The sequence below is a fragment of the Vipera ursinii genome, assembly GCF_947247035.1.
Source record: "Vipera ursinii genome assembly, chromosome: 10".
NCBI lineage: Eukaryota > Metazoa > Chordata > Lepidosauria > Squamata > Viperidae > Vipera > Vipera ursinii.
Window position 1 is genome coordinate 1,239,407 of NC_139520.1, and position 1,036,383 is coordinate 2,275,789.

At 46.8% G+C, this 1,036,383-nt stretch overlaps 21 protein-coding genes and 2 long non-coding RNA genes across 46 annotated transcripts; 14 read left to right on the forward strand and 9 right to left on the reverse strand.

Moving 5' to 3' along the window:
* Positions 1-13,895: 13,895 nt before the first annotated feature.
* On the reverse strand, positions 13,896-19,216 carry GINS3 (GINS complex subunit 3). Of its 2 annotated transcripts, XR_014493413.1 has the most exons (4): positions 18,980-19,216; positions 18,091-18,321; positions 14,603-15,245; positions 13,896-14,259 (listed from the first exon to the last, which is right to left on the reverse strand). XR_014493413.1 is itself a non-coding variant. In XM_083370523.1 (3 exons), the coding sequence occupies exons 1-3, from the start codon at positions 19,160-19,162 to the stop codon at positions 15,015-15,017; spliced, it is 645 nt and encodes a 214-aa protein (XP_083226649.1). In that variant the 5' UTR covers positions 19,163-19,216; the 3' UTR covers positions 13,896-15,014. The 2 variants fall into 2 exon arrangements, 1 of the variants encoding a protein (XP_083226649.1); XM_083370523.1 differs by having other exon boundaries at positions 13,896-15,245.
* A 1,602-nt stretch (positions 19,217-20,818) lies between these two features.
* On the forward strand, positions 20,819-379,027 carry HYDIN (HYDIN axonemal central pair apparatus protein). The gene is made up of 86 exons (XM_083370240.1): positions 20,819-20,994; positions 21,731-21,862; positions 29,656-29,781; positions 44,273-44,392; positions 46,534-46,668; positions 47,509-47,708; positions 54,989-55,113; positions 56,937-57,138; positions 68,594-68,777; positions 79,785-79,884; positions 92,093-92,211; positions 94,053-94,276; positions 95,283-95,350; positions 98,413-98,648; positions 106,484-106,584; positions 108,532-108,667; positions 109,094-109,258; positions 111,973-112,125; positions 124,486-124,724; positions 138,763-139,021; positions 140,648-140,791; positions 144,813-144,956; positions 149,129-149,442; positions 167,393-167,506; positions 173,182-173,290; positions 174,161-174,277; positions 175,465-175,674; positions 176,732-176,869; positions 190,130-190,307; positions 191,362-191,489; positions 191,732-191,865; positions 193,164-193,300; positions 193,976-194,103; positions 195,139-195,330; positions 196,712-196,858; positions 197,393-197,632; positions 205,115-205,265; positions 207,301-207,495; positions 222,979-223,146; positions 224,321-224,494; positions 231,460-231,704; positions 232,683-232,820; positions 238,768-238,951; positions 240,186-240,327; positions 240,519-240,687; positions 241,182-241,826; positions 246,375-246,590; positions 255,071-255,264; positions 255,837-256,019; positions 257,013-257,132; positions 259,690-259,849; positions 259,932-260,104; positions 277,674-277,872; positions 278,044-278,143; positions 278,991-279,090; positions 284,923-285,091; positions 285,199-285,437; positions 286,966-287,092; positions 287,929-288,133; positions 290,450-290,685; positions 291,053-291,204; positions 291,293-291,482; positions 292,650-292,761; positions 292,923-293,183; positions 293,642-293,784; positions 294,321-294,539; positions 295,074-295,234; positions 295,435-295,550; positions 296,750-296,981; positions 306,565-306,777; positions 310,123-310,261; positions 310,418-310,583; positions 316,989-317,136; positions 318,384-318,591; positions 319,765-319,986; positions 321,290-321,459; positions 322,087-322,285; positions 322,939-323,097; positions 323,919-324,199; positions 346,856-347,075; positions 356,504-356,716; positions 357,614-357,777; positions 359,435-359,585; positions 359,999-360,229; positions 378,111-378,335; positions 378,483-379,027. The coding sequence occupies exons 2-86, from the start codon at positions 21,743-21,745 to the stop codon at positions 378,969-378,971; spliced, it is 15,402 nt and encodes a 5,133-aa protein (XP_083226366.1). The 5' UTR covers positions 20,819-20,994; positions 21,731-21,742; the 3' UTR covers positions 378,972-379,027.
* Positions 324,638-333,755, forward strand: LOC310645244 (uncharacterized protein; the record flags this gene model as incomplete). The annotated part of the gene is made up of 3 exons (XM_083370820.1): positions 324,638-324,796; positions 332,238-333,328; positions 333,573-333,755. 3 exons carry the CDS (start codon positions 324,638-324,640, stop codon positions 333,574-333,576), a joined length of 1,254 nt encoding a protein of 417 aa, XP_083226946.1. The 3' UTR covers positions 333,577-333,755.
* A 184-nt stretch (positions 379,028-379,211) lies between the features above and the next one.
* VAC14 (VAC14 component of PIKFYVE complex) lies at positions 379,212-446,651 on the forward strand. Of its 3 annotated transcripts, none has more exons than XM_083370505.1 (19): positions 379,212-379,384; positions 379,463-379,613; positions 386,448-386,615; positions 387,029-387,091; positions 389,059-389,166; positions 389,894-390,003; positions 390,893-390,999; positions 393,351-393,485; positions 394,827-394,982; positions 396,147-396,207; positions 396,760-396,904; positions 401,715-401,780; positions 420,960-421,119; positions 422,806-422,938; positions 440,154-440,328; positions 441,168-441,286; positions 442,169-442,248; positions 444,028-444,178; positions 446,239-446,651. In XM_083370505.1, exons 1-19 carry the CDS (start codon positions 379,281-379,283, stop codon positions 446,402-446,404), a joined length of 2,358 nt encoding a protein of 785 aa, XP_083226631.1. In that variant the 5' UTR covers positions 379,212-379,280; the 3' UTR covers positions 446,405-446,651. The 3 variants fall into 3 exon arrangements, with proteins under 3 accessions (XP_083226631.1, XP_083226632.1, XP_083226633.1); XM_083370506.1 differs by having other exon boundaries at positions 441,252-441,286; XM_083370507.1 differs by lacking the exons at positions 379,212-379,384; positions 379,463-379,613; positions 386,448-386,615; positions 387,029-387,091 and adding an exon at positions 388,493-388,531.
* A 715-nt stretch (positions 446,652-447,366) lies between these two features.
* On the forward strand, positions 447,367-498,590 carry MTSS2 (MTSS I-BAR domain containing 2). Of its 3 annotated transcripts, none has more exons than XM_083370452.1 (14): positions 447,367-447,497; positions 463,949-464,010; positions 474,039-474,112; positions 476,309-476,393; positions 477,061-477,152; positions 477,285-477,373; positions 483,018-483,170; positions 485,087-485,194; positions 488,088-488,185; positions 488,880-489,006; positions 490,059-490,133; positions 492,280-492,450; positions 493,441-493,609; positions 494,424-498,590. In XM_083370452.1, the coding sequence occupies exons 1-14, from the start codon at positions 447,429-447,431 to the stop codon at positions 495,191-495,193; spliced, it is 2,142 nt and encodes a 713-aa protein (XP_083226578.1). In that variant the 5' UTR covers positions 447,367-447,428; the 3' UTR covers positions 495,194-498,590. The 3 variants fall into 3 exon arrangements, with proteins under 3 accessions (XP_083226578.1, XP_083226579.1, XP_083226580.1); XM_083370453.1 differs by having other exon boundaries at positions 493,444-493,609; XM_083370454.1 differs by lacking the exon at positions 490,059-490,133.
* Positions 465,890-595,710, reverse strand: FCSK (fucose kinase). Of its 6 annotated transcripts, XM_083370443.1 has the most exons (23): positions 595,107-595,699; positions 594,333-594,484; positions 593,817-593,867; positions 593,499-593,624; positions 591,014-591,086; positions 590,624-590,721; positions 589,729-589,809; positions 589,478-589,597; positions 589,040-589,211; positions 588,691-588,818; positions 588,285-588,386; positions 587,613-587,783; positions 586,499-586,572; positions 585,128-585,492; positions 584,662-584,872; positions 584,110-584,276; positions 583,208-583,435; positions 581,631-581,774; positions 580,159-580,278; positions 579,149-579,336; positions 573,041-573,140; positions 572,142-572,365; positions 571,699-571,919 (listed from the first exon to the last, which is right to left on the reverse strand). In XM_083370443.1, exons 1-23 carry the CDS (start codon positions 595,174-595,176, stop codon positions 571,836-571,838), a joined length of 3,249 nt encoding a protein of 1,082 aa, XP_083226569.1. In that variant the 5' UTR covers positions 595,177-595,699; the 3' UTR covers positions 571,699-571,835. The 6 variants fall into 6 exon arrangements, 5 of the variants coding, with proteins under 5 accessions (XP_083226572.1, XP_083226569.1, XP_083226570.1 ...); XM_083370444.1 differs by lacking the exon at positions 581,631-581,774 and having other exon boundaries at positions 595,107-595,703; XR_014493407.1 differs by lacking the exons at positions 571,699-571,919; positions 572,142-572,365 and adding an exon at positions 575,679-575,842 and having other exon boundaries at positions 573,039-573,140; positions 595,107-595,708.
* On the reverse strand, positions 499,751-539,458 carry SF3B3 (splicing factor 3b subunit 3). 4 transcript variants are annotated; one of them, XM_083370584.1, is made up of 26 exons: positions 539,387-539,458; positions 538,866-538,971; positions 535,244-535,570; positions 531,923-532,095; positions 529,301-529,442; positions 528,350-528,462; positions 527,291-527,428; positions 527,099-527,202; positions 526,744-526,909; positions 523,287-523,382; positions 522,816-522,888; positions 514,344-514,495; positions 513,222-513,377; positions 512,402-512,557; positions 511,730-511,873; positions 510,170-510,292; positions 508,656-508,810; positions 508,135-508,309; positions 507,206-507,411; positions 506,785-506,941; positions 506,077-506,202; positions 505,520-505,732; positions 504,855-504,957; positions 502,274-502,413; positions 501,324-501,428; positions 499,751-500,320 (listed from the first exon to the last, which is right to left on the reverse strand). In XM_083370584.1, the coding sequence occupies exons 2-26, from the start codon at positions 538,933-538,935 to the stop codon at positions 500,180-500,182; spliced, it is 3,654 nt and encodes a 1,217-aa protein (XP_083226710.1). In that variant the 5' UTR covers positions 538,936-538,971; positions 539,387-539,458; the 3' UTR covers positions 499,751-500,179. The 4 variants fall into 4 exon arrangements, with proteins under 4 accessions (XP_083226710.1, XP_083226712.1, XP_083226711.1 ...); XM_083370586.1 differs by lacking the exon at positions 539,387-539,458 and having other exon boundaries at positions 535,244-535,434; positions 538,866-539,074; XM_083370585.1 differs by lacking the exon at positions 539,387-539,458 and having other exon boundaries at positions 538,866-538,988.
* LOC310644946 (small ribosomal subunit protein eS4-like) lies at positions 536,277-537,131 on the reverse strand (the record flags this gene model as incomplete). The annotated part of the gene is given in 2 exon segments (XM_083370283.1): positions 536,277-537,053; positions 537,055-537,131. Coding segments are annotated over 2 exon segments (780 nt in total). The 3' UTR covers positions 536,277-536,350.
* COG4 (component of oligomeric golgi complex 4) lies at positions 539,508-579,134 on the forward strand. 4 transcript variants are annotated; one of them, XM_083370449.1, is made up of 20 exons: positions 539,508-539,681; positions 539,774-539,856; positions 539,942-540,056; positions 544,762-544,936; positions 545,548-545,741; positions 549,191-549,296; positions 549,752-549,909; positions 550,889-550,947; positions 552,184-552,317; positions 554,278-554,396; positions 554,913-555,079; positions 555,707-555,872; positions 559,339-559,401; positions 561,444-561,560; positions 562,124-562,216; positions 563,070-563,153; positions 563,397-563,498; positions 568,108-568,236; positions 568,359-569,012; positions 578,016-579,134. In XM_083370449.1, the coding sequence occupies exons 1-19, from the start codon at positions 539,589-539,591 to the stop codon at positions 568,491-568,493; spliced, it is 2,292 nt and encodes a 763-aa protein (XP_083226575.1). In that variant the 5' UTR covers positions 539,508-539,588; the 3' UTR covers positions 568,494-569,012; positions 578,016-579,134. The 4 variants fall into 4 exon arrangements, with proteins under 4 accessions (XP_083226575.1, XP_083226577.1, XP_083226574.1 ...); XM_083370451.1 differs by lacking the exons at positions 568,359-569,012; positions 578,016-579,134 and adding an exon at positions 564,225-564,402 and having other exon boundaries at positions 568,108-568,231; XM_083370448.1 differs by lacking the exon at positions 578,016-579,134 and having other exon boundaries at positions 539,574-539,681; positions 568,359-568,998.
* On the reverse strand, positions 555,930-559,332 carry LOC310645046 (uncharacterized protein). Its single transcript, XM_083370455.1, has 2 exons — positions 557,604-559,332; positions 555,930-557,333 (listed from the first exon to the last, which is right to left on the reverse strand). Exons 1-2 carry the CDS (start codon positions 558,538-558,540, stop codon positions 556,192-556,194), a joined length of 2,079 nt encoding a protein of 692 aa, XP_083226581.1. The 5' UTR covers positions 558,541-559,332; the 3' UTR covers positions 555,930-556,191.
* Positions 595,711-595,742: 32 nt separating the features above from the next.
* On the forward strand, positions 595,743-757,067 carry LOC310644907 (uncharacterized protein; the record flags this gene model as incomplete). The annotated part of the gene is made up of 4 exons (XM_083370241.1): positions 595,743-595,820; positions 595,944-596,453; positions 611,847-611,937; positions 756,933-757,067. 3 exons carry the CDS (start codon positions 595,743-595,745, stop codon positions 611,883-611,885), a joined length of 627 nt encoding a protein of 208 aa, XP_083226367.1. The 3' UTR covers positions 611,886-611,937; positions 756,933-757,067.
* ST3GAL2 (ST3 beta-galactoside alpha-2,3-sialyltransferase 2) lies at positions 607,813-629,927 on the forward strand. The gene is made up of 6 exons (XM_083370360.1): positions 607,813-612,969; positions 620,100-620,293; positions 621,897-622,076; positions 624,140-624,185; positions 625,089-625,208; positions 626,075-629,927. Exons 1-6 carry the CDS (start codon positions 612,640-612,642, stop codon positions 626,246-626,248), a joined length of 1,044 nt encoding a protein of 347 aa, XP_083226486.1. The 5' UTR covers positions 607,813-612,639; the 3' UTR covers positions 626,249-629,927.
* On the forward strand, positions 637,501-700,386 carry KCTD19 (potassium channel tetramerization domain containing 19; the record flags this gene model as incomplete). The annotated part of the gene is made up of 16 exons (XM_083370242.1): positions 637,501-637,542; positions 641,335-641,880; positions 641,953-642,127; positions 642,204-642,395; positions 643,109-643,240; positions 644,583-644,787; positions 646,495-646,655; positions 647,709-647,812; positions 650,292-650,434; positions 669,600-669,683; positions 670,953-671,058; positions 673,899-674,505; positions 695,323-695,508; positions 699,249-699,403; positions 699,618-699,719; positions 700,250-700,386. The coding sequence occupies 16 exons, from the start codon at positions 637,501-637,503 to the stop codon at positions 700,361-700,363; spliced, it is 3,054 nt and encodes a 1,017-aa protein (XP_083226368.1). The 3' UTR covers positions 700,364-700,386.
* PLEKHG4 (pleckstrin homology and RhoGEF domain containing G4) lies at positions 709,765-745,394 on the reverse strand. The gene is made up of 23 exons (XM_083370243.1): positions 744,953-745,394; positions 744,687-744,876; positions 743,218-743,535; positions 741,594-743,088; positions 738,287-738,505; positions 737,338-737,461; positions 736,350-736,443; positions 727,948-728,064; positions 725,838-726,044; positions 725,459-725,607; positions 722,443-722,725; positions 720,946-721,068; positions 719,181-719,375; positions 717,856-718,679; positions 716,880-717,129; positions 715,840-715,929; positions 715,484-715,708; positions 715,013-715,183; positions 714,400-714,577; positions 712,204-712,320; positions 711,869-712,114; positions 710,149-710,324; positions 709,765-709,907 (listed from the first exon to the last, which is right to left on the reverse strand). The coding sequence occupies exons 1-23, from the start codon at positions 744,958-744,960 to the stop codon at positions 709,902-709,904; spliced, it is 5,805 nt and encodes a 1,934-aa protein (XP_083226369.1). The 5' UTR covers positions 744,961-745,394; the 3' UTR covers positions 709,765-709,901.
* Positions 757,068-790,787: 33,720 nt separating the features above from the next.
* On the forward strand, positions 790,788-831,487 carry FHOD1 (formin homology 2 domain containing 1). Of its 3 annotated transcripts, XR_014493394.1 has the most exons (25): positions 790,788-791,028; positions 795,841-795,947; positions 796,906-796,970; positions 808,795-808,862; positions 808,980-809,085; positions 809,921-810,015; positions 810,620-810,731; positions 811,001-811,095; positions 811,182-811,325; positions 811,420-811,631; positions 811,815-811,925; positions 812,604-812,627; positions 813,161-813,214; positions 817,292-817,407; positions 817,501-818,378; positions 819,450-819,602; positions 819,748-819,930; positions 820,326-820,445; positions 821,247-821,408; positions 821,523-821,713; positions 827,278-827,470; positions 827,676-827,838; positions 829,341-829,517; positions 829,754-830,795; positions 831,249-831,487. XR_014493394.1 is itself a non-coding variant. In XM_083370349.1 (24 exons), exons 1-24 carry the CDS (start codon positions 790,834-790,836, stop codon positions 829,834-829,836), a joined length of 3,807 nt encoding a protein of 1,268 aa, XP_083226475.1. In that variant the 5' UTR covers positions 790,788-790,833; the 3' UTR covers positions 829,837-831,487. The 3 variants fall into 3 exon arrangements, 2 of the variants coding, with proteins under 2 accessions (XP_083226475.1, XP_083226476.1); XM_083370349.1 differs by having other exon boundaries at positions 829,754-831,487; XM_083370350.1 differs by lacking the exons at positions 812,604-812,627; positions 813,161-813,214 and having other exon boundaries at positions 829,754-831,487.
* A 40,744-nt stretch (positions 831,488-872,231) lies between these two features.
* On the forward strand, positions 872,232-891,710 carry HSD11B2 (hydroxysteroid 11-beta dehydrogenase 2; the record flags this gene model as incomplete). The annotated part of the gene is made up of 5 exons (XM_083370357.1): positions 872,232-872,496; positions 887,848-888,060; positions 888,646-888,831; positions 889,366-889,503; positions 891,161-891,710. 5 exons carry the CDS (start codon positions 872,232-872,234, stop codon positions 891,520-891,522), a joined length of 1,164 nt encoding a protein of 387 aa, XP_083226483.1. The 3' UTR covers positions 891,523-891,710.
* LOC310645001 lies at positions 877,867-884,182 on the reverse strand. Its single transcript, XR_014493395.1, has 3 exons — positions 884,117-884,182; positions 880,262-880,398; positions 877,867-879,121 (listed from the first exon to the last, which is right to left on the reverse strand). It is a non-coding gene; the product is annotated as an uncharacterized lncRNA (long non-coding RNA).
* Positions 886,227-915,058, reverse strand: ATP6V0D1 (ATPase H+ transporting V0 subunit d1). 2 transcript variants are annotated; one of them, XM_083370358.1, is made up of 8 exons: positions 914,871-915,058; positions 910,602-910,773; positions 905,945-906,123; positions 905,618-905,697; positions 904,146-904,223; positions 897,813-897,989; positions 897,034-897,111; positions 886,227-886,444 (listed from the first exon to the last, which is right to left on the reverse strand). In XM_083370358.1, the coding sequence occupies exons 1-8, from the start codon at positions 915,004-915,006 to the stop codon at positions 886,265-886,267; spliced, it is 1,080 nt and encodes a 359-aa protein (XP_083226484.1). In that variant the 5' UTR covers positions 915,007-915,058; the 3' UTR covers positions 886,227-886,264. The 2 variants fall into 2 exon arrangements, with proteins under 2 accessions (XP_083226484.1, XP_083226485.1); XM_083370359.1 differs by lacking the exon at positions 886,227-886,444 and adding an exon at positions 895,004-896,324.
* A 2,810-nt stretch (positions 915,059-917,868) lies between these two features.
* LOC310644988 lies at positions 917,869-928,939 on the forward strand. Its single transcript, XR_014493392.1, has 2 exons — positions 917,869-917,929; positions 928,648-928,939. It is a non-coding gene; the product is annotated as an uncharacterized lncRNA (long non-coding RNA).
* On the reverse strand, positions 918,245-929,981 carry AGRP (agouti related neuropeptide; the record flags this gene model as incomplete). Its single annotated transcript, XM_083370345.1, has 3 exons — positions 918,245-918,488; positions 924,910-924,974; positions 929,822-929,981. The coding sequence occupies 3 exons, from the start codon at positions 929,979-929,981 to the stop codon at positions 918,297-918,299; spliced, it is 417 nt and encodes a 138-aa protein (XP_083226471.1). The 3' UTR covers positions 918,245-918,296.
* A 27,731-nt stretch (positions 929,982-957,712) lies between these two features.
* On the forward strand, positions 957,713-970,359 carry LOC310645047 (uncharacterized protein). Its single transcript, XM_083370456.1, has 5 exons — positions 957,713-958,570; positions 962,283-962,424; positions 963,651-963,863; positions 965,904-966,017; positions 966,105-970,359. Exons 1-5 carry the CDS (start codon positions 958,003-958,005, stop codon positions 967,168-967,170), a joined length of 2,103 nt encoding a protein of 700 aa, XP_083226582.1. The 5' UTR covers positions 957,713-958,002; the 3' UTR covers positions 967,171-970,359.
* A 24-nt stretch (positions 970,360-970,383) lies between these two features.
* Positions 970,384-984,634, forward strand: LCAT (lecithin-cholesterol acyltransferase). The gene is made up of 6 exons (XM_083370457.1): positions 970,384-971,758; positions 978,710-978,866; positions 980,183-980,298; positions 981,287-981,382; positions 982,268-982,492; positions 982,851-984,634. Exons 1-6 carry the CDS (start codon positions 971,614-971,616, stop codon positions 983,396-983,398), a joined length of 1,287 nt encoding a protein of 428 aa, XP_083226583.1. The 5' UTR covers positions 970,384-971,613; the 3' UTR covers positions 983,399-984,634.
* A 16,667-nt stretch (positions 984,635-1,001,301) lies between these two features.
* MATCAP1 (microtubule associated tyrosine carboxypeptidase 1) lies at positions 1,001,302-1,023,081 on the forward strand. 5 transcript variants are annotated; one of them, XM_083370352.1, is made up of 7 exons: positions 1,001,302-1,001,428; positions 1,006,976-1,007,582; positions 1,008,951-1,009,094; positions 1,009,178-1,009,310; positions 1,011,649-1,011,954; positions 1,012,519-1,012,616; positions 1,022,796-1,023,081. In XM_083370352.1, the coding sequence occupies exons 2-7, from the start codon at positions 1,007,034-1,007,036 to the stop codon at positions 1,022,958-1,022,960; spliced, it is 1,395 nt and encodes a 464-aa protein (XP_083226478.1). In that variant the 5' UTR covers positions 1,001,302-1,001,428; positions 1,006,976-1,007,033; the 3' UTR covers positions 1,022,961-1,023,081. The 5 variants fall into 5 exon arrangements, with proteins under 5 accessions (XP_083226478.1, XP_083226482.1, XP_083226480.1 ...); XM_083370354.1 differs by lacking the exon at positions 1,001,302-1,001,428 and adding an exon at positions 1,004,161-1,004,276; XM_083370353.1 differs by lacking the exon at positions 1,001,302-1,001,428 and adding an exon at positions 1,005,936-1,005,976.
* Positions 1,023,082-1,036,383: the final 13,302 nt, after the last annotated feature.

Here is a 1,036,383-nt window from a genome sequence, read left to right on the forward strand (position 1 = left end):
GAACAGTTGGCAACTGAGATTAGTTATGTGTATGTACACACACATACACCACCCCCACCGTGATGGTTTGGAAAGAGTAGAAACAGCCCTTTCCCACTTGCTTTAGCTAGTTGTGGACTATTGTCCAACTTTCAGTCAAGGTGTTTATTATTTATTGGTTCTTACGGCTTTATTAGTTTTCTCTCATATTCCATAAGCTGCCTAGAATCAGAAGAATATCTGACTCACAAATGATCTCCAGGACAGGAGCCCCCATCGCTGGTCTCTGCACAGATCTGGCTTTCAGGTGCTTCCCTCGCCTCTGCCCCCTGCCAAGTTCACTCTGCTTCCCTGGCCTGCTCCTCTCCCTCTGGGAGGCTGTTCTATTCAAGACAAAGCCTGACCTGAGGCAGCCACCCGCTGACATCAGGGAGATGAGAGAATAGTTCTGGGGAATAGAATAGAATTGAGCTGGAAGGGACCTTGGATGTCTTCTAGTCCAGCCCCCTGCTCAAGCAGGAGAACCTATACCATCTCAGACAAGTGACTGCCTAGCCTCTTCTTAAAAGGCTGCCTCTTCCCATGAGCAATGTCAGTACATCAGCACTAACCCTGTGCAGTTGAAGGGTGGAGCTGCCCCCCTCTTTCCTCCTTTTCTCTCCCCAAAGAGAATTTGGCTCATGCAGAGGAATAACTGGAGGAAAGGAAAGCTCCAAGCCAGCGACTTTGCTGCTATCCTTGCACCAAGCAAGGTTCCAGGCACCACCGCTTGAGAAAATCTGGTTTCTGCTTCTCTGATTGCACCCTTCTCTCCTCCAAAGCACTCAGAGCGAAGACAAGGAAGAGGAAGGTTACAAATAAATAAACAAATAAACAAATAAAAGATATTTCCAAGGGGGATTCAGTGAGCAGCCCCTCCAGCAACATCTGCCAGTGACTCCACGCAGATCATGCGGCACTGGATCCTTTCAATCCTGGCACTAAGCAGGCCCTAAGACAGGAAGCCAAGGAAATCTGAAGCAATTTATTTAATCAATTTATTTAATACAGGCCCATCAACATGGCACAGCGACTCCCGCAGCCTGTGCATCGGGAGCCTTCCCAGCCCAGTCCCAGATGTTCCACAGGAGCATTTCTCCAGCAGGGCCTCCGCTACCGTTCCCACCTCCCGCTCCCGAAACAGGAGGCATCGCCCTCCGGGACGCGCGCTGTCGGGGAACCACCTGCCCGCGGCCAGACCGCCTTCCCGAATATCCGGAGGCCCTCCAGGGCGACCCGTCCGGCCGCCAAGCCGGGCTTGAGGCGCCGCTGCGGGAACGGGCGGAGGCGCCGGGCAGCGGAGGCTTTATATCACCCGCAGTCGCCGACTCCGGCGCTTGCTACCCTGAGCGACGGCCGGCTCCGGCGGGGCGGCTGGAGCGACTCCTGCGCCGAGAAGGACGCGTGGCGCCACGGCCGAAGCCCCCCGGCACCCCGAGAGGGGAGGAGAGGGCAGGGCAGGGCAGGGCAGGGCAGGCGAGCGAGCGAGCCTTCGCCGGCCCGGCCGGGCTTCGCTAGAGGTTGCGGGGCGCAGCGCCCCGCCCTCCCGCCCGGCACCAACGCCCGTCCCTCCCCGACCCGCGCCTGAGCCCCCCGCCCGGAGCAAACGGGCCGCGCGGTGCTCCGAGCCGAGCAGCCCGCGACGCGCGCTACCTGTCAGCAGCTCCAGCTTCTGTCCCCAACCCTTCATGGCGGCGGGCGGCGGAGGCTCTGCGGAGCCGGGCGTGCAAGCGGCGGGAGGGGAGGGGAGGAGCGGGCGGCGGGCCCCGCTCCAGAAGGGAAGCAGGCGGGCCCGGATGGGGCTCCAAGCGCCGCCGCCCCACGGCTGCCTTGCACGTCCTGCGGGGGCAGGCGGGCAAGCGCGGGACCACTTACGGGCGGCGGGCGAAGCGGGAGGAGACACGCTAGGCTGCGCGGTCCGGTCCGGGAGCGTCTCTGTCTCCGGCTGCACGACTCTCCCCGGCCGCTTCGGGGCGGAGCTTCTCGACCGGCTCCCTCCGGATCGGCGCTGCGCGTGGGGGGGGGGAGGCGGGGCGGGGCGAGTCCGCCCCCGGCCCTCCTCGGCATTGTGCCCTGCCCGCCACCCCGGCCGCCCCGCGAGGAATGGGTGAAGGGAGACCGGCCCGGCCACACCTGCGAACGGCCGGGCGCCGGAGGTTCGGTCGGCTGCGTGGCCGAAAATGCGTCCTGCGCCTCCCCTGAGTCCTTCCTGAAGGTGCCCAAGGGGAGGTCGGGGCCCGGAGCGCCTCTGGCCTGGCCCGGGGGACGGGCGAGGAGCCCCCTGTAACTCTCGGAAGAGCCGCTGTTGGGATGCCGACGCTTAGCGAAAGGGGCACCTCGGAGCTCCCTGAGCTTGGTGGTTTTCTGGCAGACGGTGCATTACTTGAGCTAGGCAGGTGCGAGACTAGTGATAAAGATGGCGACGACGTGGCACTGATGTTACCTAGTTGGGTAATGAGACGTCTGCCAGAAAACCACCAATTTCAGGGAGCAGCAAGGAGGCCTCATTTCAACCCTGGATTATAAATATTCTCCTTTATTGGTAGTCAGCGAAATGCTTTGTTAAAATAGGGTAATTCTGTTGACAGCACCCCACGAAAAAGCGAGCGGATCTTTATGTCTGGCAATCCTTCCCCTGTTCTGCAAAAGTCTGGGCAGGGTCTCCTCTCTGCTCTTCCTGAGCAGCTCAGGGCTGGCTTTCTCAGAGGGACCAGCCCCCTCCCCACTCGCCCCCACCTTGGCCTGGACAGCCTTCGCTGCCTGGAAGGATCCACGCCGATACTGACTTTCTGGGCTGGCCTTCCTCCTGCTTGGATCCTGAGCAGGGCTTGCCTCCTCGGTCCCCGAGGAACGTGGACCCGCTGCTTGTCACCTGTCACCCGGACTAGAAGCCGGTCATTAGCATCGGTTCGCTTGAAGTCTGGGGGGGGGGGCTGTGTGGCTAAAGGGGCAGAAACTCCGTAGCCACCGACCCACCAGCAGTTATGCACCATTAGGATTTCTGAACTCCCTGCATCTGTTTAAGGCTGTCAAAGCGGCTTTTTCATGTTCAGTTCAGCCGAGACATGTTTCCATAGAAACGAATGCATAAACAATTTAAACCCATTTATTTTGACCAACAGCACCTTTGTGATAAAGTTTGCTCCAACTGCTTGTTAGTTTCGCACCATTTGCCTGTTGTTGTTATTAGCTGCAAAGTCATGTCCGACCCATCGCGACCCCATGGACAATGTTCCTCCAGGCCTTCCTGTCCTCTACCATCTTCTGGAGTCCATTTAAGCTCACACCTACTGCTTCAGTGATTCCATCCAGCCACCTCATTCTCTGGTCCCCTTCTCTTGCCCTCAACCTTTCCCAGCATTAGGCTCTTCTCCAGTGAGTCTTTCCTTCTCATTAGCTGGCCAAAGTATTTGAGTTTCAATTTGAGGATCTGGCCTTCTAAAGAGCAGTCAGGGTTGATCTCCTCTAGGACTGACTGGTTTGATCGTCTTGCAGTCCAAGGGACTCTTCAGCACCATAGTTCAAAGGCCTCCATTCTTTGGCGCTCAGCCTTTCTTATGGTCCAACTTTCACAGCCATACATTGTGTCACTGCATGTTTTTTAGTTTTGCCAGCTTCGCTCATTTCTATCTGTACATTTTTCCCTGCTCTCTGCACCTGTGTTACTATCTTATCATGTAACCATAGTGACTCTCATATATCCAGCTATGTTATGGTTTTAGACTGTTTTGTGCGCATGCCTAGAAAAAGTTTCTCACAGTTACTTCTTACTTTTCTCTTCTGCCTGATGAGACAATGTAGTCAGTTTAGGTTTTTTGTTTTCTCATTAAAAGTTTTACAATAGAATATGCCTTGGATTTCTTTTTCTTTGATATTCACCATGCAAATGAACCATGGTCCATCCTCCTCTGGTCGGAATGTTAATTGTTCTGTGACATTTGGTAGCAGAGGATGGTTTATTTTTGTTTTCAAGATTTATTGATAGGCAATTAGCCAGGCAGTTAGTCTGGCACTGAGGAGGCTTTGATTAATTGCTGCAAATATGCCGAGGAAAAGGAGAAAGAAGAAGGCCGGTTATCTGTCTGCTGAGGAGGAGGAAGCAGAGAGACCTCCTGCAAAATCGCGTGGTCGCACAGAGAGACGGACACTTGAGCTGGGTAGTATTTCTTTTATTCGGATCAGGAATGAATCTGGGACAAAGGGGTTTACCTGGTGTTTCTTATACCTGCCCAGGTGAATGATGGCCAATAGAATTGAACCTGGGCTTCCCGCCAGTGCATGTGGCCAATAGGTTTAAACCCTGGCTTCCCGCCAGAGCTGACCATGCCAGGGGCTGTCAAACTTGCTCCATCCGACTTTTCCCGCCTCAGCGGTTATCGCCTGGAGCTGTCCAGCCCCCTGCTGCGCTGGCATTTCCTGTGTATGCTAGCAGCATACACTACACCCCTTCCCCATAGTGAGGACTTTCCTCTGTCATACCATCTCCAACTATATACACATATTTACAAAACACGGTTACAATGGATACACTTGTTGATCTGTTGCCCCCTTATGAACGTACATAGTCATCGAGGTAGCTTGGCGCTTTGTGTGGCCTACTTGACCTTCTTGGTACATGATCTTCCGGAGGTATGGTGGCGTGGCTATTCATTCCTTCCTGAAGCTCCTGTTGAGGAAGGTTGCTGTGTGTCTGTGTGTGTGATTTGCTGATTCGTGGTGACTGCCTGGTTTCTCTATCAGACTCCTGCCTGTACAGGGGTTGCCATTGCTCCCCCCCAACCATCCTCCTTGGTGAATGTGTTTGTATTGGCTTTTGTGTTGGATCTTCCTCCTCACCCCCCAGTGTGTCCTCTGCCACCCTTTCAGGAGTCCTTTTCCTCAGTTGATCCAGATGCCTTTTCCACAGGAGTCCCCCCTCCACCCTTACTCTGTAGGAAAGGGGCCCTGTTTGCTCTATAATTTCCCCTGGCACCCATGGATAACCTGTACTGTAGTTCCTGGCCCAAATGAGGTCCCCTGAGGTAAAATGTTTCTTGATGTTGGGGTTCCCCGTGTCTGCAGCTACTCTGTCTGGATGGAGCCTGTCTAAAGTTGTAATGAGGCGTCTCCCCCATCTGAGTTCCGCTGGGCTTTTGCCTGTGGCAGTGCAAGGTGTTGCGTGTTGGTGAAGGAGGAATGTGGCTAGTCTTTGCTTCCAATCTCCCTGTACTATGCGCTTGAGTGCATCTTTTGTTGTTCTCACGAATCGTTCTGCCAATCCGTTACTGGCAGGGTGGAAAGGGGCCGAGGTGACGTGTCTAATCCCCAAGGTCCTCAGGAACACCTGGAAATCCGAGGAAGTAAATTGCGTTCCATTATCTGACACGATTACATCAGGCAACCCATGTGAAGCGAATATCCCCCTCAATGCTTGGATGGTCCCAGCTGATGTCATGCTGCTTACAGGTACCACCTCAAGCCATTTTGAATGGCTACCAGAAATGTGTGACCTTGGAATGGGCCAGCGTAGTCTATGTGCACCCTGGACCAGGGTGAGTGTGTTTCCTCCCACTTATGGACTGGTGCATGTGGTTGTTCTGGCCGTGTCCTCTGGCATGTGTAACACCCCGCTACCTGTGCTTCTATCTCCTTGTCCAACCCTGGCCACCACAGGTAACTCCTTGCTAGAGCCTTCATTCTTTCTATCCCTGGGTGTCCTTCATGTAGTGATTGGAGAACTCTTTCCCTGAGCCTTGTGGGAATTATGACTCTGTTTCCCCACAAAAGGCACCCTTTGTGTGTGGACAGTTCAAACCTTCTTGAGAAGTAAGCAGTGAACTCTTGCCCTGGTGATTTGTCTTGCCACCCACTACTCACCCACGAATGAACCCTGCTCAGAACCTTGTCTTTTGGTGTCTCTGTGGCTATGTCCTTCGCGTTGAGGGGGCATTCTGGTAGTTCTTGGATTGCCAGGATTTGGGCAGCCGGTGCTGGGTCCGGCTCCCTGTCCATTAGGGGCAGTCTGCTGAGACCATCAGCATGCCCCATCTCCTTCCCTGGTCTGTGTATCAATTTACAAGAATATGCAGAGAGAAATATTGACCATCTTAGCATTCTAGGTGACAAAATCTGTGGTGTTTGTTTCTCAGTTGTGAATAGTCCTTATAAAGGTTTATGGTCTGTGAAGATTATGAAATCTCTGCCATACAGGTAATCATGAAATTTCTTTACTCCAGCAACCACTGCCAGTGCCTCCTTGTCTATCTGGGCGTAGTTCCGCTCTGCAGCTGACAGGGTTCTGGAGTAGTAGGCGATGGGAGCCTGAGTTCCATCCTCCTTGAGATGGCTGAGCACTGCTCCAATCCCATAAGGGGATGCATCGCACGCAAGACAGATTGGCTGATCCTCCCTGAAATGGGTGACAGTGGCATCGCTTGCTAACATGTTTTTTAGTGTTTGGAATGCTTTTGCATGTTTGTCAGTCCATTCCCAAGGTGCTTGCTTGTCAAGTAGCCTATGTAGGGGTTCTGCAATTGAGGCTTTGTGAGGCAGGAATGTGTGGTAGAAATTGAGGAGCCCCAAGAACGCCTGCAATTCAGGCTTGATTTTGGGAGCAGGGGCTTCTTTGATTGCCCTCACCTTTGATGTAGATGGGTGGATGCCTTGAGCATCTATCCTGAACCCCAGGAATTCTGTCTCTGGGACCCCAATCCTGCACTTCTCCCTTTTGAGTTTGAGACCTGCCCCCCTGAACCTCTCAAGGACCGTCCTTAAACGGGTCGCCAGCACGTCCGGGGAGCTGGCTGCAATCAGGACGTCATCAAAATAAGGGCAAACCCCTGGTATTCCCTTAAGCGTCCTTTCCATCACCTCCTGAAATATCCCCGGCGCTACGCTAACCCCAAACTGCAACCGGTCTACCCGGAACGCTCCCTTGTGAGTGATGATCGTTTGTGCTCTAGCAGCCCCTGGGTCTACCGGCAATTGCTGATAAGTTTGGGCGAGGTCCAATTTAGCGAACACCGACCCGCCTTGTAGGGACGCTAAGATGCTGCTGACTGCAGGGACCGGATAGGAATGGGCACTTAAAGCTCGGTTTATCGTCCCTTTATAATCAGCGCAGATACGAATTTCCCCATTTGCTTTAATTGGCGTTACGATGGGAGTGTCCCAATCTGCTCCATCCACTGGTGTTAACACCCCCTGGTCTACCAGCTTATCCAATTCCCGCTCTATCTTTTGCTTTAACGCGAATGGAACACGCCTCGCCTTCATCCTTATGGGTTGTACCTGGGGATCTAGTCTAAATGAGATTGGGGGACCCGTGTACTTTCCCAACTGCCCATCGAACACGTCCGCGAATTCCTCGCAGACTGCTTCTAGGGACAAATGGCTCCGTGTTTGATTAATCCCTGTGATTTTGATGCCAAAGGCGTTAAACCACCCTAACCCCACAAGGCTAGTCCGCTGGCCCTCGACGACCAACACACTTAATTTACCCTTGAATCCCTTGTACTGCACCCACAACAACGCCTCCCCCCGGATTTTGATCGGTGAATTTTGAAAGTCAGAGAGGGTCAGTCTGGATGTTCTCAAGGGAACCCGTTGGCCGCTCCGCTTGCAAATGTCTAAAAACGTTCTGGCGGAAATGATGGATACGTCTGACCCTGAGTCCAGCTCCATCAAGCAGGGGACCCCTTGCAGCTTCACCCTCAGTTTTATTTTTTGGGCTAGCGCCGCAGGAGCCCCTGTTTTGAAAACGCCTGGCCGTCCCGACGTGTGACTCACAGTCAGACCCAATGACCGCTTCCCAGTACCTGTGGCATACTGGAACTCAGCTTCCACCTCGTGTAGGCTGTCCCACTGCTTGCCTCTGCAGACCGCCGCGATGTGCCCCGTTTTTCCGCACGACCGACACTTCGCTGACTTGAAACGGCAGGTAGACCGGGGATGCTGGCCTCCGCAGCTTGCACAGCGGGTAGACCGGGAGCCGCTCGCGCCACAGCCAGAGCACTGGGTAGACCGGGGCTGTCCGTAACCGCTGTTCTGGGTAGACCAGGAGTTGCAGCCGCAATGCTGGGTAGACCGAGGGCGATTCGCGCTGTGACCGTGAGGCTGGGTAGACCGGGGTCCGCTCGCTCCGCATCTGCACTCCTGGTCTCTCTCGCCTGCCGTGGTTGGTCTCGGTTCTTTTCTGTTGTCTCGGTCGGGGTTGAAGGATCGCTGAGGTCGGTTGATGGCATCCACCTCCAGCTCTGCCCCGTCAGCGTCGGTGCCTCTTCTCACCTGGTGGATGGATCCGCCTTCCCTCGTCTCGGGCTCCTTGGCTGCATCCCAGGCTAGGAGTTCGTCTTGGACATCCCTCAGGGTCAGTTTCTGCTTAGCAAAAAGTTTCTGGTGCAGCTTCCTGTCCCTCACCCCACAAATGAGCCGATCCCGCAGCCTAATTTCTAGATTTTCGAAATTGCAGAGGCGAGCTGCCAGCCTCAGAGCTGCCATATACTGTTTGGCAGACTCACCTGGTCGCTGATCCCGTTTTTCAAAACGATACCGCCAGGCGATCTCGGACGTCTCAGGCTTGAAATGTTCAGACAGCTTCGCCAGCAATTTGTTGTAGCCGACGGAGTGGATGTCATCGGGTGCGCAGAGGCCGACCGCCAGCTGGTAGGTTTCTGTGCCGCAGCTGCAGAGCAGTACCGCCGCTCTCTGCCGGTCCTCCTTCACCCCGTTCGCCCTCAGGTAGCATTCTATCTGCCCCACGAAGGCTTCCCACTCCTCGGGGCGGCCGCTATTGAAAAGGGGATACTGACCCAGTTGTGTCATCTTGTCGTCTTGGTTGTCCTGCGTCTGGATCCGGGGCTGCCGATTGGATTCTGTCCGTGGCTAGCGTTGTCCGATGCAGGATCCCACCTTCGTCGCCAGTGCAAAATCGCGTGGTCGCACAGAGAGACGGACACTTGAGCTGGGTAATATTTCTTTTATTCGGATCAGGAATGAATCTGGGACAAAGGGGTTTACCTGGTGTTTCTTATACCTGCCCAGGTGAATGATGGCCAATAGAATTGAACCTGGGCTTCCCGCCAGTGCATGTGGCCAATAGGTTTAAACCCTGGCTTCCCGCCAGAGCTGACCATGCCGGGGGCTGTCAAACTTGCTCCGTCCGGCTTTTCCCGCCTCAGCGGTTATAGCCTGGAGCTGACCAGCCCCCTGCTGCGCTGGCATTTCCTGTGTATGCTAGCAGCATACACTACACCTCCCTTCAAGTTTACAGACTCCGTTGGCATCGGCTACACGTCTTGGAGAAGCAGCCTCTGAGCCCAGGTCAGTTTCAACATTTTCTGTTTTTGCAGACTCTCAAGCTGATGCCCCAGTTGTAACCTATGCTCATGGGGATCTGGCTGATTATGAGAGATTTGGTGCTAGACCTAAGGCGTCACTAGGGAAGGAACTGATGTATTATCCTCCAAGGCCTGAGCAAACTGTGCAGGAGAAGGCTTTGCAAAGTTATTATGAACAAATTGAAGTTTTTGAGAAAGAGCTGCAAAATGCAAAGTTGTGTGCAGCATGGTATAAAAAGCATGGGAGAGCCTCTGCTGGCATTCAGTTTTCAGAATCAGCCATTTTGCCTCCCGCTTCACATGCAAAGCCACACCCACAAGGGATCGCCATTTTGCCTTCTTCCAGAGGCACACCCACAGTGGAATCTTGTGTCAGGCGAATGGGAGCCTGACTGACTGCTGTGTCAAATGACACGTGAGGATACAATGATGCCTGAATCTAATGTTATAGCACCATCTGCTGGTGAATCTGTTTTACAAGATGCATTTCAAAGAATGCAGAATGCATTTTCACAGATGTCCCTTCAGCAGGCATCGCTTCAAGCTGCCACACCTCCTCATCCATTGGGAGCTTCAGCTAGAATGCCTATTAATACTGCTACTATTCAGGTTCCTGTCTCAGATGGAGCACAGCAGCCTTCATCCCAAGTGCAGCCTCCACTGGTTCCTCAAATACAAAGGCCAGTGCTGACTGCAGGCCAACTTAATGTAGCAGCTCAAGCGCCAGCACCTTCTGCTGGCCAGGGTGGTATTGCAGCTCAAGTACAGCCACCCCGAGCACCAGTACCTGTAGCTGCTTCAATGCAACTGCCGCAAGCCCTGGCACAGATGCCACTGGTGCCCCCTGCTGGTTATGTCCGGATGGCACAGCCTGTACAACCAGTGCCTCCTGCAGGCCAAGTCCCATTTGCACAACCTGCACAGCCAGTACCCCAATTGCATGTTCCTCAACAGGCACCCTCTATTGTACCACTGGCTGGTGATTCAAAATTGAAGCAGTCAGGACAGAATTACAGGGCATGGGTCAGTGAAGTTGGACTTCTGCTTCGTAGAGAAGGTACCCATGTGATGGTGTTTAATCCTCCTGCCCAGCCATGGCCTCCTGACATATGGGACTTGAATAATAGAGCATGCACAACGTTATTGATGTCCATGGACATTAATTGCAGCTCACATTTTCACAAGATGCAACTGCCCAACAAATTTGGGCTCAATTAGAAGCATGTTACCGGCCTACGTCCATTGAGTCTACATGTTTGCTTTTGTCTGAGTTCCATGGTTCTAGATTAAAACCTGGTGAGCATATTGGAGAACACTTAACTAAAATGAAAGGAATAAGAAAAGAACTGGGTGAAAAAGGCTATCCTATTGATGGCTTTCAAATGATCAGCATTATCATTAACTCATTTGATTATGAATGGAAAGATGCTATTTCCAAGATTAATCAAGTGCCTATTGCTCAATGCACAGTGGATCATGTATGCAGAATTTTAACTGAAGAAAAGGCACTTATGCAAGCTGCGCCATATTTAAGGGAACCACCTGCATCAAGAGCTCCTGTGAGGCATCCCTTCCGTAGAAGAGCCTACGTTCCAAGGAAGCCAACATGTTACTTCTGCAATCGTGTGGGACATGCCACCCGCGATTGTCCCCAATGATTTCCAGTGCCCGCCACGTATCAGCCCAGAGGAACAGATTCCAGAGGAGGCAGAGGTAGAGGCGGACGACAAGGTCATGGTCGTGGTCCCAGGCGTCATCCTCAAGCTCCGCTTGCCACATTGGTTGTAACCAACGATCCACAGCCTCAAACAGAGTACGAGAGATGCCTGAAACTCCGCCTCCACCTCGTGTAGGTTGTCCCAGTTCCTGCTTCGGCAAACGGACGTGATGTGTCCGGTCTTGCCGCACGCCCGGCACTTTGCTGACTTGAATTGGCAGGTAGACCAGGGGTGATTGCCTCCGCAGCTTGAACACTGGGTAGACCGGGGACTGTTGGCTCTGCATCCGCGACACTGGGTCGACCAGGGATTGCTGGTTCCGCATCCGAAGTGCTGGGTAGACTGGGGTTGGTTGGTTCTGCAGCCGGAGTACTGGGTAGACCAGGGGCTGCCAGCTCTGCACCCGCATTCCGGGCATCTTTGTTCCGTCATCGTCAGTCGCAGCCCCCTCATGGTGCCTCACTTGGCGGTAGCCGGCAACGTTTCGCAGTGGATCGTGTCGACTTCCATCGCTGATCCCTCGTCCCCACTGCAAACGCTCACCTGGTGTAGAGCTCCGCTGGTGCTGCTGCTGTGAGTCTCCTTCTGCTCCGGCCCCTCTGCGACGTCCCAGGCTAGGAACTCTTCTTGGACATCCCATAGCGTTAGCTTCACCCTGGCAAACAACTTCTGCCACAGCTTCTTGTCTCGCAGCCCACGAACAATGCGGTTCCTCAGCCTTACTTTGAGATTTTTGAAGTTGCACTGGTGGGCTGCCTGCCGGAGTGCAGCTATGTATTTTTTAGCTGATTCGCCCGGCCGCTGGTCCCTCTTTTCGAACTTGTACCACCATGCGATCTCGGACATGTCAGGACGGAAATGCTGATTTAGGGTGACCAGCACGTCTTTATAGGAGGCAGACTCGATGTCCTCCGGCGCACACAACCCCACTGCAAGTTGGCAAGTGTCCCTACCGCAGCTACCTAGTAGCGTTGCCGCTTTTTGGCTGTCCTCCTCAACCTTGTTTGTCCTTAGGTAGAGCTCTAGCTGCCCCACAAACGCCTCCCAATCTTCCAGCTGCTCGCTGTTGAATAGGGGAAGCTGGCCGAGCTGTGCCATGGTGGGTTGACCGGGGTTGTCCTGCTCCGACGCCGATGTGGGTTGACCAGGGTTGTCCTGCTCCGACGCCGGGGTTGTCCTGCTCCAACGCCGATGAACTTCAGTGTGACCGGGGTTGTCCTGCTCCGACGCCGATGAACTTCACGGTGCACGCGGCCGATCGCTGATTCCTTCCAATGCCTATTGCCTCTCAGAGCAGGATCTCACCTTTGTCACCACTGTTAAAATCGCAGGTCGCAAGGAAGATGAGACAGCCGGGGGGTAGATATAGCAGACCTTTATTCAGCTGGGTGGATTTCGGCTTGAGCCAAAGGTTTACCTGGCGTGCTTTATACCTGCCGAGGTGAATGCCAGCCAATGGATTCAAACCTGGGCTTCCTGCCACTGCAGGTAACCAATCTCTTTAAACCCCGGCTTCCCACCGGTACGGTTATAGCTCGGAGCTGTCAAACCTCTTTGAACCAGGCTTACCCGCCACTTGCGGTTATAGCCTGGAGCTGTCCAGCTCCACGCCTCTTGCTGTTCTGCTGGTTCGTGTATGTTAGCTGCATACACTACAAGAGGAAAAAGGAAGAAGCTGCCTCACTTTACATCGGCGAGGACTGTGTGGAGAGTTTCCTCCTTTAAATTTCTGGGAGTCTATCTCTTACCTGGAAAGTTAATACAACCCAGGTGGCCAGAAAAGCCCAACAGAGACTTCACTTTCTCAGGGTCTTGCAGAAGAACAGGGTAGAACAATGGCTAATGACCCTCTTTTACCGGTCTACTGTAGAGAGCGTCCTCTCGTACTGTATTGTGGTTTGGTATGCTGGTCTGACAGCTGTGGATGGGAAAGCATTACAGAGGGTGGTGAGCACAGCACAAGACATTGTGGGCTGTCCCCTGACACCACTGGATGACATCGCCAGGACTCACTGCCTTGGAAGAGTGAGGAAAATTCTCAGGGATGACTCACACCCTGGACGGTATCTCTTTACTCTCCTACCATTGGGTAGGAGATACAGGAGTATAGCCAGCCGTACCAAACAAGCTGAATAACAGCTTTTATCCATGGGCTGTTAGGCTTTTGAATGGGATATAATTTTATAAACTTTATGTATGATTGACTTGCGAGGCTGGTGTGTTGTGCAATTAGCTCACATGGTGTAATAAGATGGAGGGTTTGTGTCACTGTGAGTTAGGGGTGGGGGCACGAAGGGAGGCTCAGCCAATCTCAATGTATACATGGTTGTACTTTGACAATAAAGGTTCATTCATTCATCCGGCACTCGTTGCCTACCTCCCTTTCCTGGGCGGGGGTCGCCCAGCAGATCCATTGGGCTGGTGAGAGGTCCCTTTAGAGAGCAGCTGCTGCCGCCGCCTCCCCTCCCATCTCCCGGTGGGCTTCAGGGGAAGCGTGGGACTTCAGGGGCAACTCCGAAGGGAGCTCGACCCTAAACGGGGCAGACCCCTTTCCTGAGGCTGTAGCTTGCAGGAGGGATGGCCTGCTCAGCAGAGGCTCTGGCGGGCTGCTCCCGGGGGGGGGGATCCCGGGGATGCCCTGTGTGGCTCCCTGGCCACGTGCACCTCAGACGGGGCCAGCCCAGGAAAGGGACTTCCTGGCTGTGCTTCTTCCAGGGGGCGGGGCACCCAGGTGCAGGGCCAATCAGGAGCTCCATGAGGGGGCATGTCCGCATGAGAGAGAAAGTGTGTTTTGGCTGTTTTGGGTTGATAAATAATACACAAAGAAACAATTGATTTGTCTTTTTCATATTTAATAAGTCTTAAAATGTTCCATACATTTTTCACATGGTCTATTATGTGATTTATAATCTGTAAGATTGGTGCTCCTTGGCTCAGACTCAAGTTTACAAATGTTCCATCTCAAGCCCATGCTCCACGGTTCTATACATTGTATGGGGCCTCTCTTGAGGAACCACCAGTTTCCCACAGTATCTGCTTGGCTGGCTTGTTCTAACAGGGTTGGCACACACCAGGTTCCCTCAATCAAACAATGCCATTTGTCTGGTGCCTGGAAGTGCCTTTTCTCTGTGGCAATCCCTGCCCTCTGGCATGAAATCCCTCCCCAAGATCTGAATGGCTCCCACGCTGCTGCTCTTTTGACCGGCCTTTGGCAAGGACAACTGATGTCCCTTTCTTCTTTGCTGATCCTCTCTGGGTTTATCATCTTTACCATCATCATTTTGTCTGATGCTATGTTTTTGTGAGTTTTGTACTGACTTTTGTTTTTAAGTATTTTTAACAATGGTCAACTGCCCAAAGTTGCATATATATTTAATGATGATGATGGCATTGACAAAAAAAGTACTCTGTATTAAACCCCAAGAGGCAGCTCTTTAACAGAAAGAACTGTCTGCCCTGAGACCCAGGAGGTGGTCCCAGAAATGCAGCTCAGAGCCTTTCTTTTGAGAGCCTGCATTTCTCATCATCTTTGTGAGTGCTAAGACACACCTTAAAGACCGGCCTTTGGCAAGGACAACTGCCCAACACACTCCTTGGACCTGTTCTGATGGTCCTAGGAAAGGCCACTATACTGGCAAGAAACGGGAAACTGGTACTAAAAAAGGATAGCTATCTGCTTACATTTCCATTGTTTGCTACAGAAAACTTGCTGGACAATAGCTAATTATTCCATGCATTTCTAGAGTCTTTCTTTAAATTATTAAACCAAAGATCTAATAGAAACATTGAAATGTTGTTTCCCAATGCGATTTTTTGCCACTGCTGTATCTATTCCTTCAGAACCAGAACATTATTTGGATCCAACCTCAAACTACCACTAGAAACAATTTTAATTGGATATGTGAACCCAAGCATAAATCCACAAGTGTTTGCTACAAGGCCTCACCCAGTGTTTGTGATCTCAGCTGTCGATGTCAGTGAATTTTCTCTTTTTGTAATTCTGGATGAGGCTAGATACTGTGATCTGGGAGGCCTTTCCCATTTCCCAGCACTGGAACGCATGGAGTCCCTTCTGGCCAGTCTGAAATAAGGCCCGCTCCAACTCATCCAGTCTGGCCACCAACGCAGACGTGTCCTCATTGAAAGTATTCTGGGAAGAGTCCATGATGTGACGGAAACGGCCAATAAATGTCTATCAACAGAAATAGACCTATTTAGCATGGAAAAAGTTGGCTTGGATCCTTGCAAAGAAAAGATTGGTAACATCTGCAACAAATGCAATCACTCTTATGTAAAGACTTCACAGCGACCACCTGATTCTAGGATACAAAACATCTGTTTCTGTGCCAGGCTACATTTTAATCATGAAATTGTTTAACCTGGGAATGGGAAGATGGAGCAGCCCCAGATCGGGGACAGCCTCACAGGGGTCTTAAAATTTCTATTCCCAGCGAAAGTAGGCAGTGTCACTTAACATTAGGAATAAGTCTAACGTAGCTGTAGTCCAGAAAATGCCTCATCCTGTCCTAGCAGTCATCCTCATTACCATACTAGGTGAGGCCTTTGGGAGCTGGAGTACAGCAGCATTCACATTCAAAGGCTGCCAGAATGAAATGAAAGATCCAAGTGCCCTTGAAATAGATTCTATGCATCTCACTCAGCAGCAATGCCCAAATGACATCATTGCTGAACCAAGCCTGCAATCATAACTCAGAACTGATAACCACCCTATTCCTATCCCAAGGATCAGTTCAAAGCCCTTCTGGAATGGAAAGTTTTATACTCACAATAACAAGCATCAAAATATTTCAGATGGCTTTAATACAAGAGATTGCCATCTGGGCAACTACTAAATGGCTGCAGTGAGATAAGAAAATGGTATTTTGCTACCATTTTATATTTTCCAGATATCTATAACCTGGACCTGAGAACATAAAACTTGCATTCATTGAAGTAGAATTTTTGTTAAATCCCAAATAGGGTTTTAATGTTTTTATATATGCTTAAAAGAGAAATTTAATTTCATACTTGCAAATACTGTATAAAATGATAAGAGCTTTTAAATAATGTCCATTAAATTTAAGTTTGCTAAACTGAGTTTTGTTAAATAAGGGTTTCCTGTATCACTCTACTGAAAATTATGGCTATTTTTTCTGCTTATATTTGGGCTTGCCCCTCTCGTTAGTAGTGCCTTCTTATTACTAAAAAGCCATTATAATTATGCCTTTTGGGCTAAAAACATGCTCTTGCAGTCTTCTGTTTAATAGCACAAATATCAGCCTCCAGTAGTAAAATGTAATAAACAAATGTATATGCCCCAATAAAAACACTTTTAATATTTTCATTACAAATATTCTAGTAAAAAATGTTTAAAATATTTTTTCTTTGGGTAAGAAAATATAACATGAATGAAGGTGAACATACGTGTCCCAGGTTAATGTTGCATGAACCAGTCTGGGTGGGCCATTGGTACCAGAGGTTGTCTTCTGAGGTTTTGGACTCATGCTGGAGCCCATCCTCAGGGAACATCTCTCTAATAGTGTGTTTTGGGCTATTCTGTGTGGTATTTATATGATGCCTGTTGTGCATAGTTTTTTAGAGGTGGACTGGACTGTTCATGGCTATTAAGTTGTTGGCTGTTGTTTCCTTGTGCTAACAAGCCCTCACCTCCTAAGAACTTGATAAGCTGGTGGTAAACCAGCCCTCCTGTGACTGACAAAGGGTCCATTTCCCAGGCTTCACTCACTTCCCTGGCTGTTTTTGTGGCTGCTCATCCAACAATCTTAGTACTGTGTTTTCCCGAAAACCCAGTCTTATGGTTTTTTTGCCTCCAAAAGAGGCACCAGGTCTTATTTTTTGGGGGGTGTCTTTTCCACTCACCTCGTTCGTGGTGGTGGCACCAATAGCCCTGCCCACCCGGCCCACTTCTTCTGTGGCCGAAGGAGCAGCTTCATTCTGCAGCTGAGAATGGAGTTTGGGACGGCATTTCGCCATCAAGAGGCCTTTCTGAAAGCTTTCCAGAAGCTTGCAGCTGAGAACCGAGTTACAGATTGAATCCATAGTTTGGTTCTTGGCTGCACAGGCCTTCTGGAAAGGTCTGTGAAATACAGGCCTGATCTCCATTCTCAGCTGCAGGATGAAGTTGCTCCTTCGGCTGCAGGTGGGCCAGCAAGGCAAGTGTCGACCCATGGGAGGCCTGGCTGCTATGGTAAGCTCCAACCCCGCCCTAGCTTGATTTGTAGACGTGCGCCTCGCCCTAAAATTAGGGCTTATTTTTGAGGTAGGGCTTATATTGGGCCCACTCCCAAAAATCAAGCTGGGGCTTATTTTGGGGATAGGTCTTACTTTCAGGGAAACACGGTAACTGCAAAATTGTATGTATGTCCTTGTTCATTGCAACAAGGTCAGACAAGGAGAAACAAACTCAATGGTAGCTCACATTTCAAAGAACAAGGATAGAGGTCCTTTTAGCAGAGTGGGTGTGTTCTAGTCCCCTCTATGTTGTCACAAGTGTGAGGAAGCATGCCTTCCCTCTCATGGCTCCCACCCTCTGGAACAGCCTACCCCCAGAGACAGCAACAGCACAGTGCTTTTATAGGCCTCTAAGCAGTTTGGAGAGTCAGTATATTGCCCCCAACAATTTCGGTCCTCATTTTACCGATCTTGGAAGGATGGAAGGCTGGATCAACCTTGACTCGAACTGCCAAACTGCTGGCAGCCAGCAGTAGCCTGCAGTACTGCATTCTAACCACTGTGCCACCGGGCTCTGGTGACAATGCTCAACAAGATAAAAACAATGCCCTCTCTCTTGGGATTCCTAAAAACCCTTACGTCCTAGCTTTGTTGTCAAGCCTAGGGTTACAGTCATATATTCTCAGGGCTCTGGTCTGGTTTGTTACTGTTATGAATGGGCTTGTGGTACTGTACATTTTCAACTTTTTTATTTATTAGGGAAATAGAGTCTACTAGAATGGGTGGCTATAACGAATTTCAAATAATAATGAAGAATTATAAGCTGTAACAAACAGACCTTTTACCTGTAGTATAGACTGAGCTAATTCAGTATTTTCAGGATTGTCAAAATTGAGTAACTGGGACCCAAATCCATAGTAATATGGCCCCAATTTATGCAGGTCAACCACACTGGCATCAGCATTAAACACTGTCCGCCAGCTCTCCTTGTAAACCTTTGGTAGCTCCACAGAAATAATCCTTCGCTTGTCATACAAGCCTTTGGCCAACCAGAGAGGGATTTCCAACTTTGAACCCTACATAATTGGAAAGAACACAAAAAAGGTAAACCACAAAACCACAACTGAATACCCCTAATGCTACTCCGAGTACCCCTGAAAGTAAAGAAATTCAATAGGGATCGCCCAAGTGCAAGACATCGGATTTTCCACATCGCTCCTCGCTTTAAATGTTTATCTATAGCAAGCAGTCGCAACTGCTCTTGCGAGGGAAAGAAGCTGCGATTGAGTGGCGGAGGCAGACCCAAAGCCAGCTGCGTTTCTGAGACGGGGCGGGCCTAGTTCAGCCAAGGCGAAACCTACAAAGCCAAGAAAGGCTTCGAAACCCATGGCTCCCCGCCCCCCGGCGATCTCGATTCTGAGCACGGCGATCGGGATGCCAGCACTCCGCCTCCTTGGGCGGAGGCGTTCCAGAGCATTTGGGGCAGCCATTCTTTGGCCTCCCTGCCAGCGAGGCTGCTGGACACAGACGAGGCCTGGCCTGAAGCACCGCCGGCTATAATCCAACAGGCCACGCCAGGCCACTCGGGCCCGGAGCTGCCGTCGCCCGTCTAAAGGAAGCCCCAGAGCAGCCTCGAGACCAGCCAGCCAAGGGTTCCCAACTTCCGGGCAGACGCTACTTCCGCCGCGCGGGCGCCGGGAGCTGTAGACCGCAGCAGGACGGGGTAGCTCTCACCTCCGGGAGCGCCTTGCCGGGCGCAGCGGCCGTGGCGGCCCTGGCTAGGACGCCAGCCAAGCGAGGCCAGGCAACCTCGGCCCGACCCGGCAGCCGCTCCTGCGACATAAGGATGTCGGCCAGCGAAAGGAAGTTCTCCTCGGGACCGAGCGCGGCCTCCACCGGCGCGTAGGCCTGCGCCATGACGCCTCCCGAGCCGTCACGGCGGCCAGCGTTTCCTCAGCCCTTGCGCCTGCGCGTAGGATCCAGCGCCTACCGCCTTTCCATTGGCTGCGAAGGGCGGAGGCGGATCCACGGCCGCCGGCCGGGGCGCGCGCGTCGGAGCCCCACCCACCCGCGGAGGGGGCCAGGTGGCGCGGCTCTTCGGGTGAGCTGTTGCTCGGGGCTCCCCGCGGGCGGGGCTCCCAAGGGGCACGTGGGCGGTTTCCACGTTGGCAACTTTCAGATTTCAACTCCCAGAATTTCTCAGCCAGCATGGTTTTGCGTAATGGCTGGTGGGATATGAATGCCACAAGTTTTAAAAGTGGCTAAGGTTGGCGAACGCTGCCCAATGGGCAGGCCGCTCTTCGCCTCGGCCGCGTCCGCAGTTACGTGACAGGGCGCACCGGGTAGATGCGTCGGGCTCCGAGACCCAAATCATTGCCCTCGGACATGTTGCGATGCAATCTGTTTTACGTGAGCCGCCAGAGTGCCTTTTGCCCGTTAAAAGGAAGGCAGGAAATTCATTACTGTTAACACCTGAATTGCTCTTCCTCTGAATAGGAATTGATCTTTTTTCTCCTATGGGATCGACTATTTTTAACCTAAAAAAATTAGATTGCTGAAATTTTAAAAACAACCATGGTTTGCAGAAATCACTCGGACCTTCCCATATTTGATGTGTTCTTATCTCTTAAATATTGGACTATAAATATAAAACTCATCCAATTTAGAGCCCTATAATCCCCTACTCACTACTTCCGTTCTAACTTGCAATGGACTTATCAATACGCACAGGCTCCAATCATTCAACTAACTATATTCAAGCTAACTATTCTGGCACTGATGTTATCTACTTTAGGTAATGACACCTCTGCATAAAAACAACCGAGCTCAGAGGATCTCAAGGAGGATCTCTAAGTAGATTCATCTAATGATGCTATAGAACAGTCCACATTTGGACATCTTTTCTACTACCGGTATAACTAGTCTTGCAAACTCAATGCTTCACCAAAATCAGAGAACGACGCTGGAAACCTCACCAAGCCAAACCAGGAACTGGAGTGGAACCGCAATCATTTTATGTCAAAGCCAAAGCTGCGGTGGCTCGTGCCCTCTTCAATGCAGGCGAGGAGCGCACAGCCCACACGCTTCTTCTAAGGCAGGCTCTGCAACCGTTAAGACTTGCGGACTTCAACTCCCAGAATTCCTCAGCCAGCTTAACTGCCCGGGGAATTCTGGAACTGAAATCTACAAATCTAAAAGTTGCGAAGTCTGGAGACCCCTGTTCTAAACGCGTTCTAAGTAAAGGAGGGGGATATCACTGAAAGACGCTCGGAGTCAGTCCCAGAGCTGAGACTGCTCCGCCAGACCGGGACCGCGGCGACCTGGAATCCAGAGGGGGAGGCGGGAGCCGTCGGGGCACGTGAGCCTGCTCGAGCAGCTCAGCCTTGCCTGCCGAGCCGCTGTCCAGGGAACGGAGGAGGAGGAGGAGGAGGAGGAGGGGGAGCAGGCGCGGTCACGAGATCGTTGCGAGACCGTGCGCGCGGCACGCTTCCAGTCGGGGGTGGGGCGTGCGACCGTTGCCATAGCGACGCGGCCGTGAGTTGCCGGGACAACGGGCGGCGTCGAGGAGCCGAGTGCGGGGCTTCGGAGCGTTGAGCGGGCGCGCTTGGCCGGGCCGCGTTCCCTCGGACTCCTCCCCGTCGGCGGAGAGCCGAAAGCGTCGCCGGCGCAGCTTCGAACGCAGCTCCAGGGAAGCCGCCGCCGGGGACCTTCCGGGAGACGTTTCAGGGATCGCCTCGTCGATCCGCTTGGTGGGTCCTGGGCTGCCCCCCCACCCCTACCCTCCCCCCCCGACGTGCGGGGAGCGCAACCCGGAGCGCCCAGGAAGGCTCGGCCGTTGGTAGGCGAAGCGGCGAGCGGGCGGGTTTGTGCTAACGTCGGGAGCGGTTAGGACTTCCTCCCCGCGTGCAGCTCCAGGTTTTTACAGCCGGGAACCCTGAAATGCCAGTTTACGCAAAGGCCTTTGCCCCAGCGGGGGTTGGAGGGGGGGGATCGGCAGGTAGAGTCCGCGGGAATTTCCGCGCAATTCTTCCCGCTTTGGGCTGGAGGGAACCTGAGGGACATCTGACCGCTTGGCAGGGACCGATCCTTCCCATAACCTCACTGCGATCTGCCCTGTTTGAGCTGCCTGGGTGCCCTGCTCTGCAAAGGGCCTTTGGGGACACCCGACTTGTCAGCCGCCGGCAAGGGGAGGCAGCCCTGGAAGGCAACCCGGGAAGGCAAAGAAGGCTGGCTCAGTCTGGGGAGGAGAGCCAGTAGCCCAAAAGGAAGAAACTGGGAGAGATCCTGGCTGCTTTGTTATTGCAAACAGGGAGAGGTTACAAGGGGAAAAAAATAATACTTCCAGGATAGAAATCGGATTTTAAGACGGGTTTTTTTACCCCTTTTCCAGGATCTATTTCTCATTGACAGTCCAAATAATACTTCGCATTTCAGATAATTCCCCTTCCCAACCCCCTGTTTTAAAGAAGCACATTCTTCTTTCAGAGGCTAACAAAGATGCTAACGGATCGAGCCCGGAAATCACTGCTTCCTTTGAAGTTACCAGAAGGATTTCAGAGCAAAGTGGTTGCACCTCGCAATGCAAAGTTGTTTATAGAAGAAAAAAAAGATGTTCTGGTATGTTCCTTTTTAGGGGTCACAGCCTTTGGGGATGGATGGGCACATGCAGATATTTGAAAATGTGTCATGGGGTAAAGGAAAACTTCTTTGGGTTGTCCTTGACACCTGGTGACTGTATGGCCTCAACTGTATTGTTTTCTTAACTGCATTAATGGTTTGCCATTGCCTTCTGCTTGGCTGATTTTTGACTTCCCAGCATTACAACAATACTTTATTAAACTTGCATGTCAGCCAGCAAAGAAATTACAATAAAATTAATAAATTACAAAAAAATGATAGCAAGGATGATGACTAGAGGGTTTCTACACTTCCTTGCTGAAGGCCTGGGTGATGGTCTGGTCACCAACCTTGGGATTTCTTGATGGTTTCCTATCAGTGTCTGAAAACACTCATTTCCCAGAAAGTAAACTGGAACGATAAGCAAAGGAATCCAAGAGCCAGTTTGGTCTAATAAAGCACCATGCCAGAAACCAGGAAGCTGTGTGTTCTAGTCCAGCAGTCCCCAACCCCCGGTCCGTGGACCAATACTGGGCTGCGACATGCCAGCAACCGATTCACACAAACAAGCAAAGCCCCATCCACAGAATACAGGCAGCACACAAAACCACGCACCCTCCGGTCTGCGGAAAAACATCTCTCCTTAGAACAGGTCCCTGGTGCCCAAAAGGTTGGGGACCTCTGTTCTTGTCAAAACCCATTCCTATTTTATTTTATTTTATTTCATTTCTATTTCATCCCACCTTTTCCTGGGTTTTACAATGCTTCTAAGGGGGAGGGGGGATGTGCCTGCAGGACTATTGCTTTCACTTCCTCCTTTCTCTACAATGTAATCTTTTATTTTGGTTATTGGGTCTGTATCCTGTTTCTTGCATTCTCTCTCTCTCTCTTAACTCTATCTTTTAAACTGTCAGTTAAGAACAAAGAAGGAAATAAGTAATGTAACCTCAATGCCTGGTTTATGTCTACGCTCCCAGATAAAGGTGTGAAGAAGCCACTGACACTCGCTGCGTGAGCTGGAGACTGGCCATTGTTATCTCCCCAGTTCCCACAACGGACTTAACACCATGTGGCTATCCCACATCGGGAAGTCGATCTATGGGGTGGGGTCCTGCTTGGGGACACTATAATCTACTGTGTTGCGCAAGAAAATCTCAGATCCTGTCTATTATGCCTGCTATCACCTACTCTTAATAAAAGTTCCTGCTTGGAAGAAATTGTTTCCAAGCGTTCTACTTTCTTAAGATGTGGGCTTGAAGTGGGTCCTGACATTAGACAGGATCTGCAATAATAGTGAACCTGGAAGGAAGATCTTTACCCAGGGACTTTGCAAAAACTACAATGTCAGACACCGAGGCAGGGAAAAAGTAACCCACTGCAGAAGGGGAGCCTTCCGTCCAGCCGGTGCCATGCCAGCTGTCGGGATCTGAGATGCCCTACTCCTCGGAAGAAGTGGGAGATACACACAGCCACAAACCTCGGTGGTCAATGGGCATTGGGAAAAAAGACAAGTGGGAGAAGAGATCAAGGAAGGTGACCCTGAGACGTGGCAGCCACCAACCAGGATGGAAGCAAGAAATGGAGAAGAGGAAGGAGAGGAAGGAGATTGCACGCAGCACTCGAATTTGATCCTAGAGAAAGCTATTGACCTGATGAGGAAAACCCTCGGTGCTCTTGGGGATGAGAAACCTGAACCCTGTAGCCACTCGATTACCTTGGACCGCAGCTAGAGAGACACTGGAGGGGAATCGGACGCTGAAGTCCTGGGGACATCCGCTGAGGCAGCAGCCACCGTTTCGACAGCCCCCATTCCCCGCCAACCCACAACTGCCGATTGAGATGGGAGACAACACTGTCCATCCAAAGGTTCCCGCCGCTGGACACAAAATTCAGGGGGGAGTCGCAGCATTTGGGGTTGTTCCTAACCAAGGTCCTGAGCTACATGGAAGACTAAGGACGAGACATCCCTAGCGACAGCCCAGATCCGTATCATGCAATCTGCTCTGGACGGGGCGGCCGCAGACTGGATGGTGAACCTGCATGATTCCAATGCCCCAGAGCTCCACACCTTCAACCACTTCATGTCCTCTCTAAGAAGGCGATTCAAGGACCCCCTGGCAGACCGTAAAGCCTGTGAGAGAATCAAAATGGTGAGGCAGGGCAGACGCCCAGTAGCCGCATACACACAAGAATTCCGGACCATCGCCAACAAGCTGACCTGGCTGGAAGACATCCTCCTTAGCCATTTCAAACACAGTCTAAACTACGACCTGTATGATGCTTGCCTGCCTAGAGGAGACCCATGCCAACTTGATGAATGGTACGTCCTAACGGAGGAAGCAGAAATCGATCTACTGAAGAGACAACACTGAGGAAAACCGTGGGGCTGTTCGCCTCCTGAGCCGTCGAGCGAACCAGCAAAATCACCGACCACGGCCAAGAAATCAACAGGCTGTTTCAAATGCTAGAGAGAGGGACATTGCTCCTTAGAGTGTCGCTCCAAAGTCCCTCCACACAACTCATACTGATCACTTGCCAGAAAATCGGGGAAGTCCCAAGCCAAGCCATGAGAACCCACCATGAGGGCAACAGAGGCTGTAGAGTCCCCACTGTCTGCCACGCATGGGCAGGGAACTCCGGCCTACACCGCAGGGGTGGCAGATACCTCGGACAACAACTCAGAAGGTGAACCCCTGGTAAGTGGACCCATCGCACCCATCCTCAAGACAGTGACTATATTAGCCCCATCCATGCCTGAAGCTGTCAAAGTAAAAGCCTTAATAGACTCTGGCTGCACCCGCTGCCTCATTAGCCTGATGCTAGTGGGGAACTTGGGCATCCCAGTGAGGAGGCTGAAATAGCCGATCTCATTCGGCCAGTTAGATGGGTGCATAGCAGGGGGGGTGCCAGCTACTTTACCAATCCATCTATCCCTGGGGGACCATGAAGAAGACATAATAATTGTATTGACACCAGGCATGGAATGCCTAATGATCCTGGTGCTGTAGTGGCTAAAGAGATGGAACCCCTGGGTAAATGGAAGAACGGCAGAGCTCAATTTCCCGGAGGGGGATCGTGCAAACATAACACCCCAAAGGGTCCCACCAATCCTAGGAGCGCAGAAAGCATCAGTGGGAGAAGAGAAGGTGTTACCAGAAATACCAGAAGAATACCAAGACCTTGCTGAAGTCTTCAGCAAGAAACAGCCGGATGAGCTTCCTCCTCACTGACCGACGGACTGTGCTATAGAAATCAAACCATGCCCTGAATGCAATAAGTGAAAGTAACCTGTATCCCCTACCCCTCATGAAGGACATGTTATCCCACCTATCAAAAGGAAGGACTTTTAGCAAACTAGACCTAAGAGAAGCGTACTACCGCTTTAGGATTAAGGAAGGGGACGAATGGAGAACCGCATTTAATTGTCCAATGGGATGCTACCAATTCAAAGTTTTGGGGCCCATGCAGTATTTATGCAATTAATCAATAAAGTGCTAAGGGAGCACTTATTTAAGAGGGTCCTGGTTTATTTAGATGACATCCTTATCTTCACTGAGTCCAAAAAGGAGCATGTTGACCTAGTCAGAGCAGTTTAAAAAAAAACTGCAAGCTGCCCACCTATATGCCAAGTTATCGAAATGTGAATTCCATCAGGAAAGAATAGAGTACCTGAGGTATCGCATATCCCCACACAGCATCAAAATGGACCTCGAGAAGGTCAGGGCAGTACTAGAATGGACCACCCTGCATAAGAAAGCAATTACAAAGTGTCCTGGATTTTGCAAACTTCTACCGCCAGTTCATCTGTTTGTTCACCCAAATAGCTCTGCCCCTCACAAACTTGTTAAAAACGAAGGGGAGGGGGCTCAGTGAAACCCAGTGAGCCACTGAATTGGACAATGGAATGCCAAGCGGCATTTTGAGAGGTTAAAGAGACTTTTCTCTGCTGAACCTGTACTGAGGCACCTGGACCCGGATAAACCCTTCGTAATACAGGCAGACGCAAGTGATGTGGTGGCGGGGGCTGTATTATTACAAGAAAACGACAATGGGGTACTGCAACCATGTGCATATATGTGCAGGAAACTCACTGAGACGGAACAACTCTGGGCTGTGTGGGAAAAGGAACTACGCTGTGAGGTGGTCATTACTTATGTGGCGCCATTTCCTTGAAGGGAATAAAATCCCCTTTCACAAAAACTTGGAAGCACTAAAAACACCCAAAAAACTCACTCCTAAGGAAGCCCGCTGGTCCCAGCACTTTCACCAATTCCGTTTCACGCTCAAACACTTGCCGGGGGGAAAGAACTTCCTGGCAGATGCACTTTCTCACATGCCCCAAAATAACAGCACGCGAGCCACTGATTCTAAACCACTCATGCCCGAACCACAACTGGCAGCGCCAGTAACCACCAGTGCCCAAGCCAAAGTAAAGCCACAGCTGAATAGCCAAACTGGAATTAAATTCTGAAAAACGTTAGAAACAGATGAATGGTTCCAGAAAAATAGACACGTGTGCACGATCGGCTGCCATGGGTGGGGGAGACGTTATGTATACCAGCCACCCAGAGGGTCAATTTCATGCATCTGTACCATGATACAAAATCAGCAGGGCATTTTGGATTTGTAAAAAACTTTACACTTAATTAAAAGGTAATTTTGGTGGTCATCAATGAAAAAGGACATAGATAGTTATGTGGCCAGATGCCCAACATGCACAGCTGCCAAGAGGTTGCAAGGGAAATTGTCTGGACTGCTATAACCTGGTGGTGAATCCCTCAGCCCCATGGAAGGAAATATCAATGGATTTTATAGTGGAATTACCAGAAAGCAACAGAAACACTGTCATCTGGGTGGTTACGGATCTGTTCTCAAAACAAGTGCATTTTATCCCTTGCCAAAAGATCCCCACCGCAAAAACTTTAGCAAAACTATTCATCCAGCACATCTACAGACTGCATGGGGCACCCCAAGGCATCATATCAGATAGGGGAGTGCAATTTACATCAGAATTCTGGAAAGAATTTTTATCTCTCTTAGGGACCACTTAGGGACTGTCATCAAGTCATCATCCTCAGTGTAACGGTCAGACGGAATGTTCAAACTCAGTACTTGAGCAATACTTAAGGTGTTTTATTAATTTCCAGCAAACGAACTGGACACACCTACTCCCATTTGTAGAAGTTGCTTACAATTACGCAGTCCACTTTAGCATAGGCTACACTCTCTTTCAAGTAGCCACCGGTCAAAGTTTCAACCCTATGCCAGAACTAACCCCAAACGAACCAGCAATCCCATCACTGAAAGAATGGATAGCACAATTACAAAACACCTGGCCAGTGGTTAGATAAGCCCTGGACGAAGCTAGACAAGCATACAAAGCACAAGCAGATAAAAGGAGAGTCGAACCTAAACCATTTATTGTAGGAGAAATGGTATATTTGTCTACAAAATACCTAAAATCCCTGTAGCCCTGTAAAAAACTTGGTCCAAAATACATAGGACCTTTTCCAATTAAAAGAATCATAAACCCAGTAACAGTAGAATTAGAACTACCCAAAACCCTCAAGCAAATACACTCAATTTTTCACTGCAGCTTCTTGAAAAGAGAACAACAGTCGCCCTTAAGGCCAAAACTCCCCCCTCCACCACCACCTCCATTCATGGTTGAAGGAGAACAACACTTTGAGATAAAATAAATCTTAGATTCTAGGAAGTATCATGGGGCAACTCAATACCTAGTAGCCTGGAAAGACCTTCCCTCCTTACAAAATGAGTGGGTCCTCAAACATCACATCAGAGCACCCAAACTGCTAAAGAAGTTTCATACAGAATATCCCAACAAGCCAGACTAACCTCTATACCTGTTTTGTTTTCTCTGCAGGTGGATCTCTCTATTTTTAAGGGGGGCAGGATGTCAAAACCCATTCCTATTTTATTTCATTTTATTTCTATTTCATCCTACCTTTTCCTGGGTTTTGCCATGCTTCCAAGGGGGAGGGGGGATGTGCCTACAGGGCTATTGCTTTCACTTCCTCCTTTCACTAAAATGTAATCCTTTATTTTGGTTATTGGGTCTGTATCCTGTTTCATGCGTTATCTCTCTCTCTGAACTCTATCTTTTAAACTGTCAGTTAAGAACAAAGGAGGAAATAAGGAATGTAACCTCAATGCCTGATTTATGTCTACGCTCCCAGAAAAAGATGTAAAGAAGCCACCAACCCTCGCTGCGTGAGATGGAGACAGGCCGATGTTATCTCCCCAGTTCCCACAACGGACTTAACACCTGGGGATTGGCTATCCCACATCGGGAACTCGATCTATGGGGTGGGGTCCTGCTTGGGGAGACTATAATCTACTGTGTTGCGCAGGAAAATCTGAGATCCTGTCTATTATGCCTGCTATCACCTACTCTTAATAAAAGTTCCTACTTGGAAGAAATTGTTTCCAAGTGTTCTACTTTCTTAAGATGTGGGCTTGAAGTGGGTCCTGACAGTTCTAGTTCTACCTTAGGCATGAAAACTGCTGGGTGATTTTGGACCAGTACCCTCTCTCTCAGCCCAACTCATCTCACAAGATTGTTGTGGGGGGAAAAAGGAGGAAAGTGTATTGGATATGTTTATTGCTTGAGTTATTTATACAAATAATAAAGCTAGATAAAAAAAATCTAAAAAAATAGCTTAACCAAAAATACAGTTCGAAAATAGGTGAAGTCTGAGACTGAACTTGCATTTTTCAGATCCAGTACCCAATTCATTGAGGAGTGTCAGGATGATATAAATGGACCCAAGAAATGAAATGCTGGTAGTCTTTGACTTAAGATGGCAGTTGGAACTGAATGTCTATCGCTATACAAGGCATCACTTAGTGACAGCAATCCCTGCAGTCCCAGCTGCTGCCATTACCCGAATCCCATGAATCCCATAGTCCTTAGGCAAGGCAATTTCCTGCCAGCTTCTCACACCAAAGTTTCAGTGGGGAAGCAAGCAGTAAGTGGCAAATCCCAGGCTGGCAGTTGCCAGGTGGGGGAAGGAGCAAGGGGACATGTGGGGTGGGGGGCAGGAAATCACAGGCAGGACTGGCAGTGCAAGAGGGGAGAAAGAGCCTTGGTGGAGCAGTGGGCTAATGCCTCCTTAAGTAACACCAGCTGCCTGCAATTATTGCAGGTTCGCATCCCACCAGGCTCAAGGTTGACTCAGCCTTCCATCCTCCCGAGGTAGGTAAAATGAGGACCCAGATTGTTGGGGGCAATTAAGCTGACTTTGTAATAATGCCGCTTGGGGTGTGTGTGAAAGCCCTAATAAGCAGGCATATACATAGAATGAAGGCTACTGCTAAGCTTGTAAGCCGCCCTGAGTCTTCGGAGAAGGGCGGGATATAAATGGAATTAAAATTAAAAAAAAATGGGAGGCTCAAGTCAGGGAAGGTGCACCAGTTGGTGGGGGAGAAGTGCAATGAGATCTGGGGAGGGTGCAGGGAACTTCAAGTCAGTGTAATGCAACATAAAGAGTGCAATCTCTCCACAATTATCCCTTTGGAGATGGCTTTGTTCAACCTAAGGAAAATAGGGAGGCATAGAAGAACACTGCAAATTAATGTTATTACAAATGAAAGTTCCAATAATTGAAATGGACAATCTGCATGTATGATTTTTAAAGGATTTCAGTGGGAAATCATCATTCTTCTCGGACTCCACCCCAACCACACATCTCCACCACATCTCGTGGAACAGGAACAGCAGGAAGAGTCAATCCTGATGAAGGTTTTTGATGCACTTTTGCTTCTCTTTACAGCTGACACCCTCAGCTTTTCTGGAAGAGATGTCTCTCACAACGGAACAAAGGCTAGCAAGCACCCATGAAGTACACTTGCCTCGCATTATTCAGCTTTTGGACATGAGTGAAACCTCACACCAGAAAGTAAGTATTTTCTTCCACTTCAGTGCAGGACCTGTGGTGCTTCTTGCCATACACAGGCATGAAAGAGTTTTTGCTTGCCACATTGAATGCAAGGGGTATGTTGAAATAAAATTAATATTTCAGAAATCCTTGTTTGATTTTTTAACAAAAAAATAGGGCACAGGATTTTCTTATTTTAAAAACATAAATAAATATTTGTATATTTTTTATATTTAAAAAAGAAGAGATGCCCTGTTTAACCAGGGACCGAGGGATGACCCCTTGCAGGGTAGGGCTGAGGAATTTGTACAGTATCTGCAGGACAAAATTGCTCAGATCCGGACTGGCTTGGACTCCGACTGGGTAGAATCCGGTGGAGTGGAGAGGGCAGGCCTTGATCATACCATTTGGGGTGAGTTTGACCCTGTGACTCTGGATGATGTGGACAGGATCATGCGTATACTGAGTGCTACCACTTGTTTATTGGACCCATGACCCTCCTGGCTGGTTTCAGCCGCCGGGGAGGTGACAGGGGGCTGGCTCCAGGCAGTGATCAACGCTTCTTTGACAGAGGGTGTCTTCCCCTCTGCCTTGAAAGAGGTGGTGGTAAGGCCCCTCCTTAAGAAGCCTGCCCTGGACCCAGCCTCGTTGAATAACTACCGTCCTGTCTCCAACCTTCACTTTGTAGTGAAGGTTGTTGAGAGTGTGGTGGCACGTCAGTTCCCGCAATTCCTGGAGGAAGCAGACTATCTGGACCCGTACCAGTCCGGTTCCAGACCCGGCTACAGCATGGAAACGGCATTGGTCACACTGGTGGATGATCTCTGGCAGGCCCGGGACAGGGGCTGTTCCTCTGTCCTGGTCCTACTTGACCTCTCAGCAGCTTTTGATACCATCGACCATGGTATCTTGTTGCGACGGCTCGAGGGGTTGGGAGTGGGAGGCGCAGTTTTACGGTGGTTCTCCTCCTACCTCTTGGGCTGCTCGCAGTTTGTATTGGCAGGGGGACAGAGATCTACCCCGAGGTCCCTCACTTGTAGGGTTCCTCAGGGGTTGGTTCCCCCCTCCTGTTTTACATCTACATGAAGCCGCTGGGTGAGATCGTGGCTTTGGGGTGAGGTATCACCAATATGCGGATGATACCTAGTTGTTCATCTCCACCCCAAACCAACCCAGTGATGCCCTTGATGTGATGTCCCGGTGCCTGGAGGTGGTGCAGGTCTGGATGGGAAGGAACAGGCTCAGGCTCAACCCCTCCAAGACCGAGTGGCTGTGGATACCGGCATCTCGTACTGTCCAACAAGTTCCTTCTCTTTTGATGGGGGGAGGTATTGCCCCCCTCAGAAAGGGCTCGCAACTTGGGTGTCCTCCTGGATTCACGGCTCAACTTGGATGATCATCTAATGGCTGTGACCAGGGGGGCCTTCGCACAGGTTCGCCTAGTGCGCCAGTTGTGCCCCTTTTTGGACCGAGATGCCCTATGCATGGTTACCCACGCCCTTGTCACTTCTCATCTGGATTACTGCAATGCTCTTTACATGGGGCTGCCCTTGAAGAGCACCTGGAGGCTTCAACTGGTGCAGAATGCGGGTGCTTATGGGAGTATCTTGGTACTCCCATGTTACACCACTCCTGCCCAAGCTGCATTGGCTTCCGGTTGCCCTCCAGGTGCAATTCAAGGTGCTGGTAGTAACCTTTAAAGCCCTACGAGACCACTTGCTGCCATTGTCAACCTCCCATCGCCCGGTTTGTTCCCACAGAGTCGGCCTCCTCAGGGTGCCGTCGGCCAGGAAATGCCGACTGGTGACCCCCAGGGGGAGAGCCTTCTCTGTGGGCGCGCCGACCCTCTGGAATGAATTGCCCCGGGAGCTGCGGACGACCCCTGACCTTCGGTCCTTCCGCCGTGACCTGAAGACGTGGTTGTTCCAACAAGCGGGCCTGGACTGACTACGGTTTTAATTAGCTTTTTACTGGTTTTTAAATTGTCATATAATTATTGTATTTATTGTTTAATTGTTTTTTAAATTTTCTATGTTTTTAATTTTTATTGTTGTGAGCCGCCCTGAGTCCTTAGGGAGAAGGGTGGCATATAAATTTAATAAAATAAATAAATAAATATGAATTATTTGAGAAATCTTGAGGCAAAATTTAATGTGGCATCCATGAAGTCAGAGTGAAAAATGTGCACCTCTGTATGATAGGGGCCATGTCTCAAAATGGCATCCTTGGAGCTGTACTTATCTTGTTTGGAACCATCCAAACAAGAATATCCAAGTGGGGCTGTTTTTCACTTTACTCCACACAATATCAATTTATTAAAGTAAACCTTCAATTTAATTGACTTCCGGTTAGCGGAATTTAGATGTATCTGAATGAAGTGTGCCATGTGTTACATGGCTTGGGTGTATTTCTGTCTGCCAATTTATGCGTGTGTGAAATGCCTGACATTACTATAATAGAGAGCCAGTTTGGTCTAGTGATTAAGATTACTGGGAGACTGTGAGTTCTAGTCCCATCTTAGGGTCTAGTCCCTAGATTTAGGGCCAATGACTCTCATCCAAACGAACTTCATAAGGTTGTGGGAAAATTAGGAGAAGGAATGAGTATTTGCCCCTTTGAGCTGTTTATAAAACAAAGGTGGAATATAACAAATAAATAAATAGAATTCAAATTAAATGTGTGTAAAATTCATTCTGATTTAACTGATACTCTGCTTGAAACCTGTGATGATAAAACCAGTGACCGTTTGTTCTCATTTAATGTTGTGCCAGGCCCTTTCCTCCTGAGCCTGTCACCTAATCACATCTAACTGGAAAGAGGCCAGGCCAGGTTGCTCTCACCCTGTAGCCTAGGAAACAACAATCTCCCCCTTGGCTATTGCAGCCAAATCTTAGCCGCTGGGAATCAGCCCTGATTCTTTTTGCCACTCCAGGCCATCAGTTCTTCCTTGGTCATGCAGAGCACAAGCTTGCCAAGGAAGCCCCAAGGCAAGAGGCTGGTCTGATTTTTTCCCCCTACAAGATAATCAAATAGCAAATACAGGTAGTCCTAAACTTATGACCACAGTTGAGCTCAAAATTTCCATTGCTAAACAAGTCAGTTGTTAAGTGAGATTTGCTCCATTTTCGATCGTTCTTGCCACAGTTGTTAAGTGAATCACTGCAGTTAAGTTAGTAACATGATTTTAACATGTGAATCTGGCTTCCTCATGGATTTTGCTTGTCAGAAGGTTGCAAAGGGGGATCACGTGATTCTGGGACACTGTGACAGTCATAAGCACATGCCAACTGCCAAATGTCTAAATATTAATCACATGACCCTGGGGAAGCTGCAACTGTGGTAAGTGTGAAAAACAGTCATAAGTGACTTTTTTCAGTGCCGTTGTAACTTTGAACAGTCACTAAATAAATGCTTGTAAGTCAAGGACTACCTGTATCAATCCCATAAGTTGATGCCTGAGGGCAGGAGTGCAGCTGGGCATCTATCCAGTCTTCTGGGCCAGGGCTTTTCAACCAGTGGTACGGGTACCACCTGTGGTACATTGGCACCTGGCAGGTGGTACGCGACCATCCTAGAAAAATAGCGGGGGAGGGGAATGAGCTGAACCAGTAGCAGCACTGCACGAACCTGAGCGAGAGATGGCTGAAGCTGCAGGGCTGTCAGGGCTCAGCAGAAGTGCCAGGATCAGCGCTTCTTCGGGGCTGTCAGGGCTCAGTGGAAGTGCCAGGATCACTGCCAGGCTCCAACTGGAGCTTGGCACTGATCCTGGTGCTTCTGAGCCCAGAAGAAGCGCCGATCAGCTGGAATATTGCAGCATCTCCAGGGTCTTGTGATTTATGTTCAGATGCTTGGCAACTGATTCATATTTATGATGGTCACAGTGTCCCAGGGTAATGGGAAGTGACCAAAACCTGCTGCAACCACCCAGCAGACGGGGAGAATAAAAACCAAACACACCCCCACCCCACCCCCACTGTCAATCCTCAACAGAAATGCTCATAACAATGAAAACCTTGGACAGGAGGAAGAGTGCTGGCGGGCAGGCAGGCAGGTGTGGCTTGGGGGGCACTTTTTTCAGTGCCATTGTAACTTCAAACAGTCACTAAGCGAACTGTTGTAAGTCGAGGACTACCTGTATTTCATCACTTTTTTCCTTTTTTTTCTCATCAAGTTTTTGACATCTTGCTAGGCGACTGGTGGTACTCCAATTGTCAATGCTGCAAACATTGACATGTTTTTACACTGACAATATAAGAGGCAGCTTTAACTGTTTTTTTTTATTGAAGAGTTTTAAAATACATTTTATCTTTAACAATCCTCCCCTCCCCCCCCACCTATCCCTCCCTTCCCCTCCCCCCCTTTCCCCCCTCCCCCCCCCCCCCCGACTTCCCAGAGCTAAGAACAGGGTATAAAAACAAAGAACAATCATAAACATCCATATGCTACCAACAATAAATTCTTAAATCTATCACTCTCTAGCTCGTATAAGATAACTGCAAACAATACTAATATTACATATAAAGAAGAAAAAAAAAGGAATAGAAAGGAAGACTTATTCAAATGCTAAATGAAACTTTTTAGTCCCATATTTGTTCTGGATATATTCAATCCATTTTCTCCACTCCATAATATAACGTTCTTGCGAATGATCTTTCAAATAAGCCGAGATCTTTGCCATCTCTGCCAGGTCAGAAACCTTTAAAGTCCATTCTTCTATAGTCGGCTGTTTGGTTTTGAATCACAAAATTGTGGGTGGAATGCAACCGGATGTTTTGACAAGATAAGGGATAGCCGCTTCAGAAGGGAAGTGAAACTTTGTGTGTTAAATTAATTGGTAAATGTGATTCATGACGTGTAAATAAGGGAGGGAAATTCTGTATGATGTGGTGGGTCAAGGGGAGGAGAATTCAGATTCTGGCATCCATCCATGAGTGCCGATGCTCCACTTCTGCTCATTATAGACTTTTTACAATAAATAATCATGCAGTACTCTTTGATGTGTCTTTTTAATCGGAACCTCTTTCAAACATCCTGGGGTTCCTGAGCTCCCACCTCTGTCTCCAGTCAGGGAGATAAGCTGGCAAAGATTTAGGAAAGAATCCTCACAATGGAAAGAGAAAGCCTGGCTGCTGGCGAAACTTCTGAAGAGCGAGTAATATTTAATTTAATTGAATTGAATTGAATTTATATACCGCCCTTTCCCGTAGGACTCAGGGTGGTTTACAGGGCATAAAAACATCAATACAAAAGTTAAGAACAATTAAAAAGATTAAACTAAATCCCTGAAAAAATATAAAACATATAAAACCCCAGTTAAAACCCCAATTAAAACTCAGCCTGGGCCGGAAAGCTCGAAGAGCCAGGTCTTCAGGTCTCGGCGAAATGATCGAAGGTCGGGGGCAGTCCTAAGCTCCACGGGCAGCTGGTTCCAAAGGGCAGGCGCACCCACTGAGAAGGCCCTCCCCCTGGGTGTTATCCGGCGGCATTCTTTTACCAGCGGCACCCTGATAGACAGCTTGCTGTGGGAAGATGAGTTTGGGCAGATCACTAACCCTCAGCAGCTAAGTAAGCCTATCTTGTCATAAGGATGGAACCACTCCAGTAGAGACTACAGAGGCCTTGAAACTGCACTGCCAGAGGCCCCAAAAGCAGAATGGTGGAGAGCTGCCAGTGTCAAGTTTCCAACGTATGGGCTTTTCAAGTGACTCTGAGGCATTGTTTACCTTAAAACTCCTTTATTCAGCCTAATACACCGGCAAATGCTTGCTCGAAGGAAGCTGGAATCTGAACTCTCCGCCCCTTGCACAATATATTAAAACACAATTCTCCACCTTTCTAATTTTGTCATTAATCATATTCTCCAATTAATTTAAAGAATCAGTTTCCCTTCTGTTAGAAAACCTGCCAAGGTCTTATCTTCTTTAATTTCAGATGGCCTTGAAGGTACAATCCTTGTCTTCCCCCCTCCCAACCTTAAACGCAATCTCTTAAAGCAATACACAAGTTTAACATATGAAATGGCTACTTCTTCATCTCATGTCAAGCAATAACATTCGATGTTAGCAGCGTTGACATCCGGCCTCACCTTACAAAAAGGACAGATCCTGTAATGTAAACAACACAAGTTAGGAACTGGTTTTTGGTTTGTTGGGGTGTTTCTCATAAAACCTTTTGATAAGTCTGTCAGCTTTCACATCACTAGATTTCACCCAAATGGCTTCAGACAATGGGTATCCCTCCCATTGTACTAGGTACTGCAATTTTCCCTTAAAGATTCTAGAGTCAAGAATATGTTTCACTTCATAATGGGTCTGACCTGCTACAATAAGGGGTCCAGGTGCTTTCTTAGGGGGAGGTCTTAAAGTGGAGGTTTGAAAAGGTTTCAGCAAGCTACAATGAAACACCGGGTGAATTTTCCCCAAAAGTCTGGGTAGTTTCAATTTTACTGTGACCGGGTTGATGATTCTCACAATGGGGAAAGGCCCCAAGAATTTTGGTCCTAATTTCTTATTGGGTAGTTTAAGGCGTATTTGGTTGACAAATAGACCTTTTCCCCAACTTGGAATGTTCTTTGGAGAGTTCTCTTTTTGTCAGCTTGCTTTTTGTAGGTCTCAAAAGTCTTTTTTAAGGCCACCTTTGTATTTTTCCAAACTTCTTCCCAACCCCTCACCCAATGATCAAGAGTCTGGGATAACTGAGGGTATTCTGGTATGGGGTTGAATTCTTTCCCTGTGGCTATACGGAAAGGAGCGTAGCCGGTGCTGCTATGTACTGAATTATTGTAAGCCACCTCTGTGAAAGGGAGGAGGTCAGTCCAGTTTGTTTGTTGGTAAGAGACGTAGCATGTAAGGTATTGTTCCACCATTTTGCTGGTGAATTCTGCGGCTCCATTGGTAGCCGTGTGAAAAGCAGTTGATAGACCTTGAGATGATCCAATTAATTTAAGAAAGTTTCTCCAAAATTTTGCTGTGAACTGCACCCCTCTGTTTGAAATTATTTGCTTAGGGGCGCCATGTAGTTGATAGATATGTTTTAGGAACAACTTAGTCAGGCGTTGAGCCGATGGAAGTCCTTTGCAGGCAATAAAGTGAGCCTGTTTTGAAAATAGGTCTAACACAGTCCAAATGACAGTATTTCCTCTACTAATTGGAGGTGGGAGTCCTCCAATTCAGGGCTCTGCTCGTTATATAAATTGTTTAACCATTCAGATGCTTCTCCCTCTAAGCTAGACGCAATCACATCGACCATTGCACCTGGGTTCGGGTAAATGTGACCCCAGCGATTCAAGTGAGAGCGTACTTGGTTGAGGAAAAAAAATCAGTTTCTCTGGGTCCCCATCGAAGTTTGCTCTGAAGGGTGGGCTCATCATTGCTTGCTGGGGCCCCCATTGTTGCTGGCCACACCCTAGTTGTTGGTTCAATGGCTGCTGGGGTCCCCATTGCTGCTGTCCCCCGCTTGGTTGATGGATCAACGGTTGCTGGGCCCTCCCACTGTTGTTATTGTGTTCACACTTGCTGCTGCCCCCCTCCTGGTTGTTGGATCAATGGTTGCCAGGGCCCCCACTGCTGTCTACCTCATTGGTGCTGCTATAGGCCCAGGGGTTGGACCTTTGGGCCCTGCTGCTGCCTTCCCTGCTGTGGTTGTCTGAGGGGAGGGTGGCACCACATTGTGGCACCACCTGCTGTTGTAGGCCCCTCAATGGTTGTTGGACAGGTGGGGGTTGCTGTTGTCTACTCTGGATTTTGGCTGCAGGGAATACTGGCACCCTCTGCTGCTGATCTACTAATAGATGTTTTAGTCTCAAATGCTGTGGTGCCTCCCTCACTTGCGGGCCCCTCAGTGGTTGCTTGGCACTTGGGGCTGGTGACCAGTCTCCATGGGATTGTCGTTCCCCAATTGGCTGTTGCTCTCCAGGCTTCTGCAACACTCCAATCTGCTGCAAGGCCTCTGTCAGCTGAATTAGGCTTAGAGGTTGCTGCCCCTCCTTCTGTGGGGGCTGCCACACCCCACTGCTGAGGGGGCCCTAGTTCCTCTTCTTCTGTGGGACTGGAGGCCCTAACAGGGAACTTCAGGGGTTGGAGGGCCATTAGCTCTGTGAAAAGGGGGCTGGGGACCTCTTTTTGTAGGAGCTGTTCTGCACTTCTCACTTGTAGTTCTTCAAACCTTTCTGCTAAATTGTCAGTTGATTGGGTTTGGGCTGCAGACGGATATTTCCACTCACCCGAGTCTTCAATCTCAGCTGGCCTGGCTGCTCCCCACCGGTCTGGGGAATACGATGTGCAGGATTTTCTTTGTTGTTGTTCCACCTCCTCTGCCTTTGAAGCCCTTGGGGATGGCAAGGCCGCTTCGAGGCACCTGGAGTCTCCGCTGGGCTTAATCCACCCTGATGACCAGACCAATTCTCCTGGCTGTTTGGGTCTAGCTCCCAGCTGGGAGGATTGCTGAAACTCTTTTTCTGCCGGCTTCTTTGCTGGCCCTTCCCCCACTGGGGTGGCTGCTGGTGTCAGGGAGCAGGCTTCAGGCAACTTTTCTTCCTCCATGATGGGATCTTCCCCAGCTCTTTGCCAGACTGCCTCCCAAACTTGGAGACAGCAACGGGAGGTCTGGACTCCCTAATTAATTTAAAAAGTAGGAGGATTCCAGCTTGATGTCAAGTTTCCGATGTATGGGCTTTTCAAGTGACTCTGAGGCATTGTTTACTTTAAAAGTCCTTTATTTAGCCTAATACACCAGCAAATGCTTGCTCGAAGGAAGCTGGAATCTGAAATCTCAGCCCTGTTGCACAATATATTAAACACAATTCTCCACCTTTCTAATTTTGTCATTAATCATATTCTCCAATTAATTTAAAGAATCAGTTTCCCTTCCGTTAGAAAACCCGCCAAGTTCTTATCTTCTTTAATTTCATGGACTTGAGGTACAATTCTCCTCTTTCCTCCTCCCAGCCTTAACCCTATCTCTTAAAGCAATACACAAGTTTAACATATGAAATAGCTGCTTCTTCATTTCTTGTCAAGCAAGAACATTCAATGTTAGTTAGCAGTGTTGACATCCAGACCAACTGCTACTGAGAATTCGGGTGAGTGGAAAATCCTGTCTGCAGACCAGACAGCCTGCCAGCCCCAGGAGTCCCCTGCCAGGCCCTCCAGACCCACAGAGACAGAGGACCCCAGCCTGGAGCCTCTGCAGCAATGGGAGGTTGGGGAACCCCCACAAGTGAAAGGCCAACAATCTCTGAGTTTGCCACAGCTAATAGAGGCCTTGCAACATCTGGGGGTGGTGCAGAAGCCTGGAGATCAGAAGCTGGTGGGAGGACAACAACAGCAAGGGTGGCAGCAGCAGGGCCTGAACGTGCAACCCCTGAACGTACAGCAGGACCCGTGGGGCCAGCAGCAGTGGGGCCCTGGCAGTTGTTGAATCAACACCCAGGATAGGGCCAGCAGCAACTGGAGACACAACTACAGCAGTGGGGGCCCCAGCAACCATTGAACCAACAACCAGGGTGGGGCCAACAGCAACGAAGGCCCCAGCAACCAATGATGAGCCCACCCTTCAGAGCAACCTTCGATGGGGACCCAGAGAACCTGATTTTCTTCCTCAACCAAGTATGCTCTCACTTGAATCACTGGGCCCATCTCTGCCTGGACCCAGGTGCAATGGTCGATGTGATTGCGTCCAGCCTAGAGGGAAAAGCACCTAAATGGTTGAACAATTTATATAAAGAGCAAGCCCTTGACTTGGAGGACCCCCTGCTTTTCCTCCTAGGGCTGAGGGAAAGATTTGAGGACCCTCCATTGCCCTCAAAGCAGAAGAGCAAATCCACAAGATAAAATAAGCTGGCCGGTACATGCGGGAGTTTCAAAAGATGGCCGGTTGGATAGAGAGATGGCCTGACCAATCCATAATTCATCTTTTTAGAGAAGGGTTAGATGACCACCTTTCTCAGGCATGTATCTACCAAGCTGTGCCTGACCAGCTGCATGAATGGTACCAGGCAGCGGTGAAATTAGATGTTCAGCTCACCCACTATAAGAAGCCTCTCCTACCTGAAGCCGAGCCGAGGTCAGAACAACCCGAATGGCAATCAACCCCACGAAAATCTCCAGCTACTCTGATGGCTGAAAGACCCAGGCCACCTGTAGGCCCAGCAATTAAGTGTTTCTGGTGTGGACAGCAGGGACATCGAGCAGTGAAATGCCCAGTCCCCTTCTCCCAACAGCAGAACAGACCAGGATCAGCAGTGAGAAAGAGACTAGCACAGCGGCTAATGGAAGAGAAATCCAACCAGATGACGCAGGAACCTGTTGTCCAGGTCACATCCCCCACACGGGAGGATGCCGGAACTCAGAGAGGATCCACCCCGTTCTACCCTCTTTCAACAGTGACGACGGAGAGAATGACCCGATGGTGAGCCAACACATCCCACCTTCTTTACTACCTGCCAAGCTCATAATCCCTAAATTGGGTACGCAGGCAGATTTAAAGGGGCTACTTGATTCTGGATGCTACCGATGCATCATTAGCTTGCCATTTGCCATGAAACTGGGCATACGAGCAAAACTGCTCTCCAAACCTGTGAGATTCGAGCAAGCTGATGGCTCCTTGATGGGAGGGACTTTAGTCACACAATTAACGGAGCCCCTACGCTTAGAAATAGGAGAGCACTGGAAATTTATTTGCTTCCTGGTGGCCCCAAAAATGACTGGGACTGTGATCTTAGGATTATCCTGGTTGGACAAATGGAAGCCATTTATCTGGTGGGAGAAAGGAATGAGAACTGTGAGACTACCTATAGGGCCCGATCCCCCCCATTGATTCAACAGATGTTACAGGGAATTTTATCCCACCCAATGAGTGAGCGCACATGGCTGCCTCATGGCTACCAGGCGAATCGCTCAGGACCGAGCGGAGGCATTTAGTGAGAAAGAATGCAATACCTCCTTACCAGCCCAATGATTATTCCATTGAACTGTTGCTGGGGGCCAAACCTCTATGATCAAGAATGTACGCTATGTCCCCCCTTGAAATGGAGGAGATACAGCGATATGTGGATACAAATGTAGCGAGGGGGGTTCATTGAATGGGCCACATCTACTGTGGGAGCCCCTGTGTTGTTCACCTCCTGAGAGACTTACTAACCCACCTGGCGAAGGGGGTTAGTAAGTTAGACATGAGAGAAGCATATTACCGGGTGAGAATAAAAGAAGGGGATGAGTGGAAGACAGCCTTCAACTGCCCCTTGGGAAGCTACCAGTTCAAAGTCATGCCATTTGGACTGCAGGGGCCCCCAGCCGTATTTATGCAGTTGATTAATGAGGTCCTACATGATCATTTATACAAAGGGGTTCTGTTGTATCTTGATGACATTCTGATATACAGTACAAATATGACTGACCACATAAGACTGGTCAGAGAACTGTTAAGGAAACTATTGAATGCCAAACTTTATGTCAAATTGTCAAAATGTGAATTTTACCAAACCCGATTAGATTATTTTGGCTATAGAATTTCCGATGAGGGCATTGAAATGGACCCAGCCAAAGTGAAAACTATAATTGAATGGCAGCCCCCAAAGACTCGCAAACAGTTTCAGAGATTCCTAGGGTTTGCCAATTTCTACTGTCAATTCATTCCCTCTTTTGCCAAGATTGCTCTACCCCTTACAGAATTACTCAAAACGGGCAAGGGAGGGGGAAAACTGCGATCTGGCCAACCACTAGCATAGACTATGAGTTGTTAGAAAGATTTTGAGAATTTAAAAAGACTATTTGCAGCTGAACCGATCCTAAAGCACCCCTGCCCAGGGGAGCCCGTCATAATTCAAGCAGACTCCAGCGACGTGGCAGTCGGAGCTGTGTAACTGCAAAAGAATAAAAGTGGAGTCCTGCAACCTTGTGCCTACACCTCTAAGAAATTCACTGAAGGCGAAAGGAGATGGACAGTCTGAGAGAAGGAGGCCTTCACAATTAGGTGGGGGCTATTAAACTGGTGACACTATTTAGAAAGGAGCAAGGTGCCTTTTGAAGTATGGACAGATCACAACAATTTAGAGACACTAAAAGGTCCCCACAAATTGTCCCCAAAGCAAGTGCGATGGGCACAGTACTTTAACCGTTTTAATTTTACTCTAAAGTACATACCAGGAAGAAAAAACTTCCTAGCTGATGTGCTCTCCCAAGTGCTACAGTACAAAAGTGAACACGAAGAGGTCTACGAGGCAATTATCCCCAGTTCACAACCTGCGACACAACTCACACCTTGCAGAACCCCTAATCCTGATGACCCGGGAGCGAAGAAGATAAAATGAGAGCTCCTTACCAATCAATGGTTCAAAGATAATCAAATCTCCCTAACATGCAGGGATGGTTTGGCATACAAGGGGTGGAAATTGTATCTACCCTAAGTCCTCCATCTCAATGCTCTCAAACACAGCCATGATGTAAAACAGGCTGGACACTTCAGATATTTAAAGACTCTCCACCTCATCCACCAGCAATTTTGATAGCTGGGGCTAAAACTATGTAGAAAACTATGTCAGGAGTTGTACCGTATGTGCCACCATGAAAAGAATTCCAAGGAAAACCCCTCGGCTACTGCAGTCGGTGGCAGACCCTTCTCAACCATGGGAAGAAATAGCTATGGGCTTTATTGTAGACCTACCCAAAATAGAAGAAATACTGTCATCTGGACTGTGTGATAGATCTGTTTTCGAAGCAGGCTAATTTTATCGCCTGTAAAGGACTCCCATCTGCACAACGACTGACTAAATTGTTCCTGAAACCTATATACCGACTGCAGGAGGCCCCTAAGCAAATAATTTCAGATACAGGAGTGCAGTTCACAGTGAAATTTTGGAGAAATTTCCTTAAATTAATTGGATCATCTCAAGGCTTATCATCCGCTTTTCTTCAGCTACCAATGGGGCTGCAGAATCTGCTAACAAAATGGTGGAGCAATATCTCAGATGCTATGTTTCCTACCAACAGACAAACTGGACTGACCTCCTCCCCTTTGCCGAGGTGGTCTACAATAATTCTGTTCACAGCAATACTGGATACATGCCTTTCAGAGTAGCCACAGGAAAAGAGTTCAGCCCAATGCCTGACTACCCTCAGGTGTCCTCTGCTTCCCTGACACTTGATCATTGGGTGAGGGGGTGGGAAGAGGTTTGGAGAAACATGAAAATGGCATTAAAAAAGACTTCTGAGACTTATGAAAAACAGGCTGATGAAAAGAGGGCTTCCCAAAAACATTCCAAGTTGGGGAAAAAGTTTATCTGTCAACTAAATATTTACGCCTCAAATTACCCAGCAAGAAACCAGGACCAAAATTCTTGGGGCCTTTTCCCATTGTGAGAATCATCAACCCGGTCTTAGTAGAATTGAAACTCCCCAGACGTTTGGGAAAATTCACCCGGTGTTCCATTGTGGCTTACTGAAACCTTTTCAGGCCTCCCCCTAAGAAGGCATCTGGACCCCTCGTAGTAGTGGGTCAGACCCATTATGAAGTGAAACATATTCTTGACTCTAGAATCTTTAAGGGAAAATTGCAGTACCTAGTACAATGGAAGGGATACCCATTGTCTGAAGCCATTTGGATGAAATCTAGTGATGTGAAAGCTGACAGACTTATCAAAAGGTTTTATGAGAAACACCCCAACAAACCAAAAGCCAGCCCCTAACGTGTTTTATTTACATTACAGTATCTGTTCTTTTTGTAAGGGGGGCCGGATGTCAATGCTGCAAACACTGACATGTTTTTGCACTGACAATATAAGAGGCAGCTTTTTGCTTTAACTGTTTGGTTTTGAATCACAAAAATGCGGGTGGAATGCAACCGGATGTTTTGACAAGATAAGGGATAGCCGCTTCAGAAGGGAAGTGAAACTTTGTGTGTTAAATTAATTGGTAAATGTGATTCATGACGTGTAAATAAGGGAGGGAAATTCTGTATGATGTGGTGGGTCAAGGGGAGGAGAATTCAGATTCTGACATCCATCCATGAGTGTCGATGCTCCATTTCTGCTCATTATAGACTTTTTAGAAGTACTCTAAAAGTACTCTTTGCAGTACTCTTTGAGGTGCCTTTTTAATCGGAACCATGACATGGATATTGCCATATCCTAAAAGTGGTACAATGGGTGAAAAGATTGAAAAGCCCTGTTCTGGGCTATCCAGCAGTCAGAGTTTTCCTGTGGGAAAAAGCTTTCTGGCTGTATATCTGCCTTGACCACAGCCCTTCAAAGCCCCAGAGACTTGCCAGGCCCCCACATGGCCAGAGCTGAGAGAGTCCCCAGGTGTGGCTTCACTTACAAAGGTAGCTGCGAGTAACCTGAATTGTTGACTGTGGCTGAGTTTTAAACTCTCCTCACTTTTCGGTCAAGTTCTGTTTTGGTCTATTTGATCTTATTGCCAATGTTAGCTGCTCTTTACCTGATGCTGTAACAGTTATAGATGCAATGTAACTGCGCTAAGCAACTCCAGCATTTCCATCTGTTGCTCTGCATCTTCAGTTCTCCTCAGTTGATCTCGACCGGACTCTGTTTCAACCATTCCCATCAGAAGTGGTTTTTCAAAACTATGCCCCCTGCGAGCTCTACGAAGTACCACTGATCCTGCGGAACAATGACAAGGTAGCCTTCATCAGCAGACATGGGATAAAGTCTGTGGGGAGAGTGGGTCATGGGAGGAAAACCTTTGAGGTTTCAAAGAAAATCTCCAGTTGTAAGCTTCTTATAATTCTTTGAAACCTAAAAGAGTTTCAGATGAGATGAATGTATTTTCCAGAAATATATCACAAGACAAAATAATTACAAATTAAATGATCTTAACATGTGCAATTCTTTGCTTAGATGAGAAAAAATGATGAGAAAAATAACAAGCATCAGAATAATTTTGCACTGCATTTTATTGATATAAAGTAAGTTACTACAAAATCTGGAAGGAAACTAAGTTGCAAGATAATGCTGACAAGTTCTTTCAAGAGAAAGATTTAGTTTCTGGATGAGAGAGTTGAGGAAATGCAGCAAACCAATTCTGCACATGATACAAAGCTAGCGTGGGTAATTAATACTTGAGAAGGAAAAAAGTTTTTAAAAACTCCAATACAGTGCTGGAAGTAAACAAATAAAATGAAACTTAACAAGGAGAAATGTAAAATCATGCATCTTGTTAGGAAAAATGAAAGAAATATGTGCAGATTAGGGAAAATTTGCTCAAGGGCAGCACTCAAGAGGAGGACTTTGGTGTACTGGTGCAGGAGTCCCCAACCCCCAGTCCGTGACCCAGTACTGGACCATGGCATGCCAGCAACTGGTCTGCACAAACAAGCAAAGCCCCATCTGCGGGATGCAGAGAGCACACAAAACCACCCCCCATCCAGTCCACAGAAAAACCTCTCTCCATGGAACCGGTCCCTGGTGCCAAAAAGTTTGGGGCACTTGTATTAGTGTACTAATACAAGTCCAACATGTTTCAACAGTAGAAGGGCAATTACATCTTTAAAAAATTTTTAAAAAATTCTTATTGAATTTTTAAAAAAGACAATACAAACTAAACACAGAAAGGAAAATAAAAATAAAGAGAAAAGAAAGTGCAAGAAAAAAAGGAAAGAAAAAAACAGGAAAGAATAAAAACAGGGAAAAGAAATATTTAAAGAAGTGACTTCCAATCATCATAAAAAGTACAAGGAATAAGTTTTCATCCCGAAAGATTACATGCAGGTATCTCTTCTTTACCTTCACTGGAAATTTTCAAATAGGCTGGATAGGAGATGGTGTACTTAATCTTGCAGTGGAGTTGATGACCTCTTAGGTTCTTTCCAGCTCTATGGTTCTGTAAAGAGAGAATCATCATGGCTTTCAGTTTGGCTGAGCAGAAAGAAGTAGCATGACTAGGTCACTGAGGCAATCAGTATTCTGTTGGTAATGTAGCTTGGATTTTTTTCAGCCACTTTGTCTCCAGTTTTGTTTTCTTGAGACTAGGTGTGTAAAACAACACAAACCATGTAGAGTTAACAGAATAACATAGTTAAAAGGGACCTTGGAGGTCTTCTAGTCCAATCCACTCCACAAGCAAGAGCCCTATCCCATTTCAGATGAATGGCTGTCCGGCCTCTTCTTAAAAGCTGCCAGTGATGAAGCACCCACAACCCACAAGCTGTTCCACTGGTTAATTGTTCTCATTGTCAGGAAATTTCTCCTTAGTTCTAGGTTGCTCCTCTCCTTGATTAACTTCCATACATTGCTTCTTGTCCTGCTTTCTGGTGCTTTGGAGAATAAATTCTTCTTTCTGGCAGCCTCTCAAATATCAGAAGACTGTTATCATGTCACTGTCTATCATGTCACTGCTATCAAGTTAGTTTAGTTGTGCATGACTCTGCTTGCTCTGCTTAAATGTAAGTCTCTTGTAAATTGAGTGGACTATGTAATTCTATTTGGTGTCCTCACCACACAGATCCCAGAATTGATCCAGTGGCAACAGGATGATAGAATTACAGTGTAACAATAAAAAGGACTGTCCTTCTATTCCCATTTGCCCTGGGCATTTTTTCTTGCTCAACATGCCTGCTTCCTATGTCTTGACTTATAGGGGGGTTGAGTCCCTAGGGAGAAGGGCGGTATACAAATTAAATAAAACTAAATAAACTAAACTAAACTAAATACTTTAATTGTCACCAGCCCCCCATTTACCAAACAGAAAACCCACTATTTTCTTGTGGTCTTGACTTAATCTTTCACTGAATGTCTCTCTTAATTCCCCCCATTTCCTGCAGATCCCAAGGCTGGTGAAAGTTGTTTGTGAGAGTTCACCTTACTTCAGAGTCATCAGCCCCAATGATGTGTGCAACAAAGTCGCACCCGGCATGCCATCCACATTCCGCATTCTCTTCACTCCTGAGGAGAACAAGGTGACCTTTTTCTGATACACTGTTGTACAGAGTCATTCTCTATGAATATACCAACCCCCTTCTTCTGTTTCCCCAGGGTCTCTCTGTCATAATGACTACAGAACTGGCAGACTGAATGCATGAATCCTAGCATTACGAAAACAGAAATCTGTGAAACACAACATGTGTGTGTGTGTGTGTGTGTGTGTGTGTGTGTGTGAGAGAGAGAGAGAGAGAGAGAGAGAGAGAGAGAGAGAGAAGGATAAGATGATGGAAGCAATGTTATAATGAAAGTAATGCATATACAAAGGAGGCATATCTTGGATCACAATAATGCTTCCTTCACCTCGTCTTACTTCCCCGTACCTTTTTGGACACTGCTGTCTTCAAAAAAGATGACAGAGAATTAGTTTTACAAGAGAAGACTGACAGAAGCTGATTTGACACATCTTGCTTAGCATAATTGTTTTGGTTTAGTTAACACGTATGAATAGAGCCATGGGTTATTAAGCCAGCCTCAATAGTAGGCTTTGCACTTGTATTGACTCTATCTATATACAATGAATATCTGTATTGCAAGAAGATTGCTGAATATTTCAAACTTACCATGAGTGTGTGGAGATTTTCCGTACTTCCCTATGCTTGCCAACCATGTTTTTTCCCATAACACTAATTTATACATTGCCTTGTACGCTATAAATTTTTCACATCTCCTTTTGAGAAACTCATCATGTCCAATGACCAGGATTCTGCTCCCAAGCGTGGTCATAAGTCGAGGACTACCTATCTGCAAGGGCTCTGAACTCCTCTGTAAGGGTCATGGTGGGAGTTCTCATTTTTCACATTCTTCTTTCTACTCAGGATTATTTCCATGAATTAACTTGCATTACTGAGAGAGAAAAATTCATTGTCCCAATCCGAGCAATTGGTGCCAGAGGCATTTTGGATTTCCCAGACCAACTGAATTTCTCCACATGTCCTGTCAAGTACAATACACAGAAAACCCTGCTTGTTCGGAACATTGGAAACCGAGAGGCCTACTACCAGATTACCACCCAGAGGTGAGGGCTCGAATTTTCTCCCAAAAGATCAGTAATAAGTCTTTTATCTTTCAGAGACTTGACAGATTTGTAGTGCAGACTTTCACCAGCTACAGAAAACCACTTTTGTGCTATGTTGGAAAGTGCCCACCCTGAGCTGGAAATGCTCTCTTCTATCCAATCCTGGGGGCTTTCAGCAGCACTTTGCCTCCTCCAAAACAGTGGTTCTGCTCACGTATTCCAGCAGGCCATGGATTCAAGTGAGTGTGGCTCTTCCTTGCCACCTTCCTTGCCACCTTCCTTGCCACCCTCCTGAGTGGGTCAGCCCCCTCCTGTGCTTCCAAATGAGGCAAGCAATGGTTTAGCACTAATATAGCAATGAAAAGGGGGAAGAGACATCATGAGAAGACTAAACTCCTCTCATATGCCTCTGAATGATGCTTCTTTGAAAGCCAAGGTCTACCCTCTCTTGTGATTGTACATTTTCAATGGAAGGGGCAAGGGAAGATTGGAGCAGGGAATCGGGCTTAAGGAAATGAGGAGGAAGCTGGAGAGACCAAGTGTCAGAAGGCAGTTAGGGGTCTTTGGTGCTCCCTAAGCTAGGTTGTTTTCTTGCAGACATTTCGTTACCCAAACTAGGTAACATCAGTCATAATATTATCTAGTTTGGGTAATGAAATTTCTGCAAGAAAACAACCAAGCTTAGAGAGTATCAAGGAGATCTCATTTCAATCCTGAGCTACAAATCTATTTCCTTTATATACTGTTTATATAGTTGTTTCCTAAAGCCGCCCAGAGTCACGTGTCACGGTTACGATAGATGAAACAGTTAAAAGAACTTCAAGGCAAGAATTCTTCCTTTAAGAACATTTTATTAGGAAATAAAGTATTGGCACTTACATAGTTGAACCCAAAACTGAGATTCCCTCCCCCCAGATACAAAGTAACAAGTTGCAATTCCCACCCCACAAATGCTGTCATAAACCACATTCCCCAATTAATGCAAGACGTGGGCTTTATATAATAATAATAATAATAATAATAATAATAATAATAATAATAATAATAATAATAATAATAATATAATACTAATTAATACTAATAATACTAATACTAATACTAATAATAATAATAATAATAATAATAATAATAATAATAAGAAGAAGAAGAAGAAGAAGAAGAAGAAGAATAAGAAGAAGAAGAAGAAGAAGAAGTTGGAAGGGACCTTGGAGGTCATCTAGTCCAACCCCCTGCTCAGGCAGGAAACCTTATACCATTTCAGGCAAATGGCTGTCCAGTCTCTTCTTAAAAACCTCCAGTGTTGGAGCATTCACCACCTCTGGAGGCAGGTTGTTCCACTGGTTAATTGTTCTAACTGTCAGGAAGTTTCTCCTTAGTTCTAGGTTGCTTCTCTCCTTGACTAGTTTCCATCCGTTGCTTCTTGTCCTGCCTTCAGGTGCTTTGGAGATAAGACTCCCTCTTCTTTGTGACAGCCCCTTAGATATTGGAACACTGTTATCATGTCACCCCTCACTCTTCTCTTCGTTAAACTACACATACCCTATTCCAGCAACCGTTCCCCATATGTTTTAGCCTCCAGCCCCCTAATCATCTTTGTTGCTCTTCTCTGTACCCTTTCTAGAGTCTCGACATCTTTTTTACAGCGTGGTGATCAAAACTGGATGCAGTATTCCAGGTGTGGCCTTACCAAAGCATTGTAAAGTGGTATTAGTACTTCACTTGATCTTGATTCTATCCCTCTGTTAATGCAGCCTAGCACTGTGTTGGCTTTTTTTGGCAGCTGCAGCACACTGCTGGCTCATATTGAAGTGATTGTCTACTAGGACTCTGAGATCCCTCTCACAGTTACTACTATTGAGCAAGGTACCACCTATACTATACCTGTGCATTTGATTTTTCTTGCCTAAATGTAGAACCTTACTTTTTTCACCATTGAATTTCATTTTGTTAGATAGCGCCCAGTGTTCGAGTCTGTCCAGATCCTTCTGTATCTTAAGCCTGTCTTCTGGAGTATTGGCTATTCCTGCCAGCTTGGTGTCGTCTGCAAATTTGATGAGTTCCCCAACTATCCCCTCATCCAAATCGTTAATGAAGATATTGAAGAGCACTGGGCCCAGAACAGAGCCCTGGGGCACCCCACTACAGACTTCCTTCCATGTAGATGTAGTTCCATTGAGGACCACACACTGAGTACAGCCTGTCAGCCAGCTACGAATCCATCTGGTGGTGATGCTATCTAACCCACATTTTTCTATCTTATCAAGTAGTAGGTTGTGATCTACTTTATCAAATGCCTTACTGAAGTCCAAGTAAATTATATCTACAGCATTCCTCTGGTCCACTAATTTTGTCACTTGGTCAAAGAATGTAATAAGATTTGTTTGACAAACCCATGTTGACTTTTAGTGATGACTTTGTTTGCATCAAGGTGTTCGCTGATTCGTTGTTTGATTACCTTTTCCAGAATCTTCCCAGGTATTGAGGTCAGGCTGATAGGTCTGTAGTTTCCTGGATCTATTTTTTCCCTTTTTTGAATATGGGAACTACATCAGCTCTCTTCCAGTCCTCTGGTAGTTCCCCAGTGCTTCAGGATCTATGAAAATATAGCTCAGTGGTTCTGAGATCACGTCTGCCAGTTCCTTGAGAACTTTGGGGTGTAATCCATCTGGTCCTGGTGATTTGAACTCGTCTAGGCTGGACAGGTGTTCACTTACCATTTTTTTGCCTTGCATTTCTATTCTGTTTTTTATGGCACTGGTTTTGGTAGGTTGGACTGTTTTTTCCCTTTGTGTAAAGACAGATGCAAAAAACGAGTTAAATAGTTTTGCTTTCTCCCTATTGCTTGTCAGCTTCTTGCCACTTTCCCCCACTAATGGACCAATCATTTCCTTAATTTTTTTCTTGTTTTTTATATGTTGAAAGAAGCATTTTTTGTTATTCTTGACTTTGGTCGCAAGCCTTAGTTCATTTTGAGCCTTAGCTTTCCTCACTTCATCTTTGCAGGCACGGGCTATTTGCTGATATTCTGACTTAGTTATGTGCCCCTCTTTCCAATTCTTATACTTGTCCTTTTTATCTTTCAATTTATCAGAGAGTTCTTTATGCAGCCATGCTGGTTTCTTTTGAGAGCTGTTATTTTTCTTCTTTGTTGGTATTGTACTAGACTGGGCCTTTATTATCTCACTTTTCAAAATTTCCCAAGCTTCTTGAGTTGTTTTCCCCTTTAGGATTCTCATCCATGGAATTCTTCCCATGGTCTCTCTAAGTTTATTGAAATTAGCTCTTTTAAAGTCCAAGACTCTAGTTTGGCTGTGTTCTATTGCTTGTGCTTCCAGAATGTTGAATTTCAATATTGCATGATTACTTCCCCCCAAGGTTCCTGTGTCTTTGACACCTTCTATCATTTCATCTCTGTTTGTGAGAATTAAATCCAATATGGCTAATCCCCTAGTTCCCTTCTCTACTTTTTGGGAGAGAAAGTTGTCTGCTAGGTTTGACAGGAATCTGTTTGATCTTCCACTTGGTGCAGAATTTGTCTCCCAGTTGATATCAGGGTAATTAAAGTCCCCCATTACTATTGTGATGTGCTTCTTACATACCTTAGTTAGCTGACTAGCAAAAAGTTCATCTATTTCCTCTGCTTGGTTGGGCGGTCTATAGTATACACCTATGGCAATGTCATTTCCCCCCCTTTTATATTGACCCAAATGCATTCAAGTTTACAGTTTTCGTCATTGTTGTGCTCTATTTCTGTAGAGATAAAGTTATTTCTTATATAGAGAGCAACTCCACCTCCTCTTTTGTTTAGTCTGTTTCTTTTAAATAGTTTAAATCCCTCTAGCTGTGTGTTCCATTTGTAGGTTTTGTCCCACCATGTTTCTGTAATGGCAACAATATCATATCTGCCCTCATTTACCTGAATTTCTAGTTCACCCTGCTTACTGTTCATACTCTGTGCATTACTGTATAGACATTTGAGTCCTTTATGACTGACCCTGTGTTTACTTGCTGCATAACTTATGTGGTGCCTGCCTTCCCCTATTTTCTTAGATTGCCGGGGAAAGTGATGTTCTGTATCAATTAACTCACTATCCCCATTATTTAGTTTAAATGTTCCTCCAAAAAAGCTGTGATTTTATTGCTAAGTAACTCAGTCCCTTTCTTGGATGGATGCAGACCATCTCTTTTATACATTTTTTCATTGGACTAGCTACAGACATCATGACTAATATAACCAAAGCCTTCTCCTTTACACCACTCCTTTAGCCACATATTAAATTCTGCTATACGCTGGCCTTTTCCAATTTGCTCCTTATACACTGGTAAAACCTCTGAAAAAGTAAGCCTACGGCCTATTCTGCTAAGTTCCTGCCCCAAGCTTGAAGTCATTCTGCACAGAGAGTACATCTTTTTGGGACAGATCATTAGTGCCAAGATGTACAATAGCCTCCACATCACAGTCCTTGCTGGCATTCTTGATTATTTTGGAAATACGCTTCTTGTCCCTACTGGCAGTAGCACCTGGAAGACACCTGACCTCTTTCAAAACCTCTGTGTCCTTTCCTAAATTTACATCCCTTATAATTGAATCACCAACCAGAAGGTGGCTTCTCTTTTTGGATGCCTTTCTGTTCTTGCATGACTGGTGTGTAATACCCGATTCACACTTCTCCCTGTCGAAAACAAGTTTTTCATCTTGGACCACGATCCCCTGCTTATTTGAGTTATTATCACAGATACCTTTACCTGTCTCCTTAATGTCCCTATTAAGGTCAGAAAGGGCACTGTATCTGTTGTGCAGGGACACAGCGAAAGCTTTGGGTTTATGGTTCACAGATCTCACCCTGCCAGATCCCACGGTTGTCCACACTGCCCTTCTCCTGCAGGATCTTTGTGGTAGAGGGGGCTGATAGCATGGAGGCTCAGTAGGGTAGAAGGGCTGAACTGGACACCTAATTTCTGCCTGAAGAGCAAAGATTACAGACCCTAGATAAATAATCTGTCTTTGTAGACGAGTGATTTGTTTACAGATAGGACAGTTTCCAAATTTGAAAAGGGTACTGCGAAAGACAGCTGCAAAATAAGTGTTGCACTGAACTAAGCCAGACATGCTGAGTTACAACAAATCTCAGATGCACTTGCCCTGAATGTACTGCTGCTGTTTTTGGGTTTTAGTTATATAATTCGTGCGCTGTTAGGCGCGCAGGCCACTACTTTTTTGGTGCAGCCCCTTCCAAAACTTGCAGCATGTAGCACTTCCCAGCAGATCTGAACAACTGAAATTCTGCTGAAAAGCGATGGAGATCCAATCAGGGCCCCAAATGCAGTTCAAATACAATGCAAACCAATCAGGGCTCTAGCTCCTTTTTTGGTGCAGCCCTTCCAAAACTTACAGCATGTAGCGCTTCCCAGCAGCTCTGAACAACTGAAATTCTGCTGAAAAGCGATGGAGATCCAATCAGGGCCCCAAATGCAGTTCAAATACAATGCAAACCAATCAGGGCTCTAGCTCCTTTTTTGGTGCAGCCCTTCCAAAACTTACAGCATGTAGCGCTTCCCAGCAGCTCTGAACAACTGAAATTATGCTGAAAATCGATGGAGATCCAATCAGGGCCTGCCAAAACCTTATCAGACAATGTCCTTGAGTTCCCACACTTCTACATTGTTATGGCTAACTAAACCCTCAGGCATTTAGCCCATCCCCCCTTCTACATCTGAACTCTAAAAGAAGAGAAAAGGCACGTTAGAAGCAAAAGTAAAAATGGCTGTTGATTCTCAGTTGTCAGAACGACAACATCCATTGTCACAGCATTGACATCACGTTAGATTGAGAAGGATGACATATAAATTTAATAAGTAAAATAAATATTAAAACAATACTAAAAACCCTGAACAATTTTCTATTTATTTCTATTAAATTTTATTCTATTACTTTCAATTCATTTCTGTCTTCATCATTTAGAATTTTATTTTTGTGTTCTACAAAATTGACTTCCAATTCATCCTCAATGTTTATTATTTATGTTTCAATTTATTTTTCTTGCCATGATTTATACCCTAGGTGATTCATGAATCAAATCATAATAATACAAACCATAAACACCAAAATAAATTCCTTTAAACACAGTAAGCTTTAAAATAGCTCACTGCTGATCAGCTAGGAAATGAAGTATGGTTGGACTTAATTGAAAAACCATAGTTTAAGCCTCTTCCAAAAGCTGGCTAAAATAGGGGCTAGCCAGATATATCAGGGAGTTAGGGCAAGTAATGGAGAAATATTTCTTCCAGGCCCCTTTATCCCCAAGCTGAGCAAACTTGAAGCATTCCTTTGCAAGCAAAATGACAACCCAGCGTCTCATAGTTCACATGAAAGAACTATGTGGGTCTCTTTTGAGAGAGTGTCCCTCCTTTGCTACCTTGTTTGAGATAGCCAAAGGAAATAATCTGCAGGTGAGCTGAAGAATAGATTCAGCTGAATGTCCTGTTCTGATGGACAGGCATGAGCATGAATGCATGATATCTCTTTGGCCAGTTTGGATTGCAATGGAATGTAAAATATAATGAAATTGTAATGAAAAATGAAGCTCCCAGAGGGCTATGGCAAGATCTCCAGGCTGCAGCACAGAAGCATTTATACCTTCAACAGTAACAGAACTTACAGTGTGCTATCCTCACTGGAAGAGTTGGGATACATACAGAGATGTATCTGCCTTGAAAATTACCCATGTTGAACTGTGTAGCACAGTCAGACATGAGCACAAGAAATGTCTTATGACATTTGTATTGTGTATGTGATAAAATGCTTTATGTTTCTGCTGTAAAATATTTTGTAAAATTTGACAAATTTTAATTCTACGGGAATCCTGGGTCCTGGATTTTGGACATATTCTACATTAACCCATGTGAGGTACCTTGTTTGAAAATGGTTGGTCTTACAGTGCAGTGTTTTGCACACTTAATAGCTATACAGAGACAAACAGAATTATAGTAGCAAATAGATAGGGAAAAAACTTGCATCCTGGTCTGTATCTTTGGGGACTGCTGTGTAAAAGTAAATGGAAATAAAACAGGGAAGAATGCTGTGGTTGAGGTGGGGAGACGTGAGGTTTGTGCCTCAGTCTGAATGAAACCCTTATCTCATTGTGAGAAGATGAGGAACTTGTAAAGTTCTTGTAGGACTCATCTACTGTTGATTTCACTTTTAGCCACCGTTTGTTTGATGTATAATTTAATCAGGTAAACCTGGCAGTAATAAGGGATGTTTCCTCTTTGAATTACAGACCATTTTCTGTCAAACCCTCCATTGGGACTCTTGGAGTAAATGAAACCACACAATTCACTATTGACTTTTATCCAGAAAAAAGTGGCAACCACTGTAAAGACCTTGTTATACATTATGATACAGGTGAGAACAGGGAAATCAAGATTTTTTTTCATTTATGGAATCCTGAGATTTCAGAGCCTTTGATCTTAGCAGTGCATCCTACAACTCTTCCTTTTTTAATGCATAATACTAAAATGTTCTGCAATTGTCTTGCATTGCTGGATTAGATTTTTCTTGCGGCTGATGACACTGTAGATAAGCCACTCCCAATGAGAGAAACTCTACCACCTACTCTGAGAACTGTTAGGGAGCAGTTGTCTTCACCCTCTTCCTCTCACACAAAATACCTGCACTGAGCTGCTTCTTATTGTTTTGGAATGCATCCCTTCCCTCCAGGAAACTCAGACTACAGGTAGTCCTTGACTTACAACCATTTTGTTTAGTGACCATTCAAGGTTAACAACGGCACTGGAAAAAGTGACTTATGGCTATTTTTCACACTTACAACTGTTGCAGCATTCCTGTGGTCATGTGATCAAAATTCAAACACTTGGCAATTGATTCATATTTATGATGGTCACAAGTGTCTTGGGCTCATGTAATCTCCTTTTGCAACTTTCTGACAAGCAAAGTCAATCAATGAGCCAGATTCACTTAACCGTATTACTAACTTAACAACTGCAGTGATTCACCTAACAATCAGGGCAAGAAAGATTGTAAAATGGGGCATGACTTACTTCACAATGAAAATGCTGGGCTCAATTGTGGTTGTAAGTTGAGGACTATCTGCACGCCATTTCTTCACCTCATGAGAGATCTTGAACTCCTTAGGGTTTCTCCCAGAGCAGGGGTGTCAAAATGGTGACCAGCAGCCTAGCTGCATCACACGCAGGCCATGCCTACCCCAGCTCCACAAAGGCAAAAAACATGATACATCACGATACGTGACACAGTTGTGAGCATTGCACACTTTGCTCTTGTTTGCTCTTGGTTGGGGATTCTGGCTCCACTGGTATATAATCTTCTTGATGTGGATGTGGATTTCCATTTTGGAAATAGTTTGGTGGTCTTTTCAAGTTTCATGAGCATCAACAATTGCTTTTCAAAAATCTCAAAAATTTGCTTTGTTTGATCAATGACATATTTATTTATTTTATTTATTTTAATTCCATTTATATCCCGCCCTTCTCCGAAGACTCAGGGCGGCTTACAAGCTTAGCAGTAGCCTTCATTCTATGTATATGCCTGCTTATTAGGGCTTTCATACACCCCCCAAACGGCATTATTACAAAGTCAGCTTAATTGCCCCCAACAATCTGGGTCCTCATTTTACCTACCTCGGAAGGATGGAAGGCTGAGTCAACCTTGAGCCTGGTGGGATGCGAACCTGCACTAATTGCAGGCAACTGGTGTTACTTAAGGAGGCATTAGCCCACTGCTCCACCAAGGCTCCACCAAGGCAATATTGCCACATCCTGTGTTGTGTGAAGATCAAACTTTGATAATCCATATTCAGAATGCTGTTTTTTAAATAAAGCAGAACCATCCACACTCACACCTGATTATCACCCCATTGATTAAAACAACTGACACTAATTTCCCCTTCAAATGAACCGATAATCCTAGAGGTTCATTTACTTACACAAGCATAATGTTTTTGACTTATTTAATGAATTCGCTGTCTATTTTTGGATGTGTGTGTGAATGTTTTTGGTCATATTTGTGCAGAAATACTGAACATTCAAAAGGGTTCACAAGTTTGGTTGTGCTAACAAATTAACTTAAAGGATATGGTTCTTTGCTTGAATTACTGTAAAATAAAATCATGTTTTGTGAAATTAAATGCTTTTTATAAAAGACAGACTTAACTTAATTGATTCTTAACAATTTTCTGACTTTCCAAGGAGAAGACATTCATGTCAGTTTGTATGGAGCTGCTACAGATGTCAATGTGAGACTGGATAAGAACTCCTTGACAATTGAGAAGACTTACGTTACTTTAGCAAACCAGAGGTCTGTGGTCATACACAATCGCAGTGATATCATTGCACATTTTCAGTGGAAAGCGTTTGCAACACAAGAAAAGGATGAAGAGAAAAAACAGACGTAAGTTTGGTATTATATCTTATTTTTGAGTAATGGGCCAGGAATACATTTTTGTGCACAGTAATCTATTTATTAAATTTGTTGCAGATTTTGCAACACATAGCAGTTTATACTATATTTTTTGTGTTTCATGGTTTTATCCATTTGCAGAATTCTATATTTCTCCTTATTTTATTTCATCATATTCATTTCAACACTCTTCTCAGCCTGCTTATTGAAAATGTTCTTTATTAAGAAGCAGTCTTGTCTTTTCCTGCAGATAATAATGGCTGAATACTAGACTTAAAAATACGTTATGACAAAAATGTACTTCATTTTATAGAGATCTAGACATTTTTGTCTTTATATCCTAAAACATCACTAGAGAATAATCCTTTGCAAGCACAAGGAGAAAAAGAACCAGAAAGACTTTTTCAAAGGCATCACATCATTGTTTAAAGGTTTACATTTTTTTGGTTCCACACTTAGGAGCTGATGGTTGGTTTGATGAGGGCAGCATCCTAAGCAGATGTTTTTATGCAAGGGAAAAGAGCGCTGAAAGATTACAAAGAATGATTCTCTAATCACTTCTGCTAGTTCCTTTAATATAATCTACCTGCCCATGGAGTCTTGAATTTGTTTAAATTAGTTAAGTATGGTCTGGGATTGTAATAAAGATAGATTGTTTATCATAGAATCATAAAATCATAGAGATGGAAGAGACTTTAGTGGCCTTCTAGACCAACATCTTGTTTAGGGCAGGAATTCTCATAACCTTAGAAAAAATTACTGCCAACCTTTGTTTGAAAACCTTGAGTGACAAAACATCCATAACCCCACGAGGCAGGCTGTTCCACTGCTTAATTCCTCCTGATTTTGAGTTTGAATGTCCCTCAGTAAAGCTTCTATTCTCTAAAGGTCCTTGTCCTCCCTTTTAAGAGCTCTGGGGAATAAATCATCTTTCAAGCATTCAGTGGGGCATGGAAAGATAGATACAAAATACAAGTTTAAAAGTCCTGCTTTCTCACCCTTATTGATTAGCAATTTACCACTTCGTTCTTGAATTCTTTGATTTTTACTCTTATTTCTAATATTGAAAGAGCACATTTTTGCTGTTTTTGGTATCCCTCAGAAACCTTAGCTCATTTTGAGTTTTAGCCTTCTGGATATAATTTCTGCTGTTTCTGGAAACTCAAAAAAAATTCATGGATAAAAATCCTAAAGGGGAAAACAACTCAGGAAACGTGAGAAACACTGAAAAATACAATAATAAAAGCCTAGTCCAACACAATGCCACTAAAAAAAACATCCAAGAAGAAACCAGCATGGTTGCACAAAGATCTCTCTGATAAACTGAAAGACAAAAAGGATAAGTACAAAAAAATGGAAAGATGGACACATAACTAAAACAGAATATCAGCAGATAGCCTGAGTCTGCAAAGATGAAGTCAGGAAGGCAAAGGCTCAGAATGAACAAAGACTTGCAACAAAAGTCAAAGATAATAATAAAAAAAGTTTCTTTCAACATATAAATAACAAAAAATATCAAGGAAACAGTCGGTCCAATAAAGAGAGAAGATGGCAGTAGAGAGAAAGCAGAGCTGCTTAACTCATTCTTTGCATCAATCTTCACACAAAAAGAAAGCATAGCCCAACCTACCAAAAAACATAACTGTAAAAAACAGAGAAGAAATAAAAAATTAAAATAAGAAAATGGTAAAAGAACACCTGCCTGACCTGATGGATTATGTCCCAGAGTTCTGAAGGGGCTGGCAGATGTTTTCTCAGAAGCATTGTATCATCTTTCAAAAATCTTGGATCACTGGAAACACCAGAAGATTGGAAATTAGCTGATGTGGTTCCCATTTTCAAAAAAGGGGAAAAAACAGACTCAAGAAACTACAGACCAGTCAGCCTGACATAAATTCCTAGGAAGATAATAGAAAAAATAATCAAAAAACAGATCTGCGAACTTCAGCAAGGCATTTAACAAAGTAGACCACAGCCTATGTCTTGTTAAGCTAGAAAAATGTGGGAAAGACAGCATCATCACCAGATGGATTTTTAACTGGCTGACAAACCGCACTCAATGAGTAGTCCTTAATGGTACTACATCTACATGGACAGAAGTAACCAGTGGGGTACCACAAGGTTCTATCTTAAGCCCAGTACTCTTCAATATGTTCATAAACAACTTAGATGAGAGAATAAATAGATTACTGTGCACAAAAATGTATTCCTTAGTCAGTGAAGGGTTGCTGATCCGATTGATCAAGAGTCTCCTGATGCAGTTCTGTGTCATTGTGGTCCTCCTCAGACTCGAACTCAATTGTTTGTTGGTGGTGCTGGTAGGGAATATGTGAGCTAGCTTGTGTGCCAGCTTGAACACTCGGTGAGGGGCCATTTTCCCCGAGGTCGCTTTGTGACTGTTCTGGGATTCTTTTTCGTATCTGGTCTATATGCCGTCTAAACTGTCGACCCCCCTCCACCCCTGCTAAGTAAGATAGGGGCCCGGTTTTGTCAACCACCACCCCTGGAATCCATAAGTGTCCCGGACTGTAGTTCCTGGCCCAAACCAAGTCACCAGGTTGGAGTCCCCTTGGGGGTTTGGGTTGAGCAGCTACTCTGTCGGGGTGGAGTCTGTCCAATTTGGTGATAAGTTGTCTGCCCCAACGGAGTTCCGCAGGACTCTTTCCAGTAGCAGTACATGGTGTGGAGTGTTAACACAATAAGAAGTCTGCTAACCTGTGGTGCCAGTTGCCAACGATGATGCACCTGAGTGCGTCCTTGGTTGTTCTCACCCTCCTTTCTGCTTGCCCATTAGACGGGTGGAAGGGCACGGATGTGGCGTGTCTAATCATGTTTGCTCTCAGGAAAGCCTGAAAATCAGCAGCGGTAAATTGAGCCCCATTATCTGATACCAAAACGTCAGGAAGCCCATGTGTGGCAAAAAGTCTCCTTAGCACTTGGATTGTTCTGTTCGTGGTCATGTTTGGGACTGGCACCACCTCCAGCCACTTTGAGTGGCTATCTACTACTATTAGGAAAAGCTGTCCTTGGAATGGACCAGCGTAGTCTATTTAATTTAATTTAATTTAATAATATTTCTATACCGCCCTTCTCCCTGAGGACTCAGGGCGGTTCACAGGGCAAAAGTAGAATACAAAATACAAACATTAAAAAGAAATTAAATGATTGCCCAAGTTTAAAACAATTGATATACAATTATAAAACCCCAAAGATAAAATTAAGAATACAAAAAATAAAAAACCCTACCAATCCCCATCAGGCTAGGCCGGCTTGTACAAACAAAAACGTCTTGAGATCGCGACAAAAGGAGCGAAGGTCGGGCGCCATCCGGAGCTCTACCGGTAACTGATTCCACAGCTCCGGAGCGCCCACAGAGAAGGATCTCCCCCTGGGGGCCACCAATTGACATTCTCTGATCGGTGGCACCCTGAGGAGGCCCTCTCTGTGGGAACGCACAGGGCGCAGGGAGCTTGATGCCGGCAGCAGATGTTCCCTGAGGTACTCCGGCCCCGTGCCATGGAGAGCTTTGAACACCATTACTAGTACCTTGAATCTCACCCGGAAGGCAACTGGTAACCAATGTAGCTCACGGAGCAAAGGTGTAACGTGGGAGTATCGGGAGACTCCCAACACAACTCTCGCGGCTGCATTCTGTACCAGTTGGAGCTTCCAGGTGGTCCTCAAGGGCAGCCCCATGTAGAGAGCATTGCAGTAGTCCAGACGAGAGGCCACGAGTGCATGAGTGACCATGCATAAATCATCCCGGCTAAGATAGGGCCGCAACTGGCGCACCAGGCGAACCTGGGCAAAAGCCCCCCTAGTCACAGCTCCTATATGGTCTTCCAAGGTGAGCTGTGAATCTAGGAGGACTCCCAAGTTGCGAGCCCTATCTACGGGGGGTAATAGTTCACCCCCCATAGCAAGAGGTGGAATATCCGAATAAACCCGGGATGAAGGTATGCAAAGCCACTCAGTCTTGTCGGGGTTGAGTTGAAGTCTGTTCCTCCCCATCCAGACCCGAACCGCCTCCAGGCAACGGGACATCACGTTGAGGGCATCACTGGGGTGGTTTGGGGTCGAAAGGAAAAGTTGGGTATCATCAGCATACTGATGATACCCAACTCCAAAACCACGAATGATCTCACCCAGCGGTTTCATGTAGATGTTGAACAGGAGAGGCGAGAGGACCGACCCCTGAGGAACTCCACAAACGAGAGACCTCGCGGTCGACCTCTGCCCCCCTGCCAACACCGACTGCGAACGTCCCTGGAGATAGGAGGAGAACCACTGTAAGACCATGCCTCCCACTCCCAGTCCCCTGAGACGCCGCAGCAAGATACCATGGTCGATGGTATCGAAAGCCGCTGAGAGGTCTAATAGGACTAGAACAGAGGAATGTCCCCTGTCCCGAGCCCTCCAGAGATCATTCACCAGCGCGACCAATGCCGTCTCTGTGCTGTGCCCGGGCCTGAAACCCGATTGGTACGGGTCTAGATAATCCGCTTCATCCAGGACCAGAGGGAGCTGATGTGCCACCACACTCTCAACAACCTTCGCAAGAAAGCGAAGGTTGGAGACAGGACGGAAGTTATTCAATACAGCTGGGTCCAAGGCAGGCTTCTTGAGGAGGGGCCTCTCCACTGCCTCTTTCAAGACGGCGGGGAAGCTACCCTCGTTCAAAGAAGCCGATATAACTGCCTGGAACCAGCTGCGTGTCCTCTCCCGGGCTGCATAAACCAGCCAGGAAGGGCACGGGTCCAATAAACATGTGGTGGTACTCAGCCTCCCCATGATCCTGTCCACTTCCTCCGGAGTCACAGAATCAAACTCATCCCAGGTGGTATCGACAAGACTGCCCGTGTCCTGATCGCCAGACTCTGCCCAGTCAGAGTCCAGACCGGTCCGAATCCGAGCGATTTTGTCCGACAGATGCTGGTTAAACTCCTCGGCACGACCCTGCAAGGGGTCCTCCCTCACCTCCTGATTTAGGAGGGAGCGAGTCACCCTGAACAGGGCGGCCGGGCGATTATCTGCGGACGCGATAAGGGTGGCGAAGTGGTTAGACCTCGCCTCCCTTATCGCAGCGAGATAAGACCTAATGTGGGCTCTTAGTCGCAATCGGTCGGATTCGGATCGGCTGGATCTCCAACCGCTCTCTAGGCCCCGTCTCCGACGCTTCATCTCCCGGAGCTCCGCAGAGAACCATGGAGCTCGACGGGATCTGCACCGGGTCAGGGGCCGCAGGGGTACAACTCGGTCAAGAGCCTCAGTGGCCGTCCTTTCCCAGGCTTCCACTAAGGCATCTGCCGAGCTGTGAGCAAGGGAGGCAGGTGGGGACCCCAGCGCCGCCTGGAACCTCTGGGGATCCATTAAGCGTCTGGGGCGGTACCATTTAATTGGTTCCATACACCCACGGCGGGGGGTGGCAAAATGGAAGACCAGCCGCAGGAGATGATGATCGGTCCATGACAGGGGCATAATAATTGGAGAGCCCCCACCAAGATCATCTAACCACCGTCCAGATAAGAAAACTAAGTCAAGGGTGTGGCCTCCCTCATGAGTCGGTCCCAAAATTACTTGCGTCAGGTCCATGGCCGTCATGGAAGCCATGAACTCCCGAGCCAACTCAGATGATCCTCCCAGCGATGGTAGATTGAAGTCCCCCAAAACTATAAGTTTCGGGAACTCAATCACCAGCCCAGAGAGGACATCGAGCAGCTCAGGCAGGGCTGCTGCTGCGTGACTAGGCAAAAGGTACACCAGCAGCAAGCCCAACTGCGCACCAGGGCCGCATCTCAGAAAGAGAGACTCACACCCGACTATCTGGGGAACGGTGGCCTCCCGCGGACACAAGGTCTCCCTCAAAACAACAGCCACATCCCCACCCCTACCCTGAGCCCGAGGCCGGTGCAGCACCCGGAAACCTGGTGGGCAAAGGTCAACCAGAGGAATCCCGCCCTCTGGGCCCAACCAAGTCTCCGTGATGCAAGCCAGGTCCGCCTGCTCACCCTCGACCAAGTCGCGGACGAGAGGAGCCTTATTCGCGACAGACCTGGCATTCAAGTACACCAGCCGGAGCTCGGGAGGCTGCACACCCTCACTCCCGGGACCTTGGGGCAGAGCCAGAGGGTTGGAGTGCCCCACCGCTTGTAAGCAGCGGAGAGGCCTTCCCTGGGATCGATACGGCCCTCTGCTCCTACATCTGCTGCCATTCCCTGATGTCGTGGGAATAGGTAACCCCACGACCAGCCCTGAAGCCCCAGAGGCAACCGACCCCCACTCCTCCCCCCTGCGATCTACATCGGCACTGGCCTGAACAGAGGTTGTTGGATCGCCCCCCTTGTCCAAACAACCAAAAGAACCCTCCCGCCTCCCTAACCCCCTAAAAAAATAATCAGGGGCCTCTTGTTAGGTCTACGTCGAAGGCCCCTACCCGTGCCCAGCCAACTCTCAGAGTCCCAATAAATGGGCCCTTCCTCGAGGTTATAATCGGCTAGAAAGGCGGGTTGCACCCAGGAAGGGGGAGCACCCCTGAGGGCGAACAAGTCCGTGGAAGAATATTTAAAGGAAGGCATAAGAAGCAGTCCGGATCGCAGGCAGTCCATAGATAATAGTCCGTGAGGAGGATCTGTTCAGAGGGTAGATAGGTGTCCCAGGCCTCCGTCCAGCCGCTGCCACTCAGCTGGGTAAACCCCCCGGGCAGGCCCACCACCGTCCTCTCACGACGGCCGCAAAGCCAGTTCTCAGGGGGATGGTAGTCTGGAACAACCGCTCTGGGTATAGCATGCCCCATAGAGCTCTCACCTCTAGGGGCAGCAGATGGAAGTTCAAGCCACCCTCTCACGATGGCTAATACCCAGAGTTCTCTGAATCCTTTGGGGATATTGTGTAAAGGGCAATGCACAGTCGATTGTAAAGGCAGAAATAAAACCAGATAACAAACCATCATAGTCAAGTCTGCTAACGGCCAAGTCCCGCGTTGCTCCGCAATTCCTGGAGGTTGTAACTGACCACCACTCCATGGGCCCTCAGTTCTATAATTATTAGGGCCTTCCAGACTGTGGTCGACAAAGATTGACTCCCCCGAGTCCATTAAGTTCCCCGGAGCCCCCTCGAAATCCAGAAACACCAACCAGATCAGAACGAGTGTGTTGGAGAGCGCCGGTCTTCCAGGGTCCTTCAGAATGACCCGGGTCTACAAGGCTCCACTGGGCTCCACCGGGGTCAACCGGCTAACCCAGGAACCTTCGGGACCACCAGGAACAATGGGGGTGCCAACCCATCTGGGACATGCAGAACAAACCGGGGAACAGGCAAACCGGCCATAACACCACCGCTGAGTCATTGGAGCCGCTGCCGCTGCGCCGCTATGGACGCCACCGCCATCACCGTTACCACCGGAACACCACCGAAGCTGCAAACAATCCGGGGAGAGCCACCGCCACTGCCGATGGAAAGCGGGCCAAAAAGGCCCAGGCGGTAGCGGGACAAATGGTCCGGCAGAAACAGGCCAGACCACAGCGGTCGATGGTAAAGTGGCCCGAAAACGGCCCGGAAACAATGCCGCCACCGCCACCGTCGTCGTCGCCATTAAGGTGGACCAAAAGCGTCGTCAATACAGGCAAAAGCAGAGGCAGACCGACCAAAAAGAATGGGCCAAAGCAGCTCGCAAACAGCTCCGTCGCCGCCGAAACACCGCCACCGCCGGCCGCCGGGAACTCCAAACGCCGCCGAAGAAGCCGAGAGGACCGCCCGACATAGCAGGAAACTCCGCAACAACCAGCTCGGCAGGTAACAAACCGACAGCCCAGCGGAACGCCGGCGAAGTTAGCAGAAGATTTAACCAACTGCCGAAATCATCGCCGCTACACTTCCCCCAACCCAGGGCATAAAGGAAAAAACCCTGAGGGGCTCCTAAGACGCCTATCTTCTCGGACCTGCAGAGCTCAGCCTCACACGACCACCCGCACGTCCGCCATGTTGACATCAAAAGCTATGTGTACCCTGGACCAGGGTGTGTGTGTTACCTCCCATTTGTGGACAGGCGCTTGCGGCATCTCAGGTCTGGACCTGTGACAAGTGTAGCATCCATATACCTGCTCTTCTACTGCCTTATCTAACCCTTATCTAACCCTGGCCACCAAAGCTAGCTCCTTTGTTAGATTTGTTAGATAATAGGGCCTTAAGGTCCTGGAAGCTTTTTTCATGGACATTGGTCCATTTCCAAGTGGCTTTTTTTATCAAGAATCCTATGTAAGGGTTCAGCTATGGCAGCTTTGTGAGGTACGAAAGAATGGTAGAAATTTAATAACCCAGAAAAGCTTGCAGTTCAGCTTTGTTTTTGGGAGTGGGGGCCATCTTAATTGCCTTCACTTTTGATTCTGCGGGGTGAAATCCACTGGCATCGATTCTGAACCCCAAAAATTCTGTAGATGCAACCCCTATACTGCATTTGTCCTTTTTTAGCTTGAGACCTGCAGCACGAAGCCTATTTAAAACTCCCCTAAGTCTGTCTGCTAGCACTTCCTCTGTTTCCCCTGCAATGAGGACATCATCAAAATAAGGGCATACACCTTGGATGCCTTTAAATCCCAGGTGCCACGCTTACGCCAAATTGCAGGCGGTTGACTCTGAAGGCTCCCCTATGAGTTACAATTGTTTGGGCTGCTGCTGTATCCATAGTAACAGGCAGCTGCTGATACGCCTGCGCGAGGTCTAGTTTAGCAAAGATGGTGCCACTTTGGAGGGAAGCGAGAACGTGGCTGACCGTGCGGACCAGGTAAGCGTGCTGGTTGAGGGCCTTATTTAGGGTGCACTTATAATCCACGCAGATACGGATTTCCCCGTTAGCTTTGAGGGGGGTGACAATTGGGGTCTCCCAGTCCCGGCTGCAGGACCCCCTGTTCAACTAATTTGTCTAGTTCTCTTTCGATTTTATGTTTGAGTGCGAAGGGAACTCTCCTAGGTTTAATTCTAATGGGTAAGACACTGGGGTTTTATTTAAATGAAATGGGGGGGCCTTCCAAGCTTATCATCGAAAACGTCTGCAAACTCTTTGCAGACAGATTTGATGTTGTTTCCCTGTGTTCTTGTTCTGAACCAGCCCTCTTCTGGCCTTGTAAAGGCAAACCCCTATTTAGGAAGAAGAGACTGGAGAGCTTCCAAGGCTAAAAGGCATCTGCCAAGATTTAATTACGCAGTTAACAAAAACACAAGAGCTTGTCTTCTCAAGCGGAAAAGTTGCTTTCAGCAACCAGCCCCTCCCCAAACACTCCTTTTATAGAGAGCTCAGGGCGTGGTCTCCCTGTGCCTCCTCCCGAGGAGTCCCATAGCCTTTCTTTGTTTGTTCCTGCTCGACTGCCTCCTGCGTCGGGCGTCCTTGAACAGGGCCAGCTGTGGGTCATCATCCTCCGCACTCTCGGGCTCACGCAGCTGAGAAGAGGTCCCCGGCTGAGGACTCTGCAAAGCCTCCAAACCATCATCAGCCGGTTCGTCTCCCTCCTCCCCCTCATCTGAGTCCTCCGATACATCGGACCCGGCTGTCGGACCCACAGGCTGGCCCTGAGTCACAACAGTTCTATGGATGCCTGAAATTACAATGCCCAATGCCTCAAACCAGTCCAACCCAACTAAGCTGGTCCTACGACCTTCGACTACAATGATATCCAAGTGCCCCTGAAACCTTTTAAACCGTACGGAAAGGGTAGCCTCCCCCTTGATTTTTACTTGGGCGTTTTGGAAGTCAGTTAAAATAATACTGGAGGGCCTCAATTTGACCCACTGCTTACTTCGGTCGCAAACATGTTTAAAAGTCTCGTACGAGATAATTGAGATTGCAGAGCTGGAGTCTAGCTCCATTTTACAAGGAATGCCTTGTAATTGGACTTCCAGTTTTAATTTAGGTTTAAGCGGGCAGTGGGCCCCGGTTTGGCAGATGGCCCTCCGGCTTTCAAAAACCCCCACACTGATTGGGCTCTGGGCCCCGGTACCTCTCCTCGACAGATTCTCCAGCTGTTGTTTGTGTAGGACCTCTCGGAACCGGCTATGGCAGACCACCGCGATGTGGCCCGATTTTCCACAGGCCCGACACGTGGCCGACTGGAATTTGCAGTTCACCCTTGTGTGGTTGCCGCCGCACCCTCTGCATTTTGGAAAGGGAGCTGCCTTCTGCTGGTTCTCCCTGTTCTCATGCCCTCTCTCTCATTGCTCTGGTTTTTTCCGAATCTGGTCGACTTTGGTTCCCTCTTCTTCTGCGATCTCACTGTAAGTAGTGCCTTCGTAGTGAATTGATTCTTCTGATTTGCTGGGTATTGGCATCTGTATCACCTGCACCGCATCTCCGCCCGCCTCGTCGGCCATGATTTCATCCTGTGCGTCTTGCAGTGTTAGGTTGGGCATAGCAAAGAGTGTCTGTTAAAGTCTCTTGTCTCTTAGGCCGCACACAAGCCTGTCTTGTAGGCGCTCGTCTAGGTTGGTAAACCTGCAGAGACAGGCGGCCTGTCACAAGGCCATGATAAATTCAGATGTGGTTTCACCCGGCCGTTGCACCCTCTGGTCGAACCGGAACCGCCAGGCCATCTCGGACATTCTGGGCTTGAAGTGCCCATTCAGCTTCTGCTTGAGTTCGGTGAATGAGACGGTTTCGATCAGTGTAGGGGCGAATAGACTTTCAGCCAGATTGAATGTTGCCGGCCCGCTTATGCAAAGCAAGGTCGCCACTTTTAGGCTGTCCTCAGCAATCTGGTTTGCCCGGAGATAGTTTTTGACTTGCCCGAGGTGAGATGGCCACTGTTCCAGGTGGCGGATGTCGAATTCTCTGGGCTGGCCAACCTTAGGCATCTTCTTCCTTGTATAATTAGATCCTGCTCCGCAGACTCATATGTGTGATTCTGAGTACGTGGCCGCTAGCGTGGTGACTAGCCGGCCGTAGAGGGTGGGGAAAGATGCCTCTTTCCTCCAGCACGCGAAGCCGACCCCTTGTGAATTCAGCTTTTTGAGGCAAAGCAGTATCCTACCTTCATCGCCACTATTGTGTAGTGGGTTCTGGAGAGTATAAACTGGGCAACCAGCTACGTGACTTTCACCCTTTCAATCCCAAGAAAAAAGCCGTATGGACTAGTCCCCAGTGCTGTCAGGAGTCAAGGTGCCTCTATGGCACAGACAAAACCCATGCAGAACTCTTTTTACAGAATTTCCCATTCTTCCTGGACAAATTTCTCCTTTACGATTTCAGGTCATTGGAGACAATGTACCTGTTCATCAAACTCTGCTCTCCTATGGTCCACCTCACAGGTCCTGTCCTTTTCAGTTATTGCTCCTTTGAATATTATGAATGCAAAGATCAATGGTGATCCTCATGGTGTCAGTCCCTTTTGCTTCATAACCAAGCATTCTTTGGAGTCTGTTACAAAATATGACATTTCATCTCTTTCTCCGGGCTCTCTAGGATGTGTCAAGCCCTGCAGGGTGAACAAAATACTGTGCTTGATCAGCTTCTGATGGAATGCAACATGAATCCAGTGCTTTGTGAGCATCTCTCCATTGTCACTCGTACTTTTGAGAACCGACGGGCAACTGTCCATGAAGATGCAATGCTCTTCAACAATAAAGTCTTCTCCATTGAGCCTCAGGTGAGAAATACCATATGACCTGAGGGGGAGGAAATAGGGAATATGCTTTTTTATGTAGAGCAGGGCCTTCATTAGTGATCTGAGGGCTCAGATGTGAAACTTGAAGGAGAGACATTCTTCAGATTGGGGGAGGGGGCTATGTGAAGCACAAGGGAAATCAGGAGATTCAGGCAGTTCAAATGTGTATAAAGATTTACTGTAAGCTTAAGCTCTCTACAAGAATCTGAACTACTAATGGTTAAGGGAAATTAGCAGGAGTTAAGAATAGAAAGGAATTCAAGGTGGGCTTGACTTAGATGTCTTGTGGGCACAAAGGGACTCATGACTGATGACGCATTTGACCCCCTCCTTCAGGCCCAGCCCATTCATCTCCTACAGGCTGGTCCTTTTCATCTAATATAAACCCATTGCTTTAGTTTAGAAAGGGTTTAAGTTTCCTTACAGTAACAGACTAAGCTCCAGAGTGCTTTTGGTTCCATTGTCATAATTGGGAGTCCAAATGATTTATGGCACATGATCTTTTAACTAGCTTAGCTGTGATAATGCCCTCTTCCTTTTCAATTAATTAAAGGCTGTTTTTAATGGGCTAGTTAGATTGCTGACAATGGCTGACCAAGATGATTACATTTTGCCAATACTCTGCTGCATCTTTTATTCGATTGCTTAACATTCTTAATATTATATTTTGTTAGTTTCTAAACTCTTGATGAACTTTTGTACATTTAGAGATAAGTCTACTTATCCACTGAATGTTATTAAAAGCATTCTCTATACCATAGAAATCCAGGTTCATTGTGCTGGTCTAATTGTCTTGCTTGCAAATTGTAGAGCCACAGATTCCAACAATGCAATTTTAAAAATAAATTTTAAAAATCAGTAAATAAAATTATTTCCCAAAGCCCTGGAAAGTGTATGATTATGTAGTTCTGATTTTCCAAGAGAAATTTTACCTTTATTTAACTTTACAACTAAGGCAAGATACATTAAAAAAAATAACCAGCTTGGAGCTATGATATGCTTGACCCCCAAAGTCCAGGGCTCCTTAAGGAGGTTTTCATAGGATTAAGAATGTGATGTTTTATGTTAAGAAAATACTGCATTTTATACCAAGCTCGATAGTGAACTTGTGTTCACAAACAGCAGCATCCAGCAATGTGGCCTTGACAACTTCATCTTTGTCTTAACCAGGTATTTCAGTCTTGGTGGTAAGAGGGTTTTTTATTATTGTCCACAAGAGGTATGTCTTGGGGTTAGAGCGATCCATTCTCAGTTTATTTTCTTTGAATGCTTTCCTTTTCTCTCAAGGCTGAGATTCATAAACTCTGGTCAAAAGGGGCAGTAAATTATCTTAGCCTTCTGGAGAGGAAGGTTGGGTTCCACTCCCACCATAGCAGACACTCTGAAATGGGGCAAAGAGATCTATTACCTTTTCAGCCTCTCAGGCTTCCGTGCTTTCATTCATAGCCACCAGATAGTTCTAGACAGTGACTGTGGTAACCCTTTTACTCCATCCTGCAGGGACTAAAGTCAGAGGGCCTTTCTCATTTTTTTCAGATAGAAATGGCAGCACAAGCACTACTAATTCCTCTGCTATAGGAACTCTCTTTTTAAATTTGGTTTTGCCAGAGAAAGTATTAATGCCACTGTTTCTACTGTAACACAGCATGCAATTTTAAACTAGTGCCCTGATGCTCACAAGAGAATCTTTGGAGATAGCGGACTCTCCTTTGCTAGAAGCATTTAAAGAGAGACTGGATGGCCATCTAGCTACAGTATATGTCAGTCAGGGATGCTCTAGCAGGCAATTCCTATGCTGGGAAAAGATTTGGATGAGGTCCCCAATGCTTCTTCCAAACTTCACATCCCATGATTATGTGTTCCCCCCCCCCCCCCAAGAAATGTACAAAGTCATGTGGTCAAGACTTTATTTTACTAACTTTATATTTAACTACAACTCTGGAATCATTGTTACTATCAGAACCCACTCCAATTCACATTTTAGGAAAGAAAAACACCATAACCCCTAACCCTAACCCAAGCAGGAACTTTTACTAAAACATAGATGACAGTGGATAGGATAGACAGGATCTGTAAACTGTCTTACAGATCGATACTTTCAAAGTGTCCCTGAGCAAAAACCCCACCCCTCAGTCCATTTGGTCAGTCCCGGATCAGTCAGGTTTCAGGTGTCAATACCCTCGTGGGAAAAGAGAACCACCAGTACATTTACAAAATTATTACTTTCTCCCCTTCACATTCCATTCGGAGATACAAAGCAGAATCCCCCCCCCTTTCTTTGTTCTTCATAGTTCAGAGGGTTTCTTCCCTGGTGTTTTCTGATGGCTTCCAGGCAGGCTGAATAAACAAACATTGCACCTAGGGGATAGAGAGGGGCAATTAACAACCCTGTCTTCTCTTTCCCTCCTTGGGGATCGCAGAATCCAGTAAATGGGGTGAGATTTGGGTGTTTGTTTTTTTTTAAATTCCATTTATATCCCGCCCTTCTCCGAAGACTCAGGGCGGCTTGCAAGCTTAGCAGTAGCCTTCATTCTATGTATATGCCTGCTTATTAGGGCTTTCACACACCCCCAAGTGGCATTATTACAAAGTCAGCTTAATTGCCCCCAACAATCTGGGTCCTCATTTTACCTACCTCGGAAGGATGGAAGGCTGAGTCAACCTTGAGCCTGGTGGGATGCGAACCTGCACTAATTGCAGGCAGCTGGTGTTACTTAAGGAGGCATTAGCCCACTGCTCCACCAACCATCTGTTTTGCACAGATAGAGAGTTAGAAATGAAATATAAATGGATTCTGACATTCTGCCCTCCTTAAAAAAAAGAGAAGTCCACCTGTAGAGGAAACAAAATATAAATGTTAGCCCGGTTTATTAGGATATTCTGTATGAAACTTCTTAAGCAACTTAGGTGCTCTAATGTGATGTTTATTGAGCCACTCATTTTCTGAGGAGGGTAAGTGTTTCCAAGCTACCAAGTATTCAATTGCTCCATGGTGTTTCCTAGAATCCAGGATTTCTTTTATCTCGAAGTGTTGTTCTCCTTCAACCATGATAGGAGGTGGTGTGTGTGGGGGGGATTTGTTCGTAGGGGTGACTGTTGTTCTCTTTTTAGTAAACTGCAGTGAAAAATTGGGTGTATCTGCCTAAGATTTTTGGGTAATTCTAATTCTACTGTCCCCCTTCATGGATTACTGCCTTGTCATGGGGAAGGGGCTTGCGTAATTCAATGAAGCTATGAGCTATGCCGTGCAGGGCCACCCAAGACGGAAAGGTCATAGCAGAGAGTTCTGACAAAACGTGATCCACTGGAGAAGGAAATGGCAAACCACTCCAGTATCTTTGCCATGAAAACCCTATGGACAGTACCAAAAGGCAAAATGATATGACGCTGGAAGATGAGCCCCTCAGGTCGGAAGGCGTCCAATATGCTACTGGGGAAGAGCAGAGGGCTAGTACTAGTAGCGCCAGAAAGAATGAAGCGACTGGGCCAAAGCCGAAAGGACGCTCAGCTGTGGATATGTCTGGTGGTGAAAGGCAAGTCCGATGCTGTAAAGATTTTTTCTCCATAGGAACCTGGAATGTAAGATCCATGAATCAAGGAAAGCTGGACGTGGTCAAACGAGATGACAAGACTGAACATCGACATCTTAGGTATCAGCGAACTAAAATGGACAGGAATGGGTGAATTTAATTCAGATGACCATCAGGTATACTACTGTGGGCAAGAATCCCTCAGAAGAAATGGAGTACCTTCTTAGTCAATAAAAGAGTAGGAAAAGCAATACTGGGATACAATCCTCAAAACGAGAGAATGATCTCAGTTCGAATCCAAGGCAAACCATTCAATATCACAGTAGTCCAAGTCTATGCCCCAACCACCGGTGCTGAAGAGGATGAAATTGACCGGTTCTATGAAGCCCTACAGCACCTTATAGAACTAACACCCAAAAATGATGTCCTTATCATCATGGGGGATTGGAATGCTAAAGTAGGAAGCCAAAAGATAACTGGAATAACAGGCAAGTTTGGCCTTGGAGTACAAAATGAAGCAGGGCACAGGCTGATAGAATTTTGTCAAGAGAATACGATGGTCATAGCAAACACTCTTTTCTAACAACCCAAGAGACGGCTCTACACATGGACATCACCAGATGGTCAACACAGAAATCAGATTGACTATATGCTTTGCAGCCAAAGATGGAAAAGCTCTATACAATCAGTAAAAACAAGACCAGGAGCTGACTGTGGCTCAGACCATGAGCTTCTTGTTGCAAAGTTTAGGCTTAAATTAAAGAAAGTAGGGAAAAGCGCTAGGCCAGTCAGGTATGAATTAAATCATATCCCTGTTGAATATACAGTAGAGGTGACAAATAGATTTAAGGAATTAGATCTGATAGACAGAGTACCTGAAGAACTATGGACAGAGGTTCGCAACATTGTACAACAGGTAGCAACCAAAACCATCCCAAAGAAAAAGAAATGCAAGAAAGCAAAATGGCTGTCTGAGGAAGCTTTGCAAATAGCTGAGGAAAGGAGGGAAGCAAAAGGCAAGGGAGAAAAAGAAAGATACACCCAATTAAATGCAGAATTCCAAAGAATAGCTAGAAGAGATAAGAATGCCTTCTTAAATGAACAATGCAAAGAAATAGAAGAAAACAATAGAATAGGGAGGACCAGAGATCATTTCAAGAAAATTGGAGAGATGAAGGGAACATTTCATGCAAAAATGGGCATGATAAAGGACCAAAATGGCAGGGACCTAACAGAGGCAGAAGAGATTAAGAAGAGGTGGCAAAATTACACAGAAAAACTATACAAGAATGAGCTTAACGTCCCTGATAATCATAATGTGGTGGTCACTGACCTCGAGCCAGACATCCTAGAATGTGAAGTGAAGTGGGCCTTAGAAAAGCTGAGCAACAACAAAGCTAGTGGAGGTGACAGTATTCCAGCTGAGCTATTCAAAATCTTAAAAGACGATGCAGTAAAAGTGCTACACTCAATTTGCCAGCAAATTTGGAAAACTCAACAGTGGCCACAGGATTGGAAAAGATCAGTTTACATTCCAATTCCAAAGAAAGGCAGTGCCAAAGAATGTTTAAACTATCGCACCATTGCACTCATTTCTCATGCTAGTAAAGTTATGCTTAAAATTCTACAAGCTAGACTCCAGCAGTATGTAGATCGAGAACTACCAGAAGTACAGGCAGGATTTTGAAGAGGCAGAGGAACTAGAGATCAAATTGCTAACATACGCTGGATCATGGAGAAAGCTAGAGAGTTCCAGAAAAACATCTACTTCTGCTTCATTGACTATGCTAAAGCCTTTGATTGTGTGGATCATAACAAACTGTGGCAAGTCCTTAAAGAGATGGGCGTACCAGACCATCTTATTTGTCTCTTGAGAAACCTATATGCGGGCCAAGAAGCAACAGTGAGAACTGGACACGGAACCACTGATTGGTTCAAAATTGGGAAAGGAGTCCGGCAAGGCTGTATACTGTCGCCTTGCCTATTTAACTTATATGCAGAGCACATCATGAGAAAGGCAGGGCTAGATGAATCAAAAGTTGGAATTAAGATTGCCGGAAGAAACATCAACAACCTAAGATATGCAGATGATACCACTCTAATGGCAGAAAGTGAAGAGGAACTAAAGAGCCTCTTGGTGCGAGTGAAGAAGGAGAGTGCAAAACATGGGTTGAAACTAAACATTAAGAAAACCAAGATCATGGCATCTGGCCCTCTCAATTCCTGGCAAATAGATGGGGAAGAAATGGAGGTAGTGACAGATTTTATTTTCCTGGGCTCCAAGATCACTGCAGATGGGGACTGTAGCCAAGAAATTAAAAGACGCTTGCTCCTTGGGAGGAAAGCCATGGCAAATCTTGACAGCACACTAAAAAGCAGAGACATCACCCTGTCAACAAAAGTGCGTATAGTCAAGGCTATGGTCTTCCCAGTTGCAATGTATGGCAGTGAAAGCTGGACCATAAGAAAGGCTGAGCGCCAAAGAATTGAAGCCTTTGAACTATGGTGCTGGAGAAGTCTCCTGCGAGTTCCTTGGACTGCAAGGCGATCAAACCGGTCAGTCCTAGAGGAGATCAACCCTGACTGCTCTTTAGAAGGCCAGATCCTGAAGCTAATGGGGGAAGTTAGGGTTTGTTTAATTGGGTTTTATATTGTTATTGTTTTATCTGGGCGATTATTTAATTCTTTTTTTAATTTTTGTATCCTCTATTTATATGTGCCCTGTTCACCGCCCTGAGTCCCTCGGGAGAAGGGCGGTATACAAATTTAATAAATACAAATACAAATACAAATACTTTGGCCACCTAATGAGAAGGAAGGACTCACTGGAGAAGAGCCTAATGCTGGGAAAGATTGAGGGCAATAGAAGAAGGGGACGACAGAGAATGAGGTGGCTGGATGGAGTCACTGAAGCAGTAGGCGTGAGCTTAAATGGACTCCAGAAGATGGTAGAGGACAGGAAGGCCTGGAGGAACATTGTCCATAGGGTCGTGATGGGTCGGACATGACTTCGCAACTAACAACAACAACAAATTCTACTGTTACTGGGTTTATGATTCTTTTAATTGAAAAAGGTCCAATATATTTTGGTCTGAGTTTTTTACATAGTTGTAGGGATTTAAGGTATTTTGTAGATAAATATACCATCTCTCCCAGTCTGAATGGTTTGGGATCGACTGTTTTTTTTGTCTGCTTGTGCTTTGTATGCTTGTCTAGCTTCATCTAAAGCTTTCCTAATGATTGGCCAGATGTTTTGTAATTGTGCAATCCAATCCTTCAGTGATGGGATTATTGGTTTGTTTGGGGTTAGCTCTGGCATGGGGTTGAAACTTTGACCGGTAGCTATTTGAAAAGGAATGTAACCTGTGCTGGAGTGGACTGCATTTATTATATGCCACTTTGCGAAAGGGAGTAGGTCGGTCCAATTTGTTTGCTAGAAATTAATAAAGCATCTTAAATATTGCTCAAGTACTGAGTTCGAACGTTCAGCTGATCCTCCCATTTGAGGATGATGACTAGATGACAGTCCTTGGGTGGTTCCTAAAAGGGATAAAAATTATTTCCAAAATGCCAACGTAAATTGCACCCCCTATCAGATATGATGCATTGCGGTGCCCCATGCAATCTGTAAATATGCTGCACGAAAAGTTTCGCTAAGGCTTTTGTGGTGGGGATCTTTTGGCAAGGCATAAAGTGCACCTGTTTGGAAAACAAGTCCATGACCATCCAGATTACATTGTTCCCATTGCTTTCTGGTAATTCCACTATAAAATCCATGGCTATCTCTTTCCACGGGGCTGAGGGGTTTGCCACTGGTTGTAACAGTCCTGGAAAATTTCCTTGCAGCCTCTTATCCATCATGTAAGTTTGGCAGCTGGCCATGTAGCTTTCTATGTCATTTTTCATGGATGGCCACCAAAATTGCCTTTTAGTTAAGTGTAGGATTTTTACAAACCCAAAATGTCCTGCTGATTTTGTATCATGGCACAACTGCATGAGATTGATCCTCTGGGTGGCAGGTATATATAACTTCTCACCCACCCAGGGTAGCCCAACTTTGATTATGCACACATGTCTATTTTTCTGGAACCATTCATCAGTTTCCAAAGACTTCCGGAATTCTACTCCAGTTTAGCTTGGGTCCTGGTGGTTACTGGTGCTGCCAGTTGTTGTTTGGGCATAAGTCATTTAGAGTCAGTGGCCTGTGTGTTCATATTGGGGCATGCAAGATAATGCATCAGCCAAGAAATTCTTCCCCCCTGGTAAGTGAAATGGAATCGGTGAAAATGTTGAGACCAGCGGGCTTGCTTAGGAGTGAGTTTCCTGGGTGTTTTTAGTGCTTCCAAATTTTTGTGGTCTGTCCAGGCCTTCAAGGAAATGGCGCCATGTAAGTAATGACCACCTCATAGCGTACACCTCCTTTTCTCACACGGCCCAATGTTGTTCTGTCTCCGTGAGTTACCTGGACGTATATGCACATGGTTGCAATACCCCCTCATCATTTTCGTGTAATAATACAGCTCCCACCACCACATCGCTAATGTCTGTGACCATTTGAAGGGTTGACTAGGTTTAGGTTTATCCCCTCCTTTAGTTTTTAGCAAGTTCATAATGGGAAAGGCTATTTGATAACTTTATTGTCACTTTGAATGTACACCAATCGGCATACATCAAAATGAAATTTCGTTGCATACAGCTCTCAAAGGGTCACCACCTCCGATATATACTCCTTGTTCGTGGCCCACTCAAATTTCACATTGTCCATTTTAGTCTCTAGGAAGTGAATGATGGCAAACAGGACAGATGGAAATGGGGCTTCATGTGGATTAGCCCTCAAGTTAGCTTGTATTCTGACAACCTCGTCTTCTTTCCTTTTTCTGATCCTGACTCTTCCACCTTTTCCTTAAAGAGGCCTTGCTTCTTTTCGCCCCTGGAGCACACTGCTGACGCCACCAACTTCTCCAAAAGCCTCTCTCTCTTCCTCTGGGCCTGCCAACAGCCTCATCCAGTTCTTTTGCTCCATAAGCTCCAGGTCCTCTCCTCCTCTGCCTCCTCTGGAAACAGCCCTGATTTGCAATACAATCCATCACTAGGCCAGCAGTCAGATCTTGCTGCTGGTAGAACAAATTCAAACAGCGCCAACGACTTTTAACGGTCTCATCAACAGTTCCAAAACAACTAGAAACTTGCCATGCCAGCAAAGATTGTCGGTCGTATGTCGTATGTTACCTTAGTTCCACCATGTTGCTCAAACACATTAAAATCTTCCTGATCATGAGGCCTATAGCCCTTACTATCCCTCCCAAAACTATTCGCCTTCAAGAGCCAATGCAGCCACAGCCATTCCAGGCGCCGCCATCTTAGAATATTGGGAAAATGAAGGAATGAATTGCCTGTAAAAATTTGCAATCCCTAGTAAGCTTTGTAGTTGCTTCCTAGTGCAGGGTGGTGCCCATTCTAGCACCGCTCTGAGCTTTTCAGGGTCCATTTCAATCCCCTCATGTGACATGTGGAAATCCAGGTAGTCTGTTTTGTTTTGGTGGAATTCACAGTTAGAGAGCTTGGTGTACAATTTGGTAGCACGTAACCTCTGGAGAACTGCTCTGACCACTTTCACATATTTTGCTTTTGTCTCAGTGTAGATCAAAATGTGGTCCAAATACACCAGCACCCCCTTGTATAGATGCTCACGTAGGACCTCATTAAACAACTGTGTGAAGACAGCAGGAGCTCCCTGTAGTCCAAAAGGGAGTACTTTGAATTGGAAATAATCCAGCAGGCAATTGAACAGTTTTCCATTCACCCCCTTCCTTGTGTCTTACATGGTAAGACAGGCATATACATAGAATGAAGGCTACTGCTAAGCTTGTAAGCTGCCCTGAGTCTTCGGAAAAGGGCGGGATATAAATGGAATTAAAATAAATAAATAATATGCTTCCTGCAAATCCAGTTTAGTAAAAATTCTGCCCTTGGCCAGATGGCCTAACATGTCCTTCATAGGGGTAGGGGGTGAACATTCTCCACATATACCACATTTAACCCTCTATAATCCACATATAGATGAAAGGTCCCATCCTTCTTTTCCTGGAATAGGACTGAGGCTGCCCCCTGGGGTCATGCTGGTTGAATGAAACCTCGGGCTAATTTCTTATCAATGAACAGTCGCAATTCCTCCCTGGAAGTCATTCAGTATAGTTTTAGTTTTGGTAGCTTGGCATCTGGTAGGATTTCTATAGCAGAGTCAGTAGGTCTGTGAGGGGGGAGTTCATCTGACCCCTTCTCGCTAAACACATCTCTGAGATCTCACTATTCCTTAGGGATTATGGGGAGATCCTTCCCTTGCATGGCAGCTCCTAGCTCACACCATGGGGCGGTGTGTCTGGAATTTTAACAGTCCTCTCCTTGAATTCACATAAAGGTTCCACTTTTTTAGCCAGCCTAGCCCTGGGACTAGGGGTCTTTCCATCCCGGGCACTACTATGAACCTCAGGACATCCGAATGGGCCCCCATCTGGGCTCGGTGGCAAAAGTTGCCAGGATACCTCCTGTGACAGGCCCATCTAGTTGGCAGAATGCAATCGGGATTTTTAAGTCTTCTCAGTCTGATTCCCAGTTTCTTGACCAGTGCTGGATTTACCAAGCACCTGGTGCAGCCCGAGTCTAATAGGACACTTAAACTGGCCTTCAACCCTGACCTAGGGAAGCTCAGTTCTATGAGGATGGTCACTGGTGTAACCGGGCCACTTACCAGGGGATCATCAGAGTCAGCATCTGTCAACCCCTGGTCATCATCTGTTGGGGTCAGAGTTCCCTCAGCCTTTTTGGCTGATGGGGTGAACTTCACGACCTCCATCCCCTCAGGGGTTGGGTTTGCCTTCTTGGCTGAACAGCCGATCTTACATTCTGCGGCTTGGTGCACTTCCTGGCCACATTTAAAACAGACTGTAGATTGGATTTGTGAAGCCGGGGGTTTAGTTGCTTCCCTTTTCTCTGTGGGTGATCTCTCCCATGACCTTGCCACGTCGTACTTGTTCTGTGCTGCAAGGGGCCATTACAACACAGGCATTGTACATATTGTTGTTTAGCCCATCTTTAAAACCGCTATGAGGATGTCCTCTGGCCAGTCAAGTTGGCATGCCAGGTCATGAAATTCCTCAGTGTACTCTGCTATGGATCTGCAGCCTAACTGCATGGTCTTTATGTGGTCTTGCTTTTTGATCAGCCAGCACTGTCATGAACCAAGTCTAAGAAAAACAAGAAAGGTAGGTCAGGAAGGTCAATTGCTCTTTGCTGCATCATTTGGTTTAAAAAGTTTCTTTTGGCACTCTTTTCAGCCCCTTTTGCTATCCAGAATAATATTGGTAATATTTGCGTGTTTCAGAGTTTTAGAAAGCAGAGCTGAAAGACAAGACTTTCTTGAGCTTTCTTATTCATTGTATTTATTCTGTTTTTTCTCTAGGAGGGAGATGTTTGGCCCAATTCTACAACTGAAATCAGTGTGATGTTCAGGCCGCAAGAAGCCGGGATGTATCTTCAGACAGTCTACTGTGATATTACAGGTATAACCTTAAATACATATTCCTATTTTAGGATATGGGTGATTTCAGTTTTCTAGTCTTGTGAAAGCTGGTCTTGTTATCCTGATCTTCAATTACATAAACACAGGAATCTCTTTCATCATAATTAAGCAGAAGCTTATGGCAGGGGTCTTGAACTTTGGCTGCTTTAAGATTTGTGGACTTCAACTCCTAGAATTCCCCAGCCAGCATGCACTGGCTGAGGAATTCTGGGAGTTGAAGTCCACAAATCTTAAAGTTGCCAAGGTTGGTGACCTCTGGCCTATGGGATAGGATGACATGTGTCATCCTATCCAACTGATTGCGACTAAGAACCTGTATTAGGTCTTATCTCGCGGCGATAAGGGTGGCGAGGTCTAATCACTTTGCTGCCCTCATCGCGTCTGCAGATAACCGCCCGGCCGCCCTGTTTAGGGTGACCCGCTCCCTCCTTAATCAGGAGGTGAGAGAGGAACCCTTGCAGGGTCGTGCCGAGGAGTTTAGCCAACATCTGTCGGACAAAATCGCTCGGATTCGGACCGGTTTGGACTCCGACTGGGCAGAGTCTGACGATCAGGACATGGGTGGTCTTGTCAATGTTATCTGAGAGGAGTTCGATCCTGTGACTCTGGAGGAAGTGGACAGGATTATGGGGAGGCTGAGCTCCACCACGTGTTTATTGGACCCGTGCCCTTCCTGGCTGGTTTACGCGGCTCGGGAGGGGACATGAGGCTGGTTCCAGGTGGTTATATCTGCATCTTTGAGTGAGGGTAGTTTCCCCACCGTCTTGAAGGAGGCGGTGGTGAGACCTCTCCTCAAGAAGCCTGCCTTGGACCCAGCTGTGTTAAATAACTTTCGTCCGGTCTCCAACCTTCGCTTTCTTGCGAAGGTTGTTGAGAGTGTGGTGGCGCATCAGCTCCCTCTGATTCTGGATGAAGCTGATTATCTAGAACCGTACCAATCGGGTTTCAGGCCTGGGTACAGCACGGAGACGGCATTGGTCGCTCTGGTGAATGATCTCTGGAGGGCTCGGGACAGGGGATATTCCTCTGTCCTAGTCCTATTAGACCTCTCAGCGGCTTTCGATACCATCGACCATGGTATCCTGCTGCGGCGTCTCAGGGGATTGGGAGAGGGAGGCACGGTTCTTCCGTGGTTCTCCTCCTATCTCCTGGGACGCTCGCAGTCGGTGTTGGCAAGGGGGCAGAGGTCGACCTCGAGGCCTCTCGTTTGTGGAGTTCCTCAGGGGTCGGTCCTCTCGCCTCTCCTGTTCAACATCTACATGAAGCCGCTGGGTGAGATCATTCGTGGTTTTGGAGTTGGGTATCATCAGTATGCTGATGATACCCAGCTTTTTATTTCGACCCCAAACCACCCCAGTGATGCCCTCGACGTGATGTCCCGTTGCCTGGAGGCGGTTCGGGTCTGGATGGGGAGGAACAGGCTTCGGCTCAACCTTGACAAGACTGAGTGGCTGTGCGTACTGGCATCTTGGGAAATTCAGAATACTCCATCTCTTTCTATGGGGGGTGAGTTATTACCCCCCGTACATAGGGCTCGCAACTTGGGAGTCCTTCTAGATTCACAGCTTTCTTTAGAAGATTATATATTAACTGTGACTAGGGGGGCCTTCGCCCAGGTTCGCCTGGTGCGCCAGTTGCGGCCCTATCTAGACCAGGATGCCTTGCGTACGGTCACTCATGCGCTCGTGACCTCTCGATTAGACTACTGCAACGCTCTTTACATGAGGCTGCCCTTGAGGACCACTCGGAGGCTCCAACTGGTGCAGAATGCAGCCGCGAGACTCATGTTTATTTATTTATTTATTTAATTTAATTTTTATACCGCCCTATTCCCGAAGGACTCAGGGCGGTTTACAGGGCAACATAAAATATGATATAAAAATAGTATAAATTAAAATAGATTAAATTACATAAGCCCAACAATTAAAACAATATTAAAAGCTAATATTGTCTCCCGTTACTCCCATGTTACACCTTTGCTCCGTGAGCTGCATTGGCTTCCAGTTGTCTTCCGGGTGAGATTCAAGGTGCTGGTAATGACCTTTAAAGCCCTAAATGGCATGGGTCCGGAGTACCTGAGGGAGCACCTGCGGCCGGCATCAACTTCCCTCCGCCCAGTGCGCTCCCACAGAGAGCGCACTGGGCAGGTGCCACCAGTCAGAGAATGCCGTCTGGTGGCCCCCAGGGGGAGGTCCTTCTCTGTGGGTGCGCCGGATTTGTGGAACCGTTTACTGGTTGAGCTCCGGATGGTGCCCAACCTTCGCTCCTTCCGACGGGATCTAAAGACCTACTTGTTTGAACAAGCCGCCCTGGCCTGATGGGTTTTGGGTTTTATTATTGCTTTTAACGTATTTTAACTTATTGTTCTAAGGCATTGGGCACTTTGTTTAATCTTTTCTTAATTTTTGTATCTTTGTATTAGTATTTATTGCCCTGTTCACTGCCCTGAGTCCTTCGGGAGAAGGGCGGTATACAAATAAAATTATTATTATTATTATTATTATTATTATTATTATTATTATTATTATTATTATTATTATTATTATTATTATTATTATTATTATTATTATTATTATCTGCTCTTCTGAACAAAAGAAAAGCCAGCGGCATTTTTCATTCTCCTTTACTGAGAATCAAGCTGTCACTGTCTTGTGTTTGTATGTAAAGTTTCCTAACTTTTTTTAGCAGACATTAAACCTGGTAAAATCCCTTTTTATGGATCAATTTCATCTGAGATACACAAGTCTTTCCAAGATGGAAGCTTTACCAGAGTGTCTGTATGGATTCCCAAAGATCAGTTAAGAGTCTGTTCTATTATGCCTGAGTGGAATGCCATCAGTTGCCATACATCATATCTTATTGCCATTTGCCTAGCTGTAATTTGCGCAATAGCTACTAGACACTGCACCGTTTGGTTTTGGTATGTGAATAACTCTTTTCTGACCTGGATTTATGGTAAGGAATTGCTCAAAAAATTTCTAAAGCACTTGAATAATGTTCATCCAAATATTCAATTTACGATGAAAGAGGAGAAGAATGGCCAACTTCCTTTTTGCGACATTTTAATCATTAAAAGAAGGAAAGAAACAATAATTGGGGCATACAGTATTCTGGGAATCAATATATACAGATCACTGTTTCAGTAATATAATGATATGTGGAAACATCCTTGGGAGACAGGAAGAAGAGCTGTAGAGTAGACGATCCTCATGTAAGAGGAATTTTAGTCCCCAGAAGCAAAAGGGGTATAGAGCAAGTCTCAGAAGGGATACTCCCTAGTTTTCTGGGAAGTATTTTATTTATTTATTAAATTTATATGCCTTAAATTTACAATTAAAAGTAAAGGAGGGAAGAAATTGTTTCAGACTTCCATGATTCTCTTACTTGACTTACAACCATTTGTTCAGCGACTGTTCAAAATTATGATGGTGCTAACTTATGGACTTAGGATCAGTATGTGAAGTTACAGCTGTTGCAGCTCCCCATGGTCATGTAATCAAAATTCAGATGCTCAGCAGCCAGTCCACACTTAAAATGGCAGGTGTGTTCCAACTCCCTCACCTGCCTATCTCTCTCCCCCATCTCTTCTCTTTGGCTGCCCCTTATTCTGTCTTGTGGTGTACAAGCTGTCCCAGCCCAGTGCGAGCTGAGGTCATCCTCACCACTCTGCACTCTGAGACTCCTGCCACCCTGTGCTTTGTTGTCCCAGCTTGCAAGATTGATGTCAGTTTTCCCAGGTGTACCAAACAGAAAAAAGACCAAATGAGCTACTTCTGCTTTCTTATAAACGTACATTAACAGAATCTTGCAAGTCTGAAAGTACAAACTCCTGTTGTTTCCTTTACAGCCTGAGGAGTGAGAGTTGGATTGTACACTCTCTTATCTGATCATTCCCTATGCATCCCTTTGTCCATTTCTCGGGTCTTTCTCACGTACACTGGCTTAGTGAAAAATTATATCAAAGCACTTTTGTCCAAAACAAAAATGATAAAAATAAAAGCAGAAAAATGAGCAAAAAGACTATTCCCTTGATCACTTTAATCATTTCTTACATCTTCTCTTAATTAAGATTTTTGCAAATAAATCTTGGATTCGATTCACTTTCTTTTTGTTATTGCTGTCTTCTTTTGTGATCTTGAAAGAAACTTTAACTTGCTGCACAGAATCTTTACCACAGAGAAACACATTCGATGGCTAAATTATTATTTTTTTTTTTTATTGAAAAGTTTTAAAATACAATTTTGGCTAAATTATTAAAGGGCTATAAAAACAATCTGTAATGTTGGTTTACTCTTTGACAATATTAGCAGCATCTAACGAAAGCTCAGTGCAAAATATACTTTCTGTCCCAGAGACGTACACATATACCTACACCCACACATATATATGCATATATATAAATATTAATCATTGTCCATCTTGAATACATAATGGAAGGAGTAAGCTTTAGAGTTCACAAGGTTAAAGCATAAAATTGGAAATCCCAATATTAAAAGAAAAGTTCAATTTTTGTCAGAACTCACTCCAATCCACATCTTAAGAAAGAAAGACTCTTGGAGGCAAGATTGTCCAAGCAGGAACTTTTACTAAGACATAGATAACAGAGGGTATAATAGACAGGATCTGAAAAATCCCCTCACAGATCAATATTTTTAAAGCATCCCCGAGCAAAACCCCACCTCTCAGTCCATTTGGTCAGTTCCGGATCAGTCAAGTTTCAGGTGGCAAGGCCCTCGTGGGAAAGGGAGAACCATCAGTCCATTCGTAACACAATCACTTCTTCCCCTTCACATTCCATCCAGAGAAACAAACCAGAATCCCCCCACCCCCTTTCTTAGTTGCTCGTAAGATCAGAGAATGCCTCTCATAGATCTTATTGTGATGGGTAACAGGCAGGCTAGATAAACAAAACATTACATCTAAGGAGAGGAAATGGAGGCAATAAACTCCCATGTTTATTTCCTTTCCTCCTTGGGAATGGCAGAATCCAAGGGGGTGGTGGTGGTGAGATTTGGGTTTGCACAGAAAGAGTTAGCAATGAAACATAAATGGATTCTGTCAATTTTACTTTGACTGGCTCAAATTAGTCACCACCTATTATGGCTGGCTCCAGGCGGTTATATCTGCTTCTTTGAGTGAGGGTTATTTCCCCACCGTCTTGAAGGAGGCGGTGGTGAGACCTCTCCTCAAGAAGCCTGCCCTGGACCCAGCCGTTTTGAACAACTTTCGTCCAGTCTCCAACCTTCGCTTTCTTGCGAAGGTTGTTGAGAGTGTGGTGGCGCATCAGCTCCCTCTGGTCCTGGATGAAGCGGATTATCTGGACCCCTACCAATCGGGTTTCAGGCCCGGGTACAGCACGGAGACGGCATTGGTCGCTCTGGTGAATGATCTCTGGAGGGCGCGGGATAGGGGATATTCCTCTGTCCTAGTCCTATTAGACCTCTCAGCGGCTTTCGATACCATCGACCATGGTATCTTGCTGCGGCGTCTCAGGGGATTGGGAGTGGGAGGCACAGTTCTTCCGTGGTTCTCCTCCTATCTCCTGGGACGCTCGCAGTCGGTGTTGGCAGGGGGGCAGAGATCGGCCCCTAGGTCTCTCGTTTGTGGAGTTCCGCAGGGGTCGGTTCTCTCGCCTCTCCTGTTCAACATCTATATGAAACCGCTGGGTGAGATCATTCGTGGTTTTGGAGTTGGGTATCATCAGTATGCCGATGATACCCAACTTTTCTTTTCGACCCCAAACCACCCCAGTGATGCCCTCGCCGTGATGTCCCGTTGCCTGGAGGCGGTTCGGGTCTGGATGGGGAGGAACAGACTTCAACTCAACCCTGACAAGACTGAGTGGCTGTGCATTCCGGCATCCCGGGACATTCAAAATGTTCCATCTCTTTCTATGGGGGGGTGAGCTGTTACCCCCCGTGGATAGGGCTCGCAACTTGGGAGTCCTCCTAGATTCACGGCTTACCCTGGAAGATCATATAGTGGCCGTGACTAGGGGGGCTTTCGCCCAGGTTCGCCTGGTGCGCCAGTTGCGGCCCTATCTGAACCGGGATGCCCTGTGTACGGTCACTCATGCGCTCGTGACCTCTCGCCTTGATTACTGTAATGCTCTCTACATGGGGCTTCCCTTGAAGACCACTCGGAGGCTCCAACTGGTACAGAATGCGGCCGCGAGAGTTGTCTTGGGAGTTTCCCGGTACTCCCATGTTACACCTTTGCTCCGCGAGCTGCATTGGTTACCAGTTGTCTTTCGGGTGAGGTTCAAGGTGTTGGTTACGATCTTTAAGGCCCTACATGGCATGGGTCCGGGATACCTCAGGGACCACCTGCTGCCGGCATCGACTCCCCTCCGCCCTGTGCGTTCCCACAGAGAGGGCCTCCTCAGGGTGCCGCCAGTCAGGGAATGTCGACTGGTGGCCCCCAGGGGGAGGGCCTTCTCTGTGGGTGCTCCGGCATTATGGAATCAACTGCCGGTGGAGCTCCGGATGGCACCAGACCTCCGAACTTTCCGTCGGGGCCTGAAGACCCACCTGTTCGAATTAGCTGGTCTGGCCTGATGGGGGATTATGGGTTTTTAATTGTTTTTTAAATTTGTATTACTGTTTTTAATTGGGCATGGGTTTAATCCTTTTTTAATTTTTGTATTGTCTTTCTTTTTATATATGCCCTGTGAACCGCCCTGAGTCCCTACCAAGGAGAAGGGCGGTATATAAATCAAATAAACTATAACTAAACTATAACTATTATAAAACTATACACAGCTTTCAGGTTCCAGGTGACCTGTTGTGGCTCATTAGATGCCTCTGCGAGCAGCTTTGCAAGCAGAGACAGCACAGTGGTGGGGTTGCCAGCCAGAAGATGGTTTGGCTGACAGAATTTTTTCCAGAGGAAGCAGATATCAGAGATTGCTCACTTGTGCTCCAGAAAAGTTGCTTCTCACAAGGAAACAACAGGAATTAAATTTTTGTCAGTGTGGTCAGAGAGGCTTGGGAGAAAATTCCACTAGTTCCCTACTGAGCCTCCATCTTGAATCCTCCCAGTTATCCAGCTTTGACAGCTTCCTAAGCAAAGTGGCCACCAGAGTTTGTGTCTGAGGGATGGAAAAAACCCTCCTTCATTCCAAAAGGCACTAACTGTGTTCATGCTCAACCTCCTGCCACTTCAGATGAAGCCTAATTGTGAAAAATTTAAGTAAAAGGGCTGAAGCTCACATGTCAGAGTCCTGCTCTATTCCTTGCTAGTCATTAACTCAGTTTATCTCAGATCACTTCTCAAGATGAAGCCCCATCATTCATTTCCATTGACACGAATGATAATCAAACATTGTTCACATCAGAGCAGTTTTATCTGCTAAATATTGAGACTACTTTTCAGATGTTCTTAGTTATCGTTCCACCCCACCTAAAAGTTGCCTTTAAAAGGGCCACTGGACATCATTGAACAGATTTAGTAAAGGCAGCAAAAGAGTTCCTTTTTGCTGCTTGAATCACTACTTCATGGCTTAAACAAGAGCCTTTAAAGATGTCCAGTTAGGCTTGAGAGACTCTGTGTGTGTGTGTGTGTGTGTGTGTGTGTGTGTGTGTGTGTGTGTTTCTCCTGCTGCTTCATTTACCTGAGTTCCCCACTAAACCCAGAAATGGTAGTGGATCTAGAAGAGCAGAGGGGCCGTTCCAATGCATTCTATATCAACTCTACAATGAGCCTGGTTGCAGCCATCTTTCTCTTCATTCTAAGTTGCCACACAGGACGGAGGGAGGGGGACTTGCCCAGGTGCTTCACTAGTCATAATAATCTTCTCTCCAAGTTCATCTATTGCTCCCGCAATCAGGGACTGGACATTGTATTAGAAAGCCCGCCAAATGAATGTATTGGGAAATGTAGCAATGGCATAGTTTTGTGGGTAGGACATTATACTTTGTAACTGGGAAATTTTAGTGGGAATTTCAGAGGGTTTCACTTTTGATCGTGCCGATACTTTGTAACTAATAAACATGTTCTTTGAGGAATTTTCAAGCCTCTGAGTTCTGCTTTATTCATCTCTCTCAGTCAGAACCATGACATTAAACCAAACTTTCGTTTTCTTGGGGTGCTGGCCCCTGATTGCCTACCCATCTTTTGGAAGAGCGTTGAAGACTCGGCGAACATTTGAAGATGGAGGAAAAGAATGGAGCCATTGCTGGCTGCAATGGAACTCCAGCTTTTGGAATGCAAGCAGCTGTTCCAGCCACCTGCGTCATTTTTTTTATTTTATTTATTTTAATTCCATTTATATCCCGCCCTTCTCTGAAGACTCAGGGCGGCTTACAAGCTTAGCAGTAGCCTTCATTCTATGTATATGCCTGCTTATTAGGGCTTTCACACCCCCCCCAAGCGGCATTATTACAAAGTCAGCTTAATTGCCCCCAACAATCTGGGTCCTCATTTTACCTACCTCGGAAGGCTGAGTCAACCCTGAGCCTGGTGGGATGCGAACCTGCACTAATTGCAGGCAGCTGGTGTTACGTAAGGAGGCATTAGCCCACTGCTCCACCAAGGCTCATTGACAAGGGCTCAGCCAAAGTTCAGGTTGATCCAACCTGGGAAGCTGGTACCCCAGGGGGGAACTACAATTCTGGTGGCCGCTGAAGAGGAACTCCTGTAGCTGCCGTCCAGGGGTTTTCGTCCATGGCATACCAGAAGGGAAAGGTATCGATTGGAGGGGATGACTCTGGAGATTGGAGTTCCAGTCTGCAATTCACAGCCCCTTGCTTGAGCAGCCGAAAGAGATGTTCTGCAGGCTGGAGGTAAAAAAAATGGTTCCCATCGCCAAGGATGTATGCACCATGGGGGGAATGCCAAGGGCTACCCATCTCTTCCCCCCCTCTCACTGGAGTCCCAGCCTGACTGCTGGAGCCTGTACTGCCGCACTTGTTCTCCTGCCAGCTGTGATGTCAAGCCCTGTATCCCAGCCAAGCCCGCTATTGCGTCCTCAGGCTGCCAGTCCAGGAGCCTGGCCAAGGGAAGTCCAGAGAGTGGTTCAGCCATGTCTCCAAGACCAATAAGTGGCCCAGCAGCAGGTGCAAGTGGCCCCACTGAGGTTTGGACTGCCTCCCATCAAGCCCACCTTTGATGGGGACCCCGAGAAGCTTCCTAAATCAAGTGTGGGCTCATCTAGATTGCTCTGCTTATGCCTACTTAGATGATGCCATGATGGCGAATGCTGTGGATGCCAATCTAGAGGGAGAAGCAGCCAAGTGGGTGACCAACCTTCATAATGAAGGGGCTCCTGAACTGCAGTATGCTAACCTATTCATGGAGCAACTGAGACGCTGTTTTGAAGACGAATCCCAGCCCCTGCTGGCCAAGAAGAGATCCATCGTTTGAAGCAAAGAGACTGCCCCACTAAGGAATACATTCAAGAATTCAGAAGAGTTGCTGATCTGCTGGGGTAATGGCCAGAACTATTGTTGATCAGCTACTTCAAGCAGGAGCTAGACCGCGACTTGCTCCAAGCCTGCATCTATTGGGCCATTCCCAACCAATTGCAGGAGTGGTACAGCATGGCATTGATGCTAGATATCGAATTGGACTGCTCAGGAAAGCCAAGCACAGCTGAACCCAAGCCACTGCACATCCAAGAGAAATGCCTTTTTGGTCGACATTCCCAAACCACCATGACCACCTGTGTCCCCCAAGCACCAGCCAGAGCTCCTATCAAGTGTTACTGATGCGGTCAAATGGGTCACCATGCTGTGGAGTGCCTGGCTCCCAACCCCCAACCCAGAAGCATGCCAGTTGCCACCACAAAGCTGTAAAAAGCCCCCAGAGGAAGAAGAGAGAAGATAAACTGGGCACATCAAGACCCGGTCGTCGAGGCCTCCCCTCCTACTGAGCTCAAGACAAAAGCCCAGTCCAAGCCACAGCCACAGATGCTGGCACCCTACGACAGTGATGAGGAAGGCAAGGAGGATCCAGTGGTAAGTCAGCCCATCCCACCTTTTGCCATTCCCGCCGAGATAATAGTACCCCAAACTGGGGCCCAAATAGACTCAGGTTGCACCAGGTGCCTAATTCATCTGCCCACAGTGCTCAAGTTGGGGATTCGAGCAAGGCTGTTACACCTAGCCATGAGATTTGAACAAGCTGACAGATCCCTTATCGGCAGCACACCTGTCACGCACCTGACAGAAGCAGTGCGATTGGAAATGGTTCGGCACTGGGAAATCATCCATTTTGTAATGGTCCCAAAAATGACTGAGGCTGTGATTTTGGGTCTGGCCTGGCTCGACAAATGGCACCCACACATCTGGTGGGAGAATGGAGTGAGGAATTTAAGATTGGGAATAGGCCCCCTCCCACTTGCCACCACCAGTGATATAAAGGGCCATATCATAAATGAGGTTCAGGAGAAGCACCCTGAGACACTAAAGACTGTTGTAGAAAAGCTGCCAGGAATCCAGCTTGTCCCAACTGAATACCGTGATTTAGCCGAGGCATTTAGTGAGAAAAAGTGCAATGTCCTCCCCCCCCGACTGTTCTACGGACTGCACCATTGAAATCTTACCCGGGGCCAAGTTCCCGAAGCCCAAAAATATACTCAGATGCCCAGAGAGATGAAGGAGTTAAGATAATACATTGATAAGAATCTGGCTTGGGGTTTTATCCAACCAGCAAAATCATGTGTAGCAGCTCCTGCATTGTTCAAAGAAAAGAAAGATGGGTCGCTGAGATTATGCGTAGATTTTAAAGGATTAAATGCTGTCAGCATACAGAACATGTACCCCCTTCACTTAATGAAGGACATGTTGGCCCACCTGGCAAAAGGGAAAGTTTTTACCAAGCTGGATTTAAGAGAAGCTTATTACTGAGTCTGGATTAAGGAGGGGGATGAATGGAAAACCGCCTTCAATTGCCCCTTGGAAACTTCCAATTTAAAGTGATGCCTTTTGGACTACAAGGAGCCCCTGCTGTATTTATGCAATTAAATCAACCAAGATCGGTTGTACAAGGGGAAGTTACAATACCTCATTCAGCAGAAAGGCTATTCACTGTTAGAAGCTACAGTGGGTGAAATGTACAGATGTGAAAGCAGAATGGTTAATACAGAAATTTTACAATAGCCATCCTCACAAGCCTCGAGGAAATACCTAATGTGCTTTTTGTTTCCCCTACAGGAGATTCTTTCCTTTTAAGGGGGGGGGGTGACTGTCAAATCTACAGTGAGCCTGGCTGCAGCCATCTTTCTCTTCATTCTAGGTTGCCACACAGGATGGAGGGAGGGGGGAAACCAAGGTCATCTAGTGCTCCCGCAATCAGGGACTGGGCGCTGTATTAGAAAGCCCATCAAATGGATATATTGGAAAACGTAGTGATGGCATAGTTTTGTGGGTGGGACATTATACTTTGTAACTGGGAAATTTTAGTGGAAATTTCAGACATGGTTTCACTTTTGATCGTGCCATTACCTTGTAACTAATAAACATGTTCTTTGAGGAATTTTCAAGCCTTGGAATTCTGCTTTATTCGTCTCTCTCAGTTGGAACTATGACATTCTAATCCATTGCCACATTATTCTGTTGGATATCTGGGATCTCAACCTAATTCCCCACCAGATCTTTTAAGAAGCTCCTCAAGCATCCTCTGAAAATCATGTGGTTTCACTAGGTATCTGAAGCAAATCAATCTAAGAGAACTCTCCCCACTGGGAGTGGGGGGATTGCACAGCACTCCTGCGTAGGATTTGTACCTCACACGGTGTCTGCCATGACTCTGTATAAATGGGGCACAGTATCCTCCTCTCAGTGTGAATGCGGGGTCCCACGTCAAACTGTAGATCACATCATGACTGGCTGTAACCAGAGGGCATCTACTGGTCCAGTATTTGATTTGTTTCGTACAAACAATGCTGCGCCTCAGCGGTTAGATGGCCTAGGCATTGGTATTTGAACAGAGATCTTTTTAACATTTATATTTTATTGTGTTTTACTAATCTAGGTGGAATGTTAATATATATTGAAGTCCATGTATGACATGCCATGTGATGAATAAATCAATAAATAGCAAGAAGGCAATAAGAGAGTGATTTGTGCACAGCAAGGGGCAAAGCACAGCAAGGGGCAAAGCTCAATGCCTCCACTGATCTTGTTGTGTTTGTCCAGAAAGAATTGTGCCACCACTAATTTCCTAAAGATGAGTTATCATTTCTACAGGCCGAGAGACCAGACTTCCTCTGCGTATCAAGGGAGAGGCAATAGGCCCCAAGCTATTTTTCAACTTTGATCAGCTGGACGTTGGGAAAATTTTTGTGGGATCATCTCACAGTTATGAGGTAAGTTCAGTTGTTACAACGGGATCCTTGGTGCTCTCTGAGCTTGGTTGTTTGGTTGCAGATGGTTCTTTACCCAATTAGGTAACATGATCAGTGCTAAGGATTGTGGGCTTTTCTCCCTGATTATATACAATAGCTTGCCCTCCCAGTGCTGGATAACTATATTGTTGTCAACTTGACTGTTTGCTTGGTATTAATCCCTGCTTATCTGGATATTATTGGCTGCTGGAGACAACGTGTTCTCGTCTTTTTGTTTCCTTCTTTCTTTTTATTGCCTGTTTTGAATGTTGTGTAAATGTGGTTTGTCTTTTTTGTGTCTACTGAGGCTTTGTCTGAATATCAGGCTTCCGGAAATTCCCTAAAGATTTTGGATTTAGCTTGGTCTAGGATCAGTAAAGTTCTCTTTCCTCTTACAATATGTTGGTCACGTTTGAAGAGGATACTTTCAGGAAATCTAAATGAAAAATTAGAAGAATAATACTTTATTTCCCTTTTAAAGTGCTGAATTTTTTCTTTCTGTCTGTCCTTCACTCTTTTCTTTCAGGCCTTTCCTCCCCATTGAGATTAAGTATTATTTGGTCATCTTTAAACCAACACATTATCATTATAAAATTGGCCATCCTCATTGTTCTCCCACTGCCAAAGGCTTGCAAGTCTATCAGTAGATTTATTCATCTAATTTCTTGTCCAAATTAGATACTGTTTCAATTTAAGTGGCTCAGCAGTACAAGCAGTCCTCAACTTCTATCCAATTCAGCCCAAAATTTTTGTTGCTAAGTAGCGTGGTTGCTAAACGAGTTGTGCCCCATTTTACAATCATTTTTGGCATGGTTGTTAAGCAAATCACTGTAGTTGTTAAGTGAAACATGTGGCTGTCAAATGAATCCAGCCTTCCCCCATTGACTTTGCTTGTCAGGAGCCCCTAAGAAGGTTGCAAATGACCATCCCAGTCGATGCTGCAACCATGGCCCAAAAAAATGCTGGTTGTCTCTGGGGATGTTGCAACAGTTGTAAGTGTGGGAACTGGTCATAAGTCACTTTTTTCAGTGTCATCATAACTTTGAACAGTCATGAAAGGAATGGTTGTATGTGGAGGAGTACCTACATATATCATCAGTGCAAATCCATAAAAGTAAGGCATAAAATATATAATATCTAAATAAGAATGATATAAAATCCCAAATTTGCCCCCATAGCACCAAATCTCTCCATGTATTCTGAAACAATGAGGTCTTTACAAGCTTTGGAAGGCCACGAGGGGCATCTGTCTCTCAGCAAAGGGTCTTCAGGCTCCACTGGGCTAGGGGCCGGTGATGAAAAGAAACTCAAGCAATGCTCTCATGGGACATAGGCAGCTTCTGCAAAATAAATGGGCAAGGATTCAGGGATGCCCCGGTGACAGTGTTGGGCTTTGTAGCCATGCTGTACATTGCCAGAACCACCAATCACGAATGTGGGTCACGCCAGTTCTAATGCAATCCAATGTCAGAACAGTGTTCAAGTGGATACCTTTGAACTGAGGCTTTTCATGCAGCTTAGAAGTAATGAGGGTTCGTTCTCTGAGTTGTGGGATGGTTTCTGAACATTTTGTTACCAGGCTAGGTAACATCTTCAGCAGAGTTTAGGAAATGACATCCCCTAAACTCTGCTGAAGCCTGGTAACAAAATGTTCAGAAACCAACCCACAAGCTCGGAGAATGAACCTTCACCCTCATCCTATACTCGAGCTACAGACATTTGCCACTATTGCAAGCTTAGAAGTAACTCAGAGGCACAACTGTTGGTTCTTGAACTGCCAACTTACTTCTCCCACTCATCTTTCTCTCTTCTCTCTGCACCAGGCTATCTTATCTAACCAAGGAGCTATTGATGCTCTCTTCCACCTGATGTGGCCCTCCACTGTGCTGGGTGCCTGCTTTGCCTTTCAACCCAGAGAAGGAATCATTGAGCCGGGTGGTCATCAGGCCATTCACATTTCCTTTGGCTCCACTGTCCTGGGCCCCTTCTCAGAAGAGTTCAAGTTCCATGTGAATGGATCTCCCCAGCCTGTGACCTTAGTGATTCGGTAAGCCCCAAACCTCACCTACATTGGCTAGTAGGCTGATTATTAAGGTAAACCAACTTTCAAAGAGGCATTTGCACTGTGTGGTGAGGTCTGTTAGCCATGTGCAGATTCATCTCTTCTTTGTGACAAGAAAAAAAATACACTTGAATGGGTCAGAATGGCAATTTTTTTTCCAGAAAATGTTTCATGTGACTCATTGTCAAATTCGAAGCATGTTTTTGCGGGTCCGACAATTATTGCTTCTCAGCTTGTCAATGAACTTTTTATTTTATTTTAATTCCATTTATATCCCGCCCTTCTCTGAAGACTCAGGGCGGCTTACAAACTTAGCAGTAGCCTTCATTCTATGTATATGCCTGCTTATTAGGGCTTTCACACACACCCCAAGCGGCATTATTACAAAGTCAGCTTAATTGCCCCCAACAATCTGGGTCCTCATTTTACCTACCTCGGAAGGATGGGAGGCTGAGTCAACCTTGAGCCTGGTGGGATGCGAACCTGCACTAATTGCAGGCAGCTGGTGTTACGTAAGGAGGCATTAGCCCACTGCTCCACCAAGGCTCTTGGTGGGAGGGAAAGAGATTGGAATGCAGATTACAAAAGATCGAGAAAGTAAACTGTTAGAACCAAGAACAGTTCACCAGGTGTCTGGCCAGACTCAGAGACACTTTCTCATAACAATATTTTTCCATCTAGTTGGGCAACATGACCTGATTGAGAAGAGGGAGAGGGAATTCTATACTTCTACTATATGGGATTGGGTGAGGTTTTGCCAGAGCTGGTATTGCTTGCATGCGTACTGAAATGATGTACTCCATAAAGTTCTACATTAAGTTTGGAAAGGCTTGAAGGTGTTTACTTGGTTAAGTTCGTCAGTCGGAACCTTGACACTCATTCTGTTGGGCATCTGGCAGGATCAATGGGTGTTTTCATTGGTTATCTCTGCTGGGGCGGCATGGTTTACTCTGTTTGTATTATTTAAAAATCTCTCTGTTTCTTACCCCAGGGGCTGTGTCATTGGACCAACTTTTCATTTCAGTGTCCCATCTCTCGAATTTGGGGATGTCTCCTTCGGTAAGCCAGTCCTCCACATTCATTGTGCTTGGGATCCTCTTCACTTTGGCCAGCTAGACCAATGTCCATCTGATCCAAGACTTCTTTTGCAGTCCCAGCCATCCCCTTAGAGTGACCCAGGTCCTCCAGGCTAGACAAGGCAAGAAGCTTGCTTCCTACTGATAATTTGCTACCTGCTGAATAAAAAAAAGAAGCATGCCCAGATGTCCCAAATGTGCTTTCATTCCCCACCATTCAGTCAGAACTAAAGAAGCTTCTTGGACGAGAAGCAAAATGTTTTCAAGGAAAAAACCAAGAAAGTCCAGCTGCCTTTTGAAAAGCACCTTTGGAACAACCATGACCTGGATGAATGACTATCTCCATAGACATGCCCAGATGTTCAGTAGGTTCACTTGGGAACTGGGCAAAGGGACAAAGTTAAGAGGGGGAAAACTACATACAACTAGCAGGGACTGCTGTCATGGTGTGCTTACTCCTTTGAAAGATGGTGTCTGCAGTGGCAAATCTTTTAAGTGACTCAAATAAAGGCTACGATATGAGGAAAAGGCTATTATAAGCTGTAACTTGAAAAGAATTGTGGATGGAATTTTAATAGTCGAGGTAGTCCTCAACTTACAACTGTAATTAAGCCTGGCAATTTCAGTCATAAGTTATGATGCTGGTAAAACAGGTCACCATGTGACTGACTTGATTTTACAATCTTTTTAAAGCAGTCATAGAGTGAACTTGGAGGTTGTAAAGTAAATATGGTGGAACCAAGTCATAAGTAGCTTTGAGGGGTGTTGTAACTTTGAATGGTTGCTAAGTGATTGGTCATAACTCAAGACTACCGGTATTGTGAATGCACTTCCATATGGTGACCTTCCCTTCTGAAGATGTAAATCTAAATCTAAGAATTTCAGTGATTTTTTTTCAGGGTTGGGATAAATTTTGGAGTTTAAGCAAGAAGCTGTCTTGAGAAAAGAAAGGCAGTGCTGCTGCTGCTCTGATCTCACAGCTCTGTCCAAGTATGCATCAGTCCCAACTTAATTTTAGTACCTATTGATACTTTCTGGGCAGGATAGTTATAGAATTAAATTCATTATGTGTAGCTAATGGCAATTGATGGATGTGGCTTAAAACAGCCCTGGAAGGCTATCTGATAGGGTTGGTTTGAATGCTATTATTGGGCTGAGGAAAGCTGATGTTACTCCTACATTCTATTTGGTCTTCCTGGTGCTGCTTGATGGACCACTTTTGCAAGATCAAGGGGGAGGAGGGGGAGGAGGAAGATGGTCCTATTAAGGACTACTCATTGAGTACGGTTTGTCAGCCAGTTACAAATCCATCTGATGGTGATGCTATCTATCCCACTTTTTTCTACCTTACCAAGAAGTAGGTTGTGATCTACTTTGTTGAATGCCTTGCTGAAGTCTACTATGTCCACAGCATTTCACTGGTTTACTAATTTAGTCACTTTAGCAAAGAATGAAATAAGTTTGGTTTGGCATTATCTGTTTTTAACAAACCCGTGTTGACTTTTATTTATTACTTTACTCGTTTCTAGATGTTCATAGATCTGTTTTTTGATTATCTTTTTCAGTATCTTCCCAAATATTGATGTTAGGCTGATTGGTCTGTAGTTTCCTGGGTCTGTTCCCCCCCTCCCTTTTTGAAGATGGGAACCACATCAGCTCTTTTCCAGACCTCTGGTTGTTTCCCAAAAAATATGGTACAGTGGTTTTGATATCTGCAAACTCCTTTAGAACTCTGGGATGTAATCTGTCAGGTCCCAGTGATTTATATTCATCAAGCTCAGACAGGTGTTCTCTTATCATTTTTTTTACCTATTTTAAGTTTTATTTCTAGTCTGTCTTTTACGGTTATTATGTTTTTGGTAGGTTGGGCTATAATTTATTTTTGTGTGAAGACTGATGCAAAGAATGAGTTAAGCAACTCTGCTTTCTCTCTGCTGCCTGTTACTTCCTTGCCATATTGTCTCTTTAGTGGACTGACTGTTTTCTTGTTATTTAGATGTTGAAAGAAACTTTTTTTATTATCTTTTACTTTTGTTGCAAGTCTTTGTTCATTCTGAGCCTTTTGCTTTCCTCACTTTGTCTTTGCAGATTCCGGTTATCTGCTGATATTCTGCTTTAGATATGTGTCCCTCTTTCCATTTTTTGTACTTGACCTTTTTGTCTTTGAGTTTATCAGAGAGATCTTTGTGCAGCCATGCTGGTTTCTTCTTAGATTTCTTTTTTCTTTTTCAATGGTATTGTGCTGAACTGGGCTTTTATGATCATATTTTTCAGTTTCCCAAGCTTCTTGAATTGTTTTCCCCTTTAGGATTTTCATGCAAAGTCTCTTTCCCAAGCTCTCTCTGAGTTTGTTAAAATCAGCTCTTTTAAAGTCTAAGACTCTGGTATCATTATGTTCTATTGCTTGTGTTTGCATTATATTGAATTCCAGTATGACGTGGTCACTCTCTCCCAAGGTTCCTGCAGTTTCAGCTCCCTCTATCGCTTCTTCTCTCTTTGAGAGAATTAAGTCCTTCTTAGTTCTCTGCCTTAGTTCCTTGTCTGTCCCTCTATTTCCCTCCTCTACCTTTTGGACAACAAAGTTGTCAGCTAGGTTAGTCAGGAACCTATTTAATTTCTCACTTGGTGCAGAATTAGTCTTCCAGTTGATGTCAGGGTAATTGAAATCTCCCAGCATACAGACCTGTCAGGAATTCTGAATGTGCCTTCTGCCCTATGGATATTAAACGTTCAAACCTTCTTCAGTCAGGAAGTGCTTCTATGAAGGAAATGACTGGCCCAAAGACACCCAATGAGCTTGCTTGACCAAGGATGAACTTACAAAACACCATGCCACAACACACCGGCTCTCATATCCTTGGTTCTGTCTGTTGTCATTCTTGAGCTTTGCCTCCTAAGAGCTGCCCTTTATCCCACTATATTAAAGGGTGCTAGCTATCAAGACCTAAAGTTGACTTTGTGTAAAGTGGGAGGGTTTGATTTGGTGACCTTGTCCTTTTCAGATCCCTCATTCAGCTCACTTACAACCTCCGTTCTTGCTTCCAGGTTTCCCTCAAACCCTGTCCTGCTGCCTCAGCAACACTTCACTGGTGCCCATGACTTTCAGCCTGCATGTCCCAGGAGATGGTAACGGAGAGCCAAGTATTAGGAGTCAGGATCAAGCCACTGACATCTCAAGGCCAATGTGGAGAAAGGCATGGTTTGCATCTGCAAAGCCCAAGGAATTTACCATCTCTCCCAGCTACGGTACCATTCGCCCACAAGGATTTCTGGACATTGAGGTACAAAGTCACTGAAGCCTTGGAACATAACTGAAATTTGAAGTACAACTACTTGTTTGTAGAACTTCATTGTGAGGTTAAGATGCAATGGAAAGTCTTCCAGAAGTCAGTCAATGGCCTTTGAAAAGGCTACATTTTTAGTGAGTTGTTAATTAATTATTTCCCTTGCTCTTGCAAGATCCCCAGTCTTGATAAAGCTAGTAGCAAATATGACATTTCTTCTCCTTAGGTTTATAACAAAAAAGAATACAGGTAGTCCTTGACCTAAGTCTTAAGACCATTCAATTACCATCTACTCCAAATAATTCTGATAGATAGAGCCAAATAAATCAGAACTCCAAGGCTAGAAGCTTCCTCAAAGAACATGTTTATTGGATACATAATATTGGCATGGTCAAAAGTGAAACTAAGTTTGAAATTCCCTCCAAAGAGTTACACTTTGTAATAGTGTATTATTACACTATTACAAAGTTAAACTTCCTGCCCCAGTACTATGCAATCATCTATGTTCCCCAATAGAATAGTTTGGTGGGCTTTCTAACAAAACACCCAACCCTCTAACTTAACCAACAGAATGACCTTGGTTCCCATGGGACACAGAATTGTTTAGACTATCAAAGATACTCCACACCCCCTCCCAAGCCATGTTCATTGTAGAGTTGACAGGTACTAAAATACAGGTAGGCCTCAACTTAAAATGGTTCATTTAGTGACCATTACAATAGCACTGAAAAAGTGACTTGTGACCATTCTTTATACTTACAACCATTACAATATCCCCATAGTCACAGAATCAAAATTCATATGCTTGGCAACTGACTCATATTTATGACAGTCACAGTGTCCCGGGGTCATGTGATCCCCTTTTGCAACCTTCTGACAAGCAAAGTCAATGGGGAGGCCAGATTCACTTAATCGTGTTTCTTACTTAACAGTTGCAGGGATTCACTGAGCAATGGTGGCAAGAAAGGTCATAAAAGGGGGCAAACAACAACTGTATCATTTAGCAAAAGAAATTTTGGGCTCAATTGTGGTCATAAGTCAAGGACTACCTGTAATAGGCTTGTGATTGGTTTCCTCAAATTATGATCGCATGACCACTATTCTGCCCCTCTGGAAGCGACAGCCATTTGGCCCTTGCAGAGCCTCTGCAGTCAGGTGACTGGGAGCCTGGGCGGAAGGCATGCTGTGACCTTCCCCTCCCTCTCACATGGTCGCATGCGCAAGTGATACCTGGGGAATTGGCAGTGGCTCACATTTTCATCCCATGCAGAAGCAGCTGAGCCAAGTACCTGTGTGAGCACTTAGCATCATAAGATAAGCATTGTATCTTATTTATTTTATTTTTTTTCTAAAATTAAACTACTTTGACTTCTTTTTAAAGTAAAAGAGGAAGAGTAATAATGTTTAAAATAAGGTTGGGAGTCTTCAGTTCATTCCAGTCTGCTTTTTTGTGTTTTCCAACAGCAACAGAAGACCAAATACAGAATTTTTTTAAAAGTGAAATATACAGTGCATTTAGAAAATATTCAGACCCTTTTTACTTTTATCAGTTTTCTTATGCCACAGCCTGATTCTACAGTTGTTGAAATTCATTTTTTCTCATTAATTTACACTCAGTATCCCATAATGACAAAATGAAAAAAGAATTTTAAAAATGTCTGTAAATTTATTAAAAAGAAAAAACTGAAATATTACATTGGCATAAGTATTCAGACCCCTCGGTATTTGTTGAAGCACCTTTGGCAGCAATTAAAGCCTCGAGTCTTTTGGGGTATGACGCAACAAGCTTTCAACACCTGAATTGGGGGATTTTGTGCCATTCTTCCTTGCAAATCTCCTCAAGCTCAGTCAGGTTGGATGGGACCATTGGTGGACAGCCATTTTCAGGTCCCTCCAGAGTTGTTCAATAGGACTCTGGCTAGGCCACTCTAGAACATTCACACAGTTGTCCCTAAACCACTCCTATGTTGTCTTGGCTGTCTGCTTAGGATTGTTGTCATGTTGGAAAGTGACCCTTTGGCCCAATCCTGAGGTCCTAAGCCAGGGGTGTCAAACTCGCAACGGCACATGACGTGTCACAACATATCATGACTTTTTTTGCCATTGCTGGCAATGGGGTGTGCGCAGTTTTGCTATGATGCATCTGGCCCACAGGCCAGCACTTTGACACCCCTGTCCTACATGCTGTGGAACAGGTTTTCATTGAGGATATCTCTGTACTTTGTTCCATTAAGCTTTCCCTCAACCCTGACCAGTCTCCAAGGTCCAGCTGCTGGAAAACACCTCCACAGCATGATGGTGCCACCACCGTGCTTCACTGTTGGGATGATATTGGGCAGGTGATGAGCGGTGCCTGGTCCTCCTCCAGACATAACATTTAGAATTGAGGCCAAACAGTTCAATCTTGTTTTCATCAGACCAGAGAACCTTGTTCCTCACAGCAAAGTATTAGTACTGCTTTATAAAACTTTAATAAGACCACACCTGGAAAACTGCATCCAGTTTTGGTCACCACATTACAGAAAAGGTGTTAAGATTTTGGGAAAAGTGCAAAAAGCAACTAAGATGATTAAAGGCCTGGAGACTAAAACATATGAAGAATGGCTGCAGGATTTGGGTTTGGCTGTCAGGGCCTACTTCAAGCCCACATCTTAAGAAAGCAGAACTCTTGGAAACAGTTTCTTCCAAGCAGGTGGTGGCCATTCTAGTACTGCCCTGACCTTCTTGGGGTCCATTTCAATGCCCTGTGGACATATGCGATAACCCAAGTAGTCTATTCTTTCCTGTTGGAATTCGTATTTTGATAATTTGACATATAATTTAAAACCGCTCTGACTGGGTTGATAAGTTCCTCTTTGGATTTGGTGAAGATGAGGATGTCATCTAAATAAACCTGGACTCCCTTAAATAGGTGCTCCCTTAGCACCTCGTTGATTAATTGCATAAATACTGTGGGGTCCCCTTGTAGTCCAAATGGCAAAACTTTGAATTGGTAGCACCCCATTGGACAATTAAATGCGGTTTTCCATTCATCCCCCTCTTTAATCCTAATGTGGTAATACACTTCCCTTAGATCTAGTTTAGTGAAAATTATTCCTTTCGAGAGGTGGGATAACATGTCCTTCATGAGGAGTAGGGGGTATAGGTTACTTTCACTGATTGCATTCAGAGCACGGTAATCAATGCACAAGTGCAAAGTGCCATCCTTTTTCTCCCTAAAGAGAACCAGGGCGACTACCTTAGGTGTGGCAGGTTCGATAAACCCCATTTCTAGGTTTTTATTTATGAGTCTTTCCATTTTCTCCTTTTCCTTAGAGCTCATAGAGTACAGTCTGGGCTTCGGGAGTTTTGCTCTGGGCTTGAATTCTGTGGCACAATCCATGGGTCAGTGAGGAGGAAGCTCATCCGCCCGTTCCTCACTGAAAACTTCAGGAAGGTCTTAGTGTTCTTTTGGGATCTCGGGTAGCCCTTTTCCCTCGCCCACCAAAGCTTTCTCCGTTCCTGGGGCTGGTAGGGCTCCTTGGGGTTTTAAGTTCACATGATCCCCCTTTGGGAATTTGAGTTCTGCCATCCTCCAATTTACCCAGGGGTTCCATCTGTTTAACCATTCCAGCCCTAGGATCATTGAGCATTCCATGCCTGGGGTCACTACAAATGTTATATCTTCCTCATGGTTCCCCAGATACAGGTGGACTGGTAAAGTGGCTAGGGTGAAATGGCTAAGGAGGATGCCTTCCGGCCAGTTCAGCTTGTTGGCAATGGCCCGGAATTCTTGTGTACCAGACATCTGCCCTGCCTCAATGGGCCTTACGATCAGCCAGAGGTTCCTCAAATTGAATTCTCAGAAAGGACATAAAACTGTCTTGAGGATGGGTGGAATGGATTCACTTACCAGGGGTTCGCCCTCCGAGCTGTTGTCCGAGGTGCCCACCACCCCTGCTGTGTAGGCTGGAGTTCCCTCCCCTCACTTGGCAGGGGTTGGGGACTCCACAGCCTCTATCGCCCTCATGGCGGGTTCCTTTGGTTTGGCTGGGGACTTTCCTGAATTCCTGGCCGGTGATGGGTCTGGTTTGCGCTGAGGGGCTTTTGAGCAGCATTCTACGACGGAATGCCCCTCTCTCCCACATTTGAAACAGCCTGTTGACTTCTTGGCCATAGCCGGTGGTTTCACTGGCTCGTGCGTTGGCTCAGGAGGCGAGCGGCCCCATGGTTTTCCTCGGCAGTGCCTCTTCAGTAGATTGATCTCCACTTCCTCTGCCAGGACATACCATTCATCGAGTCGGCATGGGTCACCTTGAGGCAGGCAAGCATCATACAGGTTGTAGTTTAGGCCGTCTTTGAAATGGCTAAGGAGGATACCTTCCGGCCAGTTCAGCTTGTTGGCAATGGCCCGGAATTCTTGTGTACCAGACATCTGCCCTGACTCAATGGGCCTTATGATCAGCCAGAGGTTCCTCAAATTGAATTCTCAGAAAGGACATAAAACGGTTGAAGTCGTTGAGCTCTGGGGCATTGGAATCATGCAGGTTCACCACCCAGTCTGTGGCTGGTCCGTCCAGGGCGGATTGCACGATACAGGTTTTGTTCGCTGCTGGCAGTATTGTCTCCCATCCTGATTACCATCTGTGGGTTGGCGGGGAGTGGGGGCTGCTGAAGTGGTAGCTGCAGGTTCAGCAGATGTCCCCGGGACTATATTTTCCGATTTCCCCCCCAATGTCTCTTCAGCTTCAGCTCCAGGTGTTGGTGCAGCCACGGGGCTCAGGTTTCTCCTCCCTTAGAGAGCCGAGGGTTTTTCTCATCAGGTCAATAGCTTTCTCTAGGATCCAGTCAGAGTGTGGTGCACAACTTCCTTCCTCTTCGCTAACGTGCAGGGATTTCTCCATCTCTTGCTTCCATTCGGGTTGGTGGTTGCCCCATCTCAGGGTCGCCTTTCTCAATATCTTTTCCCACTCGCTTTTTTCCCCAACATCCATCAACCCCTGAGGTTTGTGGTCACGCGTCTCCACCACTTGTTCTCCTGAGGAGTATGATGTTTCAGATCCTGACAGCTGGCAGGATCTCGGTTGGGGGGAAGGTTCCCTTTCCACGGGGTTTTCTTCCTTCCTTGCCTCATCGTCAGACATTGTACTTCTTGCAAAGTCCCCCGGTAAGGTTCTTCCTTCCAGGTTGACTGTTAATGCAGATCCTGTCTAATGTCAGGGCATACTTGAAGCCCACATTTTAAGAAAGCAGAACTCTTGGAAACAGTTTCTTCCAAGCAGGAACTTTTATTAAGAATAGGAGATAGCAGGCATAATAGACAGGATCTGAGGGATTCCTTTACAGATCAGTATTTTAAAGTGTCCCTAAGCAAACCCCACCCCACAGTTCATCTGGGCAGTGCAGACCGGCAAATCCCCAGGTGTTAAGTTCGTCGATGGGAAAAGAAAGATAATTTCAGTCTGGCTCCATTTGTGCATGTTCATTCCACAGGTCTTCAGACCTCATTTTGAGGATGGAGAAATAAACCAGGTCCCAGAGATTTGTATCTCCCCCCCCCCTTTTCCCCAGCTGCCCAGGTTAGGGATGCATAGTATAGGAGGCTGTGGCTCAGTGGGTTAGGATGCTGAGCTTGTCGATCAGAAGGTCGGCAGTTTGGCAGGTCAAATACCGAGTGCCGCATAACAGAGTGAGTGCCTGTTACTCATCCCAGCTTCTGCCAACCTAGCAGTTCGAAAGCACGTAAAAATGCAAGTAGAAAAATAGGGACCACTACGGTGGGAAGGTAACAGCATTCTGTGCGCCTTTGGCGTCTAGTCATGCCAGCCACATGACCACGGAGACGTCCTCGGACAAGCACCGGCTCTTCGGCTTTGAAACGGAGATGAGCACCGGCCCCTAGAGTCGGAAACGACTAGCATGCATGTGCGGGGGAACCTTTACCTTTAATGGATAGCAGACACAAAGGCAAATAAACAAAAGGTTATATTGTAGTTAATAGAGGAAATGAAAGCAATAAAACCCACATGTATATCCCCCCTCCCCCTTGGGAGTATGGCAGAATCCAGAGAAAGGTGATATTTGGTTTTAGATCAGAGGAGATAGTTAGAAATGAAATATAAATGGATTCTGACATTGGCCTTCTTTTAGAGAAAAGAAGGACTAGGGGGACATGATAGCAGTATTCCAATATTTGAGGGGGGGAGGTTGTCAACTTATTTTCCAAAGCACCAGAGGGTAGGACAAAAAACAATGGATAGAAACTAATCAAGGAGAAAAGCAAACCTGGAATTAAGCAGAAACTTCCTAACAGTGAGGACAATTAACCAGTGGAACAGCTTTCCGTCAGAAATTGTGGGTGCTTCATCACTGGAGATTTTTAAGAAGAGACTGGACAGTTACTTGTCTGAAATGGTATAGGGTTTCCTGTTTGAGCAGGCAGTTGGACTAGAAGACCTCCAAGGTCCCTTCCAGCTGTATTCTGATTAAAATTGTTTAGGGGTTCCTGCTTGACCAAGATGTTGGACTAGAAGACCTCCAAGGTCCCTTCTAACTCTGTTATTACTGTATGTTCTGTTAAATGACTTCACAATGAATCACCAAGAGCATTGCTATCAAAACCTGAGTACAAATAATTTTCCTTGGCATGTCTGGCTTTTTGGCAGAGGTTCACAGCCTGAGGCCCTTGGACAATATGCAGTCTTCCAGCAAAACTTGGTGTTGAATTTTAACTGTGTCAAAACTATAGAAATATATATACAAATAATTAATAAAAAATTAATAATGGTAACATTATATTGAATCAAATTTACCATTTGGTCTGGCCATGACTATTTCTTGGCTCTGGCACTACCACTTTTTGGAAATTCCCCTGGCACACCACTCAAAGACCTAAAATGTGGAATGCTTCACTCTAAAATGCAGTCAATATAGTAAAAAGTAAATACAGTAAAAATAATTTAGATGAATGAAACACTGTTTCCTCTTCCTATAAAATCTCTAGAGAATTTTAAATCATTTGTCTCCCATCTTACAGTTTCAACCATGTACCTTAATTTCATGCCTTTCTGAGTTTTCTTATCTCATTATATTGCACATTACAGCATAATTCTAATAGTCTCCTTGAAGAACCATGATAAATTGGAAATACTTTTGTGGCTAATATTATTTTCAGCTAACATTAGTGACTGATTATTTAAAACGTTGAAAGTCTTTTTTGGTATCTTTGCTCTAGTAATTTTTAAAAAGGTACATCTATTAATGTTTTTCCCTGCCAAATGCCACAGTGCATATTTTATTATATAAATCATATTTTTATTAAGATATTAATAGAAACTGGGGAAACCATATCACTACCACATACTCACCTCTTGTTTATTTCACTTAATGAAGAAAGGAAAATAGCAAGCCTCAGTAAATGCAGTAAAAGAGCTCATAAAATTGATGGTGGTCACCTAGTGCTTCATATGAACAATTAATTAAATTAGAACAATTATCAGTAGAACAACTTGCTTTCAGAAGTTGTAGGTGCTCCAACACTGGAAGTTTTAAAGAAGAGATTGGACCGCCATTTGTCTGAAATGGTAGAGGGTCTCCTGCCAGAGCAGGGATTTGGGCTAGAAGACCTCCAAGGTCCCTTCCAACTCTGTTGTTCTGTTAGTATAGATGTGACATTACACACAGCTGAATAACAATAATTGCACCACTTTAACAGCAAATTTCCTGGTCCCTGTTGTGGTCATAAGTGAGAACTAGCTGTAGCATAAAAATAAAATGTAATAGCATACGCCCAAGCTGGGATGGCAATAATCTCTCAGCAACGTGAGAATCCTTGTTTTCCTTTTCCATTCCAGGTGACCTTATGCTCAAACACAGTGAAGACCTATGAAACTGCCCTGGTAGTAGATGTCAAGGGTAGTGGTGAGGATGTGCTGGCCCTCCCAATTTCAGCAAGGTACTGTTTATTTCATTTCTGCAATGCTGTGGCTTCTTTGTATCCATTCTAAACAAGATAACATGGAAAGGTCAGTGAATAAGTTGTCAGCATTTTAGTCCAATTAAATAGAACGTCATTCTTAAATGTGATAATTAGAACTGTAAGTATAATAATTTGATTGTATATTCACAGGACTTTTCAATTGTGGCACAAGGATTAAGATAATGAATTTTGATTGATTACATACCATCAAGTAGTTGTTGACTATTAGTGATTACATAGATGTTTTTTCTCCAGGAGGGTCTGTCCCTAATCAAGTCTTTCAGGTCTTCCAATGGTGCTAATCAAGGAGAGAAAGAATTTATCAGTGGATTGGTTTACCTCCAGATGTTGTGGGTGCTCCAACTCTGGAGGTTTGTAAGAAGAGATTGGACAAACATTTGTCCAGAATAGTATAGAGTCTCCTGTTTGAGCAGGAGGTTGGACTGGAAGACCTCCAAGATCCCTCCAACCCTTTTTTTCTGTTCTGTTCTTCTGTGCACTCATCACTGCTGTAACGTATTCCCCTATACTGCAAGTCATCCTCCTTCTCTCTTTCCTTCCTCTTTTCCCAGCCTTACTGGGCCTTCACACAATGTACCTGAAGTAGGATAGCCATTTGTGCCTTGAGTGATTTGTTCAGCTCTGTTTATTTGTTTGTGTAAGGTCTTACCTCAGCTATCTCTCAGGAAAGCATGACTCTTGAAACAAGTGTTATTTCAAAAGGAATGCTTACTGAGAGAACGTGATTGTAGAGAAGCCAGGTGGAATCTGAAGGTCCCACACAAATCATTAAGCTAATTTCCGCTTGTTCAAATCCTGCACCAATGCTCCAGTCCATTAGGAGCCAATATGCTGACGTGAAGGTGTTGTGAGAACTCTGAGCCGAGAAGGTGATAATAAGTTGTTTCCTGGCGTGGTGACCTGGATAACAGGTGGGAGCTGGGGGAGTGGCCGGAAAGAAGTTCATCCAGATGGCCCATTCCCCCTCCCTAATTCCCATACAGATACATGAAAGTGAAAGCATCAAAGGCTTCAATCCCCAAGTAATCTTCCCCCTCCCCTCCCCTCGGAAAGGCAGTGTTCCGACAAGGACCTGACAGTTTGTTTTCTTGTCTATCCACTATATTCTCAGGAGTCTTCTCTAAGCCCAAGTTCAAGGGCACCAATACTCTTCCTATCCCACTTCTTCAAAGTGCAACTTTCACTTCCATAGAGTGTCACAAAGAATATCATGGCTTTCATATTCCTGATCTTTGTAGGTGTAGACATATCATATCATTTGAATATCTTTTCTGAGGCCTTCATGAACCAAGTGCTAGTCTGCAGCATATTCCTTGATTGCTTATCCTTTACAGTTGAAGATGAATGATTGTAGGTTTTCAGCAGTCTCCTTTGGTGATATTCACTTTCCTGAGCCTGTAGGTTAGGCAGTAGCTATCTTCTAGGTTTACTTTGCTCTCTTTGTCTGGAGATTGCTAAGACATTTTGAAATCTGGTTGAGAAATAGCAAAGGGAATACTAGAGAAACCATAACATAAACAAGGCAGGTCACATGGTGTTCTCAAGGACTTGAGCTGGAGGAAAGTGACAAAGTGTTGCAAACATGCTTGACACACCTCTAACTGGGATTTCCAGATCCAGGTCCAATTTTCTGTGCAACATGGCCTTCACACCTCAAAAAACTGAACTACCAGGAAAATATCAAGGCCCACCCTCTCTTGAGACTTAGGATCAAGCATGGCTCTACTTCCAGCAGCTTCACTTTTAATGTACTATGTGCAGTTTTAGAAACCTGCATCTTCAGATACCTAATAACAAGCTGATGAGACTTTTTCAGAATTATAAATGTGTTATTCTCTGCATCTTCATTGTAGTTTAGAAGTTAAAAAATATTTTTATTGATTTCTTTTTCTGATTAACTAGATGCGTCACACTTCCACTACATGTGGCTAGCACCACTGTGAATTTTGGACGTTGTTTCCTGAAATTTCAATATCAACAAATGGCAAAACTCATTAATGAAGCTGACCTTCCAGGGTGCTATGGTGTTCTTCCCCAGGTTTGTTTACATTTTGACTTCTCTCTTTCCTATTTGAATGTCCTGCTTTTTCTAAAGTGAGCTTTTCATTTACATTGATAGTCTTGTACAGGAGGAAGAAACTGGCAGCACCTGTAGGGGCAAGGTGGATTTAATAATGTGCCTTTAGAAAAGAGGAAGGAAATGTTTCAGCCCAGTTATGATCATTTCTTGAACTCTACTCTTGTTTACATTTTATTTAAGGATGTTTGGATAAGTTGTTGCTCTGTTGCTCTTATGCTATTGAAAACAACTGCTGAAAGGTTTGCTGAAATAAATTTTCAGAGCTCTATCATAAACAATAAAATAAGTAAACAAAAGACATGGATTTTATTGGAGGAGATGGTGACAGCATAGAAACAGAAAGACTTCAAGCAGGTAATTCTTAGTGCTTTTATCTCCACCTAGGAATATAAGAACTCTCCCACCATCTTGTATTCAAGTTCAGCACCTTGTGGTATTATTCCACCTCATGCCACAGTTGAAATCCCATTAGCTTTGGAAGTTGAGGAAAAAGGCCACCAGGAAACAGTGGCCTACATAGCTATCTTTGGGAACGAAGACTTACCCCTGGTGAGTGGATTGAATGAGCAGGAATAAAAGAGTGCTTTCTTACACCTTGTATTGCCTGCAATAAGTTCATTAAAGTTCCTCTGCTGCAGGAGGACAGGAAAATATTGTAATCCATTGGTAATGATAAGGTCATTGGTTTGGTTTATGTGGGAAGCTACACTAGACAAGGAGAAAGGGAAACATATAGGGAACGGTTGCTGGAATTGGGCATGTGTAGTTTAATGAAGAGAAGGGTGAGGGGTGACATGATAGCAGTCTTCCAATATCTCAGGGGCTGCCACAAAGAAGAGGGAGTCAAGCTATTCTCCAAAGCGCCTGAAGGCAGGACAAGAAGCAACAGATGGAAACTCATCAAGGAGAGAAGCAACCTAGAACTAAGGAGAAACTTCCTGACAGTTAGAACAATTAACCGGTGGAACAACCTGCCTCCAGAGGTGGTGAATGCTCCAACACTGGAGGTTTTTAAGAAGAGACTGGACAGCCATTTGTCTGAAATGGTATAGGCTTTCCTGCCTGAGCAGGGGGTTGGACTAGATGACCTCCAAGGTCCCTTCCAACTTTATATATATTATTATTATATTATTATTATTATTAAAGAGATAAATCATTTATTGAGGTGGATCCTAGGACTTGCCATTGTGGTATTTGACAATAGAATGAAGACTGGTTGAAAATGGCATTCCAGATGATCCATAGCAAAATGATTGTCAAGCTCGAAGAAGCTTCATGCTGTTTCAGCCATTTCTGTTTCTTGGCTTGCCTACAGACCCAGGGGGGAAAAATGGAATGTGCATTTGCAGCTGTAGAACTGTTAAGCCTGAGAAGCAAGGTCATCCAAGATTTTGTTTTGAGAACTGACAATTATTTCTCATAATAATTGTCTGAAGCTTAATTTGGGCAATGTGTCCTGCACTGTCAGAGGGGAAGGGAATTCCCATACTTTTAATATACTGATTAGGCACCATTTTAGCCAGATCTGGTTTTCTATTCATTGGTGCCGATATGGTGTCCTCAATAAAGTTTTGGATTAGAGATTGGAATGTCTCAGGTGTGCTTACTTTGTTGGGATCATCAGTTGGAACCTTGACAATGATACTTTGTGTGTGTGTGTGTGCCAATGATTTGGGAATGGTTTAAAAATTCCATATGTAAGTGGGTAGATTTAAGTCTAGAATATAGATCTAGGAAAAATCCCTTTTAAAACTTTACAGTAAAGCACTTACTGCATTTCTAATTTATTCTGGAAATTTGAATATTGTGTAATTGGGAATGTGCACTGCATCATTCACTTGAGAAACAAAAGTTTTTCATAAGATTTTACTCTGTTCAAGATAGTGAAGTACTTAATATGTACAGAACCAAGATCACAAGAATGTTTATGTCTCCCAAGGTTTCAGAAAGGAGACTGAAAAGCAATCCTCCTCAGGTAGAGTAATGTTTGTAGCAGTAGAAAGGAAGACCCTCCTAAGCCAGGATCTCCAACTTCAATACTTCTCTGTGAATGTTTGGTTTGGTGGCTGTTTCTCCTGGGGCAGATAGTTACATTATTGCCATCTGTTCTTGAGTGGGAACTTACTCCCTCAGAACAGGAAATCTATCTTCCTCAAAAATAAGCGCTCTATTCAGTCAGTCAGTCAGTCAGTCAGTCAATTTCTATAGCCACCCAACTCAACCAAATGACTCTTGGTGGTCATTACCAGGATTGGAATGGCATAACTCACCACGGCCAATTTACCACAAGACAATTTTCTGTGGGACAATTCAACAAATACAAAAATTAAATTAATTTAAATGGAACTGTGGCAATAATAATAAATTAAAGATAGTCAAAGTTACAATAATTTCGACAAAAATGTGGTACCAATAATAAAAGTAACTGAATGAAACGGTTAATACAGCATTGAATTGTCTCTGACAAGTTGACCATGGCAAGTTATCCTAGAGCCCCTGTGGCTCCCATCTCACCCATCCAATCCAAAGGAGGAGGCCTTGTTGTCCAAGGTGCTTCTGCCTAGCATTCAGCATCAATGGACCACCAAGAATTCTCTCCAGAATTTAGTTGTGATCACACACTTCTCAGTCTTCTCTCACTGGACTGCTCAGCAACTCAACATTCAAACCGGCACTCCCCCCCCCCACTTCACAGCTTTCATCTGTGAAGGTAGGCTGCTCCACCCTTTAAATTCTTCAAGTAGATGTTAACAATCCAATTTCTTCTTACAGAATCCCTTTGCTCTCATCAGCTACCAACACAAATCATAGGAAATGTCTACTCTAATGTACTGCAGCTTGACAATTGAGCTGAAGCAAAATGGCTGCCCAGTCCCATGGGGCAGCTACAGAACCTTGGAATCAGTTCAGTCGTGGGTCCACCACAACAAACCAATAGGTTTTAAATAGGCTTTAACTAGGTTTAACTCCTGTCCTGTGATATAAATGAAGTATAAAGTTGATACCTAAACACCAAATCCAAGTATGCATGAAAATCAACCTTCCTTAATTTAAGTATATTGTACTTATGAGGACCACCTTCCAGGACTGTCTTCCATGTTTATGTTTTCTGGGAAATTCTGACAGCTGTAATTCATCCATCAAGAGATCACTTAGATTATGAAAGACTATTTTACAGTATCCTGATCACTTCCAGCAGTCATAAGTCACAATCAATGTTTCTGTGTTAACTTCTGCTTGCTTCTTTTTTCTTCCTGCCATAGAAAATCCAATTGGTGGCTTTTGGAGAAGGTCCTGTTGTTTATGTGCATCCATCTAAGATAGATTTTGGCTGCATCCAGGTTTTAAAGAATGTTTCCAGGGCACTTTGTCTTTCAAATCAGTCTGTTATTCCTGCACCATTTAAGGCACAGATGGTAAGTAAATTTTGAAGCTAATTTACATTGGAAAGTAAAACTGAAAATGGATTCTTTGTTAACAGCTTTTGCCATGATTAAAGGAGAAGGCCTTCCATGAGATCATTTTCAGATAAAAAGCATTTGGAGTGGTAGACATTCCAAGAAGAGATGTAGATTAATAGTTAGCAATTTGGAATATAGAGCATAGAATAGTAGGGTTGGAAGGGACCCTGGAGGTCTTCTAGTCCCAAAATTAAATGAATTACTAAAAATAAGACTGTAACTGTCAGCCAGTGGCATCCAAGGAGTCTAAAAGGAGGTGGGCAAATGCTTATTTTAGCTGCCCATTAGGCAGAAGGAACCAGAGGCCACACAAGGTGCTGGCAGGTTGATTGTGGCTCACCTATGGATAGGAATCTCACCAAACTGAGAAACTCACTACATTGCTGCTACGTGGTAGCAGTTGAGAAAATGGTAAGACAATAAACTATCTGACCTTGACGAATATAAATCGCTGGGACCCTACAGATTACATCCCAGAGTTCTGAAGGAGCTGGCAGATGTTATCTCAGAACCATTGCACCACATCTTTCATAAATCCTGGAACACTGGGGAAGTACCTGAGGATTGGAAAAGGGCTGATGTCAGAATCCATTTATATTTCATTTCTAACTCCCTCTCAGTGCAAACCCAAATCTCACCCCTCTTACTGGATTCTGCCATTCCCAAGGAGGAAAGAGAAGACAAGGGAGTTTATTGTCCCATCTCTTTCCCTTAGATGTAATTTTTTGTTTATTCAGCCTGCCTGTTGGCCATCACAAAAAGACCGATGAAAGGAACTCTCTCCCTCTGAACTTCGAACAACCAAGAAACAGGGTGGGGAGAATTCTGGCTCTTGCCGATGAAAGGAAATCCTCTCCCTCTCTGATTTATGAGCAAACAAGAAAGGTAGTGGGGGGAATTCTGGCTTGTATCTCCGAATGGAATGTGAAGGGGAGGAAGTAATTGTGTTGCAAATGTTCTGATGGTTCTCCCTTTCCCACGAGGGGTTTGACACCTGAGACTTGACTGATCCACGACTCACCAAATGGACTGAGGGGTGGGGTTTTTGTTCAGGGACACTTTAAAAATATCGATCTGTGAGATAGTTTTCAGTTCCTGTCTGTTATATCCTCTGTCATCTATGTCTTAGTAAAAGTTCCTGTTTGGACAATCTTGTCTCCAAGAGTTTTTCTTTCCTAAGATGTGGATTGGAGTGGGTTCTGACAGCTGATGTGGTTCCCATCTTCAAGAAAGGGGGGAACAACAGACCCAGGAAACTACAGACCAATCAGTTTAACATCAATACCTGGAAGATCCTAGAAAAGATAATCAAAACACAGATCTGCAAACAACTAGTAACAAACAAAATTATAACTAGTAGCCAGCACAGGTTTGTTAAAAACAGATCATGCCGGCTTCTGGTTTTGATGTTGTGACAATGCAGAGACAGGAAGACGGGGCTTCGTCTTTTGCGTTTGATTTTGTCCTGCTGGGGGACCCTGGAAAGGGTTGAAAGTTGTCCTGTAGAGGTGGCAGACGAGGGGACACCCTCCCATTTGATTCAAGGAAGCCCTCCAAACCGGCGGGGGAAAGACTGGTCACATTTGTGTAGCCAGTCCAAAGCTGCTGACAACGGAAAACAGCAAGCACTATCAAGCAATTTTACAGCAATGTAGATGAAACTGGGTGAGACCTGATCCTCTCTTTATGATTTTAAAACCTGCCCAAAGCAGTCTCCCCGATGAGAGAGGGAATGGGAACCTCTGCCCCAGTTCCTCAGAAAAGAAAAGCAGTGAATTAATTAATTAGGGGAAATGGAGAAACCTATATATATGGCTTGGAATTTTGGGGACTAAAAGTGTTTTTAAGACCTCTTTTTAAAGAAAAAAGACTTGAAAAGTTTACAGTCTAAGTTTTGGATTTAAAAACTGAAAAACAGTGTTGATGACATCTAGAGGTGAATTATAGGACTACAACTTATTTATGCCTAAAAGAAACCTGGCTCGAAGCCCAGGATTAGATAAGACTTTGGCTGGCCTTGGAAGCTTTTACTATTGAGAATTACAGCTGAGAAAAAAGGAACAGACTTGGGGACTGCTTATCTGTGTGGCAGAGACAATAATATTACTCTAAAATTGGCTGTCTGAATTATGAACACAAATACTGACTTTTGGAACTGTATTGCGGAATTATTTTTCTGTAGAAGAAATATTTGGAACACTTTGGATTATAAATCTTGATTGGTAAACAACCTTTAATGGTTCTTTTTTCTCCCTGGACAGGATATATTTCTTCTTGGACAGAAAAAATTGAATTTACTTACATCTGCTTTGGGGAGATTTAGGAATGGCTAGTTGGTTGGATAAATTTATAAAGGCTACTTACAAATTAAAAAATAAATAAAATAAAATGGATGTTCCATACTTAGCTCTAAATAGTAAAAAACCATCCTTAACATCTGTCCCCAGAAGCCTCAGTTTGCCATATCACCAAGAAAATACTGATGAACCACAGAAAGAAATTTTCTACATATTGAAATTAATACAAGAAACAATTGCTTTAGCTTGTGATCTGGTTAAAAATAACACAAAGAAGATAAAAGAACAATTTTCTAGTTTAAATCTACACACTCAGAAAACAACTACAGAGAAGGAACCAGCCACCCATAAAATAGAAGGAATACTAAATGCTGACATAAACATTGAGGATCTAAAGCACAGGTGTCAAACTTGCAATGTCATGTGACGTGTTGCAACATTTCACAACTTTTTTCCCAATGCCGGCAATGGGGTGGGCACAGTTTTGGCATGATGCATCCAGCCCGGCAGTTTGACACTCCTGATCTAAAGGATGAAGCTAACGACCAGACTCAGATAAATGAAAACGTAGAAGACACAACGATAATATTGGAAATGGAAAAGACATTTTACAAACCAAGGTTTCAGAACATACTGGAGGATAAGGAAGGAGAGCTGATGGAATGGAAGATAAAGCCATTAACAGAACTGTGGGGAGCTGGAGAAGGAGGGAGGCTGTTTAATGAATTATCAACAGGCTAGTTCTTCCCAAAATACTTTAATTAAATTGTCTTTCTTTTTTATTGAAAAGTTTTACAATACATTTTAAGCATAAACTCCTTCCCTCCCCCTCCCCCCAACTTCCCCTCCCTCCCCCTCCCCCCAAACTTTCCCTCCCCCTCCCCCCCAACTTTCCAGAGCTGAATACAGGGTATTGCCTCTAACAAACTTGAGCTAAAATATGTTAACCATCTATAAATACACTTTAAATCCTATCACACTTTAAGTCCACTTAAACATAACTAAATAATAATACATCTTATAATTCTAATACTCATTCATATGCTAAATGAAATTTTTAGTCCCATATTTATTCTGAATATAATCGATCCATCTTCTCCATTCCGAAATATATCTCTGTTGCGATTGTTCTTTCAAATATGCTGAAATTTTTGCCATTTCTGCCAAGTTTGAAACTTTTAAACTCCACTGTTCTATAGTAGGCAATTCCTCCTTCTTCCAGTATTGTGAAACCAAAAGTTTTGCTGCCGTTATTAAATTCAACATCAATTTAGTTTCTATAACGGTACAATCTGTAATAATACCCAACAGAAATAACTGTGGAGAAAACCTTATCTTTTTCTTAAATATCTTCTGCATATTCCACCAAATTTTAATCCAAAAAGCTTTAACTTTTTTGCAAGTCCACCATATATGGGAGTACGTTGCATCCTCACAACCACACCTCCAACATTTAGGCTGATAATTTGGATACATACATGCTAATTTTTTAGGATCTAAATGCCATCTATAAAACATTTTATAAAAATTCTCTCTTAAATTTTGTGCCTGAGTAAATTGTACATTTTTGACCCAAATTTTTTCCCAAGTATCCATCGTTATTGGCTCCTGAATATTCTGGGCCCATTTTATCATACAATCTTTAACAAGTTCCGTTTCTGAATCTATTTCTATCAGTGCATTATATATCCTTCTTATATGTGCTTGACTTTGATCTCTAATTTGCTTTACCAAATTTTCATCTGTTGTTGAAATGCCAATTTTCTGATCTTCTTTCCATCTAGCTTGTATCTGACCATACTGAAACCAAGTTTGTACTATTTTCCCTTCTTTTAAAATATTAAATGGCTTTAATTGCCATACATTCCTTTCCAGTCTAAGAATATCTTTATATGTAATTACATCATGTTTAAATCCCAAACTTATATTTTCTATCACATGTTTGGTATTGCCCAAATTTGTATTTTATAATTTAACTTATATCAATATTTTTTCCAAACTCACAACAGGGCATACCTTAATATATGTGTCTTAAAAACATTATCCACCTTTTTATCATACAATAAATATGCATGCCAGCCATATAATAAATCATATCCCTCAATATTCAATAATCTTCCTTCTGTTAAATTAAACCAATTACTAATTGACGATAAAGCCGCAGCCTCATAATATAATTTAAAATTGGGCATTTTAAGACCACCTCTTACACGTATATCTTGCATTATCTTAAGTTTTACTCTCGGTCTTTTCCCTGCCCAAATAAATTTATTAATACCTTTCTGCCATTCCTCCAAATTTAAATCCTTTTTAGGTATAGGTATCATTTGAAACAAAAATAAAAATTTTGGTAAAACATTCATTTTAACTGCTGCAATTCTTCCCAATAAAGACAATTGTAATTTTTTCCAACTATCTAACTCTTTTTGTATTTTTAACCATAACAATTCATAATTATTTTTATATAATTTTGCATTTGAAGCTGAAAGATATAGCCCCAAATATTTAATCTTTTTAACTATTTCAAATCCTGTTAATTTTTGTAGAACTACCTTTTGTTCTTTAGTCATATTTTTAGACAATATTTTAGTTTTTTGCCTGTTTACCTTAAATCCAGAAAGTTGTCCATATTGCAAAATTATTTCCATTAAATCTATAACCGATTGAATCGGTTGACTTAATGTAATAACCAAGTCACCTGCAAATGCTCTCAATCTATAATCTTGATGTTTAATTTTAACTCCCTTTATTTTATTTGAGTCACGTATCTTAATCAATAATATTTCCAATGTTAAAACAAACAGCAATGGTGACAATGGACATCTCTGTCTTGTACCCTTTTCAATTTTGCAAGCTTCTGTTAAACTACCATTAATTATTATTTGAGCTGTTTGTTTCTGATATATTGCCCTAATAGGTTGTAAAAACTTATCACCAAACTCCATCTTCTCTAAGACTTTAAATAAAAATTGCCAATTCAATTGATCGAATGCCTTTTCAGCGTCCAAAAAAATCAGCGCTGCTGGGACTTGATTATTTCTTTCCAAATATTCTAATAAGTTTACAATATGTCTCACATTATTTTTCATTTGTCTACCACTTATAAATCCTATTTGATCACTATGAATCATTTGCTGCATAACCTTCATTAATCAATTTGCTAAAATCTTTGCAAATATTTTATAATCAGTATTTAAAAGCGATATAGGTCTGTAATTTTTAGATTGGGTAAGATCTTGATCTTCCTTTGGAATCAATGTTATAAATGCTGTTTTCCATGATGGAGGCACTTCTCCTCCAGATTGAATAGTTCTAAATAATTCTTTTAAAGGTTCCACCAACTCTAATTGTAAGTTTTAATAATAAATGGCTGTCAAACCATCTGTTCCAGGTGCCTTACCCACTTTTATTTGTTTAATTGCTAAAATAATTTCTTCAGCAGTTATCAGTTGATTCATCCCTTCCCTTTGCTCTTGTGTAAGTATAGGGATATTCACTTCTTGTAAATACCTATCTATATCTAAACCTTGTGTTATATCCCTAGCATATAATTTGGAATAAAATTCAACAGAAGCCTTTTTAATAAGATTTTGCTGAAACACCTCTTTACCCTTATATTCTATCTTATCTATATTACGTGATTTTTGTTTTTTCCTTAACAGATAAGCTAACCATCTACCTGGCTTATTAGCATTATAAAAAGTATTATGTTTAACATATCGTAAATTAGTTGCCACTTGGTCTTCCATCAACATATCAAACTGCCCTCTTAATAAATTAATTGCTTCTTTCAGCCTCTTTTTAGATGAGTTTAAAATAAAAGCCTTCTCTTTCATCTTTATTTCCTCCTCTAATTCTTTATGCTTATATTCCAATCTACGTCTATATTATTCAAATATATTAACATTCCTCTCATATAAGCTTTACTTGCATCCCAAACCATTTCAATGGGTGTACCCTTATGCATATTTATAATAAAAAATTCTTTCATTTGTTTTTTACATTCTTCCACATTTTCTTCATATCTAAATAAATTTTCATTTAACCTCCAAGATCTCCTATCTCCCTTCCCCTTGTCCAATTCCAACCATACTGTGCTGTGATCTGATAAAGTTCTTGGACATATCTTAATCTTCTTAACCCTAGAAAAAAAATCATTAGTAGTTAATACAAAGTCGATCCTGGAAAAAGATTGATGTCTATCAGAAAAAAAAGTAAAATCCCTTTCTTCCACGTTTCATTCTCTCCAGACACCTCTTAGCTCCAAATCATCTTGCATATCAAAAAAGGATTTAGGCAATCTAGCATGATTTGGAGTACTTTTAAAAGATCCTTTTTTATCTTTCAGTGTGTCCAGCACTCCATTCCAATCTCCCATTAAAATACAAAATTTATAATCCCATTGAATTATTTTATTATGTAAAAGTTTGTAAAATTCTCCTTGTTGTTGATTAGGTGCATATAATCCAATTAAAAGTATTTTCTTCCCTTCTATTAAAAGTTCAATTATAATATATCTTCCTTGTTCACCTGCTTCAATTAGGTTAGCTGTTAAAGTCTTCTTCACATAAATAACTACTCCATTTTTCTTTTCTGGAGCAGATGCAATAAACTGTATACCCAATCTGGAATTTATCAAATATTTTTGATCAGATACACGGATATGCGTTTCCTGCAAACATATAACATCATTTTTAAATTGTTTCAAATACTGAAATATTTTCTTTCTCTTTTGCGGTGAGTTTAAACCATTAACATTCCATGTTAGAAACTTTGTCACTGTCTTTTGTGACTTGAAGCTTTCGGAGCATATCTTGCAGATCCACAAGCATCTGCCTCTTTGGTCTTGTTCTTCCCACTGCTTCACTATTAGATTCTTGAGTTGTAATTGTAGAATACTGTTTCTGTTTCTGTTGCTGTTGTTGTTGTTCCTTTCGTCTGGTTGCAGCCCGTGTCACTCTTTGAGCCTTTGATTCTTCTAATGGGACCAAGGGCTGCACAATCTCCAGAGTTTGCTGTGCTTCTTTTGGAATCAGCGAGGTGGTTTCTTCACCTCACTGTATACCTTCTGATTGTATCTGTCGCACTCCTTCTTCCTTCCCTCTTTTAAATTCTGGGGATGGCGGTGGGTCTGCTTTCAGTATGTTACAATAAAAATCACGTGCCTTCAGAACTGTATTAAGATGATATCTTGTACCAGCATAATTCACCACTATCCCAGTTGGTATCTCCCATCTGAACTGGATCTGTCATTTTTTAATTCATCTGAAAGAAAAACAAACTCTTTCCTTTTTCTTAAAATTCTTGGTGGGATTTCTTTCAAAATTAAGACCTCTTGATCAACCACTTTAAATCTGTTATTGTAAAAGGCTTGAATAATCGCATTTCTGATCATTCTCTTTGTAAAATAGACAACCACATCTCTTGGTAATTTTCTTTGCCTAGCAATCCAGGAATTAACATGAAATATTTTATCTATTTCCAATATAAAATCTTCAGCTCACCAACCCAAAATAGGCGCCACAGCTTTTGCCAATATCTCTTCCAAATTTTCTTGTGGATTTTCTTTCAAACCTCTTATCCTCAAGGCAAACTCCATGTCTCTATATTGTATCATTACCACCTCCTCATCAATTTTATCCATTTTATTCTCAGCTTCACACATTTTAGCCTCCAATATCAAATTATTTTGCTTAACTTCTTCCACGTGTTCATCCAGACTCTCAGTACAAACTGTCAGTCCCTGAAATGCCAGCAGAATATCCTCTTGTATTTCTTTATTTTTCTCATTAATAAGCTCTGCCATTTGCTCAGATATTTGCTCAGATTGAAGTTTTAAAGCATCTTTTAAATCTTTTAGTGTTAATGTGGGTGTAGGTGCTGTGGGGGGTGGCATCAATGTCTGAAATCCAGATTGTTGAAGTGGTGATGCCTCCGCACTTTTAGAAACAGTAAATCTAGGTGGTTTGGAAGCCATTTTAACACCCAATTAACTTTCGTTTCTCACTTTCACTTTTCTGCCCAAATTGCAACTTTGTTGCTTTACTGTTAAATATCCAAATCGTTTAAGTCTCTTTTAAGCCAACTTTAAATGCTTTTAACAGAGTCTTTTACAGCTTTAAAAGTCCACTTTCTGTCTTCCTCCTTGATCTTTTATATTATTTTCCTTATTCTTTTGTTCTTCCCACTTTCTCCAAAACATTTATTCCAGCGCCATCTTCCTCCCCTTCTTTTAAGTTAAACTGGAGTTAAAGATCATATACTTGCTGTTTCAATATTCTCCTGCTCAGCTCTGCCTGCGTCCAAGTAATCCAGAATACAATATTGAGTGCAGGGATGGTTGCAGCGTCCTGCTCTGTTTTAAAACCTTAAAACAGAGGAGTCCCTGAGTCCAGGGTTAATTCAGGCTCCAAGGGAGCTCTCACCCTTCGACCCCCAGATTAAAATTCTGGGGGTCTAGGGGAGCTCTACCTCTACCTGAATGCTCATCCTCCCCTCTTCCCCCGAGGGGAGGATTCCCAAACTGCAAAACAGCTGATTGTCGCTGTTTTCATGATTCGAACGGAGCAACGGGGCTGACAGTCAAAAATGACCACCATTGACTGAGCCTTGCCACCCAGAAGTCCATTAAATTGTCTTTCTTGTTTCACATAATATATTCAAAAATAAAGGAAGAATTATTTGATGATCCAAATACACTGACTTGGAAAGTTAGTTGGCAAAGGAAGAAAGCTAGAGTAGGTTTGAAGGAAACAGAAGCTTTGACCTATTAGAGGGGATGCTAGATTACTAACTAGATGTTTGAATATGGTTAAGAATAGACCATTAGAAATAGAACTATATTATAACTAGATAGATAGGATTTGTAAACAGAATATATCTTGGTATGAAAAAGGAAATAAGAATAAGGTAAGAACTTTGAATAAGGGAAGCTTTTGGTTACCCAAATATAACTTGTTCTGAAATTATAAATGATTGGGATATTTTGAACATGGATGGGAAATTAAAATTGAAAAAAGCAAAAATAGGATATAGACTAAATAAATGGAAATTGAATGCAAATGCAATTAAAATATGCTTTGGTTAGAAAAGATATTCTAAACTGATATTATTGATACTATTAGAAAAATGTAACAAATGTCAATATGTAATTGTATATTTACTAACAACAATAAGAATTGTATTTGCTTAGTGTGGAAAAATGGTTATTGCCAGAAGAAGAATGGATATACTGGAGGGTGTAATATTGGACTTAGTTTGAAGAAGCTTACATGAACCACAGAATCACTAATGAACTCAGTCATCACGTTGTCTGTTGGGCACTAGATTGTGAAAATAGAAAATTAATAAAACATTCATTAAAAAATGCCAGACCAGTCTTATTTCATTCTTTCCTAAAGTGACTAGCAGACCAGTGAAATGCTGTGGACGTAGTATACTTGGACTTCAGTAAGGCATTTGATAAATAGACCACAACCTACTCCTTGGTAAGCTAGAAAAAGGTGGAATAGACAACATCACCACCAGATGGATCTGTAGCTGGCTGGCAAACCATACTTAAGAGTAGTCCTCAATGGCACCACATCCCCATGGAGAGAAGTAAGCAGTGGGGTACCATAAGGTTCCGTCTTAGGCCCAGTACTCTTCAATATCTTCATAAATGACTTAGAGGAGGGAATTGAAGGGGAACTCATCAAATTTGCATATGACACCAAACTGGCAGGAGTAGCCAACACCCCAGAAGACAAACTCAGGATCCAAAAAGATCTTGACAAACATGAACAATGGGCTCTATCCACCAAAATGAGTTTCAATGTGGAGAAAAGCAAAGTCTTACATTTAAACAGGAAAAATCAAAGGGACAAGTACCTGTCTTAAAAACAGTAGCTGTGAGAGGGACCTTGGAGTCCTAGTGGACAATCACTTGACTATGAGCCAGCACTGTGCAGCAGCAGCCAAAAAAGCTAATACAATCCTGGGCTGTATAAACAGAGGCATAGAATCAAGATCACGCGAGGCATTAGTACTGCTTTATAAAACCCTATTAAGACCACACCTGGAATACTGCGGCCAATTTTGGTCACTATATCACAAACAAATGTTGAGAGTCTGGAAAAAATTCAGAGAAGAGCAACTAAGTTGATGAAAGGCCTGGAGACTAAAACATACGAAGAATGGCTGCAGGACTTGGATTTGGCTAGTCTAAAAAAAAAGAAGAAATAGGGGAGACATTATAGCAGTGTTCCAGTATTTGAGGGGCTGCCATAAAGAAGAGGGAATCACGTTATTCACCAAAGCACCAGAGGGCAGGGCAAGAAACAATGGTTAGAAACTGATCAAAGAGAGAAGCAATATTGAATTAAGGAGAAAGTTCCTGACAGCGAGGACTGTGGAACAGCTTGCCTCCAGAAATTGTGGGTGCTACATCACTGGAGATTTTTAACAGGCAAGACAGTCACTTGTCTGAGATGGTATAGGTTCTCCTGCTTGAGTGGGGGGCTGGACTAGAAAACCTCCAAGGATCCTTCCAGCTCTATTCTATTCTATTCTTGGTAGGCTCTGTGAACCTTTCAGCTGCTTCAAGGCCAGCCGGCCTTTTCACTTAACTCAGCTCCAGATCTCACCAACTATCTGGTCTGTTCTTTTCTTACCACTGACAATATAAAGAGTTGTATGTGTTTCTAGTTGCTACCAATGCCTAATACATACAGCACATATGTACACCCAATTTCATAGCTTCATTTGTATTGCATGTTTTGACTACCTAATTAACCCCTTTTCTGGGTTTATGCAATGTGCTGTAGGATCATAACCTAACTAAATAGGTTGGATTTGTATACTATGCCAGACCCTCTTTAGCAGCAGGTAGTGTGGTCTGTTAATGTGATTTCCAACCTTTTGGGGCAGGCCTTGACAGAAGCCATTTTGCTGATACTGAGCTCCTTTGGAGAAGTAAAAATTGGAACAAACAAAAAGCTGTAGGCTGAGAAAAGAAGGCAGAAAAGAAAGAAATCTATCATATTTTATCAGTAGTTAACTGGTTTACTGAGAATACATGATTATATTATGAATGGTACAAAATATTATTGTAAAACATCAGGAAATCTCTGTCACAGTAACACATATTCTTGCATACTTTGATTTTGTTCAAGTAGAAAAACGATGGTTTTGATGACCTTAACGTCTGGAATAACCTATTTCCAAAATAAATTAATAATAATGATGATGGTGTGTTGCACAGTCAACCAGATGATCAGACTGGATTTCGCATTTTTATCTATCCTTCCCAAGGATCTTGGAGAGGCAGTGTTATTGTTTGATGGTGCTAAAAGTTTCATCATAGCAGGTGCTCCAAGTCAAGCTGCCTTTTGCAATTGTCTGGTCAATGGTGAATCTGTCAATGCCCATATGGGGGTTCAAGTGGTGCTCCAGGTGTTTTGCGATTGCACCCAAGGCGCCTATGACTATTGATGCTACCTTTGCTTTCTTTTCCCGAAGTCATTCCATTTCTATTTGAGGTCTTTGTGTTTTTGTTTTTCTCCAATTCTTTTCCCTCTATTCTGCTATCTCCAGGTATTGCCACCTCCACTGTCCAGACTGTTTTTTCTTTCTCTTCAACAGTTGTTAAGCCTGGGGTTTTATGTGGCAGGTGCTTGTCTATTTGAATTCTAAAGTCCCAGAGCATTTATCTTCCTTCATTTTCTATTACTTTGTCTATTTTGTGGTCCCACCAAACTCACATCCATTCCAGAAGTGCTACCTTTACTAGAGCATGGCATATCAAAAGAATCTTAAAGAATAACAACTCATTGTAAAATACATTTTACCTTCAGGGTGTCTTTGATGTATTTTGTTTGTCAATTCTTGGTAGTGACAGTACACCCATTTTAATGGATAAGACAGGTTTTTTATTATGATTTAATATATTTTTATTTCCTTAATATGTAACTTGCCTTTTAAAATATTAGGATCTGGCACAGAGGAGTTGATTAATTGTCTATTTTTTATTGTATTTCAGGCCCGTACTCCTTCGCAGTGGAGAATTGACCCCAGTGAAGGGGTTGTTCCTCCAGAGGCAGAAATATCACTTACTCTTATTGTTAATTTGGATGATACCGTATTGTTTCAGGATAAAATCAACCTGGCTATAGAGAACAGTAATTCTTATATCATTCCAGTCCAGGCCACCGGCATTGGAACTACCATTGTCACAGACAAGCCATTTGCTCCTGCCATCAATCTGGGACCCCATTTCAGGTGAGGGTCATTTTTGTCTGTAGCTGATCAGGAGCCAGCAGGCTCTGACCCGTGTGGGAAGCTTAGTCAAGCTTGGGCAAGCCACATTTCGTTAGGTAAGTAGAATTCAGTTAAGATGGTTCAGAGGTTGCTGAATTGGATTAATTCCCTGGTCTGAATCACTTTCACATTCTGAGTTAGCTCGGGAGTTCATGGCTTCCATGATGGCCATGGGCTTGATCCAAGTGATTCAGGGCCCGACTCATGTGGGGGGTCACACTCTCGACCTGGTGTTCCTGTCTGGACAGTGGTTGGATGATCTGGGAGGGGGTTCACCAACCATTGTTCCCCTGTCATGGTCAGATCACCATCTCCTGCAGCTGGTCTTCCGTTATGCCACCCCCCGCCGCTGGCCTGCGGAACCGACCAGGTGGTTCCACCCCAGGTGCCTAATGGACCCACAGCCCAGGTGCCTAATGGACCCACAGCCCAGTCAATGCCTTAGTGGATGCCTGGGAAAAGGCGGCTGCCGGGGCACTTGACTGTGTTGTAACCTTGCGACCTCTGACCCGGCGCAGATCCCGTTGGGCTCCATGGTTCTCTGCGGAGCTCCAGGAGATGAAGCGACGGAGACGGGGTCTAGAGAGCTGTTGGATGTCCAGCCGATCCGAATCTGACCGATTGCAGCTAAGAACCTTTATAAGGTCTTATCTTGTGGCGATGAGGACGGCGAAGTCTAATTACTTTGCTGCCCTCATCGCGTCCGCAGATAATCGCCCGGCCGCCCTGTTTAGGGTGACTTGCTCCCTCCTTAACCAGGAGGTGAGGGAGGATCCCTTACAGGGATGGGCCAAGGAGTTTAGTCATCATCTGGTGGACAAAATCGCTCAGATCCGGGCCGGTATGGACTCTGACTGTGCAGAGTCTGATGTGGAGGAATCGGACGGTCTTGAGTATGTTATCTGGACTGAGTTCGATCCTGTTTCCCCTGATGATGTGGACAGGATCATGGGGAGGCTGAGCACCACCACCTGTTTGTTGGATCCGTGCCTCTCCTGGCTAGTTTATGCGGCCCGGGAGGAGACACGAGGCTGGTTCCAGGCAGTAATAACTGCTTCTTTAAAGGAGGGTGTCTTCCCTGCCGCCTTGAAGGAGGCGGTGGTGAGACCCCTCCTCAAAAAGCCTGCCCTGGACCCGGCTGTTTTAAATAACTATCGTCCAGTCTCCAACCTTCGCTTTTTGGCGAAGGTTGTTGAGAGTGTGGTGGCGCATCAGCTTCCTCTGTTCCTGGAGGAAACTGATTATCTGAACTCGTACCAATCGGGTTTCAGGCCCGGATACAGCACGGAGACGACATTGGTCGCGCTGGTGAATGATCTCTGGCGGGCTCGGGACAGGGGTTGTTCCTCTGTCCTGGTCCTATTAGATTTCTCAGCGGCTTTTGATATCATCGACCATGGTATCCTACTGCGGCGTCTCAGGGGGTTGGGAGTGGGAGGCACCGTTTTACGGTGGTTCTCCTCCTATCTCCTGGGCCGCTCGCAGTCGGTGTTTATTTATTTATTATTTATTTATTTTATTTTATTGCATTTATATACCGCCCTTTCCCTGAGGACTCAGGGCGGTTTACAGGGAGTTAAAAATCAACCATACAAAAGTTAAAACCCAATTTAAAAAATATTAAATCAACCCTGTACTATTAAAAACCCCAATTAAAATGAATGTCACCTCAGCCTGGGCCCGAGAGCTCAAAGAGCCAGGTCTTCAGGCCCCGGCGGAATGATCGGAGGTCGGGAGCAGTCCTCAGCTCCACCGGCAGCTGGTTCCAGAGGGCAGGCGCCCCCACTGAGAAGGCCCTATCCCTGGGTGTCACCCGCCGGCAATCTCTTACCGGCGGGACCCTGAGCAGACCCTCCCTGTGGGAGCGCACTGGGCGAAGGGCGTTTGATGCCGGCAGCAGGTGTTCCCTCAAATACCCCGGACCCTTGCCATGTAGGGCTTTATAGGTGATAACCAGCACCTTGAATTTCACCCGGAGGGCAACCGGAAGCCAATGCAGCTCGCGGAGTAGAGGTGTTACATGGGAGTATCGGGAGACCCCCATTACAACTCGCGCGGCCGCATTCTGCACCAGTTGAAGCCTCCGAGTGGTCTTCAAGGGCAGCCCCATGTAGAGAGCGTTACAGTAGTCCAAACGGGAGGTCACAAGCGCATGAGTAACTGTGCGTAGGGCGTCTCGGTCCAGATAGGGACGCAACTGGCGCACCAGGCGAACCTGTGCAAAAGCCCCCCTGGTCACGGCTCCTATGTGATCTTCAAAATTGAGCCGTGAATCCAGGAGGACGCCCAAGTTGTGAGCCCTATCAACGGGGGGTAACACCTCAACCCCCATCATTAGAGGTGGAATAACTTGGTTAACCCGAGATGCCGATATGCACAGCCACTCAGTCTTGGCGGGATTGAGACGAAGCCTGTTTCTCCCCATCCAGGAGAGAACAGGAGGGGAGAGAGAACCGACCCCTGAGGGACTCCACAAATGAGAGGCCTCAGGGCGGATCTCTGCCCTCCCGTCAACACCGACTGCGAGCGGCCCTGGAGGTAGGAGGAGAACCACCGTAAAATGGTGCCTCCCACTCCCAACCCCCTGAGACGCCGCAGCAGGATACCATGGTCGATGGTATCGAAAGCCGCTGAGAGGTGTTGACGGGAGGGCAGAGATCCGCCCCGAGGCCTCTTGTTTGTGGAGTTCCTCAGGGGTCGGTTCTCTCTCCCCTCCTGTTCAACATCTATATGAAGCCGCTGGGAGAGATCATTCGTGGTTTCGGGGTGGGGTATCATCAGTACACTGATGATACCCAACTTTTTCTTTCCACCCCGAACCAACCCAGCGATGCCCTCACCGTGATGTCCCGTTGCCTGGAGGCGGTCCAGGTCTGGATGGGGAGAAACAGGCTTCATCTCAATCCTGCCAAGACTGAGTGGCTGTGCATATCGGCATCTCGGGTTAACCAGACCATTCCACCTTTAACGATGGGGGGTGAGGTGTTACCCCCCGTTGATAGGGCTCGCAACCTGGGCGTCCTCCTTGACTCCCGGCTCAACTTTGAAGATCATATAGGAGTCGTGACCAGGGGGGCTTTTGCCCAGGTTCGCCTGGTGCGCCAGTTGCGACCCTATCTGGACCGAGATGCCCTATGCACAGTCACTCATGCGCTCGTGACCTCCCGTTTAAACTACTGCAATGCTCTCTACATGGGGCTGCCCTTGAGGACCACTCAGAGGCTTCAGCTGGTGCAGAATGCAGCCGCGCGAGTTGTGATGGGGGTTTCCCGATACTCCCATGTAACACCTCTACTCCGCGAGCTGCATTGGCTCCCGGTTGCCCTCCGGGTGAGATTCAAGGTGCTGGTGATGACCTAAAAAGCCCTAAATGGCAAGGGTCCGGGATATCTGAGGGAACACCTGCTGCCGGCATCAAGCTCCCTTTGTCCAGTGCGCTCCCACAGGGAGGGTCTTCTCAGGGTGCCGCCGGTAAAAGATTGCCGGCGGATAACACCCAGGGGGAGGGCTTTCTCAGTGGGTGTGCCTGCCCTTTGGAACCAGCTGCCAGTGAAGCTTAGGACTGCCCCCGACCTCCGTTCATTCCGCCGGGACCTGAAGACCTGGCTCTTCGAGCTCTCTGGCCTAGGCTGAGAATTTTAATTTTAATTTTAACTGGGGTTTTTATTTGTTCAGGGATTGATATAATTTTTTAATTGTTTTTAACTTTTGTATTTTTTGTTTTAATCACCCTGTAAACCGCCCTGAGTCCTTCGGGAAAGGGCGGTATATAAATATAATAAAATAAATAAATAAATAAATAAATAAATAAATAAATAAATAAATAAATAAATGTTAGAGGGAAATTTATGAAATTAGCAAATGATGCAGAACTGGACAAGATATGTTTTATCCTAGAAGACTCAAAACTCAAACTCAAAATAATCTGTAAATTGATAGAGAAGTGGACGGAATAGCAATGAAATGTAATGAACATATTGAATAATGAATAACTGTAAGAACAATACAAAGTTCTTTACTTCAGAAAAAAATACAATGCTAAGATACTGTATGGGAGATACCTGGTTTGATAATAGTATAAATGAAATGGATAGTATTAGGGATAGCATTTCATCACAAGCCGGATACAAGTGTGGCCTTTCTTCTGAAAAGACAAGTGTAATCATAAGCTGCACATTCAGAGAAGCTGCAACACATGGAGAGAAAAGGCAGTGAGAAGGCTTGGATGTGTGAAGGGGAATTACATGAAAAAAATGTCAAAACTTTAATGTTTCATAGGCTAGGACATGGATTTAAATTATGGAAGGTAGATTTGGATACCTGATTTGAGGAACATAGTTATCTAAATGGTGCTTTTCAGTTCTGTGCTTCTATGAAATAGAAAGGTAATTGAATCCAGATTTTTAATATTGAGAATGTGATATTGCTCACCCATCCCGCCCCTTCTGTACAAAGCAACCCAATAAGGAAGGAAGAATCAGTAGCAGAAACAATCTTCTTACAATCTGTAATATGGTTGAATTCATTTCCCATTGAGGAATTTTCAAAGGATGATAGTGCAGCCATAGAATTGCCATTAATGTGTTATTTTTTCCTTAATCACTCTGAAAAACATTCTTGATTACCAGAGGTAGCAGCTACCAGTTGCGACCAGTCAGATATCCTCCAGACTGCCAGCTCGCATTTTTGTAGTTAACAATTTCACAGATTTTCTTAGGGTCTTATACTTCTGATTAATTTTTGCTGAGTTTACAGTGCTGCCTTTGAACCAATTCCACTACATTATCAACATAAAACTGGGCTTCAATCTAAAACCCCTTAGAGCCCTGCTTCAAGACCCCCTTCCTTGCCCTTTTTTGATTCTGACTGGGTGGTCTTCTGTGCTCTTCCTTTCGGGTAGGTGACGCGTTCACATGATGACTTTGTTTCCCCAAAGCCCAAGTTTGAGAGATATGATAAGGGGAAATCAAGGAGTTGGCCCTCTTTGCTTCTCCACCTCTTTCTTCCTCGTCAAGGAGGAGATGAAGAAAGAGCTGAAGGGAAGCATATAATAGAGGCAACTTATATCTGCTGTATGTAGAAATTATTTTTGGTCTCGGCTTGTATGTGCATATTTTCTCCTCAAATGTAATAGCTCAATTTTCTCGTTTTGTTATTCTTTGCCCACTGTTTCAATGTCCCAAATTCATCTGCAATTTCATTCTATTATTTTCATTCTGCTGTGATGGTCAGCTTTCCCAATATGATAAATATGCTAAGTAGCCCAATCTTATCATCTAATAATAAAAGTAGAATGACTATGGCACGAGAAAGCAAAGATACTGTCAAGTGCAGGAAATCAGGAGTCAAGGAGGTTCAAATGAGTACAGGTTTGTTCCATGCTACCTCTAAACAAGAATCTGAAGTACTAACAGTCAAAGCAAATTGGTGGTAAATAAGAGTCAGTGGAATTCAAGGAGGGCTGGTCTTAGATTTCTTGTGGGCACGAAGGGACTGGAGACTGATGATGTCCCTTGGTCTCAGCCTGGTTATCTCCCACAGATACTGCCAATAACAATAGATTATTGGGTGCGATTCCAAAACATCTGGAGCATCAGTTGGACACCATCAGTCATCATCAGCAATCAGGTAGCAGGGCAGAGACAAAAATGCAGAAATTGTCCATAACAGCCCATAAAGTTCTAGCACTAGAGAACTGCATGAAACAGTTTGAATGTCAAGCCCAAAATGATTGGCAGGTTGAGGAACATCAGAAATGCAGATCTGGAATTAGAAAGTCTTCCAACAATGGGGCAAGGACTTTGCTTATCATGCAGCCCCTGGCTGGCTATGTGTTTCTGTCAGAACCCATTCCTATTTTATTTCATTTCTGTCTATCCTCTCTGATCTAAGAATAAATCCCACCTTTCCCTGGGTTCTGCCATACTCCCATGGCGGAGGGGGGATGTGCCTGCAGGGCTATTACTTTCACTTCCTCTATTCGCTAAAATGTAATCCTTTACTTTGTTTATTGGGTCTGTATCCTCAACAACTTGTTTCCTGCATTATTTCTCTCTCTGAACTCGTATCTTTTAAACTGTTAGTTAAGAACAAAGGAGGAAATAAAGAATGTAACCTCAGTGCCTGGTTTATGTCTAAACTCTCAGAGGAAGGTGTGGAAAAGCCGCCGACCTCGCTGCGTGAGCTGGAGACGGGCCGATGTTATCTTCCCAGTTCCCACAATGGACTTAACACCTGAGGATTGGCTATCCCACATCAGGAGGTTGATCTATGGGGTGGGGTCCTGCTTGGGGACAGTATAATCTACTGCGTTGCACGGAAAAATCTCAGATCCTGTCTATTATGCCTGCTATCACCTACTCTTAATAAAAGTTCCTGTTTGGAAGAAATTGTTTCCAAGAGTTCTGCTTTCTTAAGATGTGGATTTGAAGTGGGACCTGACATTAGACAGGATCTGCATTAATAGTCAACCTGGAAGGAAGACCCTTACCAGGGGAATTTGCAAAAACTACAATGTCACTGAGGCAGGGAAAAACGAACCCACTGCAAAGTGGGAGCCCTCCCTCCAGCCAGGACCCTGCCAGCTATCGGGATCCAAGACACCCTACTCCTCGGAAGAAGAAGTGGGAGAGATGTGCAGCCATAAACCTCGGTGGTTGATGGGCGTTGGGAAAAAAGACAAGTGGGAGAAGAGATCAAGAAAGGTGACCCTGAGACATGGCAGCCACCAACCCGGATGGAAGCAAGAAATGGAGAGATCCCTTCACCTTAGCGAAGAGAAAGGATCCAATGAGGAAAACCCTCGGCGCTCTTGGGGATGAGAAACCTGAACCCCGCAGCTGCTCCACTACCTTGGACCACAGCCAGAGAGACACTGAGGGGGAATCCTCCTGGGGACGTCCACTGAGGCAGCTGTTCTGTACCAGCCTGCTACCGGCCCTGCAGAAAAAGCAGGGACAACCCCTTTACAAACGGCAAGAGGCTGGAATAAAGCCTGCCAAATTTATTAACATAAAACAAACACCAACCATGAAACAGGAGCTATGAAACAGGACTATTCAAGCGGTTGCCTTCAGCAAACCAGCCCTCCCACACATTCCCCTTTTATAAAGTTCAGGGCGTGGCTTCTCTCTGCCTCCTTCCGAGATGCCCCATTGCCTTCCTCTGTTTACTCCTGATTGACTGCCTCCTGAGTCGGGCGTCCTTGAACAGGGCCAGCTGTGGGTCATCTTCATCCACGCTGTTGTTGTGATTCAGGGTCAGCCTGTGGGTTCGGCAGTTGGGTCGGATGACTCAGATGAGGGGGAGGAGGGGGGTGTTGAAGAACTTGCTGATGATGGCTTTGAGGCTCCGCAGAGCCCCCAGCCAGGCCCCTCCTACCTGGTGGAGACCCAGCTGTGTGAGCCTGACAGCGTGGATGAAGATGACCCACAGCTGGCCCTGTTCAAGGTCACCCGGCGCAGGAGGCAGTCAAGTAGGAGTAAACAGAGGAAGGCAATGGGGCTTCTTGAAAGGAGGGAGAGAGAAGCCACGCCCTGAACTCTTTATAAAGGACTTGTGTGGGGAGGGCTGGTTTGCTGAAAGCAACTGCTCAGATAGTGTTTCAAAGCTCCGGTATCTTGGTTCGTGTCTTGTTTGTTTTTGTAATAAATTTGGCAGACGTATTCCAGCCTCTTGCCGTCTGTAAAGGGGTTGCCTTTTCTGCAAGGCCGGTAGCAGGCTGGTACAGAACAGCTGTCAGGCTCACACAGCTGGGTCTCTTTCGTGACCAGGTGGGAGGGGCCTGGCTGAGGGCTCTGCGGAGCCTCAAGGCCATCATCAGCAAGCTCTTCAACACCCCCCTCCTCCTCCTCTGAGTCGTCTGACCCAACTGCCGAACCCACAGGCTGACCCTGAATCACAACAGCAGCAGCCACCACTTTGGCAGCTCCCACTCCCCGCCTATCTGCAACTGCCGATCAGGATGGGAGACAACACCGTTGACGGCGAAGGTACCGATCCATCCAAAGATTCCCGCCACTGGACATGAAATTCAGGGGGCAGTCACAACGCTTGGGGTTCTTTCTAACCCAAGTCCTGAGCTACATGGAAGAGTACGGACAAGACATCCCCAGCGACAACGTCTGTATCCATATCGTGCAATCCGCTCTGGACGGGGCAGCTGCAGACTGGATGGTGAACCTGCATGATTCCGATGCCCCAGAGCTCCACAACTTCAACCACTTAATGTCCTCTCTGAGAAGGCGATTTGAGGACCCCCTGGCTGACTGGAAAGCCCACGAGAGAATCAAAACGGTGAGGCAGGGTAGACGCACAGTAGCCAAATACACACAAGAATTCCGGGCCATCGCCAACAAGCTGAACTGGCCAGAAGACATCCTCCTTAGCCATTTCAAAGACAACCTAAACTATGACCTGTTGATTCTTGCCTGCCTCAAGAAGACTTACGCCAACTCGACGAATGGTATGTCCTAGCAAAGGAAGCAAAGATCAATCTACTGAAAAGACACCGCAGAGAAAAACCATGGGGCCACTTGCTTCCTGAGCCGTCGCGCAAACCAGCAAAACCACCGGCCACGTCCAAGAAATCAACAGGCTGTTTCAAATGCAGGAGAGAGGGGCATCGTGCCATACAGTGCTGCTCGAAAGTCCCTCCATGCAACCCAGACCGATCACCAGCCAGGAAATCAGGGAAGTCACCAGCCAAGCCACGAGAACCCACCATGAGGGCAACAGAGGCAATAGAGTCCCCACCATCTGCCACGCATGGGCAGGAAACTTCCAGCTTACACTGCAGAGGTGGCGGATACCTTGGACAACAACTCAGAAGGTGAACTCCTGGTAAGTGGACCCATCGTGCCCATCCTCAAGACAGTGACTATATTAGCCTCCTCCATGCCCGAAGCTGTCAAAGTAAAAGCCTTCATAGACTCTGGCTGCACCCGCTGCCTCATTAGCCCGATGCTAGTGGGGAATTTGGGCATCCCCATGAGGAGGCTGAGACAGTCGATCTCATTCAGCCAGTTAGATGGGTCCATAGCGGTGTGTGTGTGCCAACTACCCTAGTCACTTTACCAATCCATCTATCCCTGGGGGACCATGAAGAAGACATAATATTTGTAGTGACACCAGGCATGGAATGCCCAATGATCCTGGTGCTGTAGTGGCTAAAGAGATAGAACCCCTGGGTAAATCGGAGGACGGCAGAACTCAAATTCCCAAAGGGGGATCATGTGAACTTAAAACCCCAAAAGGTCCCACCAATCCTAGGAATGGAGAAAGCATCAGTGGGAGAAGAGAAAGGTTTACCAGAAATACCTGAAGAATTCCGAGACCTTGCTGAAGTCTTCAGCGAGGAATGGGCGGATAAGCTCCCTCCTCACCAATCCACAGACTGCAATAGAATTCAAACCCAGTGTTCTGTTTCCCCCCCCCCGGGGGTACAAACAGACAAGCAGGCACGACTAGCAAGAATTAATTCCTCAGGCTTTAGTAATTGCCTTCTGATAAGGCCTTGGCAGCAAAATACAAACAATCAGCCAAAATAGGCTCGTTACCTCAAGCGTCTGCTGGAATGAGATAACTTCCAAACAATTACTCAAAATGAGTCCAAGCAAACAGTCCAGAAACAGACGTACAGAAGCATTGTCAAGAATTCAGGCCAGGGTTTCAAACAGGTAGTAAATCCGACAGAATTCCAAAGATGTGACCAGAAGTTGATTAAATTGCTGTTTGCCACAACGTCCTGAGAGCAGCCACACCCCCTTTTGTACCTTGTGGGGTGTGGCTCAGTGACTCAGCTAATCCCTGACCCTCCTACTTTTCCTACGCTGCTGTAAAAGCTTGGCTCTGCGCCGTTCTCGGGGATCTAGCCATGATTCATCTCCGCTACTCTCCATCTGCTGCAGCTGCTCTGGCTCACTCCCAGCCTGGCTAATCACAGGGTGCTCCTGTCGGCCTTCAGATGGAGATGGAGGCCTTGCCAGAGGGGAGGGTCCCGGAGAGGGAGGCCTTGCCAGTTCCTCCCCATCATCCTCAGAGTCCTCTTCCTTGGGTAGGACAGGCTCGGGGCCACAACACCTGGGGCAAAACTCCCGAAGCCCAGACTGTACTCCATGAGCCCTAAAGAGATGGAGGAGATGGAAAGATTCATAATTAAAAATCTAGAAAGGGGATTTATCGAACCTGCCAAACCCAAAGTGGCTGCCCAGTCCTCTTTAGGGAGAAGAAGGATGACACTTTGCATTTGTGCGTGGCTTACTGCCCCCTGAATGCAATCATGAAGAACATGTTAGCCCACCTATCGAAAGGAAGGATTTTTAACCAAACTAGACCTAAGAGAAGTGTACTACCACGTTAGGATTAAGGAAGGGGACGAATGGAAGACCGCATTTAATTGTCCAATGGGATGCTACCAATTCAAAGTTTTGCCATTCGGACTACAAGGGCCCCCCGCAGTATTTATGCAATTAATCAATGAAGTGTTAAGGGGGCACTTATTTAAGGGGGTCCTGGTTTCTTTAGATGACATTCTTATGTTCACCAAGTCCAAAAAGGAGCATGTCAACCTAGTCAGAGCAGTTTTAAAAAACCTGCAAGCTGCCCACCTATATGCCAAGTTATCGAAATGCGAATTCCACCAGGAAAGAATAGACTACCTGGGGTATCGCATATCCCCACAGGGCATCGAAATGGACCCCAAGAAGGTCAGGGCAGTACTAGAACGGGCACCACCCTGCACAAGAAAGCAATTACAAAGTTTCCGGGGTTTCACAAACTTCTACCACCAGTTCATCCCTTCATTTGCCCAAATAGCCCTGCCCCTCACGAACCTGTTAAAAATGAAAGGGGGGGCTCAGTGAAACCCAGCCAGCCACTGAATTGGACAATGGAATGCCAAGTGGCATTTGAGAGGTTAAAGAGACTTTTCTCTGCCAAACCCGTACTGAGGCACCCGGACCCAGATTAACCCTTTGTAATACAGGCGGATGCAAGTGATGTGGTAGTGTGGGCTGTATTATTACAAGAAAATGATGATGGGGTACTGCAACCATGTGCGTACATGTCCAGGAAACCCATTGAGATAGAACAACACTGGGCTGTGTAGGAAAAGGAAGCGTACGCTGTGTGGTGGTCATTACTTACATGGCACCATTTTCTTGATGGGGATAAAATCCCCTTTCAGGTCTGGACGGACCACAAAAACTTGGAAGCACTAAAAACACCCAGAAAACTAACTCCTAAGCAAGCCCGCTGGTCCCAGCACTTTCACCAATTACATTTCATGCTCAAACACTTGCCAGGGGAGGGGAAAGAACCTCCTGGCAGATGCACTGTCTAACGTGCCCAAATATAACAGCACGTGAGCCACTGATTCTAAACCATTCATGCCCAAACCACAACTGGCAGCACCAGTAACCACCAGGGCCCAAGCCAAAATAAAGCCGCAGCTGAGTAGCCAAACCGGAATCGAATTCCGGAAAACTTTGAAAACAGATGAATGGTTCCAGAAAAATAGACATGTGTGCACGATCAAGGATGGGTTGCCATGGGTGGGGGAGAAGTTATATGTACCAGCCACCCAGAGGGTCATTTTCATGCAGCTGTGTCATGATACAAAATCAGCAGGGCATTTTGGATTTGTAAAAACTTTACATTTAATTAAAAGGCAATTTTGGTGGCCATCAATGAAAAAGGACATAGAAGGTTATGTGGCTAGCTGCCCAGCTTGCGCAGCTGCCAAGAGGTTGCAAGGGAAATCTCCTGGTCTGCTACAACCAGTGGCGAATCCCTCAGCCCCATGGAGGGAAATATCAATGGATTTTATAGTGGAATTACCAGAAAGCAATGGAAACACTGTCATCTGGGTGGTTATGGACCTGTTCTCAAAACAAGTGCATTTTAACCCTTGCCAAAATATCCCCACCACAAAAACCTTAGCAAAACTATTCGTGCAGCACATCTACAGACTGCATGGGGCATCCCAACGCATCATATCAAATAGGGGAGTGCAATTTACATGAGAATTCTGGAAAGAGCCTTGGTGGAGCAGTGGGCTAATGCCTCCTTAAGTAACACCAGCTGCCTGCAATTAATGCAGGTTCGAGTCCCACCAGGCTCAAGGTTGACTCAGCCTTCCATCCTTCCGAGGTAGGTAAAATGAGGACCCAGATTGTTGGGGGCAATTAAGCTGACTTTGTAATAATGCCGCTTGGGGTGTGTGTGAAAGCCCTAATAAGCAGGCATATACATAGAATGAAGGCTACTGCTAAGTTTGTAAGCCGCCCTGAGTCTTCGGAGAAGGGCGGGATATAAATGGAATTAAAATAAAAAAAATTAAAAAAAAGAATTATTATCCCTCTTATGGACCACTCAGGGACTGTCATCTAGTCATCATCCTCAGTGTAACGGTCAGATGGAACGTTCAAACTCAGTACTTGAGCAATACTTAAGATCCTTTATTAATTTCCAGCAAACGAATTGGACAGACCTCCTCCCTTTTGCAGAAATTGCTTACAATAACGCAGTCCACTCTAGCATAGGCTACACTCTCTTTCAAGTAGCCACTGGTCAAAGTTTCAACCCTATGCCAGAACTAACCCCAAATGAACCAGCAATCCCATCACTGAAAGAATGGATAGCACAATTACAAAACAGGTGGCCAGTGGTTAGGAAAGCCCTGGATAATGCTAGACAAGCATACAAAGCACAAGTGGATAAAAGAGAGTCGAACCTAAACCATTCATTGTAGGAGAAATGGTATATTTGTTTACAAAATACCTAAAATCCCTACAGTCCTGTAAAAAAACTTGGTCCAAAATACATAGGACCTTTTCCAATTAAAAGAATCATAAACCCAGTAACAGTAGAATTAGAATTACCCAAAGCCCTCAAGCAAATACACTCAACTTTTCACTGCAGCTTGCTGAAAAGAGAACAGACATCCTTACGGCCAAAACTTCCACCACCACCTCCAATCATGGTTGAAGGAGAACAACACTTTGAGATAAAAGAAAACTTAGATTCTAGGAATCAGATCCTGTCTATTATGCCTGCTATCACCTACTCTTAATAAAAGTTCCTGTTTGGAAGAAATTGTTTCCAAGAGTTCTATTTTCTTAAGATGTGGGTTTGAAGTGGGACCTGATAGTTTCCTCAGAAGGTCTATTCTAAATATGTCATTTTAAATTTGAAAGAAGTAGAGTGGGAGAGCTAACTCTCACATTGGTAAGTCTAGTAATAATTTACAAAAAAGTAGCAGATTTCTCAACTATAGAGTCCTCACTGAATTTCTTGTACAATATTGTTTTTGTTTACTATTATGTTTTTCTTAATAAATCTTTCTACTCAGAGCTCTGAGAGGTTTTTGAGCTTAGCCAGTTCCAAATGAGTCTAGGATGTCACCTGAGAATGTGACAAATATTGGCATTTTCTACATAGAAAAGAATTTAATATAAAGAAGTCATTTTTGCAGACATTCTGCTCTACACTTTCCATATTATTCAGAAAGCTTTAGGTTGTAAATTCTAAGACCACATTTGGAATACTCCATCTGGTTTTGGTCACCACGATACAAAAAAGCTATTGAGAATATAGAAAGAACACAGAGAGCAGTAAAGATTATGGATTGGAGGATAAAATATACAGTTGTGGGAACTAGGTATGACTAGCCTAATGAAGAGAAGGACTGCGTGGGGGGGACATGAGAGCAGTCTGCCAGTATTTCAGGGCTGCCACAGTGAGGTTGAGAAAAACAGAATGACTTAGAAAAGGTTGGATGGAATTGATAAGATCCTCAAAAAAGATAAGTGATATAAAGCAGTGTATTGTATGCTTCATTGATAGCCAAGTTTAGAATTATTTGTGGTGAGTGGTATTAGTGTAACCTAGTTAGATTTTTCTCTTATATCTTATCTTTATTTGTTTGCTGTATTTTGTATCTGGTTGCTTCCTCTGAAATGGAATTGTATCATAGGCCTGTCTTCTGTCACTTTTCTAGTTTGGATCCTTGCTGCTATCGTTTCAAGATCACCAACCGTGGGCGTCGCACCCATCAGCTTTACTGGATGACTGAAGGTTTCGCCCCATTTCGTCAGCACAACACCCTCCCTGCCATCAGCGCCAACACCAAGAGCCAGACCATCCCCCCAAACACGGAACCTCAGGGTCCTGTGTTCAAGCTTCAGCCACTGAGAATGGAACTGGCCCCAGGAAAGAGTATGGACATGGTCCTGGAAGGATCTTCTGATATTCCCAAGGTATTCTTTTGGATCCTGTGCTTGTGGGCAGGTGATCTCCAGAGTTCCTTCTAATCTTCCCTTCCCTAGGATACAAAGTGTTGATTGTTGGCATGGCATTTCAGTTTCTGAGAATGGTTGGCATCTGAGCAGGCCAGGTGGCTACAATTGCTAGAATTATATGATCAAGACAATCAGGCCTCGCTTAGCTGCTGTATGTCTATGGAGATTCTCAGGTTGTCCCAAAGGTGCTTTTCAAAAGGCAACTGGACTTTTTTACTTTTTTTTTTGTTCAAAGTATTTTGCTTCTCATTCAAGAAGCTCCCTCAGTTTTGGATGAGAAGCAAGATGTCTTCAAGGAGAAAACAAAGAAAGCCCAGTTGCCTTTTGAAAAAGCACCTTTGGGAGTTAGCTGCTGAGGGTGCCATATGGTCACCTCAAAAAAATCACCCAAGTAAAGTTATAAATGTTATTGGATAACATGCTTTGTTTTCTTTCCTGTCTGTGTTTCATTCACCTTTTTTGGCTTTTAAACTTTATCTGAGTTTTTAAAGCCCAGAGCTGAATTTTTCTCTTCCTCTTTATTCTGAGACAGCTATGCTGCTACAGTTTGTATTTTTACATCTGCTACTGGGGAAATGATGTAACTTGCCCTTGCTCCTGGAGTCCTGAGAAAATCTCCTTCAGCTGATGACGGAAGGGGCCATTTTCAGCCTGGCTCCCCTTTGAGTAGGACATGTTAGTGTTGGGGATTAGTGTTGGGGGCTTTCCTGAGCAGCCTCTGGGTACCAGAGGCTTCTTATGGAGGAAGCCCTTCCCAGTGAGATGGCAGAAAGAAACTTCATTTCAAAATGGTTCATGGGCCAGGGAGAAATGGGAAACAACAAGAAGGATAAAGCTGTTCTTCTTTGTGGGCTGTTTGGTTCCAAGTAGGGCAGGCCAGCAAAAGCAGGCAGAGAGGGGAAGGGATTCTGTTGATTGCTAGAGCGGGAGTCTCCAAACTTAGCAACTTTAAGACTTGGGGTGCTTCAAATCCCAGATATTCTGGGAATTAAAGTCAACACATCTTAACATGCTTAAGGTTGCAAAACACTGCTCTACAGTGGGGATTTCCAACCTAGGCAACTTTAAAACTTGTGGACTTTATGCTGGCTGAGGAATTCTGGGAGTTGAAGTCCACAAGTCTTAAAGTTACCAAGGCTGGAGACTCCTGCTTTAGAGAACCATGGCTGGCTGGGTAATTCTGGGTGATGAAGTGCACAAGTCTTAAAGTTATCAAGGCTGGAGACGCCTGCTTTAAAGTTTAGAGGACCAGGCTGGCTGGGGAATTCTGGGAATTGAACTCTACTAGTCTTGAAATTGCCAAGGTTGGAGACCCCTGGCCTAGAGAAGGAGCTGCTTGCAGGATGCTTGTGGGGGAACAGCTTCTTGATGGAAAGCAATCATCTCACTGTATCAGCTCCAAGTCTTGTGCAGTAAAAGAGGAGAAATGTAGTCAGTCTACAGGGGCACCAGAGCTGGGCAGAGCACCTGGTGAACAGGAGGTTTGGGTGGCAAACTGACTGAACGAGTCATTTCCAAGGGACCCATGGGGTTTCTGACCAGCTGGCTCAGTCACATTCATTCTGCTGCTCTTTGCCTGAACAGCTGGTTAAAGAGAGATTGCTCTGCCACGCAATCATAGGGAAACAGTCTGGAAAAGAACGTATCATGAAGGTTGATGTCACTTGTGAATTCATCGCACCAGTTCTGCAGATTTCCTCCAGAGCAGTTACATTCCGTGTGGAGAAGGTGAGTGCTTTGATACCATGAGATCCTTCTGGCTTTTGACCTCAGACTAGCCCAAAGACCAGAATTCTGTGAGCCAGCTCCCTCTGGGATATTGGAATCCCAAGTCCTTTGAGAGATTGCCAGTGCTGTGGGGGAGGGTCAGTATAAAAGCTAATACATACATAGCCAGAACTTGAAAAATGAGGGGATTTGTTCTAGATATTAAGGTATTTAGGCTGATAAGGTAGCGATATCTTATATCATCATCATCATTGTTCTAGCCATTTCCATCCACTGCAGATGAAAGCCTCTTCCACCTGTTTCCAACTATACGGTCTGGAGCTTTCTTTTGCTAATTGGACCCACAATACTTGCTGTTATGGTCTCTCCATCTTGTTTTAGGTTTCTTTTATGTACAGTTTTTATCAGGTGGGTGTTGTGATTCCTCGCCAGCCAGTGGATCCAGCAGCTGAGTCTGAGGACTCAGATGAGGAGGAGAGGCCTGGAGGGACATTAGAGTTAGAGGAAGGCTGTGAGGAGCACCAAGACTCACAGTCAGACAAGGAGCCTGGCCCCTCTACTCACGCTCTGGCAGAGACACAGCTGTGCTGGGAGCCTGAGTTGAACATGATAAGGAACAGCTGGGGCCAATCCCGGATGCGCAGAGAGGAAAGGTGAACAAGACAGAGAAAGGCAGTGGGGCAGCTTCAGAGGCAAAGGAAAAGTCATTAAGAAGCCACACTCTGGCTGGATTATAAAGGGGCAAGGTGTGGGAGGTGCTAGTTGCCGAAGGCAACCGTTTGTGCTGAGGATTGTGTTTTTGTGGATTGTGTTGCTTGCCTCTGCAGTCTTGGACATTGAGTCAGGTATGTCAAAATAAAAGGTGTTTGTTTTTTCTTGCGGGTTCTGCCTGGTTCCATGAAGAGGGGTTTCTTCTTGTGAGTAAAGCAGTTGAACAAGTACTCACATAGGCTGGGACAGAACAGTGGGATCCATTCTATGACTGCCTTGGTCCACCTGCCATCAGTTCTTTTTGCTATGTGACCAGCCCATTTCCATTTCAGTTCTTTTACTTTTACATTCATTTGTTCTCTAATCCATGTGCAGGTCTTTCTGTCTTATCTTGTAATGCAGAGAGTGTATCTTTCCATGGCTCTTTGCGCCACTTGTAATTTTTGTATCAAAGGTGCCCTATGACTTAGCCCACAATTTCATTTACCCACACAAGCCCCTTCGCCGCTCTATATTTTCATGCTATATATAAGATATCCCTCCTCCTTCTATGATCGGGTATCTTATATATAGGTATGAAAATATTATTGTCAAAACCTGTATATAGATAAGACTGCAAGACATATCTGAAGTAACCTGCTGATTTTTTTTCTTTCAACACTGACTTTCTGTTTGTGCTTCTCTTCCTTATCTCAGTTATAGGACATAGAGCCCAGCCTGGACTTTAGGCCCAGCCGGTCAGAGTGACCCAGGGGTAGGAAAGATAGAGAATTGTTTCTCTTTTGTTCACTCTGTGTGTGTGTGTGTGTGTGAGAGAGAGAGAGAGAGAGAGATGCCAACTGAGTCAAGTTAAGTATTTTCTAAATTTTTGACACATGGAGCCCATACTATTTTAGGGTGAGGTTACCTTGAATTGCTTCCCCCTTCCCTCTCCAGCTGTGGACTGCACAGTCTTTTAATCCGGGTCTCTCTTTGGGAAAGCTTGGAGCTGGCCAGATCCTTCCCATCACATATATACAGCTATGCCCTGACAAATTAAACCAAGCTGCGGTTGCCTTATCCCAGTGCTTGGAGATGGTGAAGGTCTGGGTTGGGAACAACAGGCTTCAGTTGAACTCTGCCCAGACTGGGGGAACTTTGAATTTTGGGGCTTGCTGCTTCTAGGGCCATACTAGCTTTGGTGTTGGAGGGGGAAACAGTGCCACAAGCAGGCCACTCCTCAGTTTGAGGGTCTTTGTGTTTGCACCAATTACTCATGTTTCTAGATTGGAAAACTACTTACAGTCACTCATGCCACCAGTAACTTCCAGATTAGACTACTGTAATGTGCTCTGGATAGAGTTTAGTATTTTGTATCAGCATTTTTCTTTGTCTTGAAGGTGGGCTACATCATCGTAAAATTCTTTGACCTCATCATTGCTATAGGTTATTGTTGGTGCATAAGCATGGATGATTTGAAGCTTGTATGGTTTGTTCAATTGAATGATGCATTTCAAATTTTACTACAGAGTTTTTCAGCTTTCGGTTGATGAAAAAACCAACTGCGCCACATCGACCATCTTTGTTACCTCTAGAGTAAATGCCCAGAGCTATCGAGTTCAACTAAATTTTCATCTTTTCATCATGTTTCACATAATCCAATGATATCCCAATGCATACTTTTGAGTTCAATCAGACGTTCTTGTAGTCAAGCATCCATTTTCATTGTTCAAATGTTGACCGTTCATATATCCAAAGTCCAAAGGCAGCCTGATTTAACCTGGTGATTCTTAGCACCCTCTGCCTTTGTCTTCCCACTGCCTAGGGTAGTTGCCCTAAGGGCCTCAGGTAATGAGGGCCATTTTTGAAGTTGTATTGGCATGTGGAAGGAATAGATCATTATCTGGTCTAATGCGGGTTAGCAGATGTGATTGGTGTTAGTCTGGGGTATCCATCATGTGATATCCACGTTGTCTCCCCCCCTTCAAATAATCTTTCATCAATGTTTTAATTCAAAAGTCAATTAATCAGTCAGTCAAAATTACAATTCAGTGTGTTAAGCCACTTGAAATCCTTCCTGTAGATTCTCCTCTAAAAGATTAGCCAAAAGCTAAGGTTTTTCTTTTCCATAAACAGTTATGTTAAGCAACAGTCCAGATGTTTTTTTCTTTCAGATACTTTTTAATCTTATTTCTGGCTCTTCTTTTGTTCCCAGCTGTCTTCAAGGTTATTTGCAATTTAAAAGGACAGCTTTTTCTTTGTTTCTAGGCATTCTGCCAATTTCTGAGTCCTTATTGTTAGTATTCTATTCCCTGATTCTCCACTAGATGTCAGCAGTTATTTCTCCACTAGATGTCAGCAGTTATTATGAGGACCCAGATTGTTGGGGGCAATTAAGCTGACTTTGTAATAATGCCGCTTGGGGGGGTGTATGAAAGCCCTAATAAGCAGGCATATACATAGAATGAAGGCTACTGCTAAGCTTGTAAGCCGCCCTGAGTCTTCGGAGAAGGGCGGGATATAAATGGGATTAAAATTAAAAAAAAATTTCTTTTTTCGGTTTTTTTTCAATCAAAAATTATTTTTTTTATATATTTTATAATTCCATCAAAAACTCTTTAGGGTATAATTTTGACAGTCTTTTAGTTCCTAGATTTGTCCAGACTGTAGTATTTTAAATCAAATTTTATTATATCTCTTTCCTCCTTAATATTAATTTGCCGCTTCCATCTTTAAGGGAATGGGGATATAGCCTCCTCCCTTCACTTCTGGAGGTTTTCTTGCTTTGGGGACCTTTCTCAAGGATTCAATTAGTAGATAAAAGAAAGAAGATCAGTACTCTCACCAATTCCACGCATGCTGTTCACAGATGTTCAGGTTTGTGCTCTGGGACTTAGGCTGCAAGTAGCTTGGACTAGATGCTGATCTCATGCTAGCCTTTCTCCTGTTGGGTTCTGGTTCCCCCAGATCAAATGAAGTGATTGCCTTCACTTTGTGATCAACGGAGCACCCCTCCTTCACGGTCACCTCTTCAGGGCAACTTCGGACCCATCTAGGGTCCTCCTGGCAGGACAAAACTAGCCATGTGGAGCGGAGGTCCACTATCATGTCACCATGTGCTACGAGCGCAAAACCGGAAGTCCAGAAGTATTTTAAAAATCTAGTAGTCCTTCAATAATTGCCATGGGCCACTGATCGTTTCCTGCACTAAGTAATGGACTGAAGTTCAATGGTCTTTTCTAACACTATCAAATTGTGATTCTACCTTATTTTGTGCATGGCACTTGGCTGTGTGTGTGATTCATCCTCAGTCTTCCTGTTTTTTCTCCAGAACCCCAGTGACATTTTGACCACGCAGTACAAGCCTCTGTCCTTGAAGAATGTTTCTTCTTTGCCGCTCAGAGTTGTCCTTTCTTTGCAAGAGCCCTTTGCCCTCTGTGATGTAAATCACAAAATGATTCCAGCACCTGAACAGGTAAGAGAATTGTCCATCTGAATTCAGTCCACATCCTGAATAGCAGAACAGTCTCAGATGCTAGAGCAGACATGTCAAACACAAGGCCCGGGGGCTAGATCCGGCCCGTGAAGTGGTTTCATGCGGCCCACGAAGCCATCCTGGAAACAGTGAGGGAACAGCCCCCACTGCCTTGGCCCTGGTCCAGAGACCCTCCTTCTGGCAGAGACCCTCAGATCTGTCCCACTCCTGTCCAGGCCCCCATAGGCACCCTTGATGTGAATGATGTAGAGCTGGCCATGCCCACCCAGTAGGCCATACCCACTCTAGCCATGCCCACCCAGTAGGCCACGCCCACCCAGGCCATACCCACCAGGTCCCCTGAGGGCAACCGCAATGCTGATGCGGCCCTCAATGAAATTGAATTTGACACCCCTGTGCTAGAGAGACAGAAAGTGTTAATTATGGTATAAGAAAATTACAGTTAGGAATGTCCATGAAACAGAAAATGTGTTTTGTTTCAAAACCAAAACAAGCAAATCACATTTTAGCAATTCTGCCAAATTTCAGATTTTGGTTTGATAGAATATTTTTGTGGCATGGGCTTGGGACAAAACCAAACCTGCAGGGATCCCAGAGCCACTCAGGCTGAGTAGGGAAGGTTGGTATGACTCACCTCTCTCTCTTCTATCCTTTAGTGTAACCTATTATCATAATGTATATTTTCAAATTTGTTAATCATTCTAATCTGTTCCTAACATTGTACCCTTGTCAGGGTCCTTATGCAGTTGGGCAGCTTTAAAGTTTGATGAATGAAGGCATACCAATAACTGTTCTCCCCCTCCTCTTTCCAATGCTTTCTATTATTCCCCCCTCGCTCACTGCCCCTTAGCTACTGCCCACATCCTTTTTTATTAAAGTTATATTAATTTTTAAGAATTATAGTTTTTAGTGTTTAGTAAACAAACACGTTGTCTGGGTTCAAATATTAAGATTAATTTTTTCAATATAAATCTATTCAATACTACACAATCCAGTATTTTTTCCCTGATCCTCCTTTCTTCTCCATATTTTTTCCATTACAATTTTTGGTACTGTTAATGTATACAAGGTTAGATATAAGCATCTTTACTAATATATAAATAATAATATCAATTAATAAATCAATAATGTCAATTCATTAATCAATAACCTATTTTTGTACTTTTGTTAAAGTTTGGTTTCCCATCAGTATTTGAAATGTCTTTATCAGTTATGATTTCTTCAATATTAAACATTTATATAGCTGAAAATTTTACTCAAATCAATCCTCCTCTTATCTTCATATTTTCCATATCAAAAAAAGAAAAAAAGTCATCTTAATTTTAAATCCTATCTTTCATTATAAAAGTCTAATTATATCTAAATGTCTTCCATTCTTTTAATCTTATTCAAAGAAGTATTTAAACCTATAATGCCTCCTCTAAAAAGTCAAATCTTCTGTTTTTTAAATCTGACTCTCTCTTTCTTTACCAAGTCGCTTTCCAAGCCAGGGCAATTAGATCGCCCAGGGTTTTTCTTTCTATTTTTGTAACAATTGCTTGGCATGAGGAAGATAATTTAGGTATAGTATTTTGGGGTGGGGGGAATTCCACCCATTTATATTCCTTAAACAACTCTCAGTTCCTTTCTCCCTCCATTTCTCTTTTAATTTCCTGTCTCCATTTCCTCTATTTTGTCTTTTGATTTCTGGATTATTTGTTCATACTTTGTGGTCATTATCTGGGAGCTTTCTAGTTGTAGATTTAATTTGGAGATTTGCTCATTGATATTGTCTAAATTGTTTTTAGTCTATGATTCCTTTTTATATCCTCTTTGCATTCAGCAATTGTTTGGTGAATTAGTTGTAGCGTAGTATTAACAAAGTGCTTCTTGAGTTATCAGGAACCTACACAGGCAAAAGCGTACTGAGAATAGTAAGAGTCACACAGTAACCACACAGATACACTGAGTTGTGATAAACAGAAAAATACTTTACTATTAGGTGTAAAAACAAAAACACAATCCAAATAAACAGTCCAGATCATACACGAATAACAACAGATAAGCAACAGCAACAGTCCAGGGAGTATCCAAAATACAATGTCTTCTTACCGGTCTGAAGGTCAAGTACATAGTTCCTAAGGTTTAACACAGTAGTAAGCCAAAAAAACAAAAACAATGAGAGCAAAGAGAGAGAGAGAAGCCACATTCCTAGCTCCCTCTTATGGCCGTTGGAAAAACTTACACACCCATTGGCCAATTAGCACCTTAAGGTTATAACATCATGGTTTATATATTTCCAACCCAACCAGGTAGGCTATAACCATATGCCTAACACATAGAATATATTTCTTTCTGAAAGGTGTTTCTGTTCTGTACCAGCCTACTACCGGCCCTGCAGATAAGGCAGGGACAACCCCTTTACAAGAAGGCAAGAGGCTGGAACTAAGCCTGCCAAATTTATGGACACAAAAGCAAACAGAGCAAAAACAAGACATGAACCATGAAACAGGAGCTATTCAAGCGGTTGCCTTCAGCAAACCAGCCCTCCCACGCATTCCCCTTTTAAACAATTCAGGGCGTGGCTTCTCTCTGCCTCCTTCCGATGTGCCCCATTGCCTTCCTCTGTTTACTCCTGATTGACTGCCTCCTGTGTCAGGCGTCCTTGAACAGGGCCAGCTGTGGGTCATCTTCATCCACGCTGTCAGGCTCACACAGCTGGGTCTGTGTCATAACCAAGTGGGAGGGGCCTGGCTGAGGGCTCTCATCAGCAAGCTCTCCAACACCCTCAGCAACCTCTCCAACACCCCCTCCTTCTCTGAATCATCCGACCCAACTGCCGAACCCACAGGCTGACCCTGAATCACAACAGTTTGTTTTTTCTTGAGGCATCGTTCCTGGAGATTAGTTTTCTGGTCTTTATATGTATCCTTTATAGTCCAATAGATTCCGAAGTATAGGTTCAGTTCTGAGAGCAATATTTTATAGTAATTCCTTGTCTCAAGTATCCCAAAAATTGTCAATCAGACAAGATTGTAATCCACAATGTTTGAAATATTCAAAGAGTTCATCCTCTCTGAAAACAGCTCAAAAGTCTCTCCCAGCCAGGCATAGTCCAAGGTCATTTTTTTCTTTCTCTCCCACTAGCTCTTGAAATTAAAAGGCCAAGCTCAGTAGGTATTTATAATCCAAGAAGGTCAGGGTGATAGGTATGCCACAATATTTTCCTTTATTGTCAGCTATTATGCCAGGGTAAGAATCACCAAGCAAAGCAAATTATAGTGCTATGCACAAATCTACCACTAGATGTAATTCAAAGTCCATTTTCCACTCTTAAAACAAAGGATTGATTTCTTATATTTCATCTCAATGTTTTTTTCCAAAGAGAAAATCTTAACAATTATCTCAGTTCTCAAATTTATCAAAATTGCAATTTTGTATTACTTTCACTTCAGTATTATGTATTTCTGTCCCCCATAACAAATTTAAAATGCCGCTTCTGTTCACATCTGGAGGTTTTAGGCTTCTTGAGAGCCTTTCCCAGGAAATTCAGTTGTAAAATAGTAAAGAAAGGATCAATAATCTCACCCAGTCCAAACATGCTGTTTACGATGTGCTAATTAAAGCTTTTGTTCTTCAGTTATCAGCAGCTAATGGCTGGTCACAGTGGTGTGGCTGGTCTTTCCCCTGCTGGTTTAGAGGGCTTTCTTTGGATCGAATGGAGAGACCGCCATCTCTCCATGATCGACAAGCCACCCCTCCTTCTTCATCGCCTCTTCATGGTGACTTTAAGCCCTTTTCAGGACCCCCATTAGTGCAAAATCGGACACGGAAGGCAGAGCCTTGCCTTCTTACATCTGTCTCGCCGTGACGCAAAACCGGAAGTGCTGCTGCCCACATCCTTGGCTTCCTCCTACTCTTCCCCCATCTGACTTCTGCTAAGTGCTTCAATCCATTTATAGTCTACTGGCATTGGGAGGCCAATAAATTTCATTAAATAAATAAATGCATACATAGATACATACATAACTGGAAAAAACCAGCTCCCATTTCATTCTTTACCTAGAACGCCCTCAAGGTATGTTTTACCATCTAAAAACATGTACAGAACTCATCGTGCACAAACTGTTCTGAGTATCACTGATGTGTATTTAACTTTGATTCCAATTCAGCCTATAAAGATGGACGTTGGAGAGATACATCATCTTTCAGTCAGGTTTAACCCCGTCTATAGAGATGACCTGTGTAGTCGAGTATTGGAAGAGGTTCTTGTTTTGCGTTACTTGGAGCATCCTCATGTGGACTATGTCGATCTCCGGGGAGAAGTGCATTTCCCAAACCTCCACTTCCAAACAATGGATCTCAATTTTGGCTGCATCTTGAACGACACAGAAGTTATCCGTGACATCAGTATGAGCAACCACAGTCCCCTTCTAATCAAATATCGCTGGTCCTTCCTGACAGATGATCGTGAGTCCTTTATCAGGTACAAGCCATCACATACTCTGGAATTTTGCCTGATTTCTAGTTACTTATAGCACATGATTCATTGTGTACTAAGGAATTCGTTTTCAAAAGCTGGTCTTTTAAGAAATTACTTCTGATCAAGAAAAGTGTTCTAGGTTCTAAAGTAGAATTCTTTATTATTTATTGGCCAAGTGTGGTTGGACACACAAAGAATTTGTTTCCGGTGCATAAGCTTTCAGTGTATATACAAGTAATAGTGATAGTCATGATCATATACAACATGAAAATATATTCATCATAAATCAGGAAATACAACCCTTCTAATCATAAGATGCAATGCTTAGTGATAGTAATAGAGTACTAGCTAAGCAAACAACATAAATGATTGATACAAAAATCTAGTTTTGAGCATCCAGATTCTACAAATAGCACCTTTCTCAAGTCTGAGTTTACAGCAGTTTTCATAGTATTTATTTTTCTTGTTTAGTACAGGTAATTCTTATTTAGAGACTACAGTGGAAACCAGCAACTTGATCATTAAGCAAAGTGGGCATTAAGTAAAAAAAAATGACATGTCTTCATCTGTGTTTATGATTTTACTTCAAATTTCCTTTACTCAACAGCATCAGACAGACAGTCAGATGAGTCCAAATGGCAGGGAAGCTTTCCAGAATGTGACTCACAAGGAAGCTGATAAAAGGATGTAGCCCCTTTCCCCCATCCCCTGTCCTTTGAAACACTCACCCTGGTCCTAGGATAATTAGCAAGAAGAAAATGGATGTTTGTACTTACATTCATTGGAGATGAAGAGATTACAAGAGAGCAGGGCTTTTTTTGTCATAGAACACTCAGAACGGAGTTCTGGCACCTTTTTTGGATGGAAACTTGTAGTGTAGGCAAGGTGGGTTGTATGACATGTGTGAGTTCCAGCACCTTTTTCTTTTACAAAAAAAGCACTGCAAGAGAGTAAAAGGGCATATAATAGGAATATACAGAGAAAGGTATGGGCTAGAGCTGGCTCTTTGCCTTGCGTGCTTACTGGAGCTACTTAGGAAGCAAACAAAAGCAGCAAAACCTGTCAATTTCAGGCAGCTGCTGCCAGCTACCAGGTCCTGTCTCTCTTTTTTTTCCTCTCACTCTCTGTAATTGTGTGTGTGTTTATAATCAGTTTATAGAGAAGATAAAACTAACAAAAACTAACATAAAGAAAGAAAAAAGGGAAAGAAAGAAAGACAAAGGTGCCAAAAAGATAAAGAATTAGTTGATTTTCTTGCAGCAAAATGCAAATGTGATTATAAAATTATCTCGTACTCCGTGGTTACAAAAAGAAAAACTCAGAGTTTGGTGTAAGATGGGCAGCTGTAGGGACCTGCCTCAGCTATTTCTCCCAAGAAAGCAGGATGTCAAGGTTCCAACAGATGAGCTCTTCAAATGACTCTGAGGCATTGTTTACTTTAAAAGTCTTTTATCAGAGCCCTAAAACATCAGAAATCCTTGCTAGGAGAAGCTGGAATCTGAATTCCCCTCCCCTTAGCATAATATGTTAAACACAATTCCCCTTTTCATTGCTGTCATAAATCACACTCCCCAATTAGTTTGAAGGGTCAGTTTTCCCTTCTGTTAGACAACCCGCCAAATTCTTATCTTCTCTTATTTCAAGACAGCCTTGAGACACATTCTTCCTCCCCCTCCTCCAGCAATAACTGATTATAGCTCTTAAAGTAACACAAGCCTGTTTTGAAAACAGGTCTATCACAGTCCAGATGACAATATTTCCTGTAATGTGAACAAAACACAAGTTAGGAACTGGGTTTTGGTTTGTTGGGGTGTTTCTCATAAAACTTTTTGATAAGTCTGTCAGCTTTCACATTGCTAGATTTCACCCAAATGGCTTCAGAAAATGGGTATCCCTTCCATTGTACTAGGTACTTCAATTTTCCCTTAAAAATTCTAGAGTCAAGAATACGTTTCACTTCATAATGGGTCTGATCCATTACTATGAGGGGTCCAGGTGCCTACTTAGTGGGAGGTCTTAAAGTGGAGGCCCAAAAAGTTTTCGGTAAGCTACAATGGAACACCGGGTGAATTTTCCCCAAAAGTCTGGGAAGTTTCAATTCTACTGTGACTGGGTTGATGATTCTCACAGTAGGGAAAAGCCCCAAGAATTTCGGTCCTAATTTCTTGTTGAGTAGTTTAAGGCATAAGTATTTGGTCGACAAATAGACCTTTTCCCCAACTTGGAATGTTCTTTGGGGAGCTCTCTTTTTATCAGCCTGCTTTTTGTAGGTCTCAAAAGTCTTTTTTAAGGCCATCTTGGTATTTTTCCAAACTTCTTCCCAACCCCTCACCCATTGATCAAGTGACTGGGAAGTGCAAGGCAACTGAGGGTATTCCGGTATGGGGCTGAATTCTCCCCCTGTGGCTACCCGGAAAGGAGTGTAGCTGGTGCTGCTATGTACTGTAAGCCACCTCTGCGAAAGGGAGGAGGTCAGTCCAGTTTGTTGGTAAGAAACATAGCATCTAAGATATTGTTCCACCATTTTGTTGGCGGATTCTGTGGCCCCATTACTAGCCGGGTGAAAAGCAGTTGATAGGCCTTGAGATGATCCAATTAATTTAAGAAAATTCCTCCAAAATTTTGCTGTGAACTGCACTCCTTTGTCTAAAATTATTCTCTTAGGGGCGCCATGTAGCCGGCGCCATATGTTTTAGGAACAACTTAGTCAGACGTTGGGCTGATGGGAGTCCTTTGCAGGCAGTAAAATGAGCCTGTTTTGAAAACAGGTTTATCACAGTCCAGATGACAATATTTCCTCTACTGTCAGGTAGGTCTACTATAAAGTCCATAGCTATTTCTTCCCATGGTTGAGAAGGGTCGGCCAGGGTTTGCAGTAACCCAGGAGTTTTCCCTGGGATTTTTTTCATGGTGGCACATAGTTTTCCATGTCTTGTTTTAATCCTGGCCACCAGAATTGCCGGCAAATGAGATGTAGAGTTTTTAGATATCCAAAGTGTCCAGCCTGTTTGACATCATGGCTGTGTTTGAGAGCGTTAAGACAGAGAGCTTCAGGCAAGTACAATTCCACCCCCTTGTAAGCCAGACCATCCCTGCATGTTAGGGATGTCTGATTGTCTTTGAACCATTGATCGGTGAGGAGTTCTCATTTTATTTTCTTTACCCCAGGGTCATCAGGATTAGGGGTCCTGTGAGGTGTGAGTTGGGCTGCAGTTTGTGGACTGGAGATAATTGCCTCATTAACTTCTTCGCATTCGCCTTTGTACTGGGGTAATCTAGCATCAGCTAGGAAGTTTTTTCTTCCTGGTATGTACTTTAGAGTAAAATTAAAACGGTTAAAGTACTGTGCCCATTGCACTTGCTTTGGGGACAGTTTGCGGGGAGTTTTTAGTGCCTCTAAATTTTTGTGATCTGTCCAAACTTCAAAAGGCACCTTGCTCCCTTCTAAATAGTGTTGCCAGTTTAATAGCCCCCACCTAATTGCGAAGGCCTCCTTCTCCCAGACTGTCCACCTCTTCTCGCTTTCAGTAAATTTCTTAGAGGTGTAAGCACAAGGTTGTAGGACCCTGCTTTTATTCTTTTGCAGTAACACCACTCCGACTGCCACGTCACTGGCGTCTGCCTGAATTACAAAAGACTCCCCTGGGCAAGGGGGCTTTAGGACTGGTTCAGCCGCAAATAGTCTTTTTAAATTCTCAAAAGCTTTCTGACAACTCATAGTCCATGCTAGTGGTTGGCCCGGTTGCGGTTTCCTTCCTCCTTTGCCTGCTTTGAGTAGTTTTGTAAGGGGTAGAGCAATCTCGGCAAAGGAGGGGATCATTTGGCGATAGTAGTTGGCAAAATCTAGAAAGCTCTGGAGCTGTTTGAGAGTCTTTGGGGGCTGCTATTCAATTATAGCTTTCACTTTGGCTGGCTCCATTTCAATGCCCTCGTTGGAAATTCTATAGTCAAGATAATCTAATCGGGTCTGGAAAAATTCACATTTTGACAGTTTGAAATAAAGCTTGGCATTCAATAGGTTTTTTAATACTTCTCTCACCAGCTTTATATGATTAGTCATATTCATACTGTATATCAGGATGTCATCAAGATACACCAGAACCCCTTTGTATAAGTGATCATGTAGGACCTCATTAATCAACTGCATGAATACAGCTGGGGCCCCCTGTAGTCCAAATGGCATGACTTTGAACTGATAGCTCCTCATGGGGCAGTTGAAGGCAGTTTTCCACTTGTCTCCCTTGTTTATTCTCACCTGGTAATATGCCTTTCTCAGGTCTAATTTAGTGAAGACACTCCCCTTAGCCAGTAAGTCCTTTAGGAGGGGGTATTTATTTTCCACACTCACAGTGTTGAGACCCTTATAGTCTACACAGAGATGAAGACACCCATCTTTTAAGGGCCCCCACTGCAGACTTGGCCTGTTCAATGAACCTATTGTGTAGTGGGTCCGACGCAAGAGAGACGCCAGCCGGTGTGTGAGTTCAGCTCTTTATTGGAAGGGGAAGTGAACTGAGGAATGAGGGCTACCTGGCCTCCTTATATACCTGGCCAGGTAAGCTAACAGCCAATGGGGTTGGCCCTAGGTTTCCCGCCGAAACTGTCCAGGCCAACGCCCCCTGAGGGCTGTTGCTATGCAGATGCCTGCATACATAACACCCCTCCCCCCTTAGAGAAGACCCACATAACAACAACAACATGCAACTACTATAACTATGAGTATATATATATAAAGAAACAGTGGTGTCCTTGTGTGAGGGTCACTTGCACACATAGTCCGACAGGTAGGCTGGTGTCCTGTGTGGACGGGTGGATCGTCTGGGTGTGCTTGGCCCCTGGGCTTGGACCGTGGGTTCCTGAGGCCTTTGTGCAGGGCTGCAAGGAGCCGGCGTCAGGAAGTCCTCCTCCTCTGGTCCCTGCCCTGTGACGTCCTCAGCTGGGTTGACCCCTCCTGGAGTGTGGTCCTCCTGTTGATCGTGTGCGTTGAGTTCAGGGACGTGTGTGACGCGCTCAGGGGCGTGTGTGACGTGCTCAGGAACTCTTCCTCTGAGCTGATCGATGTGTCGCCTTATGTGTCTGTCCCCCTCCACCCCTACAATGTACGAAAGGGGTCCTGTTTTCCCAACCACTGTCCCCGGAACCCAAGGATGTCCAGCCCCATAGTTCCTTGCCCAGACCAGGTCCCCCAGGTTGAGGACCCTGTGTGTGGATGATGATGGCAATGGTGATGGTAGTGATGCTGGTGGTGATTGTGATGATGGTGATGATGGTGATGTTGCCCTACTGGTTTCGGCTGCTACCCGGTCTGGGTGTAGGCGGTCCAGCTTGGTGATGAGGCGCCGTCCCCATCGCAGTTCTGCTGGGCTCTTGCCGGTATCCACGCATGGTGTGTGTTGGGCTAGTAAAAATTTGGCCAGTCTGTGGTGCCAGTCCCCGCTGATGATGCGCCGGAGTGCGTCTTTGGTCGTCCTTACCATCCGTTCGGCCTGCCCGTTGGTAGATGGATGGAAAGGCACGGAGGTGGCGTGCCTAATCCAGTTCGCCTTCAAGAACGCCTGGAAATCAGCAGCAGTAAACTGAGGCCCATTATCAGACACAATTACGTCGGGGAGGCCGTGTGTGGCAAAGAAAGCTCTGAGCACCTGGATTGTCCTCCCCGAGGTCATGTTGGGGACAGGGACTACCTCTAACCACTTGGAGTGACTGTCCACCACTACTAAAAATAGTTGACCCTGGAATGGCCCCGCATAGTCAATGTGAATGCGGGACCATGGCATGTGTGTGGCCTCCCACCGGTGTACTGGTGCATGTGGCACTTCTGGCCTGGATCTCTGGCACGTATAACAGGCCTTGACCCGATCCTCAACCTCCTTGTCCAACCTGGGCCACCAGAGGTAGCTCCTAGCCAGTGCCTTCATCCTGACCACCCCCGGGTGCCCTTCGTGTAAGGAGTCCAATACCCTGGCGCGTAGTGCGGGTGGAATGATGACCCTGCTACCCCAAAGGAGGCACCCTTTGTGTGTGGAGATTTCATCGCGTCTAATGAAATAGGCCTGAAACTCTGGTCCCGGGGATTTGTCCTGCCACCCTGTGCAAACCCATGAGTGCACCCTGCCCATGATGTTGTCTGTGGCTGTGTGGCTGGCAATGTCCTTGGCAAGAACTGGGCACTCGGGTAGTTCCTGCAGGGCTAGGATCTGTGTGGCTGGTGCTGGGTCTGGGTCGTGTGTGTCTAGGGGGAGCCTACTTAGACCGTCTGCATGGCCCATCTCCTTCCCTGGCTTGTGTACCAGCTTGCAATTGTATGCTGCAAGGAAGATGGACCACCGGAGCATCCTGGGGGACAGAATCTGGGGGGTTTGCCTGTCTGTGGTGAACAGGCCCAGGAGTGGTTTGTGGTCCGTGAAGACAGTGAACTCCCTGCCATATAAGTAATCGTGGAATTTCTTGATTCCTGCCACGATTGCCAGGGCTTCTTTGTCTATTTGGGCGTAGTTTCTTTCTGCTCCAGACAGTGTCCTAGAATAGTATGCTATGGGGACTTGTGCCCCGTTGGGCTCAAGGTGGCTTAGGACAGCGCCCACACCATAAGGGGATGCATCACAGGTGATACAAATGGGCTTGGACTCGATGAAATGGGTTACTGTGGACTTGTCCGACAGCAATGCCTTCAGGGCCTTGAAGCTCTGATCATGGGTGGCCGTCCAGGCCCATGTTGCCTGTTTGTCTAGCAGCCTGTGGAGCGGTTCAGCGATGGCTGCCTTGTGTGGGAGGAATGTATGGTAGAAATTCAGCAGACCCAGGAATGCCTGAAGCTCTGCTTTGTTCTTGGGTGTGGGTGCTAGTTTGATGGCCCTCACCTTGGATTCTGTGGGGTGGATTCCCCTGGCGTCTACTCTGAACCCCAAAAATTCTGTGGAAGGAACGCCTATGCTGCATTTTTCCTTTTTGAGTTTCAGGCCAGCTGTGCGCAGCCTTGCCAGCACTTCCCTAAGCCTCCCTGCCAGTTCCTCTGCTGATGCTCCTGCGATCAGGATGTCATCAAAATAGGGGCAGACTCCTGGAATGCCCTTGAGTGTCTTTTCCATAACCTCCTGGAAAATGTCGGGAGCAACGCTGACTCCAAACTGCAGCCTGTTCACCCGGAACGCCCCCCTATGGGTTACTATGGTTTGGATGTCAGCTGTTTCCCTAGTGACCGTGAGTTGCTGATAGGCCTCTGCAAGATCGAGCCTTGCAAAAATGGCGCCGCCTTGGAGGGAAGCGAGAACGTGGCTGACCGCGGGAACCGGGTAAGCGTGCGGGTTTAGGGCGCGGTTCACCGAGCACTTATAGTCGGCGCAGATTCTTATTTCCCCGTTGGATTTGAGGGGGGTCATGATGGGGGTTTCCCACTCCCCTCCATCTACAGGCTCTAAGATTCCCTGGGCCACCAACTTGTCTAGTTCGCGCTCGATTTTGTGTTTGAGCGCAAACGGGACTTGCCGTGGCCGGACCCTAACGGGGGAGACGTTCGAGTTAAGCTTGAACGATATGGGGGCCCTGGTGTACTTGCCTAATGACCCGTCGAAGACGTCGGCGAACTCCCGGCAAACGGCCTCAACGGAGTCCCCCTGGATCCGATGGATCCCGGATACTGAGATTCCCAGGGCCTCAAACCAGTCCAGCCCGACCAGGCTGGCTCTGCGGCCCTCTACCACTACAACGTCCAGGTGCCCTTCGCGACCCTTAAACCCCACTGAAATGGTGGCCTCCCCCTTCACCTTGACCGGCGAATTCTGAAAATCGGTCAGGGTTAATTTAGTAGGCCGTAATTTAATCCGTTGCTTGCTCCGGCTAATTATGTGGTTAAGGGTCTCGTCTGAAATAATCGAGACCGCTGATCCGGAGTCAAGCTCCATGCTGCAAGGGACACCTTGCAAACGGATTGTTAATCTAATTTTGGGTTTGAGCAGCCGGCGGCTACCCGTGTGGTTAATGGCCAGCCGGCTCTCGACATAGCCAATTTTTGTTTTGGTGGGGGCCCCAGTACCTTCGAACGGCGGTTCCTCCGGCTGCAGCTCGTGGATCTCCTCTCGGGGGCGGCGGCTACGGCAGACGGCGGCTATGTGGCCTGTTTTCTTGCAGGCCCGGCACGTGGCGGACTGGAACTTGCAGAGGCTGCGCATGTGGTTCCCACCACACCCTGCGCACCTCTGGGGAACGGCAGTGTTGCTGGGAGGCCTGGGCCTGTCTGGGCGTCTGGCTTGCTGGTCGGGGGTCGACTTCCGCTGGAGGAGGTCGATGCTCAGGTCGTCCTCCTCTGTGGCCCCTTGCTGGTGGACGCTGGTTGCCTGGTTGCCGGGCCGGGTTCCTTGGCAGGCTTGGACGGCCCCGCAGGCCGCTTCGTGGGCTAGGATGGCGTCCTCGGCTTCCTGTAGAGAGACCTCCTCTCTTTCGAACAGGCGCTCCTGCAACCGCCTGTCGCGTAGGCCGCAAATCAGCCGGTCCCGTAGTCGCTCCTCCAAATTTGTGAACCTGCAAGCGACAGCAGCTTCCCATAGGGCGACGAGGAAGTCGGCGCCGGTCTCGTCAGGGCGCTCGTCCCTTTTCTCGAATTGTGACCGTGCGGCCACCTTGGAGCGCCGGGGCCTGAAATGTGCGTTGAGCCTGGCCACGAGGTCTCGGTACGCGACGGTGTTGATGGCCTCCTGGGGGAACAGGTTCGCGGCGACTTCCAGCAGCGCTGGTCCCCCAAGGCAGGGCGGCCGCCTTTGCACCGTCCTCCGATATCTGATTGAACCACATGTACAGTTCAACGTGAGCCAGGTAACGGGTCCAGGTTTCGGGGCAGCGGGTCTCGAATTCGCGGGGTTGTCCGGCTCTAGCCATGGCGGCAGTTGGTCGTGGATGTGGCGCTTGGCGTTGCCGGTTCGGCTGGCGGTCGTGGGGGGAAGAAGGAAAAATGCCTTTCCCTTCAGCTCACGGAGCGTTTCCCCAGTGACTTCAGCTCTTGGTCGGCAGCAATCCCACCTTCGTCGCCACTATTGTGTAGTGGGTCCGACGCAAGAGAGACGCCAGCCGGTGTGTGAGTTCAGCTCTTTATTGGAAGGGGAAGTGAACTGAGGAATGAGGGCTACCTGGCCTCCTTATATACCTGGCCAGGTAAGCTAACAGCCAATGGGGTTGGCCCTAGGTTTCCCACCGAAACTGTCCAGGCCAACGCCCCCTGAGGGCTGTTGCTATGCAGATGCCTGCATACATAACAGAACCCCCTAGCAAAATTTTTGCCCACGTATCGTTGCATCTCCTAGATTTTGAGGGGGGGGACATAGCGTACATTCTTGTCATGGAAGCTTGGCTCCTGGCAACAGTTTGATAGGGCAATCATTAGGTCAGTGAGGAAGCAGGGTATCACATTCTTTCTCGCTAAATGCCTCTGCTAGGTCCCAATACTCACTGGGGATGAGTGGCTCACCTGTTGGTGAGGCCACCATGTGCGCTCGCTTATTCTGCTTTTGAAGCCTTTGAGGGTGGTCTTGAGGCTTCTGGAGTCTCCGCTGGGCTGGGCCCAATCTGACATCCAGATCAGCTTTCCTAGCTGCTTGGGTTTTGCCTCCAGCTGGGAGTCCTGCAAAAGCTCTTCCTCTCCCGGGTTGTTGGCTTCAAGCAGTTTCTCTTTTCCCATGATGAAATCTTCTCCTGAATTTCTGCCAGCTTTCCTCAAGTCTAGGGACAGTGACTGAAGTTCAGGACCCCTAGATAGTTTGGAAAATTTGTAGATTTCAGCTTAATGTCATGGTTCCGACAAATGAAGCTCTTCAAAGAACTTCAAGGCATTGTTTACCTTAAAGAATCTTTAATAGAAAAGCATAGCTTTGACACATACATGGTTGAAGCCAAAATCTGAATTCCCCTCCCCATAACACATAGTATTAAGCACAATTCACTCCCCTAATTTACAGCCATAAATCACATTCTCCAATTAGTTTGAAATGCAAGCTCTCCCTCCTGTTTCCAACCCGCCATTTCTTATCATCTCTTATTTCAAAAGCTCCAGAATTGTTATGTGTAATTAACCATTACATTCTAAGAGTAAAACATAGAAAGAAAAAGGCTGCATCTCCCTATGTTGTCAAAGCAAAAACATTCAATGTTAGCAGCATTGACACTGGCATTGTTTCAAGCAGGAACGTTTATTGAGAGTTAGTTATAGCAGGAGAGCAAAGCAAGATTTCCTGCACAAATTGTTACATTAAACCTTTCATTCATAAAAACCCCACCCCAGAGCCCAACTATCCAGTTTGCATCCAGCCAATCCACAGGAGGGAAGTTGTTATGGGAACCAGAGCTTATAAGGGATGGTTCTCGCAAGAGTGGGGAAAAGGCAGATGGCCCCTGGCACATTCTTTTCCCCTTTTCACACCCAAAGAGATACATCATAGTTTAGAAAGAACAAACTAGAAATACATCCATAAGCCCCACCTCCCAGCAAAGCAAAGCCTTCCCCCTACCACTAGAATGGCAGAGCCCCGAAAAGAAACATTGAAGGGGATTTTGACATGCTGCCTCCCTTAAAAGAAGGAGAAGTCCTCCTGGAGAGACAAAAAAATAATAAAGTAGGGAGGAAAAAGAGAATAATAGGTTAATCAGATTTGTCTGGGTAATGAGCATGAAAGTGTTTGAGCAGTTAAGGGGCTCTAACATGTTTTTTTTATCAGCCCATTCATTTTGGGATGCAGGGAGATCTTTCCAGGCCACTAGGTAGTGCATAGCCCCATGGTGTTTGCTTGAATCTAAGATCTTCTTAATTTCAAAGTGTTGCTCACCTTCTACCATGATGGGTAGAGGCATGGGGGGGAGCTGCTGGCCTTAAAGGTGAGGTTATTTCAGATTTTAACAGGCTGCAGTGGAATACGGGGTGGATTTGCCTTAAGGGTTTTGGGAGCTCCAGTTCCAGTGTAACAGGTTTTATGATGCATTTTATTGGGAACAGACCCACAAATTTGGGCCCTAGTTTCTTTGATGGCTGCAATGACTAAGGAACCTAGTAGACAGGTATACCCGGTCCCCTACTTTGAACTGTTTAGATTCCAGTCTTTTCTTGTTTGCCTAAGCTTTATAAGCTGCTCTGACTTCATCCAAGGCTTTTCTGACTACTGGCCAGATGTTTTGCAACAGATGCAAAAAACAAGTGCTTTCTCCCTATTGTTTGTCACATTCTTGCCACTTTCTCCCACTAATGGACCAATCATTTCCTTAACTTTTTTCTTGTTTTTTACATGTTGAAAGAAGCTTTTTTATTATTTTTGACTTTTATCACAAGCCTTAGTTCATTTTGAGCCTTAGCTTTCCTCACTTCATCTTTGCATGTTTGGGCTATTTGCTGATATTCTGCCTTAGTTATGTGCCCCTTTCCACTTTTTATACTTGTCCTTTTTGTCTTTTAACCAAGCCATGCTTGGTTTCTTTTGAGAGCTGTTATTTTTCTTCTTCGTTGGTATTGTGCTGAACTGGGCTTTTATAATCTCCCTTTTCAAAATTTCCCAAGCTTCTTGAGTTATTTTGCCCTTCAGGATTCTCATCCATGAAATCCTTCCCAAGCTCACTCTAAGTTTATTGAAATTAGCTCTCTTAAAATTCAAGATTCTAGTTTGACTATGTTCTATTGCTTGTGCTTGCATCCAGTTTTGGTTGCCACAATATAAAAAAGATGTTGAGACTCTGGAAAGAGTGTAGAGAAAAGCAACAAAGATTATTAGGAGGCTGGAGGCTGAAATATACGAAGAATGGTTGTGGGAATTGAGTATGTCTAGTCTAGTGAAAAGAAGACCTAGGGGTGACATAATAGCAGTGTTCTAATATTTGAGGGGCTGTCACAAAGAAGAGGAGGTTGACATTCTCCAAAGCACCTGAAGGCAGAATATCAGATATCACTCATAAATCATTGTGATGTTTTGAATACTTTAATATACCTTAAATAGACTGAATTTTTCTGGGCTTTTAAGAATATGATTTTGTTCTTTGTACTGGTGACAATTTTATTGATTCTTGCTTTTTCCTCTCTGAAGTTTCCAGCCACTGCAGCATTCATCCCTACCCACAAGTCTTCTCTCTAAAAGAAGCCCTGCATTCTGAACACCCCCTGCCCTGGTAGAGCTTTCCAGGCCACTAAATATTGGACAGCCCCATGATGCCTATGTGAATCTAGGATTTCTTTGTGGTTCACCCTCTTCCATAATGGGCTGTGGTGCAGGGGTTGCTTTGGGTCTGAGAGGTGAGGTTATTTCTGGTTTCAGCGAGCTACAATGAAACATGGGGTGAACCTACCTTAGGTTTGCTGGAATTCTAGTTCCACAGTGACTGGGTTGATGATGCACTTGATAGGAAAGAGGCCTATGAACTTGGACCCTAGTTTATTAGAAGGTTGCAGTGATTGCAGAAATCTAGTGGACGTATTATTATGCCACTTCAGCAAATGTCAGTAGTTCAGTCCAGTTGTCTTGCTGGTAGTTAATGAAGCATCTAAGGTACTGCTCCAGAACTGAGTCCATTCGTTCTGTCCCCCCATTTGTTTGAGAATGATGACTAGAATTTAATCCTTGTTCAGTATCCAAAAGATCCAAAAAGGCCCTCCAGAAGTTTGAGGTAAAGTGGACACCCCTATCTGAAATTATGTGCTGAGGGGTTCCATGCAATCAATATATGTGTTGGAGGAACATTTTAGCTAGGGTCTTGGCACTTGGGATCTTCTGGCATGGGATAAAGTGCACCTGCTTTGAGAACAGGTCAGTCACGACCTAAATAACTGTGTTTTCTGCACTCTCTGGCAGTTCTACAATAAAGTCCATAGAGATCTCTCTCCAGGGTGTTAAAAGGCTTGCTATTGGCTGTAAAAAGCCCAGCATTTCCCCTGCCTTCGTTTTGCCACCACACAAGTAGGGCAGCTGGCGACATAGCTTTCAATGTCCTTTTTCAGCGATGGACACCAAAACTGCCTTTTTATCAGGTGTAGGGTTTTCACAAATCCAAAATGTCCTGCAAGTTTTGAGTCATGGGAGACATGCGTAGTTCTTATCCTTTGCATGGCTGGAACATACAACATACAACATACAATCCATTCTGGATTGAACAAAGGTTTTTGTGCTTTAAAAACCACTTGTCTTTCTCTAAGGCTTGTTTAAATACTGCTGAGGTAGCACTGTCCAGTGGCATGGTGTTCTCTTTTGTGATCTCATAGCCACTGGGGCAGCTAACTGCTGTGTTGATAATAAAGGCTTGACTACTTCTGCTTTGGTGCTGTTATATTGCAGCATTCTGCATAGAGCATCAGTTAAACAATTCTTCCCTCCCTGCAAATAATGGAAGATAAAGTTGAATGAGTGGAAGTGTTTGACCCACTGTGCTTGTTTAGAGGATAGCTTCCTAGGCATTTTGAGTTTTTATGATCAGTCCATACTTGGAAGGGAATTTTGCTCCCTTTTGCTCCCTTCAAGGAAGTGCCTCCAGGTGAGGAGGGTCTAGCACACTGCATAAGCTTCCTTTTCCCAGACTGCCCAGTGCCATACGGTTTCTGATAATTTTTGGGAGGTGTAGGCAAATGTTGTAATTGGTCCTTCTCATTTTCTTGGAGTAACATGGCCCCCACCGTGACATCACTGGCATCAGCCTGAATTACAAATCCCTTCTCTGGATCTGGGTGTTTAAAAATTGGTTCCACTGAGAAAAGGCTCTTTAGCTTTTCGAATGTCACTTGGCACTCAATAGTCCATTTCAGGGGCTGACTGGGCTTTGGCTTATTAACCCCATTTGTTTTTAACAGGTTCATGATAGGCAGGACAATCTGGGCAAATGAAGGGATAAATTGTGGTAGAAGTTCACAAAGCCCAGGAAACTCTGTAGTTGCTTTCTGGTGTGGGGGGCCGCCCATTCCAGAATGGTGCATGCCTTTTCCGGGTCCATCTCCACCCCCTTAATCCAAGATCCAGTAGCCCAGATAATTGAGTTTTTCTTTGTGGAATTTGCATTTTGACAGCTTCATGTTTATTTTTATTTATTTATTTTATTTTATTGCATTTATATACCGCCCTTTCCCTGAGGACTCAGGGCGGTTTACAGGGAGTTAAAAATCAACCATACAAAAGTTAAAACCCAATTTAAAAAATATTAAATCAACCCTGTACTATTAAAAAGCCCCAATTAAAATGAATGTCTCCTCAGCCTGGGCCCGAGAGCTCAAAGAGCCAGGTCTTCAGGCCCCGGCGGAATGATCGGAGGTCGGGGGCAGTCCTCAGCTCCACCGGCAGCTGGTTCCAGAGGGCAGGCGCCCCCACTGAGAAGGCCCTATCCCTGGGTGTCACCCGCCGGCAATCTCTTACCGGCGGGACCCTGAGCAGACCCTCCCTGTGGGAGCGCACTGGGCGAAGGGCGTTTGATGCCGGCAGCAGGTGTTCCCTCAAATACCCCGGACCCAGGCCATGTAGGGCTTTATAGGTGATAACCAGCACCTTGAATTTCACCCGGAGGGCAATGTTTGGCTGCTCAAAGTTTATTCCGAACTGCCCTGACTACTTTTATGTGTTCAACTGTAAGGACCTGCCTCAATTAAACCTCCCAAGAAAGCAGAACCAAAGTTCCAAAAGGAACTTTTATTGGAAAGTGTTGACAGCAGTAGTAGAAGGCAGGATCTGAGAATTTCCCATGCGAATCAATGGTTTAAAAGAGATAATGAAAACCCCACCCCAGTTGTCCCGGATGATTCAAACAGGCCAATACACAGGTATGAAAATGTTGTGGGAACGGAACGCTAAGGCGCCACTTCCAAGGTTGTTAGGCTTCCATGCTTTTTCTCGGCGTCGGGAAATAAGGCAGATGGCCAGAGGCACATTCCATTCTCACCCTGCGAAAGAACCATCAAAGAGGATAGAGCAAGGAACAAAACAAAGGAAATACACTGCAGTAGCCCCGAGCTCCCCTTCCCCCTCCCCCTCCCAGTACACCCAAACTCCCTTATATAGGTGCTCATGGAACAGCTCATTGATAAGCTGCATGAATACTGCGGGTTCCCCTTGCAAACCAAAGGGGAGTATTTAAATTGGAAACAGCCAAGGGGGCAGTTTTCCACTTGTCTCACTCCTTGATCTTAACTCTAATATGCCTCTTGTAGGTCCAGCTTGGAAAATATATTTCCCTTCGATAGGTGAACTAGCCTATCTTTTGAGAGGCAAGGGATAGACATTTTCCATGCACACCACATTGAATCCTCTATAGTCCATGCAGAGATGAAAAGAGCCATCCTTCTCTCTGAATAACATGGGGGTGGCCACATAGGGTCTGGCCAGCTGGATAAACTCACAGGCCAAGTATTTTTCAATGAATAGACATACTTCACTCATCTCCCTGAGGGTCATTGATTACAGCTTTGGTTTCGGCAGCTTAGCCCTGGGGATGATTTTGATGGCACATTCTTTGGGTCAGTGAGGGGGCAGTTTGTCCAAACTCCTTTCACAAAAAATCTCCGGCAAATCCCTGTATTCTCTAGGTATGGGCCGCATGGTTTCACTGCTTAAGGTAGCGGCTATTTCCTGTGTTTTTTCTTTCCCAGCTGACATTGTTTGCTTTGCAAGGGGGCTTTCTCCCTGGGGAATTTTAAGCGACCCATCCTCCATTCTACTGGTGGGCTTCATTTTTTCAACCACACCAGCCCCAGGAGAAGAGGCCATGCAATGCCAGGTTCTGTGGCCGGGACATCCCTTGAGACGGATCCGTCAAGTTGGCAGAATGAAATGGGCTTTTTTAACTTTCTTAGCCAGACTCACAACTTCCCAGCTAGGGCTGGGCTGACCAAGCATCAGGTGCATCCTGAGTCCAAAACGGTGGTGAGGGCCACCCTTCCTTCTCTGCCTGGGATTAACTGTTCTGTGGGCATACTCATTGGCACGATCAGCCCACTTACCAATGAGTCATCATCGTAGTCGCATTCTGGCACCCCCAGCTCATCCTCTGATGGGGTCCGAGTTCTGTCCCTTGGTTGTGGGGTTGGATGGAACTTCATGACCTCCATGCTCCTCAGGGTCACGTCTTTCTGGCATGGGTTAGGTTTGGTTGGCTTCCCTCCAGACTGCCATTTGCCTTTCTTGGCCGGAGTTTGGCTGTGGCATTCTGTGGCATATTCTGAGGCATCTCTGCCACATTTGAAGCAGGCGGTTGAGCATGACAGCACAGCCAGGGCTTTTGGCGGCTCCCCCTTCTTCTCTGGTGGGGACCATTTCCATGTCTTGGCAGAGCAGTACGGGTTGTGATTCTGGTCAATCTCCACTTCTTCAGCCAGGATGCATCAGTCGTATAATCATGCCGGGGCTTCACTGGCCATGCATGCATTATACAGGTCTCATTTAGCCCAACCTGGAAACAGCTAATTAGGATGTCTTCTGACCAGTTGAGGCAGCATGCCAGGTCTTGGAATTCTTCTGTATACTCAGCCACCAGTCAAAGTCCCTGCCTCACTTTCTTTATGCGATCTCATGCCTTCCGATCAGCCAGGCAATTCTCGAACCTCTGTCTTAGGGCTGTCATGAAGCGGTTAAAGTTTCAGAGCTCCGGTGCATTGCAGTTGTGCAGGGTGACCATCCATCAGGCTGTGGTCCCTTCCAGGGCTAAGGTGACAACCCTGACTCTAGCTTCATCACTGGGGAGGTTTCTCCCATACACTTGCATGTAGGTGAAAACATGGGCGAGGAAGAACCTCAGCTGTTGGAGTCCCCATCAAATTTCACCGCTAGAGGGACCAGTTTTGGTTCCTCCAGCGAAGCTCTTGGGGCACTGATGGAGCATTCCTCCCTCTGGGAGCAGTTTGCTGCAGTGCTTCTGGGGTGGTTGCCACTGTTTCTATGGAGCCAGTCACCCCCCCTCCCCAAATGGCTTCGGTCATCCCAGACTCACCCCCACCGCTCTCAGCTTTTTTGGGTTGCTCCCTGTCCCTACTCTACCGCTGCCTGGACCTCATCTTGTGGTCCTGAAAGGCTTCCACCATTTATTACACAGGTTGCTTCAGGATCTGGTCAGTTGATTCCTGTTCTCCTTCAGTTTCATCATCATCACCATAGAGCAGCTCCATCTCCCAGCCCTGTCTCCGGCTGCCTCAAGTGAATATCACTTGGTGGGCTCTTCCATCCCATTCCTTTCTCTTTCCTACCCCGACCGACCATCTTGGCTTTGAAAAGCTCTCCACGGTGACCATCTTCTCCATCCACCCAGAGGAACTCTCTTCTGGGAGATTCTTGGCAATGAACTCTCCCAAGCATTCGCTCTCATCCTGTTGGCTGCCATGGAGGGACATAGTGTGCATGGTCCCCATAGTAGGGCAGTTGCCTCTCCACGTTGACCTTTCTGCAGATGTTGCTTAATGTAAAGTCCTGCCTCAGCTAGTCCACCCAAGAAAACAGAATTCTTGAAACAGACATTGTTTCAAAAGGAACTTTTATTGAGAGTCAGTGATAGAAGATGAGTAACGTAAGATCTAACATTTTCCTGCACGAAATGCTATATTCAAGCATCCCTTTCAAAACCCCACCCAATGGCCAAATGTCCAGTTTGATTTCATCCAATCCACAGGTGCGAAGTTTTTATGGGAACTGAGGTGCAGATCCCATGCACAGTTCTCAGGGTTTCGTTTCCTCCTGGCCTCCTCCCAGCAGAGTGGAGATAAGACAGAAGGCCCAGGGCACATTCCTCTCCTGTTCACATCCAGCAGGCATCAAAGGGATGAGGAACAAAGTGGAGGAAACACTGACCGACCTCCCCTCTCCCAACAGCATGGCCTCACAGCTTCCCCCTCATAGCAAAATGGCAGAACCCAAAAGCAAAAAGGAATAGAAAGGTTGAGGGTCTGACACCCAGCCTGTTCCCTCTGGTATTATCTGATGGAGATCCAGATTGCCACCTCTCCCTTCCCAAAGACTCCTGTATTTCTCAGATTCAGCTCAGAAAACATTTGGCCTCTTCCTGCCCAGAAAAGGACAGAAGAGCAGGAGATCCTGAAGCCGCCACAAAGAACCCCAAGGTGCAAGATTCGCAAGGATTCCATCAGGTTCGTATGTGACAAATCCACCAAAGGCCAAAGCTGTGGCCTTAAAAGAAACACTGTTGTGCCTCTCCAGCAGGCTCTCTGGAGAAAGGGTTGGGCAAGGTGGGAAGGCAAAAGGGGCTTGGTGGGCATGTGCCAAGAGACTCAGAAATCACCAAGATCATGATGATGGGCCACAACAATGAGGCCCATGGACAAGCCTGCTTTAAATGCTACTCATGACCTTTGAAAGATTGAGGGCAATAGAAGAAGGGGACGACAGAGAATGAAGTGACTGGATGGAGTCACTGAAGCAGTAGGCATGAGCTTAAATGGACTCCAGAAGATGGTAGAGGACAGGAAGGCCTGGAGGAATGTTGTTCATGGGGTCGCAATGGGTCAGATACAACTTTGCAACTAACAACAACAGCCAACTTAATTTATTTTTTCACAAGCTAAATCACTAATTTGATATTTGACCACAATAATTTGGCTGAGAATGAGTGTTCTCACAAGATTTTTTCCCAGCTCACCCTCTTCTGGGCAAAGAGATCTTTTTGCCAGTGTGGATAGAAATAGCTGAGCAGTAGCTGAGGAAGAAGATGCTGGTCTCAGGTAGGTGCTGTTGCCGGGAGCCTCTGAAGTGATCTGATAGCTGCAGGTTGCAGGGAGGCAGTTCTGCCCAAAGCCAGCCCCTCCAGCTCCTCATCCCAGGGCCTTCTGACATCCCGGTTTTGTTGTGACTCAGGGCCAGCCTGTGGGTCCGACAGCCGGCTCCGATGTATCGGAGGACTCAGATGTGGGGGAGGAGGGAAACGAACCGGCTGATGATGATTTGGAGACTTTGCAGAGTCCTCAGCCGGGAACCTCTTCTCAGCTGTGTGAGCCCGAGAGTGCGGAGGATGATGACCCACAGCTGGCCCTGTTCAAGGACGCCCGACGCAGGAGGCAGACGAGCAGGGACAAACAAAGAAAGGCTATGGGACTCCTCGGGAGGAGGCACAGGGAGACCACGCCCTGAGCTCTCTATAAAAGAAGTGTTTGGGGAGGGGCTGGTTGCTGAAAGCAACTTTTCCGTTTGAGAAGTCAAGCTCTTGTATTCTTGTAACAGTGTAATTAAAACTTGGCAGAAGCCTTTTGGTCTTGGACGCTTTCCAGACTCTTCTTTTGATTAGGGGTGCGAGAAGAGGGCTGGTTCAGAACAGGTTTCAGGCTTTGCCTCAGCTCTTTGTCATGTGGGAAATGTAAGGCTAGGTCACTGCAGACATAGTTTTCTACAAAGAGGAACACTGATGTGGACCGCCACGTGCAGGGGGATGCAGTGTGACATTTCTTTCAAAGAGATAAACATTAAAAACCAGCTGCATTATGCATAGACATTTGTTTATATTATACGTGGAAATGAATTGAAGTGGTATTTTGTGTATATGGATTCTGAATTTGTGCTGAAATTCTGTAGAGAGCCTTCTATGGGAAAGGACCTTTTTAGCAGGTTCCTTTTTAACTATGTCATGCAGTTCTTTTTAATGAAGTTTCATTTTCAAAGAAGCAACGGATGGAAACTAATCAAGGAGAGAACTAAGTATATGTATATGGTTGAATCAAATTTCTACCAACTCACAGCCATTCAATTATCCCCACACCATTTTCTGCACTGCCTATCACTTTAACACTGATGGCACAAACAAAACTATAGCAAAGGTACCAAGACACAATTAATGTGGTGATGAAAATTATTTAATTGGATCCAGTTGCTGCATTTGATTGCATGAAAGCAGCCTCTTGCACCTATGGGAAAATACTAGGATGAGGAAATGTTTGTCTTTAGTTTATTGCATTTTTAAAAGACTTTATTGTTTTTAGAAATTGTGGAGCAATTTTTTAAATTCAGTAAATAAATTAAGCTGAACAAATTGTAGAAGGTTCCCAATGAGATGGAAAAAAGATGCAAATGATGATGCAAAATTATATATATATATATAATATATATATATGTGTGTGTGTGTGTGTGTGTGTGTGTGTGTATACATATATATACATATACATATACATATATACATATATACATATACATATACATACATACATACATACATACATACATACATACATACATATATATATATATATATATATATATATATATATATATATATATATATATAGGAGGGGGATTGCTGGTAAGGAACCCATTCTTCTTTGATGTTATAGGAGCCCCACCCTTAGAGTTGGAAACGAGTGGACAGGGGAAATCTTTACCTTTACCTTTATGCAGGCATTTTCAACTGGAGCAAATATTCTAATGTATATTTGTTACATAGTAATATATTTAGTATTTGTTGTTGTTGTTAGTTGCGAAGTCGTGTCCGACCCATCGCGACCCTATGGACAATGTTCCTCCAGGCCTTCCTGTCCTCTACCATCTTCTGGAGTCCATTTAAGCTCACGCCTACTGCTTCAGTGACTCCATCCAGCCACCTCATTCTCTGTCGTCCCCTTCTTCTATTGCCCTCGATCTTTCCCAGCATTAGGCTCTTCTCCAGTGAGTCCTTCCTTCTCATTAGGTGGCCAAAGTATTTGAGTTTTAGCTTCAGGATCTGGCCTTCTAAAGAGCAGTCAGGGTTGATCTCCTCTAGGACTGACCGGTTTGATCGCCTTGCAGTCCAAGGAACTCGCAGGAGTCTTCTCCAGCACCATAGTTCAAAGGCTTCAATTTTTTGGCGCTCAGCCTTTCTTATGGTCCAACTTTCACTGCCATACATTGCAACTGGGAAGACCATAGCCTTGACTATACGCGCTTTTGTTGACAGGGTGATGTCTCTGTTTTTTAGTGTGCTGTCTAGATTTGCCATGGCTTTCCTCCCAAGGAGCAAGCGTCTTTTAATTTGTTGGCTACAGTCCCCATCTGCAGTGATCTTGGAGCCCAGGAAAATAAAATCTGTCACTTACCTCCATTTCTTCCCCATCTATTTGCCAGGAATTGAGAGGGCCGGATGCCATGATCTTGGTTTTCTTAATGTTTAGTTTCAACCCAAGTTTTGCACTCTCCTTCTTCACTCGCAACAAGAGGCTCTTTAGTTCCTCTTCACTTTCTGCCATTAGAGTGGTATCATCTGCATATCTTAGGTTGTTGATGTTTCTTCCGGCAATCTTAATTCCAACTTTTGATTCATCTAGCCCTGCCTTTCTCATGATGTGCTCTGCATATAAATTAAATAGGCAAGGCAACAGTATACAGCCTTGCCGGACTCCTTTCCCAATTTTGAACCAATCAGTGGTTCCGTGTCCAGTTCTCACTGTTGCTTCTTGGCCCGCATATAGGTTTCTCAAGAGACAAATAAGATGGTCTGGTATGCCCATCTCTTTAAGAACTTGCCACAGTTTGTTATGATCCACACAATCAAAGGCTTTAGCATAGTCAATGAAGCAGAAGTAGATGTTTTTCTGGAACTCTCTAGCTTTCTCCATGATCCAGTGTATGTTAGCAATTTGATCTCTAGTTCCTCTGCCTCTTCGAAATCCTGCCTGTACTTCTGGTAGTTCTCAATCCACATACTGCTGGAGTCTAGCTTGTAGAATTTTAAGCATAACTTTACTAGCATGAGAAATGAGTGCAATGGTGCGATAGTTTGAACATTCTTTGGCACTGCCTTTCTTTGGAATTGGAATGTAAACTGATCTTTTCCAATCCTGTGGCCACTGTTGAGTTTTCCAAATTTGCTGGCAAATTGAGTGTAGCACTTTTACTGCATCGTCTTTTAAGATTTTGAATAGCTCAGCTGGAATACTGTCACCTCCACTAGCTTTGTTGTTGCTCAGCTTTTCTAAGGCCCACTTCACTTCACATTCTAGGATGTCTGGCTCGAGGTCAGTGACCACCTCATTGTGATTATCAGGGACGTTAAGCTCATTCTTGTATAGTTCTTCTGTGTAATTTTGCCACCTCTTCTTAATCTCTTCTGCCTCTGTTAGGTCCCTTCCATTTTGGTCCTTTATCATGCCCATTTTTGCATGAAACGTTCCTTTCATCTCTCCAATTTTCTTGAAAAGATCTCTGGTCCTCCCTATTCTATTGTTTTCTTCTATTTCTTTGCATTGTTCATTTAAGAAGGCATTCTTATCTCTTCTAGCTATTCTTTGGAATTCTGCATTTAATTGGGTGTATCTTTCTTTTTCTCCCTTGCTTTTCACTTCCCTCCTTTCCTCAGCTATTTGCAAAGCTTCCTCAGACAGCCATTTTGCTTTCTTGCATTTCTTTTTCTTTGGGATGGTTTTGGTTGCTACCTGTTGTACAATGTTGCGAACCTCTGTCCATAGTTCTTCAGGCACTCTGTCTATCAGATCTAATTCCTTAAATCTATTTGTCACCTCTACTGTATATTCAACAGGGATATGATTTAATTCATACCTGACTGGCCTAGCGCTTTTCCCTACTTTCTTTGTTGCCTAAACTTTGCAACAAGAAGCTCATGGTCTGAGCCACAGTCAGCTCCTGGTCTTGTTTTTACTGACTGTATAGAGCTTCTCCATCTTTGGCTGCAGAGCAAATAGTCAATCTGATTTCTGTGTTGACCGTCTGGTGATGTCCATGTGTAGAGCCATCTCTTGGGTTGTTGGAAAAGAGTGTTTGCTATGACCATCGTATTCTCTTGACAAAATTCTATCAGCCTGTGCCCTGCTTCATTTTGTACTCCAAGGCCAAACTTGCCTGTTATTCCAGTTATCTTTTGGCTTCCTACTTTAGCATTCCAATCCCCCATGATGATAAGGACATCATTTTTGGGTGTTAGTTCTATAAGGTGCTGTAGGGCTTCATAGAACCGGTCAATTTCATCCTCTTCAGCACCGGTGGTTGGGGCATAGACCTGGACTACTGTGATATTGAATGGTTTGCCTTGGATTCGAACTGAGATCATTCTGTCATTTGGAGGATTGTATCCCAGTATTGATTTTCCTACTCTTTTATTGACTATGAAGGCTACTCCATTTCTTCTGAGGGATTCTTGCCCGCAGTAGTATACCTGATGGTCATCTGAATTAAATTCACCCATTCCTGTCCATTTTAGTTCGCTGATACCTAAGATGTCGATGTTTAGTCTTGTCATCTCTTGTTTGACCACGTCCAGCTTTCCTTGATTCATGGATCTTACATTCCAGGTTCCTATGGAGAAAAAATCTTTACAGCATCGGACTTTCCTTTCACCACCAGACATATCCACAGCTGAGCGTCCTTTCGGCTTTGGCCCAGTCGCTTCATTCTTTCTGGCGCTACTAGTACTAGCCCTCTGCTCTTCCCCAGTAGCATATTGGACGCCTTCCGACCTGAGGGGCTCATCTTCCAGCGTCATATCGTTTTGCCTTTTGGTACTGTCCATAGGGTTTTCATGGCAAAGATACTGGAGTGGGTTGCCATTTCCTTCTCCAGTGGATCACGTTTTGTCAGAACTCTCTGCTATGACCTTTCCGTCTTGGGTGGCCCTGCACGGCATAGCTCATAGCTTCATTGAATTACGCAAGCCCCTTCGCCACGACAAGGCAGTAATCCATGAAGGGGATATTTAGTATACAATTAGTTAATTGCAATAATTAATCCAAATATATAGATGTCCTTGGCATTAAAGAAGTTTAATGCTTCTTCCATACTCCCAGCTATCTTGAGCAATATAATATATATTTCTCTCCCAATAAATTATCTCTAGAAAAACAGCTGTAGAGGAAAACATCAGCTATGCAAGTGGAGAAGATGTTTCTGTTAAAGAACCTGTTAAAGAACTTGTGGATGATGCACAAATTATGCCTGAAATACAGGTAATGGCACAGGCCAATTTTCTGTGGGTCAGCAAAATTGTGGCCTGCTGAAATATTTATTTATTTATTTTTTTCATAGAGGTCTATTAGTGGCTCAGTTTGGAAACTGACTCCTGAAAGTCCTACTTTTGACTTTGGGAAGCCTAGTTCTCTTAATTTAGGGGGTGTCCTAATTGTACCTTCAATTAAGATTATGTTGAGGCTCTTTATGTGTACTTGACCTGAAGCTGCAGCTGCTGCAGAAGTTGTCAACCATGAGTGGTTTGCTGCTCTGCTACACCTTCTACACTGGCTAAGCTAAGTTCAGACTTCAGTTTTTGGCAAAAAAAAGGCATAAACAAACTGATGGCAGATCATCTTCACTGATGAGACCTAGGAAATTGCTCAGCTCATCCAAGATGAGATTGCCCTGCTGTCTGTGCTGTAATGTCCACAATTTTCTACATGATTATTTGCAAGAGAGCCTTGTCTCTGTCCACTGGAATACTGACCAATGCATAAGTGTCTTAAAGAAAGTAAATGATTCTTTCGAGTGAAATTCTGTAATGACAGGGACCAGCTAATCCTGGAGAGCTGTTCCTAGAAGGACAACACTTGGATGTTAGGTGGATTTTCAGTTTGAACCCTCTATTTTCATCTGGATGTGGTGGAACAATCCAGAAATTTTATAATCTTTACATCTTGTCCCATTTTTGATCATCTGTGTCTTGTCAGTGATGAACTGTGGATGAATGGGCTTTAGAATAGTTTTTGAAAGCCTCCAACAAGCTGGGAGATTTTGTGAGCTAAACACTTACCATATGCAAGGCAGTTTGTCTTTTCAGTGCCTGTTTCTTTTTCTGATGGACACATGTCTGTTCTGTTTTCTAGTTATTTTTGCAAACTTCTGCAGTAGACCAGGAAGCTCCAAAGAAGAACCAGGCAGGAACCAAAGAAGTCCTATGGTGTGCAGACTCAGAGGAGCTGCACTTGACAGGCGTGGAAGAAGTAAGCCCACCGACACTCTCTGCTGAAGCCTGGGGGAGGCGCAGGCTCTTCCTCAAGGGTTTCTTTCAGGCAGGGCCCATTCTTCTCCTTGGGGCTGGGGCAGGGAGCCCGCTGGGGCAGGGCCTTCTTTTCCAAACACATCCAGACCTTTCCCAGCTGGCCAGAGGCTCTTGTTTCATCCTTGGCTTTCTGCTCATGATCTGAATAAGCCCAGAGACAAAGTAGTGTTTGTTACCCTTGCATTTAAAAATGTAAAGATTTATTAGGAGTTGTTGAGCTTTGCCTAGAAAGAATAAAAATGTGGAAAGAGGCCCTTGAGTCCAACCCCCTATTCTGTGCTGGAATCCAGAATGTTCTTACCCAGTGTTATTTCTGGTTTTCCTGTCACTATTTATACGATCTTTTTCTGATGCCTCTTATTTATTTATTATACACAATGAGTGTGTTTTTCTCTTATTTCCTTATTTCAGAGTTTTCATCTTCAGCCACTACAGGGTTCCTTTCAAAGCCCTTCTAACCAATCTAGCTGTGCTTCAGCCAAATACATTGCTGCAAGTTCTTGTAAGGGCTAAAGCACTGTGGTCCTAGAAACAAAATCCACCTCATTTTTGTAGCCACTGATTCATTTGCAACAATCCTTTCTTTCCAGTCTTCTTCCATTTCATGACAGAGCACCCTCAAGGCCAATGGTGATACCACGAAGAAGCAAAGTTCACAGTCTTTGGGACCATCTTTTATGGGAACTGTTGCTTGCATACATTTAGCATTACTTTTACAGTAACATAATTGCCTTGAGGACTGGGAAAATTGCATTATCAGTAGAATGTTTGTGGCTGAGGTTGAATTGTGGTCCTTGGTGCTCCCTGGGTTTCCAAAGTCTGAAGGAAAACCATCAAGTTCAGAGAGCACCAAGAAACCCACAAACTTCATCATTCTTGCCATGGCCCATTAATCTTTCTCTGTTAGTACCATCTCTCAGAAGAAGAAAAATGTTTGTGCTGCCACTTTGTGTCTTTGTTTTGTTCACTGCCCATTTGTTCAAACAGCAACAAGTTAGGAAACTCAAAGCTCTGAAGGGAAGGGAAGGTCTTAACAAGTATCTATCAGTGCCCACTTATGGGCAGAAGAGCTAGTAATCCTGGGCACCTTGCAATGGAACAGTGACTCTTCCTTCCTTGCTCAATCAGGTTTTTGATATCCTGCCACTATATGGAACATTGCAGCCAAATGAGACCCAGCAAATGTCATTTACTTTCTATGGCCATGCCAACATTGTTGCTTGTGTCAAAGCACTCTGTGAAGTAGAGGGAGGTCCCACCTATGAAATTCTGCTGCGGGGTGAAGCCTCACTTGTTGATTATGTATTTGACCAAAAGGAAATTGATTATGGGCTCCAGGTAGGTTAAATGTGCCATTTACTTGTTTATTGAATACACATACACACACATGCATATACAGAGAGAACGCTGTTGAGCTCTCAATCATCTTTCAGGTCTCCTTTTTTTCATCATACTTCCTTTTATTCTCTAGAACGGTGGCCACCAACCTTTTGGGCACCAGGAACTGGTTCCATGGAGAGAGGTTTTTCCATGGACTGGAGGGGGGCTGGTTTTGCATGCTGCCTGCATCCTGCAGATTGGACTTTGCTTGTTTGCATGGCCCAGTTGCTGGCATGCCGTGGCCCAGTGCCAGTCCATGGACTGGGGGTTTTGGGGACCCCTGCTCTAGAAGTCATCTTTCAGGCACACGTGTCCTCAGATGAAGTCCTGTGTTTTGCATTGGTCTCAGCATTTTATGAGGATTTCTGAAGGACTGGGCCTCTAATGTCACAGAAATCTTTCCAGACTGGAATGATCTGGCATCGGTCCTCATGCTCGTAGAAACGTTTCTGACTGATGGGAGGGAATATCCGATTGTATCTGATTCTAGTGGGCTACTAGAGCATCTGCCAGGATGTTCCAACTCTCCCTCTAGCTCATCCCAGCCAGAGGGGAGAAAGGCTGTCAGAAGAGACCCTCCGTAGTGTTCAGTGAGGGATGGGAGGGGAACATCCATGAATATACAGAAATCCAGAACCTGCATATAACTATAAAAACATATAAATATGTTAGCAAACTAAATAAAATGCCATTATGTTTTTCCAGAGGTGAAAATTGAAACAATTCGAATAATGGACGAGTTTGGCCACATTTCTTGGAATTGTGGTACTTGAACATCATTGCAGGATAAGACATTTTCATCACTTTGGGTCTCCCTCTCAATCTATGGGTGAACTCACTTATGCATCTAGGCTCATTGGGTTTTCTAATATTGAAACATTGTGTGTGTCTAGTAGAAGAAATCCCTCCCAGCTTGCCTGGTGCAGAGTTGTGAGGGAAAGCTGAAGGGTGCTTCAGCTGTGCCAAAAAGGAGGTGCTGTTTCACATTAGAATTGCTCTCTTCTCTCCTTCTAAGCCCTTTGACCACATCTGTATAGCTGAGATCATTCTGAAAAACACAGGAAAAGTTGGATTTGAATACTCTGTACTTGAAGCCATCCAGGCCTCAGCTGACAACCCTCCCCCTGGTGTGCCACTGACTCTACCTGCCACTGTAAGTAAGATTGAAGTAAGCTAAACGGGGTTTCAGATTAATTTCTTGACTTTGGAATGCTCTATACAAATTATAGAAAGCAAGCAGACTTGCAAATAAACCATCAGCATCCAGAGGTCCTACGCAATATTCAAACAGCCATCAGCCTTACCGCAGTTTTCTGTGAACTCTCTTGGCTTAATAGCCGCTGATTCTAAGTGCTGCCATCCAAGCGGTCAGCATGTCATGAGAGCTTCAGAAAGTGAGCAAGAGGACCCTAATAAAGATATGCCAGATATGTTCCTAGGGCAATGAGGGGTGAAACATATTTTAAATCCAAAAGAACACATAAGATTCAGCAGCTCAGATGCTTTCTTGATTCACAAAAGTATAATGAAGGCAAAGAGGTATAGCATAATCAGATTTTGTTGATATAGTTGATGTTGAATCGAATCAGAATAGAGCTGGCAGGTCGGCCTGTGGCTACATCCCAATGCCTGCACCTCCCCAGTCCTACAACTCTGAGGTCTTTACTGTCAAAGAATCATAGCTATAATAAGCTAACTTAACAATAAAGAATAATCTAAAGAAAACAAGAATAATCAATTTTCCCCAGCACTATTGATAGAATCCAAAGAATGCCATGCAAATGATGCAACGGCTTTGAGAATTAACAGAATAAGAGAGCTAGAAGGGATCTTGGAGGTCTTCTAGTCCAACCCCCTGTTCAAGCAGGAGACCCTATATCATTTCTGACAAGTGGCTGTCCAATCACTTCTTAAAAACCTCCAGTGACTCCTACAACTTCTGAAGGCAACTTCCACTAGTTATTATCCTCACTATTAAGTTTCTCTTTAATTCCAGGTTGCTTCTCTCCTTGATTAGCTTCCATCCATTGTTTCTTATCTTGCCTTCTCATCATTGGCATCCTTCAGTCTCAAGAGACTATGCTATCGTGCTCTGGAAAGCGGTCCCAAAGCAGCATCTGATGTGGCTAAAAAGGCCAATGCGAGAGTGGCAGTCCCTTCCACACTGAGGGCAGATACAATCTGTCCCCTGTCCAGCCCCCAGATTTCACTGGTTTCGGGACTGCCTCTTTGCCTCAGCCTGCCCCACAAGTGTCTCTTTGAATCGTCTTTAGCCTCCAAGCTGAGCAATCAGAGGTCAAGGTTTCCCAGCTGTTAATGTCCATTCCTAAGGTCTTTCAGATATCCTTATGTCGTAACTCTGGTCTCCCTTTGGGGCGCTTTCGCTGCACTAGTTCTCCATACAGGAGATCTTTCGGAATCCAACCATCAGCCATTCTCACGACATGCCCAAGCCAGTGTAGACATTGCTGTTTCAATAGTGTATACATGCTAGAAATTCCACCACATTCCAGGACTGCGCTATTTGGAAGTTTGTCATGCCAGGTGATGCCAAGAATACATCAGAGACAGCGCGTATGAAAGGTGTTTAACTTTCTCTCCTGCTGTGCGTCAAGGGTCCAAGACTCACTGCAGTACAAGAGTGTGTTCAGGACGCAGGCTCTATCTTTGTATGTTCTGTCAGCTTCTTATTAAGTCATACTCTCTTTGTAAGTCTGGAAAATGTGGCCGCTTTACCAATACATTTATTCAGCTCAGTATCTAAGGAGAGAGTGTCGGATATGGTTGAGCCGAAGTACACAAAGTCATGGATGACTTCCAGTTCTTGTGCAGAGATTGTAATACAGGGAGGTGAATCCATGTCCTGACCCATGACTTGTGTTTTTTTCAGGCTGATTGTTAGTCCAAAGTCTTGGCAGGCCTTGCTAAAATAGTCCATAAGTTGTTGAAGGTCTTCGGCAGAGTGAGCAGTAACGGCAGCATCGTTAGCTAAGAGGAAATCCTGTAGGCATTTCAGCTGGACTTTGAACTTTGCTCTCAGTCTAGAGAGAGTAAAGAGTTTTCTGTCTGGTCTGATCCGGAGATAAATACCCTCTGTTGCAGTTCCAAAAGCGTGTTTCAGCATGACAGCAAAAAAGATCCCGAATAAAGTTGGCACAAGGACGCAGCCCTGCTTCACTCCACTTTGAATGTCAAAGGAATCTAATGTTAAGCCATCAAAAACTACAGTGCCCTTCATTTCCTCGTGAAAGGACCTGATGGTGTTGAGCTGAGGTGGACATCCAATATTGTGGAGAATTTTATAAAGGTCATCCGTACTAACCAAGTCAAAAGCCTTCGTAAGATCTATGAAGGCTACGAAAAGTGGCTGTCTTTATTCCCTGCATTTCTCCTGCAACTGTCTAAGGGAAAATACCATGTCAGTAGTGGACCTGTTGGCTTGGAATCCACATTGTGATTCTGGGTAGACTCTCTCTGCAAGCACCTGGAGCCTCTTCAGTATGACACGGGCAAGCAGCTTCCCTACAACACTGAGAAGAGAGATGCCCCGGTAGTTGTTACAGTCACCCCTGTCACCTTTGTTCTTATACAGTGTGACGATATTTGCATCCTTCATGTCCTGTGGTACTCCACCTTCCCTCCAACAAAGACAGAAGATTTCATGCACTTCGGTGGGGATGTTCTGTTTGCAGCACTTCAGAATTTTGGCAGGGATGTTATCTTTCCTGGGTGCCTTGACGGAGGCAAGGGAATCCAGGGCCGCGTTTAGTTCTTCTAAAGTTGGTTCACTGTCAAGCTCCTCCAAGACAGGCAGGCACTCAATATTATTTAATGATTCTTCAGTTACCCCATTTTCTCTGGAATATAACTCAGAGTAATGCTGCATCCAGCGTGCCATCTGCTGTGCTCGGTCCTGGATAACCTTACCTGTAGCAGACTTCAGAGGGGCAGATTTCTTCTGTGTTGGACCTAAGGCCTGCTTGATGCCATCATACATCCCCTTGATGTTGCCTGTGTCAGCTGCTATCTAGATCCAAGAGCAAAGCTGCAGCCAATAGTTGTTAACACATCTCCTGGGGGTCTGTTTGACTTTGCTACGAGCAGCTCGCAGAACCTGTAGGTTGTGCTCACTGGAACAGGCTTTATATACAATTAAGAGTTCTCCTTTTTTGCTCGATGGCTGGCGTCAGCTCCTCCGAATGGGCTTCAAACCAATCTGCTGTCTTTCTGATCTCTTTACCAAATACTGGCGGTGTTATAAGCAGCATTCTTGAAATATTCCCATTGTTCAGATGCATTTGCTTCAGCTGGGCCTGGGAGAGTTTCCTTGAGTGCTTGTGCAAATTCCTCCACTTTGCCCTGATTGCAGGTCTTGCTGATGTCAATTCGTGGTCTTCCTTCCTTCTTCGAGTGATGCAATCTCTTTGTTTTCAGTTTTATTTTGCTGCACACCAAGGGGTGGTCTATATTGCAAACAGTGCCCTGGTAGCTGTGTGTGATTGTAATACTGGGAAGGTTGGGACGCCTGGTAAGAATCAAGTCAAGCTGGTGCCAATGCTTTGATCTTGGATGTCTTCAAGAGACTATGTGTTGAAGCTTTGTTTTAAAGAATGTATTGCTAACACAAAAACCGTAGTAGCAGCAAAACTCCAGTAGGCGTTGGCCATTTTCGTTCTTCCCGATGCCGAACTCTCCTAAATAAGTGGGCCAAGAACTATAATCGGCTCCAACTCTGGCATTAAACTCGCCAAGGATAAACAGTGGTTCTTTCTCAGGGATTTTCTTGATAGCAGCAGCCAGATCATCATAGAATTTGTCTATCTTCTACTGAAGATGATAATGTCAGTGCATATGTGCTAATAAGAGTAACCAGCCCTGTTGATGAGTGGAACTGCAGGGACAGAATTCTTTCACTTCTGCAGCAGGTGGAGTAATGAATCCTAGTAGGGTGTTTCTGGCCGCAAAGCCAACCCCATGTTCCCTAGTCTCATTCAATGGTTTTCCCTGCCAAAAGAATGAGAAGTTTTTCTCCTTAACAGATCCCGAATCTGACAGCCTTGTCTCTTGAAGGGCAACAACATCCATCTGCAGTCTGCTCAGCTCCATGTCGATGACAGCTGTTTTACGTACGTCATCTATTTCTTGCAAATTGTCAGAAAAGCCGGGGGTCATTGTCCGAACATTCCAAGTGCCCAACTTTAGGGCTAAAATTTTCTTATGTTTGTTGCATGGTGCAGAATTATTGATCTGCTTGTCGGCTTTGACCCTAAACCCCATGCACCCTGTGAGGTTAACAGACCGTGGCAGGGCAGCACCTTACTGGCAGGCGGTAGCTGGCCAGTGAGGTACAATGACCTCTCCCACCATCGAAAGTGGCCCCTGGCATCACATTCTATGCCAATCAAGCACTTATAACCGGTAATTGCCACTTCCCATGTTGTTTCAATACTGTATGCAAAGCTGGAGTGTCCTCTCCAGAGCACGAGGCCTGGGTAGCTTAATATGGAGGATAGACTGTTACCCAAGCAGCAGATCCCCCCCCTCTCCACATTACTGAAATAGTCCAATGGAATGGCGAGGCCGATACGATTAGTTTCAGCTGCGTTGCAGGAGTTACCAGAACGTGATTGTGCACAGTCATGAACTGCTTCTGTGACTCCATCTCTGGATTTTACTTCGAGGTTGACTCCTGAAGCCTTTTCCAGTAGCAGATATAGCCACAAGGCAGTGGAGGTTTGAAATCAGAGTTTCCGTTCTCTTAGAAGATGGTTCTGCTCTTTTATCTGCCATTGGGGCATAGAGCCCTCTTCCGCCTTCAAAACCATTGACCGTCTTCTCCTGTAACCCTGGAAAGGGGCCCTTACGAGGTGCTACCAGCTGGGCCAGCTGGACCAAGGTTTTTTAGGGAGGTATTACTCCTCCAGTGGATCATGTTCTGTCAGAACTCTGCTATGACCTGTCCGTCTTGAGTGGTCCTGCATGGCATAGCTCATAGCTTCATTGAATTACGCAAGCCCCTTTGCCACGACAAGGCAGTAGTCCATGAAGAGGCTTCTAGTGCTTTGTTCCTCTGTCCTAGTCCTATTAGACCTCTCAGCGGCTTTCGATACCATCGACCATGGTATCTTACTGCGGCGTCTCAGGGGGTTGGGAGTGGGGGGCACTGTTCTCCAGTGGTTCTCCTCCTACCTCTTGGGAGATTCGCAGTCGGTGCTGGCAGGAGGGCAGAGGTCAGCCTTGAGGCCTCTCGTTTGTGGAGTTCCCCAGGGGTTGGTCCTCTCGCCTCTCCTGTTCAACATTTATATGAAGCCACTGGGTGAGAGCATTTGTGGTGTTGGGGTTGGGTATCATCAGTATGCTGATGATACCCAGCTCTTCATCTCTACCCCAAACCACCCCAGTGATGCCCTCGATGTGATGTCCTGTTGCCTGGAGGCGGTTCGGGTCTGGATGGGGAGGAACAGGCTTCGGCTCAATCCTGACAAGACTGAGTGGTTGTGCGTGCCAGCATCTCAGGAATTTCTGACTATTCCATCTTTAACCATGGGGGGGTGACTTATTACCCCCCGTAGATAGAGCTTGCAAATTGGGTGCCCTCCTGGATTCAAAGCTAAATTTGGAAGATCATATAGGAGCTGTGACCAGGGGGGCTTTTGCCCAGGTTCGCCTGGTGCGCCAGTTGCGACCCTATCTGGACCATTATGCCCTGCGTACAGTCACTCATGCACTCGTGACCTCTCGTATAGACTACTGCAATGCTCTGTACATGGGGCTGCTCTTGAGTACCACTCGGAGGCTTCAACTGGTGCAGAATGCGGCCGCGCGAGTTGTGATGGGGGTCTCCCGATACTCCCATGTAACACCTCTACTCCGCGAGCTGCATTGGCTTCCAGTTGCCCTCCGGGTGAGATTCAAGGTGCTGGTGATTACCTATAAAGCCCTAAATGGCATGGGTCTGGATTACTTACGGGAGCACCTGCTGCCGGCGTCTACTTCCCTTCGTCCTCTGCGCTCCCACAGAGAGGGCCTCCTCAGGGTGCCGCCGGTCAGAGAGTGTCGGCTGGCGGCCTCCAGGGGGAGAACATTCTCTGTGGGCGCGCCAGCCCTTTGGAATCAATTACCGGTCGAGCTCCGGATGGCTCCTGACCTTCGCTCTTTCCGCCATGATCTGAAAACTTACCTATTTGAACAAGCCGGCCTGGTCTAATGGGTTTGGTGTATTTTATTTAGTATTTTTAATTATTTATTGTAATGGGCTAGCTCTATTTAATCTTATTTTTAACTTTTGTATATTGTATTTTTATTGCCCTGTACACCGCCCTGAGTCCTTCAGGAGAAGGGCGGTATAGAAATTAAATAAAATAAAATAAATAAATAAATAAAAAATAAGTTGACCCCTCTTCTTTGTGGCAGCCCTTCAAATACTGGAATCATGTCACCCCTAGTCCTTCTTTTCTCTAACTAGCCATACCCAATTCCTGCAACCATTCTTCATATGTTTTTGTCTCCAGGCCCTTAATCATTTTAGTTGCTCTTCTTTGCACTTTTTCCAAAGTCTCAACATTTTTTATGTAATGTGGTAAATTGGATGCAGTATTCCAGGTGAGGTCTTACTAAGGATTTATAAAGTGGTACTAATAATTCACGTGATATTGATTCTATGCCTCTGTTTATACAATCAAGGATTGTATTAGCTTTTTTGGCTGCTGCTGCTCATGTTTAAGTGATCATCCACTAGGACCCCAAGGTCTCTCTCACAGTTACTGTTTTTGAGCCATGTTTCACCTAATCTGTACTTGTACCTTGGTTTTTTCCTGCCTAGGTGTAAAACCTTGTTGACCCATGTCACTGAAAGTAGTTTTAATCATCCTGTTGTCAATGCTGCTAACATTGAATGTTATTGCTTGACATGAGATGAAGAAGTAGCTATTTCATATGTTAAACTTGTGTAGCGCTTTAAGACTTGTGTATTGTTTTAGTTTAAAATTGGTGGGAGGAAAGAGTAGGAATGCACTTTGAAGACCCTGGCAGCCATTAAATCAGCAACCAGAGTGGGGCCAGCAGCCACTGGAGACACAACAACAGCAGTGGGGGCCCTGGCAGCTGGTGAATCAACAACCAGGGTGGGGCCAGCAGCAGTGGGACACCCAGCAACAGTTGATCCAACAACCAAGGGGGGGGAGAGCAGCAATGGGGGCCCCAGCAGCCGTTGAACCAACAACTAGGGTGGAGCCAGCAGCAATGGGGGCCCCAGCAAGCAATGATGAGCCCACCCTTCAGAGCAACCTTCGATGGGGACCCAGAGAAACTGACTTTTTTCCTCAACCAAGTACGCTTTCACTTGAATTGCTGGGGTCACTCTTACCCAGACCCGAGTGCGATGGTCAATGTGATTGCATCCAACCTAGAGGGAGAAGCATCCGAATGATTGAACAATTTATATAACGAGCAGGCCCCTGAATTGGAGGACCCCCACCTTTTCCTCCTGGGGCTGAGGAAAAGATTTGAGGACCCATCCATTGCCCTCAAAGCGGAAGAACAAATCCATAAGGTAAAGCAAGCTGGCCGGCCTGCCCTAGAGTATGTGCGGGAGTTTTGAAAGATGGCAGGAAGGATAGAGAGATGGCCTGAGCAATCAATGATTCATCTTTTTAGAGAAGGGCTAGACGACCACCTCTCTCAGGCATGTATCTATAGAGCTGTACCCGACCAGCTACATGAATGGTACCAGGCAGTGGTGAAATTAGATGTCCAGCTTGCCCGCTATAAAAAGCCTCCCCCACCTGAAACTGCACCAAAACCAGGATCCAGATGGCTACCACCACCCCGAAAACCCCCAACGTCTGCTACTGCTGAAAGACCTAGACCACCCACAGGTCCGCCAATCAAGTGCTTTCAATGCGGACAGCAGGGACATCGAGCAGCAAACTGCCCAGTTCCTTACCCGCAATAGCAGAGTAGACCAGATCCAACAACAAGGAAGAAACCCGCACAGCAGCCATTGAGAGAAAAGTCCAACTGGGCCATCCAGGAGCCCGTTACCCAGGTTATGTCCCCCACCCAGGAGGACACTGGCCCACCGACCAGGCCCACCCCAACTTTACCCAGTTTTGACAGCGACGATGAAGGGGAGAACGACCCGATGGTGAGTCGACCCATCCTACCTTTTTTATTGCCTGCTAAACTCATAATCCCTAAGTCAAGGGCACAAGTAGACCTGAAAGTGCTACTTGATACCGGCTGCTCCCGATGCATCATTAGCCTGTCATGTGCCTTGAGACTGGGCATACGGGCCAAGCCGCTCTCCAAACCTGTGAGGTTCGAGCAAGCCGAAGGCTCCCTAATGGGAGGGACTTTAGTCATGCAATTAACAGAGCCCTTACACCTGGAGATAGGCGAGCACTGGGAGTTTATTCGCTTCCTAGTAGCTCCAAAGATGTCTGAGACTGTGATCCCAGGACTAGCCTGGCTAGACAAATGGAAGCCGCTTACCTGGTGGGAAAAAGGAATGAGAACTGTGAGATTACCCATAGGGCCCGATCCCCCCATTGATTCAACAGATGTTACAGGGGATTTTAGCCCACCCAACAAGCAAGCGCACATGGCTGCCTTACGACCTCCTGGCAAGCCGCTCATCCCCGGCGAGTACCAGGACCTAACGGAGGTGTTTAGTGAGAAAGAATGCAATACCTTGCCTCCTCACCGTCCCAATGATTGTTCCATTGAATTGCTACCAGGGGCCAAACTCCCCCAACCAAGAATGTACGCTATGTACCCCCTTGAAATGGAGGGGGGATTCATCGAACGGGCCAAGTCTACTGTGGGAGCCCCTGTGTTGTTCAAAGAGAAAAAAGATGGGTCTTTACATCTATGCGTGGACTATAAAGGCCTAAACGCTGTGAGTGTGGAAAATAAATACACTCTCCCCCTCCTGAAAGATTTGCTAACCCATCTGGCGAAGGGGAGTGTCTTCACCAAGTTAGACCTGAGAGAAGCATATTACCGGGTAAGAATAAAGGAGGGGGACGAGTGGAAGACAACTTTCAACTGCCCCTTGGGGAGCTACCAATTCAAAGTCATTGCCATTTGGACTTCAGGGGCCCCCCGCCGTATTTATGCAGTTGATCAATGAGGTCCTACATGAACACCTATATAAAGGGGTCCTATTATACCTTGATGACATCTTGATATACAGCACGAATATGACCGACCACATAAAACTGGTCAGAGAAGTGTTAAAGAAACTACTGAATGCCAAACTTTATGTCAAACTGTTGAAATGTGAATTTCACCAAACCCGATTAGATTATCTTGGCTATAGAATCTCCAATGAGGGTATTGAAATGGCCCAGCCAAAGTAAAAACTATAATTGAATGGCAGCCCCCCAAAACCCACAAACAGCTCCAGAGCTTCCTAGGGTTTGCTAACTTCTACCGTCGCCCAGTGCACTCCCACAGGGAGGGTCTGCTCAGGGTGCCGCCGGTGAGAGATTGCCGGCGGGTGACACCCAGGGATAGGGCCTTCTCAGTGGGAGCGCCTGCCCTCTGGAACCAGCTGCCGGTGGAGCTGAGGACTGCCCCCGACCTCCGATCATTCCGCCGGGGCCTGAAGACCTGGCTCTTTGAGCTCTCAGGCCCAGGCTGAGGAGAAATTTTTAATTGGGGTTTTAAGTATACAGGGTCAATTTAATATTTTTTAATTTGGTTTTTTTAACTTTTGTATGGTGGATTTTTTAATTCCCTGTAAACCGCCCTGAGTCCTCAGGGAATAGGGCGGTATATAAATGTAACTAAATAAAATAAATAAATAAATAAATAAATTTATTCCCTCTTTTGCTGAGATTGCTCTACCTCTTACAGAACTACTAAAAACGGGCAAGGGAGGGGGAAAACCATGACCTGGTCAGCCACTAGCATGGACTATGAGTTGTCAGAAAGCTTTTGAGAATTTAAAAAGACTATTTGCGGCTGAACCAGTCCTAAAGCCCCCTTGCCCAGGGGAGTCTTTTGTAATTCAGGCAGACGCCATTGACGTGGCAGTCGGAGTGGTGTTATTGCAAAAGAATAAAAGCAGGGTCCTACAACCTTGTGCTTACACCTCTAAGAAATTTACTGAAAGCGAGAGGAGATGGACAGTCTGGGAGAAGGAGGCCTTCGCAATTAGGTGGGGGCTATTAAACTGGCGGCACTACTTAGAAGGGAGCAAGGTGCCTTTTGAAGTATGGACAGATCACAAAAATTTAGAGGCACTAAAAACTCCCTGAAAATTGTCCCCAAAACAAGTACGATGTGCACAGTACTTCAGCCATTTCAACTTTACTCTAAAGTACATACCAGGAAGAAAAAACTTCCTAGCTGATGCGCTCTCCCGATTGCCACAATACAAAAGTGAACGCAAAGAAGTTCATGAGGCAATTATCCCCGGTCCACAAACTGCAGCCCAACTCACACCTCGCAGGACCCCTAATCCTGATGACCCCGGGTTAAAGAAAATAAAATGAGAACTGCTCACTGATCAATGGTTTAAAGACAATCAGACATCTCTAACATGAGTTATGAGAAGAGATTCTTGTGTGAAACCTTATAAGGGGTGAAGAATTACTAAGTTTGTATTTGTTAAACTCAATCTACAAAATGAGAAACCCCAAACTTTGCAACAAGAATATGCCCAAATTAAACATAATAATGATCAAACAACTTCTAAAATAGACCGTTTAGAAGAAGACGACAGATGGAAACATGTCACTTATAGAAAAAAACAACCTAGTACAAAAGCCCTGTGTAACCCATCCCACTCTGATGCAGCCCCACTGGAGGTGAGCAATTGTTTTCATAGACTCTCCCTGGAAGAAAGCAGACAGACAGAAAAGAAGCATCGTCCTTAAAAAAGTAGCATCATCAAGTGCTTCTGTGACATGTAGAAAAATACCCCAAATCTCCCTAGGAAAAAAGGGGTTCCATCTTAGGCCAGTATTCTTCACTATCTTCATCAATGACTTACATGAGGGAATAGAAGGGGAACTCATCAAATTTGCAGATGATACTAAGCTGGCAGGAATAGCCAACAACCCAGAAGACAAGCTCAGGATCAAAAAGATCTTGACAGACTTGAACAATGGACCCTATCCAACAACATGATATTTAATGTGGAGAAAAGCAAGGTTTACACCTAGGCAGGAAAAGACAAAGGTACAAGTACAGATTAGGTGAAACCTGGCTTAATAGCAAGTAACTGTGAGGGAGATCTTGGAGTCCTAGTGGGCGATCACTTAAAACATGAGCCAGCAGTGTGTGGCAGCAGCCAAAAAAGTCAATGCAATCCTAAACTGCATTAACAGAGGGATTGAATCAAGACCACTCTATAAAGCCTTAGTAAGACCACATCTGCATCCCCACATTATAATAAAGATGTTAATACAGTAGAACAGACATGTCAAACTCACGACGTCACGTGACGTTGCACAACTTATCAGGACAGTTTTGCGATTGCCAGCAGTGGGGTGGGCGCAGCTTCCCCGTGACGCGTCTGGCTTGTGGGCCAGCAGTTTGACATCCCTGCTCTAGAAGGAGTGCAGAGAAGAGCAACAAAGATGATTAGGGAGCTGGAGGCTAAAACATGAAGAATGGTAGCAAGAACTGGGCATGGCTAGTATAGTGAAGAAAAAGACCAGGAAGGTATATGATAGCAGTATTCCTGTCAGGTCCCCTTTTGGGTGCCCTGCCATTCTTTTGGAGGGGGAGGAGGAGGCTCTGGGTGGGAGCATTCTTTGCATACTTTCATTTTTGCTGTAACTGAACGGGAATTAGGTATGGGGATCATCTTCAGAGATGAGATGGACTTCCCCTCAGCCGGTTCCAGCCTGACTCCCAGGTCGCTGCACCCTGAGGATGACCTGTTATCATCTGTATCTCAGTGCTCTCAAAATAACCTTGTGGCACTGTATTGGCTGCCGGTGGGGGGTTGGGTTTTGGAATGGGAAGAATTGCTTTGTGCTTTGCGTGAGGCGGTTAGATTCTACCTGTCTTTACTGCAACCACTTTCTTTAAAAGTTCTTTTGATTAACCCTATGGAGTCAAGAGTCATGCTTTCCTGAGAGGATCAGCTCGGGCAGGTCCTTACAATTCCAATATTTGAGGGGTTGTCACAGAGAAGAGGGGGACAACCTATTTCCCAAAAGCACCTGAAGGCCAGACAAGGAATAACAGATGGAAACTGATCAAGGAGAGATTCAACCTAGAAATAAGGAGAAATTTTCTGACAGTGAGAACAATCAACCAATGGAACGGCTTCCCTCCAGAAGTTTTGGGAGCTTCATCACTGGAGGCTTTCAAGAAGAGACTTGTCAGGGTCTCCTGCTTGAGCAAGGGGTTGGACTAGAAGACCAACAAGACCCTTTCCGACTCTGATATGTTGTTATGATGAAGACTAGGAATTACTTCTTTAAATATTTCTTTCTTCCTTTTCTTATTTCTTCCTCTTTCTATTTTCCTTTTTATTGCACTTTTTATTCTCTTCTTTTTCTCTCTGAGTTTAGTTTACATTGTCTTTTACTACTGTTATTAACATTTTCAATTAAAAATATTTTAAAAAGATGTTGCAATCACATGACAACCTTGCTTAATGACCTGCAGGTTCTTCACTTAACAATGGCAACTGAGACTGCCAGAATGGCCATCACTATGTGGTGCAGTCACAGGATATTGTACTTTACAACTGGGATACTTAGTGAAGTGGCAATTGTGGTCCTGATGGTTGTCATAAGTGGAGGATCACCTGTAATTATCGTATTCCTCCAAGATATTTACTTATTATTTTCTTTTTCCCCTCTTTTATTGATTTGAGTTGTGTTAACCAAATATTTTAAAAATTCAATAGTGACATATTTTGACTAGAAAATAGGTATGAAATGTTTTATAGTATATTAAGTTTTAATTGTGCATTAAATAGATTAAGTATATGATGTTTTTGAGAATGCCATTCAAGATATATTAACTATCTGCTGTTATAATCATTGTTTATAATATTTTTAATTACCTATATTCATATTTTTAAAAAATATTAAAAAGTGGTAAAGTTTATCTCTGCCTACCCCTGCACACTAGGAAACAGGTGGGTTGAATAGCTAAAATCTTTTAAACAGAAAACATTCAAAATCATATTAACTCTTAGAGAAATACTGTAGGTTCTCCCCATTTACTGCCATTTGCAGATTTGATAGGCTTTCTCATCATACAGAGACTGAACTGTGGTTCCTACCTCATCTGATACTTTTGCAAGTCAATGATGGACCATGCCTGTACTCTGGAACAAATATCTGGGTATCCTTGGGAGCTGTGAAAGCCAACGAAAAATTGCTGGCTGTTTTGTGCAAGGGATGAAGAGTTTCATTGTTCTGCCTTTTCCATCTTCCAGAATTATATTGGTTCAGGAAAGGAGCAAATATTGAAGGTCTATTACTTGCCAGGAGTTCCAGAGGTCTTTCAGAGAACCTTCCAAATACAGGTGGCTCACCTGGAACCAGATAGGATCACTCTCAAAGGACAGGGAGTTTTCCCTAGAATTTGCTTGGATCTGCCCAGAAATATTCACGGTAAGAGTAATAGTACTTTGTCTTCCCATGAAACTAATATAGCTGAAAAATATGTTAATTCCTTAACAAATATTCACCAGCAGTATGCATGAGTTTCAAACAACAAACAATGTTTTAATTGATAATTCTAGCTGAACAGAACTCAAAGAAACTCCTTTTGGTCCTGGTTTTCATACTAGGATGCCCAAATATCTTTTTCATACTAGAATCAGACGTATTGGCTAAAAGGGTTAATTTTAAATATTGCTTTCTATTACTGAGAATGTTTCAATTTTTTTCTTAAAATCATGCTCGGCCTATGAAAAATATCAGTTAGCCATTTTTGCCTCAGCCACATATAAACAACAGGTCAAAATCAATTGAGCATGAGCTCAATCAAAAGCAACGACTTTCAGCGCTGGACTTGTGTTTTAAAAGAAATCTTGCTAGTGAATTCTTGTGTGCATGACATCTCTACTACAACAGCAAAGAAAAATGCAGTTTAGCTACATTTGCAGTTGTCAGGCTTAAAGCCCATTGTCCTGTATTTAAATCAATAAGCTCAATATCAAAACATAAGTGTGTAAATAAAACTTCCAACCAAACTAACATCACGGTCTTTTCACTTTGAATGAAATTTTTATTTCATTTTTTTATATTTTTATTATTTAGAGAGTCCACCTTTCAGCCAATACATGATTTTAAGGCAACTTCCAAGAATTAAAAATGCAAAATATATTAAAAGTTTGTGTGGTTAAAATTAAGAGTGAAAATTAAAATCAGCATCAATAAATAATTAACCATCAAAAGCTTGTGAAAAGAGTTGCTTTCTCTATGTTCCCACTATATTTAAAAATAGGGGGAGGAATGTTTTCTTGGGGAAAGTATTCTATAGCATGGGAGGTCAATATCCATCCAAATGGAAAGCAGCAAAGGAGCCAAATTAGACCATTTGTATTATTAAATACATCCTGAAACCTGGAGTCCAGAACATGGAAGCCACTGAAAGGAGCACAGCCTCCTTCGAATGCACTTCTTCTCAACTCAGAATGCCTGGCCTTCCTGCTCTTCATAGGAAATGAGCGGTACAGCAGCATCCTCAGAGAAGTGAAGCAGCGACTAGAGCAGGAAACACAAAAAGATTTCAGCAGTAATTCCGAAGCATTGGCCACTGAACCACCCATGGAAGAATCCTTCACCACGGTAAGATGAACAGCTCTTCCATCTGACTGACAGCTGGGCTGGGTGTAGGCACTTAGGTGGAATTCAGCCCCTGAGGAGCAGCCACAGTCCTCTATGACACAACTATCTCAGGGAGTGGCACCAAAGGCCAATGCTTTGGGGGAGGGGCTACATTCTGATTTGGGTGAGGTCAGGATGCAAGAGTGGAAGTTTAACACTGCCACAGACATGCTAGAGTTATTGACTCTTTCTGGTGTCTTAAGCTCAACACACAACTCCAGCTGGAGATGGAAAGGCTACTTGTGCAAGAGCACGCTCTGGAGCAACAGAAGCTGCTGGCCTTGGCTTCAGCGGACGACCCAGCAGCCTGTCAGCGAGCTCGCCGGAAACTGGTCAAGTTAGTGCATATAGCTTATTTCTGGTCCAAGAGGATGGGTTTCCAGGAGTTTTCCCAAGGAATCATCAATGCAATGCATACTCCCCAATCAAACCTGTTTGCCTGATCTTTAAGGCCTCTCTTTAGCAGGGTGACACACTGTCTAGCTTGAGAATCTAGCTGTGGTTTTCTCCTCTCTAAGCTGGTTGAATGTTTATGAAAGGATTTCTGTGCATGAAGATATAAGGGAAGGGGTCAAATGAAGAATGATTAGGGAACTAGATGTCATCCCCCAAGCTTTGCAAAGCTGACAGCCTGACATTAGCAATGGGGGAGGGAAGAGTATTGGAATGCAAGTACAAGAGGGAAACCTAAGCATGCCAGCTGAGGAATGAGGAGCAACTGCTAGCCAAGGTCACCCAACAGAATGCAAAGCAGAAAAGCCCATGAAACTGAAGGCCTGTTACCCAAACAATATAAAAGGTAAAGGCAAAGGTTCCCCCGCACATGCGTGCTAGTCGTTTCCGACTCTAGGGGCCGGTGCTCATCTCCGTTTCAAAGCCGAAGAGCCAGCGCTTGTCTGAGGATGTCTCCGTGGTCATGTGGCTGGCATGACTAGACGCCAAAGGCGCACAGAACGCAGTTACCTTCCCACCGGAGTGGTCAAACAATATACCAGCACTTAACTGGATGCTTGCTGATAACAGGAGAGGTGGCCAGGGAAAAGGGAATGTTAATTGCATTATCTGTGTGAAAAAACACCAGATTAAGCTCCAGTCAAGTATACTCTTGGCAAAACAATGGTCCAGGAGTCTTTCTTTGCTAGGTGAATGAGAGGGATAATTGACACTAGGTATGTCTAGCCTAAAAAGAAGGATTTGGGATGACAGGATATCTGTCTTCTAGCACCTGAGGGACTGTCACAGAGAAGAGAGGGTCAGCCTATTCTACAAAGCACCTGAAGGCAGGACAAGAAGCAATGAGTTCTTCAGTGGGAGCTCCAATCTCAAACTAGGGAGAAATTTCTTGACAGTGAGAAGAATTAATCAATGGAACAGCTCGCCTCCATGATGTGCGGGTGCTCCATTGCTGGAGGTTTTCAAGAAAAGATTGGACAACCATTTGTGATGATATAAGGATTCCTGCCATGGGCTAATTCTATGATTTTATAGACTGCTGCTTAACTCTCTTTCTCTCCCTCATAAGCACAGCCTGGTCATGCCAATCTTTAGTGTGGTTGAAATTAATGAACTGGTGAAATTTGAGATTTTGTAGAAATCATCTTGTTTGTTAACATTGTCCACATTATGCTTTTTAAGAGCCCAGCTACCTGAATATATCTTAGATTTTGGCTACATAATCATGGGCACCATCAGAACTCACATCATCAAGATCACAAACACTGGCCATTTCCCCGTCTCCTTCCACGCAGATCGACGGGACCTGCGGGACACAGGTACAAAAAGGGAATTCCATCTTTTTCTAGCCTATGTTAAAAGAGTAAACAACTATTTAAGGCCCAGATAATTAAATGGAACAAAATACATTGAAACTTCCCATGTTTACTGGACAAGTGTAGTTTTTTAGTATATTCAAAATATTGTAGTTTTGTCCATTGCTGGTCATCTCCTATGCCATGGAGATTGCAGTAGAGAGAGGGAGAAGCTCACAGGATCTCTTTCTAGCCTTGCTCACTTTTATCTGTTTGCAACGTGGGTCAATTTACTGCTGCCCTTTACCACAGACCAGAAGAGGCTTCTGTTACTGTGACCAAAAATAATGCCAGGTTTAGCTTGCTGCTTAACACCAATAAACAAACAAATAAACAAATGGTAAGCCCTGGTTCAGTCTGTTCAATATGCACACGCATACACATACGCATAGATGTGCCTGCAGACAATTCCTAATGATTATATTCACATGTCACATTAAGCCAAAATTGAGCCAAAGCACTGTGCAATACTCAGCATGTTAGACTTGGATATCTGTTTCTCGCCATCTATCTTTCCGCAGTTGTAGGTGGGGAACCAGCATGTCTGTACCCTTTAAATGTCTTGGAGATGCAATATGTATGGAATTCAACAGTCGCTTCTTTTCATATATAGTGAGAGCTCTTTCTATCCTGAGTCAGGTTTCAACACTGAACTGGATCGGGTAAAGAATCTGCCTTTCTGCGAGACAGAAACATTTGAAATATGGTTTGACCCCCAGAGTGCCGGCTGTGCCCTTGGAGAGAAAGAAGTGCTGTTGCCCATTAAGGTGCTTTGAGGGTTCTTTTACACACATACAGAGAGAGAAAGAGAGGGAGGGAGGGAGGGGGAGAGAGAGAGAGAGAGAGAGAGGCATACCCACCCACACACACAGAGTTATGCACTGCTACCTTCCCTAAAAGAGGAAAAATGGGCAAAAATTGTCTAGACCAGCTGAGTCAGGCTATGATGCATTGAGGAAGGGGCTCACTTCCGCTTCCTTGAGAGCAGGTGAAACCACCCTCTCTTTCAAGGAGGAATTAGCCTTTGCCTAACCCAATTACACACACCCCTCCCAGGCAGCCTTAATCGGCCAGGAGGGACCTGGATCTCATGCAGAAGTGGCCAGACTGACATCTGAGAAAAACTGTGTCCGCTTCCTTAGGTTCAACAGAGTCAAACTTCTCCCAGCCCCCCTCCCCCATCAGTTAGCCCTGCTTCAATGCCAGAGTCTAACATGGAGTAAATGTGAATGATTTAACCATGCAATGCCTAGCAGATTTCTTCCAGCCTCCTTGTAAGGGAAGCTCAGAGTTATAGTGTTGCCCATGAAAGGAAAAGTTAGGGGATGTGATGTGAGAGCTGGGCAAGTAGAGTTGAACTAGTATCTGACAAACAGTTTAGCTAGCCTGACTGTAGAACCAACAGCTTATCCTAGCAACTGCAAGAGCAGAATGACTGTGCCTTTATCTAGCAGAGTTGGCTTGGATATGTGAAACAGGCCATTCCTGCTTGGTGGGAAGGAACTTAAAGGCTAAAGGAAAGATCCTCTGACCTGCTTACAACAAGATGGAGTGGCCTGAATTGCCTGGATTATTCTCATTGCCTTTTTCCAATTGTCCTCTCTAATCAGGACCTCTGGGCACAGGTAAGGTTGTGCCCACATGCCTCTTGGATGTGCTGGGGCAAGAAATGTGTTTCAGTCCCCCCATCTAACCTGTGGTTATGTCAGACGTTCTGAGGGTGGGGATAGGTGGGTCTGGATGAGAATAGCAGTCATATACCATACGTCACACTCAGGAGGGTTTGATATGATTTGCTGCAGGTTGTGGCTGGTCCCACGTTCCACATCTCTCTTCGGGCTACAGTGATCATGCCATCTCTCTGCATCTCCAGTGACAAACTAGAGTTCTCTGCTGTCCAGTGTGGACAGTGCCAAGTGGAGACCATCCAGCTTCACAATCAGCTGCAGGTCGTATGCGAGTGGTTTGCCACAAGCAATGAACAAATGAAAAAGGTAATGCAGCACTGAAACAGACCTTGCTTTGCTCTTCTCTGATTGCATCTTGAAAAGCAGCTTGATCTGTAGGAATTTGGGGTGGGATGGAAGTTAAGCTGCTTGAAAGATGCAGTTTTGGTTCTTAAGCTGAGCCCTTTGGATCTGTGTAACATTCAGGAAAATTCTAAGAAGTGAAAAACAAGATTCTTCTTTTCATATAAATTTAATAATATAATTTGCAAAAGATTTGCCACAGAGAATTGATTACACAACTCTTGATTCTGCTTTCTTCCATACAAATCTTTCAAAGTGCAAAATAAAACTCAACACAGCCTATGTCCCTATGCTCTACTTCAGGGCTTTTCAACCTTTTCACCCATTGTACCACTTTTAGGATATGGGAATATCCGAGTACCACCAGTCACCTAGCAAGGTGTCAAAAACTTGACCAAAAAAAAGGAAAAAAGTGATGAAGTACAGGTAGTCCTCGACTTACAAAAGTTCGCCTAGTGACTGTTCGAAGTTACAATAGCACTGCTCCATAGCCGAGCAAGATGCCTGCCTGCCCGGCGGCGCTATGCCTCCTGTCTGAGGTTTTCATTGTTGTGAGCATTTCTGTTGAGGATTGGCAGCGGGGATGGGGTGGGGGATGTTTGGTTTTTATTCCCCCCTCCCATCTGCTGGGTGGTTGCAGCAGGTTTTGGTCACTTCACATGACCCTGGGACACTGTGACCGTCATAAATATGAATCAGTTGCCAAGCATCTGAATGTAAATCACAAGACCCTGGAGATGCTGCAACATTCCAGCTGATCGGTGCTTCTTCTGGGCTCAGAAGCACCAGGATCAGTGCCGAGCTCCAGCTGGAGCCTGGCACTGATCCTGGTGCTTCCACTGAGCCCTGACAGCCCTGCACCTCCAGCCATCTCTCGCTCAGGCTTGTGTGGTGTTGCCACCAGTTCAGCTCATTCTCCTCCTCCGCTACCACTTTTTTAGGATGGTCGCGTACTACCTGCCAGGTGCCAATGTACCACAGGTGGTACCCGTACCACTGGTTGAAAAGCCCTGCTCTACTTGATTAGTTGTTGATCACATACTATGGATCAGGAATATGCCTATACAGTGGAGAAGGTGGAGTTGAATTCTTGTTTCTCTTGAAACCTCCATGACCCTCACCTGTCTGCAAAAGGAAAACCTTTCATCCTTGGTCATATGGATGGAAAACCCACCCTACTTCCAGGGACACCGTAAAGGTGTTTCTAGAAGCTCAGTCAAAAGTTTGGTGTGGGCTGAGGCAATAAGTCTCATCTTCTAGAGTGTGCTGTCCTTCAGAAGGATTCTTCAGAATGGAATAAAGAGGCAAGCTTTGCTCTTGACTTCATTGTTTATTGTAAGCTCAGGTGGTTAAGCACATGCCGATGACCTTGCGCCGGAAAATGCGTGAACACAGGGAGAAGCCCCATGTCTTTGAGATGATTCCCCCGTATGGGATCCTGGCTCCCGGAGAGCGGCTCAATGTGCAGGTCAAGTTTGCCCCAAGAGAAGAGGTACGAAATGAGAAAGCTGTTTGGAGCACAACAAATATTGAAGCGTTTTCAGGAAGAGTAGAGATGCATTGATGGCAGGAGAGGCAAAGAAAGGCAGGGCTTCATCATACCATTCAATTCCTCATGCAAAGTAGATTTATTAAGGAGGTATCACGCCTGGATATTTCCTCACTTTCCCTGCCAGGATTCTGCCCACATGCCGCTCCTGCTCTTCAGTTGGCTTTATATGGAAGAGCAGCTGGGGTCTCCATTCTGAGCTCAGACACTAGGAAGGGAACGCTACCCCAACAGAACTGGCCAGACAGTGATTACATTCCAATAGTCCAGATAGACAGCAAATCTTTTGGGTTAACTCTTTGCATTAATGCCTATTTTCCAACAGGACAGAACCCAAATATGTCTTTCTTTTTTGCCAGCTGTTCTGAGTTGAACAAATACTATCAACTGAAGCAGGGAGGCTTTTGGGTTAAGATGATTTGGGGGCCTTTTTACCTGTTCTTATTTGTAATAAAGTGATATTTTTTTACATCTTAGAAATTGTACCAGAATATCCTGATCTTAAGCATTTCGCAGAGCACTCAGCAACTGCTGCTGAATGTCTCGGGGCAAGGTCTGGAACCACGTCTTGAATTCAGCCCCTCCCTCCTGGAACTGGGGCCTCTCCTTCCCTATGGCACTGGGGATGAAGCTGAAGTGGTGGTGAAGAACCCCTGCAGCTTCCCTATTGAGTTCTACTCTTTAGAATTGGACCAGCAGTATCTTCTAGAAGAACGGGTGAGCCATTTGTGCCAGTTAAGAATAACCCAAAGTGTTTACTGTATAAATAATGCTCCTCCAAGTAGATATTCTGAGGTCAGCAATTAAAAGGTTCGTTGGATGCAGAAATGCATCACAATGTCTGTAGACCTTAGAACAGGTTGTGCAGTTTTCTTGAGTCAAGGACCACACTTGAAATGGTTGGGGGCCACTCTCTCAAAAGTAAAGGGGATCAGAGAATGAACCAGCACCCAGACCCAATCGCACATCCCCTCCCAGGTGACCTTGACAACCAGAAGGCTTAGAGTTGAACAAGGGAGTGGCAGCTGCAAGACTCCTGTTCACTTCCTCAGATTCAACAGGATCAAACTTCATGCAGATAACTTTAAGAGACTTCACCCCTTTAACCTTCAGTAGTTCTGCCCCAACAGAGTGAATCTCAGCAACTTCATCCACAAGATGCATACTATATCTCACCATTAAGCCCTCTAAGGTCACCTGAACCACTGGGCGGCTGCAATAAGCGGCCACCAAGGCTTTGGTCGGACTCTATAGCAGACCTTCCAGAACCAATCAAGTTCCTTTTGGAGTCCAGTTGGTTCTATCAATCCCCTGGAGTTAGCTGGTCTAATAGGACAAGCCTCCCTGCAAAGGCAGGAGGTGATAGAGAGCTAGAGGCTTAATAGAGAGTGATCTGACCAAGAGGACAGAAAGCAATATCTCCCCAAAATCCAGAACACCCTGTCATAGCTCTGACAGTCAGATGTTGTTATTTTTATTGAAAAGTTTTACAATACATTTTATCTTTAACAATCCCTCCCCCCCTCCCTCCACCCAACCCTTCCTAACCCTCCCTAACCCTCCCCCCCTTTCCCCCTCCCCCCTCCCCGACTTCCCAGAGCTAAATACAAGGTATAAAAGTAAAAACAATCATAAACAACCATATGTTAACAACAATAAACTATTAAGTCTATCGCACTCTAGCTCACATGAAATGACTACAAGCAATACTAATATCACATAAAAAACTTATACAAATGCTAAATGAAACTTTTTGGTCCCATATTTGTTCTGGATATAATCAATCCACTTTTTCCACTCCATAATATAACGTTGTTGCGAATGGTCTTTCAAATAAGCCGAAATCTTTGCCATTTCCGCCAGGTCAGAAACTTTTAGAGTCCATTCTATTATAGTCGGCAGTTCCTCCTTCTTCCAATATTGACCTACTAAAAGTCTTGCTGCCGTAATTAAGTTCAGCATCAACTTGGTGTCCACAACAGTAGTATCTGTAATTATGCCCAATAAGAACAATTGCGGACAAAACTTTATCCTTTGCTTAAATATCTTCTGCATATTCCACCAGATTTTAATCCAAAAAGCTTTAACCTTTTTACAGGTCCACCATATATGAAAATACGTTGCGTCTTTGCCAGCACATCTCCAACATTTAGGTTGGTAGTTCGGATACATACTTGCAAGCTTTTTAGGATCTAAATGCCACCTATAAAACATTTTGTAAAAGTTCTCTCTTAAGTTTTGAGCTTGTGTAAATTTTACGTTCCTCACCCAAATCTTTTCCCAAGTGTCCATTGTAATAACTTCTTGAATATTCTGAGCCCACTTTATCATACAATCTTTAACAAGTTCTGTTTCTGAGTCAATTTCTATCAATGCAAGATATATCCGTTTGATATGTGCTGGACCCTGATTTCTAATTTGCTTTACCAAATTTTCATCAGTCATTGAGAAACCAATTTTCTGGTCTTCTTTCCACCTGGCCCGTAATTGACCATATTGAAACCAAGTTTGAACAATCTTCTCATCTCGTAAAAAATTATACGGCTTCAAACACCATACGTTCCTCTCCAAACTTAAGATCTCCTTGTATGTAGTCACATCATGTTTGAAGCCAACATTTATGTTTTCTATTGCATGTTTCGGAATTGCCCATAAAGGTATCTTGTAGTTTAGCTTATGTCTATACTTTTTCCAAACTCTCAGCAATGCCTGTCTTAAAATATGCACTTTAAACACATTATCTACCTTCTTATCATACAATAAATATGCATGCCAGCCAAATAACAAGTCGTGGCCCTCAAGATTTAATAATCTCCCTTGTGTTAAATTAATCCAATCACTTATCGCTGACAACGCAGCAGCTTCATAATATAATTTAAAGTTGGGCATTTTAAGACCACCTCTTTCACGCATATCCTGCATAATCTTAAATTTAACTCGTGGCCTTTTCCCTGCCCATACAAATTTATTGATACCCTTTTGCCATTCCTCCAAATTTGAGTCTTTTTTAAGAATAGGTATAATTTGAAATAAAAATAGATATTTATGTAAAACATTCATTTTCACTGCTGCAATTCTTCCCAGTAGAGACAACTGCAATTTTTCCCAGCTCTCCAATTCTTTTTGAATTTTTCCCCATAACTTTTCATAATTATTTTTATATAACTTTGCATTTGAGGGTGACAAATACACCCCCAAATATTTAACCCTTTTAACAATCTCAAATCCAGTTAACCCTTCTAGAAGGGCTTTTTGCGATACTGTCATATTTTTGGCTAATATTTTAGTTTTTTGTATATTGACCTTAAATCCAGAAACCTTTCCATATTGCATTATTATCTCCATCAGGTCCACAACAGAATTTTTTGGCTGGGTCACCGTAACAACCAGATCATCTGCAAACGCCCTCAGTCTATAATCCTGATCTCTAATTTGAATTCCCTTAATTTTTTCCGAATTCCGTATTTTAATCAATAATATCTCCAATGTTAAGATAAATAATAAAGGTGACAACGGACACCCTTGTCTTGTGCCCTTTTCAATATTACATACTTCAGTCAAACTATTATTTACTATTATTCGGGCTGTTTGTTTTTAATATAATGCCCTAATTGGTTGTAAGAATTTATCCCCAAAATTCATTTTATCTAAAACTTTCATCAAAAATTGCCAATCCAATTGATCAAAGGCTTTTTCAGCGTGTAAAAAGATCAGCGCCGCAGGGATCTGGTTGTTCCTTTCCAAAAATTCCAACAAGTCTACTATATGCCTCACATTATTTTTCATTTGTCTACCACTGATAAACCCAGTTTGGTCCCCATGAATTATCTGTTGCAGAACCCTCATCAATCTGATAGCTAAACCCTTAGCAAATATCTTGTAGTCCGTATTCAAAAGTGATATTGGTCTATAATTTCTTACTTGAGTGACGTCCTGATCTTCCTTCGGAATCAAAAAAATAAAGGCAGTTCTCCAAGACGGAGGCACCTTTCCTCCCCTTTGAATTGTCTGAAACAATTCCCTTAGTGGCTTTATCATCTCCAATTGTAGGTTTTTATAGTACACCGCAGTAGGTCCATCCGTGCCTGGCGCTTTATCCACCTTCAATTGTTTAATTGCTAAAAGAATTTCTTCTTCTGTTATCAGTTGATTAATCTCTTCATTTTGTCGTTGTATAAAGAACCGGGATGTTAGCATTCCTCAAATATACATCAATATCTGCTTCATTAATCTTTAGCATATAATTTAGAATAAAAGTCCAGAAAGGCTTCCTTAATAAGGTCCTGTTGATACACAACCTTACCCTTATGTTCTATTTTATCTATGTTAGAAGCCCTTTGCTTCTTCCTTAACCTGTAAGCTAACCATCTGCCTGGTTTATTGGCATTGCAAAAAGTGTTGTGCCTACCAACCGTAAATTAGTTGCCACCTGATCAGCCATCAACTTATCAAATTGTCCTCTTAACAAAGTAATAACCTCTTTGATCTTCACATCTGATGGATTCCGAATTAGGGCCTTTTCTTTTTCTCTAATTTCATTCTCCAATTCCTTCCTCCTAAATTCCAAGTTACGTCTGTATTTGTTATTCATATATATTAACACCCCTCTCATATAAGCTTTACTAGCATCCCAAACCATGTCCATAGAAGTGCCCTTATTCATGTTAGTTTCAAAAAAGTCCTTCATCTGTTTTTTACATTCTTCCACATTTCTCTGATTTCTAAACAAGTTCTCATTTAAGCACCAAGAGTGCCTATCTCTATTATCCTTGTCAATCTCTAACCAAACTGGACTATGGTCAGACATAGTTCTTGGACAAATCTTTATCTTTTTAATCCTGGAAAAAAAATCATTAGTCAGTAATATAAAATCAATCCTGGAAAAAGATTGATGTCTATCAGAAAAAAAAGTATAATCCTTTTCTTGTAAGTGTATTTCTCTCCAAATGTCTCGCAACTCCAAATCATCCTTCATTTCAAAAAACGATTTAGGCAATCTAGCGTGGCTTGGAATATGCCTAAAAGAGCCACACTTGTCCAGTTGTACGTCCAAGACTCCGTTCCAATCTCCCATAAAAATAAAAGATTTATAATCCAACTGAATAATCTTACTGTGTAATGAACTATAAAAGTCAGCTTGTTGTTGATTAGGAGCGTACAGTCCAACCAAAAGCGTTTTTTTGCCTTCTAACAGCAAATCTATTATAACATATCTTCCTTGTTTATCTGCTTCTATTAGCTCCGCTGTCACAGTATTCTTGACATAAATAACCACTTCATTTTTCTTATTCATTGCAGAAGCACTAAATTGTGTACCCAATCTAGAGTTCAATAGGTACTTTTGGTCTATAACCCTAATATGTGTTTCTTGCAAGCAAATAACATCAGTCTTAAATTGTTTTAAGTATTGAAAAACTTTCTTTCTCTTCTGTGGTGAGTTTAAGCCATTGACATTCCAAGTTAGAAACTTAGTCGCCATCCTTAGCGGCCTGAAGCTTCTGGAGCACGTCTGTCAAGAGTCCCTTAACTTCCTTAGGCCGCGCCCCTCCCACAGCTTCGCTATAGGTATGCTTTGGAGGTTCCATAACTTTCTGCTGGTCTTGCTCTTGTCTCACTCGTCTCAAGGCAGCACGCGTCATCCTCTGCTCTCTGGCATCTTCCGATGAAGCTGTAATTTGATCCCCTCCAGTAGCTTTCTCATCTGTCTGTGTTCCTTCAGCATCTTGAGGCTTTCCCTCGCCATTTTTCTTTACAGATTCCAAAAGTGGTAAAGAGGTTGCTTTTAAAATATTGCTATAAAAATCACGTGCCTGGATCACTGTGACCAAATGGTGTCTCGTGCCTTCATGCATCACCACCATGCCCACTGGTATCTCCCATCTAAACTTGATGTCGCGTTTCTTAAGTTCCTGTGCCAGAAAAGCAAAATCTTTCCTTCTCCTTAAAATTCTTGGAGGAATCTCTTTTAAAACCAAAACTTCTTGCTCAGCAACCACAAGCTTAGTATCATAAGAAACTTGGATAACTTCATTCCTGATTGCTCTCTTTGTGAAATAAACCACCACATCTCTAGGTAGCTTCCTCTGCCTTGCAATCCATGAATTCACACGAAAGATTTTGTCTATATTTCCCTCAATTTCAGCTGCTGACTGTCCCAGTACCACTTCCAAAGCCTCAGAGACTATCTGCTTTAAATCTTCTTTAGGATTCTCTTTTAAACCTCTGATTCTGATAGCAAACTCCATCTGGTGGTACTGGACCAGAGTCAAATCACCGTCCATTTTATCCATCACATTTTCATTCTCTAACACTTTTGCTTCTAATCTGGAATTCTTTTGGCTAAGATCTTCCATTTTTTCGTCCAAGCATTGAATACATAAAGCCACACCTTGAAGTGCAGGCAAGATGTCTGCCCTCATTGCTGTAAACTTCTCTTCCAGCTTTTCCATCTTCTCCTCCAGCTTTTCCATCTTTTCACCTATAATATCTGCTATTTGTTGTGAGTGCTTTTCCAAAGCATCCTGTAAATCTTTAACTCTCAGTGCCGGAGCAGGTGCAGGAGGCAATAAGGCTTGCAGCGAGGACTGTTGCACCGGGGAAGCCCCCGCACTCCGGAGAACTTTAGAAGTTTTAGCCGCCATCTTCCCCCACTTTCACTTGCTACACACTTTCACTTTTAAAGTCCATAAAATCCATTGAACTAGAGAACAAAAATCCACTTCACCTTGACCTCCTGTATCACTCTGCCTGCCTCTTCACACTCCAAAGTCCTTCCTTCTGGCAGGGGTGGTTGCTAACGCTTAGTTCTGCTCCCAAAAGCACGGAGCAGAAACGCTGCGCAGCCCGGAGCAAACCCAGGCTTCGGGGGGGCTCGATCCTTCAGCCGCCCGAACTAGAAGCTCAGGCGGCCCCGGAGAGCTCAACCCCTACCTGGGGCCTCACCCCCTCCTCCCGAGGAGGGGGCTTCCAAACCGCTGAAACAGCTGATCGGTGCTGTTTTCAGCAGTTCTACGAAGCCGCGGAGCGGACAGCCTGGAGATGGCTGTCTTCAGCGTCGCGTCACCACCGGAAGTCCTCTGACAGTCAGATGTTAACGCTATTATGCATTGGGCTCTGGATACCTGGGACCAGGCTGTTATGGTGGTCATGAACTATGTGAACTATCTCAGACCCTGTCCCCAGAGAAGACAAACTGAAGTCCCCAAGACTTCAAGGGAGGAGCTTGTTCCAATAATTTATGGGGGTGCTGGTGCATTCTCTCCTCAAGGGACTATCGCTCAGCCCCACTGTCTGGACAGTTTTCATCCATTCCCCTTTTTAGGGAATGTTGTGGAAAAATTGGCCACATGGCAGCTTCAGAGGATCTTGGATGAAGTGGATTGTCTGGACTGCTTTTAGTCAGGATTGAGATCAGGTTATGGGACTAAAAAAGCATTGATTGTGCTCTTGGATGACTTCTGGCAGGAGTGAGATGGGGGCAGTGCTACAATTCATGCTCTTTTGACTGCTCAGTGGCCTTCAGTATTGTTGATCATGGTATACTTCTGGACTAGCTTCAGGAGTTGGGGGCACTATGTTGTGCTGCTTCTCCTTCTTCAGGGTCTGTTTAGTTAATGTTGATGGAGGAAAGAAGTCCAGCAACTTGTGGGGTGCCACAGAGCCTGGTCCTCTCTCCTTTCCTATCAAACATCTGCATGAGGTGATCTGATGGCTTGAGATGAGATATCATCAGTATGATGATGATACCTAGCTTTACATCTCCATGCTGGGTTACCTGAGGGATGCTATGGATGTCCTGTCCTAGTGCCCTAGAGGCTCCTGTGGCCTGGATGGGTTGCAAAGGGCTTTGGCTCAGTCCAAACTAGACTGAATGGATTTGGGTGCTTGCACTTTCTGGGGACAAGGTACAACTCTTCATATTCCTTGTCTGATTAGACTCATGCCCAACCTACTGAATGAACTAGCTGGGTAGAAACATCTGAGAGAAGAAGGTCCCTTAGATAGCACAGTCCCAAGCCATGAAAAAAGTGATAGGTGACATCTAGAATTTTAGAAATTGTTCTTTTAAAAAGAAACAAAGAGTTTCTAAGATAAGAAAAAATCTAGATGGATAGGGCATTTCAAAATAAATCCTCATCTGGACTGTCTGAGAGCGCCATGCTCAGAAAGTCTTTGTGATTTGCCCTACTTTGACTGCAGATTTTGCGGATGCTGAAGGGCTACGATAACCACCATATCCTTCTGTTGCCTCCTCGCATGCCTGGAGAGAAGCTGCCCATTGAGGTGCTGGAATATTTTGAGGAACAAAAGAAGATTCAAGGCGACCAGGAAGGATTGAACCTGGATAATGGTGAGGGAGGGCCCCATGGCTGGTGGGTCTGTGGCAGCCAGCAAGGAGCAGTGTGTTTTGCTCTGGCCTTTTCTGCCCATGGAAAAGAGCAAACTCCTTTTGTCTTTTATGGGGCTCTAATTTTCTATCTCTGAAGAGAAGTCTAGTGATGGTAATGCCAGGAAAAAGGATAAAGAGGCAGAAACAACATGCCTCACACAGATTCATTTTATTTAGCCACTAAGCAGAATATCTCCTAGAAGTACTTGTGTCAATTTCCACAGAAGGAAGGTTGCCTCTTAATTGATTTTTTCCCCCTTTGAATACGGAATAAACCTTCTGACTCCTTCCTGGTGGAGCAATGTAGGTGTAAGATAAAGGTAAAGGTTTCCCTTGTCCAGTCGTGTCTGGCTCTAGGGGTCAGTGCTCATCTCTGTTTCTTGACTGAGGGAACCAGCATTGTCCAGAGACCCTTTCTGGGGTCATGACTATATGTCAAGGGACACAGAAGGCTGTTATCTTCCCAGCAGAATGGTACCTATTAATCTGCTCACATTTGCATGGTTTCAAACTACAAGGTCGGCCAGAGCTGGGGCAGATAATGGGAGCTCACTCTACTGCATGGCACTCAGGTCCTGAACCCCGGGTTGTCAGCTTTGCAGCTGACAAGCTCAGTGTCTTTAACCACTGAGCCATCGCATCCCCTCATAATTTAGGTATATAGAATATAGAAGTAGAAACAAATTCTTTGAGTAGAAGTAGTTGGGCCATGGGGCCAGTATGATCCTTGAAGTATTTTCCATGCAAATGAAACCACTTAAGTGACTGTGCAGGCTAAATCCAGTTTCCCTTTGGCAACCAGGAACAATGGCTGCTTGGGGAGAGGCCAGTGGGAGAGTTGGTGCTCTGAGCTTGGTTAATTCCAGCCACAACACTAACCGAGCAAGCCAGCTGAAGGTGGAAGCTGTATGCACTGCCTTGTAGTCTAGCCCCACCCATCATCTTGCATGGAAACCACATGCTTTTTGCTCAGGGTTGTTCACATGGAAAGCCTCCCAGGTTTGCAATCCCAGAGGCAAAGAGAGTGAGACTCAACCCTGCTTGGCGTTTTTCAGCCTGAAGCTGGGACCCTTCTTTTCCAACACACAGAGCCATGAAAAGGCGAACAGTTTTGACATGGCGTTGAAGAGCCAGGCTCAAAACTGGGAGTCTTGAGTTGTGCATGGCAGCCAATCCAGACCATCCCAGAGGAGGGTTGTGGTGAGAAAACAAGAGGCCAGAGCATTGGACATGTAGACTATCTTGAGCTGGCCAAAAATAAAGGTGGAGTAAATATTAAATCCATAAAATAAGATAAACAGAAGAAATTAGATCATTTGGCTGAAATATTTCCTTGTTTTGATTGTTAAGAATTGCTGCCTATTCCTGGCAAGGCCTTGTCTAGTCATAGTCTTGCTCCAGTTGGAACAATTAATTCCACATTAACTTTTTATTCCAAAATAGCACTGCCTATCAAACAAGACTGCCAACCTAGCAGTTCGAAAGCATGTAAAAATGCAAGTAGAAAAATAGGGACCACTACAGTGGGAAGATAACAGCGTTCCGTACGCCTTTGGCGTCTAGTCATGCCGGCCACATGACCACAGAGACGTCCTTGGACAAGCACTGGCTCTTCGGCTTTGAAACGGAGATGAGCACCGGCCCCTAGAGTCGGAAACGACTAGCACGCATGTGCGGGGGAACCTTTACCTTTTATCAAACAAGAACTTAATTTTACCAGTTGATTTAATGGAGACACATATAAATGGAGCTACAGTGTCTGTTCTGAGCCTATCTGTGTCCCAGTTAGATGCAGAACCGTGAAGCAGCCTTGAAGTTAAGGCAGGGAGCAGTCATGCCAGAGGCCTCTCCCATGGGAGAAATAGTGAGTGGCTGCAATTACTCTCAAGACTCTGCTGTGCTTTGCTCTAGAATGCTCTATTGGAAGCCTAAGGGCAGTGAGCATTCTTACTGGTCTGGTGTGCATGGCGTCCTTCCTCTTTTTGTTCCTGGACAGAGGAAGAAGAAAGCACTCACTTTTCTGAACATGGAATGAAGCCTCACGCTTCGGTTGTGCAAGCAGCAGCCATGGGGACATCTGTTCTTCCTTCTCTGTCACTCTTGGACAATAATCGGACGCTCCAGGCAGAATCCAAAATTGATCAGGAGGAAGAAGAGGAAGAAGAGGGAACCGAAAAAGGTCAAGTGCAAGGTGAGTGCATTCTTAGTTTTAGATGCAAGTGTGGTAAAAAGGGTGCCAACAGGAGTGGACTTGCTTGCTTCCTCTATTTTGCTGGTAGTTTCATAAGTGAGAAGAACAAGTGTTACTTTTCACACATTATAAGTTATTTAAGATGGGCAAAGAACTTGACAGGAATTAGTGTTCTGGGCAAAACTGTCCTGCTTCAGACTTCCATTTCACGCACTCAGACATGGTTGCTCTAGAGACTATCAGTTTTAATTCAAGGCTGACAAGTTAACAATGAAGAAAGGAGTGTAAACAAAGCAGAGCTGGCTTTGAAATATGAGTATGCAGAAGAATTGTCCAAAGCCAATTCAGGGTTCCAAGAACATTGTCAGCATGGTCAGCCACTCCAGAGGTTAAAGGTTTTTACAAACAAGAACATCACACAAGAGCTGGAATCAGATGTTTCCAGCAAAGAGAGTGTGGTCAGAGCTGCTTGTTAAATAAGGCTGCAGCCAGTCGTTCATGATCAAGGGAAGTTTACTCCCTTCCTTGGTGAGGAACCTAATAGACCTTTGCTACTCTGCTCTCTTCTTTACCTGTGCAGGGGCCGGGAGGCTTTACAATGTGCACTTCTGACTTCTCCACATGCTCAGGTGATGCCTGTGTTTGAATTGTTGTTGTTGTTAGTTGCAAAGTCGTATCCAACCCATCATGACCCCATGGACAACGTTCCTCCAGGCCTTCCTGTCCTCTACCATCTTCTGGAGTCCATTTAAGCTCACGCCTACTGCTTCAGTGACTCCATGCAGCCACCTCATTCTCTGTCGTCCCCTTCTTCTATTGCCCTCAATCTTTCCCAGCATTAGGGTCTTCTCCAGTGAGTCCTTTCTTCTCATTAGGTGGCCAAAGTATTTGAGTTTCAACTTCAGGTTTTGGCCTTCTAAAGAGCAGTCAGGGTTGATCTCCTCTAGGACTGACCGGTTTGATCGTCTGGCAGTCTGAGGGACTCGCAGGAGTCTTCTCCAGCACCATAGTTCAAAGGTCTCCATTCTTTTTTTTTATTAAAAAGTTTTAGAATACATTTTATCTTTAACAAACAAACAAAGAAAAAGAAAAACCCCCAGCCCCCTTCCCTCCCACCCTCCCCAACCCTCCCCAACCCCACCCTCCCTTTCCCCTCCCCCCCACTTCCCAGAGCAGAATACAGGGTATAAAAATACAAACAATTATAATCTAGCTTACGCAAACAATCCTGAACTATATAAACTATCGAACTTTAACTCATATAGATAAACTCCAAACATATATATATATATATATATATATATATATATATATATATATATATATATATATATATATATATATAAAATATCAATAATTATTCAAAAACAAGATAATACTTTTCAATCTACCCAATAAAAACATTCACAAATAAAACAATTTATATCAATTGTCTAAAGCTGTTCTTCCCAACTAAGCTTTAAATTCATATTATCCTGATATATTATACAAATTAAAATACCATAGATTACTTCCAAACTTAAAAATTTTTTATATAATCACATCATTCTTATATTCTATTACCTACTCCAATATTGCCCATAAAAGTATTACAAATTAATTTCAATCACACATAAAACAATTTATATCAGTTTTATAAAACTATTCTTCTATCCAACTAAACTTTAAGATACTAAAACCAAGTTTATACAACCTTTCCTTCTCCTAATGTATTATACAACTTAAAATACCATACATTACCTTCCAGGCTTAAAACTTTCCATCCAAATAACAAAACATAACCTACAGAATATCAATAAACACTACTACAAATCTTCCCAATTAAATTTTCATAATCATCTTAAAACTAAAGCAACACAAAATATTATATAATTATTTTATAAGGGTGAAAAATGAATCCCCAAATACTTAATCCTTCTAGCATCCTTATTACATTATTATCTCTTGCAATTATGCAACTAAATCCTCAGGTTTGCTTCATTCTTCCAGAAGCAGCACACCTCTTCCAATTTCTGGCCTTCTCCCGTGGTGATGACATTTGACCCACTCCTGTAGCTTTCACATCTGTCTGCGTTAACCCTTCAACATCTTGTGGATTCTCTCTGGAACGTTGAGGCTCTCTGTCACCTTTTTTCTTTGTAGACTCCAAAGACGGTATGGGGACTGCTTTTAAAACATTACTGTAAAAGTCACGTGCCTGAATCACCGTGTTAAAACAATGCCTCGTACCTTCATAAGTCACCACCATACCCTCTGGTATTTGCCATCTAAACTTAATATCACGTCGTCTCAATTCTTGTGTCAAAAAAGCAAATTCCTTCCTTTTTCTTAAAATTCTTGCAGGAATCTCTTTTAAAATCAAAACTTTTTGCTCATCCATTACAAAATCAATATTATAGGAGGCCTGGATAACTTCATTTCTAATCTTTCTCTTTGTAAAATAAACCACCACATCTCTGGGTAGTTTCCTTTGTCTTGCAATCCACGAATTAACACAGAAGATTTTATCTATATCTTCCATTATTTCATCTGCTGGTCGCTCCAACACCCCTTCCAAAACCTCAGAAACCATTTTCATCAGATTTTCCTTAGGATTTTCTTTTAGGCCTCTGATTCTCAAAGCAAACTCCATCTGAGAATACTGTGTCGAAATCAAATCATAATCCATTTTCTCTATCACATTTTCAGTTTCTGTCATTTTGGCTTCCATTCTAATATCATTTTGAACAAGATCTTCCACTCTTTCATCCAAAATCTCAATGCTTTTAGCCATGCTTAACATTGCAAATGTGATGTCTGCTCTCATTTCTGCTAATTTCTCTGTAAACTTCTCCTCCAACTTTTTCTCCATTATCTCAACAAATTGTTGCATTTGCATACTTTTCCATAGTCTCTTGCAGCAAACTCTGCAAATCTTTTACTGTAAAAGCTGATACAGATTCAGATGCAGAGGACAATGAAGTTTTCACCGAAGACTGCTGCCTCAGGGCAGGAACTTTAGAAGATATAGCCGCCATTTTCACCCTCTATTGTTAACTACGCACTTTCACATGCAGATTCAGCAAAGTCCATTGAGTTAAAGATCAAAACATCATCTTCACCAAAATCTCCTGCCTGCGTCCTCGTTCTCAAAAGCTCTTCCTTGCTAGCAGGGATGGTTGCGAACGCCCTGTTCTGCTCCAAAAAACCCGGAGCAGAGACGCCTCGCAGTCCGGAGCATGCCCAGGCTTCGGGGGGGCTCAATCCTTCCGCCACCAAAACTCTAAGTTCTGGCGGCCCCGGAGAGCTCTACCCCTACCTGGACGCTCACCCCCTCCTCTTCTCCCGAGGTGGGGGCTTCCGAGCTGCCGAACAGCTGATCGGTGCTGTTTTTGGCAGCTCTATGGAGCCGCGAGGCTGACAGCCAAGAAATGGCTGCCTCCGGCGTCGCCTTGCCATCCGGAAGCCCCAAAGGCCTCCATTCTTTGGCGCTCAGCCTTTCTTGTGGTCCAACTTTCACAGCCATACATTGCAACTGGGAAGACCGTAGCCTTGACTATATGCACTTTTGTTGGCAGTGTGTTTGAATAGCCTCAGTTGATTCATGACTGTGTCTTTCTTCAGGCTCAGCTAAGCAGCTTCTTCAGGATCAGATTCAGAGTCTAAGCCCTGAGCCTGGGCCATGACAAAAGCTGTGTTTCAAGCAAGTGGTGCCTGCTGTGGAAGGTTTCTTCTTCACTCATTTGGGAGCTGCTTAACCATCCCCTCCTGGAGGCCTTCATTGAATTGAATAGGTGCAAATGAAGAATATTGAACCTGGACACAAAAATATACTTGAAGTCATTATCTGCTTTCTATACTATTCTTTTTTATTAATCTGATTCACTTTTTTTCTGAATGCTGGATTAACCTTTCTAAAATTAGTTTGATAATTGACGGCTACATTTTTAATTTTAGGAAGTTTCTCCTCAATTCCAGCTTAGTCACTTTCTTTTTTTAAAAAAACAAGTTTTATTAGTTTTCCAATTTAACATCCAAATATTTAGAAAGCATCATGGTGACTGAGTAATCAAAGGTTCAATAACAGAGTTTTTAGTATCTATCTCAGAAAATCCTTCTCTATTTCCCTTAACATTTAATATAACATGCTTAAACTAGAAAATTTCTAACAATAACATGCTCAGTTAAAAGAATTATCAGCCTATTTTTAGTTATACATATCCATATCCTGTTTTTAAATTTTACCTAATTTTTAATTTTGATTATAGTATTCAAGTTTATCCTCTAACATCCATAATAGCATCCATAACCCAAATTTCCCTTATTTCACTACACAAAAATTATAACATCTAAAATACACCTAATACCTATATAGGTAAATTCTAGTTTTATTTCATAAACATTTTCTATTTCTCATCCTGATAGATCACAGCTTACTAATACAATAACCTAGATTTGTCAATCTATTTTTACTTATGCATACCACCCTGAGCTTACTAATACAATAACCTAGATTTGTCAATCTATTTTTACTTATGTATACCGCCCTGAGTCCTTCGGGAGAAGGGCGGTATACAAATTAAATTATTAAATTATTAAATATTTTGAGTTTTATCTAGTTCTTAATTTTTAATTAAAGTATTCAAATTTAACCTTTAATATCCATAATAGCATCCATAACCCAAATTTCCATTGTTTCACTACACAAATTATAATATCTAAAATAAGCCTAGTAAATACCGGTACATAAATGTATTCTAGTTTTATCTCATAGACATTTTCTATTTCATAACCTAATAGATCACACCTTACTAGAAGAATAATAGCTCTCTAACAGTTCTTTTTTTTAAAACCCAACTCTAGCTTTCTTTTTCTGCCAACCAGGTTTCCAGACCAAAAACTTTGGGTTGTCAGATAGATCTCCCTTTGTTCCAGCACATATTGCTTTAATCAAGGGAGACCATCTAGCCATCAATGATCCAGAAAAGCTAAACCATTTATAATCATTAAGTTGTTGCACTGATGATTCAAATCTCTGTATTTGCTCTAATATCTTGAGTCAATAGCTGGAGTCAAAATTTGGATGTTAAATTTTCCAATATCTTGTTGTTCCTTAAAGTCCTCTGTCTTAATGGTGGTTCCTTCCGGTTCTGTTGTTTTCTGGGTTATAAGTTCTTTAGTTGGAGTCTGGGTTTCAATTTGTGGTTTCAAGCTAGCACCTTTATCTTTGAGTCTAGAATTAATTATCTCAGTGGCTTCAAGAATTTTTTCAAGTATAAGCTTATAGTCAATTGAAGTTTGTAGCTGGTTTCCCTCCATTTCTGGAATAGTTATAGATAGTCTTTTAGTGGAGGCTAATTTTTAAACAAGGGTCAGTAAATATTCACCTCCATAGCTCTTAGAAAAAAATTCATCTCCCAGCTGTTTCAAGTTTTTATCTTTAGCTAATGCCAAGGACAGATCTAAGTTCTAAACAGGTTTATTTGCCAGGGATATTCGCTTGCTATACCAGGCTTAACCACAAGATGTCCCCAGTGTTATTTAAAATCCTTTTAGAGAGAATAGGCTTTTATCAAATTTAATTTCTTCTTTGTCTTTTTTCTTTTTCCATTTTTGTCAAATGCATAAAATAGCCAGAGCTTTTTAGGTCGCCAAATGTAAGAAGGATATGTCCGATTAGTTAATTATATTTTTTCAAGTTTCTTTTTTCCCCCAGTGTATTCAAACGCTAAAAGGGACGCGGTGGCTCAGTGGGTTAGGACGCTGAGCTTGTCGATCAGAAGGTCGGCAGTTTGGCGGGTCGAATCCCGAGTGCCGTGTAGCAGAGTGAGCGCCTGCTACTCGTCCTAGCTTCTGCCAACCTAGCAGTTCGAAAGCACGTAAAAATGCAAATAGAAGAATAGGGACCACTACGGTGGGAAGGTAACAGCGTTCCGTGCGCCTTTGGCGTCTAGTCATGCCGGCCACATGACCATGGAGACGTCCTGGGACAAGCGCTGGCTCTTCGGCTTTGAAACGGAGATGAGCACCGGCCCCTAGAGTCGGAAACGACTAGCACGCCCATGCGGGGGAACCTTTACCTTTACCTTTTTTATTCAAACGCTGCTATTTAAGAGGGTGTGAGGAAAAAAAGTTCCCTTCCCTCTCTCCTCACAGGTGGAAGCAATTTCAGAGGGTTTTTAACAGGCAAAGAAAAGAAAATAGGGATAGGGAGAAGGCAGTTCTCACCCAGTTCCTCCGCTGTGCTAGGTTGTTAGTTTGGCCTCGGCTGGAAACGGCATTAACGAAGGGCCATGGAAGTGGCCGATCCTTTCTTCATCAGTCCAAGAGGTGCTACAAGTCGAATGGGAGACACGCCGCCCTCCCACGATCGATCGGAGAATCCTCTTCCCCGCTTGTTGCCCCTCCAAGGCAACTTTTGACCCCTTTCAGGGGTCCACTGGCTAAAGAAAGCCAGACAGCGGGAAGAGCGATCCCTTGAGCGTCTGCCAGCACCACGATCCGGAACCGGAAGCCCAGGTTGGTCACGTTCTTTGGTCAGTTTCCAACCATTGTTTCTTGTCCTGCCCATTGGTACCCCTCAAATACTGGAATACTGCTATCATGTCTCCTCTATTTCTTCTTTTCTTTAGACTAGCCAAACCCAAGTCCTGCAGCCATTTTTCGTATGTTTTAGTCTCCAGGACTTTGATCATCTTAGTTGCTCTTCTCTGAACTTTTTCCAAGTCTCAACATCTTTTTTATAGTATGGTGACCAAAATTGGTTGCAGTATTCCAGGTGTGGTCTTACTAGGGTTTTATAAAGCGGTACTAATGACTCGCGTGATCTTGATTCTATGCCTCTGTTTATGCAACCCAGGATTGTATTAGCTTTTTGGGCTGCTGCTACACATTGCTGGCTCATAGTCCAGTCATCGTCCACTAGGACTCCAAGGTCCCTCTCACAGTTACTGTTTTTGGGCCAGGTCTCACCTAATCTGTACTTATATCTTTGATTTTTCCTACTTAAATGTAAAACTTTGCTTTTCTCCCAATTAAAATTCATTTTGTTGGATAGGGCCCATTGTTCAAGTTTGTCAAAATCTTTTTGGATCCTGAGCTTGTCTTCTGGGGTGTTGGCTATTCCTGTCAATTTAGTGTCATCTGCAAATTTGATGAGTTTCCTTCTATTCCCTCATCTAAGTCATTTATGAAGATATTGAATTGTACTGGGCCTAAGACGGAGCCTTGTGGTACCCCATTGCTTACTTCTATGTGAATGTAGTACTATTGAGGACTACTTGTTGAGTATGTTTTGTTAATCAGCTACAGATCCATCTGGTGGTGATGCTGTCTATTCCACCTTTTTCTAGCTTAACAAGAAGTAGGTTGTAGTCTACTTTATGAAATGCCTTACTGAAATCTAAGTATACTATGTCCACAGTATTTTGCTGCTCTACTAGTTTTGTTGTTGTTAGCTGCGAAGTCGTGTCCGACCCATCGCGACCCTATGGACAACATTCCTCCAGGCCTTCCTATCCTCTACCATCTTCTGGAGTCCATTTAAACTCGGGCCTACTGCTTCAGTGACTCCATGCAGCCACCTCATTCTCTGTCGTCCCCTTCTTCTATTGCCCTCAATCTTTCCCATAGCCTTGACCACAGGTTGCAACCTGCGGCTCCGGAGCCGCATGTCTTCTGCGGCTCCCAGTCCTCTGCCATGTGCAGTCCAAAAAAAAATAAAATAAGTGGGACTAAAAAAAGTTCAACCAATCAATTCAAATATGCAGGGTAGGTGCATATCTCGCCTTGGCTCCACTCTTCAGTCAAACCCTGTTCTGTGCATGCGCGCATGTACGCGCATGTGCACACATTTTTTGTGGCTCCCAGTTTTTCCTTTTGGGAGGGAACCAGTTCTGAGTGGCTCTTTCACTGTTTCAGGTTGCTGACCCCTGGCCTTGACTATACGCACTTTTGTTGACACTTTTGTTTCTGCTTTTTAGTGTGCTGTCTAGATTTGCCATGGCTTTCCTCCCGAGGTGCAAGCGTCTTTTAATTTCTTGGCTACAGTCCCCATCTGCAGTGATCATGGAGCCCAGGAAAATAAAATCTGTCACTACCTCCATTTCTTCCCCATCTATTTGCCAGGGATTGAGAGGGCCGGATGCCATGATCTTAGTTTTCTTAATGCTAAGTTTCAACCCAAGTTTTGCACTCTCCTTCTTCACCCACAACAAGAGGCTCTTTAGTTCTTCTTCACTTTCTGCCATTAGAGTGGTATCATCTGCATATCTTAGTTTGTTGTTATTTCTCCCGGCAATCTTAATTCCAACTTTTGATTCATCTAGCCCTGCCTTTCTCATGATGTGCTCTGCATATAAGTTAAATAGGCAGGGTGACAGTAGACAGCCTTGCCGGACTCCTTTCCCAATTTTGAACCAATCAGTGGTTCCATGTCCAGTTCTCACTGTTGCTTCTTGGCCCACATATAAGTTTCTCAAGAGACAAATAAGATGGTCTGGTACTCCCATCTCTTTAAGAACTTGCCACAGTTTGTTGTGATCCACACAATCAAAAGTTTGATTGAATGAAGCAGAAGTAGATGTTTTTCTGGAACTCTCTACCTTTCTCCATGATATGCTGGTATGTTGGCAATTTGATCTCTAGTTCCTCTGCCTCTTCGAAATCCTGCCTGTACTTCTGGTAGTTCTCGATCCACATATTGCTGGAGTCTAGCTTGTAGCCGCCCTGAGTCCCTCGGGAGATAGGGCGGGATATAAGTCCTATTAATAAATAAATAAATTTTAAGCATAACTTTACTAGCATGAGAAATGAGTGCAATGGTGCGATAGTTTGAACATTCTTTGGCACTGCCTTTCTTTGGAATTGGAATGTAAACTGATCTTTTCCAATCCTGTGGCCACTGTTGAGTTTTCCAAATTTGCTGGCAAATTGAGTGTAGCACTTTTACTGCATCATCTTTTAAGATTTTGAACAGCTCAGCTGGAATACTGCCACTTCCATTAGCTTTGTTGTTGCTCAGCTTTTCTAAAGCCCACTTCACTTCACATCTAGGATATCTGGCTCAAGGTCAGTGACCACCTCATTGTGATTATCAGGGACGTTAAGCTCATTCTTGTATAGTTCTGTGTAATTTTGCCACCTCTTCTTAATCTCTTCTGCCACTGTTAGGTCCCTTCCATTTTGGTCCTTTATCATGCCCATTTTTGCATTAAACGTTCCCTTCATCTCTCCAATTTTCTTGAAAAGATCTCTGGTCCTCCCTATTCTATTGTTTTCTTCTATTTCTTTGCACTGTTCATTTAAGAAAGCATTCTTATCTCTTCTAGCTATTCTATGGAATTCTGCATTCAATTGGATGTATCTTTCTTTTTCTCCCTTGCCTTTCACTTCCCTCTTTTCCTCAGCTATTTGCAAAGCTTCCTCAGACAGCCATTTTGCTTTCTTGCATTTCTTTTTCTTTGGGATGGTTTTAGTTGCTACCTCTTGTACAATGTTGTGAACCTCTGTCCATAGTTCTTCAGGCACTCTGTCTATCAGATCTAATTCCTTAAATCTATTTGTCATCTCTACTGTATATTTAACAGGGATATGATTTAATTCATACCTGAGTCGCCTAGTGCTTTTCCCTACTTTCTTCAGTTTAAGCCTAAACTTTGCAATGAGAAGCTCATGGTCTGAGCCACAGTCAGCTCCTGGTCTTGTTTTTACTGACTGTATAGAGCTTCTCCATCTTTGGCTGCAGAGCATATAGTCAATCTGATTTCTGTGTTGACCGTCTGGTGATGTCCATGTGTAGAGCCGTCTCTTGGGTTGTTGGAAAAGAGTGTTTGCTATGACCATCGTATTCTCTTGACAAAATTCTATCAGCCTGTGCCCTGTTTCATTTTGTACTCCAAGGCCAAACTTGCCTCTTATTCCAGTTATCTTTTGGCTTCCTACTCTAGCATTCCAATCCCCCATGATGATAAGGACATCATTTTTGGGTGTTAGTTCTATAAGGTGCTGTAGGGCTTCATAGAACTGGTCAATTTCATCCTCTTCAGCACCGGTGGTTGGGGCATAGATTTGGACTACTGTGATATTGAATGGTTTGCCTTGGATTCGAACTGAGATCATTCTGTCATTTTGGGGATTGTATCCCAGTATTGCTTTTCCTACTCTTTTATTGACTATGAAGGCTACTCCATTTCTTCTGAGGGATTCTTGCCCGCAGTAGTATACCTGATGGTCATCTGAATTAAATTCACCCATTCCTGTCCATTTTAGTTCGCTGATACCTAAGATGTCGATGTTTAGTCTTGTCATCTCTTGTTTGACCACGTCCAGCTTTCCTTGATTCATGGATCTTACATTCCAGGTTCCTATGGAGAAAAAATCTTTACAGCATCGGACTTTCCTTTTACCACCAGACACATCCACAGCTGAGCGTCCTTTAGGCTTTGGCCCAGTCCCTTCATTCTTTCTGGCGCTACTAGTACTAGTCCTCTGCTCTTCCCCAGTAGCATATTGGACACCTTCCAACCTGAGGGGTTCATCTTCCAGCGTCATATTGTTTTGCCTTTTGGAACTGTCCATAGGGTTTTCATGGAAAAGATACTGGAGTGGGTTGCCATTTCCTTCTCCAGTGGATTACATTTTGTCAGAACTCTCTGCTATGGCCTTTCCGTCTTGGGTGGCCCTGCATGGCATAGCTCATAGCTTCATTGAATTACGCAAGCCCCTTCGCCACGGTAAGGCAGTAATCCATGAAGGGGATCTAATCCATGAAGGGGTCTACTAGTTTAGTCTTTTCTAAAAAAGGCTTCTTGTGAGGAAACCCAAAGTGGCATCTTCATAGAGAACCTTGTTTTGTATTTATTCCATACTCTCAAAATGGCACACCTAATAAAATGATTATTAAAAACAACATTTACTTTAACTTTATCGTACCACAAATAACCGTGCCAACCAAACCTTAATTCATGACCTAGTCCAATAATCTCTTATTTTGAAGGTTCACCCATTCTTTTAGCCAAGCAAGCAACAAGCATCAAAGTACAGTTTCAAATCAGGTAACCCCAAACCCCCTCTTTCCTTACCATCTTGCAAGAATTTATAGCTAATTCTCGTTCTTTCCCCTGCCATATAAACTTTGAAATATCTCTCTGCCATTGTTTAAACGGAATGTCAGTTGCAAGTACTGATAATATTTGAAACAGGAAAAGCATATTTGGTAAAACATTTACCTTGATTACAGAAATTCTACCCAATAATGAAAAATGGAGTTTGTCCCATCTTAATAAATCTTTTTTAATACCATTCCAGAGAGGCACATAATGATTTTTGAACAAGTCTGAGTTTGTTAACATAATCCCCCAAATATTTCATCTTTTTCTGAACCCTAAAAACCAGACTTTTTAGTCTGTATATCACCATCCTGTGAGGTCATATTCTTAATCAACATTGATGTTAACTTTAAACCGGCCAAGGACCCAAACTTGTTTAGTTTCCTCATCAAATGTTCTATATTATTTTTTTGTTCTTGCAGAAAAATCACCAAATCATCAGCAAAGGCCCTCAATTTATAAACTTCCTTCTTAACATTTATACCTTTTATTTTCTCATCTTGCCTGATATCTCTATTCAGGACTTCCAACACCAGGATAAATAGCAGTGGAGACAGTGGACATGCTTGTCTTGTACACTTTCTGATTTCACACAATTAATAACAATTTTTGCTTGCTGTGTTGTATAAACAGCCGTAACCCCTTGAATAAAATTCCCACCAAAATCCATTTCTTCCAAAACTTTAAACATAAAGACCCAATTTAAATTGTCAAAGGCCTCAGCGTCTAAGAATATTAAAGCTGCCTGTAGTTCATTGTGATATTGTAAATATTCAATAATGCTCAAAACCATTCTCACATTGTTCCTTAGCTGTCTTTTGACAGAAAGCCAACTTGATCATCATAAATATTATGCCTGTAAAACTTACTTTAGTCTTTCTGCCAAAATTGCAGTAAATAGTTTATAATCCTCATTTAACAATGAGATTGGTCCATAATTCTTTATCATCATGGTATCCAGACCCTCTTTTGGAAGTAACACAATATTAGCTTCTGTCCAGGTTGGGATTATATTTCCTCACTGTAATATAGCATTCATTACATCCTTTAACGGCTGAAGAAGTTCATCTTCAAAACATATATAATATTGACTTGTAAACCCTCTGTGACAGGGCCTTTGCCTAATTTCATTTTTCTTATAGCTTCTGATATTTCAAAGGTAGTTATTGGGTCATTCATTATAGCTTCTAATATTTCAAAGGTAGTTATTGGGTCATTCATAAATTGTTTCTGAGTTTGTGGAAGTTTCAGCAAATCTTGTCTAAACAAGTATTCATCTATTTTTGACTTATCTAACTCCTGCATCTTATACAAATTAGAATATTTTTTAAATCTGTTCGTTATCCGTTATTACTTTTGTTATGTATTGACGTTTGGGAAAACACCTGTGCACTTGCATACTGGGAACTAACAGTTCTCCAGCACATGTGTTGTTGTTAGTTGTTAGTTGCGAAGTCGTGTCCGACCCATCGCGACCCTATGGACAATGTTCCTCCAGGCCTTCCTGTCCTCTACCATCTTCTGGAGTCCATTTAAGCTCACGCCTACTGCTTCAGTGACTCCATCCAGCCACCTCATTCTCTGTTGTCCCCTTCTATTTCCCTCAATCTTTCCCAGCATTAGGTTCTTCACCAGTGAGTCCTTCCTTCTCATGGCCAAAGTATTTGAGTTTTAGCTTCAGGATCTGGCCTTCTAAAGAGCAGTCAGGGTTGATCTCCTCTAGGACTGACCGGTTTGATCGCCTTGCAGTCCAAGGAACTCGCAGGAGTCTTCTCCAGCACCATAGTTCAAAGGCTTCAATTCTTTGGCGCTCAGCCTTTCTTATGGTCCAGCTTTCACTGCCATACATTGCAACTGGGAAGACCATAGCCTTGACTATACGCACTTTTGTTGACAGGGTGATGTCTCTGCTTTTTAGTGTGCTGTCTAGATTTGCCATGGCTTTCCTCCCGAGGAGCAAGCGTCTTTTAATTTCTTGGCTACAGTCCCCATCTGCAGTGATCTTGGAGCCCAGGAAAATAAAATCTGTCATTTCTTCCCCATCTATTTGCCAGGAATTGAGAGGGCCAGATGCCATGATCTTAGTTTTCTTAATGTTTAGTTTCAACCCAAGTTTTGCACTCTCCTTCTTCACTCGCAACAAGAGGCTCTTTAGTTCCTCTTCACTTTCTGCCATTAGATCATCTGTATATCTTAGGTTGTTGATGTTTCTTCCGGCAATCTTAATTCCAACTTTTGTTTCATCTAGCCCTGCCTTTCTCATGATGTGCTCTGCATATAAGTTAAATAGGCAAGGCGACAGTATACAGCCTTGCCGGACTCCTTTCCCAATTTTGAACCAATCAGTGGTTCCGTGTCCAGTTCTCACTGTTGCTTCTTGGCCCGCATATAGGTTTCTCAAGAGACAAATAGGATGGTCTGGTATGCCCATCTCTTTAAGGACTTGCCACAGTTTGTTATGATCCACACAATCAAAGGCTTTAGCATAGTCAATGAAGCAGAAGTAGATGTTTTTCTGGAATTCTCTACCTTTCTCCATGATATGCTGGTATGTTGGCAATTTGATCTCTAGTTCCTCTGCCTCTTCGAAATCCTGCCTGTACTTCTGGTAGTTCTCGATCCACATACTGCTGGAGTCTAGCATGTAGAATTTTAAGCATAACTTTACTAGCATGAGAAATGAGTGCAATGGTGCGATAGTTTGAACATTCTTTGGCACTGCCTTTCTTTGGAACTGGAATGTAAACTGATCTTTTCCAATCCTGTGGCCACTGTTGAGTTTTCCAAATTTGCTGGCAAATTGAGTGTAGCACTTTTACTGCATCGTCTTTTAAGATTTCGAATAGCTCAGCTGGAATACTGTCACCTCCACTAGCTTTGTTGTTGCTCAGCTTTTCTAAGGCCCACTTCACTTCACATTCTAGGATGTCTGGCTCAAGGTCAGTGACCACCTCATTGTGATTATCAGGGACGTTAAGCTCATTCTTGTATAGTTCTTCTGTGTAATTTTGCCACCTCTTCTTAATCTCTTCTGCCTCTGTTAGGTCCCTGCCATTTTGGTCCTTTATCATGCCCATTTTTGCATGAAACATTCCTTTCATCTCTCCAATTTTCTTTTTTTTATTGAAAAGTTTTTCAATACATTTTATCTTTAACAACCCCTCCCCCCACCCCCTTCCCACCCCTACCCAACCCTCCCCCCCTCCCCTTCCCCCCTCCCCATCCCCGACTTCCCAGAGCTAAATACAAGGTATAAAAGTAAAAACAATCATAAACAACCATATGCTAACAACAATAAGGTATTAAGTCTATCGCACTTTAGCTCTTATAAAATGACTACAAGCAATACAAATATCACATCAATACTTATTCAAATGCTAAATGAAACTTTTTAGTCCCATATTTATTCTGGATGTAATCAATCCATTTTTTCCACTCTGTAATATAACGTTGTTGTGAATGGTCTTTCAAATACGCCGATATCTTTGCCATTTCCGCCAGGTTAGAAACTTTTAAAGTCCATTCTTCTATAGTCGGCAGTTCCTCCTTCTTCCAATATTGACCTACTAAAAGTCTTGCTGCCGTAATTAAGTTCAACATCAACTTAGTGTCCACAACAGTAGTATCAGTAATTATGCCCAGTAAAAACAATTGCGGACAAAACTTTATCCTTTTCTTAAATATCTTCTGCATGTTCCACCAAATTTTAATCCATAATGCTTTAACCTTTTTACAGGTCCACCATATGTGAAAGTATGTTGCGTCTTCGCCACCACACCTCCAACATTTAGGCTGATAGTTCGGATACATACTTGCAAGCTTTTTGGGATCTAAATGCCACCTATAAAACATTTTATAAAAGTTCTCCCTTAAATTTTGAGCTTGCGTAAATTTTACGTTTCTCACCCAGATCTTTTCCCAAGTATCCATTGTAATAACTTCTTGAATATTCTGAGCCCACTTTATCATGCAATCTTTAACAAGTTCTGTTTCTGAGTCAATTTCTATCAATGCAAGATATATCCGTTTAGTATGTGCTGGACCCTGATTTCTAATTTGCTTTACCAGATTTTCATCAACCATTGAAAAACCAATTTTCTGATCTTCTTTCCACCTGGCCTGTATCTTAACTTACTTGTGGTAGGATTTCCCATTTCCTATGCAGTTCAGAATTCTTTTAAGTCTTTGCTTCATCCAAAGATCCCCTTGCATCCCAAACAGTTTGTCAAGCTTCCCCCCATTTGTAAGATGCAAGTTGAAAAAATTGGGAAACTAAATAGATGGTTCTAAAATCTACAGATGGATGCTAGGGGAGCATTGCTACAGAAGATGTCTAAAAGTAGTTTGAAAACAGTGCTGCTGCCTAGTTGACCAAAATGCCAGTTTTTTTCAGCAGGGAGTCAACAAAGCCTCAACAAGCATAAGGAAACAGTTGGAGAGCTAGACAACAATCCTGTTTCTAAAGCCATTGCTCGCCATCTTGGCATTGATATCTCTCCAGAAGGACGTGCTGCCAGAAATCGTAGGGGTATTGCTATTATAATTCATGGAGCTCCCCTTACAGGTAAATGGCTTTTCTTGGACAACCAGGGGTGTGTGTGGAGTAACACAGTTGCCTGCCGCAAGCTGTGCCCTCTGATACTAAATTGGGCAATTTTCACTGATTCTTCTGCTTTTCTAACTAGTTCTTTTATTTAGTGTTAAGAATTTGGCTTTGGTTTCCTATGTATTGAAAAGGAATGTCCTGTTCACCCCATATAAAATATTAAATGCATGTGGGTTTAAGATTTGGTTATAGTATGATGTTTTTCAACTTTAGGAGAGCTGGTCTTCTAGCCTCCTAAAGTCTAACTTACCCCTGTACCTACTGAATTATGGTAAATTAATTGATTGATTCAGAGCAAGCCAACTTTACAGAGAGTTGTTCCACACTCTATCACTACCAGGTCCTCTTAACACCAAACTAAGATCTGTGGGACAAACATTATGTGCCCTTTGTAGACTGAAGGTATTTTCAGTTCAACCCTGAGGCAAGTGATGAGGAAAGTTGTACAAGGAAACACCAAGTTGAAAACTACTCTGTAGACAGAAGAATTTAGGTTCTAGGGCCCAAATCTATAGCCTAGACAGACTAGGAGGTCCATGTTTAATTTCCCCTAACATTCCTTGTTGGAACATAAAGAACTTTTATATCAGTCAGATTCAATATCCTGCCTTCAGGACATGGCGTGGTGGCGCAGTGGTTAGGATGCAGTACTGCAGACTTCTTCTGCTGATTGCTGTCTACTGCGGTTCAATTCTCACTGGCTCCAGGTTGACTCAGTCTTCCATCCTTCTGAAGTCGGTAAAATGAGGACCCAGATTGTTGGGGGCAATAGGCTGACATTTGTAAACTGCTCAGAGAGGGCTGTAAAGCGCTGTGAAGCAGTATGTACTGTAAGTCTATTGCTATTGCTATTAAGCCCTCCTGGAGATAAAATGATATAGCCACACAAGATAAAATGATATAGCCACACAAGATGATATAGCCACACACAATGATAAAATGATATAGCCACACAAGATCTGGATGTCCCTGCAGCCAGACTGACCACTAGTTGCATTCACCTGTGGAATCTGACACAAAACTGGCCTTCCTTTTGTCCTAGCTACCTAATGTTTTGATAATGAAATGACTGTGGGCAAGAGAACCCAGATGTGTCTGTGTTTGTGAACTTCTGTATCTTCCATTCCCACAGGGAAGACCAGTGCTGCTGTAGTCCTGGCCAAACACTACAGTGCAGCTTGCTTGTCCATTGATTCGGTGGTCCTGGAAGCCATCTCAGATGGGAGCAGTTCAGCAGGGCTTCATGCACGTGAACTTTGCATCCGAGCTGCTATTGAGCAGGCCCAGCGAGAGAATGAGGATGGTGGTAAGCAAGATGAGTGAGTTTGAGAGAGTCCAGCATTACCTCATGTTTCCAAACAAGCCTTGCTTTCCTCCCCTCCAACCTCTTCTTGGTCCAAATTTAATATTTCTCTGGGTCACTTTGATCTCTGTCTGTGGCTTTGGCTTCTCTTAAAAAGCTTGTCAATTTTTAGATTCCATTTTTTTCTGGAAGTTTGAATTCGATGTGTTCAGTTTTCTTAGGTATAATCCTTTCCTCCAGTTTGAAATTCCAAATAAAGTGGGAAAATAGAGGAGCTGCAAAATAGACTTGTTTTGGACTTCTGGCGAAGAATTATGAACTGAAAATGGCTCTGCTAAAAGCTGATCTGAAGATGAAAGCTGAAAAAAGAGCCAGTGAGGAGAATGAGTCCTTGTAAATCTCTTCCTCCAGATAAGGAGAGGACTTGAGATCAACCACAAGGGCTCTATACAGTTGCTCCTCACAAAGAGACTGCAAGACGGCAGTTTCTTAGAACTCTGTCAGATAAGGAAATAGCAGTCTTGCTCAAGCCACAGTCTGCTCCCTCAAAGGATGCTGGGTCCACATGCCTCCTTTTTAAAAAAAATATATTTTCTTAATTTTCCAATTTTACATTTAAGTATTTAAATGGTGGCTGGGTTAATCAATAGTTCAATAACATACAAAAATCTTTAGTACAAATCTCAAGTTACAACGTCAAATATTTCCTCTTTTTCCCTTAATATCTACTATCTTGTATTTAAGTTAATACAGTTATTATATCAACTAAGTAAAAACATCATTATTACATTTATCAATAAATTTTTAGCTTATACATATCTTAATTACTTTTACATTCAATCTTTATAGACAATCAATGTCTTGATACTGATTTTTCCCAATTTTTAGTTTTCCATCAATATTCAAATTTAACATTTGATATTTATAATTTTGAGACTTTAGGTAACCAAAGTTTCCCTTATCTCAATTCATAACAGAATCTAATATTCAAAATTCACATCTTATCTATTTGAATATAAAAAGGTAAAGGTTCCCCCGCACATGCGTGCTAGTAGTTTCCGACTCTAGGGGCTGGTGCTCATCTCCGTTTCAAAGCCGAAGAGCCAGCGCTTGTCCGAGGACGTCTCCGTGGTCATGTGGCCGGCATGACTAGATGCCAAAGGCGCACGGAACACTGTTACCTTCCCACTGTAGTGGTCCCTATTTTTCTACTTGCATTTTTTACGTGCTTTCGAACTGCTAGGTTGGCAGAAGCTAGGACGAGTAACAGGCGCTCACTCTGTTATGCGGCACTCGGGATTCGACCCACCAAACTGCCGACCTTCTGATCGACAAGCTCAGCGTCCTAACCCACTGAGCCACCGCGTCCCTATTTGAATATAGTCTTGTTCTATTTCCTAAAACTTATCTATTTCCCACCATATTAATTTATCTAATTAATAATATAGTATCCCCTTTAATAAATGAAAACCATTATATATATTGTCTGGGTTAATCAATAAATCAAACATATTCATATTTTTTTCCTTTTGGGTTTAATTTTTAAATATTAAACAAATAGAATCCTTATTTTCATCTAGTTTACAAATATTTCAAATTTAATGACCAAAATTGCCCTTATCTCAAGTTCTCCCTTTAACCCTCTAACTAGTACTATGAAATCCCCTCTAATAAATCAAACCCCCTATTTTCTTCAGCCTTATTCTGGCTTTCTTCCTTTGTCAACTAGCCTTCCATCTCAGTGCTTTTAGATCATCAAATAGATCTCCCTCTATTTTTATATATATATTTTTGGAAATAAGAGAGACCATTTAGTTGCCATTCTTTGAAGGGCTAGCCGCTTGGGGGGGGGTGTGAAAGCCCTAATAAGCAGGCATATACATAGAATGAAGGCTATTGCTAAGCACATTGATTTGTGCTTAGACTGTAAGCTGCCCTGAGATAGGAAAGCAATTTCCCACATATAACTCTGAAAGTCAGTAAAGGTTTACATTCATAGTTCAAGCAGGCCAGTTATGACACCCAGAAGTTCTCTTTACAGCTGAGTTTCTCATTCAAAAGAGTTTTATCTGAAGTTGGGGTTTCAAGCCAAGTCTCTTTTAGGCAATAACAAGTTGTAATACCAAACTTCATCACAAGATGTCATCAATGCTGTTTAAAACTTTTTAAGTCCCCCCCCCCGTTTTTATAATATTTTCTCAAAGTTTCTTTCTTTTCTTTTTAGATAAAAGTCAGCGTATCCAGTAGAAATAGGAAAACTTTTTAAATACTTTTTTATTTTATTACAGTCAAAGGCCACACATAAATCAATCATCCAAATAAAACAAAACTAAACAGAACCATCACAAGAGGACATAGCAATACATCACAATCCATGATGCAATCAATGGGCGACCAAGGTCTGGCTAGTTTTACAGGCAGTATATCAAAAACAAGCTATTTTCAAAAAACTGAATCATACTGACCTGACAATACTGACCTGACAATAAAAATACAATAGGTATAGTCTAAAACTGGATAAAACACCAGATGAGTCTGAAGTGGCAGATTGAGGCATTGGTGCTGCTCGAAAGTCCCTCCACGTAACCCAGACCGATCACCGGCCAGAAAATCGGGGAAGTCCCCAGCCAAGCTACGAGAACCCACCATGAAGGCAACAGAGGCTATAGAGTCCCCACCATCTGCCACGCGTGGGCAGGGAACTCAGGCCTACACCACAGGGGTGGCAGATACCTCAGACAACAACTCAGAAGGTGAACCCCTGGTAAGTGGACCCATCATGCCCATCCTCAAGACAGTGACTATATTAGCTCCCTCCATGCCCGAAGCTGTCAAAGTAAAAGCCTTAATAGACTCTGGCTGCACCCGCTGCCTCATTAGACCAACGCTACTGGGGAACTTGGGCATCCCGATGAGGAGGCTGAGACAGCCGATCTCATTTGTTATGCCCCTGTCATGGACCGATCATCATCTGCGGCTGGTCTTCCGTTTTGCCACTCCCCACCGTGGGTGTGTTGAGCCAACTAGATGGTTCTGCCCCAGGCGCTTAATGGACCCTGAAAGGTTCCAGGCAGCGCTGGGGTCCCCACCTGCCTCCTTTGCTCACAGCTCGGCGGATGCCTTAGTGGAAGCCTGGGAAAGGGCAGCCATGGAGGCACTTGACCTAGTTGTACCCTTGTGGCCCCTGACCCGGTGCAGATCCCAGCCAGCTCCATGGTTTTCACGGAGCTCTGGGAGATGAAGCGTTGGAGACGGGGCCTAGACAGCCGTTGGAGGTCCAGCTGATCCGAATCCAACTGATTGCGACTAAGAACCTGTATTAGGTCTTATCTCGCAGCGATAAGGGTGGCGAGGTCTAACCACTTCGCTACCCTTATCGCGTCCGCAGATAATCGCCCGGCCGCCCTGTTTAGGGTGACCCGCTCCCTCCTTAATCAGGAGGTGAGAGGGAGGAACCCTTGCAGGGTTGTGCCAAGGAGTTTAGTCAACATCTGTCGGACAAAATCGCTCGGATTTGGACCGGTTTGGACTCCGACTGGGCAGAGTCTGACGATTGGGACACGGGTGGTCTTGTCAATGTTATCTGGGATGAGTTTGATCCTGTGACACTGGAGGAAGTGGACAGGATTATGGGGAGGCTGAGCTCCACCACATGTTTATTGGATCCGTGCCCTTCCTGGCTGGTTTATGCGGCTCGGGAGGGGACACGGAGCTGGTTCCAGGCGGTTATATCTGCATCTTTGAGTGAGGGTAGTTTCCCCGCCGCCTTGAAGGAGGCGATGGTGAGACCTCTCCTCAAGAAGCCTGCCTTGGACCCAGCTGTGTTAAATAACTTTCGTCCGGTCTCCAACCTTCGCTTTCTTGCGAAGGTTATTGAGAGTGTGGTGGCACATCAGCTCCCTCTGATTCTGGATGAAGCGGATTATCTAGACCCGTACCAATCGGGCTTCAGGCCCGGGTACAGCACGGAGATGGCATTGGTCGCTCTGGTGAATGATCTCTGGAGGGCCCGGGACAGGGGATATTCCTCTGTCCTAGTCCTATTAGACCTCTCAGCAGCTTTCGATACCATCGACCATGGTATCTTGCTGCGGCGTCTCAGGGGATTGGGAGTGGGAGGCACGGTTTTTCAGTGGTTCTCCTCCTATCTCCTGGGACGTTCGCAGTCGGTGTTGGCAGGGGGGCAGAGGTCGACCTCGAGGCCTCTCGCTTGTGGAGTCCCTCAGGGGTCGGTCCTCTCACCTCTCCTGTTCAGCATCTACATGAAACCGCTGGGTGAGATCATTCGTGGTTTTGGAGTTGGGTATCATCAGTATGCTGATGATAGCCAGCTTTTTATTTCGACCCCAAACCACCCCAGTGATGCCCTCGACGTGATGTCCCACTGCCTGGAGGCGGTTCGGGTCTGGATGGGGAGGAACAGGCTTCGACTCAACCCTGACAAGACTGAGTGGCTGTGCATACCAGCATCTCGGGATATTCAGGATATCCCATCTCTTTCTATGGGGGGTGAGTTATTACCCCCCGTAGATAGGGCTCACAACTTGGGAGTCCTCCTAGATTCGCAGCTTTCACTGCAGCTTCTTGAAAAGAGAACAACAGTCGCCCTTAAGGCCAAAACTCCCCCCTCCACCACCACCTCCATTCATGGTTGAAGGAGAACAACACTTTGAGATAAAAGAAAACTTAGATTCTAGGAAATATCATGGGGCAACTCAATACCTAGTAGCCTGGAAACACCTTCCCTCCTCACAAAATGAGTGGGTCCATAAATGTCACATCAGAGCACCCTAACTGCTAAATAAGTTTCATACAGAATATCCCAACAAGCCAGACTAACCTCTATACCTGTTTTGTTTTCTCTACAGGTGGATCTCTCCTATTTTTAAGGGTAGGCAGGATAATAATAATAATAATAATAATAAAATAATAATAATAATAATAATAATAATAATAATAATAATAATAATAATAATAATAATAATAATAATAATAATAATAAGTTGGAAGGGACCTTGGAGGTCATCTAGTCCAACCCCCTGCTAAGGCAGGAAACCCTATACCATTTCAGACAAATGGCTGTCCAGTCTCTTCTTAAAAACTTCCAGTGTTGGAGCATTCACCACTTCTGGAGGCAGGTTGTTCCACTGGTTAATTGTTCTAACTGTCAGGAAGTTTCTCCTTAGTTCTAGGTTGCTTCTCTCCTTGACTAGTTTCCATCCATTGCTTCTTGTCCTGCTTTCAGGTGCTTTGGAGAATAGCTTGGCTCCCTCTTCTTTGTGGCAGCCCCTGAGATATTGGAACACTGCTATCATGTCACCCCTCACCCTTCTCTTCATTAAACTACACATACCCAATTCCAGCAACCGTTCCCTATATGTTTTAGCCTCCAGTCCCCCAATCATCTTTGTTGCTCTTCTCTGTACTCTTTCTAGAGTCTCGACATCTTTTTTACATCATGGTGACCAAAACTGGATGCAGTATTCCAGGTGTGGCCTTACCAAGGCATTGTAAAGTGGTATTAGCACTTCACGTGATCTTGATTCTATCCCTCTGTTAATGCAGCCTAGCACTGTGTTGGCTTTTTTGGCAGCTGCAGCACACTGCTGGCTCATATTTAAGTGATTGTCCACTAGGACTCCGAGATCCCTCTCACAGTTACTACTATCAAGCAAGGTACCACCTATACTATACCTGTGCATTTGATTTTTCCTGCCTAAATGCAGAACCTTACTTTTTTCACAATTGAATTTCATTTTGTTAGATAGTGCCCAGTGTTCGAATCTGTCCAGATCCTTCTGTATCTTAAGCCTGTCTTCTGGAGTAATGGCTATTCCTGCCAGCTTGGTGTCATTTGCAAATTTGATGAGTTCCCCATCTATCCCCTCATCCAAATCATTGATGAAGATGTTGAAGAGCACTGGGCCCAGAACAGAGTCCTGGGGCACCCCACTACATACTTCCTTCCATGTAGATGCAGTTCCATTGAGGACCACACGCTGAGTACGGCGTGTCAAAAACCATTCCTATTTTTTTTCATTTCTATTTCGTTCCACCTTTTCCTGGGTTTTGCCATACTTCCAAGGGGGAGGGGGGATGTGCCTGCAGGGCTATTACTTTCACTTCCTTTATTCGCTACAGTGTAATCCTTTATTTTGCTTATTGGGTCTGTATCCTGTTTCCTGCATTATCTCTCTCTCTGAACTCTATCTCTTAAACTGTCAGTTAAGAACAAAGGAGGAAATAAGGAATGTAAGCTCAGTGCCTGGTTGGTTTCTGGGAGGCTTCTCCTGGACTGTTCGGAGAGACTACCATCTCTCCTAAGTCCCTGGGATTTCCTTCCTTCATTCCACCCCTTCAGGGTGGGTTCTGGTCCCTTAGGGTCCCCAACAAAAAGAAATTTCAGCCGAAGGATTCGGCATTCCGAATCTTCCAACTGCTCCGCTGAAAAAACCGGGGACTGGTTTTCATCACATTCAACAGCTACTTGGCATCTGAGGGACAAAGGGACGCTAGATCTGGCTTTCCCATTTCTTAAATATTTCATTAATTTTTAAGTTGAAGAGAAGCTTCAAAGCTAAGTATTTGTGTGTAGCAAAAATCTGAAAATTCTAGGTTCATTAGTTCACCAGTTCATTTGAAGGGGAAATTAGAGTCAGATGTTTCAATCCATAGGTTCCTAATCAGGTGTGAGTGTGTGTGTGTGTGTGTGTGTGTGTTTGTGTGTGTGTGTGTGGGTCCTTCCTTCTTTAAAGCACAAAAATATGGGTCAATAATATAGTGATGTGGAAGTGGGTCATGGCTGCAACAAAGGGCATTTCTTTCAGAGACTTGTTTTTTCTCAGACAAGTTGCAAAATAAGAAAAGCCCTAATAAATGCTTTTCCTGCCTGTCAGCAAGGAAGAATAAACCTTTTCTTGTACTCGTCCTTCTAGCTTTGTTCCTCCCCTCCACACTTTTTTTCCAAGGCACAGAGGGGCAGCCGGCCCTCACTCTGGGCACCCGGCTGAGCACCGAGGCTTTGGCCAAGCACACCTCGAATGGCAGCCAGCAAAGCTCTGAGTCCAAGACAGGGCCCCTCTCCAACGTCTCCCGGGGCTACCGAGGAAGCACCGCCACAGCCAAAGGCAAGCCGGAAAGCCACCTGTCCCTGAAGCAGCAGCAGCAACAACCGCCGCCGCCGCCTCAACAGTCAGATCAGCCAGGATCCCAGGTGAAAATCCATGGGCAAATAGTCCTCATTTGACCATAATTGGACCAGCAACCTCTGTCGAGAACTGGCACAGTACTTAAGTGAATCTCGGGGCTTATTGAGTGTAACATCCAGTGACTGCACCTTAACTCTTCCTGCCAGCTTTTCTACTGACTTCACTTCTCCAAAGGTTGCAACTGGGGCTCACGTAGCTATGAGGCACTGTTGCAAATGAGCCCCAGTTGCCATATGCCCCAAGCACAATCAAGTGAATGCAGATATGCTGCACCTGCAACAAGTCTGAATGCTGGTCATAAGTCTCCTTCAGCATCATTGTAACCTCAAATGGTCATTGAACGAGTAGTCAGTAAGCAAGGGCCAACTGTAAGACAGTTCACTAACTGAGTAGTAAAATATCTGCAAATACCAGCTCTCAGTGGAAGCCACATCATCTTTTCCCCCCCCATTTGAAATGGATAATGAGGTGCTTAACAATTAAACTGCTGCTTGACAGTCTGCATGACATCTAAATACCAACAATTAGTTTGTAGAGATTTTCTTTAATTGATCTATCAGGTGATTGGATCATTTCCTGGTTTAGTTTTTCTAAATTCCTTTTGACTCCTTACTATATCTAACATATAACATCTGCCAGTGAGAGGTACTTGTATTAATAAAGGAGAATATTTGTAGCTCAGGGTTGACACAAGGGTTCCTTGATGCTCTTTGAGCTTGCTTGTTTTCTTGCAGACAATACTGTCTCCATCTGTGACCTACTTCTTTATTCCTTTCTTTTGGGGTCTTGCTGAAATATTGCTCTTCTGTAATCAAAACAGAAAGAGTAATTAATCTTTCCATTAAGATAGCATATTGTAACATATGACAAAACAGGTAATACAGCACAGTAAAATATTTAATTGTTAATTACAAAAAGTGAATTTCTAAACTTTTTAGCACTAATTCCTAACTGATCTGTTAATTTTCTAACTGCCTTCCCAGGTGCCTTCCAGCCCTATTCCCAGTGCTCCGCTCCAGCGACGCCTGAGTGTCAGTGCCAGTGGGGTTGGGGATTATGGTCTGATGAGTTGCGTCCTTCCAGATGATCTATTGGTGGAGATTCTTTCAGAGAGGATGCAGGTAATTGTAGCCAGAAGGAGAAACCAAGGGAGTGTCAGGCACAATAGCTCATAGCAATATTTATAAATTACCAATTGAGCTTTTTGAAATTGTGGGTGCTCCATCACTGGAGATTTTTAAGAAGAGGCTAGACAGTCACTTGTCTGAGATGGTATAGGTCCTTCTGTTTGAGCAGGGGGCTGGACTAGAAGACCTCCAAGGTTCCTCCCAGATTCTATTCTATTCTATTCTATTCTATTCTATTCTATTCTATTCTATTCTATTCTATTCTATTCTATTCTATTCTATTCTATTCCTTTTTCAGTTTCTTGGGTGGAGCTTTATTTATTTATTTATTATAAAAACATTTCCTATTTCATTGCTTTGCTTTACTTAAAGGCTAGTTGGTGCATAGTTGGAACATAGAACATAAAATAATAGGATTGGAAGAGATCCTGGAGGATTTCTAGTCCCTGGCTGAAAGAGGAGATCCTATACCATTTCAGAGAAGTGATTGTCCAACCTCTTCTTGAAAATTTCCAGTGATGGAGCACCCACAACTTTTGAAAGTGAGCCATTCCACTGATTAGTTGTTCTCTCTGTCAGGAAATTTCTACCTAGTTCAAGGTTGGATCTCTGTTTAACAATTTTCCACTCATTACTTCTAGTTCTACCTGCAGGTGCTTTGGAGAATAAGTCAACCCCCTCTTCTCAGTGACAACCCCTCAAGTATTGCAAGATTGGAAATGCCAGAGTTCATGAGACTCTCAGGAAGACCCTGAACAACAATAGTATACATAGCAGATTGCAAGGAAAAAAACACTATTGTCCAAAAAAAAAACATTGCTGCCCATCTATATTTTGTGAAAAACAATGCAATAAGCTAGAGGGCTATTGAAATAATGTTCTGAGGACAGATAAAACCAGAATAGATCATTTTTGACTTGAATGAAAAGCAGCATGGTTTGGCAAAAGAGGAATGTGCCTCTGGACCAGGACAGCTTCCCATCTTTGATGAAACCAAGAATTCTGGATTGTATGACAAATTCTACAGGGAATTGCCAGGGTATCTGTTCATGAACTGGAGCTCAAGAGAAAGTCATACAGCAAGAGAACAACTCAAAACATACCAGCTGTATGACCAAAGAATGATCAAAGCAGGAGGAAGTCATGTTTTAGAATGGCCAAGTCCAAGGCCTGAGCATAACCCTTTAGAAATGTGGTGGAAGGACCTGGAGTGAGTAGTTTGTGTGAGGAAGTCCACCAACTTTCCTGAGTTGCAGCTGCAGGATTTGCAATGGAAGACAGGGTGAATTTTCCCTAAAAGCCTAGGGAGTTTTAATTCTACTGTGACAGGGTTGATGATCTTTACGATGCAGAAAGACCCCAAGAATTTTGGTCCTAATTTCTTGCTGGGTGATTTGAGGAGTAAATATTTAGTCGACAGATAAACCTTTCCCCCAACTTGGAATGTTCTTTGGGGAGCCCTCTTTTTATCAGCCTGTTTTTTATAAGTCTCAGAAGTCTTCTTTAATGCCATTTTTGTGTTTCTCCAAACTTCTTCCCACCCCCTCACCCATTGATCAAGTGTCTGGGTAGCGGAGGACACCTGAGGGTAGTCAGGCATTAGGCTGAACTCTTTTCCTATGGCTACTCTGAAAGGCGTGTAGCCAGTGTTGCTGGGAACAGAATTATTGTAAGCCACCTTGGCGAAAGGGAGGAGGTCAGTTCAGTTTGTCTGTTGGTAGGAAACATAACATCTGAGATATTGCTCCACCATTTTGATAGCAGATTCTGCAGCCCCATTGGTGGCCAGATGAAAAGCAGATGATAAGCCTTGAGATGATCCAATTAATTTAAGAAAACTCTTCCAAAATTTCTCTGTGAACTGCACTCCTCTATCCGAAATTATTTGCTTAGGGGCACCATGCAGCCGGTAGATATTTTTCAGGAACAATTTAGTTAGTCGTTGGGCAGATGGGAGTCCTTTGCAGGCGATGAAATGAGCCTGCTGCAAGAACAGGTCCAGATGACAGTATTTCCTCTACTTTTGGGTAGGTCTACAATAAAGTCCATAGCTATTTCTTCCCATGGTTGAGAAGAGTCTGCCACCGGCTACAGTAACCCAGGGGTTTTCCCTGGAATTCTTTTCATGGTGGCACATACGGCACAACTCCTGACATAGTTTTCCACATCTCATTTTAGCTCCGGCCACCAAAATTGATGGCGGATGAGGTGTAGAGTTTTTAAATATTCTAAGTGTCCAGCCTGTTTTACATCATGGCTGTGTTTGAGAGCATTGAGACGGAGGCCTTCGGGCAGATACAGTTCCCCCCGCCCTTGTATGCCAAACCATCCCTGCATGTTAAGGAGGTTTGATTATCTTTGAACCATTGATTGGTGAGGAGCTCTCATTTTATTTTCTTCGCTCCTGGATTGTCAGGATTAGGGGTTCTGTGAGGTGTGAGTTGTGCCGCAGGTTGTGAATTGGGGATAATTGCCTCATTGACCTCTTTGTGTTTGCTTTTGTACTGGGGCAATCCGGACAGCACATCAGCTAAGAAGTTTTTCCCACCCAGTATGTACTTTAAAATGAAGTTGAAACGATTAAAGTACTGTGCCCACCGCACTTGTTTTGGGAACAATTTTCAGGGGGTCTTCAGTGCCTCTAGGTTTTTGTGATCTGTCCATACTTCAAATGGTACCTTGCTCCCCTCTAAATACTGTTGCCAGTTTAACAGGCTCCACATAATGGCGAATACCTCCTTCTCCCAGATTGGCCATCTTCTCTTGCTTTCAGTGAATTTTTTGGAGGTGTAGGCACAGGGTTGTAGGACTCCACTTTTGTTCTTTTACAGTAATACAGCTCTGACTGCAATGTCACTGGCGTCAGCTTGGATTACGAAGGGCTCTCCTGGGCATGGGTTCAGCAGTAAATAGTCTTTTTAAATTCTCAAAAGCAGTTTGACAGCTCATCATCCAAACAAGTGGTTGGCCTGATCATGGCTTCCCTCCTCCTTTGCCTGTTTTGAGTAGTTCTGTAAGGGGTAGGGCAATCTCGGCAAAGGAGGGGATGAATTGGCGATAAAAAATAGCAAAACCTAAAAAGCTCTGAAGTTGTTTGCAAGTCTTTGGGGGCTGCCATTCAATTATAGTTCTCACTTTGGCTGGGTCCATTTCTACGCCCTCATTGGAAATTCTGTAGCCAATGAGGCCGTAGAATCGGGTCTGGTGAAATTCACATTTCGACAATTTGGCATAAAGCTTGGCCTTCAATAGTTTCTTTAACACTTCTCTCACTAGCTTTATATGATCAGTCATATTTGTGCTGTATATCAAGATGTCATCAAGATACACCAGAACCCCTTTGTATAAGTGATCATGTAGGACCTCATTAATCAGCTGCATGAATAGGGATAGCATGAATAGCTGTTGATCCCATCCTGACTGCTGATGTATGCCCAGGGGTTGCACATTCATGGCCTGTGGCCACGCCCACTGCTGCTGTAGGCCCCTCAATGATTTTGGATGGCTAGGGATTGCTGCTGGATCTCCCTGATTTGTGGACCCCTCAGCGGTTGCTGTACATTCAGGGGCAGTGACCAATCTTGCTGTGGTCGTCCTCCCACCAGCTGTTGATCTCCAGGCTTCTGCACCACCCCAAGCTGTTGCAAGTTCTCTATTAGCTGTGGCAAGCTCAGAGGTTGTTGGCCTTCCACTTGCGGGGGTTCCCAAACCTCCCATTGCTGCAGGGGCCCCAGGGTGGGGTTCACTGTCTCTGTAGGGCTGGATGGCCTGGCAGGGGATTCCTGGGGCTGGAGGGCTGTTTGGTCTGCAGACAGGATTTTCCACTCACCCAAATTCTCAGTGGCAGATGATCTGGTAGCTCTCCACCATTCTGCTTTTGAAGTCTTTGAGAGCAGCAAGGCAGTCTCGAGGAGTGGTTCCAGCCTGATGACCAGATAAGCTCTCCTAACTGCTTGGGTCCCACCTCCAACTGGGAGTCCTGCAAAAACTCATCTTCCCATAGCATGCTATCTGTTGCTTCCTCCTCTGGGGTGTCAGTAGCTGCTAGGTCACCGTCTTCGAGCAGTTTCTCTTTTCCCATGATGGAGTTTTTCCCCTGAATCTTTGCCAGCTTCTCTCAAGGCTAGAGACAGCAGCTTGAGCTCAGGACTCCAGGTTGTTTGAAAAGAAAGTAGATTTTGGCATGATGTCATGGTTCTGACTAATGAAACACTTCAAAGAATCTTCAGGCATTGTTTATTCTAAAAAGTCTATAATAAGAAGAACAAAGCATCGGCACAGCATGGATGGATCCCAAAATCTGAATTCCCCTCCCTTCAGCACCTAATATCTGGCACAGCTCCCTCCTCCAAATTAGCAGTCATAAATCACATTCTCCAATCAGTTTACAAGGCAAAGCTTCACTTCCGTTCTATAATGCACTGTTTCTTATCTTATTAAAAAGAACCGGGGTAGCATTCTCCTCCCCCCAGCTTCATCTAATTCTAAGAGCAAAAAAATTTAAAGGAAAAGGCTGCTTCTTATATTGTCAGAGCAAAAACATCCAATGTTTGCAGCATTGACAGAGTGCAGAGAAGAGCAACAAAGATGATTAGTGGGCTGGAGACCAAAACATATGAAGAATGGTTACAAAATTGGGTATATCTAGTTTAATGAAGAGAAGGACTAGGGGTGACATGATAGCAGTGTTCCAATATGTCAGGGGTTGCCACAAAGAAGAGAGAAGTCAACCTATTCTACAAAACACCAGAAGACAGGAAAAGAAGCAACAGATGGAAGACAGGAAAAGAAGCAACAGATGGAAACTAATCAAAGTTACCCAGAACTAAGCAGAAATTTCCTGACAGTGAGAACAATTAATCAGTGGAACGCCTTCAGAAGTTGTGGTGCTCCATCATTGGAGATTTTTAAGAAGAGATTGGACAGATGTTTGTCCAGAATGGTATAGGGTCTCCTGTTATGGGTGGAGGGTTGGACTAGAAGACCTCCAAGGTTCCTTCCAACCCTATTATTACATGTTATATGTTCTATATTATATGAGTATAGAATAAAGCAGTAGTTAAATAGGCTTATTATTGGGTATCTGCAAGAAATGATGGCATAAACAGACATATGTTGGATTCGTTCAGAAGGGCAGTTGCCATCTGGGTTTCTACTGCAAAGTGAGATATTTCCCTTTATTGGAAAAGATACCAAAACTTAACAAATGAGATACCACTAGAAGGCTCCTACTTTCTGCAAACAGGAAGAAAATGGTATAGGTTTTTAAGAAAAGACTGGACAGTCATTAGTCTGAAATGACATCAGGTCTGCTACTTGAGCAGGGGTTAGACTAGAAGATCTCCAAAGTTCCTTTCAACTCTGTTATAATTATTGCTAGAAAGGCTTGAGCAAGTTGTGAATCCCCACAGAAGATGACATCATTAGGAGCATGAGACTCTGTGTCACAAGACCTATAGCAGATTCCAGTCAACTGTTCTGTGCTGCAGAAGTAGTTTTTTTGAATGCCAAAATCATACCAAGGGTTGAGTCCTAAAAGACAGGAGTCTCCAACCGTGACAACTGTATATGACATGTGGACTTCAACTGCCAGAATTCTTCAGCCAGCATCACTGGCTGAGTAATTATGGGAGTTGAAGTCCACAAGTCTCAAGTTGTCAAACTTGGAAACCCCTGCTGCAAGATACTAACATTGCTGAAATTTCTAGATCACTCAAAAGCAATGCATTTGCTTTGGTTTCTTAATCTTTTCTTTATGGACTTGAGAAAAATGGGCATTCTTATTGGAAACCAGCAAATCTCTGCTTCCTTGCATTTCTGGAGTACTCTAATAAGTTGACTTTGGCTGCCATTGAAATCCATGCCTTTCATTTGCATTAGAGGGATGTGTGCACAGCACTGCTTACTGGCCTAAATGTGGTTTGATTCCATTTTTGGACAGCTGAGTGATTGCTATCGTGGCATGGTGTTCGATGGGTTGGAAACTATGTTTGCCCGCAGCATGGTGTCAGCACTCCACTGCCTGCTCAAAGCGATCAACAACCGGCGGTATATCTATTTTGTGAACCTCTTCCAAGATTTTGCTGCTATGAAAGCTAGAGAGATAAGCAAGCAAGAGCAGGAAGGTAAGAATGATGTGTTTTTTTGTGGGCTCATCCAATAGTTATTTTTTGTGTGTCTTATTCCTAGTTATATTCTATGGAATCAGGCGATGGAATTTGTGGTTGTCAGGTCTGAGTTCCTTCTTCCCTTCCCTTGCCTTTCTCACCCCATCTTTTTGCAAGAACTGTAATGGCACGGGAACTCAGGCATTGCCATCATTAATGGATGGAGCCCCAGTTTGCAGACTGAGTGATGCCCTCTCCGTGATGTCCCGGTGCCTGGAGGCGGTTCAGGTCTGGATGGGGAGAAACAGGCTTCGTCTCAATCCCGCCAAGACTGAGTGGCTGTGCATATCGGCGTCTCGGGTTAACCAAGTTATTCCACCTCTAATGATGGGGGTTGAGGTGTTACCCCCCGTTGATAGGGCTCGCAACTTGGGCGTCCTCCTGGATTCACGGCTCAATTTTGAAGATCACATAGGAGCCGTGACCAGGGGGGCTTTTGCACAGGTTCGCCTGGTGCACCAGTTGCGTCCCTATCTGGACCGAGACGCCCTACGCACAGTCACTCATGCGCTTGTGACCTCCCGTTTGGACTACTGTAACGCTCTCTACATGGGGCTGCCCTTGAAGACCACTCGGAGGCTTCAACTGGTGCAGAATGCGGCTGCGCGAGTTGTAATGGGGGTTTCCCGATACTCCCATGTAACACCTCTACTCCGCGAGCTGCATTGGCTTCCGGTTGCCCTCCGGGTGAAATTCAAGGTGCTGGTTATTACCTATAAAGCCCTACATGGCCTGGGTCCGGGTTATTTGAGGGAACACCTGCTGCCGGCATCAAACGCCCTTCGCCCAGTGCGCTCCCACAGGGAGGGTCTGCTCAGGGTTCCGCCGGTGAGAGATTGCCGGCGGGTGACACCCAGGGATAGGGCCTTCTCAGTGGGAGCGCCTGCCCTCTGGAACCAGCTGCCGGTGGAGCTGAGAACTGCCCCCGACCTCCGATCATTCCGCCGGGGCCTGAAGACCTGGCTCTTCGAGCTCTCGGGCCCAGGCTGAGGAGAAATTTTTTAATTGGGGTTTTAATTGTGTACAGGGTTAATTTAATATTTTTTAATATGGTTTTAACTTTTGTATGTTGGATTTTTTAATTCCCTGTAAACCGCCCTGAGTCCTCAGGGAAAGGGCGGTATACAAATGCAACTAAATAAATAAATAAATAAATAAATAAATCTCTTTTCCTTCTTGATCTCTGTGGAAGAATGGGAAGAGCAGGAAGCTATTGCAAGAGAGAAGGCTCGTCTTCAGGAAATGGATGAAGAGGAGTATGATGCCCTTACTGAAGAACAGAAGATCCAGTTTGACAATGAGCTGCTGCAGGCCTTACGGGAGAGAAAAAGAAGGTGAGGAAACTCTTTCCTTGCAGGTCTCCGAATTTGTTTGGGTATCACAGAGGAAGATAAATTGTGGTTTTGTGGCAAGGCACAGTATGTGGCTCTTAATCTAGGGGGGAAATTAGTGAAATTCATGGCTGAATGTTTTATAGACATTTGTGCAGATTTATTAAAAAATCTCCTTATTAAATGACTGGAAGGGAACTGGAGAAGCTAGCTCGAGAGCTGGAGGAAAAGAAGCATCAACAAGAACTGGAGCGCCTGCGGGAGGAAGAGGAGGTGAAGAAGAAGTCCAAGCGATATAAGAGGGATGGGGGGAAGGAGAAAGAAGAGGCAGTAGGAAAAAAAGGCCAGCCAGGAGGCAAGCAGGTAAATCTTGACGGGACTCCTGCCCAACTGCTGCATTGCTATCCACCCCACCAGGTGGACCAGTCCAGGGGTTCAGAATCTGGCAAGTCTCCTGGGGTTTTACTTCCTCCTTCTCTTACTTACAGTGCAGGGAATTAGGGAGGCACCTGAGCCACTTCCACGCATTATCTGGACGTTCTGAACTTAGAACCATTTTTAGCCCCTTTTGCCTAAGCAACAGAACCTGTATATTTCCATCAGGGCCATCTTCCTACACTCTATATGGGCACCTCCCACACCTTGGGATCACTAAACTGATGCCACTGATGGAGCAATCCAGATGGCTTTACTCCCTGAATTGCTGTTACTGATGAGCAGGTAGAGGATGCCAGTTTTTTTGCTCATGAAGGCGGGTGCCAGAAAGCCTGGGAGCCTGGCTCACAGAGGCACTTTTCCTTGATGCAAGCACAAGATAGGCAGAACAGCTGAAGGCTCCCTTCCTTTTCCTCTCACAGAATCCCACTATATCAGCTTACAAATCGGACGGGAGGCTAAATGAAGGGCTGGAGCGAAAAGGTTCTGCCAAGGAGCGTCCAGATGTGAGTGTCAATGACAAAGATGAGAAGAAAAAGAAGAGCAGAATGGCCTTGCAGAATGGGCAGCCAGGCACGGCACCCCCTGCCACCCAGGAAGAAGAGGAAGCAGAAAAGGACATGAGCGAGAGTGAGAAGAATTTGGCCCAGCGGTTCAAGCTGTACGAGGCCAGCCAGAAGGAGATCGCTCAGATCCTGGTGTTCTGGGACAGGACTCAATTGGTTCAGCTGCAGCCGCCAGGCTCGGAGGACAAGCAGGAGGAAGCTGAGGATCAGCGACAGGCTCCGTCTGGTCGCAAAGGCAGGAAGGACCGGGAAAGAGAGCGCCAGGAGAGGCTGGAGAAGGAGCGGGCAGAAAAGGAACGCTTGGAGAAGGAGAAGGCAGAACGGGAACGCCTGGAAAAGCTAAAGGCCCTGGAGGACAACAGAGCCGCTGGACTGGAGGGAGAAGGAGAAGGCACAGAGAGGGACATTGGCATCCCTTCTCTGGAAATCCATGTGCTTAGTTCCGAGGAGTCCAGTGGCAAGCGGATTCTGGAAAGTGGCAAGCTGCCCAGGGTCAACCAGGTGAGTCCTGGCGTGATCCACCCAGTGGTGGGTTGGGCTGAGCTTTGCAGGGAGGGAGTTGGGAGGTCTATGATGGGATTCAGGGCATTAGCTATGGAGGACATGTAAAGGATATCCAGTCAGACTGAGAAAATGCTGGTCACTCCAAAGGGTCAACAAATTAAGGTGCCCTTTAGTGCTTTGCCTTTTTACAAGCTATGTGAATATCTACTGGTATGTGTATATGGGGGTGGGTGGGTGGGATGGCCTGCTCATGCTGCAGACACAAGAACCACCAAGTGGGAATCAGCCTCCAGATATTTTGTCCCCTGGTTTTCTCAAAGATAATAATAATAATAACAATAATAATAATAATAATAATAATAATAATAATAATAATAATAATAATGATGATGATGATGATGATGATGATGATGATGTTGGAAGGGACCTTGGAGGTCATCTAGTCCAACTCCCTGCTAAGGCAGGAAACCCTATACCATTTCAGACAAATGGCTGTCCAGTCTCTTCTTAAAAACATCCAGTGTTGGAGCATTCACCACTTCTGGAGGCGGGTTGTTCCACTGGTTAATTGTTCTAACTGTCAGGAAGTTTCTCCTTAGTTCTAGGTTGCTTCTCTCCTTGACTAGTTTCCATCCGTTGCTTCTTGTCCTGCTTTCAGGTGCTTTGGAGAATAGCTTGGCTCCCTCTTCTTTGTGGCAGCCCCTGAGATATTGGAACACTGCTATCATGTCACCCCTCACCCTTCTCTTCATTAAACTACACATACCCAATTCCAGCAACCGTTCCCTATATGTTTTAGCCTCTAGTCCCCCAATCATCTTTGTTGCTCTTCTCTGTACTCTTTCTAGAGTCTCGACATCTTTTTTACATCATGGTGACCAAAACTGGATGCAGTATTCCAGATGTGGCCTTACCAAGGCATTGTAAAATGGTATTAGCACTTCACGTGATCTTGATTCTATCCCTCTGTTAATGCAGCCTAGCACTGTGTTGGCTTTTTTGGCAGCTGCAGCACACTGCTGGCTCATATTTAAGTGATTGTCCACTAGGACTCTGAGATCCCTCTCACAGTTACTACTATTGAGCAAGGTACCACCTATACTATACCTGTGCATTTGATTTTTCCTGCCTAAATGTAGAACCTTACTTTTTTCACAATTGAATTTCATTTTGTTAGATAGTGCCCAGTGTTCGAGTCTGTCCAGATCCTCCTGTATCTTAAGCCTATCTTCTGGAGTATTGGCTATTCCTGCCAGCTTGGTGTCATCTGCAAATTTGATGAGTTCCCCATCTATCCCCTCATCCAAATCGTTGATGAAGATGTTGAAGAGCACTGGGCCCAGAACAGAGCCCTGGGGCACCCCACTACACACTTCCCTCCATGTAGATGCAGTTCCATTGAGGACCACACGCTGAGTATGGCCTGTCAGCCAGCTACGAATCCATCTGGTGGTGATGCTATCTAACCCACATTTTTCTATCTTATCAAGTAGTAGGTTGTGATCTACTTTATCAAATGCCTTACTGAAGTCCAAGTAAATTATATCTACAGCATTCCTCTGGTCCACTAGTTTTGTCACTTGGTCAAAGAATGCAATAAGTTTTGTCTGGCATGATCTGTTTTTGACAAACCCATGTTGGCTTTTAGTGATAACTTTGTTCGCATCAAGGTGTTCGCTGATTTGTTGTTTGATTACCTTTTCCAGAATCTTCCCAGGTATTGAGGTCAGGCTGATAGGTCTGTAGTTTCCTGGATCTATTTTTTTCCCTTTTTTGAAGATGGGAACTACATCAGCTCTCTTCCAGTCCTCTGGTAGTTCCCCAGTGCTCCAGGATCTTTGAAAACTATAGTTCAGTGGTTCTGAGATCACGTCTGCCAGTTCCTTGAGAACCTTGGGGTGTAATCCATCTGGTCCTGGTGATTTGAACTCGTCTAGGCTGGACAGGTGCTCACTTACCATTTTCTTGCCTATCTTAACTTGCCTTTCTATTCTGTTTTTATGGCACTGGTTTTGGTAGGTTGGACTGTTTTTCCCCTTTGTGTAAAGACAGATGCAAAAAACGAGTTAAATAGTTCTGCTTTCTCCCTGTTGCTTGTCACCTTCTTGCCACTTTCCCCCACTAATGGACCAATCATTTCCATAACTTTTTTCTTGTTTCTTATATGTTGAAAGAAGCTTTTTTTGTTATTTTTGACTTTGGTCGCAAGCCTTAGTTCATTTTGAGCCTTAGCTTCCCTCACTAGATTTTTGCAGGCACGGGCTGTTTGCTGATATTCTGCCTTAGTTATGTGCCCCTCTTTCCACTTCTTATACTTGTCCTTTTTATCTTTCAGTTTATCAGAGAGTTCTTTATGCAGCCATGGTGGTTTCTTTTGAAAGCTGTTATTTTTCTTCTTTGTTGGTATTGTGCTAGACTGGGCCTTTATTATCTCACTTTTCAAAATTTCCCAAGCTTCTTGAGTTGTTTTCCCCTTTAGGATTCTCATCCATGGAATTCTTCCCAAGGTCTCTCTAAGTTTATTGAAATTAGCTCTTTTAAAATCCAAGACTCTAGTTTGGCTGTATTCTATTGCTTGTGCTTCCATAATGTTGAATTCCAATATTGCATGATCACTTCCCCCCAAGGTTCCTGTGGCTTTGACACTTTCTATCATTTCATCTCTGTTAGTGAGAAGTAAATCCAATATGGCTAATCCCCTAGTTCCCTTCTCTACTTTTTGGGAGACAAAGTTGTCTGCTAGATTTGTCAGGAATCTGTTAGATCTTCCACTTGGTGCAGAATTTGTCTCCCAGTTGATATCAGGGTAATTAAAGTCCCCCATTACTATTGTGATGCGCTTCCTACATACCTTAGTTAACTGACTAGCAAAAAGTTAATCTATTTCCTCTGCTTGGTTGGGCGGCCTATAGTATACACCTATGGCAATGTCATTTTTTCCCCCTTTTATATTGACCCAAATACATTCAAGTTTACAGTTTTCATCATTGTTGTGCTCTATTTCTGTAGAGATAAAGTTTTTTCTTATATAGAGAGCAACTCCACCTCCTCTTTTGTTTAGTCTATTTCTTTTAAATAATTTAAATCCCTCTAGCTGTGTGTTCCATTTGTGGGTTTCGTCCCACCATGTTTCCGTAATGGCAACAGTATCATATCTGCCCTCATTTACCTGAATTTCCAGTTCACCTGCTTACTGTTCATACTCTGTGTATTGGTGTACAGACATTTGAGTCCTTTATGACTGACCCTGTGTTTACTTGCTACATAACTTGTGTGGTGCCTAAGTTCCCCTATTTTCTTAGATTGCCGGGGACAGTGATGTTCTGTATCAATTAACTCACTGTCCCCATTGTTTAGTTTAAATATTCCTTCAGAAAAGCTGTGAATTTATTGCCAAGTAACTCAGTCCCTTTCTTGGATGGATGCAGACCATCTCTTTTGTACATTTTTTCATTGGACCAGCTACAGACATCGTGACTAATATAACCAAAGCCTTCTCCTTTACACCACTCCTTTAGCCACATATTAAATTCTGCTATTTGCTGGCCTTTTCCATTTTGCTCCTTATACACTGGTAAGACCTCTGAAAAAGTGAGCCTACAGCCTATTCTGCTGAGTTCCTGCCCCAAGCTTTGGAAATCATTGTTTTGGGACAGATCGTTAGTGCCAAGATATACAATGGCATCCACATCACAGTCTTTGCTGGCATTGTTGACTATTTTGAAAATACGCTTCTTGTCCCTAACTGACAGTAGCACCTGGAAGACACCTGACCTCTTTTGAAACCTCTGTATCCTTTCCTAAATTAACATCCTTTATAATTGAGTCACCAACCAGAAGGTGGCTTCTCTTTTTGGGTACCTTTCTTTTCTTGCATGACTGATGTATAATACCTGATTCGCACTTCTCCCTGTCAGAAACAAGTTCATCTCGGACCATGGTCCCCTGTTTATTTGAGTTATCACAATTACCTTGACCTGTTTCCTTAATGTCCCTGTTAAGGTCAGCAAGGGCACTGTATCTGTTATGCAGGGACACAGCTAAAGCTTTGGGTTTATGGTTCACAGCTCTCACCCTGCCAGATCCCACAGTTGTCCACACTGCCCTTCTCCTGCAGGATCCACTTCTCCTTAACTCACAGTTGTGTAGCTTTTCCCAGCAGCCTCTGGCAGTTTAAAAGCAAAGAGGGTCCAATCAGCAAGGACTTAGCTACTGTGCCCCTCCACCCACTTCTCCTTAACTCAAAGCTAATTAGTTCTCAAAGCTAATTTGCCATCTAAAAGCATTCCATAATGTATACACTTATGGTTCCTGCACCATTGGCTTGTTTGAATACTGAAGGCTGGCCAATCAGTGCAGAGCCTGTGTTCAATGGTTAGGAAAGCCAAACCTGAATCCTAGGATGGTTTGACATGTCTCCTGTGGCTGCCCCGAAATAAGTTGATAAAACTTTGGGATCAGGCTAAAAACAAAGGTTCAATATGTGTGTTTGCAATTTCATTAAGCACGGCATAGAAGTGACAACTCCTTTATCCCTTGCTCTAGATCTTGAATGGTTTGGGGTTAGGCCCTTCAGGACCACCCATCCCTCCCACAGCCTTTTTCTCAGTGATCCCATACCCTGAGAAGCGACCAGCACAAGTTGCCTCAGAAGTTCTCAAGCACTTCACCTTCATTATTCCTGAAGAACTGAATCCAGAAGAAGACAAAAAGGAGGCTGAGAGTGGTGTGGAGACTCCAGCAAATCTCCCTGTGGCAAAGGTATGAAGTTGCTGCTTAGTGATACCTGGGCTGCATGGAGTAGTTTAGTTGACAGATGATGATGTTGCTTTTTAGGGTGAGGTGTAAGCCCAAATCCCCCTCTGTCTGTATTGAACAGTATCTCTCCATTCCCTTACCTTTGATCTGGGACAGTACCCAACTTGGGTGAGGTCAGTGGATGGGCACCATGGGGAAAGGTCTGGCCACCAGCCTGTCTAAGGAATGCTCAAAGGATTTGGGTAATTTAAACATTATTTTTTCTCTTTAAAAAGAGAAGAAGACAATACAATACAATCTTAACAAAATTACAGAGTTGGAAGGGACCTTGGAGATTTTCTGTTCTAACCACAAGAGACCCTCTACCGATTCAGTCAAGTGACTGTCCAGTCTCTTCTTAAAAACCTCCACCACTTCTGCAGTTCCATTGGTTAATTGTCCTCACTGTCAGGAAATTCCTCTTTGGTTCCAGGTTGTTTCTCTCCTTGATTAGTTTCCATCCATCCATTGAAAAATGTCCCCCAAATTATGGAGCCACCTACAAACAGAATCAGGACAGGACATGCCAAAGCCAAGGCAAAGCTCTTTAAGTGGGGAATGGCTTTAATGCTAACTCTAACCTTCTTGCCAAAAGAGGGCAGCTGGCTCCTCTCTGTGTGAAAAACTGGTTGCCGCTTCCCCTCCCACCATGCAGGCTTTCCGGCCCAGGGTAGGGAGGGGGCTTGTATGCCAGGACTTCACTTTTCCAGGGCAGCCTGTGGGCTCAGCTGCCCTCCCTGCCCTGGGCTGGAAAGGAAGTCTTTCTTAGGGACTTTTGCAAGGGGCGTCACCTGGTGCTGAGTTGAAAGAGGGAGAGGAGACAAACCAGCATTTAGTCTTGGTAGGCAGGAAAGATCCTCCCGAAATCTTCACGGCATTTTTTTGATAGTTGTAGAGAGCGAGGTTTAGTCCGAAAAGATTCCTGTCTGAGGGCAAAGAAGCAATAAAGAAACTATTTTGAGCGATTCATTATGTCATTTTGGGTTTGAATCTGGTTTTGCAGTTCTAGTAGTGCATTCTTGTGTTCTTCCTCAACCTTATTAATAAAACTTACAGATCAGATCTCTGAGAGGTGTTCTCTTGGGATTAACCATCTCCAGTCTGGCTGCTGCCCCCAAATACCTCATCCTTTATACAGCAAAAGGAAATAGAGTTGGTTAATATATATATTGCCTTGCACTACATCCTGGAATGTAAATATGCTACCCCATTCACAAAGCCGTTTTCTGGGAGATCATGTCCAAATGTGTCCATTTGCTGAGAAAAGTTGATTCCTGCTAGCACAAAAATCAAGTGGCACTCATTCATGGTTATTCACTAGCCAATGATATGAAGATACAGGTGAAACTCAAAAAATTAGAATATTGTGCAAAAGTTCCTTTATTTCAGTAATGCAACTTAAAAGGGGAAACTAATATATGAGAGAGACTCATTACATGCAAAGCAAGATAGTTCAAGCTGTGATTTGTCATAATTGTGATGATTATGGCGTACAGCTCATGAAAACCCCAAATCCACAATCTCAGAAAATTAGAATATTACATGCAATCAATAAAACAAGGAGTGTACATGGAACAATGTTGGACCTCGGAAAAGTATAAGCATGCATATGTACTCAGTACTTGGTTTAGGCCCCTTTTGCAGCAATTACTGCCTCAATGCGGCGTGGCATGGAAGCTATCAGCCTGTGGCACTGCTGAGGTGTTATGGAAGACCAGGATACTTCAATAGCGGCCTTCAGCTCTTCTGCATTGTTCGGTCTCATGTCTCTCATCTTTCTCTTGGCAATGCCCCATAGATTGTCTATGGGGTTCAGGTCAGGCGAGTTTGCTGGCCAATCAAGCACAGTAATCCCACAGTCATTGAACCAGGTTTTGGTGCTTTTGGCAATGTGGGCAGGTGCCAAGGCCTGCTGGAAAATGAAGTCAGCATCCCCATAAAGCTCGTCTGCGGAAGGAAGCATGAAGTGCTCCAAAATCTCCTGGTAGATGGCTGCGTTGACCCTGCACTTAATGAAGCACAGTGGACCAACACCAGCAGATGACATGGCTCCCCAAATCAACACAGACTGTGGAAACTTCACACTGGATGCAAAGTCGCGTGGTCGCACAGAGAGATGGACACTTGAGCTGGGTAGTACTTCTTTTATTCGGATCAGGAATGAATCTGGGACAAAGGGGTTTACCAGGTTTCTTATACCTGCCCAGGTGAATGATGGCCAATAGAATTGAACCTGGGCTTCCCGCCAGTGCATGTGGCCAATAGATTTAAACCCTGGCTTCCCGCCAGAGCTGACCATGCCAGGGGCTGTCAAACTTGCTCCATCCGACTTTTCCCGCCTCAGCGGTTATCGCCTGGAGCTGTCCAGCCCCCTGCTGTGCTGGCATTTCCTGTGTATGCTAGCAGCATACACTACACCCCTTCCCCCATAGTGAGGACTTTCCTCTGTCATACCATCTCCAACTATATACACATTATTTACAAAACATGATTACAATGGATACACTTGTTATTCTGTTGCTCCCCTTATGAATGTACATAGTCAGCGAGGTAGCTTGGTGCTTTGTGTGGCCTACTTGACCTTCTTGGTACATGATCTTCCGGAGGTATGGTGGCATGGCTATTCATTCCTTCCTGAAGCTCCTGTTGAGGAAGGTTGCTGTGTGTCTGTGTGTGTGATTTGCTGATTCCTGGTGACTGCCTGGTTTCTCTGTCAGACTCCTGCCTGTACAGGGGTTGCCATTGATCTCCCCCAACCATCCTCCTTGGTGAATGTGTTTGTATTGGCTCTTGTGTTGGATCTTCCTCCTCAACCCCCAGTGTGTCCTCTGCCACCCTTTCAGGAGTCCTTTTCCTCAGTTGGTCCAGATGCCTTTTCCACAGGAGTCCCCCCTCCACCCTTACTCTGTAGGAAAGGGGCCCTGTTTGCTCTAAAATTTCCCCTGGCACCCATGGATAATCCGTACTGTAGTTCCTGGCCCAAATGAGGTCCCCTGAGGTAAAGTGTGTCTTGATGTTGGGGTTCCCAGTGTCTGCGGCTACTCTGTCTGGATGGAGCCTGTCTAAAGTTGTAATGAGGCATCTCCCCCATCTGAGTTCCGCTGGGCTTTTGCCTGTGGCAGTGCAAGGTGTTGTGTGTTGGTGAAGGAGGAATGTGGCTAGTCTTTGCTTCCAATCTCCCTGTACTATGCGCTTGAGTGCATCTTTTGTTGTTCTCACAAATCGTTCTGCCAATCCATTACTGGCAGGGTGGAAGGGGGCCGAGGTGACGTGTCTAATCCCCAAGGTCCTCAGGAACACCTGGAAATCCGAGGAAGTAAATTGTGTTCCATTATCTGACACGATTACATCAGGCAACCCATGTGTAGCAAATATCCCCCTCAATGCTTGGATGGTCCCTGCTGATGTCATGCTGCTTACAGGTACCACCTCAAGCCATTTTGAATGACTATCCACAACTACCAGGAATGTGTGACCTTGGAATGGGCCAGCGTAGTCTATGTGCACCCTGGACCAGGGTGAGTGTGTTTCCTCCCACTTATGGACTGGTGCATGTGGTTGTTCTGGCCATGTCCTCTGGCATGTGTAACACCCCGCTACCTGTGCTTCTATCTCCTTGTCCAACCCTGGCCACCACAGGTAACTCCTTGCTAGAGCCTTCATTCTTACTATCCCTGGGTGTCCTTCATGTAGTGATTGGAGAACTCTTTCCCTGAGCCTTGTGGGAATTATGACTCTGTTTCCCCACAAAAGGCACCCTTTGTGTGTGGACAGTTCAAACCTTCTTGAAAAGTAAGCAGTGAACTCTTGTCCTGGTGATTTGTCTTGCCACCCACTACTCACCCACGAATGAACCCTGCTCAGAACCTTGTCTTTTGGTGTCTCTGTGGCTATGTCCCTCACATTGAGGGGGCATTCTGGCAGTTCCTGGATTGCCAGGATTTGGGCAGCCGGTGCTGGGTCCGGCTCCCTGTCCATTAGGGGCAGTCTGCTGAGACCATCAGCATGCCCCATCTCCTTCCCTGGTCTGTGTATCAATTTACAAGAATATGCAGAGAGAAATATTGACCATCTTAACATTCTAGGTGACAAAATCTGTGGTGTTTGCTTCTCTGTTGTGAATAGTCCTAATAAAGGTTTATGGTCTGTGAAGATTATGAAATCTCTGCCATACAGGTAATCATGAAATTTCTTTACTCCAGCAACCACTGCCAGTGCCTCCTTGTCTATCTGGGCGTAGTTCCGCTCTGCAGCTGACAGGGTTCTGGAGTAGTAGGCGATGGGAGCCTGAGTTCCATCCTCCTTGAGATAGCTGAGCACTGCTCCAATCCCATAAGGGGATGCATCGCACGCAAGACAGATTGGCTGATCCTCCCTGAAATGGGTGACAGTGGCATTGCTTGCTAACATGTTTTTTAGTGTTTGAAATGCTTTTGCATGTTTGTCTGTCCAGTCCCAAGGCGCTTGCTTGTCAAGCAGCCTATGTAGGGGTTCTGCAATTGAGGCTTTGTGAGGCAGGAATGTGTGGTAGAAATTGAGGAGCCCCAAGAACGCCTGAAATTCAGGCTTGTTTTTGGGAGCAGGAGCTTCCTTGATTGCCCTCACCTTTGATGCAGATGGGTGGATGCCTTGAGTATCTATCCTGAACCCCAGGAATTCTGTCTCTGGGACCCCAATCTTGCACTTCTCCTTTTTGAGTTTGAGACCTGCCCCCCTGAACCTCTCAAGGACCGTCCTTAAACGGTTTGCCAGCACGTCCGGGGAGCTGGCTGCGATCAGGACGTCATCAAAATAAGGGCAAACCCCTGGTATTCCCTTAAGCGTCCTTTCTATCACCTCCTGAAAAATTCCAGGCGCTACGCTAACCCCAAACTGCAACTGGTCTACTCGGAACGCTCCCTTGTGAGTGATGATCGTTTGCGCTCTTGCAGCCCCTGGGTCTACCATCAATTGCTGATAAGCTTGGGCGAGGTCCAATTTAGCAAACACCGACCCACCTTGTAGGGACGCTAAGATGCTGCTGACTGCAGGGACCGGATAGGAATGGGCACTTAAAGCTCGGTTTATGGTCCCTTTATAATCTGCGCAGATACGAATTTCCCCGTTTGCTTTAATTGGCGTTATGATGGGAGTTTCCCAATCTGCTCCATCTACTGGTGTTAACACCCCCTGGTCTACCAGCTTATCCAATTCCCGCTCTATCTTTTGCTTTAACGCGAATGGAACACGCCTCGCCTTCATCCTTATGGGTTGCACCTGGGGATCTAGTCTAAATGAGATTTGGGGACCCGTGTACTTTCCCAACTGCCCATCGAACACGTCCGCGAATTCCTCGCAGACTGCTTCTAGGGACAAATGGCTCCGTGTCTGATTAATCCCTGTAATTTTGATGCCCAAGGCGTTAAACCACCCTAACCCCACAAGGCTAGTCCGCTGGCCCTCGACAACCAGCACACTTAATTTACCCCTGAATCCCTTGTACTGCACCCACACCAACACCTCCCCCCGGACTTTAATCGGTGAATTTTGAAAGTCAGAGAGGGTCAGTCTGGATGACCTCAAGGGAACCCTTGGCCGGTCCGCTTGCAAATGTCTAAAAACGTTCTGGCGGAGATGATGGATACGGCTGACCCTGAGTCCAGCTCCATCAAGCAGGGGACCCCTTGCAGCTTCACCCTCAGTTTTATTTTTTGGGCTAGCGCCGCAGGAGCCCCTGTTTTGAAAACGCCCGGCCGTCCCGTCGTGTGACTCACAGTCAGACCCAGCAACCGCTTCCCAGTACCTGTGGCATACTGGAACTCGGCTTCCACCTCGTGTAGGCTGTCCCGCTGCTTGCTTCTGCAGACCGCCGCGATGTGCCCCGTTTTCCCGCACGACCGACACTTCGCCAACTTGAAACGGCAGGTAGACCGGGGATGCTGTCCTCCGCAGCTTGCACAGCGGGTAGACCGGGAGCCGCTCGCGCCGCAGCCGGAGCACTGGGTAGACCGGGGCTGTCCGTAGCCGCTGTTCAGGGTAGACCGGGAGTTGCAGCCGCAATGCTGGGTAGACCGAGGGCGATTCGCGCTGTGGCCATGAGGCTGGGTAGACCGGGGTCCGCTCGCTCCGCATCTGCACTCCTGGTCTCTCTCGCCTACCGTGGTTGGTCTCGGTTCTTTTCTGTTGTCTCGGTCGGGGTTGAAGGATCGCTGAGGTCGGTTGATGGCATCCACGTCTAGCTCTGCCCCATCTGCGTCAGTGCCTCTTCTCACCTGGTGGATGGATCCGCCTTCCCTCGCCTCGGGCTCCTCGGCTGCATCCCAGGCTAGGGGTTCGTCTTGGACATCCCTCAGGGTCAGTTTCTGCTTGGCAAAAAGTTTCTGGCGCAGCTTCCTATCCCTCACCCCACAAACGAGTCGATCCTGCAGCCTAATTTCTAGATTTTCGAAATTGCAGAGGCGAGCTGCCTGCCTCAGAGCTGCCATGTACTGTTTGGCAGACTCACCTGGTTGCTGATCCCGTTTTTCGAAGCGATACCGCCAGGCGATCTCGGATGTCTCGGGCTTCAAATGTTCAGACAGCTTCGCCAGCAATTCGTTGTAGCCGACGGAGTGGATGTCATCGGGAGCGCAGAGACCGACCGCCAGCTGGTAGGTTTCTGTGCCGCAGCTGCAGAGCAGTACCGCCGCTCTCTGCCAGTCCTCCTTCACCCCGTTCGCCCGCAGGTAGCATTCTATCTGCCCCACGAAGGCTTCCCACTCCTCGGGGCGGCCGCTATTGAAAAGGGGATACTGACCCAGTTGTGTCATCTCGTCGTCTCGGTTGTCCTGCATCTGGATCCGGGGCTGCCGATTGGATTCCGTCTGCGGCTAGCGTTGTCCGATGCAGGATCCCACCTTCGTCGCCAGTGCAAAGTCGCGTGGTCGCACAGAGAGACGGACACTTGAGCTGGGTAGTACTTCTTTTATTCGGATCAGGAATGAATCTGGGACAAAGGGGTTTACCAGGTGTTTCTTATACCTGCCCAGGTGAATGATGGCCAATAGAATTGAACCTGGGCTTCTCGCCAGTGCATGTGGCCAATAGATTTAAACCCTGGCTTCCCGCCAGAGCTGACCATGCCAGGGGCTGTCAAACTTGCTCCGTCTGGCTTTTCCCGCCTGGAGCTGTCCAGCCCCCTGCTGCGCTGGCATTTCCTGTGTATGCTAGCAGCATACACTACACTGGACTTCAAGCATCTTGCAGTGTGTACCTCTCCATTCTTCCTCCAGACTCTGGGTCCTTGGTTTCCAAATGAGATGCAAAAGTTGCTCTCATCAGAAAAGAGGACTTTGGACCACTGAGCAACAGACCAGGTCTGTTTTTCTTTAGCCCAGGTAAGACGCTTCTGACGTTGTTTGTTGTTCAGGAGCGGCTTGACAAGAGGAATACGACATTTGAAGACCATGTCCAGGATCCATCTGTGTGTGGTGGCTCTTGATGCACTGACTCCAGCTTCAGTCCACTCCTTGTGAAAGTCCCCAACACTTTTGAATGGCCTTTTCCTGACAATCCTCTCCAGGCTGTGGTCATCCCTGCTGCTTGTGCACCTTTTTCTTCCACACTTTTCCCTTCCATATAACTTTCTATTAATGTGCTTTGATACAGCACTTTGGGAACATCCAACTTCTTTTGCAATTACCTTTTGAGGTTTTCCCTCCTTATGGAGGGTGTCAATGATGGTTTTCTGCACAACTGTCAGGTCAGCAGTCTTCCCCGTGATTATGATTCCTACTGAACCAGACTGAGAGACCATTTAAAGGCTCAGGAACCCTTTGCAGGTATTATGGCTTAATTAGCTGATTAGAGTGGGACACTTTGAGCCTAGAATATTGCACCTTTTCACAATATTCTAATTTTCTGAGATTGTGGATTTGGGGTTTTCATGAGCTGTAAGCCATAATCATCACAATTATGACAAATCACGGCTTGAACTATCTTGCTTTGCATGTAATGAGTCTATCTCATATATTAGTTTCCCCTTTTAAGTTGCATTACTGAAATAAAGGAACTTTTGCACGATATTCTAATTTTTCGAGTTTCACCTGTATACAGCCTAAAACGTTTCTGCCAGCACTACTAAGATTAGAGGTAGATGGACTTCCTGATTCCTAATTCAAGACTTTCCTTCTCGAGGGCTCCTTGGTGCTCTCTGAGCTTGGCTGTCTTCTTGCAGAAGCTTCATTGCCTGAGCTCGGTCACCTGACCAGTGCTAGTAAGGAGGGGGGTTTGCTGTTGATGTTCTAGCATCTCGCCCTATCAGTGTTGGTGGGGGCTGTTTACAGTTGGCTTCTTTGGCAGCTCCTGGATTGGGGTATTTTTTCCCTGACTGTTGCTCTGATGTTAATCTTTAATTAATGTTAATATTAATGTTGATATTCTCATTTATTGGCTTTCCATCTTGCTATCTTTTTACTGGCTTTCAGGAGGATCTGGCCACCCCCACTCGAGGAAGGTCCAGGAAGGAGAAACCTGAGGTCCCCCGTGAAGCCCCAAAGGAAAAGAAAGCTGCTCCTCGCAGCAGAAAAGGCATCCATCCCAGCCCTGGCACAATGACGACCCTGTCTGAGCTTGATCAGGGCAGCCCCACCGCAGAGGCCTCCAGTGAGAAGCTGCTCAGGTTAGGGTCCTGAGGCAGAAGCCCCCGTGGGAAGAAGGGGGCAGACCTGCCAGCCAGAATAGAAGAACACTGTTAGATCGGCCTGCCCATGCTGTCTGGGACAGGGAGCTCGGGAAATGCTGTCGGCCACAGACAGGAACTGAAGTGCCCCCCCCTTTAGAAATGCCCATTTTTCTGTCTTTTTGCTGCTTTTAAATCTTACTGATTGTGCATCTTACCCTATGGGCTTCCTATGTGTTTTTCCTTGAGCCTTCTGAGGGTTTATCTGTTTCTAAATCTCATTTATTATGCCCTCATCTGGGGAGTTTCTTACCATGCTGGCTGTGGGTTTCTATAATCTCCCTTTCTTCCTCTTCCATTGTCTTTTACAGGCTGCTTCAACAATAGGAAGGGGGAGGGGAAGGGGAAGAAAGGACTTTTTCGCCAATGTCTAAGGAGCATCTTTTTCAGAAAACAGGACAACTTTCTTCTGTGATGGAGCAGAGAGTTCTGCGCCAATGAAGTTTGCATTCAAAAGTTTGGTCTTAGGGACACTGGCTTAAAGCAGATCTGTTGTGCTTTGTATCCCATAGGTTGAACAGCTTTCGCTGGATTGTTCCTGCTAATGGGGAAGTTTCAATGCGCATCCATTTCTCTTCCACCAAAACAGGACTCTTTGATCAGGTCCTAAATTTTGAAATCCTTGGAACTCGGAGACAGTATCAGGTGTGCTGCAGGGGCACCTGCACGTACCCCAGCATCTGCCAGGATCCCACGTAAGCAGGAAGGAAAAAAACTTGCCCTTCACAACACCATGCTATGGTGTGAAGCTGGGCATACTGTGGCCCTTATTGTGTCCTCCGGTGTGGATGCAAGAGGCCCCCCCAGCTTGAATAAATGATGCTACCTTGTGGGGTTTTCTGCCTTTCTGAAGCTAGTGGTCAGAAGCTGAGATGGAAATCAAATAACATTACTGTGACCAAATCTCCTCTTAGCCTCTTAATTGCTTTCGGTTACATGTGATTTTAAGTTTATTGAGTTTATTGAATTTATATACCGCCCTTTTCTCGTATGACTCAGGGCGGTTTACAAAGTATTTAAAAACATCAATACAATACAAGAGTTAAAAACTGTTAAAATAATTAAATTTGATCCCTGAGGGGAAAAAAAAATCTCTCAGCCTGGGCCCGAAAGCTCGAAGAGCCAGGTCTTCAGGTCCCGGCGGAATGACCGAAGGTCGGGGGCAGTCCTAAGCTCCACGGGCAGCTGGTTCCAAAGGGCAGGCGCACCCACTGAGAAGGCCCTCCCCCTGGGTGTTATCCGCCGGCAGTCTTTTACAGGCGGCACCCTGAGAAGGTTATCTGTTTCAACATAATGAGACTGAGCTAAAAAGTATCTTCTTATAGAGAGCAAAATAAATGTGGATTTTCCAGCTAAAATGGTTGAGAATTACATTGTCCTAAGAATGAAGATAATACTTTTCAACAATTTGTTCTCTTCGTACTGTCAACATTGGCTGATACTGCAGGACGAGGGTCTTTCTTAAGAGCAACAGAAAAATAAGGGAACTACTCCATAGAGGGTCTGGCCTGCATTGGGTATTCCAGTTCTTCAGATCAGTTTCCTTGTTCCCCTTGTTCCCCACGAAACCAGCAGGGTTCTCTGGTTGCTTGCTTGCATCAGCTCCTGCTGATCTCTGGGTGGTGTCTTTTCTGCCCAGACCTCTTATTTTGTTCAGCTGCTGATGCATCCTTGCTTCTCTGATTCAGGATAGTGTTCCCCCATCGTAAGAAGACTATCAAGCCTGATGAAATTGTGTACAAGAAATACATCCTGAGCTTGGGTGTGTTCCACTTTGGTCCCTTGCTTTGTGGCAAGTCAAGAGAAAAGTAAGTGTTAGTGGGAGATAAGAGGGTGATAAGGAAATACTAGAAAGCTCATTAGGGGATTTTCAAAAGGAGGTTTTTATTTTTGTTTTTCACCAAAGCCATCGAAAGCAATGTTGGGCTGAAGGGGTTTTCTGGCCTTTTCACATTTCTGGGTGGGAAAGACCCCAAAGACGATAACAGTAGCTGGAATAACCTGAAAGTGGAATAAGGAAGCGCAAGCCTTTTCATATGGCTAAAAAAGATGCTTCAGGATCACGGGGTGTGTAGGTGTTATTTATTTATTCATTGATTTAATCAAGTTTCTAGAACTGCCTAACTCAACTGACTCTTCCAGTGTAAGCTTATAATATAAACCTCAATAAGATGGTCAAAACAAGAATAAATACAGCAGCAACTCAAAAACAAAATCTGATTATGTGAAACGCCCAACAGAAACAAGACTTCACCCAGGGCCACATCTTCAAGGTCAGGACAAGAAAGGTTCTAGGGACTTCCATTCCAGAGAGTAGTGCTCCAATTGAGAAGAATACTTTCTGAGTGTCCTTAGATGACATCATTTCAAGGACAAGACTCGGTGTACCCCTCTGTCAGATCTTAGTATGAGCAGAAACAGTGGGAGAAGGGTGATCCTTCAGCTAATCAGGTCGTCTCTCATGAAGGGCTTTGCAGATCAGCACCAGCACCTTGAATTGTGCCCAGTATTGTGCTCAGTATTGAACGTAGCCTGCACAGTAGAGAGGTCATGTGGAAGTACCCAGAAGTGCCTATAAGTGCCCACATGACTGCATTCTGGAGTCATCTGTTTGTCAAGGGCAGTCTCATGTGGAGCACATTGCAATAGTTCAAATGTTAAGTGATTTGGGCATGAAGGATTATGATCATGGTCTGAGACAAGGTGCAGGCAAATCTGGGCAAAGGCTGCCTTGGCTACAGCTGTCCATCTGCTCTTTCAGCAGGAACAGAGAAACTGGGAGGAGCAGGACCCTCAAATTGTGTATTGATTCTGTCTAGGGAAGTAGAATTAAAGATAGCACATCTCTGATACTGAGAGAACGACAACCCCACAGCTGTTCTGTCTTTTCAGGGTTGAATTTAAACCTGTTTCTCCTCATTCAGATCTTCACAGCCTCCAATCATTGGGATATAACCTTGAGAGTGATTGGTTATCTTGGGGTTGAGATGTACAGCCCAGCTTCATCAGCATTCAGATGGCATTGGACCCCGTATATTGGCAGATGACCTCAGCCAGTGGTTTCATGGAGATTAAAAACATGTTTAATGATTTTTTTTCACTTTATACAGTGGGTCAAGCTCTGGCCAGGCAGCTCATCATCTTTTTAAATTTTATTTAACACAAATGTGCTTTGTGTAATATTAACTCATCTTTAGTTCACCTTACTATAAAGGCTGGCCAATTGTGTTCAAAGAGTTTTCTAGAAGTTAACAGGGAAAATGAGAAATAAAAAAGAATTCAGGCATCAGGTGGGAACATGCCTGGACAAGAGATAAGATGCAGTATCTGGAACAATGAGTCAGGAATTGATAAACAAAAGGCGGAGAAAAAAAGTCCTGTTTAACAATAGAAAAAAGACTTTAAAAATAGTGAGGATGCTAATAATGTTGGCAACTGTGATGGTTGAAGATGAAATAAAACATTTGGAAAAACAGAAGCATCAGTTTTAAGTTGCACTAGAAAACCTGCTTCAAAGGGGGTGCTCTGAACTGTTTTCATTTCTCCTGGAAGTTGATTCAGTGAAGCAGGGCAGCTGAAGAACAGGCACAAGTGTTATCTAGCCTATACCTTCTTGAAGCTTTCCATTCTTTGCACCGCTACTTTTGTAAAGTAAGAAAAATGGTTTGTTTTTCATAGGATTCTATTCCACTTGAGATCTGGCTGATTCTTTTCTGGATTTATTTAAAATTGCAAATTTTGTAGTAGCACAAACAAACAGAACAATATTTTTTATTTATTTATTTATTTTAATTCCATTTATATCCCGCCCTTCTCCGAAGACTCAGGGCGGCTTACAAGCTTAGCAGTAGCCTTCATTCTATGTATATGCCTCTCACCTTTTGTATAAACCTCTCACCTTTTGTGACCTTCTGACATGCAAAGTCAATGGGGAAGCCAGATTCACTTAACAAGCATGTTAATAATTTAACAACTGCAGTGATTCAATTAACATCTGTAGCAAGAAAGGTCGTAAAATGGGACAAACCTCAGCTAACAAATGTCTCACTTAGCAACAGAAATTTTGGGCTCAATTGTGGTTGTAAGTTGAGGACTATCAGTAATCATTGTGTCCTTTGTAGATGGGTTTGTTCCTTTGTGGGCTAAAAAAATATAATACCACAGCAGGCTTTTCTTGCCAGATGGACAGAAGTATGTACAGAGCTTCCTTGGGCCTAGGCGCCCACTTCTCATTCCCCGCTGATTGGTCATAGGGGAATGCAAGCCTGGCCTGGGGTGGAGGAGCCCTCCCCCCACCCCCAGCCCCTTTGTTACCTGCGGGGCACTCCAGCACGTCTTCTCTCTGTCTTCCTCTGGGCTCTCTAGGTACAAGGCTGCGCGGTATCCCAATCACTTTGAAAAGCTCACCATTCTCAACATCTCCCCTTTGGAGGTCGAGGTGCACTTCTTCTTCCAGCATGACTCCAGGGCAGTCACCTACCTCTTGGACCCGCCCATGCTGATGCTGAAGCCGAACCAGAAGCAAGTAAGGGCAGCAGCCAGCCGCTTTCCTTGACAGGCTTCGCCATGCAGGAGATTCCACTCAGTGCCCTTTCCTGTCCTTCCAGGTGCTGACCGTCTGGGCATATCCAACAGCGGCTGGTGTGTTTGAAGACAGCATTGTCTGTTGTGTGAAAGAAAATCCGGAGCCGGTCACCTTCCGGATTTGCTGCCAGGGCGTTCGCCCAGAAGTGGAGCTGGACCGCCGACAGCTGCATTTTGAGAAGTTGCTGCTGCACAGGTTGGGCTTTAGGAGATTAGCCTATTTCAGCCATCTGTTTGCTGACCACCCCTCATTGTGTGCCTCTTCCCTTCACCTGGATGGACATGGAAAATGAGAGGTGTATGGAGGCGGAAAAATATTTTAGGAAATTTTTGACCAGTCTTCTGGCCTTAGATATCATAATGCTGCTAAAGTCTAAATCTAAATTATTTGATTGAGATTGGGTTGGGGGGGATCAATGAATGTGGCCATCTGGTTTTCAACAGCAAATGGCCATCCTGTTAAGGGAACTGTGAGCTTTGTAGAGGAGTCTGATTTCCCAAAACCTTGATTAATAGATCATTAATCTATGACCTATTACTTGCTCCTGATATGTACATTGTGATCCTATGCACTGGAGACAAATTCCTTGGGTGTCCGATCGCACTTGGCCAATAAAGAATCCTATTCTATTCTATTCTGTTCTGTTCTGTTCTGTTCTGTTCTATTCTATTCTATTCTATTCTATTCTATTCTATTCTATTCTATTCTATTCTATTCTATTCTATTCTATTCTACATTTTCAGTGGTAAAAAGCAAATGCCAGGTTTTGTTTGAGTGGGACAGTCTACTCTAGCTGGCCAGAGACTTGAAACATGTTAACAATGTGTTGAGCATGGAGTTGTGGTCCTTCCTGCTTTCTCTTAACAAAAGAAATTCCATGGAACTGTTTGTGGCAAGACTTCAGATCATAGAATCCAAGAGTCTTTCACTTGGATGTGGAGTTTATTTAGTCTAAAGAAAAGAAGAAATAGGGGAGACATGATAGCAGTGTTCCAGTATCTGAGGGGAGTGCCACAAGGCAGAGGGGGCCAGGTTGCTCACCAAAGCTCTAGATGGAAGGATGAGAAACAATGGTTGGAAACTGATCAAAGAGAGAAGCAACCTGGAATTGAGGAGAAACTTCCTGACAGTGAGGACAATCAACCAGTGGAACAGCTTTCCCCCAGAAATTGTGGGCACTCCATCACTGGAGATTTTTAAGAAGAGACTGGATATTCACTTGTCTGACACAGTATAGGTTCTCCTGCTTGAGCAGCGGGCTGGACTAGAAGACCTCCAAGGCCTTTCTCCTGTCACATCTACCCTTTGCATCAGGACCAGCAGGAGAGGCATAGTAAGGGATCTGCTTACAAAAGAATGTCATCTAGTGGACCCAGGAGGAGAGCCTTTTCTGCTGTGGCCCCTCCCCTGTGAGCATCTTTGTCTTCCCAGACTTTAAATTGGCCCCAATCCTCCCAGACATGCAGACATGGCTTTTTGGGGGAGGGGTGTCTGGAAATGGTAGGGAGCTCTTAGAAAGGATTCTGCTGCTGATTATAATGTTCTGTTTTGTAAATTGATTATATAAACACTTAATATATTTTATATGCTTCTATTGTCATGTTTCCAACAGATGCAATTCTTCAAAGAACAAAGAGGCATTGTTTACCTTAAGGAGTCTTTAATCAAAAGAGCATAACTTCGACACGTACATGATCAAGCTGAAATCTGGATTCCCCTCCCCTAAGCACACAGTATCAAAGCACAGTTCCTCCCTCTAATTAACCCTCATAAAACACATTCTCCAATTAGTTTGAATTGTAAGCTTTCCCTCCTGTTTAGCGATCCACCAAATTCTTATCTTCTCTTATTTCAAAACAGCCTTGAGAGACATTCTTCCTCCTCCCACCCCTCAGCATCAACTAATTCTAACTCTAAAAGTAACACACAAGTTAAAGAAGCAAAGCTGCCTCTCCACATGTTGTCAATGCAAGAACATCCGATGTTAGCAATGTTGACATCCAGCTCCCCTTACCAAAAGGACAGACCCTGTAGCATAAACAAAAGCATATGTTAGGGACTGTCTCTCGGTTTGTTGGGGTGTTTCTCATAGAACCTTTTGATGAGTCGGTTGGCTTTCACATCACTAGATTTCACCCTAGTGGCTTCAGACGAGTATCTTTTCCATTGTACTAGGTACTGCAATTTCCCTTTAAAAATTCTAGAATCAAGAATATGCTTTACTTCATAGTGAGTTTGACCCACCACTACAAGGGGCCCAGGTGCCTTCTTAGGGGGAGGTCTTAAAGTGGATTCTTGAAAAGGTTTCAACAAGCTGCATTGAAAGACAGGGTGAATTCTCCCTAAAAAAACCTAGGAATTTCAATTCTACTGTGACAGGTTTGATAATCTTTATGATGGGGAAAGGCCCCAAGAATTTTGGTCCTAATTTCTTACTGGGTAATTTTAGGTGTAAATATTTGGTGGACAGATAAACCTTTTCCCCAACTTGGAATGTTCTTTGAGGGGCTCTCTTTTTATCCGGCTGCTTTTTATAAGTCTCAGAAGTCTTTTTCAAAGCAGCTTTCGTGTTTCTCCAAACTTCTTCCCATCCCTTCACCCATTAATAAAGTGTCTGGGAAGCAGAGGGCACCTGAGGGTATTCAGATATTGGGCAGAACTCTTTTCCTGTGGCTACTCTGAAAGGTGTGTAGCTGGTGCTGCTGGGAACATAATTATTGTAAGCCACCTCTGCGAAAGGGAGGAGGTCTGTCCAGTTTGTTTGTTGGCATGAAACATAACATCTGAGATATTGCTCCACCATCTTGTTAGCGGATTCTGCAGCCCCATTGGTAGCTGGATGGAAAGCAGATGATAGGCCTTGAGAAGATCCAATTAATTTAAGAAAACTCTTCCAAAACATCGCTGTGAAGTGCACCCCACTGTCTGAAATTATTCGCTTAGGGGCGTCATGCAGTTGGTAGATATGTTTCAGGAACAATTTAGTCAGTCATTGGGCCGATGGGAGTCCTTTGCAAGCAATGAAAGCCACCTTCAAGAACAGGTCTATCACAGTCCAGATAACAGTATTTCCTCTACTTTCAGGTAGGTCTACTATAAAAGTCCATAGCTATTTCTTCCCATGATTGAGAAGGGTCTGCCACCGGCTGCAATAACCCAGGGGTTTTCCCTGGAATTCTTTTTATGGTGGCACATACAGCACAACTCCTGACATTCCACATCTCGTTTTAGTCCCGGCCACCAAAATTGCCAGCGGATGAGGTGTAGAGTTTTTAAATATTCAAAGTGTCCAGCCTGTTTTATGTCATGGCTGGGTGTTGTGACTCAGGGCCAGCCTGTGGGTCCGACAGCCGGCTCCGATGTATCGGATGACTCAGATGAGGGGGAGGAGGGAGACGAACCGGCTGATGATGGTTTGGAGGCTTTGCAGAGCCCTCAGCCGGGGACCTCTTCTCAGCTGCGTGAGCCCGAGAGTGCGGAGGATGATGACCCACAGCTGGCCCTGTTCAAGGACGCCCGACGCAGGAGGAAGTCGAGCAGGAACAAACAAAGAAAGGCTGTGGGACTCCTCGGGAGGAGGCACAGGGAGACCACGCCCTGAGCTCTCAATAAAAGGAGTGTTTGGGGAGGGGCTGGTTGCTGAAAGCAACTCTTCCGCTTGAGGAGTCAAGCTCTAGTGTTTTTGTTAATTGAGTAATAAATCTTGGCAGATGCCTTTTAGCCTTGGACGCTCTCCAGTCTCTTCTTTCTGAATAGGGGTTTGCCTTACTACAAGGCCAGAAGAGGGCTGGTTCAGAACAGTTTGCTTTCAGCCTCCCACCCCTTATTACTACGATGGAGCAGCTTCTTGCCGAGAATGCCCAGCTCACCCAGCAACTCACTTTGTTGGCAGCTCAGGTGGCTCAACTGCAAGCTCAGGTACATGCTGCACCCCCACCCAGGAGGAAATGTCAGATAGCTATGCCGGATAAATTTGCTGGTAATCCAGAACTGTTTCCTGCCTTCCTGGGACAATGCCAGCTTTTTATCAGCGTGAGAGCAGCTGATTTCCCCACTGACCGGGATAAGGTGGGGTTCGTGTTGAGTCTTCTGTCGGGGGATGCAGCTCGTTGGGGCACGCCTTTGCTGGCACAGCCTAGCCCTTTGTTGGATAACTTTGGGGGGTTTTGTGACCATATGCGCCTCATGTACGAGGACCCAATTAAGGCGCAGACCGCCACCCGACGCCTGAAAGCTTTGAGGCAGGGTCAGCGCCCCCTACAGGCCTATATCAGTGATTTCCGGCTGCTTAGCCAGGATTCCGCCTGGAATGAGGCTGCGCTCGTGGATGCCTTCCAGGATGGCTTGTCGGAGGAGGTGTTGGATGAGCTGGCCCGCGTGGACATTCCCTCAGACCTGAATGGGCTGATCCATCTTTGTCTGCGGATCGATGCCCGGCTGCAGCAGCGAAAGAGTCGTTGTGCCACCCCACAGACCCCTGCCGCTCCTGTTGTGCGTGAGCCCCCAGTCCAGAGGGAGGAGCCAATGGAGCTGGGTGCTGCCAGGTCCCGTCTCTCGGTGACGGAAATGGACAGACGACGATCGGGGGGGTTGTGTTTTTACTGTGGGGACCCTGGACATTTGGCTGCTTCTTGCCCAAGGAAGCGTCAGCGGGCATCAGTGACCAAGCCTGCCCCGAGAAAGTCTTCTACTTTGCTGTCGGGAAACGGCCCGAGCCCGATCTAGACGGTGTGATAGATCGGGCGACCCACAACGACCACGCCGAGCGACGCCGTTCTGACGGTGCCTGTGAACCTCCACGGCATTTGATTTTGGAGGCACGTCTGATCCTTCCTGACAAGCCAGAGGGGATTCCGGTCCATGCCTTAATTGACTCTGGGGCTACCACTAACTTTATGGACTCGGCCTTCGTGGCCAAATGGGCTGTTCCCCAGTGTCCGGTGGATCCGCCCATGCTTGTGGAGACCATCGATGGTCGAGTGCTCCTGTCCGGGCCTATTACGGCCGCCACGCAACCCGTGTGTATGGCCATCAGTTCTCATGTGGAGGCCATCCAGTTCTACATCACTTCGGAACTGCACTTCCCCGTGGTCTTGGGACTGGCGTGGCTCCGGGCGCATGATCCACAGATCTATTGGTCTCAGAACTTGGTCACCTTCCCAAGTTTGCAGTGCGTGGATCACACCCGCCATATCTGTGCCGGCCAGGTGGAGGGTTCCCCAGGGGTTTCCTTGCCTCCCGAACTGTCCGACTTTGCTGATGTGTTCAGCGAGTCAGAGGCGGACCAATTACCCCCGCACAGGCCCTATGACTGTTCCATTGATCTAGTCCCTGATGCGCCTCTCCCAGTGGGGCGTTTGTACTCCATGTCGGAGCCCGAGTTGGCTGCATTGTGGGACTTCCTGACAAAGAATTTGGCTCGTGGTTTCATCCGGCCCTCGTCCTCGCCAGTGTCTGCGCCCGTGCTCTTCGTCAAAAAGAAGTCGGGCGAGTTACGGCTTTGCTGTGACTACCGGAAACTCAACGCCATCACGGTGCGTAACCGCTACCCGTTGCCCCTCATCCCCGAGCTCTTGGACCGACTCCGGGAGGCTAAGATCTTCACGAAACTGGACCTGCGTGGAGCTTACAACCTCGTCAGGGTTCGGCCGGGTGATGAGTGGAAGGCGGCGTTCGAGGCTTGGAGGCATCATCTGGAGGGGGCGCGGCATCAAATCGAGGTCCGGACGGACCACAAGAATCTGGAAAGCCTGCAGACCGCTCGGAATTTGAACCAACGCCAGATCCGGTGGTCCCTCTTCTTTGCGAGGTTTGACTTCCGGGTGCGGTACATACCAAGCGGGCACAACCAGAGAGCGGATGCTCTGTCCAGGAAGCCCGAGTACACCCGAGTGGAAGACAAGCTTCCGCCCAGGACAGTGATCCCCGTCGAGTCTTTTGCTGCGGTGCGGGAGCCGGTGGATATACGGGCTCGGATCCGGGAGGCGCAGCAGCAGGAGGCGTGGGTGGCTCAGCGGAAGGAAGAGGTGGGGCCAGATTCGCCTTGGTCGGTCACGGATGGACTCCTGTATTATCGTGACCGGCTCTATGTTCCAGGAGGGCCACTCAGGGGACTCGTCCTCAGCCAATGTCATGATAACCTGGCTGCGGGGCATTTTGGCCTGTTCAAGACTCTGAACCTGGTCTCCCGTACCTTCTGGTGGCCCCGAGTCCGACACGATGTCCAGTCTTATGTCACCTCCTGCGTCCCATGCAGGCAGGCCAAGTCAGCGACAGGGGCCCCGCCTGGTTTACTGCAGCCTTTGCCAACGCCCAAGAGACCCTGGGGGGCTGTGTCCATGGACTTTCTGACGGATCTACCCCCATCCTCCGGCTTCACGACAGTGTTTGTGGTGGTGGACATGTTGACCAAGATGGCGCACTTCATCCCCTGTCGCGGCTTACCGTCAGCTCGCGCCACTAGTCGCATGTTCATCCAACAGGTGTTCCGGCTGCACGGCCTTCCCGATAGGGTCGTCTCCGATAGGGGGGCCCAGTTTACAGCCCGCTTCTGGCAGGAGTTGATGCGGGCGTTGGACATTAAGGTTTGCCTCTCGTCCGCGCATCATCCTCAGACCGACGGGGGTACCGAGAAGGTCATCGGCATCTTAGAGCAGTATCTGCGCTGCTATGTTAACCTGCAGCAGGACAATTGGGTGGACTATTTGGCCATAGCCGAGTTTGCCTTTAACAACTCGCAGCACACCTCCACGCAGATGACACCGTTCTTGGCCAGCGTGGGTTATCACCCCAGGTTTTTCCCCCTTTCTCCCGTGGACTCACCGGAGCCGGCAGCGAACGAATTCATGGCGGAATTACAGGCGATCCATCGGTTGGTGCGACGGCAGCTGGAGAAGGCCAAGGCCGACTACAAGAGGTTCGCCGATCGGTCGAGAAGGGATACGCCTCCATTATCGGTGGGGGATCGGGTCTGGCTGTCCACCAGGAACCTACCATCCACTCGGCCGGCGAGGAAGCTGGACCACCGTTACCTTGGACCGTTCCCAGTCGAGGCCGTCATCAACCCGGTCGCCTATCGTTTAACTCTGCCACGTTCCCTGCGCGTGCACCCCGTCTTCCATCGGTCCTTGTTGGTCCCCGAACAACCGGCTTGTCCACTTCGCCAAGCGGAACCTCCCCCATCAGGACCTCGTGATGGCGACAGCACCCCCGAGTACGAGGTCGCCAGCATCAGGGATTCCCGCTGGCTGAAAGGTCGCTTCCAGTACCTGATCGAGTGGAAAGGGTACGGGCCGGAGGACTTCACATGGGAAGACGCGACCGCCGTTCATGCCCCTGCGTTGGTGACTGCTTTTCACGAACAGTTCCCATCCCGACCACATCCGGATCGGCAGACCCGGGGGAAGGGCCCTGCGGTGCGGGATAGTGTTGTGACTCAGGGCCAGCCTGTGGGTCCGACAGCCGGCTCCGATGTATCGGATGACTCAGATGAGGGGGAGGAGGGAGACGAACCGGCTGATGATGGTTTGGAGGCTTTGCAGAGCCCTCAGCCGGGGACCTCTTCTCAGCTGCGTGAGCCCGAGAGTGCGGAGGATGATGACCCACAGCTGGCCCTGTTCAAGGACGCCCGACGCAGGAGGCAGTCGAGCAGGAACAAACAAAGAAAGGCTGTGGGACTCCTCGGGAGGAGGCACAGGGAGACCACGCCCTGAGCTCTCAATAAAAGGAGTGTTTGGGGAGGGGCTGGTTGCTGAAAGCAACTCTTCCGCTTGAGGAGTCAAGCTCTAGTGTTTTTGTTAATTGAGTAATAAATCTTGGCAGATGCCTTTTAGCCTTGGACGCTCTCCAGTCTCTTCTTTCTGAATAGGGGTTTGCCTTACTACAAGGCCAGAAGAGGGCTGGTTCAGAACACTGGGTTTGAGAGCATTAAGATGGAGGGCTTCAGGAAAATATAGTTCCCCCCCCTTGTAAGCCAAACCATCCCTGCATGTTAGGGAGGCTTGTTTTATTTTCTTTGCTCCAGGGTCATCAGGGTTAGGGGCCCTGCGAGGCGTGAGTTAAGCAGCAGTTTGTGGACTGGGGATGATTGTCTCTTTGTGTTCAATTTTGTTCTGGGGTAATCTCAATAACACATCAGCTAGGAAGTTTTTTCCTCCTGGTATGTACTTTAGTGTGAAGTTGAAACAGTTAAAGTACTGTGCCCATCGCACTTGTTTTGGGAACAGTTTGCGGGGAGTTCTCAGTGCCTTCAGATTTTTATGATCTGTCCATACTTCAAATGGCACCTTGCTCCTTTCTAGATAGTGTCGCCAGATTAATAGTCCCCATCCAATGGCGAAGGCCTCCTACTCCCAGACTGCCCACCTCCTCTTGCTTTCAGTAATTTTTTTAGAGGTATAGGTGCAGGGTTGCAGGACACCTCTTTTATTCTTTTGCAGTAATACAGCTCTGACTGCCACGTCGCTGGCGTCAGCTTGAATTACGAAGGGGTCCCCTGGGCAGAGGTGCTTTAGGACTGTTTCAGCAGCAAATAGTCTTTTTAAATTCTCAAAAGCAATTTGACAGCTCATAGTCCATGCTAGTGGTTGGCCTGGACATGGTTTCCCTCCTCCTTTGCCTGTTGGTAGTAGTTCTGTAAGAGGTAGGGCAATCTCAGCAAACGAAGGGATGAATTGACGGTAGAAGTTGGCAAAATCTTGGAAGCTCTGGAGTTGTTTGCGAGTCTTTGGGGGCTGCCATTCAATTATAGTTTTCACTTTGGCTGGGTCCATTTCAATCCCCTCATTGGAAATTCTGCAGCCAAAATAATCTAAATTCACACTTTGACAATTTGACTTAAAGCTTGGCATTCAATAGTTTCTTTAACACTTCTCTCACCAGCTTTATATGATTAGTCATACTCATGCTGTATATCAGGATGTCATCAAGATACACTAGAACCCCTTTGTACAAATGATCATGTAGGACCTCATTAATCAACTGCATGAATACGGCTGGGGGCCCCTGCAGCCCAAATGGCATGACTTTGAACTGGTAGCTTCCCAAGGGGCAGTTGAAGGCAGTTTCCCATTCATCTCCCTCCTTTATTCTCACCCAGTAATATGCTTCTCTCAGGTCTAATTTAGTGGGTTAGTAAGGTGGGTTAGTAAGTCCTTCAGGAGGGGGAGGGGGTATTTATTTTCCACAGTCACTGCATTCAGACCTTTATAGTCCATGCAGAGACGAAGAGACCCCTCTTTTTTTTCTTTGAACAACATAGGAGTTCCCACAGTAGCTGCAAAAACCTGGTTATTTCTATCCAAAAATTCCAATAAGTCTACAATATGTCTCACTTTATTGTTCATTTGTCTACCACTTATAAATCCAGTTTGGTCACTATGAATCATTTGCTGCATTACCTTCATTAATCTATTTGCTAAAATTTTTGCAAATATCTTATAATCAGTGTTTAAAAGCGATATTGACCTATAATTTTTGGCTTGGGTAATATCTTGATCTTCCTTCGGAATCAACGATATAAAGGCTGTTTTCCACGATGGAGGCACTTCTCCTCCCAATTGAATTGTCCTAAACAGTTCTTTTAAAGGTTCCACCATTTCTAACTGTAAATCTTTATAATAAATGGCAGTCAAACCATCTGTTCCTGGTGCTTTCCCCACCTTTAATTGCTTAATTGCTAAATTATTTTTTTCATCATTTATCAATTGATTCATCCCTTCCCTTTGCTCTTGTGTAAGAACAGGGATATTAACTTCTCGTAAATATCTATCTATATCTACATCTTGAATCTTGTCCCTGACATACAACTTAGAATAAAAATCAACAAAAGCCTTTTTAATAAGGTTCTGCTGAAACACCACTTTACCCTTGTAATCTATTCTATCTATATTACGTGACCTTTGTTTTTTCCTTAACAAGTAAGCTAACCACCTACCCGGCTTGTTAGCATTACAAAAAGTATTGTGTTTAACATACCGTAAATTGGTTGCCACTTGATCTGCCATCAACATATCAAACTGACCTCTTAATAAAGTAATTACCTCTTTAATCTTCCTATCAGATGGATTCAAAATTAAAGCCTTCTCTTTCCTTTTAATTTCCTTCTCTAATTCTTTTCGCTTATATTCCAGTTTACGTCTATGTTTATTGTTCAAATATATTAACACTCCTCTCATATAAGCTTTGCTTGCATCCCAAACCATTTCAATAGAAGTACAAGGGTACTTGTACATATTCATATTAAAAAATTCTTTCATCTGTTTTTTACACTTCCACATTTTCTTGATATCTAAACAAATTTTCATTTAGTCTCCAAGACTGCCTGTCTCCATTGTCTTTTTCTATTTCCAACCATACTGGACTATGATCTGATATAGTTCTTGGACATATCTAAATCTTCTTAATCCTAGGAAAAAAATCATTAGTAATTAATACAAAATCAATCCTGGAAAAAGATTGATGCCTATCGGAAAAAAGGTAAAGTCTTTTTCTTGCAAATTTCTTTCTCTCCAAACATCTCTCAGTTCCAAATCGTCTTTCATCTCAAAAAAAGATTTAGGCAATCTAGCGTGACTTGGTATACTTCTAAAAAGACCTTTTTTGTCCTTTTGTACATCCAAAACACCATTCCAGTCTCCCATAAAAATACAGGATTTATAATCCCATTAAGTTATCTTGCTATGTAATAGTTTATAAAATTCTCCTTGCTGTTGATTAGGAGCGTATAATCCAACCAAAAGTATTTTCTTGCCTTCTATTAATAGTTCAATCATAACATATCGTCCTTGTTTATCTGTTTCAATTAAATTAGTTGTTAAGTTATTCTTAACATAAATAACTACACCATTTTTCTTGTCTGGAGCAGACGCAATAAACTGTGTACCCAGCCTAAAATTTATCAAATATTTTTGATCAGCTGCTCGAATATGCGTTTCCTGTAGACAAATAACATCATTTCCAAATTGTTTTAAATACTGAAATACTTTCTTTCTCTTGTGCGGGGAATTTAGTCCGTTAACATTCCAAGTTAGAAACTTTGTCGCCATCTTTTGCAATCTGAAGCTTTCGGAGTGCCTCTTCCAAAGACCACCTGCACTCTCTTCGGTTTCGCTCCTCCCACTACTTCACTGTAAGTAGGTTTTTGAGATATGATTGTAGCTTTCTGTTGTTCTTGTTTTTGTCTCATTCGTCTAATTGCAGCCCGTGTCATTCTTTGTTCTCTAACCTCTTCTGTTGGCACCTGGGACTGATCCACTTCTGTGATTTGCTGGGATTCTTTATCCTTCTGCAGAGTAGCTCCTTCAGCTCCTTGTATACTCTCCATTCGCGACTGACGCTCTCCTTCACCATTCCTTCCTTTAAATTCTGAAGATGGCGGAGAACCTGCCTTCAAAATATTAGAATAAAAATCTCGTGCCTGCAAAACTGTATTAAGATGATATCTCGTGCCTGCATACATCACCACCATGCCTGCTGGAATCTCCCATCTAAACTGAAGCTGCCGTTTCTTTAATTCATCTGCCAAGAAAGCAAATTCCTTTCTTTTCCTTAAAATTCTTGGAGGAATCTCTTTCAGAATTAAAACTTCTTGCTCAGCAACTGTAAATCTGTTGTTATAGAAGGCTTGGATGACCACATTTCTAATTGATCTCTTTGTAAAATAAACCACCACATCTCTAGGTAACTTTCTTTGTCTTGCAATCCAAGAGTTAACACGAAATATTTTGTCTAGATCCCCCATAATATCTTCTGCTGGACGCTCCAAAACCTGTTCAAGGGCTTGTGCCAATAATTCTTTCAAATCTTCCTTAGGATCTTCTTTCAGACCTCTGATCCTCACAGCAAACTCCATATCTCTATATTGTATCATAACTACATCATCATCAATCTTTTCCATCACATTTTCAGCATCCAACATTTTAGCATCTAATCTCATATTGTTTTGACTGAGCTCTTCCACGCGATCATCCAGACGCTCAATACAAACTGCAAGCCCTTGAAATGCAGCCAAAATGTCTGCTCTTATTTCAGTATTCTTCTCCTCAATAACTTCAGCTAATTGTTGGGATTGTGTTTTTAAAGCATCTTGTAAAGCATCTTGTAAATCTTTTATTGTTAATGCTGGTGCAGGTGCGGGTGCCACAGGAGGAGGCACATAATGTTTAAAATTGAGGCCAAACAGTTCGATCTTGGTTTCATTAGACCAGAAAATCTTGTTCCTCACAGTTTGAGAGGAACTTCTTCAGGTGCTTTTTAGCAAACTCCAAGCAGGCTTTCATGTGTTTTGCACTGAGGAGAGGTTTCCGTATAGCCACTCTGCCATAAAATCCAGGTCGGTGGAGGGCTGCAGTGATGGTTGTTCTTCTGGAACTCTGTCCCATCTCCATCAAGAAGCGAATAAATTCCCATTGCTCACCTATTTCTAGGCGTAGGGGCTCCATTAATTGTGTGACTAAAGTCCCTTCCATCAGGGAGCCATCGGCTTGCTCAAACATCACAGATTTGGAGACCAGTTCTGCTTGTATGCCCAATTTCATGCCAAATGGAAAACTAATGATGCATCGGGAGCATCCAGAATCAACTAGCACTTTTAAATCTACCTGTATACCTGACTTAGGGATTATGAGTTTGGCAGGTAGTGAGAAAAGTGGGATGTGTTGGTTCACCATCAGGTCGTTCTCTCCTTTGTCGTCGCTGTTGAAAGAGGGTAGAGCGGGGGTGGATCCAGCCCCTGAGTTCCAGCGTCCTCCTGTGTGGGGGAAGTGACTTGGGCAACAGGTTCCTATGTGATTTGAGAGTTGGATTTCTCTCTCGTTGGCTGCTGGGCAGGTTTCTTTCTTACTGCTGATCCTGGTCTATTCTGAAATTGGGGGTAGGGGACTGGGCAATTTGCTGCTCAATATCCCTGCTGTCCACATCGGAAGCACTTGATTGACAGGCCTGCAGGTGGCCTGGGTCTTTCAGCAGCTGCAACAGTTGGAGATCCTCAGGGTGGTTGCTGTTTGGGTTGCTCTGGCCTTGGCCCGGCTTCAGGTGAGGGAGGTTTCTTATAGCAGGCAAGCTGAACGTCTAGTTTTACCACCGCCTGGTACCATGCTTGCAGCTGATCAGGTACCGCTCGATAAATGCAGGCCTGAGAGAGGTGGTTGTCCAACCCTTCCCTGAAGTGATGGAGTGTGGACTGCACAGACCACCTCCCTATACAACTGGCTATCTTGCGAAACTCTCGTACATACTCCAGGGCAAGCTGGCCGGCTTGCTTTATCTTGTGGATTTGTTCTTCTGCTTTGAGGGCAATGGATGGGTCCTAAAATCTTTCTCTCAGTCCTAGGAGGAAGAGGTGGGCGTCCAAACATTCAGGGTCTTGCTCATTGTATAAATTATTCAGGCATTCAGATGCCTCTCCCTCTAGACTGGATGCAATCACGTCAACCATAGCAGCTGGATCTGGATAGATGTAGGCACAGCAGTTCAAATGAGAGAACACTTGGTTTAGAAAAAAAATCAACTTCTCTGGGTCCCCATCGAAGGTTGCTCTGAAAGGTGGATCAATCACTGGCTGCTGGGCTTCCCACTGTGACTGTTGCACCCCCAGTAGCTGCTGGTCCCATCCTGACTGCTGCTGCATGCCTAGGGGTTGCAACTTCAGGGGCTGTGGCGACGCCCCCTGCTGTGTTTGCAATATCTGTAGTTGCAACTTCCTGGGTTGCCAGGGGTCTCCCAAAGACAGCTCTATTAGCTATGGCAAGCTCATAGGTTGCTGACCGTCCACCTGTGGGGGCTGCCAAATTTCTTATTGCTGCAGTGGCCTCAGACTGGAGTTCCCTCTCTCTGTGGGGCTGGAGGCTTCTCTCAGCAGGAGGTGATTTCTGCTTATCTCTAGCTTTTCAAATCTTTCCATTGATTCACCCAAATCTTCAGTGGCAGACTTCCTGGTGGCTCTCCCCAGCTGGGAGGCTTGAAAAAGCTCCTTCTCCCCCGGCTTGCTCACTGTTTCTCACTGTGTTTCCTCAAAGCACATGTTTATTGGAAACATAATATTGGCATGGTCAAAAGTGAAACCAACTCTAAAATTCCCCTTAGGTATACAGTGTAATTAAATGTAACACTTCCCTCCCCTCTGCTATATGATTGATCAGGCTAACCAATGGAAGCAATTGGCAGACTCTGGTGAAACTTCTTCTCTCCACCTTTCAGCTCCTGTGGGAATGACCTTGGTTCCCATGGGTCTAGCAATGCTGTAGTTTTCTTTCCCCTCTTGCCCCCCCACCTGTGGCAACTCAGAATGACAAAGACGGCTTCAGCCAGGTTTGTTTCACAAGTTGACACCCAGACTTTAAATTGACCTGGATCCTCCCAGCCTTTAACAAGGCTTTGCAGATATGGCTCTGCCACTGTTTTTGGGGAGGGGTGTCTAGAAATGGCAGGGAGCTCTTAGAAAGGATTCTGCTGCTGATTGTAATGTTCTGTTTTGTTAATTGATTATAGAAACAATATATTTTATATGCTTCTATATAATAAATTGGTTTTTAATGTTTTTGTCAAGCCTCATAGAGTGACTAGGTTGGTCCAGACATAACTGCTTTATAGCTTGCCAACAAAGCTTGGGGGGAGGGGGGAGATTGGAATGTGAGCTGTTAGCATCTGCCGGCTACTTTGTGAGAAGCAAGGACATGTAGAGATACTTTTATTGAAGAATTGACCGAAACAGATCAGTTTCTTCAGCCTCCTCACTGGAATTCCCAAATTCCCTACTAACATTGGGCTTATGAGACAACAGATTCAGCCAGAGTCAATTAATGCCCTGATTTCCACTCTCTCGGGCATGCCAGAAGCTAACAATTCTACTGTCCAGGTGAGGGATGCAATGGGTCCACTTACCAGGGGTTTGTCTTCTGAGTTGTTGTTCAATGAGTTGGATGTTCCTCCTGGATTGGTCAGAGTTCCCTTTCCTCATTAGGCTGAGGCAGGGAACTCGATGGCTTCCTTGCTCTTCATGGCCGTCTCCTTCGGCTTCGCTGGAGTCTTCCTGGGTTTTCCGGCTGGAGCTTGATCAAGTTTCTGGACAGGGGTGTGTGAGCGGCATTCAGCTTCATGGTGTCTCTCTTTCCCACATTTTAAGCATCCTGAGGTTCTTTTGGTTGCTGGTGCTTGCTTCAATGGCTTGCGAGTTGGCTCTGATGGTGATCTTCCCTATAATCTCCCCCCTTGTCATTGCCTCTTGGCTAGGTTGATCTCTGCCTCCTTGGCCAGGACATAGGCAAGGGATCTGCCTTGTAAGTAGTCTCTTGTTGCTTGCTGCTACGGTGCTGTTGGTCGGGTTGTCTGTGCAACTTGTCGACTTCAGCGTCTTCTTCGGGGTCCTCTGTGAGTTCTGTGTCCTCGTGGTGGATGGCTTCTTCGCATTGCATCGTTTTGGCGGGCCAGATAGCTCGGATGGCTCCTCCAGCGGCTTCGTCCACTATGACTTCCTTCTGGGCATCCGCAAACGATAGGACTTCTCTGGCAAATAGCTTCTGCTGCAGCTCTTGGTTGCAGAGGCCACAGACGAGCTGGTCTTGCAGTCGCTCTTCGACGTCTGAAAATTGGCACAGGTGGGCGGCCTGCCTCAAGGCCGCAATGTACTTGGATGCGGTCTCTCCCGGTTGCTGTATTCTTTGTTTGAAGGCGTAGCGCCATGCAATCACCAACATCTTGGGTTGGAAGTGTTCTCCAAGCTTCTTCTTCAATTTGGCATAGGAGACAGATTCCAACGGTGTGGGCACGAACAGGTTCTCGGCTAGATCAAACGTCGCTGGGCCGCACACACAGAGCAGTGTGGTGGCCTTCACTCCGTCCTCTGCGACCTGGTTCGCCCAGAGGTAGTTTTTGACCTGGGACAGGTACGATGGCCATTCTTCTGGTTGCTTGATGTTAAATTTTCACAGCCTTCCGACCTTGGGCATTGTGCTGGTCTTCGCGGCTGGCTTTCAGCGTCTTCCAAATCCTGCCTCTCCATTGCTCAGGGACTGGTCCTCTGAGCGTGTGGTCGCTAGCGTGGCTTGGCTAGCTGACCATAGGGGGGAATTGCTTTTCCCACCAGGCGTGCGCTGCCTCTCCCCTAGTGACTTTCAGCTCTGACAGAGAAGCAGGATCCCACCTTCATCGCCAGTGTTGTGTACTGGGTTCGTTGCGCAGGAATAAAGACAAGGCGAGTGAGTTCAGCAAAGATCATGGTTTATTGTTTGCAGGATCAGAACTAGAGAACAGGGCTGCAGATGCAGCAATTTATACCCTGGCCCCTAGGCAGCGGCCAATAGGTTTGAAGCAACCTATTGCCGCCCTAGGGGCAACCAATAGCAGTGCTGGAGATGGGTTGTCTGAGGAGCTGGGAGCCGTTAGCTAGCTCCCAGCCTCCCAGCAATACCACGTGGTGTTAATAAAACAAGCCCAATACATTACACTAAGCAAAACAAATTAACCCAAACAATACGTTGTTAATTAAGCACTAATGAATTGTAATAATAGAAAATTAAAATTTAATTACTTTAAAATACTTTAATAATAGACAATTAAAATTTAAATACTTTTAAAAAAAGATAAAAGAAAGCCAAAAGAAGCAGGCAAAGGTGAACAGTGCCACAGGGAGTGTTTCATGTAGGAGATAGAATGTATCTCTGCACAAAGTATCTAAACCTGAGGCTGCCATGTAAGAAACTGGGTCCTAAATACATAGGGCCTTTCCCAATAGTGAAAGTGATCAATACAGTAGAGTTAAAACTACCTAGGATACTAGGTGCATCCAGTATTCTATTGTAGCTTGCTGAAGCCAGTTCATATATCCAAGATGAGACCGGTTGAAAGGGAAGGCCCTGGTCCTATCATAGTAACAAGTATTATGAAATAAAATAAATTTTAGACTCTAGAAAACATAGAGTAAGATTATAGTACTTAGTGCAATGGAGAGGCTATCTGATCTCAGAGGTGAGATGGACAAAAGCTCATCAAAAGCAGATTGCTTAGTAACCAAATTTTATGCTAAGTACCCCCAGAAGCCATGACCACCAGGATAAGGGATATAGTGGAAAATAATTTGTATTTACTATTTTCCAGGTTCCTTCCAGCTTTTTGGGAGGCTGCCTGTCAAACCTTCCAAAGTGACAGGCTGGTCCAGACATAACTACTTTGTAGCTTGCCAACAGCTTGGGGGGAGGGGGGAGATTGGAATGTGAGCTGTTAGCACCTGCTGGCTACTTTGTGAGAAGCAAAGACATGCAGAGATACTTTTATTGAAGACTGTGGATTCTCTCATAACAACTGCCTAACTAGCAATTGGGCAATGTGACCTGCACAAAGAGTGGAGGGAGGTTTCTATTCTTTTAATATAGCAAAATAGGTGTGAAAACCTCAGTGTTGGTTTTCACTTTCATCAGTGCTGAAATGGTGCATTCAATAAAGTTTTGCATTAGAGATTTAATCATCTCAGCTGTGTTTACTTCATTGGGTTCATCAGTCAGAACTTTGACAGTTTTATTGGATTGGTTTTTTTATCCATATGAACCACCCAGAGTCACTTAGATGAGATGAGTGGCCATACAAATTGAATAAGTAAATAAGTAAAATACATTAATGTCAAAATAACTTCATATTTGAAGAGTCATCGAAATAAAATAATTCAGAAAAACAACCCTAATACTACATGTAGACTGAATTTATACCTGAAGTTGGGGTTTCCAAATAAGGCTCTAATATATTAGCATTTGCCTGGCTTCTCTTGTTTTTGCAGAAAGGAAACAAAATCCCTTTACCTAAAGAATGTGACTCCACTGCCAGTCGCCTGGCGAATCAGCGGCCTGGAGAACATTGGTGACGACTTCTGCTTGTCTGACGACATTGGCCTCATTGAACCCTTCTCTGAGCACTGCCTGCTGGTCAATTTCAAGGCCACAAAGGCCCTCAATATCAAGAAGGCCATCCGGCTGGAGGTGAGTCCTCCAGCAGAGAGGCACTTGGCAAAGTAATCCCTTAGCAAGAGAGGCAAGGATTGTGATAACTTTCCATTTCATGATCAGTTTCCCAACAAATCCCCTCCTTGACAACTACCGCCATCACAACTACGGTGGCCATTGGAATAACGATCCTTGTGGTCATTTTAGGTTTCTGATGCAGAAAATATTCTGGGGATTGTTCAGATTGAAAATATACAGATTGTTGCTGAGGCCTATGATGTGGCCCTGGACATCAGTTTCCCCAAAGGTAAGTTATCATTTATTTATTTATTTAAATTAAATTAAATTTAGACTCTTTGGAACTGAGGATTTTCAGCTAACTGCTCACTGGGAGTCAGTCTCCTCCCTGATTACTTCCCTGGGTCCACAGCCATTTCTGCTGCAGTTGCTTTCCACCTGACCTTCCTCTTTTGGACAGTGATGGAGGTTGTATCCTTGCCATCAAAGGAAATATTTTTTCAACAATTTTTTATTTTATTTAGAAAGTTAAAATACAAAGGGAAAAAAGGAAACAGAAATCTTACAAAAACAAAACAAAGCTAAACAAAACATTGGAAAAATTGTACATTTATTTATTTATTATTATTGCAGAAGAGAACAAGACAAAAAGACATATATAAATATGTTGTCCTCCCCTATGTAGCATAGGGCCCGGCTGACTTCATGCAGCAGGATTGGTGTGCTCTTGGCTCCTTCAGTTGAACAATGTCTCTGCTCAGTCCTGCCCTCTGGAATGAGGTTCTCCCCCAAAGGTCTGGATAGCCCCTCCCACTCCGTGAAGCTCTTCACCCAGCCCTTTGGCAAGGGGCAGACAATTGCACTCCCTCCATTGCACTTGCCATCTTTTTGTTTTGTTGGGTTTTTCTTTTGTAGTTTCTTTGATTATTATGAGTTGCTCAAAGAAATTTCAAGTTGGGTGTCATGTTGTTATTTACCTGAGCTCAAAAAGTATGTTGCCAGGGCTCAGGATCAGTGTCTGTCAGCAGGGCATTTCTGGGATGGTCTGTGACAAGTGAGAAACTTTGGTCTGCCCTTTCTGCATTTTGAGCATTTTCCTCAGCTTCATGCTGTCTTTTCTGTTTGTGGCCCTATAGGAACAAATGGTGGTTTGGAATTTGGGATTGTCAGAGTTATGGACGAAGCTAAGCAGATGTTATCAATGAAGAACAAAGGCAAATACGAGATTGCTTTCAGGTAAGTCCTGCTCTTCAGAGGATTCCCTTTGTTCTCCCTTTGCTCCCTGCTTCAGTACCATTTATTAAAGTTTTATAGCTCAGTGAAAGCCTCAGAGGTCAGTCATTCGAGTTCACCTCACTCACACTTTTATCCTGCAATTCTAACGATCCAAATGCCGCATGCCCTTTTTTTATTAAAGAGTTTTACAAAAACAAAATTTTACAATATATCCCCAAATCCCTCCCACCCCAAACCCCCCCACTTCCCCCCCCCCACTTCCCAGAGCTAAATACAGGATTATAGTTACAATAATCATATTCTAAATAAAAATTATACATAATATACAATTAACCAAATTCATAATGCGCTTTAACTCTCTTTTAACATAACTACCAACAACGTACCAATAACAATATCCCACTAAAATTTACTCATAAGCTAAATGGTACTTTTTAGTCCCATATTTGTTTTGAATATAATTTATCCATCTTCTCCAAACTGAAATATATCTTTCCTGTGAATGATCCTTCAGATAAGCAGAAATCTTAGACATTTCTGCAAGATTCGAAACTTTAAACACCCATTCTTCTACAGTGGGCAAACTATCCTTCTTCCAATATTGTCCCACCAGTAACCATGCTGCCGTTATCATGTTCAACATCAAGTTAGTTTCTTTAACATCACAATCTACAACAATGCCCAATAAAAACAATTGCGGGGAAAACTTTATCTTTCTCTTAAAAATCTTTTGAATGTTCCACCAAATTTTAATCCAAAAAGCTTTTATATTTCTACAAGTCCACCACATGTGAAAATAGGTAGCTTCTAAACTACCACACCTCCAACATTTAGACTGTAAATTAGGATACATGTTGGACAACTTCTTGGGATCCAGATGCCATCTATAAAACATTTTATAAAATTTTTCTCTTAGATTTTGAGCCTGGGTAAATTTAACATTTCTGACCCAAATTATCTCCCAGGTGTCCAACGAAATTGGTTCCTGAATATTTTGTGCCCATTTTATCATGCAGTCTTTAACCAGTTCCGTTTCCGAATCCAATTCAATTAAAGCACTATATATCCTCTTTATATGTGCACAATTTGAATCTCTAATTTGCTTTACTAAATTTTGATCTGTAGTTGTGATGCCAACCTTTTGATCTGACTTCCACCTAGCTTTCAATTGGGTATATTGAAACCAAGAGTAACTTATGTTTTCTTGTCTTAACTCCTCTAATGATTTAAGTTGCCAATCATTCCCTTGCAATCTAAGTAGTTCCTTATAAGAAACCGTATCCATACTCACTCCCATAGATACGCCCTCTATCGCGTGTCCAGGAATTCCCCAAATCGGTATTTTATAATTTAACTTATAATAATACTTTTTCCAGACACGCAATAAAGCACTTCTAAGAATATGGGATTTAAAAGCCCTGTCTACTTTCTTATCATAAAGCAAGTATGCATGCCATCCATATACCAAGTCCCATCCCTCAAGATGAAGTATTCCCTTGTTAGTTAGATTAAGCCAATCACTAACCCAGGTCAAGGCAACCGCATCATAGTACAATTTCAAATTCGGCGCCTTGAGTCACCCTCTTTCCCTGGCATCTTGTAAAATCTTGAATTTAACTCTTGGTTTTTCCCCCGCCCAGATAAATTTGTTAATACCCTTCTGCCATTGATCAAGGTTGGCATCCTTTTTCAATATAGGTATCATCTGAAACAGAAAGAGAAACTTTGGTAGAACATTCATTTTAACAACTGCAATTCTTCCCAGTAATGATAATTGTAATTTTTTCCAATTATTTAAGTCCCTTTGTACCTTCAACCATAGTGTTTCGTAATTATTCTTATACAATTTTACATTTGAGGCTGCAATATGTACTCCTAGATATTTAACCTTCTTCACTATTTCAAAACCTGTTAATTTAGATAACATATCCCTTTCACTCATAGATAAATTCTTGGGTAATATCTTAGTCTTATTACTATTCACCTTAAACCCAGAAACCTTACCATACTGAGTTATAATTTCCATCAAGTCTATGACCGACTGTAACGGTTGGGATACTGTCACAACCAAGTCATCAGCAAAAGCTCTCAATCTATAATCATTCTGTTTTATTTTAATTCCCTTTATCAAAGAGGACTCTCGAATTTTAATTAGTAAAATCTCTAATGTTAAAACAAACAATAATGGTGATAGGTGGCCTTTCAAAATCTTTAAGGGTTCAATCATTTCAGGCAACAACTTTTTATAATAAATTGCTGTTAATCCATCTGTTCCCGGAGCTTTGCCCAATTTCAACTGTTTAATAGCTAAAGAAATTTCTTCTGATGTAATTGGGCAATTCATCTCAAGTTGTTGTTCTTGTGAAAGTCTTGGAAAATGAGCTCCCTGTAAATACTTGTCTACATCTAAAGCTTGTATATTCTGTTTAGAATATAATTTCGAGTAAAAATCTAGAAAACTCCTCTTAATCAAATTTTGTTGATAGACTTCTTTTCCTTTATATTCTATTTTGTCTATAGTACGTAATTTCTGTTTCTTCCTTAATTGATAAGCCAACCATCTACCAGGCTTATTGGTGTTACAAAAAGTATTGTGTTTGGCATAACGCAAATTAGTTGCTACTTGATCAGCCAATAGCATATTAAATTGTTCTTTCAATAAATGTATTGAGATCTTTAAATTATTATCCAATGGATTCAAAATGAACTTTTTCTCCTTAGTTTTAACCTCTTCCTCAATATCTAAACGTTTTTGCACTTGCTTACGCCTATAAGCATTATTCATATAAATCAAAACCCCTCTCATATAGGCTTTACTAGCATCCCAAACCATTTCCATCGAGGTACCTTTCTATATATTCGTGACAAAAAATTCTTTCATATGTTCTCTACATTTCTGCAAGAACAAGTCATTTGTAAATAAATTCTCATTCAGCTTCCAGGATCTCCTACTAGTGTCTTCAGCAAAGAACTCCAACCAAACAGGACTATGGTCAGACATTGTCCTAGGAAAAATCTTAACATTCTTAACTGAAGAAGAAAGATCAGTAGTAATCAAAATGAAGTCAATCCTGGAAAAAGATTTATGTCTATCTGAAAAAAAGTAAAATCTCTGTCTGTCATATTCCTTTCCCGCCATACATCTCTTAATTCCAGATCTTCCTTCAAATCAAAAAAAGCTTTAGGCAATTTTGAATTAAAAAAGTTTTTAGAGGATCCCTTCTTATCTTCAGATGGCACCAAAACCCCATTCCAGTCCCCCATCATAATAACAGATTTGTAATCCAGTTCAATTAGTCTCTGATGTAAAAATTTAAATTTTTTTTGCTGTTGTTGATTTGGAGCATATAATCCAATAAGAAGAAATTTCTTTCCTTGTAGTGTTTATCCGATTCAATCAATCTTGCCGAAAAGTCTTTTCTTAAGTAAATAACCACTCCAGCCTTCTTGTCTGAAGCAAAAGATGCAAAATGTGTTCCCAATCGGGAATTAATCAAATATTTTTGATCTTTTAATGCAATATGTGTCTCTTGTAAGCAAACAATGCCATTTTTATGTTATTTCAGATAAAAAAACTTTCTTTTTTTCTGTGGTGAATTTAACCCATTAACATTCCATGTCAGGAACTTCACCATCTCTGGTGACCATAAGCCTTTGGAACATGGCCTGAAGATCAGCTGTTGCTCTCTTAGGACGTGCTCCTCCCACAGGCTCTGAGACGGCCGCATCTTGCGTAGCTGGACCAGTTACAGACTTTTGTTTTTGCTCTTTTTCCATACGCTTATATGCAGCTCTTGTCATCCTCTATTCTTTTGGGTCTTCCTTTAATGCCAAACTCTGCTCCATGGCCTCCGCCTTCTGCATCTCCTCAAGGGGCAACGACATTACCCCTTCGCTCAATTGTTTATCATCTTGTCTTACTTCTGTTCTTTTAATTCTGGGAGATGGTGGTAAACCTGCTTTCAGGACCTTAGTGTAGAAATCTTTTGCTTTTAAGATTGTATCCAATCTGTATCTGGTCCCTGCATGATTTACCACGATTCCAATAGGTATTTCCCATCTAAACTGGATTTGTCGCTTCTTAAGCTCATCAGACAAAAAGGCAAAGTCTTTCCTCTTTCTAAGAATTTTTGAAGGTATCTCCTTTAAGATCATAATATCTTGGCCTGCAATCTGAAATTTTTCCCGATAAAAAGCCTGGATAATAGAATTTCTGGTTGATCTCCTGGAAAAATAAATCACTACGTCTCTAGGTAGACTTTTTTGCCTAGCAATCCAGGAGTTAACCCTAAATGTCTTATCCATTTCCTTAAGTAGTTCTTCAGGTTCCCATTTCAAAACAGGAGCCACTGCTTGCGCTACTTCCCATTCCAAATTTTCTTTAGGATTCTCTTTGAGGCCTCTGATACGCAAAGCAAACTCCATGTTCTTATATTCTGATATAGTAAGCTCATCTTCTGTTCTGTCAATCTTGGCCTCTGCTCTATCAATCTTCTGCTCAGCATCAGTAATTTTATTTTCCAAATTCTCCACATACTCCATAACTGAATCCACACGAACATCCAGGCGTTCTATATGTGCAGCTAAACCCTGGAGTGCATGCACTATATCTTCCCTCATCTGGTTGTTTTGATTCTTTATTTCTTGTTGCAAAACTTGCGTTGACTGCATCACAACTTGCTGAATGTCTGTCAGTGTAAATGCAGGAGGTGGGGGAGAGGGTGGTTGTACTGTAGGTTTCATCGAAGTCTGCCCTGCAGCTTGTGGTATAGGTGAGGAGATAACATTCTTAGAAAGCGGGGGCCCTCCCCCACGTCTCGCAGCCATCTCTTAAGTTTCAATTTCCTCTTTCACCCAGCAGAATCAAAGTTCAAAAGAAAAAAAAGGGGGGGAGAAGAAATAACAATTCTCTCAAAGTTCTTAACCTTCAATAAAAAGAATAGGGAACAGGCTTTCAAATACACAAAATCTGATACTGGATAAAGTCAGTTGCAAATTGTATCGCTTGCTTTGTAGCAAAATATAACAATTTTCAAACACAGTCACTTCACACAGGAGAGAAACATTCCAGCGCCATTTTTACTCCATTTCAAACTTGAAACTTGAAGAAGATAATGAAACTGAGTTAAAGTTGAAATCCAATTTGAAAATACAGATCTTCCTGCTTTGCTCTGCCTGCTTTCCAAAGGAACAAAATACTCACAGTCCCCTCTAAGCAGCAGGTGCAGTTGTCGCGTCTTGTTCCACTCCTTTTGGAGCGAAGACGTCCTGAGAGCGGAGAAAGGCTGGGCTCCGAGGGAGCTCACCCTGTTATCCCCCAAACTACTTGGGAGAATCGCAGGGGAGCTCTACCTCTACCCAGTCCAGCTCACCTCTCCCTCTTCTCCCGAGGGAGAAGCTCCAGCGCCGCGGAGCAGCTGATTTTCGCTGCCTCCGGATGTTTTGACACTTCCCAGGATCGGGCGGCTTCAGAACGCTGCCATTCGGCGCGGCAGAGCTACCGGAAGCCCAAATTCCACATGCCCTTTTTGTTCAATAAAGTCTCCATCGTTCACATTTTATTTAACTGTTATTATTTGAGGCCTTTTTTATTTTGAAATGTGTACATGCATGTTTTTAATCTGGAATGCTCCCCTTGCCACAGAGGGCTGCATGTTGGTTGGAGAGGCACACTGGCTTCGGCAAAGCTCTTTGAGAGTTAGACTAACAAACTGTGATTGGATGGGTGGGTTGAGGGATGGGCATTGAGATGATGAGACACCCCCCCATCAGCTTTTAAAGAAATGGATGCAAGAGATTGTGGGTTTTTATGATTGTGTTCTTCTTCCCCAGCTTGGCTATTGAATCCACAGAATATGGGATGTCCAATCTGGGTCAACTGTTTACCATCCAGCCCCAGAAGGGGAATCTGAGTCCCAATGACCGTCCTACACAGGTCCAGATTGTCTTTCATTCGAAGAAGGAAGTGAAAATTGAGGATAAGCCTGTTCTGCAGTGCCATGTAAGACCCCTGGGTGTTAACTGGCTGGAAAGAAGGCAGTTCAGCTAGCTTTAGAGCCAACAAGGTGGGAGCCAGCCATCGGCCTAAGTCTATTCTCCTCACTCTAGGTGATTGAACCTTCCCTCTGTGAGGGGGGAGAGACCATTGCCACCATTCCCATCCGATTGTCAGTGCTGTCCTTATTCAGCAAGTACAATATTGTCCCTCCATCCATCATTAACTTTGGACCACTGATGAACAGCACACGGAAGACCAGCAGCTTCACCATCGAGAACAAAGGGGTCTTGGACTTTAAGTTCACCATCTGCAAGCAAGTCCGTGATGTTGTGATTACAGCAAGGAAAGGGTGAGTGTCATCTTTAGGGATCAAACTACTGGGATCTGTCAGCCTGATTTGTTATATGCATGGAATCAGGTGCCCAAAGGGGCATATTTTCACATAGAACAGAGACGTTTTCTAAATATTTAACATTAACGAGAGCAGCAGAATTTCACTTCTTGGCACAGCCACATCTTTGCATGTGCTCATGTGTGCATTTGTTTCTTGAGATGTATTTATTGTATTAAAGTTCTCAGAGCAGGTTACAAAGTTATTTAAAATACTAATAATTTCTTAAAACAAGAAACAGCAATATGTAAATAGCACAAGAAAGAGATAAACATGTGAACATGTAGAGCCGGTGTTTGAAAATGAAATCAATACAATCTATAGAAATACCTGGAAGAAGGGGAATGTTTTTGCCTAGCAAAAAGATTAATTTTCTTTAGAAGTTTCCTAAATGTGACAGCACTCAAAGGTTTCTGCCTGTCAAAGTGATCCTGGTGAAGCAGAAGCCGCTCTGGCCCAGAAAGCCTTCTCAAGGCTGGTATCCAGTTGTAAAATTTAATTTTAATCACACGCTTGGAAGAGATCTTAGTGTGGTCAATTCATCCAACTGGGATCTATTAGATTGTCTTTGATAGACCTCCAGCAAAGGGGACCCCCCCCAATGAGGCGCTGAGGTGACACCCTGCTCCCCTTCTCCTGAGGTTTAGTCTGAAGCTTCTTGGTTGCACAGGCGGTACAGGAATCAGTAGTACAATCACGTATTTACAACCACTTGCTCAGTGACCATTCAAAGTTATGATGATGCTGAACAAGAAGAACTTGGAACCATCATAACAAGCCACAGTCACACGACTGAGGTTCTCTGCTGGCTTCCCACAAGCAAAGGACGCCATCAGGAAGGTGGTCTTCTTTAGGGACAATGGTCGCTAAAGGAGTCTTCTTTAGGGAAGTGGTCCTACTTCATATATCTACAAGGAATTCATATATCTACAATCAGGACAGTGGGTTTGGATGATCTCAGAAGTGCTCTCAGATGGGATTGATGGTTAACCTGTCATCAACATGTTACCCCCTCCTTGATTTAACTTTTCCAACTTACTGTTCTACCTAGAGCCACTTTGGGGGACAGAGTAGGGAACTACAGCCCTCACAGCCTGTCTGTCTTTCCTTGAGAAAGGAACTGGCACTTCCAAGGAAAGAAAGGCAGAGCATACATCAAATGTTCTTCTGATAACTCTATAGTTTCCTTAACCTAGGCGTGTAAAATGTGGAAGTGGAAGCAGACCTCAGATTCTCCACAAAGACCTCAGGGTGGGGGTCCCCCAACTTGGCCAGTGTGTGTTGGGGGTCTCTTTCTATCCCCCTCTCTTTTGATTCCTTTGGGGAGGTTAGTTATGGCCCTGGAAAGGTGAACATGGATGTGACCCCCAGGGCTTGTAAAACACATTCTCAAAAAGTAGATTGTGCACCTTTGTGGGACCTTCCCTGCCTGTGTTCTGAGACTACAGATAAGATCCCATGTATTTTGTAATGCTTCCTCTTTCAGAAACTCTAATATCAAAAGTTCCCGTTCTCGTGACACAGACCTCAGCAGGCAGAACGCTTTTATGAGCACAGGCAGGCAAAGCAAGCACGCCGACTCTTTGCAGAAGGACATGAACCTGATAGGGCAGGTAGGCAAGGAGACGGGTTCCTCTAGTTCGCACTTCTCTCACCCCGACGGCCACCCTTGGTTAGGCAACATTCATCTTTATTTGGGGAAAAGGGGCTTTCCGTTGAGTAGCTCTGGGTCAGGATTCTCCCATCCAGTTTTCTCCATGCTGCTCCAGGATCTCAAGCCAGCGACATATGATCCAGAAGGTGCAGCTCCAGTGAGGAGATGCACAGGAACATGATTCCCCAGCATTGACCCCACACTGGGGGTACTTCTCTATGAGAACGGTTGCTGGAATTGGGTATGTCTACTTTAATGAAGAGAAGGACAAGGGGTGACATGATAGCAGTCTTCCAATATCTCAGGGGCTGGCTGCCACAAAGAAGAGGGAGTCAAGCTATTCTCCAAAGCACCTGAAGGCAGGACAAGAAGCAACAGAGGGAAACTCATCAAGGAGAGAAGCAACCTGGAACTAAGGAGAAATTTCCCGACAGTTAGAACAATTAATCAGTGGAACGACTTGCCTCCAGAAGTGGTGAATGCTCCAATACTGGAAGTTTTTAAGAAGAGACTGAACAGCCATTTGTGCTGCCTGAGCAGGGGGCTGGACTAGAAGACCTCAAAGGTCCCTTCCAACTCTATTATTGTTATTGTTAACCAAGGAAGGACTTTGCCCAGTGCCACTTTCCCTTATTCTCATTTGCCCTTGGGAAACAATGGCCACCACCGAATCTCCAGGGCTCCTTTGAAGTCTTGTTTGTTTGTTTGTTTGTTTATATCTCTCTTCCTTGCTGGAGAACAGCTGGTAAGACCCAGCAGCTCTTTAAAAGAAAGCAATCCCTGTCTTCTCCACAGGCACGCTTCTCTCTCGGTATGTTCACTGTGTCTCCGGGGTATGGAAACATTGCTGCAGGAGGCCATCAGGTCATCACGGTGGATTGCTTTGCTGAGCCTGCTGGGAAGTGTGAAGAATACCTGATCATTGAGATCACAGACCGAGACCCTGAAGACAGTCCCGGAGGCATCCTTTACGCACTTGTTGCAGAGTCCTGCATCCCAGGTAGGTAGACCTTCTCTCTTGCTCCTGGCTTACACAGCCTGGGGACACAGAACATGCTCTAGGCACCAGAACCAGGAAATCAGGACTCATTTTTCCTGAGAAGTAAGCTGAGGTATTAAACATGTATTGTCCCTTAAATGAAGGCCTGGTTTAGAAAGGGGAAAGGCAAAAGAAAGGTTAGAATGGATCGGGGGGAGTTTAGCAACAGAATAGAATAGAATAGAGCTGAAAGGGACCATGGAGGTCTTCTAATCTAGCCCCCTGCTCAAGCAGGAAACCCTACACAATTTTAATCAGAATACAGCTGGAAGGGACCTTGGAGGTCTTCTAGTCCAACTGCCTGCTCAAGCAGGAAACCCTATACCATTTCAGACAAGTGAGTGTCTAGTCTCTTCTTAAAAGCCTCCAGTGATGGAGCGCCCATGATTTCTGAAGACAAGCTGTTCCACTGGTTAATTGTCCTCACTGTCAGAAACTTTCTCCTTAATTCCAGGTTGTTTCTCTCTTTGGCCAGTTTCCAACCATTGTTTCTTGTCCTGCCTTCTGGTGCTTTGGAGAATAGTTTGACCCCCTCTTCTTTGTGGCAGCACCTCAAATACTGGAATACTACTATCATGTCACCCCTGTTTGTTATTTTTTTAAGAAGAGCCAAACCCAAGTCCTGCAGCCATTTGTCAAATGATCATCTTAGTTGCTTTTAGTTGATCTCTGAACGTTTTCCAAAGTCTCAACATTTTTTTGTAGTATGGTGACCGAAATTGATTGTAATATTCTAGGTGTGGTCTTACTAGGGCTTTATAAAGTAGTACTAATACTTCACATAATCTTGATTCTATAAGCCAGGATTGTATTAGCTTTTTTGGCTGCTGCTGCACACTGCATATCACTGTTGGCTAATAGTCAAGGGATCATCCACTAGGACTCCAAGGTCACAGTTACTTGCCCAATCTGTACTTATACCTTTAATTTTTCCTGCCTAAATGTAAAACTTTGTGTCAGGGTCCATTTCGATGCCCTGTGGGGATATGCAATACCCCAGGTAATCTATTCTTTCCTAGTGGAATTCACATTTTGATAATTTCGCATATAGGTGGGCGGCCCATAATTTTTTCAAAACTGCTCTGACTAGGTTAACATGCTCCTCTTTGGTCTCAGTGAAGATAAGGATGTCATCTAGGTAAACCAGGACCCCCTTATATAGGTGCTCTCTTAGCACTTCATTAATTAATTGCATAAAAACTGCGGGGGGCCCTTGCAGTCCAAATGGCAGTACTTTGAACTGGTAGCAACCCATTGGACAATTGAATGCAGTCTTCCATTCGTCCCCTTCCTTAATCCTAATGCGGTAGTATGCTTCTCTCAGGTCTAGTTTGGTAAAAATCCTTCCTTTCGATAGGTGGGATAGCATATCCTTTGTTAGGGGTAAGGGATACAGATTACATTCACTAATTGTGTTAAGGGATCTATCATCCATGTACAAACGAAGAGTGCTGTCCTTCTTCTCCCTGAACAGGACCAGGGTGGCCACTTTGGGTTTGGCAGGATCAATAAATCCCCTTTCTAAGTTTCTCTGTATGAATCTTTCCATCTCCACCATTTCTTTTGGGCTCATGGCATACATCCTGGGCTTCGGGAATTTTGCCCTGGGTTTGAATTCTATAGAACAGTCTGTGGGACGGTGAGGGGGAAGCTCAGCTGTCCGTTCCTCACTGAAAACTTCAGCAAGGTCCCTGTATTCTTCCGGTATTTCTGGTAGCCCCTTCTCTTCCCCCACTGATGCTGTCTCCTCTCTTCAGGTTGGGTGGGTGCTTTGGGGTTTTAAGCTCCTATGCTCCCCCTTCTGCTGTCCTCCAATTTAACCAGGGGTTCCATTTCTTCAGCCATTCCAGTCCTAAAATCATTGGGCATTCCATGCCTGGGGTCACTAGAAACATTATGTCTTCCTCATGAGTCCCCAGGGACAGGTGAACTGGTATGGTGGTTAGGGTAGCTGGTACCCCCCTCCACTCCTGGTTATTTCATGGGGAGAGGAGGAGGAGGAGGGGGTGACGATTCAGCTGTTGTCTCAGTTGCCTCATCTCAGCTGAGACCCTTCAGGCCTGGGGAGAATCCCTCTCTAGCACCCCTGAAGGTACTGCAAAAGTCAACCACACAGTTCTCAGTTTGAAGGCAGGTGGCTGCAGTTAGAAGAAGCGGTTGGGGAATGCTGAATAGTTGCCAGGATCCTTGCTGAAATTGCCTCCTACAGTTCCTGTGGTCTTGTACATGTGATGAGAAAACAGTCCCTGAGAGTTGCTATCATGTTGGTTTCCCAAGGATTTGTGACTGACAATCCAGGGATCATTTACGAGGAGCATCGGATCTGTAACAGTGGCAGCCTTGGCCAGGTGCTGAAGTCCATAGGCTGCGAAGGTGTGTTTGTGACAGACGAGAACAAGTTTCTCTTTAACAATGTCCTGGTTGGGCACCAGGCAACAGCCCGCTTCAAGATCTGCAACACTGGCCGGATCCCCTGCGATGTTGTCATGACCACAAAGCCCATTTCTGCCAAGGTAAGAGAAGGAAGAAGAGGGTTTGCATTTCATGTTTTGTAATATTGTCCCATTCCATATCATGGGAGGCTTGGGAGAACATTAATTGCATAGCAATTTGGTGAGAGCTTGGGCCATCCTGTCTTGCAAATGAGTAGTTGCTCTGGAAGCCATTGATTGAGAGAGGCCAACCCTGCAGGGCTGTTCCTGACTTTTCTTACAATAGACAGAAAGGCGAAGTTGTCCATTATTCCCTATACAACAGGCAGGTTGAGTCATGAAATATATTGCAGCCAAGCTCCATAGCCTGTAACGGGTGAAGGGGGTCCTCAGTGCCTTCTCTGGGGTGATTCCTGAAGTTCTGCTTGCTCTATGGATGTTTCCTCAGTCCACTGCCCGAATCAGCGACACCTTTGAGCTCCAGCCTGTGCGCATGTCCATTGCCAGTCATTCGGATGCCTTTGCAACCCTGATCTTCTCACCACAGGCCATGCAAAACTACCAGTGCATTTTTGAGGCTTCAGTAGATGCATTGCCCAGGTAATTCCCAATTGGTTGCTGAAGAGGGTACCCCCTCAGGCTGTTTTTTAATTTGCATATAAGAATAATCCTTTCTCTTGGCTTTCAGTGTGGTTGCCAGATCAAGAGTTCTGTCCTTTGAAGTCAGCGGAGATGGCAGCCTTCCTCAGATCACCATTGTGCGCCCGGTTCTTCGCAATAAAAAGGGGAATCCACTCCTCCTCTTCAGAAAGCTCCTCTTAGGTCACATGGAGGTGCTTCCCCTTGTCCTTAAGAACAGCGGCAGCCTTTTAGTCCAGGTAGTGGCCAATGCTCAGAAGAGCAACCACAGACTGGCAAGGGGGTCTTGAGGTGGGAATGCTTGGAGCATCACTCTGGCAAAAAATGCTCTCTCTGCCATCTTTCCTTGCTCTGCTATTTGCTGCTCACTTGTTTCCACACCTTTGAGACAGTTCTCAATATTTCCAAGGATCAAAAAACAAGGGCAGCTGAGATGGGGGGGAGGCAGAAGGAGAAGGGAAGACAGACAAGGGAGAGGGTCCACCTGGTGTAGTCTACACACTGCCAATTGAAATCAGAGCTATGGAAAGCTTTCCAAGACTCAGACTCTGCCCTAAAAAACTTTGGGTGCTGAATAACTATAAGCAGTGCTTTTTTTGTAAAAGAAAAAGGTGCCGGAACTCATACATGTCATACAACCCGCCTTGCCTATCCTACAAGGTTCCATCCAAAAAAAGTGCCGGAACTCCATTCTGAGCGTTCTATGAGAAAAAAAGCCCTGACTATAAGGATTGCTGGACAATGTCCTTGTGCCAGATTCCTCCAGGCCTTCGACAATGGCAGAGTCCTGGAATGCCCTGGAAAAGTTTCTAAAAATTCAAGGGTACATTTGGAGATATGTTTCTGCCTTGAAAGTAGTTCCTGTTGAACTGTATGGCACAGTCAAACATCAGCACAGGAAATATTTTATGACATTTTGTATTAGATAATAAAATGTTTTATGTTAATTTTATGTCATGAAATGTTTTATAGAGGTTGCCAAATTTCAGTTCTATGGAAGTCCTGGGTCCCAGATTTGGATGCATTCTGTAAGTTAAAACCCATTTAAAGTACCTTGGTTGAAAAAGGTTAGCTCCAAGATGCACCATTTTGCCCAGTTAAAGTTTAGGGGAACAAGAGCTTTAGAGGTAGATAGGTAGATGAGATAGATTAGATAGATAGATAGATAGATAGATAGATAGATAGATAGATAGATAGATAGATAGATAGATAGACAGACAGACAGACAGACAGACAGACAGACAGACAGACAGACAGATAGATAGATGAGGGAGAAAGGGGAGAGAGAGAGGGAGCGAGAACGAGTGAGCGCAATGTTGTATCTGATGCCCAGCAGTGCAAGAAGCCATTCTCCTAGGACTCATTTCAGGGTATTTACAGTATGTCTGCATTGGTCCCTCTCCTAGTTGTACCTGGATATGTCGGATGAAAGTGGGGCATTCACCCTGAGGCCCAGGCCCACCACCCAGTGCATTTACCTCTCTTCTCAGAACGAGGAGAGTGAGCCCAGTGATGGAGGTAAAAGTTGCCTCTTTCCCTGAGCTGGGAAGAAGGGGATGAGGGCTGGGTGTGAGTGAAATACTAGCTGTCTGGGCCACTACAGCTCTCTGCTACAGTGCAAGAGAACTCTTTCCATGCTTTTAGCACTCACACTTACTCTTTCCTTTGCATCTTTGCAGTCCGAAAACCACACACAGCCTCCTTGGTGCTACACAATGGGGAATCAGCTGAGTTCGATGTGATTTTCCAGCCCAGCTTGGTCCAGCGGGTCGAAGGGCTGATCCACCTCTCTATTGTGGACAATCAGTATGAAGAAACCAGCATCCAGATGGTTGGGGAAGGCTACCAGGATAACGTCACGCTGGACAATATACACAGCCCGGTGGCCAAGACCAAGACAGACGACATTGAGGGGCAGCTGGATGAGAACACTGGAGAGGGTGAGTCAGCCTGAGAAACTGCATGGAAGGCAGGTGGGAAAGGCCCTTTTTGTTCCAAGAGGCTCGCAAGCCAAAGGGCCCAAATCGTGTGTTCCTTTGTCCAGCAAGAGGGCTTCCATCACCAGGAGACCCAGCTTTGCTCTGAGGAGGCTTGGCCAGGCGGGTCCCACCAGCTTTCCTCCACCTGAAGGAGAGGAGGCCTGAATGTTGGAGGTCTTCTCTCAGTTCATCAACTGAATGCTTTTCCTCTCCCTCCTTAATTCACAAACCGGCCGAATCAGATGCTGTCCTTGACAGGAAGGGTGGGAGATGCGCAGCTTGAGGGTGAGGCAAGGCCAGGAGAGCCTGCTGTGCAGTGTCCCTCCTTCCGCCTGGCCTACTCTCACCAGTGCAGGGGATGGGAAGGGCTCCGAGAGCGGCTGCCAGGTGAGCAGACCACTCGCTCTCTTCTCCAACAGCTGTGAGAATGGACCATATCCAGTTTGGAGACTGCCACATTGGGAAGCTGTATCAGGCCGCATTCACAATCACAAATCACAGCAAGTCGGACGTGATGAGATTTGAATGGCCTGCCGTGGGCCCCTGCCAGTTCTCCCCACAGGTAGGCTGGTGCCCCTCCAGCTGCCAGATCCAAACGTGATGCCTAACTTAGACAGGCTTGGGACTTCCCATGTTCGGTCCTTGGAGGGATCTGTGGCATCATGGGGGGGGGAGGAAGTTGCCTCTGAAGGGAGGAGAAGCCAGGTTTTTAAGAGATGTTCAGGTACCTATTTTGACCCTGCCATCCCACCCCCCACAACAGTTAAAACATGGATCAGAACATTTTGGTCCCATCCACTGGGAGGGAGGCACAAATGAGGGGCTGGGGTTCCATGTGCCCATTCCTGATTTAACGGGTTGTTTGTCATGTCACTCAGCAGTTACTTGACTTTTCCAGAATGATTGTTTTTCAAGTACAGTTTGGGAGCAATGGTAGCTCTTCCTAGATAAGGAAGCCTTTCAAAAATGCAAGGGCAAGCCTCTTCCAGATTGTTGTCAAGAAAAATAGGTGAACGTATTTTGAATGAAAGCTGCTAAATGTTTCCTTGATTCTCAGAGTTTTGCCAGTCTCAAACGTTTGAATACTCTTCTCTCCAGATTGGCCATCTCCATGCAAGATGCACTAAAAACATCACTCTGACTTTGAAGTCCAGCCTTCCCATCACCCTCAGGGAGCAGCTCCTCAGGTGCAAGGTGTCCAGAATTGCCTTTCAGTGCCCTGCTGACCAGGTCCCGGATTGGGATAGTCGCTTGCATACTGTCAAATGGGTGGATGTGTCAAAAGGCATCACAAGTATACGTCCAACAAAAAAGAAGGTAAAAAACCAGGATCTAAGAGTTGTGCCAACCACCCTTTCTATATGGCCACCAGTGGGCAGGCAGCCACTATAGGGCCCTCGGGATTCTCATTACCACCCATCCACTGCCTTCAGCACACTCAGCACCTCTGATTTCATGGTTATAAAGTACCTTATCTGGGCTGCTGCTGCTGCAAAAATCCTGGTGATTTCTGTGCCTCCTTAAAACCATATCTAAGGGCCATCCAGACATGGCAGGCTAAGCTTAGGGTCTGCATAGGTGTTGTAGCATGGTGGGAAGGAAAGAGGAAAGGAGGGAAGGAGAACCAGCCCTGCTCCACCTCCTCCTTCTCCTTTGCTGATGCTCCTGAGGCAGCTGCCATCATAGCCACAGCTGCATCTGCAGAGAGCACAGCCGTTGTAGGACTTTCCTGGTGGTTGCTCTTCCTGCTTGTCTTGGAGCAGCCCCCAAACAAGAGACTTCTGCCTGCAGCTCTGATGATGGGCACCAAGCCCTTCTGGGCTGCTTCTGACTCTTCTGCTTTTGGGGCAGGTAATAGAGACTGATCCAGAACCTGCTCATATGACTGTGGAGGAGGGTAGCCAGGAACTGGTGCTTCGAGTGAGTGCCAACATTGACTTTGCCCAGTATAAAATGGAGACAGATGCTGTGCACTTCAGAGACACGTTGCTCTTCCAAACAAGGGTGTTCACGTGAGTAAGATGAGACCAAATAAAACGTTATGTTCAAGAAGACTCTGCCTGCCCTTCACCTACATCTTCTTTGCATCTGCATCTTCTTTGCTCAGAACTGGGATATATACAAAAGGAGATGCCTTCTTTGTATCTCCTTTTGTATATATCCCAGCTCTGAGCAGAGCCTTCATTTCCTCCCTGCTCTGTTGCCCTCTCAGGGTGGAGATGTACAACACGGGGAATGTACAACTGGAGTATTCCTGGAAAGCTGTCATGGAAGAAGTTGGGAAGGCTGTCAACTTTGCTACTGAACCTTTGTCAACCAGCCTAGAAGGTACAGCATTCTCTGCCCCTTTTCCTCTTGCTCTTCCTTCCTTAACAATCACTTGTTGCAAGGAGCTCAAGACCTTTGCTGCAGATCTTTTGGGTTTATGCATTGTCTTCCTTCATCTTTTGTGCCTTACAACAATCTCTGAAGAGGCTTTTGCAAATTTGGACTTCAGTTCCCAGAATTCTCAGCTATGAGTTTGTTGTTTGGTATGTTTTGGACTAGAAATCAAAACTCTGGGGAAACCAGCTCTGGAATACCAGTTGCTGGGGTTGTGGTTTGCTGTGAGTTTAAACTAGAAAATGCTTCTGCCAGTAGACAAGTCTCTCAATATATGTTTCATATTAAAGCGAGCGAGTTTCCTTAGTTTAATATCCTATAGCAGGGCTTTTCAACCAGTGGTACGGGTACCACCTGTGGTACATTGGCACCTGGCAGGTGGTACGTGACCATCCTAGAAAAGTGGTAGCGGGGCAGGGGAATGAGCTGAACTGGTGGCAGTACTGCACAAGCCTGAGCGAGAGATGGCTGGAGCTGCAGGGCTGTCAGGGCTCAGCGGAAGCGCGGCTCAGCGGAAGCGCCAGGATCAGCGCTAGGATCCACCTGGATCTCGGCACTGATCCTGGCCCTTCTGAGCCCAGAAGAAGCACCGATCAGCTGGAATGTTGCAGCATCTCCAGGGTCTTGTGGTTTACATTCAGATGCTTCATATTTATGACAGTCAGTGTCCCAGGGTCATGTGAACTGACCAAAACCTGCTGCAACCACCCAGCAGACGGGGGGAATAAAAACCGAACACCCCACCACCCCACCCCCGCTGCCAATCCTCAACAGAAATACTCACAACAATGTTGTGAGGGCAGGCAGATGTCTTGCTCAGCTGTGGCTTGGGGGGCACTTTTTTCAGTGCCATTGTAACTTCAAACAGTCCCTAAGCGAACTGTTGTAAGTCGAGGACTACCTGTACTTCATCACTTTTTTCTTTTTTTGGGTCATCAAGTTTTTGACACCTTGCTAGGCGACTGGTGGTACTCGGATGTTGTCGTATCCTAAAAGTGGTACAATGGGTGAAAAGGTTGAAAAGCCCTGTCCTATAGTCTGGGAATTTCTGGAGGGAATCATTTTGAGAACCAAACGGAAAGTCAGTCGGAAGAAAGTACAGTATTTGCAGAAATGTTGTGTCAATAAACTGTTCCTTTCTCCAGGGGACCCATCTAGAGCATCAACTGCTTCCATCAAGGCCCAGCCTAGCCGGCCCTTCAGCCAGCTGGGAAGCCTCCTGGAGAGTTTCTCTTCCTATGTCTTCCCAGTGGTCACCCGCCCTCCATTCTTCATGGAGCCCAGCAGTGGGATGATCCCTCCTGGGAAGTATCAGTCCCTCCAAGTGAAATTTTCTCCCCAGGAAGTAGGAGAGTTTGAGGGTCGGCTACTCTGCAGGTAAGAAACCATCTCATCAAGCCATGGTTGGCATATTTTATAGCAAAATGAATTAAATCTTGGCCCGGAAGGTGCAGCTTTTCCACCATAGTTCTGTCCTTTTGCACCGGCTGTTATTACTGCCATCTTGAGTCCCCCCAAATGTATTGGCGAGAAAGGACACGAAGGGCAAAAGGTGACACCTCACCTTGAGAATATGGATTCCCATTATTCATTACCTTTAAACCAAACTTGTTTGGAGCAACATTTGGAGCATTATATGGAAAAAACCGAATTCTTTACTCTTTTGTTGCTGGAGCAAATCTGGAGAGACCAGATTACTCAGAGCAGGTCTACAAGTTAGCATGTTTATTTATTATTTATTTAATTTATTTTATTACATTTATATACCGCCCTTTCCCGAAGGACTCAGGGCGGTTTACAGGGTGATTAAAAAAACCAAGATACAAAAGTTAAAATCAAATTTAAAAAAAATTATATTTGTCCCTGCATAAATAAAACCCCAGTTAAAATAAGATTAATCCTCAGCCTGGGCCAGAGAGCTCGAAGAGCCAGGTCTTCAGGCCCCGGCGGAATGAACGGAGGTTGGGGGCAGTCCTCAGCTCCACCGGCAGCTGGTTCCAAAGGGCAGGCGCCCCCACTGAGAAGGCCCTATGCCTGGGTGTTACCCGCCGGCAATCTCTTACCGGTGGCACCCTGAGAAAACCCTCCCTGTGGGAGCGCACTGGACGAAGGGAACTTGATGCCGGCAGCAGGTATTCCCTCAGGTATCCCGGACCCAAGCCATTTAGGGCTTTATAGGTCATCACCAGCACCTTGAATCTCACCCGGAGGGCAACCGGAAGCCAATGCAGCTCGCGGAGTAGAGGTGTTACATGGGAGTATCGGGAAACCCCCATCACAACTCACGCAGCCGCATTCTGCACCAGCTGAAGCCTCCGAGTGGTCCTCAAGGGCAGCCCCATGTAGAGAGCGTTGCAGTAGTCTAAACGGGAGGTCACGATCACATGAGTGACTGTGCGTAGGGCATCTCGGTCCAGATAGGGTCGCAACTGGCGCACCAGGCGAACCTGGGCAAAAGCCCCCCTGGTCACGGCTCCTTTGAATGTTGGAAGTTGGGTGGGCTTCAAGGCTGACAAGAATCAAATGGATTCTAAGCCTCACTGTGGGGATGAAAAAGTTAACTCAGAAATGATCAGGGTTCTCCAAGGAGATTAAAATAAGAGATTAAAGTGAAAACCTGAATAGGAGGAATTCTTATCCAGGTTGCTGTATATATATGTGTGTGTGTGTGTGTGTGTGTGTGTGTGTGTGTGTGTGTGTAAATTACTAACAAAGAATTAAAGGGAAACTGAGATGCATTTCTGACTCCTTAGTCGTCCTCAGTCAGCTATACCCTTCTGAGATTCGAACCTGGGCTGATTGCATAACAAGGCAGTGTTATTTGCCTCTAAGCCACAAGGTCCCTCTCGCTCTGTTAGCTTTTTTTCTGCAAGGGAATATATATATGGATCTTTGGTCATTCGGGTTTCTTCCCGCGTAGAACTAAAGGTACAGCTGCAACATCAGCCACTTTAAACCCCTCCAAACCACACAATAAGCAAACTGACACCCACTATAAAAACATGGCACCACCACAAACACGAAGCCGAACAAAAGCAGCACAACTCACCAGCTCAGGTCTAAGGCTGGCAGCTGAGACCAGCCCATCCACTCAAAACACACCCCCACCCAATCAGAACACACCCACCATTCAAAACACACTCCCACCCAATCAGAACACACTTACTCCCCCACCCAATCAGAGCACACCTCCACCCACAGAACACACCCCCTCTGGCAGTTTAAAAAAGAGGAACAAACAGCCACATGCTTCTCCCAGAAGAAGAAAGCAGAAGCCACCAGCCTGATGATGACGGATGGGATTCCGTAGAAACGTCGCCCCTACACCTTTAGTTCTACGCGGGGAAAAACCCGAATAACCAAAGATCCATATATACATATATATTTAGATTACCTTGCTAGGCCCCAAACATGGGGCAAATCTTTATTTCCTGTTTTCAGCCTATCTTGAAGGCTAATTTACACAAATATATGAATTGTCCGGTGTGACTACTGCCTGTTTGATAGCCTTCAAGATAGGCTGAAAACAGGAAATAAAGATTTGCCCCATGTTTGGGGCCTAGCAAGGTAATCTAAATAGTTAACATTTGAAACATATCTTCCCTTGCAGAAAAAAGCTAACAGAGCGAGAGGGACCTTGTGGCTTAGAGGCAAATAACACTGCCTTGTATGCAATCAGCCCAGGTTCGAATCTCAGAAGGGTATAGCTGACTGAGGACGACTAAGGAGTCAGAAATGCATCTCAGTTTCCCTTTAATTCTTTGTTAGTAATTTACACACACACACACACACACACACACACACACACACACACACACACACACACACACACACATATATATATATATATATATATATATATATATATATATATATATATATATATATATATATATATATATATATATATTTGGTGGGGGGTGGGGGTGGGGGTGGGGAAACAGTTGCATCATCGCATGCTTGGCTTTGTTCCTCTGCAAAGAAACATTCCAGAACATTCTGTCACTCCATGTTTTGGTGCAAGTCCTTACTATTACAACTTTCTTTATACATATACGTATACCTATACCTATACCTATACCTATACATATGCATATACATATACATATACATATACATATACATATACATATATATTTCTCTGTTTATTTTCAACCCTACCACTTCTCTGAATTTTTCTATTTTCTCCATCAGTTTAGTGCTTGTTTCAAGTAGATCTTCCAATATAAAAACCAAGTCATTTGCAAATGCTTGTAGTTTATATTTTTCATCTTTTATCTCCAGACATTTAATTTCTATATCTGGTCTGATGTTACTATTCAATACTTCCAGTTTTAGTATAAATAATAATGGAGATAGTGGGCATCCCTGTCTTGTGCCTTTTTTAATGTTAAAGTTTTCTGTAAAATCTCCCTTTACAATTATTTTGGCTGTTTGTTTACAATATATTGTTTTAATTACATTTATAAAGTTTTCTCCAAAGTCCATTTCTGCTAGTTGCTGAAACATAAATTGCCAGTTTACATTGTCAGACGCTTTCTGTGCATCAAGAAATATTAAAGCCATCTGTTTCCCTGGATGAATTTCATAGTACTCTAACACATCAAGAATCATTCTTAAATTATTTTTTATCTGTCTTTTACATAGAAAACCATTTTGGTTTGTATGTATAAATTCAGTCAAAAATTTCTTTAGTCTTTCTGCTATTATGGAGTCAAAAATATAATCTATATTTAATAGCAATATTGGTCTATAGTTTTTTATTTGCGTTAGATCAGAGTCTTCTTTGGGTATTAAGGTAATATTGGCTTCAATCCATGTATTGGTATTTTAGCCTCCAAAAGTATTTCATTACACAGTTCTTTCAAAATAGGACTTAGTATATTTTGTAATGTTTATAAAGCTCTGCATGTAATCCATCTGGACCTGAGTCTTATCATTTTTTTGCCTTTTTATAGCCTCTATAATCTCCATTGATATTTTTCCATTTAATATATTTTGAATATTCTCTGAAATTTTTGGTAAGTCTGCTTTTTTAAAATACTGCTGTATTTTCTTTTAGAATTTCCTCTGCATTATAAAGTATCTCGTAATACTCTTTGATATTTTTTTTAATTGTATCATTTTGAAACTGTAATTCACCTTTTGAATCTTGCAGCTTATTTAGCATTTTTTCCTCTTTTTCTTTTTTCAATCTATATTCTAACCATCTCCCCAGTTTGTTGGCATTTTCAAAAAAGTTTTGTTTGGCCCTTTTAATCTGCTGAGCCATTATTTCTGTTTCAGCTAGATTTAATTTGTGTTTTATTATCTCCATTTGTTTCTTAAGTATTTTCTTTTGTGGGTCTAATTTGTAATTCTGAGTCTAACTTTACTGAATTCTTCCTTCAACTTTAACTGTTGTTGTTTCTTTATTCTTTTTAGCGGTATAGGTTATAGCCAACCCTCTGAAACATGCTTTAGCTGTATCCCACACATTTTGAAGTGATGTTTCTTCTTTTTTGTTTATTCTGAAAAAACCAGTCCATTTCCTTTGTCACTAGTTGTATGAATTCTTTTTCTTTCAATATAGATTTGTTCAAGGACCAACTTGATTTTTTCTTGGTTCCTCTCCAAGTCATCTTTATTGGGTTATGATTTGCCCAAACATTAGTTTCTATCTCAATTTCTTGTATCATCGTATTAAGTTCCAAAGATGCCCATATCATATCAATTCTAGACCATGATTTATGTTTATTTGAGTAAAATGTATATTGTAATTTCTTTGGATTTTTCTCTCTCCATATATCTTAGATACAGAGTTCTTCTGTCATTTTTTAAAACACTTTAGGTAACATATTTCCTCCTTTCCTCCCTTGTTTAGTGTTTTTATAGTCCAACGTTCCATCTGTTATTGCATTAAAGTCTCCCACCATAAAGTCTCCCATTTTTTTTAATTGAAAAGTTTTACAATACATTTTTAAATACAAAAAAGCCCCCCCTCCTCCCCCTCCCCTTTCCCCAACCCCTCCCTCCCCTCCCCTCTCCCCTCCCCGACTTCCCAGAGCTGAATACAGGGTATAAAAATACAAACAAGCATAATCTAAAATGTGCTAACAACAATAAAACATTAAATTCTGTTGCACTTTAACTCTCCATCGTCAAAATATTAATAAAATAACTACTAACTAGTTATACATCATATAGATCCACTACTTATTCAAATGCTAAATGAAACTTTTTAGTCCCATATTTATTCTGAATATATTCAATCCATCTCTTCCATTCCACAATATATCTCTGTTGCGATTGGTCTTTCAAATACACTGAAATCTTTGCCATTTCCGCCAAGTTAGAAACTTTTAAAGTCCACTCCTCTATAGTCAGCAGTTCTTCCTTCTTCCAATATTGCACTACTAAAAGTCTCGCTGCCGTAATTAAATTCAACATCAACTTAGTATGTATAACAGTAGTATCTGTAATAATACCCAATAAAAACAATTGCGGAGAAAACTTTATCCTTTTCTTAAATATCTTTTGCATATTCCACCAAATTTTAATCCAAAAAGCTTTAACCTTTTTACAAGTCCACCATATATGAAAATACGTTGCATCCTCACAACCACACCTCCAACATTTGGGCTGGCAGTTCGGATACATACTTGCTAATTTTTTCGGATCTAAGTGCCACCTATAAAACATTTTATAAAAATTCTCTCTTAAGTTTTGGGCCTGTGTAAATTTTACATTTCTAACCCAGATCTTTTCCCAAGTGTCCATTGTTATAACTTCTTGAAAATTCTGAGCCCACTTTATCATACAGTCTTTAACAAGTTCCGTTTCTGAATCAATTTCTATCAATGCATTATATATCCTTTTTATATGTGCTTGATCTTGATCTCTAATTTGTTTTACCAAATTTTCATCAGTCATCGAAAAACCAACTTTCTGGTCCTCTTTCCATCTAGCCTGTAATTGCCCATACTGAAACCAAGTTTGTACAATTTTCTCTTCTTTTAAAATATTATATGGCTTTAATTGCCATTATACAGAGATTTTGATAGTTCAGTTCTAATATTTTTAATGTAATTTTTGGTAAAATTGTTCTTGTTTATCATTTGGTGCATATATTGCTACTATCAGTATCTGTTTTTGATCCATCATTTCCACCATTTATATTCTCCCTTCTTCATCCGCATAAATTTATTTAGGGTTCATCGTTTCTTTAATGTATAGAGCTATTCCTCTTTTCTTTTGAAGTGCTAATGCAAAGTGAAGTTTACCAATTTTCGGTTGTTCTAACAACGTATAGTATTGTCTCTTAATATGTGTTTCTTGGAAGCAAATTATATCAATTTTTAATTTTTCTAGTCGTGTAAAGAATTTTTTCCTTTTTGAGGGAGAATTTAGTCCATTTATATTCATTGACAAAATCCCACTCTCCATCTCTTTCAATTATATCTAGGTCTTAATATTCTAGTCGATCTTATCTGTCTCTGATCTCTTGGTCTTGCTCCTTCTTCTATATATATGTATGTTTTTAATTTCTTCCTCCTCTCTTGGTTTAACTGCTCCTTCTACTGCCATTTCTTCCTGTTTCTTTGTTTCTCTCTTTGTACCAGATTCAAAATCACCTCCTTCCAGAAATGCTCTATGGTTGTCGTAGAATTCCATTGCTTTAGGTGCTTATCCAATCTATATCTTTTTGTATCCCAATAGATTAAAATCCCTTCAGGAATCAGCCATCTGAAATTCACTCCTTTTTCACTCCTTAATTTCCTAGTTAGAAACTGGTATTCTCTTCGGGATTCTCTTATTCTCCTCGGGATTTGTTTGAGAGTTACAATTTCTTTTTCTTTGTATTTCAAAGGTTCATCTCTTACTCTTCTCAGAATCTCGTCTCTTATAGATATTTTGATAAATCTAACATGTACTTCCCTGGGGACCTTATTTCTTCTGGCATAGTTTGAGTTGACTCGATAAATCTGATTCAATTCTCCCTCCATCTCCTGTTTCCCAATTCCCAATGCATCCTCCAATAATTCCATTATCAGGTCTATGACAACCTTCCACAGTTCCCTTGGAGAAATCTCTCCAAGCTTGATTTTTAAAACATCAGTGTTCATATTATCTTTTTCATATCCATCCTTGGCCTGTGATTTCCTTTGGTTGCAATGCATTTTTTGTGCTGAAATTTGGCTGGATGTTATAAAATGCTCTTCAGGAGATTGCTCTCTGTGTATCAGATCTGCCTGCCTTGGCTTGGGGGGGGGCCTCACAGGCATCCTGCCATAAAAAAGAAGAAGGGGAGGAAGGATGAAAAGGGAAAGGAGGAAAGGGCAATAAAACTTTGTATGTAGATGATAGGAAATCGGGAGGGGGGAATGAAAGGTGAGAGCTGGATCCTGTTTGTATGAGCACCCCACAACCAGGCACCCTGAAAAATAGGCGGATTACTCCCAAACAGCTCAGAGTTCTCAAAACATCTTGCTGAACTCTGGTTGGCTGGAAATGGACTGGTCACCATATGGTCACTACACCATATTTTTATATCCAGCAAGCATGGATTTCAGAGCTGGCTTGACTTTACTGCAACCAAATGAAGTCAAAGGCTTTTCTTTCCTAAGGGATCAGATTGGGGGCAGGTCTGACATTGGAAGTTGGAGATAACCCACTGAGGCTTCTTTCTGGCACTTATTTTATCTTGGAGAAGACCAGAAAATTGTAACCTATTTTGGTGTCAACACTTTACTCTTGAAGGGCATAATGGTCAAGCATCCCAAGCTAGATTTAGACAATAATAATTTGGTCCAAATATCCCACCCTCTAAGAATAGCAGCATCTGACTACCCAGGGGAATCAAAGCATTAAAAAGAACAATTTTAATCTAATTGGATTTATATGTTTCTGAAACTTGGTGACCAAAAATTTTCCTATTTCTATTGGAGACTTTTGTTTTTATCTACAAAAAAGAAATAAAATTGGAAAAAGAATTAGAAAAATTCAGGACATAAAAACCTCTAAATGGCATCGATGACATCGTGTGGTGAAGTTTGGTATTGCAATTTGTTATTTCCTAAAAAGAGACTTGGCTCAAAGCCTAGACCCTAGATAAGACTTTCCTGACCTTGGTACCATCTGTGAGAGACTTAGCTGTAAGAGAACAGCTGGGCAGCAAAATTGGCCTACTTGAACTGTGAATGTAAACCTTTACTGACCTTTGCTTAACAAACAACTTTTACTAGAAGGATTATTTACAAATACGTGAAAGAGATGGATGAAGACCAGGAAGATTCTTTCCATGTTGAAAGCAATACATGAAACCATTCTTTTAGCTTGTGATAAAATAAGACCTAAAATAAAAGATCAAGACACCAGCTTAGATGCACAAAGCCAAATTTTGACTACAACCAAAGAATCAACAATGCAGAAGATAACAGAAGAAGCGGGGCATCAAATATTAAGACAGAGGACTCAGATGATGGAAAATCCAGAAAAGGAAGTGACAACATTGAAAATGGAAATGACTTTCTATATAAATCAGAATAAATTTGAGAAAGAAGTAGAACAGATTGAATTGAAGACAAATATATTACAGCAAACATGGGGGACTGGAATAACAGGGAGACAATTTAACAAACACAAATGGGATAGTCCTTCCAGAAAACTGGCAATCAAATGGCCTCCTTTAATTCAAATAACATATATAAGAATAGAGGGAGATCTATTTAATGATCTAAAAGCGCTGATATGGAAGCCTAGTTGGCAAAGGAAGAAATCTAGAATAAGGTTGAAAAAACTGGGGTATTGACTCATTAGAGGGGATCTTATATTGCCAATTAGAGGGTTAAAGGGAGATGTTGAGATAGGAGGAATTTTGGTTATTAAATTTAAAATATTTGGAAATCAGTTGAAAATAAGGATTTTATCTGTTTAATATTTAAAAATTAGACTTAAAAAAGGAAAAGACAATTAATTATTATGAATATGTTTGATTTATTGATTAACCCAAGCAATATATAATGGTTTTGATTTATTGAAGGGGATATTCCATTATTAAGTAGATGATTTAATATGGTGGGAAGTAGATAACTCTTAGGAAATAGAATAAGATTATATTCAAATACATAAAATGTGTACTTTGGATATTATAGTTTGTTATGAAGTGAGATAAGGGAAATCTTGGTTACCCAAAGTCTGAAAATTATAAATATCAAAGGTTAAATAGGAATATTGATGAGAAATTTAAAATGAGTAAAAATTAATAAGAGGATATGGATTGTTTATGAAGATTGAATGTAATTAAGATGTATAAGCTAAAAATTTATTGATAAATGTTTTTATTGAGTTGATATATTTAGAAATGTACTAACTTGAATATGAGACAGTAAATGTTAAGGGAAAAAGAGAAGAAATATCTGATGTTGTAACTGAGATTCGCACTAAGACTTTGTTATTGAACTATTGATTAACTCAGTCACCATGTTGCTTTTTAAATATTCAAATGGAAAATTGGAAAATTAATAAAATACTATATTAAAAAAATCTCTACCATCTTGATGTTTGAACTACAGTAGATGTCAGTTTTGGCTTTGGCTTTTCATGTCATAGCAGCCTCTCAAGACACTAATTGTGCATTCTCATCTAAAATGTCTGAGCTCCCCTGCTACCTTCTCTCTTCTCTTGCTAGTGACCAAGAGGCCTAGTGATTGACTGAAAAACTGAGCAAATTAAGGCTTACCAAACCTTCAAGCAGGTACCCTGACAGATGACTCGCCTAGAAAAATATTTGAGAACATTATTTTATGCAGTCACAACCTCTATTTATGCCTGCTGCTCTTTCAGCTCTCTGTGGGCACCTGGTGATGAAAGGAAAGGTGAAGAGCGTTTCAGTGCAAAGCAAGCACGTACGTGGGCCTTGGAAAGTCCTTAAACCCTTGTTTTGCATTCAATCCTCATACAGGCTTGTTTTTTTTCCCAGTATGCCTAATTTGAAGCTAGATGAGGAGGGCCCCATTGTCGCTGTGAAAGGGAAGAGTCTCCTGCCATATTGCCACTTTGAGCTGGAAGACTCTGATTACATCACTGCAAACAGGCGCAATTCCGACTTGCGAGTACCAGGAGGGATGAGTCTTGACCCACAAACGAAAGTGATTGAATTCACCTCTGTAGGAGTCCATGTGAAGAACACCAGGTGAGCATCAAGCCAACTGAGGAACATTCTCTGATCATTTGGAAGCTTCATCTTCGTTCAGCAGAGCCATATTCAGCTTTGGCCCTCATCTAACGTAGAGGGCACCCTGAGGGTATGGTGGTTCCCTCCTTTCATCCTGGGGGTAGAACTTGCCCCCCTTGTCTCAAAGCTGCCCTGTCATCTTCCACACTCCCCTTCCTACAGCTGATTGCTCATGTATTCGTCTGCACCTTTCACTTTAAATATGAAAGAGTTTTTAGGGGGTCACTGACATAAACTTTTAGGCAGGTTTCAGTATACCTTATGGGTCTCTCACTGTTATTTTATAAAATAACAGTGTGCTATGATAAGCTGATTTAATTACCCTCCTTAATATATATTTTATTATTTATTTTTGATCTATATGATTTATATGGCTGCCCAGCCCACAAGGTAACTCTGGTTTAAGGTGGAGATAGAGGTGGAGGTTGTCCTGGATTCACTACCACAGTTGAGACCGGATTCTTGGTTGCTGAGCAAAGCATTCATTAAGCAAGATATCATAGGACTGCTTCGCTCAATGACTGCAATCCCAGCCCTTCTGGTACTAAAGGCAGTGTGGGAAAGAGGAGTGTGGGGTGCCTTGCGGGTTGGGGGAGGCACTGGCCTCTCTGGTGAACCCCAAGTGGAAACCACTGGTTTTCTGGGGAAGCCCGTGGGGGAGGTTTCCTAGGGCAGTTATCTTGATCCAGGGGCGCTTGGCAACTGGTCAAAATGGCAAAGGAATTGCCAAGGGCTCAAGTAGCAATCAAGTTGTTGTGGGGTGGGTGGGTGTGCAAATTTTGCAATAGTGCCTTGGAGGGTTAAGTTAAGGAGTTTTTATCATGTCTTCTGAAATGCTAGTTGGTGTTTCATGGCGGCTGTTGCCCTGTATGTTGTAGATGATTCCTGCTTGTTTCTTCTGGAGTTGCTGGGTCTTTAGCTTTACTTAGGGTATTTTGGAGCAGTTTAGTTGGTTTGTGTGCTGTGGTGATACCATGTGGTTGTAATAGTCGATTGGTGGTTTCTGAGATGTTTTTGATATATGGCAGTGTTATCCTTTTCACAGTTTGTGTTAGTTGTATGAGTTGAGTGATCAGGCACTTTTTGATAAAGTTGAATGGGTATCCATTTTGTTGGAAGTGTAGAAATGATCTCTTTCCTTTTGCTGATATTCACTTTTGCTACAGTATGTTTGTGTTCCTCTAAATCAGACATGTCAAACACAAGGCCCGGGGGCCAGATCCGGCCTGCGAAGTGGTTTCATGCGGCCCGCGAAGCCATCCTGGAAGCAGTGAGGGAACGGCCCCCGCTGCCTTGGCCCTGGCCCAGAGACCCTCCACCTGCCAGAGACCCTTAGATCTGTCCCACTCCTGCCCAGGCTCCCATAGGCACCCTTGATGCCAACGATGTAGAGCTGGCCACGCTCACTCAGTAGGCCATACGCACTTTAGCCACGCCCACCCAGTAGGCCATGCCCACCCAGGCCACACCCACCCAGCCCCCTGGGGGCAACCGCAATGCTGATGCGGACTTCAATGAAATTGAGTTTGACACCCCTGCTCTAAATAATGTTCCTAAACAACTTCTCTTGTTGGATTGTTACTTTGGTAGTCGAACACTTGGTTGGTGTGGATAGTTTAAGATAGACTTGTGTTTCTAATTGGCCATCAATGCCTCTGCTGATGAGGATGTCCAGGGATAAGAATTTATACTTTTCTGTGTGAAAGATGCTATGTTGTCATTTGATAATCCATTTTTTGCAGCAAATACTAGACTGTACAACAATGAATATCGATCTAAAAATTAATTCATCACAGATCAAGATAATTGTGTTTGACAGGAAAAGTCAAGTGAAAAATTCCCAATTTAAATATTCTTGGGAAAAAATGGAGTCATAGATGAATCTCTGTGACAGACTGTTTGGTAAAGATGGAGAAATTTTGGGATACACAGTGCTGGTAGAGAGATGGTGGTAAAAACTCCAGCTGCCAACTCTTAGGGTATCTTACAGGGTTGCCTGGTTTGTTAAAGGAAGTCAGATTAGTGGCTCTTTTGCCTGTGCTATCTGCAAGTAGGAATTGAGTACATCAAGAGAAACATTCACATTGTAGAAATGGAACAGTTCCAGAGTAGTTCTGTAAAACAAGAGATCTGGTCAAGAATGTATGAATGATAAATGAATATGAGCTGATTTCACAAGTGAAATTACCTGTGGTAGAGAGGATCCAGTTGCAAGCAAATATATAAAGGAAAAATGGATGAGGTTGAAGAGAGGAAAGAGAAAGAGGAAATGCCTCGGTGTGTGCTTTCTTCTGAATGGCAGACTCCAGGGCCAGCATTGCATGGCAAACTCTGCTTCATTGGGGCATCAGTGTGTGACTAATATTGTGATGTATCTAGAAAAGGGGTGAGGCTGGTATTGTAATGCCATGACATTGCTTTCAGCCTCTGACATTAAAGAATATTTCTATCTTCCCTTCTAGCCTTTAAAAGGGACCAAAGACTTAGTGTTACCATTTTGCTGAAGATCCGGTCATGGTGACCTGGATCCTGCTAAATGGTTACATCTTTAGCAAGCTGGATTGCACTTTTTCAGTTTATAATTGTTATGTTTAAATAGTGTTTCATTTCTTTTAATGTTTGTAATGGCTATTGTTGTATGATTTTTGGTTAATGCTTGCTTTTGTGTTGTGAGTGTATTACCTTTGTGAGCTGCCCAGAATCAAACATGTGAGACAGAGAGAAAGAACAAAAGGCAGTGCACGAAATCCTGGATGGATGTGATAGAAGGAAGAAAGCTTTGCAAGGACAGAAAGGGAGGCCAAAGACTGGAGATTTTAGGCAGTTTTCTTTTCCTTTTTCCTATCCAGTGCCTGCAATTCCTTAGCATTTTGTTCCTTACTTCCCTCTGTAGTGGGCATTACCAGTGGTGGGATTCAAATATGTGAACAACTGGTTCTCTGTGTGGATGCGGCTTCCGGAAGTCCATTCTGGGCCTGGGCAACAAAAAATTAGCTACCGGTTGTGCCAAAGTGGTGCAAACTGGATGAATCCCACCACAGGGCATAACATAATAAAAGGGAAGTGTGTGTCCATGGAGCTCAGGCACCAAGTCCATTATGTTGTGCCAGTCCAGCCGAAACGGGAAGGGAGTTTGAGCCTCAACTAATGGAACTGAATCTCTTGGTGAAGGGTAGTTTTGTAACTCTTTCCTTTGTGTAAAGATCCATTTCAAATACCTTAAATGCCTGCTGTTTCAACTGATGAAAGAGAAACGTTTGGCTAGGTGGTCCTTATGATCCTCCTGCCTTCTCTTCATGGCAGGAGCTTTGCCATCCTGAACCCCACCAACGCTGCCTACTCTTTCCAGTGGAGGTGTGAACAGCAGGAAGAGAGGAAGACGGCCCCGGCTTTCGTCTGTTTCACTGAGCGGGGGCTCCTCCGGCCGGAGAAGAAGATAGAGGTGCGTGCACAGAAAGGGACTCACATCCAATGGTTAAATACTGTTTTGGAATTCTAGCATACTTTTAAAGGCTTTGGAATTAAAACCAAATGCAGGATCCCTATTGCTCCATTATCCTGCACAGCAAGAACTTTGCATCTATCTTTTCCTCTCTAGATCATATTCGAATTCATTCCCAAGCATCTGGATGTTACTGAATCCTTCTGGACTTTCACCATTTCCGAACACAACATCACTGTCCCTTTCCTCCTGGTGGGTCACACCACCGACCCAGCTGTCTCTTTCGAGAAAGTCCACCTGAATCTTCACTCGCTTTTGATTGGTAAGAGTAGCCCTGATGAACTCAGGTGCTTGGGGGTCATGGGGGTCCTACTTCTCCCCTAAGCCCCTCTTTCAGTAGCCACACAGCCCTGAGTTGCATTGCAAGTGAGTCAGTCTTCCATCAACTCTGCTAAAAATAATCTTTCCACTTTGATCCTGATATAATCATTTTGATTAAAAAAAACAGCTAAGACCTCCCCAGTAAGTAAAAATTTCAGCTGATGCAGCTGACTTTAAATTTCAGCTGCTTCAAGTGCACAGAAAGAAAAGTGCCATGCAGGTGTTAAATCAGGTCACCCTGAATTCTGATACCTGCAGAAAAACTACCAGTACCTTTGGCTTTTTGTAGGACCTCCAGGATCTTAATGTTCTTACAGATTTTTTTTGTTATAGGCCCATTTTCCCTTTTTTTATTTGTCCTTTCATTTCTCAGTTTGTCAGAGAATCTCAACAGTTTTATATGGTTTGTGTATTCTGTTTTTGTACTCATTGCATCACTCATGAAAGCTCTTGAAACTCTTTTATTTTAGCAGACCTTCAGGCCTTCATATAACAACAAAATTATTACTATGTCAAAGGCTGCTCATTGGATTAACTTAATAATTGAGATATTCTGGTCAGGTATAGCATCCAGATTCTTTCTATGATTATTATTTAATAAAGTAAAGGTAAAGGTAAAGGTTCCCCCGCACATGCGTGCTAGTCGTTTCCGACTCTAGGGGCCGGTGCTCATCTCCGTTTCATAGCCGAAGAGCCAGCGTTTGTCCGAGGACGTCTCCGTGGTCATGTGGCCGGCATGACTAGACGCCAAAGGCGCACGGAACGCTGTTACCTTCCCACCGTAGTGGTCCCTATTTTTCTACTTGCATTTTTTACGTGCTTTCGAACTGCTAGGTGGGCAGAAGCTGGGACGAGTAACAGGCGCTCACTCTGTTACGCGGCACTCGGGATTCGACCCGCCAAACTGCCGACCTTATGATCGACAAGCTCAGCGTCCTAACCCACTGAGCCACCGCGTCCCTATTTAATAAAGAGCTAATTGTAAATTAGGTACATTTAATGCATAATGGAGAAATAGGCCATTAGGTTGGGTTTGCATCTGAGTGCCACCCTCTCTCTTCAACTGCACAGGGGTTTCCTTGCCTGGATTCCACTTGGTCCCCAAACCACATTCTTTCCACCAAGGTTAGCTAAGGCTTGAGAGAGAACCAGAGAGTAATTTTAAACTGTAAAATGAAGAGAGAAAAAAGAATGCCAGAGAGAAAGAATGATAGGGGGTTTTTTGGTAATATATTTTATTGATTTTTTAAAAACATAAATCACTTAATAATTGGTGAACAGTGTGTTTTCTGGGTTACATTTGTAAAACAATCACTAATGATTTCTATAATCCATAATCCACATAATAGTTTTAGTTGATTTACTCTTTTCCCAAAATATTCTCTTTTGCAAACATTGATTTAATACAATTCTTTTTTTAAGAAAATTTTATTAAATATAAATTTAAAAACAAAAGTGGACATGATTCAACTTCCCTAGCTACAACACTACTATTAGTATTATCTTATGTTACAGAAAAAAATAAAAACCTAAAATACAGTCTATAACAGGACAGAGTATAACAAACTGTACATATAACATCTGTCGGGTTTTTTTTAGTAAACTGTCATTCAGTCCTCTGCGTTATATTTACATATCTTTCAGTTATGTCCATTATATAGATGCTAATAAAAAGTCCTTACATTATCAACCAATCAAACAATGTTCATCTCAGCGATCCTCCTTAACTCTAACCAATTGTACAAATTTTGCCAAATTTCATAATATTCCGTTCCGTTCTTATTTTTGATCTCTAGGTTTTAACCTGTCCATTTCAGCACAGGATAAAATTTTATCTATTATTTCTTCTTCAGTGGGTCTTTCCTTTCTTTTCCATTTTTGGGCATATGCCAGTCTTGCTGCGGTTAAGATATGTACTAATAAGTAGAGAGATGCTTTACTGAGATTATCATTAATAATCTCTAATAAAAAGATTTCTGGTTTTAAATCAATTTTTTTGTCATAATATTTCTTCCAACCAATTTTTTATCCGCTGCCAAAAATGTTGCGCTTCTGAACATTCCCACTACATATGATAGTAAGTCCCTGGAAGCCTTCTGCATTTGCAGCACATTGGTGAGATTTTTTTATCTATTTTTGCTAACCTTGTAGGGGGAAGATGCCATCTATAAAACATCTTGTACAGATTCTCTTTAGAGGAGGTGGCTAGCGTTAACCTCCTATTTCTATCCCATACTAGTTGCCAATTATCTAAGTCAATATTATAACCAAAATTTTTATTCCAGGTTAACATTGTTTCTTTTACCTGTTCTTCTAACAAATCCTGTTTTAATAAATATTGATATATCTTTTTTATCATTCGATCTTCTGTTCCTAGAAGAATTTTATCTAATTGTGTATGCTCTAATTTTATCCCTGGTTCTTTTTAATCTTTTCTGTATCGTGACTGTATTTGTAAGTATTCCCACCATTCTAGCTCTATACCGTCTTCTGATAGTCTTTTCCTTGTTTTCAGGTCTCCATTCTTGTCTAAGATATCTTTATATGTGATTACACTTCCTAAATTCATGAATTTGGGGTACATGAATATCTCTAATATAGATAGCCAATTGGGAATTTCTATATAGTTAAATTTTTAATTTTTATCCACACATCTAAGAGTGCTCATCTAATATGATGATTCTGAAAGTACTGATGAGCCTTATATTTTCCATCCCATGTTATAGATGCCACCCAATTTGCATGTCATGACCTTCTAAGGCTAGTAGTCTTCTGTTCCTTAAATATATCCAATCCTTTATCCATACCGCTATTGCTGCTTGATAATATTTTTCCCAATCTGGGAGGCCGAGCCCTCCTCTTTCCTTTGCATCCTGTAATAATTTTAACTTAATTCTCGGTTTTCTACCTTGCCAGATAAATTTAGATGTAATTCTATTTAAATTTTCAAAAAATCCTTACCTAATTTAATTGGTACACATTGGAATAAAAAGAGTAATTTGGGCAAGATTTTCCATCTATCTAGGTCAGGGGTCAGCAACCTGAAACAGTGAAAGAGCCACTCGGAACCAGTTCCCTCACAAAAGGAAAAACTGGGAGCCACAAAAAATGTGTGCACATGCACTTACATGCACGCATGCACAGAACAGGGTTTGACTGAAGAGTGGAGCCAAGGCGAGATATGCACCTACCCTGCATATTTGAATTGATTGGTTGACCTTTTTTAGTCCCACTTTTTTTTTTTGGACTGCACATGGCAGAGGACTGGGAGCCGCAGGAGACGGCTGAAAGAGCTGCATGCAGCTCCGGAGCCGCGGGTTGCAGACCTGTGATCTAGGTCTACTATAATTTGGTCCATTAACTTATCATAATTTTCTCTTTTAAGTGTAGTACATCTTGCTGATAGTTGGATCCCCAAGTACTTTACTCTTTTAGATGTCTGGATATTAATTTTTTCTACTAGCTCAGTTTCTTGTAAGTTGGACATATTTTTAACTAGCATTTTAGTTTTTTCTTTGTTGATTTTTAATCCTGCAACATCTCCATAATTTTCCAGCACCTGTAATAATCTTGTTCCAGATTCTAAAGGGTCTTCCAGAATGAAAACTAAATCATCCGCATAAGCCTTTAAATATCTCTTTTCTGATTTCTAATCCTTTAATCATCTTATCTTTTCGGATTATTCTTGTGAGTGCTTCTGAAGAAAGAATGAATAATAAAGGAGATAGTGGACAGCCTTGTCTCATACCTTTTTGTATTTGAATGCTATTTGTTAATTCTCCGTTTATGATTACTTTTGCCTCTTGCTTGGAATAGATTGATTTAAACATATTTATAAATTTTTCTCCGAATTCCATCTGTGAGTTAATACAATTCTTATTGTTTTGATAGATGACAATTAAATATATATTTTTTCCCAATAGTCCTAAACAGTGCTTTTTTTCTAAAAAAAAAAGGTGCCGGAACTCTCATCTTGTTAATCTTTTATTTATATAATGTTATTTATTTATTTATATAATTAAAAAAGTTATATATTCAATTCTTAACATAAATTTAATTTATTGTATTTAAGGTAAATGTTCATAGTAAATTCCAAAGTTTTGTCCAATTCTCGTCTGGCAAAACTTTGAGATTTAAGCCAAGTTTAATTCATAATTGCCTTTAGTTTTTTCATCTGTTTTTGGCTTAGATGAAGTAATACATTCACCAAACAAACTAGAATTTGTTGTGAGCATCTCCTTAAATACAAACAGCTCATAAGCCAGACCTACCGATATTAGCAACCACATTATTGATGGCTTGTACATACCATTTTAAAGATATGATCACATTGGTTCAAGTGAATGAGATGCTCCTATAACCCAAAATGCATCCTATTAATTCATCCCTGCCAAAATAGTTATTTTCATCAGGTTTAGTTCATGATGAGCTTAGAACACTAAGTTCTGTTTTACCAAATTTATCATGAAGACAGCATAGTAGGCTGCCATAGGGGTGAAAAATTGTGGGATAGCTCCCCCATGTTTATATACTGCAGCTGGGTATAGTAAAGATGGATTATTATTTTTTTGTCTACTAGGAAAATTATGTGTTGCACTTTAATAGAGGAGGTGGGGCTTTTGGTATTTATTTATTTATTTATTTATTTATTTATTTATTTATTTATTTATTTATTTATTTATTAATGGGACTTATATCCCGCCCTATCTCCCTGCACCCCTGGGACATTGGCTCTGGTGGAGCCCCTCTGCGCTGCTCCTGTGACCACGGTGGCACTGCCTGGGGTTGCAGAGATTCCCGCAATGGTGTCTAGCGGTGAGGTTTTTCAACTGTCATCTTCCTTTTAGGTTTGGCAGGTGTCATCAGCAGTCATTCTGGCAAGGGTCTTGCATGCCTTAAGGTTCTGGAACACATCCATTATGAAGCATATAGCTTTCATGAGGAGATCGGCATGGCCAATTTCACCACCTTCTTCCCCCTCATCTTTGAGCTCTTCCAGCTCCACTTGCATTCGCATCATCGGCTGCCTCAGCTGCCTCGGGTTACTACTTTCCAGGCATCTTTCTTCCTGATGCCAATGGACCACCTGGGCTTTGTTGAATCTCCCAGGCCTGCAGCCTCCTCTGTCCATCTGGAGCAGACATGTCAAACTCATGACGTCACATGACATTGTGTGACATATTGGAGCTTTTTTCCTATTGCCAGTAATGGGGTAGGCGCGATTTCCTGGTGATGCGTCTGGCCCATGGGCCAGCAGTTTGCCACCTCTGGTCTGGAGGGTTTACTCTGGGGTGAGCTTTGGTAGAGGCGTCCCCCCAGCATTCCGCTTCTCCTGCTCACTGCCTTGCACATACATTCCTTGCACGGTCCCCATGGTAGGGCTGGGTGTCTCTCCAGGTTGATCCATTTTGCCTAATCTAAGGACCTGCACCAGGAAAGCACAACTCTTGACTCCATGTGGTTCATCAAAAGAGCTTTTACTGAGAGAAAGTGGTTGCAGTAAAGACAGGTGGAATCTAACGGTCCGACGCAAAGCATGAATCTATTCTTCCCATTCCAAAATCCAACTCCCCTGACCAGTCAAGACAGTTCCATAAAGTTATGAGAATGCTGAGATACAGGCTTGATAACGGGTCATCCTCAGCGACCTTGGAGTCAGGCTGGAAGCAGCAGAGAGGGAGTCCATCTCGTCTCAGAAGACAATCCCCCTCTCTAATTCCCATGTGGTTACAGTAAAAGCGAAAGCATGCAAAGAATGCTCCCCCCAGAGCCTCCTCCTCCCCCTCCAAAACAATGGCAGGGCACCCAAAAGGGGGTGCTGACAGAGGGCCTCCACCCTCTTAGACTTCTGGAGTGAGTGATGACCATCTCTTCCCTAGTACTGACTAGGATCAAAGGAAGCCCACAAATGATGTTCTTGTGGAATTTGTGGGTTGTGTTCATTTTTGTTTTATGGAATGTGGCCATGAGCCACCTAGGATTAAGATATTGTACATAAGATAGGTGTTACTTAAAACCTGATTACATAGAAAGCATTTTTATGAAAATTTGCCTTTAGATTCAAAGGAAAAAAATATACAATAGGAAGGGGATTTCTACATTTCTGGCAAATTGGGACACAGGATTCATTTGGCATGTGATGCAGTGAGGAACCCAAAGGCAAACCCGTCCCTCTTCCCAGGAATCCTCCTGTGGCCTTCTTTTGCAGCCACATTGCAATCAGTTACTAAGACTTGTTTCACAAGTTTTTGCCAAGCCAGGTGAACCCATTTTATCACAAGTGAAGAGATAAATTTAATTCCTAATTTCCCTGAATTCCACACTGCAAAGACCTCTCTCTTTCCAGGACATGAAGCTCGCGAGTGCATTGATATCCTCAATGATGAGAACAAAGCCTACACTTTTGCTTTCCGAGACTCTTCCCGTTTTTCAGAGGGGCGAATCAACTGCCTAAACGTGCAGCCCATGGAAGGTGTGGTCCCACCTCATTCCAGGTGAAGGAGAGAGAGAGAATCGGGTGCCAAATGGGGCAAGCTGTTCCCCCAAGATGAGACTTGATGTGGCTTTGATGTAGCTTAATAGATGTTTGTATAGCAGGGATGGAAAAGGGGACACTTGATAAACTGGGTCTGTTGTGGAGGGTCAAACCAATATAACCTGGTTTGGTGTCCTCAACCTTCATCACCTCAACTCCTCAGGCTGCTCCACACTGTGCAGGGGCAGAAAAGCACTTCCCGCCCTCCCTCAGCCGCCAGCTGACTGAAGGAGCGCCCAGCGACTATGCAGAGCTGGATCCAATTCAGATTCTTCTCCTTCCTCCTGTGGCACATTTATTTACATTTGATCTCTCATTTCTGATTGACTTCACTGGGCCAGGCAGGGACAGTCAAATGGTCAGACCTGGCCGAGGGGGCTGTAGAATGCCCGGTCTGGCTTGCAGGATGGATGGATGGATGGATGGATGGATGGATGGATGGATGGATGGATGGATGGATGGAAGGAAGGAAGAAAGGAAGGCAGGAAGGAAGGAAGGAAGGAAGGAAGGAAGGAAGGAAGGAAGGAAGGAAGGAAGTGCAGGAAGTGCAGGAAGAAGATGGTTTAGGAGAATGACTATGGGGGGGGGGCTCAAATGTATCATATCCTTACTGCTGTTTTTATTTCTCGTTTAGTTATTTTTTGTTCTGTTTTAACCTGATGTAACCTCCCAGAATTGCAATTTGCAAGTTGGTGGCCATAAAAATTGATTAACGAAATGTACAAAAGTAGAAGTATTTCTCTTTTTTTAAAGCATTTTACAGGGTTATTTTCCTAAGATTTTGCTGAGGCCTTTTTTAAGGATCCTTGGATGTAACTATTGTGCACACCATTAAGTGAAATCCTTGTTCTTTAATTTCTTGAATTCTGATTTTGTACAGAGAAAAACAGACATCCTGCTATCAACAACAGATCTGGATAGGTCCATTTTTTACTGGAAGAGACCAGCATTTAAAAAATCTGGCATTTATTAATTCATTTATTCATTTGTCCGATTTATATGGCTGCTTATCTCACTCTACCCAAGTTGCTAACAATAATTAAAAGAGCATAAAAACACCAAAGAACAGAGAACAACAGCCTGCACATCATGTGCAGCCAAGGCAGACGCCCACAGTTCAGCCCAGCCACTACATGGTCTCTAACATGCACCCAGATGCCAGGCCCAGACAGCCAACTCAACCCAGCAAATGTGTTTTCTCTCCAGATTCCCAGTTCACATCCACTTCACACCAACGCTGGAAGGGGAGGTGAATTTTAACCTCATCTGTGATGTTAAGAAGAAAAGCCAGTCGCTCTGTCTGAATGTCAAGGCCACCGGGCACACCATGAATGTCTCTGTGAAGTGTGAAGAAAGCCACGGGGAGGTAACCGAGCTGAACCCTGAGCATCCGAAGCAGATCGACTTCCGTGAGGTGAGAGGGCCAAGAGCAGAGCAGGGCTGGCCTGGAGACCTTCTGCTGGCTACCAGCCCTTCTTCTGTGCGCTTCGCTTCATTGCTTCAGTGTCTTCAGTTCCGTGACAGAAAAGGACCAGCTGCATGTCCTGGCCAATTCAGTAGCCCCCCTCCCAAGGATCTCTCTCTTCCTCGACCCGGTGGATTAGAAGCTTATGATACGGTGATTTTATTGCTGGCAGTCATGGCCATCCCAAATGGCAGCCCAGGGTCTTCTCCCTCTTGAAGACCAGGCTCTGAACTGCTTGGGGGACTAAAAGTCTGTTGGGCTTTTGTAATGCTTTTTTTCAGGAGCTCTCAACATTTCAGGGGCACATTTGGAATTTTATCCTTTTTCCAAATCGCCCACCAAAATTACATAACCATAACTGTCCACCATTGATATTTTGTAAGAAAAAGTTAATTTTTAAAGAAAATCTGGGGCCTAAAATAACTTTGGTAATATAGCAGTTAACACAATTTTGCCGAATATGTCAGCTTTTCTATAGGTCCTTGTGAGTTTTGTGATGACAGAGAAAAGCTGGTGGATGCTGAAGGAAGGCACCATGGCTGCCTTGGGTGCTACAGGGACCATTCTCTTCTTACCTGACAGAGATCTAGACCAATATCCTGAAAGGAGATTTGATTGTCCTGTATGATTGTTTTTACTATTAAACTCAACTTGGTCTGGAGTCTAATTACATCCCCGGGTGTCCCCTTATATCCTCTCCTCCTATCCTGCTAAGATTGTTGAGGAAGGTGGGAAGGCAATAAAAGCTGCATCCCTGTATACTGGGGCGGGGGCGGGGGGGCAGATTCTAAGGGCCTCGTGAAACATGGTATTTCACAGGAACATCCCTGGAGGGTGGAAGCAGAAATGCTGAGCTCTTGATATCTGCACTGGAATCCCCTCCACGGAACCCCAACCACAGGCTCCCTGGATTTTCCTTTTAGGCAACTCTCTGGGTGTGGCGCATCCTTTCCATTCTCGGGGCCTGTGGTTGGGAGCCGTTGTACCATGAAGTACAAGGCACTGATGGGCAGTGAGGAAGACAAGGCTGGTGGAGCAGGAAATGCGAGGCAGGGCGGGCTTGGGATTCCAGCTGGAGGGAGGAAAGGAAGTGATTGACTGCCTTATCTCTGCTCTGGATAGATGCAAGTCAATGATTACACAGAGTGCAACTTCTCCATCCTCAACACCGGCAAATTCAACTTCATCTTTTCCTGGGAGTTCTGCAATGCCAAGAAGTTCCGACAGTATTTTGCCCTCTCCCCAGAGAGTGGCACTGTGGAAGCTGGAGAGCGGGTGGAGGCTATGGTCTCCTTTCACCCGCTGAAGGCCTTCACCTTAAAAGACATCGAACTGAAACTGCAGGTAGGAACCCAGGGGCCCTGTTTGCGAAAAGGCTTCCATTGCACAAGAACCACCAGGAAGCCATGGATGCCTAGCACCAGTTCCAGGCAGGGAAGGAGGAAGGAAGCTTAGCCAGCGAGAATACCAGCCGGAGCAGGAGGATAGTCATTTATGCTCCTAGGTCCAACTTTGCAGCTGAATGACCAGAAATGGTCACAGGGCTCTTAAAGGGAAAAGAGGAGCAGGAAGGAGCAAGGTAGGTTGGCTATCTTGGGTTGTACATGAAAAAGGATGTATAAAAAATATACCTCCTGCTGAAGTCTCTTTCTGGAGAAACTGTATCTAGACATGGTCCCAGGCCTATTCCTGTTTACTCAGAAGACAGCCCTGTGGGTCTTCAACGAGACTTGTTCCTAGCTAAATCTGGCTGTTTTTTTTAAAATATATTCCAATCTGCAGTTATTGCATACAAAGTGAAATTATAGCAGTTATAACAACATAACAATTGTATCCTTTACATACTCAGTTATATATTTATGGATATTGGGTCCCTCTGTAATCTTGGGATACCAAGAAGATGCCAAAAGTGGCACATAAAATAGTAATGCTCTGTTTCACTGCAACAACTGTTAAATGAGTTTTTGAAGCTCTCCCAGTTAGTTTCCTGCAGCAAAAACACAGAAACATTAGTGGCTTGGTTTTTTGTGCTGTTGCAGCAGCCAAGCCTTGCAGCAAGTCTGCGTCTCTTTGGAGAAATCAGCCAGCCACGGACAGCTGCTCTTTCTTTTCTCAGATGCCCACTCATTGATGAGATATTTTCTGCACACATCTGACAAACACACCATCGTTCCAGACACCTCAGATTCCAGGATAGCAAACATTGATCTGAGGGTATCTTTTAAGAAAGAAGTGATAAGGACAATTGACTCAGAAATAACTGATATAACATGTATCAGATGATCTTTAAATCTCATACATCTAGATTTAACCAGAGATCAAACTTTCTCATAGCACTACGCATTAATGGGCTTGCAAATGTAAGAATATCTGATCACTCTTAATAGAATACTTTCCACTGCCTGCATCTTTTATATTTCTAGTGTTGCTAGCCTCACCATGTACAGTAGTAAGTGTTACGTTGTTAAATTTCTCAGCGTATTTTGTTATTAAATAAAACGTTGAATTCATTTATGTAGCCTAATGCAGAATAATCCATCAGCAATGTAAGTATTCATACATTGTCAGTGATAGTAAAGTAAATGATAAAGCCTCTTTTAAGAATGCCACGTCCTCTTCTCTGCTGAGTGTCTTCCTCCTTTCATAGATAAGCCACGGCCCCACATTTACATGTGTATTGCGAGGCTCAGTGTTGGCTCCCAGCATCCATTTCTCACCCCTCAGAGTGGACTTTGGCAACTGTTTCATCTACCAAGCTGGGATGCCCATTTCCAAGAGAATCTTGGTGGTCACTAACAAAGACAGCAGGAAAGCCAGGTGAACTGCAGCCTCTTGAGGTGTAAACTGGTATGATGGAACAGTAGGTTGTTGTGTGAGGAGAGTGGGATTCCCTTCCTCCCATCCATCCGTCGACATTCCCATGCAAACACAAAATGCTTTATTGCAAAGGGTTATGAAGCCAATTTATTAAAAGTTCTCCACGTAACAACACCCAGGAGTCCTCCCATCCCAAGGTTCAGGGCCTCCTCTATCAGCTTTCTCCCCCTTGAGGCTCCTATTTCCCAAATGGCACCTTGGGGTCCAAATCCATTGGCCACACCAGTTTCAGCTCTTGCCCCCCAAGATCCCTGGAGGTGCCAGGAACTTGCAAGACTGGAAGGTACTGGATTCAAAACCAGCACTCTCCTTGCCTTCCTACAGTCTCAACGCCTTTCTCCTCTTGGAATCAGCCAGTTGGGGAAGGGGTCAGGGAGATTTTGAAGTCTTTTATAATGCAGGACAAATCACTTCTGGAGAAATAAACCTAATTTTAACACATATGGGATTAAATGCTGGTTTATTTAGATTTCTTAGTTTTGGAAACTGGTGGCAACATAAAGAAGTCAGGTGTTCCCAATACAGCTTGCAAAGCCAATTAACCATATTCTTCTCATCTCTTTGAAGTGTGGAGTGCTTGTTCACCAACACAGCCTACCTTGAGATCGGTTTCCATTCTGAAGCTCTGAGTCCCAAAGAAAAGGTGGAGATTCCCATCAGCTTCTATCCCCGAGAAGCCATTTCCTACCATGAAATCGTCTCCTTTGAAATAAACGGGATCTTACAGCGGACTGTAGAGATCTTTGGGAAGGGCATTGAGATGAAGGTGAGATTAGGCAGACTCCTGGAAAGAGAGACTTGGGGTTCATGCTCTGATCACTGGCTGCTCAGGGTGCCTCTTCTGTGGGCACCTCCTGCCTGGTTGCTCCTGCAGCTTTGAGAAGTCTGAATTGAAAGCAAGGAGCTACTCCTCACCCCCACTGTGTGTGTGGGGGGGGGTATGTGTGGTGTGTGTGTGTGTGTGCACGCTCCTTGCGCGCGCACACACACACACACACGCTAAATGGTCCTGATCTTCTATCCACACAATTGAAAAGAGCTTGCACATCCATGATTTGAAAGTGGAGCTTGAAATTGCAGCTGCCTCTTGAGTAATCTGAGCAACCTCAAACCACCAACATTTAGGCATAGAAAGCTTTTTCAGAGTGTTGCTGATATTGTAAGAAAGAAAGAAAGAAAGAAAGAAAAGTGAAAGTGTAAGTGAAAGAAAGAAAAAGAAAAGAAAGAGGGAGCTGGGCCAAATCAACACATCAGGACCCCACCCTGACTGTGACATGCAGCAACCCAGGGCAGGACCCCACTGAGCCCTTCTCTCCCTGGTTCAGCCCTCTAATCTCCTCCCCCTTCTTTCTAATCCCCCCCCCCCACAATTCATTCCACTTCTTCTTTTCCTTAGTCCTGTCTGTTTCCCATCTATAGATAGATGTTGTGGACCCTCCCCAGAAAGTGCTGAAATTCGGAGCTATCCCTCCAGGGCACATTGTGAAGAAGGGAGTCACATTAGTGAACAACAGTGTTACTTTTGTCACATTCAGCCTAAGTTTTGTGGCCTCCATCCCGGAGTTGCAGGAAGTCAAGGTAGGACTTGTCCCTCTTGAGATGGTGCCTGGGAGGGCTTGAGCAGGGTCAGCGGCCAGTGGGCACTCCTTCCTCAGGGGTTTCAAGGGGCTGCTCCTGCCCTCCAACTTCAGACATGGCCAAGAAATACAGGCTCCTGGGTGAAGGGCATCATGTCCCTCTCCATTCTCACAGGAATGGCATCGTGGTAAGCAGCACAGGTCCTCCTGGAGCCTGGGTTCTCCCCTCCTTTCAAGCCGTGCCAGGGAAGCTGCCCATTTGGGTGACCAACAAGAGAGTGTCCATGGGTGGAGGCAGAGCTGAAGACCAAAAGGCACAGGGCATGGGTGCTCTTGACTGAGCCCAGTCGGGGAAGTAGCAGCCAACTTACTAGTGCAGCTTCTGTGTCCTTCCAAAGCATCTTGATTGGAAGCAGCTTTCTGAGAAAGCTGGGCTGCCTCGCTGACCTCTCCTGCCTGCTGCTGCCACTCTTAACTTTGGTATAGTTGAGGATGGGCCTCCCGAGGGGTAAAAATCTGCATTGAAAGCTTCACTTTCTGTGGGGCAAGGAGGAGGAACAGGAGACAGTAGAGGAATGCTGGGTGAGCAGTGCATAATGGGCCTCCTGGTCTCTTGGACACCAGCAGAGCCCAAACTCAGAACATGTGTGGAGCCAGACCATTGTCCAGGCGTCTTGAGGAAGACCAGCTATCTCTTTCCACTGTAAATGTCTCCCCAACTGAATCTCTGCGTATCCTGCAGACCCAGTGGACATGAGATTGGCCAGTTGGGACACTTTGCAACAGAGGAGTGAGACTTTTCCACTTGATGTCTTTGCACAGGTGCTCACTATGTCTCCCAGTGGGGAAATTACCTTGAAGCCCCAGGGGGGCACCTGCCATGTGGAGGTGACGTTCAGTCCAAAGAGCCGCATCCTGCCCTTCTCCGAGGAGGTCCTGCTTGAATGCCAGGGGGTCCTGCACTCCCTCTTCATCGTGCAAGGCTGCTGCCAGGGCATCGAAGTCCACCTAGACCAGGATCACATCCCTTTTGGAGCTGTGGTGTTGCGGAGCCAGGCTTCTCGGCGCATCATGATGCGGAACTCTGGAGACCTCGGAGTGGGGTAAGCCAGCCAGCCCTACCAGGGGTGTTCCTCACCAGCTCTTGTGTTCCTCCTGGCCATTCCAGAGCTCCCCAACACAAAAGAGGAAAGCAAAATTCCTGGCCAAGGCAGCTTTTCTGCAGCACATGCCACATGCACGAATGGGGTTGCTAGTGCCATGCATACTGGCACATGCACAAATGGGCCACACAAGCCGCCAGGGCTAGCAGCGCATATGCAAATGGGCTGCGGACACCCGCCCCATGCTAACATTCTTGTTCGGACCCCACGCATGTAGAAACAGGGCCGCGGGCACTAGCGTGAGTGTGGGGGGGGAAATGCGCATCCATGTGTGCGTGCACTGGCCAGCTGTTTCCGCGGCCCGCTGGGCAAGAGCCCACAGCCCGGGCCGCGGACCATAGGTTGGAGACAGCTGTGCTAGAGAGAAGTTCTCTGAGGATGGGCTCCAGCATGAATCCAAAATCTCTGGTGCTGGTGACTGACACAGATTGGATCCTGCAAATATTGGATACAGCCAAGGATGGAATGAATTCCCCCACACTAGATCAATGTGTATTGTTACATGCAAAAAAGGCATCCAAATTCTTAATGCCAGAGGTAGATTTGTTCTATGGACTGGGATTTATTCCTTGCAATCTGCACTAGAATTATAACAAACTGAATGATTTCAAACTTTTGAGTTGCGACGTGGCAGTCAGCAGGTTGCCCAGTTTCACTCTATTTAATTTGATTGGTGAATCTTTGGCTATGCTTTGGCAATCATTAAATATTAAAGGATTATTTTGTGAATAGAAATTATTTCTGTAGGTTGATATTGTGGCAATTTTGGAGCAATATTCTAACTCTCTGCCTAATTTTATACAGTATTTTGGAAGGTGTTCTGATTATAAGATTGATATAAGATTTATAAACTTGGCTTACTTCCCTTGGGTCCTAACATATCAGTACAGTTATGTGATATCTACAGTACTAATTATGTTAAATATTTGGGACTTTATACAGCTTACCCCAAAATATTTCTAGATATGCAGAAATAAATATTTTGAAGCTTTTAGGAAATATTGTATGAGTAAAATTACTTGCTCAAATTCTACCCTATTGTAGGTTAAAATCAATGTCATTAAAACAAATATTGTCCACAGCAAATAATGGGTTCACTTAACAACCGCTGCATTTGATTAATGATCGTCACTTTTCCTTAATGACTGCTGCAAAAAAGGTTGTAAAACTGAGTATCGTCACATGGTGATCCACATTATGACTATCAGGATTTACAACTGTAATTGCCAGCCTTAATTACAGTCATAAGTGGAGGACAGATAGAAGAGCAGATTCAAAAAGAGCTAGATAGGTTTGAGTCAAGGGCCAAAAGAGCAAATTTTTCTTGGAGTGCAAGAGACCAAATAAGGAAGTAATTGTTCCCTCTGCTGTCACAGTCAGCCACTATTCAGAATCCTGGGTATGGCACTTCCAAAAGGCCAATGACAGATTGGAGCTACTTCAGTAGATTATCGTGGTGAAGGATACGGAAACCAGGCCTTACAAGAAAAGAGCTGAAGATCTTCCTTGGTCCTACAAATGATCATCCAGCCTTTGTAGACTTCTTCTAATGAAGGAGAACTCACCACTTCATGTGGCAATCTCTTCCACTAGCTAACAGCTCTTAAGGCCAGGAAATCCTTCTGAGGTCTAGTTTTAGTCTCCTTCCTTGCATTTTTAACTTACTGGTGCAAATCCTGCCTTCTCAGCAAGAGAAAATAACCCACTCTTTTTATGTTATGTTCAGGTTCTTCTGAAGTCCACAGTTGTATTTTCCTCCAGTCATTTTTCCTGTAGGTTAAATATGTTCAGGTCCTTAACAACCACATTGGAGAACAGCTGTTAACCTGTCCCTTTTATTTGGGAGTGGGAAAGTGAGGGAAGGAGAAGCTGGATGGTGAAAGCAGGGAGAGGGCAGAGGAAGGGTGACTTGACTTTGCTAAAAGTTGGACTCTGGCTAGGCAGGACCTTTGGAAGTGATCGAGACATATCCGAGCTCTTTATCTGGGAGGAGTTTGGATTGATTCATCTTTGAGGAAGTGGAGTTTTGCTACCTATGTTTTGGGTCCATGCTCCTCATGTTTGACCCAGGTCTCTCTGAAGGTCGAATGCAGTTGGGTCAGAGCGGTGGCTAATGCTTCTTTGCAGGAGGGGGTGATGCCATCTACCTTGAAGGACATAGTGGTATGCTCACTTAAGAGACCATCTACGTGGACCACTTTCATCCCATCTCCAACCTTCCCTCTTGATGCGTAGCTGCAGAGGGCCCTGGATGAAGTGGGCCCTTTTCAGTCTGGTTCCAGGCCAAGGTATAGTCCCGAGGCAGCATGGGTAGCACTTGTGATGAATTTTGGAGGTCCCAGGATAGAAGCAACGAAACTGTTCTGGCCCTCCCTCGCTTTCAATAACATCAACCATGGTATCCTTCTGGACCAACCCTCAGGATCAGAAGATGCTGTTTTGTGATGTTTCTCCTCCTTTCTCTGTGGTCAGTTCTATTCAGTGTTAGTGCAGGAAGAGGTCCTTGCACTGTGAGCTGCCTCAGGATTGGGTCTCTCAAAGCTCCTCCTGCTGGATAGGGTTATTTGAAGGCACAGCTTGTGATATCATGAGTATAGATGATGCTGTTCTGTTACTGACCAGGTGCATGGAGACTATGAGTATCTGGTGGGGAGGAACAGGCAGCTTTGTACAGATTCATCTTGTCTGCCTATTTTGGTTTTTCTTGTCTTGGTCATTTCCTGGTTGGTCTACTGTAGTCTACTGCACACTTTGTGGGGCTGTCTTTAAAGACCACTTGGAAGTTAAAGCTGGCCCAGAATGCATTGGTGTGCACAGTGTTGGGGAGCCCTAGTTACCCTCATGTTATACAGCTCGGCTTTCAACACCATTTTGCCGAGCATTCTCATCGAGAAGCTGACTGACTTGAAATTCTCCCCCGCCATCTGCAATTGGATTCAAGACTTTTTTAGGGATCGGTTGCAAACAGTGAGAGTCAGCTCTGCTTTGTCCACCCTCCTGAAGCTTTGCACCGGCACGCCACAGGGCTGTGTGCTTAGCCCCTACCTGTACTCTTTATACACTTATGATTGTGTATCATCTGACCCATCCACTGCGATAATCAAGTTCGCAGATGATACAACTGTGGTGGGTCTTATTACAGGTGGGGATGAGACAGCATATAGGGTGGAGGTACAAAAACTATCCATATGGTGTAGTAACAACAACTTGCACCTAAACATCAGCAAGACGAAAGAGATGGTGTTAGACTTCCGGAGAAAAAAGGAGGAACCTGCCCCACTTTACATCGGAGAGAACTGTGTAGAGAGAGTTTTCTCCTTTAAATTTCTGGGAGTCTACCTCTGTGAAGATCTGACCTGGAAAGTTAACACAACTCAGGTGGCTAGAAAGGCCCAACAGAGGCTTCACTTTCTTAGGGTCTTGCGGAAAAACAGGGTAGAACAACAGCTAATGACCCTCTTTTACCGGTCTACTATAGAGAGTGTCCTCTCATATGGTATTGTGGCTTGGTATGCTGGTCTGACAGCCGCGGACAGGAAAGTATTACAGTGGGTAGTGAGCACAGCACAAGACATTGTGGGCTGTTCCCTGACACCACTGGATGACATCACCAGGGCTCGTTGCCTTGGAAGAGTGAGGAAGATTCTCAGGGATGACTCACACCCTGGACGGTATCTCTTTACTCTCCTACCATCCGGTAGGAGATATAGGAATATAGCCAGCCATACCAACAGGCTGAAAAATAGCTTTTATCCGTGGGCTGTTAGGCTTTTAAATGAGACATAATCTTATGCAGAATTGACTTGGGAGGCCCGGTGTGTGGTGTAGTTGGTTCACATAGTGTGGTGGGATGGAGGGTTTGTTGTCACTGTGTGTTGGGGGGAGAGAGCATGGGGGGAGGCTCAGCTAATCTCAATGTGCACATGTTGTACTTTGACAATAAAGGTTTATTATTATTATAAGTGTTGCATGAGCTGTACTGATCCCTAGTTTTCTTCTGGGTGGAGTCCAGGGTGCTGGTTATCACTAAAGTCCTCCCTGCCAGAAAGCAGGGCTCCTGTGTGGCCACCTCCCCAAGGGCATCTGCCTGTCCCACTAGACCAGGGAGAGTGGGCAATGTTCCAGGTCTCTTGCCTTAAATGTTGCCATCTAAAGGGGATCTAGGATATCAAAATCCATTTATATTTCATTTCTAACTATCTCCTCTGAGCTAAAACTAAGGGGGAGAGGGAATAGGCATGCAGGCTTTATTGCTTTCACTTCCTTCACTAATGTAACCTTTTGTTTATTCACCTTGTCTGCTAGCCATTACAATGTAACAAATTGCTTTCTATACTAGGCATCTCTCTGAACTTTTTCTCCCTTACCAGGGTGGGGGAAGAGACACAAATCTCTGGCATCTGGTTTATTTCTCCAAAGGAGGTGTAAAGAGCTGTGGAATGATCATGCTGCAAACGGAACCAGATTGATGTTAGCCAACCAGGTGGTTCCGCCCCAGGTGCCTAATGGACACAGAACAGTTCCAGATGGCGCTTGGGTCTATAACCATTGCCCTCACTCACAGCCCAGTTGATGCCTTGGTGGGTGCCTGGGAAAGGGCGGCCACTGAGGCACTCGACCGTATTGTACCCTTGCGACCCCTGACTCGGCGCAGATCCTGTTGGGCTCCAATGTTTTTCTGTGGAGCTCCGGGAGATGAAGTGTCGGAGACGGGGTCTAGAGAGCGGTTGGAGGTCCAGCCATTCCGAATCTGACCGATTACAGTTAAGAACCTTTATAAGGTCTTATCTTGCGGCGATGAGGACGGCGAAGGCTAATTACTTCGCTGCCCTCATCACGTCCGCAGATAATCGCCCGGCCGCCCTGTTTAGGGTGACTCATTCCCTTCTTAACCAGGAGGTGAGGGAGGATCCCTTACAGTGTCGGACCGAGGAGTTTAGTCATCATCTGACGGACAAAATCGCTCAGATCCAGGCCGGTTTGGACTCTGACTAGGCAGAGTCTGACGTGGAGGAATCGGATGGTCTTGAGCATGTTATCTGGACTGAGTTCGACCCTGTTTCCCCTGATGATGTGGACAGGATCATGGGGAGGCTGAGCTCCACCACCTGTTTATTGGACCCGTGCCCCTCCTGGCTGGGAGGAGACACGAGGCTGGTTCCAGGCAGTAATAACTGCTTCCTTGAAGGAGGGTATCTTCCCCACCGCCTTGAAGGAGGCGGTGGTGAGACCCCTCCTCAAGAAGCCTGCCCTGGACCCGGCTGTTTTAAATAACTATCGTCCGGTCTCCAACCTTCGCTTTTTGGCGAAGGTTGTTGAGAGTGTGGTGGCGCATAGCTTCCTCTGTTCCTGGAGGAAACTGATTATCTGGACCCATACCAATCGGGTTTCAGGCCCGGGCACAGCACGGAGACGGCATTGGTCGTGCTGGTGAATGATCTCTGGCAGGCTCGGGACAGGGGTTGTTCCTCTGTCCTAGTCCTATTAGATCTCTCAACGGCTTTTGATACCATCGACCATGGTATCCTACTGCGGCATCTCAGGGGGTTGGGAGTGGGAGGCACCGTTTTATGGTGGTTCTCCTATCTCCTGGGCCGCTTGCACTTGGTGTTGACGGGAAGGCAGAGATCCACCCCGAGGCCTCTCGTTTGTGGAGTTCCTCAGGGGTCGGTTCTCTCTCCCCTCCTGTTCAACATCTATATGAAGCCGCTGGGCGAGATCATTTGTGGTTTCGGGGTGGGATATCATCAGTATGCTGATGATACCCAACTTTTTTTCTCCACCCCGAACCAACCCAGTGATGCCCTCGCCGTGATGTCCCATTGCCTGGAGGCGGTCCGGGTCTGGATGGGGAGGAACAGGCTTTGTCTCAATCCTGCCAAGACTGAGTGGCTGTGCATACCGGCATCTCGGGTTAACCAGACTATTCCATCTTTAATGATGGGGGGTGAGGTGTTACCCTCCGTTGATAGGGCCCACAACTTGGGCATCCTCTTGGATTTACGGCTCAGTATTGAAGATCACATAGGAGCCGTGACCAGGGGGGCTTTTGCCCAGGTTCGCCTGGTGTGCCAGTTGCAACCCTACCTGGACCGAGATGCCCTACGCACAATCACTCATGCGCTCGTGACCTCCCATTTAGACTACTGCAACGCTCTCTACATGGGGCTGCCCTTGAGGACCACTCAGAGGCTTCAGCTGGTGCAGAGTGTGGCCGCGTGAGTTGTGATGGGGGTTCCCTGATACTCCCATGTAACACCTCTACTCTGCAAGCTGCATTGGGTTCCGGTTGCCCTCCGGGTGAGATTCAAGGTGACCTATAAAGCCCTAAATGGCTTGGGTCCGGGATATCTGAGGGAACACCTGCTGCTGGTATCAAGTTCCCTTCGTCCTGTGCGCTCCCACAGGGAGGGCCTTCTCAGGGTTCCGCCGGTAAAAGATTGCCGACGGATAACAGCCAGGGGGAGGGCCTTCTCTGTGGGTGTGCCTGCCCTCTGGAAGCAGCTGCCCGTGGAGCTTAGGACTGCCCCTGACCTTCGTTCATTTTGCCGGGACCTGAAGACCTGGCTCTTCGAGCTCTCCGGCCCAGGCTGTTTTAACTGGGTTTTTTTTATTTCTTCAGGGATTTAATTTAATTTTTTAATTGTTTTTAATTTTTGTATTGTTGTTTTAAGTACCCTGTAAACCGCCCTGAGTCCTACGGGAAAGGGCGGTATATAAATTCAATAAAATTCAAAAATTCAAAATCTTTCCTTTCCCACGATGGACTTACCACCTGGAGATTGGTCGGTCTTGAACTGCCCGGATGAACTGTGGGGTGGGGTTTGCTTGGGGACACTTTAAAAATATTGATCTCTGAGGGAATCCCTCAGATCCTGTCTATTATGCCTGCTATCTCCTATTTCTTAGTAAAAGTTCCTGCTTGGAAAATATGTCTCCAAGAATCCTGCTTTCTTAAGATATGGGTGAAGTAGATCCTGACAGAAGCATACCTTTTTCATAGCAGAGGGAGACCTTTTTCCTTTTATTTGATTTGGTGAGGCTTACCCGTATATACTTGAGTATAAGCCGACTCGAGTATAAGCCGAGATCCCCAATTTTACCCCCCAAAACTGGAAAAAGTTATTGACTCGAGTATAAGCCGAGACTGGGAAATGCAGCAGCTGGAGGCTGGATCCCCCGAAATACGTCTCTGCTGAGATGAGAGAACGGGGTGGCAAGCCGCCGAGAGAATGGGGCGGTGGAGTGCTCCGCCGAGAGAATGGGGCGGCTTGCTGTTCTCTCGGTGCAGCACGGCAGAGGCTGGATCTCGCGAAAGAAGTCTCCGCTGAGCGAGAGATTGAGGCGTCTCAGCGCCCATTTTCTCGGCGAAGACTTCTTTCAGGGGATGCAGCTTCTGCCGCCCCTTTCTCTCCAGTGGAACAGCTTGCCACCAGAAATCAAGAGTGCTCCATCACTGGAGGTTTTTAAGAAGAGACTGGACATTCACCTGTCTGAAATGGTATCGGTCAGTGGTGGCGAAACTTTTAGAGACCGAGTGCCCAAACCGCAAGCCAAAACCCACTTGTTTATCACAAAGTGCCAAGACAGCATCGGCATTCTGGTGCCCTCGGGGGAGGGGACAGGGAGGCGCCTCTGAGTGCCGCCTCTGGCACGAAAATAAAGGGGGAGCAAAAAATTGGCCACCGTACCGCAAGGCACAAAAACGCCAACCGCCGTGCCGCAGGGTGCAGATACAAGGCACCGCACCACGTGAGAACGGGGCTGGGCTAGTGAGTATCACGCAGGCACTAGCCCCGCCCCCTTTGCAGCATGTGCCTGCTTGCACGCATGTAAAATGCTTCCTCTTCCCTTTTCTTCCAGTCCACCAACTGACAAGGACCTGCTGCTGGCAGCGGTGGTGGCGCACGTGCCAACAGAGAGGGCTCTGAGTGCCACCTCTGGCAGGCGTGCCATAGGTTCACCACCACTGGTATAGGTCCTCCTGCTTGAGCAAGGGGCTGGACTAGAAGACCTCCAAGGTCCCTTCCAGCTCTATTCTATTCTATTCTATTCTATTCTATTCTATTCTATTCTATTCTATTCTATTCTATTCTATTCCATTCACTTTCTATATTTCTATTCTATTCTATTCTATTCACTTTCTATATTTCTCTTCTCTTCTCTTCTATTCTATTCTATTCACTTTCTATATTTCTATTCTATTCTATTCTATTCTATTCTATTCTATTCTATTCTATTCTATTCTATTCTATTCTATTCTTATTACCATTCTCTATTCTATTCTATTCTATTCTATTCTATTCTATTCTATTCTATTCTATTCTATTCTATTCTATTCTATTCTATTCTATTCTATTCACTTTCTATATTTCTATTCTATTCTATTCTATTCTATTCTATTCTATTCTATTCTATTCTATTCTATTCTATTCTATTCTATTCTTATTACCATTTTCTATTCTATTCTATTCTATTCTATTCTATTCTATTCTATTCTATTCTATTCTATTCTATTCTATTCTATTCTATTCTATTCTATTCTATTCACTTTCTATATTTCTATTCTATTCTATTCTATTCTATTCTATTCTATTCTATTCTATTCTATTCTTATTACCATTTTCTATTCTATTCTATTCTATTCTATTCTATTCTATTCACTTTCTATATTTCTATTCTATTCTATTCTATTCCATTCACTTTCTATATTTCTATTCTATTCTATTCTATTCTATTCTATTCTATTCTATTCTCTTTCTATATTTCTTTTCTATTCTATTCTATTCTATTCTATTCTATTCTATTCTATTCACTTTCTATATTTCTATTCTATTCTATTCTATTCTATTCTGTTCTGTTCTGTTCTACGTTCTGTTCCAATCCATTCCATATTTTCTATTCCATTCTGTTCCACTGTCAGAGCCCATCGGAGGCAACCCAGTCAGCCCAAACAGGAGTTACACTAAGGCTACGCAGCCTCTCCTCTCAACCTGAACCCCTCCTTACCTTTCCTTTTATCTGCATCCTATTTTTAACTGCCGGCTCTGCCCTGCCCTATTTTGTCCTTGAGCACTCGTGAGCTCATCAAGAACAGAAGGTAACCGTGGGGGGAAAGGCAGGGCAAGATCTGCAAGATCCCCATTTGCATTTGACTTTGCCATCCCATCTGGTTCGAGATAACACACCACACACACACACACACACACACACACACAGAGAGAGAGAGAGAGAGAGAGACACGCACACCTCAGCAAAAAAGAAAGAAAGAAAAAGAAGTAGTAGAAGAGGCAGAGAGCTCCTGTGGGTAGGAGTGAGGATGGGGAGAAACAGCAAGAAGACCGGGTGGGGTGGGGTGGGTTAATCACTAAACCTTCCAGTGTTTAACCAAAGCAGCTTTTGCATTTGCCTCCGTTTCCCTGCTGAGTAAAGCCAGACAGGAGGAGAGCAGTTACACACAAAGAACTGGGTTACAAATAAAGGTAACGACAAAGAAAGGCTGTGTTAGAACCCTTGAAACGACAGGCGATCCCACATGGTGAAAAGAAGCGCGTAAGCCAAACTTACTCCCCTTCGGAAAGGCGCATTTACCGCGCAATCCCAGGAACCCTAAAAAAGGAAGCCCAGCCAGCAAAAGAGCCTGGGGATCCGAACGAAAGGCGGCGGTCCCTGCAGTTGAACTAAGAATGAAAAAGATGGGAAGTGGCTGCTTCTTTAAAAGCTCTCTTCTCTCAGGGATGCCCGAGATAGTGAATTGCAAGCAGAAATGAATTTCTCCTTCCGTTTCTGATCCGCGCAAACACCCAAGCGTGAACGCCGTCACCTGATAGCTTGGGTGCCTGTTCAATTCGTTTGCGAGAGAGAGAGAGAGAGAGAGAGAGAGAGAGAGAGAGAGAGAGGATGAGGATGAGGATGAACGAATTTTGCAGCGCGTTTGCTTTCAGCTTTCAACGAAGAAGGGAATGTTCTCCACTTCTTGCCTCAACTTTTTCTTTCCTCAGGAACCAGAGGCAAGGGCTTTCTGTTTGTTTGTTTGTTTTACCACGAGTTGACAGTTGGGCAGAAACCAGAGGGGGGAAAAAAAAGAGTTTCGGGCTTCGTGGGAACCGAGGAAGCAAAACAAGATGCAAAGTCTAAAATCTATAGGCTCATAAACCACCCCGGTTTCTTGAAACAAACCGGGATTTCTCTACCCCAACCTTGAAACCATGGATCGAGTGAATCTCTTTACCGAAGTATGTGTGTGTGTGGAGGAAGGGAGGGAGGGAGGGAGGGAGGGAGAGAGAGAGAGAGAGAGAGAGAGAGAGAGAGAGACACGCACACCTCAGCAAAAAAGAAAGAAAGAAAAAGAAGTAGTAGAAGAGGCAGAGAGCCCCTGTGGGTAGGAGTGAGGATGGGGAGAAACAGCAAGAAGACCGGGTGGGGTGGGGTGGGTTAATCACTAAACCTTCCAGTGTTTAACCAAAGCAGCTTTTGCATTTGTCAAGCTCTGCTAGCAGGGCACTGGACGGGCCTGGCGGAGCTGCTGAAGGTGAACGGGAGAAGGTGAGTCTTCGCCGAGAAAATCTCAGCGCCCATTTTCTCGGCGAAGACTTCTTTCGGGTGATGCAGCTTCTGCCGCCCCTTTCTCTCAGCTGCCCAGCTAAGAGAAGGGGGTGACAGAGGCTGGATCCCCCGAAACAAGTCTCCGCTGAGATGAGAGAACAAGGCGTTGGAGCGCTCCGCGAAGTGTGGGGCGGGGAAGCTTGCCGCCCATTGTCTCAGCGACGAAGACTTGTTTCAGGGGATCCAGCCTCTGTCGCCCCCTTCTCTCAGCTGCCCAGCTGAGAGAAGGGGGTGACAGAGGCTGGATCCCCCGAAACAAGTCTCCGCTGAGACGAGAGAACGAGGCGTTGGAGCGCTCCGCGAAGTGTGGGGCGGGGAAGCTTGCCGCCCATTGTCTCAGCGACGAAGACTTGTTTCGGGGGATCCAGCCTCTGTTGCCCCCTTCTCTCAGCTGCCCAGCTAAGAGAAGGGGGTGACAGAGGCTGGATCCCCCGAAACAAGTCTCCGCTGAGACGAGAGAACAAGGCGTTGGAGCGCTCCGCGAAGTGTGGGGCGGGGAAGCTTGCCGCCCATTGTCTCAGCGACGAAGACTTGTTTCGGGGGATCCAGCCTCTGTCGCCCCCTTCTCTCAGCTGCCCAGCTGAGAGAAGGGGGTGACAGAGGCTGGATCCCCCGAAACAAGTCTCCGCTGAGACGAGAGAACAAGGCGTTGGAGCGCTCCGCGAAGTGTGGGGCAGGGAAGCTTGCCGCCCATTGTCTCAGCGACGAAGACTTGTTTCGGGGGATCCAGCCTCTGTCGCCCCCTTCTCTCAGCTGCCCAGCTGAGAGAAGGGGGTGACAGAGGCTGGATCCCCCGAAACAAGTCTCCGCTGAGACGAGAGAACAAGGCGTTGGAGCGCTCCGCGAAGTGTGGGGCAGGGAAGCTTGCCGCCCATTGTCTCAGCGACGAAGACTTGTTTCGGGGGATCCAGCCTCTGTCGCCCCCTTCTCTCAGCTGCCCAGCTGAGAGAAGGGGGTGACAGAGGCTGGATCCCCCGAAACAAGTCTCCGCTGAGACGAGAGAACAAGGCGTTGGAGCGCTCCGCGAAGTGTGGGGCGGGGAAGCTTGCCGCCCATTGTCTCAGCGACGAAGACTTGTTTCAGGGGATCCAGCCTCTGTCGCCCCCTTCTCTCAGCTGCCCAGCTGAGAGAAGGGGGTGACAGAGGCTGGATCCCCCGAAACAAGTCTCCGCTGAGACGAGAGAACGAGGCATTGGAGCGCTCCGCGAAGTGTGGGGCGGGGAAGCTTGCCGCCCATTGTCTCAGCGACGAAGACTTGTTTCGGGGGATCCAGCCTCTGTTTCCCCCTTCTCTCAGCTGCCCAGCTAAGAGAAGGGGGTGACAGAGGCTGGATCCCCCGAAACAAGTCTCCGCTGAGACGAGAGAACAAGGCGTTGGAGCGCTCCGCGAAGTGTGGGGCGGGGAAGCTTGCCGCCCATTGTCTCAGCGACGAAGACTTGTTTCGGGGGATCCAGCCTCTGTCGCCCCCTTCTCTCAGCTGCCCAGCTGAGAGAAGGGGGTGACAGAGGCTGGATCCCCTGAAACAAGTCTCCGCTGAGACGAGAGAACGAGGCGTTGGAGCGCTCTGCGAAGTGTGGGGCAGGGAAGCTTGCCGCCCATTGTCTCAGCGACGAAGACTTGTTTCGGGGGATCCAGCCTCTGTCGCCCCCTTCTCTCAGCTGCCCAGCTGAGAGAAGGGGGTGACAGAGGCTGGATCCCCCGAAACAAGTCTCCGCTGAGACGAGAGAACGAGGCGTTGGAGCGCTCCGCGAAGTGTGGGGTGGGGAAGCTTGCCGCCCATTGTCTCAGCGACGAAGACTTGTTTCGGGGGATCCAGCCTCTGTCGCCCCCTTCTCTCAGCTGCCCAGCTGAGAGAAGGGGGTGACAGAGGCTGCATCCCCCGAAAGAAGTCTTTGCCGAGAAAATGGGTGGCAAGCTTCCACCGCGCCATTCTCTCAGCGGAGGCTTGCAGAGGTGGCGGCGGAGCTGCGCGCGCAGCTCTCCAAACCGCCGCAGCCCGTTTGGAGAGCTGCTGCCTTCGTCCATGTTTGATGAAAGCAGCAGCTCTCCAAACGTGGTTGGAAGTTCTTTTTTTTTTTGTTCACTGGAGTATAAGACGAAGTGGATTTTTTCAGCCCAAAAAGTGGGCTGAAAAATTCGGCTTATACTCAAGTATATACGGTAACTTTCTGGAAAGCCAGAATTGTCTTTGGGATCAGGTGGAGCTAAAGCTCGAAGCTGATGCTGTTGTTCACATCAAAAGGGGTGTGTGTGTGGATTGATTGGGGTTTCAGGTTAGTTCACCTTCTATTTTTAATGTTTGCTTTTATCTTTTGTACTATGTGTATTTGTTTTATTGAAAAGTTTTACAATACATTTTTTAAAAACATACTCCCTCCCTCCCCCTCCCCTCCCCCTTACCCCCCTCCCCCTCACTCCCCCCGACTTCCCAGAGGGTATAAACTTTACAAACTAAAGCTAAAATATGCTAACAAACTAAAAAAAATAACATAAAATTCTATCGCGCTTTAACTCCCCTTAAACATAACTATGTTATTAACAAATAGCATAACTAATACTACATCATATAAAACCAATACTTATTCAAATACTAAATGAAACTTTTTAGTCCCATATTTATTCTGAATATATTCAATCCATCTTCTCCATTCCAGAATATATCTCTGTTGTGATTGTTCTTTCAAGATCTTTGCCATTTCAGCCAAATGGGAAACTTTCAAAGTCCATTCTTCTATAGTAGGCAATTCCTCCTTCTTCCAATATTGCGCTACTAAGAGCCTTGCTGCCGTAATTAAATTCAAAACCAATTTAGTATCTATAACAGTAAAATCGGTAATAATACCCAACAAAAACAACTGTGGGGAAAACTTTATCCTTTTCTTAAATATCTTCTGCATATTCCACCAAATTTTAATCCAAAAAGCTTTAACTTTTTTACAAGTCCACCATATATTTATTTATTTATTTATTTAATTGAATTTCTATACCGCCCTTCTCCCGAAGGACTCAGGGCGGTGAACAGGGCATATAAATAGAAGTACAAAAGTTAAAAAGGATTAAATTGTTGCCCAAATTAAAACAATCAAAATATAGATAACATTAAAACCCTAACATTCCCCCATCAGGCCAGGCCAGCTTGTTCGAATAAATGGGTCTTTAACCCGCGCCGGAAGGAGTGAAGATCCGGTGCCATCCGGAGCTCAACCGGCAGTTGATTCCATAAAGCCTGGGCGCCCACAGAGAAGGCCCTCCCCCTGGGGGCCACCAGCTGGCATTCTCTGACCGGAGGCAGGGCGGAGGGGAGGCTGGATCCCCCGAAACAAGTCTCCGCACAGGGCGGAGGGGAGTTGACGCCGGCAGCAGGTGGTCCCCGAGGTATATGATAGTACGTTGCATCCTCACAACCACACCTCCAACATTTAGGCTGGCAGTTCGGATACATACATGCTAATTTTTTAGGCCACCTATAAAACATTTTATAAAAATTCTCTCTTAAATTTTGAGCCTGTGTAAATTTTACATTTCTAACCCAAATCTTTTCCCAAGTATCCATTGTTATAACCTCCTGAAAATTCTGGGCCCACAATCTTTAACAAGTTCAGTTTCTGAATCAATTTCTATCAATGCATTATATATCCTTTTTATATGTGCCTGACCCTGATCTCTAATTTGTTTTACCAAATTTCCATCAGTTATCGAAATACCAACTTTCTGATCTTCTTTCCATCTTGCTTGCAACTGCCCATACTGAAACCAAGTTTGTACAATCTTTTCTTCTTTTAAAATATTATATGGCTTTAATTGCCATACATTCCTTTCCACCCTTAAAGTTTCTTTGTATGTAATCACATCATGTTTAAATCCAACACTATTGCATGTTTAGGAATTGCCCAAATTGGTATTTTATAATTTAACTTATATTTTTTCCATACTCACAACAGAGCTTGCCTTAATATGTGTATCTTAAAAACATTATCCATCTTCTTATCATACAATAAATATGCATGCCAACCAAATAGCAAATCATAGCTCTCGAGATTTAATAATCTCCCTTGTGTTTACAATCACTAATAATCTCCTTTGGTTTACAATCACTAATTGAAGATAAAGCAGCAGCCTCATAATATAATTTAAGATTAGGCATTTTAAGACCACCTCTTTCACGTATATCTTGCATTATCTTAAATTTAACTCGTGGTTTTTTCCCTGCCCAAACAAATTTATTAATACCTTTCTGCCATTCCTCCAAATTTGAATCCTTTTTAAGTATAGGTATCATTTGAAACAAAAATAAAAATTTTGGCAAAACATTCATTTTTACTGCTGCAATTCTTCCCAGTAAAGATAACTGTAATTTTTCCCAACCATCTAACTCTTTTTGTATTTTTAACCATAACATTTCATAATTATTTTTATATAGTTTAACATTTGAAGCCGCAAGGTATACCCCCAAATATTTAATCTTTTTAACTATTTCAAATCCCGTTAACTCTTCTAAAATAACCTTTTGTTCTATAGTTATATTTTTAGACAATATTTTAGTTTTTTGCATATTTATCTTAAATCCAGAAACTTTCCCATATGACTTTATTATCTCCATCATTTCCACAACTGAATAAGTCGGTTGACTTACTGTAATAACCAGGTCATCCGCAAACGCTCTCAATCTATAATCTTGATCTCTTCTTTTAATTCCCTTAATTTTATTTGAATCTCGTATTTTAATCAATAATATTTCCAACATTAAAACAAACAGCAAAGGTGACAGCGGACACCCCTGTCTTGTACCCTTTTCAATATTACATTTTTCTGTCAAACTACCATTAACGATTATTTGAGCTGTTTGCTTCTGATATATTGCCCTAATAGGTTGTAAAAAATTCTCCCCAAAGTCCATTTTCTCCAATACCTTAAATAAAAATTTCCAATCCAATTGATCAAAAGCTTTTTCAGCATCCAAAAAGATCAGCACTGCAGAAACCTGGTTATTTCTATCCAAAAATTCCAATAAGTCTAAAATATGTCTCACATTATTCTTCATTTGTCTACCACTTATAAATCCAGTTTGGTCATTATGAATCATTTGCTGCATTACCTTCATTAATCTGTTTGCTAAATTTTTTGCAAATATCTTGTAATCAGTATTTAAAATCGATATTGGCCTATAATTTTTGGCTTGAGTAATATCTTGATCTTCCTTCGGAATCAGCAATATAAAGGCTGTTTTCCACGATGGAGGCACTTCTCCTCCCAACTGAATTGTCCTAAACAATTCTTTTAAAGGTTTCACCATTTCTAACTGTAAGTCCTTGTAACAGACGGCAGTCAAACCATCTGTTCCTGGTGCTTTCCCCACCTTTAATTGCTTAATTGCTAAAATAATTTCTTCATCACTTATCAATTGATTCATCCCTTCCCTTTGCTCTTGTGTAAGAACAGGGATATTAACTTCTCGTAGATATCTATCTATATCTACACTTTGAATCTTATCTCTAACATACAACTTAGAATAAAAATCAACAAAAGCCTTTTTAATAAGATTCTGCTGAAACACCACTTTTTTTTATTATTTTAATCCCATTTATATCCCACCCTTCTCCAAAGACTCAGGGCGGCTTACAATTTAAAGCACAAATCAATGTGCTTAGCAATAGCCTTTGTTCTATGTATATGCCTGCTTATTAGGGCTTTCGCCCCCCCCCCAAGCGGCATTATTACAAAGTCAGCTTATTGGCCCCAACAATCTGGGTCCTCATTTTACCTACCTCGGAAGGATGGAAGGCTGAGTCAACCTTGTACTTTACCCTTGTAAACTATTCTATCTATGTTACGTGACCTCTGTTTCTTCCTTAACAAATAAGCTAGCCACCTACCTGGCTTATTGGCATTACAAAAAGTGTTATGTTTAACATACTGCAAATTAGTTGCCACTTGATCTGCCATCAGCATATCAAACTGACCTCCTAACAAAGTAATTGCCTCTTTAATCCTCCCATCGGATGGATTCAAAATTAAAGTCTTCTCTTTCCTTTTAATTTCCTCCTCTAATTCTTTTCTCTTATGTTCCTGTTTACGTCTATACTTGTTATTCAAATATATTAACACTCCTGTCATATAAGCTTTACTTGCATCCCAGACCATTTCCATAGAAGTACCCTTGTTCATATTCATATTAAAAAATTCTTTAAGTTGTTTTTTACACTCTTCCACATTCATTTAGTCTCCAAGATCACCTATCATTATCTTTTTCTATTTCCAACCATACTGGACTATGATCTGATATAGTTCTTGGACATATCTTAATCTTCTTAATCCTAAAAAAAAGATCATTAGTAATTAATACAAAATCAATCCTGGAAAAAGATTGATGCCTATCAGAAAAAAAAGTAAAGTCTTTTTCTTGCAAATTTCTTTCTCTCCAAACATCCCTCAGTTCCAAATCGTCTTTCATCTCAAAAAAAGATTTTGGCAATCTGGCATGACTTGGTATACTTCTAAAAAGGTCTTTTTTGTCCATTTGTACATCCAAAACGCCATTCCAATCTCCCATAAAAATACAAGATTTATAATCCCATTAAATTATCTTACTATGTAATAGTTTGTAAAATTCTCCTTGCTGTTGATTAGGAGCATATAATCCAACCAAAAGTTCTTTCTTGCCTTCTATTAATAATTCAATTATAACATATCTTCCTTGTTTATCTGTTTCAATTAAATTAGCTGATAAGTTATTCTTGATATAAATAACTACTCCATTTTTCTTGTCAGGAGCACACGCAAGAAACTGTGTACCCAGCCTAGAATTTATGAAGTATTTATGATCAGCTACACCAGGGGTCGGCAACCTAAAAAAGAAAAAGAGCCACTGGGAACCGGTTCCATCACAAATTAAAAAAAGAGGGAGCCGCGTGCGTGTGTCCATGCACGCGCATGCGCAAAAAGGTTTTTTGCGCATGCGCGGACGCACGCGGCTGCCATTTTTTTAAAAATGAGATGGAACCGGTTCCCGGTTGCCCGATGGCGACGGCCCGTCTGCAAAGCTGCCGCTTTCGGCAGCTTTGCAGACGGGCCGTGGCAGCTTCCTCAAAGAGCGGCGCCCCTGCCCATTCCGAGAGGTGCGCGCGCACCTCTCCGAACGACCGGAGGTGCGCGCGTACCTCCGCGCGAATGGGCAGCGGTGCCGCTCTTTCAGGAAGCCCGCCGCGGCCCGTCTGTGAAGCTGCCGAAAGCGGCAGCTTAGCAGACGGGCCGCGGCAGCTTCCGCAAAGAGCGGCGCCCCTGCCCATTCCGAGAGGTGCGCGCGCACCTCTCCGAACGACCGGAGTTGCGCGCGCACCTCCCCAAACCTTTGGGGAGGTGCGCGCGTACCTCCGTGCGAAGGGGCAGCGGCGCCGCTCTTTAAGGAAGCTGCCGAAAGCGTGGAGTTGTCGTTGTTGTTTTCCCAGCAGTTACGTCCCCCAACTGTTGCAGCAGTACAAAGCCTGCCTTCCCGACCGACGACACGCGGCCGACGCCCCAAGGGACTTTAGCGAGGAAACTGAGGAAAGTTCGTTGCGCGGCTGCCCCTCCCCCCACCCCCGCCGGCCTCCTCTCCTCTCCTGCCGCTCGAGACGGGATGGGAAGCCCCGCCCGCTCAGCTTCTCAAACTTAAATTTCCAACGGGCAACTTCGACTTCCGCTTCGGGGGGGGGGAAGCGCCCGGCCGAGTTTGCGCAGGGAGCCCGCCAGCGCGCGCTGCTGCGCACGAGTCTTTCCTCCCCCCTCCCCCCCGCCACCACTCCCAACTCCCGCCCGTCTCGAGAGTCTATAGGCGGGGGAGTTTTCCAAGCGCCGGAAACTTGTCCGAAAGTTCCGAGAAGCAAAAAAAAAAAAAAAACACAACCTGCCCCACCCCGTTGCCAGCGGCGGCGTTTTTACGGGTTCGGCGTTGCTCGGAGTGAAGTGGCGTGAGGGAGTGAGTGAGGGAGGGGGCCATGTCCGGCGCCTCCAACGTAGCCGCTATGAAGAAAGTGGTGCAACAGCTGCGGCTCGAGGCCAGCGTGAGCCGCGTGAAGGTGAGCCCCGGAGTGGGGCGGAGACCCAAGGCCGCCCGCTCGCTCGCCGGCCCGTCGGAGCGCCTCGGCCGCCATTTGCGCACCTCGGGGGAGAAGGCTGCGTGGGCGCTCAGTTTACGGCAGTTTACGAAAGCGGCAGCTTCCTGAAAGAGCGGCACCGCTGCCCGTTCGCGCGGAGGTACGTGCGCACCTCCCCAAAGGTTTAGGGAGGTGCGCGCGCACCTCCGGTCGTTCGGAGAGGTGCGCGCGCACCTCTCGGAATGGGCAGGGGCGCCGCTCTTTGCGGAAGCTGCCGCGGCCCGTCTGCTAAGCTGCCGCTTTCGGCAGCTTCACAGACGGGCCGCGGCAGCTTCCTCAAAGAGCGGCACCGCTGCCCATTCGCGCGGAGGTACGCGCGCACCTCTCCAAAGGTTTGGGGAGGTGCGCGCGCACCTCCGCCCATTCGGGGAGGTGCGCGTGCACCTCTCCAAACGGGCGGTGCCACTCTCCATTTGGAGAGGTGCGCGCGCACCACTGCCCGTTGGAAGAGGTGCGCGCGCACCGGGCGGCTGGGAGCCGCAAGAGACGGCTCAAAGAGCCGCATGCGGCTCCGGAGCCGCGGGTTGCCGACCTGTGAGCTACACGAATAGCTGTAGACAAATAACAGCATTTCCAAATTGTTTTAAATAATGTAATACTTTCTTTCTCTTGTGCGGCGAGTTTAATCCATTAACATTCCAGGTTAGAAACTTTGTCACCATCTTTTGCGACCTGAAGCTTTTGGAGCGCCTCTTCCAAAACCACCTGCACTCCCTTCGGTTTCACTCCTCCCACTGCTTCACTGTAAGTAGATTTCTGAGATATAATTGTAGCTTTCTGTTGTTCTTGTCTCATTCGTCTGATTGCTGCCCGTGTCATTCTTTGTTCTCTAACCTCTTTTGTTGACGCCTGAGTCTGATCCACTCCTGTAGTTTGCTGGGAATCTTTATCCTTCTGCGAAATAGCTCCTTCAGCACCTTGTATACTCTCCAATCGCAATTGGCTCTTTCCTTCACCATTCCTTCCTTTAAATTCTGAAGATGGCGGAGAACCTGCCTTCAAAATATTAGAATAAAAATCTCGTGCCTGCAAAACTGTATTAAGACGATATCTCGTGCCTGCGTACATCACCGTCATGCCTGCTGGAATCTCCCATCTAAACTGCATCTGCCGTTTCCTTAATTCTTCTGCCAAAAAAGCAAATTCTTTTCTTTTCCTTAAAATTCTTGGGGGAATCTCTTTCAAGATTAAAACTTCTTGCTCAGCAACTGTAAATCTATTGTTATAAAAGGCTTGAATAACCACATTTCTAATTGTTCTCTTTGTAAAATAAACCACCACATCTCTAGGTAGTTTTCTTTGTCTTGCAATCCAAGAATTAACACAAAATATTTTATCTATATCCCCCACAATATCTTCTGCTGGACGCTCCAAAACCTGTTCAAGAGCCTGTGCCACTAATTCTTTCAAATCTTCCTTAGGATCTTCTTTTAAGCCTCTGATTCTCACAGCAAACTCCATGTCACGATATTGTATCATTACTACATCATCATCAATCTTTTCCATCACATTTTCAGCATCCAGCAATTTAGCATCTAATCTCATATTATTCTGGCTCATCTCTTCCACTCGCTCATCCAGATGCTCAATACAAACAGCAAGCCCTTGAAATGCAGCCAAAATGTCTGCTCTAATTTCAGTGTTCTTCTCAATAAGTCCAGCTATTTGTTGAGATTGCATTTTTAAAGCATCCTGTAAAGCATCCTGCAAATCTTTTATTGTTAAAGCTGGTGCGGGCGTGGGTGCCACAGGAGGAGGCATCAAAGCCTGTAATGAGGAATGCTGAACTGGCGAAACGCCAGTACTTCTAGGAACTTTGGTTGTAGAAGCCATCTTGGCACCTGTTTCTGTTGCGCACTTTCACTTTCCACACCATTTACAACTTTTCCTCTCAAAATAAAAGAGTTAAAGTTCAGATACTTGCTCTTACAGCACTCTCCTGCACAGCTCTGCCTGCTTCCAAGTAATTCCACAGTTAATTATCGATGGCAGGGATGGTTGCAGCGTCCTACTCTGCTCCAAAGCCTTGGAGCAGAGGCATCCCGGAGTCCGGAGCAAACTCAGGCTTCGGGGGAGTTCACACCTTTCAATCACCAGAGTTTAAACTCTGGTGATCTAGGGGAACTCTACCCCTACCTAAGCACTCACCCCCCCTCTTCTCCCAAGGAGCGGGTTTCTGAGCCGCTAAACAGCTGATCGGCGCTGTTTTAAGCGGCTCTACGGAAAACAGCGGGTCTGACGGCCGAAACGGCTGCCATCGAACGGAGCCTTGCCACCCGGAAGTCCTTGTACTATGTGTATTTTTATATGATTATTGTGAGCCATTCAGAGTTGTGGTTCTAGGATGGGTGGCCCTAAATGTTTTTTCAAATAAATAAATAAATAAAGCCAGCTCTGTGACCAACTTGCTGCAGCCAACTCACCGCAAGACAAAAGTTACATTAATATTGAAAAAATGATGGAATAGAATCATTAAAGAAAGGATGTCAAGGGAGGGGGCGCAGCTGCCTAACCTAGGAGCCTTCCTAGCAGGATAAGGTCCAAACTGCAGCAACCTCCCCATCTGCTGCTGGGTCCAATTCAAAGGGCCAGGTGACCCTTTGACAGGTGACCAGGAGCACCATGACTGGGGGCCTTGTTCTCTTTCCACCCTGCCCCTGCCAGCTGACTAGCCATGATGAAGACCTTTCCTCTCACATGAGGTTGTATGTGTTAAAACCTGGGGTCTTTCAATGGCTGTCCTTTGCCCTACACAAATTTCAGATTAGGTAGAGCTCTTGATTTTTCAGAAGTTGGTTAAAAGACTATTTATTTATTTATTTATTTATTTATTTATTTATTTATTTATTTATTTTATTACATTTATATACCGCCCTTTCCCGGAGGACTCAGGGCGGTTTACAGGGTAATTAAAAACCAAAAATACAAAAGTTAAGACCAAGTTTAAAAAAGATTAAATTTATCCCTGTATAAATAAAACCCCAATTAAAATAAATTAATCCTCAGCCTGGGCCAGAGAGCTCGAAGAGCCAGGTCTTCAGGCCCCGGCGGAATGAACGGAGGTCGGGGGCAGTCCTCAGCTCCACTGGCAGCTGGTTCCAAAGGGCAGGCGCCCCCACTGAGAAGGCCGTATCCCTGGGTGTTACCCGCCGGCAATCTCTTACCGGTGGCACCCTGAGAAGACCCTCCCTGTGGGAGCGCACTGGACGAATGTTTGGAGAGGCTCAGCTTTTAGCTATGGGATTGAATGATTTCTGGTGTGTTATTTGGTTGATTGTGGATTTGGAATCTGTAAATGTGAGCCTTCAGAGATTTCTGATTGGGGTGATGATACTTAGAAGGAAGAGACACATGCTCAATTTTAACAAATGGAAACCACAACAAGCCTTATATCATCCTAATACAGGCTTGCCTACTAGGTGAGGTGTCATTTCTGCTCAAGCTATTTTATTCTAGATCCTTTCATGGCAGATAGTGGTGCCTGAAGATAATCTCAGGCAAGTAGCCCCATCAGAGCCCATCAATGCTTTCATAAGAAGCTGCCAGAAATGCCTGCTTTGCTAGAATGGGCAATCCTGGGAGAGGGCAAATCATTTCCACAGGCCAGGAGCCCTTTTTTCATGGCTTTCTCAGCATCTGCCACCCCCTGCCCCCTCCCCCCCGACCTGTTCCCAAGACTTGTTGGCATTTTGCAATGCATGGGTGGGGGTGGGGGATGAAGAAGGCAGAGGAAGCTGGCTGGTTGAGGAATTCTGGGAGTTGAAGTCCACAAGTTGTACAGTTGCTATGTTAGGAGCCATCCAGAGTTTCCTGAATGTGCACAAGTCCTGAGGGGAACCATTTTCCTTTTCTTTCAAAGCTTCCGATGGGATGCCAAGCGCTTCAGACCAGACTTCTCCATCAAACCAATAGAAGGTTACATTTCTTCAGGAACAAGTGTCTCCTTCGAAGTGACCTTCCACCCCTGTGAGCAGAGTCAGGACATCTGCTATGAAAACCTCCCGTGTCACATCCAAGGTGGAGAACCTGTGAAGCTCACACTGAGTGGACTGTGTGTGAGCGTCCCGCCTGTCAAAGAGGTGACTGGTGGGGCACCTTGAGTTGGGAATAACTAGGCAAGAGCAAGGATGGTTCAAATCCAGTCTAAGGTGTAACTAAGCCATTCCTGGGACCCAAATGTAATGTAAGTCAAGTTACAGGAATCTTGGCAAAAGGAGCCATCAGAACAGAGGTTAAAACAGAGATGCTTTCTCTCCATCTACTCAGTCTCTGATGCAGCCTCTTCAAAGTCAGGTAGTCATCCAATAGCCTATCTGCATACCTCCAGCCTTCGATGTGGAGGAGGCCTCTGTTCCAGAGTTGGGAAGGTCCCAAGTCTGCAGCTGCAACGGCCATCTGTGGGCACAGGAGGGGCTGGAGACTTATCAGTCTTTGTGCCAAGGGGGCAAACTCACCAACCTTTCTTATTCCTTGAAGAGGTGGTCAAGATAAGAAGGGGAATATGGGTCAGGTAGTGTTGCAATCCAATAACTGTTTTTAGTTTTAATATTACTGTACAAATTCTCCGGGACAGGACATTAAAATGTGAAGATTTGTATCTCATTTCTTTACTGCTCACTAGTTCTCACGTCTCTCTGAAGATGACATCTACAAGCCATAGATGCCCCTTTGGTTTCTTCAATGATCAATCTTTAATTTTCTTAAAGCAGTTGTGACCTGGGCCTCAACTTGATTTCCAGCATTGCATCTGACCCCCTGCTCAAGCAGGAGACCCTATACCTTTTCAGAAAGATGGCTGTCCAGTCTCTTCTTAAAAACCTCCAGTGATGAAGCACCCACAACTTCTGACTGCAAGCTGTTCCACTGGTTAATTGTTGCCACTGTTAGGAAGTTTCTCCTTAATTCCAGGTTGCTTCTCTCCTTGATTAGTTTCTATCCATTGTTTCTTGTTCTGCCTACAGGTGCTTTGGTAAATAAGCTGACCTGATTCTCTCTGTGGCAGCCCCTAAAATACTGAAATACTGTTCTCCACACAAGTCCTTCTTCTCTCTAGAATAGCCATACTCGATTCCTGCAATCGTTACTCGTGTTTTTGTCTCCAGGCCTTTAATCATTTTAGTTGTTCCTTGCACTTTTCCCAAAGTCTCAACATCTTTTTTTTGTAACATGATGACCAAAACTGGATGCAATATTCCAGGTGGTCTTACTAAGGCTTTTTAAAGCAGTACTATGGGGGATTGGAATGCTAAAGTAGGAAGCCAAAAGATAACTGGAATAACAGGCAAGTTTGGCCTTGGAGTACAAAATGAAGCAGGGCACAGGCTGATAGAATTTTGTCAAGAGAATACGATGGTCATAGCAAACACTCTTTTCCAACAACCCAAGAGACGGCTTTACACATGGACATCACCAGACGGTCAACACAGAAATCAGATTGACTATATGCTCTGCAGCCAAAGATGGAGAAGCTCTATACAGTCAGTAAAAACAAGACCAGGAGCTGACTGTGGCTCAGACCATGAGCTTCTCCTTGCAAAGTTTAGGCTTAAATTAAAGAAAGTAGGGAAAAGCGCTAGGCCAGTCAGGTATGAATTAAATCATATCCCTGTTGAATATACAGTAGAGGTGACAAATAGATTTAAGGAATTAGATCTGATAGACAGAGTGCCTGAAGAACTATGGACAGAGGTTCGCAACATTGTACAACAGGTAGCAACCAAAACCATCCCAAAGAAAAAGAAATGCAAGAAAGCAAAATGGCTGTCTGAGGAAGCTTTGCAAATAGCTGAGGAAAGGAGGGAAGCGAAAGGCAAGGGAGAAAAAGAAAGATATGCCCAATTAAATGCAGAATTCCAAAGAATAGCTAGAAGAGATAAGAATGCCTTCCTAAATGAACAATGCAAAGAAATAGAAGAAAACAATAGAATAGGGAGGACCAGAGATCTTTTCAAGAAAATTGGAGAGATGAAAGGAACGTTTCATGCAAAAATGGGCATGATAAAGGACCAAAATGGCAGGGACCTAACAGAGGCAGAAGAGATTAAGAAGAGGTGGCAAAATTACACAGAAGAACTATACAAGAATGAGCTTAACGTCCCTGATAATCACAATGAGGTGGTCACTGACCTCGAGCCAGACATCCTAGAATGTGAAGTGAAGTGGGCCTTAGAAAAGCTGAGCAACAACAAAGCTAGTGGAGGTGACAGTATTCCAGCTGAGCTATTCAAAATCTTAAAAGACGATGCAATAAAAGTGCTACACTCAATTTGCCAGCAAATTTGGAAAACTCAACAGTGGCCACAGGATTGGAAAAGATCAGTTTACATTCCAATTCCAAAGAAAGGCAGTGCCAAAGAATGTTCAAACTATCGCACCATTGCACTCATTTCTCATGCTAGTAAAGTTATGCTTAAAATTCTACAAGCTAGACTCCAGCAGTATGTGGATCGAGAACTACCAGAGGTACAGGCAGGATTTCGAAGAGGCAGAGGAACTAGAGATCAAATTGCTAACATACGCTGGATCATGGAGAAAGCTAGAGAGTTCCAGAAAAACATCTACTTCTGCTTCATTGACTATGCTAAAGCCTTTGATTGTGTGGATCATAACAAACTGTGGCAAGTCCTTAAAGAGATGGGCATACCAGACCATCTTATTTGTCTCTTGAGAAGTCTATATGCGGGCCAAGAAGCAACAGTGAGAAATGGACACGGAACCACTGATTGGTTCAAAATTGGGAAAGGAGTCCGGCAAGGCTGTATACTGTCGCCTTGCCTATTTAACTTATATGCAGAGCACATCATGAGAAAGGCAGGGCTAGATGAATCAAAAGTTGGAATTAAGATTTCCGGAAGAAACATCAACAACCTAAGATATGCAGATGATACCACTCTAATGGCAGAAAGTGAAGAAGAACTAAAGAGCCTCGTGTTGCGGGTGAAGAAGGAGAGTGCAAAACTTGGGTTGAAACTAAACATTAAGAAAACCAAGATCATGGCATCTGGCCCTCTCAATTCCTGGCAAATAGATGGGGAAGAAATGGAGGTAGTGACAGATTTTATTTTCCTGGGCTCCAAGATCACTGCAGATGGGGACTGTAGCCAAGAAATTAAAAGACGCTTGCTCCTTGGGAGGAAAGCCATGGCAAATCTAGACAGCACACTAAAAAGCAGAGACATCACCCTGTCAACAAAAGTGTGTATAGTCAAGGCGATGGTCTTCCCAGTTGCAATGTATGGCAGTGAAAGCTGGACCATAAGAAAGGCTGAGTGCCAAAGAATTGAAGCCTTTGAACTATGGTGCTGGAGAAGACTCCTGCGAGTTCCTTGGACTGCAAGGCGATCAAACCGGTCAGTCCTAGAGGAGATCAACCCTGACTGCTCTTTAGAAGGCCAGATCCTGAAGCTAAAACTCAAATACTTTGGTCACCTAATGAGAAGGAAGGACTCACTGGAGAAGAGCCTAATGCTGGGAAAGATTGAGAGCAATAGAAGAAGGGGACGACAGAGAATGAGGTGGCTGGATGGAGTCATTGAAGCAGTAGGCGTGAGCTTAGATGGACTCCAGAAGATGGTGGAGGACAGGAAGGCCTGGAGGAACATTGTCCATGGGGTCGCGATGGGTCGGACACGACTTCGCAATTAACAACAACAACAACAACAATACTTCACGTGATTTTGATTCTATGGCTGTTTACACATCTAAGGATTGTATTAGTTTTTTTGGTGGCTGCTGCACATGGCTGGCTCATGTTTAAGTGATAGTCCGCTAGGACTCCAAGGTCCCGCTCACAGTTACTGTTTTTTAGCCAGGTTTCGCCTAATCTGTACTTAATACATTAGGTTTTTTCTGCCATGTAAAGCCTTGCTTTTCTCCACCTGACAGAAATTCTCTCTGTCCCCTCTTATACCCAAGAGAACCAAGGTGTGGCAATCTTAAGGTTTTCCCCCCTCCTTTTGAATTCTTTTTCAAGGCAATCTCCTCCCCACTTAATGTCTTGTATGTCAGTTTTTCTCTTTGATGGCAGCCATTGTGTGTGTCTGCCCCTAACATGCTGTCAGTATTGTATCCATTTTGGCACAAGTGCTCCTACTTCAAACCTACATGACGATTTTCAAAAAGGTCACACATTAGATGAAATTCATGAGCATGAAATTGATCAACTGCTAGAAGCCCCTGAAGATAACAGCAGGTCACAGATCTGATAAGTGAACAAAGAAATGCCTTATTCAGATGAAGGCTTTCAGATATCTCAACTAATAAAATAGCACTGTTTGTAAATTTAATTTAATTTAATTTATTAATATTTCTATACCGCCCTTCTCCCGAAGGACTCAGGGCGGTGTACAGGGCAAGAATAAAACACAGAGATTTACAAAAGATAAAAGGTAATTAAATACATGCCCAATTAAAAATACAGTTAATACATACTAAAAACCCCCAATAAAAATAGTAAAAAACCCCACCAATCCCCCCTCAGGCCAGGCCGGCTTGCTCGAACAAGTATGTTTTCAGATCGCGGCGAAAGGAGCGAAGATTGGGTGCCGTCCGGAGCTCAACCGGTAACTGGTTCCATAGCTCCGGGGCGCCCACAGAGAAGGATCTCCCCCTGGGGGCCACCAGTCGACATTCTCTGACCGGTGGCACCCTGAGGAGGCCCTCTCTGTGGGAACGCACAGGGCGGAGGGAAGTAGACGCCGGCAGCAGGTGTTCCCTAAGGTACTCCGGACCCCTGCCATGTAGGGCTTTAAACACCATTACTAGCACCTTGAATCTCACCCGGAAGACAACTGGTAACCAATGCAGCTCACAGAGCAGAGGTGTGACATTGTGGTAACCAATGCAGCTCACGGAGCAGAGGTGTGGTATTGGGAGACTCCCAACACAACTCTCGCGGCTGCATTCTGTACCAGTTGGAGCCTCCGGGTGGTCCTCAAGGGAAGCCCCATGTAGAGAGCGTTGCAGTAGTCTAGACGAGAGGTCATCCCGGCTTAGATAGGGCCGCAACTGGCACACCAGGCGAACCTGGGCGAAAGCCCCCCTAGTCACAGCCACCATGTGATCTTCCAAGGTGAGCCGTGAATCTAGGAGGACTCCCAAGTTGCGAGCCCTATCTACGGGGGGTAATAATTCACCCCCCATAGAGAGAGATGGAATATCCGAAAAGACCCGGGATGAAGGTATGCAAAGCCACTCGGTCTTGTCGGGGTTAAGTTGAAGTCTGTTCCTCCCCATCCAGACCCGAACCGCCTCCAGGCAACGGGACATCACGTTGAGGGCATCACTGGGGTGGTTTGGGGTCGAAAGAAAAAGCTGGGTATCATCAGCATACTGATGATACCCAACTCCAAAACCACGAATGATCTCACCCAGCGGTTTCATGTAGATGTTGAACAGGAGAGGCAAGAGGACCGACCCCTGAGGAACTCCACAAACGAGAGACCTCGCGGTCGACCTCTGCCCTCCTGTCAACACCGACTGCGAGCGTCCCTGGAGATAGGAGGAGAACCACTGTAAAACTGTGCCTCCCACTCCCAATCCCCTGAGACGCCGCAGCAGGATACCATGGTCGATGGTATCGAAAGCCGCTGAGAGGTCTAATAGGACTAGAACAGAGGAATGACCCCTGTCCCGAGCCCTCCAGAGATCATTCACCAGCGCGACCAATGCCGTCTCCGTGCTGTGCCCAGGCCTGAAACCCGATTGGTACAGGTCTAGATAATCCGCTTCATCCAGGACCAAAGGGAGCTGATGCGCCACCACACTCTCAACAACCTTCGCAAGAAAGCGAAGGTTGGAGACCGGACGAAAGTTGTTCAATACAGCTGGGTCCAAGGCAGGCTTCTTGAGGAGAGGCCTCACCACCGCCTCTTTCAAGACGGCAGGGAAGCTACCCTCACTCAAAGAAGCTGGTATAACTGCTTGGAACCAGCTGCGTGTCCTCTCCCGGGCTGCATAAACCAGCCAGGAAGGGCACGGGTCCAATAAACATGTGGTGGAGCTCAGCCTCCCCATAATCCTGTCCACTTCCTCCGGAGTCACAGAATCAAACCCTTCCCAGGTGATATCGACAAGACCGCCCGTGTCCTGATCGCCAGACTCTGCCCAGTCAGAGTCCAGACCGGTCCGAATCCGAGATTTTGTCCGACAGATAATGGTTAAACTCCTCGGCACGACCCTGCAAGGGTTCCTCCCTCACCTCTTGATTAAGGAGGGAGCGAGTCACCCTAAACAGGGCGGCCGGGCGATTATCTGCGGACGCGATAAGGGTAGCGAAGTGATTAGACCTCACCACCCTTATCGCAGCGAGATAAGACCTAATATAGGTTCTTAGTCGCAATCGGTCGGATTCGGATCGGCTGGACCTCCAACCACTCTCTAGGCCCCGTCTCCGACGCTTCATCTCCCGGAGCTCCGCGGAGAACCATGGAGCTTGACGGGATCTGCATCGGGTCAGGGGCCGCAAGGGTACAACTCGGGCAAGAGCCTCAGTGGCTGCCCTTTCCCAGGCTTCCACTAAGGCATCTGCCGAGCTGTGAGTGGGGGAGGCAGGTGGGGACCCCAGCGCTGCCTGGAACCTCTCGGGATCCATTAAGCATCTGGGGCGGTACCATCTAACTGGTTCCACACACCCACGGCGGGGGGTAGCAAAACGGAAGACCAGCCGCAGGAGATGATGATCGGTCCATGACAGGGGCATAATAATTGGGGAGCCCCCACCAAGATCATCTAACCACCGACCAGATAGGAAAACTAGGTCAAGGGTGTGGCCTCCCTCATGAGTCGGTCCTGAAATTACTTGCGTCAGGTCCATGGCCGTCATGGAAGCCATGAACTCCCGAGCCAACTCAGATGATCCTCCCAGAGATGGTAGATTGAAGTCCCCCAAAACTATAAGTTTCGGGAACTCAACCACCAACCCAGAAAGGACATCGAGAAGCTCAGGCAGGGCTGCTGCTGCGTGACTAGGCGAAAGGTACACCAGCAGCAAGCCCAACTGCGCACCAGGGCCGCATCTCAAAAAGAGAGACTCACACTCGACTATCTGCGGAACGGTGGCCTCCCGTGGACCTAAGGTCTCCCTCATAACAACGGCCACTCCCCCACCCCTACCCTGAGCCCGAGGCAGGTGTAGCACCCGGAAACCTGGTGGGCAAAGATCAGCCAGAGGAATACCGCCCTCTGGGCCCAACCAAGTCTCCGTGATGCAAGCCAGGTCCGCCTGCTCACACTCGACCAAGTCACGGACGAGAGGAGCTTTATTGACGACAGACCTGGCATTCAAGTACACCAGCCGGAGCTCAGGAGGCTGCACATCCTCACTCCCGGGACCTCGGGGCAGAACAAGAGGGTCGGAACGCCTCACCGCTTGCAAGTAGCGGAGAGGCCTTCCCTGAGATCGATACTGCCCTCTGTTCCTGCACCTGCTGCCATTCCCTAACGTCATGGGAATGGGCAATCCCATGACTTGCCCTGGAGCCCCGGGGGCAACCGACCCCCCGCTCTTCCCCTCCGCGATCAATCCCGGCCCTGGCCTGAACAACGGTTGCTGGACTGCCCCCCATATCTGAACAACCAAAAGAAGTTCCCACCCCCCTTCCTAACCTCCTAAAAAATTTAACCAAAAAACTAACCAGGGGCCTCTTATTTGGCTTATATCGGAGGCCCCTACCCGTGCCCAACCATCTCTCAGGGTCCCAACAATCGGGCCCTTCATCAAGAGGAGGTGTAAGGCGGGTCGCTCCCAGGATGGGGGGGCCCCCCTGAGGGCGAGTAAGACCGTGCTAGAATAAGTCAGACGCATGATCATTAAACAAGTCCGACAAAAAAGACAGCAAGGCAGACCAGATCGATACGGGAGGATCTCAAAATAAATAAGTCGAAGGCAAATGACCAGAGAGCCAGCCCAGCTCCACTGCCACTAGAGCTGGGAAACCCCGGAACAGATCGAATCCCGCCCTCTCACGGCAGTCAAGGCCGGGGAGCAGCCTGGTACATAAAACCGGGGGAGCAATACCACCCAGAGCTCTCACCTCTGGGAGGCAGCAGATGTAAAATCTTAACCACTCTCCCACAGTGGTTATAACCCGGACCTTCCATTATAGGGGAGGGGGGAGAAGAGGAGGGAGTTAGAGCAAAAGAATCTATAAAATACATCAGGATTAATAAGCCGGTATAGTCACAAAATGGTAGGAGAGATTCCGATTGTATAAGTCAATTCCATGTTGCAAAAAGACTGGATGATAGTCAGTCAAGAAGGAAACCACAACATGGTCTAATCATTTTCTGGCAGCGCAGAGATTAAATTTTGCCTCACAAACGTCCGAGGCAACCGCGTCCGCGTTCCACCACCAGGCCAGGTCACCATGTCAGAGAGGCCAACTCCCTTCACCGTCAGCCATCTCGGACACCAGCCAGACGACGTCTCCACCACTCCAGCATTTTCACCCCCCCACTGCTCCAAGCTGCGATTCATAGTCAGTCCAACAACACGCGGCTCCCCAAGCATCAGGAAGGCGTTCCGGAGCACCACCGAGCTGTAAAGAATTAATCCGGGCGTCACAGGTCTCAGGAACGCCACCAGGCTCCGTAGAGGGGGTCTCGAGACCCCCGCTGCACAGACGGTCAGCCGGTCGGCGCCACGTTGAGCAGAGCTCCAGCGAAAAATCAGGATCTTTTCGAGCACCTCAGCAGCCTCCATCGGGGCTCCGCCCAGCTCCTCTGCGTCCAACAGCCTCCATTGGAGTTCGCCGGGCCCCTGCGGCACCGACAAACAGCTGGTCGGCGCCGTACAGCACGGGGCTCTGCTCAGCTCTTCCATGTCCACCAAGCCGTCCAGAAACTCCTCCGGGCTCCTCCGGGCTCCTCCGGGCTCAGCTGACAGTCCTCAAAGAGTCCTCTGAGTCCTCGGAGCCCTCAGAGAGTCCAGGCTCCCAGAGCCAAGGTAAAACATATAGGCGTTCCAAAGGCAGGCACCGAAGCTCAGCTCACCTCGTCCTCGTCTTCATCCTCACCCGAAACCTTCACAGGACTCAAATATCACTGTGAAGCTCCCCAGGGTCGCCACATTGCTAAAATTGCCGAAGCTCCTAACGCAGCTCAGCCCCGCACGTCCGCCATCTTGGGCATGCTCAGAAGGGGAGTGGGAAGCTTTTTTATCCGCATAGGGCTCTAGTGCAGAGATGGGAAGAGTGGGGGGCTCTCTTGATCACTCTGGCTCCTTTTTTCTTGACACCTTCAGTGGGGAGGTCCTCTCCACTTATTTTGTGCCAATGATTTGTCTGGTGAGGTTTTCAAGGAAGGAAAGGTCTGTACTTCTTAGCAAGCCATCCACGTATGTTAAGTCCCCCAACAGTGGAGTGAATGAAGAGAAGGTATTCTTCCTTGTAAATAAAATTCAGAAGGATTTTTAGTGTTTGTGTATTAGTAAAAGTGACTTAAAAAGATCTGGTGACTCCTGATTTCTGACTATCATAAACTAACATGGCTCTTCCACAATTTCTTGCAGGTGGTGAATTTCATATGCCAGGTGCGTGGAAAGCAGACACAGACCATCATGCTATCCAACAAGACCAACCAACCGTGGATGTTGCGGCCCATTATTGAGGGAGAGCAGTGGAAAGGGCCAGAGTACATCAGGGTGGAAGCCCACCAGCAGAACAAGCCCTATGAAGTCACATACAGGCCTCTGGCTATGAATGTAGAAAACAAGAAGGACCAGGTATTCCAGAAACAAACAGCAAAAGAAGGAGAAAGATTGGGGTGGGGGGTGGGTTGGAGCCTCAGAAGCTGGGCGGGATGAGGGTTGTTGTATGCAAAGAGGGATCCTTGCATTTCTTTGTACATTCAGCTACCATTTTATTAGATCCACACTGCCCGCAAAAGCTTGCAGCCTGACTAACCTTGTTCCTTTTGTGCATGAGCATCATCCAAGCTAATCCTTGGCCTGAGCAGAAAGTAATTCTGCGGTTGCTGCTGCTACAGATGCTTCCTGTCCACCAGTAGTATTGTATGGCCTTTATTTTTGTTCTGGTTCTTCAGTGCTGTCCAAGATAGTTTGGATGGAAAGTTCATACCTCTTTCAAGTTGAAGGTGAACCACAATGAACTGAGATTTAACATGTGAAAAAGGCCAGATATAGTGAAGGTAAAGAGGCTGAATCCAGGGCAGAGAACTTCCAAGGGTGGGCCCCACAACAGCCCTTTGGAGGGAAGGAATTCTTGGCCCTTCCTGGGGTATCTTCCAAACCCTCCATAGTGGAAGGCCTGCAGGGTCTTGTCCAGTAGATTAGCTACTCTTTGGGGGTCCCAGTGCTCTGATTTAGCCTTAGTTATCTAACAGTGTTTAAAGCAGCTGATTTGGATAACTGCTTATGAGCAGGATCGCCCAAAGTTTTCTGCTGTCTGGCCCTAGGTCCATCATACTTGTCCTGGAGAAGCTTTTGACTCAAGTTTTGGAGAACCAGCACATCACAGCTGTCCATCACAGAAGAATGCTTGCTTAGCTAGTTTTGACTCTTTTAGAACTCTTGCAAAAGCCGGTAGAAAGACGACCATCTCAGTTGGGGATGGCTTCAAACAGTGAAGAAATGTTGCCTGAAACTCTCCTCTTTCTCTAGGGCTCCATCTTCTTCCCCCTCCCAGATGGAACAGGGCTGCTTTACCTCCTGCAAGGCACTGCTGAGCCTCCCAAGTCAGCTGGGAATATCATGAGGGAAATTCCATGCAAAACATCCTACACGGAACTGCTTTCCATCACCAACTGGTTGAACAAGCTGCAAAGGTAAATGTGGAAAAAGGGCTGGGCAGGGCTGGCAACTTCACCCCAGGCAGCAGAGGAAGTACTGAGAGAGCGGGGAGGAGAGGAGGAGGTTGCAATCACACAGGGGCCCACAGGCTTCAATGGGCATTACAGTTTGCACACCCAATTTTCCTTTGGTTGTTTGAGGCCCCCATTGTCTTCTCCAACTGTTGATCCCAAGTTCTACCAAAGCAATAGGAGAGAGGTGTTTGTTACCTTATTTGTAAAAATAATGAAGATGGGATATAAATAAAACCAATAAATCCCTAAGAGCCCTAAAGTTTGCTTTTCTCACCTTGCGTACTCTTTTGTACCCCTTTGCAGAGAAAATATGTTGCTAGTGAAGCATTGCTAGAGTAGAAGAAGCTTCCATGAGTGTCAATGGGTATGTCAGAACTTGGACAACCATTTCATGGGGAGTGCAATTGTTTGGCAAGCCGGACTGGAAGCAGTTAATCCAAAAAGAAAGTCTCTCCTTGCGAATATTTGTTTGGAAGGAACTTCACCCCTCCTTTCAAATTCTATAAGGCATTACTAGGATCTTTTGTGAAAACAGGGGCCAGTCTACACTGCACTGGCAACTTCTGTTAGACTTCTTCCACAGTGAGAAGTGGACCATTCCTTCAGAGGGTTCCATTTTGGCTAGAATGTTCCTTTGGGATTTAATAAGAATGTTATTACTATTTATTAAATTTCATACATTGCCTCCTCTACATGAAATTGCTGGGAAAGATTTTCTGAAATGTATTTTGAAATTCAGGCCAATTACAAATAACTTAATAAAAAGGTAAAGGTAAAGGTTCCCCCGCACATGCGTGCTAGTCGTTTCCAACTCTAGGGGCCGGTGCTCATCTCCGTTTCAAAGCCGAAGAGCCAGCACTTGTCAGAGGACGTTTCCGTGGTCATGTGGCCGGCATGACTAGACGCCAAAGGCGCACGGAACGCTGTTCCCTTCCCACCGTAGTGGTCCCTATTTTTCTACTTGCATTTTTACGCGCTTTAAAACTGCTAGGTTGGCAGAAGCTGGGACAAGTAACAGGCGGTCACTCTGTTACGCGTCGCTCAGGATTCGACCCGCCAAACTGCCGACCATCTGATCAACAAGCTCAGCGTCCTAACCCACTGAGCCACCGCGTCCCTTAATAACTTGGTAACAGACCCAATAAGGATGACAATTTGAGCCATAATCCAAGATACAAGTAGCCTTTGATTAATCACAGTAATTGGGACCAGGAAGTCCTTCATTAAACAATGCACTCGGGAAGTGCAGCATCACATAATCACACCAACTTACAACAGCTTCAGTTTTGGAGCTTATGTGAATCCTGCATGGTTGCTAGGTGTAACATTACGGGATCACGATTTGTGACCTTCTCTGGCTTCTCCATGGATTTTGCTTGTTGGAAGGTGGCAGCGAACGTTGCAAATGGCGATCATGTGACTACAGGACATTGCAATTGTTAAACGCAAGCCCGTTGCCAAGTACCCAGTTAACAATCACATGACCACAGGGGTACTGGGACAGCTGGGACTTTGAGGTAGCTGTCATTATATTTATTTAGTAAAGAAAGCACAGGTATGAAAAACTCGTTGAGGTTGGTTTTAGGCTAGGAACTGAATGGCTGCCTCTTCTGACTAGGTTTCGGGTAACGGTTGACATGATAAAGCCGGAAAAACTGGAAGTCACAACCACCCTGAAAACTCTGGACTACATTGAAGTGCCAGCTTCTACCAAGAAGGATCACAAGCTCACCTTCTTCTCTTACAAAGAGGGCATGTACACCGCCAAGGTACATGGGTCTGTGACCCTGAAAGCTTTTTAGGCTTTTTCTTCACCCAGCATCTTTGTATAAAGAGAAGCTCTTCGGCACAATTTGATTCAGAAATACAATTTTTTGGTTACAATTATTTGTCCATTGCTTTTCACCAAGAATATGCATCAGTTGAGAATAAATGTCCTGCCTTTTACACCTTTTTTGTGTACCCTGTCCAAGCAGGACTGCTAAGAGCGAGCAGACCTCTGAATTGTTTCAGGGATGCTCCCTGCCTTCCACTCAAAGGCCCCAGTAGCAGAGGCGGGCAGGAGGGTCAGCATGGATGCCAGAGTCCTTGCATCTTCAACTTGTCTGGTCTTGCGTAACCTCCAACAGGATGTCTAGGGCTGATTGACTAGATAGTTCTCAAGACTCTTTTGTCATTTCAGATCACCTTCCGCAATGAGGCCACCCAGGAATTCTTATTCTACCTGATCACATTTAAAGCCACCCCATGTGGCCCACTAGGCACCCTTGAGTTGACCACAGCTGTCCGGCAAAGCACCTCCTCCTCAGTCAAGGTGGAAAACCCGCTGCACTACCAGGTGTCCTTCAGTACGGACTGCAAAGTGCCAGACATCAACCTGCCTCCTCAGTTCATGGTCCCTGCTCAGTCTGAGGTACATGCCAGACCCCAGAGCTCAGCAGATCCTCAGCATCTTTTACCCTGGCCTCTTGCTTGCCTTTCATTTCCATTCTTTGAGAAACTGGAGTTTCCTTTCCTTTCCTATCTTGGCTTTTGTTCAATCCTTTCCTCTTTCTTTTTTACAGCTCTTGCAGTGATATCATAGAAACCTTACCTCTGAAGGCCATAGTATGCCCCCCTCTCCAAGAAGCCATTTTTGGACGCAACAATCCTGGATAATTTCTGACCAGTGTTGAGAGGGTGGTCAAACAGCGGTCCAAAGGAAGATTATCTGGAGCCATTCCAGTCAGGTCTCAGGCCAGAACTGGTGATCTTTGGCAGACCCCAATGGTCTTATAGAATCACAGGTCTGGAAGGGACCTTGGAGACCTTCTAGTCCAATCCCCTGCCTGCCCAAAGCAGGAGACCTTGTACCAACCTGGACAAATGGCTGTCCAATCTTTTAATGTTTCTTATTCCTTATATATTGAAAGAAACTTTTTGTTATTCTTGGCATTTGTTGTAAGTCTTAGTTCATTCTGAACCTTAGCTTTCCTGACTCCTTCCTTGCAGATTCAGGCTTTTTGCTGATATTCAGTTCTAGTTATGTGCCTCTTTTCCCTTTTTTTATGAGTTGTCTTTTTTGTCCCTGTTTGTCAAGAGTTCTTTATGTAGAAGCCTTTACTACCATCAATCACAATGCCCTGCAAGGGAGTGGAGGATGTTGTGTTGTGGTGGTTCTCCTCCTTTCCATGTGGGCACTGCAAACTGTGTGGACAGGTGGACTCCATGGTTCCCTCACTTGTGGGCTTCAGGGCTCGATGCTTTCCCATATTGCTTTGATGCTTCCCTGAAACTGCTGGAAGATTAAGATTACATATCTTAATCCCAGACCATATTTAATAGTCATAATTTGAGGATTACTTGTATCTCTGAAGATTTCAATCATTCAGACCATAGCTAGAAGGGAACTTGGAGGTCTTCCAGTCCAAGCCCCTGGAAGACTCTATACCATTTCAGATAGGTGGTTGTCCAGTCTTTTCTCAAAAACCTCCAATGATGAAGCAATCACAACTTCTGAAGGCAAGCTGTTAATTATCCTCAGTTACATTTCTCCTTAGTTCTAGGTTGCATTTTTAAAAAATGTTTTATTATTTTTTTAACATAATCACCTTAATATTTGGTAAACAGTGTGTTGTCTGGGTTTACATTTAAGAAACATTCACTAGCAGTTGATTTCTATAATCTACAATCCACATAACTTTACTTGATTTCCTCTTTTTCACATAATGTTCTCTTTTTATAAAATGAATAGTATGCTACTTAAAATCCCTATTTCCGATAAGCTTGTTGTTGTTAGCTGCGAAGTTGTGTCCGACCCATCACGAGCCCACGGACAACATTCCTCCAGGCCTTCCTGTCCTCTACCATCTTCTGGAGTCCATTTAAGCTCACGCCTCCTGCTTCAGTGACTCCATCCAGCCACCTCATTCTCTGTCGTCCCCTTCTTCTCTTGCCCTCAATCTTTCCCAGCATTAGGCTCTTCTCCAATGAGTCCTTCCTTCTCATTAGGTAGCCAAAGCATTTGAGTTTTAGCTTTAGGATCTGGCCTTCTAAAGAGCAGTCAGGGTTTTTTTTTATTGTAAAGTTTTACGGTACATTTTTAAATACAAAACCCCTCCCCTCTCCCCAAACCTCCCTAACTCTCCCCTCCCCTCTCCCCCCCTCCCCAACTTCCCAGAGCTAAATACAGGGTATAAAAATACAAACATAATCTAAAATATGCAAACAACAATAAAAAAAATGTCAGGACCCACCCCAAACCACGTCTTAGGAAGACAAAAACTCTTGGAGTCAAATTTTTAGTCCAAAAGGAATCTTTACTATGACATGCTTGGTTGTAGGAAATGAGACAGGGCTTAATATTTCCACGATGTAAACCCTTATAAAGAGTTCCCGGTTTAACCCCCCTTAATCCCCATTTGGTCAGTCCCCCATCCTTCCTCTCCTATCATCCACCTCGTGGGAAAAAGGAAGTTAGGACCCTTTTGTTTATTGCTGTCTACCGTGACAAAAACCAGATGCTAGCCCCCCCTTTTGTTTCCCCAGTTCAAAAGGCTTCTCCTTTCCTTTTAAATGCCTATTGCCGGTTCAATACACATCTATCCTCTTCTCTTCGGGAGATGGCAGAATCCATGGGATATGTTTGAAACATTCCATTTATGAATATGATATAAATGGATTCTGACAGTCCGTTCTCCTTAGAAGAAAGATGTGTCCATTTGTAGGGGGAGAAAAGAAAAGAGAAGAAAAAAAACGTGTAAATGTTAACTCGGTTTGTTTGGATATTCTGTATGAAATCTCTTAAGCAGCTTTGGTGCTTTAATGTGGTGTTTGCTGACCCATTCATTTTCTGAGGAGGGGAGGTGTTTCCAAGCCACTAGATATTGAGTTGTTCCATGATGTTTCCTGGAATCCAGAATTTCCTTCACCTCGAAATGTTGTTCTCCTTCCACCATGATGGGAGGTGGTGGTGGAGGAATTTTTGTTCGTAGGGGAGATTGTTGTTCTCTCTTTATTAGACTGCAGTGAAAGATTGGGTGTATTCGTCTAAGATTTTTAGGTAGTTCTAATTCAACTGTTACTGGGTTTATGATTCTTTTAATTGGAAAAGGTCCAATGTATTTTGGTCCTAGTTTTTTACAGGGTTGGAGAGACTTAAGGTATTTTGTAGACAGATATACCATCTCTCCCACCTTGAACGGTGTGGGATCAGATCTTTTCTTGTCTGCCTGTGTCTTGTGTGCTAATCTAGCCTCTGTTAATGCTTTTCTGACAATAGGCCAGGTGTATTGTAACTGAGCAATCCATTCCTTTAGTTCTGGAATTACCGGTTCTTTTGGAGTTAGATCAGGTATGGGGTTGAAGCTCTGGCCTGTGGCTACTTAAAAAGGAGTGTAACCTGTGCTGGAGTGAATTGCGTTGTTATATGCCACTTCTGCGAAAGGCAGCAGGTCTGTCCAATTGTTCTGCTGAAAATGTACATAATATCTTAAATATTGCTCAAGTACAGAGTTAGCCCTTTCCGCTTGCCCGTTACCCTGAGGGTGATGACTAGATGTCAGTCCTTGGGTAGTTCCTAACAGAGATAAAAATTCCTTCCAGAATGCTGAGGTAAATTGCACCCCCCTGTCAGATATGATGCATTGTGGTGCCCCATGCAATCTGTAAATATGTTGTACAAAAAGTTTTGCTAATGCTTCTGCAGTTGGAATTTTTGGGCAAGGTATGAAATGGACTTGCTTAGAGAACAGATCAGTAACAGTCCAGATAACGGTGTTTCCGTTGCTTTCTGGTAGTTCCACAATAAAATCCATGGCTATTTCTTTCCATGGGGCTGAGGGATTCGCCACTGGTTGTAACAGTCCTGGCGATTTCCCTTGTAACCTCTTGGCCATTGCGCAAATTTGACAACTACCCACATAGCTTTCTATGTCCTTTTTCATAGATGGCCACCAAAATTGCCTTTTAGTTAAGTGTAAGGTTTTTACAAAGCCAAAGTGTCCTGCTGATTTTGTATCATGGCACAGTTGCATGAAATTGATTCTCTGTGTGGCCGGTATATGTAGCTTCTCCCCCACCCATGGCAGTCCATCTTTAATTGTGCACACATGTTTATTTTTCTGGAACCATTCATCACTTTCCAAAGATTTCCTGAATTCTATTCCAGTTTGGCTATCTACCTTCGGCTTCATTTTTTCTTGTGCCCTGGTGGTGACTGGTGCTGCCAGTTGTTGTTCCGGTACAAGTGGTTTAAAGTCAGTAACTCTTGTGCTGTTATATTGGGGTATGCGGGATAATGCATCTGCCAGGAAGTTCTTTCCCCCCGGTAAGTGTTTGAGAGTGAAATTGAATCGGTGAAAGTGTTGGGACCAGCGGGCTTGCTTAGGAGTGAGCTTCCTGGGCGTTTTTAGTGCTTCTAAATTTTTGTGGTCAGTCCAGACCTGGAAAGGTATTTTATTTCCTTCCAAAAATTGACGCCAAGTTAATAATGACCACCTTAATGAGAATGCTTCCTTCTCCCATATTGGCCATCGTTGTTCAGTTTCTGTAAGTTTCCTGGATGTATATGCGCAAGGTTGCAACGCCCCCTCATCATTTTCCTGTAGTAATACGGCTCCGACTGCTATGTCGCTCGCATCTGCCTGTATTACAAAAGGTTTGTTGGGATCTGGGTGTTTAAGTACAGGTTCCGCAGAAAAGATTCTCTTTAGCCTCTCAAATGCTGCTTGACATTCCATTGACCATTTTAGAGTCTGGCTGGGTTTCACGGGTGACCCCCCCTTCGTTTTCAACAAATTTGTGAGGGGCATGGCTATTTGGCCAAATGCAGGGATGAATTGGCGGTAGAAATTTGCAAACCCCAGGAAACTTTGCAATTGCTTCCGTGTGCGGGGGGGTGCCCACTCTAGTACTGCCCTGACCTTCTCTGGGTCCATTTCGATGCCCTCTGGGGATATGCGATATCCCAGATAGTCGATTTTTTCCTGATGGAATTCACACTTCGATAATTTAGCATATAAATGGGCAGCTCGCAATTTCTTCAGGACTGCTCTGACTAGTTTGATATGTTCCTCTTTGGTTTCTGTGAAGATAAGGATGTCATCGAGGTAAACCAGGACCTCCTTATATAAGTGCTCTCTCAGTACGTCATTAATTAATTGCATAAAGACTACGGGGGCCCCTTGCAGTCCAAATGGCAATACTTTGAATTGATAGCACCCCATTGGGCAGTTGAATGCAGTTTTCCATTCGTCTCCTTCCTTAATCCTAATACGGTAGTATGCTTCCCTCAGGTCTAGTTTGGTAAAAATCTTTCCTTTCGATAGGTGGGATAGCATATCCTTCATTAGGGGAAGGGGGTACAGATTACATTCACTAATTGTATTTAGGTTTCGGTAATCCACACCCAAACGAAAAGACCCATCCTTCTTCTCCCTGAACAGAACCGGGGCGGCTACTTTGGGTTTGGCGGGCTCAATAAATCCTCTTTCTAAGTTTTTCTTTATGAATCTTTCCATTTCTGCCATTTCCCTTGGGCTCATGGCATACATCCTGGGTTTTGGGAGTTTTGCCCCAGGTTTGAATTCTACGGTGCAGTCTGTGGGGCGGTGGGGGGGGAGCTCATCTGCTCTTTCCTCACTGAAAACCTCAGCCAGGTCCCTGTATTCCTCCGGTATCTCTGTTAGCCCCTTCTCTTCCCCCACTGCTGCTGTTTCCTCCCTCTGGGTTGGGGGGGGTGTTTGGGGGTTTTACGTTTTCCTGTTCCCCTTTTGGGAAGTTGAGTTCTGCAGTCCTCCAGTTTATCCCGGGGTTCCATTTCTTCAGCCATTCCAGTCCTAAAATCATTGGGCATTCCACTATAAATGTTATGTCTTCCTCATGGGACCCCAGGGACATGTGGAGTGGTAGAGTGGCTAGGGTAGCTGGTCCCCCCCCTGCTATAGACCCGTCTAATTGACTGAAGGAGATTGGTTGTTTTAGCCTCCTCACTGGGATGCTCAGTTCCTCCACCAGCGTTGGGCTGATGAGGCAGCAGATGCAGCCAGAGTCTTTTATTTCATTGGCTTTTGGTGCAGAGGAAGCTAATATAGTCACTGTCTTAAGTATGGGTGGAAGAGGTCCACTTACCAAAGGTTCTCCCTCTGAGCTGTCTTCCGAGGTGTCCACGACCCCTGCAGTGTAGGCCGGAGTCCAATCCCAGGTTTTGGCAGGAATTGTGGACTCTACAGCCTCTGTCCCCTTCATGGAAGATTCTTTTGGGTTGCCTTGAGACTTCCCCAGCTTTTTGGAAGATGGTGCCTCTGTTTTGCGTGGAGGGGCTTTCGAACGACATTCTGCAGCACGGTGGCCCTCTCTCCCGCAATTGAAACATCCCTTTGATTTTTTAGCCGTGGCCGGTGGGTTTTCCCCCTCACGTGTTTGCTCAAGTGGCGGGCGGCCCCATGGTTTTCCTCTGTGTTGTCTTTTCAATAGGTCTATTTCCACTTCCTCTGCCAGGACATACCAGTCATTGAGATGGTAGGGGTCTCCCCGAGGCAGGCAAGCATCATACAGGTCATAGTTTAGACCGTCTTTGAAATGGCTGAGGAAGATGTCTTCTGGCCAGTTCAGCTTGCTGGCGATGGCTCGGAATTCTTGGGTATATTCGGCAACTGTTCTCCTGCCCTGCCTCACCGTCTTGATTCTCTCCTGGGCCTTCCGGTCAGCCAAAGGTTCCTCGAATTGTCGCCTCAAGGATGACATGAATCGGTTGAAGTTGTTGAGTTCTGGGGCGTTGGAGTCATGCAGGTTCACCACCCAGTCTGCAGCCGTCCCGTCCAGGGCAGATTGCACAATTCGGATGCGTGTTTTGTCACTGGGGATGTCCCGTCCGTACTCTTTCATGTAGCTGAGGACTTGGGTTAGGAAAAATCCCAGTCATGATGGCTCCCCCTTGAATTTTGCTTCCAGGGGTGGGAATCTTTGGCTGGATCGTTGTCTGCGCCGCAGAGTGTATCGCTCCTCATCTCGATCCCCATCTGTGGGTCTGGGGTGGGTGGGTACCGCTGAGTCAGCGGCTCCTGTTCCATTGGACAGCCCTGGGGTTTCAGGTGTTGGATCCCTTCCGTTACCCCTCCAGTTGCGACCCCAGGTGTTGTGGTTTCCAGCTCTCTCCTCCCTTAGTGAGCTCAGGGTTGTTTTCATCAAGTCAATAGCTTTTTCCAGAATCCGCTCTTCCTCACTGGCGTGCAGGGAGTTCTCCATCTCTTGTTTCCATTCCGGTTGGTGGTCGCTCCATCTCAGGGTCACTTCTCTCGAAGCCTTTTCCCACTCACTTTTCCTTCCAACGCCCATCGACCACCGGGGTTTTTGTTTGTGCTGCTCCACCATTTCCTCCCAGGAAGAATATGATGCTTCAGCTTCCCAATGTTTCTGGGAGTTCGGCTGGGAGGAAGGCTCCTTCTCCGTGGGCCTTCCTTCCCTTCTTGCTTCATCGTCAGACATCATATTTATTGCAAAGTCCCCCGGTAAGGTTCTTCTTCCCTGGTTGACTTTCGTTGCAAGCCCTGTCTAATGTCAGGACCCACCCCAAACCACGTCTTAGGAAGACAAAAACTCTTGGAGTCAAATTTTTAGTCCAAAAGGAATCTTTACTATGACATGCTTGGTTGTAGGAAATGAGACAGGGCTTAATATTTCCATGATGTAAACCCTTATAAAGAGTTCCCGGTTTAACCCCCCTTAATTTGGTCAGTCCCCCATCCTTCCTCTCCTATCATCCACCTCGTGGGAAAAAGGAAGTTAGGACCCTTTTGTTTATTGCTGTCTACCGTGACAAAAACCAGATGCTAGCCCCCCCTTTTGTTTCCCCAGTTCAAAAGGCTTCTCCTTTCCTTTTAAATGCCTATTGCCAGTTCAATACACATCTATCCTCTTCTCTTCGGGAGATGGCAGAATCCATGGGATATGTTTGAAACATTCCATTTATGAATATGATATAAATGGATTCTGACAATTAAATTCTATCGCACTTTAACTCTTAATAAAATAACTACAAGCTAGTTATACATCATATAAATCCACTACTTATTCAAATGCTAAGTGAAACTTTTTAGTCCCATATTTATTCTGGATATAATCAATCCAGCTTCTCCACTCCACAATATATCTCTGTTGTGATTGGTCTTTCAAATACGCTGAAATCTTTGCCATTTCCGCCAAATTGGAAACTTTTAAAGTCCATTCTTCTATAGTCGGCAGTTCTTCCTTCTTCCAATATTGCGCTACTAAAAGTCTCGCTGCCATAATTAAATTCAACATCAGCTTAGTCTCCACAACGGTAGTATCTGTGATAATGCCCAATAAAAACAATTGCGGACAAAACTTTATCCTTTTCTTGAATATTTTTTGCATATTCCACCAAATTTTAATCCAAAATGCTTTAACCCTTTTACAAGTCCACCATATATGAAAATACGTTGCGTCCTCACAACCACACCTCCATCATTTGGGCTGGCAGTTCGGATACATGCTTGCTAGTTTTTTAGGATCTAAATGCTACCTATAAAACATTTTATAAAAATTCTCTCTTAAATTTTGGGCCTGTGTAAATTTTACATTTCTCACCCAAATCTTTTCCCAAGTATCCATTGTGATAACTTCTTGAAAATTCTGAGCCCATTTTATCATACAGTCTTTGACAAGTTCCGTCTCTGAATCAATTTCTATCAATGCAATATATATCCTTTTTATATGAGCTTGACCTTGATCTCTAATTTGCTTTACCAAATTTTCATCAGTCATCGAAAAACCAGTTTTCTGGTCCTCTTTCCACCTAGCCTGTAATTGCCCATACTGAAACCAAGTTTGTATTATCTTTTCTTCTTTTAAAATGTTATATGACTTCAATTGCCATACATTCCTTTCCAAACTTAAAATTTCCTTATATGTAGTCACATCATGTTTGAATCCCACATTTATATTTTCTATTGCGTTTTTAGGTATTGCCCAAATAGGTATCTTATAATTTAACTTGTGTCTGTACTTTTTCCAAACTCGCAACAGAGCAAACCTTAAAATATGTATCTTAAACACATTATCCACCTTCTTATCATACAATAAATATGCATGCCATCCAAATAACAAATCATGACCCTCAAGATTTAATAATCTCGCTTGTGTTAAATTAAACCAGTCACTTATCGCTGACAAGGCAGCAGCGTCATAATATAATTTAAAATTAGGCATTTTAAGACCACCTCTTTCACGCATATCTTGCATTAACTTAAATTTAACTCGTGGCTTTTTCCCTGCCCAAATTTATTAATTCCTTTTTGCCATTCCTCCAAATTTAAATCCTTTTTAAGTATAGGTATCATTTGAAATAAAAATAAAAATTTTGGCAAAACATTCATTTTCACTGCTGCAATTTTTCCCAATAAGGATAATTGTAATTTTTTCCAACTATCTCATTCTTTTTGTACTTTTCCCCATGACTTTTTATAATTATTTTTATATAACTTCACATTTGAGGGTGACAAATATATCCCCAAATATTTAACCCTTTTAACTATTTCAAATCCCGTTAGCTCTTCTAAAACAACCTTTTGTGACACTGTCATGTTTTTAGACAACATTTTAGTTTTTTGTATATTGATCTTAAATCCAGAAACTTTCCCATATTGCATTATTATCTCCATGAATTCTACAACTGAATAATCAGGCTGAGTAACTGTAACAACCAGGTCATCTGCGAACACCCTCAATCTATAATCCTGGTCTCTAATTCGAATTCCCTTAATTTTATCCGAGTCACGTATTTTAATCAGTAATATTTCCAATGTTAAGACAAATAATAGAGGTGACAACGGGCACCCCTGCCTTGTGCCTTTTTCAATATTACATACTTCAGTCAGACTATTATTGACTATTATGCGGGCTGTTTGCTTTTGATATATTGCCCTGATTGGTTGTAGAAATTTATCCCCAAATTCCATTTTCTCTAATACTTTCATCAGAAATTGCCAATCCAATTGATCAAAGGCTTTTTCAGCATCCAAGAAGATCAACGCTGCAGGGATCTGATTGTTTCTTTCCAAAAATTCCAACAAATCTACTATGTGTCTCACATTGTTCTTCATTTGAAAGAGCAGTCAGGGTTGATTTCCTCTAGGACTGACCGGTTTGATCGCCTTGCAGTCCAAGGGACTCGCAGGAATCTTATTTCCAATTTTTTTTCATTCTTTACCATAATTAAAATATATTTAATCTTTAAATATTCCATTTAATAACTCTAGTCCTCTAGTCTTTTTAACTCTTATTCAAAACGTTTTTTAATCCATTGTAATTTCCTTAAAGTCAATCACCTTTAAATATCTAAAACATGTCCTTTATATAAGCCATTCCAACTCTTTTACATTACTCATATCAAGAAATAAAAAGAAAGAAGGACAAGACAGTACTATGTTACTTGAGGGGCTCTCCCCTCTTAAAATCAAATTCATATCCAAATTTTTTCTATTTCTTTAACCATATTTGAACAGATGTTTCTTTTTAAAATATTCTCTCTGATAGGCCCCATCGTCTATTTACTTAATTTTCACTTTAGCCTTTTTCTTTTGCCCAGTATCTTTCTTAATCAATATGTTCTGCTGAATCAAAGAATCTTTCCATATTCTTGTAGGTGTTACTATAGATATAAAAGGTAAGTCAAGTAAAATATCTTTGTGATAGGCATTTGCCCATTCACTTTTCTTGAAAATCTTTTTCTCTGTGCTTCTCTTATCATTTTCTCTCTCTCCAGTTCTAGTATTTTTCCTGGCATCTCTGCAGTCCATTTTGTCCAATCTTTTTTTCTTATCCTCAAATTTGGTTTCTGGTGTTAAAGTATAAGTTGTCTTTTCCAAGTCCAGTATTTCTTGTACATTTTTTTCCACTTGAGTTAAAGCATACTTCTTTGTTTTGTTAGGTTCTATCTTTAAGTCTCTATCCTCAAACTTGTATTCAGTTGTCTGTTTTATCTATTCCTTCTCTGTTGTTGTTTCCTGGGATTTTTTGTTGTTGTTGTAAGATTAAATTGGAGATGAATTGGTTTATATTTTCAAAGTTATTTTGGATTTCTTTGTGGTTTAAAATCATTGTTATATTAATTAGTTGCAACATATCATATGTCTCCTCTTGAACAGTATTTATTTTTTCTTGATAGGCTCTTTCTATAAATCTCTGATTTTCCATGATGACCAAGAATCCAAATTTTCTTTTCTTTGCAAATGGCTTTCGGGTCAGAGTTAAATAGATACTTATAATCCAGAAAGTTCAAAAGTTCTTTTTTTTTTGCTCTCTGAAGTTTGTCTCACTTTGTCTGCAGCCCAGATTGTTTTATTTTTTGTCACAGCTGCTAGAGAAAATTGATGTTCTTACCCAAATTCAAACACACTGTTTACAATCAGCTTAAAATAGTGCTTTTGACTTTGGTTGCTTGCGGCTTGGGATAGACTCTAAAGTTAGGCTAGCCTTTCTCCTGTTGCTTGGTTTCTAGAAGTCTTCTCCTGGACCAATTGGGTTGACCACTGCCTCTCCAAGGTCCCCGGGACTTCCTTCTTTGCTGTCTCTACAGGGCGGCTTCTGGGCCATTTAGCGTGCCCTAACAGGAAGAAACTCAGCCAAAGGGCATGGAGTCCCAAACCCCTCAACTGCTGCGCTGCTGCGCAGGATCGGAAGTCTAGTTCTAGGTTGCTTCTTTCCTCGATTAGTTTCCATCGTTTTTTTGTCTTGCTTTCTGGTACTTTGGAAAATAAGTTGACCCCTTCTTTGTGGCAGCCCTTCAAGTACTGGAATACTTTCATGTCACTCCTAGTCCTTCTTTTCCCTACACTGGCCATACCAAATTCCTGCAATTGTTCTTCATGTTTTTGTCTCCAGGCCTTTAATCACCTTAGTTGCTCTTCTTTGCACTTTTTCCAAAGTCTTTTTGTAATGTGGTGACCAAAACTGGATGCAGTATTTCAGGTGTGGCCTTACTAAGCATTTATAAAGCGGTACTAATACTTTGCATGATTTTGATTCTATGCCTCTGTTTATACAATCAAGGATTGTATTAGTTTTTTAGCTGCTGCTGCACTGTTGGCTCATGTTTAAGTGATTGTCCACTAGGACTCCAAGGTCCCTCACAGTTACTGTTTTTGAGCCAGGTTTCGCCTAATCTGTACCTGTTGTTTTTTCCTGCCCAGGTGTAAAACCTTGCTTTTCTCCACATTAAATTTCATGTTGTTGGATAAGGCCCATTGTTCAACTCTTGAGTTTGTCTTTTGGGGTATTGGCTATTCCTGCCAGCTGTCATCTGCAAATTTGAGTAGTTCCACTTCTATTCCCTCATCTAAGTCCTTTATGAAGATATTGAAGAGTACTGGGCCTAAGACAGAGCCTTATGGTACCACACTGGTTACTTCTCTCCATGTGGATGCAATACTTTTAAGGACAACTTGTTGAGTATGGTTTGTCAGCCAGTTACAAATCCATCTGATGGTGATGCTGTCTATCCCATTTTTCTATTCACATTTCATGGAAATTCACATTTCATGGAGTAAGACCAGATTACTGTCCATCCAGAAAGATCTGGCAGAGGGGTGCACTTTGGGTCCCATCAATTAATAAATGTCATCTATTGGGTCATACTTCCTGGCTCTCCTAAGGCTAAGCCATCTCCTGCTTCTGCTGCCTAAGTTCTTTGGATCTTTTTCCTCTCCCAGCCTTCTTGACCCGGAAACAAGCCGAGTTTGCATGTCTGCTTGTTGGGCCTGATTAAACTTAGTTGCACTGCAGTCAACCCAGCCTCCCCTGCATTAGCCATTTGGCACCAAAAGAGTGTGTTTGTGTGTGTGTTTGTAGCGGGGGAACTAACCACTTTGTCTCCAGGATTGCCCCCCCTCTAGAGATATAGCCAATTGCTGGGGATTTCCTGTTGCCTGCAATCTTCTGGACTACTCTTAGCACCTCATGTCTTGGCCACTGACTTTCCTCCTGGCTTGGGCTGTTTGCTACCCCCAAGTTCCTTTGTCTCCAGCCCTCCTTGCCACACTGAATTCTTGCACACACAGTCAGCTAGGGTTTTCTTAGGGCTTCTCTCCTTCTCCACTTTTTCAACATTCTTCTGACTGTCAGTGAGTCTGCAAACAAGGCCCCAGTTGAGGCTGCTGTGTTCCTTCCTCTGAGGGAACGGCTCCCTTTCCTTGGTGGCCCCTCTTAACCTGCTGCGGTGGGAGGAAATACGAGGCAGTGGTATGTGTGGTTTTTGCTGCCCCCGCTATGGCCTGTCATATTTCTCAGTGTTGAATTGTTGTATTAACACATTTCGATGGACTTTATCAACACAGTGGCACAGCTAAATGATCAGAAAATGTGATTCTAATGTGATTCTTTGGCTGTGAGGACACCATACCTGCCTTTCTCTTCTAGTTGTTGCAGGGTTTTTTTTGTAAAATTTTATTGAATGTACATTTAAAAACAAAAGTGCACATAATTCAACTTCCCTGGCTACAGCACTGCTATTATTTTATTTATTTATTTATTTTAATCCCATTTATATTCTCCGAAGACTCAGGGCGGCTTACAATTTAAGCACAAACCAATGTGCTTAGCAATAGCCTTCATTCTATGTATATGCCTGCTTGTTAGGGCTTTCGCCCCCCCCCCCAAGCGGCATTATTACAAAGTCAGCTTATTGCCCCCAACAATCTGGGTCCTATTAGTATTAACTTATGTAATAAAAAGAAAAACAGAAAAGTAAAATACATTCTATGACGGGACAGAGTATGAGAAAATGTACATATAACATCTGTAAATTTTCTGGTAATTTTCGTCTACATTGTACTTAAATATCTTTCAATTGTGTCCTGATATAGGTGCTAGTAAAGTCTTTGCGTTATCAACTAAACAATCGATAGTCATCTCAGTGTTCCTCATCTCTAACCATTTGTACAAATTTTTCCAAATTTCATAATACTCTGTTTCAATTTTATTTTTAATTTCTAAAGTTAACCTGTCCATTTCAGCACAGGATAGAATTTTGTTTATTATTTCTTCTTCAATAGGAGTTTCCTTTCTTTTCCATTTTTGGGCATAGACCAATCTTGCTGTGGTTAAAATATGCAATAGTAAGTAAAAAGATGCTTTGCTGAGTTTATCATTAATAATCCCTAAAAAGGTTTCTGGTTTTAATATTTCTTCCAACCAATTTTTTATCTGGTGCCAAAAATTTTGTGCTTTTAAACATTCCCACATGTGATAGTAGGTCCCTGGAAGCTTTCTGCATTTCCAGCATATCAGTGAGGTTTTTTAATCTATTTTTGCTAGCCTTGTGGGGGGAAGGTGCCATCTATAAAACATCTTGTATAAATTTTCTTTATAGGTGGTGGCTAGCGTTAACCTCCTGTTTCTATCCCATAGTGATTGCCAGTTATCTAGGTCTATACTGTAACCGAAATTTATGCTCCAGATTAGCATTGTATCTTTTACCTGTTCTTCTAACATATCTTTTTTATCATTTGGTCTTCTGTTCCTAGAAGGATTTTATCTAATTGTGTATGCTCTAATTTTATCCCTGGTTCTTGTCTTTTCTGTATCGTGACTGTAAGTATGCCCACCATTCCAGCTCTATACCGTCTTCTAATAGTCTTTTCCTTGTTTTCAGGTCTCCATTCTCGTCTAAGATATCTTTATATGTGATTACTCTTCCTAAGTTTATGAATTTGGGGTGCATGAATATCTCTAATATGGATAGCCAGTTGGGGGTTTCTATACAGTTAATTTTTTAAATTTTTATCCACACATCTAATAGTGCCCGTCTAATATAATGTTTCTGGAAGTACTGATGAGCCTTATATTTCCCGTCCCACATTATGGCATGCCACCCTATCTGCATGTCATGGCCTTCTAATGCTATTAGTCTTCTATTCCTTAGGTGTATCCAATCCTTTATCCATAACAATATTGCTGCTTGATAATATTTTTCCAAATTTTAATTTAATTCTCAGTTTTCTACCTTGCCAAATAAATTTGGATGTAATTCTGTTTAAATTTTCAAAAAAAATCTTGCCTAATTTAATTGGTACACATTGGAATAAAAAGAGTAATTTGGGAAGTATATATTCATCTTGATTGTCACTATTCTCCCCATAAAGGAGAGCTGCAGGTTTTTCCATCTAAGTCTGCTGTAATTTGATCTATCATAATTTTCTCTTTTAAGTGTAATACAGGTGAAACTCGAAAAATTAGAATATCGTGCAAAAGTTCCTTTATTTCAGTAATGCAACTTAAAAGGGGAAACTAATATATGAGATAGACTCATTACATGCAAAGCAAGATAGTTCAAGCCGTGATTTGTCATAATTGTGATGATTATGGCTTACAGCTCATGAAAATCCCAAATCCACAATCTCAGAAAATTAGAATATTGTGAAAAGGTGCAATATTCTAGGCTCAAAGTGTCCCACTCTAATCAGCTAATTAAGTCATAACACCTGCAAAGAGTTCCTGAGCCTCTCAGTCTGGTTCAGTAGGAATCACAATCATGGGGAAGACTGCTGACCTGACAGTTGTGCAGAAAACCATCATTGACACCCTCAAGGAGGGAAAGCCTCAAAAGGTAATTGCAAAAGATGTTGGATGTTCCCAAAGTACTGTATCAAAGCACATTAATATAAAGTTATGTGGAAGGGAAAAGTGTGGAAGAAAAAGGTGCACAAGCAGCAGGGATGACCGCAGCCTGGAGAGGATTGTCAGGAAAAGACCATTCAAAATGTTGGGGACTTTCACAAGGAGTGGACTGAGGCTGGAGTCAGTGCATCAAGAGCTACCACGCACAGACGGATCCTGGACATGGGCTTCAAATGTCATATTCCTCTTGTCAAGCCGCCCCTGAACAACAAACGTCAGAAGCGTCTTACCTGGGCTAAAGAAAAACAGACCTGGTCTGTTGCTCAGTGGTCCAAAGTCCTCTTTTCTGATGGGAGCAACTTTTGCATCTCATTTGGAAACCAAGGACCCAGAGTCTGGAGGAAGAATGGAGAGGCACACAGTGCAAGATGCTTGAAGTCCAGTGTGAAGTTTCCACAGTCTGTGTTGATTTGGGGAGCCATGTCATCTGCTGGTGTTGGTCCACTGTGCTTCATTAAGTCCAGGGTCAATGCAGCCGTCTACCAGGAGATTTTGGAGCACTTCATGCTTCCTTCCACAGACGAGCTTTATGGGGATGCTGACTTCATTTTCCAGCAGGACTTGGCACCTGCCCTCACTGCCAAAAGCACCAAAACCTGGTTCAATGACCGTGGGATTACTGTGCTTGATTGGCCAGCAAACTCGCCTGACCTGAACCCCATAGAGAATCTATGGGGCATTGCCAAGAGAAAGATGAGAGACATGAGACCGAACAATGCAGAAGAGCTGAAGGCCGCTATTGAAGCATCCTGGTCTTCCATAACACCTCAGCAGTGCCACAGGCTGATAGCTTCCATGCCATGCCGCATTGAGGCAGTAATTGCTGCAAAAGGGGCCCAAACCAAGTACTGAGTACATATGCATGCTTATACTTTTCAGAGGTCCGATATTGTTCTATGTACACTCCTTGTTTTATTGATTGCATGTAATATTCTAATTTTCTGAGATTGTGGATTTGTGGTTTTCATGAGCTGTACGCCATAATCATCACAATTATGACAAATCACGACTTGAACTATCTTGCTTTGCATGTAATGAGTCTATCTCATATATTAGTTTCCCCTTTTAAGTTGCATTACTGAAATAAGTGAACTTTTGCACAATATTCTAATTTTTCGAGTTTCACCTGTACATCTTGCCAACCATTGGATAAATTAGACGTTTTAAGTAACATTTTAGTTTTTTATTAATCTTCAACCCCGCAACATCTCCATAATTTTCCAGCACCTGTAGTAGTCTTGTTCCAGATTCTAAGGGGTCTTCCAAAATGAAAACTAAATCGTCTGCATAGGGCTGTAATTTAAATGTCTCTTTTCTGGTTTCTAGTCCTTTAATCAGCTTATCTTTTCAGATTATTCTTGTGAGTACTTCTAAAGAAAGAACAAATAATAGAGGAGACAGTGGGCAACCTTGTCTCGTGCCTTTGTTAATTCTCCGTTTATGATTACTTTTGCTTCTTGTTTGGAATAGATTGCTTTAAACATGTTTATAAATCTTTCCTCAAATTCCATCTGTTTTGAGTCAACATAAAATTCCATTTGACGTTATCAAACGCTTTCTGAGCGTCAACAAAAATCAATGCCATTTTTTCCCCGCTGTGTGATTCATAATATTCTAAGGTGTCTAGTATAATCCTAACATTGTGTCTTATTTGTCTTTTGGGCAAGAAGCCATTTTGGTCAGTATGGATAAATTTAGCCAAGTATTTTTTTAATCTTTCTGCCATTATAATCATGAAAATCTTACAATCCGTATTCAATAAATAGGCCTATAGTTTTTAATGCAGGTCAAATCGGAATTTTCTTTAGGAATTAGTGAGATGGTTGCCTTCTTTCCACGAGTTTGGGATTTTTGCTGTTTAGTACATTGTTAAATATGTCCAATAAAGTTGGGGCCATACGTTCTTGGAGGTTCTTTTATATTTCAGACAGTAATCCGTCGGGACCAGGTGTTTTATTACTTTTTTGCTTTTTAATTGCTTCTATAATTTCCTGGACTGTTATATCCTTATTTAATATATTTTGAGATTCTTCCGGAACCTTTGGTAAGTCCACTTTCATAAGATATTGCAATATTCTTTCCTCAGTAATCTTTTCGTCATCTTTATAAAGATTTTTATAGCATTCATACGTCACCCATTTTTTCCCCTTCATTTTGATGTACCATCTCCCCTGCTTCATTGCATAGTTTACTAATCCATCTTTTATCTTTTTGTTTTTTCAGTCTATAGGCCAACCATCTCCCAGGTTCAAATTTTTTTTGTCTAATACCTTTTATTTTTTGTGCCATTTTTTCTTTTTCTATAATGTTCAATTTATGCTTATTTAAATCTAGTTGTTGTTTCAGGTCTCTACATCGTGGGGTTTTTTGTAGTTCTAATTCTAATTTTTTGTGTTCTTCCTCTAAACTTTTTCCATATTGATCAGAAAATGTGATTCTATGGCTGTGAAGGCACCATACCTGCCCTTCTCTTCTAGTCGTTGCAGATTCTGAGCTCACCTCAGTTTCCCTCTTTCTGTTTGGCTCTTTCACCCCTTTGTGCCCATTCCTCATCAACCCTCCGTCCGGCCCGGGACCTTATCCTCCCGTCCCCTCCTCAGATCCCTTTTCTGCCTTGCCAGGGAACGCTCGTCTTCGAGTTCCTGCCAACGAGGCCTGGGGAGACCAGCGGGCGCCTGGCCCTCAACAGCAGCGATCTGGGCTCTTTCCAGTACGATCTGATTCTAAAGGCTACGCCGGCCCGCCCAGAGAAGCCCCTCTGCTTCTCGGCCACGCTGGGCAGCAGCCAGACCTTGGTGGCCAAGTTCGTCAACTACACCCGCCAGAAGACGGAGTACTCCACCAAGGCGAGTGCCCTGCTGGATCCGGGTGCGCTGGCCGAGACTTGTGCGGCCGGCCCCGGAGCACGCATGCCGCCGTGGTGGTGGTGGTGGGGGGCGGCGGTGGGGTCCGCAGCAAGGCCAACGCGCCTCTCCTCTCTTCCTCGCCCGCAGATCGACAGCCCGGACTTCCAAGCCGAGAAGGTCATCAGCGCGCCCGCGGGCGCCCAGGCGGGCAGCGAGGTGGGCGTGGAGGTGACCTTCGAGCCGTGCCAGCTGGGCGAGGCCCGGGGGACCCTCCTCCTCTCCTCGGCGGCGGGCGGCGACTACTTGATCCCGCTGCGGGGCACGGCGCTCCCCCCCCGGCCGCAGGGCCCCGTGCAGATCCGGCTGGGCGGCAGCGTGGCGCTGCCCTTCAAGAACGTCTTCCTGCAGCAGGCCGCCTTCAGCTACGCCGTGGACAGCGCCGCCTTCTCGGTGCGTGCCGCCGAGACCATCCGCCCCAAGAAGACCGCCACCATCTCCGTGGCCTTCGAGGGCGCCGGCGGCGGGAGCAGGGCGCCGGTCACCGGCAAGCTGGTGGTCTCGTGCCCGCGCGCCGCCGGACTGGGCTCGCCCGTCAGCTGGGTCTACTACCTGAGGGGGATCCCGCCGGAGAAGTAATAAAGTTGTTTTCCAGACAGGAACGAGAGTCCGCGGCCTCTTTTGGGACGGGGGGACTTCCGGGGCGGGCTTTCGGAGGGAGTCGCGGGTTCCGGTTCTTTGGCCTTCACGTAGGGGGCGCTATTTCGCCCCGCGGGATGGGATGAGGTCGCGCGGGAGGGAGACGCGAAGGGACTACAGCTCCCGGGATGCTCGGGAGCCTCTTCCCCTCCTGCCCGGAAGCAGCAGGTGCGGTGTCATGTGACAACCAATATGGCCACCTCCCGGTAGCCGTAGCCGCTGCCGCCGCCGGCCCTTCACGCGGCCGCGATGAACCCGGAGAAAGACTTCTCGCCGCTGACGCCCAGTATCGTGCGCGCCCTGAACGACAAGCTGTACGAAAAGCGGAAGGTGGCGGCGCTGGAGATCGAGAAGTGAGCGAGGGGCCGGGCTGGCGGGCTGGGGGCGGCGGGCGGCGAGACAGGCCCAGACTCGGCTCTCTCCTCCTGCAGGCTGGTGCGCGAGTTCGTGGCGCAGAACAGCGCGGCGCAGATCAAGCACGTGATCCAGACGCTCTCGGTGGAGTTCGCGCTCTCGCAGCACCCGCACAGCCGCAAAGGGGGCCTGATCGGCCTGGCCGCCTGCTCCATCGCCTTGGGCAAGGTGGGCGCTGCGGGCCGGGGGAGGGCCGGGCAGGCGGGCCAGGCTCCGAAGGCTCTGGTAGCCGCGAAGCAGAAAAGCGGCGGGGAAGAAGGTTGCCTTGTGGTTCTTTGAAGCGAGGCTGGCTGGGCCGAGATGGGGACGTCTCTGGGGCCGTCCTTTGCTGCTGCCGGCCTCTAGCAAGGAAGCCCCCGAGGTGGGGGGCGCCAGCGGGATTTGAAATGTGCCTCCCCACCCCCCGCCCTAGGAGAGGCCGGGGTGGCGGAGGCGTTGCACGCAGATAACCGGCTCTGAGGACGGTGGTGGAGTTCTCCTGGCAAATGGAGTGGCGTTTGAGGCAGCCTCCATGACAGTTGTGGACTTGATCCTGCCTGATGAGTTCATAGGGGCAGTGGCAGAACTGCTGACCCTCTCCCCCACCAAAACCAGACCACTTTCTCCCAGCTCTTGGTGTTGCTTCCTGGGGAGAGGCTGGAGGTATTTGAGTGGCCTCCCTAGGACATCAGTGGACCCTGCTGGGTCCTAGAGGCAGTTGGAGGTTATTCCTGAAGGCTGAGTGCATGGTTTGGCCAGAGCCCCAATCACTCCCTGGAATAAGAGGACAGCAGGGTCTTTGCACTGGATTGTGCCCGTGCAGCCTTTCTTCTCTAATGAATCCTGAGGTTTTCCTGGTTTATGGAGCTGCTGAGATGGAGGAAATGGGAGAAGAGATGCCTCGAGCACCACTGGAGAACTACAAAGGGTGAACTGCAAGCACAAACCAGTTAAAGCTCCCCTCTTGGTGGTAAGGGCAGTGAAACATCAGTATTTCTCCACTGTGGTTGTATCTGCATAAGCCACAACCATGTGTAAAGTGACCCAGATCTTCCTTGGGAGGGCAAACAATAGAACAGACATGTCAAACTCGCGACGTCACGTGACGTCGTGCGACGTATCAGCGCTTTTTCCCCATTGCCAGCAATGGGGTGGGCGCGGTTTCGTCGCAATGCGTCCGGCCCATGGGCCAGCAGTTTGACACCCCTGCAATAGAATAATGCTTTATTGGCTAACTGTGATTGGACACACAAGGCATTATGCACAAGGTGCATAACCTCTCAGTGTACATACAAGCAACAAGTGATAATCGTGATAATCATAAAATACAATCCTCATAAATCATGATACAATACTTAGTGAGGTAACGCCGGGACTCTGCTGAGAGCCCAGTATCGGCATGTGTAGCTCCAGCTGACTGGCGGTGGGTCTAGGATCTTTTGCCTCCTAATCTTGGCCATGCCTCCTTCCCCTTGAACTTCCTGCCTCCGCCCATTTGCCTCAGCATTCCTCCTTGGAGCAGCATGCGATTGCAGATAGGTGATTGCAGGGGCTTTGGGGGGGGTGCGGCTTCTACAGTTGAAGTGTGGGCATGGGGTGCTAGTTGGTTATCCCCCCCCCAAGATTCCCTAAACTTAAAACAGCTCTTGTGTGGCAACATGTGGGGTTTAGGGGAAAGAGATGCCGGCAATGCTAATTCTCAAGAATGAGGGGCTCAGGGGCAGCTACAAGCAGGAGAGGCAGGGAGGGAGGCGGAGGCAAAGAAGAAATCAAACCTGATTGACAGGGAGCCCCTACTCTGCAGAGGACAGGTAACCTCCCAGCACGAAAGAAGTGACCAAAACCTGCTTCATCCACCCAGCAGACGGGGGGGGGGGGAGGGATAAAAACCAAACATTTGCGCCCCCCCCCTTGCTGCCAATCCTCAACAGAAATGCTCATGACAACGAAAACCTTGGACAGCGGGAAGAGCACATCTTGCTTGGCTGGTGGCTTGCAGGGAGGGGAAGGGGGTAGCTTCACCACCCCCCCAAAGCGCTGCCCTCTCATGAAAGCAGGATGAAAACTCAAAAAAAACAACAAAGAAAAAAGGTTAAAACAGAATAGTGTCTTTTCTCAACAAGAAAAAAAAGATCACATCCGCATCCAACTTTTGTGGGTACAGGGGGAATTTTTATTTTTTGCCTTGTTTTGCTCTTTTAAAAAAAGTGCCCCCCCAGTGCCAGAAAAAATATGCCATCACTGTATGCCTGCTGTGCCCCCCCAAAGCCCTTCTTTCACTTCCTTTGAAACACCCCCCCCAAATCCTCCCGTTCCTCCATTCTCAAAACAAAGCCAATTTTTTTTCTTTTGTGGTCTTTACATATTTAAACTGCTAGAAGGAAGTGGGAAAGAAAACCATCGCGAGACACTCTTCTGTTTTAACCTTTTTTCCTTGTTGTTTTTCGGAGTTTTCATCCTGCTTTCGTGAGAGGGTAGCGTTGGGGGGGGGAAGCTGTCTCCTCCTCTCCCCCCCCCCGTCTGCTGGGTGGATGCAGCAGGTTTTGTTCACATCTGTTGTGCTGGGATGTTACCTATGAAGCACATTTGTTTTGGGGTATCCCTCCTCCTCATGAGCCCCCCCTTTGTCTGCAATGGTGCAGCAGGAAGACCCCTGCCAGGCCGGGGATGATGGGGATCTACCCTCTGCGGAGTAGGGGCAGGATTACTGTACTCCCTGTCAATAAGATTTGATTTCCTTTCTTTGCTCCCCCCCCCCGCTTCCCCTCCTTGTAGCTGCCCCTGAGCCCCTCATTCTTGGGAGTTAGCATTGCCGACATCTCTTTCTCCTAATCCTCTTGTGCTGGGTAACTGTTGCCACCCAAGAGCTGTTTTAAAGTTAGGGAATCTTTGGGGGGATAACAAACTAGCACCCCAACATGCCCCCCCTGCCCCCACTTCAACTGCAGAAGCCGCACCCCCCACCCCAAAGCACCTACAATCAGCTATCGGCTTCTTTGAGTCAACCAGAAGGAGAGAACGGGATAGAACAGTGCAAAGATTAATGTCAGAGAAACAGGCACAAGTTTCCCATTAAAAGTGTGGTAAGTGGGTGTACAGGTAGTCCTCAACCTACAACCACAATTGAGTCCAAAATTTATGTTGCTAAGTGAGAAATTTGTTAAATGAGTTTTGTCTGATTTTATGACTTTTCTTACCACATTTGTTAAGTGAATAACTGCAGTTGTTAAATTAGTAATACAGCTCTTAAGTGAATCTGGTTCCCCCATTGACTGCTTGCCGGAAGGTTGCAAAAGGGGATCTGGGACACTGTGGGACACTGTGGCCGTCATAAATAGGAGTCAGTTGCCAAGCATCTGAATGTAAACCAGAAAACCCTGGGGATGCTGCAACGGTCATAAGTCTGAACAACTGTCAGTCACTTTTTCAGTGCTGTTGTAACTTCAAACGGTCACTAAGCAAACTATTGTAAGTCGAGGATTACCTATATTTTATCACTTTTTCCTTTTTTTTTTTTTGGTCATCAAGTTTTTGACACCTTGCTAGGCAACTGGTGGTAGTCGAATATTGCCATATCCTAAAAGTGGTACAATGGCCTACGGTACCACTCTTGGATCCCTGGGCCAGGGGTCAGAGCCAGGTTTTAACATTCTTCTGGAAGGCTAGCAGAGTAGTGGCAGGATGTTCCATAGGATGGAGGCAGCAGTGGAGAAGGCTGTCTTTCTAGACCCCACCAGCTGATTTCTTTTTAGCTGATGAATCCATAACCTGCCTTTCCTGGATGATCAGGTGGGACTGGTCAGTGTAGTTGGGGCAAGATGGTTCCTCAGGTATCCTGGTCCCATGCCATGAGGGGCTTTGAATTGGACCCAGAAGCAATCTAGCACTCAATGTAGCTCATGCAACAGAAGTGTTACCTGCACAATCCTATGGGTGCCCAAGCTCCTCGACGTCTTGCCCGGGTTGGCGATTGAGTTCCCCAGGCTTATAGTTCTGGGGGAGTTGGTTTCAGACCCGGTTACAGCACAGAAACGGCATTGGTCGCACTGGTGGATGATCTCTGGTGGGCCCGGGACAGGGGTTGCTCATCTGTCCTGGTCCTACTTGACCTCTCAGCGGCTTTTGTTACCATCGACCATGGTATCCTCCTGCAACAGCTCGCTCCAATATCTCAGGGGCTGCCACAAAGAAGAGGGAGCCAAGCTATTCTCCAAAGCACCTGAAAGCAGGACAAGAAGCAATGGATGGAAACTAGTCAAGGAGAGAAGCAACCTAGAACTGAGGAGAAACTTCCTGACAGTTAGAACAATTAACCAGTGGAACAACCTGCCTCCAGAAGTGGTGAATGCTCCAACACTGGAAGTTTTTAAGAAGAGACTGGACAGCCATTTGCCTGAAATGGTTTAGGGTTTCCTGCCTGAGCAGGGGGTTGGACTAGATGACCTCCAAGGTCCCTTCCAACATTATTTTTATTTTTATTTTTATTTTATTTTATTTATTATTATTATTATTATTATTATTATTATTATTATTATTATTATTATTATTATTATTATTATTATTATTATTATTATTATTATTACCAGAGGGGTTGGGAGTGGGAGGCACTGTTTTACGGTGGTTCTCCTCCTACCTCTTGGGCCATTTGTAGTGGCAGGGGGGCAGAGATCTACCCCAAGGCCCCTTTCTTGTGGGGTACCTCAGGGGTTGGTTCTCTCCTCCCTCCTGTTTAACATCTGTATGAAGCCACTGGGTGAGATCATCCGTGGCTTTGAGGTGAGGTATCACCAATATGCTGATGATACCCAGTTGTTTATCTCCACCCCGAGCCAACCCAGTGATGCCCTTGACGTGATGTCCCGGTGCCTGGAGGTGGTGCGTGTCTGGATGGGAAGGAACAGTCTCAGGCTGAACCCCTCCAAGACCGAGTGGCTATGGATATTGGCATCTCATTCTGTCCAACAGGTTCCATCTCTTCTTATGGGGTTGGAGCTATTGCCCCCCTCAGAAAGGGCTCGCAACTTGGATATCCTCCTGGATTCACGGCTTAATTTGGAAGATCATCTAACTGCCGTGACCAGGGGGGCCTTTGCACAGGTTCGCCTGGTACGCCAGTTGCACCCCTTTTTGGACCGAGATGCCCTATGCACGGTCACCCATGCCCTTGTCACCTCTCACCTGGATTACTGCAATGCTCTCTACATGGGGCTGCCCTTGAAGTGCGCCTGGAGGCTTCAACTGGTGTAAAATGCGGCCGCGCGGGTACTTATGGGAGTATCTCATGTTACACCACTCCTGCGCGAGCTGCATTGGCTTCCGGTTGCCCTCCGGGTGCGATTCAAGGTGCTGATAATCACCTTTAAAGCCCTACATGGCTTAGGCCCTGGGTACTTGCAAGACCACCTGCTGCCAATGTCAACCTCCCATCGCCCGGTCCACTCCCACAGAGTTGGCCTCCTCAGGGTGCTGTCGGCCAGGCAATGCCAGCTGGCGACCCCCAGGGGGAGAGCCTTCTCTGTGGGCGCACCGACCCTCTGGAACGAACTGCCCCCGGAGCTGCGGATGGCCCCTGACCTTCGGTCCTTCCGCCGTGACCTAAAGACCTGGTTATTCCAACAAGCGGGCCTGAACTGATCATGGTTTTTAAATTTGGTTTTTTATTGGTTTAAATTGTTCTTATTTCTTATATTGTTTAATCCTCATTTAATTTTTGTATTTATATCTTTTAACTTTTTATTGTTGTGAGCAGCCCTGAGTCCTCAGGGAGAAGGGCGGCATATAAATTTAATAAACCTTAAACCTTAACCTTAAATTGTCTGCAGCTGCAGTTTCCAGATACTCTTCAAGGGTACCTGCATGTAGAGTGCATTGCAGTAGTTCCTACAGGAGATGAGTAGGGCGTGAGAGAAGAGCTTTTCTGTCTAGGAAAGAGCTCAACTGATGCACAACGCAAAATTGAGCAAAGGCCCTCTTAGCCACAACTGCCAGCTACTCCTTGAGCCCAGGACAATCTGCAGATTATGCACCAGGGCCATCTGGGTCAGTACCACCCCCTCCAAATGCAGAGATAGTGAAGCCCTGAGCACAGAAGAGCCCCTTGCCCACAGCCCCGCTCTCTTCCCATGGTTCAGCTGGAGCCTTTTCTCCCTCCAGACATCCACAGCCTCCAAGCACTGTGAAAAAACACCCACAGGGATGGGGATGTGCAAAAGGGACAAAGGAGCTCACCCAGCACTTTCATGTAGATGTAAAGGGGAAGAGGTAGCAAGGATTAGGACGGGGGGGGGGGCAAAAGCCCACTCTACAGCTTAGGTTTTTCTCATGTCCTTCCTGGGAGGGAAGAATTTACTGAGAATTAGAAACGTAGCAGAAAAAGTAAAAACCGAGCTATTGGTTCATGTTTAGAAGCTGACCTTAAGCTAAGCTCTGATAAACTGAGAAATTGCTGACAGAATGAGATTTTGAGTCATTGTTTTTTGCTAAATCAAGCTGCTTTCTTTCCTCTTGGAGTCCTACATGTGGACTTCCATCAGCAACTGGGGTGGTGGGGGAAGGTTCAGAGCCATCCAGCAGGACAACAGCAGTTCAGAAGAGGAGCAAACCAAAAGCAGGACTTAGCTACTCTTTCCCCCCACCAATTTCATAAGAAGTCTTGGCATCCAGCTCCTCTATGAGAGGAGAGTCCCTGTCTTGGTCGGAGCATCCCTTTTAGTTTAGGCCTCTTGGGTCAAGCTCCAGGCTCAGCAATTCCAGGTCATGGAGCTGGAAAGGAGGCTGAAAAGATAACAGAAGCAGACAGGAATGCCCTACAAGCCAAAGTCAGAGGGGGGCTCTTTAGCTTATGGCAAAAGGGGTGAGGCCTCGCCTCTTAAAGTAATGGCGGCCATGAGTTTTGATGGCTACAAGGTTGGCATTGGGTGACCCAAGAACAAAGAGATGATGATTGTCTCCCTCTGCCATGCCCAAGGAGGGGAGACCTTGCTAGGCCAGTCCTGATGGTCTCCATTGCGGCTTGGTTGCCAGGATTCTGGTCTGTACCTGAAGGAGCTCATCGAACCAGTCCTGACGTGCTTTGGAGATGTTGACAGCCGGTTGCGCTATTATGCCTGTGAGGCCCTGTACAACATTGTGAAGGTTGCCCGGGGCGCCATTGTCCCCCACTTCAACGTGCTCTTTGATGGCCTGAGCAAGGTAACCGCTGGTGAGCAGAGCCTGCAGGTGGAAAACAGTTCCTGGGGAGGGGTTCCTCCAGCAATAGAGGGCCATTCATGTCCTTGGGGCTCCCCAGGTTGTCTTCTGGCCTCTGAAACAGCTGCTCTGGATCCAGGCCAGCCCAGGCGCCAGAGCATTTGCACACAGAGCAGCAGCACCTGGCACTGGAGGCCGCCCCTGCAATTGGTGACCCATGGGGTGGGATCTGTCCTGGGCTCCACCCCATCCAGGCTCCCTGAAGGGCCTCTGAAGATGGGCAGGAGGCGAGGGCAAAGGCCTCCATCCACAGAAGGGGAAGCTGCAGCGCCAACCTGGATCTTGGGAGCAGCAGGAGGTTCAGGCCTTGCCAGCATGTCCTGCAGGCTCCTCCTCTGGTCTTTTATTCTTTCCAGCTTGCTGCAGATCCTGACCCAAATGTCAAAAGCGGCTCTGAGCTTCTGGATCGCCTTCTGAAGGTACGGCTCCCTTCCTTCTTGTCCCATCGAAATGGGTGACTGGAGGGAGGGACCTGAAGGGGGGAAACAGCTGGGATTGGGGGGACAGCTCTGAACCAGAAGGTGGGATTTGGACTTCTGAGCAAATGTTCCCTCTTGGCTTTCAGCCTACACAGAAACTTAGAGGCGATTGTGGTGTAGGGAAAGGTCCAGTGTTGAGGACCCGTGTCTTGCATGTGTGCCTGGTCCTTTCTGAGTCGTTCCCTCCCTTGCTTCCCACCTTTGGGACTGTCACTTACTTCCCTGGCATCGTTAGAGGTTCTTGGAGCCGGTGGTATGGCATAGGGGCCATTCCCTGGGGCTGCCTGCAAAGACCCCAGGTTAGCTGAGTTTTTTTAAAACAAAAAGAGTCCTGTCCCCCCTCCTCTTCCTCTTTTGTCTGCCCAGAGTGGAAAGGCAACCTGGCCTTGCTGTGGAGGAGCTGCCCTTCCTGGTCCCTACTGGCGGCAGAGCTGAGATAATGTGCTCTGCCTGGCCTGCTGATGGGCCTCTCAGCTGCACACCGGGCCACAAAAGGCCACATATCAGTTGAGTAGTCAGAACAGAGTCTGTGGCTTGAAAGAGTAAAATTTGTAAAGAAAACAGGATTTACAGGCATTTGAAAAATAAAAGCAGTTTTGTTAAAATAATAAATGTAGTATTCAATATGGAATAAAATACATTAGAACAGCGCTGTGTGACATTCGAAGCAAAAGCATTTATCATGGCAACAGTGTGACCATAATATGATTCAGACAGGAATGTGGTTCCCATCTTCAAGAAAGGGGGGAAAAAACAGACCCAGGAAACTACAGACCAATCAGTTTAACATCAATACCTAGAAGATCCTAGAAAAGATAATCAAAGCACAGATCTGCAAACAACTAGAAGCAAACAAAGTTATACCTAGTAGCCAGCACAGGTTTGTTAAAAGCAGATCATGCCAAACCAATCTTATCTCATTCTTTGATAAAGTGACTAAACTAGTAGACCAGTGAAATGCTGTGGACGTAGTATACTTAAATTTCAGTAGACATTTGACAAAGTAGAGCAAACCTACTTCTTGGTAAGCTAGAAAAAGATGGAATAGACAACATCACCACCAGATGGATCTGTAGCTGGCTGGCAAACCGTACTCAACGAGTAGTCCTCAACGGCACTACATCCACATGGAGAGAAGTAAGCAGTGAGTACCACAAGGTTCTGTCTTAGGTCCAGTACTCTTCAGTATTTGAGGGGCTGCCATAAAGAAGAGGGGCTCATGTTATTCTCCAAAGCACCAGAGGGCAGGACAAAGAAACAATGGTTGGAAACTGATCAGAGAGAAGCAACCTGGAATTAAGAAGAAACTTCCTGACAGTGACAACAATTAACCAGTGGAACAGCCTGCCTCCAGAAATGGTGGGCGCTCCATCACTGGAGGTTTGTAAGAAGAGGCTAGACAGTCACTTGTCTGAGATGGTACAGGTTCTCCTGCTTGAGCAGGGGGGCTGGACTAGACTTCCAAGGTCCCTTCCAGTTCTACTCTACTCTTTTCTATTCTATTCTAAAAGTTTTCCCAATTTCATAGAAATCCTACAAAAAGAAGCATTTTAAACTTTGTAAATCTCAAATCTCTTGTTTCTTGCCTTTATTATTTAAATAAACAGAAGAGGAAATAAAAAGAGCAAAACAACACAATTGTTGAAGTGTTTTGCAAAGCCTTATAGGAGAAACCGTTAGACAACAACCTTTTTGCTCCAGCAGCTTAAACTGAAAACCCTCCTGGCGAGGTACCCAGTTTGGGGGGACGGGGAGACATCTGGGGCTCTGCAAAGCGGTCCTATTCTGGACCCGGAGGCCCTTGCACCTTGCTTGCCTCAGGAAGGATCCCTGATTGGCTGCAGGTAAGGGCTACTCAAGGTGGGTGAGGGTGGCATCCTTTTCCTCTTTGCTCTCTGCCTTGGCAGGACATTGTGACTGAGAGTAGCCGCTTTGACCTGGTGAGCTTCATCCCGCTGCTGCGGGAGCGGATTTACTCCAACAACCAGTATGCCCGGCAGTTCATCATCTCCTGGGTGAGCAGCAGATGTGCATGGTCCTGCACGGCTTTTCTTATTCTGAGGCGGCTCTGGAAGGGGACTCTCATTTCTCCTTGGTTCCATGTGGAACAAGCCAGCATCTTCTCAGAAATCTCACTGCAGATAACGGACTTAAATCATGTTAACCTTGGAGTACTTTTGTGGGTGGCTTCCCAGTCCTGAGTTGGCACCAACCTCAAAAGTGAGCACAGATTTCTTTTTTCAAGGACACAAGACTTAAAAACAGACCCCATTTTACTTTTAGTCCCGATTTCTCCAGCATACAGAGACAAATGTTACAGATGTTCATGTGGAACACTAAGCAATAAGCCATGGTTTACAACCACAGTGGCTAAGTCCAGCTGCAATGGTAAACCAAACAATTTATGTACGTTATGGCTTATGTGGGTGGGACCCCTTTGCTGCTTTCAAAGTCCAGCTGAGATGACAGCCCCGGAAAGGATTCTTGAATTATTGTGGAAACTTGGCATCTCCCCATGGCAGCAGCCCTGCTGAGAGGGAACATGCCAACCCAGAGTTGGCCAAGGAGGTTTCTGGCTGAGGACTGAACCCTCATTTGTCCAGTCCACACCCCATGCCCCTTGTGTCCCTTTCCTGTGATGTGGCTGTTGCTGGGACACACAATGCCCTTGCTGGCTGACCCCCTGCACTCTTGTGCTACTGCAGCCTCTTAACTCTGTGGTTTTGCTCCCTCGTGTGCTAGATTTTGGTGCTGGAATCTGTTCCTGACATTAATCTTCTGGATTACCTACCAGAGATTCTAGATGGACTCTTCCAGATCCTGGGCGATAACAGCAAAGAGATCCGTAAAATGTGAGGACACTGTTGGGTCTGGGAATGTGTGTCTGGCAACTGAGCTGCCAGTTTAAATGTGATGAGAGGAGGGGGATGTGCAGCTCTCTGGTCCAAACAAAAGGCTGAATCTTTAAAAGGCGACAGCGGTCATTGGTTGCTCCAAGGCAGAGGGAGGCATCAGGCTGCGCAAGCAGCTGGTCAGCTGCCATTGTCAGAATCCTTCCTTGGGTGAGCCAGAGGTCTTGCGCTTGTTTGAAATGGGCAGTGCTTCCTGTTACCCCAAGTAAAGGCAACCACACAGAGCAGCTAGCTGCCCCCTGGCTGTGTATGGGAGGGCAACATGGACTTTACCTGAGCGCCAGCCTAACCTTTCCTTCCAAATTGTGGTGTCATGGTTTCGACAGAGACAAATAAAGCAGAACTCTGAGGCTTGCAAACTCCTCAAAGAACATGTTTATTAGTTACAAAGTATTGGCACTGTCAAGAGTGAAACCGTCTGGATACATAAGAAACAATTTCCCAATACAAAGTTAAATGTCGCACCCACAAAAGCTATGCAAGCAACTACGTTCCCCAATATTTTGTGGGCTCTTTATGCAGTGCCCAGTCCCTTGGGAGCAGCCGATGACCTTGGTTCCCATGGGACAAAAGATTATTTTCATTAATGAAGCATCCGGGCAACCCCCCTTCCTCCGTTCTATGTGGCAACCTAGAATGAGAAGGAATATGGCTGCAGCCATGCACATTTGTAGAGTTGACGTGCAGAAGAAAACTCAGTGGTTTCCAGGGAGCAAGTTTTGTATCAGGAGTTTTAGCTGATTGCTCTCTTTTCTGGAAATGTGTTCCTTGTAATCTTAAGCTTCAGCTTCTTTCTGTGTTCTTTTTCATTCTTGGCCTTGTCCTCCAGGTGTGAAGTGGCATTGGGAGAATTTCTCAAAGAGATCAAGAGGACCCCTGCCAGTGTCAAGTTTGCTGAGATGGCCAACATCCTGGTCATTCACTGCCAAGCTTCTGGTAAGCCTGTGTTGCTCCCCAGTGTGCATCCCATGCTTTCCCTTGCTAAGCGTCCAGTCCATTTCTGAACCCGATGCTTTGCAAACATGGATGGGTTGTAAAGGAGGTGAGCCACAAAGTGTGCCAAGCCTACATACTCCAGGCTCTGCAGGGCACAGCAACCTCTTTCCAACGTGGTAGCTCCTTTCCAGCTTCTGAAGACCCAACTCAACCACCCTCTCAGCGTTTGTGTTTTATTGGGAGTTCAAGCTCTTAGGCCTACAACATGGCAGAGTTTGTCCCCCACTGAATGGAAGCACTGGAAAGGGGGGAAGGGGCTTGCCTTGCTCACCCTGCAGATGGCCGGTCTGGAAGATGCCGGGCGCTTCATTTCCTGTTGCTGCATTAAGAAAGGGGCAGATTAAGGGCAGGAATGCCGATGCTACCCTAATCCACCTTGGACTGCAATGAACTTGGCCTTGCATCACCTCAGCATGGCCTCTTCAATCTGACCAAAGGAGTGACTGGGACCAGCTTGTTTGTTGTGCTTTGTAGTATGGAGGCAGATGCGTCCATTTCCCCTGGCTAGCCTGCCCTGGGCCAGCAAGGCCCCTCTGCTGCTCACTGCCCTCCATACCATTTTATCTTGGCTGCCAAACTGAACAGGAGAAGCCCTTTCACTCACCTATTGATTTCTCCAAAAGGGCGAGTTCACGTGACTCACTATATCGTCAACTGACTTAATGGACTCAATCTCTCTTCATGCTGACCTTTTTAGACGGTCAAATCAAACTTTGTTTATTGTTTATTACATAGATAGCATCTTTGACAGACAAGGCATCAGAAAGTGCACATATTCAGGCACAGCAACGGCTTAAAAGTAAAAAGTCTCCATCTACATTTTCCCTGGCTCCTGAATTGCTGCTGCAACTGTTCTGCAGCCACACTCAGAAGCAGAGCAGTTGTGTTTGTTTGGTGCATAAAGGCTCCTCCTTTTGAAACCAGTCAAGAACAAGAGTTTCAAAAAAAGCTTTTTTCCTTCCCTGAGCTGTGGCTTCTTCCAGTGGGCCTTAATTCATACAGCTGCACTAAGCGTTGCTGAAATGCAGGAAGCAACTTCCTCAAGGCAGGTCAGTGGGCCAAGGAGCCTTTTGCGGCACTAATGCAAGTGGGCCCTTTAGGATGGGAGGTGTAGTCCTGTTTTCTCAAGGGATTGGCGGAAATGCTGAACTGGATTGTTAGTGAATTGGTTAAAAAAGAAAATAACAGTACAGTTTAAAAAAAAAACGTTTTAAAACTGAGGACATCTTGCAAAGTCCAGACAATGACCCCTCAGCTCTTGGGGCATGGCTGCCTGAGCACCCAAGCACTGTTACAGAGCCAAACCAGCAGAAATGCAAGAATATTTGTGTGCCTGCAAATATTTGAACTATGTGAAAAGTTCTATGTTTTTCCAAAAGGATATCTATACAGGTAGTTCTCATTCAGGGACCACAATTGGGATCAGCAACTGTGTTGCTAAGGGGAGCGATTGCTAAGTGGAAAATCATGTGACCATCACTGTTTTTCTTTTCTCCACACTCAGCCCTTCAGAGTGAGGACCCAGATTGTTGGGGGCAATAAGCTGACTTTGTAATAATGCCGCTTGGGGGTGTGTGTGAAAGCCCTAATAAGCAGGCATATACATAGAATGAAGGCTACTGCTAAGCTTGTAAGCTGCCCTGAGTCTTCGGAGAATTTAAAAAAATGCTCACCCTGGTGCTGGGTTAATGAACAGGAGAGGAAATAATGTTTGTGTTTACATTCATTGGAGAGGAAGGATTACAAGAGGCTAAGCAGGTGCACCTTAGGAAATACCACAAGCAACGTATTGGCACCATAAGGGCACTGTGCCAACTGCCTGGTGTAGTATGATGTGATTGTTATTTGTTAAATTTATTTGCCTCCTATCGGGCTATTTCTAAGCGGTATGCCTGCTTATTCCCTTGGCATGCCTTCCTCTTGAATCTCTGCTGTGCAAGGCGTGGCGGGGGGAGGACCAACAGGTACAGGGCAAGGTGTATTGGCTGTAAGCGTGATCATACACACTGGAGGTGGTAAGTGAGGGTGTTGGACATAAAGTTATTTCTTCAGTGCTGTCACATCTTCAAACAGTTGCTGACTGAGGCAGCTGGTAAGTATTCCTGTATCTGCCAAGACCCTCTCATCTAGCGCATTTGTCTCCTGCTTCCTTTAGCTTCAGATTCTTTGGAATTTTTTCTCTTTCTGGGAGATGAGGGCACAGGTGCCCCTTGACTTATGAAACCTGTGGGGTGCCACCTGGGATAGAAGCATCAGCCGAGCTTTCACTGTTTGCACCTCTTTTCCCACAGATGATCTCATCCAGCTGACCGCCATGTGTTGGATGCGGGAATTCATCCAGCTGGCTGGCCGGGTGATGCTTCCCTATTCTTCTGGAATCTTGACAGCCGTCCTGCCCTGCCTGTCCTACGACGACCGCAAGAAGAGTATCTGCTGTGCCCTGCCTCTTGCCTTGCAGGGTGGGGGGGGGGGGCTCCCCAGGGGAGGTTGCTGCTCTTCTAGCCCCACAGAACCCTTGGGGGGCGGGGTTGTGGCTCTGCTGGTGAGTCTTGGAATTCTAGGATTTCTCCGGCTCTTCCCTGGGTGGATTTCAGCAGAAGAGGGAAGGCCGTGGCTCCTGGGTGAGAGAGCAAGCTCACAACTTGGTTTGTTTTTGTCTGCTTGGAATGAGCAAGATGGTATCTAATCTCTGGTGGACCCATCAGGATAGAGTTTGGAAAGCGTTTGTGTGTGTGTGTGTGTGTGTGTGTGAGAGAGAGAGAGAGAGAGAGAGAGAGAGAGAGAGAGAGAAGGTGCTTTTCACACACAGGTTTCTGGGAAAGGTCAGGAATTTGTTCTCCAGATTGCACTTGGTGGCCTTTGAAACAACTTGCGTTGTTTCAAAAGGAACTTTTACTGAGAGTTAATGACAGCAGGAGAGTTAAGACAGGATCTGAAATTTTCCCATGTGAAATGTTAAATTATAAATTATTGTGGGAAACCAGCAATAAGGCGCTGTTCTCAAGGCTGTCAGTCCCTCTGCAGCTCCACCCCAGAGCAGATGGGTGGAGGCACATTCCTCCCTCCTTTCACACCCCAAGAAAGGTGCTTCAAAAGAGGATAGAACAAAATAAAGGAAATTGTAGGCTCCCCGAACTCCCCCTCCCTCTTGGCACAACCTCCCCCCAGAATGACAGCACCCAAAATGAAGTGAAATGAAAATGCACTGAAAATACAATGAGGGTCTGACATGTTGGCAGAATTTGTGCTGCAAATCAAGAATCAAAAATTGCCCTCCCTCCCTCTAGCGTGCACTCCCAAAAGTGCTCTCTGGTCCTGTAGTAACCTTCACGCAGGGGTGTCGGCCCTCCCAAAATCCTCTCTTGCTTCCCAGGGGAACGGATGGGGCGTTTGGGGCAAGCTTCTTGCAGGAGCTTTGGTTAGGTGCTGTCCTCTTGGTGGTGCTGACAGGCCAGACGGTGCAAGGGAGCACGAGGGGTGTGTAGCTGTGTGGGAAGGAGACAGAGAAGCTGGGCTGCCCTCCCTTCTCCAGACCTGGCTTTGCTCGTTCATTCCAGGCCTGCATTTTCCAGAATGGGCAATCAGTTGCCAAGTCCCAGGAGCCCTTCTTAGCCTTGGGGCCGGCTGGACAGAGGAAGGATCCGGGCAGGAGCTCCCTCTGATCCCACTCTGTCCCCCTGAAAGTCTGAGGCTCCCCAGTTTGGGGGTGTGCTGAGGGGATTCTCCTGGCCTTTGTGGAAAAGCCTTCTTTGATCAGTGAAATACAGATATTAAGGAGTCGGCCGCCGTGTGCAATCAAAGCTTGATGAAGTTAGTGACCCCAGAAGATGACGAAGCTGATGAGGGCAGCGAGCTCCTGCCATCCCCCCAAAGAGAGGTTGGCCAAGAAGAGGCTGGCCCCAAGACAGAGCAGCCACCGAGTGGTGAGTCCTGTTTTCCAAACCCTGGAATTGTCAGGAGATTCTCACTGTACCTGAGCCAGTAGCAGCATCCCCATCTGCCTGGGGCTAAGAGGACCTTGCTTGGGCCTCTGGGTCTCAGTTTAAGAACATGGAGGACAAATTCCTGTTGCCCACCTTGACTGGGCCTGGGGTCCAATTCTGCCTTCTCCAGTTGATTGGAGGGCAGCCAGTTTAGAGCTCTGGAGTGGCTTTGCTCTTCTCTGGATCCCCTACCTTAAGATGGCCCGGGCAGAGGCTGGCTGCTGCTCAGAGTGGCCAGCTCTTCCTCCATCTATCACAGCTGCAAGAGCTGTACCCGATGCTGCAGATGCGAAGGGTCACCCCTCCTGAATTTATAGGTGATGGGAGTTTCATTTGCCATTGTGATGTTGCTTTCTCCAGTTTGGTTGTGGCTTTGAATTGTGGGTCCCTTTCGGTTCCCCTCATTTCTTGCCATCTCCTAGTTTCAGATAACAGATTGAGAAGTCATTCAGGGCTCACCTCAAGCTGCACCGAGTTGTTTGCTTATTTGGGGCAGCCAGTCCCTGCCTCGCTGCCTTTTGCTTGGGTTGCTGCAGCCCCAGCAGGTGGCCTGGAAGCTGCAAAGGGGCCAGAGTGCAGCTGCTGGGGCCACGTGCCCCTAGTTCAGGAAGTGTTGGCCTGAAGGCCTGGGAACAGAGGGTCACATACGACTGGGCGCTTTCCAGCTGGCTCTCCCTAGAAGTTGAAAGAACCCTAGAAGATCAAATGGAGAGTCTCATGAAGGGAGGGCTTGCTCGGGCCTGGGGTCTTCTCCCCAGAAGATGCATGTCGCCCCATGGCTTCCTTCCCTCAGAAAAGCAAAGCCGGGGAGGGGGGTTGGCAGAGGAAGGGCTGCTGCTTGTTAAATTCCCTTTGCCAGGCCTGCTGGACCTCAGGTTGGTTGCCCTTCAGGCATTGCCCATGAGCCTGGCCATGGCAAGCTCTGCAGAGGGTACCTGCTTGTGCCTTGCTGATGAGGCAGCGATGGTTTTGCAAGTGCCTGGAAAGGCCGTGAATAGATGAGCTGAAGCTGGGCCTGGGAAGAAAGGAGTTTAACCCCCCCTCAACATCTTTCCCCGTCAGTTTTGGAGAGGGGTGAAGCTCACCTGCGGTCTCTTCCTTTAGGCTGCCTGGATGTCTCCAGTGAGTCGGATTTCAATAGCGCCAGCATCTTTGTACCAGCTAGGTCAGTTATTCCTACATTCTCGTTTTGAAAGAGTGGGGGGGAGTCTGGAGTAGGAGGAGGAGACCTGCACCAGGAGGTGGGGTGGTGGTGGTGGTGGTGAGCAGATCGCTTTTTCGGGCTGCTTGGAGGGCAGCTGTTCCCAGCACTGTCATCTGGTTCCCAGCAACCCTATGTTTCCCTCCACCCAGAAGGGAAATTAGCAAACCCAAATCGGCAGCAGAATTCGGTCACCGGGTTTAATTCCCTGCACCCTTTTTTAACTCTGAAGGGGAAAGAGGCTGGTCAGTGGGCATATCCGGGCTTTGAGCCCTCAGCCACCAAAGGACCTCTAAGGAAGGAGCTCCCTCGAAATGGCTCTCCTGTAGCTCTGCTGAGCTTTTGGATAGCCTCGTGGGTTTCTTCTGCCGTTCTTTATTTATGCCCTGAGTGACCGGCCCAACGTCCCTCAGCTGGCTTTCATGCCTAAGGTGGGACTAGAAGTCAGAGTCTCCTGATTTCTAGCCTGGTGCCTTAACTACTGGACCAATCTGTTGATCCTGCTTTTATTTGCAGCATGGAAAGAAGTTGTGTGACCCTGAACCTTGATGGAATTGTGCAGGTCCTGGATTGCCACCTCCATGATTCAACCACTGGGATGATGACACGGATTGCAGTCTTGAAGTGGCTCTACCACCTGTACATCAAGACACCACGCAAGGTAGGCCTTTAGACCTAATCTGATCTTGAGAAATGGGTTTTATTGGTACCGACCTTTGTTTATATTGGAAAGGAGCCATTTAAATAGCAAATCTAATGTTACCTGAACTGAAAAAATAATTTCTTGATTCTTCCATAGATGTTACTCAGAAATAAGATGCGTTGTTCATTTACCCATGTGGCAAATTCATTATGTTTGGTGCATACAAAGCAGCATGTCCACCACCGGTTGCTTGCCACCTGAGGAGCTGTATCCCTCCTTCAAATCAAAAAAGGGGGAGCAGGGAAAGGTCAGCCACAGAAACACAACGGAGCCTCTTTTGGCAACTGTAGCTGCTGCTTTGTGCACCAAAGTTCTGGGCATGGCTCTGGACCTTTCTTGCGCTTAACGTTGAATGATCATTTTAATTACCATTCAGCCTGTCTGGATTGAAGCAGCTTCCAAGTTCTCTGAAGCGGAAGCATAGGCTTTCAGACATCTAATACTTGAATCGGTTCTTTATTGGGAAGATCTTAAAAAAAGTGGGCTTAATGGGCAATAGTCATAACCAGACAGAAGAGATTCTGGATGTTCAGACCCTTCGAAAAATGAGTTCTAGTCCCTTACGAAAGGAAAATAGGTATGTGTGTTTTTGTGTGTGTTATTTGTACTCACCACAATGAACCAAATAGAATAGTGAAACCCTGAAGGGTAAAGGGAGCACAGTTGTGCCCTACATGAAGACAAAGAATTGTTGCTGGTGACTTGTGATACAACAATTTTCAAAAATTCTGGATCATCCTTCCCCTCAAAGCACTGGCCCGTCCTTGATATCCTTTCCAAAACCTCTTAAAACAGAGGTGGGGATCTCAGGAAAATGGTGAGGTGACTGCATTTTTTATAACTTTGAATCTGCTCTCCCCTAGTCCTTTAATGTTTTTTTATTGTGGAATGTTTTAGTGTTGTTCCTTTCATGGCTTGTTCACCATTCACAGTCACATTTTGTGAGATTGATGTCTATATAGATATGATGAATTAAATACATACAGTCATGGCCGAAATTGTTGGCACCCTAGAAATTTTTCCAGAAAATCAAGTATTTCTCATAGAAAAGTATTGCAGGAACACATGTTTTGCTATACACAGGTTTATTCCCTTTGTGTGTATTGGAACACAACAAAAAAGGGAGGAAAAAAAGCAAATTGGACATAATGTCAAACAAAACTCCAAAAATGGGCCGGACAAAATTATTGGCACCCTTAACTTAATATTTGGTTGCACACCCTTTGGAAAAAATAACTGAAATCAGTCGCTTCCTATAACCATCAATAAGCTTCTTACACCTCTCACCTGGAATTTTGGACAACTTTTCCTTTGCAAACTGCTCCAGGTCTCTCTTATTGGAAGGGCACCTTTTCCCAACAGCAATTTTAAGATCTCTCCACAGGTGTTCAATGGGATTCAGATCTGGACTCATTGCTGGCCACTTCAGAACTCTCCAGCGCTTTCTTGCCATCCATTTCTGGGTGCTTTGTGACATATGTTTGGGGTCACTGTCCTGCTGGAAGACCCAAGATCTCGGACGCAAACCCAGCTTTCTGACACTGGGCTCTACAGTGCGACCCAAAATCCTTTGGTAACCCTCAGATTTCATGATGCCTTGCACACATTCAAGGCACCCAGTGCCAGAGGCAGCAAAACAACCCCAAAACATCATTGAACCTCCACCATATTTCACTGTAGGTACTGTGTTCTTTTCTTTGTAGGCCTCATTTCGTTTTCGGTAAACAGTAGAATGATGTGCTTTACCAAAAAGCTCTATCTTGGTCTCATCTGTCCACAAGACATTTTCCCAGAAGGATTTTGGCTTACTCAAGTACACTTTGGCAAACTGTAATCTTGCTTTTTTATGTCTCTGTGTCAGCAGTGGGGTCCTCCTGGGTCTCCTGCCATAGCATTTCATTTCATTTAAATGTCGACGGATAGTTCACGCTGACATTGATGCTCCCTGAGCCTGCAGGACAGCTTGCATTCCTTTGGAACTTGTTTGGGGCTGCTTATCCACCATCCGGACTATCCTGCATTGCAACCTTTCATCAATTTTTCTCTTCTGTCCACGACCAGGGAGATTCGCTACAGTGCCATGGGTTGCAAACTTCTTGATAATGTTGCGCACTGTGGACAAAGGCAAATCTAGATCTCTGGAGATGGACTTGTAACCTTGAGATTGTTGATATTTGTCCACAATTTTGGTTCTCAAAATCCTCAGACAGTTCTCTTCCCCTTTCTGTTGTCCATGCTTCGTGTGGCACACACAGACACACAATGCAAAGACTAAGTGAACTTCTCTCCTTTTTATCTGCTTTCAGGTGTGATTTTTATATTGCCCACACCTTTTACTTGCCCCAGGTGAGTTTAAAGGAGCATCACATGCTTGAAACAATCTTATTTATCCACAATTTTGAAAGGGTGCCAATAATTTTGTCCAGCCTATTTTTGGAGTTTTGTTTGACATTATGTCCAATTTGGTTTTTTTTCCTCCCTTTTTTGTTGTGTTCCAATACACACAAAGGGAATAAACCTGTGTATAGCAAAACATGTGTTCCTGCAATACTTTTCTATGAGAAATACTTGATTTTCTGGAAAAATTTCTGGGGTGCCAACAATTTCGGCCATGACTGTAAATGACTAAGCCCAGTGATAATTCTGTTTGCTAAAACAAGTGATGTCTGTAATTTGCTTCTAGTAACATCTTCAGGTCTTAGAAACTGGGGTGGAACATGGTAGGGCTGACTTTTTTTGAGGATTCTGTGTTCAGTTTTCTGGGCTACCAGCCAAGAATAAGAAAAGCTTCCTGATAATACATTAGAGGATAGGCTCCACCGAGTAAAAAGAAATATTATAGAGACAAAAGTTTCTTCCGAGAGAGTGAAGCTCCATCATCTATAGGAAGGATGCTCCAGTTCCTGAGGACCCAGTTGCTGTTTTCATCCATCTGGTCTGTCTACAGAAGAGAACCAGGAAGTAAAGAATATTGTAGCTGAACAATTATATTTTCAAGTGCTGTCAACAGAAGAGAATTGACTACTGTGACCATGATCAGAATTTTTTACACAAAGGATTACTGCCACAAGGATGGGTCACACCTCACAAGGACTGATCCAAACTTTAGAGAAGATCAAGAAGACTGATTTGTTCCATTGACGTCAGCAAAGCAGTTGACAAAATGCCCGGGGACACATTGATGAGCTTGTTCATTAAGTATGGGTTGGTGCAATGATGAATGAATAGACAGCTGGTTAGAAAAACATTTCATAGGGTGCTCAACCACGAAGTGGAATGGGACACCTCACTGTTGGACAACTTGCCACAGGACAGTTCAACAATTTAATTATTGTCATTTCAGGTTTTATTTTGTCCCTCCTTTGCATCCTTTCTTTAATGATTCTATTCCACAATTTCTTTGATATTATTGTAACTCTTGTCCTGTGGCAAGTTATCCTAGACCCACATTCCTGCCACGCCTCTTTCTTGACCAGACCTACTTCAAAGGCTGACAGAGAATTGGATATATAGCAGCACTCTAATTTCCCAAAGAGGAAATAGGATGGTCAAGGGTTGTTTTCTTTCATTCAAGGCTGTGGGGTGCAGAATTGTGAATTTAAATAGCAAAAGGTGGATTCAAAGGTTTAAAAAAGGTATCCTATGGGTAGGCATGGCAAAGAGCAATGACCCAGGGAGGCCATGGCCTCTCCTTCATTGAATGAGAAGTTGGGCCCCACAGCCTCAATGTCCTCTTTGGTTTCATGATTTTACCAAAATTAGAACAGCTCAGATGTCTGACACCATCTTCATTATTTTTTTAAAAAAATTATTCCTGATATTCTGCAAGCGTAACTATAACAATTTTAATAGCATGACTGCTTTAAATTCTTGAGAATTGTAGGCCATTTTGGTTGTGAGGCGTTATCCCTTCATATACATGAGGAGTGGTCTCAAACAGAGTGGGTCCTGTGTGGAGCAACACAAGGCAGGAATAGAGGTGCTCTGTGAGGGAGATGGGCCAGTTCGAAATATGATATATAAATAAAACGTTCCACCTCCTTTCGCTCACAGTTTGCCAAACGGTGACAGGAGGAGGGTGGTGAATTCCTATGGCGGGGAGGCTATGGAATGCACGAGGGCCTTCTTTTGCCGGCAAACATTATCTACCAAGGTCAGGTTATGAAGAATGTTTGAGCAGCGCAGTTTCTTTTGTTGAATGTGTTGTGATTCAGGGTCAGCCTGTGGGTTCGGCAGTTGGGTCGGACGACTCAGAGGAGGAGGGGGGTGTTGAAGACCTTGCTGAGGGGGTTGAAGATCTTGCTGATGATAGCCCTCAGGCAGGCCCCTCCCACTTGGTCACCATGGAGACCCAGCTGTGTGAACCTGACAGTGTGGGTGAAGATGACCCACAGCTGGCCCTGTTCAAGGACGCCCGACGCAGGAGGCAGTCAAGTAGGAGTAAACAGAGGAAGGCAATGGGGCTTCTCGGAAGGAGGCAGAGAGAAGCCACGCCCTGAACTCTTTATAAGGGGAATGTGTGGGGAGGGCTGGTTTGCTGAAAGCAACCGCTCGGATAGTGTTTCAAAGCTCCTGTATCTTGGTTCGTGTCTTGTTTGTTTTTGTAGTAATAAATTTGGCAGACGTAATTCCAGCCTCTTGCCGTTTGTAAAGGGGTTGCCTTTTCTGCAGGGCCGGTAGCAGGCTGGTACAGAACAGAATGTGCCAAATGGGACAGTTGACCCCATGATGTTTTTTTATTTGTCTTGAAGGTTTCTTTGCTTTTCAGATGTTCCGGCACACGGATAGCTTATTCCCCATCTTATTGAAGACCTTATCTGATGACTCTGACGAGGTAAGAGGAGCTTCTCTGCTGTTGTATTATTCACTCTGCAAAGCATCTTCATGGGCTGCTTCATCCTGGCCACGGGTGTCGAAGTTCCTCTGTCGCAGGGATACAGGGATTTCTGAACTGCTTTTGCATGACTCTGACTAATCTACTGCATAGTTTTTGAAATTTTCCTTCTTTTGGCCCCTGAATCAATAAAATGAATTTGTATGATCTTCGGTTTTGTTTAGTTTTGTTCCCCCAGCATAGCCATTTTTACTGTCACTTTCATTGTTCGTTATTACCTGTTTAACCTTCTGGGAGTCACCCAGAGTTGGGCAGTGGGCAGCCTTGGACACTGAATGAAGGAATTCATTCTTGCTGGGGGAAAAGAGCAAGCTTTGGGGAGCTGGTTGCTTCCATTGAGCTTCCTCGGAGGTTGTCTCTGAGCTTCCCAGCCAGGTAAATGCCTCTCTGGACTTCTGATCCAACCAGGAATCCCTCTGGGACAGGTCCTGGCTTTCGCGCAGACATGGAGGCCTATGTCCACTCTTTCTGAAATATTCTCTTGAGGTTTTTTTTCTCTCTCAGAGGAGATGGCTTCTTTGTGGGTTGTTAATTATATGTCCATTTAGCTTTGACATTTTCTACCTCCACTTCCCCCCCCCCCCAGCCATTCCTTCTGGCTCTTGGAAGGAACATCTTAAGGTGATGCTTTATAGACTCAGATCTTTCCATTTTATGTTAATTGTGGTTAGAATAAACCAAAGCCTTTTGATGCCTGTTCTTGGCAGGGTCGTGATCAGAAACTGCTGCCGTTCTTGGATTGTGCTTTTCCCACTTCTTGGTACAGATTGGTGGGCTTTGGCCCTCGTTAACTCCTCTGCTGTGATTGCCAGACAGTCGGTCTCTTGCCAAGGGACAGTGTCCCCGAGATCCTTCAGGCTTCCCAGGGAGAACCATCCTTGTGCCCTTGGATTCCCAGGGCTCCGGAAGAGGCTTCGTTCACTCTTCATTTGCTGCATGGGAAGCTCTGGCTGTGCACTCTTCTCACCTGGAAGATTTGACAAAAGTGTCTCTTTTGTGGCAATTGTGCAGCTCTTGGGTGAGCCTGGAAATTTGAGTCTGAAAAGGAGTCTTGGCATCTAAAGGGCCACTCTTAAGCTAGCATTTCCATCGGGCGGGCAGGGACAGAGGGGCCCTCCTACACCACCACCCTTTTCTTCCTGGGCAGAATGGCTTATATTTATTCTGGAGATCCCAGCCTTCCCCCATGCAGCAAAGGCAACCTGACAGCCTCATTTTGCCTTTTCCCCACAGGCATCCTGAGCTCATGGCAGCATGTAATGCTGCAGATTTAAGCCAAACTCTATCTAACAGGGCTGCAGACTTCTCCGCCTGCAATCCTCTCGGGCATAGCAGTGGACAGTGTCTGTGTGTGTGTGTGTGTGTGTGTGTGTCTGTCCTTGCACGCTTCTGTATGTGTGTGCAGGGAAGCCTGCCTTTGAGCAGCAGAAGGAAATGCTGGTGGAGCTGGGAGGACAGGTGTGTGACTGTTGCAGCCAAAATTTTGAGGTGGAGGCAAAGTCAGCTGCTTCCCTTGGGATGATTTACCTCCCTTCTGAGCAAGCCCAGCCCGGTGCAAAGACCCCCTGCATTTTCCCCAAACCCTTTTTCTCAGATCCTTGGTCTCGGTCTCTCTGCCATCAGCAGAAGGTCATGTGAGCACGGGTGGTGGAAGATGAATACCAGCTGCCTCCTTTCATCTTCATGGGGTGCCAAGGAGAACAAAGGGGTCCTTGTTCACAGTCCCCCTCCCCCAGCATGCCTGTTCGCTGCCATTTTCCCCCAAGACGCATTTGAAGCCCATGATTCCTTGGAGAATTGAGCCAGGCTCCCTCCTTCCTCCTCCCAGTGTGCCCAAAAGAGGCCGAGGGGCTTCTGCAGTTCCCTCTGCTGGAGCAGAGAGTTGGGTGGGAGGGGAAGGGTTCTTCCAGGGCTGGGAGCTGGAGGTGCTGCTGAGGAAGGAGCAGCTAACGGCTCTGCTGGCACCAGCCCTGTTGCCATGGCAGGGCTGGGTATTTGTGGCTTTCCTTGCCCCTTGCCAGCTTCTCCCGTAGCTCACACCACACAAAGACAGAGAGAAAAGCTCACTGGAGAGATGTGCCCTGCATGTGAATGGCTGCCCTCCCCCACCCCGCCAGGTGCCCCCAAAGGGGGCCTGCAGGTGGAATACTGGGGGGGGGACGCCTGGTTGTATGTTCCCAAGGCAACGGGACGCTTGGCTTCCAGAGTGAGGGATCTGTTTCCTGACTGTCTTAGAGGATTTCTGAATGAGACAAAAAGTCCTTTCATCCCTTCCACGATGGAAACCAAAATAATAAGGAAGCAGGAAAGAGAGCCAAGGGAAAGAGAGTGGCAGAGGTGCCTCCCTTCCCAGAGGCTGAACACTCACCTCGCATCACCCTGGAAGAGAGGAGACCACACACTTCACTGAGACTTCTTTTCCTTTTCCTCTGTCCTCTCTTTCCTTTTGTTCCTTTCACTTTCGCTTCCCTATATAGCCATCCAGATTGCAAATGTGACTCTGGTTGGCTAACAATAGATTAAAATAATAAAATGATATTAAAGAACAAGAATATATATTTATAAACATGTCCCATTTCTGCATAATTTCCCCCGATGCTTCACCTGCTGCTGTGATGGGATCCTTTGCAGGCCTCAAGCTCCAAGGCTTGACTGGGTCTCCAGGCCTGTGTCTGGCAGCCTCCAGGGGCCCCCTTGAGATCAGCAGAGGGCAACTGACCAGGGCCCCCTTGTTGCTTTCCATTAGGTGCTTGGTTGCCCAGGGGGAAGATAGGATGCTTTGGTTGACTTCTGCACAGACCCTGCGGCGGCTGGCTTTGTCTGTTAGATTTACACTCTTGCCTTTCCATCAAGATGGTGCAAAGAGCAATTCCTGCCCTTGAGGCACCTGATGAGATAGTTGGGCTAAGCGAAGTTGCCCGTTGGAGAATAGACCTGAGATTGAATCTCCTCCATCCTTGTCCAACAAGCTTCTCTCCTGAAACTGTGAGCCACACTCTCGCTAGTGCCTGGAGTGAAGCCAGTCTTACCTTTTGGAAGTCCCAAAGTGCATCTTGGAATGACCCCAAGGCAAGGTGGCAAAGAGGGACAAATGACACCTATAAGGAGACCCTGAATATGTGTCCCAGTTCTCAGCTGACCCCATGAATTCTGGGATGCCTGTTCAGAGTTGCAGAAAATCTGAAGGAGGACATCCTCTGCTCTCGGGATGTTTGCCTTCTGGGTCAGTCTGTGGCTGCTGCTGCTCTTCCGAAAACAGCTGGGTTGACCAGCAGCTGGATCTGCTGGCTCATGTGCAGCCTGATAGCCTACACAAGGAGGGGCCTTTGGAGAGCCAGAGACACAAAATTATTCAGGGGCAGCACTAAATTCCTGCCTTTTCCTTTCTCCATTTTCATGGTTAATTTTAAGGACTGGCAAGGTTGGAGAAACCCAGAATTAGAGTTATGACCTCCAGTAGGATAATGATGATGATCCATCAAGTTGGCATCAACTTTTAGCAACCACATAGATGGATCTCCATGATGGTGTCCCTCTAATCAGGTCTTTCATGTCTTTCAACATGCCTCCCCCCCCCCGTATCTGAGTCCTTGCTGACAGTTGTCCACTTCTTTCTACTTTTCCCAGCATCAGAGCATTCTCCAAAGAGCTGAGTCTATACATCACGTCTAAAACATTATTATAGAATAGAATAGAGCTGGAAGGGATCTTGGAGATCTTCTAGTCCAACCCCCTGCTTGAGCAGGAGAGCCTATACCATTTCAGACAAGTGACTGTCTAGCCTCTTCTTAAAAACCTCCAGCACCCACAATTTCTGAAGTCAGGCTGTTCCACTGGTTAATTGTCCTCACTGTCAGGAAGTTTCTCATTCCAGGTTGCGTCTCTGATCAGTTTCCAACTATTGTTTCTTGTCCTGCCCTCTGGTGCTTTGGAGAATAATTTGACCACCACTTCTTTGTGGCAGCCCCTCAAATACTGGAACACTGCTACCATGTCACCCGTGTTTCTTCTTTTCTTTAGACTAGCCAAATCCAATTCTTGCAGCCGTTCTTCATATGTTTTAGTCTCCAGGCCTTGGACCATCTTAGTTGCTTTTCTCTGAACTTTTTCCAAGGTCTCAACATCTTTTTTGTAGTATGGTGACCAAAGTTGGCTGCAGTATTCCAGGTATGGTCTCACTAGGGTTTTATAAAGCGATACTAAAACTTTGCATGATCTCAATTCTATGCTGCTTTTATACAACCCAGGATTGTATTAGCTTTTTTGGCTGCTGCTGCACATGCTGGCTCATAGTCAAGTGATTGTCCATTAGGACTCCTCTCACAGTTACTGTTTTTGAGCCAGATCTCACCTAATCTCTACTTATATCTTTGATTTTTCCTGTCTAGATGTAAAACTTTGCTTTTCTCCACATTAAAACTCATTTTGTTGGCTAGGGCCCATTGTTCCACTTTGTCAAGATCTTTTTGAATCCTGAGCTTGTCTTCTGGGGTCTTGGCTATTCCTGCCAGTTTACTGTCATCTGCAAATTTGATGAGATCCCCTTCTATTCCCTCATCTAAGTCATTGATGAAGATATTGTTGAGCACTGGGTCTAAGACGGAGCCTTGTGATACCCCACTGCTTACTTCTCTCCACATGGATATAGTACCATTGAGGACTACTCGTTGAGTACAGTTTGTCAGCCAGTGATGTTGTCTATTCCACTTTTGTCTAGCTTACGAAGCAGTAGATTGTGGACTACTTTGTTGAATGCTTTACTGAAATCTAAGTATACTATGTCCAGAGCATTTAGCTGATCTACTAATTTGGTCACTTTATCAAAGAATGAGATAAGATTGTTTTGGCATGATATGTTTTTAACAAACCCGTGCTGGCTACCAGTTATCACTTTGTTTGCTTCTAGTTGTTTGCAGATTTGTTTTTTGAATCTTCCAGAATCTTCCCAGGTATTGATGTTAGACTGATTGGTCTGTGGTTTCTGGGGTCTACTTTTTTTCCTTTTTTGAATATGGGATTTTTTGAGAACTGATTCCTTAGCTTTTCAGAGTAGCTTCTTTTTGCTGCTCTGATCTCCCTTGTTTACATTTCTGGGCTTGATTGTATCTTCTTTCCTGTGGCTTCCTGTTTGGCACAGTGTAGCGGCTTGTGTTTAGCTGTGAACCAAGGCTTGTTGTTACTGTATATTTGCAGGTTTCTGGTTGGCACAGATAGGTGTTCTGACCCAGCTCCCTGAACACAACAGACACACCAATAAATCTCCAACATTCCTTTTATTCAGGAACACCAGCAGTTTCACACAGTCGACTGTTAAAGTCTTTAGTTGCCTCCAAACAATGGAGCTCGCTCCCTTTTCTCTGCAGTGCTCTCCCAAAACCCAGAGTTAATCTCAGTCTCTCACCACGCTTTCAGCAAGAGTCCTTCAGGCAAGCTGGCTCTTTTCTAACATAAGACACACATATACTCAGAAGGTGCTCCAACTCCCAGCACCACAGGATCTGAGGAAAACTCTGGCAAGTTTCCAAACAAGTCAGGAGTTCAAACTAGAAGTGGCTGACCGACAGAGAGACAAATAGTTGTCTGCCACACCTAGTCGTCTCCAAGCCTGCCTTTTATCCACAGCTGAGGGTGGGGCTCTGTTAGAAGTGATTACTCTTCTGCCCCGAAGACTGGCCTATAGCCTCTCGCTGTTCTCCTCTCCTCAGCCTCTGCCATGCCCGCGCATCAATCACTGGCTCCGTGTGATCCTCCTCTCCTGAATCACTTGCTTCAAGGCACGGAGGTCTCAGCCTTTCCATCTGGGGGCTAGCGGATGGCCCAGGTGTTGTGATTCCTTGCCAGCCAGTGGACCCGACAGCTGAGTCTGAGGAATCAGATGAGGAGGAGGCGCCTGGAGTGACCTCAGAGTGAAAGGAAGACTCTGAGGAGCTCCAAGACTTACAGTCTGACAAGGAGCCTGGCCCCTCTACTCACGCTCAGGTTGAGACACAGCTGTGCTGGGAGTCTGAGTTGGACAGTGATGAAGCACAGCTGGGAGATATCCAGGATGCACGAAAATGCCTGCAAGAAAAGAGAGTAGGACAGAGGAATGCAATGGGGCAACTCCAAAGGCAAAGGAGAAGGCATTAGGAAGCCACACCTTGGCTGAATAGGAAGGGAAGGTGTGGGAGGTGCTGGTTGCCGAAGGCAACCGTTTGTGTTAAGGATCGAGTTTCTGTGAACTGTGTTTGCCTTGGACATTGACTCAGGTCTGTGAATAATAAAAGGGGTTGTGTTTTCTTGTGGTTCCTGCCTGCTTGTTGGAAGAGGGGTTTCTCCTTGTGAGCATAACAAGGACTCACATAGGCTGGGACAGAACATTTTGCCTTCAGCCTCCTACCCCCTACTACATCGGAATAGTTATGTGTGGAAAATGCCCAGCTCCCCAGCAGCTGGCTTTGATGGCAGCTCAAGTGGCTCAGCTTCAAGCCTCCGCTCCTGCTGCTCCACAACCCAGAAAGAAGCATCCAGTCTCAGTGCCTGACATATTCGATGGCACTCCAGAGATGTTTCCAGTTTTTCTGTGCCGATGCCAGTGTCATGGTTCCGACAGATGAAACTCTTCAAAGAACTTCAAGGCATTGTTTACCTTAAAGAATCTTTATTTGAGTAGCATAGCATCGGCACTTACATAGTCGAAGCCAAAATCTGAGTTCCCTTCCCCTGAACACATTTCACAATTCCCTCCTCCAATTAACAGTCATAAATCACATTCTCCAATTAGTTTGAAATGCAGGCTTCCCCTCCAGTTCTCCAGCCCGCCAATTCTTATCATCTCTTCTTTCAACCTTGGTTCATACACTAGGTTCAGTGTTGTTTTGTCTACCTAAACTCCCATGCACATTCCTCCCCCCCCCCAGCATCAGCTAACTCTAATTCTAAGAGTAAAACATAAGAAGAAAATGGTTGTATCTCCATCTGTTGTCAAAGCAAAAATATCCAAAGTTAGCAGCTTGTTGGGCACACCCCTGGTAGCCCAACCTAGTCCATTGTTGGATAATTTGGGGGGGGGGTGTTTGTGACTATGCATCTGATGTATGAAGACCCCATTAAGACGCAAACTGCTACCCGACACCTGAAAGCCCTGAGGCAGGGCCGACGCCCTCTACAGGGATATATCAGTGACTTTCGGATGCTTAGCCAGGATTCAGCCTGGAATGAAGCTGCACTCATGGACGCTTTCCAGGATGGCTTGTCAGAGGAGCTGTTGGACGAGCTGGCCCGTGTCGATGTTCCCCCAGATCTCAGTGGGTTGATCCATCTCTGTTTGTGGATGGACGCTCGACTGCAGTAGCGTAGGAGTCGTCATCCACCTCAGAGACCGGGCAGCCCCAGTGGTGCGTGATACTCCGGTTCTGCAGGAGGAGCCTATTGAGTTAGGTGCTGCCAGAACTCGCCTATCGGTGACAGAAATGAATAGACGATGTTCGGGGGGTTTGTGTTTCTACTATGGGGAACCTGGGCATTTGGCCGCCTCTTCCCCAAGAAGCGACGAGGGGCGTCAGCTACTGAGCCTGCCCCACAATAGCAACGTCATCTGTCGGGAAATGCCCTGAGCCCGACCTAAAAGATGTTTTGGGTCAGGCTTCCCACCACACTGAGCAACATCCTTTGGATGCTGCACTCAGACCTCCATGGCATTTGATATTGGTGGCACGCTTGATCCTCCCCGGGAAGCCACAGGGGATTCAGGTACATGCTTTGGTCGACTCTGGGGCCACCACAAACTTCATGGATGTAGCATTTGTGGCTAAATGGGCTGTTCCCCAATGCCCGGTGGAACCACCTCTGTTAGTGGAGACTATTGATGGCCGAGTGCTCCTGTCTGGGCCAATTAAGGCTGCCATGCAACTGTTATGTATGACCATCAGCTCACAGGAGGAGGCTATTCAGTTTTACATAACCTCCAACCTGCATTTCCCCGTGGTCTTGGGATTGGCGTGGCTCCGGATGCATGACCCGTAGATTTATTGGTCCCAGAACTTGGTCACCTTTCCAAATTTTCAGTCTGTGGATCACACCCGCCAAGTCTGTGCCGGCCAGGTGGTGAGTCCCCCGAGGTCTCCCTGCCCTCCAAACTGGCGACTTATGCTGATGTGTTCAGTGAGACTAAGGCGGATCAATTGCCCCCGCACAGGCCACCTGACTGCCCCATCAACTTAATTCCTGACCCGCCTCTCCCAGTGAGACGTTTGTATTCCATGTCGGACCCCGAGTTGGCTGCGTTGCAGGACTTTCTGGACAAAAACTTGGTTCGGGGTTTACTTCGTCCCTTGTCTTCGCCAGTGTCTGCACCAGTGCTCTTTGTCAAAAAGAAGTCTAGAGAATTGAGGCTTTGCTGTGACTATCAAAAATTAAACACCATTACGGTACATAATCGATACCCGCTGCCCCTCATCCCCGAACTTGTGGAACGGCTCCAAGAGGCAAAAATCTTCACGAAATTGGACTTGAGAGGAGCCTACAACCTCGTTAGGGTTTGGTCAGGTGATGAGTGGAAGACCGCATTTAGCACCTGGTACAGGCACTTCAAGTATACAGTGATGCCGTTTGGGCTGACCAACACCCCTGCAGTTTTTCAACACTTCATGAATGACATCTTCCAGGATCTGTTAGATAAGTTTGTCGTGATCTATTTGGATGACATTCTGATCCACTCCCCTTTGGGGAGACGCACCACCAGCATCTCCGTCAGGTCCTGCAACAGCTCTGAGATCATTGTTTGTATGCCAAACTGGAGAAATGCCAGTTCTATCAAATGACCATTGATTTCCCAGGTCATCGCATTTCTCCTGAGGGCATTGCCATGGAGCCAAGCAAGGTCGAGTCTCTGCATAGTTGGCAACCCCCACATTGCATTAACGATGTCCAGCGACTCCTTGGGTTTGCCAACTACTATAGAACCTTCATCCCTGGTTTTGCTTCCATGATTGTGCCCCTCACTCGGCTCCTGCAGAAAAAGACCCGGTTTCATTGGGATAACCCAAAACAACAGGCTTTCCAGGCTTTAAAGAAAGCCTTCATGAAGGAACCATCTTGAAACATCCTGACCCACAACGGCCATTTGTCATGGAAGCAGATGCTTCTGACATTGCCATTGGAGTGGTGTTACTCCAGGCTACGGCACCCAGTGGTGCCTTTTTATTTATTTTTATTTTTTATTTATTTTAATTCCATTTATATCCTGCCCTTCTCCGAAGACTCAGGGCGGCTTACAAGCTTAGCAGTAGCCTTCATTCTATGTATATGCCTGCTTATTAGGGCTTTCACACACACCCCAAGCGGCATTATTACAAAGCTTATTGCCCCCAACAATCTGGGTCCTCATTTTACCTACCTCGGAAGGATGGAAGGCTGAGTCAACCTTGAGCCTGGTGGGACACGAACCTGCACTAATAGCAGGCAGCTGGTGTTACTTAAGGAGGCATTAGCCCACTGCTCCACCGAGGCTCTTTCTATTTCCCTTGCATGTACTACTTGCAGAAACTGAATCCAGCCGAGTGCAACTACACCATCTGGGAGAAGGAGCTACTGGCCATCAAAGTGGCATTTGAGGCCTGGAGGCATCATTTGGAAGGGGCTTGGCATCAAATTGAAGTCCAGACGGACCATAAGAAACTGGAAAGCTTGGAGACCGCCTGGATATTGAACCAGCGACATATTCGGTGGTCTCTCTTCTTTGCTAGGTTCAGTTTCCACGTTACCTACATACCAAGCGATCACAACCAAAGAGCGGATGCTCTGTCAAGGAATCCAGAATATTCCCCATATGGAAGACAAGCTTCTGCCCAGGACAGTTCTCCCCGAGTCTTTCTCTGCAGTTTGGAAGCCAATAGATGTGCGGGCTTGGATTCGGGAGGCCCAACAGCATGATGCGTGGGTAGCTTAATGAAGGGAGGAGTTGGGGCCAGACTCCCCATGGACCATCACGGATGGACTCCTGCACTATCGGCTCTATGTTCCAGGAGGGCCACTCAGAGGGCTCATTCTCAGCCAATGTCATGATAATCCAGCATTTTGGCTTGTTCAAGACTTGGTCTCCCATACATTCTGGTGGCCCTGAGTAGGACACGATGTCCAGGCCTATATCATATCTTGTATACAGTGTAGGCAGGCCAAGTCACCGATGGGGGCCCCACCAGGTCTACTTGCTGATGCCCAAAAGACCCTGGGGGTAGTGTCCATTGACTTCTTGATGGACTTGCCCCCGTCTTCTGGCTTTACGACAGTATTTGTGGTGGTGGACATGCTGACCAAGATGGTGCATTCCATGGCTTGCCATCAGCCCGCACACCAGTCACATGTTAATCCAGCAGGTTTTCTGGCTGCACAGCCTCCCTGATAGGGTCGTTTCAGATAGAGGGGCTCAATTTACAGCCCATTTCTGGAAGGGTTGATGAAGGCCCTGGATGTGAAAATCTGCCTATCGTCAGCGCATCATCCTCAAACTGATGGCGGGACCGAGAAAGTCATCGGAATTCTAGAGCAATACCTGCACTACTTGAATCAGCAGCAGAACGATTGGGCAGACTATCTTGCAGAAGCCGAGTTCACATTTAGCAACTTACAGCACACCACACAGATGACACCGTTCCTGGGCAAAGTGCGATATCATCCCCAGCTTTTTCACCTCTTGCAGCTTGACTCGCCAGTTCCTGCAGCTAACGAATATATGACCGAGTTACGGGCTATCCATCACTTGGTGCGGCGACAATTAGACAAGGCCAAGGTGGATTACATGAAGGTTGCCAATCAGTCGAGGCGAGATATACCTATGTTAACAGTGGGAGATTGGGTGTGGCTATCAACCAGGAACCTGCCATCAAACAGACCTGTCAAGAACTAGACCACCGGTACCTAGGACCATTCCCTATCGAAGCCGTCATCAACCCAGTCGCTCATTGATTAACTTTTCCATGGTCATTACGGGTACATCTGGTCTTTCACTGGTCTCTGTTGGTCCCCAAACAACCAGTGTGTCCTCTCCAACGATCAGAACATCCCCCACTGGAACAACATGATGGAGAAAGCGCTCCAGAGTATGAAATCATCAGTATTTGAGACTCCCATTGGCTGAAAGGGCGATTTTAGTATCTGATTGAGTGGAAGGGCTATAAACTGGAGGAGTTCACCTGGGAGGATGTGACCACCGTCCATGCTTCTGCCTTGGTGACAGCGTTCCACGAACAGTTCCGTTCATGAATGCATCCGGCCCAGCAGATTTGGGGGAAGGGTCCTGCAGTGCGGGATAGTGTTGTGATTCCTTGCTAGCTAGTGGATCCGGCAGCTGAGTCTGAGAAATAAGATGAGGAGGAGGAGCCTGGAGTAACATCAGAATCAGAGGAGCTCCAAGACTTACAATTTGACAAGGAGCCTGGCCCCTCTACTCGTGCTCAGGTTGAGACACAGCTGTGCTGGGAGTCTGAGTTGGACAGTGATGAAGCACAGCTGGGAGATATCCAGGATGCACAAAAATGCCAGCAAGAAAAGAGAGTAGGACAGTGGAATGCAATAGGGCGGCTCCAAAGGCAAAGGAGAAGGCAGTAGGAAGCCACGCCCTGGCTGAATAATAAAAGGCAAGGTGTGGTGGAAGGTGCTGGTTGCCGAAGGCAACCGTTCGTGTTGAGGATTGAGTTTCTGTAAACTGTGTTTGTTTGGCTTGGAGATTGACTAACTGAATAATAAAAGGGGGTGGTTTATCTTGCGGTTCCTGCTTGCCTGTTGGAAGAGGGGTTTCTCCTTGTGAGCATTACAAGGACTCGTAGGCTGGGACAGAACACCAGGCTTCGCCTCTGTCCCTGGCTGCGACAACTCCATTCCTTCATCCACATCGGGGCTTTCAGCTGGCCCTGACACTAGGCCCGATGCCCACACCTGTGCTTCCTCCTCTGCATTAGCTGTGGAATACTCCAGAGTCCGACAGTCCACAACACTATCCCTTACTGCAGGGCCCTTCCCCCTGGGCTGACAAACCAGGTGAGGCCATGAAGGGAACCAGGTGTGGAACTCTTGGACCAGTGTGGGAGCATGCACGTAGGCCGTGTCCTCCCACTTGAAGTCCTCCAATTTGTAGCCCTTCCATTCAATGAAATACTGGAAGTGGACATTGGGAGTCGTGGATGCTGGTGACCTCATATTCAGTGGCACTGTCGTCATCATGCACCTCCAGGGGAGGATGTTCTTGTTGCCCTAGTGGGCAGGCTGGCTGCTCCGGGACCAGGAGCGACCAATAGAAGACCAGGTGGACTTTTAAGGAGCGTGGCAGGGTCAGCTGATAGGCCACCGGATTGATGACGGCCTCGATGGCCCCCCCAGAAAGTGTTGGTCCAGCTTCCTAGCCGGTCGATTGGATGGAAGGTGTTTAGTGGACAACCACACCCGATCGCCCATGGCTAAAGCTGGCGTGTCCTGTCAGGACCAAACCACAACCTTTTTGTAGTTCTCCTTGTCTTTGTCCAGCTGTCGCTGGACTAAGCGGTAGACCGCCTGTAACTCAGCAAGATAATTGTTGGCTGCAGGTACTGGGGAGTTAACCAGCATGAGAGGGAACAGTTGGGGGTGGTAACCCATGTTGGTGAGGAATGGAGTCATATTTGTGAAGGTATGCTGGAAATTGTTAAAGGTGAACTTGGCCACCACTAAATAGTTTGCCCACTTGTCCTGTTTTTGGTTGATAAAACAACACAGGTACTGCTCCAGGATTCCTATGACCTTCTTCATCCCTCCATCCAATTCTGGGTGGTAGGCCGAGGGCAGGCACTCCTGAACTTCGAGGGCCCACAGTAGTTCTTTCCAAAACTGGGCTGTGAACTGCGTCCCTCTGTCTGAGATAACTTTGTCAAGCAGTTCACGTAGCCGGAAAACATGCTGGACGAAGAGCTGGGCCATGACATGGGCCATCAAAAGCCCACGACAGGGAATAAAGTGCATTTTGGTCAACATGTCAACCACCACATGGAGTTTAGTGAACTCCGATGAAGGCAGCAAGTCCATCAGAAAGTCCATGGAGACTCCCCCCCCCCAGGGCCTGTCAGGAATTGGCAAGGGGTGCAGAAGGTGCAGAAGACACGACATAGGTGTGGACATTGTGCTGTAGGCAAGGCCACCAGAAGGTTCAGGAGACCAAATCCAATGTCTTAAACAGGCCGAAATGCCCCGCAGTGGGACTGTCATGGCATTGAGATAAGATGAGGCCTCAAAGTGGACCCGTGGGGACATACAGTCGGTCACAGAACTGGAGGAGTCCATCCGTGAACATTCATTGGGAGTCCGCCCCAACTCCGCCCGTTGTTAGTCCACCCACACGTCCTGTTGCTGGGCCTCCCGGATCCACACCTGAAAGTCCACCAGTTCTTGGACAGTTCCAAGGGACTCCAAGGGTAAGATTGTCCAGAGTGGAAGCTTCTCCTCCTTGTTCACATATTCTGGTTTACGGGAAAGAGCATCCACTCTCTGATTGCAGCCGCTTGTAATGTATGTAACACGGAAATTGAACTGAGCGAAGAAGATGGACCATCGAATCTTGACACTGGTTCAATTTCTGGGTAGCCTGCAGAAACTCCAAGTTCTTATGATCGGAGCGCACTTCAATCTGGTGCCAGGCCCCCTCCAGGTCTCAAACGCCACCTTGATGGCCAGCAACTTTTTCCCAGATGCTATAATTGCACTCTGCTGGATTGAGTTTCCAGGAATAATAGGCACAGGGAAAGAGGGTGCCACCAGGCGCGTGAGCCTGGAGTAGCACCGCCCCCACAGCAGTGTCAGATGTTTCAGCCTCCACAACAAAGGGATGGTGCAGGTCGGGATGTTTCAACATAGGCTCCGTCATAAAAACTCACTTCAGACTCTCAAATGCTCCTTGCTCCACAGTGCTCCACTGGAAAGAAGTCCGTTTCTGCAGGAGCCGAGTGAGAAGTGCAGTCAAGGATGCAAACCCAGGGATGAAAGTCCAATAGTAATTGGTCAAGCCCAGGAACATGCTTGGCCTGACGTGGAGACTGCCAGTTATGTAGTGCTTCCATCTTTCTGGGCTCCATGGCTATGCCCTTGGGAGAGATGAGGTAACCTAGGAACTCGATGGTAGTCTGAAAGAACTGTCATTTCTCCAGCTTGGCGTAGAACTGGTGCTCCCAAAGCCATTGCAGAACTAACCAGAAGTATTTTTGATGGCTCTCCCGGGATGGGGAGTAAATAAAAATGTCCAAATAAAGATGACGAACCAGTCTAATAAGACCCGGGAAATATCATTCATGAAATGCTGGAAGATGGGGGCATTGGTCAAGCCAAATGGTACTCAAAATGCCTATACCAAGTACGAAACGCCGTCTTCCACTCATCTCCAGCCCGGACCCAGACCAGTTTGTATGCCACCCGTAGGTCCAGTTTGGTGAGGACTTAAGCCTCCCATAGCCATTCTAAGAGTTCCGAGATGAGAGGTAGCGAGTACCTGTTGCACACCGTGATGGAGTTAAGTTTGCAGTAATTGCAACAGAGTCTCAACTCTCCCGATTTCTTCTTAATGAACAGAATGAGGGGGGAAGCAGGCCGAATAAAACCCCCTCACCACTTTTTTTGCGGAAAAAGTCCCACAGCGCAGCCAGTTCGGGCTCAGACATGGCATAAATACAGCCAACCAGAAGTGGGTCATCAGGGACCAAGTCTATCGGGCAATCATAAGGCCGATGAGGGGCAGTTGGTCCACCTCTTTCTCGCTGAAGACATCAGCAAAGTCAGTCAGTTTAGATGGCAGGGCTGCCCTGGCAAGACTTGGGCCGCACATACTTGGTGGTGATGGCTGGTGCATTGCTGGCTCAGAAACACAGTGAGGCTCTGGGACCAATAGATCAGGGGGTCATGCACCTGAAGCTTGCCTTTGATCCACAGCTGCGGGTGGGGCTTTGTTAGCAGTGGTAACTCTTCCGCCCCGAAGACTGGCCTATAGCCTCTTGCTGTTCTCTCTTCAGCCTCTGCTGCGCCTGCACATCAATCACTTGTCCCATGTGATCCTCCTCTCCTGAATCACTTGCCTCAAGGTAAGGAGGTCTCAGCCTTTCCATCTGGGACATCTGGGACATCCATCTGGGACATCCATCTGGCTCCGCCTCTGTCCCTGGCTGAGACAGCTCCATTCCTTTGTCCCCATCGGAGCTTTCAGCTGGCCCTGATGCTGGGCCAATGCCCACTTCTGTGCTTCCTCCTCTGAGTTGGCTGTGGAGTTTTCTGGCAGCCGACAGACCACAACAATAGGTCTTCAAAAAAACTAACTGTCAATGCTGCTAACATTGACATGTTTTTGCACTGACAATATAAGAGGCAGCCTTTTGCTTTAACTGTTTGGTTTTGAATCACAAAAACGCGGGTGGAATGCAACCCGAATGTTTTGACAAGATAGCAGGGGTGTCAAACTCAATTTCATTGAGGGCCGCATCAGCATTGTGGTTGCCCTCAGGGGGCCGGGTGGGTATGGCCAGGGTGGGTGTGTCCTACTGGGTGGGCGTGGCTAGAGTGCATATGGCCTACTGGGTGGGCATGGCCAGCTCTACATCGTTTGCATCAAGTTTGCCTATGGGGGCCCGGGCAGGAGTGGGACAGATCTGAGGGTCTCTGGCAGAAGGAGGGTCTCTGGGCCAAGGCAGTGGGGGCTGTTCCCTCACTGTTTCCAGGATGGCTTCGCGGGCCACATGAAACCACTTCGTGGGCCAAATTCGGCCCCCGGGCCTTGTGTTTGACATGTCTGAGATAAGGGATAGCCGCTTCAGAAGGGAAGTGAAACTTTGTGTGTTAAATTAATTGGTAAATGTGATTCATGATGTGTAAATAAGGGAGGGAAATTCTGTATGATGTGGAGGGTCAAGGGGAGGATAATTCAAATTCTGGCATCCATCCATGAGTGCCGTTGCTCCGTTTCTGCTCGTTATAGACTTTTTAGAATAAATAATCATGCTGTACTCTTTGATGTGTCTTTTTAATCGGAACCATGACATCAACGTATGATGTTACAGTATCTGTGAGTTCACCAAAGTCTACAGAGGTATCTTTGAAAACTTTCCAAATCAGTGCAATCACAGCAAGCCTGTAGCTTTAGCTTTGCCTCCTCAGTCACTGATTTAATTGTTGGTTTTATGGTTTTAAGCCTTTGTCTATAAACAGGTACAAGGTAAATCATACAATGAGCATAATCAGGACATTTTTCTTCAGCCCACATAATCTGTAAGCTGGAGTTTGTAATACTTTGTTTATGCAAGCTTTTGGTGAAACATACATTGCAAATAGGAGGAATGAGGAAAACTCTCGAGAATAAAACAGCTTGCAATTGATAATTAATGTCTCTAAGTCCACATCACAGAATTTTTTAGTGTAGTTACATTTTTGCACCATTTGTTGTTGATATAAAAGCAGAGACCCCCTCCCTTCTTTTTACCGGATGTTTCTACAATTCTGTCTTTCCTCTGTATCTGAAACCCTGGGATATGCAAGCTGCTATCATCATTTGCCTTATTTAGTCAGGTTTCAGTGAAGCAGAGAGTTGTAAAAATCAGAGTGGCATCTGTTTAAAATAAGTATTTAATCCATCTTATTAGCGAGTGAACATAGATTAGTCAGAAAGAATGAAGGGAGAAGAGTTTTTTTGTTTTTGTTTCTCCATTGTCCAGAGAGCACTGCTTCTTCCTGGATTAGAATCTCTTTTGCATTTGTAAAGATGGTTGTGTGTGTATATAGTCACAGAAAGCTGCCTATTAAAAACATTGCTTGATGTTTAACAGTTGCTCTCCTGAGTATGAAATCCAAAATGAATCACAGAGAAGAATAAAAAATAACAAAACCATCAGGGAGTTTTTACTAGGAAAGAACTGATGGCAGCAAAAGTCTGAAGCAAAACACGCTCGAGGAGACAAAACAAATTGGAATTAACCCTAGAACCCAGGCAACCAGAGTTCAATCATTGGTCAGGAAGATGTTTTGGGAACATCTCTGTTCCCAGGATGTTGCCTTGAAGATGTTAAACAACTCCAGCTGGCCTCTCTGAGTCTAGCCCCAGGAAGAATTTCAGTACCACAGTCAGTGGGCCGATGAGGCGGGAGCATATCAGAGCCCTTCTCACTAAACACTCCCATAGATCCAGTACAACTTGGGGATTCTGGGCTCTCTTTTCAGGTGCTCCTGCGTGGCTGCCCCTAACTCCCTCTTTTCTTTGGCTTTCTTGACTCTGGGCATTCACATAAGGAGTCCATTTTTGAAGCCAGGACAATCCAAGCAGGAGGGCTCTCTACATCCCCGGTGCAACTATAAAACTCAGTCTCTTCATGCTTCCCCATACTCATTTCCACTGGCTCAGTTATAGAATGAACCACCCGCTACTGTCCCATCCAGTTGGCAAAAAGCTATCAGCCCCTTTAGTTGCTTAAGTCTCAGTCCCAGCTTTTCCACCACCTCAGGGCTAACCACACATCTGGTGTAACCAAGTCCAGTAGAGCCAACACTGAGGGCACCACCAGTTCCATGGGAATGCTTACAGGAATTACATGTTGATTTACCAGCGAGTCATTGTCAGTCGGTTTCACTCTCACCTCGGCTGGTCAGAGCTCCCAGCCCCTCATAATCGGGAGAGTTAAACTCAGCAACTTCCACCCCTTGCAGCTCTGTCTCACAGGTTTTCAGAGCTGGCTTATATCTGCCTTCCGCCCCAGGGCTTCCACTGCTTTGAGGCTGGGCTTGGTGGATTAGCACTCCACAGCTCGGTTGTCCCTCCTTCCTGCACTTGAAGCATGCCATGGATCGCAGTCTGGCCCCAGATTCATCCTTCGCTGACTTCGGGGGTTCTTTACACCCGAAGTGGGAGGATTTGCACCACCCGTGCTCACCATGGTATCAAGTCTCGTGCTAAGTCACTCTACTTCATCTGCCAGGACATACCAGTGTTGTAGGGTGCATGGGGTACCATGTGAGATGCAGGTGTGGCAGGCATCATTGTTGATGCCATCTTTGAAGCAATTGATCAGAATGTCTTCAGGCCATGTGGCTAGTCGGAGCTCCAATTCTCGGAATTCCTGCCTGTACATGGCCACCAACTGCTCATGGTGGTTGGCCTTGAAGATGTTAACCCAAGCTGGCCTCTTTGAGTCCAGGCCTCCTCCTCATCGCTTCTCAGAGATTCCAGTTTTGCCTCCTGCACACTTTCCCTCCCAAATACCCATTGTTTCTCCCCACCCGTTTCAATGGCAGCTGGCAGCATGCTTGAAAGAAAGCAAAGATAACCAGGTTGATAGTTGGAGTCAAAGCCTATATTGCACTACATGCCAACCCTTTAGGCATTAGGACAGGAGACCCACAGCATCACTCACGCAGCTACCCCGTGTGGGTATTGTTAGCATATTGATCATAGCCCACCCCAGTGGTGCTGTGCTGATATTAAACAGACAAGAGAGCCAAGCCCTGGGGCAACCCATGAAATAGGGCCCTTGGGCTGGTTTTTCCCCTCCCCCATCAACTGATGGGAGCCATCCCAAAAGAAGGAAGAAAACCAATGCAACATGCTTCTGCCCACCCCCAGCTCTCAAAGCTAGTCCAGAAGGACACCATGATTGATGATATCAAAGGCTGCTGAGAGATCAAGAAATGCACGGGTGGCCCATTATCCCCATCCCACTCCCACTGGAGATCATCTAAGGGCGTGATCAATACCATCTTGGCCCTTTAGCCCAGCCTGAACCCTGACTGAAAGGGGTCCAAATAATCCGGGATCCTTTGCAGCTGCCACGTGATAATTTTCTCTACAACCTTCACAACCTTCTCCCAAAAGGGGTGGTTGGAGACTTGGACAAAAAATGGTCCTTAAAGCAACCACGCCCTCCCTCAAGTAATCATTATTAACACCTGTCCAGAAAAATCAGAGGTCCCTTCCTTGGCAGCCTTAACCAGCTGGAGGGACATAATTTAAGAGAGGGGGCTGCAAGAGCCCTGCCCACCTTCTCAGGACCAAATTCCCTGCAGATCCCTTTGCAAGATTTGGCTCCACAGTCTTCCTGGTGCTGCCCATTTCCTTGTGGCCTCATCAGCCATTCTCTCTGTTGGTGATCCCAGGTTATCCTCAAGGACCTTGAAGTCTTGGCAGAAATTGCCTCCTCCCCAGCTGGCCAGTCAGAAGGCCGAGGGCTGCAGGAGGGCCCCGGGCTCCGGTTGGAACAACTGGACCTGACTGTACCCACTTCAGCCAAAAGTAGCCAGCCTGTCTCGTCCTCCGGTAAGTGCTTCATCGCCAGCCGCTCTCAGCAAAGGGAGTAGGTTCTGAGCAGTCCTGGGCTTTGGCTTCTCATTCCAAGGGAGGCCAGGATAGAAGTGGCTTCTCATAATGGTAGAGGAGAAAGCTCTTCTGCCCCGTCTGTTTCAGATGTGAAGTTCTCCTGACAGGTTTTGCTGCTGCTTTCTTGGGGGCTGAGGGAATGGAGTGAGGCCTTTCCATTTTTAGGTTGGACTGTGATGCTAGTAAGAGCAGGGTGTTTTTTTGTGTGCCAATGGTATTGTAATGGAATCAAAATCTTGGCTTTCTTCACCTCATCTTGATCTTTAAAGCCAACTTCTTGTCCTTGTCCCTAAACCTGATCCAGACAAAATGAATGAATGGTCTCTGTAAAAAATAGCTGGGGGGTGCCACTAGGTTGTTGGCTCTGTGAAGACTGCCCTGTCTGGGGAAGCAGAGAGCTATGGGGCTGGGAGGGCCACTGAGGCTGTCTTACTCTTCCTGTAGCACGGAAGAGGTGGTGATTGGTCTCCATTGCATTGACCGTTGCAGGGGAGCTTGGGGTGGGGGTGGGGGGTAATGACCAGACTGATGATCGAGTAAAAACACTTCACCACCAGGTAGTAGTTCTGGCTATTGGGTTTTACAAAAGGTTGTTATTTCGCAAGGAACCCTTTCCTCCCTGAGGATCTGAGCAGGCTTTAATTCCTGTTTTGGTGCAAAATCTGCTCAGATTGTTCTCTGGCACCAGATAGTTCCACTCCATTGTCCAACATAAATCATGCCTGGCTCTTGCGGGTGACTCTGCTGAAGATTCTCTGTTATTCTTAAGTTCATGGCCTTCTGTATATCTAAATTCAAAAGGATATTTCTCCATGTTTGAGTGCACCTTCCAGGACTCGTCCCTTGTCTCTCTTTTCCAACCATTAATGCTTGTAAAGAAGCATTAGAGGAAATGAAGTCTTCAGATAGGCAATTCAGCCTATAAAAATCTTGGCAATAGGGAGAATTCGAGAATTTCTGGGACTCACCGGGTAAAGAACAACCAGGTTTGGAAAGCCTGTGATGGAAAATTAGAGAGATCCAGAAAATGTGAAGTACCTCTGGGAAAACCTTTCAGATTCAGATCCAGGGGAGGGGATGGAAGGGGCGGTGAAGGTAAGGGGGTGATTGACACACCAGCAGTCCTTTCTCCTTGGTTTCTTTGCAGGCCTGGCCTGCAAGTTTGTCCTATTTACCCAGATCTTTGGGAGATAATCTGGTGATGGATTTTGTAGATTAGTACTGAACAATTAAACAAAATGTTTCATCTTCCCAGGAGAATTTCATTTTCAACTTCTCATGGAACTGTTAGAAATTCAGCTGAGCTTTTTAAACTATTGAAAATAGGTTTATTGTGACAAGTGAATAATAGTCTTCTTCTCTGCCAGCTTCTCTGAGATATTGTGTTGTGTAGAGTTGTCTCTGCACCCTCAGGAGGGCCCGTACGGTTCACGTTGCAGGAACTCCAGAGACATTTTACCATTTTTTTCTTCTACTTGGAACCTGTAAGAGGACCAGACTCCTTAAATTCAGGAATGGAAATGAGAAGCCCTTGCTAACAACACCCTGCAGATCCCTTTGTTGTCTGCAGAAAGGATAGTGTCTCTGCCCCTCTTCTTTAGGTGACCTCCGCTGTTTATCTTCCAGGAGCCAAGAACATGGGGTGCTCTCCCTCTACCCCCACCATGAATTCCTACTTCTACCAGTTCATGATCAACTTGCTCAAGAGATTCAGTAGTGAACGAAAACTGCTGGAGACCCGGGGAGCTTTCATCATCAGGTGAGCCAGGCCACATCTTCTCTTGCCTCTGAGTAGTTTGTCCTTCATGGGTTGCCATGATCGGAACCTCCTGCCAGCTCTGTGGTGGGTTCTGGGCTAGCAGTGGCCCTTTTCTGGAGCTGGAGCCAGAAAGAACAACCTCCTGACCATCAAGTTAGCAGCAGTAAGTACTGTTTAGTCCTCAGGGGGAAAGAAAAATTTGGCAGCACTTACTAAAGAGCCTAAAATTATACGCCTGTGTTTGGGAAATGCTCTTCAACAGCTGCCCATTCTGAAATCGGGAATTATATCCTGAGATAAATTCCTCTGGGCTTTTCCAGAATTAATTGCTTCCAGGCCCTGTTTTCAGTACATCACAAATACTGGAAAGAGACATCATTGATGGTCAATTATTGGACTAACCTCATCCTAGATTGGTTTGGGGCTGGGGTTCCCAGTAAGCCAGAGCAAAGGGTCCAGCTATAAGGATTACCTGCTCAGGAAGGGGAGTAGAAAGAAAAAGCAGCTGAATTCCCAACAAAAGAGATTTGGACCAGTGTGGCTATTGGTTGCCTGTGTCTCTCCTTTGTAGCCTCTGAAAGGCTCACCTGTTGGCCTGGAGTAGGCAGTTTGGAGGCCTGGGCACACATCTGGCATTTTGAGAGCATGCAGTCACAAAATGTTTGCCGCGGGAGTCTTGCCTCTTGATAAAATGGTAGCCCCACTGAGCAAGATCACTCATAAAACCCTATTTGCCAGTTGCTTAGTAGTTCCAGTGGTTATTCACTAAGCATTCTAGTGCAACTATCCTGATGACTCACAATATGCCAGCGTCTTATATTTTTTTAAGTAAATCTCAGGTGGGCAGAGATCCTTTTGGTCAACAAAGGGAATGTCGTGGGAAATGGGCGGCTGGTTGTCTGTTCCTGACATTGAGTTCCAAGATTGAAACTGTTGCCGCTGCCCCCCTCCCTACAATGCTGCCATGGCACAGCCCTCGGCCTTTGGCAGCCACTTGACTCAGCTGTTTGGAAATCCAGAATTGGCTCTTTCAATCTGCCAGCTTGGGCTTTGTCTGCAGCACTGCCTTGGGCACTAGGGGGGAACATTGGGACAGGACGTGCCCGTTTTTCAGCAGAGGGCAGCCCCCCCCCCTCTTCTTGGCATCATTGGGCTGCTAAGCCAGGACTTCTCTCAACCCCCTGGGCTTCCATCTGGCACTCCCTGGTAGTGGAACATGCAGGCCTTTCCCCCAGGATCAGGCTGGCAGGAGAGGACAGGGCGGCTCTGGCCACTCCTCAGTGCCACTGACATGAGCCCACCAGCCATGGAGGCCCCTTCTTGGCAGGGAAGGACTGTGCCGTGCTGCAGAGCAGGGCAAAATGACCAAGTGGCCTTTGGGGGTTAGAAGGGGGTCAGAGGGAATTTTGATTGCCCCTCCCCATGGCCAGACCAGGAGCCTTCAGGCAGAGAAAAGGGGGCCTGAGGCAACTTGGTCCTGACTCTGCAGATTGATGGTGGAGGTTTCCATTAGTCTTTATGGTTTTTCAAGTCCTTTGTTAATAAATAGAAGGTAAAAAGACAACGATATAACTAAAAGAGCCAAAAGAAAGAAAACTGTTAAAATGAATATATGTGCATCAGAAATTCAGGTCTTAAGCAACAAACTAAATTTTGATCATATTCAGTCATTGATCAGACTTTTTGTTGTTTCAGTTAAAAGCTACTTCATATGCAGGAAGTACACATGCATTTCCCATAAGGGCTTTAAATATGATGCACAATTACTTAGAAATAAAACAATTTTGGTCACATCAGTGTACATATGATAAATTAAGTTCTTTTCTTTCTAACGTACTTCCTTTATTTTGAGGTTTGACTTCCATATTTAAAAGCCATGCGATTCTCCAGTCCCCGATGCTCTTGAATAGTGAGTCCCAAATTGTTTCTAAATGTGATCATGAAATTCCCAATCTGGTCTCTCTTCCCCTAATGCTCATTTGGCTCATACACTTTCAGAAGAGCTGTGAATGCATTTTACTTCCCTGTGGCCATTGCCCATTTGGCCCCTGGTTTGATAACTATCCAGGTATTACACTGCTGGACCTAAAATGTACTTTTTAATCGCTATGAGCAAGAACGCCCTTTCTCATGAAGATTTGCCCTTGTGAGCATGTCCCAAGTATGGCTGGCCCTCATTTATCTTGGTCAGTTTAAACCCACCAGATTCCTATGGCTGGGAATTATTCCCCAATATTTGTATTGTTCAGAATTCCTACTTCACTAGTTCTTCCTTCCCCTTTCTCTACTGTTGCTCACATCGGCACCTCTCTTTACCTTGGCTGGCTTCTCACAATCTCTGGTGACAGCCAAGGTCTTAGAACACCCTAGGAAAGTGGACCGGAAGCATGGCTGATTACAAGTTGGAAGGGCTCAGGTGGGCGGCCCGCAACTTTTTCAGAACCGCACTGACTAGGTTAATAAGTTCCTCTTTGGTCTCAGTGAAGATAAGGATGTCATCTAGGTAAACCAGGACCCCCTTATATAGGTGCTCTCTTAGCACTTCATTAATTAATTGCATAAAAACTGTGGGGGCCCCTTGCAGTCCAAATGGCAGGACTTTGAACTGATAGCAACCCATTGCAACTGATAGCAACCCATTCATCTCCTTCCTTAATCCCAATGTGGTAGTATGCTTCTCTCAGGTCTAGTTTGGTAAAAATCTTTCTATTCGATAGGTGGGATAGCATATCCTTCATTAGGGGTAGGGGATACAGATTACATTCACTAATTGTGTTAAGGGCGTGGTAATCAACGCACAAACAAAGCGAACCATCCTTCTTCTCCCTGAACAGGACCGGGGCAGCCACTTTGGGTTTGGCAGGCTCAATAAATCCCCTTTCTAAGTTTCTCTTTATGAATCTCCACCATTTCTTTTGGGCTCATGGCATACATCCTGGGCTTCGGGAATTTTGCCCTGGGTTTGAATTCTATAGCACAGTCTGTGGGACGGTGAGGGGGAAGCTCAGCTGTCCGTTCCTCACTGAAAACTTCAGCAAGGTCCCTGTATTCTTCCGGTATTTCTGGTAGCCCCTTCTCTTCCCCCACTGATGCTGTCTCCTCTCTTCAGGTTGGGTGGGTGCTTTGGGGTTTTAAGCTCCTATGCTCCCCCTCTGGGAAGTTGACTTCTGCTGTCCTCCAATTTAACCAGGGGTTCCATTTCTTTAGCCATTCCAGTCCTAAAATCATTGGGCATCCCATGCCTGGGGTCACTAGAAACATTATGTCTTCCTCATGAGTCCCCAGGGACAGGTGAACTGGTAAGGTGGCTAGGGTAGCTGGGACCCCCCCCCCGCTATGGACCCATCTAACTGGTCAAAGGAGATTGGTTGTTTTAGTCTCACTGGGATGCCCAAATTCCCCACCAGCGTCGGGCTGATGAGGCAGCGGGTGCAGCCAGAGTCTATTAGGGCTTTTACTTTGACAGCTTTGGGCATGGAGGAAGCTAATATAGTCACTGTCTTAAGGAGGGGTGGAATGGATCCACTTACCAATGGTTCTCCCTCCGAGCTGTCTTCCGAGGTGTCCACTGCCCCTGCAGTGTAGGCCGAAATCCCCTCCCAGTCCTTGGCAGGGTTTGGGGACTCTACAGCCTCCTTCCCCCTCATGGCAGGTTCTTTTGGGTTGCTTTGGGACTTCCCTGGTCTCCTGGAGGGTGATGCCTCTGTTTTGTGCTGAGGGGCTTTTGAGCAGCATTCTGCGGCGCGGTGGCCCTCTCTCTCACATTTGAAACAGCCTGTTGATTTCTTAGCCGTGGACGGTGGTTTCGCCGCCTCACGTGTTTGCTCGGGCAGCGGGCAGTGCCATGGTTTTCCCTGGCGGTGCCTTTTTAGTAGGTCTATCTCCGCCTCCTCTGCCAGGACATACCAGTCGTCAAGATGGTGTGGGTCTCCTCGAGGCCGGCAAGTGTCATACAGGTCGTAGTTTAGCCCGTCTTTGAAATGGCTAAGGGGGATGTGTTCTGGCCAGTTCAGTTTATTGGCAATGGCTCGGAATTCTTGGGTATATTCAGCCACCGGCCATCTGCCCTGCCTCACCATTTTGATTCTCTCCCAGGCCTTATGATCAGCCAAAGGGTCCTCAAACCACCTCCTCAAGGATGACATGAATCAAGTTTAAGTTTAAGTTTATTAAATTTTTATACCGCCCTTCTCCCGAAGGACTCAGGGCGGTGAACAGGGCATAAATAAAAATACACAAGTACAAAAGTTAAAAAAGAATTAAATTATTGCCCAAAGTAAAACAGTAGAAATATACAAATATTAAAACCCTGAGTTAACTCCCCATCAGGCCAGGCCAGCTTGTTCGAATAAATGGGTCTTTAACCCGCACCGGAAGGAGCGGAGATCCGGTGCCATCTGGAGCTCAACCGGCAGTTGATTCCACAAAGCCCACAGAGAAGGGCCCCCCCCTTGGGGGCCACCAGCCGGCATTCTCTGACCGGAGGCACCCTGAGGAGGCCCTCTCTGTGGGAACGCACAGGGCGGAGGGGAGTCGACGCTGGCAGCAGGTGGTCCCCGAGGTATTCCGGACCCATGCCATGTAATCAGTTGAAGTCGTTGACTTCTGGGGTGTTGGGAGTCATGCAGGTTCACCACCCAGTCTGCAGCCAGTCTGTCCAGGGCGGATTGCACGATACGGATGCGGACTTTGTCACTGGGGATGTTCCATCCGTTTTCTTCCATTATAGCTGAGGACTTGGGTTAGGAAAAAACCCAAGCGTGGTGGCTCTGCCCTGAATTTTGCTTCCAGTGGTGGTAGTCTTTGAATGGATCGTTGTCTGCGCAGTGGGTGGTATTGCCCCTCATCCTGACCCCCGTCTGTGGTTCGGTGGGGGGGGTGTGCTGCTGAGGCGGCAGCTCCTGGTCCAGTGGATGGCCCTGGTGTTGCAGGTTCCGGATCCATCCCACTGTCTCTCCAATTGTGGCCCCAGGCGCTGCTGCGGCTGCGGTACTCAGCTTTCTCCTCTCTTAGTGAGCTAAGGGTTTTCTTCATCAGGTCAATAGCTTTCTCTAGGATGCGCTCCTCTTCACTGACGTGTAGGGAGCTCTCCATCTCTTGCCTCCATTCGGTTTGGTGGCCGCCCTGCCTCAGGGTCACTTTCTTTGATGCCTTTTCCCACTTGCTTTTCCTTCCAATGCCCATCGACCACCGCGGTTTGCGGTCGTGCGTCACCGCCATGTCTTCCCCGGAGGAATATGATGCTTCAGTTCCTGACCGTTGGTGGGGTTTCGTTCGGGGGGAAAACTCCCTTTCCATGGGGCTTTCCTCGTCTCTTGCCTTGTCAAGATAATCCGTTTCCTCCAGGAACAGAGGGAACTGATGCACCACCACACTCTCAACAACCTTCGCCAAAAAGCGAAGGTTGGAGACCGGACGATAGTTATTTAAAACAGCCGGATCCAGGGCAGGCTTCTTGAGGAGGGGCCTCACCACCGCCTCCTTCAAAGCAGTGGGAAAGGTACCCTCCTTCAAGGAAGCAAATATTACTGCTTGGAACCAGCCTCGTGTCTCCTCCCGAGCCGCATAGACCAGCCAGAAGGGGCACGGGTCCAGTAAACAGGTGGTGGAACTCAGTCTCCTCATGATCCTGTCCACGTCATCGGGGGAAACAGGGTCGAACTCAGTCCAGGTAACATGCTCAAGACCGCTTGATTCCTCCATTCCAGACTCTGCCCAGTCAGAGTCCAAACCGGTCCGGATCTGAGCGATTTTATCTACCAGATGATGACTAAACTCCTCAGCCCGTCCCTGTAAGGGTTCCTCCCTCGTCTCCCGATTAAGGAGAGAGCGAGTCATCCTAAACAGGGCGGCTGGGCGATTATCTGCGGACGCGATGAGGGCAGCGAAGTAATTAGACTTCACCGTCCTCATCGCAGCGAGGTAAGACCTTGTAAAGGCTCTTAGACGCTTCATCTCCCGGAGCTCCACGGAAAACCATGGGGCCCAACGAAATCTGTGCCGAGTCTGGGGTCGCAAGGGTACAACACGGTCGAGTGCCTCAGTGGCCGCCCTTTCCCAGGCATCCACCAAGGCATCGACCGGGCTGTGAGTGAGGGAGACAGGTAAGGACCCAAGCGCCATCTGGAACCGTTCTGGGTCCATTAGGCGCCTGGGACGGAACCACCTGGTCGGTTCCACAGCCCAGCAGCGGGGGGTGGCACAATGGAAGACCAGCCACAGGAGATAATGATCGGACCATGACAGGGGGACAGCAGTTGGCGAACCCCCTCCCAAATAATCCAACCATTGTCCAGATAGAAAGATCAGGTCAAGGGTGTGACCCGCCCCATGAGTCGGGCCCTGAATTACTTGGGTCATGTCCATGGCCATCATGGAAGCCATGAACTCCCGAGCTAACTCTGACGACCCTCCCAGGGAAGGCAGGTTGAAGTCACCCAGAACTATAAGTCTGGGAAACTCCACTGCCAACCCTGAGAGGGTGTCGAGTAGCTCAGGCAGGGCTGTTGCCACACAGCTGGGCGCCAGGTATGTAAGCAACAGGCAGAACTGAGCCCGAGGGCCACATCTCATGAGAAGGGACTCACTCCCGCCTATCTGGACAATGGTGGTCTCCCGCGGACATAAGGTCTCCCGTACGACCACCGCCACCCCACCGCCCCTGCCCTGAGCCCGAGGCTGGTGCAGCACACAGAAACCCGGAGGGCAAAGTTCAACCAGAGGGACACCACCCTCTGGGCCCAACCAGGTCTCTGTAATGCATGCCAGATCCGCGTGTTCCTCCTCGATCAATTCCCGGACGAGGGGAGCCTTGTTCACAACGGATCTGGCATTAAAATACACCAGTCTGAGCTCAGGGTCCTGATCCCCCTCACCCCCGGATACAAGGGTACTAACCGGAGGGTCGGAACACGCCACCACTCGGAGACAGTGGGGGCGCGGTCCCGGATATTGATACGGCCCTCCGTGTAACCACCTGCTGCCATTCCCAATCGTCGTGGGGATTTAGTTCTAAGGTTCTTCCTCTGGTCTTTGATGATGGCCCCCAGGCAGGCTGAATAAACAACCTTGCGTCTAAAGGATAGGGATGGCCAGTTAACATCTTCTCTTCCCCTCCTTGGGAATAGCAGAACCCAGTAAGGGGGTAAGATTTAGGTATGCACAGATAGGGAGTTAGGAATAGAATATAAATGGATTCTGACAGGCTCTCAGTCACATCTTGCCCAGGGTTAAGAGCTACTCCTTCAAAGACTTGCATTTTTACTTGCTGAGAAGTTATCTTTGACTCCTGCACTTCTTAGTGGAAAAGGCTGTGTGGGATCAACTCAGTCTGTGTCTGGATCTGCTTGGGTGGATCCTGGAGCCCCTGAGATGGGCAGGAGCCTGGAGGAGAAGAGGCTCTGAATTGGTCGTTTCTTCCCTAGGGACACATTTACATTTTTGTTATCCAGGAGTCAAAAAGAGGGGGCAAAACCCACAGCCTCGGGATATGGATTGAAATTTATCAATTGATAAAATTTATTTGGGCATATTGCCCCAAATGCTTATTTTTTTACCCTGCACTGATAGAGAAAGCAGCATGTGATTGGCTAGAAACAGGTCTCTTCATATTAAAGGAATCCAAATAGTGGCATAGAAAATAATAATAAACTAGAGCACGGTTTGGCAACCCGCAGCTCCGGAGCCGCATGAGGCTCTTTAAGCCATCTCCTGCGGCTCCAAGTCCTCCGCCATGTGCAGTTCCGGGAAAAAAAAGTGGGACTAAAAAAGTTCGTTCAATCAATCAATTCAAACTGCTCACAAAAAAAACAAAAACAAAAAAACCCCAAAACTCCCGAAGTTTGATTGATTGGTTGAACTTCTTTGGTTTGTGGGATTGCCCACAAGCTGTTTGTGGGACTGCCCACAAACCTCTTTGCTTCTTCGGACTGCACGTGGCGGCAGCAGAGGAAGAGACGGGAGGACTGGAAAGGTGAGTGGGTCCTTTTTCTACCTGCTGCACGGTTGGGGGCAGCCAGTCTCGGGGTGCCCTGGGCCTGCTTCTTACCTGCCTGGCAGGTGTCCCCTTGCCCTGCTCCACCACCACCTCTGCTAGCCTTGTGGGGGTCCTACCGGGGGTCTCAGAAGTTTCCCGTCGACCTCTGCCTTTTGGCTGTCCCCTTTTCTCAGCTGGCTGGCCCTAACGAAGAGGAGCCCAAAGGCAGCAGCTCTACAAGCCTCCGCCGCCCCCTTTGTTCGCCCAGGCAGCTGAGAGAAGGGGCCAGCGGAGGCTTGCAGAGCTGCTTCCCTTGGCTCCTCTTCGTTCGGGCCAGCCAGCCTCCACCTCCCCCTTCTCTCAGCTGCCTGGCCCGAATGAAGAGGAGCTGAAGGCAGCAGCTCTGCAAGCCTCCGCCACCCCCTTCGTTTGGGGCCAGGCAGCTGAGAGAACGGGGTGGTGGAGGCTGGATGGCCCGAACGAAGAGGAGCTGAGGGAAGCAGCTCTGCAAGCCTCTGCTGCCCCCTACTCTCAGCTGCTTGGCCCGAAACAAAATACACACACATTAAACCGAGCTTGGTCTCTGATTTCCCCAATCTCTTAAAAAGACATTAAACAAGAAAGAGCTGTAATCCCAGCAGGCCTAGCAAAAACAAAGTCTGTATTCATGGGAGAGTTTGACTAGGAAATGACCTCAACAGTATTTTAGCTGAGCTTTGCATCTGACATCTTCTAAGATGAGAGTGTCTAGCAGATTTTGACCAGGGCTGAGAGAAAACTTTGTGGTAGTTCCAGAGACAACCAGGGGAGGTTTGGTTGGGTAGTTCAAGCAGCAACTGGTGAGGTCCATTGCCTAATGCTGGCTCCTGTGCCAGGTTTACCCCATGCCTGGATTGGCACAGAGAGGAGACACCTGAACAGACTTGGGTATCAGTCTCAGTGCTTCTCTAGGCTGGTGCTGTAGGTGACTACCAGTGGATCCTTTGCTTTTCCCACTTTGGCATAGACTGTGCCACCCACCTGCATGAGCAAAGAGGGGGAAAGAAGACCACAACGGATGGGGAGGGGATTAATTCATGATAGGCCATATTTCCAATTTCAGTTTGGGGATTGCAAGCATGCTGTCATGGTTCCAGTAGATGAGACCAATTAAAAGAACTTCAAGACAAGGAATTCTTCCTCAAAGAACATTTTTTATTTGGCTACAAAATAATGGTACATACAAAGGTGAACCCAAGACTAAATTCCCCTCCCCTTGGTTACAAAGTTGCACTCCTCCCAGCTCTCCAACCCAGCAAAATGTTATCAGCAATGACCTTGGTTCCCATACATTTGAATTGTTTTGGCTAACTGAGAACTACACCCGCCCTTCTTCTTCTAAACTACATATGTGGCAATGAAGACAAAATGAAAATGGCTTCAGTTCGGTTTGTCACAGTGTTGACATTCGGTTCCCCTTCAAAGAAAGGAGAAATCCTGCAAATTAAACAAGAATAAAGAATCCCCTCTCAGTTTACTTGGATGTTTATCATAGAATTTGCGTATAAGTCTATTAGCTTTCACATCAGTACTCTTCACTCAGCTGGCTTGTGATAATGGATATCCCTTCCACAGCAGGCCAGGTGCTTTCTTAGGAGGGGATCGCAGAGTTGATTCTCTGAAAGGCTTTAACAGACTGCAGTGAAACACTGGGTGGATCTTTCCTAAAAGATGAGGAAGTTTTAATTCTACAGTGACTGGGTTTAAGATCCGCACTATGGAAATGGTCCCAGGTATTTTGGTCCCAATTTTTTACTAGGTAATTTAAGTCTTAGATACTTTGTAGAAAGATAAATATTTTCCCCCACATGGAATGACTTCTGAGGTTCTCTTTTCTTATCAGCTTGCTTTTTGTAAACATCTGAGGCTTTTGTTAAAGCTTTCTTTGTATTGTCCCAAACACCCTTCCAAGCAGACACCCACTGATCTAATGTTTGAGAGGTAGGGGGGTCCTGGGGGTATTCAGGTATCAGAATAAAATCCCTTCCAGTGGCTATCTTGAACAGCGTAAGTCCTGTGCTGCTGTGTACTGTGTTGTTGTAAGCCACTTCAGCAAAAGGGTGGAGATCAGTCCAATTTGTCTGTTGGTAATCTACATAGCATTTAAGATAATGCTCCACCCTTGTGTTTGCTTTTTCAGCTGCTCCATTCGTAGAGGGATGAAAAGCCAATGACAGTCTTTGTGTAGACCCAATCAGCTTGAGGAAATCCTTCAAAATCTGGCCGTAAATTGAGCTCCCCTGTCAGAAATTATTCATTTTGGTGCACCGTGCAATCGGTAAATATGTTTGTGAAAAAATATGGCTAGTTTCTGGACAGATGGGAGACCTGAGCATTCTATAAAGTGAGCTTACTTTGAAAAAAGGTCAATCACAGTCCATATTACCATATTTCCTTTACTCTCTGGTAATTCAACAAGAAAATCCATAGCGATCTCTTCCCATGGTTGAGAAGGATCTGCAACAGGCTGTAATATCCCAGGGGTTTTTCCTGTGATCCTCTTCATGGTAGCACAGACTGCACAGCTTTTTACATAGTTCTTCACATCTTTCTTTAAACCTGGCCACCAAAATTGCCTCTGAACTAAGTGTAGTGTCTTAGTTACTAGTGACCAGCTTGTTTAATGTCGTGACTGCGTTGGAGGACTTGGAGACTGAGCAATTCAGACAAATATAATTTCCCCCCTTTCCAAGCTAACCCATCCCTATGGGTTAGGATGGTTTGATTTTCCGTAAGCCATTTGTCATTTTTCAGTTCTTCCTTTAATTTCTTTGTCAATGGGTCATCTGGGTTAGAGGATTTAATGTGTTGTTGTTTCCCAGGGGTTATTTGAGAAATAACTTGAGGTGGTGGCATCTATTGCTTGTTCACCTTGGTGTTTATGTTGAGGCACTCTAGAGAGGGCATCAGCTAAGAAATTTTTTCTACCTGGTATGTATTTTAGGGTAAAGTTAAAACAATTAAAATATTGCGCCCAGTGTACTTGTTTGGGAGACAGTTTACAGGGACATTTCAGTGCCTCTAAGTTTTTGTGATCAGTCCATACTTCAAAAGGCACCTTGCACCCCTCTAGGAAATGACGCCAAGTTAATAAAGACCATCTGATTGCAAAGGCTTCCTTCTCCCAAACAGCCCACCTTTGCTCTGTGTCAGTGAGTTTTTTCAAAGTGTAAAGTCCCTTCATGATTTTTTTGTAACAGTACTGCCCCCACAGCCACATTGCTGGCATCAGCTTGAGTAACAAATTAATTCTCAAAAGCAGCTTGGCATTCTAACGACCAGTGTAGGGGTTGACCTGGTCATGGTTTACCCTCATCTTTGCCAGTTTTTAATAGTTCTGGAAGGGGCAAAGCAATCTTAGCAAATGAAGGGATAAATTGGTGCTAGAAATTAGCAAATCCCAAAAAACTTTGTAATTGTTTCCGAGTTTGTGGGGGCTGCCATTCGATCACCGCTTTTACTTTAGTTGGATCCATTTCAGTGCCTTTGCTGGAAATTCAGTAAAACAGATAATCCAAACATGCCTGATGGAACTCACATATTGAGAGTTTGGCGTAGAGTTTAGCATTCAGCAGTTTTTTTAGAACTTCTCGTACTAAAATTGTATGTTGTATAAATTAAAATGTCATCACCCCTTTATATAAATGATCATGCAGCACCTGGTTGAACACAGCAGAAGTTCCTTGTAATCTAAAAGGCATGACTTGAACTGATAACTACCCAGGAGGCTGTTGAAGGCAGTTTTCCATTCATCACCTTTTCTTATTCTCATGCAATAATACATCTCCCTTAGGTCTAATTTGGTAAAAAAATCGTCCTTTCGCCAGGTGGGCTAATATTCTCCACGCTAACAGCGTTCAGACCTTTAAAATCAACACAGAGTCTAAGTGATCCATCTTTTTTCTTTTTAGAAAGTACAGGGGCAGCCACTTTGGATTTTGCAGGTTCAATAAAACCCCTCATCAAATTTTTATTAATGTACTCATTCAATTCTTCGAGGGGATTCATTAAATACTTCTTTGGCTTTGGCTATTTAGCTCCTGGTAGAATCTCAATGGCACAGTCATTGGTTCTATTGCAGGGGGTGGAGGAATAGGATGTCACATTCCGTCTCGCTAAACACTTCAGCCAAGTCTTGGTATTCACTGGGAATGAGAGGCACTCCAGGCAGGGGATTTGCCGTCACTTTTAATTTAATTTAATTTAATTTTTATTATATTTGTATACCGCCCTTCTCCCGAAGGACTCAGGGCGGTGTCTTGGATGGCAGTTCTGCTATCCCGCTTGCATCATTAGAGGGGTTGGCCCTGTGGGTAACCTCAGGCTTCTCATCCCTTTCTCATCCACCATATTAGAGGTTTCCACTTGTCCAACCAAGCTAATCCCAAAATCACTGCTTCAGTCATTTTTCAGACCACCACAAATTGGATAAACTCTCAATGTTCCCCCATTTCTAGTCTCACTGGTTCCATTAGGTGGGTGACTAAATCTCCACCCGTTAAGGATCCGTCTGCCTGTTCAAACCTCATGGGGGAGGAAAGCTTTTTTGCCCTGATGCCCAATTTGAGGACTGTAGGGAGGCTGATTAGGCATCATGAACATCCAGAGTCCATTTACACATGTAAATCCATTCGAGCGCCTGTCTTAGGGACTGAGAGCTTAGCAAAGAGGGAAAAAGGTGGAACAGGCTGACCCGCGTTCTCTCCCTCATCATCTGTCAGAAACCACTCCAATCCACTTCTTAGGAAAGAAGAACTCTTGGAGACAAGTTTGTCCAAGCAGGAACTTTTACTAAAACATGGATGACAGTGGATATAATAGACAGGATCTGAAACTGTCTCACAGATCGATACTTTTAAAGTGTCCCCTAGTAAAAACCCCACCCCTCCGTCCATTTGGTCAGTCCCGGATCAGCCAAGTCTCAGGTGTCAAACCCCTCATGGGGAAAAAATAGAACCACCAGTACATTTGCAACATTATTACTTCCTCCCCTTCACATTCCATCTGGAGATACAAACCAGAATTCCCACCACCACCACCTTTCTTTGTTCGTCGTAGTTCAGAGGGAGGGGGTTTCTTCCATCGGTCTTTTGTGATGGCCACCAGGCAGGCTGAATAAACAAACATTACATCTAAGGGATAGAGATGGGGCAATTAACATCCCTGTCTTCTCTTTCCTCCTTGGGAATAGCAGAATCCAGTAAGGGGGGGTGAGATTTGGGTTTGCACAGAGAGGGTGTTAGAAATGAAATAAAAATGGATTCTGACATCATCGCTGTCATACAGTGCGGGTGCTTTGGTGGCTTCAGTTGGGGTCTTGATCTTCTCTCAAGTAGGGGAGGTGACTTGAATGGCTTGCTCCTGGGTAATCCAGTTCAATTTTTCTCTGGTGGACTGTGAGCTTCCTTTTTGCTTTTCTGGTGGGGTCAAGACACTTTTTTGCTGAGGGAAAGGAACTGGACAAATAGCTGCTTGGTGGCCCAGTTGGCCACATCTAAAACACTTGATCAGCAGTCCAGATGATACCTTTGGCGTTCCAGACGTCCCAGTCAGTGGGGTTTGTCAAGGACGCCTCATTGGGTCAGGCTTCGGTCCAGGTCCAGGAGTCGATGGCTTCTTGTAGCAGCTTAGCTCGATATCTAAATTCACGGCCAAGCGATACCACTCATGGAGCTGATCAGAGCTCCCACTGTAGATGCATGCCTGGAATAGATCTGGGTCCAGACCGGACTTGAAATGATGAACTAGCGATCGCTCAGGCCACTGCACAATTCTGCCAGCCACTCTCTGGAATTCACGCATGTATTCCTTCGCTGGCCAACCCTGCTGTTTCACTTCATGAATGTCCTTTTCAGCTTGCAGGGCTATGGATCCATCTTCAAACCTGGCCCTTAGCCTCTGGATGAACAGATTGTAGTCCCATAGCTCAGGTGCTTGTTCATTGTACAAGCTATTCAACCACTCTGTTACCTCCCCCTCTATTGCCTCCCCCTCTAGGTTTGCCGCTATCACATCAACCATAGTGGCAGGATAGGCGTTGGCATTTCTGTTCATGTGGGAGCGTACTTGATTCAAAAAGAAAGTTAACTTCTCGGGGTCACCATCAAACGTGGGTTTGAAAGGAGGGGCTGCTATGGGTCGCTGCCGATCTAAGAGAGCCTGTAGCAATCCATACTGTTGCAATTGATCTCATGGGAGTCCCACTGCTTGATCACCTCTTGGCAGGAGCCCTGGACTGGTGTGATGCTGGTGATGTTTGGGGCTAATTCTGTAACAATGATGGTTTGGACAAGCATGGTGCTGATATCGATCTGGACTACCCCGACGTGGATATCTATCAGGGTATCGGTGGCGATCGGGGCTTGCTCTATGCCAATAATGTTCAGGGATGATCTGATGTGGGTACTGCTCAAGACTCACATTGCAGAGGTACCAATTGGGGCTAACATACTGTTGTTGATGATCAGGACTGGCATAGCGTTGGCGATTGGGGCTGGCAGCCCAATGACGAAGGCCTGGGCTAATCGCAATGCTGACAGTGGTCTGGGCTTCGCCTCCACACTTGAAGTTAAAGCTGATGGCTTTGGTTGGGGGAAGGCAGCGAATGCCAAGTGTCTCCAATAGATAGGACTTTTTCCAACAGCAACAATGGCTCCAACTGGATCTCTTGTTCCTTTGGTCTTGCGCCGGCTGCCAGAACCACCGAAGTCACACTCTCTATCGGGACAATGGCCTACACCCTATCCGCTGATGTGGTATCTGTAGCTTTGAGGCTAGTAACAGGCTCTTCCTTTTTCTCCATCATGGAATCTTCCCTGAGTCTTTGTCGTCCTCCCAAGGCTTTTGGTAGGCAACCGGAGCCCAGGAACCCATGGTATTAAAATAGTTACAAGTCTTGGGTTAATTTCATGGTTCCAATAGATGAGACCAACTAAAAGAACTTCAAGGCAAGAAATTCTTCCTCAAATAACATTTTTATTTGGCTACAAAATAACGGCACATACAAAGCTGATGTCAATGCTGTTCTTGCTTTGACAATATATGAAGATGCAGCCATTTTCTCTTTAACCTTTGTGTTACCCTTAGAGTTAGAATTAGATGATGCTGGGGGGAGGAAGAATGTGTATGGGGATTAAGTTAGACATAATACAGCAATAGAGCATTTTCAAGGCTGTTTGAAATAAGAGATGATAAGAGATGGTGGGTCGGAGAACTGGGAAAAAGGTCTGCCTTCAAACTAATTGGAGAATGTGATTTATGACTGTTAATTGGAGGAGGGAACTGTGCTTTGATTCTATATGCTTAGGGGAGGAGAATTCAGATTTCAGCTTCGACCAGGTACCTGCTGATGCTATGCAACTTGAATAAAGACTCTTTAAGGTAAATAATGCCTTGAAGTTCTTTAAAGAATTCATCTGTCGGAACCTTGACAGGTAAACCCAAGACTAAATTCCCCTCCCCTTGGTTACAAAGCTGCAAGTTGCAATTCCCACCCCAATTTGCTGTCATAAATCACATTCACCAATTGTTAGAAAATGTGGGCACTCCTCCCAGCTCTCCACCCCGGCAAAATGTTATGGTTCCCATATATTTGAATTGTTTTGGCTAACTGAGAACTACAACCCTGCCCTGCTTCTTCTTCTAAACTACATATGTGGCAACGAAGACAAAATGAAAATGGCTTCAGTTTGGTTTGTCACAGCATTGACACATGAGGTGGATGGAGCGGGAAAAGGACAGTAGGAAGAAATCTGAATGATTTTGCCCTGTTCTGGTCAGGATGTGTTGTAAAAGCTTTTTGGATTATGGACACGCAGTTCTCCCTCTGGAGTGTCTTCCTTGTCCTCATGTTTCAGTTTTCAAGCTGGATCTAGTATCGCCCAAAATAACAGCGTTGAAAGGGACCTTGGAAGTCTTCTAGGCTTTTCAATCTTTTCACCCATTGCACCACTTTTAGCATATGGCAACATCCGAGTACCACTAGTTGCCTAGGAAGGTGTCAAACACTTGATAACCAAAAAAGGAAAAAAGTGATGAAGTACAGGTAGTCCTTGACTTACAACAGTTCGCTTAGTGACTGTTTGAAGTTACAATGGCACTGAAAAAGTGCCCCCCAAGCCACAGCCGGGCAAGACACCTGCCTGCCCACCCGGCGGCGCTCTTCCTCCTGTCTGAGGTTTTAATTGTTGTGAGCATTTCTCTTGAGGATTGGCAGCGGGGGTGGGGTGGGGGTGTTTGGTTTTTATTCCCCCCCATCTGCTGGGTGGTTGCAGCAGGTTTTGGTCACTTCACATGACCCCGGGACACTGTGACCGTCATAAATATGAATCAGTTGCCAAGCATCTGAATGTCAATCACAAGACCCTGGACATGCTGCAACATTCCAGCTGATTGGCACTTCTTCTGGGCTCAGAAGCGCCAGGATCAGCGCCGAACTCCAGCTGGAGCCTGAGGCTGGTCCTGGCACTTCCGCTGAGCCCTGACAGCCCTGCAGCTCCAGCCGTCTCTTGCTCAGGCTTGTGCGGTGCTGCCACCAGTTCAGCTCATTCCCCTCCCCCACTACCACTTTTCTAGGATGGTCGCGTACCATCTGCCAGGTGCCAATGTATCACAGGTGTACCACTGGTTGAAAAGCCCTGTTCTATACAACCTGCTGCATTTCAGATAAATGGCTGTCCAGTCTCTTTTTATGCTGATGATTGAGGGAGGGAGGGCTTCTCTGTCATTTGAGCTTGGCAAGAGGAGCCTCTGGTGAGGGTCTGGGCAAAGGGCTGTGGGAGATCCGAAAGAGACTTCTTTTCTGGATGCCTTTGAGGTTAGGGAGTGCAGAGCCTCTGTTCAGCTTCTGGAGAACAGCTGGTTGAGCAGGATATGGAGCCAGTCCAGGAATACATTCAGGGAGGGCGGCTGGGAGAACCACAAGGAGACAGCAGGCTTGGGGAACTCCAGAGTGAGGCTCAGGAAGGGAGAGAAACCCTGGGTGGAATTCTTGGGGTCTCCTGAATGAGGTTGCCATCCAGGGTTGGAAATTGCCCAGCAAAAGAGGCAAAAGCAGAGCATGCTCTGAATACACGCACACGCACGTTTCCTCTTTGCCCTTCGCCAGGTGTGCTTATCTTGGCCATCTCTGGGGGTGCAGGCCATTCTCCCTCTGCACTGCAGCACTTAAAACTGGGCACTGTGTTTCTTCGTGTCACACAGGCAGCTCTGCCTGCTCTTGAACGCAGAGAACATCTTCCATTCCATGGCAGACATCCTCCTGCGGGAGGAGGACCTCCGCTTTGCTTCCACCATGGTCCACACCCTCAACACCATCCTCCTGACGTCATCCGAGCTCTTCCAGCTGAGGAACCAACTCAAGGATCTGAAGACTGCGGTAGGTTGGAGAAAGATTCTCCTGTCTCCCCCGCTTGACCTACTTGGCTCCCTCCCAGCCGTCTGCTTGGATCAGCTTGGCTTCCTAGATGGCTTCCTAGGCACCCCCATCTCTAAATGGAGAGGTCAGTTGAGGGCCCCTCAATTATGCTGTGGAGCTACAGGGAGGAAGGGGTGCGAGCAGTTCTATGGCCACAAGCCCACTCTGCCCAGCTGAAGAAGCCTCTTCGGCCCGCAGTTGCCTCCATGAACCTTGAGGGAGTCAGCTTTGGACGCTCCTTCCCGACCTTCTAAGCTGAGGTCAGCAGTGAACATGGCTTCCCTTTAAGCCTCTCAATCCCACCAGTTTCCCACCCTTTCAGCACCAGGAATCTCCTGGAGAAGGTCGTTGAGTCGTTCTCTCCCATAGAGCAGGAGAAGGGAGTGGCTGGCAAGGGGACAGTCTTTGCTGGCCCCTCTGTATCTGAGTGTATCACAGGGCCAATCTTGCACTAGGGGCGCAGCTGGGTGGCCCAGTCCTTGGCAGGAGATGGCTGCCTTCGCTGTTGGGGAATTTTTCTTTTTTGCTTCCTACAGTGTTCACAGTTTTGAAGGTAAACATTTGTTTAATTGTTCAATTCTGTTTCAGTATCATTTTACTGAAGTGTTAAAGTGTGAATCTGCCTAAAACCTCCTGTGCCTTTTTGTACCCAGTTTCGCACTCTGCTTTCTTTTGCAAGCTGTTTCTTTCAGGCGGGGCCATTTGGGACTGGAACACTCAGAAAATGCAAAACTACGGTAAGTAGAAATGAGCTGCAAGTTATTTTTTTCTCTCTGCTTCCCCCCATGCTGTTTCCCCAGGAAAGCCACAACCTTTTCTGCTGTCTGTACCGCTCCTGGTGTCATAATCCAGTCACCACTGTCTCCTTGTGCTTCCTCACTCAGAATTACAAGCACGCCTACGACCTCATCCAGAAATTGTATCCTTCCAGGGGTCTGCATGGCTCTCTTCTCCCTTGGGATGCTTCTGAGGCGGAGAGGAGGGGGGCTGTGCGTTTGGAGGGTGGGTGGAAAAAGCTTCCAGGTGAAGAAGCACCGGGTAGGGAGGGGGTGGTAAGAGCCCTTGCTTCATGTCTTGCTTTTCTCACCCCACAAGTTCCTCCACTGCTTGCCTAGACCGTCATTCCACCAGGGGAGGAGCCTTCATGGACCACTCTAGGTGATTCAGGAAACTGAGAAACCCAATCTGGAGGACCTGGTGGCACCAGGATTCAGCAGATTTGGCAGAAGGCCAACAGAAGTGCAATTTCTAATTCAGACTCCTGAGCACTTCTGTTTTTGCAGGAGCAGCGGAGGAACCAGCAGCCTTCTGGACGCAAACAAGAGCTTTTCTGTCCAATGGTTCTTCAGCCAGACTGATGGTCAGGTCCCCTTTCCCAGGCATGGCTGTATTTCCTTGCAAACCTTCTGTAGAAATGGTTCCCCACCCCTGTCGCCATCCTACCCTGAGGACCTGTAGCTTAACACTCTTGAAAAGATGCACAGGTGATTCCAAAAGATTTCAGAAATTTAGCAATGCAGATTTCAGGAATAAATCTCCATCATGCCAGTTGCATTTCATTGCCTGCCACTCTTTAACCTTCCTGTTCTTCAGATGAGGGCAGCTGCAGGACCCCCTGCTTTCTGGCCATTTCCATTCAGGGCTGGGGTGCTTTCTACGGATCACCCTTCTTTCTGAAAGCCATTCCTAAAGAGCTGTGCTGGGCTTGGGGGCTTCTCTGCAGTGGGACTCTCTGTGTGACCCTTGAAACTGCCGGGGGGGGGGCACTGTTGGCGTTCAGAGGCCTTGACTGCTGATCCAGTGGAGACCTTGAGGTCACGGTCGATTTCCTGATTGAGGTGGACAAGCTGGTCCAGTTGATCGAGTGCCCAATCTTTACCTGTGAGTTTCCTCCCTGATCCTTCTTTGCAATGTGTTGTGTGTTGTGGCAGCTAGTGTGTCTTCACTTATTTATTTATTTAACATATAGGCACCCACTTTTGAACCAACACTGGGCAATCTGAAACTAACAGATTAAACAATATCTGTGTACAACAAAAAATGTTAAAATCACAAGTATTAAAACCAAATCAAAGCCAGGTGCCATCAGTAAACTTTCACTTGCAGCCCACAGCAAGTTCAGCTCATCAACCTCACCCTATGTTCTGTTCCAGTGTACAACCTGCCCTGTAGAAATGTCAGGGACAACCCCTTTGTTATATGCAATAGGCTGGAATTAAGCCAACCAAATTTATTTGCAAAAACTAAATGAAACAGACCGAGACTATATTAGAAGCTCTGCAAACGGTTGCCTTCAGCAATCAGCACCTCCCACACATTCCCCTTTTAAACAACAGTCTCAGGGCGTGGCTTCTCTTTGCCTCCTCCCGAGATGCCTCATTGCTTTTCTTTGTTCACTTCTGCTTGTCTGCCTCCTGCTTCAAGCGTCCTTGAACAAAGCCAGCTGTGGATCGTCTTTGTCTAATCTTTCAGGCTCACACAGCTGGGTCTGAGAAGGAACAAGACGGGAGGGGCCTGGCTGAGAGCTCTGCGATGCATCTGCAACCAAAGGCTCTCCAAACCCCTCCTCCTCAGAATTGTCCGGTTCAGCTGCCGAAACCACAGGCTGACGCTGAATCACAACACCCTAAACCCGCACTTGCCGGGAAGGAAAAGCCTTCCATGGCGCTTCCTGGGCATCAGAACATGGCAGCTTTTCAGGGAGGGTACTAAGAGCCTATCTGACCGGGAGGGACAGGCCAATGTCCATAGAGAGAGGCAGCCCCACAGATAAGCTGGTCCCGTGTCATGCAAGGCTTTGAAGAGAATAGGCAGCCCCTCGGATGCCATCCAAAGAAAACTAGGAACCAGTGCAGTTCATGCAAAGGGTGCGACGTAGGGGGGCATCTGGGGCATCCTAAACTAAGCATGCTGCCACATTCTGAACAAATTATAGTTTCTGAGTGGTTTTCAAGGACAGCCCCAGGTGGAGTACATTGCAGTAATCCATACTGGAAGCGACTCCTGGTCCTAGATTTAATTAGCACACCAGATGAATCTGCACAACGGTAACTATAGCTACCACCTGCTCTCCAAGGAGGAGCTGTGAGTCCAGGAAGACACCCCCCCAAACTATATCAGCTCAGTCCGGGGAAACTGGATTTAAGTGCAAACAGGTTGCCAAGCATGCAGATCACATATGACTGCAGGGCTGTGGTAGTTGTGCAACATTTTGTTATGGCTGAAAATGCTTTACGGGTCATAAGGCGCCCATTCTGTGGCTGTTGTAATTCCGGTTTGTCATTAAATGAGTGGTCCTCAAGTTCTTAACTCCTGCACTCTGGTCTAGGAGGGACTTCCCTAGGAGTTCCATCCTGGGTCTGCACCCCCAAGTATTCTTCTCTTGCTGCTTTCTTATCCAAATTCTCTTCTTCCCTGGATCCCTCTGTTCTGCTTCCTGGGCTTCAACCCATGGTAGGCTGCTGCCCTCGTGTGCTTTGGAACCTGTAAGGTCCTATGCTCTGTCTTCTTTCACGCAGTAAGCTTTTTAGTAACTCACCTACCAGATCTCCCCTTTTCACTGAATCTCAGATTTCAGGGTCCCACTTCAGTTTCTGCCAGCACAGAAGCAGCTCCAACCTTGTGACCACGGAGGTCATGCCTGTCCTGGCTTTCTTCCAGATCTCCGTCTGCAGCTGCTGGATGTGAAAAGCAATCCGTACCTCCTCAAGGCTCTCTACGGGCTGCTGATGCTCCTGCCCCAAAGCAACGCTTTCCAGCTCCTCTCCCACCGGCTGCAATGCGTCCCGAACCCAGAACTCATGCAAACAGCGTAAGTTGCGCCTGAGCCAAATCTGGAATGCCCTAATGAAAAGCACTTGCTTTACAATCTTCCCCTCCCCCCTTTTCAGAGGGGCAGCAGGGGCTGAATGGGGAGCCCTCTCTAGGAAGGAAGTGGCCTGTTGGCTTGGAAGGTCTGGCTGACCTGTCTGCCTTTGGCTGCTTGCTCTCTTTCCGAGATAGCAGCATCTTTACCATTTGGGGTGCCTTCTGCACCAAGAGAGCCATGTTCAAAATAATCATGCTTTTATTCAGTGCAGGAGGCTGCACAGGGGGTAAAGTGCCTTTGCTCTCTGCCTCAGCACCTTGAAGAAGCTCACCTGGCCTGGTAGCCTTTGCAGAGGGCATTCATGGCTGTGCTTGGCCCATCGAGGACCCACTGCCTTGAAGGGCCCCGACTGAAGGGCCCTCAGGTGTGTTTCAAATGCTCGGCCCCCACTGGGCCTTTCTTGGAGCACCTCACTGCTTTTTGGACTCCCAGTGTGGGGCTGGCAGGCAGCTGGGACTCTTCTCCTGGGGACAGGAGGAGGAGGGGGGGCTCCCTGGGTGACAGCATCTCAGCCCTCGCCTAGCTGGTCCCAGCTTTGTCTATGTTTGGTAACCTCAGGGAGCCACACCTCATACAGAGGCCTTTGGCATCCAGGATGAAAAATTCCCCTTGCAATGTTGTCACGGAAACCGGCCCCACAGCAACAGCTGCCGAGGCATTTCTCTCCCACCCCACCCCCAGGTGGCAAAGGGTCCCATGGGAAATCCCTCGCCCAGCCTCCTGCAGCTGCTCCTGCCTCCCTCCTGGCCCTTCCCAGAGAAGCAAGAAGCCAGGCTGCGCACATGCACACACACACAGAGAGAAGGCAGTGTTGGGAACTGGGTCTTGGGGGAGGGAGGTGGGTCCTTCCCGAGCTGACAGATGGGGTTCCCCCCCCCCCCCGGACATCTTGGGCAGGCCTTTTCCCCACCCTTTTACATCAATGGCTTTGACTTGGTTGAGCACCCGCTTCGCCCCAGCAGCATCCCAACCCCTTGAAAGCCTGTCTCCTTGGGGGCTGTACTCTTCCCCACTGCCTGGACCTTGAGGTGCCTGGGAAGCTGAGACTCCCACTCCCTACCAGCTGTTCCTTTCCTTTCGGTATTCCCTGCATGTAGGAGGCATGTCAGGCTTGGGGAAGAGGATTTGGGGGCCTTCCAGAACGTTCATGTTTCCTAAGAGAGGGACAGAGGGTCATCTAATACAGCTCTCAGAGGGCACATTGCAGCCACCCTGTCCCTAATGGGCCAGAAGCAGAGGAGCCACCTTTGGGGGTGGGGAATGGAGCCTTCTGCTCACAGAAGAAGGGAGGGGCTTCCCAGTTGGGATGAGGGGCAGCAAACAGCATCTCCCACTTTTCTTTGTGGAATGGACAAATGGGCCATTGGCCAGCCCAGCCCAGCCCCTTTTCTAAAACCACATTATGGGGCTTCCTGCCACCCCCATTTCCTTAGGGCTGGCAGGCAGGGCTGGCGTGTTGAAGGCCAGCAGAGAATTTGCTTGAGCCTTGTGGGAAACCAAAGGATATAGTCCCACCCCCAAACTGAGACTGTGGGGGGAGATGGGAACCCTTGTCTCTGATAATCATCCTCACTGGCATCCTGAATTAAGGCCCCAAAGGACGTTTGGGACCGGGGGACAGCAGGGGCCGTGGGGCCTCCGGATGCACATCCTACCCTATGGGCTGGATAACGAGGAAGGGAGCCAGGAGACACTGAGACCCCACCTGCCCTGCCCTTTCTAGCCACCTTTAGAGGTAGGGACCGGGTGCAACTGGTCGACGGGACCCCCGGGGCCCAGAAGGCGCTGCGCTTGGGGAGGCTGCTGCTGCTGCCATTTCACTTGTTCTGCAGGCCTCGCTTGGCTTGGGGGGGGGGGCGGCGGAGCCAGCTGGGAGACTGGCAAGGAAGGCTGCCGGCCGAGCTTAAAAAACAGGCGGGGGGCCCTCAGGATTGCCTCGAGGGGCCCCGGTGCCGAGCCGGTGACTCGGCTGGGCCGGCTGACCCTCCGCCCTCTTTCCACAGGGACTCGGCCAAGGCCGGCCAGGGCGCCAGGAAAACGGCCGCCGGCCCCGCCATCGACTACGCGGAGCTGCTGCAGCACTTCCAGAGGGTCCAGGGCAAGCATCTCCAGGGCCGGCACCAGCGGGCCACGCGGGCGGGGGAGCGCCGGGGGGCGGCCGCCTTCTGACGGTCTCCCTCCGCTCCCCACGGACTCGCCGGGCCGGAGCCGCGTAGCCCGCCCGGCTCCTCTTCGGCCGACCGCCACGGAGTGCCAAGCCCGGACTCGGGGGAGGGACGCCGCTGTTGCCGGGCCCGCTCCGGCCTGGCCTTGCGCGCTGGTCCGCGTACGTCGTGCCCCCGCTGCGACGGGCGGCTTGCTAACCCGCGGGAGAAGCCTGCGGACCGTCGCTTGAAATAAAGGACCGTGGAAGCGCTACCCTCGCCCGGAGACTCTTTTCCTGGGGGGCCCCCGCCCACGGAGGCGTCGCCGGCCGGGCCGGGTCCGCTGAACGTCGGGCAGCCAATGGGGGGTGAATTAAAATGGACGGTCTGGGATTGAGGGGGGGGCGAGGTCTGGAGCTGGCGGCGCCCGGAGCCGCGCTCTTTTCTGGCCGAGGAAGCCAGGCAGGAGAGTCGGGAGCGGGAGGCTTCAATTGTAAGAGGCCGGCTGGAAGGGCGCGCAAAGCGGGGGCCGATCCTGCCCTGGCGCGAGCGGGCTGCGATGCTCGAAGAGGCCCCGCCGTCCCAGAGAGAGGAGCCCCCTCGCCAGCGGCGGCCGTCTGCCAGAGCGATGGGCGCCCGCCGCTCGGCAGGTCCACCGTGGCTCCCGAGCCGCGCTCACGCCCGGGCCCCTCCCCGCCGCCTGGCAGCCCGGACCGGTTGCGCCAGGGCCCGGGGCTCCGGCTGAGACGCGACGGAGGAGGGAGCCCACCTCCCCGCCCACGTGACCGGAGCGCGCCCCCTTCCCGCGCCGGCATCCGAGGCGCGCGCCCGTCCCCTGCTGGCCCAGAGGCGCCCCCGGCCGCGCCCGCTCCCGTCTCCCGCAGCCCATGGCCCGCCGCCGCGCACCCCGCGCCTCGCCCTCGCCGGCCCCGCCGCCAGTCGCCCGGGCCGGGAAGTGATCGAGCGGGCGCGCCGCCGCCGCACAGCCTCGCCCGGCGCGTCGCAGGGAGCGCAGCGGAACGGAGCGAGCGGGGCGCGGCGCGGCGGGCATGGAGGCGGCGGAAAAGGAATGCGGGGCGCTGGGCGGCCTCTTCCAGGCCATCGTCAACGACATGAAGGTGAGCGACGCGGGGCGGGCCGCGAGGGTGCCGCTGAGGACGTGCGGAAGGCGATCCGGAGGGCGGCGGATGGGCGGCCGTCGGACTCTGCGGGTCTTGGGCGCCCCCGCCCCGCCTCTCCCTTCCGCCGCTTGCGCCTCCCGGGGTTGGGGCGAGGCAGCCTTCGCGGAGAGCCTGGCGCGCGGGGGGCAGCGCCCTTCCCGGGCCGGGGAGACTCGGCGGCCTGTCGAAGGTTGCAGCCGGGGCGGCCCAACTCTGGGGCCGGGCCGGCCGCTTGCGCGAAGGAGCCGGGAGATGCTGCGCCCGGCCTCGGGACGCCTCCCCAGCGGCAATACCTTCTCCCGCCGCCCCGGCCGTGGGGCGCGGCTCACCGGGGCCCTCTTCCCGCCCCCGTCCCGCACAGGTGAAGCCGAGAGCCGGAAGGTCTCGGGGGGCGTGGGCGGCTTGGAGGAGCCGGACCCCCGCACTGCTGCTTTGGGGAAGGGGCTTCCCTCGCCTTCTGCCGCCCCGGAGACGCGCCGCCGGGCCTTTTGCTACCAGGTAGTCTTCGCCGCAGGGCAGCTGCCTGTCCGGGCCAACTCGCCGGCCTCGGGGCCATCTCTCTCCCTCGCCCGGCCCTGCTGCCTGGGTCGGTCCCGTTTCTGTCCCTCCTCGGGCGAGGGGCTCCGCCCGGGTCGCCGCAACATCCGCCGGCTGGACTTCGGGGCTGCGGCCTCCAGGCTCGCTGCCGGGTGCAGAGAAGCCGCTGGGGGTGGGGGGCGCTCGGGGGCTGCCAGGGAGCCCCACTGGGTTGAGCCCCCAGGCCTTGCCCGCCCCTCAAACAAGGGGGGCCGGGTTTGGGCTCTCGAGCGTGAAGCATATTTGCTCCCTGCCTTTCCTCGCAGGCTGCCCTGTCCCGGCTCCCCCCTGCCCCACCTCGGGCGGCTGGCCGGCCGCTTCTCTTCCTGGAGCTCCTCCTGGATCTTCTAGGCGAACCAAAGGAGCCTCGTCCTCAAGGCATTTGGCGTGGACGTCCCAAGGGGTCTGTCGGGGGGCGGGAGGCAGCCGGTGGGGAGAGGGAGCAGCCCAGAAGCTGCAGGATTCCTCTGGCCCGTCTTGATGGCCTCCCTGCCGGCTCCGTTGGCCCTGTAATGTCTGTGCTGTGGCAGCTTGGCTCTCCGTCCTGCAGGTTGTGGCCGCAGAGCTCTTAGGTAGAGAACCTAAGCTATCTGCACCTTGGTTCAGAGTCAGAAAGGGCAAGGCTTTTTTTATTTTTTTATTCATTTTATTCATTTATAACAAAATGTGAAAATGCAAAAGCAAATAGTAGGGGAGAACAGTAGAAAAAGGGAAAACAAAGGTGGAAGGGGAAGAAATAAAAGGCATTGACTTCTGACTCTGTTGCAGTAAAATCAGACATTAAAATCAAATCTCAACTTTCTACTTTTCTGTAGTAGTATGCACTAGGCTAGAGGTCCCCAACCTTTTGGGCACCAGGGACTGGCTACGTGGATAGAGGTTTTTCCGCTGACTGGAGGGGGCATGGTTTTGTGTGGTGCCTGCATCCCGAGGATGGGGCTTTGCTTGTTTGCGCAGACCAGTTGCTGACATGCCATGGCCCGATACTGGTCCACGAACCGGGGGTTGGGGACCCCTGCACTAGGCCATTTCTGTATCGGCAAATCAGTCTAATCGATAAAACCCAAAATCATAATATCATTTTTTCCACCTCAAGCACAAAGTCCAGAAGCAGCTTCCAAGTAGAAACTTATGTTCATTTCTTTTGGCCATCTCTGCTAATTCTATCAGCTTTTGTAACCATTCGTCCATGGTAGGAATCGAGGCATCCTTCCACTTTTGTGCATAGAGCAATCTTGCTGCCATCACCATATATAAAATCAGAGTTCAAATTTTTTCCCAGTTCTTTTTCCATTAGGCCCAGAAAGAAAGTTTCTGGTTTAATCTTTATGTTCACTTTAAGAATTTTCTGCATTAATATATGAATCCTACTCCAATATTTCTTTGCCTTATCATATGTCCACCATAAATACTAAAAAGTCCCTTCTTTACGTTTACATTTACAACATTCATTTGAAATACCTTTATACATTCTAGATAACTTACCTGGTGTTAAATACCAGCGCTACATCATTTTGTAAAAAAAATTCTTTTAGGTTACATTTTGATGTGAATTTTAAGGCTTTTATCCACATATTCTCCCATTGTTCAAACATCACATTATACCCAAAATTCCTTGCCCACTGGAGAAAGGGCAGCAAAAGGCTTAATTGGGTAGAATCCAGTTTGTGCAGAATTTTATTTCAATTATTTCATTTATTTATTAATCTAATCTAATAGCCAACCCCTCACCAAAGGCCAACTCTGGGTGGTCCTTGTCCTCAAGGTAGCATTGATCTGGTGAGCCTTTAGGAGTGGGCAGGCTTGGGAAATATCAGTTCTGATCCCACCCAGATTTTGAACATGGACAGAAGTGCCTGAGAGCAAGATTTGGGGGTGTGGAGGTTTTGGTCAATTGTTTGCTCCAGGAATTGGTTCTATGCATTATTCTGCCCTTTCTTGCATGTGCACCTTTGCGTAAGGTTTAAAATTCAACTCTTCCCTGAGTCCTGGTCCCCACTCAAGAAGGAAACCACAGGGCCAGCAGTGGTGTTCTACCTCAGAAAATCCTGGGGAAGGGCAAGAAGAGAAGTACAAAATTTCGGGAGGGAGTGTTGGGTGGTGGGTGTCTCTTTCCAGAGGCAGTCTTCCTCCGTGCAGGGAAGTGAGGCACATGAGGCACTCTACCAGGCAAAGCAGGGGTGGCTGGTCTTTCGGAGAGAACGGGAGAGAACAAGGCAAGCTGCCTGTCCTGGGTTGGCCAGCTGTTCTCTGCTGGATGCCCAGGGCCATCCTGGGATAACTCTGAGGGAAATGGGTAGCTCAGAAATTTGAAAAATGAACAAACAAAATATTCTGGCCTTGTACTGCCAAGGTGGGAGGAACTGCTGGGTGCAGTGTACCTCCTGTCCTGGATCAGTCAGAACTCTGCCCAGATCAGGCCAAAAAAGGGCCCCGGGTTATTTGCTGTCCAACATGGGCTGTAATTGGGGGTCCTGACAACAGCTCCTCCAGACTGGCTACTCTGGGTCAATTTTGGTCCAGGCTGCATGTTTACCAGTGTAGTTTGGGTCTCTAAGACTGCTCCAGTTCACTGGTCAGAGGGTTTCTCTGCATCTCCTCAGGAGCTTTGCCTGGTCTCCAGACGAGGGCCTTTCTCAAAAAGTGAGGGCTTCCAATATGGCTGTAGGCGGCCAAGTTACAAATCCCCCTCCTCTGAAAAGGGGCTCCTTGAGATGAAGATGAAGAAAAGGGACAAAGATGCTCCCCGTCCCTGAGGTGCTTTTCAGCATGCAAGTTTTTCTCTAGTCCTGAGGTTCTCACTGAGCCACCTTTTAAAATAACATTTTTAAAATGTGGAATCTGCTTTATCTATCAACATTTTGACTGTGTTTCTGTTGATAAACTCCAAGTAAAAACCTGGTCGGCAATCTACCCGTGGAAAATATAGAGAAGGCCTCATAACTTTTCTGTTGTGTGTTTCTTCCCCTTGAGACACTCCCAGGATTCCCAGCAGCTGGGCTCTGCCAGGGAAATCACTGATAGTTATCTTGAGCTGCTTTGCCTGTTCTTTTGCTAAGGGGAGTAATCGTGGACTGACTGTGGCATGCCACGGCTCCCACACAAGCCTGCCTTGATGAATACACTGACGCTGCGTTTACAAGACGCTTGAACAGGAAAGGAACCAAATGGACTGGATTCCACAAGCTGAATGGTGGTGCAAATTTAAGTCCGTGGTCTTTGGTGGTTCTGCCAACGCCCCTTTGTGGTTCATTATCTTCCCAGCTCCAGCCTCGACTTGTAGCAGGAAGTCTGCTAAGCAAGAGATGAGAACATCTGAAGTGATTTAGGACGAATCTGGAGCTCTGAGCACAGTTTGCTCTTGTACCAAATTCCAAAGAGTCTTGAGTGGATCATGACAGGGTGAGAGGACAAAACACAAGACATTCTGCAGGGCAAATAAAGCAACTCCCAGTTCGTTTATTAAACAAATTTATATGACCATCCAACTCACATGTTGACTCCTGGTGGCTTACCACTTTAAAAGTCCACAGTATGAAATCCCAAATATCTCCTTATTTGCATATCGTAATTTATGTAGATCAGGTGAACAACATTTGGACACTCAGAGCTGCATTCAGTTTGGGGAAGGGTGGAGATTATTAGTTTGGTCGCATCCTTTCCCCACCCTCACCCCCACCCCTGTTTTAGGGAAAACATTTATGAGGACTTTATGATTAAATGTTACAGCATTTCAAAAGCCAGCTGCTGGTTTATTATTTCATAGTTTTTTGTAGATCATACATCCAGTGCATTCGTCTTTATTGAACATTGTGCCTTGAGGCTAACAAACCTCCCTCTGGAATGTTTGGTTTGAGATATGTTTCTTCTTCTAGGGATTTTTTGGGGGGATTCCTGCTAAAAATGGTGGAGGACTGTTGCCCCCTTAGGAGAGGGGTCAGGTCTGCCTGATTGCCCTCCTTTGTGGTCCATCCCGTTCAGCTGCTGCTGTCTCTCAGGGCATCCTCACCTCCCACTCCTATGTGGTAGGCCGTTCAGATCCAGATCCAGAGGATTTGGCAGAGAATAAGCCAAGGGCCAGGCTGATGCTCAGGCCAATGAGTGGACCAGCATTTTGGGTGCTTCCATCCCAGCCATTGGCTCAGGATGTGTAACTAATAACAGCTTTTTGGGAGGCAAGGGCTTCATGAGCTTTCCTTGGAAACCTGGTCAACTTGTGCCTTTGGGGCTTCTCAGGTGGCGCTCCCTTGGCCCAGACATCTGCCATATAATCTAGGCATAGTCCTTGGCTTTCAAGTGCTTGATGTATCAATTTGCAAACATTTATATTCTTACTGTATTCCGGTGGCAGTTCTTACCTGATAGCATCCTAAGTTTGGAAGGGACTTGGAGGCCTTCTAGTCCAACTTCCTGCTAAGGACAGAAATCCTGAACATCCCAGAAGAATGGTGTCCAGCTTTTGTTTTAAAGTCCCCATGATCCCAGGGTGTGCCACTGCTCAGTAGCTTCTGTAGTCAGGAAATATTCAAGTATTTCCAGATTGGATCTCCCTGAGTTTTCACCCATTAGTTCAGTGATGGCAAACCTTTTAGAGACCGAGTGCCCAAACCGCAACCCAAAACCCACTTATTTATTGCAAAGTGCTAGGGGCGCATCAGCATTATAGTGCCCTGGCGGGGGGGGGGGGGAAAGTGCCACTTCTGGCATGCAAAAAAACCAGGGGCGCAAAAATGGGCCACTGTGCTGCAAGGTGCTGCACCACGCAAGAACGGGGAAGGGCTAGTGAGTATCACATAGGCACTAGCCCCTCTCCATTTGCAGCACGTGCATGCTCGCAGCCTTCTGCACACACACACGCATGTAAAATGTTTCCCCCTCCCTTTTCTTCCAGTCCACCAATTGACAATGGTTGGTGACCTCTGCTCTACCATCTCTACTCAAGCTTGCTAGTTAGGCGCTTCACCTCCTTTGTGCTGGGCGGGGCTCCTGCTCCGGGCAGTGGTGGAGGCCTAATGGACCTGCTGCTGGTGGTGGCGGCGCACGTGCCAACAGAGAGGGCTCTGAGTGCCGCCTCTGGCATGCGTGCCATAGGTTCGCCACCACCGCATTACCTCTTTTCCCAGCCTTGGGCTCTGTGCGGTAAAAGTTCACATTGCAACAGCCCTTTGAAGTATCAGGTGTGGGGCTGACGTTCATCCCTCCCATCTGAGAATGTGGCAGAAGAGTTCCTTGCTCTCTGTTCGCTTGTCTCACAGTCCTGGTTGTCGCTGCATGCAATTTATTTATTTATTTATTTTATTAAACTTCTATACTGCCCTTTTCCCAAAGGACTCAGGGCGGTGTACAGGGCAATAAAATGTGACATACAAAAGTTAAAAGAGAATTAAAATAAACATAAACCCTTAGTCCAGGCCGGCCTGTTCAAACAACCAAGTCTTCAGGTCACGGCGGAAAGAGCGAAGGTCGGGAGCCATCCGGAGCTCAACAGGCAGTTGGTTCCAAAGGGCTGGCACGCCCACAGAGAATGCTCTCCCCTTGGGGGCCGCCAGTCGGCAGTCCCTGACCGATGGCACCCTGAGGAGGCCCTCTCTGTGGGAGTGCACAGGACGAAGGGAAGTTGACGCCGGCAGCAAGTACTCCCGTAAGTAATCTGGACCCATGCCATTTAGGGCTTTATAGGTCATCACCAGCACCTTGAATCTCACCCGGAGGGCAGCTCGCGGAGGAGAGGTGTTACATGGGAGTATCGGGAAACCCCCATCACAACTCGCGCGGCTGCATTCTGCACCAGTTGGAGCCTCCGAGTGGTCCTCAAGGGTAGCCCCATGTAGAGAGCATTGCAGTAGTCTATCTGAGAGGTCACAAGCGCATGAGTGACTGTACGCAGGGCATCCCGGTCCAGATAGGGCCGCAACTGGCGCACCAGGTGAACCTGGGCAAAAGCCCCCCTGACCACAGCTCCTACATAGTCTTCCAAACTGAACTGTGAGTCAAGGAGGACACCCAAGTTGCGAGCCCTATCTACGGGGAGTAACACCTCACCTCCCATAGTTAAAGATGGAATGAACTGAATTTCCCGAGATGCAGGTACGTACAACCACTCAGTCTTGTCGGGATTAAGCTGAAGCCTGTTCCTCCCCATCCAGACCCGGACCGCCTCCAGGCAACGACATCACATCGAGGGCATCACTGGGGTGGTTTGGAGTAGAGATAAAAAGCTGGGTATCATCAGCATACTGATGATACCCCACTCCAAAACCACGTATGATCTCACCCAGCGGCTTCATATAGATGTTGAAGAGGAGAGGTGAGAGGATCGACCCCTGAGGAACTCCACAAACGAGAGGCCTCGAGGTCGACCTCTGCCCTCCTGCCAACACCGACTGCGAACAACTCAGGAGGTAGGAGGAGAACCACTGCAAAACAGTGCCACCCACTCCCAACCCCCTGAGGCGCCGCAGTAAGATACCATGGTCGATGGTATCAAATGCCGCTGAGAGGTCTAATAGGACTAGGACAGAGGAACAACCCCTGTCCTGAGCCCACCAGAGATCATTCACCAGCGCGACCAATGCCGTCTCCGTGCTGTACCCGGGCCTAAAGCCCGATTGGTACGGGTCCAGGTAATCAGCTTCTTCCAGGAACAGAGGGAGCTGATGCGCCACCACGCTCTCAACAACCTTCGCAAGAAAGTGAAGGTTGGAGACCGGACGGTAGTTGTTCAAAATAGCCGGGTCCAGGGCAGGCAATTGTCTTGCCTCTGCCCAAGTCCTGCAGTGAAGAACAACTTTCTCCTTTTTAGAGATTTTTTTCCTGCCGTTTAGCCAACATCTGCTTCTTTGCAGTCTCCACCCCTTGATTCTCATCCAGAACTCCAAGGTATTAAAAAAGCTTTCTCTCTTCATCTTTGACATGACCACCTTTCTGCTTTTTTGAAGACTTCTCTTAATCTCTATTTCAGCCACATAGTCCCATCTCCTTCAACTTTTAAGTCCCCTGACTTTCTGAAAATTCTTAAAATATGCCCAGATCTGAAAGCAGCATTTTGTTTCATAATTGTTCTACCAATTCAGGATAGAAACTTGGCTTTTTAGCTCTTGTTTAGCATCTGATTCTTTTAAAAGGTAAAGGTTCCCCCGCACATGCATGCTAGTCGTTTCTGACTCTAGGGGCTGGTGCTCATCTCCGTTTCAAAGCCAAGGAGCCAGCGCTTGTCCGAGGACGTCTCCATGGTCATGTGGCCGGCATGACTGGATGCCAAAGGCGCACGGAACGCTGTTACCTTCCCACCGTAGTGGTCCCTATTTTTCTACTTGCTTTCGAACTGCTAGGTTGGCAGAAGCTGGGATGAGTAACAGGCGCTCACTCTGCTATGCGGCACTCGGGATTCGACCCACCAAACTGCCGACCTTCTGATCGACAGGCTCAGCGTCCTAACCCACTGAGCCACCACGTCTCTCCTGATTCTTTTAAGATGCCTTAATCCTTTTCACACCTATTTTTCCCAAGTCTCTCTAATTTTTTTTGTTCCTAAATACGTAACTTAGGCCTGCAAATTTTTATCTTGGCTCAAATTTTTAAGTAATGAAGATCCTTTTAATGTGGTATAGCTGAAACCAAACCTTCAATGACATCTGTAAAGCTCCAGTTGATGTTAGAGGTTGATAGGGAGGCTTCAGTGCTCCCCACATCTGTGGCAAAGGAAAGAGGGCGGGGAGGCTTCTCAGCTTGGGAAAAGGCAAAATTCTTTAGCAGTCCGGAGGGGAAAGGAGATATTGTGATGAAAGATATCCGAATGACAGCTGGCTTGACCCTTTTTTAGCAGCTGCCAGGAGGTAGACTGGCTTCAGATTACAGAAGAATCCCTCGTGGAGGGCATTGGGCATTGTGATCAAGGTTAATCTTGCTGAAGTCTTAAAGAAAAGGTGGGATATATAAAACTAAGCATGAATCTGGATGTGGTATGGAAAAGGATATCCAATATTTATAGAACCTTTGTTCATCTTGGTTTTTCCATTTGAAGGATAAAATTATTCAGAGAGTTGAAAAATAGCAGGAACGCTAAGTAAACTTTATGTAACATTGGAGTTCTTGATTTTAAGGGATTGATTGATTTTAAAGACATTTAATACTTAAAATTAAAAATGTTTAATTTTACCTCGGACTGCAAAGATGTGGATTTTAGTTAAATAAGCAAGGATTCCCATGGCAGGAGAAGTGAATGGAAAAAGGAGTCTGATGCAGCTGGGAAATAATGCATAATGCAAAAAGTCATGGAGGCTGCACATAAAGCTGAGCATCGACACTCAAAAGATTGAAAGAAGCCCATTCACCAAGGAAAGGAAGGGCCTGGAACTGCAGAAATGGCCATGTCAGAGAAGCAACTGTTCTGAGGGAGAGATCGGAAGGGATCGGAGCTGTTCCAGGTGACCAGCAGCATTTCGGCTTCCAAGAAGTGTGGCTAAAGGAGGTTTATTTACTTTGAATCACTTCTCCAGGACAAGAGGAACTGTTTTCCAGTGGGCTGAAGGAACTCTGACCTGTTAACCACGACAGATTCTAGAGATTGTTGGAGAGCAGATGTTGTCTCTGACTTTTAAAAGGACAAAGAATCCAGGGCTTTATGAATGAGGCAGTCTCATGCTGGGTACCTGGGGTGTCTGCAGAGATCCGTAAGCACCTTCAGCAGCACAGGGCAGCAGTTTCCAGAAACCAGCTTGGTCAGATCACAAATTCCCTCGTGCGGCTTCCTAAAAGTAAAAACAGATGGACAGTGGAATCGGTAGCCAAAGAATGGTGGGCTTTTCTTTATTGGACAGGCTCAAGCGGACTCTGGACTTGGCGGCTGCTCCAGTTTCGATTCTTTCCTTGGGCAGGGATTGGCCTCTCTGCCTCAAGAGTCATTTCTGCCGTTGTAGGAATTATGTACGATAATGTAGGAATTGCTACCTTGAGAGGAGAAGCTCCTCAGGGAAGTCTACTTTAGATATTTAGTAGATAGGGAGGAAGAAATAATGCAGTGGAAGCTGAGAGAGGAGAAGGTGCAGCTTCCCCTGACTCTGCTGTGTGAGATTCCTATGAAAGGAGGGAACCTCATCCTCAGAAAGTTGCTAAAATGGGACTTTATCGCCCTCTCTAATGTTAAGGCAATGAAATTTAACACATGCAGAGAGCTTCTTCCAGACATAAGCAAGATATATGACTTAAGCATTTACCTATGGATATGGAGGCCACGAGCATGTGCACCTTGAAACCTCTGCAGGTGGGGCTGGCCAGAGTTACAGTTCCCCCTTTTACTCTCCCCAAAACTAGGAGGGACCCTTCTGGAGACCCTTTCTCAGCTTCCACCCCTCATGTGGACTTTTTCTTAACATCAGACTGTTGTGGAGAGTCCGGTTCTTCCTCCTCTCTTGTAAGGATTTCTCACAGCCCATTGCAAGGAGGGACACATGAGGCCAGCTGCCAGTCCATCTCTCTCTGTGTGTCTCCTCCTCATGTAAGGGAGCCCAAGTCGAGGAAGGATACTTTTGTCCTGTCTCCTGTCTGAGGAGGAAAAAGGAAGTCACCCAGGCATGGAGGAGCCATAGCATCCATAGGGAGCTGGATGTTCACTGATGGGCTTTCCTATCTGAGGCACATGTTCAAAATATCTTGGCCAAGAATTAGAAGACTATGCTTCCAAAATTTGGAATCTCAACCTCATCAGATGAAGATCCAACTTAGAAATGAGAAATTTCCTAACAGTGAGAACAATTAATCAGAGGAACGGCTTGCCTTCAGAAGTTGCTGCATCACTGGAAGTTTTCAACAAAAGATTGGACAACCATTTGTCTAGAATGGAATCAGGTCTCCTGCCTTGGGCAGGCAATTGAATTAGAAGACCTCCAAGGTCCCTTCCAGCCCTGTCATTGTGCGATTCCACAAATTCTAGATCTTCTCTAGAGTCACAAGCACAACAAAGGTAGTCTCAGTCCCTCTTCCCTATCATAACCCCCTTCCAGTATTTCACCTGTAGTTGCAGATGACTTCCTTAGAAGGAAAAGCTGCATGTCTTTATTTAATTATTAAATTTTATATGCCACCCATCTCCTCTCTAAGATAACTCTCAGGGTCTTGGTCTGGCAAGAGATCTCTTCTTGCCCTTGTTAGACTGATTGTTAGGCTAATCCTTCTTCAAGAGCAGCACAAAATATTCCCATATTTATCTTGCATGTGGCATATTGGGGGTGGGGGTGGTAGCAGAGTGTCTCTGTTTGAGCATATGTTTGGAAAGGTCTTCTGAGCAACACATTATAAAATTGCGTAGGTTGTGTTGTTGGAGCACTCTTGTGTCCCCTGAGTGGCGGCTGTTTATCTTATGCTTTGAGGGGAACCCAGTTTCCTTCTATTTTGCTCCCTGCTGTAAATATTCCTACAGTGATGTATTTGTCCAACAGGCCACATCAGCGTGGACAGCCATCCCTGGATTGCTTGGCATCCTGGCAGTTGAGCTGAGGATGGCAGCGCCTGCCCAGTTCACCCAAAAGCAAGGCAGCCAGTAAGCAAGATGGTGGGTTTAGGGAGCTGCTGGGGGTCCCCACTGTGGCTGCGGGGAGGAGCAGCAGCAGGAGCCTTTGGTTCTCCTCCCAGGCAAGGGCTCTTCCTTGGATTGCAGAGGGGACACGAAAGCTGCTGGGCAGCACCATGGCCTGGCGCTTTGCCCTCAAGAGGAGGATGGCTCATCTTCTCTGCTGAGGTCGGATAGAGCCTTCTCGCCTGTCCGGCTGCCAGCTGCCACTGCAACTGTCACTGTCCAGTGTGGAGGCCAGGTGTGTCTTGATGCTCTCCCACTGTTCATTTTGCACCGTTCCATTTCCAAGGCCCTAAAGGAGGGCTCAATTCCATGAGCAGCTCCCCAAATGCCCCCAGTTCTTGCCTCTGTCTGAAGGCTCTGGTGGCCCTGAAATTGGCAGGCTGATAAGAGGACATCAACTCTCTCTGCCCCCGAGATGCAGTTCCCCAACCCTCTCCATGTTGGATGAACCTCAACAGAGATGGCCCCTCAGACCAGCCCTCCTGTTACCGCCCCAGGTTTCCAGCTTGCTTTTCTTGCTTCTGCCCAATGTTCATGTTCCTGGGCAGCAGTCGGGCTGCAGGAGGTTCTTGCAAGACTTTTCCCTTTGTCTGTCCTTGCCACTGCAGCCAGAATTGCCCACTCCCCCAGGCCCTCCACAGCTTTCCATCCTCCGAAATGATGCTCAGGCTCCCAGGGTTGGGTCTGCATGCAGGCTGCTCAACAAACCGCTCTTCCTGCATTTTTCCATCTCACATCTCTGACTTTTCTGAGCACCTTGCAAGATGGTTTTTCCTTCATGGCAGCTTAGACACCTTCCCCCTCCCCCCCCAGATTTCTTCCTTTGAAGCTGTTGGTGCCATCCAGGTTGTGTGCCTCAGTCCCCCACATCTCTTTTATCAATAAAATATCTTTCTACCTCGTCCCAAGCTTTGCAAAACATTCACCCCCAACTTCCACTTATTTGTGTCCTCCCTTTTAAACTTAAACATTCTTCCTCTTCTTAAAAGTAAATGGAAGGTTGTATGAATTGTTCCAAATCCACAGCATGTAAATCTAAGAAATAAATATGAACATTTTCAAAGTGCCATTGGTCCTAATCTTTGAGCGTAATTATTCAAAGAAACAAATTCAGCTTTCCAGCTTTGATATGTTTGCCATTTTCTGAATTAAAAACATTATTTCACTTCCATTCATATTACCCAACTTGAAATCTATCTGGCCAAATTATGTTTGTGTTTTAGAACAAGATCCAGAATCAGGTACCTTGGTCCCTGGGATGGCTATAAAATATGACTGTTCTTACCATTTCTGACTGGAGTTGGCCAGTCCATCTCAAGATTTGGCTCACATTGATGGGCCCTTCTCCACTGGAGGATCGAGGCCTCCATTGTTTGGACAAAATGCTTGGAAGTCCACATTCTGGTGGCTTCCCAGATGTTGCCTGAGCCAAGTTTTCCATTGCATTGTCCATTCTGAGTGGGTCTCATTGATTTCAAGACCCAAACTATGTATGTATCAAATGTTCACATTTGATAGAATAGAACTGGAAGGGACTTTGGAGGTCTTCTAGTCCAGCCCCCTGCTCAAGCAGGAGAACCTATACCATCTCAGACAGATGATTGTCTAGTCCAGGGGTAGGCAACCTTGGCTCTTTTATGACTTGTGGACTTCAATTCCCAGAATTCCTGAGCCAGCCATGCTGAGGGGAAAGGGAGAGGTTTCCAAGCTGAGCCATGCTGGCTCAGGAATTCTGGGAGTTGAAGTCCACGAGCCAAGTAAAAGAGCCAAGGTTGCCTACCCATGGTCTAGTCTCTTTTTAAGAATCTCCAGTATGGAGCGCCCACAATTTCTGAAGGCAAGCTGTTCCACTGGTTAATTGTCCTCACTGTCAGGAAGTTTCTCCTTAATTCCAGGTTGGTTCTCTCTTTGTTCAGTTTCCAATCATTGTTTCTCATCCTGCCCTCTGATGCTTTGGTGAATAATGTGACCCCCTCTTCTTTGTGGCAGCCCCTCAAATACTGGAATACTGCTATCATGTCTCACCTATTTTTTTCTTTTCTTTAGACTAGCCAAACCCAAGTCCTGCAGCCGTTCTTCGTACGTTTTAGTCTCCAGGCCTTTGATCATCTTAGTTGCTCTTCTCTGAATTTTTTCCAAACTCTCAACATCTTTTTTATGATATAGTGACCAAACTAGGCTGCAGTATTCCAAATGTGGTCTTACTAGGGTTTTATAAAGCGGTACTAATACCTCACGTGATCTTGATTCTATGCCTCTGTTTATACAACCCAAGATTGTATTAGCTTTTTCAGCTGCTGCTGCACACTGCTGGCTCGTGGCTAAGTCCACTAAGACTCCGAGGTCCCTCACACAGTTACTGTTATTGAGCTAGGTCTTGCCCAATCTGTACTTGTACCTTTGATTTTTCCTACCTAAATGTAAAACTTTGCTTTTCTCCACATTGAAACTCATTTTGTTGGATAGGGCCCATTGTTCAAGTTTGTCAAGATCTTTTTGGATCCTGAGTTTGTCTTCTGGGGTGTTGGCTACTTTTGCCAGTTAGGTGTCATCTGCAAATTTGATGAGTTCCCCTTCAATTCCCTCATCTAAGTCATTGATAAAGGTATTGAAGAGTACTGGACCTAACCTTGTGGTACCCCACTGCTTACTTCTCTCTATGTGGCTGTGGTGCCATTGAGGATTACTCATTGAGTACGATTTGCCAGCCAGCTACAGATCCATCTGGTGGTAATGTTGTCTATTCCACCTTTTTCTAGTTTACCAAGGAGTAGGTTGTGGTCTACTTTATCAAATGCCTTTCTGAAATCTAAGTATACTGCGTCGACAGCATTTCGCAGGCCTACTAGTTTAGTCACTTTGTTGAAGAATGAAATAAGATTGGTTTGGCATGATCTGTTTTTAACAAACCCGTGCTGGCTACTGGTTATAACTTTGCTTCTGGTTGTTCTCAGATCTGTTTTTTTATTATCTTTTCTAGGATCTTCCTATGTATTGATTTTAAACTACTTGAATTATTAGAAGAAAAAGTAAAGAGTTTTGAGCAAAGTGAGAATCCCCAACCTAAACAAGAAGACTACACCCCAATTGAACACAATAGGAAACAAACAGCTTCCATAAAAAACAAGCCTACATATGTACCTACAGAGCAAGATAGATGGAAACATGTCAGTGAAGCCCCTCTGGAACTGAAAAATTGCTTTCATAGCCTCCCCCTAGAAGAAAATATACAGACACTCACAAAAGAGTATTCATCAATATTTTTTTTAAAAAAAGAGGCCCAAGCCAGCATTCCTGCGACAGGAAGAAAAGTATTCCAGATTTCCCTAGGGGAAAAAAAAGGCAAAAATTCAATTCTTAGGGAAAGAGAAACTATACTCTGCAGAACAGGCAGTCAATCTAGGCCAGGGAGCAAAAATCAAAGATGTAATTGAGTACCTTACACCCCCCATGGACTACTACCCCTTTCTTCTCCTACACGTGGGGACAATAACACAATGATGAATCTGTAAACAGTAATGAGATTACGAACAGCTAGAGAAGAAAGTTAAAGAATTAGGAGTACAAGTGGTGTTTTCATCTATACTTCCAACAAAAGACCAACATCCAATGAGGGAGCAAAGGATTTAGAAGCAAACCACTGGCTTAAAAACTGGTGTCATCAAGAGAACTTCGGTTTCCTAGACCATGGTATGCATTACTTAGATGAAAGGCTACTGGCAAGGGATGGACTGATAACCAATCACATGAGGAAGGGAGTAAAGAGAAAAAAGAAATAAAGAAAAACATAATGAAATACAGAGAAATAAAAAGGATGTGAATCCTAGTTTACAAAGTAGGAGATATAAGAAACATACCCAAGACCAATAAAGGACTCAAATGCCTACACACGAACCCTCAAACAGGGTGAACATAAAGTATTAGGACATGAAGGCCGATGTGATATAGTTGCCATTACTGAAACTTGGTGGGATGAAACTAATGACTGGAATGTACTGATGGAAGGATACACTGATAGAAGTTCAGACACATAACATATTTTGCAAGGCACTATAATGTCAGTCTCTCTGTCCATGAGTTTTTTGTTTGTTAAAAAATTAAAAATTTCTAAAAATTATTTTCCCTGTTTTGAATTGTCGGTTTACTTCTCCCACTGCCCTACTGAAAGGAAGTGAGGGCTGCTGGGAAGAGAAGGAATCTGGCTTTGGAAGGCTTCCACCCCGGCTTGGCTTCTGGGGTGAGACCCAACCAAAGAGAGGCTGGCCTGCTTCGTTCCTCCATTTTGCCCCACCAAGTTGCTCCGTTCCTTGCTTTGGGGGAGAGCAGCACTTGAGATAGAGGGAGCGTGGGCTGCTGGGTTGTGAGTTCAGTGTCACACAAATCCCAGTGCCAAGAGTCCTCACAATTTGCGGGCCATTACTTGAGCCCGAAATAGTGGCTGCAGAGGAATGTGCAAGTGACCCAGAGGCAGATGGGGTGCTGATCCCCACCGAGTGCTTTCAAGAGTCTTAGAACTGAAAGGAGCACCAGAGTGCAGCTCAGGTAGGCATCCCCACCAGCACACGAAGGGATCTGGGGATAACCCCTCTTCTAAGACTGGGCAAAATCCTTGTCTTCCATGCCTGGCCTGCTGGGACCAGTCTTAGTCTTTGAGGAGGTCTCCTCACTGCTAGGCCAAGAGCAGGCAGGAGTTTGGGGCCCTGGGCCGTTGATGCCCCTTGCTGTGGATTCAGGTGCTGCTTCTGCTCCAGTCAGGCCATTCCACTGGAGCTTTTGCTTGGCAGGTGGGCTTTTCAGGCAATCTCCCAATAGCTGTCCTTCACAGCATGCTGGCTTTCTGTTTATTCAGGGGCTTAATTTAAATACAGTAAAGAACAGCCCTCAAGCGCTGTGTTGGGGCACTGTGGGTTTAGCAGAAAACTGGTGGTAGACACATCTTTGAAAAACAAAGAGACTGTTGAGAGATCACATTGAAACTGTGCATCACTTCTGTCCCAAAGGGGCCACTGGGTGTCTGCTGAGGGTTGGCAGATTCCATGCTTTACCTTACAAACTGATTGGACCACACCTGGTATGGCCAGAGGTACCAAAGTGGCTCGACTGTTTTGCTCTGAGCAGGGCTGGGGCAGGGCAGGGTCTGATTTGGGGGAAGGAGTTGGCTCCAGGAAAGGAGCAGCCCCCCCGCCCCCCTTATGAGTCTCTGCTTTTACCCAGGGAAGGGAGGAGTGCTGCTCAACCTCTTTCTCTCCTTGTCTTCCAGAGCTCCTACCCAGTCTGGGAAGATTTCAACTCAAAAGCCACGAAGCTCCACTCCCAGCTGCGGTGAGTTCTCCTACCGAGCAGCTGCCATTGGCTTCCTACCCCAGGGAAGCGAATTGCTCCTTTTTGGAAGAAGTCGTTGTGGTCTTTGTGCCTCTTGTGCTTTATTTTGATCCTTGTTGCTGTTGTATAGTGGGCTGGTTATTTAGAAGGCTGTTCAGGGAGCTGGGCTGTGGGAGACCGTTTTTGCAAGCAGTCCATGATAGGCAGGAGCTTTGGATTCTGAATTTCTGCCAAGGGGCCCTGGCTGGCTGAGCGTCTCAGGCCCAATCAAAGGTGTCTGTTAAACGTGCACAGAGGTTTTGGTGTGGGGCTTGTCAAAAAGTCCAAGTAGATTAAGATTAGCATGTCACTCACACTCACACACACACACACACACACACACACACACACGTTGATACTTCTGGAGAACTGGGGCGGTGTGTGTTGGGTGCAGATTTTTCAGGACATAATGTTCCCTTTTCCTTGCTGGAGATTTACAAATGGCAGCACCCAGAAATCTCTCAAGCAGACTCTCACAATTTTTCTATACTGGATGTGAGGTTGTTATGTGCTCCTTCGCAACCAGTGGCAAGTTCGCCCGACCAATAGCCAGCCAAGACAAAGTTGTTTTGTTTATTTTAATAAGCAGGGAGAGAAGCTATCAAAGGTTGGTTGTCTCATTCATCATCTCAAATCAACATCTTTATACATTCCTTGCACCGTCCGCCCATCCCTCCTGGTTCCCCATCGACTGAGGTACTATGACTGCCTTCTACGTATTTCCTGCTAGATATTAAATCATATATCTATGTGCGTTTAAATTAAGAAATAATAGATGCAAGATGTGTCAAATAATATTCAATAGAATATTGAGCATGTTCTGTTTGTTTTTGAGTTCTGTTTATGGCTTGATAGAACAATGGGTTCTTTCCCGTTTTTCCATTCAGTCCAGCTTTAGTTTTCCTGTTTTTTAATTTGGTTTGTCATTCAGCTAACTATTTCCTCTTGCAGCTACTTCCTCTTACCATTTTAAATTTGAACATCTTTTATTTACTTTTATCAATGCTAAATCCCCACGCAAGTCCTGGATTGTCTCTGTTGATGGCCTTGCATTCTCCTCCTCATCCCAGGCTGGGCCAAGTGGAGGTGGGGGCTGCACCCATTTCCTTGATGGTTTTATTGGCTGGAATTGTTTATATCTGGATAACAATCCTCACACAGTAGCTTTCCTTTCTAAACAGAAATTCAATAAATGTTATTTTAAAATGACCAAGGAATTCTGGGGACTTTCCCAGCAAGGCCAGGCAGGGAGGAGTCAGGCATGCGGCTTCTGGGGTAGCCCCAGGCACAGAGCTGCTCTTTAAGTGAAAGAGGAGGTTAAATATTTTAATTAAATCTAATGACTTCTGCAGCACCCTCTGTGTCTTTGCTAGCACTGGCGCAGGGGTGCAGGCTGAGAAGCCCCCTCAAAATGAGCCTCCCTGAAGTTTGGGGGCTTCCTCTTTCTAACCCTAAATCTCTCTCCTTGCATAGGAATCCCCAACAGGCAACTTTGACCCAGATGAAGAAACAGAAAATGTGCAGATGGCAGAGGGGGGGATGGTAGTAGGGAGAGAGAGAGCTTGCTAATCCACCAGGAAGCAGCTCAAGGCTCAGAAGGGTCTCCATAGACTTGAACACTGGGCCTTAGCTAAGGACAAACAGGGTGGCCCAATTGCTTTGTGATTCCAGTGAGTTGGGGGTTCCTGACCCTCCCGCCTCAATCTGGTCAACCTGTTTTGCTGACCCATTACCCTGGAGTCTGTGGGTCTCTTTAGGGAGGTGTTGGTGACTGCTGTTGTGTAGATGGGTTACTGTTGCTGCTGTGTTGAGGCTATGGAGTTGCACACCATCACTCAGAGTGAGGGTCCTTAGCTCAGAGGCAGCTCAACAGAAGGGAGGGAAGGCTGCGATAATGCTGGAAAAAATAAATGGAGAATATAAAGCACTGGATGGAAGAAGAAATGAGGCAGGAGCAAAGAATGGGAATTTGTGGGACATACTTGATACAGAATAGAACAGAACAGAACAGAACAGAATAGAGCTGGAAGAGTCCTTGGAGGTCTTCTAGTCCAGCCCCCTGCTCAAGCAGGAGGTCCGATACCATCTCAGTCAGATAATCGTCCAGTCTCTTTTTATAAACTTCCAGCGATGGAGCGCCCACGATTTCTGGGAGTAAGCTGTTCCATTGGTTGATTCTCCCCACTGTCAGGATGTTTCTCCTTAATTCCAGGTTGCTTCTTTCCTTGATCAGCTTCCAACCATTTTGTCCTTCCCTTTGGTGCTCTGGTGAACAACCGGTCCCCCTCTGCCTTGTGGCAGCCCCTCAGATACTGGAACACTGCTGTCATGTCTCCCCTATTTCTTCTTTTCTTTAGACTAGCCAAACCCAAGTTCTGCAGCCGTTCTTTGTACGTTTTGGTCTCCAGGCCTTTGATCATCTTAGTTGCTCTTCTCTGAACTTTTTCCAAACTCTCAACAACTTTTTTGTGATATGGTGACCAAAATTGGCTGCAGTATTCGAGGTATGGTCTTATTAGGGCTTTATAAAGTGGTACTTCGCGTGATCTTGATTCTATGCCTCTGTTTATACAGCCCAACATGATATTAGCTTTTTTGGTGGCTGCTGCACACTGCTGGCTCATAGTTAAGTGATCATCCACTAGCATACCAAGGTCCCTCTCAGTTACAGCCTCCAGGCCAGGTCTCGCCCAATCTGTATTTGTTCCTTTTATTTTTCCTGCCTAAGTGTAGGACTTTGCTTTTCTCCACATTGAAACTCATTTTGTTGGATAGGGCCCATTGTTCAAGTTTGTCAAGATCTTTTTGGATCCTGAGTTTGTCTTCTGGGGTCTTGGCTACTCCTGACAGTTTGGTGTCATCTGCAAATTTGATGAGTTCCCCTTCAATTCCCTCATCTAAGTCATTGATGAAGATATTGAAGAATACTGGCCCTAAGATGGATCCTTGTGGTACCCCACTGCTTACTTCTCTCCATGTGGATGTAGTGCCATTGAGGACTACTTGTTGAGTACGGTTTGTCAGCCAGCTACAGATCCATCTGGTGATGATGTTATCTATTCCACATTTTTCTAGGTTACCGAGGAGTACATTGTGGTCTACCTTGTCAAATGCCTGATTGAAATCTAGGTATACTACGTCCACTGCATTTCGCTGGTCTACTAGTTTGGTTACTTTATCAAAGAATGAGATCACATTGGTTTGGCATGATCTGTTTTTAACAAACCTGTGCTGGCTGCTAGTTATGACTTGGTTTGTTTCTAGTTGTTCGCAGATCTGTTTTTTTATTATCTTTTCTAGGATCTTCCCAGGTATTGATATTAAACTGATTGGTCTGTAGTTTCCTGGGTCCTTTTTTTCCCTTTCTTGAAGATGGGGACCACATTAGCCCTTTTCCAATCCTTGGGTAGTTCCCCGATTCTCCAGGATTTGTAAAAGATGTGGTGTAATGGTTCTGAGATAACATCTGCCAGCTCTTTCAGAACTCTGGGATGTAATCTGTTGGGTCCTGGTGATTTGTATTCATCAAGGTCAGATAGGTGTTCTCTTACCATTTTCTGAGTGAACCAGAAAGATACCAATCACAGAGAAGAAGCTGGACCACATAGGAGATGAAGATGACCCACAGCTGGCCCTGTTCAAGGACGCCCGACGCAGGAGGCAGTCAATTAGGAGTAAACAGAGGAGGGCAATGGGGCTTCTCGGAAGGAGGCAGAGAGAAGCCACGCCCTGAACTCTATATAAGGGGAATGTCTGGGAGGGCTGGTTTGCTGAAGGCAACCGCTCAGATGGTTCATGTTTCTTAAAGCTCCTGTTTCTTGGTTCGTGTCTTGTTTGTTTTTGTAGCTATAAATTTGGCAGGCATAATTCCAGCCTCTTGCCGGTTGTAAAGGGGTTGTCCCTGCCTTTTCTGCAGGGCCGGTAGCAGGCTGGTACAGAACAACTGTAGAGCTCATCTTTCCTTTTGAATGCTCAGCTCAGTGGGCATCTGGGTCAACTCCGGTAGTCTGTTTCCCTCTCAGATAGACAGACCAGGAGAGAATAGAAAAGAAAGAGGTCCCCAGACACCCCAGGTCCTGCTTGGCCTCTCTCCTGGGGACTTCTGTTCAGCCCCCTTGACACAACTGCTGTCCTGGGCAGATCCATTGGGGCTGGTAATGGCCAGAAATCGACCAGCCAGTCTTTGGAGGACCAAGACAGGCATTTCCCTCAACCCCCATAGCATCTTCTGTAGGCCAGAGGGAAACCCAGGAGGCATTAGGATTCTCATTTACTGCTTTAAGGACTGGGAATTTGCTGGAGCTTTCTAATGAGGACTCCCATTTTCTGGAATTCTCATGAGGGGCTACTTTGGAGAAGTGGCTTTGCCAGGGATTTATAGATTTATAGATTTATAGATCATGTAGTAGCGTTTGTTGATGAAATTATATTGTAATCTGACTTCATGTAGATCAGCTACAGCAGGGGTCTCCAGACTTGGCAACTTTAAGACTTGTGGACTTCAACTCCCAGAATTTCCCAGCTAACTTCTACTGCAGTTTTTGCATTGCCTGTGTATCCCTGCTCCATAAACAGACCTGTCTGGAAGCAGGCTCATGGTTGCAGCTCATTCCTGAGGCTGGTGGATACCTACCTGGCCCAGAGCCAGCATGCTTGGCGAGCATCTCTCCCTGATGGCTCCTGCCCATCTCCGGCAGGGAATCAAGGTCACCTGCCATGGCCCTGGACTGGCAGAGCCATTCCCTGCCCTCCCCTTCAAGGAAAGGCAGACGGGCCACCTTTTGGGTGGCTGTGATGACCCTGATGGCCCAGAGATTGGAATGCAGCATTGCAGGCAAACTCCAGCCACAGCCAGGAGTTCAATCCTGATGGGACTCAAGGTTGACGCAGCCTTCCATCCTTCCGCGGTCGGTAAAATGAGGACCCAAGTTGTTGGGGGCAAGAGCCTGATATTTGTAAACCAGTCAGAGAGGGCTGGAAAGCAGCATTCCCCAACCTTTGTGGCTGGACAGCCTGGCAGAGGGAGAGAGGGAAGCTGGCCACGCAAGCAGCAGGCTCGTGATTGCATGCGCCAGCCAGCCATTCACATGGCCCATTTCCAAACCGGTGACAGCCCAGTAGTGGACTGCAGCCTGTGGTAGTTGGGGACCCTGCTATAGGGATTATACAGATTTAATTTTTAAAATCCGTATAATTATTTCTTTACTTACATTTTAATCCTTGGAGTCAGAAGTGTACTTATCAGGAGGTTTAGGTGTTCTGCTTGTCCAAAGGTCTCTATAACTTTAAAAAATTCCCCACTCCAACGTCTCTGGAAAGTGGGGCAGGCAAACTCTGCCGTGTCCTTTAAGCAGGCTCTGCTTGAGGCTCTGGGCTTCATCTTTCTCCCTCAACTGGCTTCCGAAGTACAAGTGGGTGATTTCTCCCCTTTTTCTTTGGCTCACCACCCATCCCTGAAAATGAGGACATATGAGGCCACAATTTCTACACTGGAAACCCCCTTTGAAATTGGATTTATAATGGTTTTGTTAATATTTGTAGCTCAGGGTTGAAACGAGGGCTCCTCAGTGCTCTGTGAGTTTGGTGATTTTCTTGCAAATGTTTCATTACCCAACTAGGCAACATTATCGGTGCTAGGGAGTTTTCTCCATTCCGTACTTTCACTGTGCCAGTTCCGAGTAGTCGTTTTCTCTGTAGGCAGACAGTTCTTCGGAGCAAAGTGGTCTCCTTGTTTTCGGGCTGGCTTGGCGCTCCCGTTGGCTGCCCTCTCTCCCAATCGATGAAAGTACCACAAGCCTCCATCCTAGGCCCAGGACTCGTCAATATCTTCATCAATGACTTAGAGGAGGGAATTGAAGGGGAGCTCATTAAATTTGCAGACGACACCAAATGGGCAGGAGTAACCAACACTCCTAGAAGACAAACTCAGAATCCAAAAAGATCTTGACAAACTTGAACAATGGGCCCTATCCAGCAAAACGTGGAGAAAAGCAAAGTCTTACATCTAGGCAGGAAAAACCAAAGTTACAAATACAGATTAAACAAGACCTGGCTTAAAAACAACAACTGTGAGAGGGACCTTGCTTACGATCACTTGACTATGAGCCAGCAGTGTGCAGCAGCAACCAAAAAAGCTAATACAATCCTGGGTTGTATAAACGGAGGCATAGAAACAAGATCACATGAAGTATTATTAAAACTTTATAAAATTCTAGTAAGGCCACACCTGGAATACTGCAGCCAATTTTGGTCACCATATCACAAAAAAAATGTTGAGAGTTTGGGAAAAAATTCACAGAAGAGCAACTAAGATGATCAAAGGCCTGGAGGCTAAAACATACGAAGAACAGCTACAGGACTTGGGTTTGGCTAGTCTAAAGAAAAGAAGAAATAGGGGAGACATGATAGCGGTATTCCACTATTTGAGGGGCTGCCACAAGGGAGAGGGGAGTCACGTTCAACAGAGCACCAGAGGGCAGGACAAGAAACAATGGTTGGAAACGGTTCAGAGAACCAACCTGGAATTAAGGAGAAACTTCCTGACGGACAATCAACCAGTGGAACAGGTTGCCCCCAGAAATCGTGGGCGTTCCATCACTGGAGACTTTTAAGAAGAAACTGGACAGTCACTTGTCTGAGATGGTATAGGTTCTCCTGCTTGAGGAGGGGGCTGGACTACAAGACCTCCAAGATCCCTTCCAGCTCTATTCTATTCTATTCTAAAGTGTTAAGGAGGATTCTGAGAATGCCAAGATGGCTGGAGACCTTGCCCTCTGGGAACAGCCCACTTACTTTACTTTTTTTTACTTTTACTTTTATTTGATTTCTATACCGCCCTTCTCCCTAGGGACTCAGGGCGGTTCACAGGGCATATATAAATAGTGATACAAAAGTTAAAAGGAAATTAAACCAGTGCCCAGTTAAAAAACAACAATAATAAAGTACTAAAAACACCAATTTAAAAACCCATATTCCCCCATCAGGCCAGACCAGCTAATTCAAATAAGTGGGTTTTCAGCCTGCGGCGGAAGGATCGGAGGTCTGATGCCATCCGGAGCTCAACCGGCAGTTGGTTCCATAATGCCGGAGCGCCCACAGAGAAGGCCCTCCCCCTGGGGGCCACCAGTCGACATTCCCTGACCGGAGGCACCCTGAGGAGGCCCTCTCTGTGGGCACGTACTTGTCTTACCGGTCCCCACCTCTGCCTCCCAACACATCTGCGGGGAGCACTGCCCACCTGCTTGATCTGCAACCACTGTCTTGTGGTCACGATTGTACATGCTCCTTTTGACATCTCCCAGCCCCCGCACTCGCCCCGCTTGTTCTGTACCAGCCTGCTACCGGCCCTGCAGAAAAGGCAACCCCTTTATAAACGGCAAGAGGCTGGAATGACGTCTGCCAAATTTATTACTACAAAAAACAAACAAGACACGTACCAAGATACAGGAGCTTTGAAACGCTATCTGAGCGGTTGCTTTCAGCAAACCAGCCCTCCCCAAACATTCCCTTTATAAAGAGTTCAGGGCGTGGCCTCTCTCTGCCTCCTTCCGAGAAACCCCACAGCCTTCCTCTGTTTACTCCTACTTGACTGCCTCCTGCGTCGGGCGTCCTTGAACAGGGCCAGCTGTGGGTCACCTTCATCCACACTGTCAGGCTCATGTCTCCATGGTGACCAAGTGGGAGGGGCCTGGCTGAGGGCTATCATCAGCAAGGTCTTCAACACCCCCCTCCTCCTCTGAGTCGTCCGACCCAACTGCCGAACCCACAGGCTGACCCTGAATCACAACACCGCTCTCTCCCTCTATATAAGGCCCAGCACTTGCTGGATATGCCTGGCCTGGCCGCCCTCTTGTTGCCATCGTTCGGGGCCCTCGGTCTGGAAGGCCTTATGTTCGTCTCCAGGACTCTGTGTTCTCACAGCAGGCAGCCTCAGGAAATCCCTCGCTTCCTCTGCTCTTTGGCACAGCCGCCTTCCGCTTGGGGTGACTGAGGTGGAGGGGCAGAGAAGGGTCAAGCCCCTCTGATCCCCTCTTGTTCGAGGGCTGCTGCCAAATGCTGGTCAGGGCATGGAAAAGGAGAGTAGCCTGCCCGGTTTCTTCATTTCAAGCCTTGTGCCTGAAGCTGAACCAAGGTGACATGCATCCTCCGGACTCGGTCTAGGTCTGCACAGGATGCTCAGCTGCAGCCCTCCCTACAACTTTAAGAGGAAGCTTAATGTATTTTAAGTGTATATCTTAAGAATTCTGTTTTCCTGGTTAAGTGTGTTGGAGAACATTGAGTTTGTGTCTCAGAGTGGAAGGGTTTGAGCTCTTGATCATAACCCAGCATTGGCAGGGTTCATGCCATGTAGAAAGCCACACTTAACTTGCCATTGTGACTGATGAAGCTCTTGGACTAGAGCCAAGGAGTCCCAGATTCAGCTTATCCTCTTCGGCTGAGCCTGGATTGGCCTGAGTCACCGTGTCTCATAGCCTAACCAGAGTCCCTGCATTATGGTGAGGAGGTTTGGCCTGGCCTGGAGCTAAAATGACTACGGAGCTACTTTTTAATAACTTGAAGCATGATAATTGTTATTTTACTTCTGTTTACACTTCTTTCATTTTCTGAGGAGGTTCAGATTTTATCTTTGAGTTGTTAGTAGTGGGAGGTTTTGGCAGATTATCATTTTAGTCCAAGGTTGTTGCATTATGGAATGCCACAAGGTTGCCTTCCACACTGCATCTGCTGACAGGGGTTTGGCTGTCAGGAGGAAGAGGTAAGGAAGAGAAGAAATTTATCAGAGAATCTGTACATTTTGAGGGTGATGTCTTGAATACAAGGGATGTGTCTTAAGAGCCGTTCTGTGAGTGTTGTAGGGAAGAATATAAAGTAGCTAGTTTCCAGGAAACAGAAAAGTGAACAAAGAATAATTGGAGTTTGGACTGCAGTTTGGCAGAGAATGTTAAGGAGGTTGTAACAAACTTCCCCTCAAAGCCAACAATGTGCATTTGGCTACTTTGACCTCCTTAGAAAGTAACAAGAAGAAACAGGTGTTTTTCTGCTAAGTCTGTGCATAGCTTTCAAAAAAGATATACTTTGTGAAGTACATTAGTGTGGGGGGGGAAGCATTAAAGCCGCTGCATCCTTTGGGATGAATGATTGCTCCATATGCTGCCTTCTCACGTGTGTCCTTGCACTACAGTGAGGAAAACAAGAGAATAGAAACGATGCATGCTAAACAGAGTCCTCTGCTTGTAAGGGGTGCCTGCCAGAAGTATGTCTGCAGAAGAGGTTCTGGTCAATTATCTCTTTCAGATACACGTATTGAAGACAGGGATGGAAGTGCAAGAACATGAGAAATTAAGAACACTGGGCTTGATTGGCTAATCAACTTGCTGCAGCTCAGCGCAAGTTGATGCTTTGGCCTGGAAGGTCTCAATAGCTAGGTCTCAATAGCCCGGGTTTGCCCCCGTCCCCTGGCACCCTAGAGAAAGGAGAGGAGCCCTGAGAAGAGGAACTTCACTGTGGGAAAAGCCCTTTTGCGATAAGCCATGTCTTTTTGTTTCACTTGACCTGACTGTATATTGTCCTGGTTTGTGCCATGCTGAAGTTCTGTAAGGAGTCTTTTCTAGCCAGCAAGTGTATTTTATTTTTTTACTAGGGAAAGTCTGGCTGAAGGCAGGTCAGTGGGTGTTTGGGCTGGTGAGAGGAATGAGCCCAACCAGGAAATCAACTCGGCAGGCAGTCTAAATCTCAGATTCAATAAAATTGAGATTGGCTATAAGAAAATAATTTCACAAGTCTTATTTTGGGGTGCCTCCTTTTCCTTCTGCCCCAGACAATTAGGGAAGGGTCTGCCTGAGCCCCTTCTGAAGGTTATTTCCCTGCTTCAGAAAGCTGCAGCCCCGTTTGCCCAGGAAAGAGCTGCCGTCCATCTCTGCCAAGGTTGCCTTCCCCATGTCTTGTCCTGCAAAGGCTCCCTCTCGACCTGAGCCTCTCTTTCTTCCTAGGACCACCATATTGGCTGCAGTGGCTTTCCTGGAGGCCTTCCAGAGAGTGGCAGACATGGCCACCAACGCCAGAGGTAAGGCGATGTGTGGAGCTTTGGGGAGGCAAAATGGGCTTGGAGGGGAGTTTTGTTAATCCAACCCCAGCTAGGCCCAGTTCTGCGAATCACTCTCCTTCCGGCACTATCCGTGAATTTGGCTGTCTTCCCAGGATGGAGCGAGCGGCTGCCTGCCCACAGGGCTTTAATTGGGGCTCTTACCCGAGCCCCCCCCCTCACTCTCAGACTAGCATGATCCACAGTTGGTCCCTCCATTGTGTGGATTGGATTCCCAGTGTGAGAAGTGCACATATTTCTGTTCTTATTTTGGTGTGGTGCTTTGGTTCCTGGAGAGGTTTCAGCCTGAGAAATGAAAATTTCAGAGCACATTTTTCCTGTTTGAAGTCTCAGAGTGAAGAGAAGTGGCATGCTCAGAATTTCAGTCTGAATTGCAGATTGGCTAGCGATGAGGAATTGGATGCAATAACTCTCTCTGAGGAGCATCGATGTCTCTGGGTTCTTGGTCAGGGCTCTGCTGATGCTGCAGAGAGTGGATTTCTGCTGCAGGATTAGTCCCTTCCCTCCCCATGCACAGATTTCTTGCACCAGTGAACATATTGTGTGTGTAAAACAGGATGCTCTGAACAGGCACTGTCATGTGTGTGTTTCTATGCATTCATCTGGCCTCAGCCAGAAAGGAGATTGAAGGCAGGGATCCTTTAAAAAAGCCACAGTGTCATCAAGAGGAAGATCCTTAAAGGGGGAAGGGTGAGGTTAATTTCTCTTATATCCCTGCCTTTAATACGCTGCTCCCCAGTTTTTAAAATCATAGTTATAGCCAAACTAGCGGTGGGTGAGTGCCTGTTTAATAACTCTGTCCAGTTTGGGTGGGCTTCCCTGCCAGGGTATCTGGGAGAGGGGCTGGGAGGGCTGCAGCCCTTTGGAGGAGGTGGGGAGGAAAAGCAACCCCCAAGAAGAGCCCGGCTGCACTTCTGGGGAGGGATTTTGACTTCCCCAAAGAGCTAGAGAGGTAGGTGGTAGGTGGGTCCAGGAGACCCTTCAAATAGCCTAGAAGGCAGGGAGGGAGCCGGTCTCAGGGTGATGGCTACGTCAGGTCACTTGAGGGAAGGTGGGCGGTTGTGGCTTCCCACCCCCTTTGTGCAGGGGGTGGGAGGAAAGGACCAGAGAAGCCCCTCCCAAGATGCCCCTTGGATCTGTTATTCTGTTAGTGGGGCGAGGAGGGTAACCTGTGAAATCCTCAGTTAGCCTGGAGATAGATGGATGATGCTCACAGAGTGGAGGCTTGTCTCCTCCCACATTCTCCAACCCCTTTTGGCCAACACTGTTCCTCCCTCACTTTAACCCCCAAGCACCCCTCTTGTAGATGAGGAGCTCCCAGGTGTCTGGGCAGGTGAGGATATTCTAAGTGGGTGAAGTTTCATATGGAGGAATTCATAGCCTCTGAGCGCATGGGGGCTAGAAGGCCTTCGCAGATTGTCTAGTCCAGTCTCCTAGCTGGAGGAGGCCTCTACACAGCCCATCCTCCACTGAGGGCGTCACGCTCTGCTGGCTGATTTGTCCATTGGGAGGTTGCCTCAATGAGGTAAAGCGAATTACAATGTGAGTATGAGACCAGAGCAGCGATGGAGCTGGAGGTTTTGCAGAGCTGCACTCTGCCGGGCGGGAGGTCTCCAGCAGGAACGCCTGAGCCAGCTTCCGGCCGCAGGGAAGTGGGGCTTCCTTCCACCTCGTTCTTCCTGGCCCCTGTGCCTCCTTGTGCAGGACTCTGCTGCTGCTGCTGCCCCAAGGAGAGGACTTACAGCTGGCTGTTTTCCCTGGGTATGGCGGGGGGACAGGGTGGGGTTATAGCATTGACCAGATAGGGCTGGGTAGGCTTGGGTTGTGGAATTGAACAGAGAACAGAAAATCCTGGAAGGTAAAATGGCGGCTGCTCCGTTATGCCGCTGCCAGAGAACATTGTGACTCTTAACCAATGGTTGGCCTTGGCTCTGGGAGACGCTGCTGAGTTCTCCAGACTGCCTCTCGTGGAGGCCTTTGGACCATGCCCTCCACGATGCCCAGTGTGGGCGGATCTTGTCAGTGATGGCTTTGCAGGTCCATCTCTTTCTCTTCAGTTTTTTCCCCAGTGGGGAAAGATGCAGACACACCCACCCACCCCATCTTTTGCTCCTGGCCTTTGCCAGTTACTCACAAAGGAGTCCCTTTTCTCTCCAGGAGCCACAAGGGATATCGGCTCGGCACTGACCCGGATGTGCATGCGCCACCGCAGCATCGAGACCAAGCTGAGGCACTTCACCAAGTAAGTGTGCTGATTCTCTGGCGCAGCTCAGTTGGTCAGGTCAGTTGCAGCTCCAGGGCCAGAGACATTTCCTTCCTGGACTCCAGGCAGGTCTCAAATGTGTAATCTCCCTTTCCCCCCCCCTTCCCCTGGTGATGGACTCCTGGGCATTTTTCTGACATGCAGAGCAGAGGTGCCTGCAAAACCTGCAACCTGTGGAGTTAGGGAGATCCACCGGACTGCTCAGAAGCCCAACTGGCATGTCAGTGGGCAGTGGGTTCTCTGCTGCAGTCCAGATCAGAAAGGCAGGGCGTGCTGGCTGTCTGCTCAGGAAAGCCTTCCTTTAGACCTGGGCCCAGAAGGACTTCATGCCCAGTGGAAACAAGAGGGACTGGGGATGAGGAGTACTGAGGTTCTGCTTGGTTCTAGAAGGTGCCATTCGGCAAGGCAGCATTGCACATGCACACGCACACACATATACATAGCGGGGTGTTGCTCAAGAGGGAACCCATTTCCAGGCCCGCTTTGCTTAGGGCAAAAGAAGAGAAAGGTGACTTTCAATGGCTGGAGGCTTCCTCACTCCCCTCCTCCTGGGGTTGCTTCAAGAAGTGGGTAGCTGCTCCTCTTGATCCTGGCCAGTGGAAGCCACCGCTCTGAGGCTCACCTGTTCCTTTCTCTGTGGCTGCAGCGCCCTCATGGAGAGCCTGATCAACCCCCTGCAGGAGAGGATAGAGGACTGGAAGAAGACCGCCAACCAGCTTGACAAGGACCACGCAAAAGGTAGAGCTGCCCTGTGGAGGAAAGGAGGCTGGCAGGGCGCGTGGGCATCTGGAGTGACTGGGAGAAAGTTGTGGCCACACAGGGGAGACAGCAGTTGAGGTAGGAGCTTCACGGTGGCCTCTTTCTCTTCAGAGTACAAACGAGCTCGTCATGAGATAAAGAAGAAGTCTTCTGACACACTGAAACTTCAGAAGAAAGCACGCAAAGGTAAGGATCTGAGGGTGTTGAAGGAACATTGGGCGGCACTGAGGGAGTGAAGAGAGGCTGTTTGGCATCTCTATAGAAAAAGTGCTGTGCAGGGACAGTAGTGGTGCTGGTAGAGCTGGACATACTTCCCCTCAGGACAGGGAAAGTGCACCATTAATAGGAACTTGCATCCGTGAGAGATTTCAGCTGCTGCTGCTGCTCTCAAGGCTTGAAAACTAGAAGGCCTGGATGGCAGCTCACATCTAGAATGTCAGAAAGTCGGTTGACACCTAGACGCCACCTTCCCTCTTCCCATGTTTATCCTTGGCCTAAGTCCTGGCCAGAGGATTTGAAGCTATCGAGACCCAGCTGGTAGGAGTGCTGCAAGCCAAGGAGAGGAAGCAGCATCTGAGCACCATTCCATTGGCTTTCCCTGGACTGCCATGGAAAGGAGCAGATGTTTCCAGAAGTTCTGCATCTACTACTTTGGGGGGTGGGGAGGCTTCCTTTGAAGATTGTCTGGGACCTGAAATGTGCTCAGGGTGGTTCTTTGGCACATTCTCCGATTTTTCTCTGCCATCCTGCAAGGTCGTCTGCTCAGGGGAATCTCATGTTCCATCAGATGTGATTGAAAAGCTAATCACTGAGAGGGGGAAGGGCAGGTTGCACTAATGCGGGTGCCTCACTGGGGGAAAGTGTTTATTTTGTAAGAGGCAAAGCGGTTTGGATACCTGCCTTCTTTCACACATTCTTTCTCTCCTCTTTTTTCCCCTTCCCACATTCCTCTGTAGAGCTACTTGGTAAGTCAAATGTTGCCAACCTCATTCCTGGCCTTTGCTTTGGGATCTCCTCTTTCACCATCCCACCCAGCTGGGCCTGAAATGGAACAAAGCCTCAAATGAGGGGCCACCACCATAGCTGGATCCCTTGAGGTTCACAGAGACCTGACTGCAGTTCCAACTTGGTTCTCCTGCTGAGGAGAACCTTGCCTTCCCCTTGCTCCAGGGATTACCACAACCCATCTCAGGAAGCCTGATGAAGCCATCATTTAGGTTAGGTTAGCTCTGATCTTATATTGTAGAGGGCCACATCGAGAAGGAAGAGCTGGCTTCAAGATCCCCACATCGACCAACTTGTATACATTGCTTCCCAACCTTCTTTTCTGCCCTGCTGGCACACACATTTCATTGACCTAAATGCAGCATTATAGGATCCTGTAGGTCAAAGGGACCATCAAGCCAGACATGAGACTGAGCCCAGAAATCCAGACTTCCTGAAAATTAGATCTCTAGCCTGCGAAGAAAAGCCTGCCAGTTCCCTGGATCATTGGTTCCATAGTCCACCTTGTTTTCATTGGGAATTTTTAAACCTTATTTACTTTTACATATGCAGATTAGAACATTTCTGTATTGCTGTAATTCATCACAACTCAAGGCCACTTACATGGTAAACTTTAAATTGAAATCTGCCTCCTTGTTCCTCAAACTTGTTATTCTGGGTCTTTCCCTGTTGATACAAGATAGTACCAGTCTTGAACTTGTGTGACATCCTTTCGGGACATTGAAGAGCCCCCCCCCTCAAGCTCTCTTCATAGGATCTGGCTTCTTATTTGTTGGACACCCTCCTTGCTGTCCTCTGTATCCCCTCCAGTGTTGTTAAATCCTTCTTGAAGTGTGGTACCCAGAACTGCTGCAGAAAGTGGACCAGAACCAAAGCAGAATGAAATGGATCCCTGACTTCTGATTTGGAAGGTGTCCTCCTGTTGCTGCAGCTGAAGGCTGCAGACTGACATGAATCATTTGAGATGCCAAATATTTCCAATATTCCTGCCCTGCTTCTGTCATTGTCATTGGGAAGGTTTTGCTTTGCTTCGACTTTTTTGTGCTCAAATCAGTTGATGGCTAATCTCTCCTGGTGGCCAACTGGACAAGTCCCAGCAGTTTTCCTAGCAAGGCTTCTCAGAAGTGGTTTGCTGTTGTCTCCTTCCTGGGCCTGAGAGGGAGGCACCAGCCCAAGGTTACCCTCCTGGCTTTGGGCCCAAGGAGGGACTACAACTCAACATCTCCTGGTTTCTGGCCTGGTGCCTCTACCAGCAGACCAAACTGGCTATCTTTGTGGGAGGGATGCATTTGCACATTCTTAGAAGTTGCACGGAAGCAGATCAGTCCAAACCTGCTTCTCAGGTGCCCTAACACAGGCTTAGGCTCATCAGCTACGGGGCAGCCCAGGCGGTTCTTGGCCACTTCAGGGGCTGCGGCCGTCACACTCCTTCACTTCGCCTTTTGCCCTGGCCAGTGGGCAGCTTAGAGTTGGGACATACAGGATTCTGTCCCCCTGGAGGCGGATTCTGTCCCACTGTCATCCGATCAATTCCTAGGAAAGAAAACCTTTGACTCCATAGATTCAGAGGAAAGATACTTTTACTAAGAACAAACAGTGCAGCGAAAGTCAGGCGAGGTCTGAAGCAAAGGTGTGAAAAAGACAATTTGAAAATAACCCCAGAGCCTGCCCACCCCCAGTGGTCAGGCAGATAGAGTCCAATCATTGGGCAGGAAGATGTTTTGGGAACGTCTCAGGTCCAGGTGCTCTGCACCGCCCTGATGCATATGCCCTTCCCAGGACGGTTTGTCTTGATGCTGTGAAACACCCCAAGATGGCCTCTGAGTCCAGGCCTCCCCATCGTTTCTCAGCAATTCCACTCTCACACCTCCTGCACGCTTCCCCTCCCAAAGGCCCGTTTCTATGGCAGCAAGCTAGAAGGAAAGCGATGATGACCAGGCCGACACCAACAAAGGACCTTGACACTTCTTTTCAGCAAAGAAGTGCCCGCTCTGGCTTTGCGTCCACAGCACCCACCAGTAGGAAGCTTTTGTTAATCTCTTTCTGGTAACTAATAAATAAATATAAATAAATAAATAAATAAATAAAAACTAATACAGTAAATTGCGTTATGTGCTGCACTCTGGAATGATAAAAAACAAGTTTGGACCATCTACATCATCTCTCTTGATCCCTTCTGTTTTTGCAGGTCCGAACATGCTCAAATCCTTCAGTCTCTCTTCAAGGGATTTTGCTTCTAGTCCCTAATCTTCCTAGATGCACTTGAATAGAATAGAATAGAATAGTTGGAAGGGACCTTGGAGGTCTTCTAGTCCAGCCCCCTATTCAAGCTTCTCTGAACCTGTTCCAGTTTCACTGAATCCTGGTGTGAGATCAAAAACTTCCTGTAATTTTGCAACCATATCCTGCTGCTTCTCCCTGTCCAGTTTATAATGATGCTTTCTGTTCATTTGAGTCCTATTCTCAGTGATTTCATGGACCAGCTCACTTCACATTTTCCAGTTTTGTGTGGCTTCTTTTGGCTGTTTTATGGGGTTGATTTTGATAGTGTCTAAGCATCATGGCTTTTTTGGTCACCTTGTTTCCTATTACCTCTGACCATTCCAAGAAAAAACACTTCCAGTCTTTAGTCCGTTCAGTTGGGGTTCAGTTAAAAACCTGTTCACAAGTATTACTGCCCAAACTGGGTATCCAGCTTTCTGTATCTTTTTCCTAAGCTTGCTTCTGTTAAATTTTGTTCTAGTGGCCTGTTTCCTACAGCCATTCTAAGCAGGGTCTAGAGCAGGCATGTCAAACGCGTGACGTTGCACGACGTATTGGAACTTTTTTCCATTGCCGAAAATGGGATGGGTGCGGTTTCTCCGTGACGCTCCGGCCCTGATCTAGAGAATCCACTTGATTTTGATCACATGACTGGGGGGATGCTGCAATTGTAAGTGTGAAAAGTGGTCATAAGTCACTTTTTTCAATCTGCTGTAACTTCAAAGGTCACTAAATGAATGGTTGTAAGTCAAGGACTACCTGTATTGCAGCCCTTCTCTTTGTCTTCTGGAGGGCATAACCCCAACTTCTTGGCTCTTCAGGCATCCAACGTCTTCTAGTAAGGCTGGTTTTCCCCCCTTTGAGCCTCCTTGGCCTGCCAAGAGACGGTGTGAGCAGATGTCTGTGCCTCTTGTCTCTGGTTGTCCTCGTTGTCAGCTTGCGTTGTCTTCCGTGACCTCCGCATTGCAGGCCAGGGATGGCCTCAGAGCCGCATTGGCTTCTCCAGAGAGGCCGGTTCCTTTTCAAGCAGGAACGTAAATGACGGTCTTGCCTGGGAATCTTTTCTGAGGTTAGACAGATTTTCCTTTTCCTGGTCTCAGCTAGTGAGCGTGTGCCTCAAGAACACACATCATGGTTCTGTACAGTCAGTGTTAGTATAGTAGGAAAGTATGTATTTTTATTAATATTAAGAAACATAATAAAAGGATCCAGCCTTGTTTTCATTTCGGGCCTGTGCAAAATCCTCACCAGCCCCTCTCCTTCCCCCTCCGCCTCCTCCTCCTCCTCCTCCTCCTCCTCCTCCTCTTTGGTCCAGCTCTCCTCTCTCGGGATATCAGCAGTGGGACCAATGCTGAGATCACCTTCTGATCCCAGAGGCAGCAGTGCCTCTGGGACCCCCAAGAGTACCGGTGAACGTGGAATGGGCCAAGCCGTGATATGTGCTCAGATCCCCATTTTCAAAAGGGCACCTTTCATCCTTCTGAAAGGGCAAAACAAATTAGCTAACTTCCAGCTATTTACTCAGCCCACCTCTGAGTTGGTTTGAACTTGACTGACAAAATTGTTTCTGTGTGAAATGGCCTGTTTACATCAGTATTTTTGCTGCCCAGCAGGATCTCAGCCTTGGCACCCCAAATCCTTGGCTGGTTTCTTGACTCTGCTTGGCTGTTTCCAGACTTCCCTGTTTCTTCTCATGGGGGTGGCTCCCCCCCTCGCCTTCCGTGCATGTGGGCTGCTGGCGGCTGTGATGGGAAGCTTGTTTGAAAGGGAATGGGATCCACCTGCCGCTCCTGCTGTGACCAGCTGGGAGCCCAGCCAGTATTGTGCCGGAGCAGCTGTCCTTGGACCTGCCTGGCTCTTGTGCTATAAGTGGGGAGAAAGACACACACACACAAACACACACTGTGATTCTGCAATAAGAGGCCATGTGATAGCTGGGCCCCACAGCGGTGTATTCCCCCTAACCACAGGGGGGTGAAGAGGCTGCTCTAGAGGAACCCGACCAACTCTGATCTTCTGCCTTTTGAGGTGCCACCCTTTTATCTGCCCCCACTTTCAGTCAGTGGGTGGGTATTCTCTGAAATAAGCCATCATATTAAGCCATTATGTTTTTTGAAGGCTTTAGCATGTCATGGGACTCAGTTATTGTGTTCTCTTTTCCCTGATTTAGATTTATATGAACCCAGTAAATTATTTGGGAACTTATATCACTAGTTCCATGTGTGAGCAGCAGAACACGGGTTGAGTGTTTTTATGTCTTTATAAATGCCTGTTTCTTCTCCTGTGTACACTCCATACATTTCATATCCCATTCTGATCTTGCCTCCTGTCTGTATGCTGCATTGTTTTTATTATTATTAATAGTAATAATAATAATATGCCGTTTGATTCCCAATCATTTAATTCTCGAGACACCTTCAGCTGCAGGCCTGGTGCAGTTTCTTTGGTTTAGTGTGTGGCAGGTTTTCTCCCAGCATGACAACCGCGGGAAGCCAGAGCTATGCCCGAGGAGACCCTTGGCCCAGGGTCTGGGTAGAGAAGCCACGAGGCTCCCATCTGCTCTTGTTTGTAGGCAAGGGGGAGCTGCAGCCTCAGCTGGACAATGCCCTGCAGGATGTGAACGACCTGTACCTCCTCTTGGAGGAGACAGAGAAGCAGGCGGTCCGCAAGGCCCTGGTGGAAGAGCGGGGACGGTTCTGCACCTTCATCGCATACCTGCAGCCGATGGTGGTAGGTGCCTTGTTTCCATGGTCAGACGCAGCTCTTCTAAGGACTGGGCAACTGACAACAGTCCAAGGGATTCCCCAGGCAGATCTTGATTTTTGAGCATGTGAACAATTGGCTTTTGTTGCCCAATTATAATGCTGTTATCGGTTGAGTTCTGCTTGTGCCTGCCCCCAGATTAGTCCAGTGTCCAGCTTTCAGGCAAGTAGGGTGGAAGCTCTGCACTAAAGAGAACGTATGTCCAGGCCATTCTATTGAGCTACTCCCAGAATGCTAGAGTGGGTAATATATCTTGCCAAACTTTGTATCCAGAATCTGGATGTGATGAAAAGGAAGGTCCCCCCTTAGATGTTTGGTTACCAGGTGTTACCCCACCAACCCTGTCCTCTCAGAGGGTCTGGGGTGGGAGTTGTGGTAGAGGAGGAGGCTTTCCTGAACTGGCCCTTCGTTCATCCCAGAGTGGCATCTGCGGAATTAGTGATGAACTAGGATGTTTATTGAAAATTCCAATTAAGAATTTATCTCAACTTTTTCTTCAACTCCTTTGATTTTTTTTATCCCATGAATATTGGGATAAATGTTAATTCTTGTCTGGGAGATGCTCCCTCCTCACCCTTCTTCTCAAGAGGGATTTCCAGGGCAAAGGAGTGCCTGGCAGACTAGGCCCACAAGGGGGAGGAGGGCTGCATGAGGGAGCTGGGGTACGTCTGTGTGGCAACCCAGAGCCTGCAGGGCTGCCTCCGTGCAGTTCCATTCCCCACATAGAGGAGCGGAGGTGCTTCAGGAGAAAGGAAAGTCTGAGGAAGGATGCTGCAAACATACGATACCTTGCCAAAGAATTCTGAGTAGAGAATTGGGCTTGTGGCTCCTCTCCTCCCAGCTGACACTTCACTTGGCCCAAGCAGACGAGGCCGGAGAATTCTGTGGCTTTGGTGCTTGGCAATTCACTTACGGTAACTTATCGTAACAATATTGGCACCTGTTGCTAAATTTGGTGTCAACCCCCGTTATCGTTTTTCATTAAGCTTTTTTGAAGGTTTGAATGTGAGCACAAACATTTAAAGTGTTTGTGGTTCTCCATAAGATCATATATAGGTAAAGGTAAAGGTTCCCCCGCACATGCGTGCTAGTCGTTTCCGACTCTAGGGGCCGGTGCTCATCTCCGTTTCAAAGCCGGAGGACCGAGGACCTTGTCCGAGGACATCTCCGTGGTTATGTGGCTGGCATGACTAGATGCCAAAGGCGCACGGAACGCTGTTATCATATATACAAACTCCCAAATTGCTCTTTTTGTTTACTGTTCTTAATTCTGAATTTTAAATTTTTCTTTGGACTAAAGGGAAGAAAGTTTGCCTGGAATGATATTTTTTTAATTTGATTTCAGTAATGTAACTATAATCCCAGCAGGTTTCACATAGATTATCCTGATTTACATTTCTGAAATTACACAAAACCTCAACGGGCAGATCCAGCCCTTTGTGGCTTTTGCACAGCCTGTAAAGGACCAACTGAAATGTAGTAACAGAAGCTGGATGCTCAGTGGAGATAAGGAACAAACAGGGAATGAAGAAGAAGCTTGGAAGTCTACAGATCAGATGAGAGGTTTCAGTCTCGAGGCTGAAGTGTCATGAGAAATATACATGACCTCCATACACATCTACTGTTGCCTCTGCCAAAAAGAGGCTCCCTTCTGCTCATGAGGGTCTCTCCCCGTTGCCATCTCTCTATGGCGTTCTGAAGCTGAAGTGGGCACACTGGGTGACACATTGGCCCCAGGGACAGTGAAAGAGGGGCTCACCTTGACCCTTCCTCTTGGCCTTCCCCAGTAAAAAGCAGGCTGGGGGGGGCTCTGGTTCTCTCCTGATTCAAGTGTCTTTTCTCCACATGGCCAAGGGCTCATCCTTTCCTTTATCCTTTGACAGAATGGAGAGATCACCATGCTGGGAGAGATCACCCACCTTCAGGGCATCATTGATGACCTAGTGGGACTGACAGCAGATCCACATAAACTGCCGACAGCCAGTGAGCAGGTAGGAAAGCACAAAAGCCATATTCCCAGGATGGCCTTGAGCTGAAGGAGGCATTGGAGGCCAGCCCCTCCTTCTCAGCGCAGGGATCCAGGCAGGGCTTGCAGTATCCAGGGAAGAGGTGGGGCCCACCAGTCTAGATCCCTGCTCCGATTGTACTGCTTTTCATCAGAATCTGTGACTTGAAACTGCTCTCAGAGAAGAGGCTCTGGTCCGCTTGCACCTCTTCGAGAATTTAAAATACGGTGGGGTGTGTTCCTTCCCCCTCTTTTTTCTCAGGACTAAAATTCCCATAAGAGGTCTGCACTTGGCTGCCATTTCCTCTGATTGCTTTTCTGGTTGCCTGGCTTTCTTAAAGGGGAACCTGGTCGTATTAAGTGACCAGGGCATAAAAGCCTGGAGCTGCTCTTTCTTCTGACCTGAAATGATTGATGATGATAATGATGATATCCATTGGGTAGTAACTTTCTGTGGAGGCAACCTTGCCTGGTACTTACATGACAAACCGTACTCAACGAGTAGTCCTCAATGGCACTACATCCACATGGAGAGAAGTAAGCAGTGGGGTACCACAAGGCTCCGTCTTAGGCCCAGGACTCTTCAATATCTTCATTAATGACTTAGATGAGGGAATAGAAGGGGAACTCATCAAATCTGCAGATGACATTAAGCTGGCAGGAATAGCCAAGACCCCAGAAGACAAGCTCAGGATCCAACAGGATCTTGACAGACTTGAACAATGGGCCCTATCCAACAAGCAAAGTTTTACACCTGGGTAGGAAAAACCAAAGGCACAAGTTCAGATTAGGCGAAACCTGGCTCAAAAACAGTAACTGTGAGAGGGACCTTGGAGTCCTAGTGGACAATCACTAAAACATGAGCCAGCAGCCTTCAGACGTGGGTGCTTCATCACTGGCAGTTTTAAGAAGAGACTGGACAGTCACTTGTTTGAAATGGTATTGGGTCTCCTGCTTCAGTAGGGGGCAGAAGACCCCCACGGTCCTTTCCAGCTCTGTTCTGATTTTGACTTACCTTTTGAGCAAGCTTATGCTGCCGATTCATATTCAGACAGCTCTGAGCTCTTTTTCAAAAATAGCCAGCTTTATCTGATCATTTTGTTACTTTTTTCTAATAAAAAAGAACTTGTCATGGCTGCCATTCTGCTAAGCTAGGCATTGCAAGCTGACAGCCTGACATCAGTAACGGGGAGGCTGCAGCGGGGGCTGAGGAGGCAGGGGGGTGGGGACTCAGTCATCCCAAGGTCACACCAAAAGAGTGCAGAGCGGAAGGGATCATTTCTCAAACAATTTCTTAACACCTGATTGGACATTGACCTATAACCAGGGGGAAAATCTCAGATCCAGCTTTGCTTTTTCTGTAGCCACCTTGGCTAATATATTTTTACTTGGCTGGTATACTTTTGGCTAATCATGGACCAGGGGTCTTCCTTTCCTAACTGACCAGTTTGGGACAGTTGACATTAAGCTGGATCTAAGATTTTTGCACACAAAAGATCCCTTGGTCCCAACCAGCCCTCCGGTTATCAGTATTTATGAAACTACTTTGAATTTTTTAATCTGTCTTATCTAGAAGTATCACCTACAAATCTTGCAAATTTAATAAGCAGTCCTGTCCTTTCTTTGGCCAAACCATTTTTATGACAATTATTTATTCACAAATAGTGCTTGACTCGTGACCCCAGTTGGGGCTGGAATTTCAGTTGCTAAGCAATGTGGTCATTAATCAAGTCGTCACATGACTGGACCCAATTTTACAACCATTTTTACTCCAGTTATCAAGTGATTCACCACAGTTGTTAAGCGAATTGGACTTCCCTCATTGACTTTGCATGCTTGGAAGGTTGCAAATTGTGATCACATGGCCGCAGGATGCTGCAATCGTCATAAATGTGAGCTTGTTGCCAAGGGCCCAAATTGTAGTCATGTGGCCACGGGGATGGTGTGATGGTCCTAACTTCAAGGGTGGCTTTCAGAAGCCATCATAACTTCAAACCATTGTAAAATGGTCGTAAGTTGAGGCCTACCTGTGTCACCATTCTGGATAACAATCCTGACTCAGGGGATTTCAATCAGTTCAAAGAAACTCAGAACGGTGAGAATGTCTTGTCGTTCAAGCCATTAGCAAACACAAAAGGCGAGTTAAGACAGGAAAAATTCCATTTTAAAAAAAAATAATAATAATTCCAAAAGATTGCATTCTGGGCAGCTGGATCCAGGAAGGCTGTCGTGAAAGTGATCTCGGGTCCAGTGGATTCACATAGCCACATGCTCGAACTGTTTCCTCTGGAGCAGTTGAAGGTGAGCAGGCCTTCCGCTTTGTTGGAGCCAGATCCCTTCCTGGCCCAGCAGAAACCCATCCCTGCTGGCAGCCCCAGAGCAGCTCCAGATGGGGCACCTGTTCCTTGGAGCTAAGCACGGAAGGGAGCCCAACATTGGAGATCAAAGGACTGGAATACATTGGGAAGCTAGATCAAGTCTGTGGGTGACACGTGAGTTATGCCAGTTGTTGGTTGAGGGAGATTTTGCCCAGTGGGTTTTGTTATCCAGACCCCAGTTCACCAGGAGTTGTGCCACACTGGTGCCTCCGAGGAGCAGCAGAGTCAGGCAGGCCGACATCCATCCCAAGTGCTTTGGGCTTTAACGCTTCCTCCTTTTCTTTAAGAAAGGCCTGGTGGAAGAAGGAAGCCGGCAGCTGAGAGCGGACCTTCACCAGCAGCATCTTGGCTGCTGCCTGGGTGACTATTGATTGGCCGAAGGCAGGCAGAGCCTCTCCTCGCTTTGGAAAGACCATTGCCGTACAGGCTCTGCTCGGATGGCAAAACCTCTTAGGGCCAGACATGCTATAGGGACCTGGCTAAAATGACTTTCTCTTGCAGGTGATCAAAGATCTGAAGGGCTCTGATTACAGCTGGTCTTACCAAACCCCTCCTTCTTCCCCTGGCAGCTCAGGGTCCCGCAAATCCAGCTTGTGCAGGTATGTCTGGGTCAGCTAATGGGAATCTCTTTTTCCTGTTAAATAGCGTACAGCAGGAACGGACTCCTCCTGGGCTCAGATCTTGCAAAGCTTGAGTAGGTTCAGCGATAACCAACTATAAGCTTGTCTTGAGGGCCAGAGTCCTTGTGACGTACCAATACTTCCCAAACTGAGTTGCCTTGGAATAAAATCAAAGAGAGCCACACCTGAGCAGCTGTGGCCAGCATTGGTCTCGAACGGGACATAACAAATGATCTCGAGCAATGGCAGCTCTCTCCTTCTGGTCAAGCAAAGCGTAGAGCTTTTTGTCATAGAGGGTGGAGTAACATCTGTCAACTGGAAGTGTCTGGGAAAAGTTCTGCTCCAATCTTTAAGAATGATGATCTCACCCCCAAATTCTTGAATGCGCTTCTGCCTTTAGCTGAGGAAAGAATTAAAATACGTTGGAGCATTTGTGTAAACTGGAACATACAAGTCTCCTGTCATAAGATTCAGCCTACTTCCTGAGCTGACTTCTTGAAGGCTTCCCTCCCACAGGGGTACAACGCCGGCATGAGCAAGGCATGTAAATGAACATCTGGCTTACCTTGCCTCAGGGTACTTCTGACATTGCAACCAATGTCATCCTGCTTCGCCTCATGGTGGCTCCCGAGATGCCCAGCATCTCATCTGGTTTCACATTTTACTCCCGTAGCGTGGCGCAACTGGTAAATGCCAACACCCGCCTGTCCAGTGTCTCGTCACACGACTCGGGCTTCATCTCGCAGGATGCCATGTTCTCCAAGCCTCCCTCGCCAATGCCCTTGGACATCACCAGCCAGGTGAGCTAAGTGCAAACAGAAGGAACCACGGCCCCACTTGCTCTGGTGACCCCCCCTCCCCAGGCAGGTAGGCTGGTGCCGTCTCCTGAGAGAAGCTGGTGGCCGCCTAGGGACCTCCTCTCCTGGGAGCCATTTGGGACTCTCCTTCCCTGGCCGGCCCCCTTGGAGTCTGCTTTGTACAGGGAGGGCTGGGGGGTCCCTCGGGAAAGGATTGGGCCAGTTCCTTTCCGAGGAAGGAGGGGAGCCGCGAGGGAGCCCGGGAGGAGGGGAGCCCCCTTGGAGCTGCTGCCAGTGGGAGCCCCTTCTTGGACTGGGAGAAGAGGGCATCTCTGGGCTTCCTTGCCCAGTTCAAAGGCTAACGCTGGCACTCCTCCGGCAGATCTCCAAAGGTGACCCTGGCATGGGGACATGGACCTGGGGGGCTTCTGGCTTCAGGGGACTCTCGGGATCCTTCTGGTTGCTTAGTTTGGGAGCTGGAGGTCAAGAGGAGGGGGAATCCAGTTCTCAGGAGATCTGTCACCGCAGGCGGGAGGGAGAGTTTCCCTCCCCCTCGTGACAGTCTGGTGAAGGATTGGATGAACGAATGAATCTTTATTGTCAAAGTACAACTATGTATACATTGAGATTAGCTGAGCCTCCCGTTCACCTCTCTGGGTGAAAATGGTAACAAGGCTGCTTCTTGGAGACCCTTCCTTGCACGGCGAGGGCCTCTGTGGCAGAGTTGCCCAGAGTCGGGGCACAAAGACATGGAGGCCATTCCTCGGGTGTGAGAGGTCCTCCCCTTTCTCCCAGCTGCCTGCCATTTTCATTTCCTCCTGTGCCTGGGCCTTGTCCCGTCTCCTCCATCGTCTTCCCAGCCCCAGATGAAATGTCTCAGGGTGGCATGTTGAGGGAAGCTGCTGCTGCTACTGCCACACCACATGTCAGTCAAGCTGCACTCTGTCTCTGCTGCCGCCGCTGCCGCCACCGTGCTCTATAACAGGTTCTTCTCTTCCTTTCTGCGCATGCCTGTTTTGCTGCTGCTGCTGCCATTCTGCCCTGGGGCGTGCCAGAAGTCCTCCAGCTCTGCATCGTCTGAAGCCTCTGAAACGTGCCAGTCTGTTAGTGAATGCAACTCCCCAACCTCGGTTAGTTCTGGCTCTGCCACTGGACTGTGTTCGGGTGGCCCAAAGGTGAAGCTTGAGTTCCCCATTTTATTCTGGGACCCGCCTGCACCTGGTGAAGAGTTGATGCGTGCCACAAACCTCTTGGGAGGCAGATGCCTGGCCTTGGCCTCCTGCCCCAATGTTGGTTTGGACGCCTTCTGCTTTCTGACCAGCTTAGGGAGCTCTGTGCCCAGCCGTGACCCTGGACTCCATGGCCCTGAAGCCTTGCAGAGCCCAGCTGGTGGGGAGCCCACTCTACCCTTGGCAGGGACAGCTACCCAGACCTGCTTCCTTGACTTTCAAGAGCCCAAACCTCCGTCTCTGCGAGGGGCTTGGAGCAACCAGGAAGGAGCCTCCTGGGGGAAGATGGTACCTGCCACGGGGAGGATGCAGTCCTTGCCCTTTGGCCTGCAGGCACAAGGACCCAGCGGGCACCTACCTCCGCCGGGACTTTGATTAGCTCTGAGCAGCCCGGACCTGCCCTGGGATGGACCAGGTCTCCTCCCTCAGTTGCCACCCCACAAACTCAGCAGGGATGCAAAGACCTTTCCAGCCCGTCCATTTTTAGAGCTGCTTTTGTTTTCAATCCAACTACATGACTATTTCAGAGGGGAGTGGAAATGAATGCCCCCCCCCCTCGAACGGATCCATGGTTACACCAGTTACAGCAGTGTAAATTTTTCCCTAATGTCTTTATTCCCTTGTGGGGGAAAAGGGGGAGGGGGGAATTGGCCAGGAAGAGTCAGCCAACCTGCCCTCCTGCTGACCAAAGAGGACGTTCATCCGTGGGCCTGCGAGAGCCTTGGCTGTAGTCAGGGTACCAAGTCTTGGGAGTCAAGAGTGGCCGGCACTCACGAGGACGTTGACACTGGATGCCCTTCTCATGATCAGATCAACCACCAGGTCTCCTGCGTGTCTGGCCTCTTCCTCAGGCACAGTGAGGGAAAGTGTCCCCGGGGGTCGCCTGGCCTAATCTTGACGGGCCAGGCTCTGCGACATGCTGGGGCCTTGGGGGCTGGCGGCCACCTGTCTGCAGACCTCCAGTGACCTCCGTTGGCTTATTTATTGTTTTATTACTTTTAAGAACCACCCATCTGTTTCACAGAGGTACCCCAGTAGTGTACAATAAAATATTAAAAGCATAAAAAGTATATAAAATAACAGTATATAAAAGAGGCGAGAAATGTTTAAAAATTAATTAAAAAGCAGGGAGGGCTTTTCAGTGTGCTAACCAGCCCCCCACGGCTGCATGCTCCCCTGGGCTCCAGGCTGTGTCCCGTGAGCTGACACCTCTTCTTCTCAGGAAACTCCTCCCAAGACGACTCCTGCATCACTTGCTTGGCAGTTTGTCACCCTGGATCTGGTCCTGCCTTCCAGGGCCGCATCCACTCCCACCTCTGAGGCTGCCCTGGGTCCTCGTTCCAGCCTTCCACTCTCTGCAGAGGAAACGCATCCCTTAGCAGATCTTTGTGGAGCTTCAGTTCCATCCCTGTCACCGCCTTGCAGTCCTTTTGCAAAGATCTGAGAAGCTCAGGCCACCTTCCTAAGCATTAAGGGGCCTCAGGAAAGGACTGGGCAATGTGGCGGAGGCCGGGCAAAGTGCCAGAAGGTTGCCATATCTTTCATAGACACCTGGTTGGGATCTGGATTAAAAGGAGACTAAATGAAGGACAGGAAGGCCTGGAGGAATGTTGTCCATAGGGTCGCGATGGGTCGGACACGACTTCGCAGCTAACAACAACAAATGAAATGCCTGTATTAAATCATACACAAGACCTCCACTTATCAATAATCGTTTTGGAGCTTTCTGCTTAGTGGAAATGGCCAGAGTATCTGACTGGGTGCCTAAGTGAGAGGGCTGCTGCTCCAGGGGATACCCAGGGCCCTGGCGCAGCAGAGTGGCCTGGATGTTGGACGTCTGTAAAGCCAGTAGGTACCAGCGTGGCCTCTTTGTGCCTCCGTGGCATCTCATAGGCTGAGCGAGACAGGCCTTCCAAGGCTCAAGAATTGCCATGGCCCCTGTTGCCTCACCCTGTCCCGTTTCCTGCCGCAGGGGGCCTCTCCTCTCTTGCCAGGCTTGGTCTCGCAGTGCTGGGGTTGCCAGTAACGCCGGCTTTGTGCTTTTCAGGATTGGTCCAAGCTCCCCCTCTACGAGCAGCCGGGGGCAATGCCACGCAGAAAGGATCGGGTGGAGCTTCTCCGGGAGGCAGAACCAGGCTTGCCCCCCCTGATTTACCCAGGGCTCAGCTTGGAGGATGGTCCCCGACCTCGCCTGTCCCCAGCTTCCATTGCTGCCAAGGTACGACCAGACTCCTGGAAGCACCCTTGGGCCACCTCGGTTGGTCTGAGGCTTCATTTGAGGCTCCATTGGGGCCACTGCCCAAATCTCTGCTGAGCCCAGCCCACGATCCCAGATCCAGGCAGATTCCAAGGACAGACCACGTGGAAGACCAGGAGCTGATTTTATTTATGGGTATTTGAATAATTGGAATCAATTGTTCACTTTTTTATTTTTTATTTTAATTCCATTTATATCCCGCCCTTCTCCGAAGACTCAGGGTGGCTTACAAGCTTAGCAGTAGCCTTCATTCTATGTATATGCCTGCTTATTAGGGCTTTCACACACACCCCAAGTGGCATTATTACAAAGTCAGCTTATTGCCCCCAACAATCTGGGTCCTCATTTGTCTACTTCCAGTAGACAAAGCGAAAGGTGGGGCAGTTGGGGGTGGGGTTTTTGAAAATGTCTGGAAAAGGGATTTTCCAAGGATGAGGCCTCTGCCTCCCTCACCAGCTGGAGTCAGGGCAAGTGGCTCTCTGCAGAAGAGAGGCCAAGCAAAGGGCTCCCACACTTAATCCTGGTCCCCGGGTAAACAATCACAGAAGGGTTAAGCAGCCAGTGGATGCAGCAGCCTCTGGCCCTGGCAGGTGTTCCTGAAGCTGTGGGTCAATGCGGAAGTAGCCAAGGAAATGGGTGGTGGTGGTATCATGAGGACTGTGCTTGTCTTTCTGGCTCTCTGTCCAAGCTCAGAAGCCTTGCTAATTGTAGCCCCCTCCTCCCCGCTGCCCAGGCAAGGTGCTCAGGGCGCAGGCAGAGTCAGGACTATCCTGGCAGCAGTGAGGAGGCCTTGGGAGGACCCACCGCCATTCCTGGCCCTGGCCTCAGAGGCCTGCCGGCCTGAGCACAGGAGTTCTGCTTGGAGCTGAGGGCTTGGGCTGCTGCTTCTCTCTTTCTGACCAGCCCATCTCCCTCCAGTGCCCGGGCCCTGACCTTGTTTCCCCTTCACAGCAGCACGGGGAGGAGGTGTCTCCAGCAGCCAGTGAGCTGGCCATGGTGCTGACCCATGGCCTGAGCCTGGAGCACCAGAAGAGCAGCCGGGATAGCCTGCAGTTCTCCAGCGGCTACAGCACCCAGACCACCACCCCATCCTGCTCGGAGGATGCCATTCCCTCTCAAGGTAGGAGGCCGGCTTCAGGGGGAGCGGGCGCCTGGCTGGAAGGGTCGAGGAGATGGAGCCAGGCATGCTGAGGGGCTGTCCGAGCCACTGGAGAGGATCCAGGCGAGGAGGTTGATGGCAAGGGTTGGGCATCTCTGGCAGATCCCGCATAACTAGAATCAGGACCCTCCTTTGATGGGAAGTCCAGAGTTGGGAAGGGTCTTCCAAAAGGCCAAGGGACAGAAGCATTTGCCCTCGGCCAGGCAGGACCTTCCTTGGCCTTACCAGGAGTCCCACCACATCTGTCCCACCCCTGTCCTAAGCAACCCGTTGTTGGCTGAAGGCCCTGCCCAGCTCTTCATTTCTCCAGGCAGGTGGGCTTTGCTGATGTTAAAGGGACTAAAGCTTTGATTTAGAAGGGTTCCAGCTGAGTCCGGACTCCCTCGATGTGCCCCCCCCCACAATGTGTGTTGTCTTATGTAGTAACATGTGCTTGGGGCAGCTTTGTGCTGAAGCGTGAGGGGTGGCTTTGACTCTGGGGTTCGGCTGGCAGGAGAGTGGCCTCCACCTGCTCTGGATCAGTGACCAGCTCCAGACATTAATGCCACAGAAGCTCAAATTACTTGTGTTAACTTTGGCCATAGGCATACAATGACTTTGCTCACTCCCCCATGCGCCTAGGAATTAGGGAGGTCTCTGTGCATGTCGCGCGCCCGTGCCTTGTCCTTGTTTTGCACCAAAGCCTATTCTGGCAATGGCCCATTTCTGCCATTTCTCTTACTCGCTGTCCTTTTCTGGTCCCTGCTTCTGATGCATCCACCTGTCACTTCCTCAGGTTCAGAGTATGACGGCTATTCTGTGAATGGGGACATGGAGGGAGACAACCAGAATGAATTAGACAAATCCTCAACCATCCCTCGCAACAGCAATATTGCTCAGAATTATCGCCGGATGATCCAGACTAAGCGACCAGCTTCAACGGCCGGCCTGCCCACTGGCACTGCCTTGCCAACCGGGACAACACCAGGCGTGGCTACCATCCGTCGCACACCTTCCACCAAGCCCACAGTTCGCCGAACTGTCTCCAGTGCTGGTCCGATTCCCATCAGGCCCCCCATCATCCCCGTCAAGACCCCCACCGTGCCTGACTCGCCCAGTCACACCGGCCCCCTCCGGATGGGCAGCGAAGAATGTGTCTTCTATGCCGATGATGCCTGCTCGGCGCACAGTCTGGACTTCACCAAAGCCTCCCCCAAGAGGCTGAGCCTGCCCAACGCCAGCTGGGGCAGCAACACCTTAGAAATCTCAGTGTATGCCGGGGCTGGGAAGCCTTCCACAGAAGAGGAGCAGCAGCAGCTGGCCGCCAACCGCCACAGCCTGGTGGAAAAGATTGGCGAGCTGGTGGCCAGCGCACACGCCCTGGGAGATGGCCAGTTCCCTTTCCCCACAGTGTGCTCGGACCCTGGTCCTGAGGAGCAGACCCCCAACCCCCCTTTGGCTGCTTCCAGTGAGCCCCCCCCTGAAGACATGCTGGTGGCCATCCGCCGTGGAGTGCGTCTTCGTCGAACCATCACCAATGATAGGTCAGCGCCACGGTTTTTGTGATTGCTCTGGCCAGCTGTTGACCCGAGCTCCTTCTGAGCACAAGGCACACAGCCTCAGCAAAGGACTGGGCAACATGGCAGAGGCTGGGCGAACTGCCCAAAGGCTGCCATGCCCTTCACGGACACCTGGTCAGGATCTGGATAGAAGACTAAACGAAATGCCTTTATTAAACCACACACAAGACCCCCGCTTATCAATAACCGTTTTGGAGGCTCTTTTCTACCTTGTTCCATCCCTTGCACACTTTCTTTCTGGCTTCATCCGCAGCAAAGCCAGGAAACGGGCGCCTGCTTCCCCTCCAGCTCAGAGTACCACACGAAACAGAGCTCGTTTCCCACGGGAAGAAAACCCTCCTGTTCTGTTTCCTGGTTCTTCTCTGCATTCTTCTCGTCCTCCAGAAGACATCCAGCACCTCCCTGAGATGTGGGGTGCGGGCTGTGCGAGGAGCAGGAGCCCTTCCTGGGCTGCCTTGGGAGGGGCTCCCTTCTCTGTTGAGGGGGTCTCCCAGGTGAGACTGTCTCAGGGAGGGGACTTAGTTTCCTTAAGAAGGGGCCCTTCCTTGCCCAGTCTGGTCCCCACACCTGGCTTGAGCTGCATAGAGGCCTCCCTGGGGCAGGGCAGGCAGGGCCAGCGATGTGCTTTGAGGCATGGTTTGCAGCATGATTTGCATGGAGGCACGTTGACTCCCCCCGAGCCTTTTCTATGGCCGAATGCAAGAATGCCTGTCAGAAAAGAGGGTGGAGATCAGGCCAGGTACAGATGTGGGGAGGATTCTGCCTCAAGCAGGAGGGGGCTTCACAGGCCTTTCTTGAAGGGGGAGAGTTCTGGTGAAGGACCAGTGCCAGGGTGGGGCATCTTGAACACAACACTTGCCTCAAGCCATCTAAAGGCCTCAGGCTGGTCTGAGGGAGCATTAGGGTAGCTGCCCTTGGGCAGGTTCCTCTCTTCTCAGACCACTCTGGACTCTCGACCAACTGAACAAAAAGTGGTTCAGGAGATGCTCTTGCTTGATGCTTTGGGGGAATCATTTAAACAGAAAAGCCCTCAGCTCTGCAACCACGATTGGTCTAGCAGATCACCCTGACTGGTGCCTTTGGTTTGACATGCTGGTGCTGCCTGGACTCACATGCTCCACGAAGCCAGTCTCCACACGATGTGCACAGCCACTTATGGCACTCAGAATCGTCTTGCACAAGGCTGAGCCACGTGGCCTGGCTCCCTTGCAAGAGCACAAGCGGTGCTGAAGCTGTACCAGAGAAGGGGAGAATGGCCGAAACACAAAAGAGGGACTGGAAATGGCTCCCCTGTCTCCTTTTGGGAACCTACAGCAATTTCATGGCGGGATGGTTTTGACGGCCAAGGATGCGAGGGGAGCTGTGGCCCAGGCTTGCTCAGCTTCGCCCAGTGGCCTGAGCCATCGACCTGCCTTGGAGTGAGATTTCATTGCGCCTCTCCTTGGCCTCTGCCTGCACCCAGGCTACTTTTGTGGCAGCCGTGCTTGGGCTCTGTCGTGCCTCAGTCACCTTTCCACATGGTTCATTCTTGTCTCGCCAAACTGTTCTGCACTTTCATCCCCAGACCACGTTGCGTCAAAGAGGCTTGCCTCATTGTATAGTCCCGACCAGTTTTGTTTACAGATGTGGAATCTGCCTATTTTTATAGTTGGCAGGAAGATTTTTAATGGGAATGTTGGCAGAAATGATGCCAAATGTAGCCATAATGCGTTTATTCACAACTGACATGCGATGCAGCTTTTCCGTGGTCTACATCCAGAGCTAAAGAGATGTGAAGGCATCTGCTTCTCCCAAGCGCTGACGTGGTGACCTTCACTTCTCCCTGAAACTAGAAATTAGTCTGTTGGCAAAAGGAAAGTGATGGCAGGAAAGAGAAGCTGGTTTTGAAAGTTTGCAGAGAACGGAAAAGAGTGGAAACTGAATGGCGTAGAGACACAAAAGCTTGAGAAAAGCTGCCTTGCCTTGGGCAGGGCTAGGAAGGGGAATTGCTGCATGTCTGGTTGCAGGTTGCAACTCTGCTCGTTCTCCTGTTTTTGGTTGCAGAGCTATTTGATGCTGTGGTACGGGGGGGGGGGGGCATCCAGAGGTCAACATATGGTACACACCAGCACAAAGCAGAGAAAACAAAATTGAAACTGAATGTTTGCTGCTGTTGCACCAATTAAGGATTCCAGTATGTTCACCAGTGTATTTAGTAGTGTATTTAGAAAACTTATTTCAAGAAGCACACATCAAATTTAAGCATAGAACTAGGACATGTAGGGTAGAAAGTTTTAGGGCACTGATTTTCCAAACCTGGTGTTGAGATTTCTAGTTTACACCTCTGGAGAACACGAAGTCTGCTGAGGCCCTGTTCTGAGGGATAAAGAGCTCAGGGCAGGAGAGGTTCTGCAGTGGGCCCAGAAGGGCTGGGGGCTTTCTTCGCAGTGGAGAGGCAGCCTGTCACCCCCCCCCCGAGGCCTTTGAGGGGGCAGCATCCCAAGAGGAAGGCCTACCTTGTACATAGCTGGTTCCTCCCCATCCAGTTCCACCCACCTGTTGTGCACATCATTGTAGGCCTGACTCTTTGGCTCTTGTGATAATACTTTCGTTTTAACATGCCTGCCCTCCTGTGGTTTCCACACAGCTCAAACGTGACTGTGAGAAATCGTTGCTTTTTGCTTTTCCCATTTGTTTTGTACGATAAGAAACAAACCTTCTAAAATGTCTTTCAGCTGATGTAACTGTCCTGGTGCTGTTAACTTGTTCTTCCTTCCCATCCCATAATTTATTTTCCTTCTAGCAGTCTGAGCTTCTCCACATACGCCTTTTCTTCCAATTTAGTTATGTGATCTTTTTTTCATTCAAAATAGCCACCGCTACAGGTAACAAATGCACTGTGAAGATTTCAGTATTAATAAAAGTTGTACTGTAATTAATGCAAATGTTGCTCCTGATTAAAAAGAAGTGTAAAAGTTTGTCAGTTTCAACCCCACAATTACCCAGCCAAAATCATCTCTATGTTTTGCAGCACAGCAGATATTCTTAGATGGTTTGACAGAACTGCCTTCAACCCCAGTTGATGCAGGATATTGGATGATCATGGCTGAATGAGAGCCTTCGCTCCCAGCATTGTGGTGAAGTTTCCAAAAGCATTTGTGAGACAACTGTCCAGTCTGGCTGGAGCATATAGTCCAGTTTGTTGGCCAGGCCACCTCTGCAGCACAGATGCCGTTTCTGTTCTGTTGTGCTGCTGCACTGGGCTGAAGCTACGGCACTTTCCTTCCTTCTCTTTGTCTGGAACGATTTAGGGTTTCCTGCAGAGCAAGGGGTTGGACTAGAACACAGGTCCGCAACCCGCGGCTCCGGAGCTGCATGCGGCTCTTTCAGCCGTCTCCTGCGGCTCCCAGTCCTCTGCCATGTGCAGTCCAAAAAAAAAAAAACTGGGACTAAAAACCAATCAATTCAAATATGCAGGGTAGGTGCATATCTCACCTTGGCTCCACTCTTCAGTCAAACCCTGTTCTGCACATGTGCGCATGTATGCACATGCGCACACATTTTTTGCGGCTCCCAGTTTTTCCTTTTGTGAGGGAACCAATTCCCAGTGGCTCTTTCACTGTTTCAGGTTGCTGACCCCTGGACTAGAAGATCTCTAAGGTCCCTTCCAAATGTTATTGTGTTCTAAATACATGTAATCCTGAGTTTATATATACCACCAGAAGAAACCCCCAAGTTTTTCTAGATTTGAGAAACAAGAATTGCCCAACTTTCCATAGCTCAAGAGGCAGCTCTAAGGTTTGTAGACATTTGAAAATCAAATTGTAAGCAAGGAATCCCTTTAGTTCCTCAGGCCATTTTGGTCCTGAGTCTACACAAATTTCATTCTCTCCCAGCTATTTCTGCCATTCCAAACACTGCAATCCAGGTATATGGATGGCCTGAAGAACTGCCTGCCTCTCCAACTACCCTGGGGGTGGGGAGTCAGCCCTGCTGTCAAAGCTTACCTCTTTGGCTGCTGGCATGAGTAAACCTCTTCCCCCTGGTGTTCTACTTGATTTTCAAGCTGAGTTGTTGGGTGTCACATTTGTCAAGCAGTAATTGGACTCGGCAAGATCCTTCTTCTATGCACAGCCTTACAAGACAATTGTAGTTGCAAGTTGAGGACTACTTGTGCAAGAATAGACTCTGCCTTGCAATGTGCACAAGCAGGTGCTGGGCTGTACAGAACTTCAGATCTGAAAGCAGAAGGATGCCTCCGAGGGCCCATTACAGCAATTGCAATAGATACCCCTGCCTTCATTTTTCAATCTGAAGCATTGCACAACTCTACTTTTTAAACGAAAATTTATAGGACCACCAATCCAGTGAACTAACACATATCACAAGAAAATTTGGCTTGGTCCATTAGCAGAAATGGATCTAAAAAACCCTGTCACCTCTGGTCAAATAAGCCCCCCCTACCTCTGCCAGATAAAAATTTCCTTAAATCTAGGCACATAGACACTCTCTAGCAAGCTCAGTATTTTTTTTAATTCTTTTAAGATTGTAACCACCACCTCTCCAATGGACAAGAGACTAATTTAATGCAAAACTATTTACAACATAAAAGTTAAAACAATAAGAAACGGTAGGGTGGCCAAGTAGACAAAACTTCCAAAATGCTAGCTTCAAGCCCCCGTCACTCCCCATGGCTTTCCTTCTTATTCAGAATGGATGAGAGAACTGGAGGATGAGACCAGTCGGGTCAGTTCACTGTGAAGCTACCAAGCACCTACTGGCCGGGATTTGGGGTGGGGGTTGTGGCATGGCTGAAATGGGGAGATACTTCTCTTGTAGTTTATGAGGCATTACCCCTTGGAGAGCTCAATCTCTGTATGCTGACCTACTGAACTCCAGGAGAGAAACGGGCAAACAAAATGGGGTCAGGGAAGGGAGTTTCTTTCAACGCATCTCCGAAATAAGTCCTTATCAAGTCCTCCAACAGCTCAGCTCAGAAAGCATAGCGCGTACGGATGTCCTCTAGTTTCTTTGAGACCTCTGGCGGAGTCCGGTCCAGTTCTTCAGACACATTCTTCTGCTTGTTGGGCTCCATGGAGTTGAACTGCTCACAGAGGTCCCCATCAATAACATTCTAATATGAAAAAGGTGGTGGAGATTTCAGTCCCAAGGAACAGCACATAGAAAAACAGTTGCAGCAAAAAGTTAATTAACAGCCAGGACGGGCACAACTGCCCAATCATCAGATTAGCCAAGAGCCGATTTTTAAACTGAACTTGCAGAAACAAACTCTCTGAAAAAAATAAATCCAATCTATTTCAAAAGAAAAGCTGCCACTGGAGAGCAATCCCAACTCTTCTAGCCTAGGGATCAGGGCTGAGTCCACCCAAAAACACACTGATGTCACGAGGGACCCCAAAAAACGATCCACAGGCTGACAGAGGAACAGCTCCCTTCTGGGAAGACAAGAGTGCACCAGGAGGGCCCAGCACTTCTCTTGCCCTGAAATATCTACCCGTCACTGTGTGGTTGAGGCTGAGAAGCTCTGAGACTAGGATAAAAAAATGCTGTCTGCTCTCTGGAGCCCATGAAGCACCTAAAACAGGGTGCAGGGAGAAATGGAGGTGCCTCCCTTCTCTTCTGCCTCACCAGGTACCTCTTGACCCTTCAAGCCAACAGGGGCAGGGAGGAAGGTCATTTATTTGTTTCCTCTAAACGTTTTTAAACTGCCAAGATTCAGGGTAGTGCACAATTAAAAGTAATAAATTCCATCTCATCAAATCACCTTAAAATTTAAAACATATTGAAAATTGCCAATATTCACTGCCAGCTTACAAAAGGATGGGAGCCAGTCCCCCCCCCCTCAGGAGGAGGCCAATATTGACCTAGGGGCTCTGCCCCTTTCAGGACGCCCCTGTCTGTCTGGAAGAAGAGCAGGGGACAAGGAAAGAGCAACTGGAGAGGCCGTTTCTGAGGGCACAAAATGCTGCTCAGGAAAGGGGTTACTTCAAGCTGCCTTGAAGCAGCAGCTCTGGCCGAAGAGGCAGAGCAAGAACTGTCCTGTGGCAGAGTGCCTGGCCGCCTTTAAGGCCCAACTGCTTTGCATCCCAGGATGAAGCTGAAGAGACTGGACCTACCTTAACAGGAAAGTAGTAGGAGCGGAAGCTGAGGTGGTCTCGACCACATAGAGGCGGATGCTCAGAACGGAGGTGCATCTCAACGTGCTGGAAGAAGTCGTGATCCTGAAAGAATCAGAGGATGGTCAAGGAGAACAAGGTCATAGGACAAATAGTACAAACAGCTGCTCAAACTTGCAAGAAAGAAGTAATTGGCCACTGGCTGACTGATACTGGATGCGGGGGCAATACGGCTGTGACAGCTGCCATCCCCGCTGATTGCCAGGGCTGATTCACACATCTGGCTGGCTAGGTGTCCTCTTCCACCTTCCCTACTCCATGTGTATCCTTTCCAAAGCTGTGTGTTCATTGGAAGAGGACAATCATTTTTGGTCAAGAACATACGATGGCTGATGTCCCTGACAGAACCTCCAAACAAGCTGAAGCTTCAACTGTAGGAGAACGTAGGGTGGGTTGATAGAACTGCTGGATCTCCATCATCCCTTTGATCATCTCTGTACATGATCCCCCTTTGGGGTCACGTACAGACTGGACTCAAACATTCCTCTGATTTATGCTTAGTGTGAGGGCCTGCAAGAGGCCTGAGCAACTTCAGGGAGTCAACTGGGCAGAGGTACCTAAGAACACCATCATCCAACTTTTGCTTCGTGTTTTATGAGTGTATTTGTAAGTCAAGCTGGTTGGAACATGTATCAGCAAATATTCCAAGAGGTTACTTCTGCCGTTTATTCCAGTAACTTTGGCCCTGATGGAAGGGTAGGGAGTTCAACAACAGCCCACCTTAGAGTTTATGGTGGAGTAGAGCCAATCCTGATCCACCTGCAGAGGAGCGGAGAGCTCCTAAACGAGGTCCTCCTCCCTTCCGCCTTTCGTAACTCAAGCTTCTGTCCACATGGCATCACCAACCAGGAGGACAAACAAAATTTTCCAGCACAGCATTCATCTCTCACCTCATGTGATGTAAAGGGAACCAGAATGCCGATGCCTCCAGACAACGTTGTATAGACAAGAGACTCGGAGCCTCCAGGGATGAGGGTGGTCTTCTGCAGAGACAGCACCGTTTCTCCCACGTGGTAGTTCATGATCACCTCTGCCTGCAAGTCAGATTGATGGAGATTCAGAGGGTGCAGGAGGCCTCCTCCTCTTCCGTGCCCACCCTTCAGGAAGACCAACCCTTCCAGGTAAGAAACAAGACGTTATGACTCCACTCGTGGCCAAGCACATGCTTGAGAATGAAACGGGATAAGGCTCCAAACCAAGACGCCTCAATGACTAAAAGTAGGTAACAACAGCTCTTTGAGGAAGAAAGGAAGAAGGAAGGAGGAGGAGGAGGAGGAGGAGGAGGATGGGCCTGATGCTAAAAGATGTTGAGGCCAAAAGAGGCCATGCTTCCTTGCTTCAGCCCCCTCCCTGAGGGGAAGTCTGGTTAAAGGGACCTGAACTGAACCATTTAAGAATGGAGAGGCAACTGAAGGTTCATCAAGACAGGCTTAGGAAGCTCCATCTTCTGGCATCAGCTCAAACTCGATTAGCTCCACTGACCTCTGAGAACCTTGATGGAGCCTCCATGATCTGCTAGAGCCCCTTGAGAAATCTTAGAGAGAAAACAAAGCTGCAGAATTCAATATTCAGAAAGGAAGGGGGGGACACCTAGGTCTTTACAGACTCTTCAACTTGATGCAGATAGCCAGCAAAAGTTTGTAGCAGATTATTAAGCAGTAGCTTTGTGATTGTTTAGAAAGAACAAACACCCTGGCAGGATAAGACATATCAAGCCATCTGTGTTTTTTATATGACTGACCAGTTTAGTTGTCATAGGAACACACATCAGAAAAATTACGCCATGGTGAGCTGAGTATACAATTGGCTGAACACATTTACCCAGCAAGCTGAAAAAAGATTTGAGTGGGACAATAATCCTGTGCCATTGAACACATTTATGAATGACATGGACAAGGAATTACAAAACAAAGTTATCAAATCTGCAGACAGAATAAAGATGGGAAGGACAGAAACTTCTTAGAATTATCCTGACTTAGGGGGATGTTGGCAAGGTGGCGTGGCAAGAATACATGAAGCCCACACTCTCAGGTTGCAGGCTAATGAGGGAGGGAGGCAGAAGCAGAGGAAGCTGCTTTTCATTAAGATCAGGCAGCAAAGTCTGGGGGTGACCATCACTGCTGTACACCAATCAGACAGCTGCTGCGCCGATAGCACTGGGAGCCCCCAGCAGGTTCAGAACAGGGTTCGCATCCTTTCACCCTTCTTATTCAACCCATATCCTGAAGTCTTTATGAGGAAGAGATCAAAGACGTGCGATAATTTATTTCCCTAGGATTGCAGATTAATCAAAGCAATGAATGCAGTCCAGAAATAAAGCATCAGGTTGCACAGCAATGATGAGCATGAATTCAGCATGGAAAAGCAAGAACATCAGCTTAGCAACTAAGAGCTGATTCACCTGCACTACTGCATCCCCCTGTGGCTACCTACGGCTACAAAAGGTGGACCGTGAAAAAAACTAGACAGGAGAAAAATCGGATCGTTCAAGCTGTGGTGTGGAGAAGGGCCCTGCACACTCCTTGGACACCAAAGATTATGAAGAAGCAGGTACTGAAGTGTATGAAATCAGATGTTATCACAAAATTCTGCCTTACTTATTTCAACTGTGTCATGGGATCAAACTCACTGCTCAGAATGGTTAGGGATGTTTTGCCAAAAGAACTCTGCACACTCAAGAAAGTGTCCTTAAAGTAGGGGTCTTCAAACTTGGCCCTTTTATGACTTGTGGACTTCAACTCCCAGAATTCCTCAGCCAGGCACACTGGCTGAGGAATTCTGGGAGTTGAAGTCCACAAGTCATAAAAGGGCCAAGTTTGAAGACCCCTGCCTTAAAGTATCATGCAGGAGACAGGAGAGAATTGCTCAGAGCTGATCCTGAGAAGGAGGAAAATAAAGTAGATTTTGATGGATCAGAAAAGAAATTCTAACAGTCAGGCATGTTGAACAGTGGAGCTGAGACTCCCTTGAGGGACCGTGGATTCTCCTTCCTCATCATCTCAAGCGAGGCTTGAGCAGGAGACCCAACGACCTGAGCTCCAGGATCCCCCTCCATCCTCTCGCTCCACAATTCTAGGACAGTCTTTGTTGCTGACACCCTGGAGGACTCAAAGGGAACTGTGCCACTCCGCTACGTGGTTCCTAGTTTTAGGAACTAAAACCAGTTCGGGTCCCTGTTAATTGTAATGTTTTTACATACTTGTTTTTTATTGTGTGGTAAGCCACCCAGTCACTTGGACAGTGAGATGGCATATAAATAAATAAATAAAATAGTAAATAAATAAAAACACACCTAAGTTGAAGTTGCTTTTGCGCTAGTTCATAATAATCATAGTCTACTAGAATGTATTTTTCAATCATTATTTTTCTTAGGTTTTTTATGTAGTAATTTCTTTTTCCGTTGTCTTAATTGGAAGCACTTTAGAGCAGATTACAAATAACAGGAAACATGGAGGGTTCTAACAGAGCCACCTGCCTTCTGGGATGCACCATTGAGAAGGCCCCTGTCCCACAGAGCCTTGTTGCCAGTCGGGTCTTCATCAACCTCATCATTTGTGTTGGGTGGCAGCCTCACCTGCACAGGAAAAAAAGGAGTCACCACACAGCTTGCAAATGATTCTCAACAGAGGAGCTTCCCCCCCCCCCCCCGCCTGGGTGCAGGAGAAGCTGGGAGCCTAAAATCAGGAGCAAACAGCAGCATGGAGTCGCTGCAGGAAAGGCTAAGCCAAGCTGTTATCGCCAAGAGCAATGGTAGCTTTTAACCTGTGGGTCACCTCTGCTCTGGATTACTTCTGAGTAGCAAGGGGGTAAACCTGACCTTGAGGGAACCTTCTACTACTTCGAAGCCACCTCTCAACTGTCTGCTTCATATTCAATATCAAACGTTTCCTCCCCTTCCTGCTGACCCTCAGAGGCCTTGTCTAGGACATTTTCTGTTGCAGTAACGAGAGATCCCCAGTCAGAAATAAAAAAATATTACTAATTCAAACTGACATGTGGGCTTCAAAGCTGTCCCCTCCAAAGGGCGAGAGTGGCTGCTCCGCCTTGCAGGCCACGCGCTCTGGAGCCCCTGGATTTTACTGCTACGATCCAAAATACTTTTTCAAGCCAACCCAGCTCTTCTCAGGCCAACTCACCACACAGATGTTGCCAAACTTGTCGGCTCCAGCCACTGTGTCATAGTCCAGGAGGCAAGCAGTGGTGACCCAGCGTGGGTGGGTGTCGTCTGCAAAAATGATCAGCTGGTTTTCATTTCTCTTGTATCGAACCCAGATGAAGCTTTCCTGGACATCAGACACAATCACTCTGTGCCCGACTGTCTGAATCCCACAGATGGAGTTGGCAATGTGCTGCATGGAAAAGCAATTCAGAAAAGGAAGGACTTGTAAATCCAGAGACAGAATCTGGGCACAAGAAGGCCACAACTGAAACCTAACTGTCACTCTCGCCTGAGTTCACAGCTAGTAGTCACAATGCAAGAGCAATAATAGGAAAGTCTGCTGGATTTTCCTTAGATCTGGACAAGCATCCTGAACCCTCCACATCTCCCCGTGACTCACACTGAGGGAACCCAAAACTCCTGCAGGAGGCCAGCCTGGAACTGGGACGTGGCCCAAGGGCGACAGTCCCCTTGCAACCAGTGGGCTTTCTGGCTGAAAAAGTGCCATCTCTTCTGGCAGGGCAACTCCCGTACCTTATTCTCACACTTCCGGAGCAGCTTCTTCTTGCCTAGATCGTAGACACGCAGCAGCTTCCCCACACCAATCAGCACCCTCCCTTGGAAGGGGGCAATAGCCGCAGGCACCTCCTCCACCGGCGTCTGGATGCGAAGGAAGAGAAGGGCCTTAGAAGCTCCGTCCGGGCCCTCTCCTGAGCCACCCACAGGTTTGGCCTCAGTGGTCAGGTGGGCATGCGTGCTGCTAAAGAGATTCCCGGGGCAGCTGACCAACTCCGCTGCCTCTCTGAGAATGAGCAGGAGAAGGGAAAAGCCGCAGTCCGGCAGCTCCTCTTCCCAGACCCTGAAGCGCAGGAAATGCTGCCTGCCGAACAGAAACCATCTCCCAGACACTGGCCAGAGAGCGGCAGCAAAGGCGCCCGGGGCTTCTGCTTCACACCCGGACAAGAGGCTCCCTTCCAAGGCCTGCAATCAGGCCCCAGTCCTGCTCTTCCTGAACTGCTTCTGGAAGCAGGTTCCTAAAGAGAGGCAGCCTGCATGCTCCGGAGCAGAAGTCTCCAACTTTGGCAACTTTTAAGACTTGTGGACTTCAACTCCCAGAATTTCTCAACCAGCGCTGGCTTAAAAGTTGCCAAGCCTGGAGACTCCTGCTCCAGTTTGAGCTCTATGTGAGAAAGATCAAACGCCCCGCCCCGCCCCCACCACAAGATCCTGCAGGGAGCTCACCTTGTGAAGGAATTCGAGCTTCTCACCACTATTCACCAGCTTGTAAGTGTAGACAAACCCTCCAGCCACCGAACGTGGGTTCAGAATGAGGTCTTTGGCCACGCCCACCAAGACATGCCAGTCATCACCCGCGTTGGAAAAGCGGCACACAGCCACACTGCAGACAAGCAGAGGAACAACTGGGTCAGAGCCCTGGGTTTTGGGGAGGCAGGAGGCCCAAGGTGGGGTGGGGTGGGGTGGAGGGCAATCTCAATTTCCACTTTCATGAAAGCCCAAAGAAAGCATCTTGTCTTGCGAGTTCTTTTTTCAATGGGTTCCGGATTCATTAGACCTCAGACTATAAAAGGGCAAGCACAGATTTTGTGACTGGGCGGGGGAGGGATTCAGCTGCCCCAAAGTAGCCGAGAGGAGCTGCAATTACCTGAAGGCAGCCTCATTCTGCTCCAGCTGCACGAGGTCCAGAGTGTTTCCCTGGATGGGGTTCATCACCCTGACCACCGAAGCCCACTGCCCGTTTCCTGCTTTGGGAGCCCCAAAAATGGACTCTGGAAGGTTCTCGTTCAGGAAAGCAGCAGCCATCTCGGCAGCAAGTTCCCTCTCATCTTCCCCCGCGGCTTCCACCATTTCCTGTGATGCAGAGAGGAGACCCACCCAGAAGAGGGAGTGAATGCCCAGGCAGGGCCTTCTGTTCCCAAACCAGAGCTCTGGAGCCGAGGCCTGACTCTGGTTGTGGAAAGCCTGGTCCAGGCTGTGCAGCAGAGCAGGGCAGGGCGAGAGGAATGGAGGAGCAGCCGGCTCTCTCGCCTGAACTGCCCACCCATGACTCACTTTCTGGCACAGCTACCAGAAAGCCTCCCAAAGGGAAAAGCCAAGGAGCCAGAATGCTGCACATTCTCCGTTTCTAAGTTCAGGGGGATCTGAACAGCCTTCTTAGAGGGTGCTCAAAAACCCCAAAACAGATGAGGGCTCCCGACGTCTGGAGAGAGGGAAAAGGATCAGCTCTCTTGCTGGTCAGCCGGGAGTAGCCCTCCCGTCTCCACTCCCTTCAGCAGCCAGCACACGTCGGACTCCCGAAAAAGGAGCCGGAAGCGCCTACGGAAGAGGAATGGAGAGCTGAAGAAAGGAGGCAGCAGCCTCCGGACGGATCACTTCTGGGTTCTCCCATCAAGGCTGCTTCTACCCATTTCTGCAGAAGGGAATGGTTTGTGCCCTGCCACAGCAAGTCTCCCTGTGTTGCCACGATGTCTCCTTCTGATGCTGAGCACCGTGACCAGACCCATCCTGCACGCTCCTCCTACTCCTCCCCAGAGCAAAGAAAGGGGCAGAGAGGCATTGGGCTCCTCCCGCTACCTCGGCCATCTGCTGCTTCCGCTGGGCTTTGGTCGCCTCGGTGTAAGCATTGTGGTCAGTCTCAATGATGATCAGATTGCTGCTCTCAGGGTGGATCACAAACTTGCGGGGCGTGTATTGTAACGGGAAGGCAACTTGGTTGAAGACTGCGCCAAGCTTCTCCAGTGCCAAAATCCTGTGGGAGCCAAAAAGCCAGATATTACAGCTGCAAAAGCAAGCCCGGGAAGAAACCCCAAATCCTGCTGCCTCACCAGGGAGGGTGGGGAACCCATGTCTGCCTCTGCTCATTTCTTCGGTGCGCACATTCCCCCCACCCCGCTACGGTTTTCAAAATCAAAAGTGGAAGCATTGCTTCTTGTCCTGAAAAACAGATCCAGCTGTGATGCCGCTGGATCCAGAGCTGCTTCACACTCACACACAGCTGTGACTCTTTCCCATCGTTAAAAACATGAGAAAAGAGCGGGACAAACCGCAAGGCTTCGGTGAGACCAGCTGCCTCAGTTCGGGCCCTCTGTACAAACCTCAGGGTGTTGGTGGAAATGGCGACAATCCCCTCCGGACACTGTTCCGAGGCAAAGCCAGAGGCAAACTCCAGGGTCTCGTAGGAGAGGGGGGTGAGGTGGAAGCGCGACTGGTAGGAGTAGCTCAGCCAAGAACGACTGGACATCGCCAGGACCTGGAGCACACCAGAGCAGAAACAAAGCATGGCTGACATCTCCCTGGGCTTCTTCCACGTGAGGAGGTACCACCGGGCATAGCCCGGATCCAAGATCCTGCTGACCTGGAAGCCATGCTGGTAACTCACTTGAGGTCGCAAGGCCAAGCATCAAAAATGTTTCTAGGGAGTCCTAAAGCAGATGCTCTTTTGTCAAGAACTGACGGCAGATTAGGGTTTGCAAGCTGCTTCATTACAAGGAGCTCTGCCTGCAGTGGGGTCTTTCAATCTCCTGGACTGCTGCACAGGACATTAAAGGCCAGCAGCACATGAGGAAAAAAGGTGAGTATCTGAAATCTTCAGCACTGACCTATCACTTGATTGATCAGCTCTGACCTAACTTAAGCATGCTGGCAAAATGTAGGTGCCAAGCTGAACTGGAGGGAGGGAGGCAGGGAGGGAGGGCTCCAGTGCGTCATCAGTCTCGAGTTCTTTTGTACCCACAACAGATCCAAGTCCAGCCCTCCTTGAATTCCATTGACTCTGATCCACCACCAATTTGTCTTGACCGTCAGTACTTCAGCTTCTTGTTCAGAGGCAGCCACGGAATAAACTTGTACTCATTTTGGACCTAACCCTGGCTCCCGATTTTTTGTGCCTGACAAAAGCTGCCAATGAACCTTCACATTTCCTGACCTGCATTTGTACGTTTCTGAAATCACGACCAAATGACAAGTAGTCCTCAATTAGTGACCACCCATTTAGCAAAGCTCGGAGTTACAAGAGAGCCGAAGGAGAAGTTGTGGCTGGTCCTTTACGTTGTCGCTGCCCCATTGTCCCACAGTTGCCTAATGGCATTTGGGACCTTCCTGCGGGGAAGCTGGCAGGAAGCTGCGCTCAGGTGACACCACCCTTGGCAATCACACACAATTTACTTAACGACCAGAAACGATGTTGTTAAGTTGATGTGGTCACAATTTATGTCTGTGTTGCTTAAAGTTCCCGGTCCCAACCACAATCCCAGCTCAGGACTTCCTGTACAAAACGCCTTAAAATTCCTAGCACAATCAGCAGCTTTAAGAACAAGCAATATGAGCATCAAATATTGTCCCTACTGCTCAAAGAGACTCAGACAAGTTCCTTATTTTGCTACACAAACTTTCCCAAATAAACTCATCTTCCCCCTCCCTCATCTTCAACAATATTCCTGTCAGATGGATGCACAAATACAGATACACCTTTTATTCTTATTCTGTATTTGAGAAAAAAATAAAGTTTCACTGTGGCTCTTCAAAAATCCTGATTAATATTACTGTGTTAATTTCCTTTTCCTGCTTTAAGGCAGATCCCACACACTCCATGACAATGTGTCACACTCACCGCTTCCTGGCCTTGCATCCGGACTCTGAACAGCTTCACAGGGCGGGATCCAAGGTACCTGGTTCTTGTGTCAGACAGATCACCAGTGACAGGATCCAGGACGGTTCGGAGGAGCACACCGTTCTAGATTGCAAAAGCAGAGCCGGTTCACTCCACATTCCAAGCAGATCTTGATTCCAATGTATTATTTCAAGCTACTCTCCAACTTGAGCATGGATAAACTTGGCACTGCTACTGAAGTATACAAGCATTTCTAACTTTTTCAAATTAAGAAACGGGGCATTTTGAAATGCAGCCAACAACAGCAGAATCTTTGCAGTGAAGCAGTAGGGCTCTTTTTCACCACAGAAAGTCCTGCCCCACAGAAGGGGGCGGGGCAGAACACAGCAGCATTCATGTCCAAACATGTCTCTTGGAGAGTTCCAGGAGGCGTAGGCTGCCTCTTCTCCTTCCCCAGGAATATGGCCAATGCATACCAAGGACTCTCTTCTCTTTTGCTTCCTCCCAGGCAAATGAAACTGGGGGGCGGGGGGACCAGAGCAGCAGGATCACATCCACCCAGGCCAAGGCTGCTCACTTACAGGCTGTGCTGGACAGGCCTGGATGCAGGCTTAGAGTGAACTTGCTCATGTCTTGTAGGGAAACAGGCAAGTTTCGCAAGAAACCACCTGCATGTTAGTTAAAGTTTCCATCTTCTCATCCTCGAAAGAATCTCACCTGAGGAAGGCCTCTATTGCACTCCTATTTTGTTTGATCGTAAAAGCACTTGGCATAAAATAAAATCTGGCAATATGAAGGAATGGGGAAGAGAAATGAGGAATGTACTGAGTTTTCTCTTCTGGACTGACTGCTGGCAGATGTGGAATATTTGCTAAAGCAAGCAACAGCCTTGAGTGACTGGACTGAGAACAACTGGAGCACAAAAGCCCAATCAAAGGCTGCAACAGGGAAGAGCTTTGAGGCTAGAAAGAATTCCTGGGCCTTTCTCAGTGTGGATCCAGACATGGCACAGAGGCAACACAGTAAGCTGACAGTTCAAACTGCCCCTTTATTGCTCCAAATGTTCCCCAAATGCTCCTACCTTTCTGGCAAGTCCCAGAACAAATTGACCCCCCCCCACCCCCACACACACCCTCCCTCCAGCAGCCTCTGGCTGCAAGCACAACGGTTGTCAAAACAAGAAATCCAGCAGGGCAAGGGACTAAACCAATTAGTCCAGAAAGCAAGAAATAAAGCAAGAAGTCCAGGAAACATCCAACGTCTGCCCCTCCCCACAGCGTCTCCTTAAGTCTCAGTCCCCAGTGTGCCTTGTGGAGAGGGGCGGGCCAGCCTGGGCTGCTCCCGCCATCTCTCCGTGCTCAAGGATGGGGAGAGGGTGGTCCTTGCTCGTAGCTGAGCTCTCTCTCCTGCTCATGGCTTAGCCTCTCTTGGTCCTCCTGCCCCTGTTCCTCCCTTCCTCGGCCTGCTCCTCCCCATATTCCTCCAAAGACCCCTGGATCTCAGTTCCGGCTAATCTTTCTCCTCCGCAGATTCAGGCTCCGATGGGGGTGTGACACTCACCTGTAAGCCAATGTTCAGGTACAAAAACCCAATGGAGCTCCGTTCTCCCAGCTCATCTTGCTTCTCGGCACCACCCATTTCCACGATGCACAAGGATTCTGGCTGTGCAGGGAGAGCCTGCATGCTCAGAGGCTGCAGACAGTCCTGAGGAGAATGAAGGACCCACCTTTAGTCGGGAGCCAATTGCTCATTACAGTCAACAGGGGATCCCTGCGGCATGTTTAGAGCCACCCAGAGCACAAGAGGAGAGAGGGAGCCATTTTCCACTCAAGTGCCCCCGCCTTAAGTAATGCTTTAATTTTTTTCTTGGCCTTCTACCGGGTAAGTAACATTCTTTTATTAATGTTTCGGAATCCTTCTTTGTGGCTAGAAACCCATCTTCCAGAATGCCCAGAAGCAGAGGCTGATGCTTGAGTTGGGGAGAAAAATGGCATGTGAGGCGTTTACTTAAAATAGGGCGAAACTGACAGAAATTTGGGATGGGGGGGGGTCAACAGCTCTTGGAGCGTTTCCACGATGCTCCTCGCTTTTAAGCACTCATCTTCAGCAGGCCTCACACTCGCCGGCATATTCTCATCCACAGAAAATGAAACTTTAAAAGCACGGCATGCAGCGTCAGCCTTAGAACAATAAACCAGCAATGTAGATAAATATTTCAAGGCAGCCACTTACCGAGGGATCAAGTGAAATGATCCGTACAGTGTTGTCTACCAGTCCAACTGCAAGAAAACGGGAGCGCTGCTCTCCAGGTGGAACGTTTGCCAAACTCATGCACACAACATCCGCCGACATCTCCTTCCTTTCCGTGTATTCGTTCAGTTGTCCAGACTAGTGTGTAAAGAGGCAAGTAGAGGCAGGTCAGCCAATGAAATGTAAAGGGGCTAAACGGACAAGGACACTCACTGAGGGTAGTGATTAACTGACATTTCAGGTGCTTGGAAACTGCCTCGCATTATATCCCCTTTGCAGTGTCCCGCAGCCAGTTCCAGTTTTTGACAAAACTGGCCCATAGTGAACAATGGGTTCGCTTAATAACCATAGCATTCACTTAATGACCACCACAAAAAATGGTTGTAAAATCAGATCAGTCGTGTGGGTGACCTGCTTTATGACTGTCACAATTTACGGCAGGCTCCATTACAGTTGTAAGTTGAGGATTACCCATATTTTCAAGCCATCCTTTTTAAGAAACTGGGGCCATTTTAAGGAAGGCCACTGGCAAGAGCTTTTGTGAAGACTGGCAGCCAATGACCGTCTTAGAAGTACATGACATTTGAAAAAGGATCATCTCTGCTCCCAATAACTAACAACAAAAACTCCTGGTCCTCACTGAAAATGGACCATCACCCTTGAAATGCTCCAGAGCAGTCTCTGCTCCATCAAGGCCACCCTGTTCAGAATCCCAAACCAACATCCAGCCCTACCGACATGCTGGTTTGGCTCTCATCCTCATTTACAACCCAGCCCAAATCTACTTTCTATGCTCACGTACTGGATCCATCTCGAAGTAAACCAGTTCTCCTCCAGTCAACGCAATCACCACTTGTCTCTGATTCACGGCACATTTGACAATGGTTTTTTTCCCAGGTGTTTTCCATTCGTTAACTCGTTTATCTGCTCTTATGTGCCTGATGCCATCAGGATAAACCTGAAGAGGTACAATGATGAGATGCTGAGAAGGTCCCACCAGTCACTGCTTGCCCACCACAAGCTCCTCTCAAGGCTGTGTACCTCTTATGGTCCGCAAGGAATTTGGTAATTCTCTTACAATTAGTGATCATTAAGCTTTCCGTTTCAATTAATCTAGTAAGGTGGACCAGCTCAGTAACCAGCAATCTGAGGTGTCCTACAGTTGTTTTAAAAAATAAGCCCAGGAACACAAACCTTTTAAAAAAAATAACAAGGATACAACAAAAAGACATTTTCTGTAACCAATGAGACACTAAGGAAAATTTCCCAACAAGGGGTAGTATTTTTCAGGACAGTTCAGTCACTCAGCTCTTTTTTAGAAATGAATCTTTTGGAAGAAGGAGCAGCTGAAGGCAAGTTCCCTGGGATGGCAAGTTTTGCACATCCTAAGAAATCTGTATTATTCAAATCATAAAAACAGCTGACAAGCAGAGTAACTCTGGCAGCCATCTGAAATTCATTTACACTGACTGCACCAGCACGATCTCTTTCAAAGTAATATTGCCATCGAGACAGCCAGAATATCACATGGCAGTTTTTACCTTAGTAAGAAACACCCTAGCTGTCAGCCCACCCAAGTAAACCAGGCAGAGACATGACAAGATGGGCTAAATTAATAAAATCTGGCAAGACTGACAGCACCAACTTCCCACCCTCCAATTTAACTCCTTGCGCCACTGGGAAGATCTCCCTCTGGCTCTTAAGCTGTGGGGTACCGGCCCTGAGGCAGCATCTCTCCTCCCTTTTCCTCAAGGTCACCCGTGGATTCCGTCACACCAGCAGAACAGGGCAGGATGCAAAAAGAAATTGAGGGGCCCAAAGAATCACATGATACTGCCTCAAAATCAAGCTCTCCTTCATGGCGAATAGTTTTACTTAATGGATAAAATAAAAGGGCAAATCAGCTGTTAAGCCGTGCCCTTACCTGCACCAAGGCATCATCTCCCAGCAGTGAGCAGGACAAGGTGGGTGTGGTACCAAGGAACCCTGAGTCAGTCACTTCCTCCACTGTTTCTCCAATAGACAGGACTAGGGTGGCGTTCACGAAAGACACAATGATGTAAGCATCAAATTCATCTGGTGAGAGAAGAGGAAGGAAAGATTAGAGGGAGGTCCATGGCCCATAGAAGCTCCTACAGCATCTCTGATACTTGCCGTAAGGCACCCAGGGGAAAAACGTTCAGCCTCCAGGAAGCCATGGCTAATCTTTGGGAAACCAAATTCGACATTACGTAAAAAATATCAGAAGCCTCAGGTGATTCATTCATTTCTGGTGTGAACCTTAAGAATAAGAGCAGTTCTTCTTCTGAACCCAGGAGATGCGAAAGTCCAGAGCTGAATTCTGAAAGCAGTCACATGACGTGGTGTGATCAATCTGCAAAACCAGCAGGCTGATTAAGAAACACAGAGCTGGAAGAAGCCGAAGCCCTGGAGGCCACGGGTCCAAATGGTGGCCTCCCAAGCAGAGGGCTCTCTGGCTTCTGCTTGAACACCACCATCAATGAAGGGAAAGATCCTTGGTTCTACTCTCAATCTTCCCTGTTAATCAACAGACAGAGCAGAATGGTTCTCTGCAATTGATTCTTCAATGGAAACTACTATGATTTGCTTCAGTTCTTTGATGCCTCCACAAATGTTCAGTTATAGACCCAAGTGCTTGGGTGGGATAGGCAGAAGGACTGTGAAAATGCACAAAAGACTCAAAAACTCCCACAGCTCCCATGCCTCATACGCCTGAATAATGCAGGCGATAAGTTAGGCAGGCCAATCAAGGTGATGTCAAGGATATTCTATTAAGCTAAGCTAAGCATCAGATCTGATGCTTTAGGGCAGGAGCTCCCAACCAGGGGTGCTTGCACCCTTTGGGCGTGCGAGACGATATTCCAGGGGGTGTGAAAACTTGGGGTTTCAAAATTATAGTGTATATGCATTATTTGTTGCCATTATTTCAAGCTTTTGTAAGGGGTGCGAGAATGTATCAGAAGCGTTGTAGGGTGTGGGGTAAAGAAAAGCTTGGGAACCGCTGCTCTAGGGCCTAAGCGAGTAGTCCCAAACAAAGGCCAACATCCAAGACCTGACCATCACAGAGCTTGTCAGAAAGTGAATCCTGTCTTGCAAAGCTGCAGGCAAGGTGGCCATCGCTTGGGTTGAAGGGTCACATAGGTGCCAGGTGCAGGGCTGGTGTCACAAGAAACCGAGGCACATTCTTTAGACAACCACAGCAGAGAAGCAGCTGTTGCTTTCTCCAAAGGGTTACTAGGGTCACTGTGGAAACTGTGCAAGTCCTCCAAAGGTCTGAAGAATGAGGCAAGTGAAAGTCAACCAGCTGGCCAACGTACCGTCATTCACAGACCGTTTTCTGCCCTGAGGCCAAGAATGCAATGGAAAATCTGTCCTAATCAAACGTCAAAATTCAGGGATGACAGAGCAAGTCATGACCAAAAAAAGCAAAAGAGTATTCTTGATAAGAGGACATGCAACTGTGAATCTAAGCAGTGTCTTGTTAATATGATTATTAGTTCTATATTAAGCTTCAACATGATCTTTGAGCCAGAATCGGATCACGCTAGTCCCTCAGAGGGGAGAGATGGGGTCGCATTCCCCAATGAGCCTCTGACCCTGCAGACAAATAAAAAACCCGGACGTGGAACTTTGCAGGGGAAAAGAGAAGGTGGTCCTCTCTTCCCTGTAATAAAGGGCTAAGTGACCTTGCAAGGCTCAGACCAGAGTTTGATTGAAACACAGACCGGTCGGGGCAGGAAACCTCTACAGAGGTGCAGTGTTTGTGATTGTGGTTTTTGCTGGTTTCTGGGGAAAAAACTCCGGTTGTCAGAATAGATTGGTTTAACAACCGTGTGATTTGCTTAATGACTCTGATCATTTGCTTTACAACTGTCATAAAAATGATTGTGAAATCAGGTCATATGGAAATTCCAGGCCCAACTGTAGTTGCTAAATGAAGACTACCTACATGCAACTTTAATGTTACTCAGCTGATCTAGTGAGAACCAAAAAAACTTTCTGATAACATAAAGCTTTTTCACACACCCACCCAAGAACAAACTGTTTAGAAAAGCTAATAAGACTGTCAGAATTCTCAGCAAAAGGTAGAAAATCCTATTACACAAAATGTGTTAACACCAACTTCTGGAATTGCTTTGGACTCAGAAGTTGAACAGCCAGCTGTGGTCCCGTCTCACTCTAAAAAACTAAAAAAAGCCATGGAACTTTTGAAAGGAGTCCCACTCTCACAAATCGGCCCAAAACATTCCTTTTAGCACAACTGGAAGAGACATTCAGATTTAGAAGGCCACAGTATCCCAAGAGCTCCCCCAGAGATCAGCAGGGCAACAACAGAAGTCTCAACAACTCTAACCGGCAAGACCCCTGCAATCTATCGCGCCTTGCCCAGGACTACCACCCTGCCCCTTAACAGTCTTCAGCCCCCTCCTGGGGCAGACTGAAGAACAAGGCTCAGCTGGACCCTCTGGTGCAGTGGCCTGGACCAGCTCCAGCCTCGATTTTGGGGATGTCTCTAGCTAGTCTGAAGTCATCTTCCCTGCCCCCCACTTTCCCCCACAAACAGAAAACAGCTTTAATCTTTCCAAATCTCACTGAATAACAGAACAAGAGTCGGGAAGGACCTTGGCGATCACTGCTAAGCTTTCAGTTATCTTTCATGTTAAGATGATCTATATTGTGACTAATATGATAATTGTGTATCTGTTCATCCTTGTCCATCCTATACTTCTTCCAGTGCTAGAACTCAACAGGAAAAAAGCAGCTCCATTTAATTTTAAGCTGTCAGCAAGAATCTGCATCAGCTTCCATGGACTCTGCTCAGTCAAGAATTAAAGCTCAGCATACTTCTTCTCATTTGCTGGTCATTGTGCCAAAACGTGAAGAACCAACAGTTTCGAGAATCAGAATTCTAACACGTTGCAGGCTGATGGTCCTGATATGCTGGATTTTGCCCATTCCTGAAATGAGTTCTTAGGGAAAATGAGAAGTAAGAGTTCACACAAGAGTTCAGCCCTAGTTCAAGTTCTAGCTAAGAGTGCTCACGCCTGGCATTCTGTCTTACTGATGTCAAAAAGATCTACATGACTGCAAATTGTCCATGTGATGGCAGGAACACGAGAGCCAATCTTCTCAATCTTGGCTTTGGCGGAAAGTACTGAGCAGCAGGGTTAACACCACGGACAGGCATCTGAACTGTGGCAGCCGCTCAAGGCTGCCTTTGGCTTCTCTGCACTGAAGCAAAGCAGGAGGCGATTCCAGAGGCAGGGACAGCTGAGTTTTAGATTTTCAGAGATGCTCATCAACAGGTAAAGCGTGCGAGTGGGGAAAATATGCAGGTACCTGGTACAAGCACTAGTGCAGCCCAACCTGGCTTCACTAGAAGGAAATAACAAAGGTGTGAAGGACGCTGTCAAGAAGAGCCTTCTTGTGAGGAAACACCGCACACACGGGGGGAATCCAAGGAGGCCCACAACATGGGCAGTGATGATTCTGTAGTGAGCCATGGCAGCCATGGAAACACTGGAGCTGGATCCAGCTAGCCTGCTTTCTCCAGATGTGTGGATTTCAATTTCTGGAATTCCCAGTAATAGGACTGCCAGCTGAGGAACTCTAAAACTAGAAGCTGTGGGACGCTGTTGTACCTAAGTATTAGGTTAGAAGTTATCTGACACACTACATACAGTAACTGCAGAGAATAAGAGCTCCATCTATCTTGTGCATGAATTCCAGAATTTGGGTGTGTTTTAAGATTTGATAACCATCCTGAATACAGATACATCAAGATTCCCGGGTTTTATGGAATATGGAAATGAACACATAGGCTATCTATTAGAATAGCTTAGGAGACCCTAAGTATACTTGGAAGCACATGGGAAGCCTGTGCAAGACACATTATCTCAGCCACAGGAATATAAGGAAGTTCTAGATACGTGAGAGAAAAATACTTCTGCCGTACAGCTACGTGAGCAAAGCTTCCAGTACAGAGGAGGCCCATCTTATCCCAAGAGGCCAAAGGATGGAGGCCTTCAGCCACAAAGGCCAAAGAGTCTCAAAGCTGTTCCACCACTACCCAGACAGCACCACATATCCTGTAGCTGTAAGTACACACCTGAGGGAGGAGATCAGCACCTCCACTGCCAGCCACCTGTGGAAGAAAACAGAAGGCTTGGTATTGGTAGTATCATAACCACATACCAGCCAAGGTTAGCATTTGTCTGGAGTTACGTAGACACCACAAAAGAGAGAATGAAGAACTTCAGATGCAAAAACCAGAGGAAAACAGGATTACCACAGCACAACCGTCCCACCTCTGGGTTACTAGCACACGCCAGGGTAAACCAGAGAATTGGGTAGGCCATTTGGTGATACATTCCAGGAAAAGCAGCATTAGCAACAACCCAGTTCTGACCCAGCAGAAGTTCCATCACAGGAGCCGCTTAGCAAATGGGCTCCAGCATTTGGGAGCAACGAGTCTGATTTCACCCTTAACACCTGGATGGAGCAATTTCCAACATCTTCCTGGGAAAAACTTGTGTGTGTACATGTAGTCCTCACTCAACGATCATTAACTGAACCTGGAATTTCCGCTGTAAGTCACTGCAGCTATTAAGTGGGTCGCCACATGACTTATCTCAATTTTACAACCATTTTTACAATGGTTATAAAGTGAGTCACGGTGATCATTAAGTGAATCCATTCTCCCAAATGGGCATTTTTTGCCAGAAGCAGTCATAGCTTCAGTGATGGGTTGAAAGCAACTTGGGGGGGGTGGGGTTATTGTAACTTCAAATGGTCATTAAGCGACCGGTCATTAAGGGAGGAGTACCCGTAGTTCTTGCTCAGTTGCAGCGACCATGCTACAAATTCCAAGAGCCAAAAGGAATCCCAAGGAGGCCCGCCCAGAGCTGCCTTCATTTGGTTCCGCTTAACTGGCATCTAAAAGCAGACAGAAGCTACTTTATGGCCCCCAAATCTGCAGACTAGTCCAGGCGCACTCCAGGCATTTTGGCTCGCTGGGCCTGAGTTGCTACAGAGTGTCCCCAAGCCAGGAATCCGTGGGGTGGTGGTGAAGAAACTAACCCCGTGTCACTTTCATCACTACTGAAGACCCAGTGTAGCCCAGAGGACACGGAGGTGAGCCTGGAGGGGTGCTCAGTCTCACCCCCTCCGCTTCGGCTGCTGCGACTCCTTGGCAAACCTGAGCTGGTGGCCGGGCTGAGCCCACTCAGGAGGGATCTCCTTCAAGATTCATTTGACCAGCTCTGAAGAGCAGAGACTGACCGGCAATAAGATGGAACTGCCCACCAAGTTGTGGAAAAATCCCTCCGAGCTGCCAAGAGTTCTACTTTAAGATAAGTGGTTCTATGCATCTTTCAAACACACCAAGAAACCAAATGGATCCATCAGATGCCTTAACAGGTCCTCTATCCTTGAAGAGATTTGGAATGGCAATGATTTACTGTTTGAACAGAAAGTGATCTGTCCATTGGAAATGACAGCTGTCAGTGCCTTCCATATTCAGTTAATATCTCCTTTGCTGTAAAATAAATACCAGTTCAAGAGTGGGCCCACATACAGGTTTAACAGTCACAACTACACATGCAAAATCACGTTCATCACAGTCACAAACCAACCAAAATTCCCCTTGCTCAGTAGGAAGGTTGCTGTCACCACAGACAATATCCACCCCACCCCCGCAAGTTGAAGTTAAGGGATGAGCTATGGTGGTGCCTGCAGTTTGGCGGTTCGATTCTCACCAGCTCAAGGTTGACTCAGCCCTCCATGAGGATCCAGATTGTTGGGGGCAAGATGCTGACTCTGTAAACCGCTTAGAGAGGGCCGTAAAGCACTGTGAAGTGGTATATAAGTGGTGTTGCTGTTGCTATTATGAGTGCCTGAATCCTAGGACAGGCTTCTGAAAAAACATTACTGCCCAAACTGTAATGCTGTGGACCAGGGCTGTGTGTCCTGGCTGCCTACCTCTGCATCTGTCTGGAAAACACTGGCAGAGAGTGGGGGGGGGGGGGCTACACGGCCCATGTGTCTCATCAGGTTGTCAGCATGTGAGTGACCTGGAAATGGGCATGATGCTTCCTCCGTCCAGTTTATCCCATTCAATCCACCTATCCTACTGGAACTGACTGCATACTCTTAATCCGCTGAGTCCCAGCCAACTCCACCTTCTTGTTACAATATAACTGTAGCCCTTCTCAACGCTCAGCTCTCCCCGCCAGCAATCAGGGTTGAGATCCCTCCACCCAGTCTGTCCTTGCACTCACCAGCGCTCTCCTCCTCTGTCTGCTGCTCTTTGTCGGTTTCACACCCACAGGCCACTCTCTCCTCCTGGCTCTCCAGGCCAGCTACTGTTCTTCCCCTGATCCTCTCCCAGCAGCTAACCACATCCAGCTGCTTCCACCAGCTTTTCTTCGGGTACTCCCACTGGCAACCTAAATGGCTCTTCCTTGTTCTGCAGCTGCTCGGTCTGAAGTGGTGGGCACCAACCACACGGCACTGCCCCAACGGATCTAGAAGGCACACGCAATGGCACTCCCTTCTAACATTTCCTGAAAGCAGTGAAAACAGCAATAAGGGCAGTCCAGTGCCAACTCTTGCTGGGGCAGGCCGGTATGAATTATAGCCTTTTCCCTGTTCCACACTAAATTCAGCTTCTCACCATCCAGCAATCCTCAAACCTCTCAAAAATTTACTACACACTTATTCTATTACTTATGGAGCCTCATTACACATGACACTGCAAAAACATCCAGGCATACCCAAACGAACAACTTTCCACCCTCCGAATCATCAGTGTCTGACACCATCTTAAGTGAACTATTTGAAAGCTACTAGCTGAACAACCCCCCTCCTTTTCATAGCCAGTTCCTCTCACGGGAGCCCACCACTGACAGCCACTCCATCCCCCTGGTTTAAACTTGCACCCTGCCAGCTCTTTAAACTAGACACAGACTTGTGGAAGTGAAGTTGCTGCTCAAGGGAGACGCATGTTCCCCATAACATCCCCATCAACAATCCCATGGCAGTACCCCACAGCAAATGCGCTCAGACACAGCCCCATATGAACATGCTAGAGTAGCCCAAACAGTAACCCAAACAATTAAGGCCTGCATCATACTGGTCAAATCTGGCATCTGCATTGGGTGTACTAACACTAGCTAGGAAGATGAGCACCGGCCCCTAGAGTTGGAAACGACTAGCATGCATGTGCGGGGGAACCTTAATCCATCCAATGTCTGATCTAACTTGCAAACACCAGGAATCCTTCAGTCTTGTATGAACTGATTGTATGAACTGATTTTCAATTTTGATTGACTGAACACCACAGCTTAATTAAACAACCACCTTGAACTGCAACAGAAAAGAACCTGGTTTTCCAGCCTCCTTATGCCACCCCAGCAGCTTCATTTAAATAGCAAGAGGGCACAAGATGAAGCTATGAGGCATATTATGGTCACAACTAGAGGCATTCAAAATGCTTTGAGACGAAAAGTTTCACACACAACCAGTCCCAGTATATAAGAGGAGGCAACAATTTTTTTTCTGGAGCTGCCCCTCTAACAGACTATCCAGCCTGGACCAAGCTGCTCTGATTCCTGGCACTGATCGCCAAGATGAATGGATGACTAAAACGAGGTCTGGAACCAGATCAGACGAGGGAAAAGATCTGAACCCATTTCAAACACAGGAAGCTGGGAAGTCACCACCATCTCTGTCTAAAAGTAAAATGCTCGGCCAGAAATTATTTGATAAAATGGACTTGTTTTATAAAATGCCAACAAGGCTACTTGCAGAACACAATAAAATTCATCCAATGCCTATCCTGACCACTTGAGCAAAGTAGAGCAAATCTCATTTTTCCAAGAATCCCATCTGTAAGCCAAGACCCTATGGTGTCTCCTTTCCAGGTCTGGTACTGCAGCAAGAACATCTCAGGGGAAAAACCCGCAAAGTCCATGGCCACCAGAGCAATCTGCAGGAACTAGAAAAACAGAGCAAGGACATCCAGCCACACCAAAAGAGCCTTGTGAACTGATTCCAGGGGCAGCAGCAGGGAAGGACAGAAGCAGCTGAGGAGGGAGGGAAAATGACTAAGAGGCCCGCCAAATATCCCCAAGGTCCAGATAACGCTGTCTCCAGGACACGGGCGCTCCAGGAGCCACATGTTAGTCCTACCAATCTTGTAACCGTCAGACTACTCAAAAGGCTGCAAGCTGCGCTGCAACGCAGTGTTGGGGAGTGTTGCATCTCGCATTAGGACATCCTGACGCCACACCAGCCCACAGCTGGTTGTGCCTGGATGCCTCAACCTGAGCCCTGCTCCTTCCCAGTTCTCTCCACACGCAAGAACTCTTCCTACCTTCAATGTGCCTCCTCACTGTCCACACGGCATTGGGATTACCGGGCAACTCTGAGACCGCCATTTCAGACACCTAGCAAGATACAGAACAGCAGCTTAGATGCAGAAGATTTGTGAAAATGAAATAGCCATGAAGCTGATAGCAAACACAGCAAACTCGGGGTGATACAAGCCCTCCTTCCTTTCTGTACAACTAAATCCCAGGCACACAAAAAGCTTTGGGGGAAAAACTCAGTATTTTTTTTTGGGGGGGGGGAGAGGCATTTTTATCCAACATCTTAAGAGAAAGGAGGCTTGGCCTGTATGACTCCTTTACAGGAATAGTGATTCACAGCCTAGCAGATAACAAAAACATGGAGGAAAGAAACAAAGCACTTTGGTCAATCAGCACCAACTGAAGGAAAGCACCATTCTCCACTTTGGGCTCAGGCTTTCAGATGGGGCTCCACACTCACTCAGGAGGCTTCTTACCTCAAGGCCGTGCCTCAGGACCCTCAGGGACGAACGAGGCCCCCTTCCGCATGCGGCATACAGCTGAGGGGTATCTTCGTTTGCAAGATCAGCAATCTACACAGAAATTCAAAAACCAGTAATAAGAAGCCAAAAGACCCTCTGAGGTCTGCTTCTGCTTCTCTCTCAAAGCAGGAAAAGAAAGGCTGCCACCATCTGATGTGACTAGAATGTAAACCTGGAGAATTTAGCAGTAAAACGAGCAACAAACAGCAGGATTTAACTGTAAAATATCACTATCCCCGGGCCATTTATCTGTCAGGCAAACCCGAGCATCCTAACTTCAAACAGATCACAGCATTTGCAAAGAAAAAGGCCCCCTCTTTCTGTCAGGAAGCGCTTATTATACTTTGTTCGCTCACCTGAATGAAGGCCAAAGGAAGTTTCCGGTCATCATGGCCATGGGTATAAAAATGATTCTCTCTTTATTCTCATAGCCCAACCATCTTTCCAAAATGTTTTACAAGCACCTTGAACCTTGTCAGAGGCAAGACTGATGCCCATTTACTCCTGGGCCTGTTCCACAAAGCCCTCATTTCCAAGGTGCATCTCTAGCACTCTTGCTCTAGAGCGAAGCAAGAGGGGCCTTCTCCCCAAGGACCACTGATGCTCCTGGCCCTGGCAGAGATCCCTCTGCTCCCAGGAACTCCTCTCCTCAAGGGCCCCCTCTGCAGAAGCAGAGGAACGTGAACGATGGATTGCACGCAGTCAGTCAGATTGTTCAGATTACATTTAACATTTTTGTCCACTTATCAAGTCCTTCCTAAGGACCTGGGATAGGCAGTTGTTCAATGGAAATAAAAGTAGCGACACAGGATGTAAGCTGTTCCAAGTAAATCTGCCTTTTAGAATGGACTAGTGGCAATTTTATCAATCTTCTCCAGTGCTCCAGTGGTGTTCCAGATGTTTGGGGGTTGCACCCAAGGTGCCTATTGGTAGTATCACTGTATTCTTTTGCCTCAGTGTCCCACTTCTGTTTGCAGGTTTTTGTATTTTGTAATTTTTTCCCCAATTCTTTCTCTTCTGTTCTGCTGTACTACAGTATCCACTATCCACTTTTTTTGGGTCTTTCCTAGTGACAATTGTTAAGTCTGGGGTGTTGCTGTATGTTTGAATTCTAAAGTCCCAGAGCAATTTAACGTCTTCATTTTCTATGACTTTGTCTATTTTGTGGTCCCACCAGTTCTTGCTTGCAGGGAAATGGTATTTCTTAGATTGTCCAATGCACCATTGTTGCTATTTTGTCACACCATTGTTTGTAATCAGTTTGCATGATCTTGTAGCAGCTAACCTGGTGATCCACTGTTTCTTCAGCTGCTTTGCAGAGATGGCCTTTCCTGTCGGTTGCTGGCTTTGTATGCCAGCATACAAAGCATACAGCATAATTATTATTATTATTATTATTCACATAGCCAGCGAGATGTTCAGACTGGATTTGACATTTTTGTCTACCTATCGAGTCCTTACCAAGGATCCCTTACCTGGGATAGGCAGATCTGGATGTTTGATGGTATTACAGATCTCGGCGCAGGATTCAAGCTGTTCCCAGTAAGGCCGCCTTTTGCAACTGACTGATGGAAAATTTGTCAATCCCAATAGTGTTCAAGTGGTGCTCCAGTGATTTTGGGATTGCACCCAAGGCACCTATTACTATTGGTACTACCCTTGCTTGCCTTTGCCACAGTCTTTCTATTTCTATTTGTAGGTCTTTGTATTTTGTTATCTTCTATTCTGCTGTCTCCAGGCACTGCCACATCCATTATCCACACTTGTTTTTTAACAACTGTTAAGCCTGGGGTGTTATGTGGCAGATGCCTGTCTATTTGAATTCTGAAGTCCCAGAGCAATTTAACTTTTTCATTTTCTATGACTTTATTTTATGGTTCCACCAGTTCTTGCTTACAGGCAAATGATATTTATTGCAGATCTTCCAATGCACCATTGTTACTACTTTGCTGCTATTATTGTTGTTGTTGTTAATGAACCTTTATTGTCAAAGTACAACCATGTATACATTGAGATTGGCTGAGCCTCCCTTTGTGCCCCCACCCCCAACTTACAGTGACACAAACCCTCCATCTTATTACACCATGTGAGCTAATTGCACAACACACCGGCCTCGCAAGTCAATCATACATAAAGTTAGTCAATCATACATAAAGTTGTTGTTATTGTTAGCATTAGCATTAATACAAAATGTATATGCCACCCAATTCCAGGCAACTTTGGGTATTATAAAATTATTTAAAACATTATATAAAAGAAAAGCACACTTCTGGGGGATGAGCAGATGGCACTGTTTAGTCAAAGGAATCCTACAAGATTTAGCTGGCTGGGCAGACACCATGGCAATCCCACAGGACCGGGCCAGGCAAGGTTTTACAGATAGCAACTAGCATTGTGGGTTGGCAGAATCCAACCAACAACTGGTGAGGTTTACAAAGCAGGCATACCGAGGAATGCTCATGACTTGGGAAACTTCTGTCACACCCCTCCCCTCTCCCTCTCCCTCTCTCTCTCTCACACACACACATACAAAGATCCAAATGGCTCCACTCTGATAACCCCCAGAAGCTACTGAAGACCTGGCTCTTCTCCCATATCTTGGGGCAGGTTGATGGTCCAGTCGTTTGGAAGAGGTTTTTATTGAAATGTATCCCTTTGGGATGCTTATGAATTCTTTTTCTATTGCCTGTTATTGCACTGTTTGGGGATTTTTTTTCACAATTTTTTAAAATTAAAAATTATGGTTATTGTCTTCCTGAGCTTTTTCTTGTGTTTGGTCTTGTATAAATACATTTTGATTGATGTATTATTTGTGAGATATGTAATATTTAAAATGTAGTGTTATGTGTAAGAATTTGTGGGAAATAATCATTTTTATTTGCCAAATAAAATGGGTAATTATTGCAAGAATATTCTGGGAATAAACTAAAAGGAACTGTTACTTAACAGTCATACTGCTACAATTTATCTGAAAGTAGCGATTCCTTTTTTAGAAGAAAATGTATCTTACCGTTTTAATGGTGAAGTTTAAAACTACTATTATACTGAAAGGGAGGAGTTGGGTATTGGCATGATGAACACTGAAGACAAAAAAACAACAACGCTAAATTGTCGCAGAGCTTATGGACCTCTCGGGTCCTAACAAGCAGCAGGCAGGCAGAAATACATAAAATATGGAATCATTCATCTTGAACATGAAAACCATTTGATTCCCCAAATAAGGGACGGAGCAGTAGCTCCAGGTGCAAATTTCCCGGGAGCAAAAGCAGCAGACAGGCTGGCCTGCCCTGCATGTCTAACCTCCGCTGGGGCCGACCAGCACCTGCCACAGCAAACCTGGCACCAGCCGCAAAAGCTGCCCCGCTTGGCACAGGCTAGGGCGAGCGAAGATCCATGTGGAAGAGCCACGTACCTGGCAGGACAAAATCGGGGAGAGACTGTCCAGCTCATCCACCAAGACCAGGTTTTTAAGAGGCCGGGGCTGGAAGAAGAAGGTGTCCCCCTCCTCCAGAGGCATTGCAGAGGAGAACTCGGGCTCATCGTCATCATCTCCAAGGTGGGCAATCTGGTAGAGGTAGCTGCGACAGAAGAGGGACAGGAGGGGCACCGCCTTATGCCAGGCAACCAAAGGGACTTCGCGAGGCTCCTGCATTGCCTTCCCATGCCTGAACGGCCCCCAAATATGGAGAAGGCGGAGCTGGGTGCCAACCAGAAGCCCTTCCAGGGACACCTCTCGCTTTGAAGGGGAAACTGGAGATGGCACTTACTGGTTTCCAAACTCGGAAGCCACAAAAAGGAAGCCCGTCTTCAGGACACACATGGCTGCAGCCACAGGAACAGTATCGAAATACTTCAGCCGAATTTCCGTGACCTAAAGCCAGCACAAAGGCATTCTGCATGAGACAACCCTGGTGGCTTTAGGTCTCTCTTTCTTTCGAACTACATGTGCTCAGACTTACCATGTCCTCATCAGTCTCCAAGGTGATTTTAAAAATATCACCCTGCTCTGTTTGAGCTAAGAAAAAAAACATAGACTTGGTCTTGTGGGTAGCAGAGCAAACGAAGATCATGCCCCTCTCCGGGTCATCCAGGTCATTCTGTCAAAAAAAGAGCAGGTTAGTGGTCAAAGTACGAAGCCTGGCCTCAAAGGACCAAAGTCAGCAGTTTAAGAGCACCAAAGAGCCTCTGTCTGCATTTCTGCTGAGAAGCCTAGAATCGACTAGAGGAAAAAGGGCTGATGAAGAGCACCTTATCCACCCTCTGCGGATGTCCCGAAAGACACGATCCCTTCAGGCTCCCCAAAGGCTCTACGCAACAGTGCTCTCCGATCGGCTCTCCTCCAGCTGGACAGCTTCATGGATAGCTTTCCGTGTTCTCTTTATCAAAGCCTTGGTGGAGCAGTGGGCTAATGCCTCCTTAAGTAACACCAGCTGCCTGCAATTAGTGCAGGTTCGCATCCCACCAGGCTCAAGGTTGACTCAGCCTTCCATCCTTCCCAGGTAGGTAAAATGAGGGCCCAGATTGTTGGGGGCAATAAGCTGACTTTGTAATAATGCCGCTTGGGGTGTGTGTGTGAAAGCCCTAATAAGCAGGCATATACATAGAATGAAGGCTACTGCTAAGCTTGTAAGCCGCGCTGAGTCTTTGGAAAGGGCGGGATATAAATGGAATTTTAAAAAAAAAGCCTGGTTCATCATTACAGGAGACTTGAGGGATTCAACCCCCGTGAGCGTGATAAAGACTCAAGAGGGCAGATGTCAATGATGCAATTATTAGGGCCAAGATTTTCTATTTTTTTTCCTTGTTTGGGGAGAAACTTGGAGCTTTTATTTAAAAAAAAACATTTATAACTATTTCAGGGCTTAGACTGAGACCTTCTGTTTTTCCTAGCTATTTCCTGCCATCCTCGTTTTCCTCCAAGGACTGCAGAAATGAGGTCTGGGAATACACTGGGATGGATTATTTCAGGTACTGATGAAATAATTTTTTCAGAAGAATAAAGACCACAAGATACTTACCCTCCTCCTGGGAATTGGACATCGAATATCTGGCTGGTCACCAAAGTTTTTGTAGGTAATGTAGTTTTCAGAGCAAATCAGTACCCCACTCGGACCATCGGAGCCTCCAGGAACTATAGAACATGGCCACGTTAAAGAAGAGCTGAGTTTGTACTTTTTTTCTTTACATTAAAAAGGAAATGTTTTTTTGGCAACTTTATTTAACTTCTGCAAAAATCGGAATGTCAAACATTGAAAGGCTTACACCTATCCCTTCAAGTGTTCACCTATCACTATGAGAGGCGAATGATAAGGACTGGGCAATCAGAACCACAGCAGGGAAGTGTACAAGTGAAAAGGAAGAGACGTATTCAGAAGCTGGAAAAAGAAATTCTGAAGCAGCTTTATACTGCTGCTGAGACTTTGAAAAAAGTGCAAAAAAGGGCCTGGAGAAAAAAACATGAAGAATGGTTGCAGAAACTGGGTAGGGCGAGTCTAGAGAAAAGGACTAGGGGTGACATGATAGCCTTCCAATATTCGAGGGGGGGTCAACTTGTTTTCCAAAGCACCAGAAGGCAGGAGAGAAAACAATGGAAGGCAACTAATCCGGAATTAAGGAGAAACTTCCTGACAGTGAGGATAATTAACCAGGGGAACAGCTTGCCGTCAGAAGTTGTGGAGCCTTTTAAGAACAGACTGGACAGCCACCTGTCTGAGACGGTATAGGTTCTCCTGCTTGAGCAGGGGACTGGACTAGAAGGCGTCCAAGATTCCTTTCAGCTCTTTTCTGATTGATTGCTTAAGGTTACAGAATGGAAAATCAATATATACAAACTGTTTCTTAGAGGATGAAACAACACTAAAAAATTTTTAAAGATTCTATGGCATGCACAAAACATAAACAAACCTTTCTCCGGGTTTATGAATCCTAAGTATGTGCCTTTTCCGTAAAAGGGCTGAAAAAGATGGTACCTGTTATAAGAAAATTGCCGTGTTCTTCCAACGGTTCGCTGTATTTTCTGACCACGTGGTTCAAACCTAAGTCTAACTCATAAAATGTCAAGGTCTGCTGGGTGTTTGCTGCAGCTTCACCAGTGGGGTCATTGTCAGCTTCCTAAGGAAAACAATACCATTTATGCCCCATGTGAAATTTGAGTAGTTTATTCTTTTAAAAAGTATAACAAGACAAGGACATGTCTAGTGCTGCAAAGCTTCCATAAAAGTCTCTGCAGAGCCCAGCCATCCAGAGCTGACTCAATGTGTCTAGAGCAAGCGTGCCCAGGAGAGCGACACCAAACGGGCTCAGAAGCCGGATCAGACAGCTTCCTCCGGCCCAAAGCTCGGTTGCACAAACCTGAGCAGCAGTGCAGGGACTCCTCCGCTGCTTCTCAGAAATTGCCATTTCAGACCTGACCCTTCAGCCTCAGGCGTGAAACAGTTATAAATACAGGGAGTGCAGAATTATTAGGCAAATGAGTATTTTGACCACATCATCCTCTTTATGCATGTTGTCTTACTCCAAGCTGTATAGGCTCGAAAGCCTACTACCAATTAAGCATATTAGGTGATGTGCATCTCTGTAATGAGAAGGGGTGTGGTCTAATGACATCAACACCCTGTATCAGGTGTGCATAATTATTAGGCAACTTCCTTTCCTTTGGCAAAATGGGTCAAAAGAAGGACTTGACAGGCTCAGAAAAGTCAAAAATAGTGAGATATCTTGCAGAGGGATGCAGCACTCTTAAAATTGGAAAGCTTCTGAAGCGTGATCATCGAACAATCAAGCGTTTCATTCAAAATAGTCAACAGGGTCGCAAGAAGCGTGTGGAGAAACCAAGGCGCAAAATAACTGCCCATGAACTGAGAAAAGTCAAGCGTGCAGCTGCCAAGATGCCACTTGCCACCAGTTTGGCCATATTTCAGAGCTGCAACATCACTGGAGTGCCCAAAAGCACAAGGTGTGCAATACTCAGAGACATGGCCAAGGTAAGAAAGGCTGAAAGACGACCACCACTGAACAAGACACACAAGCTGAAACATCAAGACTGGGCCAAGAAATATCTCAAGACTGATTTTTCTAAGGTTTTATGGACTGATGAAATGAGAGTGAGTCTTGATGGGCCAGATGGATGGGCCCGTGGCTGGATTGGTAAAGGGCAGAGAGCTCCAGTCCGACTCAGACGCCAGCAAGGTGGAGGTGGAGTACTGGTTTGGGCTGGTATCATCAAAGATGAGCTTGTGGGGCCTTGAGGATGGAGTCAAGCTCAACTCCCAGTCCTACTGCCAGTTTCTGGAAGACACCTTCTTCAAGCAGTGGTACAGGAAGAAGTCTGCATCCTTCAGGAAAAACATGATTTTCATGCAGGACAATGCTCCATCACACGCGTCCAAGTACTCCACAGCGTGGCTGGCAAGAAAGGGTATAAAAGAAGGAAATCTAATGACATGGCCTCCTTGTTCACCTGATCTGAACCCCATTGAGAACCTGTGGTCCATCATCAAATGTGAGATTTACAAGGAGGGAAAACAGTACACCTCTCTGAACAGTGTCTGGGAGGCTGTGGTTGCTGCTGCACGCAATGTTGATGGTGAACAGATCAAAACACTGACAGAATCCATGGATGGCAGGCTTTTGAGTGTCCTTGCAAAGAAAGGTGGCTATATTGGTCACTGATTTGTTTTTGTTATGTTTTTGAATGTCAGAAATGTATATTTGTAAATGTTGAGATGTTATATTGGTTTCACTGGTAAAAATAAATAATTGAAATGGGTATATATTTGTTTTTTGTTAAGTTGCCTAATAATTATGCACAGTAATAGTCACCTGCACACACAGATATCCCCCTAAAATAGCTATAACTAAAAACAAACTAAAAACTACTTCCAAAAATATTCAGCTTTGATATTAATGAGTTTTTTGGGTTCATTGAGAACATGGTTGTTGTTCAATAATAAAATTAATCCTCAAAAATACAACTTGCCTAATAATTCTGCACTCCCTGTAGTAGTAGCTACACTGAAGGCCGCTAGCTCTCCATCCTGCTGAAACAATCTAATGTGGCCCATTATCACAACTGCAGACAACTGTGTGTGCTGAAGGATTACAGAAGGGGGTATGTGACATTTTACAATGGCCAGAGGTGTCTTTCCACGGCCATTGTAGCTTTGATCAGTTATTAAATGGCCGTTTGTAAGTCAAGAGTAGCCTCAGCAGAGATAGATAGCACAGAATCATAGAATCCATGGAAATGGATCCAGACTGGCATTTTCATTCTGTCCACTCTCCTCCCAGTAGCTGTCACCACCAAACAGGTGGGACAGAGGCACTGGGGTTTTAGAGATTCTCCTTCGAAGTCAATGACAGCACCCCACAATCCCAAGCTAAACACATATGCCCGCCAGCCTCAAAGTAAAGACAGTGTTAGCAATTGCACACACTATAAGCACTTCTCGTACGTTTATTCCTTGAACTGAAGAATGCATTCGTGTTGCAAGCCCGGGAAAGCAGCAGTTTCACAACTACAAGCATTAACAATCTCAACAAGCTGACCTAACACAGATCTAGTTGTTTAGAAATCATTTTAGAGATACTACCTCGTAATCCATTTCCAGGCAAGCAAACATTGGATTTTCAAACCCAACATCAACTCCAACCACATGATAAACCAAGGTGTTGGCCTTGTGGGCTTCCAATGGTGAAGAAATGGTGAGTCGAGCAGCAGCATCTCTGTTCAGAATGTACACAAGTTTCTGCTTCTCAATGGCACCTGCAGGCAGAGAGAGGAAGTGCTGAAAAAGGAAGGTGGGAAGCCCTCTGGTACAGGGTCAAAGCCACCCAGAGCTTGTCCTGCTCAGCCTCTCAAGACTCATCAGGCCAGTTGAACTGGCCGGGCTCAGAGCTGCCACCCCACAGTTGCTCTCCTTGCCCTCCCAATACGAGAGGTTAGAATACAGAACAACAGAGTTGGAAGGGGCCTTGGGGGTCTTCCAGTCAATCACCACCCAGACTGCTCCTTTAAATTAATCTGTTTAGCTTTCCACCCAAATCTTGTCCAGTAAATATATGGCTTAAAGCTGGCCTGTTTCAGTAATCCGAGATTTGTATTAGAGACATATATAGGAAGCAAAGCTAACCTGGCACTGAAAGAAAAGGTAGTCATATCAGAGGAAGAATGAGAGCTGGTTAGTGCATAGGCTAAATCTATTTGTGCCTTGCCCAGAGACCCATCACTGCTGTTACTATGAACAAGGGGCACAATGGGCAGAAGGAATAACTTTGAGGAACAGGAAGAAAAACCACTACAACGGTCAGACAAAAGTAAGTCTGGGCTGAGGGGGGGTCTCAGGCCATCCTACATAAGCATGAGACATAAAAACTGAATTCCAGCAGTTACTACCTGAAAGACAAAATTGTGAACTCCAGAGTCTCCTAGGGTTGGATGAGACCTTGGCGCCCTTCTAACCCAACCTCCTCCTCCCCAGACAAATGGCTGCCCATCTCTTGCTTTAATCGGCTCCCAACCTTTTCTATACCCCGCACCCCTAGAACGCTTCTGATATACCCTTGCACCTTCTGTAACTCCAGGGGACAGGATGCTTCCTAGATCTCAGAGTCCGGAAATGTCTCCCGGTAATGCTTCCACTGCTGGTTCTTGTCCCATCCTCAGGCACCCTGGAGAACAAATCCACAAGGGCTCAAAGACCAGACAGATTTGTGCTGGTCCTGCTCGTCCCTTAAGGGCCACTTCCGGGCGGTGTTGATAAGAGGGGAAAGGTGTGGGTTGCCACGGGGCTCTACATTCTCCCTACTCCTATATAACATGAAACTCCCGGGTGAGGTGACTGGTAGGAGTAGCTAGATACTGTACCTCTCAGCCCCAAGTGGAGGCAGAGATCTTGCCCTGGGGTGTGGAGGTGTGGATCAGGGCTTCAGATAAATCTTGAGGGGGCTGTGGCTTTTAACTATTCTCCCCCCCCCCATCAACATTCATAATCCATGGAGTTGGACTATGACAGACTGAACTGGTGCAGGATTTTGGAGAGCTTCCTGGACTCGGCTCCTGCTTCATATAGTGCACCAATTGTGTCCTTTCCTGGAACAGAAGGCCCAGCTTATGATCACACACTCTGGTCACCACCACTACCCCAGAACTACTACAATACACTCTACATGGGGCTGCCCCTGAAGAGCATCCGGAAGTTGCAACTAGGCCAGAATGCAGGGGCTCAAGAAATTATGGGGGTTTCTTAGTTTCTTCGTGTTCCATCTTTCCTACCTGAGCCACGCCTACTCACAGCAGGCTTTTAAGTATAAGGTGCTTCATGCCCTTTCTGCCATATTGTCACACTGCTGAGCTCGGATTAGCCCCAAGCCTGCTGATCTTCTGGGAACCTGATCGTTTGCCCAGGAACCAGAATCATGAAGTTAGTGAAGACTGGGTAGGTTGCTATTATCTTGTTTGTGTTCTCAGATGTTACTTTTAAATGATATAATGATTTCACGTTATTCCTCCTTAAACTCCATTTGCTGCCCACGGTTGTTATGGTTAGAGGAGCAGCCATCCAAATCACTTATATCAATCAAATAACTCTCCCCTTAGCCTTCCTGAACCCTAACCCAGAGGCCCCCAACCATTTGGGCACCAGGGACCGGTTCTGTGGAGAAAGGTTTTTCCACAGACCGGAGAGTGTGTGGTTTTGTGTGCTGCCTGCATCCCACAGATGGGGCTTTGCTTATTTGTGCAGACGGGGGGGGGGGGGTGTTTGGGACCCCTGCTTTAACCTAAATCATGCTTCATAAAATCTAGCCCCCTTTCTCTCCTCCTCTTGGCCCTCTTTCCAGTTCCCCACCATTCTTATACTGTGCCAACTAAAACTGGGCAGTACCACAGGTACAGCCTGAACAGCAGAACTATCACCTTGCATAATCTCAACATTACTCTATTAATGTCAAGATTACACTGGCTACATTGTTAGCTGCTACATGCTGCAGTTTATTCTTAACCTATAATCTACCAGGAACCAAGATTTTTCTCACAAGCCAGGTACTATTAATGCTTACTCATCTGACTTCTCCCATCTAAGTGGAGAATTTCTCACAATTGGACTTCATTTTGTTGAAAAAAAGTTCAAGTCTAAAAAAAGAACTTTGAACTTGTCTTCAGAGATGCCATCCCCACCTAACTGGGGAATACACATCTGCTGAACATCCCTTCTATCTCATCTAAGTCATTTAGAGAAACATGAAGAACACTGTGCCCTGGTCACACCGGATACATCTCTCTCTTTTTCAAGCCAGTCTTCCTTCATACACTGAATCTATTTTTTGTCACTAAGATATGTTTTAAAGCCAACAAGTTAATTATACCTGATCAGAAATGGATCCAAGTGTCTCCATAGCTTATTTCAGAGAAGAGACATGAATTCCTAATCATCATTTCAGGCCAAACTGCTTGTTTTTCATCTGACTCCATAGAAAATGCCCTTGTGAGCACTGGCATTTGAATCAAAGTGGTGACTTTGGATTCTGTAAGTCAGTTTCGTCTTGATTTTATGTTCAGTTACCACCATCTACTATCCCCCCAAATGTTATGATGGCACTTTTGAAACTTTTACAAAAATCCAAGCAAGCCCCACAAGCAAAAACATTAAAACCTCTGATCAAAACACCCACTGGCCATTTTCATATAACACGAGCCTTACAGAGTAAATCACCATCAGCTGAGGCCAGACAACATGCTAAAGCATAAACCATAAATTCATAAAACATGCAACTCACAGTCAAATCATTGCCAAACATAAGCGCAATAACACAAATATGGGCACCAGACATGAATGGGATGCATCATCCAACATTTGCATTTGGAATATATTTCTTTAACCATTCTCCCCAACTGCCATTCACATACAACTTACTGATCATGACAGCCCGCCCTTTAGGATCCACAGCTAAGTATTGTCCAGGAACAATTCTACGGCAACCGCTCTTGCCAAAAGTTTCCTGATGAATTTTCTCAAACACATTTTTGGAAGGCTGGTACTCCAGGATGACGATACGGCCTGAATCGCTGCCCACCACGATGTAGTCCTTGGTCCCACCAGTCAATCTGAAGGCCATGAGAGAGCGAATAATGCCAAAAACTTCCACTGTCAATAAGGTATGAACCTTTCCAGTGTTTGGATCAGGACGAAGCAATTCCAAGATTTTCCCTCGGGAAACAACAATTTCTTGCTGTTTAGTACCTGCAAAATGCAAGCTATGATCAGCAACACAGGATGATTAAAGCTTCAGCCTCCCCGTTAGCTTCAATCCAATGGCGGTTAAGAATAGCAAACCATCCTTCTGACTTCTTGTATTCAGACTCCCACACAGTAGCCCAGTTACGCAAACCTTTTTAGGAAAGGTGGGCAAAGATATGTAGAGAATGAGAATTCTGTAACTTCAGCAGCAGGCAAAACAGCCTGGGCTGGCAGCCAGTTGGACAAAACCTAATATGGTGAAGCTGGATCTTTTTATGTGGAACTCTTTTACTACTCTCCTGAAAAGACAGGGAGGGTCTTCTCAGGGTGCCACCGGTAAGAGATTGCCGGCGGGTAACACCCAGGGATAGGGCCTTCTCAGTGGGGGCGCCTGCCCTTTGGAACCAGCTGCCAGTGGAGCTGAGGACTGCCCCCGACCTCCGTTCATTCCGCCGGGGCCTGAAGACCTGGCTCTTCGAGCTCTCTGGCCCAGGCTGAGGATTAATCTTATTTTAACTGGGGTTTTATTTAGGGAGGGACACATATAATTTTTTAAAATTTGTTTTTAACTTTTGTATTTTGGTTTTTAATCACCCTGTAAACTGCCCTGAGTTCTTCGGGAAAGGGCGGTATATAAATGTAATAAAATAAATAAATAAATAAATAAATAAATAAAATGGACAAGATTCTGTGAGATAAGCTCCACTACTTGAATTGTGGAAAAGGTTTATTTATCAAACCGGAAATCAATCTGGACTGGGCTTTGCACAGCACCTCAGGGCCTCAGCCGCTGCTCTGTTTAGCCGCTAGCCTCTTGTCTCTCTCTTCAGCAATAGTCAGGCGGATTCCCTTTCCGCGAGGCAGGGAGATCCAAGGCTTGTTACCCTTTCCAATCACAAAGATGTTAGACAGTCTGGTGGCAAAGCTATTACCATTAGCATCCTTAACATGAACCACATCAAATGAGCCAGGATGCCTCTCCCGGTTGGTGATTACACCAATACACCCCAAGTTAGCTCCTCCAGTCACCATGCACAAGTTGCCTGTGTCAAACTTGATAAAATCTGTAATCTTGCCCGTCTCCAAATCAATCTGGATAGTGTCATTCACTTTGATGAGGGGATCTGGGTACCGGATTGTTCGGGCATCGTGAGTGACAAGGTGAGGAATTCCTTTGGTGCCCACAAAGATCTTTCTAACCTTGCACAGCTTGTACATGGCTTCTTCTGGTGTGATGCGGTGAACAGCAAAGCGTCCCTTAGTATCATACACAAGGTGGAAATGCTCAGCTGTTTTTTCAATGCTGATCACATCCATGAATCCAGCCGGATAGGTAATATCTGTGCGGATTTTGCCATCGATCTTGATAAACCGCTGCATGCATATTTTCTTGACCTCATCACCAGTCAGGGCATACTTAAGCCTATTCCTGAGAAAAATGATAAGTGGGAGGCATTCCCTCAGTTTGTGGGGTCCTGTTGATGGACGGGCCTGTCAGCTTGTCCAGCATCCAGTGCTTCGGAGCAGCCACCCGCTTCAGGTGCTTCTTGGGTCCACGAGCCATGGCCGCGCTCCGTCAAGAAAAAGCTACTTGAATTGTGATGATCCTGGCTTCTTTTATTTATTTTCAAGACTTATAAGGCTGCACAACTTAATGTGATATTGGGCATCATACAGCGTAAAAGAAACAAATCAAAAAAGAAAACCTCACTTTTGTCTGGTCTCCACCTGCCTTTTTGGAGAAGGCTATGACAACTTGACTTCAGAGATTCTAAAGAAAACAGATTTGGATTCTTGCCACTCAGAATTCAGACCCGTCATGGGGAAAAAATGGCTGACTGATGGATGACCTGAATGCATCAAATCATTCATTTAGTGACTCCACTTTACCTGTATGGGCAGTTTCAATTTAAATGTGGGTAGGTTGAACACTTGGGGTCATGGTTGACCCAATGTGTGGTACCACAGGGCTCTCCACGTTACTTAACATCAAAAAAAGAGACAAGCATGAAGTCCTCCCCCAGTTCAAGGCAAAACACCATCCCTGTGTTGATGATACTCAGCTGTACAATGCTGCCCTGACCAAGACTTGGGAGGTTGTCAGGGGCAAAATACACTCAGATTGAATCTTCCCGAGACCAAGTAATAGAACACCAATAGATATCTGACAGCATCAAATCCACCAGTCAACCAGAATGAAATTGTTCTTTTCATGAAGCAGGTGGTTACTGAATTGGGAGGCCTGGTGGAATCAGAAATACTTACTTTATGCTAAAATCAATTTCCCCCAAAACTTCATCTAACCTCACATAATTTGTACCCAACTACATAAAGGGAATTTTTTTTACAAAGTGAGTAAAATTGGATGAAAACGATCATTGTATCACAAATTTGCATAAAACAAAGAAAACCTACACTGCTTAAACAGCAGGTAGCATGTCAGTCCTCCCTGGTGAATCAGGCAGAAGACACAACTAGATGAGCTAAATCTACTTTATTGTAAGGCAGTAAAATATTTAAAAAATCCTCCAAGTCTGAAAATACAAACTTCCAGCTGCTATTTTTAACCACTTCGTGCATTAGGATAGGTCCTCTTAGTTTATTAAGCCACTGAGGGTTCCTGCCTCTCTAACCTTTGCTTTCCCCACCTTCCATTACATATAGGCTGTGGCCCCCCACATCTTTGCAGTTACCTTTGGTGCACAAGTTGCAAGTCTACATACAGTAAGGTGTATCAGCACTGACAGTGCATGCCTTGATCACCCCCTAGCTAAGTTATTGTAATGCTCATTACTTGGGGTTGCCTTTGGAGAAGACCTGGCACCTACAACTGGTTCAGAATGGAGTAATGAAACTACTCTTGGGTCAATCCTCCCATTGAAGCCTAACACCTCTTCTGTCTTGGATACCAATAGGCTTCCAAAGGCAACTCTAAATACATTAGGCATTGCCCTAGCATGGTAGAATCTGCTCAATTAGTAAGAATATCTTGAAAAGGCCTACTAAGAGGCCTTTAGGAGCTTTTAGGAGAATATGAGCCAGGTAACAGAGCTTTTCTGCTGTGCCTCCCCCACCCCCCCAACTTGGAATTCTTTAACCATTCTCATGGCATTTGAAAAGCCTCAATTCGACCCAGGTTTTAACTCTAGTTGATAGCTAACGGCATCCTTCTTAGGGGAGGTTGTCAGAGTTCGTATCATTATGCCATACCTGTTTTCTGCTTTCTCTCCTTTGGAACTATACACAAACAACCAAGTGCTGACCCCTGCATATAGCCTTCGGCCAGAGTGAAATTTACCTGAAAAATTTCCGTGGATGGCATAGCTGATGCCAGTGGCCCGTTGGAGAGTTAAGTTGTACAGGAACATGGTGCCGGTTGATGTCCCTTCCCTTCAGCCCACCAGCTAGAAAAGGAGTTAAACAATGAATCCCGTAAGTATTTGCTGCTCCATAGAACATCTGCAAGCCCCAAATATCCAATAAGAATATTTCTTCTTATTAGAACTCGGTTAATAAAACGAAGCGATTCTGTCTGGAGCAGAAAACTCTTCCCTGCCGCGTTAATGCGCCAGGCTCGAGCGAGGCCCCAGACGGAACAGAAAGAGACCCGCGCAGCCTCGGATACAACGCAGCAGCTTATCCCACGCCAGGGCCAAACGTGACAACGGGCAGGGCGTTTGGGCCGCCGCCCGGCCTGGCACCCGCGTCGCAGCCCCACGGCGGAAAGCGCCGGCCCGCCCTCCCAGAGACGGGTCCCGCCGGACAGAGGGCCGCGGGCGCCCCAGCCAGCCTTCCCGGGCGAGATTCAGCGGCACCTACCGCAAAACGGCGCGGATGGCGGCGGATCCCGTCGCCCCCTCGCGCGCTGCACGGCCCGCGCTCCGCCCCCGGGGGTCCTTCGAGGCACGAGGCGCGCGGGCTGCCCTCGCCGTGCCTGACGCAGCGCGAGGCCCCCACGTTCCGCGCGTCGTGCCCCGCCTCGGCGCCCAGGCCCGACCGGATCTCCGCCGCCGCCGGCGAGATGGGCGCCTCGACGCTGTCCCTGGAGCACCTGCGCGCCCTGACCGAGCTGCCAGAGCTGGAGGCGGCCTACGGGCGCCTGTGCCGCGAGGAGGTGGGGGCGGGGGGCGAGGCCGCCGAGGCGGGCGGGGGGCGGCGGGCGGGCGGGCGGCGGGCGGCCTTGAGCGCGCGACTGCTCCGTTGCAGGCCGAGACGCGCGCGGAGCTGGAGCTGCTGCTGGAGCAGCGCGGCGCCCTGGAGGGGAAGATGGCGGCGCTGCACCGGATGGGGTGAGTGGCGGAGGCCGGGCGGGGGTCGCGGGCGGGGGACGCGGGCCGGGGAGCCTCACCGGGCGCTCTTTCTCCGTCTTCGCAGCCCCAACCTGCAGCTGATCGAGGGGGACGCGCAGCAGCTGGGGGCCACCATCGCCTTCACCTGCCGCCTGGCCGAGAACGTCAGCAGCAAGGTCCGCCAGCTGGACCTGGCCAAGGTCGGTGCTGCCGCAGCCGCCCGCTCTGAGGGCCCGGCGGGCTCCTTCCTGGGCCGCCTCCCCGGGACAGAAAGCCCGAGGGGGAAAGGGGGGCGCTGGCAGGACTCCAGCAAGGCACCAGGCCAATAATGGAGATCCTGACACTCCGCTTCTTACTTTGCATGCTCAGTACATACTAGTCACTTCTATATCAAAAACCCCCTTGTCTAATCAGTCAATCCCAAAATCAAGGCTTAATACTTTTACCTCAGTCACAAAATTCAGATAGAAACAAAATTAGATGTATTCTTCTCTGACTAATTTACCTATTTCCAGTCCCATCAGTTTCTCTAACTATTCTTCCATTGTGGGAAAATTATCAGTAGAGATTCTCAATCATCCAGGTCATGGTTGTCCCACAGGTGCTTTTTTCAAAAGTCAGCTGGATTTTCTGGTGAAAATCTTCACTTCAGAAAAGTGGAAAAAACCTTTTGAAAAGCACCTTTGGGATTTCCATTGTGGGAATTAATATATAGCAATAGCACTTAGATTTATATACTGTTTCATAGTGCTTTACAGCACACTCTTTAGTCAGCATGTTGCCCCCCAACAATCTGGGTCCTTAACAAACACCAACATGCAGGCTTCCCATCCCATGATCTAGGTGTGTTATCTGGAATTTTAGAGTTCATTATCAGCTTTTTTAAAAAGGTGATACATGGCAACTCTGGCCTTTATTCTTTAATTTTAGGAAAATGTCAAGATTTTTCTTCTTCTTGGCCAAAGCCATTTCTTTTGGCATGCAGGAACTTAACATTTCAGCACCAAACAACAGAGAATGTATTCCGAAAGTCATTGAATGCACTTATACTTTTTAAGAACAATACAAACCCGGTTGGGAAACAGTAAAACAGCCTGGTTATTTGTTTTATTGTTGGTTTATTGTATACTTACTTTGCTCTGTACACCACCCTGAGTCCTCCGGGAGAAGGGCGGTATATAAAACAAACAAATAAATAAATAAATATAATATAATATAATATACAGTCATGGCCGAAATTTTTCCAGAAAATTAAGTATTTCTCACAGAAAAATATTGCAGGAACGCATGTTTTGCTATACACAGGTTTTGCTATACACCCTTTGTGTGTATTGGAACACAACAAAAGGAGGAAAAAAAGCAAATTGGACATAATGTCAAACAAAACTCCAAAAATGGGCTGGACAAAATTATTGGCACCCTTTCAAAATTGTGGATAAACAAGATTGTTTCAAGCATGTGATGCTCCTTTAAACTCACCTGGGGCAAGTAACAGGTGTGGGCAATATAAAAATCACACCTGAAAGCAGATAAAAAGGAGAGAAGTTTACTTAGTCTTTGCAAGTCCATCTCCAGAGATCTAGATTTGCCTTTGTCCACAGTGCGCAACATTATCAAGAAGTTTGCAACCCATGGCACTATAGCTAATCTCCCTGGTCGTGGACAGAAGAGAAAAATTGATGAAAGGTTGCAACGCAGGATAGTCCGGATGGTGGATAAGCAGCCCCAAACAAGTTCCAAAGGAATGCAAGCTGTCCTGCAGGCTCAGGGAGCATCAGTGTCAGCGTGAACTATCCGTCGACATTTAAATGAAATGAAACACTATGGCAGGAGACCCAGGAGGACCCCACTGCTGACACAGAGACATAAAAAAAGCAAGATTAGAGTTTGCCAAAATGTACTTGAGTAAGCCAAAATCCTTCTGGGAAAATGTCTTGTGGACAGATGAGACCAAGATAGAGCTTTTTGGTAAAGCACATCATTCTACTGTTTACCGAAAATGAAATGAGGCCTACAAAGAAAAGAACACAGTACCTACAGTGAAATATGGTGGAAGTTCAATGATATTTTGGGGTTGTTTTGCTGCCTCTGGCACTGGGTACCTTGAATGTGTGCAAGGCATGATGAAATCTGAGGATTACCAAAGGATTTTGGGTCGCACTGTAGAGCCCAGTGTCAGAAAGCTGGGTTTGCGTCCGAGATATTGGGTCTTCCAGCAGGACAGTGACCCCAAACATATGTCACAAAGCACCCAGAAATGGATGGCAAGAAAGCACTGGAGAGTTCTGAAGTGGCCAGCAATGAGTCCAGATCTGAATCCCATTGAACACCTGTGGAGAGATCTTAAAATTGCTGTTGGGAAAAGGAGCCCTTCCAATAAGAGAGACCTGGAGCAGTTTGCAAAGGAAGAGTGGTCCAAAATTCCGGGTGAGAGGTGTAAGAAGCTTATTGATGGTTATAGGAAGCGACTGATTTCAGTTATTTTTTCCAAAGGGTGTGCAACCAAATATTAAGTTAAGGGTGCCAATAATTTTGTCCAGCCCATTTTTGGAGTTTTGTTTGACATTATGTCCAATTTGCTTTTTTTCCTCCCTTTTTTGTTGTGTTCCAAAACACACAAAGGGAATAAACCTGTGTATAGCAAAACGTGTTCCTGCAATACTTTTCTGTGAGAAATACTTGATTTTCTGGAAAAATTTCTGCAATTTCGGCCATGTCTGTATCTCTCCATTTTTGTGCATTCTCACTGGCCCAGGCTGAGAATTTTAATTTAATTTTAATTGGGGTTTTTATTTTTTCAGGGATCGATGTAATTTTTTAAAATTGCTTTTAACTTTTGTATTCCTTGTTTTAATTACCCTGTAAACCGCCCTGGGTCCTTCGGGAAAGGGCGGTATATAAATCAAATAAAATAAAATAAAAAATCAAGTTCTTTGACCATTAAACCTGGTTTAATTTATACATTCCTTTTAAGAATTTTCAGTATTAAAAGTATGAATCTTACCTCAGGATTTCTTTGCTTTGTCACAAGTGCACCATGGAAAGTTCCTTCCTTATGTTTATATTTACAACGTACATTTGAAATACTTTTTTACATATTTTATTAGGTGTTAAATACCAGCAGTATGTCGTTGATTTTTTTTCTTTTAAGTTACACTTCAATGTAAATTTTCAATTCTTCACAGTTGTTCCCATTGTTCAAGCATTATATTGTACCTCAAATTCTTTGCCTGAATCATGCATTGCTTAACACAGAGGTGTCAAACTTGCAATGTCACATGACGTGTCATGACATATCGTGACTTTTTTTTCCATTGCCGGCAATGGGGTGGGCGCGGTTTCGCCATGACACATCTGGCCCATGGGCAGGCAGTTTGTCACCCCTGACTTAACATATTAGTTCTCCAAATTCAATTTCAATAGCAGCTTATAAATCTTGGCAAAAACGTTCATCACCACACAATACAATTTCAAATTCATTTTTTACAAAACAAACCCATAACTTATTTTGTCTAGTTTAAATCTTTCAATTGTATATATGTGAACCAATGACAGACAAGTCCTTCAAGTCTTCTTTAGATTTAAGAGTAGGTTCACCCTGAGTGAAAGTTATTATTATGTGATCCACAAGGCTTTTGTTTCTTTTCTGAAAAGAGGTTCCTGAGGTAATATCCAAAAAGGTATCCTGATAGAGAATCCTATTTTATCTTTATCCAAGCCCTTAGGATGGCACATCTAACAAAATGATTCTTAAAATCAAAATTCATTTAACTGTGTTGCACTGTAAGAAGGCTTACCATCCGGATCTTTAGTTAATGACCCTCCCATTCAGATAATCTCTTGTTTTGGAGAATCTTTCCTCCAGACCAAGCAACAAGCACCGAAGTACAATTTCGAACCAAGTAAACCTAAACATCCTCTTTTACTTTGTTATCTTGCAATAATTTGTATGTAATTCTGTTTCTCCCTTGCTATATGAATTCATAAATTTCATTTTGCCATTGTTTAAATGGGGTATCCGTTATCAATATTGGTAAAGTCTAAAATAAAAATAACATATTTGGTAAGACATTCATCTTAATTAGAGAGATTCTATCCAATAGTGATAACTGCAAAGTATTACATCTTAATATCTTTCCATACAGGGACAAAATTGTTTTGAAACAGTTTGTATTTAGCAATGTAACCCCAGGGTATTTAACCTTTTTCTCCACCCTAAAACCTAATTTTCTTATCAATATTTTATAATCCTGAGAAGCCATATTCTTAACCAGCTATTTTGTTTTTTATTTATTTTGAAGCCCACTAAAGCTCTAAAGTCATTTAATTTCTATAGCAGTTTTTGCAGAAATATAATTGCAGAAATATAATTAAGTCATCAGCAAAAGCTCTCAATTTATAAATGTTACGTTATGCCGTTATCTTCTCATCCTCTCTAATACTTCTATTCAAAACTTCCAACACTAATATGAAAAATAGGACAGGTAGAGGACATCCTTGTCTTGTACCCTTTTCAAATGGTTTATGTAAATTTTCACTGATGATAACCTTTGCTTACTCTGATGAGTATATCGTTTTAATCCCTTGGATAAATTTCTCTCCAAAATCCATGTCTTTCAAAACTTTTAACATAAAATATCAATTTAAGTTATCAAAAGCTTTTTCTGCATCCAGAAATATTAGAGCTTCTTGCTTCTCATTATGAAATTGTAAATATTCAGTAACATTCAAAACAGTTCTCATATTGTCCCTCGGTTGTCTTTTTGGCAAAAAGCCAGATTGGTCCTTGTGAATGTAAGACTAGAGAAATGTCTTCAATCTTTCTGTCAGTATTGTAGTAAAAAGTTCATGGTTGTTGTTTACTAATGAAATTGGCCTGTAAACCTGCCTGCCTTGCTTTGGCAGAACCGCCTGTACCAGGCCATCCAGAGGTCAGATGACATTTTGGACCTGCAGTTCTGCACTGATGGTGTCCAGGCAGCCCTGCGGAATGAAGACTATGAGCAGGCGGCGGCTCATGTCCACCGCTACCTCTCTTTGGACAAGTCGGTCATTGAGCTGAGCAGGCAGGGCCAGGAGGGTAAGAAGGCCATTTGGCATCTGGTCCTTCCTCAGAGGATTCCCCCGCTCCATAGCACTTGCCCTTGGGAGGGCCTTGCTGCTCTCAGTCCTACAATGCCCAGTGTCACTTGTTTGTAACATTTTGTGAGGTCTTTATGGTATAAATTGGCATTGTGGCATGTATACCATTACTGTGTTATGTGATACTGTGCTATAACAGACAAGGCTGAATACTATAAAATACTATGCCACGCTAGATCAACATAATGGCCATCATTCAACTGACTGTAAGAAGTCAGTAAACTCATATCAAAAGCACCTGCTAAAAATTAACTTTGAAACTGCCTCGTGTTTAGTTGCCTCTGGCCTGCAGCACACCTTCAGAGTGGCTGTTGTTACTGGTTTTAAAGGCTTCTAGCCTTGCCCCGCCAAGAAAACCAGATGTTTTTGGCTTTATTCAGCATTGGAATTATAATTTATTCTCTAGTTATGACTGCAAGAGTTTACTCCCAAGGTGGTTTTTTTTGTCTCCAGTTCACAACCCTCTTAAGAGCCTGAATTATTTGATTAAATTACTCTCAGCATCTATAAATCAAAATAATACTGCAGTTCATTGTCTTCCTTGGGCAGGCACCATAACTGATGCCAACTTGAAGCTCCTGCAAGAAGCAGAACAGCAGCTGAAGACAATCGTTACTGAGAAATTTGATGTTGCCATGAAGCAGGAAGACCTGCCCCAAGTGGAACGCTTCTTCAAGATCTTCCCCCTGCTGGGCCTGCATGATGAGGGGCTGAGTAACTTCTCCAGATACCTTTGCAAGCAGGTGAGCACCCTTTAGGTCTGGGGGCAACAGCAACACTTAGGCTCCTGATTGGGTTTCTGGCTTCTGTATACTCTGTCAGTCTTGTGGAGGAACCAGTGGAAGAGATCTGGTGGCCTTGCTTTTTCTTCTGATCCGCGCTTTATCAGCTGAAGACAAACGGAAGCTAGTATCTTTTGAGGAACCAAGCAAAACTGCCTATTATACACTGATCTCATTTGGCTTCAATTTTACTCCTTTTGCAGTTTTGTAAATAGCTGTGGCCTCTTTCATTGAGCTGCAATCAGTTTTTCTTTTAATGTTTGAGGTATCCTTGTTATCATAGGAAAGAAAGAGTAAGCTGTCACGCTTCATATTGCCAAGTTGTCTTCAGCTTTTTTAAAAAAAGAAATTTTATTGATTTTCTAATGTTACATTTATATCTTTGAAAAGTAACATGGCTGAGTTACAATAATTCAATTACATACAGATATCATTAGTTCAAATCTCAAACTATTGCAGTAAATATTTCTTCTCTTTTCCCTTTAATATGTACTGTCATATTTAAGTTAATACACTTCTTATTCTATCAATCAAATGAAAAATAACTTTCTTATATTTATCAATAATTTTTACTTTATATATATCTTAATTGCTTTAACATTTAATCTTTTAGACAATAACCTAGTGAATTTTTTCCCATTTTCATTTTCCACTGATATTTAAATTTAATGTTTTATATTTATCATTTCCAAGTTTTAAATGACCCCAATTCCCTGTGTCACAATTCCTCACAACATCTGGTGTTCAGGGTACACATCTTATCTATTTAAGATCTCACCATCTACATCCACAAATTAATAATAACGTTCTTATTTTCTAATAATTTCCAAATATCTTAAATTTAGTAACCAAAATTTCTTTTATTTCAACATTTAATACTTCCTCTCTCCTCTTCTTCGTATCTACTATCTCATATTTAAGGTAATAATTTTCATTCTTACCGCTATGTCAAGACTTATTTATTAAATTCATCAATGTTTTTAGCTTATATACATCTTAATCACCTTTACAAGCAAATCAATATTCAAATTTAACTGTTAATGTTTATACTTCTAAATTTTAAATGACCAAGGTTTTTTTATCTCCGTTCATAACAATATCTTATATTCCAAGTATGCATCTTATCTATTTGAGTATATTCTATTTTAATTCTCATAAGTAGGTCAAAACCTCATTCTTCTTCAGTCTTATTCTAGCTTTCTTTCTTTGCCAAATCGTCTTCCATGACCGTGCTTTTGAGTTGTCAAACAAATCTCTTTGTATTGTTGCATGTATTATTATATGTTATATGTATTATTTGACGTTGAAAAAAACCATCCAGTCACAGTTTTTATTTTATTTTAATTTAATTTTATTTTTATTTTTCCATCTCGACGTAGTTGTCCTGAACTGTTTATCTTCTCTTCCATCTGTTCTTCTCTTTTTTTTATTAAAGAGTTTTACAAAAAAAGATTTTACAATACATCCCCAAAACCCACCCACCCCAAACCACCCCCCTTCCCCCCCACCTCCCAGAGCTAAATACAGGGTTATAGTTATAATAATCATATTCTAACTGAAGATTATCCATAATATAAAATTAACCAATTTCATAATGTGCTTTAACTCCCCTTTAACATAGATACGTACAAAGTACTAACACTAAAATTAATAACAATATCCCTCTAAAATCTACTCATAAGCTAAATGGAACTTTTTAGTCTTATCTGTTCTTCTCTTTGATCCTTAGGTTCCTTCTGATTTTTATAGGAAGTCTTCTCCTCTTTCCATATTGTCAGTTTCTTTTCTGGATTTTCCATTGTCTGTTTGTTGGGCAGTTAAATCTTCTGTCATAATATTTAATTGTTCCACTTTTTCTGTTGTATTGTGTGTAATTAATTTTTTAGTTGTAGTCGGAGTTTGAGTTTCTATATCCGGGCTGCTTTCTTGTTCTTTTCTGTAGGCTCTTATTTTGTCACCAGCTGTAAGGAGGGTTTGATAAATTGCTTTCAACATAGAAAGGATTTGTTCTTGATCTTCATCCATAGGAAAAGTCTGTTTGTTCCATAATGATGTGTTAGACTAGAAGCTTTACAATTCCCCCTCCCCTGCCCAGTGCATAAAAAGCACCACTAGGTTTCTCACAGCTGGTGTTTCAAGGTTACATGAGTTTTATCTATTTTCTGGACTCAGCCAAGTCTCTTTTAGACAATAACAACTTGAAGTGTCAGGTTTAGCCACAAGATGTCGCCCCTACCATTTGAAGTTTTCCTTTGAATCCCAAGGTTATTTTAATCTTTTCAGTTTTGCTTCAATTTTATAAGGAAAAACCCAGATCTTCAGTAAAAATAGAAAGTAAAGAATAGAAAATAGAAAATCTTTTAGTCCACAAACTTTAGGAAATAAAATTCCGATTGGGATCCAGTTATTTTTTCAGCATTTTAAACTCCCCTGGATAATTGGTTGCCGCTGTTTCTAGAAGGAGAGCTAAAATCTCCCTTCCCTCTCCACAGGGGGGAAAATGCTTTAGCAGCTTATATAGGTCAAAAAGAATAGTTAGGATTTAAGAGAGGTAGATCTCACCCAGTCTCTTCCACGCTGCTTTAAAGTTGCCAGGTGGTAAGTGTGACTTTGGCTGTCCGCAACCTAATGACGGGCCATATTGCTATGGCTGGTTTAGAGGGTTGCGCCAGCTCTAGCTACTGCTCTTCCGCAATACAGTGAGTGCCCCTCCTTGCTGGTCGTCCCTACAGGGCGACTTTCGACCCTCTTCAGGGTCCTCCAGCGATGCGAAACTGGACGAGGAAGACGGAGCTCGTCTTGGAGGCATCCATGGCGGCCACGTCAGCAAACCGGAAGCCCCAAGTTGTCTTCAGCTTGTATCAGCCGTACTGCAGAGATCAGTTAATAAGCTACAATACCTGGTGGTGCTAGCCATCTTTCCCAGTCTTTGCTATCTACAAATTTCTCCCCATTCCTTCTATAATTTTGAATTTCCCTGAAATTTGCATGTTTTTTGTGTGTGATAGAAGTTAAAAATAAATTCGTAATTCCTGCTTCAAGAATACATGCTACTGCCTTTCCTCTTTTTTTAGAATAAAGCAATCTTTTAGAACTTCATTGGCCAGCTATTCCCTACCACTTGTGACAAGTGTGCTTTTGAATCACCTTATGTTCTGAAAGAGGAACCTTGCCAAGTATAGAAGACGTGCTTAGTATGCTTTGTCTATCCCAGCTGATAACTGAAGTCTCTCATAACTGCCTATTATTTGTTCCTTGAAACATCTGCAGTGTGTTTTAGGAAAACCTTGGGGAGTTGGTGTGCATTAAAAAGTAGGAGATGGCGTAGGTGAGCCATCTTGCACCAATGGGTGTCAGCAAGTTAATGCTGTGAGACAACGGAGCAGGCTAAGGGCCCCTCTTCTTTCCAGGTTGCTAACAAAGCAGAAGAGAATTTACAGTTAGCGTTACAGACTGACCCAACAGACCGAAGATACGCAGTCCTGTTTGCAGACACGCTGACACTCCTCTTTGAAGGTAAAGTTCTGCCCTGTTTTCATTCTGAAAACTCAACAATGAATGAGGTGTTGCTCCTTGGGGGACCCTAGAGGAAACTTCACACCCATGTTGAGCCTTCCAACTGCATGGGGCCACTGAGCTTCTTTGGGCTGCTTCTTTATGGAGGACAAAGCAAGCTAGACTGTCTACTGCTTCCTTCCAGAAAGGAAAGAGATAGGGAGGGAAGGGAGAAGGCAGTGGAATTGGCAGGCGCCTTTTGCTGTGGTTCTGGCTGATTTCTGTATCACCCTAGGCATGGTTGGGTGTGAGTGGCCCTTCCCTCACATTTAAGAGCGAGCAGCAAAGTCAAAACCTACTTTTTAAATTGTTGATTCCTAGTACGTTCCTCTTCTTTGTGTTAAAAATCAGCAATTTGGCAGCAAATTTTCTGCTTCCTGTCACTGAGATGTCATGGGTCTAGGGTTTCTTTGCAGGGATTGCACGTATTGTGGAGACCCACCAGCCCATTGTGGAAACATACTACGGACCTGGTAGGCTTTATGCCTTGATCAAGCACCTGCAGGCGGAATGTGACCAGCAAGTGGAGAAGGTGGTGGAGAAGTTCATCCAGCAGAGAGACTATCGTAGGCAGGTGAGGAAGGGAGGGAAGGAAAGAAGGAGGCTCGCCTGTGACTGGCTGGCTCTTGCTCTCAGGAGTGTGCGTGAAATGGAAAATAAACCTTGGTTTTTGTTGAGAACAAAGCCTGCTGCCTGGAATATTCTTCAGAATGTTCCAATTGAGCCGCACTGGTGTCGGACAAGCTTAAATCAGCCTACGTGTTCCAGCGATGGGCGGCAGAGGGAATTTGGCCTGAGCCTTTGCTCCCTTGTTCTCCCACCCCAGCATTATGCAGGAGCTCTTCTGACTGTCACCCCTAAAGAACTCCCGGTCCTTAAAGGATGAAGAGGAGCCACTGGGCTCGGGCCCAGCCAGGATCATTGGTCCTGGGAAGTAGAGGGGCTTGTCCAGGCAGGGCAGGACTCTCGGCTGCCAAGGCCCAGCTTCTCCTCAGGGTTCTCTGGGGTCTGAATGAGGCGCAGTGCAGTTCCTCCTGCACTTTTAAGAGATTTCCCACAAAAGTGTGGAAACTGCCACCATGTCTCTAGCCATCCGCAGTGAGACTTCTCTCAGGCAGCCTTGCTGCAAAGCCCTTCTGCTTCCTAGCAGCTCCTGCAGCAAGAATCACACCTGGGCTAAGCAGGGGAAGTAAGTGGCTGTCGAGGTGGAGAGCCTGGGCTCGGATTTTCCAGGTTTGCCTCGTGTTTGGAAGCTGCATGCCAGGCTGTGCCGAGACAAGAAAAGCGGCCGAGGGTTCTTGCTGCCTGCCTCTTTCTAGGCTGCCTTTCCTGGAGCTGGCCCTGCCGCTCCCACCCCTGTGGGCAAGTGCTCAGAGGGTCCTGAAAATGGGTCAGGCCGCAGCCAGGCCTTTTTCTCTCACCTCCTTCAGCTTCACTGTGGCTGGGATGTGTCCTGAGAGACTTGCTGGGGGCATCTCTCCGGGAAGGTGCCGGAAGGTGCATCCACTGCCTGTTTGGGAGGCTTGACAGCTCTTGTCTTCTAATGCTTGCAGTTCCAGCATGTTCAGAGCAGCGTGATGAGGAGTGCGGCGGGAGAAAAGATCGAACCAAGGTGGGGCACGTCTCTTTTCACTTTCAGCTTGGAGGGCAAGCAAGACATGCTTTTTGCTGGAGGAGGTTGGGATTTGCCGAGCAGCTGAGTCTGCACTGGGGTTTCTGCCAACTTTGTCGGACTGGCTGGCTGCTGGGGTCTCCCAGAGGGCTAGCCAGGGCCAGCCTTTACTCTCAGGCGCTTCTCCTTTTTGGGAACGTGAACTGAAAATGGTTGAGGCAGCTTCCTCTGGGGTCTTTGGATGTTACCCCCAAGGAAGGTGACTTGCCCGGGAGCTTTGAGCTTCCCTGGCTGGCCTCTGAGGTCAGATTTGTGGAGGTCAGTGATTGCTTTCCAGTCTGACTTGGGGGGGGATTAAAATTCCCATTAAAGCAGCATTGGAGTCAAAATCTATCGTGTTCTTTGATACTTCGTTTAACAATATAATTTTTATTACCAAAATTTTAAGAGAATAAAAGTAACGCAAGCTTTCTGTCATCTTCATTAGCTATTTCTCCATTTTGGGTATTTCAGAGTCTTTTATTTCTCTGTGTAATAATCATGCAGCAATTGTCTTATGTAAATGTTCTCCAACTCTTTTCTGATTCATTTATCTATTAGTCCCAGCAAGTGAAGTTCTGGTTTCTGTTCTTTGATATTCCTATTTATTTCTGTTATGTTGAGTGGTTGGGAAAATCTACACAGGAGTGTCTGGCTGTACGTAGAATCAGTGAGCCATTTCTTTGCCTCGGCATCTCTTATGAGAATTGAAAGAGAATTTTCAGCAGAGCTACTGCAGAAGTGCCAGATGGTTGCAAAAGCTAATAGAGTGAGCAGAGATGGCTAAATTGACTCCTTTGGTAAAAGAAAAAACACAAGTACTTTTGTTTCTACTTACAAACCGCTTTTGGAATTTGTGCTTGAGGTAGAAAAAAAATGAAACTCTTGATTTTGGGTTTTACTGATTAGATAGATCTGTAGTTAAAAGAGGAGGTTTGATGTTACTTCTTATTCTACTGCACCAAAGGGAGTTGGAAGTCAAGGCCTTTTTTTTTCTTTTCCCCTTCTTTATATTTTTCCCTTCCCTACTTTTCCTATTATTTGCTTTTGTACTTTTGTATTTTATATTGTAACTTAATAAAAAAAGAAGTGCCAGGAAGGAGACTGAAGGCAGCCAGACGTCCTACCCAGATGGCTCATTGCTGACATGGTTCTGCGTCCCTTTTCTTCGGCTGACCCTTGCTTTGCTTCTCACAGGGAGCTTGACCCTATTTTAACCGAGGTCACCTTGATGAACACCCGCAGCGAGCTCTACCTGAGATTCATCAGGAGGCGCATCACCTCTGACTTTGAGGTGGGAGACTCTATGGCCTCCGAGGAGGTGAAGCAAGGTAAAGCGCACGGTGTTTGCTAGAGAGCCAGGGGCAGTGGGGCCAGTTGGCTTCCTTCCTTCCTGCCGCTCGGAGTCCATCCTCCTCTGCTCTTTATCCGGGAAAGTGAACCCCCAGGCATGACGTGAGAAAGCCTGTAAGGAAAGAGACCCTGCCCCCCCCCTTCCCGGCACAGTGGTTGCTTCTTGGTGCCCCAGAGAGAAAGCAGCCATCCAGGTGGTCCTTGACTAAAACCCACAAGGAGCCCGGAATTTTGGTCATATGACATTGCAGTTGTGAGTCGCACCACATGACCAGACTTGATTTTGCCACCGTTTTTATGATAAGCAAACCATGTGGTAGTTAAGTAAATGCAGCACATTCAGTGGGTGTTTTGCCAGAAAATGGCAAAAAGTAAAATGTAGTCATGTGACCGGGACACTGCAACTAATTGTAAATGCGAGCCATTTGTTAAGCACCCAAAATTCATTTGTGTGCAGCAGTTGTAGCTTTGAGGGCAGGTTTGTAATTAGCTTTTTTGTAGTACAAACATCTAAGTGGCTTGTTAATTAGTCAAGAGCTGAATATAGTGGAATGGATGGTCTCAGAGAAAGGAGATGCTGCTGCTGCCGCCGCCACCTAGGAAGCCATCAGAGAAGAGGAACTGCAATCCTTGTACAGTCAAAGAAAGACCCGGCCTCCTGGGTCCGGCACTTCTTCAGGCTTGCAAGACTGATGTCGGCCATCCCAGGTCAACCAGTCAGGAAACATAACTAGGCAAGGGAGGGAGATGCGTGGTTTCTAAATATGATAAAATAAATGCATCTCCTTTATTCTAAGGCTACGTTGACAGAATCTTGCAATTCTGAAAGGACAGACTTTCCAGCCACCTCTCTTCACTGTTAGCTGCATCAGAGCAGGTCCGTCTTGGCTTCTTCCTTTGACCTGCCTGTCTCTTCGGATCGCTTTCTGGGCAGTGTCTCTCTCTCTCCCCTTCCCTCAGGGTCATCCATGTATTCCTCAGCTGTTGTAAATGGCATGGTTCCCACAGATGAAACTCTTCAAAAGAACTTTGAAGAATCTTTTATTCGAGAAACATAGTATCGGCACTACATAGTTGAAGCCAAAAACTGAATTCCTCCCCCCCCCCACAAAGTAGCAAAGCACAATTCCCTCCTCCAACTAACAGTCATAAATCACATTCCCCAATTAGCTTGAAACCCGGGCTCTCCACAGCTCTCCAGCCTGCCAAATCTTTATCAACTCTGGCCTCAGTAACCTTGGATTCCCACTGCTGAGTTATTATTGTTATGACTAGCTGGACTCTCATCCGCATCCCCCCTACCAGTATCAATCAGCTGTAAAAGTGAAAGAGAAAAACGAATGCATTTCCATCTGTTGTCAAAGCAATAACACCCAATGTTAGCAGCATTGAAAGTAAAACAGCTATCCATAAAATTTAATAGTATAACATTACTGATTACCGTTACTGATATCAGGCTGTCAGTTTGTAATGCATAGCTTGGCAGAATGGCAGCCATGATAGCCTTCTGGGTATGGGAAGGGGCAGTCCTTGGCCCCCATTCAGATCCTGGAATTGCTGTAACTGCCCTTGCATGCTGAGACTGCTGTCCTTTGCGCATGTCCAGCCTCTCCTGCCTTTGGTGCCGCAATCTTCACCCCTCAGTGGCAAAGAAGACAGGCCCTCCCCAAGATTGGCCACATAGGCCACAGATGGCCTTTTAATATAGGGAGGTGTGTCAGGCAGTATTAAGGTGCCTCAACAGGGATTTTCCATCTGGAGCTTTTGCAGCAGTATATCTCTTATGTATCTACTGACCTCTCTAGGAGCAGCTGCTCAGAATTAAGTCTTCTTAATTCAGTATTTTGATTACATCTTTTTTACCTTTGTGCAAGTCCCACTTCTACCATTTTTCAAACCATTCTGCTGTTTCTTAATCATGGTGGTTCTGCTCCACAGAGCATCAGAAGTACCTGGATAAACTGCTCCACAATTGCTTTCTCAGCTGTGCCATGCAAGAGTTGATTGGCTACTACATCACCATGGAAGAGTACTTTATGAGAGAGACTGTGAATAAGGTAGGAATAACAGCCTGAACGTTCACATCTGTCCTCCTTCCCTTCTTGGATGGAGCAGGCCATCTCAATACACTCTGTTGCCTGGGTATGTCCCATTGCCAAAACGGCCTGCGGAATGGAGAGTCCATTTCCTGCCTAGAGAGCCCAGTGGGAAGGGTTAGTGTAGGGCAGCCTTGTCAACCTTGACTGCTCCAACCATCCAAGCTTCAGCCAGAAGTTTTTCCAGCTTGCCGGAGGTGGAAGCCAGATTCTCTCAGCTGAAGTAACTAGACTCTCCTGCTTAGGAGTTTCTCACAAGTTTGAATCAAGCCATAGCTGTGCAGAAGAAATGGTGATGATAATAAGACCAGTTTGACATTTTCTGCTGAGGAAAGAAATCTTTCACTGTCTTGTCTTCAGAAGCAGCAAAGTTCGGAGGCCAAGTGCTAGGCCTCCCTGATTGCCTAAGTGAAGCTGGTGTTTGATGGGTTGATAAGCCCAGAGTAAATTATGGGTGCCTGTTGGCTTTTCTGCTAGGCTGTGGCCATGGACATCTATGAGAAGGGTCAGCTAACCTCAAGCATGGTGGATGATGTTTTCTACATCGTGAAGAAATGCATCGGGAGGGCTCTTTCCAGCTCCAGCATCGATTGTCTCTGTGCCATGATCAACCATTCCATCACAGAACTTGAGTCAGAGTTCAGGTAGGTGGTGGTGAAGGAGGTGGGTAATGTCTGGAGCTCTTGTGGGAACCTGAGGAGGTTCTGCCAAGTCTCGTCTAGGCCTCTGTAAAAGAGACACGGGCTGGTCTTTAGACTGCATGAGCTTCCTACAGACTTTACTGTGGCACATAATCAGAACAGATCTGCAAGTTTGGAGGCTGAACTAGAGGGTTGGAGGAGATGATCTCCAAAAACCCTGTGATCCCATGACTTTGATTTCATAGAATCATGAAATTAAGGATTGGAGGGACCTTAGAGGTATAAAGATGTCTGACAAGGGAACTGTGCACACTTCTTCAGAGTAAATGTACTTGTTGGAATGTTCTGAGTTTGAAATAAACTATAGATTCACAGATTCTGCTATTTCCTGCTGCTGGTGGCTTGGGACAGACTTCCTGTGCCTAAGGGCAGAATTTATGTCACACAAAGGTGGGCAGCAAGGAGCTTGCTTTGCTCTGCAAATCCCGCACAGTCTTCTTAACAGTGAAGCCAATTTTGCTTTCCTAGCCAGAGTTGGGAGGGGGAGGGGGGAGGTTGCAACTCCAGGCCCTTGGTCCTGCCTCCTCCCGGCACCGAAAAATATTGTTTGAGGTTGCCTTCTTTCCACAGGGAGATCCTGAGCCACAAGCTGAGGCTGGGCTTCCCAGCTACCCCTTTCCAGGATTTCCAGAGGGGAGTGACCAGTGCTGTGAGCATCATGCAGAACAGCCTTCAGCAGGGGAAGTTCGACCCCAAAGGCATCGAGAGCACTGATGAGGCTAAGCAGTCCTTCCTGGTGAGTGGTCCGAGTGGGGCCCTGAGGAACAATGCCTGGGCTGGAGGGAAAGGCAGAGGGTCTTCCAGAGAGCCGGTGTGGCTGGGGTTGAGGGCCAAGCAAACGGGACTGTTGAAAGGCGGTTGGAAGCACCAACACAGCATCATACAAAATATTTGTCTTATTCAAGTACCTGGTAGACAATTTCTGTTTATTTATTTATTTATTTATTTGATTTGTATACTGCCCTTCTCCCTAAGGACTCAGGGTGGTGAACAGTGAACATAAATAACAGAATGCACAAATAGTTATCTTAAAACAATAATTAAAACAGAACCCGTCAGACCAGACCGGATTGCTTAAACAGATATGTTTTAAGGTCGCGTCGGAAGGAGCGAAGGTCGGCAGCCATCCGGAGCTCAACCGGTAAACGGTTCCATAGATCAGGCGCGCTCACAGAGAACGCCCTCCCTCTGGGAGCCACCAGATGGCATTCTCCGAATGGCGGCACCCTTAGGAGGCCCTCTCTGTGGGAGCGCACTGGACGGAGGGACGTTGACGCTGGCAGCAGGTGATTCCTAAGGTACTCCAGACCCATGCCATGTAGGGCTTTGAAAACCATTACCAGCACCTTGAATCTTATCCGGAGGACAACTGGGAGCCAATGCAGTTCACGGAGTAGGGGTGTAACATGGGAGTATCGGGAGACTCCCAACACAACTCTCGCGGCTGCATTCTGTACCAGTTGGAGCCTCCGAGTGGTCCCCAAGGGCAGCCCCATGTAAAGAGCATTGCAGTAGTCTAAACGAGAGGTCACGAGTGCATGAGTGACCGTACGTAGGGCATCTCGGTCTAGATAGGGCCGTAATTGGCGAACCAGGCGAACCTGGGTAAAGGCTCCCCTAGTCACAGCTGTTATGTGGTCTTCCAAGGAAAGCTGTGAATCTAAGAGGACTCCCAAGTTGCGGGCCCTATCTGTGGAGGGTAATAACTTACCCCCTATAGAAAGAGATGGAATGTTCTGAATATCTCGAGATGCCGGTACGTACAGCCACTCAGTCTTGTCGGGGTTCAGTTGAAGCCTGTTCTTCCCCATCCAGACCCGAACTGCTTCTAGGCAACGGGCCATCACATCAAGGGCATCACTGAGGTGGTTTGGGGTCGAAATAAAAAGCTGGGTATCATCAGCGTACTGGTGATACCCGATTCCAAAACCACGAATGACCTCACCCAGCGGCTTCATGTAGATGTTGAACAGGAGAGGCAAGAGGACCGACCCCTGAGGGACTCCACAAGTGAGAGGCCTCGAGCTCGATCTCTGCCCTCCTGTTAATACCGACTGCGAGCGTCCCATGAGATAGGAGAACCACTGGAGAACCGTGCCTCCCACTCCCAATCCCCTGAGACGCTGCAGTAAGATACCATGGTCGATGGTATCAAAAGCCGCTGAGAGGTCTAGGAGAACTAGGACAGAGGAACAGCCTCTGTCCCGAGCTCTCCAGAGATCATTTATTAGTGCGACCAATGCCGTCTCTGTGCTGTGTCCGGGCCTGAAACCCGATTGGTATGGGTCCAGATAGTCAGTTTCCTCCAGAACCGAAGGGAGCTGATGTGCCACCACACTCTCAACAACCTTAGCAAGAAAGCAAAGGTTGGAGACCGGACGAAAGTTGTTTAATATAGTTGGGTCCAAGGTAGGCTTCTTGAGGAGGGGTCTCACCACCGCTTCTTTCAAGATGGAGGGGAAACAACCCTCACTCAGGGAGGCGGATATCACCATCTGGAGCCAGATTCGTGTTCCCTCTCGAGCAAAATAAACCAGCCAAGAAGGGCACGGATCTAATAAACAAGTGGTGGAGCTCAGTTTCCTCATAATTCTGTCCACTTCCTTTGGGGTCACAGGATCGAACTCGTCCCATTTAACATTGACGAGATCACCCATGTTCTGATCGTTAGACTCTGCCCAGTCGGAGTCTAAGCCGGTCCGAATCCGAGTGATTTTATCCGACAGATGTTGGCAAAACTCCTCGGCACGACCCTGTAAGGGATCCTCCCTCACCTCTTGATTAAGGAGGGAGCGAGTTATCTTAAACAAGGTGGCCGGGCAATTATCTGCGGATGCAATGAGTGTAGCGAAGTAATTGGACCTTGCCATCCTCATTGCTGCGAGATAAGATCTAGTAAAGGATCTTAGACGTGATCGGTCGGATTCAGATCGGGTAGATCTCCAACGGCTCTCTAGGCCCCGTCTCTGACGCTTCATCTCCCGTAGCTCCATGGAAAACCATGGAGCGAACTGGGATCTGCATCGGGTCAGGGGCCGCAAGGGAACAACTCGGTTAAGTGCATCCGTGGCAGCCTTTTCCCAGGCTTCCACTAAGGCATCAACCGAGCTGTGAGCAAAGGAGGCAGGTGGAGACCCCAATGCTGCCTGGAACTTCTCAGGGTTCATTAAGCGCCTGGGACGGAACCATCTTGATGGTTCCACAACTCCACAACGAGGGGTGGCATAGTAGAAGACCAGTCTCAGGAGATGATGATCGGTCCATGACGGTGTAATAATAGGGGAACCCCCACCAAGATCATCTAACCATCGTCTAGATAGAAAAACCAAATCAAGCGTGTGGCCTCCTACATGAGTCGGGCCCTGAATTACTTGTATCAGGTCCATGGCCGTCATGGAAGCCATGAACTCTCGGGCTAACTCAGATGATCCTCCTAGGGATGGTAGGTTGAAGTCACCCAAAACTAAACTTGGGGAATTCAACCACCAGCCCCGAGAGGATATCGAGAAGCTCAGGCAGGGCCTTTGCTGTGCGACTAGGCGGAATGTATATCAGCAGTAAGCCTAGCTGTGACCTAGGGCCACATCTTAGGAGGAGGGATTCACACCCGGCTATTTGTACGATGGTGGTCTCCTGAGGACAAAGAGTCTTTCTTATAACTGCTGCCACTCCCCCGCCCCTACCCTGAACCCGAGGTCGGTGAAGCACTCGGAAGTCTGGTGGGCAGAGATCAGAGAAAAGGAGAAGAGAAAGAGAAAAGGAGGTTGAAATGTTGTTTCGCATCCAAGAGCCCACCTGTTAGACCTTGTACTAAGAAACAACAAGGGAGCAAGTGGATGGCAGCACCACAGGCCAAGGCCTGGGCCTGATGATCGAATGCATGGAATTCTCTTTGCAGTAGCCTCCCCCAAGGAATTGTGCCTGGCCTGTAGGGCTGCTGGGAATGGAAACACCTCCATCGGTTGAGCCACTCTCTTTCTTTTCCTGGATGGGGAACAGCCTGGTGCTGGGTTTTAAGAGCCAGCTGGTTCTGAGAGGGAAAAGGAAGTTGAGGATCAGCTGCCTGAGCACACGGACCCTCTTTTCTGGCAAAGGAAACTCCATGCCGAGTTTCTTAGAGGAGCGATGACTGAAATGCTGACCATGGAGACAAAGGCCCTTTTGGCATGGCTGCTCTGACAGCTCTGCTTACTCTGTTTCAGGTGACTTTAAACAATGTGGAGGCCTGCAGTGAGAACATAATGACCCTGAAGAAAACCCTGGAGGTACTTTTGGGCGCTGAGCTCTTGGCTGGAAGCAGCAGGTCTTGGTGTCGCTTCAAACCCGTCTTGGGGCTTACAGTTGCAAGAAAAAGTATGTGAACCCTTTGGGATTACGTGGAGTTTTGCATGAATTGGCCATAAAATGCTCTCTAAACGTCATGTAAGTCACAACAATAGAAAAACACAGTCTGCTTAAAATAATACTGCACAAACATTAGCTGTTGCCATGTTTTAATTGAACATAACATGTAAACATTCACAGTGCAGGGTAGAAAAAGTATGTGAACCCCTAGCCTAATGACGTCTCCAAGAGCTAATTGGAGCCAGGAGTGAGCCAACCTTGACTCCAATCAGTGTGATGATATTGGATGTGTTGCTGACAGCTGTCCTGCCCTTTAAAAACACACACCTGTTTTGGGTTTACTGGTCTCAAGAAGCACTGTCTGATGTGAACCATGCCTCGCAGAAAAGAGCTCTCAGAAGACCTACGATCAAGAATTGTTGACTTGCATGAAGCTGGAAAGGGTTACAAAAGTATCTCCAAAAGCCTTGATGTTCATGTGTCCACGGTAAGACAGACTGTCTACAAATGGAGAAAGTTTAGCACTGTTGCTACTCTCCCTAGGCGTGGTCGTCCTGTAAAAATGACTGCAAGAGCACAGCGCATAATGCTTAATGAGGTAAAGAAGAATCCTAGTGTCAGCTAAAGACCTACAGAAATCTCTGGCACATGCTAACATTTTTGTTGACAATAAGGAAAACATTAAACAAGAATGGAGTACATGGGAGGACACCACGGAGGAAGCCATTGCTGTCCAAAAAAAAAAATTGCAGCACATTTGAAGTTTGCAAAAGAGCACCTGGATGTTCCACAGCACTACTGGGAAAATATACTGTGGACAGATGAAACCAAAATTGAGTTGTTTGGGGAAAACACACAACACTATGTGTGGAGAAAAAAAGGCACAGCACACCAACATCAAAACCTCATCCCCACTGTAAAACATGGCGGAGGGAGCATCATGGTTTGGGGCTGCTTTGCTGCCTCAGGGCCTGGACGGATTGTTGTCATTGACGGGAAAATGAATTCCAGAGTTTATCAGGACATTTTGCAGGAAAACGTATGACCATCTGTCTGCCAACTGAAGCTCCTCAGAGGATGGGTGATGCAACAGGACAATGACCCAAAACATACAAGTAATTCAACAAAACAGTGGCTTCAACAGAACAGTATACGCCTTCTGGAGTGGCCCAGTCAGAGTCCTGACCTCAACCCGATTGAAATGCTGTGGCATGACCTTAAGAGAACGATTCACACCAGACATCCCAAGAATATTGCTACACTGAAACAGTTTTGTGAAGAGCAGTGGTCCAAAATTACTGCAGATCATTGTGCAGGTCTGATCTGCAACTACAGGAAACGTTTGGTTGAGGTTATTGCTGCCAAAGGAGGGTCAACCAGTTATTAAGTCCAAAGGTTCACATACTTTTTCCACCCTGCACTGTGAATGTTTACATGTTACGTTCAATTAAAACATGACAACAGCTAATGTTTGTGTAGTATTATTTTAAGCAGACTTGTGTTTTTCTATTGTTGTGACTTACATGACGTTTAGAACGCATTTTATGGCCAATTCATGCAAAACTCCATGTAATCCCAAAGGGTTCACATACTTTTTCTTGCAACTGTAAATACAATAATTCCTAGAATCACTTCATCTCAACTAGAAGTCTGGCTTTGTTTTGGGAGGTCCTGCCTGGCTTATCCCAAAGGTGGGTACCCAAACAAAGCAGGATATAAACGATTTGTGTAAAAAAACAAGGATGCTGAGTTTGGAGCAAGGAGTTGTGACGCCTGGCTGGGGGGCCACATCCAGAGTCTTAGATTACATGGGAAATGGGAGGAAGAGTTGAGCAGCTGGAGAGCCTCCCTGTGGGTGGGCTGCCACCCCACCTTCTCTTGCTGTGTGTCAGTTCCATCGAACTTGAGGTTTTCCTTCTGCAGAGCAATTCCTGTTTGCAGCTGGATTTCTGCTTCCCTGCAGAGCGACTGTTCTGAGCTCCTCGGCCAGGGCTTTGGAGGAGAGCAGGCCCGGCTCAAGTTGGAAAGCTGCCTTTCGGACATGGATGCCGTCTCCAGCAAGTTTCGTGACCTACTGCAGGTGAGCTTTGGACCCTTGGAGCGTTGCCTGTCCCGAGGCCCCCCAGGAGGAAGTGAAGCCAGCCAGTGGGCAGGAGGTGACCTCCTCCGGGCTACAAGAGTCTCTTCCACTCACCCACATTGTGCTGAGCATGTCTCCGCTTCAGCTCAGACAGATGATCCTGCAGATGGTGCAGGTTAATAAAAACAAAGACAAATAGGCTGAAAAATAGTTTTTTATCCCAGAACTGTAACCATATTAAATACCACAGTATAGTGCAACCTTGAAATGCAATATTGGGGGCAGCGCAATGGTGAATAGAATGTGAAGGATGTGTGTACACAAGGTATGTTCTTATTTGTGGTTTTTCCTTGTTTGCATTGTGCACTGCGGACAGCACTTAATTTTGTTGTGGGTTACACAATGACATTATTTTATTCTATTCTGATACCATTCTTGAAATATGAGCAGCTTCTCTGCACCTGAAGGCTGAGGGTCTGCACCTTTGCCAGGATCAGCTCCCAGGTGGCTGCCGTGTATAGGGGAGCCAGGGGGCCTAATGACTGACCCTTGATCTCTCTCAGGAAGGCCTGAATGAACTCAATAACTCGGCAGTCAAACCGCAGGTGAAGCCCTGGATTAACCTCTTCCTGTCTGTATCCCACAACATTGAGGAGGTGAGTGCGCTGTCCTTATTTGCTTGACTGAATGCAGGAGGCTGGAGAAACACAGTTCTCACCACACTGAACTCAGTTGAGGCTATATAGGGGTAAAGATGTGGTGGAATCGGAATGCTGCTGGGGGAGAGATAGCTTGAAGATGACATATTGTGGTCATTAGTAAAATATGAACAGCCCAGGAAGGCTGAGGAGGAATCTCAAGATTGTCCTCCTTGACACACTTGGCGTAAGAGGGAGGGAAGGGGGCCTCGATGCAGCAGAGGTCCAACATTGCTTGTGGTGTCTGTTCCCTTACCTGGCCTACCTGAAGAGCTGATATGGAGAAGCCTCTGAAATTAGCCTGAGGTGGAGGGGAAGGAGAACAGAACGGGCCTGGGGGGGCTCACTTTCCCTTGGGGTGGGGGGGCTGTCCTTTCAGGGACTCCCTTCCTGCATGCTGGGTTTCTTCCTTCCTTCATCATCTCCCCGCTGCGATTCTTTTAGAGCTGAGCATCTCCCTGGGGAACAGCCTTGCCCCCACCCTTTGGTTTGTCCTGCTGAGCAGAAGCAGCAGGAACTGGGCCGGGGGCTGGCAAGCCTTTGCCAGGCAGGCCAAGTCTTTGGAATGTCTCTGGAGGAGTAGCAGTGGCTGGGCATGCATTGAGCAACACAGGACTCTTGTGTGGCTAAGACCCATCAGTCCTGTTCCTTTGCTGCACCTGGTTTTGATGAAAACAGAATTGATATGGTGCCTCTGAGAAAGTTGTGGTAGGCCGGCTGGAGCCGCCCCCGCAACCCCCAGTGCTCAAGGGAGGCAGAGGAAGGGAATGTTTTGTAGAGAGACCAACTCTGCTCTCTGTTGCTCTTTCAGGAAGAGTTTAATGACTATGAAGCCAACGACCCCTGGGTGCAGCAGTTCATTCTTAACCTGGAACAGCAGATGGGGGAATTCAAGGTACGTTCGAGGCACGAGGTGGCAGGGAATTCCTCAAAGGGGAATTGGCCCCTTTGGCACGTAGACATGGGTCACTTCAAGGAGAAGGCAACTGCCCAGTGGAAGGGCCAGGGCACTTGGCAGCCTTTTCCCTGGACACACTAGCCTACTTGCTGGACAAGAGGCTGCATTGTCCCCCGGCCTGCCTTGGTCTGGTTCTGGCAATGGTGCCATCCTGAACCAAGTCTTCTCCCTCCTCTGCAGGCAGGATTGTCCCCTGTGATCTACGACAGCCTCACCAGCCTAATGACCAGCCTAGTCGCTCTGGAGCTGGAGAAGGTTGTTCTCAAGTCCACCTTCAGTCGGGTAAGATGGGGTGGGGAGTGTCAGCAAAGCCAACCTGCAGACTGATTGCAAGACATGCCAACATTACAATCTGAGACTTTAATTATTATTTTTTAATAAATATTTTTTAAATTTTGTAGTTTTACAATCAAATACTTAATAGACAACGTGTTCTCTGGGTCCATTAGTAATTCAGTAGTATATATTATCTTCTTCAGTCTAATCCACGGGTCGGCAACCCGCGCCTCCGGAGCCTCATGCAGCTCTTTCAGCCATCTCTTGAGGCTCCCAGCCTCCTCTGCCATTTGCAGACAGACAGACAGACAGACAGAGAGAGGCACTTGTGCTTCCCTTCTCTCTCTCTCTCTCTCTCTCTCTCTCTCTCTCTCTCTCTCATATGCAGACTTGCCCCCTCACGGGGCTCCTGATTGGCCCTGCGCCCAGGCGCCCTGGGAGAAGGGCAACCAGGAAGTCCCTTTCCCAGGCTGGCCCTGTCCGAGGCTCACGTGGCCAGGGAGCTGCGCGGGGTAGCCCCGGGATCCCCCCTGGGAGCGGCCCGCCGGAGCCTCCACTGAGTGGCTCTCCTGCAAGCCGCGGCCTCAAGGGAGCTCAGCTCCTGCGATCTCCAGCTGGCCGGGAAGGTGCGCTGGAGTCCTGGCTGCCGGGAAGGCGATAGGCCCGCTCCTCTCCCATCGCCCAGAAGAGGTAAACAATTAATCCCCATTGCTGGGTTTTCCCCGGATGCAGGGCTTATATTGATGGCAGAGTCGCAGCGAGGGAGAAAGGGGGAGAGAGAGAGAGAGAAGCTCCTTCGGACTAACAGACAGCAGCTCGGCCGTGGCGTGCAGACATCACGCCTGCCCAGGACTAGCCAGGTTCCCAGCCGCGAGCCCCGTCTGGGAAGACACCTGTAGCTCCGCTGCAGGCAAGCAAAACTGACTTGGCATATGGTGGAGACCCATTCTTTTTTTAAACACACGCAGCTTCCCTGCGGTCTCTGACAAATGCTGTCCATGCAAAGCCTTTGTTTCTGTTATTTTTATAATGCTCTCTGTTTTCACAGCCTGCAGCAATTTTTCTGTACTTGGATTCACATAGTCATTCAAGCTTCGTTTTTCTTCTACAGTTTGGTGGTTTTGCAATAGCCCTCTGCCCCCTAGTCTTCTTGGCAGGTACAACCTGTCGATGTCACTTTGTGGATGTAAAGCGTGGTGCATATTCAAAAGTTTACACGTTTTCTGGTCTAGGTGTTCCAGTTCAGTCCAGTTGATAATTCCACCTGGGTAGCGTATCACTGGGACTTCCCATTTATTAATAGCTTTAATTATGTTTCTAGCATTTAGCTTTGATTTTAATATTTTGTGGACTCTCCTGATGTATTCCTTTTGCGTTGATTCTTTGACTTTTCCATTCAAGATGTTATCTGCTTCCAATATGCCTAGGTATTTGTAACTGTCATCCTTTGCTAGTGCTTTCACAATACTTCCATTTTCCTATTCCTTCTATTTTTCCTCATTGGATGGATAATATAGCATATTTTCCAAGTCCAAAGTTCATTCTGATGTCGCTGCTAAACAGTTGAACTGCATTGAGTATTGATTCAAGTTCAGTGTGGCTTTTCGCATACAGTTTTAAGTTATCCATGTATAGTAGTTGGTTTATCTTGCCATGCTGGCATGAGATGTATCCCAGTTTTGTGTTTCGTAATATTATTGTCAATGGAATTAATGCGATGTTGAATAGTAGTGGTGAAAGTGAGTCCCCTTGGGAGATTCCCCGTCTGATGTTGATTTCACCAATGTTCTCCCCATTTGCTGTTATAACTGTTTTCTCGTCTAGACCTCTCGTCAAACATTAAAAATAGTTTTTTGTCTTTTGTAGCTGGGTATGGGACATCTATTTCATGTATTATAGGTGGTCTTTATAGTAGAAATTGTTTGTAAGGTAAGAATTTATAGTCCAAGGTGTTTCATCATGTCGTATAATAACATATGCTTCTCATGTAAAGAATAGGAAAGCAATCCCCAAGTATAGCTCTGAAAGTCCGTAAAAGTTTACATTCATAGTTCAAACAGGCCAGATATGCCGCACAGAAGTTCCTTCTTTGCAGCTGGGTTTTTCACAGGTGGTAACTGTCAAGGTCAGAGAACTTTTTCTGGAGTCTGAGCTTCAAGCCAAGTCTCTTTTTAGGCAATAACAAATTGTAATATCACACTTCGCCACAAGATGTCACCAACGCCGTTTAAAGTTTTTTAAATCCAAAAATTTTATGTTAGTGTTTCAAGTCTTATTTCTTTTTTTAGATAAAAAACAAATGTCTCCAATGAGAAAAGGAATACTTTTAGTCCCCAGGTTTCAAAAGAATATACATCTAATTAGATTAAAATTGTTCTTATAGTTGCTCTGTTTCCCCTGGGTAGTTAGTTGCCGCTTTTCTTAGAGGGTGGGATAGAAATTCCCTTCCCTCTCTCCTCACAGGGGGAAAAATACTTTGGGCAGCTTTTACAGGAAAAAGTACTTAAAATCTTAAAGAGAGGGTCAGATCTCACCCAGTTTCATCTGCGTTGCTTTACAGGTGCTTGATGGTGATTTTGACTTTGGCTGTCAGCAGCTTAGTGACGGGCCATATTGGTATGGCCGGTCTTTCCCCTGCCGGTTTGGAGAGTTTCCCCGGATCAAATGGGGGTCCCTTCCTTGCTTGTCGCCCCTACAGGGCGACTTTTAACCCTTTGCAGGATCCCCCAGCAGAACAAATTAGGACGCGAAAGACGGAGCTCGTCTTCCTGCATCCGCGGCAATGGCAAACCAGAAGTCCAAATCCTTTAGAATCTTGATACTGTCCACTAAAGTGTTTGCTGTCCCCACAATTTACTGGGTCTGTTGTTCCACTTTATCCATATCAATTTAGTCATAGTTTGCCATCTTCTCTACTAAAACTACAGCCTCACATTCCCATAATCAGCTAAACTCATCATAATGGATTCTTGATAAAACTCTTGCTAATTTCTGACAAGTAATACATTCTTTTCTGCTTAGCAACTTTTTATGAACTTGCTCAAGAGTTTTGACTAAGAATATCATGCTTAGAAAGGATCAGCAAGATGACACCCTGGTCTTGCAGAGTCTAAACGCATTCCTGGCAGCAGTGTGTCTTTTGCTGCCACTCCTTCCTTCGCTCAGTTGCTCTTCCTGGTCCATTGCTGCATTAGCCCTTCTGAGGGGAGGACAAAAGTAAAGCAGGAGCTGAAGAGCTCGGCCTGCCTCTGCTGGAATCCCCCCATCTGCTCCATGGCATCTTGTCTGACCTTTTTGAAATGGCTCCTTTGAGATCTCGTGTGCATGGACACCCATGCTCCAGTTTCAGTATGCTCACTTCCTCCTTGCATCCCCAATGCCTTTTCCTTTTTTATCAGCTGTTCCTTATCAGTTAGGATCCAGTTTAAAAGAGATGATCCCCTTGTCTCCATTTCTCCTCTTGAAGATCCTGCAGTCTAGTCCAGGATCTGCCTTTCTTTATTATTTCTCCTTCCTCATCTGCTGAAATATCTTCCTCAGATCTGCTGCTGCTGCTTTCAGCCTCTTGCTTTGGAATGAGCTGTTTCCTCAGCCTTTACACCCTGTTCCGAGTTTCATTCCACCATTGTTTCAGTAAGGTACTAAATCACTTTTGTTTTTCACCTGATGACTTGGGTTCTATTTGTTCTCCTTATTCTGCTCATTGGCCTTCTTGGATTGTGTAACTTGGCCATTTCTTTCCTGTAAGCTCTGAGCTAGGTATTGTCGAGACTGATTTACCTTTTCACCTAGATTTTCTCTTTTGCTGATATCTGCAAAAGTGGGAGGGATGGTATCTAGGCACCTGGGAGCCAAGGCCACTGGAAGGAGAAGAGGACTGTTTCCATATCAAGAAGAAATATTACTATTGGGCAATGTGAACACCCGGTGGGTGGAGGTGAGGGAGTCTGTTGTTTAACTAAGCAAGCCTTTGAGCGGCAAAACCAGAGCTGGTTTCTCTTTCTTCTGTGCCAATGTAAATTTTCAGTCAAATATTATACTCTTGGTAAAATCATGTCTCAGGAGTTTCTGTTTCTGGAAATGCCAACTGGAGAGTTGACAGGTATACTGTTGCTGTACGGGGGAATGCCCACTTGGCAAGGGCAGAGAAGTATCTGGCCAGATGAGGATGCCCCACAGCACAGCCCCCTCGGCGTTCCGGAGCCTCTGCCTCATATCGAATAGTCACAGTGCACCACCGTCTTGGCTCTCTGAGGGCTTCTTCCCTGCTCTTCGCAGCTTAGCCCTAATGGGGTGGAAGAGGTCCAGCTTGCCCCACTCCCTGGGAAGAGAGGCTGGTTAGAGTTGGGAATCGATCTGGCTTTGAGTCCTTGTGGAGTGTGCTTGCTGATTGCGTCTGTCTCAAAGGGCCAGTGCAAGAGTGCTGTTACGGAGATGGATGGACGCTCAGGGCGACAGAGAGTAAGGGGCATCTCTGGAAGCGGGCCTTTCCCCAAACTTCTCTGCTTGGTGGAATTCAGAGGTTGATCCATTGCAGGAGGTTCAGCTGGGGCTGGGATGGGCGTCTCATGCCCAGCTGCGGGTTCAGCTGCGCTTTGCTACTTTGTTTCCTCAGCTCGGTGGGCTGCAGTTTGACAAAGAACTGAGGTCCCTGATAGCCTACCTGACTACTGTCACCACCTGGACCATCCGTGACAAGTTTGCCCGGCTCTCCCAGATGGCGACCATTCTCAATCTGGAAAGGGTGGGTCCTCCGGCTTTTACTCCCTGAGCCCGGCAGTGGGGTGGGAGGTGGGGCCGAGCCCCGTCCCAGATGAGCCGAAGACAAAACCAGGCCAGGCAGACAGTGTTTTTCTCTCCTTTTAGGTAACTGAGATCCTGGATTACTGGGGACCCAATTCGGGCCCTCTGACGTGGTGTCTGACGCCAGCAGAGGTCCGCCAAGTGCTGGCCCTCCGGGTGGATTTTCGAAGTGAAGACATCAAACGGCTACGCCTGTAGCCATCAGAGAGGAACTTCCTTTTTTAAAAAAATTGTTGCCTCTTCCTGCTAGGACTGGCTACTAAACTCAACAGAAGCTCAGCCTCTTGCCTTCTTCCTGCTAGTTCCGTGATGTTGTTCTGTTGAAAAGTGGAATTAGGAAAATTTTCCTCTCCGGCAACCTCAGCTACTATGGGGCCTTCTTTCCTGCGTTTGTGCAAGATGGTTCCCCAGTTGGCCAGCACAGCTCTGCAGAGACCCAGCACCCCTGGCTTGGGAGGGGCCGTCAGTTCGTGGCAGCCTCCCAGAAAAAAGGTTTCCTGGCAAAGGGTCTGGATCACGACTGAAGGGCCCCTTCCTCCTGGGGCTCGGCTCTCGTCTGTGGTGGGTCAAGAGCTTAGCCTGAGCGTTGGCCGGAATCTCTCACTGGTGCGGTACTCCAGAGGCCAGCAAGGAGATGGACAGGTTAGCTGACAGACCCAAAGGAATTTAAAATAAACCTAATACCATAATGCTGTTTGACAAGTTGATCGTGTTCAGGTATGGGCACAATGCTTAAAGAGCTGAAATGGGCGCAGAAATGGGCAACTTACAGAGGTGCTTTCACAGATTAGGCTTTTTATTCAGGAGAAAAGAGGGAAAACAGCAAGGTTCCAATATTTGAGGGGCTGCCACAAAGATGGTGGGGTCTGCCTATGGTGGGGGGGGGAGAGGAGAGGCTATAAAAGAATGTGGTTTGGGTGGGGGAAGGGGAAAAAGACATCAGGAAAGGTTTAATCCCTTTAAACAAATGTAATTAGTTTTACCCCCTTTAATTGAGTCTGTGGCTTTTAGAAAGTTTTCTTTGAAGGTAAAGGCTTAATTTAAAGCTAAAGCTTTTTTCAATTGGAGCCTTTCTGTCTGAGATTGCAACACTGGCAAGTGACAGCCTGAGGCAGCTTAAAGAGAAAAAAAGGAGTTTGTGTTTCTTTATTTTCTTGCTTTGCACTTGATTCCTGTGTCTTTAAGGGTACAGGGAAGGGATGGGGGGGTGCATTCTTACTACACTGTGGAAGAGCTCAGAAGGGCCAACCAGCTAGCTCAGGAGTCTGCAAACTTAGAAATGTTAAGACCTGTGGACTTCAACCCCCAGAATTCCTCAACCAGCCATGAGGGCTAAGGAATTCTGGGAGTTGAAGTCCACAAGTCTTGAATACCAAGTGTGAAGATCCCTGAACTAGCTAGTAGTGGTGCATATTAATAAACATGGATAAATTGATCATACATTTGTCAGTGCAAAGGGAAAGTGATCAGCAAAGGAACAGCCACTGAAGAAATTAAAACTGGTACCTTTTTTCTACAGTTTGTAATATTTTATTAGATTATAGAATAAAATACAAAAGCAAATAGTAGGACACAGTGGGGAGCAAAAAGGGGGGAAAATGAGGGGGAGAAGGGAAAAACATATTCCTCTGTTACAGTAGAAGGAGGCATTAACATTGAACCTCAACTTTTTACTTTTCCATAATATAAACTAGCCATTTCTATAACAACAAATGAATCTAATCAGTAAAACCCAAAATCCCCCCTTCTTTTTAGTCATCAAGTTTTTGATACCTTGCTAAGCACTGGTGGTAGTACTCAAATATTGTCATGTCCTAAATGTGGTACAATCTGAAAAGGTTGAAAAGCCCTGCTCCAAAGCACCTGAAGGCAGGACAAGAAGCAGTGGATAAAAACTTACCAAGGAGAGAAGCAACCTGGAACTAAGAAGAAACTTCCTAATGGAACAGCTTGCCTTCAGAGGTCCTGGTGCTCCATCACTGGAGGCTTTTAAGAGACTGGACAGCCACTTGTCTGGAATGGTAGAGTGTCTTCTGCTTGAACAGGGGTTGTCCTAGAAGACCTCCAAGGTCCCTTCCAACTCTGTTAATCTGTTAACTGTTGGCTGTGTAAGGCAGGATGAAGACCATCAACTTAGATGACTGAAACAAGTTTGTGCCAGTTCACAGAGGAGGATCCAGTTACCAGCAGGAATTGCATTCTGCCGATCCCTTCCTGGAAAGTGGGCACCTCTGATGCCCTTGGCGATCCTGCTTTGCGGTTGCAGCTTGCAGAAGCAAAATGCCGTGTCGGGCAAGCCTCTGGTCTCATCTGACTGGCCTCTGGCGTAACTACTCTGGCTTAGCTATTGTAGCTGGATCATCGTGAGGAGATAGGTAAACCCATTACTGAGACATCAGGACAGGAAACCAGGGCTTTGGACAGGAAGATTTTATTGGAAGAATTTTCAGATTGAAGCTGCTTGCTAGTGAGGATACAGTGAACTGCTTTCTTCAAGCTCAGCCTGGATGGCCATTGGCCAGGAATGCTGAAATGGGAAATTCCTTCATTGGACACTGAGTTCAGCTAGATGATCTTTGAGATCCCTCTGGTTCCTTGAATCACAATCCTGTGGATTCATGATTCTGTGCATACTGTAACATCGGAATCAAAGTTGGGGAGGGCCTCGAGGGCCGTTGGAACCAATCCCTGCGTTCAGTGCAGACCTGTTTCAAGAGAGCACCAACTGCCTCTGGCTGACAGCTCTGGGGGTTTCTCCTGACCCGTCTTGCTGTTCAAAACTTCAAAGAGGAAGCCGATTTTCTTACTCTGCTGCTTCCCATCCTGCCCTCCCGTTGCCCCAGAGAGGCCTCGTCCTCCGCTCCCTGATGAGCAATCAACCCCCCTCACGTCTTCTGCCACGGTGGTCTTAGCCCCTTCTCTGAAGTAAGACATTTCTTTTGTCATTGTGGATTCAAAAGTTGGGGGGAGGGTGTTTTTTTTGTTTTTGTTTTTTACTTTTCTAAGTGAAAAGCAAAACCAGGTCCCAGGCCCTCGCTTGAGAGTTTTAACTTACCGTACTACAAGAGCAATTTTTTCTTGTCTGCAACATCTGATCTGATCATTTGGCTAGGACAGGACCTACTGCAGCTGTGCTACAAGGGGGATCATCGGTTTATGATGTGCTCTTTCTTCCTAGTAAGGTACAATTTCTCAGATTACAAGCAATGTATTGCTACTTTTTATTTAAAAATGCACCAGACCCTCATTAGCTCTTAAGAAAATAAGCAGCATAACCTTTTATCTTGTAATTGCAAATGAATGGTTGTGTTCGTTCACAACCAGTGCTTGCTTTAGGGACCCATTTGTGTGACCGCTTATATTTGCCAGGCTGAACGTTGCATCCCTCGTACAACAGATGCAGTCTTGCTGCTTTCCACTCTTTTGAAGAACTTCATTCCGCTGTTTGCTTGATTGGGATCTGCGACACAGCCGTGGCTGCCTCCATCCCTTTCATGGTGGAGGAGGAGGAGCAGAGGGGGGAGCCATTCTTTCACGCCTCTAAAGTGCGTCCCCCCCAAAAAGCTCCACATGGAATCCTGCTCGGTCCACCTCCACGGTGTGGATGCTGAAATTTCCAAGGACCTGAAAGGGACATACGGATAAACGAGCTTTGAGCTAAGCACCTTGTGTGATTCCTGCCTTCGTAGCTCTCGGGCAGCTGGAGGGAGTAGCCTTCCTTTCCCTCCACGGGGGAAGCCACCCCGATATTTTGGAAGGTTTCTGTGTTGATCTCCCTGTAGCTCCCAAGCCTGCACAGCAGTCCTTCCTTGGAGGAGCTGTCCAATATGGGGACTGTTCACCTACCGCAGCTTCTGCCAGGATCTCCTGCAAGGCCACCCGGTTCCTCGGTTCTTTGGTTACCAGGTAGAGGAAGCCACCACCGCCAGCCCCGGCCAGGCTCTGCCCATAGACATGGGGCTGGAGCATCTCCATGACCTGCCGGACCACCAGAGGCTCACAGCCAGGGGCCATCTCCTTCTTCTGCAGCCAGTACCGATTCACACACTGGCCCAGCAGAGCCAGGTCACCTGGAAGGAGAAGGTGATGGCACCACCCCCAGCTGCTGTCTGGATCATGGGGGTCCAAGCAGCCCCATAGCACTAAAGTCAGTCTGTCCATTCTTTCTCTATGTCACAAACTGCATTTGGTCTGCTTGACTGTCCTCCCCTTCCGGAGAATGATTAGGGGGGTCACCCTTCCCTTGGGGGGAAGGGCAAAAAGGGTGTCAACACTTAACGGGAATGGGGTATGTGTGGGTAGTTCCCCTGGCTCCCTTCCCCAGCCAGATGTCAGCCTCCCACTCAGCCCAAGCACTTGGATGCTCCCCCGTGACTTCTGGCACCATGTTTGCAACCAAGGAGCTTTTGCCTCCTGAATACCCTGGATGAGGGCAAGGCCTGTCTTAGTCCAGGTGTTGCCTTCTCTCCCTTGAGAAAATGGGCATACATTCCTACTCCTTGCTTTCAGCTGTTTTTTTTAACCAATTAGGTTAAAAGGGTCTCTTATTTCACAATTACTCAATTCACTTAAAAACCCTCAAATCAAAGCCTTTCTGAAATTCCCATCTGTGTCCCAGGGTCTCTTCCATAAGCACACTGACACTCTCCCACTGCCAAAATGTGGGGGTGTCCTCCAGCCATTCCCTGACTGGCCTGGGCTTTCCTGCTCTCTTCCTGGCACAGTTTCATCTCAAGTGGTGGTACCTTGTTTGAGGGCTTGGGCGCATTCCTCCGCATTGCTCACCAGGGCACTGGTGGTCTCTACCACGGTGGGCAGCCTGGCATACCAGTTCCTTAGAACATCCTGCAGAGAAAAAAGGCAATGCCTTTCAACACACGCCTCTTCCTTCACGGTCTTTGTATTGATGGAGGGCTAAGAGATGCACTCTCCGCCTTGCGGTGTCCACCTTCAGCTTTGGGGCAGCCATAGGCAGCAGACCTGTCACCATTTCCCCCACTGGTGATCCGTACGTGCCACGGGAGGTGATGTGGGGGAGGGGGGTAGTTGAAGGCAACCAGCTGACTGTGGATCTTCTCCTATCAACTGAACAGGCAGGTTCAGGAAGAGGCGGGGCAGGGCACAGCTCCTTTGCTGGGGTCTTCTTCCCAAAGGAGAACTGTTCAAATGAGCTGAGCAGGATGGCAGGGGCAACTTAGAGAGAAGGTCAGACAGGGCCCACCCAGTCCGTTTAGAATAGCAGGTGGATGATATCTTGGAGTCCCTTGTAGTGGTTATGGGCATACAGAGGCATAGCAAATTATTGTTTTCAACATCAAGAGTACAGGAGGAAAAGGCTGGGGTAGCTACAGATCAGTCAGTGTAGCCCCGTTTCTTGAAAATCCTGGAGCAAGATACTAAGTAGTGAGCTTATAATTGTTTAGAGAAGAATGCACAGCTTGACAAGAGCCAGGATGCACTTAGCCAGATAATCTTATTTGCTGAAGTAACCAGGTTAGTTGACCACAGGAATGCAGTAGAGACACCATCCCTTTTCACCAGTGAAGCATTCAAAAAGTCCCTAATTAGGAGACCCTAATCAAGAAGACAAAAGAAGCTGGGCTGGACAGGCCATCATTCAATGGTTGACCAGCCAACCTTGTCAGTGGCTCCGTGTCAGGTGAGAAAGAGGGGTCAAGTGGCTTTTAGGACTCCACCTGAAGCCATGCTCTGGTCAATATGTTTATAAATGATGAGGAAATCTGACTGAGGTTTGCAGGCAACCCAGGGAGAATAGCAAAAATCTCAGAGGACAGTATTGGGATTTAGCAGATTTTGAAAGCCTGGAACAACAGGCAAGAGATGTGAGTTCAAACTTCAGCGGGGCTAAACACAAAGCCCTTCCTTTATGCAAGGAGAGGCAAAGGTGTGAGTTTGGGTGGGGGCAGGGAACCATATGGAGGGGGTGTTTCAGTATATGGAAAAAGGATCTGGATGTCTAGGTAGGTTGCAAGATAAAGCTGATCAGAAGTATCGGAATGGCTGTCCTTTAGAAGATGGGCAGATGGCTCAGGGTTGTTCCAGAGAACAGGAGGAGAAAGAGAGTGTTTAAATGACAAGGTAGATTTAGTTGGATGTCCAACACTAAAAGCTACCCAACAATGAAACAGGGTATCTCTTAGGGATGTACATCTGGCGAGACCGTGAAAAAGGGCCTTTCTCTATGCAGCATCGTGCCCCTGGAAGTACAGTTGGCCCTCCCCTTGCTGGCTTGATCAGTGGGCCTGGGGACCAAATGGATCAAGTGGTTTGTCTGAATGCTGCTGCCATAGTGGCACCAAGTTTCAATTTTTATGTTGGAGATTCTAATGTTAAAAGCCACCCAGAGTCCCCTGTGGGCGAACTGGGCAACCATATAAATTTGTATGAATAAATGTATGAATGAGTAACCGACTAGGAAGGCATTGGCCTCTCCAACAATCAATCTGTTTAGATTGAGGCTGGAGGAGCATCCAGTGGATTGCACTAAATAATCGCCAGAATTTCAAGCTGCAGATCAACTGATTCTATGAACTGTTAAACAGACCACTGTCACATCCGCTGACAGTGAAGCGCTGAAGGTAAGTGTGTCTTGGTAGGGATGCAAAATGTCTTTTTAGGACACCAGTGCTATTTTTTAAAAATCCAGATTTGGACCATAGGATTACTAGAATATTCTGACCAAAAGCTCTAAACCCTGATAAAACCATGCCTCTTGTGAGAAACAAATCTCAGGTTTTCTTCCAAGTTGTCCTTTGTGGTCTGCTGCAGAAGAGACCTTTCCAGGATGAATGCTTCTGTTCCTCTGGCTGGCCTTGAGTGGGTCTCTTAGACTCCCCTTTTCTATACTTATCTAATCTTACACACATACACACATAGAGCAAAGGTTCTATATACACATGTCATTGGGAGTACTTGTGCAGAATGGAATGGAATGGAATAGAATAGAATAGAATAGAATAGAATAGAATAGAATAGAATAGAATAGAATAGAATAGAATAGAATAGAATAGAACAGAACAGAACAGAACAGAACAGAACAGAATAGAATAGAATAGAATAGAATAGAACAGAACAGAACAGTGACAGCTATGAAGCAATGGGACAGCTGCCTCCTTAGTTGTGGGTGCTCAGTCGCTGGGGGTTTTCAAGCCAAGACTGGGCTGCTGTCTGTCTGCAATACTGTGAGGATTCCTGGCCTAGGCAGGTTGGACTAGAAGGCCTCTGAAGTCCCTTCCAACCCAGGTCTGTTGTCTTACAATTGTAGGACAAACAGGGTGGCCCAATTGCTTTGTGATTCCAGTGAGTTGGGGGTTCCTGACCCTCCCGCCTCAATCTGGTCAACCTGTTTTGCTGACCCATTACCCTGGAGTCTGTGGGTCTCTTTAGGGAGGTGTTGGTGACTGCTGTTGTGTAGATGGGTTACTGTTGCTGCTGTGTTGAGGCTATGGAGTTGCACACCATCACTCAGAGTGAGGGTCCTTAGCTCAGAGGCAGCTCAACAGAAGGGAAGGAAGGCTGTGATAATGCTGGAAAAAATAAATGGAGAATATAAAGCACTGGATGGAAGAAGAAATGAGGCAGGAGCAAAGAATGGGAATTTGTGGGACATACTTGATACAGAATAGAACAGAACAGAACAGAACAGAATAGAGCTGGAAGAGTCCTTGGAGGTCTTCTAGTCCAGCCCCCTGCTCAAGCAGGAGGTCCGATACCATCTCAGTCAGATAATCGTCCAGTCTCTTTTTATAAACTTCCAGCGATGGAGCGCCCACGATTTCTGGGAGTAAGCTGTTCCATTGGTTGATTCTCCCCACTGTCAGGATGTTTCTCCTTAATTCCAGGTTGCTTCTCTCCTTGATCAGCTTCCAACCATTTTTTCTTGTCCTTCCCTTTGGTGCTCTGGTGAACAACCGGTCCCCCTCTGCCTTGTGGCAGCCCCTCAGATACTGGAACGCTGCTTTCTTCTTTTCCAGGCCTTTGATCATCTTAGTTGCTCTTCTCTGGATTTTTTCCAGTCTCTCAACATCTTTTTTGTGATATGGTGACCAAAATTGGCTGCAATATTCGAGGCGTGGCTTTATAAAGTGGTACCAGTACTTCGCATGATCTTGATTCTATGCCTCTGTTTATACAAGATTGTATTAGGTTTTTTGGTTGCTGCTGCACACTGCTGGCTCATAGTTAAGTGATCGTCCATTAGGATACCAAGGTCCCTCTCACAGTTACAGCCTCCAAGCCAGGTCTTGCCCATTCTGTATTTGTTCCTTTTATTTTTCCTGCCTAACTGTAGGACTTTGCTTTTCTCCACATTGAAACTCATTTTGTTGGACAGGGCCCATTGTTCAAGTTTGTCAAGATCTTTTTGGATCCTGAGTTTGTCTTCTGGGGTGTTGGCTACTCCTGACAGTTTGGTGTCATCTGCAAATTTGATGAGTTCCCCTTCAATTCCCTCATCTAAGTCATTTATTGAAAAGTACTCGGCCTAAGATGGAACCTCGTCGTACCCCACTGCTTACTTCTCTCCATGTGGATCTAGTGCCATTGAGGACTACTCGTTTAGTTTGGTTTGTTAGCCAGCTACAGATCCATCTGGTGGTGATGTTGTCTATTCCACCTTTTTCTAGCTTACCAAGGAGTAGGTTGCGGTCTACCTTGTCAAATGCCTTACTGAAATCTAGGTATACTACGTCCACTTCGTTTCATTGGTACACCACATACACACACACACACTGGTGTGTATATCTTTCTGCATGTGTACATACGTGAATGGATATGTACGAAATGTAAACATAGTTATGAGATGGAAAAGATACTTAAATTCCACTGGGATAGAAATCTAATAAAGAATTAAGTAATAATAACAATATTGAATTTGCCAGACTTCCTCATGGGGGGAAAATGGCAGATTGTCACAAATGATGGAATGTCAATGCGGTGAAGATCATCGGCCAGGTGTTAAGCTCAGGACAGCACCTCTCCGTACAAGGAGAGGCCAGGAGAGTGCCCATTTGTGCTTTGGAAAACTGCTCCTTGTGAGAAGACCCAAAAGATCCAAAGGGATTGTAGAGCTTCCCTTGAGCTGGATACAGAGGCCGCGGGAGAGAGACAGAGCTCAGAGCCACAGCAGAGCCTGCAAAGGGCGTTGGGTTTGCCCCGTCTCAGCACACACTTTCTTAAACACATTTGGAAGACAAATCACAGTAAAAGAGAGATCTTCGAGGCAACAAAGCAATCAAGCTGCCCAGTAAATGATCCTTCATTTCAGGTTTAAGTTAAGAAGCAACAATTTTAAAATACTGAAAAATAATTAAAGGTAAAAAGCTTGCCAAGTTTAAATTAAAGAAGCTGAAAGCAGACTAAGAGGACAATTGAATTTGGATTTATTATTTTAAAGTATTTTTTTAAACAAGTAGACAACACAATCTTTCTATGGGAAAGATTTTTATTTGGATTAATTAGGGACAATGATTGGACAGTTTTGCAAAATAAAAGTTAAAGGAATGTTACTAAAGATCATCTGATTACTGAAGGACAGTGTTTTGAAGTGGATTGAAGACTTAACCATTTAGAGAAAGTTGGACGGAGTCCCTCTTTTACTTTTATTTCCTGAATCGAAAGAGTTATTAGAAAAGTAGTGAAATTTGCAGAAAGAGTCCATAGCAGTTACAAAATTATCTCTGCTCTGTTCTGACATTTCAGGGCTGCTGGCTTTCTACTGTGTAGCGGTGCTGTACCAATTGTAAAGGGGCTGCTTGCGAGTAACCAGCACAGACATGCCACTATCGGTTCTCAGGTCTGGGAGTTTTCTTCACAGCTCACCCAGATACTTCTGGCTCTCCACAGAGTTGTCAGAGGAGAAGCTCACCTGACATTTTCAGAGCAGGAGACCATCCTGTGCCAAGGAGCCTCTGTGTCAGAACCCCTAATTCTGAGGGGGCTCTTTTCTTTCTCAACCTCAACCTCTGTTCTCTCTATACTTCTGGGTTCTGCCATGCTCCTGGAGGGGAGGGGGCAAAGCACTGCCGGTTATTGCTTTATTTTCCTCTGTGCTACACTGTAATACTTGGCTGTTTTTCTGCATACTTCCTCTGTGAACTCTCTCCCCTTGATGTCAGCTAGCAAAGCAGGGAGGAGAAAGGAATGGTTTGAAGAGCTGACAAAACTTTGCTGCAACCCTGAGACAACCTGGTGTTGTCTCCTCTTTCCCACAAGGGACTTAACACCTGGGGTTTGGCCCATTGGAGCTGACTGGATGGACTATGGGGTGGGGCTTGGTTGGGGCACTTTTAACCTGAGTGGGAAACCCTCAGATTCTGTCTATTATGCCTGCTATCAGCTTCTCCTAATAAAAGTTCCTTTTGGAAGAAACTGCTTCCACAAGTTCTGCTTTCTTAGAATGAGGTTTTGAAGTGGGCCCTGACACTGCATATCACCTGGAGAGCAGATCTAGGCCAGGGACCAGATTTCCTTATCTTATACCTTTTGATTGGACCTAGAGAAATATGGCTAATTCAGACCTCACTAGTTCCAATGGATCTACTCTGATCCAATTCTATTTGTCTACTGGAGGTCTGCAATTATTGGCAGACAGAATTCCAAAGTACAGTAGCACAAGTTTGTACTTTTCATAGGAGAAAATCTGTTCCACACTTTTTTTTACAATACAAGCTGTGCATTATTTTGGCTGATTCTTGTAACCTTGAGGCATTTTCATGTGAATTCTATAGACTGTAACCACCTTTTCATCTAAGTGCACTGAGCAATCTTGAGACTAAGAACTAGGCACAAGCATGTGCAAAGCAAGTGCTAGTCACAAGATGTGCCTCCCATACCTGGAGCAAGTTGCGAGCAAGGCGGGTCTTCCCCGTGTACAGCAAGAGAAGGTGCTGGTTCAAGGTGTGGATGAAACCTTCTGGGGGCATGATCTCTTCCACTTCGACCTTCAGTGGCAGCTGGGCCTTTGAGCGACCAATTTTCAGCCCTGGGACCAGCCCACCCACCTGGTCTTGCCATCCGCCACCTACAAAGGATAGCACAGGGGCTCAGAACCAGGCCAGGAAGCTCTGGGTCTAGGAGTCTCCCCTCACTGCTCCACAGCAACTGTCGGAAATGGGCAAGAGAGGCACAGAGCAGGTCATCAGTCTCAACTCCTCTTTCAGGTAAGAAGTGAGAGTTCCAATAACATCCTGTGACTGGGCTGGGGGTGGGTGGGGTGTAAGGATGTGCTGTCCTTGCCAGAGATCAAAGAGGGACCGGTACATTTCATGGCATTTTCTTAGAATCTGAGAGTCAGAAGGGAAGGGGCCTCCAGACACATCTAGTCCAACCCCCAGATTGTCTGAAGACCTCCAGGGAAGGGGAACACACAGCTAATTCTGCATTCCCATCAGGACATTTTTTTCTAATATATAATCTACTTCCCCACCTTTTGGTATCTGGTGTTCTTGGTCCTGCTCTCTGGGGCTGTGGAGAATGAGTCCACTCCTACTCTGTGGGATAATGCTTACTTCTCTGAAGACAGCCACCTCATCTCCCCTCAGACCCCTTCTGCAGGCTAAATATACCAAATAACTAGAGTTAGTTTTCACTCCTGTACATCTAGCCTAAACTCACTTCTGGTTGTCGGTGTCCATTTTAGATTCTAGTGCTCAGAACTAGGCAGAGTATTCCAAGTGGGACCTGACTGAGTGAAAGGCTTAAGATCTGGACTCCCTGCTCCTGTTAATACATCCACAAGAAGCCTTTGCCTTTTTTAGCAGCTGCAACACACTGCGGATTTATTCTCCTCTTCTACTGATGCTAGGAAGAGTTGGCTAAGACAGCAACAGGAGAAGCTCCTTACCTGTGGTCAAAACCTGCTCCAAGTGCAGCACAGCATGAATGAGGGACTCGACATTAGCGCAGCGCCCAGATACCCGATACAGCGATGCTATTACTGCGCCTGCCAGGATGCTGCTTGTCCCTGTGGAGGACACAAACCGACACAAGCGTGACCCAGGGACAAGGCGAACCGCCTTTCAGTCCTCTGACTGGAGGTCCCAAATGGACAAGGAGGAGGGTGCTTGACCATCAATTGGGGGAGGGGAATTCAGAGCCTCCCACTTTGAATCCTCATAAAATCTCAGAGCTGGAGGACCCTGATGGGAAGACTGCAGTACCCGCAGCTGCGGATAGGCAGATCATTTGGGGAAAGCATTGGGAGGCCTCAATCCCAGAGAACGTTCCCCAAAAGTAGTTCTCAGAGCCGTCCCCTTCACAAAATGGTGGGCTTGGTGATAAGGGCCAAGTGGGAAAAGAGCCTGACAGGAAGGGGGGGTAACTGGGCTGGTGGAAAAGCTCTTTTCAGAGGGAGGGAGGCATGGAAAGAGGCAGCTGCTGTCATAATGCCCCAGCCCTCATTCCCCTCCCCCTGGCCAGGAACCTGATGGACTTCTGGAAGGACCTAGATTGTTGGGGGCAATTAAGCTGACTTTGTAATAATGCCGCTTGGGGGGGTGGGTGTGAAAGCCCTAATAAGCAGGCATATACATAGAATGAAGGCTACTGCTAAGCTTGTAAGCCGCCCTGAGTCTTCGGACAAGGGCGGGATATAAATGGAATTTTTAAAAAAAGGACCTGATCTCCAGGCCATCTGGCCTGGAGATCACAGGGGGCACAGCACACAACCCTGCTTGCCCCAGTGGTTGCTTCCCAGGAATCTTGATTGTTTTGCACTATTTTCTTTCTCTGCAGGGTTGTTTTCTTTGGGGGGGAATGTCATTTGGTATTGTTCATGTTTTAATTGTGAATCCTCTAGTCACTAATGGGCAGCTGGATGGATGGATGGATGGATGGATGGATGGATGGATGGATGGGCGGATGGATAGATGGGCGGATGGATGGTCAGGTGGATGGATGGATGGATGGGTGGATGGGCGGGTGGATGGGCAGATGGATGGGTGGATGGGCAGATGGATGGATGGATGGATGGGCAGATGGATGGGTGGATGGGCAGATGGATGGATGGTCAGGTGGATGGATGGGTGGATGGGCAGATGGATGGGTGAATGGATGGATGGATGAAGGGTCCTTGGTGCTCTCTGAGCTTGGTTCTTGCAAATGTTTCATTAGCCAAACTAGGTAACAGTGGCCAGTGCTAGTGCCAAACAAGCTCAGAGAGCACCAAGGACCCCTCATTTCAACTCTGAGCTACAAATATTCTCTTTTATTGAGAATGAATGAATGATAAAGTAAGTGTACTTCTAAAGGGAAGCAATTTCCATGGCTTGCTTGGCCTCTCAACCAACCCACAGCAGGCCGAGGGCCCCCACCTACCCAAGCCTGATCCATGGGGCAGACGAGACCAGGTATGAAGCTTGAAGCCACCTCCAAAACGTTCTTGCAGCTGTTCTCGCAAGGTTTGGGGGGACAGGAGATTTACAATGTGAGTGCAGACCAAGGCTGCTTTGAGCAAGGCTCCTGGAAGAAGAGGCAGAGTTGCAGCAAAGACCAGAGAGGAGGAGCAGGCCAAGCCCCTCAAACCTACCCTGGCCCTTCGTTTCAGAGGCCAGGTGCAAGGAAGCCTGAACTGAGGAGCAGGCATTGGCCAAAGAGTCATCTCAAAGGCCCAGCCGAGACTCAGGAAAGAGCTTGAATGCTTATGACCAGGATGCAATGAAATGAGGGCGGGAGCCTGAAGGCCTCCTCCACTGGGCATCAGCCATAGGACAGCCTTTCAGAAGAGGAAGAGCAATTCACAATACATCTCAAAGGCTGACGGGCAGGAGAACAAAGTCAACCATGCCATAACAATGTCCTTTCCATGTCCTGGGTGTCATTCAGGTTGGCTGAAAATACTCTGCCAGGTGTTCTACGAGCCTCTTGGCTAACTAAGACTGTCATTAGTTCCAACTAATGGACCCAAACAGATCGGAACTCCAAGGCTTGAAGTTTCCTCAAAGAACATATTTATTGGCTACATAATATCAGCACGGTCAAAAGTGAAACCAACTCTAAACTTTCCCCCCAGGAATTCAATGTAACTAAATGCCACACTTCCCTCCCCCTACTATGCCATTGATCATGCTACCCAATGAGGGCAATTGACAGCCGCCATGACACTTCTCTCCACCTTCCAGCACCTGTAGGAATGACTTTGGTTTCCACTGGATCGCTCTGTATTTAGTCTAGCAATGCTGTAGTTTTCTTCCCCCTCTCCCCCCCCAACCTATGGCAACTGAGAACGAGAAAGACGGCTTCAGCCAGGTTCATTTCAGAAGCTGAGAAAGACACAACTTCTCCAGAAGCCACAGGAGATCATGGCAAGCGGCCTGTTCTGTACCAGCCTGCTACCGGCCCTGCAGCAAAAGCAGGGACAACCCCTTTACAAACGGCAAGAGGCTGGAATAAAGCCTGCCAAATTTATTAACATAAAACAGAGCAAGACAAGACACCAACCATGAAACAGGAGCTATGAAACAGGAACTATCCAAGCGGTTGCCTTCAGCAAACCAGCCCTCCCACACATTCCCCTTAAATACAGTTCAGGGCGTGGCCTCTCTCTGCCTCCTTCCGAGGTGCCCCATTGCCTTCCTCTGTTTACTCCTGATTGACTGCCTCCTGCATCAGGCGTCCTTGAACAGGGCCAGCTGTGGGTCATCTTCATCCACGCTGTCAGGCTCACACAGCTGGGTCTCCGTCGTGACCAGGTGGGAGGGGCCCGGCTGAGGGCTCTGCGGAGCCTCAAGGCTATCATCAGCAAGCTCTTCAACACCCCCTCCACTCCTCCTCTGAGTCGTCCGACCCAACTGCCGAACCCACAGGCTGACCCTGAATCACAACACGGCCCACCCTCTTGGCTTCCCATTCTGACTCCAGGGAGGGACAGCTGGACAAAAGATGCAGGTTCTCACCTGGCATATGCGGCTGGGAGTGATCCCTCAGGTCTTCTAGGTCGCGACAGACCAACTCCACCACCACCTCTCCCTCCAGGCTTCCACTGGTGCTGATCAGCTGCAATTCTGGTTTGGCAATGCGTTGTGCCTGGGCACCGATAGGCCTGCAGCCGTCCACCAGGACAGCCGCGTCCACCACTGCTCCCCCGTGTTCATACGTGATTGGAGGGGTGTCACTCCAGCCCCCTAGAAAACACGGGTCATGTTACCAAAGGTCCTCAAGACAGAGCCCACTGACAAAGCTTCAGCTTCTACCCCTGGAATTTCTTGGCTCAACCCTCATCAGGCATAATGTGGCCCGTCTCCTGCTCAATTCTGAAACCGATCTAGTGAAAGCCAGGAAGAGCTTTGAGGCTAAGAACCACCAAGAAGGATGATGAAGGCTTGGGCAGAAAGTGAATGGCTCTGCTGCAGACCTCTGGCTGCCCTTGTCCACAGGCAGAGGATGTTGCTATGGCCAGAGAAGGAAACGGGGGGGCTCTGCTACTACAGAATTAGCGGGGAGGTGTTGAAACAAAAATGACACCCCTTTTCATTCCATGCAGAGAGTTTGCACATAGTGAGACGTTGGTGGCCAAGCAGATGGGGAGGTTCCTAGGGAAATAAAGGAGATGTTTCCTTCACTGCATCTACTGCATGTTGCCTATTGAAGAAGAGAACAAAGCACGGTCCTCGGAGATGGACAGGGCCTGAATCAGGCATCTTCCAAACTCAGTCTGCTCAGGGCTTTTGGCACGTGCCAATCCCCACTATTAGCTCACCCAACTGCCCCGGGCCATCGCTCCCTCCAAGCTGCAAACCAGACAGATTTTAGCCAAGTGTTTAGCCTAGGGGACCCAGACCCTCTGCTCTTGCCATACCAGAGAGGTCGATCCGTGCAGGGCACTCCACTCTCACCCAGCAGCCCAGGGGAGGCAGCTCCACCTGCCAGAGGCCGATGAACCGGCAGGAGAGCAGGACGGCCCGGCGGATGAGGATCTGCTCGGCCCCCTCGTAGTGTCGGGCAGCACGAACCAGCAGGATGGGTCTGCAAGAGGAAGGGAGCCGGGCTGCTGGGGGCCTCTGGAGGGCAAGTCCCCTTTGGAAGGAGGGCTGTGCTGCCCTCAGAGATACCTTCCCGAAAAGCAGAGAAATTTCCCCAGAGGCCCTGGAGCACGGCAGACCTGTTGGACCCCCTGGAGCCTCCTGGCTGCAAGGAAGGATGGCAGGGGTGAAGCGCCCCCCACGTGCCACACAGCCTCCCTCGAATGGCTCAGCTGCTTGGTGGCAGCCTGGGAGGGGCAGAGCAACGGCCCCCAGCTGCCTGCCGTTGGGCAAGGGGTCTTTCCAGGGAGCTGTGGGGCCAAGAGATAAACAGGGTCCCCGAGTGAGAAGCTGCCCTGTATCTCACCCCCACCCCCACTTTCCAGTACCTGCTTAGCCATTTCTTCCTCTCCACGGCAAGTGCCTGTATGCCCAGAGCGATGTCTCCCTTCTCCAGTTGACGGAAGGCAGCAGCCCAAGCAAGGTTGGCGGTGGGGCCACTCCGTAAGCCCCCCTCTCCTCTGGCCATGCAGCCCAGGAGATCCGCGATGCACGCCAGTGTCCGAGCAGCGACTCCCAGATCCCCAGCAGTGGCAGCCACTATGGAGGAAGGAGGGCCAAGAGGGGCTTCTTCCAGGGGGCTGGGAATTCTCCCTCTCCTGCCCCACTGGCACACACCTGCCGGGAACACCACTCAGAGCCTGGGCAGAGGGCTGGGCTAAACAAAACTCTCTCCCCAACCAACAGGGGTGCCCCCCCATCTCCCAAAGGTGGTCTGGCAAAGGAAGATGCTTGGCCTTAGACAGAGGTCAGCAAACGGGGGGCTTTGTGGGCCCTCCAGACCCGCTTCCTTACCCCGGTCCAGGGTATCCAGCAGCGCCTCCCCAAAGCCATCCAGGACAGCCGAGCGGATCAGGGGCAGGAGGCTGCAATTCCTTTGCTGGGTCAGGACCCGCTGGATTTTGCGCTGGGCCTGTAGGAAAAAGATGGCCTTGCGGGAGGCCAGTTCCGCCTCCTGGTCCAGATAGGCCCTCATCTCCTTCCAGGACATGCGCCAGGCCCTCCTCCAGGACTGCAGCCGCCGGGTCTCTGGAGAGCCCAAGAGCCACAAGAGGTCCCCGAGGTCCAGGGCCTCAGAGGCACAGAGCACAGGGAAGAGACGGGCATTCAGCAGGCAGCGCTTGTCCGGTGGGACATCCGGGCTCCACAGGTCCTGGCTCCTACTCAGGTGAGAACACAGTGGAAGCAGGCGGCAGTGGCAATGCAAGTGCTCAACTACTGTCCCAGAGCAAAGTCCTGAGGCATGAGCAGTTTCAGCAGATCCCAGAGGGCCAGCCCAGCCGAGGAATGGGCAGGGCTGCCCTGCTGCTGGCAGCTAGGCTGGCCCCCTGAGAGCAGGGCAGAGGCCAAGAACACCAAGACCCGGGGCCTGTAGTCTGCCAGCCATCACCTCTCTGGCCAGGACTAAAACTGCATGTTCGCTAGCAAATGTCCGAGTGAAAGAGAGAGGAAGAAGCAGCAAAACTTGGAGAACGTTATCTCAATCCCCCAAAGCAATAATACCAGATAAAAATGTATCACTGCCACAACAATAGATTTCCCTTATTGTTTAGCTTGAGACTGCACAGTGGGGTGCAACCCCCCCTTTTAGCTTCTCTCTGCAGTCCCCATCGTGCCCCCATCTGGGAGTGGATCAAAGAGTGGGCCTAAGGGAGAAGTTGACTGTTTCTGCCTTGTCCTCTGAAGACTACTTGCTCATCCAGGGGCAAAATAAGCTCGTGCTCACTGCACGTTGCGTTTAATTTCTGGGCCTCACTGAGTTCTTCAAAGGTTGAAAACAGACCAGATTTGAATCAATCTGGCCTTGCAGGGGCCAGTGCAGCCCCCATCCTGCAGCTGCTCCCAGGACATGCATCCAAACTCTTCCAGCACTGCAGCTGCCAGACCTTGAAGAGTCTCCAAGAACATCACTCCAAGCCCCTCCAAAGCTCTAAACAAATTAACCCCAGGTTCTTCCTGGCACCCATAAGTGCCTGGTATCAAAAAGAACCCGTGATATGGAAACCCATCTTCTGACCACAGCTTCCCTGCCTCAGAGGGACTGGACATCCAACTGCTCATTGTGAGCCCACCTGGATGGATAAAAAAAACATGCAGCATCCACAGGCAGAACTGAGGAGCTCTTTGGAGTATCGTGGCCTCACCAAGGTGTATTTGATCACATACCGTATTCCAGTCCGGTGATACAAGGCTGCCCATGGCAAGTTCAAGAAGGTGCCATTCTCTTCGGATGCTGTACTCTGTGGAGAACAATTTCTGGTCTCAGAAGTAGCAACCCACTAGAGCAGTGATGGTGAACCTTTTAGAGACCAAGTGCCCAAAACCCGCCCCATCCCTGCTCTGCCCCACCCTCAGGGCCACCCACCGCTTCCACGCCGCAGCAGATGGCCCAGGCAACCCAGCACCGCCATGGCCACGGTCTTTGCCCGCACCCCGCAGCATCATCTGCGCGCGATGGAGTGCGAGGTCAGAGTCTTGTCGCTGCTGCAAGGTTGCCATGTGCTTGGTTGCGCTGCTCTGTGCGGGCCACGCCCGGGGGTGACTCTCCTCCAGGGGGGCTGTTGGGGAGGAAGGGGCTGCAGGGGGAGGCGAGGCTGGGGCGACGGTGCACATGCCCACATGCCACCACTGCACTAGGGAGATGCGTGATGGTCTCTGCTGAGGGGCTAGTGGGCTTCCATGTGCAGGTAGCTGCCCACTGTGAGTACAGACTCCTCGATTACAAGAGCCAGGGGTCTGATCCAGCTTCTCTGTGTACTACTAAAATTCTTGTGTCCCTAAACGTTACCTGGATGAAACCATGCGCCATCAGGCAGAACTTTTTCAACCAAAGTACTCCAAATAGGCTTAAGTTAAATAATGCATCCAAAATCCAGGATTCATGACACCCATGGAACTGATATTTGGCAAATTTCAGAAAATATTTTATGACATAAAAACTATCATAAAGCATTTTATGATATAGTATAAAATGTCGTAAGACATTTCCTGTGCTGATATTTGGCTACGCTATACAGTTCAACAGGGGCTACTTTCAAGGCAAAAACAGAATCTCTGAAAGTACCCCTGAATTTTGAAGAACTTTTCCAGTCCATTAGAAGGTCTGCCATTGTTGAAAGCATTGAGGAATCCGGTAAGGGAATCTCTCTGAAACCATCATCTGGGATTTGGTTTGTTCTTCTGGATGGCTCAGGGGGCTGAGAAGGTGGGAACCTGCAGGAAACTTCCAGAAGCCTGGAGAAATTCCCCACATGGATCAAAATGAGCATCTTGCACATACCTGCCAGTCATCATGACGTCCACTCAGAGTGAATACTTTGCAGCTCATGCGTCTCAGCCGGATCACGTGTCCCTGAATGACCACGTCCTCAAGTAAGTGGCTTCTGAGAGCCACGGAGGAGGCCACATCCAGCCCAGTGAGGAGGCAGCCGGAATGGATGTGTAAGGGGCCCTGAAGACAGACCAAGCAGCCACCTGTCCTGCTCAGGCCAGAACCTGGACACCTCAGTCCACAGGAGAGGCCTGAGGGCAGCTTTGCCTCAGCAGTACCACAGCTGCTTGGCATGCAGGCAGTCCCAGGCAAGGTGGTCAAAGCCCCTCTTGAAAGAGGCCAGCACCACCCAGACCCCTCATTCTTAGGCTTGTTGCAGTGCAACAGCACCCCATCCTTCCCCAGGCCTGCAAGACAGCCTTCTCCCAGGAGCTCTCTGGGCCAAGCAAGACATCAGCCCAGCATTATGGGCTATAGTGGCAGATTAGCTACATGGAGGCAGCTCCCTGCACCTGATGTACCCAGGGGCAACCTTGGGCATTTCCTCACCATCTCGGGCTCCGGCCCTTCCAACTACCCAATCCTGCCCCACATCTGTGGGTGATCTCTGGCACTCATTCTGCACCAGTTGTGACTTTTGGGGCCAAGGGGGAAGAGAGAGAAAGAAGACCACGCGCCCACCTCCAGGCTGCAGTGCTGGATGACGCTGCCTGGCCCCACCGCCACGGCTCCCTCCAGCAGGCAGTTGGTGACAGAGCAACCTTCCTCCAGCAGATGCGGCTCCTGTGTGGCAGAGAAGGGGGAAAGGCCAGGAAATCTCTGCCAGGCAGGGTTGAGTGGGGGGGCTCACAGAGAGCTTTGGGAGAAGCTGCAAGACTCGATACTCCCTCCGCCCTCCTCCTGCACAAGAATGGGAAGCCTGCAAGCTGCAAAGAGGGACTTGCCTCCTCAACAGGATTTGGCGTGTCAGGACAATTTTTTTATCCTGACTGCTGACTGCATGCAACTCCATCTCCCTATGGACTCCCACCACTCCTGTTTCCTAGCCAAGAGGCCACCTTCACGAGAAGGCTGGACTGGTACTTACATCCACGTCAGAATGGGCCACCTTGCAGAAACCACTGCTGTGGGCATCACCCAGATGAGGGGTGAGGTGGTAGATGTGGTCACTCGCAGATGAGGTCATGTAGTTATAGGTGCCATCAGGGAGGTAGGCTGGGAAGAGAAGGATGCCGTGAGCCTGCTAGCAGCCGTCACCGGCTCAGGGCCCTCCGGGGGCGCCAGTTCTGCCTACCAAGCCAGAGACTTTGGCCCTCCCTGGGAGGCAGGCCTCTCGCCCTCCCATTCTCTCCCCTGAGCTGGGGTTCCAGATCCTCCCCTCCCCTCCTCCCATTCCACCCATCCCATCACCAGCAGGCACGCAACGGGAGCCTCACCCATTGTGAGTGGCACCGTGCGGAGAGCCTTCCACAGCACAGTCCGGGCACTCCGAACTGTCCCAGAGCTCTGGGCATCCCCTCCTCCCATCTCTGTTCTGCGTCCAGCCACGAAGGCCTCCTCAGTCACTGCCTGGGCCATGCAGAGGAGCAGGTCGAAGAAGAGAGACAGCTGGGGAGAGAAGAGAGTCAGCATGCCAGCCTTCACCCAGGGAAAAGGAGTTGCCAGGCTGCCCGTCGCTCTGCCTGGGGAAAGACGGGGCCCATCGGAGGCTGCCCTGGCTCCCACTCTGGGATCTTCCTCTAGGAGACTGGCTGGCCTCCTCCAGGGAGTGGAAGGGAGCTCTTCTCCTTGGCTGCTCCTCCGGGTTTTCCCACGAATGCCCAAACGGAAGGGGGCTCCTTTTGGCCCACCGGGCCCAGGCAGGGCTTCCCCACCTGGAGGGCCGGGGCTCCCGAGTCCAGCCCCATGTAGGTGCAGGCATTGAGCGGGGGGATGACGTGGGTGGCCAGAAGCTGCTCTGCTGCTCTGGAGGAGAAGAAAACGACCCCACACACCTGTCAGAGAAAAGGGGGGGGAGCTCTGAATTTGTGGATCTGAAGAGGCTGCTCCCCCCCCATGCCAGTCCACTGGGCAGACTCAGCCGCCTCCCTACCCACAATCCCAGCCCCGCCAAGCTGCCACTCACCAGGGGGACCTTCCCATCAGGCCCCAGGCACCGCTGGATCTCCTCCTCTGAGCTCTGGTGGAGGATGTCTTGCACCACCCCCTGTGGATGCAAAAGGGGTGAATAGACTTGCAGGCCACGGGTCTTCTGACGCTGCTGGCGGCACCGGAGGGGGACAAAGGGGCTGCGTCTCTCAGGCAGTCTTTGCTGGGCCCATTCTGCACCACCACCCCCGCCCCAAAAGGCAGAAAAGAGCTAGAAGGAGGGAAAGTCAAATAGGATCCCAGGAAGAAAGCAGGGGAGGGGGCAGACTCCCCTCCAGGACCCCAGGACCTCTCCTCCTTGGGACTAGACACAGTCCTGCATGAACCTTCAGGAGTGCCTCGCCCAGCCAGCAACATCTGGGTGGCCAGAGAGAACAGCTGTTTCCTTTTCCAGGCAGCCTAAGCCAGGGCACCCCGAGCTGCCCCCGTACCCCACAGGAGCCTCTCGGAGAGCCTGGACTCCAGACTGCTGGCCGGGAGGGCAGGAAGGCCAGAACCACCCTGGGTCTCCCTGTCAGGGTTGGGGTGCTTATCTGGAGGCTGTGCTCTCTTCGCTTGTTTCATGATAAAATCCAGCTGTTATTTAGACTCGGGTTTTGCCCTCAGACGGAGCCTCCGAAACCATGTTTTTGTTATCCCCGTTGGCCAAATCCCTAGCAAAGAATTGGGGTTTTTTATTATGGCCAAGACAGAGTCCTTCATTATTTTGGTTTTACTTTATGTCATACTCTTGTTAGCCTCCTTTGGCAAGAGGTGACATTTTAGAGAGAGCAAACTTCACGGGGAAAGCCGAGGAGAGGCCTCTGTGTTGGAGGCTGTGAGGCACAGGAAGAAAGTGCCCCCCCTACATAAGCAATCTTCCTAGGAGGCACCTGAGAGTCCACAGAGTAGATGCCATGTTGCCTGGCATAGGAGACGCTGGCGGGCACTGCAACCACTTTCACCCCCTGGAAGCTCTCCCAGTCGATTTCTGCAGGGTGAAACGGGTTTCACCAACCAGCCAGCCAGCCCTCCCTCTGAGAGCTGTCAAGCCCCACAGATCTTCTCAGCAGGAATCTGGGCCCCAAAGTCGGCCCTTCAAGGCCAGGAGGCCCAGCGCAGAGGCCCTTCCCTCCTCCAGCAGCCCCTCCCACTCTTGCCTCTGTGACAAAGGCACACAACAGGTAAGGCAAGAGTGAGGGGCTTGCTGGCACATTCAGCCCCTCCACAGAAGAGGGTTCTGTGGGCTTGCGGGTCACCCCCCGCCCTGCAAGCAGACTCACCCGGCATGGCAGGGACAGTCAGAAACATATCGGTGCTGGAGACCCACACGCCTGGGGGAGAACCCTTGCAGACCTGCAAAGACGCAAGGAGGAAGTGAGAACGAGCAACTGGGCAGCTGCCCCTGGAAGCCTTCAGAAGGGTGAGGTGGGTCCAGTTGCCCCCCAAAACTGGTGTGTGTGTGTCTCTCCTTGTCCAGATTATCCTGAGACATTCAGCGCTGCTTTTGCAGGTATTTACTGATTAACTAGATCAGACATGTCAAACACAAGACCCGGGGGCCGGATCCGGCCCGCGAAATGGTTTCATGTGGCCTGCGAAGCCATCTTGGAAACAGTGAGGGAACAGCCCCCACTCCCTTGGCCCTGGCCCAGAGACCCTCAGATCTGTCCCACTCCTGCCCAGGCCCCCATAGGCACCCTTGATTCGAACGATGTAGAGCTGGCCATGCCCACCCAGTAGGCCATACGCACTCTAGCCACGCCCACCCAGTAGGCCATGCCCACTCTGGCCATACCCACCCGGCCCCCTGAGGGCAAGCGCAATGCTGATGTAGCCCTCAATGAAATTGAGTTTGACACCCCTGACTTAGATTAATATGTATGTTTTTCTTTTTGCTGTTACTGACTGTTACGTTAGGATGTAGTTAGCTAGCTCTCTTTATAATATATATTTAGTTTTTATATTTTAGTTTTTATATTTTTGTAATTAAAAGGTATTTAGTAAGATTATGCATCGTGTTTTATTTCCTTCCTTCATGCACATCATGCATTCTCTGAAGCACAGTCCTTCGCCCTCTACTAAGGTGATTTATACCTTAGCAGTCTGCCCAACCGGCATGCAACTCTGACCTGCAAATGATCAATGAAGCGACCACATTAACCATTAAAATGAGTTAAAAGATCAGGAAGCCATCATCACACCAAATGGACCCACCCCACCCCCAAACCCAAAGCCCTTTGGAAGACCAGGACCATCGGCATTCCAGAAAGAGGAATGCCGTTCTGTAGGGCAGGTGCTGCAACAGAGGAGGCTCACTTCTGGGGCCCTTGTACGTGGCCCCGGGCAAGAGAGAGGAGCCTGGGCATGCCTCCCCCGGACCCCATGGGAGGAGCCCAATAATGGAAGACAGGTGCTCCTGCTCAGATCAATGCCATGAAGGGTCTTGCAGGTGATGGCCATCCCCTGGATGCATCTAGAGCTCCCGAGAGCCAGTGCAGCTTGCCAAGCAGAAGGGGAACGGAGACACACCTGGTTTTGCATTTTGGACACCTGCAACTTTCAAATAGTCTTCAAGGGCAGCCCCATTACAATACCCAGATGGGAGGTAAAGAAACCATGAGTGGCAGTGAACGGGATGTCCTAGTCTAGGAAAGGTTCTTGAGGAGGGGTCCAATTCTTGTGCAGGTGGGACCCTCCCCCAGCTTAAGGATGAATTCACCACTACTTTGACCCAGCCATCTGTCATCTCCTGGGAGCCTTAACCAGTCGGGAGGGAGGGATCTAAATTCTAAAGCACAGGTGGTGAATTAACAGCCAGCAGGATCCTATGGGACCAGCTGGCTCATCGCAGGAAGCCCAGGAACTCTACCGGATTTGCACAGCCAGAGACGATCTGAGGAGCCTTCCTCACAACAGCCTTGCAGGTGATGACCATCTGACTCCCCTAGCCTCAGGGGAAACTGAGTCACGGGACGGGGCCATTGCTCAGGTCCTCCTTCATCGAGACAGTTGGCCACAGCTGGTGGCATTTGCTCTTCTTCCTACAGCAGCATCTGTCTCTGCCACCGTTTCATCTCTCAGAGCCCCTCCAGACTTCGGGGGAGCGGGGAGTCCGGTTTGCAGGACCCACGAGAAGAGAGAGGCCCAAGGCCAGCACTGTCCACTCATTCCAGAATCTCAGGAATAATCCAAGATCCCTCTGGACTCCAACGGGATTCATTACGAGCCTGGGACAGCCTGATGGAATAGGTCCCAACTCCCTACAGATCTCACACAAGGTGATCTTGTCTCAAGGGACCGATGTTAATGTTCCCCATCTCCAGATCCCATCAGTGCTGCCTCAAGATAAAAACGGATCCAGTGCATGACCCTTGCTGCGATCTCCAGATTATAAGTGCCAACCTGGCAACAGATCAACAGCTCTGGCAGGGAAACCCAGCAAAGCCAGCCGAACTCATTTCATCAGCAGGATGCACAACCGGCTCCAGCAGAGCAAACACCCAGCCTCGCCCCTCCCCTGGGCGGATGGCCAGCGCCACGCTCCTAAGGGCAGGTCTCTGAGAGGGAAGTGCCCCCCAAGGTATGGCTGGCCCCCACCCTGCCCCTTTCATGAAAAAGACTTTTGTCAGCAGGCCTGGGGACCACGGATGGAAACGGAGCCAATCGAGCGGCTGATTCAATTGTCCTGTTTATTTATTAATTTGAAAACTTTATATTGCCAACTACTCTGCAGCAATGGCACATCTCCCCCCCCACCTCACTCACCCGCTCTGTCAAGGTGGCCAGAAGCCTGTCCAAATGGCAGGTGAGTGCCTCGGTGGGGGCCGTAAGGTCTTCGAGGGGCAGGCAGAGGAATGCGCGGCTGCAGTCGTCAAACAGAAAGTCCCGGCCCTGGCAGGAGGGGAGCATGTCATTGGATGTCCTCACGGGGAGGAAGCCAGCCTAGGAACCCCAGGCTCGGTCAGCCCCTCAGCCCCACCTACAGACCACGGGGGAGGGAGTCCCCTTGGCTGCTGGGAGCTACTCAATAGCCGGTCCCACAAATGCAAAATGCAGCAAAGCAGAAACAGATTCTCTGCTCACCATGTGCAAGACAAGAATCCTGGCCTCTTGCAAGACGTCGGCAGTGACCACCTGGAGCAGCAGAGAGGAGAGATCTGGATGTGCTCTGGAACGGAGAGACAGGCCCTACCCGGAGACCTTGGGGAACTGCTGCAACCCTACTGGCACGGAGCACCAGATGGCTCTGTCTCCACCCCAGTTCCATACCTAGACCGGGCAACAACGCTCCTGCAGGGGAGTACAGCAGCAGACTGAAGAGGCTGCTTAACGCCAGCCACAGCGTGGGTACCTCATCTCAGACTCCCCAGGGCACCTGGCAGGGCCTTTCTGCTTCAACCCTCCAAGCAACGCAGATGCCCACCTGGGCCAGAGGCAGCTCCCACCCCAAACTGAGGTTCCAGGGATGGTGGTGGTGGGGTTCTCACAAACAGATTCCAAGTCCACCGTGGAAGAAGTGCAGTCCCGGCTGCTGACCTCTTAGGGGCCAGCTAAGCAGAAAGCAGGAGCTGGGGATGAGGGAGACGTTGGGGCGCTCACCGTATAACCGGCCTGAGCACTCAGGTGTTCTGCCGCCACCAAGAGAGCATTGAGGGTGGCCCCTCCACTGCCCACCTGGGCTTTGGGGTCTTCCACAGTGAGGAGGATGGTCTCTCGGCCCAGGGAGCCTCTGTCTCGGCGGATCTCCAGCTCTGGAAGGCAAACAAAGGGTCTGCGCGGAGTATGGGCAGGACCAGCCTGGCAAGGAGGCCGCCAGCCGCCCAGGAAGCTCTAACTGGGTTGCCACCAGGGCCTCCCCCAAAGGCAGGAGCGGCGAAAGGGCTTCCCGGACACCAAGTGAGCTGCAGTCTCGCTGGAGCCCTTGCACCCTGCCGCCCCTTGGCCTGCTCGGGCTCTCCTTCGAGCCATTGGAGGGCGGAGGCTGCTGCGCCGGGACCTCGGGGAACGTCGTCGGCGCCCTTCCTACCTTTCCCCCCCGCCCTCCTCTTCTCCTCCCAAACGGCTTTCTTGCCCGGAGGGGCTCCATCCGCGGGCGAGGCTGCTTTCCCCCGGGGCTTTCCGCAACTGAACTGCGCTGAGCAGCCGGGTGGCTGCCGGAAGGAGAAACCGCGGAGCTCCGCACGGCCGCTCTGCCTTTTTACCGGCGAAGCGGATCAGCGCCGCCTCCGACGTGGCCGGCCGCTGCTCGCCTCCGACCAGATTCGGGCGAGCTGGGAAGCCAGAAGCCCCGGGGCGCTGCCGGACCAGGGCGGGCTTCTTCTCCCCGAAGGCGGCCGGCGCTCCTTCCCTTCCTCGGCGGCGCTCGAGTCTCACCTCTCTGGAAGGCGAAGGCGCTGTCCCGGTGCTGGCAGGTCAGCACCACCACCGTCCAGGCCGCAGCCATCCCGCCGGCAGGGCCGCCTAGCCGGGAGCGGCGGCGAGGTTCGGAGGGGCCCGGGAAGCGGCGTCCGGCCAAGTCCTGCGGCCTCGAGCTGGCCCTTTAAGGCGCGGGGCAGGCCGGGAAATGCAGTCCGCCGCACGGGCGGAGTCGCTGGAAGGGGCGGGCTGGAGTCGGTCCGTCTCCCGGGCACCCACGGCGCGGCCCCCCTCTGCCCGTGGCCTAGCCAGGCGACCGGGGGCGGGGAGCCGGCGGCGAGAGGCTTCTCCGTCCGCCCGCCCTCGGGTCGCTCCGAAGGTTAACGCGGCGAGTCGGGCGGAGAGGTGGAAACACGCCCGCGCGGCGGCTTCCCGCCTCGTTCCCCCGACGCCGCGGCCCCAGCGAGAGGCAGGCGGGGCAGGACGAGCCGCCGCATCCCCGACCTGGCCCGGCTGCATCGGGCCCGCCGGCTGGGGAACCGGAGCTGCGTCCACGAAGTCCCCCGCCCAGTTCGCCCCAGGGTCGCTCCACACAGGTTGCCCGAGACGGAGCCCGGAGGAGGCGCCGCCGGACACCCGGGAGGCCCACCCGTGATGCTGGGCGTATCTGGGCCGAGCCGGGCCCAGGTGCTAGACCCGACCGAACTCAGCCGTGGTTTAAGGGACATCGTGGTTTGTCCGCAAGGGGGGACTCGGCTTGCTTCAGGGAGCCGGCGAGATTGGCCGGGAGGAGGCGTCGGGGGAGCCCCCAAAGACAGCCTGGCCGCGGCTTCGCCCTCGCAGGGTTAGGTTTAGGGGGCGCCCCCGCCCGAGGAGCAAGGCCGGCCGAGGAGGGGCTTCCCCGGCCGGACTCGCGCGCCACGCCAAGCCGCCGTCGGGGCCGCGCTCGGGGGGACCGGCCAAGCGGCTGCCTTGCCGGGGCAGCGGCTGCGGAAGCCGCACTCTCGGACTCGGAGCCCAACGGGCCGCGCGCCAAGCCCGCCCGGCGGCACCGGGTGGGCCGCGCCGGGCGGGGCTGCAGACGCCGAGCGCCCGCCGCGGGCTCGCGCTTCCCTCCCTGCGCAGGTTGGACGGGGAGCCCGCGCGGGGCGGGGAGAGCGGAGCCGGGCGGCCAGGCCCCCGTCCCTTCCCGCGGCCGGCATCAGCGCGGCGGAGGCAGAGCAGCCCGGCCCCCGCCCGCTGACCCCGATGCAGGAAGCGGAAGACCCCCGCCCGGCGCCCTCGCCTCCATCCGGGCTCGCGCCGCGCCCGGCCCCGGCGGACGGCAGCTCCTCGCCCTGGGCTGGCGGCGGCGGCGCCTCTCCGGTGAGCGGGGCAGCGGGGGGAGCGGAGCGCGGGCTGCCTTCGCGGGAGAGCTGCGGGGAGGCGGGGCGCGCCGCGCGCCTTCTCCGCTCCCCGCCGAGCGCCCGCAGCCCCGCGCGCCGTAGCTGCCGCCGGCGCAGGAGGGCCGGGGAGGCTTCGGGGGCGCCGCGCGGGAAGGGGCGCTGCCGCCTCTCGCGTCTCTGGCCGCGGCCCTGAGGCGGGCTAGCAGGAGGCGAGATCCGCGAAGGCCGTGGCGCGGATGGGCTGGGCGCGGTCGCCGAGACGGCTGCTCCGCCGGCCTCCCTGGCGGGACCCTCTTTCCCGCAGCCCCGCGCGCCTGGCCCGGCCTCGGAGCCCCCGGGGAAGGGGCGGGCGGCTGGCTGCGCGCCGGCCGCGAGGCGCAGGCAGCCCCCGCGCTTCCCTTTTGTGCCGCGGCTGAGAGGAGCCGAGAGGCGGCGGCCGCCGCCAGATGATGGGGCGAAATGCTGGCAATGGACTTTCCCGATGGGCGGGGCCTAATGGCGATGTGCCCCAGAATAAGATTGAAAGCAATGCTCGCCCCCCCCGGAAGGAAACGGAGAAAAGGCTGCTGTGAGGGGCAGCGAATACCCGAGGTTTCGGCGCCGGCAGAAAGGCCCGTGGGTGCGTTTGGCTGGCTGGTGGAGTAGCCGTGTGTCTTGCTTAGCCTGTGTGAAGGCTGGATCTGTTTCATTGGGAGAATGGTGTAATTGTGACGCTGCAGAAAAGGGGAGCTATCACGCATCAAGTATAAGTACAATTTAGCTTGTTAAATGTTGATGGGAAAGGCAGAATTCTGATTCAAAGGGTCCAAGAGGCGACAATAAACATTTGGGCAAGGCAGAGCAGGTGTATGCCTGGCAGGGCTTGCGATATACATGAATGTGACTTGGATGCTCATGAAATATGATTTGAAGCAGACTCAAAATTAATTTGTTAAGACTACAGAATTTGTGCTTGATAGGGAAAATATAACAAACAATTCACCATAAATGGAGAAAAACTAAGAAATAAATTTCTATCCCTCTGTGAAGATGAGAAAAATGGGCATACAATTTTTAAAATGGGCAAATACTTAGTAGGGTATTTTGTGGTCTGTGGCATGGAATGAATGGTTATTATTCATTAATTAAATTGGTACAATTTAATTGATAAATGTTTTATTATCTGCATGCAAAATTGGGAGCATTTCAGGAAACACAGATGCTGGGAGCGGGGCAAGCGAATGTGGTTTAAGGAAGGACCCCTTGCAGTGCAGGAGCTGAATGTTGATTAGTTTTAGATGGATTTTCTTTCTCTTTTTTTTAACCTTGACTTTAACTCCTTTGGCTTAATGTTCCTTGTTTTCTGATAAAGTTGCTTTCCTTGAAATGGAGCAACAGCATGATGGAGAAGGTTGCAGGCTGTCTGGGGAATCCAGGGGCTAACTTCCCTTGATCTTTGACTATTTTCAAGCCCAGCTTAGTGTACCGTGTGAATCCAGCCATTGGTGCAGCATGTGCTTGATAGTATATAGGATATCCTGGGTAGAAGGTTTGCTGGGGAAAGCCCCCCCTCTTCTCCCCAGGAGAAGAGCCGAGAAGCCCACCAAGCCGACTTGGGGGAGGGGGTGTCTCTGTGACCAGAAGAACCTTTGGGATTAGTAGGAAATGTCTTCATGACTTCCAATGTTCAGATCTCTGTGATCACAACTGGGAGCTCCTATGGTCCTATGGAGCAGTGCCCCTCTCCCCAGCTGAAGAACTTGGAGTTTGGACCTCCAGCCAACAAACTTCCCATTTCCCTAAGGAGCTGCATTTACACATTACAGTAAGCCGTGGTTTTTGTAACTGATGATTTGAATAAGCCATAATAGCTTTTTCATACAACATACTAAACCATAAGGTATGGTTTGCATATCCTGTTGGCTAACTCAAAACCAAACAGCATTAAATCTTATTAAAAGGGTTTACAGAACAAAGCTATGGTGTGGTTTTGGTTTTACCTTTGCAATTAGCCATGGTTCACAGCATAGGTCAGGGAGAGAGGACTGGATGTGCCCCCTGCCTCACAAACCTGTGTCCAGCCTCAGGTTCCAGATCTGAAAGGCTGAGGTTTGCATCCTGAGACCCTGAACTATTTTTCACCTTTGTGGTTTGCAGCAGGCCCTGCTGCTTCAGAGTGGAGATCCTGAAGCCCAGAGGTGCCTTGTCAGGGCCTACTTCAAAACCTCATCCCAAGAAAGTAGAACGTGGAAGCAGCTTCTTCCACAAGGATCTTTTATTAGCAGGCATAATAGACAGGATCTGAGGACTTCCCGCTCAGATCGATAGGTTAAAATGTCCCAAGCAAAACCCCACCCCATAGTTCATCCGGTCAGTTCAAACAGGCCAATCCCCAGGTGCCAGGCTCCGTGGGAAAGGGGAGATAAGATCAGGCCGTCAGCAGCAGCCATGTTTTGGCAGCTTTTCACACCTTCTGGGAGCGGAGATAAACCAGTTGCCTGAGGTTCTATTCCTTTCATTTCCGCCCCCGCCCCCTTTGCTAGCTGACATCAAGGGGAGGAAAGTTCACGAAGTATTATGCAGGAAAGCGAAGAAGTGTTACATTGTGGTGATAGAGGAAGTCAAGGCAATAACCCCAAGCGCTTCCCCCCTCCCCCAGGAAGAGAAGAGAGTGAGATTCGGAGGAGAAGAGAGTGAGGATGAAGGAGGAAAGAAAAGGAATGGGTTAGGAGGGGAAAGGGGAACCCTGTAAGATAGGGGTTCTGACACGCCTCTTTGGAGCCACAGCAGCAGCCCCCCCCCCCCGTGAATTGGATGCTCAAGGGAGGTGGTGCGTATGTGAGGATGGCTGAAGCTTCCATTACTCTCCTTATTTGAGGAACGGAGATCTGCAGGATGCAGAGTGGGAAACGTTAAAATAAATAATGAAAGTAACAAAATTATTATCTAAATTTAAGCACTCACCCGCTTTTAAACATTTTTATATAGCCTCACCCCCTTTAATTTGAAATATTGTCAGATACTTAGCAAAGTGGAGAAAATGCAATCTTAGTACTGTAACAAACAGCTTATATGACTTCTTTTTGTATCACAGTTCCCGTTGTGGTTTCCTGCCGTGCAGGGACATTCATTTCTCTCTGGGGGAGAAAATTAGGTTCTGCTCCTGCACAGCCAGCCTGGAGCGCAGGTGGTAGCGGGGGTAGGTGGGTGGGTTTGGACAGGAAGGAGGGCCTTACTCTTCCTTCTGGCCCTATTGGGATTCAGCCAGATTCCTGGACCCCCATGAGCTTCCTCCTCCATCTGGAGGCCCTGGCAGGAGTATTCTGCACTCTGGTGGAGAGCACAGCAGGGGAGGGGCAAGTCCCATGATTTTTCCCTTCCTACAGCTTGGGTGGAATTTCCTGTTGCCTGGCTCACCTAGCAAATACAAAGCTGGGCCTTTTTGGTTGTCTCCGTTATTTTGTGCAGCAGAATTAAGAATTTCTTAATTCTCTTCTGGATTGAGCAAAGTCTTTTCCCTTTGCCATCCAAAGGTGCTACTATTCCTGTGGCTGATTTTGGAATAATCACGTTTTCAAATAAATGTGTGTTGTCTAGTGCGGCTTTAACTGTTTCATCAACCTTGTGCTTCTTCTTGTTCACTTTGGCACCTTCCTAATCATCAGAAGGGTGGGTAGGTGCGACCCGTCCCATGAGCTGCAGCCCTTGCGTCTCCATGGATCCAGAGAAGTCCACCAGCAGTCGCCCCCTTTCTGATGACTGAGCGTTCCTTCTTCACGTCCAGCGCTAAAGCAGGGACAAAAATAGGCTCTTCCCGCGTCTTATGGTCCCACTGCCCCAGTGGGCCTTCTTTGGATGGAGGAGGCTGACCTTTGGTGTCCAAACTCCTCTTGCCCTGGGAGTGAGCCTTCTGATTTTCTAATCCATTGAATCAGAAAAGGATAGTGCATTTATTGTTCAATCTTAGGTTGCTTGTAAGCCACAGAATTAATATGACCATCAATTTTTTTGCCCTTTATAGTACTGTAGGATTTTTGATTATTGCCCTATGCTGGGTTGCTCTTCTCCTTAAATTGTCATATTTATGCCAGTAGTCAAACACTTGCAAGGTCACGGGAAGACCTTTGGCCATGCTCTTTTCCTCACCAGGTGGGACAGGAATAGGGCAAGGGAATCCCTGATAGGAGGATGGATGGTTGCAAAGGCCCAAGGGGGCCAGCCCAGGTAGGGAGAGCTCTTGGCGTCACTAGAGAGAGCCCAAAGCTTGGATAGGAAAGTCTTTCATCTTCAAGCAGGTCTCCTGGCCAGCATGGCTGCCAGGACCTACAAGATCTGGGTGGATTTCTGGTTCCGAGAAGCTTCTTTGGTCCAAGAATGAGGAGAACATCTGAAAATTTGTTTCAAGCATTGTAGCTGTTGAAGTTCACAGAACTGGTGATCAGCTCCTTTTGAGGGTCAAGAAGATACTTGTGATGAAGAAACCGCATTTCTTCCATTTGCGTGCAGTTGGGCAGGTGATTGTGGTCTGTCGTTAGTCTTGCCAGGCAAATCAGACAAGAAACATGACAAAGTGATCTAAATCTCTTCCATTGTAAGGCTACATCAACAGACTCTTGTAAGTCTGAAGGTGCAAACCTCCTGCCTGATCTGTTAGGATCAGTCCATCCTATGATTCTTTTGCTGACTGTTGAGTCACTGGGGGCTCCTGCCTCTTTGCTTGGATTGTTTCCTGGGCAGCATTTCTTCACCCCTTCCCCAGGTCATCCACACATCCCATTAGAGTTATGCAAGTTCTCTGAAGATGGGCCTGAACTGGATAGAAGCAATACAGTTAAAGTTGTGTAAACCAGTAGCAAACTTGGTTTAAGCAATACACACATGCATCAAAATATTTTTAAAATGTGATACTTTGTAATCTTGAATACAGAATGTATTCTGGTTATTAGGATAAGCCTGTGCAGGAAGCCTGTACTTCCTGGTTTAGCAGACAGGAAAGCTGCCCATCTTAGCAAGAACGGGAGGGAGGAATCAGATCCCGCCATTCCCAGGAGCAGGGCACCCTCAGAGCTCCACTGGGTTTCCTCTGTCATAACTGTCCAAAAAGATGGCTAAGACACTTCTGTTGCAACTAAGTCAACTCACCAGGGCACACCTTGCCATGGACAACTCACTGCAGGACAAGAGTTACCCTAATATCAAAGAAATGGTGGAACAGAATCCTTAAAGAGGATGCAAAAGGAGGGGCAGAATGAAATGTGAATGACAAAGATTAAAATAATTTTTAAATTATTTTAAATAATTAAATTGTTGAATTGTCCTGCAGAAAGTTGTCCCATGGCGAGTTGGCCATGGCAAGTTGGCCATGGCAAATTGGCAGTGGTAAGTTGGCCATAGTGAGTTGTCCACTTCTGACTTTTGTTTCAGAGGATATTGCAGTCATAAGGTCTCCCAAGAGCAGCAATAATGTTTATTGCTTTATTAATTGTTATTGGTTTTTTATTATTATTATTATTATTATTATTAATTTAATTTATATATTTAATTTATATATTTTATATATATTTAATTTATATATTTTAATTTATATATTTAATTTATATATTTTATATATTTAATTTATATATTATATATTTAATTTATATCAGGTTTTTTATGAACCTGATTTTTTGGGGTGGGCGTAATATAAGCCCAGGGGGTGGTTAGGGGTGGCTAGCACAAGCGGCGGTGAGCGCACGGGGGCTGACAGGGTCTAGCAAAAACCGCAGCCCACCAGCCCCTTGATGCAACACTGGTAAGTCCAAACACAGAGGCAGAGGTGGGGAGGGGGGCAGGTGATCCAGATGCGCCACATACTTTTTGCCCAGAGGGAGACTGGAAGCTTCATCTGCTTGCGAATGTGGCACTTAGAAACCGAGTGACTCGCTCCGTCTCCAAGCACCCCATTTGCGAGCAGACAAAGCTTCCAGTCCCCCTCATTTCTCCACCTGGGTGAAAAGTGTGTGGGCACCTATGGGCACTTGGAAGCTGAGCGATTCAGTTCACTTTTCCATGTCCTACCCTCACGGATGAAATACACGTGCCTTGGTTTGGGTTTGAGGCTAACCAAAGCATCCTGCACCAGTGTGAGCACTAACCTTTCTGCCCGTCTCTTGCCTGCCTGCTGAAAAGGAGAGGGGCCGATGGGAGGGAGGGGGGGGAGTCTGTCAAAAGGAGGCTGAGGGAGGAAGGACAGCGACTTGTGCAGGACTGCCCCACAAGAGAGGCCAAGTCCCTGGGGCAAAACTAGAAGGAAGGTGGTACAAGCGGACTGTTGGGAGGAAGGCCCTGCTGAGGGAATTGCTGTGTGCTGCACAGAGCTGAACCTCAGGCGGGATCTGAGCACACAAAATTCCTAGATGCTGTATGATGTTTATTTCCCTGGATTTGAAAATCATACTTTTGTTGTCGCAACCTAATATTGTATGGTAGCACGGAAGTTCAGCTTGCAATCAGATTTTTCTTCCAAAGTCTTTTTCACAAGTGCCAGGCATCCCCACTTCTAAATCTGAACATATGTTTTTTTCCTTTCCTAAATAATGAACTTAGTTAAACTTTATTATTTTCAGGCCAATTGCCTAACTTATTAACAACAGTTTGAATTATATTTTTCTCTTCCATTCAATTCTGTCTCATACTGGCTAGTGAATAAGCGTGCCTTCATCCAGATACTAAAGAGTAGAAGAGGTAGGAATGAGCACCCTCTGTTGTGCCAATCAAAGGTAATGAGGAAACGAGTTGAGTCTGGGAATATCTCGTCTGACTTTTGGTAATTACTTCCCTCCTGCCAACTGGCACTTCCCAGTCCGGCAGGACTTCTGAAAGGCCAGTACAGGGTTGGAGCCGGCCTTGGCTGCAGGGGCAGTGCTGGTCACTTGGGCAGCTTCCTCCTCCAGCGCTGCCTTTTTCTCCACGAGTCCCCTGCAGTGGCTCTTCTGCTTGCTGTAAGGAAGCTTCATTCTTTTCCTGCAACAGCCTGGCCAAATGATCAGCCAGTCTTCTAGTATTTAGATTGTTCTGCCCCTCCCTTCACGGCTCTCTGGCCGTCTCCATTATGCTCAGAGAGCAAACGGGCCCCGGCTACCATTTATTCCTCTTCAGGTTTCCATACAAGTCCAAAGAGCTTCAGTGGAAGAGAGGCTGCATCTCGTGTGGACTGGGAAGGTGCTTTGCAGAAATACTTTCAAGTGTATGTTACATTCCAGGAGCAACAATGAGCCCAGCAAGGTGGCCTCTTTCCTGTTCTTTGGCCCAGGAGCCCCCAGTTGCTGGCAGTTCCGCCCAGTGGGACCCTTCTGAACCTTTTTGGCTGTCCAGACCTGCTTCGCTGTGCATAAGCCTTTGGAGGCTGCTTCCCTGTCGGTCTCTCCCCGAGGGTCTCCATGGCCTTTCTTCAGCAAGTCAGTGGTTTTCCACCTGATCTAGCAAGTGGGTCAATAGCTTATTTGGGGCCGGAGCTGTTTGATGGAAACGGGTCGTCCCAAGTTCCTCTTTGTTCTCTTTGTCCTTATTCTAAGAAGAGTTTCCAGATCTTGCTGGCTTCATTGTGGCCTCAGAAGAGCCAGCAGATCCCTTTCCCCAGACAGGCCAGGTTGCGTCAGGATGGCTGTTGTTGCTTCGGGCTGCCAGGGCAGGGAGGAATGCTGCCCTCTGTGGAGAGGTCTCCACCATTGAGCGGGTCTCCTGGTTCAGGCCAGAACATCGATCACAACCACAAGTGGGCTTAGGTGGAACTGGAGGGGGAGCTGCCTTTTCCTTGAATCTACCAGCTGAGTGGCCTGCTGCCTTCCTCCTCTGGACATTATCCCAGCACCGCCTCGCTCCCTCTGGTCTGGCTGCCAGAAACGTTCTGGCTGGCTACCAGGAGTTAGGGACATTGGGGCTGCTCTTGAGGCCGCCTCACCCTCATGGCCGCTGGGTTGCAGCTCCCCTGCCCTGCCCTGTCCGCAGCCTCTGGCTCAGCCCGGCCAGAATGGAGGAGGAAATGGCAGGGGGGAGGGGGCTCTAGAGCTGAGGGCTCCAGCCTTTCCTGGCTCCTGCAGCTCTGGAGAGGCAAGCAGGAACCCCAAGTGGCTACCTGGATGGCTCCCCCCCCCCCCCGCTGTTGCTGCAGCAGCTCCTGGAAGGAAAGCAGCTTTGCTCTTTAGGGAGAGGCTGCAGACGGCTTGCTCTCCCCGCCTGCTGGGCTGGCTAACAAAGAGCCTCTTATCCCTGATCAGGGGGGCTTCCAAGCTGCAAAACACAAGCAACTCATAAGGTTCATCCCAACTTTTGTGGGAAGTGGCATTTTTCATCCTGCACCATTTAATTCTTAGATTTGTACCCGACTTTCTCTTCAGGTGCTGAAGGCGGCTTAAATCCCTCCATAGTTCTGGTATCTCAAATCACCCAGAGCCTTCCTCTTGCGAGCCGTGGGGGAGGCTGGGACAGTAGTCTGCACAATGGGTCTCTGCCTGGCTCCTCATCTGGGAGCAGCTTCCTCTCCTGCTTGATTCCCATCCTCCTTGGAGGAGGACCTCTGGCTAGCAAGTTGCCTTGGCACACTGTTTTTCAAGGGCAAACAGGGCAGGGAATGATGGGGAAGCCAGTCCTCCTCCTCCCACAGTCCTGGGAAGCCCTTGGCAATGTTCACTGTGGGGGCCAAGCTCCTTCCTTTGCTTCTCATGTGGCCCTCAGGAGACACTGAGGAGGCCTCTGCTGCTGGGGAACATATCGAGCTGCCTTTCAGTGCCCCCCCCTGGAGCAAGAGCCCCTCATCAGTCGCTCCCTCCCAAAATGTGAGGGGCAGATTCCAGAGTCTGGAAGGCTGCCCCACCCCTTAGCATGGCCCTGGGCCAGCGCCCTCTCTGGGGCGGATGCTTGCATTCGCTTTGGGTGTGTCCCAGCTTAGCGGGAAATGGCAGCGGGGCTCCCGGGCGGGGTGTGGAGGGGGCTTGAAAGGGCCAAACCAGGGAGGAGGAGACCCCAGCTTGGAGCAGGAGGATATGGGAAGAGGGTTGATGTGCTGGTTCTCCACAACTGCAGGCCACAAACGTGCCTGGGAATGAGCTGCCTTGCTGCCCCTTGGCAGAGTCCCTTCCATGGCCTGTCTGTTGGAGTCGGGTGGAGCGTGGCCTTGGCTCTCGGCTTCCGCACAGCTGGCCAGGAAGAAAAGCCCTCTTGTGCCTTTTTTCTGCAGACAGTTGATTAAACGGATGCTGGCTGAGAGGCTGCAGCCCTATTAATTGGATAAATCAGCCGGTCTGACATGCAGGGAAGTTCCGAAATCGCCTCCTCCCTCCTTAGATGCGATGCTCCCGCAGAAGGCACCCAAGGCAGGCCTGCTGGAGGCAAATCTGGAGCCTCGAGGGATTGTCTCGACTCCCGAGTAGGTTTTCTGCTCACTCTTTCTTCTCAACTTTCAGCTGTGGCCAGCAACCCTCTGCTGTTGGTATGGAGTCTTTCGCCCATACTAGTCCAGATGAGGCGTGTAGCAAGAGGACAGGCTCAGATCTGGGGGGCTTTACAGGAGCCTTTTGCTCTTGGCAGCTTTTGAAAGAGGCCTGGAGCCTCCCGGTGTATCTGCAGACCCCCCCTGTGGATTGAGGAGGGGCAGTGCGTCGCGTGGCAGGAAGGGGCCCGCCTGTCTGGAGGCAACGCAGGGGGGAGCACCTCCTCTAAAAGGGGAGTTTTTCCTGGCCATCGACAATCAGAAGAGGAGAAAATATTAATGGAACCTTCAAAGCCAAGAGGGGTTTGGATGAGCAGTTTCAGCGACCCAAAGATCTGCCTGGAGATGAATTGGGCTAAGCACGAGGCTCCAGCTCAGCGCTTGCCTCAGGCCAGAATCCTGCCAAACGGCGGAAGGCCCCGGAGAATCCACCAGCTGGATTTGGGCTTCGTTAAGAGGACGAAGCAGTGGGAACTTTGACCCCACCTTTAACCAGAAAGGTGGAAAGGAACCTTTAACCAAGAAAAGTAAGGGACAGATTTCAGCTACCGCTTAGGAGAAATAACATTCCCAGATCATAGAATCACAAGATTCTCTTGGCATTAAGGACCACAACTCAGTGTGTGGCCCTCAGTGGAACTATAGCTACATGGAAAGAAGCATGCTGTGGGCTACCTCTGTCTTTGGCCCAGCACTCTTCCAACATCTTCTTAAACTAAACAAGGAGTTAGAAAGAGAATTCATCAGATTTGCAGATGAATCCAAGCTGGGGGGAATAGCCAACACTTTGGAAGATAGACCCAAGATGGAAAAAGCTCTCAACAGACTTGAACACTGGGCCTCGTCTAACACAATGAAATTCAATATAGAGAAAAGTAGGTTTTACACTTTGGCAGGAAAAACTAAACACACAGGTATAGATTAAGCAGTATCTGACTCAACAGCAATAACTCTGAGAGGGATCTAGGAGTCCTAGTAGACAACCTTAAATATGAGCCAGCAGTGTGCCGCAGCTGTCAAAAAAGCCAGCACAGTCCATATGTACTCCTTTATAATGTTTTTGTAAAACCACACTTGGAATATTGCATCCAGTTTTAGTGTTTTTAATAGCTGTCAGTAAATTTCTTTTTAAAATACAGTATTTTGTCAATGTTACAGGAAGAACAATACAGTCTTCCTGTTATAACATCTAGAAAGGAATAGAGACCTGTTGAGGTATATAATGTATAATTGTAGTTGGCATACAATACATTAACAATGAGAATAAATATGACTCCTTTTGGTTAGGTTATCTTAATTTCCTGCAAATTAATTCAGTCTGTCCTTAAGATGCATAATGGAAACTACATTTTGAGAAAATGTGTGGTCCCCAATATTTTTGTTACTTGTCATTGCTAAGGCATGTACAGGTGGGGCATTCTCTTTTGTACATCGTCTTTTATATCAAATTTGCGGATGACACCTAGCTGGGAATTGCCAACATTTTGGAAGCTATATTCCCCTGTTCTTACCACTTTCTACAGAGGGACGATCGAGAGCATCCTGTCATACAGCATCACAGTCTGGTTTGGAAGCATCACTGCTTCAGACAGGAAGGCAGTGCAGAGAGTGGTGAGGATGGCCGAAAAGATCATTGGCAGTTCCCTCCCTCCCATCCAGGACATAGCACAGAAGCGTTGCTTGAGCAGGGTCTGCAGTATTGTCTGGGACCCTATACGTCCACCTCACGACCTGTTTTCTTTGTTACCTTCTGGGGGGAGGGGGCTTCATGGTATCCAAAGCAGAACATCCAGATTCAGTCAGTTTTGTTCCATACAGTATTAACCTTGTGAACTCCAAAGCTTCCTCCTGCTATGTATTCAAGATGGACAGTGATTAATATTTACATGTTACTTATATGTAAGGGTGTAAGGCTATACATATGTTGTATGTAGTATGTTTAAATGTGTGTTATGTATGTGTATACTTTGAGAGCAAGCAACTAAATTTCATTTTTAATGTGTGCCATTGTGCCCACAGTAAATTGTTAATAAAGGTTATCTATCTAAAATTCAGAAAGATCTTGACAGATTTGAGTATTGGACCCTATTCAACAAGATTCAATTCAGGGATGAGAAAAGTCAGGTCCTGCACTTAACAGAAGAAAAAACCAATGTAGAATAGGTGGCGCCTGGTTTAGTAGAAGTGACTGTTGGAATGGCAAACAGTACCAATGTTTCTCGTGTTTAACATGCTGTGAACTCTGCAGACTAAAAGAAAGCCTCCATCCCACAAAGTGATTCTGCTGCTGGAGCTGGTGGTCCTGAGGGGGGTCTTGCCCTACTTCCAAAGGGGGATGGTCTTGGGAGATTTGCTCCCAGCCCCTGAAAGGAGGCTGGACTCCTTTCCCCACCGGGTTGCTTGCCTGCTCAGCTTGTAGCCTTTGGGGCCCTTCAGCCCAGAAGAGACCCCAGAGGTGGCGGATGGAGGAACTGAGGCCTGGAATGGAAGGAAGGAAAAGTTCCCAGACAGTTGACAATGCTGAACAGGCGGTCCTCGGCTTACAACAGTTCATTTGGTCACCGTTTAAAGTTATAAAGGTACTGAAAAAAGTGACTTACGACCATTTTTCACACTTACGACTGTTGTAGCATCCCCATGGTCATGTGATTTACATTTGGATGCTTGGCAACTGGTTTGTATGTATGATGGTTGCAGTCTCCCAGGGTCATGTGATCCCCTTTTTGTGACCTGACAAGCAAATTCGATGGGGATGCCAGATTCGCTTAACAACTGTTACTGACTTAACAACTGCAGTGATTCACTTGGCAAATGTGGCAAGAAAACTGGTAAAATGGAGCAAAACTCAATAAATTTTTCACTTAGCAAGGCTTTTGGTTTGCACGTGCAGCGCTTCCAGACATGCAGGAAGAGTCCGCTCCCTGCCATCCAATCTTTCTTTTTTGGAGGACCCTGAAAAGGGTCCAAAATCGCCGTGGAGGGGTGACTACTGTGAAGAGACCCTCCCTGTGATCACGGAAGGGCGGCAGCCCTCCACTTGAATCCAGAGCAGCTCCTTTGGCCCAAAGAAGAAGAGATTGGCCATGAAGATGGCCGATCATTAAGCTGCTCCCTGCCAAAAGCCAAAAGTACTACCTAGCACTAAGAAGCAATCTGGAGGAACTGGATGAGACTTTACTTTTCTTATTCCCCTAATCACCTTCCTGCAAACTTTTCTGAAAATTGCCTCCCCCTCCTTTGAAAGAACGGCGATTATATACTTGGGGAACAAATTTTAAAGCCTTAAAAGAAAATCAAGTAATTCAGCAAAGAAATTAAGCAATTTTATCTCTACTTACTAAAAGGCTCCTATTTTTTGGTGGGGATCTCCTACCCTATTTTCTCTTTAAGCGGTGAATTAAGGAAAAAAATGGACTAATGCTATAAAAGTGTTATATTAATTTTGAAAAAAAATTACATCGCATTCCATATGTAATTGATGACATCTTGTGACGAAACTTGGTACAGCAAGTAATTTTTTTCTCTACTGTGGGAGCTGACTGAATAACAGAGCTGTCCTTGACATCACTTTTAAAGATAAGTGTGGGAACACCTGGTACTGAAAACAACTCTTTTGGAGGTGGATAATCTTTGACTCTTATTACAATAGCCTCCATGGAAGATTTAGCTGCAAACAACAACAAAATGGATGAATACATCCCACCACTTAACTATAAACTGATACTGGACACGATTTTGGCAATGACAGAGCAAATTAAACTGCAAGAAAAATCTGACAATTTAAAGCCACCAAATGAAACTATGACCTTAAATGAGGAACTGACAATCCAAAAGCAAATAGAAGAAGTGGAAATTAACACTAAAATAGGAGACTTCAAAGAACAACAAATGCAACCTACAGAGAACCCTAAAGTCCAAATTTCAATGTGAACTACAAAACTTACAACTCAAAAAGCAATAGCACCCGAAGAAAGCAACATTAAGAGTGAAGAAATGACAACCACAGCACCAGCTACTACTTTCTACCTAACCCAGATGGAATTGGAAGAAAAAAAAGACAACTATACTACATCAATTATCAAAAACTGAACTCTTAAAGCAAAACTTCAATGGCTGCAAAAGGGGACATTTTCTTTGCAAGACTGACATTTGGATGCTCTCCCTGGATTCAAATAAGGACTATAGGAAGAAAGGGAGATACATTTGAGAATTTAAAGATGCCAAAAGTGAGGCCTGATTGGCACAAAAGGAAGGCAAGAGTTAGATTTAAAAAATTGAACTTGTTTCTTCTTTGGGATTCCTAAGAATAGAGTTTTAAAATATCTCTTAATGGATTAAGGGGAATCTCTAAAAATATAACTGATTTTACATTTAGGTTTTAGATCTGTAAGGAAAAACAAGGTTAAGCTTCTAGAATACAATTCTGAACTATATTATAGAATAGTATTTTAACAATTGAATGGTTAAGACGACATACAGAATATATTAGTTGTAATGATATAGACAGAAACTCATCTTGTATTTAAGTAAAGTTGGTTATTAGAATCAATATATTAGATCTTTAAAGGAAAACAGAATTAAGCTTTTAGAAGATAATTTTGAACTATACTATAGAATCTAGAATCTTATAACAAGATAGTATTTTAAAGTTGAACAGTTAAGACAAAAAATATTTTTCTAATAATTGGTGATTTGTTAAGATGAAAACTAGACTTTACTGATAAAACGTAAGAATGTAAAAACATAATGTAAGTTTTGTAGACAAGAGAATTATTTTTTATTGAAATAGGGAATTGTGGGTTATCCAAAAATTAAGCTTTTTTTAAATATAGGCTACTCCAGAGTATTTTATTGCATTTAAGTAAAACTTAAAAAAAGGATATTGATATGTAATAGTGAAAATATATTGAAAATTCTGTTAATGGACTAGGTCATGACTAGAAATGTACTGATTTGATTATTTTGACTATGTGATAACTAAGGGAATTGGAATCCTTGTTGATGCAACCTGAACTATTTACAAACATCTGGTTATTTGTTATTTTGACTACCCAACCATTTGCTTCACAAATACATGTATATGTAAATATTAAAAAATCAATAAAACTTGTTTAAAAAACAAACAAATCTTTCACTTAGCAACATAAATTCTGGGCTCAGTTCTGGCTGTATGTTGAGAATTAGCCATTCATGCGGGCATCATGCCTAATGCAGAAGAAAGTATTTGAGATAAGCTTAAATTTTAGGCTTTTCTCTCCTGTTCATTTGAGGCAATGTGTTGTGGGCCGTCCGTTTTCTATCTGGCCTAAGAAGCGCTTCCCATCTCCAGCCTTTACGCCGTCCCAGAAAGGGTTAGGTGGGAAGGGCCACCACAGGGCCCACATCCTGCTGGGACAGCCCAGGAACGTGGCGTTTGCAGCCATGGCCCTGACCAAGGAGGCAGGGGCCCTCACCATCCAGCCAGCTCTGATGAAGAAGCGAAACAGGTGACGCTTTCCTAGAGGCATCTGACATTTTGAGGAATGATTTAATATTTGGAACAATGCTAATATTTGGAATTTGAAAATATTGCATGCATTTCTCTTGCAGAGACTGATTCCATTAAGAAAATCTGTCCGTGTGGGGCTTGGCTGGAGACCTGCAAACTGCAGTGCTGGCCGTGATGCGTTCTGATCTGTTTATCCTGAAAATAAGAGGCGCTTCTCCTTGAGGCATTGCAGCAGCGAATCTTCTATGCAGGGCCAGGAGTGGACTGGCAGCTGCCTCTGGGGATGCTGGGGGTGCCTGTGGCAGGGCCCTTTCGGGGGGTGCAGTTGGCTGTTGCTGCTCCTCTCGCACCTTTTGGGGCACTGAGCTGGTGTTGGTTTGACATTGCCTGTTTCATTGTGTAATCGTGACCTTTCTCACTCTTGCTCTTTCCCCCCCCAGGTTCAGATTTTGGTTGAGCACTTGCCAGAAGTATATTGAAAAGTTGCGGGCACAGAGAGCATCACAAGGAAGAGCCATACTGCAGCTCCATGTCTGACAGATGCCACACAAGGGGAGATGCTGCTGCACTGACTGGGCATTACCTGGGCTACCCAGGGGTAATCACTGTGGGCCAAGGGGGCTGGGAGAGCCCAGCCCAGCCAGGAGACCTTGCTCCGTGGCAGTGCTGCAGATTCACTACCCTCTCATCAGTCCCGGGAAGCAGAGGGCCTCCTCAGAGGCGACGCGCACCCATGGGGAGGGGCAGCAGGTCTCGGCATCCTGGCTGGGGGCCTCAAGGAGGCGGCTTCTTAAGCCCAAGGATGTCAGTGTGGCTCTGATAGCAGCTGCTCTCTCTCCCTCTGCATGAGACCCAGCATCCTGAAACTAGGAAGAAGAAGCAGAGAGGTCCCCAACTCCCCCCAGGGTGATGACAGTCTCCAAGAGAAAAAGGTCTTCTCTGGACAGAGACATTTTCAAAACATGAGAACTCAAATAGCAAAGAGGCCCTGTGAGGTTTTTTTCTGCAGTTAAAGGTCGGTTTCCCTAAGGTGGAAGTTCTCGTATTGTGTGCTTCAGTGCCGGAAGACCATCTCTGGGGCTGCCTGGCTGGTCTGGCCATCACTTGCTGTGGGACTTTCATGGCTCAGAAGGAGTAGTCCAGTGGAGTCCAACTCTTGGCCAGCCCTGCTCCCCCGTCCCCTTTTCCATTGGCTGCAGCTGTGTGAAGGGTGCCTTCTCCTCAGCGTCCATCATGAAGTTTTCCTTGCGTTTCTGGTTCCTCTCCACGGCGTTCCTGCTTGTCTTCATCATGTCACTGCTCTTCACCTATTCCCACCACAGCATAGCCTATCTGGACCTCGGTGGACTAAACGGGCTCCACCAGGTGAAGCTGGTGCCCAGTTATGCTGGCATGCAGCGCCTGAGCAAGGAGGGGCTCTTGGTGAAGAGCTGTGCCTGCCACCGGTGTGCCATGGAGTCCAGCGACACCACATGGTTTGACAGTCGCTTTGATGGCAACATCTCCCCAGTGTGGACCAAAGAGAACATGGACTTGCCGCTGGACGTCCAGAGGTGGTGGATGGTGAGTCCTGCTGGCTGTTTGCCCAGACAGAAGCAGCTGCTCAGCTCCTGCAGGAAGGGCAAGTCTGTGCCTCTTGCTTGTGTAAAATTGCCTCAAGAACCCACTGGGCAGTTTTGCAAATAATCCCAAAATCCTTTGGACCTGCTCTGTGGCAAAAGCATAGCCCAACACTTTTTCGTTATTTAAGCTGTTTGATGCTCTCATGTCTCCCTCTGTTCCACCTTCACCCTCGACCCTTTGACCCACCTTGTATGCATCACATACCTCTGAGTAATTAAATTCCTGCCTTCTGTTTTCTTAAGGACCTCCAAACTCACAGGCGTTTTCATTCACTTGAGATTGTGGAGCTAATCTGTCTTGGCAGATTTTTTTTCTTTTGTGGCAACCCCCCCAAAAGGCAGAATTAATTCATGGGAAAAGGCAGGTGGGGTCTTAAAAGCAGAAGGCAGTGGGGTAATTTGCTCTGATGCTAATTTGGTGTCATGTCTTTTATAATCAGCCCAATGTTGCATCAAAATGTGGTACAAGAGAATAACTGTGAGCAGACTCTGGGGGAAAGGAGGCATCGACCCTGTGACTCCGGAAGAAGTGGACAGGATCATGGGGAGGCTGAGTTCCACCACGTGTTTATTGGACCCGTGCCCCTCCTGGCTGGTATATGCAGCTCAGGAGGGGACACGAGGCTGGCTCCAGGCGGCAATAACTGCTTCTTTGAGGAAGGGTAGCTTCCCTGCCGCCTTGAAGGAGGCGGTGGTGAGGCCCTTCCTCAAGAAGCCTGCCCTGGACCCGGCTATTTTGAACAACCGGACCCGGCTATTTTGAACAACTATCGTCTGGTCTCCAACCTTCGCTTTCAGCGAAGGTTGTTGAGAGTGTGGTGGCACATCAGCTCCCTCTGTTCCTGGAGGAAACAGATTATCTGGACCCCTACCAATCGGGTTTTAGGCTCGGGTACAGCACGGAGACAGCATTGGTCGCGCTGGTGAATGATCTCTGGCGGACTCGGGACAGGGGTTGCTCCTCTGTCCTAGTCCTATTAGATCTCTCAGCGGCTTTTGATACCATTGACCATGGTATCTTACTGCGGTGCCTCAGGGGGTTGGGAGTGGGTGGCACTGTTTTACAGTGGTTCTCCTACCTCCTGGGTCGTTTGCAGTTGGTGTTGGCAGGAGGGCAGAGGTCGGCCTCGAGGCCTCTCACTTGTGGAGTCCCTCAGGGGTCGGTCCTCTTGCCTCTCCTGTTCAACATCTACATGAAGCCGCTGGGTGAGGTCATTCGTGGTTTTGGAGTAGGGTATCATCAGTATGCTGATAATACCCAGCTTTTTATTTCCACCCCAAATCAACCCAGTGATGCCCTCGCCATGATGTCCTGTTGCCTGGAGGCGGTGAGGGTCTGGGTGGGGAGGAACAGGCTTCATCTAAATCCCGACAAGACCGAGTGGCTGTACATACCGGCATCTCGGGTTATCCACTCTATTCCATCTTTAACTATGGGGGGTGAGGTGTTACCCCCCGTAGATAGGGCTCGCAACTTGGGTGTCCTCCTTGACTCACAGCTCAGTTTAGAAGATCATATAGGAGCTGTGACCAGGGGGGCTTTTGCCCAGGTTCGCCTGGTGTGCCAGTTGCCGCCCTATTTGGACCGAGATGCCCTACGTACAGTCACTCATGCGCTCGTGACCTCTCGGATTGACTACTGCAGTGCTCTCTACATGGGGCTGCCCTTGAAGTCCACTCGGAGGCTCCAACTGGTGCAGAATGCGGCCACGCGAGTTGTGATGGGGGTCTCCCGATACTCCCATGTAACACCTCTGCTCCGCGAGCTGCATTGGCTTCCAGTTGTCTTCCGGGTGAGATTTAAGGTGCTGGTGATGACCTATAAAGCCCTAAATGGCATGGGTCCGGATTATTTACAGGAGCACCTTCTGCCGGCATCAACCTCCCATCGTCCTGTGTGCTCCCACAGAGAGGGCCTCCTCAGGGTGCCATCGGTCAGGGAATGCCGACTGGCGGCCCCCAAGGGGAGAGCATTCTCTGTGGGCGCGCCTGCCCTATGGAACCAACTCCCTGTTGAGCTCCAGAAGGCTCCTGACCTTCGCTCCTTTCGCCGTGACCTGAAAACTTGGTTATTTGAGCTTGCCGGCCTGGACTGAAGGATTGGGATTTTAAATTTTTAATTTTAAACTTTTAGAATGTGTTTTACTTATTAGGGCTAATTTAATTTAATTTATTTTAACTTTGTATAGTGTATATTGTATATTGTGTTTTGATTGCCCTGTACACCGCCCCGGGTCCTTCGGGAGAAGGGCGGTATATAAATCCAATAAATCATAATAATAATAATAATAATCTTCTCTGGAAGGCTGGGGGCATTTCTAGCCCGGGCACCTGAGGCTGCCAAGGCAGAAGCTGGTTGGCTTTGCCCGAGGCTGATGCCTTCCTGCTTTTGGTTCTTGCCTCATGGCTTCCTATTGAGAGCCACTTTGGTGGAGTGAGTAAAGGTGCTGGGCCAGGAATAAAGAGACTTGAGTTCTAGTCCTCCCTTAAGCACGAAGCCAGCTGTAGGAGTGCAGGGCAGTGACACCCTCTTGCCCTTTGACAGGGAGGTCAAGAAAGAAACCCTGGTGTTCTGTAGCTGCTCCCTTGAGGTCAAGATGGACGTGGAGGACCAGAATGCCACTGTGGCCACCGCGTCCACCTTTCCCCGGCTTTTTGTCTTGAGCTGCTGGGGGCCTCAGGCTATGCCAGAGCTTGACTGCACTGGTTGCGTGGTCGGTATCACCTAGCAGTAAATGCCATATTGGCTCTTGCAAATTGGCTCAGATTTTGTGGCTGCTAAAGAGTAAAATGGCAGTCATGCCACCCAGTTAATGCTACCTGACAGCAGGAATTCTGTAGACTCACCTGGGGCAGCCATGTTTAAATGTTGCTGAAATCTGAGAAATGATATTTCTTGTGGGTCTGCTGTGCAGGTTCGGAGGTTTTGCTTGATAAAAAATACAGGAAACTAGAAGTTGCCTTCAAGCTTTACGTTTTTATTCAGCTGAACAAAGACGGGCTTCTCTAAAAGAGATAAAAAGCCCCAAATATTAGAAAAGCCTTATTTTTATACCTTCTTTGATTACATAAGCAATTCACCCAGCAAAGCTGACACATATAAGATAAAGACTTCGCCCTTTAAGGCTGGCACACTGTAGATAAGGAAGAAAGCAGAAGTAGCTAAAATTGTTCCCTTTTGGGTGTTCCCCTAAGACAGAGCTTTTCAACCTGTTCACCGATTGTACCACTTTTAGGATATGGCAATATTCAAGTACCACCAGTCGCCTAGCAAGGTGTCAAAAACTTGATGGCCATAAAAAAAACACGGGAAAAAGTGATAAAGTACAGGTAGTCCTCACCCCTCTTTAATATTCTCTCTTCTCTCACCCCCCTTTATATCCTCTCTTCTCTCTCCCTTTTATATCCTCTCTTCTCTCCTCCTTTTTTATCCCCTCTTCTCTTTCACCCTTTATATCCTCTCTACTCTTCCCTTCTTTTGTAGCCTCTTCTCTCTCTCGCCTGCCCCCCCTTCTATTCCGTGCACCTCCAGGTGATTCCTCTCAAGGCTGTGCTTCTCTGTATCTTTTGCAGTCCCCTTCTCTTTCCCCCATTCTTTTTTTTCTCTCCCTCTCCTGTCAAAACCTCCTTTTACAACCTCTCCTTTCTCTCCCCCCCTCCTTTTTTGTGTGCACCAGAAGCACCGATCCTGTGGCTCCTGTCGCCTCTGCAACCCTGCAGAAGTGCGCACCTATCCTGGGCTTCTATCCAGCCCCCATAGGCCTGGAGAAGCCCCGATCACCTGTAGCTGCTTTTGGCAATCCTGGGGTTTGCTCAACCCCAACAGCCCTCCTTCAAACCAAATTGCCTTTCCAAGCATCCCTCCCTCCTTCCCTCTCCTTCCTTCCTTCCTTCCTTCCTTCCTTCCTTCCTTCCTTCCTTCCTTCCTTCCTTCCTTCCTTCCTTCCTTCCTTCCTTCCTTCCTTCCTTCCTTCCTTCCTTCCTCTGTCCCCTGCTTTAAAAAAAAAACTGCCAGAGGCTCCAGGCAGAGGTGGTCACAGGCAGGCAGTGGTGGGCAAAGGCTTCACCTCCCCCATCATTGCCTCTGCATGCCTCAGCTCAGCTCACCTCTCCCAGACCCGCACCCATGTTTGTGTGTGTGAGAGCGTGCACACAGTGTGTGTATGTGTGTGTCTCACCCCTTGCAGCCCCGCGCCTCAACAGAGACCTTCTGCAATGGCAGGCTGCAAAGTAATGAAAGTTGTTTTTTTTGGAATCCTTGTTCCTTTTTCTCAACATGCTGCTGATCGCATCACACCCTGCGCCTGTCAGCTCCCGCCCCAGCCCCGTGGAAGGCTGCAAGAAGCTCCCATTGCAGCTTCTCTTACCTCTCCTGTTCTTTTCCTCCTCAATGTCACAGCGTGGGCTGCAAGAGGTGAGACAACCCCTACACATGCACACACGCGCACACATACACAGAAACACATGCATGGGTCTGGGAGAGGTGAGCTGAGAGCCAGGCAGAAGCAACAACGGGGGGAGGGGTCAAAATGGGCAGCCTCCTGCCTGGAGCCTCTGGCAGCTTAAAAAAATGAACCTGTGAAGCGCTCAGAAGGCAGTCCCTTTCCCAGCTCGCTCCTTCCTTCCTCCCCTGCTTCTCTTTCCTTCCTCCACACTCAGGAAGGGATGAGAGATTGCCAGCGCTGCCGGTGGCCATGCTGCCCCCGGCCATAGCCATCCCACACAGGCAGGGGGGGCCACAATGAAAGGGAAGCCTGGTGGCTTCAAGGCGAGGTCAGTGAGCAAGCGTGATGCTTATCTACTGGTGGGAGCCATCAAAGCTGGAACGCGCTCAGCCTTATATCCATGGGGAGCCCTGGAGCCAGCAAGCCCCCCTCCCATTTCTGCCCCGCCCCTGGGGGTGCACGGAGAAGGCAGCAAGAGCGTGAGTGCTGGCGTCCCGGGGGAAAGGGAAGCATTCTTTTACCTTTTACCTTTCTCAGCGGTCAGCAGGGATGGTCAGCGGCAATGTTGGGCTTTTGCCTCCTCTTCACACGCCCAGGGGGCAGGTCAGGGCAGCCCCTCACTGGCCCTTTCCTGCCAAAGCCACCTTCTTTTATATCCTCTCCTCTCCCGGAAGCGCCAATCAGCTGGAGCCCAGCGCTGATCCTGGCACCTCTACAGAGCCCTGACAGCCCTGCAGCTCCAGCTGTCTCTTTTTTGGGCTTCTGCGGCGCTGCCGCCGCTTCAACTCATTCCGCCCTGCTACCACTTCGCATACCAGCTGCCAGGTGGCAAAGCACCACTGGTGGTACGTGTACCACCACTTGAAAAGCCCTGCCCTAAGACCCCATATGTTCCCTTTTGGGTGGTTGAGGTCTTTCCCTAAGGCCCCATATGTTCCCGGGTAGGTTAGGATATTGGGTGTTTCCTTTGCTGTCCTTTTATGACCTTGCTTTCATGGTTCTGCAGTGGCCAGAGATAGCGGGGCCATCTGCACGTATTCACAATTGATACAGCGTGCTCTGCCCTCAAATACTCTTTTACAGCAGATAAAACACAACAAATAACTAGAAAAGTGACATAAGTGCAGGTTCGCATCCCACCAGGCTCAAGGTTGACTCAGCCTTCCATCCTTCCGAGGTAGGTAAAATGAGGACCCAGATTGTTGGGGGCAATTAAGCTGACTTTGTAATAATGCCGCTTGGGGGGGGGGGGCGAAAGCCCTAATAGGCATATACATAGAATGAAGGCTATTGCTAAGCACATTGGTTTGTGCTTAAATTGTAAGCCGTCCTGAGTCTTCGGAGAAGGGCGGGATATAAATGGGATTAAAAAATAAAAACATAAAAACATAGGCAAAAGACATTGCAGTACTGCCTGGGCTGTGAATTACAAACCAAGTATCTAAGCATTTAGTAGTCAATCTCAACTAGAAGAGCATGGTTGCAGTTATAATGGTTAGATCAGATTAGTCTGTTTTATTACATGACAACTTTTGTCAGATGTAGCTTTGACAAATAACAAGCTTCATCAACATTGGGTTCAACAGGATGACTTTGGGACTCAGGCTTGGTAACAGAATACTTGATAACTTTAAATAAGCTCCTACTTCTGGGCCCAGAGGCATCGCCTTACTTCCTGATGGTCTGGCCTGGCTTCTTATTTTTGAGGAATTCTGGAAAATTGGTGAAATGCCAGGCAGGAGGAAGGCAGGTGTCTTATGCCTTCAAAAGGGTTGTGTGTATTTTGGGTACCTCCTTGGAGGAGAAAAGCCGGAGCACCAGCCTCTGGCGATGGTTGTAGAGGCAGCCTTTGTTCTTAGGCTGGAAAGGTGCAAATGTCCAGAACTTCACAACAGGACTAGGAAGGAAGGAGTCTTGTTGTGATATTCTAGAATGTTCTACAAACTTTTGTTGTGAGAGGCCTAAACTTTGCTGTGTTTGTTGTCCAAGATGTGGTGTTTTTACGCTAAGCCTACCTCATTGCAGGAGACTATACCATGTCCCCTCCCTCCCTCCCTCTCTCTCTCTCTCTCTCTCTCTCTCTCTCACACACACACACACACACACACACACACACACACACACAACTTTGCAGGCTGCCTGTTTCTAGCTCTGCCTCTTAATATCAATATGCTGCCCAGGTGCAGAACTGTGGTGGGCCTCCGAGGAGAGGTTCTTCTTCTCTTAGTGGCCATCTCTGCGGCCTCTGTAGGGGCAAAAGAGGAAAAGGATCCATTGGACTTTGGGATGCTGATTGGGTGAAATGTGGCTCTTCTCTTTCTCTGCCAGAAGAGGGCAATCCTTGTCCACCGGTCCCGCTCCTACTTCTACAGGCCCTTAGATGCCCATCTGGTCCTGGGTCTGGGGCCAACCTCACTATCCCAGAGGAGAATTACCTAGGACATTTGGCGTACCCCATCTTTTCTTTTCTTGATCCAAGGAAGCAGAGGCTTCTTGAAGTATTGCAGCCCATATTCATCTAATGTTCATGGGGCTGAGTTGAGAGCACTTCACAGCAAATCCATGCCTGTTATAGAAGCCCTCCAGATCTTTTCAGCTGCTGCAAATGGTCTCACTTCTTTTACAGATGCTGCAGCCCCAGTTCAAGTCCCACAACCTTCACGAAGTGCTGAGCAAGCTCTTCCAGATTGTTCCCGGAGAGGATCCATACAGGTCCCGGGAGTCCCCGTCCTGCCGGCGCTGTGCTGTTGTGGGCAACTCTGGGAACTTGCGTGGCTCCAGCTACGGCCAAGACATCAATGGGCACGACTTTGTCATGAGGTGAGGAGTGAAGTGGGGGAGGGGAGGAGCAGAAAGGAGCTGAAAACTCTGGCAAGGGACTGCAAGTCAGCAACCTGCGCAAGGGAGATATTTGCCACCACTTTCTTTGCACTCTAATATTAAATGTGAATTTATCTAAAAATGTATTGATCCAAATAAAACAGGAACAGAATTGGGTCCTCAGAAAGTTTTCTGAGTGTTTCATCCTAAGCCGAGCAGGATGGTTAAATGTTTGTCGCCTTCAATTAGATTGGGCCAACTCTCTTAGCAGATTTGATTTTCCAAATAGGTCACTGTGTATGATAGCTGCTCCTGTACAGTTCTGACTGAAGGCAGCAGAGTTGTGAACCAAGCTGATCAGTACAATTTGTTACATACATCTTTCTAACAGCACCTGCAAACTTCAACAGTATGCCACGAGTCTAATCCAGGGTTGTGGCATTCACCAGCATGCATTCATACATGAGATTCAGGAAGGGAACTAGCAGAAAATAAACTATCTGCCTTTTCTAGAAAGGAGGCAGCAAGCCAAGCAAGAACCATAAGTGAAAATCATAAAACAGACTTTTCCTGAAGACCAAAGTTCCTTGATCACACCATCCCCAGCATCCTCCCCTCCAGCCTTGGGTGATGTCCATCTGTTGGAAGAATAGATGAACCCGCATCTCCTGTGCCTCACACACTTTTGCTTTCTTTCCTAGCTCTTTGGAGCCTTTAGATGTTCTTCTCAACCTCTTTTGGTGGTGTAATTTGTTTCAACATGAAACATTCAGCTTATCATCAGCCAGAGTTCCAAATAAAGAACTTGTTTACTTGCACTTGTTTCTGTTAAATTTCAGTCAATGATTTTTAACTTATTTTTCCAGCCATCAGAATCAATTTTATTTTGGTTTTCTAAGAAATTAAGCATCTCACCCAATTTTATATTATTTGAAAATGTGATAAGCATTCCCCTTCCAGTTCCTCATCCAAGCCATTAATTATATCATGTCGGAGAACCCAGCACTCATCCTTGGGGCTCCCCATTTGCTAACTCTACAATTTAGGTAAGCCTTTCAAGAAATTACTTAATTAAAATATGAAATAAGGTTATTTCAGGGTTAAGACTGACCGCCAAAGTGTGACATGTTCCTTTTTTTTTAGGAAATCATGGGGAAAACATACGTAGGTAAATGTCTCTGAAGATTCTCATGGTTGTCTCAAAGGTGCTTTTTCAAAAGGCAGCTGGACTGTTTTCCCCCCCTTCATCCAAGAAGCCTTTTGGGTTCACTGAAGAAGCTTCTTGGATGGGAGGCGAAACATTTTCAAGAAGAAGAAAAACAAGTAAGCCCAGTTGCCTTTCGGAAAAGCACCTTTGGGACATACTTAGCTAAATTTTACAGCCAAACCTCTCAAAGTATGGGAAGGTGGAAAATTCCAACCTTGATCCCTCTGGCGCGATGTGTTATGTCGTTGCTGTGCACTCCATGATCTTGGTGACAAAAAGGAATCTGCTTCCTCTGCTTTCTCAGGAGTAAGCAGAAGAAATGGACAGTCTTGTGGGGGAGGAAGATTCCTCCTCCTTCAAGAATCAAGGTGTGAAACATCCCTTTCCTTTCTACAGAATAAACCAGGCACCCACAGTGGGCTTTGAGGCAGATGTTGGGAGCAGGACAACCCACCACTTCATGTACCCCGAGAGTGCCAAGAACCTGCCTGCCAATGTCAGTTTTGTTCTGGTGCCCTTCAAAGCCTTGGACCTGCTATGGATCGCCAGCGCCCTCTCGACAGGCCAGATCCGATTGTACGTATCCCTGAGGGAAGCTGACTTGAGGAGTGGGGAGCTGGTTCTTTGGGGAAGGATCTATCCTCCTCCCTTTCACCTCTTTTCAAAGGAGACCTGATTTACTGTAGCTGCCTTGGCTGGCAGTTCTTCCAAACTCCCCTGCATTGTTACCACTCCCTGTGCTGCAGGCTTCCAGGTGCAACTTATGATCCTGGTGGTCACCCAGGGGGGTTCTCTATCTCCAGTTACCGTCATCCTGCAAGGTCCGATGCTATTGCCGTGCTCTGTGTCTCTTATGGGAGCCCAAAGCCGTGCCTTCTCTGAGCTGCCCTGAGCAACGTCCAGCCCAGGCGGCCTTTAAGAAGGACTCAAAACCTGTTTTCCTCCCGTGTCCTGGGTCCAAATATTGTATGAGCCTACCTTATTGGAGGTCTGATTTGTCCTGACAGGGTGTATTTAGTTATTTTATATTACAAAGTCCTTGATAAGCTGCCCGGAGCTGCTTGGCAAGCAAGCAGCCATGCTAGTAGAAGTAACAAAGACCCTGCCCAGGAAGGGCTGAGGAGCACGAGAGCCCCTCTCTTTAACTCCTCTACGTGTGCCTAGGAGAGGTTTCTCTCCTCCTCTCTCTATCGGAGAGAGCCTGGCTAGGCCAGATAAGCTCCAGCCCCCTCTGACTCTTCCACCTGGCCTGCTGCTTTGGGGACCACTCGTGCCAGTGCTTGTCTCTTTATTTATTTATAAAATGTATTTATTTATTTAGAAAATTTATATTGCCGCCCACTCGCACGTGGCGACTCAAGGCAGCTTACAGGACATCAAAGCACAATATGAAAGAAATAATAAAAGAAAAATAATAATAACCCCCCCCCCACTCTGGTGACAACACACATTCATACCAGCCATTTAATGGGCTCCGTCCTGCTCTGTGCCCCCCAGGCCCACTGGCAGAACCAGCTCTTCACTACTTTCCAAAAGAGGGTCAGATTGGGGACCAGTCTAATATCCAGAGGGATGATGTTCCAGAGAGAGGGAGCCACCATGGGGAAGGCCCTTCTGGGTCCCACCAGATGTACCTCCTTAGGGGACGGGACCCGCAACATTCCTTGCCTCCCAGCTCTAGTAGTTTGGGTAGATATGACTGGCAAGAGATGGTCCCTCAGATAACCTGGTCCCAAGCCATGAAGGGTTTTAAAGGTGAATTGCACTCAGAAGCAAATCAGCAACCAATGTAGCTCCTGCAGGAGAAATGATAACGTGTACACCGAGGTCTGTATAAAACCATGCGGGCCGCTGCATTTGCACCAACTGGAGCTTCCGGATGCTTTTCAGGGGCATCCTCATGTAGAGCGCATTGCAATAGTCAAGAAAGGAGGTGAGTAGGGCATGATTGATCATGGGTAGGGATTGTTGCTACAGGAAATGGTGTAACTGGTGCACAAACCACAGTTGCACAAAGGCTTTCCTGGCCACAACTGCCACCCGCTCTTCGAGCAGGAGTCACGAATCCAGGAGAATCCCCACATTACGCACAGGGTCTCTTTGGGGGCAGTGCCACCCCATCCAAGACCAAAGGTGGCAATTCTCCATGAGCCAAAGAACCCCAAACCCAGAGCCACTCAGTCTTGCCATCCAGCCCCAACAGCCTCCAGGCACTGTGAGAGGGAGGGAGGTCACGGCATCGCTTAACCCACCAGGACTGAGATGTACAGCTGGGTATCAACAGCATATTGATGATACCTCAGTCCATGGTGATGGATGCATAGGCCGCCCATCTTATCTCAAGGTTAACTCTTAGAATCCCTCTGAGTAAAATTCTCCTTTACATCCTTGAGGAGGCCCTGTGCCCTGAGGGGTAGGGTGAGGGTTAGGTATCTTGTTGCTGTGCTGGGGCAGAAGCAGCTGATCCTGGCTGGGGGAGGCATCTGCCATCTTTGCCTGTTTCACTTCTGAAGTGGCCTAGATCTTCCAGCCCTCTCCCTCCCTGCTACCCCCAGAGCAGGAGGAGCGCAGGTGGCCTTCTTTGTTTCACACCACAGGACCCTTGATGCCTTGCTTGTTCTCTCCCATGCCTCTTGTAGTACTTACGCACCAGTGAAGCCGTTCCTCCGGGTGGACAAAGAGAGGGTAAGTTAGGTACAGTTTATTTACCCATTTCTTTCAACATTTATATATTCGCCATGATGTGCTGTATCCCCTGGATTACTCAAAATTAAGGGAAGGAAAACAGTATATGAGAAAACACACAAAATAATGATAGAGTGCCAACTCCAACCCCCCCCAAGCTTCCCAGTGCCCAAGTGAAGAAAGCTTGCTCAAGCTGCCCCTTGATTGGCTCTGCATGCCTTCAGCAGATAGAAGGGGGGGGATGGATAAACCACACACAGGCAGATTTTGCCAATTAGCCTTTGATTTGTACTCCTGCATTTAGCAGAGGATCGGGCTGGATGGCCCCTGGGAATGGTAAGTCATTCATGTTTGATTTTACTTGTTTTAAAGTACTTAGTGGTTGCAGAAAGCCTGGCCCAGGGCTGTGTGCCCTTGGTGCCCTGACCCTGCCTGAATGGGTTGGGCCAAAGATCTGAGACGTTCCGATAGTTTTGAGGGTTCGGTGAGGATCAGAGGGCAGAAAAACCTCTTAAGCCTCAATGTTCTGATTTTATGCTGTAAAGCTTCACACGATGGGCCTCTGCCCCACTATTTTGGGGAACTCCACATGACCTCCCAAACCAGGCATGGTCCTTGAGTCTCGCCTATTATATATACATCCTGCTTCAATTGCTGGGATTATTTTTACAACTTATGTGTAGGTTTAGCAATGTTATTTTTATCTTATGCATAAACATTTTCTGTATTTGGTATTTTAGTATTTGGACTAGTAGATTCCGCCAAACCTGAAAACAGTTTTAGTTGTGCCCTGTGAATCTCTGTTGGTGCTTCTCCGTGAACTATTGTCACCCAGAGACCTGAAATTGGGCTTGCTAAGCAAAAAGCCTCATCTTGACTACTCATTTGGTTTATTGCCTTTAGGTTCAGATCTACAATCCAGCATTCTTCAAATATATCCATGACCGTTGGACAGAGCACCATGGCCGCTATCCCTCCACAGGCATGTTGGTGCTGTTTTTCGCCCTGCATGTTTGCGATGAGGTCAGTTTTGATAGGCCAAGTAAGTTGTCCTAGTGGGAGTAACAGCAGCATTCCTGCTGATTAAATGATGCATATACTTCAGTTTTGAATTTTGAAAACTGAGAGTTTTAGTTCTATTTTCTTCCTCAGACATGGGATGTGCAGAAAGGGGGCTGAGTTGTAGCCTATTCTCAGAAACGGGAAGCAAAGTAGAAGAGTAGGCTATCCCCTGAACACCCAGCTAATGTCTTGGGCTTTGGGCTGGTCGTATATCAGTGAAGGATCTGGATGAAGGGTCAGGAAAGGTGGGATAATGAACCAGGATGAATCACTAAAGCCACGGGAAAGAAGAACTAGGGTAGTTATTGGGATAGCAGCTGGGATAGAGATGCTCAAGCAGAGGCCGAGCAGCCATTAGTCAAGGATCTGGCATTGCCCCTGATCATCTCTGAAGTCCTTTCTGACTCCATGAAGCTTGAACTCAGAGTTGTCATTCTTGAATACTGTGTGTGTTTGTGTGTGTGTTGGACTGGTGAGTGGGAATCCTTTGGATGCCACTCAAAACCTGCTTTGGAAGAAAGCTGAAAGTGGGAGTGTTGGCCAAATAATCGAGAGGAAGACAGAAATAGCACTGACTTTTGGGTGCCACAGAAGGAGCCCCAGCAGTAGAACAGATTATTCCTCCAGATTATTGCTTTATGTGATGTCAGACATTTTTTTTCTTGTTCTGGGTGGAGTAGAAACTAATGTTCATCGAGGGAAAGAATACCAGTCTTTTCTTAATCCCATAAATTTTGGGCTCATTTCAGTACAAAGTGCGGGATGGCATCCAGGTTGCCTGGAGTTCCCCCACTGAGCGGGTCTTCTCTCTGTCTCCCGGCTGACAGGTGAACGTCTTTGGGTTCGGGGCAGACGGCCACGGCAACTGGCACCACTACTGGGAGAACAACCGCTATGCTGGGGAGTTCCGGAAAACCGGAGTGCACGATGCAGACTTCGAGGCTCACATTGTGGACATCCTGGAGAAGACGAACAAGATCAGCGTTTATCGTGGCAACTGAGGTTTCCAGCTGCTGCTGGGCAGTCAGGCTGTCGGTGGACGGGTGAGGAGTGGCAGTTCTGCTGTACCTGATGCACTATTTGGCAAAGCCCTTCTTTGAAGAAGATGAAGATGAGTGGAGTGGCTGACACCAAAGCCGAGGCGGTTCCAGTGAAGCAGATGCAAGCAGGGAGCAGCTCTTCTCCTTCCTTAGAACAAACCAGTGAGATTCAGGAGACTCTGAAACAGCCGAGAGCAACGGAGGGAGAACCGTAGCAGCAGCAGTTCAGGCCCCCCTCCTCCTCCTCCATTTGTGCTTCTGCCCATGTCTGGCTCTAAAGATTGACCCCCTTTTGTCTCCCAACAAGAACCACAAGGGGCACATCCAGACTCTTTTTTTAAAGTCTTTTTTCAGTAAAATGAGAATAGCTTTCTGCCTTTGCCCCAGGAAGTTATTTTTCTTTTTTGTACAAAGAGGTGCCAGGCTGGATTGTATTTTTGTCCCGGGCACATAAACTCGTAGAAACCTGGGAGGGGAAACCAGCAAGAGCCTGCAGCTTTTCTGGAGATTGTAGGAAAACTGACATCTAGCTCAGGGCATGGAGTGTCTGGAACGAGGGTAGATGCTCTTGTTCCCGGAGCACCCAAGAAATCCTGCCGAAGCACTCAGATCCTGCAGGTTGTGACGTGGACTCTTAATTTCTGTCCTGCCTTCCAATACGGTAGGATCTCATCCTGCAGGTTCCTGTCAGCCCAGACCTCCTCCCTCCCTCTCTCCTCTCGACATAGTTTTGGTCACATGTTCTGTTCATGGCAGGGATGCAAGGAAGATCTTTAGGGGAGAGAGAGCTCCCCCTCCAGATTACAGCCTTTCTCCAGGGGAAAAAGGGGCAGTTGACAAATGGGTCACATGGAGTCAGAATCCTGATGCCTGCCAGGATTTAATCCACAAGCGATTAACTTTTTCTAGGCCACATTCTGCAGAGAGCTGGCAGTTTTATTCCTGCATTCACCTTGTTAGCCGTGGGGAGGGCTTCATGCTATTTATTCCTGTCTGTTCCATTCCTGCCTGCTGAGAAGGGGCTTGAGCGAGCCCGGCTGCCTTCTCTTGCTCTGGGTGCAAGAAACGGGTCACTTCCTAGTTGCTTTGGCAATTAAGATCTTGTAGACAAATGGCAAAACCAAGTTGTCCATAATCAGTTTTCTTCAAAAGGACAATCCCAGCAAATAGTATTAAATCAGTGCTTTCTTTCTTGAGATAATTGAATTCTACGGCATGAAGTGGCTGTGCCAACAATGGTGGCTTTTTGTTATAAGCATAACTAACAATATTTCCCCAAGATGATTTTGGAGCACTAAAAAGGTAGCAATCAGGGATCTATAAGCCCTGGCAGGTCAATAACTTCTGGCCAACACCAGGGTAGCTTTCTATGATCATATTAAAGTGGTGGGTCGCCCTTGTGCTTCTGGGACAGCATCAAATCAAATTGCCACCCCTCCCTACCCTCACATGCCTCCTGCAGCTGGATTGCAGTCTCACTTTGGTGTGACCTGAGATACCCCTCTGAACTCTCTAGCTTGTTGTCTTGAGCCACAGATACCTGCAGCCAAGGAGCTGGTGGTTTCAAGTGTGCACAGGATCCCTTGACCTTTTTGCCTTCTCTCGACCACTGTTTCTCCCCAAAAGAGATTGGGGAAAGGTCAACTGACTATGGGGCCCGCAGATGGTGGCCAGTGTCATCAGAACTGACCTTGAGTAGGCACTTTTGATGGCCTACAAATGTCACATTGCTTTGATTCTACAAACAAGAATTTGTGACCTTGAGCTCTTTTCCCCTTGATTCTGAGGTACCAGCTGGGCACATGGGTATGGTGCTCCCTGGCTTGGGGAGGTATCAGGGCTGTGAGCCTCAACCTTCTGCTAACTTCTTCCCACATCAGTTGCAATTGCAGTGCCTCCAGCTCACTTGGGTACTCTTTCCAGGAGACTTCCTTAGTGAACTGTTGATAGCTCTTCACACATATTTATCCCGGTGTCCCTGGATGGCACGGCATGGCATGGCATGGGCTGATGGGAGGCTGGCTAATCCCAGGGGCTTCTGCAGCTGGCAGAATGGCTGCCTGGCTGCACTGAGGCTGCCATTAATTCTTGGACTGGACCCGTACCTGGTGTAAGAGTGAGGGGCAATGCTCTGAAGTAGGGAGATGTTCTGGTCCCTGATGGTCCAGGCTGGGCTTCTTCCTGTCCCAGAACAGTCCTTGCCAAAGCAGCTGCTGCTTCAGCTCCAGAGATTGGGGGCCCTGGCTGCCCATTTCTTGCTATGAGGCAAACCCAAGGCCTGTTTTCAGACTATGACTCGTGAGGCAGGGATTGAGGTCATTGCCTGATTCTTGCAAACCTTACAAGCTCAGGAGATCATGCAGCCAAAGGGTTTGTTTTCCTTCCTGCCTTGGAACCTGCCCATGCTTCAAAATAGTGATGCTGCCCCTCGTTTTTTTATTTTTTAACTTCACAGGCTACAGTTTGGAAGAACTGGATTTGTTTTGTGTTCTGCTACACAAAATAAAAGCTGTACTTTTTCCTTCTGGGGGCCCCTGGTGTTTATGCTGCATGTGTCCTGGATCCTTTTACAGCCACATGAGGTACTCAAGGGACAGCCAAGGTTTAGTCCAAACTATTCCCATATTCATAGGTAGTTCAAAGACATCTTCCCTTTTGGCTCCTCACAGATCAGATTCTGTTTCCAAAAGGCACCTCCAATTTCATTCTATTCTAGGTCTGCTTTTCTATGGTGAATAGTTGATTAACTTGCTACTAAGATTTTCACCATCCCAGTCAGTAGAGCCATGACCCTTAAAATGGCCCAAGATACAGCAGGGCAAAGCGTTCCAGGAATGGCCTTCTATTTCATATTCTTTTTGAAGTTTGTCATCTAATCCAGCTGTGGATCAAGTAGAAGAATGACACCTTTTGCAAGCCTCACTTTCCCTTCTTCCTTCCCTCCCTCCAGGGCAGTTCTTCAAGTCTGATCTCACATCTAGCTCAGCATGGCCTCTCCCAAAGACCTCTATCTTAGATGGTCTTGCCTTTGCTGAGCCTCGGATTTTGTCCACTGCACTTGAAACCTGGAACCCAGCATGTTCATTCCAAAGTGGGTCAGTGGTGATCTCTCTTAACCTGATTAGTATGCTTTTTTACTTTTTATTAAATTCAAACATAAGCATATACAGGCATACACACAGAGACACACACATAAAAGAGCACTAAACCAAGCATCAACATTAACATTCCTTCTATACATTCATATAATTGTATGGCAGAAGGCACCCATAATCCCCCTGCTTGACATAAACCTTTGGGCCAAAAGGGCTCTGCTTTAACCCACCCTGAAGGAGTGAGGGAAGATGGGTTTGCTGCTGCTGTGGCAACATGGACAATTTTCTGAAAGCATCTGCCAGAGGCAGAGTCATGTTTTCATTTTCAGTGTTAGTTTACACTGAGTAACGAACTTTTGGAGCATGGATTGAAGTTGCAGCTGGGCCAAATGAATAGTTTACAGCTTAATCTACCAAAGCAGAAGAGATTGAAAAAATCCAGTCTGCCTAAAACTATTCTAGTGCATGAAAGAGAAGAAATTACAACCTTTTCGTTTAGGGTTTAAAAATGCTGAATTTGAAAATAAATACTTGCTTTCCAGTTTTGTGATGGATTGTTATTGTTGTTAGATGCGAAGTCGTGTCTGACCCATTGCGACCCTATGGACAACGTTCCTACAGGCCTTCCTGTCCTCTACCATCTTCTGGAGTCCATCTAGGCTCACACCTACTGCTTCAGGGACTCCATCCAGCCACCTCATTCTCTGTCGTCCCCTTCTTCTCTTGCCCTCAATCTTTCCCAGCATGAGGCTCTTCTCCAGTGAGTCCTTCCTTCTCATTAGGTGGCCAAAGTATTTGAGTTTTAGCTTCAGGATCTGGCCTTTTAAAGAGCAGTCAGGGTTGATCTCCTCTAGGACTGACTGGTTTGATCGCCTTGCAGTCCAAGGGACTCGCAGGAGTCTTCTCCAACACCATAGTTCAAAGGCCTCAATTCTTTGGCGCTCAGCCTTTTTTATGGTCCAACTTTCACTGCCATACATTGCAACTGGGAAGACCATAGCCTTGACTATACGCACTTTTGTTGACAGGGTGATGTCTCTGCTTTTTAGTGTGCTGTCTAGATTTGCCATTGCTTTCCTCCCGAGGAGCAAGCGTCTTTTAATGTCTTGGCTACAATCCCCATCTGCAGTGATCTTGGAGCCCAGGAAAATAAAATCTGTCACTACCTCCATTTCTTCCCCATCTATTTGCCAGGAATTGAGAGGGCCGGATGCCATGATCTTGGTTTTCTTAATGTTAAGTTTCAACCCAGGTTTTGCACTCTCCTTCTTCACCCGCAACAAGAGGCTCTTTAGTTCTTCTTCACTTTCTTAGGTTGTTGATATTTCTTCTGGCAATCTTAATTCCAACTTTTGATTCATCTAGCCCTGCCTTTCTCATGATGTGCTCTGCATATAAGTTAAATAGGCAGGGCGACAGTATACAGCCTTGCCGGACTCCTTTCCCAATTTTGAACCAATCAGTGGTTCCATGTCCAGTTCTCACTGTTGCTTCTTGATCCGCATATAAGTTTCTCAAGAGACAAATAAGATGGTCTGGTACACCCAGCATATGTTGGCAATTTGATCTCTAGTTCCTCTGCCTCTTCGAAATCCTGCCTGTACTTCTGGTAGTTCTCGATCCACATACTGCTGGAGTCTAGCTTGTAAGATTTTAAGCATAATTTTACTAGCGTGAGAAATGAGTGCAATGGTGCGATAGTTTGAACATTCTTTGGCACTGCCTTTCTTTGGAATTGGAATGTAAACTGATCTTTTCCAATCCTGTGGCCACTCTTGAGTTTTCCAAATTTGCTGGCAAATTGAGTGTAGCACTATTACTGCATTGTCTTTTAAGATTTTGAATAGCTCAGCTGGAATACTGTCACCTCCACTAGCTTTGTTGTTGCTCAGCTTTTCTAAGGCCCACTTCACTTCACATTCTAGGATGTCTGGCTTGAGGTCAGTGACCACCTCATTGTGATTGTCAGGGACGTTAAGCTCATTCTTGTATAGTTCTTCTGTGTAATTTTGCCACCTCTTCTTAATCTCTTCTGCGTCTGTTAGGTCCCTGCCATTTTGGTCCTTTATCATGCCCATTTTTGCATTAAACATTCCCTTCATCTCTCCAATTTTCTTGGAAAGATCTCTGGTCCTCCTTATTTTATTGTTTTCTTCTATTTCTTTGCACTGTTCATTTAAGAAGGCATTCTTATCTCTTCTAGCTATTCTCTGGAATTCTGCATTCAATTGAGTGTATCTTTCTTTTTCTCCCTTGCCTTTCACTTCCCTCTTTTCCTCAGCTATTTGCAAAGCTTCCTCAGACAGCCATTTTGCTTTCTTGCATTTCTTTTTCTTTGTGATGGTTTTAGTTGCTACCTCTTGTACAATGTTACGAACCTCTGTCCATAGTTCTTCAGGCACTCTATCTATCAGATCTAATTCCTTAAATCTATTTGTCACCTCTACTGTATATTCAACAGGGATATGATTTAATTTATACCTGAGTGGCCTATTGCTTTTCCCTACTTTCTTCAGTTTAAGCCTAAACATTGCAATGAGAAGCTCATGGTCTGAGCCACAGTCAGCTCCTGGTCTTGTTTTTACTGACTGTATAGAGCTTCTCCATCTTTGGCTGCAGAGCATATAGTCAATCTGATTTCTGTGTTGGCCGTCTGGTGATGTCCATGTGTAGAGCCATCTCCTGGGTTGTTGGAAAAGAGTGTTTGCTATGACCATCGTATTCTCTTGACAAAATTCTATCAGCCTGTGCCCTGCTTCATTTTGTACTCCAAGGCCAAACTTGCCTGTTATTCCGGTTATCTTTTGGCTTCCTGCTTTAGCATTCCAATCCCCCATGATGATAAAGACATCATTTTTTGGTGTTAGTTCTATAAGGTGCTGTAGGGCTTCATAGAACCGAACAATTTCATCCTCTTCAGCACTGGTGGTTGGGGCATGGACTTGGACTACTGTGATATTGAATGGTTTGCCTTGGATTCGAACTGAGATCACTCTGTCATTTTGAGGATTGTATCCCAGTATTGCTTTTCCTACTCTTTTATTGACTATGAAGGCTACTCTATTTCTTCTGAGAGATTCTTGCCCACAGTAGTATACCTGATGGTCATCTGAATTAAATTCACCCATTCCTGTCCATTTTAGTTCGCTGATACCTAAGATGTTGATGTTCAGCCTTGTCATCTCGTTTGACCATGTCCAGCTTTCCTTGATTCATGGATCTTCAATTGTGATGGATACTGTGCTTTCATTCATTCATTCTATTTATTTATTTATTTATTTTATTGCATTTATATACCGCCCTTTCCCTGAGGAAAGGGCGGTATATAAATTTATATGGCTGGCTATCTCAAATCCGTGAACAACAGCTAAGTAAGTGTTACTTTTGTTAAAGAATATTTTTATCTTCAGATTTTGAATAGGAATGGAATTGCCAGCAGAAATCATTGATAACTTGGAGGATCACAGGTCCTCAATAGGAGAAGAAAAATGGCAAATCCAGTCAAAACATCTGACTGTACAACCAACATAACCATCAAAGCTATCAGTAACTGGGTCATTCTTGTGATACAATTACACTGTCATGGTTCCGATGCATAAGACAAATCAAACAAATTGCAGGCATATTATTTATCTAAAAAGTCTTAGTAATGAAACGAAACATCGGCACTCATGAAGGGATGCCAGAATCTGAAATCTCCCTCCCAAACCCATCATAACACACACACAATCCCCGCCCTTATCTACACATCATAAATCACATTATCCAATTAGTTTCACATATGAGGTCTCTCCTCCCATTCTGTACGCGGGCTTCTTATCTTCTCAAAATAGACGTTAGAAAAATTCCCTCCAAGATTCAAAGTGAAGCAGTTTAAACAAAAGGCTGTCTCTTACACTGTCAGTGTAAAAACATGTCAATGTTTGCAGCATTGACATCCAGCCCCCCTTACAAAAAGAACAGATCCTGCAATGTAAACAAACACAAGTTAGGAACTGACTTTGGTTTGTTGGGGTGTTTCTCATAAAACCTTTTGATAAGTTTGTCAGCTTTCACATTGCTAGATTTCACCCAAATGGCTTCAGACAATGGGTATCCCTTCCATTGTACTAGGTACTGCAATTTTCCCTTAAAGATTCTAGAGTCAAGGATATGTTTCACTTCATAATGGGTCTGACCCACTACTACGAGGGGTCCAGATGCCTTCTTAGGGGGAGGACTTAAAGTGGAGTCTCGAAAAGGTTTCAGTAAGCTGCAATGGAACACCGGGTGAATTTCCCCCAAAAGTCTGGGGAGTTTCAATTTTACCGGGTTGATGATTTTCACAATGGGGAAAGGGCCCAAGAATTTCGGTCTCAATTTCTTATTGGGTAGTTTAAGGTGTAAGTATTTGGTCGACAAATAGACCTTTTCCCAACTTGGAATGTTCTTTGGGGAGCTCTCTTTTTGTCAGCTTGCTTTTTGTAGGTCTCAAAAGTCTTTTTTAAGGCCACCTTTGTATTTTTCCAAACTTCTTCCCAACCCCTCACCCAATGATCAAGAGTCTGGGAAGCGGAGGGTAACTGAGGGTATTCCAGTATGGGGTTGAATTCTTTCCCTGTGGCTACCTGGAAAGGAGTGTAGCCGGTGCTGCTATGTACTGAATTATTGTAAGCCACCTCTGCGAAAGGGAGGAGGTCGGTCCAGTTTGTTTGTTGGTAAGAGACGTAGCATGTAAGGTATTGTTCCACCATTTTGTTGGCGGATTCTGCGGCTCCATTGGTAGCCAGGTGAAAAGCAGTTGAGATGATCCAATTTAAGAAAGTTTCTCCAAAATCTCGCTGTGAACTGCACCCCTCTGTCCAAAATTATTCACTTAGGGTCACCATGTAGTCGATAGATATGTTTTAGGAACAACTTATTCAGGCATTGAGCCGATGGAAGTCCTTTACAGGCAATAAAGTGAGCCTGTTTTTAAAATAGGTCTATCACAGTCCAAATGACAGTATTTCCTCTATTGTCGGGTAGGTCTACTATAAAGTCCATAGCTATTTCTTCCCATGGTTGAGAAAGTTCGGCCACCGGTTGCAGTAACCCAGGGGTCTTTCCTGGGATTCTTTTCATGGTGACACATACAGTACAGCTCTTGACATAGTTTTCTATGTCTCGTTTTAGTCCCGGCCACCAAAATTGCCGGCGAGCGAGGTGTAGAGTTTTTAAATATCCGAAGTCTCCAGCCTGTTTTACATCATGGCTGTGTCTGAGAACATTGAGATGGAGGGTTTCAGGTAGATATAATTCCCCCCCCCATGTATGCCAAACCATCCCTGCATGTTAAGGAGGTTTATCTTTGAACCATTGATCAGTAAGGAGCTCTCGTTTTATCTTCTTCACTCCCAGGTCCTCAGGATTAGGGGTTCTGCAAGGTGTGAGTTGTGGTGCAGGTTGTGAACTGGGGATAATTGCCTCGTAGACCTCTTCGCAATCACTTTTGTACTGTGGCAGTCGGGATAGCGCATCAGCTAGGAAGTTTATTCTTCCTGGTATGTACTTTAAAGTAAAGTTAAAACGGTTAAAGTACTGTGCCCATCACACTTGCTTTGGGGACAATTTGCAGGGAGTTTTTAGTGCCTCTAAATTTTTGTGATCTGTCCATATTTCAAAAGGCACCTTGCTCCCTTCTAAATAGTGTCGCCAGGTTAATAGCCCCCACCTAATTCCAAAGGCCTCCTTCCCCCAGACTGTCCATCTCCTTTCACCTTCCATGAATTTCTTAGAGATATAGGCACAAGGTGTAGGACTCCACTTTTATTCTTTTGTAGTAACACAGCTCCGACTGCCACATCGCTAGCATCTGCTTGAATTACAAAGGGCTCCCCGGGACAGGGGTGCTTTAGAACTGGTTCAGCCGCAAATAATCTTTTTAAATTCTCAAAAGCTTTCTGACAACTCATGGTGCATGCTAGTGGCTGGCCAGGTCGCAGTTTTCCCCTTGTCTGTTTTGAGTAATTCTGTAAGGGGTAGAGCAATCTCGGCAAAAGAGGGAATGAATTGACAATAGAAACTGGCAAACCCTAGGAAGCTTTGGAGCTGTTTGCAAGTCTTTTGGGGCTGCCATTCAATTATAGTTTTCACTTTGGCTGGGTCCATTTCAAATGCCCTCGTCGGAAATTCTATAGCCGAGATAATCTAATCGGATTTGGTGAAATTCACATTTTGACAATTTGACAAAGTTTGGCATTCAATAGTTTCTTTAACACTTCTCTGACCAGTCTTATGTGATCAGTCATATTCATACTGTATATCAGAATGTCATCAAGATACACCAGAATCCCTTTGTATAAATGTTCAGTAGGACCTCATTAATCAACTGCATAAATATGGCTGGGGCCCCCTGCAGTCCAAATGGCATGACTTTGAATTGGTAGCTTCCCAAGGGGCAGTTGAAGGCCATTTTTCCACTCATTCCCCTCCTTTATTCTTACCTGGTAATATGTTTCTCTCAGGTCTAACTTGGTGAAGACGCTCCCCTTCGCCAGGTGGGTTAGTCTTTCAGTAGGGAGAGAGGGTATTTATTTTCCACACTCACCGTGTTCAGGCCTTTATAGTCAATGCAGAGACGAAGAGACCCATCTTTTTTCTCTCTGAACAACACAGGGGCTCCCACAGTAGACTTGGCCCGTTTAATGAATCCCCTCACTAGGTTTGTATCCACATACCACTGCATCTCCTCCATTTCAAGGGGGGACATAGCATACATTCTTGGTTGGGGGAGTTTGGTCCCTGGTAACGGTTCGATGGAACAATCATTGGGACGGTGAGGAGGCAAGGTATTACATTCTTTCTCACTAAACACCTCCGCTAGATCCTGGTACTCGCTGGGGATGAGCGGTTTGCCATGTGGCCGTAAGGCAGCCATGTGCACTTGCTCCTTGGGTGGGCTAAAATCTCCTGTAACATCTGTTGAATCAATGGAGGGATCAGGTCCTATGGGTAATCTCAGAGTTCTCATTCCTTTTTCCCACCAGATAAATGGCTTCCATTTGTCTAGCCAGGCTAGTCCTAGGATAACAGTCTCTGACATCTTTGTAGTTATCAGGAAGCGAATAAACTCCCAGTGCTCGCCTATTTCCAGGCGTAAGGGCTCCGTTAATTGCATGACTAAAGTCCTTCCCATTAGGGAGCCATTGGCTTGCTTGAACCTCACAGGTTTGGAGAGCGGCCTGGCCTGTATGCCCAGTCTCAAGGCACATTTCAGGCTAATGATGCATCAGGAGCAGCCAGTATCGACTAGCACTTTCAGGTCTACTTGTGCACCTGATTTAGGGATTATGAGTTTGGCAGGCAATAAAAAGGTTAGGATGCATCAACTCACCATCGGGTCGTTCTCCCCTTCGTCGTTGCTGTCGAAAGAGGGTAGAACTGGGGTGGATCCAGTCTGAGTTCCGGCGTCTTCCCATGTGAGGGATGTGACCTGGACAACAGGTTCCTGTGTCATCTGGTTGGATTTCTCTCCCTTTAGCTGCTGTGCAGGTTTCTTTCTCACTGCTGGTCCTGGTCTGTTCTGCTGTTGGGGAAAGGGGACTGGGCATTTCACTGCTCAATGTCCCTGCTGTCTGCATCGGAAACACTTAATTGCTGGGTCTACAGGTGGTTTGGGTCTTTCAGCCCTCACAGTAGTTGAGAGATGTTCGTGGGGATGAGTGCTATTCAGGTTGTTCTGACCTTGGCTTGGGTTCAGGTAGGAGAGGCTTCTTATAGCGGGCAAGCTGAACATCTAATTTCACTGCTGCCTGGTACCATTCATGGAGTGGTCAGGCACAGCTCGATAGATACATGCCAGAGAAAGGTAGTCCACCTTCTCTAAAAAGATGAATTATGGATTGCTCAGGCCATCTCTCTATCTGACCGGCCAGCTTTCGAAACTCCCACATGTACTCCAGGGCAGGCCAGCCAGCTTGCTTTATCTTATGGATTTGCTCTTCTGCTCCTCAAATCTTTCCCTCAGCCCTAGGAGGAAGAGGAGGGGGTCCTGCAAGTCAGGGGCTTGCTCGTTATATAAATTGTTCAACCATTCGGATGCTTCTCCCTTTAGGCTGGACGCAATCACATCGACCATTGCACTGGGTCTGGGTAGAGATGGGCCCAGCTATTCAAATGAGAGTGTACGTGGTTGAGGAAGTAAATCAGTTTTTCTGGGTCCCCATCGAAGGTTGCTCTGAAGGGTGGGTTCATCATTGGTTGCCGGGGTCCCTATCTATCTATCTATCTATCTATCTATCTATCTATCTATCTATCTATCTATTTATTTATGGGACTTATATGCCGCCCTATCTCCCGAAGGACTCAGGGCGGCTCACAACAATAAAACAGCTATAAAAAACAGTAATACAAATATTAAAAAAGAATTAAATTACAAAGCCCCATAATTAATTACTAAAACCAATAAAATTAAAACAATATTAAAAAACCCCATCCTCAGTCCAGGTCGGCCAGTTGCTGCGGCCCCACCCTGGCTGTTGGTTAAATGGTTGCTGGGGCCCCCACTGCTGTTGTTGTGTCTCCAGTTGCTGCTGGCCCCACTCTGGTTGTTGATTTAATGGCTGCCAGAGCCCCCACTGCTGCTGGCCCCACTGGTCCTGCTGTATGTTCAGGGGTTGCACGTTTGGGTCCTGCTGCTGCCACCCTTGCTGTTGTCCTCCCACCAGCTCTTGATCTCCAGGCTTCTGCACCACCCCCAGCTGTTGCAAGGCTCCTATTAGCTGGGGCAAGCTCAGAGGTTGTCGGCCTTTCACTTGTGGGGGCTTCCCAACCTCCCATTGCTGCAGAGGCCCCAGGCTGGGGTCCTCTGTCTCTATGGGTCTGGAGGGCTTGGCAGGGGACTCCTGGGTCTGGCAGGCAGTCTGATCTGCTGACAGGATTTTCCACTCACCCAGATTCTCAGAGGCTGAAGGGCTCACACCTCCTCCCCATTCTGCTTCTGGGGCCTCTTGCCGCACGTATTCTCTACTGGAGTGGTTCCAGCTTGATGACAAGATAAGCCCAGTTCTCTGCTGAAGTCTGGAGATCGGCTCAAAATCATCTTCCCACAGAAAACTATTATTTCCTCTTCAGAAGTTTCGCCAGCAATCAGGCCTTCTCTTTCCATCTTGAGGATTCTTCCCTGAATCTTTGCCAGCTTATCTCTCCTACCAGAGGCAGAGGTGGGGGTTCAGGACCCCTCTTTGAAAGAAAGGAGATTCTAGCGTGATGTCCTGGTTCCGATGAATAAGACAAATCAAACAAATTGCAGGCATATTATTTATCCAAAAAGTCTTAGTAATGAAACGAAACATTGGCACTCATGGAGGAATGCCAGAATCTGAAATCTCCTCCCCCCAAACCCATCGTAACACACACACACAATCCCCCCCTTATCTGCATGTCATAAATCACATTATCCAATTAGTTTCACATATGAGGTCTCTCCTCCCATTCTGTACGTGGGCTTCTTATCTTCTCAAAATAGACGTTAGAAAAATTCCCTCCCTTCAAGATTCAAAGTGAAGCAGTTTAAACAAAGGCTGTCTCTTACATGTCAGTGCAAAAACATGTCAATGTTTGCAGCATTGACATACACTGCAGTAATTATTAACTGGACACAAGCTGGTCAGTTTGAACTAAAAAGAAAACTGATCAACTATTCATGCCGTATTGCTTCCCTGTGATGATACTGATGGGCGTCCTGCAGAATGGAAGGCAGCGGTTAACTGCACATCCAACTGTCGAAGATGAAAAGCAGGCATTGGCTGATTACATAAAAAGCAGCCAAGGATAACAGATGCAAGTTTAAAATTGAAACTTATAGAATGTGCAGGAAACAAAATTAAATATTAAAATAATGTAATAAAAACATGAACACAAGGGTGGCAAGGAAAAGCATTCTAGTACAGATAGCCCTTGACTTGCAACAGTTCACTTAGTGACTGCTCAAAGTTACAACAGTACAGTACTGAAAAAAATGATTTATGAGCATTTTTCACACAATTGTTGCAGCCTCCCCATGGTCATGTGATCAAAACTCAAACGCTTCACAACTGGCTCCTATTTATGACTGTTGCAGTGTCCCAGGATCATGCGATCCCCTTTTGCAGCCTTTTGATAAGGAAAATCAACCAGGTTACTAACTCATCAACTGCAGTGATTCACTTAATGTGGCAAGAAAAGTCATAAAATGGGGTAAATCTCACTTAACAAATGTCTCACTTAACAACCTAAATTGTAGTTGTAAGTCAAGGATTACCTGTACATGGTTAATTTCTACAAACAGTGGAAGAGAAGGCGGATGCAGCCCGGCAAAGGTTTACAACTGGAACATTAAAAAAGGAATCTGAAAACTTGATTTTGGCTGCTCAAGAGTAAGCTGTTTGAACTAATGCAATTAAGGCCAGAATTGAAAAATTGTCATTTCAAAGTGCAAGTTGTGCAAAGAGGCAGAAGAAACAATAGATCATATATTCAGCCTGTGTAAGAAGATTGCACAGATGAAAAAGGGGAAACATGAAAGTTGAAAAAGTAGCCCAAACAGGTTAAAATATTGTGGGATTTCTGAATACAGAATACACTTTTAAAGCAACACCTCCCCCCCACCTCTAATGGCAAGTTGAAAAGAAGCAGCACATAGCTGCCAGTTTAATTCTTGACTCTTGACTCATAACACACCAGATTTAACTGTGGCTGTAAAGAAGAAAGTGTGGATAATAGATGTGACTAGTAGAATAGGAGAAAAATAATTGGAGATCAGAAAGTATCAAGATCTGAAAATCTAAATTATGGCATAAACCGGCCGTGGTGGTTCAAAGTTATTTGCACACTGGGTGCCCTACCAAAAAGTCTTGAATGGCACTTGGACACTATACACCTTGACAAAAGTTTCAGCTGTCACTTGCAAAAGGCCATTCTGTGCTACACCTTATTAGGTTCTTGGGAAGAACTTGATGTGTATGATGTGCCTTCACATTGTTATGAACAATTGTTATAACGATTATAACAATTGTCTCCATGAAATGGTAGCTCCTTGGTAGCTTGCAGGGAGATGGGTGGCAAACAAATTTAATAAACAAAGAAGCAGCAATGTGCAGGCTTCCCACCCCATGTTACCTAGAATTTTAGCGGTTATTAGCTTTTTAAAAGGGACGCGGTGGCTCAGTGGGTTAGGACGCTGAGCTTGTTGATCAGAAGGTCGGCAGTTTGGCGGGTCGAATCCCGAGGGCCGCGTAACAGAGTGAGCGCCTGTTACTCGTCCCAGCTTCTGCCAACCTAGCAGTTCGAAAGCACGTAAAAATGCAAGTAGAAAAATAGGGACCACTGCAGTGGGAAGGTAACAGCGTTCCGTGCGCCTTTGGCGTCTAGTCATGCCGGCCACATGACCACGGAGACGTCCTCGGACAAGCGCTGGTTCTTCGGCTTTGAAACGGAGATGAGCACCGGCCCCTAGAGTCGGAAACGACTAGCACGCATGTGCGGGGGAACCTTTACCTTTACCTTTTTAAAAGGTGATATTAGCACTTTCAACATGGCAGTTCTGGTCTCTTTTTTAACTTTAGAAAAACATGGGGGGGGCTGTTCTTCTTGGCCAAGGCCATTTCTTTTGATATGCAGGAACTAAAGAGTAGGGAGAGTTTTCCAAAAGTCCCCGAATGCACTTGTGCTTTTCAAGAAAGATACAAACCCAGGTGGGAAAGAGGAACGCAACTCAAACATTTGCCGCTTCTGGAATGCTATCTAGAATCCACATTTTCTATTCTTTAATTCGCACATGTGATCAATGTCTTTTATGGGTCAATCACTTGCTTTCTGACTGATGAATGTATCAAATCTATCATTTATTTCTGTACCCTATAACAACACTACAGCTCCCCCCAACAAGGGCTTTCTGCTTCCGCGAGTCGCGATCCCCGTTTCCCAAGGTCCGCGGTCCCCCCCCTCATTTAGGATCCGGCTCGGCTCCTGCCCCCCCGCTCCCCTCCCCCGGAGGCGCCCGGGGCAGGCAGCGGGGACGTTCTCGGGGGGCGGCGGCGGCGGCACGTGCCCCCCGTTGCCGGGCAACCGTGGCGGCGGTTGAGCAGCTGCGCCCGTCCGGCGGCGACCTGGCATGGTGAGGGGGGCAGGGAGAGGGGTTGGCCGGCCGGCCGGGGGGCGAGGCGAGCTGATGCGCGGCTCTCCTTCCCGCAGGACCCGGCGGCGGAGAAGGAGGAGGCAGCGGCGACGGGGGCGCCGTCGGGGCCGGAGGAGCCGCCGGTGCAGCTGAACGTGGGCGGCTGGGCCTTCGCGGTGCCGCGGAGCAAGTTGGCGCCGTTCCCGGAGTCGCTGCTGGGCCGGGCGGCGGCGGGGCAGCGGCTGTTCCTGGACCGCGACGGCTACGCCTTCCGCCACGTCCACTACTTCCTGCACACGGCGCGGCTGTCGGGCGGCAGCGGGCTGGAGCTGCCGCTCCTCTACGAGCAGGCCGGGCTGCTGGGCCTGGCGCCGCTGCTGCAGGTGCCCGGGGGACCCCCCCCTCCCCGCCCCCGCCCCCCTCCGCGCCCCCCCCTGACGCGCCTCTCCCGGCAGAGCCTGGACAACCTGAAGGAGGGCAAGCACAACCTGCGCGTCCGGCCCGCCGACATCCCCGTGGCCGAGCGAGCCTCGCTCAACTACTGGCGGACGCGGAAGTGCATCAGCCGGCCGGGCGCCGCCGCCGCCGCCGCCGCCGCCGAGGGCGCGCTCAGGAGCCCCGCCTGCTCCGGTGAGGGACGGGGACGCCGGGGGGGAGCCGGGGGGGCGAGCTGCGCCGCGACGACCCTCCTCCCCGCCCGCCGCAGGGTCGCAGGAGCAGGCGCCGCTGGGGCTGCTGGACACGCCGCTGCTGGAGGCGGAGGCGGAGGTGCGCTACTGCTTCCTGCCGCTGCGCCTGGTGGACGAGTTCCCGGCGCTGGTCACCGACGACAACCTCCTCTGGCTGGCCGACGGCGCGGCGCTGATCGAGGTCGAGAGCGGCGAGTTCCGCTTCATCGGTAAAGGGCGGGACCCAACCCCCGGGGAAGGGGGCGCCCGCGGCGGGGAGCTCAACTCGGCGCCTGTCCCGTTGCCCCGATGGCTCCTGCCCAGCGCGACGCTCCCCTGGCTGCCGCCTTCGGCTCGTTCGCTGAAAGGAAGGGCTGGGAAGCCTAATGAGGAAATGGGGAGGAATCTTGCAGCTTGCCCTGCGTTGCCCCGGGGAAAGCCAGCAAGGCAAGAAAGGCCTCTTTCGAGCTGCCGTTTCTCCGTTCCTCTAAAGGAAGCGTTGCTTGTACAAAAACAGCGGTTGCTGGAGCTTTGTATCTCAGGGTTGAAATGAGGGGTCTGAGTTGCTTGTTTTCTTGTAGTGCTCACTGATGATGTGACCTAAATGAAATGTCTGAAGAAAACAAGCAAGCTAAGAAAGCATCCAGCAGCCCTCATATGCTGGCTTACCAAGCCTATAATTTGCATTGTTATCCTAGAATTATTGTTATAGTTATTAGCCTAGCCTATGTTTCAAATTCAAATTCTGTTTCTTCCTATCAATTTTCTCTGCATTGTTTCCATGTCCATCTCTTTCTGGCTGGCTGGCTTTGTCCATCTGTTGCTTTGCTTTCCCCTAAAGTCACTCGAAATATATGTATGTAGCATGAAATGTGATTGCAAAAATACCTTGCTAGATCTTCCGATTGTTTACTTTCTGGTGTGCATCTCTTTAAACAACTAGCTAATTTTCTTCGCTCAGAGAAGATTCTTTTGCCTGATAACTTCTCCAGCTTGGATTCTCTGGAAGCGGAAGCGGAAGCCTTGGGCATCCCCAAGGTCAAAGAAGCCGTAAAGATTTTCAGGAATAACCCAGGTGTAGTTCTTACAACATTTTAAGTTCTGTGTTGACTGAGTTCAATGTAAAAGGGATTACTTGGGCTTTCTTTAATTACAGAGTGTGAATAATGATAACTTGGTCGTATTCATTAGGAAATTATACAGAATATAACCTATACAGTAATACACAGTACTTTTTTTATAAAAAAAAAAAAGGTGCCAGAACTCACACACAGCTCCGGCTTCAGTCAAAAGCCCTTTACGAAGCTGGAGCGGGGAGGCAGGGGAGAAGATCTGGGCATTTTCCAGGCCTCCGGAGCCTGGATCGGGCCACGAGGGGGCCACAAAATTGCTCTGTGGCCATGAATCCGGGTTCTGGAGGCTTAGAAAAGGCCTCCGGAGCCTGGATCAGCGGGGGGGGGGCCGCAAAATTGCTCTACATCCACAGATCCAGGCGGCAGAGGCCCTTTCCAGGCCTCCGGAGCATGGATCGGGTTGCTGGGGGTCCGCAAAATCGCTCTGCAGCCATACCTGTACTCACGCTGGCAGCTTAGAAATAACCGGTTCTTCCATTCAAAAAAAGGTGCCAGAACGCCGTTCTGTGCGTTCTATGACAAAAAACACCCTGGTAATACATAATTGGAGTTATTTGTTACTAAAATTGAAGTATATAGTGGGTACATTTGTATGCAATTATTTTTTTGTTAAATGGTCAAATGAAGCAAATAACTGCCCTACACTTTAGACTGATTTACCCCTTCTTCTAGGAAACTTCAAAAATGACTATAAATTATAATATTTAGAATACCATGTCAAACTAGAAGTGTCCTTTTTTTCAATATCATTATGGAATCTCACACTACTTGGCCTTCTGTTTCCACTCTTCAGCCTACTTGCTTTATTGTTGCTCAGCTTAAAATATATATTTTATGACTGTCCAACAATGCAAAACCAGGTGGCCCTTGCACTCAGTTCCCCCCCCCATCCCTCCTGTGCCCTTCCCTTGACTGGAGTCTGTCCTGATTACAATAATTAATTAATTAGGAAACTTGGAGCATGTGGAATTTGGAGGCTCAGAAAGCAGGACTTGCAAAACGTTCTGAGCTTTAACTCATTTTTGCTATTCTACTCTTAAAAAACTTCTGTCCCAAGTCCAGAACGAAATGGGCACTTCTAAACCATTGGCTGAAGAAATTGAATGCTGTGGTGTTCCTATGTTCTGAGTGCACCTTTTAAGAAATGCATTTGCTTGTTTTTGCTAATACTGAGTTGTTGTTCTGCTTTGGTTATAAAATAGAATGCAGCTCAGATCTTTACTTCAGCCAAATGATGGCACAGCCATTTTAATGTCAATGTCTCCTTTGGGTGTTTTTCTTTAGGCTCAGGTTCCAGTGAAGCCTCTAAGTCTCCAGTACAGCAGCAGAGACTTCAGGACCCATCAGTCCTCCTTCCTTTGTACCCAATGGTGCTGGGACTCCTAGTCAAGTACCCTGACTCTGCTCTGGGGCAGCTCCACATGGAGAGCACTCTGGATGGGAACAAGCTCTACATATCAGGGAATGGAGTTCTCTTTCAGCATGTCATGTATGTCCCTTGGGAAGTTTGGTTATGCTTGTTTCTAGTTTCTGACGAAGACACTTGAGATGTAAATGCAAACACAACCTTCCGTTACAACAGTGTGAAGGAAGTGCTCTCCAGGCAGCTCCAAGGGATGGTACCAGAATAATACTTATTTTATAATTGGAAAATTCTCAATTTAAATTGCACGTCCCTGCTCCTATTTATTACCACCTGGGTCATCCAGTCAATTAGTACTTATGGCCTTTGCATTTTCTTGCAGCCATTCCCAGGATGGGACAATGAGGAATAAAGCAGGTCTCTGTGTCCAGGAATCTCCAGACCATCAGCTAGGACGAGGGTTTCCCAAAGGTTGGATAGATTGTCCAATATGATCTGCACCTGCTGACAAAGGATGTCATGCCTCACGTTGGAGGAGGAGCCATCTTCCTCCTGACGTGGGCATCAGTATTAGTTTCTGCAGGAGTTTGGGAGAGTCCTGTAGAGAGGGGCAGGACTGGTCAGTCCAGATGTGACAGTTTGGTTCCGGGATGTGAGTGGGGTTGCTGTTTGGGAGCAAATAGAGTCCTGTTCTGCAAGGTCCACAAAAGCGCAGCAGGAGGGGCTATAGCAGCGGACAAACCACCTTGGGCTGAGAGCTGTGAGCAGTGAGCGGCAAGTGGTTTTAACCTCTTTGAGGGGTACAGATTTCAATCTTGTCCTGGGGTGCCCCTGGGGTGGAACTGAGTAGGCTGAGTTTTATCATGGGAGTAACCAGTGTAGAGAGTGCGTTTTGTGGTGCCCTGTAGTGAGTAAGTGTAGCATTTGGTGGTCCCTTCAAGGCCACTGGATGGTCTTATGGGAATGTCAGTCAATTGCCTTGATTGATAGTCAACCTAACCTAATCATGGAACTACCAAGGAGACACCCCCCCACACATGCTGTACATATATAGGGACAAATCCCACACTCCCTTGCACTGATGTTGCTATCTAGTTGGATAATGAAACATCTGCAAGCAAACAGTGAAGCTCTGAGAGCACCAAGGACCCCACAGTTCCACCCTCAGCTACATAGCAGTCCTGAACTCTTCTGTTGGGACTTCTTTGGTCCTAAATTTTGCTTTCAACATTTTATTATTTAAAAAGCCAAGGTCTGGCTTCTGCATGGAGCCAGACAATGTTTTGACCTTACGATACCAGAGCTTCGGTTTCTAACTGTTCAATATTTTATGTAATAAAGTGTAAGTACACTGATAACACTAATCTTAAACAAGGTTTAATGGCAAATTAATATGCACATGATAAGGAGGCTACGAATTGGTATCATTGTTATTTTAAAGTAGAGTGTGAATAAATCGTATATATATATATATATATGTATGTGTGTATATGTGTATGTGTGTGTGTGTATATATATATGATGATGATGACGGATGAGACTCCGTCGAAACGTTGCGCCTACACCTCTAGTTCTACGCGGGGAAAAACCCGAAAAACCAAGGATCCATATATATATATATATATATATATATATATATATATATATATATATATATATATATATATATATATATATATATATATATATATATATATGAAGAAGAAAACCAGTTGGTAAAAAGTCTGTATAAAGATGAAAGAATGAAAAGAAATAATCCAATAGCTGCCTTAAAATAGGAATGTTAAAAATATTTACATTTCTGGCAAGTTTTTTCTCTTTTTCTATGCAAAGGAATTGGTTAGGAACTTGCAGACTTCCACTTACACGAAATATGTCTGAACTTCCACACCTTTGCACCTATTTGGATCAAATGGATCTCATCTATGAGCCCATGAAGGATGCTTTAAAAAGATTTTTAAACCCGAAGATGTCCACAGACTCCCTGGTAAAAAGTAAGTCATGCGTCCCTTCAGATTTATTATGCACAGGTAGCTCTGTTGTGGGAGTCATTCATAGGTTATAGATCTGGGTAATGGAAAAACATCCCTGCGAAAAAGGCTGCGGCAAACACCTTCCCTAATGTTGCAGAACAGAGGTGAGATGGATGTGTCATAATAGTCATCAGGGGGCCAAGCTGAACTTGAAGGATGAATATATGATAGAATGATTGGTATTTTCCCTTAGTGGGAGAAGAAAATTAAAAAGTTGCTTAGGCCTTTTTTAAAGACTGTTATCAAGCTGTCTGCCTAGGAGGTGCATTTACTTGGAAGGGAGTGCCATTGACCTGAATGGCTTTCTTCATTGGACACACTGAAATTGTCCAGTCATATTTTAGGTTAATGAATTGTACAGATTCAGCTCATACACTTAGTTGTTGAGCCATACAACATAGTTGAGAATTCCCTCATAAAATGATCTAGCACAGGGGTGTCAAACTCAATTTCATTGAGGGCCGCAACAGTATTGCGGTTGCCCTCAGGGGGCCGGGTGGGTGTGGCCTGGGTGGGCGTGGCCTACTGGGTGGGCATGGCTAGAGTGCGTATGGCTTACTGGGTGGGCGTGGCCAGCTCTACATCGTTCGCATCAAGGGTGCCTAAGGGGGCCCGGGCAGGAGTGGGACAGATCTGGGGGTCTCTGGCAGGAGGAGGGTCTCTGGGCCAGGGCCAAGGCAGTGGGGGCCGTTCCCTCACTGTTTCCAGGATGGCTTCGCGGGCCACATGAAACCACTTCGCGGGCCGGATCCGGCCCCCGGGCCTTGTGTTTGACATGTCTGATCTAGCATATAGGTAATGTAACTTGTGAAGTGGGTCTTAGAATAGTTATGGATTGCAAAATGGTTTGGGCCAGTAATGAAATTTCTCTTTATTTCCTTCCCTGATCCAATTATTTATAAGGAAATTGTGTGGTTCATATGGCTGGGCATATTTCATTCCTTCATGAATCCATTCCTTTGTGTTGCAAAAGTATAAAAGTGGATCTTCTGTCATTTGGATTGTGTTTTGTAGATGCAGAGTGGGCAGCAGAAATAACAGCTTTTTCCCTACATCATATTGTCAAAGTCTATGTAGGAAGCCACTGGTATGCCACCTATTTGCAAACATTATTAAAGGTATAATTATTAAGTATGTTTATATTACTCTAGAGCGGCCAATATTTAGGCTGCTTGTTCTAAAGAGATATAAAGAAAGCATGTTATGTAACTAAGCTCAGAAGACATGTGGCAGATTGCACAGAGTACTTGAAAATTGATCTCTCATGATTTTCATTGTGCTTTTTGTTGTGCGTCTCCTGATGAAATGCAGGCTGGGATGTGTGAGAGAGTTCCAGTGTCATCCATTCCCTTTCCTGAATGCTGGTGACTTTGGGAAACTGCCTTAGAGAGATCATCCTCGCATCCCTCTAACCGCTGCACAAACAAGCCCTGGAATTCTTCTTGTATATCCTGTGCTCCTGATAACGGCCTTTGTCCTGTCCCCAGCCCAGACTTGACCCAGCTTAAAGTCCAGGGATTTCTCCCCTTCCAATACAGTTTTTATCATGGGCCTCACCTTCAGCAATGTGGCTGGCCATGCAGTGGGCTCATCCGCCTGCTTCTCACTGACCTCTTCCGCCTTCCACAGCCATTTTGGCTTGGAGTGCAGGAAGGACCAGGCAGCGGGTTTCTGTGGAAGCATCTCCAGGCAAAAAGTTTGACTGGAGGTCCCAAAGGGCTTGGCGGTCACAAGGAGACTTTCTGAAAACCCAGGTGCAGCGGAATGAAAGAGCTGGAGTTTGCCAGCTGGGTGATGCCAGTTTCTCCCCAAGGAGTACCTGCAGGTTTTTTGGGGTTTTTTTTGCTGACACTGAACTAGACTATCTATTGCTTTCAGGACTTAGAGCCATTTTGTGTCCTGTGCAAAGAGATTTGGGGTTACTTGCCACTTGCTGCTTGGATTGCCACTCTGTTATACTAGCGGTGGAGGGTTCTCCTTTTTTCTGGCTCTGCTCCCTGCTTCACCCTCCTTCCATCCTGACTGTCAAAGGCATGCAGGAGGGTTACGGGATGAAGTGGGAAGGAAAGTCCATGATTGACATGGTTGACCTGTGAGTTGGGCAACTTGAGAGAAGGCTTTGCCCAAACATCTGCCCAAACCTGCCTAGCCCTGTCCTTCCCCCTTTTAAGGAGAGCAATTGATTGGCGCTTTTCCTGCTGGTAGGGAATTCTCAGAGGGAGGGGAAACAAAGACACAAATGGCTGCCTTTCATTGGTCCTTGTATTACAGGGGTCCCCAACCCCAAGCTGTGGATTGATACTATTCCATGGCCTGTCAGGAATTGGGCCATGCAAGCAGTACAGGAGCGAGTAAAGCTTCATCTGTGCAGGCACGGGATCTAGGAGGTTGTGTGCAAAACCAATCACAATTATTTTATCTGAGACTAGGAGAACCAAGGAAGCTCTGAATCCCTTAGTACAGGCAGTACTCGAGATACAACAGAGACCCCAAAACTACATAGTGTATGACCCTGTTTCAAAGTTACAATGGCCTGCATGGTTATTTGCCCTTACGACTGACCATAGGAATGCTGCAGCACCCCCTCACATCCCCCCCCCCCGATAGGACCTTGCAGCACATTGGGTCTGCTTCCCAGGCCTCCTGGAAGAGGCCGCCATTTTCAGTGCTCCAGCAATTCCTTCTGGAAATGGCAGGCTGCTTTCAGAGCTTTCTGCCTCAATGAGCTGACCATCTGACAGGCAAGGGGCGTGACCCTTGTTTTGCCCCAGAAAGACAGGGGTACCTGGGCAGGAGGATGGGCAGTGGCAAAACCAGGACAGGCAGGCCCACCCTGCGTTTTCCTTCCCCTTTGTTTCTTGCTGGCAAGATAGCCAACTGCACAGCAGACACGCTTGCGAGCCCCCATGGGGTATCCTGGGGTGGGGGAGGCCTTGGGGAGCCCTAGGCAGGTGGGCTTGTGCCTGCACTAGGCCTCTCAGGATCGCATCCACCGCTGAGCTCCACTTAATGAGCCACACATTTCTTTAAGGAATGCATTGGGGAGAGCAGGGATGTTGTTCATTTAACGTTGTCCCAGTTTTTGGCCCTAATGGGCAGGCTTCATTACAGTCCTAACTTGAAGATTACCTGTACTACATTGGGCTGCTGTGGCATTAGTCTTTGAAGATTAACCAAACTGATAAAAGCATTTTTTTCCATGACCTGAAACTCAGGATAATCAATGTATCTGATTTTTTTACAAAATATACATGCCATGGTAAAAATGTGCAAAAGACATTTCTACTGCAGCAAATTACGACGACTGCTTTCCTTCTGGAACTGTGGGATAAAGCACATGCTTTGCAAGGCTTAGGAACCTGGGCCATCTGCAGGCCAGGCAAAGTCCACACCATATGTTGATTTCATGTTAACAACGCCAGTCATTTGTGGTCCCCTTTGCACCTGATATTATTCTGTCATGGTCTGTAGTAAACTGTTCAGTTTTTAAGAATACAAATCTGTTAGCCAGGGTCTTTTTGATAAGGAAAATAGTCTTTCCAGTTTGAGAGAAAACTTATGGAAAGAGCTGATTGGAAATCTTTTTCTTCCTTTTAGTTTCCAGAGTTGTTGTCAAATTGCAAAAAGGTATATTGGATTGCTTATGGACAGAGTCTCCTCATTCATGGAGATGGAAAAATGTTTCGACATGTTCTCAACTTCTTAAGACTTGGCAAGTTGTACTTACCATCTGAATTTAAGTACGTTAATTACTATTTGATGCATATTATCTCTGGGATAGTTAAAGAGCAGTTATACCTTAAGACAGAGATGGAAGTGCTCAGTGTACCGAATGGCTGCATCTCTCAACTATGTTCTTTGTAGAATAAGGCTTTAATTATTTCCTCCCCAAAGTTCTATTTTCTCTATAATTGTAACAGTTTGTGTTTGCCAATTTCTCTTAGGTTGTTCCGGTTTCATTATGTCCCTATAGTGTTATTAAATGTTGCTAATTAACAATTTGCAGCAATGAATCAGGACAACAAAGCTAAACATTATTTCAGAAATATCACTAGTGATGTAAAGGGAATGTGAAGTTTATTTCTCCCAAATCTTGGAAAGTGCATTTGTCTTGTGAAGGACTTTGCACTTGGGCACAGCCGGGGGAACTGAAGGGGCAGATGCTCTGGGCCCCAAAGAACAGCTGGAGCAGAGCAGGTATCCCCTTGCAGTAGAAGAAGGAGCAGCTGAACTGAAGGCCGTCTTATAGTTTTAACGAAGAGAAGAGTGAGGGGTGACATGATAGCAGTGTTCCAATATCTCAGGGGCTGCCACAAAGAAGAGGGAGTCAAGCTATTCTCCAAAGCACCTGAAAGCAGGACAAGAAGCAATGGATGGAAACTAGTCAAGGAGAGAAGCAACCTAGAACTAAGGAGAAGACAGTTAGAACAATTAACCAGTGGAACGACTTGCCTCCAGAAGTGGTGAATGCTCCAACACTGGAGGTTTTTAAGAAGAGACTGGACAGCCATTTGCCTGAAATGGTATAGGGTTTCCTGCCTGAGCAGGGGGTTGGATTACCGTATTTTCCGGCGTATAAGACGACCCGGTGTATAAGACGACCCCCTACTTTTAAGAAGTTTTTCAAGGTTTTTTGTCTTATACGCCGAAAAATACTTACATGCCCTGCCCTCCCTGTCTGTCGCAGAGGAGGCGAAGGCCCGACTGGCCCCGCCGGCCCTCCCGCTGCTCCTGCGCTTCTGCCAGCCCCCGAGGCGCAGTGTTTCCCGGGCGGCAGGCAGCGCCGGAGGGCAGCCGCCACCCCGCCACGGCCGGCGCCCCTCCTGCTTCCCCCCCCCGGCCTTGAACTTCTCCCATTCGGCGCAGGGTGGGGCAGCTCCGCCCACAGCCTCTTTTTCATGTGCCGCTTCCCTCTCACCGTCGGCTGAGGTGCGCTCGGCCCGGGCTCCTGGTCCCTCTTCCTGGCCGGCTTCCCGCCCTGCCCCTCATGGAGCTGGACTGGGTGTGCAGCCTCTCGGTGTGGCTGCTTTTACTGGGCAGCCTGGCGGTGCGGCTCCTGCACTCAGACCTGTTGCTGAGCCAGCGGCTGCTGCTGCGCGTGGGGCTGCTGGCCGTCCTGCAGGCGCTGGGCCGTCCTGCCGCTGCCCCTCAGCGCCGCGCTCACGGCGGCTGCCTGCTGGCTCGTCTTGGCCAGCACGGCCCGGCGGAAGCGCAGCATCGGACGGGAGCAGGACTGCCCTGCCGGCTCCCGTCCGATGCTCTTCCCTCTGAGGCAGCTGCTGCCTCAAGAGGGAACAGCGTCGGACGGGAGCCGGCAGGGAAGTCCTGCGTGCGCGCGCGTGTGCAGGACTTCCCTGCCGGCTCCCGTCTGATGCTCTTCCCTCTTGAGGCAGCATCCCCGAGGACTCCTTAGGAGCCGGGGAGCGATGCTGCCTCAAGAGGGAAGAGCGTCGGGCGGGAGCCGGCAGGGCAGTCCTGCACACGCGCGCACTCCCCAGCTGCTAAGGAGCAGCCGGGGAGTGCGCAAATGCGCAGGACTGCCCTGCCGGCTCCCGCCAGATGCCACCCACTGATTTTCCGGCGTATAAGACGACTGGGCGTATAAGATGACCCCCCAACTTTTGAGGTGATTTTCATGGGTTAAAAAGTCGTCTTATACGCCGGAAAATACGGTAGATGACCTCCAAGGTCTCTTCCAACTACTACTACTACTTCTTATGATGATGATGATGATGATAATGATGATGATGATGATGATGGTTGGACCAGGCCTCCCTCCTGCTGCTTAATTTCATCATGACTCTGGGTATCTTGTACTTAAAATGAAAAAAACATTGTCAAGTCCCCATATATCCCTATAGGGACACTGCCATTCTGGAGAAAGGGGGGAACCTTGGGGCTTCTCTTTGATGTATTCATTTTGTTTTGTTCCTCTTTTCCTTTGATGTATCTTCCAGGGAACTGGGGGGAGGAGGGATGAGCCTTCGGCCATCTGCCTTGTCTCATCCCCTGAGAACCAAGGTTGTTGCGCCTGAGAACAACTTGTTATCACATTCTGGGTAGGAGTTCCCACCACATCTTCGCACCTCTGGATTGGCTCTCTATGGACTGGGCACTTGGGAGGGATTTTGAGCAATGGGGTTTAACCTAACGCTTTTGTGCTGGAACTTTAGATCCTGACTGTTTTCTCTGCAGTCACTTTGTCTCAATAAAAGGTCCTTTTGAAATGCTGCCTGCTTCAAGAGCTCTGCTTCCTTGAAGGAATAGCTGAGGTGGGGCCTTACATTAGGCAGGATCTGCAAAGAGGTTAACCTGGAGCAGCACCAGCCCTACCATGAGGACCGTGCATACCATGTCTAACCAAGGCAGCGAGCATGAAGAAGCTGAGTGCTGGGGGGAAACCTCCTCCAGGGTCCACCAGCAGATGGAAGGAGGAAGCTGCTGCCCTAGAGGACTCCTCAAAACCAAGATGGTCCGCCAGTGTGGGGAAGGAGGACTGGGAAGGAAGGACCAAGGAGGCCACCCTCACCTGGGGCAGCCGACAGCATGGCTGAAGGCAGGAGATGGAGGCGTTGTACAATGACTACAAATTGGAGGAAAAACTGGACCACCCCAACCACCTCATGAAAAGAGCAATGTGCTTCATGATGGAAGCTTTCCAGAGCCTGAAGACACAAGAGGCCATTTCCTGAATGGAGAGGGATGATGGACAGCATGAGGAAGCAGCCAGTGGTAGAGGGGTATCTCCTACCTCAGAGACAGCTGCGGGTGTTACTGAATCAGTGGAAAGAGTGACAACCATCCCAGCCAGTATTCCTCAAAGGGACCCTGGAGGGGCAAATGCCCAACGAATCAGTGATGGAGGAGCTGATCAGCAGGAATGGAAGGTACACACCTGCCTTGGAATTAAATTCAATATGGATCCCCACCAATAGGGATTTTTCCTACATGCAAGAGTACATGTGCGGCGGTCCTACCGAGGGGGCTAGGATCAGGGTCATCACCCTGGCCCTGCAAGAGGCCATTGCCCAATGGATGGTAACCCTCTACAATGCTACCCCAGAACTGCGAAACTTCAATTGTTTCATAACAGCGCTGAGGCTGAAGTTCAAGGACTTCCTGGCCCATCAGAAAGCCAGAGATTGCATCAAGACTGTGAGGCAGGGCCGCCATCCTGTGGTTGAATATACTGAGGAGTTCCAAGACCTACCTTGCTGCCTCAACTGGCCAGAAGACATCCTGGTGAGTTGTTTCAAGGATGGGCTGAATGATGACCTATATCATGCCAGCATCACCAGAGGGGTCCCCACCCATCTCCACAATTGGTGTGTCCTGGCCAAAGAAGCAGAAATCGACTAGGTGCGGAACCAGTGCCAGTCGGGCAAAGCGTGGAAAAGGTGCCCCCCGAGAGAAAGAGGGAAGCTACCAAACCCCAGGTGGTGTGGCCGCACTTGACCGCCTGTAAAGAGGGTCACCAGGCTGCGGAATGCCAGATGAAGACCCCAGCAAAGAAGGGAGACCTACTGCCAGGAGGGAAGCTGACAAAGCCCTCGCAGCACACCAAGAACACAGTCCCTAAAGAGCACCGAGGTCATGGAGTTCTTGTCCCTCCTCCAAGCCAAGGGAGCAAACTGACCTCATCAGAAGAAGACCAAGGGCCCTCCGACAGTGACTACAATAATGACCCCTTGGTAAGTGGGCCGAACGCACCAGCAACCATGCCCATAGAACTGCTGATCCTAGGCATGGAAAAGAGAGTGGCCCTAAAAGCCTTACTAGCGTCGGGGTGCACCAGATGCTTGATAAGCCCAACCCTGGTGAGAAAACGGGGGGTCCGCCTGAGGAGATTAAAGAACCCAATTGCTTTCTGACAATTAGAAGGGTCAATTCGCTGCTGAACCCCTAGGCATGACCATGGGAAACCACTCTGAGACTAAGCTTTATAGTGGCGCCAGAGATGGAATGGCTTGGCTCAAAAAATGGAATCCACGGGTAGATTGGAGGAAGGGACTTTTGAAGTTCCCAAAGAGGAAGCAAGCCCCATGCAACACTGGCCACAAAGTGGGAAAGGACCCCTGCAGAGAAGTGGCAGCTGCTTCAAAAAGTGAGCTCTTGCAAAGCATACCCTGAGAATACCATGACTTGGTCCATGTATTTAATGAGAGGTTCAGAAAAACTTCCCACCCCACAGACTGTGCCATCAAGAGTGTTCTTGGAGCCAAGCTACCAAACCAAAATTGTATTCCATGACCCCAGGGGAGTTAGACAAACTGTGCACGTTCATAGACAAAAAGTTGGCCCGAGGCTTCACTCAACTGGCCAGACCCAGGATAGCTGCCCGGTTCTGTTCCAAGAGAAGAAAGATGGGTCTCTTCGTCTCTGTGTTGATTAAAGTAAAAGGTAAAGGTTCCCCCGCACATGCGTGCTAGTCGTTTCCAACTCTAGGCGCCGGTGCTCATCTCCGTTTCAAAGCCGAAGAGCCAGCGCTTGCCCGAGGACGTCTCCGTGGTCATGTGGCCGGCATGACTAGACGCCAAAGGCGCACGGAACGCTGTTACCTTCCCACCGTAGTGTTCCCTATTTTTCTACTTGCATTTTTACGTGCTTTCGAACTGCTAGGTTGGCAGAATCAACTGTGTTGATTATAGGGGTCTTAATGCTGTGTGCGTGGAAAATGTGTACCCCCTTACCCTCGTGAAGGACATGCTGGCCCACCTTTCAAAGAGCAAAATATTTTCTAAACTGGATTTACAGGAGGCGTACTACAGGGTCAGAATTAAGGAAGGAGATGAATTAAGGAACGGGAGAAATCGAAAATGGCTTTTAGCTGCCCCCTAGGGCTTCCAATTTAAAGTACTCCCCTTTGGGCTACAAGGAGGTCCCGCAATGTTCATGCAGCTGATAAATGAAGTGCTCCATGAGTACCTATATAAAGGTGTTTTGATGTACCTTTTAAAATAATATTTGTATTAATTATTTAATAAATATTAATTACAATATTTAGTATTAATTTACAATATTTAATAAATATTAATTATTTAATAAATATTAATTACAAGTGCTTAATATTTTATCAGCAACATATTGTCTGGGTTCCAACATTTAATTTACTAATACATATTAAGTTCCTTTCTCTCTACCTCATTTTTCTAGCCAATGATAATATTTTGGTATTCCAATTCCACTATTTTTATGCAGTTTTTGGTAGAACTCTTCTTGATTATTATTAGATGCATACATTGCTACTGTCAGTATCTGGTTTGGGTTTATCATTATTTCCACCATCAATATTCTTCCCTCCTCATCTGCATAGATTTGTTTGGGATTCATTATTTCTTTAATAGAGAGAGCTATTCCTCTTTTCTTTTGTTGGGCTAATGAGAAATGAAGTTTCCTGATTTTCAGTTGCTCCAACAATTTGTAGTGTTGGCTCTTAATATGTGTTTCTTGGAGACAGATTATATCCATTTTTAATCTTCATAGTCATGTAAAAATGTTTTTCCTTTTTATAGGGGAGTTCAGTCCATTTACATTCATTGAAAGAATCCCACTTTGCTTCTCCATCTCCTTCAATTCTATATAGGTCTTAACCTTCTAGTTGTTCTTATCCGTCTCTGTTCTCTTTCTCTTTCCACTCCTTCTGTCTTTCTGTTTTCAGTGTCTTCTTCTTCCCTTGGCTTGGCTGCTCCTTCTGTGACCGTTTCTTCCTGTCTCTTTGTTTCTCTCTCCGGACGGGGTTCCGAACTTTCCCCTTCCAGAAACGCTTTATGGTCATCATAAAGCTCCAATGCCTCAAGTGGCGTGTCCAATCTGTATCTTTTCCCATCCCAGTTAATTAGGATAGGATCGCTTCTGGAATCAGCCATCTAAAATTCACTCCTTTTTCAGTTCACAACAACAACAACAAGAAGCACCTGCAACATAACACCCCAGACTTAACAATTGTCGATAAGAAAGACAACAAAGTCTGGATAGTGGACGTGGCAGTGCCTGGAGACAGCAGAATAGAGGAGAAAGAACCAGAGAAGATAACAAAATACAAAGACCTACAAATAGAAATAGAAAGACTGTGGCAAAGGCAAGCAAGGATAGTACCAATAGTAATAGGCGCCTTGGGTGCAATCACAAAACAACTGGAGCACCACTTGAACACCATTGGCATTGACAAATTCGCCATTAGTCAATTGCAAAAGGCGGCCTTACTAGGAACTGCTTCCATCCTGCAACAATATCTGTAATACCATCAAACATCCAGATCTGCCTATCCCAGGTCCTTGATAAGGACTTGATAGGTACCGTAGTTTCCGGCGTATAAGACGACTTTTTAATCTATGAAAATCTTCTCAAAAGTCAGGGGTCGTCTTATACGCTGGGTGCTGAAACTTTAGGGACAGGGCTGGCTGGAAAACCTGGAGCGGATCTTCCATTTAGTCTGCGCAGGGAAAGCGGGACCAATTGGAGTAGAAGCTGCAGTCTGTTATTTTTTACAGGCTGGGGTCTGGGCGTCTTTCCTTCTAAAGTTGAAGAGCAGCTGTAGGCAGGTGGGGAATGCAAGAGCAACTTGAAAGGCAGGTGGGGAATGCCATAGCCAGAGCAGCTGCTTAGCTCTAAGGACACATTTGACTCAGGAACTGGGCGGGCTGGCTGGAAAACCTGGAGCGGATCTCCCATTTGGTCTTTTTTTAAAAATCCCATTTATATCCCGCCCTTCTCCGAAGACTCAGGGCGGCTTACAATTTAAAGCACAAATCAATGTGCTTAGCAATAGCCTTCATTCTATGTATATGCCTGCTTATTAGAGCTTTCACCCCCCCCCCCCAAGCTGCATTATTACAAAGTCAGCTTATTGCTCTCAACAATCTGAGTCCTCATTTTACCTACCTCGGAAGGATGGAAGGCTGAGTCAACCTTGAGCCTGGTGGGATGAGAACCTGCACTAATTGCAGGCATCTGGTGTTATTTAAGGCTCTGCACAGGGAAAGCTTTAGAGTGAATTAGGAAAAGTGAAAAAGTGAATTAGGAAAATAGGAAACGGTTGCTGGAATTGGGTATGTGTAGTTTAACGAAGAGAAGGGTGAGGGGTGACATGATAGCAGTGATCCAATATCTCAGGGGCTGCCACAAAGAAGAGGGAGCCAAGCTATTCTCCAAAGCACCTGAAAGCAGGACAAGAAGCAATGAATGGAAACTAGTCAAGGAGAGAAGCAACCTAGAACTAAGGAGAAACTTCCTGACAGTTAGAACAATTAACCAGTGGAACAACCTGCCTCCAGAAGTGGTGAATGCTCCAACACTGGAAGTTTTTAAGAAGAGACTGGACAGCCATTTGTCTGAAATGGTATAGGGTTTCCTGCCTGAGCAGGGGGTTGGACTAGATGACCTCCAAGGTCCCTTCCAACTTATTATTATTATTATTATTATTGTTGTTGTTGTTATTGTTATTATTATTATTATTATTATTATTATTATTATTATTATTAGTCCTCAGGGAATAGGGCGGTATATAAATATAATTAAATAAAATAAATAAATTATTATTATTAAAGTTTAATCCACTTGCACTGTTTTATGTTTACATGTTTGATGACAAACAGCCTTATGTTTATAAGTGACAGTTTTCCTACTAAGTACCTGCATGTCATAAGCATTTGAATTAAAATTACCATGTTAAAATCAAATCTGATGTTTTTTTAATTTTTATTTGGTGTGCGTTGGAAGAGGGGTAGTCTTATAGCCCAAACCCTATAATTTAACAGGAAATGTAGGGGGTCGTCTTATACACCCAGTCGTCTTATACGCCGGAAAATACAGTAGACAAAAATGGCAAATCCAGTCTGAAGATCTGGCTGTGCAATGATAAGTAATAATAATAATAATAGTAATAAAGTTGGAAGGAACCTTAAAGGTCATCTAGTCCAACCCCCTGCTCAGGCAGAAAACCCTATACCATTTCAGACAAATGGCTGTCCAGTCTCTTCTTAAAAACCTACAGTGTTGGAGCATTCACAGCTTCTGGAGGCAGGTAGTTCCACTGGTTAATTGTTCTAACTGTCAGGAAGTTTCTCCTTAGTTCTAGGTTGCTTCTCTCCTTGACTAGTTTCCATCTGTTGCTCCTTGTCCTGCCTTCAGGTGCTTTGGAGAATAGCTTTTTATTTTATTTTTTATTTTAATTCCATTTATATCCTGCCCTTCTCCGAAGACTCAGGGCGGCTTACAAGCTTAGCAGTAGCCTTCATTCTATGTATATGCCTGCTTGTTAGGGTTTTCACACACACACCAAGCGGCATTATTACAAAGTCAGCTTAATTGCCCCCAACAAGCTTGACTCCCTCTTCTTTGTGGCAGCCTCTGAGATATTGGAACACTGCTATCATGTCACCCCTCACTCTTCTCTTCATTAGACTAGACATACCCAATTCCAACAACCGTTCCTTATATGTTTTAGCCTCCAGACCCCTGATCATCTTTGTTGCTCTTCTCTGTACTCTTTCTAGAGTCTCAACATCTTTTTTACATTGTGGTGATCAAAACTGGATGTAGTATTCTAAGTGTGGCCTTACCAAGGCCTTGTAAAGTGCTATTAATACTTCATGTAATCTTGATTCTATCACTCTGTTAATGCAGCCTAGCACTGTGTTGGCTTTTTTGGCAGCTGTAGCACACTGCTGGCTCATATTTAAGTGATTGTCCGCTAGGACTCCAAGATCCCTCTCACAGTCACTACTATTGAGCAAGGTACCACCTATACTATACCTGTGCATTTGGTTTTTCCTGCCAAAATGTAGAACCTTACTTTTTTCACCATTGAATTTCACTTTGTTAGATAGTGCCCAATGTTCAAGTCTGTCCAGATCCTTCTGTATCTTAAGCCTGTCTTCTGGAGTATTGGCTATTCCTGCCAGCTTGGTGTCGTCTGCAAATTTGATGAGTTCCCCAACTATCCCCTCATCCAAATCGTTAATGAAGATATTGAAGAGCACTGGGCCCAGAACAGAGCCCTGGGGCACCCCACTATAGACTTCCTTCCATGTAGATGCAGTTCCATTGAGGACCACACGCTGAGTACAGCCTGTCAGCCAGCTACGAATCCATCTGGTGTGATGCTGTCTAACCCACATTTTTCTATCTTACCAAGTAGCAGGTTGTGATCTACTTTATCAAATGCCTTTCTGAAGTCCAAGTAAATTATATCCACAGCATTCCTCTGGTCCACTAATTTTGTCACTTGGTCAAAGAATGCAATAAGATTTGTCTGGCATGATCTGTTTTTGACAAACCCATGTTGGCTTTTAGTGATAACTTTGTTCGCATCAAGGTGTTCGCTGATTTGTTGTTTGATTATCTTTTCCAGAATCTTCCCAGGTATTGAGGTCAGGCTGATAGGTCTGTAGTTTCCTGGATCTATTTTTTTCCCTTTTTTGAATATGGGAACTACATCAGCTCTCTTCCAGTCCTCTGGTGGTTCCCCAGTGCTTCAGGATCTTTGAAAAATATAGTTCAGTGGTTCTGAGATCACGTCTGCCAGCTCCTTGAGAACCTTGGGGTGTAATTCATCTGGTCCTGGTGATTTGAACTCGTCTAGGCTGGACAGGTGCTCACTTACCATTTGCTTGCCTATCTTAACTTGCGTTTCTATTCTGTTTTTTATGGCACTGGTTTTGGTAGGTTGGACTGTTTTTCCCCTTTGTGTAAAGACAGATACAAAAAATGAATTAAATAGTTCAGCTTTCTCCCTGTTGCTTGTCACCTTCTTGCCACTTTCACCCACTATTGGACCAATCATTTCCTTAACTTTTTTCTTGTTTTTTACATGTTGAAAGAAGCTTTTTTTTTTTTGTTATTTTTGACTTTGGTCTCAAGCCTTACTTCATTTTGAGCCTTAGCTTTCCTGACTTCATCTTTGCAGGCACGGACTATTTGCTGATATTCTGCCTTAGTTATGTGCCCCACTTTCTACTTTTTATACTTGTCCTTTATATCTTTCTATTTATCAGACAATTCTTTATGCAGCCATGCTGGTTTCTTTTGAGAGCTGTTATTTTTCTTCTTTGTTGGTATTGTGCTAGACTGGATTTTTATTATCTCGCTTTTCAAAATTTCCCAAGCTTCTTGAGTTGTTTTCCTCTTTAGGATTCTCATCCATGGAATTCTTCCCAAGATCTCTCTTAAGTTTATTGAAATTAGCTCTTTTAAAGTCCAAGACTCTAGTTTGACTGTGTTCTATTGCTTGTGCTTCCAGAATGTTGAATTCCAATATTGCATGATCACTTCCCCTCAAGGTTCCTGTGGCTTCAACACCTTCTATCATTTCATCTCTGTTAGTGATGATTAGATCCAATATGGCTAATTCCCTAGTTCCCTTCTTTACTTTTTGGGAGACAAAGTTGTCTGCTAGGTTTGTCAGGAATCTTCCACTTGGTGCAGAGTTTGTCTCCCAGTTGATGTCAGGGTAATTAAAGTCCCCCATTACTATTGTGATGTGCTTCCTACATACCTTAGTTAACTGACTAGCAAAAAGTTCATCTATTTCCTCTGTTTGGTTGGGCGGCCTATAGTATATACCTATGACAATGTCATTTCCACCCCCTTTTATATTGACCCAAATGCATCCATAATTGTTGTGCTCTATTTCTGTAGAGATATAGTTATTTCTTATATAGGGAGCAACTCCACCTCCTCTTTTGTTTGGTCTGTTTCTTTTAAATAATTTAAATCCCTCTAGCTGTGTGTTCCATTTGTGGGTTTCGTCCCACCATGTTTCCGTAATGGCAACAGTATCATATCTGCCCTCATTTACCTGAATTTCCAGTTCACCTGCTTACTGTTCATACTCTGTGTATTGGTGTATAGACATTTGAGTCCTTTATGACTGACCCTGTGTTTACTTTCTACATAACTTGTGTGGTGCCTGAGTTCCCCTATTTTCTTAGATTGCCGGGGACAGGGATGTTCTGTATCAATTAACTCACTGTCCCCATTGTTTAGTTTAAATATTCCTCCAGAAAATCTGTTAATTTATTGCCAGGTAACTCAGTCCCTTTCTTGGATGGATGCAAACCATCTCTTGTACATTTTTTCATTGGACCAGCTACAGACATCGTGACTAATATAACCAAAGCCTTCTCCTTTACACCACTCCTTTAGCCACATATTAAATTCTGCTATTTGCTGGCCTTTTCCATTTTGCTCCTTATACACTGGTAAGACCTCTGAAAAAGTGAGCCTACAGCCTATTCTGCTGAGTTCCTGCCCCAAGCTCTGGAAATCATTCTGCACAGAGAGTACATCGTTTTGGGACAGATCGTTAGTGCCAAGATGTACAATGGCATCCACATCACAGTCTTTGCTGGCATTGTTGATTATTTTGAAAATACGCTTCTTGTCCCTACTGGCAGTAGCACCTGGAAGACATCTGACCTCTTTTGAAACCTCTGTATCCTTTCCTAAATTTACATCCCTTATAATTGAATCACCAACCAGAAGGTGGCTTCTCTTTTTGGATACCTTTCTCTTCTTGTATGACTGATGTGTTATACCTGATTTGCATTTCTCCCTGTCAAAAACAAGTTCTTCATCTCAGACCATGGTCCCCTGCTTATTTGAATTATCCTCACAACTACCTTGACCTGTTTCCCTATTGAGGTCAGCAAGGGCACTGTATCTGTTATGCAGGGACACAGCAAAAGCTTTGTGTTTATGGTTCACAGCTCTCACCTTGCCAGATCCCATGGTTGTCCACACTGCCCTTCTCCTGCAGAATCTTTGTGGTAGAGGGGGCTGATAGCGTGGAGGCTCAATAGAGTAGAAGGGCTGAACTGGACACCTAATTTCTGCCTGAAGAGCACAGATTACAGACCCTACCTAGATAAATAATCTGTCCTTGTAGACGAGTGATTTGTGTACCGATAGGACATTTTCCCAGTTTGAAAAGAATACTGCAAAAGATAGCTGCAAAACAAGTGTTGCACTGAACTAAGCCAGACATTCTGAGATGAAAGGAATCTCAGATTGCTTGCCCTAAACGTACCACCACTGTTTTTGATTTTTAGTTATATGATTTGTGCACCTAATGGTGCGCGGGCTGCTACTTTGCTCCTCCATCCACCTCCTTCTTAACTCACAGTATTGTAGCTTTTCCCAGCAACCTCTGGCAGTTTAAATGCAATGAAGGTCCAATCAGCAGGGGCTTAGCTACTTTGCTCCTCCAACCACCTCCTTCTTAACTCACAGTTTTCTTTTTTTTCAAGTTTTTAATTTATTTTCCAATATTACATTTACATGTTTGAAAAGTAACGCGGCTGGGCACAATAATTCCATTACATTTAAATATCAATACAAATCTCAAAATATTACAACAACTAATTCCCTCTCCCCCATAATATATACTGTCTCATATTCGGACTAACACAGTTCTTATTCTATCAATCAATCAGAATCTTTCTAGCATTCATCAGTAATCTTCAAGCAGGCATATACATAGAATGAAGGCTATTGCTAAGCACATTGATTTGTGCTTTAGATTGTAAGCCGCCCTGAGTCTTCGGAGAAGGGCGGGATATAAATGGGATTAAAAAAAATATCTTAGTTAATTTGACATTCCATCTTTTAGACAATCCTTTTTCTTAACTTTAATTTCCCATTGATATTTAAATTAAACATTTAATATTTATCATTATCAAATTTTAAATGACCCCAATTTCTTTCACGATTTCCCCACAGTCTAAAATTGCATATATACCTCTTATGTATACATGATTCTCACCATCTGCATCAACCAATTAATAATACAAAATAATATTCTTATACCACAAACCAATATATAAATTTAATTATTAGTGTTTATATTTCTAAGTTTTACTTAACCTTTGTCTCAATTTATAACAATATCTTAAGTTCAAATCTGTTATTTTAAACATTCAAAATTTAGTTAATTTTCCCTTAATATTTTAATTTAACATTTAATATTTTTTTCCAAATTTTTAATTAACCACAATTCCTTTATCACAATTCCTCATACAATCTAATATTTAAAATACACACCTTATGTATAGATTATTGCCATCCACCTTAACAAACTATAAACAATATTCTTATTTCAATATTTATACTTCTAGATTTTATATAACCAAAATTTTCTTTATCTCAAGTTGTTACAATATCTTATATTCAGAATACATTTTCTATCCATTTGCATATATTCTATTTTAGATCTCATGTGTAAGTCAAAACCCCAATCCTTTTCAGTCTTAATTTTACCTTTTTTTCTTTGCTAAATCATCTTTCATGTCTTTTAAATAATCAAAAAGATATCCTTGTGTTGTAGGTATTGTTTGGTATTGAAAGAAGTATCCAGTTGATATTTTCTTAAGAGGACTAGCTGATCTAGCAGGTCGTTTCCTTATTTTTCCATCTCACCGTTGAATTATGGTTGAAGTCATAATTTGAGTTTGTATATCCAGGCTGCTTTCTTGTTGCCATTTCTTAGTTCATCACCAATTGTAAGGAGAGTTGGGATAATCGCTTTTAACATACAAAGAGTTTGTTCCTGTTCTTCCTCTGTAGGAGAAATCTATTCCTGTTCTTTTTCCATTATAGTATATTAAAGTAAAAGCTTACAGTTAGAAAGTCTACTAAGTGAGGAGCTGAGCTGAGTTCCTTGCAGCTGGTACCTCAAGGTTGCTTATATCTTATCTATTTTCAAAGCTGTCAACAAGTCTCTCTTAAAGAATAACAGGTTACAAATCTCATGTTTAGCAACCAGATGTCATGCCAGAGTTGTTTGGATCTTTTCAGTTTATTTTCCTTCCATTTTAAGGGGAAAAACCCCCAGATCTTCAATAATAATAAGAGTAAAAATCATAGAAAAATAAAGAGTAGAAAATTACAAATCTTATAATCCACCAATTTTAGAAACTAGAGTTCCACTTAGGATCCCAGTATCTTTCCAACATTTTGAACTCCCCTGGGTAGTCAATCGCCGCTGTTTCTAGAGGGAAGGCTAAAATCTTCCTTCCCTCATCACAGGGGGAAAGTACTTTAGCAGCTTATGCAGGTAAGTAAGTAATTAGGATGTAAGAGAGGTAGATCTCACCCAGTCTCTTCCATGCTGCTTTAGAGTTGCCAGATGGTAAATGCTACTTCAGCTGTTAGCAGCCTAGGGATGAGCCATATTTCTATGGCTGGTCCTTTCATCTGCCGGTTTGGAGAGATTTGCTGGCTCTAACGGGAGAGTTGCCGCTCTCTTGCGATCCAGCAAGGGCCCCTCCTTGCTGGTCGCCTCTATGGGGCAACTTTCGACCCTTTTCAGGGTCCCCCAGCGATGTGAAATTGGACGGGGAAGACTAGAATCGTCTTCTGCACATCCATAGCAGCCGTGCAGCAAACAGGAAGTCTTTTCAGTTAATTTTCTAGTCAGGAATTGATATTCTCTTCGTACATCTCTTATTCTCCTAGGAATCTGCTTCAGGACTACAATATCTTTTTCTTTGTATTGCAGAGGGTCATCTCTCACTCTTCTCAAAATCTCATCCCTTATAGATCTTTTGACAAATCTAACATGTACTTCTCTGGGGACTTTATTTCTTCTCACGTAGCTTGAGTTGACTCAAAATATTTGATCTAATTCTCCTTCCATTTCTTGTTTCCCGATTTCCAGAGCTTCAGCCAATAGCTCCATTATCAGATCCTCAAGATCCTCTATTATGTTTTGGAATTTTAGGAAATAAGATGCCTTTTCCATTTCCATAACTGCCATTGAATCTTCCAATTCTCTGTTGATCTGCATCAGCTTTTGGTTCTCATTTTTCAGTTCTGCCAACTTTTGGTTGGTCTCTAGTGACTTATCTTCTACTTTTTGAATTCTTTGTTCATTTTTTGTGACCATCTGTTTAAAGTTTTCTAGTTGAGAATCTATATTGTTAATTTTTTGGTTCATTTTATCAAGGTTGTCTTTTGTCTCATGATTTTTCTTTGTATCATCCTTGTGAGAGGAAATTGCTTCTTGAATCACTTGTAGTGTCACTTGCATCTCCTTCTGGAAATTACTAGCTTTTTCTTGTTGGAGCATTGCTTCAATTGATCTCTGATGGCGTACCTTGACGATATATTAATTTACACTGAGACAAAAGCTGAACCCATGAGATTGGTCAGAGTAGTGCTAAACAAAGAGTGGTGCTAAACAAAGTCCATGCTGCCAAACTATGCTAAGTTTTCAAAATGTGAATTCCACAAAGAGAAAATCAACTTTTGGGGTACCAGATCTCCCATGAGCGGTTGGAGATGGACCCGGAGAAAGTGTGGGCTGTGCTGGATTGGGCACCCCCACATACCAGAAAGCGACTGCAAAGTTTCTTGGGCTTTGCAAATTTTTACAGGCAGTTCATCCCATCCTTTGCCTACATAGCCCTCCCCATCACAAAAGAACTTCCAGACCAGCATCCAGACAAATTACATAACAACCAGCCATCCAGGGCTACACAAACACCCTAACCCAAGGATAATGGCAATGTTTTCAAAGAGTGGGTTAGAGCTACAGGTGTCTCTGGGGAGGCTGTCATTCCAGAGTTCAGGTGCTGCAACAGAGAAGGCATTCATCTCATGTTTTGATGGATGGCATTGTTTGATTAGGAATGAAGTCACTGACCTCCTGGTCTTATCAGAAAGGCAGAGATTGAGAAATTATACTATACAATCTGACCTTATGCTATGGGGGCCTTCAGAGGGGATAACCAGCATCTTAAATTGCAACAGAATACTACTCATAATTAGGACAGCTTCTGTAACAGTGGTGTTATTTGAGCATAGCAAGACATGCCCAATACTGCCTGCACTGCTGTATTCTGGACCAGCTGCAGCTTCTAAATTGTCTTCAAGGGCATCCCCATATAGATCACATTGTAGTAATCAGACTATGAAGTGATTATGTAGGATTTAATGCAGAATTGTCCAAGCTGTAACTGAAGGCCAGAGTCTTCAAGCATCCAGTAACCAGAAATACAGAGTGGAATCATAGAATCACAGGGCTGGAAGGGACCTTGGGGGTCTTCCAGGCAACCCCCTTGCCCAGGGCACGAGATCTCATACCATTCTGGTCAAATGGTTGTTCAATCTTTTCTTGAAGATCTCCAATGATGGAGTACCTACAACTCTGGGAGGCAAACTGTTCTACTGATTAATCATTTTTGCCAACAGAAAATTCCTCCTTGTTTCCAGGTTGAATCTCCCTCTGACAAGCTTCCACCCACTGCTTTTTGTCCTGCCCTCAGGTGCTCTGGAGAATAAATTAATGTCCTCTTCCCTGTGACATCCCTCAAGTATTGGACGATGGCTGTGTTTCTCTCTCCTCAGCCTTCTCTTTATTTAGCTAAACATATCTAGTTGTCTTAAGTGTTTATTATATGACTTTCCCTCCAGCCGCCTAATTACTCTTCCTAGAGTCGCAACATCTTTTTCGTATCATGATGACCAAAACTGGATGCAGGATTCCAAGTATGGCCTCACTAGTGCAGTGTAGAACAGTACTATCATTTCTCATGATCTCGATGCTGTTCCTCTGTTGATGCATTGTAGAACTGTGTTGGCTTTTTTGGCAGCTGATTCATTGTAAGTGCTGGTCCACTTGGACTCCTAGATCCCCCTCACAGTTACTACTTTTGAGGCAGGTACCTTTTATACCTCTGCATTTGGTTTTTCCTGCCTAGGTGCAGGACCTGACTTTTCTCACCACTGAACGGCATCTTGTTGGATAGGGTGCAATGCTCAAGTCTGTCAAGATCCTTTTGAATCTTGAGGCTGTCTTCTGGAGGGTTGGCTATTTCCCCCAGCTTGGTGTCATTTGCATATCTGATGAGTTCTCCCTTTATCCCTCATCTGGATCATTTATAAAACTGAAGCCAGATGAACTGCTCTCAGAGAGCAGACTCTGGGATCAATACTGAGGCTTTTGTAGGCAGCTTCCAGCCATAGTGAAGATACGTCCTGTTGCCCTGGTTTTGGAAGGCTTCAGTAGCCTTGTACATCCACCTGCACATCCAGTTTCAGATTGAATGGAACAGGGATAGGACGTGGTTGTCTTAGACTTAGAAGCATGGAAAACTGGTAGCAGAAAAAGACTTAGTGGTCCATCGAGGCTGCCCTATGAGTTTACTGTTTTTTGCTTTCTTTTTTCTTTATTATTTTTAATTATTCTACTTACATTTTATTAATTTTTTAGTTTTTGTAAGGTGATAGATATGTTTATCCCAAGCATACTTAAACTCAGTTCCTGATGACTTAGCCACTGTGTCTGTTGGAAGTTGGTTCCAAGCTTCCATTGCTCTTTCTGTGAAGTGCTTGTCTTAAGCCTCCCCGGTCTGTTTCCCACTGAGTTTTAGGCTGCCAATTCAGATCGCTCCAGACATGATGAGCCTGGCCAAGATCCACATTCTGCTATTCCAGACCTTCCTTATTTTGCTCTGCTACATCAGGTGTGGCTCTGAGAAAGAGAGCGGGGCAGGTGGAGGGCACAAGGGCACCGTGGCCAGTCATCTGGAAAGCCCCCCCCCAATGCCTGACCCAGTTATCTAGCCAGGGTCATTGGGTTCTGCCACAGGTCAGGAAAGCCTCACCTGGTCCGGGGCTTTTCCTCCCAGCTCCTCTTCTCTGGAATTGATGCCCCCAGCTTTGTGCTCAGTTGGGATGTTTAATAGATCTTGGGTTTTTTGGCTTGAAACCTTATTATATTATGCAATTGATTTAATTTGTTATTTTCAGCTATTATTTCATTCTCTATGCCATGCTTAGTTATGTCAATGGAGCAGGGGTAGGCAACCTCGGCTCTTTTATGACTCGTGGACTTCAACTCCCAGAATTCCTGAGCCAAGCTGGCTCAGGAATTCTGGGAGTTGAAGTCCACGAGTCATAAAAGAGCCGAGGTTACCTACCCCTGCTATGGAGATTCTCAGTCAGCCGGGTCATGGTTGTCCCAAAGGTGCTTTTTCAAGAGGCAAGGGGACTTTCTTGTTTCAAAGAGAAACGAAACACCTTCAAAGAAAAACAAAGTCCAGTTGCCTCTAGAAAAAGCCACTGGGGGACATGCTTAGTTATCTTTTATTGAAAGGAAATGGTTACAGAAATTTTGACAAATGGATCACCTTTCACTTTAGAGCTCAATTGATTGTACAGTTCATTAAATAGATTTTGTTTCATCTTGGAAACCAAAAAGAAGGATGTTCTTTTCATGGAGAACTGAGGCAGTTGCGGGGGGGGGGGCATTTAACTACTGATAGCAACTTCCACCTGTCCCCACACACATTCTGCTCTCTTCCTCCCCATCTTTAGTTATAACTTATATTTTATTGTAATTTTCATATGATTTTATATATACTGCTCAAAAAAGGGAACACAAAATAAGACATCCTACTATTAAATACAGTACATTGTGTTGTTTAAGTGTTCCCTTTATTTTTTTGAGCAGTATATTTATTCATATATTTATGGTTTCATTTTAATTTAATCTGTCCAGAATTGCCTGGTGGGTGGCAAACAAGTTTAGTAAATAAAAATAATAATAAACAGAATTGCACAGTGTGTAGTTACAAATCTCTGCCGACTCCAGGACTAGCATGTTTTGCAGTTTGGTCTGTGAGCTGGGGAGTCTTAGATTCAAATGGTGGTTAATCCCACTGTACTTCTTCCTGGTCACTCTCTGCCATGGCTTTGTTTGGGCACCAGGCAATGCTTGGGAGACCCTCTCAAAGAATCAAATGGCTTTCTAGGATGAGAAGTTGGAACTTCAACGCGTTCTCTATAATGCTCAGCTATGGTAAAATCATCATTATAATAATTGTTTATTTAAATTTACCAACGGTTAATGTGGAATCTCAGCTCAGTTGATTTGAAATGATTTGCTTTTTCACTCCATGACAGGGAATGGTCACTTTTGTGCCAGGAAGTGATCGAGTATCAGATCCCTTCTCTGCTGGAGGCTCTATATCAGTATGACATGTACAGGTATTTCTGTCTTCTGCTTGATTCTCATTTGCTGCTCAGCATAAATAAAAATCAATGTACTCCAGGTAGTCCTTGACTTACAACCACAGTTGAGCCCAGAATTTCTGTTGCTAAGCAAGACAGTTGTTAAGTGAGTTTTTCCCCATTTTACAACCTTTCTTGCTACAGTTCTTAAGCAAATCATTGAAGTTGTTAGTAACACAGTTGTTAAGTGAATCTGCCTTCCTTATTTATTTATTTATTTATTTATTTATTTATTTATTTATTTAGATTTATATACCGCCCTTTTCCCGGGGGACTCAGGGCGGTTTACAGGGCAAATTAAAACAGTGCTATGTACAAATTAAAATTAAATTAAATTAATAGCCCCAAAAGAGTTTAAAATTTAAAATTTAAAACCTTAAAATCTCTCAGTCCAGGCCGGCTAATTCAAATAGCCAGGTTTTTAGGTCCCGGCGAAATGAACGAAGGTCGGGGGCAGTCCGGAGTTCCGTTGGCAGTTGATTCCATAGGGCAGGCGCACCCACCGAGAACGCTCTCCCCCTGGGGATCGCTCACCGGCACTCCCTGACCGGCGGGACCCTGAGGAGGCCCTCCCTGTGGGAGCGCACAGGATGATGGGAAGTTGATGCTGGCAGAAGGTGCTCCCTAAGATATTGACTTTGCTATTGACTTTGCTCATCAGAAGGTTGCAAAAGTGATCATGTGACCCCAGGACGCTGTGACCGTCATAAATGCATGTCAGTTGCCAAGCATCTGAATATTAATCACACAACTGTGGGGATGCTGCAACAGACCTAAGTGTGAAAAACAGTCATGGGTCTTTTACCCAGCGGTGTTGCAACTGCTAATGGTCACTAAATGAATGGTTTTAAGTTGAGGACGACCTCTTGTGGGTGCTCAATCACTGATGGTTTTTAAGAAGAGACTGGACAGCCACCCCCAGAGGAAAGCCTGGGTTTTCTCAGAGAAGCACTTCTCTTTGAAATGCAGAATCCTGGGGGGGGGAGGGAGTTTTAGGCCACCGGGGTGGGGTGAGAGGACATTTGAACAAGATGCAAAAATTTCTTGTGCTTTGGCCAAGAAATTAGAGTCAGTTGCTTCTCAAAATCTTTTTCTCCTACCTCTTAGGAAAAAGAGAAAAAATATTCACATAGCTTTCTCCTGTTTTTGACTTCTAATTCTTAATAGTAGAATTTTAACAATGACCAATATTATTGAGGCATAGAAAGTGTTTCCTAAAAAAGATGTAAAATGTTTGTGTTCCAGATTATGGGTGCAACAGAAGGAAGTTCAACATGTAGTTTATCCGGTTAGAAACCCTGAGTCTCCAATATCAGAGAAGGATACTGGATCCAACAAAGTCCTTCGAGATGTAATATTATTTTTTATTATTACTATTGTTATGATTGGTCGCATAGTCATCCAGATGTTTGGATTTGGCATTTTTATCCACCTGTTGAGCTGTTCCAGGTCAAGCTGCCTTTTACAATTGACTGGTAGGGATTTTGTCAATGCTGTTATACTCAAGTGGTGCTCCATATTTTTGAGATTGCACCCGAGGAGCCTCTGACTGTTCATACTACCTTTTCTTTCTTTTGCCACAGTCATTCCATTTCTATTTGCAGGTTTTTGTATTTTATGATTCCCCCCCACCCCTGGCTCTTTCTCTTTTATTCTGCTGTTATTACCATCATGCTGGTTTTCTTCTTTCTCATTTTTGAACACTGCAGAAAAAAAATACCCTTCCAGTGGTAGAGTGAAAGAATCTGCCACTTTAAATACTAAGGTCAAAACAAAAGTTAATGCCAGGCTCAGAAAACAAAGGGAGAGAGAAGGTTTTTTTCTAATCAAACCATAGCAGTATAATGGACAGCAAGAAAGAGCAAATTTCTACACTTCCCATCAGCTTTAATAATATTCATATATACGGGATCGTCAACTTAAGACGAGCCTTTTAACCACTGTTCTGAGTTACTACGGCCTCTAAGTGGGGGCTTTATGACCCCTGCAGCATTTCCAGCTGTGGTAAACTTTCACATTTCCCTGTGTCATGTGACTACATTTCAGGCGCTTGGCAACTGGCTCGCCTTTATGACCAATTCAGCATCCTGCTGAATTTTAATTTAATTTCACCCTGAAATACATACCTGGTGGAAAGAATGTCTTAGCTGACGCCCTCTCCAGATTACCCGAATACAAAAGCCAACATGAACAAGTTGTAGATTCTATTATGCTCCCATCTCAAGTTATTTCTCAAATAACTTCCCAGAGTCACCAGTCTGCAAAGACTCTTAACCCTGATGATCCTTTGACAAAGAAGTTAAAACAAGAATTGATTATTGACCAATGGTTCAAGGACAATCAAACTACCCTTACCTATAGGAATGGTATAGCTTGGAAAGGGGGAAAATTATATTTACCTAAATTACTCAGACTACAAGCACTCCAAAGCAGTCATGATGTTAAACAAGCTGGTCATTTTGGTTACCTAAAGATACTATACTTAATCCAGAGGCAGTTTTGGTGGCCAGGCTTAAAGAAGGATGTGGAGAACTATGTAAAAAGCTGTGTAGTCTGTGCTACCATGAAAAGAATCCCAGGAAAACATCCTGGGCTATTGCAGCCTATTGTGGATCCTTCCCAACCATAGGAAGAGATCGCTATGGAGTTTATCATCAAATTACCTGAGAGTGGAGGAAATACGGTAATATGGACTATGATTGATCTATTTTCAAAGCAAGCTGAATTTATTGCCTGCTCAGGCCTCCCTTCAACCCAGAAATTGGCTGTTCCTGAAGCATATTTACAGACTACACGGCGCACCAAAGGGAATAATTTCCGATGGGGAGTGCAGTTTATGGCCAGGTTTTAGAGGGACTGTCTAAAATTAATTGGTTCTACACAAGGACTGTCAGCGGCTTTTCACCCGTCTACGAATGGGGCGGGTGAAAAAGCGAATGCAATGGTGGAACAATATCTTTGATGCTATGTGGATTACCAACAGAGAAATTGGACTGATCTCTTCCCTTTCACTGAGGTGACTTATAACAACACTGTACCATAGCAGCACCATTTTACACCATTTAAAATAGCCACAGGGAGGGATTTCATCCCGATGCCTGAATATCCCCAGGAACCACCTGCATCTCAGACTTTAGATCAATGGGTGACGGCTTGGAAGGAGGTGTGGGACAATGCAAAGAAAGCTTTGAAAAAAGCCTCAGAGACTTACAAAAAACAATCTGATAAGAAAAGGGCACCTCAAAAGTCATTTTCTGTGGGAGAGAAGGTTTATCTTTCCACAAAATATTTAAGACTCAAATTACCTAGCAAAAAACTGGGGCCAAAATACCTGGGACCTTTTCCCACAGTGCAGATTTTAAACCCAGTGACTATGAAGCTAAAACTCCCTCGACTTTTAGGAAAGATCCACCCAGTATTTCACTGCAGTTTGTTGAAGCCTTTCAGAGATTGTACTCTGAGACCCCCTCTCAAGAAAGCACCTGGCCCGCTTGTGGTAGCTAAAGAGACTTATTACAAAGTGAAGCGTATTCTTGATGCAAGATTGTATGAAGGGGAATTGCAATATTTAGTGCAGTGGAAGGGATATCCATTATCAGAGGCTACCCGGGTGAAGTGTAGTGATGTGAAAGCTAATAGGATCATATGTAAATTTTATGATAAACATCCAAACAAACTGAGCGGGACGCCTAACTTTTATTCTTGTTTAATTTGCAGGATTTCTCCTTTCTTTCAAAGGGAGCCGAATGTCAATGTTGTGACAAACTGAACTGAAGCCATTTTTCATTTTGTCTTTGTTGTCACATTTTAGTTTAGATGAAGGAGGGGGAGGGGGGACGATAAGTTTCTGAGTTAGCCATAACAATGCTTCTGTGTGAGAATCAAGGTCAATCCTGATAAGAGTTTTGGTGGGCTGAAAAGCTGGGAGCCCATGTTTTGAAATGATTGGTGAATGTGATTTATGACAGCAATTTGGGGTGGTAATTGCAACTCGTTACTTTGTAGCCTGAGGGAGGGGATCTTAGTCTTGGGTTCACCCTTGTATGTGCCAATATCTTGTTTCCTAAATAAAATGTTCTTTAAGGAAGAAATCCTTGCCTTGAAGTTCTTTTAAATGGTTTCATCTATCGGAACTATGACAACATTATTAATTATGCTTTAATGGATTTTTTTTCTCTTCCCTTTTTGAAGCATCTGCATTTTGCTGATTTAGATCAGTGTGCCAATAACTGGAATATAACTAGAGAACCACAGTCCACGGAAGGGAGTGATAGAGAGAACACCAAATACACCAGCATTTCTCCCATTAAGGGAGCAAAGCGAAAACATCCCTGGGAAACCTCCAAGTCCTCCGATGACTGGGGAGACGCCTGCCTTTTCCGACAGGAAGGAAACCCCAAGAAAAGAGGAGCAAAAGGCAGCCTAACCAAACCCCTGGAGAACAGTGACCCCCCCATTCAGAAGCTCATTTCTCTTGTGCAAGGCTGGGATATGGCTCACTGCAGATGCTGTGGGGCTCCCCAGGGACCAGGATCTGGTGAGGAATCCAAATGGAGAGCATTGTCTGGGAGGATCCCCCCTGCCAGCTGCTTCAGAATCTCCAGCTCTGAGTTCTCCAGCAATGAGGTGGCCATACAAGGAGCACCAGAAAATCTGTCCAAGGCTGAACCGTGCAAGCCGGGACCCCTGCTCTCCCAGGGCTGGCTGGCAAAGGCGGATGAGCCAAGCAATCTGGAGGAGGTGCCCTCCTCAGGGAAAAGTGGCAGCTCTCGGGAACAGAGTGGCCAGAAAGAAAAGGGTAAGTGGAACTCTTTCACTTGCTGCTTGTAAATGATTTCCGGCTTTGATTGGGAATAAGTGACTGCTCTCCATGACTTATTTATCCTAGAAGTTGGGTTCCTTAGAAATTGTAGGTAGAGCTTGAAAACTGCTAAGCTTGTAAGCCGCCCTGAGTCTTTGGAGAAGGGCGGGATATAAATGGAATTAAAAAAAAAATTATTTTCTCCCTGAACCTTGTATTTTTAATTGTAACCTATTCAGGAGGAGGCTTAGTGACCAACCTCTTGCTAAGTTAGTCATGATCCTTGTAATAGTCCCGAAGATGCTTTTTCATGAGGCAACTGGACTTTCTTTGAAGACATTTCGCTTCTCATCCAAGAAGCTTCTTCAGATCCTTGGAGTAATTAAAGTATTTGGTTTTTCTTGCCTAAACATAAAACCTTACTTTTCTCTCCACTGAATTGCACTTTCTTGGATAGGGCCCAAGAAAGTCTGTCAAGTTCCTTCTGAATCTTGAGTTTATCTTCTAAACCAGGCATGTCAAACTCGTGACAATGCGGGACATATCACAACTTTTTCCCTATTGCCGGCAATGGAGTGGGTGCGGTTTCAGCGTGACGCATCCGGCCCGTGGGCCAGCAGTTTGACATGCCTGTTCTAAAATGTTGGCTGTTCCTTCTACCTTGCTGTTGTCTGCAAATCTGATGAGTTCCCCGTCTGTCCCTACATCTAAATTAGTTATGAAGATGTTGAAGAGTACTGGGCCCTAGAGAGACCTTGAGAAACAGCAGTTCTATGCCACATATTTCTATCTTATTGAGAAGAAGGCTATGGTCTACTTCGTCAAATGCCTTTGAAGAGTACTGAGCCTAAGACAGAACCTTGGGGTACCTCACTGCATACAAAAAAAAAAAAGAGCCTTGGTGGAGCAGTGGGCTAATGCCTCCTTAAGTAACACCAGCTGCCTGCAATTAGTGCAGGTTCGCATCCCACCAGGCTCAAGGTTGACTCAGCCTTCCATCCTTCCGAGGTAGGTAAAATGAGGACCCAGATTGTTGGGGGCAATTAAGCTGACTTTGTAATAATGCCGCTTGGGGGGGGGGTGAAAGCCCTAATAAGCAGGCATATACATAGAATGAAGGCTACTGCTAAGCTTGTAAGCCGCCCTGAGTCTTCGGAGAAGGGCGGAATATAAATGGAATTAAAATAAATAATAAATAAAATACTTCTCTCCATGTAGATGCAGTTCCATTAAGGACTACATGTTGAGTGCGGTTGGTCAGCCAGTTATGAATCCATCTAATGGTGATGCTATCTATCACACATTTTTCTATCTTATCAAATAGTAGGCTGTGGCCTATTTTATCAAGTGCCTTACTGAAGTCCAAGTATACTATGTCCGCAGCATTTCGCTAGTCCACTAATTTAGTCATTTTGTCAAAGAATGCAATAAGATTTGTCTGGCATGATCTGTTTTTGATAAAGCCGAGTTGGATTCTGGTAATAGCTTTGCTCACTTCTAAGTGTTTGCAGATCTGTTGCTTGATTAATTTTCCAGGATTTTCCCAGTTATTGAGGTCAGGTTGATTGGTCTGTTGTTTCCTGGATCCATTTTTTTTCCTTTTTTGAAGGTGGAAACTACATCAGCTCTTTTCCAGTCATGGTAGTTCCCCGGTTCCAGGGTCTGTGAAAAAATATGATTCAGTGGTTCCACAGTGCCTTCAGAACTCTAGGATGTAATCCATCTGGTCCTGCAATTTGAATTTATATCTAGAATGGACAGTGTTGTATTACCTTTTTCTTGCCTATTTTGACTTGTTCAGTATTCCTAATTTGTCTTTTACGTTCTGTTTTTGGTAGATGGGACTCTTTTTTCCTTTAGTGTAAAGAAAAATGCAAAGAATTAATTAAGAAGTTCAACTTTCTCCCTGCTGCCTGTCATGTCCTTGCCATTTTCTCTCTTTAGTGGACCAATTGTTTCCTTGATTTTTTTCTTTTTTTTAACATGTTGAAAGAAACTTTTAAAAATTAATTTTGACATTTGTTAAACGTCTTACTGCATACTGAGCCTTTGCTTTCCTGACTTCATCTTTGCAGATTCAGGCTATATATTGTTATTCTGCTTTAGTTATATGTCCACCTTTCCTCTTTTTATACTTATCCTTTTTGTCTTTCAGTTTATCAGAGAGTTCCTTGTGCAATTATGCTAGTTTCATCTGGGGTTTCTTGTTTTTGTTTTTGACTGGTTGTGCTGCCACCACGTGGCTGTGTGGAGAAATCACAATGTGGGCAGTCAGACCCTCCTACCCTATGATGTATTTCCTCTTCCCTCCCCTTTCTGGGATGGACTTCCTTCTCCTTTGTCTCTAGAGCAGACATGTCAAACACAAGGCCCGGGGGCCAAATCCGGCCCGCGAAGTGGTTTCATGTGGCCCGCGAAGCCATCCTGGAAACAGCGAGGGAACGGCCCCCACTGCCTTGCCCCTGGCCCAGAGACCCTCAGATCTGTCCCACTCCTGCCCAGGCCCCCGTAGGCACCCTTGATGCGAATGATGTAGAGCTGGCCACACGCACCCAGAAGGCCATACGCACTCTAGCCACGCCCACCCAGTAGGCCACACCCACCCAGGCCACACCCACCCGGCCCCCTGAGGGCAACCGCAATGCTGATGCGGCCCTCAATGAAATTGAGTTTGACACCCCTGCTCTAGAGAGTCCATTCTCCTTTAGCCAGAAGACATGGGGTAACTTGCAGACTCAATATGCAGATCTTGGGAGTATTACCATTTTCTAACTATTCTGGATCAAAGCTGTTGTACTTTAATTAATCTCTTGTTAAGACTTCTATGGTCTATATAAGCAGATGTCATTAACATTAACAGATCTCTCCAGATAGTTTTGAACTCGTAGAAACACCTTTTATCATATAGAAATACCTTTATTGCATGTAGAGTTGAATACAGTAGGTGGATGCATTCAGATGACCTTTGTACAGCATTTCCAAGATATTTCAAAGGTATCTCTAAGGTTAGAAAATTGTAATACTCCCAGGATCTGCATATTGAGTCTGCAAGTTACCCCATGTCTTCTGGCTAAAGGAGAATGGACTCTCTAGGGACAAAGGAGGAGGAAGTCCATCCCAGAAAGGGGAGGGAAGAGGAAATACATCATAGGGTATGAGGGTCTGACTGCTCACATTGTGATTTCTCCACACAGCCACGTCTTGGCAGCACACTGGTATTGTGCTAGATTAGGTTTTTATAATCTCATTTTTACAGAGTTTCACAAGCTTCTGGAGTTATTTTTCCCTTTAAGATTTTTCTCCGTGGAGTCTTTTCCAAGCTCTAATTTTAATCAGGTCTCTTACAGTCCAAGACACTAGTTTGACTTTGTTCTGTTGCTTATGTTGAATTACAATATGACCTGGTTACTCTCCCCCAAAGTTCCCAGAACTTCAAACCCCTCTTATCATTTCATCTGCCAGAGAGAATTAAGTTCAATATAGCTGACCCTCTAGTTCCCTCCTCCACCTTTACGGAGACAAAGTTGTCTGCTACATTGGTCAGGAATCTGTTTGACCTCCCACTTAGTGCACAGTTTGTCTCCCAGTTGGTGTCAGGGTATTGAAAGTCCCCCATTATTATTGCAGTGTGTTTCCTGCACGCCTTAGCTCACTGATTAGCAAAGGTTCATCCGTTTCCTCTGGTTGGGTGGCCTGTAGTCTATACCTCTGGCAATGTCGTTCCTTTTTCCTTTTATATTAACCCAAATGCATTCTAGGAGGTTTGATCCTTGTTTTTGCATTTCTGTAGGGGTGTAGTGATTTCTTATATATGATGTTAACTCCAAATAAATAATAATAATAATAACAACAACAACAACAACAACAATAATAATAATAATAAATAAATAAATAAATAAATAAATAAAGTTGGAAGGGACCTTAGAGGTCTTCCAGTCCAACCCCCTGCTTAGGCAGGAAACCCTATACCATTTCAGACAAATGACTGTCCAATCTGTTCTTAAAAACTTCTAGTTTTGGAGCATCCACAGCTTCTGGAAGCAGAAGTTTAAATCCTTCTAGCCATATGCTCCAGTCATGAGTTATATCCCACCACGTTTGGGCAACAATTCCATATCTGCCCTTATATATTAGGTGTCAGGTCCACCATGGTGGTGCCCTGCCATTCTGTTGGAGGGAAAGGGAGGAAGGTTTCTGGCATTCTTTGCATGCTTTCGCTTTTGCTGTAACCCCTTGGAAATTCAGGAGGTGGTGTCAGGGCCCACTTCAAAACCTCATCCCAAGAAAGCAGGACTCTTGAAACAAGTTTCTTTCCAAAAGGAACTTTTATTAGGAGAAGCTGATAGCAGGCATGATAGGCAGGATTTGGGGGTTTCCTGCTCAGATCAATAGGTTAAAAGAATCCCAGGCATAACCCCACTCCAATAGTTCATCCGGTCAGTTTGAATGGGCCAATCTCCAGGAGTTAAGTCCGCTGTGGGAAGGGAGCTGATAATGGGATCCTTTCCCAGGCTTGTGAAGATGTTGTTGGATCTTTGCGCCTTCCCTTTCACAGCGAGAGATAAACCAGATGGCCGAGGCATATTCCTTTCTCACCCCAAGGTAACATCAAGGGAGAGACAGTTCAAAGAGTCAGCATGTAGGAACAGCGGAAAGGATACAATGTAGTAAAGCAGAATAACATACCACAGAGCCTTCCCCTCTGCCCCTAGGGAGAATGGCAGAACCCTCAGAAAGTAAAGAATTAGGAAAGAGATTAGATGGATTTCCTCCCCCCCGGGAACAATGGGTTCTGACAGGGAGATTGTCTTTGGAGTCGAAACAGACTTCTTCCCAACCAGTTCCATCCTGGTTCCAAGGCCATTGTGCCTGGAGAATGACCTGTTATCTACCCAGCACCTCAGCAATCTCATAACATCCCTATGGCATTATATTGGCTGCCAGTGGACGGGTCAGGGGGGGTGGATTTGGGAAAAACAAAAGAAGTGCTTTACACTTTGAGTGGGACCTTCAGATTCCACCTGGCTTCTCTGCATCCACCATCTCTCAGTAAAAGTTCTTTTGATTAACCTTAATGGAGTCAAGAGATTTACTTGATTGCCATGAGGTTTATGCTTGGAATTACCTTCCAAATGTTTGCCTTCCTCCCCCTCCAGTTGTATTTTAAAGACCTTTGGATAAGGCAAGTCAGTTGGTTTCCAGAGATGTTCTTTCCAGTTATTGTGAGGTGTAGCCCATCCCCTGCCAGAAGTTCCTAGGAATTCGGTGTAGGAATTCAGAGTTCTCTCAATGGCACATCCCCTAAGCCAGTGGTTTATTTCCATGCTTCTGAGTTTCCTCATTGGACGGTTATTTTTTTGCAAATTGATTCATGGCAGATTCCACCTCCCCCCCTTGCTCTCTGCTCTCCACCCATACATCTTTTTGTTGTCATATTAATGTATTCTTGTGTTCTTTTTCATTATTTCATTGTTCTATTTTACTTCTGTAATCTTTACACACTTTTCACTTTTTCCTTTTTATTGTAGTAAGCCACCTAGAGTAGCTTTATGGTGAGATAGGTAACAAATAAGTTTAACAAATAATAGATGAGATAGATGATAGATAGATAGATAGATAGATAGATAGATAGATAGATAGATAGATAGATAGATAGATAATAGATTAAGGTTGTCATCAAAATCAAATTTTAAAGATGTAATATTTTTTTAAAAATATCTTCAGTACTTAGAAAGTCAAAGATGATCCGTTGGAAAAAGTGATGTTCAGAAGGCAAAACCCAGAGATTCTGCATTTGTTTTCTCCCAGGAGGAAAATGAAACTCATCATGGTTTTGTGTGTGGGGAGGAGAGAGGTGGCTGCTTAATACAGACTAGGAGGGTGAGAGAGAAACTGGGTGGGCAATGTAAGGTGCTTTGAGGTGCACCAGGGGCATGGACCAAGTCCCAGGTGCAGTCATGGCCATTAGGGGCTCCAGCTGATTTCTGAGTTTCCTTGGGGCTGCCCTGTTCTGCCCAGATTGCTTCACCTACCCTCGGTCCTCTTCTGGCTGCAGTGGGGACTGGCAGCCTTTCCTTCTTTTGCAAGTGGGAAACTATCATCCAGTCAGCATGCAGAGCATGTGCTGTAACAGTGACACCACCAGTTTCACAACTACAAATAAAAAACTCAATTCTTTGGGTTGCTGTGTATGTTTTTTTAGGGTTCTGTTTCCCCAAGAGATCAGCTTGTAAGCCTAGTAAACTGTGGAATGAGAGGCCAAGGATACATGAAACTCAAACACTTTGCTGCCATCTTGTGAATGAATAATGATTGCGTTGCAAAATAAATAAATGAAAGGTGAATGGGTTTGGAAGTAAGGTAAAGACCAAAAATTAATGGTTAGATGGAGTTCATGAGAGGGTCTGAAAGAGGAGTAAGAAGTTTAAAGAACAAAAGGCCCTGCACGAAGCAACATGGAGACATAAGGAAGGCTAGAGAAGTAGAGAAGGACAGAAAATTGTGTTCATATAATCTACATTTTACAGGAGTTTGTTTCTCTCTACTCAAGCTTCTTACAGTTTCTCTCTGCTTCACAAAATATCCTTGTCCCAAAAGGGAATAGCTTGATCGATATTTATGTCAACAAATCATTCGGCTGCTCCTTCATTCAATTCCCACATGGCTTCTGACTGCAACATAAAGAAGCCCTGTGGTGGAAAAAGGACTTTTGTTTTCTGTTATTAAACTTTCCCTGAAGAGAATTTGAATTCATAAGAAGCCTGCACCGTTACCAGCTATTTCATTACAAAGCCTGTGTGTTTAATTTCACTCTTGTTGTTTTGAGAAGGTCATAATTAATTCCCTTGTGGATTTCTACTAACCTTGTCTCCAGCTGCAGAAGATGTTGCAGACAAACAGTTGTCCAATCTTTTCTTGAAAACCTCCATCATGTCTGCATTATACTAATTAAATCATATTTACCACAAGTTTAAGCTCTTCTTGGGTATTTAATTCTCATGTTCTGGACAACAACAAAGGCCAGTATGTTTTCTGATTTTTCACTGAGCCTGTTTAAAGGACTAATTTCAGTTACACACCTAGTTTCTGAAGCGTGCAAGTCTTATTTGAGATTGTTACTTCAGGATTTTTGTTCCCATCATCCTGTCTGTGTCAATTGTCTGACTAGCAAATCTAACAAAAAATTTCCTCTAGGCGATTGAGTTCCGAAAGGTAAAGCTTTATTGGATAAACCATCTAGGAACTAAAGAAGTGAAACCAGCTCTGAGTTTTCCCATGCAGAAGCTTGCTTAGTTAAACAAAAGATTCCTGTTCCCCCACCCACCAGATGTTCACATTGCCACTGGCTGAAACAGTCCCAGTTTCCTAGCAATCGCTTCACAGATGCGCATACCAGGCATCCAGTAACATAGCTCTCAATCTCTTTGTTCATCTTAGAACTGCCTCTTAGCCCGATTGTCAGACCCCTCCAATGTATTTCCCTTCATATTATTACTTTGCCTATGTATTCTTTTTCAGGGTCTGCCATTCTGGTAGGAGGGGGGCTGCTTGCTTGGGGGATGTATTTGTCTCGCTCTACTCTGTCCACTTCAAAACATCCTCCCTCTGTGAGAAAGGAATGTCTGCCTTATCTCCAGACAACGGAGCCTGGGACCGTTGGGAAATGAAAGCAAGAGAGAACTTGAGATGAGTGCTAAAATCACCAGGTTCTCAAAACAACCCAGCACCTATGGATTGGCTGGATTTCAGCTGGACAGTTGGACACTGGGGGGAGGAGTCTTGAATGGGCATTTTGATATAACCTTTCGCACGCAATTTTCCAGACCTTGCTTTGCTCTATTGCTATCACTAACTCAATAAAAGTTCCTTTTGAAAATGCCTGTTTCAAGAGTTCTGTTTTCTTGGAAGATCTAGATGAGACAATCCCTTACATAAAGCAAGGTCTGCAATAGTGCCCAACCCGGAGAGGCATCTGCCCTATTGTGGGGGACCGTGCACAATATGTCTCTGCATGGCAGTGAAATGGGAGAAGCCGGGACCGAAGATTGGAGTGAAATGGATCTGGAAAAAGTGTGGGCTGTCCTGGAATGGGCCCCTCCCTGCACCAGAAAGCAATTACAGAGCTTTCTGGGGTTTGCTAATTTTTACAGGCAGTTTCTCCCTTCATTCATGCAGATTGCGCTCCCCATTACAAACCTGCTAAAAACAAAGGGAGAAAATAAGCTGAAGCCTAGCCAGGGCTTTTCAACCTTTTCACCCATTGTACCACTTTTAGGATATGGCAGCATCCGAGTACCACCAGTCGCCTAGCAAGGGGTCAAAAACTTGATGACCCCCCCAAAATAGGAAAAAAGTGATGAAGTACAGGTAGTCCTAGACTTACAAGAGTTCGCTTAGTGACTGTTCAAAGTTACAATATTTAAGAAGACAGCCCCAAACCTCTTATGCTAACACAATGCATCATGTCAGTTGTAGGACAAATAACATGAGCAAGCATTTCTTCCCTGATACAAAAAGCAGAAAAAGCAGCAAAAATAGAAAAAAGACAGAATGTGCATTTCATTAATGGAGAACAAAGGAAGTGAGTAACTCTGACTTAAGAGGAAAAAATAGGCTAAAAATAAATAAAAATAAAAATAGTTGACACTGAGTGAAGCAAGCTGCCAGAAAGTGGATTTTATTACAGAAGCCAGACAGAGAAGTGATTCAGCAATGACTTCTGGACTGGCTAGTAAAAATCACCTAAATGCATGGTACAATTTATACTCTTTTTCCTATTTTAAGTTTTGATGAGATTTGTAAGAAGTTTGTTCTTCTTAATTTCCTAGCTTGGTTTTTTTCCCTTTCAGCCGGATTGATCATTCCTATCACCCAGGGAAGGAAATAACTTGTTGATGAAGTTTTTGTGTGTCTAGGTTAATCTTGTCATAAGTGCTGGTGTATCTGGGGTTAATCCTGTTATTGGTTTCTATGTGTGTATAGGGCAAACCTGACAGCTTTCTTTTGGTTTGTTCAAGGCTAGTGCTTACCACTCCATTGTTTCTTTTGCTTTGTGTTCTTGGCTCTTGGCCGTCTGGCCCAGGCTATTAACTGAGGGGGGGGGGGGAGAGAAAGAGAGAAAAAAAGGAAAAAAAACCCTCTTCTCTGGTACTTCTGTTTTTCTGCTTGACTTTTCTAAGAGAAGGGAAATGAATGTTTCTTTTGGAGCAGCCTTTCGTATTTGTAATAGTTGGTTTCTGGGGCCAGGCTTTCTGCATCTTTACCTATTGTTCCTGCCTGTTTAATATTTCCCAAAGGTATTTCTTTTTCATGGGTATGTAGATGGTAACTTCTAATTATTGATTGAATCAATAATCCATCACAGCCATGGAGCAAGTTTCGAATTGACTCCGGAGTTCAGAGATCTTAAACCAGGGGTGGGGAACTATGGCCCCTTTATGACTGGTGGACTTCAACTCCCAGAATTCCTAAGCCAGCATGGCTCAGCTTGGAAACCTCTCCCTTTCCCCTCAGCATGGCTGGCTCAGGAATTCTGGAGTTGAAGTCCAGGGGTCATAAAAGAGCCAAGGTTCCCCACCTGTCTTAAACGGCTGTTCCACGGGAATTACATTCCATGAGGGAAGCTGAGTGAGGGATTTACTTTGGAAACAGGTGTTTGTAAGTCTAACCAAACAGGCTAAAGCTGACAGCTGCTCTTTGCTAAACTTGCCCCCCCCCCCAAAAAAAGCAACGTTGCAAAAAGACAAACCAGCAAAGGAGCCAAACTTTTTCCTTCAACCTCTTCTGGAGGAAAGAGGAACGTAGCATCTGCCAGGCATTTTTTCTCCTAATTGGCACCCAAAACAAAGAGAAAAAAACTGCTGCGGAGTTTTGAAAAACTGCCAGGGCTCCTGCAACCCTTCCCAAAACAAAGCGCCCCGTGCAGCCCAACCTCATCCTGCACAGCCGCCATGACGTCCGGCTACTTACTTTTCCAAGATGAAGTACAGGACGAAGCCCTCCATAGCAGGCGGCGCCCCTCCTCCTCTCCCTGCCCCCCTCGCCCATCACAGGGGACCATCAGGGCATTCAGAAAGGAGGGGGAAAGGCTGTCCAGAGGTGGGTTTTTTGTGGGGGAGTTTCAGATTTTCCTTCTGCTCTGCTTTCCCTCTGGTCCATTTTCAGGGCACCTCTGCCTTGTGCTTCCAGCACAGCGCAGCCGAGCCCACCACTGTCGGCCAGGCGATTGGCAACTTCTAGTTCCTGTTGCTTTGCTTTGGCCCAGACTTGAGGAACATGGAAGCCTCCTCCCCTCTCCTGGCCCCTTCCCCGCAAAGGAAAGAGCTGGAATCTGGCGCTGATCCTGGCGCTTCTGCTGAGCCCTGAAGAAGCGCCGATCAGCTAGAGCCCAGGGCTGATCAGGCTTGTGCGGTGCTGCCACCAGTTCAGCTCATTCTCCCCCCACTACCACTTCTAGGATGGTCGCGTACCACCTGCCAGCTGCCAATGCACCACAGGTGGTATGTGTACCACCAGTTGAAAAGCCCTGGCCTAGCCAGCCCTTAAAGTGGACTGCAGAATGCTAAGCCTCATTCGAAAAGCATAAGACTTTTTTCCGCAGAGCTGGTATTGAAACACCCAGACCCAGAAAAACCGTTTATAATTCAGGGTGATGCTAGTGATGTGGCTGTAGGTGTGGTATTGCTTCAAAAGAACCAGAAGGGTCAGTTGCAACCCTGCACCTACACATCCAAGAAGTTGACTGAGACAGAACAGTGATGGGCTGCTTGGGAGAAGGAGGCTTATGTGGTGCAATGGGCCCTCCTTACTTGGAGACATTTTTTGGAAGGGAGTAAAGTCTCCTTCCAGGTGTGGATGGACCATAAGAATCTGGAAGCAATAAAAAACCCCAGGAAATTTTCTCCGAAACAGGCACACTGGGCCCAGAATTTCCACCAATTTAACTTCTCCATCCACTATCTACTAGGGAAAAGAATTTCCTGACAGACGCATTGTCAAGAATGCCACAGTATGATAGTGTGAAGTCAGGGGTGGTTAAACCTTTGTTTTTCCCGCACCAATTAGTGGCCCTGGTCACCACGAGGATGCAATCTAAGGAGCACCCTACTGTTGGGAGGGTTTTCACAAACCCAAAATGTCCTGCAGGTTTCATGTCGTGACTCTGTTGCAGGACCTGGGTTCTTAGGCTGGCCGGAACATACAACTTGTTCCCCTTCCATGGTAGGTCCTCCCTCACTGTCAACTCTCCTTTATGATTACGGAACCATTCATCCTCCCCTGAGGCTTCCTTCAGTTTCTGGGTTAACTCATTATTGGCCTGTTGAGAAAGGACCGACAACCCTACCCTTGTGGATCCTTAAGCTGCCAGCTGCTGGGAAAGGATGATTGAGTTAACTATTTCTTCCCAGATACTTTTGTATTGGGGCAAGCAGGAGAATGCATCTTCAAGGAAGTTTTTTACTCACAGGCAGAGGGGAAAGTTGAAGGGTAAAATTGAACCGATTAAAGTACTCGGCCCATCGGACTTGTTTAAGTGTTAGTTTCCTTGGGGTCTTCAGGGCTCTTAGATTCTTGAGCCCCAGCCATACCTCAAAGGGGACTTTGCTGCCCTCTAAAAACTGTCTCGAAGTCAGCACCACATAAGTCTCCTTTGCCCATACCGCCCAATGCCATTTGGTGTCAGTCACTTCTTGGGAGGTGTACGTGCAGGGTTGGAGCTTCCCCCTTTCATTCTTCTGGAGCAAGACTGCCGCCGCTGCTACATTGCTTGCATCAGCATGTATTATGGATGGTTATGCTGGGTTTGGGTGCCTGAGGGTCAGCTTTGCTGCAAAGAGCCATTTACGCTTTTCAAAAGCTGCTTGACATCCCATAGTCCAATTGAGTGGCTGGCTCAACCTGGGCTCTAGTCCACCTCCTCCCATTTTTAGCAATTCAGTTATGGGCAGGGCTATTTCTGAGAACCAAAGGATGACTTGTCAGTAGAAGTTGGCAAAGGCTGGGAAGTTCTGCAGCTGCCTTCTGGTCCGTAGGGCTTCCCATTCTAGTATTGATTTCACTTTTCCAGGATCCATTTCCACTCTCTTGCTAGACACACCATTATTTAAGTAATCCAGACTAGTTTTATGGAAGTCACACTTGGATAGCTTGGTGTAAAGCTTAGCTTTCAATAGTTTCCTCAGCATTTCTCTCAGTATTTCACATGGTCTTCCATTGTCTCAGAGTAGATAAGAATGTCATCCAGGTACACCAGCAGCCCTTGTACAGGTGGCCATGCAGCCCCTTGTTAATCAGTTGCATGAACACAGTGAGCGCTTGCTGTAATCCAAAGGGCATCACCCAGAACTGGTATCATCCATCATAAGGGGCAATTAAAAGCTATTTTCCATTCATCCCCCTCCTTAATCCTCACTCAATAGTACACTCCCCTCAAGTCGAGTTTAGTGAAATCTTCCCTTTTGACAGATATCCCAGCGTGTCTTTCATGAAGGGAAGGGGGTACATATTTTCATGCAAACCCCGTTGATCCCTTGGAAATGGAATGCACAATCTCAGGGAACTGTCTTTTTTCTCCTTGAAGAGTATAATGCTGCCACCCTGGACTTTGCCAGCTGGATGAAGCCCCCGGCTAAATTTTTATCCACAAAGTTTTGGAACTCTTCCATCTTCCTTGCAGTCATTGAGTACATCTTTGGTTTAGGAAGTTTTGCTCCAAGCAGCAATTCAATTGCACAGTCTGTGGGGTGGTGAGGGAGAAAGCTTCTGATTCCTACTCACTAACTAGTTCCATCAAATCTCAGTATTCTTTCGGGATGCTCAACTCAGTTTGCTTGTTCTTCGCTAGTGCTCTAACTGGTTCCACTCTCTCCTCCACAGCCATCGGTGCTCACTTTTTGGCGGCTTCTACACCCCCTGCACTTTCTTAACTTTCCTCCCCAAGTGCCACTCATTGCTCCCCCAGTCAATTGACAGATTCCATTTCTTCAACCATGACAACCCCAGTATCATGGTCTCTGCCATCTTTGGGGCAATGATAAACTGAATAATTTCTTCATGACTTCCTGCCTTAAGGCTTCCTGGCTCTGTAAGGTAGGCCGCATGCGCAGCACACACACACACACACACACACACACACACACCATGAGTGAACTATTTGCTCAAATTTCATGGGCTGCCTTAGTCTCGTTAGTCTCAGTCCCAACCTTTCCACCATCTGCAGGCTGAGTAAGCAGCGGATGCACCCTGAGTCCAGCAAGGCAGTAAAGACCCCTTTGCTCCTGACTGGGGCACTAAAACCTCCACTTGGGCAGTCAATGGGGCGATGGCTCCACTTACCATCGGGTTGTCCTCCCCCTTGTCGCTTTTAGAGAAAATTGGACTAGGCTTTCGGGGGTTGGAGTTCCCTCCCCTTTATAAAAATGGGGAGAAATCTCCATGACCTGTTGCGCTGCCCACATCTTCTCCTTCATCTTCTTTGGTATTTTCTTCGACTTTGGTTGGCTCAGGGTCTTCGGCATCAATGCAGGTTGAGGGGCTAGGCAGTTAGCAGCCTGATAACCCTCCTTCCCACATCAAACGTAAGCTCCTGCAGGATGTCATGGACCCTCTCTAGCAGCCGAAGGGGAGCCCCCCTCCTTTGTGCGTTGGCAGGAGCTTCTCTTGGGCTTGGTGCGGGTGGCTCTCTGGAGCTGCGTGCTGCCGATACTCCAACAGGTCTAGTTCCACTGTGGTACCCAGCTGATACCACGCTTGGAGATCATCTGGGATCCCCCATGGTAGGCAGTTCTGATATAGTTCTCTGCTCAGCCTGTCTCAGAAGTGGTAGACCAGGTAAGCATTCCAGCCACCCTCTTAGTCTCCCAGCCAAGCTGCGGAACTCCCAAATGTACTCAGCCACTGATCAACTTCCCTGCCTTATGCAGCGGATTCCAGACTCCATTTGGTGGGCCTGTGCAGTATCCCCAACTCTGCCTCAAAGCCCCTCCAAGAAAGCGTTGACATTCCCCAGTTCCAGAGCCCTTTCATTGTGGAATGCCACTCAGTGGCCTCTCCTTCCAGGTTCATGGTGTTCTGTACCAGCCTGCTACCGGCCCTGCAGAAAAGGCAGGGACAACCCCTTTTACAAGAAGGCAAGAGGCTGGAATTACGCCTGCCAAATTTATTGCTACAAAAACAAATAGAACAAGACACAAACCAAGAAACAGGAGCTTTTCAAGCAGTTGCCTTCAGCAAACCAGCCCTCCCACGCATTCCCCCTTAAATACAGTTCAGGGCGTGGCTTCTCTCTGCCTCCTTCCGAGGAGCCCCATTGCCTTCCTCTGTTTACTCCTGATTGACTGCCTCCTGCGTCGGGCGTCCTTGAACAGGGCCAGCTGTGGGTCATCTTCATCCACGCTGTCAGGCTCACACAGCTGGGTCTGCGTCGTGACCAGATGAGAGGGGCCTGGCTGAGGACTCTCATCAAGCTCTTCAACCCCCCCCCTCCTCCTCCTCTGAGTCATCCGACCCAACTGCCGAACCCACAGGCTGACCCTGAATCACAACACTATCCCGCACCGCAGGGCCCTTCCCCCGGGTCTGCCGATCCGGATGTGGTCGGGATGGAAATTGTTCATGAAAAGCGGTCACCAACGCAGGGGCATGAACGGCGGTCGCGTCTTCCCAGGTGAAGTCCTCTGGTCCGTAACCTTTCCATTCAATCAGGTACTGGAAACGACCTTTCAGCCAACAGGAATCCCTGATGCTGGCGACCTCGTACTCGGGGGTGCTGCCTCCATCACGAGGTCCTGTTGGGGGAGGTTCCGCTCGGCGGAGTGGACAGGCTGGTTGCTCGGGGACCAACAGAGACCAATGAAAGACTGGGTGCACGCGCAGGGAACGTGGCAGAGTTAAGCGATAGGCGACTGGATTGATGACAGCCTCGACTGGGAACGGTCCTAAATATCAGTGATCTAACTTTCTCACCAGCCGTGTTGACAGTAGGTTCCTGGTGGACAACCAGACCCGATTTCCCACCGATAGTGGAGGCGTATCCCGTCTTGACCGATCAGCAAACCTTTTGTAATCGGCCTTGGCCTTCTCTAACTGACGTCGCACCAATCGATGGATCGCCTGTAACTCTGCCATGAAGTCGTTCGCTGCCGGCTCCGGTGAGTCCACGGGAGAAAGGGGGAAAAACCGGGGGTGATATCCCACATTGGCCAAGAACGGTGTCATCTGTGTGGAGGTGTGCTGTGAATTGTTAAATGCAAACTCAGCTATGGCCAGATAGTCCACCCAATTGTTTTGCTGCAGATTAACGTAGCAGCGCAGATATTGTTCCAGGATACCGATGACCTTCTTGGTTCCCCCGTCAGTTTGAGGATGATGCGTGGACGAGAGGCAAATCTTGATATCCAACGCATGCATCAACTCCTATCAGGGAGGCCATGCAGCCGAAACACCTGCTGAATGAACATACGACTAGTGGTGCGGGCTGACGGTAAGCCGCGACAGGGGATGAAGTGCGCCATCTTGGTCAGCATACACTGTTGTAAAACCAGAGGATGGGGGTAAATCCATCAGAAAGTCCATGGACACAGCCCCCCAGGGTCTTTTGGGTGTCGGCAAGGGCTGCAGTAATCCAGGCGGGGCCCTTGTCGCTGACTTGGCCTGCCTGCAGGGGATGCAGGAAGTGACATAGGACTGGACGTCGTGTCAGAGTCGGGGCCACCAGAAGGTATGGGAGACCAGGTTCAGGGTCTTGAACAGGCCAAAATGCCCCGCCGCCAGGTTATCGTGACACTGGCTGAGGATGAGTCCCCTGAGTGGCCCTCCTGGAACGTAGAACCGGTCACGATAATACAAGAGTCCATCCGTGACCGACCAAGGAGAATCTGGCCCCACCTCCTCCTTCCGCTGAGCCACCCACACCTCCTGCTGCTGTGACTCCCGGATCCGAGCCCGTATATCAACCGGCTCCTGCACCGCAGCAAAAGACTCGATGGGGATCACTGTCCTGGGCAGAAGCTTGTCTTCCACTCGGGAATATTCGGGCTTCCTGGACAGAGCATCCGCTCTTTGATTGTGCCCGCTAGGTATGTACCGAACCCAGAAGTCAAACCTCGCAAAGAAAAGAGACCACTGGATCTGGCGTTGGTTCAAATTCCGAGCGGTCTGCAGGCTTTCCAAATTCTTTCCAAATTCCGGACCTTGATTTGATGCCGCGCTCCCTCCAGATGATGCCTCCAGGCCTCGAACGCCGCTTTGATGGCCAGCAGCTCCTTCTCCCAGATTGTATAATTGCGCTCCGAAGGGTTCAGTTTTCGTGAATGGTACGCGCAAGGGAAGAGGGTACCGCTGGGCGTCGTTGCCTGGAGTAACACCGCCCCAATGGCAATGTCGGAGGCGTCCGCCTCCACGACAAACGGCCGTTGCGGGTCAGGATGCTTCAAGATGGGCTGCTTCATGAAGGCTTCCTTCAAAGTCTGGAAAGCCCGTTGTTCTGGAGCGTTCCACTGGAACTGAGTCTTCTTCTGCAGGAGCCGGGTGAGGGGGGCTGTTAAAGCAGCAAACCCAGGGATGAAAGTTCGGTAATAGTTGGCAAACCCAAGAAGTCGCTGAACATCCTTCACGTGACGCGGGGGTTGCCAACTCTGCAAAGACTCAACCTTACTCGGCTCCATGGCGATGCCCTCAGGAGAAATTGGTGGAGCAGTGGGCTAATGCCTCCTTAAGTAACACCAGCTGCCTGCAATTATTGCAGGTTCGCATCCCACCAGGCTCAAGGTTGACTCAGCCTTCCATCCTTCCGAGGTAGGTAAAATGAGGACCCAGATTGTTGGGGGCAATAAGCTGACTTTGTAATAATGCCGCTTGGGGTGTGTGTGAAAGCCCTAACAAGCAGGCATATACATAGAATGAAGGCTACTGCTAAGCTTGGAAGCCGCCCTGAGTCTTTGGAGAAGGGCGGGATATAAATGTAATAAAAATAAATAAATAATAAATAAATAAATAAATAAATAAATGCGGTGACCCAGGAAATCGATGGTCACCTGGTAGAACTGGCACGTCTCCAACTTGGCAAACAGCCGATGTTCTTGGAGTCGCTGCAGGACCTGATGGAGATGCTGATGGTGCACCTCACGCGACGGGGAGTAGATCAGGATGTTATCCAAGTAGATCACGACAAACTGATCCAACAAATCCTGGAAAATGTCGTTCATGAAAAGCTGAAACACAGCGGGGGCGTTGGTCAGGCCAAACGGCATCACCGTGTACTCAAGATGTCCATAGCGAATACCAAACGCCGTTTTCCACTCATCACCCGGCCGAACCCTAACGAGGTTGTAAGCTCCACGCAGGTCCAGTTTCGTGAAGATCTTAGCCTCCCGGAGTCGGTCCAAGAGTTCGGGGATGAGGGGCAGCGGGTAACGATTGCGTACCGTGATGGCATTGAGTTTCCTATAATTGCAGCAAAGCCGCAATTCGCCCGACTTCTTTTTGACGAAGAGCATGGGTTCAGACACTGGCGAGGACGAGGGCCAGATGAAACCGCGAGCCAAATTCTTCTCCAGAAAGTCCCGCAATGCAGCCAACTCAGGGTCCGACACGGTGTACAAACGCCCCACTGGGAGAGGCGCATCAGGGACTAAATCAATGGGGCAGTCATAGGGCCTGTGCGGGGGTAATTGATCTGCCTCTGTCTCGCTGAACACATCAGCAAAGTCGGACAGTTCGGGAGGCAAGGAAACCCCTGGGGAACCCTCCACCTGGCCGGCACAGATATGGCGGGAGTGGTCCACGCACTGCAAGCTTGGGAAGGTGACCAAGTTCTGTGACCAATAGATCTGTGGGCCACGCCAGTCCCAAAAACACGGGGAAGTACAGATCTGAGGTGATATAGAACTGGATGGCCTCCACATGGGAACTGATGGCCATACATAATGGTTGCGTGGCGGCCGTAATTGGCCCAGACAGGAGCACTCGACCATCGATAGTCTCCACTAACATGGGCGGTACCACCGGGCACTGGGGAATAGCCCATTTGGCCACAAATGCTGAGTCCATAAAATTTGTGGTGGCCCCAGAGTCAATTAAGGCATGGACTGGAATCCCCTCTGGCTTGCCAGGAAGGATCAGATGTGCCTCCAATATCAGATGCCGTGGAGGTCCACAGGCAGCATTGGAAAGACGTTGCTCAGTGTTGTCGTGGGACGCCCGATCTATCACACCGTCTAGATCGGGCTCGGGGCGTTTCCTGACAGAAAAGTAGGGGACTTTCTCGGGGCAGACTCGGTCACTGATGCCCGCTGTCGCTTCTTTGGGCAAAAAGCAGCCAAATGTCCAGGGTCCCCGCAGTAAAAACACAACCCCTCCGATCGTCGTCTGTTCATTTCAGTCACCGATAGACAAGACCTGGTGGCACCCAGCTCCATTGGCTCCTCCCTTTGAACTGGGGACTCACGCACAACAGGGGCTGCAGGGGTCTGTGGGGTGGCACGGCGACTCCTTCGCTGCTGCAACCGAGCATCGATCCGCAGACAGAGATGGATCAGCCCATTCAGGTCTGAGGGAATATCCACACGGGCCAGCTCATCCAACATCTCCTCCGACAATCCATCCTGGAAGGCATCCACGAGCGCAGCCTCATTCCAGGCGGAATCCTGGCTAAGCAGCCGAAAATCGCTGATATAGCCCTGTAGGGGGCGTTGACCCTGCCTCAGAGCTTTCAGGCGACGAGTAGCAGTCTGCGTCTTTATAGGGTCCTCATACATCAGACGCATATGATCACAAAACCCCACAAAGTTGTCCAACAATGGACTAGGTTGAGCCAGCAGAGGCGTGCCCCAACGAGCTGCATCACCCGAAAGAAGGCTTAACACAAACCCCACCTTATCCCAGTCAGTGGGGAAATCAGCTGCTCTCACGCTGATAAAGAGCTGGCATTGTCCCAGGAAAGCAGGAAACAGTTCTGGATTGCCAGTAAATTTATCCGGCATTGCAACTTGGCATTTTCTCCTGGGTGGGGGTGATGGTGGGGGTGCAGCATGGACCTGAGCTTGCAGTTGAGCCACCTGAGCTGCCAGCAAAGTGAGTTGCTGGGTGATCTGTGCATTCTCAGCATGTAGCTGCTCCTTAATATTAGTAAGGGGTGGATGGGCTGAAGGCAAACTGTTCTGTACCAGCCTGCCTGGCCCTTTTACAAGAAGGCAAGAGGCTGGAATTACGTCTGCCAAATTTATTGCTACAAAAACAAATAGAACAAGACACAAACCAAGAAACAGGAGCTTTTCAAGCAGTTGCCTTCAGCAAACCAACCCTCCCACGCATTCCCCCTTAAATACAGTTCAGGGCGTGGCTTCTCTCTGCCTCCTTCCGAGGAGCCCCATTGCCTTCCTCTGTTTACTCCTGATTGACTGCCTCCTGCGTCGGGCGTCCTTGAACAGGGCCAGCTGTGGGTCATCTTCATCCACGCTGTCAGGCTCACACAGCTGGGTCTGCATCGTGACCAGATGAGAGGGGCCTGGCTGAGGACTCTCATCAAGCTCTTCAACACCCCCCTCCTCCTCCTCCTCTGAGTCATCCGACCCAACTGCCGAACCCACAGGCTGACCCTGAATCACAACACATGGTGATGGCATTTACACAGGCACCTTTATCAGGGAATGCCACTCCGTATTGGTCCAGGTAGCCTGATTCATGAAATAGGTGAACTTCTCCAGCCAACCGTGAAATGGCTTGAAAGGCAGAGGCTCACAGTTGTCACCTGGTGGCACAGGGTAACCTGGTGGCACCCCCAAAATCTGTGGGGCTGCCGCAGGAACTCTGGCTACCGCCAGAGTGGGTCCTGCTACTTCCCTGCTACATACACAACAGTGCCATTGGCTGGGGCAGAGAAGGGGATCGGGCTGTCAATGCCTGGCCTGTTCCAAGCCCCACTCCCCTGATTGGCGATTTCATGGGCGCTGCTCCATGCACTTCCATTGCACCAAACATCTCACGTAGCTGCTCCACCAAAGGACTGTGACCCATGGTTAGCGGCTGTTCTGATTTCTCGGCTCTCACTTTAGACTGTGTCACCACTGGCTGCAATTCAAAGTCCATGAAACCAGCTGAATTTTCCCATGCGGAAGCTTGCTTAGTTAAATACATTCCTGTTCCCCCACCCACCAGGTGTTCAATTGTCCAACAGTAATACTTTTTGTTATGGGAACACTTCACTTCTCCATTGAGCACCTGCAGCAATGACCTTGGTGTAGTGCAGGCTTTCATGGCCTGTGAACGGCTTCTTGGCATTCAAATTCCTCCCTTCATTTTCTACTACTCCCCCCTTTTCTATGGCAAGTTGATTAGTGATAGAAACTAACAGGCATCATAACGATTCAATCCTGAGTTTGCTTTTCTTCCTCGAACACTCAGAACCTGTGTGACGACCCAGGGCACAGCACAGAGGCAAAACAGTCAACTGGCAGTTCAAACTGCCCTTTATTTGCTTCAATTTTCCCCAAATGCTCCCACGTTTCTGGCAAGCCGCAGAACAAAGTAAGACACACACACCTTCAGCAGCCTCTGGCTGCAAGTAGTTGTGAAAGTTTTTAACTCTTCAGGCAGGGAAAGTGTGTTTATGGAACAAGCTGTCCTTCAGATTTCAACTCACAGTTAGATTAGAAGAGTAATTTACTCAAGGCCACATGGATAACAAGGAAAGTAACATACATCCAAAATCTAACAAGTCTGTGGAAATACAAGCTTGCAATGGCTGAGATTTTGTACTGTAATAATATATTGCCTTGCTCCAATCATCCATGGGATTATTTTGTTCATTCTCTGCAGGAACAGCCCTTGAAGAAACTGCTACTTGTGAAGCCCTTGATGTAAGGGGCTTGATTCTTAAAGTTGAGCACCCTCCGATTGTGCCAGGCGATGGTTCCTGTGTCTTTCATGAAGGCAGCATTCTCTATAGCACAGGCGTTGATGAGATTTCTCTAGCCTGTGCCCTGGCACCCCCAGTGGACAAAGGTATGCTCTTGACTGCAGCTGGGTTATGTGGATAACTTCCTAGGGTAGGCTGTATATACTTAACTTCCAAAAATATATTTGGAAATCTCATTTCCTGCCCTCCGCAGCAAGACGTCACTCTAAAATCTCATGTTATTATACATTGGATTTGCTGGTTGTTACGCTGTGAGTCCATTTTGAGAAAGGTCAAATGATCAGGACAACTGTAGGACTCATTTTCCCAGACACCGTCCAGGACTTATTCCACACATTCAGCCCTGTCCTGATGATCTCTTGGATTGTTGTCCCATTTCAGCCTTTTTTCCCCCAACCTGAAGTTATCAGCAGCAATACTCAAGGGAATAGAATAGAATAGAATAGAATAGAATAGAATAGAATAGAATAGAATAGAATAGAATAGAATAGAATAGAATAGAATAGAATAGGAATAGGAATTAATAGAAATAGAAATAGAATCTGGAAGGGACCTTGGAGGTCTTCTAATCCAGCCCCTTGCTCAAGCAGGAGAACCTATACTATTTCAGACAAGTGACTGTCTAGTCTCTTTTTAAAAACCTCCAGTGATGGAACACCCATGATTTCTGAAGTCAGGCTGTTCCACTGATTAATTGTCCTCACTGTTAGAAAGTTTCTCCTTAATTCCAGGTTGTTTCTCTCTTTGGCCAGTTTCCAACCATTGTTTCTCGTCCTGCCTTCTGGTGCTTTGGAGAATAGTTTGGCCCCCTCTTCTTTGTGGCAGCCCCTCAAATACTGGAAGACTGCTATCATGTCATCTCTGTTTCTTCTTTTCTTTAGACTAGCTAAACCCAAGTCGTGCAGCCGTTCTTCATATGTTTAGTCTCCAGGCCTTGGACCATCTTAGTTGCTCTTCTCTGAATTTTTTCCAAACTCTCAACATCTTTTTTATGATATAGTGACCAAACTAGGCTGCAGTATTCCAAATGTGGTCTTACTAGGGTTTTATAAAGCGGTACTAATACCTCACGTGATCTTGATTCTATGCCTCTGTTTATACAACCCAAGATTGTATTAGCTTTTTCAGCTGCTGCTGCACACTGCTGGCTCGTGGTTAAGTGATCATCCACTAGGACTCCAAGGTCCCTCACACAGTTACTGTTTTGAGCCAGGTCTCACCCAATCTGTACTTGTACCTTTGATTTTTCCTGCCTAAATGTAAAACTTTGCAATTCTCCACATTAAAATTTGTTTTGTTGGATAGGACCCATTGTTCAAGTTTGTCAAGATCTTTTTGGATTCTGAGTTTGTCTTCTGGGGTGTTGGCTATTCCTGCCAGTTTAGTGTCATCTGCAAATTTGATGAGTTCCCCTTCAATTCCCTCATCTAAGTCATTGATAAAGGTATTGAAGAGTACTGAGCCTAAGATGGAGCCTTGTGGTACCTCACTGCTTACTTCTCTCCATATGGATGTAGTGCCATTGAAGACTACTCGTTGCATACGGTTTGTCAGCAAGCTACAAATCCATCTGGTGGTGAAGTTGTCTATATTCCACCTTTTTCTAGCTTACCAAGCAGTAGATTGTAGTCTACTTTGTTGAATGTCTTATTGAAATCTTAAGTATGCTATGTCCATAGTATTTCGCTGGTCTACTAATTTGGTCACTTTATCAAAGAATGAGATAAGATTGGTTTGGCATGATCTTTTTTTTAACAAACCCATGCTGGCTACTACTTATAATTTGTTTGCTTCTAGTTGTTCGCAGATCTGTTTTTTGATTATCTTTTCCAGGCTCTTCTCAGGTGTTGATGTTAGACTGGCTAGTCTGTTGTTTCCTGGGTCTGTTTTTTTCCCTTTCTTGAAGATAGGAACCACATCAGCCCTTTTCCAATCCTCAGGTATTTCCCCAGTGCTCCAGGATTTTTGAAAGATATGGTACAATGGTTCTGAGATAACATCTGTCAGCTCCTTCAAAACTCTGGGATGTAATCTATCCAGTGATTTATATTTGTCAAGGTTGGATAGGTATTCTCTTACCAATGTCAGGACCCACCCCAATCCACATCTTAGGAAAGAAGAACTCTTGAAACAGGAATTATCCAAAAGGAGCTTTTACTAAAACATGATTGGTAATGGAATACTAGACAGGATCTGAAACTGTGTTACAGATTGGTACTTTTAAAGAGTCCTCGAGTCAACCCCTCCCCTCAAACCATCTGGTCAGTCCCGGATCAATGAAAATTCAGGTGTCAAACCCTTCCATGGGAAAGAGGGATCTTCCCATGCCTTTACGACAATTTATTTATTTATTTATTTATTTATTTATTAGTTTTTATAAACCGCCCTTCTCCCGAGGGACTCGGGGCGGTGTACAGAGGAAGGAAGGTATACAGATTGAACAATAAAGATAATAAGAAACACTAATGAACACAAACTGGGACCCCAATTAACGCTATCATGCCAGGCCAGCCTCCTTCCTTTTAGATTCTAATCGGAGATACAAACCAGATCTCTTCCCCCTACTTCCTTTGTTGCTCTCAGTTCAAAGGTACTTCCCCTGGTCTTTGAAGACAGCCTCCGGGCAGGCTGAATAAACAATCCTTGCACCTATTAACATCTTCTCCTCCTTTGAAAAATGGCAGAATCCAGGGAACGGTATAAGATTTTAGAAACATACAGATAGAGTTTTATGAATGGGATATAAATGGATTCTGACAACCATTCTCTTGCTTATTTTAATTTTTGTTTCTAATTTGTCTTTTACAGTTGGTTTTTTGGTATGTTGGGCTGTAATTTCTTTTTGTGTGAAGACTGATGCAAAGTATGAGTTAAGCAGCTCTGCTTTCTCCCTACTGCCTGTTACTTCCTTCCATCTTCTCTCTTTAGCGGACCAACTGTTTCCTTGACTTTTTTCTTGTTATTTGTATCTTGAAAGAAACTTTTTTTTAAATCCCATTTATATCCCGCCCTTCTCCGAAGACTCAGGGTGGCTTACAATCTAAAGCACAAATCAATGTGCTTAGCAATAGCCTTCATTCTATGTATATGCCTGCTTATTAGGGCTTTCACCCCCACCCCAAGCGGCATTATTACAAAGTCAGCTTATTGCCCCCAACAATCTGGATCCTCATTTTACCTACCTCGGAAGGATGGAAGGCTGAGTCAACCTTTTTATTGTCTTTGTTTTTCGTTGCGAGTCTTTGTTCATTCTGAGCCTTTGGGTAATTTGGATATCCACTTGTGCCTCTGACCTTTGCATATGTTGGCTGGAATAGCGGCTCGCCTGGGGCTAAGTTACTCTTGAATGAAGGAAATCAAAGGAAGCCGCCATCCCTCCTCCATGGGCTTCGTTCCCAGCTCAAAAGACCTGAAAGGGGTGAAGAAGGCTGCAAAGTCGCGTGGTCGCACAGAGAGACGGACACTTGGACTGGGTAGTACTTCTTTATTGGATCAGGAATGAAGCTGAAGCAAAGGGGTTACCTGGCGTCTCTTTATACCTGCCCAGGTGAATCGCGACCAATAGATTCAAACCTGGGCTTCCCGCCAGTGCAGGTGGCCAATGGATTTAAACCCTGGCTTCCTGCCAGAGCTGACCATGCCCTGCGGCTGTCAACGACTAGCTCTATTCAGGCTTTCCCGCCAAAAGCGGTTATAGCCTGGAGCTGTCCAGCCCCCTGCTGTGCTGACATTCCGTGTATGCTTTAAGAGCATACACTACAAAGGCAGAGCACGGAGCTGGGTAGAAAGGCAGGAGCTGAGGGTCACAATCTCTTTTCTCTTGCAGATGTTGTTTTTCTGAGCTTTCCATTAACACAAGAAGAAATTTTTTATGCCCAGAAGTGCCACGGCTTCCTCACGGATGTCATCTTGGATTCTATAAGACAGAAGGATCCTAAAGAAACCACTGCCAAAGTAGAGCTTCTGGTCCAGAGGTTGTGGGTAAGAAGGCATCTGCTGCCCTCCTGCCCAGAGGTGCCTGGGCTATAGCAAGCTTTGCCTTTCCCTTGTGGCTCCAAGCCCCGGAGCCTGATGGTGGGTTCCCAGCATTTGAGCTGCTCCTTCCCTCCCAGGGGTTCTTTCAGCACAGTTCAGCCTGGCAAGGCAGGGAGCGTCAGGTTCTGGCTCTGGAGTTTGAGTCCCTCCTTTCTTACAGCGTCTGCAGATCACAGCGAAGGAGTTTGTGGCTGAGCTCCTGAATTCAGCGCCCTTTATAGCTGACGGCCATTCCTATGAGAAGTTGCTGAAGTGGGTTGAAGTAAGTGTGAATGACAGCTGTGCTTCCACCCACAAGGGGAAGTTGGCCTCCCCCTTGCAGGTGGCAGCTAAATGCACCCTTGCAGTGCAGGCCTCACTTTCATTGTGAGACCCCCCTCCCCTCCTTTCGTGAGGACAGCCGCCCAGGCACACATGAGGGATCTGACATCCAGATCCTCAGATCAGGCCTGCCCAGTCTGGACAGGGGTTCAGGCAAGACAGCCCCAAAGCCCTCTAAACCACCCTCACCCCATTGGCAGCCCAAAGTTCACCAGGAGGTGGCAGTAAAATTGTAGTTTTGGTGGTGGGCCTTTTGCCCAGATGAGCATGGGAACGTCTGGGAAGCAAACCATGCCCACAGCACTCTTGACCTCTCCCCCTGAAAAAAGAATGAAACGGGGGGGGGGGGTCAGTTCAACTGATGTCATCACTGTCCCCCCAGGAGGCCATTTCTGTGGGGGGGGGGAGGAGGCTGAGGTGTGGCCTTTGGCCCAGCAGAAATTGTTAGCCAGTATCTCTGTTTCCTTTCAGTTCACCCTGCCTTTTGCCTGGAAATACAGCTGCTGCATTAACTTGCTTATTAAAAAAGGGTACTTTAAATCACTCTCACATTTTGTTGTTGGGAAATATTTACAGAACGCTTAATAAAACTGAAATCTTTGGTTGAAGTTTGTTAGAAATTTCTTTTTCATTTTGAAATTAACCTGATAAAATTAAAATGCATGCATATACAAAATACATGACTGAGAGCATTAACAATGAAGAATAGGAGACTGGAGGACTGCTGCTCTGGCTGTTTCTGGCTACGGGGTTTCAGAACTCTTTGGAAGCTAGATCAGAAGATCAGTTGATTCAATGGGCCAGGTGTCCCACAGCGGGAAAATGGGGGATGAGGAGGACCAACCAACTAGAGCTTCTTGGCTTGCTGATTTCTACAAAACTGGCTTGTCCCTTCTAAGCCAGTGACTCAGGTCCTGAGCCCAGAGGGCCACATGGTTGGGTGCCTCAGTCTCCTCTGGCTGCTGCTCTGGTCTGTGCTCCTTGGGGGTGGACAAGTGGAGAGACCTGCCATGTGTTATGGTGACCTGGTGGCATGGAGGTAGCACTGAGAAACCAGCTTATCTGCCTTTTGGGTCCTTCAGTAGCAGCAAGCCAAGGCCAAGAGGGAGAGTGGCCATGACATCACTTGAGACCTCTGCAGGACAGGGGACAGGAGCCACTGTCCTGCATGTGGCACAATGCAAGTGTCAGCTGCCATCTCATGCTTGCTTATGCTTCGATATCGTGTGGTGACAATCTGCCATGAACTATGGGGAGGGTGGATGGGAATGGGGGCTGCCTGGGGGAAAGCGAAAGTCACTGCTGCTTGGGGAAAGCTGTACTCTCCCCCCACCCTTGCTGTATCTCCCCAGAATACTGTTTCAAGGTCACCTGGCTGGGAGAAAAACCAGATGCATATCAACCTACACTTGAAGTGACCATTCCCAAAACATCTTGCATGAACCTAATTGGTCAGGGAGGTAGCTGAGGGAGGCAAAAGTTGAACTTGGGGGTTTTAGCATGCAATTTTCAGTTCTGACTATGCACTACTGCTATACACTTGACTTCTAATAAATGGAGCCAAGGATCATTTCTGTTTAGAGGTTTAAATTTCAGCAGGTCTGACAGCAAATGCCATGAATGGTTGTGGTCCATAGAAACATGCTGAAGGTGCAGCTGGTGTACGGAATACCATGTTATCTTGCAGTGGTCCTCCATTAGCTCCTGTATATTGTTCCTAGGCTGATTTGGGGATTTGTTACACTTTTAGTCTTAAGTCGCTGACAGATCTAGGAATCAAGAAGGGCACCCGGGAATTTGGGCAGGCAGTTCCACCTTGTACTGGGAAACCATTTGTCAATTTCTTTTTTGAGTGGTGGGATCCAGAACCACCTACAACTATTGCAAATGAACTGTGACCAGGGCGGTACAGTTTTTTTTTCTTTGTGAATCATGTTAAACTGCATAGTGCCAAGGGCAGAGCTATGTGACACTCTACTGGCCAGTCCAGCATAATACCACTGAAAAAGAAAAACAAGAAATCTAACAAACCAGCATGGCTGCACAAAGATCTAACAAACTGAAAGAAAAAGGACAAGTACAAAAATGGAAAGAGGGACACATAACTAAGTCAGAGTATCGGCAGATAGCCAGAATCTGCAAAGATAAAGTCAGAAAAGCAGAACAAAGACTTGCAACAAAAGCCAAAGATAATAAAAAAAAAGTTTCAACATACAAATAACAAGAAAAAAGTCAAGGAAACAGTCAGTCTGCTAAAGAGACAATATGGCAAGGAAGTAACAGGCAGCAGAGAGAAAGCAGAGCTGCTTAACTCATTCTTTGTATCAGTCTTCACACAAAATGAAATTATAGCCCAACCTACCAAAAACATAACTGTAAAAGATAGACTAAAAATTAAAATTAAAAAAGCGAGAAAATGGTAAGAGAACACCTATTTGACCTTGATGAATATAAATCACTGGGACCTGACAGATTACATCCTAGAGTTGTGAAGGAGCTGGCCAATGTTATCTCAGAATCATTGTACCATATCTTCCAAAAATCCTGGAGCACCACGGAACTACCTGAGGATTGGAAAAGAGCTGATGTGGTCCCCATCTTCAAGTAAGGGGGAAAAATGGACACAGGAAATTACAGACCAATTAGCCTAACATCAATACCTGGGAAGAATAATGAATAGAATTAGAATAATAGTTGGAAGGGACCTTAGAGGTCTCCTACTCCAACCCCCTGCTCAGGCAGAAAATCCTATACCATTTCAGACAAATGGCTGTCCAATCTTTTCTTAATAACTTCCAGTGTTGGGAGTATTCACAACTTCTGGAGGCAAATTGTTCCACTGGTTAATTGTTCTGTCAGGAAATTTCTTCTTAGTTCTAGGTTGTTTCTCTCTGGTTAGTTTCCATCCATTGCTTCTTGTCCTGCTTTCAGGTGCTCTGAAGAATAGCTTGACTCCCTCTTTGTGGCAACCACTGAGATATTGGAACACTGCTATCATGTCCCCCCTTGTCCTTCTTTTCATTAAACTAGAAATAACCAATTCCTCAACTGCTCTTTATATGTTTTAGCCTCCAGTCCCCTAATCATCTTTGCTGCTCTTCTCTGTACGCTATATTTAGAGTCTCAACATATTTTTTACATTGTGGTGACCAAAACTGGATGCAGTATTCCAAATGTGGCCTTACCAAGGCATTGTAAAGGACTATTAACACTTCACATGATCTTGATTCTATCCCTCTATTAATGCAGCCTAGCACTGTGTTGGCTTTTTTGACAGCTGCAGCACACTGCTGGCTCATATTTAAATGATTGTCCACTAGGATTCCAAGATCCCTCTCACAGCTGCTACTATTGAGCAAGGTACCTCCTAAAGTATACCTGTGCATTTGGTTTTTCTTGCCTAAATGTAGAACCTTACTTTTTTCACCATTAAATTTCATGTTGTTAGATAGCGCTCAATGTTCAAGTCTGTTCAAGATCATTCTGTATCTTAAGCCTATCTTCTGGAGTGTTAGCTTGGTGTTGTCTGCAAATCTATCCCCTCATCCAAATCATTGATGAAGACGTTGAAGAATATTTGAGCTAAAACAGAACCTTGGGGTACCCCATTGCATACTTCCTTCCATGTAGATGCAGTTCCATTGAGGGCTACACGTTGAATGCGGTTGGTGAGCCAGTTACGAATCCATCTGGTGGTGATGCTGTCTATCCCACATTTTTCTGTCCTATCAAGTAGTAGGTTGTGGTCAACTTTATCAAATGCCTTACTGAAATCCAAGTAAATTATGTCCACAGCAGTCCTTTAGTCCACTAATTTTGTCACCTTGTCAAAGAATGCATAAGATTTGTCTGGCGTGATCTGTTTTTAACCCATGTTGGCTTTTAGTAATAACTTTGCCTCTGGGGTTTTGCTGATTCATTGCTTGATATCTTTTCCAGAATCTTCCCAGGTATTGAGGTCCATTTTTTTCCTTTTTTGAAGATGGGAACTACATCAGCTATTTTCCAGTCCTCTAGTAGTTCCCCAGTGCTCCAGGATCTTTGAAAGATATAGTTCAGTGGTTCTGAGTTCACATCTGCCAGTTCCTTTAGAACCTTGGGGTGTAATCCATCTGACCCTGGTGATTTGAACTCGTCTAGGGTGGGCAGGTGTTCACTTACCATTTTCTTGCCTATTTTAACTTGTGTTTCTAATGTTTTTGCGGTAGTTTTTGATAGGTTGGGCTGTTTCTTTTCCCTTTGTGTAAATATGGATGCAAAAAACAAGTTAAGTAGTTCTGCTTTCTCCCTGTTGCTTGTCATCTTCCTGCTACTTTCTCCCACTAAGGGACCAGGTGTTTCCTTGACTTTTTTCTTGTTTTTTACATGTTGAAAGCTTTTTGTTGTTATTTTTGACTTTTGTCGCAAGCCTTAGTTCATTTTGAGCCTTAGCTTTCCTCACTTCATATTTGCAAGCTTGGGCTATTTGCTGATATTCTGCCTTAGTTATGTACCCCTCTTTCCACTTTTTATATTTGTCCTTTTTGTCTTTCAATTTATCAGAGTTCTTTATGCAGCCCTGCTGGTTTCCTTTGTGAGCTGTTATTTTTCTTCTTCATTGGTATTGTGCTAGACTGGGTTTTATAATCTCACTTTTCAAAATTTCCCAAGCTTCTTGAGTTGTTTTCCCCTTGAGGATTCTCAGCCATGGAATCCTTCCCAAGCTCTACGTTTTGTTGTAATTAACTTTCTTAAAGTCCAAGACTCTAGTTTGACTATGTTCTATTGCTTGTGCTTGCATAATATTGAATTCCAATATTGCATGATCACTCCCCCTAAGGTTCCTGTGGCTTCAACACCTCCTATCATTTCATCTCTGCTAGTGAGAATTAAGTCCGATATGGCTGAGCCCCTAGTTCTCTGCTAGGTTTGCCAGGAATCTGTTTGATCTTCCACTTGGTGCAGTTTGTCTCCCAGTTGATGTCAGTGTAATTTAAAGTCCCCCATTACTATTGTGATGTGCTTCCTACATACCTTAGTTAACTGAGTAGCAAAAAGTTCATTATTTCCTCTGGTTGGGTAGCCTATAGTATACACCTATGTCAATGTCATTCCCCCCCCTTTTATATTGACCCAAATGCATTCAAGACAGTTTTCATCATTGTCGTACTCTATTTCTGTAGATATGAGTTTTATATTGGGTTCTCCCTCATGTTAAACTTTAGCTGGTTTGCTGTTTGATGGAATAGGTGCCATTAAATCATTGTCAACTCTTTGTGACCGTAGAGATAGATTATCTCCATGAAGATCTGCCCACAGCCTGGTCCTTTAGATCTTCAAAAGATCCCTCCATCACCATATAACTGAACCACTCCACCTTGCTGCTGGACAGGGTGCCTGAAAAATGACCAGTATTCTGTATCGAAGCTGTTGTACTTTAATTAATCTCTTGTAAGACTTCTATGGTCTATGTAAGCAGATATAATTAACCTTAACAGGTCTTTCCAGATAGTTTTGAACTCGTAGAAAATACCTTTATCATATAGAAATACCTTTATTGCACGTAAAGTCGAATACAGCAGGTGGATGCATTCAGATGACATTTGTACAGCATTTCCAAGGTATTTCCAAGGTGTCCCCAAGGTTAGAAGATGATAATGCTCCCAGGGTCTGCATATTGGTACCCCATGTTTTCTGCTAATGAAGCATGGCTCTCTAGGGACAAAGGAGGAGGAAAAGGGAGGGGAAAGGAAATATGTCATAGGGTAGGAGGGTCTGACTGCCCACATTGTGATTTCTCCACACAGCCACGTGGTGGCAGCACAACCAGCACCTGGGCTGATGGTGCCTCCAGAGGTTATAGGTGCTCCAAACACTGGAGATTTTTAAGAAAAGATTGGACAATGATTTGTCTGGGATAATAGAGGGTTTCCTGTTTGAACAGAAGGTTGGACTAGAAGACTTCCGAGGTCCCTTCCAATTCTGTTATTCTGTCCCTTTAAAATGTAGTTATTGTAGGTATAGTGCAACTCCACCTCCTCTTTTATTTGGTCTGTTTCTTTTAAATAATTTAAATCCCTCTAGCTCAAGGGCCGGCAACCCAAAACAGTGAAAGAGCCACTCGGAACCGGTTCCCTCAGAAAAGAAAAAACTCGGAGCCGCAAAGAAGGGTGCGCATGCACAAAACAACAGGCTCCAACTCTTCCGCCCAGGAAACAAGAGGTTCGCAGACAGGTTTTCACGCCACCTTCCAGCTGCTGCCACTACTGCTGCAAACTGGAAAGGGCGATTCGTAGCTTCGGAAGCCCCCTAAGCAGGAAAGCGTGTCCCGATGAAGCCTTTTCCTACCAGGCTTTGCTGCAAATCCCCACATCGTCCAGGGCCCCCGTGATCGCCCAGAAGTGACCCAACAAACAGTTAGCACACCTTTCTCGGCCTGCAAAACGCCACAAGCACAGCAAACGCCCTCTCCGAAGGGAACCGGGAACCCTTCCGCTCCCTAAACCCAATGATTGGTGAATGGCATCGGCTGGTCTTCTCGCTCCTTTCCCTCCCTCTGCCGCCTGCCATTCCCACGTCACCTTTACTCCTCGCCTTTACCTTTGCTAAGCCTGCCCGTGATGAGTTTGAAGAGGGTGCGGGCAAATTTCACGAGGCCGCGCTTGCACCACTTCCCACACCTGCTCATAGCTCCCGAGGAGGAAGGGCCCGGCTTCTCTTCTGCTAGCTAGCCCGAAAAGTCCTTGCCAACTTCGAGAGCACAAAACTCCCAACTGAAGCCGGGTGGGGGAAAAGGGAGGTGGCCCTTTCGCTGCCGCTTCCCCGGACGCCAGGCTTCCTGTGCGAGGCTTGCAGCCTTGGGAGGCACCTGCGCGGCAGCGGCGGCGAGTCTCCCTGGCGCTGGGTCGCGGCACCGTTTTCAGCCCGGGTGCCACCAGAACCACCCGAGCGCCCTGCTCCTCCCCCAGGGCCTCCAAATCGCTGCTACCGGTTTGGAGATCATGTTTGACGAAGGCGGAAACTCTGCAAACAGGATGGTTGAGGTTTGGAGAGCTGCGCGTGCAGCTCTCCAAACCGCCGCCGCTCGTTTGGAGATCTGCTGCCACCGTCAAACATGGACGAAGGCGGAAGCTCTGCAAACGGGACGGTGGCGGTTTGGAGAGCTGCGCGCGCAGCTCTCCAAACCGCCGTTGCCCCATTTGGAGAGTTGCTGCCTTCATCCGCATTTGAAAGAAACGCGGAAGGGAGCAGCCCTCCAAACGGGGCGCCGGAGGTTGGAGCTCCTCCGCCCATTTGGAGATCTGCCGGCTTCGTCCATGTTTGAGGAAGCCAGCAGCCCTGCAAAAGGGGAGGAGGAGGTTTGGAGAGCTGTGCGCGCAACTCTCCAAACCGCCGCCGGCCGTTTGGAGATCTGCTGGCTTCCTCAAACATGGACAAAGCCGGCAGCCTTGGAAACGGGGCGGAGGAAGTTTGGAGAGCAGCGCGCACAGCTCTCCAAACCGCCGTTGCCCCATTTGGAGAGCTGCTGCCTTCGTTTGCATTTCTTTTGGCCCCGAAAGGCATCAGCTCTCCAAACCTCCGCCGCCCCATTCTCTCAATGGGACTTTTTTGCAGAATGGCAGAGGAGGCCTGGGAGCCGCATGAGACGGCTTAAAGAGTTGCCGACCCGTGCTCTAGTTGTATGTTCCATTTGTGGGTTTCATCCTACCAATTTTCCATAATGACAATATATCTGCCCTCATTCACTTGAATTTCTAGTTCACCGTTTACTGTTCATACTCTGTACATTGATGTACAGACATTTGAGTCCTTTATAACTGACCCTGTGTTTACTTTCTACATAACCTGTGTGTTGCCTGAGTTCCCCTACTTCCTTATGGAAAAGATAAAAAAAAAACAGATCTGCAAACATCTAGAAACAAAGTTATAACTAGAAGCCAGCATGGGTTTTTTGAAAACAAATCATGCCAAACCAATCTTGTTTCATTCTTTGACAAAGTGACTAAATTAGTAGACCAGGGAAATGCTGTGGACATAGTATACTTCGATTTCAGTGAAACCATTGACAAAGTAGACCACAATCTACTTCTTGGTAAGCCAAAAAAATGTGGGATAGACAGCATCACCATCAGATGGATTTGTAACTGACTGACAAACCATATTCAAAAAGTAGTCCTTAATGGTACAGGATCTACATGGAGGGAAGTAAGAAGTAGGGTACCACAAGGTTCCATCTTAGGCAAGACTAGGCAACACCCCAGAAGACAAATTCAGGATCCAAAAGGATCTTGACAGACCTAAAGAATGGGCCCTATCCAACAAAATGAGTTTTAATATGGAGAAAAGCAAGGTTTTACACATAGGCAGGAAAAACCAAAGGTTTAAGTACAGATTAGGTGAAACCTGGCTCAAAAACAGTAACTTTGAGAGAGACCCTGGAGTCCTAATGGATGATCACTTAAATATGAGCCAGCAGTGTGCAGAAGCAGCCAAAAAAACTAATACAGTCCTTGTTTCTATGAACAGGCATAGAATCAAAATCACATGAAGTATTAGTACCGCTTTATAAAACCTTAGTAAGACCACATCTGGAATACTAGATTACGTTTTGGTCACCACATTACAAAAAAATGTTGAGACTTTGGAAAAAGTGCAGAGAAGAGCAACCAAGGTTATTAAAAACCTAGAGACTAAAACATATGAAGGATTTGGACTGGCCAGTCTGGGAGAAAAGGACTGGGGTGACATGATAGCAATATTCCAGTATTTGAGGGGCTGCCACAAAGAGGAGGGGGTCAACTTATTTTGCAAAGAACCAGCAGGCAAGGCAAGAAACAATGGACGGCAACTAATCAAGGAGAGAAGCAACCTGGAATTAAGGAGAAACTTCCTGACAGTGAGGACAAATAACCAGTGGAAGAGCTTGCCTTCAGAAATCGTGGGTGCTAAGAGACTGGACAGCCACTTGTCTATAGGGTCTTCTGCTAGAGCAGGGGGTTGGACCAGAAGACCTCTTAAGTCTCTTCCAGCTCTATTTTTCTAATCTTAGCACTAAACATGCAGCCAAACAACTGGAAGAAACAATTTTTTATTGAGATTTAAAAATAACATTGGTTGCAAGTATATATTAGGACTTTATTTCTAGCAGTAATAACAATTAAAAAATAACCAAAATCAAGGAGTTCCAGAAACATGTGAGATGCTGTGTTCTTGCAAAATTTAGTCCAAGCTTTGCTCAGGTTTTTTGTAAACACTATAAAAGCCAATGGTAGATTAAGAAGGAAATACTTCTGATGTTTCTAAATTCTGTAGAGGCCCTCCATGCTATATTGCACCAAATAGCTGTAATATCTGTTCTCAGAAAGTGAAAATGTTAATTCTTAAATAAATGTATAAATAAAAGCCATCGTCACAGCATGTGGATGGAAAAGACATGTGATTAACAAAAAGAAGAGCTACAGCAGCCACCTCCAGTTGTCTCCTGGACATACTCCACAAACTTCCTAACACTGTCTAGAGAGGTGGGCATCAACTGAACTCTCAAAACACCAGCTCAACGGGCTGAAAAGTCCAAATCAGATGGGCGTTTATTGAACTAGAGGATCACAGAAAACTCCCAAACTCCCATTTCTCCAGATTCAGAGAAATGGAGGCAACACATGAATCTTTCTTCGGGTGAAGGATGGAGACTTTGTCCTGCCAAGCAGAACAAGGCAAACTGCTTTTTTACCTCACAGGAAGGCAAGTGGGGTGACCTGGAACTTGGCTTTTTATGCAACTTGCTTTTGAAATCATTAGTAAGCACCAGGCAAGAAAGAAAGCTAGATTAACAAGGTTTAAGGTTCATACAGAAATGTTGGCTTCTGCATGTTTACAACTACTACAACATATGTGTGAAACTAAACCCGTCAGGTGGGAAAAGCCAGCCAGCCAGCGAGCGCCTGGACCTTCTCCCGCCCTCCCGTCAGCCTTTGGGCCCGGTTCTAGCCACCACCACCACCACTGTACCAGCTCTCGGACTCCCAGAAGAGGCGGACTGGACCCACTTCCCTCCTGTAGAGTTTGGGAGGAGGATAAGGGGTCATCGTACCATCTGCATCCAAGGGTCTGCCCAGCAATCATGTTCCTTCTTTCCTGGCTGCATTCAAACCTGCAAGACAGCAGCATCCTCCCTCAGCACACCTGGGAAATGCACCAGGAGACTCCTGGGCTGGAACAGGACAGGACCCTGTCCCAGTCTGTAGCTTGCATCGCCCAACAAGCCACCAGTTCCCTGCAGATGCAAATCTACTCAGCACAGCTGCAGGTGGTCTGCATGGACCCTCCTCCCCCTATGGGGGAGAAGTCTCAGGAGGGGCCCCAGCTTGGCCTGCCAAGTCCCGTTTGCTTACCACTGAAATATACTGGTTCTTGGGGAAAGAGCCTTTCTCCATCTCTGAGGAGGTTAAGAAGTCTGCTGCTGTGGGGAGCGGGGATCTCCAGTCCTCACACAAGTTGTGAAGGCAGCTGTCAGAACTGCTGGAGCCACTTCCAGGCAGGCCCTGGGAGGACTCGGAGCCCTCAGTGGCTAAAGGGAAAGAGGAAAACTCTGGGCACAGTGAGAAGACACACAACCCTGGTGTTGTTGCTGGAAACAGGGGAGAAGGGCTGCTCCTGCAGTCCCCCGTCCTCAGCGCCGTTCCTACCTTTACCCCCCTCCCTCCTCAGCCACCTTCTCCTCCCAAACGGGTTTCTTGCCCGGAGGCGCTCCATCTGCGGGCGAGGCTGCTTTCCCCCCCCCCCCGGGGCTTTCCTAAACTGAACTGCGCTGAGCAGCCGGGTGGCTGCTTGAAGGAGAAACCGCTGAGCTCCGCACGGCCGCTCTGCCTTTTTACCGGTGAAGCAGATCAGCGCCGCCTCCAACATGGCCGCCTGCTGCTTTCTCCCAAAATCATTTATCAGCAAGCCAGAAAAGCACAAGTAATTATTATTATTATTATTATTATTATTATTATTCTTTTAGCCAGGCTTGCTCATCTATGTACCTCGTACCCCTCTGGTGAGCCAGGGTGGGAGGTAGGGAACAAAATTAGCTCTCCTATTAAGAATTGAGGGTTGCAGAAAAGGGCTGTCCCTGTGACACTTTTGGCACATCCCAGGCACTTCACATTTCCCAGAAAAGTAATCTGTATGTCCCAAACAGGCACACGGTGGTCTGCTAGAAGTCAAAATCAGTGCCAGATCTTTCGTATCAATTCTGCAAGGAGGTCTCGATAACCTTCCTGTCCCAGCCCTTGGATTCCGCTCTAGTTGCGTGCTGTGGCCTCTCCGTATACACCCAAAGGGCCAAAGTGGCCTTTCCTGGAGGAAAGTAGCTCACCCAGAAGCCCTCCTTGGGCTTATCTCATGCTGGTGGGACTAAATGGATCAGGCAGTTTGTACTTCCGCGTGTTGTTGTAACCAGGCCATGATATGAAACTAGAATCTGGGGCACACAATGTTAGAGGAGCATTTACCAACCCATGTTTAAGTTTTAGCCCAAGGTGTCCTACTGAGTCACCCGGTCTCTCTTTCCTGCTGCTCAGGGAGGTTGTGGCTTCCAAGGCAGAGGTTTGCTCCAAAGGGGGCCAAGCGACCATGCCCATGGCTGACCGCAGCACCCAGCAGTTCCTTCCAGCTCTTATCTGAACAAACTATCACAAGAATTCTGGGTGCTGATGGGGGTCGTAGGATTAGAGCCTTGGTGGAGCAGTGGGCTAATGCCTCCTTAAGTAACACCAGCTGCCTGCAATTAGTGCAGGTTCGCATCCCACCAGGCTCAAGGTTGACTCAGCCTTCCATCCTTCCGAGGTAGGTAAAATGAGGACCCAGATTGTTGGGGGCAATTAAGCTGACTTTGTAATAATGCCGCTTGGGTGTGTGTGTGAAAGCCCTAATAAGCAGGCATATACATAGGATGAAGGCTACTGCTAAGCTTGTAAGCCGCCCTGAGTCTTCGAAGAAGGGCGGGATATAAATGGAATTAAATAAAAATAATAAAAAATTAGGCCAACTTAAGAGAGATGTTGCAGGAAAACTCCTGGTGGACAGTATTTTCTGAACTGGTGCTGGAAAAAGGTGGATCATACGTACTCATAGAGGGCTGACTGCTTGTCTCATTCTCCACCTCATCTTCCTCAGGGCAGACCCCAGCCCTTAAAGGAAGGTTGCTGGGCAGCACGGTAGGCAGCAAGGTCTGATCTGGGTACATGTGAAGGTTGAGAGGCCCAATCCCGGTGCAGGAGGATGGGCTGCCAGCAGACCGAGTGGCCGGAGAGCTCTTGAAAGGGTTGGCGTGGTCAAAGAGAGAGACAGCGATGGAAGCCCGACTCCTGGCGCCTGCCGCAAAGAGAGGAATTCATCATGTAGAGCAGTGCGGCCTTGGACAGCCAAAGAACATGAGAGGAACAAACTGGTGAGGGACCCACCTCTGCCTTTCATAATATAATTGATGGCTCGGTCCTGGATGGCAGCCTCACTAGGCTTGATGTCCAGGAAAGGTTTGTTCCCAATCCCCATGGACAACATCTCCTGCATGCGGATTTCTAATGGGAAGTAATGACAATTGTTAAGAAGCACTCATGCCCCCCCCCCAATCCTTCCAGGGAGTGCAGCCTCACTCCAAATTCTCTGATCCTTCCATCCTGCTCCTCCACTGGAATGCAACAAGCAACTGTCCCCAATCTATGAATTTCCTACACACCCAGAATAACCTAGATGACAACAGGGAACATTCTCTTAGTCTGTAAGAATGGAGAATTCTGCTATCCTATTGTGGGAAAGAAAGAAGAAATGGCTTTGGAAGCTATCAGGCAGTTGAGTCCCAAGTGGGCCACGAAGGAAAGGGAGAAGGAGCTGCTGGAGCTGCTGGAGAGACACGGGCTTCAAGGTATCCAAGGCTGCCATGGAAAAGAGCGGCGGGGGGGGGGCGAATAATATTGGTTGACTGCGGGCCTAGTTCTACAAGGAGAAGATGGTCTGAATGCAGCAGAAAGAAGGAAGCCCTGGGAATTTCGCAGGCCTTAATTAACTTTTAGGGGAGTTTAGCAATGGCTACACACCTAGCTACACTTTTGATGGATACATTAGCAAAAGCAGTACTATTATCAGTATGGAGATAACTAAGCCAAGAATTACGGGAGAACAGTTAGATGGCTAGGCAGATGCCAAGAAAGGCGGGGTAGAGCCAGAGCTGAGCTGAGGGCCACCTGCACATTATCAGGTTAAAATAGTTAATTTCACAGAGGAATTAATGTCTGTCTCTCCTTGGTATACCTACAATATCAAGAAAATAAGTAAAATAAAGAAAATAAGGCCAATGCAAAGTTGAGCCTTGTCTGATCAAGCTTGAGAGCTCAGGACAATGGTGGTGGCCGGATGAGATGATTCTTGAGAAAAGGAGAGTTGGGTTGAGGCTTCACAGGCCCTGGGGGTAGAGGTCAACCCCCACTCCCACCCCAAGGAAAAGTTTGGCAAAGGTTCCAAAGGAGAAGCAACTCCAGAGGTCCAAAAGGAAAGTCAGGTGAACTAGAGGACAAATAAGGAGAGTCAAACCTTCGCTTCTAGGTACAGTAGGATCTCAACAACTGCCTTCCACATAATCAGACCATTTTTGTTCAGAACTATGACCCCACATTCTCTTTTGCCTTAGTTCCACTTACACACGATTCATCTTTCATTCCTCCGTATCCCTTACAATTTACATTCTAGCTGGCCTTCTCTTCTATGATGTGGCCAATGTTATTGGTAACATTATCATTATTTTTTCAGTAAGGGAAAATGCTGTCTAGGTCACCACCCTTGTTCGTGCAACATATTCCCCATGAGAGGTAGGGGCATGCCACAAACAGGTGTTATGGAGCATCGGGGGGAGGAGGGGGGGCAAAAGCAGCAGGAGCAATTTCTGGCTCCTCACTAACTTTGTTTGGGGGAAGCTGGTAAGGAATGTTGGAGAGCACAGTCATCGACCACCGCTCACTGTGACATCAGAATGCAAGCGAGGCGTCCAAGCACCGAGGAGTGTTCAGAGCTGTTGTAACTTTGAACAGTCACTGAACAAGTGGTCAGAACCTGAGGACCTGTAGTGCTACTAAATCATATTTCTATATAGACTTTCTAATGTTTCCTGTTTGTTCCCCATTTCCTGTGCAAAGAAACAACAATCCCTGGATCATGCAACCAGCGTAATACTGGATCTCTCTCCATCCTGTGTGCTCCTCCTGGTCTTGTTCCCAGAACATTCAGCCTTGTCCTATTTTCCAGAATAGCCTCTTCTCCTGTGAAAACCACTCCAGGCACTTCCACAAGTCAGAAAACCCTCTGTAACGGTTTCATCAGCAGTCCTGGAGATGCCTAAATACGGCAATGGCAGCACCTTTGCCTTGAACAGAAGAGGGGAACCTGGAGGAAGACACTCTTTTGGTGCCCGTTGGCATGAGAAGCTGCACTAACCTAACTCTCCTTCACCTGGTCAAGGTACCATCTTGCTGTCTCACGCCCTACCCCCCCCCCCAGTCCCTCGCAGGTTCTGGCTAAGGACCTTACTTATGGTCTGCTCCCTAGGACTCTCTCATGAGCCCCACTCCTTATTGGAAGCCAAATGGAGAGGCTGGGTGGGAACTGGCCTTTGTTGCGGGCAGCTTGTTCCCAGAGGATCCTGGTGATGTCGCTTGTCCAGGCCTGCTTGGCCTCTGGGTTGCTGGCTTGCAGGATGTAGGTGTCCCTGGATTTCCACCTTCTAAACCAGATCTCAAAGCACAGGCCGCTCTCCCCGGAGTTCTCTGTTAGGCCGATTTCTGCCATCTGGAGGGATGGAGATGAGAGCCCGCTATGCATGATGCAGCTGAGACCACCTGTGGGGCCTGTGGCGGATGAGGAATGGAGTTGGGGGTCTAGGACAAGGAAGCCACGACGTCTGTGAGGCAACCCCTGCCTTGATCCTCTCAACAAGTCTGAGAGGCTGTACACTGAGCAGCTGTGAGACAGGCAAAATGCTCCGAGAAAGTCAGCTCCAACCACTTGGCAAGGTAGATCATCTTCCCCTCAAAAGGCCACAAAATGTAAGATCCATCTAGAAAATGCAGCCCTTCAGGAGGAATCGCAGAAAAGCTGGGCATGGGACATCCCGCACATCCAGTGGCAAGACAGCGTCTCAATCTGTGAGTCAAGTGGTGCCTGCTCTTGCCTCTCTCTCGTGCAGCCCACCCTCCCACCCTCGCTCAGCAACAGCCCCCTTGCCTTAAAGGAACGCTTGTAGACGTAGACATCCAGGGCGCCCTCAACTCGCTTAGGCTTGCTGAAGAGGATCAGATCTTCAAAGAGGAAGACGTGGCGCTTGCACTTCCTTCGGCCCAGAGAAATGCTAAACTCGTCCTGGCGCATCAGCTGTCCCTGCTCCTTGAGGTTCACCTAGGCAGAGGAGCCAGGAGCTCAGTCATTCTCAGAAGGTGGCAGGTGCCCTCTCAGCAAGAGGAGCAAGAGGAAGTCTGGCCCCTTCCTTCCCCTTCCCAGGGCTCCCAACCAGGTCCAATTCCACGTGGGGGCCGGGGACGGCTGCTGCCAACAGCTCCCTGCCCAAGGGCATCCCTGACACGTGGGGAACGCCTGGCCCGTGGCCTGTGGCTGGTGGACACAGAAGCCCGGCAGCGGCCGCCTCATGCAACAGCCCTGCGCACACATCCGTCTCCACTCTTCTTGGTCAATACGTACGTCACAGGCGCGGATGGCATCCATGGCCAGGAGGTCATTTCCATGCTGCAACTGGAAGCGCACCATCTGCTCCGCTGCTCGCAGGTATGCCAGCTCCTGCTCTTGGGCCTCCCCACACTTCTGGATGAGGTCTTTGAGGAGCAATGCGTACTTGCTCATGCGCTGGATGGGCTTCAGGAGGTAGGAGGCCAGGTTCATCTTGTCTCCCAGCTGCATCTGCTTGAACTGCTGGCCAAGGAAAGCGGTCTCAGCAGGAAGGGGCCCCCAGAGCTCAGGGAGGGCCCCCGCACCCTCCGGAGGAGCCGCCTTGGGCAGGGCAGCCGTCGTTCTCCCAGGGAGTAGTTTGCCCCACTTACCCGGAAGAAAGCATTCCCGTGACTGGCCAGCAAGGAGTCAGACTTGGGCTTGTTCTTACTATACAAGGCATACATCCCAAACTGGTCTTTCTGCAAGAAACACAGTCTAACTGAGGATCTTCTCTCCACCTCCAGTAATGTTAAGGCAACCACCATCACTCTGTGCTACCAGCAAAAGGACAGAGGTGGGTATAGGATACAGAAAAAGACACATGTTTAATTCTACCAGGATTACTGACTTGCTCCAACCTGTTTCCTGGTAATCCCCCAACAAAAATCCTTCCAAGACCCATTAGGATAGGCCTGACAGAGACATTCCTGTGTGGAGGGCTGGACTTTAGTCATTAGGAATGCTTATTTACATTCTAGTAGTTAGATTTTTCCCTGCATAATTCAATTGTTCTGTGGTAAGAATAACACGAAGGGTCAATTTTTTATGCTCAAAAGCTATTTTATTGGCATGCTTCAGGGACATTCCTGGGCTGCAACTTTGCTCTAGAGTGGACCATTTTGAACAGCAGTTCATCAGGAACCAAAAAAGATCAGAAAGGCAGCTTGAGAGAACAAGGAAAACCAATCTGGGGAGTTTTCTAAGCCTGTTCTGCAAAGATTAAAGTAACCGGCTTCTCTAAAAAGCCTGGGACCGATCTGACACGGGCACTAAGAGGATGCTGGTCAAGCAGTGGTTCTAATGGTAGTTTCCACAAAGGGCAAATGGGCAGGAAAAACAGGCAGCCGAAGGGCACAAATCGCCCGCCCTCCTGAGCCGGCGGCTGCAGTGGCTCTTCTACCACTCCTCTGGGGCTTCTCTCTGCCGAGGGCTGGGAGGGGTGGGGTCTGCAGCGGCCTTTGGGCAGCAGCTGCACCCAGCAGGGAACTCTGCTGGAGCCTGCCCAGAACTTCCCTCTGCCAACATCTCATCGACTCAGCTCCTTCCCTCTCTTGCAGCAGCTCTCGGCCACCAGCAAACCTTCTCCTCTCCATTGTGCTGCCATCAATCCCCCAGACCTGCTTCACCCAGGAAACCCCTCCCTTCTTACATGTCTCAAGAAGCAATGGCTGACTCGCAGAGGATGGCTGCAACAGTGCTCCAATTCTCTCAGGAAATACTGGCTGTGGAAGTTGTACATCTTCTCCAAATTCCCAAAAATGACACTTCGCTTTCCCCTCAGGTCTTGAGGCAGGTCCCCCCGCTCCATTTCAGGAACATAGTTGTCAAGGATGTAGCGCAAAGATCGCACATACTCCTGCTCTGTCCTCACCATCTCCTCCATAATATGCTGCGGTTTGCTGCAATACAGAAAAAGTAGACTAGGGCATTTTGGCACAATGCCTAATCAAAGCGCTCTATCCAACCTTTGCGTGGGTCATCGGCACCTCCAGGGGTCAAGAGAAAAGAGTCTTAAAGCTCCAGAGCCATCAGGGCGTCACAAGCTGGCAACCGACATCGTCCCCTGGAGCCAGCCAGTCCTCGTTCTGCGAGAAGCAAGGGGAAGACGCATTCCCGTGCTGGCATCCACCACCTTTCATACCGTGGGCCAGAGGCAGCTCTGCTCTTGGGGCTGTTTTGCATTTCTCAGGAAAGACTCAGGGCTTGGTAATGGAATCCAAGGAAGAGGCCAACAGCTGTCCCTGGAAGAACAAGCTCACCTACTTGGGTACCATTATCTGCATGAGACTTTGGCAAGAGGCAAAGACGGTGACCACAATAGATACAATACAAATAAACGGAACTTCTTGGACAAGGCAAGGCACAGAGACTTCTCCCCCGTGTTAAAGCTGCCCATCTCTGCTTGACCCTTGTTCTTTCCCCCAAACTCTTCCAAATTGTCCCTCACTCTTGCATCAAGGGCTGCAGTCTTCCTCCACCTTCAGTCAGCGGCTATGCTGAGAAACCAAGGCCAACGTGCTCTGCAGGGAGGATGACTCCAGACCAGCTACCTGCTGCTTTGCACACCCATCGGCAGCCAGACCGAGACCAACTGCCATGACTGGGGAAGCGCCGCCCAAACCCACCTGCTCCAGCTCCTTGTCTCCGGCACAAGGCCGCTCTGCCTCTGATCCTCTTGTGCATGGAAGGCAGATGAGGCAGCGGAGCCGAGGGGCTGCTGGCCTTCCCAGGCCACCCCCACTGACTCCAGGCTGCTGACTTCTAAGCCTTTAATCCAGACTCCGGTGCTGCTGCAACAACCCGGTTCAGCCCAAGTCCGAGGTTCCTCTGAGCCGGGGAGGTCAACACTCCGGGCCTTCCTCGGTCTCCTCCTGCAGAAGAGCTGTTCAGAGGAAGGGGTTTCCTCTGGGACTTCCAGAGGGGCTCCCCCATCACAGAGAGGGCATGATGGCTGAGGAGTGTCAACAGCAAGCCGACAAGAGTGGCTGCAAGCAGTCTGGAGCAGGCCTCCTCCAGCTCCATTGCAAGTGTCCATTGTGTTACCCCCGGGCCATTTAGGAAGTTGAGTTGGCTTTTCAGGTAGAGACGCCATGTTGGGAGTCTTGGCCAGAGGACTCCTCTTGTCTGGACTGGCCAAGCGGGACTCTCCCTCTTCTGAGGGCTTAAGATTGGGAAGACCTGGCGGCTGCTGGATCCTCAGCACAGCTTCTAGCCTCATCTCCAAGGCAAGCTTGGTCCTCTGACACTGGGACCAGACAAGCTGCCACTTCTTAAGAGGATCACTGCTTGGCAGCAGACAGGCCAGCTTCTTCATATTCTGGAATTGGGTGTCACTCGTGCCTGGGTGCTGCTCCCGGTAGTTCTGCAGAGCAGACGCAACAGCAGCAGAACCGCTGTCCCCACTGAGGCTGGCAAGGAACCACGTCCCCTCCTCTGCCCACTTGTGCGCCTGCAGGGGAGGAACAGAAGCAAAAGCTCAAAGGAAAAGTGCTTGGAGCTCAAAGAAGCTGGTCATGCTAGACCCAGTTCTCCTGGGGGCCCTCAGCTGGACCCTCCTGGGATCTTGTTCAAGACCCAAGTGGGACACCTCCAGGCACTTCCAGGTCTACAGGCTGGACTGAGACGTCGAAATCAAAGAAGAGTCTCAACCCTTGCCTCGCGGCCAAGGAGAGAGCACTCGGTGCCAGGGCAAAGGGACTTTTGCCTTTCCCCTGCTCAATAGGCAGCCCTGGGACTCCTCAAGGATCTTCAGGGTATAGCTGGATTTTGCCCCCCACCAGCCCTCAATTTCTTTGCTGCTGATGGGACACTTGGTCAGGGCCAGGAGGGTCTTACCAGCCAAGAGGGACGGACGAATTGCCAGCCCACAGCAGAGGGTAGACAAGACCACTTTCTTTTTATCTTTTTGGCAAACAGAGAAAAGTACCAGCTGCGTCTCTTCAGAACTCACCTGTTCCAAGAATCTGTAGAGCTCAACCGCCTGCTCTATCCAACTCCTGGTGCCCTCCAAATCTCTGCAGAATCCCTGCAGCTGGTTCTTGTACTCCTGCAGCTGGACTCTGCAGCCTGGCTGGTGCCCCACGGCCAGTGGATCTTCCTCCCCATCCCACTTCCTCAGCACTTCCCATCCCCTCTGGCAATATTCCTGGAAGCAAAACAGAGCAGGCTCCTTAACCAAGCACAAAAAGAGAGCCAGTCTGGTGTAGGGGTGAAGGCACCAGGTTAGAAAGGAGGAGACGGTGAATTCACGTCCTGCCTTAGACATGAAAACTGCTCTGAGTGAGAACCAATTTCTCTTGCTCAGGTCTCCCCCCCCCCAAAAAAGTCTGGCCATTAGGAGGTCTAAGCTCCTGCTAAGGAGACCTTCTTTCCTTTCCCCCTCCTCCCCCTCCTCCCCGCTGTCCCTCCCCTGGCCTTCTGGAGAGGCTGCTGCACTCCCAGATCTGCTCCAGTCAGCTTTCCCATCTCTGGGTGAGAAGCAAATTCCTGACTCCAGGAAGGATCCTGGAGCATCACAATTCAGGCAAACCTCACAGTCCTTGCAGGGAATGCTGGCTCAATCAGTTCCAAAAGCTGGAGCAGGGAAGTTTCAGGAGGGCCAGTGGTCACTAGGCCTTTTCAGGTAGCATTTAAAGCCAGAGCAGCTTACAGAATGCAGAATAACAGAGTTGGCAGGGACCTTGGGAGTCTTCTAGTCCAACCCCCCTCTTCTCAAGCAGAAGACCCTATGCCATTTCAGTCAAATGGTTGTCCAATCCCTTCTTAAAAGCCTCCAGTGATGAAGCACCCAGAACTCAATTTCTCAGTAGTAAGCATGTTGGGCAGCTGTTGCTCTATGCCCTGCAGCTGGGCTGTAGATGGGGCAAGGCACATTTCTGGCCCCAGGATCAATTAGCATCTAAGGAAACCGCTGGGCTCAGTCATGCAAAGTTTTGGACATCGCTAACTTGCAGATGACATTCAGCTCTGTCTCTATAACCCCTGAATTAGTTGTAATGGACAAGGGCCAGTAAACAGCCTGAATCCTGACAAGATGTAGCCTTGGGCCCCATGTTCAGGGCCTGGAAAGAACGGCTCCATCATTGTCATTGCCATTCGGAGCCCCAAGTCACCTCTATGGACAGTAGTATCTAGTGATAGTTTCAGGTGACCACCAACCATGCCTGGACAGGAACAGCCCAGCTGGGGACATTCGCAGGTGATAAATCTTGTTTTTAGATGACTGTAATGTGTTTGGCCCCAATTGCAGGCGGTGTAAAATGTGGCAGGCAGGTGACAGGACGGAAGGTTCACCTCTGCTCTGGCCACCAGTCAGCTATCAAGCTAGGCTCACGATTCTGGTTAGGAAGTCAAAGACCCTAAACAAATCACAGCCAGGATCCCTGTTACCGAGCTCAATGCTGAGGCCCTGTTGCAGACCCCAGGGAGTCACAGGACGCCTCTTCTGGCGGGGGGGAGGGGGGGTTAGGGGGCTTTGCAACGCTCTCCCTGGAAAGTTGGGAGGCGCCTAGAAAAGGCCCTTGAAGGCATCTGCTGAACCTCACCTCTTCACCCAGCCTTCCCAACTTTTCCTTCCTCCTTCCTTTTTTATGAACATTATTTTTATTCAACAGTTTTATACCATTTTAATGTCCTGTTGTATCACGTTCTTTATTGTTACCTGCAATAGGAAATAACATATAAGGGATGGAGAACGCGTGGACTGCAGAACTTACATCTGCCATAAGTGCCAAATCCTGGCACTGCCTTTTGGCTTGAAGCAGTCCATCCAGAGAATTGTCCAGGGTGTTCAGCTCCAGGAGGCGCTTTTCACCAACATTCTTGATCCAGCTGCAGATCTGAGAAAAGGAAGCAAAAAATGCTGGCTCAGGTAGGCCAATGGCAAGAATGGCCCCCCTAGCGCAAACTATGGGCTGATCTGATATCTGGAAAAGATTAAATTGCTAGGCTATGGCCGTGAAGCACAGGGAAAGAGCCACAATCAAGGCCACGGGGTCAGATACGCAGAGCCTGAATTCATCCAAGAAATCAGCACACAGCAGATATATTCTTTGAAAGTCAACTGCACAAGAGACAACATGTGGGATCACACAGAGATCCATACATTAAAGCCACATACTGCAGAGGTGGTCAGAACCCAAGTATTCCATAGGACATGGCTGTTTATCTGAACAAATCAATACAATGGAGAGCCGCATGGGTAGATTTGATTGGGGTAAACTGTAGTGGCTGTCACAGAAATAGTTGCATCCCTTTCAGTTCTGCCTTTTACCCTATCTTGTAACACAGGGTTTTATTATTGTTCTGTATTTTGTATTCTGATGTGGCCTAATTTGTTACAGTTGTTAATCCAAAAAGGTAGTTTGAGTAAACATCACAGACAGTTGCTCCCCTCCCCCCCTGCAGTTCACATGAAGAGCCAGGACAGCTGCATCACCTCCACCAAGGCTTCACAAGAGGCTATCCTCAAGCGTGGTCAACACTCCCTCAATATTATATCCAGGCTGAAACCTGACTAAAAATGCTTGAGATTATCCATTTCCTCTTTTGAAGTCCAATCATCTTCTCAACAGTCTTCCCTAAAAAGGAAAGACAACCAGGACCCATGGTTCCAGCAATACAGGTCAGGACCATTTCAGTGGCACTCAGTCTGAAGGATAAGGATGGTCATGTGGATGATCATTTATAGACACCCCGTCGCAAAAAGAGGGCAGTTTACAACATTCAGTAAAGTTTAAAACAATTAAAAACATAACAACAAAGTACAATACCCCATACAAAAACAGCTGCAAGTCAAAAAAACACAACAGGAGCTCCACTAACATCCCAACCTCAGTCCTGGGACTTTGCAATATTCAACAAGGACTTCAATAATGTTCATCTTACCCTCAATCAGGTCCACTTTCTAGACATTCCCCTAAAACCACCCAGCAACCAACCAGGGGAGCAACTGAGCTAGAGCAGTTCAGTCCACGCGTGATAACCACGGCCATTACTAATGACGGGGGTGGAGGGGAGATTTCTTTTCATATTGTTTTTGTCACTGTAACTTGGCAGTAATTTCATGGAGTCATCCAATAACACCTCCACATTATCAGAGTAGCAGTAACAGCGTTAGAAGGGACCTTGGAGGTCAAAAGAAAGTCCACTGAAAACGTGAGGTCTAGCTAGCTGCTTATTCTTCATTCCCCCAAATTCAGAAGAGCCCTGACAGCCCGAAGGCACCCATCTGATAACCCTGCAAGACATCTGGCACTGACCTCTTGGAAGCATTGCTCCACAGCTTCCGATTCCATCAGCAGTTCCAGGGCTCGGATGCGCCTGTTAGAGATCAGCACCAGCTGGTGGGTTCCTTCATCCACTTCTGCATAAAGAGCACCAGCCACTTTCACAGCATCTCTGAGAGAAAAGCAAATGTCAATCCATGAAGTTCCAACCCTGCCTGTCAAGGCTATTTGGATGTGGAAACCCTTGTGGAGAATTCTCATGTCACATCACTATTGAAATGGTCTGGAAGTAAAAAAGACACGGGAAGGGAAGAACAGATGGCAAATGACCAGATGGAAGGGTTAAGCAGGGGTCATTACTAGTTTGAAGGTGCTCTGCAACTGCTGGAGAACCAGTCTAGGTGAAGAAGGAAGCACTCTTTCTACATTCTCAACTCCTACCTTCCCAAAAGTCTTTAGATTAATTTTGTGTTGATACTATAAAGGTAAAGGTAAAGGTTCCCCCGCACATGCGTGCTAGGCATTTCCAACTCTAGGGGCCAGTGCTCATCTCCGTTTCAAAGCCGAAGAGCCAGCGCTTGTCCGAGGACATCTCCGTGGTCATGTGGCCGGCATGACTAGATGCCAAAGGCGCATGGAACGCTGTTACCTTCCCACTGGAGTGGTCCCTATTTTTCTACTTGCATTTTTACGTGCTTTCGAACTGCTAGGTTGGCAGAAGCTGGGATGAGTAACAGACGCTCACTCTGTTATGTGGCACTCAGGATTCGACCTGCCAAACTGCCGACCTTCTGATCGACAAGCTCAGCATCCTAACCCACTGAGCCACCGCGTCCCATGCTAGATCACATGCTAGATCACAAAGCTGAGAAGAACGCCAAGAATGGAAGGATCTGAGAAATCGTTTTCACACCAAGCCAACCGCCACCTTGGTCATCATCACTTTCCTTCACGTTTGCTGCCAGCTGAGGTTCAAAAAAATGAAATTTTGATTTTGGCTTTTACCAATTAGATAGACTCGATGTTATTGAAATGGCTAGCTTATATTGTTTTGTAAAACGTTGAGGTCTGAAGTCGATACTTTGCTGCACCAAAGGAAGTCGGAAGCCAATGTCTTTTTTTTTCTTTTCCCTACTTTTTACTTCTCCATTCCCTTTTCCCTTCCCCGTCTTTTCTGCTATCTACTTTTGTATTTTCATTGTATCGTATACTATAAACTAATAAAACTTCATACAAAAAAAGCTTGCTGCCAGTTGCCATGGAAACAGGGAGGAATGGCTTGGTTGTTGGACTCTGTCTGCCTGGCCACGGGGGGCGTGGGCTGGGCTCGGGGGTCATTTTCAATTTGCTTCAGACCTCGCCTGACTTTCGCTGCACTCAGTTTGTTCTTAGTACCTTTCCTCTGAATCTATGAGTCAAAGGTTTTCTTTCCTCGGAACTGATCGGAGGCAGCCCTGACACCAACGGATCCTGCTTGCTCTAATCTGTAACCGCTTTGTCCTCAGTAAGGTATACTCTTGGAAAAAGAAATGAACCAGTAGCCTTTATTTGCTAATTAAACTAAGTGGCCTGTATTAAGTTTGAGGGTCCGTGGTGCTCTCTGAGCGTGCTTGTTTTCATGCAGACATTTCACTAACTAGATAACATCATGAGTGCTGTATTAGGTTTTATTGGAACATTCCTATTGCAATCCCTGAATCTCAAGATGCATGTCATGTGCTCAGCCCCACCATACCCACCAGAAGGAAAGTCCCTGATCACCCCAGATGCTTCATAAAATAGCTTCTGAAGAACGGAGCAGGCTTAAGATGGCTGTCTGAACTCTGTAGGCAGAACACAATTTGGGGGTGTTATGGAGCACTGCAGTGAGTCTGGTCATTACTCACAGCCCATCCAAAGGCTGCAACCCTGGAGGCTTACTTGGTGTACTTTTTGCTAATCAGTTAGCTACGGTGTGCAGGACGCGCACGGCAATAGACTTTAATTGATATCAACTGGGAGAAAAACTCTGCAAGTGGGAGATCAAACAGGTTCCTTGATGAACCTAGCTTGCAAGTTTAGTAAAAGATGAAAAAAGCCTGGATTCAAAAGTGAGGACTATCTGGCTGCTGAGATCTCTGCATCCTATTGTTTTAAATACATTTTACAGCAAAATTCCCAGGGAGAATCTCACTTTTGGTTGAAGGCAGCTTAACTATTAGATGGGAACAGCCAAGGATGTGGACTTCCAGGTGGAGAAAACGACGGATTGGCCCATTGCCAAAGAGCAGAGATGATGCCCAGATGGAGAGTGGCAGCTGGGAGGGAGCCAGGGACAGTGGAGTGTCTCCAGATAAGAAGCAGCCAAGAAATCGCTCACGTGTGCAGCTCCTCGGAAGAAAACCCAGAGACCTGAGGGCGATTCACACATGGGAGCAATGGAAGAAACACCAAGCTGAGAGCTCAAGAGGGGCGGGTTCAAGGACCCCGGGGGTCACCCCAAACTCCACTTTCAGATCACAATGAAATAAGAAGCCACAGAGATCTTCTGAGCAGCAGAGCAACTAACTGATCTTTGGACTCAAATTAAAATAAAAAACAAAGAAATAATTATATAGATTTAAGAATAAACAAAAGCAAGAAAGCTTGCCAAAAATCTGCATTAGAAAACTTTAAAACAGATTAAGTGGGCAGTTACATTTGGAATAGCGTTTCCCTTAAAATACTATTGAATTAATTAAAGAATTAATAAATACATAAGTGGGAATGTTTAAACTTGCTAAAAAGGATGATTGGTTAGTTTCATTGAAGAAATAGGGGAAACTTGCCAAAAAAAAATCATGTGACTATAGAACTACAGAGTGCCAAATGGGACTAAAGAATTAAGAATACAAAGAAAAAAAAAGGGGGGGAGAGTTAATGAGATCCCTGCAAAGAACTCCACAGAGGGATGGCAGGGACCCTCCTGGGGGAAGAGCCTTGTTCCTTGGCATCTCCTGCCCCCCCCCCCCAGCAGGGTCACCTGCAGTCCTCAGACAGCATCAGGCAGGACTCCTCCTTCTTGAGGCTGGCCAGGAGGGCGCCCCCCTCCAGCTGCAGCCTGGCCAGCCTCCTGTCATCCAGAACCATTGTCATCATCTGCCTGCAGCTCTTCAGCAGGGCACTGGCATCCTGGAGCGAAGGAAAGACACGGAGGGCTGCTTCAGGCTCTGGCCCTCTTGCTTCAGTCAGCCCCCTTCGTAGCCACTGGCAAGGGGGCGGCTGGCACCTCCAGGGCCTTCGCACCCAACCCCAAAGGTTGGAGGAGGGTTTTGTTTTTAATTTTTTTTAAATGCCACATTACCACAGGCACTCGGCCCAAGGAACCTTTGCTTCTTACCAGGAAGGACCCAGAGACTCACCTGGGGTTTCTCTGGCCATCCGCTGGACTCCACCATTTCTACAGCCTCTTTGAGGAACAGGCGAGCCTCTTGGCATTCAGAAAGCAAGTGCTCCAGACGCTGCAAGTTCAGCACCAGGCGGGTTAGCAAGCCATTCGCCTGCTGCAGCTCCCACGCCCAACCCAAGGTCCCGGGCGGGAGGGGGAAGTCAAGGCTTTGCCACTCTACCTGGACAGGAGAGCCTGCCTTTCAAAAGGGCCAGAGGTCTTCCCCAGCACACTCCCACCCGCCTCTCTGGGGCACCAGGACCCCCTGAGTTCCACTCCTCGTGGCCCTCTGGAACCCCCCACTTCATCCATTGCCCCAAAGAAAACAAATCTTTCTTCTTAAACATCTGGAAACCAGTGTTCTTAACCAATATACCCAGTTCCATTTTCTGAATGTTTGCTTATCTTTGCATGAATATTATCAGAACATCAGAATTGGTTCTTTTCTAGATCTTGCTGGTTTCATGAGATTATCTATATGTGTTTGGTCTGATGTTCTCTTAAATATTATCAGAACATGTCACACACACACACACACACACACACACACACACACACACACACACACACACATATACATCCCGGAACCCTGCTGACTTCCTGCTATGGAGGAAATCCACCCAAAGGGAAATGCTGGAGGGGGGGCACTTGCATCCAGCCCACTGTCATCCATCATGTCATGTCATGTGCCAGTATGAAAAAGTAGATTCAGGAGTCATGTTAGCCCCTTTTCCAATTAACTGTATGAAAAGATGTAAGTTTTGTGAGCTGTAGCTCTCTTCATCAGATGAGGCTCTCAATAAAATGGGCTGCTTGGAAAAGGTCTTACTAGACTCCTGCTTCGCTTTTACCTCCTGAAGCCAACACCTTCCATTCAGTCACAGACCCCCTGCCCTCCTTTGAGCTGCAAGGCTGGCAGCCAAGCATCCTGGCCCCTGGAGATCGGCCTCTGGCCAGCTCTGCTGCTGAGAATCCTGCCCATTCTTCTCTGGGAAACTGAGCTAGAGGGAGCGAGCTGCTTCTTTCGGGTTAGGACACCTCATTTTCATGGTCTTTAAATCTGAATTTTGCCTTATTCATTCCAAATCACGGCATTTGATCTTGCTGGTTTCATGAGATTATCTGTATGTATTTGGTATGTTTTTCTCCTGAAGAATTCTCCGATTCAAATTGTGCTTCCTTTAATAATGGCAATTACCGCCTACATGCTTGGTACCTGGTATGAGGCTAGCCTCATGGAACGCTTTCTGCCAGGCATTTACGCAGCCGGAAATGTCCTGTTCCTCTGGCCACAGAGCATTCCTCCCAAAGCAGGGAGGGCCATCCAGCAGCTTTCTAGGAAACGCGGGCATCGCCTCCTTGGTGAGCGGGGACTTCGGCCCGGCTCTTCTCTCCTGAATCCCATTTGCATCCACGGCAAGAAGAGGCTTAAGAACTGCAACAGTTGTTCTGAGAATCCTCCAGACTGTCTGCTAAATCGATTTTGACAGGAAGCCACTGGAGAAGATTCACTATTGACCCAATTGGATTGATGGAGTCCTGGAATTCTAGAAATGGTTTTGTAACTTCCATTTTGGGGCAGCATACCGCACCCCTAGGATCTGCCCAGTGGGAGCCACCTCCAGTGGTTTTGAACGGGCAATGCCAAAACTACTAGCAAATCTTAAGTGGCATCACAGGACAACACTCACTTTAAAAAAATGGCCTTCCAATGTCTCTCTCTCTCTCTCTCTCTCTCTCTCTCTCTCTCTCTCTCTCTCACACACACACACACACACACACACACACACACACACACACACACACACACAGACACCGTGCTAGACTGCACTTCCAGACTGGGACTGGAGAGCCACCTTTGTGTCCACAGAAGAACTGCCCTCTTCGAACCCGAAAGACCACTGCACCTTCCCCACTTTGTATATAAACGTATGCTATACATTCAACCCTGGTTCTCATAATATTCAATGTCAAAGTACGTAAAAATTCAGAAAGTCCACAAGAGAGAGAATACTTTTTCATAGAACTGTAGATTTCCTGAAATTCTGGATTACTCAAAGGTTATGTTTTCATGCCTGCCTCACCATTTGGAAGTGCAGCCAATCCTTATGGCAATAGGGAAGCGACCCACTGAATTCTTGGGGTAGCTGCTGGCTCTCAACATGTTTGTGGAGGGACTTCAAGGAACTGATAAGTTCACACTGTGAAAGAGAAAGGAGATGTCATGGTTCCGACTAATGAAACACTTCAAAGAACCTTCAGGCATTATTTATTCTAAAAAATCTATAATAAGGAGAACAAAGTGTCGGCAGGGCATGTTGGGATGCCAAGATCTGAATTCCCCTCCCTTCAGCACCTAATATCTGGCACAATTCCCTCCTCCAATTAGCAGTCATAAATCACATTCTCCAATCAATTTGAAGGGCAAAGCTTCCCTTCCCTTCTGTAATGCGCCATTTCTTATCTTATTAAAAAGAACCAGGTTAGCATTCTCCTCCCCCCAGCTTCATCTAATTCTAAGAGCAAAACAATTTAAAGGAAAAGGCTGCCTCTTATATTGTCAAAGCAAAAATATCCAATGTTTGCAGCGTTGACAGGAGAGGCATTCTCACATCAGACCAGTTTACATTTCCCCAAATACTGCACAAGACTGAAAACTGGCAATCACTAACCTCAAATCCATATGACCTCTCCAGTTTGGTTTATTATTTATGTTTTAAATTTATTTGCCGCTCATCTTTTTAGAGATGACCCTGGCAGCTTACAAACATTAAAATTAGTACACATTAAAATAATAAAACAATAAATAATAATGCCGTTAAAAGATGGTAAGGAGGGGAACACAAAGCACACGGGGAAGAGGTGGCGTCTTTCCTAAACCAATGGCCACCTCCGGAATCGTAAATTGGGGTCCCAGGTGAAGAGGCAGAGTCAGGTCTCCAGGCCCTTACAGAAGGTCAAAACGGTGGGTGCGAATCTTACCTGGGGGGGGCAGGATGTTCCAAAGGGCAGGAGCCATAGCAGAAAAAGCTCTTCTGCGGACCCCGTCAGCCAAAACTCCTTGACTGACATTCCACAGCATGCTCCCTCTGCAACACGGATGGGGGGGCATCTCATTGGGGTGGCACAGTTCTTCAGATAACCTGCACCCATGCCATGAAGGACTTTAAAGGCGATAGCCAACAACTTGAATTGCACTCAAAAACGGGTATTTATTTTTATTTTATTTTTATTTTAATCCCATTTATATCCCACCCTTCTCCGAAGACTCAGGGCGGCTTACAATCTAAGAAGCACAAATCAATGTGCTTAGCAATAGCCTTCATTCTATGTATATGCCTGCTTATTAGGGCTTTCGGGGGGCCCCCAAGCGGCATTATTACAAAGTTAGCTTATTGCCCCCAACAATCTGGGTCCTCATTTTACCTACCCCAGAAGGATGGAAGGCTGAGTCAACCTTGAGCCTGGTGAAACTCAAACCTGCACTAATTGCAGGCAGCTGGTGTTACTTAAGGAGGCAATGTTACTTAAGGTAGCCAATGCAGCTAACAGAACAGCAGTATAAAACATGGGCCACCCTTGGGGCCCCAGGAACTGCATTCTGCACTAGTTGCAGCTACTGAATACTCTTCAAGGGTGGCACGCGCTGCAATACTCCAGGCACGAGATGACCAGGGTTTGAATAGCTGATCTAGGAAGTGCTAGGACTGCTACCTGCTCTTCAAGCAGAAGTTCCGAGTCTAGGAGAACCCCCAAATTGCAGACTGGATCCATCTGGGGTAGTGCAGAATTAAAGGTGACAAAGTCACACATCCTGGGGCCCCAAAGCCAGGGAGCCCCGAAGGCACTGCGGCTCAGCCTCTCCATGCCCCTGCCCACAAAGCAACAGCGCTCTCCCTGGCCAGCCAGGCTCACCCAAGGCTCCAGCCGACTCCCAGGCCTCTGGAGCCAGCTGGAGGGATCATCCAGACTGGTCCCGGGGTTAAGGCATCAGACTAGGAAGCTGGAGACCATGAGTTCAAGTCCAGCCCTAGCACAAAAGCTGGCTGGGTGACCTTGGGCCAGTCCCTCTTGCTCAGCCCAGCCCACCTCACAGGGTAGTTGTTGTAGGGAAAATAGGACAAGGAAGGTGCACTGAATATGTTCGTCACCTTGAATTATTTGTAAAAAATAATAGGCAGAATAAAAATAAAATAATAAAACAAAAAAACAAAATAAAATAATGAAATAAAATGAAAATAAAATACAATAAAATACAATATATAATAATAATAATAATAATAATAATAATAATAATAATAATAATAATAATAATAATAATTTTATTTGTATACCGCCCTTCTCCCGAATAATAAATAAAATAAAATAAACAAAATAAAATAAAATAGATAAATAAATAATAAAATAAAATAAAATGCACAGGAATATTTCGACTGCTCCAGCAATCATGGCAGCTTTTATGTAGAAACCTCTCCAAATGTGCTGACTATCACCTTTTCAAATAATACATTAAAAAAAACTAACAGAGCCAAAGAGGGGCCTGCAATAAAGGAATGCCAAGTAAAAGTATCACTTTATGAGGTAAGTTCATGGTGGAGAAAGGAGAAGATTCTCTTTTCAGTTTAGCTTCTGCTGAGGTTATACGGCGAAAGAAACACGCTTTATTTTTACTTCTTCTATATATTAAGACCCCTTCATGGATTACTGCCTTGTCGTGGCGAAGGGGCTTGCGTAATTCAATGAAGCTATGAGCTATGCCGTGCAGGGCCACCCAAGACGGAAAGGTCATAGTAGAGAGTTCTGACAAATCGTGATCCACTGGAGAAGGAAATGGCAACCCACTCCAGTATCTTTTCCATGAAAACCCTATGGACAGTACCAAAAGGCAAAACGATATGACGCTGGAAGATGAGCCCCTCAGGTCGGAAGGCGTCCAATATGCTACTGGGGAAGAGCAGAGGGCTAGTACTAGTAGCGCCAGAAAGAATGAAGCGACTGGGCCAAAGCCGAAAGGACGCTCAGCTGTGGATATGTCTGGTGGTGAAAGGAAAGTCCGATGCTGTAAAGATTTTTTCTCCATAGGAACCTGGAATGTAAGATCCATGAATCAAGGAAAGCTGGACGTGGTCAAACAAGAGATGACAAGACTAAACATCGACATCTTAGGTATCAGCGAACTAAAATGGACAGGAATGGGTGAATTTAATTCAGATGACCATCAGGTATACTACTGACGGCAAGAATCCCTCAGAAGAAATGGAGTAGCCTTCATAGTCAATAAAAGAGTAGGAAAAGCAATACTGGGATACAATCCTCAAAATGACAGAATGATCTCAGTTCGAATCCAAGGCAAACCATTCAATATCACAGTAGTCCAAGTCTATGCCCCAACCACCGGTGCTGAAGAGGATGAAATTGACCGGTTCTATGAAGCCCTACAGCACCTTATAGAACTAACACCCAAAAATGATGTCCTTATCGTCATGGGGGATTGGAATGCTAAAGTAGGAAGCCAAAAGATAACTGGAATAAGAGGCAAGTTTGGCCTTAGAGTACAAAATGAAGCAGGGCACAGGCTGATAGAATTTTGTCAAGAGAATACGATGGTCATAGCAAACACTCTTTTCCAACAACCCAAGAGACGGCTTTACACATGGACATCACCAGACGGTCAACACAGAAATCAGATTGACTATATGCTCTGCAGCCAAAGATGGAGAAGCTCTATACAGTCAGTAAAAACAAGACCAGGAGCTGACTGTGGCTCAGACCATGACCTTCTTGTTGCAAAGTTTAGGCTTAAATTAAAGAAAGTAGGGAAAAGCGCTAGGCCAGTCAGGTATGAACTAAATCATATCCCTGTTCAATATACAGTAGAGGTGACAAATAGATTTAAGGAATTAGATCTGTTAGACAGAGTGCCTGAAGAACTATGGACAGAGGTTTGCAACATTGTACAACAGGTAGCAACCAAAACCATCCCAAAGAAAAAGAAATGCAAGAAAGCAAAATGGCTTTCTGAGGAAGCTTTGCAAATAGCTGAGGAAAGGAGGGAAGCGAAAGGCAAGGGAGAAAAAGAAAGATATGCCCAATTAAATGCAGAATTCCAAAGAATAGCTAGAAGAGATAAGAATGCCTTCTTAAATGAACAATGCAAAGAAATAGAAGAAAACAATAGAATAGGGAGGACCAGAGATCTTTTCAAGAAAATTGGAGAGATGAAAGGAACGTTTCATGCAAAAATGGGCATGATAAAGGACCATAATGGCAGGGACCTAACAGAGGCAGAAGAGATTAAGAAGAGATGGCAAAATTACACAGAAGAACTATACAAGAATGAGCTTAACGTCCCTGACAATCACAATGAGGTGGTCACTGACCTCGAGCCAGACATCCTAGAATGTGAAGTGAAGTGGGCCTTAGAAAAGCTGAGCAACAACAAAGCTAGTGGAGGTGACAGTATTCCAGCTGAGCTATTCAAAATCTTAAAAGACGATGCAGTAAAAGTGCTACACTCAATTTGCCAGCAAATTTGGAAAACTCAACAGTGGCCACAGGATTGGAAAAGATCAGTTTACATTCCAATTCCAAAGAAAGGCAGTGCCAAAGAATGTTCAAACTATCGCACCATTGCACTCATTTCACATGCTAGTAAAGTTATGCTTAAAATTCTACAAGCTAGACTCCAGCAGTATGTGGATCGAGAACTACCAGAAGTACAGGCAGGATTTCGAAGAGGCAGAGGAACTAGAGGTCAAATTGCTAACATACGCTGGATCATGGAGAAAGCTAGAGAGTTCCAGAAAAACATCTACTTCTGCTTCATTGACTATGCTAAAGCCTTTGATTGTGTGGATCATAACAAACTGTGGCAAGTCCTTAAAGAGATGGGCATACCAGACCATCCTATTTGTCTCTTGAGAAACCTATATGCGGGCCAAGAAGCAACAGTGAGAACTGGACACGGAACCACTGATTGGTTCAAAATTGGGAAAGGAGTCCGGCAAGGCTGTATACTGTCGCCTTGCCTATTTAACTTATATGCAGAGCACATCATGAGAAAGGCAGGGCTAGATGAATCAAAAGTTGGAATTAAGATTGCCGGAAGAAACATCAACAACCTAAGATATGCAGATGATACCACTCTAATGGCAGAAAGTGAAGAGGAACTAAAGAGCCTCTTGTTGCGAGTGAAGAAGGAGAGTGCAAAACATGGGTTGAAACTAAACATTAAGAAAACCAAGATCATGGCATCTGGCCCTCTCAATTCCTGGCAAATAGATGGGGAAGAAATGGAGGTAGTGACAGATTTTATTTTCCTGGGCTCCAAGATCACTGCAGATGGGGACTGTAGCCAAGAAATTAAAAGACGCTTGCTCCTTGGGAGGAAAGCCATGGCAAATCTAGACAGCACACTAAAAAGCAGACATCACCCTGTCAACAAAAGTGCGTATAGTCAAGGCTATGGTCTTCCCAGTGGCAATGTATGGCAGTGAAAGCTGGACCATAAGAAAGGCTGAGCGCCAAAGAATTGAAGCCTTTGAACTATGGTGCTGGAGAAGACTCCTGCGAGTCCCTTGGACTGCAAGGCGATCAAACCAGTCAGTCCTAGAGGAGATCAACCCTGACTGCTCTTTAGAAGGCCAGATCCTGAAGCTAAAACTCAAATACTTTGGCCACCTAATGAGAAGGAAGGACTCACTGGAGAAGAGCCTAATGCTGGGAAAGATTGAGGGCAAGAGAAGAAAGGGACGACAGAGAATGAGATGGCTGGATGGAGTCACTGAAGCAGTAGGCATGAGCTTAAATGGACTCCAGAAGATGGTAGAGGACAGGAAGGCCTGGAGGAACATTGTCCATAGGGTCGCGATGGGTCGGACACGACTTCGCAACTAACAACAACAAATATATTAAGACTTTTCCTCACAAGGTGATCCTGTGAAGGAGGCTGGCTGGTCCAAAGCCCCACCTGGCTGGCCATGGCGGGAGGGGCCTTCCCGGCCTTAAGCCTGGATTGCCACACTGGGGGTCTTCAGCAGCTGCAGACAGCCCTCAATTTATCACAAGTGAGCCCAACATTTCCACTGCTAAGCAAGGCAGTTGTTCAGTGAGTTGCGTCTCATTTTACAATATTTTGCCACAGTTGTTAAGTGAATCATTGCAGTTGTTAAGTGAGTCATAGGGTCATTAAGCAAGTCTGTCTTCCCCCATTGACTTTGCTTGTTGGAGGCCAGCTGGGAAGATCGCAGATGGTGACCCTCTGATCCCAGGATTCTGCAGCTCCCCTAAATCTATTCCAGTTGCCAAGGGCCCAGATTTTGATCACATGATCACGGGGATGCTGCAACAGTCATAAATGTGAAAACCGGACTTCCGGTTTGCCTTCGCAGCCACTGCAGCGGTTGGAAGGCAAGCTCTGTCTTCCGTGTTCGGTTTTGCTCTGCTGGGGGACCCTGGAAAGGGTCGAGTGTCACCCTGTAGGGGTGACAAGCAAGGATAGGACCCCCACTTGATCACGGGAGGGCAGTAGCCCTTCCGCTTGAACCGGGGCAGCCCTCCAAACCGGCAGACAAAAGATCAGCCATAGAAATATGGCTTGTCACTAGGCTGCAGACAGCCAAATACAAACTTACCACCAGGCACTTCTAAAGCAGCGCAGATGAGACTGGGTGAGATCTGAACCTCTCTTTAATCCCAAGTATTTTTTTTTCTCCTGCAAAAGCTGCCCAAAGTATCTTCCCCCCTGTAAGAGGGAAGGGAACTTCTATCTCACCCTCTAAGAATAGCCATGACTATCCAGGGGAGTTAAAACATTGAAAGAATAACCTTAATCTAACTGGATTTATATGCTTTTAAAATTTGGGGACCAAAATATTTCTTATCTTTACTGAAGACTTTTGTTTTTATTTACAAAAAAGAAATAAGGATGTTCTCATGTATGGGAACCAAGGTCATTACTGATAACATTTTGACGGCCTGGAGATCTGGGAGGAGTTTCCGCGTTTACTAACAATTGATGAATGTGATTTATGACATCTAATTGGGGTGGGAATTGCAACTGGCAATTTTGTAACCAGGGGGAGGGAAATTTAGTCTTGGGTTCACCTTTGTATGTGCTGTTATTTTGTAGCCAAATAAAAATGTTCTTTGAGGAAGAATTCCTTGCCTTGAAGTTCTTTTAATTGGTCTCATCTACTGGAACCATGACAACATATGGTGTGGTGTTAAGTAGCTTTAATAGTTAATGCCTTTTAATGTTAAATCATGTCTGGCAAAACATTGGCAGCCAGTGCAGATCTTGGAATTAAGGAGAAACTTCCTGACAGTGAGGACAATTAACCAGTGAAACAGCTTGCCACCAGAAATCGTGGGTGCTCCATCACTGGAGATTGTTAAGAAGAGGCTAGACCGTTTCTTGTCTGAGATGGTATAGGTCCTCCTGCTTAAGCAGGGGGCTGGACTAGAAGACCTCCAAGGTCCCTTCCAGCTCTATTCTGTTCTATTCTCATATGATCCCTGTATTCTGAGTGATCCAGTTAGCAGGCTACTGCTATATTTTGCACCAACTGAAACTGCCTATTTCAGTGTCAAGGCGTGAATAACTCTCTTTAGCCTGACTGGTACAAGAAACGATGCAGCCTCACCCCGAGTGGCAGAAGGCAGCTCCCTCTCTCAGATGCTGCAGTAGGCTGGACACACTGAGCCCCAGCTCAAGCACACAGGTCATGTTCTGGATGTCCAGCATTAATTGCTGAACAGACTCTCATTTTCTGATTCCAGCAAAAACAAACCCCTTGGCCAGAAAAATGGAGATTTTGTGCACGTTGACGGGAAAAGGGAAACCAGGAGAAAAAGCAGCCCAGGAGCTCTCTGGGCTGGAATGGCCGCCTGCCTATTTAGCAAGTCCATACAGGCCACAAGCGCCTACCCAGGGGGCAGCAGAATTGCCGTGGGGCTGCTCTACCTCTTCCTTGCTTTTAGCTTCCCCAAAACTTTGGGATGCAGGACTATAGAATCAGACCAGCCCGAGCCGAGGATCCCTGAACCGCGAACCTCCTCACACCTGCACAGCAGCTGGCTCTGCTACCTGGAAGGTGCAGCCTCCCTCCACAAGGAGCAGGACCCTATGGATGCAGTGGGGGATGGTCTCCTGCAATGATAAAATACATTTTTCTACAGCTCCTGCTCCAATCAAAGGTTTTCTTTGACATCCAACTAAATAAGGATTGGCAGAAATGTCGTCTCTGTTCCTCTATGAACAAGGAAGGAAGAGGCCAAATGGAAGGGTTCCAGAACCACAGACGCTTGCCCTAAGGCCAGGTCCTTCACGACTGAGCGGTTTCTTACCCAAACGTTTCCAGCAGCATCTAGATCTGGTGTGATGGGACACTGGCAAAGAACTGGGAAAGGAAAACAATGGCTCTGTGTGCCCAGTGGGCACCCAGCAACAGTAGAACAGCATTCAGAAGAAGGAAGGAAGTCTCACCTGCAAAGTGCCTAAAGCTGTAAAGACAGCTGGGACTGGAGGAGATCGCCGGGCATCTACCAGGATGGTTAAGCCCAAGGCTTTGCGCTCCGGCCTGAGGATGAAAGGGAATAGGAGACAGGCATTGTTGCTACTAATCCAGACCAGCAGCTCTAACTCCACCCCTGCAGGCTGCCTTCCCAGGGCAAAGACTCCCTACCAATAAAGGAGGGTATTTGTAGCCCAGGGTTGAAATGAGGCGTAGTGGTGTTCTTGCAGACTTTCATTACCCAAACTAGGTAACATCATCAGTGTTAGTGATGCACTGAAATGTTACCTAGTTTGAATAATAAAACATCTGCAAAAATAAAAAAACAAAGCTCAGAGACAATGAGCCTCAAAGATCTCCCAGTTCTTCCTCTGCACCTCCTCCCCCCGTCCCCCAGTCTGAAGCAGCCAGAGCACTTTCCTCTGGCCTTGTAGGTCTCAAGGCTGAGGGCAAGCAGGCAGGCAGTGTCACTAAGCCAGAGGCAACAGTAACAGGGTTTGTCACTTTCTTGTGGATAATAGTAGTTCCCCCACCAAGTTTCAAACTCTACCATGAGAGTCTATAGCACAGATGCCAAACTTGCTATGTCTCGTGATGTGTTGCGACGTATCATGACTTTTTTCGCATTGCTGGAGCTGGGGTGGGTGCGGTCTGCGCATGATGCAACCGGCCCAGGGGCCAGCAATTTGACACCCCTGGACTATAGCTATTCAAAATATTCCTTGAGGAGAGCAGAGAATATTCATACAGAACAGTGAATAATTATAGCTGCTTAGACAAGCTGCTGTATCTGGTATTTCCAGAAGACATGGAAGTTTCAAAAGCCAGCTAAGAGCCACATCTGTGTTTCTCCACTTGCTGGAAATCTACAATTATAAAGCTAAGAACTGACAGAACAGTTATAGTATTCAATGCACAGAACACTCTTTGACCGTGTCTGCCTTGCCTTTTCTCACAAACCTGAGAATGCTGCGTAAATATAGGAGAAGGCGGGTTATTTCACTGGCATTGCAGTTCGGGCACAACCAAATTGTATTCCTCATTGTGATGATGACCACAGCACGCCCATATCTGTCTCTGGTACCTGAGAAAGAGGCTTCATTTAATTTGTCTAACTAATTAGGCAAAAAGAACAACCAAGGCCCCCTTGAAGTGGCCACGTAATGCCCTCCAAATTGTTTTAATTATTGTATTATATTGGGCATAATTATTTAATCTTTCTGTATGTATATTTTGATATTTATTGCCCTGTACATCGCCCTGAGTCCTTCGGGAGAAGGGTGGTATAAAAATTTAATAAATAATAATAAATAATAAAAATAAACAGAGAAATGGCTTTTTCAACCTATCTCATGAATGGATACAAGCATGGCAAAATGTTTAAAATAGCAGGATAGAAGCTGAAAATGTTCAGCAGAATGGAAGAAACACAAACTCAGGCCTGCGTAGATCTGGGTCTGAAAGCAGAGTTGGGCCCACACAGACCACCACCTGTTTTCTTCCCCGGCAGATCTTCCTGACCCTCACTGGGAGTCTGGCTGCAGAGAGCCATAAACTATCTGGGGGGGGGGATGGCTCGTCCCCCAACCCAGCCTGCAACTCAGGCTGGTTCTCTTATGGATCCTCAGATCCACCACTTCACTCTACAAAGATTTCAGCTCTTCCTGCTCTTGCTTAGAGCCCGGCTGCCCACTGTTCCTCCGCAACAGGGGAAAGCCAGACCGTGGTTGTCCTAGGAAGGGAGACCACTCAGCAGGGCAGAGTGCTTCTTTGGGGAGGGGGCCAATGCACAAAGGCCCAACCTCCAGTGAGAAAGTGAAAGGGTCTTTCAGGTTCACAAATAACTCTTTCCCTGACCAATGCCTTCTTCACAAATGATAAAAACAGCAGCAACCTCTGGAGGCTTTACCTGGCAGGCATGCAGCTCCACTCCGAAGCATCTCCCAATTCACGCTCTTCATTGGCAGGGGGGCTGTTTCCCGAATCCCCCAGGATGGAAAGAGTGGGGGGTCTGGCTGCACAGTCACGGCTGTGGGGTCTTCTCTCCCAGAGCCGGCAGGTGTTATCAGTGCCAGGCTGCTGTTATCACCTTCTTCAGTGGCCTTTTCTGTCCCACTCGATGATGTTTCTGTAACAAGAAACAGCTTTCAATGCTAAGAGTTGAATTATTCCCATTTGCACCCAGAGACAAAGCAGATGCACGCTGACTTATCCTGCCTCTTTGCAATTGCTCTGAACTGGACAAACCCAATGAGGTTTACTGTAGGTGATGAAACATCTCTTCTTGCACGCACGCACACACGCACGCACATGCACACTTACACTTGCTATTGCGGAGCAGCCTGCGCTTGCTGCCAAACCTTGCAACTTGGGGTCCTAGTGCACAATCACTTAAACTTAAATTTAAAATTAAATCATCCTAATCAACAACCATCCTAGTGGACGATCACTTAAACATGAGCCAGCCATATGCAGCCCCAAAAGCTAATACGGGACCATCCTTGGTTATATAAACAGAGGCATAGAATCAAGATCACGCTAAGTATTAGTACCGCTTTATAAAGCCTTAGTAAAGCTACACCTTTGCAATGTATGGCAGTGAAAGTTGGACCATAAGAAAGGCTGAGCGCAAAAGAATTGAGGCCTTTGAACTCTGGTGCTGGAGAAGACTCCTGGGAGTCCCTTGGACTGCAAGGCGATCAAACCGGTCAGTCCTAGAGGAGATCAACCCTGACTGCTCTTTAGAAGGCCAGATCCTGAAGCTAAAACTCAAATACTTTGGCCACCTAATGAGGAGGAAGGACTCACTGGAGAAGAGCCTAATGCTGGGAAAGATTGAGGGCAAGAGAAGAAGGGGACGACAGAGAATGAGGTGGCTGGATGGAGTCACTGAAGCAGGAGGCGTGAGCTTAAATGGACTCCAGAAGATGGTAGAGGACAGGAACGCCTGGAGGAACATTGTCCATAGGGTCGCGATGGGTCGGACACGACTTCGCAACTAACAACAACAAAGCTACACCTGGAATCCTGCAGCCAATTTTGGTCACCTCATTACAAAAAAGATGTTGGGACTCTGGAAAGAGTGCAAAGAAGAGGCCTGGAGACTTAAAGGCCTGGAGACTAAAAGATATGAAGAACAGTTGCAGGAATTGGGTTTGGCTAGTCTAAAGAAAAGAAGAAACAGGGGTGACATGATAGCAGTCTTCCAGTATTTGAGGGGCTGCCACAAAGAAGAGGGAGTCAACTTATTTACCAAAGCACCAGAAGGCAAGACAAGAAGCAACAGATGGAAACTAATCAAGGAGAGAAGCAACCTGGAATTAAGGAGAAACTTCCTAACAGTGAGGACAATTAATCAGTGGAACAGCTTGCCACTAAAGGTTGTGGGTGCTTCATCACTGGAGGTTTTTAAGAAGAGACTGGAGTCTGTACAGTCACTTGTCTGAGACGGTATAGGATCTTCAGCTTCAGCAGGGGGCTGGACTAGAAGACCAGCACACATAAGTCCTCACAAAAGCTAACGTATATCACAGTGTCAGTGAGTTCATCCAAGTCCGCTGAGGCAGCTTCAAAAACTCTAGTCTGTGCAGTCGAGGCAAGCCCGTGGCTTTAACTTTGCCTCTTTAGTCCAAGATGTCACTGTTTAAACTATTGGTTTTATGATTTTAAACCTTCGTCTATAAGCAGGTATGGGGTGAATCAGATTAAAAACTTCAGATGGAAAAAAAAGTAAATTGAGATCCAAAATGGTTAGAACTGTTGCTTCATCATTTTGAAAGGTCCTTCCTGGGACCTGCCAACCACAGTGACATCTCAGCAGGGAGGACGCCTACAGGTGGATGAGATATACAGGTGGTCCCCAACTTACAACAGTTCATTTAGTGACCATTCAAAGTTACAGCAGCACTAAAAATGTGACTTGTGATCACGAGCAGTGGTGGTACAGGGGTTAGAATGCAGTACCGCAGGCTATTTCTGCTGACTGCCAGCAATTCAGCAGTTCAATCCTGACCGGCTCAAGGTTGACTCAGCCTTCTGACCTTCCAAGATCAGTAAAATGAGGACCCCGATTGTTGGGGGGGAGGAGGCTGACTGTAAACCGCTTAGAGAGGGCTGCAAGTCTAAGGCCTATTGCTATTTTCAGATACGACCTTTGCAGCAGCCCCATGATCAAATTCGGATGCTTGGCAACCGATTCATATTTATGATTAGTGTTGTGTCCCAAGGTCCCGTGATCCCCTTTTGCGACCTTCTGACAAGCGAAGTCAATGGGGAAGCCAGATTCACTTAACAACTAGGTTACTAACTTACCAACTGCAGTGATTCACTTAACAACTGTGGCAAAAAAGTCATAAAATGGGACAAAACTTACTTAACAAATGTCTCACTTAACAGAAATTTTGGGCTCAATTGTGATCGTAAGTCGAGGACTACCTGTACAGCTTTTTTTTGGATGAGTGAGAAGTTTTATTCCTTTTTTGTGAACAATCGTGTCATCACAACTTCGTCGTGTTGCTAAATTTTGGCAGTATAATCTGGGAGTTCTGGTCTAGCACAATATTTGTCAAGATGTTCACTCTATACACAATTTGCAAGCTCATTTCTGTGCAATAAGACAGAAGTCTCCAGCACTGCACAACGCCCACGTATGAACCACTCCCTCGGCCTGACCCAGACTTTGTGCCCCTCCTGATTTTGAGGAAACAGAGACTTAGGTATAGACTATTCAATTGGAAACTAGCATACTGCAAAGTAGAGACATCCACCAAGCACAATCTTCATTTCCAATAATGCCAGATGACCCACGAGGATTTTACTTAAAAAAAATCAGCTCACCACAGCCTAGAATGAGCACTGCTATTCTTTAAACATGCTCAATTTGACGAGCAAAAATTAAAAAAAGATAAACTAGAAATTATAGGCAGCATCCAGGGGCTACAGGGAGTTTGCTGTGGTAATTAAATGAACTTCCATGTGCAATACGACAACTGTGTCACAAATGGGCCAACTCCTCTGAGGCAATTCTTTGCGGAAAAGCCCATGGCATATTTTCAATCCTAAATATGTTCCCTAGCCGAAAAGGTTGCTGGCCTCTGCAATTAACCACTTTAACATTCTACACTTGGAATTCCTGTCCTTCTCCTGCTCTTCCACACTCGGTCTGTCACGAGACCATTTTCCCAGCAAAGGGCAGAAAGGGCCCAAATGCATCATACCTGTGGCCTGATCCCCCTCCGGGGTGGGCCTGGTGCACTCAGGCAATGTCATAGATGGAAACAGTGCTGGGAGGGAGGATACCAAGGAGCTCATCTCTGGGTCGCTAGGCTGAAACTGGCAGGGTGCCTCATGGACAGAGTTGTGCCCACTTTCCAGGAAGGCCCCCATGCCCGACTCCTGGTCCAGGGAAGGGGCGTGGCTGCCCTGTCCTCTTCCCGCCTTCTTGGAAACACCTGTCCACCCAGTGTGCGGTGTGCTTGAGAGACAAGGCTGATCCCCAGAAGATGCTGCAGCAACGCCTGGGCGAGGGTGGCTGTGGGGGGGCTCTGCCTGCCCAGCGGCTTCTGCTGGAGGCCTGGGGCCATTTTCCTTCAGCTCTGTTCTTGCGCTCTTCGGCTCAGCCTCAGAACTGGGAAGCAGACGACTGCCTCCCACTCGCTCTTGACAACCATCCGCATTTTCTTGCCCTGCCTTCTGCGAAAGGAAGCTTTTCGGGATTAAAGGGTCTCCAAAATTAAGTTGCCACTCATTCTTAGGGGGGCTTTGTTTAGTCTGCCGTCGGCAATTTCCTTCCATGCTTATTCTATTGCTCAACTCCACTGACGATTCCTCTAGGGTCCCTTCCACATGCTCTAGAAGATACCGTTGTTCCAACCATTCAGAAGACTGACTTTTAACTTCCACCAACTGAGTCTGGGAGGACTGGTGATCAGCCACTTTCCTCCTCGAAGAGACTCCCATTATGGTTGGAGACCTGGCCTTTCCCTCCAGCCTTACTTTGGAGCTGTCAGAATGGCAGCTACTGATCTCCCTCTCTGTCGGGAGACTGTCGCCTATTCTGTCTACACCCAAAACATCAGGACAGGATGCAGAAGGCTTGGGGAACCCCAAGCTGCCTCCCACTCTGGCAGACAGGCCTGTCCCTGGACCTTCAGCCTCCTCTCCATCCTTGTAACTGCACGTGGCATACCGCCAGTCAAGCTCCTGTTCCAGATGTGTTGATAATGTCTTGGCAAAGTGTGGCTCCTTAATAATAGGGGCAGCAGTGGGAATCAAAGGAGCTGGACAATTCTCTGGAACGCCAGGATGTTTCAGGAACAATTTACCACAGTCTGTTTCATTATTTACAGAACATGCAACATTAATAACCGGCATGTCAGGACTCCTCAGCTGCCCAGATGGCACCGATGCAAGAGCTGAACCAGCGCAATTTCCCCAACCAGGGCTATTGTTCTGACTAAGCTGCTGGCTATCCTTGGCTTCCAGCCAACGCCAAGTGCTGGGCTGAGCTGAAGATCCTTTGGGGCGGCCAGAGGTGGGCATGAAGGCACCTGCCATGTCCCTCTCCTCTCCCTCCCCATTACTGTCACAGGCCTTCCCGACCTCTGGGTCCCCACATGCCTGACCAGCAGGCTCCTCCGCTAGGGTGATGGCAAATGAGTTGGGCTCGTGGAAGACGTGGGGTCCCCCTGAAAGACGGCTCCTGGGCGACACCTCGACGGGAAAGCCCAGAGCAGAAGACTTCTCAGTCATTGGGGCAAAATGCACATTCTTTTTATTTTTGCAAACAGTTTGGGACTTATTGATAAATTCTGGATTGACTGTTTTATCCCAAGGCACTCAGAATATCTCACCATCTGTGGCTAACAAGCAGTTTTCCAATGTGGTTCCCAACCATTTCTGCTGATGGAGCTCAGCCATTCCACAGCAAAGAGAGGCACACAAGGCAGGAGGTATCACAAACTCCTCCACATTATGTTTGTCCTTGGCCAAGCATTTCACTATAATCCGTGGAGACTTTCTCAAGAATGGAACCACTTGCAGGTAAAAGGCCTCCAGTCTCGAGGTCCACCAGTCGAGAAAAGCCAGCTGGATGATGATCTTCTCATGACTGCAAAGGGGCCGGCCTCCATGCTGGACGAGCGAACCGTAATACTGAACCTGATGGGATAAGAAAAGTCAGGGAATTGTTTACCAGCAGTTTCTTAATAAGGGAGAATCTAATACCACCTCACCCATCCGCCATGCCATAATTATAGGCGTTCCATAATTGAGGAAAAAAGCTGTTTCAGGTTCGTAGTTGCTTAAAGATATTATTAAGTCCGGCACACACTGAAGCAGGCAAGCATTACTTATTCTAAGAAGGAAGCTGTCCTTACTTGTGGAATCAGGCAGAACTAGCGCATGCCTTTCCCTGAACTTGCTACTTTCAAAAGCACTGTGAAGAAAACTATTCAGAAGATGAAGACTTTGTGCAACTCTCACATCAGTGTTCTACGACTTAAAGCTGTCCTGCCTTTGCTGAGGCTTCTACATGAGGCTAACAAAAACCCCTGATTCAAGCTGCAATCTTGGCCAAGTTCTGTTCTTAAGCAAGGAAAACAAGCACCATCACTGTCCCAGGGCAGACCCTCAACTTTGCTGGCACTGTGATCACATCATAGCATAGTGAATTTAAGAGATCTGAATCCCTGGGCATTGTCCCAGTAAAAAAAATTGTCACTTCTGTGAGATAGGCACCTATCTTAAATTTGAAAAAAAAAATAAAAATATAAGTAAAATAAATAAATAAAAACATTAATAAATAAATATTTGCAATGCCAGCACAGAAAGTTTCTCTGCAAGAGAAGACCTCAAGAATCCAGGCAGATCTATTCAAGAGAACGATGCTCCTGTCATACAGGCTCTCTTTCTTTTTTGCATGAACAACAGAAGTGACCCACAGTGTGTTTATTTTTGCTGTTAACAATCAGGCCTGACATTTGTTGTATGCAGATGACATAACCCTGCTCTCTAACACTTGCAGTTTTTTAAAGAGTCATCTGCACAAACGTATTTTTGGTAAATAAAAGTTATATATGTTTAATACAATAAAGTCTGGCGATTCAGGCCCTTGAAAGCTTCCGCAGTATTGTTCTATTTGTTTAGGAATGAGTGGGTCAAAGAATCGCAATGCCTTGGGCACATTTAAAGGTTTCTTGGCTGCAAACACAGCCTGGCTATTAGGTTCCCCCCCCCCACCTAGGTGATGCTGGGGGGAAAGCTTTCTGAGCACTCCTTTTGAGCCTGGAGGCAGCAAGATACTCACAGACTTCTTGCCGGACCCACTGCAAGATGCACTTGGCAAGAATCAGGAAGTCGATGAGGTAGCACAGGCCATTCCCGCTGTAGAGCTTTTCCACCACATCAAACACCTGGCAGAGGACTGTGGTTGGTGTGATTTCAAAGGGAGGATAAAGCATGGAGGATGTTCTCCATGCAGCCGTCCAGCGACTAAGAATCCTACCAAGAGAATGAGAGTCAGCAGAGCCAGCAACTGGGTCTCTCAGGCTACAATCACAAAGGGCAACTGTGGTACCTCTTCATTCCTCCAAACCTCCAGCTCTCCCAAACACAGTTCCTGCAGCGCCAGTGCAGAGCGCTCAGCTAGTCCCGAGTGGCAGCAGACAGCTTACACTGCAAAAACTTTCCTGACTGAATAGGGTGTGCCTCGTTAAACTGTTGTGATTGTAGTATGTGGGAGAATACATGGCATGTGCATGTGAACGTGAGAGAAAGAGGCAGAAGAGCACGCACCAGAATGTGTCTTTGTTCTTATAAGGCTCACAAAACCACATTCTCAATCACTAAACTATAATAAACTCAGTTTAGGTTCAAGAATTCTTTATGGCTATACCAATTCCCTTCATTCAGGATATATCATGCAGATGAAACAAAATGCATATGGCAACATTGCATTATTTGCCCTGACATTGTCAAGTCCCATAAGCATCTGAATACATGACAGGCGAGGCAAAGATTAACATGGAGATGTACTTAGAGGCACAAAAGGCAGCATTCTGTGGGGACAAAGAGAACATTTATATTTGTCTCTCTTGTCCAGAGCCCTTCAGGCTGACCAGAGCATTTGGCAGTCCAGAGCTCCCACATCTGCAGCCATCACAACTGGCCTACCACTGTTCCAAACTCTGAACAAATTCTCAGGTTTTAAATGATCGCAGAAAGGCTGCTCCGTATCTGATGATTCTGCTGCAAGCAGACAGTGGTTTCTCTGCCAGCAGGAAAGAACTGCACCCAGGTTTACTTCTGGTTTGTAAAAACTTCTGCTGGGCTTCAATGCCACCTGCAAGGACTGAGAACCAGGATTGTGCACCATCAGCACTTCTGCTTAACACACACAGGCAGACACACAAACACAGACTAACAACAATTAAGTTGTCATCGCCAAATAAATCCAAAGAACCTCTTACTCCGCATAGACTCTGCCTCAGGCATGAGTTTGCCATTAACTTGATGACTAAGGCCGATTTGTGCACTTCAAAGACACCCTCTTAGTAAAAATCCCCAGTTATTCATGCCAGAGATTTCATTTAGAGATCTCTTCAAAGAAAGCCGCCCTGCTGCCTTTTGCGCCACTCTGAAAACTGGGCGCTCCTTCTGGGCATTTGTGCAGGCCGCGGGAGGAGGCCCTCCCGATGAAGTTGTACTGGTTCCTGCCGGTTTATTTTGCTATTTTCTGTTTTAATTGTAACTAAGCCACCCAAAGTTGCACGTTGCTGATTCAGGGCCCGCCTGTGGCCTTCTGAAAGAGCCCCTCCGGGCAGGCTCCGGATCCTCCTCCTCCTCCTCCTTTCAGGGCCGGCTCTGGCCCAGGGAGGCGGGGACGCCCGTCCTCACTTCTCAGCCCAGAGCGGAGCGCAGCCAAATTGCTGGAGGGAAACCGAGCCGGGCGCAACTCAACCCGCACCAGCAAAAAGCCGGTAGCGAAGGGCCCGCACGATCTCCGGCGGCAACGGCCGAGGCCGCGCGGGGCTCCCGCAGACTTTTCCAGCCAGGCCTCCGGGGGACCTTCCGAGGCGCCGGATTGGCCGCTTCCGCCGCCCCCCGCCCGCCCTCCGGCTCCCCGCCCCGCCCTCCGCCTGCACGCGCCGCCCGGCGGCCCAGAGGAGCCCCGCCCGAAGGGGGCGCGCTGCGCGGGCCGCTCGGAGCTGGGCGCCATCTTGCGGTTGCCGAGCGACGCGGGGGTCCTCGCTCTAACGGCCATTTCCCCCCGAGATCGTTTGAAGTTACAAGGGCGCCGAAGGGACGGGCCTAGGACGGTCGTTGCGGCGCCGCTGCGGCCAGGATGGGCATCCGGGGGCTCGGCTGCCTCACTGCGCGGTCCTGCGGGCGTGGAGAGCCCAAGGAGGCTGTCTGAAAAAACCTCTTATGCCAAAATCCAAGCAGAGCCCCTTTTCTCCGGAAAAGCCTGCTTGGGTTTCAGCCTGGACCGCTTTCAGCCTCACAGCGGGGAGATTTGCCTCTGCTCTGGGCTGAAATTCCTCTCGTACCAGCCGGGGGGAAATAGCGAGGGAGGGCGAGCGGGCTGGGAGAACCGGGAGGCCGCCTTGGGCAGCTGCAGCTCCGCACCAGCCTGCCCGGGGTGGGGGGGCAACTCATGCATGGCCCGCACTGCCCCCCCCCGCACGCCTTATCTGGGGCTCCATCCGCTTAATGACTTATGAAAGGGCTTAACCACAGCCCGGAAGTGCTGGGATTGCAGTTGTTCAGCAAAGTGGCCTTGTGATGTCTCACTTAATAATCACTTGAATGACTGAGGTTCCAGTTATGGTCATAAATTGACTACTTGTAATAGCTTTAATATAATTAACAAGCAATTTCCAAAAGTGTTTAAAAAGAGAGGCTTGCAGTCTTACTGTCTTTTAAAACTGCAAGCAAGATGGCAAATTCCATAATCTGGTGCTCAAATGCATGAATAGCCACTGTCCTACAGTCTGCTGGTGGGAAGCAGCCTTCTTAGGCAATCCCCCCTTCTCCTGATCCAAAGAGGCTCCAAGGAATTGGTCTACTCACTGGTTCCTTGGTCTTTGCTTCAGTCTTTGGCTCCATATCACAGAGCTGTCTTCAGTTGACCATAACTTCCCTGCATCTCCCTACTTTGTTCCAGTTTATCAAGGAAGAGATTGGTTGATCAGATGCCTTACTAAAGCCCAGGTGTACTACATCCTTAGCGTTCCCTTGATACATTAAATCAGTCACTGTCAAAGGGCAATAAAATTTGTTTTTAACAATGAGGTATTGTTAAATGAGGTAATTGCCTCATTCATTTCTAATCACTTGCAAACACTGCTTGATCATTTTTTCTAGAGTTTTCTAGGTATCCTAACCTCTTAATTGCATAACTGAAGTGCCGTTAGGTTTCAGTTGCCAAAGTAGTCCAAGTGTGGCTGTTTTGAGCCTAAGCGTGCTGTCCCACTCGCGCCACACACAAACCCCACAAGTGTAAGGAGTTTTTATTAAGGCTTCCAAGCCTGAACTGGTATTCCCCAGCAATTCCCTAGCTAGCTCAATCCCAATGAGTTTCACAGACTACTCAAATGAAGCCAACACTAGTCCTCAAGGCAAAGGCAAGTCCAGTCCACTAGGCAAAGGCAAGTTCCAAGGCAAAGGCAACCGTTGATGAGACACAATCCTTTTCTTTGCCCTACGTATTTTTGGATCAGGTGCAGAAGACAGCTCCTTATTGCTGACTGGCTGCAGCTGTGTACTTTCCCAGTCCGAAGCCTCAAGACTGTCCTGCTGTCCAACTCCCCTCCAGACATGCCTGGAACTGGTTCATCCTCCTACCTGACATCTGGAGAGGTATCTGGGGAAACATCTGGGGAAATCATCATACCAAGTTGAATCCCAAGCAAGGGCCTTTGTAGCCAAGGGACACCTTTCTCGACGTGACTAAGGCTTGCAGGAAGTTAAATTGGTCATTGTAGTGAAAAGAGGTCCTGGTGTCACCCAGAAATGATCTTTCCACAGCTCTTGGGGTGTGGTTTGCTGCTAAGCAGCTTCATTATACAAGATCCCCTCCCTTGCTTTGTAGTGATTAAAGCACCAGGTTAGTCTCCCCTTGGGCACAAAGCCCGCTGGGTGGGCTTTGCCAATCTCTCTCTCTCAGCCTGTGGAAGAAGGGTACAAGGGTACTTCTGAAAACCTTGCCAAGTCAACAGAGGGAACTTGGCTTACTGCTAAGTTTGTAAGCCGCCCTGAGTCTTCGGAGAAGGGCGGGATATAAATGTAATAAAAATAAATAAATAAAATAAAAAATAAAAATAAACTTGTCTTGGTAATTGCCCGGAATCCAAAAATGACTTGAAGGTGCACAAACACACATTCTAAAGAAAAGTCCCTTGCAGGGGGCAGGTCCTCTTCAAGCAGTAGTCTTGCAGCTCTAGCATTTGTGAGGCAGTGAGTAGGTGTGGCTAACATCACTCATGGGGCTCCGTGAAAATCGCCAAAATCCCCTGCCTGGAGAGACCCTAGCCAACCCTGTAGGAGTTGGTGAAGAAGAGAGGACACTGTGGACTGCAGGGACATCGCAATTTCCTGTGAGAGCGGAGGAGAAGCTCTCAGACCAGCAAGGAGTGATAGCCATTGTGTGCCTGTCAGAAGCCGTGGCAGCCCGACCAGAAAGATACAAGAAGGAGATTGAAGAATGGTGTGTTTGCTCTGGGTGAGATTTTTCTGATCTCTGTTAAGAAAATATTTTGTTCTCCCTTAACACTGGACTTGGCTGAGAGTGGGACTAAAAAAGAAAGGTGGGACTTTAAATCTTCCACCTCTGGACATGGCGGCGATTAGGCTGTGAAGTCATTAACAGGTCCGAAATATGAAGAAAGATTTATTATTCCTCTTTAAGTAAAATAAAACAGGGAAAAGAGACTAATGGGATTGAATTTTTGTTTTTCTATTTTCAATAACAATTGGAATAAGAACAGGAAGCTGGACAATTTATACTTTATAAAAGAAAGCTTCAAAACTAAATAAGAGACTAAAATAGAGGAAAATAGAACACGTGCGCCATCTACTGGCCCTTAGTGGCAGAGAAAGATAATAAGAGGTGAAAGTGGCTGACCTTAAGTGTGGACTGTGGAAGCTGTAAACCAGGGCTTTTCAACCTTTTCAACCATTGTACCACTTTTAGGATAAGGCAATATCCGAGTACCACCAGTTGCCCAGCAAGGTGTCAAAAACTTGACCAAAAAAAGGGAAGGCCTTGACTTACAACAGTTCACTTAGTGACTGTTTGAAGGTACAATGGCACTGAAAAAAGTGACTTATGACCATTTTTCACACTTATGACCGTTGCAGCATCTCCAGGGTCATGTGATTTACATTCGGATGCTTGGCAGCTGATTCATATTTATGATGGTCACAGTGTCCCAGGGTCATGTGATCGCCTTTTGCAACCTTCTGACAAGCAAAGTTAGTGGGGAAACCAGATTCACTTAACCATGTTGCTAATTTAATCTCTTTCTATTTCTCTCTCCCTCTCTCTCTCCCTCTCTCTTTCTCTCTCCCTCTTTTCTTCCCTTTCTCTCTCCTTCTCTCTCTCCCTCTTTCTCTCTCTCTCCCTCTCTTATTTCTCTTTCCCTCTCTCTCCCTCTCTCCCTCTATTTCTCTCCCTCCCTCTCCCTCTTTCTTTCTACTTCTCTCTCTCCCTCTTTCTCTTTCTCTCTTTTTCTTCCTCTCTTGCTCTATTTCTCTCTCCCTCCCTCTTTCTTTCTCCTTCTCTCTCTCTCCCTCTTTCTCTCCCTATTTCTATTTCTCTCTCCCTCCCTCCCTCTTTCTTTCTTTCTCTCTCCTTCTCTCCCTCTTTCTCACCCTCTATCTTATTTTTCTCTCTCCTTCTCTCTTCCTCTCTCTCCATTTCTCTCCATTTCTCCTTTTCTATCTCTCCCCCCTCTCTCCCATTGTCCATTTCTTCCTTCTTTCCTTCCTTCCCTCCCTCTTTGTCCCTTCCTCCTTCCCTCCCTCATTCATTGTTGTTTCCTTCCTTCCTTCCTTCCTTCCTTCCTTCCTTCCTTCCTTCCTTCCTTCCTTCTACATTTTTACCAAGAAACCTGATGCCCACTTAACTTTAACACTTCTATCATAATCCAAGCAACCACGCCCCTGAAATCACTTTACAGAAATAAATTGAGGAAAATTAATACTAGGTATAGCCCAAACTGTCACAAGAAGACATGCTCCTAATGATAAGAAATATATTCTGATGGGGGATTTCCGGTTAAGAAATCATACATGAGCTCAGGATCGAAAGAACCACAACCTGTAAAGGGAGGCGGCAGCCATGATGAGGCCACTTGGAAGCGTTTTCGTCTCTCCCGCCATAACCTCCCCTCCTGTCTCTCTCTCACCCGCCCCCATCGTAAAATAGCCCTTCCCTCCACGGTGGCCCCCACAGCCTATCAGAGAGCAAGAGCCATGGCAGCATACCCTCCCACTCAGTGCGAGAGTTTAACGGCATCACACAATTACAAGCCGCTTGACAAGGGAGTTGACTGAAGGGACAGTAAACCAGTCAATGATCAGAGTTGAGGCTCTTGTGAGGTAACTCCTCTAGGAGATTGATTTGGAGGCGTGGAGGGGAGCGGCCGAGAGCTGCCCATGTGAACTGCCGTGTTGCTTTCCATGTGATAAATGCTTCTTCGGGGCTCAGCAGATGGGCCAGGATCAGTGCCGCTTTCAGCCCATACATTTAACCCACCCCAAACTGACCCCTTCCATTGCAGAACAAGAAAGGGGGCTTTGGGAACCAAAACAAAACAAATTGCCAGGATTTCCTAACCCACCCAACAACCTCCTGGGCGGGTTGCTCGAGCTAAGCGGGATCGGGATGGCCAAGAAGCAGCATTGGCATGCAAAGGAAAAGGTGCTGCTTCTGGACAAACGTTGCCCCCCGCCACCAGTGCGCCTGATCCAACACTTTCCCCCCCACCAGCAGCCCCCTCCTGCCAGCATGGACTCTTCGGGCTGGCCCATTTTGTCCCCAAGAATACCTTTTCAAAAGAGGATGCCAAGCCCCCCGACGCACCAGCCAGGTCACCTTTCCCATCTCCATAGGGTAGCCACTCACCAAGATCCCCATAATATCTGTCCAGAGCCTGGATAAACTCTCAGGAATGCCACCGCTGCTGCTGGCACACACCAAGGCTTGCTTCTCCTCCATCATCCGCCACCTCTCAGCCACAATGCGGCTCAACACTTTGCACAACTTACCCCTCAAGGGGGATTCCAGTTCTCGCTTTTCCCCTTTGCAAATCGGGCTTCAATTGAGCTGCACTCTGACTTCGGGCACCGTTCCTTGGGAATCCTCTCCCCCCTCCAAAAAAGCAGGGCTTTTACTCACTTTTCGTGCTGCGGAAGGGTGAGTTGTGCAAAGCACGGCAGCACGAAAAGTGAGTAAAAGCCCTGCTTTTTTTGGGGGGGGGAGAGAATTCCCAAGGAACAGTGCCTGAAGTCAGAGTGCAGCTCAATTGAAGCCCGATTTGCAAAGGGGAAAAGCGAGAACTGGAATCCCCTTGAGGGGTGAGTTGTGCAAAGTGCGGCGGCGCGAAAAGCAAGTAAAAGAGCCTTGGTGGAGCAGTGGACAAATGCCTCCTTAAGTAACACCAGCTGCCTGCAATTAGTGCAGGTTCGCATCCCACCAGGCTCAAGGTTGACTCAGCCTTCCATCCTTCCGAGGTAGGTAAAATGAGGACCCAGATTGTTGGGGGCAATAAACTGACTTCGTAATAATGCCACTTGGGGGGGGCACAAAAGCCCTATTAAGCAGGCATATACATAGAATGAAGACTATTGCTAAGCACACTGATTTGTGCTTTAAATTGTAAGCCGCCCTGAGTCTTTGGAGAAGGGCGGGATATAAATGGGATTAAAAAAAAAAAAGCAAAAGTCCCGGGAACCGGCGCCCCCCCCCGGGACTGGCTGCCCTCCTCCCAGTGGGCAAAGGCAGCAAGGGGAGACTTCCTCACCACGCTCCTCCTGCCTCGGCAAGACCCCCGCTTGCTCTCCTACCCTGCACGCAGACCTGCTGCCTCAGCTTCCTCTGTGGGCACCTGTTCTGTTCCAGCCTACGACTGGCCCTGTTTGAATGTCAGGGACAACCCCTTTTTATAGTCAACAGCCTGGAAAAAACCCAGCCAAATTTATTTATGCAGAAATCAAAAGTTCAAACAAGTTAAACCAAAAGTTCAAACAAGAGTTAAATAGGAATAACAGAGCAAGACTCTAGCAGAAGATCTTCAAACGGTTGTCTTCAGCAACCAGCACCTCCCACACCTTCCCCTTTTATCAGCAGTCTCAAGGCATGACTTCTCATTGCCTTCTCTTCCTCTCACCGAGTTGCCTCATTGCCTTTCTCTGTTCTGCTCTGCTGGATTGCCTCCTGCTCCTAGTGTCCCTGAATAGATCCAGCTGTGAATCATCAACATCCAATACCTCGTGCTCACACGGCTGAGTCTGATGAGGAACATGACGGGAGGGGCCAGGCTGAGAATCCTGCAGTGCATCAGAGGCTCCCTCTGACACCAAAGGCTCTCCAAATCCCTCCTCCTCCTCCTCTTCAGAATCATCAGACTCAGCTGCCGGTATCACAGGCTGATGCTGAATCACAACACTATCCCGCACCACAGGGCCCTTCCCCCGGCTCTGTCGATCCAGATGCTGTCAGGATGGGAATTGTTCATGGAAGGCAGACACCAAAGCAGGAGCTTGAACGGTAGTCACATTTTCCCAGGTGAACTCCTCTGGTCCGTAGCCTTTCCATTTGATCCGGTACTGGAAACGAGTCCCGAATGCTGGCAACCTTGTACTCAGGGGCACTGTCTTCATCACATTCCGGTGGGGGAGGTTCTGCTTGGCAGAGTGGACACGTCGGTTGCTCGGGGACCATCAGAGACCGATGAAAGACCGGATGCACACACAGGGAATGTGGCAGAGTTAAACGATAGGTGACTGGATTGATGACAGCCTCGATTGAGAATGGTCCTAAATATCGGTGGTCTAACTTCTTAACTGGCTGGGTTGACGGTAGGTTCCTGGTGGACAGCCAGACCCGATCTCCCACCAATAGTGGAGGAATAACCCACCTAGACCACTACAGGGAGGGTAACAGCGTTCCGTGCGCCTTTGGCATCTAGTCATGACCATGGAGATGTCCTCGGACAAGCACTGGCTCTTTGGCTTTGAAATGGAGATGAGCACCGGCCCCTAGAGTCGGAAACGACTAGCATGCATGTGCGGGGGAACCTTTTGTCAAGGTAAAAATCACCTTTGTAGAGGGCGAAGGACCGTGCTTCAGAGAATGCATGATGTGCATGCAGGAAGGCAATAAAAACATGACGCATAATCTTACTAAATACCTTTTACTTACAAAAATATATAAAAACTAAATATATATTATAAAGAGAGCTAGCTCACTACATCCTAACGTAACAGACAGTAGCAGCAAAGTGAATAACAATAAAGAAAATAACTCTGGGAACTTTTTCTAGACATGCGCACTAAACAGACTGAAACCATAACATAACTAGTCATATGGGATTCACTATGGTTACCAGATAAGTTATCACAACAGGTGCAGAGAGCAGGGGAAATGTACAGTTAGAAATGAACTTTCTGACGAACAAAAAAAAACGTGCAGTGACATTCCCCTTCTTTCATCAGCAAAGTGAAGACTCAAGTAAGGCACATCTTCTCACGCAGATACTCATGCTGGGCTGTAGGAAGTGGTTTGTTCAGCATGTCAGCGATTTGATCACGTGTAGGCACATACTGTAATGTCACAAAACCTTGTTTAACCAGTTGTCTTATGTTTTGATATCGGATGTCAATGTGTCTGGACCTTGAACCTGTAAAACATGTTTCAGAAATATAAACCACAGATTCATTATCTTCCATCACAGTGATCGGTCGAATCGGATGTGTCCAGATATCTGTGATTAAAGCATCAAACCAGGTTAAAGAATTGCATGCATCAGACACACAAGCATACTCAGCTTCTGTAGAGGAACAAGAAACAAAATTCTGTTTACGCACATGCCAGTAAACAGGACAACCATTTAAGAACATCATGTAACCTGATGTACTTTTCCGTGACTTCTTATCACTCGCCCAATCTGAATCTGCATAACAACATAACTCTGCATAGTCAGTATGTGTTGGTTCCAACAACAACTTCATGTCTTTGGTGTGTTTTAGATACCTCAATAACTTTTTAACACATGTCCAATGAAACTGTTTTGCCTTGCCTACATGTCGTGATAAAAGATTAACACTAAGTGCAATGTCGGGTCTAGTCTAACTACTAATATACAGCAGCGACCCAATGACTGAGCGATATAGTGTTTGATCTTCGAACTCAGGACTTGGTTCATGTGCCAAAATGTGAAAGTCAGTTTGCATGGGTATACTCACAGGCTTAGCGTCCTCCATGTTACAGTGATGTAACAGTTGTTCAATCTTCTCTTCTTGTGTGAGACTAAACCCCTTCTGAGTTTTGGCAATTTGAACACCTAAATAAGTGTTAATACATCCTAAAGACTTCAATGTGAAAAACTGTTGTAAAGCTTTAGCAAAAACCTCACTCATCTGCTTATTTGGACCAATATAAACAATGTCATCAACATAAACAAGAATTATCTCATACCTATTACCGGATCTTTTAGTAAACACGCATTCATCTGTTTCGGACTTAATAAAGCCCATTGAATTTAGTTTGTCAGAAAGACATAAGTACCACATTAAACCAGACTGTTTCAGACCATAAAGACTTTTGTGTAGAAACCAGGTATCCCCTTCTTGCTGTCGGAAACCTGGAGGACCTTTCACGTAGATGTCCTCGTCAAGATCAGCGTGTAGATAAGCCGTTTCAACGTCGAACTGGAAAACGTCCAGGCCAAGGATAGTTGCAGTGGCTAATGCAATTTTCACATTTTCAGTCCGCACTGTGGGTGAGTATGTATTTGTATAGTCCTCAGGGTAACGTTGAGTGAAACCCTGGGCTACCAGTCTGGCCTTGTACAACGACTCACCATTCGGCTTCTTTTTGATCCTGTAGACCCATCGAGTACCAATAACTTTCTTGTTTGCTGGAGGGCTTGCAGGCGTAAACACTTGGAGTTTCTTTAGACTGTCCATTTCAGCCTGCATTGCCTCAAACCATTTATCTTGCTCTGCTTCAGGAAGATGTTTGATCTGTGTGAACTTCTCAGGTGGAAGTGTAACATTACAAATCAAAGGTACAGGTGTTTTTGTTACTTGCCACAAATAACGTTTTGGAGGGATTCCCTTTGTGGACCTCTTGGAATGTCTCGGGTCAACCGTCCATTCTTCTTCTGTGTCATTCTCGTCTTCATCATTGTTGCCAGCAGCAACATCAGCGGCTTGCGAAGACGGAACAGTGGGTTGAGAAGAACTCGTGGAAGGAATATTATCCTGTGAATCTTGATCATCAGGTTGTGTGGCATCAGCAACATCATCTCTAGGAAAATAAACTCCAGGATCGTTAGAATGAATCCTGGACCAGTCAGCATCTTCCTCAAAAGTAGCAGATTGTGAAACCACAATAACATGATGAGAGTCAATGTATTTGCTCCATTTTGAATTATCATCAATGCCCATAAATCTCATCCTTTTTGCTGCAGGACCCCCTTTCTTTCTTTGGGCTAAAGGAATATTGACCATAGCATAGGAACCAAAAACATGGAGATGTGAGAGATCAGGCTTGTGTCCATACAACATGAAATAAGGGGTCTGATTTATCACACTACTCCAAGTACGGTTGATGATATGGTTAGCATATTTGATAGCTTCACCCCAGTATGGAAGACTGAGGTTAGCATCTTCAAGGAGGCAACGCATCATGGTTTGCAGAACCCCATTTCTGCGTTCTGCCACTCCATTCTGAGCTGGAGTATAAGGAGCAGATGTCTGCTGTACTATCCCATTCTCATGCATCCAGTCCTGGAAACGCTGAGACATGAATTCAGCACCACGATCACTCTGGATTCTGGCAATGTTGACCTCGAATTGGGTATAGACAAGACTAGCAAAGTCTTTAAAGATCTGAAAAGTCTCAGATTTTTCTTTCATAGGATATACATATCCATATCTAGAATAATTATCAACGATTGTCAAGAAATATCTTTTACCACCAAGTGTTGGTGCAAAAGGACCAACTATGTCAGTGTGTACCAAATCAAAAATGCGTGTTGACAGGCGTGTAGCGCGTTTTGGAATTGCTGCTGCTTTGGATTTGGCTTTCTTGCAGACAGCACAGTCCAAGAACACCTTACACCCCTTTAGATCCAAACCTCTTGCGAACTCTGGCATCTTCTTCAGAACACGGAAACTGGCATGACCCAATCTTCTGTGCCACTTATGGATACACCTGGAATGCAAAGGTTTACCTGTTAGTGAATTCTCAACATTAGCATTTTTATTAGGAATCCTAGGCTTGCTGTGAGCAACCTGTGTCTTTTTTGTATTTTTATCATTCTTAGGAACCTTTGGAGTAGCAACAGGATCTCTCTCTGGGACGTCTCTCTCTGGGCCTGTGCTTTTTGGAACGTGTATACTTGCCTGCTGTTGCTGCTTAGACTTTGGTTTTAAGTAATAAACACCACCAATCAACATGGTTTCAGCAACAATATCTCCGTCTTTGACTATATAACTTGCTTTTTCAAGATGGTGGACCTGAAAATGAGAAAACCTAGACAAATGACTCTGACTAAGCAAATTACTACTGGCAGACGGAACATAGTAAACATTTGGAATGAGAGCACCGAGCTCTTCAATATAAACAGTTCCTTTTCCCATGACCTGAACAGGATGATTGGAAAAAGAGTAAAGTTCACGAAGTTCAGGTTCAGGCTCATGCATCTCTGTGTAAAGCTCTTTTCTGTAGGTAACATGTAATGCTGCTCCGCTGTCCAAAGTCCAAAGAAGTCGTCTGTCATACTCTGGTTGAGGCTGTGGGTCGTTGGTCACAACCAATGTGGCAAGTGGAGCTTGTGGATCACGCCTGGAACCACGACCATGACCTTGTCGTCCGCCTCTACCTCTACCTCCTTTGGAATCTGTTCCTCTGGGCTGGTACATGACGGGCGCTGGAACTCGTTGGGGACAATCCCGGGTGCCATGTCCCACACGATTGCAGATGTAGCATCCTGGCATTCTTGGAACGTAGGTCCTTCCACGGAAGGCACGCCTCGCTGAAGCTCTTGATGCAGGTGGTTCCCTTAAATGTGGCGCAGCTTGCATAAGTGCCTCTTCTTCGGTTAAAATTCTGCATACATGATCCACTGTGCGTTGAGCAATAGGCACTTGATTGATCTTGGAAATAGCATCTTTCCACTCATGATTCAAAGAATTGATGATAATGCTGATCATGAGGACCCAGATTGTTGGGGGCAATTAAGCTGACTTTGTAATAATGCCGCTTGGGGTGTGTGTGAAAGCCCTAATAAGCAGGCATATGCATAGAATGAAGGCTACTGCTAAGCTTGTAAGCCGCCCTGAGTCTTCGGAGAAGGGCGGGATATAAATGGAATTAAAATAAAAAAAATAAATAAAAAATAAAAATTTGAAAATCATCAATAGGATAGCCTTGTTCACCCAGTTCTTTTCTAATACCTTTCATTTTAGTCAAATGTGCTCCAATATGTTCACCAGGTTTTAATCTGGAACCATGGAACTCAGACAAAAGTAAACATGTAGACTCAATTGATGTAGGCCGATAACATGTCTCTAACTGTGTCCAAATTTGTTGGGCAGTTGCATCTTGTGAAAACGTGAGCTGCAATTCAGTGTCCATTGACATCAATAATGTTGTGCATGCTCTATTATCCAAGTCCCATATGTCAGGAGTCCATGGCTGGGCAGGAGGATTAAACACCATCATGTGAGTACCTTCTCTGTGTAGCAAAAGTCCAACCTCACTGACCCATGCCCTGTAATTCTGTCCTGACTTCTTTAATTTTGAGTCACCAGCCAGTGGTACAATAGAAGGTGTTTGATGAGGAATATACAATTGAGGTACTGGCTGTGCAGGTTGTGCAATCCGACCATAACCTGTAGGGGGCACCAGTGGTGTCTGTGCCTGTGCCTGGACATGCGGCAGTTGCATTGAAGCTGCCGGTAGTCTTGGTGCTGGCTGTGACTGTCTTTGAGCTGCTATTCCATCCTGGCCAGCAGGAGGCGCTGGCGCTGGGGCTGGTGCAGTAGCATAACCTGCAGATGACACTGGCCTTCCCATATAAGAACCCGGTGGCAATTGCATGTAGGCTAAATATGGCTGTGCTCTGCCAGGTAGAGGGGCTTGCATAGAAACAATATTAACAGGAGAAGCAATAGTAACAGGAATCCTAGCACCATCAGGGGCTGGAGCCTCAGATAACGGCAGAAAACTTGTATCTCTGAGCAAAGACTCCTGCAGGGACAGTTGCGAAAGTGAGAGCTCCAATTCATGTCTTAATGCAGCTTCACCAGTAGATGGTGCTATAACATTTGCTTCAGGCATCACTGTGGCTCTGTATGTCCTTTGGGACAGCCCATAACCATGTGACATAGGAGCCTCCGGTTCCCATTCGTCTTGCATGACACTCAATGATGGGCGTGACTTTGGCTTTGGGGAAGAAGGAGGCAATATGGCTTCTCCTTGTGGGTGTGGCAATATGGCCGGTTCATGCTCATAATTCCTCTCATATTGCTGAACCATTGACACATATTCATTTGCCTGCTGCAAACGATTTTCAAAACCCCCAATTTGTTCACAGTAGCCTTGCATAGCCCTATCTCGCATAGTTTGCTTGGGGCTTGAAGGAGCAGAAGGAATTTTCTTCGGCTGAACTTTAGGTTTCGCTCCAAGCCTTTGAAATTCATCTTGAGCCCCTGGAGTGTGAACATTTCCAAAAGCAGCTGCCAGGGAGCTTGGAAAAGTAGAAAAAGGAGTGACTGACCTTGCATCGTCGACAGGAGCAGGTGCGTCTTCTCCAAGGCGTGTGGCCGAAGCTATCGGAGTTCTTAAAGTTGAAGGGAGCTGCCCAGCAGACAGACTCCTTTTCAGCCGTGGCTTCCTTCCTGACATGTTTCAGCAGTTAATCACTGCTGCCTCGCTAGCACTAACTAACTGATAACAGCCGCAGAAACATGCATCCCTAAAAACATAAATCAACCATCCTCTGCTACCTTTACCTTATATAGGAAGGACAAACCAAAAAAAGGAAAAACAAAAGTGGTTGGAAGAAGAATATAAAAGATTAAAACTAGAACTACAGAGAGAACCGCAAAAACCAAATCTTAAAAATCAAATAGAATAGGTAAAACATAAATATATTAGAGAAAAGAGGAATTGGCACAAAAAATCAAAGCAGAAAAAAAGATTTTTTTTGAAAATGCAAATAAGCCGGGAAGATGGCTCATATACAGACTTAAAAAAGAGAAAGAAAAGAAGTTGATACAAAGATTGAGAGATGAGACTGGTACTATTCAATACCAAAATGAAGTTAAGAAAAAAATAATAAAGGAACCCTGTCAACAAAAGTGCGTATAGTCAAGGCTATGGTCTTCCCAGTTGCAATGTATGGCAGTGAAAGTTGGACCATAAAAAAGGCTGAGCGCCAAAGAATTGAGGCCTTTGAACTATGGTGCTGGAGAAGACTCCTGTGAGTCCCTTGGACTGCAAGGCGATCAAACTGGTCAGTCGTAGAGGAGATCAACCCTGACTGCTCTTTAGAAGGCCAGATCCTAAAGCTAAAACTCAAATACTTTGGCCACCTAATGAGAAGGAAGGACTCATTGGAGAAGAGCCTAATGGCGCATCAGCTCCCTCTGGTCCTGGATGAAGCGGATTATCTAGACCCGTACCAATCGGGCTTCAGACCCGGGTACAGCACGGAGACGGCATTGGTCACGCTGGTGAATGATCTCTGGAGGGCTCGGGACAGAGGATACTCCTCTGTTCTAGTCCTATTAGACCTCTCAGCGGCTTTCGATACCATCGACCATGGTATCTTGCTGCGGCGTCTCAGGGGATTGGGAGTGGGAGGCATGGTTTTTCAGTGGTTCTCCTCCTATCTCCTGGGACGCTCGCAGTCGGTGTTGGCAGGGGGGCAGAGGTCGACCGCGAGGCCTCTCGCTTGTGGAGTCCCTCAGGGGTCGGTCCTCTCGCCCCTTCTGTTCAACATCTACATGAAACCGCTGGGTGAGATCATTCGTGGTTTTGGAGTTGGGTATCATCAGTATGCTGATGATACCCAACTATTCATTTCGACCCCAAACCACCCCATTGATGCCCTTGACGTGATGTCCCGGTGCCTGGAGGCGGTCCGGGTCTGGATGGGGAGGAACAGGCTTCGTCTCAACCCTGACAAGACGGAGTGGCTGTGCGTACCGGCATCTCGGGATATTCAGGATATCCCACCCCTCATTATGGGGGGTGAGTCATTATCTCCTGTAGATAGGGCTCGCAACTTGGGAGTCCTCCTAGACTCACAACTCTCCTTAGAAGATCATATTGTAGCTGTGACTAGGGGGGCGTTCGCCCAGGTTCGCCTGGTGCACCAGTTGCGGCCCTATCTAGACCGGGATGCCTTGCGCACGGTCACTCATGCGCTCGTGACCTCTCGTCTTGATTACTGCAACGCTCTCTACATGGGGCTACCCTTGAAGACCACTCGGAGGCTCCAACTGGTACAGAATGCAGCCGCGAGAGTTGTATTGGGAGTTTCCCGATACTCCCGTGTCACACCTTTGCTCCGCGAGCTGCATTGGTTGCCAGTTGTCTTCCAGGTGAGGTTCAAGGTGTTGGTAATGACCTACAAAGCCCTTCATGGCATGGGTCCAGAATACCTTGGGGAGCACCTGCAGCTGGCGTCAACTTCCCTCCGCCCAGTACGCTCCCACAGAGAGGGCCTCCTCAGGGTGCCGCCGGTCAAAGAATGTCGACTGGTGGCCCCCAGGGGGAGAGCGTTCTCTGTGGGTGCACCGGATTTATGGAACCATCTTCCGGTTGAGCTCCGGATGGCGCCCGATCTCCGCTCCTTCCGGCGCGACCTTAAAACCCATCTCTTTAAACAAGCGGGCCTGGCCTGATGGGACGGGGTGGGATTTTTATTAATAACTTCAATTTTAAATTTGTATTATTTATGGGCATTGTTTAATCATGTTTTAATAATTTTAATTTTTGTATCTAACTTTTATGTATTGCCCTGTTCACCGCCCTGAGTCTCTTGAGAGAAGGGCGGTATATAAATTCAATTAATAAATAAATAATGCTGGGAAAGATTGAGGGCAAGAGAAGAAGGGGACGACAGAGAATGAAGTGACTGGATGGAGTCACTGAAGCAGTAGGCATGAGCTTAAATGGACTCCAGAAGATGGTAGAGGACAGGAAGGCATGGAGGAACATTGTCCATGGGGTCGAGATGGGTCAGACACAACTTCGCAGCTAATAACAGCAATGAAAAATTATATAGCCGAGAGAAAATATCAGAAGATAAAATAAAACAATACCTGGAAAAAGCAAAAGTGTCAAAAGTGTCTAAAGAAGTGAAAAACATGCTGAATGAAAGAATAACAATGATGGAGCTAACAATTTTATTTTCCAAATTCTCCACATACTCCATAACTGAGTCCACACGAACATCCAGGCGTTCTATATGTGCAGCTAAGCCCTGGAGTGCATGCACTATATCTTCCCTCATCTGGTTGTTTTGATTCTTTATTTCTTGTTGCAAAACTTGCGTTGACTGCATCACAACTTGCTGAATGTCTGTCAGTGTAAATGCAGGAGGTGGCGGAGAGGGTGGTTGTACTGTAGGTTTCATTGAAGTCTGCCCTGCAGCTTGTGGTATAGGTGAGGAAATAACAGTCTTAGAGAGCGGGGGCCCTTCCCCACGTCTCGCAGCCATCTCTTAGGTTTCGATTTCCTCTTTCACCCAGCAGAATCAAAGTTCAGGGGGGAAAAAAAGGAAGAAAAGGAAAAAAAAATAACAATTCTCCCAAAGTTCTTAACCTTCAATAGGAAGAAAAGAGAGCAGGCTTTCAAATACACAAAATCCGATACTGGATAAAGTCAGTTGCAAATTGTATCTCTTGCTTTGTAGCAAAATATAACAATTTTCAAACACAGTCACTTCACAAAGGAGAGAAACATTCCAGCGCCATTTTTATTTTGGAAAATAAAATTATTGATGCTGAACAGAAGATTGATAGAGCAGAGGCTAAGATTGACAGAACACAAGACGAGGTTACTATATCAGAATATAAGAACATGGAGTTTGCTTTGCGTATCAGAGGCCTCAAAGAGAATCCTAAAGAAAATTTGGAATGGGAAATAGTGCAAGCAGTGGCTCCTGTTTTGAAATGGGAACCTGAAGAACTACTTAAGGAAATGGATAAGACATTTAGGGTTAACTCCTGGATTGCTAGGCAAAAAAGTCTACCCAGAGACGTAGTGATTTATTTTTCCAGGAGATCAACCAGAAATTCTATTATCCAGGCTTTTTATTGGGAAAAATTTCAGATTGCAGGCCAAGATATTATGATCTTAAAGGAGATACCTTCAAAAATTCTTAGAAAGAGGAAAGACTTTGCCTTTTTGTCTGATGGCGTCTACGGCCATACTACCCTGAACGCGCCCGATCCCGTCTGATCTCGGAAGATAAGCAGGGTCAGGCCTGGTTAGTACTTGGATGGGAGACCGCCTGAGAATACCGGGTGCTGTAGGCTTTTTAAGAAGGTTAAATATTTAGGAGTATATATTGCGGCCTCAAATGTAAAATTGTATAAGAATAATTATGAAACACTATGGTTGAAGGTACAAAGGGACTTAAATAATTGGAAAAATTACAATTATCATTACTGGGAAGAATTGCAGTTGTTAAAATGAATGTTCTACCAAAGTTTCTCTTTTTGTTTCAAATGATACCTATATTGAAAAAGGATGCCAACCTTGATCAATGGCAGAAGGGTATTAAATAAATTTATCTGGGCGGGGAAAAAACCAAGAGTTAAATTTAAGATTTTACAAGATGCCAGGGAAAGAGGGGGACTCAAGGCGCCGAATTTGAAATTGTACTATGATGCGGTTGCCTTGACCTGGATTAGTGATTGGCTTAATTTAACCAACAAGAGAATACTTCATCTTGAGGGATGGGATTTGGTATATGGATGGCATGCATATTTGCTTTACGATAAGAAGGTGGACAGGGCTTTTAAATCCCACATTCTTAGAAGTGCTTTATTGCGTGTCTGGAAAAAGTATTATTATAAGTTAAATTATAAAATACCGATTTGGGGAATTCCTGGACACGCGATAGAGGGCGTATCTATGGGAGTGAGTATGGATATGGTTTCCTACAAGGAATTACTTAGATCGCAAGGGAATGATTGGCAACTTAAATCATTAGAGGAGTTAAGACAAGAAAATATAAGTTACTCTTGGTTTCAATATACCCAATTGAAAGCTAGGTGGAAGTTAGATCAAAAGGTTGGCATCACAATTACAGATCAAAATTTAGTAAAACAAATTAGAGATTTAAATTGTGCACATATAAAGAGGATATATAATGCTTTAATTGAATTGGATTCGGAAACGGAATTGGTTAAAGACTGTATGATAAAGTGGGCACAAAATATTCAGGAACCAATCTCGTTGGACACCTGGGAGATAATTTGGGTCAGAAATGTTAAATTTACTCAGGCTCAAAACTTAAGAGAAAATTTTTATAAAATGTTTTATAGATGGCATCTGGATCCCAAGAAGTTGTCCAACATGTATCCTAATTTACAGTCTAAATGTTGGAGATGTGGTAGTTCAGAAGCTACCTATTTTCACATGTGGTGGACTTGTAGAAACATAAAAGCTTTTTGGATCAAAATTTGGTGGAACATTCAAAAGATTTTTAAGAGAAAGATAAAGTTTTCTCCGCAATTATTTTTACTGGGTATTGTTGTAGATTGTGATGTTAAAGAAACTAATTTGATGTTGAATATGATAACAGCAGCACGGTTACTGGTGGGACAATATTGGAAGAAGGATAGTTTGCCCACTATAGAAGAATGGGTGTTTAAAGTTTCGAATCTTGCAGAAATGTCTAAGATTTCTGCTTTTTTGAAAGATCATTCACAGGAAAGATATATTTCAGTTTGGAGGAGATGGATAAATTATATTCAGAACAAATATGGGCCTAAAAAGTTCCATTTAGCTTATGAGTAGATTTTAGTGGGATATTGTTATTGGTACTTTGTTTGTAGTTATGTTAAAGGGGAGTTAAAGCACATTATGAATTTGGTTAATTGTATATTATGCATAATTTTTATTTAGAATATGATTATTGTAACTATAATCCTGTATTTAGCTCTGGGAAGTGGGGGGGGGAAGTGGGTGGGTTTGGGGTGGGAGGGATTTGGGGATATATTGTAAAATTTTGTTTTTGAAAAACTCTTTAATAAAAAAAAATGATGGAGCTAACAGAAGCAAATAGGAGACAAAAAAACAACAAAACACCTGGGCCAGATGGCCTACTGGCAGAATTTTATGAACACTTACAAGACCCATTAGGCCCATCTATGCTTGAAGTCTATAATGAAGCATTGTCAGAAGCAAAGATACCTAAAGCATGGACGGAAGCGAACATAACACTGATAACCAAAGAAGATTCTGATTTATTAGAAATAAAAAACCATAGGCCAATATCATTGTTAAATGTAGATTATAAAATCTATACTTCAATAATAGCAGAGAGACTGAAAAGGTTCTTAAATTATTTTATACACATAGATCAGAATAGATTTCTACCTAAGAGGTAAATTAAAAATAATATACGGATGATCTTGAATACATTGGAATACTATGAGATGCATATTGGAAAGCAAATGGCATTGATCTTCCTTGACGCACAGAAGGCATTTGACAATGTGAATTGGCAGTTTATGTTTTTACAATTAATGGACTTTGGAGAGAAATTTATTCATACAATTAAGGCAATATACCATAAACAAACACCAAAGGTGATTATAAATGGGGACTTAACAGAAAACTTTAATATAACTAAGTGTACAAGACAAGGATGTCCTCTATTGCCATTGTTATTTATATTAACTCTAAAAGGTAAAGGTTCCCCCGCACATGCGTGCTAGTCGTTTCCGACTCTAGGGGCCGGTGCTCATCTCCGTTTCAAAGCCAAAGAGCCAGCGCTTGTCCGAGGACATCTCCGTGGTCATGTGGCCGGCATGACTAGACGCCAAAGGCGCACGGAACGCTGTTACCTTCCCACCGTAGTGGTCCCTATTTTTCTACTTGCATTTTCATGTGCTTTCGAACTGCTAGGTTGGCAGAAGCTGGGACGAGTAACAGGCGCTCACTCTGTTACGTGGCACTCGGGATTACAACTAAACCACTTTAAATTAAACAATTCTTAAGAATGAAATATTCTTAATTTGGACTTTACTTTTACTGTTTGGACTGTTGTGTGTTTTGAAAAATAGATTATTTAGAATCGTTATGTTGCACTTCAGTCTTTAAATAATTAACCTAGTATATACATAACAATATATGATGTTTTCCATGGTGAGCTTAACATCAATAACAACATTTATTAAAAAGGCTAAAATAATTTCTGGTGATATTATCTGTACATTAAAATTTTGTTTAGTCACAATCTTTCACTTTTCACATTCTGGAAAAGCAGTGGTCAAGATGTTACATATGTGCATAAGTGTAGTCAGTACCATATGCCTTTTTAAAAATATCAAACATACAAAGAAACAAAAATAAGTCCAAAATATCTGTATTACATCCAGAAATGTCAACTTTGCAACCAATATTTCTCATCCATAACTATGGCACCCTAAGGATACCTGCATACATGCAAATGCTTCTCTGGGATCAGTAACGCAGCAGGGATAGCTTTTTCCTTCCAGTAACAGATTGCTGGGAAATACCAAACATGGCCTTAAGAATTCCAATGTTTGTTACAAATTTTTCTGGATGTGGCTGGAAAGAGGCCTAGAAATGCCAGCACAAATACATCACACTTGCTGAACGTGCACATGCAACTAATTACAATCTTCAATTATATGTGATATATCCAGGGCTTTTTTCCCCACAGAATGCTCAGAACGGTGTTCCAGCACCTTTTTTTGCACACACACACACAAAAAGCTGAAGGAAACTGTTCTGGAGAGCCAAATTCTCCTCAGGCAGCCAGGTTGCAGAGCAGCAGAATGCATCGTAGCGACAGGCCTTCAGATGGCTCAAATCAAAGGAAATGCGATCCGTACAGGCTAATTTAAAAGTGGGAGGATAAGAAGGGCTGAGTGTGAACAGGTTGCTTAGCAACCTGCTTAAACAGTCTCTGTAACTTTCAGCACCCGGTGCCTTGCCTTTTTTAAGCTGGGAAGTTGAAAAAAAGACTAAAAAGAAGGCAATAGAGTACTATCAAGAAAAATATATAGATATAGCCTGCAGACGTTTAGGGAACCTTTATTTTTCATATACATTTCGAATTTTGTTTTAATGCCATGGTGATACACAATCAAATGTAGTCAGTCTTTTTTTTAAATCAAAAAGCATCTGTTCATTAAATTATAACAAAGTTTTGGATAATGGAATTATTTTTTATCTAAGGATAACTAATGATAACAGCTCTTAAATCTGTTATTTTGTTTTATTTTTGCACAAAAGATTGTATAATTTGCATTTGCATTCATTTACAAATAGAATATGTTGTTAAAATGTATTGGTGTTGAAATAATTAGTGCACACATATACCTAAAACCAATTTATTGCATTTGGCAATGGTACTAAAAAAAATCTCATTGTCAACCAATATAATTCATTTAATTTGAAATCAAGTGAAAAATTGATTTAAATTATTTTATTAAAACAAATTAATGGCAATTATTTTATAAGAAGTTGCCTCAAACAAAATGAGTTTGACATGCCTGCTCTAGATAGTTGAATGCCCCAAAATAAATTCTGGACCAGGCCTGTACATTCAGCCTACCAAGCACCCTTGGACAGGGCGCAGACTTTTTTTAAAAAATGTAATAAAATCACCACTACTGCCCTGAAAGTCATGTTGCCTAGTGCCTCCATGACTTACCATGACCATGAACTCCAACACTGTAGATGCTCCTCTAGTCACCAAATGATTGACTAGGCCACCAGCATTCCTTTGCAGAACGCAAAGATTTTTAATTTATCAGTGTGGGCCTTTCCCTTCTACAAGTTGCACAGACCTCTTCTAGATTTTCTTCTTGCCTTTCCGAGTTAACTCCTTGGTCTGTCATTGAGCAAGAATTGACTTTGTAGGGAAGCATATTATCATTTGATGTATATTTAACATATGTTCTATCTTTATTTACCAATTATATAATATTTGTATGCAATCCACATGGCGAGGTTTGGGGCAACTTACAATATTTTTAAAATCATAAGATTAAAACATAAAAGCAGGGCTTTTTTTCTCATAGAACACTCAGAATGGTGTTCCGGCACCCTTTTTTGCACATAAAAAAAAGCTTTTGCACAAGCTATACTGCTCCCTCTATTGGCTTTCAAAAGCCTATTGGCTTCCAAAAGCCAATAGGAATTACTGATGAGTGTGCCAAAAGACCTTGCCAGCAAACGTTGCACCAGCAAGTTGTCTGCAGCGAAGGCGAGTTGGCAGGAACTTTGCATCCTTCCCTGCTGCCCAACTACACCATCTCAACTAGGTAAGGAAGAGAGGACAAGGAGTGGGAGGTGGGTTCTGCAGAGTCCATGTGCACTCCTTCCTTGTGCTCACCTGTGTCAGCCAGGCTGGTGGCCTACCTGGTGCTGGACCTGTGCCACCGTCACCTCGCCCTGTGTGCCTAAATGGCCCCCCTGCATCGCCTGGCCCGCACCACCTCCACTGCCCGCCCCGCACAGCCCCACCATATGGAGCGGGCCCCGCTGCTCTCACAGCACCAGCCATGCCAGCTCCGGCCCCAGGGGGCAGCCCACCACCAACACCCCTCACACCCATGACCACAGCAGCGCCAGCCCCCCCGCCTCCTGCACCCGCCAAGATGAGAATTCTGGCACCTTTTTTTTTTTTTGAAAAAAAGCACTGGATATAGATATAGACAACCAGAGATATTTTTATTGGGCATGTTACCAGGAAACTATAATAAAGGTAATATTTAGTTTTATATATACTAACAGTAGCTCGGATAGTATATGCACAATTTTAGAAAAATGAAAAAAGCCGAACAGAGGAGAATAATTAAAAAAAATACTGGAATGCACAGAAATGGATAGGTTAACATTAAAAATTAAAGGAAAAGAAGAAACTGAATTCTATATCACATGGGACATTTTACCAATGGTTAACTGATAAGATGGAAATATGAGAAAATGTGGATTATGTGAGGAAGATTTATAATGGATTAGTAAATACTTTGATCGTTATACAATTAATGTTAATGTGGGAAATGCTATTTTTAATAATATGATTGCTACTTCCTAGTATATGATTGTATTTTGATAAGATTATTATGAATGTGATGATTATTATATTCTAATACTTGTATACCTAGACAACACACTGTTCAATATAGAAATGGAATTTTTGAGATAATAATAATAAAAAAGAAGAGATCCAGCATACAATTTGTAGAAAATGCCTTTGTTAAATAACAGGGAAGTACAACCTACTGAGATGAGTTCAAAAAGAGAAGCTTTACCATGACTTTTTTGTGTCTTTCAGCTACCCACAGATGGTGCTATAAACACGCCCATGGATGCATGTGACTGGAAGCAGCTTTTGATCAAGCAGCCCTTGCAAGGATTTGGCCTCCACTCAGCGCCAGGGCACTCATTGCCCCCAAAGCCCTGGGTCTGCCAGGTTTGACCACTGACGGGATGGTAAAGGACCACTGATGGGCAGAATAAGCAGAGTTGTTGTCAGAACCCACTTCAATCCACATCTTAAGAAAGAAAGACTCTTGGAGACAAGATTATCCAAGCAGGAACTTTTACTAAGATATAGATGATAGAGGGTATAATAGACAGGATCTGAGAAATCCCTTCACAGATCAATATCTTTAAATGTCCCAAAGCAAGCCCTACCCCACAGTTCATTCAGTCAGTTCCGGATCAGCCAAGTTCCAGGTAGTAAGCCCCTCATGGTAATAGGGAGAAACATCAGTCCATTTTTAGCAGAATCAATCCCACCCCTTCACATTCCATCCGGAGAAATAAACCAGATTCCAGAGGGGTTTTTTCCCCACCCCCTTTCTTAGTGGCCCGTAAGATGAGTGGGAAAATGCCTCTCATTGATCTTATTGTGATGGATAACAGGCGAAATAAACAAAAAGTTACATCTAAGGAAAGGAAGTGAAAGCAATAACCCCCCATGTTTATTCCCTCTCCTCCTTGGGAATGGCAGAATCTGGGGGGGGGGGGTGAGATTTGGGTTTGCACAGAAAAGAGAGTTAAAAATGAAAGATAAATGGATTCTGACAGCTGTTATTCCCACAGCAAGGAGAGGGGGTACCTGAGCTGTGGGGACGAAAGGGGAGACCCTTTGCTGATGCACTTCATGCAACTACCTTTCAGGCAATTCCCAGAGGGAGCTCCCCTCCTCATCCCCACTGCAGGAATACTGCCCACTTCAGAGGCCTCCTTTCTCCAGGCTGCTGCCTCGTTCCTAATCTCGGCTCTGCCTGTCAAAGTTTGCTACAAGCGGAGGCACTTTGGCCCTTCCAAATTCTGCTCTCCCTTCTCTTCTGGGAAGCTAGACTCTTGCTCAATTGGTCCCCTTTGTTACTAGCTTCCTAGGCTAAACAGGAAACAAAGCTCTCCTGTCAAGGGGGCCTGTGGTCTCCCTCTGCCTCGTTGTCTGGCTGAAAATGACACCATTGTAGGTTTGCCCAGCAGAGGAGGCTGGCTATGCATTTTGGCACAGCTTATGAATAAACACTCCCCACATGCGAACAGTGCCCAGGTGTTACGCAAGAACTTAGCTTGGTTGCCGCACCTCCCTCTTGGATCCCTTGCCTCTCCCCAGATGATGAGAGGCCAAGCGGTGGGCAGAGGATCCCTTAAGGCAGGGGTGTCAAACTCAATTTCATTGAGGGCCGCATCAGCATTGCAGTTGCCCTCAGGGGGCCGGGTGGGTATGGCCAGGGTGGGCATGGCCTACTGGATGGGTGTGGCCAGCTCTACATCGTTCGCATCAAGGGTGCCTATGGGGGCCTGGGCAGGAGTGGGACAGATTTGAGAGTCTCTGGCAGAAGGAGGGTCTCTGGGCCAGGGACTCACTGTTTCCAGGATGGCTTCGCAGGCCACATGAAACCACTTTGTGGGCTGGATCCAGCCCCTGGGCCTTGTGTTTGACATGTCTGCCTTAAGGGAAGACAAAGCCAAGGCTAGGAGCACAAACGGGGAAGTGCCTTAGGAGCTGCAGCTAAAAGGCAGCCCACCCACTTCCCTCCTAGAGCAGCTGCCCAGAGGTTGAGGGCAGCCCCTGATCTGGCTTCTTCTAGGGGGCAAAAATCTGGCATCTGAATTGGTAGCCTCCCTCCAGGACACCAGAGATCCCTGCAGCAGTTTAAGACCATCTGAGATCCTCATACCTGCTGAGGGTGGAAGACCAAGTATACAATTCATTCATGCCAAAGGATAGAGGAAGTCTCTTCAACAGATCCACCTCTTCAGAGCAGGTCTCCTCACTAGAATGGTCTCACTTTTTATTATCCCTCTTCTCCACCCCCAGTCCTTGCACTCCCCAATCCTGGCCAGCCCAATCTACGATTCTCAGCATGGATCTTGACCCAAACAACCAGCAGGCTTACTTGGAGTTACTATTCCTGGAAACTAATCAGCCGTGCAGAATTAAATCTTACATAGAAAGCAAATGTGTGCTTCTGAGCGCAGCAACGTCATACAAAGTCTGTTTCTGAGCTGGACATGGGACTTTGGAAGGCTTGAAAAACCAAGAAGCCAAATAGATGTGGAATCCTGTTGCCTGTTTCCCCTCTGAATTCTAGCCCAAACGTGTCCAGCACCAGGTACCCTGCCCTGCAAGCGGAACATCCTCAAAAGCAGAAACAATGATCACAAGCTGAATGTGTGAGCTTTCTTTACATCCAACAGCACATAGCAGATATAAGAAAAATGCTCTCTAAATCCATGACTCTGGTTCTGCCAGACATAACAAAAGTCGGCAAAATTGAAATCTTTGTACATTAGTGGTCCATTCCCACTGGGAAAAACAGACAGTTCCTTTGATCACAAAGTACCCCCCACTTTCAAATGTTAGGATCCCAGAAGCCCCTGAAAACCAGTAATTTTTTCCCAAGTTCCCAGATCTATCAAGAGCAAGTAGATCCAGGCTGGGGACACAAAGACCTACTTTGGGGGGGGGTGCTTTGAGATGCCACATTTCCTCTCTCCAGCAACTTTGGGCTTCCAACCCAAGGCTGGTTGTTGCTTTACTGGGAATCCTGGGTGATGCAGCAGCTGAAGAGGGGCCTACAGCACCCTGGCTGAAAAGAAGCAATGAGTGAGACTGAACAAAGGTTTGGGCCAGCAATGTGGCTGTATTACTTCTCTGCTTCTCTGCTCTGTTGTATGTGCAGAATGCCATCCAGCAGCACTCTTTAGCATGAGCAAAACCCTTCTGCAGAATCAAGGAGAGCAAAATTTCCCCCCATGTGCCAAGTGTTTCACTGACAAAGTCATGGTTGTTCCAAGTTAAATGTCACCTGAGCAGATCCAGTGAGACAGCTGGGGCAATAACTCATCCCAGACTTGTGATTTCATAGATGTCCCAGCAGCTTGTCCAGATCACTGGAGCGAGAACGATGTGGATTTCAGCATTTACCCTTATGAGAATCTTGGAGCCTGTAAGAGGAATCTCCTCCCCTCCTTAGAGTGAGTCAATATAGATGGAGCCTCTGGACCAAAGGAGTTGCTTCTTCCCAGAATTCCATCCACCTGGGTAAAATTGCTTGTTAGGAGGCAACTGTCAGCTAACTGCCTATCTTGTCTTTTCCAGGCCTTTCCCAGCTCCCACAAGTCTTCCTATGAGGCTTCAAGGAAGCAGGGAGGGAGACATTCTGAAGAATTTCTTCCCAGTATTTGATTTTCCCCTTGCACGATGGTTGGAAAAGGTGGGGCTGGGGGTTCCAGCTGCAGAGAATCCCTGATAAAACATCTTATCTCAACTTTTTTCATTCAGGAGTCAACCCTGGTCATGAGGCCCAGATTGCTTTGGTTGAGCCTGGAAGAAGAAAGAGCAAGCACGGGTCTTTGGTAGACTTTTTGGTGGCATTTGGTGCCACCAAGCATGATATCCTCCTGCAAGACCCTTGCAGAACTGGATGTCAGGGACCTATTGAAACAATTCCAGCCTCTCTTGTGCAGGAACTTCCATGGCCGTGGATGGAAGAGGAGAACAGGGTCAGCTCTCTACCCCAGTTTTATAGAAGGCTGGAAGAGGCCCTCTATCTACTCAGGAGGAAGTATCACTGGGAGAGGCAGCAGAGGTTCTGTCCTGGCACACCTGGGACAGAAGAGGCTCAACTGACTCTCGGAGCATTTGCTCAGAAACCCTCTGGGTCAACCCTGCATTAGCTCTGGATGTTCTTTTCTTCAGACATCATGACTGGAGATTCTGCTTCAGGACCACCACTGGGGGATTGTGCTGGACTTTTAGAGTTCCTGCTTGGGCAAAAGTGGATACCGTGGTTGGGAAAGCCTTTACCCCAAAGGTCATTTTGGAAAAGAGCAGTATGGCCACAGTTACCTGGGCCCTGATGACCACATCTGTGGACTCCTGCCCCACGCTTGCCTTGGGGCCACCTTTCCAAGCCTCAATGACGTCGAAGGTGGCAGTGCAGGCTCTGCAGTGGTTTGCCCTTTGTGGTCTTTCCGCAGAGTTTGACTCCGCTGTGGCCATCTGGAAATGAGGTTGAGACAATCCTGTTCTGCCAAGCTAATGGGGTGGTCATTCACCTTTATACTCAACTCGAGGCCTGTGGTAGAAGTTTTGAATTTTTAATGAGAATTGAAAGTAACTGGGTTTTTAAAAATAATCTTCTGAAATATACAGAGAGATGTAGAACAGAGCTGTATTAGTCTCTGATGGCAGAGTCTGGCAGCAACTTTTTCAACTAACAACTATGATTAAACTCATCTCTACAAATCTCTCTCTCTATCATTAGCTTCACTTAGTGGCCACCTCATTGGAATCTGTTGTGGTTACCAAATGAGGACTTCCTATATACTTTGGCCACCTAATAAGAAGGAAGAGACTCACTGGAGAAGAGCCTAATGCTGGGAAAGATTGAGGGCAATAGAAGAAAGGGACGACAGAGAATGACGTGGCTGGATGGAGTCACTGAAGCAGTAGGCGTGAGCTTAAATGGACTCCAGAAGATGGTAGAGGACAGGTAGGCCTGGAGGAATGTTGTCCATAGGGTCGCGATGGGTCGGACACGACTTCGCAGCTAACAACAACAACATATCTTGGTTTGCATTGATAGGTGACAAGCAATGTAACAATCTTAGCCAGAAAGAAAAAGAGATCTTAAATTTTTTTAAAGTCTTCTAGGGTAGGATTAATTGCAATAGTTAAAATGAATGTATTATTAAAGATAAACAATGTATTTTCAATGGCGCCAATTCCAATTTCAGGAAAAACTATACAAAAATGGCAGGAAACTGTGAGTAAATTAAAATGGTATAGAAAAAATCCACAGAGTTAAACTCAAAAGTTAGGAAGACCCAAAAGGCCAAGATGATCTTGTTCCAAACTTGAAGCTGCATTATAGAGCAAGCTATGCTTCATGCTTGCCACTCAAAGAACTGCCTTAGGTGATGGGCTCCACAGATATTTATAATATGGGAATGAAATACCCAGAGAATAAAAACCTAAGAAGGGACATTATAATAGGGGTGACCTGATAGCAGTTTTCCAATATTTGAGGAGCTGTCACAGGAAAAAAAAGGGGGGGTTGATTAAAAGACCTCCAAGGTGCCTTCCAACTCTGTATTCTGTATTCTAAGAGGATAAAACTTTACAAGCAAAATATTAGGTCCACTGTTTTCACCATTTCTGCTCTAGGAGCTTTTCATGTTGAAGATAATTACAATAAGACAAGTACAATTACATAAGCAAATATGGTTGGCCCAGACCCATTAATAGATTAAAAGCAGAGCAACAATTATGAGGCTAGAAAATATGTACGTATCAGAAAAGTAGCAGAAGAAAACAAGAAAAGGCTTCCAGAAGAGGGTCTGTGACAAGTGTCCAGTCTGTTCTAGAAGTCTGAAAAACCTTCCCTCCAGCCAGGCAGTTGGCAGAGCCTCCCATCTAGTCAAGCCTGAGGCTCCTGAGTAATCCTGGAGCAGTGAGCTCTGTGGGTTTCTGCCTGGAGAGCAGCCCTTCCCATTCCTGCACAAGAGACTCCCAATCACAAGTCTCTTGGCTGCTGTTCCTGCCTTTTGCTTAAAAATAACTTTGTCAACCAGCCTTGTCCACATTCTGTACTTTGGGACTGTGTCAAAGGCCTGCAATGTTTATACAGAGCACTTCCGTTCTCAGGGTTCATGTCTTTCTCTAAAAATGATGGACAATGAAGCAGCAATGCAAAGTAGATCTCCCCACTCCATCTTGCCTATTCTTAAGCTATGATTTTCTTTTGTTTTATCAAGTTTACCTGTTTTCATAGCAAAGATCCTGCATTGTCCAGATTTCAAACTAGATATGACAATAAATCTTGACTATCTAAACATTTCACCCTGTCTATTCCTTCCTTCCTTCCTTCCTTCCTTCCTTCCTTCCTTCCTTCCTTCCTTCCTTCCTTCCTTCCTATTCTAGACCTATCCTTTCTGTCTTCCAATTATTGAAAACTTGGCTGTCCTGCTCCCGTCCCTCAGATTGAGAGCCGTCTCATTAGTATATAAAAAACAGCCCTGTTTAGCCCAGGGTTGGGCAACTGATTTTCCCAAGGGACCACATAAAAAACTGGGACTGTTGTTGCCATAGCTGGCTGGTCAGGGACAAAGGGCTGGATGTGGCCTGCAGGCCATAAAATGCCCAGGTTTTGTTTAGCCTAAGAACTCATCAGCTTCGGTCCTTAGATCACCTTCCTGTTTTCTCCTTTCTCAGCTCTGAAGAAGAAACTCCATCATGAAGCAATGTACTCAGAAATTGCAAAGTCACATGACCACATTGACTTACAATAGCAGTTACAGCAGTCCCAGTTGCCAACATTAGGCAAATTCCATTGCAGTCATGTGATTGCCATTTGCAGTTCCCCATTGACTTAGCTTGTTGGAAGCCAATGGTGAAAGTCAAAAATAATGATGGGACGCTGTGAACCATGTGACTGCAAGACAATTGCCCAGTCCCTGAATCCTGATCACATGATTGCAGCAACATCCAGAACCTGTCATGTGTGCCACTGTTTTCACACCACTGTTACTTCAAATGGCCACTGAATGTGCACTGAATTAAGAAAGGACTGTCATAGTTATAAGAGCTACTTTGGTGCAAGTGGTAACGGACTAGATTAGAAACTGGTGGGTCATCACTCTAACTCAGCCCCGGGAAGAATGCAGTGGAAATGGCAAACCATTTCCGAGAAACCTTGCCAAGGAAAATGCAGGGATTTATCTAGATGGTTGCCAGGAGTCAACTGATTCAAAGGCATGCTCACACATATGCACACACACTTATTTTTTTTAAATTCCATTTGTATCCCGCCCGTCTCCGAAGACTCAGGGCGGCTTACAAGCTTAGCAGTAGCCTTCATTCTATGTATATGCCTGCTTATTAAGGCTTTCACACACACCCCAAGCGGCATTATTACAAAGTCAGCTTAATTGCCCCCAACAATCTGGGTCCTTATTTTACCTACCTCGGAAGGATGGAAGGCTGAGTCAACCTTGAGCCTGGTGGGACTCGAACCTGCACTAATTGCAGGCAGCTGGTGTTACTTAAGGAGGCATTAGCCCACTGCTCCACCAAGGCTGTATATTCAAAATTCCCATAACTAGAATCATACTCAATTAAACATTAATGACCCTTTTTCCCCATGCTAGTGAGACCGCACTTGGAATAGTGCATACAGTTCTAGTCACCACTATACAAAAAAGATGTTGAGACAGTGGAAAGAGTGCAGACAAGAGCAACAAAGATGATAAAGGGCCTGGAGGCTAAACCATACAATGAACGATTACAGGAGCTAGGTATATCTAGTCTAGGAGAGAGAAGGACTGGGGATGCCATGATAGCAGACTTCCAGTACTTGAAGGACTGTCACAGGGAAGAGGGGATCTCCAAAGCGCCTGAGGGTAGGACAAAAAGCATGGGTGGAATCTTGTTAAAGGGAGATCCAACCTAGAAGGAGAAATTTCCTGACAGTAAAGTAAAGGTTTCCCTTGTCCAGGCATGTCAGAATCTAGGAGGTGGTACTGATGTCTATTTCCTAGCTGAGGCAACCAGTTTTGTACAAACACATTTCTGTACTCATGGGGACAGCATGATTATACACCAAGGTGCATGGAGGATGGTTACCTTTAGACTGAAGTGGTACCTATTTTTCTACTCACATTTGCATGCTTTTCAACTGTTGGGTGGGCAGTAGTGGGGCAAAAACAGGAGCTCACCCTATCATGTGGCACTTGTGTCTTTAACCACTGAACCATTGCACCCCCTGACATTGAGAACAATCAGCGGAACAGTTTGCCTCCTGGAGTTGCGGGTGCTCCACTACTGGAGTTTTGCAAGACAACAGGATAACAGAATTGGAATGGACCTTGGAAGTCTTCTCGTCCAACCCCCTGCTCAAGAAGGACACCCTATCCCATTTCAGACAAATGTTGTCTAATCTCTTCTTTTAAAACTCCAGTAATGGAGCACCCACAACTTCTGAAGGCAAGTTATTCCACTGATTAATTGTTCTGTCAGGAAATTTCTCCTCAGTTCTAGGTTGCTTCTCTTCTTGATTAGTTTCCGTCCATTGCTTACTATCCTGCCTTCACATGTGTTAGAAAATAGGTTGACCCCCTCTTCTTTGTGGCAGCCCCTCTAATACTGGAAGACTGCTATCATGTTCCTCCTAGTCCTTCTTTTCTCTAGACTAGCCATACCCAGTTCCTGTATGTTTTCGCTTCCAGTCCCCTAATCATCTTTGTTGCTCTTCTTTGCATTCTTTCCAGGGCCTGAAGATCTTTTTTATATTGTGGTGATAAAAATTGGATGCAATATTTCAAAGTGAGGACTTATCAAGTAATTGTAAAGAATCACATGATCTTGATCCTGTCCTGTTAATGCAGACTAGGATTATATTGTCTTTTTGGCAGCTGCAGCATTTGGAGCACGTTTAAGTGATTGTCTACTGGGACTCCAAGATCCCTCTCACACTTACGGCTATTGAGCCAGGTACCACATATGGTATACCTGTGCATTTGTTTTTTCTTGCCTAAATGTAGAACATTACATTTTCTCACCATTGAGTTTCATTTTACTAGATAAAACTAATCTAATCTATCTAACAATATCAAGTGTACTAATACCACTTTACAATGCCTTGGTAAGGCCACACTTGGAATACTGCATCCAGTTTTGGTCACCACAATGTAAAAAAGATGTTGAGACTCTAGAAAGAGTACAGAGAAGAGCAACAAAGATGATCAGGGGCTGGAGGCCAAAACATATAAGGAACGGTTGCTGGAATTGGGAATGTCTAGTCTAATGAAGAGAAGGACGAGGGGTGACATAATAGCAGTGTTCCAGTATCTCAGGGGCTGCCACAAAGAAGAGGGAGTCAAGCTATTCTCCAAAGCACCTGAAGGCAGGACAAGAAGCAATGGATGGAAATTAATCAAGGAGAGAAGCAACCTAGAACTAAGGAGAAATTTCCTGACAGTCAGAACAATTAATCGGTGGAACCACCTGCCTCCAAAAGCTGTGAATGCTCCAACACTGGAGGTTTTTAAGAAGCAAACAATTACAAGTGGAGCCTAGGAAGCTGGTGCTTTCAGTCTTGCGGGATCCCGTTAATGGAGCCTTATGATAAAAGAGACTTAGCTCATCTTGTCATGTTTCTGCCTGGCTTACCCAGGAGGTCTGAAAATTGGCCCCCTCAAAGAATATTTAAAAAGGGATGGACTTTAGACTTTTTATACTGGCAATGTAAGACATCTGAGTCCTATGATTTGGTCTTGTTCTCGCTTCAAATTAAGATGTATGCTAACGTAATTTTAGGAGAAAATTAAGCATTTCAGTATTATCTTCAATTATGCTGAATTCATTAAGGAATTAGTCACTGTATTAAGAGTTTTGCAATTTGTGCTGCCACCACGTGGCTGTTTTGGGGAAATTACAATGTGGGCAGCTAAACCCCCCCTACCCTATGATGTATTTCCTCTCCCCTCCCATTTTCTGGGATGGACTTCCTCCTTCTTGCTCACTGGAGGCTCTCTTCCTCCATAACTGGGACACACATGTGCTTCTTCACAACCGGCAGACATGTGATAACCAGCAGACATGTGCTCCAGATTCACGTGCAGATGCTGTGAGTTATTACCATCTTCTGACCTTGGGAATACTGACCAAACATCATCTTAATGCACCTTATCTGCTGTAATCTACACTACATGCAAATAAAGGTATTTCTGGATGATCAAGGTATTTCATGAGTTCAGCTATCTGAAGAGAACTGTTAATAGTGATAATATCTGCTTATACAGACCACAGGGTCTTAACAAGGGGATCAATCACAATACAGCAGCTTGATTCAGAATAGTCAGAAGATAGAATTTGAATTCCTTTTGTCTGCAATCTAAAGTATGCATGTTTTCTGCAAGCAAGCTTAGTCAGAAGACATAATTTGAATTCCTTCTGTCTGCAATCTCATATGTGTGCATGTTAACTGCAAGCAAGAAGGCGTTTCGAAATAGTGCATGCCTGCAATAAATAGGAGATGATTAATTCGCCATTCTCCAGCTGATTGTGTCAAGAGACAGAGTCGTGCCTTTAGGATTGTGTTTCTGTGAATTGTTCTCTTCCTGTCTTCCTGTGGAGAACAGCCAAAAAGGCCTGTTAAAATCTTACTGTCTCTTTGCCAGTGAATTTTTACCCAGCGTCTTAAAGTGACTTGGAGAGACTTTGAAATGCAAATGAACTGCTAAAATGTACCTTGAATGTTACAATATTCCTAATTGCAAAGAGAGACTGTTTGTTTGTAATCTTTGAGTTTGTGAAATCAGTACAGGATCAAAGTTCCCTGTCTGTCTTCTCCAAAGCTGCCTTTTGTAGGCCTATTTGTGTTCAGAGCTGAATTTTTGCTCAAATGGAAAAATCTGCCAGTTTGCTGGGCTCCCTTTGTTCAGCAGACTTCTGAGAACAGCCATAAAAGAGCCATAAAACAATTAACTGCCTTGGCAACCAAGCCCCTGGTTTACTGATGAGTGAAAGAGGCCCCTAACCTTGGAATGCAAGGCTAATACAGCAGCTTGCAAGCTTGGATTTCTGTTAAAGCAGGCAGCATGTGAAGACATTGATTCACACTTATGACAACCCATGAAAGCATCTTTATAAAAAAAACAATTGATTTAGCTAACAATCCTAAAATATATGTTTTGAATCTCCAGAAAAGAGATTATGCAGCAAGCCTACAGTTAAGTTACCAAGCAACTGAAGGCCTAAAGCAAGGTAATCCTGCCTGGTCCTGCTAGCTCTAACAAAGGAACAAGGAGCAAATTAAGCTTCATTAATGGCACAGTTTACAGCCTACGGTTGACACTCTTAATATGGATAAGCAGTTCCTTAAGAGTTCCAGACTGGCTTACAAACTTGTGGTCCTAAGAAGAAACATTTGGCTGAACTTGTGTCCAAGTGAAGGCTAGGGACAATAACAGGCTTGTATTTGCTCATGCAGAAAAGCACACTCCCCAGTGGCTGATCTGCAAATAACAGGCTTGCTTCCAAACAGCGACCCCTAGTGGTCAAGGGGTGAACTTTGTTGAAGTACCCACTTACGCAAGCAGCACCCTGGTGGCTGCTCTGCAAATAAAAGGCTTGTTCCCAGGCACGTGTAGAGTGGCCCCTAGAGGTTGAGGGGTGAACTTCACTAAAGTACCCACTCACGCAAGCAGCACCCAAGTGGTTGCGCAAAGCTGAAAACTGTTTGTACATTGAACCTTGTTTAAACCATTTTCTAAGCTACAGTTTGTGTGCTTAAAGAGACAGTACCTATTTTTTTTGCAAACTTGAAAAATGTCTAGCAAAGACCCCAGAACTGCAAAAGCCTGCACCTCTTCAACACCACAACACAGGTGCGCCAACACTTCAAACTGCATCACCTCTTGCCAATGACAACGTAACTTCCAGCAATGAACAACAGTTGAATTGACAGCCAGCACAAGCCTTAGGGACTACACCACAGCTAGACACTCTTGCAACAGCATTCTATCCTGGTATACCTCACTCTTATTCACCAGAGAACTTTCACGCCCAAGGGGTACCACAAGTTTCTTTGGCATCAAGGAGTGAGAGATCACCGCAGCTGAATGCTCTTGCAACATCATCCTATCCTGGCATACCTCACCCTTATTCACCAGAGAACTTTCATGCCCAAGGGGTCCCACAAGTTCTTTGGCATCAAGGAGTGAGAGATCAGACCATTCTGACTACGCCAGAACAAAGAACGCTATGGTGTCTCTTTTCCCCCATTCTCATATTTTTGCAGGTTCATCAGCCACCAAGCCTGGAGAAGAAATGATCCCAGCTTCAACTATGGTGAACCCAGTGTGCTTGCTTCATCATCATCACCTAGGCAATCCACAGCAACCACCTGCATCCAACCCTGCTTCAAATTATGGCGGGGAGCAGCATGGCGGGGAGCAACTAAATCATGCTCCAGTCTCAAATGTCTCATCTTCACCCCAATCCCCAACTTAGAGACCTTCTTCTGCTCAAGGTCCAACAAGCTCAAGAATTGAAAGGCACCAAAAAACTGTCATCAGACCCATCACAGAGCTTGTCCTGCTTTGCCTCTTGAGGACTGAACTTGTCGCCTTTCCTGGTTGGATCCCGTCTTCAAGAAGAAAAGTGATTTGAACCTTAATCTAGAATATTTTAGGCCTGTAATGGCAGTTCTTATTATTGCAGTATGTATGCATGTTCATTTCTTATATCTCTCAGGTTTTTATGTCTATATATCTAAGATTATTTCTTATATCTTTCAGGTTTTTATGTTTTATATATCTCAGGTTATCTCTTATATATCTCTCAGGTGTTTTATGACAACAAGCAAACTACAAACGTGTATTTGCATTTGAATAACTACCGTTATATGATTTATATGGTGGTATTATGAAATACCAGACGGGGAGTGTGCTGCCACCACATGGCTGTTTTGGGGAAATTACAATGTGGGCAGCCAACCCCCCTCCTACCCTATGATGTATTTCCTCTCCCCTCCCATTTTCTGGGATGGACTTCCTCCTTCTTGCTCGCTGGAGGCTCTCTTCCTCCATAACTGGGACACACATGTGCTTCTTCACAACCGGCAGACATGTGATAACCAGCAGACATGTGCTCCAGATTCACGTGCAGATGCTGTGAGTTATTACCATCTTCTGACCTTGGGAATACTGACCAAACATCATCTTAATGCACCTTATCTGCTGTAATCTACGCTACATGCAAATAAAGGTATTTCTGGATGATCAAGGTATTTCATGAGTTCAGCTATCTGAAGAGAACTGTTAATAGTGATAATATCTGCTTATACAGACCACAGGGTCTTAACAAGGGGATCAATCACAATACAGCAGCTTGATTCAGAATACAATTTGTCACTTTATTATCTTTGCTTTGTGTGGGACCATTAGAGTCCATCTGTCTTCACTGCAACCACTGACTCTTAGGAAAAGTTCTTTTGGTTAACCTTATGGAGTCAAGAGTCTTGCTGGGGCAGATCCTTACATTAGCCGGACTCTGCAAAATCAGAACAAAGGCACCCAGTGGGGACCGTGCAAGGAATATCTGCATAAGACAGCAACCAGGAAGAAGCAGAATGTTGGGGGGAAGCCTCTAGCAGGGCTCACCCTGGAGTGGACTCCTCCAGATGGACAGAGGAGGCTACAGGCCTGGGGGATTCAACAAAGCCCAGGTGGTCCATTGGCATTGGGAAGAAAGATGACTGGGAAGGGAGAACCAAAGGGGTAATCTGAGGCAGCCAATGACATGAATGGCAAGCAGAGATGGAAGAGCTCGAAGATGAGGGGGAAGAAGGCAGTAAGGCTGACCATGCTGACCTCCTCATGAAGCAAGCCATCGCTTCATGACGGAAGTGGTCCAGAACCTTAAGGCACACAAGACCCTAGTCAGAATGACTGCTGGTGACACCTGCCAAACCCGAGAGGATGACAACGGCGGGAAAACCTCATCACTAGACACCACCATGGGAATTTCAGCAACCCCAGCTGCGGGAGCAGTGCAGAGGAGATCCACAAGAACCAATGTCCCAGGGGGTGCTGGTGCAGTGGCCCTGCAAAGACAAAAAGCCCCACCAGTGAGCATGAAGTTCAATGGGGACTCCCAAGAACTGGGGTTCTTCCTGGCCAACGTCCTGACCTACATGCAGAAGTATGGGCCAGAAACCCCCACTGAAGGTACCAAAGTGAGGTGTGTCATGCTGGTGCTGGAAGGAGCGGAAGCTCATTGGATAGTGATGCTCCACAACACAAATGCTTCTGAACTGTGGAACTTTGATTGGTTCATGACAATGCTCAGTCACCAGTTCGAGGACCCTCTGACTGACTGAAAAGCAAGAGCCTGCATAAAGACCATGCAGTTAGGCTGCAGTTCCATAGCAGAGTACATGGAGGAATTTCATGACCTGGCATGCCAACGTGATTGGCCAGAGGACATCCTCATAGTGGTTTTAAAGATGGGCTAAACAATGATATTTACAATGCCTGTGTTGCCTCCATGACTGTGTTGGCTGAGGAAGTAGAGATCAGCCAAGCCCAGAACAAGTACCACGTGGCAAGGTCATGGGAAAGATCACCCACAGAGAAAAGGGAAGCAACCAAGCCCCCGGCTTCACAAATCCAATCTATAGCCTGTTTTAAATGTGGCCAGGAAGTGCTCCAAGCCGCAGAATGTAAGATCAGCTGTTCAGCCAAGAAGGCAAGCCCAACCCCTGTGGGAAAAACCACCAAGGTGCAACCATGGGCCAGAAAAATGACACTGAAGGGGACGGAGGTTGTGAAGTTCACCCCATCAGCCAAAAAGGCTGAGGGAACTCCGACCCCAACAGATGATGACCAGGGGTTGACAGATGCTGACTCTGATGATCCCCTGGTAAGTGGCCCGGTTACACCAGTGACCATCCTCATAGAACTGAGCTTCCCTAGGTCAGGGTTGAAGGCCAGTTGAAGTGTCCTATTAGACTCGGGCTGCACCAGGTGCTTGGTAAATCCAGCACTGGTCAAGAAACTGGGAATCAGACTGAGAAGACTTAAAAATCCCGATTGCATTCTGCCAACTAGATGGGCCTGTCACAGGAGGTATCCTGGCAACTTTTGCCACCGAGCCCAGATGGGGGCCCATTCGGATGTCCTGAGGTTCATAGTAGTGCCCGGGATGGAAAGACCCCTAGTCCCAGGGCTAGGCTGGCTAAAAAAGTGGAACCTTTATGTGAATTCAAGGAGAGGACTGTTAAAATTCCAGACACACCGCCCCATGGTGTGAGCTAGGAGCTGCCATGCAAGGGAAGGATCTCCCCATAATCCCTAAGGAATAGTGAGATCTCAGAGATGTGTTTAGCGAGAAGGGGTCAGATGAACTCCCCCCTCACAGACCTACTGACTCTGCTATAGAAATCCTACCAGATGCCAAGCTACCAAAACTAAAACTATACTGAATGACTTCCAGGGAGTTAGAGGAATTGCGACTGTTCATTGATAAGAAATTAGCCCGAGGTTTCATTCAACCAGCATGACCCCAGGGGGCAGCCTCAGTCCTATTCCAGGAAAAGAAGGATGGGACCTTTCATCTATATGTGGATTATAGAGGGTTAAATGTGGTATATGTGGAGAATGTTCACCCCCTACCCCTATGAAGGACATGTTAGGCCATCTGGCCAAGGGCAGAATTTTTACTAAACTGGATTTGCAGGAAGCATATTACCATGTAAGACACAAGGAAGGGGGTGAATGGAAAACTGTTCAATTGCCTGCTGGATTATTTCCAATTCAAAGTACTCCCTTTTGGACTACAGGGAGCTCCTGCTGTCTTCACACAGTTGTTTAATGAGGTCCTACGTGAGCATCTGTACAAGGGGGTGCTGGTGTATTTGGACCACATTTTGATCTACACTGAGACAAAAGCAAAATATGTGAAAGTGGTCAGAGCAGTTCTCCAGAGGTTACGTGCCACCAAATTGTACACCAAGCTCTCTAACTGTGAATTCCACCAAAACAACACAGACTACCTGGATTACCACATGTCACATGAGGGGATTGAAATGGACCCTGAAAAGGTCAGAGCGGTGCTAGAATGGGCACCACCCTGCACTAGGAAGCAACTACAAAGCTTACTAGGGATTGCAAATTTTTACAGGCAATTTATTCCTTCATTTTCCCAAATAGCCTTTCCCATTACGAACTTGCTAAAAACTAAAGGAGGGGATAAACCTAGTCAACCCTTCGAATGATTGATGGAATGTCAAGCTGCATTCGAGAAGCTCAAGCACTTGTTTGCAGCTGAACCGCTTCTAAAGCACCCTGACCCAACAAAGCTATTTGTTATACATGCTGATGCGAGTAACATAACTAGGAGCTGTTTACTGCCATAAAATGAAAATGGACAGCTGCAACCCTGCACTTACACCTCCAAGAAGCTTTCCGAGACTGAACAGTGATGGGCTGTGTGGGAGAAATAGGCTTTTGCAGTGAGATGGGCACTCCTATCCTGGACACACTTCTTGGAAGGGAGTAAGATGCCTTATGAAGTGTGGACTGATGATAAGAATCTGGAGGCCCTGAAAACATCTCATAAGCTCTCTCCTAAACAAGCACTTTGATCTCATCCTGCGCTATCCCCCTCCCTAATTCTCATGTGGTTACAGCAAAGCAAAAGCATGCAAAAAATGCTGTCCCAGAGCTGTCTCCTCCCCCTCCAACAGAATGACAGGGCACTCAAAAAGGGGACCTGACAGCTATCCAAGCTTGAGCAAGCAAGCTGAAGGTGCTTCCCCATTTTGCACCTCTATGTTTCCACCAACTATTAATACCACACTCAAGTTAATTGGAGGGAGGTCTCAAGGAGACATAGAATCCACATGCAATCAAGAAGGAAGAAATTTTTCTGGGATTCCCTCTATATTTTTCAGATAGGGAGAGAGAGACTTAACACTGGAGGGCCAGCTGCAGTTGCTCCAACAATGGCAGATGGATCTTGGGCCAAGATGGCCATGGAGAGCTGCCAATTGCAGTAGATTCTGTTCCATTTGTCAGCCTAGATGGTCTATCATTTGGGCTAAATCTAGGTCACTTCCTAGTTCAGATATTGGAGCAATACCACTGATGGGATTGGAGTCAAATGCCAATGCTAGGACATCTAATGGAACAACAACTCTGAAGGAGGTCTAGAAACTGTTGAGACAGTTTAACTGTAGTGTGAGGCTCAGGCTCTCTATCTATGGAATGGAATGGAATGGAATGGAATGGAATGGAATAGAATAGAATAGAATAGAATAGAATAGAATAGAATAGAATAGAATAGAATAGAATAGAATAGAATAGAATAGAATAGAATAGAATAGAATAGAATCTGGAAGGGACCTGCTCAAGCAGGAGAACCTATACTATCTCAGACAAGTGACTGTCTAGCTAGCTTCTTCTTAAAAATCTCCAGTGATGGAGCACCCACGATTTTTGGAGGCAAGCTGTTCAACTGGTTAATTATCCTCACTGTTAGAAAGTTTCTCCTTAATTCCAGGTTGCTTCTCTCTTTGGTCAGTTTCCAACCATTGTTTCTCGTCCTGCCTTCTGGTGCTTTGGAGAATAGTTTGGCCCCCTCTTCTTTGTGGCAGCCCCTCAAATACTGGAAGACTGCTATCATGTCGTCCCTGTTTCTTCTTTTCTTTAGATTAGCCAAACCCAAGTCCTGCAGCCCTTCTTCATATGTTTTAGGGTCCAGGCCTTTGATTTTCTTAGTTGCTCTTCTCTGAATTTTTTCCAAAGTCTCAACATCTTTTTTGTAGTATGGTGATCAAAATTATTTGCAGTATTCCAGGTGTGGTCTTACTAGGGTTTTATAAAGCGGTACTAATACTTCGTGTGATCTTGATTCTATGCCTCTGTTTATATAACCCAGGATTGTATTAGCTTTTTTGGCTGCTGCTGTATACTGCTGGCTCATAGTCAAATGATCATCCACTAGGACTCCAAGGTCCCTCTCACAGTTACTCTTTTTGAGCCAGGTCCTGCCTAATCTGTACTTTTTGTTGGCTAGGGCCCATTGTTCAAATTTGTCAAGATCTTTTTGGATCCTGATGAAGGAAGATGTTGTAGGGCTTGGATTAATAGAAACTAGAAATAATGCAATATAGAATCAAATGCAAACAAAGTGGGGATGATTCTTCCTGATTTTCAACCATCTGTTTTACGCAGTCCCCTCAACAACCAAATTGGGGCTGATCAAGGCTAGGATGGGCACTGGATGAGTAATTTGTAACAGAAGCTCAGGAACCCCACCCAGGTTGCACTTTCCTCCCTTAATGCATTACAATGAATGGGTTTAGTTGGGGTGAAAAGAAGGCTGCTAATGAAAGAGCCTCCAGGCTCCAGGATGCAAAGCCCATGGCGGGCCATTGTTGCAGGGAGCAACTGGAAGACCCTCTGCCAAGCTCGGGAAATCAGCCATGATCCAATAACCCTCCCCCTACCCCAGATTTTTCAAAAGTCTGGACACGCACTGTGTCACTTCCTCCTTCAGTTGGGCTGGAAATGTTGACAAGGAATTCTGTGATTATAGCTTGGCTTCCTATAACTACTAAGGAACCATGGAAACCACACAAATCTATATTGGGATGTTCCTCATAATGCTGGAATAATTTTTTCAAGGAAAATCAACTCAAAGGGCGGCTGGCAACTCAAGGGATGACTCACAGATCCCAGGAGAGCTTCCAGCTGTGGCCGCAAAGCTACTCATTAACTAGTCCCAAAATCTGTGGCATCTGACAGTGCTTGCTGTGCATTGTCCAGCTGCAAATAGATGCCCAAAGTCTCATGCCGAATTGTCCCAAAGAGGAATGCCAGGAGAAGCCCTGGTCCAGCATGAGGGCCCCCCCTGCCTCTGGAGATGCAGCCGGGTCCCATCAGCTTCCAAGCCCCTGAAAGTAGGCAGGAAGGGAGAAAAGAAGGACAATTGCTCATATCCCTCATATATATTTAAGCAACGTTCTGCTTAAAATTACACATCTAGCACCAGCCATTAAAAGGGAATTATCAGATCTCCAGGCTGCCTTCTGAAGGGGCCCTGGCACCTGTGACACATTGCAAATCTGCACCGGTCATGGAAAAATCTCATGAATATCAAGTGATCATTTACAGGGGCTTCATCGATTACAAGAAAGCCTTTGATTATATTGATCATGAGAAGCTATGGAGAGCCCTACAAGACCTGAGGCAACCAGCACATCTGGTCAAGTTGGTGCAATCACTGTACACTAGACAGCACGCAAATGTCCACAGAAGCTCCCTGGCGTCTCCCTGGCTGTCCACGTGGAAATGTCAGCCGGTGAGCCTCCTGGAGCTCGAGTCTGCCGTGCTGCAAGGGGGGTTCCGTCTGCTTCCCAAAAGCCTTCCTCTGGCTTGATCTGCGGGGCCAAGGTCCTGGGGCCCCTACACAGCCTCTCTCAGAACCCCTCCACTTCTGGCTGAGCAGCTAGACCTGCTCCATGACTGATGGATCCTGCCGGCACCAAAGGGAAGCTGCAGAGGGTTCGGGTCCTATGAACCCCCAGACCTGATTCCAACTCATACGGAGGCCTGAAGTCAGCCATATCTTGGAGCGAGTCTGTGAAACCAGCATCACTCCGAGGAGGGAAGTGGCTTGTTATGCTGCTTAGCAAGGAGTAGAGTGTGTGGCTCTGAAGAAGACAGCTTCTGTGCATCCCCCTCGCCTCTACTCCCCAGAGAGGCACCTTGTTTCCTTTCCTGCAGATTCCCTTTCGTGCAATTGCCTGTCCTGCATCTTTCTGGTAGACTTCACACCCTGACTGAGTGCGCAACAAATTCATGTTTAAACACTTGGTACTTTTTATTTTCATTAATTTATTTTTATCCTTTATTATTTTTATAAATAACTCAAGGCACCAAACGTACCTAATATTCCTTCCTCCTCCTATTTTCCCCACAGCAACCCTGTGATGTGGGCTGCCAATTGGCCCAAAGACACCCAGCCAACTTTCATGCCCAGGGCTGGACTAGAACTCGGTCTCATGGTTTCTGATTTGGTGCGATGGGCTGTCTGCTAAAACGAAGCAATGCTATTAATGCTTAAAAGAAAACCGGGATGCCTGTAATGGTGGAGTCTGTCTGGCAAGAACAGAGAATGCTTATTCACAGAGAATAATCACTGTAGCACCTTTATCAATTCTAGGTGGTTAGAGGACTGGTAACAGTAACAAAGAGTTAGACATCCTGCATACCTCAGCTAAAACTTAGAAATAGGGATGGCTCAGAGCAAATAAAATGTGTTATTAGATAACTGCTGGAGCATTCATTAGCTGAGGCATAGGGATGGCTAGAGATCAATAGGTCAATTGTTAGATCATTACTAAAATCTTTATTAGATGATTTGTTTTATATATCTTGCCTTATCCTGCCTTCTGCTTTAGTGAAGATGTATAAAGCTTTCTTAATACTATTGTTCAAGGTTCCTTGGCATTTTTGGCCAGGACCCCTTTTCTTGGAGCGCTTCAATGAAAGGAAACAAAACCTGAACCTTGTGTCTGGTGTCCTTCATCATCTTTGGCACAGGCCCCGGCCAGAATTGGGGACCAACAGTGTCTTAACCACTAAGCTGCTTTCTCTGAAACTGGCTTTATTCCTGTACTGTCCTTAAGAATGTTCAATTTCAAAATATTTTTAAAAAGTAAAAAATGGCCACCCCTAATTTATTGGGGTGATGCGCAGTAGGAAAAAAGGTACAAAACATGGCCTAAAGGGCCTATTAAATGCCAAGTAATCATTTTGTCCCTTTTCTTTTTTGCTTCTGCTTCAACTGACAGTTTCTGATGAGGCTTAGGAAGCAGAAGAACCGGAAGCTGGAAAACCCCGAGGTTGGTGCCCACTTGGCCAAAAGCGACGCCCGTTCTTGGACTGCGCGGAGGCTTCCTCACTCGGGCTGAGCCAGGATCGCCCCCCCATTTCCCCGGATTGGGGGGGCAGCGCCGTCGCCCGCCCAGAGGAGCAGAGGGGCCACGCCGGCCTTCCCGGTGTTGGTGGCGGCGAGCGCCCTCCTCTGCTTCCACCACCGCGGGAGCCGCGTGCGCCGTTTCCTGGCCAACGTGCGGAAAGCCTTTCCTGCGCTCTGCTCGACACGGCCGGATCGGCGCAGGCAGAGCCGCGAGGAACCGGTCAGCCCCCCGCCCTCCACTGCACCGTCCGCCAAGGGGAGAGCGCCGGGCGACCCCGTGCTTGGACGGGGCGCCCACCCAGGCAGCGCGCCAGCCCTCGCGGGCTCTCGGCTCGCCTTCTGCAGGGCCGCCGGGAAAGGAAGGCCGGCTGGTCCTCCCGGGACGGCTGCGGGCGGCTCCCCGTAGCTTCGGCTTTCCTCAGGAGGGCGGCCGAGCCCGGTGGCCCCTTCGAGGGAGCGTCAGCCGGCCGCTCGGCTGCCTTCCTGCCCGGCCCGGCCCGGCGGCTTCTGAGCTCCGAGCGGCTGAAGTCGGAGCGGGATCTGGGCGAAGAGCTGCCCTTTTTCTCCGCCCTCCCGGAAAGCCCCCCTTTCAGCAGAGCGTCGGGCAAGGGGCGAGCGGCCTGTGGAAGGCGCGTTTCCCGCCGGGCTCCAGCGCTTCCTGACCGGCGGCCGCTTCTCCGCGCAGGACGCCCGCCAGGGACGGCGCCGCCGGCACAGCCGGCCGGGCAGGGAGAAGGGCGGCGGCAGGAAGCGCTCTCCTCGGCTGCGAGCCGCGGAGGGGCGGGACCGCCGCTGGGGGTCTTCGCGGGTCCCCGCCCTGGAAGGCGGGCGGCGGCGGCCTCGCGGGAAGGGGGCTCCGGCTCACCAATCCCAGGTCGGCGCAGCCGCCCCGCCCGCCCGCCCGCCCTTCTCCCCTCCGGCGCAGCCCCGCCTGCCCGCCCGCCGAAGGGCGCCACAGACCCGCCGCCGTCGCACCATGGCCGAGCCGGCCGCGCCCCCGGAGGCGCCGGGCGCCGTGCAGTGCCGCCTGCAGTACCTGGAGGACGCGGACCCCTTCTGCTGCGCCGCCTTCCCCGAGCCGCGCCGCCCGCCCGGCTTGCCCGTGGCCGAGGCGCTGCCGCTGGCCGCCCAGCTGCCCGCTTTCCTCCGCCTGCTGGGCGCGCCGCTGCGGGTGAGCGCCTCCGGGGTCGGGGGGAGCTCGGGGCGGGGGGGAGGTCGCCGCGCGGGAAGGCAGCCCGGGAGTTGCCTCTCCCCGACGTTCCCCGGCGCCCCCGCGCAGCCGCCTCCCGGTGCCCTGGGCTAAGCGCGCCCCGAGCCGAGCGCGTCAAAGGGAGGCCAGCCGTGGAGCCCCGGCCTGGCTTGAGCGATGCCGGCCGCTCGGGAACTGAGCCGGCCCGTCGCCTTCCCCGCTCCGGCAGCGCTGGGGCGGCGGGGCTACTGAACCTGCTGAAAGGCTCGGGTGACGCGCTCCGGGCTGCCCCTTCGGCGTCTGTTGCTAAAAACAGCCGAGCCCAAACAGGAAAGGCGCTTCCGCCGCGGGGCCGGCCGAGCGGCTATTATCGCAGCCCGCCGGCTGTTGGGCGCCGAAGCCGCGGAAGGGCCGCCGAGGCTTCGGGAACTGCCGGCTGCCGGAGGAAGAAATGTCGGCCGCTGAGATGGGCATGGAGCCCCCAACGGCCTGTCCGAAGCTTCGGTAAAACGAGGGGAGGCTTCGGCAGGCCCCGGCGGGCAGAGGAGCCCTGGCCAAATGCAGGCTGAGCAACCGCTGCTTCTCTGGCCTCACCAAACGGAAAATCTCGAGTATCTGACACAGCTGTGGCTCACACCTGTTGCATTTACTTATTTTAGTTTTCAGCTGCCTGTAAAAGGTGAACCTACACATAAGAAGAGCAGAGCACGCAGGCTTGGTTAGCCAGTCAGCTACGCAGAGTTGGGCTGAGATCCTTGTGGCCACATGGTCAACCGTTCACCCTCTTTGGTCAAACTTGAGCCCTTCCATTAATCTTGGATGCTGTCCATCTGACTTACTCATTGACATCCCTTCCAACTTTCCTCCAGCTTGCCAAGTGTAATTGTTTTCCTCCAAGTCCATCGTCCACTCCTATCCCATCTTCGACATGTGTGAGTTTTTTCATGCTTGGTCTTCTCATCTTAGAGAGCAGCCAGGGCATTTGATGGAGGACCAACGGACTGCTTGCAGATCCCAGGGTTGTAGTAGCTGCCACAAAATGAGTAATTTGGAAGCATCATATTGCCTTCCTTTTGTCATTCTTATTGCCCCACTTTCATAGCTGGCTTTTGGAGCCAGGAATTACACTGGAAAGATCATTGCTTTAGTCTGATCTCAGTTGCATTCAGATACTTCAGTCATTATTGAAACTTGGACAAAATATTTTATATAATCAAAACTAAAACATCCACGATTCTGCATAAGTTTTTCCCTAAGATTAATGTCTTCTTTATTTTTCTACCACATTCTCCATTCCCTTTTATTCAAGTTGTGTGTCATTTCCATCTCTTCCCCATAAATTTTAAAATAACTAAATGTGCCTGTTGATATTTACCTCTGCCTTTTTTAATATTTTACATTAACTTGAGTTGTTCCACTTCCTATTTTTTACTTTCATAAGCCTTATTTCCTTTCTATCAACTAAGTGGAAGCGACTGCATATCTCCAAGTCTTCAGTTTTTAAGCTTCCTGACATCATATCCTCTAGTTTTGCCATTATTACACAGTAACCTATTTATGGTACATTAGACATGGGGGAAGCAGTCTCTTCTGACTGACCTTGTCTCTAAATTTGTTACAGAAAGCATGTTTGCTCACTGCAAAGGTTTCTAGAAGAGCCATAGAGGGGTCTGGTTATACCAGTTAGTTCTAATGAATTTCACATTCTGCCATGGTTTGCATACCAAAAGTTTTGTGTTGTCATTGAAACAAAGAGGAATTGTCAGCCCTACCTCAGCTTGCAATTCTAATCAAAAACCATCCTTGGCTCCATTTGTGGCAAATGTTACAGTTTTATTAGAAGTCAAGTGAAAGACAAAGCAAATCTGGAACTGAAATTCGCATGCTAAATTCCCTGTGTAATTTTTCTCCCTCTTAGGTACTTCCCCTTACTGGCCCTGCTCACCCAATCAGTTCCGAAGAAGATGTTTTCCAAATGGTCCTCTCAAGCAGGGCTTTTTTTGTCATAGAAGGCACCAGAACTGAGTTCCGGCACCTTTTTTCCATGGATTTTCCAGACTTGCGTTCTTTTCCTATTGTTTCCCTTCCTATCCTCGTTTGTTTTTGAAAATGCTCCGCTGGCAGTACCGTGTGAGCGGGGGCCCCCTCCGGTGCCCTCTGCCTCCTCTAGGAGGAGCCATGAGGCGCCAGAGCACCACAGCCAGAGCGTGCCTTGATTGGCTGGGTCGGACCGTGTGGTGTGGAAGCCGATAGTGGCTGTAGGAGACACACAAACATGGAGGCCATCTTTCACCAGAGGGCAAGCGACCCTTTTTGCCTCCCCTTACAGAAGGTGGGGTGAGAGGTTAAAAAGAGGCAGAGAGAGAAGAAAGGCGGATGGCGTGGAAGCTTTGCTGCTTCAGTGCCTTGGGTAGTTCAAGGCTTGGGATGTCTACAAAAATCTCTTTTTAGTCTTTTATAGTTTATATTCAAACTGCAGAGGGGAAGAATAAGAATAAAGCCAATGTCTTGTGAATTGGAGGTATTAATAATAATATATATTAATTATGTATTGGTCAGATGTAAAGGAAGACCTACAGTATGAGGTTTAATCAGATCTATTTTTAAATTGGGTTTAACATAAAGGTAAATTAAAAGTAATTGCTCACTGACAAAGTTTCACCTTTAATTTGTTTCAAGTCAATATCCATATTAAACTCCAAATGTAATTTTTTCCACCTTGTTTGACAACTTCTTAAAAATAATTCAATCTTTTACAAGCAACTAATTTTTGTTTTATGGGCCAATTTCATTCCACATAGAAAGCTGACATTTTCACTCATTAAACTAAATGGGCATGCCAATGGTAAATGTCCCAAAAGGTGAATAAAATGCCTTCTTTTAGATACACTAAAAATTGAAGGGTTTTTTTTTCAACTACAAAGGTAAACCTTGTAGGGTAGGCAAGGTGGGTTGTATGACGTGTGTAAGTTCTGGCACTTTTTTTTTTTTTTTACAAAAGTGTGAGCTATTCTGCAGCTGCATTCCATCCTTGGCGGTCTGACCTTGAAGCTGCATCTCGGGAAGCCACAGCCAAACCTCCCCCTCCCCCCTCAGTCCCTGGCCGATGGGGAGGGACGAGCGAGTGCAGAGTTCAGGCGTTAGGTAGCGATTCTGACATGAACTTTATTTTATCTGACTTCCTGCATTATCACATATTCATGCTCCGTGGATTTTTCTCAAACCTGCCTGTTAATTTTCTCCACGTACTTATCTGAAACAAAACTTGGCTTGAAGAATTTGTATAATTATTGAACCGTTGCATTCATTTTTTAATTTCTCTAGGCCAGACTTCTCCAGATTTGTTGACGTAGATCTGTTAGCACTTGTAACTGCCTCGTCCTCACCGCTCCGTTCAGTGTGTACTTTATCTGCACCTACATCACTGCTTTATTATATCACTGTCCAAAGTTTTATACACTTTCGTATCAAAATACATAGCTCAGGAAAAACTGAAAGAATTATTTCTAAATGAATCGCATTTATTTATCAAATTTATTTGCTGCCCGTGTTACGAGAAGGCAACTAGAATTTGCCAAACAAAAATACGGAATAAATGAGAATATTAAAATGCTACAGAGCGCCTAAAGTACTTAAAACCTAGATTACTAAACTCTTCAACTAATAAATGTATGCAGTGCAGTACCACAATTCTGGGATGCTGCTGGATCTCAGTAGAAGGAAAAGCGGTAACGGTCCACCCGCTAAATCGGAAAGTGCTCAGGCTAATTAATGCTTTCCTATTTAGCGGGTGGTCTGTTACCTTTTTCCCTCCCTTTCCAGCAGGGTCATGTTCTCTTTCTATGGAAAAGACTTCACAGCAGCCTCTTAGTTTTTAACTTTGCCCTTTTGGGCTCTTCTTTGAGTATTTTTCCTTTGGTTGTAAATTTCGATTTGATTTATTTATTTCCTTTCTTGTCCCTTCTTTTTTTTGCTTGACCTTGGACGTCAGGCTGAATTGTCCCTTCTTGATGTCCAGGGCTTTCCATCTCTGACTTTCCTTGTCTGCCGTAGGATTTATTCTGAAAACTCTTTGGAACTTTGAGGCTTCCCTCCTTTTAAGGAACGTTTCCCCCAGTTCCTCAGCTTTTCTTTCACATAAAGGCAGGCAAAGTAAGCCCACTCCATTCATTGCTCTTCCCTTCTGACTGATGTTCTTCACCAGGGGGATGACTTGCTGACACATCTCCTCTCTTTGCTTGCTTGATGCCAGGCTGCACCTGGTGCAGCCCTGTCTGCGTGGGCTGCCCTTCCCTCTCCCGATCGGCACGGGATCCACTTTGCCCCCTTTGGCCTTCTTTGTGGCCAGACCAGCAGGTTCCTGGGGCCTTTGGGGGCTCCAGTAAGAACTGGGGGCAGATCCCCCCTCCAGGTCTCTGAAGCCCTGTCTGAGTGGGGGCTTCTCCCTGAGTCCCGAAGGGTGCCTGCAAACTCCCGCCTTCCTGCTTGCAGGCCCCCCTTTTTCCCCTCAGTGCTGGGAGGGATTTTTCCTTCAAATTCTGAAACAGAAAGGGGGGGAGCAGGCTGGAGCTGGGTGAGGGCTGAGATGTGGCCTCCCAGCTCCTCCCTCCCTTCTGAGGAGGCTCCCCTCCACCCAGAGGACCTCCGAGTGAGCTATGGGGTTCTGCCTCCAAAGGAGCCAGGCTTAGATGCCGATGCAGGCACTGCCTTCGCCCGTGCTGGGAAAGGGGCCGGAAGGAATCCCGGAGCAGACGCTACCTGCTTGGCTAACTTCCGGAAGTGCCTCTTTTGCAGCTGGAGGACTGCGCCTTGCAAGTGCTGCCTTCCGGACACTACTTGGACCTGGAACTTTCACTGCTGGAGCAGAAGGACGAGCTGGAAGTCTTCTACGAAGACATCAGGTGAATCCCTGCTGGGGGATTTTACCGCCTTTTCCATGTGCCAACTTCCCTCCCCTGTGCCTCATGCCAGCGTATCTGGCGGTTTCAATCCGGAAGGACAAGTGGCTCCCAATTTTGGGGTGTCAGAAGTTGCACTTGGTCTGTGTGAGGCAACCAGGAGGATCCAAATATGATGTGCTTACCAGTCCGTGAGCAGGCTAGGTTCATCCTGTGCGGTGCCCACACCTGCAGCTCCTTTCTCCTCACTGGCCCCAGTTGCTGGCTGCAGGGGAAGACCTGGCATTTGACCACTACCCTTCTATTTTTTGTTTGGTGGCTTATTGATCACATTTTTAAACTGCCCATCTTCCTCACAGAGGGACTCTGGGTAATGCACAAATAAAATATTAAAATATAAAAATTTAAGAAGAGGCAAGAATGAATTAAAAATCATGTTAAAATTAATTAAAAGGAGGGAAAGACTTTTCAGTGTGCTAGCCAGCCTCACGGCTGTGTGTTCCCCTAAGCTCCAGGCTGTAGAGCCACGTTTTCTTTCAGGAGAGGGGGGGGCTGCCTCACCTCGGGGGGGGGAGGATATCCCACCAGATGGGAGCAGATGGCAGAGATGTCCGTCTTCCTGGACCCCCAGTTTGAATCCTTTGGCTGACGGGGTCTGCAACATGCCTCCCCTAGCTGACCAGGTGAGATGTACCGATGCGATGGGATGAAGCTGGTTCCATGGGTAGCCTGGCCTTAGACCATCTGGGACTTTATAGGTCACACCCAAAGCCTTGAATTGGACCTGGATACAGACCGGCATCCATGCAGCTGGTGCAGCAGAGGAGTTCTATGCCATGTTTTCTGGATGCTGCCCTTTATTTCGGCAGGTGGCAGGCACTGAGGGGGAGGTGGGGCGATCTTGAACCAGCCAGAGGTTCTTGATCCTGACTGTGTCCCACTTGGTTTCCTCTTGTTGCAGCAAAGGGAGGCGTCCAATCCTGCTTCTGCGGACGCAGCTCTCGGTCCGAGTGCATGCCATCATTGGTGAGTCCTGCCTGGTCCTGGACTGTGGAAGGGCTGCTCGGGGGTGGGGGGGCTCCCCAGGCCCTGGCAAGGCCAGCAGTTGCCCCACCTTTCAGTCGGGTTGGTGATCTCCATGGAAATGTAAACTCTGTGACAGCTGCTGTATGAAAGATAGATCTCTGGCTTGGAATTAACAGGGAGGGAATTGGAAAAAAATGGTGCAGGAAGAACTGGTATGTATCTGGAGTGAGAAATGGTGGCGCAGGGGAAGGAAGCAACCTGGAGGGTGAGAGAGCAGCAGGGCTGTACCACAGGGGTGTAGGAATGTGGCGGGTGAGAGGAAAGCAGGGACGGAGTAGAAAGCAGCCAGAGAGGCCCCTGCCTCCCTCTCTCACTGGGTTTGGATTCGGATTCCTTCATGGACGATCCAGGAGCACCAAGAAAGGGTGTCTGCACCAGGCAGCCTGCTGCCCTCGGGGTGACGAGGCCAGCAGGGAAGGCGTTGAGGAGACCAGGCGACCCCAGGGAATCTGGTAGGCTGCTTGTTTCCTTCTGGAGATTTCTGCTTTGGGAGCTTCCCTGGCATCACCAGGCTAAGGAGGTCAGGACTCCTTTGATCGTGAAGCTATAAGAGCAGCATTTTTCAAGTCTGAATGCGCTCCCCCTCCCTCTCTTTAGCTTTACGTGAATGAGGGTGGGGCCTCTCCGTTGTCTTCCCAAACTGGTTGCTTGGTCTGGCTGAAGCCCCGTTTATCTGGCCAGTGCTGGGAATGGCTCTTCCTTGAGCCCGTTCCTTCCGCCCTCCATAGTATGAGACAGAATCATTTCTCGGCCCACCTTTCTTCCTGGCTGGACCAAGCAAAAGTTTAAATAGTGATAGCACCTTATAAAGTGAAACAACAGCTGATAATTAAAAATAGCCTAAATGCTAGATGATCTACCAGTCAGTATGCAGATGGCACCCAGTTTCATATCTCTGCAGATTGTAGAAGTCTGGACCAAGGCCCTCTGCTCAGGGCCCTCTGCTCTGCCAGCTGCATTGTGGCCGGAGGGCTCCTGGGTTCAGTTCGAGCCGGGTAATTACCGTAAAGCCTTTCATGACGTGCAGCTGGATTGGGAGGACGCCTGGATTGTGTCTGTCCCTCCATCAGGCCTGCCAGGAGAGGCGTGCTGGGGGTCCCCTTTGGACCATCCATGGGACCCAGGAAGAGAGCTGTTTTTTAATGGGCCTCTTTGGAACATTCCTGGGATTAGGCCTGCTGTGATACCAGGTTTAGCAGTTGGATTATGTGACAGAGCCCCTAGGATGGGCAGAGTGATGGTCCGGGTGGCTTTTTTTTTTTGCTTTGGCTGCCTTTTATTTATTTATTTATTTAATTAAATTTCTATACCGCCCTATTCCCGAAGGACTCAGGGCGGTTTACAGGGCAGAATAAAATACAATATAAAAATTATATAGAATTAAAATACATTAAATTAATTAAGCCCAATTAAAACATTTAAAAAGCTAAAACCCCTTCAGTCCAGGCCTGATAGATCGAAAAACCAGGTTTTCAGGTCCTGGCTAAACGAATGCAGATCAGGGGTGATCCTAAGTTCCACAGGTAAATCATTCCAGAGGGCAGGCGCACCCACAGAGAACGCTCTTCCCCTAGGAATAACCCACCGGCATTCCCTAACCGGCAGTATCCTGAGAAGGCCCTCCCTGTGGGAGCGCACGGGACAAAGGGAGCTTGACGCCGGCAGCAGGTGTTCCCTCAGATAACCCGGACCCAAGCCATTAAGGGCTTTATAGGTCATCACCAGCACCTTGAATCTCACCCGGAGGGCAACCAGAAACCTATGCAGCTTGCGGAGTAGAGGTGTTAAATGGGAGTATCGGGAAGCCCCCATCACAACTCGCGCGGCCGCATTCTGCACCAGTTGAAGCCTCTGAGTGGTCCTCAAGGGCAGCCCCATGTAGAGAGCGTTGCAGTAGTCTAAATGGGAGGTCACGAGTGCATCTCGGTCCAAATAGGGTCGCAACTGGCGCACCAGGCGAACCTGGGCAAAAGCCCCCCTGGTCACGGCTCCTATATGATCTTCTAAACTGAGCCGTGAATCCAGGAGGACGCCCAAGTTGCGAGCCCTATCAATGGGGGGTAACACCTCACCCCCCATAGTTAACGATGGACAAAACTGGTTCTCCCGAGATGCCGGTATGCACAGCCACTTAGTCTTGGCAGGATTGAGTCGGAGCCTGTTTCTCCCCATCCAGACCTGAACCGCCTCCAGGCAACGGGACATCACGTCGAGGGCATCACTGAGTTGGTTCGGGGTGCAAAGAAAAAGTTGGGTATCATCAGCGTACTGATGATACCCCACCCCGAAGCCACAAATGATCTCACCCAGCGGCTTCATATAGATGTTGAACAGGAGGGGAGAGAGGACCGACCCCTGAGGAACTCCACAAACGAGAGGCCTCGGGGCGGACCTCTGCTCTCCCATCAACACCGACTGCAAATGGCCCAGGAGGTAGGAGGAGAACCACTGCAAAACAGTGCCCCCCACTCCCAACCCCCCGAGACGTCGCAGCAGGATACCATGGTCGATGGTATCAAAAGCCGCTGAGAGATCTAAAAGGACTAGGACAGAGGAGCAGCCCCTGTCCCGAGCCCGCCAGAGATCATTCATCAGCGCGACCAATGCCGTCTCCGTGCTGTACCCGGGCCTGAAACCCGATTGGTACAGGTCCAGATAATCAGTTTCCTCCAGGAACAGAGGAAGCTGATGCGCCACCACACTCTCAACAACCTTCGCCAAACAGCGAAGGTTGGAGACCGGACGGTAGTTGTTTAAAACAGCCGGGTCCAGGGCAGGCTTCTTGAGAAGGGGTCTCACCACCGCCTCCTTCAAGGCGGCAGGAAAGACACCCTCACTCAAAGAGGCAGATATCACTGCCTGGAACCAGCCTCGTGTCTCCTCCCGAGCTGAATAAACCAGCCAGGAGGGGCACGGGTCCAATAAACAGGTGGTAGAGCTCAGCCTCCCCATAATCCTGTCCACCTCCTCGGGAGTCACAGGATCAAACTCAGTCCAGATAATACTACTCTCAAGACCGCTCGATTCCTCCCCGTCAGACTCTGCCCAGTCAGCGTCCAACCCGGTCCGAATCTGAGCAATTCTGTCCGCCAGATGCTGGCTGAACTCCTCGGCCCGCCCCTGTAAGGGCTCCTCCCTCACCTCCTGATTAAGGAGGGAACAAGTTACCCTAAACAGGGCGGCGGCCGGGCGATTATTGGGTATTGTTTTATGGCTTCATCAATAAATGCTTGATGAAAGGGAAGGAGTGGACCCCCTCCAAGCTTTTGCTTTTGCTCTGGTGTTGCCCTGCAGATTCTGTCCCTGAAAAGGGGTGGGGGACTTCAGACAAAGGGCAGTTGTCAGCCACGTCCCTGCCACAACCCTGCCACAATCTTAGGGTTGGGGGTTCCTATGGGGCAGCTCCTCCCTCCCTCTACCCAGGCTGAGGGTGTCTTTCTCTGCTGCTTCCTGGTGAGTCAGCCTTTGCAGGCCTGGCCTTCTGCCGCATCCTGTTTTGGGGGTGCGGACTCACAGGGAAAGTCCTGCATTTCCTGAGAGCGGGGCTGCTGGGGGCCAGGCGCAGAGCAGCAGAAATGCTGAGGGACAGACCCGCATACCAGCCTTACTGGTCCCAGCCGTAGAGCGGATGGCCCAGCACAGGGAGGAAAGGAGGGCTTCCTGAGGTGACCCTCAGTTGTGAATGATGCTGGGCGGACTGGCTGGACCATCTGGGGGAGGCTGTGGGGTCTGTAGTCTGGACTGGGAGGCCCCTTCCATGCCCCAGAGGGCTTGGTGCCAAATGGCTGGGAAGCACCAAGGCAGCTGCTGAGACTCTCTCGGAGCTGTTTTTAGCTTATTACCGTAGCTTTGGAATGTGCTATTGCAAGCCACGTTTGAAGAAGGAAGCAGATAAGTAACTAAGTAAAGAACTTAAACAGTGAAAATGAATAACCGCCAGGTTGCTGGAGGAAACGAGAGGCATAATGGATCTTTGGCTGTTTCCCCCTACCCAGGGGAGCCATTCGCGGCTCCGACTCTTCTCCTGCCCAGTCAGGGTCTTCCTGGGACCCTCCAGGTGGGGCCACACTCTCAGTCTGTGGTTCCAGAGGGCCGAAAGGAGCAAAGAGGCTGGGCCCCACACTCTCTGGGGAGAGAGCCCTCTCCGGAAGTAGTTTTCCCATTCTAGGCGGTTTGTGGATTCAGGACCAATCTCGCTGAGGGAAAAGGGGACTGTGGGAAGAAGAAAAGTGGGGCACCCGGTGCAAAATGCTGGGTTCTTTGCCTTCACACCTTGATAGAAGGAAAAGCTTCTACAATTCTCTCTTTGTATGTGTGCAACTGCAGGGCCTTCCAGACCCCCGCCACCACCTTGAGCCAGCCAGGACAGTCACCCAGAGGCCCACTCTGGAAGGCGTGTACTTGCGTGTTGTGCACGCATTGGGTGGGTGAAGGGAGAGCTGGGTTGCCCTTGCTGCTCCTCTTTGGACCTTTGCCCTTATCTCCTCCTTGCTGGTCTTTTAATTCCTTGGCTTTGAAGTGGGGCTGGAGGTTCTGTGGCTGTTTGGGGATCAGGAAGCGTCAAAGGGTGGCAGCAATTGTCTGCCACTAGTGTCTGTGGAGAGCAGGGAGCCCCACAGGCCGTTTGGCTTCTCCTACCTGCCTTGCCCTTCCTGCTTCCTGGTAGCTGCATTTCCAGTGAGGCCAACCCTCCCCCCGTTGCTCTGCTGCACTGGCCGGGGCTGGGGGTCCTTCTGGAGAGGCCAAGCCAGGCAGGTGTTGCAGGAGCCTTTCAGTGTCACCGGAAGAGCCACCGGAAGAGGCTCGGCCATTCTTTGGGCAGGAGTTCCTCGAGAGCAGCTCCTTCGGGGACAGGGCTGGGCTCCAGAGGCCACAATCAGCTCACACGTGGAGTGCTGGCACTGTGCCACGGAGTAGAAATCCGCTTGGTGATCTCTGAGATCCTTCAGTTGAGGATGGTGCTCTGGGCTCAGCTGCACTGTATCTGTTCGGTCTGCCCTCCTGCTCAGCGCGAGGCTGCCCCTGCCCTTGGGCAAAGCCAGAGCTCGGCAGCGGAGGGCAGCCGGCCAGGCTGGTGCTTCTCCTGCTCGAAGGGGACAGGGGATCTCCCTGGCCTCTGAGATGCCAAGATTGCGAGGACCAAACAGGCCCCAACAGTGGAAACCCTCCTGCAGCTCAGTTTGGCTACTGATTTTCCAGGAGAGAAATGATCCCATGATCACACCCATTTGGTGGCTGGAGGAGAACCGACCTCTCCTTGCTCAGCAGGAAAAGGAGTTCCCGTGTCCACCCCCCTCTCCTCCCAGAAGGAGCATCCGGTTGTTGGTGCTGAGTCATCTCCTGTTTGGGTTACTGCAAAAGGCCTGAGGTCAGTTGCCCTTGGAGACCTTCCTGAAGTTGCCGGTGGCCCAGTGGCCCTCCAGTTCTGGCTCCCCCCAGAAACCCCACTGTGGCCTGAGCTGCACTGATTCCCAGTTGCTGCTCCAGATGCTGGTTATTACCTTTGAAGCCCCACCTGCACACAGCAGGCTGATTCTGGGACTGCCTCTCCCTGAGGGTACCTGCCTGCCCTCTAGAGAGGGTGTGCTCCAGGCCCCCTCCCACAAACATTGTCCCCCAAGGCTCTGCCTTTTTGTGGCCAGGCCAGGCAGTCTCCATTGAAGACTGAGGGAAACCCCCACCCTTTAGCTTTCCAGAGGGTTGTGAAGAACTCACCCATGTTAGGCAAGGAGGGGGTTGAGCTGGGGGTGGGGCTGCTTGGTCTGGCACCTGAGTAGGGAAAGGTTGGTTTTAGCTATGTTTTATGAATTTGTCATGTCCACCATGCTGGAGTCCTGCCATTCTGTTGGTGGTGGGGAGGCAGGTTTCTGGCACTTTTTTGCATGATTTTGCGTTTGCTGTAACTGCTTGAGAATTGGGGATGGGCGACTGTCTTCAGAGAAGAAACAGACTCCTTCCCATCCGGTTCTGCCTGGTTCCAAGGCCATTGTGCCTGGAGAAAAACTTGTTATCTACCCAGCACCTCAGTAATCTCATACGTTAGAATAGAATACAACTGGAAGGGACGTTGGAGGTCTTCTATCTAGTTCAGCCCCCCCCCCCATGCCATCTCAGACAAGTGACTGCCCAGTTTCTTTTTTAAAACCTTCAGTGATGGAACACCCACGACTTCTGGAGGCCAGCTGTTCCACTGGTTGATTGTCTTCACTGTCAGGAAGTTTCTCCTTAATTCCAGGTCACATAATAATAATAGTAATAATAATAATAATAATAATAATAATAATAATAATAATAATAATAATAATAATAATAATAATAATAATAATAATAATAATAATAATAATAAGTTGGAAGGGACCTTGGAGGTCATCTAGTCCAAACCCCTGCCCAGGCAGGAAACCCTATACCATTTCAGGCAAATGGCTGTCCAGTCTCTTCTTAAAAACTTCCAGTGTTGTAGCATTCACCACTTCTGGAGGCAGGTTGTTCCACTGGTTAATTGTTCTGTCAGGAAGTTTCTCCTTAGTTCTAGGTTGCTTCTCTCCTTCACTTGATCTTGATTCTATCCCTCTGTTAATGCAGCCTAGCTCTGTGTTGGCTTTTTTGGCAGCTGCAGCACACGACTGGCTCATATTGAAGTGATTGTCTACTAGGACTCCGAGGTCCCTCTCACAGTTACTACTAATGAGCAAGGTACCACCTATACTATACCTGTGCATTTGATTTTTCCTGTCTAAATGTAGAACCTTACTTTTTTCACCATTGAATTTCATTTTGTTAGATAGTGCCCAGTGCTTGAGTCTGTCCAGATCCTTCTGTATCTTAAGCCTATCTTCTGGAGTATTGGCTATTCCTGCCAGCTTGGTGTCATCTGCAAATTTGATGAGTTCCCCATCTATCCCCTCATCCAAATCGTTGATGAAGATGTTGAAGAGCACTGGGCCCAGAACAGAGTCCTGGGGCACCCCACTACACACTTCCTTCCATGTAGATGCAGTTCCATTGAGGACCACATGTTGAGCACGGCCTGTCAGCCAGCTACGAATCCATCTGGTGGTGATGCTATCTAACCCACATTTTTCTATCTTATCAAGTAGTAGGTTGTAATCTACTTTATCAAATGCCTTACTTCTTTGAGAAGTAACAATGGTTTCCAACCATTGTTTCTTGTCCTGTCCTCTGGTGCTTTGGAGAATAGCGTGAACCCCTCTTCTTTGTGGCAGCCCCTCAAATACCGGAATAGTGCTATCATGTCTCCCCTATTTCTTCTTTTCTTTAGACTAGCCAAATCCAAGTCCTGCAGCCATTCTTCGTACATTTTAGTCTTCAGGCCTTGGATCATCTTAGTTGCTCTTCTCTGAATTTTTTCCAAACTCTCAACATCTTGATATGGTGATCAAAATTAGTTGCAGTATTCCAGATGTGGTCTTACTAGGTTTTTATAAAGCGGTACTAATGCCTTGCATGATCTTGATTCTATGTCTCTATTTATACAACCCAGGATTGTATTAGCTTTTTTGGCTGCTGCTGCACACTGCTGGCTCATAGTCAAGTGATCGTCTACTAGGACTCCAAGGTCCCTCTCACAGTTGCTGTTTTTTAGCCAGGTCTCGCCCAATCTGTGCTTGTACCTTTGATTTTTCCTGCCTAAATTTAAAACTTTGCTTTTTTCCACATTGAAATCCATTTTGTTGGCTAGGGCCCATTGTTCAAGTTTGTCAAGATCTTTTTGGATCCTGAGTTTGTCTTCTAGGAGTGTTGGTTACTCCTGCCAGTTTGGTGTCATCTGCAAATTTGATGAGCTTCCCTTCAATTCCCTCATCTAAGTCATTGATGAAGATTTGAAGAGTACTGGGACTAAGAGGGAACCTTGTGGTACCCCGCTGCTTACTTCTCTCTATGTGGATGTAGCGCCATTGAGGACTATTCGTTTAGTGCGGTTTGTCAGCCAGCTACAGATCCATGGTGTGAAGTTGTCTATTCCACCTTTTTTCTAGGTTACCAAGGAGTAGGTTGTGGTCTACTTTATCAAATGCCTTACTGAAATCTAAGTATACTACGTGTACAGAATTTCCCTGATCTACTGGCTTAGTCACTTTATCAAAGAATGAAATAAAATTTGTTTGGCATGATCTGTTTTTAACGAACCCATGCTGGCTACTGGTTATAACTTTGTTTGCTTCTGGTTGATCGCAGATCTGTTTTTTGATTATCTTTCCAGGATCTTCCCAGGTATTGATGTTAAACTGATTGGTTTGTACTTTCCTGGGTCTCTTTTTTCCCCTTTCTTGAAGGTGGGAACCACATCAGCCCTTTTCCAATCCTCAGGTGCTTCCCCGGTGCTCCAGGATTTATGAAAGATACGGTGCAGTGGTTCTGAGATAACATCTGCCAGCTTCTTCTACACTCTGGGATGTAATCTGTCGGGTCCCAGTGATTTATACTCGTCAAGGTCGGATAGGTGTTCTCTTGCCATTTTCTTCCTTATTTTAATTTTTGTTTCTAGTTTGTCTTCTATAGTGGGGTTTTTTTGGGTATGTTGGGCTACAGTTTCTTTTTGTGAGAAGACTGATGCAAAGTATGAGTTAAGTAGCTCTGTTTTCTCCCTGTTACCTATTATTTCCTTGCCATCTTCTCTCTTTAGTGGACCTACAGTTTTCTTGACTTTTTTCTTGTTGTTCATATGTGGGAAGAAACTTTTTTTTTTATTATCCTTGATTTCTGTTGCAAGTCTTTGTTCATTCTGAGCTTTTGCTTTCCTGACTTCATCTTAGCCTATTCTAGCTATCTGCTGATAATCAGCCTTATGTGCCCCTCTTTCCATTTTTTGTATTTGCCCTTTTTGTCTTTCAGTTTGTCAGAGAGATCTTTGTGCAGCCCTGTTGGTTTCTTCTTGAATTTCTTGTTTTTCTTTTTCTGTGCTGGTCTGGGCTTTTATGATCGCATTTTTCAGAGTTTCCCTCACTTCTTGGGTTGTTTTCCCCTTTGGGATTTTCATCCATGGAATCTTTTCTAGGTTCTCTCTGAGTTAGTTAACATCCCTGTGGCATCACATTGTAAGCCGCCCTGAGACTTCGGAGAAGGGCGGGATATAAATGGAATTAAAATAAATAAAAATAAATAAATTGGCTGTTGGGTTTGGGAAAAACAAAAGAAGTCCTTTGTAACAGCTCAAAAGCAGAGATAGTCAAACCAGGACTCCTGTCCCACCAGTTGGCCAGCCAAGGGACTACCTGAGTCTTGTATGAGGTAGGCAAGTTCTATGATTTGTTGAAGAAGTAGGTTTGTATCTTGCATTAAGCCAAGGAACATATCTCATTGGTTGGGATGTCAGGCCTAAGTGCCCCCTCTAAGTCCTAGGATTTGGGGGTGGGCAGGGGTTGGTTCAGAGCAATACCCATTCAGAGCAATGACCCATCCAGAGGCCCTTCCAGCCTGGGGCAAGAGCAGCATGGCCTGAGGGGCTGTTTCGTCCTCTCCCAATGTAACTGCCTGCCCTAAGCCCTCCAGGGAGTCTATTGCCCCCTAACTCTGGCCGCCCAGTCTCCCCACCTGGGGGTCCCCCCATCTGAAATGCACCTGGGGCATTAATGGCCATTGTTGTGTCCTGGAGTCCCAGGATCCCCATTTACAATCTTCCCAGGAGGCTTCTGGAAGCAGAGTCGGGGAGGGAGGTTGGATTCACAGAACAATTGTGTGATGCACTTAACAGCTGCTGCAAAAGAAGTCATAAAATTGGGTGAGCCTCACTGAAAGGCTTAGTGCTGAGTGACAGAGATTCTGGGTGACAGACTTGTGATCACAAGTCCAAGATTCCCTCTGTGTCTTTGCCTCTAGAGAGAAAATTGTGACTTGTCTTTGGGCAGATAAAGTAGGGTTTGATAAAGTGGACCACAACCTCCTACTTGATAAGATACAAAAATGTGGAATAGACAGCATCACCACCAAATGGATTTGTAGCTGGCTGAATAGCCATACTCATCATGTGGTCCTCAATGGAACTGCTTCTACTTGGAAGGAAGTGTGTAATGGGGTGCCCCAGGGCTCTGTTCAGCATCTTCATCAATGATTTGGATGAGAGGATAGATTGGGGAACTCATCAAATTTGACATCAAGTTGGCAGGAGTAGCCAACACTCCACAAGACAGGCTTAAGATACAGGAGGATCTTGACAGACTTGAATATTGGGCATTATCTAACAAAATGAAATTCAGTGGTGAAAAAAGTAAGGTTCTACATTTAGACAAGAAAAACCATATGCACAGGTATAGTATAGGTGGTACCTTGCTCAATAGTAGCAGCGGTGAGAGGAATCTTGGAATCTTAGTGGACAATCACTTAAATACAAGCCAGCAGTGTGCTGCAGCTGCCAAAAAAGCCAACACAGTGCTAGGCTGCATTAACAGAGGGATAGAATCAAGATCACGTGAAGTGTTAATACCACTTTACAATGCCTTGATAAGGCCACACTTGGAATACGGCATCTAGTTTTGATCACCACGATGATCAAAGATGCTGAGACTCTGGAAAGTGTATAGAGAACAGCAACAAAGATGAATAGGGGACTGGAGGCTAAAACATATAAAGAGCAGTTGCTGGAATTGGGTATGTCTAGTTTAATGAAGAGAAGGACGAATGGGGACATGATAGCAGTGTTCCAATATCTCAGGGGCTGCCCCAAAGAAGAGGGAGAAGCAATGGATAGAAACTGATCAAGGAGAGAAACAACCTAGAACTAAGAAGAAATTTCCTGAGAGAATTAACCAGGTGGAACAATTAAGCAGGTGGAACAACCTGCCTCCAGAAGTTGTGAATGCTCCAACACTGAAAGTTTTTAAGAAGAGATTGGACAACCATTTGTCTGAAATGATATACGGTTTCCTGCCTGAGCAAGGGGTTGGACTAGAAGACCTCCAATGTCCCTTCCAACTTCTATTCTATTCTATTCTATTCTATTCCATTCCATTCCATTCCATTCCATTCCATTCCATTCTATTCTATTCCATTCCACTATTCTATTCTATTCTATTCTATTCTATTCTATTCTATTCTATTCTATTCTATTCTATTCTATTCTATTCTATTCTATTCTATTCTATTCTATTCTATTCTATCCTATCCTATCCTATCCTATCCTATCCTATCCTATCCTATCCTATCCTATCCTATATTTTTACTCTGCTCTGCTCTGCTCTATTCTGCTGCTCTGCTCAAATAAGTTACATAAAACTTCTTTAATGACCTCCTTAACTTAAGTGACCCCTGAGGAACAATAATGGGGTCCCATCTGTCCATCAGCCTTGAAGGATGAAGTGTCCAGGGCATCGGCTCAGCTTCCGAATCATCCACATGCAAACAATTAAACTTGGAGCTTGGCTGACTTGACTTGGGGTAGAAACCAGGGACCCCAATTCTCCAAAATGGCTGAATGCATCAAATGGTGCTCGCTGTTTCTCTGTTGACTTAAAGTCAACTTTAGTTTTTGCCTGATCTCCTTGTGTTTTCAAGGGAGAGCCCTGCAGAAATCAGCCGAAGATAAGCTGGGTCTCCTGGTTGGGGAAATGCTGGACTAGCAGCTGACTCTTTGGAGGGAGGGAGCTCATGTTCAGGCCCTGCAGAGCATCCGCGAGGAGAAGAGCCGGCTTTCCCCCCCACCCGGCCAGGGATCCCTGTGACTGTGGCACGGGCTCTCGAGATGTTGGGAGCGGCTGGGTGTCTGAGCAATGAGCCCCGTTCCCGAGGCTGACCCACCTGTCTTCCCCAGAGAAGCTGTACCGTTCCAAGGGCCCGGAGCTGAGGCGTTCCCTCTTCTCCCTCAAGCAGCTTTTCCAGGTGAGGCTCTGCGGCCGGTTTCCCCGCCTGCTCCTCTCCCAGAGGCTGACTGGGCCCTTGGGCAGGGATGCCAAGGGTGCTTTGGGGGGGGGCTCAGGCTCTGCCTTTCGGCTGCAGGATGACAAGGACCTGGTGCCTGAGTTTGTGAACTCTGAAGGGCTGACGTGTCTCGTCTCAGTGGGAGCCGAAGCTGACCAGAACTACCAGAACTACATCCTGCGGGGTGAGTCTGACTGAGCAGCTGAACTGGCCCAGGGGGTGGCCAGGCCAGGGAGGAGAGGGAGCGCTTCCCTGTGTGCCCCGCATCCCTCCCCTCTTTCCACCTCACTGCCTCCCAGGCTCTTGGGGGCGGGCAGGATCCTGGCTAAATTGGGGAAAGGGGCTCAGAAGGCCCTAGGAGAGAGGAGGGGGTGTCCTTGCAGTTCGCTTTCACCAATCTCTCTCTTGGTTGCCCCCTGGTGGAGACTGAGTGAACAACCAGCCAGTTGGGAGGGGGGAAGAGGCTCAGTCTAGGGGGGGACGCTCTGCTTTTTCTGCGTCCCATTCTGAGAAAGGCTGCTGCAGTTTTCAATGCCTCCATGGCACGTGGCCCCTCCTGCTCTCCACCACACCCTTTTTTGGGTGCAGCAACAAAGCACGGAAGAGCCAAGGTAGACTTTAGGGGCCTGGTTGCGCAGAAGGGAGGACCACCCAATCAATCCCCCCCACAGTGGTTCCCCTCCCCGCCACGCTGGGGTAGTCAGTGCAGAAATCAGGGCTGCACTCTGTGGCCAGTGAGGGGCTCAGCCCCACGCGGAGTCTCTGCCTCGCAGAGCCAAAGCCCCTGAGGTTTTCACCTTTGCTTTGAGAATTAGCTTTTTTCCCCCTTGGATGCGCACGTCTGTCGGAGGGGATAAAAAGGCAGCAGGAAGCAGGCGGGGTGGGTTTTCCAAAGGAGGGGTCTGCAGAAGTCCTCCCCCCAGCAGGGGATGCACAGCAGTTGGGTAACCTGGTCCAGCCCCTCCTCCCTCAAGTGCTGCTGTGGACCCCATGGGGCCACTCTCCTGCCTTCCTTCCAGCTCTCAGCCAGATCATGCTCTTTGTGGATGGAATGATGGGGGTGATTCAGCACCCAGAGACCGTGAGGTGGCTTTACACCCTGACGGGCAGCCCGGTGAGTGAATATCCTCCCTGCCGGCAGAAGTCATTCGGGATGCCCTTATCCATCTCATTAACGCCCTTGCTTACTAGTGGGTTCAAATCCTCTGTGTTCCCTCCGGTCTCCTCATGTGGTCCCCTCCGCCGTAGCTCTGAGAGGTAACCTGGGCAAAGAAAGAATGGTGGCAGAGCTCATCCTCTCTGCTGTCTGAGTGACTGGAGAGCCAGAGTCGCACCTCCACTGCTGTGACCGGGCTTAAGGAGGGTGGCCAGACCCTTCAGCTGGCAGGGGACCTTTCATGTGAAAAGACCTTGGGGAGCAAGGACATCTCCTCCACATCTTACCTCCACCAAGGGCATCCCTGGCCTGGGTGGTTCCGAGCCTCCAGACAGAATCCCCACTCAGAGGGCAGTCCGTAGAGGAGGGCCTCCTTCTGGGAAGGGGTCAGAGGAGTGAGCTCAAAGAAGACATCAGGGAAAGGTCTCTTCGCCTTCTGGAAGTGGTGGGCATTTATCCCTCCTGCTCACCCCAGGAATGGGTGGGGCTGGCATGCTTGAAGGCGCCCTACAAGAGAAGGCCGGCTCTCTCGGCACACGCAGTTTCCCTCTCCTTCCTGTAGTACCGCCTTGTGGTGAAGACGGCCCTGAAGTTGCTCCTGGTCTTCGTGGAGTTCACGGAGTCCAATGCCCAACTGCTGATCCAGGCTGTGGTCACTGTGGAGCAGGGCAGAGGTGAGCACAGAGCCCAATGCAGGTGGCCGAGTTGAGTAGAGCCTGGTGCCTCCTGGTTGCTCCTTGGAAAGAGTGCCGCCTTCTATTCTCATCAAGCAAACTGTTTTTGGTGGCCTCCAAGGACCGGGAGGTGCAGGCCAGCCTTCTGTGGGAGAAAGAAGAGGGGCCTTTGCATATCTCTTGGAACTGAAGAAGTTCTGCCTAAGCGGCGACGAAAACACACAGCCATCTTCTGCCAGTCCCTCTGTTCCTTACTTGCTGCCTTTCAGGGGGGTTTCCGTGGTCTCGCCTTGTGGCCATCCTGGAGCAGAAGAGCGGGGCTGACATTGAGCTCCAGGTGTTTGCAATGACGCTCATCAACAAGGTGAGGGCGAGCAGAGCGGGCAGGTAGAGCCTCCCGGGGTGGGCGGCTGTGCCCGGCTAATGGTTGTGTCCTGTTGGGGCTTGCAGACGTTGGCTGCCCTCCCTGACCAGGACTCCTTCTACGACGTGACAGATTGTCTGGAGCAGCAGGGCATGGAGCAGCTCATCCAAGCGCACCTGGCCAGCAAGGGCACGGACCCGGACCTGAGGCAGCAACTCGCCCTCTATGAGGTGGGGGCCCGTGGAAGGAGGCCCTTGGCAAGAGTCACTCCACTGCCTGCCTGCCTGCTCCTGCTTGCTTGCTGACCTGCTCTCTGATCCCCAGAATGCCCTGAAGGAGGAGGACGGGGCAGAAGAGCCTCTGCCGGGCACCCGTGCCAAGGAGCGACGGAGAGGGGACGAGGGCCAGCAGGGGGCCCGGCGCTCTTTCCTCGCTGCTGTGGCCCAGGAGGAGAACAGAGGCGTTCCTGCTGCTGCAGAAACCTTTCCCGACCCTCAGGAGACTATGGACCTGGAGGGAGACAGCTGTGAGCACCTGTGAGTTGGGGGGGGGAATCCACTCCATCCATTTGGGCCACTGGACTCCCGTCCTGCACGTGTTCTGAGAACTGCCAGGCTGGCCGGTGGAGCCACCAATTTGTCTCGTAGGGGCCAGAAAGCCCCCGCTGAGCCTCCCTGGCCAGTGGCCGATCAGCTGCAGCTCTCCCCTCTCCCTTGCAGGCCCAGCCTGAAGGGCCCCCACAGCAGCGCCTCCTGCATGCAGCTCTCTGTGCCGCTGAACCCCGTGGAAGGACCGCAGCTGGCTGGCCTGGGCGAGAGGAGCATTTTCAAGTAGGTCCCGGTTGGGGGGCCAAGAGGACTGTGGAGGAAGCCTCTGTGAGTTGAGGGAGGGGGGAGGTTTGCTCGGAGCCGCCTTCCTGGGTGTTTCCTGGGCAAGGATGTATCTCGGCCATTAATCCTGAAGTTTCCCTTGTCAGCAGATGGATGGTTCAGGGTGCCTCTCTCTCTCTCTCTCTCTGGGGGGGGGGGGATGCACTGAGCCCCTCTGCCTAGGCTGGCTGTTTTCAAGCAGATGGTGCTGAGGCAGCCGTGGCCTCCAGCTGCAGGGTGGTGGCACAGCCCCAGGCAAGAGAGGCTCAGCTCTTGCATCTGGCAGAGCAGGGCCACTGCTGGCTAATCTGGTGAGGCGCCCTTTCTGGTACTGGGGAGGTCCCTCCCTTGCCAGGACCCTGGAGAGGGGAGGAGGCCCCAAGGGCTGGGGAGGATGGTGTGTGATGCACAGAAGCAGCCCCAGCGTCAGCCACCTCCTTCCCAGCCCCTGCTCCGCGTCTTTCAGGCTGCTCCCCTCTTCTCCGGGCAGGCAGCGCCAGAGGCTGGGCCCGCAGGATCTGCAGGGTGGGTTGAGGAGCAGGGGGCAGGGGGGTCTGCTCTCTTTCTAGCTGCTCTGAGCTTCTCAGCTTTCTTGCTCTCTCCAGTGCCTGCCGGCTTAAATGCTATTTCCTCTTCCAGACTTCATGAAACTGCCTCTGCTTGGTAAGTGATGGCCTGTGTGTGGTGTGCAGTGGTGTAAGTCAGTGAGGGCTTGCGTGCCATGGCTGCCTCTGCTTAGTAAGCAATGGCCTGGGTGTGGGGTGGCGGCGTTGAGCTGCTCTCCCTGCCAGCAGTGCCAGTTTCTTGGCAAGAAATTCCCTGGTTGAGCTTTGGGGACGCTGGTCGATCAGCTGCCCTCTCTGGCTGCCAGGAGCCCAAGACAGCTGCTTGGCAGGGCTGGCATCCTGCTTCCATTCCTCAGGTGGAAAGGGGTTCCCCATGCCCCATCCATTCCACAAGGGGGCACCTCTGCTTTTGTCCAGGGAGACCAGCATTCCCGCTCTGGGTTACCTTTGTTGCAGAATCCAAGTGGTGCAGTACCTTGCCCTGAGGGCCATTGGGGCTGCAATTCTTTCCAGAAAGCACCCCTGCCCCCACTGCATGTCTCTCTTGCCTTCGTGGCTGGCTTGGCCGAGCTTTTGGCCTGGTGTGGAGGGGCTCTCGGCCCACTGGCATTAACTCCCTTTTTCTCCCAGGCAAGAGGAAGCCTCCCCGGTATGTGGGGACAAGCCCATTCTGAGGCACTTTGAGTAAGTACAGAGTGGCATGGGCACCCCTGGCCAGGCTGAGGATCCGGATGGAGCTGGACCTTGCCTGCCGAGCCTTCCCGGATCCTGGAAGAAGGGCTTGGCTGGGAACGTTTCCAGCTCACATTTTGTTAACATTGCCACTTGCTTGTCTGAGCCGCCCCCCCCCCAGACCTGGTTGCAGCCGAAAGGCTGCCTTTTCTGTGTGTGCGGAAATAGCCCCCTGGGAGACTTGGGCAGTTTCTGCTGGTTTTCTTGAAGCCGGATTGAGGCGCGTCTGGAAAACAGATTTCCTTCCAGGTGGCAGCAAGAGCTTTAAGCCAGGACCGTTTGGCTGTGGCCTTGTGCAGAGGGCTCTGCAAATAGGCCGCTGGCTGACCACGTGGGAGGTCATCCAGTGCTTACTTAGGCAGGATGACCTGGTAGGTCACCAGGTATAAAATGGAAAGCTTTGCTCTGATTCTAAAACGCACCATTGCAATTTTTTTAATCCCATTTATATCCCGCCCTTCTCCGAAGACTCAGGGCGGCTTACAATCTAAGAAGCACAAATCAATGTGCTTAGCAATGGCCTTCATTCTATGTATATGCCTGCTTATTAGGGCTTTCACACACACCCCAAGCAGCATTATTACAAAGTCAGCTTATTGCCCCCAACAATCTGGGTCCTCATTTTACCTACCTCGGAAGGATGGAAGGCTGAGTCAACCTTGAGCCTGGTGGGACTCGAACCTGCACTGATTGCAGGCAGCTGGCGTTACTTAAGGAGGCATTAGCCCACTGCTCCACCAAGGCTCTTTTGTTCTTGGAGTGCTGTTACCAAGCTCCTCCTTTCCCTCTGTGCGTGTTCTGCCGTTTGCCCAGCATCTTCCCTCCTGTCTCAAATCCTGCCCGCCTGCCCCCTCCTCAACAATTTTGTAAATGCCCCTTGCCTCTTAATTAAAAAAAACAAAAAACACCTGAAAAATAGTGCCTTAACAAACCGGGATTGAAACTCATTTTCAAAGTGAAAGAAAGCAGTCGATCCCTTTTCAATCCCTTTCTTGCACGCCTTTTCGTGACCCTCGGTTGAAGAAACCTGGGAGTATTTTGCTCTGGCGCATCCACCCAGAGTCCCAGGCGGTAGCCGCCACTGGCTTTAGCCTCCTTAAGTCCCGAGCCAGAAGCTGGCTCAACTTTTGATGATTCTTTTCCTGGATTTCAGTGAAGTTGGGAACCCAAGAGTAAAATAAATTCCCTGCCCCTAAGCCATGGGCTATAAGCAGCTCTTTTTCCAGGTTCATGCAATGGTGCTGATATTAAAACACCCGCTTTGTGTGTTGTGCACACGTTGATTGTTCATAGAGCAAACCGGGGTGGGTGGGGATCAGTCTCTGGAATGAAATGCAGCTGTTTAATGTACGGCTCGGTGCTACCCCAGGCAGTGTCTTCAGAGGAGAGACTGAGGTGCGTGAGGCCTAGCACGGCCTGACAGGGCCTCTGGCGCAGTTATGCATATTGTATGACTGATAAATAAATAAGCAAACCAGGCGTTTCTGGAGAAAGAGAAGTCAGCTGCTAGTTCTAGCTTATCTCGGGGGAAGGGAAGCAGCCCGGCTTTCATCTTCCAGTGGATCTTGGGGATGCGAGGCTCCCATCTGACGTAGCCATCATTACTCTGGTGCAAAGCTGTGAGGGGATCCAGGTGATGGAGAGATTTGGCTGGCACAGCAGGTGCGTTTCAGAACCAGAGCATGAAAAGGGGGGCCCGGAGTGAGGCTCCCAGGCAGCAGAGCAGGGCTGGGGGAACAGCCGTGTGCAGGCGGTCTTGCATAGCCATGGGCTCCCTCCCAGCACCTCTTCCCTTCAGGAATCCAGAGCAGGGATGGCAGATGCTGGGCAGGGCTGAAGGAGGTGGAGGTGGGCTTCGGGCATGGCTGCCCTGCGAAGGGCCAGGCCGGGTGTGTCGTGCCTGGAGGCCAGTCTGAGGTGACCGAGACAGACGCAGGTCAGAAGGCAAACGGCCTGAGGCGAGGGAGAAGCAGCTCCTGCCCAAACAGGAAGGTTGCTTGGCTTTGAGAGGCGTCCGGGCTCCCTTCCTCCGCTCCAGGCAGAGTTGGGGAAGAGAAGGGCTGCACTTGGGAGGGGGACCCTGCGAAGCTGCCCAGGAAAGACAAGATGGTGAGTCTCTCTTGCTGCTCTTGGGTGCTGCTCTTGGGTGCGGTGGCATCCAGTGCGAGGGAGGTGCCGGCCTCTGCATCTCAAGAAAGAGGAAGGCTTTTGAGGAAGATGCCCTCTTCAAGGGACCCTGGCTCACCTCTGGCTGGGATGAAACGCCGAGAGCCTCTCCTGAGCAGCCTCGCCAAGTGGCATCCCCTTCTGTGGTGCTTTGTCCGTTCTTTGTGCCTGGAGGCAGAGGGGCAAGGAGGGCCCGGGCAAGACTCCCTTCTCTCTTTCCCTGGCATTCCCCACTCGTGGCCTTAGACCCAGACGTTGCCTTGGCCTCCTTTAGACTGAGCCTCTCGGCAGAGCAGGACTTTCCAGACGTCTCTGATTGGTCACCCACGAGCATCTTTGAGGCCTGAAGCCCTGGTGAAAGAGAACACTAGGGGGAGTCGGTTTGATCAGTCCTCTTTACAAAGGAAGGAAAGGCTGTCAGTCCCCAGGAGAGGACCGAGGGGAGGGATGAGATCTGGGCAGGACAGGAAACCCAAAAATCAGCTGGAGCCACCCGATGGCCATGACAGCACCTGGGACTTGGTCCACGCCCCTGGCGCACGTCAAGGCACCACCCATTGCCCCCCGCGTGTGTCTTCAAGTGCGACATTGGAGTAGACCAGCTTTGCAGTGCAGCACCTTGCATCATCCTCTGGGTGCCTCACCTGTGGGAGGATACTCAGGTGTCCTTGCATGAGGGTGAGCAGGACATCTGGATTCCCTAAGGCAAAAATTATAGCCAAAACATCTGTCAGATCCTTAATACTCTTTTCTGTCTTAGCCTACAGCTTAATTGTTACTGATAACCTTTATGGGTAACATTTATTGTATTGAGGCCAGCTGAGTTCTTCCATGTGTTTTCATATTATCATAAAGTTGGAAGGGACAACAAAGGTTATCTAGTCCAGTCCCCTGCTGAATGCAAGATACACTGCAGCATCTCTGACAGATGATCATTTTCCGTTCATTTGAAAACAAATGTCCCAGGAGAGCTGATATCCAGGATGGACCTCATTCCTCGCAGCTTTCATGAGCTTGTCATTGTCTTTATGACCATAACTGGACGTAGGACTTCCTGAAATCTGGATATAGCATTCCTGATCACGATCCCTATGTGGCATTTGCTTTTTTTGCAGCTACGAGTTGCTGTTGGCCTCTGTTTAACTTGGGGTCACCAAAGACATTTGGACCCCTTTTACCTGTACTCCTCTCCAGACAGGTCTCCCCCATCCTGGTCTTGCGCCTTACGTTTCTCCTCCCCAGATGGAGAATTTTAAATTTTTCCCATTCCATCCTACCAATTTCACCCCTACTCAAGCCTGTCTGGATCTTTTTGAACCTTTAAACATCACTCTCCTCTACACAGTTACCTGCTCACCCTGCTTTGTACCCTGTGCAGATTTTGAGGTCTCCTTGATTCTCTCATCCAGGTGACTGATAACCGGAGCCCTTTGATGTACTGGGTAAGGATTCCTTCCCAGCAGAGGCCATGAATGAAAGCTTTTTTTGATGCTGCTTTAAACCTGTGTTAGTCTAAGTGGCTGCAAGAGGGAAATTCCTCTGCCTTGGGGGATGGGTTTTTCTTGGTTTGGCTTTTAAGTTCCAAAGCCTCCCAGAAATGGGCATCTCTTGAAAAAACAGGAGAGTCTGGCTCTTCAAAACAGCCCTGTATGCGGCATCTGCCTTTGGAGAGTGTCTCTGTGTCAGTGCAAGCTTTGTACATTTTCGTAGAAAGTCTGAGGAGCTGGCAGGGTTGGCCGGTCCTCTCTTGCTCGGCGACTGCATATATGACTGGTAAGAGAGCTCATGATTGGCACTGTCTGCTGGACACAATGGTGACGGTGTCCCCAATACGGTGGTGTGGAGTTTCCTCTTCTCTCGCAGAGCCCGCTTTTTAGAAAACCTGGCTGCCTCTCAGAAAGAGAAGATCAGCGCCATCACCCGTGGACGAGCAGACGTTCTTGTTGAGGCTGTTTCCAGCACTGAGCAAGTGGCCCCAGGTAGCGTGGCGGGTGCAAGGAGAGCTTGTCCTTTCTTGGTTCTGTTCTCTTCTGCTTGGCCTTTTCCCCTCTAAGTGCCCCTTTCTGCTCTAGGGAGGTGGAGTGAAGGACAAAATGGAAGCACAACATGGAAAGAGCCCAGCACAGAGCCTGGTTTGGATCATGAGGCGGGCAGGGAGAACACGTCCTCCAAGGATGCCTCTCTAAGCCACCCATTCAGCACCTCCTGCGTCCTGGACCCAGAGCCAGAATGTGCCCCCGGTGGCATCAGTGGGGCTCTCGAGAGCAGCAGTGCTTCTGCGAAGAGAAAACTCATGCTTGACATGTTGTTCACTACTAAGAGCCCACCAGGCCTGGAGAGGACGTTGCTCTTTGCAAGAGACCGAGGCACGGAAGAGATGGGGAAGATGCCGCACCAGGAAGAGGAGGGCCAGGAGAGGAAGGGGCAACAGACTGGATCTCAGGCCCTCCCCTTGCAAAGCCAGTTCAGTGTGGAGGCTGAAAGCAGCCTGAAGAGTCTGGACAGGACCCAACTGGGGCCTCATTCTCTGAAGATCCAGGACCTTGACTTTTCAGACCTGTGTGAGGAGGAGGATTTTGATGTACAAGAAGCAAAGGTGGCCGAGACAGCCTTGTCCCACATGGCTTTGGGAGCTGATGAGGACCTGGCTCCTCCCCTGATTCCTGGTTGTGCTCCACCTCCTCCGGCTCCTCCTCCCCCAGCTGGCATACCTGGTCCCCCCCCTCCCCCCCCATTCAGCAGCCCCTTTCCTGGGGGGAAAACCAGCTCCCCTGCCAAGAAAAAGACCATCAAGCTCTTCTGGAAGGAGCTGAAAGACTTAGATGGCCCTGCCTGGGAAAGTCGGTTTGGGCAGGCTACTCTGTGGGCCTCCCTGGAGAAGGTCGAGGTTGACTCTGCCAAGCTGGAACATCTCTTTGAGTCCCGGGCAAAGGAGGTTCCGAGTTCCAAGGTAAGTTGCAGTATGAGGCTGCAGCTAGGCATATCAATGCTCTGGCTAGAAGAAAACAGAATGTAGGATAAGAGAGTTGGAAGGGATCTTAGAGTTCTTCCAGTCAAATCCCCTGCTAGTTAATTGTTCTCAGTGTCAGAAACCTCTCCCTAGTTCTAGGTTGGATTTCTCCTTGAACTTTCTGGCTTGGAGATGTGGGCTGCTCCTTATCTTCAACCTCTCCTATGGCCGTACCATTGGTTCAAAATATAAGAGCAAAAGAAACTGCTCTGCCCTCCCCCCCATCCCTGTCCAGCACAGCAGCTTCCCACCAGTCCTTGGGATCACGGCCCACGGGCTCTGCGTAGAGATGCTTTGTGGACCTTTTGGCCACTGTGCTTTTGAGCTTTAGGTGGACCAGGCCTCTTCTGTTGTATCTGGTCCTTGTTTCAGTTGGGCCATGGAAATGTTTCTTTCTCTTGCTCTGGGCATTTGAGCATAAATGGTGGGGTTGATAAAGGAGTAGAGCAGCTGTAGCAGAGGATGACTTATGCCTCAGCCTGGCAGATGCTTCCCTTTTAGACTTCAGAGCCTTCCTTTTCCTGGGCTCAGTGCAGCTCTGCATCCTTAAAAAAGGTAAAGGTAAAGGTTCCCCCGCACATGCGTGCTAGTCGTTTCCAACTCTAGGGGCCGGTGCTCATCTCCGTTTCAAAGCCGAAGAGCCAGCGCTTGTCCGAGGACGTCTCTGTGGTCATGTGGCCGGCATGACTAGACGCCAAAGGCGCACAGAACGCTGTAACCTTCCCACCCTAGTGGTCCCTATTTTTCTACTTGCATTTTTTACATGCTTTCGAACTGCTAGGTTGGCAGAAGCTGGGACAAGTAACAGGCGCTCACTCTGTTACGCGGCACTCGGGATTTGACCCGCCAAACTGCCTTAGGAGCCTCCAAATTTCTTGGCTTATAATGGTGGAATTTACAAAATGTTACCTGGGTTCTCTTTCTTACAGGGGACTTAACAAAACAAATACGGCCAAAGATGCACCTTGATCCTGTCTTTAATCTGTTCCAATGCTGCTGTTCCCCTTTCAGAAAGCTGTGGATGGAAGGAAGCTGGTTGTGGTCCTGGATCCCAAGAGGAGCAATGCCATCAATATTGGCTTGACAGTGTTGCCTCCCATTCACGTCATCAAGACGGCCATTCTCAGCTTTGATGAGTTTGCAATCAATAAGGAAGGGATTGAGGTGAGAAGGGATTTCCTTGGGTACCTTTGGATGGTTGTCCTCAGTGCTTCAGAAAGCTTTCTGTGCAAGAGAACATCAGGAGATTCTGACGGATCCAAAGGAAGTTTTGACTAACCTTGTTCCCCTCTTACTTTTTTTTAACCAGAAAATATTAACCATGGTTCCCACAGAGGAGGAGAAGCAGAAGATCCAGGAGGCCCAACTGGCAAACCCAAATCTCCCTCTGGGGTCAGCTGAGCAATTCCTGCTCATGCTTTCCTCCATTGCAGAGCTCCCGGCTCGCCTCCAGTTGTGGGCTTTCAAGCTGGACTACGAAGCCCTGGAGAAGGTACTTGTGCAGGGCATGGATTGACCAGGAGGAAAGTGGTGCACAGCTGGATTTCAGAGTGACCCTCCTTGGTAGCTTGCATGAAGAATCTGCTGGTTAGCAAAGAAGGGCAAGTCTGGGTGTCGTTTTGGCAACCGAGCGTTCCTATTAATACAAGGCACATGTGGCATTGCTGTCTGCCATGACTGGTAGGTTTGGGGACTGGGGTGTCACTCCGCGCCTTGAGTATCTAGCCAGATGGTTCTCTCCTGAATTTTCCCCCTCCTTCCCTTTTCAGTGTTTCCCATTCTGTGAGGGTTTTGTTACCTTTTTATTTTATTGATCAAATTTATTTGCTGCCCATCCTGAAGTTCAGACGACTCTGAGCAGAACCTGCTTTATTTTCTTCTCTTCAGGAAATTGTAGAGCCCCTCTTCGACCTGAAGCTGGGCATGGAGCAACTAAGCAAAAACCAGACCTTCCGGTGCATTCTGGCTACCCTTCTAGCCATGGGCAACCTCCTGAATGGCTCCCAGGTGAAGCATGACATGGCTGCCTTTTAGTAAAGTCTCGTGCCTGGTGTCAGATCTGCCCCAGTTTGATCTCCTAGGAAAGTAAAACTCTCGACTCCATTTGGTTGAAGTGAAAAGGCACTTTTACTAAGAGGCAGTGATTGCAGTAAAGTCAAGAGGAATCTAAAGTTCCTGCGCTCCAATACAGAACTAAACCCCTGGTTTCCCTAGCCCTCCCCCTGTGGTCCACCCATGTGTAGCCAATCCGGCACCACCGAGATGTTTTGGGAAACGCTGAGGTATTTGTGCTGGTGAAATTCCACTCTCCGGTGGTAAATGGCCTTGAAAATGCCAGCCCTAGCACGAACCGGATTACAAACTGCTCTATTCTTCCTCACCTGTCAATTCCTCCTCCCAGTTTCCCATCATTAAAGGTATACAACTTTATTGCCCATTTGTTCCCCCTCCGTTCCCTGATTGATGGCAGAATGCCAGCAAGACACCAAGCCGAAGGTGGTGGATGTGACACCTGGTCCTGCCCAAGGCCAAGGCATTCGACCAGAATGTATCTGGAGATGACCAAAGCAAGCTTTTACCTGCCTTCTTCCCGTCTGTTCTAGTGAAGTCTAGTGATTGGGGGCTGGTTTCCAAGATGGGACGTTAAGCCAAAGCCTGCCCATATGTCCCTCCTATAGCCTGCTCCTTAGTGTCCTTTTAAAAGTCCTTTTAAGGCATCCATGATCAAGGCAGAACTTGCGCTCTTTGTGGACTACTTCTGGATTCACCACAGGCAGAAAGAACCTCTTCTCTTCCTTGCACTTACAGAGTCGAGGTTTTGAGCTTAGCTACCTGGCCAAAGTGTCGGAGGTAAAAGACACCGTCCACCGGCAAAGCCTCCTGCACCACCTGTGCCACTTTGTGGTAGTGCAGTTCCCAGCCACCACAGACCTCTACTCGGAGATTGCTGCCCTCACTCGCTGTGCCAAGGTGAAGGGCCTTTCTTCCCCTCATTCTGCACCTGGGAGGCTGAGTTTGGGTGCTGAGGTCCCGCTCAAATCCCACAAGGGCGGCACGTCTACAGTGCTCATCTTATCTCCTCAGGTGGATTTTGAGGAGCTGGCAGAAAGTGTCCTGCAGCTGGAACAGCGATGCAAAGCCTCTTGGGAGCACCTGAAGGCCATTGCAAAACACGATTGCAAGCCAGCACTCAAGAACAAGCTACTGGATTTTCTACAGGCCAGCACAGAGAAGATTGGTCTTCTTAAGATCATCCACCGGCGGGTGTTGAACAGGTCTGTGTCTCTAGATAGTCTGACTGCTGGTGGCTGAGTAAGCTTGTTAAGAAGGGCCTCTATTGTGTGTATGGCTATAAAGGGAGCACTTTCCCACAAAAGAATGGCAATGGGCCCCTGAGAGATCACAGGCGGCCAAAAGAAGGCTGAGCTTCTTTTAATTAGAACTGACCCTTGGATTGGCCACTTCACAGCAAGATGACAGCCCTGGGTGGGGGGGGCTTCAATTCCAGCTGTGTCCCCGAGGCATTAAGGACGACCAGGCCAAAGGGAATGAAGAAGCTGAGGGTAAAGTTCCTCACAGTCCGCTTTCCCCCATTTGCGGCCTGGACTGTGTGGAAGGCTGCAGACCATTTCCTGTTCTGGGAGATTATCCCAAAGGTGCTTTTTCAAGAGGCAGCTGAACTTTCTTGTTTTTCGTTTGAAGACATTTCGCTTCTCATCCAAGAAGCTTCTTCAGCTCTGACTGGATGGTGGGTTACTTTAAGGATTTATACTCCTTGCACACAGATGGTCATTTGCCTTCTTTTAGAGAGTCGTTGAGGTCATCTAGAGGTTTACCTGTGTCCTCAGGGTCACCTCAGTAGTGCAAATGGGTGTGTAGCCTTCTTGGAAGTGTTCAAAGGACTGTTGCAGATTGGAGATAGATGATGTCGTATCCCTCCCCCACTGTTGAGAGGGGACTGTTCAATCTTGACATAGATGGCCTCTTTGACCCCTCTTTCAAAGCAGTGGTCCTCTGTCCAAAATGTGGCCTTTGTCTTTTAAATGCATATGGACTGCTGAATCTTGTCCTGATGGGCTTGTTCTCCTATGTTGTGCCATACGTTTCTGAAATGGATGTTTTTGACTGGGTGTTTTGTCTGGGTGTTGTCCTTGGGGTGGACAAGCTTCTGCTTTAGTATATTGTGGGTTTGAAATGTGCATGTATGTTGTGTTGGTTGAAAATCCTGAGTTTTTCTGATATTCCTCCTGCAAATTATGGAATGACTAAGTGTCAGGGTTCCGATTAGTGAGACAGATCAAAGAACATTCAGGCATTGTTTTTCTTAAAAGTCTATAATAATGAGAGCAAAGCATCGGCACTCATGGATGGATGCCAGAATCTGAATTCTCCTTCCCTGAACACATCGTATCATACATTTATCACATTCTCCAATTAGCCCAAAACGCAAGCTTCACTTCTGTTACCTTGCGCGCCATTCCTATCTTATTTAAACATCCAGGTTAGCATACTCCTCCCCCCCAGCTTCATTATATTCAGAGCAAAAGTTTAAAGAAAAAGGCTGCCTCTTTAATTGTCAGAGCAAAAACATCCAATGTTTGCAGCGTTGACATCCAGCCTCCCTTATAAGATCCTGTAATGTAAACAAAAGCATATGTCAGGGATTATTTCCTGGTTTGTTGGGGTTTCTTTCATGAAATGTTTTGATGAGTCAGTCAGCCTTCACATCGCTAGATTTCACCCAAGTAGCTTCAGACAGCGAGTACCCCTTCCATTCTACTAGGGACTGCATTACCGCCCTGAGTCCTTCGGGAGAAGGGCGGTATATAAATAAAATTAATAATTAATAATAATAATTTCCCTTTAAAAATTCTAGAGTCAAGAATGCCTTTCACTTCATAGTGTGTCTGACCCACTACTACGAGGGGCCCGGGTGCCTTCTTAGGGCGAGGTCTCAAGGTGGAGTCCCGAAAAGGTTTCAGCAGGCTACAATGGAAGACAGGGTGAATTTTCCCTAAAAGCCTAGGGAGTTTTAATTCTACTGTGACGGGGTTGATGATCCTTACGATGAGGAAAGTCCCCAAGAATTTTGGTCCTAATTTCTTGCTGGGTGATTTGAAGCATAAATATTTAGTTGACAGATAAACCTTTTCCCCAACTTGGAATGTTCTTTGAGGGGCTCTCTTTTTATCCGGCTGCTTTTTATAAGTCTCAGAAGTCTTTTTCAAAGCAGCTTTCGTGTTTCTCCAAACTTCTTCCCATCCCTTCACCCATTAATAAAGTGTCTGGGAAGCAGAGGGCACCTGAGGATATTCAGATATTGGGCAGAACTCTTTTCCTGTGGCTACTTTGAAAGGTGTGTAGCTGGTGCTGCTGGGAACAGAATTATTGTAAGCCACCTCTGCGAAAGGGAGGAGGTCTGTCCAGTTTGTTTGTTGGCATGAAACATAACATCTGAGATATTGCTCCACCATCTTGTTAGCGGATTCTGCAGCCCCATTGGTAGCTGGATGGAAAGCAGATGATAGGCCTTGAGAAGATCCAATTAATTTAAGAAAACTCCTCCAAAACATCGCTGTGAAGTGCACCCCACTGTCTGAAATTATTCGCTTAGGGGCGCCATGCAGTCGGTAGATATGTTTCAGGAACAATTTAGTCAGTCATTGGGCCGATGGGAGTCCTTTGCAAGCAATGAAAGCCTGCTTCAAGAACAGGTCTATCACAGTCCAGATAACAGTATTTCCTCTACTTTCGGGTAGGTCTACTATAAAGTCCATAGCTATTTCTTCCCATGGTTGAGAAGGGTCTGCCACTGGCTGCAGTAACCCAGGGGTTTTCCCTGGAATTCTTTTCATGGTGGCACATACGGCACAACTCCTGACATAGTTTTCCACATCTCATTTTAGCCCTGGCCACCAAAATTGATGGCGGATGAGGTGTAGAGTTTTTAAATATTCTAAGTGTCCAGCCTGTTTTACATCATGGCTGTGTTTGAGAGCATTGAGACGGAGGCCTTCGGGCAGATACAGTCCCCCCCCCCCTTGTATGCCAAACCATCCTGCATGTTAAGGAGGTTTGATTATCTTTGAACCATTGATTGGTGAGGAGCTCTCGTTTTATCTTCTTCGCTCCTGGATCGTCAGGATTAGGGGTTCTGCGAGGTGTGAGTTGTGCCGCAGGTTGTGAACTGGGGATAATTGCCTCATTGACCTCTTTGTGTTCGCTTTTGTACTGGGGCAATCGGGACAGCACATCAGCTAAGAAGTTTTTTCCTCCCGGTATGTACGTTAGAGTGAAGTTGAAGTGATTAAAGTACTGTGGCCACCGCACTTGTTTTGGGGACAGTTTGCAGGGGTCTTCAGTGCCTCTAGGTTTTTGTGATCTGTCAATATTTCAAATGGCATCTTGCTCCCCTCTAAATAGTGTCGCCAGTTTAACAGGCTCCACATAATGGAGAAGGCCTCCTCCCAGATTGCCCATCTCCTCTCACTTTCAGTGAATTTTTTGGAAGTGTAGGCGCAGGGTTGTAGGACTCCACTTTTGTTCTTTTGCAGTAGTACAGCTCCAACTGCAACGTCGCTGGCATCAGCTTGGATTATGAAGGGCTCCCCTGAACATGGATGTTTTAGGACTGATTCAGCAGTCCTAAATTTAAATTCTCAAAAGCTGTTTGACAGCTCATTGTCCAAGCAAGTGGTTGGCCCGGTCATAGCTTCCCTCCTCCTTTGCCTGTCTTGTGTAGTTCTGTAAGGAGTAGATCAATCTCAGCAAAGGAGGGGATGAATTGGTGATAAAAGTTAGCAAAACCTAAAAAACTCTGAAGCTGTTTGCGAGTGTTTGGGGGCTGCCATTCAATTATAGTTCTCACTTTGCCTGGGTCCATCTCTATGCCCTCGTTGGAAATTCTGTAGCCAACATAATCTAATCAGGTCTAGTGAAATTCACATTTCGACAATTTGGTATATAGCTTGGCCTTCAAGATTTTCTTTAACACTTCTCTCACTAGCTGTATATGATAAGTCATATTTGTGCTGTAGATCAAGATGTCATCAAGATACACCAGAACACCTTTGTATAAGTAATCATGTAGGACCTCATTAATCAGCTGCATGAATACGGATAGGGGCCCCCTGCAGTCCGAATGGCATAACTTTGAATTGGTAGCTTCCCAAGGGACAATTAAAGGCAGTTTTCCATTCACCCAAATTCTCAGTGGCAGACGATCTGGTAGCTCCCCACCCTTCTGCTTTTGAAGTCTCTGGCAGGGCAGTCTCGAGGTGTCTGGAGTCTTTGCTGGAGGGGTTCCAGCCTGACAACCAGATAAGCTCTCCTAACTGCTTGTGTTCTCCCTGAAACTGGGAGAGCTGCATGAACTCATCGTCCCACAGCATGCTGTCTGTTACTTCCTCCTCTGAGGTGTCAGTAGCTGCCAGGTCACCGTCTCCGAGCAGGTTCTCTTTTCCCATGATGAAGATTTTTCCCTGAATCTTTGCCAGCTTCTCTCGAGGCTCGAGACAGCGGCTGGGGCTCAGGACCCCCAGGTTGTTTGAAAAGAAAGTAAATTCTGGCAAGATGTCATGGTTCCGACTAATGAAACACTTCAAAGGATCTTCAGGCATTGTTTATTCTAAAAAGTCTATAATAATGAGAACGAAGCATCGGCACTCATGGATGGATGCCAGAATCTGAATTCTCCTCCCCTGAACATCATATCATACACAATTCCCTCCCTTAATTACACATCATTAATCACATTCTTCAATTAGCCCAAAACGCAAGTTTCACTTCTGTTACCTTGCTGGGTCTTTTTGGGGGAGTACTTTGAGAGTGTCTGGGAGATACTCTGGGAGTTCTTGGAGATTCACTCTGGAAAGGGTTGGGTCTCCCGTGGAACTTCCAGACTGGAACATTTTGGGGGAAATGTATTCCCAGATATTGCGGTACAGTTCTGCACATCCCTGAAGTGAAATTATTCCACCCAGAAAAAACAGCCCCCCAAATGACATTGCTAGAATTTGACCCAGTGGTTCAGTGTCTGAATCCAAAGGAGAGTCTTGGAGTGCCTGCCTTGCCTGGTGGCCACTGCATTGATCTCCCCACCCTTGGTGGAACTTGCAGCAGCTGGATAGATTCGGATCAGGGCTATATCTGGATGGAGGCTGGAGCGCTCCTAGAGGAAGGCCGGGGGAAGCCAAGGACATTGCCACGAGAGCTGCATGGGGCCAGCAGAAGCGGGTGGCCTTATCAAGACAGTCACGCTGCTTGTCCTGCCTTCTCAGGTGCTCAATTGGTACAAACTGCTGTCACCCCTCTCCCCCCTCCCTGCTTTCCTTGGTGCATTTGTTCAATTTGGTCGTTTGCTTATATTGCAGTAATCGCTCTTTTAACGTTAAGTTGCTAAATATCTAATTTAAAAAAGACCTTTATTATGCTTGAAAGCTGAAAAATGAGATGGGAATTTAGTCTCTAGAATGATGAGAATCCAACCAGGCTGTCCCTGGAGGGATTATTGCCCAAGAGCTGCAGTCTTCCTGTCCGAGGGGGAGCAGCATTTTTGCTTCTCTGCTGATCCATGCATCCTTCAGCCCCCTCTGGAGTGACCCTTCTGGAGGGGGCCGAAGGATGCATGGAGCAGGAAAAAAAAACAAAAATGCTGCCCTCCCCCGTCGGAGAGGAAGACTGCTCCGGGTTCAGCACCATTCAGTCTTTTTGGGGTTCCCAGAGGAGAAATGGACACACCTGAGCAATGCCAGCTGCATTTTGCCTTGGAGGCCCTAGGCCTGTCTCTGTGGCAGTGCCACCTCTGACTCACGGATGATTTCTCTCTCTCTCTCTCAAGGTTCCACTCCTTTCTCCTGTTCCTGGGCTACGACGCACACTCAGCACAGAAGATGAGGGTTACCAGCTTCTGCCGGCTTCTGCGGGAGTTTGCCCTGGAGTACCATACCTGCCGAGAGCGTGTCCTGCAGCAGCAGAAGAAGCGAGCAGCCTGTCGGGAGAGGAACAAGACACGGGGCAGGATGATTACTGAGGTGAGCCATCCAAGGTTGCTCAGAAAGTTGTGTTTGAATCTACACAAAAAGAGGGCTACACAAAAAGAGGCAATCCCTGTACCCTCTTCCCTCCTGGTCCTCTGGGTTGGCCTTATGGTTGCCAAGAACAGAGGGAAGAGGAAGAACCACCATGAGGACATGGGGCTTGCTTCCTTTGCACTCTCTTGGACATCTCTCTTTGCAGATGGAGAAGTTTGCTGTGGCCAGCAAGCCCGAAGATGGCTCAGCTCCTCCCGCGGTGTTGTCAGCCAGTCCAGAGCAAAAGGAAGAAACTAGCCATAAAGACATGACCAGCTTGCTTATCTCCCCAGCAGAAGGCCCTGGCCACCGCTCTCGCGCCAGCAGAGGTAGGAACTAGCGCCTGGCACAGGATTCGGCCTTGGCATCCTCCTCAGCAAGGCCCCCTTTCCTGGGCTCTCTGGCAGCTGATAGCAATTTCCCCCCCTTCCCCTTCCTGCTCCTTCCAGGTCCTTCTGGATGCCTCCGGTTTCTCTCTCACTCTCTCTGTAGCTCCCAGCATTGCTAAGGCCGCCCCTGTATTCACCTGCTGCCCTCCATCTCTTATGGAGTCCTAATCCAGGTAGATCTTAAGTCCTGTTAGCTGAATTATTAAGTGCTCAGTGCGCTGACCCTGGAGTGGTGACAGGCGGTGGGAGCCAGGCCTTCCTGCAGAGGCAAATTGAATGGCGTGAAAGGGGACGATGCACAAGGCAGCCAGTTGTAGGTGCTGGCATTATCGGAGGGGAGAGAAGCCTCCTGATCCGAAAGGCCACAGAGAGGTCATTCCCACCCTTTATTTGGCTTTCTGCAGAGCAGCAAACTAAATGTGCACTTGTAGTCTTGTGTGGCCTTGCTTTGGCCAGTGATCATCTGCAAATCTATTGAGAGTGTGTGGCCACTGTGTGTGCCCATAAAAGTGTGTTTTCTCTGTGTCCAGATGTTGGGCTCTTATTTAAAGGCAGTTTTTTTCTCACAATAAAATCGGGCCCCGTGTCAACCCACCTCTTCCCACTTCTTAAGAAAGCAGCACTCTTGGAGACAGGGTTTTCCAAGCAGGATCTTTTACTAAGAAATAGGAGATAACGGGCATAATAGACAGGATCTGAGGCATTCCCTTAAATCTCGATAATTTTAAAGTGCCCCCAAGCAGACTCCACCCCACAATTCATTTGGTCAGTTCCAGATCAGCCAATTTCCAGGTGGTAAGTCCATTGTGGGAAAAGAAAGATAACCATCTGTTTGCAGCACAATCATTTCCACAGCTCCTCACACTTCCTTTTGAGAAACAAACCAGATCTCGGAGGGTTGTATTTCTTCCCCCCACCCTCTTTTCTAATTGCCCGGTAAGTTCAGAGAGAATGCCTAGTAAGAAAGCAATTGGTTACATTGTAATGGATAGTAGATAGGTGGAATAAACAAAAGGTTACATTTAATGGAGGAAGTGAAAGCAATAAAGCCCCATGCCTGTTCCCTCTCCCCCTTGGGAAGATGAGATTTGGGTTTTGCACAGAGGAGATAGTTAGAAATGAAATATAAATGGATTCTGACACCCAGGGAGGATTGCCTTCTCCCAATTGGTTGCCACAAGTTTCACCTGGGTTGTCTTTAGACAATAGCACAACCTTGGGACGGGGGTCAGCAGGAAAGAGGAAGGAGGCATCTCAGGCCAAAGAGACCCACTTAGAATTCTGGAAAGTTTGAAGTTAATTGGGGGGGGCGCTGAAAGGTGCACTTCAGTTACCTGGAGAAATGATGTGAGCTGGTTCAACCCACCTCACACACGCACGCACGCACACCTGCAGAAGCATGTCAGCAACTCCCTCCACCCCTCAGGAGTTTTTCCATTTAGGTGCTGGGAAGCAGAGTCCAGCTGGAGGGTCTACCCCCCAGGAGGAAGCTGCTGGCTCTCCTGAGGATGCTTCTGAGGAGATCATGAACCGCCTGGTCAAGTCTGTGACCCAGAGGTCTCCTGCACGCTCAGGCCCGGCGAAGGAGCGCCGGCGATCACGTGGGAACAGGAAGTCCTGTAAGTGTTGCCTGATCCATCACTTTGGGGGAGTCACAAAGTGGCTTCTGTGCACTCCCCCTTGGAGGGGGCGATTGATGTGGAAAAGAGGAGTGGGAGGAAACATCTCCCTCCCCTCCCCTGGCCCCGGATCCCCTCTCAAGGCAGGCCCCGGCCCCGCCAAGGCCGCTCCCGTCCTGCAGCCAGAGAGGGCCTCTGCGTCTCCCTGACCTCCCCCCCTTTTTCCTTCCTTGCAGTGAGGCGGACCCTGAAGAGCGGCCTGAGTGAGGAGCTGGTGCAGGCCCTGGGCTTGGCACCGTCAGCCAGCGTGTCCGTGTGAGGAGCCCCCAAGGCCGTGCCGAGCGGAAAGAGGCAGGAGGGGGAACTGGAGAGGCTCTTCTCTTTGGGAGGCTGCCTCCCCTTCAAGAGGAGTGGCGGGGAGCTCATGCCCGGGCAGTCCCCTCCCCGCTGGGCAGAGTCCTTGTGCCTTGAGGAGCTTGGCCGTTGTGTGGGCCTGTGTGCTTGTGTGGATGCTCCTGCTCAGGGCTGGGAGCTGAGGCCACTGTTTCAGGCATCTCCCCAGGGGGTGGGCATTGTTCCCCTCCCCCCAGCGCATGTCCTGCAATGGGAAGGGTAGGCCTAGTGGAGAGCAGGCACTCTTGGCACTCCAAAGTCCCAGAAGGAGCAGCTCTCTCTGCCCAGCCCTTCTGCTGCTGCTGCCAGTGCCTCTGCCCAAGGATGAGCCTCCGAGGGCTGCTTGTCCCTTCCTGGAGTTCGGTGTTAGAAATGAGAAGTAAAAGTTGTTCTTGCAAGTCTGGCAAAGCAGTCGTGTCCCTCTTTTCCTACCCTGCCTGTTACATTTTCAGTTGCTGTTCATTAAGTGGTTTGAAAACAGCTGTGTTGAGGTTCCTCCTCCCCCCAGAATAGAAAGCGGCTATTGCCTAGCCCCACCTTCTTATCAACAGCATTTCTCCTCCCCCCCCCCGCATCTGAGCACCAGCTTTGGGGCCCAGCAGCCCCTGAGAAGGGCTCCAGAGAAGAAGAAGGGGCCGCAAGAGCTGAAGGGGGCTTTGCTCGCTTCTGGGGGGGGGCTTTCTCTGAGGGACTTTAGGGTACCGGCTCTCAGGCCAGGCAGAGGAGCCAACGCGGCACAGACTCTGCTCTGCAACAGGCTCTGCCGTGGCCCAAGTCTCCGGAGCCATTGGCAGCCCTGGCATTTTGGAGAGCTTCAGGAAGAGAGAATCTCCACAAATACCTTCAGCTCCCTGGGTGGAAAGGAGTGGAAAGCTGTCAGAAAAGGTAAAAGACCTGAAATAAGAAAGGAAAGGGGCCTGTAAGGGTTCCCCCTCCTCCCTCCCTCTTTGCTCCGCTTGGTCTCGGCCAGCCTCCTGGCTCAACCACTTGGGCTGGCTGTCTTTGGTTCTTCAAACTTCTCACGTTCTGTTTCTGAGAAACTCTCAATGAAAAGCCACTTTCTGCTCTTCCTCCTGACTTGTTCACCCTTCACACGTTGGTCTTGCGGTGGGATTCCCAGGCGCTTCTCTCTCTACCACCAAAGCACCCCTACGGGGCTGGGGGACTCCTGTGTTCGCTCTGCATCCCACCTTCAGTCTGCAGTCTCGTGTTATTGTGTGCGTGCACACACACTTTTAAGGACCCATTCCAACCCCATTCAACTTCATCCTTTGCTACCAAGGGAAGACATTTCATTATAAATTCATTATTTATTTCTTAACTTCCACCTCCTTTCAGTATAATGAAGTGGACAGAAGGACAAAAGGGTACAGAGCGACTTCTGCACCTTTGGGGCAATGTTCCTCCGGCCACCCACCATCTTTGCCAACATCTTGGGTCTTAACTCCCACATCCATCTTCCTGTCTTCAGTAAACGTCCTTCAGGCATATATACATTCATCTTGTTTTTCACCATTTATGTATAAAATGTTCATTCCTTTTTGTCTATTAAATAAGGCTGCCTTGGTTGTTCATAATTTTTAAATCCATGTTCCTTGCTGCACCATACAGTTTGTCTGACATCATTTGAATTTTCAGTTGACAACAGTTTGTCTGCATTCAAAAGTACACACACACACACACACACACACACACACACACACACACACACACGTGTGTGTGTGTGTGTCCCCCAATGGAACAGAGGCATGAAATGTCATTGGTATTCCTGATACAGCTAACTGTAAATGCATGGAACAGCCAAAAAGGCACCACTCATTCCTGTTCAACTCTGAACCGCTCATTAAGCATTCATTGGGTTCATATGCATGCTTTACTTACACCACATACCGCTATTGCTATATTCAGCAACCAGCCTTCAAATCTTTTCCTGCAAAGTCCATAATTCAAAAGGATCTTCACTGTATGAGATGGGAACAGTTGAAGCTCTGGGAATCTGATGCAGCTTGGTACAAGACACTCTCTTTTGTCAGAAAGTCACAAGATTTAATGCAGCTCAGTTTCTGCAGGCTTTTCTGCTTGGCCTGTGTGCTTTACAGGGATGGCTGGTCCCACCCTATGATGGGGTGGCTTATGTGGGTGTGGAGGTGATGTGTTAATGAGTAACCATTTGTGGCATTGTTGGCTCCAGGACTGGTATAGTATTCCACAGCCAGTTCTCCCTGCTCCTCCTCACGAGCCCTGCCGTTGCCTTCATCCCCCCAATTGCTTTGGTGCCGGGCAGCAGAGAGGCAGAGGCCCAGGTCTCCTGCCCTGGGTCCTTGACGTTGCCCTCTTGCTCCCAGGTGGGCCACAGGCGCCATTTGCACCAGGCCAGCAGAGGAGAAAGCCCCTCTGTGTCCGGGTGTTCAAGGGCAGGGGAGGGGCTCCTCCTCCTCTCCTCCAAGAGGTGGCGAAGCAGAAAAAGCCCAGGACTGGCCGCTGTGCCTCTCGTCCTCAGGCCAGTGGCTTGAAACCTGACGGTGAGGCAGCCAGCCTGAAGGATGGCTGAGGGCTTCCTCCTCCCTGGCTCGTTCCGTGCAAGGAGCTATTCCCACCTTTCACAAGTGTAGCCAAAGCGGGCAAACCCTGTTCCTCTCCGGTGCCATCATCTCTCCCCAGGGGTCCCATTGGCTTGGCTTGACAGGGCCAGAGGACAAAAGCTCCCAGGCTTAGGGGATCTAAAGTGTCAAAACAGGGAAACGCAGGAAAGCGGAAAATGAAGATCTGTCACATGATTTCAAAAGTCTCTTGGCCCTGGTTTGCTTGGTTTAGTTGCCGTCTGTATGCATGGCTGACCTCAGAGGAACAAAGTGGGGGAGCCAGGGGGACCCCGTTGGAAAAGCAGGATGCAAATATAACGCCAGAGCCTCCCAAGGGGGAATCTGACAGTCGCCACAAGGTTCAGCCCTTTCTAAAGGGGCTCCGGATAAGTAAGAAACCAGAAGGTGAACCCTTCCCTCTGCCCCACTAAGGCTTCCCGCCCCCCCCCCCCCCGTGGCTGAAGCCCCTTCCTGGCTGAGGGTGAAGAGAACGGGGCAGCTTCCCTTCCCTTGTCAGCCAGGGGTCGTCTTTGTGGGACTGAGCCCCCCCCCCACACTTCTAGATGGGAAACCCCCTGGAAGAAGGGCTGGGGCTTCTCTGGCCTGCCTTTATTATCAAAGTCTTTAGAGACTTCAGTCTTCTGCTTATCCAACCAGTGGTGGGCAGGGGGGGGGCGTAGCAGCAGAAGCAGCTCCCCCCCTCACCTTTTGGAATGGATGCAGCTTCTATCAAACTAGAAACTTGAAAATGAAGTGGTCATCTTGCCCGGTGGAGACCCTCTTTCTCCCATGCTGGGGACAGGCACTGCCAGCTTTGCCTGGTGACGAGGCTGACAAGTCATGGGAAGCTCCTGAGGCTGAGAGGCACGGGGGGGGGGGGGGGGACAGGGAGAGACCCGTGTCCAGCAGGCCTGCTTGTTCTCAAGTTACCTAAAATTGGACTGAAATGCAGTACAGGAAGTGTGTGTGTGTGTGTGTGTTTGTGGGTGTCTTAAAGGTTGCTTAGAGTGTTGTGTGTGCAGCGCCTGAGGACGTGGAGACTCTGACCTTGAAAGAGCAATGGCCTGAACTTGCATTTTCCCCTTAAGCATTTTAGTAAGGCTAGCTGGTTTTGAGTTGTTCTCTCCCTCCACCTCACCCACCCCCTTGTTTTGTCAACAGCTTCCTAAGGGAGCACGGTGGCCGGCTGGAACAAGCCAGCCACCTGGAACAGAAAAACATCTGAAGGTGACCAGTCTGGCTGACATCCCAGGAGCTCCTCGCAGCCTTTGAGGTCTCAGATGTGATAGCTTTGCTTAGAGCATGAGAGGCATGTAGCTTAAGTGGGTAAGGGAATCGAGTTCTGCCAATATACCTGCTTCACATCTGCTGGCAGACCAAAGGTTCTCTAATTTGCACAGATGTTTTTCTGAAACAGACTCCTAGAAGAGTCATTGAGGCCATGAAGGCTCTCCCCTCTGCTATCAAGGCTCTGCTTGATCTTACTCAGTGAGGAAGAGTCCACCATCGTTTGGTCATTGTTGGCTGTTTGTTACATTCTGTCAAAATTTGCCTTTCTGTGATTTAAAGCTGTTGCTATGCTGTGCCCTCCGAAATAATGAACTTCCATGTGATCCAGAATCATCAAATGCTAAAGTCAGAAGAAGACCTTAAAGGCAACTGAGGTTGCCATCTCCTGAGGCAGGCGGTTCTATTGCTGAATAGACCCGATTAAGGAATACTTCCTGGTGTCTGACAGAAATGAATCCCTTCTCATCTGGGCTACCAATCCTTGCCCTGAATGTTGGAACAACTTAAAACATTCCTTCCTTATCTTCTGACAGCCCTTCGGACACAAAGAGTTTCCCCATTTTCCCACGAAACTATAGTGAAGCACATGCAACATCTCCTACTGTTCTTCATAGGAATTTCCCTTGTCAGTTTGGTCGCTCTCCTCTGGACAGGCTCTGTTTTGCCAACTGTCCTTCTTGAAACGTAGTGCCCAGACCCGAATGCAACATTTTATGTGTGGTCCATCCAATGCCTAACAGAGCATTGCCATCCAATGCCTAATCACAGTGGAACTGCACAGGAGCACAAACTGAGAAGACTTGGACTTCACTCAACAGCGGAGCCATTAGCGTACCCTTGGTGGTGGGTTTGGGGATTCAGCCAGACCTGTTTATCTAATGGTACAGAGTCCAGCACATGTTCTGGTCTAGGAGCTCAGGGGAGGCTTTGTTAAATGCTGAAGCCAAAGTACATTTATGTCCAAGTTATTTCTGTAGTCAACCAAATTGGTCTCTATATCAGGAAAATAGATCAGGTTGGTTTGACATGACCCAGTTAATGCTCACAGTCACTGCAGCACTGTGAGTGGTAATGGGTGCTCCTTGTTGTGGCTGGGCTTACCGCTGCTACGCAAACTGCATGGGCTTTGGGGTCCTATTCAAGGTTCAAAGCCTTCATGGCTAGGGACCAGGTTATTTGAAGGAGCATCTTTTCCCAGTCAGACCTACCTGACCCACCGGAGAGGGGAGGCAGGGAATGCTATGGATTTCCTCTCCAAAGGAGGTCCAAGACGAGACCAAGAAGGGCCCTCTCTGGTGGCCTCCTCCCTCTGGAACATCATTCCCATGGAGATAGATTGTCCCACTCTTTGACTCTCCTTTGCAAAGCCCTGAAGACATGGTTCTGCCAACAGGCCTGGGGACCCCAGAATGCAATAAGAGCCTGTTGCATAACTTGTTTGATGTCCCCAGAGGGGTGGAGAGTTACTGTTTGTAATGGGAATTTATCCTTGATGGCTTTCCGGGCTATCTAAAGTTTCTTAAATAAATAACTGAGGGACCACCTCTTTCCTTTGGTTTCTGCCCACCTGTATGTCATGTTGTGGGACCCAGGACACGGTCATTTCTACTGTAGCCCCTGCCCTTTGGGATACTTATGTCCTTCCCCTTCCCTCCCTGGCCCTTGATGGGCATCTGGCAGCATCATGATGCATACAGGCAGCATCATGGCTTCCTCCACTCCAGGGCACAAGGTGGCACCCTCCTCTGGGCACACCCTGCAGCCTCCTCTTCCTGAGGCTGTGGCCCCCCTTTTCTCCAGGGATGACATCTCTTCTAGATGCTGCAGATTTACAGGTAGTCCTTGGATCACCATGGCAACTGGGACCGGAGTTGCCGTCACTCAGTGATGCGGTCATAAAGTGTGATGTCACGTGATCTCATTGCTCTGTAGTGGCAATCTTGGTAGTTCCAGCTGCCATCTTCTGGTGGGTGCCCTATGGAATGTGGGTAGGCGCTCTTCAGGACCAACCCACTGGAGTGACTTGCCAGCTTCCCCAATGATTTTGCTTGTCCACCAAAATTGTTGATGAACTAGATGCAGTGTTTTTAAATAGCCAATGTCCAGCTTGTTTTACAGAGTGACAGTGCTTGAGGGAGTTGAGGCAGAGGTTTCAGGCAAGTACAACTTCTCTCCTTTGTAAACCAATCCATCCCTGCACATCAAGGAGGTTTGATTGTCTTTGAACCATCGATCATTGAAGAGTTCCTGTTTCAAGTTTCTCGTCCCAGGATCATCGGGGTCTGGGACTCTCAAAGATGGGGCTATCCGTGGTATTAGTTGGGACACAGCTTGTGGTGTAGATATGATTGCTTCATTGACCTCTTCATGCTGGCTCTTGTACTGAGGTAATCTGGATAGTGTCAGCTAAAAAGTTTTCCCTCCCGGTATGTATTTCAGGATGAAATTAAATCACTTAAAATCTGCGCCCACCGTACTTGCTTCGAGGACAGGTGGAAAGGAGTTTTCAGTGCCTCTGAGTTTTTGTGATCAGTCCACACTTCGAAAGGTACCTTGCTCCCTTCTAGGTAGTGCTGCCAATTTAGCAGAGCCCAACAGATTGTGAAGGGTTTCTTTTCCCACTGCCCACCTTCTCTCGCAGTTGGTGAACTTTTTCGCGGTGTAGGCACAGGGATGTAGGACTCCCCCCTCATGGTTCTTTTGCAGTAATACAGCTCTGACGGCCACGTCATGGCATCGGCTTGAATCACAAAGGGCTTCCCTGGGCAGGGGTGCTTTAGGACCAGCTTGACCACAAATAGTCTTTTCAGATTCTCGAAAGCAGTTTCACAGTTCATGTCCATGTCAGCAGCTGGCCCGGTTGTGGCTTCCCCCCATTTTTTCTGGTTTTTAACAAGTCTGTGAGGGGTAAAGCAATTTCGGCAAATGAGGGGATGAATTATCGGCAAACGTTAGTGAACCCCAGAAAGCTTTGAAGCTGTTTGTGAGCCTTTGGGGGTTGCCATTCGATTACGTCTCTCACTTTACCAGGATCCATTTCAATGCCCTCACTGGAAATTCTGTAGCCTAGATAATCCAGCTGGGTCTGATGGAACTCGCACTTTGACAGTTTAACATATATTTTGGCATTCAACAATTTTTTCAACACTTCTTGCACTAGCTTCACATGGTCAGCCATATTTCTACTGTATATGAGGATGTCATCAAGATACACCAAAACTCCCTTGTACAAGTGATCCTGTAGCACCTGGTTGATCAGCTGCATGAAGACAGCTGAAGCCCCCTGTAGTCCAAATGGCATAACTTTGAACTGATAGCTACCCATGGGACAGTTAAAAGCAGTCTTCCATTCATTTCCTTTTTTTATTCTCACTTGATAATATGCCTCTTAGATCCAACTTAGTGAAGACACTCCCCTTTGTTAGATGGGTTAGTAGGTCCTTCAGGAGGGGAAGGGGGTACTTGTTCTCTATGCTCACAGCATTTAACCCCTTATAGTCCACGCAGAAACAAAGTGACCTGCCTTTTTTCTCTTTAAATAACCCCGGAGGCCCACCTGGGATTTGGCTGGCTCAATGAATCCTCTCGCTGGATTTCTGTCCACATATTGCTGGAGTTCAACCATTTCGAGGGGGGTCACGGTGTACATTCTCGGCCATGGGAGTTTAGCTCCTGGTAATAGTTCAATGGCACAGTCATTGGGCCGATGGGGTGGCAGGACGTCACACTCTTTCTCACTAAACGCCTCTGCTAGATCCTAGTATTCGCTGGGGATGAGCGGTTCACCTGGTTGCGGCATGGTAGCTATCCTCACTAACTCAGTGGATGGCCTAGACCCCCCAGTAACATCGGCCGAGAGGGGGTTTGTGCCCTCATTCCCTATTCCCATCAAATAAAAGGTTTCCATTTGTCTAACCAGGCCAGACCCAAAATCACAGCTTTAGTCATCTTCGGAGCCACCATGAAATGAATGAACGTTCAATGTTCACCTATTTCTAAGTGCATAGGCTCTGTCAGTTGTGTGACTAAAGTTCCTCTCATTAAAGAGCCATCTACTTGGTCAAACCTCAGAGGCTTGGAGAGCAATCTTGCCCATATACCCATCTTAAGGGCAAGTAGCAAGCTGATAACGCACTGGGAACATCCAGAGTCCACTAGCACTCTCAAATCCACTTGTGCCCCCGTTTTAGGGATTATGAGTTTGTCAGCAAGAGAAAAAGGTGGAACAGATCAACTCACCATCAGGTCGTTCTCCTCCTTGCCGTCCCTGTTGTAGGAGGCCAGAATGGTGGCAGGTCTAGCTTGGGCCTCGGTGCTCTCCTGCATGGGTGATGTGACCTGGGCAACAGGTTCTTGCGTGATCCAGCTTGATTTTTCTTTCACTGGCTGTTGGGCTGGTTTTTTCCTCACCGGTGGCCCCAATCTGTTTCCCTGATGGGGGTATGGGATTGGGCAATTCGCCGCTCAATGCCCCTGTTGTCCACCCCTGAAGCATTTGATTGGTGGACCAGCAGGTAGCTTGGGGGATTCCGCAGCTGCGATGGCTGGGGGCTTTCGGGGGGAGGCCGCCTGGTCTGTTCTGGTTTTGGTCCAGTTTCCTGAGGTGGTGGCTTTGTGTAACAAGCAAGCTCGACGTCCAACCTTACTGCCGCCTGATACCACTCCTGTAGTTGATCAGGGACAGCTTGATAGACACAGGTCTAGATCATCTAACCCCTCCTTGAAGTGATGCACTAAGGACTGCTCAGGCCATCTTTCTATCTGACCTGCTACCTTGCGAAACTCTTGTACGTATTCCAAAGCAGGTCTACCATCTTGCTTTATCTTGTGAATTTGTTTCTCTGCTTTGAAGGCTATGGATGGGTCTTCGACCCTGACTCTTAATCCAAGAAGGAAGAGATGGAGATTTCCCAGTTCAGGCACTTACACATTGTACAGATTGTTTAGCCATTCAGACGCTTCCTCTTCCAGATTGGCCATGACAACGTCAACCCTAGCAGCTGGATTTGGATAGAACTTGGCATTGCGATTCATGTGGGAATGCACTTGGTTGATGAAGAAAATCAGCTTCTCTGGATCACCATCAAAAGTTGTTCTACGAGGTGGTGTCCTCATGGGCTGATGCCCCCCCCCATTGCGGCTGCATTCCCAATGGCAGTTGGCCTTCCTGCTGTGGCTGCTGCATTCCCAATGGTTGCTGACCTCCCAATGGTGGCTGCGGCATCCCCAATTGCTACAGCCCCCCCCAGCAGCTGTTGTACAATCAGGGGTTGTTGCCACCCCCACTGCTGCTGCGCTCCCAATGGTTGCTGACCTCCCAGTGGAGGCAGCTGCGTCATCCCATTGCTGCAGTCCTCCCATCAGCTGTTGTGCACTCACGGGGAGCTGACCCCCATTGCTGCTGCACCCCAAACAGTTGTGGACCTCCCGGCAGTGGCTGCGACATCCCCAATTGCTGAAGGCCCCCCAAAGGCTGCAGTGCCCCAACCTGTTGCTGCCCAGCTGTTGTAGCTGTTGAATTAACTCTCGTGGAATGTTCACATTTGGGTCTTCTCCCTGCGCAGGCCTTGGGCTCGGTTGGTGCCAACGGTGATGTACAGGGCTGTGTGACCAATAGTAGCAGTGGCCAGGGCTCTCACGATACCTGTGACAATCCGGACTTTGGCTGCCTGGGTAGTGGGGTCGCTTGTCAGGGCTGTCATCGTAATACCGCTGCCTGGAGTCATCACAGTGGCTGTGCCTGTCAAGGGATCACAATGATCGACACCAACCAGGGCTTCTCCGTTGGCTGGGGCTCTTGTGTCATGAGTGGTGCTCTGGAGTCCTGAAGGAGCGATGTCTCACGGCCATGTTCAGAGTGGCGGTCGGGACTCTCCTTTCTCATGGGGCTGGAGGTTAATGCTGGTGGCTTTGAAGATGGGGAAGCCACCTGCGCTCCATCGGTGGGGCTGGGGCTTCTCTTAGGCACAGATTGGTGTTGGCTTCGCTGATCATGGTGTTCATTTGCATGCCAAGAGTGAGAAAGCTGGCTTCCGGTTTGCACACACGGTGCTGGCAGACATGCCGGGAGAAGCTCCCCGCCGCCATCCGGTCTTTCTTCCTCGGAGAGCCCTGAAAAGGGTTAAAAGTCGGCCTGGAGGGGCAACCACCATGAGGAGGCTATCTCTCTGCGATCACAGAAGGGCGGCAGCCCTCTGTTTGATCTGGAGTTATTCCTGTGGCCCGAAGAAGAAGAGATCAGCCATGTTAAATTGGCCATGTTAATGGCCGATCACTAAGCCGTTCCCTGCCAAAAGCCAAAATCACTATCAAGCACAATGAAGCAATCTGGAGGATTTGGGTGAGACCTTACCTTTCTTACTTCCCTAATTACTTTCCTGTGGGACCTTCCTGAAATTCTTCTCCCCCCTTCTTGAAAGATCGGCGACTGCTTACTTGGGGATTTACAACCTTAAAGCCTCAAAAGAAATCAAATGACTAAGCTAACCCTATCTGTACCTCTGAAATTTTTGGGCCACTAAAAAGTTTTTATTGTTTATTTTTACGGGGACCTACTACTCTATTTACTACTAAAAATGAATTAATTGGATAAAAGACTTATATTAGTCTGCAAAAGGATTGTACATTATATTGAGGACATCTTGTGGCGAAACCTGGTGTAGCAAGTAAACTTTTTTTTTACTCTGAGATCTGGCTCTAATAGCCTTGTCCTTGACATTATTTTTAAAGATAAAAATTGGGAATACCTGGCACTGAAAACAACTTTTAGGAATAGTGGAGGTGGACATTTATTGACTTTTATTCAAATAGCCTCCGCTAAAGGCCTATCTGTAAAATACTAAAGAAATGGAAGAATATATTCCACCACTTGACTATAAACTCATACTTGATACAATTTTGGCAATGACTGCAGAAATAAAAGCCAGACTTAAAGACAAATCTGACAGCACAAACTCACCTAATGAGACTCTTACTTCAATTGATGAACTGACAACCCAAAAATGAACAGAGGATGAGGAAATCAACAACAAAATAGGGGACTTTAAAGTACAACAAGTACAATCTACTGAGAGCCTTGATGCTCAAACTTTGATCTCAACTATAAAACCTACAATCCAACAAACAACAGAAGCTGAAGAAAGCAATACTAAGATGGAGGATGACAATGGCCTTCAAATACAGTACACTAGGACTTTAACCAACCAAACAATAACTACAGCACCAGACATGACCTCTTATCTAAGCCAGACGGATTTGAAAGAAGACCAGATTGAATTAATGACAGTTGCACTATGTCAAACATGGAGATTGGATTTATTGAAACGAAAATTTAATGACTACAAAGGGGTCACTCTTTATGAAAAATTGATAACTGGATGGTCTCCCTGGATTCAAACAACGTGCGTAGGAAGAAAGGGAGAGACATTTGAGAAGTTAAAGGCAATGATATGGAAGCCTGCCTAGCAGAAGAAGAAAGCTAGAATTAGATTTTTTTAAAAAATGAATTTTTCTTCTTTTTCTGTTGTAAGTGTTGGGACTTGCAATAATAAAGCTTAATTTTTTCTCTCAACAGGCCAAGGGGAACTGTTAAAAGATATAAACTGAGTCTATATTTAGGATCTAGATCTTTAAGGGAATGAAAATTAGCTACAAACAATAAAACATATTTTGTTAACTATAGATGAATTGTAAGGATGACAAATAGAATTTATTTATTTATTTATTTATTGATGGGATTTATATCCCGCCCTATCTCCTGAAGGACTCAGGGCGGCTCACAATAAAACATATAATAAGTGCATAAATCAAGATAAAATGAAATTGAGAACATCAGTGCAATAAAAAAATTAGAGAATTTAAAAATGAATTAAAAATACTAAATATAAATTAATTAAAATGCCTGTCAGTCTAGGTCAGCTTGGTGGAACAGGTGTGTTTTGAGGCCGCGGCGAAAGGATTGGAGGTTTTGGGCTATCCGAAGCTCAGGGGGGAGCTGATTCCATAGGGTTGGTGCTCCCACAGAGAAGGCCCTCCCCCTGGGGGTCGCCAGCCGACATTGCCTAGCTGACGGTACCCTGAGGAGGCCTTCTCTGTGTGAGCGTACTGGACGATGGGAATTTGTTTAATTTATTAATATTTCTATACCGCCCTTCTCCCGAAGGACTCAGGCAGGTGTACAGGGCAAGAATAAAACACAGAGTTACAAAAATTAAAAGGTAATTAAATACATGCCCATAAAAACAGTTGATACATTAATAAAAACCCCAATAAAATGATAGTAAAAACCCTACCAATCCCCCCTCAGGCCAGGCCGGCTTGTTCGAACAGGTATGTTTTCAGATCGCGGCGAAAGGAGCGAAGATCGGGCGCTGTCCGGAGCTCAACCGGTAACTGGTTCCATAGCTCCGGGGCGCCCACAGAGAAAGATCTCCCCCTGGGGGCCACCAATCTACATTCTCTGACCGGTGGCACCCTGAGGAGTCCCTCTCTGTGGGAACGCACAGGGCGGAGGGAAGTTGACGCCAGCAGCAGGTGTTCCCTAAGGTACTCCGGACCCCTGCCATGTAGGGCTTTAAACACCATTACTAGTACCTTGAATCTCACCTGGAAGACAACTGGTAACCAATGCAGCTCACAGAGCAGAGGTGTGACATGGGAGTATCGGGAAACTCCCAACACAACTCTCACGGCTGCATTCTGAACCAGTTGGAGCCTCCGGGTGGTCCTCAAGGGAAGCCCCATGTAGAGAGCGTTGTAGTAGTCCAGACGAGAGGTCACGAGTGCGTGAGTGACCGTGCATAAATCATCCCGGCTTAGATAGGGCCGCAACTGGCGCACCAGGCGAACCTGGGCGAAAGCCCCCCTAGTCACAGCCACGATGTGATCTTCCAAAGTGAGCCGTGAATCTAGGAGGACTCCCAAGTTGCGAGCCCTATCTACGGGGGGCAATAATTCACCCCCCCATAGAAAGAGATGGAATATCCTAATAAACCCGGGATGAAGGTATGCAAAGCCACTCAGTCTTGTCGGGGTTGAGTTGAAGTCTGTTCCTCCCCATCCAGACCCGAACCGCCTCCAGGCAACGGGACATCACGTTGAGGGCATCACTGGGGTGGTTTGGGGTCGAAAGAAAAAGCTGGGTATCATCAGTGTACTGATGATACCCAACTCCAAAGCCACGAATGATCTCACCCAGCGGTTTCATGTAGATGTTGAACAGGAGAGGCGAGAGGACCGACCCCTGAGGAACTCCGCAAACGAGAGACCTCGCGGTCGACCTCTGCCCTCCTGTCAACACCGACTGCGAACGTCCCTGGAGATAGGAGGAGAACCACTGTAAGACCGTGCCTCCCACTCCCAATCCCCTGAGACGCCGCAGCAGGATACCATGGTCGATGGTATCGAAAGCCGCTGAGAGGTCTAATAGGACTAGAACAGAGGAATGTCCCCTGTCCCGAGCCCTCCAGAGATCATTCACCAGCGCGACCAATGCCGTCTCCGTGCTGTGCCCGGGCCTGAAACCCGATTGGTACGGGTCTAGATAATCCGCTTCATCCAGGACCAGAGGAAGCTGATGCGCCACCACACTCTCAACAACCTTCACAAGAAAGCGAAGGTTGGAGACCGGACGAAAGTTGTTCAATACAGCTGGGTCCAGGGCAGGCTTCTTGAGGAGATGCCTCACCACCGCCTCTTTCAAGACTGCAGGGAAGCTACCCTCACTCAAAGAAGCGGATATAACTGCCTGGAACCAGCTGTGTGTCCTCTCCCGGGCTGCATAAACCAGCCAGGAAGGGCACGGGTCCAATAAACATGTGGTGGAGCTAGAGCCTCCCCATAATCCTGTCCACTTCCTCCGGAGTCACAGAATCAAACTCCTCCCAGGTAATATCGACAAGACCGCCCGTGGCCTGATCGTCAGACTCTGCCCAGTCAGAGTCCAAACCGGTCCGAATCCGAGTGATTTTGTCCGACAGATGTTGGTTAAACTCCTCAGCACGACCCTGCAAGGGTTCCTCCCTCACCTCCTGATTAAGGAGGGAGCGAGTCACCCTAAACAAGGCGGCCGGGCGATTATCTGCGGACGCGATAAGGATAGCGAAGTGATTAGACCTCGCCACCCTTATCGCAGCGAGATAAGACCTAATATGGGTTCTTAGTCGCAATCGGTCGGATTCGGATCGGCTGGATCTCCAACCGCTCTCTAGGCCCCGTCTCCGACGCTTCATCTCCCGGAGCTCTGCGGAAAACCATGGAGCTCGACGGGATCTGCGCCGGGTCAGGGGCCGCAAGGGTACAACTCAGTCAAGAGCCTCAGTGGCTGCCCTTTCCCAGACTTCCACTAAGGCATCTGCCGAGCTGTGAGCAAAGGAGGCAGGTGGGGACCCCAGCGCTGCCTGGAACCTCTCGGGATCCATTAGGCGTCTGGGGCGGTACCATCTAATTGGTTCCACACACCCACGGCAGGGGGTAGCAAAACGGAAGACCAGCCGCAGGAGATGATGATCGGTCCATGACAGGGGCATAACAATTGGGGAGCCCCCACCAAGATCATCTAACCACCGTCCAGATAAGAAAACTAGGTCAAGGGTGTGGCCTCCCTCATGAGTCGGTCCCGAAATTACTTGCGTCAGGTCCATGGCCGTCATGGAAGCCATGAACTCCCGAGCCAACTCAGATGACCCTCCCAGAGATGGCAGATTGAAGTCCCCCAAAACCATAAGTTTCGGGAACTCAACCACCAACCCAGAGAGGACATCGAGAAGCTCAGGCAGGGCTGCTGCTACGTGACTAGGCGAAAGGTACACCAGCAGCAAGCCCAACTGCGCACCAGGGCCGCATCTCAAAAAGAGAGACTCACACCCAACTATCTGAGGAACGGTGGCCTCCCGCAGACACAAGGTCTCCCTCATAACAACAGCCACTCCCCCACCCCTACCCTGAGCCCGAGGCTGGTGTAGCACCCAGAAACCTGGTGGGCAAAGATCAACCAGAGGAACCCCGCCCTCTGGGCCCAACCAAGTCTCCGTGATGCAAGCCAGGTCCGCATTGTATATATTTCAGATATGATAATTACTATATAATGAAATAGATTAGCTATCAGAATATCTTTGAATTATATTATAGAATTTGCAACAATATAATAAAAAATATTTTAAAAATTGATGAACTACTAAGATGATAAATAGAATATATTTGTTGTAATGATAAGAGCTAAAAAAAATTCTTAATGGGCTAAGGGGAATCTTTAAAAGATACATATTGATTTTTTTTTTTATTGAAAAGTTTTAAAATACAGTTTTCCTTTAAAAAACCCCCCTTCCCCCTCCCTCCTCCCCCCCCACCCCCGACTTCCCAGAGCTAAATACAAGGTATATATATAAAAAAAAAGCAATCATAAGCAACCATATACTAACAACTATAAATTCTAAAATCCATCACTCTCTAACTTATATAGGATAAAACAAACCTTAGCAATATTAAATATATATAAAAAACTAAAAGAAAAAAAGAAAAAAGAAAACGAAAGAAGACTTATTCGAATGCTACATAAAACTTCTTAACCCTATACTTGTTCTGGATAAACTCAATCCATTTTCTCCATTCCATAATATAGCGTTCTTGCGAATGATCTTTCAAATAGGCCGAAATCTTCGCCATCTCTGCCAGGTCGGAAACCTTTAAAGTCCACTCTTCTATGGTCGGCAGGTCCTCTTTCTTCCAATATTGGCCTATCAAAAGTCTTGCCGCCGTAATTAAGTTCAACATTTTATACTTAACTTTTAGACCTTTAAAGGAAAGGAAAGTTAACTATTAGAATTGACTTATATTACAGAATTTGGAAGGATACAAAAGTTATTTTTTCAATAATTGGTGAACTATTAAGATGTTAAATAGAATAAACTTGTATAAAATAAGAACACACTGAAATGAACAACATATGTATTTTAGACAAGATAATTACTATACAATGAAATGGGGGAAATGTGGGCTACCCGAAAATTAACTTTTCTTTTACATATTATAGGCTAGTTCAGACTATCCTATTCCAATTAGGTAAAACTCAAAAACAGGACATGGATATGTATATGTGAAAATATATTGAAAATTGTTCTAATTCATTGTGTTATAATTAGAAATGTATTAATTTGATTAATTTGACTATGTTATCATAACTAAGGGAATCAGAGAGGGAATTACTGACGATGTAACTTGACCTATCTACAAATGACTTTGTTATTTACTATTGTTTACTTTTAACTACTCAACCACTGTATTGCTTCATAAATACCTGGATGTAAAACTAAAAAATCAATAAAACTTGTATTTAAAAAAAAGTGAGAAAGTTGTTCCCCACTCCTCACCCCTAGCCCCTCGAATCTCTCCACCAATTTCTTCAGCAATTGGCTACGGACTGCGGACAGGTACTTCCACTGTCCAGAATCCTCAGTGGTCGCCAATCTCTTGGTTCTCTGACGGTCTGGGGAACGCGATTCTCGAGAGGCTTCTGCTTGCAAGTCGGCTTTGGACGCTTTCGAAGAATTTGCCTTTGGCAGGGTTACCTCTAGGTGCTTGGAGTCTCCACTGGGCAGGGTCCACTCTGATGACCAAATCAGCTATTGCGTCTTTGGTCTTGCCCCGAGCTGTAAGGCCTCAAAAGTTTCCTTCTCCGCCAGTCCGCTGGCTTGCACTCCCTCCGCTGAGGCAGCAGCCATGGCTGGGATACTGGTTACAAGTGCGTCTTTCTCCTCCATGTTGAGATCTTTCCTGAGTCTTTCTCAGCTTGTCCCTTGGCTTAGGGAAAGTGATTGGAGCTCAGGACCCCAGGGTGGCCAGGATAGAAGTGAGTTTTGCGTTAATATCATGGTTCCGATAGATGAAACCCATCAAAAGAACTTCAAGGCAAGAATTCTTCCTTAAAGAAACATTTTTTTCTAAGATGGCAGTGCCTGGAAAGGCTGCGGCTCCATTGGTTCTTGAAAGGGAATAGTTTTGGGAGGGATATTAAGGGATATAGGCCACATGATTGGGAAGGTTTTGATGTGTTTGAGCAACGTAGTGAAATTAGGCTAACATACAACCAACAATCTTTGCTGGCATGGCAAGTTTCTAGCTGTTTCAGAACTGATGGTGAGACTGTTAAAAGTTGTTGGCGCTGTTTGAATTTGTTCTGCCAGCTGACCTAGTGATGGATTCTATTGCAAATCAGGACTGTTTCCAAAGGAGGCAGAGGAGGAGAGGTCCCGGGGCTTATGGAGCGAAGGAACTGGATGAGGCTGTCGGCAGGCCCAGAGGAAGAGAGAGAGGCTTTTGGAGGAGTTGGTGGCAGCGGCAGCAGCGTGCTCCAGGGGCGAAAAGAAGCAAGGCCTCTTTAAGGAAAGGGTGGAAGAGTCAGCATCAGAAAAAGGAAAGAAGGTGAGGTTGTCGTGCAGGAATACAAGCTAATCTGAGGTCTAATCCACATGGAGCCCTATTTCCATCTGTCCTGTTTGCCATCGTTCGCTCCCTAGAGACTAAACTGGATGATCTGAAACTTGAGCTGGCCACAAACAAGGAGTATATATCGGAGGCGGTGGCCCTTTGAGAGCTGTATGCCATGAAATGTACATTCAAAGTGACAGCAAAGTTGTTGTTGTTGTTGTTATTCAGCAAACAAACTATCGGCACTACATAGTGGAACCCAAAACTAGTTTCCCTTCCCCTGGATACAAAGTAACAAATTGCAATTTCCACCCGCAACAAGCAGTCCTAAATCACGTTCTCTGATTAGCCTGAAATGTGGGCTTTCTCCCCAGCTCCTCAGCCCGCCAAAATGTTATCAATTTGGGTTCCCACAAAGCAGCATTCATTATTAGGGCTAGCTGAGCTCAGCATTCATCCCAACCTCCCCCCCTTCTGCCCCTGATCGCTAAATAGAAGGAAAAGCATGTTAAAAGCAAAAAGATAAAATGGCTGCAATTTTCATCAGTTGTCAGAGGAGGAACATCCAATGTTTGCAGCGCTGACAACAAATATATTTTAACCTTATATCTTATTTAATTTTCAAAACCCTAAATCACAAGTTCAAAGAAGTTAATTTGTCCATCTCAGTGAAACCTGTCAATTTTACCAACCGTCCCTCCATAGTAGGTAGTGTCCTCTCTTTCAATCTTTGTGCATATAATCTTGTTCCAATAATTGTATCTTCAAATAATCTTCCATGGCTTTTTGCTGATTATCTATTAGTCCTAAAAGGACAAGTTCTAGCTTCAACTGAATATTAAACTTTAAAAATTATTCGTTTGCATAACAAATTTCTTTCCTAGAGAGGCTCTGGGAGGTGTACAATTTAAAACCATCTGTACCAAAGTATGCATTTGGACGCAAGGTGTCAAACCCATTCCTATTTTATTTCATTTCATTTCTATTTTATTCCAACTCTCCTGGGTTTTGCCATACTTCCAAGGGGGAGGGGGGATGTACCCGCAGGGCACTGCTTTCACTTCCTCCCCTCACTACAATGTAATCCCTTACTTTGTTTATTGGGTCTGTATCCTGTTTCCTGCATTATCTCTCTCTCTCAACTCTATCTTTTAAACTGTCAATTAAGAACAAAGGAGGAGATAGGAGTCTAACCTCAGTGCCTGGATTTTGTCTACGCTCTCAGAGAAAGGTGTGAAGAGCTGGAGATGGGCCGATATTATCTCCTCGGTTCCCATGACAGACTTAACAATTGGGGATTGGCTATCCCACATGGGGGGGTGTCGATCTATAGGGTGAGGTCCTGCTTGGGGACACTATAATCTGCTGTGTTGCGCTATTAGCTTGCTTCTGTTATGTTCTGAGTTAGAATAAACTTGTTGCTGTTTCAACACTTTGTCTCGCTTAATGCCTCAAGAACAAAATATTTAACACTGGTGACGAAGGTGGGATGTGCTGCTTCATCGTAAGAACCTGAAGTCACTAGGGGGTGAGGCCAGCTCCAGAGCCTGGCAAGAACTACGTTTTCCCCCTTGGTCTGCCTAGCAAGCCACACTGGAGACCACCACGTCCTAAGGATCCATCCTAGGGCCTACACAGAAGCCAGCAGCACAAGGCAACACAAGGAACAAGCAACAAAAGAAACTCACCGTGGCGAAAGTAAGAAAGCTTGAAGAATTTGATGTGACACACCGAGAGAGATGAGCATCCTACATTTCCCACATAGAGAACTACCTCTGTGCAAATCAGGTCAGCAAAGATGGGCTGAAGGCCACGACACTCCTCTGCGTGTGCGGCCCAGCCACATTCGATATCGCTGAGAACTTGGTCGCTCCAGCGCCGCTAGAGTCCATCACTTATGCGGACTTGAAGAAAAAGCTCTGAGACCATTTGGAGCCAAAATTGTCAGTCATAGTGTGGAGGTACGCTTTTGAGCAGTGGGAGCAACGGCCCGGCGAGACAGCTATGGAATTCATTGCCGCTCTTCATCAAGCATTCTGACTTTGCAATTTCACCGATTTGGAGGAGAGACTAAGAGACCACTTAGTCTGCGGACTCAGGAATCGAGAGCTCCAACAAAAACTTTTTGCTAAGGAGACTCTCGCTACAGGAGGCCTTGAAGGAGGTCATGGCGGACAAAGCTGCTGGAAGCGCCATTAAGTCCTCCAAAAGCATGCCAAGCACCGAAACCATCCACCATGAGGACGCCGAGCAGTTGGAAGACACTGACTCAGACTACGAAGTCAACAAGCTACAGAGGCACCAGGAAAGGGGACTGAGGCCAGCTGACAAGGCAGCTCCATTCCTTAGATACATGGGTTGTGGAGGCCGCCATCCACGCACGGAATGCTGATTCCGTACAGCAACGTGCCGGGCATGTGGAAAACCAGGCCACATCGCTGCCGTCTGCCGATGTCGCCAGAGGGACTGTCAGCAGGAAGACTCAATCAGGGCCCCAGGGCAACACCGAATAGGGTTCTGCTCCAGCCAAAGGAGCTTGTTCCGCACTGGTGCCCATCGTCCCCTTAAGCAGAATCTTCAACTGAAAGTCAAGCTTCAGGAAGTTCCATGCAAAATGGAACCGGACACAGGCTCAGCCGTGTTCATCATCTCTATAGGAACCTTCCAGCACATTTGCAACTGCAGCAACAGAGGGATCAAACTTTGGCCTTCTAACCTGTTACTCACAGACTTCCAAAACTCCTGAGTGGCGATCAAGGGCGAAGCCACATTTCTGGTTAATTTCAAGGGGCTTACAGGTCCATTAGTTGTTGTCATGGTGGAAGGTCAATGCATGAGCCTCATAGGGCTCGATTGGTTTGATGCATTGGGCATCAAAGTAACCAAACACCAGCGGCAGACTTGTCTTCACTCTGCCAAGAGTTCACGGATGTTTTCAGTCCAAGCCTGGGAGAGTACAAGGGCCCGCCGATAGCTTGATCCTCTGGTAATGCCAATCTGGATCAAGCCTCGACTGCCTTTTGCTTTAAAGCCCAAAATTGATGCAGAGCTGGATAAACTGGTCAGTCAGGGGGTATTGCAGCCCGTAGATAGTGGGGTGTGGGAGACCCCCATTGTAACGCCACTTAAGGCCAACAGAGAAGTATGCATATGTGCTGACTATAAGTGCACCATTAACCGGGCACTTCAACATGCGTACCCAGTGCCAGTTGTCACCCATATTTTGCCGTCTTTGCAGGGAGGCCGCATGTTTGCTAAATTAGATTTAGCACAGGCCTATCAACAACTGCCGGTGGACGTGGCCACAGCAGCCACCCAAACCATTGTGACCCATCGGGGGGGCCTTCAAAGTCAAGCGCCTACAGTTTGGGGTGAGTGTAGCCCCAGGGATTTTCCAGGGACTGATGGAGCATACACTCAAGGGTATTCCGGGGGCCTGCCCCTACTTCAATGATGTGCTCATTGCCGGTGAATCGGTAGAGGTCCTGGCTGAACAGCTTAGAGCCGTCCTTCAGCGGTTCTGCACAACAGGACTTAAATTAAAAAAAGAGAAATGCAAGATTGGGATACAGTCAACTGAGTTCCTGGGATTCCGGATCGATGCCAATGGCATTCATCTGGCAGATTCAAAGCTGAAAGCGATTCAGCAGGCACCAAGTCCTAGGTCCAAAAGGGAGCTTCAAGCCTTCTTGGGCTGTCCTAATTTTTACCACGCATTCCTCCCACATAAGGCTGCAGTGGCAGAGCCGTTACACTGGCTCTTAGACAAAAACACTCAATGGCAATGGACTAATGTCCATGAAGAGTTTCCAGGCAGTCAAATCACTACTATACTCAAACTCGGTGCTCACTCATTTTAACGAAAAGCTGCCAGTTTGCATCGCATCCCCATATGGGGTTGGAGCTGTGTTAAGCCATTTGTCTGCTGATGGGAAACAGTCTCCCATTGCTTATTATTTGAGGACCCTGTCTTCTGCAGAGCGCAATTACGCACAGATTGACAAGAAGGCCTTGGCCATTGTGGCCGGGGTTAAAAAGTTCCATGACTATTTGTATGGCCGCCATTTCACGGTCTTCACAGACCACAAGCCACTTCTAGGGTTGTTCACTACAAACAGGCAGACGCCTCAGATTCTGTCTCCTCGAATGCTGAGGTGATCTATATTTCTTTCAGCCTACAGCTACAGGCTGATTCACAAACCGGGCAAAGAAATGGGCCATGCAGACGGCCTTAGCAGATTGCCCTTGCCACATGTGGAGCCAGATCTGGCTCAGCTGCACGCATCTTAGCCATACAGGACTTGCCAGAGTCTCCTCTCCATGCTGGAGACATAGCTTCTGAGACAGCAGCTGACAAAACACTTAGCTGCGTGCTAACTTGGGTTCACACTGGATGGGTGGACAAATGTCCAGGGCCAGAATTTCAGAGTTTTTTTTATGAGAAAGGATGAGCTTTCAGCTCATAAAAGGTGCATTCTTTGGGGCAGTAGAGTCATAGTCCCCAGCTCATTAAGGCTCAGGGTTCTTCAGTCTCTGCATAAAGGCCATCTGGGAATAGTCCAGATGAAGGCACTGGTGAGGAGCTACCTTTGGTGGCCAGGGCTAGATAAAGCTATCAAGGCCCAAGTACATGGTTGCTACACATGTCAACAATCCACACCGGAGATGCCGCAGGCCCCTGTCCACCGATGGGAGGACACACACACCGTGGTCAAGAATCCACATTGATTTTGCCGGGCCCTTTCAGAGACAGCTGTTTTTAATAGTGGTTGACAGCCATGCTAAATGGTTAGAGGTGGTAACAATTTCCACTATGACTACTGCTAGGACCATCCAGGTGCTGCAAAACTATTTGCAACACATGGACTTCCAGATGTCTTAGTCTCCGACAACGAGGTCCAGTTCACCACTTCAGAATTCCAGGCCTTCCTCAGGGCAAATCTCATAAGACATGCCACGTCAGCTCTCTTTCACCCATCATCAAACGGTCAAGTGGAACACATGGTCCACACAACCAAGGAATCCCTGAAACAAATTGTCACAGGTGATTGGTGCCACAGGCTGGCTGATTTTCTACTCTGCCAGCACACAACACCCTGCACCTCCATGGGCAAAAACCCAGGCAAGCTTCGTTGGGGCAGGCATTTGATTACCAAACTGGACAGGCTGCACCCTGACAGAGTTGCATCAGACACTGCACGGCCAAAGACACCAAGAAGTGCACTAGTGGGTGACTGGGTTGGACCTGGAATTATGGGTAAGGGGCTTTGTGGGTGGCAGCAAAGGTTGTTAAGGTGTGAGGACCACTCTCCTACAAGGTGGTCCTGGAAGATGGGCGAGTCATTCGCCGGCACATTGATCAGCTGCGTTGGCGGCTAGCAGATCAGTCGCTGGCGCAGGACTCCCAAGAGGGATATAACACAGGGCCCACAGGACAGCAGTCCAACAGAGCAGCTTGCATGCTCTGAAAGAACTCTTGTTCATGGTGACAGGGGATTGGTCGTAGAAGAGCCTCCTCCAAACACAGAGACTGTTTCTGCTGAGCAGGACAGACAAACTAAACAGAGACACCCCTGCAGACTTCACTGTACAATTGGACTTTGGTTTGGGCCAACCAAAGGGACTCAAGTCACTGCGACTCCACTGAACCTCCGAGCCCTGGTCTACCCAGCCTGGTAGGCAAGCAGGTAGACCAGGAGATCCCTGTAACTCCTAGACGGGTCTGAACGGGTCACGAAGGCAGCCTAAATATCTACAAGATTATATAAAACAATTGAGAGTTCGTGCTATCTAGGGGGAAGGGGTGTAATGTATTGGCCTTATCTGTTTTAATTCTCTTGCTTAATGTCTGACTGCTTGCTTAATGTCTGACCTACTTTCTGTGTGTTATGTAACAGTTGCTTTTGCTGAGCTAGACTTGCTGTCTCCAGGCTGATAATGAGGTTTGGGTTGGGAAACTGCTACTTTAAACCTATTGGTCACCGCCTAGAGGCCAACTGTATAAATAGCTGCTTAGCAGCTATTAGCTTGCTTCTGTTATGTTCTGAGTTAGAATAAACTTGCTGCTGTTTCAACACTTTGTCTTGCTTAATGCCTCAAGAACCAAATATTTAACACAATCAATCAAAGCTGGAAAGGACCCTGGAGGTCTTCTAGTCCAACCCTCTGCTCAAGCAGGAGAACCTATACCATCTCAGATAAGTGACTGTCTATTCTCTTCTTAAAAAGTGATGGAGCGCCCATGATTTCTGGAGGCAAGCTGTTCCACTGGTTAATTGTTAGGAAATACCTCATTGTTAGGAAATTTCTCCTTAATTCCAGGTTGCTTCTCTCGATTAGTTTCCATCCATTGTTTCTTGTCTTGCCTTCTGGTGCTTTGGAAAATAGGCTGGCCCCCTCTCCTTTGTGGCAGCCTCTCAAATACTGGAATACTGCTATCATGTCACCCCAGGCCTTCTTTTCTCTAGATTAGCCAAACCCGAATCCTGCAACTGTTCTTCCTGCTTTAGTCTCCAGGCCTTTAATCATTGCAATTGCTCTTCTTTGCACTTTTTCCAAAGTATCAACATTTTTTTTGTAATGTGGTGAGCAAAACTGGATGCAGTATTCCAGGTGTGGCCTTACTAAGGCTTTATAGAGCAGTACTAATACTTTGTGTGATCTTAATTCTATGCCTCTGTTTATACAACCCAGGATTTTATTAGCTTTTTTGGCTGCTGCTGCACACTGCTGGCTCATAGTCAAGTGATCGTCCACTAGGACTCCAAGGTCCCTCTCACAGTTGCTATTTTAGAGCCAGGTACAAGTGTAGATTAGGCGAGACCTGATGTAAGGACCTGCCTCTGTTCCTCTACCAAGAAAGCAGAACTCTTGAAACTGGCTTCATTCCAAAAGGAACTTTTATGGGCAGATACAGAAAGCTGGAAAGCTAGGCAGGATCTGAGGTTTTCCCACCTGAATCAATAGGTTAAACCCATGAAGTAATAACCCCACCCCAACTGTCCATCTGGTCAGTTCAAACAGGCCAATCCACAGGTGCCATCGAGCTGTGGGAAACAAGTTGATAAGGTTGTTAGGTCTTCTCCGGTTCCTCCTTCTGTGCTAAAGCAGATGGCCCTGAGGCATTTCTTTCACAACCCATAGAGTATACATCAAAGCAAATAGAGGAAATGTACTATGTCCACTACAAGCCCCTGATCTCTCCTCCCCACCCCCCTGAGAATGGCAGAACCTGAATAGTGTAAGACCAGAGAATATGAGTGATTAATAATCAGTCATTAATAATCGAGGGTTCTGACACCTGCCTCAAAAACTGCAACTGAGAGAGGGACCTTGGAGTCCCAGTGGACGATCACTTAACCACGAGCCAACAGTGCAGCAGCAGCTGAAAAAGCTAATACAATCCTGGGCTGTATAAACAGAGGCATAGAATCAAGATCAAGCGAAGTAATAGTACTGCTTTATAAAACCCTAGTAAGACCACACCTGGAATATGCAGCCAATTTTGGTCACCATATCACAAAAAGCATGTTGAGAGTTTGGAAAAAATTCAGAGAAGAGCAGCTAAAATGATCCAAGGCCGGAGACTAAAATATATGAAGAATGGCTATGTGACTTGGGTTTGGCTAGTCTAAAGAAAAGGATAGGGGAGACATGATAGCAGTGTTCCAGTATTTGAGGGGCTGCCACAAAGAAGAGGAGGTCACGTTATTCTCCAAAGCACCAGAAGGCAGGACAAGAAACAATGGTTGGAAACTGACCAAAGAGAGAAGCAACCTGGAATTAAGAAGAAACTGCCTGACAGAGAGGACAATTAATCAGAGGAACAGCTTGCCTCCAGAAATTGTGAGGATTGGAAAATACAATTATCAACCTTTCAGGTGACAAATATACCTGTGAACATATCTGGGGCAACTGATGGATTCTAAGAGAAACTTGAACCAAAAGTCTGATACAGCTGCAAAAAAAAAAAAAAGGGAATGCAATTTTGGGCTGCATCAACCCAAGTAAAGTGTTCAAATCAAAACTCTATTTTGATCAGGCAGCACCTAGGTTGTCATGCCCTGTTTTGGGCACCATAGTTTAGGAAAGACATCGAACAACTGGAATATGCCCAAAGGAGAGCAACCAAGATGAGAAGGAACCTGGAAAGGAAAAACTTAAGAGGAAAGGAGTAAAGTGCTGGGCATGCTTACTTGGTTGTTCCCAAGTCTTTGCAGGGCAATCCTGTACTATGCAGGGCAGACTCGTCTACACCGGTTTGGGAAGACAGGACACAAAACAATGAGTTTCGATTTCGCTCAGAGCTCAGGAAAAAAACAAACCTGTTCAGCAATGACCCAGGCCGGAGGAGTTTGCAAAAAGCTGGAGGACCTGTGGCAGCTCCTTTGCCAGGCAAGGGTTCCGTTCCGGCTCTCCTCTTGGCACAGAAAGGCTCTCTAGGTGGGGCTGGAGGCATTTTAAGCATCCCCAAAGCAACTGCAGCTTAAAGGAGGGTCTGCCCTCCACACTGGACAATGCAGTATGAAAAATCAAATCAGCCTGATATTAGAAATGACCATGTTGAAAGACTTCAAGGGAGCCATTCTTTAGAAATAAAATTACCAAGTCTATTTTCATTGTAAAACTAGAATTCATCAGTGCATTTAATGCTGTTTCTGGTTGATCGAAGACAAGATTTTCACCACCTCATGTGTCTTCATTGGCTCATAAGTGCAAGAATGCTTGTTCCACCCAGTAACTATTGTGTGAATAGGCACTGCTTGTGAAGTATTTCTCATCGGCTCTACTCCTGCATTTTGTTCCTCTTTATCATAATATACACATCCTTTGTATGTATGGTTCTCTCTGTGTGGATCTGATGAAATCTAGAAAGATTTTTGTTGTTATTAAATGTTTCTAATGTGTAAAAAAAGTCTTACAATGGCCCAGTCTGGATGTGCAAGAGCCCCTTTGCAGATGACGGGAGACCTGGGGTGGATTGGGAGCAGCAAGCGTGGGGCTGGACAGTCTCAGGGGAGGGGTCAGGAATGGGTGGGAATGTCTTGGTGGTGGAGGATAGGTTATGGGAAGATATGATAGGATACTCAGCTAGGCTGCTCTCAGAAAAGAATGTCCGGTGCCCTTATTCTACTTATCCCCACTTCTCAACCCCAGAAGCCCGTTAGCAGCTCTTCAGGTCCTGACTTTCAGCTGCTGCTGTCAAACTCCGTGTCAGTCTACAATAAGGGGCGACCTGGTGTCTGTTGCTGAGGCTGGGCTGGGTGCAAGGAGTGGCTCCTCTTTTGGAAATCTGTCCAACTGGGTTTTGGGTGTAGCAGCAGCTGAGACTCCAGGGCAGGGTAAGGGTGTGGCAGATGTCATCTGGGAGCCTCTTATGGCTTTCAGGAGCTCTACAGTTGCTGCATGAGAGACCCTTAAGTTGGGCTCCCGCAGTCGGTTGAGACTCTGGCTGTCCTGTCAGCGTCCCTCCTGCAGAGCAACCTATGTACCTGAGTTCTTCAACTCTATTTCTGGGTTGGTGGCAGAGTTGCCTAGGCTTATGGTGCTGGGCAATCTCAATCTGCTTTCACCAGGAGTTGGATCTGAGGTGGCCTCCATTGCAGTCATAGGCTTCTCCTGGGTCATCCAGAGCCCAATAGGAGACAATAGCCAGACACCTATTTTGCCATGGGCTATGGCGACATTAACATTAAAAATAAAGCAAACTACAATTAAAACAAAATACCGTAATTCATCATCAGCACCTTCTGCCATTTTTACATGGGTCAAGCAGATCTTTTGTGCAAGGAATGCTAACCAGCCTTCACTCTGGGACATGACCTCCATGAAAACCATATTTTTTTTCATTGAAATGGAGCTGAGGGTTGTCTATCTTTTTTCAATGTGCTTGTGATGTACCGATAACTAGAACGGGCAGAATAAAGACAATGTGGAAAATCCTTAATACGAGAATAACCAGAAGGACAGAGTGTATCTTCAACAAGAATTCACTGACATCTACCCTCAGTCATTGCTAAAGGCAAAGTCTGCAATTTCACTGTAAATGCTTGGCAAGATTTATAGATGTTATAAACAGCTAATTGGGGGCTCCAATTTCGACCTGCCATACCAACGCAAAGGTCTTTTCATCATTCTAAGCTTCTTCAATGGAACTGCATCCACATGGAGGGAAACGTGTGGTGGGACAGCACGAGGTTCTGTTTTGGGCCCAGGACTCTTCAACGTCTTCATACATGATATAGATGAGACAATAGAAGGGGAACTCAGCAAATTTGCAGATGTCACCAAACTTGGGGGAATAACTAACACTTTGGAAGATGGACTCAAGACACAGAAGGATCTTGACAGATTTGAACACTGAGTCCTGTTTGAGAAGATGCAGTTCAGTGATGAGAAAAGGAAGGTCCTGCGCTTAGGCAGGAAAAATAAAATGCCCGGGTGCAGAAGAGGAGCTACCTGGCTCAAGAGCAGTGACTGTGAGCCCTGAACTAGAACATTAGAAGACTGAACTATAAGCATCCTGCTTTCACTCCCTCAGACAGTCAAATTATTCTCTTGGGGAATGTGGAGTTAAAAATGTTGGGGCTTCAAATTACTTTCCCCCCCACTCCTCTTTTATAGACAAAACTGTATTCCCTCAGCTTGACTGTTGGATCACTTCAGGGTAAACATCCATCTGATAAAAATTTTCATTTCTATGACCCTTCCATGACTGCAGAGCTTACAAGAATCTTATCAGAGAAATGTTTTAAAAATTCTCCTACCCGTCAATATATCTCAAAACATCTTGCATCTTGATACAGCTTTGCAATGCTTTCCTTTCAAGTTCCAGCTTCAGTGCAACTTGTTAACTTTTTATTGTCTAGGTAATAACTCTTTCAGTAACAGCTGCTCTGCCTCAAGGCCAATAGTTGTTTTATAAATACCCGGATCATTTTAAGAGCTGCTGGAAGGTGGAGGGTTTAAGAAGACGAGTTGAAATCACCAGGGCCAGATGGATTACACCCCAAGGTTCTGAAGGAACTGGCAGACGTGATCTCAGAACGACTGAAATATATCTTTCAAAGAATCTGGAGCACTGGGGAACTACCACAGGACTGGGAAAGTGCTGATGTAGTTCCCATCTTCAAAAAAGGGAAAAAAAATGGATCCAGGAAACTATAGACTTATCAGCCTGACCTCAATACCTGGGAAGATTCTGGAAAAGATAATCAAGCAAAGAATCGGCAAACACCTAGAGGCAAACAAAATCATAACCAGAAGCCAACATGGGTTTGTCAAAAACTGATCATGCCAGACAAATTGCATTCTTTGACAAAGTGACTAAATTAGTGAACCAGAGGAATGCTGTGGATATAATTTATTTGAACTTCAGTAAGGCATTTTATAAAGTTGACCACGACTTACTACTTGATAAGATAGAAAAATGTGGGTTAGACAGCATCACCACCAGTTGGATTCATAACCGACTGACCAACTGCACTCAACGCGTAGACCTCTAGGAACTGCATCTACAGGGAGGGAAGTATGTGGCGGGGTACCCCAAGGCTCTGTCTTAGGCCCAGTGCTCTTCAACATCTTCTTCAATGATTTGGATGAGGGGATAGATGACACCAAGCTAGCACGAATACCCAATACTCCAGAAAACAGGCTCAAGATTTGAACACTGGGCCTTAACTAACAAAATGAAATTCGATGTAGAGAAAAGTTAAGGTTTTACATTTAAGCAAAAATAAAATCAAATGCATAGGTATAGAATAGATGGTACCTGGCTCAAAAGGTAACATCTGTGAGAGGGATTTTGGAGTGTATTATGCAGCCGCCGCCAAAGAAACCAATGGAACCCTAGGCTGCATTAAGAGGGATAGTATGAAGATCATGTGAAGTGATCTTTGGAACCAGCTGCCAGTGGAGCTGAGGACTGCCCCCGACCTCCGTTCATTCCGCCGGGGCCTGAAGACCTGGCTCTTCGAGCTCTCTGGCCCAGGCTGAGGATTAATTTATTTTAATTGGGGTTTTATTTATACAGGGATAAATTTAATCTTTTTTAAACTTGGTTTTTAACTTTTGTATTTTTGGTTTTTAATTACCCTGTAAACCGCCCTGAGTCCTCCGGGAAAGGGCGGTATATAAATGTAATAAAATAAAATAAATAAATAATGCCTTGGTTAAGACCAGTTAGAATATTGCGTCGAGTTTTCATCCCCACAACATAAAACAGGTGTTGAGACTCTGGAACGAGTACTGAGAAGAGCAACAAAAATGATTAGGGGATAAAACATATGAAGAACAGTTGCAGGAACTGGGTATGTCTAGTCTAGTGAAAAGGAGGACCAGTGGCGACAGGATGGCAGTGTTCCAATATTTAAGGGGCTGCTACAAACAAGTCAACCTATTCTCCAAAGAAGCTGAAGGCAGGACAAGAAACAACGGATGGAAGGAGAGAAGCACCTAGAACTAAGGAGCAATTTCCTAACAGTGAGAACAATTAACCAGTGGAACCCTCTGCCTCCAGAAGTTGTGGGTGCTCCATCACTGGAGGTTTTTAAGAAGAGACTGGAAAGCCACTTGTCTGAAATGGTCCAGGGGCTTCCTGCTTGAGCAGAGGGCTGGACTCCCGGTAGAAGATCTCCAAGGTCCCTTTCAACCTTATTACTCTGCATTCTGTAACTCTGCAGGTCACTTGCAGGGTTAGCATTTGGAGATACTGCACGACAGTATCTGTGTTTCAGTCGCAGAGGGAGGAAACATCTGTCGGTTGATCAAATATGGGGTACCACGAGGCCCACTCTCTCTCCATTGCCGTTTAAATTTATATCCAGCAACAAGGAAGGGCCAGTTATCAGTTCTGAGTGGATGACATGAATATGCTGATGATGGACAGATATAGCTGGTTCTCACCCAATCCTGAATGTTTTCCAGATTTGGAAGGAAAAAAACAGACTGAAGCTGAATCCCAGTAAGACCAACTTACTGTTCATTCCAAAATCATTTCTGCACCAGCTCAGAAAGAATTCCTCCCCATGGTGGAGCGTGTCCGTGATTTGGGAATCCTTCTTATGCTGCTGTGGGTGGCGGTCATGGCTCAAGAGGCCGTTGCCCAGCCTAAGGGCATCTAAGATGCTTCCCTCTAAGGCGTTAACGGACCCTCCTGAGTTCAGTCCTTCCACCAACTGTGAGTTCATGTAACAGTAGTACAATGTATCTTACATTCACTATTTTATGAAGAATATTTGAGCTCAAGGACTTTGCGAGTTTCAGGTATGCTTGGTTCAAGGAAGTCATGTGAGCTGCTCAGCTAGTAATTCTATCAAAGAAAGGTGTTTAAAACATGTTGATTAGCACAAGGCCAAGTTGCAACTCTGGGAAGCCCTTCCTGGAACTTTCCTTGGGCTGATGCAAAACCATTTGGATGCAGTTATTTAACCAGTTGCAAATCAACCGCATTGGGCTACTGCCCAGCCTAGGTTTCTTGGCCTGGATATTGTGAGGTTTGGTTTAAGAAATTCGAGATATGCTACATCTACAGCACTCCCCTGATCTATAAACAAGTCATCCTGCCATCCACCAAGAGAAAACTTCTAACTGCTGGTAATGGAAGCATTCCTCTCTAAATGATCCCAGAGATGCTTTCAGGCAGTGCCTCACTCAGTACAGACAGGAAACAATTTTCTCCTTTTTCTGAATATTGGGGTTCTCTTCTTTTTCCCCTGCAGGCACCTTCTTCTGCCGGCTCCTTCCAGAGCTGAATGCATGCCAGACAGCCGAGGTGGGCTCTGGCTCCACCTTTATCAGTCCTGATCGGGGCTGCCTCCTTTTTCTCTGCCATTTGGGGAGGACAGAAGCAAAGCAGCTTTAAAGCCCCGATGGCTTCCCTGCCTCTCCTGCAAAGCAAGCACATCGTTCCCAGACCCTGCCCTCCCTTCCACCTGAGCCATGCCTGGCTTTGGGTTCCCTGCTCCTCACTCCTCCAAGATGCCAAGACTACACTTTGGCCTCCTCCCTGTCAGCTCAGCCTTTTGCTCCTCCTCACAAGGAGGCCTGGAGCCGGCATTTTCAGCCTTTTGCTTTTACGTTCCCCTATCCTGGCTTGCTGCCTTCAGATTTCTAGCCACGACCTGCTGCCCACATTTCCCTGCATTCATCCAGGCCAAGGTCTGGCTCGCCCCTTCCTCCTGCTTCCCTCCCAGATGACTTGTGGTTCCCTTCCCCTCCCTGCCTGGCGGCTTTGACATCATTTGGGGGGGCCTTAGGCTGTTCACCCTTAAGGAGCTTCCTGCAACCTATAAAGTTTATTTCCTTGTCTATGCAACTGGCATTCGCTCAGCACCAAATTACATTTTACAGTTTTCTTTTATTGGTAATAAAAAAGTAAATAATTTTGTTTCCTGTTGCCATTAAATACAGAAAGATTGCAATCTGGCTGGGGATGGCGGGGAGGCCAAAGGTGAACTCCTCCCAAGTGATAATTGTGGGCAAGGCTGTGTGTGCATTGTGGAGCGATGAATGGCAGTGCCCACACAACACACGGGTCTGGGTCAAAGAGCAGGTGAATGTACTGTGGGGACACCAGATGGGAGAGGAGATTTACCCCACGAAGCCCCCCCCCCCCGTCTACAGGAGTCAAATCGCCCATCAGGTCTGCTGCGACAGGAACAGTCCTAGCCAGCCAACCGGCCCAATTCAAGTGGGAGACAAAGAGGCCAGAAAAAAAGCAGACTTGTTGTCCCAAAGGTGTTTTTTCAAAAGGCAACTGGGCTTTCTTGTTTTTTTCTTTGAAAACGTTTTGCTTCAGAACTGAAGAAACCTCTTGGGTGAGAAGTGAAATGTTTTCAAAGAAAAAAACCCAAGAAAGTCCAGTTGCCTTTTGAAAAAGCACCTTTGGGACAACCATGACCGGGACGACTAATCATCTCCATAAGACAAGCAGGCTGGTTCTTGACAGAACTTGTGGCCAACCCATCTCTGAAGCCTTGGTTGGCTGCAGTGGCTGAGCCTTGCCTGGGGCTACTGCCCAGTGCATGGCAAAGAGACCTGCTGTCCTCATGTGCCCTGGGAAAAAGCCCGCCTCGTCTTCCTTGCCTTCCGATCCTTCAGGATGCCTTCATGCTTCCGTTTAGCTGGCACCCAATTCCTTTAAGGTTTCTTCTTGGGATTTCGCCTCCAAGCTGGTCACCCATCTTTGTTGCTGTTCTTGGCACTTGTTCCAGTTCCTCAGCATCCTTTTTATACTATGCAAGCAAAACTGGACACAATATCCCACACAATTACCACTTTCTGTGAACTTGATACTACATCTCTGTTGTTGTAGCCCAAAACTACATTGGCTCTTTTGGTCACTACAACACACCTCTGCTCTGGTATCTTACAATTTAACTTATGTCTGTACTTTTTCCAGACTCGCAACAGAGCATACCTTAAAATATGTATCTTGAACACATTATCCACCTTCTTATCATACAATAAATATGCATGCCATCCAAATAACAAATCATAACCCTCAAGATTTAATAATCTCGCTTGTGTTAAATTAAACCAGTCACTTATAACTGATAAAAGCAGCAGCCTCATAATATAATTTAAAATTAGGCATTTTAAGACCACCTCTTTCACGCATATCTTGCATTATCTTAAATTTAACTCGTGGCTTTTTCCCTGCCCAAACAAATTTATTAACTCCTTTTTGCCATTCCTCCAAATTTAAATCCTTTTTAAGTATAGGTATCATTTGAAATAAAAATAAAAATTTTGGCAAAACATTCATTTTCACTGCTGCAATTCTTCCCAATAAAGATAATTGTAATTTTTTCCAACTATCTAATTCTTTTTGTACTTTTCCCCATAACTTTTCATAATTATTTTTGTATAACTTCACATTTGAGGCTGACAAATATATCCCCAAATATTGAACCCTTTTGACTATTTCAAATCCCGTTAGCTCTTCTAAAACAGCCTTTTGTAATACTGTCATATTTTTAGACAATATTTTAGTTTTTTGTATATTAATCTTAAATCCAGAAACTTTCCCATATTGCATTATTATCTCCATCAATTCTACAACTGAATAATCGGGCTGAGTTATTGTAACAACCAGATCATCTGCAAACGCCCTCAATCTATAATCCTGATCTCTTATTTGGATTCCCCTAATTTTATCCGAATTACGTATTTTAATCAGTAGTATTTCCAATGTTAAAACAAATAATAGAGGTGACAACGGGCACCCCTGCCTTGTACCTTTTTCAATATTACATAGTTCAGTCAAACTATTATTAACTATTATACGGGCTGTTTGCTTTTGATATATAGCCCTAATTGATTGTAAAAATTTATCCCCAAATTCCATTTTCTCTAATACTTTCATCAAAAATTGCCAATCCAATTGATCAAAGGCTTTGTATTGGTGGATCCAGAGTTTTCTACCATACACATGGCCCAGAACAGAAATCCACAGAATGCCAGTGCATACTTTGCTCCATGTGGATATAAACCCACAAAGGACAACACATTGACTATGGTTGTTCAGCCCAACTGTAAGTTCATCTGGTAGTGAGACCATTCGTCCCATATTATTCCACTTTATCTAGATGAAGGATGTGATCTACTTTATCAAATGCCTTACTAAACCCCAGGTACACAACATCCTCAGCATTCTCTTGGTCCACTATATTAGTCACATTGTCAGAGAAAGAAATAATAATGACATCTGAGATGGCATCTGCCAGTTCCTTTAACTCTGGGGTGGACTCCGCCTGGTCCTGGGGACTCAACTCAGGGCAGCCAGGTGCTCTCTCAACACTTCATCAACAATTTTGACTTTAGTTTCTCTTTTGCAAACGGCTTCTCCAGTTCATGCTGATGTCATCTTTTCAAATTCAAGGTATTTTCAGTATTTTACTAAACTGCTCTCTGCTCTCCATTTTTTAAACTTACCCTTTTTGTTTCTCAATTTCTTGGTGAATTCTTCATACAATGCCAGTTTCGTCAGCTCTGTCCCATTTTTTCTCTTTGGCATTGTTTGGATTATTATTATTATTATTATTATTATTATTATTATTATTATTATTATTATTAATTATTATTATTAATTATGGAATTTCCAACCCTGCTGAACTATTTATAATTTCAAAATTTCCATCCATGAAATCCTTCCTACTGTTTTTCATTTACTTACTGAAATTCTCTCTCTTGAAAACTAGACTACTAAGCTGACTAGCTTCAACTCTCACTGCTTGCAATATGTTGAATTCTAAAATTACATAAAATAGCATAGAAAAACAGAGTTGGAAGGGACCTTGGAGGTCAAACTCGCACCGTCACATGATGTGTCGTGACATATTATGACTTTTTTTCCATTGCCGGCAATGGGATGGGCGCAGTTTCGGCATGATGCATTCGGCCCGTGGGCCGGCAGTTTGACACCTCTACCCTAGACCATTCCAGACAAATGGTTGTCCAATCTCTTCTTGCAAACCTCCAGTGATGGAGCATCCACAACTTTTGGAGGCAAGTTGTTACACTGATTAATTGTTCTCCCCGTCAGGAAATTTCTTGTTATTTCTAGGTTGTTTCTCTCCTTGATAAGTTTCCAACTGTTACTGTCCTGCCCTCAGGTGCTTTGGGGAACAGTTCAACCCCCTCTTCTCTGTGACAGCCCATCAAATTTTGGAAGGCTGCTATCAGGTCACCCCTGGCCCTTCTCTTTGTAAGACTAGACATGTGCCTGGGAAAACAGCTGCAGCTCTCTGGTGGCATCCCAAGATCCATTTTAAGGTCCTAATTTCATGGCAACAAGGGTGGTGGAGGAGACATTTTTCTTACCACCCTTTAACATCTCGACAGGCAGGTCAGAGCTTTCCTGGGTACAGCAGTAAATCTCTCTAGGAACACAAAACACACATCGTGTGACACAAGGGGGATGTGCTGGTAAGCTGCTTTTATTGCAGCTGTAAATCAGCTGATGATAAAGATCAGCTACTGCAGAATATACTAATCTCATCCTATTTATGTGTCAGCTCCAGGGCTTCCCCCATGCATATTTCTGTTCTTACACAGTAAGAAGTTAGTAAGAAATTGAAGCTTACATTTTGGATGCGTCTCCAGTTTTGATTGTGATCTTGATGGCTTCAGACTTCACCATTAGTGGTGGATCTTTATCTAGAGGCAGTTTGGGTGAATCCTTTGTTCCTTCTGACTTGAATTCTAGACTGAGCCACCTTGGGTCATTTTCAGCCTTTTGAAAAGCGCTTGAGTTTGATTTTTATAGTCGGTGGCATCGGATAATCTTTGGAGAGGCAAGATTTGGGCAGTGGAGTCTTCTGCTCCCAAAGCTCTTTACACGGTCAGAGTGAGGCAGGCTCCCAGGAGCTTCCATGAATTTTCATAGAATGGGTTGCTCCACACGCTTCAAGAAGAGTGGTGAGGTTGACTTTAAAGATCTGCATTATGCAGATTTGGAATAATTAGCGGTAAAAGGAAATCAGGCCGTCAAAGAACATGGTGACTGGACACCATCAAAGCTGACACCATCCAGAGCATAGAGCAAAGAAGCAATGCAAGATCTGGCCCACAGAATTGCCAAGAGTCAGATGTGACTGAATGGATAACAGCAGAAGCAGCAGCAGCAGCATTATGCAGATTGCACTGAGCCAGTCCCCAGTGTTCTGTTCTTAAGCAGAAGCACATCCAATCCACTTTCCCTCCAAGACCACACAGTCATCTGCCTAAATTTCAGTCTGCTTTAATGCTTAGTTCTGAGATGGAAATGGCACTATTGCCCAGGTAACTGTTTTGGTTGGTAACTGGACTGAAGGGTTGTATTCTGCTTGTTTCCGCCAGGCCTCTGAGCCTCTTTTTAGCACATACTTATCATGGCGTTTTTCTGGACTGTCCGGCTGTGATCTGCACAGATGGCCCTGTTTTGTGGCCATTCCAACAGGAAGGCTTGACATCTTGGTTGTTGTCCTCTGGCATCTCAGTGTTCATCTCCCACATCGTTTAATGGTTACGAAAAACCACTGGAGAGATCTATCTAGCTCAGAAAGTTGCTGCTCAGCCTTCAAAGGGACCAGATATAAGAGGTTGCAAACCCGTTAGCAGCATTACTGGTAATCTTTCAAGTGCTGGTTAGAAAACAGTTTTGGGGATCCATGAGCAAAAGGGCCCCCATTTCCTGCAATTTTCTGGAAAAACCTTTCTCTGTGTTGTGATGTGCAATTGGTGAGACTCGCAGAAGCCTCTCGTTGCCCACTCTTGCTTGGAATGTCTTCTAGGGTATCTTCCCTGGCCCTGGCATCCTGTCCTTCAGGTAGGAGCCTCCCACATCCAACTGACAACAGGCCAACACTTTTATTTATTGAATGTTGATTATAAGCATTGCCTTCTTCAATAGGCAGCTGGACTTTCTTATTTTTCTTTGAAGATGTTTCGTTTCTCATCCAAGAAGCTTCTTCAGCTCTGACTGGATGGTGAGGAATGGAAGGATTTATATTCCCTGGAACAGCTCTCTCTCAATAGAGGGGGCAGGATACGACACCATCCATCTCCAGTCTACAACACAGTCCTTTCAGCAGTTCCAAGAAGACTCGAGACCCATTCGCAACACTCAGGTGACCCTGACGACACGCGTAAACCTCCAGGTGGTCTCAACAACTCTTTAAAAGAATGCCAATGACCAGCTGTCTCCAAAGAGAGGTTCTTGATGCTCTCTGAGCTTGTTTTCTTGCAGTCATTTCATTACCCCAACTAGGTAACATAATCAGCGCTAGTAAGAAGTAATATCTACTGTCAGTTTATATCCTAGTGTCTTGCCTGTCTGTGTGGATGGGGCAGCCTTAGGGATTCTTTGGTTGGGCTGTTTTCTAATGGCTCTTTGGCAGTTTCATGATTGGAGTATTGCTTACTTGATTAACATTAACAACATCTATAGATTATGCAAAGGAGACAATCAAGCAGCCCCAAAGAGAAAAAGACTCCAGCACCTTTCCACCAGCAATCAGCACTCAGATCAGCATAAATTAACTCCAAGGTCACCTTCAGACCAACAGTCAAGTAAGCAATACCCCAAACAAGACAGTGCCAAAGAGCCATTAGTAAACAGCCCAACCAAAGAATTTGATGAATTGTACTGATGGATGGATACAAATTGTTCAAAATAAATAGATCTACAAAAAGAGGAGGGGGAGTTGTGCTGTATGTAAGAGAACACTATGTATCTATAGAAATGCATGTGATCAAAGATAAAATCTCTTCAGAATGCATATGGGTCAATATAAAAGGGGGGGGAAGCGACATTGCCATAAGTGTATATTACTACAGGCCACCCAACCAATCAGAAGAAATAGATGGACTTTTTGCCAACCAGTTAACAAACACATGTAGGAAGCATACCACACTAGTAATGGTAGACTTCAACTATCCAGATATCAACTGGGAGACAAACTCTACAGCTTGCAGTCGGTGTTGACGGGAGGGCAGAGATCCGCCCCGAGGCCTCTCGTTTGTGGAGTCCCTCAGGGGTCGGTCCTCTCTCCCCTCCTGTTCAACATCTATATGAAGCCGCTGGGCGAGATCATTCATTTTGGGGTGAGGTATCATCAGTATGCTGATGATACCCAACTTTTTTTTTCTCCACCCCGAACCAACCCAGTGATGCCCTCGCCGTGATGTCCCGTTGCCTGGAGTCGGTCCGGGTCTGGATGGGGAGAAACAGGCTTCGTCTCAATCCTGCCAAGACTGAGTGGCTGTGCATATCGGCATCTCGGGTCAACCAGACTATTCCATCTCTAACGATGGGGGGTGAGGTGTTACCCCCCGTTGATAGGGCTCACAACTTGGGCATCCTCCTGGATTCACGGGTCAATTTTGAAGACCACATAGGAGCCGTGACCAGAGGGGCTTTTGCCCAGGCTCGCCTAGTGCGCCAGTTGCGACCCTACCTGGATCGAGATGCCCTACACACAGTCACTCATGCGCTCGTGACCTCCCGGTTAGACTACTGCAACGCTCTCTACATGGGGCTGCCCTTGAGGACCACTCGGAGGCTTCAGCTGGTGCAGAATGCAGCCGCGCGAGTTGTGATGGGGGTTTCCCGATACTCCCATGTAACACCTCTACTCTGCGAGCTGCATTGGCTTCCGGTTGCCCTCCGGGTGAGATTCAAGGTGCTGGTGATGACCTATAAAGCCCTAAATGGCTTGGGTCCGGGATATTTGAGGGAACACCTGCTGCCGGCATCAAGTTCCCTTTGTCCTGTGCACTCCCACAGGAAGGGCCTTCTCAGGGTACCGCCGGTAAAAGACTGCTGGCGGATAACATCCAGGAGGAGGGCCTTCTCTGTGGGTGCGCCTGCCCTTTGGAACCAGCTGCCTGTAGAGCTTAGGACTGCCCCCGACCTTCGCTCATTTCGCCGGGACCTAAAGACCTGGCTTTTCGAGCTTTCCGGCTCAGGCTGAGTTTTAATTGGGGGTTTTATATTTTTACTTCAGGGACTGAATTTAATCATTTTTAATTGTTTTTTAATTTTTGTATTGATGTTTATAAACACCTTGTAAACCGCCCTGAGTCCTACGGGAAAAGGGCGGTATATAAATCTAATAAAATCTAAATCTAAAATCAGACTCCTAACCAACCTAGGAAGATGGAGGAGGGAACTAGATGCAAAGCTATACTGGACCTAATCCTTACTAATTGAGAAGAAGTGATAGAGAGAGTTGAAGTTGCCGGAACTTTGGGTGAAAGTGACCATGTCATACTGGAATTTAATATAACACAAACATTAGCAAAAGAAAACAATCCAACCAGTGTCTTGAACTTCAAAAGAGCTGACTTTAACAAACTTAGGGAGAACCTAGGAAAGATCCCATGGAGGAAAATCCTAAAGGGGAAAACAACCCTAGAAGCGTGGGAAACTGAAAAATGTGATCATAAAAGCCCAACCAGCACAATACCACTGAAAATGAAAAACAAGAAATTCAAGAAGAAACCAACATGGCTGCACAACGATCTGTCTAACAAACTGAAAGACAAAAAAGGACAAGTACAAAAATGGAAAGAAGGGCTGATTATCAGCAGACAGCCAGAACATGCAAAGATGGTCAGGAAAGCAAAGGCTCAGAACGAACAAAGATTTGCAACAGAAAACAAAGATAATAAAAAAAGTTTCTTTCAACATATTAATAACAAAAAAAGTCAAGGAAACTGTAGGTCCACTAAAGAGAGTAGATGGCAAGGAAGTAACAGGCAGCAGAGAGAAAGCAGAGCTGCTTAACTCATTCTTTGCATCAGTCTTCTCACAAAAAGAAACTGTAGCCCAACATACAAAAAAAAACCCACTGCAAAAGACAAACTAGGAAAAAAAATAAGAAAATGGTAAGAGAACACCTATATGACCTTGATGAATATAATTTTTTGGGACCCGACAGATTACATCCCAGGATTCTGAAAGAGTTGGCAGATGTTATCTCAGAACCATTGCATCATATCTTTCATAAATCCTGGAGCACCGGGGAAGTACCTGAGGATTGGAAAAGGGCTGTTGTGGTTCCATCTTCAAGAAAGGGAAAAAACCAGACCCAGGAAACTGCAGACCAATCAGTCTAACATCAATACCTGGGAAGATTCTGGAAAAGATAATCAAAAAACAGATCTGCGAACAACCAGACGCAAACAAAGTTATAATCAGTAGCCGGCACAGGTTTGTCAAAAACAGATCATACCAAACCAATCTTATTTCATTCTTTGATAAACTGACTAAATTAGCAGACCAGAAAAACGCTGTGGACATAGTATAGTTAGAGTTCAGTAAGGCATTTGACAACATAGACCACAACCTGCTGCTTAGTAAGCTAGAAAAAGGTGGAATAGACAACAACATCATTAGATGGATCTGTAGCTGGCTCACAAACCGTACTCAGCAAGTAGTCCTCAATGCTACTACATCCACATAGAAAGAAGTAAGCAGTGGGGTATCACAAAGCTCCATCTTAGGCCCAATAACTTCATCAATGACTTAGATGAGGGAATTGAAGGGGAACTCATCAAATTTGCAGATGACACCTAACTGGCAGGAGTAGCCAACACCCCAGAAGACAAACTCAGGATCCAAAAAGATCTTGACAAACTTGAGCAATGGGCCCTATCCAAAAAAATGAGTTTCAATGTGGAGAAAAGCAAAGTTTTACATTTAGGTAGGAAAAATCAAAGGTACAAGTACAGATTGGGCAAGACCTAGCTTAAAAACAGTAACTGTGTGAGGGACCTTGGAGTCTTAGTGGACGATCACTTAACCACGAGCCAGCAGTGTGCAGCAGCAGCTGAAAAAGCTAATACAATCTTGGGTTGTATAAACAGAGGCATAGAATCAAGATCACGTGAGGTATTAGTACCGCTTTATAAAACCCTAGTAAGACCACATTTGGAATACTGCAGCCTAGTTTGGTCACTATATCATAAAAAAGATGTTGAGAGTTTGGAAAAAATTCAGAGAAGAGCAACTAAGATGATCCAAGGCCTGGAGACTAAAACGTACGAAGAACGGCTGCAGGACTTGGGTTTGGCTAGTCTAAAGAAAAGAAGAAATAGGGGTTACATGGTAGCAGTATTCCAGTATTTGAGGGGCTGCCACCAAGAACGGGCGGTCACCAGAGGGCAGGACAAGAAACACTGGTTGGAAACTGATCAAAGAGAGAAGCAACCTGAAATTAAGGAGAAACATCCTGACAGTGAGGACAATTAACCAGTGGACCAGCTTGCCTTCAGAAATCATGGGCACTCCATCACTGGAGATTGATAAGAAGAGGCTAGACAGTCTCTTGTCTGAGATGGTGTAGGTTCTCCTGCTTGAGCAGGGGCTGGACTAGAAGTCCTCAGAGGTCCCTTCCATATTCTATTCTATTCTATTCTATTCTATTCTATTCTATTCTATTCTATTCTATTCTATTCTATTCTATTCTATTCTATTCTATTCTATTCTATTCTATTCTATTCCATTCCATTCCATTCCATTCTATTCTTGTAAACATTTTAATGTTTACCTGTTAATTACTGTCACAGGATGTTCTTCTACAGACCATCTAAATGGAGAGCGGAGAATGGCCTGCAGTTTCACTTTCGTGCATCTTCTGGCAGCTCCATTTGCAGCAGGGAGGCCAGCCAGGATCGCTTCCCTGTGGGCTTAGCTGCCTGTCTCTCGGGAGGCTCCCAGGCCTGGTTGTGGGAAGGCAGCAGCAGCTGCTGCTCCCCTGTGCAAGAGGGGCAAACACTGCAGCTGCTGGAGGAAGCAGCCTAGACAAAGGCCTCCTTAGGCCACCTGCTGCCAGGGCCCTTCTGGCCACCCAGGCCTCTTCCCGCCAGCAGGGACAGGAGGCGAGCAGGCTGGGAGACTGCTCAATCAGGCGGAAAACGCCACAGGGGGGAAAGATTTGGGTCATCTTCCTCCTGGCGGCACAGCCCACTGAGGGACCCCCGGCTGCCCTTCCCCACGATGGCCCTCCGCTAATGCCCCCCGGGAGGAAGGGCCTCCAGACACCCAGGGGGGATGCAGGGGAGGCGTCCCGCGGGGGTCCAGCTCCACCCCACGGAAGGCGGCTCTCGGGCCCCTGCGGGGAAGAGGGGCTGCTGGGGGGCTCTGGCCGGGGAGGGCGCGGGGGACGCGCAAAAGGGGCCGTTGCACCGGGGGGCTCCTGGGCCTTGCGGGGGGCGGCGAGGGGGCAACTTTGGCCAATCGCACCTGCGCATACGAGACCCGCAAAGGCGAGAGCGGAGGGCAGAGGAGGCGAAGGCCCGACTGGCCCCGCCGGCCCCCGAGGCGCAGCGCTTCCCGGGCGGCAGGCAGCGCCGGAGGGCGGCCGCCACCCCGCCTCGGCCGGCGCCCCTCCTGCTTCTCCCCCAGGCCTTGAACTTCTCCCATTGGGCGCAGGGCGGGGCAGCTCCGCCCGCCGCCTCTTTTTTACAACTCATGTGCCGCTTCCCTCTCACTGTCGGCCTCCCGGTCGCTCTTCCCGGCCGGCTTCCCGCCCTGCCCCGCATGGAGCTGGACTGGGCGTGCAGCCTCTCGGTGTGGCTGCTGTTCCTGGGCAGCCTGGCGGTGCGGCTCCTGCGCTCGGACCTGCTGCTGAGCCGGCGGCTGCTGCTGCGCGTCGGGCTGCTGGCCGTCCTGCAGGCGCTGGGCCAGGCCGTCCTGCCGCTGCCCCTCGGCGCCGCGCTCACGGCGGCTGCCTGCTGGCTCGTCTCGGCCAGCGCCGCCCGGCGGAAGCGCATCCCCGCGCGGGGGAGAGCGGTGCTGGTGACAGGTGAGTCGGCGGGCGCCAGGCCCTCCCCTCGGGCCAAGAGCCGACGGGCGGCGCCGCCTTCGCCTGGGGAGAGCCGCCGGCGCTCCCGCCCAGCCGTGTCCCGGAGCCGCGCCGGAGAGAGCTCGCTTGCGCGGGGCGGCCCGGCCCGGGCGGGGTCCCGGAGAGCCGAGGGCCCCGCGCCCGCTCCATCCTCCCCGCGTCACGACCGAGCCCGGTCTCCGCGCTCGCCGGAACCAAGAGGAGGACGCTGGCGCCGGCGGCCCAGAAACGCGCACTTACGTCCCGCGGCCCAGAAGGGGCCCCTCGGCCGCGGGGGAGCGAGCGGGGCGGCGGGCGAAACGCTCCCGGATCCAGCGCCCCGTCTGAGCGAGAGCCGCCCGCCCTGCCCCGCGCCTCGGTCCGGCGGGGACTGGCCCAGACGGCTCCTTCCCGGCCGTCGCGAGCCGCCTCCTGGCGGGCGGCGGCGGCGAGGTCAGCGTGCCCCCGACGGCCCCGGCCGCGCGCTGAGGGCCTGGCGGGCGGGGGCCGAGGGGGGCTCGCCCCATCAGGTCGGCTCAGGCGCCGGCGGCAGCCGAGACGTTGCCGGCGGGAGCAGGATCCTACCGGCTCCTTCGGGGAAAGAGGACGGGCGGGAAAGGTCAGGCGCGCCCTGGGGCCGGGCGGGAGGAACGCGGGGCCGGGAGCTGGGGCGGCGGGCGGCCCTGATGCCGGTTCCCTACGGGCACGCAAGCCGGCCGGAGGAGGGGCAGGGCCCGGCCAGAGGAAGCCCCGCGCAGGCTGAGCCCCCCTGAGTTCAGAGGGGTCCTGTCCCCGGATGCCTAAGGATCTGGCGATTCAATTAGGCTGCCTAAAGAACGCCCCTGTGGAGGGTCCGGCTTGCCTCGGCCCGTGAGGATCCACACCCATGGGTGGAAGAGGCCAGCGGGTGCTGAGGGGTCAGCCGTGGCTTGGTGCAGCCTTTTTCTCCCTGCCCAGCCACGTGGCCACTGTTGCCCCTTCTTTGCTCCCTCAGATGAGCCCCTCCGCCAGGAAACCCATCCGAAAGAGAAAAGGCACCCCTACTTTCTCCAGAAGAATTTACAGACTAGCAATTTGTATAAATCTATTGGCCCTCTGGCTGCAGGCGGCTTTGCTGCAGGTGATATCAGCTGGTGAGAGACCCCAGTCTCAGGTGCAGCCTTTCTGAATGAGAACAAGTTTGGGGAACTGGGCCTCAAGGAGCAGTTTGGTTGGTGGGGAAATTACAGTTACTAACTCTGCCAAAAATGTGGGATAGACAGCATCACCACCAGATGGATTCATACTGGTTGACCAACTGCACTCAGGGTGCAATCCTCAATGGAAGTGCATCTACATGGAAGGAAGTATGCAGTGGGGTACCTCGAGGCTCGTGTTTTTGGGCCCAGTACTCTTCAACATCTTCATCAATGATTCGGATGAGGGGATAGATGGGGAACTCATAAAATGTGCAGATGACACCAAGCTAGCAGGAATAGCCAACACTCCAGAAGATAGGCTTAAGATACAGAAAGATCTTGACAGACTTGAACACTGGGCGCTGTCTAACAAAATGAAATTCAGTGGTGAAAAAAGTAAGGTTCAACATTTAGGCAGGAAAAACCAAATGCACAGGTATAGCGTAGGTGGTACCTTGCTCAATAATAGTAAATGTGAGAGGGATCTTGGAGACTCAAGTGGACAATCACTTAATATGAGCCAGCAATGTCCTGCAGCTGCCAAAAAGACCAATACAGTCCTAGGCTGCATTATCAGAGAGATAGAATCAAGATTACATGAAGTTGTATTGCTTTATAATTTATTGGTAAGATCATACTTGGAATATTGCATCCAGTTCTGGTCGCTACAATGTAAAAAAGATGTTGAGACTGTAGAAAGAATGCAGAGAAGAGCAACAAGGATGATTAGGGGACTGGAGGCTAAAACACATAACGGTTGCAGGAATTGGGTATGTCTAGTAGTTTAATGAAGAGAATGGGGGACATGATAGCAGTCAACAAAGAAGAGGGAGTCAAGCTATTTTCCAAAGCACCTGAGGCCAGGACAAGAAGCAATGGATGAAAACTAATCAAGAAGAGAAGCAACCTAGAATTAAGGAGAAATTTCCTGATAGAACAATTAACCAGTGGAACAACCTGCCTCCAGAAGTTGTGGATGCTCCAACACTGGAGGTTTGTGAGAAGAGATTAAACAACCATTTGTTTGAAATAATATAGGGTTTCCTGCCTGAGAAGGGGGTTGGACTAGAAGACCTCCAAAGTCCCTTCCAAATCTGTTCCTCTAGTATTCTATTATTCTGCATTTAGAGTGTTAATTTTCTGGTGCAAAGACCTTCAAAAGGAAAACAGGGAATGCTTTTCGAGGCAATGCGCTACCAGCCAGCTGTACGTACAATTCTTCCTGTGCTTTCTGATGGGGTCATTTGGAGGTTTTTGACCTCTAAGTCAGAGCGGTGTATTATTCTGGCAGCTGGTGAGCTTGCTTGCGTTGACAGCCAGTTGGAGTCAGCAGTCAGCTGGAGCCCCAGGGAGCATCCAGAGGACGCTTCTCTGATGCTGCTGGCAGCCGGGTTCAGGAAAGGCTGCGCTCAAGCCAGATCAGCTCTCGACTGGGACAGATGCTTGGAGGGGGCCATCTGCTTTTTATGGTCAGCTCTGGTTTTCCCAGGAGAAAAGAGAGTGGAACACTGATTAGACACATCTGGCCTTGGGGTGCATTAGCTGCTTCTGGTCCACACCGTTGCACAGCTTGTTCCCAGGTCAAAGGACACAGACTCCAAAAATGCCAAAGTGCTATTGCAGACTCTCTTCAGCGATTCTGGCAGGTTCTTTGTGTCCAAGAAGACAAGTTTAGAATAGTTTCTGGCCAACTGGGTGAAGCCCTTTTGCTTGGGGCTGCTCCTCCCGCTGTGCTGCTCTAGGTCCTAATGCCTGCCAGTGATTGGAGTGCATTTGGTTTTGATCAAGAATAGAAACCTGCACAGCTCAGGCTTGCAACGTTAGTTAGTCTCTGCTTAGATGAGGTTCTAATGTGTGTGTGGGGGGGAATATATTTGATCTCTTTGGCTAATAAAGAAATCATTGGGGTAGTATAATCTTTTATGTGTGCTTTGATCTCTCAATTCTTTCACTCTCCTCATTCTCTAGACTGTTTTCTTGGTTGGTGCAGTGAGAGGCAGGGCGATGACGGTTCCAGAAATTCAGCCAAAGAAATTGGGGTCCTGCTTGAAAAAGAATCTTTCAAATAAGTGAATCCTGAATTTGAAAGGAGTCGCAAAGCTCATGGGAACCCCGACAAAAGCCTTCAAACTCCTCTCCTCTCTGGGCCATTAGCTCCCTGCCAAAGGACGTTCTTTCTAGGATTCATGCAGAATCAGCCTTCCTGTAAGTCAGGTGCTCCTATTCTCTCTCCATCCTGGAGTGAGAGTGAACAGGTCCTGACCCCCTGACTTTCCAGATAGTTCAGCAAGGCTATATATGTCCCCCTCAGTCATATTTCCTTCTCTTTCCATGCCCCAGGATAGTTTTCATTGCCTTCCTCTGAGTCCTAATTTCTCAAAATCCACTACATGACTGGAACAGCACTGGAGGTGACCAAAGCAAAATGCAGGTAGTCCTCAAATTATGACTGGTCATTTAAGGACAGTTCAAAGTTATGACAGGCCCCCTAAAAGCACTTACAACGTGGATGCGAAGGCAAGATTGCAAGATTGTGTTTTGATGCTTGGCATCCGGCTCACATTTATGGTGGTGTGCAGCATCCCATGGTCATGTGACCGTGATTTACGATGGTTTTTGCTGGAAACTGGCTTTTGCTTCTGGCTTCCAGGCAACAGTGGGTTTGCTTAACGACCACAATGTTGCCTTTACAACTGCAGGATTGGGTCAATAAGATGACTGACCTGATTTTGCACCCTTTTTGGCCACATGACTGCGGGATGCTGCAAAGGGACATAAATGTGGCCTGGTTGCGGAGTGCCTAAAATTCAGCCACGGGACCCTAGAGGGAACCCAACCATCAGAAGATGTTACACGTTACTTAGGGAAGCTTCCTGTTCTTGCTCTGTGGAATTTGGAATTGTCAGACTGAACTTTCACAGTTTAAGGGACATGATCAAGATTGAAGGATTGCCCGCTTCCTTGTGTGGAATAGAATCAAACTTGGAATCAGAGAATCAGAGGGCTGGAAGGGACTTTGGAGGTCTTCTAGCCCAACCCCCAGCCCAAGGCAGGAGTCCTTATTCCATCCCAGACAAATGGTTGCCCAATCTTCTTGGAGGCCCCCAAAGAGGGCACAGCCACAGCTCCAGGAGGCAAGCTGTTCTATTGGTTCATTGTTCTCAGTGTTACAAAATTACTTCTTAGTTCTAGGTTGGTTCTCTCGATAAGTTTCCACCTGTTACTTCTTCTCTTGCCCTCAGATGCTTCGGAGAATAGGGCTCTTTGTGACAGCCCCTCAAGTATAGAAGACAGCTATCATGTCACCCTAATCCTTCTCTTTGTAGGACTAGCCATACCCAGTTCCCTTAACTGTTCTTCCAATCTTTTAGACTCCAGCCCCCTAATCACCTTTGTTGCTCTTCTCTGCACTCTTTCCAGAGTCTTTTTTGCATTGTGACGACCAAAACTGGGTCAGTATTCTAAGTGTGACCTCACTGGTGCAGTGTAGAGCAGGGCTATCATTTCCCATGATCTTGATGTTGTCCCTCTGTTGATGCAGCCCAAGACTGCATTGGTTTTTTTGGCAGCTGATATCAAATAAAATTATTCCAGAATACTTTGGACGGGAAGAAAAAAGCAGTTCAATTCTACAAATAAAATCAGATTGCTCACTGGAAGCACTTCACAATGCAGCTAACGTTAACTATTCTGAGCACATAATGCAAAGCAAGAGTCTCGGAGAAAGCTCTGAAGCAAATCAACTCTGAGGCTGGCTAGATACTTCCACTGATGACGCAAGCAGGACTTAACAAGAACTTAGAGAAATAGTTGTAGACAGACAATCCTGGCAAAATGTTATCCGGTCACAACTAGTTGCAAGGGACTAACAAACTTCTCCACCATCACGACTGAAGAATAAAGAACAAAGAGCAAAAGGATGCTTCCCTGAAAACCTTCCTCCTTCCCCTCTGTCAAGGGCACTTTGGAGCTAAAAAGGTCACATGACATTTGGCGCAGAGGAGAAGTTTAGAGGGTGTGTGTGTGAGTCGACCTCCCCTTTGGCTCAAGGGCCCCTTCCTCTGGGCCAGGATCAGGAATGGCTTCAATCATCCTTAGGTGAAATTATATTAGCGACTGAGATTCTTCTTCTTTCATTTTGTATTTAATGTTCCTTCTAATGTGAAAATTCACATTCTTAGATTTAAACGAGGGTGTTGGTGTTATCATGGTTTGGGGTAGGTGCTTTTGTCTTCTTTGCTGTACAGGAAATTTTAGCAGAGAGCAGCATCACCAGCCACCCCGAGGGCTCCCTCTTCCAAACCCATCGCAGATTTTCTAGGTTTTTAATTGTGTGATCAAATGTGCATCCTCCAAAGCGGCTTGTTAAAACGTGTAACTAAAGGTCTGATGCTTGTCTGACTGCTGAGCCGCTTTGCCAGCCTGGTGTGCCAGGAGTCCTGCCTGCCCTTGTTCCGGAGAAGAGCCTTGCAAGGCTAGTGCAGGAAAAGCAGGAATGCCTGTGCCGTGGACGGAGAATCCAGCCCTCCCTCGGAAAGCCCTGGTGGGCAGGAAGGGAGGGAGGGCCCGGAGAAGCCGCGGCTCCTTTCAGCACCAAGGAGAGCTGCAGGGGGGAGCGTCCTCCGCAAAGGGAGAGGCAAAGGCTTTGGGGATCCCTTCTGGGCACCACATTCCTCACGTAGGATTTTTTTTAATCCCATTTATATCCCGCCCTTCTCCGAAGACTCAGGGCAGCTTACAATCTAAGCACAAATCAGGATCCATTCTTCTTGCGGGGGGGGGGGGGTCTGTGTCTGTTGAGCAGCAGGTAGTGGAGCAGAGAACAGAGACGGCCCCTCGGCTGAGCTGAGAAGTTCAGTTTATTAGATGTGGCTCCCACGGGTTCTTTGCCATATGTGGGGCTACCCCCCCACTCCTCCATCTGTGCTCAGGAGTCCAAATCCCTGAGGCAACAGAGATTTGTCTGGTGGAAATCTTTTCAGCTCTGAGGCTTCCCTACTCCGTCCCTGACCATATCTTCACTAAATCAGCTAAAGCTGAAGCAGAGAAGCCTTTGGCAACTTGGCACGTAAAAGGTCTGAATCTCAGTCAGCAGGAATACCTCGCTAGAATAAAAGGAAGCCAACTTTGGCGTGGCAGGAGAAAAAAATGCTCAAAAATGGGCCAGTGCAGAGAAGAACGATTCTTCACAGATTACCTGAGGCACAATGGGGCTGAGTGTCCCAGCTCCAGCCTCCCCCCAGTCACGGCCCAGAGCAACCCCCAGCCCGCTTTTCTGTAGGAGCGCCAAGCATGCAAACACCCACAAGTGATGCTCAATATACTTTGTTCCAGAGAAGAAAATGCAGCAAGACTGCCCTTCCTTCTTTCTGGGTGATCTCCTCTTCTTAAACTGCGTGCGCAGAGCTGGAGGCCAAAGGTCTGCCTGACTGATGAGCAGAAAAGAAAGGTCATTCCCTTGAACCTGAGGCTCTGCTTCTGTCGAGGCTGTTAAGGATTGCATTTGCCTTGTGGGGACCTGCATCACAGCCGTGGCCCATCTTTGGCTAGGACACACTGGGGCCCCGGGCACAATCCCCACCTTATTTTTCCAACTTAAATGTAATATAGAGATTGGCCAAAATTGCCAAAATACATGGTCTTGTACTGCTTAGAGATTGACAGTGATGATGATTGCTTTGGCTTTTATTATTACGAGGGCAATTTGGAAATAAACCTCTGTTTGGTTATCAATGGCAGACACTCGCAGATACAGAACGTTTATTATACACATTAGAAAACTACAACATTCAAATTGTGGCACTTGTCATAATGTCTCACAAGGTTTGAAATGCCTTAGTCATCGCTCAGCACCAAATCTGGGCTGGGGGGGTTGATCAAAAACGTCCCCATGGAACTGCTTCAAAAGTTCTTGGGTGAGTTTAGCGGTGTGCGGGTGAGGGTTATCGTGAACGAACACCACACTGGAAATGGTGCCATAGAAAATCCCGCCAAATGTGAAGATGCCAAAGGAGTAACTGCTAGTGAAGTTCATGGAGCGTGGTTCGACCAGCAATTCAGAAGTCTACCGTGAAACATTACGAAAACTCAAACGAGCCATCCATAACAAGCATCAGGGCCCGCTGACTTCCACTGTGATGTTGGTTCACAATAATGCTCGCCTGTACACCACTAGACGCACCCAAGCACTTTTGAAGCAGTTCTGTTTTTTATCATGCCCCCTCATAGCCCAGATTTGGTGGTGAGCGACTATTTCTAAGAAATTTCAAACCTTGTAAGATGTTGTGACAAGTGCCTCAATTTGAATGGTGATAATGTCAAAATGTAATGTTGTAGTTTTCTGTTTATAATAAAAGTTCTGTATCTGCGTGTCTGCCATTGATAACCAAACAAAAGTACACAAATGAAAGGTCTAAGTAAACAAAAGAGAGTTAAAGTAACAAATTTTGAAATGCTGAGCAGGTTGGAATCAAGACCAGCCATCTCTGGGAGGACTGAGCAGATTCCACCAGGGTGGGAGGCTGTGCATAAGGACTAAGGGAGCTGCTGAACGGTTGTGCCCCACATACCTGCTCCCCACTGCTTGGATTGGTGACCTCTCACAGTTTCTCTTGGCGAGGTCGAACTGCTCCAACTGTTCCTTTGGGGAGAGCTTCCTGCAAGCCCTCCAGGGTCTCCGGCTGACCACCAGCGTTGAGATGACTCCCTGGAATTTAAAAGACAACCAGCATGGGCTCTGGAGTGATCTTCAAAGGCAGCCCCTTGAAAAGCACATGGCGGTGGTCTAGCTGGGTGGGGTTGAGGGTAGTAGTTACTGTGGCAAGAGTTCCCTGCTCCGAGAGGTAAACCTGTCCTTCCAGGCCAACGCTGCTTGTCAAGTGGGAGAACAGCGGTTGGCTGGCCTTTTTCTTGTCCTCGCAGCCTCTGGGCACTGGGATTGGGCTTCAAAACCAGTCTGACCTGGACTGGTGAGAGGAGCTGGTAGCGTCAGCACCCTGATGATATTGAATTCCTGATCTTCGGGTAAACCCTCCAAGTGGCTTCATGGAAATGCAAAAGAGATGGGAAAGAACTGGACTCCATGAAAGATTGGACATTAAACCAATTTCTCCTGTCCCCCCAACTGGATACTCGACAATCAGTGTTGGAGCCGTGAAATTGGACACTCTTTTTCTAGTCTTCAACTTGTCTTTTCAGGGAAGGTGGTAGAGGTGTGGTCAGCCTGCAGCCCAAGATATGAAGCCTTTTCAGCCAGGATTTTTGGACATTGATCATCCTTGCAGAAGATTTCCAGCAGGCTCAGGATGGAGCTCCGGGATGTTAGCAGCTTGTGATCCCATCAGTCCTGGCGTCCTTCTGGATGGGCTCAGGGGTGTGGAGTGGGAGGCACTGAGGAACTCAATGTGCCTGTGCCAAAGGTGTTGTGCGTCTGTTTCATCTTTTTCTCCATGACAGTTAAGAAAAAAGATGGACAAAGCTGTGAGGAAAATATGGGAAGCTGCTGTTGGAAAACAACATTGTTTCCATGCAGAACCATTGTGTGATTTGTGCCTCACTAGAAAATCCTGTGGCATACTGTTTTTTTTCTGGATACATCAACTGGATTCACAAAACACACTAAATTAAATCCAGATGAACAAAATACAACTGCTGACTTCACATTCTGGGCCGTTCCCAATCAAAGAAACCACACAGTGACATACTGTATTGGCCAAGACAAAGGCTGTGTTTCCACAACAAGCTGAGTTAAAAATTACCAGGCACACAACAGTTGGATGGAGTCCTCAATGGGCAGAGGGGCCACCAGGGGTCTTCCCAGCCACCCAAAAAGAGACAGAGGGGTGCTGGAGGCTGTGCGGGCCCTGGCTCTTCAGCGGTTCTGATAATGACCTGGAAGGAGGGATGGTGGTTAAATTTGTAAGTGACATGTATAATGTAGAGAAGTGGTGAACAATGGGACAAAATGAGCAAGAAGAAATTTAACTGGATGGAAGGCATCTGGGAAAATCATTAAAAGACAAAAGAAGGAGGGGGGTGGACATTGGCCTGGCAATAGTACATGTGAAAAGATCCGGGTGTTCTAGGTAGTCACAAGTAGGACATGGATCAATAGTGTAATGCAGCTGCTAGAAAGGCAAAACTATTTTGGGATGCATAAACAGGAGCATCAGGCTCAGTTCAGGGGAAGGCCTTATCCCCCGTGGCTGCTTTGAGCAGGGCCCTCTCGGGATGACAGTCCAGTTATGGACACTGCGGTGTAAAACAACAGCGATGAGCGGGTGTCGGGGCAGAGGAGGGCAGCAAGGCAGTGAGGGGCCTGGAGGCCAAGTCCCACGAGGGACAAAGAAAGGGACTGGGTGCGTTTGGTTGGAGGAAGAGAGAACTGAGGGGATAGGTGACAGTCTTTGGATGTCTCAAGGTTGATGTGCAGGAAGGAATGGGCTTGGCCTCTGTTTTTCTGGAGGGCAGGCTTGTGTTTCTGGTGGCTGCCTCAGGAAAAGGCCCATCCCCATCACTGGAAGCCTTAAAACAAAGGCTGAGTACCCAGAAGGCTCTTGTGGATTGGCACCAAGCAGCAGGTGGAACTAGCTGACCTCTGATGTGAAGTCTGAAATTGCAGTATAAGCATTATTTTACAGACTCATTTGTTCCAACGAACTGACAGAACCATTAATATATGCTTATACATGTACTAGAAATCTGGTGCAACATTAAAATTTAACAGAAGAAAAGGTCTAGAATCTTCTAGGTCTAGAATCTTCTATCCCAAGTGAAGTAGCTCCAAAAAAATGGCCAAATTACTTTAAGATCATCTCCTTTTTTCAGAGAAAGAATGTCCAGCTCAGATGCTGACAGATAACAAAACGAAATTCAATGGTGAAAAATGTAAGGTTCGATATTTAGGCAAGAAAAACCAAATGCACAGGTATAGTTTAAGAGGTACCTTGCTCAATAATAGCAGCTGTGAGAGGGATCTCGGAGTCCTAGTGGAAAATCACTTCAATACGAGCCAGCCATGTGCTGCAGCTGCCAAAAAAGCCAACACAGTGCTAGGCTGTATTAATAGAGGGATAGAATCAAGATCACATGAAGTGTTAATACCATTTTACAATGCTTTGGTAAGGGCACACCTGGAATACTGCATCCAGTTTTGGTCACCACAATGTAAAAAAGATGTCGAGACTCTAGAAAGAGTACAGAGAAGAGCAACAAAGATGATCAGGGGACTGGAGGCCAAAACATAAGGAACGGTTGCTGGAATTGGGAATGTCTAGTCCAGGGGTGTCAAACTCAATTTCATTGAGGGCCGCATCAGCATTGCGGTTGCCCTCAGGGGGCCGGGTGGGTGTGGCCTGGGTGGGCATGGCCTACTGGGTGGGCGTGGCTAAAGTGCGTATGGCCTACTGGGTGGGCGTGGCCAGCTCTACAATGTTCGCATCAAGGGTGCCTATGGGGGCCTGGGCAGGAGTGGGACAGATCTGAGGGTCTCTGGCAGAAGGAGGGTCTCTGGGCCAGGGCCAAGGCAGTGGGGGCCGTTCCCTCACTGTTTCCAGGATGGCTTCGTGGGCCGCATGAAACCACTTCGCGGGCCGGATCTGGCCCCCGGGCCTTGTGTTTGACATGTCTGGTCTAGTCTAATGAAGAGAAGAACGAGGGGTGACATGATAGCAGTCTTCCAATATCTCAGGGGCTGCCCCAAAGAGGAGGGAGTCAAGCTATTCTCCAAAGCACCTGAAGGCAGGACAAGAAGCAACAGATGGAAACTCATCAAGGAGAGAAGCAACCCAGAACTAAGGAGAAACTTCCTGACAGAACACTTAATCAGTGGAACAACCTGCCGCCAGAAGCTGTGAGTGCTCCAACACTGGGAGTTTTTAAGAAGAGACTGGACAACGATTTGTCTGAAATGGTATAGGGCAGACATGTCAAACTTGCGACATCACTTGACGTCGAGAGACGTATCAGGACTATTTTGCCATTGCCGGCAGTGAGGTGGAGGTGGCTTCTGGATGACACATCTGGCCCGTGGGCCAGCAGTTTAACATCCTTGGTGTAGGGTTTCCTGCCTGAGTGGGGTGGTGGTGGACTAGATGACCTCCAAGGTCCTTTCCAACTTACTACTACTACTACTATTATTATTTTATTATTATTATTATTATTATTATTATTATTATTATTATTATTATTATTATTATTATTATTAATTATATTTCATCAAAATATGCAGGATTCTAAAGCATCTGCCTGTCTAGCAGCCTCTAGAAACACAGCTGCTGACAGCTGGCCTTCGAAGGCTGCCCCAGGGTTACTCACTCTCCTCAGAAGCATCTGGGGCACTTGAAGGAGCAGCCGTGGGGCCTGGCTAACATCCACCATCAGTGGGTGGCCTCACATGGTTTCTTCTCCAAGGCCATCACACTGACCTTCCAGAGGAAAACCAGTTAAAATGTAGAGATGACCCAGGTGGGTTCATGGATGAGATGGGGTCCCATTCCAGGTTCTGTGAAGCAGCCGAGAGCTGACCATACTGGAAAGAGGCCTTTGTGACAGGGAGAGAATTGAGAGTCTAGGAGACCCCAAATGTTTCAGGGTTATCTCTCTCCTATAACACTCTTACAACTGGAAGGTTGTGTGAAGAAAATTGAGAGGTAGACGGCATCATCTGTGAAGAGCAGCTCTGAAATTGGCCAGAGTGGGATCCTGCTGGAAAACAAAGGCACACATTTAGACATATATTTGTTTGCTCTCCCATCGCTGGCTGCTTTGGGGCAGATTATTGCAAACAACAAAGCACTGCTCTGCCTCCAGCATCATTCTTCCTTTGGTCTTCAGCTCAAGGATGGCCCTGGTTTGGCCAAGGAGAGAAAAGGTCCCCTGGGCCAGTCGGGCTGGTTTTCTGCCCTTTGGGTGGAAATGTCGGGCTGAGGGAGTGGCAGCCGGTGTGCACACAAGACTGCAGCACCCTCTGCTTGGCGTGCTGGCAGCTGGCCGACAGCTGTTAATGGTTAATGTTGCCACAAATCTGCTGGAGAAGGAAGTTCTATCACCATACCTATCAGAGGGGGAAAGAACATCCTGTTCCTTGCTGGCCCCAGATTGTTTTCATTCCTCCCCCTTTCCCTCCTGCTTGGCGTGAGAAAGTCAAGTCCTCCCCTCCTTGCCCTCCTCTGGAAGGAGTGCCCCCCTCCCTGCGCCGCCAGTTTCTCCACTCATGTGAGGCCGCCTTGTCACTCCTGGGCTGTGGGTTGGAGGCCAAATGCAGCTGCTTGGAGCCCAGGAGAAAGGACAGGCTGTTTTCAGTGTTGCAGGTCACAGGCATGGAGTGCAGTTCCCCCCCCAGCAAGGGAAGCAGTCTCAGACCTTCCCCCCCCCCCCACCATACATCGCAGTTTCAAGGGTTTCCTGACCTGAAAACCAGCCACTTTCCCCGCCTTTCTGAAATGGGGCTGGTTGTAATTTAAGCAAGAAAGTGTGATGGGTGCAGTTCGGAGGCTCTGCCTTTCTCCCGGTGGTGGCTGAATCCCAGAAAGAAGCAACCCTGGGCTCCTGGACAGGCTTCCGCATGGCACCACGAAGACGCTGGTTGCTGTGTGCCACACTCTTTGTTGCATGAAGGGACTGGTTTTCTGGGCATGCTCAGTATCCTGTATCGTACAACTAATTCATGCTTGCACCTTCCAAGCCAGCTGCAGTAGTGGTATAACTATAATAGCACGTTGATTAGAGAAGGGTTAACAAATTGAGACAAATTCCTCATTCCCTCAGCTTTCGACTGGTACACGAGCCATTCTTAGGCTCGGTGGCTGGTGGGAAACCTCAGTTCCGTGTTTGATCTGCTGCCGTGGTTCATAAAAGCCGTCGCGGCTTTGAACGATTTGTGGCAGGCATGGAGGAGAAAGGCAGGCCAAAGCCCAAAGGCGCCTGCGGTCAGTGGGGACCGCAAGCCACTCAAGCAAGGCAAGTGCAGGTGCCTGAGGCCCAGCCGACAGGCACGAGGGCTTTGGTCCCAGAAGGTGCCTTTCACCTGCTGGCCGAGCTGGAAGGGAGGGTCCCTCGTCAGCCGGGGCTGAGCACTGCCTCTGCGGCTGCTCTGGAAGATCCTTTGGGAACTTGTGGTTTTTAATGCTGATTTTATTTCCTGACATTATTTTAATACTCGCTTTGCTTATTATTAGGGGACGTGGTGGCTCAGTGGGTTAGGACGCTGAGCTTGTCGATCAGAAGGTCGGCAGTTTGGCAGGTCAAATACCGAGTGCCGCATAACAGAGTGAGCGCCTGTTACTCGTCCCAGCTTCTGCCAACCTAGCAGTTCGAAAGCATGTAAAAATGCAAGTAGAAAAATAGGGACCACTCCGGTGGGAAGAGAACAGCGTTCCGTGCGCCTTTGGCGTCTAGTCAGGCCGGCCACATGACCACGGAGACGTCCTTGGACAAGTGCTGGCTCTTCGGCTTTGAAACGGAGATGAGCACCGGCCCCTAGAGTCAGAAATGACTAGCACACATGTGCGGGGGAACCTTTACCTTTACCTTGCTTATTTTATATTTTGGTCCTTGACCTTTTGTTCTTAACATTAAAGGTATATTTCTAGGCTGCTCCAAGTCATCTTGAAGCTGCCCCCCAGGGGGTGGGGGTGGATGTGGTGAGGGCCTCTCCTGCCCTCCTGTGCTCCAATTAATGTCCCTTTTAGGCCTTCTGGGAAGCGTCTCTCTTCCGTGGACTGTTCCTGTCCTGGCTCAGGGTCCCCCTTGCCCTAAATTGAAAGCAAAAAGTTACTGGTGAAGAGGCAAGTGGAGGAACATTGGGAAGAGCTGTGGATGTTGGTAATGAAAGCCCCCCTGCCCTTCTTCCAGGCAACTGATGAGTAGAGTTCATTTAACGGTGCACAGAGATGGCAACTATTTTGTGCTACAGCTAGAACTGCTTCCATGTGAGCCGACTGGTCAAGTGAGGCTTTGTTGGCCTTCCCATCATTTCCACAATCCTGGCTCAGCCCATTTGGGAATGGGGCCATCTGGGCACACGAAGCATCAGGGCCTCTGTTTTGGGGCTGCTATCAGAGTCCATCCCTCCCATCTCCGCCCACCAGCCGAACCCCGAAGTGAGTCTGGAAAGCTCTGGAAGGAGAAAGGAAGGGCCCTCCCGCAGCTGAGCTCCAGGGGCTCTTCCATAATCAGCCTGACACAAGGCCCTCTACTCAGCCCGAGGTGTGACACACAACACAAGGCCAGCCCCCTTGTGGTGTCAGCCTGTCTCGGTTTTTGCAGATGAAGCCAGGCAACTGCGGGTCCCATCATCTTCCTGGTGCATCTTTCTTAGTGTTAATGGTTGTTTTGATGCTATTCTTCTTCTTCTACTACTTTTTGTTATTAGATTATTTGGCTCAGTCAAGGAGGGAATACTGAGGCTGACCAAATGATGGCTTTGGCATCAGTCAGTTCAGAGCTTTGTAATGCTTTGGGGACTCCAAAATAGTTGCAAAAAAATAACAATGAAAAGTCAAAAAAGTTGTCAAAATAGAGAACGTGGTTGATATTGTCTCTTGTCATTCTCTCACTTCCAGGATTGAGGTGCTCATTTCATTTTTTTCTCCCTCTCTCCTGCCCTTTCTAGTGCTGTTTACAGGAAAATTCTTACGGAGGAAAATTCAAATGCAGAGTCCAAACTGTTTTGAAAACCTGGATGATTTCCACGTTCTGCATGTTCCTCCCGCCTCGTGTCTCCTGGGGCCCAATGAGGAGATCTCTGGCATTTAGTAATACTGTACAAATACATTCCATGGGGGAGGAGACCTTGTACCTCACCCAAATCAAGTGTTTTTAAATCTCCATCATTCTCAGTAGGAAAGTTTATAGTTAATTATGTTGAAATTAATTCCTAAGCTTTTCATTGTGACTATTCAGTGCATTTAAATGTCTCCATTTGACTTGTAATTAATCTTTGTTTAAAAATTGTGAAAAACCACAAAGATTCTTGGAAGCCTTATGGATAAAGCGTAATCATCCCATAATTGATTCCCCTCCACATATTCTGATATGGCCCTCCTTTGTGCTTTCATCTTTGCCGTCTTCAAAATAACCATGTAAGGTCATCCCTAGGTGAGGTGGGGCAGGACGTCTTGTCCAGCATTCCCACTGCTCCCTTTATGGCCCCCAGGATGCGATTCCGGCTTTGGGAAGGCAGCTGCCCAGCACTTGGACAGGCTGGGGCTGACCGTCTATGCCAGCGTGCTGGACCTGAAGAGCTCTGGGGCAGAAGAGCTTCGGCAGACGTGCTCCCCACGGCTGACTCTCCTGCAAATGGATCTCACTAAGGCGGAGGACATTCAGCGAGCCTTGCAGTTCATCAAGGCCCAGACCGGAAGGACAGGTAATCGGAGCTCAGCAGCAGTCACTCAGCGCCCATTGTCAGCTCTTGGTTGCATAGAAGATGCCATCCCCGTTTGCTCAGAAGTAGGAATCCCTCTTTCCCAAGAGGCTGTTCCCCAGGGATCATCTGACTGAGGGATGAGGATCATAGAGAAGTGGGAAGACCACGGCTGGCCTTGAAATGGTGTCCAGTCACTGGCCTATAAATGCCAAAGGAGAGTGCCCCTGAATTTCTTGTGCCCATTGACCTACGGCAACCTTCCTTCCCCAGTGTGCTGGCTTCCAAGGTCTCCTTGCTCTTGGACACATCTTTTGCTGTTTCCACCCAGGCCGGCCAGCGTCTCCTCCTGGGGGGACTTGAGCGGAAATGTTCTGCAGCCACTTTTGTACTGAGGACGGTTCTGCCTATCAGCACAGCCCAGTAGAGGAAACGATTGGAAAATAGTCCCCAGGGTCACTGTTGGGGATTAATAGTTTTCATGAGGCAGACTCCATGTTTTGCTTAATTCCCCCCCCCCCACCTCCTCCTTTGCTCTCTCAGGGCACCGTGAGCATTTCCATACTTCTGTTTTGTTTCAACGGGCAGGTCTCTGGGGCCTCGTGAATAACGCTGGGTTCAATGACACCATTGCCAGTGCAGAACTGACACCGCTGCCCCACTTCCGCACCTGCATGGAGGTGAACTTCTTTGGGCCCTTGGAGCTGACCAAAGGGCTGCTGCCCCTGCTCCGCTCATCCCGTGGCAGGATCGTCACAGTCAGCAGCCCGGCGGGTAAGGGGGCCCTTCAGAAAAGAGGGCTTGCTCAGGCTGAGCCCCCCCGGAGGGCGTTAGGTCTACGAACAGAGTGGCTGCTCAGCCACCTGGAAAACAAAATTTAGTTTTCTGATTCTGTTTTCTTTAGCAGATCCTTCTGAGGGCCTTATCTGCAACTTTATTTGCTAGAAATATATTTTTCCCCCCCCACACACACACACCACCCTGGGACTACAACAGGTTGCCACAGCAACTTGTTTGTCCAGAGACTCATCAGAAACGGGAGATCCTTATTTGGCCTGTTAACAGATCAACCCAGCCTTGCTTTACCTAGTACAATATCTGGTTTGGTGCATTGTGTGAACCAAGGTCCTTGTGGCAAGCATTGCACTCCATGCAGTTAAAATTGCTGGCCATTTCCCCGATCCATTCAGAGGGTTCTCACCAATAATAGTGACCCATGGAGATCTCTGGGGAGGAGGCATTGCTACTGGGGGCCTTGAAGCCTTCAAGAGGGCCGATGCTCTGCAAGGCTTATTTGTGTTCCCCCAGGCAATATGCCCTACCCCTGCCTGGCCAGCTACGGTAGCTCCAAAGCGGCTCTCAGCCTTCTGATGGACACCTTCTGCTGTGAGCTTGCACCCTGGGGAATCAGAGTGAGCGTGATTTTTCCAGGGTACTTCAAAACAGGTAAGGCTGAAAATACTTGAAAAATGCTTTGCTCTGTACCATTGTCGGTCTACTGCAGGATGAAGGCCTCTTCCGTAAGTTTCCAACCAATAGTCCTGGGCTTTCCCTTGCCAACTGGGCCCGCCATACTGGCTGATGTCATCTCTCCATCTTGTTTTAGGTTTCTTCTGGATGCCTTTTATCAAGTGGGACCCTTTCTAGGACTGCCTTGGTCCACCTACCGTCGGTCCTTCTTGCTATGTGACCGGCCTATTTCCATTTCCATCCTTTTTACTCTCTTGGTGCTGTTGTATATTTTCATTTGTCCTCTGATGTATGTGCAGGTCTTTCTATTTTGTCTTGTAATGCTGAGCATGGCTCTTTCCATGGCTCTTTATGCCACTCCTAGCTTTTGTATCGATTGTGAGGTTAGTGTCCATGTTTCACTGGCGTGTGTTAGAGGGAGCAGGTAGCACAGACTGATTGAAAACTTTTCTCATCAGGCCGAGGGGAAGATTGTTCTTGAAAATTATACTTAAGTTTCCGAATGCCTGCCAACCACATTTAACAATTTCCTTTATTTCATCACCTTTCATTGAGATCTGTTGGCCAAGCTATACAGCATGTAGTGGTCTATTATGTCTAGGTCTTCTCCAGATATATTTTTTTTCTTTCTTTGGTGAATTTATTAAACATAACCTGGCTCTTTTTCAGGTTTATTTTTAAGCCAAATGGTTCTCTGCTTTGTGCAGCTCTTGTATGTGTCTTTGTAGCTCTTCTGGGTCTTGTGAGAAGAGAACAACATCATCCGTAAACCTTAAAGTGATTTAAATAGGCAACGTTGATTTTTGTTCCATCTTTTGCCCAGTTTGCAAAATACTTCTTCAAGGCAGGCTGAGAAAAGGATAGATGATACTATTGTATCATCTCGTTCTATGTTGATTTCCACTTTAAGATCATTAAGGCAAATTAATGATGGCTGTGCTATGTATTAATATGCGCATTTGCCCCAAATATAGAAACTCAACATACACTTGTCCTTCCAGTAAGATCTCTGCTGCTTTCCAGTGAGAATTTTCATTGCGGCCTTCTGAGCTCTGTAATTTCCCTGGAAAATAAATGCATCTCAGGATCTGGCCTAAGCCAGCCCAGATCATGCCAGATCAGTGGACATTTCTTTCTGTGTCTCCTTGCTTCCCTTCTCAAGTGGGTATTCCAGAATTCCTACAACAGAGCTTGAACAGGAGACTGGGGAGCCTCATTTGTGCAGCAAGGGCTCTGAATGTCTAAATCAGGTGTTCCCAACCCTCGGTCCGTGGGCCGGCATTGGTCTGTGGCATGCCAGCAACCGGGCACACCGACAGGGTGCAGGCAGCATGTGAAACCATGCCCCCTCTGGTCTGCGGAAAAACCGCTCCCCGTGGAAATGGCCCCCGGTGCCCCAAAAGCTGGGGGCTGCCGGTCTAAATGATTGCGAGAATGCTGCATGCTGCATGCTGCATGGAGCAAAGGGAGCAGGCAGGCAACCATCTACTGTCATTTAAAAATGCAAACCGAAATTCTTGGAAGACCAAGCTTTACAATAGCAACTGTCCCTGTTTTGTAGACACCAGCCTTTTCCAATCCCTTTTTTGAGAGTAAGCTCTGCTCCTCTCTCCTTTTCCCTGATTTACAACAGGTGGCAGCTGTAACCCCGAGTACTGGAAGGAAAGGAAGGACCATCTCCTTTCAGCATTACCTGCTGACCTTCTGGAAGCTTACGGGGAGGAGTATCTTGAGGAGATCAACAGGCAATTTGTGAACTTCATGAAGATGGCTGTGGAGGACCTAAGCTCTGTGGTGGACAGCATCACTGATGCCCTCCTTTCCACCAAACCGCTGCTAAAATACTACCCCGGGAGAGGCCTGTGGCTCATGTACTTCATCCACCATTACCTCCCTCACTCAGTCCGGGACCTTTTCCTGAAAACCTTTTTCATCAATCCAAAGCTGCCCCAGGGATTGTGTCCTCAAGCCTGCCACACACCCAAGGCGTTGTGAGAGCTGCTTGGGTTCCTTTGCACCATCACCAGAGAAACTCGGGAGAATATTTCCTTGGAAGGCACCTCTTTCTATTCCACCTATATCCAGCTAGTTAGAAGGGGAATTTTGTCCTATAGAAACAGGCCAGTGCATTTTTTTCAGTTCTGAGGGACAAATCCTGCGTTTGCCTCCTTCGGGGGATGGGAAGCACATCTGCCCTGGTCCTGTATGCAAGGCCTGAGATACCTGGATGTGGATAGAAGCAGCATCCTTGCCAAACACGTTTATTTGGACTTTCTTCCCTCCCCCCCCAATGTGCCAAAGGAGAGGTCAGAAGCTGCTGCTAGCCAAAACAAAGAGCTTCTGAGCACCTCTAGTCTACCATATACCTCCTTAAAAGTTGCCTCAAGTGAACTAAGCTACCTTCTCTTGCCACTTGCTGGACAGGGGCTGACCTCAAAGACGTGGCCTTTGGCTTCTTGATGAGCCAGCCTGCCTCTGTTGCCTGGGCCAGTTCTCTGCAGCAGCAGCAGCAGCAGCAGGGACACCATCGATGTGACCTCACCGGTGAGCCAATGGCCTGCCATTTTTTTCCCCAAAAGGAGCACAATTGTATTGTTCATTAAATAAAAAATATTTCATTATTTGACTGGATATTGTGTTTTACTGGGAACCATCAAGATTTTAAGCAGACTAGGGGAAGAGTTCAGCTCTCCTCCCAGCACCAAGAACCTTCTGGCTCCGATCCCCCTTAAAAAGGCTCTTGGCCAGAGAAGCGGTGGCTGCCCACCCCCAGAACCAGGCAGCCTCCTTGCAAGCTAAGAGGAGGGCAGGACCGTTTAGGCTCCTCAATGAAAAGTTCCTTAGCGCTGGCCTTTGCTTGTTCTGGTAACGGGCATCTAGCGTGACTCTCATGTGCAACACACGTGTTCAGCTTTTCTTATTTGCTATGCTGTTGCTAGAGTTCTATCCACGATGCAGCAGAGCAAATTTAAGATTTCATCTTTTCCGTAGGTCAAACAATTTCCGTTTAACTAGGAAATAAGAGTTGGAATGGACCTTGGAGGCCTTCCAGTCCAATCTCTGCCCAAACAGGAGACCCCCCCGCCCAATACCATTCCAGACAAATGGTTGGCCAACATCTTCTTTAAAGCCTCCAGTGATGGAGCACTGTTAGTAAGTTAGCAAGCAGAGTTAGGATTAAGTTCAGTATAAATCGCTTTTATGTTGAGGCTTTCATCTGGCCCACCCATAGTAAACAAACCTTACTGGGGTTTCTTGAACCCCACCAACCCATTTCCCTCTGCAGGGCACCTGCCAAGTCAGTTGGCTCTCCTGAAACAGGCCTCTGGCTGGAAAAGGGAGCCGAGACCAGGCCTCGGGGGACGCACGGAGAGAAACAAATGCCCTTCTGATGAGGAGAAACGGAGCACGATCCACTTTGCCTGAGAAACAAGGCAACCGCAAGATGATGTAATAACCATCGCCACATTCAAATATTTGAAGGGCTGTAAACAAACGGGGTTTATAAATTGGGTTTATTTCTCCAGAACAGAAATAAAGGCCCAGAAGCTGACCCTGTTGCCTAGGATTGCTGGCACCTGGAGGGCAAAGTGGTGCCAATCCAGCCCCAGAAAGCAGGATGAAAGGTCCTCCAAGGGCCAGTTAGCATCTGGGCAGTTTCCATCGGGTGTCCAAGCTCCCCTATCTAGGAAGGTGGTGTAGAGAGGTTGAACTCTGGAAGAAGCAGGTTATCTAGTCTCCTTTCAGTTGGGGCTTCAGACAGACGGCACTGACTGCACCGCAAGAACCTCTGGCAGAAGCGGCATTCGATGCCATGAATCCTGGCACCCTTCTGGACTGGCTCGGGGAGTTGGGGATGGCAGCACTGTATTGTGCTGGTTCGTCAGTGTAGATATTTATTTTATTTTTTATTTTAATCCCATTTATATCCCGCCCTTCTCCAAAGACTCAGGGCAGCTTACAATTTAAGCACAAACCAATGTGCTTAGCAGTAGCCTTCATTCTATGTATATGCCTGCTTATTAGGGCTTTCACACACACACACACACCCCCAAGCGGCATTATTACAAAGTCAGCTTATTGCCCCCAACAATCTGGGTCCTCATTTTACCTACCTCGGAAGGATGGAAGGCTGAGTCAACCTTGAGCCTGGTGGGATGCGAACCTGCACTAATTGCAGGCAGCTGGTGTTACTTAAGGAGGCATTAGCCCACTGCTCCACCAAGGCTCCTAAGATAGGCGGGAGAGCGCCAGCTTGTGGCCCCTACTTTGTGGGGTGCCTCGGGGCTGTTCTTTCCCCTGCTATTTAACATTTATGAGGCTGTTGGGTGAGGCGATGCATCCCTTTGGGGCAAGATATCAGCATGCAGATGACACCAGCTTTATGTCTCTACCCCAAGCTCCTTGAGCGAGGCCATGGACGTCCTATCTGTGCCTGGGGGCTGTTGGTTGCAAAACAGGCTCCGACTCAACCCTAGCAAGACAGAGAGGGACCCCCTGAAGACTTCCATGTCTGGTTTAGAATGGGTTGGCATTGCCCCACACAGACCCAGTGCGCAATCTGGACTCATGGCTCCTGCTCAGCGTAGGTGGCACCCGTGGCTAGGAGGGCCTTTGCACCCAGTTGCATCCATACTGTACTGGGAGGTCCCACTCACAGCAACCCATGTCCTTGTAATGTCCAGGTTAGATCAGTTACAATCACCGTGGAGCAGCGCATGAAGGCCATTGGGAACCTTCAACTGGTGCAGAGTGCAGCTGCATGGGAAGTAACTGGTGCCAGAGACACAGCTTAGGTAACTCCACTCCTGTGTGAGCTGCACTGACTACCAGGCTCTTTCCAGGTGCTATTCAAGGCGCTGGGGGTGGGTTACCTAGGAAGCCCTACATGGCTTGGGACTGGGGTACCCGAGGGATCACCTTTTCCCCAGGCTCCACCCCCCCTGGGCCTGCTGCAGACCCCATCCGCCAAAGGGTGTCAGCTGGCAGGGACCAGAAGACAGCATCTTCTGCTCTGTGGAACATCCTCCCACTGGAGACCAGAACGGCTCCGACCCTCTTAGCCTTCGGTGACGCTTTAAAGAGCCGCCTCTGCTCCTGAGCCTGGGATGCTGCATGTTGCTTGGCTATGTTGTTAACAGGCCAAATGTCTTGCTCTTGTGTGTCTTGAGTCGGAGGTTTTTAATGCTTTTGACTGGTTTTGTTGTTTAAAATTTTTTTAAATTTTTAATTGTAATATATTTTATGAACTGTAAGCCACTCAGAGTCATTAATTGAAATGGGAGGGCCACAGAAATTAAACAAACAAATGGAGCAAACATTAGAACTGCCCACTTGCAAGAATCTGCCCTTAAGTGGAAGCCATGGGGTGATCTTTGGATCCTTTCGTGCACCATCTAGGGAAAAGGTGATCAGCCCAAACTTCCCAAGCAGCGCAATCTCTGAGACAGGCCAGAAGTACGAGACAGGCCAGAGGTCAGTGGTTCATTGCCATGGTTTAAGAGGAAGATACACACAAGTCAAACACTGGGAACAGCACAATCACTGAGCACACACGGAGGCTGACTGGACTGACTCCTCTCGCCCACAAAAGCCAGGAAAAGCACCGGGGAACGCATCCGAGGGGGAGGAGAGCCGGGTCTTGGGAAGCCAGAGCAGGCCAAGCCCATTTTCTGAAGAGGGGTGCAAATGGACGGATGTCTATCATTTTTTGCTGCACAGGTGTAGGAGGCTTAGCAACAGACACCCCCCTCCCCAGTTCTCCAGGGGCCAAACTGCATGACTCGCAATCAAAACAGGGGACTTTCAACAAGAGCTTTGGGCCAGTTCAGAGGGAGGCTTTTTCGATTCCCGCTGGTGGGAGAAAAGCTGCCGACGAGGTCAAGGGCACCAGCCTCGCCTCTTCCGGTGAACAGAGGGTGATGCAGGTGCCCAGCCAGGCCTCGCGAGTGGCCCAGACAAGGAGTGGGAAGAGCTCAGAGCCATCCGGGCAGGGAGAGCCTCTGTCTCGGCCGCAACGGCTCCCAGGCCTGAACTCAGAGTCGAGACCTTCAGGGCCCTTGGAAACAGCTACCCCTGGCCCTCCCGGCAGGAGGAAGGGGGGGGCTGGAGGGGCTGCTTAAGGTGAGAGCCTTCTCCATCTGGAGGCCAGCAAAGTCAATGTTGAGCCTGCTTAGGAACCCAGAGGCCACACAGGGAGGGAGAGCAGGCAGGCCCCTAAGAGGGGGAACGGGGGGATGCCATTCTAGGGTCACTCCAGGCAGAGGATCACTGGCTAAGCAGCTGCTTCCAGGGTGTCTTGGAAGAGCCACACTGGCCCAGTTTGAAAAGCAAGATGGTGGCAACAGGCAAGCAGATGCCAAGAGTGGTCATGAAACTAAAGGGTTGGTTGCTCAGTGCATCCCATATGGGGGCACCAGGGTGGCCGAGGATGCAAAACCTTCTGATGCGCCCAGCAAGATGCCTTCTCAACAGCACAATGAGTTGGTACAGACACAGCACAATTTAGCCTGTCCGATTCTGGCAGACACGAGGAAAGGGGATGCGTGTGGAAACCCTAACCCTGCCTCGGCTTCCTCAGGCGGGGGCTGAAGAAGCCATCCAGGACATCTACAGGCTTTGCCAAAGGGAAGCACTCAGAAGATGGGAATGTAGTTGTCAATCTTTGCTCGGTGGCGCTGGGCAATGCACTCCGCAATCCACACGATGTTGCGACATTCTTGCTCCTTCAGTTTCACAAAAGCATAAAACACACCAAAATGGAACTGGTTCAGGAAGGCCAGTTTGTTCAGCTTCACCTGCCAGGAAGAGAAACCCCTGAGCAGGCGTCCTGCTACCATGGGAAGCCCCAACTGTCCCAGGCAAGAAGCAGCTTCTTCAGTGGGTTTGGCAGGGGAGACATTTTCAATACCGGCAGGTAGAGCTGCGTATGGGGGGCTCCCCATGACCTCTGCTTGATGGCCACCGCCCCCCCTTGAGGTGCCACAGGATTTAGTGAGCCTGTCCAGGCTGAACACTGGCCCTCTAAGCACGGCTATACCCCTGCTGAAGTGAGGCCGCTGCTCTCGAGGGCACAGCTCACCATTGCCCGGGTTTGCCCCAAGGGAGCCCCACGAAGTGCAACACCCCCTATGCTGCACCCTGATTTATAGCTCTCTTCCAGTCCAACTTTGCTTTCTGTCTAGCAATGGCATAAAGGTATGGAAGGCAACAAGGCCAAACCAGATTCTTTTTCCAAGGCCTTCAGCAAGCCTGAAAAACTCCAGATGACAGCAAAGGAGTCTTTGTATTTCTCTGCTGCCATCTTGTGATGCTCATCATCACCACAACCCAGAAAGGGCAGCCTTAGACAAAGGTCCCAAGGAGAGCTGCAGCAGAGGAGGGGAGGGGGTCCCTCTGGCTGCTGCCCCTTCTTCTCCCTTCCTGAGGCCACCACAGGCCCGTGGGTGTGGAGGTGGGGGGGCTTCCCTCCTCGTCACAAAGAGCTGCATGCTCCCACCTGCTCACCTCGTGCTCAAAGAATCGGTCTTCGAGGGTTTTGTCACCTGGGTTGCTACCTGCTCCTTCAAAGAGCAATTTATACTCCTGCAAGAGAAAGAAAAGTGAGGGGAGGAGAGGAGAGGGAAAGCTGCCATCCCCGAGGTGCACCTTTCCTCGAGCAATAAATGGAGTACAATTCGGCTTGTTTAGGCAGCCTCAAGAGACTGGGAAAGAATCAAAGAGCAAAAAAAGGCACGCCGGCTGCCCTTATGGACAAATGCCGGAACATCCGCTCTGAGAGAGGGGAGAGCCAATTGGGGCTGGGGGCTAAGGGGGTGCTGATCTCAAAGCCCCGATTCTGCTTCGGGACCAAAAGGCCACTGGGTGACCTGGGCCAGTCATCTCCCTGCCCAACTCACGGGAGGAGAAAACTGGAGCTGCCTTGTGTTAATCAAAAATAAAGGAAGGGTAAACGTCAACCCAGCCTCATTTTCGCTGGACCAGTACAAGATGGTGGCAAGAAGAATTGTCCTAACTTCTCTCTCAGCGAGCGCTGCCACCTGTATTGGAAGCAGCACCACCTCCAGAACCCCAGTCCAAAAATCCGGAGGCGGCCAGGCTGGGAAATGCCGGTACTGAGAAGGAGAGTCACAAAAAAGACACCTGCTCTAATGGAAAACTCGGGGTCAAAGTTCAGAAGGACACCAACGCAGGCAGCGCTGGCCACTGTTCAAGGTGGGCTGCCCTAGTGAATGGGTCGTGACTGGGCTCTGCGGCTCCCTCGCACTGACCAGCCCCCCAATTACCGGGTAGTAATTAGCCACGGTTTTGACTTGCTCGTAGTCGTCTGCCCTGGCCAGCTGAGCCAGGCCCTCGGGGTGGAGCTTGCCGCAGTGGGGGAAGAGCTTGGCGCGGTCCTCCTTGGACAACTCGGTGCCAAAGGAATTGATGGTGATGATGAAGGCTCTGCGATCCGCTTCGAACTGGAGGGGGAAAAGGCCGGGTCAGCAGGGGAAGCAGCCGGGAAGGACCCGGGCAGGATCAGAGACAGCACAGTCAGTACAAAAGCATAGAAGAGACTGAAAGCAAAAATTGTGAAAAGCTAGAAGACACAAAAATATCATTAAACTATTAAGTAGCTATAAAAAACAATAGTCCAAAAGAATCTAAACTTGATGATGAGCATGAAATTGCTAAAGTGCGTAAACTATTGTTGAGATTTTAAAGAGAAGAGGAACCGGTTAAAGAATGTGTGACAAAGTGGACTTTTTGTTTGTAATGCAGGTTGTCTTCCACTGATCACTACAATTGGGAGGGAACTTTGAGGTGGTTAAGTGACTCGTGCCCAATTTTGTGACCTTTTTTGTTGCAGTCATTAAGTGAAACATTATGGTCATTCAGTGAATCGTGGTTGTTAAATGAATCTGGCTTTGCCCATTGATTTTGCTTGCCAGAAGTAATTATCTAGTATGTAAAAAGACACTTCAAATGTTTGTTGCAAAAATAAATAAGACGAAGGGACATTTTATCTTTCTTGGTAGTCTTAAAAAAAAGCTAAAAAAATGGATTTAGATCCACAGTTTGATCCAGAGAATTTTAAAGGTTAATATTTAATTGAAGCCAGAATTTTCCTTAGGACTAATGGATAAACAATTAACAAAAGGCCACAGATTATTTGAAGATACCGATACTGCAATGAAATTATTATGACCCTCTTTTACCGGTCTACCATAGAGAGCGTCCTCTCATATGGTATTGTGGTTTGGTATGCTGGTCTGAGAAGGGACGCAGTGGCTCAGTGGGTTAGGACGCTGAGCTTGTCGATCGGAAGGTCGGCAGTTTGGCGGGTCGAATCCCGAGTGCCGCGTAGCAGAGTGAGCGCCTGTTACTCGTCCCAGCTTCTGCCAACCTAGCAGTTCGAAAGCACGTAAAAATGCAAGTAGAAAAATAGGGACCACTACGGTGGGAAGGTAACAGCGTTCCGTACGCCTTTGGCGTCTAGTCATGCCGGCCACATGACCACGGAGATGTCCTCGGACAAGCGCTGGCTCTTCGGCTTTGAAACGGAGATGAGCACCGGCCCCTAGAGTCGGAAACGACTAGCACACATGTGCGGGGGAAACTTTACCTTTACCTTTTATGCTGGTCTGACAGCCGCGGATAGGAAAGTATTACAGAGGGTGGTGAGCACAGCACAAGACATTGTGGGCTGTTCCCTGACACCACTGGATGACCTCGCCAGGGCTCGCTGCCTTGGAAGAGTGAGGAAGATTCTCAGAGATGACTCACACCCTAGACGGTATCTCTTTACTCTCCTACCATCCGGTAGGAGATATAGGAATATAGCCAGCCGCACCAACAGGCTGAAAAATAGCTTTTATCCGTGGGCTGTTAGGCTTTTAAATGGGACATAATCTTATGCAGAATTGACTTGGGAGGCCGGTGTGTGGTGTAGTTGGTTCACATAGTGTGGTGGGATGGAGGGTTTGTTGTCACTGTGTGTTGGGGGGAGAGAGCATGGGGGGAGGCTCAGCTAATCTCAATGTACACATGTACTTTGACAATAAAGGATTATTATTATTATTATTATTATTATTATTATTATTATTATCATTATTATTATTATTATATGCACAGAGATGGAAAGAGAGGATACTACTCACTATGTAGGGATGGTTGGTAAAATTGACAGATCTCATTAAGATGGACAAATGAACTTCTTCGATTAGAAAAAATTTACATTTACTAAACCTAATTCTTACTAATAGAGAAGTGATAGAGGGAGTTGAAGTTGTCACAACTTAGGTGAGAATGACCACATCATACTGGAATTCAGTATGATGCAAATACAAGCAATAGAACATAATCCAGTCAGTGTTTTAAACTTTAAAAGAGGTGATTTTAACAAACTCAGAAATAGCCTAAGAAAAATTCCATGGATGAAAATCCTAAAGGGGAAAACAACTCAAGAAGCATAGGAAACTCTGAAAAATCTGATCATAAAAGCCCAGTCCAGCACAATACCACTGAAAAAGAAAAACAAATCTAAGAAGAAACCAGCATGGCTGCACAAAGATCTCTGATAAACTGAAAGACAAAAAGGACAAGTAGAAAAAATGGAAAGAGGGACACATGTTTAAGGCAGAATATCAGCAGATAGCCAGAATCTGCAAAGATGAAGTCAGGAAAGCAAAGGCTCAGAATCAACAAAGATTTGCAAAAAAGTCAAAGATAATAAAAAAAGTTTTTCAACATATTAATTACAAGAAAAAAGTCAAGGACACTGTAGGTCCACTAAAGAGAGAAGATACCAAGGAAGTAACATGCAGTAGAGAAAGCAGAGCTGCTTAACTCACGTTTTGCCTCAGACTTCACACAAAAAGAAACTATACCCCGACCTACCAAAATCCTAACTGTAAAAGACAGATTAGAAATAAAAATTAAAATAAGCAAGGAAATAGTTAGAGAACACCTATCTGACCTGGATGAATATAGATCACTGGGAGTTGGCAGATGTTATGTCAGAAGCATTGCCTCATATCTTTAAAAAATCTTGGATCACTGGGGAACCACCAAAGGACTGGAAAAGAGCTGAAGTGGTTCCTATCTTCAAAAAAGGGGGAAAAAACAGACCCAAGAAACTACAGATCAATTAGCCTAACATCAATACCTGAGAAGATCCTGGAAAAGATAGTCAAAAAACAGATCTGTGAACATCTAGAACAGGGGTGTCAAACTGCCAGCCCGGGGGCCAGATGCGTCATGGAGAAGCTGCGCCCATCCCATTGCCGGCAATGGCAAAATCGTCCCGATACATTGCGCAACGTCACATGACGTCGCGAGTTTGACGTGTCTGATCTAGAAACAAATAAAGTTATAACTAGTAGTCAGCACAGGTTTGTTAAAAAGAGATCATGCCAAACCAATCTTATTTCATTCTTTGACAAAATGACTAAATTAATAAACCAGCAAAATACTGTGGACATAATATATTTTGACTTCAGCAATGCGTTCAACAAAGTAGACCACAACCTACTTCTTGGTTGGCTAGATAAATATGTGACAGCATCACCACCAGATAGATTTGTAACTGGCTGACAAACCATATTCAACGAGTAGTCCTTAAAGGTGCTACATCCACATAAAGGGAAGCAGTGGAGTACCATAAGGCTCTGTCTTAGGCCCAGTACTCTTCAATATCTTCATAAAGGACTTAGATGAGGGAATAGAAGGGGAACTACTCAAATTTGCAGATGACAGCTGGCAGGAATAGCCAATACCCCAAAAGACAAACTCAGGAACCAAAAGGATCTTGAAAGAGTTGAACAATGGGCCTTATCCAACAACATGAAATTTAATGTGGAGAAAAGCAAGGTTTTACACCTGGGCAGGAAAAAACAACAGGTACAGATTAGGCGAAACCTGGCTCAAAAACAGTAACTGTGAGAGGGACCTTGGAGTCCTAGTGGACAATCACTTAAACATGAGCCAACAGTGCAGCAGCAGCTAAAAAACTAATACAATCCTTGATTGTATAAACAGAGGCATAGAATCAAAATCATGCGAAGTATTAGTACCGCTTTATAAAAGCTTAGTAAGGCCACACCTGGAATACTGCATCCAGTTTTGGTTACATTACAAAAAAGATGTTGACACTTAGGGAAAAGTGCAAAGAAGAGCAACTAAGGCCTGGAGACTAAAACATATGATGAACTTTTGCAGGATTTGGGTGTGGCCAGTCTAGAGAAAAGAAGGACTAGGAGGGACATGAAAGCAGCATTCCAGTATTTGAGAGGCTGCCACAAACAGGAGGAAGTCAGTTTATTTGCCAAAGCACCAGAAGGCAGGACAAGAAGCAACAGATGGAGACTAATCAAGGAGAGAAGCAACCTGGAATCAAAGAGAAACTTCCTAACAGTGAGCACAATGAACCAGCAGAACAGCTTGCCACCCGAAGTTGTGGGTGCTTCATCACTGGAGGTTTTTAAGAAAAGACTGGACACCACTTATCTGAAATGGTCCAGGGTCTCCTGTTTGAGCAGCGGGCTGGACCAGAAGACCTCCAAGTTCCCTTCCAGTTCTATTCTGATTGATTGATGGGTTTGGAAACCCCTTAAGGAGTTTTTGCATAGAAAATGAAAACATGAAATTTGTGATTTAAGGTTTTGACAATTAGAAGAGTTAGATTATGAAAAGGAAAGTACCAGGATGTCACATTAGAGAGAATGGTAAAAATATAGTTGCACTTATAACTGCTGGGAATAAGATTGGAAGTCACCGTGTTGTATCTTTTTTCATTCCTTTCTATCTTTCTTTTAAACTTTTTCCTGCACTTTTTTCTTTCTTTTTCTCTGTTCTTGTTGTTAGTTTGTATTAGTTTTGAACTATTTTAGTAAAAATACATTTTCTAAAAAGAAGGGTAGGAGAGCATTGGATAGGCATAGAGGAGGATAAAGCAGGGCGTGTGAAGATGGTATCTACCAAATCAGTCTACTTTCTGGCAACGGTCACCATCCCATGAACGTTAAGTGCTGCTGCGCAGAGCCTGGCAACGCCGCATGTGGCAGCAGGGCTGGCCTCGGACAGCGGCAGGGCGCAGAGCAGAGCGTCCCCCTGCGTCTGCACGCAATGATGGTGAGCTGAGGCTTCCTGTCTCTGGCATCAGCACCGGAGAGCGGAGGCGCTGCTCTTTCGGGGGGCTTCTCCAGGCCAGGCCTCTTTCTGCACCTGCCTTCCAGGGGAAGAAGACCAACAAGGAAGGCCCCCCAAAGGCCCTCATAAGCAACAGGGCCTCCCAGCGCTTTCTTTACTGTATTTTCCGGCATATAAGACGACTGGGCGTATAAGACGACCCCCGACCTTTGAGAAGATTTTCAAGATTTTTCGTCTTATACGCCGGAAAATACTTACATGCCAGTTGCCAAGTGTCCGACACAAGCCCGATTCAGACCCGTCTGATGCAGATGGTGCAAAGCCCTGCCGGTTCCCGCCCGACGCCGGACGGCTCTGCCGGTGCCGCCTCGAGAGGGAAGGGCATGAGGTGCCTGCCACGGCTCCCCGAGGACTCCTTAGCAGCCGGGGAGCGCGCACGTGCGCAGGACTGCCCTGCCGGCTCCCGCCCGACGCCAGCCTGCCCTGCTTCCTCCACAGTGAGAGGGGAGGGCGTGCCTTCCCAGGCTCGCTGACTTGCAGCCACGCCGGAGCCAAAAGGGGCTTTTCCTTCCATCCACCCTTTGGAATAAACGCAAGAGCTGCGTTTACACGACGCGCTCTTCCAGGCCAGACTCTGCAAATGGCACGCCAGAAGCCGCAACCACCGTGGGAACTCTGAGTCCCCACCTTTCGGCAGCCTGCACGGCCGAGCACAATCTGCTTATGCTCAGATGCCGCTTGGGCAAGGGGCTTCCTGCCGCTCCCGGGGTCTGGCATTTGCAAGGTGGAGGGGAAGGGGCTTAGAGGCTCTTGGGGGTGGGAAGGGAGAGTCACTTTGAAGGGGGGACTGGACTAAGGAGGCTTGAAGTTGCTTTGCAAGAACGGGGGCACTTGATTGATTTATGTACTATTTTCCGGCGTATAAGACGACTGGGCGTATAAGACGACAGGGCGTATAAGACGACCCCCCAACTTTTGAGAAGATTTTCATGGGTTAAAAAGTCATCTTATACGCCGGAAAATACAGTAACTGGATCAGCAATTCTTGCCAGCTTATCAGAAATAGGAAAACTAACTGTAGGGTTGAATTTCACAGACAGACAAAAGACAGAATGAGTTGGCAACTATCGGCATGCCAAGAACTTCTACAGCAAAATTGTCTGATTTCTGTCTTGGGAAAATCAGATGCAATTGAAAAAAAAAGGTTTGATACATTTTTTTTACTCTGAAACTGTTCTTACATGCACCAAGGAAGATGGGTGGAAAAAGAAAGAATTAACTGATACCTTGTGCCAAATTAAGTATTTCCAGAAGCTGCTTAAACTTGAGCAAAGACAGACACCCAAAAGGAGAGAGCTCCCTTCTTACAGGTTGCAAACAGCTGTGACCCAGCCCAGGCAGAGGCATCCAAGGCCTGTGGCTCTCCTCTCCTGCCAAGCAAGCAGGAAGCTGGATCCCCACAGAGCAGGTGCTAAGCTGGCTCCTACCTCCAAAATCGGGCACATGGCGTCTGCTGTTGTGCCTCCCAGGCTCTTGCAGAACTTGTAGAAGGACTCCAGATAAGCCTGGAAAGAAACCAGTCAATGGTGAAGACCTGTCCCAGCAACGCCAACAAGAGCAACCCATGCAAGCTACAGAACCGCCCACGCAGGCGCCGACAGCCTGGCAGGGATACTGCCCTCCAAGAAGGGGGGGAACATCTGGTCTGGTAGAAGAGAGAGGCTTTGGGACAGGCAAGAATCTTGAAACCAAATCCCCAGGAGACACAGTCTCTACAGACGCCTGGGCATGGACCAAAGCCATCAAAGCAGCTAGTGCAACTGGTGGGCAATTTGTAGGCCACTTTGGACATTAGCACTTAAAATCTTGCCTTTCTTCCCTCCTGAAATCTCTGAAGGCCTTTTCTTTTCGGAAGATTCAGCCAACCCAGCTGGACTATGAAGCCACCCAAGGACTTCAAGGAACAGGTAGCCTTGGCCAAACCTGTCCAGCAGCCTCTACGCTCAACTCTCTGCTCAAGAAGCTTGGCAGACCCCTCCCCACATTCTTTTTATGCTTTCGGGTCCACTGGGAGCCTCAGCATTTATGACCTCTCTCTCTCTTTCTCTCTCTCTCTTGTGAGAATCATTCTGATAAAGGGAAGGAGATATAAGCAGCATCCCGTCCTTTGCCAGGCATGAAATGGACCATGAACCTGGAGCAATCAAGCCAGATCTTGACCTCAGTGCCTGGAGGCCGAGGGGGAGACAGCAGCTTCTCACAGCACACCGCCTCACCCTCCCTTGTCTCACAAAGCATCAACACACTCTTTCAGCAGCATTACCAGCTGTTACATCATGGCAAAAGAACTATTATCCTGAACTCCTACAGGACAAACGCTGAGGTCTTCCACCAAGTGGTCCAACTCACCGTTTGCCCTTCAAATCCAAATGGATGCTCATCCCCAATATTTAATTCTCAAATATAACGTGTGTTAAATTAATTCCGGGAGTTCTCCTTCATAGTGTGTACGTCTAGCACATTAACTGTCCCTCTGGCTGCCATCCAGAGACAACAGCCTAACAAAGTGGTTCTCTACCTTTTCTTCACCATGGACCCCCCCCCCTAAATACCATGGCCATGGATCCCCAAGACTTAAGATTTAAATCATAACATTTCTTCAAGTCTTTGCTTCAAGCCTGTTATCGCATCGCAGCTCCCCAGGGGTCCATGGCCCATAGGTTGAGAGCCACTGGCCTTACAAAAGCAGGACTTTGCTTACTTTGCAGTTTCCAAAAAGGAGCCTCCAGGGTGTAGGAGGCTGAGGCCTGGCCAACATGGCTCCCGCTTCCCCCCCCCCATGGAGGAGGAGGGGGTCTGGCCCTGGCCCTTCCAGCTTCAGTTCATTCTGCAGACCCAGCAGTGTTGCACAAATGGGAGAAGATTGCAGCACCACATTTATCTGTCTCTAAGCACTAACCTTATACAAAGTATTTCGTATAATTTCTATGTTCATCTCATCCAGATCCTGCTCAGATATGCAATCCTGGAAAAAGGCAGCTAAAAGAAAAGAAAAAGTGTGAGCAGAAGAAGAGAAGACCCTCAGCCACAGGGCCCCTGCTGAGGCTTGCAGCTATCTCTGCCTCATGGAGGAGGAGGAGGAGGAGACCCCTCCCCAAGCAGGCCCTGAGGCTTTCCATAACAACTCAGGCCAATGATCAAGCTTGGCAAGCCAGTTTTTCTGTCCACCCAGGACTGAGACTCCGTTCGGTGGCCTTCCCACTCAAGTGCCACCCTCTTATCTTACCAAGAGGCGTGTCCACCAGGATGGCATTGTATAGCTCAGCTGGTGTCTGGGCAATATTCACAGCCTCCATCTGCTCGAAGCTGCCCAAGGGATGGCATTTGGGTACCAGTTCTGCGATGGAGCGTTGGTGGAGTGTCCCAGTAATCAGCAGAATGACATTATCGATCATGTAGCTGTAGCTGAAAGGAAGCAGTGACAGCAGGGCTAGGACAGAAGCGACCCCTATCCCACCCTCTCCCTGTCTAGGTTCATGCCACCAGGCTGGGCTGTGGGTGAAAAGAACAGTGGAGGTCCTGTCGCTATCCGCAGGGCCTCATCAATTCACATATACATTCCCGAACAAGCTTCAAGGGGGTTTCTCAACCGCAATACCACGTAAGTGTCGAATAGACCATGGACTGGTGCTTCTGCTATTTGGGAAAGTTAGGACTTCAAACCTGCTACTTTGCAAGAAACAAGTTTAAGCTCATCCCAAAATCTCAGCTGATGCGGTAGACCCTGATGAGCAGAGAGTCTATGTTCAGAGTCAGAGGCAAAGGCATTGGATTAGAGCTGCAAAGACCCAGATACGAGTCTGTCCTCAGGTGGACCTGGATCAGTCACTTGCAGCCCAGCCACAGCAAACACCAGAAAATCACAGGTCCTCTCCAGAGGCCATTCCTTTTGTACTCAGAGGCAAGCTGAAGCATAGAGACGCTGCACCAGCAGGGCCAGAGAGGAGGAAATAGGCCAAGGCTGCTTCACTGCCGAGCAGAGCATGCCGAAAAACCCCTTTTAAGACGGGAAAGCAGGACTGATCAAGCCCGCCCCAGATGCCCTCAATCCCACTGCAGAGGCCAGGGCTGGGACACGTAGCGCATCCATGTGCTCCTGAAGCCCTCATCTGGGCAGAACAGCAAAGCTGCCAGAGCAGAGGGTGTTCTGAAGCAAGAGGCGTGGACCCAAAAGACTTTGGGGGCCAGGAAAGGATTTCAAGTTCTCTGCTGTATCCCAAACAATCTTGAAAGCAACCAGACCCAGCTTCTGGTCGGAACCACCAATGTTTCCAATGTCTGCCAGGGCTCAGCTCAAGATTTCATCCCACATGCTGAGTCCTTTCACTAATTCTCATGTGACCTCTTTACATTTTTGGCCTTTTAATTCTCATTATAAAATCAGGACTCAGTGACTAAAAGCACTGGCTGTCACACTTGTCTTCCCTTTTTCACTTGTCCATATAATTCTATCACCCTAGTCTTTCTGTTCAGTTCCTCAGTAAATGACTTTTGAATCATCCATCCAGAGAGTCAGGAATGCTTAAAATAGACTTTACCCTCCTACAGTATGTATGCACCTGCCTGCTTCCGATTCCATGCATCTTAATTCCATCCCTTCTTCTGCATCTCAGATACAAAGCAGCTGTCTCCTCAGTTTCAGAAGGACAATTGAAGGATTGTTTTATGCAGGCAAGGTCAAGAGAGGATTTCAAGAAAGGACTTTGTGGATCTCACCAGTTCGCTTACATCAGGAACTGAATTTCCTTCAGCCACGACAGTACCAATTTTTTTTCCACAGAAACTCACTGTGCATTCCAAGACTGAATGCTATTTTGAAGGAACACTTCCATCATCCATCAATAATCTCAAATCATCCAGATACAAAGAACTGCTATACCAGGGATAGGAAAGCAGCACACTGCTACTTTCCCAGTTTTTTGCCACTTGGTGCCATGCAAAATCACATTGCTGAACCAGTGATGTAATATTCTGGATTTTTAACTTTAAACAATATTTATGTATTTATGCATGTATTTATCAAATTTATCTGGCTGCCAATCTCACAAGAAATGATTTGGGTGGTATACAATAATCATCCATTATTTTTGTGTCCAGTTCCCTGGGACCCCAGACCTGACAGCATAACCAGGTCGAGGGATTTCTGGAACTTCAAAGGGGAGGGAGCTGATCCAACATTTGGGGGTGGAGAATCTTCCAAAGATGGGTGCTGTGGCAGAGAAGGTCCACCACCTTGGACCCACTAAATCTAAGTCCCTGGCTATGTAGAAGGCGTGGCAGGACCTGGGGTGGAGTCAAAAAAGGAATCAGCCTAGGATCTCTATATAGTCAACCCTTTTTGAGTTCTGTTGACCCTTATCTAGGGCCAAAATAGTGCTAACAATTAGTTGAGTAGATTCCTGTGCACAGGAATGATCAGCAATAAATCAGTTGAATTGGGACTTCGTGTGTGGTCTCGTCTTGTACGCCTGACACTGCAGATTGCATCAACAGCCCCCTCTGCCAGTTTAGAGGGACCGGCTGACATAGTCAGTCAGAGAGGCATGGATCAGGCATAGAACAGTGTGCTGTGTGAATATGAATCCCTCCTGGGCAGTTTCCAGGGGAGTTTCCATTCGTTGGCCAGGGTGGAAACCCCACTGTGAGCACAGAGGCGCAGACAATGCACTGGCAGCTCCTTAACAAGCTTTGGCTGGGTTGCTCCCATCAGGAACCCCTCAGGTTTTACAAGCTAGAATGTAGAAAGTATATTCCTGATTTCCGCAGATGGTAGGATAGAAAAGCATATATCACCGTGTAAAGGTACATCACCAGTGCAAGTTATTCAATGACTACCTTGAAGATCTGCCAATATTATCCGGTTGCCACCGTAGAAAAATCAGCCCAACATTTCTCTGCCTGGAGCCGGTGGCCGTTTTGCATTCAGCAGCTTCCCCAGGAGAGCTGGAACTCCAGTGCCCAGAGGCTTCCTTAAGAGATGCATACAAGAAGCCAACTTCCCAGAGCAGATCGCCATTCACAGTGGCTCCCAGGCCCTCTAGCGGAAGACAGCAAAAAGGGAAGAAATGTTTCCCTCTGCATATGAATGGGTGGATTGGGGACGAGAGAGAGAGAGAGAGAGACGATGGGATTAAGTTCTCTGTGGCTGTTTCATCCTTCCACACTCAAGTATGGACGGGACCTCTGGAGTACAAGGGGGTCACAGAGGCTCTCAAGTTGAATCCCTCGCTCTATGCAGGAATCATATTAGCCAAGAGGTGGTTCTCTAGCTTCTACTTCAGCATTTCTCAACTTTGATGACTTTTAAGTTGCAGGGACCTGGACTCCCAGCAGGCTGGCTGGGGAATTCTGGGAGCCATACCACTTAAATTCGCCAAGTTTGAGATGCACTGCTCTGCCTTCAATGAAACTCATGAATTCTTTGTGCCAATGTTTCTATCACTGAATTGCTCTAGAAAGTTGGTTTTCCCTCCCCACCCAACAACATTATTCTCTGTCTTGCACTAAACTACAGAAAGTGATCATGGTCTCCCTGAGGAGTGTCACTGGAGGGGCAAGCAACCAGCACGGCAGCCAGATAGGTCAATGCGTTGCGCTCAGGAAGGAATTGTGCCACTTAAGCTGGGTCCAGTTGTGGGCCTGGCAAGTCAACAGGTCATGGAGAAACAGAACTGGGTTTAGAATGATAACAGGCCTGGAAAGGAAACTGATGAGAAATAGGTAAACTGTCTGGGCAGGTTTATCTTTCAAAGAGAGGAGATAAAATAAAAATCTATACACTTCTGAATCTTAAAAAATTTTTTTTACAATTTCCATGAGGGGAGAGACTTATTTTCTGTTTAAACAGGAGGCAGAACAAGGACCAATGGACTGAAATTAAATTAACAACTGAATGTTATTATTAAACTGTTTTAAATATACACGTAGTCCATACTTAATGACTATAACTGGGATGGGCAACTTTGCCATTAAGCAAAGTGGTTGCTAAGTGAGAAATCACATGAGTGCAACAGTGGATGCAAAGAGACTAGTCATTTTCATATATTCCTTTTTGTTTGCAACCTAGCCACTCTCTCACCCTTTGGCAGCAGGAAACGGTCAGGAAGGGAGAAATTGCCTACATAAATCACGTACTTGGCCCACCCACCCCTCTAGAGCAGAGACTGGAGAGGTAGAGATTTCAAAAAAGTAAGCCCTTTGCTGTTCTACACATCGAGAAAAACGTGACCGTGCTGGCAGCGGGAAACACCTTGCTTTCTTGAAATCTCTTTCTTTCCAATCTACAGGACTACCTTAGATGTCGTAAGAGCTACTAAGAGCTCAGGACAGAAGTGGATTCTTTTTGCAGGAAGATCATCTGTCAGGAATAGCTTAGCAGATTCCTGACCAGAAAATCAAACCTATAATGTCCCTTCAAACTCATACATCCTATATCAATTCCCCGGTGGTTCCTTTTCTCAAGACTAAACAAGCCAGCACTTTCAATCCCGGTCCACAAGATTTAGTAGCTGGTCTCATCATCCTAATGTCCTTTCATTCACTTCTTACTTTGCAGAACATTTACAGTAAATACCAAATGCTCCGTTTTGGACAGCTTAAGCCCCCTTAAACTGGAATTGCCACAAAATTCTTTAAATTCTTTTCAGCTTCTAATGAATTCAACACAGAAATTCAAGGCTAGAATAAGGGGTTGTGATCTTAGGACACAATTTGTCAAACAATTTGTAAGTGTGAGGTATGAAGGACTCTAGAAGTCCTTTGACATCACTCAAAGCTTTCCCTATAAATGAAAACAAAGCGTGCTGTGTTTCCACAAAATCCACCTGGCGGACTTGTGCCAGCCAGATTCCCAGGGTTCTTTTGCCCTCCAGATTCAGACTTACGTGATGAAATCCAGGAAGCTGGCCAAAGGCTCGTAAGCGTGATTCCGCATGTGGCGGAACTCCACAACCATCTTCTCCTTCAGTTTGTCATCAATGACAGAGACGGTGAGAGGAGAGGCCTCATTTGCCAGGAAGTTCCCATAGTCTGTACTCTGGAGATGAAGCTTCAAATCTGAAAAAAAAAAATTAAAAATATTCAGGCACGAAAATTGATGGAAGACACTTGGCAATCACTAACAATAGCTTCCACTATAGGCTAGAGCACAGGTCGGCCGCATGCGGCTCCTTTAGCCATCTCCTGCTGCTCACAGTCCTCTGCCATGTGCAGTCCAAAAAAAAAAAAAAAGTGGGACTAAAAAAGGTCAACCAATCAATTCAAATATGCAGGGTAGGTGCATATCTCGCCTTGGCTCCACTCTTCAGTCAAACCCTGTTCTGCGCATGCGCGCATGTACGTGCATGTGCACACATTTTTTTCGGCTCCCAGTTTTTCCTTTTGTGAGGGAACCGGTTCCGAGTGGCTCTTTCACTGTTTCAGGTTGCTGACCCCTGGACTAGACATTCCCAATTCCAGCAACCGTTCCCTATATGTTTTAGCCTCCAGTCCCCCAATCATCTTTGTTGCTCTTCTCTGTACTCTTTCTAGAGTCTCAACATCTTTTTTACATCGTGGTGACCAAAACTGGATGCAGTATTCCAGGTGTGGCCTTACCAAAGCATTGTAAAGTGGTATTAGTACTTCACGTGATGTTGATTCTATCCCTCTGTTAATGCAGCCTAGCATTGTGTTGGCTTTTTTGGCAGCTGCAGCACACTGCTGGCTCATATTGAAGTGATTGTCTACTATGACTCCGAGATCCCTCTCACAGTTACTACTATTGAGCAAGGTACCACCTATACCGGGGTCAGCAACCCGAAACAGTAAAAGAGCCACTCGGAACCGGTTCCGTCACACACACAAAAAAGTGGGAGCCGTAAAATGTGGGCACGCACGCGCAGAACAAGCAAAAACATACACCACCCCAACGCCCGCACATCCTGAGCCGCATGCACCTGTCACTGCCCAGTGCCACCAGCTTAAGGGGGGGGAGAGGGACGGACTCGGAGGCCGAGATGATCGCGGAGGGCCGCGCGAAGACAAGGAAGGAAACGGCTTTTCAGAGGATCCCGCCCGGCCCCCCTCGGAGGCAACAGGCCCTTCCCCAGCTGAAGGAAGCCTCGCGAGCGTCTCCTGCAGCACGGCTCCCTCGAGCCGGGAGGCACCTGCGTGACGGCGGCGATGGGTCTCCCTGGCGACGGGCACTGGGTTGCAGCGGCGCCTTCAGCCCAGGCGCCACCGGAGCCACCCGAGCGCCCTGCCCCTCCCCCGGGACCTCCAAACCTCTGTTTGATGAATGCAGCAGCTCTGCAAACGGGGAGGCGGAGGTTTGGAGAGCTGCGCAGCTCTCCAAACCACCGTTTGCAGAGCTGCTGCGTTCCTCTGCGTTTGAAAGAAACACGAACACAGCAGCTGTGCAAACAGGACGGTGGCGGTTTGTAGAGTGCACGCGCAGCTCCCCAAACCTCTGCTGGTGGAGGACTGGGAGCCGTGGGTTGCCGACCCATGACCTATACTATACCTATGCATTTGATTTTTCCTGCCCAAATGTAGAACCTTACTTTTTTCACCATTGAATTTCATTTTGTTAGATAGCGCCCAGTGTTCGAGTCTGTCCAGATCCTTCTGTATCTTAAGCCTATCTTCTGGAGTATTGGCTATTCCTGCCACCTTGGTGTCGTCTGCAAATTTGATGAGTTCCCCATCTATCCTCTCATCCAAATCGTTGATGAAGATGTTGAAGAGCACTGGGCCCAGAACAGAGTCCTGGGGCACCCCACTACACACTTCCTTCCATGTAGATGCAGTTCCATTGAGGACCACATGTTGAGCACGGCCTGTCAGCCAGCTACAAATCCATCTGGTGGTGATGCTATCTAGCCCACATTTTTCTATCTTATCAAGTAGTAGGTTGTGATCTACTTTATCAAATGCCTTACTGAAGTCCAAGTAAATTATATCTACAGCATTCCTCTGGTCCACTAATTTTGTCACTTGGCCAAACTTTTAAACAATAGAGGTTCAGACTGAACTTGGTCCAGAAAGTGAAAGAATTGTTAGAAATGTTTAAAGGTGAACTGAAATAAAAATGACAAAGAGCCTTAGCACTTTGGATTCTGAACAGCTAAAAGAATCTGAGGGAGAGACCACCATGCTGGGCATTAGAAATCCTGAATTTTTTGTATAAATATGGAATACAAATGCCTAATGTGGAATATAAATGGGACAAGTGATCCTCAAAAAAGAAAGTTATTTCACTATTTTAAAAAATTGAAATAGGATATAGTCTGTTTACAAGCACATATTTTAAAAAAGGATATAAAATTAGACCCTTTACCCTGATACCTGGGATAACATCAATGATGAGGAACAAGAGAAACGTACTGGCTTTTACCTTGTACCAACACAATGAGTGCAACTGTACACATAATTCCTGATGCAGCAGCTGAAAACAGCTCTCAGGAATGAAAGGCAGCCTGCTCCAGGTTCTGGTTCATGGCTAAACAAGCCAAAGAGGACGGAGATGCTCTTAACTTGGTCTGGATGGGGTTCTTCTATTTCCCCCAAAGCCTAGTAGCAGTTGGGATCGCTCAGCTGTTGCTGGATTTGAAAGAGTTGATATAATCGCAACTAGAATGCCAAAAGCCAACTTAGCAAGGGTTCCCTCTGCCTTAGTTACAGTCCTGCAAGGCACTTTGCACTTCACTCTTGAGAAGTATCCAGGAATTAGGGCAGGTGCAGAATGAAGCAGCCAGGCCGCCGACACAAGAGAAAGGGACCACCTCCCTGCACAATTTAAGTGTTAAAGCCTGCAGTCTCCCACCTCCCACAAGGAACACCCCACCCCACCCCCGGGGGGGAGGAAAGGCTGCCAAGCGGAGGCCGTGCAGGGGACTACTCCTGTGCAGTTTCCAGAGAAATGGATTTCACGCCCACAATTTTGAAAATGCTAAAAATGCTTCTCCTTTTAAAGATCCTAAAAAGCTTGCAAGTATGTATCCGAATTATCAGCCAAAATGCTGGAGGTGTGGTGGCGAAGATGCAACATATTTTCATATATGGTGGACCTGTAAAAAGGTCAAGGCTTTTTGGATAAAAATTTGGTGGAATATGCAGAAGATCTTCAAGCAAAGGATAAAGTTTTGTCCGCAATTCTTTTTGTTGGGTATAATTGCAGATGCTACTGTTGTGGACACTAAGTTGATGTTGAATTTAATTACAGCAGCAAGACTTTTAATAGGTCAATATTGGAAGAAGGAGGAACTGCCGACTATAGAAGAATGGACTTTAAAGGTTTCTGACCTGGCAGAAATGGCAAAGATCTCAGCTTATTTGAAAGATCATTCGCAAGAACGTTATATTATGGAGTGGAAATAATGGATTGAATATATGCAGAACAAATATGGGACTAAAAAGTTTCATTTAGCATTTGAATAAGTCTTCCTTTCTATTTTCTTTTTTTTCTATAGGAAATATTAGTATTGCTTGTAGTTATCTTATATGAGCTAGGGAGTGATAGATTTAAGAATTTATTGTTGGTAGCATATGGATGCTTATGATTGTTCTTTGTTTTTATACCCTGTACTTAGCTCTGGGAAGTCGGGGGGGGGGGGCAGGGGGGAAAGGGGTAGGGAGGGATAGGTAGGGGAGGGGGAGGGGGGATTGTTAAAGATAAAATGTATTTTAAAACTTTTCAATAAAAAAAAAGATTTTATTTTTTCCCTTTTTAATTCGTTCTGCTTTTAAAACTTTTAAGCTGCTTTGAGTGTTGAAATCAACCGAAAGAGGAGATATAAATTCAGAAATAAATAAACCTGCCTTAAACAAGAAAGCTTATAGTTCCCATTTTCAGTCATTAAAAAGCCACAGCTGCCGCTCCCCTGGTTCTACCCGAGCGCGCTCTTTTCCACGGCCAGCGAAGAGCCACGCAAGGCCGGCGGAGGAACGGCCGCGGCTTCCGCCTTTTCCCGCCCCGGCGCTCGGCGCCGCGTCCTCGCTGACCCGCCCCGGGTCGCCGTGCAGCCGGGCGAAGGCGCCCGGGCCTCCTCGGCCCCCCCAAAGCGCGCGGGAGCAGCCCCGCTCCCCTGCCCGGCATCGGCCCCGAGCGGCGCCTCTCCCGAGCCCGCCTCGCAGTCGGCAGCGGGGAGCGCCGGGGCCGCCGCGCCACCCACCTTCCAGGCTCTCGCACTGGACCAGGTTGACGTAGTCGGCCTGGCTGAGCACCCCGGCCTTGAAGCCGCGCACCAGGCCCTCCAGGTAGCCGCTGTCCACGTTGAAGTAGAGCTCCGGGAAGCAGGAGAGCGGCATGGCGGCGGCGGCGGCGGAGCCCGGTCTGTCCCGCGACGCTCGGCACTTCCGCCGCCGCGGCCATAGAGACGTACGGAGGAGCGGTTTCCGGCGCCGCCAGAGCGCCCGTCGTCGGGCAGGCGGGCGGTCTTGGGCGAGCCGGGAGCGGCGGCGCGGACGCGGGGCTGGGTCTGGCCGGGCAGGCTCCGTCGGTTGGAGGGACGGGGGGGGGTCTGGAGAGGGAGTCGGTTGCGTGCCTGGAACGTGAATGAGGTGCTGACAGAATCAGGAGCCCGACCCCTGCTCAGGCTGCAGAGACCCCTACCCGTTCCAGACAAATTGCATTGGTCGCGCTGGCGGATGATCTCTGGCGGGCCCGGGACGGGTTGCTCCTCTGTCCTGGTCCTGTTTGACCTCTCAGCGGCTTTTGATACCGTCGACCATGGTATCCTGCTGCCACGGCTCGAGGGGTTGGGAGTGGGAGGCGTAGTTTTACGGTGGTTCTCCTACCTCTCGGGCTGTTCAACATCTATATGAAGCCGCTGGGTGAGATCATTTGTGGTTTTGGGGTGGGGTATCATCAGTATGCTGATGATACCCAGCTTTTTATTTTCACCCCAAATCAACCCAGTGATGCCCTCGATGTGATGTCCCGGTGCCTGGAGGTGGTGCGGGTCTGGATAGGAAGGAACAGGCTCAGGCTGAACCCCTCCAAGACCGAGTGGCTGTGGATATCGGCATCTTGTATTGTCCAACAGGTTCCATCTCTTCTTATGGGAGGGGAGCTATTGCCTCCCTCAGAAAGGGCTCGCAACTTGGGTGTCCTCCTGGATTCACGGCTTAATTTGGAAGATCATCTAACTGCCGTGACCAGGGGGGCCTTTGCACAGGTTCGCCTAGTGCGTCAGTTGCGCCCCTTTTTGGACCGAGATGCCCTATGCACGGTCACCCATGCCCTTGTCACCTCTCACCTGGATTACTGCAATGCTCTCTACATGGGGCTGCCTTTGAAGTGCGCCCGGAGGCTTCAACTGGTGCAAAATGCGGCCGCATGGGTGCTTATGGGAGTATCTTGATACTCCCATGTTACACCACTCCTGCGTGAGCTGCATTGGCTTCCGGGTGTGATTCAAGGTGCTGATAATCACCTTTAAAGCCCTACATGGCTTAGGCCCTGGGTACTTGCGAGACCACCTGCTGCCAATGTCAACCTCCCATCGCTCGGTTCGCTCCCACAGAGTCGGCCTCCTCAGGGTGCTGTCGGCCAGGCAATGCCGGCTGGCGACCCCCAGGGGGAGAGCCTTCTCTGTGGGCGCACCAACCCCCTGGAACGAACTGCCCCCGGAGCTGCGGATGGCCCCTGACCTTCGGTCCTTCCGCCGTGACCTAAAGACCTGGTTATTCCAACAAGCGGGCCTGGACTGATCATGGTTTTTAAGTTTGGTTTTTTATTGGTTTAAGTTGTTCTTATTTCTTATATTGTTTAATCCTCTTTTAATTTTTGTATTTATATCTTTTAACTTTTTATTGTTGTGAGCCGCCCTGAGTCCTCAGGGAGAAGGGCGGCATATAAATTTAATAAACCTTAAATGGGCTGGCTTGACTTACAACAGTTCATTTAGTGACCAAGTTACAACAGCACTGAAAAAACTGACTTATGACCATTTATCACCCTTAGACCATTGCAGCATCTCCATGGTCATGTGATTTACATTCCAATGCTTGGCAGTTGGTTGGTATTTATGATGGTTGTAATGTCTCACTTAGCAACATAACATTTTGGTCTCGACTGTGGTTGTAAGTCAAGGACTATCTAGTATACCTAGGACAAGTTCTGCAGAGACACTCTGAGTCATTTTCACATTTGTTTTTTATTCTCTGCTTTATATTGTTAACCATTTTCATGGGTGTTACTATATTTTTCACATGTATGATAGGAATAAGTGAAAGGACTTCAAAATTCAATACTGAAAGAGAAATTTAAAATTGAATTTGCTGCAGTGGAAACTTACTGAGTGGAGAAACGAGCTTACCAAAGAAACTAGAATGGATGGAAACCAGGAAAGGATAGCATAAAGGAAGGATGTAAGTGAAACATGTAGGCAAAATTGTTATCTGGGTCTTCAGAATGGGAAATGAGGAGATAAGGAGATAACTAGCAAAACTGGAAAGAACCTATTTTTTCCCAAAAGGTCATAAAAAGGGGGCTAGAACTCAAGCAACTACGCATGTGCAATTAGTTGATTAATATTAACTGACAAACCTTGCACAAATTATCTCTTAATATAAATGTACATGTGATGTATGATTTAGTATGTAGCAGGAAATATGTAGGAGGCGGTCGGAAAGAGTGTAACCTCGTAGTACCTCAGCCAGTGGGGAAAGAGGAGGGATGTGGCAGCTGGGACAGGGTTGTATAAAGAAGGGAATATTTTGGGTTGGAACTTGGAGAGAACCAAGCTTTGATAGCTTCTCTCCCTGCTTATTGCAACCTGGAGCAGGCTTATTGACTCAGCCTTCCATCCTCCCGAGGTAGGTAAAATGAGGACCCAGATTGTTGGGGGCAATTAAGCTGACTTTGTAATAATGCCGCTTGGGGGTGTGTGTGTGAAAGCCCTAATAAGCAGGCATATACATAGAATGAAGGCTACTGCTAAGCTTGTAAGCCGCCCTGAGTCTTCGGAGAAGGGCGGGATATAAATGGAATTAAAATAAAAATAAATAAAATAAATAAAGGAAACTAGAGGCCTTCCCTGGGTCTCGGCTGGTTGGTCAGGCGAGCTCGCCTCTGGTCGTGAAGGAAAGTAGCCAGGAGCGCATAACATGTATGAGATCCGTTTTTGAGTCAATTCCCTATATTTTTTCAGTTCTGGTTGGAGAATAGGGAATATCACTCCCATTAGAGGAGACCAGAGGCAGCTTGGCTCCTGCCTGCTGAATTGAGGTAAAGGGATAATTTTGTAAATAAAAGAAACTGAACACCATATGGGAATCTGGAAAACAGAAATCCATGGAAAGTAGGAACAGGTTTGGGCAATAAGGTTAAAGTCAGATTATGGAAATAGTGGAAATAAGATGAGGGGCTGGAGACCCTGTTACACTCCTGTTTTGATTGAGGTTGGGTGAAAACTTAGAGAATATAAACAGTTGAAGCTAAAGCTTTTAGCTTTCTGGTTTTACTTAACACAATTAATGAAAAAAGCCACATTTCGTGGATTCTTTCTCATAGGTGATTTATTGGAATGTAAAAGGAATGTATACGGACCCTATATCTATTCAAGATTAGTAAATGACAGCCTACAGAATGCAAACTAGTTCCTGCCACAGGGGAAAGTGCTGCTAAATTTCTTGCAGAAGCAGTTGGCGTTGAAAAAGCGGCAGTAGCAAGTGGCACACGGGTCACAGCATGGCAGTTTGTGCCCAAGGCAGGATTCCTGGACACGGACACATCTCCGTGGAGAACGCCCTTCCCGCTCCTGGGCCTGCAGTGCTGCTGACATCATCTGCAAGGAGACCACAAAGAGGCAACATTTAATGCAAGTCTGAGGAGTTCTAAAATGGCCCTACCTGGTAGAATAATCAATTAGTTGGAGTGCCTTGCCTTCAAAAATTGTGGGTGCTCCATCACTGGAGGTTTTGAAGAAGAAGGTTTTTTTCTGAAATGGTACATAGTCTCCTGCTTGAGCAGGGGGTTGGACTAGAAGACTTCCAAGCTCCCTTCCAGCTATGTTGTTCTGTTAAAATGCAGTTCAGTGGTGAGAAAAGTATAGTCCTATCCTTAGGCAAGAAAAAACAAATGCACAGATACAGTATAGGCCCGTGGTGCTGAACCTATGGCACGCGTGCCACAGGTGGCACGCAGAGCCCTCTCTGTGGGCACACGCACTGTCGCCCCAGTCCTAGGCCTTCAGCTGGGTTTTTAAAACCTTTTCACTTTAGGCCTCCACTGCCATGTGCAAAAAAATGGATCAATCAATTTCAACTTCTCACAGGAAAAAAAAAAGATCTTGCAAAGTTGGAATTGATTGATTGAACTTTTTAGTCTCACCCAGTCTGCCGTTACCACTGTAGCCACGCCCACCCAATGGGCCACGCCCAGCCAATTGGCCATGCCCACCCAGCACCCAACGATACATAAGTGGGTTTTGGGTTGCAGTTTGGGCACTCGGCCTCTATAAGGTTCCCCATCACTGGTATAGGCAGTACCTGGCTGAACAATAACAACTCTCAGACGGATCTAGGAGCTCTAATTAAATGTGAGCCAGCAATGTGCTGCAACTTCCAAAAAAGCCAATACAGTCCTGGGCTGCATCAATAGAGGGATAGTATCAAGATCAGAAGAAGTGATAGTATTACTTCCTACAGCAGTAGTGAGGTCACACTTAGACTACTGCATCCTATTCTGATCACTATAATACAAAAAAGAAGCTGAGGCGCTAGAAAGAGTGCAGAGAAGAGCAACCGATAAAGGTCTGCAAGTTAAATCATATCAGGACTGGTTAAGGGAACCAGGTAGGTCTAATCCAGGGGTAGGCAACCTTGGCTCTTTTATAGACTTCAACTCCCAGAATTCCAGAGCCAGCATAGCTGGCTCAGGAATTCTGGGAGTAAGTCCATGAGTCATAAAAGAGCCAAGGTTGCCTACCCCTGGTCTAGTCTAATGAATAGAAGAATCAGAGGTGACATGATCGCTCTCTTCCAGTACATGAGGGGCCACAAGGGGGGGCGACTTACTCTCCAAAGCACCTGAGGGCAGGATGAGAAACCATGGGTGGAGGCTTCTTAAAACAAACCCAACTTGGAACTAAGAAACTTCCTGACAGTGAATGTAGCCAATGGAGCAGCTCGCCTTCCAGAGCTGTGGGTGCTCCATTGCTGGAGGTTTTCAAAAAAAGACTGGACAGCCATTTGTCTGGGATGATATAAGTTTTCTTGCTATGGGCGGGGTGTTTTTTTTTTAAATTTTATTTATATCCCGCTCTTCTCCGAAGACTCAGGGCGGCTTACAAGCTTAGCAGTAGCCTTCATTCTATGTATATGCCTGCTTATTAGGGCTTTCACACACACACACCAAGCGGCATTATTACAAAGTCAGCTTAATTGCCCCCAACAATCTGGGTCCTCATTTTACCTACCTGGGAAGGATGGAAGGCTGAGTCAACCTTGAGCCTGGTGGGACTCGAACCTGCACTAATTGCAGGCAGCTGGTGTTACTTAAGGAGGCATTAGCCCACTGCTCCACCAAGGCTCTTGGTGCTGAACTAGAAGTCCTCCTAGGTTCCTTCTAGCCCTCTGATTCTATGATTCAACAGGATAAACATGGTAGCAGCTACAAAGCATATACGTAGCATATTTAACTTTGGGATTCAGTTGCTTAAAAACCTGTTGCTGTGTGCTCCCGCATGTGTCAATGCTGCAAACGTTGACATGTTTTTGCACTGACAATGTAAGAGACAGCCTTTTTAAAAAACTGCTTCACTTGGAATCTTGCAGGGAGGGAATTTTCTAATGTCTATTTTGAGAAGATAAGAAGCCGGTACAGAATGGGAGGAGACCTCATATGTGAAACTAATTGGATAATGTGATTTATGACGTGTAGATATGGGCGGGGATTGTGTGTGTGTTACGATGGGTTTGGGGGGAGGAGATTTCAAATTCTGGCATCCCTTCATGAGTGCCCACGTTTCGTTTCATTACTAAGACTTTTTAGATAAATAATATGCCTGCAACTCGTTTGATTTGTCTCATTCATCGGAACCAGGACAGCATGCTTTAAAGCAGAGGGAAGAAGAACTGGTGTGGACATGTTCAAATGTGATGACTTGAGGATGTGATTTCACTTGGAAGTTGGAAGGGTTCGTGTCACCAAGAAAACTTTGGTTTCCTGGCCGTTGACTGCATTTCCTATGCAAAGGACTCTTGGCAAAGGATGGGCTGCACCTCACGAAACCGGGAAAATGTACTCAGAAAGAGTGGTCCAACTCATCAGGAGGGCTTTAAACTAAAATCAAGGTGGAAGGGTGACCAATCCCTAGAATCTTTAGAACCCAAAACCAAACACAAGTCCCAAGAAATCAAACAATGAGGTAGGCAGTGATGAGAAAGAAAACACAAAACTCAAGCAACAATCAGGAGATGCAGGAAACATATGGACAGGCATAAAAGTCTTAAATGCTTATATATAAGTGCTCAAAGCTTGGGGAGCAAACAGGGTGAACTAGAAGCAATAATACAAAAGAGGGTATGGCCTAGTTGGCATTACAGAAACCTGCTGGGACAAAACCCATGAATGGACTGATGGATACAAATTATTCAAAAGAAACAGGTCTACAAAAAGATGAGGGGGAGTTGCACTATATGTAAGAGAACATCACATATCTACAGAAATGCACATGATCAAAAATAAAAGCTCTCCAGAATGTATATGGGTCAATATAAATGGAAAAAAGTGACATTGCCATAGCTGTATATTAGAGGCCACCCAACCAATAAGAAAAAATAGATGATAGATTGTTAACTTTGCCAATCAGTTAACAAATGAATGTAAGAAGCATACCACAATATTAATGGGAGACTTCAACTATCCACATATCAACTGGGAGACAAACTCTGCAGTGAGTGGGAGATCAAACAGATTCCTAACCAACCTAGCTGACAACTTTGTCACCCAAAAGGTGCAGGTGGGAACTAGATGTAAAGCTATACTGGACTTAATTCTTACTAATAGAGGAGAAGTGATGGAATTGAAATTGCCGGAACCTTGGGTGAAAGTGACCACGTCATACTGGAATTTAATATAATGCAAACACTAGCAATAGAAAACAATCCAACCAATATCTTAAACTTCAAAAGAGTTGACTTTAACAAACTCAGAGAAAACCAAGGAAAGATCCCATGGATGAAAATCCTAATGGGGAAAACAACCCAAGAAGCAAGGGAAACTCTGAAAAATGAGACCATAAAATGGGCCCTATCCAACAAGATGAGTATTAATGTGGAGAAAAGCAGTTTTACATTTAGGCAGGAAAAATTAAAGATATAAGTACAGACTGGGCGAGACCTGGCTTAAAAACAGTAACTGTGTGAGGGACCTTGGAGTCCTAGTGGATGATCACTTGACTATGAGCCAGCAGTGTGTAGCAGCAGCCAAAAAAGCTAAAACAATCCTGGGTTGTATAAATAGAAACATAGAATTCAAAATCACGTGAGGCATTAGTATCACTTTATAAAACCCTAGTAAGACCGACCACACCTGGAGTACTGCAGTCAATTTTGGTCACCATATCAAGATGTTGAGAGTTTGGAAAAAATTCAGAGAAGAGCAACTAGGCCTGGAGACTAAAATGTACAAAGAACGGCTGCAGGACTTGGACTTGGCTAGTCTAAAGAAAAGAAAAAATACGGGAGACATGATAGCAATATTCCGGTATTTGAGGAACTGCCACAAAGAAGAGGGGGTCACGTTATTCACCAAAGCACCAGAGGGAAGGACAAGAAACAATGGTTGGAAACTGATCAAAAAGAGAAGCAACTTGGAATTAAGGAGAAACTTGCTAACAGTGGGGACAATTAACCAGTGGAACAGCTTGCCTCCAGAAATCGTGGGCGCTCCATCCCTGGAGAAGCTAGCTAGACAGCCACTTGTCTGAGATGGTATAGGTTCTCCTGCTCGAGCACGGGGCTGGAGTACAACACCTCCAAGGTCCCTTCCAGCTTCTATTCTATTCTAAGATCCTTTATTAAAGCCTATTTCCAGATACAGGTGAAACTCGAAAAATTAGAATATCGTGCAAAAGTTCATTTATTTCAGTAATACAACTTAAAAGGGGAAACTAATATATGAGATAGACTCATTATATGCAAAGCAAGATAGTTCAAGCCGTGATTTGTCATAATTGTGATGATTATGGCATACACCTCAGGAAAACCCCAAATCCACAATCTCAGAAAATTAGAATATTGTGAAAAGGTGCAATATTCTAGGCTCAAAGTGTCCCACTCTAATCAGCTAATTAAGCCATAACACCTGCAAAGGGTTCCTGAGCCTTTAAATGGTCTCTCAGTCTGGTTCAGTTGGAATCACAATCATGGGGAAGACTGCTGACCTGACAGTTGTGCAGAAAACCATCATTGACACCCTCCATAAGGAGGGAAAGCCTCAAAAGGTAATTGCAAAAGACGGTGGATGTTCCCAAAGTGCTGTATCAAAGCACATTAATAGAAAGTTATGTGGAAGGGAAAAGTGTGGAAGAAAAAGGTGCACAAGCAGCAGGGATGACCGCAGCCGGGAGAGGATTGTCAGGAAAAGGCCATTCAAAAGTGGAGTGGACTGAGGCTGGAGTCAGTGCATCAAGAGCCACCACACACAGATGGATCCTGGAAATGGGCTTCAAATGTCGTATTCCTCTTGTCAAGCCTCTCCTGAACAACAAACAATGTCAGAAGCGTCTTACCTGGGCTAAAGAAAAACAGACCTGGTCTGTTGCTCAGTGGTCCAAAGTCCTCTTTTCGATGAGAGCAACTTTTGCATCTTATTTGGAAACCAAGGACCCAGAGTCTGGAGGAAGAATGGAGAGGCACACAGTGCAAGATGCTTGAAGTCCAGTGTGAAGTTTCCACAGTCTGTGTTGATTTGGGGAGCCATGTCATCTGCTGGTGTTGGTCCACTGTGCTTCATTAAGTGCAGGGTCAATGCAGCCGTCTACCAGGAGATTTTGGAGCACTTCATGCTTCCTTCCACAGACGAGCTTTATGGGGATGCTGACTTCATTTTCCAGCAGGACTTGGCACCTGCCCACACTGCCAAAAGCACCAAAACCTGGTTCAATGACCATGGGATTACTGTGCTTGATTGGCCAGCAAACTCGCCTGATCTGAACCCCATAGAGAATCTATGGGGCATTGCCAAGAGAAAGATGAGAGACATGAGACCGAACAATGCAGAAGAGCTGAAGGCCGCTATTGAAGCAACCTGGTCTTCCATAACACCTCAGCAGTGCCACAGGCTGATAGCTTCCATGCCACGCCTCATTGAGGCAGTAATTGCTGCAAAAGGGGCCCAAACCAAGTACTGAGTACATATGCATGCTTATACTTTTCAGAGGTCCAATATTGTTCTATGTACACTCCTTGTTTTATTGATTGCATGTAATATTCTAATTTTCTGAGATTGTGGATTTGGGGTTTTCATGAGCTGTACGCCATAATCATCACAACTATGACAAATCACGGCTTGAACTATCTTGCTTTGCATGTAATGAGTCTATCTCATATATTAGTTTCCCCTTTTAAGTTGCAATACTGAAATAAATGAACTTTTGCACGATATTCTAATTTTTCGAGTTTCACCTGTAGTCTGACACAATCCTTAAGGAACTTCCATATCTAAAGTTGCACAAGAGTTCTTCCAAGTGGACAGTCAGCAAATTGACCTGGTTATCAAGTTTTTTCTGCTATAATGCAATGGAGACCCTCCAAACATGTATACTTTGGTCTAAACTGTGGAGGTTGCTTTGTATAAAGGTTGATATTCCAACTTTACAGAAAGGCATTCTGTAAAGTTGATCATTTTGCCAGCTGATGGATTGGCAGAACATGTACAAGAAATCCAGTTTAGAAAGATAAGTGGGCAGATTGCATCAGACTATGGGCCCAGCTGGGCCAAGGGACACCAGAGTCTAAAGGCAAGGTCTTCCTCGGGCACACCTGAGAAAATGGGGCCTTCTGCATGCAAATCATGGGTTACTGAATAGCAAACAATTTTATAGGTTAAAGGCTTTTGTGGCTGGGAAGGACCCTCCTCTTGCATCTAAAAAGGAACCTGCAGAGTTTCTATCCATCAAAGCAGAAAACAGTCTACAGTTCTGTTTGGAAATTTGCTTTTTGCAGCAGCAGAAAGATTGAGTCAAAAATTATCTAGGTTACCATCATGCTGGTTTCTGGCTCAAGATCATCTTGGACTCTTGGTTTTTCTTTGAGTTGTTTAAAATCTGTGAAAGAAAGTAAGAAAGTTAAATTAGATTCCAGTGCTGAAGGAGTTTGAGAAACCAAACTGGACAGGTGTATTTCAGAAGCCCCATAGTATCAGTAAAGCTAAGAAATAATTCTCCATCAAACCAATACACTATTAAAACCCTTAGCTCTGAATGCTTAAGAAGTGATCTATCCTCTTCCCCGTCAGATGTTGATCAGAAAGCAATTCCAGCAGAGGGCCAGCTAGGGGTGGTAAAGAATCATTGAGAACGGCAGCCACCAGCTACAAGGAGAGGCAATGTAGGCACTTCTGTTCTAGCTGTTGAGTTTCAGCTCTCGTTAGAGTCATGAGGGTCCATTGGATATTAAATGCAAGAAAATTGGGAGAGATGATAACCTTGGCAAATCTCCAACAGCAGCTCTAAGCAAGAGAAGGCATTCTCATAAAAATTAGTTCTTGCTAAACAGAATATAGAACATAGAATAATAGAGTTGGAGGTCTTCTGGTCCATCCCTTGGAGGTCTTCTGGTCCATCCCATGACAAGAGATCCTATAGACGACAAATGGCTGTCCAGTCTCTTCTTGAAGAGCTCCAGCGGTGGAGCACCCACAACTACTCATGGGAAGCTGTTCAGCTGATTAATTTTTTCACACAAATAGAAAAATTCTCTTTAGTTCTAGGTTGGATTGTTCCTTGATAAGTCTCTCTCTGTTACTTCTTGTCATCCCCTCAGGTGCTTTCGGAAATAAGTCAACTCCCTCTTCTTGGTGACAACTCCTCAAGACTATCATATCACCCCTAGTATTAGACTAGGCTTTCTGAGTTCCCTCAGTTGCTCATTATATGGTTATCTTTCAGACCGCTAATCACCTTTCTTTCTCTTTTCTTCTGGTGGCCACAAGTAGACCCAGTATTGCAAGTGTAGTCTTACCCGTGCAGTATAAAGTGCTAAAATGTCACATGAGCTGGAAACTATCCCTCTGCTGATGCATTTGTTTTTTTGGCAGCTGTGGCACACCGCTGGCTCAAATTTAAGTGGTCCACTAGGACACCTAGATCTCTCTCACATTTGCTCCTATGGAACCAAGTGATGCCTATTCTGTAACTGGGCATTTGTTTTTTCTTGCCTGTGCGTAGAGCCTTATTTTTATCACCACTGATGCACTTCTTGTTGGAGAGGGCCCAGTGTTTGAGTCTGTCAAGATCTATGGAGATTCCCAGTCATCATGTTGTCTCAAAGGTGCTTTTCCAAGAGGCAGCTGGACTTTCTTGTTTGAAGATGTTTTGCTTCTCATGCAAGAAGCTTCTTCAACTCTGACTGGATGGTGGGGAATAGACGGGTTTATATTCCTTGCGGCAGCTGGTCATTGGCATTCCGAGAATCGTTGAGGACACTTGGAAGTATATCCGTGTTGTCAGGGTCACCTGAGTGTTGCGAATGGGTCTCGAGTCTTCTTGGAACTGCTGAAAGGACTGTGTTGTAGACTGGAGATGGATGATGTCGTATCCTGCCCCCTCTATTGAGAGAGAGCTGTTCCAGGGAATATAAATCCTTCCATTCCTCACCATCCAGTCAGAGCTGAAGAAGCTTCTTGGATGAGAAGCGAAACATCTTCAAAGAAAAACAAGGAAGTCCAGTTGCCTCTTGAAAAAGCACCTTTGAGTGTGAAGATCCTTCTGAATCTTGAATTTATCTCCTTCTATCCTCTTGTCAAGACCATTTATGAAGATTTGAAGAGCACTGGCCCCCAAATATAGCCTTGGGGTATCTCACTGCATGCTTCCCTCCATGTGGATAAACATAATAATAAACCACGCTGGTTCATTTTTATTCAAGCATTATATACCAGCAAAGAGGTTTTCTGCCTAAACGTGAAGAGTAGAGCTAAGAATGAGCAGGCAAGAGATACCACAGTGCTCTAATCCTATGTTGGAGCCCAACGAATCTCCTGGCACCTAAATGACTAAGATACAGGCCGTAACAGGCTTTCAGAGCAGTTTTAGACTTAGCTGTTTCTGCTACTGCTGGCATTTAAGATTAATGTCTGCCTTCCGACTCCTTTTCTGCAGTAGAAACAGCTCTGGATCCTGTTCGATTGCTGCAGTCAGGGCTTTTTTTTGTCATAGAACGCTCAGAACGGAGTTCCGGCACCTTTTTTGGATGGAACCTTGTAGGCTAGGCAAGGCGGGTTGTATGACATGTGTGAGTTCCGGCACCTTTTTCTTTTACAAAAAAAGCACTGGCTGCAGTATATATATTTTCTTTAAAATTTTAGTAGAGGAATGAGGAATAGAGGAATCAGTATGAGAAGAGAGAAGTTAGATATATATTTGCAGTGATGTTTAACAGGTTTTTTTAAACGGGACTGAATGCTGATGGTTATTTCTGGTAATGTTTGGTTGTTTTTTCTATGGAACTGAATTGTGACTATTAGAAGATAATAGAGGACAAAGATGATTAAGGGTTCTGGAACTATGCCATCTGTGGTGCTGGATGGAGTTGCACTGCCCCAGAGGGACCCAGTGTGCACTTTGGGGTTCCTCCTGGACTCATGACTCATAGAGCAGGGGGGAGTCATGGCTTGGAGCACCTTTGTACAGCTTCATATGCACCAGTTGCAACTGTTCCTAGGTTGGCAGCTTCTGCTCACTGTCACTTGTGCCCTAATCACCTCCTAGTTGGGTGACTGGGATGTGGTCTGCATGGGCTGAAGAGTATCCGGGAACTTCAATTGGTGCACAGTGCGGCAGCCTGGGCAGTGACCGGATGTGTGCTCCTCAGTTAGCCAGGTACAACTTTGCTCCATCAGCTGCACTGGTTGCCAGACTAGGTCAGGATGCTGGCTTTGACCTTTAATGACCTGGGGATGAGTTATTCGAAGGACTGCCTCTTCCTGATTACATTGAGCAAGCGAGGCATCCAGAAGAGCCCGTCTCTCAGGGAACTACATTTGGCAGGCCCTCTTCCCTCTCAGCTCCATCCTTCCTTATTTTCCAAAGTCCCCCAATGCCTGGCTTTGTCCTCAGGCCTGGGGCGGGGGGGGGGGACTGCTAAGATCTAGAGATGGTTCCATTGCTAATTGGATCTCTTCAGTTAGTGGATCTGCTCTTTTTTTATAAGACTCTGTTTGACATGTTTATGGTTTCATTTACTTTTTTGCTATAACATTGCCCAGAGTAACTTCTTGTGAGATGGGCAGCCATATGAACTTGACAATAAATAAATAGGACTTCCCTCCCTTTGCAAATAATTCTTGCTTCCATCAATTCTTATACTGATTTATCTGTTTTCACTTATTGGTAATCTACTTAGAATGAAGGCTATTGCTAAGCACATTGGTTTGTGCTTAAATTGTAAGCTGCCCTGAGTCTTCGGAGAAGGGCGGGATATAAATAGGATTAAAATAAATAAATAAATAAATAAATAAATAAATAAATCTCATCAACTTCATGCAATCAACACATTTTTGGTTTTTCCTATTGATCCATTCAATCTTCCAAGGAAGGCAAGAATTATTTGCAAAGGTGGAAAGACATAAAGAGGTATAGTGAATCGTGTGGTAAAAGGGACATTTCCTTTATCTCTTATCATATGTCTTTCATTTCTTTGGGTGGTTATTTTTATTCCTTCTTTGAAATTTCATGTGCTGCATCCTCTTAATGTATTTGCATAACTGCACTTTTGTAGGAGAAGAAGAGGCAGATCCTGGGGAGCGGAGTCAAGAGAGGAATCAGTCTGAAGTTGTTAAGTTCCCACAAACAATCCAAGTCCAGCCCCGCCTTGAATTCCATTGACTAGGTTCTTGTGTAGAGACGTGAGCAATAACTCTTCTTAAATGGAACTTAATGGGTGGTTGTGATGTTTTAGCGACCTGAAAACTTTAATACAGTCTTATATTAAAACCTCTGTGTCTTTCCACTATTGGAAGAAATGAATTTGCTTATAAATAATATAAATAAAATTGATCTCATTGATTGCATACTTGGGTGCTTTTCTCTCATTCGCTGTTGGAGCTGCAGCACAAATGTGCATCAACACCAGAAAAATTGCATTGGTAAAGTTGCCCACAAATAATTGAGGCAACCATTAATAGTTTAGGCAACAAATTGAGGTAACAAATACAAGTAACCCCATCAAATTGCCCTGGACTTTGTAAATGATGCTCCTTTCCTAGTTTAACTCTGTACTCATAAACCTACTTTTTATTTGTTGGTTAGATTTATATCCCATCTTTCCTCCAGGAATCATACAAGAACAATCCAGTAAAGAAGGCTGGTCTGAAAAAGAAAGATCCAGACACAGCTTGTCCTGTGAGCTTGCATGGTGGTGATGGTGGTGGTGTGTGTGTGTGTGTCTCCAGGCCTTGCATGAGCCCGTTGGAGAAGATGTGCTTCTCCAGTGATCAACAGGAAGACTCTGTTTTGTTAGCTAGGAGACCAAGGACAGTTGGGTGCTGTTCATTTGGGAGGGAGTGGATGTATTTTACAATCTAAGCTACTTGATAATCATTCTGTCACACAAACACAACAGTTTTTGGCTAACAAAATCAAAACAGCCACCAAGAAAAAACCCACCTGGAATGGAAAGTGTGGGAGTATACAGGAAATACCCTTCTTTCTAAGAATGAATTCTGTCATGACCAGTGCTTTTTTTGTAAAAGAAAAAGGTGCTGGAACTCACACATGTCATACAACCCACCTTGCCTACCCTACAAGGTTCCACCCCTAAAAGGTGCCGGAACTCCGTTCTGAGCGTTCTATGAGAAAAAAAGCCCTGGTCATGACTATCAACTTTTTCTGTTCACCACAACCAAACATAGGAACATATGGAAGCTGCATGGAGAAGACATGGAAGCACTTACCTGGGATGTGGGATTCCTTGACCATCTCAAGGCCTGGGGAACTGGGCCTGCCCGTATCTTCCAGGATAGGACTCCTCTCATCCAGGTGGCCATGGCCAGAAGCCAGGAATGCAAGGGCTACCTGTAGGGCTCCCAAGGACAGCAGCAGTCTCCTCAACATGATCTCTGCAAGTCACCTGCATGCCAAGTGGGTGGGGAGAGTTCAGGGGTTGTGGGAGACGCACTCAAAACCACCAAGAGGAAGTCGAGCAGAAAGCTGAGCTTGCCACCTCATGGTCTCCATCCATCACTGCACAAACACACGTTTGAGACCCTTCCCAATGTTGTCCTTCTACCCATCACCCTATTCATTACTCTGCCACAGCGGGTGATTTTCAATTATTCAAAAGACAGAAATGGATGCTCTATATTATTTTCACTTAAAAAAGCAGATTTTCCCGACTTGCATCACGAAAGAGTCCAAACTAAGCCTGGCTAACTGCAGCATTGGGTGCAGGTGGAGACCGGGCAAGTTTTTGTCTGAGATTCCTGCTCTGTGAGGGAGATTGGATAGAAAATCTTCAAAGTGCCATCCAGTTCTATAATTCTATGATCAGTATACTTTTTCTGTAACTCTCAGAGACACTCAGGCCCTTATTGTGAGATAAGGGCTTGTCTGTCGGAACCTTGACACCGGCATGATGTTCAATTCCAAAGACAATGTGGAGTGACTGCTCCTCAATATTAATATATTTACTTCACTGTGTGGTTGAGATGTCTGAGGTGAACATCCCCATTATAGGGCATACATCACACACACACCCCAAATTAAATGCAGAAAATTGGGGGGGGCATGCTTGTTTTCTTTCATGAGGGCCCCTGTGTGCATCATAGCCGGGGCTAAAGCAGGCTAACTGACCTATTAGAAAAGCAGATGTGCCTCCCAAAGGGTGTGAACAGCAGTGCAAAAAAGTATATATCTACATCTATATCCCATGAAAGATAATAAAAACTAATTAAATATGAACTTTCCATTAAAACAGTATCTTCCTTGACATTCTTAATTTATTTTTTTTAATTTTATTACATTTATATACCGCCCTTTCCCGGAGGACTCAGGGCGGTTTACAGGGTAATTAAAAACCAAAATACAAAAGTTAAAAAACCAAGTTTAAAAAAAATTAAATGTATCCCTGTATAAGTAAAACCCCAATTAAAATAAATTAATCCTCAGCCTGGGCCAGAGAGCTCGAAGAGCCAGGTCTTCAGGTCCCGGCGGAATGAACGGAGGTCGGGGGCAGTCCTCAGCTCCACTGGCAGCTGGTTCCAAAGGGCAGGCGCCCCCACTGAGAAGGCCCTATCCCTGGGTGTCGTCCGCCAGCAATCTCTTACCGGTGGCACCCTGAGAAGACCCTCCCTGTGGGAGCGCACTGGACGAAGGGAACTTGATGCCGGCAGCAGGTGTTCCCTCAGATATCCCGGACCGAAGCCATGTAGCCATCACCAGCACCTTGAATTTCACCCGGAGGGCAACCGGAAGCCAATGCAGTCCCAGAATTATTTTAGCCAACAAATAACAATACCTTACATTTGAAGCTAGACTGCCTGGGAATTAGCTGTCCCTCTCCAGGGTTCTCCATTAAATTGGGGAGTGAGAGGTGATGGGAGAAATATTCTTTCAGGCTTGCAAGACTGATGTCACCATTGCAAGGTAGTCCTGACAAGAAGCACAGCTAGATTAACCAATTCTACTCTATTCTGCTCTATTGTAAGTCTGAAAGTACATCTCTTCTCTGCCACCTTTATTGTCCAAGAAACTAGGGAGGACCACAGCCTAGTTCCACACCCACCTTCCAGGCTAAGCTGCCTCTGCTCTGGCTGCAGCTCTTCCCCTCTCTCCCAAGCTCATTCCCACATGCATCAGGCCCACAGATGCATGCTAGTAGATCACAATTCAAAGGCTGTCGGGAGGGAGATCATTTTTAAGTGCTGTATCTTAAGCTATTTAAGATTTAACAGATTGCTGGGAGCCATTTCAACTGAACCGATAGGTCAGACAGTCATGGGGAGGCCTTAAAGAATTGGTGTGATGTATTCTACTTCATGCTTCCCATTTGGCTTTTGAGGGACTGCATAACAGGAGCACCATGGTGTTCAAGTGAGAGAAATGGAATCCCAGTGCCCCCATATGGCAAGTCACTGGACCATCTTGCCAGTGTTTCATAGTCAGTGGAATGAAAGGGAAAGAATCGGCATGTTGATGCTCTCCTGGAAGAAGTCATCCATTGATCCTCACCCTATAGTATGCCTCCCGCAGATCCAATTTTGTAAAGACGCGGCCCTTTGCCAGATGTGCCAGCAAGTCCTTCATCAGAGGGAGGGGATATAGGTGTTCCACGTACACTGTGTTAACCCCCCGATAGTCGACACACAAACGAAGGGTCCCATCCTTCTTTTCCCAAAACAGGACAGGCGCCGCCATCCGGGAGCGAGCCAGCTGAATGAAACCCCTCTCCAGGTTTTTGTCGATGTAGCGTCAGAGCTTCTGCATCTCCCGAGGCGTCATGGCATACTTATGGGGTTTTGGCAGCCGAACGACTGGCTCCAGTTCGATAGTGCAGTCCGTAGGCCGGTGAGGTGGTAAAATGTTGCACTCCTGCTCGTTGAAAACGTCCGCCAAGTCGGCATATTCTTGAGGCACCCGGGCCTCCTGCTCGGGCTCGACCCCGCAGGCCCTCTCCTTTTTCCCCACCTTCTCTGGCCTCAAAAAGGTGTGTTCCATGGGGGCCTGAGGGCCTGTCCCTAAGCGGAGGTGCCGCATCCCCCCTCCCACCAGATTGTAGGGCCCCATTTATCCAGCCAGGTGAGGCCCAGGATGACTGCCTCCGTCATGGAGGGCTCAGGGTCTCCCAATGCTCTCCCAATTCCACCCTGATTGGTTCTGTCACATGGGTTATGGGCGCCCCACCCAGAAGAGACCCATCCACCTGTTGGAACCTAAGGGGAGCGGCCAGCCGTTTCAACGAAACACCCACTTCGGATACTACCGTCTGGCTTATAAGGCAACGGGTGCTCCCTGTGTCGATCAGAGCCCTATACTCCCTCTTCTGTCCCATCTGTGGGCTCACTAGCAACACCGGAAGTAGAAAGGGGCACACTGGAGCGCTTACCATTGGGTCCTCCTCCTGCTCTTGCTCCTCAGAACTGTCGTAGAGGGCAGGCCGAGCAGCTGCCGGTGTCTCAATCGGGAGAGGGGCTGGAGTCCTGGGCACCTCACCTGGTGCCTGGTATGCGGCCAGTGAGCGCTCCACAGTCCTCTTGAGAGTGACCCCCCATGCAGAAGGACTGGAGGGGGCCACCCGGGCTGGCGGCAGTGGGCAATCCGCTGCTCGATGGCCCGGCTGATCACATCTGAAGCACCGGATCGTTGACCTTGGCACCTGGAGGGGGTCTTCTGCGGCACTGTTACAGGTTTCTGCTCCTCCGGCCTTGCTCTTTCGGTCAACCTATGGCCTCCGGGCACAGTCTCGAGCCTCCCCCGTACGTCCTGTAGCCTGACGTCCAATTCCACAGCTACCCGAAACCATTCCTGTAACCGGGCTGGGACACCGCGCACCACACATGCCCTATGCAAAGCCCCATCGAGTCCAGCTTTGAAATGGTGCATGAGTAGGTGCTCCGGCCATGAACGCAGTTTACTGGCCATTGTGCGGAAGTCTCTGACGTAGGCCACCACCGGTCTGCCTTGCTGGCAAAGGTTCAGCACATCGGCTTCGGCACGATGGACTCGCGAGATGTCCTCAAAACGAGCCTGCAGGGCTTCCAAAAAGAGACCAACGTCCCCCAGCTCACAGGCGTGGTCACTAAAGAGGTCGGCGGCCCAGGCCGCGGCCTCCCCCTGAAGGCAGGCCGTCACCACTACCACCATCGCCCATTGGGACGGGTAGGCCTGGGCGTACACGTCCAGGTGGTTTATCACCTGTCCTAACAACATTGCCAAGCGGTCAGGGTGGCCATCATATGTTACCGGTAGCGGTGGTGGCCCCCACACCAGGCCTGGGCCCCAGGTCCCCACCTGTGCTCCTGGACCCCGTACACTGCCAGCTGGCCTTGTTGCTTGCCGGCTGGAACCCCTGTCCGTGCTTGGCCAGGTCTCCGCACCGCTCTGCACCGATGCCGCAGGGGGTTGTGTTCTCGGGGCTCTTGCTTGGGATGTGCTCCAGCTGGATGGACCTCTGAACCTCGGGCTGGCCAGCCGGAAGCGAGACAGCCCTGAATGTATGGACTGGGTGCCCGCAAGTGACCACTGTCCCGCCTCCTGCTCGGGGTCTGCAGCCACCCAGGGGCCGGGCTCCGGGCAGCCAACCTCCCCGAACCTGTCCCGTAGTATCTCCATGGTGTGGCTGCCGGGGGCAGTGGAGTAGCTCCATTCCTCTCCGTCGTTGTCCGTCAGGCGCCGCTCCCTCCAGTCCATCAACGCCCTGCTTGCCCAGGCCGCCTGTCCCTGGCCAGGTTCCGTGCGCCCCAGGGCAGGGCTTAACCACCATTCTCCACCACGATCATGGCTGCTGGCTTCTGGGCGCTCAACCGCAGAGACTACCGGGGGGGGGGGTCCCAGACCTTAGGCCTCACCACCGGCTGGGACTTCTCCACCTCCACTGCATCAAGGGGCTCAGCAGCAGCAGCAGCTGCCCCATCCACAGCGGCCTCTGAAACGGCCCCTTGCATCCCTTCAGCCATGCCCTCCTCACACAAGAGGGTGCACAGCAGGAAGAGGAAAAACAGAGGAACGCTGACTTACTGTCAAATCCCGTCCGCAAAGGGCAGGAACAACTCACAGCAGGAACGGAAGACAACCCACAAAGGAGATGCATTTATTCACATGCAAAAGCAAACCAAAGCGGGAACAAAGTCAGCATTGGATGCTCTCCGCATCCAACGTTGTTTAAAGCCATCCGGCACAAAACAACCCCCCAACAAACCGACATCCACCCAGCCCCCCATATAAACGCTACCCCTCCCCTCCAGGTCCTTTTGGCTTCCGCCTTTCCCCTGTGCTCCACATGCTCTTCCCCGGCAGGTATGTATCCCCGGAAACCCCCACACCAAACCCCCACGCCCCACCACCACTGGCTCCTTCCCACCTGGGACCATTCTCTTCACGGCCCCTAGGCTCTGGGACCCCCTCTGCCCATTGGAGCCACCCCAGTTCCCCAGCCAGACAGTCCCAACATCAAACCCCCCACAGTCAGGAGGTGCGGTAGCAGAGCTGGCGATCCCGAAGCCCCGGCCGAATGAGTCCTCTCGGCCGGCATGGGTCCACCGCACAGCGAGGGAAGCCCGAAACATCAGCTGCATGTTGGGCCCCTCAAGGCACCCCCGCACTGGCATGGCCGCCGGAAACGGCCGGGAGCCTGCCTCATCGTCCGTGAGTCCTCCCTGTGCAGGTGTGGCATCCAGAGCTGGTCGGGGTCCTGCCTTGTTGCCTGCACATCCCTCGTGCGCAGGCACGGTGGCTGGAGGTGACCAGAGGCTCCGAGGGCAGTCCAACGCAGACACGGCCGCCGGAGACAGCCGGGAGTCTGCAGGCATCCCGGGCGGGTCGGATGGAGCAGCCGCAACCGGGCTGAGGAGTCCTGAGGAGCCAGCTGGGATGGGGACGACTCCCGAGCGAGGAACACCACCTAGTGCCACCCCCCCTGACGAATGTCAGGCCTGTGGGGCTCGACAAGTGGGCTCTGAGTCATAGAAGCAAAGATTGGATATGATTTAGTTCCTCCTTGCCCAGGGCAGGCATCAACAACTGCAGCCTCAGGCCTTGCTTAAACAACCCCAGAGAGAGAGAGATGGTTACTGTTCAGTTTGTCAGGCCGTTGTTGTCACCTGCCAATAATGCAAGTAATAAATTGGCCACTTCACCAAAAAAGGGAATGCTTGACCTTGATGAATCCATTCTTCTCCCGCCAAGCTAGGAATTCTTTTCTAAATGCTCACAAACTGAATACTTGCTAATCTGTTCCAGAGTTTAATTCGGTTTGAATTGAATTGAATACTTATTTGGCCAAGTGTAATTATATATACAAGGAATTTCTCTCTGTTACAGAAGCTCTCAGTGTACTGGCAAAGCAACAGAGAAAATAATAATAATGTGGGACTTTCCGATCCCAACAGACAGACATCTGGCCCACCACATGCCTGAGATCACTATTGTGGAAAAGAAAAAAGTCTGGTTCGCTGATATTGCAATACCAGGTGATCCACAAATTAAAGAGAAACAGCTAGAAAAAATAACAAAATATTTGATTTGCAAATTGAAGTTGAGTAACTGTGGAGGAAGAAATCAATGGTTGTGCCAATAGTAATCAGAGCCCTTGAAGCAATACCTAAAGGGCTGCCTAGATCCGGGGAGTTTTGAACTTATCAGACCTGAATATCCTGACTTTGCAAAAAAACCCAACTTATTCAGAACTGTCTGTATACTCAGATGTTAACTTAACAGCTTATAGGCCCTTGGTTAGGACTTGAACTGTTAAGTTTTTACCAGTCCCAGTGAATCAAATTGAAGATTAAATCAATAAATAACAACAACAGCAACAACAATAATAATAGTAATAATAATCCCCCAGTGAAATACTATCTTGATGTTGTGCATTGCAAGATCTGCAAAAAATATCATTTGCCTGCAAACAAGAACTGATGGGACCATAAAATAGAGAAAGTCATAGAAAATTAAAAAGTTAAATTGCTCTAGGACTTTAGAATTCAAACAGAAGGCACCTGCCACATAACATTCTGGACTTAACAATTGTCGATAAGAAAGACAAAAAAGTCTGGATAGTGGACGTGGCAGTGCCTGGAGACAGCAGAACAGAAGAGAAAAAGCTGGAGAAGATAACAAAATACAAAGACCTACGAATAGAAATAGAAGAACTTTGGCAAAGGCAAGCAAGGGTAGTACCAATAGTAATAGGTGCCTTGGGTGCAATCCCAAAACCACTGGAACACCACTTGGGATTGACAAATTTTCCATCAGTCAGTTGCAAAAGGCGGCCTTACTGGGAACAGCTTGAATCCTGCGACGAGATCTGTAACACCATCTAACATCCAGATCTGCCTATCCCAGGTCCTTGGTAAGGACTTGATAGGTAGACAAAAATGTCAAATCCAGACTGTATATCTCACTATGTCAACAACAACAACAACAACAACATTGAAAGGGGGAAGTAAAGAAGATAATAAAAAGGATAATAATTCTACATCCACACTGTATGAATCAATATACATGCACATTAGACAGATAATTAGGTGTTTGGCTAGCTAGTCTAAAATCACATGGATATTTTCCCTTTTTTCCAGAACATTTGGCTTCCTCTGGTCCTCTGACTCTATTCCTGCTCTCCAGGATTTTTTAAGGATCCTAGAAAGGGTTTCTCAGGGAGAATAGATCTGGTCCTGGGGGTTTAAGCTCCTTCAAGGGAGCCATTTACTTCCTAACCATTTCTCTTTATTTGGGGAGTCTCGCCTTCTACTTAAAAAGGGAGTTCTTTCAGATCTTTCCCTTATTTTGGGTGTCAGTTCTGCTTAGGTCCATTTGGACCTTCCCCCATCTAGAAGAAGACTAAGCAAAGCAGTTTAAGGGACTTTGAAGGACAGGAGGAAGGGCCACCCAGAGTTGTGGGGGCTTAATCATCAGACATTTTCAAAACTGGACCAGACAATCATTTGACCAGAATAGTTAGAAGGGGGCTGGACTAGAAGGCCTCCTAAGTATCTTCCAGCCCCATGATTGTATATTCTATGTTCTATAAAAAGACTGTTTAACGTTAGACAAATAAGTAATTTGATTAAATAAAGGACTTAGGATCAAATTCGGTATTCTAGCAGATGCAAAATAGTGCGGCTGATTGATGTACCAAATTTGAAATAATATTGTCAAGCTAGTTGTCTGATCTAATTATATATTGGATTATTTATTTATTCAATTAATTTTTATCCTGGTTATATTACTTGATAAGTAACTCAAGGCAGCAAACGCTTTTATATCACCATATGGCTGGATCACTTAAATGAAAAGATCAGGACTTTAAATGCCTGCCCTCCTCAAAGCCTCGTGGTCTGACGCAAGTGGAAGTCTTCAGTGCACCAGTGCTCATAACTCTGGACCCGACCAGTGCTCTCATCTGCAACCTTTAAAAGCTGGACGAAACGATGCACCCCAAGGCAAAACCTTTTCATCCAAGGCACTTTAAATGGGCTAATTTACATAATGCATCCAAAATTCAGGGCCCACAACGCCCATGAAACTGAAATTTGGCAATTTGAAATAATGTACATAAAAACTATCATAAAACATTTTATGACATAATATAAATGTCGTAAGACATTTCCTGTGCTGATGTTTGGCCGCTATACAGTTCAACAGGGGCTACTTTCAAGGCAGAAACAGAATCTCTGAAAGTACCCCTGAATTTTGAAAAACTTTTCCAGTCCATTAGAAGGTCTGCCATTGTTGAAAGCCGGTAAGGAATCCCGTAAGGGAATCTCTCTGACTCAACTGAGTCACAGATTGTTTATTAAAATATAGAACTAATTTTAAAAAAGAATAAACTCAGGTTTATTTTCTCTTCCTTCATTGTTAAACATTGATCTTCATGAAGAGGAATGTGTTAAAACTGATCAATAATGAGAAATTAATTCATATGGAGTGCAAAATTTAACCTTTAATAAAACAGATGAGATCTTTTGAGACTCTCCTTTGAACAGTGAGAAATGCCACTTTGGTTTCCATAGTTTCAATATTCTGATAATCAGTATAGCTCAAAAGGAACGACAAAAACAATGTGATATACTTAAAAACATGATAGAACGTAAAATGCTTCTAACCCAGGACTCAGAATAGTTCTTAGGATTTATCTATTAGCTCTTACTGAATCTGCTTAATTAAATGGGTGCAGACCTTATCCAGACAATTCATATGTAACAATGGAAAGATACATATTGCTATTACTATATAGAGAGTATGGAATAAAATATTCTACAATATTTCTTAAGAATCTTTTCATTGATATATTACTCCTGTACTGATTGTAAAGTAGAGAATGCGTATCCAAACAAGTGCTCCAAAATGTAATCAACAGGTTGGATCATTCTTCAGGATCAGTGGCCGTGTCTAAACCTCAGCAATTTTGAAGGACAGGATGAAACAAATTTGAAACACTGACCTTTCTCTTCTGTTTTTGATTTTTTGTCAATTATCACAAGGAATATGGAGTTGGATTAGCCTATGATAACCACCACTAAAATGTTCTACACCTACAGAACCATTAAGAATTACAGTCAATGAAGGATGGATGGATGAATTTGGAAAGTAGACATCAATTCCCAAGGAACTTCATATCTAAAAAGTCTTTAACTTAACTTGATTTGGAAAGTGTTTACAGACTATAATTCTACACATAGTCTGAGCTTCATGTAACATAAGAACTAAAACACTAGATTTTATCTGATTCCCCATGAAGATAAAAATAGAAGTTTTATGACTAATCAAGTTCAAATGTAATATTGTTTGTAAGAATAATATGGAAATGTTATTTTTATCTTGATATTCTGTAAATTTGTAAGTAAAGTTGATATTTTGTCATTCTTAAGTAAACTTCACATTTTGTAATTCTTAAATGTATTCCTCTTTCCTTCTTTGTCATTCTTTTTCTGTTTTACTTCTTCAAATATCTTTAAACATTGAAAAATGGAAAAAAGTACATCAGGGAGAACATTTCTTTCTCTTAGACAAACACAGAAGAAAAGTCCAGTTACAAAAGTCAGCCTGTTTTATTTCATTGAAGCTGGAGTTATTATTATTTATTATTATTTATTAAATTTATATACCGCCCTTCTCCCGAGGGACTCAGGGCGGTAGTGTTAGTGTTGATACAACACTAAGCACTCAGAAATCTCCAGGGTGCGGGCCTTGGGGGACAAACAAAAGGGAGCATTTTATTTGGAGCTCCAGAGCCTTTACTTGGTGTTACAACTTATCTTCTTACATGTCATTTCCTGGTATAGTATATTGGGATATCCAAGTTGACAATGCTAAATGTTGCCATTTTACCATTACATTTTCTACTTCAAAAAATATGGGCTAAGAAAAAAATGGAATTAAAATTTTTGAGGCTGGCACAATGGAACTACTGCAACTTCATTTCTCACACCTGGCCAAGGGTAGAATTTCCTTGCCTTTCTTGTTCCCTCTTTCAGTGGCAAGAACACAACTCCTTCGCACCCTTCGCAGAAGATCAGACGTATGCACAGCCTCCTCCCCATTCTGGGGCAGGCCGTCTAGTGGGGGCTTGCAAACTCAGGTCCACTCAACTCCAGGATGTCTCTGCCAGGTCCAATAGAAGGGGAATTGGTTTGTTTGCTCCTAACTTCAAGCAAATTGGCAGTGATGGGAGAGGACGATGTTATGCTAGTTAATAGCCTCTCTGCTTGTCCAGATGCTGCCCAAACTTTGTGCCTATGAGGTGTCCTAGTACTCTCTCTCTCTCTCTCTCCCGCCCTCCCTCCCACCCTCCTTGCAGGAAAGATATCAGATGTCCAGCTGTTGCTTCCATCTTTTTTAGTCAAGGAAAACTCTATATAGAGGGGGAAATAGAAGCGGATCCTCTCTTAGGAAGTCTCTTAATAGGAGTAGAATAACAGCTGAGTTTTAAATGAAACAGAGGTCTTTCCCTACACTTTCACTGAGGAATTGCATCTCAGACTGAGCTGACCCAAGAGAATTAGCACAGCACTCTGTTCTCACTGGCTTTGCCTTACAGCCTCTTTCCATCTAAAACTAGAGATAAATTTTATCTTCTTTCCAAAACTGGGTTCTGTTCAGTCACTTTTTGTTAGGCTAGAACCGGGGAAGTCTCCCCAGGGCTTTATTTCTGCACGAGTCAGCTGCTCAGTTGTCCCTGGGCAGAGCAGCCTCCTCCTGTCTCAGACTGGGATTCCCACACAAAAGGCCAGCTCTGCCAGGAGGGGAATCCTACAGCTTTCCCTCCTGGGGCATCTCTGGGGTTGACAGCGCTGGCTCTTCTGCTGCCAACAGAGGGGCTGTGCTTTGTTCCTGTCCCTCCCCCCACCAATCCTCCCACTTTTAAGGATAATGCCCAGTGTCCTCCTTGCCCCTTGTCATCAGCTCAGGAGTGGGAAAGCTTCTGGTTCTCAGCTGGGCAATCCCCCCTCCCATTATTCATCCCACACCCAAGCAGAGTCTAAAGGTGAAGGAAATATTTTCCACTTCCCCAGCTAGAATTGTGATTTGGTGGGTTGGAGGATGGGTGTGCCCCCTCCTCGATACCTGGCCAGCCTCCCCTGCAGCATTTGCTCCGTTGTTCAGGCCCACCACTTCCCCTCTTTGGCCCACCAGACCCCTCCCAGTTTTCCAGTTTGAAGGCCAGCCCCCCCTCCAGCGCATCTTCATCTGGGGTAGAAGAAGAACATGCTGAGGCTTCCTTGCATTTGTTTCAGACGCTGCTGACTGCCTGCTCCCCAGAGGCCCAGGGGAAGGTGGCAAGGCCAACTTCCATCTTGGGGATGCAGATGCGAACTTAGGGATGCCCAAGTGAACAGCTCGATTAACTTAGGGAAGTTGGTCCCCGTTCCTGCTACCCTGCCGACTCAGGGATGATTCCCTAGCTGGCTGGTGACAAGCAATGGCACTGTAGAAATTCTCCTTCCTTCTCTTTCTCTCTCTCTCTCTCTTTCTTTCCTTCCTTTTCTTCTCCTCCTCTTTTTCTTCCTTTTCCTCCCTTCCGTCTCCTCCTTCCTCCTCCTTCCCTGCTATTCACATGAGCACTTTTATAAGCATTTCAGTCAGAGGCACACTCAGCACTCAGGACAGCACCATGGAACGATGATCCGGAAAAGATGCAAGAGAACCAGAGCAGGGACTGACAACGAGGGTAGCAAATGTTGTGCCAGTGTGATAGAGAAGAGCTCTCTGTCCCAGATCTAGGGGATCTTTCCAATCTGTCAAATGCTTTCTCACCCACAGCACTTCAGGTCCCCCTTGCAGCTCGACTTGCTCTCATTCTATCCCCCCTTGCAAAAGGTTCAGAGAGCTCTCCAGATGATCCTCATTCTCTCCCCCCCTCTAAGCTAAGTGATGATGGAGGAGCAGGAGTCTTCATCTTCCCATCATAATCATCCTTCTGCCCATTCCTACCGCCCTCTGGAGCTCTTCTTTCAGACATTCTCCCAAAGGGAAAGAAGAGAACTGACCCACCAGCAGAAAGTTTAGCCTCTGTTCCCAGGCTGTGGCTCCCATCCACGGAACAGGATGCAGCCACGGTCCTTACCATGAGGGATGGAAGTTCACTGTACCTGGATGTGGTTGCCAGCCTCTCTGTCAAAAGGTCGTAGCTCTGCAGAGGAGCTGGTTGACCACAGCTTTATATCAATTGCTCGGAATCAGTTGACTGGAGCACATGGTGGCTACCTAATGGATGGGAGGGATTCTGAAGAAACATAAATTTGATGCTCCTCCTGTGGTCTCTTTAAAGGTACCTGGAGGAAGATCACACTTGTGTCCCCCTGGGATATCACCGAGGGTCCTACCAAATTCTCAGCCATTTAGGAAAAAGAAATTCCTTCGGCACAGAGGCCCCTTGAAGAGCACTTTATGTAAAGCATGGAGAGAAAGCATGGGATGCTATTAAATGAAAAGAAAATAGCATAAAATGAAACCATCAAATAGGCATATTTTCAAACTGTTTGAAAACCTGGACAGTTTATTAGATTTCTGCAAACATTGAGTGGGAAGGATCCTTTGCGTTAAGTGTCAAATTTCCATCTGGTTGCTTAATGGTAGGCAATTTTTAATGACTCCAATCCTTTCCCCAATTGTCCCTCAAATTAACTGGAGGTTGATCCCTGATCTCTCTGGCTTTTGGACCCTGCCCCCCTTACCTCTTGCCAGGCAAGAAGACAGCTGTCCACCAAGGCAGGGCTGTTACCTGTCCTTTTACAGCAGCTGAAATCAGTAGGATGGGAGGAAAGGAATACCAGAAAAAGCAAGATCGGACAGCTCCAACCCTCTTTGACACTACCCAACAGTAGCTGTGCCCCTCCAGGCCCTCCTGTTGAGGAACAGGTCAATAGGAAAAAGGTGCCCAAGTGGCCAGAGACCAGCCAGGCACAGAGGCCAGACTTCGGTGAGGAGACCCATCCATCCTTCTGATGGGGCAAATGGAGTTTAAGAGAAGAGCGAATTTTGGCCCCAATTACACCCCACTTTGGCCTCATTTGGTGGGAGGGTGAGATGATCAGTCCTGCAAGTTAGTCACACTCCCTTTCTGACTTTAGCTGAAAACCAACAATTTTTTAAAAATGAACAATATGAATATTATGTCACAATTTTCACACTGAATGGAAAATGTTGTCACCTGTTTATTTCTTAAGAGTTGTACAGTATTTAATATCAAACGTCTCCCAGCAGCAATTATAAAATAAAGCCGTTCAAGGCAATATTAATAAAAATAGCCGTGGTAAATAAGAATATAAAATAAAGACACAAAAATAAAACGGCAGCATCTGTTAACCAACAGCATCTTCCAGAAAAGCCCCATTTAAGTTTGCCTGACGGTTATCCCGCAGAAGACAGTCAGAAGGGAGCCAGCACTGGCAGGGAAGAAGAGGCTGGCAAAGAAGGGTTCAGCCATGCCTGACCTGGACGGGAGCTGGGGGAGGGGCGGGGGGGCGCCTGTTTTCCTGGAACAAAAGAGCTTCTCTAGGAGCTTCTCCCGGGAGAGCCTCTGGAGCCACTTTGGATTGAGCTGCTGCATACGTGGGGCTCACTTTACCCTATGTGGCTGCACCAAAGGGGGAGAAATCCCACTCTAAGGGGCTCAAGTATAAAGGCAAATTAAGCCACAATCAGGACATTACCACATGAGTGACTATTTTATGCCCACCTTGGATGCCATCCTTCCTGTTGATGCCACTGAATTAACCAGTCAATTGAAACCTGGGAAACCAAATAGCCCGGTACCAGTCAGGTGTGCTTGTAGGGAAATGTATTTTTCCCCAGGTTCTGGAATATGGGGTTCAAATGGTAGAAGTGAATGAAATTGTCTATGTGGGTGGTATAGATAGCAATGTTTATTGCTACCCATGTAAACAGAAGCCCTGAGCAAGCAGAGAAGGAAAGCAAACATGAGTTTTTCAGCCATGACGAAGAGAGCAGTGTGACTGTGGGATTGTGTGTTCAGCTGAGCGAGGGAAGTTCATCTCCTACTGATGTGCTGACAGCCAACGATTGCCCACCAGGTGACTGGCTGCTCTTTGCAAACTAAGCAGAGATTGTCCCAAGCACAAAGGCCAACTGAGGGAGAAAACAAGGAGCACCGATTGGAATTTACCTATAGAATTTCAAAGAAATTTTCCTTTTAAGTCAAGAGATTTATTTAGATTACCTAGCAAATCTATGCTTAAAAATGAGGGAAAATGCAAACCTTTCTTCTGGGGATACTTTGAAAAATGGAAGAGAACAGGTAGGAATCAGCAGTCATACCCTGCAATATTTGTGATATATCTCTGTTCCTGCTCAAGAACCTGGAATGTATTTGTAGCAAAGAGATCAAGAAGCCATTGCAGGATTAGTGATGACGACAGTTCAGCTGGTGGGGAAGGAGGATTTAGCATTTCAGAGAATATTCTCTCTAAGGAAGGCAATCAGAGGGACTCCAAAGGATGAGAAAGAAACATGGAAGTTATTCTGCACCAGAATTCAGAAACGAGTGTCCATCCTTTGCAAATGGATTACTGCCCATTTTGCTTATTGCAACAAAGGGAACCTCACAAAGGGGAGGGGGAGGGGCTCCATTGGGGAAGCCTGTGGGGCAACCTGAACTCAGATGCTCCCTTCTTGACACGGTGATTTCTCTCACCCTGACCCACATCTCATCCCATGGGAATCCTCAGCGTATCAGTAAGGTTGCTGGCCGTGAGGAGGTCGTGGCAGGAGCCTCTTTTTGGTCACATAAGACTATGGAGGGCAGGATCCTCTGCTGGGCTCGGCCCCCTCTGGCTTAGGGGCTGTGCAGAGAGCCTTTGCCTTTGCTCATAGGGCCACCCGTGTCCTGGGAACTGTGGTCCTGTGTTTTTTTTAAAAAAAGATGTTCCCAGTGTGTGGTCTGGGCTTAAGAGCCCCAGACTCTGGACTGGCTCCTCTGATGAAGTTCGTCAGGGAGAGCTGGAGGGGGGGTGCTGAGAAGGGGAGGAGACCCATCACCCCTGGCAAATACACATCCACCCAGGTGGCCTGGCTGTTGCGGGATGGGGGGGCTCACTTGGTGCAGGGAAGGCAGCCAGGGGTCCTGGCGGCTCTGGGCCTGGGGTGTGCAGGGGGGCTCTGGCCCCTTGAGGGTGTCCGTGCTGCACAGAGGCGGTCAGTAGAACCACCTAACGGTCATTCTAGCCTTTGAGAGGATCTGGCTTAAATGAAAAGGCGTTTAATAAAGTTCACAAACAAACACCGGTGGAACTTCCGTCTGGGTTTAGACGGGCTGCAGTCTGGCCCAGCTGCTTCCCTTCGAGCCGCTGCGCTTCCGCACCTCCCGAGAGCCGCTCGGGGCCAGGGCCTGGGCAGCCACCGGGCTCGGGGCCGCGCGGGTTTCAGGCAGCAAAGGGCGCAGGGGATTTAACAGGATTAGGCCGAGGACGGGCCGGGGCCTCAGCAGCCTCAACTCGGGGCAGGCGGCTGGCAAGGCCGAAGAGCTGCGGGCCATCCAAGCATTGCCGAGGGGGAGCCCGCCTGGCGGCTCTTCGCTTAGCGGCATCTCGGAAGAAGCGCCCCAGCCAGAGGCGCCGGGTCCGCTCGGGCCGCCTCCCGCACGAGAGCGCCAGCTGGGCAGCGCCGTTCCTGGAAGCGCCTCCCGCCGCCCCCGCCGCCGAGAGCGGCTCCCTCCGCCCGGCCTCGCCTCGGCCAATCAAGGCGCTAATGGGCGCCGCGGGGCCTTTCCGAGAAAACGCGGCGCCCGAAAGAGGCCGCAGGCGGAGGCGGAGGGCAGAGAGGGCCGCCCGGCTCACGGCCGCCTTCCTCCGTTGCCAAGGCCTCAACTCGGGGACCTTGAGAACGGTGGACCGACGGGCTGGAGGATTCTGGGAGTTGGAGTCCGCGGATCTTAAGATTCCCGAGGCGGAGAAACGGCGCCTTAAGGCCTCGCTGGGGGCTGCGTTGTTTCTGCGAGAGGCCGGCGGCCTTTGTTGCCAGTGAACCCCGGTGGGGGAGCGGCGGGTGAGCTCAGCCGGGCCCGCAGGTGAGCTGGAAGCCTGGGGTTGTTTGCCGCAAGAGCGCGAGCCTGTAAACAGGAGCGCTCAGCTGGGCGGAAGGGAAGCCATTAGCCCGGCCGCTCAGAGAAAGCGGCTCCCGCCCACGCGCGGCAATTGCGCTGAAAGCTTTTTAATCTGCAAGTGAGGCGTCGCATGGATGTTCTGGCCCTGACATTTAATAAAGGGCAACACGAAAACTCGCTTCCAGGAAACCAGAAACTCCCAAACAGCCATTAACGTGCACAGTTAACATGCGGTTCTCCCCCCCCCCCCCGCCGCCCCAAAAAAACAACAACGCAGGGATGGGAAACCGACGCCAGAAATAAAACTAATGTTGTTGACCCTGATCAAAAGTTTCCTTCCGACGAGAGAAGGTGCTGCGTCCAGCAAGTCTCTTAGTTCAGTGTTTTTCAACCACTGTTCCGCGGCACACTAGTGATGTTGCCTGGTGTGCCGTGAATTGAAAAATTTGAAAGATTTAAAAAAATGTCAAATTTTCGCCCACTAGGCGGGCACCGGACTGGTTAGCTCAAGACAATATAGCGAAAGCTATATTTCATTTGGATTTACTTTCACCGGAGATGCAAACAAACCAACTCCACTGTGCATGGTGTGTGGTGAAAAGCTAGCTAACAGTGCTATAGTCCCAAGCAAACTTAAACACCATCTCCAAACGAAACACCCTTCGCTTCAAAACAAGAATGCAGACTATTTTGTTCGCCTGCGTGAAAACACGGAGAAACAGGCAACTTTCATGAGAAAAACCACAAAAGTAAATGAAAGAGCTCTTAAAGCTAGCTATCAAGTTGCTGAACTTATAGCCAAGTCAAAAAAGTTGCACACTGTGGCAGAGACATTAATACTTCCCGCCTGCAAAGCTATTGTAGAGGAGATACTCGGACCTGACGCAGCTAAGGAAATAGCCAAAGTCCCTCTCTCAGACAACACAATTTCCAGACGTATTAATGACATGTCTGCAGACATCGAAAGTGTGGTTTTTGATGGTGCAGGAGCAGGAGGAACTAACTGAATTGAGACAAAATCGTGGTTTCAAGCTAAGATTTGCTGATCTACCTTTGGACAGTTTTTGGTTGTATACTGCCAAGGAGTTCCCCCTTCTGGCAAACAAAGCTATTTTGACATTGCTCCCATTTTCCACTACATATCTGTGTGAGATGAGCTTTTCAAGCATGATTGCTATAAAAACTAAATACAGAGAGAGACTGAGGGCTGTTGACGAAGAGCAAGAGAATTACTTTATATATAGTCAATATAGGCACAGAGTTAAATTTTTTAACATTTTCTATTGGTGGAGTGCCTCGTGATTTTTTTCATGAAACAAGTGTTCCTTTGCCCAAAAAAGGTTGAAAAACACTGGTCTATCAGACTTTGATGAGGAGATTGAGGCTGATGAATGACAGGAAAGACAACTCTTAAGAGACTTTTTCAGTTCCCTTCTAGAGTGCCTCTCTCTTTGGCTGTCCTCTGAAAACCAACTTTGTTTTGCCGGGCAACCATCTTTGCCTTAAAGCCTGCAAGAGGCATCTTGTTCTTCACCCTTGGTGTGGTCCTTCCACTTCCAAACTTCACTTTTTGGAAGCTGGCTATATTTTCAACACTGGGCATGTAATTCCTGGTGGTGTATGCAGAAGGAGAGGAAGGTGGCAGGATTTGAGGTTCTTCTGTCCCCTTAGAAATCCTTGAAGGCTGCACAGAGGTGGCTATGGGTGGATATAGCAAGAGAGGCTGGGATCCAGTCATCTCAAAGCAAGAAGGAGATCTGGGTGGCAAGAACAACCTCCGAGATCGCCGAACCCTTTCTGGAAGACCCCCATCTGTGCTCTGATGTACGATGTCTCAGATGGGCCTCCAAGAGTTCTTTTTCCTCAACGCTGAAAAAATCGAGGTCTTGACTGAGGATTTGCACTTCTCTATCCCGTGGGGGAATCTTGGTCACAGTGTCTGTGGTGATCTTCTCTGCTTTAAAGAGATGTGGGGCAAAAGCTTGCAACGATTTTAGCACTGTTGATGGCAAGCCCCATGCATGCTGGATTCTCTTCCACTGGATGTGGAATTCCAGAAGGTTCCAGCTGCTCTCTGGGAGGAAAGAGAGCCCTGTCGTGGTACCGGAGCAAATCTGGACTTTAGTTTGCCTAGACTTGCCTGTTGCTCTCTGTCTCTTATTGCCAACTTTGCTCTTGGGCTTTTCTAAAGTCTTCTGCTCTGGCTTAAACAATACCGGTTCATAGATGTCTGTGGTTTGCAAATCAGGTCCACTTTTCTGTAAGGATTTGGGTGGTAAAGGCAAGAGAGGCTGGAATCCAGTCATCCCAGGATGAGAAGGAGATCTGGGTGGTAGGAAGGCCCTCAGAGATTGCCAAACTCTTTCTGGAAGACCCCATCTGTGCTCTGATGTACGATGTCTCAGATGGGCCTCCAAGCATTCTTTCATCTCAATGCTGAGGAAAACAAGGTCTTGACTAAGGATCTGCACATCTATTTTTTCCCTTCTTGGTTTCCTAGATGTGATTTTCCCAGTAGTCCTCTCTGATTGAAGAAGATATGGGGCAAAGACATGGAGAGATCTAACCACCATCGATGGTAAGCCCCATGCATGCTGGATTTTCTTTCGTTGGATATGGAATTCCAGGAGGTCCCTCTCCTCAATGGGGAGGAAAGAGAGCACTATTTTGGGACATAAGAATCTTGTTGCTTCAGTAGTCCCCCCTGTCTTAACCTGTAATGCTTTGGGCGTTATCTTCATCGCCCCCAAATGGTGCTTTGCCTTTTGCAATGGCACTGAAATTCGGGGAGCAGATGATGTGTCTTGAAATGGTCTATACCTGCAAGGCCAGTGAGGCTGTGCTGGAACCTGGGAAGAGGGGAGAGAAGGCAGGAATGGATGAAATGAATGTTGAATCCGTTTTGGAATCTCCCACTTATGCTTTATGACCATGGTCCTCACACTGGTCTCCAGATGTTCCTGTGTATTTGTGTTGAGGAACCAAAGCTGCTGGGCCTTCGTTTCCAAATCTGCCTTGTCTCTTGGACTCCTCTGAGTTCTCTTTCTGGTGTGCTTCTGTAGGCCAAGTGGAAAAGGAGCAAAGATGCGCAGAGATTTCAAGATAGCAGATGGCAGTCCCCAAGCGTGCTGGATCTTCTTGTGGGTGACATGAAACTCCAAAAGATCCCAGGACGTATGGATGTAGAAAAGCAGCCTCACCTCCGGGGATCTGATGGCAGCCACTGGAAAGCTGGAACTAGTTCTTGCATCTGGTTTCCTCTGGTGGATGTTCTTCATAGGCTTCATGGTGGCTTCTTTCCAGGATAAAGTCCACCATGGTGATCCTTTTCTTCTGGAATGGGAAGCATGAGCTCCCTCTTGCAGTGGGAATCTGAAATGACGTTCACAGTGGGGTTTTTCATCAGTGACCTGTGGAGGAGGAACCATTGCTCTCAACGAATCTTGGATCAGTTGAGGAAGGCCCCATTTATGTTCCCTGATCCAACTCCTCACATGGGACTCCAGGTGATCTTTTGCATCTTGACTAAAAATATGCAAACAATGGGGAGGGACCAGTACTTTACTCAGAGACGATGGCACTTGTACCCCCCTGTGTGTTTTTCTTCCATCTCCCAATCTCTGTAGACCTGGACCTCTGAAGGACCTCTTCTGAGGCTCAGGTGGGACTGGTGCAAAAGCCTGTAGAGATTTGTGTACAAGAGCAGGTAATCCCCACTCGTGCTGGATCCTCTTGTATTGTACATGTAATCCCATAAATTCCAGGTCTTCCTGTTTAAGGGACATCGGGGTGGTCTCTTCATCAAGTGCCATCTTTTCTCTCCCAGACCTTGAGATTTTTCCTGGGGATCTTTCTCCTAGAAGATCACCTTTGTGGAGAGCCCTCTTGACTGTGGTTACATGATGTATGTCTTCTGCTTTGTGCCATGGCTTTGAGGCAGTCTGGAAGAGTCGGTTGTAGGCATGCCATGGGGTTTCGGCTTGACCCTGGTCGCCCTCAACCTGGGAACAAGAAGCAGGGGGCAGAAACATTTTCAGTGACTCCTGGACACGCTTGGGAAGACCCCATCGATGGACTGCAGTTCGGTTCTTCATGTGAGCCTCCAGTAGTTTCTGCGTCACAAGACCCAAGAAGAACAAGCTGATGGTTATTTTAATTGTCACTTTTAATACACCCCACGAAGCGGTGATGGCAATGCCAAGTCCCTCCAGGAGCCGTTCTGGTTCTAAAGGGAGTGCAGCAAAGGCCTGAAGAGATTTTTGAACCATGGATGGTAATCCCCATTCATGCTGTAACTTCTTGCGCCGAATGTGCATCTCCAGAAGGTCCAAAATCTCTGTTTGGACAAAACATGGACCTGTCCTTGAGAATCTCAGTTCTTTTGTTCTGGAATCCATTACATTGGCTGTTTGACTCTCCTGGCCAACATTCTTCTCCAGAGTCCACCCCCTGAGCTTGGACATCTCTAGTGGTGGGCTTCCTACAATAACATTGCCAAACATCTTGTTTAAGGATTTAGTGTAGATACTGGGAAGACCCCAAAGATGCATTAATTGTTTGCATTTAATGTTCAAGTTCATCTTTTCCACAATGTCCTGTTCCAGAAAATACAAGCAAGATGGCCTGGGTTTGATTTCTGAGGACACAAGGGAACATTTAGGAAGAAAAGCATGTTCGATGGGGCCATAAAACTTCTTATATCTTATTAACTGGAACTTAATCTCCAGAGATATTTTCTTGAGGTGAGTCTCCAGAGTATATCTAAGCAGATCTTCTAGACATCCCGTGTTATTTGGGAGGTGAATGTTGGTTTCTTCCCACCTTCCACTCTCCACCTGAGTTTCTCCAAATGTGGCTTGAGGTTTCTCCTCTGGAAGTAGTGAGTGAAAAAACTTTACAAACTGATGGACTTTCTGAGGGATGCCCCACTTTTGCTGTAACTTTAGCCGTTGAATGTGGAGCTCCAGGTTTTGTTTGACTTTCTCAGAAAGGAAATGCAACTCTAGATGAAGCAAGGAAATCTGAGTCACCGCCTTTGGAAGATCGCGATGCCACTTGGGTGGTTCTCCAATTAAGCTTCTAAGGGATCTCTGGACCAGGGTAGAATATCCCCACTCATGTTGTAGTCTCTTCTTCTTAACATGCATTTCTAAGTTTTCTCTGACCGCATTTTTGAAAAACAGAGACTTTACTTCTGAAAACTCAACGGGAATCTCTTTGAACCTGACTGAAGACAAAGGTCCTCCAGGACACATAGCTGCCAATGTCTCCACATACTTTAGTCCCAGGCCCCAGAGGGACACCAAGTGACCCCGTTGCAAAGTTACTTCGATCTGACCCATGGCTGACAAGTCAAAGGAGAGGCAGGGGCTACGAGTCTGGGGGGTCCTGAGACCAGGAAGGATAAGCTTGGGGAGAGGTTGCTGGTAGGACGTCAGACGGACACTGTCTTCTGTGGTCCCTGCAGAGAAGAATTGTCCCAATATTGGACCTCTTCGGGGAACATCTTTGCCTGTCCCATCTAAAGGTAAAACGGCTAAGGGGCCCAGGTGGTGCTACATGACACAACCTAGGTCAGGGGTAGGCAACCTCAGCTCTTTTATGACTCATGGACTTCAAGTTCAACTATGCTGACTCAGGAATTCTGGGAGTTGAAGTCCATGAGTCATAAAAGAGCCGAGGTTGCCTACCCCTGACCTAGAACTAAGGAGGGATTTCCTGACAGTTAGAACAATTAATCAGTGGAACAGCTGGCCTTCAGAAGTTGTGGATGCTCCATCACTGGAGGCTTTTAAGGACACAGCCAATTGTTCAGAATGGGATATGGTCTCCTGCGTGAGCAGGAGGTTGGACTAGAAGACCTCCAAGTTTCCTTCCAGCTCTATTAATTAATCAGTAGAATGGCTTGCCTCCTGAACCTGTGGGTGCTCCATTACTGGAAGTTTTTAAGAAGAGATTGGACAACTATTTGTCCAGGATGAAGTAGGGTCTACTACTTGAGCAGGAGGTTGGACTAGAAGACCTCCAGGATGTCTTCCAACTCTGTTATTCTGTTCCATGCTCGGTTGAAGAGGGCGGCTTGCAAGCTATTTCTCTAAGAGGACACGGGGTGAATGTTTCAGCTGAATCAAGGAATCTTAGGACTCGGAGGGACCTTTGAGATCATCTAGTCCAACCCCCTGCTCAAGGCAGAAGACCGTATACCATCCTGAACAAACGGTTGTCCCATCTTTTCTCGAAAACCTCCGGCATCCATGACTCTGGGAGCCAAACTCTTACGCTGATTACAGGTAGTCCTCAAGTTACGACTACGGTTGTGTCCAAAATTTCTGTTGCTAAGAAAGACATTGGTTGGGTGATTTTTGCCCCATTTTGACAAGCTTTCTTGCTACAGTTGTTAAATGAAGCACTGCAATTGTACGGTTGTCAAGTGAATCTGACTTCCACATTGAGGAAAACTAATTCACTTAAAATTGCGGACTCTGCTTAACAAACCCAGCAGTCACTTAACAACCGCCGCATAAAATGTTAAAAAAGCGTATCCAGTCTTGTGATGCCTTGACTTACAAGCACAATGACTTACGGCCATAATCGCAGTTTTGATTATGGTTATAACTTGAGGAGTCATTGTATGCCCAGTTCTACTGCCTTTGTTTTAAGTTAAATAGTGCCTTTCGTTCATTTTAAATGGTTAGTCCTGGAGTAAGGTGCTGTTGATTACTTTTGATGGATATGCCTTGATTAATACAAGGTAAGCTGTCCTGGGTAGCATTTTTAGAGAAAAGCAAAATTGGAACGAAACAGAGAGGATCGCCCTTGGCAAGGATGACAAGCTCATTGGTGAAGTGATCCATATTTTTGGGAGACAGTTAGGTGTCATGATGATAGCATCAGGCTAGAATCCGGAATCTGGGATCCTGAGTTCTAATGCTGCCTGGGGCACAAAGCCAGATGAGTAGCCTTGGGCTAGCCACTTCCTCTCAGCCCTTGGAATCAGTGAATAGCAAACCACTTATGAAAAACCTTGGCAAGAAAACTACAGGGCCTTGCCCAGAAGCGGACACAAGGGAACAGAAGAAAGAGACAGAGAGAGGGAGAAGATGATAGCTAGCTAGGGAGATAGAGAGATAAAGAAATAGAGAGATGATAAAGATAGATAGATAGATGATAGATAGATAGATAGATAGATAGATAGATAGATAGATAGATAGACAAGAGATGGAGAGATAGAGGGATGAAGAGAAAGATGATGGATAGATAGATAGATAGATAGATAGATAGATAGACAGACAGATAGAAAGATAGACAGACAGACAGACAGATGGAGAGAAAGATGATAGATAGATAGATAGATAGATAGATAGATAGATATGGAGAGATAGAGGGATGGAGAGAAAGATGATGGATAGATAGACAGACAGACAGAGATGGAGAGATAGAGGGAGAGAAAGATGATTGAGATAGATAGATAGATAGATAGATAGATAGATAGATAGACAGACAGACAGACAGAGATGGAGAGATAGAGGGATGGATAGAAAGATGATAGATAGATAGATGATAGATAGATAGATAGATAGATAGATAGATAGATAGATAGATAGATAGATGGAGAGAAAGATGATGGATAGATAGAGATGGAGAGATAAAGGGATGGAAAGATGATGGATAGATATATAGATAGACAGACAGACAGACAGACAGACAGACAGACAGACAGACAGAGATGGAGAGATAGAGGGATGGAGAGAAAGATGATGAATAGATAGACAGACAGACAGACAGAAAAAGTACTGCAACAAACTGGTGGGTTAAATGCTTGTAAAAACTTAAAACCTTTTCCGATGGTTTTAGTTTCCTGCAGGCTGGCCTCACTTTTCTGCTGAACCTGCAAAGAGACAGAAAAAAGAAAATCTTTTCTCCAAGTGATGACCAGGACTTAGGGGACAGTGAATGTGTCCAGATGCCCACTCTCTCTCTGGTCACTTGCAGGCCTCTGAATGCTGGGTCATGAAAGGACAGCAAAGGAAACACCCAATGTTCTAACTCAGGGCTTTTCGACCTTTTCACCCATTGTACCACTTTTAGGATATGGCAACATCCGAGTACCACCAGTCGCCTAGCAAGGTGTCAAAAACTTGATGACAAAAAAAGGAAAAAAGTGATGAAGTACAGGTAGGCCTTGACTTACAACAGTTCACTTAGTGACTGTTTGAAGTTACAATGGCACTGAAAAAGTGCCCCCCAAGCCACAACCAAGCAAGACACCTGCCTGCCCACCTGGTGGCGCTCTTCCTCCTGTCTGAGGTTTTCATTGTTGTGAGCATTTCTGTTGAGGATTGGCAGTGGGGGTGGGGGGCTGTTTGGTTTTTATTTCTCCCCCTCTGCTGGGTGGTTGCAGAAGGTTTTGGTCACTTCACATGACCCCGGGATACTGTGACCGTCATAAATATGAACCAGTTGCCAAGCATCTGAATGTAAATCACAAGAACCTGGAGATGCTGCAACATTCCAGCTGATCGGCGCTTCTTCTGGGCTCAGAAGCACCGGGATCAGCGCCGAGCTCCAACTGGAGCCTGGTGCTGATCCTGGTGCTTCCGCTGAGCCCTGACAGCCCTGCAGCTCCAGCCATGTTTCGCTCAGGCTTGTGCGGTGCTGCCACCGGTTCAGCTCATTCCCCTCCCCCACTACTTTTCTAGGATGGTCGCGTACCACCTGCCAGGTGCCAGTGTACCACAGGTGGTACCCGAACCACTGGTTGAAAAGCCCTGTTCCAATATTTGAGGGGCTGCCACAAAGAATAGGGGTGTGTGTCAACCTCTTCTCCAAAGCACCCAGAGGCAGAAGAAGAGGCAACGGATGGGAAACTCATCAAGGAGAGAAGCAACCTGGAACTAAGAAGAAATTTCCTGACTGTTAGAACAATTAACCAGTGGAACAGCTTGCCTCCAGAAGTTGTGAATGCTCTCCAACACTGGACGTTTTTAAGAAGAGACTGGACAGCCACTTGTCTGAAATGTATAGGGTCTCCTGCCTGAGCAGGGGGTTGGACTAGATGACCTCCAAGGTCCCTTCCAAGTCTGTTAGTCTGTTATACACCAGGTTTCTTCAGCATATTCAACTACAGATGTAAGACTCAGGCCTTGAATTCATCTTATTAAGAAAAGTCACATTTTTCTCCCTATGACTTCTTCCCTATGGCACAATGTCTCAAAAACTTACAGATTCTGCCTTGGGAAACCATTTACGAGGGTCCAAGAGGAATTTCAAGCTGCTTTGGATCAGCTCAAAAGCCACACGCCACACTGTGAAAGTTTTCAAGATTTTCCAGATAATAAAGAAAACTAAGATCAAAAGGGCATTTTTGCCAAGAAGTATAATCAATTTCTGAAGAGCTAAAATGCCAAAACATGGAGCTGCCAGCTCCATACTGGAAAAAAATATCCAGATAGCTAAAGTCCTGGGCTGGGTTTAAATATAAACAGGGTCTTTGTATGATGTGTTCTGAGCGCATCATAAAGGTCACCACACAGCACTATGCCAGCCCCATCTCAAAAGTCCCTCATCATCCTCTTCCTGGAAATTGTCACATAGAAAAGCCCTCACCTACTTGCTAGAATTCATGATGCTCCACCCTCATGTCTATACATTTATCATCTGGAGTTTATCATCTTAGAAAATCAGAATAGAGCTGGAAGGGACCTTGGAGGTCATCTAGTCCAACCCCCTGCTCAGGCAGGAGACCCTATTCCATTTCAGACAAATGGTTGTCTTCTTAAAAACTTCCAGTGTTGGAGCATTCCCCCTTCTGGCAAACAAAGCTATTTTGACATTGCTCCCATTTTCCACTACATATCTGTGAGATGAGCTTTTCAAGCATGATTGCTATAAAAACTAAATACAGAGAGAGACTGAGAGCTGTTGACGAAGAGCTACGTGTGTGTCTTTCTTCGATTCCAGCCAGAATATCAGCTTTGTGTTCAGCCAAACAGGCCCAGGTTGCGCACTGAATAAAGTATTTTATAATTTTTCATATTTCTGTTTACTTACTATTTCACAATAAAGTAATTATAAAATACTTTCTTTGTGTTTATTTGATTCCTATTCAAGAGAATTATTTATATATAGTCAATATAGGCACCGAGTTAAATTTTTTAACATTTTCTAATGGTGGAGTGCCTCGTGATTTTTTTCATGAAACAAGTGTGCCTTTGCCCAAAAAAGGTTGAAAAACACTGTCTTAGTTTATCATCCCAAACGGTCTGCCAGCAGCTGCTGCTGCCTTGTCTTCCTGCTGCAAGCAGAGACCTCAAGGTTTATGGCTATTTGGCTGTTGGCTAGAAGGGCCTGTGTACAACCCTTGGAGCATTGTGAATTGCTTGGGGAGTGGGGGAATGAAATCCATTTTCTTTAGCTTAACATCTCTCTTCCTAGAATCAGAAAACTCCACTTTGGCTGCAGCCCCCTATCCAGACCAGGATTCCGAATTAAAATACTTGCAACAGACCTGTACGGGACCACCTCCCTGGGCTGGGTCATTATGAGCTAAGCAGGTGGGGGGTGTCCTGCAGAGCTGTCTCTGGGCCATCAGCTCCACTCCTGAAGGGCTCTTACTCTTTGGAAGACTCAGCTATGCCTCCAACCTGGAATGAGAGCAGACCCACGAAGGCACATGAATTCTTGTGTGTGTCTCAAAAGAGCCATCAGACCTCTGCCAGTCTGCAAGGCAAAATATTCCCAGTTCCTTCCACCTTTCCTGATCTCTTTAATAAACCTATTCCAGCTTCTTGAATGCTTCTTAAAGCTTCCCAAATGGATTCACTAGAGATAAGGTTAGTCTTCTGAGTCAAAGAATTACTTCTGGTGATTTTGGAGTTCATATTTCTGTTGAGGCAGCCTAAAATTGCATCTTTCCTATTTTTACAATCACAACCCACTTCAATTTACCATCAACTAGCATACTTTTCTCACTGTGTATTTGACATTTGTTAAGTGAAGCAATTTGCACTGTATTAAATTTCATTCTGTGGCATTTTCAGCCCATTTCTCCATCCAGTCTTGATCATTCAGAATTGTGTTTCTTCTAGGGAATTAGCTCTTTCCATTTTTTATAACCTGAAGATTTGGTAAATGTCGCCCCTGCATCTTTGTTGAAGTCACTGTCTTCAATCTGATGAGGATCCATTATTGGGCAAAGATTGCAGCCCACCCAATTCCCTCTAGACTGCAGGAGGAGGAGAGCCTCTGGGTCTCTGGTGGCCACAAATCAGGACCCCTAGTATATGGTGGCTGGGACCCCTCTTGGGCACCTTATTAAAGTAAAAAAATATGTAATACGAGCTGTCAGAACACAGCAAAGATGTGAAAGATGCAGGCCAAATTGCCTGACTAAAGAACCTCAGTTTCTCCCTTAAGAGAAGGAGGGGTGGATAAAGTCTAGCCAGCTGCATCGGATCAGAAAAGACCCGGGTAATGTTCACAGTTCGGGTAAAGGCTCCCTAATGTGCAAGATTCGGGAACCGGTCCGTTTGTAACGGCAACGAGTCCTCGGTCCAAAGCCAACGCCTCCGTCTTCTTACTTAGAGCGGCCTGGAGGAGACATTGGAAAATGTTCCTTTAAATGCCCGGGAGCGCTCCGTGTCACGAGAAGCAGCTCCGCGCTCGCGGGGGAGATGTTCCGGCGGAGTCGATCCCGCGCCCGCCTTCTGTCAAGCCCCGGGAGAAGCGCCGCCCGCTCCGGCCTCGCCGCCGCCCGAGCTCGAGTCGCGCTGCCCAGCCGCTAGGCCCGCACCGAGGCGGGCGAGAGCGCCGGGCCCTCGCGGCTCCGGGCTCGGGCCGTGGCGGCGGCGGCGGGCCCGAGCGATGGAGGGGCAGATGGCGGGGCTGTACGACCTGGGGCGCCGGCTGGGCAGCGGCCACTTCGCGGAGGTGCGCCTGGCCCGGCACGTCTTCACGGGCGAGCGCGTGGCCGTCAAGGTGATCGAGAAGGGCCGGCTGGGCGGCGCGGCGGCGGCGCGGCTGCGGCGCGAGGTGGGCTGCATGAAGCTGGTGCAGCACCCCAACGTGGTGCGCCTCTACCAGGTGCTGGAGACGCCGGCTCGGCTCTACCTGGTGCTGGAGCTGGGCGACGGCGGGGACCTCTTCGACCTGCTGACGCGGCGCCCGGGCGGGCTGGCGGAGGCGCGGGCCAAGGGCTACTTCGCCCAGGTGGTGCACGCCATCGCCTACTGCCACCGGCTGCACGTGGTGCACCGCGACCTCAAGCCCGAGAACGTGCTCTTCTTCCAGCGGCAAGGGGTGGTCAAGCTCACCGACTTCGGCTTCAGCAGCTGCTTCCAGCCGGGCACCATGCTGGCCACCAGCTGCGGCTCGCTCGCCTACTCGGCCCCCGAGATCCTGCTGGGCGAGGAGTACGACGCCCCCGCCGTGGGTAAGGGCCGGCGCGCCCGGGGCGGTCGGGCCCCGCGAGGGACGGGGGCCCCGGGGACTCCCGTGGCGCAACGGAGGAGGGCAGCGCGACGCCTGCAGGCCGGCCCGAGCGGAGGGCGCGCTGCGTGGACCGGGCCGCCGGGCCCGCCTTGGCCTGGCCAGGCTCCGGGGAACAGCAAGGCACCTCCTGGGCTGGGGTGGGGGCGGTTCCGGGAGGGCGCCTGGAGTGACTGGCTGGCTGGCTGGCTTGTCTCTGGCTAGAAAGAATTTCTCTTCTGGCTTCTCGACCCACAAGCAACGTTCCCAGCGAGCCAGAGAAGTTCCGGAGGCCTAAAGCTGGTTCCGACCCTCGTGCAGGAGGGCTGCCTGGCTGATGCCCCTTCCTCAGCGATGGCGGTCGAGCAGCATCCATGTGGGGTCCATGTAGGAATTTCTTTGGGTTGCAGTTGTTCAGCGGGACAAACCTATGGGGAAGCAGGACAGAGCCTTCCTTTCCGAACATTTTAAGATGACTAGAAGTTTCTCCTTCCTTCCCTAATTGCTAAAATCAGTTTAGCTCTTCATCTTCCCCAGTCCCTTCCACGTTTATCCATCACCCCTTGTGCCTCTCTTTCCCATTTGTTTTAGATCCATTCTGTGATGATGAACCAGGAAATGCTAGAGCCTTTCTGCCAGAGTGATCCCTTGCTTGCAAGATTTGTGGGCAGATTTCAGCAGATTTTCTTTTCTATTTTAGACAAAGGAGAGACTGGCCCCTTGATGAGGCCCTCCATCTGTGGAGGGAATTCCACTAGCAGTTGTGCCCTATTACTTAGTTTAGTTCCCATATTAGGGGTGGGGATGGGAGTTTACCATGGATATTACCCTGCTGGAGCCTTGAAGGGTTTGCAGCATGTAGATTTGATTACTCTATCTGGTTAGTTGAAGAATTAGCTAGAAAGTAAATATTATTCCAAATGATTTTTTTCCCAAGGTGGAACCCACATAATTGTTCCGGAGGTAAATACCTTTCCCATGTCATTCTTGTAGTCTGTCATTTTTAAATCCACTTTCAACTCTTCAAGATTGTTAGAAATGAAAGGAAGGAATATAACATTGGTTTATTTGATCAAGGTTGACATAGATGTGTTATTTCTAATAATACTTATGAACTACCAGAACTGAAATGATGATGTTTTATGGATTTGTTTATAGATAAGAAATCAGATATTGGAAGAAGAGAGAATTTGTTTTTTTTTTAGATACGGTGATAAAGCTGTGTAGGAATTTCATCTTTAGCCAACCTGTATCTGCTTCTGGTAAATTTTCTGATGTGGGCTTGGTTTAAAATGGGAACATTTTGTAAAACTGAAATCCTCACCCAGATCAGTCAAATGGATGGATCCATGGGATTCCTTACTGAAATTGAGAAGATACCACATGACTTCGGTGTGGAACTTCTCTGCAGGGCGGAGGGCCACCCCCACTTCATTCCAATTTCAAAACCTTCCTGGGTCTTTGGTTATTGAGCCTCAGCAAAATCAGCTCCTTCAGATTCTTTTCATGACAATGAAACTAAGAACTGGCCCTCCTCTGGCCCTTCTCCATGTGGCTGAATACCCTTGAGTGGGATGCTTGAAAGTGAGCTCAGCACTCCAGATCATAGAATCACAGGGCTGGATGGGACCTTGGAGGTCTTCTAGTACAACCCCCTGCTTAGGCAGGAGACCCTATACCATTTCAGACGAATGGCTGTCCAATCCCTTCTTAAAACCTCCAGTGATGAAGTACCCACGACTCCAGGAGACAAGCTATTCCATTCTCACAGCCAGGAAATTTCTCCTTACTTCCAGGTTGGATCTTTCACCTGTCACTTCTTGTCCTGCCTTCAGGTGCTTTGGAGAACGGGTTTACTCCCTCTTCTCTGTGACAGCCCCTCTAGTAGTGGGAGACTTTTATCATGTCACCCCTAATCCTTCTCTTTGATAGGGAGGACATACCTAGCTCCCCTAACTGTTCATCATGTGGTTTAGCCTTCAGATCCCTTATCATCTTTGTTGATCTTCTCTGCATTCTTTTTAAGGTCTCGCATCATTTTTTGCATTGCGGTGACCAGAATTGTGATCTCGCTAGTGCAATGTAAAGAAATACCAACGCTTCACGTGAACCTGATAGTAACCCTCTGTTGATGCAACCCAGGACTGTATTGGCCTTTTGGGCAGTTGCAGCACACGGCTGGCTCAGTGATAGCCCACCTGGACTCTTAGGTCCCTCTCAGAGTGGCTATTGTTCAGCCAGGTATCATTTATTCTATTTAGTCAGGTGAGTCTGGCTAAAAGCAAATCAAGTGGGGCAAAAGCTTAACTGTATTTGGAAACTATATTAATGCAGCAGCCCAAAACAAGGTCATTGTTTTTAATCTATACCACAGTAATGGCTTATGTTCCATTTCCAATCCAGCCATAATTTTTTTCAATGTATCCCCATCTTACCCCTTTGCATTTGACTTTGTTTCAATGTGCAATTATTGTGGCTGTGGAGATTTAAATTATTTCAAAGGAAAGAAATCTCTCCTGACCACGTTTCTGTCAGTTCAAGCTTCAGCCGTAACCTCCAGTCGCTTCTTCACCATATCCTGAAAACCGAACCAAAATATAATTTGGGTTTTTGAGTAGCTCCACCTCCATTGCTTGCTAGCATTTTCTCTTTTTCACTGGACAGCTGATGTATGGATTCTTTTTTTCATTTTAAGGTATCTGAAGAAATTATCTTTATTATTTTTAGTATGATTTGCCAGCCTCAATTCATTCTACATCTTTGTTTTCCTGACACTGTTTCTAGACTTCGAAGGTAACGGCACGTCTTTTTTTCTTGGCCATTTAGCTATCCGTCACTTTACATTTTGATTTCCCATTCTTCCACTTTTTCTCATTATCATATTCTTACAACTGAAAATGATTCCTAAATTCTTTTTAGGAATTCTTACTTCTTTTGACCTCTTTTCCACATTAACTTTCTCTGCCCCGAGGAAGGGTTTATAAAATCTGCTTCTCTTGATCTTTCAAAAAGGTGCCGAGCTTGTGAAGCAGCTTTCACAAGAGATCGATGGGACGTTAAGGTGCTTCCAAGTAAAATAGGCAGAATGCAGAAATGCAGTCATTATGAAGCTTTATTCATCGATAGGTTATATAAAAAGAGCTATATGGCATGGAAGCATCCATGCTTGTATGATAGAGAATGCATGCAAGTGAGAAGATAGAAAAGAGAAGCAGAACAAAGAAGCAGCCCCTGGGCAGAGGTATTTATGGGGGGTCTCGGGCCCTCCCTAGCCATAAAACTCTCTCGCCAATGGGGCTGCTGCAGGGGAGCAAAGAAGCCTCTTTGCTCCATCTGATGACCTATTTGGGGAACTGCCATGGGCTGGCACAAAACATGTAACAGAGCTAATGAGTTTCAGGTTCCAAAACTCAAGGCTTTCTTCCACCCCCTGACAGTTCAATAGTCGATGCGGTTAAGCCCTTCGTAATGGTGGTTTGGAGGATTTAACTGGCACACAAACAGGGCATCGGCCACGTCCCTTGCAGAACTGAGTTTGCCTTGGAAGTCGGCGGAATGAGAGGGTTTGATTCAGTGACTTTGGGGCAGCCGGGAACTGTGGAGGGGCGGGAGAGAGACGTGTCGGAGCACGGGAGGGCCTCTCTTCAGCCGAGTTTCCTCTTTTTCTTCTCTCCTAGATATCTGGAGCTTGGGTGTCATCCTTTATATGCTGGTCTGTGGACATCCCCCTTTCCAGGAGGCCAACGACAGCGAGACCCTGACCATGATCCTGGACTGTCGCTACGAGATGCCATTAGGCATCTCCCTCCTGTGTGCAGAGTAGGAGCCCCCCTCCCCATTTCCTCCCTCTTTGTCCCTGCCTTGTTCTTTAGGAAGCAGCCTCAAGCTCTCTGCCTGTGGTATTCATAGCACGGAGCCTGTGGGCAAGCAGGAACCCCCCAGGGGGCTAATTATTGTTTTATTTATTATTTAGTTATTGTTACATTTCTAGCCCCACCCCCACCACTTTGGGTGATTCACAACTATCAGAGAAGTTACAATAAGCCCAGTTCAAAAGCAGGAAAAAAGATGGCAAGCATAGCACGGGATAGGACGAGGCCAGGGGAGCCGGGCAAGAGGTGGCTCTTCATGGCTCCTCGTCACTGGAGCAGACCGCGGAGGGCAGGCACTGTGACGGAGAAGGGACCCTCTCAGAGTCCCAAGAGGGATACGAAGGAACTCGAGTCAGCCAGGAAGATGGGCAATAACCAGGCCTTGTGCTAGGCAGGGCTTTGGGAGTGATGACTAGCATCTTGAATGGCACCTAAAAGCAAACTTGCCAGTGGTGCAGCTTCAGAGAAAAGCTGTTATGTAGGCCTACCTCTAGATGAGGCGGGTGGGACGTATCTAATAAGTGCTGTGTTTCCCTGAAAATAAGACCCAACTGGAAAATAAGCCCTAGCGTGATTTCTCAGGATGCTCGTAATATAAGCCCCACCTCAAAAATAAGCCCCAGTTAAGATCCTCAGCCAGATAGATGCATTTAGTACCATATTTTCCCCAAAATAAGACCTAACTAGAAAATAAGCACTATTCTGCTTTGGGGGGGGGGGGGCAAAAATTAATATGAGACCCGGTCTTATTTTCGGGGAAACATGGTACATAAATCAGTACATAATTACAAATACTGAGTTCAGCCACAGAGTCTGGAGTCTGGGTGAACTGCAAGTGCACAAAGCCGGTCACTGTTATTGTTCTGCCCTGATGGTTGAGGGAACGGATCTCCCCTGAGATTGCCTGGCCGAGGGCTCTGCTAGCTGCGCTTCTGCCAACCCTGGAGACTTTTGAGCCACACTTTCTGCTGAGCAAAGAAACATCAGTGGCGCCGGAGTAAGGAGGCGGCGTCCCCTGCTAGGCACCGGGTGCTTGTAACGCCTTTCCAAGGCCCCATTTCACCTCACCTCTGTCTTCTGCCTTGGGGTCCCTGAGGAGACATGGACTGGGAGGGGAGAGAGCAGGGCCTTGGGGGGGCAGTGGCTGAGTCACTCTTGCCCTTCTTTGCACAGCCTTATTGCCCAGATGCTGCAACGGGACCCCAAGCAAAGAGCGTCCTTGGAGCTAATTGAAAACCACCCGTGGCTCCAGGGGGTGGATCCCTCCCCAGCCAGCCGCTCTCTTCTGCCGCTGACATCACACAGGAGGGTTTTGGCGGAGGAGCACGAGACCATCATCCAGACCATGATGTGTGGCCATATTGCAGACCAAGAAACCATCGAGGAGTGAGTGGGGCTCTGGGGTGGGCGTTGGTTAAGGAAGGTTGTGCAAGGGGGGGATGTGATTTGAGCACAGGTATCAGGGCCACTGGACCATACAAGCTGATCTTCAGTTGGTTGGGACAGAGCTTTGCTAGCTGAAATGATCAGGAAGATGTTTTGGGGCTTCCTTAATGCTCAGAGGCCGAAAGTGGCTTCTGACGATGCCCATGAACTTCTGACACTGGAACTTCAATCAGAGTTTAGACATGGACATGAATTGAGACAGAGGTAATCCTTGATTAAGGGACGTGGTGGCTCAGTGGGTTAGGACGCTGAGCTTGTCGATCAGAAGGTCGGCAGTTTGGCGGGTTGAATCCCGAGTGCCGCGTAACAGAGTGAGCGCCTGTTACTCGTCCCAGCTTCTGCCAACCTAGCAGTTTGAAAGCACGTGAAAATGCAAGTAGAAAAATAGGGACCACTACGGTGGGAAGGTAACAGCGTTCCATGCGCCTCTGGCGTCTAGTCATGCCGGCCACATGACCACGGAGACGTCCTCGGACAAGCGCTGGCTCTTAGGATTTGAAACAGAGATGAGCATCGGCCCCTAGAGTCGGAAACGACTAGCACGCATGTGCGGGGGAACCTTTACCTTTACCTTTAATCCTTGATTAATGACCATTCATTTAATGACCATTTGAAGTTGCAATGGTGCTAAACAAGTGCTACTTAAGACCAGTCCTAGAAATTCTAGCTGTCCCAGCATCCCTGCATTTACATGATTGCCATTTGTGACATTCTCTGCCAGCTTCCCTCAAGCAAAATCAATGGAGAAACTGGCAGAGAAGATTGGAAGTTGCTCCCACTGCTTTTTCCCCTGAGGAGCCGTGCTACTGAGTACAAGATCCTAGATAATTCATGCCCACACTCGTGCCATGGACTGCATCATTTTCCACAATATCGCCCTGCTTCACTCTACAGTACTTGCTCACCCTCCAGCATGCTCACAAGCTACTGGGATTTGTAACTCCCCATGGGCTTCCCCAATGATTTTGCTTGTGGAAAGTCAGCTGGAAGTTTCAAGTTCTCGTGGTCACATGAGTTTCTCACTTAATGACCCATGATTTTTATTTATTTACTTAGAAAAAATTATATTGTCACCTACTTGCACATGGTGACTCAAGGTGGCTTACAGGACATAAAAGCACAATAGAAAAGAAATTAAAATAATAACCCCCCACCCCAGCGACAACACACATTCATACCAGCCATGATCCTTGCTTAAGGATTGCCACAGAGACTGCAGGATGGCCATGGCTTAAGCAATGTGATCACATGAGATCATGCTTAACTATACTGCTGGCTGATAGACATTCCATTCCTCATTACTGTTAAGCAAGGACTACCTGGCTAGCTAAAGCCTATATTTCCAGTTGCCTATAGAGGAAAAAGTGAATCTGTAGCCATGTAAGGTGTTGGTGAACTATAGCCTCCCTGGTTAATGGTATGGCATGCTGTGGATTTCAGCTCAGCAGCTTCTGGACGGCCATGGTTCCCCATTCCTGGCTTGAAACATGGTACACAGCTTACCCAAACCTGTGATTGCATAACTGTGGCCTGCAACAGAAGAACCAACCCCAAAGGGCCAGGTCCCTGAAGAATAGAATCCAACAGTGAAAAAGTTGGACGTGAGCTGAGGGGACGTAGCCACAGAATAAATTAAGATGCTCAGTCTCCCCCATGTCTTCCAGTTTTCTGTCATTAAGCCACACACCTGTACCTAAGATGAGGCTGATGTTCCAGATGTGTTTCAAGCCCAAGGAGAAATCCATAATTAAGGCAGCTGGACTTTATGTACCAAGCTGCATGTAGAAACAGACTTTGGTTCACTGATGAGATTATTATCTTAGTTTCTGTTGTTAAGGAATTGAGCACAAGGGCATTCTGGTAAACAGCTGATTGAGCTTAGAGTCTAGGCCGGAGGGCAGTTACTGGGCAGCCCTTAAAGCGAGTAGAGCCTCTTCCTGTGTCTGCGCCTGACTCTTTCCGCCTGGTGTCTCCCTGCAGAGCCCTGGAGGCCAAGCGCTACAATCACATCACCGCTACCTACTTCCTGCTGGCTGAACGGATTCTGCGCGAGAAGCAGGAGAAGCAGAGCCTGGCTGAGCAGCTCCAGAGCAGGCAAGCCCCCCTTGGCCCTTCGAGCGCTGGTCTCGGCTAGGGGGATTCACAGCTGCTCACCTCCTCTCTTTGCTCCTTCTTCCTCAGGAGCCCGCCAGCTGAGTCCTGTCCCCCTCTGCCCACAGAGATGCCCCCAGCCACCAAGAGCACTCTGGAAAATAGCGCTGCGGAGTATGCCGGGAAGCCCCTCCTTTCCCGCTCAGCCTCCAGCGAGGGCAGGTCCTCTTCCAGCTTCCGAGCCCTCATCCAGCCCTGCCTCGTGGAGACAGGCATTGCCAAGAGCACCCTCGCCTTGCAGCAGATTTCAGAGGAGGAGGAGGAGGAGGAGGAAGAGGCAGAAGGGAAGCCGGGCCTCTCTCGACGGCGGACCTCCTCCTTGAACCAAGAGCAGATGGGCCGCTTCCAGAGCACCACGTCATCGTCCCTGCTCTTCTGCCGGGCCCTTGCGGCCCACTACAAAGTGGGGAAGAGCCTCATGCCTGCACAGGCCAAGTCCTCCTGCCCTGAGCAGGGGCCTGGGACCCCTCCGCCAGCTCCGCTGGAGCACACATCCCCGAGCAGCCAGCCAGGGTCAGGCCGAGCCCCACAGGTGGAGGAGCCGGGCAGCAGCCTCAGCTTGCAAGTGGGGAGAAGCTCTGCTGAACCCCCAGAAGAAGCTACCCCACTAGGCAGCCAGGGAGGGGGCACTGTTAGACCAGGGCTGGAGCTTGGCTCAATTGAGCCCCTCCTGGCAGAGGAAGAGGAGCAGGGTGGCCTTCTTCCTTTGAGGGAAGGAGATCCTGTTGGGGAGGAACTCTTGGAGGTGGGGGAGGAGAGCCCCCAGGCCCAGAGCACCACCGCTCTCCTGCAGGGTGGCTGTACCCCAGGAACGCCTGGAGCCGATGTGGTGCCGGGAGCAGAGGGCAAGGGCCTGGATCTGGGGCCTCCCCAGTGGGCCAAAGCCCGCTGCGATGGCCAGACCAATGGCAGCGGCCACGACAGCCTCGCAGACAGCATCATCAAGCTGGACCCAGCCAAAGGCAAGAACGCCAACCTGAAGGATCGGCTCCTGCAGTTCCCGCTCTGTGAAAAGGCCCTGGCCTTCCGGATGCAGCCCAGCTCCAGGGAGAGCCTGCTGTCCTTGGGGCAGTTCAACTGCTGTCACGTCATCTAGGCGTGCGAGAGAGAAGAGCCAGGAGAGCAGTTGCCAAGGTCTGTGCTTGGCTGCCTGCATCCTCTCTCAGGAGGGGCTTCCTGTGTGAGAATGCCAACCAAGCAGCTCCCGGCATCCACGTGGCATCTTTGCCCGGGGTTTCCCCTTATGTTCCACTGCACTCTCAATTTCTCACACAAACCCTCTTTCTGAGGGTTGATGGAGGAAATCTTAGCTTGCTCTGGTGCAGCTGGAAGCTCTGGAGAACGTGGAAAGTGGAAGGAAGCCGAGGCTGCGCTCTTGAGAGTTGAAAGTGAACTTTGGATGTCCTGGAGGTCTTGGAGAAGCATTTCCAGGAGATGCAGGATCTTTCCATGCCTCTCCAGGCTTCCTAGTTTAACTTGAGGTAATTGGCCTACTACACCTGGGGGGTTATTTATACCAGGCAGGCAGCGGGCTTGACTTTTCCCGGCAGAGCCACCTGCTTGGAAGTGGCCTTGGCTGTCTCCCCTTTGTGCTGCCTCCAGACCAGGGGAAGTCATGCGCCTGCCCCACGTATCCACCAGTAGCTATTGAGCTGGCGGCTGTGGAGGGCCTTGACCCCTTTTCTCTCTCCTTCCTGGCAGAGCAGCGGGCTTCCTCTCTGGGCCTGCTCTCTTTCACCCCGCCAGCTTCAATTTTGGGAGCGTGCGCTCCTGTGGGTTGCCACTTCAAAGTCCAGCTCATTCCTGGACCCAGGACCCGGCTGGGGGAAAATGCAAGCGTGGCAGAGTCAGGCTGGGGACCACTGTGCAGGGTTGGGCCTGGTTGGCTCCTGCCTCCGGTCTGTGGGGGAGGCGAGTCCTTCGGCCAGGCCTCTGTTCCTGGCTGCTGCCGCTTCCTCCATCTTGCCCTGCTCTGTCCTGGCTTTCAAGGAGCATGTGGGTCTCCCCAAAACATCGGGGCTCTCTTAACCCTCAGAGAGGGGCAGCATTTTATAGCAATTGAAGTATTTTAGCATAATATATATTAAGATTTATCACCCAGCCTGAGTTCTCGGCATGGACCCAGCTGTCTTGTTGCCCTCCTTTGCCTGCTGCGCTGGAAGAGGAGCCTGGAAGGCCGTTGCTGGTTAGAGAGGGCAGAAGAGGGCACTTATCTCCCCCACTGTGTTCCTCCCCTCTCCTGCCTGTGCCCAAACTCCCCTCCTCTCCCAGGGGCTTCTGGGAAGAGCAGCTCTCCCTCTCTATTTATCCTCTTCTTGCTGGCAAGGAATGGGTGGGGGGGGGGCTGAGGTCTTGGAGTTCTGTGTCAGGTGCATGGATGGAATCGAAGGGAAAGCAAGGCCAACCCAATAAAATGATCACTCTGGATCCCGAAGCAACTTATGGCTCCTTGTTGAGGAAGAGCTGAGGATTCTACCCGGGTTGGTACCACAGAGCCCGGCTGGGAAGGCTAAGGCCCTCGCTCTGCAAGCCAGCCAAAACTCCCCCTCCCCCTCATTCACCTCCCTAGGCCTTCATCTGACCCACCAGGGCCAGGGAGCTTCGGGGGCCTCTCTCCCTCCCACCTGCCACCCCAGTGGAGCCCTTTGAGGGAGATCTTCCCTCTGAGGCCCGGAAGGGCTTTTCTGACTAAACGTTCCCTTGTGAGGGGAGCCGCAGACGAGAGGCCTTTTGGGGCTCCTCTGAGACCAGAAGAAGAGCAAAAGGCCTGCCAGTTCTAGGTGCCTTGCATTTGGCTGATGAATGAAGAAGCTTTGGACTTGCTGCAGTCTCTGCTGTATTGAAAACCACCCATTCTGATGAAAAATTGTCCTTTGGACCTCAAGAGGGTATTTGGAGGAAAAACTAATACATGGAGATCAAACAATAGAATTATGTCGTTAGCCTGTTCTATACCAGTCAACCTTTGGACTGAATTGTCCCAGGGGTTTGTTCTGGTGGGAGGCTTTGGTTGTGGGGAGGGGACCGTCTCAAGCTGGGTGGGTTCATTTGGGGCCATGCCTGTTGCTCCACAGGAAGGCTGAAACCCGAGGAATATCTGTTTTCTCTTGGCCATCGGCTGGTCATGCCTTCAAGCATCGTGGGCGCGGTGGAGATCTGCTATATCCATCTGATGCTGGAATCCAGGGATTGATGTGGACCTTGGTTTTGGATGCACCAGTGAGGTCTCTGATTGTCATAGGAGGTTTATATAAGTTTAGCACATAATCTTATTTACATACGGCACAAGTTTTGGTTTAGCAAAAATTAGTTACAAGAATATTACAGAAGTAGATTAATTTTCAAAACAAGCAAACAACACTTGCTCTAGATTTGACAATTCCCTTATGAAGAAACACTGATAGAGGATTGCTGTTTAACTGAAAAGACTCCTGCCGTGTTGTTTTGGACAAACGTGGTCACAGAAGTCCCCACCACTTGTGGTTTCTTGTTTCTTTTGTGCTGACCTGGTGCCTGCTTGGAGTTTCCCTCACTAGGTTCTTGGGAAGGGTTTGCAATTGTCTGCTTCCTGGGGCTGAGAGAAAGTGGTTGGCCCGGGGGCACCCAACTGGCTTTGTGCCTTTGTGTTCTTTGTGGGACTCCAACTCGCAGTCTCCCAGTTTCTAGACTTATGGCTCAACTGCTACACCAAACTGGCTGTTGAAGGCCTGGAAAATCCTGGAAAGCTGAAGTTCCAAAGGTTTAAGGCCTAGATAAGTAAAAGTTTAAAATATGCGCCCAAAGTCTTTAGCAGGACTAGTGGATAGGAAGAGACATTCTCCTGCTCAAGATGCCACCAACGGAAACGTTGGTGTGTTATGGAGTGTGGCCACCAGAACTCCAGATAGTGTTGAAAGAGATTCCGAAAACTTCACTTTTGGAAATGAAAATGACATGAGTATTTGAAAAGCAGATAACAATATCACTGTACCATTTCAACAAATCTGGGTAAAGATCTCTGATGATAATAAAAGGCCGAACATAGCTTCTACATAAAGCAGCAAATTATATCCTATTCCTGCAGCACAATTACATTGGATATCCCCAGACTGTCCTTAAGCACGCTAAGGGTTCTAACGCTAAATTAAATATTGAACAAGACGGAACATTGGTGTGTTCCATATTTCCTGTGTTTACATAAGAGACAATCTTATAAAGCCTCTAAAAGCAGAAGGATTAAAAAATATTGTATTATCCAATAAATTATATTAAAATCCATTTTGTAACTAATTTCAAATAAAAATGCTTGCACTATATTGTAAACATATTGCAGTATTATCAGCATTCAGATAATCTAATATTAACAGAAATTTGATGGCATTTCATGAAACCAAGCTGTGCTGCTAATTTATAGAATGTAATGCCTTCTATAATTTTGTACCAGATGGGCTTCAACATTTTGCAAGGGTATCAGATGACAGCTTGGATAATTCAGAGGATGCTTCTCATTTTCAAAATAGCTATGTAAGACTCCTGGAATAAAGTGGGTAGGATCCACTTAGGAATATTATGAGGGAAGGTTGAAAGCCAGACCCATATATCTGTTCTCCATCTTGCCTTTGGTTCCATCAAAGCATCTTCTAGTCTGACAACGCAATGGTCTACAACAGGGTTGTCTATTTCCCAGGCAAGGGATTGCCCATTTATAATAGTTCAGTTCACATTGAGTAGTAGAAATCTTTAAGCATCTCTGAAATTCTGCCACTTACTCAGCGAGGGAGGTGCGGCCTGAAATGACGACTCTGGGAAGCTATGCTGCATGTGGCAGAAGCTGGATCTGCTCCATCGGTGGTGCCAGGAGATGGGGCAGCTTAAGTGATTCATCTTCGCAACTTCCAGATTGGTCGTCTTGGACTGGAGCAAGGCTTTAGTGTCACCTCAGCAAATGTCAGCCACAGTCTGGGGCTAGAAACGCCAAGCCAGTGTTCATCCCTGATCCCATTATCAACCGCTTTACGCAACACTGGAAGCTGTAGTAAATGTCATAATCAAGCTGATTTAGACAATCCTGGATCCACCTTTAAACAAAAGTTTGGCTCACGTGCTACTTTATGTCTAACAAATTGTTTAAAGGGGAGCCAAGGAGCCGCTGAGGCGATTCCAGAAATGTTCTCCACCACAGCTGAGGAAAGGAGGGTCTCCCAGCCCGGCTTCTCAGGCTTTTGCCTGGTTTCCTTCCAGAGCCAGGAAGCGCCGGGGGAGGCCAGGGAGAGGAATCGGCCTGGCAGCTGCTTGGCTGGCGTTGGTCGCAGGAGCTCCGGCCTTCGGATCCCTCTCTCCACGAGCGGCCGAGATTTCCCCGCCCCGCACGAGGCCAGGCGGGCCCGTCCGAGGGGGCTTTGGAAGCAGACCTTCACCTTCACCCTGCCGGCCGCTCTGCCTGGGGCGGCGGGTCCCCACCTCCCGCCCCTCCCCTTCCCCACCAGCCCGCGGGAGGAGAGCGGAGCGCCCTTCGCCAGCCCGGGCTGGGCGGGCCAGAGAGGCTTCTCGGCAGCGCAGGATGCGGAGCCTGGCCGGATGGAGCGCTGCCCTGCTCCTGGCGCTCCTTCAGCCCGGCCGGGCCTTCTGGTTCTTCAACGTGCTCTTCCCGCCCAGCACCACCCCAGAAGCCGCCGGCTCCAACGGGACGCCCCCCGTGGTGCTGGGTGAGTGGGCCGGGGACAGCCCGGGGGCCGCGGGCGGGGAGGGAGGCAGGTGCCACTGGGTTCTTCCCGAGAAGGGGCTTCCCTGCACGAGACGGAAGGGCGGGCACGGGGGGCTCTCGGTGCCCGCTTCAGAGCCCGGGCGGTCCCCGCGAGAGCCGGCAGAGGAGACCGGGGCGAGAGCCGCCTGGCAGCAGAAGGGCCCGGGCTCGCTGCGCGGCCTCTCGCAGGCGGCTAGCAGTAGGTCGGAGGCGAAGCTGACCGGTGACCGAATCACTCTGCAGCCGCTGGGATGGCAGATCCCGGGGAGGCCAAGCTCCCGCGGACACGTGGCAGCGCCCGGTTCCTTTTTCCAGCGTCTGAACACTCTGCCACTGAAGAAGCACTCAGGGGAGGCCGGGTCCGAGAGGAGCTGACCGTTTCCCTTTGACCGGCTGCCTTGCGCCGGGGGGGGGGCGAGCCCCAAGCACGGTGCCTGAGCGGGGCCGGCGGCCTTGTGCTCCAGGCACCCTTGGCCGCTCCCCACCCATCGCCCTGCTTCGCTCACAGGGCTGCGGGCGGCGGGGCATCTTGCCGTTGCTGCTCTGCCGGGCATCGGAGGGACGGAGGTGCCTGGGAAGGGAGAGCGAGTCTGCAAAGCTTTGGATGGGGGGCATCAGGAGCCCAGCTCTGCCACGAGCGGGAAGCTGCCGAATGGCCGGCAGCTGCCAGTGTTCAAGGAATGACCCTTTTGCACGCTGGGTTTGGAGATGGACGGAGGTCTGACTCTCCTTCCATTCACAATCCAGATGTTGGTGTCTCCCCATGCGGTGGCCCATTAAAATGCAGAATGAAGTCAAATCAGATCTGGAAGCTAACTTTACCAACTGCACAGCCACCACTTTTAAGCAGGTAACTTGCAGTTTGCTTCTCCTTAGTTCTTTAAACTCATTTAGACACAAACAAGTTAGGAATTCCTAAGAATCTGCCTTGAGCTCTTCTCACAAGTTGCTGCAGACATTTAGCAGAATGTTCTTTTTTGGAGGAGAAAGAGGAGCTGAGTCTGCTCTTGTTCAAAGAGGCAGCTGCAGGTGGGAAGCCAGAGAAGATCCTGGGGGCTCCCAGCAATGGGAAGAAGGGCCACCACTTTGGTGTGGTCTTCTTTGCTCTGCTGCTGCTGCAACAGAAAGGGTAAAGCCCCCCCCCAAATCCCCCTTTCCGTGGCAGTGAAAAGGAGCAAGCACGCTGCCCCACATGACCCTGCAGCCAGCCTGCCTGCCTCCCTTTGATCTCGGAGATTATCTTCTTGCACAGAGTAGTGGCTCCTGAATGGCGCTTGCTGGACTTTGCCTTGTTTGCATGACACTGTTTGTCTGGAGGGAACAGCCAGCATAGTTCCCATCAGAACTGCAGGGACAGCAGGGCCATGGAAAAAACCAGGAGGGCTGGGGGTTGGGTTCCCAAAGATCCCCAGAGGCAGGGCCACTTCCGGAGCTAAGAACCCATCTGGCACCTTCCCTGGCTCAAGGTTGACAGGGAAGGCAGACATTTCAGCGTGCAGAATGCCTCCTGGCCCCTGCAGAGGCATTTCTGCAGTAAATGGCTCATCATGTTCATTAAGCAGATGTACTTCTCAGACTGTACAATCCTGAAATGTGTAATTATCAATGTTTAATTGCAACAGGTGAGTACAATGCAGTCAAATGAAGTAACATAGATGTCTGCAGGGTATGGCTAAAAAAGTCAAGATGACAACCACGATAGTGCGGTCAAAACTTTGTCCACCTTTTTTGTGATGGCCATCATGACCCACAGACCACACCTGGTGGATGCCTGGAGAAGATATAAAAATTGAGGAGGAGGAAGAAGACCCCCCCAAAGGCAGATGGACTCTCAAATCTCTGCATCTGTTCTGACATGGGAAATGGCACAGAAACAGACAGATGACTCCCACGGCTGTGAGGCACCCTACCGAGGCTGGTATCCTGTGTCCCCACCCCTGATTTTAAACAGGGTGGCTCCTGACCCCCAAGGCCGCTTGCTACTTTGGGACATGTCCAGAGGGTGCTTCCCCCTGCTCTTGGCAAATCGGCTGTCCGGACCATCAGGGATCTGCCTCAGCCAGCCTCCCTCTTTAGCGCTAACAGACGCCCTCTTTCTCCTTGACCTTTTGCCAGGAAATGGGCCTTTGCCACCCACCCCCGCTAGGACAGTGAGTGGTGGATGGGAGAACTGCCAGTTCCTTGCAGGCTAAAACATACAAAGAACGGCTGCAGGACTTGGGTTTGGCTAGTCTAAAGAAAAGAAGAAATAGGGGAGACATGATAGCAGTATTCCAGTATTTCAGGGGGGCAAATTATTCTCCAAAGCACCAGAGGAACAAGAAACAATGGTTGGAAACTGACCAAAGAGAAAAGCAACCTGGAATTAAGGAGAAGCATCCTGACAGCGAGGACAATTAACCAGGGGAATAGCTTGCCCCCAGAAATCGTGGGCGCTCCATCACTGGAGATTTTTTAAGAAGAGGCTAGACAGTCACTTGTCTGAAATAGTATAGGTTTTTTTTTAATCCCATTTATATCCCATCCTTCTCCAAAGACTCAGGGCAGCTTACAATCTAAGAAGCACAAATCAATGTGCTTAGCAATAGCCTTCATTCTATGTATATGCCTGCTTATTAGGGCTTTCACACACACCCCAAGCGGCATTATTACAAAGTCTGCTTATTGCCCCCAACAATCTGGGTCCTCATTTTACCTACCTCGGAAGGATGGAAGGCTGAGTCAACCTTGAGCTGGTGGGACTCGAACCTGCACTAATTGCAGGCAGCTGGTGTTACTTAAGGAGGCATTAGCCCACTGCTCCAAGACTCTCCTGCCTGAGCAGGGGGCTGGACTAGAAGACCTCCAAGGTCCCTTCCAGCTATTCTGCTTCTTCTTAATTGCTGCTGAGGTTTTTCTAGTGGGACAACCCAGGTGGGAGTTGTTAATTTATCTCCCTCTAGGGTCTTTATTCCTTCCTTTCTTGTGATGCCCTATATCAAAAAGCACACATTTAGGTGAATGGCTCTCAACGTTGATAAGATTTGGAAAACAGGAAGGGGGAGGAACACGAGCCAAGAGATAAAGGAGAGAGGAGGAAAAGATTGAGAGAGAAAGAGGCAATGTGGCTACAACTCCTCTGACAAGTCTTCTCTCAGCCAACCGCTCACTGTGGGGGGAGCAGCGCCTTATGACAGAGCAGGGGAAGGAAAGAGAGAGCTGGGTCCATTAATCCTAAGCAGAGGTACTGAAGAAAGGGGGGGGGGAGGAGGGGAGCCTCAGAACCATCACCTTCATAAGGCCCCTCTCCATGAAGTGGGCCCTTTCGTGGACGTGCAGGGCTGGTGGGTGGTCAAAGAGGCCAAGGGGCTCCAAAGCACCTGCCCCTCTTAGGGCGGGAAGGCTGCTCGGGGATGGGGTGGCAAGAGGAGAAATGGGGGAGAAATTGCCAGATCAATGCTGGGGAACAGGAAGGGTGAGAGTCCCAGAAAATGCGATTGACATTTTGATCTAATTCTATTTCAATTTCCTGCATATTAACCCTTAATTCAGGCATCATCCAAATCATATAAATTCTCGACCAAGATTTATGACTATTAGAATAAAATGTATATTGTGATTTTCCTGGGTTCGTTTCTCTTGTACACCAATTTCCTCTATCATGTTAAAAAAGTCTTAGTTAATCTTTTTCTTCCTTGTTTCCCTAATTTACTGCTTTTATAATGTAATGTCCCATCTGCTATTGCATTAAAATCCCCAATTAAGCATATATTTTGATATTCTATTTCTACTATTTTTCTGTGAAGGTTTTAATAAAGTTTTCCAAGTTTTGAATTTTCCAAAAATTTATGATGTTGGTTTTTTATGTGTGTCTCTTGCAAACAAATTATATCAATGTTTAATTTCTGTGGTTGTTTGAAAATTCTGTTTTTGATGGAAAAAATTTTCAGTGAAAAATTCCATTTTCCTTCTCCATTTTGATTTACTTATATTTAGGTCTTGTTGATCTCGTAATCCTCTGCTCTCTTACTGTTCCCTTCTCTTTTTCTTCTTCCACTTGTGTAGTTGTTTCCTCTATTGTTTGTTCTGTCTGTTTCTGGCTTTTTCCATCCTCTTGTTGATATTGTGTTCTTTCTCCCAGAAATGCTCTATATCTTTCATCAAAATCCTCTGCCTTCTACACCGAATCCAATTGATATCTTGTATTATTCCAATTGATTAGAATCCCTTCTGGCATTAGCCATCTAAAATTTACTCCTTTTGCAATCAGCTTTATAGTCAAGAAATGATATTGTCTTTGAGTGTCCCTTATTCTCTTGGGAATCTGTTTCAGCACTACTATTTCTTTATCTATATGTTGTAATGGGTCATCTCTGATTCTTAATATCTCACCCCGTTGTTTTCTTCATAAATCTTACATGGACTTCTCTGGGCAATTTGTGTTTCCTCACGTAACTTGAATTCATTCTAAATATTTCTATAAGCTGACTTTGTAAAAATGCCGCTTGGGGGGCCCAAAAGCCCTAATTAGCAGGTATATACATAGAATGAAGGCTATTGCTAAGCACATTGTGCTTTAGATTGTAAGCTGCCCTGAGTCTTCGGAGAAGGGCGGGATATAAATGGGATTAAAAAAATATTCATCCACTTCTTGCTGCATCTCCAATCTTTCAATTTTTAGGGCCTCTGCTAATAGATTAATAATCACTTTTGCTGTATCTTCCTCTTCAGCTATGTTCTGGAATCTCAAATAGTGTACAGCTTTCTCCATTTCCAAGGCAGCAACCGCTCCTTCTAAGTTTTGATTTGCTTGTTCTAATCTTTCATTCTGTCATTAGTGCTTCAATTTTTCCCCCAGTATCTTCTGATTGATCTTCCACCTTCTAAATTCTTTGTTCATTTTTAAGAATCATTTGTTGATGAACCTCAAATTGTGTCTTTATGTCAAGCATTTGTTTGTTTAGCTTATCAAGATTGCTTTTTGTTTCTTGGTGATTCTTCTACATAATTTCTTTCATTAGTTGTAAAGTCACGTGCATCTCTTTTTGGAGATTGTTTGCCTTCTCTCGTTGTAACATTGCTTCAATAGATCCCTGACTTACTGGATTAGATGTTCTAGAAGAGGGTGTAGAAGCAGGGTTTTTTGTAATTTTAGTGAGGTTTGGTACACTCATTGTTCAATCAGGCAAATTTTGTAAATCCACAGGGAGAAGAGAAAAAAGAAGCCAACTGCTTTAGGCTATAATTCAACTTTAGAAAAAGAAATCCCACTACTTTAGGCTATAATCCAAGTTTAAAAAGAAGCCAACTACTTTAGGTTATAATCCAAGTTTTAAAAAGGGCCAACTGCTTTAAACTGTAATGCAACATTAAAAAAAACAATTGCATAAGTCTAATCCAGATATTTCTGTCAGTTCAAAAATTTAAAAAACCCTCTGTTTCTAAATAGTTTCTATAATAGTTATGTCTAGAGTTAGATGTAGTTAAAAAAATCTTTTTTTCTTTTATAGAATCACAATGTTCTTGTTTAGCACAGATGTTTCAAGGTCATCACTCTTCTGATTCTTTCTGTATTATTGTAGTATCCTCCTTCACCACTAGATGTCCTCATTAATTGTAATGTGTCTATCCAGTAATAAAACTTTTATTTAAAATGCTGTTTCACAACAAAGTAAAAAAATCTTCCCAAATCAAAAAAGCCAAAAAAAAATTATCTTTTTTTTTCAATCAGTCTCAAATCTTTTCTGTATATTTTTTTATATTCTTTAATTTTGTTTCCCCATTTCAGATTTCTCGCAGCTTTTAACGTTCCTCTTCCCAAGTCTTCCTGGGTTTTTTACTTTAAAAAATTATCCAATTCAGGGATTTATATTTTAAAAGTCCATAGGGAAGAGAAATAAAGAACAATCTCAGCCAGATCTCATGTGTTGTTGACAGTCAGCTGTTCAGCAGCAATGCCGCGGCTCTTTGCTTCTTCCCCAGCTGTCTATGGCCTGGGCTGTCTGCGTATTTGCTGGCAGCCTTTCTCCCACCTGTTTAAAGAGTTTCCTGGGCCATTTTGGCCAACTGCCATTGGCTCCGAACTCCCAAGGTTTCCCTTCCTCCTCGTTGCCTCTCCAGGGCAACTTTCCGACCTCTCTGGGTCTCCAGATGAAGCGAAATTGGACTAGGAAACCAGAGCTCCGATTTCTTTAATCCGTGTCGCCATGACACCCGGAGTGAATTCTCTCATTGTGGTTGCTAAGCAAGATGTCCACATGTCTGATTTGCTGAACAACCACAATCCTGGCTCTCCTCATTGCAGTCGTTAAGTGTTAAGCAACTGCCCAAGTCATTTAGCGGATGGAGCGAAAGAGCTGCCTGCCAAAAGATGTGCAGCTCCCCTCCATGTGCAGAAGGGAACTCCTGGGCTGGGCTGGAGGAAAAGTCTCTCCAATCTTGGTGATCTGAGCTTCTTTTCTCCAGCCCAGCACTGGAGTTCTCCTCCCCACCGTCCAACGTGACTTGCCGCAGGACAGATCCTTTCTTATCTCTACTTGGTGCTTCATGGACTTTTCATAATTAAAAAGGCAGACTACAAAAGGACAGATGATGTGCATCCAGAAAGATCAAACACAACCAAATGCCATTTTAGGGGGGGGCTCACCCCCAACCCTATCTACAGGTCAAGAAGAATAATGGGGTTTCCCCTTACGAGGAAATGTCTGGGGCAATCCTCTTCTGGTGGGCAGGAGCAGCCTAGCCAGCTGCAGTTGTTTGCAGAGGATGGACAGGACGGTAGGGAGATACACTTGCCACTTACTTTCAGGACACAGTTGAAGCCAGAAGAAGGGGAGGGCCCAGGTATACAGGAGGGCACACAGGAACCCCCATTTTGTCCATTTGGTTTGGGGATGGAAAGGCAGTTGCCTTCTCTGTTTCTCTGTCGCTGCAGTGCCTGGGTTCCTCGGGAATCAGCTGGAGGCGAAGTTGGACAAGCCAGATGTGGTGAACTGGATGTGTTATCGCAAGACTGAGGATTACTTTACCATCTGGCTGAACCTCAACATGTTCCTGCCTTTTGGAGTGGACTGTTGGATCGACAACACAAGGTATGTCTGTGGGGGAGCCGCTCTCTCTCTTCCCAGACAGAAGCAAGCCTCCCCCCCCCCAGGCACACCATCTCTACTCTTGGCCTCTCCTCTGCCTGTTGGGATGGGGTCCTTGTGGCCCCCATCGCAATTTCCCATAGTTATCCCTGGCTCCCAGACCAAGGAGGAGAGGGGGTGATGCCGAGGGAGAGGGGGACCCCAAAGACACCCCTCAAGCAGTAAATTGAGGAGCATCTCCCAAACACATGATATTGTGCTAAGCCATTATTTGTTTTATACAACATAAGTGGGTGACTAGCACAAGCTCTGCTAAACCATAAACCACGATTTATGAACAGTGGCCGATTCAAGAGCATGCTAAGCCAAAAGTTAGCAAAGCATTTTGGGACATTGCAGTCACTGAGTGCGTCTCTCATTCACTTCACCTCAGCTCTGAGTGCAAATATGATCCCCTAACTTTCCAATAGAAGCTCTCAGTATTAACTTTTTCTGGGAACATCTCTTCCCCCCAGTCCCCTAGTGAACCTCAGAGAATTACTGATTTTGTAATTATAGACTGCCTGGTCTCTATCATGGTCACTGATCCTGATGGACTCATTGCTTTTACCTTGGGACACGCAGGCTGGACTGGGGGCTCCCATTTCCTGCCCCCCTGCCACTTCATCAACTGTTAGGCAGGCTGAGTTCAGGCCTGCCTTAGATTAGAAGTCCAGTCCCCCCGAGTCCTTCGGGAAAGGGCGGTATATAAATCCAATAAAATAAAAATAAATAAACAGCTGGCAGGCATCAAGAAGGGCTTCACGGTCCAAGCCCACATTGCTATTTCAGCAGTTAGTTTTAATCATGGCTTTAACATCCCTGAAAAGGTGGCCAACTCCTGTTTTAAGATGGCTAGACAAACGTGGCAGGGATTGCCCAGTGCAGCAGGCCTCTCCCTCCCCTGGCAGCCCTCAATCTCCCCCATGCCCTCTAGGCTGATACTTAATGGTGGGGGTCAGATTCTGACAGGAGGGAGACTCCCCATGCCCCACGGTGCCATTTGGTGGCTCAGTGGGAGCCTTCTTTTTCAGGACCTGTTGGCAGAGACCACAAACCCAGGAGGCAGCCGGGAGGCCTCCAGTCCACACGATTTGAGGCATCAACCTGGACAGTAGATCTAAAGGATTAAGGCTTGGAGTTTTTAGATCAAAGCTGCTAGTGATCCTGAGTGTGATACCTATCCCCTTAAAGTTCTCCGGTAAAGGTGGTCTTTATTGGAAGTGGACAGCCTAAAATAATGATTGTGTTTTCTCTTGACCCGCCCTTGGGGGACACAGAGTGATTTACAATAAAACCACCCGGAGGATAACCAACTCCCCTGGGGTCCACATCAGAGTTCCCGGGTTTGGCCAGACCTTTTCCGTGGAATACCTGGACGGTGGCAAATTGGCTGGTAAGAATGAGGGAGGGAGGAGGCCCCACCCCAAACAGCTCTTCCCTCTTGACCTGTATGGCAGGTTGCTTCTAGCCCTGGGCCTCTTCAGGCATCCTCTGCCAGCACTTCTGAGTAGCATTTCTCCAACAACAGAACTTGGTCTATGATGTGAAGGGACCTGTATTTAGCATTGTTTCTCTAAAGCAGTGGTTGGAAACCTTGTTTTTTATCAGGATGGCAATCCAGAATGGGTCAGGATGAGCCAACACTCAGCCCTTGGGTCAAATCCAGCCCCAAATACTGGAAAAAAGCAGCTTAGGAAAGCCAGCCCAGCTTTTCCTGAGCTGGAGAGAAATCCAACAGGGTGAAATACATCCTCAAATGACTTCTTCCGAGTCTTTGGTTTCCCCGGATTCCCGGGTGTTCCTGAATTAAATAATGGCAGAGAGTTTGGGCCGTAGGCTGCCTATGACTGGTCTTTGTTGGCGTGGGCTGCCTGCACAAGGGCCCTCCCTCCATGGGGGTCCAATATAGTTATGATGACTGGAGGGGGGTAGCTCCTGACCAGGCAGCTCCACAGGCAGCTTTCTTGCCACTGTGGCAGAGCAACCACAGCCCTTCTTGGGTCAATTGGTGGCCATTCTCCCTTCAAGTAGAGATAGGTTTAGGGAGGACAATAATGCAGTGGAAATCACATTACGATTTTCCTGCTTTCTTGAAGGCATTGGAAACATGGGGGATCTTTGAGAGGTGCTCAGCGGAGGGCAACACTTTGGATTTCAAAAGTTGCTACCAGGCAGTGCAGGATCTGCGTGAATCTCTTGGGAATCACTTTGATCTTGGCGCCTTTTCTAAAAACCGCTTGGCTTCTCCTGACGGGGATCAAGAATGGTTTGGGAAGGAGATGAGCAGACGCCTGGACCATGAAACTCCAGGGGGGCCTTCGAGCCCCTTGCCCGAGGAGAGCCGTACCTGCCCTGCCCTCCACTAACCTCCCTTCTCTTAGGCTACATGCACACCCTGGTGCAGCACCTGGTCAACAACGGCTACGTGCGCGATCAGACCGTGAGAGCTGCTCCCTACGACTGGAGGCTCGGCCCCAGTGAGTACGCATGGACAGAGCGGGGGGCCTTGCTCTCGGAGGGGTATCAGCAGGGAGGGTGGGCCGAGGAGGGTCATCAGAACCCACCCTGAAGGACGCCCCCTATCAGCCATCTCCAACTCAGATCCTGCAGCAGGGGAGTCCATTTTTTCAACATTTCTTACTGTTTTCTGTTCTGCCGAAGGTGAATCAATCAATCACTAAAGCCTGATCGTTAGTTTCAGGCTTTCCATTGGCCATTCTTTTGTTTTTTTAACTGTCCCCCGCAAAGCAACCATAGGATCAAGGCAGGGGGCAAAGGAAGCCATTTTCTGCTCTCCACTGAAGAAAACTGGCATTAACTTTTTCCCAGTTAAGCATTCTTCTTTCACAAATCCGGGTTAAGAATGAAGAACACGGTCCATATGTGCCTGACAATATAGCAAGTCATCAGAGGGATTTAATATTTCCCACCTGGCTTCTCCATACTTGAAATCCTGACATGACAAATAACTGAATAAAATGCGACATGAAATGGAGAGATGGGGGGGGGGATGAAATTCCAGAGTGTTGCCTTGGGCATCCTTCCTTACAGCCCAACCTGGCGACTGGGGGGCAGCTGGAAGGCACCAAGGACCCAGAGCCTCAGCATCAGGGCTGACCATCAGGGTGAGAAAGGGGTCAAGGGTCAGCTGTCTTCCCCAGGAGCATCCCACCCCAATTCCCCTCACCTGCCCTTCCCACAGCGTTTACCGCAAGACTCCAAGGGACCGGAGATGGTTGGCTTGCAGCCTCGGGGGGGGGGGGGGCGGAACGAGTGGAAGGAGCCCTCTGGCACTGGGAAGATTCCCACTGGGGCCCAGAGGGTGGGGGTGCAGTTCCCCTCCCATGCTCCTCTTTCCACAGCCGAGCAAGAGGACTACTACTCCAAGCTGCAGGGCCTCATCGAAGAGATGTTTGAAGCCTACCAGAAGCCGGTTTTCCTGATTGGCCACAGCCTGGGCAACCTGCACATCCTCTACTTCCTGGTCCAGCAGCCGCAGGCCTGGAAGGACCGTTTTGTTCAGGGCTTCATTTCCCTCGGAGCCCCCTTTGGGGGAACAGTGAAAACCATGCGGGTCCTGGCTTCGGGTGAGTAGCTGCCTGGGTGCTGCAGCCCCGTCTCCCCGGGGCCTGCATGGAGCTGGGCTGCGCCAGCTGTTCTTCCTGGCTTCCAGCTTTCCCCATCCTGCCCACTAAAGATCCTGGGTGTATCTTGCCCCAACCTTCCCCACCCTTCTGAGGACAAAAAGGAGAGGCATCGATTTCTGTCTTTTCACCTGGTTTACCTTTAAGAAGAGGGAAGAATCCCTAGAAAACTGATCTTGTTAAGTTTATTCACCAGCTGTTCTCTGTGGCTGAATTAACATTGTAATGCAATTTTTTATTACAAATTAGCAAACCTGAAAGTGATAATGGAATAATGCAGTTCCACTGGTGCCATTTGCAGGTGACCATCAGGGCATTCCTGTTATGTCTAACATTAAATTGCGTGAGGAAAAGCGAATGTCCACAAACAGTCCCTGGCTGTTCCCGGCCCGCACAGCCTGGTCCGATACGCACGTCTTCATCTCTACCCCCTTCTACAACTACACCTACCGGGACTACCAGCAGTTCTTCCACGATATCAACTTTGAAGATGGCTGGTTCATGTGGAACGACAGCAAGGAGCTGCTGGAACGGCTGCCAGCCCCAGGCGTGGAGGTCTATTGCCTCTTTGGCACTGGATACCCCACTCCAGAGACCTACATTTATGACGACCGCTTTCCCTATGAGGACCCAGTGGATATCATTTATGGGGACGGGGATGAGTTGGTTAGCTGGCGCAACATAGAGCTGTGCAAGGGGTTTCACAACCAGCAGAATGAGAAAGTCCATGTCATGGAACTGCCTGGAGCCGAGCACCTCAACATGGTCTTTGACAATCGTACCCTGCAATACATCAGTGAAATCCTATTTGGGAACCTGGAGAATGCGACTGCCGCACAAGACCTCTGAATCTTCATATAAAGGGAAGCCCTCCCCACTGAGAAACTGGCTGCCGTTTCTTCTGCTAGCGTGGGGAGGGAACACGAATGCTCACACGGTCACAGCCCTGAAGCTGGAAACGCTCAAGGGAGCAGCTGCCTCCATTAATGCTGGCTGGCCCCCCAGGGTTTGTTCCCATTTTTCCACCACATTTTCAGGAGACCATTTAACAAGGCCAGAGCACCCGTACTGCTAATGGGCTTCTGCAGAGCAGCAGCCACTTTCCAGAAGTCCTAATGGTACGTGGCCAAGATCTTGGAAGGCTGGGCCTGGAGACGCTGCCAGAGGGGTGGGCAGATAAGAGAGGGCATAGCCTGCAGCTGTAGGGTGGGTGGAGCAAGAGACTCAGAAGAGGCCCTTCTTGGTTTCTCAGGCTGTAAAGGAGGCAGTGGGAGATCTGTACCTGCAGACTTGCAAGTTTCTGTTAATATAGTTTTACAATAAAGTACAATTAGTACATCTGGCCTTGTTTCTTGTCTGGTCTACCTTATAAGGCTGACATCAATCCTGCAAGTCTCTAACTCTCTTCCAAAGAGAAGAGTTTTAGGAATAGCCTCCGGTTGTCAAGGAACTCTGCTATCTGCTGAGCATCTAGCAGTAGCGTTGTTGTTAACCCCAGCAACAAATGGATGCACAATGACCAATTTGCATAAAGCCACGGTACAACACAACAGACAGAGCAGAATATGCCCCAACGTGGGGCAACACAACAAATCGCTCCTGCATTCCTAAGGGAGCTTGCTGGGAAAGTTCAGAGGGGATTAGGATCAGTTCTGGTCCTTCGCCACTCAGTGTAAAATGTTCATACTAGGGAGGCCAGTGGGGTTTGCCACTGATTGCACCAAAATGACCGTTTGCTGAAAGACAGCAGCGAAATGGGCAAGACCGGCCTTTGAGGGAAGTGATTCAGTGCTGGGCCATGCATGAATTTAAAGGATCCTTTGGGGATCCCATATCTACACATGAGTTAGCCATTCTCAAAAAAGATTTGAATATTAACACTGAGAAAGAATTCCAACTCCCCAGCATTGGCATCAACAATTGTGCCCTAGAAAGCAGTCACTCTGAAGGGAAAGGGGGGGCCGTGGCTACAAAGACCTGAGCAGACGGACAACTTGAAAGAGTTAACCATTCTCACTTATCTCAGATTCACTAGACCAGCTACAAAAGACACGGGTCTTTATAAAACTAAACTTGGAAAGCGTTTACCCCTAATAAGACAGAAAGAAGGTCACAAGTATTTAACAGCCTTCAATACAAAATTGGGCAAGTTCTAAGACAAATGATGCCTAAATGTGGAGCAGGGAGAGCAAGACCGAGCAGGGAACGTGGGAATGGCCCGGCTCCTTTCAGACCAGACATACAGGACATGGGGGGAGACCCAAATTCCTGATAAAGGGGCAGTTATCGCCTCTACAGGCTGTCGCAATCCATTTATGTTTCATTTCTAACTGTGCAAACCCAAATCTCACCCCCCCTTGGATTCTGCCATTCCCAAGGAGGAAAGGGAATAAACATGGGAGTCTATTGCCTCCATTTCCTCTCCTTAGATGTAATGTTTTGTTTATCTAGCCTGCCTGTTACCCATCACAATAAGATCTATGAGAGGCATTCTCTGATCTTACGAGCAACTAAGAAAGGGGGTGGGGAGATTCTGGTTTGTTTCTCTGGATGGAATGTGAAGGGGAAGAAGTGATTGTGTTACGAATGGACTGATGGTTCTCCCTTTCCCACGAGGGCCTTGCCACCTGAAACTTGACTGATCCGGAACTGACCAAATGGACTGAGAGGTGGGGTTTTGCTCGGGGATGCTTTAAAAATATTGATCTGTGAGGGGATTTTTCAGATCCTGTCTATTATACCCTCTGTTATCTATGTCTTAGTAAAAGTTCCTGCTTGGACAATCTTGCCTCCAAGAGTCTTTCTTAAGATGTGGATTGGAGTGGGTTCTGACACAGGCACAGCTGAGTTACAGGATGCCTTAGAGAGTTTATTTATTTATTTATTAATGGGACTTATATCCCGCCCTATCTCCTGAAGGACTCAGGGCGGCTAACAACAACATATAATAAATACAGAAATTAAGATAAAATTAAAATTAAAGGCCTCTGTACAATAAATTAAAATTAAAAATTAAAATAAATTACAATTAGAGTTAAAAATTGTAAACATAATTAAAATCCCTGTCAGTCCAGGTCAGCCAGGTGGAAAAGGAGTGTTTTGAGGCCGCGGCGAAAGGACTGGAGATCTTGGGCCATCCGAAGCTCAGGGGGGAGCTGGTTCCACAGGGCTGGCGCTCCCACAGAGAAGGCTCTTCCCCTGGGGGTCGCCAGCCGACATTGTCTAGCCGACGGTACCCTGAGGAGGCCTTCTCTGTGTGAGCGTACTGGGCGATGGGAAGTCGTTCCCGGCAGCAGATGGTCCTGCAAGTATCCCGGGCCTAAGCCATGTAGGGCTTTAAAGGTAAGTACCAGCACCTTAAATCTCACCCGGAGGGCAACCGGTAGCCAATGCAGTTCACGCAGGAGGGGTATAATATGGGAGTATCGGGGTGCTCCCATCACTACCCGTGCAGCCGCACTCTGCACCAGCTGAAGCCTCCGGGTGGTCTTCAAGGGCAGCCCCATGTAGAGAGCATTGCAGTAGTCTATACGGGAGGTAATGAGTGCGTGGGTGACTGTACGTAGGGCATCTCGGTCCAGAAAGGGGCGCAACTGGTGTACCAGGTGAATCTGGGCAAATACCCCCCCTAGCCACGACTCCAATATGATCTTCAAAACTGAGTCGTGAATCTAGGAGGACGCTTAGAATGCGTGCTCTATCAACGGGAGGTAACATCTCTCCTCCTATAACCAAAGATGGAACCTCTTGGACTAAACGAGATGCCGGTACGTAAAGCCACTCAGTCTTGGCCGGGTTGAGACGGAGCCTGTTCTTTCCCATCCAAATCTGTACCGCTTCCAGGCAACAGGACATCACATCGAGGGCATCACTGGGTTGGTTCAGGGTGGAGATGAAAAGCTGGGTATCATCAGCATATTGATGATACTTCACCCCGAAGCCACGGATGATCTCTCCCAGCGGCTTCATGTAGATGTTGAACAGAAGGGGCGAGAGCACCGACCCCTGAGGCACCCCACAACTAAGGGGCCTAGGGGTTGACCTCTGCCCCCCTGCCAACACCGTCTGCGAACGGCCCGCGAGGTAGGAGGAGAACCACCGCAAAACGGTGCCTCCCACTCCCAGCCCCTCAAGACGACGCAGCAAGATACCGTGGTCGATGGTATCAAAAGCCGCTGAGAAATCTAATAGGACCAGGACAGAGGAATAACCCCTATCTCGGGCCCGCCAGAGATCATTCACCAGCGCGACCAATGCCGTCTCCGTGCTGTACCCGGGCCTGAAACTCGATTGGTACGGATCCAGATACTCAGTTTCCTCCAGGACCAAAGGGAGCTGCCGTGCCACCACGCTCTCAACGACCTTCGCAAGAAAGCGAAGGTTGGAGACAGGACGAAAGTTGTTTAAAATAGCTGGATCCAATGCAGGTTTCTTAAGGAGGGGCCTTACCACCGCCTCTTTCAAGGCGGCAGGGAAGTACCCTTCACTCAGTGAGGCATTGATAACTGCTAGGAGCCAGCCTCGTGTAACCTCCCGAGACGCATAGACCAGCCAGGAGGGACACGGGTCCAACAAACACGTGGCGGCACTTAATTTCCCCATGATCCTGTCCACTTCATCCGGAGTCACAGGATCAAACTCTTCCCAAATGTTCTCGGCCAAACTCATTGTTTTCCTCTCGTCAGATACTGCCCAGTCAGAGTCCAGACCAGCCCGAATCTGAGCAATTTTGTCCACCAGATATTTACCAAATTCCTCAACCTGTCCTCGTAAGGGGTCCTCTCCCGTCCCTTGATTTAAAAGGGAGCGGACCACTCTAAACAGGGCGGCCGGGCGGTTATCTGCGGACGCAATGAGGGTGGTGAAGTAAGCGCGCTTTGCCACCTCCATTGCCACAAGATAAGATCTAGAAAAGGATCTTAACTGTGTTCGGTCAGACTCGGACCGACTGGTTCTCCAAATGCTCTCTAGGGGCTTCTCCGGCGTTTCATCTCCCGCAGGTCCTTGGAGAACCAAGTAGCGAGTCAGGACCTGCGCTGGGTCAGAGGACGCAAAGGCACAACGCGGTCGAGAGCCTCCGAAGTAGCCTGTTGCCAGGCATTAACTAAGAACTCGACCGGGCTGTGGGAGAGGGAGGTAGGAATCAATCCAAGCGCCATCTGGAAATTATCTGGGTCCATCAGGCGCCTGGGGCGGAACCATCTGGTCGGTTCCGCCTCCTGACAGCGGGGGGGGGGGTGTGACGTGACGGAGGCCCAACCGCAGGAGATAATGGTCTGTCCATGAAAGGAGTTGAGATGCTGGAGTAACCCCACCCAGCCCATTAAGCCACTGCCCAGAGATAAAAATAAGATCAGGCGTGTTTCCCCCCTCGTGAGTCGGGTCCTGAATAATTTGGGTCAGGTCCATGGCCGTCATGGAAGCCATGAACTCTCGGGCCACCTCCGATGCACTGCCCAGGGAAGACAGATTAAAGTCTCCCAGAACCATAAGTCTGAGAAATTCAACCGCCAATCCTGAGAGGGCGTCAAGTAGCCTGGGTAGAGCCATTGCTACGCAGCTTGGAGAGAGGTATACCAGGCCCAACCGACCACCTGGACCCCACCTTAAGAGGAGGGATTCACATCCGTTTATCTGAGGGGCAGTGGCCTCCCGTGGACGGAGGGTCTCTTTGATGACCGCCACGCCACCTTCCCTACCCTGAGCCCGAGGTTGATGCAGCACACGGAAACCTGGAGGGCATAAATCAATCAGAGGGACCCCTCACTCCGGGCCCAAGTTTCCGTGATGCATGCCAGGTCTGCGTCTTCCTCCTCGATCAAATCATGGATGAGGGGAGCTTTATTCACAACAGACCCGGCATTAAAATGCAGCTACATTTAATTCTTCGTTTCCACAGAGCTCAGGAGGGGCGATATAATGGGATCTGAGAAAGACCTTTTGCCCAGGGTGAAGGGGCACTGCTCGGGGAAGGGTCAGATAAGAGACAGATGTCAACACTGCTAACATCGAATGTTATTGCTTGACAAGAGATGAAGAAGTAGCCATTTCATATGTTAAACTTGTGTATTGCTTTAAGAGAATAAGTCTAAGGTTCGGAGGGGGGACGAGTAAGATTGTACCTTCAAGGCCATCTGAAACTAAAGAAGATAAGACCTTGGCGGGTTTTCTAACGAAAGGGAAACTGATTCTTTAAATTAATTGGAGAATATGATTAATGACAAAATTAGAAAGGTGGAGAATTGTGTTTTAATATATTGTGCAAGGGGCGGAGATTTCAGATTCTAGCTTCCTTCGAGCAAGCATTTGCTGGTGTATTAGGCTAAATAAAGGACTTTTAAGGTAAATAATCCCTCAGTCACTCGAAAAGCCCATATGCCAGAATCTTGACATCAAGCTGGAATCCCCCTACTTTTTAAACTAATTAGGGAGTCCAGACCTCCCGTTGCTGTCTCTAAGTTTGGGAGGCAGTCTGGCAAAGAGTTGGGGAAGATCCCATCATGGAGGAAGAAAAATTGCCTGAACCAGCTCCCTGACACCAGCAGCCATCCCAGTGGGGGAAGGGCCAGCAAAGAAGCCGGCAGAAAAAGAGTTTCAGCAATCCTCCCAGCTGGGAGCTAGACCCAAACAGCCAGGAGAATTGGTCTGGTCATCAGGGTGGATTAAGCCCAGCGGAGACTCCAGGTGCCTCGAAGCGGCCTTGCCATCCCCAAGGGCTTCAAAGGCAGAGGAGGTGGAACAACAACAAAGAGAATCCTGCACATCGTATTCCCCAGACCGGTGGGGAGCAGCCAGGCCAGCTGAGATTGAAGACTCGGGTGAGTGGAAATATCCGTCTGCAGCCCAAACCCAATCAACTGACAATTTAGCAGAAAGGTTTGAAGAACTACAAGTGAGAAGTGCAGAACAGCTCCTACAAAAAGAGGTCCCCAGCCCCCTTTTCACAGAGCTAATGGCCCTCCAACCCCTGAAGTTCCCTGTTAGGGCCTCCAGTCCCACAGAAGAAGAGGAACTAGGGCCCCCTCAGCAGTGGGGTGTGGCAGCCCCCACAGAAGGAGGGGCAGCAACCTCTGAGCCTAAATCAGCTGACAGAGGCCTTGCAGCAGATTGGAGTGTTGCAGAAGCCTGGAGAGCAACAGCCAATTGGGGAACGACAATCCCATGGAGACTGGTCACCAGCCCCAAGTGCCAAGCAACCACTGAGGGGCCCGCAAGTGAGGGAGGCACCACAGCATTTGAGACTAAAACATCTATTAGTAGATCAGCAGCAGAGGGCGCCAGTATTCCCTGCAGCCAAAATCCAGAGTAGACAACAGCAACCCCCACCTGTCCAACAACCATTGAGGGGCCTACAACAGCAGGTGGTGCCACAATGTCCTGCCGACCAACAGCGCCGTCCCCTCAGACAACCACAGCAGGGGAGGCAGCAGCAGGGCCCAAACGTGCAACCCCTGGACCTACAACAGCACCAATGGGGTAGACAGCATTTGGGAGTCCAACAGCAGCAGTGGGGGCCTTGGCAGCCGGTGAATCAACAACCAGGAGGGGGCCAGCAGCAACTGGGGGCACAACAGAAGTGGGGGCCCCAGCAACCATTGATCCAACAACCAAGGGGGAGACAGCAGCAATGGGGCCCCAGCAGCCGTTGAACCTACTACAGTGGGGCCAGCAGCAATGGGAGCCCCAGCAAGCAATGATGAGCCCACCCTTCAAAGCAACCTTTGATGGGGAACCAGAGAAACTGCTTTTTTTCCTCAACCAAGTACACTCTCACTTGAATCGCTGAGGTCACACTTACCGGACCCGGATGCAATGGTCGATATGATTGCATCCAACCTAGAGGGAGAAGCATCTGAATGGTTGAACAATTCATATAATGAGGCCCCTGAATTGGAGGACCCCCCCACCTTTTCCTCCTGGGGCTGAGGGAAAGATTTGAGGACCCATCCATTGCCCTGGGAAGAACAAATCCATAAGATAAAGCTGGCCGGCCTGCCCTAGAGTATGTGCGGGAGTTTCGAAAGATGGCAGGAAGGATAGAGATGGCTTGAGCAATCAATGATTCATCTTTTTAGAGAAGTGTTAGACGGCCCTAAGCTAATAATTTCGGACAGAGGGCTGCAGTTCACAGCAAAATTTTGGAGAAACTTTCTTAAATTAATTGGATTGTCTCAAGGCCTATCAACTGCTTTTCACCCGGCTAACGGAGCTGCAGTCTGCCAACAAAATGGTGGAACAATACCTTACATGCTACGTCTCTTACCAACAAACAAACTGGACCGACCTCCTCCCTTTCGCAGAGGTGGCTTACAATAATTCAGTACATAGCAGCACCGGCTACACTCCTTTCCAGGTAGCCACAGGGAAAGAATTCAACCCCATACCGGAATACCCTCAGTTACCCTCCGCTTCCCAGACTCTTGATCATTGGGTGAGGGGTTGGGAAGAAGTTTGGAAAAATACAAAGGTGGCCTTAAAAAAGACTTTTGAGACCTACAAAAAGCAAGCTGACAAAAAGAGAGCTCCCCAAAGAACATTCCAAGTTGGGGAAAAGGTCTATTTGTTGACCAAATACTTACACCTTAAACTACCCAATAAGAAATTGGAACTGAAATTCTTGGGACCTTTCCCCATTGTGCAAATCATCAACCCGGTCACAGTAAAATTGAAACTCCCCAGACTTTTGGGAAAAATTCACCTGGTGTTCCCTTGTAGATTGCCGAAACCTTTTCGAACCTCCACTTTTAAGACCTCCCCCTAAGAAAGCACCTGGACCCCTCGTGGTAGCAGGTCATACCCATTATGAAGTGAAACGTATTCTTGACTCTCAAATCTTTAAGGGAAATTTGCAATACCTAGTACAATTGAATGGATACCCATTGTCTGAAGCCATTTGGGTGAAATCTACTGATGTGAAAGCTGACAGACTTACAGTCATGGCCGAAATTGTTGGCACCGCACCCCAGAAATTTTTCCAGAAAATCAAGTATTTCTCACAGAAAAGTATTGCAGGAACACGTTTTGCTATACACAGGTTTATTCCCTTTGTGTGTATTGGAACACAACAAAAAAGGGAGGAAAAAAAAAACCAAATTGGACATAATGTCAAACAAAACTCCAAAAATGGGCCGGACAAAATTATTGACAACCTTAACTTAATATTTGGTTGCACAGGTCTCTTATTGGAAGGGCGCCTTTTCCCAACAGCAATTTTAAGATCTCTCCACAGGTGTTCAATGGGATTCAGATCTGGACTCATTGCTGGCCACTTCAGAACTCTCCAGCGCTTCCTTGCCATCCATTTCTGGGTGCTTTTTGACATATGTTTGGTGTCATTGTCCTGCTGGAAGATCCAAGATCTCGGACGCAAACCCAGCTTTCTGACACTGGGCTCTACAGTGCGACCCAAAATCCTTTGGTAATCCTCAGATTTCATGATGCCTTGCACACATTCAAGGCACCCAGTGCCAGAGGCAGCAAAACAACCCCAAAACATCATTGAACCTCCACCATATTTCACTGTAGGTACTGTGTTCTTTTCTTTGTAGGCCTCATTTCGTTTTTGGTAAACAGTAGAATGATGTGCTTTACCAAAAAGCTCTATCTTGGACTCATCTGTCCACAAGACGTTTTCCCAGAAGGATTTTGGCTTACTCAAGTACATTTTGGCAAACTGTAATCTTGCTTTTTTATGTCTCTGTGTCAGCAGTGGGGTCCTCCTGGGTCTCCTGCCATAGTGTTTCATTTCATTTAAATGTCGACGGATAGTTCGTGCTGACATTGATGCTCCATGAGCCTGCAGGACAGCTTGCATTCCTTTGGAACTTGTTTGGGGCTGCTTATCCACCATCCGGACTATCCTGCGTTGCAACCTTTCATCAATTTTTCTCTTCCGTCCACGACCAGATTCGCTACAGTGCCATGGGTTGCAAACGTCTTGATAATGTTGCGCACTGTGGACAAAGGCAAATCTAGATCTCTGAAGATGGACTTGTAACCTTGAGATTGTTGATATTTGTTGATATTTGGGAGATAGGGCGGGATATAAGTCCCATAAATAAATAAATAAATAAATAAATATGTCCACAATTTTGGTTCTCAAGTCCTCAGACAGTTCTCCTCTTTCTGTTGTCCATGCTTAGTGTGGCACACAAAGACACACAATGCAAAGACTAAGTGAACTTCTCTCCTTTTTATCTGCTTTCAGGTGTGATTTTTATATTGCCCACACCTGTTACTTGCCCCAGGTGAGTTTAAAGGAGCATCACATGCTTGAAACAATCTCATTTACCCACAATTTTGAAAGGGTGCCAATAATTTTGTCCAGCCCATTTTTGGAGTTTTGTTTGACATTATGTCCAATTTGCTTTTTCCCCTCCCTTTTTTGTTGTGTTCCAATACACACAAAGGGAATAAACCTGTGTATATCAAAACATGTGTTCCTGCAATACTTTTCTGTGAGAAATACTTGATTTTCTAGAAAAATTTCTGGGGTGCCAACAATTTCGGCCATGACTGTAATAAAAGGTTTTATGAGAAACACCCCAACAAACCAAAAGCCAGTTCCTAACTTGTGTTTTGTTTACATTACAGGATCTGTCCTTTTTGTAAGGGAGGCCGGATGTCAACACTGCTAACATTGAATGTTATTGCTTGACAAGAGATGCAGAAGTAGCCATTTCATATGTTAAACTTGTGTATTGCTTTAAGAGATTGAGTTCAAGGTTGGAAGGGGGGACGAGGAGGATTGTACCTACAAGGCCATCTCTAACTAAAGAAGATAAGACCTTGGCAGGTTTTCCAATGGAAGGGAAACTGGTTCTTTAAATTAATTGGAGAATATGATTAATGACAAAATTAGAAAGGTGGAGAATTGTGTTTTAACATATTGTACAAGGAGTGAAATTTCAGATTCCAGCTTCCTTTGCCAGTGTATTAGGCTAATAAAAGACTAATAAAAAGTTAAGGAACTGATTGGTCCATTAGTGGGGGAGAGTGGCAAAAAGGTGACAAGCAATAGGGAGAAAGCAGAACTATTTAATTCGTTTTTTGCATCTGTCTTTACACAAAGGGAAAAAACAGTCCAACCTACCAAAACCAGTGCCATAAAAAACAGAATAGAAACGCAAGTTAAGATAGGCAAGAAAATGGTAAGTGAGCACCTGTCCAGCCGAGACGAGTTCAAATCACCAGGACCAGATGGATTACACCCCAAGGTTCTCAAGGAACTGGCAGACGTGATCTCAGAACCACTGAACTATATTTTTCAAAGATCCTGGAGCACTGGGGAACTACCAGAGGACTGGAAGAGAGCTGATGTAGTTCCCATCTTCAAAAAAGGGAAAAAAATAGATCCAGGAAACTACAGACCTATCAGCCTGACCTCAATACCTGGGAAGATTCTGGAAAAGATAATCAAACAACAAATCAGCGAACACCTTGATGGCAAACAAAGTCATCACTAAAAGTCAACATGGGTTTGTCAAAAACAGATCATGCCAGACAAATCTTATTACATTCTTTGACCAAGTGACAAAATTAGTGGACCAGAGGAACGCTGTAGATTTAATTTACTTGGACTTCAGTAAGGCATTTGATAAAGTAGATCACAACGTACTACTTGATAAGATAGAAAAATGTGGGTTAGATAGCATCACCACCAGATGGATTCGTAGCTGGCTGACAGGCCGTACTCAGCGTGTGGTCCTCAATGGAACCGCATCTACATGGAAGGAAGTGTGTAGTGGGGTGCCCCAGGACTCTGTTCTGGGCCCAGTGCTCTTCAATATCTTCATTAATGATTTGGATGAGGGGATAGATGGGGAACTCATCAAATTTGCAGACGACACCAAGCTGGCAGGAATAGCCAATACTCCAGAAGATAGGCTTAAGATACAGAAGGATCTGGACAGACTCGAACACTGGGCACTATCTAACAAAATGAAATTCAATGGTGAAAAAAGTAAGGTTCTACATTTAGGCAGGAAAAATCAAATGCATAGGTATAGTATAGGTGGTACCTTGCTCAATAGTAGTAACTGTGAGAGGGATCTCGGAGTCTTAGTACACAATCACTTCAATATTTTTTATTTTATTTTTTAATTTTAATTCCATTTATATCCTGCCCTTCTCCGAAGACTCAGGGCAGCTTACAAGCTTAGCAGTAGCCTTCATTCTATGTATATGCCTGCTTATTAGGGCTTTCACACACACCCCCAAGCGGCATTATTACAAAGTCAGCTTAATTGCCCCCAACAATCTGGGTCCTCATTTTACCTACCTCGGAAGGATGGAAGGCTGAGTCAACCTTGAGCCTGGTGGGACTCGAACCTGAGCCAGCAGTGTGCTGCAGCTGCCAAAAAAGCCAACACAGTGCTAGGCTGCATTAACAGAGGGATAGAATCAAGATCAATTGAAGTACTAATAACACTTTACAATGCTTTGGTAAGGCCACACCTGGAATACTGCATCCAGTTTTGGTCACCACGATGTAAAAAAGATGTTGAGACTCTAGAAAGGGTACAGAGAAGAGCAACCAAGATGATTAGGGGGCTGGAGGCTAAAACATATAGGGAACGGTTGCTGGAATTGGGTATGTGTAGTTTAATGAAGAGAAGGGTGAGGGGTGACATGATAGCAGTCTTTCAGTATCTCAGGGGTTGCCCCAAAGAAGAGGCAGTCAAGCTATTCTCCAAAGCACCTGAAAGCAGGACAAGAAGCAACGGATGGAAACTAGTCAAGGAGAGAAGCAACCTAGAACTAAGGAGAAATTTCCTGACAGTTAGAACAATTAACCAGTGGAACAACCTGCCTCCAGAGGTGGTGAATGCTCCAACACTGGAGGTTTTTAAGAAGAGACTGGACAGCCATTTGCCTGAAATGGTATAGGGTTTCCTGCCTGAGCAGGGGGATGGACTAGATGACCTCCAAGGTCCCTTCCAACTTTATATATTATTATTATTATTTTTATGGTAAACAATGCCTCAGAGTCACTTGAAAAGCCCATACGTCGGAATCTTGATAACAGCAGTGTGTGCAGCTGGATAATAAATGGGGGGAGAAGCTCCAAAGGGACCCTCCGTATAAAGGTGACTCCACTTTCAGACTTGCATTGAGTATTGTGAATATTCTATTCTATTGTAGTATTCCATTCTATATTTTATACATATAATATATTACATGGTTTTGTTTTATTCTGTTCCAGTCTAGTCTACTATTATTCATGTATCTTTACAATAAAGTATAATTAGCTTATTTGGTCATGTTTTCTCTGTGGTCAAACCAGTGACCACATTTTTCTCCTCCTGCCTTCAGTTGTATTCAGTTGTATTCAGCCATCTCTGGGGACGTTTCTTCATGGCCAAGCTATGAACCATATTGGTACTCCAGGTCATCTGAATAAGGATTGGGCAACTTCTTGAGCCTGATGGGAAGGAAAGGGGAGTGAGTTGACATCTCCAGCATGAAGTCCCTCCTCCCAGAGAATTTCCCTCTTCAGAGTGAAGAGGTCAACAGGAGACCCTTTCCTCCACAAGAGAGGAGAGGCGGCAAAGGAAGAGGGGTACCCCGCTGATCACGGAACGGCAGCAGCCGTTCCCTTTCGATCTGGGAGAAGCCCTCTGACCCGACAGGAGAAAGCCTAGCCGCATGCCAGTGTCTAGCCCAAGCTACCTGCAGCTGAAATCCAAGAGCACTAACCAGAACAATGGTGAACAGTGTGCTTGCAATTGGTGAGAGTATTTGATCTTCTCTTCCTTATTTTGCAACTAAGTCCCTGGGAAAAATCCCCAAAGCAAGAAAACCACTGAAAATGAGGGGAGGGGACTTCATTCCCATTCCCCCATAGACGGAAGTGGCGAATTAACCTTTAAGGAGGAAAGAAACATATTGAAATTAAATTCAAAATACGACAATCTGATCAAACTTAGAAACTAAAACAAACTTCTAAGATTATATTCTAAAGGAATTTGATGACATTATTAAAAAAGAAAAAGAACTGCTTGTCTGAAAAAGCTGGAAAACAAATATTTACTGACATCTAGTGGACAATTAGAATATAGCACATTAAGGACAACACCCAGAAACAGAAAAATCTGTTCCCATGAACTTTAATAACCTTTAAGAAGATACATGCCAGGGAACAAAGAAGAAATTGTACACATAAGATTGGAAAGTGTCTGAAGGAAAAGAAATACTTTTGATTGTGGTCTAAATTTATGAACTGTTTAAAAACTTTGATTTATGACTAATTTTTGATAGGGGAACTTATAGGAAGGATTTAAAGTGGCTAAAAATATTGAATTGCAATTCTGACTGGTTGCCAATTGACTCCTGAAAGAACGAATTGTTATAAGACATTGATTTTACTGAAACCTTGACAATTGAAAATTACACTGGATTATAAAAATTAAATATAAAGACAAGAACTATACAAAATTGGACTGTTTGGATTTTGAGTTTTGGTCAGCTTGACAAGGCTAATTACAGAGACTATGGCACTTGACAGATTACTTGAAAAGGGGAGACAACGTGGATATGACACATTCATCAAAAATGATAGAAAACCACACTTAATATCTACTGCTGAATGATTCAGCTTGAAAGATCAAAGCACTCTAGAAGCAACATTTCAAGACAAATACTTTCCAAGAAGAAATTTATGCAATGCTACGACAGATACAAATCACAAGAGATTAAACATAATTTTGATAACATAAATGAATACACTTCTAACTTAAATTTACAATAAAAAAATCCTAAGAAGAATGGTAAAGAATGAACAAACAAATCAGATAACAGAATGTGAAATAGAAAAAAATGAGTTAATTGGCGAAGTCACAAATGAAGGGAATTATAACTTAATACAAACAAGAAAAAAAATCACAAGATTTGGATACAACAATAAATATGAAAAAGATACCTTATATTAGAATGTCAAAATAAACCTGAGAAGAAAGAAGACTTAATAAAATGGACACTGCTAGAAGAATCACTGTTTGGGAGACAAAAAGCATACATTTTACATGCTATGTATTGTCTACTCCTAACAACTACAAAAATACAAGAATTGTTTGACAAGTCAAAAATACTAATTTGGAAAACAATTTGGCAAAGGAAGATTAGAGACGGGCTTAAGAGACTTGACTCACCTTACCTACCAGATAGAATATTACGGTATATGAGCAAACACTTGTTTGAATATGGCTAAATAAACAAATAACTTTAGCTATAAGGGGCTTTAGAATAAGTGGGATAAGAGATAAGAGATATATGTAATACAGTATTTTTTGATAAGATACAAAATGTAAAAATATTGGGATGATGTAAGTGAAGGAAAAGTTTGAATTTTAAAGACAAATTAAGTTTTAGGATTAAGGAATGGTTGAAATATTGAGGGGAAATTAGGCTTAATAAGAACTTTGAAAAAAGGATATATAGTGATTCGCTCAATTTTTACAAATAGAAATGAAAATATAAATTGATTACAAAGGATGTTATAGGTAGATGTTATGATAGATAAGTGGTATACTATTTTTATAATATATGAAATATAAAATATTGGGGTGATATATTTAAGTGGAAAATTTGGATATTTAGATGCTAATTACTGAGAAAATTATGATTGATAAGAATTGTTTGAATATTATGGAGAAATTGAGCTTAAACAAGATTTATGAAAATAAGTTACACAGTGAATCAATAAGATGACTTTTATGAAAATAACAAGATAAGAAAAAAATGCTATAAGGGGACGTTATTATTGTTAGTGTAAATATAGAAGAAAATGTTTTTAATCATTTATATATAGAAAATATCAAATATCAAAAATTATGTTTAATCTTGAAGGAGAATACTACTGGGAGAAGATCAAGGAAATATATTATTAATTGATATAGTGATTTGGGAAATATAAATTTAATTATTATTGACTGTTAATTAATCATTATTGAAATTTTTTCAAAAAAATTTATGAACCAAGACAACAAGCTGTACACCAGGCACTAAGGTTGTTATTGTAAAAAATCAACACTTTTACAAAAAAAAAAGAATCCTCCCTAAAGGTGGAGGAACCCCCCAAAAAAGTGTAAGATATTTATACAGTTCTTTGCTTTCACTTAGTTACATAAGAGGAAGCTGGCACACAGCAGATAGGGTATAGAAATATAGAAATTATAAAAATACTCAAGCATGCCTTCTGTGGTTTGGGTCACATGCCTAACCCACAGGCTGGCAAATACTAATAGGCAAAACATTCACACAAAAACCACCAATTGAGATGGCTGGCCAAGAATATTCCTTTAAATGATGCAGGTGTAGGAACCATGTAGGCCATGACTCCCATAGCCCCAAATAAATTACATGGGACCGATGGTTCATGTGTGGATTGAAGCCAAAGGCTTAGTGACACTTATGCCACCCGTCATAAGTTCTGGTGCAGTTAACTTTCCATGTAATGGCACAATGCACATAAATGCCTACCTTGTACTTGGAAGAGGAATTAAAATGATTCAGGCAAGCTGCTGCTCAGTGTTGTATACGTGTCCCTAACTTTGCAAACATTAACTTCTTCCCTGTCCCAAAAATGGGGCTTTTCCACCCCTTGGTGGTGTTGCCTATTCTGAACATGGAAGTCCTAAGTGGTGTGGCTTCCATGACCAAGCCATGGTACCAGTTGGGAGTATATGCATACAAATCCAACAATCTGTGACGTTCAATAATTTTGTTCAGATCTGGACATTTTGAATATGAAGATGGCATCTGAAACTGGCTATCCTTCCACTCATCTTCCACAGCTTTTGCATGGCTAGGTTGAACTGGGTGTTGTTCAATGGGAGGGTCTATGTGTCCTCCTGGCCCCCCTCCTGTGCTTGGTCAGTCTGACCGGAGATGGGGGTGGCAGTGCAGAAGGCTGCTAGCTCAGCAGTTGAGGTGGGGACTGCAGGATCTCCCTCAGGCATCCCCGGGTTCAGGTCTGCCTCAGACTTGTATCCTTCCTGTGGGTGTTTAGTTTGTGGTGTTTTGCTGGCTTTGCCATAATCCCTCCAATCAGGCAAAACTGAACAAGAAAAGGGAGCAGAAGAGAAGAGACACAGAAGACGCCACTGAGCAGAACACTATAAATGAGGAAGGAAAAGGAGGCCTGGACAAGGCAGGAGATAAAAGGAGGAAGCAAAAGCAGCACCGGGCCTGGTCACGGGAGCGCTTATACAAACAACTGGCCTGCCGGAGGGGAACAGCGACACCTTCAGTGTTTTGACATTCAGGGCTTTAAACCAAAGCTTCAGCCCAACCGCATCCTCTGCACCAGGGGCCACAAGGTGGGCCCCGTGATCAGATCCACTACCTTGATAGGGAAGGGGGAAACGTGGAATCGTTTCCTTCAGAAGGGCCTTGACCACTTCACGCGCCTTCTTGGCGCAGCAAGGCCTCAATCCATCCAGAGAAAGCATCCACAAAAACCAGCAAGTATCGAAAGCGTTTCCTGGGCAATTCGCTAAAATCAACTTCCCCAAAATCGGCAGGAGCACGGCCTCGCCTAAGCTCGCCCAAGAGGAACTTGTGGGGTTTTGCCGGATTGTTTCTTTGACAAACAACACATCGACCGACCAACACATTCGAGAGGCTTATCAAAGATCCACGGACAAATGTAAGAAGAAATTCGGCCACAGCCCTGGAACTCCATGGAACTGCGTGCAATTCCCTCAAGAGGGCCCATAATCGGCTTACTGGGAGAAGTCTTCCCCCGTCCTTCTCCGACCTATTCCCCGATAAACAGCAGCCCCATTACGGGCCCTGCGCCCATCCTCTCAGGCCTACGAAGCAGCCGGCCAGGCGGGCCGGGAGGCCGAGCCAAGGGAAGGGGCGCCCGAGGCGGCAGGGCCGCGTTTACCGCCAGCCTTACAGGCACAAGGGCTCCCTCGCCGGGAAGCAAAACGGCCTCCAATCACCTCCGTGTTCCAGGCCCACATTTCACGGGGCGCCTAGCAAGCCGCGCTCCTCCCGCGGGGCCCACGTGCGAGGCCAGTTTGCTCTCCGGGCGGCTCCGGCCACTCCGAGGCGGCTCTGGCCAAGGCAACCAGCTCAGCCTCTCGCTCTGCCCTTCCCACACCCGGAGGCCCAAAGCGAGCCCCGCGTGGCCAGCGAGCCTTCTCCCTGGCACGGGAGGCTGCTGCCTTCCACACGCAGGCCTCCAGCTGCAGCCTCAAGCCGCCGCTCGCCCAGGCCCGCAAGGCCAGAAAACAGACGGGCCGCCCCCCCCCACCGGGCTCGGCGCGACTGAGCATGCTCCGGGGGCGGGGGAGGCGGCGCGACTGAGCATGCTCCGGGGGCGGGGGAGGCGGCGCGACTGAGCATGCTCCGGGGGGGAGGCGGCGCGACTGAGCATGCTCCGGGGGCGGGGGAGGCGGCGCGACTGAGCATGCTCCGGGGGTGAGGCGGCGCGAGTGAGCATGCTCCGGGGGCGGGTGAGGCGGCGCGACTGAGCATGCTCCGGGGGGAGGCGGCGCGACTGAGCATGCTCCGGGGGCGGGGGAGGCGGCGCGACTGAGCATGCTCCGGGGGGAGGCGGCGCGACTGAGCATGCTCCGGGGGCGGGTGAGGCGGCGCGACTGAGCATGCTCCGGGGGGAGGCGGCGCGACTGAGCATGCTCCGGGGGCGGGGGAGGCGGCGCGACTGAGCATGCTCCGGGGGGAGGCGGCGCGACTGAGCATGCTCCGGGGGCGGGGGAGGCGGCGCAAGGGCGGGCGGGCGGGCGGCGGGCCCGGCGCCGGCCAGGCGGGCGAGGCCGGCAGGAGCCCCCACACAGCCCGCAGCTCCGCGCCCCTCTCCGCGCTGGGGCCGCCGCCGGGCCGGCTTGAAGCGACGCGGCGGCGGGGCAGGTGGGTCGGGCGAGGCTGGCGCTGAGCCCTGCGTGGCTGCCAGGCGGTTCCGGCCGTGTGTGTGTTAGAGCGTTAGAGCGAGGGCGGGCTGAGGGTCCTGGCGGTGCCGGGCTGCCAGCCACGCTCTCTCGGCCCTGCCGGGCTGCTCGGTCCCAGCCATTGGCGCTCCTGGCCGGCGGGACCCTCAGCTGCCCCCTTCGAGCCAGGCGGCGAGGCAGGGCGGCGGTCGTGGGCTTCCGGCCCGCGGTGAGCAGCTGCCCGGGGCTGTTACGCGGAGGAGGTCCAAGCGTCGGCCTCCGCCGTGCGGCTTGCGGGGAAAGATGGTGGGAAACGGGGGTGGGGGTGGAGGGAGCATCTCCTTCAGCCTCGCCCTCCTCTGATTTCCCACCGACAGGGAGGGGAGGGAGGCCCGCTGAGCTTCCTGGCAGATAATGGGGGACGCGAACCTGGGACTCCCGGCACTAAGTGCAACCCCCAACGGCTCCCGCCCTCCGATTTCCGTGTCGGGGCATCCCGCAGGGCACTGGGGGCTGCGTACGTGGGTCGCCTCGGCCTCCAAGAAGCAGCGACTTGGGGCCGGCCGGTCTTGGAGGGCGCGGGCCTTTGTCGGCCAACGGGGTGGTGCAGCAGGGGCTTTGGGGGCTGCAGAGCTGCTGCAGTCCTGGTGCTGTGTCCCCCCCCCCCCCGGCCATTATGATGGCATAAGCACAGCCTTCCTGAGAAGCCCCAAAGCTCCCAAGGCTGGCATTCTGGTTCCAAGGCCAGCCCGGCTGGGGCCAAGCGCAGCACCAAGCAGGTGGGCAGCCAAGACTACCCAGGAGCCACCTGCCCCTCCCCCCATGCAGAGGGTGGAGGGGTTGACCCTGGTAGGCTGTCCAAGCCCCTGTGATCTGAGGCTGTTTCCCCCATTTTTCTTGGGGTGTGTGTGAGAGATGCTGGGAAATTGGTGTTTTAAAAGGCAGGATAGATCAGCTTAAATTAAGCAGACCAACACAAGCATTTAAGTTTCTTCTAGATCTTATAGCAAGTATTTGAGCCCTGTCAACTGGGTGAAGCAGGCCCTCTTTGGATGCAGACATTCCTTCCGTCTTCTAAGCTTGACACACTGTTAACATAGATGATATTCTGGCACAATTTGTTTGCAAGGTATCCATGCTGGCTCCTATCGATTCTAACATGCTTATCCGAGTGCTCACAAACATGGTGTCAATGGATTGTTTGAAGACCTTGCGGAGTAGAAAAATCAAGTTGGGGGGTCTCCCAGGTCCTCCTTTGTCTCCTTTTTGAGGATGGGGATGAGGTGAGCTGTTCTCCAGTCTTCCAGGCCCTTCTCCATATTTATCTTACTACATGTACCAATATATACTGTACTACATGTATGTACATATGCATGTATGCATTAAAATGACCTTCAGTATGTTAGAAAGTCAAAGACAGTGCAGGTCTGCTGGAAGTGGTAAGAGGTGATGTTGGAAGGCAGAACCCAGAGATTCTGTATCTGTTTTTTCCAGTGAGGCAAATGAAACTCTTGCTGATTGTGGTTGTGTTACTGGGGGGGGTGCTGCTTAGGATGGACCAGGAGGGTGAGAGAGAACTTCACTAAAGGAACACAACAAAGGAGCTTGTGAAGGCTTCTTGGGGAAGTCTTGCAGACTGGAGAGCAGCTCACCCACCGATCCTGGGCTCCCTTCCCAGGCATTGGGAGGGATGTTATTATAAATATCATTATTATATTTGGATTATATTATTATATACATTATTACAAATCCACGCATACTATATATATAGTATTTAGTGTTACTTGCAAGCCTCAATTTACTTTTAAGGTTTAGTTTTTCTGACAGAGTTTCTTAAATTTCTGGAAATACAACGTAGAACAATAGGGCTGGAAGGGGCATTGGAGATCTTCTGGTCTAACCACTTGCTGAGCAAGAGACCCTATACCAGGGGTGTCAAACTGCCCTATACCATTCCAGTCTCTTCTTAAAAACCTCCACAATTTCCTGAGGTAATTAATTGTTCTCACTGTCAGGAAATTTCTCTTTAGTTCTAGGCTGGTTCTCTTTAATTTTCCACCAGGAGATGCAGTTCCATAGCTGAGTGCAGCTGGTCAGCCAGTTGCGAGTCCATCTGGCTGTGTCTGTCACACATTGTTCTATCCCACCAAGAAGTAGGCTGGGATCTACTTTATCAAATGCCTTATTGGAATCTAAATAAAACTGTTCACAGCATTTTACTGATCCTCTAATTCAGACATGTCAAACACAAGGCCCGGGGGCCGGATCCGGCCTGTGAAGTGGTTTCATGCGGCCCGTGAAGCCATCCTGGAAACAATGAGGGAACGGCCCCCTCTGCCTTGGCCCTGGCCCAGAGACCCTCCTCCTGCCAGAGACCCTCAGATCTGTCCCACTCCTGCCCAGGCCCCCATAGGCACCCTTGATGCGAACAATGTAGAGCTGGCCACGCCCACCCAGTAGGCCATACGCACTCTAGCCACGCCCACCCAGTAGGCCACACCCACCCTGGCCATACCCACCCGGCCCCCTGAGGGCAACCACAATGCTGATGCGGCCCTCAATGAAATTGAGCTTGACACCCCTGCTCTAATTTAATCACTGTGCCAAAGACAGCAATAAGGTTTGCCTAGCATGATCTGTTTTTGACACACCCATGCTGGCTTCTATTGTCTTGTTCATTTCTAGGTGCTAACAAATATGCTTTTTATATTTTCCCAGATCTTCCCAGATAGTGATGTCAGGTTGATTGGTCTATAGTTTGTAGATTGGAATTACATCAGCCCGGACAAAGGTGGGGGGAGGTCCATGGAATGGAAAAAAGTAACCTTTGTGTATGAATATTCAGATCTAGTCTTGTTTTCACTGCAACCGCTAACCCTTAGTAAAAGAAGCTATCACTTCAACTAAATGGAGTTGAGGGCTTTTCTTTCCTAGGGACCTGGGTGGGGCAGGTCTGACAATATCTCCCCTTTCCCATTTTTCATAGTTGTCCTTTTCCTCTCAGTATATCAGATAGAGAGAATGATCTTGTTTCTTTCATTTTCCATGTATGTTCTTTCTCTTCAGCTCTATATAAATCAATGGTGGCCTTTTAAAATATTTTTTCATTTTTCTTTTTGTCGAATTTATCTACCTTCAGCATCTTGTTTTATGGGATTTTGCGATTTTTGAGGGCACTTTATCCACAGTTCAAGTCATTGGACCCAACCAACTTTTCTGAGTTCATCATCATTGAAAGCAATTTTGAAGGCAGCTCTTAATTCTATAGGTGCTCCCACTTCATCCCACACCAAAGATGTCTGTTGCCTTCACTTCTTCAGCCAGTTTCTCCCAGCTGGTGAGGATTATATTGAAGCCTCCAGGACATCTCCTTCCAGCTGCATGAATCTAACAATGATTCTGTTCTCTTCCCAGAAATTTTCACAGAGCCCCTTTAGCAAGAGAGGAGAAAGGGATGGAGTTACAGAAAATCCAACAGCTGAACAATTTCTTATCCAAAATCAATTATCTCCCCCAGTTCATTAGAATGGAGAATTTCTGTTAAATTATCTTCCTGAGAAATGGCAAACTGGTGGGTCTTTTCATTGTTAACCATGGAGCTTGGGGATGATAGTTTAGGCCAGGGGTAGGCAACCTTGGCTCTTTTATGACTCGTGGACTTTAACTCCCAGAATTCCTGAGCCAGCCGGGAGTTGAAGTCCACGAGTCATAAAAGAGCCAAGATTGCCTACCCCTGGTTTAGGCAATCATCTGATGAACCTTTAACAAACTTTGCTGTGGCATCCCATCCGATGTCTGAAGTCATCCTGCTCCAATCTTTCTCCAAAACTAACCACATTATTCTGACCCCTTAATTTCTCTTCATGGGCCTGTTTCTCTTCTGAACATTCTCACTACCATCTTCTTTCTGTTCTAGTGAGGTCCCAACACTGAAGTGGGGTTTGAATCTTTGGCCAAAGTGGAAGAAACACTTCCATTATTTCAAAAATTACAGTCTAAAATTGCACTTTTTTAAACCCCATCACACCATAAGCTAGCATGAGTTTGCATTCAACTAATACACCAAAATCTTTTTTCACAAGTACTACAGTCAAAGGAGATATCTGCATCATGGCCACACTTGATTTTTGCTTTCAGAGCGAAGAGGTGTAGAACAAAGGGGGCTATCCAACATCTTATTGAAAACCTCCAGTGTTGGAGCGCCCACAGCTTCTGGAGGCAGGCGGTTCCACTGGTTAATTGTTCTCATTGTTGGGAAATTTCTCCTTAGTTTTAGGTTGCTTCTCTCCTTGATTATGCAATGATTTCATCCATTGCTTCTTGTCCTGCCTTCTGGTGCTTTGGAGAATAGGTTGAACCCCTCTTCTTTGTGGCAACCCCTCAAACATTGGAATATCGCTATCAAGTCATGTTTTATGATGCTCCTTAAGTTTACTTTCTGAGGCTCTTAATTGTATCCTTCTCTCCCCATCATCACTGGAACCCACCAGCCTGGACAATTTTCATCCAGTTTCCAACCTCCCCTTTTTAGGTAAGGTGGTGAAAAGGGTGATGGCCTGGTAGCTTCAGAGGGTCCTGGATGAAACAGATTTTCTGGACCCCTTCCAGTCAGGATCCAGGCTCGGTTATGGGAAAGAAATAGCAGTTGTTGGTGATCTCTGGCAAGAGCGGGATGTGGGTAGCGCAGCCATCTTTACTCCTCCTCATTGTCCTTGGCCTCTGAGCGACCTTCCATACCCTCGACCATGGTATCTTTCTGGGCTGGTTGTGGGCTTTGGGACTGGGCAGGGCAGTTTCGTGCCCTTTGGCTCCTTTCTGCAAGGATGGTCCCATTTGGTGTTGATAGCGAGTGAGAGACCAACCGATGGCTGCTCCTTGTCATGTGCTGCAAGCTTGGTACTCTCTCCACTCCTCTTTAACATCTGCATGAAGCTGGGCGTGGTCATCCATCACCAAGGGTTGAGGTGTCATTAATATGTGGGTGATTCTCAATTCTGTAGTTCCACCCTTGGTGACCCAAGTGATGCCCTGGCTGCCCTCTCAGTCCTTGGGGAGGGGAAGTTCAGCCCTGTGCACATTCCAACCAGGGCTGGGAAGGAGGATTTCAGACTGGCACAAGGGAAACCCTCCTACTCCTTCAAGCAGCTCCTCTTTTTCCTTGGGCGCCCAAGTCTTCCGGGTGAGAGAGAGGCTGTAGCCTGGGACTGGGTTTTCCTGGTGCTTTTTTGCAGTGCAAGCGCTGAGGGGGGGGAGGCGTTGGACTGGGAAGCAGATAGGCCTCTCCCTAGCAGGCTCCCTGGGGATTATGCAGCCCCCCCGCCTTCCTGGGGATCAGCCCAGGAGCCAGTCTAGTGATGAAGGCCCCCACCCCACCCCCCGGCACAGAGGTTTGGGGCCAGTTTCTCTTCACAGGAGAGTTGTTGAGAAAATGGGAGGAAGGCATCTAATGAAGCTTGAGTCTCTGGTGGGATGTGAATGTAGCCAGAGTAAACAACCTACCTGAGGACGCTCCTTTTCCCTCTGTTCGCAGCACTCTCCCAATCCCAGGTTTGGCTTCATGAGGCCTCCCGCGGCTACACAAGGGCAAGATGGTGCTTGACTCCCCGGCCTATCATCCACCATTGCATCCCGAAGTTTTCCATGCAGACCCACAACCCAGGAGAGGTGGGAGGAAGCAAGTGAGCCCTCCATGTGTCCAGGGGCAGCCGGGCCCCTTCCTCTCCTCTCCTCTGTCTTCGGAGTCGGATTCTTCTGGGCCCGGAAGGAGGACCAAGCTGCCGAAAGTCCTCCGGGGCTTGGGGGCGCCCCCCTGCCTCGCCTTGCAGGGCCCCTGCAGCTGCATGCACCGGAGTGAGAGCAGCTGCCTGGTGAACCGAAAGGATTGGGCCCAGGGCCAGATCCGCAGCGCTGCCTCCCTCCCTCACCTGCCCAAGGCCAGAGCTGAGGAAGGGACACGCCGGGCCGGGAAGAGAAGCCCCTGCTTACTGGTGGCCCTGCGGCCAGCCAACTTGGAGGCAGAGCGAGAGCAGTTCTTCCGGTCTTCGTTTGCCTACAACCCTCAGTTTGAATATGGGGAATCTGTCCCTGAAGTCGTGCTGGATAAATACCGAGAGGCCTCCGGGCAGTTCCTTTTGCAGGTAGCCTTCCCTCTGGCTGGCTCGCACGGCTCTTGCCCAAAGGAGCCCTCCCCGGGCTTCCTGCTTTCAAAGGGAAGCTGCCTTGGCTGGATGAGGCCCTTTGGAGGGGACCAAAGAGGTCCTCAAGTCCATCCCCCGCACGCAACAGGATCCCCGCTGCCATCCCTGCTGAGATAATGCCCGGGGAAGAGCCTGATTTAGCGTTGGCAGCCTTGCAGGCCCTGTGCCATGTGTCTTTCCCAAAGGCTTGGAAGGGAGCCCAGATCAGCAGCGCCAGGCCTCTGGCACCCCACGAGCAGCAGTGGGAGCTTCTCCCAGCCAGGCCTCGTGAAACCCGGCCAGGCTGCTTCCCTCCAGTTGCTGGGAGCAGAGCAGGAGTGGCGAGCTCAGCCTTCCTTCCTTCCCTCCCGGGGCCCCTCCAGGGCGCCTGCAGGCCTGCCAGTGTGGTCAGCACAGAAGGACCTGGCGGTGGATGGAAGGGAGGGGGGGGTTTGCTCATAGCTGGACCTTGTTTTGCAGCTCCTGCCAAGATTTTGAGTGATTTCCAAAATTCTCAAACCTTCTGTTCTGGCTGCATGCCATCTGTTGCTTTAGTACTTGAAAAATCTTTAAGGCAGAGGCTTGACTGTTTGACACCATTGCCCCTTTTCCTGGTCGTGATACGTACAACAACCCAGATGGTTATTTTATGCAGATTCCACTATTAGCCCTAGGCTATCTCCAAATTACCCCCAGTTTAGGAACCCTGCTTTGAGTTGTCCTTGGAGTAAATCGGTTTCCTACCTTACAAAAGAGGAATTTTAAAAGAATGTGATAAATGGGAGGATCTTGTGCCACAAGACCAGCATGGCTGTGCACTGTATTTGCCGCTGCAGTAAGCCTAAGCAACTGCAGACCAAATTGCTTCCAAGGAGGTTTTGGTGTGGGGTCTGGCGTGCTGATAACCCCTTGGGACTACCATGGCTGGCATTTGCCATAACATTCCATCTTGACTGTCAGATGTTGATACTTTCTGAACTTCTCCAGTTCTATCCCCTGGTGGTATTATGTTGCAAAATGGTGACTAGTTTCATACAATGCCCCAAACCCTAAACCTGGACTAGCGAAAGTTTCTGTGTTCACAGAACATGAGAGGCCCCCATAATCAACTACAGTTACTTAAAGTGATGGCTTAATTAAAATAACATGCTAATATAGGGAATGATTCATAACCCCCTGAATCATACCCTTATTTATCTAGTCTAGTGAGATTTGTGAATCCAGACTTCAGGTCAGCTACCTGGATGTTCAGGGCAGCCTTAATTGGTCCCACCCCAGACCAGAGCAAAGCCTGGAGTTTGTGATAACCACTTCATGCATCTGTTGCAGGCTACAGGAATAATCAATGCTGTCCTTAAAAAATATGGTACTTATGAGAGCTTTGAGGCCTCCAATGGTGGAAAGCTACTTACAAAATGCCAAATCTGGTCCATCACCAGGAAGTACATGCAGAAGGAAGGCTGCTCTGGGGAGGTGAGTGCTGGGGTTCCGCCCCGTAGGGAACCCTCCTGAGATGTCCTGGTCTGCATTATCTTCTTTCTGCTTCTTTTCTCCAGGTGGTGGTTCAGCTCACAGAAGACCTCCTTTCCCAAGCAGTCATGATGGTGGAAAACAGCCGCCCAACTTTAGCGATCAACCTCTCTGGCGCTCGTCAGAACTGGCTGGAGGGCATGCTGCGCCACGAGATAGGTCAGCCCTGAAATCTCTCTCTCTCTTTTGCCAGATGCCTTAAAAGTGAACTTAGATCATTGGGAAAGTCATAAAACACATTGGCCTTTGTGAGTTGAGAAGTGACAGAGGTTTTTCTTTTTCTGAATTAGATGAAGCTTCAGATTTAAAGAAACTCCAAGGAAAGCAAAACCACATCTCTAGGTTTGATCCAACTTGGAACTGGTTTATCCAGCTCCAGTGTAAAAACTCCAAGTGTGGCTTATATTTTGTAGGGAAGTTTTGGCAATACAGCTGAAGTCTTCAACCTATGGCTACAATTAAGCCCCAAATTTCAATTACTGAGTAACTTAATTGTTAAGTGAATGTTGTCCATTTTGCCCACTTTCTTGCCACAGTTGTTAACTGTGGATCAGTTGTTAACAACTGAATCACTGCAGTTGTCAGGTTAGCCACACGGTTGTTAAGTGAATCTGGCTTCCCGATCGACTTTGCTTGTCAGAAGGTCGCAAAAGTTGATCACATGACCCTGGGATGCGGCAACCGTCATAAATATGAGTCAGTTGCCCACCATCTGAATTTTGATCATGGGGAAGCTGCAACGGTCGTGTTAGAAACAATTGCAAGTCACTTTTTTCAGTGCCATTGTAACTTCGAACAGTCACTGAATGGTTGTAAGTTGAGGACCATCATCCTAGCCATTGTCTGTCCACTGCAGGATAAAGGCCTCTTCCACAGGTTTCCAACCAATACAGTCCTGGGCTTTCCTTTGCCAACTGGGCCCGCCATACTGGCTGATATTGTCTCTCCAACTTGTTTTAAGTCTTTTTTGTGGATGCCTTTTATCAAATGGGATCCTTTCTAGGACTGCCTTCTTGCTATGTGACCAGCCCGTTTCAATTCTTTTTACTCTCTTGATGCTATCGTATACTAGAGAACAAATGAAAATATATGAAAAAAAAAAGTTGAGGTCTACCTGTATGAAAGTTGGGGTTGAATTGTTCAGATGAATCTACAAAACTCAGCCCTCAGATACCACTTTCTCAGTCACTACCAGTTGCGGCTTTCTCCTCTCCCTTTCTTTCCTCTGGGGCGATTCTGATTCACCCTCGCCCTCTACGGTCCAGATAAAATTGAAACTTTTATAATAGGATTTTGGAATTAATTATATTGAACAAACAGCTCCTGTGAGATCCAGTTTTGGTTTTTACAAGACAAAACAAAGATAAGCAATTTTATAATTTCAAAAATGACACTAGATGGGAGTAAAGGTTTTAGGCAGAGGAAGCATAAACAAAATGTTATCACAATGAAAATACTGAAGGAGAATGTTGAAGAATGGAATCAGAAAACAATAGCCACAATATCAACAATGTAGGTATGTCTTATATCTGTTTCTATGGATAGACTGTGCCCAAAAGATATTATTAAAGAAAGGGCAGATGTAGGACAAATTTTATCTGACAAGATAGAGATGGTATCATCTAGAAATACCTTTATTTGCATGCAGAGTAGATTACAGCAGATGAGGTGCGTTAAGATGATATTTGGACAGTATTCCCAAGGTCAAAAGACAGTAATGACTCCCAGTGTCTGCACGCGTAGGCTATGGAGGAGGAGAGTCCCCAGGGAGAAAGAAGGAGGAAGTCCATCCCAGAAAGGGGAGGGGTGTAGGACACATGGTCAGGAGAAGGAGGAAATATGTCATAGGGAAGGAGGGGTTAGCTGAACCAGATAAGATAGCATATTATAATTTCCCAAACAATCACCTGGTGGCAGCACAGTGCCACTTACTCCCTTGTCTGGGCCAACGTGCCCTTCTCACTGTCACCTATACCCATTTGGACTACTGTAAGATGCTCTACAATGGAGCTGCCCCTGAAGAGCACACGGAAGCTTCAGCTGGTTGAAAAGGCCCACACATTTTAAAATTTCAATTTATGTGTGGGTCACCTTTTTTGCTAGACCTGCGTTGGTTACTGATTTGCTTCTGGGTGCAATTCAAGATGCTGGTTATTACCTTCAAAGTCCTACATGGCTTGGGGTCAGGTTATTTGAAGGACCACCTCTCCCCAACTGCTTAAAGCGGGAAAGCGTGCCATGTTATGGGTTCCCGTCAGGGAAGTTCCACTAGTAGGACCCAGAAGGGCCTTTTATGTGGAGGGTCCCTCTTCCTGGAATCCCATGCCTGAGATACAATTGGCTCCTACTTGATATTTTTATGGAAGGCCCTGAAGCTGTGGTTCTGTCAGTGAGCCTGGAGACCCCAGATGTGATTATGCTTGCTGCTGGGGTGGGTGTGGAGGATGGTTTTTTTAATATTAAAATGAGATTATTGCTGGAATATCTTCTTTCCTAGGCACTCACTATATCCGCGGAGTTAACAATGCCTCCCAGCCATGGCACAGCTCAGAAGGCCGCAAGCAATACTGCCTGAAGCCCGCCAACCCCACGGAGGAAGGACTGGCTAGCCTGCACAGTGTCCTCTTCCGCAAGCAGCCTTTCCTTTGGAGGGCCGCCCTCCTCTACTACACCGTCTGCCAGGCCGGGCGCATGTCCTTCTGCGAACTCTTCCAGGACTTGGGGCGCTTCGTGCAGGATGCTGGGGTGCGGTGGGAATACTGCGTGCGAGCCAAGCGAGGCCAGGCCGACACCTCATTGCCAGGTGGGGGTGAAGCAGGGCCACCCTTCAGGCTTTCTGGCCCTCCTGACCGCCAAGTGCCAGCTGGCCTCCCTGTGCCTTCTCTTCGGACTTTCTAGCTAGTTGGTCCCTGGGAGAGAATGCAGAGAAGCGCCTGCCTACTCACCCTCCATTTTGGGGTGAAAGGCTTGTGTGACCACCCTCCACCCCAGCCATCCCAACTTCTGATCCTCCTTGGCACAGTCCCTGGAGCCATTTGGCTCTTAAAGTATTTGTCCCTGTGGAGGCTTTTTGACAGTTGGCAGCCCCCACCCCCCCCCAAGGCCTCCTCTTTCTCTCCTCACAGGTTTTCGAAAGCATGGGGGAAGAAAGAAGCGGAGCAAGCAAAAGGTTTGCTATACAAACCTCTTTCCTCCCATCCTCTGAGGTTCTCTTTCCTTCCAAGTCCAAAAGGATTCCTTGATAACCTTTTCCAGAGGCAATAGGCACGTAGCCCATTACAAAAGGCTCCCTTGGCGCCAAGCTCTGAACTGGAAGCAGGCGTTTCGATCGTGCTCACAGTCTCGGCTGGTTTTTCTTCGTTTGCAGGCTGCTTCAGCAAAGATCAGGTGTACCTGGAAGGAATCCTCCAGATCCTCCGGCATCGACAAACGATTGATTTCCGGTTGCTGGCTGCACTGGGGAAGGTATGCCGAGCCCACTTGTTTTTCTCTGCTACAGCCCTCCCAGTGGACAGTTGGGCAGTGGGAGGGCAAGGAGGAAGGGCTGGCTGGGGGAGATCTTGGACCTCCAATTTCATAATTGCTGAAACCTTTGTTTTTGAGAGGAAGGGGGCCACTTTCCCCCCTCCATTGCTAGTGCAAGCTTGGACTTAAATGATGTTCACACCAAGTGAGCAAGGATCAGCATTCTCTGAGGAATGTCTCTCTAAACACCCGGGGTCTATTTTGTCATTCATTCATACCTTGGAAAACAATATTTGCAGCGGACATAATTTTAACAGACTGCCATAAAATCCCCCTAACTTTAGCAGCCACATTTCTTCTAAAAACTGGCCGAAAAGATCACACTAGTTGCCAGGTTTGAAGGAAAACTCAGTGGGAATGGAAGACATCACACTTAAAACCCAGGATGACTCATACATACAGTTGCAAGAAAAAGTATGTGAACCCTTTGGGATTACGTGGAGTTTTGCATGAATTGGCCATAAAATGTGCTCTAAACATGCACCGTATATACTTGAGTATAAGCCGAATTTTTCAGCCCACTTTTTTGGGCTGAAAACTCCACTTCGGCTTATACTCCAGTCAACAAAAAAAAAAGAACTGTCCCTTCGTTCGGAACAGGCTGCTGAGAGAAGGGAGGGCTGGGCTCCGCACGGGCCGCGGGTCTGGCGTTCGCCCGCCGAACAGCTGATGGGCGCAGGCGTGGCCGGGCTGTCTCCAGAGCCGGGCGCCTTCCACCAGCGTTCGGCGTTTGCCCGCCGAACAGCTGATGGGCGTGGGCGTGGCCGGGCTGTCTCCAGAGCCGGGTGGGTTCCACCGGCTGGGCTTCCCACGGCTGCCTCAGCAGTTGGCGCGGCCGCCGGCGTTTGCCCGCCAAACAGCTGATGGGCGCAGGCGTGGCCGGGCTGTCTCCGGAGCCAGGCGGGTTCCACCGGTGTTGTTCGCCCGCCAAACAGCTGACGGGCGCGGGCGTGGCCGGGCTGTCCCCAGAGCCGGGCGGGATCCACCGGCGTTGGGCGTTCGCCCGCCAAACAGCTGATGGGCGCGGGCGTGGCCGGGCTGTCTCCGGAGCCGGGCGGGTTCCACCGGCGTTCGCCCGCCGAACAGCTGACGGGCGCGGGCGTGGCCGGGCTGTCCCCAGAGCCGGGTGGGATCCTTCGGCGTTCGCCCGCCGAACAGCTGATGGGCGCGGGCGTGGCCGGGCTGTCCCCAGAGGTAAACTTCGTGACCCACCCAGCCCATGCATAAAACAGAAATGAAAAGTCTTAAAAAAGTTTTGCGCGGTTAAATAAACAGCATTTGCATATTGTTTCTCCACGGAGCACCGACAAAATTCGCTCGAATTAAGGAACGTGGGGAGCTAAAGAATCGGGCTATAGGGAATGTCTGGCATGACGGGCAACCCTGGGAAACACGAGGACTGTAGTGCAGTGGCGTAGCGTGGGGGGTGCAGGGGGGGGACGGGCGCACCGGGCGCAACATCTGGGGGGGCGCGACCGGCGGGCTAGGGCAAGGCTGCTCGCGAGCGAGGGGTATCTGTGCCTGCGCCAACACAGAAACGCTTCTCTCTCCGGGTAGGGGAAGGCTCAGCGGCTCCCTGGGTCTATATACGCCTCTGTATGCGCACGCCACCTCGCGCTCCTGCGAACGAGAAAGAAAGAACGGCAGCGTCTGCGAGCCTCGCCAGCGGCGGCGTTCCTCGGTGTGGGCGTGCCTGCATCTTTGGGTGTGAGGCTTTCGGAGAGGCTGCCTTTGGCTCCTGGTACTTGCAGCCGGTTTAAAAGAAATGAATTCTCGCCCGCTTTCACAGACTTGTTCTTTTACACCGGCTGCAAGTACCAGGAGCCAAAGGCAGCCTCTCCGAAAGCCGAGGAACGCCGCCGCTGGCGAGGCTCGCAGACGCTGCCATTCTTTCTTTCTCGTTCGCAGGAGCGCGAGGCGGCGTGCGCATACAGAGGCGTATATAGACCCAGGGAGCCGCCGAGCCTTCCCCCACCCGGAGAGAGAAGCGTTTCTGTGTCGGCGCAGGCACAGATACCCCTCGCTCGCGAGCAGCCTTGCCCTAGCCCGCCGGTCGCGCCCCCCCCAGATGTTGCGAGCCTCGCCAGCGGCGGCGTTCCTCGGTGTGGGCGTGCCTGCGTCTTTGGGTGTGAGGCTTTCGGAGAGGCTGCCTTTGGCTCCTGGTACTTGCAGCCGGTATAAAAGAACAAGTCTGTGAAAGCGGGTGAGAATTCATTTCTTTTAAACCGGCTGCAAGTACCAGGAGCCAAAGGCAGCCTCTCCGAAAGCCTCACACCCAAAGACGCAGGCACGCCCACACCGAGGAACGCCGCCGCTGGCGAGGCTCGCAGACGCTGCCGTTCTTTCTTTCTCGTTCGCGGGAGCGCGAGGTGGCGTGCGCATACAGAGGCGTATATAGACCCAGGGAGCCGCTGAGCCTTCCCCTACCCGGAGAGAGAAGCGTTTCTGTGTTGGCGCAGGCACAGATACCCCTCGCTCGCGAGCAGCCTTGCCCTAGCCCGCCGGTCGCGCCCCCCCAGATGTTGCACCCGGTGCGGCCGGCCCCCCCCTGCACCCCCCACGCTACGCCACTGCACTACAGTCCTCGTGTTTCCCAGGGTTGCCCGTCATGCCAGACATTCCCTATAGCCCGATTCTTTAGCTCCCCACGTTCCTTAATTCGAGCGAATTTTGTCGGTGCTCCGTGGAGAAACAATATGCAAATGCTGTTTATTTAACCGCGCAAAACTTTTTTAAGACTTTTCATTTCTGTTTTATGCATGGGCTGGGTGGGTCACGAAGTTTACCTCTGGGGACAGCCCGGCCACGCCCGCGCCCATCAGCTGTTCGGCGGGCGAACGCCGGACCCGCGGGCGCGCCAACTGCTGAGGCAGCCGTGGGGAGCCCAGCCGGTGGAACCCACCCGGCTCTGGGGACAGCCCGGCCACGCCCGCGCCCATCAGCTGTTCAGCGGGCAAACACCCAATGCCGGTGGATCCCGCCCGGCTCCGGGGACAGCCCGGCCACGCCTGCGCTCGTCAGCTGTTCGGCGGGCGAACACCCAATGCCGGTGGATCCCGCCCGGCTCCGGGGACAGCCCGGCCACGCCCGCGCCCGTCAGCTGTTCGGCGGGCGAACGCTGAACGCCGGTGGATCCCGCCCGGCTCCGGAGACAGCCCGGCCACACCCGCGCCCATCAGCTGTTTGGCGGGCAAACGCTGAACGCCGGTGGAACCCGCCCGGCTCCGGAGACAGCCCGGCCACACCCGCGCCCATCAGATGTTTGGCGGGCAAACGCTGAACGCCGGTGGAACCCGCCCGGCTCCGGAGACAGCCCGGCCACACCCGCGCCCATCAGCTGTTTGGCGGGCAAACGCCGGCGGCCGCACCAACTGCTGAGGCAGCCGTGGGAAGCCCAGCCGGTGGATCCCGCCCGGCTCTGGGGACAGCCCGGCCACGCCCGCGCCCGTCAGCTGTTCGGCGGGCGAACAACGCTGGTGGAACCCGCCCGGCTCCGGAGACAGCCCGGCCACGCCCGCGCCCATCAGCTGTTCGGCGGGCCAACGCCGGTGGAACCCGCCTGGCTCTGGGGACAGCCCAGCCACGCCCGCGCCCATCAGCTCTTCTTTCCGTGCCCTGCCTGCCTGCTTCTTTCCGCTGCGGAAAGAAGCAGACCTCCGTGCCCTGCCTGCCTGCTTCTTTCCGCTGCGGAAAGAAGCAGACCTCCGCGCCCTGCTTGCCTGCTTCTTTCCGCTGTGGAAAGAAGCAGACCTCCGCGCTCTGCTTGCCTGCTTCTTTCCGCTGCGGAAAGAAGCAGACCTCCGCGCCCTGCTTGCCTGCTTCTTTCCGCAGCGGAAAGAAGCAGGCAGGCAGGGCACGGAGGTCCGGAGACCTGCCGACGTTTGGGGAGGTGCACGCGCACCTCCCCAAACCTCCCCAAACTTCGGCAGGTCTCTGGACGGTGGCGGCTTGGGAGAGGTGCGCGCGATCCTGGAAGCACCGAAGCAAGTCCTCGGTAAGCTCCGGGCGGTCACTTGCTTCGCGTCTCCTGAGGGAAGGGGGGGCGACTGGAGCAGGCGTGTTTCCTCGCCTGCTGGGCGCCGCGATTTGCCCGGGGAACGCACGGGCCCCGAATGGCAGCGTGGAGCGAGGAAGCGGACAGCCAGGGCTTCCCCGAGAGCCGTGGCCACACGGTATTCCTGTGTATTCAGGCTTGCAAAATGGCGGATCGAGCCTCTGCTGGCGGCAGAGGCTTGCAGAGTGCGGATCCAGCCTCCGCCAGCGGCGGAGGCTTGTAGAACGGCGGATCAGCTTATACTCGAGTCACCAACTTTTTCCAGTTTTTGGGGGTGAAATTGGGGGTCTCGGCTTATACTCGAGTCGGCTTATACTCAAGTATATACGGTAAGTCACAACAATAGAAAAACACAGTATGCTTAAAATAATACTACACAAACATTAGCTGTTGTCATGTTTTAATTGAACATAAGATGGAAACATTCACAGTGCAGGGTGGAAAAAGTATGTGAACCCCTAGCCTAATGACTTCTCCAAGAGCTAATTGGAGCCAACCTTGACTCCAATCAGTGTGATGATATTGGATGTGTTGCTGACAGCTGTCCTGCCTTTTTTTTTTGCCCAAGATGGCGGCGGCTGCAGTTTGAGCTTCGGGCGCTCCACAAGGGCTCTAAATGGGTCAGTTTAGGGAGGCCCAGCCATGGCACGGTATGGTGGGGCGATTCCGGGGGGTGGTGGATGCAGAGACGGCTGCTGGGTGCTGTTTTCGGCGGTGCTGAGCCCCCCCCTTCAGATAGCGGCGCTTCGGATGTCGCCGGCCTGCCGGCCTGGAGAACAATGCTGTAATGCTGCGGGCGTCCTTTTCCTGTCTTCTCGTCATGGATACACTCTGCTTGTGCGGAGGGGCGGCGACGACGATTCCACCGGCTGGAGATTCGATCGGGAGTTAGGATTGTTATTAGCTGGCAGGCGCCGTTTTCGGCGGCGCGGAGCCCTCCCTCTCCTTCCGGATGGCGGCAGTGGATTGTGGGCCTGGACATCGGCCTCGGTGGATTTGTTGGTGAATGCCTGGATATTAGATTGCTGCCGGGAATGCCTTTGCTCGCCGCTGGATCATCGTTTGGACTGGCGGGTGGACGCTTGGGGGAGAGGATGTTTTTTGCCCTCCCCCCCAGACTGGCGGCAGTGGCTGGCAGCCCAAAGATCGGCAGCGGCCTGGCTTGCTTCCTGTGCTGGCAGGCAGGTATTATGGCTATCTCAATGACCGGCTGGAATCAAGACCTACCCATTGACAGTCCAGTTTGGCCTTGGGACTTGACCGTGGTGGGAGGACGGTCTTGGACTGGTTATCGACCACCTCACTGGTGTGAGAGACCAGTTGGGGTGGGCTTGGCCCAGGACTCCCTTCTCTCTCCACCCCAGATTGGACTCCTCAGCCGGAGTGAGAGGACGGCTGGGGCTTCCTTTTTGATTGCCATCTCAGGTGAGAGCTGAGCTGGTCTAGTGGATCGAGAGACATGCCTACCGGACTCAATATCACTTCATCTAAATAACAATACTCCATCGAACTACCCATTGGAAATATTTGTAACATCTGCCCTATGTGGACATTTTATTGCTGCATGGTCTGTCTCCATTACTCTGGAGCTGATCTGTATGCCCTCAGGGGGGTCTCTCCCTCCTGGGCACAACCAACCGCCTGTTTCCACACTCCCCTTAATGACGAGCCCAATTGTTGGGGCTCCGAGAGGTGGCTGGGCTTAGATAGGGGCCTCGAGTTGAGACGTGCTAAGAAGCCCCTGATACATTTTTTAGCCGGTTATTTTAAAAGGTTAGGGAGGGGGAGGGATAGGAGGGTGGGGAGGGAATCATTAACCGGCACTCAGTCTGGGCCTGTTAGGGGTCCTGACGGGACGGGGTTGGGGGAGGTGGTTGTTAGTTCTGTGAATGTTGGGGTGGGGCTTCAAATCCCCACGACGATAGGGAATGGCAGCAGGTGGTTGCACGGAGGGCCATATCAACATCTGGGATTGCGCCCCCGCTGTCTCTGAGCGGTGGCGCGCTCTGACCCTCCGGTTAGCACCCTTTTCCCCGGGGATGAGGGTGATCAGGTCCCTGAGCTTAGGCTGTTTTATTTTAATGCCAGATCCGCTGTTAACAAGGCTCCCCTCATTCATGACTTGATTGAGGAGGAATGTGCGGATCTGGTGTGCATTACGGAGACTTGGTTGGGCTCGGAGGGAGGGGTTCCTCTGACCGAGTTATGCCCTCCAGGTTTCCGTGTGCTACACCAGCCACGGGCTCAGGGCAGGGGTGGTGGGGTGGCGGTGGTTGTCCGGAAGACTTTATGCCCGCAGGAGACCACCATTGTCCAGATGGCCGGGAGTGAATCCCTCCTCCTGAGATGTGGTCCTCGGGCTCAGTTGGGCTTGTTGCTCACATACCTGGTGCCCAGCTGTGTGGCAACAGCCCTGCCCGAGCTGCTCGACACACTCAGGGTTGGCGGTGGAGTTCCCCAGGCTTATAATTCTGGGTGACTTCAACCTGCCTTCACTGGGAGGGTCGTCTGAGTTAGCTCGGGAGTTCATGGCCTCCATGATGGCCATGGGCCTGACCCAAGTTATTGAGGGCCCGACTCATGTGGGGGATCATACTCTCGACCTGGTGTTCCTGTCTGGACAGTGGTTGGATGATCTGGGAGGGGGTTCACCAACCATTGTTCCCCTGTCATGGTCAGATCATTATCTCCTGCAGCTGGTCTTCCGTTATGCCACCCCCCGCCGCTGGGCTGCGGAACCGACCAGGTGGTTCCGCCCCAGGCGCCTAATGGGCCCGGAACGGTTCCAGATGGCGCTTGGGTCTATACCCATCACACTTACCCACAGCCCAGTCGATGCCCTGGTGGATGCCTGGGAAAGGGCAGCCGCCGGGGCACTTGACTGTGTTGTACCCTTGCGACCTCTGACCCGGCGCAGATCCGGTTGGGCTCCATGGTTCTCTGCGGAGCTCCGGGAGATGAAGCGTCGGAGATGGGGTCTAGAGAGTGGTTGGAGGTCCAGCCGATCCGAATCTGACCGATTGCAGTTAAGAACCTTTATAAGGTCTTATCTTGCGACGATAAGAACGGCGAAGTCTAACTACTTCGCTGCCCTCATCGCGTCCGCAGATAATCGCCCGGCCGCCCTGTTTAGGGTAACTCGCTCCCTCCTTAATCAGGAGGTGAGGGAGGATCCCTTACGGGGATGAGCCAAGGAGTTTAGTCATCATCTGGTGGACAAAATCGCTCAGATCCGGACCAGTTTGGACTCTGACTGGGCAGAGTCTGACGTGGAGGAATCGGACGGTCTTGAGCATGTTATCTGGACTGAGTTCGATCCTGTTTCCCCTGATGATGTGGACAGGATCATGGGGAGGCTGAGCACCACCACCTGTTTGTTGGATCCGTGCCCCTCCGGGCTAGTTTATGCGGCCCGGGAGGAGACACGAGGCTGGTTCCAGGCAGTAATAACTGCTTTGAAAGAGGGTGTCTTCCCTGCCGCCTTGAAGGAGGCGGTGGTGAGACCCCTCCTCAAAAAGCCTGCCCTGGACCCGGCTGTTTTAAATAACTATCGTCCAGTCTCCAACCTTCGCTTTTTGGCAAAGGTTGTTGAGAGTGTGGTGGCGCATCAGCTTCCTCTGTTCCTGGAGGAAACTGATTATGTAGACCCGTACCAATTGGGTTTCAGGCCCGGATACAGCACGGAGACGGCATTGGTCGCGCTGGTGAATGATCTCTGGCGGGCTCGGGACAGGGGTTGTTCCTCTGTCCTGGTCCTATTAGATCTCTCAGCGGCTTTTGATACCATCGACCATGGTATCCTACTGCGGCGTCTCGGGGTTGGGAGTGGGAGGCACCGTTTTACGGTGGTTCTCCTACCTCCTGGGCCGTTAGCAGTCGGTGTTGACGGGAGTGCAGAGATCCACCCCGAGGCCTCTCATTTGTGGAGTTCCTCAGGGGTCGGTTCTCTCGCCCCTCCTGTTCAACATCTATATGAAGCCGCTGGGTGAGATCATTCGTGGTTTCAGAGGCTTCAGCTGGTGCAGAATGCGGCCGCACGAGTTGTGATGGGGGTTTCCCCGATACTCCCATGTAACACCTCTACTCCGCGAGCTGCATTGGCTCCTGGTTGCCCTCCGGGTGAGATTCAAGGTGCTGGTGATGACCTATAAAGCCCTAAATGGCTTGGGTCCGGGATATCTGAGGGAACACCTGCTGCTGGCATCAACCTCCCTTCGTCCAGTGCGCTCCCACAGGGAGGGTCTTCTCAGGGTGCCACCGGTAAGAGATTGCCGGCGGACGACACCCAGGGATAGGGCCTTCTCAGTCGGTGCGCCTGTCCTTTGGAACCAGCTGCCAGTGGAGCTTAGGACTGCCCCCGACCTCCGTTCATTCTGCCGGGACCTGAAGACCTAATTTTTAATTTTAATTTTAACTGGGGTTTTACTTATGCAGGGACGAATATAATTTTTTTATCTGTTTTTAACTTTTGTATTTTTGTTTTTAATCAGCCTGTAAACCGCCCTGAGTCCTTCGGGAAAAGTTATAAATGTATATAAATGTAATAAAATAAATAAATAAAAACACACACCTGTTTTGGGTTTACTGGTCTCAAGAACTGTCTGATGTGAACCATGCCTCGCAGAAAAGAGCTCTCAGAAAACCTACGATCAAGAATTGTTGACTTGCATGAAGCTGGAAAGGGTTACAAAAGTATCTCCAAAAGCCTTGATGTTCATGTGTCCACGGTAAGACACTGTCTACAAATGCAGTAAGTTTAGCACTGTTGCTACTCTCCCTAGGCGTGGTCGTCCTGTAAAAATGACTGCAAGAGCACAGCGCATAATGCTTAATGAGGTAAAGAAGAATCCTAGAGTGTCAGCTAAAGATCTACAGAAATCTCTGGCACATGCTAACATTTTTGTTGACACATCTACAATAAGGAAAACATTAAACAAGAATGGAGTACATGGGAGGACACCACGGAGGAAGCCATTGCTGTCCAAAAAAAATATTGCAGCACGTTTGAAGTTTGCAAAAGAGCACCTGGATGTTCTACAGCACTACTGGCAAAATATACTGTGGACAGATGAAACCAAAATTGAGTTGTTTGGGGAAAACACACAACACTATGTGTGGAGAAAAAAAGGCACAGCACACCAACATCAAAACCTCATCCCCACTGTAAAACATGGCGGAGGGAGCATCATGGTTTGGGGCTGTTTTGCTGCCTCAGGGCCTGAACGGATTGTTGTCATTGATGGGAAAATGAATTCCAGAGTTTATCAGGACATTTTGCAGGAAAATGTACGACCATCTGTCCGCCAACTGAAGCTCCGCAGAGGATGGGTGATGCAACAGGACAATGACCCAAAGCATACAAGTAATTCAACAAAACAATGGCTTCACAGAACAGAATACGCCTTCTAGAGTGGAGAGTCCTGACCTCAACCTGATTGAAATGCTGTGGCATGACCTTAAGAGAGCGATTTACACCAAACATCCCAAGAATATTGCTACACTGAAATAGTTTTGTGAAGAGAAGTGGTCCAAAATTACTCCAGATCGTTGTGCAGGTCTGATCTGCAACTACAGGAAACGTTTGGTTGAGGTTATTGCTGCCAAAGGAGGGTCAACCAGTTATTAAGTCCAAAGGTTCACATACTTTTTCCACCCTGCACTGTGAATGTTTCCATCTTATGTTCAATTAAAACATGACAACAGCTAATGTTTGTGTAGTATTATTTTAAGCAGACTGTTTTTCTATTGTTGTGACTTACATGACATTTAGAGCGCATTTTATGGCCAATTCATGCAAAAGTCCACGTAATCCCAAAGGGCTCACATACTTTTTCTTGTAACTGTAGGTTTATATGTTTATGCATTTCCCCCCAGTGAATGGCTTTGAGAGACCCCCAAAACAAATAAGAACCCCGTGGCTCTGTTGGGTGGCAACCAGTGCCTGGTCCTGCCCTTTCCACTAGTCTAGGTAGCTAGCTTCGAAACGCTGGCCATAGCGTGTGCTGATCTTGCATAACAGATTGAAATCCAGTCAATGAGCTAACATGCAAATGCCCTTCATTCAGGTCTCTTATGAAGATGTGGACCATCTGAAGAAATACGGGGTGCTGGAGAAGGCCCGAATCCCCCACTTCATGCAGGACCTTGAACGGTACATGCAGCAGCTCAACCACATTGTTGCCACCAATTGTCTCAGTGATGAGGAGCTGAAACAGCTGATGCCGGAGTGAGCTTGCTGCCTGCCCCTCTGCCACCTCTGCAGCATCACTGGGCAGACTGCTCTCATTAAGATGCCTGAAGTCCCAAAGGAGAATTTTGTTACTTTGGCCTGCTAAAAACAAATCAATGGCTCATGTGTTCTATTTATTCTTTATTTATTGGGGATTTCTAGTTTTGACTGTTAAATGAAGCGATCAGGAGCAAGGCCACATCTTTTGAATGCCCTGAGAATCCAGCTACCTCTCATAGAACTTTGCTCTCGGCCAGAGATGTTTTAAGCAGATTGACAAAGATCAATATCTGGACCATGCCTTTCTTCTGTAGACAGGTTAGTATAGATCAGACATGTCAAACACAAGGCCCGGGGGCCGGATTCGGCCCACGAAGTGGTTTCATGTGGCCCATGAAGCCATCCTGGAAACAGTGAGGGAACGGCCCCCACTGCCTTGGCCCTGGCCCAGAGACCCTCCTCCTGCCAGAGACTCTCAGATCTGTCCCACTCCTGCCCAGGCCCCCATAGGCACCCTTGATGCGAACGATGTAGAGCTGGCCACGCCCACCCAGTAGGCCATACGCACTCTAGCCACGCCCACCCAGTAGGCCACGCCCAGCCTGGCCATACCCACCCGGCCCCCTGAGGGCAACCGCAATGCTGATGCGGCCCTCAATGAAATTGAGTTTGACACCCCTGGTATAGATGGTTTGGAACTTGCTAAAACATTTCCCTATTTTTGGGGTTCTCCAGTTGAGCCAACTGAGAGTGATGGCCAGAAAGAGAAGATTTTTTTTTAATGCTGCTTAATGGCAGGTGTAGAGGTTTTTCAGTATGACTTTAGTGTTCCTTGCTATCCCAAGTGTCCCAAGCAAACCCCACCCCATAGTTCATCCTGTCAGTCCAATTGGGCCAATCCCCAGTCCGCTGTGGGAAAGAGGAGACAACGGCAGGCTGTCTCAGGGTTGCAGCGATGTTTTGTCGGCTCTTCGCACCTTCCGTTGCGAACAGGGAGATAAACCAGTTGCCAGAGGCGCATTCCTTTCTTCTCCCCCCCCCCTTACTAGCTGACAAGGGGAGAGATAGTTCACAGAGGAAGTATGCAGAAACAGCAAAGTGTTACAATGGAGCAATAGAGGAAACCAGAGCAATAACCCCTAATGGTTTTCCCCCCTCCCCTCCAGGAGCATGGCAGAACCCAGAAGCATAGAGAGAAGAGAGTTTGAGCTAAAGAAAGAAAAGAGCCCCCTCTGACATCCTGCCTCCCTTAAAAAAAGAGATATCCACCTGTGGAGACATTAAAAATAAATACATGTATAGGTTAATCAGGCTTGTTCGGGTATTCAGTATGGATTTTTTAAATCAGTTTAGGGGCTTTAATATGACATTTGTGGATCCACTCGTTTTGGGAGGACGGGAGGTGTTTCCACGCTACTGGATATTAAGTGGAGCCATGGTATCTCCTGGAGTCAAAAATTTATTTTATTTCAAAATGTTGTTCCCCTTCAACCATGATGGAAGGGAGGGGGGGAGTGACAACTGTCTTAATGGTGACTGTTGCATGCTTTAAAAGGCTGCAGTCGAAAATTGGGTGGATTTGCCTGAGGGATTTTGGAAGTTTTAATTCCACTGTTACTGGGTTTAATAATTCTAACAATGGGGAATGTTCCTACATATTTAGGTCCAGGTTTTTTGGATGGTGGTTGGGATTTTAGGTACTTAGTGGATAGGTAAACCATCTCCCCTATGGTAAACAATTTTGGCTTGACTCTCTTTTTGTCTGCTTGAGTCTTACATGCTTGTCTGGCCTCATCCCGTGCTTTCCTGACCACTGGCCAGCTGTTCTTTAGTTGTGCAATCCACTCCCTTAACAAAGGGATGGCAGGTTCTGCAGGGGAAGGTTCTGGCATCGGGTTAAAACTTTGTCCTGTAGCCCATGCTGGAATGAATGGCATAAGCAACCTCAGTGAATGGGAGTAGGTCGGTCCAGTTTGTCTGTTGGTAATTAATAAAGCACCTAAGATATTGTTCTAGTACTGAGTTCAACCATTCAGTCGCACCAATCGTTTGCAGATGATGACTAGATGACAGTCCCTGGGTGGTTCCTAAAAGGGTCAGATACTCCTTCCAGAACTCCGATGTGATTTATTTATTTATTTATTTATTTATTTATTTATTTATTTATTTATTTATTGATGGGATTTATATCCCGCCCTATCTCCCGAAGGACTCAGGGCGGCTAACAACAAAACATATAATCAAGATAAAAATAAAATTGAAATCATCTGTGCAATAAATTAAAATTAAAGATTAAAAAATAAATTAAAAATTCTAAATATAATTAATTAAAATGCCTGTCAGTCCAGGTCAGCCTGGTGGAAAAGGAGTGTTTTGAGGCCGCGGCGAAAGGATTGGAGATTTTGGGCCATCCGAAGCTCAGGGGGGAGCTGATTCCATAGGGCTGGCGCTCCCATAGAGAAGGCCCTCCCCCTGGGGGTCGCCAGCCGACTGCCTAGCTGACGGTACCCTGAGGATGCCTTCTCTGTGTGAGCATACTGGACGATGGGAATTTGTTCCCGGCAGCAGATGGTCCTGCAAGTATCCCGGGCCTAAGCCCTCTATCTGATATGATGCTCTATGGGGCTCCATGCAAGCGATAGATGTGTTGGAAAACAGCTTTGCTGCCATTTTTGCTGTAGGGATTTTTGAGCAAGGTATGAAATGTACTGGTTTGGTTAATAGGTCCGTCATGACCCAAATGACTGTGTTTCCATTGCTGTCTGGTAGCTTCACTATGAAATCCATGGAGATCTCCTTCCAGGGTGCTGAGGGGGTTGCTACTGGCTATAGCAGCCCAGGTGATTTCCCCTGTGATCTTTTTGCTGATGCACAAATTGGGCAGCTAGCTACGTAGCTTTCAATGTCCTTCTTTATTGATGGCCACCAAAACTGTCTTTTAATTAGATGTAATGTTTTCACAAATCCAAAATGGCCCACTGATTTCAAGTTGTGGCAGTTGCATGAACGCTAGTCTATGACTTTTGGGTATGTATAGTTTTTCTCCCACCCAGGGTAGTCTGTCCGTGATATCGCACAGGTTCTTGTGACTTAGGAACCAGTCATCAGTTTCTAATACTTTTCTGAATTCAATTCCTGCACCGCTCGCTAATGGCTTTTGTAGTTTGGCTTGTGCTCGGGCAGTTACTCGTGCTGCCAGCTGAGTTTCTGGCATGTGTTTTTGTTACACTAGCCTGAGTGCTATTAATTATTTATTTATTTATTTATTTATTTATTTATTTATTTATTTATTTATTTATTTATGGGATTTATATCCCGCCCTATCTCCCGAAGGACTCAGGGCGGCTAACAACAAAACATATAAGTACAGAAATCAAGAAAAAAATAAAATTGAAATCATCTGTGCAATAAATTAAAATTAAAGATTAAAAAATAAATTAAAAATTCTAAATATAATTAATTAAAATGCCTGTCAGTCCAGGTCAGCCTGGTGGAACAGGAGTGTTTTGAGGCCGCGGTGAAAGGATTGGAGGTTTTGGGCCATCCGAAGCTCAGGGAGGAGCTGATTCCATAGGGCTGGCGCTCCCACAGAGAAGGCCCTCCCCCTGGGGGTCGCCAGCCGACATTGCCTAGCTGACGGTACCGAGGAGGCCTTCTCTGTGTGAGCGTACTGGATGATGGGAATTAGTTCCCGGCAGCAGATGGTCCTGCAAGTATCCCAGGCCTAAGCCATGTAGGGCTTTAAAGGTAAGTACCAGCACCTTAAATCTCACCCGGAGGGCAACTGGTAGCCAATGCAGCTCACGCAGGAGGGGTGTAATATGGGAGTATCGGGATGCTCCCATCACAACCCGTGCAGCCGCATTCTGCACCAGCTGAAGCCTCCGGGTGGTCTTCAAGGGCAGCCCCATGTAGAGAGCATTACAGTAATCTATACGGGAGGTAACGAGTGCGTGGGTGACTGTACGTAGGGCATACCGCTTCCAGGCAACGGGACATCACATCGAGGACATCACTGGGTTGGTTCGGGGTGGAGATGAATAGCTGGGTATCATCAGCATATTGATGATATTTCACCCCGAAGCCACGGATGATCTCTCCCAGCGGCTTCATATAGATGTTGAACAGGAGGGGCGAGAGCACCGATCCCTGAGGCACTCCACAACTAAGAGGCCTAGGGTTTGACCTCTGCCCTCCTGCCAACACCGTCTGCGAACGGTCCGAGAGGTAGGAGAACCACCGCAGAACGGTGCCTCCCACTCCCAGCCCCTCAAGACGACGCAGTAAGATACCGTGGTCGATGGTATCGAAAGCCGCTGATAGATCTAATAGGACCAGGACAGAGGAATAACCTCTATCTCGGGCCCGCCAGAGATCATTCACCAGAGCGACCAATGCCATCTCCATGCTGTGCCCGGGTCTGAAACCCGATTGGTACGGATCTAGATATTCAGCTTCCTTCAGGTTCAAAGGGAGCTGTCGTGCCACCACGCTCTCAACGACCTTTGCAAGGAAGCGAAGGTTGGAGACAGGACAGAAGTTGTTTAAAACAGCTGGGTCCAATGCCGGTTTCTTGAGGAGGGGCCTTACCACCGCCTCTTTCAAGGTGGCAGGGAAGTACCCCTCACTCAGTGAGGCATTGATAACTGCTAGGAGCCAGCCTCGTGTAACCTCCCGAGAAGCATAGACTAGCCAGGAGGGACACGGGTCCAACAAACATGTGGCGGCACTTAGCTTCCCCATGATCTTGTCCACTTCATCCGGAGTCACAGGATCGAACTCTTCCCAGACGCATTCTGGATAGTGCGTCTGCCAGGAAGTTCCCCCCCGCCGCAGATGTTTCAGTGTGAAATTGAATTAGTGAAAATGTTGTGACCACCGTGCTTGTTTATGGGTGAGTTTTCTTGGCTTCTTTAGGGCTTCTAGATTCCTGTGGTCAGTCCACACTTGGAAAGGAATTTTGTTCTCCAAAAAGTGCCATGTGAGAAAAGCCCATCTCATTGCATATGCCTCTTTTTCCCAGACTGCCCACCTCTGCTCAGTTTCAGTGCGTTTTCTCGATGTGTATGCTGCAATGCCCCTAATCATCCTCTTGCAACAGTACAGCACCCATTGCTACGTCGCTGGCATCTGCCTGAATTACAAAAGGCTTGTTGGTATCAAGGTGCCTTAGGACAGGTTCTGCAGAGAACAGCTTTTTCAGTCTTTTGAATGCAGCTTGGCATTCTATTGTCCATTTCAGCGGCTGGCTTCGCTTGGGGTTCTCCCCTCTGGTTTTTAAGATGTTTGTAATTGGTAAGGCTATTTGGGCAAACGAGGGAATGAATTGGCGATAGAAGGTAGCGAATCCCAGGAAACACTGCAATTGCTTCCTCGTGCGGGGTGGTGCCCATTCTAGTACTGCCTGGACTTTTCTGGGGTCCATTTCTATGCCCTCAGGGGATATGCGGTACCCCAGATAGTTTATTTTGTCCTTGTGAAATTCACACTTAGAAAGTTTGGCACAGAGGTGGGCTGCCCGCAGTTTGCTTAGGATTGCTCTAATCCAGACATGTCAAACACAAGGCCTGGGGGGCGGATCCGGCCCGCAAAGTGGTTTCATGTGGCCCACGAAGCCATCCTGGAAACAGTGAGGGAACGGCCCCCACTGCCTTGGCCCTGGCCCAGACACCCTCCTTCTGCCAGAGACCCCCAGATCTGTCCCACTTCTGCCCAGGCCCCCATAAGCACCCTTGATGCCAATGATGTAGAGCTGGCCATGCCCACCCAGTAGGCCATGCTCACCCTGGCCACGCTCCCCCGGCCCCCCGAGGGCAACCACAATGCTGAGGTGGCCCTCAATGAAATTGAGTTTGACACCCCTACTCTAATCAGTTTGACATAGTCTTTGTGAATATAAGGATGTCATCCAGATAAACAAGCATGCCCTTGTATAGGTGCTCCCTTGGTACATCATTTATCAGCTGCATGAATACGGTTGTGGCTCCCTGTAGCCCAAAAGGTAGGATTCGGAACTGTTAGCGCCCTAAGGGACAATTGAATGCAGTTTTCCACTCATCCTCCTCCTTAATTCTTATTTGATAGTATGCTTACCTTAGGTCTAGCTTGGTGAAAATCTTTCCTTTTGAAAGGTGGGATAGCATTCCTTCATGAGGGCGAGAGGGTATAGGTTGCTTTCGCTTATGGCGTTCAAAGCCCTATAATCCACACAGAGGCAAAGAGTTCCGTCTTTCTTTTCTCGGAACAATACAGGGGTGGCCGGCTTTGGCTTTGCTGGTTGAATGAATCCCCTTTCTAAATTCTTGTCTATAAACTTCTGCATTTCTTCCAATTCCTGTGGGCTCATAGAGTACAATAAAGCGCACCTGGTCTGCTCTCTATTGCACAGTCTGTGGGCCGATGCGTTGATAACTTATCGGACCTCTCCTTGCTGAACACTTTGGCTAGGTCTCTATATACTCCTCCAGTATTTCGGGCATTTCCTTTTCTCCCCCTATAGCAGCTTTTTCAGTCGGAATTTCCTCTGACTTGGGCTGGGCTGTTGCCTTTGTTGACTCCCCTCTGTGCGCGGCTTTCATGTGATGTGTGGCGACAGCAGTGTTTCTGTTGGATGGCCCTGGGGCCTCGGCCTCCTGCTCGATCTCTTTCTTCCTGCAACCCATGTGGATGGTACCTCGGTAGGGCTCAGGTGCCTCCTCCTTCCAGGGCTATCTTCATAATGCCGATTGCCTGTTCCAGCAGCCGGCTGGAATGCCCCGAGTGATCTTCCTTGTCCTCGCTGAGATGGAGGGATTTTTCCATCTCTTCCTTCCAGCCTGTTTGGTGATTGCCCCGTCTGAGTGTCACCTTTCTCACCTTCTTCTCTCAGTCATCCTTCTTTCCAACACCCATCCACCACCAAGGCTTGTGGCAATGTACTTCCACTACCTCTTCCGATGAACTGGAGGAACCAGAACTGGATTGCTTGCAGGGATCTGCTCGGCAGGAGGGATCCCCCTTTGTGGCAGGTTCCTCTCTCCCTGTTCCGTTGTATGACATGGTTTGCAAAGTCCTCCTGCAGAACCTGTCTAATGTCAGGGCCCACTTCAAAACCTCATCCTAAGAAAGCAGAACTCATGGAAGCAGTTTCTTCCAAAAAGGAACTTTTATTAGGAGAAGCTGATAGCAGGCATGATAGACAGGATCTGAGGTTTTCCCGCTCAGATCAATAGGTTAAAAGTGTCCTGAGCAAACCCCACCCCATAGTTCATCCGATCAGTTCAAATGGGCCAATAACCAGGTGTTAAGTTCCTTGTGGGAAAGAGGAGATAATGCCAGGCTGTTCCAGGGTCATAGCAATGTTTTGTTGCCTCTTCACACCTTCCCTTGCAAACGCAGAGATAATCCAGTTGCTGGAAGTGCATTCCTTTCCCCCCACTCCCCCCCCTTACTAGCTGACATGAAGGGGATAGATAGTTCAAAGAGGAAGTATGCAGAAACAGCCAAGTGTTACAATGTAGCGATAGAGGAAACCAGGGCAATAACCTGCAATGCTTTTCCCCCCTCCCCTCCAGGAGCATGGCAGAAGCCAGAAGCATAGAGAGGAGAGTTTGAGCTAAAGAAAGAAAAGAGCCCCCTCAGAATATGGGTTCTGACACTCTCTAATAGTGTTTGGAATTATATCTGTAATTGAGTGAACTTTCACTCTGGCCTAGTTGTGCTTGACAAAGGCCACAGGTGGCTAAAGAGCCTGGAAAGATGCTGGTTAATTTCTGAGTCAATCACAGCAGATCTCAAGAATTTCAGACTCCAAATGATTTTACAAGGGGAACAAAAAGCCTTCCTTCCCTCACCCCCATTCAGTTCCATACTGAGCACGAGCCAAGAAGCGCTCTTGCACCTTAACCCTCAGCATGCCTATCCTACCGCCACCAAATAGCATCTCTTTGCCCTCGGTGGACTTGTGAACTCTAGAAAATGAAGTCTGCCCAGGGCTGGTTTCTAGCCAGGTACTTGGGCCAGATGCCTTGGCCTCGGCCTGGACAGTATCTCAGTAGCAAAAACTGTCTTGCCATCCAAACCACCTAACCAATTGTCCCTGTCCTTTTTCCCAAATGTAAGATGTTTCATAGCTGTTCTTATCTGCTAATTTAAGCTAAATCTAAGAAGAGCCAAACATATTTGGATCCAAGAATAGAGAAGATCAGGATGCAGAGTCAGACTGATAAGCCACTTGGCAAGTGGTCACTTGTGGTGGGGAGATGGCAAGGATTTTCCCTAGAAATGGGCCATCATAATAAAACCAATGCAGTCCTTTAAAAGCTTCCCTATCTTAAGGCAAGCTCTTGGTTTTAACAGGGGAACAATTCCAAGGTGCTCTGGCACAGAAAAGAATTTGGATGGCCAAGTCTGTCCTGGTGGGCTTCTTAGGAGCAGGACCTTCTTTCATTTTGCAACCTGAGGATGGGTGGATGATTTTTCTGCCTCTTCTTGCTGTTGAGGATTGAGAAAACAGCTTGCCCGCCCTTCAAAAGCAGCCAATAGTCTAGCGGCCCTATGCTCTGCAAGGACTATAACGGGTGGCTGGGACTGGTCAGGCCTGGTCTTGAGTGTAATGGTCTCTCCATCCTCAAGACAAAGGGCAGACCTGCCAGTTGGCTTTTTGCTGTTTCAAACATTGCTTGCTTATTTGTGAACCTCTGACCCTCTTCCTCAGCTTTTTCAGTCCAATACCCCATAGATGAATTGGGACTAAGATGGCAAACCTCCAGGCTGACCCACAGTTAATGCATCTTGCAGAATGAACTTGAGTTTTTTCAGATGAAAGACTAGACCTGGCCTTTGATGTCCCATCAGATGTAAATAGATAAGTCAAACAGGACCAAAAAAAATCATCTGATTTAAATCTAGTTGAAACTAAACTAATTGAATATAATTATAATTTCCCCCTTTTGTCACATTAACAATTCAATTTGACAGCAGCTTTCAGAAAGGCTTTTGAAGGCAGATACTTGGATGACTTAGTTGCATTTTGTTTATTCCATCTGAAGAGGCTGAATCTGCCAGGGAGCTGAAGGGGCTTACAGCCATTCATCAATAGCAGGCAATGGCCAACAGAGCCAACTATAGCATCCCTCCAATACCACTGTAGCATAATTAAGCAATATTAGCACCATAAACTATCATAAAAGAATTTAATTCTAATACTGACACAGCAATTATCCAAAGAGGATTTATTGGTAGATATATTCTGTTTTCAAACACAGGAAATAAAGGATTTGTACCATGTATTAAATGAAATTATATTTCACTGAATCCCTTTCAAAAGAGTCTTTTAGTGTCTAAACACTTCCTTGCTGATAGCTTATGCTGCTGAAATTTACAGAATAGAGTAACAGAGTTGGAAGGGATCTTACAGATCTTCTAGTCCAGGGGTGTCAAACTCAATTTCATTGCGGTTGCCCTCAGGGGGCTGGGTGGGTGTGGCCTGGGTGGGCGTGGCTAGAGTGCGTATGGCCTACTGGGTGGGCATAGCCAGCTCTACCTCGTTCGCATCAAGTGTGCCTATGGGGGCCTGGGCAGGAGTGGGACAGATCTGAGGGTCTCTGGCAGAAGGAGGGTCTCTGGGCCAGGGCCAAGGCAGTGGGGCCGTTCCCCTCACTGTTTCCAGGATGGCTTCGCAGGCCACATGAAACCACTTCGCGGGCCGGATCTGGCCCCCGGGCCTTGTGTTTGACATGTCTGTTCTAGTCCAACCCTCTGCTCAACCAGGAGATCCTAGACCATTTCAGACAAATGGCTGTCCAATCGCCTTAAAAACTTCCAGCGATGGAGCACCCACAATTTCTGGAGGGAAGCCATTCACTAGTTAATTGTTCTGTCAGGAAATTTATCTATTTCCACCCCATACTACTTGTCTTGGTGAATAGTTTGCCTCCCACATCTTTGTGACAGCCTCTCAAATATTGAAACATTGCTATGTCACCCTTAATATCCTGTTTGTTAAACTAGACATAACCATTCCCTGCAACTGTTCATCACATTATACCTCCCAGCCCCCTAATAATCTTTGTTGTTCTTCTCTGTACCATTTCTAGTCTTAACATATTTTTTATATCGTGGTGACTAGAACTGGATGCAGTATTCCACGTCTGGTGTTACCAACCTAATATATAGGGGTGTTAACACTTTACATGATCTTGATCCCTCTATTGATGCAGTCTAGGAGTGCATTTGCATTCTTGGCAATTGTGGCACCCTACTGGCCCATTCTTACGTGGCTGTCCACTAGGACTCTAAGATCACAGCCAGACATTACCTGTTCTATACCTGTGCATTCGGTTTTTCTTACCTAAGTGTAAAGTTTACTTTTTACACCACTGAATTGTATTTTGTTAGCTAGACCCCAGTGTTCATGTCTGTCAACATCCTTCTGGACCTTAAGCCTATCTTCTAAAGTGTTGGCTAATCATCCTATCTTGCTGTCACATGCAAATTTGATGAGTTCTCTTCTAGCCCCTCATCTAAATCATTTATGAAGATGTTGAAGAATACTGGGCTCAAGACAAAATCTTGGGGCACCCCAATGCATACGTGCACCTTCCATAGAGGTGCAGTTGTATTGAGGTCATGTTAAGTTTGGTTTCTCAGCCAGTTAATCCATCTTGTGGTACTGTCCATTCCACATTTTACTATCTTAACAAGAAATAGGTTGTGGCTTACTTTTATCAAATGTCTATACTATGTCCACAGCATTTTGTTGGTCTGCTAATGTAGCCACTTTGTCAAAGAATGAAATGAGATTTGACAAACCCATGTTGACTTCTAATAACTTTGTTTACTTCTAGGTGTTCACAGATCGAGTGCTCTCTCTCTCTCTCTCTCTCTCTCTCTCTCTGAAGATGGGAACCACATCAGCATTTTTTCAGTAGTTCCCCAGTGCTCCAGGATCTGAATGATATGGTTCAGTGGTTCCAAGATCATGTCTGTGAGCTTCTTCAGAATTCTGGGACGTAATCCATTTGGTCCTGGTGATTTGAATTTGTCCAGGATGGATCGGTGCTATCTTAAAATTTTGTTGCCTATTTTGACTTGGATTCCTAGTCCATTTCTTACAGTTCTACTTTTGATAGATTGGGCTAATTTTTTTTGTCAGAACCTGATGAAATAAGCAGTTCTGCTTTCTCTCTGCTGCTTTTTGACTGACACTGTTTACTTTTGACATCTCCTGTTTTGTATTTGAGTTCCCCTTAATTTAAAATGCTTTGGATAAGGTGAACCAGTTGATTTCCAGAGATATTTTTCCTGATTATTATGTGCCCATCCCCTACCAGAAACCCTTCATGTAGGTATTGTAGACCATGAACTAAAAATCTGAAGTTCTCACATCATCACCACCTCCCAAGCCAGTGGTTTACTTCAAAAGTTCTGCCTTCCCTCAGTGGATGCCTACATTTCATTGGGAGCACAGAATACCACCGGTGTCCCCATCTTTTTGGCTTTCATGCCTAGCTGCTTCTAGTCTCTTGATATTGTTTCCAGGGACTTTATTGTATCATTCATCTCCACATGAAAGAGGAGAAAAGGGTACCATATTTTTCAGACCATAAGACTCACTTTTCCCCCCCAAAAAGTGGGGGGGGAAAATGAGGGTGCATCTTATGGTCTGAAGGTGATCCGTATGGCCAGCCCCAACCTCTGCAAGTGGAAAGCAAGGGAGATTCCCAGGAGCACGAATCGGCATGTGCTGTGAAACACCGATCTCGCACTCCTGCAATATCCCTCACTCACTTTCAGCTTCCCTTGGTACAAGAGAAAGCAGGCTGAAACAGAACAAGGGAATTGCCAGGAATGCGAATTGGCCAATTTCGCGCTGCTGCAATCTCCCTCGCTCCGTTTCAGCCTGCTTTCTCTTGTAGCAAGGGAAGTTGAAACCGAGCGAGGGAGACTGCGGGAGCATGAGATTGGCCGATTCGCATTCCTGGCAATCTCCCTCGCTCCGTTTCAGCTTGCTTTCTGCAAGAGAAAGCCGGGCCGCAGGGCCACCTCCGCGGGTACTGCTCTTAATGCGGAGAGGGAAGGACAAAGAGGGAAGGAAGGAAGGAACAATGGGAGGGAGAGAGAGAAATAGAGAGAGGGAGAGAGGAGAAATAGGGAGGGAGAGAAGGAGAAAAAGGGAGAGAAATAGAGGGAGAGAAAGGGAGAGGAGAAAGAAAGGGAGGGAAATAAGAGGGAGAGAGAAAAAGGGAGAAATAGAGGGAAAGAGAAAAATAGGAAGAGAAAGGGAGAGAAAGAAAGGGAGGGGGAGAGAAAGAGAAGGAGAGAGAGAAATTAAATTAGTAACATGATTGTTAAGTGAATCTGGTTTCCCCACTAACTTTGTCAGGTTGCAAAAGGCAATCACATGACCCTGGAACAATGTGACCATCATAAATATGAATCGATTGCCAAGCATCCGAATGTAAATCACATGACCCTGGGGATGCTGCAACGGTCCTAGGTGTGAAAAATGGTCATAAGTCACTTTTTTCAGTGCTGTCGTAACTTTGAACAGTCACTAAGTGAATTGTTGTACGTCAAGGACTACCTGTATTTTTATCATTTTTTTCCTTTTTTGGGGGGGGGGTGTCAAGTTTTTGACACCTTGCTGGGCGGCTGGTGGTACTCGGACATTGCCTTGTCCTAAAAGTGGTACAATGGATGAAAAGGTTGAAGAGCCCTGTTTTAGTATACCGGTACCATTTGGTTCAGAATATTTTTTTTCTTGTTTTCCTGCTCTAAAAACTGGGTGCGTCTTATGGTCCCAAAAATACGGTAATCTGTGGATTTAGTTATTTGCATCATGGATCTTTGCTCCTGGGTGACAGCAAACCTCTCTAGTTAGATTGTTATCTTATATCGCCAACCCATGCCTTATTTTGTCTTAAAGAAGTCTGGTCTATTTTTCTTTTCCTATAATTGGTAGACTCAGTTATTGTGCCTTCTGTAGGTGTCTGCTTGCTTTCTTCCAAGGGGAGATTATGAAATTGAGGGTTAGCTCCAACAGGCTTGGACTAGACTGGACTACATTTTTTTCCTCCTTCTATTAGTGACAAGTTGCCATCTGTCTATCTCTAAAGGTTCATTTGCTGTGTCAGATTAATTGTTCCTTACCGTGTTCAGTTTGGCTGCAGGCTTCTTCCTTTACTTGGGCTTTCTCATTTTGTTGTTTGAATCTCAAAGTAGCTATACCTGTCTCTAGACTTTGCTTTTCTCCTCTAGATCAGGGGTGTCAAACTGCTGGCCCGCGGGCTGGACACATCACGCAAAAGCCGTGCCAACCCCATTGCCAGCAATGGCAAAACTGTCCTGATATGTTACGTGACATCGCGAGTTTGACATGTCTGCTCTAGATCTTTGTTTCAGGTTTTTCAGTTAGTTTACATTTTGTAGAGATATAATTTGGA

Coding starts and splice junctions, on each gene's coding strand:
- GINS3 (XM_083370523.1), bottom strand. CDS start 19,162: ATGGCGCAGGCCTACGCGCCGGTGGAGGCCGCGCTCGGTCCCGAGGAG. Junction 18,322..18,979: donor CCGGCAAGGCGCTCCCGGAG/GTGAGAGCTACC, acceptor CCAATTATGTAG/GGTTCAAAGTTGGAAATCCC. Junction 15,246..18,090: donor TAGCTCAGTCTATACTACAG/GTAAAAGGTCTG, acceptor TTCTGTTGATAG/ACATTTATTGGCCGTTTCCG.
- HYDIN (XM_083370240.1), top strand. CDS start 21,743: ATGCTAACGGATCGAGCCCGGAAATCACTGCTTCCTTTGAAGTTACCA. Junction 112,126..124,485: donor CACCATTTAAGGCACAGATG/GTAAGTAAATTT, acceptor ATTGTATTTCAG/GCCCGTACTCCTTCGCAGTG. Junction 277,873..278,043: donor AGAAGGCCATCCGGCTGGAG/GTGAGTCCTCCA, acceptor TGGTCATTTTAG/GTTTCTGATGCAGAAAATAT.
- VAC14 (XM_083370505.1), top strand. CDS start 379,281: ATGAACCCGGAGAAAGACTTCTCGCCGCTGACGCCCAGTATCGTGCGC. Junction 387,092..389,058: donor TTCTGGATCGCCTTCTGAAG/GTACGGCTCCCT, acceptor CTGCCTTGGCAG/GACATTGTGACTGAGAGTAG. Junction 389,167..389,893: donor GGCAGTTCATCATCTCCTGG/GTGAGCAGCAGA, acceptor CTCGTGTGCTAG/ATTTTGGTGCTGGAATCTGT.
- MTSS2 (XM_083370452.1), top strand. CDS start 447,429: ATGGAGGCGGCGGAAAAGGAATGCGGGGCGCTGGGCGGCCTCTTCCAG. Junction 476,394..477,060: donor AAGCTGAGGCACTTCACCAA/GTAAGTGTGCTG, acceptor CTGTGGCTGCAG/CGCCCTCATGGAGAGCCTGA. Junction 489,007..490,058: donor CCTTGGACATCACCAGCCAG/GTGAGCTAAGTG, acceptor GGGGCGTGCCAG/AAGTCCTCCAGCTCTGCATC.
- SF3B3 (XM_083370584.1), bottom strand. CDS start 538,935: ATGTTCCTGTACAACTTAACTCTCCAACGGGCCACTGGCATCAGCTAT. Junction 532,096..535,243: donor AGGGCGGGCTGTCATGATCA/GTAAGTTGTATG, acceptor CTCTGCCTGCAG/GTGCCATTGAGAAGCAGAAA. Junction 501,429..502,273: donor TTCCCTTTACATCACATGAG/GTGAGAGATGAA, acceptor TGATTCTTTCAG/GATCACGACTTCTTCCAGCA.
- COG4 (XM_083370449.1), top strand. CDS start 539,589: ATGGGCGCCTCGACGCTGTCCCTGGAGCACCTGCGCGCCCTGACCGAG. Junction 540,057..544,761: donor GCCAGCTGGACCTGGCCAAG/GTCGGTGCTGCC, acceptor TTGCTTTGGCAG/AACCGCCTGTACCAGGCCAT. Junction 544,937..545,547: donor GAGCAGGCAGGGCCAGGAGG/GTAAGAAGGCCA, acceptor TTCCTTGGGCAG/GCACCATAACTGATGCCAAC.
- LOC310645046 (XM_083370455.1), bottom strand. CDS start 558,540: ATGGCTTCCATGACGGCCATGGACCTGATACAAGTAATTCAGGGCCCG. Junction 557,334..557,603: donor ATCCGCCTCCCTGAGTGAGG/GTTGTTTCCCCT, acceptor CTCGGGACAGAG/GCTGTTCCTCTGTCCTAGTT.
- FCSK (XM_083370443.1), bottom strand. CDS start 595,176: ATGGCTGCGGCCTGGACGGTGGTGGTGCTGACCTGCCAGCACCGGGAC. Junction 588,387..588,690: donor TGGCCCATTCTGACGTGGAT/GTAAGTACCAGT, acceptor TCTGCCACACAG/GAGCCGCATCTGCTGGAGGA. Junction 586,573..587,612: donor GACGTCATGATGACTGGCAG/GTATGTGCAAGA, acceptor TGTTCTCCACAG/AGTACAGCATCCGAAGAGAA.
- ST3GAL2 (XM_083370360.1), top strand. CDS start 612,640: ATGAAGTTTTCCTTGCGTTTCTGGTTCCTCTCCACGGCGTTCCTGCTT. Junction 620,294..621,896: donor GGGCACGACTTTGTCATGAG/GTGAGGAGTGAA, acceptor TCCTTTCTACAG/AATAAACCAGGCACCCACAG. Junction 625,209..626,074: donor CCCTGCATGTTTGCGATGAG/GTCAGTTTTGAT, acceptor CCCGGCTGACAG/GTGAACGTCTTTGGGTTCGG.
- PLEKHG4 (XM_083370243.1), bottom strand. Junction 725,608..725,837: donor GATGGCCAGAGAAACCCCAG/GTGAGTCTCTGG, acceptor CCTTCGCTCCAG/GATGCCAGTGCCCTGCTGAA. Junction 718,680..719,180: donor TCTACAGATTCTTGGAACAG/GTGAGTTCTGAA, acceptor CCTCCCCTGCAG/GCGCACAAGTGGGCAGAGGA.
- FHOD1 (XM_083370349.1), top strand. CDS start 790,834: ATGGCCGAGCCGGCCGCGCCCCCGGAGGCGCCGGGCGCCGTGCAGTGC. Junction 808,863..808,979: donor CCCTCAAGCAGCTTTTCCAG/GTGAGGCTCTGC, acceptor TTTCGGCTGCAG/GATGACAAGGACCTGGTGCC. Junction 827,839..829,340: donor CCGCTCTCGCGCCAGCAGAG/GTAGGAACTAGC, acceptor TTTTCCATTTAG/GTGCTGGGAAGCAGAGTCCA.
- ATP6V0D1 (XM_083370358.1), bottom strand. CDS start 915,006: ATGCCGCTCTCCTGCTTCCCGGAGCTCTACTTCAACGTGGACAGCGGC. Junction 904,224..905,617: donor TACGAAATACTTTGTATAAG/GTTAGTGCTTAG, acceptor GTTTCTTTCCAG/GCTTATCTGGAGTCCTTCTA. Junction 897,990..904,145: donor CCATGTGCCCGATTTTGGAG/GTAGGAGCCAGC, acceptor TTCCCCCTCCAG/TTCGAAGCGGATCGCAGAGC.
- LOC310645047 (XM_083370456.1), top strand. CDS start 958,003: ATGGAGGGGCAGATGGCGGGGCTGTACGACCTGGGGCGCCGGCTGGGC. Junction 963,864..965,903: donor GACCAAGAAACCATCGAGGA/GTGAGTGGGGCT, acceptor GTCTCCCTGCAG/AGCCCTGGAGGCCAAGCGCT. Junction 966,018..966,104: donor GCTGAGCAGCTCCAGAGCAG/GCAAGCCCCCCT, acceptor CTTCTTCCTCAG/GAGCCCGCCAGCTGAGTCCT.
- LCAT (XM_083370457.1), top strand. CDS start 971,614: ATGCGGAGCCTGGCCGGATGGAGCGCTGCCCTGCTCCTGGCGCTCCTT. Junction 981,383..982,267: donor CGACTGGAGGCTCGGCCCCA/GTGAGTACGCAT, acceptor CTCTTTCCACAG/CCGAGCAAGAGGACTACTAC. Junction 982,493..982,850: donor CATGCGGGTCCTGGCTTCGG/GTGAGTAGCTGC, acceptor TGCCATTTGCAG/GTGACCATCAGGGCATTCCT.
- MATCAP1 (XM_083370352.1), top strand. CDS start 1,007,034: ATGGTGCTTGACTCCCCGGCCTATCATCCACCATTGCATCCCGAAGTT. Junction 1,011,955..1,012,518: donor GGCCGACACCTCATTGCCAG/GTGGGGGTGAAG, acceptor CTTCGTTTGCAG/GCTGCTTCAGCAAAGATCAG. Junction 1,012,617..1,022,795: donor TGCTGGCTGCACTGGGGAAG/GTATGCCGAGCC, acceptor CCCTTCATTCAG/GTCTCTTATGAAGATGTGGA.